Consider the following 1,153,433-nt stretch of genomic DNA (forward strand, 5'->3'; position numbering starts at 1 on the left):
CTTGATATCATCAGATCTTTGATTGCGTGGGCTACTTGCATCACAGCAGCCCCCACAGTAGATTTGCCCACTCCAAATTGATTCCCAACTGACCGGTAGCTGTCTGGCGTTGCAAGCTTCCACAAGGCTATCGCCTCTCGCTTCTCAACTATGAGGGCTGCTCTCATCTTGGTATTCATGCGCCTCAGGGCAGGGGAAAGCAAGTCACAAAGTTCCATGAAAGTGCCCTTATGCATGCGAAAGTTTCGCAGCCACTGGGAATCGTCCCAGACCTGCAACACTATGCGGTCCCACCAGTCTGTGCTTGTTTCCCGAGCCCAGAATCGGCGTTCCACAGCATGAACCTGCCCCATTAGCACCATGATGCATGCATTGGCAGGGCCCATGCTTTCAGAGAAATCTGTGTCCATGTCCTGATCACTCACGTGACCGCGCTGACGTCGCCTCCTCCCCCGGTATCACTTTGCCAGGTTCTGGTGCTGCATATACTGCTGGATAACGCGTGTGGTGTTTAATGTGCTCCTAATTGCCAAAGTGAGCTGAGTGGCCTCCATGCTTGCCTTGGTATGGCGTCCGCACAGAAAAAAGGCGTGGAATGATTGTCTGCCGTTGCTCTGACGGAGGGAGGGGCGACTGACGACACGGCTTACAGGGTTGGCTTCAGGGAGCTAAAATCAACAAAGGGGGTGTCTTTACATCAAGGAGTATTTCAGGCAGGACTTCACGGAGGGTTCCAATAAGAAATGGTGCACCTAAGTTATTGTTCTTATTGGAACAAGGAGGTTAGCCTGGCCTCTGATTGATACATGGCTAGATTTACCTCACTGCACCTTCTCTGTGAGTGACTGCAGTGTGACCTAGAGGAATGAGTCCCCTAGACAGGGGAGGAGGCAAATGAGTACAAAACAAATCTGGTCTATTTCTTGTTTTGATCCACTCCATCTATCTTTTACATCTTTGGCTGGCAGCAGACGGTGCAGAAGGACTGCATGCCATCCACATCTCATGGCTGCTCAGCAAAAGATGGTACAGTACGACTGCTAGCAATCCGTATCGCCTGCCTGGCAGAAGATGGTACAATACGACTGCTATCAATCCTCATCTCTTGCCTGCCCGGCAGAAGATGGTACAGTACGACTGCTAGCAATCCGTATCGCCTGCCTGCGCACCATAAGACGGTTCAATAGGACTGACTGCAGGACTAAAGAGAATGACCTGGTCAAGTCACTCCAAATTTAGTCCCTGCGCCCATGTCTGTCCAGGCGCTCCCAGCCGACGTGGCCAGGAGCACCTCGGACATGACGATGACGGCTACCAGTCGTACTGTACCGTCTGCTGCCACAAGGCAAGGGGTTGCTGCTACTGTGTAACAAAGCCGTACTGCATCTGCCAGCACCCAGGAGACATAGGGTGACGGTTACCTGAGCAGGCTCCATGCTTGCCATGGTATGGCGTCTGCACAGGTAACTCAGGAAAAAAGGCGCAAAACGATTGTCTGCCCTTGCTTTCACGGAAGGAGGGAGGGAACGGGGGCCTGACGATATGTACCCAGAACCACCCGCGACAATGTTTTAGCCCCATCAGGCATTGGGATCTCAACCCAGAATTCCAATGGGCAGCGGAGACTGCGGGAACTGTGGGATAGCTATCCACAGTGCAACGCTCCGGAAGTCGACTCGAGCCTCGGTACTGTGGAAGCACTCCGCCGAGTTAATGCACTTAGAGCATTTTCTGTGGGGAAACACACACTCGAATATATAAAACCGATTTCTAAAAAAACGACTTCTATAAATTCAACCTTATTCCTTAGTGTAGACATACCCTAAGACACTAGGCAGTAAGAGTCCCCACTTGCTAATGTAAAGGATGTTTGTGAAGTTTGATTTACTAGATGTAACAGGAGCCATTGCATTCTGGGAATACTGACCTCTGCCATGTGACAAGGAACCGTTTGTAACTCTAATCCATGTCACGTGAGTGGGGCTACAAGCTAAAGACTAGCCTTACCATGACTCCTGGCTGTCACACCTTTATTACATTTGGGTCAGGAAATATACTGCTTCCCATGCCACAGCACTGGCTCCTGTCGCCTGTGCCCTATCCAATACTTTATTTCTGAGCTTTGGCAGTTGGCGTTTATGTAAGTGATGCCACTTATTTGACTATGAACAGCATAATTTGACAGGGGGGCCATTAAGGTTTGGAAATGGAGTCCAATTTTTTTCTAAATGTTACCTACCTTTTAGATCCACATGAGCAGAACTGATAATGAAGAAGAATTGTGACAATTACAGAATGAATTTGTTATTGGCTAGATACTAACTGAAATCCTTCCCTTGAAAATAAGGGAGACAATTACTCAGGTCTTTCTCCATTTTGCCGATGATTATTTCTTTACTAAGTGTGGAAGGACAGTAATATCTTTGTCATTACAACCTGACACAGAACAAATTTGTTTCCAGATTAAGTGATTTGAAGTTGCTGTCTCAATAGGTGTTTAATTAAAACCCATTCACATGGAAGAAAGTAAAACACACTGATTTAATTACCAGTGTACTTAACACTCCCACTCAGAAAAAGAATAGAAGTTGCAAGATTTCAGTAAAATATTGTCGTTTGTGGAACTCCTCAGGTTTAAACACAGATGGTGTTTTCTTCCTTTTCCATGCAATGTAGTTTTTATTGGAATTATTTTGTTCTCCCATGAGAAAGCAAATCAAGTTTAGTTCTATATTCATTTCTACTTATTTATTGTGATAGCACCCAAAATATGGTGGGTAGAGACACATAGGGAGACTGAGTCCCTGCCCCGAAAGATTATACTCCAGAAGAAATATTTATATTCCTTTAGTGGGAGCTGAACAACTTATGGTATTATAATCAAGCACTCATAGTGTTGAGTTATGCTTGCAACATTGTTGTTATGTCCAGTGTAGCATTTTGTATTCTAGACCTTGCTATTACTCCCATTTGGCCAAGCTGCCTTTGACTTCAATGAGAGCACAATCACACTCTGTTTTAGGCCCAAATCGTTGCCTTTGCAGACCCCTGGCTAGTAGGAAGAGTGAACGCCGGTCTTTCCCACCTCTTGTCTTGGGATTCCCTATTCAACAATCTGTTCACAGACAGTGGGCTCAGGCAGGACTAGGGTGGTGCCAGTCATCACCCCCCCACCACAGAAAAGGTAATGCTAGCAGCCAGCCCAAGGGCCTTCAGCACACTAAGAGGTGGCTGGGGTCTAGGGTCTGTGTGATAGACGGAGGAGTCTCTAGCAACAAGAGGCACAGGATCTGCACTGCCATGGAGCTGGAGGAAGCTGGGAGGTAGTGCAAAGGCACAGGGCCTCTGTGCAGACTGTCCCAGCCCAGACTGAGCAGCATTTAAGCAGTTTTTCCCACTTCAGTTAGTGTGTACTGGGGAAATGAGTGCCTTCTGGCTTAATCTCCAGCAGCCTGTATTGCTTAAGAATGAAAAAGCCACCCAGGCTCTATCTCTCAAATCTTTCCCAATAAAACCCCCCTAGATACAAACTCCACTGAGTTTCACTCATTTCGGGGGAAGATTCCCTCATTTGGTTCATTTTAAGGCAGTTTATAGACTATATCACTGATATGGTAAAGCGCTGGCTCTGTGTTTTAATGTGGCATTATAAACTGCATTGCTAAATTTTTGAAATCTCACTCATTCAAATTGTCACAGTCCTGCCTATCCTATAAAAAACACAAAATTATGAAGCCATCTTCACTGGGAGGAGAATAAAGAAAAGAAGGAAATTAGACAAATATATTTGGACCTTACTTTTTTGTTACTCAGCTGGAACCACTACTGTGGGTGAATTCACAGATCAGTGCTGTGGCCTATACACCACTAAACGCTAAACATTTAGCCCTCATGTGACATATACCTTTTGCTGGCTCTCTGCGGAGGGGTGAAGTTCACCGTGTGTCCTTACATAACCCCTGTTGACACTCTATATTTGTATTTGCAAGTTGTCCATGAACTGTGGCCATGTTTGTACAACAAGGAGCAACAAGGATTTGTGGACTCTGCAAAGGGTCCATCTAACAAAACCAGAGTGTCCCCAGATTCTATTGTTTATTCTTAGCTAGTTCAATAAAAAGAATAACCTGCTATGTTCCTGGTTGCTTTGATGTGCATTCTTTGTCTTCAGTTCCAACAGACGGCGATAGTTCTGCTGGGGGACCGGACGATGGATATGAGCCACGTGGCCCAGCAGAGGGCAGCAGGCTAACAGAAGATGCTGCTGTCTGTAACCAGGTATCTGCTGCCGGCCGCTTTCTTTGGAGGATATTTGGTTTGCGTTTATCACTGTCACACCCTGAGATCCAGCCTCTTTGATGTAAGTAGCCGCAAAAAAGCGAGGCGATTTTGAGAAAATCGGTACATGCTGAGAATAAAGGTGGGAGAGATATAGAAGGGGAAAAACACCAGGACCTGTTTAAAAACTCTGGTTCCCAAATTGCGGCATCCTGTGAGACCAATGCAAGGAGAGGCAGGGTCCCTGTTCTACAAAAGTAGATGAAGGGGGAGTGGAAATCCGTTTGGTTAGATCGCTTGAAGGAGAGGGAGGAAGGAGGGTAAATAAAATAACTGGCAGATGAGAACAAGAGGCTGGGTTGTGCAAGGAAACCCCTTTCCTGTAGTGGGGTGTGATGCAGGTAGGGAAAAGGGAGCAGATCCCCATCTAGAAACAGACCAGGAGGGAGGCCAGTTCTAAAGAAACTTTGGGAGTGTGCCCTGTTGTTGTCCCTCTAATATCCTGCCACCCAACATGGCTACAAGGTGGGTGAGGTAGTATCTTCTTCTTGGTCCAACTCCTGTTGGCCAGAGACAAAAGCTTTCCAGCTTACACAGAAGGAAGAGCTCTGTGTAAGCTCCAAGAGGGGCTCTCTCTCCCCAACAGCAGTTGGACTAGTAAAAGCTACTACCTCACCCCCACCTTGTGTCTTTGATTGGGAGTGGAAGGGTTGCCCATCTTTGCTCAGGGTAGGGCAGCGTGGGAAGAGGGTAGTCCTAGCAAAGAGGCAGGACTACCAGCATCTTCACTGGTATCAATTCCCCTATTTTCTCCTAAGGTGGAAACAAAATGTGCGTCGGCATGCGTCTGTGCTGTGCCCCTCGGGGTGTACTTTTGTGTCTGTGTGTATATAAAAATAGTGTATCTGTGTGTGTATACATATATCTGTCGGTGTATGTCTCTGGGTCTGTGTGTGTACCTCCGTGTATGAGTATATCTGTGTGTCTGTCGGGGTGTATTTTGGGTATGAGTATCTCTGTGTGTGTCTCTGAATATCTGTCGGTGTGTATCTGTGTGTACGTGTGGGTCTGTCTGGCGGGGTGTATCTCTGGGTATGAGTATCTCTCTGTGTCTCTCTCTGACTATCTGTCGGTGTGTATCTGTGTGGACGTGTGGGTCTGTCTGGCGGGGTGTATCTCTGGGTATGAGTATCTCTCTGTGTGTGTCTCTCTGAATATCTGTCGGTGTGTATCTGTGTGGACGTGTGGGTCTGTCTGGCGGGGTGTATCTCTGGGTATGAGTATCTCTCTGTGTCTCTCTCTGACTATCTGTCGGTGTGTATCTGTGTGGACGTGTGGGTCTGTCTGGCGGGGTGTATCTCTGGGTATGAGTATCTCTCTGTGTGTGTCTCTCTGAATATCTGTCGGTGTGTATCTGTGTGGACGTGTGGGTCTGTCTGGCGGGGTGTATCTCTGGGTATGAGTATCTCTCTGTGTGTGTCTCTCTGAATATCTGTCGGTGTGTATCTGTGTGGACGTGTGGGTCTGTCTGGCGGGGTGTATCTCTGGGTATGAGTATCTCTCTGTGTGTGTCTCTCTGAATATCTGTCGGTGTGTATCTGTGTGGACGTGTGGGTCTGTCTGGCGGGGTGTATCTCTGGGTATGAGTATCTCTCTGTGTGTGTCTCTCTGAATATCTGTCGGTGTGTATCTGTGTGGACGTGTGGGTCTGTCTGGCGGGGTGTATCTCTGGGTATGAGTATCTCTCTCAGTGTGTGTACATCCGTGTCTCTCTGTCTGGCGGGGTGTATCTCTGCATGCGATTCTGTCGGGGTGTGTGTATCTCGCGCAGCCTGGCTGGCTGTAGCTCCGTCTCTCCGTGTGTGTCCGTGTGTCCGGCTGGCTCTCCCTGCCCTACCCCGGCGGAGGGCAAGCAGGGAACTGAGCCGCTGCTCGGCGCTCTGCCCGGGGGACCGTGGGCTGGGAGGGAGGGAAGCTGCTGTTGGCACGGGGCTGAGCCTGTCCCGCGGAGCTGGACCAGCAGCTGCCCCGGCCCCGGGCTGTGTGGGCTGCTCCGTGCCCGGGAGCGCGGGGTTCTCTGCACTTGCGGGGCCGCTCCGGGAGGGTCGCCCCTGGCGCGGGGTGTCCGCTGAGCCGGGCCTGCCCCGGAGGGGCTGCCCCGCTGGGGCCGGGCGCGCATCGCCCTGTCCGCCCCCCCCCTTGGCAGAGCGGCTCTAATGAGGTTCCCAAGTGCCCCCCTGCGGCCGAGAGCCTGTGCGCCCCTCGGAAACCCGCTTTGATTTCCGCCGGGCTGCACCTAGCACCCGGCTGCTAATTCCCCTGCCCTTCTTGCAGGGAAATCCTCGGGAATTGCCTCCGCAGCCCCGGCACCAGAGCGCGCTTCACGTGGGGGCCCAGCTGCTGGCTACCCGGCGGATGGGTGAGAGCCAGGGCGGAGCCCCCTCGGGCTCCAGCCTGGGCCGAGAGAAGAGACCTGTTGCGGGCTGGTCTCCTGCACTCTCTGCCAGACTGGGCTGAGGCTGAGCGCTCAGGCTGATGGAAAGAGAGAGCATTTTAATTCTCTCAGCCTAGGTAGGATGGACCTGCCCCCCTGCCTCTGCCCTCATGGCCAATAAGAAGAGACCCGGCTTGACACCTGCCTATATACAGAGGACGAGAGCAAAAGCTTCAGCACTGATCTGTGCAAGGGGGGGTGGGGGGAGGAAAAAAAGAAAAAAAAGGGGGGGGGGAAGCCCAGGTCAGATAAGGGGGAACGTTTGTACTATAAAATCCCCAAAGACTATGACTTCCAGTAAAATTGAGATGCCAGGAGAGGTGAAGGCAGACCCTGCAGCTCTGATGGCATCTCTGCATCTGCTGCCTTCTCCCACTCTCAACCTTGAAATCAAATACACCAAGGTAAGTTGTGTTCATTTATTCTGGCAGGGAGCTCACAGCTTTCCCTCCAGAAGAGGGATTTTGCTTAACATCGGTTCCAATCTGCCCTAACCGACTTCAGTGCAGAGATAAAAAAAACTGCCTTGAAACACTAATAAAGGAAACGGATTGTTGTAGCCCTGTAACCATCTGGAAAGCCAAAGGATAATAGAAAAGCAAATGAGATTTGCTGAGGTTGGCTGAACCATTTCTGTGCTTCTTTAAATGTTGTTTTCCACAAAACTGATCAGTTTTATTTTCAGTGTAGCAGTCAGTGCTTCCCTTATACATTTCAGTTGCTCCTGATGGAAATCAGAGGAGGTTATACATACTTCTACTTCTCAATCAGAAAATAAAAATGTTTTCTTTATTGAAATGGTCCATGTACCCCTGGGACTTTTTTACAATTCCTGGAGGGCTCTTAATCCTACCAGGTTGTTACAGTCTTGAAACAGGTCTCTTGACTAACTTCCTCAGTATCTGAGTATGCCCTTGAAATGACATTGTTTAGAGGGCAAATTATCTTAACATTTAAGACATATAGTGTCATATTATATTTTCATTAAGGCATGGTTAAGAATTATCCAGTTGGGTCACGGGTAGATACATACTCAGGATTTCTATATTACATTATAGAACTGAACAGTTTCCAGAGGCTAAAACAGGCTTTTAGACCAGTTGTTTGTAAATGCAAGTTCAATTTTTAAATTTTGTTTTCATGTTTTTAATCTTTACACCTTTAGTACCTTGAACTGAAGTATGTTTTCATTTGTGCTGGAGAAATATCAAATGCATTGTATAAATAGATTCCAATGTTTAAGATTTTATTCCTAATTACTGAGTAACTTAATAGGAAAAGAAAACATATTAACATTAGAAAAAGGTGATAACATTTTTATCTACTGGAAATACACCTTCAGGTGTCTTAGCACTGATAGGAAACCCATGTTGGCCAATCCATTGTAATATTTTCTTTCCAATTATCACTTTAAAAGCTTTTTGTCTTTCTTTTTTTAAGCCAGTGCCAAAACGAATTTGTTCTCTAATTTGTTAGTTATTCCATGTTTTAGAAGTACGTTTGAGGGGAAACTCAACTACTTTAGGCTTCATAATTTTTTAATGAGAAACGAGATATACAAATTAAGAGTGCGTATATTTGTTAGCTTATAATTTTCCAGAAGGTAATTTAAATGAAAATAAAAAAAGTACATGGGTGTTCGAGGGTGATTGCTGTGTCGTTGTAAGAACAATGATATTGAGCAAATATTTTGCATGAATTTTATTTACCGCTTAAAGTTATTAGTTCTTGTATTATAAAATGTGTGTCAGGTATTATGAGTACTCTTTGAATGATGTGCTTATCCAAGTCAGTTTGTATAGTAATTGTGTATACATTTCTCAACTTTATGCAACTGGGAAGTTGGTTTAAAAATCTTTCTAAAGTATAATGCAAACTTGTGAGTGGCCATGTGCCTCTTTTTTGTTTGAAAACATTACCAAGGAATATAAACTCTAATCATTTAGAATGCAAATGCCATAATCTCAGAAGTGTGAGAGTTCTGACAGATTTTAGCCTAATGGTTGAAGTAAGAGAGTTCATTTTTCAGTATTAAAGCAACAACAAAAATGTTTCACCAGAATCTGAATTATCAGGTAACTCGTGATTGCCCTTGAAGAAAGAAGTTTGATATAGAAAAGGTACCTTTAGTATTTTATTTGGCATGTCGTCTGTCTCTGTTTTTCTGTCTGTCTCTATCTCTTTCTCCTCCCCCTCCCTTTTCTTTCTCTCTGCAGGAAAGACAAGTGATTTATAGATAATTGGAGTCTTCAATTTAGAGTCTTGTCTTGGGCAGGACTTTTATCCAGGATCCACTTTCCCACCTATTACAAAGAAAAACAATCAGAAATGAAATAATGGATTGAAACTTGATTCTTTCATTTGGGGGAGGGGTCACTTCATGTCTTAAGTGACAAACAACTTCCATAAACAATAAATAATGCTAGACTAAAGCACTTTACAAAAAACTTGTAAAATCAGGCATCTGTGAGCATTTCCAGCAGCCTCTCGCCTCCTGCTTGTTAGCTGAGACCTTTAAACACACAAGCAGTGCTCAGAATTCTTGAACTTCTTATTACAGTTCTCTCTGAATGTAAAGTCTTAACCATTTCGGAGTTAATTCTTTACATAAAATAAAGGTACTCATGGTAATGCAGAGAAATTAAAGTTACTTGAAAATGTTTTTTCTAGTTAAGGATTGCATTTCTGCTGTGTTTTAAATTCTAAATTTGAAAAATGCTGAGGAAATTTTGTTAAGTCTAAAAGCTATTAGATTTCTAGGGAGCCTTAAGTCAGAATCAATATAGATTTAAAAAATGTGCATTGAAAGAAAGTATTACTTTTTTACCCAGAAATCTTTAAAATAGTAGGACATATATTATTGTCCTAGGAAAATACCACACTGTTAAGGACCGTTGAGTGACATACATAAAATAAAAAGAACAGGAGTACTTGTGGCACCTTAGAGACTAACAAATTTATTTGAGCATAAGCTTTTGTGAGCTACAGCTCACTTCATTGGATGCAGATGAACACGGCTGCTACTCTGAAACCTGTCATCATACATAAAATAAACACTGCTTGTGTTTGTGTGTTTAAAGTTGGGTGTATTTCCACTAGTTAGCAATCAAATATCATAAAATTGTTTCTTTAAAGTATTAAATGCTAGATGTAGTGAAATGAATGAGCAGAGAATGTTTGCGTTCTATCACATATACTTTTGCTCCATGTTTTGGAACATGCACACTGTACATTTCTTCACTGATCAGGAAAAAAAATATTTGCAATGACTGTCAGTTTCCTGATGCACAAGTGCAGTTTTCTTTTAATGTATGCTGTAGTTTACTCTGCATTCCATCCTCAGAAGGGAATGTAGTCTTTTTAAAAACTAGTTGTAGAAATATATCGCCCTAGATCGGGCACTATAGAAAATGACTAATTTAATATGTAAATAATAGGAAAATGCTGGAAGAGAAACAGCCAGATTCTGTCCAAACTTAAACAAGATTAATGTCCACATTTAGACAGGCTTACAGGTTAAGGGTTAAATATCTCCCCTTCTGATGACACCAACTGAAACTGCTATGTGCAAGTCACTTAAGATTTTCAATATAATTATTATTTTTTAACCCTGTTCTTCATTTCTGAGCCCCATATAAATATGTGGGGAGGAATCATTCCCCCAGGCTCACCAGAGAGGAGGGTCTTCCCCTCTTGCATAGAAGCAAAGTCATTCTGCAGTTCTGTTTTTCTGCCTTCCTCATCCCCCTGCTCCAAACCTGTGGAGACCTCTATCAGTCCAGGGATCCATGAGCAGGGAAGGGACAGGCAGGAGGGAATGCCAGGCTGATACACACCCTCTCCCTGGCAACAAGCAATCAATCCAATTGTGCCATCTCCATGCTGGGAACTCCTCTAAAATGGGGTGTTCCAGGAGCATCAGATGTTGAGGGAAGCCGCAGCAGTGAAGCTGCAGTGAAGCTATGCCGTCTGGGCGTTCTGAGCATGGAACCGTGGAGATCTGTGTGTATCTGTGAGGACTCTGTGGGCTCCAGAGTCTGAACCTCCTTATCATTTGATCTGTTCTCCTATCTAGATATTTATATGGCTTCGCCAACACAATAATATCTGAGCAACTCTCCAGTGTTTAAAAATAGACATGGAATTATTCCAATGGAACTATTTCCCCTTGCAGAGTTTTCCTCCCCTCAGGCCACCTCTGGTGGTTTTTTCTGCAGGAATTCTTGATCTCTTGCTGTTGTGTAATCAACCCTGTTTTATAGAAAGGACTTCTGATGTTAGGTTTTAACCAATAAACACCCCCCAATTTGAAAAAAAAATGTAGGTGTTTATCTAATAAACACTGGAAAAATATCAGAAATGGTTACTCAATTTATGTTGACTTCACCCCTTTCCCATTACAGTTTGTCATTATATGGGCACTATTGCTGGTCCCTGGCTTGTATCTACATGAAGCAGTAACGGGGATGTGATTTCTAAAGTGTACTAATGTGTTGCACATTAATTGGTCTGTGTAGTCCCTGTTGGTGGGCAGTAAAGGTTCCTTACTGCACTTTAACATAAATAGAACCTCAGAATTACGAACACCAGAATTACGAACTGACCCATCAACCATACACCTCATTTAGAACCGAAAGTACGCAATCAGGAAGCAGCAGAGACAAAAAAAAAAAAGGGCAAATATAGTACAGTACCGTATTAAATGTAAACTACTAAAAAGGGGGGAAGGAGTTTAAAAAAGAAAGATTTGACAGGGTAAGGAAACTGTTTCTCTGCTTGTTTTGTTTAAATTAAAATGGTTAAAAGCAGAATTTTTCTTCTGCATAATAAAGTTTCAAAGCTGTATTAAAAATGTTGAATTGTAAATTTTTAAAATAACCAGAATGTTTTGTTCAGTGCTCCGAACATTTCAGAGTTACGAACGACTTCCATTCCGAAAGTGTATGTAACTCTGAGGTTCTTCTGTAGTGCCATTTGAAACAGTGCTATGTTAAAGGTCAGTAGGGAACAAATGCACTGAATGCTAAAACCAATGGTTCAGTAACAAGGATAAAGCTTAAACTAACATGTAAGTCATTTTTATACATATAATAAAAATTAAAGTAGATCCTGTTTAGTCAAGAATTTTGGGAAGTATCTCCATAAAAATTCTTCATTACCGTATTAAAGAGAGAATCCCCAAAACCTGATTTTTGAACATCTACACAGAACTCAAAAATTGCTAAAAATAAACCCTGAAAAATAAAATTAATAAATCCTGTTAAATAGAAGCCCTATGTACAGAGCATTGTCATAGTGATTTTAATAAGTCACATTGACAAGAAAGGACAGGGTGTGGTTAAGTGCTGTGAGCTGGAATAAAGAGCCAGGCCTCCTGGGTTCTTTCCCCAGCTCTGCCACTGGCTTGCATAACTTTGAGTGAAAAGCTTCTCCCTCTCTGTGTTTCACTTTACCTCTGTATAATGGGGATGATAATACTCAAGTTGATGTTGAGTTCTAATTCTTGTTTGCATGGCATTTTTAGCTTGATCTTGAGCTTGAGTAAGAATTGCTAAATTAGGTCTCTTGAGATCCTCTGATAAAAGGACTGTAACAGGATGAAGTTGCTTTATTACGAAAGGAGTGAGTATATAGTTCTATTAATGGCTCTTTGTTCAGAAAGAATTATACATTAGGATTAGGTGAATAGACTGATGGCCATATTAAACCTGTAACAGGGATCGTCTTCCACTCCTAAACTATAAACTAAATATAGACCAGGTACAGTTCAGACAATTTAGCCAAACTGTAAGCCCAGCCCTACAGTAAAGCAGTAAAATTACAGAGTTTGTAATAGGGATGGGTAAGCGACTTCTGGTGAAATAAGAACTGAACAGAAACATTTGAGCTTCCAAAAAAGTAAGTGTTTGGGGTTTTTATTGGTTGCTGCTAAATTCTCTTGCCCATCTCCACTCTGTGACATTGCCTAGACCCTTTTCCTGAAGGTTTTCTTCCCTGCTGGAGATTCTCAGAGTAATTTCTTGACCAAAACTCAGATTAGGGGTGACAGGGAAGATGATTTATTTAGAATGTGTTGAACTGAAGCAGAAGGTTTGAAAAAAATCAGGTGAGTGGAGTTCTCCCTAGCTATTTTTATCCTTTGTGGTAGCAGATCCTCTTTGGGTTGACGTGTCTTGTTTCATATAAAAAATATCATTCTATCCGTGTAACAGGCCATTATTAGCTGGCTAATTTCTTGTAGATTTATTGGTAGAAGTTGCTCCCAGGGAAGCATTTGAATGGGAAGGGGTTAGTGGCCTTGTGGGTCAGCTCAGCTGGAAGATTCCAGGACTAGGGGGTACCTGGATGAAAGACAACCAGAGATGAGATCTGAGAAGTGGACAAATAGAACCCTTTTCTGTGTGCCAGCCTGGGTGGGGGTTTGGCTACATCTCTGCCAGTCTGCCCTCTGTGCCAGCATGGACTGGCAAAGTAGCTATTGGATTTGATGCCATGTGGATCCACAGGCCTAATCTCTCTGCACTAGGAGTATGCTGGAACTGATCAGTGGACCAACTGGTATGTAACAGTCTCCCACTGTGACCAGGTCTAGATGTTTCAGAGAAAGGTGCACTGAACTGTGCAAAACTATATTGTGGTCTAAAGGGGAAATTTCTTCCTGACCCCTGATGCTTTGAAGCTTGAGTATAGATAATATAATTGAAAATGCTATTATTTTGATATAAATATCTTTATCTGTTCTTAGACTCATAGAAGTTGGAGACTGAAAAGGCCTGTTAAGTTAGTCAGCTAATCCATCTGCCTGACAATGCAGAATTGCCCACCACTCCTTAATCAGATCCTATACATGTTGTTATCTACAATAAACTGAATGTAGTATTCCAGGCGAACACATTAATTCCATTGTATATATCTTCCTCTATTCACTTCTTTGTGCTGCACATTAAGAGATGTCTTCAATGAACTGTCCACAGTAATGGCTAATTCTCCAGAGGTTACAACTAATTCAGATTCCATTAATTTGTACTAGTAATTTAAATTCTTCCTTCCAATGTACACTGCTTTGCACTTACCTATGATGAATTTCATCTGTTGTATTGTTGTCCAATTACCCAGTTAGGTTAGATCCTGATGGAATTTCTCACAATCCCTTCCAGTCTCTTGACTACTTTGAATATTTTTCATCTGCAGCCGATGCACCTCACTGTTAATGATCTAGTGAACAAAGATATTGATTGCCACTAATCATAGTAATGATCCTGGGGCACCTTTCTATTAACCTCTTTCCAAAGTGAGAATTGTCCATTTATTTCCACTCTTAGCTTCTTATCTCTTAACCAGTTTTTAATCCATGACAGGACTTTATCTCTGACCATGTGGTTACTAACTTTCCTTAATAGCTTCTTGCGAAGGACTTTATGATCAAAAGCCTTTTTAAAGTCTAAATAAATTATAATCACTGATTCTTCTCTGCCCATCATTTGGATAATTCTTTTAAAAAAACTCTTTAACGGGTTACAGAGACACAGTGGTAGAAGAATCTATATCAGTTTGTTTGTATAGCCAAATGGTTCATAAAATATCACTGGTTTTTTATGATTTTTCTCAACTATTTTTCCTAGTACTGAAACAAAACATTTTGCAATTTAATTTTTCATCACCTCATTTTTTAAAAATGACTGTTTTTCATTGGTTTGTTTTAGTTTTTCCAGTATAAGAGTACCACTTCCTCCCTGAAGCAAACAAAACTAAAAGCACAGATGCAGAGACAAAGATACACAGCTCAAGAAAATGAACGATTGCATAGGCTAATGTGACTAATTCATTATTATAAATCAACATGGATGCATCAAAATTCAACCTGGCTTAAAGAGATGCATTGTGACAGCCAAATCGTATATTTATAGAGAAGTACCACTATCATGGGGCTATGTAAAGACAAAGTATTTTTATTTATTATCAAAGAAAGTCAATTTCTTCAGCAAATTAAAGCTCTTGAGCACTTTCATGCTGTTTGCATATAAATCTCCCTCCACCTTCTCCTTTGGAAAGGCATCCTCAGTCAAGTGATGTGGGTACCTAGAAACAAACACAAATAAGTGGCTAAATTGGCTACTTAAAGACTTTTAAACATTATTTGTATTTTATATAATATATTAAAATGATGTAGCCTAAAAAGTGATTGCTTTTTAAGGACCTAATCCTGCATTATTTGCACACTCATTATTAGTGAAGGGCTGGCTGCTCTGATTGTATATAAGCAGCTTGTTTCACCCAGAACACAAGAACTTCCATGCTTTGGAATCTGTCAAAAATCATAACACCCCTGGCCAGTGTTTTCTATTATTTTTAATAATGATCTACACTATGTGTAGATAAGTGTGACATTTATTTAAATTCATACAATGTGATCAAATTTTTAGTGCACAAACAATTCATTACTTAAATATGCAGTACAAATCGCCACATAAAAGATGAAACAAAGTCAACAACAAAAACAGAATTCCTCCCCCTTCAGTAGCACTCCGAACCCTGCCCAGAGGGTGCCTGGTGAACTAGATTTTGCAACATGACCTGAAAATCAATGCATTCAGGTGTTGCTGGACTGAAGTAGGAGTAATTTTCAGAGGGAAAGGCCCTCCAGTGAAAATTCCCTCACACCCCACCTGATCTCAACTTTCACAATAAAATACAAGGAGAGAGGTGGTCTCTAGAATACACAGGACTTACTCCATAAAGCAATTAGTAGGTCACAGTCAACACTCTAAATTGCACTCAGAACCTAAGTGGAAGCCAGTGTGACCTATTGAGCAAAGGTGTAATGCAGTCCCTATACACAATATCACTAAGTATGCACTGAGCCACATTTTAATCCAGTTGCAGTTTCCATGTGGTCTTCCGGCGTAGTCCATAGTGGAGTAACTCAGTTGCAGTAATCCACGCTGGAGGTGGCAGGGGCATAGAGAATTGTAGTGAAGTCCATCTCTGAATGAAACGGTTGCCACCTTTTTGCCAGCCTCAGATGAAAAAAAAAAAAGCACTCTGGGTCAATACCGCTCTTTGCTGTTCTCTGGACATCCAGTAGCAGGCAATGACTGAACAATCCCAAAATTTCAAATGTGGGTAATAAAAGGTGCCTTTCAACACAAAGGATCTCCAAACACACCTCTCTCTGTAAAATACTTTACCCGTCACTGAAGTGAATCCACTTCTGGGGTGCAACACATTAGCTGCGTAACAATGCAGAGCAACACAAGGCTGAACAGTTTGAGACAGGAAGTGAAGAATACTAGTGTCAGTTGAACTTGGAGAGGATTTTAGGAAGGTAAAATGTAATTACCCAAACTAAAATGTGACCATAATACAAAGGCTAACAACCCTACTACCCCTGGGTGGAAAATGCCACAGGATTTTAAATGACAGTGTTTGGTCAGGACCTCAATTCTTCATTTCATCTGAAATATGACATCCCTAGCAGTACCATGCTGGGGCATTGTTTCAGTACTGGCTCAGTGGGAAGTATGCCACATACTAAATCACCAACTCCACTTTTAGCAGCACCCTGGGATTTCTGAGGAGGTTTCTCATGCAATTACTGGCCGGGCCTCAGCCTGATTAGGTTGTGAGATTTGAGGTAGGTTAGCATTCGGGGCTGCTTGTAAGATCTCAGAATTAATCTCTTTACAACATATATGAAACAGTGGCACCCTTGACTGATAGGTTTCAGAGTAGCAGCCGTGTTAGTCTGTATTCGCAAAAAGAAAAGGAGTACTTGTAGCACCTTAGAGACTAACCAATTTATTTGAGCATGAGCTTTCGTGAGCTACAGCTCACTTCAATGGATGCTGTTTAAATAGAGAAGTAAAGAGCAGTCCCTAGGACAGGTATTTCCCCATTCTCTTCTGTGTGAAGACTTATGACCCCCCTCCTCCACATCCCCGTTCTTTAATTTAGGCCCTGACTGCCTAGAAAGTCTCCTAGCTTTGTGTGCTTCCAGCTATGGGTATTATTATTATTTTATTATAATATGGTCAACTTGAGACACACAAAATCAGGGGCCAGTTCTGAAAATGTCAGTCTTAGCTTAGTCTGCGGCCTCCTTTATTCTGCCCTTCACAGCCAGGTTGTCTTGTGATCCCGCTGACTCTCGCAAAGCTGCTTAAAAAAAAAAAGACTACACTTTATGAATTTTTAATTTGCCTTTACATCTTTGGTATTTTTTCGTCAAATATCTCAAAGCAGTTTTTTAATTTCCATTTTATATCTTGCTGCCTCTACATTTTATGTTCTCTTCTATTAGCATCACTTAGGCAGGATTTCTTTTGCTTTTGCTTTTATAAAGGATATTTTTTGGCCTGCATAAACCCTTGTATCTTTCTTCTTAACCATCCCATTTATTTTCTTGTCTCTTTGCTTCCTTTTTTTGGCCTTGGGAATGCAAATCTTCTGTGACTCGTATACATTCGTAAGCCTCCATGCTGATTCTATGGATTTTAATTTCCTAACTTCAAGCAGGAGGTTTCTAACTTCCTTCCTTTTCTTTAAAAAAAAAAAATATCCCCTTCTTGAAGTTTTAGTATCCCAGAGCGTAGTGCTTCTTCATGTGATCCTCTCCTGCAATGATGTTGAAATTATTTATGTGGTAACTGTTACTCAATGGTCCAGCTACAATTACTTCTTAAACCAACTCCTGTGTGACAGGACTAAGTCAAGTGTGGGTTAGAATATAGAGAATTATTTTTCTTACACTCTCTTTCACAGCATAATATTCAGTTGGGTAATATGTGGTGATTATTCTAATAGCTTTTATTGCCTCCCTGTTCTTTTTCAAATTTAACTTCACGATTATTGTTCTGATCCAGAGGTCAGAACTATGCCCCTGCTATTGTGTTTGTACTTTATGACCACAGGTTTTTATCCACTGCTGAGTCTACCTCAGGGTCCTCTCTACCCAGACATTTTCGTTCAATAGAATTCATGGAATTCTTTATGTATGGGGCTACTCCCCTCATCTTTGCAGCCTAACCTGTCCTCCCTATGAAGTTTATAGCTAAAAATTATGGTATGCCACTGATTATTCTCACCCCACCATGTTTCAAACATGCCAGGGTTTTTTTCTCGCAGTGAGACAGTCCAGATCACCCATTTTTCTCTTAAGCTTTTTGCATTGGTTTATAGGCACTTGTACTTTTATAACTGTAAGATTACTTGGATGAAAGCTGCAGGCTGACCAGTTGAAAAGCCTACAAAGCCTCTTCAACTAGATCACTATGGCATTTCCTGAGACATAGGACCTACTTCTCATTTTCCACCCTGGCAGTGAAAATGGTCTTAAAATGGAAGTAAGTTACATTTACAGCCACTTTAAGCCCCCTTTATGCTGCCACAGTGATGTAATGGGGCTTGGTGTAAATGAGAATCAGGGCTCATGGACCTGAAAAGAGCCATTTTATTTTGCATTCTGAAATCTAACAAGAGTTTGTCATCACTGCTCTTTCTGACCCATTTTAGAAGTGCCTTCCTTGTATCCCAGCACTTGTCACTGTACATCTCCACCAGGCACCAATTTACCTTGTCATATGAAATCTCTATTTCCTCCTAATAGCTTTGAATACTAATCAACATTAAGCCATCTGTATAGGTTAACTTAATGGAGTGGGTAGAAATGAACAGTTTAATGGGCTGTTCGCCTGTTCAGACCAAGGGAAAAGGAGAGCCTTCTTTCCCGGTTACCGCTTCTTTCCGGCTGGAAAGGATGGTTCTAGCAGTTCCTGTACTGGGGCATCCTGAAAGTTCTGACAAGAACTTACAGCTCCTGAAGCTAACAAAGGGGCTGATCCAAAGCCGCTGCAAGTGAGCGAGTCTTCCCACTTGAGTACAGAGGGGTAAGCCCAAATAGGAGCCAATAACTGAACCCAGGATCATCCTGATCAGAGACCTACAATAGTCTTCACTTGTTTAACATTGTTTTTATTTAATTGTAATTTTTGCAAACTTAAAATACCTGATCCAGCCGTTTTTCTTCCTAGATGCCTGAGGTACTGAGGCTACCATTACACTGTGTCTGTGACAGATCTTAATAAGATTTCAGCCCTGACTTCTCCATCACCCATGAGGCTTTCTTGGTCTTTCCTTGTCTTTACCATAATTCCCCAGCCACTTCTACTAAGGGTCTGATCCAAAGCCCATTGAAGTCAATGGAACGCTCTCCATTGACTTCACTGAACTGGAGCAGGCCCTAACTCCGCCCCTGTACTTTTTAGGCAAGCAGCCCAGGTCTCCAGAGCAACATGTCTGTACTATACTAACCTGGTCCTACTGGTCTGAGCCCTTTGATAATCATTTAAAAACCATTTGTTATTTTGGTAAAGACATTTTTACCTAAAGTCATTCTAGTGCAATAAATAATACTCAGCACTTTCCCTCCAAGGATCTCAAAGCTTCTAACAAACATCAATTACTTCAGCCTCCCACCATTCCTGGGAGACTGGTGAGCGTTAGGTCTTTTTTACAGATAGGGAAGCTCAGGCCTGAAGGTGGTCATGGTGACCAGCACAAGGTTATACAAGTCAGTGTTAGAGTCAGGACTCGAATCCAGAGCTCCTGACTTCCCCATCCTTCACTGCATCAATTAGGCCATGTGCTTCCCTTGTCTTTGAACAGAGAAATGGCATATTTTAAATAGTCCAAGCGGTGAGTTCTCTAAATTACTCCCCCTGCAGAGATGCATGAGTATCAAAGACCTCAGGGACAGTCGTAACACTGGAGACAAATTAACAGGCTGAGAGCCCTGGACAATACAATGCACTTTTGGAATTGGGCTGCTTCCTCAAATGCTCAGAAGGCTGAACTTAGTGTATTATATGTTGTGTACACACACACACACACGCAATCTTACATTTGCTTTCTGCTCTTTGCTGCTTCTTGATGTAGCATGAAGATGGACTCCGTGTTTGGGAGTTTTGCTGCTGCTGTTCATTGGAGATATTAGGTTCAGATTTTGATGGGAGATCTGAATAATGAGGTCACATGAGGCTGTACCCTGAAATGCTACCCCCCTTTTTATTTTTCTATGAATATCAGAATTGTTTGGAGTGACAGGGTGTGGAGAAGACGACCTACAGCTAAGGTCATTCCCACTTGTGACATCACTATTCAGGTCTTCCAAAGAGCTTAATAAGGTCCTCCTTTTTTTTTTTAAAGGGGTGCGGGGAGGTGAGGCCCTGATATTTAATATGAAAAGTACCCCAACCCCACAGGCAGAGACATCCAGCAACTGGAACAGCTCAGCGTCCCCCACCCCCATCTACCCAGGTGGGCCAGGTTGCATAGAGCTTTTGGGGCCAGATTCTCAGCTGGTGTAAATCGACATAACTCCATCTAGTCCCTGATATTTTTTTTAGCTCAGTCTATGATAGTCTCTGTATCTCTCACTGCTTTTTTTAATCGACTCATTTTGAAAGAAAGCTGTTTTTATGGCAGCCTGACTTTCCCTCTGGTTACACATGGAGCAAGAACAAATTGCTTTTCTTTTTTGGGTTGTCTCTCTAAATACAAGTGTGGGCGCGCACACACGCAGAGTACTTGGTAAAGGCTTCTGACCAGGAAATCAGTTACCTGTTTTCACAAAGTGGCTCTCTGTGACTGAGAGCCTTTGTAGTCAGCTCTTCCATCTGTTTGCCTAAATGGTCTTTAGGGAGACTAAAAGCAGTGAACCTGGAATAACAACATTTGACTTCAACTAGGCCCCCTGAGAGTTCAGTTATTACTTAATGGATTGAATTGGCGACATATCCTATACCAGATAACAGCCAAGGGTTGTATTAAATTAACCTTCGCAAATGGGTATTTATTGGTGTGCTCTTTAGAGAAGGTTAGTTATTGGTCTACATGTGCTAGCTGTAATTAATATGGCTCTTCATGCTTCTACATGCTGATAGGTATTTGCACTGTCTGGGTGAAAAATTTCTCAGATTAAAGCCTTGATGGTGGTTCTAGCCATTTAGTGATCAAGTGTCACTGTGTTCACTACATTGAGCATAAATCCTGTCTTGTAAACAGCAGGGAGACTAATGAGCTTTGCCCACATTCTGGTATCATTACAAGGGGTTCCAGCAGAGTAAAAGGGGAGTCGTTTGGAAAGAGGAAGAGAAACAGTGATTTGAAAGCAAATGGAAAAATTCTCAGGATTAGATAAATGAACATGTGTGTGTAGGGAAGGCTACACACACAAGACTTATAACCCACTCTGGTCATTTAGGGAAATCTCTGGGTTGTGGGGTTTTGGTTTTGCCTTAGTCCATATTGTAAAAGCTGTTTGTTTGGCAAAAGGTGAGGCTTATGTTTTTAATTTACACACCTAAAATTATTGGTCTGCTTCTATTTAGAGGTAAATAAAAGAGCTCATTTTTCATGCAGGTCATAATGAATAGCTCACAATTATAAAAAGACTAGTGTTAAACACCATTAAATATTGGCATTATTTTGTTATACCCCTAAGTGTTTTATTTGCTCAGCACTGTAATCAACTCCTGCAAGAACTCTTCACATCCAATTTTCGTCTTAGCACCACAGTGTACCTTGGGGTGTAAATCTGTCAGATATCCAAACACAGTGGGATACTTTTGACAACTTAATCCCAGCCTTCCCCAATCAGCCTTATGGATAATAGAAAGTAAGTCGAATGGACTGTTCCAATTTTCTATTTGTGGACTCAATGGCTAATTGACTGAAATAACTGAAGGAGGAATCAAAATTGAACTCTGAGGCAAGGGACTCTAACTAAAGTTTTATTTCCTTCAAGAGAGAAACCATGTTTAAAATAAACAAATCAAAACCCTTGCAAACTCCTTTGTTGGAAAGAAAAGCCCCTGTTCATCTGTGCCTGTGAGCAAAGAGATTCCACTGTCATTTTGGAGAAGAGGAGAGATGATGTGTTCTATATCTTTTTGAAGAGCAGTTGATGAAAGAGTTTCCAAATTAGTCTTTTGGGAATTACTTCACGCCTGCATCTACCAAACACAACAACTTGTTTTAAAGGCTTTCACCAAGGATGTCACAGGTGGTATTCCCTACAGTGTAAGTGGTACATAATGTGACGTAACTTAATGCTGATGATGCCAAGCTATTCTCTTTCTGAAGCCCATTAATAATGTCCCATTTTCAGGAAGGTTAATGTTCCTGCATAGTATCCTAGAGACAAGTGACAATTTAACCTGTATCAGACCCAGAACTGATCCCCAGAAATAAGGGCCTCCAGAACTTTGGGAAAGTTCAGATTTAGATCAAGATTTTGTGGCTTGGGGTCTTCAGTTATAACCAGTCTGGGAAGTCAAATAATCACCTGCATGTATCTTATTAGATGTATTAGTGAATATCATGATTACTAGATATATCAGTGAATGCACTTTGGGTAGAACAGGGTTAGTGTAAACTTTAAAATGTATAGCTGTTCCACAGAAATCCAATCAGGCTGATAAATATTCAGCTTGATTTTATATATCCCTGAAGTGTTGACAATTATAACAGTTAATCCAAGGTTTATTCCTAAATGCTTTTTGGGCTGTCTGGTTTTTCACTTTTAGGTAATTTTTGCACTGCAGGACCTACAATAAAAGGAAGTTTCATCGGTATCATTTAGCAAATACGTTCAAAATGCTCTAACAGAAATATTTGCAAACATTAAGTAGGTTAGTGGGATACCAGTGGGGGCAAATTTTCCAGAAGCCATGACTGTTCACTTGGGTCTAATATAGACTTAGCACTTTGCAGGTCAGTGGCTCTGCTATTTGTCTCTGACCTAACAGATCTGGAGTTCTTCACATCAAAACCAAGTCTTGCTGAGCTGAGATCAAACGTGCTAAGGTAAGGATTCTGCCAGTGATTTATCATGCCAGGGAGAGTGATCGGGCCATATGGGGCCACTGCAAACGAAGTTGACATTCCAGCAATTTCTCATATGTGGTTATAAAGTGATTTTCTCATGTGGGACTTTCAAGTCAAACTGAACTCTTCCATGACATTTTTCTGAGGGCAGAGTTATCTGTAATGTTCAAGATCTTAGCAGGAGAAATACTTATGTAGAGCAGCTAAAATGTGGCCTAGTTTGTAAGCAACACCCTGCACTTTGGTAATGAACATGTGAAATAGCAAATAGTTAACTACAAACAATTTTGAAGACTAATGTTGCCGTCTTCATTTAAATATTAGAATCATTCTCCCATGCAAAAATGAACACGTAATTCTGTTTTGTAGTATTATTTAACTACAAAATCAGTGCTGAGATGCACAACAACAAGCACAGCACACAAGCACCTATGCATGATTCAGGAAAAAACATGATGTTCAATCTTAGATTCATTTCTAAAAAAAATCCTTATCTGAATAGTCCTTATGCCCACTGCCTAAAATGGAAGTCCTTGTGTAAGGATACTGGTGAAAGGAAGGGTTTCCAGGATCCGTTTCTTAATTGCCACAACTTCATTAAAGTGAACTGGCAGCTCAATAATTGATTTTCAAAACAAATACCTCCTCCCTCCCCCCAGTTCCTGACAATGAATTTTTAGAAATCTCTCATTGTTTAATTTTTAGGTCTCAGTAAGTGCAATCAACCAGATGGACTGTGTGACCTAAACATAATTTTTCCCCTCACATGTAACCAAATTTGCAGTTACTTGTTCACGAATGGCGTTTCTTTTCTCTAAATGGCAGATCCAGTGCATAATAAATGTTTCAGGAATTTCCTAGTTTCCAACAAAACCCTTTCTGATGCAGGGCAGATTAAGACAGCGGAGAGTTTCACCAGAAATTAAAGAGAGCCCCACTACTGAAAGCATGACTGAAAGTTTTGTTAGGATTACATGAAATATTAGCTGGACTAGTGCAAGTGTAATTGTCCCTGTATTGTGCTACTATCAGCAGATAAATTCTTCATTAAATGAAAAGGTGCAAATTACTTTGAGAAAAGCAATTACTTCCAGTGCTGCGTGTAAAATTGTGTTTATAGGCTGCAATAATACAACCAAAACTAATAAGATGTTTCTGATCTGTTACAAGGACAGTGTAACAAACAATGCACTTTGATATATTTTTTCCCTCCTAGAGTAATTTTCTGGAAGAACCAAACGCAAAATTAATCCCTTTAGTGTGACTGAATTAAAATAACGGCTGCTTCATCAGCATGTGCCACAGTGAGAAACTCAAATAGAAAAGGATATAATCGGTGTTTGGCAGACTAGGTTTTATGCAGGAAATACTTGTGAAGGAAACAAGTTAAGTAAGCATGCTACTACTGCACGTTGTTAAGACATACTTAATCTCCTCAACTAATTACCCAAACCTCCTAATTCAAAATCATACAAACAAAAACATTTAGATAAGCTGGATGTTTTTTCAAATAGGTGTCCCCTATGGCTTAGAAAATAAACACGACAGGTCTCCCCTTGTCTGATGTGCTGCCATTTGCAAAAGAGCAGACTCAACTCTCAGAAAGACAGAAGACTAATTAAGCCAGGGAGATAGGCAGATCAAACATTTGGTGCGAGGATTTTGTTTCATAGGGAGAAGAAAAATCATGTTACATTCCACTTGCACAACCGATTGACAGGAGGTTGTCAAACCCGATCAGTGTCTCCCACTACTACTCAGGAGTTGAATTTCCCACAGAACTTCTCCTCAAGCCACAGCCACTTCCAGCTGTACCGTTTTAACTCAATGGACATTGCAATGGAGTGACTCCTGATTTACACTGGTATAAGTAAGAGCAGGATCTGGCCCTGAAACTCTGTTCTCAAGATATTGATGTACTTTACTATTTTAAAAACTTAAATCCTGATCCACACCCCAGTGCAGTGAATGGAAAGACCGTCATTGACTTCAATGGATTTTGGATCAAGCCCTTGTTGTTTGAGGATTATATCCAGAAAAGCGATAGGCCCCAATCAGAGCTATCCAGACACACCGCACTTGGGATAAGGCTCAAAGGGGTGGTAAAGGTGACTCTACTCCATTTCAATCCATCCCAATCCATGGAACTGCGGCAGGCCAGAACTTCACCCACTGACTTTATCTGGGACTTACTGGCTGAATAAAGGCTTCAGTATGAGGCTTCTTTTGATGGTCTGGAACACTAGAGAGAGAGAGAAGCTGTTTGTCCCATCAGTTGTGTATAGTTTAATGTCCCACTTGCTTTTAATTAAAATAAAATCTCTGAGACTTGAACCACATTAAAATGGAATCACTCTTACATGGACGGGGGCGGGGGGGGCTGTCTTTGTCAGTAGGAAACTAGATTCTTCTCTTTGAAATAGGACTTAAAGGACAATGTTAAAACAAAAATAGTGGGCCAAATCCTTTCCCAGTCTAACAAAGCTAATGAAGTTACAGTAGGATTAAATTGTCCCAGTATAGTTCATAAAGATCTTATCTGTTGTGGACAACATTTTAGATTATTCAAAAGAGAAATTTAAAAAAATAGTTTACTTTTCACCTGAAGTGTTTTGCATTTCATCCAGTAGTGACAATGAAACTGGGCTTGTCATGTCACTTTCACTGTGTCAGTTTCTAGGCAATTCCCCATTCTGGTTCTTATACTTTAGTCCCTAGTTGCAAATGTTCTAAATTTCCCACTTGATACATTTTGGATTTTAGATATTTTGTATCTTGTGTTTTTTAATAAAACCTAAATTTGAGTTAACGAATGAAAACCCCATTCTATGGCAGTGTTTCCTTAAGGGCCATGACAACTTGTTCCTGGCTCTACATCCAAATTAGAGCTGGGAAAAATCCCACCTGGTAAAAAAAAGAATGCTCTTCTTCCTTTAGAAATCTCTTCTTATTTGGGAGGTCAGGCAGAGCTGAATAAAAGTCAACAGACAGGCAGCCAAAGAAGGAAAATCAACGTGCGTGTGGGATTCGCAGTCTTTCTGGCTGGTTTCAGTCTCCAGTAAAGCAATGGAACCTCCCAATACAAACATCTCCCTACTGGCTGCTTGCGTAGCTACCTTTTCATCACCTAGGGGCCTGCTTCTGCTCCCTTTGAAGTCCGTTAGAGTTTTTCTATTTACTTCAGTGCAAATGGGATTGGTCCCCTCATGATGGAACAGCAGTTCATTGGAAGTCCTGGCTTGCTTGCCAGAGTTTAAATCTTGTTCACAGTTCATTGTCACTCTAATTAAAGTGATTACAAACAGTCCCCATTTGAAAGACACCTTATTATGAAAACAAACGCTGGACAACTTCAATGGGAGCCACACTGTTCCCTCAGCATTGCTTTAGTGAACAACAGAATAGCCACTGGCAGTTTATACCATTAATCTGTATATCCTGCCTCTAGCTGTGATTCTTCTATCCATCTATTGATTCAGGTTCAAAAGTGGTCCCATCACTGGCACGGCCCAAACATTGGACCATGTCGTGCCACTGGCTTTATAAACAGAACTCCACATTGCTTAAAAGTGCATAGCCCATATCGTTTGTTTAGCAGCCACTGCAAAGCACTGTGTACTCTGTTCATTCACTGCACTACACCTTATTTTATTTATAGTTAGTTTGTTGACCAATCACCAAGTTCTCCACCGACATGCCAAGATTGTATTTTGCCATCATGACGCTAGTTTATAAAATATGGATTTTTCCGGATTCTGTAGCCACCTGTCGATTCCCAGGCAATCACAGAAATGCCCTGTGACACACTGTCTAGAATGCTGGAGGCTTGTTGTATCAAGGCAGCCATAAAAGTGAAGGAAAACAAAGCCTGAGAAAATAAACAAGCTGCACCTCTGATTGGCAATCCTGTCTAGTTCATTCCCTTCCCAATGACGAACTGTTAGAACTCCTGAAATGTTTCCAAAGGAGAGGAAATGAAGTTGCTGAGATGGGAAAGGATATGAAATTTCCTGACCAGACTGAGGTACAGGTGCCCAGTATCTGTGATGTTATGAAACATTTACCAAGGGACTGATGCTGAATTTTTTGCATGCCTCTAAAAGTGTGCCTCCCCCCACCCCCACTCCCGAAAAGTGCTATTATGTATTTCTTAATTCCTCCAGCTATGAGAAGATGCTGGGGGCCAAACAGCTGTGATTCCTTCATAAAGTACTTTGGCATCTGATGCCCCCCTCCCCCTCTCTTGTAGCCTTGGCGTTGAAGGCTCTCCAAGGAAAAAAGCCACATATGAAAAAGGGATCACTTTGATAGAACAAAACTATAACCAGCTACTAAATCAATTGAGTTAGGAAATTCCCATTCATTCCTGCATTCATCCAGAACCATGTCTCCTGTGGGAAGCCATTATTATTTGGATGTTAAAATCCTCTTCCTGTACCAAAAAAACATTTTTGGATCAGCAAAAGTACAAAAACACTGTTTATTAAATCCATGGGAAAATAATTCTATCTCAAAGGAACTGAAAGCTAGGCCACTGTCTGTCCACTGGCGGAGGTTCTTACTTGTGCACCTGGGGATCTTATAGAAAAAGTCTGATGACATCATCACTAAGCAATATTGAATTAGGAATGTAAATCATCCATTTCACTAGCACATCATCTGAGAACATTTTAAAAAAAGGAAATGAAAAGTTACATTGTTGCCACCTGTGTTGATTGCTCTGCTGAATTAAAACAACCCCAATGCTATTGTTCCTGCATATTTTTAGAGAAGACAGTAAGCATGAGAGGCAATGAACATGCAGGAATCCCTGGTGGATTTAAAAATCAGTTCCGCTTCCCAAAGCCAGAGTTAGCCCCAGGGTAAACATCAGAAGGAATTTGTAATTCAACAAAAACAAATTTCTTTCGATTCAGAGCAGCACAGAAGATATTAGCTCTGTGGCATATTTGTGTGGGGGGGGGGGGCGGGGGAAGCAGGGGGTGTCACTTAATAGGAGTTTGTAAACATAAATTTGCTTACCGATCATGTTCTAGAAATGAATTACAGCGATGTTTTGAGGTGAACATTGTTACTAATAATGATCAAGCCTCAACTGGGACAGACTACTAGTTAACTGGGCTATTATAATGGTTTCTTCATGAAGCTTAGACTGCTTTGCGTTAGGCTAAAACAGCTGCTACTACTACCCTGATTTTTCAGAAACGATGAACATCCACAAATCCTACTAAGGCCAGTTCTCAGTAGCTTTAAAATTCAGGCCATATATACCATAATGCATGATCCAAAATAAAAAATAGGACTGAGATTATATGTCTGCAGTATCTCCAGGTGACACCGAGAAATCCAGTGCTTGTTTTCTATAATATTCAGGATGATACCGCAGGTTTCATTTTTCTAGGTATCCCGTCGTGTTTGGGACAGCCATGTGTCCTAATCAATGGGCCAATGCTTCCCTTGGTTACAACGCCCAGTGAAGTCAATGGGATGTGTATGTGATTAACCAAGGCCCTACTAATGATGTGATTCCCCAGGCAAAAATTGGGGCAACCATTAGGCATTCAAAGCTCTGGATTAGAAACTGTCTATGTGTGTGTGCATGAGAGTGAGTGAGAATATTAACCACGAAACCCTCGCCTGGCAAGAGAAATATGGGGACACACCCTCTCCCATTTCATTTTACTTAGATGTTACAGACGATTTTGGGATAGGGGGGTGGAGGGACCTGAGCTCAGGGCTCCAGTACAATTCCCCCTCTTTTTCCTCCCCTCTCTTCATCTCTGATGACAGCAGGAATATCCCTACTCTTTTGGAAAAGTGTTTTGAGCCCATCACAAGAGTTGGGCAAGAGGGCCCTCTTGTTGATGCCCCTTGTGAATAGATGGCACTTTGAACAGTGAATAACAACCTCCCCCACCTGTTACATTATGGCGTCAGCACTGATGCATTATGATTGGTCAGTTCATTGTACTGGATAGATTTGTGGGCTATTTGAAAAGGAACACGAATAAAATGGGAGAGTTTCTATTCTCTCTTACTGGTCTGACATGGCTGAAGTACTCACTTAAATGAGGGTAGATGGCAAACTTAATGCTTACTGCATTGCTTCCAAAATCTCTCCACTATTTTCCCCCTCGTTTGGCACAGTTTCATTGACAACACCCAGTGGGCTAGATTACTTAACTACTCACATTGCCACATAGCTAATACATGACATACTGTATACTTATTCTTTTCCCTATTGCAAACCACAAAAGTGAACACTAGGATTCAAACAAAAACAAATTACTTCAGCAACTCCTGGAAAACTCAAGTGGTTAATCAGTTACCTTTTATTTAAATATATATGCTTAATGCTGAATTAAGTTGTAAAAACCAAGGGCTGATTTATGGCCTCACTCAGCCTTAATTAACATTGATTCCAGGGGAATAGTAAATGTGAATAGCTTTCACAATTGAGGTTGAACAATGAGCTCGCTGGGTGTTGTCCAATTTGTAGCATGATTTACATGGAAGCAAGCCCTTCTTTTCCTAGGGTTATCCCTTTTTTCATCTGGTGTTTAGGATGGGTTATATATAATCCATAGATAGGAACATTTGCTGTCAAATATTTTCCCTGATTTAGAGCGAGCCACTACAATGGTCACTATAAATAAGGAAGAAAAAAAAACCCAATTTGAGGCTTTGCAGGGATTCCTTGTCCTTGCAATGTGTCATCACTTGTCCATTCCATGGCATTTTTATGAAGTGGCCATAATGAAAGTCAGATTAAATGTACAGGATATATACATTTAATCAACAGCCATTGGAGTCAGTAGTGCTGGAAGAGTTATAAAAGCTCTAGTGAATGCAAATTTATTGCAAAAGAATCTGGGTCTTGGTGGTATGAATGTCTGCTGAATGGTACTACCTGACACAGAACACCTAAAACTTTCAAAAGTGAGTTATTTAAGTGTAACGTTTTGCTTGTAAAGCCGCCAGCTGCTGGATTTCAAGACTTGAAACTGTTCCAAAACATTGGACGAGGTACTTTATATGTGCACTAGAGTAAATACTCTGATTTTACTGCCAATTTAAATGTGCTCAGTTTACAGTAATGAGCTTGTATAGGCATTACCTTGTTTATAGAAAGTGGAACAGGAAGAAACTAACATTAACCATTAACAGTAGCAATTTCTTTTGCCTTCTACCTCAACATTATGCCAAACAGATCTTTCCCGTGCCCTATCTAAGAACCTTTGCTGGTGCTGCTTTTTAAACACTATGGGGATAAATGGAGTATTGAATAAAAATATTACATCAGATAGGTCAAGTTAGTTTTGTGACTTCTGTGTTGCTATATCCAGTCCCTGCTTTGAAATGCATTTTAACAATATATACATGTCCTACATACTGGTGAACTTGATGATTGTTGTTGGTCCCAGCAGAACATGTTGTGGCATTTGTTAAGCTCTTTACAAAACCAGAGCAATTCCATCCGGGAAGAAAACCAAACTGCTGTTCCTGCCCCCTGTTCTCCTTCCCTCCCATCTCAACTTCTTTTATTCAGTCCAAATGTTTTATTACTTCAAGACAGAAAAATTAAGTAAGACGCTTCATGTCTCTGTGCACTCTGCAACCTTGGACAAACATCCTTGCCACCTCCCTGGCCATCTGCTTCTGGAGAGCCTCCTTCCCCCCCCACCCCCCGCCCCAGTATGAGCCTAATGTAAAGTCGATTAAAGTCAGTGGAAAGGCTGCCAGCAAAATCCTTGTTCTACACAGGTCATAGCCAGCTCTTTGTTTGTAATATCAAATCTGGTTTAAAATATACGCTAAGAAGTGACAATAACATGCCGGATGAGTCCAGCACGTGGTGTTACTACAGATGATGAGTTTTATTATTTCTGTTGGGTAAGCACCATAGTGTCCCAGTTGGGAGCAAAGCCCCATTTTTTAGGTGTTGTACAAACCAGTAGGACAACACAGTCCTTCGTCTAATGAGCTTACAGTCAATACCCCTGCCAGACCAAGGGTGCAACATCCAAACAAAATGATATCTGGCAAATGCCATGTTAGGCCCAAGCTTATTTATACTGTGAAGGTGAAGCTGGTGGAGGGGGGTGAATTTTTTAGAACTAGGGGAGCGGAAGGAAGAAAGGAAAGGCAAGGGGACACTGCAGTGGGATAGAGAGGAGCAGGGCAAAGAGAATGTGAAGGAAAGCAGTGTGAGGAGTTAGCAGCTAGCAACAAATTAGCAGTGAGGAAAGGATGTCCAGAGTCCAGGGGTTCTGAAAGTGCCTTGCCGCTCTGCCCTGCTGCTGACACTGCCTACAGAGCTCCTATGGGGGTGCAGTCTCCTTTGCTCATAGGGCTGGCCTCGTCTGGGAGAAGGAAAAGGAGGCAGGGTGGGTCTTGGTTACGGGAGGTGTCCCCAGATGAGTTCAATGGTGGGTGCAGGGAAGGGACCAGTTGGGGCTCAGTCCCTCTCTGCTATGGGCCACTGTGAATACAGAACACACATCCATCATCTCTACAATATTTTCACATCAAGTCATTCAGAATTAGTTACCTTCCAGTGGCCCAGTCCATAAAAATCCAGAAAGCTGAGATCCACCAAATCCATGTACATGCAGATCCATCTTGCGCTTGTAATTGCCCATTGGTGTGCACAATTAACTTGTGTGTGTGTTTGTCTCTCTCTCTCTCCAGGTCCAAGTCTCACCCTTGACTTTAAAAAAAAAAATCAGATCCACACACTGTCCTTCACATTTCTCTCTCGGTTTATAGGCCTTTATTTATTTCTGTATGACAATGCCTCCTCTGTAGGTTCCTCATTGAGTTTTCTAAAATAGCAATAATTTATAATTCTCCAGTTTATTTTTCGAAGAGTATCCTTTTGTCTTTCCTTTCTCATTAAGAATTTCCTTGTATCTGGTTTCTCCTTATCTTTTTACTATCTTTCTCACTCCCTCACTTCCCAGGAGACAGACTGCAGCCTTATATGATCTTTCTCACTAGTCAATGATTCAATGTTACAAAGACCTCTAAAGCTGGTGCTTTTTTCAAGGTCCAAGTAAGTTATAACATTGGCTAGTTAACCCTTGTTACCCCAGAGAGGCAGGCAAGTGTTACTAGCCCTGCATTACAGACAGGGAAATTAAGACAGAAGGCAAAGTGACTTGCCCAAGGCGACAGTGGAAGACATTGTGAAAGCCATTATTGGAATGGAGGAGTTCCTGGCTCCAAGCCATGTGTACAGACTTTTAGATCCTGGTCTCTCTAGTAGAAGCCAGCTCCGCAACAGTTCTAATCTTATATGTTCTTTGCACAGTGAAAAATAGAATTATGGATCTATTTGTAGTCAGATGAGTTTCACCAAAATTCAAACCCCCATGGAATTATCAAACACACACAGTCAACTGAGGAGTATTGTGCCAGCCAGAGTGATTATAATGGATGGTGTCACACTAGGTATATGGAAGTGCCCAGATCTGGCTCAATCCTGCAAATTCACAAATCTCTGGGGTGTCTTTGCAGGCAGTGTCAGGCAGGGTAAGGTGTGCAAAACTTTGCACATTGTTGAAGAGTTTGAGAGCATAGTGTGCTGCAGTGTTTTCCTGGTATCGTGGCCAAAAAGCATGCAACACCACTTTGGAATATAATGAGCTGTTGAAGGAAGATCAGATCTCTGCAAGATTATGACATTTTGCACAAAGTCAAACCACTTTATCCTCAGAATTTGATGATGACAGTGCATATGGAATACCTCTAGACGCTCTGTGTCTGCCTGTAAGTGGGTCCAGGTTTCTGACCCATACAGCAATACAGGTAGTACACAAGTTTGATAGAGTCTGAACTTTGTCTTAGGGCAAAGACGTTTTTCCATCCATAAGTTAGACATGGACTTCATGCAAAAGACAGTGAGACCTAATTGTTGAAGAAAGTCCAGTTTGGTGTGACTGTTTGACTCTGCTGGCAGTCTAGGTAGATAATCTAGTCAACACTCAACCCCACCTGCACCAAGGGTTCTGTTGGCCCAGATCTGAGGTTCTGAACCTTGGCCTTCTGTCATGAGATGCCTCCACAGTGCAGGTAGTGTCTTGGAGACTGGGGATTGAAATTCTCTGGCTTTTTCACAAGTATCGCACCACCGCTGGCATAGTCTTGGTCAGTGAACACTTCTTGACCAATCTTGATTCCAACATGTGGCGCAGCAAGTGCTAATATCCACTTGATAGTTTGACAGACTAGTGCCAGGGTGAGAATGCATCCCTGCCATGCAGCTGAGGTTGGGTAGAAGCTGTGAAAGCTGAGAACAAATGCGCACTCTTACAGTGGGACTGATGTGACGATCATGTACCAGATTTAGCAAAACATCTGGAACGCCAATTCTTTTCAGTGTGAGCCAAAATCCTGATCTGCCAACTGAATCAAAAACCACGTTGATATTGATAAATGCCACATGAAGCAGAAATGCAGCTCAGCCAGAAGGTAAAGTCATCATCCATTGTGGACCACCCAACAGTGAAATCTGATTGCGTGGATGACAATGTCTGTTAAGGAGCAGCTGCATCCTGCCAAGCCGAATGCAAGTGAAGACCATTCCAGGGACTTATAATAATGAGATTGGCCTGCAGTTGCTACATTTGGTGTGAGATGCTTTGCCCTAGTACAGGGACACTAAGATGTCATCTTTCCCTTCTGCTGATGCTCACACATAGGAACAGCTGATGCAGGCCAACGCTCACTGGTTCCAAAGCATCTTTGAGTAGCTAGGGTGGAATGCCATCAGGTCCAGCAGCATGTCCATTCTGTAACTTTTGGATGACCTTTCATACTTCCTTGGATGATGAAGGATCAGTGTGCATCTCTGGCTCTGCAGCTTTGTGGTGTGCCAGGTCACATAGCTCTGGACAGTCATTAGCATGTATGTGGTTCAGCACATTTTTGTAATGTGTTTTCCATCTGTCCAGGGCCTCGTCCACTGATGAGCAGGGAGAGCTGTCTGGTTTTGTGATGGGGATGTTAGAAGGCTGTTTATGGCTGCCAGCCAGGTGCATGATGGCTCTGTGCCAAGGTGGCACTGTATCACCAGCTAGCAGCAAAAATCCAGTCAACTCCGCCATATGACACACTGCTAGTTCTTGGAGATTTCAGTGCCGTGACTGGCTGTGATCAAACTCGGTATGATACTGTGACAGCTTTGGTTAAGGTTCCCCAAATCATGACACCACCACCCAGCTTTTGACGTGTGCTGCAAAGGGCTTGTCTCGTATGGGTTCCTGGTTTACTTTAACCTTAACAACCATCACAGTAACTAGATTTCAAACAATGGATGTGCCATGAAGGAAACTGACCACATCCTCATCAGAAATTGCTCCATAGTGAGATCTTATGAGGCCTTTGGCAGTGCAGAAGCACCAGCAAACTCAGACCAAGACTAGCTTCCCTCAGGTCTCACTGTATTTCCCAACTCCTCAAAAGCCAGATGTCCACCAACAGTCAATGTCCAGTGTCTCCAATGTCCGAGGATCCTGTTGAAGCCCTGAAATACACACAGGCAGTTGATGATCACATATGTAAACTTCAGATTCTCTAGGACAAATGGGTGATCGCCTAAAGTGGTATACGTAATGCTATGTCACATGCCATGGCTGGAACAATTAGTTTCAGATGGTCATGCAACAAACCTGAACTTTCTGAAGAGGACTTTGATATATTAGTGAAAAAGGCAGAAGCATATAAGCAGGGAAATGTTTGAGAACGTAAATGGCAGAAAGGCATTTTCAAGGCCATGGCAAGATGTGACCATGAGATCTAAATCAACTCCCTGGCCGATGAAGCAGAGGAACTGAAAGTCGCAAAGTATAACAATCTGCCTCCTGCCTACAGGAAAATCCTGCCCATGATAAATAAGGCCATGGGTTTGTCTCACCAGATTTTTCTCTAAATTTTCTTTTATCTGTTTGTGTGGCTCCATCATCCAGGCACATCATTTGTTAGGGAAGTCAGGGCCCTTGGCCATCTCTCTTAAGCATGTTCTGTGGGTGGATGTCCAGAGCACAGCTTCAGAGGCACATTTGTCAGTATGACAGCGATCCCTTCACGTGATTCCCAGGTGTAGAAGTCAGAGCGCAGACTCCTGCAATGGCAGTAACAGCAATCAAAAGGGGTGACAAAGTCATGACTTTTGTCTAGACAAGTCTATGATGTTTAGGTTACTTAAATAGGAAGTACCATTTTTGTCTGAGCAGGCTCAGCAGTGAGGATTAACTGATCTCTGAGGAAGTGAGAAGGGTATGAAATGTGTGTCATGAAGTCATCTCCTGTCATGTAGCTATGAACTCAAAAGTGGGCCAGTTGTTGCCAAATACATGTATTTTTCCAGTGAAAATGAGCTAGGTTTCATGAAGAATTTCATGGAGGGATGTGGATTTTCTTAGTGAAAATGGACTGTTTTCAAGTGAAGAAGGGTTCACACTGAAAACTTATGGAAACTTATGGCTTCCACCCAACGTCATTGCCCAAGTCACCATTGAATTTTTGTATTTTGGGTGGTGAGAACAGCACTAACAGAGACAGCCACATTCCAGTCTACCAGTAGCAAACTATCATGACCCATGTATTTTGAACTCTGCAGATTTCTACATAAAAACAAATGTTCAGATATTCTCTGAGTAACATAGATCTTTCCTGTTGTTATGAATGAAGGGTCCAATCCTGAGTGCCTTACTCATGGTTAGCGTGTACAGGGTGCATATAACCCTGAGTAAACTATGAAATGTGCTCACACCATACCTGGGGTGGTCAGACAAAAATCCTATCTTCAGCAGTGCAACATACTCCCATCTGCCTGGCTTTCCTGCTCCGTGGGCTAGCACACATGGGAGAGCATGGCTCAATGTTCTCCTTATCCCCTTTTGGGGTGGACTGGACCCAGAGCCAGAGAAAGGAAGCAATTCTGATTAGCTCTGTATATGGGATGAGAAGCTCCATGTGCCACTGTGTAATGGCCACCCACATTGTGGTCTCCCAGCATACCAGAAAAATCAGTTGTCATTAAAAAATCTTAATATAAACCATAAACAGTAGAGTAGTGATGTCTACAATTTAGAGACAGCTCTGTACAGCATATGCCTCATCGGCCATGGTGTTAAAGGTCTCCTGGCAAAGTGGATGGATGTTCAACACTTTGCAGGATTGGTCCCTTCACTGTGTGCAGTGAAGGATTGATGCTGAGCCTCCTCACTCCCATTGACTCAAAGGGTCACTCAGCTTCTTGCAAGATCAAAGGGCCCAGAAGGGGCTTTCTGTGCTGTAACCGAAGAAAGGGGTCTACCCTATAATCACAATTTAAACTGCCTTGCAGAAAACGGGCTTTGAATTTTAATCCTGTCGCTCCAGTCTAAGGTGGAACTCCTGCCCCCACTGAAGTCAATGGCAAAACTTCCATTGACTTCACTGAGTCCAGGACTTCCCCCTAGAGTGAATTATTTGTAAGGGGGCATTTCATATTTGCTAATAAAAATTTGTATTGTTTTTTCCAAAGTCATGCAGTAGAAATTTGGACCCCCTACTATGTAGTTACCAACACAGAGCCCCGCAGTAATGAACCTTTGCCAAAATAGCAACTGCTAGGCAGAATTAAAATCTGCATTTGATTTGTCCATGACAATTAAGATGATATCATTACTAACAGGACTTAACAGTAATTTCCATTGTTCTGTGCAGATATTTAATTCTGTGCTGTGACTTTTCCATTTGGTCATAATCAACTGACTATCTCTTGGAGAATTGTGATGTTTGAGATTACTTAATATTGTCTGGGTTATTTCAGTAACGAAACATTTACTTGCTGAGATGGGGATTTGAGTGACTAATCCATCATCTTGCCTTAGTCCTGGTAGTTTCAAGGTTTTGCTCCCATAAGTCAGTGATATGTGATTGTTTTTGTACAGTGGATGTCGCAAATTTCAATTTCAACCAGGCCACGTAAGCCCAGATCCTCCCAGGTATTTAAGGTCCTAACTTCCAATTAAATCACCGGAAGGTAGAAGACTACGTACCTTTTGAGGATCTAGGCCTTAGGCCCCTGACTTCAGTGACAGTAGGATCAGGTCCTTCATCTTAACTTTTGAACATTGTAAAGCAGAAATAAGTTCAGCACTTTGGTGCCAGAGTCTGCAGACCTTTATTGATGGCTTTAATGTGACTTCAGTGAGATTCTCATATGAGTAAAATGCTACTTGCTAAATGACTGGTACTACAGAATGATTCAAAGCTTTAAAGTGCCTTTTCTTCTTCTTCTTCTTCTTCTTCTTCCCCTTTTTAGATTTTCATAAATAATGAGTGGCAAAATTCTGAGAGTGGGAACATATTCCCAGTATATAATCCATCAACAGGAGAGCAAATCTGTGAGATCCAGGAAGCTGACAAGGTAAAGTATCCCTGTGAAATGGTTATAAATGTACACTAGACCAAAACCCACACCTCTGACTAGTCCACTCCAGAATCTTCACTGATGATAGACCAATCTTTTATTAACTCCTGCCCCTCATAGTATGATTATGGTATATTGTCCGTTCAGAAATTTCAGATACCAACTAATACTCTGTTAGTGTTTACCCCAAAGCTTTATTGTTCCTTCCTCCTCAACAGGTTGATACGGACAAAGCAGTGAGGGCAGCTCGCCTTGCTTTCTCTCTAGGCTCAGTGTGGAGGAGAATGGATGCATCGGAAAGAGGCCGTCTCTTGGATAAACTAGCGGACTTGGTTGAAAGAGACAGGGCAATTCTTGCTGTAAGTGGTGTAGGGGGAAATCAGAAGTTGTTTCATGTATGAGCTTTATATTCTGAGAGCAAATAAGTTCATAGATGTGTAAATGTGCATGATGTTGGTGTCAGATTGGCTAGTGTGTCTGAATAGGTTTTCCATTGACTCGAATGGGCTTTGGATCAGGCTGTGTGTGTGTGTATTTGTAACTTGGTTTTATGTTCTAATATAAAAAAATGGATAACTGCATAAAACCAATTGTGCGGTACTACTTAATAAAATGATAGATGAAATGCTGTGCAGTACTGAACCAATAATGCACAGTTTAGAAATTATGCTATTTAGCACATACATTAAGCTTATAAACTGAAGCATTGTTAATGTTGTTTTCTGCATGTCAAGTGCTTTGGAACTAAGCTGGTGAACATCTTAATTCCAGCTTTGTCAACACTTAAATCATGTTACCACCAGTGTAAGCTGTAAAATCGCCATGGGGAGAAGGAAGTGGACAACAAACCAAGCTCATTATGCCTGTCATTTGATTTGTATGTCTAGAGCCAAATTCTTTGCTGAATTGCATCACAGGCAGTGCTACTGACTTCAGTTTGGGATGTAAGTCAGTGCAGAATTAAGCCGCTACTCTTCTGTATACAAATTACATTTATGGTCTGTATCTAGTCATGTGTCATACCTGCTATCTTATCTCCACTGTGCTCATTCATAACAATTTCTATTAGATAATGCTAACTGTTGAAAGTTAGTTCAGCTAGTCAACATCTAAGGACATTTTATTGGATTCTTTTCACTAAACAATCTTAGGGACTCTTAAGAGGATGCCTAATAAGATACTGTTGTCAATAGGAAAACTGAATTAAAAATGAGGCCCTTCGCTTGTTAAATTATGAGCTTCCCTAGAGGAGAGCTTGTGTATTTGATGGTAATAAATAAGCTGGCTGTACACTGTAGATATCTCAGGCCTCAATGGGGGTTTTGGCAGCCGTTTATAGAAAATTTTATATTCCCATCAATTATATAAAGAGGAATACGTCCATTCTTCTATGAATTCAGATAGTTAATGTAAAGTTACAAAGAGTCCCTTCTCAGCTGTTATCATGAACATAGCAGAACCTAGTTTGACAGGCATTTTTATCTTGGCTCCTGATTAAAGAAATGCTGTGTTTATGTATTTGAACTAATCACAGTGACTATTAGGTGTACACACACACACACTTAAAATCATAGGGATTTTAGGGACTTTTAAAATTACTAGGATTTTTCAAGAAAAATTCTGTATGTTTCAGATCAGTTGAAATATTCGACAAAAGTTTCACTATGCAACTCTTGAGAAGTCTTTGTTCCTAGTATTATAGCACCCCTCCCCCCAAAAAAAATACAGTAGCAGTAAAATGGGGTCTTAATCACTACTGTGAAGTTCCTGATGTTGGGGGAAGCCTGGTTTGATCCTCATTTCTATTCATCTGTCACTAATGTCATTACATGAGCAGTTGGAGTATTGCAGTCTGCAGAGCCTGATGTGCTACTTTGTTCATATTCTCTTCACTTTCTCTTGTCCTCCAGACCATGGAATCGCTGAATAGTGGCAAACCCTTTCTGCAGGCTTTCTATGTAGATCTTCAGGGAGTCATCAAAACTCTGAGGTATTATGCAGGTTGGGCAGACAAGATTCATGGAATGACCATTCCTGTGGGTAAGTAGAATTCACAGAAGCAGCAGATTCTACCTACAATATGATGATTCTTTGGAATTTTGTTTATATATCTACACAAACACACTTGGGCCAAATGGAGCACCCAGGAGACCTATTAGATTATGGAATAACCTCTTGTAGAAGGTGGAGGAAGCCCTACAATTGGATTGCTTAAAATCATATTGGAAAAATCACTAGATAGTATGCTGTTGGGTACAATATTCAACTGGCACTGGGATGGACTAGATAACTAGATAACTTACTGTGATTAAAGTCAATGGAAAGCTTCACATGCACGTTCACGGGAATGTTTGGACCCTTATGTATGTGTACCATGAAGTAAACTATAGATAGCTTTTTATAGCTATATTTAAATATAAATATAATTGTCGAGATGAATATTATGCACCCTGATGCATTTGAAAATATAGGCATGATTTGGGCAAATTCTGTGCATAATCCTTCATGTAGCTCTCCTACTGAAGCTACTCCTTACTTTTCACCCCTATTGCCCCTGCTTTTCCCACCTTGTAGCCTTAGTTGTGCTCATTTGTGTGGTTTAAAATGGGGATTAGTAATACCCATCATGGACCAGGATGTGACTGTCCAACTCATTTAACATGTCTTTCAAACTGGATCCAAATTCACAGATACTTTGAGAGAGTTTGTAATTTCATTAGCAAGAAACTTCCATAAATACAAGAGACTTTTTTTATGGTATCTGCTTCCTTCTGATGTACAGTGGGATCAGTAGTTAATAATATGTGTGGGAGAAAAGCTGGGGCATAAGTGGTGGGGAGAAGTTATTCTGCTCTTCTATTTTAGTAAAGAAGTAAGGAAATGAAGCTGAGTTTTCTTATCTTTCATATTTAGCTGACAACCTACTCCCCTTCCATTTTCTACTGAAAGCATACTAATCTATGGTCTGCGATGAGATTGCCTACAGTGGCATATGGCCCATCCATGACTGCGATTAGCAAATATCTCCAGCAAATAGCTCCAGATGGGACATTAGATGGGGAGGGGTCTGAGTTACTAAAGAGAATATTTTCCCAGGTATCTGGCTGGTGGGTCTCACCCACATGTTCAGAGTCTAACTGATCACCATATTTGGAGTTGGGAAGGAGTTTTCTCCAGAATCAGATTAGCAGTGATCCTGGGGGTTTTCACCTTCTTCTGCAGCATGGGGCATGAGTCACTTGCTGGTTTGAACTAGAGTAAATGGTGGAATCTTTTAAATCACAATTTGAGGACATCAGTAACTCAGCCAGAGGCTATAGATCTGTGACAGGAGTAGGTGGGTTAGGTTCTGAGGCTTGCAATGTGTAGGAGGCCAGACTAGATGATCCATGACAGTCCCTTGTGGCCTTACAGTCTATGAGTCAGTGTATTTTCACTAAAGACATGGCACTGTAACATTGCGTAAAAGCTCTTCTGTAAGGACTAAAGAAAATATTAGCACCAAATTCTTTGTGTCCTGCTTTCACTTTAAATTGACACAAGCAATAGTGCAGAGCACACCATAAATTCATATATTCAGCAAATTTCCTGCTCCCTAATCCCTTCTTCCCTTGTCAGTGAATGCCTCCTTCTCACTTATGAGCCCAGCAGGAATACAGAAATTAAGTCGGTGAGTAAGAGGCATTGCCAACTCGGGAGAACAAATACTCTGTTTATTCCAGTCCTTAAAAATGCAAACAACCAACACGCTGCAGGGAAGCAGCTGCAAAACTGAGTTTGTTAGTGAAGTGGTCTGAGTTCCTGGGGCTGCATTTTCAGCAAGCCTCCCTAAGTGCAAACCACAATGGCCTGCAGTTACTGGTATCCATATCCTTGTGCAAACGTGGGATTTTCCAGACACAAATGGGTGAAATCTCAATTTCTGAGGGTGCAATTTGGCCCTTTTTAACTAGCAAGGATTTTCTCCCTGAGTCTGATTCACCACTGTGTTACTCTGGTAAACTCACGGCAGTCAGTAGAGTTACACCAGAGTGAAGTTAGTTATACCAACTTAAAGCTGGTCTTACCCAGGGATGACTGTTTTTTCATAGTTACAGTTAACTTGTTAAAGGAAATCAGCCATGAAAATAAAACCACAAAAACACCACTATTAAATTTCTTCCTCCACCCCGCCTGTTAAATGTGATCATTAATTAGATACCCTACAGTCCTCTGATGTTTATTTTTGACAAGGTTTTTCTTCTCTAAAACAACTACAGTCCAAGGAGAGACAGGGAGGAAGGCACTGGATACAGGGGTGGCTAAGAAGGAAGAGCATTTGTTAGAGTTACATTTGTTCTGGTCTCAGTGTTAGGTCTCCACCCTGCCCTTTGCTCCCTATTGCAAAACCCTGCTGATGTCAAGGACAGCAGAATCAGGCCCTGATTGGAAACGGTTAGATTAATAAAGCTATCACAGTCCAAAATGTAGCTGTAGCTACAGCATATGCCATATCACAAGTTATAGGACCAATTCTGCTCTGGTTACATCCGGGCTATCACACAATGTGTTTCCAATGTTTCCTGAATCTCTCATCTCTATCTCCTACGTGCCCCTGTACAAGCCATGTGGTTACATATTAGACCTGCCACATTACCAGATATGTGAAAACTAAATACCTAGGACATGGTCCGACTCCTGTGAGAGATCTGGTCGAATACCCCTATGGAAGGTGTTCCAATACCAAAGCAGAGATCCCTGAATATAAACAGGATTTTTTAATTGGGAAATAATAATAATAAAAAAAAATCTTTGGGCCAGATCCTCAACTGCTGTGAATTGATGGCTCTATTCACGTCAGTGAGCTAGGCCAATTTACACCAGCTGAGGATATATTTTTTAAAAAATAATATATGCTCTTTTCTTTAACCCTGTTTTAATACAACTTGAAAAAGAGACAAATTAGTTTGTTTTTCCGCATTTACCTTAACGATTTGATAGAAAAAAATAGGAGAGGTGTCAGATTAGCAGCCTGGCTGAAGTCCCCTACCTACCAAATGGCTACAGTATGTACTGCAACAGTGCAAGCTTCACACATTGTCCTGCCATATGCCTCCACCCTGACCTGGAGGTACCAACTCTAAGGGTCCTGCATTCCCTTCTTACTCCATGTGCTATCCTTATTCATGCTGGTGAACACGCATTCCTGCAAGATGTCCCATTTGAAACCAAGGGGATGACTCGTGTAGGTGTTCGCTAGCATAAGTAAATGGGCGCACAGTTGGGCTCTCAGTCACCAGACCCATATGATCTCCAGTTTCTTTGCTTACTGTCTACAAAGTTGATTGATAATGAATGAGGTGGTGAACTTTGTGATACAGACCTAGAGGACCTCAGCTGAGACCTAGAGGGTAACCTACTTCAGCTCTCAAAAGTCATCAAGCAGTGACAACTTCCATTTACTACTAATCGGGACTGGATTGGAATCAGTAGCCTTAGATGTGGAATGGCATATCATGTTGCCATTCCCTCAAGCCATTCATGGTAACTTTCTAAAGTATTTTTCAACACAATAATTTTTTTAGAAGTCATGAAATTGGTTAACAGGGATGATCCTTTTAGATTTCACAGCTGTCCCTGGAGTCTGCTAGGATCTGCTTTCTCACCAAACCTAAATCTGTGTGTTTTCTGCTGAGTAATGGGCTAATAATGCACACAAAGATGTCTAATAACAGCCGCAGTACAACATACCAGAGCCTTGTCTACCAGGGCTAATTCACCAGGGCTAATTTAGCTGATTTAAGGAGATCCCAGTGGGAAGCTTGTCCTTCAGGAGGGATGGCCAGAGCTAGTGGACAGCCGGTCTGCCCTCCCATGGGGATTCAGAGTAAGCTGTCTCAAGTGACAACAGCTCACACTCCTGAAGCAGTTGCAGACAGGTTCAGGTGCTGCAGAGATTAAAGTCAAGACCTTTGTGGTCTGGCATAGATGGATCTTCTTTCAGTCACCTCGGTGTGGGTGTCAGATATACAGACCTCACTCTGGTAGTCTCCTGCCTGCTGACAGCTACTAGGAGAGCGCTGAGGAGAGTGAGTGAGAATTAGTACATTTTCACACCAGCTTAAAGTAGAAGTGTTTTCATTACTGCTAGTTTTATAAGTTTATATTAAAACTGTAAAAGTTTCATTGTTGCCTGTGTAGTTTCTGAGCACATGGGATTCAGGCTTTTTAACTATCATTGTTTAGCTAAAATGATTCACTTCATCAAACTTAGTTATTCTGCTATTGCAAAAACTAGTTTTATGGTGTGCACCAGGCAGCCTACAGATACACCTTTGGCATTTCCAACTTCACCTTCATCCTCTGGGTAATTTGACATCTGCAGTGATGACTGAAGGAAATGTTATTAAACATCCCCAAAAATTTCACCAGAATTGTGAGGTCTGTGGATGACCAACATTTAAAGTAGGTGTCGAAAAAGGGCAGTTATTCTGGAGTCTGGCAGAAGCTGTGCAAGCATCGGAGGTAACACTATGAAGAAAACTCTGAGTGAGGAAAGAACATGCCTTTTATGTCCAATCAAATTAACCATGATTTGGCTGACTTCGCAACCCATGTTTGGGTTCACTGCAGCTTTACCTCAGGGGGCATGAAGTAGTGCAGTAATGATGATACAGGGATGGCCTGTTACTGTGACGTTGTCTGAGGTTTTCTGCCTAGGAGCCATTTATCTTGGTGTTACCGAGCATAGGCTGGTATTTTCACCTCACACTTCTATGATTCTTTTAAAAATATGCTCCAAATAAAGCATTTTGATCATTTGAATTATAAGCCGGTCTCTATAGTTCCTCCTATTCTTTTCCTTCTGTCTAGGCAGAGCAGACCAAATTGATTCATCAACCATCTTTCTTCTTCCTTCCCCTGTGTTACACTCTGTTTCTCTCTCTTATTCTATTAATCTTTCTTTCTCTCTCTCGCTCTCGCTGACCCTTTTCCTCTTTTGTCTCCCTCTGCTGCACATAGCCTGCTGATAACTGTTTTATAGCTAATATTCAGTTTCTGGTCTCTTGAAAACTTTGAAGCCAAATCCCAGCTGATTAATGTACAGTAGTGCTTTATGGGTATGTTTCCCCTACACAAAATGAAATAGACTTACAGAAACAAGTAAACCTAAAAAAAAGTTTGTTTTTAATTAAAGCCAAGCTGAAGCCCATATTTAAAACCAGGAAACTTTCTGGATTAACCCATTTATTGTTACCAGATGTACGGGACCAAAGTTTGCTGCAGGTTCCCAAAAGCACTCCGAGCTCTAATTTTCGCCCTTTCCCCTGAGATTGAGCCTAGGTACATTTCTCACCAGTCTTACTCATATTTAGCTGAGGTGATTCTAGTGCATAAACAGATGCCTACATTTGTAAATACTGTGTGTTCCTATAGACACAGGCCCACTCAGAGACCAGCAGCTCAGAGGCAATGTGAAAGGTTGGCACAGAGGAAAGATCAGACCCCCAAATCAGGGAGCTTTCAGGTTTCTGTTTACTTCTTGAAATGAGTCAGCTCACCCCCTTCACTGTAGTGATTTAGCTCAGGAGTCTGCCCCCCACTAAATGAAACCTTCAGGCTGGGCATAGGTCTCATTCTAAAGCCTGGTACCTACCACATTTTTTTTTTTGCCATCTTGGTTTTCAAGGCTCTAAAAATAATTGTCAGTGATTCAGAGAGACAAGGTAGGTGAGGGAATATCTTTTATTGGACCAACTTCAGTTGGGGGAGAGAGAGTCAAGCTCTCAAGCCACACAGAGCTCTTCCTCAGTGATTCAGAGGATTCCTTTTTTCTTCTCTTCTTCGAGCCTGGAAGCAGAGGAGGTAAGTAAATGGCTTCCTTTGAGGTCACTGCCAAAACCTCTGTGGGTATGTCTACGCTGCAATTAAAAACCCGCGGATGCCAGTGCCAGCTGACTCGCGCTCCAGCTAAGGGGCTGTTTATTTGCAGTGTAGACATTCAGGTTTGGGCTGGAGCCAGGCTATCGGACCCTGCAAGGTGGGAGGGTCCCAGAACTCGTGCTGCAGTGAACAGCCCCTTAGCCCAAGCCCCACAAGCCTGAGTCCGCTGGCACAGGCCAGCCAGAGGTGTCTAACTGCAGTGTCGACATACCCTTTCTGCACAGATTGTCCTCTTTCCCAAGGAACCAAGCCTGTCACCTTTGCATGTGGTGCAAACAATTGGGTTGCTCCAGATTTCCCACGCTGGCTCACAAAAGATATTTCAGTAACTATTTCTTTTACTGCCATCAAAGGCTGATCCTTAAAGCTCTCCCCCCTCCCCTTTTTTTTGTTCTGCCAAGTCAAACTGCTCTTGAGAGTAACCATTCTCATCTGTTTCAGATGGAGATTATTTTACGTTTACAAGACATGAACCCATCGGAGTGTGTGGACAGATCATCCCTGTGAGTATCTCTGCTAGTGCCTTGTATTTATTTTCATTTGAACCAGTTCTCTTTAAAAGACACATAAAACATGGACCTCAGCTATGTGTGTTTTCCATTACGAAAAAAAGCTGAGCTCATATTGTTGACATATCTTTAACAGTCTCCCTGCAAATGCTTATTTGAACACGCTAATAGGGTTTTAGCTCTGGTATTAGGAGTTAAGTTCTCAAGTCATAGAATTCTCATGATTAAAACAAGCAAAGCAAAACACAGTGTTAATATGCTGTCATTGGTTATGGATGTTCACACAACTTATGGAAAATTGATGCTTTGCTGTGGCAGTCATTTTTTATTTAGTTAGTTTTTACTGCAATTTAACAGACGCCTCCAAGTTCCTGGGACAATGTTATGTATTTTAATTCTGTTCTTTCCTGGTATTTCCTTTTACAAAGCTTTTAGAAAAGAAGAAACTCCAGAAGACACGTCATTACAGTTAACTTTGTGCAGATTATTAAAAACATGAAGGGTTTATTGTATTTGTTGCAAGAGAGAAGGACACTTATTATTTCATTAAATTTAATACTCTTTCTTTCCTTCTCCTCCCTCCCCCCACCCCCCTGTATGCATCCTCGGCAAACTCCTGTGATACATTGCATGGGAACTCCATTGAACAAGCATTCTTTTCAAAAGTACTGGTTAATGGTTTCTGGGAGAAATTTCAATGGGAGGCTCATGTACAGCTATTAAAATATGGTGCGGAAGCTTTTCCTTTACAAAGCATTGGGGAACTAATCAAGAATTTTTTGTTGATGTTGGTTTTTGTTTTATTCATGTCTACCGCAAGCCCCTGAGCGGCCAGGGTGTGTTTGTAATACGCAGCAATTTCAATAAAAAGGAGCAACCCAAAAAAGATGATTTTTAACAGTGTCAAGGCCTTTTTTCTCTTACTATTTATTACTATATTTCTTTGTAACGGGTGACTCTTGTGGCTGGCACTCTATATGAACACCATGGGAAGGAGCTCACAGTCTAAGCCCCATCCTGCAAGCACCTACACATGTTCTGAACTTCCAGTCACATGAGCAGCTCTGTGGAATGAGTGACTTCAATGGCAATAAACTTGTGTAAAGTTAAGCATGTGAGTAGGTGATTGCAGGATCAGAACCTTAATGCCCTTAATTTCCTGGGAGCTGCTCAGTGCCCTCAATGGACATGTTCTGCTGAAGTGACTGGGCACTGCGGATACTGAACACTCTGCTGGAGGTGCCCAAGATCTTAAAGAATACAGGATTTATTTACTTGATTTAGATTTGTACAAAAGTATAAAGGGGAACCTTATCCAAGGCTTTAGCCACCCCTGCAATGTACTACAAAAATAAAACTAAACAGCCAGCACTGCACAAAACTCCCCTCCCTGCTCCACATCTAACCCCCATCAAAACCTACCCTCCACTGTAGCCTTGAATCCTGCAGCATACCCTGAAAGTTAACTAACCCAGGCCATTTGGGGCCAGGGGTGCAAAGCTTTTCTCAGACCTGAGATTCCCCTCATGGAGAACGCTCTATTGCTGAGCTCCTCTCTTTTAAATGGAGGGGGATCCAGCTCAGGTGCCTCTGCTGATCACAGCTGTGGCATCCTGACATAAGGAGAGAGGAGATCCAGTAGGTAGATATGTCCTAGGCCAGGATCGAGCTGTAAATTAGGCACTAACAGCACAGTCCAAACACATAATCCGTTACATATGTTTTGTGCAGAGACGTAGGTTGAAGCTGTATTTATTTTGATTTTTAGTGTCTTACGTAGCAAAACCTTCCTGGAGAAGAATGAGGAAAGACCTTGCAAGGTTCCTAACTAGGAATGCCTATTTTCACCCTGCCACATTTTGCACTATACAACTCTTCAGAGCTTTACCGCAAGAGGCGACAGAAGTGCAGGCTGTCAGCATACTGTTGGCCCAATGTCTCCACTCCCAGGCTTATATACTGGTGATAGAATTAAAACATCACTCTGTCTCCAAAGTTTATAAACAACTGAGGGGGGAAAAAATTGGGTGTTTGGTGAAGGAAAGACATTTGTGTATTTTTTCAAGCTTGCCAGGGTCCAGCGAGAGGTCTATGAGAGTGGCAGCTGATGTGCATCAGGCAGTAACACCTTCTAGCTAGTGGCTGACTCTTCATGACTGATATTTCTATTTTCTTCCAAGTGAGATTATTGTAGTTACATCTATGAGTTCAATGCTGCAACCGCAGATGTGAATAACTTTACTCACATGAAATCAATGGGACTGCTCATGTGAGTAAAATAACGTACATGCATAAGTGTTTGCAGGATCAGGCCCAAATGCAGAAGGCCCGATACATTTGATGATTGCTACCAGATGGAATCCTAACCCATTTTGTGCAGCAAATAAATATAATGGGCCAAATTTTCTGCTGCAGTAAATTGGCATCCTTCAGTTGAAGTCAATGGAGTCGCTTACACCAGCAGATAATTTGTCTGGATCAATTTATTGTCTCTCTTTTTCTTGTGTGTTTCATACCAATTGTTCAAGAAGAACTTGTAATGAAAATGACACAGATAGTTGACTATCTTTTTGTCTCTGATATTTCCATGGCAATGATCTGTAAACATGTTAAAACTTCCTTGGTAAATAAATAGATAATACAGAGTGCTAACACTGTAGAGATATTGGGAGGGGTGTGTGTGTGTGGGAGTTATTTCTTATAATCCCATCAGTTAATTATGTATGGGTTTGCCTAGAAATGTTCTGGAGTTCTTAAAAAGCATTCAAGGATTAGAAATCTATCTATATAATCTGGCACTGATGCAAAATAGTTCTTTCTGAACACCACAGAGCCAGCAGCTATTTGTCCTGAATGGGGGGCGGGGGGGAAGAGGTGCCAATTGCAAAATAGTCAATGAAATTAAAAGCTTGGATTAAAAAAATTGACGTCAAACCCAAAATTCTTTTTGAGAAGATGGGGGGCGGAGGTTATAATTCTTTGAGTAGAGGAGAAAGAAGAATTGAAAGGTCACTATTGCCTCTTTCTTAATGGTGGTAATTAAAAAAAACCCTTGCTTTGTGCTGGGAAAGATTTATGTGGAGGATAAGCCTGAGAAATCAGTGAGGTAGCAGCTTGACATCTTGAAAACAAAGCACCACTGCAATATTTTTCCATCTATCAACTTTTATTTTTTCTTACAGTGGAACTTCCCCCTGCTGATGTTTGCATGGAAGATTGCCCCAGCTCTGTGCTGTGGCAATACAGTAGTTATTAAACCAGCAGAGCAAACACCACTCAGCGCGCTTTATATGGGAGCCCTCGTCAAGGAGGTAAGAATAATTGACAGGAATAATGTCTCCTGCTCTCCTGGCAGCTAAGGAACTACCACAGCACGTCTAGTTTAGTTTGCTTGGTCAATTTTCACAAACCATGTTTCCTCTAATTCTGTTTTGCTAGGCTGGCTTTCCGCCGGGAGTAGTCAATATTTTGCCAGGATTTGGTCCAACTGCAGGCGCAGCAATAGCTTCTCATGTTGGCATAGATAAAATTGCTTTTACTGGATCTACTGAGGTAAGTGTATTCTAAAGTATGTTACTGTAAGATATCAATCCAGAAAATATTTAGGGAACAATAGCCAAGCTCTTGACTGAAGTTCCTCCGGGTCATCCAGCAGAAAGGATATACTCACACCAGAACGGTCTGTCCTTCCCAGCTCAATCTGAAAATCTAAAATCTACATATTATCACACTACCAAAGCAGAGGTGTCACTTTCCCCTTAACACCTGCTGTACCAAATACCATGGCACACATGTGGAAAAATATTGGTAGGATTTGCTATGGGCTTGTGAGGACATGAATTAGGACACATGGGTAGATAGATTGTGTAGTATAAGCCATACAGTGCACAAGTCCCTCTTTGGTGTCCATAATCTGTGTGACCTAGAAGCTATTGAAGAGTTTAACTCTGAAGAGAATGGTTTTAATCTACATAAAGGGGGCTGAACCAACCAGAACAGTGACTTTGCCTAACTATCAAATATGTACAAAGACCGCTGTTATCATTCAGGAGTTGGGGATAATAGAGGTGCTACAGGCTGATGCCACCATAGAAGGGTCCTTATCTCTCAGTCTGAGGAGAGGAAAAAAGGAAACCAGAAGGAGAGGAATCTCAATGGGAGTTTCAGGATTGGTAATATTTAGAGAGTACTAATAACAGGCCCTGTTCCATTGAGACTTTGACAAACTATTGTATGGATGGATCCTACAATTCTAGCGGTCTGTTCCCTCCTTGATATGTGCACATGACTCCCACTAGGCTCAGTGGACATTTTGTGTGCATCAAGGGTAGACTACACTCCATAGTGAGATAGATTTACTCTTGGTGTGAGATTATAACCTGATCCTTCCATCCTTATGTGCATGCATGGTAACTCTCACTGAAGTCACTGGGAAACTTGTGTGTGCAATGACTGCGAGATCAAGCTAATCTATTACTTTCAGTACTTTTTGGTACAATAAAATCTATAATGAATCGTAGGTACCACAGTGTATGGGCCTAAATTGTCAGTATAATGTGGATGCAATTGTGTGCCTAGTTTACACACAAAATTACCTTGTAGAAAATTTACCATGTGTAATTATGTGTGGATTTTTATGAAAATTTAGGTTATAATATATAAAAAGTAACAAAGTCAATTGCAACAAACATCAGATTTCAGATTACTTTGAAAAATTGCAACAATTTCATTACAACTCCTGTTCTGTTAGCGATTTACATTAGCATCATAGAATATTGGAAATCTTAATATGAGCTCTGTCTCTCCCTCCCACCCCCCCAATAAATTAAGTTGAAACAATTGTTTTCACAAAGGTATGTGGTGTGTGTTTAAGATAAATATTCTATTATACAGGATGTTGCGCTGTTTGGAGGAGAAATAATACAGATGGGTTAGGTTTCAAAGTTGTCTTTTGTAGCCAAAATAAATTTTTATTGTAGTTCAAGACAGCTTTAGTTCTAATAGGCGCTTAAAACTCAAAAGCTGTGGGTTTTATACTAACTCAGTGCCTACCTTTAAAAGCCTTACTAATAGGAAGTGAAAAGCATTACTGAGATGAAAAAGCAATTCTCTAAGAACCTAAAGCAAGAACAGATGGAACATTTTAATGCAGAGTTAGTGTAAACTGTTCCATATTGTTTCTGATTTCCTGTAACACTGAATTCTTATAACAGCAAGTCAACACTGTAACATTTTAGACATGGTCCTGTAATATCAATGGTTATACAGAGCATCAGACTTCTCAGAAACAGTTTTCACATTTTTTAATGAAATAAAAATGGAAATATTTTGTGTGTCTACTCTTACGTACAGCAGGTCAGTTGTATATTCCAGTGATGTGGTTTCTTACAGCCATCAGATATACCCAGAGCCAGAATATTCCAGTCCCACAGCTCTTCCAGGTGCTAGCACAGGCAGTTACTATTTTAGCTCCAACAAGTTAATGATAAAACCTATCAGAAGAAAAGCAAAGTTATTCCAGTTTAAGTGCCTGTAGCATGGGGTTTTTCTCAAGTCTCCACCACTAGAACCTCTTGCTTATACCGTAAACAATCAATATTTTCCGGTAAAAGCTAATTAAGCTCCCCAGCTGCCTGCAAAAAAAATCTTATGTTTGCAGAATCAGCATTAATTGGGTTTTATTGTCTCTTTTTCAGCAGCGTTCCTTTAAGGAGGGTGGGGGGAAGAGGTCATTCTTGGTACAATTTCATAAATAATAAAAATTCAACAAACAAAAGAAATAAGACTAAGAGAGACCAAGTGCATAACTGTGACTCCATGCTGGAGTCCATTGTGAGGGCTCAAGTCTTGGTCTATACAAAGATGACAAGTTTTTTCTCATATTTTGACTTCAATCTCTAACTCATTTAGGCCCTGCTTCAGGGAAGCACTGAAGAACGTACTTTATATCCATGCCTGTTCAAGACAACACGTCAGAACATGCTTAACTTTAAGCATATGCTTAAGTTCTGTCTTGAATAGAGATGCTTTCCTCAATCAGGGCTATAAACTGCACCTCTCATTTCCCTCTCCTAACCTGAGAGAGACAATATGATCCCAATTGATGGAGTGATAAAAGGCTTCTATTCTCTCAGTAAACAAGTGTAATTCATGATAATGGCAATGGAATGCCCATTGAATCCAGAGGAATACACGCCCCCGTCAAGAACTTGGCAGAATCTGCTGGTTGAGCCAAACTCACTTTTCAGTCCACCTAGTTCCCCACTCACTCCCTTCTGCAGCACAGCATGAAGGGGAGTAAAATAGGGTTGCTAACCCTTCAGGATTGTCCTGGAGTCTCCATGAATTGAAGATTAGTCTTTAAATAAAGATTATGTCATGTGATGAAATCTCCAGAAATACGTCCAACCAAATTGGCAACCCTAGCTCAGTAAAACCAAATTAATCACATGGAAAAGGAGTCGGGGGAATACATACGGGTCAGGTGGCCAGATGCTTTGTCTTCTCCCACTGTAAAGCCACCAGCATGCCATATTACACAAGCTCTTCTCTGTGCAAGTTGGGGTGCATGGTTTGACTTGCTAGCAGGAGACAGAGCGAGTTTATATTTCAAATTGACACATAAATTATTGATGTACTCAGCAGCATTGACTGCATCTCCATAATCTTCAGTCAAGCAAGTAATGCCTAACCACAGTGGAAGAGCCAATGGATAGCTGGCCTCCATAAGCCCCTCATCCCATCCATTTGAAGGTCTGCATGCCCATTGGCTTCACCTCATAGAACCAAGGAACCATGAGGCAGACATTTTTGCAAGTGTGCCTTTCATGGATCTTTAAGTGGAAGGGGGGACATTTGTCTCTTTCAGGGAGTTTAATTCAGATTAGAGAGGAGAAGAATCCATGCAGAACTTGCTATAGCACTTGAATCAATCAAAATATGAACTAGTCACTTCCTGATGGCTCAGGTGTGAGGTTTGTGACTGTTTTGTTGATCAGTTTGTACTCTCCAGCTCTTCTCTATTTCTGTCTCAGACTCTTGGGCACTTTGAGAATTGTTTTAAAATGTCATGTGTGTGCAAAGACCATCTTCCCTTCATGGGCATAGTTTGGGGAGACCAGGGAGTTTTGCCCCTCCCCAAACTGAAAGCCTTGGACAGGTGTGGAATTTGCCTACCCCATGCAAGGCCCCATTGGCCTGACTGGAGCTGTCCCCCTCCACCCCCAAATATAAAGTCAAAATATGCCTATGCTTCCCTTTCATCTTCCCATCCCATGAATCATGTTTTCCCTGATACTATCACTATTCCCTTCCCCCATCCCACTTCCTTCATGGCTCATCTCATACACAAAACAGTGGTCCTTCATCTCTTTCATCTCATTTTACACCACTTTACAAGAGAAACATCCCTCCATGCATCACCTCCTCTCCTAATCCCCCAATGCATGGTTCTCAATAGCTCGTTAGGAAAAGTTCTCCAGACTATTGGTGGTTTATGAACCACACTTTGAGAACCAATGCACTGAAGGGGAAAAAAATCATACTGAGCACAAGATCCAGATTTGGAACATTTTGCCATGGTCCCTTTAGGCTTATCTGCTTGCACTGGTTGATACTCTTCAACAGCTTGCTTGATGGAGGGATTTCTAACAAGATTGGTTGTTTCTATTAGGTGCTTTTTAATGAACCAGGCCCCGATCGTGTCCCTTTTCAGTTATTGTAACCTTCTCCTCTCTGACCTCATTGACACCCTTTTTTTCCATCCACCCCATCGGTCAAACTTTAGCTGCCAAATGGGACCTTCCTCAGCAATTGAGTTGACCATGTCACCACCTATTTGTATTTCCTCATGGGCTTCCACTACTTTGAGTTTACAGGGCTCCTCCTCGCTTTCTCAGCTCTTCATGACTCGGCTCTTGCCACCTACCTCATGGGTTTGGTTTCCTGTCATATTGCCCTCACCCTCTCTGCCCAACCATTGGTGCCAGTCCAGGGTGAAATCCTTGCCCTGTTGAAGCCAATGGAAGCTTTGCCATTGACTTCAGTTGGGCCAGGATTTTACCCCTGTTGCCTTGTTTCCCATAGCCATCTGCATGCATTTTTTCTATGCCAGCCTCCGTTTGATTTCCTCACCATCTCACTACCTTCTGCACATTTACATCCCTTTTAAAAATACAGTTCTTCCAGGAGGCCCACAAGGAGTGATTATGTTAAAGTTACATACAATTAAATGATCTTTTAAGAACCTAAATTATCCCAAGCTCTGGATTTCCTAGTGTGTCCCTATACTTGCCTTTGGACTACTACTTCTTTAGGGCAGGAGATATCTTCATTTTTATCATTTTACAGATCCCTGTAGGTTGTCAACACTAGATAATGCAATATTAATGGTGGACAGAAGTGAGAACTGAAGACTGCTCCTAAAGCACCTTAAACATTTTTTTCACTGTATGGAATGAGGTCATGTATTAATTGAGCCATTATCTTTTCTTTCCCTATAGTAAAATGAACTGCTGCAGCCATTGTTTACAACAACATACATTCTTGTGAGGGGGCAGCAATTTACACATATCTCAAATGCTGAGTGGCAGTTCTTCCTCTTCCTAAGATCTTTTCATTCTTTAAAGACAGGTTCTCTAAATCGTGAGCGGGAAAGGGCTCAGAAAGACAGAAAAGCCATTATTGTAGTTGCCAGCCAAATTCTGCAGCCACCAAAAATGCCTGTGTAAGTGTTTTGCATGCAGTACTTGGACAGCCAGCTAAGTTACCATGGCTGAGGCCAATAAGTGGAACATTTTAAAAATAGCATTATCCTAGTTTTAGAACACCATCTGATTTTAAAATGTTTGTAAAAGCCAATAAATATCTGAAGCACACAGGTTCAAACTTTGCACATGATTTGCAGAGGCAGCAGCTTCTTATTTGCTTACCCTGAATTTTAAAAAAATCGTGATTGGCTTAAACACATTAGATACATTTGGGATTCTTTTTATGTAGCTTTGTGGGTTTGAGCCTTTAGGGGGTCACGTTTTCAAGTTTTTCTCTACAGCCAGGAGGACTAGAAACTTATTTCATTTTAAAAAAGGAAAGCTGTGATTCTCACCTAATCCCATGACTCAAGGTCCTGGGCCTTTAAAAAAAAAACAAAAAAAACAACCCACCAAATCAACAGACTCATGATATAGTCATAAGCATTTGGCAACAGTCCATGAGATCACTGGACACATAGGACTATCTAGTTCTCTCTGGTCTTCTATCTCCCAACAAATACACACAACAATACACTCAATAAAGCTTATATTGCCTATTCTAACCAGCTAGTCCCAGCCTGTACTTCACAGTCATGAGAGGGAGGCATTATTGAATGCACTAAAACATTAACTTTATATTTACACCCATAACACACTGTTTGTTCAAAAATGGAGGGAGTTGAGGCCAGGTTGAGAATCAGGCCTTTTATGTTACATTTACTAAACTAGTAATAGTGTTATCATTATAAGATACTAACATAACTAATCCAATGTCTATGTGTATACAAAGCATGAGTTCTTGTAAGGACATATAGGACTAATAATAATATCTAATGACTCAAGCAAAACATATAGTACTGTAGTTGGTAAGTATATAGTCAATACAAAGGATGAAAATAATACAATATAGATTAGAAATGTATTGACAAGGGGAAGGTTTTAATATAAATTTTCATGTTGCTACATATTACCCAGAAGTTTGCTCAGCAAATGCTTAATGTGTATCAATAACTTCTGTTCAAAAACAAATGTGTTTCCTCCAAATCTGAACTGGTTTGCAACTCCATCCAGTTTTTACATGCTCTCAAGATGATAGGAATCACAGATAGCATGCTAAACATTTGAAGCGCTGGCCAACAAGAAATGTATTTTACGTGGCTGGTTTCCATGTTGTTCAAGCTAAATCCCATTAAAAAGCAGACAGAGTAACTCAGATTAAAGATATGATTCAGTTCTATGTTCATGCAGTTATGTGCATAAGTCAAATAAATATTCAATAAATGGGTTTGGATGCCTATGTAAACACAAGGTCCATAAACAACTTCAATAAAACCCAACAAAGCGGTCTGCATTTTGCTTGGCAGAGTGTTTTCTTTATGCAGTTAGATTAACAAACCATGATCTCATCATTAGTCAACAAGAGACTAGAGAGACCATCAAAGCAAGCTACAGGAGAGTCAAGATTGATTCGTGCCAAACAAATGTTTGTAGCTAACAGCTGTATTACCATTTATTCTAATTTACTCAGCAGGATTCTCCTTTCATTTCCTAAGTGAGATGAATGTCATGTTGCATGATATAGACAGCATGTCTACCTACTGCATGAGTAATGAGTTGTGTCAGCTCTCTTCTATCATAAAATCTTTCCTTGTTTTAGGATCTTCTTGCAGGATTACGTCCTGGTTTTTCTTCCACTAACAATAAAATTCTTAAAGGCTGTGTGTTCCCTTTCCAAAAGTCTGTCAGTTAATCATACTACTGAAATGCCCAATACAGGAGGCTTTGGGAAGGATATATTATAATTCATTCATAATTTTAGCTTAAGCCCTCTTGATAATTTTTGTCACTCATTCTGCTGGGCAACTTTTGCTTCCTGAATAACTAGGATACCCGAAATAAAATCATTCTTTTTTTTTTCCTTATTGCATTTGGTAGAGAGCTAGGAAGTTGTCCTTCCTCCAGGATAAGGCTACATACCAAAAGCTACTCTTGTCCACTTCAGGATTGTGAAGTTCACTAATCTTTGCTGGCCTGGGGACAGTCCCCAAGGTCACTTTAGAAGCAGAATACCTCATGTGGTCAAATAGGGTTATACTGAGTGCTCTGGAGACAATCTGGAATCAAAGTTCACACAAAGCAAGCAACATCTCAGCTTTAAAGGTTTTGTCGAAAAATCCCACTGAATTCTTTTACCTCAGAAGTTTAAAAGGCTAAACTGACCCTGCTGTGTGAATCCAAGGATTATAGGTAGAGCTTACTTGATTCTTAAACCACTAAACAGCCTCCAAACATTGGGAGCTTCAGGTCAGAGAAGCACCTGAACATTCAAATGCACTATTCAGGACTGGAGTGGAAACCTCACAGGACTAGGGCTTTGTTTTGGTTTTTGTGGTGGGGGAAAGAGGTTTTGAGATTTCCAGGGCTTTAGTAAGATTAGAAATTATAGCTTTTCTTGTATGATTTTGGCACTTCCACTTCTGTCTGGAATCAGAAAGCGCAGAGGCACATGAAAATAAAAGTTAATGGGTGCAATAGCTTACCCGAAACCCCACCCTCTAAAAGAATTTGGGTAAAGTTTTGGGTCTCATCCCAAACTGGTTTGCACACTCCTATTTAATATGTGACTAGATGAGTCTCTTCTGATAAGAAAGATTAATCATTCAAAAACAAACTAAACTATTGAGTGCGCCTGTCAATTATTGAATTGATACAAAGAAAACAGCCATCAGTTTAATAATTGAATACTTTTAGGGACTGCGATTCAAGTAGCTGTTTTGAACAGAGGTGTCCTGTACAGCTGGGTGTCCCGTTCCCCTCCCCCTCCAACCAACCAACCACCACCACCCCTCACCCCACATAACAGATTGTTTTCTTTGAGATGAGCCAAATTACATCTACCCACACCCTCCATGCAGTTTACAGGGTTATGGTACTTCACAACTTATCCAGGGATACTCCTGATATCTATCTTGCAGCCTATTCAAAACAAGGATGGGGAGTTGAGGTTTTCTGTGCCAACATTCCTGCTGATTAATCAGCTCAGCTCCATTATCTGTGGGGGAGTCCTCGTTTCCAAAGTTCCCTCGCTACGCTGCATTGCCTGTTGGAAGTTCACAGATAGAGCTAAGAGACACCACAGGGAGCATGAACTAAAAGACTACAGGGACTGGAACGCTATCACTTATCCCTTGGTAACTCTCGCTGTGGATGAAGAGAGAAATGAAAAAGGCTCCTTTTCTCAATAAATAATCACAGCCTCAGTACCCTCCTTAAGGCTCCCCTCATGCCATGAGTGCACAGAGCACTGTACCGACTGAACAAAATGCCAGTGCTTACTCAGGAGCGTGCCCCGTAGTAAGCTGCTTTGTGCCCTACCACCCATAAACGTGCTTTTATTCCCAGTGTTAAGGCTGAAGTAAGACTCTCTGTTAAGCTTATTCTTGCAACGTTGACAACCTCTGTATATTAAAGACAACACATTTCCAAGTTAGGACCATGGTCTCCAGCCCCTTGGGTCCTATAACATTTGGCAACCAAGGCCAGCTTTCCAATTAGGCACAATAGGCATGTGCCTAGGGGCACCAGCATTCTCAGGGTTCCTTAAAGTTAAAAGTGGGTTAAAAGTTTCATTTTTTACAGCACACACTAAGGTCAGCTGTAGGCAGGGGCGGGGGGAGGGAGAGGTGCTGAAGATTCCGTGCCTAGGGGACGTAAGGCCGGCCCTGTTGGCAACCACGTGTTTTGCCAGGTGTTTTAATCTTTTTTTTAACTTGGTCACAATATTATTGTGACATTAAAGTGGAAATGGTGGGGTGGCAGGAAAGATAAATTTTGTCCTCCTTAACATGTTCTGCTTTTTGTTTGTATTGTGATTTTGGGGTGGAACTAGTTAATTATTGGTCTTTCAAAGAGGGAGGCTGAAGCCATAAGGCTGCAGAGTGCCATTGGCTAGAGCACCGACTATAACGGCCAGGCTCTAGATGATTTTCAAACGTACATTTCATACCTGTTTGGGAGATGTTGGAATTTCTAAGTGACGTGTTAAACATATTCAGTGTGGCCCGGCTGTCAGTTAAACATAGTGGTAAAATCAGCTCCAATTAAGGGGATATGTAAGGAATTTCATGATAATGTCAGCACTCTGTTTCATCAATATAGAGGTAAAGAAAAGATGCTGAAGTTAATTTATTTTTAAAAAATCCACAGTCAAACTTGATAGTGGTATCGCCAGATACACAGTTAATCACTGAGTTACATGGAATGGTTGACAATTCCCTAATTATCCTGTGGGCTTTTTTCTTTGTTTTTTCTGGTGGGGGCCCTGGGTTTCTATTTCATTTATGATTACTCCAGTGCTGACTTAACTTTCTCCAGCAGACTGACTTTAATTCTGTAGGTCAGCGTCTCTCCCATTAACCCCTTAATGCTGGCAGTCACAGTCACCTGGCCCTGTGTGTAGAAGTTTAACATTGAGAAATATCAACAGCTAGGTCCTGCAGCACAGTCAAAGTGTAGATGAAAGTTCAGCTGCCGATGGGATTTTTGCACAAGGAAAGACTGATTTCTAATGGCAAGAGAGAAGGATTGGGAATCAAAATGCATGTGTACATGTGTGTCAGCCAGCTACTGACTTGCGGTGTGACCTTGGGCATGTAATTTAGACCCAGATTCTCATAGGCTTTTAGGCATCCAACTCCTTAGTTGCCTAAATACCTTTGAGGATCTGAACTTTAGGCCCTGATTCAACAAAGCACTTCAGAACATGCTTAAGTCCATCCCTTTTCAGCAGAGCGCGGAACCCTGTACTCATGTTTTACTATATCAGGGCCTTACTCTCCCCGTGACTGTTTCCCAAACCTACAAAATGGGCATAATAATGCAGTTCAAACAATGGAAACCAAGCAGAAATCTAGTTAAACTGGTTATTGGGGATTTCCCCAGCACAGGGGAATCTCCAGGGAACATAGAGCAGGTGTTACCAGCTCCGGCTCCATGCTACACGACCCTTCTGACATTGGCATAGGTGGCATGTCATAGGTATGGCTAGCAGAAGGTGGGGGTGGCCAGACTGGTGCTGAACTTTATTGATCCTCACCTGAAGAATCATCTCTTAGGGCTGCTCCAAACTACACCAGGGGCTGCATTTGCCTCCAATGGCCCCTAGGATTGAGAAGGTGCAAAGGAATCTCAAAACCACCTTTGATTCCCACCCTTATTACCTGTTCTAGCTGTGATGCAGCTTACTACCTGGCCTGGTATGTGTGCGCTGTATTTTGCCTGTGAAATCCTTCTGTAACTACTGTATGCTGTTAATCCTATATATAATGCCACTAATTTTAAGATGAGGTGATATTCTCTGGTTTATAATTTCACTCTTCAAATTAGTTTAATTCTTTGGGGACTAAAAATTGAATGTTTGAGAGGGTGTGTGTGTGTGTGTATATATATATATATATATACGTACACACACACACATTCCTCAGAACTTATTTGGCTAACAATCTGGAAAATGTCAGTGTTCGGAGTGGATTGCAATAAATTACAATACAATTAAAGTGATCGTATTACTAACTGCTGTACTGTATAAAAGAAGCATGATGGTGCTTATTACTAAAGAAGAACTTAATGCATTCTGCGCTAGTACAAGTGACCTTTTTTCAGTAGCAACAGAAAGCAACAGAAACCTCTTGTTAATGGTATGGAAAACCCTTTGCACTTACTCCATAGATAATTAAAATAACTGGCTTGTGTAAGAAGTCATTCCAGTTACACAGATTTCAGCTTAATTTCTCCTATTGATCCTGGCAATAGAAAGACTAGAAGAAAATGATCACTGAGCCAGGCTTTTCCCCAGCTCCAAAATGTATGCTGCCATGCCTGATCTCTTGCAAGGAGGTTTATTTTCTTAAGAGAAGCCAGCAGACAAACACAAAAACAGTCTTTTAACTCACTCCTTAGCCTTAGGCTTCAGGGCTGCCCCCCGCCCCTTACCCCGAGGGGTCCCTGGTGCTCCTGGCAGTTTCCCAGTTTCAGTCAGCTCTGCTCCCTTCCTGGAGCAGCAACCCCAAGCCACCTGGCCCCTTGCTCTAGGGACCCAGCACCCAAGCAAGCTCTACTCCATGTAACTTCTTTGCCCCTGCCCATCGCTGCCACCATCCAAACTGCCCACTAGAAGCCCTTTATGGGCCCAGCTGTAGCCCAGGCCTCTTTAATTGGTTGGATTGGACCCACCTGCTCTGCTCCAGCGGCACTAGGCTTAGTCTATCCCCAGGGATTAGCTACCCTGTGACAAGAACCCAAACCCATTTCAGCACAGCTATTGAAGGGGCGTGCCTATTGCCAGGTTTGTCCCATGTCTTGGCCACCCTCCAGTTCTGGGAAAGGCCTGGGAAGTTGTCTCTTTATTACGTGAATCTGTGGATTTGAAGAACCTGCTGGATTATTTAATAGCTGTGTCCCACTGATATCCAGAGCTTGCTAGTGCAGTTAACTGTATGACTGCATTGTGTGTAAAATGTTTCTCCATTTCCTTTCAGGTTGGGAAGCTGATCCAAGAAGCAGCTGGAAGGAGTAATTTGAAGAGAGTAACTCTGGAGCTGGGAGGGAAGAGCCCCAACATCATTTTTGCAGATGCTGATTGTAAGTCAGCACTTACGCAATCTCCTTAAATCTGACAATGATAATACAATCCGTGCAGTATTCCTTTTGCTGTGTGATTTGATTGTACATTTTACACTCCTCCTAAATTTCTTGATTTGCAATGTGCTGCAGAATTGTGCATTGACAAAGCATAAGTGCCTTTGTCAGAGCCTTAGAGGGTAGCTGGAGGTTTGGCAGCTAGGTAAGGTGTGTGCAGCTGGGAGTTAGAACATAAGAATGGCCATACTGGGTCAGACCAAAGTTCCACCTCTCTTCTGACAGTGACCAATGCCAGGTGCCCCAGAGGGAATGAACAGAACAGGCAATCATCAAGTGATCCAGCCCCTCTTGCCCATTCTGGCGCACACATACCAGGCCAGATACTTAGGATTTTTGCAAAAAGAAAAGGAGTACTTGTGGCACCTTAGAGACTAACCAATTTACAGCTGTAGCTCACGAAAGCTTATGCTCAAACAAATGTGTTAGTCTCTAAGGTGCCACAAGTACTCCTTTTCTTTTTGCGAATACAGACTAACACGGCTGCTACTCTGAAATTTAGGATTTTTGGCACCTTAGAAGTTGCGGGCAGCATTTTAGGATTGTGGGATAAGCACATTAGCTGGAAGTTTCTGCTAAAATGATCAGCAATTAAGTAGTTAAAGTGTTGACATTTAAATTGTTCAGCAGGAGGTTTTGAAGTTAACACCTTATTAGGATGAATGGGTTAGTTCACACCTTGTTTTGAGCTATTGTTTCAGGCTGCCGTTCAGACGCACTGCACTCATTGCACCTTTGAAAAGCTTTCTTTGGCTTTGTCTACACTGGCAAAAATACCCCCCCTCCCCAAGACCAAAGTTCTGTGGATGAAAAGTGCCGGTGTGAACAGCACTTTATCTGCAGGAGCGCTCTCCTGATGACAAAGCTACGGCCACTCCTTGGGGGTGGAAGTTTTTTGTTGGCGGGAGAGTTCTCTCCCACTGACAAACAGTGGCTACCCTGCACGTCTTTGAGCAGCACACCTCTAGCGGCACAGCCATGTCGCTAAAAGGTGCGTTGTGTAGACAAAGCCTTTGCAACCATAAGGGCTAGAAGTTTAGGGTTTTTAACTAGACCCCAGGCCGAGTAACAGAAGGATACAACCTGACATCCACTTTCAAAGCCTTCAGATAGGCTCTGCAAGATTAGGATAAAGTCGAAGAACTCTCAACTACAGAGAGCTGGTTGGTATGGGAAAAAGTTAGCAGTTCTACTGATATACAGTAGTGATACAACTACGGTCAGCCTGGTATAAATCCTGTGTGGACACACTTATTCAGGTAGAAGAGTGGCTTTTATCAGGTTAAAAATCTTCCCAAGTGACATAAACTACAGTGGCATAAGGGCATCCACACAAAGGGTTTACCATGTAACTATAACTCTGCCTTAATTCACACCTTAGATTATACCCCCAAAAAAGTTCCCATGCAGACAAGGCCTCAAGTCTTGCTACGCACAGACTTGCATTGATTTAACTCAACCAGTGCAAACCCATTTAAGGACACCCTTATTTTGGCTTGAGAGGTTTATTTTGAATTATTTAAAGCTATTCCTAATGAACTGGTTTAAAGTATTTCTAATAAAATGCTAAATTAAAATAAGTGATTCAAACTGAAATTGTCCACATGATTTTTACAACCAGTTTAACTAATATGGCTGAAATCACATCTTAAATTGAAGCAGGTGCCACTAGGCATGTATACAAAACCTGACAGTATTCTCCTGGATTGGGACAAATTGTTCTGCCTAAAGCTTTGTGATTTTAGGTAACCTGAAACAAGCAGCCAAAATATTAATTAATCCATCTCTACAATTAACAACCTTCAACAGTCGTCCAGTTCTTGCCCAAAGCTCAGTAATCACGGACAATTGACAGGCATCAACTTGTTCTCCCGCCAAGCACTTATTACAGATCCCATATGCCATAAATGTTTCAAGAGCTTCTTTCCCCACCCTATATTCTGCTTGTCCTACAGAAAAGTTTAAATTTAAATTCCAGGTATGTTCACAGTGTATCATACAAAACAGAGGATCAATAGCAAGTTTTGGCCTCCTTGCAAATACACTACTAGCATCCAACCATTCTAAGCCACTAGTTAAACATTGAAGAGTTTTTGCTGGCTGTTACAAAGGAACTGTTTAATCTGTTTACAGAACAACGTGTGTGAAAGTTTGCTGATAGTGTGGCAAAGCCATAGAAACTATACTTTCTTTGAAAAGCCACAAGAGGATGGTTACAGCCCTTCGGAGTGCAAAAGTATGTTAAGAAAAGAGAAAGGAAATCAGTTAACCAGTTCTAAATGCTATTGTTCTCAATCTTTGTGGGGTCTTCTTGAGAGATTTTGAATGAGTTTCAGGAAACAGGCTGAATTACTTTTTCAAGGTGACAAGGAAACATGTTTGACATGTTTCTTAGACAGGGTTTTCTAGAATGTTCTGAAAATAAAGCATTGTTGTTGTTTTTAAAATCCCCAAATTGATCATATTCTACTCCAAACTCCAAAGTGCTGCAACTGACAGTGGGATAATGGCTACCCTGTTGGACATTTCTGCTTAATAAGGTGGTATTTTTAATCTTTATAAAGGCACATGAAATACTGTGAGGGCCAAATTCTGTTCTAGGCATCTGTTGCACCCAAATAACCAAGGGTAGAATTTTTGTCCCTACGTACCTGATTTTCCTCCCATTGGTGTCCAGGAGTAACTCCACTGAAATCACCAGCATTTCAGAGATGTCAAATCTCATGTAAATGAGACAAAAATCATGCCCTAATAGTCTACAGCTTTTGAGCTCTTAAACTTAAAACACACATTGTGTACCATGTTTTCACAGGGATTGTTACATAAAATAAAACGAATCCTCGTGTAAGGACCATACCACAGTAATGTGTTTTTAATTTGTTTTTGTTTTTTTAACCAAATCCTGTAATTCTGCTACGAAGTTATAAAAACTCAACACTAAATAATATGTCTGATGCTGGCACAATAGCAGTGTGTGAATTACTTCTCACAGCAGTGTGTGGCTGTCTTGGTTTTGTAGTGGACTATGCTGTGGAACAAGCTCACCAGGGGGTCTTCTTCAATCAAGGACAATGTTGCACTGCAGGCTCGCGGATTTACGTGGAAGAGTCGATCTACGAGGAGTTTGTTAGAAGAAGTGTCGAACGTGCCAAGAGGAGAGTAGTGGGGAGTCCTTTTGACCCAACTACGGAACAAGGTCCCCAGGTAAAGAATAATGTGTCAGCTCTTCATGACACATGGGCCGGCTGCATAGAGAGTATGATGGTGCCTGTTTAGCACTGTGGTTCTCATTCAAACCACAGCATGTTTTGTGGCTAATGAATGCATGCCTTGTTGTGGTACACAGGGATTGAAATAACAAGCATTTTAAAAATTATAGTTCCAAAGGGGCCAACCTTATCTGCTGCAGTGCAGAAGTAGGTCTCTCCCCCTTCATGAAAAGTCACTCTTGCGTTCTGTTATCTGAGCATACTGGCAAATTCTACAAAGTTTGCTTCATAGAATTAAAGGTAGATTCTGTCCTTAAATCTACACTGTGCACCTCCAGGCTGTGCAATGAGCACATGCAATGGAGAGGCAGACTCCCAGAAGTCTCTGCTCTAGGCTGTCATCCTTCAAAAAGTTCATAATGCCATAATTGTGATTGTTGATCTCCAAAAAGGGGTGAGTTTTGAACAAAAATTAGGCAGATTTGGAAAAATACCTAATTTGTACTAAAAAATACTAAAAATACCTAATTGTAACTAAACCCCCCTGGTTGGGTCATTTGTAAGGCATCTGGACCTAAAGGCATGACCTGTCTACCAGCTGAACAAAAGGCTCAGCTTCATTAGATGGAAGGCAGTAGCAGACTCATTAGCTGCTATTTGTGGACCAGCCACTATAGCAGGACAAAGACCATACAGGGTTAATGTGGGTTACACTATTCTTTGAGATGAGGAAGTCAACAGTAGTGGCAGGTATTTAGTACCTCTCAAGTTTGAGCCAAAGTGAGTGTTTGTGAACATGCTCTCAGACTCATTCTGGTTTGTAGTCAAGAGTACTCTCAAGCAGTAGAACTAACACAGCTTCTTCAACCTTTAAGATTGATAAGAAACAGTATAACAAGATCCTGGAACTTATCCAAAGTGGCATTACAGAAGGCGCAAAACTCGAATGTGGAGGTAAAGGACTAGGAAGAAAGGGTTTCTTCATTGAACCTACAGTGTTTTCCAATGTAACAGATGACATGCGGATTGCCAAGGAAGAGGTATCCACAAATTTCCTCTCGGGGGCATAATCATCATAAATTTGTGTCTAAACAGGATTTAATTTATTTTATTTATTTTAGGAGATAAAAGTTTTAGAGTTGGAATTTATTGCTGCAAATGGAATATGGGTCTTGCTGGACAATGGTGTGCATCTCAATACCCTTTAGGGGTAGAGAAGCTCTCAGCACCTGTTTGGGTAAAGAATCTGTCTTAGTTAGCCAAGTTCCAGAGCTGAGAAAAGAGAAAAGGAAGTGGATGGGATTCATTCAGTGGCTGCTCTTCCTAGGGCTCTGCTTTGGGAAAGCTCACACAGTTTTGCAGGGAGCTGGTGCCGCTAATAAATATTCCTTTAGGAATTGGTAAAGAGTAAAACAGGAAAAGGGAGACAGCTGGAAAAAAATGGGGATTTTTATCCCAAGGCTGTTTTAAAAATTAACCATTAATCTCTGTTGCAGATCTTTGGGCCTGTTCAAGAAATACTGAGATTTAAAACCATGGATGAAGTTATAGAGAGAGCCAACAATTCAGATTTTGGACTGGTAGCTGCTGTCTTTACAAATGACATAAACAAGGCCCTGACAGTCTCATCAGCAATGCAAGCTGGGACAGTCTGGTAAGGCAGCAGTCACCATGCATTCCTGCTGTTGGAGATAAGGGGTTTGACTCACCATTGTTCGACCCTAGTTTTCCACCCTTTCCCAGGCCCAGTCTAGATATCTACTAACTGTAGAGGTAAAAGTATTTTGTCATCATCCTGCCCACTTTACTTGTATATTGTGCCCTTTCCCCCATCTTCTTTAGATTGTAAACTCAGCCGCTGGCATGCTGGTAGGAACTGCTGAAAACAAATAATAGGAAATAATAATCATCCTCCTAATAAAATAATAATAAGGTCCCGTGTTGTTTTCAGAATGGGGAAACTCTGTTAGATTTTTCTGATGAATGCTCCAATAATAATGCAGTTGCTGATGTTAAAGCATCAAGAAAACAACAGGCACCCATTGTCCCTAATCCTTAGGGACTGATAAACTCCATTTCTGAGGGTTAACAAAAGCATGTAATTTGATATGTCAGGACTGGATAAACTAAAGAGCCCAGAGGAAATCAGGTGGAAAAAGACCATTTCAAATCTAATAGCAAAGTGTTATAAGATGGCATTGAGGTTTGTTAACAAATTAACAGTTCATTACTGAAGCTGAATTCAAGCTACTTAACTTTTTCCATCAGCATCCAAGGGGCTGACCCTGCTGCCTTTTGAAGACAGTGGGAATTATAAAAGGAGGACTTGTGGCACCTTAGAGACTAACAAATGTATTTGAGCATAAGCTTTCATCCGATGAAGTGAGCTGTAGCTCACAAAAGCTTATGCTCAAATAAATTTGTTAGTCTCTAAGGTACCACAAGTACTCCTTTTCTTTTTGCGAATACAGACTAACACAGCTGCTACTCTGAAACCTGTTGAAATGGGAATTATGTCATTGTCTGCACTGGGAGTAGGATTATGCTTTTAAAAGATAAACTGCTTATGTTTCTTTTAATATGTTTGAAATTACTTAGTTACTACAAATAGTTGGCTAGTATCCTTATTTCTATGAGTTTAGTCCTCCCAACTGGATTCCCAAATACATAACTGACAATGCACCCAGATTAGCTCCTTTTCTTTTGACAGGATAAATTGTTACAATGCCTTAAATGCCCAGAGTCCTTTTGGAGGGTTCAAAATGTCTGGCAATGGGAGAGAAATGTAAGTATCATATTATTGCCTTCTAAACTTTGCTCAGATATACAAGTAAGGAAATATTAGTGAATTTTTAGAATGAAAACGATAGAGATACTCATGTACCACACTGATGAGCGTGGTATGAGAAGACAGGGATACTCGTGTCTTGATTGTATATACATTTGGCTTGTATGGCACTAGTATTTTTCCCTTGGAGATTTTGGAACAGCAAGGTGATTTAGTGGGACTGTCTTCTCATTACTAAAAAGAATGGAAGTTTCCAAATGTCTCCCTGATCCAGAAGATTTTTCCTTGGATATATTAACTGGCAATTTTCTGAGAAGATTCCCATATTGTTGTTGTTCTGCCATATTGCTTGCCTCGCTAGCTGCAACTCTTTGTATTCTTTTTTTCCGTCTTCACTGTTGTTTGCCACAGTTCCCAATACTGGACCACCTGCATGTAATTAAAGTGCTATTTATCTCTTCCAGATTTAACAAGGTTAAATGAAATCAGGTCTACACTAAGGCAACTCTATTAACACTTCCTAAAAAAATATTCCCCTTCTGTTATGGACTATCTGTCTTCCTTCCTATTCCAGCTGGAAGTAAATGGCAGATCTCTTGGAATGGAATCCCACCCTTAATCCTCTTCCTTCCATACCTAGTTTAACGTCCTACCAATATTAACCTTCATGGAAATAGCAAGATATTGTATCAATTGTGTATGCAGTACATTTGATTATGTATTTGTTAATATATATGTATAACAGGAAAATTCCTGTGCAGAGAGCACATGAACCACTTAAGTCCCATTTCATCCCTGAAAATAGCTTTTGGCTGACTACTCATTCAGCAGTAAAATCAAAATAAGGTCAAACTCTTTCAAACTAAATATGGTGAAGTAGCTCCTGATCCATAAAATGGGTTCCATGCACACAGATATATCTTCCCTTGTTAAGAACCACTTAGCTGAACTCGTTCATGAGTTAGTCATACTGTTCTCAGGATATCTGTGCCTACACTGAAAATGCTGCAGCTGGGCCACAGAAGCGCTGAAGTGTAGACAGGGGTTCTTCCATCACCATAATAAATCTCACCTCTCAACCACCTCTCAACCCCGCTTAGTTTAGCTTAATTACATCACACAGGGTGTGAAAATTTTCAAAGCTCTGAGTAGTTAAGCCAGCTTGATTCCCATTTGTGCCTTTGAAAATCTTTCCCATAGAAAATAATGTTAAGGTCTGATATAATATTTGTCTCCCGCATGAAAAGACACCTGATGATAACTCTGCTGTGAGTTATCATTCTAGGTATTTAAGAATCCCTTTGACCAGAGTCCATTGTGTGTATGTACACACACACACGCACACGCACACACACACACATTTTACTGCAATGTCAAGGTTTCAATGTTAAAATCACAAAGTCAGGGAATGAAAACAGTGAATGTTCTAACAATGCTAATTTGCTATGTTGTGCATCCATACGTTTGATGGGACATATTTTACTACATAAACAGTAGTAAGCTACACATTTAATTAGAAAAATAGGACTAGAAAACCACAGACTAGAAAAACAGGCCATATAATATGTGCATCACAACTGAGTTAACATTATATTAGAGTCAGGTAATAACCGTGCTACCTTAATGTTGCATTAGCAAGGTTTGATTTGGGTTTTGCATTTCATTTCCTAGATTTTTCTGCTATTTTTTCATAGGTGGGAAAGTGTGAAAATCAATATTTAAGGTCTACTACACCAGTTTTACACTCACTTTGCACAGGTGTACCTGATGACACAAAGTAAAAAGCTGTGAGGAACCAGACCTTATATACATATGAGATTCAGGTCTATTGTCTACTAAGGATGCCCCTTTACAATGCTCTGGAAGTGTAAAAAGGCCTTAAAGTGGTCTTAAGTTACAGTTACATTCCCATTAAGGCCCCTTTACACTGCCAGAGTGCTATGAAGGTGACATCTTGTAAATGAGAATCAGGCCCATCATATTTATTGTGGCCATATTAAATTAAAAATGACTCAAAGAAAGACTTTCTGATTTCAGTCCAAACTTTCCCAAAGGAAGTTCATTGTTTATCATTGAGTTAATCCGTAAGGTCTAGAAGATTGAGGTTTTCAGCTTGGTCCTGCGTAGGGGGCAATGCCTAGCTGCACTGCTCAGAAGGAGCTAAGAAGGAATATCCCTTGGGTACAGTTCCTTCCCTGGTCGTCTCTTGTTCTTGGGGGGAGGGAGAGAGGGAGCATACATTATTTCACCCATTTTTGGAGTGCAGCTTACTTCCCCCCTCAAACCTGACCAGCTGATAGAGGGGAATGGAATGATGGCTCTGATGATGACCTGCACATTGACTAGTCCATTTCACCTCTGCAAGCATTGCAACACCAGCTCTCTCCTTGCTCCTAGAACTATGATCTGGTTAGGCCTGCACATGGCCATGCACTGGGGCTTTCTTCCTGCTCCGTACTCTCCTGTATGGCTATATTAGAGGTAGGGACAATCAAGATAAGCTTATAAAGGGGCATCAACTACCCAGTAGCTCGAGGACACTTCACATTTGTCTACCTTCTCAAGTTCAAAACAGGAAAGAAAAAAAAAAGATTGTGAAGGCCCATAGCACCTTGAGTTTGAGACACCCCCCACCACACACACACATTATTTTGTTTGCTAGACCAGAACAAGACAGCAGCTGGCAATTGGTGGTATATAAAGGCACTGGATTCTACATTGGCTGGGTTAACTATTGACTCAAAAATGTGTCTAAGGGGTGTTTGGAGCCAAGTTTCAGCCCTACTGAATCAAGCAGAAATTTTCACACAGAGTGACTTATTAGCATTAGTTCTTCAGCTCCCTGGAGCTCTCTGTGACAGCCTCTACTGAGCCATTGGGGAACGGCTCTGTGGCTCAGCTAAGTTTGATAAATGGTTTGGTCATTGTGCGGAAGACAAATCTGGGGACTCTCTGTTGCAAGTTGTGGGGGTTTGTCCAATTGAATGTGAGACTTAATTATGAAGAATTCTCATTAGTTCATTTCCCTTCTTGTACTTAGTTTCTACTAATTCATACAGTGCTGACTGAAACACCAGTCTGACCAAGTTAAATATCAACTGGCTAAGTCAGGTGTAAACTTTACAGTGCCAACAGGCACGTTGGAAAGGTTTCAAAACTGCAGGTGGGGTGGAATGACCTGATAAATATCAACATCTCTGCACAAATGAATTAACACTCCAAAGGGAGGTCAGAAGGGTCTACCCCCGGGGAAACATTTGTGTGTAAAAATGTACACTTTGGAAGTAAATTCAGAACAGGCTATGCAACATCAGGAGCATACCCAGGGGTTTTATAGTGGACAGCCTCTGAATAATAACCCCCTCCCTGTTTTGAAAGCAACATTTATTAAAAGGGGGGTTCAGGAGAGTCCCCTTGGAATTTTCTTACTTGTGCAATTTAGGATTACATTCTGTACTGTTGCATAAGGAAGAAGGGAAGCTCCAAATGCCAAACAAACTCACATGAAGTGCAGTTACAGGAATTCTTTAGGTTTTATTCTTACAAATAAGGAAATTAACTCAGTGCAGCCTCTTGCAAGGAGACATGGCACTATGCCTGCGGAGTCTATGTGTGAGACTCCTAGTACCAATCGAGGCCGAAAAGATGCTCAACTCATGTACTTAGATTGTAAACTCTCAGGGCCAGAGCCTATTTTTTGTCTCAACAAAAGGGCCCCAATTCCTGATTAGAGCCTAAGGCATGATTGCAATGCCAATACCAAATAATGACTTGTCAGTCACCCCAAATGTATGGAGATAAAAGGAAACGAGCTGTTCCTAAGGGAGAAAAGGATTAGAGTAATGCAGTATCCACTCCAGAGACTTAGCAGAATTGCCCAAGAGAGGAGCTGGGCCAGAACCGGTTACAGAAAAATCTATTCAGTAACCAAGACAACACCAATAGCTTAACCTCCATATTTCCCAAGTAGTGGATGTATCCAGCAGTATCCAATCCCAGGTGGATAAGAATAACTAACCTTGAAGAGCTTATAGGCTCACTTACGTGGCACTGTGCCAGGGCTAAAAGGGTTTCTGGCTGCTGGAAGACTGGGTAGGTTGAACTCTGCAGTGGAGTATGTGCCAATGCCCTAAGTCCCTGCTGCTAGGTATTTCCTCAGTCTCAGCCTCTATAACTGCTGCTACCTACCCTCCCCACTCACTGACGGGAACCCGCAGGGATAGGAGACAGGCTGGTCAGGGCTGAGCACAGCTTTAGTTTAGGGATATGAGGAGTTCTGGTTTTCCTGCCTTTCAGTCCTTGGCTTCTCTTTGTAGAGTGCTAACACAGATGCCAGTTGTGCTGTTCGTTCTTGGCATGTGGCTATTTTTCCTCCAGGACCTGGAAGGGACGGAGACCATCAATTCATTTTGCATGGCTCCATCAATGGACAGTGAGTGCTTCTAGTCACTACCATCCTGGACAGGATTTATAGTGGCTCCACACCTCGTTACCAAACCCTGGAGCCATCCATACTCCTCCTGTCCCAAACCGGGACTTGACAGTCAATGGTTTTAGAAGATAAAATGAACTTTAATCCAGTGTTAAACACACAATATAGTGATGAAACTGTGCTTTGGTGTTCAAGTTATATCATGACTTCATCAGATAACCTTCTGCTACGTCTTATGGCTGGATAAGGAACTAATGAATTGACATGAGTTGATAGGCTGCAATTTGTTTTCTAGGGGCGAATGTGGATTGAGAGAATATTCTGAAGTTAAAACTGTGACAATAAAGATTCCTCAAAAGAATTCCTAAGAAGATGAAGGAGCATGTTGTGCAGAACAACATGTGATGCCACCCTCAATATTCCTTATGGGACCAGCACTCAGGAATAAAAAGTGTTGTTACGCAGTATATATTTAAGATATTAAGTTACAACATATGTACCAGGCACATAATTGCATACAAAATGCAAACCGACTCTGCATTATTTCATAACGCTCCACTGGGAACCCCCCCCCACACACACACCCTTATTTTTAAACCAAATCAGGCAGCAAGAGTTAAAATTGCAATTGGATACTATTTAATAACTGTACCACTATACATCTGTTAGTTACACACACAACAATCCTTTGCACACATATGCAAAAAAGATAGGTTGTTTTAAAATCATCTTCTCAAACAAGGCTAGATTGGGCTGATATTCTTATACGAGGCTTTGCGACAGATCTCATTTGGAGGACACCATTTTAGGCATACACAACTGATCAAGTATCACTGACATTCTTTAATAACCAAAAGTGAACGGTTTTGAATTGGAGCCAGGCAATATGGTACATTGGCAACTTTGCAATCAGCATGATGTTTTGAAGTGGTTAGACTGGGGGGGACTAATTTATTGCATGGATTACTAAATTTGGAAAGATTCTAGTTAGCATTGACATTTGGTTTCCATGAACACACAGAGATGGTCTGATATTCATAGTGCATCTTAACAGTTATTTTATGTCTTATAAGTGAGTTGGTACCTATAATAAGATTTTTAGAAAGTTTTACCATCCTCCCACAAGTGCATGGCTGGATGGGAAGGAGATCCCAAAGGCTTTACAGAACTATTTTAGCTTTCATTATTTGCTGAGCGTCCCCCCCGCACCATGAAATATCTGTATAGACTGACACTGCAGGCTCCTTGGCCAGCAAACTACTCGTGATTATAGCAGATGTTTCAAGTTTGGCACTTTGGGAAATTGTGATGTTTTCATTAGCGTTGGAAAAACCCACCCGACAAGCTTGATTTTACAAAAAGATGGCTTGCTGTCCTCACCCTGCTGGTGAGCCCCAGAAGAGCTTAATTGCTGCGATTGGACTTTTCACTGATTCCACGTTTGTTTTGACACTGCACCAGAATAAGAGCAGGCCTATTCAAAAGTGAGATGTTTACAGTACACTGCCACACCTGATGGTTCCAGAATCCCTCCTGATTCCCAGTTAACAAACTGAACATAAACTCACGAGTCTTTGTCTTTTTCTTCTTTCCAGCTCCAGAATAACACTCAAGCGCCAGTTGGGGGGGGAGGAAAGGTGTTTTATAACAACATTTATTTAAAAGTACAGTAAATATCCTACTGTAGCTACATTATGTGGAGGGTAAGGTCAGAATTATAGCCTCATGTGTTTAACAGTTTGTTTACTAACCATAGGCTCCATAGGCCAAGTTGCTGAGCGCTCTGGGCCCAATCCAGCAAATCATTTAGGCACTTGCTTAATTTTTACGAATTGATTTCAGAGGGATACTCCTGTGCGTGAAGTTAACCCTGTCCCTAAATGCTTTGGTGCATCAGGACCCAAGTGCCCAGCACCTTCTGGCACTGAGCCCCAAAAGCATTTTGTATTTATAACTCATGCCATTTCCTGTGTGTGTTTTTAAGTACTATGTAACATGCTGTTATTCACAAGTGACAGTACATTCACAAACAGAGCTGAAACCCAGTATTCCTGAGTTGTTACATGTGAAGGTCATGTACTCCTACTGTAGTGTATACCAGAGTAAAATAAACATACAGCAAATAACAAATTAGTTATCTTTTTAACTGCAGTATAAAATGTGAAAAGGGAGGTTTTATTTCTTTTCTGCTATTTACTTAAAAACAAAACAAAACAAAAAAAAGAAAAGAAACCTGTGCTAGCAATAAGCATTTATATTGTGTATTCTTCTGTATTATTTGTGTGTTTTGTATGTCTCCATGTTATTTCAATTAAATTCAGGTAAATAATATACAGCTGACATTTCCCCCCCAGCTTTTGTCACTGTTGCTACATTTGATGTACATGAGTTTGTGAAAATCTTTTTTTGAACAATGTACCATATGCATGTAGTCAACAAAACATTTTTTTCCAATCCCTGCAAGTCTTCGTTACAGTTTATCATGTATATAGTTATGTTATTAAAAAAAAGTAAAAGGATATGAAATATTTTCTATGAAGTTTTCCATTAAAAAGGTTTCGAGAAAGATTTTGCAGCCTGCGAGAGTTTTTTGTTGTTGATGGAGCCAGGGGGGAAAAAGCATTACATTAGTGAAGGGGCTGCTCTCACAGTAGCTTTATTTTCATTTGCAAAAGTGAATGAAGTAAATGGCCAATTATGTTTTTTGGAATATTATTGCAGCTGTATGGAAAAAAAACCCTGTGAATTGTGGATCCAGGTCACCGCCAAAGTTCATCCTCGCCCTCTGTGCTCATAAAGTTTAGCTATCGGTGACGGGCTGAAATCATTTGAAGCAGTGGGGCATCCTTGCAAACTGTTGCATCGCAGCTTGAGTTTTGGATAAAGTTTTAAACAAAAAGGATGATGACTTTACTTTCCCCACCAATGAGTCACAGATACAAATAAATTAACACCACGATCACTTATGGACTGATATTACACTGGCCTTTAGTCTCTCAAGCCAAAAGGGGCAGTTTGAATGTCAAGGCACTTCACAAGCAGTAGAATTTGCATTCTATGGTATGTACAACTCCCCCACAAACGATTGGACAATCCCTTAAATTCCACACATATTTTCATGGCCCAGAGCATTGCTCATCTTTTGAAAAATTGCCTATTTGATAGGATAAAATAGATACGGTTACATCACTATTTCATAGCCCTTGGCTTGGTAGAATTCAATTTTTTTAAATAATTTTGATGGACAATATCAATGTTTAAGCTTTTTAATCAATTTAAATTTTCCCAGTTGTGGGAAATTCCAGGGAGGAGGTCAGATAATAATTACTTAATCTCACAATAGATATTGAGATTCAACAACTTTAAAACTTTAACTGGTAAAACACAAATTGTCAACCTCACATATCAACAGCTATCCTTAACTCAAATTCTAATAAGTTTGCAAGCAGCATTTTTCTTTCTCTACCTAGCTGTAAATTTTTATCATGATCAATGGAAATATTTTTTTCAGTTTGTGTGTGTACGGTGAAATTGACGTTTCCTGACACTGAGCAATAAAAATCTAAGCCTTCCACGCCGAACAACTGAGAATACCGAGACTAAACAGAAAATACTGGGGTAATGTGATTTATTTAAACACATTTTTAAGGGCGACCCCTATACATAGGGAACCTCTAACAGGATAGGAAAAGAGGGACCATTTGGTGGGAAAGGGGAAAAAGTGGGGTTTTTTTACCCACAAAAGCTTATGCCCAAATAAATCTGTTAGTCTTTAAGGTGCCACTGGAATCCTTGTGGATACAGACTAACACGGCTACGCCCTGATACTTTATTGGACTAGCAACTAACTTGCAATACAAGAGAAAAGGACGCAGTTATTGACAAATCCTGGGAATCAGGAATGTTTTTAAATGTTTCAGGCCTTCATTTCCACTCGCTTCAGTAGGTAACAGGCAATAATTCCCCATGGCCATACATCTGGACAATCAACACGTTCCAGTGTATCTCAGTACTGATGTGTGTTCTGTTAAGCTAACTACAGCAGCGTTCTGACTGCACTGTGCAGCCACAAATTGCTCACACAAGCAACAGAAAGTCCGTGTAAAGAAAGATAGAGTAGAGCCCAATGCTGTAGCTCTGACACCAATGGAAGTGTTGCCATTCACCATCACTGTGTGAAGAATCCAGTCCATGGATCCCTTAATTAAAACAAGCTAAACTAACAAATGCTAAATGAGCACCGATGCCTGCCAGAACAGTGAGAGTAAACACATTGCCATGCATAATATACCGCAGAAATGCTTAGTTTTAAAAGATGCGCAGTCAGAGTTTGGCAATGATTTTGGAATTTCCGTGCGCAGCTCTTTGGGAGGAGGCTAGAAGATGAGGCACGCATACTCCCCCGCGTGGGGCTTCCACACACACTAACTGGGCGGTGATAATATTTTAATGGAACTGACACTTTTCATAGTGCACTGTTAGTGCTAGATACAGTCTATATACATACGAAGACAGTCCCTGTCCCAAAGAGCTTAAATAGGTAAAGGGGAAATGGTGGCGCAGCAAGATGAAGTGACCGCCCTAAGGGCAATGCAGCAGATCAGTGGCTCAGTTGGGAACAGGTCTCCTGAGCGATGAAGGGGGGGGGGGGCGTTAGAGAGGGGAGAAAACCATATGGAGAAAGTTTTTTTGTAGAAAAGCTAAATATGTTTCGCGTGACAGACATAAAACCATGAACTAATACTTGAAGGACGTAACCACTGTAAAGGCAGAGGGAGAGGAATTACATGGTGCACATGGGGGGCCTAGGTAGGAATGATTTAGTCTGACTACCAGCACTTTGGACTTACAGCTGTATACAGCCATTGAAGTCACTGATGTAAAGTTGGCCTGAGTGAAGAACCGGGACCACTATTTACAGCATCTTTGTATCCGGCATTTACATTTATATTTGTAGGGTTATGTAACATGTTAATCAAAAGTTAAGTGATACAAAAATACCCTGTGCATTATATTATGATCAGCTTCTCCCATGTGAGGCTGTAACTTGGGCGCTGCCAAGCAAAAGAAAAATACTTCAGCGGCTGTTTCCAAACACATTGTTGCTGTTATGCTGGGGCCCTAGTTGTGACACTAGCTGTCATGCCCCAGGGTTCTTGCTGGAGACATTCTGGGTGGGTAAAGCACAAATGAAGTTTGTATTACTAATATAGTTCCCAGAATGTTGTTGTAACTTTCCTGTTTGCTGTTAATTCAAAATACTATTGAGGATTTTGCTCTTTTGAGGGTGGGTTTCATGTGCACAGCCTCCCTAATGGGACCTGCTAAATAAACCTGGGTTTTGCAACAGACAACCTCACCAGGCAGGAGTTGCTGTGTGCGTCGCCTGCTGCAGCGTTCCAAAAGAGTGTTTGTGCTGCTGGCAGGCAGTGTGTTGCCAGGATAGCTCACACATCATGCATTTGCACATCAAATGAAGCTGGCCTGCTCTAAGAGCATGGGAAAGGCCTGTGTGGAACGGCATGTGTCCTACTTCCTAAACATGTATATTTTACACTTTTCACTTGGTTACCGGCCAGATTTAAAGTACTGCAAGTTCCGCTAAGCTTGTCATTTTTGCCTTTGAAGTGGAACTGTTTGGATAATGTTTCCTTTGGCCATTTATCTATGTAACAAAGCTGGAACCAATAACCTAGCTGTAGTGGCCACGTTCAATTTAAATGTGAGATCCTTTTAAAGTATCAAGAAAACACACACACTCAAAATTTGTCCGTTTTTAAAGACCTTGCTTAGCCACCGTCCTTTACCCCTGCCAATAGCCTGGCCTTATTGCCAAACGTGCTTACAGCAACTCATTTCTTTTGTGGCTTTTCCTGCTGTTTGGAAAAGTGCACATCTGTGTTCAGATTTCAGACAGCAGTCGAAACCAGAAAGACAGTTGCGTGCAGCATGACAGATCCGCTGCTCTGCAAAACTAAAACAAAACGGATTCCAGTGACTCCCCCAGCAAATGGAAAAGGTGGCAGTGGGCGTGCCTCCCCGTGTTTTGTTTGATCCATTGAGTCTACAAGATGGGGCTGGAATTCTCATGAGAGCAGGGTTTCTTGGGAGGTTTCTGCTACTTCCCGCTTTGCGTTGGACCAAAATATCACAGACATACCCACTCTCTCACTCTTTTGGCACTTTTGTTCCATTCCCAAATGTAACCCAGCACTACATAGTGTGGCAAACAATAATCAAGAATACATAGAAAGTTAGCCATGGTTATCTGAATCTCACAAAGGTTCAGTGTAAGTTTTAGATGAAGAGAGGATAGCAGGGAATTGTAAAACAAACATTTTACTTTCAGGAAGTTACATTTTGAGGACTATGACCAGAGCATTTGCATTGTATCTGTTGGGCCAGACACTGAACTGGGGAACACAGTTAAAATGCTGCTCTTTTCTGCTTACTGCATGAAAAGGGCTTTTAGGCATAGTTTGATAATAAACTGATGTACAACTAACCCAGGCCATGACAGCTGGCGGAATAATCACGTTGCCAATTATGTCTACTCTCAGACACTAAAGACACACAAAGGTCTAGCAGAGACACCACTTAGCCTTCACCCATATTTCTCTACAATCATCAGTAATTATGTCCAAATACTGTTTATAGCTAGTCTTGCAATCTAATTTGGGAGCAATGTATAGCGCTCTCCACAGAAGGTTAACAGTCTCTCCATTCACAGAGTTATGCTTCTAATATCATCCACATGAATATCATCTACCAGTATTGCATGAAACCTATTACTCCAGGAGTGGCGTCTGCCCCAATGTCGCATCAAAAACTCTCTCCATGACAGGTCGCTGTCTGACTTTGGCTCTACACAGGTCCTGCCCTCACTGCAGTCACCTTCCAAGGAGAAACCTCTTTTGCCAAGCAAGCCTCCATTTTGAGAAAAGCAGCAGGAGTGTCACTGGTACCAGAGGATTTATGGGAATTTGATCTCTTCTCCCCCTGGGCTCTCAGAAGGCCTTTCCAAATCTCCCAAGTGCCCCTTGCTTCAGAATGTTGTACTGGGAACTGTGCAACTGGAACCCAGCCCTCCCTCCCCTAGTCAGAAAGACAGGTCCTGAAGCATATTCTTAAGCATGCCACCTCCTGACCCCATGCCAATCAGCATGGGCTGTGGCTTGAAATCTAACATTGTGGGCCAAATGTTTTAAGATAATTTCCTATTCAGGTGCACTAGATGTCACACCTTAATACAGACAGGCTGGTTTAGGGTTGCCAGGCATCTGGTTTTCATCTGGAATGCCCTGTCGAAAAGGACCGAGCCGCTAAAAGTCCAGTCGGCAGCGCAGCAGGAGTAAAGCAGGTGGTGCCTGCAGGGACGGCACCTACAGTCACAGGCAGCGCACAGAGCCCCTTAGCCCCTCCGGACATGCTTCAGCCGCCTGAGGTAAACGCTGCCTAGCCAGAGACCGCACCTTGAACTCCCTCATGCACCCCCACCCCTTGCCTAGGTCAGAACCCCCTCCCACACCCTAACGCCCTCTCAGAGCCCACACCCCTTGCCCCCAGCCCTGAGCCCCCTTCTGCACCCAAAACCCTCATTGCCATCCCCATCCCAGAGTGCATGCCCCCAGATGGAGCCTGCACTTCCTCCCGCACCCCAACCCCCTGCTCCAGCCCTGAGCTCCTTCCTGCACTCCGAACCCCTTGGCTCCAGCCCGGAGTCCCCTTCTGCACCCGAAACCCCTCATCTCCGGCCTCACCCTGGACCTCACCCCACCCCCTTCCGCACCCCGACCCTCTGCCCCAGCCCAGTGAAAGTGAGTGAGGGTGGGGGAAAGTGACCGACACAGTGATGGGGAACGGAGTGAGCAGGGAGTGGGCCCTCGGAGAAGCAGTGGGGCAGAGGCGGGGCCTCGGGGAAGGGCAGGCAGGGGGCATGACAAGGGTGTTCGGCTTTGTGTGATTAGAAAGTTGGCAACCCAAGGCTGGGTACTAGCTATGATAAAAGGCTGGGCTTGTGGGTGGTTTAAGTTTTAAAACCGAACATCCTGAGCTCTTCCTCAGGGTTTTTGGCACTGAGGGTCTCTCAATTGTGCTCCTCGGTAGAACAGCAACAAATTGCGGCATGCTCTGTTTTTACAATGGCCACACTGGGAAGAGTAATTACCAGTTAGCCTTATAATGTGCAGCTTCAAACATTCAGAACTCCGATTAAGGACTGTAGACTCTAGCCCCAGATGCTTGCTGGGGACATTATGTTTCACGTTACTAGCAGCTTGGGGATTCTACCAGGTTCAAGAGCCTTCACTGTTCTTGTATTTCTTAAAAAATGGGAATAAAACAAATATAGTTACCCTTAATGTTACTTGTTTCCTTTTTGTGCATGTAATGCAGCATAGCAGCAATAAAACAATGTCATCTCAAATGCTGTAATCTCAGCATTTTGTAAACACAGCACAAAACTTTTACTTCATCAGTAGCATCAATTATTTTTAAGCAACTTTTTGACACGGTATTAAGTAACACAAACACTAATGCAGCCAGTCGGCATGCTACGATCTGAATGGTGTGCCTAGACAGCCGGATACTCACAAAGAAAAACAAACTGATGGCTGGTTTCCCAGTACCTTGTTTTCATGGTTTCTGGAAGAAAATGGATTTTTTTCCCCTTTTTTCCTAATGTTCATTTTTAGAACATTATTTTTCTCTGTTCTGTTCAACAATTTCTTCTTCTTGTGCTTGTGCTCAACAGATACTTGCTCAGAGCCATGTTCCGTAACAACTTTAGCTAGTTTACATATTGCAACAGCACATACAAAGTTGTGCTAGCCTGGAGGCCCCAGTTTTGCAAAGCACCTAGGTGCATGCTTAATCTGAAGCATGATTAAATCCATCCCTATTCAGCAAAGAATTTTAGCAGATGCTTAACTCCAGAGTGCAGACTGTCACCGCTAGCATCTTTTTCTGCCTGTTAGCCTCAGGCAAAGTGGTGAGTAGAGCTGGTTGTGAATTTTTTGATGAAAAGTTTTTGAAGAAAAGTGTTGATTTGTCAAGACTGAAGCTGTTGACAAACCAGGGTCAAACCAGGGTGGTTTTGACGAATTTCCCAATTAAAGCAATAATGTTGAGAATTTTTTTTTCAAAGTTATCCAAAGTTTTTTATTCTGACTTTTTTCAAAGGGAAAAAAGTCACTTTTTCTGGTTCTAAATGACTGTATATTTTGAAATTTAAGCTAATGGGCCTTTAAAAAGTTGAAAAAAACCATCAACATTGAAACAAAATGTTTTTAAATTACTGAAACTAAACACTTCATGAATATGTTCACCATAGCCTTTCCATCCAAGTTCAAAATGGGAAAAACTTTCAAACTCTCAAAAGTATTTCTGGGCAAGGAAAACCATTTCCTGCCCAGCTCTAGTGCTGAGCACCCTCCTTGGCCAGTCAACTTTGGGCAAACTGGTCAACTGCTCCTCTTTGCACTCTGGGTTTGGGGAACTTGGAACTCAATGAACAGACAGAATGAGGCTGGAGAACATAACAGAACTTCCGTGAAGAGAGTTTCAGTTCACCAGAGTTCAGTAAACCACGGTTTTGCGCCACTAAAAATTCATACATTAATACACTGGAAATGGCTGTTCCAGCTTGCCATTTTTTTCCAGTTATAGCTATCAAGCGTCAGACGTTGTCATCTATCCTTGCCAGGAAATTAGACAGTGGTGAAGGAGCTACTGTCACAACACATTGTTCCAAAATATTGTTGTAACCTTTAAAAATAACCACCCAAAAGACGAGCTAGATTTCCACATACAATCCGACTTTTCCCGGTTTTTGAAGCTGATTAAAGTTCTGGAAGACATGCTTGTTTACATTATCTTGAGTCACACACCATCTCTCTGCTGATGTTATTAGCTGAGCAATGTGCAGATGCTGCTGATTCAGTGAAGAACCTGATAAATCAAATTCAACCTGAAGACTATTGATGAAAACATGTCCTTTTATATTAAAAACCCAAGCTGCACGACCTAGATCTAGGTCCAAAATTTCCACAGTTTGAGAGTGTTCAGAGCTGGGGATTTGGTTCAGCCAACTATCTGTGTAAAGGCCACTCATGAAGTCCAGATCTGGACTGGAACTTTCCCCAGTATTCAAGGGTGTGCAGATCCTGAGCTGGGCGCTTCTCTAGCTAGTGTGGCCTATGATTCCACAAATATTTTTATCACTGTCCAGAAACAGAAGTAACAGAACTAATGACAAGTTTTCTAGCACAGAAGCAGTCAACGCTATGAAACAAATAGTTGTTTCAAAACAGTTCTAATGAAATGGATTAATTCTGAATTTATCTGAATGGATGACTTTTTTTCTCTCTTTTGCAGTATCTCTGTCTATGTTTTATGCTCTCATGTCCTTCAGAGCATACAAAATGCATGAATTAGCTATGAATTATTTGTATTAGGGTAGTACCTAAAGGCCCACCAAAGACTGGGCCCCATTGTGCTAGGTTCTCTAAAACATAGTAGAAATAGTCCATGCATCGAAGAGCATATAAGCTAAATATGCAAGGAAATATTATTACCCCCATTTTACAGATGGGAAACTAAGGCCCAGCTCCTCAAAGGTATTTAGGCACCTAACTCCCGTTGAAATCCATAGAAGTTAGGGCTGGTCTACACTACACAATTAGGTTGACATAAGGCAGCTTACATCAACCTAATTATGTCAGTGTCTACACTACAGCCTTCCTCCCACCAATCATGGGCAGTGGGTATAATAGGCCAGAGGAGGCTCTGCTATTGCCTCCCCTGGCGCTGCCGCTGCCACTGGATGCCCAGTTGCAGGTTTGGCGGGGGAAGTTTTGCTTCATTATGCCCCATGCAGGTTCCAGGGCAGCGGAGGAGGCATGAGATTCAGCTTCTGGGGTTCATCAGTAATCTCCCTGGACTCCAGAGAGATTACTGATGAACTCAGGAAGCTGAGTAGTGGATACCGCCTCCTCAGCTGCCCCAGAACCTACATAGCTCAGGTTCTTCTTCAGGAAGAGACGCTGTCATGCTGCACCTTTTCCTGGGCGGCTTGGAGTCTGGGGAGGGGAGGTGCTGCTGTGACTGGCTCAGGGCTCCTCCGGGAAAGTGTTGGGGGGCTCGGCCAGGGCTCCTCCGGGCAGGTCGGGGGATGGGGGCTCGGTGCCTGGGGCTCTGGCCAGCCTGGGGCTCCTCCAGCCGAGGGCCCTCGGGCCTCCAGCCAGCCCAGGGCTCCTCCAGCCAAGGGGGCAGGCTCGTAGCAGGCGGTGCTTGTTGCTCCGGCCATGGGCAAGCAGGGGGTCTCGGGGCTCCAGCTGCAGTGGGGTGGGGAGCCGTGGGGCTCCGGCCTGCAGCGGGGGGGGGGGGGCAGAAGGGATGGAGCTGGGGGCTAGCCTCCACAAAGGGGGGCTCCACCCACCACCCATGCCGCCAATGTACTACACCAACATAATAACTCCACCTCCATGGGAGGTATAAGGCTTATGTTCGTGTAGTTAGGGTGACACAATGTCTGCATAGACACTGTGATCCTTATATTGGCTGTTAACTCTCTTGTCAGTTTCACGGCAGGAGCTGGACCCCGCTCCCTACTGGGTGAGAAGCTCTGGGTGGCTTCCCCCTGCTCCTGGTGAGGAATGGGCAGGTGAGCAGCCCCGGTGGCTTCCCCCATTCCTGGTTGGGAACAGGAACCAGAATGGGGGAGCAGCCTGTCAGGAGCCGCCAATGGAGTTGAGAGACTGAGCTCTCAGCTCCCCAAACTTAGGTTGGTGGAAGCGCTCCTGGTGTGGACACACACCACTGACCCAAGGAGGTAGTGTGGACTGTGGAGACTGTGAGTCAGCCTAATATTGGGCGACTTACCTTTCTAGTGTAGACATGCCCTTTGTCACCTAAATATCTTTGAGGATCTGGGCCAGAGAGATTAAATAATTTATCCCAGGTTACAAAGGGAGTCTATGGCAAAGCCAGGAGCTGAACCCAGCTCCCCTGATTCCTCAGTCAGTGCGTTCACCACAAGATCAGTCCTCCTCTCCAACAGTACCAACTGCACAGACTGCTGTGTTAAGTCTATTTTAAGACAAAGTATACCCAATACACACGCATGCTCACATACACTCCCCTGCTCCTGCAGCCATTGCACCTGGAAATACTATAGACATAAGTGGGAATTTCATGTGCCTGAAGGACTGCAAGAGCAGACTGTAAAAAGTTTTCTTTTTTGACAATCCAAATGGGGAAAAAACCCTTGTAACACTTTAAGACTAAAGACTATTTAAGATATTGTGTTTGATACTCAAGTAATGGCCTGAAAACAAATCCCCTACTAGTAGCCACAGCAGCTATTCATTTCTACATATTAATACTCAATACAGGATCTCTTAGCTAATAAATAATACCATGAAGCTTCACCAGAGCCTGGTTTTGGACAAATTATCTTTTCAGCACTTGTATCAATTTACTGCAGTTTAGTTCAGTTGTTTCCTGTTTCTCAGAAGCCAGTTGGCTTGTTCCTTAGTTGGAAGTGACAGCAATTTAAAAATAACATATTTTGCTTTTGTTTCACACATATACACCCATATTGTGGCCACAATTTTAAACCTGAGTGCATAAAATTAGATACCAATCCCTCATTTACACACCTAAATCAGTGGCTTGATTTTCAGAGGCATGGGGCATCGTCAGCCCCACATTGAGTTCAGTGGGAACTGCAGATGTTCAACACCTCTGAGTCAAACCACTTATCTGGATGCCTAAATAGTGGCAAAGGTCTTCAATGCAAGAAAGCACTTAAGCATGTGCTTAACTTTAAGCACATGCTTAAATCCCATTGGTTTTAAATAGGGATGCTTTTCTGAGATGGGTCCTAAGCGCCTGACTTTAGGCACCCTATTGTGTAAATTTTGGCTTTAGGCTAGATTCATTCCGATTACTTACAATGCTTCGCGTCTTTGGTCAGGAGCATTTTATCATAGCAATTTTCAAAGAACAGTTTGCTACAGCTTCCTGGATCATTCTAAAGTACAACTGATCTAGTCTTCTTACTACTCCCAGTGTGAATCTTGAGGCATTTCAGGAAAGCCACAAGATTCCAGTTTTATGATGGCCCCAGGACAGAGGCACAGGCAGAACTAAATGTAGGACCATGCACCCTCTTTATTATGTTTGTAATGGTTAATCTAGCAAACTGCATTCTTTTAAAGGAAAAAGAACCATTGATGCTCTACACAATATATCTGTTATAGACTGAAAAGGTACATATCTCTCTATATATGCAAACTTTTGTTGCTGAAAGATAACACAGCCTATCCAATTTATACAATTAGTCTCCAAAAATGTGCAGAATAACTTTATTTAAAAAAACCTTGTTGAAATACTGATTGGCTGCTTTGGTGAATTAGGCCCAAATTAACAGTGCACTAAGGCCCCCCTGCAAATACTCCATTTGCACACAGTCTTTGGCACTGAGACACTGCAGTGCTGAGCATCGCAATGCTTAACTACTAGGCACCCTGTTGCCCAATGGAACTCGCAGCCCCAAGTTAGGCACCCAGTCTCCCCATGCATTATATGGAGAGAGTTAGGTGCCTGAGTAAAGGATTCACAGAAGACAGCAAGCTGAGCAGAGAGCTGCCTAAGTTAGCCAGCGGTGATATGCAGAGGCCAGGGGTGGGGCTTAGGGCAGAGCTCCTCAAAGGTACACAAGGTACCTAACTCCCTGGGTCTTAGGTATCTGCCTGACAGGTCGGAGGCACATACCTACCTCTGTTCAAGATTCTCAGCTGCAAACCCTCTCCTGGAGTTAGGCACCTAAGACACCTTTCTCATGAAAACCAGAGAGAGTGAGAGAAAGGCTCCTACTCTGGTACAGGTAATAGCACTTTCATTTACATACCTGTATTTCCTGCCTCCTTGTTTTGTACTGACTGAGCAGCCTCCTGGGGCTCCATAACTCTGCACTGCAAACCCCAAAGGTTCTTGTACTTATGAGACTGCTCCAGAACCAACAATGATTTTAAAATCAATAGATGTAAATGATTTTTCTAACTTATGGTACTCATAATATATACAGATAAAGGCAGCAAGGAAGATGGTGCAAGGGCTATTATGGAAACTCTTTTCCTTTGTCCCAGAAGACCTAAGAGGTACTGAATATATCATGGAAGAGCTTAACTTCTCTGGGGACTTTTAGGGAAACTGAGCAAGGCATGATATTTTTCACGCCCCGTTTTATTCTTTATAACCTTTGTACTGACCCTTTCCATATCCCTCCCTCCCCCACCTCACTTCTATCTAACTTGAAGGCAACCCAGTCAACAGGAGCCTCTATAGTGACCATAGGCAATGCTACCTGGCTATTAATGGAAAGCCTTATGTGGCATGCAGCAGCTGTAGCTAATCGGAGCTAGCAATGTCTGGTAGTTTTGCTGTATAACTGTTTACACTTAAAAGTAGAAAAAAGTCACGCTAGTCAGGGAAATGCCTATTTCCAGATAAAATATTATTCATAGGAGACCGTATATAATATTTCTCTGATTAACCTGACAAATGACATCAGAAAGGTTAACTAGTGGCATCCATACTCAAGCATTTAATATAGAATGAATAATGTGTTCATGGAGTACGAAAGTAAAGCTATAGTTTTATAAAGATATATAGAGCAAACATACATCCGGGTTGTCTGTCTGTCTCTTTAAAGCCTGGACATTCACTGTCCCCCGCATCTGACAGCGCTCAGACCAAAGCCCATGTGAATAAACTTCTATGTGAAATTTCTCTGTTATATCTATTCTATTCCTAGTGACAGGTGAGTTTGTGATTTCATCAAAGAATTGTTTATGATTCATTCTTTCTAAGCTCTTGCTGCTTATTCCTTTTGGTTCCCTGATCACCGGGGTACCGGTAGTGAAATTCACCCTACTCATACAAAGGATGCAGGGTGTATGTGCTTGAAATGCAGGTGGTGAAATGAAGAACTCCAACCCAGGATCATAACAAGGGGCTGCCGCTTAGCCTCCTTCCTCACAGCTATGGACAGGAATAGCAGACGCAATTCCTCCTTGCTGGTTTTGTGAGGTATTGGGGCCACAAGATCCACACAGATGCGGGGGTCTGTAGCCTCTCCCCTATGACCTTCCATACCGGCCCCACACAGGTTTGGCATGGAGACAATTTCCATGGCAATGCAAGGATCCCCCAATCCCCATCTGGCCAACCCCTGACCTCGTACAGTAACTCATTCTAATATACGGCTGCCTTTTATGCTTATTGCTCTGCTCCTTCTCTATTTCTAGAGCCAATCCTTTTTCACTCTCAAATATTAAGCAAACTCCATGAAGCCACATTAGATGGTTCTAGTTCCTTGCATTTTCTTTCTTCAGTGCAATTATTACCTGCTGCAGTTGGTACCTTTTAAGATGATCCAGCCTCCTCCACAACTGCAATGACATGCTTCAGCCAGCCATTGTAAGATGCAAACAAGTGATGAAATACAAGCTGTGCGCTTCCCCACAGCAGAGGGCATCCCCTCAGCCATGCTTCCAATCCTTCTCTGCCCAAGGAGAACAATTCATAAGGTCACCCTTGTTTCCCATGAGGCAAAACACAATTAATTCCATAGACCAAATCAATTTCCTATTTTTTCTAGTGTCTATATTAATATCAAAACGGAGTATGCTCACTACTAGCCAAAGAAATAATTCTATATTTTAACACATTAACTAGCTGCAATATCATTTGCAAGAGCTAAAAAGCTCTTATGAATAGCTTTAAAAGGTATATGCTTAATATTAAAATAGCTTGGCTTTATTCAAAGGATTTGCAATTGTTACTATATAGTTCACCAATGCTAAACTCGTGTGCTTTTCCAAATGCATCAATCTCAATTGCTTTCTAATTATTTCCAGAGAATATTTTGGCAGCTCCCAACCAAATCTATACCTCCAAATTTGTTTTAACTATAAGAGAAATGACCACCTGAGGACAAATTTTATCTCAGAGTTTTGACCCTTGAAAACTTTGTTGAAAGTAGAGCATACTCTTTTTTGGAGGGAGGAGGGAGACTGATTTTAGTTATAGCATTCCAAAGGGTTTGTGCAATAATCGTGCTTTAAAGTAACCTGTAACAAATAAAGTTTCCTTACGTGATCATTGCCTGACCATTAATATCTGGATATGGGCTTTTTAAATTATACACATATTATTCTTTTGATTGGGGATCAAAGAGCCAAAATACTAATCTGTGAATTAGCCTCTCGATGTGATTTGGACTCATAGTAGTGCATTATAAAAGGACCAGGGATTATTTTTTCATAAACAGAAGCACAGGTATTACAATGCAATGGATATTTCACAAGCACAAATAGCCATCATTAGTGGGTAATGCACTGACAAGAGTGGAAAGTCTGAAATGAGGCTGAAGGAATCTGAAAACACTCCATGAATGCAGGGATGTGCAGAAAGCCACTAGAACCTGTGAACAGACTATTTTGATTTACTAATTCTGATCTCCGAATACCAGTCTTGGATCAACTAATTGACAAATACCTGTCAGGGATGGTCTAGATAATACTTAGTCCTGCCATGGGTGCAGGGGGCTGGATTAGAAAACCTCTCAGGGTCCCTTCCAGTCCTACAATTCTATGATTCTATGAACTTCTCAGTAGAAATGATGGGATATCAACATTAGGAACGGGGTGTCCAAACCTTAGAAATTATGAACCAACCTGAACTTCTGCTCAAAGCTTGAACTACACTCAAACCTTTTTTAAGGTCTTAATAGAACCAGCCCATTCCTTCAGAATCACTTCCTGGTTTAAAGCAGAGCAGGGAGCAGAATTATTAAAATAGTGGGATAAAGGACATTTGTGATATTTAGTCCAAACAACCAGAAACCTTGCAAGGAAAGCCTGTTCTTTGGGAGATTCCAAGCCCATTCTCCAGACCAAAGAGGATGGATAAGCATCCAAACTTTTCAAAGCTTACCCCAACCTAGCTTACCCCCAACCTAATTTAGCCCAACATCTGAGCTTTTGGGACTTCATTATCATTATCATTAATCAGAAGGCAAGATTTAAAATCACAACCTGTTGTAATCAGATCAGGATACTTGCCTAATGAACTCCCACAGGAACCTAGGAGCATCATAACCCTCACCACCTTCTGTGCTAAGTGCAAGGCACATTTCTTTCACCTTGCTCTCTATACATACATAAAGCAATGTGTGTATAGAAAATAAAACAAAAATTCCAAAATAAAACCACTCCACTGCACACACTTCTCCCTCTGGGGAGAGGATCAGAAAACAAACACAACACAGATGTTCAGTTACCTTGCTTAACACACTAGTGGAAGGTGCTCAGATACTATAGTGATGAGGATGGTGTAAGAAACTGTACAGAACAGTTTGCAAGATGTCTTTTTACAACAACAAAACCAAGGTAACTGCTGCTGCTGTTGTGAGAATGTGTAGCACACTCCAAAGCAGAACCACAAACATGTGCAAAGTTGAAGAGGAGCTTTTTGCAATATTGTGGACTGGGCTGTTTCTGAATTATGCCTCTACTATACACAAAATACAGCATATCTGTTTGTCTGGTAAATGATGTAGCTATTTCACGGTGTGGTTTGACATACAGACATTTTATCACTTTGTTCTTTTTCCACGTCATTCCACAGCTTCTGCTGGAATTAAGAACAATAAGACAGAACCACCAGTAGATAACACTCATATTTCCAGAGATCTATTCCACAACAAATGAGTCTATTGACATTTAGGAAAGCAGACAATATTGGTAAAAACTCTTTCAAAAAAATTCAAAAAACTCTTGCGGGGGCGGGGGAAGACACGGGGGAAAAAAACCCTTCAATTTTTCTGAGCTGGGCAGAACAAATGTTTGACTGAAAAGCTTCAAGTCCAGCTGGGAGAAGGCCAAGACTAATTTAACCTTTGGTCAAATGGTTGGGAGTTAGCTAGTTTCCTTTTTCCTCTGACATCACTCCCAGAGATTTAGACAAAAATAATATGGCCCTGATTACATGACATTACAGGCTCTCAAAATGCACCAGGGAGGATAGTGCTGAAACCCCTTGGAGACAAATTAATCCCAGCAAAGCAACAGCTGTAAGATTGATATAAACAGGGAAAACAACTACAATATCTACAGCAGGTACTTATAGGATTTTAGTACAAATTATAAAAGGTGCTAAGCAAAAAGGGCTTTTTTGTAACAGTTCCAACAGTCTTGAAACATCATTTAAAAAAAATCTGTTATCACAGAGCCAATGTTATGTGTAATTGCAGTTAAGCACTATAATAACTCAGTACAGGCTTTTAAAAAGTTAAAGTACACTCAAGTGTAAATTGATTGATCTCAATTTAAGAAAACCTCGGTAATCAGCGAATACATAATCTGCAGTTTTTTAAATGCCGTGGAACTGATCACCATGTCTGTCATTGTCTGCCTTGTACACCCAGTATGACAGATCAGGTGTCATGCACCTGTTTATGCTGTGTAATATAACTGACTTTGAATATCCTATTGGAGAGAACCAGTGTTACCGTGTTTCAAGAAACTGCAGTCAGGAGCCCTCAAGGGGCCTATTATAGAACTTTTATGCATCATTTACAGTTGAAAACAATCGAAATGTTTCCTATTCAGGGAAAATAGAATTCTCCCTTCCCTTGTTTTTCATTCACTTTATAAATATGAATCTCTGTCCTAATGCTCTCGTTATACTAATATGGGTTCGAACTCATGCAGTTCTCTTTCACTATAACATTATATTTGTTACACCCAAAAGTCTTATTTCAGGAAGATATGAATTGATATGAGTCACTCCACTTACACACTACACTCTATAACTATTCATTTACCCCATAATGCCTCATCTTTGTGTTTCTTGGGTTCTCATTTCAGTGATATGCCATAGTGTGGGCTCTCAGGATCACCTTCCTAAAAGGTGGCCAAAAAACTAATGGCAAAATTGAGCCAGTTACTCTGACTGACGGAGATGGCTGAATCATCCCTGAGCGATAACATACTTGTTGCCTTTTCCACTTCTAATATAGTTAAATGTTTCCCATTTCAAGGCACAGCCACACCACTTCGGTGTCAGCTCACTCTTAGGGTGGGAAGTCACTGACACTGGAAATAAAGAATCATTGCACTGAGGTTGCAGTTATTTCCACTGAAGGGGTGAATCCCACAGCATTCCTCCATGACTTTTTTTTCATGCCCCTCATTTTAGGTCTTCGTCATACACCGTGTACAACATTTGGGCATTGGTAGGTGAGAGGTATGTTGGTAGATGTATATGGTTGCTGTAACCAGGGAGTTAAGACATAGGTGAAAATCCTGTCTCTAATCAAGTCAGTGACAAAACTCACATTGACTTGAGTAGGATTTGGATTTCACCCAAGATCCCTGCCCGAAAAAGCTAACAATCTAAATTGTACACAGCATGAAGGGACCCTGGGAACCCAAAAACAGAGGTACAGAGGAAAGGAAGGAGGACTACCCAGAATGAGCTGACGGGATTATTTAGGTGGCACAGTAATGCAGCATATTAATTCTTTTGAAAATGCAGGTTCTACTTTATTTTGCTTTAGAAAGGGCAGTAGAGAACAGCTGTAGAAAAAGATCGGTTTTTGTGGTAGGATTTGAAGGAAATATACATAAAGATGTAAAACAGATATCCAACAGCTATACAGACCAATACAACAGAAAGACGAAAAGGCCTGGATCAGTCCATGAGCAGCAATGTGATACAGTTCTAGCACATTTTCCCAGTGCAGGCAGGGTTTTTAATCTAAAAACTGTTTTCAGCCGTGTTATAAAACTACCCTAACCTCTACAGACACGCTGTACCACAGTTTGGCCAGCATGGTTCTCAGGGAAAAAAAACCAACTATCCAAATTGATTATGGAAACCAGGCTATTAACACATTAGCAACAACGACAAGTTGTGAGCTTCATTACATTTAATTACTTCTGGATTTAACTCAAGGGCTGCTTTAAAGCAAGGATGGCTCCTACTAAATAAAATTACTTTTCCCCTGAAGCTTGTGTGGAAAAGTACAGTGGCCAGTGAGGATGGCTACTAAACCAGGATGGATGGCATTCATTAAAAGCTCTATGGTAAAGGTGCTGCTGCTAACTAGCGGTGATTACTGAGAGCAGGTTGTAAATTAAGCTATATGGTATCTGGCATTCATATGTTCTGATGGAAAGATCCTCATGAACTGCTCAAGTCCCTTCTCCTTTCTTTCATTTCAATATTTTCTGGTTGGGTGGAATGTTATGAAAGGGCCCTCCCCTTTGCAGAAGTTGCACTCAGACAGACATTTATTTTTTCCTGTGGGTTTTCCCCCATGGCAGGCTGGCGTAGGGAAGTGAACGTGTGGTATTCAGCAAAAAGAGCCTTTTTCAGAACAGAGTGTGCCCTGAGACATAGGCAGGGTTTGCGTGACTATATCTGAACATAAATGATGGAAGAAACCCTCTCCTGCAAAGGTCATAGTATATATATCCTGAATATACCCAGACTACAGACATGATTGCTCTGATTAAGCAGAAAAACCACCACGGAAATTACCCTCCATAAAACACAGCATTGTATCAAAACTAGTAAATCATCTGATTTTGGGCAAACCAACTTCCCAGTAGAAGAGCTGAGGTATCAGAATTGGAGATGGGTGACTTAGAGCAGATAACATAAGAACTGACCAAAAATTTGCCCAAACCTTCCTATAGGTTTTTCTAATCTTTGTTGTGTTTCTGGCTCTCAGTCATATTCAGCATCTGCTCTCTATGTTTGACCACTATCCAAATATTTGTTCTGTGCACTTAATTTCATTTACTTTTATTTCACATTTTTCATTTTTTCATTCTTTGATGCCTCCTCACTAGGTTTTTATCTCTCTATTTTTTTTTTTGTCTCCTGCTTATTTCTCTCTCTCTCCTTATTGTCTCGCCCTATATTTCCCTTCCCCATTTCCCACTTGCCTTCCTGTCATCATTTGTTCGCTATCACCCTGCTTTTCTGCTGGCTGACACTGGAAATATTTCAGGAATTTTTAATTGAGAATACCATGAGAACTGTTATCTTAGCATTTTCACTAGTGAGAGTGCGCTCCTTGGTTTGATGACGATGACAGACCGAGCTTGGAACTTGCAGGGTTAGAACACTTCCCTGAGCCCACTGGCCAACTGTGAATCCAGAGCGGTAAGCTGCAGTGTGGAATGTGAGAAAGGAAGTGGGGCCCATGGGGAACATGGGGCGGGGGGGGGGGATGTGTACTGAGAAACCTAAAATTCCGCTAAATAAAAATGAGTAAAGGAGAAACTGAAATTTGAGAGAAAGCCAGGATGAAGACCCAGCTGGAAGATGAGAGAGGGGGTGAGGAAAAGGAAAATAAACCCATACACCCAGCAAACCATCCCACCGACTCCATGAATGCTCATTTTTCTCTGTAAAAAGCCCTGCGCAGGTGCAGAATAACAAAAAATATCAGCCCCTCTTATTATTCACTTGTTCTGAGTAGTAATAAAAAAAACCCCTCAGTCACCTTATATAGACATTAGAAGCTCATTTGTCCTCTGTGTTGTTGCCCCCAAACTAACCGTTATTTTATTTGTTGGGGTAATGGGTCATCTTTAAATCAACCCCCGCTAACCTATGGTTACCATGTGATGGGGAAAAGACTGAGAAAGGCAGTTACAGAAGGGAACAAAGTGATGTCACTATATACCAAAGGCACAAAAGAGACAGATCAAAATAAATAAATGACCACATGCCTTTTTTCAGGGGCTTGAGATGGCTCTGTCAAAGAGCATCTAAGCCAGGGATCAAACTCAAATCACCACAAGGGCCACGTGAGGACTAGTACATTGGCCCAAGGGCCGTATCACTGAAACCATTTCATACAAAGATACAAAAGTATAGTCAAAAATGAAAAATATGAAGAGTAAAAAAGTATGCTATTAAAAGTCAATGTATTAACTTTTTAAAAACTGTAATGCAAAGAGGGGTTTTAATAAAATATAAACACTCAGTAATGCACCTCACTCAAATGACAAAACATGCATTTACTTTTAGAATTACTTCAGTTAAAGCCCCCCCATACTCCCACCCCCACTCCACCCCTCCATGAGGCCCCACCCCTGCCCCGCCTCTTCCCACCCCTTCCCCATCCCCATTCCAACCCCTTCCCCAAAGTCCCTGCCCCAACTCCGCCCCCTCCCTGCCCCTATTCCAACCCCTTCCCCAAATCCTGCTCCGGCCCCACATCATCTCCGTCTCCTCCCCTGAGCACGCCATGTCCCTGCTGCTCTCCCCTCCCTCCTGGAAAGTCCTAAGCACCGCCAAACAGCTGTTTGGTGGCGGGAAGAGGTGGGAGGTAGGCAGAGGAGCGGGGAAGTGGTGCACTCGGCGGGTGGAGGAGGTGAGCTTGGCTGCCGGTGAAGTCGGCGCCTATGGTGGGCTGCAGGAAATAACTCCGCGGGCCACATGTTTAAGACTCCTAATCTAAGCCAATTGGGGCCGTTACAGGCACTGTACAAACACACAGTAAGAGACAACCCCTGGTGAGAAGAGCTTGCAATCTAACTAGATAAGATGGACAAAGGGTTGGAGGAGAAACAGGTAAAGAGAAGTGGAGTGACTTGCCCTGAGTCACACAGCAGGTCAGTGGCAGAGCTGAGACTAGAAGCCAGAACTCTGATTCTCTACTTTACAGCTGCAGTGATCTGAATGAAAGGGAAGGATCTGGCACAATGGCAGCCCTTACCCCAGTGGTGGGAGCCTTCGCTAGGACAGTGAGGTGTCCCACAGTGATTGGTCTCTTCTGTGCTCCTGCAGATGGCCTTCACCCATATACTGTGCTGTCTCATTACAGTTCATAAATGACATGCTCCATTCTCTACGTGCCTCATGATATATAGATAATGAGCAAGATCAGGCTCTTTTCCTGGGCTCTGCTCAGCTGATCTAGAATACAGAATATTTCTGATTGCCCTAGTTCTTTTTTCCCCTTTTACTTGCAATTTCTCCACTGGCTTTAATTAAGTTTGTGTGGTCTGAAGAGCCAGAATTGTCAGGCTGTTATAGCAGAAGGTGACCTTGATTACCAAGTAAGCTCCCAGAGCTCTCTCAGCCCTGAGCATATCACAACAATTTCTGCGTCACATTCCCCACAAATTACTGCAACCTGTTTGCTAAAATACCCCATTCAAGTACATACAACCTTGTTATCTCATTATTAAGCTACTAGCCATAATTGTTCGGGGGGAAATGATTTATGCCTAGAGATGCAACTTTATTAACCACTTCCCAGTGCAGAAGTATAAACAGTGACTGTGCACCTGGAACTCATATGGAAAGCAGGGTAACTGTGCTTGACGCTGCTATGAGCTTGCATAACACAACAGCACACACAGTGCTGAACAGCAATAGAATAAAATCATTCTAAAAATGAATAATGGTTAAAATCGTATTTAAACCCTATTACCTGCTGACTTAAGATATGACGGTGGTATCTCTGAGTGCGGGATATCATCAGAGCGCAAATACACATCAGGATGAGGCTCAAGGAGGAAGCCTTGAATATAGCCACCACCTACATTGCTAAAGGACGTTAAAAATCAGTATTATGAACTTAAAGTCATTCAGGCAGTTTATAGGTAACCATTCCAAAGAATGCAGAGTGGGTGTAAAATGATCACAGCTCACAACCGCAAAGGCTAGTGGTGATGTTGCAAGGATTTCACAAGATAAGTAAAGGTGCAGTCTGTTCAACTGGGAAACACACACTGATACAATGTCTGACAGATGGTCTTGCATAGAAAGAGCAAGGTCAAAAGCAGTGACAAACTTCTCAGAATGACTCACTACAATCAAACCCCCACATTAAAGAAGACATGAAGGAAGCATTCGAATCTTCATCATGAAAAACTTTACTTGATAGAAAGGCTACTGTTTCCCAGGATTGAGGATGAAGTAGTGCTGAGATGTTCAGCGAGCAACATCAAGCTTTCCTCCAGTAGCATGCAGGTTCTACTGGGTAAGAGTTACACAAGTGTGTATTATCAGAGTACTCATAAGACTTCAGGGTAAAGAAGTGATTTCAGCTGGTGGCCTCATAGATTAATTGAACAACATTGGATCTTTGAGGGGCATTGAAGTTCAGATCCTTTCATGATACATATCATATTCCTTCACCACTGATTGACTCCTGTCTTCAAGGTATGAAGTTCAATAGCATCAAAATCTACAAAGAGGTCCACCATGACGCAGATGGCTAACAGGCTCTTATCTAACACTAAAATGATATCTTTTTAAACACTGTGAAGAATGGTCACAATTTCTGGGAACCATGTCAAACACAACCAAGGGGAGGCACTCCATCACGAGCCTGCATCTCTTTCAGTCACACATTTCAGAGAGTCTATTCATCCTTATGCACAAAGAATGCAACAAAACTCGTGGCAGCAATCTAAGATACAGCTAGAATCCAACAGCCTAAGTTAACTGGACTGTGTCAAGAGTTCAGATGGCTGATTCTTTACAGTGTCTACAACCCCTGGGTTTCAATCAGACCTCTTCAAACATGCCAAAATAAAGTCCTCATATGGAAGATGATCAAATTCAAGGCAGCTTAAATATCCTTCTCCTCTCCATTCCTCCTCTCAATTGCTTTAACTTCCACTGATGACCATTAAATCTTGGTGACCTCAGGGCACAAGAAACAGATGGGAATGGTGAAAGATACTAAAGAATCTCTTTAAACAGCTGATAATACCCACACTGGGAAAGGAGTTAGATGTGACTCAAAATCAATAGTGAGACCACAAAACCATTTCATTATTAGCGTTTGAGTCTTTGAAGTAATGGATGAGCTCTGGTGTAGACATAAAAGTTGAACAGTTCCTGCAGATACCTTAGAAAATACTTGGCAAACACAATTTAGAATAAGGCGAATGTGGACAGGTCAGCCAAATGGAAACAGATTTGCTAAGAATAGTTTCCATTGTAACTGTTCAACCACAGTCATTACTGGCAATAAACCTTTTAGGACACATCTCACACAGAGAAACAAACTTTCTCTATTTCAATGCATTATTTGAAAATATTTTTCAAATTAAATTGGCTAAAGGACAGAGTATGCCCCTGTCCATACTGAGAGCAGAACAGTACTAAAGTTATGTGTCTCCTCTCCCCAACCCCTGCCTCCTCTCCATAGAGAATATGGGTCTGTCACAGGTCTCAGCTCAAGTCTGGCTCTATAGCTCAAGCTGCAGAGACTCATCTTTCTAACTCAGTAGGGTCCCTAGCTCAGTCAGTGTCAGCCAGCATGGTGGCCATCACATAAGTGGGGGCTCAGCCTGATTCATACTGCTGTTGGCCTCAGATGCTTAGAAAGAGCTTCCTCTGTTTAAAGGAAGCATGTAACCAATTGCATAAAGGAGGCAAGTCTGTTACAGCTTCAAGCTGCGGAGCCTGGCCTTTCAGCTCAAGCTGAAGAAACATGCTTTGCACTCTGGAGGTTCCTGGTGTGCTAACCAAGATGGCAGCTGTCTCACTAGCTACAAGTAACCCAGTGGTTCCTGGCAGCACTCTCTAGCACAGTTTCTCAGAAATAGGCTCACCAAACCATCCTAAAACCTCACCAACCCATGGTTCCACAGTGTGGTTCTCAGACAGACAATATCTGCATATACTGAACAGGGAAGCCTTGCTAGAACCCTGCTAAGCAACAATCATATTTAAACATACGTGTTGCCAGCAGTTTTGCTTCCGCCATGGGCACAATCTCTCTTCTACTAATCTGGAGTCAAAAGAGTACAGAGGAAATTTACCAGGGCTTGAGGAATAATTCTGAGTTTGAAAAACAGAAAACCAATTCCATAGCCGCGACCAGACTATACTTAGAAATGTCCTCTACTCATGAATCTTATTCAGAGAGCTCAAGCAGAAGTCCCTGGACAATTGATACAGACTTGAAGCAACAAGGCTAGCTCAGCGCTGTCTCAGGTAAGCCATCTTTTCATTTTGCCTAGTGCCTTTGTCTCTTAGCTCTATCTGTATGTGGGACTGGGAAGGGTTAGGCTCTTCCCTCTAGGATTATGTGCAGAGACAAGTAAAGGAGGTTGACAGGATTTTTCAGCTAAACATTCTCAATCATCTCCTAGTGTTAGGTTCCAAACATTATCTTTCTTGTACAACACGTCGATATGTTTGACATCTGTAACAAAAATATGGTCAGACCTATGTAGATTACATTTCAAAAAGTCATTTTTTAAAACATCTGTTTAGAAGTGTTAAAGCCCTGCTGAAAAACCGCACACAGAAATGGGCAGCATGCCATATTCCAAACAATGGAATCTACAAACATCCTCTCAGGACATCCTTAAGTAAAATTCCCAAAGAGGAATGAATCAACTGCACTTACCTAAACGCATGTTGGTAGCAGCAGGTATGATAAGAAATTCAGTGTTTGGCCACATGTTTGTGGTGAGCAGTGGCAAGTTCATCTTGTGGCAAGAGTCATCTTCCAATAAATTGCAGTTATTGGCAATTCCACCCTTGCCCTCTGATACGTAATTCTATTCACACCATGTTGTAAGATGCTCTATGAAATGCCTCACTACCAGTCCCATCGTGTCAGGTGAAGGGGGGGAAAGAAGAAATCATGGGTGACAGAGCAGTATATTCTTTTCTTCTATTCCCTTTCTCTGCTGAATGCTTTCCAGATTCCCTCACTCTATCCATGTTTTTCTCTAGTTCTCTTTTTTACCCCCGCTTCTTTTCAGCATCTCTGCTCATTATTTATTCCTATTAACTACCTGGAATTGTAAATACCAATAACATGTTCCTCACATCTCTAGCAAACATGTGGTCCTCAGTGGCCATCTTTAATAACTTATGGATGTGAAATGTTGTTTCTCTCTCATGGTGCTGCCTTCCACGTGACCTGAAGGGTTTTTCCCACTTTAATGGCATAATAATTTGCCACTAGTTGGTATTATATAATTGACAGTAACTAAATTCAAATTAAAAAAAGAGAGAGAGAGACCACATTTAAAAGATCACACACAAAACCCCCAACCAAGTGTAATGTGGCTCTGTTCTTATATGCTATCAAATTATAAGCCCCCTACTTAGGATTTCTGGGTTCTTGCTATGGAATGGGTCTATCGTGACCCTCAGTACGCACACTGACATCCCCCTGCTAATTCATAGGGATGAAATTAAAAAGACATGTCTTAGGAAATGACTAGCATACACGTCTTGGATGGGATTTTCAAAAGCACTTATTGTCATAATTCTGCTCCTATTGAAATCAACTGGCGTTATACCCCTGATTTCAATGGGAGCACAGTTAAGCCATCACAGAGCACTTTTTAAAAGGCTCCTCAGGTTAACATGAGCTGTGAAGTTGGTTTTTCTGTCTAGTAAGGAGGACAGCAGGATTTCCTAAGCATATTTTAAGAATTCCCAATAAAATTGTTAGGTAAAGGCTGTTCCAGCTTTCAGACCTGTATTTGAGGTAAATGTGATTCCCATGGGATGGAAGACAGATGTTGCTCTCCCATACATCCCAAAACATACAAGTTTATTTTGTATTGCCTCTTTCCACAGCTCTGTTTTAAAGAATTAAACATTACAGTGAAATAAACATTACCGTGAAAAAGCTGAAATAAGAACTGAAAGCTAAGCAAGAGTGAGAAATTATGAAACAAAGGAGAGACAATGGGGCAAATTCTTAGCTGTTGTAAATGAGTGTAGCTATATTGACATCAATGTTGAGAATCTTAGCCCACCATTTGAAAATAGATGGAAAATCTATGAGGCAGAGAAATACAGGAGGATCTTTGAGATGGCAGGAGTTGTGGAGAACAAGTGTCCAAGATTGGGAGAGTAGAGAGGGGAACCGAGGGAGGCAAGGAGATGAGGAGCAGTCTATGCAGCAGGCCGGAACAAGGGATGCCATTTTGAACTGGTTCATGAGTTGAATGGGGAGCCATTTAAGGACATGGGAGACATGCTGGTACTTGTATGTTTAGGTGAGACTCTGGCCGACACCATTCTGCACATGCTGGAGTCTGGACAACTGCAAACTGGGGAAACCAAGTAGAAAGGACTTGCATTAGCAAAGGTGGGAAGACATGAAAGCAACCACAGATGAGGCTTTTGGCAGAAGTGAGTCAAGACACTGGCATACATAAACAATGTGGTGGGGTAGTGACAGACATAAGAGATGCAGGAGGTGGACTACATTTCAAGTTCAAAGAGGAGGCCAAATTTATAGGGAGTGGCAGCAACTGGGAAATTTGAGCAGAGAAGGGAGATCGAGGAGACAGGGTTATAGTGAGGGTGTTCCTCTGGCCTGAGAAATATTTAGATGGTGTTAACTGAAAGATATTTATTAAAAATTTGGAATGAGATTTACAGTTGAACTGATCAGTGTACAAGTGGCCCTTAAGAATAAGGATGGGGATTAGATGACGAAGAGGAAGAAGGTAGTTAAACAAGGCAGAGATGAATCTGGTGGGATTGCATAAAGGAATGCATCTTAGCACAGAGGATTGCCATCAGATACAGAGACAGAGTCATTTGACAGAGATGTATGAAACCTTAACAAGGGGTAACCAGAGATGAAAGTGGTCCAGGAGGAGGGACTGACCCACGTCAAAGAATTCCATTTGAAAAGCATGGTAAATGCTCCCATTATGTTTCACAGGTCAAGACTCTTCACTAAAAAATGGCCAAACTGGTATAAAAATGTATAAGTACCTGAGATACAAAGGTTTTGGAGGCCCATGATTTGATGTGAGGGGTTATAACCAACTGTCCTGGCAGATCAAGATCTTTGAAACTTTGGACAATTTCATTCTGAAAAGAGTCATTTCTGAAAGTAATGCCCCCGCTTCACAGCAATCACAGGTGGGTTATTGCTGATTGTGATGTCACTCCTGAAAATGATACTTTCTAGGCATGGCACTTCAAGGAGCAATAGAAAATCAAGCTTCTCCCAGCATATAATTTGCTCTTCCTACTAACCCTTCAATCAGCAAGGACACCCATGCATAATCAGGGTACTATATTGAACAAGCTGCCTGTGTCTTAGGGATACTGTTATTACAAAATAAATAAATGCAGGGAAAACAGTTGAGCTACAAGTGGGAAACAAGGAAATCATAATGTCAGGAGGAAACTAGCACACCTGCTTAGCCATGCCTGACTGATAAAATGGTGTGAACACATTTGTAAATGAGCTAAAACGCCTCCAGGATTTCACATTTTGGTTACATATCTGCTTCCTTGTTCACTTTGGCAAAGTAACAGTCTCTCACATTTCAAAAATACCATCATAAAGAGACAGGAAGCACATGCAGTGAGTGAGGCTTCATTCCTCTTTCCATTCAGAATTTAGTAAATCGTTTTTGCCGTTCCCTTTTCTATTTCCAGTCCCCTTCCATATGTTTATATTGTAAATGCTGGAAGGACTCTATGGGTTGTCTTAAGCCGGCTTCTGTTTCTGTATGCCCATTTGTTTGTGCATAACGAAGCGTGAGCAAAAAAGTGGGCATGCACCTGCTTGTATGGGCAAACACTCATTACCATGTGCAAACTAGAAGGTGTGGACTTCTTACTTCCAATTTTCATTTGGAAAGAAAAAATGAAAGACAGAATTATTTTGAAGGATTGCAAACAGGACTCAATTCTCCTTTGTCTGGCGGAAGTCAATCGAGGTTTTACAACAGACGTCAGTGGGAACAGCATTGGGCTATATTACTGTTTTATTCCACACGCAAAAGAACCAGTCACTTTGCTTAATGTGCCAGACAAGCCTCTTGTGTCTCCCTTCTCAGTCAGCAAACAAAATTCCATAGGCTATTTGCTACTTGAAAAAAGACCAAGAAATCCACATCTTTACTTCTCTGTCCCAGATGACAAGAGTTGCACTGACAAGCTTTACTCTTCAGCAAGGTTTATTAATGCTGCCTCAATTATAGTTGATGATGATGATGATGTAATTAACAAAGATCTATTATGTTTTATTGATGTTAAGCATATGTCGATTATAAATGGGACAGGATGTATTTACTTGAGCTTCACTCTTCTAGGAGGGTTGTGAAATCAGAGTCCAATCCTGGAGTGAGGATAAACACTGCACCTTTTATAATTGTAATAGTATCCAGATGTTTCTCTGTAACATGAATGCAGGTGATGAAAGCAGTTAACTGGTACTGAGCGCACATGCTCTTAGCACAGGTGGGACTCACTCCCAGTTCCCAGTGCTACAGCCAATTGTGCATTAGCGGATTTAACAAAAGAAGGGTCCAGATGATGTAAAAGCTAAAAATGTGTAGATTTGGGCGATATTTCCTGATGGTCACGTTTTCAAGTAAGTCAAGCAAACAGAACAAATGCAGAATATTATTTAAAAAATTAAAACAAGTATAGATCCACAGGGTCAGATCCTACCTATGCACATCTGAGCATGTTCAACTCCAGCAGCAGCAGAGGGTGCTTAATACCTTACCAGGAATGCATATCAGTTGTAGAGAGTGATAATTTTGTCCTGTACTACCACATAAATAATCCCTAACATCTTCTTGTTTTGACCACATATCTAATTACTGAAACGAATGCCCAAGATTTATGCTTTCCTTACAATCCCTGTTGTGGTAGATTAGGAAAGAATGATTTGACAGGGTCAGTAAGTTGTGCCAAGCAACCCGATTTCTATTAACTTTTCAAAAGTATCTAAATAAATCCAGTTGATCTGAGTTGTCATATCATACAGCCTGTCTCTGAAATAATGCATGAAGTGTGGATGGTAGATTATGACATTCTGCACTTGCTCCCAATGGCCGCTCAACAGGTAAAATTCAATTTGCATTCCTCTCATAAATCTAGACTTTTCAAGTTTAGTTAATTATTGTTATTTGCATTACAGTTGGTGCCTATAAATACCAGTCAAGGGTTAGGTGGTGGATAGTCATATAATAAAGAAGATGGTCCCTGCCCAGAGAATTCACAGGCTATAGGATAAATATCTTTGCTATTTCGAATCATATCAAGCGGAACTTTGCTATTCACATTTGGAGTCCTGCTGAGAAAAGAGGTTGTTTTTGAGGACTACCCAAAGACTACAGCCCCTCAGCTAGTTATGCAATCAAATTATAAACTACATTAGTGTGGTCAGTAACTAAGCATTCTCTAGCTCATCTAAATAGATCATGACAGTAACATTTACTGTTTCTTTTGTCCACTCTACTCCATTTATATCAGTAGGCAAATATTTGTCCTCTTTTTAATCATATGTGGACTTGAGGTTATTCTAATAATCAAACTGTGAAGGACATGGAGCTTCTATGTAATAATCTAAGAATATTGATATGTAATAATTTTATGAATGCTGAATGTGACCTGGTCAGTGAGGTAAAGTTACTGTATAGTTACACTGGTGATCACCCAGACTTTACCAGAACTCTAGATCTGCAAAACCGGGTTGTAAATTACACTACCATAAGTTATGGTACATCCAGTTCCTGATGGTGCTGCAAAAGTCATAGGAGGCAGCCTTTCTGGCGCTATTTTGACACTTCTAAATCCAGTGCCAGCCAGAACCAGAAAGTGCACATGCATATGTAATTAAGTAATACCAGTGGGTAAAAGCTCTTCACAGTTTACTGAAGACACAAAAGTGTTTCTGCTCAGGTTTGGTTTGCCTTTGAGCAACAGTCTGATTTACCATCCAAAGCATAAAATACTTTTTCAAGAAAATTACTGGGTCAGATCCTCAGCTGGAGTAAACTGGCATGGCTCCACTGAAGTCAAAGAGTTGGGCCACAGTCTGTAATTACAAGAACCTTAGCTGAAAAGCAGTTTTATGATGCAGGCCCATTGGGTTGTTCTGATAAAAGTTGTTTATTTGGGGGGGGGAGTTAAAATGAATATGAATGTAAATATTGCTGTTCTGAGATTAAACCCACGATCCAGTTAAGATACCTAGACATGTTACTGATCATAGCAAACATTATTGCTGGCATCAGGATTATATATTGAGGCTGCCCCTGTTGCAAGACAGATTTTTAAATTTTTAAACATTGTAGACACGTTACAAACAGCTACCAAATCACATTTTTAAAGTGAACCTTTGTGTTTATTAAAAGGAGCCCCGAACCAATACATTTCTATTCCCCCCTCACACACACACACACTGTTTAAAGGCATCAGGATAATAGAAATAAGAACCATTCTCCTCTTATGCCAATAACTTTCAAAGGTCAAGGGTAAATTTGTACATTTGAGATATTACAGATATTGATAGAAACAAACACAAATGCAGTTTCAACCGTCTTGATGCAAAAGGAAAGTTATAGGCATTTCATATCCCTTGTTATGACACCACACTTAACTATTTGTTCTCTGAAATAAGTCCAGCAAGATGAACAGTGTATCATGGGTCTGATCCTTCCATGTGCATCAGGGAAAATTCATCTGAAACAAATGAATGTTGCAGTAATTTTAGCAGCTCTGCTGTTGCCTCATTTCAGAGCTGCATTCCAGAATGAGCTGGGTTATGTTTATACTTCATAGCCAAAGTCTGAGGCAGTGTCTGTTGTCCTCTCTGGAAGATGAAGTTTTTGTGCTGTTGCACCTGTTGAAAGGGACGGGGGGGCTTTTCACACTTAGTTGGCTCCAAGCCAACACTATTCAATGAAGTCTTAGAGAACTGGAAGAAGGATGCTTAGACAAAGACTAGGGTGAAAGCTGAGAATACATAGTGGGATGCTGCTAGGATAGAGGCATTTCCTCCAATTGTTCCAACTCCGGCTCTTTAGTGTTGCCACCTATCCCTCTTCTCGTCATTTCTCTCTCATAAGGGCTTTTTCCAGTTACAGCTGGTGTTCCTTCCTATCAAAGGTGCATCAATAAAGCTGAAATGCCAAACCCCTGCGCTCTCCTGACTGACATTCATTTAGCAGAACTTAAACAGCTGGAGTTTCAAACTTTAGGGCCCGGATTATATGGGGATGGGGCGGAACCAACCATATGACCTCAGTTTACTCTTTAACTGCTTACATAATGGAATCTAGGGAGATGACTAAAATGGTCTTAATCTTGGTCTGTAACACATGATGCACATTGTGCTATATCCAGCGATTACTGAGAAAAGAGCATACTCACAGATTCAAGTAATCATACAACATCAAATCATCGGTATTATCAAAATGGCCTATATAAGGGGCAAACTTCATTCCTGGTGTAAATCAGTGCAACCTTATTTAAACAGTTTACACCAGGGATACATTCAGTCAAAAGTGTATTACCATCTATGGTCATCACTTACAAGGAAACCAAGGGATCTTTAGAACATCTTTTGAAATAAGGATCCTCAGTATTTTATCCCATGCTGAAATGGGATCAAGATATGAGTTTCTATCACTAGAGCACAAATTCCAAAATATTCAAACTGTTAGGCCTTAGATTTTTCTTTACTACAATATGTATTGGCCTTCTTCTTTCTTTCTGATGCTAGTTAAAGGAAGAAGGGAGACTTTCAGACATGGTTTCTGTACTGACAATCTGCTGTCTTGGGGAAATTTTTTATGGATAGGTGTCTCAGGCACCAGAACAGAATGGCACAAATTACAGACTGAAACACACGTGTTTCTGTGTTTATTTGTGTTTCCATTGTCTGCAGTTTCAAACAATATAACTGAGCTTGTGCCGGAGAGGGGCGGGGGTGGAGACATAATAATTCTGCACAGAGAGAAACCCTCTCGCCAGCCCGCAATGTAATAAAATGGGTTCTTTTATTTCAGGTTTTCACAATGTTTTTGTTGTTGTTTTAATATGTAAATATTATATTATTTATTATATAAATAAATATTAATAAATATTATTTATATTATATAATATGTAAATACATATTAATATGTAAATGTTTTAATATGTAAATATACAGTATTCAAAGGGGCTGGGTTTTTGGTGCTCAAAAGGTTTTGTGTGTGTTTCTGTTTAAAGCCCTGATGAGTTTATGACTTTTCTATGGCCGGGGTGAGCTTAGGATGTATAATTGAAAGAATTGTATTTTACTAAATGTTAACATGCTGAGAGGCCAGATCATTCACTCCTGTGACCAAACCCATGGACAGGGTGTACGGTTCCCTCTAAGCTGTGCGTGCACGTGCGCATACACAGATCTTAAACCCCATGCACACGGCGAAACACCACACGCACAAAAATTTGCACAGAAGCACAATTTGCACAGAAGAAATTTTTTGCACACACAACCTGTCAAAAATTAGAGGGAACATTGATAGGGTGTGATGGGAAGAAAAGATCTGGGAGGTTTCCCTTGTGGAGTTTTTTGCAGGCAGATATCTGTTCAGGGGCCTTGTCTTCTTCCCTGTAGGATAAGCAAAGAGGTTCAACCCATGGAATCCTGGGATCTCAAGGATCTGCCAGAGGCCAAGGCCTTCACTCACAAATCTCTCTGCCTCCATGATCGCTCCTGGACCCTTCACTTCCTGTCCAAAAAAAATTAAAGGGCTGTGTATTTATCCATGGATCCCTGGGCAGTCACTCTTTGTTACAGTGTCCTGCATAAGGATGCCACCATGTTGCTGTCCAATCCCAAGTGTGCTGTAATCCCTTTAATTTACAAATCCACAGCAATGCTTTTCAAAGTTCGTTCCAATTCCTTCTCTCAGACTTCTGTGCTTTCCTGTCTCTTAGCTTCAATATTTCATTTAAACCATTCCTTTTCAATAACAAAATTTTTATTCAGGCCCAACCAATTCCTCTGCCCTTGGATTCCTCCCTTAAACCATCTTCTGACATCTCATAGATTCATCAATTCTAAGGCCAGAAGGGACCATTGTGATCATCTAGTCTGACCTCCTGAAGAGCACAGGCCATAGAATTTCCCCAAAATAATTCCTAAAGCATATAAAAAGATGTTTCCTGCTTCTTCACTTTGTCCCTCTTCTTCTCCCCAGGTGATTTGTGACCATCACCTTCCTTTATCTTCTCTAAACCCAGAGCCTCAAACTAGCACTCTCACCCTCCGCACTTGTTTCACAGTCCATTCACCCAGGCTGGGACCTCCAGCTCCACCTCTCTCTGACTCTCAAAGCCAAAAGCAGCTTTGCCCAGTAGATATGTAAGGGGCAGGTCCCTGATTGTTATCTTGCCTTCAGCAAAGCAGGATGGTGGTGGGGCAGCAATCTCCTCTATTTTCTTGAAGCCTCTTGGGTCTTTGTTGGGGCATTGGCTGGTCACTAATCCTATCATCCATGTCAGGGGACGACGGGTGGTTTTATCCAGGAGAGTTGATCCAACAGGTCTTCTGGCAACACCAAGCAGCAGCACACACAGGAGAGGAGGGGGGGGAAGGATAGTAGGAGAGAAAAATCATGCTATTTGTGTATGAATGGCACGCCCTAAATTTCTTTAATTTCTTTTAAAAGCATGACCTTGCAACATCATTAAATATGAAAAATATCTGGGGAGTCAGAACAGGAAGAATTGGATTTTTTTTTACTGACCATAAATTACATTGTTCTTTTTCTTAAATTGTAAACCATCAATATCTATGGAAAGTCAATCAGCTGTTACTGTTGCTTATTATTTCCTTGCTCCAAAAGCATACTTAATGTTTCTTATAATAATCTGTCACTTGCAAATCAGTCAGAAAAAATATTTTCATTAAATATACCTGGGCAGAAATAGTTGTAGAAGTTCAGCAATTATAGAATGTCATAAGGCTATAATGACAGGTTTCAGAGTAACAGCCGTGTTAGTCTGTATTCGCAAAAAGAAAAGGAGTACTTGTGGCACCTTAGCGACTAACCAATTTATTTGAGCATAAGTGAGCTATAGCTCACGAAAGCTTATGCTTAAATAAATTGGTTAGTCTCTAAGGTGCCACAAGTACTCCTTTTCTTTTTGCATAAGGCTATAAGAAAGTGTATTTCCTTTTAGGATCAAAGATTTGAATTAGATAAAAAAAAACCTGTCCTCTTTCTCTGGAAATTTTCAAGACATTGTGTCATGAAAAATATTAGGATTGTATCTCATAGGTGAACTAGGTATTATAGGAAGAAAACAGTAGCAAAGCCCAAGCCAAGAACACCATAACTTTCAAAGTTAGCTGCTGACCAAGCCTATCTCAAACCTAGTGGATTAGAAAAATACATATGCCAGAGCACTCCTTCTGCGCAAGTCTCATGGGTTTTTTTCCCTTCCTAGAATATCTGTGAAACATAGGGGTGAATTTTTTGTTTTTCAGTGGGATGGGATGGTACTGTGGATCTGTTTTTTTCTTTTCCGGCAACCCCTCTGTAAATTGGCTTTTTGCCTCTAACATTTGAATATTTAAACATATCATCCACACATAACATTTCTTATAAGAGCAAATGGATACGGGTATATTTTTTTAAAACAAGTATACACACAGCTTTTTAAAGCAGATAAACATAGTTTATTCACCTTTGGCCTGACACAGAACATTGAAAATTGCAACTCAGGCATAGGCCACAATTCAGGAAAGCACTTAAGCAGATGCTTACGTCCTATTGATTTTTAGTGAGGCTTAAGCACATGCTTAAGAGCTTTTCCTGGTGGGGGGGGGTCACAATTTGTCATGTTCTACCGTTAAAGGGAAATTGAAACTGAACTTCAACTAGAGGGCATGCCACTCACCTCCACTATAATATTGTGTTAATTGTTCAGAGGCCTAATAAATTATTTATTATTATTATTATTATATATAAAATTAATTCGCAACACTTTTTATTAAAAGACTCAAAGCATTTTCATAATTTCTGTAGCCTCAGAAATGCGACTTTTTGGGAAAATGCATCGTAGATGTTTCTGTGAAGGTTTGCAGCAGCATAAGTGATAAAGACATTACCAGCAGCCAAGTTTCCTTCCAACCTTTCATTTCTGAGTAATTTCTGCAATGAAGAGTGAAGTGTAATAGACATGAAGGAATGTGGCAATCCATTTGTTTTATTTCTATTAAATTATTGCTGATTGCAGGTTTGGGGGATGTGTAGGTGAAGTTGGCTGATTTATTTCAGTTTGGTCAGGAATGCTTTTTGAAAACACCTTTAACCTTTTTCTTCCAAACAGTTAATTTGGGTCACTACTTTTGCACTGAAGTTTTGATTGTTAGAGGAAATACTTCTGCATACTTTTGCTCTGTTGTAACAAAGGCAATATGTTGTGGGCCACATGCCAACAGATTTTAACGACAGACTAAGAGAAGAGAGACAGATTAGTCTGTGGTGGTCCTATAATCATAGTTTCTCAGTATTATTTTTCTAATTGCTCAGCGCAAGTATTCACCATTAAAGCGGTTTACAGCATATACAGGGTGAACCCATACTAGTAATGGAAGTAATGGAACACACCAAACCCTTTCTCCTATGTTCTCTGGCAAGTGATCTGTAACAAATGTTATCATAAACTAAAAACCACTGTAAAATGTCCAGCCAAATAATGTAGTTTTAGTTCTTCAGCAAGTTCTGTACTTTACTGTTCAGCTCCTTTCAAATAAATCTGGTCAAGATAGAAATGAATTGAACAGCGAGAGATGGACGTAGTTGGGGATGGGAAAAACAAACTCACTCCAAAGCACATTAAGGACGTAGCTTCTATTGCTTGTCCACCAGCTTTTGGATGAGAGAAAGAAGGTCTTCTTCCTGCTAGAGTAGGATTGTTCCCATCCATTTTCTAGTGGTTTGTGCAGTCTGGTTTTAAAAAGCCTCAGACAAAGGAGCCCCCTCCAATTCCCTAGGGAAACTATTCCATATCCTAATAAATCTCACTGCTAGGAAGGTTTTCCTGATATTCTGGATAATTTTTTCCTTTCTTAATGGCATTCCATGCAACAGAGAAAGGGACACAGACACTGAGCGTATTTGTGCTGTAGGGGTATTTGCCTAGTAGCTGTCCCTTACTCCTCAATAGCTGCCATTACAGGAAAAGGATCAGCCAACACGGGAGCGTCACTCACCCCTCCTGCTCTGCCCGCCTTAGCAGCCCGAGTGGCATGAGAAATTAAAGTCCCTCCCCACTGGGTGCTCTCGTCATTCATTGTTGTTGCCAGTCTCTTGCTCCTGTCAAAGCTCCACCACGAATGACAAACTTTTGATACAGACACTGTTTGTTTAGAGTTTATAAACTACAGATGGGTTCCAGGGCGACTTATTTGAGAAGCCTCCAACCACAATAGACAGAGACATAATTGCTTGATTCCACCTGCTGCTCAAACTAGCACCCTCTCGCCAAATTTGATAAGGTCCTGATTCAGGACAGAATTGAAGCATGTGTATAATCCCAGGTTTAAGTGCTGCCCTGCAACAGGATGCTGATCTGATAGGGCCTGAATATGCTGTATACAACTACTGCCTGAATTTCCTCCACGACATTCACAAGAAACTGGCCAACCAGCCACAGTTAAGTTGAGGAGCAGTGGCTATGTCTTTTTTAATTAAAAGAGACACCAATATGTACAAACAGATGAATACAAATGACTTTGATTTCAAGCCTCTCTTTCTTCTGCTTCCTAATGTTGTTTGTCTAAGTACTTTAGTCCATGGACAGTGACTTCCTATGTGTATAGGCAGCGCCTTGCACAATGTAGAGGCTAAGAAAATACAAACAAATAATAAAATAAACATGCTTGATACAGAAAGCTTCAGCTATGCATTATGGGTGGAACAAGTAGCAATGTCTCCAGTTAAGGTGACCCAACACTTTCCATTATAAGTGCTGATTTCAGTTCCTTTATAACTGGGTTTGGCAGAAATCTGTTTTTATTTTTTATATTTTGATGGATAATATCTATGTTTAGTCTTAATTTTATTTTTTAATTTTTTTAATTTTAATTTTAATCTATTTAAATGTTCATATTTGCAGAAAATTCGGGGGTGGGGGGGGTCGTACAATTATTAAATGAGTGTAGATGTTGAAATTCAAAAAGTTAAAGCTTTATAAACCATTAAAACACAAATTTTCAACATCATGTCAAAATATACAAAGTAAATATCCTTAAATCAGACCTCAGGTTTTTGCTATTCATTCACTATTCCATTTTTAACAAGCCTAATTCATAACTGGTTGGAAAACCATTCCCAGAGAGTGATCAATGATTTAGATAATGGCATAGAGAGTACACTTATAAAGTTTGCGGACAATACCAAGCAGGTAGGGGTTGCAAGTGCTTTAGCATTATAATTCAAAATGATCTGGACAAACTGGAAAAATGGTATGAAATTCAATAAAGATGAATGCAAAGTATTCCACTTAGGAAGGAACAATCAGTTGCACAAAAACAAAATGGGAAATGACTGCCTAGGAAGGAGTACTGCAGAAAGGGATCTGGGGGTCATAGTGGAGTACACGCTAAATATGAGTCAACAGTGTAACACTGTTGCAAAAAAAAGCAAACATAATTCTGGGATGTATTAGCAGAAGTGTTGTAAGTAAGACACGAGAAATAATTCTTCTGCTCTACTCCACACTGATTAGGCCTCAACTGGAGTATGGTGTCCAGTTCTGGGCGCCACATTTCAGGAAATATGTGGACAAATTGGAGAAAGTCCAGAGAAGAGCAACAAAAATGATTAAAGGTCTAGAAAACATGACCTATGAGGGAAGATTGACAAAAATTGGGTTTGTTTAGCCTGGAGAAGAGAAGACTGAGAGGGGACATGATAACAGTTTTCAAGTATATAAAAGGTTGTTACAAGGAGGAAGGAGAAAAATTGTTCTTCTTAACTTCTGAGGATAGGACAAGAAGCAATGGGCTTAAATTGAAGCAAGGGTGGTTTAGGTTGGACATTAGGAAAAAATTCCTAACTGCCAGGGTGGTTAAGCACTGGAATAAATTGCCTAGGGAGGTTGTGGAATCTCCATCATTGGAGACTTTTAAGAGCAGGTTAGACAAACACCTGTCAGGGATGGTCTAGATAATATTTAGTCCTGCCATGAGTGCAGGGGATTGGACCAGATGATCTATCAAGGTCTCTTCCAGTCTTATGATTCTATGAAAAGACTAGATCACTGGATTTTTATTCTAATGAGGTCTCAAGCAGCATTTTTTCTTACTTCATTTATCTGTAAAATTTGATTATTATCATTGGAAATATTTTTGTTGGTTTGTGTGTGCGCAATGGAATAGACATTTACCAACATTTATTGATAGAAAACCTAATCCTTCCAAGCCTATTTATAACTTCGCAAAACTTTAACCATGTGTCTGAAATTGAACATTCCAGGTGTCTGAGGTCAGGGGAAAATACATTGTTTTGCCTTGGTTAAACCATTTATTTGAGAAGCTCTTGCACCCCCATGTTTTGTAGCAGGGCTTGTCTTTGTGTCAGGGATGTGCTTTTTGCTATTCCTGTGAAAAAAATGCTCAACTTTGGCAAATTTAAAAGCCCTTGACAAATCTCAGTTTGCACATGCTCAGTAGACATTTGTTAGAGTTCGACAGCTAAATTCCCTGAAGATTATTGATGAACTGAGTATATTCCAGCCCTGGGATGAAGGAACCAAGCAGGACTTTTTCTGCATTTGTTCTTCCAAGCCACTGTGGCACCCAGCACAGGAACAGAGAGCAGGGAAACTGTCTCTCCTGTGCGCTCAGTTCTCCCCCTGCTGGTGTGCAGGCAGCATGGAAGAGGAAGCTGCCTGATTTACGTACAGAAGGGAGAAGAGCTGGGACTTTATCCAGTTCTCCTACATAAAAAAACTCAGTTTGAATCCAGACTTGTCACTGAGGTGTCTTTCTTAGAGCTACATCTGAGGTGATCAGGCTCAAGTGTAGGGGGAGTGGGTTAGGGTGCACCATAACTACAAAGTACACAATTATAAATCAGACTATATACATATTCTAAGACAAACTAACACATGCACATTACCTTCTACATTGTATCATATACTTTCTGATTGGCTTACTAATTTTGTGAACCAATCCCTGTATAGATCATGAGCTAGCCATGCACTACAAGCGTGCTAGTAAGCAAAGATGCCACTGCACGTTGAAGGGTATGCTTGTGTTCATTTTAAACAAAATGTGATTTAGAAGGTACGTATGCATAAAGAAGCATGCTGTGGCTCACCACCTTAGGAACATTCTAGAAAAGGCCAAGGGGAGGGGAGTGAGCTCAACATGTGGCGTGGAGAAGTATAAGCATGTGATGAACAAATCTATATATGGAAAGGTTAAATATGATTGGCTAGAGGTTTGTGTTATGTAACTGCCATGTGCTATAAAATAGTAATGGAAGGGGCTCCTTGCTGGAGGGACTCTGGCTGATTTTTGTACCAGGGGCTTTCCCTTTGTGCACATTGAATTAAGTCTTATTGAATTGAGCAAAGTTTCGAAGACCCTTGGTTCTGCCCGGCATCTGACTCATTTAGTTATTACTGGGAACCACAAAATCCCAGCAGTTTCTTGGCACAGCGAGCAGGGTGAGAAATATCCTTCAGGATCACAACCTACAATCCAATTAGAGGGTGAGTTTGTTCATTTTTTATTTGGTTGTGGGTCTCTGACCTGACTGGTGACTCTCATACCTTTTGTAGTAAGCAAGTCTTGGCGCTGGGGAATTCAAGGGGTTTATGCAGTTCTGAAACATTTAGGTCACAGTCTTAAGACATTGTACTTAGTGTGGGGGCTGGTTAAGCTGTAAGTTCCTCTGACTAAGTGTTGTTGAAGTGGGAAATCAAAGAGGCCATAAGGGCCAACAGTTAGAGTAGGGGCAGGTATAGCCATAAGTACCTCTGGTTACTATGTTGGCTGGCCCAGACCTCCTAACTGAAAATTGTAATTGTGCAGATCAAATAAATTGGAAAACAGATCAATCTGCTGATTGGGCATTTCAGTCTGGGGTGTTTGATTTGAATAAATTGTTATTAGTCTGTAAACAGAATTGTATTTAAAAATTTGGAGATTGGAGGATATTTAGGTTAAAAAAAGAAAAAAAAGGGGAAAGATGAAGGGTTATAGTGATCCACAATATGAAGAGTGTATAATTAGTGCTTTTATAACTATTGTAGCAGTAAGTTTATTAGTTTTCTTGTTCATAGAATCATAGAATCATAGAATATCAGGGTTGGAAGGGACCTCAGGAGGTCATCTAGTCCAACCCCCTGCTCAAAGCAGGACCAATCCCCAACTAAACCATCCCAGCCAGGGCTTTGGCAAGCCTGACCTTAAAAACTTCTAAGGAAGGAGATTCTACCACCTCCCTAGGTAGCGCATTCCAGTGTTTCACCACCCTCCTAGTGAAAAAGTTTTTCCTAATATCCAACCTAAACCTCCCCCACTGCAACTTGACACCATTACTCCTTGTCCTGTCCTCTTCTACCACTGAGAATAGTCTAGAACCATCCTCTCTGGAACCACCTCTCAGGTAGTTGAAAGCAGCTATCAAATCCCCCCTCATTCTTCTCTTCTGCAGACTAAACAATCCCAGTTCCCTCAGCCTCTCCTCATAAGTCATGTGTTCCAGACCCCTAATCATTTTTGTTGCCCTTCGCTGGACTCTCTCCAATTTATCCACATCCTTCTTGTAGTGTGGAGCCCAAAACTGGACACAGTACTCCAGATGAGGCCTCACCAATGTCGAATAGAGGGGGACGATCACGTCCCTCGATCTGCTCGCTATGCCCCTACTTATACATCCCAAAATGCCATTGGCTCCCTTGGCAACAAGGACACACTGCTGACTCATATCCAGCTTCTCGTCCACTGTCACCCCTAGGTCCTTTTCCACAGAACTGCTGCCTAGCCATTCGGTCCCTAGCCTGTAGCTGTGCATTGGGTTCTTCCGTCCTAAGTGCAGGACTCTGCACTTATCCTTATTGAACCTCATCAGATTTCTTTTGGCCCAGTCCTCCAATTTGTCTAGGTCCCTCTGTATCCTATCCCTGCCCTCAGCGTATCTACCACTCCTCCCACTTTAGTATCATCCGCAAATTTGCTGAGAGCGCAATCCACACCATCCTCCAGATCATTTATGAAGATATTGAACAAAACCGGCCCCAGGACCGACCCCTGGGGCACTCCACTTGACACCGGCTGCCAACTAGACATGGAGCCATTGATCACTACCCGTTGAGCTCGACAATCTAGCCAACTTTCTACCCACCTTATAGTGCATTCATCCAGCCCATACTTCTTTAACTTGCTGACAAGAATACTGTGGGAGACCGTGTCAAAAGTTTTGCTAAAGTCAAGAACCAACGCATCCACTGCTTTCCCTTCATCCACAGAACCAGTAATCTCATCATAGAAGGCGATTAGATTAGTCAGGCATGACCTTCCCTGGGTGAATCCATGCTGACTGTTCCTGATCACTTTCCTCTCATGTAAGTGCTTCAGGATTGATTCTTTGAGGACCTGCTCCATGATTTTTCCGGGGACTGAGGTGAGTCTGACTGGCCTGTAGTTCCCAGGATCCTCCTTCTTCCCTTTTTTAAAGATTGGCACTACATTAGCCTTTTTTCCAGTCATCCGGGACTTCCCCCGTTCGCCACGAGTTTTCAAAGATAATGGCCAATGGCTCTGCAATCACAGCCGCCAATTCCTTTAACACTCTCGGATGCAACTCGTCCAGCCCCATGGACTTGTGCACCTCCAGCTTTTCTAAATAGTCCCTAACCACCTCTTTCTCCACAGAGGGCTGGCCATCTATTCCCCATGTTGTGATGCCCAGCGCAGCAGTCTGGGAGCTGACCTTGTTCGTGAAGACAGAGGCAAAAAAAGCATTGAGTACATTAGCTTTTTCCACATCCTCTGTCACTAGGTTGCCTCTCTCATTCATTAAGGGATCCACACTTTCCTTGGCTTTCTTCTTGTTGCCAACATACTTGAAGAAACCCTTCTTGTTACTCTTGACATCTCTCGCTAGCTGCAGCTCCAGGTGCTATTTGGCCCTCCTGGTTTCATTCCTACATGCCTGAGCAATATTTTAATACTCTTCCCTGGTCATATGTCCAACCTTCCACTTCTTGTAAGCTTCTTTTTATGTTTAAGATCCGCTAGGATTTCACCGTTAAGCCAACCATATTTGGTCGCCTGCCATATTTACTATTCTTTCGACACATCGGGATGGTTTGTCCCTGTAACCTCAACAGGGATTCCTTGAAATACAGCCAGCTCTCCTGGACTCCTTTCCCCTTCATGTTAGTCCCCCAGGGGATCCTACCCATCCGTTCCCTGAGGGAGTCGAAGTTCGCTTTCCTGAAGTCCAGGGTCCTTATCCTGCTGCTTACCTTTCTTCCCTGTGTCAGGATCCTGAACTCAACCAACTCATGGTCACTGCCTCCCAGATTCCCATCCACTTTTGCTTCCCCCACTAATTCTTCCCGGTTTGTGAGCAGCAGGTCAAGAAAAGCTCCCCCCCAGTTGGCTCCTCTAGCACTTGCACCAGGAAATTGTCCCCTACGCTTTCCAAAAACTTCCTGGATTGTCTATGCACCGCTGTATTGCTCTCCCAGCAGATATCAGGAAAATTAAAGTCACCCATGAGAACCAGGGCGTGCGATCTAGTAGCTTCTGCGAGCTGCTGGAAGAAAGCCTCATCCACCTCATCCCCCTGGTCCGGTGGTCTATAGCAGACTCCCACCACTACATCACTCTTGTTGAGATATTTTGGCTGTATGACTGAAATAAAGAAGGATGACCACCTCCCATTACAGGTGGGTAACATTGATTTTGTGCATAAACCACAATATTTATCAGAGGAAGACGATGTCCTCAGTGTAGATGTAAGGTTGCTGGCTGTAAAATCTGCCCTGTCTCAGTATGATAAGGCATTGAAACAAGGATATCCAACACATGATGATTACCTGACTAAACAATTATATTATGTTACCTGTTGGTATATGGGGTTAAAAAACAGCAAAGAGAAGGACAAAATGGCTGGTATGTGTTTAATTGTTGATTATGAACAGCTGGTTAGAAAGTGTGATTGCTAAAAGGAAGGGTGGGAGAGTTAGAAGCAGAGGTAGAAGAACTGCAAGCAGAAGCAAAAAAGTATAAAGAAGCAGACTCGCAGGGAAAGAGATCTTGTCCCTCAGCACCTTTGGACCCTACATGTGGAATATGGGGATATCAGTCTAGTTTCATGGCTCTGGTGAGAGTGCACACTGTCCCTAATCCTAATCAAGGGGAAAGAGACCCTGCTACTGTTAGTTGCCTAGAGCACACTCCTATGAGTCCATCTGACTTGCGGAGCATGTTAAAAGAATTGCCATCTTTGCAGCTTAATAACCCAAACCTACCCTTCTGGGAAAAGGCACAGGAGTGGATGGTAGTAGGAGGCCTTACATGCTTTTGATGTTTTCACCATGGCAAAAGCAAAATGTCCTGCCACAGCCTGGAGTAGGATTGCTGGTGGTTTTAATAACTCTGCATGGGCAACTGCTATTTTTGCCTCCTCAGCTGATATGGAAACCGCAGTGCGGAATTTCCGACAGGCTGTAATGGTGGCTTTGGGGCCGGGTACTAATTTGTACTCATTATATGCTAACCGAAAACAGCATCCAAATGAGCCCTTTGAAAAATATGTGGAAGACAAGTTTGAGTTATATCAACGGTATGGGGGGCAACAGAATGCTACTCGTGAACATGCTGTGTTCATAGAGGGGGTACTTGACAGGGTATGTGGCCTGTAGAAGGCAGCCCTGAAAACTGACTTTCAGCCTCCAGGTTATGGTGAATTATTAACATGGGCTTCAAACATTAGCAAACACAATCAGAAACAGGGTACAGGAGAAAAGGTGCACAGAATGCAAACCCAAGGACAGAAAGGAAAAGGAAAACTGAACATGAGTTTGGAAGATAGCTTTGTTGCTGCAGTTAAAGCAGCAAATGTAGGAGGTGGTAATTGTAGTAACTGTGGAATGTTGGGCCATAACAAAAAGGAATGTTATAAGAAAAGGGGTGGAAGAGCTGATCAGTGTATGAAATGTGACCAGACAGGGCATTGGTCCAAGAATTGCCCTAGTAACAAGGGTAAAGACCCTCTTGAGACTATGTCTTGGGACCAATTAATACAAATCCTCAACTCCATGAACAAATCCTCTGATTAGGGGCTTTCGGCCCCCCATTGCAGTGAGCCAGTATGGCTCATCTGCATGTCCGTACCTAAATGCTAGGGTTGGGGGCATGTCATGTAAAATTCTTATAGCTACGGGAGCTTCAGTATCCATCACTGATATTCCAGGATTACCTTTGACTTCTAAATTTACTACTTTAACAGGGTTGTGGGGAGCAAGCATGAAAGCATATCTGACAAAGCCCCTTTTAATCGAGACAGAAGAACGTTTTTGGGGGTGATTTTATTATGCGCCAAAACAAGCCAAAGGTACAAGTAATGGGAATTGGCATGTTATGAAAATTGGGGTGTCATTTAAATTTGGGTGAGTCACCTTCGTTGCAAATACCATCTCAAAAGTCTAGTGCTAATGTGCCTCTGATCTATTCTTCTCCAGGGGCGTGTGTGTGCGTTGTGCAGTTGCTCCCTGAGCTGCCAGGACCAGTGGGAGTGTGGGCAGCTGATAAACTCGACTGTGGTTTGATGAATGTCCCACCAGTGGTGATTACAGGAAATCCTCCCCCTCCCGCACGTCCCTATCCAATTAAGCCAGAGGCCCTGAGAGAGGCAGAAAGTACAGTCAAAGAGTTGATAAAGAGGGGAGTTGTAAAAGAAATACAGTCAAAATGTAATTCACCTGTCTGGCCTGTTAAGAAGCCAGATGGATCGTGGCGGCTTACCACTGATTATCGAAATAGCACATGCATGCAGACAGGCTCACCCCCCTAGTTGCTGACCCTAGTACAATTCTTTTTACTGTACCTAATGATCACGTAGTGTTTTCAGCCTTGGACATTAGCAATGGCTTTTGGTCTGTTCCTGTGCACCCTGACAGTCAATTCTGGTTTGCATTTACTGATAAAGGGAAGCAATATACCTTTACTCGCCTAAGCCAGGATTTTCATAACTCACCTACTTTGTTTCATAGAGTGTTAGCTGATGTGCTGGCAAAGTTGCCAGACATGGCTTCTTATGTTGTACAGTATGTTGATGATCTTCTTATCTCCTCACCAGATCGCCAAAAGCACATGAAAGACTTAGAAGTGACTCTGCAGTGTTTGGCAGACAGTGGGGAAAAATGTAATGCTAGAAAGGCTCAGATCGCAAAGGAGGAAGTATCATGTCTAATATTCAAAGGGTACAAGCGTTTAACTGTTGACCGCATTGAGGCTATTAATGCATGCCCACGACTAATTACAATTATAATAGCTAAACATACAGAAGTTACACAGAATATGGTGAGCCTTTGGTAGGTTGTTTGTTTCCATTCAACAGCCAAGAATACGTGAGCATTGTGTTAAGAATGCTCATTCTAAGTATATTCCAGAGCTACTTTATTTAAAACAGTACTGATCCTCCTTCCTCAAGCCCTAAAGCAATGACTATACAGAATCAGAGCAAAAACCGTGTCTGAAGCCATTGCAAATGAGAGGCACCTCATAGAATATGCAAGTACAATAGGTCCCCCAGCATAAAACTTTTTGTACCCCTGTAATCACTTTTTGCTCCCTACTTCAGTTCTCTAGAACTGCATACAACCTCAGTTCGTCTCCCTGGAGAACGCCTGTATGTTCCTCTATCCATTCTAGTTTTACAATCCTGTGTGGATCATTTGGTGAGCATGTGCCACCTTATTGGTATATTGGATACATCAGCTCTTTGCCTATGGATTTATTTCCATTTGGACAAGGGATAATGGTGGGAGGTACCAGAATGTAATTTTACTGTCTGAAAGTGCTGCAAGACTCAGACTGAAATCCCACGCCCTCATGCTGGCAAAAGGTTACACCTTTCACTGCTCCACCACTTTGTGTTTTTAGGCACAAAGCCATAAATAGTGGGAAACTTGAAGAAGCCTGCACAGTTTTCCATAATATCACTTTCCCCTCCATATGAGAGCTATTGCATAACTACGCAGGGCTGGTAAACCACACAGAACAAGGGCTGATTATGAAAAATAATTCAGTGGCATAAAAGAAGAGTGGATTCATTTTATCCTGTTCCAAGGCAAAGCAAGTTGAGCCTCTTTTTCAGTACAAATGTTGAGAGCATTGCTAATGGACCTTCACACATGATCTTCCCTGCTGTATTATGGTAGTGTCACTTGGGATTGTCAATGTGAATAGGTTTTTCTTCAGGCTCTTCCTCTTCAATTCCCCTCCCGTAAAGAGCTGTGTACATTTCATTCGTTACCTATCTCCACCACATCCTAGGTGAATTTTTCCCCTGGACAAAGTTTGGAATATTATTGTGGACAAATGGTGTCTTTCTAGTCCTCTGCTGGAGCACAACCTCCCCACAAGCTCGCCTGAGCGCATTCTGCTAACAGTGTTAAGAGCATAATCATTAACTTGTTTTCAGATAAAAGCTGTGAAGCAGAAGATGCTTATCTCTGCTTTGCCTCTTATCAGCAGGCGGCTCAGCAGTTACTCCTCACCTCCAGACTACATGCTGAATGGAGGTGTGGGGCCAAGTTGTCCACAAATGCAAACAGCTGTGCCTGGATGTACCAGGCATACCAAAGACCTTGTCTTCTCCAAGCCCGGCCCTCTGGGTGTGCTATTTGCTCTCCCCAACTGTGTCTTCAAGGGAAACTTTCATAGGGGGAGAAACTAAACCATTTCACACCAGAGAGAAGAAGCTTAGGGGAAAAGCTGTACACAATAGAATAGAAAATGATAACTTCTCTCTAGGTTATTATTTCCCCCCAACCATACTGTAGATTAGAATTTAATATAGAATTATAGCCCTTATACAAAACTCTAGAAGATAGTTTAAAAAAAACCAAGCAGGACTTATAATTCTCTATTAAAAGTACAGGTTTTAGAGTCATTTTTATAGAAGCCTGTAAGTTTCAGCCCATTACAGTCTATGGGACTTTTCTGTAAGGTGTGGGAGGTCTAGTGGCTGGTGTGTGATACAGGGCTAACTAAGGACTCCTCGTTTCACTTCTCTTTCTGCTTCTGACTTGCCTTGTAGCACTGGGCAATTCACATATCAGATTTACCTATCTGTAAAAGGGAGACAACAACACTTACCCACGTCTCGGGGCACTGGGATGTTTAGTATTTGTAAAGCACATGAGGATCCTAATTATGAATAGTCACACTCAACACTTGTGCACTGCTTTACATTTGCAAAGCACTGTTCTAATATCAGAGGCTTGACACACACACATCAGGGAGATCCAGTGCTTTCATCAGCACAAGAGCAAAGCTGGATTGGTCCGGGAGCTATCAGAAGCCTGCGATGTGTGTGCACGCACAGTCAAAGCCACAGTGGTGTGATGGGATGGATTATATACAACTTTTCCTAAAACATGTTTGAATGTAAATCCTGTGAAAATCTCTCTCTGGATGTTTGGGGTTTTTTGTAGTTACACGTATTATCAACACACGGCTAGAGGAAAAAATGGTTGTAGCCATTCACACAATCATAGTTTGGTTTCTATGGAACGCTGCCTGGGATGGTGTGTTTGTGGGTGTGGGTGCAATCTGAGACAGATGGCTGTAGATATTTGGCAAGATGTGTTTGAGGGTTTTTCTAAACCTTGAGGGTGCATGGAGTTTCCTGCCACTCTTTAAAAATAAGCCAGACAAACAGTGGCCTAGGTATGAAAGAAAGAAATGATAATTTCTTCACTGCTCACTGAATGAGAGATTTCTGCCATCAAAGTCACTCCACTGGAGTAAGACTCCTGAGCTGGGGATCTGGGCAAAACCTTAAACAGGTGCTTAACTTTAAGCACATGAGCAGACCTGCTACATTCAAAGCAACTGTCCTCTGTGCATTAGTTTTCCTCCCCAAAGTCACACTCCTAAGCTGTTTTCCTTTCCACTGGAATGGCTAGAAACCAGTGGAGGCTCCACCACTGGGACACCTAGTGCTCTGCCCCACTCAGAAAAATGTGACAATAAACCCACAGTAAGGTAAATTCACCTCCCTGCGTCCCAGTTCCGTATGTCATTCCCACCCAGTGCTTCAAAACGTGGGCCTAGATTTTGTGTACTTTCCCATAGGGGGCGCCAAAGCAGAAACAGGGCTTCACGAAAGAGCCTGTCAGCTACAACACCCCTTCCCCCCACACACATACACCCCGCCTTGCCTTTTGAACAGGCCATTCATTAACTAGCACACGTAGAGCCCAGCCTCCGGCAAGTTACACCAGCCAGTTAAAATCCTGAACACATGATCACACTGAAAAGAAATAGGATGGGGAGCGAGTCCTGGAGCTGGCATAAAACGAGGAAATTCTAGCCTTCATGCACAGTTCTGACTTCTCCTCTGTGGGTTCATAGATAGCAAACTGAGGAGCTACCCCAGTAGTACTAAGTTCAGTCTACGTGCATGTTAATTTGGAAGCGAGATCTTTGTTCTCTGCCATTTGCTTGCTTTATGTTCAGAATAACAATCTAAAAAGGCCTTTAGCAATCTAGAGTGGTAAAGATATACACAAGCACCTTACTGTCAGGGCCTGAAGTAATATATTTATAGAAACATTCACTAAGTCCCAATAAAGAACCGCTGCTCCGTGACTTCTCCTCTTGCATTTTTTCGCTAGGAAAATGCTTTTTCTATGGTCACTGAAAATACTCAAGTTGAAAATATTATTACAATAAGTTTGTGATCTGCAGTGGAGCCCTGAGCAGCACCGTCTGTAGTTAGTTGAGAGACTCACATCAATCAGAGGCATATTAATTGCTGAATAGAAAACTCTCTCTCCTTCTGTGATAAATAAGAATGTATTGCACAAAGAGCTTAATCAAAGTAGGTGTAATGAGCCACATTTGACTGATGCAGAAATAGGGAAACAAAGCAGGTAAATGACTTCCTCATGGTCACACAGCAAGTCAGTGGGAGATTCCTAAGCCAGGTTTCCCAAACCCCACTCCTCTGTGTAAATACTGGGCAAGCTCCTTCTCTAACCCTTCTCTGTAATGTTATGTAAAGCTTTTAAAGCATTATTCCAATGGCACAACACTCCATGCATGGATTTATAGAGGAAACCATCTGCTCCCCTTGGTTTCATTAGCATGGAAAGCATGCCTGCTTTGGGAAGCATAATTGCTGTTCAAGGGAAAGAGTATTTTATAAAATAAATTTGTGATTTTTAATGTTTGTTTTATTGAAGTATTAAATATCCGTGCCCTAATTTGTGGTTTTAAGCTTTGTAAATGGCAAGATCCTCAAGAACTGCCATACATAATGCTTCTTGCCTTTGAGATGTGGAAGTATTTATTGGTGGACATTTTTGCCCCTGATCCTGGCATACTGAAATTAGAATTTGTGCAAAAAATAGGAAAATTATTGACTGTTCCTACAATAGCTTGCAATTTAAAGTGAGAAAAAGAGCTGACAATAAGTAAGCCAATGTGCCCAGTACATCCTCTCTCTCTCTCTCTCTCTCTCTCTCTTTTAGTGGGGAAATTACTGTTGTGAAAGTATCCATGTTCTCGCTCACTTCTTACTCATTTCCAACAGCAATGCACACCACATTTTAAAAGGTGCAATTAACCAAACCAAGTGGCCCTCTCCCCAGCTAACGGAAAAAAGGCAGAATGTTGTCCAAGATTAGATTCACATTGAAGTCAGAGGGTTTGCAGGCATGTACCTGAAAGTGGAATTTGGCCCAAAGTATCTAAACTTTCTTACAAATCAAAGAAATCACTAAAGATTCCTTCGGCACTCCTCCAATATAAACAAATAATGAATGAATTAAGTTGCAGGAGCCTGAACTGATTGTCACTGACACATAAATGTTTTATTAATCAATGTACTTTATTGTTCATATAAATAATCTTCTGATGTAATTCTTATTAGACATTAAGTTAATGACACATCTGCATTTCATGAATTACTTGTGATTAATGCAAATCTTATGGAGCGTAGTTGAATTAAATAATGAGGAGGGGAATGACTGATGTCAGGATCATTTAGAATAACAGTTTGGCATGGGGAGTTAATAGAGTAGCTTTTCCAACAGGAGGAACTGGGCTAAGAGAGGGTCTGATGTATGATCATTCCTCCAAAAATACACACAAGCCCTTTCAAGCTAGTATTTCGTAGCTTCTTGAAAGATTAAGTTTTGAATGATTCATACTAGAGTCCCAAATGTCAATATCTGGATCCGTTCAGACCTGACAGAACAGATACTGAAACTCTAGCTTCTGCTATTGGTTCTAGCAAACGATATCTCAGTGGTGAAGATTATGGCAATGGTCATGAGTGGCGACACAAAAGAGAATGTATTACAGTAGATCCTGCACGTTCTTACTCTGCACATTCTTACTCTTGACTTCTCCTGACCTAGATGCCCTAGCATTGATTCTCCTGCCCATGGCGAAGAGCACAGTTCAGCCTGCTCCAGGCATGAAAACATACAGGATGGAAGCTTTGAGTTGTTGTCATGAGTGTTCTTTTCGGTTTTAGAAGAAAGTAATGAAATGAAGCAGACAGCATCTATTTCGGAATGCTGGTCTTCAGTTCTTTCTTGACATGTTTGCATGTACCCAAATTAAGAACATGTGCTGTAAATAAATCAGGGAACAAAAAGAAAACATGAGTTGATTTCTATCAACATAGTTCAAAAAGTATCAATTCAGGAACAAAACTCTATATTTGTTAACATCAAAATCAGATACCACGGGAACAAGGCCCAACCTGTGAATGATGCATATGCAGATGGTCAAGCACTTTAATTTCTCTCCGTGGAAGAAGTGTGATTTTTTACTTCATTAGAATAGTAAAGAACAGTTGTAATGTCAGATGTGACAATTTCTTTAGCTCAGTGGCACTTGTAAGTTAACTCTCGGAAGAAATTTAGGCATAGTCAGTATTCTTAGAAAGACCATGAGAGAAATATCACCCGAGAGCCAGAAGTGTTCTAACTAAACATGTGCTTCAGAAGCTGACCATTTGTTTGAAGGCATATGTAACATTTGTTTAAATTCCCATGCTATTGAGATGATTAACAAATAGTTGATTTGTCTGGTTTTCTCATTTTCTTCTAGTAGACAAAACCGGATACAATAAATCCTCCAAGTGTATATTGAACTAAAGTTCACGGAGGTCTGTTGGATCCCAAAATTCATCATGAAGGTGATTTTGGTAAGATCAGATAAGCAGGAATTGTATCACACAGTGGGGAGATCCAGGTTTAAGACGATGGCTTATTGTTCACCCATTTTGAAAACTACTCCACATAGTATTCTTAAACTTTCAAAATCCAAATGTCGAGGTTCTGAAAAGTCAGCAGTCTAATCCCTCTTCCAAAATGTAAGAATATATTCCTATGACAGATAAAGAAACATGTAACTTGTCATGCAAACCCTGACACACCGCACAAACATATAAAGAAAAAAAATATAAACATTTTCTCCTTTGCTTAAAGTTCATCTCATGAGAGGTATATTATTTGGAAACACAGCACACGTAAAATCTTTTTCCTTGTGCTGTTTCATTTTCTTACAAAATTAAGTAATTTGATTGAAAAAATTAAAAATACTGAAATCCATGGTGTTTTCCCATTCCTCTGTTGGGTTACTGGCTTAGTAATATAATAAAAGTTGCCTATTATTATTATTTCATTTTAAAAAAAATCCATCTAAATTCCAGCTGGTCTGTGTGATCCATTCTGCTACAGGCAAAACAGCAGTGTTTACTCATTCCTGTATTTGAATTTGCTTGTAAACCTGCACCTGCTTGAATTCTATCCACCAAAATACCAAGTGCTTTCCATGAAATGTTTGTTTTTCTTTTGAATTCTCTGCATGAGCTGTCCATAAAAAAAAAAAATCTAGTGCTATTAATCAGAAGCTGGATTCGGATTTCTGTACTATGAGCTGATTTTCTGGGCATCAATATTTGCAGAAAACATGCCAGCTTTGGATGGGGTGGTGCTCTTTAAGCCACAGAAACCTTTCATCAAAAAACATCACAAGAAAACAGACTTGCAAATGACATAGACAGTTTACTTTTCATTTAATAAGGCTCATAGCTGGAATGTATGTATTATCTTCAGGCATTTAGAATGTACTGAAAATATTCTAAAACAGTTATGTCAGTCTGAAATTCCTCCAGTTTTTTGAGATGTTCTGGTCAGATTTTTACAGTTATAGGCCAAAATTTTCAGGAGTAATTAGTGAAAAGGAGTCCAGTTCTTAGAAAGTGTTGTGCACACATTCTCTGAAAATCAGATCCCTTTAAGGTTTCTCAAGTTGGACAATCAAAAATTGAGGTATTCAAAACCATTAGTCACTTATGAAAAGCTGAGCCACATAGTTTATCATAATTGTTATAGTATGACGAGGGGAAATAAAAAGTACCTAGCCACCCACTCTAGTTACCCGAAATCTGGGTGGGAGTTAAAAAAGCATAAACAAACTTTAGAACAAAATCTACTCAAAATTATAAAGAGTTTTCACAACAAATTTTGAAAATTCCGAAGTAATTTATCCCACAGATGTTGAAAGGGAACAAGTTTTTGTTTATTTGAAGATTTTATCAAATTTTTGGTTTCAGAAATAGTTGGACTTTTAGTTTTAGCCCCTCTCTCTCCTTTTTACTCTTCTTTTTTCCATTTTGCCACTGAAAAAGGGAGAAGAAGAAGAGGGAAAAAAGAATATGAAAAAGAAAATGGTTTAGGGTTTTGCAACTAAATATTTTTTAAAAATACAAAAAAAAACTATACTGTACTATGAAGTTTACTATATTAAAGGGCATTTTAGGATGAAAAAAAATTCATTCAAAAAATTTCAGCCACTTCCATTACCTAAACCTTATAGATTTAGATAAGTATACAGAAGAGTAAGTTTCATAGACACTTGGGAAAGGAGAAAATAGCCCCAACTTCCCAGAATCCTCTGCTCCTTCATTAGTAAAAAACCTTGCACATCACGGATACCTCATGTTATTCTCCTTTCTCCTTAAAGTGAAGGTGGAATATTCTCATTATAAAATTGAATTTAGTATGCTCTTTTGCCTTTCTCACCTGCACTCTGCCCACTAATCCCTCCCCACTAGAATTTTATTCCAAATTTTAATAACATCTAAGCATTATCAATGAACTTCTCTTTGTTTTTAAAACTTTTGAAAAATGTTTTGTTCTTCCCCCCCAAATTATACTGGTGCAATGCTTCGGAACATAAGAATTGTCAGATTAAATCAGACCTGAGATCCATCTAACCCAGTATCCTGTTTCTGACAGCAGCCAGTATTAGATGCTTCAGAGGAAGATGCGCTAGGGAGATGTGGGATAATCTGCCCTCCACATTCGGTCTCATCCTGATCTCTAATACTCAGGGGTTGGTTTAAACCTTGAAGCATGAGATTTACTATCCCTTTTCACATTTTTATCATTAATTATGCTAACTCTGGTTATCCGTATAAATGTCCAACCCCAGTAGAGCAATATTCAATGCCTGAAAGGTGACAGGTATGATGTCTAATAACTGTCTGGGTTAGAAATAGGATAAGCATTGCTACCAGCCCTGGAACTTCATGAGATATGGGACTTTGACATCATGATGACAGGTTTCAGAGTTGTAGCCATGTTAGTCTGTATCAGCAAAAACAATGAGGAGTCCTTGTGGCACCTTAGAGACTAACAAATTTATTTGGGCATGCACGAAAGCTTATGCCCAAATAAATTTGTTAGTCTCTCAAGTGCCACAAGGACTCCTTGTTGTTTTTACATCATGATGTTACTGACAATAGCAGTGATATTTTGGGTAATATTTAGATGTTTCAGAAAGTTTCATGGAGCATCCAAACGAGCATTGCCCCCAAAGGATAGCTGTGTATATCTGCCACAATTTTACACTTTAGGGATAACTGTACCAACCAGCAGGGCTACAAGAAAAGAAGATTTTCTTTTTTTATTAACTCATTTGCTCATTCCTAATCTAGAACCTGATTCAGAAAGCCCTTCCTCATGCATGCAGACAACAGGCCAGATTCTGCCCATAGTTACACTGGTGACTTCAACAGGGCTGCTCCTGTGAGGAAGACTTTTCAAGACTCATAATTCTAATAATAAGCATCTTCACACTGAGAAATTAATTTCAGAGCAGGATTGATGGCATTCACTTCCAAACCGAGTAGAGAGTTTAGCAATATTTTGTAACGAATATTTGAAGTTAGCTCTGTGTTCAGACCAAAAGTTAATTCTTACGAGACATGACGGACAGTGGGCCCCCTTTCCCACTGCTGAAATGGAGCACACCTTGTTAGATTATCAGACGGCAGGTCTGGTTGCTAGGAAGAAGTTGAAGAACTCAGCTCCTGCATTACAGTCAAAGCCATTTGTTTTGTTAACTATCTGTGAATGTTACAAAGTGATAATCTAGCTGAGGATACATAGATTCACAGGCCTCTTGAATAAACACTGTACTTCCCTATCTTGAACTTCTAAAGGCACAGTTCAAAAGAAATAGCCAAGTTCATTTTCATATGCTGAAGCAGTCAGTAATTAACAACCCTTATTAAAACAGACAGGGCTTTGTTTCTTACCTAGCTGCTTACTTGGCAGAATATATTCAGGCACCTAGCTGGTCGTGCTGATATGTTTGAGCACAATACTAAAACTGAAGCTCTACAACACACTGCAGCCTCAAAATCAGGCCATGTGTAACTTGAAAGCAATAAGAAAAGGAGGACTTGTGGCACCTTAGAGACTAACCAATTTATTAGAGCATAAGCTTTCGTGAGCTGTAGCTCACGAAAGCTTATGCTCTAATAAATTGGTTAGTCTCTAAGGTGCCACAAGTCCTCCTTTTCTTTTTGCGAATACAGACTAACACGGCTGCTACTCTGAAACTTGAAAGCAATACATTCACTTTGTGCTGGCCATCTGTTCAGGTGCAAATTTTACCCCAGATGAATATTTTCCAAGGGATCATACAGAGAAAAAAGGATCTCTTGGCCATCCAAGCACCTAGATACTGCTGAATTGCCGCAACACAGTATGCACTCAGTGTTCAGTTTGGAGCTATTGGACCCTTCTAAACATTTGGTCATTTTATACAATACCATCATTCATTACCAAGGCCATGTCTACACTTGCGAGCTTCCAGAGGCACAGCTGTACCGATGCAGCTGCGCCACTGTAAGATCACCCATGTAGCCACTCTATGCCGACAGGAGAGAGTTCTCCCGTCGACAACATAAAACCACCTCAATACGCGGTGTAGTTATGTGGGCGGGCAAAGCACTAGGCACACTACCATTTATACCGGCAAAACTTATGTCAGTGAGAGGGTGGGGAGTGTTTCTCACACCTCTGAGTAACGTAAGTTTTGCCAACGTAAGTGGTAGTGTAGAGATGGCCTAAGTCAGAGCCTTAAGGGATTTTTTCCCTATTATTAATTTTTTAAAAACAAATAGCATTATGCTACCAAACTCTCAGCAAACAATGCTGGCATAGAGCCTTTCACAGGCAAAGTTCAACCTCTTGACTGTCCTTCCCTAATCTTGTAACTGGTGGTCTCCTGGTGTTGGAACGTTTGCCAAATTAAAATCTTTTTTCTACAAGCAAGTTTTCTCTGCTGTGTTTGGCGTGGTGTGCATGCACTATACACTCCCCAAACATTTCTTTAAGAGTCTGTCGCAATGCCCGTTGAAGTCCATGGGAAAACTGATCAGGGCTAAGTCCCTGTCTCTAAAGGTGCACATGTAGGCACATCTCTTCCAGTCAATGCAGATGTCGTGTAATGCAGTCCCAGTACAAATGGGCACGCTTCCTAGTTACAGAAAGGGTGACCTCAGCAAGTTTCATTTGATGTTTCTCCAAACTAATATCTGAATAATCATTACTAAGGCAAAAAGAAAAGGAGGACTTGTGGCACCTTAGAGACTAACCAATTTATTTGAGCATAAGCTTTCATGAGCTACAGCTCACTTCATCGGATGCATGTCTTCTGCAGTTTCCACAGTATGCATCCGATGAAGTGAGCTGTAGCTCACGAAAGCTCATGCTCAAATAAATTGGTTAGTCTCTAAGGTGCCACAAGTACTCCTGTTCTTTTTGCGAATACAGACTCACACGGCTGTTACTCTGAAACCTGTCATTACTAAGGCAGAACTCTGAAGTAAGGAAATTCCCATTTCCCAGCAGAGATTGTACATTATTTATTATTCTTATCTACCAGAAGTGCTGAACTTCTGAAATGTGACTGTATCTGTTTTACACTTGAAGAATCCCTGTTTGTTTCATTAATGGCATTTTTATGGATGCTTTTGACCAAGTGTAGTCTATGAATAAAATTAGAGAGGACCATTTTTTTTCATCTTTTGCGGTTGAGATGGTTAAACTTTGTTCACATTTATGTAGGCACATCTATGCATCCGATGAAGTGAGCTGTAGCTCATGAAAGCTTATGCTCAAATAAATTGGTTAGTCTCTAAGGTGCCACAAGTACTCCTTTTCTTTTTGCACATTTATCCAGACATTAAAGTCCACCTCCCTCCTAACTTTTACCTCCATTCCAGTTTCATGCATTTCCTTAGTGTACACTGGTATCAAATTGATATTTTGGTTTTCTGCATAGTGAGACTTGTTAAACACCCTTCCAAGGAGTTGCGCTCTAGGCACTAAGGTTCATTTCTGCTCTCCAAAAAGAATGCAGTCGCAGGAATGTTTTAAACAACAGAAAGGTTGTACTTTACTAAGGGGACCAGACATCCTGATAATACTGGTATTGACCCGATATTAGGGGCTTTGTTTTATGTACGCAACTATAGCCCTCCCAACACCCCCCCAAAAAGTGTCCTGATTTTTCACACTTGCTATCTGGTCACCCTATACTTTACTCCAATTGCCTCCAAAGGCATTTAGACTTCTCAACACGTTCACTGCTGTGCTGATGACAAGTTAGTCCTGCCTATCTATAGGAATGTGGCCTAAGAAGCCAAAGCATAGCTAAGCATGCACAGCATTAGCAAGAGTATCACACTCAAACAAGCCTCTTTGGACACACCCACTCTCTGCCTCCCTTTTTCCCTGAACACTTGCAAATAAGGAAGTGAGCCTTTGAGGGGCTGGAGACTTACTACAACTCAGTGCTGATGACCATCCCTAATGCTTAATCTTGCGTGTGTCCACATGTAGCCTCCGTTTGCATTTATGATGGAGTGCAGCAATCTGATAAGGACTAACTGCATTAAGGCCTGTATCATGCTTTTCTTAGATATAATGGAAAGTCTACTTTGTAACTTTATCAACTGTGGTGTCATCTCCTGGAACAAGATGTGTCACTGAGGGCTTATCAAGAGCCGCACCAGTTTAAATCAATGTACTCTGAATTCTACTACGATCACAGTTTTAAATAATCAATCACAACTTCATCCATCATCAAAAATGTTCTTCACAGCATCACATCCTGAGGAGCATTTTCTTTCCTGAACAATTATCATGACTAGGAACCCAATCTTGCATTTTTGTGCACTTCAGTTTGAACCTTGGATGCCCTAAAAACGGCAAGATTAAACCTTGCTCTAGACCTCATAGAATTCAGTTTTACACAAAGAGGCATTGAAAGATACTTGTATGTAAGTGCCCCTTCTGCAATTCTTTTCACACATATAGTCTTACTGAATTTACCAGTTTGACTATTTAGTCAATGGGAATATTTATGTAAAGGTAGCAGGACTGGAGTACCTGTTTTTGTGGCAATAATCTTCAGCCTTTATTACACCTCCATATCCTGGGTCAGATGCAGAGCCAATCATCATTTCCTGTGTCCATGGTGACACTGATATTTGCAACTCCACATGAAAAAGTTGCTTTCAAACTGACAGTATTTTATTAATCTGGTGGAAATGGAACTGGGTAGAGATTAAAATAGAAGACTCATCAGGGAAAGCAAAGACCAATCAAGTGAGTGTATGCAATGAATTCATCAGAGGAGGTAGATATGCTGACCCAAACAAGGGGAGGTTATGTCACATAACAGGCTATTGAAGGATATCAGAGGAATTGTAATAGGAATCATCCAGAAAGAATCCTTAAATTGGTGTGGAACTTAAAAGAGATCAAAATTCCTTGACAGAAGAGGTGGGTTCTGATCTGAAGTATTGGCATTTCCTTGAAAAACAGAGGAAAAGTTACCTTAAGGAGAGCATTCACCGGAAAAGAGCTTACAGGTGATTACTGATGGATCAGGTGCTAGTGTCTGAACGACAGAAGGAGCTGGAAGGAGGGAAAGCACTTGTGATAGACTAAGTGAGATGTCTTATGGCCCCTGCTCAAAGAAGTGTAGGAGCATGGAAATGGAAAAGTCTGACCCAGTACTGCTGATAGCAGGCAAAGGAAGCTGAGGAAGAGTCTGGGGAGCAAAGGAGTAGCACTAATAATTCCTCATCAAAGGAATAGTTCATTCTGACATTCTGCAAGCAATGGAAGAGCTATGACATGGACACTGTGCAGGAGACACCAGCCAGCAGGCAAGGAAGATGTCTCTGATACAGTACCTGGAGGCAGGAAAAAGTGGGGCTAACAGGGCTTTTAAAAATATTATTTAAAAAATAAATCAAAACAAGCCTATCTTGTAATAAATGTGAATACACTTTTTAAAATCTCTTCTCAAATCCCTCCAGAAAGAAGTAGAGCGGGGGAATGGCTCATTTTTACTGGTCGGCTAGGGGTGCAGTGCTTGCATGCTTCTCAAATATTTGGTGAAGGTGATATGAGTTGAAGCTCAGATTGTGCCTTGATTAGGTCCTTTTGCACAGCCAACATGGTATGGTGCACAGAAACATTAAACCAGCCCCAGTGGGGCTGAAGAGCATCCCACCATCATGAGGTGAATTCTTGGCTTCCCCACCACCAACACAAGGGGCATGCGAGAGCCAGCTGGTAGGGGAAGGGCCATGGAAGGGATGATGCTGTTTGGCCTGCAGAACAGTCCCTAGGGGATCATTCTAGCCAGCACAAATTTGAGCAGCCCTGTGGCTGCTCTAACTGGTTCTAGAGGATGGTTTGCCCCCATTCTCAGCCCTCAGCTGATCAGGGGAGGCATAAAAGGTAGCTTAGAGCCATCTCAGCTACCCCCCACCACTCATCTGCCTTGAAAAACAACAATTACTTTATTAAGAACTAAATTCAACAACATAATCAAGTTAGAGACAGCATCTGGCTTATTCCACAACTCCACCCACACAAAGTTCAGCAGGCTATGGAGTTACACAATACACTCAGCCAATGAAAAATAACTTAGAATCATCAGAACAGACCCTAAGGGCACATCACTGTTACCTAAGAACTTCAGAGAGGGTGTCAGTAACATCACAGTCTGCTTATTTGTAGTTATGGAGCTCGACAGGCACAGCAGAGGGAAAGGATGGCATGCAAACCCTCCCGCCCCCTGTGCACACCCACACCCACACCCAGGCCAAATTACGGTATTTAATTTGTCATGCACCCAGCCAGGGGCACTTAAAAATCCCTCAGTAAATAAACAAGATAAACAAAAAGTCTCGCAAAATAATTGAGTGTCTTGGGTTTGTTATGAGATTGATTAAAATTGACTCATGTTACATCCTTTGTTTAGGACAAAAGATGGAATTTAAAAGGAATAAGAGGGCAATGAGTATAAATATGACATTTCTATCTAAGGCAGGCTGTATGTTGGGGGCATTCAACTTTGACAATGTCACTTTAAGATTCAAGGAATAAGCTGTGAAAGAAGCTGGACTTTTTTTTCCCTAAATTCGCTTACTTATTCTGCTCTTGTGTCTTTGCATTATAACCACATTCTTTCTGCGTATCTTTAGGCACATCTCATCATTATGCATGTGTTACCAGCTCTGAGGCATTTAAAGTGATCTTTTTCAGTCTGAAACAGGATAGAGCATGCATACTTTCCCATACAACCTGGCCCTTCCATAGGCCTGCTGGCAATTGATTTTCATTGTTCATAAATCCAAGTCTTGTTTACACTTGGAATACAGGAAAAGCTAAAGGAGACTGCAAGTGTGTAAGCCATGGTGGGTTCTTTTTTTTTTTTTTTTTTTTGGCTTTTGCTGTGAAGTGATAAATGATTCTAGGTCCCCTGTGGGTTAGAGGGCACCAAACTTCAAATAACTACAACATCCGATAACAAAGTTTTTCTCCATCATTTGCAATCAAAACACCAAGAACACAGCCCTCTGGACCCCTCATCCTTCATGTTCAATTGTAAATCCTGATTAAATAGCTTGCAGGTGTCAGGATTAGAGTATATTCATTGGGAGCCTAAACACAGCACCAGCTGGGTTCCTCATTTGCCAGTTGTAGTTGCTTCTTTGTTTTGAAACTGTTGACAGTACAACTAAAAATATTCCTTTGGGTAGAGACGGAGTTAAATAACAAGCAGGATGAGTAAGAGAACAGCTGTAGATATTTTTCTGTGTTTAACATACCTGCCTTGTTGATTTATTGTAAGTCCCCTATATAATGTACATTCTGTGTAATCCAAAACATTTAACCTTTGGAGCTGGGGCTGTGATAAAGCTATCAGACACGGGAAAGGGTCTTGACAGGCCTTGTATTACCAACATTTTTCTCAAAGGAAAATTGAAATATAATTTTACCCCACTTTCAGTATACACACTCAACACGCAATATTATGTTATATCTGATGCTACTAGCCTGACAATATGCCAGGCAGCTACATAGCAGCATGGAGAAGTAATTTTGCCAATCCTCAAAATTTTACTCCTGTGAGGAGTCCTATTGACTTTAGGGTGACTGGTGGCATGAATAAGGATTTTGGCAAAGAATACAGTGACTATCTTTGCTTTGTGCTCTTTACGCAAACAAGCACATTATCAAGCTGTCAAAACTAACCCTATTAATCATCAGTTTAACTTTAAAATTCCATCTTACCGATGAGTCATCACTGAAACAATGTCCCACCGTGGTACTGGGGCACTGTTCGGTTGGTACTGCTATCCTGAGATACAATACCAAGGTCCTGACCACTTGCAGTCAAAAATCATGTCACTTTCTTCTATTTGGTTAAAGCCAGGGTATTATCAAGGTTCAATTTGGAATTACAGTATCGCTACCTCAAATTTCCTGTAGTTTTCAGTTTTTTATCTTCCCTTCCCATCCTAAACCCTTATGTAGAATAGTTACTGTGTTGTAACCAAGACATTCCTTAATTTCAGTGGTTGCCAAAGCGACTCATACTGAATGCACATAAGAAGGAAGGCATTATGTATACAAAATACATTACTATTCTTGCTGTAAAAATGGGGGGTGAGGGGGAGAAGTGGAAAAAAGAAAACTGTTGTGGTTTATTTAATTACATTGTACTCAAGCAGAACAGTATTTTGTGGGTTTCAGATAATCAGTTCACAATAAACTTAAACAAGATATTGGACATTTTACACATTTGTATTTATGCATGGAAAGGATCCTGTAAAGTAGACATGGGCTAAATAGTACTAAAGCAATTTTCACAGTAATGAGGCACTCACTTGCTCATGACTAATTGGACTTGCTTTTCCCAACATCAATTCTCCTGCAGAAGTCAAAGCAAACTTCAGGGATTTATTTTTAATTGGAAGTTTTTTAACAGGCTAAACTTGCATTGTGCTCTGATATATTCTTCCAGATAAATAACGCAATAAAATAAAGTCAGAACATAAGAGGGTAGAATGGTAGAGAGAGTTAATGCCAGGGTTTAAAATAACATGGATTTTACCCTGTTCACATGTCTGACTGGCAGAGCAAGGAATCAATTTACAGCGAGGGCCAAAGATCACAGATTTTAGGGGAGCCTGGGGAATGATTCCCCCAATTGGTGCAGTAGAGTGTGCAGATGAAAGAGCAAACGGTTGTTGTTTTTCTTTAATGGTAACACTGTATTCTGAAATTACACACAGCAGCAGAAAGAACCAGCATAGATTTCAGAGATATTGCAGGTTTGTGTGTTGAAACACATTTTGTAAGGCCCTGGATAACATGCTAGCCTTTCACCTCCAGAGGCCTGGGTTGAAATTTAAATAAGGTAACAAGTGAAAGTGCATTTGGTAGTTCCCTCCTAACCCTTACTGGTCATTAGTCCGCATCACAGAATTACATTCCAGTGTGTCAAACTCCAGGCCAAATTCTGCTCTCATTTACACGACTTTAAACCTTGAGTAACTCAGCCAAAGTCAGGGGAGATGCTCTGGATTTATACAGATTTTAACAAGAGCAGATTTTGGCCTTCCATCTCCACTTATAACAACCACTTTTGCTCTTTAAGTTACACTGGTATAGAACTAAAGTACAGCATGTAAGCGCAGAATCAGGTTTCCCCATCTATACTCAATGTCCAGGACTGGAATCGCAGGGGTGACGCAGGCAGGATTGTGAAATACTTACTCAGATCCTGCTTCAAAGATGCCTAGTTCTGTGCTCTCTCATTCACAGACAAACAATTCTAAGACAACCAGACTATAATTCTGCCACGTCAGCTGAGGTTGCACCTTCCCCAGGTTGTACATGAGATTGGCTTTCATTAATAGAAATTATTTGTAACATAATTTTTGACTGAATTAGGTTTCAAAGTGTGCTGGGCACTTTCCAAACATATTGAAAGACAGTCCTGAAAATCTAAGTGTGATTTAATATATAATAATAAAATAATAATATACATAATATATTCAAAGGCACAGTGGGATCCTGGTCCGTGATTGGGTTCGTGGCGCTAGAGTAATACCAATAATAAATAATAATACAATGGAAAAAAGATAATGGTTTTAAAAAGATTTCACTATTTGCCTCTCTGCTGCCCTGATGGATTGGTAACCCAACCTGCCCCACTGAGGAATAGGAATTCTTAGAACCACAGAGGAAAGAACTGAGAGACCTATTAGATCATCAAAATCCATCTCTTAGGGGTCAGTCTAGCATTGTTCCATACAGGGCATTTTCTAGTATTTTGTCTAATCTCATTTTAAAAATCTCAAGCAAAGGAGCTTCCATTACTTTCTGAGGAGCCTATTCCACAGCCCAATACATCTCATTTGCAAGAAAATGTTTATATATCTTCACTCAAAATTTGCCTTTTCTTAATTTCCATTCCATTGCTCTTTGTTATGCTCTTGTGTAGCACAAACAATATTCCAGTATAGCCTTGGTATTATCACCCATTAACAAATCGGAGACAAATCTGATTAACAAATCAGTTACTTTCCCCTAACCCTTTGCCTTTGGTTATCTTTTTGCCAAACGTGACTGCACATATCAGACCGGAGCTTTCAGAAGTGATCTTGGAGTTTGCACTTGCAAGTAGTCACAGGCACAATCTTGCAGGTGCAAACTGCTGTCAGTGCATTTTATGGTATTCAGATATTCCTGAGATGTGTCTTGCGACATGCCATAAGGAGTATAAAGTTAAGGCTAAGCCTTATCTGCAGTAAAATTTGTTCCACAGTCACACAACCACTCACAACACTTATTAGACCGCTCTGTCTCTGTCATCCTCTAATAATACCCTGAGCTCTGTTGGCTGAAGTGTCTCAAACGAACACAGCTTCCAGACTGACTGCGTTCTAGTGCAGAGTTTAAACTCCACAAGGGACAGGTGAGGATTTTATGAACACACAGGTCTTCTTGCATCCAAATACATTCCCTTACATAGGCACCCTGAAGTCTTTATCTTAATCTCCCTGGCAAACAAGTGTCCCCTATTCTCCTCCAGTAGAGGTATCACAATGATGTCTCACAGGCTGACATGGTCAAAGGCTATTTTAATGTATTTCCTCAGGCTAGACATAGTTTCCTGTTGGATGGAACTTTCTGGAAAGGAGGAGTAGGGCTGTAGGTTTTTGTCTTAATGAGCTCATTTTAGGCAGAAATGTTTTTCCTCCCCCACCCCCAAATCTTATTTCCCTTGATTTACAGTCAGTAAGACTGTCTCGATCAGTTTTTCATCTGTGCAATTACAGAAAATGCACTTTATTCTCAGTGCCTTAAAGATCTGGCTAAATTTCCTTCTAAAACAAATTTCTAACAAATTCTATGTCAGTTAAAAATATTTTTACAATAAATTGAGAAATGTTAATTATTGTGCGTTAGAGACAACAAGTTTTGCCAGCTAAGAATGATTCTTTCAAGGCTATAATTTTAGAAATATCTAGCTAGTGTCACTTTAACCCATTTGAGAAGAAGTTCCAATTTTAAGAGATCTAATTGCTTTTTATTGACTCTACTTCATGTTTATAAATATTTCCTGAATACTAAGTTGGAAAAAGCTATGCGTCATCAATCTCCAATAATATAGCCAAGATATTTCTTCCAGCTGGGCAACAGAAGTATTTGTGGGAGGCCACAAAATGGGCTTCATCACTGACAGAGTGACCCCTCAAAAAAGGATCCCCATCTCTCTGCAAACAAATCTCACCTCAGACCTGACAAAAGGTATGCACTGCACACTCCTTTCAGCAGCGAGTGGAATACATACACTACATGCTACCCCCAGCATGAATATAAATAGCAGTGTAGACTATGAGGCATTCCTTAGGCAAGTTGAGCAAAGACACTCCTGAAGCCTGTGGGTATGTATATAGGTATGTACCCTACCGGGCTTGCTACTCACCCAAGAAGTGCCTTGACCGTCTACACTGCTATTTTAGTATGCCACTGCCTCCTTGCTGTTGGATCCTTTCCTTGCTACACACTGCAGAGCGGACTCAGCCCATTTGTCACTGCTGCATGCTGCTATGCATACCATACATGCTGCCACAAGAGATGTGCAGTGTAGACATAGCCAAACTCATTACACATCTTACCTCATGTGTTACTCTTTATGGAGTAATATCTTGTATCTGCAGAGAGCTCGTAATTTATCAAGATTCATAACCATTGCGAGATGTATGCACAGGTAATATCTAAGGGACAATGTATATTGAAAGTTTGCTTATGGATTCGAGTAGAAATTAGTCACCAGGAGATAATACGTCTTGTTGATGGTCCATTTGGGCAAGGGGGAGTTATCACCCTGCTCTGGCTGGCTGGTGCTCCAATGCAAGGCTTAATTGTTTAGCTTTTCGCTATACTAAGACTTCTAATGGGAAACCATCAGTGACAAAGACAAATAATCAAAACTACTTAAAGGTAAAAAGAAACTTTTCAGCATGACAGGGGTTTGTTCTGTCTGTGAATAGAAACAAAATGCAGTTTTCAGGGTAACACAGAGGAAGGAGAAGCACTCTGCAGACATTCACTGAGGAAACCCTTGGTAGAGCAGGGGATATTTTCATGAATATTTGGATTCTGCTTCTTGAGATACCAGCGAGCTCTGCAGTGGAGTGAACTTTGTGACGGAAATCTATTTTATTACATAGGAAAGGTAATTAATGATAAGCATGGACTCAGGTTTGTGGTTTATGATATGTTTTGTGTTGTAATTATTTGTTTCCACTACTCTTTCTCGTTTCTAGTTACATCTTAAGTATTTTTTACATAAACCTACTTTTGTTTTATTACAAGTGCTCACAAGTGTTATATGGTTTACAGGAATGGTGGTTTAAGGTAAAACTGGAAAACTGGGGAAAACTACACCTCTGGGTGCAGGGAATCTGGGATTTCTATGAGTAGCCAGCATCAGGGGCTGAATATCACAGGGGGACAATTCAAAGGGAATCAGCAACTGAGGTGCACCTATTGTTAACCTGCAAGGCGAAGTTAAGGCTGGCATAGCCCAGAGGAGAGTGTTTGAGTGGCTCAAAGGCTGGTGGTGACAGGGAGCTACCCTAAGAAAGATCCCCCCCTTTTTTTTCCAGAGGCAGGACATAACAAGGTGACTCAGTCTTGGATGCTCAAAGAACCATCACAATCACCCTTTTGACTTATTCAGCAGAAATATTCCTGCCCCATTAAATAGTTTTGAGCAAGTCCAATGGGAGTGAACCTCAGAACCCTTAACAGGTTCAGTGTTTCTTACAAGAACCCTGTCTGCATGCCTCGAGCCCACTAGTGAAATACTAATACTAGATCCCTAGAGCCAAACATGTATCTTACATATTGGTCATAGATTTTCTTCCTCTCCTTCCAACGTTCTGAGCCAAAGTAGCAATGGTAAATCCTAGAACCAGGAGTGCAAAGAATCCTAGCACAAGCTATACATTCTTGGCTGAGAATTGTAGCCTGAATAAACATCTGAAGCTCAGTGGTTGCTTGCTAATCTTGCAAGTCTTAAAGGGCATTTTGCCTACACTTAAGATGGTAAACTGGTTTCAGAGATGGATTTAGAATGGGAACCTGAACTCTGCTGGAGACGGCCACCACTTCTGTAATGAAAAGGTCACATTTGTCTCATATGCCTCTTTGCCAGGGTTCACTTCGGGAGAAAATAATGTGTCAAAATATTCCAATTACACAGTAAAAGGGAGCCATAAGGGCCCCCATTACTTGTGACAACTGAAAGGACAGAAAAGGACCACAGCATGCAAACGTTCCATACTACAATTAGGCACTCAGTTTGCGGACGAGCCCCTACTAAATAACGGAAGAAAGGGATGAATGCAATGGAGTGACAAAACATAAAATGCCAGTAATGTGTTTGCACTGAGTGTGCCAGTAACCAAAGCATCTGATGAAGTGAGCTGTAGCTCACGAAAGCTTATGCTCTAATAAATTGGTTAGTCTCTAAGGTGCCACAAGTACTCCTTTTCTTTCTAGTAACCAAGGTGTAGGTTACTATTGTTTTCTTCTTCTGATAGGATTTTGGGGAGGAGGGCATGCTCCCTCATAAAAGAGAGAGAGAGTGGAGATTTACAAACCTTGGCACCTTTGTTGAGGTGTTTTAACATTATCTGAAAGGCACCAGTGAGAGTATGAGCAATGATGATGAGGCCACATCATCAGACAATGGATAAAAGTAGATCAGTAGAGATTCTTATAATCACCATAATTTAAAGTCTGCAGCAAATGATGTAAACAATCATCATTTACAGAAACACTGTGTATTTCTACTTGAGAGGTTTCCTATATGCATGGACAGCATGCAGCTCTCTTAATGCACTTACAACTACCTTGTAAACTACCCCCTTCCATATGATCAATGATGTGGTTCATCAACACAGGCCAGAAGAATATGTATTTCAGAGATTTACTCCATAAATCTGCACAACCCAAGCTTTTGTTCAACACAGTCCTAAAGGTGATAGAGCAAAAATATCATATACAAGTATATAAACTATATTTGCCAGAAAGGACATCTGTGTTCTAGTCTGGCTCCCAGATTATGATTCAAAATGTGAGAAATAAGCATTAATTTTATGTAAAGCTGAAATCAGTGTTTAAACCAGGGGTGGGCAAACTTTTTGGCCCAAGGGCCACATCTGGGTATGAAAATTGTATGGCGGGCCATGAATGCTCACAAAATTGGGAGCTGGGCTGCGGGAGGGGGTGCAGGTTCTGTGGTACGGCCAGAAATGAGGAGTTCAGGGTGTGAGATACCACTCTGGGCTGGGGCAGGAGGTTTGGGGGGGGGGTGAGGGCTCTGACTGGGAGTGCAGGCTCTGGGGTGGGGCTGGAGATGAAGGGTTTGGGGTGCAGCAGGGTGCTCCAGGCTGGGACCTAGGGGTTCGGAGGGTGGGAGGGGGATTAGGGCTGGGGCAAGAGATTGGGGCACAAGTTCCCAGCCAATGGGAGCTGCGGGGCTGGCGCTTGGGGCGGGGGTGGTGTGCGGAGCCCCCCAGCTGCCCCTACGCATAGGAGCTGGAGTGGAGACATGCCGCTGCTTCCAGGAGCCACATGAAGCCACAGCATGTGCGGAGTGGGGCAAAGGGAGACAGAGTAACCTGGTAGGATGAGAACTATTCCCACTTTGTCAAACTGCACAACTACTTCACCTTTCCACCTGTCCTTCTCAGGTGTACATGAGGCTTTGTGCGGTTTGTGTTTCCTGACTCTTTAGGATCACTAAAGAAACCAAATAATATAGTTGTTTCCTTACAGTGCATACCATTAAGAATAAGTCATTCACCATCAGCCATAGTTAAATGTACCATGGTATTTTGCATTTTCAGTATAGGGAATACCAAGGATATGTAGTACAAGTAAATATCACATTGTGGCACAGAGAATACTTGCTATGGTTCATATTGTACCTCGTATCCCCCCCTAAATAGCCACCCTGGGCAAAATCATTTTCTCATCTCTGTACTGTGGATTTCAGTTTCAATGTTCTGTATGTATGGAACTCCCTCAGAATTCCCACTAGGACTTCCATGCATCTAAAAAGAGCAGAATATCAAATTCTAGATCAGTTATAAGGATCTGAGTATAGAATTTTGCCCTTAGTCTGTAACAATATCTGGTGACTACTTTATATATTGTAGTTCCCTCAGTGCTACTCTCATAAATCAGACAATACACTTTACAGGTATACTGTACATGCCATATAAAGGAAACCTTCAATTAACATGATGTTACCCACCCTTAGCAGACTGAATATGCAGGTAGCATGGTAAGAGGTGGAACACTTTTGGAGCATTCTGCTTCCTGAACCCTCTACTTACATTAAATTGCTATCGTAGTTACCTTCTCTCTGACAAGATGATGACCACAAAGACTATTCTGAGGCAACCATCAGTGTTACTCTGTCTCTGAGGTTCCAGATACAGAACCTTAAGTCACGTGTTAAATAAACAGTTGGCAAAACGAGGTATTTGCTGACTAAAGTGTGTCAAGTATTTTAGGTCCCGTCACTACAGAAAGGTCCTCATCTTGAAAGCTCTTTCAGACTGCATAGCTGTGCTGATTGGTGCTGGACCTGGTGCACAGAGTTTTCTGGATTTTAGGATCAAGAATGGTCAAGTCCTGACTTGTCCACACAGGCCAGAAAAATGGTGTTGCCAGATCAGTTCTTGAAATTCTTTCAGTTCACAAGCAATGTTTGTATATTAAAGAAGGTTTGCCTGACCTCAAATGTTTCTAACAAATACACAGATTACCCTGCTGCAAGACCCTAATCTAGCAAAGCACATGTGATTAACTTTCAGCATGTGAGCAGGTCTATTGAGATCGCTGATTGCCCTGTTTTTCCTGTTGTTCTCTCTCCTGTCACTTTGATTAACTATCTGTTTTTGTAATAGTTGACACTAGACACCTTTTATGATAACATTTTTAGCTTCATCACATGCACGTGTTAAATTTGCAAGGAACACCTAGCCCTGTGTATCCCACATTCGATTCCTCATGTTTGGCACCTTAGGTTGTCACTTTCATTCTTACATCTGAATGGCAGTGGAGTTGTTATTAGAATCTGAATATTCCGGCAGTAAGCAAACATCAATCAAAGGACGTTCTGTCAAAATCAAAGGCAATCCATAAATGATGTTGGCTGTAACTCCATTATATGGTCACTGATTTTTTGTGCCAGCTGATGCAAGACAATAGGGAATCAGTGGCTGATGAGCAAATAGCACTCACCAATGATCAAAATGACCATGCAATGAAAAACTAAAGAGTTATAAATGGTATCAGTCAATGTCAATTTGCATATCATAAGAAAATGTTTAGCATGACCCCAATTTGTATAAGTTTAATGCCAGCAGAAAATATTACACATCTGAAGAAAAAGGTGACTTTTAGCACTGACGACATGAATCTCACCAACTTTCACAGACAGAGTAAAATTAATTTAAGACTCAGGTCCAAGTTACCTAGACTGAGTCCAATGGATTTCTCTGCACTTTGTTAACTTGTATTAATTTCAGCAGACTCTGCCTTACACTGGCAAATTGCTGCTGACCAACATAGGTCATTATTTTGTGAGTTAACACAAATTTATTAGAAGTTCATATTCTGTCTTCCTGAATGTATCACAAGATATGGCGAGACTACTGTAAATTACTTATACAGTCACAAACACAAACTATACAATCTCCTAATATTTAAATCAATGAGACTTAAAATATGCTGTTTCACAGCATTTATGGCTGATTTACCTTTGAGTATTTTCATCAAATATGATGGCCAATTTTATTTAATGCAATTGAAAGCTCTTTCATGTAGCATAATTTAAAATGACCACAATTTTCAGCAAATGAAATGAGAGGCAGTCAATGACATTTAAGCAACCTCAGGAGTACTGTTGAGGTTTGGCTAAATAGTGATCACATGAAAAAATTGTTGGTTAACTCTTACCAAAGATGTCCACACAGAGTGAAGTCTGCACTGAGACACTGGGTAATATTTGTCTTTTTTTTCCTTCAAATGAATGTTTTTCATTTGGAGATTATATCATGAACAGATGTACAGATAATGTTAGTAGTCCCTTCTGGAAACTTTAATCACGAAGTTTTACTTATTATTTGTTGTAAGTATTTAAAAGTTAAAGTCTTTCCAGAACTGTCACCATTGAAAAATTCCTTTTGCTAAAAGTTAAGCTGCAAAATTGTGATTATTTTACAGCACTTGTGTCTTTTTTGTGGTTTTCATTTAAGGAGGAAAATGGTATCAGCATAGTAACAACGTGGACCAACAGTAACAATGTGTTTCTACTTTAAAAGAACAGGACTACTTGTGGCAACTTAGAGACTAACAAATGTATTGGTGCATAAGCTTTCGTGAGCTACAGCTCACCGACGAAAGCTTGTGCTCAAATAAATTTGTTAGTCTCTAAGGTGCCACAAGTACTCCTTTTCTTTTTGTGAATACAGACTAACACGGCTGCTACTCTGAAACCTTTCTACTTTAAGAAGAAGTCACAAAACCCAACTCTACCAAACTGTTTTAATGCTTCAATAAATAGCATCCACAGAAGAAAGATTGTCAATATGATACTAACATGATACTTTCCATTCCCAGCTGACTGAGCAAACATTAACCAGATTCAGAGTAAGCGAAGGGCAAGGCCCTATTACCACAGAGACTTCAGTCTCTAGTCCACGTGGATTCCCACATGCAGAAAGAACACTTTGCAGGTGAGCGGCTCTGCTGCTACTTTGAAAAACTTGTGTATGTGTACTGAAATACTTAACAGCTGTGCAAAAATGCCCAAACCTAAGAAAATATCTAAGACAAGTCCATTCCCTCTAGTCTCAGACAATGGCCTATTGGTCATTTTGCTGGCCTGGTCAGGAATTCCAAGTTCTTTTCCCAGTTCTGCCATAGACTTGCTGTACCACCTTGGGCAAATCACACAGGCCCCAATTCAGAAAAGCACTTAACCACATTCTTGGGTCCATCCCTATTCAGGAATGCATGCAAGCATGTGATTAAGTGCCAAGCACCCACAGCTCTAAGTGAAATCAATGCAGGCTGCATATGCTCATCATCTCTGATAATTAGGCCCTATTAGCCTCTCATTGTGTCAGTTTCCAAACAAGTTAAATGGAGATATCTACTTCACCTGAGGCTTAATTAATGTTTTTAAGCCATTTGATAAAACAAAGGTTATTAATTTGTTATAATAGTACCATAATGGTGAGCATCTAGTTAACAAGAGACTTCGCAATAACATGCCTTAGTCATCTGTCTCTTCAAGAATAAATAGATTGAACACCAAATAAAGGAAGACCTGACCATAAGGGGATGTTTCCATTACTTGATTTTCAGGTGATCTATTTCTAGGATCGAGAGAGCTCTCTGAATGTAATGAATACCATATAGCATTTCAGTGAAATGGATATATTCTGTACTCCATGCAACAGAATGAATTAATTTGTTGGATAACTCAGGCTGTTTCTTGCCAAACTGATCCTCTACGTAGATCCAAAGCATAATTTAAACTTGAGTGTGAAAGTGCAAACGTGCACTAAGGCTTATTTTGACACATGGTATCCATCATTTGGATTTACTCCTTTTCCAAAATAAACTTTCGTCAGTTTCCCTGTGTGTGTGAATCTTCGGAACAAAGGCAGGGTGTAGTGTTATCAGATACATTTATATACAGACCTTTGAGTAAGCCAACATTATTAATGAAGCAGAGTTGGTGGGAAGCTCTCCATTTTTATTTTGGCCACTAGAATCACACTCGCGTTTTAAAAGGGAAATTGACTTTATGTGACTTACAGCTTGGCTCTGCTGCTACCTCACAGGAGTAATCCTACTGATATCACTGGGACCACTTGTGTGAGTAAGGACTACTTGCATGAATAAGGATTTGTAGAATTAGGCCCTCATTAAGAGATATTCTGCATAGTAGAACACGAATCACATACATATATTGCATCTGTGCAAATCACAGGACATGCAGTTTGCAAGGATTCATGTGAACTTTTTCTTCAGCCCTAATTCTAGTGAATTTACATACCCTAGGTTTTGAGCAAATATATCTCAATATGCCAAGTTCTGTCTATTTTCAAAACTCTTAATCCCTATTTAAAGCAAAACAACCTGTCATTTCCCATTCACGGGCTATTTATGCGCATTGGTTTTATTGCTAGTATGAATTCCTTCATATCTGATCAATTTTTTTTAAACACAGCTACAGTATGGTGCAAATTGGATAAGAAATACATTTGATTTGAATTTAATTAAAAAACAAAACTCCACACCAGAGTGCACCCATCAGCTCTAGGGCAGTGGTTTTCAAACTTTTTAGGATATGTACCTCTTTCTAAATAATGTAGTCTACTGCATGTGTTGGGAGGGGGCAGCAGGGATCACATGCCCCCTCAGATTTCTGCTTTCCATTTAGCAACAGCTTGTAGAGGTTTTCAAACTGTGGAGTGCATGCTCCCTAGGGGGCGCAGAGGAACATTCGGTGGGGTGAGCAGTGACACCAGATGGAGCTGGCCCAAGCTAAGCTACCTGGTGTCACTAGCACACAGGGCCGTCCCTAGCTATTTTGGGGCCCTATGCAGCCCCCCCTTGGGGGGGGCAGGCCTCCGCAGGGGTGCATGTGGGGCCCCAGGCCTCCGTGGGGTCGGGGGGTGGCTCGGGAAGCAGGGGGAAACCATCTCCCAGCACTCACCAGCAGCGTGGCTGGGGTCGGGTCCCTGCACTTCCTACTGCTGGGGAATGCAAGCCCAGCCCTGCTGGAGTCCTCAGGGGCGGGAAGAGGCAGGGCTGGGGCGGAGCAGGGGCGGGGGCCATGGGGCAGAGGTAGGGCAGGGGCTGAAGCAGCAAGCCGCTACGCAGGGCACCCCAAGTTTCCTGGTGCCCTACGCAGCTGCGTACTCTGTGTATGGGTAAGGACAGCCCTGCTAGCACAAGTCACCTGATGTCATTGCTTCCCCCCACAAAACGTTCCTCCACATCCTCCAAGGGGGGCATGCCCCACAGTTTGAAAAGCTCTGATTCTGAGTCACACAGCAGAGAGGAAACGTACACCAATGCAGCTGCAGTTCTAACTGAAAGGAAATTATATGTTCATTAGATTGCTAAGTCTCCCTAAATAAAATGCATTGTCCACTATTAGAGGATTTTTATCACGTACCCCTCGGGGTATGCGCACCCCGGTTTGAAAACCAATGATCTAGGAGACAGATTCACAAGGAGGATGTAGGCATTGCAATGCCTAACTTTTCGATGTCCTACATAACCCTGAGTTAGGGACCCGAGCTCCCCATACAATGCATAAGGCGAGTTAGGTGCCTAAATAGGGACCTAATACACAGAAGGCAGTACACTGTGTGGAGAGCTGCCTAAACTGGCCAGTGGAAACACCAAGGAGAGAGGTGTGGCCTAAGCCCCACTGCTCAAAGGGAGTTAGGTGCCTGAGTCTGAGTTGGGGAAGGCATCTATCTCCATTTGGGATTCAGAGCTGTGAACCCTTTCCTGGAGCTAAGTACTTAAGCCAGGTGAGTCTTTGCTCAAGAAAAAACAAGGATGTAGCAGTGCCACCCCTATAGCCAATAGCCCAGTGGTTGTCGTATTCGCCTGGAAGCCAGGGGATCAAATATCTCTTCTGCCTGATATGGAGCAGGGATTTGAACCCATGCCTCCCATATGCCAGGAAAGCACCCTAACTACTGGACTATGGCTCTTTATCACACTTTTGTTGGAGCTGCTCCACTTTGTATAAATAGCTAAATATTCCCTGGAGCAGAGATTAGAGCCTGAGCCTCCCACAGTCAAGACAAGTACACTAACCACTAGCTTACTGAGCATAAAGGGGGCACCTGTTTTATCATTTTGTTAAGGGCGCCTAATTCTCCTTGTGACTTTAGCCCCAAAATCAAAACGTAACATTTCAGTATGTCCAGCACTTTTTTTTTTAACTTTCACCCAAAACAATGAGCTGAAATTGACACAAATTCACGAAATGTATCAGTCGACCCAAACCTGCATTTTTCTGGCAAATAAACGTTTCAGCCAAAAAATTTCATCAAGGCTCTACGACAGATCGTTGTTCAATCAAGCCTTCCATTAATCCAGCCCTGTTTCTAGTCACTTCCACAGAGAGTATAACATTTGCCATACATCTGCCAATTCTTTCCACGATATTTCCATAGAACACATCTATCTATCTAAATATACATTGAGCCCCTTTCCATTAATTAGATTAGCAAAGCAACATCCCGACTGGACTTTATGCAGTCCTCTACTCTTCCCCTTTCCCATGGGGATGGGGGCTTTGTTGTGTTAGCTGGGCTGTTCAGTCACGCCAAAATGTTATTTTGGTTGCCCAACTTGAGTCACCTTGTGCCTGATTTTTAAAGGTACCAAGGAGGCACATGAATGGAGGCGCATAGTTCGAGAGCATTTCTGAAAGTGTGGTTGCAAGAAAAATATAGCAATGGTGAGCAGCTTTTCTTCTGTGACTCCCTCATTGGGCTAAATGAAATCCCTCCTCTTTCCCCCGTAACCTCATCTTTATTTGCAATCTGCATCTTCTCTCAGCAGCTACAAAAATCCCATGGACCCAGCCTTGCTCGGACAGTGACCTGCTGAAGATCACAGCTAACATACTGGTAAATTATTGCGGTGTCCAAATCTGATGATCCTTGAGGACTCACAGGAATTAAAAATAAAGTGTATGCCCTTGTTAATACAGATGTATAATGAGCAAAACATCACTGCTCTTTGCAGTGCTGCTAGCTACATTAACCAGTACTGGTTTCAAGGAAAAACACTTATTTAAACTGGGAATAATTAACCCATTTTAATGTATCTACATATAGAAATAAAGAAACTATCATTATGCAGTCTAATCAATCTTTGTGACAAAAGGCAATAAGCTCTGGAAGGACTGCATTTTAACTGCTGTAGAAAACCTTCAGTTTCATTGAATGAGGCAACAAATTGCTATTCAGGAAATTATTCTTCAGTCAAAATATGTGATCAACACAGAGCTTCACACCTGCACAGTCATAGAGTGTGCTTGTTATAATGACATTTGACTTTGTGCCTATTATATTACGTGACCCAGTAATGGGGTTTTAGTATTTTCAGTTTGTAATGTCTGGCAAGATTCCCAAAGTAATTTTCAATTAAAAGGTTAGACCCTGGTACTTGTCGAATGTGACGACATACAGTGCCACAACAATATGAAATAGCTTCCTTACAATTAAACTAATTTCATCAGGTCTTTAAGGTGGGCTTGCAAATATTATGCCTCTGGGCAACATTTCTCGACCAAATACGTACATGAAGTGTAATCTTTTCCTGTCATCACCACAGCTACACAGGAATATGTGTGTGGGGTTCAAGTCCATTTAGCTGAAGGGACTCAAAGGGCTGAACATTCCACCCACATTAGTAACAGTATGTGTTGTGTTGACAGTGCATTAATAGACTGACTTTTCCTGAAAAGGTAAAACAGACAAAGAATCATGCTTATGGATAATCCCATGGAGTCTGAGTGATTTTATTAAACAAGCAATATGTGATATTGAACCCGCTTTAAATGAGCTTTCCTCCAGTGGGATTTTTCTAAGAAGTTGGGAGAGGGTAGAACTGTTGTGGGTCATTTATTTAATTTAATTATTTATTTTTACAGCTTTGTAGGAAGATACTTAGGAAACAGAACATGCTTGACAACAAGGACATGATATGCAAATCCTGGAAATCTAGAGCCTGATCATACATCCACTGAACTCACTAACAAAACCTTTGTAGACTTTAACACATATACATGACTGGGCCCTTAATCCTTATATCAAGAGTTTGAAGTAAGAAGAGGCACTTGTGATGCAAACAAATATTCATAGGGTACTCTGAAGCAGTATAGTCTAGTGGATAGAGCACTATTAAAAAATTAGCCCAGATTGCATTAACTGTATGAGACTCCAGTGAGGACCATGGAGAAGGAGGCACATGCTACATATTCTTTCAATCTCCTGCTCGCTGCACCACAGAAGCACAAAGCTGAAAAGGCTCCTCTCACCTTTGTAAAGCATTCCACTGAACAAACAAGCACTGCAAGTCTTCCAGGGTCTTTCTGCTGACTCCTAGGAGATTCCATTTTGAATCAGGGGAGCAAACTGGGCCATGTTCTTCAGGGATAGCCTCTCACAGCACTTACTAGTGGCAGAATTGCAGGACTGCAATTTTCCATTGAAATTAATAGGAAACTGCAAAAAGCACCATACGTTTGTTCCAGTTTATTTTTTTCTGCTCATTTCTGCTGCGGACTCGTCACTTTTTCTCTTTGGAAGTTGAGGCAGCTGGTATCCCCTTGTTTCCTGCTGGCCAAACCATATTAGGGGGACATAGCAGGTTTGAGTGAGCATTCAATAAACAAAGCTCATGGGGGAGGAGGGAAGCATAGAAAAGCTAAGGGGACTAAATGGCTGAGACCAACAGGAGACAGAGGCCAACGAAGCTGGACTGTGGGGTCTTGTGGGCCTACCTCAAGGGCTTGAGAGAGATCTTGAGCAAACGGCCAGTCTTATTAAAATGCTACTAGGAGACACCCTTGCTGCTACTAGCACAACTGATCACGCTTGCTTATTCCTCCCGCCCGTTTGAATGAGCGGGAGTGTACATCTAAAAACTGCTATTTTTTTAAAAGGTAAAATACCCTTTTATATATCTTATAAAATACCCTTTTTTAATCTCATGACTGGCCTCTGTTCTTCCTCCTCACACTGGACCAGTGCAAGTGCCCAGCCCATGGCTCCCACACAGCTGTCACGCAACAAAGAGGCAGAGCTGATGCTAATACTGTCCCTACTACATTCCAGTCTAGGTGTTACTTGCAGAGCGATGAGACGATATCACTACTAGGAATGTGCAAACATTACAGGCATAGATAGGCCCCTTAGGGTCATCCCTAAGCTCTGCTGCAATCAGTTTGATGATTAGAGTTTTAATACAGTGCTATGGGTATACAAGGACCCTGCAGAGATCAGAAGCATATAAAATACCCCAGCTACTTCCAGACTAGGAATGTACAGAATTACACGGTAATGTATTATATTGTGAAACAATTCCAACCAAAGGGAGCAGCATGACAGAAAGTGGAAGGATAATGAGCTTGAAGATGATGAAGAGAAAGACAGGAAGTTGGTGGAGGGGTCTGAGAAGTAGGCTGACAAGGTGTGAAGAATGGGAGAGGAAGATTATTTTAGCAATAGCATTTGAATAGATTGTTAATGAGACAGACAAGAAGGTAGGCCAGAGAGAAGGAGTCCAGAGAAAATGAGGCCAAAGTTAAGGCCTTTAGACTGGTAGGGTAACTCTTCCGGCCTGCTGCAGACTTAGAGCTCTTGGGTTAAAGCATATTTATCAGAGTTAAAAGCAGAGTCAGTGTTTCAGTTAGGTAGGGCATTTCCATTCAGGAAAATTCATAACCACAGCTTTCTCAATCAACTGAGAGGGAGAAAGTGTGATAACATTCTTTAAAGATTGCACAAATGTACCAATGATCTCAGGAGCTGATTTTTTCCAGGTTGGTTTAAATTGAGGGACGAATGAACACTCTAAAGAGCATTTTCAGGCACCCTTTGGTTTTAAATCAGCAAAAGCAAGAAATAAGAGCTATTTTAAAAGGTCTTTAACATATGGACTTCCCATATCCTGACAGGAATATAACACTAAAAAACACAAGAAAAATGCTAATGAACTACACAGGCTCCTTCTTCATTGGGCAGTTCATACCTACCTAGACCTATCCTTCATTCAGTGGCTACAGCTTTTTCATTGGAGTGAAGGTATTTGGAGTTACATTCTTTTAACTTAAAGAAACAAATTAAAACTTGCGCTGTGTCGAACCCCCAGCCAGTTCTGAGATTGTAGCTCAAATGGATTTCCATGACCCAATTTGCCATTTACAGTTAGCATGATTCTATACCCATTCAGTCTTGATTCCTTCAGAACCCATCTGTCAAAGGTGAAACCCAAAACAGAAACATGAGCACAACTCTGTTGATTAATTTTGTTAACAGTTGTTCACTATTTAGTGGTAATTCTTGAGCTTGGCTAAGCAACAACTAAAGGAGCCCATACCATTCTACCAGTACATCAAAGAGGAACAGGTACTCTTCAGTGATACAAAGAGGATGAAAATCCTGGCCTCATTGAAATCAATGAGAATAATAATCAGGAGAAATGAGATGAACGTAAGAAACAGAATACTTAGGTTGAATATTCAATGAGGAAATATTACCACACATCTGCACGAAAATACTCAAGGTACACACACAAATCTGGTAGATGTGTATGCATTGGTCAGTTTAGGACCCAAGTGGGGAGATGTATGTAGAAATAGCAGATTGCATAAGACTGCATTGTGCATAAGTTAGGTACATATAAATATGAGGACATAGTTGTATGCATATAACTTTGATAATCTGGCCAATAGCATAATGCCCACTTATCTGGGTGTACAACTTCCTTCTACAAGTTCAAAAACGTTTATTTTTCACCATCCTGTACTTCTCAAACCTGCAGCACCCACACACCAGAGAAATCTCACATAAAAAGATGTTCCTGTGCTCAGCCAATATGTAAACTTTGTGATAGTGGGTTCCACAAGTGCTGTAAAAGAGGTAGCCTTATGAAAACCATTGCCATCCTCCCTCTGAGTTAGTAGCATGCTCAGGTCCATGAACAAAAGCCCCTCTTTCCAGTGGAGTCCTCCCAAAACCACAAGGAGCATGGAAATATATCTTAAGTAATGCATCTTAAAATTTTCAGGGTATATTATAAACACAGCTGCGCAAACATTAGCATATGAAAAAAAGAATTTCAGCCAATTAGCACGCACTCCACCATTTAAAAGCCCCCCAGTGTCATTTTTGTTTCAGTAGGAAGAACTTAAATTTCAATTGTAACTACTCCAGAATTTTTCTTTCATGGTAATCTGCTTTTCCCTAATTTGAATTTATTTTATTTTCATTGCAATAGATGTTTCTAAAATGTAACATCTGGCTAAAAACAAAGAGTCTGAGCACTGTTTGGCTTTGTCTTCTGTTTATGAACCCAAGGTGAAGTACATATCAAAAGGAGAAAAGTTGTCATTGGTTTAATTCTACCTGCAAAGTAATTTTTTTCTGAGGTAGAAATATTGCATTAGTTTTCTGTGGGATTCAAAGGCACAACTCATCCTGAACAAATAACATAAAACACTGATTGATGTATATATACATTTTCACGCAGCATATTTATTTTCATACACTGCTGAATTCCGCTATTACAAATTAGGAAATATTTATTGTAAGTTCCTCTTTGAATAATATTTCATTCTGATTTCACTAGAAACATGTTGACATTTTATCAACAAGATTTTCACCATGTGTATGTTACGAAAGTCTTTTTAACAAAAACTATCATAGTTTATGAAAGATGTCTCCCTTGGTTGAGTGTTCAGAGTGGAAAGCAAATGATAAGGGGACTTTAAAAGGGTTTTAATAAATGTGTTTGTGGGAATGTTAATAAGAATGAATTAAACTGCAACGGTCAAATATTCTCTTTATTTAGGCAGTGCCTGGTCCATCTAAATGCTTTATTCAGAATATTTATGTAATTTCTGCTTCACTGTGGAATAAATTGATGCTAAAGGAATTAGAAAAATAAATATAAAAAGATTATGTGAAAATAGCGTTGGCAGTTTGAAATAAATGGAAAAACTAAAGCGACAGCTGGCACTTTGCCCTAGCATCTAGTTCTGTAGTTGATTTATTACAGTCTTGCAGAGATGGTAGCGATAGATGCCCTTTAATGGGATGTCAGTGCTTCCACTTCCAAAAATATGGAAAGCTATAAAACTTTACAGGTATCTAGAAAACACATTTTTTCCCTCGTGCCTCAGGGATTGATCTACTGCAGTAGAAATATCTGAAAGCATCATGGGGTTTTAAATTAAGCCTGTTGAATAAAAAACACCACTTTATGCAGCACTTTGGTGTTCTTTAAAAGACTCCCGTTCCAGTTCTGACCAAGGCCAAGCATGTGATAGGATCACAAAAAATGATAACGCTAACCTCTTCTTGTATGAGGATATCACCAGTGCTTGGCTGCAATGAATGTGTTTCCTCCATACGTGCAGGATGTTTAAGGTTTTGAAGTTAAAACAAGCCTCATGTCTCAGATTAGAGATGCCACAAGAAAACTCAGCACTAGTAGAAAAATCTGATGGAGGCCTAGTAGAAGCAGTGGATGCCTTGGTACTAGCCAGAGGCCCCGATAACTAAATAGAATGGTACTTTATGGCCATAAAGAAATTCTTTACTAATCTGGGGAGCTTTCCTTGGTGATTCTCAATGCCACTTTAGGCTTGGTCAGAGAAAGCTGCACTTCTTGGGCTCTGAAAACTGCTAGATGCTCAAGTCCAGATTCTTTCTAGAAGGGTGAGCTCCTCAGGAGAGACCGGGGAACTTTGTCTGAGATCCTGCACTGTATTCCTACCGATCAGCTATTGACTCTTTCTTTTGCACTGCACCAAAGTCAGATTCTTCATTCTTGCTTTTGAGGCCCTAAATAATCTTGCCACACCCACTTCTCTGCTTTTATTTCTTCCTGCTCCCCCTCTACACTCCTCTCTGTTCCTCTCATTTTACTGCTCCCTTAGTCTCTGTCTCCCGCTTTGTTCCTTCAAGCCTACTGACCACTATATTTGTGAGCACAAAGCACCCATCCTCTGAAAATCAGGACCCTTTACAGTGTCTCAAACTGGACACCCAGAATAACTTGTCATTTTTGAAAATTTAGGCTGTCAGAATCTCCTCTTTTCCTGCAGTACCCATTCTCCCTTTCTTGAACTATTGTCCCATGTCTTGCACAGGTTTGTCTTTGTCCTGTCTACTGTAAACTGTTTAAGGCAGAAAACGTCTTACCCTGTGATTGTTAAGGGCTATTTATATTTACAGTGCTGTACAAGTGGATCTTATTTATAAATAGTTACATAGAATAGCCTATTTGCTCCAGAAGATGCTGCAGCTACGTGAATATGAAAGCACATTGTTACCGTACAATGGATGTGGGTGTGGGGCATGGTGAAGGAGTCATATCCCTTATGAAATGCCATTTGACCTAGGAGGAGAGCTACTAAACAGGCACCAGCAGACACTACAGTTGACCCTGATTTGAAGAGAGAGTAATTTTTCCACTTTTTATCTTGTTCTCTGCTTGTGTACAAGCAGCTGTTCCTATTCATCATTTGAGAGCCCAGTGAGCATTTCAAAGATATTGCTGAACCTTTTTCTAACTTGATGGAGGTCAGCTGGTGAGGATCTTTACCTGTAGAGCATTATTGATCAGGACATCGAATATGGATAATTTATCAGATGACCTCCAATTATAATATTCATTTCTATAAATGGACCTCAGGGCACACCTTCTGTATATAGAGACCACCACTTCAAAGGTAACAGACCATGTTTCCCTACCTTGCTTACCTATTCACATAAAACGCTAGAAAGCTACAGAAGCTTGTCTGGCAGAAAATGAAGACTACTTTATAGTGCCTTTCTCTCAACAGCTCGCTCCAGCCTCCACTGCACTGGGTCCCACATTCACCTCACACAGCTTGAGAAGTACATTTTACTTTTAGATTTGCTCCACATTGGCTTCTTCTTTGCTGAGGTCATTCTGCATCAACACTGATGGTATGAAATAAAGAAATCTTAGGAGGCAGCTGAAGCAGAGTTGTCTGGGCTGTTATGGAAAATAAGATCAGTGAGTCGGGGGTTCTTTTGATTGATCACAGCCCCTGGGTGTCTGAGCCCAATAAAGTCCTCTATTCCTCCTGATTTTTAGGGAATACCTACAAACATAGCTGGCCTCACATCTGTCCAGCATGCACAGCTTTGCACCATTCATAAACCGTGCGCAGTGGCTGCATACAGCACTGACAAAGCGACACCTACCTCCCTCTACCACAGACGCATCTGTTCTGTCCTCTCTCACTCTGTTTATCTTGTGTTGTGTTTCAGGCCCTACAGATGCCTATATCTACAGTACAGTAAATAGGGCCCCTGCAGGTAGATCACTGCAGGAACAAACACATCGTTATTTTTCCTAAAAGGAAAAGTTCTTGGAGTGGTACTTTAAACTCCTGAGCAGCTAGTTAGCTCCACCTTCAAGACCCTGGCTGCTTCACCTACATAAACTGCTCTTGTCACAGCTCTGCAGGGCTTCCGTAGGAGAAAGAGTGAAGGGAACCACTGGAGCAGCCCTGGTTTAAAACATTACAAAATAAGAAAATAACTTCCTGGACTGGGCATGATGGGTCACATTCACCCACATGCATAGTGCCCACATAAGGCCCACATCCAGCAAAGTCTCTCTGAAACCCTTCCAACAGGCTTTGTGCAAGTTCGCTACATGAGGTGAGCTTCCCCTTATTCACATATTGCTGTAAGCCACTAACATGGTGTTATTTCAGCATGGATTTCTCACCCAACGCTAGCTCATTCAAATGAACTAACAGTGAGCTTGGCCATTAACCCTAATAACACATATCAAACAGGCATACATCTCATACGTCCTGGCTCAGTTCTTTGCCACGATGTTTGCCCACCCTGAACAGTAGATTTACTTTCTCAATGTATTTCATCAAATGGTGGACGAACATCAAGCTGCTGGCCCTCTCTGGCTCCTCCAGTGGGACTGGGGATTGAGCTCATGGCCCCATTCTGGCTCCCTGGGTAGCTAAGGCAGTAGGAATCATAACTATACCACGATGAGCATATGACTTGTATGCAGCCACACAACTGAGTTTGCATGTTAGCCTGGATTCTGTCACAACACATGCATTATATAGAAACGCCAGCTGTCCACAAGAAAAGCCCGGGGTGGTTCATGAGGAAGAACTGAACAAGTGAAAGGAGGGAGATAAATCCTCTGGCAACATTAGTGGCAACCTTACAGCTTTCTAGAGATAAAGCTGAGAAATTTTGGCTTAAGAAAATGGCTTTCTAGTGCTCCCCTGAAAGGGAGGGCTAGGCGGAGGCATTCCTGTCAGAACGAGGCCTCAATATTCTCCACACCTTGCATGCTGAATTTCTTTGCTTTCCAGAGTTGCAATTCATGGTGGCCTTTTAACACTTGTCAATTTGCTTAATATACAGCACTTTAGGTGACCTTACTGTATTATTTTTATTATTAATAATAGTCATGCTTATTACTTTAGTGCTTAGGGGCAATCAAGGTCAGGACCCCACTGTGCGATGCACCCTACAAACGCAGAGCAGAAGACAGGCCCTGCACTGAGGAGTTAAGTAGACAGACAAAGGATAGAGGGGAAAGATATAACAGATACACAGAGCGATCAGTGTAATGGTGGCAAGTGTCACGCTAGTTCCACTAATTCGGGCGGGGAGGAGGGTTAGGGAGGTGGGATTTAATTAGGAGAGAATGAGCTAAACAGAAAGACAAGGGATTGCCTTGCCTTCCCTACACTTACTACACAGAATACCTTGAATACGACAAATACTGAGGTTATCTAATTACAATACTTATTTAACCATCAGAGACATTTGTCAAGTTTGTAAGTGTAGCAACAGTATATTGCACAAGATGGGTGAAGTCCTGGTTCCTTTGGCGTCAATGATAGAACTCCCACTGATTTCAATGGAGCCAGGATTTCCCCTGAGAGTTCACAAGAGTGCAAATAGTGCTAAGCAGGATACAAACAGCATATATCACAAACCCTTAAACTTGCACTTCCCCTCATTTGCATGTGGTGGTTTTATAGTGTTGCAGATCAAGACGCCACCACAGCGTTCTGGAGTTCGTTTAGCTCATGCAGCAATGAGGCACACTCACTGTTTGGTTTTCAACCAAGAACACTGCAGGGGTTGAAATTAGATAAAACCTCATAATTCCCCAAGTTTTTCCCCTCAGTCTCTATTGTAATTACCTGTTTGTTGCAGCTCAGTTAGCAATATTTTTCTCAGTTCCAAAAAGGTTTCAAACTCTGTTTCCTCAGCTTCAGTTACACACACAGTACAAGACCTGAAATTCTGTCTCCCTTATCGGTAGAGCTTAAACTGCTTCCCCCCGCAATTTGTAAGCAATCTTTCAAACCTGTTTATGGATAGATTGCACCCCAGATAAATACAGCCACATCTCCCAGTGTTAAACATGGGAGGGTTTCATTAATTTTCTTGGGGCAGCACACCTGATTGACATCAAATTCAGGCCCTCTGAGCCCCAGCTACATAGCAAAGAGAAGGAGAAGAATAATTCTGCCTATGGACTGTGTGGATGGGCAGAGCCTAACCAGGAGCTGTGAGAAACCTCACACATGTTTGGTTTTCAGGGGTTCATGTGAACCTTTCCTTTGATTCTCGATTTTACGTGGTTTTATCCCCCTGAGTTTCACTTTGAGTTTGAGGTTTGAACAAAAACTTTAAAAGCTCAAATTGAAACTCAATTGAAACCACCACGTTTCATTTTCAAAACCATAAATGGGCTCCAGGTTGATTGAAAGGTGCAGATTAAGGAATTTAAGTGGAACCTTCAACAGCTCTGGGTTCATTTTTGAGTTTATAACAAAACTTGAAAGCAGGCAAGTTTCATGTGGTTCTGTCAGGAACATTTCACACAGCAGTTCTCTGGGCTTATTTTTGGCAGTGGGGGGACAAATTTTCTCCCCTCTCTTGCCAAAGATGTTGCAATCCCCTAATTTGCCAAATTATATTCCTTTAAAATTTCTGCTCAGTGGATCTCCTCCTTGCTCTCTCTGGAACAGGAAAAGCATAAGACCTTGAGGCCACAGATCTTTAAAATTCAGCCCTCAGAACTCAGTTTTAGAACATCAGTGACTTGTGGCACATACTAACACGTCATGTTGTCATCGCCAAAGGTCTCATTGCAGAAGATGGCAATCAGTTGGGGGCAGAGTTGGAGACTGCCACTCAGAACAGGGTGCTACAGGATGCCTGGTTTAGCATTCTCTAGGCACAGGAGATTCATACACTCAGAACAGGGAACAGCCTCCACAGCTGCAGAGCACAGGAGGCCCAGAGAACTTCCTAAAGCCAGCAGCTGTGGAAGGAAATTTTGGCTGGATTGATCCATTATTGTTGATGCACACGAGGCATGAAACTCATATTCAGGAAATGGTGCATAAGCTGGAAAGATTTGCTGACTTAAATCATATGTTTAGTTATGCAACTGTATAGTAGTTGGACCTAGCTTTGATGTGGAAACTGTTATATCAGTATTGTTGGTATAAGTAAAAGCTTATGCCAGCCTTTCCACTCAAATCGTCCATTACATATATACATACACACATAAATACACACACACACACACACACACTCTCCTCACAGCGGCCAGAGCAATTTCCCACATCATCTACATTAAGCCATTCGTCCAGTAGTCACTACTTGCAAAAGTTGTTACAAGCATAACCTATGTAAAGTTAAAGATTTCTCCTTTTCATATTATGAATGAAGCAGACATGGTCCAGCATTTACTCTCACATGTAAACTATTTACCATTCCAGACTACCCACCAATCTGGCAGTCTGCCTAGCAACACAGCCAAAGTCTATCTTCCAGAGGTATCTTAGGTGAGCAACATGCAGATATCGAAACAGCACCAAAACTATGCAGCATCTTTGCACTTTGCAGTACTTTTGTTTCAGTCGTGAAGTGCAATGCTGGGGACCGGGAGATCTGTTACTACTCTGCTTCTGGCTTACTGTGATTTCTTGTGACACCTGGGCTAACTCACCTGATCTCTCTGTGCCTCCTTCTGTAAAACAGGAATAATCCTTATCAACTTCATAGGGGTTGTATGGTTTAATTAATTAAAGCCTGCAAACTACTTTAATATCCTCCGATGAAAAGTGCTATGGAAGTTCAAAGCATTAATGGCATCAGCACAGACACTGGGAAGGTTGGGAGGCTATTTGACCCACAGCTTTCAGCAGTGTCTTTTCCCCCCTTCATCTATGATGAAGAAATAAAATAAGGTCAGTTCCAGTCCTATATGAACTGCTGTGTGAAGCAGCAGACTCGACACTCTCCATTCCCTCCCCTGTAGAACCACCCACCAGTTCATGAGCAGAGTTGCTCACCAGCTGAAAGACAGCAGTAGCACCAGACACCCAGCAGACAGCGCTAAGGAGGAAGAGCCAGCTTCCTTCCTGCTGGCTACAAAGGAAGGTGGAAGAAGAGTCCTCTCCTCACAACCCTACAGCACCTTGTCAGAGGCAAAGAACACCCATCAGACCCACTTCCAATGAGGATGAGGAAGGAACTGCTGGGAAGATGACAGATACGCCCTATTGGGAGTCTGTGAACTCCCCCACACACAAAAAAAGAAAGGGGAGTGGGACAAAGAGCACTGGGGAGAGATGGGAACAGAGGACACTAATGGGGGAGACCCAATATTAGGTACCACGGGAGACAGGACGCTGGAGGTGTCAGAACTCCAGGGAATGGGGATGCAGAGCACAGGGGAGGGCAGAGCACTATGGGAACAGCTGAGGGTCACACAGGAAGGGACAGCGAAGAGAGAGATCTTGGGATACAGCCCTGATACAGGGCACTGGATGACACTATAACAGAAAGATATCCACATGTGCACACACACAGGTGCATATGACTTTATGGTGTAAATATATACAAGGTGCTAAGGGGGGGCTTTTGGGAGGACAGGAACTGAGCTCAGCTGTGGAGGCAGTTCTTTGCATATTTGGGGTCAGAATTACTCCATTTGTTCACTGTCCCCCCAAACATTCTTTGTGGTTCCACCCACGGTTAGTGGGATCTGGAGCAATTTGACCCAAGGTCTGCAGTTTGGCTCTATCCCCATCCCTAATGAACAAAGGCTGTTACAATCTGATGGTTTGGGGATGGCCAGTGGGAGGTGAATTTGGTGAGACAAGTGGTCTCAGCCCACTTCCCAGTGAACGTCCACATCACAAGAAACAAGCAAGCAAACACCACCAATGGACTAATTAGCAACCCTGCACAATTGCGAGCAAGGTGTAAACAAGCCATGGAGACTCAGCTATTGTTCATTCATAGAGGTGATTTCTCCAGGGTATGGTTGAGTGGACACATTGGCAGGGCAGCGTAGGGAAGCTTTCACTGCTGCTGCCTTTGCTATACCTGTTCTGTGACAGAATAAGATTTCATTCTCCAGAACTACCAATCCAGTTCTTCATCTCACCTTTCAAAATCTCTAAAGAGGAATGGGAAAGAGAGAAATGTCCGAACCAAAGAACACAGAAACACACAGTGTCAAAAGAGGGTCGGAATCCAGCTGGATCACATGTGAAGGAAGGTACTATATTCAGGCAGTCCAGGAAACAATGGGACCCTTCCAGTCACTCACTCAAGCAAGTAAATATCAAAGCAAGAGCTCTCTCCTTCCCATTTAATATAAAATATACATTTCTGAATATTTTTGCTTATCTCATAAAACTTAAAGTGGAATTAAATGCTTCTGTTAAGCAGGAAAAAAATTCTACCGAAAGGATTTCATTCCATGTCCTTCCTTTGCAATTGTGTAGTCCTGAGGGCCCAATCCTATTCCCAATGGAGTCAACAGGATGTTTGCCACTGACTTCACTGGGAATAGGATTGGGCCCCTTTTTTGTAGCAGAGAGTTAACTAAATGTAGTTGAAGCTATATTGTAGGAGACAGGAGTAAATCAAATTATGTGAAAACATTCCCACGGTTTTGATTTACTTCACAGAAAGAAGCAAAATATTAGACATCTTATATTACTTCACATTTGCCTTGGGGGCAGTATGTGAGGTAAACTTGCTGAAAATTCTAAAAATGTAGCAATAAGCCCTTTCCACCAAGTTCTGTATGATTGTTGCTTTGTGGAGAATACATTTTTTCTTTTACAATGCCAAATGGTAATTTCTAATCCCATCTCTATTATAGACAGAGGCCAATAGATTTGACTGGTTTAGATTGCTACTCCTATGCAAAAGTGAAATTGTAAAAATAATTAAAATTGTAAACAGGACTTGCTTGAAGCAAGAATACTTGGAATGGTTGTAGTGTTGCTGACATCTACTGAGGAAAAGTGAAATAGCACCTCTTGAAGAGTTGATTAGAGGGAGGGAGTTGGACTCTGCTCTTGTTTTTCAAAAAATCTGCATTATATTATTTATCATCATGTATTTATTTAATATTTATACTCTGAGCACTCAAATGTATCAATCAGGATAAGGTACCATATAAACACATACAAAGAAATGGCCATTACCCTGAAGAAATTACAATCTAAGTCCGTGATCCTGCAAATTGTTCTTGTGTGGGTACAGAAGTCTGAGTGCATGGAACAACTTAACTTGCAGGGAAAGGGCTTAAAAAGACTAGTGCAAATGAAGGCAGAATCTGGCCCTGAGTGCAAAAGAGTGAATGCCCATGCTGCACAGCTGATAATACCTGTAGAACATGATGGACATCCAAATATAATTTGCCTCATTGTGAAAAGGGAATTTCAGATAAACTACACCAGAAACTAAAAAGGATAAAAATATCCTCATTGTGAAAATGTTAATTCAAATAATGATACAAAGGGGACCTTTTGGGTAGAAGATAATTGTCTGCTGCTGTAACTGCTGCTCATGATGCATGATCATTAAATGCTTTCAGTCAATTCAGGAATGTAGTAATGTTTTTGCTAGGATTATGCATCTCATAAAGTTCATTTTTCCCAGTCCGAACATGGAACAATTTAGTATTATCCATTATTACAGCGCTTATCTAGTTATGAATTTTATTTACCAAAAAATAAAACAAAAGGTCTATATATCTATCTCAGGATATGATAATGATTATGAACCCTTGTTTTAAAAAAATGACAGCTACATCATGCAAAGGTGTAATAGCTCTAAAAATTCTTTGAGAATCTTGATGACTGTGATCAAACTTGTGTATATCCCTTCTACTGGGCAAAATTCTCATCACTGAAGTTATTATAAATTTACAGGAGCATAGATGAAATTAGAATTTGACCCAGTAAGTGTTTGCAGAACAGAGTGACACAGTCACATTGTTAACAAAACAGCTTAATTAATTTACCTTTTATAACACACACACATGCACACACTAATTTGAATGTGTGATTATTACATTCATTAGGAAAAAACCTAACATTCAATAGGGCCAGGATTTCACTCACTGCCTCCAGTATATATTTCTCTATATGTGTAATTCTCTTTTGTTCCTGCATATTGTTTAATGGGAATATACATTAATGGAGATCCATATCCTGCATATCCTATTTGCATAAATGTATCACTCAGAGATTTTTAGTTATGCAGAACCAAATCTTGCTTGCCTTTTTCACATATGTAGTTCCAGTGATTGATGGAAAGCCTCTTAAAGAAATATTATACATTTATACTCTTAAATCCATCCAATTTTAAAGGACAGCCCTTATATTCCAGAGCACCTAAGTATTTAGTGGAGTGAAATCCTACAGCCTGGCCTTTTAGCTTCTATAACATTCCAATATAATGTCTCAAATAAGAATTACATTGATTAAAAATTGAAGGAGGAGGAGGAGGAAGACACAGCTGAGCAGCCCTTCATTATAAACTGAACAAAAATGACTTCCTTATTGAATTATAAGTCAATTTCAAATTACCTAAAGAGAATGTTGAAACATTTGGCTTGTTAGAAATAACCCAGTTCCAAAGATGAGTCCCTGAAAGAGCTTGTTCTGGATTGGGCTCAGATTAATATCAACATTTTGGAGATTCTAATAACAAAAGACTGCCAGAAATATGTTATCTATCAAATGTACACAGAAGAAACATGTGAGAATATTAAGACCAGATGTCACAGATATCTTAGAAAATACTTATACTCTCTAAGTACTGCGCAAGGCTAGACGTCTGAAAAGTTATACAAGATAAAATTAATGTAGCTTTTTTCAGATTCCTTCCAAATACCTATAAGTTGTTATAGACCAATTTATGCTTGATGACACCATGGTGGAAAAGAAGGTTTGTATGTTTTCTTGCCAGTGGCTCTAACCCTTAAGAGTCCTGAGCGACAACAGTTCAAATAAATAAATAAAGTCACCTTTCCTTGTCTGTTATTCAAAACATCAAGCTCTGTTTTAGAGAAAATGTATCAGACTGTTCAACTATCCATCACCATCCAGCTGTTTAAATTCTAATTCCTCCTCTAATGACCCGGAGACATTTTTTTTCTACATACCTAAGTGAAAGGGGCCCAGTAGAAGAGTGACTGCAAATCTTACTCAAAGTAATTAGTGCATTAAAAAAAAAATAGAGGCTAAAAACAAAAGGCCATTTAGATCAGGGTTTTGTGACCCAAAATTGGATCACCAGAATGCATCAAGGGGTCGCAGTATTGGCTGGGCTCATCTCTCCACCCCAGGCATTGTACTCTGGTGCACGGGGTCACAGCACCACTCAGATTTAGTCAAGCTGCCCCTCCATCAGGGGCTAAATTTGAGTGAGTGGTGCTGCAATCCCATGCACCAGGTCACAATGTCACTTACATAAATGTGGCCTGGCCAGCGTCGCCGTCCCTCAACAGGAAGGCTGGGCCAGACCTGAATAGCAGTGCAACCTCGGAGGTCACAACACCAGGGGCAGAGAGCCACGCCCAGCCAGGCCCACAGGACAGGAACCCCATCTTCCATATTCCGACACTGCAAGACAGTAAAATCATCAGAGTTGGCAGTACTGTATTTCTCATTGGAGGAGTTTTTTAAAGTCAATAACCAATAAATAAACCCAACACAACAACTTGGCATGCATGGATTTGAGCACATTCTTAAAATTAAACACATGAATCAAGGCCTAAAATATTACAAGTGAAAAAATACGCATCCTCTTCACAATTATAAGATGTGAAGGCACACATGGCATGTATTAATGGCTTAGTGTCTTCCTTTTGAATAATCTGATATCCAGTTTCTGTAGCAAGTGGAATAGGGTTTACATTGTTTTTTAATTTCCTTTGTTTACTAATAAGAGCAGTCAATGTGTCTTATTTACCTCATGGAATATAGCAGAGCAAGAAGGGATGCTTCAGTCTCCATCAGTGGAATGTGCTGATGGGAGTAGAAGGAGGTGCTGAGGTTTTATTTACTTATTTTGTTAGTATCTTTAGGCCCCAGGGCCCCATTCCTGCTCACCTTGGCTGAAATTCAGATCAGGGCTGTCAGCTTGGGAGAGCATAATACCTTCAGGTTATGGACCATTTAGAAGTTTTTCTCAGCTCTCACTGAAATTTTTTCCTTGGCTCAGTTAGCCAGTGAAGGACACAGTGGTTCCCCAGGTCCCTCCAGTCATTCCCTATTAATTCAGTTGCCACCTATGGTGTCAACTTCAGAGACTGCACCCTAAGAAGGAAGCTGTGCTTGAATGCCTCATGTGGGGTATGATCCTGCAACCCTTCCTCACAGATATAGTCCTCCACTACGAGCCTTCCTGTGAGTAAAGGTGGCAGGACTTGGGTCCTTCATGTTCCACAGATGTATTTCCCTCTCATGCTGGCATAAATCCATTGACATCAGTGGACTTTCACTCATGTAAAACTGGTGTATAACATTCAGCCTCTTAGTTGGGTGCCTGATCCCAGGCAGCCCCAGGACATACATTATTACTATAAACATTTAATCACCATAGCTTTCTAGGTGACAATGCATGAATTTCATATCAAGTTCCATGATGAAGAGCAAATTGACTCAGTGCTCCTGAACCTCAGCAATAAAGCTACTTACTTAGACCTTGATTCAGCAAGGACCTTCAGCAAATACTTAACTTTAAGTACGTGAGCCGTCCCATTACTTATTCATGCCCCTAACATAGGTTAAGAGAACGCCAGCTAGACGAGATGCCCCAATGATTGCCTTACTCAGGGATAGGCTGGTCTCTGGCAGTACTAAATTGCACAACAACATCAGAACCTTTTGGAGTTGCCCTTTCCTGCACCTTGATTTATCGACAGCTTTAGAATTAAAAAGAAAAGAAAAGATACTTTTCTGCTTGTTACGTTTCATATAATCAGACATATCAGACCATAACCTCCTTCCCTTTGCAGGCGGACTCTGGCATCTGTGGAATGCCGTGGTCATATAAGGTTAGAACCTGAGCTGCTGTTCTCTTCTCCCCCAACTGAAGGACTTCAACTGACCCTCCATGTGCCTAGAACCAGGAATTGCATTTGGAAGCTGGAAGAGCTGCAAGTTCAGGTTACAGTCTATGTCATATCACCATTTGGATTCCCTCACAAATGCCAGAGTCCTCCAGCAAAAGGGGGGTCTGATATTTCTAATGAGAAAGAAGAAGCAGACAGGAAAAACATTTTTGTGGAAGAAAAGAGTGATACTTCATAAAAGAACACTAGTGGGCAAACCTTGTAATGTAAAACTTTGCAGATTCCCTTTATGATAATGGCAATAGACTTTATGGGTCAAATCCTCAGCTGGTGAAATGGGATACAGCTCAACTGAAGATCCAACTGAGGATCTGGCCCACTTTATTTATTTTATATAAGAACTGTGGTATCTTAAGTATAATATCTGTTTACTACTATGATTTTATAAGACAAACATATTTTAAGTTGTATTTAAACACTGCAAAACTTTAGAACTGTCTCTTGTTAATACTGATGTAAATCAGGGATTTAATCAAGGTTAAGATTTTTTCTGCATCTTAACTTATACTATTGTATAATGACAGGTTTCAGAGTAGCAGCCGTGTTAGTCTGTATCCGCAAAAAGAAAAGGAGTTCTTGTGGCACCTTAGAGACTAACAAATTTATTTGAGCATAAGCTTTCATGAGCTACTCATGAAAGCTTATGCTCAGACAAATTTGTTAGTCTCTAAGGTGCCACAAGTACTCCTTTTCTTTTTATACTGTATGTCAGGCAGCTTTTAAAAGGCATATATGGAATAGATTGCTGCGTATTTTTAAAATAGTTAATTAAAATTACACCCCTGCAAAACTTTAAATATCACTTTAGAAATGAAAAATAAAGACACCACATTTAGGAATGATTTAAAAATGTAAATATGCTGGTATTAAGTATCCAATATTCATCAGGCTAAAACCAAAAAGCACCATTAAACGGACCTTCACTATACTACGTGGGAGTTTGCAGGTCAAAAGAGGGGTCAAGGCAACCAATATGAACACTTTTCGCCTATATACAAAGAACGCATTAAAAGAAATGTAGGCATGTAAATTATTTGTGCTAAAAACAGCTTGAAGTGGGTTTTACTACTGTTTTCCATCAGCACTTTTCAATGAGTTATCTTCCTTTTCTTCAGGAATGAGTAAACTATCACTTGGGGAGAATGCTATTAATAAGTAAGAAAATTACCCAGAGAATCCAGTCCCTGTGGTGAGATTGGATGGCAAAGATGGCCAGGGTAACTTTGACAGTCAATTTTCAGAGTAACAGCCGTGTTAGTCTGTATTCGCAAAAAGAAAATGAGTACTAGTGGCACCTTAGAGACTAACCAATTTATTTGAGCATAAGCTTTTGTTAGCTACAGCTCACTTCATCGGATCCGATGAAGTGAGCTGTAGCTAACGAAAGTTTATGCTCAAATAAATTGGTTAGTCTCTAAGGTGCCACTAGTACTCCTTTTCTTTTGACAGTCAATGCATTTCAAATTAAGGGCCTAGATGGCAGTCCTCATTGAAGTACAACTTCCGTTAATTTCAGTGGGAGTTACAAGACAGCATAATCAGGCCTTAAGTTTTTCCCCACATATAGAAGTGAAGAGTATTGGTGCCTCATAAGAGAGGAGTATTTTTCAAATATGTAATGAGACAGTGCAACATATATAGAATTATAGACATCAGTAATAAGAAACATTGGTTAGCTCCTCCAGTCCTACCCTTTACCAATGCAGAATTGTTCCCTATAGTGCATTTATTAGCACTTTGTCCAATTTAGTTTTAAATATCCTGCCTCTGCACAGGGGGCTGGACTGACCTCTTAAGGTCTCTTCCATTCTTACATTTCTATGATTCTGTGAAAAATGGGACTTTCCCTTAGGAGACTATTCAACAGCTAACATACCTTAGAGTTAGGAAGTAATACTTGATATTCAATCTATATTTTCCTTTTCTTAATTTCATCCTCTTGCTCTTATTTATTCCTCCTCACACCCCAAATACACCACTCTCAATACTTCCTTTCCCTCATCAGTGTTTATACAAGAGTGAAATGAATTACATTGCATCAGCTACAATGCTGACAGCTTATGGTGCAGTTTTAACAGTAAGAAATCAAGTATTCTAATAAATATAAGGTTTATAATTAATTTCCCCTACTTATAAGCTATAGATCAATTAGCAAGAAGTGAAATTGCAAGAGTGAAGCTTTTAGATTATCATACTTAAGGTTGATTTGTAGCTTTCTCTATACTCCCCTACCCATCATTTTTATAGTATATAGAAAAGGCCTACAAAGCACAAATTGCATTTTATTTAATTAACATGGAAATTTTAAACAAAGATTCAGATGAGAATAACCAGGATAAGTTACTGGTTATTTTTAGGATATCAAAGCAGAAAATGTATTTTACAGATCTCAGAGTTGTGATAACGTAGAATAAATTCTCTACATCGTACATATCCCTGCAAACCTGCATCTCACTAATTCACTCCGCCCACCCCCCATGATTGGCACACACAAGACAGCAGACTTTTCCCTCTTTTCAGCACACTTTTGATGGCAGAGGGCCACTTTGGGCATCTCTACAATGCAGCTGAGAGGCGTGATTCCCAGCATGGGTAGACAGACTTGTTCTAGCTCTGCTAGCTTGGGCTAGCCATGCGAGCACAGACCATATTCTTAACACTATTACTTTTACAGAACTAAGCAAAATCAGAAAAGACCCTTTTAAAAAGATATTGGGAAACAGCTTTTTTTAAAAAAAAAAACCTGTAATCTTCTTTCACCACTATTTTAGTGGGCTGCATGGCTGGAATGAACTATAGTGCATGGCCAGGGTTTTCAGAAAAGGCCCTTCCACCCAAGGAAAAGTTCAGTTGCATTCTGCTTTAATAACATTTGGCAAGCTTATGCTATTGTTTTTATACAAACAGAAGTAAATTTGATATGAATAAAAACTGCATTTAATGTGAATGAAACAAAAATCAAATTCTGTAACCTTCAAAAGAAATTATATACGTGAATGATTAACTATGATGTATTTATAAAACTAGAATAATTGAAAACAGGATTTTAAGGTGATTCATGTAGGCTGTGCTGAAATATTTATTATTGCAAGTCCAGAAGATCTGTCTGGGTTTTGTCACTGGAAATGTCTAAGCTCAGTGTCCAGATGTTTATTTAAGTTGCTCCCACATAGTTCTAATGTCAATTACCAGAGGTTATCAGAGAGCATCACTGTGTATCTTCCTTGACTAATATTCTCATTTCTTCTGCATCTTTGATGTTTTCTTTCATTAAAATTCCTGGCCTACAGCCACAAAAATCTGCTGTGCTAGCAAAAAAATGGTCTGCCGGCATGACATATGATGATGCCCTATGTCTGTGCAAGGATAATATTTATCATCAGCTATCATTTAAGTAGTATTATAATCAGTACAGTGCCATTTTGGAACAGCTAAAATGAATAATATGAAATTAGGGGCTGAGAACTTATAACTAATATGAGACAACATAAGTCAGTAAAGAAAATATTATTTCACATAATGAGGATTTTGGGAATCCATATATTTATCTTATTCCTTAAGTGGGAGGAAAAACCAACTGAAGACAAAGGCATTTCACACATAATTAGGAATGGATCTCATGGATCTGTAACTCCAGAAAACACAATTGCACCAAGAAGCTCTCCTGAGACATTTAGGAAACTGTGGAACTTTCATAGTAACCAGGAGGCAACAGAGCATTCATAATCTAACAGAGACTTGAACACGTCTGTCATCTTACACACAGACCTGAGGTCTTTCCTAAATTCAAATGAAAATATGAATAATTATTGTCTTGCAGGCTAACTGCTTTCTTTGAAAGCTCATTTATGCTCTTCATCCCCTTGGAGATCAGCAGTCTCCTTTGGCACGTATTAGTTATGAATAGGGCCTTATCAAATTCACATCCGTGAAAAACACCTCATGGACCATGAAATCTGGTCTTTTGTGTACTATTACCCTATACCATACAGATCTCATAGGGGAGACCAGCGTTTCTCAAACTGGGAGTCCCGACCCAAAATCGGGCCATGGAGGTGTTGCAAGGTTATTATAGGGGAGTCATGTATTGCCACCCTTACTTCTGCACTGCCTTCAGAGCTGGGTGGCTAGAAAGTGGTGGCTGCTGGCCAGGCACCCAGCTCTGAAGGCAGCACTGTCAGCAGCAGGGCAGAAGTAAGGGTGGCAATGGGCAGCTGGAGAGTGGCAGCGGCTGGCCGAGCTCTGAAGGCAGCAGCGCAGAAGTAAGGTTGGCAATACCATACCAGGCCATCCTTACTTCTGCGCTGCTGCTGGCGGGGGCTCTGCCTTCAGAGCTGGGCTCCTAATCAGCAGATGCCGCTTTCCAGCCGCCCAGCTTTGAAGGCAACACTGCCACCAGCAGCAGCGCAGAAGTAAGGTAGGCAATACCACAACTCCCCTACAATAACCTTGCAACCCTCCCACTTCCCTTTTTTGGGTCAGGACTCCTACAGTTACAACACGGTGAAATTTTAGATTTAAATATCTGAAATAATGACATTTATGATTTTTAAAATCCTCTGACCATGGAATTGACCAAATGGGCTGTGAATTTGGAAGGGCCCTTGTTGTGAAAAATGTATTACAATTAAGGCTCTCAAGCAATTTAAAAAAATTAAACACAGGATTAATCACGCTGTTAAACAATAATAGAATACCATTTATTCAAATATTTTTGATGTTTTCTACATTTTCACATATATTGATTTAAATTACAACAAAATACAAAGTGTACAGTGTTCACTTTCTATTTATTTTGATTACAAATATTTGCACTGTAAAAATGATAAACAAAAGAAATAGTACTTTTCAATTGATCTACTACAAGTACTGTAGTGCTATCTCTTTACCCTGAAAGTGCAACTTACAAATGTCGAATTATGTACAAAAAAACCTGCATTCCAAAATAAAACAATGTAAAACTTTAGAGCCTACAAATCCAATCAGTCCTACTTCTTGTTCAGCCAATTGCTCAGACAAACAAGTTCGTTTACATTTGCAGAAGATAATGTTGCCTGCTTCTTGTTTACGTCACCTGAAAGTGAGAACAGGCATTTGCATGGAACTGTTGTAACCAGGGGCGTCGCAAGATATTTACATGCCAGATACGCTAAAGATTCATATGTCCCTTGATGCTTCAACCACCATTCCAGAGGATACGCGTCCATGCTGATGACAGGTTCTAATCGATAACCATCCTAAGCAATACGGACCGATGCATGTTCATTTTAATCAGCTGAGTCAGATGCCACCAGCAGAAGATTGATTTTCTTTTTTGGTGGTTTGGGTTCTGTAGTTTCAACATCAGAGAGTTGCTCTTTTAAGACTTCTGAAAGCATGCTTCACACCTCATCCCTCTCAGATTTTGGAAGACATTTCAGATTCTTAAATCTTGGGTCGAGTGCTGTAGCTATCTTCAGAAATTTCATATTGGTATCTTCTTTTCATTTTGTCAAATTTGCAGTGAAAGTGTTCTTAAAACAAACATGTACTGGGTCATCATCCAAGACTGCTTTAACATGAAATATATGGCAGAATACAGGTAAAACAGAGCAGGAGACATACAATTCTCCTGTGTGCAGTCACAAATTTAATTAACCCCTTCTTTTTTTTATTGAGCGTCATCAGCATGGAAGCATGTCCTCTGGAACTATGGCCAAAGCATGAAGAGGCATATGAATCTTTAGCACATCTGGCACATAAATATCTTGTGACACTCGTAAATGTAAACAAACTTGTTTCTCTTAGTGATTGGCTGAACAAGTAGGAGTTGAGTGACTGAGTGAACTTGTAGACTCTAAAGTTTTACATTGTTTTCTTTTTGAGTGCAGTTATGTAACAAAAAAGTCTACGTTTGTAAGTTGCACTTTCATGATAGAGACTGCACTACAGTACTTGTATGAGGTGAATTGAAAAATACTACTACTTTTGTTTACCATTTTTACAGTGCAAATATTTGTAATCAAAAATAATATAAAGTGAGCACTGTACACTTTGTCTAAGTCCCATTCAAATTCAACAGGATTTAGGCTCCTAAATCACTTCAGCACTTTTGAAAATTATATCCACAGTCCCTATGACAAGGAGCTTACAATCCAAACCAAGTGACAACTGCAAGGCCAGGGATAACAATCACATATAATATTTTTTTGCTAAAAAAGTTTGTAATAAAATATCGTCATCTGCCCCTCAATCTGGGCTCACCCACTTCACAATAGAAGCGGTATTGGAGCTCTACATGGTTACCACAGCACATCAGCTCAGCCCCTGGCTGCCACCAGCCTTCTGCAGTCTGGCTCAGACCCTCTCATCACTGCCAGTCCTGGAAGGACAGAGCTTTACGCAGCTGCCACATACTCCCCCAGCAACTGGACGCTGTCTATACAGGGAACCTGAACATCAAGCCTTAGTAAGCATACATTTCTCCTTACTCAGGCCTTTCACGCTGCACTTCCAGGGAGGACTCAGCAATGTATTATGAAAACAATCACCAACTCATAAATCTAAGTAACATTGTCATGGAATTGTGGGTTTCCTGCCACAGAATTTGAATTTGTGTCACAGATTAGATAGGGCCTGGGGTTTAAGATAGCAGTGGGGGAGATGGTAGAACTGCAGTTCAAATATTGGTGCAGCAGAGGAGATTATGTTATAACCAGCACAAGGCTAATCCTATCACTATTGGGCAGTCTTTTAAGTAAAAGACATCACTACCGTGAGGGTTTCTCTTAAAAGACATTTCTATGATCAACATCAAAAGAAAAGTATAAACAGAAATCTTTCAACGAGATGGGCAGTCAGCAAAAGTATACAAAGGGAGTTTTATAAAGTGTTCATCTTTAGACTAAGACTAGATTTTGGATTGCAACAATTTAAGCCTGTTACAAATACACAATTATATTGGACACCTTGATCTAATAACTAACTACATTAATACCATCTGTGTACACAGAGAGGGAAGAAATATAAATATCTAAATTAAACATTATGGACTTCAATGACCTCAGTGATGACTTCAATGGATGTGCACTGATTTACACTAGGTGATGACCCAGTCCATAATGTCAAATTTAAAATGTAAGCTGGAGGGATACTACTTAGTAGAAATTCCTGTAACTTCCCATGGTAAGAAATAACTCTCACCACATACTGGTATCAATTGCCAGTTGTATTTCACTGTTTTAATATGAGTGTTTCCATTTTCCTGGTGAATTTTCATCCTAAAGAGCCATGGTGATTTCGGTAAAATCTTTTATTGCACCAACATCTGTTGGTGAGATACAAGCTTTTGAGCTTACACAGAGCTCTTCTTCAGATCTGGGAAATGTACTCAGTGTCACAGCTAAATACAACGTGGAACAGATTGTTAGACTGTTGTAACAAGCCAGAAATCTAGTGTGTCTATTCAGTCCATAATTCTTAGTATCTAGCAAAGTTATGCATTTAAGCTCCCAGGCTCGTCATTTGAAGGTGTAGTGCAGGTTTCCTCTGAGGATGAGGACTGAGAGGTCAGATGCAGAGTGATTGCTCTGTGAAAAGTGTTCACCCAAAGGTGATCACTCAGACTCAGAATGAATCTGTAGGGGAGGAAGTCAGCCTGGTCATGGGATTTCAGCCAGGGACACACCACAGCACAAGAGCAGGAGCTGAGGATGCAGATGTTGAGGGTAAACCAGGCTAGCAGTTGGCAGAACAGACCTTGTGATGGAAGAGAGAGGAGCAAAAGAGTCAAGGGTGGAGGAGAGTGAAACATGGAGAGAATCAACAACCATATGGACAAAAGACAGGGACAAGAGGACAAGGAGGAAAGGGCTGAAAGCAGATGAGAACTCATTAAAGCTGATGGAGTGGGTATTACAGAAAGGCCAAGACACAGGGCATGCTGGGGGAGCTCATGGGCAATGTTGAGACCAGATGATAGTCATGGGGGAAATCAGCTAGAGAGAGATCAGAGCAAGAGCACTGCTAGTTGAAGAGCTAGGCAAGTCAATGGCCTTTTTAGTGAATGAGAGAATTGAACCAGGGCTGTGTGGTACAACAAAGAGATGAGGGTGAGGAAACTTTCAGAGAAGGGGTCAGGTGGGTCATCAGCGTGGAAGCTGAAGTCACTAGAGAGAGATAACAGGAGTCAAAATCAGAGAAGCAAGCTGATGGGGAGGAGTTGGGTGGATGGTAGATGACGGCAACACAGAGGGGAGAGGGAAGAGTCAGATGCAGGGTTGTTCAAAACACAGAGTGGGAAATAGCGAGAAGTTGGAAGCAGCAGGAACAGAAGAGGAGAAACTCAGCTCCCTCACCGTGTCTGATCCAGGGCAGGAAGTCAGAGAGAAGGACAGGCGTTTATGGCTATGTCTGCACTGCAGCCGTGAGGTGTGATTCCCAGTGCTGGTTGAGACTTGCGCTAGCTCAGCTCAAGCAGGCGCACTAAAAATAGCAGTGTGGATGTTGTGGCATGGGTGGCAGCTTCAGCTAGCTGCATGACCTTGGACCATGGGGGTCAGGTGAGCTTGGATCCAGGTGGATAGCCTGAATTCTGGCCCGTGGTGCAACATCCACACTGCTATTTTTAGCCACTTGCTGGAGAATGAGCTAGTGTGAGTTTGTCTACCTGCGCTGAAAATCCCAGCTGCAGTGTAGACATACTCTAAAAGAGAGGGCAGCTGCAGAGCCAGTGTCAGATGAAGGGATTCTAGTCTCTGTGAGGGACAGGAGCCTGGAGGGAACAAGATATGGAGTGGTCCTAGATGGCTGTGATCTTTTCAGAGATGGAGTGGGTGTTCCAGAAACAAGAGGAGGAGAAAAGGAGTAAGATAGATGCGAGGTTAGGAATGATTGACTAGAGGGGCAGAGGAAGTGGCATAGATGGGTGTGGGAGGTGGAGAGGATGAAGATGGAGGGAGGACCAGGGCTGGAGCAAATCTCACCAGAGATGAAGGGGAGGAGGTAGAGGAGTGTGTGGATGTGAGAGCTGGATTGGTGCTGGGGGAAGAAGGCGAGCCTTTTGGGAGCTGCACAGCTGGGAGAGTCAGAGTGGGACAGTGGGGCTGAGGAGGATACTGGGACAGAAGCCTCTTCATAGTGGAAATACGTAATAGGGTGCAGCAACAGTACTTAAGCTGAGAACCTGAAGTGATGAATATTGTATCCAACTGAAACTGAAGAGGGTCTTTATATATGCAAAATCTAGTCTCCAGAGCATCCTTACTCTTAAGAGAGACCTGAGATCTACATTGATTAATAACTTGACATTTGGTGGCGCTGAGCACCTGCCACTTTCATGGACTTCAACCGAGGTTGCTAAGTTTTAACGTTCTGAAAAATCAGATGTTAAATGGTCAAGACTACGGGATGTCCCTCGTAAAAGATGAAAACTTCAACAGTATTCCTTAATAGCACAGTCAGACATTGATTCATGAATGACTGAATGCCACTTATGAGCTGCCAGCACTTCCTGCACGACCTGGCTTTGTCCTTGGGAGATTCTCTGCTTGCCCCTCCCAGTCAAGAACTGAGCTTAGAAGAGCAAACCAGATAGCAGTTTAAAGTGGTATGGTTGCAAGAATCACCAGTAACTAATGCATAAGAAGGTTTAAGATTAGTGTGGGTGGGACTTACATAATTAAACAGGAGCAAAATCCAAACTCTTCTGGCAAGCTTGCTCCTAAAACCCACAGGATCACAAATTAGACATATTTACAGTTCCATCCCTTTAAACATGGGGCACTGAGGAGCAGAGTGTCTGCTATTCAATCTTTCAATATACAGGAAAGTTAGTTTATTGCAATTGTGTCAGAAAACTTGCAGGATTCCCAAACTTTTAAACAAATATAACCAATTTCCAGTCAGTTTGCATTCTACTATAATTTTTAAAACCTGAAGATTCAACATATGTTTTCCTAACCAGTTCAACTGAGTTATTTTTGTACTAAAGGTTAACTGTCACTAAACAGAATAAAATTTTAAAAGCATGCATAACAGAAGTTAAAATGCTGAAAGTTTTGGATCTAATCGGATGCTTCATTATTCCAGAATGTACAAAACAACTATTCTGACTACATCCTGCAAGCCAAGGCTTTTCTCCTTTTCGATTAGCATCCTCCAGTTTCCTAATACAGCAACACAATTTCAGAATTATCCTTTAGATCAGAGGTGGGCAAACTACAGCCCGACTGTCCTACCCAGCCCTTGAGCTCTTGGCCAGGGAGGCTAGCCCCCGGCCCCTCCCTGTTGTCTCCCCCTCCCCTAGGATGATGCAACCGCACAGCGGCTTGCACCCGCCCACCTCCCAGGCTATCCAATAAGCCTGTCCTGCAGCTCTGAGCAGCATGGTAAGGGGCCAGGAGAGTTGGATAAGGTGCAGGAGGTCCTGGGGGGGCAGTCAGGGGACATGAGGCAGTTGGATGGGGCAGAGGTTCGGGGAGGGGGGCGGTCAGGAGCCAGGGAGCAAGGGGGGGTTGGATGGGGGTGTGGTCCCGGGAGAGCAGGGGACAGGGAGCAGGTGAGGTTGGATAGGGGGTGGGGTCCTGGGGGGGCAGTTAAGGACAGGGGTCCTGGGAGGGGGTGGTCAGGGGACAAGGAATGGTGGGGTGGATAGGTTGTGAGTCCCGGGGGGCCTGTCAGGGGGTGGAGGTGTCGATAGGGGGCAGGGCAGTCAGGGGATGGGGGGGTTTGATGAGGGTGGGGTCCCGGGGGTCGGTTACGGGAGGGGGCGGTCAGGGGACAAGGAGCTGGGGGGGGGTTGGATGGATCAGAGGTTCTGAGGGGGGGAAGTCAGGGGGCAGGAAGAGAGATGGGGAGATAGGGGGTGGGGGGCAGGCTGTTTGGGGGCACAGCCTTCCCTACCCCGCCCTCCATACCATTTCCCAACCCTGATGTGGCCCTTGGGCCAAAAAGTTTGCCCACCCCTGCTTTACGCAATAACCTTGCTAGCTATGATTTAGCTTGTTACTTAGGGGGGAGGGATAGCTCAGTGGTTTGAGAATTGGCCTGCTAAACCCAGGGTTGTGAGTTCAATCCTTGAAGGGGCCATTTGGGATCAGGGCAAAAATTGGGGATTGGTCCTGCCCTGAGCAGGGGGTTGGACTAGATGATCTCCTGAGGTCCCTTCCAACCCTGGTATTCTATGATTATGTTTGGAAGCTAGAAAGGAATCTGATGTTCAGGGTCACATATTTGAAGGACACAATGCTTGAGGCTTCAGAAACATGCATCTGTACAGAAGACAGGTAGCTATGTAGGATTTGCACAAAGCGTGTTTTATGGGTGTGAGCATACTTTTACAAGTATTGCACTTCCATGGAAGGGCCCTTACGTTTCCAGGTGTCAATCATTCAAAGCAGACTACACTATAGTATATTTAACACTAGTGGACAAACGAAAGTCTTTTTACCTGCCATGGCTTGAGTTCTCCTACTACAGCTAATGCTATTCCCAATAACTAAGTCAGCAGCAGGGACCTGCATTTCTTATGCTGCAGAGGAGTTTTAGAACCCAGATCTTGGCAAGGAAAATAAAGAATTTTCTATTATTTTTTTATCTGAGCTGTATTTCTTTGCAATTAAGAAAAGCTTTTCACTGGGGCTCTCCACTTTCAAACGTCAGTTGAAGCAAAGAAAATGATGCTGTGTTTGAGAGATTTTTGTTCTTCAAGGGTTGGCTAGTTTGCATTACTGAAAAAACACCCAAGACTTTATTTCTTCCAATGAAACTAGAGGAAGGATCTCTTCTATTAATTTCAGCAGACAATAGTATTCCAAAAGTTTAATCAATGTACAAAAATAGTATGAAGAAAAAGAACACCAAGACCTTTAATAGAAAATATTAGTCTTCAAATTAATTCTTTAGATTTGCTTAACAAGGGTCACCATAACTGGAGAGAATGTCCCTTAGAGCCTGAAGAGGATTTAAGTTATTTTATAACTCAGAGTTCTTATCTATTCACAATAGGTTTAAGGGTGGAAAAATATATTATTCCTTTTACGTTCATTTTCCCTCCAACTATAACCATCTTCTTCTAGACACTCTGTCACTGCTTGAACAGCTACTTTAGCTGAGCTATATGAAGCCCAATGGGCAATTTTCAGAGGCACTGAGCACACACTCTGCATATGAAAATCAGGCCACAAACACCAATATCATTTGTACTCAAACTATTAATCCCTTCCCAGAGCTGCAGTGCCACATCTCCTCTAGCAAACACAACAATCTACAAGGCCAAGAATCCTGGTTATCGAGTTTTTAAAAGGATAGCGCAAGAGATCAATTACACTGTCCATTGCCAGATATTTTCCTTTTTGAACTCAGTCTTCCAATGAATGGTAGTCTTCCTCATCCCTCACTTCTCTGTATTTCATTGAAGTTTCCTCCTCAGGTTCATACCTGACCATTTTAATATTCAACCTTTCTGCTAGTTTTTGTGCAGCAAGTTTTGCTTGCATTTCCTAAAAACGAACACACACAGGAAGGAAAGAGAGACAAGTTAAACTATTATTTGTTATTCATCCTGGATGTCAAAAATCTACTAGCTAAAAAATAGAAACATTACAGAGTAACTTGCATGATCACATTAAGTGTCAACCCAACTATTCTTAATATCTGCAAGAAACAGTGGACATTTCCTTAAATTTAAACAAAAAGATCTTTAATATTTTGATTTAGAAATGATTTCATTTTATTACTTGAGCAGCAGTTTCTCCATGCTGCAATTCTTACATAAGACCTGCTTCCACTTGAACAAGATCAGGCCTATGTAGAGATGTTGCCTACCAGAGTCATGTGAGAAACAGAACTCCCAGCTCCAACAAAGACTGTGGCCTTTGGCAACTCCTATAATTTCTCCAGTTCCAATTTTTCCACCCCCCTGTAAAAAGTTCTTGTCTATTCACAATAGGTCTTAGGGCGGAAAAATATATTATTCCTTTTACATTCATTTTTCTTCCAACTAACACCACCTTCTTGTAGACACTCTGTTACTGCTTACTACAGTATGTTGAACAGCTACTTTAGCTGAGCTATTTACCTAACTCTCAGGAACGCTCAGATTATTAATGGGCAAGTGCTTGTAAAATATTAAGCAGCACCACACTGAAATTAAATAGCCCAACACCAATAAGTTTTTACTAGCTGTCCAGTTTTAAACGTTACCAATCTGTCATCATATGGAATTCAATGCCAAAATCCAGCGCCACAGGAGATCTCTGTTCAAAATGAAATTTCCTTAACCTCCAGTGACTACAAAGAACTTGGTCGTTGCCAGTCACAGTGCAAAGAAAATCAACGGTAATTACGTGCTCGCATTTTTCAGATCTATAACACTGGATACTTCTTTTGCCTTTATTAGCATGAATGGGGCATCCAGCATACACTAGTGACTGGTATGCTCGTTACCGAGCATACTTTTTGAGTTCAAAGCACAGAGGTGACAAGTGACACTGCAACGAATTGATCATTACTATATGCAAAGAATAAGGCTAAATTTTATTTACTGCTTGATAAACAGCTCTAAAGACTGAATTTGAAAACACCACTGACAGAATCAAATAGAAAAATTAATCTGACCTTCTAAAGAGAGTCTGAGAGTCTCGACTGACTAACATATGAAAGGCATACCCTTTATACCGTGGCTTTCCAGAATGGTCTCAGCAATATAATTACATTTTCCAGTCCAAACAGTAACACTGATTCATACCTCATATATTTCTTTTTGCTGTGTCTGAAGTGCTACTGATTCTTCTACAGATAACAGTTGGGTAGGTGCATGATGAAGTGGTGGCAGCCGGGCTGCTGTGATGTCATCCAGATGTTTCTTATCTCTAAGACGTCTTTCTTCTTCGGAAATTGAAGATCCAAGTCTCCTAGGTGAACGACTAGGTGAGGAATCATGAGATGAGCCACTCCACTCAGCTGGTAATCTAAAAGGGATCAAATGTGAAGTTGCGACCCATATTTGCAATGTGAATTTAAGATGTAGTTTTTAATTCTAGAAATAGTCATTTCTGATACAGAAAGACTAAGAAAGAGACCGTATAAATCAGGTCATATTATAATGTACCACATAAGTGAACAATAAGTTGAACTTTCATAGTGCTTCTTCATGTAAAAAGGTAATTAATTTTCACAGCACTTTTACAAGGAAGGAAACTTTACCAATGAGGAAAAATTCATGGACAGGTTAAGTGACTTCCCCAAAGCCACACCGTAAATCACTGCTTTCGCAAGGATTAGAATGGAAGAGTTCCCAGCTCAGCAATAAGTCCATTAGAATATGCTGCCTCTCTCAATCTACTGAACGCTATCTACTTCAATTAACTTCCCTGAGGTTGAGTACATTCATTTTTTCACAGGAAATGCTCCAGCACATTGAAGGATCATGCCCTACTTAAGTACAATCTCTCTCTATATACATGTTTCTAATACTAACCATAAAATCACATACTACACAGACACCTGGAGTCACTCTTTCCTGCCTTCCTCTGTGAATATCTGAAGTTTTTAATCAATGGAAAAAATGAACTAGTGATTTCATACAGTTTGTAATCTTCTAATGTAGTGATCTGCAGCTACAATAGGTTAATCTTTTCAATTATATGAAGGCACTATGATGATGCTCCATGATGCATATCAATTGTTTCCAGAATAGCACCTAGTAAAGGTGCAAAACGCTATCATGTCACCAACCTGTAGCAAATATTCTTTTCGGGGGGAAAAAATCTCTGCCAGAAGTTGTACGTCTAGTTCTATGTTTCTGTGTATTTTGTGCCCATAAAATAGCAATGGCTGGGAGTCAGGGAAACTTCAGGCAGTCACTGTTGAAGTTTCCAGACAATTTTGCCAATATAGAAATTAAAATTCAGAGTGATCCTGAAAAAGCCACCTGCTATTACCGTTCAATTGTAGTCCTAAAAGGAATATTTGCCAGTTAAGTAATAGCTTCATAGCGTGAAGCAAAAAAACCTTTCAGGATTGATGATGATTATTTATTACTCGTGGAATCAGGAGACTAAGCGACATTTTTTGATGATAACTTTTGAATCAGGATTTTAGCCCCAGTCTCCAGATGTGGGGGACTAGCACATTAAACTAGCATGACACTAAAGCATTTACAGTCGCCAATTTTATATAGATAATAGTTAGCCCTCCTATTTATGAGAAACTTCTATATTCCGCAATACTTACACGTTGGTTTTAAATTTATTTTTAGCTCTTGGGTTCTTAGCTCTTGATTCTAGAACTTCAATATAATGTGGCTTTTTTGATGCCACGGTGGGAAAGCTTCCAAAGGGATTCTTCTTAAATTTAGCAATGTTCTGTTCTTTTTCTGATTTTCTTTCATTGTTATTCCCATCTCCAACTGCAACTCTTTCAAAGGCATCCACCAGCACGTCACCACTGCTGCCTGAAGCATCCACTGGACTTTCTGTTTCACCCAGAGAACTGTATTTAGGTATCTGCTGATCAATTTTCATCAGGCTGATTGTGGATGAATTTAAATTGGATTCACTTTCGTGAGATTTTGCATGGTCTTCTATCATACTCTCTATTTGATTAAGTTTTTTATGGCCCTTTGAAGAAGCTGTACGTGTGTCTCTTTTCTCGGTACATTCAGCTTCCTTGTCTTGCAAAACAGTTGTAGAAGTTTTGTTTACAAGAGTAGCAGAGTTTTCATAAATAGATGAGAAAACTTTATATGTTGATTTGTTCTCACTCAGGGCAACTCTTTGCTTGTTTGTATTAATCGCCTCTTGTTTTGTCTGAAACTTCAGTCTAACAACAGACAACAGTTCAGTTGTCCTCCTTAATTCTTCCTGCTGTGCTATGGCAAGCTTCAGCTTTTCAACAAAATCAGAGATCTTTTTACCTTTATCTGGAAGTCTATAAATAAATGTCCTAAAAATAAGAAAGAAATAGTTATGTGACAAGCCTCAGTCTTATTTCTGATATTCACATATGTAATATCAGATGGATAAAGTTAATAGTTTCATGAAAATATTAAAACATTGCTGGTTCCATGACATTAGAATTCTAATGTTTTCAGAATGCTTTAAGTTTGCATAAATGCATGACATCTGTAGTTTTATAAGTTCATGACTATAGCAGAAAAAAAGTAATCATTTTGCCAAACCAGTGAAGATTATTCTGAGCTGAAATAATGATTTGACAAATATTTTACAACGATTTCATTTAAAAGATCACAGAACTGGGAGGGGAAAATACAAGACTGAAGTGAACTGTGCTATGATTACTGAAGATATTTATCAATTGACTTTAGAACTGTGAATTTATAAAACTTGAGTATACTTCTAAAACTGTTGTCTTGACAGCCTTACCCAGAATAGTCTTCACAACTCTATTATGTTGTCAAAGCTATCTGTAGCAAATTAATCACAGAAGTGTGTGCGTGTGAAATCCAACCTATAAAGTGATGTGATTCTGACACAAATGAGTAGCATTCACAACCAGTAAATTGGGTCCAAGAAAGTTTTACTAACTGATTTTATGGAAAAATCAAGTGAAGTATCAGTAAGTAGATCTCTTAGGTGTAGTCTACACTAGAAAAGGTTTGCTGGTAAAGCTATACCAGCAAACCCTCCTAGTGTATACACAACTTACACTGGCGAAAATCTGTTTTTGCCACTATAGTTTATATCAAAATAAGCTATATTAGCAAAAGCACTTCTATGCCAGTATAACTGCATCTTCACAAGGGATTTTGCTGGTATAGAAATGTTGCAAAAAAAACCAAAATGCCCTTACCAACACCAGAAAAGATTTCAGTGTAGACCAGACCTTAGAGAATAGGGCTAAAATTGCACATTTGTGCAGGATATATGTTTGTTCTAGTTCTTCCTTTTCCCCACTCTTTAGTTTTCCTTCACTGGAAGGAAAAAAAAAAAAAAGATATGTCTTTATACTAAGTTAGCTACCTCACTGTACATTTTTTAGAGGGGACCAGGCACAGAAGTTTCTACCTCAGCATAGCTAGTTGTAATCAAAGCCCCACTGATTGGGGTTTACCTCAACTAACTACACTGAGGTATAAAACTACTTGTGTCTTGTCTCCACTACAATTTTACATCAAACTTGCTATCTCAATGTGAAACAAGACATATCTTTTTTACAATGAAGACATAGCCTAAGTTTTAGACACCACCCCTCTATATTTCCCCCATAAATTGATGAGTGACACCCTCCCCACTTTGGCCTTTACTCATTAACTCTGTCTCTCACACACACTCTTTTTATTCAAAGAAGACTTGAAAGCCTCCTTAAAAACCACGTATTTCTGTAGATGACATGTTATATTTGCAACTCATTAAAGCCCTGACCCCGCAAACATGTAAACACGTGGGGTGGTTTTACTTATGTGAGGAGCCCCACTGACTTTGAATAGAGTCACTCATGCTTAAGTGCTTGCAAGATCAGGCCCTACTAACGGAAAAGCATCACTTATTTATTGTTCTTCACTGGTTCTTGCTCTCAGACTCAAGATCTAAGTGATCACCATGTGTTGGGTGAGGAAGGAATTTTCCCCGAGGTTAAACTGGCAGTGACAAACTTTTTCACCTTCCTTTGCGGTGTGTGGGTGCAGGTTACTTGCTAGGATTAACTGGGTCTACTGAACAATCACTTTCCTGGCTTTGGGTGTTGATGTACCTCACTCCCACCTATTCTCTGCCTGTGGCACCTAACAGCCTAGTCTCCCGTAGACTGTAATACTTTGGTCATTGGGTTTAGCATGTGGGTGCTGGGTGGCGTTGGCGGCCCGTAATATACAGGAATCAGACCAGATGATCCGGTCAGCCCTTCTGGCACTGAATTCTATGATTGTCTGATTCTGTATTGCTTGGACTCCCAAATCCTTCTGTCCTCTATCAGTGCACTCTCTGTGCTTGGCACAGCCCCCGTGAAGTGGCCCCTTCAATAGGGGAAAATTCTTACAGCTGTTGGGCCTGTTCTGCCCACCAAGTCCAATCTGTGACCTGGCTGTTATCCCTCTCACAAGAACTCGGCTCTTGTCACTGTGGTATCCACCATCCAAAATGACAGCAGACAGTGGGGGGACAGGTGCTCCTGCAAAGTCATTGGCAAGATCAGGCTTCACTGTGTCATGTCTGCGTGTCTTGGAAATGGTGGTGGCTGTGGGTGGGTGAACAGGAGGAAGGCAGCTATGAGCGTGCACACGCGTGTACGAGTAGGGGGGATGATAGCGGTGTGTTGGTCTTGCGGTAGTGGTACCTCTATTTGTGTGTGTGATGGAGGTGGTGGAAGCTAGGGGCTAAGGGACAGGACGCAGGGCAGCTCTGTGTGTGTGCGTGGTACGTGTGTGGGGGGATGACAATACCGATGGGGTAGTGGTGTGTCTGTGTGTGCGTGTGCGCGTCTGTCTGTGTTTTAGGTGGTGGTGGTGGTAGTTGGGGAGATAGGAGGCAGGGCAGCTCTGTGTGTGGAGCAGCGATGACAGCAATGTGTTGGGGTAGCAGTGCGTATCTCCGTGTGTGGGGCGGGGGGGGGAATGAATGAGAGCGGGGTGGTGGGGCAGCTCCGTGTGTGGGGCGGGGGGGGGGAATGAATGAGAGCGGGGTGGTGGGGCAGCTCCGTGTGTGGGGCGGGGGGGGGGAATGAATGAGAGCGGGGTGGTGGGGCAGCTCCGTGTGTGGGGCGAGGGGTGGGGGAATGAATGAGAGCGGGGTGGTGGGGCAGCTCCGTGTGTGGGGCGAGGGGTGGGGGAATGAATGAGAGCGGGGTGGTGGGGCAGCTCCGTGTGTGGGGCGAGGGGTGGGGGAATGAATGAGAGCGGGGTGGTGGGGCAGCTCCGTGTGTGGGGCGAGGGGTGGGGGAATGAATGAGAGCGGGGTGGTGGGGCAGCTCCGTGTGTGGGGCGAGGGGTGGGGGAATGAATGAGAGCGGGGTGGTGGGGCAGCTCCGTGTGTGGGGCGAGGGGTGGGGGAATGAATGAGAGCGGGGTGGTGGGGCAGCTCCGTGTGTGGGGCGAGGGGTGGGGGAATGAATGAGAGCGGGGTGGTGGGGCAGCTCCGTGTGTGGGGCGAGGGGGGGGGAATGAATGAGAGCGGGGTGGTGGGGCAGCTCCGTGTGTGGGGCAGCTCCGTGTGTGGGGCGGGGGGGGAATGAATGAGAGCGGGGTGGTGGGGCAGCTCCGTGTGTGGGGCAGCTCCGTGTGTGGGGCGGGGGGGGAATGAATGAGAGCGGGGTGGTGGGGCAGCTCCGTGTGTGGGGCGGGGGGGGGGAATGAATGAGAGCGGGGTGGTGGGGCACCAGTGCATCTCTCGGTGTGTGCGGGGGGGGATTAGGAGGCAGGGCACCGGGGGTGGGGGCGGGGATGGCAGCAGGGGGTTGGGTGGAAGGCGCGCGAGGGCAGCTGTGTGCGTATTGGGGGCGGGCAGCTGGGCCCCGGCGGGAAGCCGTTACGCCGGTTACCCGTCTCCGCCGCGCGGGCCCGTGGCCGGGGAAGGACGGGCTCAGCCCAGCCCCGGGGTGGTGGCCGCCGGGCGCTATCCCGCGGTCTCGCTCCCGCCGGCCCCGCGCTCACCGAGCGGCCAGCAGCCTCTCCTGGCGCCTCAGCATCTCCTGCAGCTCTTGCAGGCTTCGGCCCCGCAGCTCCCCGCCTTCCCCTGGCGGCGATGACATGCTGCCAGCCGGCCGGGAACAGGCACCTGTCGCTGCAGGGGGTTCCCCAGCGCCGGCTCCGCCAGCGGCTTCCGCCGCACACAGTAGGCCGCCATGTTACCGGAAAGGACGGTACAGCAGCAGGGTCAGACTTTGTTGAAAGGCGGAGCTGTGCGCCGCTGATCCCTGGGCCCTTAGCCGGTCGTCCCGCCCCTCTTTAGATCCCGTTCTTCTACCAAGCGCACACCCAACCCAGGCCGGATGGGTCCCGCCCCCCCATCCGTCACGCCTCCATTTCCGTCCACACACTGTCACCCCACCCCGCTCTATCTCGCGCCCCCATCCCAAACATGCCCAATCCCCCTCCTCTGCCCCTAAACCTCCACCCACCTTCCCACTGCCGGACCACTGACCAGACAACCCCGCTCCATCAACCCCTGCATCCCCCACAGACATTATACCCCCATCAGTCTCCCCCCCCCCAAACGAGTCCCAGGCTCCTCCCTCCGCACAACTGATCACCTCCCGCTCTACATGACCCCTGCTGCATCCCATGCACACAAATATACCAACTCATCACCAAACCTCACGCTCCTCCTCCCTCCATGCCCCCTTATCTCTACCCACAATGACTTTGGGGTCTAATATCCCACGGCCCTGCCAACTGCACTCCCACTTTGCACAGAACGCCGCCCTCACCTTCCAGATAACCGTGTAAACGGTCACACATTAGAATGCAAATGTACTGTTGGTCTCTACCATAGATAAAACTCTGTGGGGCACTGTGTCTTAAAAATAGATGGTGTCAAAGATGATGTTGGAGTTGCGGATACAGACGAACACAGCTGCTACTCTGACCCCAGTTGTGAATGCGATCCTCAGTCACCCAAGTGTGTTGTACCTGTTGAGACCAATGATGCAGCCAGCTTAGAGTCTGCAACGTTTTCTCTAGCGCGATCCTGATGTCTCACTGGATATTAATGCAGTGTTGTAATTCATTAGGGACAAACGCTATTCATTCCTCCCTCCATGACTGTAGGAACAAAGATGTAGAAGAATCAGTGTGGTGGTTTTACTACCCCAAGGGCAGGATTAGGGTGGTTACTCAAGTCTGAATTGTGGGGACTTTTACAAAGTCCCTCCACCTCTCAAATTAGCTCCTGGTAATAGCTGAAAAAGCAAAAACGATGGGAAAGGACAGCATCTATACTCTTCGTTCAGCACCCTTAGCAGCCCGCATGTATCAAAGTGGGAAAGTTGTTCCTTTCGCTCCCCCAACCTTGGTGCTTTTGCGGTTAGAAAGCAGACGCCTACAGCCAGATAGAAAATGTCCTCATTCCTGAAGCCAGGCATTTTGTTAAACTTTCTAGTAGTACTTTAAATAAACAAACAAGAATGACAGAAAGTAGCTGTCTACCACCCCAAAAGCAACATTTATATAATGCTGTCATATTCACTCAATTATTGTGCAGTAGGGCAACCCTTGTAAAGTGACTGGTGTAAAGAACAGATACCAGCATGAGACTCAAAATGGCAATTTTCAAATGCATCTGTATTCCCCCAAAATATTAACACAAGACAACCAGCAAAATAGGAGAAATGCACTCAAGACTACAGGGAGTGGGACTTAAACAGCAGAAACCAGGAAGAAAGGGGTGGGTTAAGAGTAGAAGGAAGGGAATTGAATGAGGATGGTAGGGTGGCACCAGTTTCCTATTTCAAGCTGAGTGGTGCAGATGTTTGAAAAGATCTGTGGCTTGTGAACCACAGGTTGCTGACTTCTGCACTAAATAAATCAAGTGACCCAACTGAAGCAAAGGGCCCTCAGCCCATCAGAGTTCAACTCAAGATGGATCCCCATGTCACACAGTCTGCATTCTTGAATGTGGTTGTTACGTTCATTGGAAGAAGCACATTTTGTAGTAAGCTGGATGAAAGAAATAATAGAGAACAGAAGCAGATACTTGTGTCTGGTGTTCAACGGTCAGTTTACTGAAAAAGTAGTGAGGGTCTAGATTTCTTACTAAAACTGATTTGCACTTTTCACTGGTAAAAAAATCTAGCCCCTTCCATTTGTTTAAATGGACATTATCTTTTAGCTGACCATAGGATCTTACTAGGACTCAAGATTTTTAATTGTCAGGGATTGCTTAAGTAAGGGTAAAGGTGGAGATTACAGGGATTTTTGCAAATTGACATTTTCTATTGACTATTTTTAGTTCGGCCACAAATTTACATTTTGAAAATACAGGTTTTTATAAAATGTAGTGACAATGAATACATTTCTACCTTTTTAAAAAAATTCCCAAATGAGAACAGATTATTTGAAGTAAATAAACATTCCTCTTCACAATGCAAGAGCTAAACCTTGCAACACAAAAGAAACCAAAAGTGAAACTGACCTCATTGACTTTCATTGTCCAAACGGAGAAATGCAAAATCTAAACAAAGAACATAGATGAGACTTATGTCAAACTTGTTTTAAAATATCTTTGTGGGTAATACACAAGGTAAATATAGAACTTCAGACTCTGTTGGTTTGCTTATTTTGTTTTTTCTCAACTGGTTGTTATGAGTGCCATGATATTTATTAAACCCACTCCATCTAGTAGTAATAATAATAAAGCCATTAGCTGAATGGTGGTTCCCAGGTGGCAGATTTGGGTCTTTTAAAGTTTATCCCAATAGAGGCCGCTTGGTCCAAGTACTAGTAAAGAGACATTTCTCAGAGATTGTTAAAACAGTTGTTTTATGAACAGGATGAACTGAAGGCCAATCCCAGAGGGATTGAGAGAGGAAGCATGTTAAAATGACTATCCACCCCTTTGTTTGCTCAGCTGGAAGGTGAATGGAAAGGCTGAGGGCTAGGGGAAATGAGATTAATCAAGTCGGCAGCTACCCATTGGAAAAAAAAATACCATGATCAGGGTGAGAAAAACCCAACTAAGTGACTAGTGAGTGGATTGTCTTAGTGCCTATTGCCCCCAGCCCAGATCATCCCGTCCTACAAAAAATCCTACAGGAGAAGGAAGAAATCTCTGTTTGCCCCATTTCTCCCTGATCATTCAGTCAGGGGAGGCAGGTTTTGCCTCTGACAAATAGGCAAGAATACTCCCCCTCCCCAATTTAGGTGATCCCAGGGAAGCTGTAATAGGCCAAATAAAGGCTCTATTCCCCTGCATCTGCTCTGAATTCTAGCCCCTCCTCTGGCCAACTCCCAAGCCCCAGTAACCCTTTAGACCTATAAGTGGAAGTTTTTTAACTTACTCTTCACACAGCCAGAGGCAGGATGATGCGTATCCCTCAGCTCACCCCCTCCTGCCCTATATCTCCACCTCTTCTCCTTGTGCAAACCACAGAGAAAAATGTGGCAATGTCATGGAAAGAGAATGCCCCCTTTTTCTGTAGGGGAACAGGGAGGCGCACATACAGAGGGTTCTTTTCATGCACAGGTCTATGCAGGATGATCTACAGCTCTATCACTATTATACTTTGAGTTGCTGCTGTGTAACTTCCGTTCAATCATTATTACATGTGCAGAAAGGTAATAGCATTTACAATTTATATTTCTAACTCTGAACTGCAGCACCACCGTGCAACAGTAGGAGAAAAGGTGATGGGAATGAAATCTCATGTTGCAAATTACCAACATGAATCATCAGCGATGATGTGCTGGATACAAAACATGTGAGTTCCCCTATGGCATCACTCATAAGGACAATCACTCAGACTGTGACATTCATCTATCTTTAGCTAGCATCATTAGGAAGAATACTGAGTAGATGATGCCTGTATTAGGATAAGATTTAGAATTCCCTTTATGGTTTAAGTGTGATCAGGAATTTACGTGGAGGTCATCAAGTGATCCACCTATAGAAAAGAATGGGGGTGAATATACATTTCTGGTCAAATTTGATCTTGTCACTTATTCAGCAGAAGCCATTATGGATGCCTAGGCAGTGGAAAGTAGATGCTAATGCTCAAAGGTAGAAGTGGATCTGAAACACCCTCACCCTCCCAACCCCTACCCCTACCTCCCTGCTATGAACTGGCATCCGGAGTCGTGCATTCTCATGCCTTGCCAGCTGAGAGTACAGAGAACTGTTTTGCAGGAAGGAAACCCCCCAAACAGCCCTGTTTCGAAGACAAGTAGATCTCATCAGACAGAACGTGGTCAGCCTAATACAATCTAGGGACTTTGGCCACTTCTTTTTCTACTGGGGTTCAGAAGTAACATTTAAATTGCACATCAGTAGGGTTGCCGATTTTGATATGATGAAATCTCCAGGAATACATCCAATGACAATCTTTAATTAAAGATTAATCTTTATTTCCTGGAGACTCCAGGCCAATCCTAGAGGGCTGGCAACCCTACACATCAATAGTATTTTCACAGCTTGTCTTGAAGAACATTCTCTTTGTATTAGAGCATGTTTTGCCTCCACATTAGAGGGGAATATTTCTTCCAGTCACCAACTGTTTTCTTGAACACTTTGTTCAGCACTCATATAAGGTGCTTATTATTTCACAGGATTGGTCCCTTTGTTTCTTATTATAGTAGATTTTACTATGCTCCCCACTTTGGATATTGTCCCAACAGAGGGTGCTATTAATAACAGCTGACTGAAGGCGACAGTCTGTTTTCTGTCATGTCTGAAGTCAAATGCAATTTATTCCTCAATAGTATGAGAACAGTTGCTATGCAATTCAGTGTTATTTGTATGGCAAATATCTTGGAACCTACAAGAAGATCCAATTATAAGAAGAGCAGCAGAGAAGAAAATCCACTCTTCTGATAAATAAAATAGAATAAATGAGGTGACAGATGAGACAAGGATAGGAGAGAGGAATATTGCTCTTTATATAGGGAGATTAGGCTTTCAAGTAATTAGGCAATGTATCCAAAAGTATACTGTTTGACATATTATACAAGTCACTGGGGACATTCTGATAGAGATAGACGTTTGCATGTGTGAATTTTTAATACTTCTGGAAGGTACCAGAATGAAGCTCTCCATCCAAAGGATAGAAATAGGAAAAAGGCCACAGGATTAAAGCCGGTCAATGTTTTTCAACTAAAAAGTTTTATTGGAAAAATGTGGATGCATCAAAATTTTTGATTTACCAACTGGGAAGTTCTAAAAAAAATGAAAATCTTAATTTAAATTGATATTTCAAAGCAAAACTAAAAATGTTAAATTTTGACTGGAAATGCCATTGACTTTTGGGTTTTGGAAACAAAAATTTCAGTTTTCCATTTTTTATTTTTTTCCTGGTATCTCCTACTTAAAAAAAAATAAAATAGATGTTTCCATTCTCTGCCCCTCCACCCACTAGTGGTGTGTGTTCCTGCACTGATGATGGTGATATCTCCAGCACAGCCTATGGGTTTAGTAAAGGGCCAAATCCTACACTCCTAAGTTTCTACACTTTTTAACCTGCTCATCCACTCATAAAAACCCCCAATGTCAAAACCTCTCCAGCACATCAAAGATCTTCAACCTATCCTGAAGGACGATCCCTCACTCTCACAGATCTTGGGAGACAGGCCAGTCCTTGCTTACAGACAGAACCTGAAGCAAATACTCACTAGCAACCACACACCACACAACAAAGCCACTAACCGAGGAACCTATCCTTGCAACAAAGCCCATTGCCAACTCTGTCCACATATCTATTCAGGGGACACCATCATAGGACCTAATCATATTGGGCACACTATCAGAGACTCGTTCACCTGCACATCTACCAATGTGATATATGCCATCATGTGCCAGCAATGCCCTTCTGCCATGTACATTGGCCAAACCGGACAGTCTCTAGGTAAAAGAATAAATGAATCAGACGTCGAGAATTATAACATTCAAAAACCAGTCGGAGAACACTTCAATCTCTCTGGTCACTCAATTACAGACCTAAAAGTTGCAATTCTTCAACAAAAAAGTTTAAAAAAACAGACTCCAAAGAGAAACTGCTGAATTGGAATTAATTTGCAAACTGGACACCATTAAATTAGGCTTGAATAAAGACTGGGAGTGGATGTGTCATTACACAAAGTAAAACTATTTCCCCAAGCTTATTTCTTCCCCCTACTGTTACTCACACCTTCTTATCAACTGTTGGAAATGGGCCATCCTGATTATCACTACAAAAGGTTTTTTTTCTCCTGATGATAATAGCTCACCTTAACTGATCACTCTCGTTATAATGGGTATGGCAACACCCATTTTTTCATGTTCTCTGTGTATATATCTTCCTACTGTATTTTCCACTGCATGCATCTGATGAAGTGGGTTTTAGCCCACGAAAGCTTATGCTCAAATAAATTTGTTAGTCTCTAAGGTGTCACAAGTAGTCCTATTCTTTTTAAGATTTTAGTAGTGCATTGTGGCAATGTACAGGAAAACCAGAGTCCACGTCTGAGAGGCACACCAAAGCTATCAAAATTGCGCATACAAAAGGACATCTAAGACGGTATTAGCTAAGATATAACACTTTACAGAACTCATCTTAAGAAACCAAACTAATAATACTGCTCATCATTGATTAGTCACTGGTTCTAATCTTTGCTATTGCTTGCATATTTATAAGGCTCTTTGGATGCAACATATTATTTGCTTCATTTAAAATATGTTTTTAGAAGACAATATACACTCAATGTGTGTGATGAATAATGGAAATTTAAGTTATAAAAAATGGGCCAATTTATTCTAGTGGTATAACTCCAGTGAGGTCAATGGAGCATCGTCCCTGATGTACTTGGGATCTGTCTTAATCTGTCCTTGGTTTAGACAACAGAATGGATAGTCATTTTTAGAACAGTTTTTTTGTGTTTGTTTGAGGGACAAGGGACCATTATGCCAGTTATTTTGTATACAAAACAAGTTCTCTTTTCTTTAAGAGCCTCATCTATTTGATACTTAGCTCAAAGAGCAGTTTTCAGTCTTAAACAAGGGAGTGATTTCCTGTTCTCAAGAGTGTATCTGCCAAAGGAAACAGTAACAAGAAATTCCAAGAGCCAAACAAATCACTTTCAAATTAATACATGTTTTGCACCTAGAAGGGTTTGTAGGATAAGTTGTTTCTATGATTTTTATGGTAAGCTTATGTTATATTCAAATTAGTGTTGAGACACTAGAGTATAAAAATTCCTATAAAATACACAATATTTATTGCTGTTTATCCTTTTCAAATCCTACATACCATAGATATTAAAATGTACAATGTAACTATTATTTATACAGTGTATATGCAAACTGAATCCCCAAGTGCTTTCTTGATTTACATACAAGACAGCTAACAACATGGTTTAAATTACAAAAGAATATGTGCTACAAACACTGTATTGTGATCTAAATAAAGTGATATAGTTTACTCTTACATACTCGATGCACTTTATAGGACCTAGCTACATGGATCTCATTGACTATTTCCTAATTTCCAGTGTTGTAGGACACATTTATCCAAACCAGCGTTGACAAACAGGATATTGAAATATGAAAACAATTTTTACAGTTTGACTTACATTCATATACTCAAAGGCAGAAGGACCCACTTATCACCTAGTTTGACCTCCTGACAGTGGAACTATGCTGATTTACACCAGCTCATGATCTGACCCTAAATCTTTAGCTGATCTCTGAGTAACAAACTTTTTTCCCCGTCTCCCTCCTTCTCCACCTTCATCATCAAGACCACACAGTACCCATCAATCAAGTTTGAACAAAATTCAATTATAAAATCCTTGTCTGTTTTTAGTCAGTGATTTCTATGCAGCATATCAGATATCAAGATGTCCTTTAACTAGGACTGAAGAAACTGTGTACTTCTCATTTAGTTTAGAAATTAATCCATATTTCAAATTATTCTATAAATTATATTTTTAAGAGGAAACTTCTACAAGGAAGACCCAAGACTCAGTTGCTCTGAAGCAAGCCCAGTGCAGTTTCACAGTCAGAGTGGTTGATTTTTTTGCTTTACTCAGAGTTAATGAGGCCTGTATGACATTTTCAGAAGAGATTCCATTGAACCCTTTGAAAGCATAATGAATTTCCTTTTGATATTTATAATAAAATACTGCCCAACATTTCCCCCATTTTCTCACAATCTCCAAGCAAATGCCATTTGCTGAGAAACTCCCCAAAATGACTCTTGTTTCTCAACCTTTGCCTGTGTAACTTCATTGGGCTCCATTATGACTTAGGGGGGAAAAAGGTTAACATCTTTTGTAACCATGCACCTTTCCCCCATCTTTTAATTCAGTCTTCATCCAGCCACCTGAAGTTTAAAGATTGCTCCCATATAATAAACCAGCCTCATCACATGATCAAACTGCTTGTGGAGCCATCTTGCCATGTAAGAGGTCAAGAGGTGCTTGTGTAATGGACTGTGACTGCGTACCCATGAGGACACCAGAATCACAAGTGCGGTTCAATTAAAAAATCCTCAACATCAAGAGCAGAAGCATCTATCCCTTGAACAAAGCAAAAACATAATGAGGGCCTATCAACGCTTGAAACACTACAGCGACATAGCTGCAGCGCTGTAGTATTTCAGTGTAGGCACTACCTGTGCGGATGGGAGGGGTTCTCCCATAGGCGATCCACTTCCCTGAGAGTAACTAGGTTGATGGAAGAATTCCATCGGCCTAGCACGGTCTACACTGGGGTTAGGTCGAATTAAATACATCTCATATGTCTACACTACGGAATAAGGTCGAATTTATAGAAGTCGTTTTTTTAGAAATCGGTTTTATATATTCGAGTGTTTGTGTCCTCACAGAAAATGCTCTAAGTGCATTAAGTGCATTAACTCGGCGGAGCGCTCCCACAGTACCGAGGCTAGAGTCGACTTCCGGAGCGTTGCACTGTGGGTAGCTATCCCACAGTTCCTGCAGTCTCCGCTGCCCATTGGAATTCTGGGTTGAGATCCCAATGCCTGACGGGGCTAAAACATTGTTGCGGGTGGTTCTGGGTGCATATCATCAGGCCTCCGTTCCCTCCCTCCCTCCGTGAAAGCAAGGGCAGACAATCGTTTCACGCCTTTTTTCCTGAGTTACCTGTGCAGACGCCATACCATGGCAAGCATGGAGCCTGCTCAGGTAACCGTCACCCTATGACTCCTGGGTGCTGGCAGACGCGGTACGGCATTGCTACACAGTAGCAGCAACCCCTTGCCTTGTGGCAGCAGACGGTACAGTACGACTGGTAGCCGTCATCGTCATGTCAGAGGTGCTCCTGGCCACGTCGGCTGGGAGCACCTGGGCAGACATGGGCGCAGGGACTAAATTTGGAGTAACTTGACCAGGTCATTCTCTTTAGTCCTGCAGTCAGTCCTATTGAACCGTCTTATGGTGAGCAGGCAGGCGATACGGATTGCTAGCAGTCGTACTGTACCATCTTCTGCCGAGCAGCCATGAGATGTGGATGGCATGCAGTCCTTCTGCACTGTATGCTGCCAGCCAAAGATGTAAAAGATAGATGGAGTGGATCAAAACAAGAAATAAACCAGATTTGTTCTGTATTCATTTGCTTCCCCCCCTCCCCTGTCTAGGGGACTCATTCCTCTAGGTCACTCTGCAGTCACTCACAGAGAAGGTGCAGCGAGGTAAATCTAGCCATGTATCAGAGGCCAGGCTAACCTCCTTGTTCCAATAAGAACAATAACTTAGGTGTACCATTTCTTATTGGAACCCTCCGTGAAGTCCTGCCTGAAATACTCCTTGATGTAAAGCCACCCCCTTTGTTGATTTTAGCTCCCTGAAGCCAACCCTGTAAGCTGTGTCGTCAGTCGCCCCTCCCTCCGTCAGAGCAACGGCAGACAATCGTTCCGTGCCTTTTTTCTGTGCGGATGCCATACCAACGCAAGCATGGAGGCTGCTCAGCTCACTTTGGCAATTAGGAGCACATTAAACACCACACGCATTATCCAGCAGTATATGCAGCACCGGAGCCTGGCAAAGCGATACCGGGCGAGGAGGCGACGTCAGCGCGGTCACGTGAGTGATCAGGACATGGACACAGATTTCTCTGAAAGCATGGGCCCTGCCAATGCATGCATCATGGTGCTAATGGGGCAGGTTCATGCTGTGGAACGCCGATTCTGGGCTCGGGAAACAAGCACAGAGTGGTGGGACCGCATAGCGTTGCGGGTCTGGGACGATTCCCAGTGGCTGCAAAACTTTCGCATGCGTAAGGGCACTTTCACGGAACTTTGTGACTTGCTTTCCCCTGCCCTGAAGCGCATGAATACCAAGATGAGAGCAGCCCTCATAGTTGAGAAGCGAGTGGCGATAGCCCTGTGGAAGCTTGCAACGTCAGACAGCTACCGGTCAGTTGGGAATCAATTTGGAGTGGGCAAATCTACTGTTGGAGCTGCTGTGATGCAAGTAGCCCACGCAATCAAAGATCTGCTGATATCAAGGGTAGTGACCCTGGGAAATGTGCAGGTCATAGTGGATGGCTTTGCTGCAATGGGATTCCCTAACTGTGGTGGGGCCATAGACGGAACCCATATCCCTATCTTGGCACCGGAGCACCAAGCCGCCGAGTACATAAACTGCAAGGGGTACTTTTCGATAGTGCTGCAAGCTCTGGTGGATCACAAGGGACGTTTCACCAACATCAACGTGGGATGGCCGGGAAAGGTACATGACGCTCGCATCTTCAGGAACTCTGGTCTGTTTCAAAAGCTGCAGGAAGGGACTTTATTCCCAGACCAGAAAATAACTGTTGGGGATGTTGAAATGCCTATATGTATCCTTGGGGACCCAGCCTACCCCTAAATGCTATGGCTCATGAAGCCGTACACAGGCAGCCTGGACAGTAGTCAGGAGCTGTTCAACTACAGGCTGAGCAAGTGCAGAATGGTGATAGAATGTGCATTTGGACGTTTAAAGGCGCGCTGGCGCAGTTTACTGACTCGCTTAGACCTCAGCGAAACCAATATTCCCACTGTTATTACTGCTTGCTGTGTGCTCCACAATATCTGACAGAGTAAGGGGGAGACGTTTATGGTGGGGTGGGAGGTTGAGGCAAATCGCCTGGCTGCTGGTTACACTCAGCCAGACACCAGGGCGGTTAGAAGAGCACAGGAGGGCACGGTACGCATCAGAGAAGCTTTGAAAACCAGTTTCATGACTGGCCAGGCTACGGTGTGAAAGTTCTGTTTGTTTCTCCTTGATGAAACCCCCCGCCCCTTGGTTCACTCTACTTCCCTGTAAGCTAACCACCCGCCTTTCCTCCCGTCAATCACCGCTTGCAGAGGCAATAATGTCATTGTTGCTTCACATTCATGCATTCTTTATTCATTCATCACACAAATAGGGGGATGACTACCAAGGTAGCCCAGGAGGGGTGATGGAGGAGGGAAGGAAAATGCCACACAGCACTTTAAAAGTTTACAACTTTAAAATTTATTGAATGACAGCTTCTTTTTTTTGGGCAATCCTCTGTGGTGGGGTGGCTGGTTGGCCGGAGGCCCCCCCACCGCGTTCTTGGGCATCTGGGTGTGGAGGCTATGGAACTCGGGGAGGAGGGCGGTTGGTTACAGAGGGGCTGCAGTGGGAGTCTGTGCTCCAGCTGCCTTTGCTGCAGCTCAACCATACACTGGAGCATACTGGTTTGGTCCGCCAGCAGCCTCAGCATTGAATCCTGCCTCCTCTCATCACACTGCCGCCACATTTGAGCTTCAGCCCTCTCTTCAGCCCGCCACTTACTCTCTTCAGCCCGCCACCTCTCCTCCCGGTCATTTTGTGCTTTCCTGCACTCTGACATTATTTGCCTCCAAGCATTCATCTGTGCTCTGTCAGTGTGGGAGGACAGCATGAGCTCGGAGAAAACATTTCATCGCGAGTGCGTTTTTTTTTTTTCTTTCTAAGCTTCACTAGCCTCTGGGAAGGAGAAGATCCTGTGATCATTGAAACACATGCAGCTGGTGGAGAAAAAAAAAAAAAAGGGACAGTGGTATTTAAAAAGACACATTTTATAAAACAGTGGCTACACACTCTCAGGGTAATTCTTGCTGTTAACATTACATACATAGCACATGTGCTTTCGTTACAAGGTCGCATTTTGCCTCCCCCCACCGCGTGGCTACCCCCTCAACCCTCCCCCCTCCCTGTGGCTAACAGCAGGGAACATTTCTGTTTAGCCACAGGCAAACAGCCCAGCAGGAATGGGCTCCTCTGAGTGTCCCCTGAAGAAAAGCACTCTATTTCAACCAGGTGACCATGAATTATATCTCACGCTCCTGAGGATAACACAGAGAGATAAAGAACGGATGTTGTTTGAATGCCAGCAAACATACACTGCAATGCTTTGTTCTACAATGATTCCCGAGTACGTGTTACTGGCCTGGAGTGGTAAAGTGTCCTACCATTAAGGACACAATAAGGTTGCCCTCCCCAGAAACCTTTTGCAAAGGCTTTAGGAGTACATCTAGGAGAACCGCGAATGCCAGGGCAAAGTAATCCTTTCACATGCTTGCTTTTAAACCATGTATAGTATTTTAAAAGGTACACTCACCAGAGGTCCTTTCTCCGCCTGCTGGGTCCAGGAGGCAGCCTTGGGTGGGTTCGGGGGGTACTGGCTCCAGGTCCAGGGTGAGAAACAGTTCCTGGCTGTCGGGAAAACCGGTTTCTCCGCTTCCTTGCTGTGAGCTATCTACAACCTCATCATCATCATCTTCGTCCCCAAAACCTGCTTCCATATTGCCTCCATCTCCATTGAAGGAGTCAAACAACACAGCTGGGGTAGTGGTGGCTGAACCCCCTAAAATGGCATGCAGCTCATCATAGAAGCGGCATGTTTGGGGCTCTGACCCGGAGCGGCCGTTCGCCTCTCTGGTTTTCTGGTAGGCTTGCCTCAGCTCCTTCAGTTTCACGCGGCACTGCTTCAGGTCCCTGTTATGGCCTCTGTCCTTCATCCCCTGGGAGATTTTGACAAAGGTTTTGGCATTTCGAAAACTGGAACGGAGTTCTGATAGCACGGATTCCTCTCCCCAAACAGCGATCAGATCCCGTATCTCCCGTTCGGTCCATGCTGGAGCTCTTTTGTGATTCTGGGAGTCCATCATGGTCACCTGTGCTGATGAGCTCTGGATGGTCACCTGCAACTTGCCACGCTGGCCAAACAGGAAATGAGATTTAAAAGTTCGCGGTTCTTTTCCTATCTACCTGGCCAGTGCATCTGAGTTGAGAGTGCTGTCCAGAGCGGTCACAATGGAGCACTCTGGGATAGCTCTTGGAGGCCAATACCATCGAATTGTGTCCACAGTACCCCAAATTCGAGCCGGCAACGTCGATTTAAGCGCTAATCCACTTGTCAGGGGTGGAGTAAGGAAATCGATTTTAAGAGCCCTTTCAGTCGAAATAAAGGGCTTCATTGTGTGGACGGGTGCAGGTTTACATCGATTTAACGCTGCTAAATTCGACCTAAAGTCCTAGTGTAGACCAGGGCTCAGGGGTGTGGATTTTTCATACCCCTGAGTGACTTGGCTGGGTCGACATAACTTTTTAGTGTAAATCAGGCTAAGTTATGAAATAGTCTGAATGATTGCTATCAGCCGCTAGAGGGAGTCATGATCACATGCACTAGGCAAGCATACCATATATGCATTTTTCAGAGTAACAGCCGTGTTAGTCTGTATTCGCAAAAAGAAAAGGAGTACTTGTGGCACCTTAGAGACTAACCAATTTATTTGAGCATGAGCTTTCGTGAGCTACAGCTCACTTCATCGGATGTATGCATGTATACATGCATGTATGCATACATCCGATGAAGTGAGCTGTAGCTCACGAAAGCTCATGCTCAAATAAATTGGTTAGTCTCTAAGGTGCCACAAGTACTCCTTTTCTTTTTGCATATATGCATTGGGTATAGAAAAATCAACCACCATTAGAAGAGTTCTGTGTAGCTCGAAAGCTTGTCTTTCACGAACTGAAGTTGGTCCAGTTTAAGATATTATCTTACCCACCTTTTCTCTCACCATCATCTCTGGCACATATTAATGTTTTTGAAGATCCTGCCAATAGTTTCATTTCTCATTTATAATTCTGATAAATTTCAAACTGGCTGTAAGATGGTAGAAGCCCAGTTCAGCCAGCTTAGTTTTTCAGAAACCACCAGGGCACCAAGTCTCAGGCACCACAGTGTAATTCAAGGAAAGATCCTCCACACAAGATTAAAACAACAGTTACCACTGATCTCAGGGTGTGAGTAGTTTCAGTGTACTTGCTACCTGGTCACATGACAATTCCTCTGGTTTGCAGTATAAATATAGCTCCTCATTTCAGGGGTCTATAGAAAGTAACCCATTTTAATAAAAAGTAGGGGGGCTTGTCCTCAGGCCCTTTGCCAGTGGAGTGATTTCTATGCCTTTTCACTACGAGAAACAGATTTATCCCTTCACTGGCATTAATGTAGAATCAGTATTTTAGGATTTTTTTTTAAAACAAACATTTAAGAGCTACTTCTATGGTAGCACAGATTAAAATAAAACACTTTAGATAAGCAGATATTATACAGATCTCCATCCAACTGTATTTGAAGTAATTTATACATTCCTTGATTTTTTTTTTGTGTGGTGGGGGAGGAAACAAACACTTACTTTGAATTTTGAAGATAGTATAATAATACTGAACTTTGCTTTTTAGAAAATGAACACTTTCAGTGTTCAGAAGCTGAAGTCCAGGTTCACTAGGCCCTACCTCTGCAGATTCACACACACAGTGAGATCTACTGTGTATATGAACTTGCAGAATTGGTGCCTAAGTTGATATTCCATTCCATTGCTTTGGTCTCTTCGAACAATTATTGTTTCTGCAAGTGTTCCAAACTATCCTCACCAATGCAGACACTTGTGATTCCATACTGCAAAATGTGCTATTTTATTTGCCAGTTACAAAGTGCAATTTCAAGACAAACTTCTCTAACAAGCATCCAAAAACATGAAAAACTTGGGAGTAAGCAAGGCATTTATTACATGTAGATTATTGATAATTTTAATTAAAAACACGACCTCTTACTTTGTTTCTACAGCTGGTGCCAAAGTTTAAAATCTTGGGTTAAGGTTGGGGAACACATTCATTTTGTGAAACCCTGAGGCATGCCTATTGTCGTCCAGTAATAATATGAAATGCTGGAGCAACATTAAGTAACAGTACATTTTTAAAAATAAAACGCAGCTGTGACTATAATATAAAGTTACTCTGTTTAAAAACTAATTTTAATAAAACCATAAGAAAACATTAAAAATAAAATTAGCATTGTTTTTTAAATTCTGGGATTATAAACAGAGTGTGAAAAATCATCTCTGTATTAAAATACTCGCAGGTAGAGCAGATGGAGTAATTTCTGCTGGTACATGGAAGCTGGGCATGAGATGTTAAGCCAAATTTTGAAGAAATGGTCTTCTGAATCAGAATCCAAAATCACATAATAGAATAATGCAGCTACTGCCTTTGAAGGCAAAATTCTGCTCTGTAGTTATCATTCCTGTTTCTGGGGCAAAATGGACCAAGAACAAATCCAAATCCAAATGTAGGGCCTTGACTACAAGACTTGGTCCTGATTCTACAAACATTTATCACTGAATATAATTGCTTACAGCTAACTGTAGTAGAAACGGAGGTCTCAATCCAACAAAGCAGTGAAGCTTTAGTGCTTACTCCTGAGAGTAGTAAGCAATACGTTCATTAGCAAGTGTTTGTAGGATCAAGTTCTTTGATAGTTACCCAAGGTACACAACTCCGCTGTAAACATTCTGCAAAAGAATGTTGGATACTGGTGAATCTTTTTTGGGCAAACAGAGCCCTTAGGACTGTAACAGGTGACCCATCCAAGAAGAAAAGAGATGGCTTGCAAATCAACACCCTTTTGCAGGAGAATTATAGATTTTACACCTAATTATATTAGATTGAAAATAAAATAAATTACAGCTTCATCTTACAAAAAGATTTACAACACACAATCAGAAAAACTATACAACTGTACAACAGTCTCTCCTTCAGTGTGTTTGAAATATGTAAAATTGCACTATACAGCTTCCTCTCAAGAAGCAATACAGATTGCATTTTCAATCTGCTCTTCTTCCAAAACCCCATGCAAAACACTAATGTCAGTAGCAACTTCAGATATGGAGCTACTAAAAAGTTGCACACAGAAAATGTTGAGCAAGACTCTCTGCGGCTGGTCTTCTCTGTGGCTGCTTAGCTTAATTCTTATCAGACGTCAAGCTGCACAAGGCACTTGCTTATTTGTAAGGAATGCATTGACTTGCGTGTTTAAGATGTATTATTCTTCACACTAAACTCCAGGACTCTCTTGAATGGGGTGTACGTCCTCACAGGTCTTGAAGTTTCAGGAGACCTTCTGCTGTCGATGTTTGTACTGCTAAGAGATGGAAAGACATTTTAACTGTCAAAGTCTGTGGGGTTCAACTTGTTTTGCTTGACATGTCAATTTGGGCAGCTAGACACAAGTTCTTTGCAGTGAAGTTTATGTACTGAAGGTTCTTTTTGATACTAGCTCTAGAAGCTGTAATGCACATTAGATACACCCCAGATGTCTTTTTAAATGTCAAGAAGAACTCTTGGTAATCTTATGCCAGATAATAGCAAGTTTGGGATGTGAGCATCAACAAATCACATATTAGAATACCAACACAGGTGCTCTAATTTAGCATGCTGAAGTCTCCCTAAAGCCATAAAAACTAGTGACATGGAATTAAAAAATAAAATTGACTGTAAAAACGTAGTTTCATGAAAACTAAACCAGGTAGATGTCACAGATAAATTTAAAGAATGGGAGAAATCTGAAAGCTATGCAAAGGCTGCTTTGAGATCTAAAGGGGCCCCAAGAAGCACCACAAAGAAGGGTTTGTTAGCTTCATAGTGCCATTAAATTACACTCTAGGCTCAAAGTTGCCAAACAAGCTGAAAAACGGACATGGTAGTTTTTATATTATGAGGGCAAATTATATTATACAAGATAGTTTACTGATTTCATGTGCCTACTTGCATTCCTCAAAATTAAATATTTACTTTGCAGGGCTGTTAAAATGGATTATTGTACCGCTGGGCATTTTAAAAATGGCAACGCTATTGGGCTTTATGGTTCATGGACAATTACTACTTTTTATTTTAAGTGAGTTTTGAGCAAGTTCTATCCCCCTCCTGATGCAAGTGCACGGAGCCTTGGTTACAGAAGAACTAACATGGTTCCAGTGGAGCATGTAAGAGAGAGAGAGTGTAGCCCATCCAAATGGGCTGTGAAGACACCCTTCCCCTCAAAGAAAATAAAGCAGTTTAGATGCAGGCTCAGGAGATAAAACAAAACTAAGCAGATCCAGTGGCCAATCCCCATGCAGGGCTGGGGGCATGTACAAGAACTACGGCAGCCTTAAAAGGAGCTCTACTGCCACTACTCAACCTTCAGAAGGAGTTGCCACTTTTTCCTCCCACCCCTGAAGCTTGCATTGGTCAGGCTTGTAACAGGATTCACCTAGCTACATGCATATAGTCCAACAGTTAATATGTTAATAGTTATATTGTAATAGCTTTCAGAGGAGCTCTTACTGCAAACAGTGATCAACAATACGTTATTTCCTATATTAGGTTCCTGTAGTATCTCAAATAATATCTAGCAATTTTAAGCTAACACTGACTTTTTAAAATAGTGATGGACCATGTATGTTACGAATACACAACATTAGCCTAATCTGAATTATGGAGCAGCCAAATTCCAGCACTGCCTAACATACTGGATACTTTACGCAACCCAACTGAAGTGCTAAAGTTCTGCAGCTATGTTCTGCTGCACTCACAGTAGGAAAACTTGTGACCTATAGGAAAAATAGTGTTCAAGAACAGTTATTTGATATCCCCCCAAAAGGTGGAACTCTAGGGGGCCTAGGTTTAACTCCCTGCTCATTTCACCCTTTTGTAGTTAAATACTCCAGGAGCCTCTACCATGCTCCATCATTTAAAGGAAAGAGACATGTTTGTTGTAGGTGTCAGAAATTAAGTCAATGGTAAATACCATTTCTATGCTACACACCACTCTGTATGCCATGAAGAAAAAGATCATTAAATAAAAGTACATTAGCCATTAGGCTGCAGATAAGTTCTTGAGAAATTACTGTTGGTAGATATAAGTGCTGTTGTTCCAAATCCATATTCTGGATAGATTTATTGACAGTGATTTTCTGTGGAGAACCTTTCCAGTAAATTATCTGAAGCTCTGAATACCTGGATGGAAGATCACATCCTACTCCGATCTCTCTTGTTTCTACATTAGTCCTTGACTGGGTTTCCATTAAGTAGTCCAACCTGTCTTGTAATTCTTTATTCTGGAAAAGAAGGATTTTCTTCATGACCTTTCAAGTTGTATTTTCCGAGAAGACAAATATGTTTTAATGATTTTAGCTCATTAACATTGTATTTTCTCTTTTAAATTAATAAAGTCCAGCATAAGGCTTTCTTCATCAACATTCCAAAATTATTATTTAGAATACACAAAAATTTTGGAAAATAAAGTTACTGTGACCGTAAAAACACAAGTCAATCAATGCCCTACATACAGAATGCTAGATTTTTTAAATGTCTCTATAGTGTAAATGCATAACTATGTTACAGAAGTTCAACATGAATGTGAAGATTATTTGTTTATTACATGCATTCATGATGATCCTGATGTTAGAGATATTTCTGTTTCCATATTCAAGACCAGTTACTACATACAGTGAATTTACATACAGAAAACATCAGACAGCATAGCTCCAACTCTAACAGTTCTCGTAAATCACATCAAATCAATTTTAACCCTTAAAAGAGTAAAGCTAATTTAAGTCCTTACCTCACATTCTAGGAAAGAGATTTTTTCTAGAAGCTGCATTATAAACAATTCCTTTTGCTTGATCTTTTTCTTTAGTATTTCGATCTATGAATGAAAAAAAAAATCAGGAATATCTTAAGGCAAAGACGTTAAAAAAAAAAAGAAGAAACAAAAGACTATTCCACAAACCGAAACCAAAACTCACTGGATTTCAGTGTGCAGCCAATATTGTACTTTCTGTTCTAGAATGTGTACATATTCCAAAACAGTTTGGATTCAAAAGGGTCAACTTGGGTGGTTTACACCATAATCACAGACATGCACTAACATGGCTTAATGCAGATGCCATGATCATACATGTGTACTAACATGGCTTCTGACACTTCATGCATTTTTAGTCTTTGGAAAGTAAACAAAAGTTTTCAAGTAACAACTAGCCGATATAAAAATATGTAAAAAAATAAAAAACTAAATTACAGGGTTCAGGGGACTCTGCTCTCAGGTTTTAAGCTCACCCAAAACTTTTATTACATGGTGCTAATCTCTTGCCCTTATTTGGCATAGCATGAAAATTCAAATATTTCTATATGAAAACTTTTATATTTCATAGTTGGGGGAAAAAGTCATCATCAACAATTGCTTGTCAGATTGATGATAAAACAACAAAAAGAGGCCACCTCAACAATAATGTGACATTTTCTGGGCTCTGTAGGGAACAATATTAACATCAATACAGTATTAATAATTTCAGATTCCCCCCTTCATTAGGGCAACCTTTCACCACTCAATTTGTGCAAACTTGTCTTAAAAGCTAATTTACCCAGCTACAAGATGATCTCCCCGAGTAGTGGGATCTTTGCACATTATTGTAGCAATTTTTAATCACACATCCCTCCCAGCCACTACTGCAATGGGTGTGGCCAGAGAAAGATGGGCATGACCAGGATGTCACAGAGCTCCCCAGTTGCAGTACCAGTCCCTTGGGGTCATTGGTAGATGGCTCAAGGCTGTTCTTAAACTGGGGGGCTGGTTTGGAGCAAGTAGCCTCTGAAAGCCTCTGTTGTCTCCACTTCTGTCCCCCTGCCAAGTTATGCTGATGCTGCTTGCCTGCAGCTGAGGTTCTGGCCCAACACGTGCATTTCTGTCTCTTGTGAAGGAGTATTTTAAGAAACCTGTTAACTGATTGCTTAAGTGAGTTCCACTGAAGTCGATCTGTATGTTGTTTAGAACAGAACACTAGTATAACAGCTCAAAACACAAAATGGAGTAGACAAGATTGAAGAGATGAACACTGAAGGCTTTGCAAAAGTACATTCTAAGAACCTAAAGGAGAAAAAGGGACGCTGCTTATTGTGGGTGTGTGAATATGATGTAGTTTCAGGCACAGGAGAGAGATGCAGCACCAAGAGTGACAGAAAACAGTTCAGGTTACACCTACATTACAAAAACTACACTTTTCAAGAACAGCTTCAGGTTAACTAGTTGTGCCACTACAGTGGAACTGGTATAGCCTTAAAACATTGTTTTAAAACTATACACAATACAACTAAGCCATGCTAGCGGTGATGGTTTTTAGTATACAGTTTCCATAGCATAGGCTAGTACAAAGAGAATTTTGGAGGGAGGCTTGAGAGGAGCAGAAATGGACATTTTCCAGTACTTACTACATGTATGTAAGAAGTGATACCTGAACACTTTACATAGAGTGCTGCAATGCAAAACCAATGCTACATTCAAAGTACATGAATTACTCGATTGTTCCAGATTTGTATGTTGTATTAAAGGGCCATTGTCTAGTCAGACTTTAGACCTGAAATTTAGGTTATTAGTAATATACTAATATGTATTAGTAATAAATAACAATACACCAGACTGTACCCCTTTAAGAACAAAATGACACTACTCAGTTATTCATCCTATTAACAAATAAATATTTTAAAATTAGTTTTTAAGTTATTAATGGTATTTTGTAAACTGTTAAGGATTCCTTAATGGTCTGCATGAAGACACACTGACAAGTTTTATGTTACTAGAACCACTCCCCTAGATTATTAAAACGGAATTTTCTTTTAAATCTAGTTTTTTTATTTACTATATATACTTTGTTTACTTAATTTTTTTTCCAGCCTGGACAATAATAATGAAGTCAAATTAACTTTCAGGTAAAGCTGGTAGAAATTTTTCAATGAAAAGATCTTGGGTGAAAAACAAAAACAAAAAAATTAGTGAAATTTTGACGGGCTCGGCTTTCAGCTTCTGAATGCTGTAATGTTTTGCTTCCACTGCCTGGAAATACTTAAGAACAACCTTTTCTGGTGTTTTTTTTTTTAAAGGTCACATTTCTGTTTACATCCCAACTATATTTTGGAATTTGAGTCAATGGTGCCTCTCTAATATAAAATACAATTGTTGGTATAAACATAGCTTTTAATCTAAAAATAATATATTTTAAAGTGTGCAGGTCATGTCCTAGGTGCAGAAGAAGGGCTGAAAGCCAATAATATTTACTGAATTCTGCACTCTGTATGAAGCTAAGTCATGTCAGGACTTAAACAGTTAAGTTCCAGTCCACCTTTACTGAATAATCAACCATTTAAAAAAAAATCAAAAGATCACACTAACAATTGCATTCTGGTTTCACTGAAGTCAGGATGAATTTTGATGTTGGACTTCTGTGGAAGCAGAATTAGACATCAAGTTAGAGTTTTAGCAAACCTAGGCCCCATTCCTGCCTACTTCTGCATGTAGGTATATCCTCCTGCTCATGGAGTACCCATTGACATAAGTGATTTTATTGTTACCCGTAGATGCTGGAATACAACATATGAAAAAAAAGTCACTCATGCAGATTCTTCTTTAGACCTGCTATACTAGTATACAACCTAGCACTGTGCAGATGAAGGAAGGGGAATGCTACAGGAGCTGTCACTCAGCAAAACTGGATATGCCATAGCACAAAAACCTGAACATTTCCCCCCCGCCCAATTAAATTCAATAGTTTGGGCTGTGAGCCAAGAAAAATTTCATAAATGCCTATAACTGTTGCCACAAGAAAATTATAAAAATACTCATGAGCAATAAAAATAGGTATTTTCTACAAAATTCTCATTAAACTGAATGGATTTTATCCTGTCAGATTGCTGAATGGCTGTGACCTTTACATATAAAATTTTAAGGAAAAAAAGTAAAAACTATTTATTCATAGAAGTGCAGTAAAATTTTATTTTAAATTAATTAAATTTAAAAAACAGCCAATCAGAAGGCAACTGAAGTTCCAAATAATTCAATTTTCCACTTATAACTGTCACTGTGGTACACTGGAGAGATAAGGTGTTTGAGGTAATATCACTAATATGCATCAGAGTAAAACAAATTCCAAAAGCCTGTCCAGCTCTCTCTCCCTCTTCATTTCATCTCCCCGCCCTTTAAATTTTTTTTATTAAACTGTTTTTTGCTATTAAAAACCCCTTCTATGTAAAGCTCTCCAGCATATCTGAAAATAATCAATAAAAAAGGTCTCAGAGAAAGAGGAAAAGAATCTGAAATTTAAATATTAAATACAATGGCCATCACTTTCACAAATTATCCATTGCAAACCAATATAAAAAATTAATGAGTGCAAAAAACCCCAAAACAGTTCTAAAGAGAAAGATCTGGAAAAGGTTAGAGTAAAACACAGATGAATTAAAAAAAAGGCAAAGAACTTAAAACATAAGATTTGTGAAGACAATAATAAAAAGAAGTACAGCTAACATGGGTATTTATCTTAATAAAAGTGATGTGTCTAATTTGTATTTTTAATCATTTATTTTCAATAAATGTGTCATACAAAGAAGTGGCAATTCAATTATTGAAAAAAGGCAAGTGTAAATTCCATACTGTAAATTTTTCAACTAAATGATAATGATAAAATACACAGCAGTGAAGAAATGCTATGATCAACTCATCCATTTCTTTGCAAATAAGGGGTTTATTTTCAGTTCAAGCTGGTGCTCCTTCATCTGTCTTTCACTTTAAATAGCAGATTCTTCTCTGGCTAAAATATAGTTCCATTAGCATTGTCATTTAAAACTAGATTTTAAGTGATCTTTTCAGCTTTCATATCTTCATAGAAGAGTAATGTTTATAGCACCTGCAGACACTTGACAGCTATTGATCCTGGTCTTTAATTATTGCTATGTCTAACACTATAATTATAATTATAGTTCAGCCAGCATTTTTGTTATAAGTGGGTTTAGTCTTCCCACAATTTTGAAAGTGGAATATTCTGACAGTATAAATTGTTTTCTTATGGTGGTATTTGGCATTAACATTCTGTTCCCCTGCCATGCACAGAAGGAAATCATTTTGGTATCAGACATCTGTATGCGTAGTGAGAGCAGACTTTCAGCTTGAAACCAAGTACAGCTGTGTAATCAGAGGACAATTTTTCCCTTACTGAGGCAGATCCTGTTACTGGAGATATTACACAGTAGTTGGTGCCAATTCTGATTTTTAAATTAATTTGGAAAACAAATGTTTTTATTTAGAGTAGTAATCTAATTAGACACCAATAAACATTTCTGAAAGCCAACTAGGGCCTTACACCTCTACCTTTTCATAACAGCTTATTTTACTGGTTCACAGAGTGATTATAATTCAAAGCCTTTACACCATGAAAGTTAAAATTGAGCAAAGAAGATGGTTCAGTATCACACTGTCAAATACAAGTACATGTAGTCTGATTAAAATGGAATCTACGTATATATTCATATATATTCCACATCTACTCAGAATTAACACTGTATATACAGATCTGAATGATCTGAAAATGGTCTAGAGAGATTATACCTAGAATAACAATGAAAATGCTAGAATTAAAAGGAACATATTGAAATCCAGAACAGAACACTAAGATGGAAAGCCTGATGGATTCTTCCACCTCTCCCCAACATGGTATTGATTGGTTTTCATTCAACTGGTATTCTATGATTTGGCATCAGATTTACTGCATTTGTGTTCCAAGGCAGGAGCCACTAACGGCTCTGGAGTTCTGAACCATACACACCAACAGCAACATTTCGTGGCTCATTTTAACATGGCTTTATGGCTGCAGTTCAATTCTATTCATCCTTTTCTTCAGTTCTTTTGGAGGACTGTGCTAAAATTGTAATCTAGTAAGTATAAAAGTGTGTAAGAAAAGCAAAGATTCCTATGGCCTAAAAGCTTATTTGTTTGTATCAGTAAAAATAATATGGGGTAAAGACCAATAGAGGATCTGGTTGGACCATGTGGATTACACTTGCAGTGAGCTGTTACACAAAATACCTGACTCCCCAAATCCTATAACACTGTTATTTTATATATTATATATAAGTGACACTTCATTCAATCCAAGATTTTAGGTATGTTGACTAAAATGATCCTAAATCCATTAGGGGTGAAACACACCCAGCAGTGGACAAGCCACAGACGTCTCTCCACTGTGAAGGGAGGAGGACAGAGGTGCGGAAAGACTTTGCACCCCCTGAATGTGGCAGAGTTATTCTCTGTGCCAAATGCACATAGGCCAGCATGGAGGATGAGCAGGAATGTAGCCAGTGAGCTTGCAGTTATTCTGACCCTTTGAAGGGGACAGTCAGGTTCTTGGCAACTGCTGCAATCCAGGACCTGGAGGAGCCACCACAAAGGGGCTATAGAGCTGCTGAAGCCTTGTCCAGGAGCTGACAGTGGATTTAGACCTCCACTAAGAGGCCATTCACTGCATCTTTGGATAAAAGGTGTTAAATTCCCACCCTATGGCCTTTCATGTTGGGAAAAGACATTAAGAAGCAATCAAACCTGATCGTATAAAAACTTTTAGGGTACTATGATACCCCGATGAGGAGATGCTACATTTAAAGGAAACATGGGAAAGGAAGCAACAACTTTGGATGAGTATAAAAGATATATTCAATAAAGCCTTAAATTAAACACAATATATAGGTACAGTACATTGATATAAGTAACACTGCATAAAGTGAAAGTGTGATCTTCACTATGTTAGGAATGTAACAAGGGTATTGGCTCAAATACGCATACTTTCTGGTAAAATGTTTTTAAAATAAACAGAAGGGATACTTCAATCTTCCATAGTGCTTTCCTTTTTGCAAAGAGCTAGACAAACATTAACTCATGGAAACTAATCTAAAACACACACAACATCCCAACACACAGAAAGAGATGGTCTCTGCCATGAGCACTGGCAGTGTAAAGCAGACACACAGTATGTGAGGCAAAAGACCAAAAAGCCATGAAGTCAGTTTTCATGTAGGGATATCTTGCAGAAAGAAGTGGGTTTTAAGCAGCCTGTTCAAGGCATAGGTGAATATGCATGGAGAGAGGAGCATGACAAATTAATGATGATAATCAGGCTGAGAGCCTGACAGGAGGGATGGCAGAATTATCCACAATGAAAGATGTGGGTGAGAAGTGGAGCAGTTTGGGACAAAAAATAATCCTCCAACTCTTCTCAGACTCACTCCTGGATCCACTGCAGTCTGGCTTCTATCCTCTGCATTCCACTGAAAGTGTTATCACCATGGTCTAAAAGGACACCTTTCTGGCTAAGACTTAGAGCCTCTAATCCAGGGGTTGTCAACCTTTCAGAAGTGGTGTGCAGAGTCTTCATTTATTCACTCTAATTTAAGGTTTTTCGTGCCAGTAATACATTTTAATGTTTTTAGAAGGTCTCTTTCTATAAGTCTTTAATATAACACTAAACTATTGTTGTATGTAAAGTAAATAAAGTTTTTAAAATGTTTAAGAAGCTTCATTTAAAATTAAATTAAAATGCAGACCCCCCGGACCGGTGGCTAGGACCCAGGCGTGTGAGTGCCACTGAAAATCAGCTCGTGTGCTGCCTTTGGCACATGTGCCATAGGTTGGCTACCTAATGGCTGGCTACCTACCTGCTCTAATCCATTCTTATCCTTGATCTTTACTTAGCCTTCAGTACTGTTGGTCACTCCCTACTAGAAATCCTGTCCCCCCAGGTAGTTTTCATGGCATTGTCCTCTCACCATTCTCTTCCTCCTTCTCTGATTGCTATTTTGGTATATCCCATAACCCCTCTCTGGGGGAGCCTCACAGGGCTCTAACCTAGCACTCCCTTTACACCTTATCTCAGCTGTTCTTATCTTTTCTCACAGTTCTACCAACATCTCTACATAGAGTCACAATTGTTCCTCTCTTCAGACCCATACTGACTATTTCTCTAACACTGTTATTTGTATTACAGTAGACCCTAGCGATCCTAATCAGAGCTGAAAGCCTCACTGGGTTAGGGGATGCACATCATTCTGGATGGCTAGTCATCAGCTCAACTTTAATATGGCCACTTTAAAGCCCTTTATTTTTCTTCAGTGCTCACCATCTTACCTCATTTTCTGTTGTCATTGAGCGCACCCCTATCCTCCCTGTCCTGCAATGTCACAGTCATCTTTCACTCTCAATCTCTCAGCACACATCCAGATCATCATCAAATCCTGTATTGTCTCTCTCTCCACACTTAGAAAATCCAACCCTTCCATTTCATCCCATCATTTAAGATGCTTGACTATGCTCTTCTCTCTCACCTTGGATACAATGACCTCCTCAAATTCCCTTCCTTGCTAAAACAGACTATCAATCCTCTCTTTGAAAAATTGTTCCCCTGACATCTCCTGGCATAGTCACCCCAGTTTAAACCTTTCACTTTTTGCTTCAAGGCCCTACAAAACTTCACCCTGAACTACATCTTGGAACTCTACTTTGCTCTCTTTCATGTGAGCAAAGATGCTGGTTTTGACACCTACTTAATTTATTTTGCCCTCTCCCGTCCTCTTCTATACTGCCCTCTGTGCATGGAACAAACTCTGAAATTCAGAGCATCAGGCTCACACTCCTCTTCCCAATCTCTTTCGCAGACCCACTCTATCTGAAGCTCCAAACAAGATTGTTTCTTTTAAATTATTCTCAATCTAATACAATTCCTTCCCCTGGTTCTCCCAGAGTGTCTGTACTGAAAAGTTAATATTAGTTTTATACAATTTGCTCTTGAGATGGTGAGACACATCTGAGAGGAAATAGCCAGAAATGAAAGGTTAATGGTAGAAAATTAGATTTGGGAGTCATCAGCATAAAGCTAGGACTCTGAACCCATAAGAGTGAATAAGATCATTAAAAGAAGAGGAGAAAGGACACTACCCTGGGACAAAGATGTGGGGAAGGAGCAGAAGAAAATCTGCCAAAAAAAAATGCTGAAGGAGCGAAGAGTGAGGTTAGAGAAGAATCAGGAGAGTACAAAGCAATTCAAAGCCAAGGAAATGAGAAAAATATTTTCTCTTTTTTGTCATTCTCTAAGAGAATGATAAAATAATTGCCTTTTTTAAAAAGGGGTTGTGTAAATGGCACAACCTTGACATATTGGTTTTTTGCTAAATATGATCCATTTCAGAGCTGGAGGCTTGAAAATGTATATTGATTTATCAGGTTGGAGTAGATCCAGCAGTTATTTAAATTCACCCAAGATTTACCACACAATGATATCATCCAGTTGAAGTTATTTCTCAGTACATCACATTGTACATTTATATGAGTATTGTATATTATAAAAGACATTTATATTTTACTGTTCATCTGCCATTAGTGAATTTGACACCTGTAACATGGTGATACATGACAAACAAAAATGGACAAACCAGTTATAAACATGACTAAACTTATTACAAACACACAATGGACTAAACAATACAGGACAGACAAGACATCACAACATTGACTAGAATGCTCAGCCTTTGTCATCTTTTTAGGGAGACAGTGGCTGTACAGGAAAGACCAGATTTCATTCTAAAAGTCTAATGTTTCATTCAACTTTAATTTTTAAATAAGCCAAGTTTATTGTATTCTAGGCATTAGAGCTGAGATTTTTCCAAGTGGCTCTATCAAAAATCAATAAGAATGAGCATCTTATTCCCTTAGGCCCCATTAAAAACGCCAGACTCAGATAATATCTTCTACTTCTTTTTATCATCACAGTTTTCACACACTCTCTCTCTCATATATATTATATACACATACATATACATACATACACACACACACACACACAATCAGTAAAAACAGATTTAACATAGTTGTAGTAACAGATATTATTACTCAAACTAGGTTTAGCGTAAATTATTGCACTAATTTAAGGGACTTTCTAATCTGTCTAGTTCTAGCAATATTAAACCAGTCTTTGATCTCAATCTACTGCTACAGTAGCTCTGAGGAATCACTGGTGTTCTAGTGTGTAAGAACTGTTTGTACAGTGTCTAGCATAACTGGGTACTGACCCCCTTGATTAGGAACTACCATAATACAATAATAACGTGGGTTTAAGTATGCTAGCTGGTTTGCCGCTCCAATCCAAGTTGCAGGCGTCAATGCTTTGCAAAGTGCATTCTATAGATGAAGCTGGACCAGAAATGACAGATTGCCTCTGCCACAAATACATGAATGAACGTTTCCACCAAAGATCTCTGGTGGTTCTATTTTTGTTGTCTGTAGAGGTCTAATACATTCCATGTAGGATGTTGGACTGTATAGCTTCGTTTTTTAGATTCACTGAGGCATTCCACAAAAAGAAAAGGAGTACTTGTGGCATCTTAGAGGCTAACAAATTTATCTGAGCATAAGCATTATGATTCTCTGCCATTTATGCTTTGAAGTTGCTCTTCTTAAGCCATGTTCCCATATGGCTTTTCTTTCTACATGTGGGCTCCTTTGTTGAAAAATATAGAGATGTTGTATCCCACACAAGTATAGAGTTTTGTTAGTAAAAATACAGCATCCCAGTTTGGATGGTGATTCCACAGTCCATGTTTCAGTGTTGCTTCTTTTACAGTTTTAAAAGTATTTCCATATTAAAACTGGCAATACCATATAATATGCCTGGAGTTTCTGAAACGTCTTGAGTAAGCAGTTTTCAGCTGGTCATATAGCCTTTTTTGTCACGCTTCCTTCTCTTTTCCATTTGTTCAATATAATGTGTATCTTCATTATTTGGGTTAGGATTCACTCCTTAGCAGATCGTATACAAATATTCTCTCTTTCATGCCAATTTCTGCTACAATAAAAAAAGGATATAGCTTCTTTTTCTTATGTCTGGCCGCCACTTATCTTCCAATGAATCTCAGACTAAATGTGGAGAACAGCTCGTGTGCCATGACCTGGAGACAGTTCAATTCAGTAGGTTAGGGGAATGTCATTCTAAATTTCTATTCTGTAGATAATTTCTTGCCAAGGAAAAAAACCCCTTCTTTCCCCTTTAAATCTCTCTCTCTCCCAAAATGCTCAGTTTCAAATTTCAAATTCAATCCTCTCTCAGTGATGAAATGCTTTATTATGTCAAATAAAGTCCCTTGTGTAATGAAAATGTGATCTTGTTTTTACAGCATAATACTCAAAAGCAAAGGAAAGAAACTTCAAATCTTTTAAATGTCACCAGGTTGAAATTTAGCACATAGTCACTCCGCCTAGATGAATACTTTTGTTTGTTTAAAAAAAACCCTAAAAATAATTTGATTTAAATTTTTATGTTTCATTGTAAGTTCATTTAACTTGTTGTTTTTCTTAACAAAGTCTCTGCAAAAGGTTTTTGGGGGACGGAGGCAATTACAGCTATCCTCCACCATGGCAAAAGAAGGAAAAAGATCACTTTAAAGAGCAAGATTTCACCCATGTCCATGCATTTAAGTAGACAAAAAAAGTGAGGCAAAGGTTTGGCAGCAACACCATTACCAGGTCAGAAGCACTGCTATCATCTTGCCTCAGGTCTCATAAGTCTGCATCTGCCTGTCCAGTTCTGTGTCATCTTATTGGTGGCTGATCTCTCCAGTGAAAGTGTTTTGAAGAAAACATTTCTGCCCACTTCAATGTAACAGTTCTGCATAAGAGTTTCACCATCTTTGACTTTCTTTCACTGCATTAGGCATTAGACTGTCTGGTTAATAACCAAGTGTTACTTTAAGATGTATACACAGGGAGAGCAAGAAGCAGACTATTGATAGTCTCTCAATTTCTCCCATATTAATGCTCACTTCGATTTATCCACTGAGATCCAGATGATCCACCTTCTCTGACACTTCCTTTCCTAAAAGAACCTGCACTGTAAACTTCCTAAAGTTGGCACAATTTCTTCTTAAAAATATAAATATGCCATGCCACCAGACATTGAGATTCTCCACCTACCATGGTGCTGGGGTCTTTCACATGCAGCCATTGGCATGGTAAGTAAAAAGGAAGTACAGTATATTGTGTAACAGGGCAGGGCCAGATGACTATAGGAAAGTAATGAGAAACAGGTACATTAGCTCTAGGCTAAACAAATCCCTGTTACCATGGTAACCAAACGGCAGTTGCTCCAGGTTAATCAAGACACCTGGCTAATTAAGATCCTTCTAGAAAGCAGTGGAGACAGCTAGGTTGATTGGGACACATGAAGCCAATCAAGGGCTCACTGGAACTAGTTAAAGGCCTCCCAGTTAGTCAGTTAGAGGTGTATGTCAGGAGTAGTAGTAGGAAGTTGTGCTGCTGGAGAAACTGGGCAGGACCAACCCGATCAGGCACAAGAAAGGGGGCCCTGAGTTAAGGATAAAGTAGATGTTGAGGAAGTGGGGGCTGCTGCGGGGAAGTGGCCCAGGGAATTGTACTTGTCCTGTTTCAAAAAGTCAGCTACAAATAGCTGCTACTATTAGGGTCCCTGGGCTGGAGCCTGGAGTAGAGAGTGGGCCCAAGCTCCCTCCCCCGCCCCCACTCTCCCAGATTAATCACAGAGACAATGAGACAGAGACTGTGTGCGAGAGAGGGTTGCTTCTTCCCACCTCCCTTGCTGGCTTATGATGAAAACGGCTGAGTAGGCTCTGACCCTTGCCTCTAGAGAGAGAAGGGCTATGAGGAAGGTCACAGTTAGCCTCTGAGGCTAGCATAAATCTGCCTGGAAGCGTGGGACCCACTGAGACAAGGTTGGAGCTTTGTCACAATTGGAAACACATTTATTTAACAAGTAAGTTCTGCTTTGAGAAAATCTGTCAGTGTTGTATCATCTGCGGTTCTTCCCTACTTATAACACCAGACTTTACCATGCAACAACAGCAGCTGGCAAGAAAGTTCTCTAACCAACTATTCTCTTTGTGTCTCACACAATAAAGAAACCCTATGAGGCTGCAAAATGGCTTTGTGTGGGGTCTAATGCAAAGAGATGTTGAAGGTCACAGATCCAGTCAATTTCCATTTCATCTCTAATTTAAACATTTATTTTCCTCTGGCAGTTAGTTTCTGTGCTTCTGTTTAATTTAGGTCCTGAAATTACAACTAGTTTGTCTAGCTCAAGCTGACTAAACTTTTACTATAGCATGTAAGATGAGGGTTTCTTTTAAAATAGGGAGAACTTTGGCGAAAACACTCCTGGCATGTCGAACACAGAAGGTTGATCTTGGGCTTGATTTTTGGTCCCATTGAAGGCAATGGCAAAACTACCATTGAATTCAATGCCAGCAAGATTGGGGCCTCTGTGAAGAGCAGGGTTTAATAGCATTTATTTTAAAGTGACTCCTTCTGCATCAACTCTTAGTCACTCTGTTCATCTGTCCTCACTGCCTCCTACATCCATGCTTCACTTCAGACTGCTCCTTTTGGACATGTCTAGACTAGGGTTGACCACAACCTGCTAACACTTTTTTTTTTAAAATGCTGGACACTGTCTACACTTGTGTTTAAAAACATATTAGTGAAAGTGTACTAGCTAGCATATTTCCTAATCTAGACAGGGTCTCCTTCAGCCCCTTCTAGTTTCATGCAACCCTTCTTGCTTGTAGCATCCCCTTAATTATTGTTTGCCAAGTGTCCTCAGTCTCCTCCTACAACAGAACTGAAGATCCACCTATTATGTGGAGCACTCTAGCCATAAAAACTCATTTCCAGTCTGTGCTTGCTCAGTTTTGGATACTTCTGTATAGAACCTGTATTTGCTTTTAAATTATATAGACTCCCTGGGGCAGGGTCTCTTATTTATTTGGCACCTTCTACACATGGAATATATGGGATTTCACACAAACTCTTGGTACAAAGAAAGGTAAGGGCTAGCACAAAGCTGCCTCTATATAGGAATAAGTATTGCACTACAATGGAGCTAGGCTGAAAAACTGTTAAAAGGAAATACGTTAACTTTTTCGTACAGGAAAATCTTATGGCAAAGGGAACAGGAATTGGGAAAATAGGCAAAGAAATTGGGTAGACGGGTCTAAGTTTTGATATTTGCTTCTCAAGGTCCCTCAAATCCTGGTGTGCACAGTGAAAACAAATCCCCACGGGGTTGACAAATCTGGTCCCAGGTGCCCCAAAGTTGGAGTGCAGTCTTGCCACCAGAGCTATATCCTATTAGAACCTAAAGGAATTGGATCAGGCAGTGTCAAGGTTCTTTCCCCACTCTGAACTCTAGGGTACAGATGTGGGGACCTGCATGAAAAACCCCCTAAGCTTATTTTTACCAGCTTAGGTTAAAACTTCCCCAAGGTACAAACTATTTTACCTTTTGCCCTTGGACTTTATTGCTGCCACCACCAAAGTCTAACAAATATATAATAGGGAAAGAGCCCACTTGGAAACTTCTTTCCCCCCCAAAATCCTCCCCAAACCCTACACCCCCTTTCCTGGGGAAGGCTTGATAAAAATCCTCACCAATTTGCATAGGTGAACACAGACCCAAACCCTTGGATCTTAAGAACAATGAAGAAGCAATCAGGTTCTTAAAAGAAGAATTTTAATTGAAGTAAAAGTAAAAAGAATCACCTCTGTAAAATCAGGATGGTAAATACCTTATAGGGTAATCAGATTCAAAACATAAGAGAATCCCTCTAGGCAAAACCTTAAGTTACAAAAAGACACAAAAACAGGAATATACATTCCATTCAGCACAGCTTATTTTATCAGCCATTTAAACAAAACAGAATCTAACGCATATCTAGCTAGATTACTTACTGAGTTCTAAGACTGCATTCCTTTTCTGTTCCTGGCAAAAGCAGACAGAGAGAGCCTTTGTTTCTCCCCCCTCCAACTTTGAAAGTATCTTGTCTCCTCATTGGTCATTTTGGTCAGGTGCCAGCGAGGTTATCCTAGCTTCTTAACCCTTTACACATGAAAGGGTTTTTCCTCTGGCCAGGAGGGATTTTAAAGGCGTTTACCCTTCCCTTTATATTTATGACAGGCAGAGATGATGCACTGCCTGTCTGACTAAACAGTACAGTCTCCTGGGATTTAATGATCATCCAGTTGGGATGGTACCATATTAAGATACTTATATGGCCCCCATTACCCTGGTGTCTGAGCGCCCAACAAACTTTAATCCTCACAGAATCCGGTGATACTGTTGTAATAAAGATGTTCAATTCAGACCTCAACTATCCCTCATTTTAAAGAACGCCATTGATCTTAGCCTCTCGCCACTTATATTCCATACAGATTGTTGCTCCTTCAGTTTGATTGCTGAAAATAATTTATAGCAGAATAAATAATAAAAACTGAGTTTACAGTGTTATTTATACTGAAAGAATGAATCTCATAGCATTTAAGTCTACATTTAGGTGTTAACAGGTTGAGAGGTAACTAACAAAAGCTTATTCTGTAATCAAGCAAGCAGATGCTTACCTGAGCTTCTCACTTAGCTCTGTAGTTTAAAGCTTCTTGTTAAAAAAAAAAAACATTTTGCTTCACCTCGTACAAGCATTGTTGATATTTCTAAATTTAGATACCATATATTTCTGTTCTGGGGTTCCTAGAGTAACCTGTTTTCTCAAAGCCAGGCCACAGTGATGCCAAACTGCATTATAAAATAATTTCCTAATTGTAAAATACTCTTTTTCAAGGATACTATTGAAAAGGATGTCATCATTCTTCATAAGATGAACACATCCCTATGAACAGTAGGATGGGTTTTTGTTTTTGAATAGAGACAAGCCATGAATGTACTGCAATAATGATTAATAAAGGTACCTTAATAAATTCTACCTCCCCAAGTTACGAGCTATTTCCTTTTGCAGTATCTAAATAATTTAAAAGACTAACAGAAGGGGCAGTTCTGGGTATACTCTGTTGAACACCCGAGTATGCCCAAGTCTCGGAACCTTACTTAACTGTGGAACTCTAAAATCTCCCATGTTTAGGAGATACATGAAGCCATCATTTAATTTACTTTCAAATCAGTGGTGCCACCGTCTTCATAGACACCATTTCCAGGAGTACAGGTTCCTTCACTGCACCAAAAGCAGAAATTCTGGTGCTGACATCTCAGGTATCTGTTAGCAGCACTCATTCGCTTATGCAATGAATCCACTCCAAGAAATTCCATTTGAAGCTTTGATTTCAGAATGGACATAAAAGCATGACCATCTATTGTGCTTTATCCATAGGTAAATCAAGTATTAAAGGGCGTGCACAAGCAACTGGAGGGGGGGGAACCATTAACACCCACCTCTTCCCCATCATGGACTGTTCCTTTTTTGAAGGAGCTCTAGTTTCTATCATATATAAGACTGCTTTACTCTAGCCTTTTGAATAAATACAACCATTTGAATACACAGTTAAAAAAAAAAAAGGCAGGCTGACATCAGTTTAGATGTAGCCTGAAAGAGTACTTCAGAATGCTGGGGAAAGCATAAGTTAACCCATATCCTCATGCAGTTAAGGAAACAGGGTTCCCAAACCTATTGCAGTATGATCATCATCTGCTGCAGAATCCATTATGAACTGCAGAAAGTAGAGAATGCAGCGCTAATTGTGCTCTGGGATCTGCACAGAACCCTGATTGTAATGGAACTCTGTATGTGTGGATTGCTGTGCCCACATAGAGTTCACTGTAAGTTCAGGGCCCAAGCTTGTATTTGGCATTATCTGATCTGATGAGGGTTGACCAATCACAAACCCCTACATTGGGAATGCCAAAAACGGTTAGTGGTGAAAAAGGAGAAAGAAGAAAGGGAAGTTAGTTCACCTTAGAAGAAAATGAAAAAGAAGGTGCCACTGAAAAGGTCCATGTGAAGCTCATGATGAAACTGATTAACAAAAGCCAGTAGTTTCTTGTAGTTTTACATTCCTTATGGCTGTGTGACAATATGAATTTTCCCCAATTGCCATAATTAACAAAAACAAAAAAACTATTCAAGGCACCAGCCTTTTATCTTAACTAAGTGGAGACTTGCACAAGGGCCAAGAAATGACTTGATAGGTGTCTCATGACTTTCTATTCTCTAGGATGATGACAGTGATTAAGTTATACATATGAGCAGAAAGCTGGTTTTAAAGCTTTAGCAGTGATACAAAAAGGTATTCCAAGATGAATATACTCTTCTATATTATAAGGATCCAACCAGACAAACTCACCCTTCGGTTATTTTACTGAAGTTTATGAAGTTACACTAGGAATGAATTTGGTCCAATATTTTTGTATGCTTTTGCCAAAACACTCAATATGGAAAAACTGTAGTTGTAGAACCTCTAGTGAGCCAAGTAGGTACAACTATGTTGAGGCAAATTCCTAACAAGTTGCACCCATGCAATTTAGTACATATTTTGCAATAAAGAGCAAAAATTAGCTCATCCTATTTAGCGTTTCTTCACAAATATTTCTGGAATCACTTTGCCTGCCCTGCATGTCATGGCTGAAGAGAGAATTCTCGTAGTTTTGTGAAAGAAGAATCTGCAGGGTGCTAGTTTGCTTATCTAAACTGAAATGAAATTCTAGTAATAATTCTTAAGATGTTCTGCCAGAAATCCATTAAATAAATGAACACTGGAAAGAGAGAAAATGAATCCTGTCTATGCTGTGGTAGAAAGGTTTTAACAACAAGTTTGGAGTGGTTGGTTGACGTGTAGGTGGTGAAGCCATGAGTTAGGCAGGTCATCCAAGCGAAAGTGCCAATAAAACCTTTATACCACAGTGTTATGCACTCAGTATATGCCACAAATGTTACACCCAGAAATAGATATTTTTGTATATCCCCCCCACCCCCCGCAAAAAAAAAAAAAGTGCTTAGTGCTGCTGCTCAAAACAAACAAACAATGTTAAAATGACTTTTCTCATCTTTGGAACTAGGAAAACAAACTAGGATACAGAAATTTTCATAGCAAAGCAGTAATACCACAATGCTGAATTAAGGGAAGAATTCCTATTCAGATCAGCAACAGCATCCATAATAATTTTCCACCATGTTGAATGTTTGTCCAAATCTAATTGAAGGTGAATCTTCAGAGTCCTCCCTGACTACAATATTTGGGCCCAATACACTAGTGCAATTTGGCTCCCCTGCGTCACTCCAATTTAAACCCAATTTCATGTCCAAAACCCTGTGCCATATCAGCCCAGCCTGCCCTGTCTGGACTCTAGCTGGCCTGGCTGCTGGAACAGCACGGGGGCACAGGCTGCTGGTAAATCAGAGCGGAATTCACATGGAAGACTGCTTTACCTTCCACTGGAGACCAATCCAGCCCCATGTGGTTCCAGGATTAGAGAAGCATAAGGGTAGATTAAAGCCACCTCTTCTGCACAGTATCTTTCATAGGTATATTACTAAAAGCAAATAATCCTTCATCTTTTTCATTCCACAGACCACTTGTTTAGAGAAGGAACCAATCTCCTCACCCATCCACCCACCCCACATCCCCAACCCCAACTATTTGTGTGCATCATGTCTTCATTACTCACTGCTTAATTCTGAAAGAGTTTCATTCCATGGACCACCAGGAAGGGATCCAGAGCTACCACTGATACAGACTATAGCCCGAGAACCACTGGTATAAACCATTTTAACTTCCTCTTTCTGCTTTGCAATATACAGATGCATAGCTCATGCACTATTCACGCAGTACGCAACATGGTGTAAGAAGGTAACGGGCTAAACAAAGCAGCAAACAACATGCAGAGCTTTTGGTAGTGGAGCAGGCAGAAGGACTTAGAAGAGAGCTCCCTCCTGGGCGATGTATTCAGCTTTATGGTGTACAGTGTTAAAACCTTCAAAAAGCGGTTTATGGAATGTATTGTTTTACTAGAGCTCACCTCTTCAACCATATGTTTGACTTTCTTCTGTTGGCAATGGACCATGTCATCCAGATGTTTGATTCGTTCTCTAAGACCAGCTGCAACATCTTCCAGATGCTGTGACCTGATATAAGTTATAAGAACTAAGTAAATATGTAGGAAGCCATGCAATGTAAATAAAAGAACAACCAAACAAAACAAAAAAATAAACACAACGCCAAAGTAGATCAAGAAAAGGAACCTCATTAAATAAGCCAAATTCCACTGACAAATGTCATTTCCTATATTTGTCTAAAGTTCATTTTTATGGTTATCTGTTTGGTCATTAGTCATTGTCAGACACCACCCACTTAGCTCACCTTTACCTTACATATCAGCTGCCAAAATTTAGAGAAGTTTCACAAGGGATACTTGTTCAAACAGAATGATGATCTGGGATCTTCTAGACAATCAGCCCTGGAGAGCTGCATGCACATTATGGTTTGTTTTAGCACTTACAAACCATTATTTGATTAATCCCCGCTTCATCACCAAGAGGCAGATGTTACCAAGGAGAAAAAGTAAGAGTTCACAGACTGTGCTCACTGAGCTGTCCTACAGTTCTACATAGGATGTGGTACAGAAATTACTTTTTTTAAAATGTTGTGACTATACATACTAGAGAAAGAGATAATTAAGATATTGATTGCAAGGATCCTAGCGGCCTGATTTTGGGTGCACAGCACTTCTGAAAAGAGTCTGGCCTTTGTCTTTTATATCTATTTTAAAAAAGCATAGCAGATATGCATGAAACTATATGGACCTAAAAACTGATTTCTCAGCAATGCAATGTACTCTACCTAATCCATCATGATTGCACTCAACTTCTCTCATAAATAAAGCTGAGAAGGATGAGTTTTTGCAAAATAAATTCTCTTGCAGTTTTCCTACATAAAATAAGGCAAATATAAATTGGGAAGGAATTATCCGGCTGGAACATATTACAACCAAAGTTAATATAACAGATTCAGGTTTGAAATTTTTTTAACAATGCTAGAAATCTCAGTAAGGAGTAAAATCTCACCTCTGTCTGTCTGAATGGGTTTGAGATTTTGCTCCAGATATCTGGATTTCATGTTGTACCAGTTGTTTTTGTAGCTGGTGGCGTTCCTAAACAAGAAAATGTTATTTCTCCACTTCTTCACATTGTAAATTCAAGTACATTTTATTGTGATTTAAAAAGGCCCATAATATGTTAAACAAAAACAGAAGCTGATTCTGCTACAAGTTATTACTATATTACAGGTAGAGCATGTATTTCCTACAGCCAAGAAGCACAGAATGGAAAAAACAAGGCTTGAATAAAGAGAACCCTGAATTCTCAGCTGAGCACAAGATAAATGGCAATGTTTTCAGTCTTCAGCGCCAGTGTCAAGGGGTAGCTTTGCTTGCAATTTTGTAGGTAAGTGAGACTCTGAAGGATAAAGACGTGTGAGCTGAAATGCAACTCTGAAAGAACATTATCTTTCTGACCCACAAAGGGACTCCATCTCTCTAAAATTCTTACAGGTCAAAGATATGATTGCATTTAAGGTCTTGGATGCAGAGCTTAAATGAACCACATGACCACTGTTGCTAAAATGAATATCAAATTTTCCATATTGTTCCTCCAAAAGGATCTCCTGATCCAATGTATTTTGGCAGAGATAGGAGGCGTCTCCCTAGTTTTCTCCCAAAATGTCCCTACTTATCCTGTTCAAATGTTACCCAGCATGAGTGCTGAGAGGATCTGTGCACTTGTAGGGTCTGATCCTGCTCTACGAGTCAAGGTGAGTTTTGCCTTTCATGTCAATGAGACCAGGATTGGGGCCTTAGATAACAGCCAAATATTTAAACAGCAACACAAGCAGAACAGCAGGAGTTCAGAGCTGACTGCATAAATTAATTAACAAAAAGTAAAGTTCACATGCATTTCCTAACACCAACGATCATAATGTACCACTTTACTCATTGAATACCACCTTTATCACTATGAATAACGCCACTAAACGCAGTGGGACGACCTGTAGAGTAAGGAATTACAATCTGGCCCAAAAGTGATTTATCCAACATTACTGCTAACTGATAGCTTCATTTATTTTAATTTATGTCACAGCTAGATCTTAAACTGAGAAGAGTCCACCTAAATAGTTATAATCCAGTCAATGCACTTTTGTTAGTTGGGTAAAGAGGACATTAACATACTACATATAGTTTAAACAAGGGTTAGTAATCCCATCTAGCCAGCAAGTGTGGATGGCGATATTTGTTTCTCTGTATTAGCAAATAATTAGTAGTTAGATTTAAATTGAAGCTAAAGCACACCAAGACCGCAGTTTAAGAATTGAGTTTTATTATGTTTTAGGATTAAACTAACCAAAACCCTACGTTCCTGTCACCACTCAGGATTTCTAGTGAGTCCTTACTTCTGCATTTCTGTCTTTTAGACAGTAAATTCTTTGGCAGGGATTGTATTTATTTTCATATATTGAACAATGCCAGACATGCTAAAGGCACTAAACAAATAATATTGCAGACTCCATTACTGAATATAATGGAATCACTGATCATTTCAGATTAATAATTACAATGAAATTTCCCTTAGTTGACACTGGGGGAATAAACCTGTTTCAGACATCAGGGAACTTCCAACAGACAAGGTTCAGATAATAATTGTATGTGTAAATAGAGGCACTGCACTACTAGACTTACATTAGAACAATTATCTCAAAACCAGTGTGAGTTTTGCCCAGAAACGAAGTCCATAAAATAGAAGAAGGCAGGGCAGGAGATATAAGGAAATGACAGAAACTGCTACAACTTGTTCTACAGCAGTGCTGCTAACGTCACAAGAGATAAGTATCTGGCAGCATTTCTGCTTTGAGGGAGTTACAAGTCAATTGTAAAAATATGTTCAAGGCTGCAGCATGGTAGACCATATTTGAACCAAGGAGAGAAACATTTGACAATATTGTGTGCAGAGAAGTAAGGAAGAACCATTTTATATATCAGAGGTAGACTAAAAACTGAATATCTGGGGTCACTGCCAGAGTATTTTGAAAAATAATCAAAAATAAGTTATGTGCATGGAAACATAGATGGTTGTTCATGCACAGAAAGTTTGACATCAAAATTCAAAAGGAATCTTAGTCTGAAGTCTTAAGAGTTTCATCCTGATGTACAGGAACCCTGAGGTGCAATTCCAGTTAAAACTAATTACAATAATAGGTTTTTCCCCGATGCATTTAGATAAAAATGCTTTCATATATATGCATTTGTTACCTAGGTCAGTGGTACATTTATAAGATTTTATGTCTAATCACTAAAGGACCATAAAGGATCCAGAAAAACTTGTACAGGCTATTAGGAGATAAAATGTGTTTGTTTTTTTAAACTGTCCTTTCAAAATAAAGATTAGCCCCATGTGTGTCTCAGCTCCAAAGCAGCCGTGAAAGTTTTTGCAAGTAACAGCTCCCACAAACAGCAGAGTGGGCAAAGGGTGCCAACTTGCCATGGTGTGTCCTCAGCAGTCCAAGTGCTAAGAGCATGGACGGATGCAATAAAGGGTTTTTGATTTTATTAACAGGAAGAAGATAAAAGTGGTGAGTGAGATAGAGGCCATTGGAGGAGAGGGATGTTGTTGACTCACAGGGGACTGAAGAAACAGGTGCACTCCTATACAAGTCTTGCATTTCTGCTAAAAAGAGCATAGATATTGGCACCCATACTTTAACATTTGTGAGCAGAGAACGTTACCTCTTCCATGCGCTGAATGAACCGATCCAGCTCTCCAATCCTCTCGTCTTTTTCCTGTATACTTGTCTCTGTAATTTGCATCTTCTTATTTGCCTCCTCAATGGTCTTCAGAAGTCTATTTGTTTCTGCCTTTGAACAAACAAGTTTATGATCATATCCACAAACAATCAATAAAATTGATGAATGAAAAGTAAGGAGCTGATTTCTGTGCTATATACAATGGGGTTGGTTTTTTTTAAAAGTAGACTCAATAAAGCCAATAAAGTTAGGTGCCCAAGAACTGAGACTTTTTGCAAACCAAACATCTAGCTATAGCATCGAATATGAGTTTTGTGGCACATAAAATGTGGGTGATCAAAATAGTGGCGTTACATCCCTGTATTAAAAGGCTTCTCAGCAATTAGCTTTAAAAACAAAAAAGGTTTGCACACCACATGAATATTTGTTCTCCCCTCAGTGGATACACACGTACTCAGTAATGAGAGAAGAAAATGTACTATTCCCAAGAACAGTATGTTTAGTTCCCAAAGCCTGTCACTTTTAACTGCATTTATATCTGTATCACATTAAGGCTGGAGAGCTTGACTTCAGTTTCTGTGGCGATCAGTGAGTGGTGTTAGATAACCTTGTTATTGACTAGAAATATACAAAACATGATCAGAGGAAGCTTTTGGAAGGAAAAAAAAAATGTTCTCAGGATTTCTCTACTGAAATTTATTTTTTTTCCCCTCTTGAGATTTCACTAAAGTCAGAGGATTTGTACTTTCCATTTTCTTAGACCAGGAGTAGAAAAACCATCCACTTTTTTCATTTTGAAATTTAAATTTTTACTGTCCATTATGTTTAGACACCCTATTCTTCAGCTTTAAAACTCTAGTGATTATGAAAGTTTAAAAGTTGCTGTGACAAGACATGAAATGAAAAGAAACTGGGGTACAAATAAATTTAAGACTTCAAATTAAATTATATTGACAAATGTAAGGACTGTACTTCAAACACTGAACTGAAGAACACTGTTACAGACTGGCTGTACATACTATTAGAGTTTCTTTCTCAGCTATATGTTTCTGTTCTTCTTGTTGTAGTTTTTCTTCATACTGGCTGTACAGTCTTCTGGTCATCTCTCTCATTACGTCAGCATTGGCTTCTTGAGAGCATTCTACCTATAGGAGCGAACAAAAGAACTTCTACAGCTGAACCCTCTCTCGGTGCACCATTGCTGGAGACAAGAAAAATGGAGCTCAAACCAACCAAAAGGTAGAGATGTAACTGATGTTGATAGGTAGATCCTTCCCTTAGCATTGTTACAAAATATACTCTACTATTAGGCCTGATTTACACCAAGTCCACATTACAGCACTCTGGCAGTGTAAAAGGGCCTTTCAAATGGGTGTAAGTTACAATTACACCAACTTTAGAGCCCCTTCACACTGCCAGAGTTAACGTGCCATTAATGTAACTGAGAATCAGGCCTGACTCTTTATTAAGTTCTCTCATGACACCCTCTCACACACTTGAAGTTTGCTCCCACGTATGATGATTAATTCAAAATTCTCTAATTTTACAGGAGTATAGCTTAGAAATGAGCCTGAACCTGAACCAAAACCCATATCCAAATGCCCATGCACTTTGCACTGATCAAAATCCAGATCCAATATTTACAGTTTTGAGCCCATCTGCGCTGTAGACTGAAATAAAAGCTAAATAAAACTAAACTAAACTAAATAGCTTTGCTAGGACTTGATTCTCCTCTTACTTGCTCTGCTGCAAATCTGGAGTGACACCATTACAGTCATGGGAGTTACCCTGATCTAAGTGAGAGGAGAATTTAGGCCTACAAAACTATTAACTTAGTGTTATTTACATTGGTGTTAATCATGGTAATAAGAAAAGAATCAGGCACTTAGTGTTTAATGCTGGAACTCTAGTGCTCCTGGTTATAGAAGATCTCTGTTTTGAACATCTGAGTTATCTTGTTTCAAGGACTGCAAGATTTATCAAACCCTTATACTGTCTTACTCAGTGGGAACAAACTGTTCAAATGTTATTGCTCTGCATAAAAATAAAAAGATATTTTGTCTTCTGAAGAGGGACAGATCTCTCGGAAGGATTCCATTTGCATTGTAACTGCCTTCTGTGGCATCTGACCCAGATCTCTACATTAGGACAGAGAGCAAGTTTCTGCCAATGCAATCTAAAGGAACAGGAATTAAATAAACTTTAATTAAAGTATATGCTGAACCCCCAGAGTTACAGTAATGTGGTTAGAAATGACAAAACTAGGAAAGCAGAGTTGCAACAGTTCAACCCTAACCTCCCTAAAAAGTGTCAAAGTCGAGTATAATTTCCCGTGCCACCTCTCCCACCTTCCTTTGTTTACAATTTGGGTGGCCACCGCAATAACTAACAACGTTCTCAAGTGAGAATATAAAAGAAATGATTCTAACAGAGAGGAACATTCCTGACTGGCAGTAACAAGGGTAGTTGGTAATTTTTGCCTTTTCACAGCCAACCCCCACAATACCAAAATTCTCTTATGTGCCCTCCCCACCCCCAAATTAAAAATCAGATCCTGTAGATGTTTCTGCATATGACTTAACAAGCAACTTTCACTATGCCAGCATGTGCTTAACTTTTAGCACTTGCTCACATTCCATTGATGCCAACTTGCTTGACGTTAAGCACATGCTTAAGTGCTTCACTGAATTAGGACCTACAGGCTGAATTCTGCCCTCAGATTCTACACATAGCTTTCCCTCACTTCATGTTTGGGCCAGGATGTGTCCTCAAGATTAGAATAAACTACGAATTTCTGTTTTGAAATCCTGATTTCTTTTCCTCTAATTATCCTTTCCTTCTTTTTATTCCCTACAGACCACAGCAGATGCAAGCACAAAAACCTTGTAAAACTATTGTTGAAAGGAAATTAGAACATAAAAATACATTAGTAAGCTGGTACCCTCCCTCTTTAGTGTGATGGATCTGGGCCATCTATCATTATGCACCAATGTAGGATACAAGAGCCTCCAAGATAATCATCTGTTTCTGACTTTTTAAAATGTCAGTAAATCAGTGGTCACCTAATTTCATGAAAGGGATTTAATGTATTTTTAAAAATATTTCTGATACTGCATGATTGTTCCAAGTTATTTGAAATGCTGTTAACTGCTCTGATATGATTTAATGGAAGCTTCCAAATGCAAGACAGTGGGACTCATAAAAAAGGCCCATATGATAGCTCCAGCTTGCATTTCATTCCCTTGTGCTTACCTGAAAACCTGTCCCACAACTAACTTCTCTTTTCAGGGTAATTTGCTCTTAGGGTGCACCTCTGTTGCCCAATAAATACTGTACATGTGAACAAAACATAACAGATTTCTGATGAAAAATTGTGAAAGGTACAGTACTGGCTGTCAATAACACTCCATGCATGGTCGGTGAAGAACTCTACACAAATGTGGCCAAATCTCTTTTTCCAAGAAATTAAATCTCATTGCCTCAGCAATGTCCTTATTGTACAATATGAATAAGGGGAGTTTACATACCGTACCTTTAGTTTCAGTAGCTGATTTTCAACTTGGGCTGTTTCCAGCTGTTTTTGCTTTTCTTTCAGTTTTTCCATGGACTGCTCATGTGTGTGTTTTAAATTCCTTATTTGATCCCTTATATCTGTGTTCTCCAAACTAACATCCACTAAAGTTTTCTAAAATGAACACAACGAAATGAACACAATTTGCAGTAATAACAATAATTAATAATAATAATAATAATAACAATAAAAATAATAATTCGACCAACCTACCACAAGAGAGTTTTTGCAATATTTAGAATATTTTAGAGTTTATGGTTTTGTTGACATAGTGTTAACATAGTTAATAGCTTTGGCTCTTTAAAATTACGGTTTCCAATTATTTGCTTTACGAAAAAACTCTCTCCATAGGAGCATGTTCATTAAAATGCAGTCCCAGAGAGCTGTGATCAAGAGGAAGAGACACACATGCATTACAGTGCAAACACCACTTCCATTTGATACTGTAATACAACTGAAGTGAAATGTTGGATTTTCCCCTCCATTCTTCCCCTTTCCAAATGCCATATTTTAAGATAATAAACCTGAAAACACTGAAGTTTGACACCGGGAGGCAGGAGAGTCGAGGAGGCTAGCTGGGATGGATGCCAAGCTGAAAACATTTTTATAAACAAGAAAAATGATCTTTGTATGTTTACAAGAGTGGCTACTCAATATTTGTAAAATTAAAAAAAAAATCATTGAAATTTCCATCAATAGAAAACAACAATGGGACAAAATCATGTGATGTGTCATTGATTTGTAAAATATGGAAAGAGTCTCAGTTTCACCTTTAATTTTCCATTAAGCAAAGGCTAATGGCTTTCACCAGCTGCAATGGAGTGAAACAACACTTTACTGTATATTAAAGGATAGCCTTTTAGCCAGGAAAAACTCCTGGATTTTTCTTAACTTCATCTTTTTCTGTCACATTTGATGGTTAAGATCCGAATGTGTATCTAACCATTATCCATCCCTCATGTATACTGTTAAACTGATGACACAAGAGGGAGTCTAGGATGGTAGCTGATGGATCAGGCCATTCTCTTTGATAGAGTTATTAACAGCATACCTGCAACTCAATTGATGCCGATGTCAAGGAGCTGTTCATTTCACTGAAGCTATCCAAGGCTGCAGCCTGCACTTGCATATGACTCTGTAACGATTCTTTTTCAACATTTGTTATCTAAACAGATTAAGAAAAAGATATAAAAAACAATCCTCACATTTTAAAATTCTTTCAAAAGGATGATAGCTGCCACCAATTTAGCACTGGAGAGACAAGAGATTAAAAACAATGGGATTAAGAGTTTGAATCTCTAGGTAAACTTTTCTCTATTGGAAATCCTGTGTTAACCAAAACTTCATTTTAAAAGCTTAAATTTTGGCCTTGGAAGCAAGCTATGCTGAGATATAGAAGCAGTTTTTCAGTGTCTTCTCATGGTGTGTGCCATCATGCACATTAATCACAACAAGGACTCAGGCTCTAACTCTTGTGGTCACAAAAAGAGAACTTTTCTCTAGCTAAACTTGGTAGAAGAAATTCATCTTTGTGCAGAGGGAATTCATCCCTTTTGGTGCTTAATTGGGGTTTACCTGGTGCATAGGCCTTGTGCTGACCCTGTGCACAGAGGCAAGTTTCACCCAATAAGAACTCCTGCAGAGTTTTTCTCACCTTGAAGTTGTACTTTGCATATTTTTAAATTTTGCCAGTTTTCAAAAAGAAAAGATTCTGGTTTATAAAAAATATGTGTGTGTCTAGAAACTGCTGTGAGGATCTCCACGAAAGATCAGAATTGCAAATGCATATAAGAGCATTCCAGTAGGTGAAACAACACTCATACTCATTTATTGTTATTTAGATAGCATGGTAAATTTTCACAATACTTTAGAGTAGCTAAAATATACAGACCCCCAAATTGACAAAGTCCCTGCCCCAAACACAAACACACACAAACACAAACAGATACAGAACAGCTGTTTATTAGCTGTCTGTGTCTTCAGTGCACAACTGAACGATAGGAGGAGGAGGATGTTTGGCAGTTGTTTACTGGGAAAGCTGCTGTAGGCACATGGGGTGGAGTGCAAGAGGACATACAGTCAGGAGCAGGTGAAGGAAAGAAATGGAGAAGCTTAGAGAGAGGCGTGGCTGGAGTGCAGGGAGCATGACAGTGTAGGAGGAGACGAGACCAGGAACTCAGGGAAGCAAGTAAAAAGCTTTGAAGGTAAGAAGCATGAGCTTAAATGTGAGAGTGATCAGTGGGGAGCAGCCAACACAAACATTTACTATGTTTGAACTTTTCAAATATATATGTGTGACGGGCTGGATCACAGAAACCCCCTTGGGGCTGCCACCTGATGTGCCAAGACTACTTCTGCCCCTGCCTTCCGTGTCAGCTTGGGACTCCAGAACCCTGACTGGCTGTGCCAGACATGCTTGCAAGCAACAAACACAGACCCAGGTCTGAATTACGTCCCACAAACTGCAAGCTTAACTGAGAGCAGCTTACAGAAGTGTGCCTGTCTCTAACACTCAGATGCCCAATTCCCAATGGGGTCCAAACCCCAAATAAATCCGTTTTACCCTGTATAAAGCTTATACAGGGTAAACTCATAAATTGTTCGCCCTCTATAACACTGATAGAGAGATATGCACAGCTGTTTGGCCCCGCCCCAGGTATTAATACATACTCTGAATTAATTAATAAGTAAAAAGTGATTTTATTAAATACAGAAAGTAGGATTTAAGTGGTTCTAAGTAGCAGACAGACAGAACAAAGTGAATTACCAAGCAAAATAAAACAAAACACGCAAGTCTAAGCCTAGTACAGTAATAAAACTGAATATAGCTAAAATCTCACCCCCAGAGATGTTTCAGTAAGTTTCTTTCACAGACTGGACACCTTCCTAGTCTGGGCACAATCCTTTCCCCGGTACAGCCCTTGTTCCAGCTCAGGTGGTAGCTAGGGGATTTCTCATGATGGCCGCCCCCTTTGTTCTGTTCCACCCACTTATGTATCTTTTGCATAAGGCGGGAATCCTTTGTCCCTCTGGGTTCCCACCCCTCCTTATCAATGGAAAAGCACCAGGTTAAAGATGGATTCTAGTTCAGGTGACATGATCACATCACTGTAAGACTTCATTACTCACTTGCCAGCACACACGTATACAGGAAGACTTAAAAGTAAAACAGAGCCATCTACAGTCAATTGTCCTAGTTAATGGGAGCCATTAAGATTCCAAACCACCATTAATGGCCCACACTTTGCATAACTACAATAGGGCTTCAGAGTTATATTTCATATTTCTCATTTCAGAAACAAGAGTGATACATTTATACAAATAGGATGACCACTCATTAGATTGTAAGCTTTGTAATGATACCTTAGAAGAGACCTTTTGCATGAAGCATATTCCAGTTACATTATAGTCACACTCATTAGCATATTTTTATAAAAGCATTTAGGGTACAACATCACAATATGAAACCAACCAACCTTAAGGTGTCTAAGAACATAAAGGAAGATACATCAGACCAAACAGTGCCAATGATTATGAACCAAGGTCTAAACTTATCATGCACACAAGCAAACAAGGTCTACCTCTAGATAAAATACACAAGCATCGTGGACCAACCTTCATCACTATTTAACAATTAGCATTCACTAGCCAAGCCATGCACCAACTGAGCGAGAGCATACAGGGGAAGGCAGTGCTCAAGGCTCACTTCATAGAGGTGTGTGCACATGTAAAAAGTGATCAAGGAAGGACTCTTTTGGACAAATTGCAGAAGAGAGGTTAGGTGGGGAGGACCTAGAAGAAAGGTTCAGTGACCAAGGGCAGGATTTCACTTGTGCACAGGCAAGAGTTTTAGCAATAGGGATAAAAGTGAGGGGCAGTTTTTGGAGATGCTACAGACAGAGAGAGAGAATTTATGGCAAGGGCCCAGAGGTGATGGGAGCAGAAATAAAAGGATTCTAAAATGTTGCCAAGTATGAGAGCCTGGGTGTCTGGGAAGACGGTGGGGCTGCCAAAAGCAACAGATAAGATGGAGAAAAGGAGGCTTAGGGATAAGAAGTTTAGTCTGGGGAATGTAAGATGGTGGTTAAACACCCAAAAGGCAATACTGAAGAGACACTGGACTACACACTTAACTATCACTATGTCACTCCCTTGAAATGCCACACACAATTCATTTGACTGAGCCAGGATTGCATGACCTGAAAAGAGCTACATGTTACTGCTCTTCCTAACTACCCAATTTATGGCATTGGGATCTATTGACAAGCAACCATTACCTGAAAAATGATCCTATAATCATTAACTAGAAAGAGGAAGCTCAGCACAGGGTAGATGGAATTCCATAGTGCATCTGGCACACTTTGCAGAGACAAAAATGGTGTGTGCCAAGAGTGCCTTTGGCCTTGAACAGCCCTTTATATTATTGTAGAAGTCCAAATAAACAAATAAATAAATTCATCCAATAATAGATCCCAGAGACATTTACATTTCTCCCATATTTCAGGCCAAATCCTGAACTCTTTGAGGTCAAAGCAAAAACTCCCATTGGCTTCAAGGGGATCTAGTTTAGTCCTTATGGCAGCATTTGGGACACAGTTCTCTGATCTTTAGCTACTTTTTGGACTCCACTTCCCTTCTACAGGACACAGAAACTGATGGAAAAAAGATTAAGTGAAAGAGAAGCAAGTATTCATATTTTCAGACACTCCCAAGTATCAGGAAGTAGTCCAACAATGTACTAAGGAATGATGATTTTTTTTTCCCCTTTCAAATTTTTAAGTTTGCTTCCAAACCTATAGAGGTCATGATGCACACTCTAGTATAATGACTCGCAGAAGCTAAAGGCTCTATCAAGATAGCATTAGAGCACATAAGGATAACATTTAAACATATGCTTAACTTTAAGTTAGTGGGACTTAAACTTATTAACAAGGCTTTTCTGAATCAGGGCCATAGAAAGTAATGTTGGAATTGGCATCTATAGCATAATTGTTGAACCAACCAACCAGTTTTCTGAACTAAAGAACTCAGTTTGTATGGATTCAGGTAAGAGCAATTTTTAAAGTGCGTGTGAGGAAAAAAAAAAAAAGGGGGGAGGGGGACAATTTTCCTGACACCTTCACTATTATTGCTGCAGTGGAACATGGAGAGGCTTCAGCAGAGTACTGAGGCTGCAGCACTTTTAGGGCAATCAAATATATTTAAATACTGTAGTAAGTTACAAAGGCTGGAATTTAGTTTAGTGGAATGACCTGTTGAGTTGCAAACGTGACCTCCAGTAAGCAACAGATGACAGATTCTTGTATAACCCCCAGTGAGTTAATTTGTCAGCCCACAGAACAGTAGCTTTCTACGATAAACACCATCCTCCAGTCAGTATTAGAATATTAATCATACATAATCACACAAGCAATGTAATTAACAGTAGGCTTTATTTACAAAAAGCAGGTAATGGGAGTAATCTGTCAGGCTCCTTTACATGACCAGACCTGAAGAAGAGCTCAGCATAAACTCAAAAGCTTCTCTCTCTCTCACCAACAGAAGTTGGGCCAATAAAAGACATTACCTCACCCACTTGACTCTCTAATGATCGTTTACAGACAGAAAAAGCCTCTGCCCTGTTTTCATTTTGCTTGAAATGAAATTTTCACTGAAGGCATGAAAAATAATGAACTTAAATGGCTCTAAAACATGATTTGTTTCATGCCACATGCTGTCTTTCATAAAAAAATGTTTGTAGGTAACCTTGTTTGGTTCACCTCTTATGACATCATTACAAATAAACGTGAACTTACTGTCAATTCATTTGTAAGTTGCTGTATTTTCCGTTTCATTTCACCATACTCGCCATACATTTTCTTTCTTACTTTTTCCAAAGTTGCTCTCACCTGTAGTCAGACAAATTATAAGCCTTTGTTATTCAGCCTTTATTACAAATATAATTTAGATTAGAAACCAGACAACTATGTTCTCCAAAGACCAAGATCACCTACAGTATCACCATTACTAAGCCAATGCTTGCTCACTGTGACATTGGTATCTAAGACACAACTGTGTAGTAGCTGAGGGTTTAATTACCTTTTAAGGCCCCTCTCTGTATAAACACTGATTTGCATGAATTTAGAAACTAATTTCATCACTAGATTCCAAAAAATAGGCTATTCACCAATTTGATTTTAATACAAAAATTAAACGTAACTTAAAATAACTGCAGGTATAAATTGTTATTTCCTATATGTATTTTTAACACTGGAAACAAAACTGAGTTAGCTACGTTAATCAAACATGAACAGAAGCAACTTTTTAGCTCAAGATTAACTAGTGTTTACAACGGACAACTAAATATATAAATGTTCTCTTACATGCTACCTTCCAGACACATAGTTAGAGGTCGCCCTTTTCACTCAGTTATGATTACCTACCAGACTGATTAGGTACTGTACAACAGTGAGCATAGCTGGGCCTATGCACAGCTGGAGTCAGGTCAGGAGGCACCGAGAGGTGGCTGCATTCGTGTGTACGTATGTAATAAAGGGGTTCTCAGGACAAATTTTTGGTGGCCTCAGAGTGCGGCCACCAACTCTTGCTGATGGCCGGTCTCACACTTTTTCCTAAAATACTTAATTAGCTTTAGGAAAAACAAATAAATATGCACCTACACATGTCCAAATCATTGTAATTTATTTATTGCTAGCTAGTAAGTCTGCTGTGAAAAGTGATATTAAACATACAAGTATCAATTTTCACAGCAGACTTACTTAGCCCTGCCAAGCCTGGGGACAAATTAAGCCCTGGATGTGGGGCCAGGGGAGGCAACAGGGGACTAGAGCCTGAAGCCCTGCTGCCAGAGCTTCCTGCTGCTCAGCCAGAGCCCAGGACTGGAGCCCAAAGCCCGGTGGCCAGAGCCTGCCACTCCAGGGCTGAACCCCAAAGCCTGAGCCCCATCACTCCCGGGAAGGTGGGGAACTCACTGGGCGCCTGCTCCTCCAGCATTGTGCCCCAGGTTTCTCCAGAGGGGGGCGGGGCCCAACCCCTGTTGGTGGCCCCAGCATCAACACCAAGACAGGGCATCCAGGAGCAAAAGGAAGGGAGAGGGGACGCTACTCCCTCCCTCCCTTCTCCCCCAGAGGCTGTGGCCACAAGAAATGTCCCTGGTGGTTGCATTTGGCCACGGTGGCCACATTTGAGAAACACTGCTTTAGGGGGGGTGCACTCTCAGAAAGGGGTTTGTGCTGCATGGCCATGCCCCAAACCATGTAGTCCTGCCCCCTTTGGAACATGCGCAGCTGAAAGCACCAGGAACTCTCTCTCCTTCCTCTGCCACACACCATTCCTTGTGCTCAAGAAATAACTCAGTAGAGTCTCTCCCCACTAGTGCACCTACCCAGAGAGCTATGATTTTTAGTCTACTTTAAGTTTAAATGTTAAACATCACCTTATATGCATGTATGTAGTGAAGACAGACTAACACCTTGTTGGGCTGCAAAGATGCAAGTCATTGGGAGGAGGGGGGAGCGAAGCTTTTGAATTGGTTTAGTTGAACGCAGCTTTACATGGAGAGAGAGAGGGGATCACACCTTCCCCCAACCTCTATACACAGCACTGCCAGAATCAAAGCCTAAAAATTTGTTCTTGTCAGACTTTTATATTAGATAGATAGACCGACCCACCAACCTTTGGCTGTTTTTGAGAATCTGTTCAGACAACACTACTGCCATCCTTTTGATTGGAGGACATACTCTTCATTCTAATACTTGTCTGGACCGAAGGCTTTGATCCAAATAATAAGAGTGCATTTACATAGTATCATACTTCAATTGGCACAAAATGACTGGGGAGGGTGTGGGAAGGGATCTGAAGTTTTAAACAGGATATGTCTGTGAGCTGGTATACCATGTGAGAGGAAAAAAACAAACAAAAAAAAAAACACACAATGATGATGACAGCACTAGGGCAAACCAAACCAACCCAGCAAATCCAAAGACATGCTGTACAATTGTCCAATCAAAGTTCTTTGAGGCAGCATCTGTCTCTGTTCTGTGTATGTACAGTACCTGGCACAATGGAGTCTGGGTCCAAGATTGGAGCTCCTAGGTCAGTGGTCTCCAACCTTTTTATGCCCAAGATCGCTTTTTGAATCTAAGTGCAACCCAGGATCTACCCTGCCCCTTCCTGAGGCCCCAACCCTTCCCACTCACTCCATCGCTCGCTGTCCCCCACACTCACTCACTTTCACCGGGCTGGGGTAGGCATTTAGGAGGAGGAAAGGGATGCACGCTCTAGGAGGACGTTTCAGAGGAGGAGGGGGCTCCAAGCTGGGGCAGAGCGTTGGGGTGCAAGAGGCGGTACAGGGTGCTGGCTCTGGGAGGGGGGGTCAGGGCTGGGGTGCAGGAGGGGGTTTGGGGTGCTGGTTCTGGGAGGGGGCTCAGGGTGGGGCTTGGAGTGCAGGAGGAGGTTCGGAGTACAGGAGGGAGTATGTGGTGCTGGCTTCAGAACAGGGCTCAGGGCTGGGGATTGGGGTGCAGCCTCCTGCCAGGCACCACTTACCTCCGGCGGCTCCCGTGGCAGGTGCAGAGAAGCTAAGGCAGGCTCCCTGCCTACCCTGGGCCCACACCGCTTCCTGCACCCTTGCAGCCACTGGGGGGAGGAGGGGAAGGGGGCACGTGGCTCCACGTGCTGTCCTTCTCTGCAAGCACCACCCCTGCAGTTCTCCCAGCCAATGGGAGCTGTGGGGACGGTGCTTGCAGTCAGGAGCAGCTCGCAGAGGGAGAACCCTACCCCCCGCCCCTGGGGCAGCGCTGGCCGCTTCTGGGGGCAGCGTGGGGCCAGGGTAGGGAATCTGCCTTAGTGGCAGCCACATTGCACCGCCAGACATTGCAATCAACTCGGAGATTCTCTAGGATCGACTAGCTGATCACAAAAATCAATCAATCGGTTGGTGACCACTGCCCTAGGAGCTACTGCAATAACAATCCCACCACCATTTTGGCTCCCATCATTGTAGCATTTAAATATCAAGGCAGTGAACTGATAATGGATCAGCTCTGCTCACTTGCCACTGCCCTGCATCCTGTGGAGTCATTTACACCCGTCAGAATGAGAGCATTTTCACTCACTTTTCACTGGTGTAAAGGACCATACAAGGGACAGGTCAATGGTGAATTGAGCCCAGAATATTACAAAAAGGGCAAGTTTCCTCAACTACAAGAAGCCACTTGGTAAGAGAGAGTCAATGATCCCTGACTATTAGAAAATGGCCTATTAGCATAAGAAAAAACAGCCTGCAAGGGCCTGTAAGCAAAAACAAGCAGATATTAGGAATCAATGTTATTACATCCCCTTAAATTGTTAGCCTGACTCACAGTGATTCTCTCTTTTATATGAAAGTTGATCTCTTGAACTTGAAATCAGTATAGCATCATCTGCACTGGCCAGCTTTACTCCATTCCATGGGTGGAATGGAGTAAAGAGAAGGACAGATTATTTGCTTTGTGCTAATTAGCAGAATTACTAACTAAACCTAGAGGGTCAAAGATCAACAGGTGAAATATTTAGCTCCAGCATGATTTGGCACAGTCTTACCAAAGCCACTGAATTTACACTTCTATTTCAGGAGAGCTGTTATTTATAGTTAGCTATAGACATGTTAGTTTCTCTTATTATCCAATACTTTCTATACAGTAAAATTTGTGCAAGAGGCCACTGTTATTAGGCAACCCCTTACCCTGAAGCTGCCCCAAAGCATCCTTAAATGAATTTGCTACTTAACCATTTTTAGTAACCCACCCAGAACTGGAGAGGATGGGTTTGATCAGTCTTTCAAAGGCAGCTTAAACAATTTTCTATGTATTTGATTTCAGATTATAAGGGCTTTGGAACAGGGACCCTATGAGTTGTTTGGCAGCTTACTTGCTGAACAGAAGCAGGACTCTAGTGCTCCGGTCAGTGTATGTATTAGGTATTCCCCTTGTACCCAACCCACAGAGGATGTGAGTCTGTTACAGTCCCCTGCTACAGAACAGAGGGTTTTTTTACTCAAGTTGTAGAGACTCAATAAACAACAACATTATAGAAAGGATATTTGAGAACATTTTTTAAAATTAAAAAAAATATAACTCACATCTTTAATGTAATTCATCTCTTCTTTCAGCTGATTAGCTGACCACCCATAAACCACCATTTCTTTCTTATGGTTATTGTCAGTCCTGTGTACCACACCATACACCATGCCATCAGAGAACTTCCCTGTAGACATTCCATTCGGAACATGGTAGGGTTGCTATTTAAAAACAAAAAACCAAACACCTTTTACCCTAAATAATACTAAACACAAAAACAAATTAAAAACAGCAAAAGGGAGCATGCTACAGACCTGCAAAGAAAGATACAGAAATTCCTTAGGTCTTATATACTTGCATCCTCAAGGAAGGATAGAAGTTTCATTAGTCTTAACAGAAATTATATGTGTATGTACAACTAGAGGACAACAGACTGGATTTCTGGGTGAGAGAGAGTAATGAGGTTATTAAAAAATTGTTCAAGACATTGACTTACTCAAATTCATTATCAGGAAATTATATATATATATATATATATGTATGGTTGGATTTGGAGGCTAGGGATAAGTAGATGTGTAGGCACAGTCCATAACAGCTGTTTTCCTTTGCCTGGAGCTGCTCTCAACTTTTGTTTATAAAATTTACTTCCAAAATGTTTCTTTATGCACCCTTTAAAATAAAAATATCCTGGAGGAAAATCCAGGAGACATGATATATAAGATGTTTTATTGCTCATTTTAAAACTTTTTCATGAAGAAATACATGATAGATGCAGTTTTTACAACTCTCTTATGCAATGTCAGTGCAAGTCTAAATATTTTGCACTATAATTCTTAAACTTTTATGAATAAATGTGGGTCATTTATACATATGAACCCTGATTTAACGTAGTTCTCAGGAAACATCTGAAACTGAAACTTTCAATAAAAAAATATATAAGCTGCATTTAGGATATGGATTTTAGATTACAGTGGTTTGATATTTAGTGCTCAAAAAAAAAATCAGGACTTACTTGTACTATATTTTGTTTATATTTTAAGCAGTCCAGTTCACGTTTGAAGCTTTTTTTTTTTTTTTTTTTTAAAAGCTGGCATACTCCCATGGTACCCCAATACTTCAGTTCAGATTCTGTTTCTCCTGCAGGATTTAGTAACATCAGTACTGCAAGACTTGAAGTAGGGCAATGAGCTGCATGGTATTTGCACATATTTGTGTAGGTGTTAGGTATGTTATCAATTCTTGTAAGGGGGACACAGAACTCTGAACTCAGGTCCCAGTAGGTAAAAGTACAGAGGAAGTTAAACTAAAAAAATATATATGCATGTGTGTGCCTCAATTTAAGAGGGACACTGAGTCCCCAATTCAGGCTTTCGACACCTCTGAAAAAAATTAGATACAAGGTGTCACAAATTGGGCACCCAAAACTGAAGTGCACAAAATCAGTGAACACTGCTGAAAATATGGCTGAAAAATATTTATGCATCTGCTTAACTCTATGCACATGAACAGTCCCATTAAACTCAGCACATAATGTAAATGTTTGCAAGATTGACAAAACATACATTTTCAGTTTTTTTCCCCCTCTCTATATACTTAGCAGGACCTGGTAGATTTGGGAACATTCCTGAATGTTGCCCTTAGTCCCTCAGATAAAGATTTTGTAACCAAACACATATTCCCATTCAACAATAAGAACTTTTAAAGCTTTTAGGTGTTGAAACTTATTAAGTTTTTAACACCTCCACCACATTTCAACAGTCTAAATATTCTCCTTCCCCATCAACTGAGGGATGAGAAAGCTGCAGCTCAATTTTCAGTCTCTTATGATGTCACATCCCATTAGCTCTCCAGTTCTTCAGATAACACAGAGAAATAAACACCGACCCAGCATGCTCTTTCTAGTATAAAAAAGCTAAGAACAAAGGGGATTATTGGAGTTCACCTTTAAAGTACTAACATTAAAGGAACCAAAAATACATCTCCTGGAACTATTCACAAGACAATGAGCTGGCAACTGTAGTACATAATCAATTTGTACTGTATTCTTAGACACAGTACATGAGTTAATCTCTCTGTTTAGAGATTGTTTTTAAAGGATACCTTGTACTGATTTGGAGCAAGCTAGTTTGTCTATATTAGATAATCACACACTACATTAGCTGTGCACGTATCTGGGAAAACAACATTTACCATACAAATGAAAAAAGGAAATATTGCTGTAGCTTTGACATTTAAAAAAAATACATAATTGTGAAATATTTCCAAGCTTCTGTTACACTGATATTTTCTCCTCAATATCATATACAAATATCACCCAACCCCCTCCCACCACATTAAAAGAACATTAAAGTTACAAGATCGAGCCCTCGGAAGTTAGGAAGTTCCAGAAATAAGGTTGCCTGTGTAACCTTAATTAATTGACTTTGTGCATAAGCATGATGATACATTCTCTAATTCCATGCTCACATGCTTCTTTTTTCAACAGTACCTCTACTTCATTCATTGCACAAGATGGACCTGCTCAGGGGATGAATCAGGATTGTGTAGTAAAGGTGGCTGTTGTCTAGAAGACCACTGCCTCATTTATTGTACTAGTTAATAAGGCATGGCAGGAAGAGAAGGATGGTCTTATGCTAACAGCAGTTGAATGGTGCCCTGGACAACTGGATTCTATTCCTACCTCTGGCACACAGAGTTCTGGTGTGATGCTGGGCAAGACACTTAAAAAAAAACAAAAAACACCACATCAAACATTTCATGGGTAGTCATTACTTATGTGTTCCTCATTTTCTGAGTGCCCAGCTTGAGACCCTGGGGTCTGATGTGCAGAACACTCACACTCTGATTTGCTAAACTTTCACAGCTGCAACTGAAGTCAAGAGGTGCTGTTATTTGAAACTATCAAGTGCTGTATCATGCTAAGCACCTGAAAAAAATCAGGTCTTAGACATCTCAAATTGAGCATTGCATCACTACCAGTCCCAGTCTCTTTGCCCTGACATTCCCAGTTCCTCCCTCCCAACTCTTCCCACCCCTGTATTTTTGCCCCAATCACCTCTCTCCCTGGCTCTTTGTAGCAATCTCTTTGACCAGCCAGCCCCAATTCTCCCATGCACATCCTTGCTCCTTCTCATATCGCAGTTCCCCCACGCACGTCCTGGCTCCTTCTCATATCTCTTCCCTCACCCCATCCCCCACTCATTCACCCCCCACAGCTTTCCAACCCCAGTCTCCTCCTTCAACCACCTCCTGTCTCCCCACTCCTCTAAGCACGGAGTCTGATCTCAGTGTTGTCATTCCTCCCCAAATGGCTCCCAGATCCCCCATTTTATTTCACCAGCTCCCAGTCTCAACCTCCTCTTTCTCCCAACCCCAGCCTCCCTACCATCTCTGGCTCCCAATCCCAGTCCCACCCCACAACTCCCAGTCAGTTTCTCTCTTCCCCCTTTCCTCTTCCTGTCCCAGGAAATCTCCTTGTCCTAACTACTCCTTTCCTTCTTCCCTGGTCCAGGTCTTCTCCCTTCTGTATTCCTCCTCCATGCGGTCTAACCTCATTCTGAGAAATGACTGAAACTTATGAAAAATTCAGAAAGCATTTGACAAGGTCCTCATCAAATGTTCTTAAGCAAATTAAGGAGTCATGGGATAAGAGGAAAGGTCCTCTCATAGATCCCTCACTGGCTAAAAGATAGGAAACAAAGGGTGGGAATAAACAGTCAGTTTTCACAGTGGAAAGAGCTAAATAGCAGGGTCCCCCAAGGACCTGTACTGGGATCAGCATTGTTCAACAATGACCTGGAAAAGGTGGTAAGAGTGAGGTGGTAAAGTCTGCCGACAATACAAAATTACCTTATATGGAAGCTGTTCCATAACCCTAAATCACTTTTGTTGCCCTTCTCCATACTTTTTCCAATTCTAATACACCTTGTTTGAGATATGGTGTCCAGAACTGCATGCAGTATTCAAGGTGTGGGCATACCATGGATTTATACAGTGACATCTTATTATCTATCCATTTCCTAATGGTTCCAAACACTATGAGCTTTTTTGACTGCAGATGGACATTGAGTAGATGTTTTCAGAGAACTACGCACAAGGACGCCAAGATCTCTTTCTTCAGTGGTAACAGCTAATTTAGAACCCATCATTTTGTATGTGTAGTTGAGATTGTGTTTTCCAATGTGCACTGTTTTGCATTTTCAACATTACATTTAATCATTTTGTTGCCCCATCACCCAGTTTTGTCAGATCCCTTTGTAACACTTCACAGTCTGCTTTGGACGTATCTGTAGATCATAAGAACAGCCATACTGGGTCAGATCAATGGTCCATCCAGCCCAGTATCCGGTCTTCTGACAGTGGCCAATGTTCTTATGTTCTATAAAATCATGAATGGTGTGGAAAAAGTTAATAAGGAAATGTGATGTACTCTTTCATATAACACAAGAGCCAGCCATTGAAATTAATAGGCAGTAGATTTAAAAAAACCACCATCAGGAACGATTTCTTCACACAAAGCACAGTCAACCTGTAGAACTCATTACCAGGGAATGTTGTGAAGGCCAAAAGTATAACTGGTTTCAAAAAAAGAATGAGATAAATTCATGGAGTATAGGTCCATCAATGGCTATTAGCCAAGATGATCACGGACACAACCCTATGCTCTGGATGTCTCTAAACCTCCGACTTGCAAGGAGTTGGAATTGGACAACAGGGGATGCATTACTTGATAAATTGTCCTGTTCTGTTCATGCCCTCTGAAGCATCTGGCCCTGGCCACTGTCAGAAGACAGGATAATGGGCTACATGGACAACTGATCTGATCCTGTATGGCCCTACTTATGTAAATTCAGGTTGCAGTAAACACCCAGAGCATGGAAAATTTCAACCCAAATGGTTAAAGTGATCACAAACTTGTAAGCAACTGTAAAAAGAGTCTTATAATGGGAAATGTTGGGCAACCTTAATAAAAAAAAATGGTGCTAACAACCTCATCTATTACACAAACGCACATGCACTTGCAGTGCAACTATCAACATACAATTCCACGCTTTAAAAAAATAAAATACAAAAATCATCACAGGCATATTTTTGTATGCCAATAATCAAAGCTACATAATCACATACTACTCTACCCGTCATTAAAAAACCATTTACTTTGTTGAAAACACAAAGAAAGAAAGCTTGTTTTACAGGAACTGGGTGAGACACGATTTAAGACTAGCTTTACATTTCCTGGGTTATACAATTCGTTTGGTAGTTTCATATCAACGCCACCTTAAATAATTACTTGCATTAGAGCATTAAAGAATAATTTCCGTCTCCCAGATGCCCAAAACAATAATCATTTCAATTGTGGCAAATTACTTCAGAAAGTAATATGCTTCTAAGGACCTGAACATTATCCATGGAACAGCTACTGCCTAGCAAGTATAGCTTTCAAAGTCACACAACTGGTTTATCATCATTTTAATGGAGCTCTAGTAGCTGAACTTCTTGATCTCCAGCAACAAACTTCTACTGGGTCTCCAAAATGTTACAGGACTCATTTAAAAATCTTGCTTATAGGCATTAACATGGAGATTAGGCAGGGAGCTATACAAATGACTGATTTTTTCGAGTTTGCTGGCAGCTCCAAAAAGACAGAATTGTTTAACAAACTGAAAAGTTAACAAAAAAAAAATTGCTCTGAATTTTAAGATTTGTTTTAAAAATTACATAAAATGAGGACCTTTATATGAAATGTCACTTTGAATAGAAAAAGTGAAAATATTTTGTTTTGAAAGCGTGGAAACAAAGTGTTTAGATTTTTTCTTCCTGGTTTTCAACAGAAACAATTCAGCAAATTCAACACAAAACCATGAAATGTTTGGGTTGACCCAAATGTCCATTTTTGCTGAAAAATTTTTCAGTTGGAAAATTTCAACCAGCTCTAGTTATAAACTTTCTGGCCACAACTGGGCTTTTCCTAGGCCATGGAACATATCTGTGCAGAATGCCTTGGGAAGATCTTTCCTGGCAAAGATCTAGTAGATTCAAACTAACCAAGATCTGTATCCATCCAAACCACATGGTCCCCCAAATACACTTATTTCCCATTACACACACAGGTGAGTAGATTTACATTTACAGGACAATGGAATTGTACATGTGACATGTAGGTATATATATTACACAACCACTGCTTACACCTCTAACCATGCCTTTTTGTTATCACCACCTGCTCCAGGAATTGTGCCTCCTTTCAGGCTGTTCTGTAAGTTTAGAACAGTGTCCCAAGCTTCCTCCCTCTTTCTCCTCTCTTACAAAAGAGAGTTTAAGAATTCCTCTAGTTTGAAAAGCATTCCACATCTAATAAGTACATGACATTGTACATTTGTTCTCTGCTTTACACTGTATTGTTTTGGTTTATAAGGATCGGTTTCAGTTTTGGTACAGGTTTCAGAGTAGCAGTGGTGTTAGTCTGTATTCGCAAAAAGAAAAGGAGGACTTGTGGCACCTTAGAGACTAACCAATTTATTTGAGCATAAGCTGTTAGTCTCTAAGGTGCTACAAGTATTCCTTTAGTTTTGGTACAGTTTTCCCATTGTTCAATGCTGTATAAAATTGACGGCACTATCTATGTTACTTTCCCTTTTACTGTCATTTTTCTCATCTTTTCCCTCCTTCCCTCCACTCAAATCTCTTTCCACCCCTGCCTCTCCCAACTCCCCCAAAGAAGTTGGTAGTTCTATCGTTTAAAGTTTATTTTTTCTAAACTATTTGTAGAAGGGTATAAGGGCACTACCTGGCCACAGTGCACCAGGGTGTTAATCACAATTCAGCTGCCTGTTTCACTTGCACAGCTACTCAGGGGAAGGGCTAGTGAAGTGGCCACCTGAAAGGCAGAAGGAGAAGAATTCCTTGGGGAAGTGCAGGCTCACACTCAGGGGTCAGAGCATTACCAATTATCTTGACTTATTTTACATTCTTGCTATAAAACACTTACCATCTTTCAAAAGAGGATCTTGCTGACTGCAACTGTTTTTTCTCATGTTATTCCACCAGCATGCACCTGACATTACCCACCTCTTCCAATTTGCGTTCTCCGAGCACTTACTTACCCCCCCCCCATCTCTGGTCAGTGTTTCCCCATCAATATTTTATCTTTTTTCTCCTTTTCTTTCTTGTTCCCCTGTCATACCCCCTCCCTACCATATTCTCTCTCTCCCTAACCGAGCACCATGGAGCGCTAGAGCCTTCACAGACAGCAAAATCTGTTTAAATACATGTTTACAGCCACACCTTTTCCGCATTCCAATACAGAGGGGAGCCAGGCTGGTAGATCCTCTCCCCCTGCTCAGGTATTCAGTGATAAAGGAGTAGAAATGGTAATCACCACCTCTCTCTGCTGCATGGTCAATGGTGAGGCAAGTGATAGATCTCTCAGTTGGGGATATTAAAAGTCAATGTGTGTCTTCAAAATGTTCAGGACCAGATGAGCACTGGTTAGGATCATTGCATTCAGCTGCTGAGCTTACTAAGTAAAGTTGTCAATGCTGGTGGACTTTAAAGCCAAGATCCAGCCTAACCACCCCCATTTCTGGTCAAAACCATCACATTACTGCTAGAGAAATGTAAAGGAAACAGTTTTAGCTACCACGGCATTGCCACACACTCATCACTGTGATATCAGAGCACTCCCTGAGCAGATACTATAGAAAAAGCACTGCATTTTATTTTAAAACTATTCTAACATGCGAGCTGCTGACCTGAAATTACAGGCTTATTTTGAGTGATTTCTGAGTCTGTGCTGCAATGTAAGTTAGTAGTGAGAATATACCATTTGCATGCACAGCAAATGCTATATGAATCTACAGTAGCTTCCAGGGATATGCTTTGACTTGATGTGCAGTAGCACAGACACAATACATAGGGTGATGTCTAATAACGATCTTCTTTTCTTTGAGATATGCTATTTATTATTCAGTTCCTTGCACTATTTTAAATAGACAGACACCTGAGATGTTGCAAAATGCCTGCTAATTACTAGGTGTCCTGTTTATCTCTCAACCCAAATAGACTGTTTTTATGGTGGCTCTGCTTCATACCAAACTGCCTAAGGTGCAATAAAGTTCTATTCAGAATATAAAGTGCTGCTTTTTGCTTCCTCTTTTATAGGCAGGCATGATGCCTATTAATTTACATGTACAATAAGAAACACATGCCAAGGAGAGCTTTCCCCCAATCAATATCCAATATTCCATTTTAAAATCAAATCAAAAGATATGTTCTAGACTTTCCTATCACTTCAGATTCCTCCTAAACAAGAGGGCAGGGTACACTCTAGGCATCCTTTTAAAAAAACAGGAGTAAACCCATCTAATTTAATGATTAAGACACATCTTGGTGTGTTAGGCTGAGAACCACTGATCCAATTTACCATTGTGGGCCGCATCCAATACTACCTATATGGCCCTGAGGATGTCACATGGGCCACAGTTGTGTGCTGACTGGACCACAGGTTGAGAACTACTGGTTTGGATACACAACAGTGGATTCATGTAGGGGTGTGGGTGCGTTTAATAAGAACTTAAAAGTTTTAGCAAAACCTAATTGTCAATTACCTGTAATATCTCAAATCAATTCCTTTGGCATCTACTAAAAGTAGTTAAAATAGGTTTCTTATTTCTTCCTATTCCCAGAGCTATCAGAGTATCTGCTATATCAGTTCTGTCTCCCTTTCCTTTAGAATACAAGTTACCAATGATATAGACAGTGAATGTTCACACAGTTGATTAACTTAGATTTCCTGTAAAGAAGAATAGCATCTTTATTATATCTATTCCATCAGCCCAAATTGCTCTAATGTGATAGATTATTATTTTTTATATTACTTTGGTGTTCATGAAACTCATATTACATTCAGCCTCCTTTGCAGATGCTACATTATATTTTTAAATGCATTATGGATATGGAAATGTGTCAGTACATATCTATACAAGCATTATTTCTTGAAATACAGCATATATGAAATATAGACTGAAAGAAATACACCAGTTAACTTCTATGATTCTATAACATTGCCAGGAACTTTAGAAAATTCAAAGAGTATCACAATTAGCAAAAACTATCACATATCTATCTACCAGTGCAGTAGCTGATTTTATAACATATACTGTAGCCTAGTAGTACCGAGCTGTTATATACTGCTTGTCATCAGTAGATCTCAAAGTGCTTCACAAAACCTATTTTAGCGGTGCTCAACCCTAGAGAGACTATGTCTCAACCAAAGGAGGTGCAGAGAACCCCAAAATACTCAGAGACACGTTATGAGATGACATTAGTGCAACTGATTTTTCACTTCTTACTAAAAGAGTATCAGCTAGAGAAGACTGTAATCCAGTGCCGTACCATGGTATTTTTATAACTCTTTGGCACTCCCTTTGACACAATACTAACCCTCTAGCTCTTATCCTTCTCAAGCAGCTGGTAGAGATGGGAAGGAATCCTGGGAATTATCCATTTGCTCATCTGTTGCCTTGTCACATGGAAAGCATTCTGCTGATGCAACTGTTGTGTTTGCTCTTAGACTCCACAAGAGTTACATGTGGTTCAACAGTCAGGTGGAGCTTCGTAGATCAGAGTTGGGTAGTGCCACAGGGCATGCTACCTCACCCTTTCTCTTTACAAGCAGTCCTCACACACTCTTACTTAAGTTCACCACAGCATATTATATTTGTCTCATGCAGTTTCATGTCCCATCACCATAAGGCTTTTCCCAATCTTCAAGGTACTCCTTGACAGAGGGATGATGGTCTTACTTTTGAGATCCTGAGCTTCTTTGACCTTCCTTCCAGCCTTTGCCCCTCTCTTCCGTTTTTTTTTTTTAAATGTCCCAGCTGATGAGCTGAATCACCTTGTTAGTTGTTTAGTCATCCAGTCCCTAACCAATTATCTCCTCAATTTGGGGATATTTGCAAGGTGCATTGAAAGATGAGTCAGCCTTAAACTATTCACGGTAACAGGTTCTTAGGCCTTCTCCTCATTGCATTGTTAGCCTGAGCTGCAACTTGAGTTTTGCACCTAACCTGACTCCAGTCCATGCAAAAATCTCTAGCTCAATTTAAATGGTGTTTGAAGCTCATGCTAGTTAGAATGGGAATGCAGTATCTTGAATTACAACAGCTCATCAACTACTAATTCAATCACTCTGGGCATGTCTACACAGCAGTTTAAGCCCAGGCTCAATCTAACCTCCACCTTTGTATCCTCACTGCAAATGTGCTAACCTAGGGCTCTTTCCCAGGGTCCCAAACAATGTTCTCTCTATTTTTTTCCATCCATCTGCAGAATAAATTTTGTTATGTGCACCGAGGTGATGTACGCCACCAGTAGAAGAAACAAAAATCCTAGATACAATATATATTTTTTAAAAGTTACCATAGGGATAATTACTCCAGCCGGGATAGGTTAGGCATTTTAGATCTCACTACTCAAAGAATTAAATTTAAGTGTAAGAGAGAAATAAAAATTATGAAATGCATAGACCACTCAAAAAACTAAAATAACATTTTGAAAGAGTAAAATTACACACACACACACACAGTGTGTGTATGCTGGCTGCTCGGGAAGTTTCTGAGAGACACCGTGCACTGTCTCTTTAAGGCACTCACTGAAAGCTCTTCTGTTCCCCTGAGCCCTGTCTCCCCACCCTGGCTCTGTAGAGATGGGGGACATGGGCAAGAGAGAGGGAGAACACGCGCTCACATGCACACTGGCTGCTGGGGAAGTCTCTGAGACACCGTGTGCTGTCTCTTTAAGGCACTCACTCCACCCAGAAGGCTTGTTCAGACTTCAGCAGCTCTCTCCTGCTCAAAAGTCCTGAGCCCTGTCCCCTCTGTCCTGCTCTGTGGTGATGGGATACAGGGGTGGGGGACAGGGACACCCTGACATCAGCACCCTCCTTCCCCCCACTCTGCACAGCCAGCAGGAGGGTCCCAGGAACAGCTGCAGGAGCAACATGGCTGCAAAAAGCAGCAGAGAGGGGCACCTGAACACATGCTGCCAAATGCGTGCAGCTCTGCTAATCAAGTGCACAGCATTTGAATCTCTCCTGGCAGGCCGTGCGGCCACGCAGCTTAGAGGGTACACAGGCCAAGACCCTTCAGGGCTGGAGGGTCTGAGCCCATATGAAGTTGGGACCTAGGGTCCGAGCCCCATGGCTTCAGCTTGATGTGGGTCCTAGAAGTGCTCCTGGGTATCCCAAAGTTCCTGGCAGCAGAGGAGCAGCAGTGCAGGCAGCCAGAAGTGCCATTACTGTCTGGCCGAGCATGCTACCCCTTTCAGCTCCTCCCACAGCAGCGACTCTGGCTCCTCCTCACTGCTGTGTGGAGCTTGCCCAAAGCAGGGAGCAAAATTGACAGGGAGGAGGTGGCTCCCTGTCACTAGGATGTTGGATTAAAAATGCAATGTAGATGGTTGAGACCAGGATTCCCTGCCACAGGTCAGTTAAGTCCCAGTAACCCTTGGTGTACATTACTGTGTACACATAGCCTCTGTGAGGGTGTTGTTTTGCAGTGTGATCACTCTCAGTAGGCTTGAGTGGAGCAAGTTGAGTGTTCTAACTGAAGCTAACTAATGCAGTAAAGACAAGCCCTTTTGCCTTCTATGACAAGATAACTGGCTCTGCGGATGAGGGGAAAGCGGTGGACGTGCTGTTCCTTGACTTTAGCAAAGCTTTTGACACGGTCTCCCACAGTATTCTTGCCAGCAAGTTAAAGAAGTATGGGCTGGATGAATGGACTATAAGGTGGATAGAAAGTTGGCTAGATTGTCGGGCTCAACGGGTAGTGATCAATAGCTCCATGTCTAGTTGGCAACCGGTATCAAGTGGAGTGCCCCAGGGGTCGGTCGGTCCTCAGGCTGGTTTTGTTCAATATCTTCATAAATGATCTGGAGGATGGTATGGATTGCACCCTCAGCAAGTTTGCAGATGACACTAAACTGGGAGGAGAGGTAGATACACTGGAGGGTAGGGATAGGATACAGAGGGCCCTAGACAAATTAGAGGATTGGGCCAAAAGAAATCTGATGAGGTTCAACAGGGACAAGCGCAGAGTCCTGCACTTAGGACGGAAGAATCCCATGCACCGCTACAGACTAGGGACTGAATGGCTCGGCAGCAGTTCTGCAGAAAAGGACCGAGTGGTTACAGTGGATGAGAAGCTGGATATGAGTCAACAGTGTGCCCTTGTTGCCAAGAAGGCCAATGGCATTTTGGGATGTATATGTAGGGGCATTGCCAGCAGATAGAGGGACGTGATCGTTCCCCTCTATTCGACATTGGTGAGGCCTCATCTGGTGTAGTGTGTCCAATTTTGGGCCCCACACTACAAGAAGGATGTGGAAAAATTGGAAAGAGTCCAGCGGAGGGCAACAAAAATGATTAGGGGACTGGAACACATGAATTATGAAGAGAGGCTGAGGGAACTGGGATTGTTTAGTCTGCGGAAGAGGACAATGAGGGGGGATTTGATAGCTGCTTTCAACTACCTGAAAGAGGGTTCCAAACAGGATGGACTAGACTATTCTCAGTGGTAGCAGAGGACAGGACAAGGAGTAATGGTCTCAAGTTGCAGTGGGGGAGGTTTAGGTTGGACATTAGGCAAAAACTTTTTCACTAGGAGGGTGGTGAAACACTGGAATGCGTTACCTAGGGAAGTGGTGGAATATCCTTCCTTAGATATTTTTAAGGTCAGGCTTGCCAAAGCCCTGGCTAGGATGATTTAGTTGGGGATTGGTCCTGCTTTGAGCAGGGGGTTGGACTAGATGACCTCCTGAGGTCCCTTCCAACCCTGATATTCTATGGTTCTATGATGCTACAGCATGGAACAAAGATGGGTATAAAATTCAGTAAGTGCTCAAAATAAAATTCTTAGATTAAGGCCTTGTCTACACTATAGAGTTTGATTGTCGACAAACTTTTTTTTGTTGACAAAAAAGCGTTACAACCTCATCGCTATTGCACGTTCACACTACGCTCCCTCTGTCTGCAGGGCCCGTCCACAGTTGGTGCTCTAGCATCGACAGTGCACTGTGGGCAGTTATCCCCTTCTGCAGCTAGGGCTTGTGGGAAGGCGGAGTGGATCGCAACACATCATGGGGGCAGGTTCAACATCCCATGATGCATTATTTTCTGTCCCAGCATTCCAGGGTCTTCCGACTATATTTTGTGACATTTTTCCAATGGCCTCTGTTTACTCAGCACCTGCCATCTCTGTGTGAAAGGATGGATCCTGCACTGCTCCTGTTGTTGTCACTGTTATGAACATATAGTGGATGGTCATGCATTATATCATGAGCTCTCAATCTGAACAGGAATCAAAGTTGCCTGACCTGCTGTATGCCATGGAAAGAAACACCAGATGAACTTTTGGCATTCACGGAGCAGCTGCACACAGTGGACCGTTGCTTTTGGGTTAGGAAACAAGCACTGAGTGGTGGAAGTACATTGTTATGCAGGCCTGGGATGACGAGCAGTGACTGCAGAACTTTCGGATGCGCAAATCCACCTTCCTAGAACTGTGTGCGGAGCTCACCCCAGCCCTGCACTGCAAGGACACCAAAACGAGAGCTGCCCTCTTGGTGGTGAAGTGCATGGTGATCACAGCGTGGAAGCTGGTGACTCCAGTCTACCATCATTCGGTCACGAATCAGTTTGGAGTTGGAAAGTTGATCGTGGGTGCCGCGTTAACACGTGTGAACAGGGCCATTAATCACATCCTGCTACGAAGTACTGTGACTCTTGGCAATGTGTATGAACTAGTGGATGGCTCTGCAGCAATGGAATTCCTTAACTGGAGGGGCGATAGATGGAACGCATATTCCAATTTTGGCCCGGGACCATCTAGCAACAGAGTGCATGAATAGAAACTGGTACTTCTCTATAGTATTGCAGGCTCTTGTGGATCACCATGGGCATTTCACTGACATCAACGTGGGCTGGTCCGGGAAGGTGCTTGACCCATGTATCTTCAGGAACACTGGCCTGTACAGAAAGCTGCAAGCAGGGACTTTCTTTCCAGACCAGGAGATTCGGGGGATGGGGGACAGGGATGTTGAAATGCCCACAGTGATCCTGGAAGATCCAGCATACCCCTGACTCCCAAGGATCATGAAGCCTTAGAAGGGAAACCTGGACAGCAGGCAGGAGCACTTCACCAACAGGCTGAGTAGGTGCAGAATGACCATGGAATATACATTTGGCAGATTAAAAGTGCACTGGTGATGCCTTTATGGCAGATTATGGGAATGTTTTCCTCACTTAGATCTAGTCATAGCTGCCTGCTACATAATCTTTGTGAGGAGAAGGGTAAAAAGTTTGACCAGGGATAGAGCACAGAGGCAGATTGCCTGACTGCTGATTTTGAGCAGCCTGATACCAGGGCTATTAGAGGGGCACAACAGAAGGCAATTTGAATCAGGGAGGCTTTGAGGAAACACTCTGATAATGAGAACCAGTAATGTATATTTCTGTTCAGTAATCTGTTCATTATTTTGAATTTTCTTATTGTGCCTAACACTTGCGATGTTTCCCCGCATGGGATTTACCATAAGCAAATGATTAAACAACTACATGCATATGTTTTACTACCAGCAGCTATCACCAAGTGTGGAACACAAATAAAGACTGGTTATCTTTCAGAGAGAGTTTGTTTTGATTAAATATCAATTAACACATACAAAAGGCTTGGTGGGAAGGGAGTTAGCAATGCAAGGCAGTGGATGCTCTCATAGCTGTGCTTAAGTCCAGCTCTCATTTTGGAAGCTGTCCAAAGAAGTGGAGTGAACAGGATACTGAGATGTTTCAAAAAGTTGGAAGGAATGTGTGGGAGGAGTTTGGGAAGGGCGTGGAAAACAGTTCGGTATTGGCCGGGGGGGGAGGGGGACAAGCATGCATCTGTTCTAACTGAAGTGCGATGAGGAACTTCAGCATCTCTGTTTGCTCCTCCATGACTTTTATCATCTGCTCATGGGCCTTTTGAATGCGCTCCACACGGTCCTTTCTATCCCATCTTTCCATTTTTCTCCCTCCATTCTCTTTTTTCTGCCTCAGACAATTGGAGCACCTCACAGAACATGTTCTCCTTGCTCCACCTTAGTCACTTCCTTATCTGATGAAGGTGCTCCGCCAGTGTGTAGGTGGTTCCCCTGAATGCCACATCTGCAGAAGCACAAGAAACAATAATATAGAGAAGCATGATTGTTAGTGCATGCACAGCACTGCATCATGACATTAAAATACACCTCTTTTCACATATTGAATTGTTTCTCACTGTTCCCTGGCAAGCAACAGCTCGGTGGATACACTAAACATGGTGAGTTTGGCCCAGGGGGCGGGCAGTTGGGCATTCAAGATGGGGCAAAGGGTCTACTTTTTTTAAAAAAAAACAAAACAAACAAACGGGATCACTGGAGGCAAGTAGGGACAATATTGTAAATTCTGCCACCATTTTCCACAGGTGGGGATCACTGAAGCAGATATCTCACTCCTGGCGGTAAGAAAGAATGCAAGGGTGCATCTACTTCACGCATTCAGCTTCAGACCTGGATCCTATGCTGCTTGCCTGTGTGCCGCTTTGGTCCCTGCGCCAGTGATTGTCGAAGGAAAGTTTCTTACAACAGAGGAAGGAACAGAGCAGCTCTGCCAAGGAACCTTCGACAGAGGATTGGCGAGGACCTCCAGGAAAGTGTCCTAGCGATCTCTCTGGAGGATTCCTATGAAATCTTGGTGTGAATCAACACACTGTACCATCACACTGCTTAGCTGCACAGGGGAATGTGAAGCATGCTCAAACACAGCTAGTCTTGTACATTTCTATCCCTTCACCCACTTCTACTGGATACAGAACAAAGGACACCAATATGTCAAATAACTGAGCGGCATCAGCTCAAAAAGATCACTTACCAGGGGTCTGCTCTCCAGCATCTGGCTCGCCAGAGATGGACTGCTGAGACTGGCCAGACACCTCTTGTGAGGAGAAGAGTTCCCGATTCGCAGCACCACCGGACAACTCTGCCATGGGCTCCACATCATCCTCCAAGTCCACCTCTAGGGTCCATGACTTTGTCCTCAGGGTTAGGTCCACTGTCCACCGCCTCTAGCCCCATCCAAGTATCCACAGGGCTCTTGGCAGTGCAGATGGGGTCCCCGCGAGGATGGCGTCCAGCTCTTTATAGAAGCAGCAGGTCTTCAGCACAACACTTGAGCAACCGTTTGCCTTCCTCGCCTTATGGTACACTTGTCTCAGCACCTTTATCTTCGCTTGGAACTGCGCAGTGTCCCGATCGTAGCAGCCCTTATCGCACAAACCATATGAAATCTGCCCATAGAAATCTGTCAAAATTCCTTCAGCTGGAGCAGAGCTGGGACTGGACAGCCTCCTCTCCCCATATACTCAGCAGATCCAAATGCTCCACTGTGGTCCAAGTGGGAGACTACTTGCCCAGTGGAGTCGCCATAGTCAGCGGAGAGAATGCGATGTGAGCTCTCCATGCTGAGCAAACAGGAAGTAGAATTTCAAAAATGGCCTTTAAAGATGGAGGGGATGATGCTTGTTTACCTAGGTGCAGGACAGCGGAGTTCGAACTGCTGACCTGAATGGTCAGGATGGGCATTGTGGGACCTCCCGGAGGCCAATTACAGTGACAAAACGAAGCGCTGTGTCTACGCTGACATTTTGTCAATAAAAACTTTGCCGCAAAAAGCTCCATGCCTCTCATTGAGATGGTTTTATTTTGTTGCCAAAACAGGTGAATTTGGTCAGCAAAAGTGGCATTGTAGTATGTACACCTCTCCTATTTTGTCGATAAAAACTGCCTTTTGCCAACAAAAATCTGTAGCGTAAACAAGGTCTTACTTTCATATCCAACACTAGCATTTTTCTGAATGTTTTTTGACAATATCCAGTATTTAAAGACAATACAACATTGTTATCAAACAGCTTTGCTGTCCAGTGACTGTCATGCAGTTCCTTTCGGTTCTTGGTACTGCAGAGCTGTATTTGCATACTTTAATTGTTAAATGCAAGCCTGCAAACTGAACAGTCACCTAACCCTTGTCTCTATTATCCCCATTTATAAGAGCTAAGGTTTCCTGTCTCACAAAGGCGTTCTGAGGATTAGTTAATGTTTGTAAGGCACTTTAAGAGTAAAGGTAATTTTATTAACGTTGAGTCAGTCGAATATGGGTGGATCAGCTCAGATATCTGATCACAATATCTTAAGAGATATAAAAGTATCTTATCATTCTGCAAATAAAATTTAAAAAAAGAATAAATAGAGCTCTTTGTGCATTCCCAGTTAATAAGCAACCAGGTAGGGTTTATACAAGCAATGCATTACAGTGACAATAAAATCCATCAGTAATAAATTACAAAATTTTCTTAAAGGTCTTAGGTGAGAACTGATTCACAGTCAGTAACTTTTTGCAGTTGTTTGTTTATATGGTGATATGCATTTAGCTATCTGATGGCATTGGGGGGTAAAATGCTCCACATGTTTTTGAATATTTAATTGCAATGCCCACTGCCAACTAGATATATACTCTTGTACATACTCCTGAATATCAGCAATTATTATTGACAAGAATTACTTACCTTTGGAAAACTATCAGACTGTTATAACAATGCAATAAGATCATACAGCCGGTAGATAATTCTGAATTTAACTAATATAAATCATGTAACAATATGTAGAAAGAATCCAGTGTCTTGGGAATATGTAAACAAACTTACCACTTTGCATTCTAGACTGTACAGAGGATCAATACAGTTGTTCCCCCTTAATACATTCTCTGGTATAAAACTGCCAGGCTCAACTTATGTTAAATTTGCAATTTGAATTTATAGTTGTAGAGGGAGGAGGTGGGAAATCTCATTTGCTTCCTTTAAATTCAAGGCCTCACAGTGAAAAAGACTGTCAGAAATAAAAACCTGTCTCAGCTCTGATCATTCATGGGCCTCTGACACTTCTTTTCATTATTGTGTCCCCACATAGTACAGTCAACATATATCCTCCTTAAAAACAAACTAAGACTACTCTTAATGTGGGTGGACCCTACATCCATTGCCCTAATTAATTAGCAGGAATTCCTTGGGTATCAGATACAAATGAGGAGAGGATTTAAAGTGGCAAAAAGTATTCCACATGGTACAACTACTCAGTTTAAATATTATGGGTTTGATTCTAATTTACACTAAACTATCTTCAAGTGAGTGTAAGTCACATTTATAGCCACTTTAAAACCCCTTTAACAACACCACAGTGATGTCAAGGGGCCTTAGCGTAAATAAGAATCCAAGCCTGTATCTTTGCACAATAGATACTTGATAAACGCCTTATATTTTGACAATTTTGAACAAAATTAAAAGTAGAGAAAACATTTGTCTCTTGCTAAGTCAGGCTACAGAGCTGTAACTCACGAAAGCTTATGCTCAAATAAATTTGTTAGTCTCTAAGGTGCCACAAGTACTCCTTTTCTTTTTGCAAATACAGACTAACACGGCTGCTACTCTGAAACCAGGCTAAAGTTGTGTTAGTTTAGAGATACTATGAAGTAGTTGTGTTTTGAGGGGATCCGAGTGCCGCATCACAATTCAAACATTGTTCTGCTAATATCCTGTTTTGGTTTATTAAAAAGTGTTCATGTGGTCAAATAGTAAAAGATGCCCAGCTTTCCTTTTTAATCCTGGCGTAAGACAAGATAAACATATTTATGGCACTAAAAATCTGGCACCAGGTGCTTTTTTTAAAAAGGTGTTTACATGCCTAAATAACTGTAAAAATCTGGTCTTTAAAGCTTGGTCTTGCACCCCGAAACTCACAAAGTTTTGCCACTGCTTCTGTAGGAACAGAACTGGACCCTTTGTCTCTCTCACCGCACTGCTCTCGTACCATTTTCTTCCCAGAAGAACCTGGATTTCCTTCTTTTGTATTTTTCCCATCAGTATCGGTCTAACAACTTACACTTCACTCCCCCCCGGCCCCAAAAGTCATATGAAGGCCAGTTCAAACTCACATTTTTAAGACACCAATCTTGCAAAAAAACTTAAGCATATGCAGAACTTTACACAAACAAGTAGTCCCACTGAAACCAATGGGGACCATTCATACGTTTAAGACTTTGCAGGATCAAACCCTAAGATGGTAAACTATTCAGGACAAGGACCTTGCCTTTGCAGGCACTTGTATGGTGCCTAACACAATGGGGCCCTGATCTTGATTTGGGCTTCTGTTACAAATATTAAATAATAAAATCTTGCAAGTACCTCAACTGCCCATCACCTAGAGCCTATGTGTTGCAAAACTGTTCTAACCCTTATACCTCCAGGCACAATTTTGCTGCCACCAACTTCAGAGCTCACCCATACCTCAGTTTTGAACACAGTATAACTTTTATGTGAAATGTCAATTTTCTTTTCTTAAATTTGCAAAGATGTTGAAATTCCCATCAATGTTAATCTTATTTCTGTGGAAGGGATGAAACAAACACATTCTGATTGTTACTGATTGCGTGCTCGTAAATGCCAGCCTACACCCAATGCACTTACTTTTTTTGTTCTTTCCGGTTTATTTGCTCCTTGTTCAGAAAATGAGCCTTCATCAGGTGGCACTGTTAGGCGTAATCTACAGACATTCATCTAGAAAGAAACAAAGGTTTTCTTTCAGTTTTAAGAATGCTAAGAAAGGTCATTTTAACAGACCCCTCTACAAAATAAGATGCACTAGTTTTTGAGTTTTCATCCATGCCACAAACAATGGAAAAAGTTACTTTCTAATGGCTGGGTTCTTTAGCTGGCAAGAACTAATTCAAGGAGAACATTACATACCTGAAACAATAACATGCTGTTGACTGAAATGGGGTTTTGCTATGTTCACCCAAATGACATTGGGGATTGAAATACACTAACACTAAAAATAGTTTTCTTCAGTTTCTCTGCCTTGGATTGAAATTTGGCACATCTTTGATCTTTAAAATGGGAGATTCAGTATCTGAAAACACAAAATGCTTTCTAGAACAGACCCTGTTTTTATGTCGAGGACATACCAATAGCTTGATCCTGGAAACACTCATGAGTTTAGTTCCACTGAATTCAATGAGATTAATCACATCGGTAAATTATGCACATGGCCAAAAGTTCATAAACGCTTTCATAAAAAAGTGTAATCAAGGTCCCTCTTCCTATGTGATCTTGGAAAAGCCACTTCCTCGTTGGTGAAATGGGGTTAATAATACTATTTTCCCATCACATTGTTTCCCTTTGTTGTCTGTTTCGATTGTAAGCTCTTTGAGGCAGGGACTGTCTTTTATTACAAGTTTGTTCAGTGCCTAGCATGACAGGGTCCCAGTCTTGGCTGGAGCCTTTAGGTGCTACAATAAAAAGCAATAAATGATTTCTAAGCAATAGATACCAACTATTGAAATACAAAACACATTCTGTCCAAACAAAAATCCCAGACTCTCTCTGACATCTCCTTGTGGATGTCTAGCTCTTAAATTCGCCTCCCCACAAAAATCCCTCCCTCCCGCTTTCTCAGCCACTATGGACACCATTACCGTCCTACCTGTCACGCAGGCCTATAATGTGGGTATCATCTTGGATTCTGACCTCCATGTCTAATTCTTCACAATTCTTTGTGCGTAATAGGTCTAAGCTATGGCCTTTCCTATCCATCCACACAGCTAAAATGTTCATCCAGGCCCTCATGCCTCAATTACTACATCCTTTTCTCCAGCATTGAAAAATGCAATCCTGTTTCACTCATATTCACTGAAATTGCTACTGCACAGATCATTTTCTCAGCCTGTTGCTTTGACCAGTTCATCCCTCTATTAACTCCCCTTGCTCTGTCACTTTGAACATAAGCTACTGGTCTTCACTTTCAAGGCCCTTTAGATCCATTTATATCAGTGATACTCAGACCTCAGTGGTTCAGGAGCCAAATTAGTGATCAACATTACCCAAAAGACACCATCACATGAATTCTTTGTTTCATTTACTATAGTGCTATATATTCATATTTCAACAGTATGACGGGAAATATTTAGTTTTTACTCAGCAAAATAACTCACCACATATTATTTTATCAACTACAGTTGTTTAACAACATAGTAAAAACATCCAGATTGGTTAATAATTAAATCACAGTGTTTTAATATCATGTGCTGCAAAGAGCTGCAGGAGACACATTAAAGAGCCACTTGTGGCTCACAAGCGAGACTCAGTCTGAGTATCACTGATTTAGATCTTTAGATCCATTTGCAAAACAATTTTAAACACAAAAAGAGCTCAATGCCATTAATCAGCATTCATTATCAAACCTACAACAACAAGCCAAAGTGCATGTGATGAAGGATGTTAAATTCGGTAACGAAACATTTTAATTTCCAGTTTCCAGAGGAACAAACAATGTGATTTATTTTTAAACGATGAATACAACCTTGACTGTGTCCACGTACACTGGCTTTTGACACTGATTAGGTGGTATCTGTAACTGTCATTAAAGAGAATTCCAGATTCTTCCTTTCAGCCATTATAACAGAGAAATTTAAGGCACTTCCTGTTTATAAGTTAATAACCGTACCCTACACTACTAAACTCCTTGACTTTGGAGTTTATTGGCACAAAATATGACTATCAGGAAGCCCATATACACCTCTTATCACCCCTTTTCCCCCACCCATCCCCTTAATTTTTACTTTCCACTGTTCTTTCCTCCCATCAACTTAGCAAGGCTCTTCTCCCTAATACATATTCGTTTACAGGCATGAACCAGAAGGGAGAGGTGGGCAGTCTTCCAATATAAGCAAACAAAGACAAACATTTATGAGTGTTCTTGTGGAGACAAGCACCTTCCTGACCCGTAGGATGGCAAGGGAACACAAGGGAATTTAGGGGGTTGCAAGGGAAGGTGATGAAAGAAAGAAGGCCAAATCTTGCTCCCAGTGATTTCAGACCAGACAGAATTGAATACAGTCTCCCTTTCAGTGATTTGACAACCTCTATTTCTTTGATTTTAGGTATTTTTCTTGTTCACAGACAAGAGAACGATAAACAGAAGCATACACCATCTTTGAAGCAAGCAAAGTGCATGGCATTCAACAAAGGAGCCAGTCAGCAGTTGATTTAAATATTCACAGTAAAATTATTTGTCAGTAATCATACTGAAATTATACAAGTCCCCATACGCTGACTGGTGAACAGTGACTGTCTGCCAGAGTACAGGGAATGAGATTCACATGCTATTTGGTTACTGCACCCAAACAATAATTATGCAGACCCACAATCAGAGTGCAGGAAACTGAATAACTGGGAAGAGTAATAAGTTAGGTTTAGCAATTGCACAGCATCCCCAGCTCTTTGACTGGTTCTTTCATTGGTTCTTTGGTTGGCTGAGACCACGGATATTTATATTTTTCCTTTCTCCTCTTTCTTTTTCTTTAAGTTTAAAAAAAATTCAAGGTAGCACCCTTTTCATACTTCATTCTCTATTATCCCCCCAAAACATTACTGTATTTATATTACCATAACGCCTAGGAGCCCTTCTTTTCTCTGCCCTTTATTTCCCCATCCCCTCAGGCGCATAGCAGTACGCATATGCACACACACTCCAGAAGATCATATTTTCATCAGTATTTCTGCTCTGAGTACTTCAAGCAGCAAAGTGAAACAAAAACTTTACTGTTTCACATTTCAGCTTGCAATGCTCACAGAATACTAAAGGCCAGACTGTTGTAGAGTTCATCAGTTGACAAGACTGGGATCCCCCATCAAATTCTACAGACCCTTTAGGAGACATAGATGAAGAAACTGCACCTCATCACCCTGCAGAAATGGAATTTTACCAAACAGGACTGTACCCACACTTTCACAATCACCATACATCCCCAATTAAATCAGAACCCATGCACCAATCCCAACATCTCTGCAAATGCCACAGAAAACAATCACACATTTTCAAACAGAACCAGTCACTAGCCTTTTGGACGAACACCAGCCTGACGGTTTGTCTCAAGGGGCACATGAAAGAAGTAGCTGCATGACGCCATAAAACAGATTGGGCATATACTCACACAACCTCACTTGGGATTCCAGAATCTCTGATGCCACAAAGCATTGAACCAACTCTCCCATTCAATTTTAATAGAAAATGTAATTGAAAGATTTTTTTTTCCCCCCACACAAGTTACATACACATGTGGCCAGATCCTCAGCTGATGTTGCCTCTTGGGGAAGTAGCGTTTTGCATTGTTTGTTCACAAATTTATTGGTCAAATCAAGGAACAATTGTAATGAGCTCCAGAGGGAATCAACCCCAGCACTCTCTAGCTGTGGGGATGGTTGCAGAAATTCCTCAGAAAAAGACGGGGTACCTCAGATACAGACTAGGGAGAGACTGAACTAAGTGCTGGGTGAAGGGCGGAGAAATAGGACTGAGCTGAAAGTGAAGAAGAAATGGACTGAAACACTGGGGTTATGTGGAAAGACCCTTTCAGTTGCTATAACAAGTACTGTGTTGCTGTAGAGCTTGTAGCATAGACGCACCGGTACTCTGAGTAGGCAGCCAAGTTATGGACTGGAAGCATTCGCCCATCTACCTCCATGTCATCATAGAATATCAGGGTTGGAAGGGACCTCAGGAGGTCATCTAGTCCAAGCCCCTGCTCAAAACAGGACCAATCCCCAATTTTTGCCCCAGATCCCTAAATGGCCCCCTCAAGGATTGAACTCACAACCCTGGGTTTAGCAGGCTAATGTTCAAATCACTGAGCTATCCCTCACAACAGGTTAGAATGAAATTGACCATATCATGCTATTACTGAACTCCTGGTAGATGTAGGGGTATAACTTTGGTTTTATAAAGAATCAGAAACAATCTAAAAAAATCCATCACTTGTAAACTTTATAATTTGCAGTGACCACAGTTTTAGCAAACTACTCAACAAAGAAAGTAATCCCAATTTGGACAATACTATGTGCCCACTGTTTACTCTGCGATAACCACCAACCTATGAGCAATATTCCCAGAGCTACGCTGGATGTCATCTGTGAGACTGATGCACACACAGGGAAGCAAAGACAGGTTCACTACAGCTCTTAACATTAGTTTGCCAAATGGAATGGAAGTTAATAATTGGAGACATGCTTATATCATGCAGGATATCACCAAAGATAGTTTGTTGCAATATAGCACTTAAAAAGAAAATACTGAAGGTAAGTTTAAAATTTTAGACTATATTAAAAAAAAATAGGGCCCCACTTCCACAATCCTTATTCACACTGAGCAGCATGCTCCTTGAATAAGCAGGGGTCTGCTTTACACAAGTAAGAGTAACAGACTCAAACCCTGAATGATTATTTTGACAAATGTTCTGCAGACTTTTTTTTTTAAGCAAAATACTAGTGAAATATGTGGAGCCAGAATGCCAGCAATAGGGTTAGAATGACCAAAATGATATTTTTCTAGCAAAGTAATATTTGTCTATTGATAATCTGTCCTTCCTAAGATCTCCATATTGCTCCCACTGGAGTAAGACGCTCAATATTGACCCAACTACTGAAAATGTCAAAATTCCCACTGACTTTAGAGGGTGTGGGATCAAAAAGCCGGAGATGTTATTGGTTATGCCAATAAAGATACAATTGCTTCTGGCACTCAAGTGGTTTGGGGACTGGAATTTTGTCGAGTAATTCCCTGCTGCTTGCCTCCATAGACTTTTTTTGATCTTTGCTCAATGGGTGAAGCTTAAGAACCACTCACTCTGCATAGGGTCCGAAGTTATTCTAAACTTCTGAAGACAAGACAAGAAACAAGTCTTTAGTTTCAGTCAGTGCAGAAAGATTAATCTGGTGATAAGGTACAATTGACAGACAATCTGTGGAAAAAATGTAATTATAGCCACCTTTAGATTCATCTCTAAAACAACATGATTAATGGACACTTTTCCTGTGATTGCAGGTAGATGGAACTATGACATCTTGTGTTGGGTGTAATTTTACTTCATTTGTTATTCCAAGTGTTTTCATTCCCTTTTTTGAATAGCCATGTTTGGGAGCTAACTTTTCACTACAAAAGAGAGTTTTACTTGCAAATTAATTCCGTTGTTGCCACTAGAAAAAGGGACTGCATTCTTACAAATTACCAGAACTACATATTTTTACTTTGTCCTGGAATGTAGGCTAGAGTAGATTAAGTTAAAAAAAAACTTGTATTCTAAAATATACTCTCAATATTAACCTGTTTAGAAGAAAAATATCAAACATGAAACTTATTATGAATAATGAGGATGGGAATCACTTTATTCTTAAGAATTAGGAAGTAAGGCCACATTATACTATGTAATTCTCCACTAAAATATCTTATTTCCTTATTATTACTATAATAATAATAAATAATAATAATAGCAGTTTCCAAAGCTTTCTAATTTTCCGGTTTAATAACTTCGCTTCTCACCCACCATGAGTCTAAGTTTGTTTACTCCTTATATTTGTGATGAAGAGTGAAGTCAGAGAGTTAACTGGCTCCTAGCATACAAAGGCAGATGACTTTGCTACAGCAACTTCACCAGTCTCACTGGTTACTGTATGCAACAGGTGTCATGATAACATTCCTCACTGGTTTTGTGTTCTCTGATGAACAGGTGGGTGTTGCTGTTAGATGAACAGAGATAACTATTATGTATTCCAAAAGAACAGCTCTGTGTTAGCTTGAAAGCTTGTCTCTCTCATCAACAGAAGTAGGTCCATTAAAAAGATACCAGCTTTGTCTGCACTAGCACTTCTGTCAGCAAAACTTCTGTTGATCACGGGTGTGAAAAACATCCCCCCCCCGACCCGCATAATTTTCACTGTCAAAAGCATCGGGGAGAACAGCGCTATGTCAATGGGAGAGTGTCTACTGCCAATATAGCTACCGCCACTTGTTGGGGTGGTTTAATTATGCCAGCAGGAGAGATTTCTCCCATCAGCACAGAGTGGCTACACAAGAGACTTTACAGCAGCACAGCTGCAGCAGTACAGCTGTGCCGCTGTAAGGTCTGTAGCGTAGACATAGCCATTACCTCACCCACCTTGTCTCTCTAAAAAGATTAGTCACACAACAACACTGGTTTGTAATGACAAGCTTATCACCTGATCCTTGTTGATTTATTGCCACTACAGCAGGTAAAGAATGTGTGTCCTCTCATGATAACAGCATATGTTGTTATAGTACTGAAAAAGCTATTTAAAGTAGGGTGGGTGTAGGAACATTCTTGTCACTATATCTGCCAAAATTTTAACAACATTTAGAAGACTTGCCAAGCAGATTCTTACATCATCATTACCGATCTTATCTTGATTATGAAAGATTCCAAAATATTTAAATATTGTTCTATTTAAAAGGCTCATGGGTTTAAAGCAACACCCACTAGCTACAGCATCTAAGGCATTAATTTAAGCATCCTTAATCTGTTGTCATCTGCATGTGAAAGTCCTTGATTCTTTAAATCCAGCTGGATGTTTGTAAACAACTGCACACCTGGAAAAACTGGAGCCACAATATTATGACTAGTAAAAGAAAACCTCATTGTAGAGCCCACAAAATTTGATCCTGTTTTCAGTAGATAATTCGATTGGAACAGAAACAAAGATGAAGCGCAGATTGGGGGGGAAAAAAGAAGTCTGCCAAAATACATAGAGGGAAAGTTTTTGCTCTAAACTAATTACTGAAGATTTTAAAAAAAAAACAAACCACTATTTTGCAGTATCCTGCAATATTTTCTTTGAACTGTTCTTCTTTGAAATTGTGCATCTTGATGTCAAGTGTGTTCTCTCTCTAGAGTAGAAACATTAATTCTGAAAAAACATAACATAAAAAACGAAAAGCACAGGTCCAGATCCGCAAAGGGAGTTATACCCCTAAATACCTTTGAGGATCTGGGGCACAGTATTTCTCTTGAGACCAATACGCTTTCTTTTACAGCTCTAGTCTTTGCCATGCAATAAAATATATTTTGGCACATTTTTCTTCTATTCAAAAGAAAAATCATTAGTAAACTACATCTTCCTGTACACATGTATAGCTAGAGGGCAAACACTGCTGGACAAATATATGCTCTGCCCTTTAAAAACAATCCTTATTAAAGTATGTACATTAAACCAAGTCAGACTTCTTTCTGTCATCCGATGAAGTGAGCTGTATCTCACGAAAGCTTATGCTCAAATAAATTTGTTAGTCTCTAAGGTGCCACAAGTCCTCCTTTTCTTTCTGCTCTGTTCTAACCTTGCTGGCTACGCGGAGTAGAAATGGGGAACTAGACATTTGCCCTACATTGTAAAAGCTCCTTTAGCGAATGGGGGAGAAGAAAAGACTCCTGGATTCTGCTGCGCTCTCCACAGAGCGGAATGCCCGCAGTCTCTCCGCTCCTCCGAGCCAGCGCTGGCCGAGCCTGGTGTTGATAACCGGACCCCGCACACTAGGGCTCACGGTTACCATTGGCGAGTGCGGATTTGGGCAGCCGCTTGTGGCGGGAGGAGGGTGAAACAGCAGAACGTGCCCTAAGCCAAGGCGAGTTTCGGGCACTAGCGCCCACCCCTGCCCGAAAGCCCAGCTCAGACCAGCGGGGAGCAGCCCCAGGCGGAGCCTGGCCCACACGGTGCCCGCTCAGAGTTAGCCCGCAGGACTCTCTGGGGTCCCGCGCGAGGAGCGGCCCCAGGCCTGGCTTCACCCCTGGCTCGGGGGCAGCAGCACCGCGCGGGAAGCAGCCCGGGGGGACCCAGCGCCCCCCGCGGCCGAGCTGGGCAGGCTGAGAGGCCGCTCCCGGGAGACTCACCCGCTTCTCGCCGGGGCCGCTGCCGCCGGCGGGCGGCCTGGGGACGGTGGTGGTGATGGTGAGCGCGGAGCTGTAGCGCAGCATCCTCCTTCGCCGCCTTCCCCCTCAGTGACTGGCGCCGGGCCCAGCCGCCCCGCTCCGGCCGGGGCCAGCAGGTGCGGCTCCAGCCAACGCCCCGGGGAGGGGCCGCCGCGCCCGCCGGGCGAGCACGGTGCTCCCCGGACTCGTCAGGCAACCCGCGTTTTATCGCTCGCCGGGCGTCTCGTCAGCAACGCAGCGGGGCGGCCCCTGTGTGCCCGGCCTGTTCGCGGGGGGGTGCGCGGGGCATGGGTGTGTGCAGCAGGTGCGTGCACGGGTGCGACGGGGCCTGGGTGGGTGTGTGCATGCACAGCGGGTGTGTGCACTAGGCATGGGTGGGTGAGTGTGCAGGAGGTGTGTGCACTGGGTAGTTGTGGGTGTATGTACAGCTCTACAGCAGGCGTGTGCAGCTGGCATTTGTGTGTGGGGGGGTGTGCACACAGCGGATGTGTGCTTCGGGTATTTGTGTGGGGGGGTGCATGTAGGGCATTTGTGGGTGTGTGCATACACAGCAGGTGTGCACACTGGGTAGCGTGGCTGTGTGCATGCTCGGCAGGTGTGCACACTGGGTATGTGTTGGTGTGTTCACAGCATGGGTGCGCACTGGGTATTGGTCAGTGTGTGCATGCACGGCAGGTGTGCGCACTGGGTATTGGTCAGTGTGTGCATGCACGGCAGGTGTGCGCACTGGGTATGTGTTGGTGTGTTCACAGCATGGGTGCGCACTGGGTATTGGTCAGTGTGTGCATGCACGGCAGGTGTGCGCACTGGGTATTGGTCAGTGTGTGCACGCACGGCAGGTGTGCGCACTGGGTATTTGTGGTGGGTGCTTTGTCTGTTAGTTATTACTTGTATTTCAGCAGAATCTAGAAGCTCCACTCATGGACCTAGCATGGATTTATATCCTGTTTGTGTACAGTGATTGTTCATAGTGCATAAGTATTTGTATGCATATCGTATGGAAGCATAGTGTATGTATGCAGAGTGAGTGCTTGTGTGTATGAATGTGGATATTGTAAATGCACAGTGTATAAATACATATGCATCGTGTGCCTGTTTGAATATATATAGTGTGCCTATACTTGCATGTATTGTATTTATTTGTGACAGATAGCCAAGCATTCCATCTTTTACACTTAGTATTCTGTCTTTTACACTTAGTAAACAGTATAAGACATAGTTATTTACTTGTAGTGTTGTAGGTGTGTTGGTCCCAGGATCCAGGGGGCAAAGGGGGGGAGGGAAGGTAGGCGTGGTAATTTTTTTTTAATTGAACCAACATCTGTTGGTAAAAGAGATGCTTTGGAGCTCCACAGAACTCTTCTCTTGTTTCTTTCACCAATAGAAGTTGACCCATTAAAAAATATTACCTCATCCAGTTTTTGTGTTTCATTAATTATTTATGCCCATAAAATGATATAGCATTTTACAGACAATAAGATATGGCCCATTCCCCAAAGAGTTTAGATTCTAACAAAGGAGGGGAGTGGAGAGAAAGAGACAATAATAAGGTTTATATACCTATAGTGGGTTGTTGTTAATTACAGGTTCTGGGTTAGTTTGGTCTTTAAAGCTTATTTAGCTTAAAGTCTTTGATACTTGTTTTTCCCGTTTCATTTTACTTCCTTCTTTCTTATTCTCCCTCTCTTTGCTTCTGAGAATAGAACTGAAGCAATTATACAGCCTGGACAAACACAGAAGTTAACTGTCAGTAGTATGGTGCACAGCAAATGAGACAAGGGAACTGCAAAACCCCTGTCTCATTCACCATGTAACTTTGTGTATGTATACACACACAGTTACTTTCTTAGGCTCTGTGTGTCTGCCTTATGCAGTGTAATCATGGTAATAGGACGTCACACCTGAAGGGCAAAAGTTGTAGAAAAATATACCATATTTGAGATGTACGTAATAATATAATTAAGGATATCATTATTAGCTTTGGTGTTTTCTGATTTCAGGAATGCTAAAGAAGTGGAACTAATCTGAAATGGAAAAAGGAAAACTTTGCAGTGAACTATCAAGTTTTCACCCCTTCTACCTCGAGTGTCCCCCTGCCCACCGTCACCCTTTCCTAGCACAATATAGAGAGCCATCTGCAGAGTTGGGATCCATGTGGACGGAAAGGAGTTGCACAGGCTTTTGATAAGGAGTAGTTAAGGTCTCAGGTTGGTAGTAGTGGGCTAGGGAGGACCCATCCCATCCTCCCCCCATCCTCACACAAATTCCCTGAAAAAGGTACTATAACTTCTGCAGACTCCCTCCAGAATGGGAAGCTCTCTTCAAGGTGATCAGGGGACCTGTGCTGTCAGGGAGGGGACCTACAAGGCCTCCATACAAATGGCCTTGGGCTTCTGTGGATAAACAGGTTTGAAGGCCTGACCAATGGCTCTTCCCACACAGGAAGGAAGTAAAACTTCCTTCTCTGACTAATGAGGGGACAACTGCAATGAAATCCTTCCAGTTCGCCTCCCATGGGCGTTTCTGCAGGAAAGGGCAATCCAGCCTTCAATTAACAAAGGCAGAGTTTACAATGCTGTGAAGTGTACATGTCTACATGTAGGCATTTTAAAGGGATGGATTCTTCTTCCGCAAAGCAGCACCACCCATATTTCAGGAAAGAAAGGTCAATAGCTGGCAAGGTGTGAAGGAAGTAAGCTGTGGAAGGAGGAGTGATTGTTTGGCAATGCCTTGTCAAATGGAATGATAATGCTGTAGGATTCATGAAGAATCATAAGTTTCCACATCAAGGCATGGACTCACACATGGGTTATGAAGCCAAACAAAATCCCATTTTTTATTGCTACACAAAGGGCTAGTCTACACTAGACTTGCTGCAGCTGTACCGATATAGCTGCTTCGCTGAAGCACGACTAGAGCAGACGCTCTATGCCGATGAGAGACAGTTTTCCCATCAGCGTAATTACTCCACCTCTCCCAGTGGCGGTAGCTATGTCAATGGGGAGCTTCTCCCACTGTCCACACCAGCGCTTAGGTCTGTGTAACTTACGTCACTTTTCCACACCCTGAGTGACTTAAGTTATACTGAAGTAAGTGCCAGTATGTACAAGCCCAAAGAGTGAAGTGTTATACTTAAGCTTCTGAAGAGGCTTCACTTGCCAGTGAGATTAAAGGATATGCAGCCTTCATTGTCCCTTACCCATGAATTCCATTTACAGCAAAGACTATCACATGAACAGAATCATGGAAGGTATTTAGGAACCCAATTCAACAAGATATTTAAGCATGTAAGAAGCCCCACTGACTTCAAATGTAATTGTGGAAAGCATTTCTGTATATGTATTTCAGTTTGCTGGGTTCTCACTACCCCTTCTCTACCTTATTGAAGTTATTTTCAGTTACTGTAGGGTTCAATCTAAAAAGGAACCCCTGGGGTTAATTGCTATTTATATGATAAATTTCATATTTATATGAAAATATTAATGAGAATATGGAATTGTGTAGCAGGATTGCATTGATTTCTCATTATCTACTGTACTTCTAATAATTACACAGCACCTTTAAACTTACACAGCACCTTTCTGCTGAGGTTCTTGGAGTGCTTTATAAGCATTAATAAAGGCTCAGAACATTCCTGATAGATAGGTGAAGAATAATAACACAATGATATTTCGTGAGTGAGTGATTTCTTGTGTAAGAGGTAGGAACCACAAAAGAGAATGTCCCACAGAGGATTAGTCAAAGCCTCAGCTGGAGTGGGTCTGAGCACCTGCAACTCACCTAACCAAACAAAACAATGCCAATAGAAATGGGATTCAACTGCATTTGTGCATACATGTAATTGTACGCACTTTCGCAGTGTGTGTTTGTAGGACTACTCAGAGCAATAAACATTGTATCAGGCAGATAATGATTTCAGGATCAGGTCCTTAATGATCATTCTTGAGCAACACGCAGTCTAACAAGAACTACAGCCAAGGTTTTAAAGCATAACGAGTGTATTTGGTTGCCCAACATGTGATACCTTAAAGAGACCCAATTATCAGAAAGTGCTTAGCATACATCCTGTGAAAAATAATCAAGCAGCTTTAAAGTTCTTAGGCCACTAAAGATTCTAATTTGGGGAAGATTTTGCTATTGGATATTAGCTCTCTCTCTCTCTCTTTCTGTATATATCAATTGTACATGCACACAGAGCACTGGTTAGGTAGATTTAATAAAATTTAAAAGTGTAATTTATAGATAGAGAAGCGTGTGTATATACATACATACACACACACGCAACTTCATACATCACTGAGAGGTGGCCACCTCATGGGTGCAATGTGGTCAAAAAGTATAATGCTATAAGTTCTTAGGGCTTCAAGTTTTATGTTATATCCAGAAGATGAAATCTCCAGTAGCACGTGTGACACCCCGGCACCCCAATATTCACCACTATCACGTAATTAGGATATGTTTTGTACAAAGTATGCCTTGTGAGGTATCATTCTAAAAGTCTTGATCTGCAAGTCATTAATATCTTGTATTGTATGTGCGATCATCTATGTGACATTATGAAGTTTGGCTATGTATGTGTTACTGAAACATGTTGTGAGGTTGAAAACACCCATAAGCAGCCTTTCACATACAACAGTAAAAAGGCCAAGCGATATTAATGGCTTATTGAGGAAATGTACACAAGCACAAGGATTACCCCAGGAACGATGTACAGTAGAAACCTCTCAAAGATAGCACTACACAATGGGAAAAGAGCTTTTCAGCAAGTGGGAAGAAGATATAAAAGGGGGGAAATGACATCATGCTGGGACCTCACTCTTCCTACAACACCACACCTGGAAAAACTTGAGGAACAAAGACTGAATGGGGGGGAAGTGATGGTCCCTAAAGGGATTTCTAGCTGTGTATGAAAACCTGGGAAACCCAAGCTGCAAAGCGAAGGCAGCTTGTGCCTTAAGAATCTGCCAGCCTGTTTATCACTCAGGTAGGATATGAATTAGCAAATTCTCACCCTATCTAGTATGTTAAGCTCAGTTTGCGGTTTTATTTACTCAGTAATCTGCTTTGATCAGTTTGCTATCACTTAAAATCTATCCTTTTGTAGTTAATAAACTTATTTTATGTTGTAATCTAAACCAGTGAGCTTTGACTGGAGTGCTTGGGGAAAATCTCTGCTTGGTTTCCACAAGTGTGCACTGTTCTCTTCGCATTGAGGGGGAAGCGGACTGGGTATTAAACCAATATACTGGCCAGATTTGACCAGGGCAGGACAGTACTGCTTTGGGGGTCCCAGGCTGGGAAGCTGGTGGTTAGAGAGCCTGTGTGTAACTGCAGCTGGGTGTGTCCCTGCCTGTATGAATGCTGGTGAAAGTGCCGGCTGGAGGGCTTTGCAGCTTGTCGCAGCAGTACAGTGTGAGAGGGAGCCCAGGCTGGTGGGTCCAGGGCGCTCAGTGGTACCTTAGTTCCAGGTGGCACCCCGGGAGGAACCCATCACAGCACGGTGCCCCATTCCACCACACTGTGGCATTGTTTCAGTACCGACTCAACTGGAAGAGTAACACCTGCAAACTAACCATCTCTACTTCCTCTTCCTGTAGCATTTAGATTATCCATGTAGATCTCTCCTCTAAGTACAACCAGGCCTGACAACCTGCTTAACTGTAAGAAGTGAAAAGGTCACAGCTGACAGTGATAAGTTGCAGAGTACAATGCAATGATAGAAGATACTGAAGTATAAACACTGGCACAAAATAAATGAGTAATAGATTTATTCCCATAAGCATACATAAAAGAGGTGGAAGGACAGTTTAGAAGTAGGGCTGTCAAGCAATTAAAAAAAATTGTGATTAATTGCACTGTTAAACAGTAATAGAATACCATTTATTTAAATATTTTTGGAGGTTTTCTACATTTTCAAATATAGTGATTTCAATTACAACACAGAATACAGTGCTCACTTTATTTTTGATTACAAATATTCGCACTGTAAAAAACAAAAGAAATTGTATATTTAAATTCACCTAATACAAGTACTGAAGTGCAATCTTTTTATAATGAAAGTTGAACTTACAAATGTAGAATTATGTACAAAAAATTACTGCATTCAAAAAACAAAACAATGTAAAACTTTAGAACCTACAAGTCCATTCAGTTCTACTTCAGCCAATTGCTCAGACAAACAAGTTTGGTTACAATTTGTAGGAAATAATGCTCCCCATGTCTTGTTTACAATGTCACCTAAAAGTGAGAACAGGTGTTCGCATGGCACTGTTGTAGCTGGCATCGCAAGATATTTACGTGCCAGATACGCTAAAGATTCATATGTCCCTTCATGCTTCAACCACCATTCCATAATACATGCGTCCATGTTGATGACGGGTTCTGCTCAATAACGATCCAAAGCAGAGTGGACCGAGCATGTTCATTTTCATCATCTGAGTCAGATGCCACCAGCCGAAAGTTGATTTTCTTTTTTGGTGGTTTGGGTTCTGTAGTTTCTGCATCGGAGTGTTGTTCTTTTAAGACTTCTGAAAGCATTCTCCACATCTCATCCCTCTCAGATTTTGGAAGGCACTTCAGATTCTTAAACCTTAGGTCGAGTGCTGTAGCTGTCTTTAGAAATCTCATGTGGGTACCTTCTTTGTATTTTGTCAAATTTGCTGTGGAAGTGAGACTGCTATAACATGAAATATACGGCAGAATGCGGGTAAAACAGAACTGGAGACATACAATTCTCCCCCAAGGAGTTCAGTCACAAATTTCATTAACGCATGCTTTTTTTAAACGAGCATCATCAGCATGGAAGCATGTCCTCTGGAATGGTGGCTGAAGCACGAAGGGATGTATGAATTTTTAGCATATCTGGCACATAAATACCTTGCAACTCCGGCTACAAAAGTGCCATGCAAATGCCTGTTCTCACTTTCAGGTGACATTGTAAAGAAGAAGTGGGCAGCATTACCTCTTGCAAATGTAAACAAACTTGCTTCTCTTAGCAATTGGCTGAACAAGAAGTAGAACTGAGTGGACTTGTAAGCTCTAAAGTTTGACTTTGTTTTGTTTTTTAGTGCAGTTATGTAACAAAAAAAATCTACATTTGTAAGTTGTACTTTCATGATAAAGAGATTGCACTAAAGTACTTGTATGAGGTGAATTGAAAAATACTATTTCTTTTGTTTATCATTTTACAGTGCAAATATTTGTAATAAAAATAATATGAAGTGAGCACTGTATGCTTTGTATTCAGTGTTGTAATAGAAATCAATATATTTGAAAATGTAGAAAGACATCCAAAAATATTTAATAAATTTCAATTGGTATTATTATTTAACAGTGCGATTAATTGCAATTAATTTTTTTAATCACAGTTAATTTTTTTGAGTTAATCGCATGAGTTAACTGTGATTAATCAACAGCCTTATTTAGAAGAATGCATGTCATTTTAAAAATGAATCACATAAACAGCAACTTTACTGAACAAGGGGCAGGACTCATGACTGCTGTGCAAGTGAGCAAATTAAGACAGGTAGAGGAACAATAGACACACCCATTACTACTACTACAGTTAAGTTGTGGTATACTCCCTAGATGCGGTATCAAAGCTGTTCTTATCCCCCCAGCCCTCCCTCTATTCCCCCTTACACTAGTAATGAATGCATCTGGCATTTGTGCTATATAAGCAAATTGGCCTTAGACAGCAAGAGAATCTGGCCCATTGTTTTATCTTCTTTTTATACACCAAAAAGAACTAAATAGTCCTACGAGAGAAACTCACTACAGTATAATGAGCCATATTCACCTTGGTGTAAGTCCCCTGATATCACAAGAGTCCCATCGGAATAAGCTTGGCCAAGTGATTCTAGAAGAAAACCTAGCTGGAATTCCCATCTTTATCAGAGATTCAAGGAAAATTCCTAAGCAGGCCACAAGACCAAGATTTCCCTGGCTTCCCCAATAAATAAATCACTGCAATAATAGAAAGAGGAACATGGTTAGTCATAGCTTAATTTATTATCACAGAAGAAAATATCTCATTGGACTTAACTGGTGTGCAGTAATAGGAGGGCAGTTCACCAGGGGATTGCTTGGGTTCTGCCTTATTTTGGAATTTCAGGGAGAAACACCTACAAGTAGCTTTGTCTGGAGAAGCATTACCTAGAAATACTTTCCATTGCAAGGGTTTTGCCTAGTGAGGCATTTATTTCCCCCATTCACTATAACACAACCCAGTTTCAAAGTTGTACTTAGCAGAGATATGAGGAGTCTCACATAACAGATACAAATGCGCCCAAGCTTTGGAGAAGTTTGGATCTGTATCGGGGATTTCAGTTCATCTCATTACATAGATGGGGCTTAGCCCCCAAATTCATAACTGGACTTCCACAAAATTAAGGTGAGGTTGGTGCCATGGTTTTGGTCTTCCTCAAAAATATTTTCAACGTTTGTGTTTGATTGCAATATAATCTGAAGCACGGTCAGAAGGGAGACTAAATAATCAACAAATAATTTACCAATAGCGCAATTTGAGTGAGTAAACAAGTTACATGGGGAAATGCACCTTTAATGAGAGATCCACGAAATGAGATCACACACCCAAATAGTTTGAAACTTTGCCATGTGTTTTACCAGTAAACCTGATCAGCCACTCCCAGGATTTCCAATGCATCATCCTTGCTTGTCCATCTGCTCAGCACATGGGTTAGGTTTATTTCTCTTTCACCTACCTCTTTCAGCATTACAGCACATCACCAATTAGCAGGAAGTCAATTGAGGGTAGAACCACCCTGCTTCTGAGTCCAGGTGACATAGTACAAGACCCAGTCATTCACCTTCAAGCCATATACCACACTTTGGGGTCCAGCCAACATCAGCCATTAAACCAGTAGGATAGGATTTCTAACATACATAGGCTTGGAGATGCCACAAGATCCAGATAAACCTGAGGCTTGCATAGGTAAAATATTACTTTCTGAAAATGACACAGTGTTTGTCTACATGGGGAAATTGACCAAAACAGCTGTTGTGGAATAAGCTATTGCACAATAGCTATTTTATTCTGGACTAATTAATGAAAGAGTAATTATTCTGGTCAATTTCCACATGTAAACAAGGCCTCAGGAACAAACAAAGAAGGCCTGATCTAAAGCCTATTGAAATAAGTGGAAAGACTGCCATTGATTTCTACAGGCTTTAGATCATGTCCTCAATTTGTTCCCAGCCCTCCCAACCACCAAGCTTCTTCCTCCATCTGACATTCCAAAACGTTATTATAATGGAAACACAGGGTAAGTGAGTCCATGAGAAAGTGCACTGAATCTAAGTGTAACACGGAAACAACAGCAAACATTCAAAACAGTATCAAGTGCTGACCAGGGTATCTAAAAGATAACGCTATCCAGAGTTGACCCTAGATCAAATGGTACCCCAGGCGAGGAGCGTCTTTGCACCTCCCCCCTCCATTTGTTCAACATTTGGATATCTTGTGAGATTCTACGAAGACGCAGAACATTCTAGGAGGTAAATGAAAAATGAAGCCACATACAGAATACCTGAAACATGTTGCTTCAAACATTCTATTTTCCCTTTTGTCACTAACAACATGAACAGCACCCCGAGCCCAGAACCCCTCAAGCCCAGCACCCAAGGCAGTCGCCTGGGTCACCTGCCCCTAAATCCAGCCCTGACACTATCCAATGACAATTCCTAAAATTCAGACTTCATACCCTCTTCTTCAACAGTCGAGAGAAATCCACTCCTTACTCCTTCTCACACCTTTGCTCCACTCAAGTCTCTGACCTAACAGCTCCTGCTGTATGAATATCCTATTCTCATCTTTGTGGTTATCCATACAGCCTCTTATGATTACAACCATCTTCTCATTTTACAAGATTTATGCTAAAGTTAACATTTTCTGTAGCATTAACTGGGAACTCAATCTAAGCAACAACAACAAAAAAGCATTGAATTCCCTCCCCCACTTTACCATTGTAATTTCCCTTATAGACCTTTTTGCTATCATCATTCCACTACATTTGGGTATTTTGTTATGTTCTTGAGCTATTCAGATTCGAAGCTCTGTTGGGTAGGGACACCAGGGCTTTGTAGGGTGCTCTTACCTATATAAAACCATGTGCACTCAAAGTAGCTACCCATGTGCCCGAGAAACTTTTTAGAGAGCAGTTGGATCAAGTTTAGCAAGGTATCTTGTTGGACCTAATTAGGGTGGAGTAATAGGAGGGTAGATCACCTGTGCCTTGTTTGGGCCAAGACCTCATTTTGGGCTCTTGAAGAAACAGAACTAAGACTGGTTTTGGCTAGAGACAGATTCTCTAAAGCACTGTATCTTGCAGGAGTTTTGCCTGAATGGGGATCCATTGCCCACCGGGCTTTTCCCCCTAGTAGAAGGGGTACAATGGTATAATTGCTTTTTATGATTTGTGATGTGGGCTTTGGTACAAATTAAACATTGACACATAGAAGGGTCAGAGACTTGGGACTGCTGTATTTACCCCAAGCCACAGGTGCTGCCATATATAAATAATAACTGAAAAACTTCCCCATTAGCTTCGTCTGACTCATATGGCTGTAACTCAAATTCCTATTCATGGCAATTTTGTGGACAAGAAAGTAGACCCAAAACCTAATATTGTGTTTCAGTTTGAATAGAGATGTTGTACATTTATTTTACAACCACGTTGTTATAAGAGAGAGCAGTAAAAACAGATCAGAGAGAGGTGTTTAAAATAATGAATGGCTTAGAAAAGACCTGTCTGGAACTCCTATTTTCCCTTCACCATAATACAAGATCAAGGGGATATCAGATAACATTAAAAGGCAGTTGGTCAGCTTCTGGTCTCATTTGCATTGATATAAGTCTGGTAATGGTCAAGAAGTCAAGGGAGTTACTCAGGATTTATCCGAGTGTAGCTGTGATCAGAATCTGGCTCCATAGATTTAAAATTTGAAAAAAGGAATTATTTGAATGCAATATATAATTACATGTGGAACCCTAGGTTATTACTGAGGCAAAGAACTTCAAAGAGAGGTAAGCCACACAAGCATATGAAATTAGGCTATGGTCAGATAAAAGGATTTGTTTGTTAGGATGAAAATGACCAGGGCTAGGGTCAGAGAGAGATTTCCAGTAGTACAGTATTACACAATTGGCATGAGACGTGATGTGGGAGATGGAGAGGAGGGTTTGTCTTCCTATGATGAATCATTGGTAATTGGCCACTGTTGCAAACAGGATCTTGATCAGTGGACTATCACTCTGTTCCATCCAGGCAACTCCCCTATAATTTAGAAAAATACTAATACAGTAACACAGGGCAATCCTGCTCCATTTGATTTCAATAGTAAAAATCCCATTGACCATCATGGGGGCTGGATTGAGCCTCTAGTGGTAGGTATTTTGAGATAAAATCTAAACTAGAGAGATAGGAAACACCTGGTGTTTGTTTTATTTCTAGTTTATTATTTGAGTAAATATTTGGGGAGACAATGAGCAATTTAAAAATCTCCTTTCAATTAACTGTTTTGTGGTATATCACTTGTTTATGTTAAATCATTTGGGGTGCAAAGTTCAGCAGAAAATTCTGACTGCAAATTTGACAACGAGCTCTTGTAAAGAAGGTAGGGCATGTTTCTTTCCTGGTTATTATGATAAGCTGTCTTCAGATTAGTGGAGGGGCATCATGCAGTTTGTTAGTGTTTTGGTTTTCATATGCTGCTGTATAGTTTCAGAATTCAGATGAATTAAAAGAATAGACAGAAATTTACCCTTATGGAATATTCCTGTAGAACTGAACAGAGAAGGAGAAACTCTGGAACACTCTGCAGAATTTAATTGAAGATTATTTCCCTGCTATAGAATTCTACTGTATGAGAAGCCTATAGAAAGGCTCTTTGACATAAAAGAGCATGCACAGCTGCTCCATAGATAAGGCTGAAGCTATCTTCCCAATCAAAGGCTGATTTTTAACAGGTCTTCCTTGTTACAACTTCCACAAAAAAATATCTGACCCCCTGGAATTTCATTTGCCACCTCACATCCTAAGGAAGTTGGTAACACTCAGAAAGGAGATGAGAAGGCTTCAAAAATATCCCTTTTGTTCACATTTTCAACCTTTCCTCCCTTTTGGGCTCATGATGGGTTGGATCCTCCTCTGTGGCGCAGCTAATGCATGTCAGTGTAATGTGGTCTGATTTAACCAGCCAATTTCCAAATGCCTCAGTGTAATGGTGACATGGAGCTGATGTAGCATGGAAAAGAGGGAGTGGTCAAGACATCCTTATATTATACGGATCCTCAGGGTTTTGGCTCCCTGTGCCCACTGCAAACTGGCATAAATTACAGCAGTCTTTAGGCTGGCTTAATGCCGTGCAAGGGGACCATATCTGCATGTTGCAGTGCCAGGGAGCTTATAAGATTTCCCATGATCTAGGAATTTGATTGGTTTACAGGGAGTAAGGAGAAAGAACTGAATTAATACACTGACTTTTCACCTTTGGGGCTGTCTGGCTGAGACAGTAACTGAACATTTGACAATGACATTCAAGCCTGGGATTTTTAAAGGAGCCCTTGGGAGTTAGGGACCTAACTCCTCATGAAGTTCAATGGGAGTTGGGCACTAATGACCTTAGGCTACTTTCTTTTTATGGATCTGTCTACACAGTAGCTTGAGGGTGCTTCCCAGTGTGTGTGGACAGACCTGCACTAACTCTACTGGAAGGAACACACTCTAGACAACAGCGTGGCCATGGCAGCATTGGCCATGGCTTGGGCTAGCTGCCTGCCTGGGGGTACGTATTCAGACAGCTTGTCCAAGTTGCTGAGGCTACACTGCTACGTTTGCCGTGCTTAGCTCAAGCAGAGAAAGCGCATGTTTGGCTCCCCCATTAGGAAGCACCCTCCCAGCTGCTGTGTGGATGTAGCCTATGACACGTAGATGCCCCCATCACTGCAGTATCTCTGCACTTCCCAACTTTAATGGATTTATCCTCACAACATCCCTGTGAAGCAGGGCAGTGCTCCCATGCCCATGTTACAGTTGTGATGGCCTGTCTGAGGCCAGGCCCAGGAAGGCAATGAATGATTCACTGTTCCCAAAGACTGCTGTGAGAGCACTCTAACCCATGCAGGGAGTCAAGTCGGACCGGGGGTGGAGGGGGGTTATCCCCATATAAAATTAAAGTGCCATTAGCAACCTGATGGAAATAATATTCCCCTCATATTTCCATAGTGAGAGTGGAGTTCAGCCTGGTGCAGAGGGCAGCATATGACCCTCTGCTCAGTATGAATAATTTAGTAGTTGTAGCACTGTGGTAGCACCTAGAGGACCCAGTTGAGGTGAGGACCCAATGTGCTAGGTGCTGTAAGAACACCTATCAGTTCTGTCCTTCCCCTGAATGATCTAATAAACAACACAGACGAAGGCGTGGTCCATTTATTCCCTTCCTTTCCAGCTGTAATACTGGAAAGTAAGGGAATAAATGTGTGAGAGATGAATGTCTTTGTTTTGGGGTACTTTACCTGCAATGCAATTTTCCAGACTCTAGCAGCCAACAGACAGGATTAAGGTCAAATAATTATGAAGCAACGCTCTCTGCTACCACCTACTGGATAAATTGCAAGACTGACATTGATTTCAACAGGACCAGGCTTAGGAAGGTCCAGAACTAAAGTCTAATGAAATATAACTAACACAAAAAGGAAGTAAACAGAGGGCATTAATGGCGGAATGAATTAGCCTAAAATATCCAGCTTAATCTGAAACTAACATTTACTTCTTTCCTTTGATGTTTATGGATCTTTTATTTTAAGGCTTTGTTCATTAAGGCTTTGTGATAAGTGCATCTTCAATTTGAAATATCTCACATTAACACTTTCACAGTTTGCATGTTTACTAGAGCTGGGTGAAATTTTTCATTCATATTTTTTTTAAATGAAAAATGACCTTTTTTCAAAACTAAAAACTTTCATGAAGTTTGTGTATTCATCCTCAGCTGCTAGGAAAATACAGGTGCCATAAACAAAAAGTGCAGGAGACCACTTTGCTGAAGAGGCAAGAAAGAGAAAATAAATATATTTTGGAATCGATCCCCCACTTTGCAAGGAAAATGCTGTTCAGAGTAACAATTCTTAGACTTACTTCACAGTATGAGGGGAGGTAACTGGGCAGGAGGGTGAGGCTTAAGATAAAGAGCTATGCACAAACACTCTCTTTCATCATGCAGGGATTTTGTACCAGTCACAGATCTGGGGCTGGCTCTTAGTTTATTTTTCCATATTTAACTGGCTGGCAATCAGGAGGGCAAGAGGTCTCTGTGCAAGGAAGGTGATGACTAAGGAGCCAAAAACCTAGAGTTGTGCCCTAGAGGGACCAGGGCTGGGAAATACAAGTGCATTTGCCCTGAACTGTGACAGAGTGCTCTAAGAAACACCTCCACTCTCAGTGTGAAAGCCTGAGGGGAAAGATGGGCTTTGCAGCATGTTTGGAGGGTTAACAAATCTGAGCTTTGGCTTTGTGTCTCTCTCTCCATTCTTTACTTCTAGGCTCATTAATCACTGAGCTCTGCCCTGAGTGAGGTCCTTCCTTCTGCACAAGAGCAGAATCCCAAACACAGCTAATGTCATGCTAGCATCTATTGGAATCAATGCAAGTTCAATGGCACCAAGATTGAAGCCTTGGTCAGCAAGGCTGTACATGACATGTACATTATGTCTGATGAATCAGCTTACCTATTTGTGCTGGAACATAGTTCTTTACACAGGTTGATTCATTGCATTTCCTGGCAGTGAATGGCTGGTTTTGCCTCAAGCACTGTACTCCCCCAGCCAGTGAGGAAATATCTTCCCTGCAGGTCATTATTGCTTTACTCCTGAGGGCATTCTGCACCAAAAAATTAAAAATTCTGGGCACAATATTTAAAAATTCTGAAAAATTCTACAAGTTTTATTTGTCAATAAATAAATGCAGGGGCTCCAGCATGGCAGTGCACAAAGATAGGAGATCAGCCTGCAGCCTCCCCACACCCCATCCCGGGGACATGGACTCAGTGGTGAGGCTGCACCTGACACAGCACAAGGCCGGGGCCAGCCCCAGAATCACCCTGGGAACCTGCCCCTCTGCACCGGGTGTGGGGCAGGCAGGATCCAAATGTGGAGGGGCTCAGTGTGGGGGGATCCAGGTGTGAGGTGAGAGGATTCTGTGTGTGACAATTTTGGTGCAGGCAGCTCAGTGGGGGGGGTCTAGGTGGGGGGTGGGATTTGGATGCAGAGAGGCTTATGGGGGTGTGTGTCCAGGTGTAGAGGCAATGGGACTCTTCAGGGGCTTCCAGGTGAAAGTGGTTGGGGCTCAGTGGAGGGGTCTGAGTGTTGGCATCTCAGCAGTGGCATCTGGGTGCTGGGGGAGTGGGGCTTGGTGGGGTGGGGGTCCGGGTGAAACTAATTGGGGTCAGGGCATGGGGGTCTGGATGTGGGGGCTCAGGATGGTGCATGGGTGTGGGGATCATCAGAGTTGGGGTTTGAGTGCAGAGAGCTCAGTGGGGGTCCAGAGGCAGGGGGTCTGGGTGCAGGGAGCACCAGTTGCAGGGGTTGAGGTTCAGTAGGGTGGGGTTCAGGTATGGGGGGCTTGGGAGGTTCTGGGTATACAGGGTGAAGCTTGCGGGGGTGTCTGGGTATGGGAGGTCTGGATGCATGGCTGGGTGGATGGGGGAGCAGCAGAGTGACCCCTCTCCTCCCCAGCAGCTGAGGAGCAATGGGGGCAGGAAGCAGGGGAGGATGCTGAGCTTTCTGCAGCTGGGGGAGGTTTTGAGGGGTGGGTCTGACACAGCCTCAGCCACTCCTTGCAGGGGAAGAGGAAGTCCCATCCTCTTCTGCCTCCAGCCCAGCTGCGATTAGCAGCTAATCCCAGCTCAAGGTAGGAGTCAAAGGCTGGGTTGTCACCAGCCTTGCAGTGATTTACCTCTCCACCGGCTGAAACGATGTACCTGCACAGCTAGGGAGTGGTGTGACACTCCTCTTGCAGCTTCCCTGTCAGAAAGTCATTTTTCTCCAAGAAGCAAAGAAATATGCGGGGGACATGAATTCTGCACATGTGCACTGGTGCAGAATTCCCCCAGTAGTATTGCTTTAGCCGATTCATGGTGACCAACCACCATAGTTTAGTTCAATGGATTTCATTAACATCAACCACTTAAGCTGGGTTGCTTCGCTCTCAACTGAGGGTTGACAGTAGGGTGACCAGGTGTCCAATTTTCGACTGGAACATCTAGTCTAAAAGGGATTCTGGGGGCTCTGGTCAGCATCGCTGACTGTCCGGTTGGTGGTGCCACACATCCTCACCAGCAGCCTCCCTGCTTTCCTCCGCACCATGGGGCTTCTGGGAAGCAGCCAGCATGTCCCCTCCCCCCTCCGGCTCCTATGCTAGGGGCAGCCAGGGGACTCCGCACACTTCCCCCCACCCCAAGGGCCGCCCCCGCAGCTCCCATTGGCCTGGAACAACGGCCAATGGGAGCTGCGGGGGCGGCTCCTGCACACAAGACAGCATGTGGAGCCACTTTGCCGTGCCTCCATGTAGGAGCCAGAGCGGGGACATGCCGCTGCTTCTGGGAGCTGCTTGAAGTAAGCACCACCAGAAGCCTGCAGCCCTGACCCCCTCCTGGGCCCTCCAAACCCCTCGTTTTCAGTCCAGAGCACCCTCTTGTACCCCAAACCCCTCATCCCCAGCCCCACCCCACCCGGAGTCCTCACCCTACCCCCATACCATAACTCCCTGCCCCAGCCAAGATCCTCCTCCCGCACTCTGACCTCCAGGAATGGTAGGAGGGAGACCAGCAAAATAAAGACAATGGATTCCAAGAAGGCCAACTTTAGGAAACTCAGGCAGTTGGTAGGTAAGTTCCCATGGGAAGCAACTCTAGTGGGAAAACCAACTGAAGACAGTTGGCAATTTTTAGAAAAGACATTATTAAGGGCACAAGAGGAAACTATCCCAATGCATAGGAAAGATAGGAAGTATGGCAAGAGACCATCTTGGCTTAACCGGGAGATCTTCAATGATCTAAAAATCAAAAAAGAGTCCTACAAAAAGTGGAAACTAGGTCAAATTACAAAGGATGAATATAAACAAATAACACAAATATGTAGGGACAAAATTAGAAAGGTCAAGGCACAAAAGGAGATCAAACTAGCTAGACACATAAAGGGTAACAAGAAAACATTCTACATATACATTAGAAGCAAGAGAAAGACCTAGGACAAGGAAGGCCCGTTACTCAATGCGGGGGGGGGGGGGGGAGACAATAACAGAAAATGTGGAAATGGCAGAGTTGCTTAATGACTTCTTAGTTCGATTTTCACCAAGAAGGTTGGTGGTGATTGGATGTCTAACATAGTGAATACCAGTGAAAATGAGGTAGGATCAGAAAAGGCTAAAATAGGGAAAGAACAAGTTAAACATAATTAGATGTCTTCAAGTCACCAAGGCCTGAATAAATGCATCCTAGAATACTCAAGGAGCTGATTGAGGAGATATCTGAGCCATTAGCGATTATCTTTGAAAAGTCATGGAAGATGGGAGAGCTTCCAGAAGTCTGGAAAAGGGCAAATATAGTGCCCATCTATATAAAGGGAAATAAGGACGACCCAGGGAATTACAGACCAGTCAGCTTAACTTCTGTACCTGGAAAGATAATGAAGCAAATGATTAAGAAATCAATTTGGAAAACATCTAGAAGATAATAAGGTGATAAGTAACAGTCAGCATGGATTTGTCAAGAACAAATTATGTCAAACCAACCAGATAGCTTTCTTTGACAGGATAACAAGCCTTGTGTCTAGTGGTAGATGTGGTATGTCTTGACTTTAAGTAAAGCTCTTGATACTGTCTCACATGACCTTCTCATAAACAATCTAGGGAAATGCAACCTAGATGGAGCTTCTATAAGGTGGGTGCAAAACTGGTTGGAAAACCATTCCCAGAGAGTAGTTATCAGTGGTTCACAGTCATGCTGGAAGGACTTAACGAGTGGGGTCCCACAGGGATCAGTTCTGGGTCCAAGTATGTTCAATATCTTCATCAATGATTTAGATAATGGCATACAGAGTACACTTATAAAGTTTGCAGATGATACCAAGCTGGGAGGGGTTGCAAGTGCTTTGGAAGACAGGATTAAAAATTCAAAATGATCAAACTGGAGAAATGGTCTGAAGTAAATAGGATGAAATTCAATAAGGACAAATGCAAAGTACTTCATTTAGGAAGGAACAATCAGTTGCACACATACAAAATGGGAAATGACTGCCTAGGAAGGAGTACTGTGGAAAGGGATCTGGAGGTCATAGTGGACCACAAGCTAAACGTGAGTCAACAGTGTAACTCGGTTGCAAAAAAAGTGAACATTATTCTGGGATGTATTAGCAGGAGTGTTGTAAGCAAGACACAAGAAGTAATTCTTCCACTCTACTCTGTGCTGATTAGGCCTCAACTGGAGTATGGTTTCCAGTTCCGGGCGCCACATTTCAAGAAGGATGTGGACAAATTGGAGAGAGTCCAGAGAAGAGCAACAAAAATGTTTAAAAGTCTAGAAAACATGACCTATGATGGAAGATTGAAAAAACTGGGTTTGTTTAGTCTGGATAAGAGAAGACTCAGGGGGGACATGAAAACAGTTTTCAAGTATGTAAAAGGTTGTTACAAGGAGGAGGGAGAAAATTTGTTTTTTCTTAACCTCTGATGAGAGAACAAGATGCAATGGGCTTAAATTGCAGAAAAGGAGGTTGGACATTAGTTTATCATTGCCCAGTCAAGCACCTGAATTTCCAGCAAATAGCCTTGAGCAATACTGTCCTTTCAAAATGAACTCCCTGTTATTGAACGTGAATAGGCAGCAATACAAAATAAAAGAGCAGCAGTTGTTTGTTTGGAATCCTCAGTAGCAACTACTCACCAGCAAATACAAACCACACAACAGAACGAGAGTGGTCACTTTAGATAAGCTATTACCAGCAGGAGAGTGGGTTTGTGTGTGGGGGGGGTGAGAAAACCTGGATTTGTGCTGGAAATAGCTCAACTTGATTATCATACACATTGTAAGGAGAGTGATCACTTTAGATAAGCTATTACCAGCAGGAGAGTGGGGTGGAGGAGGTATTTTTTTCATGCTTTGTGTGTATAAAAAGATCTTCTACACTTTCCACAGGATGTATCTGATGAAGTGAGCTGTAGCTCACGAAAGCTTATGCTCAAATAAATTGGTTAGTCGCTAAGGTGCCACAAGTACTCCTTTTCTTTTTGCGAATACAGACTAACACGGCTGTTACTCTGAAACTTGGAATCCTTGTGATTTTGCCTCCTGCAGTTACAAACCTTAAAAACAAACAGAACAATGAATGTCTAATATCAGTGAGAGAGACAAGGTGGATGAGAAGGAAGGCTCTGGGTCGTGTGTAAGCTTGTCTCTTTCACCAACAGAAGTTAGTCCAATAAAAGATATTATCTCACCCCCCCTTGTCGCTCTACTATCATGAGACCAACATGGCTACACCACCACTGCAAACATAATACAAGTGTGCTCATTCTTTCTATGGATTTGTAAGTGGCACCTGGACATTTCCTGTCCTAGCAGTTCAGTCACATCACCACAACAGGAATCAGACATCTCATACCATTCAACCGACTGGTCAGTTAGCATGTAAATGCTGGTGGAATGACTTAGCCAAAAAAAAAAAATAGTTGCAATGAGCATCTAAAAAAAAATGACTAAGAAAACTCCAAGAAAGTGATGCACAAAGTAAAACCACCATAGCTAAAACACAGGGGAAAAGAAAGAGGAAATTACATGGTTTGGGGCTTTTATTCTATAACAAATGCCATCTCCCTTTTCCCCACAGCTTGCCAAACAGCTAATATATTCCTTTCCCTGACCACCTGTGGAAGAGTTTGGAGAGGATAAAATTAGATTAATCCTTGTTTCCCAGAGATCAAGTGCTCCTGCATCCTGTCCTGATGCACAGGGGTTCTCACAACACATTTTTTGGTGGCCTAAGAGTGCGCCCATCGCCTCTTGCCGGTGGCTACTCTGACAAACCCATCTCTCTGTCCTTGGCTCCCACAGCCCGTCAGTGAGAGCCCACCCCGAGGAAGGTGGGTCAGGAACTCACCAGCTGCCTATGGAGTCCCAGGCTCCCTGCGCCTCAGCCAAGTGGGAATGGGGAGCTGCCCAGAGGAGCACCCCAGTGCCCGAACACCTGCAGACACCTCCACCAACAAGAGTAACCTCTGGCAGCGCACCAATTGGCCCCACGTGTCTTCAGAGGTGCTGCCTGGAGCCCCTGAGGAGGCTGCGTGGTGTAGGCCAGCACAGACACCAAGGCGGCGCATCTCACTGCCCTTAGTAACAGCTATTCAGGAGCAACTGCTGGGGTCTGCAGGGGGTGGCTTTGCTCCCCTACCCCCATCTCTGCTCATGCTTTGGAAGCCGTTGTGGCCGCAAAAAAAATCAGATGATGGCTGCGTTTGAGAAACACTGGCTTACATCACCTTGAAGTTTGGTGGCACTGTCACCGAGCAATTGGCTGCCCAAATGCACTGAAATCGAGACATGGTTCTAGGAGCCCATTTTCAGAAAGCTGAGGCCCAAGTCCATGCCCATATGCAATTGTGGGCCTACTTTGTGTGCACTATTATTGCCATTGCATGTACAAACTGGGTTCTGCATGCATGTATGTGTCTGGAGTAGCGCATGTAATTGTAGTGACCACATCCATATATCATGTACGTAACTGCATGTGCTTTGCCCAGGTTTCAGTTTTCAGAAACTTTGGTCCTTCATGTTTGAGAGCTTGTTAATTGCTCAGGCCCTTTGCCACCAAAGACCCTAGACTAATTTCATGAGGCTGTGTAAATATATACAGATATATGTGAATTCCTCATCATTCCAGTTGTCACAGCTTTGTAGCCCTGCGAAACAGGCTAGATTTCCCTATGAGCCAGTGTTTTCAATGAACATGCTGTAGTTCAAACGCCTACTTACTCAAATATGCATATATTTAAATTAAACCTAATTAATCTTGTGCATGTGTGACCAACCCTCTCAGAAGCAGGCAGGATTCAGAAGCCTTTTTTTTTTTTCCCCTTCAAATTTATAGTGAGCATCTTCCTGTCTAAAGGAAGGAGTTGGGGCTCTGATTATAACAGAGCATACCTGCTTCCCAGGTAAGGATTCTAACTTGCACTGTAGTCCATTCTCCCAATGGTGAACCAGGGCTGTTGATTAGTCAATAGTCACATGGTAACAGCCTAGATTTCAGCGCTGGAATCCCTGGAATGGAATATCCCATGCCTGAGGAACGAGAGAGGCAGGCTGTCTTTACTCACTTGACAAAAGAGCCTGTCACAGTTAAACAAAGCTGGTAGCTCTTTGGCTGTCATACAAAAGGGTCGGGTTTGTTGGATGGTCTCCAGGATAGCGCTCATGTGTCCCCACAGAACAATCAAACAGAACTGGTATAAAAGAGCATTTAGTCTCCTCCTCCTCCACTAGCTCCTTGAAAGCCCATCCTTGGGGTCAGAGCAGTGACCTACCAGCTCCACGGCTATTTTGCAAACTACAAAGGTGCGTTGTTTATATACTCTACTGGGACTCTGAAGTTAGGAACAGGAAGGGCACCTTTCCTACACTGGTCATCTCGCACCAGGATCACATTTAGAAAGGGATCACATTTTCTGTACACTAAATCAGCTTGGCCACGAGTGAGGCTGGAGGGGAGGAGGCCAATCCCCATTCAGAGATCATTCTCAGGACCAGAGATGGGCTCATTCTCTCTCCACCTCAGATTGTTGGTTGAAAAAGGCTCCTAATATTGCTTTGGTTTCTGCCAGAGCAGCTTCACTCTTCTGCTGTCAGTTCACACTCATGAGACAGATTGAAAGGAATCACTGTCCCCAACAGGACAAGAAATTCTGGCTGGGCCAGTTAAAGGTGGAGGAAACAGTGACGTAGCAGTGGCAGAACAGGAAACAAATATAGCACTGACTGGAGGGACAAAACTCAGGTCAGCGCAGACAAAGAAGGCTAGTGTCTGGGGGAAATTCTCCTTCCTGTGGCTACGCTGCATTGGTTCCAAGTTCAGAATTTCCTTTGAAGTTAGATATGCAGTGTAGTTGTAGCTGTGTTGGTCCCAGGATATTAGAAAGACAAGGTTGGTGAGCTAATATCTTTTATTGGACCAACTCCTGTTGGTGAGAGAGACAAGCTTTCAAGCTTACATAGAGCTCTTCTTCAGATCTGGGAATGTCACAGCTAAATACAAGGTGGAGCAGGTTGTTAGTTAATGTATTTCAAGGAACCATTCAAAGAGACGCGGCCCATTAGTACATCTCCATTCATAGGCGAGAAAGGGAGGGGGAGAAAAGGCAGCTGGGGGTTATGGTTAGTGGGGTATGGGAATGGTTAGTGGGGTATAGATTGTTGTAATAATCCATAAATCCCAATGTCCCTATTTAGTCTATGGTTTTTAGTGTCTAGCAAAATCATCATTTTAAGCTCCCAGTCTTGTCTTTTGAAGATGTTGTGCAGGTTACCTTTGAAGATGAGAACTGAGAGGTCAGATATGGAGTGATCTCTTTGTGAAAAGTGTTCACCCATGGGTGATACAGAGTTTGTCTTTTATCATTGTTCTGTGTGAGTTCATTTGAGAGAATAGTGATTGTCTGGTTTCACCCATATAGTTGTTATTGGGACATTTAGTGCAGTGGATGAGGTATACTATGTGAAGGACCCATGGATCTTGAAAGGTGCATAGTGAAGGGTTTTGATAATTGATGTAGTGTAGATATTTCTACAGGTTTTGCTGTGAATAAAGTGAACTGTCTTGTCAAGCCTGAACGAAATAGATGTATTGCAAATGTTAGGCCTCAAACTTCCGTATTCTGCAAAATGCAAGCCTTGCAAAAATAAAGCTTACGCTTGTGACTTGTGGTCAGGAAACGAAGCAACCAGATAGCGATTTATGCTGACTTCTATGTACTTATCAATCCAAAATTACCCACATGCCCACATTCAAAATATAATTGATGATAGAAAATAAATAGGCCTAAAAATTAAATATGCATCAATTATACAATTAGGGCAACCACATAAACAATGTGGCCCACCCTGATTGGTTGGTCTGTTCTAAAACATGGCCATCAGACCAGATAAAAAGACAAAGGCCTGGGAGTGTGTGTGTGTTGTCAGTCGTACCTGACCCACACCCCCTGAACCGAAGGGACGTGCACTTCTCGACTGTCTGTACCTGGCCAGTGTGGAAAACGGCCGACTGAAGGGTAACGTATTTTTCGGACGAATGCAGGGTAAGTCCATGGAGTAAAGAAGTCTGGTCGCTCGAGCTGAACGGATCATAGTCGTATCGATACTGTTGTACAAAATCAATAGTAGATGGCTGATGCATAATAGCTTTGCATGTGTTATTGCTTGTCTTTTACATAGTCCTAGTAAATGCATGTAGCGCTGTCGTTCATCAGCTTTATGTTGCCTTTTACACCAGGAATATAGAGCTGGTGAATAATAGCTTTACCTATGCTTGTCTTCGGGGCTTTTATTATAACCTGCCAGGACCAGCATATGTAGAGTCACTGTTCAGGAACTTGCAAATGGTCCACAATATTACTTGTACTTGGGCTTGTCTTCAATATAATCTACCTTTTGTATTAATTCTTATTCAGTGCTGGTCTTTGGTTTTCCTTTTCTTGTTTTGTTTATGCTGTTATTATAGTCAAAAATCATTAAAAGCCTTCCTTGATGAATAATCAGTAGTTCTTAGTTATTTTATATGGACACCACTTCACCTCATTACATCTGTGTTAGGTGGTAGGAAGTAGTGAACACCCGGGGGCGAAATAGGGTCCCGAGGCGTGCCTCTTTCTTCCTTTATCTCCGCAGTTTTGCATCCATTCTTTTCGCAGAGCTGATTGGAGCTTACATCTGATGATGAGCTTGGAGAGGTTGTGGGGTTGTTTGAAGGCCAGATGAGGGAGCTCAGGAAGATTTCTTTTAGGATGTTGTCCCATCGAGTTTAGATTGGAATTGCTTAATTATACCTAGTATGGGTTCCATTGTGGGGTGGCAGTTGACAAATAGGGGTGTGCAGTTGGATGGGGTTTTATATCTGGATTGAAGCAGGTTCTCTTGGGGTATTTTGGTGGCATGTTCCATGATGCAATCTACTTCTCTGGTGGGGTATCCTTGTTTGGTGAAGACAGTTTTAAGTGTGTTAAGGTATATATCCTGGATTTTGTTCTACCATATTCTGTGGTATCTGAGTGCATGACTGTAGATAACAGACTTTTTGATGGGTTTGGGGTGCTTACTTGATCTGTGAAGGTAGCGTGTGGTGATCCATGGGTTTCTTGTATATAGTTGTCTGTAGGAATCCATTGCTGAAGCTGATTGTGGTGTCCAGGAAGTTGGCATCTACTTCCTGAGCAAATTCAAGAAACAAATAATCAGCCCCAGAGGTCTCACCATCTATAACCCTTTGACCACTACATACAACTCCATATATGCTGAGCAGCTCTGCAGAAGGACTGCAGAAAAACTGAGGAACCACTGGGCTTCACATACTCCACAAAGGACCACCTCAAACAAGAAATCATCACATGCTCCCAAACCCTGGAAGAATCAGGAAATGCAAGAAGCCCAAAACTACCACTAAAAAAACTTGATCACAGCCATCCAACACAAAAACAAAAAGCAGAACCAACTACAACAACTCCACAACTTACAGAACACCACTTCTGGGAGAAACCATGGCACCAGGACCCACCACATGGATACTAAATGACACTCCAACATCATCAAGATTATCCCTAACTGGAGCTGAATTATCTATACTCTTCCAGGGATTGAACTTCCGCCCCCACCACAGAACCTGATACCATTCTAACATGTGGAGAACTAAAAGAATTCTTCCACCAACTCCGCCTCAAAAAATTCTTTCACAACAATGATGGAACCACCCACAATTACCAGCTCCCCCATAGCAGAATTATCTGAGTTGACACCCCACTGCAGATGAAATCCACTCATGATTATTACATTGATTGCTTCAGGAAAAAATGGACTGTGAAATCCTTAACAACATCACATCCACCACAATCTCTCTACCACCAAGAGGACGGCTATACAGTCCTTAAAATCCAACCACCAGATAGTGATCAACCACCACCCATCAATACAATTCTGTCTAGAGTACTCCCACACTAACATCAACTTCCTGGACACCACAATCAGCTTCAACAAAGGAACCCTACAGACACAATCCACTGATCACCACATCCATGGGCACCAACTCCATGGATGTTCCAGAGCTGGAGCACACAGGGAAAAAAATTAGCGGGTGCTGAGCACCCATCTGCAGCCAGCTCCTCGCCTCTCATCCACCGGCAACCCCGCCAATCGACTCCCCCCCACCTCCCAGCGCCTCCTTCCCGCTGTGATCAGCAGGAGGCTCTGAGGGAGAGGAGCAAGGATGGGGCACGCTTGGAGGAGGGGGCGTAACTGGGGGGGAAGACATGGGGCAGAGCAGGGGTGGGAAGAGGCAGGGTGGGGTCTTGGGGGAAGGGGTGGGGTGGGGGCAGTTCCAGAGTGGGGGGATTGAGCACCCCCGGTGCCCAGAGGAAGCTGGCGCCTGTGACCACACCTACCAGTCACAGACCCAGTAGCCACCCCATGCACAACAGACAACACCTTCAAAAGAGGAGCCTGGGAGCTTAAGTTGATAACTTTGCTAGACACTAAAATGCATGGGCTGAATATGGTTTATTACAACAATCTATAACCCACTAACCCTCCTCCCTCCCCCCAGCTACCTTATTTTTTCCCCCTCCCTTCCTTTCCCCTCTATGACTGGAGAGGTGTTAACAGGCCACTTCACCTTGAATGATCCCTTGAAATATGTATTAACTACTTATGCTTAACAATCTGTTCCACCTTTAGCATCTGAAAAAGTGGGTTTTTTTTTTCCCCACAAAAGCTTATGCCCAAATAAATCTGTTAGTCTTTAAGGTGCCACCGGACTCCTTGTTGTTTTTGTGAATACAGACTAACACAGACAGTCTGAGTACATTTCCCAGCCCTGAAGAAGAGCTCTGTGTAAGCTCAGGAGCTTTTCCCTCTCAGCAACAGGAGTTGGTCAAATAAAATATATTACCTCACACACTTTGTCTCACTGAATTTCATGAATATGGCTAGTGTGGAATATGAAACAGAGACCCAGTTCCTGTTTCCTGCTACAGCCCCTTTGCAATATTTTAGAAAACTAGCCTCCTGATTATTTCTCCACCTTGGGGAAAATCCTAGGAGCTATAGACTGGCTCAGTTCTACTCCCTCCCCAGTGACATGGATGTGGTTGGGGGAGGGAGTGGGGGAAGATCTATGCTGGAAGATTGCTACACTGACTAATCCCCAGGTGGCAAAATGGCCCCTTGTGGGCTGGTACTGGTTGTCATAACTTAGAAGAACCCTGAAGCTGTTCTAAATTGTACCAGCAACTAAACGGTCCTTAGAGTTGGGGTGCTCAGAACTCACTAAGCTCAGCTCATCTGAACCCAAGGTTCAAGGCCACAGAGTGCACGTAAGACCTCGGAAGTGCAGACTGGAGAGAAGAATTCTGTCACTACCTTTCAGGGACTGCCCGAGAAAGGGTGAGAGGCTCTTCTCAATTTGAAAAACATTTATCCATGCACAGATCTCCCACTGTGATCCCCTCTCCCCCACAACATTTAATAAACTCATAGTTCAGACAGAAATTTTGACCTGGGTTCTGAGTTTAATTTTATCTTAAAAATAGCTGGATACTAGACGAAATATTCTCTAGAACAACAAGGCACAATGAGTTGGGTTTAAAGTCAACACCAGGGCCTTATCCAGGAAGTTCCCTGCTTTGGTTGGCTTGTGTTACAATTTTTGCATTGTTTTATTGTCTTTTTAATTCTCCCTCATTCCTCTTTTTATAGCAGTTATGACTAACACAATAAACCATTTTCTTCTTACTTCAGGAAAACAAAAAACATCAAATTCCCACTAACCCAGGGAAATCTAGACTTAAGTCTGCAGTTTTGTCTTTAAACCATTGTACATAGGATATTACATGGACTGCCCGACAATGATTTGGCCTCTCAGAAGGGTGGTGTGTCAGATCAGCCACCATTTGGAGACCACTGCAACATATCACAGAGGCACTGCAGAGTGAAGTACTGAGTTGTAGCACAAACTCAGTGGGCTGATTTGCAGAAAATCACACACTTTACATTTCCTTTACTTATTTTTTTATGAAGTTGTTTACACAGGAAACCTCAGCCCAAATACAGTATCTGGTTTTCAAGGAGCTCCGGTTTTATGTTCCGTTTTCTAATAATGTTGACAAAAGCAGGAGGAGGTCAGACAGTGAGTGAGTGGCTCAGCTGGGATTAGAAACCAGTATCCTTCTGGCTCCCAGTGCTTTGCTCTAAACGACTGGACCACCCTGTCGTTCCTTTGTAGTCCAGTTTCCTTTGTTTGTTTTTGATGTGTTTAAGAAAAGAATTAAGAGAGCTGTAGTATAGAACTGTGCATATCTGACATGCACGTTCTGTAGAAGCAGCATCTAAAAATTACCATCGCGAGAGTGGGCCTTTTCTATTGCACAATAGAATCACTCAGACCACTCTGCCCGTACAGTGAAAACTAGATAAACTTGCCAGTCAAAGGTGCACGGAGGAGGGATTGGACAGGAGGAGAATGTAATAATACCCAGTAATAATACTCTTATGATACAGATACAAAGATTCAAAGATGAAAAAAAGATAGTCTATACAAATGTTTATATACAAAATGGCAAGCAAGTGTTCTGCTGGCTACTACGACCCTAGCTTTTGCTCTCTTCTCCTCTTTCATGGGGTCTCAGTGTCTTAAGAAAAATAATAATTTTCCTATAAACCTTTCATTAAAAAAATTATTCTGTAACTGTTTTCTTTTCCCTGGTAGCCAAATCCCTTAGAGCAAGTTGTGAAATGTGATTCTGAAATTCTGGCTGCAAAACTGGGCCTGAGTAACACAGCACAGGCAATAGCTTAAATATGTAACATAATCTGCACATTATGGAAATGTGAACAAACTAAATGCTTTATGAACCCGGATGATCACTAAAGGATGTTGCTCAGTCCGCAAAGGAGAGGGACATGCTGCTATGTTACTTGATGAGTACAGTTAGCAAAAATTAAGTAACTGAAATGCACAGCTCCACTAGTGACATAGGAAGTTCAAGCAGGCTAAAAACATCAACATTTAATTACTGAAATATGCTGCTTGATCCTAAAATGCATACAAACTCAACTAGTGAATAACTGAGCACACTCAGCAAAGCATGCAACTGGCACTATACAAATGAGAGTTGCACACATCTTCTAAAATGTGTTACAAAATCAGCTATAAATCAGAACAAATTATTTAACTCAATCAAGAAAGGAGGAAAGTATTTGAGTTGAAAAGCATGAAGATAAATCAATGAAATACACAGGTTAACCAGCAAATGATACAACCCAATAACCAAGATACAGCACCTAGAGGAAAAAAATTTTTTTAATGGAGACTGTACATTAAAAAGGCACATATGCTAAACTAGGAAAATATTTGCCTACTGATTCTCAGCCATTTGTAAAAAGAAAAGGAGTACTTGTGGCACCTTAGAGACTAACCAATTTATTTGAGCATGAGCTTTCGTGAGCTACAGCTCACTTCATCGGATGCATACCGTGGAAACTGCAGAAGACATTATATACACACAGAGACCATGAAACAATACCTCCTCCCATCCCACTGTCCTGCTGGTAATAGCTTATCTAAAGTGATCATCAAGTTGGGCCATTTCCAGCACAAATCCAGGTTTTCTCACACCCCCCCCCCCACAAACTCACTCTCCTGCTGGTAATAGCCCATCCAAAGTGACCACTCTCTTCACAATGTGTATGATAATCAAGGTGGGCCATTTCCTGCACAAATCCAGGTTTTCTCACCCTCCGCCCCCTCCCCCCCACAAACTCACTCTCCTGCTGGTAATAGCCCATCCAAAGTGACCACTCTCTTCACAATGTAATCAAGGTGGGCCATTTCCTGCACAAATCCAGGTTCTCTCACTCCCTCACCCCCCTTCAAAAACCACACACACAAAAAGAAAAGGAGGACTTGTGGCACCTTAGAGACTAACCAATTTATTAGAGCATCTAATAAATCATCGGATGTGAAGTGAGCTGTAGCTCACGAAAGCTTATGCTCAAATAAATTGGTTAGTCTCTAAGGTGCCATAAGTACTCCTTTTCTTTTTGCGAATACAGACTAACACAGCTGTTACTCTGAAACCTATTTTAAATAATAAATCTTTTATTAAAAAGATACAGAAAAAGAAGGAAATATAGTTAAAGCATTTGAAAAGTATGGCTTTCATTTTATCATCCCTTGTTCCCTTTCGCTGGAGAGTTTTTAGAAGGAAAAACCCTTTGTCTGACAGTCTTGTAGATGGTATTACAAATGGTAATAACTGTCCTTTTGGGGGAAAAGATAAGTTAGTTGAAATGGGCTGAAGCTGCTGTTAAAGTAGGGTGTCCAGATGTCCCAATTTTATAGGGACAGTCCCGATATTTGGGGCTTTGTCTGATATAGGCACCTATTTCCCTCCATCCCCTGTCCCAATTTTTCTCACTTGCTGTCTGGTCACCCTATGTTAAAGTCCAATCCCATTTCATAGAAGAAAAGGCAAATGCAGGCAGAAGGGTAAAGAAGAAAACAGCAAAGACAGCAAATGCAGCTTCTATCTCTAGCGTTGACTTTCACTTGCAACCTCACTGCTGGAAAAAAACAGGCACAGCACATGGTCTTATCAGCCACTCTGTTGTACCAGTGTCAGGCTGGTTAGGGCATTGCTTTGTCTGTATTTTTATGGTCATAGGCTTACAGCAGTGTTGCAAAATATACAGACTTGGCCGGGTAAGCCAGACTCTCACTGAACAGAAGACAAAAGAAAAGAGAACAAATAAGGTGGGGAAGAAAAAGGACGCGTGCAAGGAGGGGAAGGGCCAACAAAATCCCACATTCCAGATGGTATTCAGGATTTAGCCACAGCTGGTGGAGGTGGCAACATCATCTGGGTCCCTCTCTTTGGCCTGGTCTTGTCAGGACACGTCTTGGAATTCGGATGATGAAGGCCAACAATGTCACAGCAGACCCTTGGGTCCCAGGAGATGGTGTGGGTGGCAGGCATGATGACAAAGGTTGCTGCAGCGGTTGTTGGCAAAACAGCTTCTTCTGCTGCTTCTAATCTTTTTTCTTTTATTTTTTAGGATTCCAAAAAGGTTAGGGTTAGGGTTGGAATTGCTCATCCCCTCGTTATTTTGTTCACCAATTAGGCCTAATTTATGACACACCATTTTTGGTCCATTGATTTCTGGTCCCACATTTCATTAGTTTACCAGATATGATCTTAACACAGGCCTTGAATTATATTAGTAGGCCTCTTCGTTTGGACTAATTCACTCTGACTCCCTTTCCCACCCATATCTATTGTTAGAGGTTATTGTGACAGTTAATAAACTTTCACTCACTTCCTTTAATTTAGACTATAATTAGGATAAAGTTGTAGGCCCAATTATTACGAGACCTAACTGTATGGATAAGGGCAGTATTAATTTAATCTATATCTTTATTAGAGTTTACAACAAATATGGTTCTTTCCTCTATATTATTTTTATAAGCTTTTTATAAGATTTTCTATCTTCTTGTAAAACAGAATGTTCTGGATTAGATTTACCTTTCCAAGTGGAAGGAAATATAGAAACTTGCTTATAACAATAATATTTCCAGGACAATTTTTCCTTAACATATTTTAAATACATGCATTCTGCATTCTGCAGTTCAAACACCAAATCAAAGAGAATTCAACATAAAAAGTAGAAATGAATGCATTTGGCTGATACAGTTTATTTTAAAGGATTTTTCTTTTACAGTTTAGTGTACCTGGAGGTAGCTGCAATGTTAATTGATCTTTTCTCAGTGGCTTGAAAGAATAGTAATTTATGAACATTAAGATAAGAGTGCTGAAACAGAACTGAAAATTATCAGCTGTTTACAGTTAAATCCATGTTAAAATATAAAATAAAACAAAAAATAAATCACAAGAGGTTATCAGATGATTGTCAATACAGCATAGCGCAGATTTTCCAGATTTTTTTTTAACATTACTGAAGTAGTACAAAGGAGATCACTGAAAAGGGATTAACTTATATAAACCAGAAAACTAATTAACTGGAAAGCGTATACACATTTCAGAGATAACGTAATCTGGATCATAGTAGTAACTTATTTCCTATAAATGTCAGGTGCTATTGAAATCATATATAAGATGATGATGATATGGGCTCTGATCCTGCAATTTACAACAAGGGAATGGATTGTTGTACCCTCACATTGTAAATGACAGGATTGGGGCTTTAATTGTTTTGTTTCTATGTAACCACATTAGAAGAGATGTGATATTTCCTTGTCAGGATGGCTGTTTACATACTTTTTAAAAAAAAACAAAAAAAACCCAGCTGCTTCACTTTCAGAACTGCCAAGCTTAACTTCTTCTGTAGGTAAGTCTGCAGGAGTCAAAGGAAAATTTTAACACCTCCAGGTTCTAATAATTTATAACTACATCAAAATAAATGGTTATTTGGTTGATGCAGCAGAGAAGTGCTTACTTAAATATTGTTTGAAAGAAGTTGCTAATCAGATAGGATTTAGCTATGGCTTATTATCAAAATTATTTGGCAACAGATTTCCAAAGATGCTAAATTTGCAAAAGAGCAAATCAGGGAGGAGGCATAATACAAATTATACAGGTGATAATACGTTTAGTAATCAACTGTAAAAAGTTTCAAATAAAACCCACAAATTTCCAATGCATGTTTTTCAAAGTTTCTTTACAGGACTGATCAAGATAATCTCCAAAGTGCCATAAACTGCATATATTCCTGGAGACTGCAAAATGTTATGAACAGGCACTAAAGATAGAAATATAAAATCAGATTACAGGGTATATGTTAAATATTAACTTTTCCTCAAACCTGGGCTTCATCCTGCTAGGTACAGAGCACTCTGGGACCAGTTAATCAAAGCACTTAAGAACATGCTTAACTTGCAGCGCATGAGTAATCTTACCAAAAGCAATGGGAGTGCTCACGGGCCTCAGGTAAACCAGTTGCTTAAAGTGTTTTGCTGATAAGGCCCAGAGTGCTCTGCACCTGGCAGCAATGAGCTATCTTTGGGAAAAGATGTTGCAAGAAATAACTAAAATTGTTCTCAGTATTCCCTACTAATGGTAGATGGCTTTGTAGACAAAAGATTCCTATAACCCTAAGACCAACTCTTGCTCACCATACACAAGTGATGGTCTCTTTGAAGTCAATAAACAGGATTTGGATTTTAGGGGTTTAATCATGCAAGCCAGCATCTCATCTCTAATTTGTAGATGACATATAGTAAAATTTATACTGAATTTAAAATTCAACTGTGTTTCTTGCCTTGAAAACAATGAATCTGCTCCCTTAATACATGTATTATTAAAATGTATTTGTTTCTTTTTTTAGTTAAAATGCATAATGTTCAAAATAGATTTAAGTACTTTTCATATGAAACTGATCTATAAAATTTTTGAAGCTTTACAAAATGGCACTAGAGTAGTTAACAAAAAGTTCTAGTTTAAAATATTTACATTCTATACATCAGTTTCTCCTACTTACAATTCTTAAATAATCTTCTGCACTATGGTTTCTTAAATTCCAGGAAAAAAACCTTTAGCAACAACCTCAAATAAAGTAGTGTTCAATGACTTTCAGATGGCTCTCATTTCGGTTTACTTAATTTAAAAAGAATTTTAGCAAAATCACATTTCTGATTTGAAACATCATCCCAGTTATAAATGTTTTCTCAAAGGTAACAGGTACATGCCATATTTCTAGATGTTTTATAATGCAATCTCGCTTTCTGTTTTCTTTGTCACACAAAGAAGATCTAAATATGAAAATGGCACAATACAGATGTAAAGATCTTCAGATCTCAATTCTGTTTAGTCTTTTGCCTCTTGGAATCTGCAGGTCCTTGATAACAGATCAGCCTAAATTAGTTTCACAGAATCACAGGTTTGAGTCAGTTTTAGCTTTTTGTATCATTGTCTTTTGAGGATTTATATCCTGAAGGTGCTTCATAAAGGCTCTCTCCATCCGTACTGAAATCATCATCTTCATCTTCATCATCGCCATCATCAAGATCAGTAAACACTTTACTTGGTGACTTCTTCCGTCTGCTACAACAAAAATATATACATGTCTATACAGCGATACCATATGGATGTATGTGTAACATGTACATGTACTCTGCAAAACTAACATAGTAGCACTGATTATATTAATTCTGGTTGGGATTAGTGCCTGTGTTACTTTAAGTAAGTCACAGGGATTTATTCTCCTAAATTATTTAGGGTAGGAATTTCAAAAGCATCTAAATACCCCAAACCGCTATCTATATAATAGCTTACATACATACATACATACATGTGTGGAATGAAACCCATGTAATAAATTCATTTACCACATAGCTCCACAATTTATCATGCATATTTGAACACCTCACCTGTATACTAATTTACCACAGCTGGCACTTATTCAGACATTTCCAAACCTCTCAAAAGCTTCAAATATCCATCACTTTGAAATGTTTCCTCTAGCATATGTAGTTTACACAGAATACAAGGTGGGGAGGGCTGAACAACATTCCCGAAAATTTCACCCACCCCCAACTCATGTTGATAAAAACTTTATAATACACCATAACACATCCTATACACATACATATACCCACATGCTATGTGTGTGTGTGTATATATATATACACACACACACTCTCCCCTACATAGTAACTATCTTTTTATTAACTTTAGCAGAGGAAACATCTAAATTTGATCTTTTCCTAAATCTCCCCCAAGATTAGAATGTTTTTTCAGGGCCTTTTAGTTAACGTACAACAGCCAGAAGAAACTCCAAACTTTGCACCCAGGCCCCTCCAGCAATGGCTCTGATAAAAAAACACTTTTACAATTAAACACAGAAGACCTATTCCCTTCAATTATCATAAGTAAGTTTATCTCTGCAATGAAATACAGTTATTCTGTTCTCTGACAATGGGCCCTTGTTCCCCTGCCTCACCAGCTCTGCTCAGAGAGCCTGGTAAACTGGGCTGACAACTGGAGCACCTACCAGGGCCGGGAGGGAGGGAATTTGCAGAGGAGGTATTGCAGGAGCGTTGCTGCCAGCTCTGCATCTGAGGCAGCAAACATCCTAAACTGTCAGAGGGCAGTCCCAGTCTGATGGGCTGGAGCAGTAACAGATTAGCATTTTCCAGTTGTTTTATAAGTACAGAATTGGTTTTGAGCAACGCATGCATAGACAACCATCTGGAACTACAGAGTCCCTGGTTTTACGCTCCTAGAGTATAATTTAAAATGAAATTTGACAAAGAAAAGCATTGTTCGCAGGCTAAGATTATGTGAGCCAAGTTAAGCATGAAAGAAAGTTGGGGAAATGATGACTTACAAGGGTAATGTACAAAGGCCTTTAATTTTTGCACTAATTCTCAATGCTCCTATAAGACATTCATAAGTATTCTGTGAGAACTGCACTGAAGTGTACATTTGGTGGTGTGTGGGTCGGTTCTAGGTATCTGCTTTTATACGAAATCCCACCTTAATTCCTTCTTTATAGCATTAAGTTGTCCTTGCAACTGATCATTCATGTCCATTTGCTCTTCTAACTCCCTCTGAAGTTTCTTTTTGGCACTTTCCAGTCTGTCTATTTCTTCTTCAGCTTCTTCAACCTGACGTTTCATTGCTTTCAAACGCAAACTCAACTGAAATATTTAAACAGCAGCTGATTAGAGGAATATTTTGATAAAGGAATTCTGTTCTCCCAGAATCTATGAACTGGGAAATGAAGTCTCAGCTTTGCCAATGTCATGATATTGCAGAACCATACCTGGGCAGCAGCTGAAAGTCAGCATTAGTCTTTGAAACCAATCAAGTAATGGTAAACATAGTTTTTGAAATTGAAAAGAACAAAACAGATACCTCCTAGCTACTGTGAGGATGTATAATAGTATAGACCAATGCAGTGGTAGAATCCAGTGTTCAATAAAGAAAAAAACCCTGAGCCTGGAGTTACTGGCGTGTCATAGTTTAAGCTAGATAAGGTGGGCGAGGTAATATCTTTTATTGAACCAACTTCTGTTGGTGAGACACACAAACTTTCAAACTTAGTCCAATAAAAGATATTACCTCACCCACCTTGCCCCTCTAATATCCTAGGAGTGACATGGGTACAACTACACTGCATACATAGTGTAGCTTAAACTAACAGACTTTATATTTTGTTATATATATTTGGATACATAAAAATTACTTTAAAAGTAAAGACTGAATGACTGTTGCCACAGCAAACATTTTGAAAGTGTAATCTGCTTGTTCACTAGGCGGAATAAAGACTATTTGACCCATTTTACTAAAAGAAACAATGCTGTAAGCAGGGAATCAGGAAAAGTCACATGAAACAGTAATGCACATTGCTACTACAAATTGCAGAATATGCTTATTTTAAAAAAATCTAAAAAGCTTCTTTCTTTCGAGAGGATTTTTTTTTTTGTAGGGGACAACATATATTGCTTTCTAATGCATGCATTTGCTTCTGGTTGATGACACTTTCTAGTGTTCAATGAAATTTCAAAAATAAACAAAGACTACAGCACTGCTAGTAATCTGTACATGAAATGCCTTCGTTTTACCGATGTCTTAGGAGAAGCCTAAAACGTCACATTTCCCCACTTATTGCTAGTAGGCTGAGGAACACAATGGCATTGGGAATAAAATAATCTTGTAAAATCAGTTCACAAAAATAATAATCAAACATTTATCTGTATTCTAAACATTAAATATCCTTGTCTATACAATGCACGGTAATTTATATTTACAGAAATAACAGACTGTTTATGTATAAATCTTTCTGTCTACCTGGTCCTTTTGGTCAGTCAGTGAGAGATGTTCATCATCTACTTCCAACATTAGTTCCTTCACTTTCCGTTCAAGTCTGCGATTGCTTAGCTGGAGATTAGCCCGATCCCTAAAAAACACAGACATGTAGAAATGGCAGCTGGAATCATTCCAAAGTCTTCTGAGCCTACGCCCTCGTGATATTGTAAGTGAAAAATAAATACTAATGGCATCTGCTTTGATGTACTGATTCTATGAAACATATTGACATTTTATTCAAAGCATGAATACTTAAGGAAAAATATACTTATTTTCTCAATGCCGTACTGAGAAAATTCAGAAGGTAAGAAGCACTTCTCACCAAAAATAAATGCTGAAATGCATCTGCAAACGGAAATGTTTAATTATAGCTGGCATTTCTGTGACTATAACTGATGGCAGCTATTGATAAAATAAGAGATATGTCTAACGCTACTAGGATGGCAACCCAGTGTTAGGGGTTATATAGCAATTCCCATATTGATTTTGTATTGATGTAGCAATTAAAAAGAACATGTTAAATGCTTGCTTTTAAATAAAATGTCATGCAAATTCAGTGCTTGTGAAATTTTTTTGCAGTCATAGGCCTGGAGACCACACAAGCTTCCAAGTCACACTAAATTAGCACAATGCCACCCGTCTATGTACACACATACTTTCCAGCCTCTGGATTTAGTTTATTTTACCTCTCTTCATTTTCTAGCCGTCCCTCTAGCTCAGTGATCCTTGCTTCCATTTGAGCAACAAGACCTTCTTTACTGGACCTATAAGAACCTTCAAGGTGAAGGATTCGGCTCTTCAAATCTTTGTTCTAGAATTAGAACATAGATTATTACTATTAAAAAAAATAAAATCAGCATCGGCATATTAACGAACATAAGCATTGCTCAATACAAAACAAGTCCATGCAGAGAAACACAGGGGCTAAGGTGCTTTTACATCCAGTGAGTAAGCAAAAAGAGTATTACATTTGTCCAAAAAAAGTCATCCAGTGAAATCTTTGTGGGGAGGCTTGTAACCCCTAGCTAGCCCATCTTTGTGTTTCAAAGTTACTCTTTGGAGAATTTAATCAAGATTAAGAATTAGAAACAGGCCTGAACTGGATTCCTTAGCTTGAAGTCCCCAAAACCTTTGGAAAGTTTGGCAGTTGCTCTGAGTTTTCTAGCTTGTGACCCCCTCCATTCACTGTTCTGTACATAGCTCAATATTTCCTATATCACATTGGAATTATTTTAAGTTACATGATAAATTGTTTTGTCTTAAATTCTGAACACCTCTATGGCCGGCTGCTGCATATATAATAAAAGGTGTCACATACGTGTGAGCACTATTATAGCTGTGTCCAGCGCCACTGTTGTGGGCAAGGATCTGACAATGTTTCCATTCTTAATACTTCAATTCTTACTTTTAAAAAGGTCTGTGATTTGGCCATGTAATTCCTTTGCAGGTGTAAATCACTCAGGCACTGTAGCTTTTTCCTTGTGGGATTGGGTTAAGCAGGTAACCCACATGGAGTTTAAGTTAAGTTATGGGTGCACAAAACAAAGAAGGTTCCTGGCTTGGGTGATTTTTTCCTAAAATCGAAAACTACTTTTTAAATTAAATATTCCAGGCAGAACCTAATGTAAACTAATCAAATTTGATGTTTTGAGCAGAAAAGAAAAACAAGCAAGATAACTTGTCAGAAATCAATAAGATGAAATTCAATAAAAGACAAATGCAAAGTAGTTCACTTGGGAAGGAAAAATCAAATGTACACCTACAAAATGGGGAACAACTGGCCAGGTGGTAGTACTGTTGAAAAGGATCTGCAGGTTATAGTGGATGACAAGTTGAACAGGAGTAAACAATGTGATGCAGTTGGCTAATGTCATTCTTGGGTGCAATGTTGTTGTAGCTGTATTCGTTCCAGGATATTCGAGTGGGTGAGGTAATACCTTTTATTGGATCAACTTGTGCAGGTGAAAGAGACAAGCTTTCACGTTTACACAGAGCTTGAAAGCTTGTCTCCTTCACCAGCAGAAGTTGGTCCAATAAAAGGTATTCCCTCACCCACCTTGTCTCTTAGATGTACTAACAGGAGTGTGGTAACTGTCCCACAATACCTGGCACTGGTGAGGCCTCAGCTGGAGCACTCTGTCCAATTCCGGGAGCCATGCTTTAAGAAAGATGTGGACAAATTGGAGAGAGCTCAGGGGAAAGCAACAAAAACAATAAAAGGTTTAGAAAAGCTGATCTATGAGGAAAGGTTAAAAAACTAGGCCTGTTTTTCCTGAGAAAACAAGACTGAGTGGGGACCTGATAACAGTTTTCAAATATATTAATGGCTGTTATAAAGAGGACATTGATTAATTGTTCTCCATGTCCACTAAAGGTAGGACAAGACATCTGCAGCAAGGGAGATTTATGTTAGATATTTGGAAAAAACTTTCTAACTATAAGGGTTGTTAAACTCTGGAATAGGCTTCCAAGGGAGGTTGTGGAACCCCCATCATTGGAGGTTTTTAATAACCGGATGGACAAACCTGTCAGGGAGCATCTGGGTTTCCTTAATCCTCCTTCAGCACAAGGTGCTAGACTTGATAACTTCTTGAGATCCCTTCCAGCCCTACATTTCTATGATGCTGTGATTTATCATATTTGTGGTACAATCTACAGTCTATTGTTATTTTTTCATCTCAACTATAATATGCATGATGAAAAATACTGCACAGTAAACTAAAAGACAAATCACTGTATTATATTCATATACCAGATCATTATATTCCGAACAATCCATAAGCGGACTCATACATATTAACTAACTTCAAGGAAAACAGAAGGCTTTTTAATCAAAAGAAGTTCATCTAGGTTTTCAATGAGGTTTCCTTTTCCCTCCTAGGACCCACACATTTAAAAAAGTATATAATCAGTCGTGAGAGATAAGTCACTCAAGTTTCATTCTAAGTTATCATGTGGTCACTAGAAACTCTCCATAGATTTATGTATCTTCTCTCACTTTAACAATCCATTACTCGCCATGTGATGCCATAGGGAAATCTCTGATCTCTTAAAAAACAGACTCTCTACCATCAGCAGTATAAAATAAATGTACAATTAGAAGCTATCAGAGAAACACAGTGGGTGAGGTAATATCTTTTAAGCTTTTGAAAGCTTGTCTCTCTCAGCAACAGAAGTTGGTCCAACAAAGGATATTACCTCACCCATCTTGACTCTCTAATATCCTGGGACTGACACAGCTACAGCAACACTGCATATAACAAGTAGAAGCTATGACACTGAGTATGGTTTTATGAGTTTCAAAATATACCAATCAGCAAGAGACTGAAGTTATACTCTAGTACATTGTTTGCATGAAAATGTACAGACAGTGTTCATTTAAGACACATGCGTAACATTTTTAAAGTTTCAACTTAATAAACTTATGTCAGAGTTCTCTTAAAGAGCCCCTCAATCATTACAAAAGAAAGTTAAAAATCAAGTAGCAGTGAGAAGCTTATATGAAGAGTAGGATAATATTGAAAAAAAAGTTTTGAGTTATGTTACCTCAAGCTGTGAACTTCTCAACTCTCTTAAGTTATAATTTACTGGGCTATAGTGGGATAAATCAGCCTGTAACTGGAGGATCTGTGGGGAAAACCCAACTCCTGATTTATCAGTAGGCGGCACTCTTTCCTTTAAACTCATTACTGAGGTGATGTCTAGCATTACGTTGTCATGGCTGACTCAGATGAGTCAGCATTGCAGGATCAGGCTCTAAAATGGGGTGAAACCGTTCCATCGCACTTTTTGTAAGACTATGGGCATGAACTTTGGAATCCTGCCCCGATCTAATTCTGGTAGTTACATTCTACCTATCTAAATACCTCTTTTATTGCAAGTGGATAAAGTATTGTTCATCTCCTTTTATCCTAAACTATCAAGTGGTCCTGTTAAATAATACTTGACATGTTCGACCACAGTGCGGGCTGTGTGTCAGCAGTTCCTAGCATATGTCTGTCTGTAAATTGCTTTGTAATCCACCAGGATGAAAGGCACAATAAAAATGGAAGATTATCTGTCTGCAAGGGAGAGCATGATAACTGTTTCACAGACATTATTAAATAATTTTAAAATACTTCCCATTGTATAAGATAAAAATTTAGGCAACAGAAGGTAACGGTTCTTTTTATTTCACAAGAATGCTATTTTTCTGGAGTATTGTTGTTATTATTTCTGCAGAAGCAAATATCAGAGCAAAACTGTGACTGCTTAAAATTATTATTTTGGTAATGGTATGCAGAACTCTAAAATTGTATTTAGAGTTTGGAAGATTTCTCCCTCAAAATATGATGAACTTTTTAGATCTAGGCTAGTTGACAGTATTTTTGACATTTTACTGCGTTTTCCCTACATTAGTCTTAAAACCAATCAATATAATTGGTAGTTCATTTTTCTGAAACTAATAATTGTACAAAAACAATTGTTATATTTATTATTTATAATGTCTTTCATCCCAAAACATATAGACAGACTGTATATGGTATAGGGATTCCTTCCCCATCACTGAAATACTGCCATCTCCGAGATGAAAATAGGAGCTGATAAAACTACAGAGCACTGTACAGTACAGTGGGTTAGGAAATAAAAGTGACAAATGTATTTAATTGAAATTGCAGGGGAAATCAGTGATGAAGAACATAATTACAGAGTTGAAATTCAGCCAGAATAATGGGAACAATATCTTTACTCTTATGAAACTTGCCTTGGGATCTTTATTGACAAGTGGTCTGTAACTCACTTTCGTCTTATCTCTTCTAGAGATGGTAGGTACATCAAGCTCACTAAGCTGAGATCACATAAACTAGTGAATCACCAGGACTACTGCCCACAGCCCTCAGATGCCACTTGAATGCTTTCAATCAAGGCACGAATGTACCATGACCGTGCTCAGCTTGTGAGATTTGTAGGGATCACACATTGAGGTGGTATGGCTGCAACCATTACCTGTCTTTCCAATGAAATCTTGTCACACTCCAAATCTTGTCTTGTAGCTCTTTCTTGAAGTAGTTCGTTCCTCATTTGTTCAATCTATTATAAAAAGAAAAGCTAGAAACTTCAGTTCAGTGATTCAGCATCTATATTATTTATTTATTCAGAAGTATGAAATTCCCCTTTCCATAAGTGGCATATTGAATAGCTGTTACAACTATAACTCTGGACAAAAAAGACTGACACCTTCCATACTTCAGCTGATAAAACACCCCTATCAATAAAGAATTAATATAGGGCTATACCATTCCTCTGTTTTATCTGAGTACTTGTTTCCACTGGAAAATCCTTGTGAAGATCAAAGAAATATAACAGCTGCTGGGAACCATACAACTTCACCCTTAGAAGAAAACCAATATGGGAGCCGTTACTGAGCTACAACCATATCAGTGCAACAAGGCAGTGATGCCCAAATTCCCTTCTGCCCCTGCTCCTTCTGGGGTTGCCATCAAAATCATTACAAATGCCTTTGCAAGTAGTTCATGTATTTACAGTATTTATGCTATATCCTAGATTGTACCTAGTGTAAAGAATATCATCTAGGGGATACATTGAATACCATGATAGCACCAATTACAGTACTTGTGAAGACTTTTGTGAAGCTTTCAGTAGTGACCACTCTATTTTCCACCAGAGTCGACCCATGCCTACTGATGGGCGGGAGGGAAGGCAGAGTGAGGGCAGATGGCTTCAGTAATGTTACTGAGCATGCTCAGTCCAAGCCAAGCAACAAATTTAGGGGGCACGTGACCCCGCATACTCCTCCCCACGTCGACTCTGTTTTCTAAACTACTATAGTTATGTATTAACTCAGGCTGAGTAAACATACTAACTAACTTTCACTTCAAATAAATCTGTAACAGAGTTATCTTACAAAAACCTTTATGTAACCATCAGGGAATCTTACATACAAATGAAATAAACAATGTTGAGACTGTGACGGTTAAACAAGCAGCGCACATAGAACAGTTTATCCTGGGTCACTTTCACCAAATTATCACCTTAAAAATCATAGCTTTAACTAATCACACGTTGAAAAGTTGTTCCTATAAGTTTTATATAAATACAAACAGCAATGGAATTGCATGCAGTTGTACGTGTTTTATCCAAGTGGCATTTCACAACAGCAGAGACATTCCTGAACACTAAGGTCATATTAGTTACTGGACTAAAAACGTTAGCACATGGCTCCATTCTGGCAACAGCTAAATGGAGTTCTTATGGAACTAATTGTTGCCTATAGGCCTGGAGGTGCAATAATACCTCGGAGGTGGTTTTTCCCCTTCTTTAAAGACAGTAAACAAACATTTGCTCAGTTAAGATTTAATGAAAGATTGTTTTAGTACTTTACCTTTTTATGCTTTATGAAGATATCTTTAAGGAGGCAGTTATAAGCCCCCCCAAAAAAATTCAAGATGACACAGGAGTATCTAGGTTAACTAGGGATTTCAAAAACATCCTCAGCCTAACATTAGGAGTAATTTTAATGCCCCCACAAAAGGATGACTAAACAGAGTGAGCAGGGCTGTCCCTAGGGGGGTGCAGGACCTGGGACGGAAGTGACGAATCCATCACTTCCGAGACTGATTGCCAGCCAATCACACCAGCCAGCAGTGTCCCTCAAAGCGCGGTGCTTGGAGCGGTCACCCTGATTCATCATATCCAAGGGATGGCTCTGAGAGTGAGTTGCAAAGCTTTCTTAAAGTTTGTTTTGATACACAAATGTGCATGATCATTGTGTGTATCACCATTCCTGATCTTTAAATCCGGGGGTGCTGAGAGCCATTGAACCAAACTGTAAATCCGATATATGATGGAAACCACTTCAAGCCAGGATTGCACCCCCAGCACCCATAGTTTCAGCATCTATGTTTACATCATAGATTCATAGATACTAAGGTCAGAAGGGACCATTATGATCATCTAGTCCGACCTCCTGCACAACGCAGTCCACAGAATCTCACCCACCCACTCCTGCGAAAAATCTTGTTAGTAGATCATCTATCCACTTGTTAGTATATCAGAAAAAGCCCTATTGTCAGGGTCATGAAGAAATTATTCATTCTGCTATAATTGCTTCAGTGATGCAAATAGGCACAGGAAAATAAAGCAAGATCTGAAGTAAAATGAGTGACTAATTAAAAACACAACTGTTAACTAGAGAAAGGGTTTTTGTTAGATATTAGAACTTGTTTAATGGGCCATAATGTAGCTCCACACACTAAAGCACTATTGTGCTCTTACTGTGCTCAGAGGCCATGACAACTGTGCACAACCATCACCAGGTCTTAAATTGGGGAAGTATTTAAAGGATGATTATTAAGGGGGGAGGGATAGCTCAGTGGTTTGAGCATTGGCCTGCTAAACCCAGGGTTGTGAGTTCAATCCTTGAGGGGGCCATTTAGGGATCTGGGGCAAAAATTGGGGATTGGTCCTGCTTTGAGCAGGGGGTTGGACTAGATGACCTCCTGAGGTCCCTTCCAACCCTGATATTCTATGATTCTATATCGCCAAGATAATTTCTGCAACTGCTTGAAGTTTCATAGTAAAAGTAGTGTCACAAAAAAGAAAGGGAGAGAAGAATACAGTCTGATTAGAGTGGACCCCAAGCAGGAATTACACACAAATGACCATAAAAAGAGGAACAACAGGGTGCAAATCCTGTTGTAGACCAGCTCCCAGTTGTCTCCCTGTACTTATCATTAACAAATACACAACACTAAATGCAAAGGAAAAACAATACCCCGAAAATTGTGCTCTGAAAGACAACACAGCAGTTAAAATTTACTGTAGGTTTGTAGCATGCAGTGCTTTGTGCTCAGATTCTACCTTTTTAAACATATATAATATATTCTAATTACATTAAAAGAATAAACTAACTGTGCAGCTAACGGCAACAGTTATCACAGCTGAATTTAGAGAAAGCTAAAAAGAAAGCATTGTAAGAAGTAATAGTATCAGATTCTACAAAGCTGTATTAGACATAACAGCAATTAGTGCCAGCTTTAGGATTAGAAGCAGCTGCGGAGTTTGAGTTTAGTGAAAAGTAATTTGATTTCTAATAACCTTTTAGATGCTATCACCATTGTTTACCATCTCCCACTGGGTACAAAGCCTACATTTCTTGAGCAAGGAAAAATGAAAAAAATGTATATTAACCTACTGTACATGTACAGTTCTCAAGCAGCTGACTCAACAACAAACAAAGACAGCTAAGAAAGCTAATAAAAATGGTCATCCATCATTGAAAAGAAACTTCCATTTCTACATTTTCACTTACTAGCTTTGCACACCTGATGCCAACTAAGGAGCAGATGCACAGCAATCCATTGGGACTATTCTACCAAAAGGAAGTGAAGGACGCAGCCAATGCAACTTTATCCTCCCAGATTTACTCTGCCATTGCCATGGAAACTGGGCTCACTCTCACGGTTACTGGAAACAACTCTGATATCAATAGATTCATGTTTGTATTTTTTGTGTGCGCGCACAAAGATTGGTGAAGCCATGTCAAACGTGTTTCCATTATGTTAGCAAAAACAAAGTAGCCCAAATAATTTCCTTTCTTTGCTGACAAAAATGCTGTATACTAAAATCTTTGGGCCCAATCCTCCTCCCCTTGACTTCAAAAGGCAGCAGGACTGCTCCCTCCTCCCTCTTGTGTTTGGTAAAGTCTTTACTTTTAACATAATTAGTAGCACTTTATCACAGATAAAAATGCAAGATGGGCCAGATCCATAACATTTGTATCCTGATCCTATGTTCCCCAATACTCAAAGCTGTTCAGATCAGGTTTTAGTTAGGCCCAGCCATGAAAGTAATGTCTGAATGCAAAGTTCCCCAAGGTTTGGAGCTCTTTGGAAGAGGAGTTTGGATTCAGGCCTATCATTTGCTTTTCAATTAATGAACAAACATTTTAGCTTTTGATCCTTTGAGAAACTGATACTGGTAGTGCGAGTCGATGCAGAGGACTAACCAAGATAAGATTTCTACTTTGCAGTGATCCAATACTTTGAGCTCAAGTATTCCTTTCAGTTATTTCTGGTAACTGCATGTATTTTGCACAGGAAATGGATCTTCTCTGAAGGTACAATTTGTCATATTCAGGATTCATAGTAGAAATTGATGGTGTATGGTTGATCCAGTTCAGGAAAAATAAACCTCTTCAACAATCTGAAGTTACTCCAAATCAAATTTTTATGGAGGGCTGATATTAAGTCCATATCACTAAAGAAACCATTTCCACACACACTTATTAGTTGTATTGTGGTGCTCCCAAAAACTCTCAACTAGAGGCAGCCACCACTGCACCAGGTTCTATAGAAACACATACTAAAAGACAGTCCCTACTTGGAAGAGTTTACAACCTAGAAGATAAAAGGCAGATGAAGGAAGGGGGAACAGGATACAACATACAGACTGTCACAAACGTAACGCTGTAAGCCTATCATCAGGGTAATTGTGGACAGAGGCAGGTGTGGAGACAGACGATATGGGGGGGATGGACAAAGCAGGGCACATGGGGTTGCTGCGGCAGTCACATAGACTGGGGATCAGAAGGGCTTGTGGGTGGGGGGGAGAGAGAGTGGGGCAGGAACTCAGGAGCTAGTGGGGGGGGACAGCACTGAGCCAGGAATTGAATGGGAGTGAGGATGCAGGGCCACAAGGGGACAGAAGGGAGAGGGAGACTGAGTGGGGGGTGCAAGGATACACAGGGACAGGGGCAGAAGTGCCTGCCTAAATAGGAGAGGCTAGGGGTATTCCAGGGTGTGCACGTGGGAGGTTCCTCAATTCCCTAATGACCCGCTCCCCCATAAAAAAACTGTTCCATACTTCTCCCATCCACACCTAACAACCCTCCAGGTTCACTTCCAGGCTCCTTCCCAACAATTACTTCCCTCCCTTCAGGTCCTCCATTACCCTGACTCCCCCAAGCCTTTACGTGGCTTCTGAGAGGTGTGGGAAATAAGTTTCTGTATTGTAGTTTAAATGAATTATTACTGAAAGTTCTGTATTAATATTCCTAGTAAGGAATCTATTTGTCAGAACACATTTCCTGACATTTTTGTTGTTGTCTGTATTGTTACAGACATACTTGCTGACATGTATTTTGCAATAAATTACCAAAATAATTGAAACCAGCCTGATTATATTGTGCTATTTTGACAAATAAAATATGCAGAATTTTAAAATATTGTGCACAGAATTTTTAGGCATAGAATTACCCCAGGAGTATAATGTGCAAGCATTCCCTCACTGATCTGCTGAGATCCCTCATTTCTGAATCAGAGGGGTCACCTTGAGGGGCTGCAGGGTAGTTCAGTGCTCATGCTCATTCAAATCTTTGACCTCTTCCATGAAACCAACAAGAATTGTGCCAAGTTAGTGCCACATATGGAGGAGGTTTTAGCAACCGAGATATTTGCCCATTGGGAAGTGGATAGAGATCACTTAACGCATTGCGCACAAGCACATTCCCATCTTGTGTACATGCAGGCAGATTGTGACTAAAGAACAGAATTCCTGTGTGTTTCAGTGCTCACACAGCAGAGTAGCAAGACAATGTGACATGCTTGCATCACATGCATCTCTGAAGTGGCAGCTAGATATTTTTTATGAGTAGGTGACCAATCTAAGAAACTGAGATTTCACTCTGTTGCAATCTTGAGTTGAGGCAGGGGAGGGGGATAGAGACTAATCAGTGTCTTCTGCAGCCCTATCTCAGATTCAGGGCATTATTGAAATAAAAAAGATGGTGAGATAAATTTTAATTGCAAGTGAATTTTTTGACCTGTTTAACTTGAGATAAAAGTTAACCAGTCATTTTAATGTGTTTTTACTATACACTGGAATATTAGTCTTCATTATCAGCATATTAAGATAACACATTCATAATAAAAAGGACATTTACAGACCACAGATATTACCAGAACAAATCCATTATCATTTCTCACGTCATTATAGATGCTTAGCAGACCCTGAAATACTCTTCAGTATTGACAACTTAGCCCACTATGGCATAAACTCAAAACAAAACAACCTTTGTAACTCATGCGTGAAATGAGAAACTCTGGATCTCAACACAAACACTTTTGCCTGTTATGTGACATTCTAGTTACCCATCTGTATTTTAGGTTTCCATTTAGCTACTAAATTAAATTACTGAAGTGCCCACTAATGCAGATTTGGCTAAAGTTGTTTCAGCACAGACTTGCAGCACATGCATGGACTCCAGCATTCAAAGCTTCCTAATTAAACAATGACATGATTACAAATTATAATGGGTCCTTTACATTCTTAATCACTGCAGATAATGAGAGCATCTCACACATACTGATTCTGAGCCTGTACGATCTCAGTGAAATAATGATAAAAAGACACTACCGAAATCCAATAAGAGTCTGAGAAACCTTAGGCCCAAAAAATTACTAACAGGATGCAGTGGGGTTTCAAGGACACACAAAACCAGTTTGAGGCTTAACTCATTTTAAGGCACTTCAGCTATCTCAGTGGGAGATACTATTTCACTGAAAAGACATGGAAAGCAGGATTTTATTGCCTGTCTCTCCCACTGAAATTGAAGCTACTCCAATCTCAACAAGGCTTTTCCTTAGAAATCAAAAGAAATTAAAACAATATTATATGTATTCCACTGAGCAGTATCTGACTCTGCAAGTAGTCTCCATGATTTCAAGGAAACTCCACACTGAGGTACTTAAATAATCAGAGCCGTCCCGAGGGTACGACAAATCGGGGCGACCGCCCCAGGCCCCACGCTCTGTGGGGTCCCGCACTTCGTGAGGAGGTGGGCGGGCAGGGGTGGGGCTTTGGGGGAAGGGATGGAGTGGGGATGGGGCCCCAACCTTCCCCTCCCCCCCAGCATCTCCTTCCCACCGGCAGGCCCCGCCAATCAGCGCCTACCACCGATCAGCTGTTTCGCCATGTCTGGAGGCGTTGGGGGTAAGGGGAGAGGAGTGAGGGTGCAGCATGCTCAGGGGAGGGGGTGGAACTGGGCAGGCAAGACGGATGGCAGAGGTGGGGTCTTGGGGAAAGGGGTGGAGTGGGGACGGGGCCTGGGCAGAGATAGAAACTCGGCGCCCATGTCCAGGGCCCTGCATCCCCCTAGGGATGGCCCTGGTAAAATATAATAAATAAATAAATAAATAATAATGCCCAGTTCTTATATAGCAATTTTCATCAGTAGATTTCAGGTGCTTTACACGTAAGGGCAGTACCATTATCCCCATTTTACAGACCGAGAAACTGAGGCACAGAGTGTTGAAGTGATTTGCCCAAGGTTAGCCAGCAGGCCAGTGGCAGAGCTGGGAATAAGGCCCAGGTCTCCTGAGTCTCAGTTCAGTGCTTTCTGTGCTAGGCCACACTGCCTTCCTCAAATGTAGCCCTCTGTCAAGATAATGGTAAGTCAATAAAAGCAATTTATTCTTACTTCACTTGCTGCCATTGGCATGACATATGTGAAGGCTAGAATTATGATTTAACTTTTTCTTGCTTTTTAGATTTTACAGCCTTAGTGTTATTTCTAAACTTTGGGGGAAATTTTCAGAATGGCTTCAACCCAGCTTTTCAAAATTATTGTTTTGCAAAATTATACTTTTTTATAGCCAAGCATTTGATTGACTAAAACTCAGACTTGTGTGCAAGCTGTATGATGTCTGTCTACCTAGTTTGTGTGCATACATGCAGTTTGTGCACACAGGTAAATTTCTTGCATGCACAAAAACCCAGGCCAGGAATTATTATGCCTGCAAAAAAAATGACATACAAATTGCATCTGGAATTTTAGAGGATTTCTTTGGAAATCTGTCTCTGTGTGTAATAAATAAGTTGTCTCATTCATAATTCATTGCACAACTAATTCCAATAAAATAAAGCACAGTATTGATAGGTAATCTGTTTAGTGTAAACCATAAATAAAAAGCTCTACCCCACTGTAACTACTTACCATTTTGAAACTAACATCTAAAAAATGGAATGAACATAACACCACATTCAAATTGCTGTGATATGCATGTTGTCTGAAAAGCAGATCAGAATTTCACATATCATCTATATCTTTGTAACTGGCTTAACCAACCAAATCTGAACAATCCAGAAGTTTGTGAAAAGTTTGAAAACTATGTAAGAATTTTGTGGCGTAAGTCAATTTCTGTTTGCTGTGTATGACAGTCTAACACGATATACTATCTGCTCCGCAGGACAGGTGTAACAAAGTGTGTGTACTGCTGAAGGAAAGATGGTTTTGGGGTTAGAAAACATGAACAGAAGTCAGAAGATCAAGGTTCTATCCATGGTTCTGACAGACTTCATAGATGAACTAGGAAACTAAACTCATTGTTTCAGTTTTCCCGTGTAAAATGGGAAATACTACTACTTATCTCAAGGGTGTTGTGAAACTAAATTCATTAATATTCATAAGAGACTAAGAGATTCTTGTATTGAAAGCTCTATTGTTGTTGAACATAATTACTATCTGGCTTGCATGCAACACAATGAGCATCTAACTTGAAGACTGATATTTAATGTATTAATGTTATTTGTGACTCTCTTCTTCCTCATCACAACATTACGGTTGGGCAAAGTAAACTTTGTTCACTGGTCAAGTACCTGTTCTCTGCACCTACTAATCCTTTCAGACAACAAATCTGAATTGTTTCTTTCTTCATCAAGCTCCAGTTCCAACTGGGACATCTTGTCCTAAATGAAAAAACAAAAGTAGTTCAATGGATTAAGCCTTCATCCTCTTTACAACGCTACTGAGCATTTCTCTTTAGGACTGCAAGGGCTTGATTTGTCTGAAGATAATATATATATATATTATATACATACACACACACACACACACACACACACTCATAGGTATGTATGTACGTATGTACTTACATACGTAAGTAACATGGCAGAGAGATGTTTGAAAAGTGCAGCCCCTGTGACAAGTTGCAGAGAACTCAGGAAAAAGTATCTGTATTGTACTAGAAAAGCCGACAAGAGTTTAATAGTCTGTTTGCTATTAACTTCATTATTTAAAACTTCAGAACACAGCTTTCTTCAGTGCTGTTCAATAGCTAGCTTCCAGTTTGAACATGATTTCTCTTTTTACTGCAGTAACAAATTGAATAAACTGAAAAAATTGTCTGAGAAATTCCATTGGGAAGGAACATTGCAAGCGTATTACAAGCTGAATTATGCAAAAATGCTTTTTACAATTTATTCAGTTTCCAATAACCTATTATTAAATATTCATTGGTCAGGGACACTTGCAGTAATTCTATGAGCATAAGAAATTGCAGATATATAATATTAAGCAAACAATTTAACAATAATATTATTTCTAGAAATACTCTAGAGGTGCTACAACAGAGGGTTTTCTTTAGAAATTAGAAATTAATTTTAATTTGTTCACAGCTATATAAGAGGCCATTTACAAAAGCAAGATGAGGGCCTAATTCGGTGCCCATGCCCACTGAAGATAATGCAAAGACTCACACTGATTTCATTGGGAGTGGATCAGGTCTTAAGTGCCTAGGAGTTAAAACTTTCTGATTTTCATGCCTGATGAATTAAGGAGAACGACAGAGGTAACTGGTAAGAACTTCCATTTGTCACATGAGAAAAAGAAAGGAAAGTATTGAAAGAGCTCTCAAAGTAACTACCATTCAGAACATAATACGCCCTATTAGATGTGCTGAATGATTTTTCCATCAGATGAGATCAGATTAGTTTGTTGCTTCCAAAGCACAGCCACAGTAAAAAAATTAAGCGTTTCCAATCATCTCTAGCAAAAAATGTACTATACATAAACACCGAGCATCCAAAGAACCCCTCATCCAAAAGCTCCTTTTACCTCCATTAGTTTCATTTGTCTCGCCCGATCACTTTTCAAGTGATTTTTGGCTTCCAGTTCATATTCCAAGCCTTTCACAGTCTGTTCCAGCAGCTGAGTTTTTGTAATTGCCTCATCCTGGGCTCTCTGGTTGCCCCGTAAATCCTCTTCCATAAGACACATCTGAAACAAGAACGCAGGTGGCACAATTTATAGTACATTTCTTTGTAACAGTAATGTCAGTAAATGGGCTACACTTCTGCTATGACTTTAAAAACAAGTTCTTAAAAACCAGGATGAGAGGAAGTAGGTAGTACAGTACTATGTGCTTAGTACAGTAATTTTTATTTCATCCACAAGATGGCACCAAGTAAATAACTTTGGATCAGAGTTCTTGGATATGAAAATACCCTTCCGCGTACAGGTTTCACTGTAGTAATAATACAAATTGGATTTTTAACTTAATTCTCTTTTTCTTAGCCAATTGTCCTGTAGCTTTGTGGATGATTATGTCTCTGGTAACTCTTTCCATCAGGTTTATTTGCTTTTTTTACCATCACTACAGTTTATTGATGCTTTCATATGCCCCTTGCTCTGGCACTAAGGCACTTTGATGGCAATATTATATTTATGGTATAATTACTATTGTATATATTAAACTATATCCCAGGGGTGGCCAGCCTGTGGCTCCGCACTCACATGCGGCTCTTCAGAAGTTAATATGCGGCCCCCCCTTCTATAGGCACCTACTCTGGGGCTGGAGCTACAGGCGCCAACTTTCCAATGTGCCAGGGGGTGCTCCCTGCTCAACCCCGGGCTCTGCCACAGGCCCTGCCCCCCCTCCACCTCTTCCCACCCCGTCTCCTGAGCCTGCCGTGCCCTCGCTCCCCCACCCAGAGCCTCATGCACACCACAAAACAGATGATTGGGAGGGGAAGGTGCTGATCGGTGGGGCTGCCGTTGTGTGGGAAGCTCGGGGGGTGGGGTGGGAGGGGGAGGCAGGAGGATGCTGATGAGGGCTGCTGATGTATTACTGTGGCTCTTTGGAAATGTACATTGGTAAATTCTGGCTCCTTCTCAGGCTCAGGTTGGCCACCCTTGCTATAGCCCCATACATATATAGTAAGAGGTCCATCTCTTGAGGAGGGTTTTCTTTCCTAACTGTGTTCTGTGTTTCATTACATTCTCTCACTTAAGCTTACACAGTCCCATTAAAAGGTATCGTTAGCACGAAGCTCTTAGCTCAATGATGGAGCATTACCAGGTTATAGATTATTTACAGAGCTATTTTCCTGTTGGAAAGGCCAAATGAGAGAAGGCTGGATAATTACAGGCCATACATTTTACTGTGCTACTAAGATAGTTATCTGCATACCAATTGGAAGCATTCAATATGCAGTGTGCTATATGCCAGTGTGTGACACTAAGCACCCCTGTATTCACACCCAACACACGACTGTAATAATCTTTGTACAAAATATGCCTTGTGAGGTATCCTTTGAAAACTCATGACTCACTGGTCAATGATATCATGGGGAAATGTATGTAGCAACATTATAAGTAAAGTTATGAAATCCCCCGTGTAATATTATTACCACATGTTCAAAACAAGACAGCCCTGCCTAGGTAAAAGTTGTCAAACAGGCCTATTCTAAACAAAGGAATGTGGGTTCACCCCAATTTACATATAAATAGTAAACAGGGCTGGCAAGAGAGCAGGGGGAGGAGATGGCAGGAAACAGAACAATTTGGATTTCAGCACACACACCTAGGGGAAGAAAAAGCATGGAGTCCTCCTTCACCTGTCACCTTCTTTACTGCTTGAATAAACTTTACTTTGAAGGGTAACCTGTGGAAGAATCCACTTCAAACATTCACTGGACTATAAAAGAAAGGGGTGAGAACCCCAAGTTCTCTCTCTTTCACCTGAGATGACAAAGGCACCAGCGTATTTGGGCCTCTGGGAGAGATCCTGACCAAAGAAAGGGTCAGTCGTCATGATCCTGGAAAACTGTGGGTGAGAAAAGCCACCTTGAACAAAGCCTTGAACCAAAACTTGCTAGATTAAGTTTTGGACTTTTAGATGCGCATTTTCACTTTTATTTGCTTGTAACCATTTCTAGCTATTTCTTATGTTTGAATTCACTTAAAATCCTATCTTCTTGTGTTAATAAATGGTGTTTTATTTTTTAAATCAATCCAGCGCTGTGTTTAAACTGAACTTTTTGGTAACTCCATTTAAAGGAACAAACTGTTGAATATTGACTCTGTACAGGAGAAATGAACATTAGTATCTGAACTGTCCAGGACCGGACTGGATATTGCAGAATTTGGGAAAATTCGGGACAGGGAGTGCTGCTGGACCAGGGCTGCAACTATACATGGACCTACACGCTGGAAGATCATTTGTGAGCTGCCCAGGTTGGGAGCTTCAACAGCAAAACATTGTGAGGCATCCAAGGTTATGGAGCAGACAGTGACACAACCTCTCACTGGTCTGGATTGCACCCCGGAATGTGACAGTGTTTCACTGGATTGACATCCCTAGAATCCAATGTTTTATGTCTCCAACTACAGCATGGGCAACAGTAATGAAAGAATTCGCATACTGCCTTACCCACAGACCTCAGAACTGATTTGGAGGACCACTAATACGAGTGAGAGGATAATTTAGTCTCCATGCTCATTCAGTCCTCAGCCTTTCTGATGAGACTCTCAAAAAGGATGCCAAGTGCTACATGAATTCTTGTCTACAAGGAACTTAATGGCCAACATACCTATTTCACTGAATGAAAGGCTTATTTGTACCTCTCACTCAACACAAAAAAAAATGAGAGAGAGAGAGAGAAACACATTTGATTGTTCTGAAGTTTGGTTTTTTTAAATATAAAACCTATTATACGGAGGCTTCTTCTGAGAGGAGCTTCTCCTATAATTTCAGGATTATGCTGTGTCTTGTGTAGCTAGCTATACAATAAAACATCTCATGCCCTAACAATTTACACTCACTTATAGAAATATAACACAGCACTCTACAGTCAGTCTATAGTGACACAGTTTAAAACAAAATTAACACAGTCTTTTTGTAAGAATAATATAAGGTTGGGTTTTTTGTTGGGTGCCTGGAGTTTTTTTTAACATAAGAAGGTGTGGATTGCTTGCAGTTACAGCAGATGACTTTTAAAAAAAGAGTTTCAGTAATAGTTATAACCAACATGCGAGTAACAAAAATACAGCATCTTTCAGTACGGATATTGATTGCTTTGAAGAGTTTATTCCAAGTTACATTGATGATCTCACTATCCTACTCTCTATCTTCCAAATGTCATTGTGACTCTTCAGTTCTTTACATAAACCACGCTTCGCTGAGTGGAAAGAATATGGAAGGAAAGAAGAGAGAAGAATGTACAGCAACAATTCTTCAGACTAACCCTTTTGTGTTATATTTTTTCTATTAACTTACACTCTAGTTCAAAGAGAAAGAAAAAAATTGGAAGTTCTGCCTTGGAAGTTCAAACTCTTAAAATATATTTTATACTGAGGACATCCATGGACTGTTCATTCTCAAAGCTTTTCCAAATACTGAACAAGTGTATTTAGAACTTGAAAGAGGCCGGACTGATTTTATGGTAGAATTTACATAATTAAAAGCCAGAGACTTCAAGGCTGTGGCTGATTCTGGGCTGCACAAATAACTTTGTCATTTAAATCTGAAACATCTCAAACATCCATGACTATTTCTTTAAAAAGCTAAAGCCAGGCTGTCTTCTTGTATTTTTTAAAAAATAATAAATTTCCATCTTTTTCTGATTCAAGGCTATTTCAAAATTCTCAACTCTCTCTTCACCAATCAACATTAAAAGAGCAAAAGAACTTCAGCAGAAACTTTACATAGCATGATAAATTCCTCAAACACCCTTTGCATTTATCTATTGTATCCAGTAAACCCCATTGCCCTTGTAGAAGCACCACCCTGATGATCATCCTGGAGAATCAAACACAAAAGCATGGTGATTAAGTGCACAAGCGCATGATAGCAAAGATTCTTTGTCCTGAAAATTGTCTGAGGAGGATTCTAGGTCAAAGGTTAAACATGTCATTCAGCTTATGAGCCAGTACCTCATCCTGCATTTTCATGGTTGTCAGGCGTGATTTTTCTAACTCAAGATTTTTGTCTTTTAATTGTCTCTGCATTTCTGCAAGTTCCCTGCGATTTTTCTCCTTGTACTCATCAAGCTGGTTCTGAAGCTCCAGAGTGGATGACCGGGACACTTCTACAATTTCAGCCATCTGGCAAAAAACAAACAAACAAACACACACACACACACACACACAATTCCCCACGAGTAAAGCAATGCTAGAAGGGAATCTGTCTTCGTTAGTACTACAGAGGAATATTTTTCTTCTTAACTGCAGTCTCTCCTATGTTACGTTAAGAAATAATTCACTGTGTAGCAAACATTTTCAAAATGGTGTATATGTCCAGCTGAATTTCTATGCACCAGTTTGAAAATATGCAACTCTAAAATAGTGTTTCTAAAATGTGTGGCAATAAATTTCCCAGATCATCCTATTTCTGCCAGCAGCATTTACAGGTGTCTTGTATTTAAACCTGTACAAATTAGAATTTATTCTATGAAGCCATCACTGAATACTTCATCGTACCAAAACTAAGCTGTGTACTCACACATGCAAAACTAATACAACAATGCAGCAGCTAGAGAAATCAGCTTCAAGTCACTGCAGTCCAGCTGATGGTTGTGCTGAGCAAGGACTGACTTAGTCTGTTGTACATAATGGACGAGAGCTCAAATATGGCATCTTATTTTAACAAAACAGGAGTGTTTTACCATGGCATTTTCAGATTGCACCGTTCCAACTACTGTTCCAGTCCAGAAAGCTTTTATTGATAGTCACCAGGTCAAAGACACTAACAGCAAAGTTCACATTTCACTTTCATTTACACTCCTTTTAAGCTCTTTTCTTTGAAATTTGGCAGTTTATTTGAATTTTTCCATTAGATATCTTATCTCCTACAGCCTCTTTTAACTTTAACCTTACCTCCTTGTGTAACTTCTCAATAGTCTTGTCTAGTTGCCATCGTTCATTTTCCATTTCATTCTTTGTCCTCTTTAATTGTTCCTTCTGGTTAGTTTCACCTCTTAACTGTTCGGTTAACTGTTGCTGTTCCTGAATAACCTGACTGAATTTTTTCTGCATTGGATGGAAAAGTTACACTATAAAACATGACAGCCATAACTCTCTGAGAAGTCAAAGGAATTTGATGTAATACACTAAACATATCCCATGAAGCAACAACAATAAAAATCATAATACGCTGTAACACAAAATCAAAAGGAAGAAAGTTGCTGAGTCACGCTTTGACAGTCTATGACAAATAAAACATTATACAGCCATGTAATATTTACTTATAAACATCTACTTCTGAAATGCTGCAGAATTCTGAGGACCTATGACTGTCTGTCTTGTTGGCTCTATTACATGCAACGTCCATAGTCAGCTGAAGTTGCACAGTGCCTGGCAAATTTTACCTTCTGCCACAGAATTCAATATTTTATTTCAGGTTTCATATTTCTTTTGTTGTTCTTGTTTATTCTATCTGAAAGTCTCTCTAAATAATATATTCTTTCACCTTCATTTGTGCTGCCTTTTCTTTCCTCAGCATTCAAGAAATGTGTTTGAATTGATTAATTCTTCCAAAAAAGAGTGAAAGAACTGTTTAGTTATTAATGTTTTAAATTATATTTCCATAGCACCCAAAAGCCCAATCAGGAATAGGCGTCATTGTCTTAAGTCCTGTACAAACAGAAATAGACAGGGGTCCCTCTCCTGCCGAGCTTGCCAGGTTAAATAACCCCTTCATCAAAGCATTTTACGTTACTGTTGAAGCCAGGCTTCTCTTTATGCATTAAGGATCACCCAGTTTTAAATGAGATGCAGAACTGTACTATATAGTTACACACTGGGGTAGGGGCTCCAGAACACCAAATATGCAAAAAGACCAATATAGATGTTCAAAAAATTCACCACTTCAGTCAGAACTACTTGTTCAGTATCTTCAACCATATATTCTATGCCTAATAAAGTCACACTGGGCACAAAATTATCAGTGACACAAAGCTAAGAGCTTGCATCCATTTTTTCACTGGCTGTCTATATAAGATAAAGGGATTGATCTTAAGTTGCTCCTGTTTGATGTTTAAAGACATTAATAGAGGTCAGGGGAGCCCAGCTATATTTTGAGACCATGAGTCTCATGTTGGTGGGTTTCAACTCTTTGAGGTCCCCACCCTTTAGAATTCCACCAGAGAATCATGGCAGCTTTGGCTGTGGTGGCCCCCAAGACAAGGAACCAGCTTTCCTCAGAGAGCCCTCCTCAGTCCTTCCATTCACACTTCAACACATCTGAAAACTTTACTTCTTCAGAGGCATTTTCAGTTTTAACCATTGTGGCTCACTGTTAATAACCTTCTCTCTTTTTTTCTTACTGTCATGTCATTTGGCTTTTCTAAAAGGTAGCTATCAGGTTTAAATAGGGCTTGCTTTTATCAGACTGAAGGCTCACTGAAATGTTTCTATTACATTTAAAAAAACAAATTCAACAATAACGACACAATCCCCTGAAGCATGTGCAACACAAATATTACAAAAAGAAAAGGAGTACTTGTGGCACCTTAGAGACTAACCAATTTATTAGAGCATAAGCTTTCGTGAGCTACAGCTCACTTCATCAGATGCATATCGTGGAAACTGCAGCAGACTTTATATATACAGAGAGAATATGAACCAATACCTCCTCCCACCCCACTGTCCTGCTGGTAATAGCTTATCTAAAGTGATCATCAGGTGGGCCATTTCCAGCACAAATCCAGGTTTTCTCACCCTCCACCCCCCCACACAAATTCACTCTCCTGCTGGTGATAGCCCATCCAAAGTGACAACTCTTTACACAATGTGAACATTCCACACAAAGATGGACTACAAGCCGTCAAGAACACTATCCCCGATAATGTCACGGCTAACCTGGTGGCTGAACTTTGTGACTTTGTCCTTACCCATAACTACTTCACATTTGGGGACAATGTATACCTTCAGATCAGCGGCACTGCTATGGGTACCCGCATGGCCCCACAGTATGTCAACATTTTTATGGCTGATTTAGAACAACGCTTCCTCAGCTCTCGTCCCCTAAAGCCCCTACTCTACTTGCGCTATATTGATGACATCTTCATCATCTGGACCCATGGAAAAGAAGCCCTTGAGGAATTCCACCATGATTTCAACAATTTCCATCCCACCACCAACCTCAGCCTGGTCCAGTCCACACAAGAGATCCACTTCCTGGACACTACAGTGCTAATAAACAATGGTCACATAAACACCACCCTATACCGGAAACCTACTGACCGCTATTCCTACCTGCATGCCTCCAGCTTTCACCCTGACCACACCACACGATCCATCGTCTACAGCCAAGCTCTGCGATACAACCGCATTTGCTCCAACCCCTCAGACAGAGACAAACACCTACAAGATCTCTGTCAAGCTTTCTTACAACTACAATACCCACCTGCAGAAGTAAAGAAACAGATTGATAGAGCCAGAAGAGTTCCCAGAAGTTACCTACTACAGGACAGGCCTAACAAAGAAAATAACAGAACGCCACTAGCCGTCACCTTCAGCCCCCAACTAAAACCCCTCCAACGCATTATTAAGGATCTACAACCTATCCTAAAGGATGACCCAACACTCTCACAAATCTTGGGAGACAGGCCAGTCCTTGCCTACAGACAGCCCCGCAACCTGAAGCAAATACTCACCAACAACCACATACCACACAACAGAACCACTAACCCAGGAACTTATCCTTGCAACAAAGCCCGTTGCCAATTGTGCCCACATATCTATTCAGGGGACACCATCACAGGGCCTAATAACATCAGCCACACTATCAGAGGCTCGTTCACCTGCACATCCACCAATGTGATATATGCCATCATGTGCCAGCAATGCCCCTCTGCCATGTACATTGGTCAAACTGGACAGTCTCTACGTAAAAGAATAAATGGACACAAATCAGATGTCAAGAATTATAACATTCATAAACCAGTCGGAGAACACTTCAATCTCTCTGGTCACGCAATCACAGACATGAAGGTCGCTATCTTAAAACAAAAAAACTTCAAATCCAGACTCCAGCGAGAAACTGCTGAATTGGAATTCATTTGCAAATTGGATACTATTAATTTAGGCTTAAATAGAGACTTGGAGTGGCTAAGTCATTATGCAGGGTAGCCTGTTTCCTCTTGTTTTTTCCTACCCCTCCCCCGCCAGATGTTCTGGTTTAACTTGGATTTAAACTTGAAGAGTGGTCAGTTTGGATGAGCTATTACCAGCAGGAGAGTGAATTTGTGTGGGGGGGTGGAGGGTGAGAAAACCTGGATTTGTGCTGGAAATGGCCCACCTGATGATCACTTTAGATAAGCTATTACCAGCAGGACAGTGGGGTGGGAGGAGGTATTGGTTCATATTCTCTCTGTATATATAAAGTCTGCTGCAGTTTCCACGATATGCATCTGATGAAGTGAGCTGTAGCTCACGAAAGCTTATGCTCTAATAAATTGGTTAGTCTCTAAGGTGCCACAAGTACTCCTTTTCTTTTTGCGAATACAGACTAACACGGCTGTTACTCTGAAACAAATATTACAGCATGTGCTAGTGCAGTGTTTCTCAAACTTTTGTATTGGTGACCCCTTTCGCACAACAAACCTATTAGTGCGACCCCCCTTGTAAATTAAAAACACTTTTTTTTGCATTTAACACTATTATAAATGCTGGAGGCAAAGCATGGTTTGAGGGTGGAGGCTGACAGCTCGCGACCCCCCCCATGTAATAATCTTGTGATCCCCTGAGGGGTCACGACCCCCAGTTTGAGAACCCCTATGCTAGTGCATGCATGAGAAACTGAAATCAACTAAAAACAGATGATACAGAAAAGTGAAACCAACTCATCTCTTTTAATTGCCCAAACTGGGAGAAACATAAATATGAAGCAAACAGCATAAATAGTGAAAAACAATTTAGATTTTAAGAGTCACTTTTTAAAATCTATGCTCAAAAGACCTGGGTTCTATTCCCAGTTCTGCAGTTGGTCTACTGGATAAATTTAGGCACATCACTAGACCTTTCTGTGCCCCAGTTCCCACATCTGGGGCCGGGGGGGGGGGAGGGGGGACATGCGCCTGCTAATGATACTGACGTCCTTTTGTAAAGCTTTGAGCTCTATGGATGAAATGTACTATAAAAGGGCTAAGAATTAAATATCTGCAAAATAAAAGGGGGCTTTTCAAAGTACAAGTTTTTACTTGACAATGTTTTTTTAATATTATATCTGGCATTTATATAGTTTGCTTTATTATGTTTGAAAATATATTTTAAGGCATTTGTGAGCACTTCCATGGGCACTTTATAATTAAAACCCTAATTACAGCTGTAGTTTGCATATGGGACAAGAAAAGAGAGTGTTAAATGCTTTAAAAAAAAGCTCTCCTTTGAGGTTCTTGGCATCCCTTATAATTCCGTATGCTGGTGTTTATCAGATATGTAGCCCAATTAATATTTCACAGTGTAGCTGCTCTCACTCAAGCGAAGCTAACACTAGAAGAGTAACCTGAGTTATCTACACACTGTAGTGTTAACTCGAGACAAGAACTTTACATGTTCTTCCATCCACAGCCAAAGGGCCAAAGTCTGATCCCTTAGAAGTCAGTGGCACAACTTCCGTTGACTTGAGTGGGATCAGCTGTTCGCCTGAAGTACTGTATAAATGACACTATGTTTTGCAATGTTGGCAAAGGACTTAGAACAATTAGTGTCTGTTGGTTTTTTTAATAGCCTATGAGTTGTGTGATGAAGGTGCGTAATGGAAAGAATAAGCAGCTTTCTTTGAGATAGCTCTCAGGAAACTCCTAGAAGTTCCTGTTCTCAGGGACTGCATAAGACCCTGGGGAAATTTTGGCATGTGTTTCGCTTCTAAAATGCTGGAATACAGAAAAGTGGTTAAGAAATGAAAGTCGTACTACAGAGGTTAGCACAAAAAAATCAGTATTTGTCTGAGCTTCCGTAGCTGAAAACTGCAATAAGCTCACATCATTCTAGCTATAGAATCTACTTTGAGAGAAGCTATTTATTCCAAGTACCCACAATAACCACTTTGAAGTGTCTTGCAGCTTTAACCATTTTGAATATGAATCTGGGAAGGAGAAGCATGGCATCTTGCTGTGTTTACTGTAATGGTTACAGCTTTATTCAGTAGATTTCTATTGGTTCTTGATGTGTTACTCCATTATTAGTTATTTGTATTGTGAAAGCACAGAATCAGGAATTAGGACCCCATTGTTCCAGGCACTATACACACACATAGAAAAAGAGATTGTTCCTGCCCCAAAAAACTTACTATAGGATTCATTTCACATTATTAATATTTTCTCTTTAGAAATAGGCTGCAGCTCAAGTGATGTACAAAAAAAAAAAAGAACGTAAATTAAAGACCTGTTCACAATGGAGCACTAAACTATGCTGGCTACCACTGTAATCAAAAACTATGAAGCATGGTTCTGCTGGAGTGGTGCTGCAGTACAGACAGGACATTGTGCCAAGTAGTGAGATGAAACACTGAAGTCTACTTCTCTTCCTTGAAATCAGGATTAACTGACATGTTCTAAAAATGATTCTCAAGCTAGAGCTAAGCAAACCATTCAAAATAAAATGTTAGTTCAACAAATTTAGCCCATCTTTGTGTTTGCTAATTATCTGCAAACAGAGTTTGCCTTGCTAGTTATTTGAAAAAGCTTTGCTGAATGGCATTTTGAACATACTTCCCACCCACGGATTGCTCGCAAACCATTTGCAACAACTACTGCTTCAAGAATTCACTATTCATAATTTTCTGTTTGTGCTGCGTGATTGTCCACCTAAGCAGATGGCACTGTTTCTGCTCCCTGAATGGGTGGCTCCCATTCCAAGCCCTTTCAAAATGGCCACACAAACACTCCTTTGAAGATACTTGTGGAAAACACATATTTGTAGGGTTCTTTATAACACCTTCTCTTTCTGTGAATTGTTTTGCAAAAAACCCACACCCCCCCATACACAAACATCAAACACCAATTGCTCATTTAAATGTTGGTAGCAAGTAAATGGAATTGTAATTAAAATAAAAGCATATTCCATTAGAAGATAATTAATGTTCACAAATATAGTATTCAGGGGTCTAATAACAACATATGTTGTAACTGGGTTAAGTATAGATCCAAGTCATGTTCTTTCTGCTGGGCATTACAAATGTATGAAAATAGTTTACCACTCTATAACAAGTTCTAATGGACCAAGCCTAAGGTAGCTGACAGGCATCAGAAGACCAACACTGACAATGCATTAGCTGAACAACTTGGAACCAATCAAGCAGTGAAAAGAGAACCTGTACCTGAAAGCAGGGAGTTGGTTTATTAATTCGATTTAAAAGATTGTCAGATTAAAAATCACATTTTTAAAAACAAAAAGTTCCTTACCTGTGCTGTTAATAAATTAGATTCTTAAAATGGACACAATTTTAAAAATTTAACTTCATTTTCACATTTTGTTCTTGTTTTATTATGTTTTCCATTGAATTCAGATTTAACTGAACCATGAAACCAGACTTGTCAAGAAAGTTTCCCTTTGTCTTATAGCCCACCTGTAGTCAGGTTCACTTTGTAGTTTGTGCTGCAGTGGAGTAGAGTTTGAGTTGCAGACCATACATGGGAATGTTGAAATTCAAATTAAGACCACTTTTTTGTGTTTAAGAAATATTTCTAACAACACACAAAACCCTTATATTTTAGCTATGATTTACTTGACAGAATCTCTTTAATCTTAGCTTCTAGATTCAAAGGTGAATTTTACAATTTAATATTTTAGAAACACCAGTGCTTTTATAATGCACATAAAGGTGATGTGCAAGGAGGAAAAATTGGGTTTGTGCCCTTTTTAGCTGCTCTAGGATATATCCTGTTAAAGGGTGTGCCTGCCCTGTATCACCGCCTGCTTGCCAAGAATGGCTCTGCTGACCCCTGCCTCAGTTTCCCCTTTATGCAGGACCCATTTAAATCTCCACACAATCCAGATATTCAAAACATTCCCTTTCTGGGGTTCAATTTATTAAGTCCTGCATGAAGTTTTTCAAAATAGAACTCAACCCTACAGTTTTCATCCCAGTTTCAGCTGGGCCACGCCCCTCCTCCTTGAGGGTCTGCCTCTCCTTAAAAAATGTATTTTGCTTCAGTCCCAAGGTGGGCATAGCCCTTCCTCCCTGAGGGTCTGTCTTCCTGCTCTCCCAGCACCTCTTGCCTGGATTTGGCCTTCTCCACAGGCCTTCCCCACTGGTATTTCTCTCCTTCCCCCCATCCTGATGCAGGGCCCTCCAGGAGCCTTCCAACTCTCTACAGTGTCTGTAGGCATCTGCCTACTACTACTACCTGCAGCTGTCTCCCCCTTTGTAAAAGAGAAGCTTACTCACCTTGTGCAGTAACTGAGATTCTTCGAGATGTGTGTCCCTGTGGTGCTCCAATTCAGATGTCGGTGCATCCCAGCGCCATGGATTGCAGATTTTGGGTAGCAGTGCCTGGTTAGGACATGCGTGCATAGTAGCTGTCTCGTGGTGCTGTTGGCGATTCAACTATCGCCTGTGCGTCCCAACCCCTTCAGCTCCTTCTGAACCTACCACTGCTAGGGTTTTGGTAAAGACTCGTGGAACCATCGACAGACCAAATGGCAGTACTCTGTATTGGAAGTGATCTTGTCCCACTGTGAATCGTTAGCCACTGCTACTAAAAATCTCCAATCAGTGGTGCCGGGACGCACCGACACCTGAAGTGGAGCACACACAGGGACAGCACTCGAAGAAGAACCTCGGTGCCTTCCCTTATGCCCAACTGGGCAGCAGGTAATCAGTCCAGGTGAAATGGACCCCATTCCCTCTTCAAAGGGTCAGTCACCCTTTGACATGTCCCTATCCCTCCAGTGGGGCACAGGCCATCTCCCGAAATATCTGCCCACCAGAGAAGCCTCCAGGTTTCTTCACATTTGTTTTCCTGCTGCAAGTAGTGCAAGTTTGAGGTTTCTCCTCCATAGCAATTCCTCTCTCCATTTCTTCTCTGTGTCCCCACCACTCTCCTTCTCAGCTCAGTAACTGAGATCTGGGATGGGAGGGAGAACGGCCACTACCCACCCCATCACTCACTTACAGCTAGATTTTTCTTATTTATATGACTGCCAGATTACAGCTTCTTATCCTCACACATGTAAAGTCTAGCTGAAACACAACCAAAGCTGACAGATAATTTAAAAATTACAAAACAGATTTGTCAAAAACTGGACAAGTTCGCTGGGGATTTATTTCCCTCCAACTTTGTCCAATTAAAAAAAAGATTTTTATTTTTAAAGAAGGCAAACTTTTAGTTAGATGAAGCTATGCTTAGAAGAAAGATCTGAATGGTGCTGTGAAGGCAAAACTTAATAGAATGGGAATTTAAATAGGACCAGAAAAAGTCAAAACTGCAGAAAACAAACAAGGACATTTAATATTCTGACTAAGTTGTTGTACTTGCCTGCATATCCTCCAGCTCACTTTCCAAAGACTTTTTCACCAACAGCAGTTCCTTTCCCTCTTCCCCAGCATGTGCCAGGACATCTTCTAAGTGTTGCTTTTCTTTCTACAAAACAGAAGTTGGATAGATTCAGGAATGCTGATGTTGCTTTCTCTCTAATCTGCCTTCAGAAGATCTGCAAGCATAAACATAAAACTGCAAACACTTAAAAACATCTTCACTGCCTTCCTCTTGCCTTCCACTTCAAGCTCCTCTTCCACACCTCCAAGACTCCACATTGCACTGCACCCTGCCTACAACCTCCCATTTCCTCTTAAACTCACTCAGGCACATCACCAATGTGCCCATCTTCCACTCTTCAGTGTTATTTTTATACTGTCATGTCAGCTGAAGCAGCCTCCCTGTACCTGTAGGTGAAGCTCCAGCCTGCTCTCTCCTTCAAGCCCAATGGTTTTGCATAGGTTTTACCGCACCAACAATGACTTTGCCTGCCTTCATCTTATCTTTCATCTTTTATTTTTGTGCAATGTACCCATCCAATCACAAACAGGAAGAAAACCACACTAGTTATAGGTCTGGTTTTGTAACTTACCTCATATCTCTCTATTTTTTCCTTCATTGTATCTTCTTTTCCTTTCATGTTATCAATATGTTGATGGAGTTCTTTAATTTTGTCATCTAGCTCTTTAATTATTCTCTTCAATTGTTCATTTTGCTCAGCCAGCTCCTTCACTCTATTTTCTGCACCTCTTTGCATCTGTTCTACAGTGTTTCTTTCACTGGCTAGGGCAGCAGCATTCTAGTAAAAAAGATAACAGAAACAGTGACACACAAAACCTCCATTTTTAAAGACAATGTAAAAAATATGCAGATTGTTTCCAAACAGAGATCTCAGTCCATGTAATCCTGGATGACAATTTTAAAGATGGAAATATTTTCTGATTCATATAGATAAATGAACACTGTCAACTGGAGTTTTTGGCATTTTGGAGCAAAATCCACACTAGAGTTAAAAGTAAATTAATTGTACCCTCAAAAAATACACATGCAACCTATGCTCTCAGAAAACTTGCTTTTGAGCAAGTTTTGATTCAGAATAGCACAGTTGCCTGTTTTATGACCATAAACTCCATTTTGAGAACCGCACCATTCTGAGCGAGCCCAAACTCATATCCATCTGTGACCGATAACAAGCCAGTTTGCATCCAGATCCCTAGAGCTGAAAGGGTAATAACTCTTCTCCCACAACTATACATCCATACAAAATTGTGGCTGTGCCAACCTGGAATATTCTATGAAAGGTCAGATTTGTGTGGGCCACAAAGGTGCATTTGTATTACTCGCAGACCCATGAACCACAATACCCAAAGTTACCAGCTAAGCAGGTAAGAGACTTCTCTTTCTGAAGGCATTACTACACTTTCAAATAATATACACTATGTTTCAGCAGCATGTTTCATCACTATGTCACCTCATATTCTTACTTTAAAATGTCCCATTTTAAGCCCTTAGGTAAGTGTAATCTCATGCTTAAGTATTTTTTAAAGTTACCATAAAAAAACCCTAACAGATCTCAAGAGCAATGTGAGCCCTTGAGGAATGAGTTTCTGTGTATTCAGGATGAGTTTTAATCTGTTTAGCTATAAGTGAGTTGCTGTGGGTTATATGTTTTACTGGAAGGTTAGGGCAGTGGTGTTGGGAATTTAACAGCTGGTTTTTGTTTTTTTTTTAAATTAAGATATGTCGGGGTGCTTAAAGTTTTCAAAGGGATGCTTTTTGTATATTTGCTTAGAAACAAAAAAATACAATGCATTAAAGACAAAATTATAATAAAACTACATCAGATATTTTCTCACATGATATGGTATTATACTGTGCATTCATAGTTTTTTTGGCAATGAGCTTGGTTGCAAGCATTTGAATCTTTGCTTTGTATAGATCATATCACTTGTATAATATTTGTCCTACTGTTTATATATGGCTATGCAGTGAATTTGTTACAGTTCAGAATCTATAACCAGAAAGCTTACTTTAATATTATTTTGAAAACATGAATAAACAGAATTTAAAAGTAAATTAAATAAAGCTAACTTTGTGCAACTGATAAAGAATTGGGGTTTGTTAACATTCAAAATTAAACCCAAGTTAACAAAAGGACAGAGAGTCAGAGACATAAGCCTACGGGTAGAGGGAGAAACTAGTGTATTGAGGAGTCATAGAAATGGCAATGAGGAGGAGGAGATGGAGGAATGGTGTCATTGTTATCATTATATGTGGTGTGGCAGAATGTGGAATGGACCAAACATGTGATAGAACAATCACGAAAAGAGTTGACTCAAGTGAGCTTAAATGTGTATGTGTACATTTTTAAACACTTCAACTCATAGGGGTGACCCCCTAGGTGGACCTGATCTTTGGCCCTTCGCTTATTTTTCATTCAAAACTTCCACCAGGAACGTAAGACTGCTCTGTGATAAAAGGTTTGATTCTTGACCCTGGACATTTAGGACCTAATCTTGCAAAGGAATCCATCAGCACAGATCTTTATTTCCCATACAAAATCCCATTGACTTTTACATTAGTAACTTCAAAATATTTAAGCACGACATTGTGTAGGGGTTATATTTACATTCATCTCAGAAATACAAAATGGATTATCCAGTGTAGGTGAAGTGAATTCTTTTGTAGGTGAAGTGAATTCTTTTGTAGATAAAGTGAAAAGAGGGGCGGGTAGCTATTTTACAATATTTTTGCTTTACCGGCAAAAAATAGAGGTAAGCAGTAATTCATTTGTAAATTGAAACAAAGCCAATTGCTTTTTAAATGGAGATTACTCGCCAGGTGTAAAAGGACAAATCAGCAACAAAGCTATACCGTGCCGTATGCTACTGGAAAAATCAACACAGAAGAAGAAGAAAGAAGAAGAAGAAGAAAAAAAAAAGGAGTACTGCAAACTTGATTCAAGTTATAAAAGAGGCTCTTATTCTACAAAGGACCCTTCACTAATTGTTTTCTAGTAAGCAATAACAAAAATATGCAAATTACTCTGATAAAGCTGTAACTCAGAAATTGCTCAGACTGTCCATTCGGGTTAATGAACTCTTTATACAAAAACTGGCAACACAAGCAGGATGACAAGTTCTAGTCTTTTTGTAAGTACACAAAAAGGCAGTCAGTTTTTCTGTACATACATATTGGTTAAAGAGCTTTGAAATGGATTTCTGCTGATGCTGTAACTTCACATATACTTTTTGGTAATATCCTCTGTATTCATTTATTTTTGCTTTTTGTAATGCAGCATAGAGTTTTACTAATTAGCAGGCACTCTACCAATGGCTCCTTTTCATTTCATTTTTTTCCCCCTTTTACTAGCTGAGTGAAAGAAGCTTAGGCATGCTGGGGAGTTTAGTGAATGGAATGTTGATTTGTCTGTTCTTTCTCATCCAACCGCCTACACACTGCTTCAGAGTTAGAGAGAACACAGAACAGAAGGCCCATACTGTACCTGAAGTATCCAGCACCTCATCTTCTGTGTTTGTCATATCAATACGTTTTTTTCTCTTTCTGGAAGCATTATTCATTTAGAGCACAGTACCCTCAACAACAGGAAGCACTGTAAGTGAGGCAAAAGGAACTTTACCCACCAGAGTTAAAAGTTAAAAGTTCTGTCACAAAGGCTTAATACAGTCATATCTCAGGATCTATTCTGACCTGCCTTTTGCTTTATGTATATTATGTAAAAAGAAAAGGAGTACTTGTGGCACCTTAGAGACTAACCAATTTATTTGAGCATCAGCTTTCGTGAGCTACAGCTCACTTCATCAGATGCATTCAGTGGAAAATACAGTGAGGAGATTTATATACACACAGAACATGAAAAAATGGGTGTTATCATACACACTGTAAGGAGAGTGATCACTTAAGATGAGTTATTACAAGCAGGAGAGCGGGGGGGGGGGGAGAAAACCTTTTGCAGTGATAATCAAGGTGGGCCATTTCCAGCAGTTCACAAGAACGTCTGAGGACCGGGGGGGGAGGGGGGAATTAAACATGGGGAAATAGTTACTTTGTGTAATGACCCATCCACTCCCAGTCTCTATTCAAGCCTAAGTTAATTGTATCCAGTTTGCAAATTAATTCCAATTCAGCAGTCTCTCGTTGGAGTCTTTTTGTTGTAACAATTGCGACTTTTAGGTCTGTAATCGAATGACAAGAGAGATTGAAGTGTTTTCCAACTGGTTTATGAATGTTATAATTCTTGACATCTGATTTGTGTTCATTTATTCTTTTACGTAGAGTAGCAGCCGTGTTAGTCTGTATTCGCAAAAAGAAAAGGAGTATTAGTGGCCATTAGTACTCCTTTTCTTTTACGTAGAGACTGTCCAGTTTGACCAATCTACATGGCAGAGTGGCATTGCTGGCACATGATGGCATATATCACATTGGTAGATGTGCAGGTGAACGAGCCTCTGATACTATGGCTGATGTGATTAGGCCCTATGATGGTGTCCCCTGAATAGATATATGGACACAGTTGGCAATGGGCTTTGTTGCAAGGATAGGTTCCTGGGTTAGTGGTTCTGTTGTGTGGTTGCTGGTGAGGCTTACCAAAAGAAACTACACCATTTGCTCAAGAAACTCCCTGAAAAAGCACAAGAACAAATCCGCACAGCCACACCCCTGGAACCTTGACCTGGGGTATTCTATCTGCTACGCAAGATCCATAAACCTGGAAATCCTGGACGCCCCATCATCTCAGGCATTGGCACCCTGACAGCAGGATTGTCTGGCTATGTAGACTCCCTCCTCAGGCCTTATGTTACCAGCACTCCCAGCTATCTTCGAGACACCACTGACTTCCTGAGGAAACTACAATCCATCGGTGATCTTCCTGATAACACCATCCTAGACACTATGGATGTAGAAGCCCTCTACATCAACATTCCACACAAAAATGAACTACAAGCAGTCAGGAACAGTATCCCCGATAATGTCACGGCAAACCTGGGTGGCTGAACTTTGTGACTTTGTCCTCACCCATAACTATTTCACATTTGGGGACAATGTATACCTTCAAATCAGCGGCACTACTATGGGTACCCGCATGGCCCCACAGTATGCCAACATTTTTATGGCTGACTTAGAACAACGCTTCCTCAGCTCTAGTCCCCTAATGTCTCTACTCTACTTGCGCTATATTGATGACATCATCATCATCTGGACCCATGGAAAAGAAGCCCTTGAGGAATTCCACCATGATTTCAACAATTTCCATCCCACCATCAACCTCAGTCCACACAAGAGATCCACTTCCGGGACACTACGGTGCTAATAAGCGATGGTCACATAAACACCACCCTATACCGGAAACCTACTGACCGCTATTCCTACCTACATGCCTCCAGCTTTCACCCAGACCACACCACACGATCCATCGTCTACAGCCAAGCTCTACGATACAACCGCATTTGCTCCAACCCCTCAGACAGAGACAAACACCTACAAGATCTCTATCAAGCGTTCTTACAACTACAATACCCACCTGCTGAAGTGAAGAAACAGATTGACAGAGCCAGAAGAGGACCCAGAAGTTACCTACTACAGGACAGGCCCAACAAAGAAAAAAACAGAACGCCACTAGCCATCACCTTCAGCCCCCAACTAAAACCTCTCCAAAGCATCATCAAGGATCTACAACCTATCCTGAAGGATGACCCATCACTCTCACAAATCTTGGGAGACAGGCCAGTCCTTGCCTACAGACAGCCCCCCAACCTGAAGCAAATACTCACCAGCAACCACACACCACACAACAGAACCACTAATCCAGAAACCTATCCTTGCAACAAAGCCTTCAAAGTTCCTCAGACGTTCTTAACTGCTGGAAATGGCCCACCTTGATTATCACTACAAAAGGTTTTCTCCCCCACCCCTACTCTCCTGCTGGTAATAGCTCATCTTAAGTGATCACTCTCCTTACAGTGTGTATGATAACACCCATTTTTTCATGTCCTGTGTGTATTTTCCACTGAATGCATCTGATGAAGTGAGCTGTAGCTCATGAAAGCTTATGCTCAAATAAATTGGTTAGTCTCTAAGGTGCCACAAGTACTCCTTTTCTTTTTGCGCATACAGACTAACACAGCTGCTACTCTGAAACCTGTATATTATGTATCATTCAAATTAAGCCAAATTGGTATTCTCCCTTCTCTTCCACTGCATATCTTCAGAAACTGGCCAAGGTTGAGGTTAAGCATGTCTAAAAGGGGAAAATTAAAAAGGAAGCAGCTCCGCTGAACAGGTTCCAAGTATTTTCTTCTCTAACATTAGTTAAAATCTTGGGGATGGAGGAGCAGAGGGGAAAACGGGTGTGTAAGTAAAAGCTGGCTCAGGCAGCCTAAACTTGTGTGACAGCACGTAATCAGCAGCTCACCAAAGGTCTCCAATGATCCTGGCAATGTGGCAGGGGTTATACTTTCACAAGAATGAACTGTTCCAGAACAAATTCTCTATAATGTATTAAGTACAAAACACTTTTCTTTCCTAAAGACTCTTGTCTTTTTACCACCATCTCCCTACCTCCCACATATGTTTTTTCCAACATATTTAAGAAAATTCTGCTCTGCAAGTATAATGAAGTTTACAGCACAGCAACTGAACAGCTGTTATTTACCTCACACTTCTTTCTTGTTTAGGAGAGGAATTCTCCTCAAGATTCATGTGCCATACTGCACTATTAACTACCGATTAGTGATCTTTCATAATAGCTAGACTGAATTTTTAAAGGGGACGTGGAGAGAGACAAGAACAGCAATTTCTTCGGAAAGATCTAGTCTACCCTTCCATCATCTCCAAAACATGGAACGACAGCAGCAGCATAAGCTATAGAGGCATTAGCCTTCTGAATATCAGTAGTGGCAACATGAGGACCACCAACAGGGCAGACTATAGATTTACATAGTCATCTTTAACTTTGACATTGAAACTTACCATGAGCCTAACCCTACTGAGACCTCTTCTGAATATTCTATGGGTAGAATGAAGGGTAGGTAACACAGTCCTTGTCCCTAAAGCCAAATGCCTGGCATAATAGAGCAGGTTTTGGTCATTGCCAGATGCAGCCTGTGATCCATGTGCTCTGCGTGCTCTGGCTCTCTTTGACTGCTGGAAACCAGCAACAGGAAGTGGTCCTGAGAACAGGGCTCCAATCATGTCTCCAAATCTTGTGCCACTGCCAAATACCATGAGACCTCAAGCCCACCCCAGATGTCCGGTGGGGGCTGGAAATCTCTTGTCCTTTTTGCCCTCTCCCATCATGAACAGCTCAGGACCCTCTTTTGACTGAATGAAATTAAAAACAAACAAAAAACCCCACAGTAATTGTTTCTGCTGCTCAACTGTGGAAGTTGATTGGCTCCACTAACTTCAGGGGAGCCACATGCAAGGGACAGAGACAGGAAAGGGACAAGAGAAACAGAGACAGGGAAGAGCGTCGGTAGCTTGCACCAGGGCCAGCTCTAGGATTTTTGCTGCCCTCAAGCAAAAACATTTTTGACCGCCCCTGCTTTTTTTTCGTGCCCTCCCGCCCCCGGCTCCGCCCCAACTCTGCCCCTTTCTAACCCCTTCCCCAAATCCCCGGCCCTGCCTCCTCCCCCAGGCATGCCACATTTCCTGCCCCCCAACCCTCTGCCCTAGCTCACCTCCACTCCACCTGCTCACGCCACCGCTCCACTTCTCTCTCCTCCCTCTCAGGTGAGGGAGAGGCAGCGTGTTCAGGAAAGCAGGCGGAACGGAGGTGAGCGAGGGTGGGGGGGGAGCACAGGAAGTAACAGGGGGCGGGGGAGAGGAACCACTCCCCGCCCCAGCTCACCTCCGCTCCACCACCACCACCACCTCCCCCAAGTGCTCGGCTTCTCCTCCCTCCCTCCCAGGCTTGCTGCGCGAAACAGCTGTTTGGTGCATGGCAAGCCTGGGAGGGAGGGAGGGGGGAGAAACGGAGCTGTGGCGGCATGCTCAGGGGAGCGGGCGGAGGCAAGCTGGTGCACATTTTTCAGGGCGGCATGGCCAGCACCAGAATGCCACCCCTAGAAATGTGCCGCCCCAAGCACCTGCTTGTTTTGCTGGTGCCTAGAGCCGGCCCTGGCTTGCACTGCCATCTTCTTCAGAGAAGCTATGTGAGTGGAATGGGCAGTGAAATATAGGTCTGACAACCTGCGCAGCTGACGGTATCCTGAGAGAAGGGAAGGGGAAGCTAGGGGAGCCCACATGTAATGAATCCATGTGCTGCACACAAACAGTTATTGAATCCAATGGAACTAAAACTCTGATCCTTCTTTGAATCCAAAAAACTCAAGACTCTACTACTTGGGCTAAAGAAACGGGACAAAAGAAGCAGGACCTTCCATAGGCCAGCCACTAGGGGGCAACATTACACACAAAGCTAGTATGTTACATGCACGGCTGCCTCTTCAGAGAGGGCATAAAGGCAATGGCCTACCCAGTCCTAAGTGAAATCCCTGTAATGAAAGGCCAGGAGAAGGCTTGAGAACTGCTGGACTAAAATCACCTCTATGGTATCTGGTGACAAACACTGACTTTTTGAATGGTAATTACAGTATTTCACATTCTACAGCTTGAGGATGGCAAATATAATGAAAAGTTTAGGGCTGCCTAACGGATTGCATTTAAAACTACCATAGGTCATTCTGGTCTCCATAGGCCTGCCTATGTGAGCACTAAGGTGCGTTTTTTCAATTGAACCCGAGGCTACAACACGGCCAGCTCAAACGATGTAACAGGTGTTAAGTGCTGTTCACAGAGGCATTTGTGGGGATAGAGGGTCACTCAGCTGGAAAAAAACACACCTTTTTTTCCCCTGTGTAGACAGAACAAATTAGTGGTAAGTGTGCTGGGTATTGACTGTCTACTGATATGTGGCCCTCCTCCCTAGAGGTGGCTGCACTTCAGTGATGCTATATATATATATACACACACACACACAGCCTGTGAAGCACTTTAAAATCCTTCAGGATTAAAGGCACTAAACAACAACAACAATTAAATTAAATTAATTAACAGGATATTTCCCATCCAGAAAGCACCGAAAACTAAAAGCTCTATTCGTCAGTTTATTCACTAGTATAAAAACCAACCAGAGAGACAGGGTCACAGAAAGGATCAGAACCAGAACTGTATGTTGAATTTGGAAAGAGAATAACCATTTATTTACCATTAACCATTTTGGGCTCCTTAGGCTGTGTCTAACCCTTTGAAGAGTAACTATGAAAGTGTGATTATATATGTAAAAACACACATGGCACTTAACAGGGACAGCGAGTTGGGTGAGATTCCTGGAGGCAAAGATTGGAAAGGATGCATCCATATTTAGTATATAGAGAGACCTTTATGGAACATTAAAGTAATGGTTGTTGTGTATTATAATTAGCATATCTTAATTCCCAGACTGAAGTTTCTTTCTTTAAATATTCTAGCCATGTACATTCCACCCTCCTGCCTGGTCCCTCTTTTCTGTACCATCGTGTTCTAAAAGCAAATGGACACATCACAAAACGATGGGAAATAGCAAAAACCCACCATTTTGTTTGCATTGGGCCAGGTCATAAATTGTAGGGCTTTGGCAGTTGCACTTTATACCACTGAAGCAAGGATCTATTTCCACACTTCTTAAATCTCCCAGATTAGCTGGGAGATCCCCATTTTTAGCTGCTTTCTGCACTGCTCCTGACCAAGAACTACCGTCTCCCATTAGTTAGGGACACTTCACGTCATGTGTTTAACTACTGAGTCCCACCTAGGAGGACTCCAACCACAGGGACACAGCAAAGAGCATGGTCACCTGAGCCACTGCAGCGCTGCCACCTCTTGTAACCATTGCTCATCTTGCAATATTCGATGTTTTTCCTAAGCTCCAGCTTCTAATGCAATTACATTAGAACTTTAGCATCTGTTTAAAACAACAAGTTTCTAGCCATTGTGGTTACTGAGAAAAAAATTGAAACTGTGATTTGAGTACACCTGAGTGCTCAATAGTCAGAAGGCAAATAAAACCCTCAAACTTATTTTAAAAACTCTTAATTTTTTAACTCATGATTTTTAGGGGGCCTAAATCAGTATTTTTAAACATTTGGTGCTGGCAACACTGCTCCTGTCACCACAGACTTAGAGCCAGGGCTAATACAATACTGGGCAGTACTCTAGTCATCTCTTCTTGGCCACAAGAACCTGAGAAAAGTAGCCAGTGACTGGGAGCAGAGCCAGGGGCCAGGAAGGGGCTGTCAGAGCCCCCTATCAAGGATGAGGCAAGGAGCAGCCAGAGTATTCCCCAGCTGATGACAGGAAGTAGCTAGAGTCCCCTCCGAGCCCAGGCAAACAGCAAGTTGTTTCATAATTGTTTCTACAGGATGTCTTGTACCTTCTTCTGAAGTATACGGTACTGGCCATTGTCAGAATGGGACACTATATTAGGTGGACTGATCACTGATCAGACAATAAATCTGACAATTTCTGTATTGCTAAAGCTCATTCCATGCTGAAGCCTGGTCGGATTTAAGTTCTGATCATCAGGACACTTGTTATTGATATAAATGAATTAATGCATATTCAAATACGCAAATTAGTGTGTTTCCTCATTTAAATAAAATCGTCAAATTTCTGGAAATATATACCTGTTAATGCTGGAGGTCCAGAAATTTGACGATTTTATCTAAATGAGGAAACGCTCTATTTTGCGTATTGTTAACCAGGACTGTCAAGCGATTAAAAAATGAATTGCGTGATTAATCACACTGTTAAATAATAATAGAATACCATTTATTTAAATATTTTTGGATGTTTTCTCCATTTGCAAATATATTGATTTCAATTACAACACAGAATACAAAGTGTACCGTGTACAGTGCTCACTTTATATTATTATTTATTTTTGATTACGAATATTTGTACTGTAAAAAAACAAGAGAAATAATATTTTTCAATTCACCTAATACAAGTCCTGTAATGCAATCTCTTTATCATGAAAGTTGAATTTACAAATGTAGAATTGTGTACAAAAACCCCCTGCAATCAAAAATAAAACAATATAAAATTTTAGCGCCTGCAGGTCCACACAGTTCTATTTCTTGTTCAGCCAATCGCTCAGATAAACAAGTTTGTTTACATTTGCAGGAGATAATGCTGCTCCCTTCTTGTTTATAATATCACCTGAAAGTGAGAACAGGCATTCTCATGGCACTGTCGTTTAGCCAGTGTCACAAGATATTTATGTGCCAGATGAGATAAATGTTCATATGTCCATGAATGCTTCAACCACCATTCCAGGGGACATGTCTCCATGTTGATGATAGGTTCTGCTCAATAACAATCCAAAGCATGCGGACCGACGCATGTTCATTTTCATCATCTGAGTCAGATGCCACCAGCAAAAGGTTGATTTTCTTTTTTGGTGGTTCAGGTTCTGTAGTCACCGCATCAGGATGTTGCTCTTTTAAGACCTCATCCCTCTCAGATTTTGGAAGGCACTTTAGATTCTTAAGCCTTGGGTCGAATGCTGTAGCTATCTTTAGAAATCTCATATTGGTACCTTCTTTGCGTTTTGTGAAATCTGCAGTGAAAGTGTTCTTAAAATGAACAACATGTGCTGGGTCATCATCCGAGACTGCTATAACATGAAATATATGGTAGAACATGGGTAAAACAGAACAGGAGACATACAATTCTCCCCCAAGGAGTTCAGTCACAAATTTCATTAATGCGTTATTTTTTTTTAAAACAAGCATCGTCAGCATGGAAGCATGTCCTCTGGAATGGTGGCCGAAGCATGAGGGGGCATACGAATGTTTAGCATATATGGCACATAAATATCTTGTAATGCCAGCTACAAAAGTGCCATGCAAATGCCTGTTCTCACTTTCTAGTGACATTGTAAAAAAGAAGAGGCAGCATTATCTCCTGTAAATGTAAACAAACTTGTTTGTCTTAGCAATTGGCTAAACAAGAAGTAGGACTCAGTTTACTTGCAGGCTCTGAAGTTTTACATTGTTTTGTTTTTGAGTGCAGTTACGTAACAACAACAAAAATCTATGTTTGTAAGTAGCACTTTCACGACAAGAGATTGCACTACAGTACTTGTGTGAGGTGAATTGAAAAATGCTATTTCTTTTATCAGAGTGATAGCTGTGTTAGTCTGTATCCACAAAAACAACGAGGAGTCTGGCAACACCTTAAAGACTAACCAATTTACTTGGGCATAAGCTTTCGTGGGTAAAAAAAACACTTCTTCAGATGCATCTGTTAGTCTTTAAGGTGCCACCGGAGTCCTCGTTACTATTTCTTTTATCTTTTTTACAGTGCAAATATTTGTAATAAAAAAATAATATATACTTTTATTTCAATTACAACACAGAATGCAATATATATAAAAAAGTTGAAAAACATCCAAAATATTAAACAAATTTCAGTTAGTATTCTATTGTTTAACAGTGCGATTAAAACTGCGATTAATCGTGATTAATTTTTTTAAATCACGATTAATTTTTGAGTTAATCGCATGAGTTAACTGTGATTAATCGACAGCCCTAAAAAAATTACTACTTATCAAAGTATCAGACAAAAATACCAGCCCTTTAGTTAGTCTCTCCCTACCTCCCTGCACTAAACTTGCTTTTCTAAAATATGTACTTTAACAGACTGATACATGTGTGTAAATGAATGTAGGTGTATAGACCTGTGTCTGTCCCTTTATTCAGTGTAGCAAGTCCATTCCCTGACAGTATTGCTACTTAAAATATGTTTCATACCACAAAGTGCATTACTGCTACACTCCTGTATCTTCTAATACTATATGAACCTAAATGGTACCAACACTGGATGCAGCCCTCTCACGGTGATATCTCCTTTGAGAGAAGACTTAGATAATTTCCCCACAGAGTAGTGCAGACTGATCTGGTCAGAGGGGGAGTGGGTCGAGAGGGTCAGCTACATCTCTCATTTATCATTGACCTTGCTGATAAATTTACAAAACAGACTTAATGCTGGCTGCAGAATAAGCAGGTTATCTTACCGGGAGATAAAAATCTATGTCTGGGACGGCATGCACAGACACACACGCAGGCAGCAACAATTTACGGGGTCAAATTCTGCTCTCTGTTACAGCATGATAAATCCAGAGTACCTTCAAATCAGTTAGCAAGTGCTTTAGTAAAAGCAAAGAGCTATTTACTGCTGGAATTATTTTTATTTAAATTAAAGACGCTAACATTGCGCCCTTTTTAGTTTTCTGTATTGTTATTTCGTTTGTTTGCTTGCATTTCTATTTTGCTGCTTTGTTTTCTTCCCATGGCCATTTGTCTGGCTATGCTGAAAGAATGACAGGAGACATTAGATGTGGGTTTAATCAGGCTGCAACTTTATTATAAGATGTCTGGGACTAACTCGGCAGATAAAATGTGCAGTGCAGGTGAAAACCCCCATAATTCACTGGGGGGGCGCGCGGGAGTGCTTTTTTCAGCCCCGCCCCCCACACCTTTCCGTTCATGTCCCTCCAGTAGATCCACTGCCAGGAACCTTCAATTCCAGCCAATTCCAGGGCAGAGGCGGGAGAGCTTCCACCCACTCCCCACCTTTTCATCCAGGTCCCTCCAGCAATTCCCTTGCCGGGACCTTACCGATCACCCCCACTCGTAGCAGGGGTTAAGATGGACTATAATGACAGGGGGTTGGCTCCCTGCTGTACCAATCAGAGGAGTCCCCAACTGCCCCCAGCTCGCTCAGTTACTAAGCACCTCTCCTTAATTCCTTTTCCAAGCCATTTATCAATTCTTTTGAGCCTTAATTTATGGAGTACCTGCACTGAACATCTGCTATACACTTAAATAAAGAGTTGTGACATATGGCCTACCGTCCATCATGCTATGCATGAACAGAGCCCACCTGAACCTGCTGCGAGGGAAGTAAAAAACCCCCCACTGCATCCAGCCAATATGGTGGTAAGGGAAAAATTCATTCCCAGCCCCTCTTAAGGAGGCAGCAAGCATAACGCCCACAGCAGATATAGCTAATCACCCAGCATATTTGTGACCTAATTAGGGAGGGAGAGTGGATGCTGCTCAGCCTGTTTTGAGTGATGAGGGGAGGGTCCAGGCCCAGGCTGACCTTTTTAAACCCCTCATTCCGAGTGGTGAGTCATCCACCACGCTGACTGCTTTTCCAGCAGTTTTACATCTCCTCTCCTTCCCCAAGCCAGAAAGCATTGCCCTCTTCTCCTGGCCAGCCAGACAACCCCGCCCCTTCTTAAAGTACAGGGCAGTGATTTGCCTGGTCTCACATCTGCTCCCTACATATAATTCTGTTCCTCTCCCTTCCTAGTTTCACCCATACATCTTCCTTTCTGTTTGCCTTCTGTCCCATCCCTAATTGTGCCTCTTAATACCTACTTCCTTTTTACCCTTGCAAACCTTCCCTATTTACTTGCATCTTCTTCTCACTTAATACCTACTAACTAAACATCTTTCCTGCCCTGAAAAACTGTATTAGGAAGTCTCATGTTTCTAAGAGTCTACAGGCCCCATAAGCAAATCAGGCTGTAGGTATTTGTTAAAGAATCATATCCTGCTGGGGGAGAGGGTAGATAAAGGAAAGGAGGGCAGTGGGTGTATCTGGGAAAAAGATGCTAAGGAGAAAAGACTAAAGTAACAAAATGTAAGGGGCTTCTCTAGAGTAGGGAAATTTACATGACTAACTACACTGATGTTGCCGTACCCATGCAAACGCCTTACATAACCAACTAACTACATCAATGTAAGTTACACTGGTTCACATATCCCCTAAGAAAAGGAATACAGGGAAATAAATGGTTAGATTAAGATGGTGCTGATTGCTTTCTCTCTTTTGCCAAATATCATTTAATTGCCAAATATAGATACAGAGGATGGTGGGAGAGGACCAAATGTTTGGAGGCATTAATAAATATGGCAGTAAATACAAGTCCACTATTAAAAAGTCAGAATTAACAAAGATTGTATCAGATGCTGCCTTTACTCTGGGCTTTTTTTTTTTAATTACACTGGGGAATTTGTATCTTTTTGCTGAGTTGGGATTATCCAAATTCCCCAGTGATAGGTAATTAACAAAAAGAAAAAAGGTAGTAATTGGAGCGGCCCATTAATTTAAAAATATTAGGTAACAAGGGATTCTAAACTTACTTGTTTTCTTTACTGAAATCTATGGCTCTCTCAAACTGCCCCGGTGGTTTTACTGTAGCAGCCGTGTTAAGTCTGTATCCGCAAAAAGAAAAGGAGTACCTGTGGCACCTTAGAGACTAACAAATTTATTTGAGCATAAGCTTTCGTGAGCTACAGCTCACTTCATCAGATGCATGCAGTGGAAAATATAGTGGGGAGATTTATATACACAGAGAACATGAAACAATGGGTGTTACCATACACACTATAACAAGAGTGATCAGGTAAGGTCAGCTATTACCAGCAGGAGGGCGGGGGTAGGGGGAACCTTTTGTAGCGATAATCAAGGTGGGCCATTTCCAGCAGTTGACAAGAACGTCTGAGGAACAGTGGGTGGGGGGGGGGGAAGGGGGATAAACATGGGGAAATAGTTTTACTTTGTGTAATAACCCATCCACTCCCAGTCTTTAGTCAAGCCTAAGTTAATTATATCCAGTTTGCAAATTAATTCCAATTCAGCAGTCTCTCATTGGAGTCTGTTTTTGAAGTTTTTTTGTTGAAGAATTGCCACTTTTAGGTCAAAAAGAAAAGGAGTACTTGTGGCACCTTAGAGACTAACCAATTTATTTGAGCATAAACTTTCGTGAGCTACAGCTCACTTCATCGGATGCATACTGTGGAAAGTGTAGAAGATCTTTTTATACACACAAAGCATGAAAAAATATCTCCCCCCACCCCACTCTCCTGCTGGGAATAGCTTATCTAAAGTGATCACTCTCCTTACAAAGTGTATGATAATCAAGTTGGGCCATTTCCAGCACAAATCCAGGTTTTGTCTCCCCAACCCCCCTCGCCCCCAACCCCACTCTCCTGTTGGTAATAGCTTATCTAAAGTGACCACACTCCTTACAATGTGTATGATAATCAAGGTGGGCCATTTCCAGCACAAATCTAGGGTTTAACAAGAACGTCTGAGGTGGAGGGGTGGGGGTAGGAAAAAACAAGGGGAAATAGGTTACCTTGCATAATGACTTAGCCACTCCCAGTCTCTGTTCAAGCCTAAGTTAATTATATCATTTTTATGGCTGACTTAGAACAACGCTTCCTCAGCTCTCGTCCCTTAACGCCCCTACTCTACTTGCGCTATATTGATGACATCTTCATCATCTGGACCCATGGAAAAGAAGCTCTTGAGGAATTCCACCACGATTTCAACTATTTCCATCCCACCATCAACCTCTGCCTGGTCCAGTCCACACAAGAGATCCACTTCTTGGACACTACAGTGCTAATAAACTATGGTCACATAAACACCACCCTATACCGGAAATCTACTGACCGCTATTCCGACCTACATACCTCCAGCTTTCACCCTGACCACACCATACGATCCATTGTCTACAGCCAAGCTCTGAGATACAACCGCATTTGCTCCAACCCCTCAGACAGAGACAAACACCTACAAGATCTCTATCAAGCATTCTTACAAGCATTATTAAGGATCTACAACCTATCCTGAAGGATGACCCATCATTCTCACAAATCTTGGGAGACAGGCCAGTCCTTGCCTACAGACAGCCCCCCAACCTGAAGCAAATACTCACCAGCAACTACATACCACACAACAGAACCACTAACCCAGGAACCTATCCTTGCAACAAAGCCCGTTGCCAACTGTGCCCACATATCTATTCAGGGGACAACATCACAGGGCCTAATAACATCAGCCACGCTATCAGAGGCTCGTTCACCTGCACATCCACCAATGTGATATATGCCATCATGTGCCAGCAATGCCCCTCTGCCATGTACATTGGTGAAACTGGACAGTTTCTGCGTAAAAGAATAAATGGACACAAATCAGATGTCAAGAATTATAACATTCATAAACCAGTTGGAGAACACTTCAATCTCTCTGGTCACGCGATTACAGACATGAAAGTTGCGATATTACAACAAAAAACTTCAAATCCAGATTCCAGCAAGAGACTGCTGAATTGGAATTCATTTGCAAATTGGATACAATTAACTTAGGCTTGAATAGAGACTGGGAGTGGCTAAGTCATTATGCAAGGTAACCTATTTCCCCTTGTTTTTTCCTACCCCCCCAGACGTTCTTGTTAAACCCTGGATTTGTGCTGGAAATGGCCCACCTTGATTATCATACACATTGTAAGGAGAGTGGTCACTTTAGATAAGCTATTACCAACAGGAGAGTGGGTTTGTGTCAAAAACCAGTCAGAGAACACTTCAATCTCTTTGGTCACTTGATTACAGACCTAAAAGTTGCAATTCTTCAACAAAAAAACTTCAAAAACAGACTCCAATGAGAGACTGCTGAATTGGAATTAATTTGCAAACTGGATACAATTAACTTAGGCTTGAATAAAGACTGGGAGTGGATGGGTCATTACACAAAATAAAACTATTTCCCCATGTTTATTCTCCTCCCCCCCCACTGTTCCTCAGACTTTCTTGTTAACTGCTGGAAATGGCCCACCTTGATTATCACTACAAAAGGTCCCCTCCCCCTCCTGCTGGTAATAGCTGACCTAACCTGATCACTCTCGTTACAGTGTGTATGGTAACGCCCATTGTTTCATGTTCTCTGTGTATATAAATCTCCCCACCGTATTTTCCACTGAATGGATCCGATGAAGTGAGCTGTAGCTCACGAAAGCTTATGCTCAAATATATTTGTTAGTCTCTAAGGTGCCACAAGTACTCCTTTTCTTTTAGTGGTTTTATTGACTTGCACTGTTCCCTTTTTAAAGTTAGCAGCTTTACATTTATAAATAAATGTAAATTTATAAATGTTAGCTCATACATTTTCTGTTTTCTGTTTTGTATTTGCTGTTTGTGTAAATACAATTTACTCAGTTTCCTTGAGGCATCTTAACAGGAATTATTCAACAACCACAATATGGTGAGAATGTCCTATTTGCAGCATCAATCTGAGAGATCCCATGTGAGGGAACTGCAGTTCTGTTTGCTCGTCAGACAGACATCAACAAGTGGTGACTGCCACCATTAAACCTAATGGGTCTTCAAAATTTAGTTCAGATCCTTTAAATGCTCACCCCTTTTTAGTGTGATCATCCAAAATAGGAAAAGGAACACAGAGCCTGAGTCACTGAAAATTGACAAAGAGTCACATCTTGCACCTACAATACAACATAAACTTATTAAAAAATAAATAAAAATACACCAGAGTATTAGGGCTGGCTGAAAAATTTCCATCCAAACTTATTTTCCAAGGAAAATTGGGTTTTCATTTATACAAACATTTCCACAAATAGGACCTGCTTCCATTGAAAATTTCAACTCTTCATCGAAAAACTAATCCCAAAACATACAATTTTAGGTTTGAACATACTGTCATGGTGAATAATAGGGGTTGTAGTTTGGGGGCCTTGTTTCTCTAGTCTCTATGAAGTGGATTCCCCAGCTGGACTGCATCTCCCATGATGCACCATAACCAGGGACTAAGATGATGCCTCGTTCTGCAAATGGGGAAATGGTGGTGCATCCTGGGTGGTGTAATCCAACCAGGTAGCCTGGCTCATAGAAGAGAATGTAGACATGAGGCACCCAAATGACAACACCCATGAGACATCAGAGTGACATTTTCAATTTGACATTTTTGGTATTCAGCCAAAATTTTTCACTTTTCATTTTTTCACTTAAAAGTTAAAATTTTCCACTGACATTTTATTCTGTGAAATTCCCTGAACCCAGCCAGATCTACAGAATACATTGAGCATGAGATACTGCATTAGTGTTCCACAGATCTGGGGACAAATACAATTTTTGCAGCTTTTACTACAATTATTCCAAATGTGTTGAATCTGCAAAGCGGTTTTGTAAACCCCACTCATATAAATATTAAAAAATTATGCTTGTGAATTGCATCCCCATTTGAATGTGAAACTAATAAGTGTATCACTGTGTGAAGTGAGAGCCATGTATTATCTGCAACCTTGTCTTCCTAGCCACCTTACTCAACATCACCCATGTGGACACTCTTACAGACCTGCAGCAGGAGGATATTTCCAAGCACAGTAATATTGTCAAAAATGATGCTCAGATTCCACGGGGGAAACAATAGCCTCTGCTTTCATGATGTTGTCATTCTGCCATGTGGAAAGAGGATTAAAGCAAGCAGCTTCTTTCCCCAGCTACACTAGCAGCTCACAAACTCAGTAGCAATGCTGTTACATAAGCTCAGCTGCACATGCACACTCTCTCTCTCTCACACACACACACACACACTATTCTAAATCCTTAAAGCTAAATTCAGATCCAGTGCAACTGTCCACTAACACCAGGACTGAATCTAGCTTTCTAACTCTATAGTACTAATAGCACATAATAAGATGACTGCAGAAGCTCTAATGAGGTACACTCAATCTAATCATTAATAAGCACGTTGTTATTAAAAGAACATGGCAATTGTATTAACATATGCGGCTCAAAAAGGAAAAAAAATATAAACGGATCTATTTTAAATATGAAACACTGTGTATGTTGTTTGGAATGATTTTATATAACCTCCAAAACAAGGCAGTAGTTTAGTGTAAGTGGATTCAAGCCATCATACACAGAACAAATGATCAGACTTGAAAAGGAAAGGCCAAGTGTGAAAAATCAGTTCAGGACAACAAGAAAAGGTCACACCCAAAGAAAATAATCTGTTTGCAGAGACCAAAAACATTGGAATCTTTACAAAGTTCCCATGCATTTTAATTCTGGAGAAATATCAGGTCAAATTGCAAACCTTCCACAGATGGTTTAGAGGATTAGCCAATCAGCTTTGTGGGCAATTACAGATTTTAAATGGCTGGCTCGACACTAGACATAAAGAGGAATGAAAATATCCCTGCCAAAATAAAGTGAAGATCAGATGTGAGCCTAGTTCATTGTTTATAATATGAATTTTGAATGTGATGCTTTAAAGACACAAATATTTATTGCAAATTACTGTCCATGGTAATTAGAATGGAACTGCAATAGTATGTATCTCAACTAAAAACAGCCCAGTTCTAAAATTCCTTTGACTACATCATGTACACAATTGTGACAAAGTTTCCCTACTGAAAAACAACAACTACACCTAAGGCTACATTTAAGCACCTCAGCTCCATAATAAGTAGAACTCACTAATGACAGCATTGCCCTTTAAAAGTCCTATTCTCCTGTGGGAAAATTCCTGCCTACAAGGTTCATTCAAATGAACACAAAATCCGCATTTAAAAAAAATAAATTAAAGACTAACTTCCTGCAGAAAATGAGGGACATTTAAAGGGCAGGAACATACACTGTGGTAAGTTTCTGCTGTGCTCCCTCTGGACACACAGCACATGTTCAGGGACAGATAAATATTCCCTCTCCCACTTCTACCCTGAAAACATATAGTATAAAATACTGTGGCCTTTTCTACACATAAATTTGCAACAGTATATGTAAATTGATTTAATTAAACCAGCACAAAAGGCTGTGTGGGTGCTTATTTCAGTTTAAGGCTTATTTTGGTGGGTTAAATTGAAATAAGAGTGTCCACCCAGCCATTTGCACCTGTTTAATTAAGAGGTAAGTTGGTGCAACTCCGCATGTAGACAAGCCCTGAGTAAAGGTTACAGTTAAGAACATATAGTTTATTTTTCTTTTATCCTGCATAATAAATAGAATTATACTAGTCCCTCGACCTAGGCAAGTAGGCTGCAATGGATGACCCAGGTTACAAATACAGGGCTTGATAGTGCTTCCCTAGAAGGTGTTGGTAGTTTTACCACTGACTTCACTTGGCACAGGACTGAGACTTTTCTGGAAGTAGAGCCCTGTGTGGATACAAAATTTATGTCTGTGGAGCTGCAGGACTCTACTGGAAACCCAGACCAGGCAGCTCCTCCGGAGTGGCTGTACCACTCTCAGACCTGCCCACTGGGGTGGGCACCAGGCTCACTGGCAGCTGTGCTCTGAAAAATCAGGTCCTACATGTCTCAAATTGGGCACCCAAAATTAGTGCATACTCTTGACCTTACTCTCTGTGCCTCAGTTCCCCATCTACCACCCCCTCACCTCCCAGGGGTGTTGTGAAGATAAATTAATTCATATTTGAAAAACATTCAGATATTGTACTGATAAGCACCATAAAAAAGCCCATGAGGAAATGAATAATTCTGTCTTCAGAGCATGGTTTGAACTGCATGCAGTAAAGAAAGCCTGGGACCACATGATGAACAATGAGAAGAAAACAAAAATATGGAACAGCTGTTCACTGAGTACCATCCATGCACTGAATAAGGCAGGGGTCAAGTAGAATAAAAATGTATGTGACAATGTAATTAAAGACTATCCTAATGCATACACACAACATTTTGACCTTCCCAGAACTGATATGTTTCATTTAAGTTTGCTAAAATGACTCAAAACACTTCAAAACACTCATTTCCACATTAAGCTGCATTTTCCCATTGTGGCACACTGCCTTATGGAAGTTGTAGTTCGAGAGTCTGATGCCCTTATTCTCTCCTATGGGCCTGGCTCCCTAGCTGGGCCATATCTCCCATAATGCATCACACAACACAGTCAGATTTAATTAGCACATTACCTAATAGGAGAAGTAGTCCTCCAAGGTGTCGGGCCAATAGAAGAGAACGGAGGCCAGAACTACAACTCCCATAGACAATGTGACAGGAAAATGAAGTTTAACGTTTTGTTGTATTGGGTGGGTTCAAAATATTCCAATCTGGGGTGAGTCCACCTGAAATGAAATTTCAATGCAATTTTCCTGATGGAAAAAAGAAAAATTTCCCATAGGAAATTTTGGATTTTGCTGAAACTGCATTTTCCGACAGAAAATCGTTCTGCAAAGTTAACTCCTCTCAAGTTAGCCTACCTTCAGTGAGAGTTGCCACACGGTGAACAAACACGTGAACTGCAAAGTGATTGGATTAGCAGCAAAGAGTGAAAGTGTTAGCAACTGACAAGTTGTGCTAACACGAGATGTAGCCTATACTCCTTGAAGGACCAGCTAACTTGAGTTAAAAGCACAGCCACACTCAAGTTAAAGGTATGAGTGTGGATGGGACTCAAGTTAGGGGCAACACTCATGTTATAACACTGTATATTTACAGTGAAAACAAGTAGGATTAATTATTGAGGCAATGTCATCTAGTCATTAAAGCTCATGACTGGGAATAATGTGACTATTTTCTATTACCAATTCTCTTGCTTTTTCACTTTGCAGCTTTGTGCAAATCATTTTAACTTGCATGTAACTTTATAAAGTGCTGTTAGATCTTGGGATGAAAAGCGCCAACAAGTGCAAAATTTTATTGGATAAGTGACATATGCGGTAAAGGGGAACAGAAATATTAAGAGTACCAAACTGAAGAGTAGTAGTAATAGCAGGCAGTTATAACCACATGACAAATCTATTACAGTTCTGTCATTGTTTTTATTTACAATGCACCTCTTTTCAAAAAGAAACTTGGCTGTTTTAACATATTACTGTGCTTTTGGAGGTTACTGGTTCTTAGTCACTCATTAACTAGAGCTTTAAAGGTATGTTTATCTCTGACCCCAGAGTGGTATGTGCTGCAACTACCCTGAATACTCACTACATTACAGGAGGTAAGCACATATATATAAATACAAGATCATACAGTATTTTCCCCTCCATTACCAACTATAATCTCTTTATCAATTGTTTTCTAGTAAGTGACTACCTCAAAATAGGACAACTGAAGAACAAATGTTTTAAATAAAATCAAACCACCTGTCAGGCAGTTGAATATTTTTTCTAGCCAGGAACACTTTCACTGTTTTGTGTTATATACCCAATATCATTTTCAAAACTACTTGGATTTTCATCTGGGAAAAGGAACAAAAGATTACAGCCCAACAGGTGCCTGTGTTTGTAACATCTTTGTTACACAGAACATACTAAACAAACAATTTTATTTTGTAATGTAAACAGGACTTAATAGTGAGCATTTAACATTGTTACAATAGCAAGAATTAACCTCTCAAGAAATAAATAGTTATTTCAGTATCATATTATCTTCTTAGCTATGTATCATGACATTCTCAAATTGGCTTATGCCAACAGTTTTGTCAAGGTCATAAGTAGTTGCAAAGAATATAGTAAAATATTAACTAATGTTCTAAGCTTGTACTGTAGCTGGTTGAATAAGTTTCCTCTCCATCCCCATCTTACCAAACTTAACTAGGATGAGCCATAACCATTAGTTGAGAGCCACATTAAAATAAATAAGCACACACTGCTACCCTACTGATAAAGATTTAAGGGCCTCACTGATTGCACTGTCAGACAGACATATGAAGACACAAGCATTGGACTTACTTTCAGATAATATGCCTGCAACAAAACATACAGTAGGCTAAGAGAGCCTCAAAAATAATAAATTACACTCTGTATTTTCACAGGGTGTTTACAGAAAGACTGATCCTATAATCTGTACCTTGTAGAATTTGTCTAATGACTTGCCAAAATCATTAAGTAGATTTCTAGATGTGCAAAAACTTTGTTTCATGGTGATGCACTTTGGAGATTATGAAATTCTATTACAGAGTCATATGTTTTATGCTTTAAAGACTCAGAAAATAAATTAGTGCAGAATTTTTAGAAAAACATTCTCCAAAGGCAAAGTTAACGTGGATGCATCAATTATAATTGATACTAATTTGAAAGGTTTATTTTTAGGTTGTTTAAATTTCATGCTAAACAATTGGAAGACCCAAAGGTGCAGAGCCATTACTTTTATTTTGTCTTAGTTCAATAAAAATGTATTATCTAGAGCTATGTATTATTTCTTTTCCTTTCTTTGGCTACTTAAGTAACATAATTCCAGCCTGAATCAAATGGCATTCGGTACTTTGTAAAATGTGACTTGCAGGGGTTGAAGATTGCACCTCTGGAGTTGCTTTTTAAAGAAAGCATTACATTATTCAACTTAAATAGAGACAGTGATCTCACAAGGTAGGCAGGAACTGGCCTGCTCAGTACTTAGACTAGAGACACTTCTAAGGGACAGTAGTTTTTCAAGGATATATCTACACTACAAAATTAGGTTGATATTATAGAAGTCGACTTTTAGAAACCGATTTTATACAGTCAATTGTGTACGTCCACACGAAGCGCAATAAGTCGGTGGAGTGCATCCTCACTACCGTGGCTAGCATCGACTTACGGAGCGGTGCACTGTGGGTAGCTATCCCACAGTTCCCGCAGTCTCCGCCACCCATTGGAATTCTGGGTTAAGCTCCCAATGCCTGATGGGGCAAAAACATTGTTGCGGCATGACTGGGGCTCTGTTTAAAAAAAGTTTTAAAAGTCTTTCTGTATAAGACTGTAAACTCTTTGGAACAGGGATTATTGTCTTCTTCCATGCTGTCTACTGCACTGAGCACACTGGTGGTTCTTAACAATTAAAAGTAAGAAGGAAGGGGAACCCACTGGAGATGCTGTCTATGAAAAAGCGTCATTAAAACTTACGTGACCTGCCAACGTATGGTCATTAAAGTTTCCATGGGACTTTTCATAAGAGTAGCAATGTTGTCTTGTGCTGACCAAGTTCCAACTCAGATAATTACAAGCTGCCTCCCTAACCTCCAAACTGATATTGTTATCTATTGACAAAATTCTCCACCTTCTTCCCTAAACGGCCAAGTACACTTGTGCACTGCATTCCACAGCAGAGAGGACTGAATTTCAGTGGCTGGCAAAGGGAGTCTTATTCCTTACTTCTATATCCTTGACTGTCATTAGAGAGGTGCCATTAAATCAGTATGTGTAAAATGCTATTTATCCTTGGATGGAGAAGTACTATAGAAGTGCAGAAGTATTATTAAATGGAAAACCAGTGTCTGCTCATTATGTTATTGAGAGTCTGGAAGCATTTCATTAATAAGTGAAACTATGTTCTCTGTGGCAAGTGTAACTGTCAATCAGGGACACCAAAATGAAAACTAAAGCAATGATGGGTCACAAAAGTCAGGGAGGAAGGTTGTTACAAGAAAGAAAATGAAGATCTTAATATAAAAACCATGAAAGGAAACCTTAAATCAGTACTTAAACATCATCACTCCATGGTTTACCAATGATCTGTGCCAAAACCAACCATTAAATCAATAAGCACATGTACAGAGCTGCACATGTGACAGACATCTGCCTCTGAACTCCCATCAGATTACCCTGGCTATGTTTCTAACCTGGAATGAAAGACATACAAGTGGTTTGCTGGTCATGCATACTGTAAGAGCTCAGTACTGTACCTGCCAATCCATTTGATATCTCCAAGAGTGGACACCTTTCTATTGATCTAGGATTGCTGTAAAGATCCCCTCCTGTTTGCAGGGAAAACAGTTCCTTTTAGGGCTGGGACAAATTATAAACAACATTATTTGTTACAGGGAATGTGAGGCCAGGGATGCAACATGAAAACGAACCACCCTGTATGCACACTGACGCATATGTAGCCCAATGTACAAGATACCAGTATTCCTTCCTCCTATGTGTAAACTATTCCTACAGTATTTACACATCTGCTTGATTCATTGCATACAATAGAATGACTCTTTTCAGCAACCTTTAATGTAAACTTCCTGTATCCTGTCCTACAATGTAAATCTTTCCATGCTCTAATAATGCAAACAACACTTAAACAGGTCAACACAACTTCTCTTATATAAACTATGCTTTTCGTAGTATATGGTTGTGTATCCACTACATATTTTTGAGACTAATAAATTGTGTCATATATAAGATACTAGTAGTCAAGATATGGAAATGACCCATTACAGCAGAGTCTATCCCCCTCGAAAGGCAAGTTATAGTCTCCTGATAGATGATCTGTCAAATATACTACAACTGGTCTTAGTCACATGTTCTTTGCGGTGTCTGGTTTTTGCTTGCTAATCATTTGAGGAATAAAAATGCTTGTAACCATTATGATAAACTGTTTTATTTAAAGAACAGAAAATCACTGAAAGTAAAAAGACAGAGCAGGAGGTGCCCTTAGAGCAATGAAAATGAATTAAGTTTCACTTTTGTACATCAGATTAAACTCACTATCAGAGTCTATGCCAGGCAAGTAAAGAATGGCTATTTATAAACTACCTCTTAGCCACAGCAACCCAGTTATAGAGCTGTTTCCCAGACTGCTTTATTGTTGTACCAAACAGACTACTCATTCATTTCCTGTCATTTGCAATTACAGCACCATAACTGAAATACAGTAAATTACTATGGAGTACCTTTGAAAGATGGTTCATTGGGGTTCAGCTGTCACAACAATTATTGTATAATAAAAAAATGATTTTAAGTGTTCCAGTTCTCTCTCTCTCTCTTTTAAAAAAAGACTAATTTACTTGAAGCAGCTCACTGTGAAGCAAATATCTCAGTATAAGCATGCAGATAAAGGAAAATGACAAATTTGGGCAGCTAGACAAACTCAACAAGAGGTACTGCGCACTACAAATAAACCGATGTGTGTAAACATCTAAAAATCTCAGTTTTTAAACCATTCAAATAAATTGTATTTGTATCAGAAATAACAAATATACAGTGTCTTTCACAGCATTTTCTATAAATGTCTCTTCCCCTCACACTAGATATAAAACAGAGCCTTCTTTCAAAAGCCTATTTTCATTTTTCAGTATATTTTGGGCCAGTAATATCAAGATACCCACAAGTCACCTAGTACCAACAGGTATGCGGATCAGGTGTGAAGTTCAGAGCTAACATGAGCAACTTTGATTGGGCCTGCAAAACTATTTTGCAATCCCACCACTCCCTAAACATAACTGATTCCTGTCGACTATGATCAGGCTACTATGCACAGGACTGGGCGTACCATTTTGGGAAAGGTCAATGATATGTTTCATTTTGGAACTCCCATATTTAACAGACACATTTGACATAAAATGAAAGAAGGGGATATCTGAGACACCACCAGCCTCCTGCTGTAAGAACAAAATTCTAATTTTATGAAAACACTTAGAAAAAGCGTACAAAGACTCCCAGTTGCTTTGTCTTCTGAGAAGCTTCTGGAAGGATCCTCTGGAGAACAGCATCAGATTCACACTTCTCAGAAAGGCTACTGGTTAGGGTGACCAGATGTCACATTTTTAAACAGACAGTCCTGTTTTTTGGAACTTTTTCTTATATAGGTGCCTCTTACCCCTCACTCCCTGTCCCATTTTTTCACAGTTGCTATCTGGTCACCCTACTCCTGGTCCTATCGAGAAAGGCCACTGCATTGTCATCTTTGGTGAGCAAGATGCACTTGACAATCTAAAGGCAACCCTCAGTGTTTCAGTCATGCCATTGGGTCTACCACACCTTTCTGTCATACACTCTCTTTCACAGTCTACAGAGAAGAAAAATTAAGCAAGTGGTAAATAATTATTTGACTTTTGGGTCAAAATTTCATCTATTGTAAATCAGCATAGCTCCACAGAAATTAGTGAAGTTACACTGATATACACAAGCTGAGGATCTAGCTCAAAACTTTAACTATTTATTGTGCTGAGGTCACAGCAGGATTTTAAAGCGTATAATCCAAAAAGCCTGGCATAGGTTAATTTTTTCTCACAAAGATGTATTGTCACCATTAAGCTCACCTTTGTTGCTTCTTCTAGAGCCTCTCTTAGGTTCTGAAGTTCTTTGTCATGTTGTTCTTTAAGTTTATCTATCTCCAGGTCATGGTTAGATACTTCTTCTTTTAAAGCTCCTTTTAAAGCAGTCAGTTCCCGCTCCCTTTTTCTCAATATTTCTTCTTGTTGTTCTTTTGTCATGAATATTTCTTGCAGATTCTGCTTCATTTGCATCAGCTCCTAAAAAACGTTTAAAAAATGCTCAAATTAAAACACCTCTTTTTTAGCTGGTTCTAGCAAATAGATATTGGGAAACGCATAATCAGTTTCTATACAACTATGATATTTCAGTTACAGAATATGATATAAAATATCTTCTGCTTGGTTCAGCTGCGTCATCTCAACTGGCTCTGCTGCTTCTCTCGCAGGCCTTGCTACTGTTCACGCAGAGCATAATAAATCTCCTAGATTTTTGTTGATGGCTGGGTACTGCTCTCCACATCTCTTTTCTACTCCTCCTCCATGTTTTTGTTCTTACATATTTTTGTTACTGTCACCGCCGAAATAACATTTTCATTTATTGCTCTACATGCACATTTAAGCAACGATGTGACAATGTGCTTCTTACTTATAGAATCATAGAATATCAGGGTTGGAAGGGACCCCCAGAAGGTCATCTAGTCCAACCCACTGCTCGAAGCAGGACCAATTCCCAGTTATATCATCCCAGCCAGGGCTTTGTCAAGCCTGACCTTAAAAACCTCTAAGGAAGGAGATTCTACCACCTCCCTAGGTAACGCATTCCAGTGTTTCACCACCCTCATAGTGAAAAAGTTTTTCCTAATATCCAATCTAAACCTCCCCCACTGCAACTTGAGACCATTACTCCTCGTTCTGTCATCTGCTACCATTGAGAACAGTCTAAAGCCATCCTCTTTGGAACTCCCTTTCAGGTAGTTGAAAGCAGCTATCAAATCCCCCCTCATTCTTCTCTTCTGCAGACTAAACAATCCCAGCTCCCTCAGCCTCTCCTCATAAGTCATCTGTTCTAGACCCCTAATCATTTTTGTTGCCCTTCGCTGGACTCTCTCCAATTTATCCACATCCTTCTTGTAGTGTGGGGCCCAAAACTGGACACAGTACTCCAGATGAGGCCTCACCAATGTCGAATAGAGGGGAACGATCACGTCCCTCGATCTGCTCGCTATGCCCCTACTTATACATCCCAAAATGCCATTGGCCTTCTTGGCAACAAGGGCACACTGCTGACTCATATCCAGCTTCTCATCCACTGTCACCCCTAGGTCCTTTTCCGCAGAACTACTTGCTTTGCTGTGGTCAGCTTTTCTTTACAGTCTTGTATTAAAAGAAATGTGCTCTCCTAGATGGAGCTTAACTCTATTCCTGGATCAGCCCGAGCCTCGCTGTAACTTTGGATGAGTCACACTCACAACCTTTTCATTCTATTCTCCATTCCATTCTGTATCCCTCACTACTCCATTCTGTAAAACTGGGATAAGGCTTACCTGCATTGTAGGGGTGATATGAGGCTTAATTCATATTTGTTAAATGCTTCAAGATCCTTCAATGAAGGTGCCACACTCATTCACTACAGGGCTGAGGTGGGAGCCCAGACTGTAGGTTTCTCCGTTTTCTTTTCTATCAATGTAAAACTAGCTTATAAACTGCATGCTAAAATCCTCAGAAAATTGATGAAGGACATAATTGGCCTGAAAGACTACTCTGTTATATCTGCAAAAAGAAAAGGAGTACTTGTGGCACCTTAGAGACTAACAAATTTATTTGAGCTTAAGTTTTCGTGAGCTACAGCTCACTTCATCGGATGCATTATATCCGATAAAGTGAGCTGTAGCTCACGAAAGCTTATGTTCAAATAAATTTGTTAGTCTCTAAGGTGCCACAAGTACTCCTTTTCTTTTTGCGAATACAGACTAACATAGCTGCTACTGCGAAATCTGTTATATCTGTCACACCACAGATTGCATGTGTGTTTTTCAAATCAGTTAAACAAAGAATATCTTTAGCTTCCAGGAGTTTTACTCAAGCCATTCTCTGCTCATCAGAGTCTTTTCCATTGAGAACTCTGGCAGATTTGTTGGGAGGATTTTTAAAACTGCAACAAAATACTTTACATGACAGTTACTATGTTTTCTTAGTCTGCTGTGTCTCAATAGCGTACTTTCATGTCCTAGAAAGAGAGAAGTGACCACAAGTTGAAAGATAAACACGAAAGCAGTTCATATCTCATCCCAGAGGCCTCAATATAAAGGGGAAGCCAGTATGTACTAGCTGGCAATCTTTAACATTCGATACTTGTTTCCACAACTCCCATTCAATGGGACATGGATACAACTGTTCAGGATATCCTTATGAATATTATTCTTGAGCTTCTTTTATTACTAACCTCTATCAGAACTTCTTTCTCCCCATCCACAGCATGCTTTGCATTATCCAATTCATCATGCATTTCAGAGAGCTGGTCTTCAAGGTCCCGGATTTCAGTCTGGTGTTGTTCCCGCTCCATCTTCACTTGAAAAAGTCTCATCAAGGGGGAAAAGAAAAGTTTAGGTTTATAGTGGTGTTAAATTGTTTTTCAAGTAGCATAAAACTCTGAGGACCTGCTCCCACTCTCCCAGCCTGGGATGGGATCGAATGAGGCAATAATAGTGGAAGCTGTGCAGGGCATATTGGTCATCCCCCACCCCACAAAGGAGAATGAGACCTTGTCTTCATTTTAATGGTAAAAATGGGATATTCTCTTATGCAGCAAATATGCACATGTGGAATACTGAACTTTATTTTAGACTTAAATGTTTTTCATTGATAACATTGTTGACTGTAGCGCTCATGCATTTCTGTGTTTTAAAAAACCTACCTGTACTGGATGACCATGCAGCATAAGTATAACCTACCTTAAGACAAATATTAAAATTTTTTTAAAAAATCTTAGTTTTGCCTCAGATACTCCCAGATGGTCAGTTTTGAGGTAGTAGTTTAAACACTTCAGGTAATAATAAAAGTAGCAGTACTTGCTATTGTATTGGGTTAGTGCAGAGGTGGGCAAACTATGGCCCCTGGGACCGTCCTGCCTGGCCCCTGAGCTCCTGACCCAGGAGGCTGTCTCCCCTCCCCCGCAGCCACGCCGCCGTGCAGCACAACGTTCTGGCCAGTGGGGCTGCAGAGCCCAGCCTGACCCAGTATTCTGTGCTGCGCAGAGCGGCTGTCTGTCCTGGTGCAGCCGTGCCGCCAGCCACCAGTGCTCCAGGCAGCGTGGTAAGGGGGCGGGGGGTTGGACAGAGGGCAGGGGAGTTTGGGGGGGTGGTCAGGGCCATGAATAGGGGTTGGGGCGGTCAGAGGGCGGGGAACGGGGGTTGAATGGGGGCAGGGGTCCTGGGGGGGCAGTCAGGAAGGAGAAGAGGGGATGGATGGGACGGGGGGGCAGTTAGGGGCGAGGGGTCTGGAGACAGTCTGAGAGAAGGGGTGGTTGGATGGGGCAGCAGGGGGCAGTTATGGGCGGCAGTCAGGAAGGAGGGGGGGTGGATGGGGCAGTTAGGGGCGGGGGGTATGGGGGCGGTCAGGGGACCGAGAGCAGGGTGTGTGTGGATGGGGCAGGAGTCCCGGGGGGGGGGTGGATGGGGCAGTTAGGGGCGGGGGGTATGGGGGCGGTCAGGGGACCGAGAGCAGGGTGTGTGTGGATGGGGCAGGAGTCCTGGGGGGGGGGGGGGGGGAAGAGACTGTCAGGGGGCGAGAAGCAGTGGGATCGGATAGGGGGCAGGGGCCGGGCCATGCCTGGCTGTTTGGGGAGGCACAGCTTCCCCTAACTGGCCCTCCATACAATTTCAGAAACCCGATGCGGCCCTCAGGCCAAAAAGTTTGCCCACCCCTGAGTTAGTGTCTTCTAAGCATCAACTTTGGGGGGAGAGGGGGGAGTGATAGATAAATTTAATCTGCAGTTTTAATAGATGAACAAACTCCACAAAGAGGTTTTCTAGAAGAAACTCACTCCTCTAAGTTTTGCCTGAGTTCCTTCTCACTTTCTCCTAGACGCTTTTTTAAGGCATCTTTTTCTTGTACACTTTTGTCAAGTTGCTGTTGTAGATCTTTCAGAGTTGCTCTTATAGTGTCTCTCTCTTCTTTGGCATTTTGTTGATTCTAAATTGTACACAATGAAAGAATGAAGCTGAGGTAACATGCTAACAACAAAATTAAAGGCCCTGTTTTTAAAAGTATGAAAAGATTCACTCTCAATACTTCATTCTTTTTCAATTACAATATTAAACTACTTAGACTATGAAATCTCATAACAAGACCTGTATTGGAGAAGATAAGCATGGCTTCTGGACTCTTATTAGAAATATGAAAAGGAAAGGCATCTCCGTATTAGCCAATCAGTCTCCACTACACTGATCGCTATCACAGACTTAAAGCATACTATAATCTGTTACAACTAAATTGCCTCCATAGCCTCTTCAGTGCTTTTTAGCACTTAATCATTTCGAGTTCCAGATTGAAAACGAACGCTGTACCTGTTTTATCAGTATAGTTACAAAGATTTTTTTCTGAGCTTTACTTTTGCAGCTATTTGAGAAAGTTTCACTTATGTAATTCTCCGTCATGGCATCCCAAGGGCTATGTAAAGCAAACAATGGGGAGAGATTATTTTTAGAAAAGCACACTCTTTAAAAAAAGAAAAATCTTCCATATAAGCAAAAATGTAACTATATGATTCAAAATGATCACACTTGTCTGATATATTAAGCACTTATGCAAATTCCACCCACTAACATGAGAACATTAGCATGATTTACTGTATATTTACTGATATATACATAATGATTTTTTTTTAAATGTAGGAATTATGAGAAATGCACAGAATCTTCTAGGTCTTGAGCTCATAACCCCAGCAATATTCTCTTCACATAAAAGTTCCAAAATTCAAAGCCCCATATTACATAAGCACACAAAGTTTACAAAGCATTCACAATCATTAGTTTAGGGACAGAATGTTTACTGGGAAGTTTAGCATAAATCTTACATAAAAGAAAATGTTCGCTTTATCAGGTGGATTGTCACTTGTTTAGAACATCACATTTGCAACAGTACTTCTATTCTTTATAATGTAAGTAACAAAATATAATACCCTAATTTCTAGATCCAGCTTTTTCTGTAGCTCTGCAACCTTGTTCTCTAGTTCTGTTTTTTGTTCCAGCAATGCTTTGACTTCAATTGAAGAATTAGAAACCTGCAATTAAAAGAGATGTTTAATCCTAAAAGTCCAAGATATTATGTTCCAATTTCCTTTTAAAAAACTTAAATCAACAGACATAACTAATAAAAAAACATAGTGATAATTTGTTTTTTACAGTTAGGCAGAATTATGAAAGTTACTATGGGACAGTTTTAATATGGTTTGAGATAACCTAATTTTTTCAAATACACTAGGATGTAATTCTTGTTCAACTTCTTGCTGCTTGCTCAAGGCATATTTCCAGTAGCACAGAAAACATCTCAAAAGAATCATGTGTGCGTTGTATAGCTCTACAAAAATAAAACCCAACAAACAGCAATTGAATAAACCACTAACACTTCAGGCCAAATTCCACTCCAAGATTACTTTGTGCACCTTTGACAGACATCAGTGGGAGTTGAGTTTATGGTTCTGATGGCAGAATTTGGACAGATACTTTTTATAATTATTCACTTGTGTTTCATATTTTCAATCTGATCCCCCATAATCTAAAATAAAATAAATTGATAAGGTACTTCAAATTCAGTCTTCTGATCAATAACATGGTACCAAATAGGCTTTTTTCAGGTTTCTTTTAGAATTAAAAAAACACAACTGATATCTTGGCAGGTAATAGTAACATTTATTTTTTGAATATGCAGACTGTCAAATTATGTTACTGCACTATTGCTTTTAAACAACATCCTAGACAAATTCTTTATTTAAAACACACACAGCAGAAACAGCAATTCATCCCATTGTAATGAGAGGATATTCAGCATTCTTTTCAACAGCAATAAACAACCACCTTTCCTTTAGTACAATTGCTTTTCAATGCACATGAGACATCAGCAGGAATTACTTGTAGGAGTTCACACAAGTCTCCTCTCTCTCTTCCACCATATAGCCACAACCACTGGAAAATACCTTCAGTATATCCCCAACACCCACCCACAGTGGTATTGACAACATAACCTTCGGACAGTAGTGAGGTATCCTAATGTTACTAGTATCCTAATGTTTATTAGTATTAGTATTGGTATTAGGTATCCTAATGTTACTAATGCCAACCCTCCCGGTTTCACCAGAATCACACCCTATATCCCAGAAGCTACTGAAGCCAAACCAGGAGATATTAGGCACTGAAAGTTCAGAGGCATCGCAGAGCTAAGGCAGTCTCCCTGCCTGCTCTGGCTCCGCACAGCTCCTGAAAGCGGCTGGCATGTCCCTGCAGCCCCTGGGGAGGGGGCAGGCAGCTCCACGCGCTGCCCCCACCCCCAGTATCGACTCCGCAGCTCCCAGTGACCGGGAACTGCAGCCAGTGGGAGCTGTGGGGGCAGCACTTGCGGGCACCGGCAGCAGGTGGCGAGTGCCACCTGTCTCCCTCACCTCCCCAGGGGCCGCAGAGACATGCCAGCCTCTTCTGGGAGTGGCATGCGGCCAGGGCAGGCAGGGAGCCTGCCTTAACCCTGCTGCACCAATGCCGAGGAGCTCCCCGAGGTAAGCGCCTCCTGGCCGGAGCCTGCACCCCTCATCCCCTCCTGCACCCCAACCCCTTGCCCCAGCCCTGAGTCTCCTCCTACACCCAAACTCCCTCCCAGAGCCTGCATCCCACACCCCTGCCCTAACCCTGAGCATCCCCATAACCAAACTCCCTCCCAGAGCTTGCACCCCTCACCCCCTCCCGCACCCCAATTCCTTGCCCAGGCTCAGCCCGGAGCTCCCTCCAACACTCGGAACCCCTCAGCCCCACGCCCCAGCCTAGATCCCACACCCCCTCCTCCACCCCAACCCCCTGCCCCAGCCTGGTGAAAGTGAGTGAGGGTCGGGAGAGCGAGCGATGGGAGGCGGGGGAGATGGAATGAGTGGGGCGTGCCCTCAGAGAAGGGGCGGGGTAGGGCCTCAGGGAAGCGGCAGCTCAAGGGTGTTTGGGTTTGTGTGATTAGACAGCTGGCAACCCTAGTTACTCCTTAATTTGGGTCTCTGACACACAACTGCAAAATTCACTTAGAGATATCCTACATGGCAGATTCCTCTACTCTTACATTTAAAAATGTATGTAAACTTTCACAGAGACCCCAGTATAGCAAATAACTTAAGCACATGCTTAACCTTAAGCACGAGTAGTCCCACTGAAGTCAATGAAGCTATTCACATGCTTAAATTGCTTTGCTGGATCAGGGCCATAGTATACAAATCCAGCTTGTTACTTTTTTTGCATCTTTTCAAATTCCTACTGTGTGTATTACGCACATCCTAGTCTCCTTTTACAAACCATATAAAAGGTTTTAGACAATGATCTGCAGTTCTGTATTTTACAGCTATGAAACACACAAACAAAAGTGATTTGATTATTTACTTGTGCACTTCCAGCAGCTCTTGACTTTAAAGTCTGGATCTTCTCAAAAACCAAGTTGACCTTCCTCTTTGTGGCATCATCGTTATCAGTGCTTCTGAAACACGGACACAATGTAAGTAAACAATGTAATGATTTAGGACACCAACTATTTAGCTCTGGCTGGAATAAACCTCAAGCATCCAAATTATATAAACAACAACATGAAAATCAATTAGGAGCAAACTACTATTCCACAAAGACTTGAAATAAATTATTTAAAAAATTGTATTGCAAATATTTTCTGGAAAATTACTTGGCTCTTTGATTACAATTCTGAGCTGAAGGCCAGTATAGCAATGATCAGGGTTCTGCACATAAGTTATTGAACAAGCTGCCTGAAACTTTAACACAATAAAAGTTTAGGTCCCTCATAGTCCTGCCTGCTATGTCCCAATTGTCACAACACCCTCATTCTGGGATATCACAGCTACCAGAAACTCTGCTAAATCAATAGCCTAAAAGGCTTGAGGAGTGGGGTGCTTAGAAATTTTAAGTATATTGTGTGGGTTTGAAATTCTCTGCTTTCCCCGTCCCGCCCACCTTTTTTTTAATTGGTTGCTTTCAGAATATACAACAACAAAAAATGTGACAATCTTTCACCTGGAGAAGGCACTTGATGCAAAGGACGAGGGGAACTTACCTCAGACTTTTAGGTGTACAGTCCACTTTTTATACACCAATTTAGGAATCGTTTCTGTACTGCTCAGTTCACATGTTGTGCCTTTAAACATTTTCTGAACTTTGACATCACAGGAGATACACTTGTTTTTTTTAAATTATCCGACCTACAAATTTATTTTTAATTTTTTTAAAAGTATATTTAATCTGATCCTGAACAATATACAGCATACAAATTCTGATTAGATGGGAATTCTGGGATTCTTTTGTAACCTTCAAGGACATTGCTGAGCTTCAGAATAGTGAAGTAATATAATTTTTAATTAATCTATACTTTTTGGTTTACAGTCTAATTTTAATGATAGTGTATTTAATTTATAATTTCTTGTAAGAAAGAAGGATTACATCATCCATCCATACAATCCAAGGTAGCGTTTTACTAAAACAATGGTCCCCGTGGCAACTAACTCTGCATGACAAATCAAAGACGTCTGCATTGGATACATATAGAACTGTATTTACAGAAGTTTTAAAAGTTGTTTTTAAAATAATTTTCTTTTTGTTATATATTCATATTAAGGGTGAAGTCTCCACTGTAATTTTTCAGCTACTATATGCTGTTACTTAATTGTTCCCTACGCATCACAATATTTTATGCTATAGAATATAAAACACATAGGAACAGACTGCTATGGGAATTAGGAATCTGAAAAACATCCAGAAGATTACAAGTACATACTTCAAACGACCAGATAACCTCTCCCAAAAAAATTAAATAAAAATCCTCAAGCAGATACAATCTCCAATTTCTACTGTAAAAGTTAATGAAGTTTACTAACCCTTCCTTAAGGTAATTGTAAAGGATCTGCTTAGCTGTCTCCTCATTTGTTTGTTGTGCGAGGTCTTGCTGGCCCTTTAACAGATCAGGAGTTGCCTAAAACCACAAGGCTGGATATCAAAATACAGACTCTTTCAATGATTTGCTTCCCACTTTTGCTTCCCACTTTTGCTTCTGCTTTGAAATTCTCCAGTCTATATATAGTAGAACCTCAGAGTTACGAACACCTGGGGAATGGAGGTTGTTCATAACTCTGAAACGTTCATAACTCTGAACAAAACACTCTGGTTCTTTCAAAAGTTTACAACTGAATGTTGGATTTAATACAGCTTTGAAACTTTACTATGCAGAATAAAAATGCTGCCTTTAACCATCTTCATTTAAATAAAACAAGCACAGAAAGGTCCTTACCTTCTGAAACCTTTAAAAAAACAAAAAACAAAAACCTTTCCCCTTATATTTTAGTTGTTTACGTGTAACACAGTACTGTACTGTACTGTACAGTATTTGCTTTTTGGGGGGGGCGGGGGGAGGATCACTGTTGCTGATTACATACTTCTGGTTCCAAATTATGTGTGTGGCTGACTGGTCAGTTTGTAACACTGAGGTTCTACTGTAGTAATTTTACCAGAGAAGAAGTTCATTGAGGGCATGAGCCAATGCTCACGGAAGTCAATAGGAGTTTTCCCATTAACTTCAGTGGTTTCAGATCAGTCCTTATAAGTGAAAGATACAGTGTGCTTGTTCTTATTCTGACAACCGTAAAAAAAAGTCACTGATCTTACTATAATCTTAAAATTACCAAGTATCTCTTTGGGACCATTGAAAGAAACAAGCGTACTACAATTCAGCAGACAGGAGAGAAACCTGTTTAAAAATATGCACATTTGGACCTTTTCCTTCATGTTATTATTTGCTGCAATGAGTATGTTTTAGGCATCAATAACACATTATTTTACAACACTCCTAATCCCCACCCTTTTCCCTCCTCCAAACAGGAATGTGACTCTGTTTCTTAAACTTGGCTTTCTACAGCCTCATCCAGAGAACAACCGTTTACATTTATTGTTATTGAAACTCATCCTGTAGCCCTCCCTGAGGTCAAACTTTCACTAAACACCATGGGCGTTTGTTCTAATGATAAACTGCAGGATCTGACCCACAGAAAATGTGCATTTTATACAGTGTTCATCAGACAGCTTTGACTTACACAGTGCAGGTAACTTAAGAGACAACATGTTTCATATTGAAAAGTTACCTGTGTATTTGGTGTAGAAGAAAATGTTTTTACCAAGATCTTCTTTGCTCCTGGGTCGGGCGGGATTGTAATTCGATTTGGCATCAAGAGAGTAGAAATTACTGTTTTAACTTCCTCTTTTTTATTCTGTACTGGAAGTGTGGATGACCTAAACGTCAAACTTGCTCCGTTAACTTTATTTTCTTTCTGATATTGCAATGAATTGTAATGGCTATTCTGAATGTCTTGAGTGGTCGGTTGCAGTTTACTGACAGTTCGAGCAGCAACTTGTGTATCGGGGGAAGGCAACTTTTGTTCAAGAGATAATTGTTTCTGAAGGTAAATTTTTGATGGCCTTAGCAAGTGCTCAGTTGATTTACCCAAGTTTTTACTAAACTCATCTAAGTAATCTGAATTTACCTCCAGGCCTAAAGACAGTACACTGTCAACACTTCTTGATCTTTTATGATCATCTGGGTGAATTCTGTTTCTTTTTCCTGATCTACCTCTCCTCTGTGGACCAATTTTCCTATCAAACTTTTCAATTAGTTGATCAACTGCAGGAATTGAGCCAGTGTCAATATCACGGCCTGTTCCAGGCAAAAATGGGATATATCTTCTGTTTTCATGTCGATTAACGTTGTCTGCATAGATAGCATACTCTTGGTCATCAAGCAAAAACTTATACAAGGAATTTGCAGAAGTTGGAGTGGTTGATGAAGATGATGATCTTCGTGACCCATCCAATACTGGCCCAGCTGAATCTTGTCTGCCAAAAGAAAGAACATCTGGTCTACTTTTCCTTGTTTCTGTTTGGCCAGTTGGGCTAACATGTGGGGATCCTCCACTAGATGAAAGTGACTCGAATACATGCATTTCATTTGGACTGCTAGTAACACTGGGGCACTTGGACACATGCTTATTTTGGTCTTCCACTGCTATGGACTTGTTCAAATGAATTGTTTTCACATTTGATCTGGCTGACTCCACAAGCTGTGGGTTTTTCTGTAGGGTCACTACTTTCGATGAAGAAGTCCAAGGCTTTGTTTCAATCTTGCCTTCAACTTCAAGAGATTTAGACTTATTGCACACAGAAGATTGGTAGCTATCCAAGTTCAAGTTATTTTTTTCAGGATCATAGGGCTGTAAAAGCTCAGGATGCCTTTGAAAGTTCAACAAATTGGAGGGTTTTAATGTTCCATATTTAGAATCTGAGACTCCATTCTCTCCTTCATTGATATTGGTTTGCTTTAGGCTTTTAAACATACTGGGCTGTGTGGATTGTGTTCCAGGAAACTTTATTTCTTCATTATTTTTCTCCCCCAATTTAAGAGCAGTATTGGAGTTTGGAGCTGATCTATTAATTGTCTGAGATGCAACCTGCAGCCCATTTTCAGATAAAGATGGGTTTTCTGATACACACCCCTCTGTGTTGTTTAGCACTATGTAGGGATGCCCATCAATTCCTTGGACCCTAATACTGACACCATAAGATCCAGGCTTGGAGTGTTGTGTATTTCTAGCTTTGTGTGTCTCATCATTTGCAAGCTTGAGATGAACTCCATAGTCCCGTTGCACATGCTTGAAACCAGCAACATATGGCTCCATGATTAACACAGGTTTTCAGCTATGAAAAAAGGACATACAGATAAGATTTAATTTTGATTACGTTTGGTTATTTAATTAGAGAAAACGTACATGCTGACCAAAAATCACAATACTTATTTTTACGAATAAGAACTAAGAACACCAATCATTTATGTAATGTTTCCCTCTGTAGAGCTGGTGGAGGGAACAATTTAAATACAGAGAAAATGAAGCACAGAAAGTAAAATGGTTTACACAGGGTCTCAAAGCAAGTAAATGGCAGATAAGGACTAGAACCCATGTCCCTTTACTCCTAGTCCACTGCTTCATACTCTGGACCATGGGTAGTCAATTACTTTTTGTCAAGGTCCAAATTTCTTAGTCAAGATATACCCAAGGTCCAGATTCCAGAGAAACATTTTTCATACCGCAATAATAATAGTGATAATAAAAAGCAAATAAAAAGATTTAACGGTTCATTCAAAAGCATCTGGCAGTTTGGATTTGGCCCGTTGTCCGCCAAAGTAAAAAGCTTTTAACTTTCAATGAGACACTTAAAAAGTTTGACATTAATTCCACAAATACAAATAAGTTATGGTGATAGACCCACTGGAGAGACCTCACTGAAAATTCTGAAAAACCAATCTCTTCATGTATTTATTTTCTGCATATTTTTCCCCCCTTTTTAATCAATCACATATTTCATGGCACCATTTCACTAGAGATTTCCAGATCTCCAAACCATAACCTAGAAGTGTTGAGAACGCTCCGATGTGCAAGGAGGAAAAAAGAGGATTTCATAGTTCTTGAACTAGTGTCTAACAGGTGTGATGAACCTTACATAATTTTTAGCAAAACATTGCCATTTTGCCAACTAACTGTGTTGACTCAGGGGATGTGATTGTATTGGAATGACTGTTAATGATGTAAATATAGCAATTGATTTAGTTGACACTGGCAAGATTGGCAAATATGGTAGTAAATGTAACCAAGCATCAATGTGTTTGAAGAATTAACATATGTCAGACCTTTCTCCTACAAGACGGAACAAGTTTGCCAGTTACTAAGAACAGATTGCAATAGGTAACACTGCATTTTTACTGATTGCATAAAAGCTAATGTGGTAATTTCATAAAAAATTGGGCAAGAGTTCATGATTACATCTCATACTTGTCCTTAAGAAAATATATGTAGTCCAACCATAACATAAACAAAAGCAACTTCAATCACTAACTTTATTTACATCTGTTTTCCTGACAGTTCCATTTACCAATTATAATATTGCATAACTTGAAAACTGCAGGTAAAATACTGATTATAATAAAAAGTATTCTTGTATTGTCTTAAATGGTTTAGATATTTTTATTCCTATTTATTCAGTTAAGTGTGTCTGTGAAAGTGAATAGTGATGTGCAGCGAAATGAACTTATATGATACACAAAAGTTCAGAGTCAACATGTGATGAAACTGAAATGAACATCTGACAATTGATGTGGGTCGGAGGTGTGATGCTGGTGTAGCGAACACTGGTGCAACCACTAGTTTTTTAGACATCAAAGTTTTTAAGTATAACCCTTATACCATGAGGAAACTGTTGGGATTCAAGTATTTTTTGATTTAACATAGCTATTATTCAGGATTTCTCTAGCTTTTTTATTGGAAGTACATACCCCTCCCACACAAATGTCAGACTGCAGCCAATGATTAGCATCAGCCCTACCAATAAGAGAATGCTAGCATGCCTCAGGAGAGGAAACATATAACCAGCTATTATTGGCTTTTAGATAGCTGAAGCAGTGAAAGAAGCTCCAACATCCTCATGCTTCCAAGCTCTGCTTTTATCTGTTTGGCTTTCAACACTGGTTTTCAGAAAAGGAAATGTGTCACTGTTTCCTATAGCTTTGCTATCCCGTGGCCTGCAAAAACTTTACTATCACTCCATCACATTTTAGTCTTAGGGCTTCTGAAAGCAAATTCCTTTTAGATCTATCACCTTATCTGCAGAACCCATGGTGCCACAAATATTGATTAATTATGCTATCAAAAACTAACTAAACAATCCTGCCATTGCTGTATCATTGCTTTTGGCTTGCTCCAGAAAACTCACCACCACCATACGGCATTGCAAACAGATTCTCTGCTGAGCAGTGGAAATGGAAAATATACTGTGAATATTCCCAAATTTGATATTTCAGTTATATCAGCTGAAGCACCAATGCTACTAACCCCAGATTACATGCACCAAAGCTGTTTTATTTCAAGGCAATATCAAACTAGAACAAACCTGAACCATAAAAATTAAAATGAGTTTTCTTTAAGAACTATTTCTTTTGTTTTTACTTGAATTGTCTCTTTAAATATAAGATGTCCATAAGATCACCTACAGGAGGGATGGGGACAATAATTACAAACTACAGACAGAGTGCCAAATGCTTTAGTCTGCCAGAGGAAGATGAATTGTGGGTAGAAGGATTGTGGGTATGGGTAGGTCAGCACTACTGAAGTAAAAATAAGCAGTAAGACCCTGTCAGAGTTATGGGGCCTTTTAACAGGGCTAGGGCTCAGCTGCATCTGTACCAGACAGAATTTGCCTCCCCATGTGAAGGGAATTAAGGGTAGTTATGTGACAAAGTGTAACCCTAAGAAGCATTCAGTGCCAACTGGCAAAGAGTACACTGTTCCGTAACAGTAACTCCTGACAAACTCAATGCACCCACACATTGCTTTTATAATATTTATCCAGGCAGGATCAAGTGAGATCTCTAATAATAGGTTGTGTGATACTGATACTCATAATTGTTGCAAAATGTATGTACGGATATTAGTTGTCTCAAGTCTGAATCAAAACATGGGTGTCAAACAGGTTTTTTACCAGACAAAGGATGTATATTCACCTGTTGGCCTCAGTTCACATGTAAAACAAGCACTGTATATGAAGGCAACATGGAGCCAGCACACCAGGGAATAAACCATGGTGGGGTGGGAGGTGGGGGTGTCAGCCGGACTCTAAGGACAAAACAATGAACTTAGGGGATATAAGGAGGAGGCAAAAGTCCTTCACTGAGGAAAGCAAAAAGGACTGTGTTTTATGCATTCGTGAAAGAGAAAGCCCAGCCATGTTGGTTGGAGACACTGGGAGATTGTTTTAGGCGAGAAACTACTTTAGACAAGGGTTTAGCCTGTTAAAGTTAACTTTAGACTCTAGAAAGCACATTATACTGTTTTATGTGAAACCATTTGTTTTGTTTGTTATCCTTACTCATTATCTCTTAAATCTTCACTTTTGTTAAGAAACTTATGATTGTTTTCACTATAACTGTATCTCAGTAGTGTGATGTTATAGAGGAGCTGACTCTCAGTTGAATCAAACACATTTGTGTGTACACTATCTTTTGGGGTGGCAAATCTGGTAACTTCTGAGGGTGTTCAGTGATTAACAGCTGGACGCTACAGGGGAAGGCTTCTAAGGGTCTCAGAGATTGATTGCGTGCATTGGTATATTGGTTGCGTGCATTGTTAACCTGCAAGGTAAAGTAAGGGCTCCACCAAGAGGAGATTGTCAGGGTGTCTGGGAGTCCACACCCAGTTAACCACAAGCAAGTAGCTCTCTCGCTGAGCAGGTGGGTAACAAGGTGACCAAGAAAGTGTCCCACAAGGGTCACGTGACTGAATCAAGCCGCTGAGAGATCAGAGCAGCCTGTGGCTCAGATAGCAGGGAGAGCAGATCTGTGAGTTAGCACTCCATTAAGAGCAGGTGGCCCAATTAGGAGATCAGTCTGGGAAAGTATCGGAAGAGCTCCAGGAGAAGGAGAACACATGGCCATTTTGGATTATGGGCATATAGGCCAGGTGTTTAGTTGTTCCAGGGATGGTCATACTGGGTGGGCACGTGTTCTCCTATATACCATTTTGTGTGGGAGTGCAGTGTCCCTTTCCGACAAGGGAAAGAAGAGACTGATCAGAATCCAAGAAAAGGGCTGAATACAAGGTGAAAGAGAACAGATCTTCAGAGGGAAGGTTGTGCCCACTGGAAGAGTCTGGGGAAGAAGACTTGATCTTGACTGTATACTGGACTTTGAGTCAGTGGCGGATTAGCCACTGGACCCACGGGCCTCGGCCAACTGGGGGGCCCCGGAGCCCTAGCCGCTGGGCAGAGGAATCCCCTGATCCCACTCCATGGTAGCAACATTGGGCGGGGGAAGCCCCTGAGCCCCAACCCTACTCCCCAGCAGTAGCGCCAGGGGGGTTAGGGTGGGGGAATCCCCCCAGGCGGCCCCGGCCTGACCCCGGCAGAAGCCGTGGGGTGGCAGGGGAAGGTCCCAGAAGCACTGGGCAGGCAGGGCAGGAGAAGCCCCAGTGCCCCGACCCTGCTCCCCCGCAGAAGCACGGGAGAGTTACGGGGGAAGCTCCTGCACCTGGATCCCTGCTGCAGCCCTGGGACTGGAGGAGCTCTCACTCCCTGCTGTACCCCAGGGCTGTAACAGGGGACATAGCTTCTCCAGTCTTGGGGTCACAGTGAATGCAGGGAGGCAGAAAGGAGCAAAAGGGGTTGTGGGGCTCTAGGGTTGCCCACTCTGACTGAAGCTTATAATGGGAGATTTTTTTCTTCCAACATAACAATGTCATTTTCTTTAAATATCCTATTAAAATCTCCTGGATTGCTTTCAATAGTCATCAGGAGATTGATTCCGATTCCAGGAGACTCCAGGCCAAACCTGGAGAGTTGGCAACCCTAAATGGGGGGACCCTGGGTGGAACAAGAGCGGGCCCTGGGGAAGGGGCAGAAAGGGGTGGGGCTCTGGGCAGGGCCGCAGGCGGATGGGGCAGAACAGGGACAGGGTCACAGGCAGAAGGGGTGGGGAGGGGTCCCCCCCACTTGCTCTGGCCCAGGGCCCTAGGAAACCTTAATCTGCCTCTGCTTTGAGTTAAACTCTGGAAAGGGTGAAGTTTTAGACTTAGCCAGGGGGCTAAGTCATTGCAGCAGCCTGACCGCTCTGTGCGTACTGGGACAAACACTAAGGGGAAACTGAGACAGAGCCCTCACTGGGTTCGGCGAGACCCCGTTACAGACCCTGTGACTGTTAAGTCAAAGACAAAAGCAGAAGAGGAACTGCTTCAAAATTACTATGGCAAAATAATTTTAAACTTGCCATTGTTTAATAGACCAATATCAGACAGGTAAAACCATTACACTTTCCCTGCTACCAATGACATCTTTCCAGTGAAATAATTGATTTAAATATTGAAATTTTTATACTGCAAGACTGGTGCTTCATTTTTTCCTCTTTTAGGTATCTGTCTTTAGGAAGCAATGTATTAGTGGAAGATGCAAACAGACATCCATAAACAAAGGTGGCAAAACACAATGGTGTAATGCCATTGATTTCCATAGTTACATCACAGACCCTAGCCAAACTTATGTGTTGCATATTACACAACTCTCTCGGTCCACTCTTGCTGCTACTTGTGCCAGTGAAGGTGCTGTTCATATCATATCTACTGGCAGTGGTGCTCTCTCCAAAGAATTCTTCTAGAATAGTAAATAATTGCTGTAGATTACAATTAATACAGAACTCTGTACAAAGCTGTCACAACATAAAAATTAGAAGAACAAGCGTTTGTTGACCAAGAGCTTATCTGCAATGAGGATTTCAGCCATTGGTGGCCCGCCACTGATATAGCTGCGCATAGCTAGTGTAGAAATGCAAAGCCATGATTAGCACCAGTGCTGCTTATTACTAGTTTCAAGCAGGCTTACCTCAGTCAGTCCCTGGACACCAACAGCTATACCTTGGGCAAATCCCAAGTGCAGACAAGGCTTAACATACAGACAATTTTCATAAACTCTCATAAGAGCACCACTGAGGGGAGACTATACCACATGGATTATAGCAAATATTCCTGAAAACAGCATTTCATCTAGCTCTAGGGTTGAGTGGACTGATATACTAGCCAAAAGATACTGAACCAAAGTGCCTCAGAATGGAGACTGATTAAATGCCACATGCTACTCAAAACTGACAATCGATGGGAGTGCTCAGAACAACTAGGAATTCCTCAGGATATAGAGCTCAAATCCCATAAGCTGTCAGAACTGCTGTCCTGTGCCAAAGACCCACAAAACGATCCTAATGAACCCACTTTCAATCTTTGTGGATCTCTGAGAATAGCATGCCAAGAAGCCCTGGGTAACTAAATGCTCACCAAGCCCCAGACCAACATTAAAAAGAAGTATGCAGGAACCCCTACCACAGATATCATGGCAATAACAGAAAATAGAAACCAGGGCTACATAAGGAAGTGAATGGAAAGAGGGATTCTTGGGTTTTCCAAGAGAAGCATCACAAGATGTGTCAGGAAGTCAAATGGCCAGAAGGGACGCACAATAAAGACATCAAAACAGAAAACTTTAACAGTTTCATTCACCTCCTGTATCTCAGCAAAAACTGCCCCTTCAGCTGTTATGACTGACAGGAGGGTTTCAGACAACATGCAGAATTTGATCCATTTTTTCAGACTAAAAGGACAGTTCAGCTCACCATTAACCAGCCAACTAGTCTGCTAGTCACCAGCCAGCTAAACTTCTTCTCAATGGACACCCTTCCCACCTTGGCCTAAAACCAGCCACAGCTCCTAGTCAATCTCAGGGTCCCTTCTCCCAAGGCATTGGGAATTTGTCCTATTTAGCAATTTGACAGGTTTCAGAGTAGCAGCCGTGTTAGTCTGTATTCGCAAAAAGAAAAGGAGTACTTGTGGCACCTTAGAGACTAACAATTTGTTAGTCTCTAAGATGCCACAAGTACTCCTTTTCTATTTACAAGTATTTCCTTTTCTCAATAAGCTGGTCTCCCAGCTCTGATGCCAGAGGGCCAATCGACGGTCCAAATGACAAAAGACAGCCTCATTGACCAATTTTTTCCTGGACTGCAAAAACATTGGGTAAACTAGCTACCATTTCTGCCAGATGTTGTTAGTTTCAATACAGGGAAATAAAATAAACAACATGGAATTTGAATTCTCTTTAAGACTTCCAGGAACACGAAGAGTCATTGAACAAAAGAAAGGGCGAAACAGGGAAGGCCCAGGGGAAAGGAAAAAAATGCAAGAGGATGAACAATGGAAGGAAATGACAAATTCTCCTAAGTTTCATTTTTTCAGGTCTCCAATTCCATACGTTTCCGCATAATATTGGAGTTTCCTTTCTCATTGTGTATGATATTATCTTGCAACAACTACACAGCTTCCAGGTATTATGATAACAGAGATACAATGACAAATCTAATACAATAGACATTTGCCTCATCATACTGAGTCTGATCCAAAGCACTTTGAAAACACTGGAGAGACTCCCACTGTTTTCAGTGGGCTTTGGATCAGAACCTTAAAAAGTAACATTAGCACTGAATACTTGCTGGCTAACAAAGCATGGAAGAAAAAAGACTATCTACACAGCTCAGTAAATTCACAAAAAGCAAATAAGTAGATAAGAACCAAACGGCACTAACTACGGTAGCAAGTCTCTGGAAGAACAGGACAAAACCCAGATGTTCAGGCTCTCAATCCTGTGCTTTAAACTCTAATCCATGCTCCCTTTCTCTGAACACATCATGGTCTTGAAATGAACTGAAAAACTGCAATAAGAGTAAAGAGTGTTTTAAATACTTTAGTTAATATTTTCAGAAAATGTAAACAAATCTAGAAAAATATTTAACTCTAAAAAAGGAAATCTAGTTTGCAGAAACCAATACGTTGTAACAATACTAGTCTCCTCAAAATCAGCTATGGCATATTTGCATGTATTTACACAGGAGAAACATGCTCAATATTTAATTAGCAGGATGTACATGTGATTCAGGGACCAAAGTGTTAATATGCATGAAACAGGCTCTTTGTTGACTTTAGCTAGACAGCAAAAGCCACCAATGGCAAAACAGAAGAAATGCAAACAAAACTACTCAATACTTGAAAGCTTTCAATAGCATACTAGCAAATGTGGTTTGATATTACAAAACCATGTGTTTAGTAGTCCTCAAAGAAGAAAAAGAAAGTTATTACTACTGACAAATTAAGATTAACAACTAATCTCCACAAGAAAAAGATATGAAACTTTAAGGCTACGTCTACACTTTAAGGTCTCCCGTGTAGCCACTCTATGTCAATGGAAGAGAGCTCCCCCATTGGCATAATTAAACCACCTCCAATAAGCAGCAGTAGTGGGAGAGCATCTCCTGCCGACATAGCGCTGTTCAAACCAGCACTTCTGTCAGTGAAACTCATGTTCTTTCTCACACCCCTGATCAACAAGTTTTCCTGACAAAAGTACTAGTGTAGACATAGCCTAAGAAATGATCATGCAAATCAAACAACCAGGGCCGGCTCTAGGATTTTTGCAGCCCCAAGCAAAAAATATTTTTGGCCGCCCCTGCTTTTTTTTTTTGTGCCCCCTCCACCCCCGGCTCCGCCCCAACTCCACCCCTTCCCAACCCCTTCCCCAAATCCCCGGCCCCGCCTCCTCCCTGGGGCGTGCCGCGTTTCCCCCCCCCATTGCTTCCTGTGGCTCCCCCCCACACGCCGCACCCTAGCTCACCTCTGCTCCGCCTGCTCCCCTGAAGACGCCGCCAGTCCACTTCTCCCCCCTTCCTCTCAGGCGAGGGAGAGGCAGCACGTTCAGGGGAGCAAGCGGAGCGGAGGTGAGCAGGGCAGGGGAGAGCGCAGGAAGTAACGGAGGGGGAGGTAGAGGAACCACTCCCCACCCCAGCTCGCCTCCGCTCAACCATCGCCGCCTCCCCCAAGCGCACCGCTGCTCGGCTTCCCCCCCTCCCTCCCAGACTTGCCACGCATGAAACAGCTGTTTCGTGCGTGGCAAGTCTGGGAGGGAGGGGGGAGAAGTGGAGCGGCGGTGGCACGCTCAGGGGAGCAGGCGGAGGCGAGCTGGGGCGGCGGGGGCACATTTCGAGGGGCGGCATGGCTGGCTCCGGAACGCCGCCCCTCGAAACGTGCCGCCACAAGCACCTGCTTGTTTTGCTGGTGCCTAGAGCCGGCCCTGCAAACAACAAACAATCAGAGCTTAAAATTCTCAAATCATCACCAACAAATGTTTTCTTTTTGCAGTGAAACTTCTGAGTTTCACCGCAAAAAGTCATTGGCAAGTAGACGCTTCCACAGTTTTTGTGCAAAAAAGGGACTTTTTCCACTTTAAATGGCAAGTGTCCTAACTCAATGGACATGGGGAGTAATCACTAGAGGCAAAGACACTTTGTAAAGGTCTGGGGAACTTTAAAGGTTAACATGGGGAAGACTGCTGCTGTTTCAGTTCTGTACATCCATCTCCAACACTATCAGTTTGGTACCTTTCACACACACCGCTGCTATTCAAATGGAATAGTTCTCTTGTGTAATATAAAGGGACTGAACTTTTTTAGAGTCACATAATAGGATTTGTTTCAAAGGTTTAATAAAAAGTGGAAAATGATACAACTGTTGTTAAACAATGGAAAATTGTCGTTGTTAAAAGTGGAAAATGATACAATAAATGTGCATGCATCTTTAAAGCACTGTTGACCTCAATTTGTCTCATACACTTCTAATTCAGAGACACTATTCATCCTCTTCTGGTTGTATTTACCTTCCTGTATGTGCAGCAACAATAAATATTCAGATCCTGTACTTGGTATATCCTCGGAACAAAAATTTGTGTGAAGAATGTGGATTTGATTAGATTGCTCCATATCAGAAACAAACAAAAATACACCCAATATTATTAGCTTGGCTGTAGAGAATATACAAAAGAATGACCAGTGTTATTTCTGGAATGCAAACGCTGATATCATAACAAGTTTTTCTGCAATAATTTGCAACAAGAAGTTTGTAACTGGCAAAAATTACAACCCATTGAGAACTACAAAAAGTCTTCCTTCATGCATTAGGTATTTTCAATTGCTGTTTGGGATGAATATATTTTCCTTTCAGAATGTCACCATAATATTATGTATACTTTAAACACCTCATAAATATTGAGTCACAAATTTTAAAGAGTACCTCAGAGAACAATAACATAACTTTATACAGATTGGTAATTATGGTTTGTTATAGACATGAAATAACACAAACATAGGTCTTTTTTGTGAAAAATTATTAAATCAACTCCTCCATATAGGTTTGCATCACTTAAAAATATTCAGAAGTTTTCTGATCTTCTTACAATTTACTCTCAGAAAGAGCTACTATAGATAGCATTTTTATTGAGAAAGAAAAATGCCACAACAGCATTGAATTCACCAACCATGGTGCATGGAGGTATAGTCATACTGTATTTTAATAGTACTTTCATTCAAGATAATACAGATCAAAATCAAGGTGCCTAATTAATGTATGTCCAGAAATAAAAACTATCTTTGCCAGTCTGATAACTGAAAGGCTCTGCTTGTAAATTGTATTTTGTAGCTTGGCATCTGTCAACTGACAAAAACCAGACCAAAGCAAACCTAACCATGAAATATACAAGCATGTTGAAATGTCATTAAAAATGTAGGGAAATTGTACATATTGGGTTTTATTTTAAAACCTTTATGAAAATACACTCTTTGATACTTTATGTCACAGTTTTAAACAGATGTTCCTTGCATTTAAACTTTCAGACAGAAAACTAACTTCTAGTGCTGATAATGGATTATTTATATTGACATACAAGTCTGTGCATCAGATGCGATATGACAGGACAGTCTTTATTGCGTTATTTGGTTTACGAAAGGAGGTTAAAAATATTTCTTTTCTTTAGTGGGTCAGTTATTATTTTCTTACAGTTATTTGTTAAAGAAAAAAAGCTATGTTTATCAAGGAAGAAAATTCAAGGTCTGGGATTTCTCTCATACTAGCTACTTTTGGTTTGAGTATCACATTTTTGCTATGTAGTTTCAAAGGAGTAAAACTGAGTGGTGCTCTGTAAGGAAAATACACAAAGTTCTTTTCAAATGCATAAGAGATATGATTTTCAGTAAAGATCGGAGCAGTGTTTTTACATAACTTTTCATGAGACTGATTTTTAAGATCACTATTTTCATTACCTAATAAAAACAAATTCCTCTCTCTTGTTTGTGAAGTAAAAATTATCACAAGGGTGTGTACTGATTCAGCTGCTTATGGGAAGTAATTAATTCTAACAAATTGCTTACTTTTCAAAATATTCTACTTGCTGCAATTAAATAGAAAATGTATAGCCCAGAATAGACAACCTCCAATATTTTTTGAAGATCAAAAATTTAGTTGCAATTTAGAACAATACATTTTTTTGTTTTCTGGCTGGCACCATTGTTCCAGTGCTTCATGTTATGCCAAATTTTATTGAGCAACACTTTCACCTGGAGAATTTGAAAACAGTCCAAGAAAGTAATAGCTTGGCTTTTTGCAGTTGTATTGTATTGGACTAAGCAGCTGGATTTACTCACCAACAAGCTTTCTAAATCCAATCATCTCAGGTTAGTCCAAATTTTACAGGGGCATTAAATTAAAGATCCAGGGGACCTACTCAGACAAGAGTGAAGCCAGTTCAAACTCCACTGATACTACCAAGCAAAGCCATTGCAAAAAGAGGTTATGTCAAAAAAATTGTCACACTACACATTTTAATTGTGTAGTGTGACACAATTGTCACACTACACATTTTAAAGAGTACCTCACAGAACAATAACATAACTTTATACAGATTGGTAATTATGGTTTGTTATAGACATGAAATAACACAAACATAGGTCTTTTTTGCCTTTACTTGTAATTTCAGCCAAAGGATTCTATTTAATCAAAGCACCTCAATTAACATTTTCGGGAGGAATGAAGGAGATGGATTTCAAAGTGAATTTATCCCAGATTCAGCCATCATTGGGCATGATCCTGCAAATAGGACCTTGTATATGGTCCCTTCCTCCCACCTGGAGTCCCTCTGAAATTTGGGTGGGAGGAAGTGTACAAGCACATGGTTCTGTTTGCAGCATCAACCCCATAATTTATGGGACTGTTTATGTGAGCAGGGCTGCAGGATCAGGTACTTAAGTAGTTCATAAAATGCCATTTTGCCAGCTGCTTACTTTGGTTCAGATGAAACCTATATTTTATGTCAATTTGTATTATAATCCCCATTATAATACAGGGGATTATAAACATTTCTGTGGGGCTAAACCTTGGTACTCACAATCTTTTCTTTATTTAAAACAAAAATATTTGAATCTTTTACATAATTGTATCACATTTTTAAATGCTTACCAGATCTGGACAATAGTTACCAAACCCCCCCACAACATTCTCATCACTCAGAAATTGTTTAATTTTTCAAATGAAATTGTTGATTTTTTTTTTTTGGCAATAATAGGAACCAGACCTATTTCTTGTTTATAAAAAGAATTTATCCAGATAAGCTCTAATGTTTGAAAATTCAATACTGCTCTTTATAATGTATGTTCTTCTATAGCAGATGGTTCCTAGGATGTGATACGATAGTTCATAAAGCACTCTGGCAGAGGCACACTGAAGGTTTAACTGGTCAAAAGTCCATTTTAAAAGTGCTAGAAAACATGTTTCTTTGCAGCTGCTACTAACCTTTTTTAAAGGCAAATGACATGGACTTTATGAGACGCTGCTTTACAAGAAATAACTTTTTGAAATCCTGTAATTCAGAGCCCCATGCTCTCCTCCATGGCTACCCACAGAAGAGAGAAGCACTGTCATGCAACATGCTCTCCCCCCCACAACACCATAGAAGCCCATCCTCCATGGAGGGTCTGCAGGTTCCAACCTTCATGGAATTGAAGGGGGCAAGTAATTGTGCCAACTGGTCTCTCGCAGATTTTCCTGCACCAAAATCTGCAACCTCAAGCTATATTAGATTGTGTTGCTGCTCCCTTCACACCGTGTACCACCTCACACTCTTTCTAGGAGGGAGGGGGGATAAATAGGAGGAGTTAGCCACATCGTGGACAGAGACAGGAAACAGCTTCAGCGGGAGCCACCTGTGAAGATGCCCCTTGCCTTCTGCAGATTCTCCAAGGCTCTCATTGATCTCAGAGGATTTGCAGATTGAGTCTTCTTATATGGGAGAGTCGGGGGCAGGACATACCATGCCCCTTCAACAGAAGAGCAGTAGTAAACCAACTCCTGTAGAGGAGAATGGGGCCCTAAATAGGGTTCCAGGTATCTGGTTTTCGACCGGAACATCCAATCGGAAAGGGACCTTGGCAGCTCCACCAGTTGGTGTGGAGCTGGCAGGCTCCCTACCCGTCTCCATGTGGCTCCCAGGAAGTGGCCAACACGTCCCTCTGGCTCCTAGGCATAGGGGCAACCAAGGGGGCTTCGCGCAATGCCCCTGCCCCGAGCACCAGCTCTGCAGCTCCCATTGGCCAGGAACCACAGTGTTCAGTGGAGTGAGCGGGGGCACGGCCTTGGAGAAGGGGCAGGGCAGGGGCAAGGGTGTTCGGTTTTGTGTGATTAGAAAGTTGGCAACCCTACCCCTAAATCTTTACATGAATACTAACAATTCTGAGCCGTTAGGGTCTAGCATGGCAAATGACATTCAGTCACATGGTAGTTATTTTCAATAAATCTTCTAGTTTTTGTGCTATTTTATGGAAGAGAGAGAAAATAAGTCACTGCCCATAGTATTTAACTGCTGCAGTAACACAGTATTTACTATATCAGGTTAGACTTCTGACCATCAAGTCTAGCACCCTACCTCAAACAACTACCTAATGCTTCACTTGATGAAGAATGGGAAATTAGACCAATGGGTTTTAAAATATTTGTTTCCTTTTGTGAGCAGCCAAAAAAGCTTCATATCCCAGCTTCTCTCCCTACCCATATGAAATGAAAAACCCTGTAACAGATTTCATACTTGCACAGTCATGGGTAGCTAGGAGCCCTGACCATACAGCATGTATTATTTCACAGCTCAGAAGGCGGCAGTACCACCACCTCACTGAGAGATTTATGCTTGGTATCACACACTGATGGGGGACTAAATCAAGGCTGAAGGCCACCTTGAAGACTGGGATGGTTTATGACGACAGGCAGAATACAAGCATACTACTATTAATTCTACAAACTGCACACAAAATTGCATTAGTGTTCTATATTCTGCACAAAATGTTATAGAGAGATGAGATCACTTTGAAACGGAACATTGATGCCCCTTCCATCCACCAACTCGAAAAATAAAACTCTCCTCACAATCCTGAAACTTCTAGAAGAGGAACACCTGCCGTTCCCAGCTACCATTGAACTTAAACCAGGGCCAGACCTGGGTTTTACAGGAAACCTATGTAAAGTAACCCCGCCTAGCAATCACTTCATCTATGACCAGGTTTCCCATCTCTACACAATCATGTTGTCCTGGACTCCAGCTGCATTTTTGTAACCCCTCATTGTACCCTTATGAAGGGGTCTGCTCCCTTATCGACCCTCACCCTTGCAAGAACCAGAAAGCCAGGAGATTGAGCCAAAGCCAATTTTCCAGATGGGAAGCATAACTTGGGAATTAATTCTCTGCTACGACATGCAGGTATCAGACAGGAGAGCCTGAGCTGGGCCTTGCTACTAGGTCCTGTGGGTGAGTAATGTGGGATCTCTGGAGAAGTTGATCCCTATTCACTCACAAATCACTATGAGCGACCATGAATGAGGTGGAGTCCAATGTGTGGAATTTTGTGCAGATTATTTAATAAAATTTTGCATATAATCATAACTTTCAGCTGTGTAGACACAGTGCTGGTGAAAGACATGGACTGGGTGCCCTGGTGAATTAAGCCCTCTGTTTATCCAACAGGCCTCAGTAGGGCTATCTTCTCACATACACTGCCCTGGAAGCATGCATGCCCCATCCAGATCGGGAGGTGGAAGAGAATATCTTCTAGAGGAACAGGGGTAGTTCAGTTTCCATGGTCTACGGCATGCAGTTCTTGGCTTCTGCTGACTCTGCCAGTTAGTATAAAATTAAAGCTGGACAGAAAACAATCTTGCCCTCCTGAGAAAAATTTCAAATTTTTGTAAAACTTTAATTACTATTTGGGATGAAAGGTCAAAAAGTGGAATGCCAAGAAGTCAGGAACCATGGGAGCCCAGGGAGGTTCAAGAGCTGTGATGTGGGAGCCGAAACTGAGACCCTCCAAACTAATCACACTATCCCTACTGGCAACTTACAGTGAAAGGCTCAATAGCACCTTAGAAAAGCCCTGAGTAAATCCTAATATCACATCTTCAAAAATGAGGACAGCTATCTGGGAAAAAATAGATTTATTAAATCAAGTTCTGACCTTTAAGATGCTTGCACAAACAGGTTGGTTCACTCTCTGCTCACACAGGCAAAATCTCCTACACCCTGCTTTTAGTCTTCCTCAAACTTTGTAATTAAGTGCACCACCCTGTTCTTGAAGGAACAGCTCTCATTAACCAAAATACAATTACTATACATATAACAATAAAGCAAATATTAACATAATATCCAACTTCACTTCTAAATACAATATTTTCCAGTATGAAATCAACTGTAACTATTCTGAAGTCCTCGCACTTATGACTTTTCCCTACATGGGTTTGAACATAGGATATTTAGATCATAGAACAGACCTCCTGCACTCCAACTATAGGAATAACACTTGTGGGGTAGGCACATTGTTATCTTCTATTAAGTCCAGCATACCGTGGAAGACACAACACATACTCTGCCAATGGGTTACACAACTGAAATGTTGGGTGTCAGGATTTCTGGTTATGTTCCTGGCTCCCGGAGTAGAATATAGTCACACTAGTGATTAGAGACAGCACAGCCAACTATAATGATGACCCTCTTTGAGTTATCTGCAGGGAATGAACCTGGGACCTCTGGATCTAGAAGTATGAGCCTCTACTACTTGAGCTAGAGAACCAGGTCCATTAGCAAAGAGGTAACAGAAATCACACAAACCTGTAGGAGTCCAGCCACTACAATTGGTTGGGTATTTTCCATTGAAAAATGGTGGTTTTGTCAAAATCTTCAATTTTTCAGTCTCGAAAATCAAAATGAAATATTTGATTTCAAGTCAGTTCAACCCAAATTGGAATATTTTAGTTTTTTAACTTACCCAAAACATTTAGTTTAAAATCAGTTCAACAAAACAGTTAGCTGCATATCCATATCAGCTCAATCATGTACAGGAGTTGTCGTTCAGGCCCCATATTCTCCTATGGGCCAGGCTCCATGGGGGACTACCTCTCCCAGAATTGCAATGCAGCTTTCCCTTTGACCGAGCTGTGTGTGTTACCACCATGGGAGTCACATGACTCTAGGTTCCTTATGGGAGATATATAGTCCAGCCATGGAGCCTGGCCCACAGGGGAGAATGGGAGCATCAGGCTTCTGAATTGCATCTCTCCTAAGGCAATGTGCCACTATGGGAAAATGCAGTTCAATATCGAACTGACTCAAAACAGTTTTCTTTAAACAACTATTTCTTTAAATTATCCATTTTCTTTACATTACTAATACTCAATCCATTAGTTAGAATGTCAGTACACCTGTCACCAGGTGACAATACAGGAGACTTATCTATTGGCCTTGCTTACTGCAAAAATTAAAGCTTTATTTTTTAATTGTAACCTCCTGACTTTTTCCTACAACACACTGAATTATGATGTATTACTGTCATGCTATTAATTTTATATTATTAAATAAAAAAGCCATCATTTTAAGCCAGAAAAAAGGACATTTCCAAATACACCAAATGTTAATCAAAAGCAAATCTGTAATTAAATTAAATTCTACCAATTTATAAACCATCATGAATCTAAAATGTAATTGTGAATACAATTTATTCTTCTGTAATTTTTCTGTTTCTATTCATCCTGGTCTACATACAGATTTTGTTATCAATATAATAGCGTTAGCTGGGGCTGGGTTGTTTTTTTTTTTAATGGAAATAATTATACTAGTACAATCTCCAATGTAGATACAGTTATACCAATATCAGTGTGCTTATATTAATATAAACTTATTTCCCTTCTAGTACAAGATAAGCTATAGAAGTATAGAACACTTTTATCCAGTATAATGGCACCCACACTTGCGGGGTTCTACTACTTTAGCTGAACCGGATAGTTAAAGCAGTACAACTTCTCTGTATGTACAAGGCCCTAATGGATCTTCGAATACTAAAAAAAAAACCCCAAACCCAAACTCTAAACACTTATCTCAGTATTAATTGTATATATATGCTCACATTCAATTTCTCCTTTGATTTTCTCCCAAACTTACAAAAGAATTGAAGAGAAATGTGTACCCAGCTATGCTACTAAGTAGAATTTTGTCTTCTACTGCTAATGCTGATTTTGTATAATCCTGTTAAAGTACAACCAAAAAAATGGCAACAACTATAGCTGAATAATATGGGGACACTTACAGGTTCTAAAAGAAGTTTGTACTTTCAAGTACAATAGCTGGTTTGTATCCAAACATCTGATACGACCCACCCTTTCTCCACAAGAGGTTTTTCGTTGTTTTACTACATTTTCCTCCAATTGTGAATCTTGAAAGCTTTTTATTTTGTTCCAAAAGAAATTATCTTAATACAGCTCAATGATATCATTGTTGTGTAAATAAATAGAGTATCCTGTACATATTTTTAGAAGCCTAGAGGCAAAATCTGAAGTTTGTAAAAGAAAGTCTTTCAGAAAATCTTTCTTACAGAAATGTAAACAAAGACTGCTCTCAGTCTGTTTAGGGATGCTTTGCCAGTGCTGCAAGGACACAAAACGTCTTTATATTCCTTAAAGGGTGATAAAAAACAAATTCCTTCAAAGAGAACCTGAGGCCTTGTCTACATACAATAATTGTACTGCTTAAATAATATTGGTTATAGTTAAAGCTGTACAACATCCCTCGTGTGAATCGCAGTTATACCAGTATATAGTTTATTTGGATTCAGAAACAAGAATAAACTACATCAGTAGAAGGCACCTTTGTACCAGTACACCTGTATTCACACTAGGGGATAAACTCGTATAACTATATCAGTAAATAAAGAAATAAATTTTCTACCCATAACTGACATAGTTATGGTCCTGGGGCCAGTTTTGTTCAATATCTTCATTAATGATCTGGAGGATGGCGTGGATTGCACCCTCAGCAAGTTTGCAGGTGACACTAAATGGGGAGGAGAGGTAGATACGCTGGAGGGTAGGGATAGGCTACAGAGAGACCTAGACTAATTAGAGGATTGGGCCAAAAGAAATCTGATGAGGTTCAACAAGGACAAGTGCAAGTCCTGCACTTAGGATGGAAGAATCCCATGCACCACTACAGACTAGGGACCGAATGGCTCGGCAGCAGTTCTGCAGAAAAGGACCTAGGGGTTACAGTGGACGAGAAGCTGGATATGAATCAACAGCGTGCCCTTGTTGCCAAGAAGGCCAACGGCATTTTGGGAGGTATAAGTAGGGGCATTGCCAGCAGATCGTGGGATGTAATCATTTCCCTCTATTCGACATTGGTGAGGCCTCATCTGGAGTAGTGTGTCCAATTTTGGGTCCCACACTACAAGAAGAATGTGAAAAAATTGGAAAGCATCCAGCAGAGGGCAACAAAAATGATTAGGGGGTTCCAAAGAGGATGGATCTAGACTGTTCTCAGTGGTAGCAGATGACAGAACAAGGAGTAATGGTCTCAGTTGCAGTGAGGAGGTTTAGGTTGGATATCAGGAAAAACTTTTTCACTAGGAGGGTGGTGAAGCACTGGAATGCATTACCTAGGGAGGTGGTGGAATCTCCTTCCTTAGAGGTTTTTAAGGTCAGGCTTGACAAAGCCCTGGCTGGGATGATTTAGTTGGGGATTGGTCCTGCTTTGAGCAGGAGGTTGGACTAGATGACCTCCTCAGGTCCCTTCCAACTCTGATATTCTATGATTATACTGGGACAACTGTGTCTAGACCAGGCTTTATAAAAAGAGCTTTATATAACCATTCATCTAAAATAGTATACAAGGCTGATTCCTTGGATAGAGAACAAATGTTTGTAGCCTGGAACAAGCGAATGGGGATTATCCACACTAGACTTTACAGACACGTTTGGCACCTCGAGTTAATGGGTAATCAATTAACTTGAGGTACAAAAGTCTACTGGAGACAAGCCTGGGGACCTATCCCAATAGGTAGTTTTAGTACCCAAACAGCATCAGGCCCACATGCTCCAGCAATGGGCACATAATAGATTTTTTTAAAATCAGTAAATGCAATATATGCTGTTTGTTTCCTCATGTTTCCGCTTATTTACCTTCAGTTCAAAATATTATTCTACATTTTTTCCCCCTTCATTTTACAGATCGAGTCCCTTAGCCCAGTTTTCACTACAAACTCAGGAAATTCAGTTAAGGTTTCAATGAAAAGCAACCCAAATATGTTTAGAAGCCTTAATTATGCATTTCCCTGCTTTAATATGCTTGGATATCTTTTAACTGTAACTAACTTTGCATTCCCTTGGGTTTGTAATTCTTGGTTTGGGTTGGGGATAATTACAATATCATGGTAATGATTTTTACCTTTAAGTTACTGATCTTGACTCTCAACATTAACTCCATTTGAATGTAGTTTTTGTCTAGGAATTGGCTGCTTTTTAAATTTATACACAAACACAAAACAAGAAACCCAAAAATAGTTTTTACCATGTGGTATTCTAGTTGAAATGGGCTTGCAGCTGCTTTGCCCATCATCAAAGTAGTACAAAGCAGCCAAAGTGTTCCAAAGCAGCCGAAGTGTACCAGTAAGTCTGGCACTTAACTGGCATCCGGTGTACTTATTTAGAGAACTGTGTAGTGAAGTCAGCACTATATGAAGGGATGGGAAAGCCTAGTCCCAGAGTCCCAATGTCTCTGTGCTTGTGGGGCTCCCCACCCACACCTCCCTCTGTCTCTTCAGCAGTGCTAGCTCTTTGTACACAGAAGTTGAGGCAGCAGCGCTATGAGGTGCCTTTCAAGCACTGATGGCCAAGCTAGCATGTAACTATGGAACCCTTAAAGAACAGCGACAGTTGGGCCAAGTAATATGCCGTAAGAATTATGAACACATGCACATCTCCCTTATATCACTGACTCATCACAACCAGTAGAAGTTTGGCATGCAAATTAGATGCACAAGAAGGGTGGGATTCATTCAGTTGCCTCTGCTGTCACAATAGACCCCATGTCTTTTGAACGGAGTTATTCGTAGCCTATACAGTTTTAACGAATAGGTACAACAATCATCAATAATTCAGCTTAACTACAAGCAATTTTTTCACATATAGCCTATGCACAAGATTGTAATGCATATTAACCATATGGAAAATTTGAAGGGCCTGTGTTATTCCATTACTAAGATCATTCGGGACAAAAAAAGACTGATAGATGCTTAAAGGCCCATTTTAAAATTAATTTTAACTCAACTCAATTAATGGATTCACTTGTTCTCAGAAAATTCATTCTATACTTGATGAGTACTTCCTATAATTTTGGGGAGACTATGCTGTATTTTTCATAAATAATAAAAGTTGAATCCTTAAATTCAAAATGGAACGCAATCTTCTATGTACACACACATATACTTTAAACACACAAACACACACACATATACATATATGGTGTTGTGTGCCTCTGTAATCATTACAGTTCAGTATTTATGCAAGTTATCTTGTGGATTTCTTTCACCTGTTAGTCATTCAGACACAAATAATAAATCCCAGTTTCCTTGAATGTTCAGAGATATATTACTGTTTGTTTAGACATTCCCCAGGCATCAGGGGAAAGAAACAGATACACCCAGCAAAAAGCTTCAGCAAATTCTTTCCCCTCATTAAAACTGAGAACTTTTCCTCATAGTTTGATTCACCAAAGCAGGGCAACACTGTCTACCACACTGGTGCCATCACAGAAGAAATCAAACTTATTTTTCATTGCCATTACCAAATCTTGATTAAAATTACTGCATTTGTTTTTCAGATCTTTCTCTTCTCTTTACGCCTCTGTGTCCCCTTCATTTCTTCAGCTGGGGATCGTTCTCATTTCTCTGGGGTTAAACTGTCTTAATAATCATTGTATTCTTTAAACTCTTAACTTCATATCGGCTAGTTCCTTTTAACTAAATCAACCATGCAATTTTAAACACGCAAACCTGGCTGGATTAAGGACTAAGCACAATAGGCCTATGCCTAGGGCCCTAAACTCAGAGATCATAAGACAATGAAATGACATCATCACACTCAGCCAACATGTCACAACAGACCTAGAAGGCATAGGACAGCATTTCTAAAACTGGGGGTCCCGACTAAAAAGGGTTCATTGGAAGGGGGCCGTGAGAGTGGCGGCTGCTGCTGGCAATGCCACCGTTACTTCTGCACTGCTGCTTAAGGTTGCCAACTTTCTACTTACACAAAACTGAACATCCTTGCCCCGCCCCCTGCCCCACCTGTTCTCCTCCCTGCCCCCTCCCTGAGGCCCTGCCCCCACTCACTCCATCCACCCCTTTCTCTGTCGCTCACTCTCCCCACCCTCACTCACTGGCTCACTTTCACCAGGCTGGCTCAGGGGGCTGGGGTGCAGGAGGGGGTGAGGGCTCCGTTTGGGGGTGCAGGCTCCGGGGTGGGACCAGAAATTAGGAGTTCAGAGTGTGGGAGGGGGCTCCAGGCAGAGTCGGTGGGTTGGGATGCGAGAGGGGGTGCGGGCTTCGGCTGGGGTGGGGCCAGGGATGAGGGGTTTTGGGTGCAGGAGGGGGCTCCAGGCTACGGAGGTGGAGCCAAGGGGTTCAGAGTATGGGAGGGGGCTCCGGGCTGAGGCAGAAGGGTTCGGAGGCGGATCAGAGCTTGGGGAGTGAAGGCTCTGGGGTGGGTCTGGGGATGAGGGGTTCGGAGTATGGGAGGGTGCTCTGGGCTGGGATCAAGAGGTTCAGAGGGCAGGAGGGGGATCAGGGCTGAGGCCAGGGCCCAGGAGGGGGGGTCGGGATGCGGGCTTCAGGCAGCACTTACCTCTAGCAGCTCCCAGAAGCAGCAACATGTCCCCCCTCCAGCTCCTACAGAGGCGTGGCCAGGCGGCTCTGCGCACTGCCCCGTCCACAGGCACCGCCCCCGTAGCTCCTATTGGCCGCAGTTCCCGACCAATGGGAGTGGTGCTTGGGGCAGTGGCAGCATCTGGAACCCACTGGCTGCCCCTACATGTAGAAGCCAGAGTGGGGGACATGCTGGTTGCTTCCTGGGAGCGGCGCGGCGGCTAGCAGAGAGCCTGCTAGCCCCGCTGTACAACGCTGTCAATCGGATAGTCAACGGCCTGGTCAGTGGTGCTGATCAGAGCCACCAGGATCCCTTTTTGATCGGGTTTCGGGTCGAAAACCAGGCACCTGGTCACCCTATGCTACTGGCGGTGGCACTTCCTTCAGAGCCAGGCAGCCAGACAGTGAATGTGGAGAACCGATTTAAGAGTCTGCCTCAGTTCCCTGGAGTTGCGATTGAAAAAACTTTGTGCTTCAAAATAGCAGCACCCCTCACATTAGGTGTCCAGATACTTGTTTGTATATAGTTGTGTATAAAGCAACAGGCCTTGGACAATGCTATGGTTATTGCCACAATCACTGGAAAAGGCTTCCAGCTCTCCAAACTGTACCCTGTTGCCAATTTTCTTTTTTCAAAAACTGTGTTTCTTAAATACCCACATATTTATTCATAAAAACTGTTGGTTTACACTTTTTTAAAGGCTTCAGCACCTTCCACTGGAGGGATAATGATTACACGCTTCATTTAGTGCTCCTATGAGTATATACAGTGATTTGCTAACACTTTTTTGGGTGGGGGGGAGGAAGTGGGGGGAGAGTTATCATCACAGCCTGAAGTATTTTCAAAGCGGGACCCAGCAAAAATGTTTGAGAACCCCTGGTCTAACCTGTTCTTAACTCCAGTGGTGGGGATTCCACAGCCTCCCTTGGTAACCTATTTAGTGCTAAACTATTCTTGAAGTTGGAAAGTTTTTCCTAATATCTAACCTAAATCTTCCTTGCTGCAGATTAAGCTTATTACTTCTTGTCCTACCTTCAATGAACACAGAGAACAATAGATCACTGTCCTCTTTACAATAACCCTTAACATATTTTAAGATTGTTATCAGGTCCCTCCTCAGTCTTCTTTTCTCAAGACTAAACATACCCAGTTTTTTTAATCTTTCTTCATAGCTCAGGTTTTCTAAACCTTCTAACACTTTTATAGTTCGTCTCTGGATTCTCTCCAATTTGTACACATCTTTGTGAAAGTTTGGCATCCAAAACTGGACACAGCACTCAAGCTGAGACCTTACTGGAGCAAGTAGAGTGGAATGAACCTCTCAGGTCCCAGGTACAACACTCCTGTCAATACACCCAGAATATTAGCCTTTATCACAACTACATCACATAATTGGCTTATATTAAATTTGTGATCCACTATAACCTCCAGATCCCTTTCAGCAGAACTACCACTTAAATGTAGTTATTCATTTGATTTTTCTTTCTTAAGTGCAGTACTTTGCACTTGACTTTACTACATTTCATCTTGCTCATTCCAGACCAATTCTCCAATTTATCAAGGTCCTTTTAAATTCTAATCCTGTCCTCCAAAGTGCTTGCAAACCCTCCCTGCATAGTGTCATCTATAAATTTTATTAGCATACTCTCCACTGTTATCCAAGTCATTAATTAAAATATTGAACGACCTCTTATCTACTCCTTTCTTTTTTTTAAATAGATCATGGTGTATCTTTTCTTGTCTTGTTTTCAGTGCTGGTATTTGTCTCTCCCACCACATCAAATATTCCTCTCTCTTTCTTTCCATATGTAGTGTGATCTAACTTCCTCCTCTATATTTTCTGTCCTCTTCCCCCACTATCAAGCTATAAATTAGGAATAATAATAAATAGCAGCAGCATTCTCCAGGTTGGAGGGAGAAATAAAACAAGGAAACAGACTCTGAGGAGAGGTCTAACACAGTTTTTGGATTGGTATAACCCCTAGGGTGGATGCAGTTCTACTAGTATAAAGGTGACTTTTACCAGTATAACTTATTCGCCTTCATGAACAAGAATAAGCTATAACCATATAACTACCTTTATACCAATGTGCATCCCACAGGATTTGTATTGCTTTAACTATGCTGGTAGAAGTAAAGCAGTCCAAATTTTGGATGTAGACAATTAAAAAATGCAAGAAAAGATAACCCATGATCTATAATAGGAAATAAGAGAGCAAGTGGAGTGATGCCTGAAAGAAAGGAATATTTAGCAAGACAGGTAATCAATTACAAATAATAAACAATAAAAGTTCATTGCATAGATAGCTGTCATTAATGGTAACATTTTCAGTCAGTCTATTGTAAATGGTACACATTGTTTTATTTCTTTAAATTACAGGGACAGTGGCTGCATAGATATTTTTCACCTTGGCTAATGGCTTAGAAACTTTCGCCACCATAAAAACGTCAGTTAGGAGTGGCATTCCCGCCCCCTGCCCTGCCCCCAACATTCCTATACCAGCAAAAGTTCTTGTGTAGACAGTTCTGTTGGCATAAGAGTGCTTTTGCTGGTATAGCTTATTTCACTTACAAAACTGGTGTAAACTATACCAGCAGAAATGCCTTTATGCTCGTATAATCTATGTTTAGAGTAGGAGAGTTTGTCAGTATCTCTATGCCAGTATGGTTATACAGGCAAACCTTTTCTATTGCAGACTAGGCTGTAAGTCCTCAGACCAGTGTCAGGTAAATTAGTCAAGTCTTGCATGGAGCTTGATAGTGCTAAACCAACCCCCTGATTTGTATTCAGAAATAAAGGCTCCTGCTGCTGGAGCAACCTGGAAAGCACAGGTGTAACATTCTTTCCATGTGAGTAACACTAGTAACTAATGCCCCAGTCTTAAAAAGGACTGCATATAGCCACATTTGCTATAACCATGCTGAGCCCTTCAAAGGGGCTTAATGCAGCTAGTATAAGGTTCTCATCACTGAAAGTAGCTCCCCCTGCCCCGCCCAGTAAAGCTCAAACTTTATCACTTTTGCATATGATGCCTTTTTACTTTGAAACTAAGAAAAATCTGTTCATCCATGTTTGTATTAACATAACGGTAATAAGTATGTGTGTTCACATGTGTATACTTTTCTACTTGAAGTCTTAAAAATCTGTTTATTGCCCTAAGATAGCTCAAAAAGTGCTAAAACTTTCCAAATGGTTGCTTCTTGCTGATAACTATTTTCTGGGAAAGGTGCGTGTGTGTGTTTTAATACTGAATTTATGAGCATTGCCATTTTTACCCAACTAGTCACACTTTCATTGTTATAGTATCTGTACTTATAGTTTTTAATTCTATGTTTATGCATCATTAGAATGGTGAATGTGTCTAATGTAAAATTGAGGATTCCTAGATTCCTGCCTTCTGGAGTCTGTTATGCACAGATCTTTGAGTGTCACAGGGCTATCTGAATATTAATAACTTTTAGCATTCCTGCATGGCAGAGCATGGGAGGACCCTGTACAAGTCAGTGAATGTGCTAATGACTCAGACATCTTCTGGTGTGACCAACCACATTGAGTTTTTGTCTTTTAAATGAAAGTACTTTGCAGAAAGTCTCACCATCACTTTCCCCTAGGACAGAATGGAATGCTACATTTGTCTTCTAATACAACAAAATATGTTATAAAATAAGTGGACATGAAAAAGGCACCCTTATTACATCATATCTGAAATTAAGGTTTACATTCTAAATTGAATAGTGTGTCTCAGCAGGACAAATAATGGAACAATGTAATTCAAATACAGCGGATCCAATGTTTAGAGGCACATGTGAAAAAATAAGTATTTAAAGTGTATTTAAAATGTTTGGCTGTGGATTTCATCATCCATTCCATTCTACTTAAAATAGAACTACACTTGGATAAACTCCTTCAATGAGACTGCCAACCCTGTTGGCAGAGATGGTACACGGTCAAAGCAAATTCACTGTGCTCTAATCCCAAACACTGGGGACTCCATGACTACCACTTCACTAAATCTTCTACCCATGCAGTCCTCCTGCTAGTTTCTCAAGTTTAAACATTAAATTGCAATATTCAACCACAGTGAAAAATTTTGCCATTTAGATTTATCTCCACTAACACACAGCTGAGGTCAAAATAGATTCTGAAGTTTGTTAATCTGCTCAGACGAACATGTCTGAAATAATTATTCCATGAGCAAGTAATATTTTCCACTTATGGCAGCATAAATAGTAACCCAACAATTTCTGTTGGGGTTAGAAAAATCCCTTCACCTGAGGCGAATAGGAAACATTTTTTGGTAAATTTTCATCTACAGGATCTAAGCTTTCAAGAAAGAAAGAAACCTAAAACAGCAGTAAAATTAATAAAGTGCTGTCTTCCTGAGTCTGCAACCAGCCAGCCCCAGTTCCTCTGCTGCTACTATTGCTTTACCAGCATGCAAAAGAGGGGAAACCAATCACCGTTGGTTCTCACTGTTGTTACTGAAAAATCTGTTGGCATCAGTGAACCTGACAGGAATTTTGTTAATTTCTCTGCAGTGTGAGGATAAGCAGCAAAGTAGGAAAGAGAACTGTTCATTGAGGAGATTTATCTCAGATCTTGTGTCAGAATCAGAGTACCACAGTCCCCCTTTTCCCACTCAGCCTCCTAGGGTATGTCTACACTGCAGATGGGAGCAAGCCTCCCAGTTTGGGAAGACAGACTCATGCTAGTGGAGCTCAAGCTAGTGCGTCAAAAATAGCAGTATGGATGTTACAGGTTGGAGCTAAGGCTCTCAAGTCCACCCTAGGTTCAGAAAGTGGGGGCCAGGAGAAATCAAAGAAAAAGAATGCTCTTTCTCCAGAAAGAAAAACGCATCCTGGCAGGACAGACTTTAAATTTATCAGACACCCACTTGCCAAAAAGATGCAAGTCATCAAAAATGATACAGGGACAGTACCTTGGGCTCCCACAGAAACATCTATGGAGGGGAACTCCATTGGAGGAAATCACCATCCACATCAGCATAAAGAAAAGGAGTACTTGTGGCACCTTAGAGACTAACAAATTTATTTGAGCATAAGTTTTTGTGAGCTACAGTTCACTTCATCGGTGTGTAGCACTGAGCAAGTCTGGAGGCTGCAGGAGCCCTGGGCTTCTGCCCCCGCAGACTTCCTCCTGGGACGGGACAGCTCTGAGAAGTTACTAAAGCCTTGAGGTATGTTTTTGTTCTTATTGTTTTCAAACTAATTTCCAAGATCTCAGGAGGGACAATTTTCATCCTCTTGGACTGCACATCCCTTCCCCCAGCGGAAACCTCTGCCGAGTTCGGAATAGGGGTGGGAATGGCAGCTGCCTGCATTCCCCCCATCCTTGAGCAGATTTAGAGAGCATGATCAGCACCCTGACAAGAACCCCAGCAACTGGGATTAGTTTCCCACCCGAGTGTTGCATTTGGATAACAATATTCCCCATCTTTAATACCAGTCTGTGGCTAGTACGTTTAGTCCTCCGGCTGTAATTGACTAACCCGATTTCCAAGCCTTATGCCTGGATGGGTGCAAGAGGGTGGAAGAAAGACAGGGAGAAATGATGGGATAAATTAGAAAAGAAAAGCATGATATGAAAAGTATGATTTGGGGGAGAAATGGGAGAGGAAAAGAAAAAATAGGGGAGGAAGTAGAGAATGTAATTAATGTGTTGGGGAGGGGAAGACAAAGGAGTCAGAAGAAAGAGGGAAACAGGTCACTGAAGACAAAAGATAGGAAAAGACATGGTAGGAAAAACAGAAGTGATGTGGAATATAAGACCAAGAGAGATCCTTAGGGTGCAAGCTCCAAAGGGCAGGCACTGTGCCATCTCACCTGTCTGGAAAGCACCTAACACAGGGGTGGGCAAACTACGGCCCAAGGGCTGGATCCGGCCCCTCAGGGCTTTGGATCCGGCCCGCGGGATTGCTCCTGGGGGAATGGGGAACCGTGGCCAATGGGAGCTTCGGGGGAGGTACCCACAGGCAAGGGCAGCGCACGGAGCCCTCTGCCCTCCCTCCCGCAGGGGACCCAGGGACGTGGTGCCAGCTGTTTCCCGGAGCGGTGTGGGGCACGGCCAGGGCAGGCAGGTAGCCTGTCCTGGCCCCGGTGCGCGCCGCTGCCACCCCAGAGCTGCTCCAGGTATGCAGTGCTGGGCTGGAGCCCACACCCCGAACTCTTCCCACACCCTACACCCCAACTCCCTGCCCTGAGCCCCCTGCATGCACCCCAACCCCCTGCCATACCCCATACCCCTCCTGCACCCCAATCCCCTACCTCACATCCCTCCTGCACTCCAAGCCCCGAGCCCCCTCCCTGCACCACTGCCCTGAGCCCCCCTGTGCACCCCCTCCTGCACCCCAACCCCCTTCCCTGAGCCACCTCATACATCCCACACCCCTCCTAACAGACAGTGGGCAATAAATAAGGAAATAAATTAAACTGGGTTCCTCAAATAGTAATCAACAAATTATTTGAGGAATTTTACCAGTATTAATGTTGAATAATAATTCAACATACACTTTATTCACAGTATTCATCGAGCTCTGCAGCTTATCAGACTAGCTGGTGAAAATATTATCGGACAAATTCTGGTGCAGTGCTTTGAATGTACTAAAATATGTTACTACTTATAATAGTATTCACAATTTTTCAAATGTATTACACAGACAAAATGACTGAAAATGTTACAATTATATACAGTACACACCTGTCACTTTAAATTGCAGGATGCACAGCTTTGGGGAAGGAAGGGCATAGTCTTTGGATATTAGAGCACAGGTATTATTCACCCACTCTAGTAGGCTCAGTCCTCAGGCTAGTAGGTGTCAGTTAAGAGTTTCAAGATGCGCTCCATAATCACAAACCCAAAGATCCCATTCAGTGATAACCACCATATGCCACAGACAATACACCATAACCTTAACTATGCCCTAATAGGGATGCCAGCTTTCCACTAATCCTTTAACTAAACTCCCTACCACCACCACCAAACAGATCATTATCCTTTCTGCACAGTTCTGGAAAATCCTGTTCACTCACATTTGGAGTCTGGCATCCCTGCTGGGACAAAGTTACGGTAGTAGTGTGCTATCAAAGATGCACAGTGGTGGTCTAGTAATGAAGTGTGTGTCTGTGAATGGAGGAGTAGAGGGCCATAATTTTTCATTTCTGTGTTTTTGTGCTTCACTATGTTATTTATAGACCAGACATAACTGATAAATAATGTAACATTACTGTGTATTAATTCTCCAGGTTTTTTAGACTGAGAAAATCTCTTCAATACAACAGTGGTTACTTTAGATGAGAATAGGATCTTTGTGAACATGTCCAGCCAGCTCAGGCGCTCTGCTTTCATTAAGATACTTTTCTTCATGAAAAGCCAGTGCTTTGTTTCAGATCTTCATCTACTACATAACGCAAATACTGTTGGCCTAAAAAATTCACTGTCATACACCATGTTATACCCTGAATCACTCAGCACTTTTCAGACTCAGGCTCATAATGTGCCTTGTATTAGGGGCCTATTTTAAAATTTCCATCACAATACTGGCTGGAAGGACTAGACATTACTATTATGTCATTATCACTGTGGTAATGGATTTAGAAGACAGACTGGTAAAATACGATGATGTGTAGAGTGAAGCTAAGCCAATTTCTACTTTTGGCTAACTTCTAAGAAAAAGAACACAACTTTGCCCGAAAGAACACAGGGTACTTCCTTAATATTACACTTTAACTTCATGGCAAAGTTCAAAAATTCAGAGCTGATTTTAAGCCAGGCTTCATCAAAAAACCAAAAAACGTAACAATGCACTGAACGTGTCATTTATCAATATTAGTTATTAGGTAACCACAGTACAAGAGGTACCAATAAATATTACAGTAAAACTAAAAACAGATTCTGATATATGTTTTCAGGTTAGCTCTTTACTCTCTCCTTTTCAGTTTCCCAAATCCTCATGTGATGGACACATAACATACACTATAACTGGGGTAGGCAACCTGCGGCACGCGAGCTGATTTTCAGTGGCACTCACGCTGCCCGGGTCCTGGCCACCAGTCCGGGGGGCTCTGCATTTTAATTTAATTTTAATTGAAGTTTCTTAAACATTTTAAAAACCTTATTTACTTTTATATATAACTAAACTATTTTTGTATGTAAAGACTTATAGAAAGAGACCTTCTAAAAATGTTAAAATGTATTACTGGCCCACGAAACCTTAAATTACAGTGAATAAATGAAGACTCGGTACACCACTTCTGAAAGGTTGCTGACCCCTGTACTATAATAAACTTATTGTATATTTTACAGTTAGCAAACAAGTTACACCTCAATTTTCATTGTAAGCCCCACTCATAACTTTCTGAAAAACTCTTTTGGGCTGAAGCTTTCAATGCTTGATTTCAGTCCAAAGGTTTTGGGAATTTGTGAGCAAAATCTTTTCAATCACTTCCATTTACAGGATGAGGAGAAATTACTTACTCCCTTCTAGTACTATATAAACTTACATGAACAAGTAACTCAACATGCCTGAACTTTTAAAAGTTCAAACTTCATTTATAGTTAGTCCTCAATAAGAAACATGTCATCTGGAAATTTTGAAAAAATATGTTAACATTTTAAGTGCATTCACTTGTGCACAAGTGCAGTAAAATATTTCTATTAGGCTTTTGTTTATCCTGTTTGTTGTGTTATTGCCAGTTCGCAAACATTGCACAACTCCACAGTGCAACTGCAAGGGTTCGCTACCAAAGTCGTCTTCTTCTATATTTAAAAAGAAAAAAAAAACTTGCATTAATATACTGTAGGTAAAGACCCTGATCCTGCAAAGGCTTACATACACAAATAGTCTAACCATAGGACTCATATTTGTGTATGAATTTTAAAAAGCATCCAAAAAGTCAGGAAATGCAGATGTTAAGGTTTCAATAACTACTGTATATACTCATTCATTAGCCTGTTCGTTTATAAGCCGATCCCCCCAAGAGGGATAGGTAAAACTAGTAAAAACTGTATGACCCTTTCATAAGCTGACCCTATATTGCAGGAGTTGGTAAACTTTGGCTCCCGGCCTGTCAGGGTAAGCCGCTGGCGGGTTGGGACATTTTGTTTACCTGGAGCGTCTGCAGGCATGGAGCCCCTCAGTTCCCTGTGGCCGCGGTTTGCCGTTCCCAGCCAATGCCACTTCCCGCAGCTCCCATTGGCTGGGAACGGCAAACCACGGCCACAGGGAACTGAGGGGCTCCATGCCTGCAGACACTCCAGGTAAACAAAACAATGTATTAGATATTCAATTCAATGATTTCATAGAGTTTAAAATCATCAAATTTTGGTGTAGACCCGTTTATAAGCCGACTCCAGCTCTTTGATGCATTACTTTTTTACCAAAAATATTCGGCTTATGAACGAGTATATACGGTATATTACATATGTAGCATTTTTTAATTAGTAGGCTGTTAGTGTATATTTAAGTTATACATTTATATGGACAAATTAACGTTGCAAACACAACCGGATTCTTTCATTTACTACTGAGAGAGTTTGACTTCACAACATTAATGCCATGTAGGTTTTTGCATATCATATGTCTTATGTGAAGCTGGAGTGCAATTCCTACTGAAAGCATTAAATTACAAAATTAGTTTAAAAAATAAGTCTAGAATGTTGACAGAACAGATCATTTTGATGTTATATGAACCTAGGGTTCCTACGTGCTAAAATAATACAAATAATAACAGTAATATTATTTAAAAAGGAACTCATTATTTTTGTAATGAAAAGATTATTCTTGTCATCTACTGTCACAATATTACATAGTAAAGACACTACAATTAAAGTTTTGCTAGTGTTTCAATTATGAAATCCTTGTTTTCAAATTGTTATACACCATTTTAAATTACAGGTTTCTGCAGGTTCCTAGCCTTGACATATTTGATCAGTTTACAATACAAACAGCTAGTTTCCATAATAAGAACAGGAGGGGCACGGAAGCTTAACTTTGTGGCCTAGGCTAACTAATTGTCTTACTACCAGTTTGTAAAAACATTTCTCTCATGTTACTCTATGACCAAAGGGTTAAGTATTCAAGTCAGAGGTCATGCCATTTCACCTTTACATTCCAGATGACATCTTTAACCCTGTTCCGCAAAAGATCCACTTTTAGCTATATAGGATGGGTAGGAATTGGAATAGACATTATACTCTTATTCACCATAAAAATATGTTTCATCCTGCTATTGAGGTAAACTTCTAGGACTGCACAGAAATGAAACTGATTGCATCCATGGCCCAGTTTGAGGAAGCCACCTATTAGGGTAAATCTATATTATGTTTTAAAACCTGCAACAGCGAGTCTCAAAGGGGCTCAGCGGCTGGGGAGAAGGGTGAGCTTCAGAACCCAAGTTCCATCCTGAGTCATAATGTCTATCCTGCTGGTTTTAGCGATGTAGCGCACGCCCATATCTGTAGACCCGGGCTCTGAGACTCGCTGCTGCAGGTTTCAAAACGTAGCGTAGACATACCTTAGACTCAGAGAGTTAAGTTCCATTTCTTCCAAATGTCCACTGTAAAGGGAAACCCACTGTGACACTCTACATGCCAGGGGAGCACTCTGTGACCCCCACATTCATCATGTGTATATAATTATGATATTGCATACAAAGCATTCCTTGTAAGGTATCATGGGAAAGGTTATGATCTGCTGAAATACACCGTTCCATCTAAATATATATATCGTTAAAACATATGAAATTATGAGAATCGTGTTATATGTTTGTCACTAAAATATGATGTTGCTTTGGGAAGCACCCAGACACTAGCTGCACAAAGACAATAACCAGGGGGATAACCAATGCCCAGGCAGGTGTCGAACAACCATCAGCAGCCGTCGTCCAGCAAGAGAGCTACAATGCAATGACTCACTTGTACAAGGTCACACCAGGGAAATTGCTCAACCTTGCCTGGTGACTCAGCAATGCCCACCAGACACGTCTGGACTTGTGTTCTCCAAGCACATGGACTAAGGGTATAAAACAGAACACAGTGGCCCCATGCTTGGCCTTTCCTCCTCTCCCACACCGATGCTGCAAACAACAAGGACACTGAGAGACTGAAGACTCCAACAGAGGAGACTGGCCCAGGTTTCAAGAGTGAAACCTGTGTACTATAAATTGCAATATCCAGTGGGGTGAGAAAACTGCTTAATCTAGATGTTGCCCAGTCTAATAGGGTCGAGAGTTTAGACTGCAAGCTTATACAGTATTTTATTTTAATTTGGTAACCACTCTGACTCTTTGCCTATCACTTAAAATCTATCTTTTGCAGTCAATAAAGTTGTTTTACTGTTTATCTTTACCAGTGAGTTTACCTTAAGTGTTTGGTAAATCTGCTCAAGTTTACAAAGGCTGGTATATATCCACTTTCTATTGATGAAGTGGTGAATCAATTAATAAACTTGCACTGCTCATCTTGAGCAGTGTGCTTTTCTCTGTGTGATTATGAGTAGCTCTAGGAGCATTCATGCAATCTAGCAGCTGGATGTGGGGCTCTACAGGCTGTTGTGCTGAGTGATAACAGCGCCTGGAGGGGTTTGCTGCTTGTCACTAGCAAAGCATTGTGAGAGACAGCCAAGGCTGGAGAGTTAAGGGGACATAGTGGTCCCACAGCCCCAGGCTGCACCCTGGGGATCCTGTCACACCCACATTGTAGTCATAAGTGCAATGTCAGGAACAATGATAGTGCAAGTCTGATAATCTAATAACACACATAACAAATATGATACGTGCTGCTTTGCTAGGAATTAATTTGGATAATATAAATGATTATACCATTTATTAGACTAACAAAAAATAAGTATTGTATTAAATAAAAGGAGCTAGTCTGTCATGGAGAATAAGAACATCTATTGTAAGCAGACAAATGCAATGCACATCCATAGACAGATCACCTCATCGGTAATTACCACAAGTTTGTGCATAATACATTTTTCCTGGCTGTGCTAATGAGGATACCCATTAGTCTTCCATTTCCAGTTTTACTTTTTACGTTATTGTAATCTATTTTAGATTACTGTTTTATAGAGTTAGCATTGCACTGATGCTCAAGTAACATTTCATGTTCCCTGAGATTGATCCCATGAGTATGTATCCCAGAAAGAAACTTTTTAATTAAACAAATGCTTAGCAACCCTTGCAGAACTTTTTTGAATCTTAGAAATATGAAAAAAATTAAGCCATGAAGAAGATACCACCATTTCCTTTATCAGAAACCACTGCAGTGTATGCAGAAATACACAAACACCAAATGTCAGAAGTAATCTGAAAGATAAACGCTCTTCAAAAACCATTTCTAAGCCACTTTAAAGAGATAACATTCTAGATATTTCAAAATATGTTTGCTCACATTATGCATACATAGCAGCACACTAAATATTTTCAAGTTATTTGTAGGTTCTTAGATACTACATTTTAAGATTATTATATTCTATTTTTACACTAAATGTTAAACATCTTATACTTAACTATACAGGTAATTATAACCTTGCTGAATGTTCCTTCTAAGATAGGTTTTAGAGGGGTAGCTGTGTTAGTCTGTTTCAGTGAAAACAATGAGGAGTCCTTATGCCCAAAAAAATTTGTTAGTCTGTAAGGTGCCACAAGGACTCCTTCTAAGATACACATTCATTGATAGCAGACATCTTGACACTTCTCAGAACAAAAACATATCACCTTTCATTACTGAAAAACAATTACAAATGTTTTCTTCCAAAGCAGACTTGTTAACCAAAAGCCAAGATTCCAGGAAAAAAACAAAACAAATACACAAAACTGAAAACACCACGTCTGTGAAAGATTCAAGAAAAACAATCCTAACTTTGGTGGAAATGCACAAACACACACCACTGAATACACTACACTCTACCATGACAACAAAAAAAACCAAAATTATAATTAGAGATGAGGAAAATTATTAAATCACCTAGTCCATTGCACTGGCTAATGCAAGATTCCTCCTTACTCAGTATCTCTTTGTGTTCAGTTAGTCTGACTTTATATCACTCCTGAAAATATACTTTTTCCACAAAACTTTTCAGCAATAATCTACAAGTGGATAACATATATGTGAAAATAAAAAAACTATACTTCCTGAAATTCTGCCCTTCAGCCTAAATTAGCAAGCAAAGGCTAAGTTTAGTGGCAGTATTTGCAGCACAACACATCCTATCCATCCAAAACCCTAAAAGAACGGAAATAAGAACCTAAGAGGAAAGATTGTGCATTCTTTTCTACTTTCACATTGCCTGCAACAATACTGATAACACACTAACTCTCTATGAGGCTTTCATTTCCATCTCCAACAGATACCCAATGTAATCAAATTTGCAGTTTATCACAAAACTTTTTAATAGCAACCTCATATGCCTGTATCAATTATATCAACAAATCAGCACATCTGGCTGTCACACATTCCATGCTTTAGGGAAGCTATTCTGGGTTTTGCATGAGACAATCCAGTGAAAAATTGCTAAAAGGGGTGATTTCTAAATTATTATTCTCTCTTAATTAATTCATTTTTAATCAAACCACCCTGAAAAATTCAAATCATGCTCAAAGTTTATATTCTATGTTTTGGCATTGGCCATTTAAATAAGATTTTTACAAAATAAAGGTTAAACACTCCTATTAAACTGAACTTTGTAATGCAACCTTAACTATTGTGCAGCTATTCCATGTAATTGAACTGATTTGTCAGAGTATGATTTCAACACTAATCCTGGCAACTGATCCACTCAGGTGTACCCTCACATCCATAAGGAGTCCTAAGGGCCCACTAGATCCATTTGCAGGATCCAGGTCTTATGTTGTACAATCATCAGGAGAGAGACCATGTCTTCTACATTTGTAGAAGTCAAGCACACTGGAGATGTTGAGGTGAAAAAAACAAAAACAAAAACCCATGTGTCTCCAAGTATGGACTTCCATTACTTCCCTCTGAATACTATTCCATTATTTGCAGCAATGATCCTTTTAAAAATTATTCTACCTTGCACAAAAATTCAGCTCATACAGCAAGAAAATTACATGTTGCGGGGAAGTACAGGCTAGAGGTAAAAGCTGTGACAAATTGTTCTTCAGCCAGCTGCTGATGCTAATCCATATTCACCAGAGGCAGCATGGATCTCGCTATAAAGCTATCATCGTATACAACCACATACAACATATCATTCGCATGGTTAACTGGAAGAGGAATGAATGGGCAAATTATCTTCCAAGATTTTCCTATGCAAGTGAACACACACAAAGCAAGCACAATCCCCTTCTCAAAAATAAGTTAATTCATAGAATAAAAGGGAGATGAAGAAGTCAGGGGGTGCCCCCACTTCAGGAATCCCTGGAATCTGCAGAAGAATGTGTGTCTACAAGTTGGCACATCCCCATCTCCACCAAAGGGTCATGGTTCAAGGGTGCTAAGATTATGCCCACACTAACCCTAGCCAACAGGCAGCCTAGTATGCAACTCCACACCCACACACTTCTGAGATACATGATAGCCCTACCTGTGTTCCCAGCAGCATGGGATCACATGAACTCATCTGAAATCTAAGGGCAGGGCCAACACCTCCCAGTACATTATTACTATAAGTATCACCAGTGAACTGCACAGCAGGTATGAAAATACAGTTCCTGCCCAGAGAACTTCACCAGAAGAAGGGGAAGTTGGTGAGACACAGGCCTGGTTTTCACTGACTTTATTTCCTTTATTTCATGCATCCGATGAAGTGAGCTGTAGCTCAGGAAAGCTAATGCTCAAATAAATTGGTCAGTCTCTAAGGTGCCACTAGTACTCCTTTTCTTTTTATTTCCTCCAAAATTCTCCCTGCTTTCCTTGCTATTACTGATTCAGCTCCACCAGTGGCAGCAGAAATTAGAGCTTGATTTCTCTTATTTAACATTTCTAGTGCCAGAGCCCCATTGTGCTAAGGGCCATAGGAACACACAGAGCAGGCTCTGCCCCAAAGAGCTTACATTCCTGCACAGCTGCGGCCAGGTAGCTACTAGCCTTTAACCCCTATACCACGTACAACAGTGGTAGAAACACCAGCGTCAGACAACACCGGCAATCCCACCTTTACAGTCCAGGTGGAGCTGACCCAGCGAAGCAATGCTAATGGGACACTTCAAGGCTGTCGTTGCCCTCCTGAAGCAATACTACCAAGGGTGCAATTAACAGCGCTTCCGGGGAGCCTCCCCATTTTTGTCAGATGAGTTTATAAGGAGTCTTGTGCTGAGTAGCTTGTTCCCGAGGGGAAGGACTCCACGTCCTTGGCCTTTGGGAAGAAGCCGGCGTAAAGGAGAGGAAGCCAGTGAGCACAGCAACTCGGAGCCACAGTGCAACTTCCCAGCAACAGCGACGCGTTCAGGCGCCCCACAGCCCATCCCCTTCCTTCTCCCGGGCAGCAGCGCCCAGGCCAGCACGGCCGCGCCCCCCGCCCCGGGCAGCAGACACCACCCCGTGCCCTGACCACCGAGGCCGCTCCCATCCGCCCCGGGCAGCAGTAAGTGCCCAGGCCAGCAGCGCGCCCTCCCTGCCCGGGGGCTGCAGGGCGCGGGAGCCGCTGGTGCCCGGGAAAGGGGGCTGCGGCCGGCCACGGCCCTTTCCGGGGGGAGTCGGTGACAGAGGCGCCCCGCGTGCCCCCCCGCCACCGCCTCGTCCCCGGCGCCGCTCGGGCGCTCTCACCTGCCCGCAGCCGGCTCCCCTCAGCGCCCTGCTCGCCGCCCGAACCAGGCACGACCGCGCTGAGGGCTGAGCACCGACTCCCCGCCTCCGCTGGCGGGGAGGGGGCCAGCCCGGCCAGGAGACCCCACCCCGAGCCAGGGAGGAGTCAGGGACGCCGCGGGGCCAGGCAGGTGAGGCGAGGGCGGGGCTCCCCGCTCGGGCAGGGCCGCGGGCCCTGGGGCTTCACAGGCGCTCCGAGCAGCGGGGGCTGCCCTGCCCCCACCGGAGCGGTGGCTCTTTGACCCGCGGTGCCCAGGCTGTGGTAGCCTGTGAGCGCCTCAGGCCAGAGCCCTTGGCTGCTGTGTGCGCACGCCTCGTGTCGTGCGGCGTGTGAGGAGTAACCCCTCGGTCCTGAGCCCTGCTTTGTTCACTGGCTTCAGCCCCTGTCCCACCAGGCTGCAGGAGCGTGGGGAGAACCACCTCCCCGAGAACCAGCCCCCGGGGCCCCAGCACACTCCGCTTTCGGCTGGTTAAAAGACCAGAGCTCCCTTTTCGCAGCTCTGGCCAGTCTCTGTTTAAAACACGGTTCCGTTCTATTAATTTCAAGGAATGTAAGACCCTGATAAGCGTACCAGGGCTCACGAGAACAGGGGAAGCACCGCAAGAATAGAGAAGGGTAAGTGCAAACCAAACGTTAAGTACAGTAGTAGATGAAGAAAATTATTAACCTAGGGGTGATGCCATGTAACCTAGAGCAAACAAGACAACGAGGTGCTCTCTCCCTTAAGAACATTATAATAAGTACCCTGGGAAAACCTGGAAAGACAGATGCACTTAAGCATTTGAAAGATTTTCAGAACCAGTTGAGCTAGACTAGAAGTCTCACAAGGTCAAGCTTTCATAATATTTCCAGTGTTTTCTGCTTGATTAGAAAGAACTGAAGTAAGACATATCACATGCTATGGCATTTCTGCAGTGGATCCTTACTGAATGCAGGGTGACCATATTTTCCCAAAGGGAAAATGGGACACCTCACAGGGTTGACCTGAGGCCCCCTCCTACATGGGGCTGGCTCGAGGCCCGGCTCTCCCTCCCTCCCAAACCCTCCTGCCGCTTGCCCACAGTGTGGTGGGGCTGGCCAGAGCCTCCTTGCCACCTGCCCTGGGCAGACCCGAGGCCTCCCTCTCCCTCCCTGCGTGTGGGACTGGCCTGAGCTCCCCCTGCTGCCTGCCTCTGCGGGGCTGGCCCAGCCCAAGCTGCTCTCCAGAGCCCTCCCTCCTGCACAGGGCTGGTATTGCTGCTTGCCCCCCTCTCTCCTACATGTTCCTCTGCTCTTTGCTAGAGGTTGCACCCCACTTTTTTGGCAAAACTGTGCATTTGGTGCATGATGATCAGTTGGCAAGAGCAAAAAGGACAAATGCCCAGTTTTGCCAGAAATGTTGCTGCCGCCGGGAGAGGGCTCAAAAAAGGGACTGTCCTGACCAAAATGGGACGTATGGTCACACTATGAATGTGGCATGCACAGGCAGGCTAAATAAGTGCTGATCGCCGTACTCCAAGAGATGAGTATTTCAGGAGAATCAGGACCAAAGTTAACTTTCTGGAACCTCAAAAAAGATGCAAGTTGGTTATGTTATCTGAACCAGTCAGCTAATCAATAGTGGAATCATGGGATAAGAAAGAGGTCAAACTGATGGCAAGATCATGTCAACTCAACCATTTTGTTAGTGAGGGGAATATAGTAGGCCTGGTGTAACTTATTATTTATTTGTATTATCGTAATACCTAAGGAGCCTTAGACAGAGACCAAGACCCTGTTGTGCTAGGTGCTACATACAAAAGACAGTCCCTGCTCCATATAGTTTATAAGCTAAGTATAAAACAAAGAACAACAGATGGGAGAATACAAGGAAACAATGAGACAATATTAGACATTAGGGTTAAGGTGATTTTTTGGGGGGAGGAAGAATTCACCATATTTGTAACTATAAAATAGAAGACTGCCAGTTACAAAACTGAACTACAAAAGAGGTTTTGGGATGATAGACAGTAAGATGAACAGGAGCACATCGTGTGATACGGCTGTACAGAATTTGTCTGTTTTATTAAGATGTATAAATAGGTATTTATACATCTTAATAAAAGGTATAGGCAAGGAAAAATAATTCTTCTCTCACCACTGCATTGATAATTTCATTACTGAAGCACTGCATGTAGTACTGGGTTCTGTACTGGAAATAAAAATCAGTAAAGCTAGAGGGAATCCAAAATAATTAGAAAATTAAAACTGCTGGAGATGATTTTAAGAGAACTGGATTTCTGTAGTGTATAGGAGTGTGCCATATTGGTCTATAAGTAGTTGCAAAGAATCTAGCATAACTAGATGTAAAAGAAAGGCAGCTACTACTAAAACACACAGCAGTCATGACTACCAGTTATTAGCATGAGTTTACAATTAATCTTTTCATATTGCCTTACCTATCATGCACTTTTCTTTCTATTGTAGTCCAGCATACTCAGTAATTTAGCATCTCTCTACCATTTCAAGTGTGTTAAGCAGAATTCAGCACCATCAGATTTGGCCCATCCATCCCTCCATACATGGAGACCGCAGGGCAGACAGGCCAAACTTTGAGTGATGCTGTGACCTTGTGTGTGAGATCACAATGCCACTTAGTTTGGGGGCCCTCTCAAACTGGGGCCCACGGCAAACTGCTCTTCAACTGGAACAGGGGGTTGGGGGTTCAAAATGGGACAGCCCCTGAAACCCAGGACTGTTGGAAGGTAAAGATTTGGGAGTACTTGATTTAACAATGCTAGCAAGACAGAGACCTAATTCAACAAGACCCAGAGTCCAGTTGTAATACCCTAAAAGACTATTGTCCAGTTGGATGAGGCAGTGTCAAAGGCGCGAATAAAAATACAGAGACAATATAGTCTTGGGCTAAAGGTAGATTTTCAGCTCAATATATAGCATATATTTCAGCTTCCCAATGTAAGCTACCATATCCTTCCCCACATTTTTCTTTCCCTTTAAACTGAGGCATTGATCCTTATTTACAAAACTGACTTGACATCAGGATTAATGTTTTACAGACTGCACAGTTCATTAGCTGTAAAATACAATACAAAATGGAGTAAGCAACAAAAGCAAAACAAACAATAATGCCCTAGACCCCTATGCTGTGGATTAATTCTAGCTGTCAGGTGCTCTAACACACCCCAAACTCTGTTTGGCATTCTCCAAATTTAGCTGTCCTTTTGAACTTCCATTTATTGATCAGCACTGAGGTCACACTGGTTTGAAAACTGAACTTTTATAACCAGAATTAGGCTTCATGTGATACTTGGCTCCTAGCAGATATAACTTTACCTCTCACCGTTTGACTAATCAATGCAGACTCTCACTTTAGTAAACTGGAAGTTTAGGCTTGAAATTAGATGAAGGTTTCTAACCATCAGAGGAGTGAAGTTTTGGAATAGCCTTCCAAGGGAAGCCGTGGGGGCAAAAGACCTATCTGGCTTTAAGATTAAACTCGATAAGTTTATGGAGGAGATGGTATGATGGGATAACATGATTTTGGCAATTAATTGATCTTTAACTATTCATGGTAAATAGGCTTAATGGCCTGTGATGGGATGTTAGATGGGGTGGGATCTGAGTTACTACAGAGAATTCTTTCCAGGGTATCTGGCTGGTGAATCTTGCCCATATGCTTAGGGTTCAGCTGATCGCCATATTTGGGGTTGGGAAGGAATTTTCCTCCAGGGCAGATTGGAAGAGGCCCTGGAAGTTTTTCGCCTTCCTCTGTAGCATGGGGCACGGGTCACTTGCTGGAGGATTCTCTGCTCCTTGAAGTCTTTAAACCACGATTTAAGAACTTCAATAGCTCAGGCATAGGGGTGAGGTTTTTCGCAGGAGTGGGTGAGTGAGATTCTGTGGCCTGCCTTGTGCAGGAGGTCAGACTAGATGATCATAATGGTCCCTTCTGACCTTACTGGTTCTGTGGATGAAGGGAAAGCAGTGGATGTATTGTTTCTTGACTTTAGCAAAGCTTTTGACACGGTCTCCCACAGTATTCTTGTCAGCAAGTTAAGGAAGTATGGGCTGGATGAATGCACTACAAGGTGGGTAGAAAGCTGGCTAGATTGTCGGGCTCAATGGGTAGTGATCAATGGCTCCATATCTAGTTGGCAGCCGGTATCAAGTGGAGTACCCCAAGGGTCGGTCCTGGGGCCGGTTTTGTTCAATATCTTCATAAATGATCTGGAGGATGGTGTGGATTGCACTCTCAGCAAATTTGCGGATGATACTAAACTGGGAGGAGTGGTAGATACGCTGGAGGGGAGGGATAGGATACAGAAGGACCTAGACAAATTGGAGGATTGGGCCAAAAGAAATCTGATGAGGTTCAATAAGGATAAGTGCAGGGTCCTGCACTTAGGATGGAAGAACCCAATGCACAGCTACAGACTAGGGACCGAATGGCTAGGCAGCAGTTCTGCGGAAAAGGACCTAGGTGTGACAGTGGACGAGAAGCTGGATATGAGTCAGCAGTGTGCCCTTGTTGCCAAGAAGGCCAATGGCATTTTGGGATGTATAAGTAGGGGCATAGCGAGCAGATCGAGGGACGTGATCGTTCCCCTCTATTCGACATTGGTGAGGCCTCATCTGGAGTACTGTGTCCAGTTTTGGGCCCCACACTACAAGAAGGATGTGGATAAATTGGAGAGAGTCCAGCGAAGGGCAACAAAAATGATTAGGGGACTGGAACACATGAGTTATGAGGAGAGGCTGAGGGAGCTGGGATTGTTTAGCCTGCAGAAGAGAAGAATGAGGGGGGATTTGATAGCTGCTTTCAACTACCTGAAAGGGGGTTCCAAAGAGGATGGCTCTAGACTGTTCTCAATGGTAGCAGATGACAGAACGAGGAGTAATGGTCTCAAGTTGCAGTGGGGGAGGTTTAGATTGGATATTAGGAAAAACTTTTTCACTAAGAGGGTGGTGAAACACTGGAATGCGTTACCTAGGGAGGTGGTAGAATCTCCTTCCTTAGAGGGTTTTAAGGTCAGGCTTGACAAAGCCCTGGCTGGGATGATTTAACTGGGAATTGGTCCTGCTTTGAGCAGGGGGTTGGACTAGATGACCTTCTGGGGTCCCTTCCAACCCTGATAGTCTATGATTCTATTATTAATATCTGTGAATCTGAATTGAGGCTTTACATTTTCCTGGCTTCCTTATTTCAAGTGATATTGAACGAACAACTCTTACACTGGGGAAAAAAACCTACATTTCCCGATACCACACAACTAGATGCTGCTTCTGACTTGTCCCTTCGAAATGTGAGCTATAAAGGTTTGGCTGAAAATTAAAAAGGATAAAAGCCTATTGCTTTGTATAAAAACTAACAACTAACACTATTGAATACAATCTGAAACTGAAATTTGTTCTCTTTGATTTCCAGGAATAAAAAATCTAAACCCCTATTTTTACACACTTGATACTTCTTCAAAACACTTCATTTTAAGCAGAATTTTTTCTGAGAATTTTATCCCTTAGTGAATTACTCTGATGTTTTAACAAACTTGAGTCGTTTTTGAGTTATACAAGTGAAAAAAACCCCCACAAATCCATCCATTTATAAAAGTCAAAACAATTTTGGGCTCACATAACTCCAAGAAAGGGTTAGTTTGTAAACTTCAAACTTTCTATAGGGTTAGTCCTCAAGGCAGATGAGTGCATTTTGTATATTTGAAGAAATGTTGTTTCCTGCTTTTACATAATGTTTCCCCAATGGAGAAACTCAGCTTCTTCAGATAAAAGAAAGAAAGAGGACTTCCCTAAATGGTTATTCCCTTCTTATTTCTTTCCCCCTTAGCACTTCTCCTATCTCATTCTGCCTTGTCCCAGCTGCATGGGAGCACTGCTCATACAACCCATAACACTTGAGCTCCTTCTAGCTATAACATGCACGGACTGTGGAGAGGAACATCATACCAGTCTGAGAAAATTGAATGATCCCAGCACTACAGAGGCTGAGAAGCATTCTCACACTGCAGGACTTTCTGGCAATTTGGCATGACCGTAAGGGTATGTCATGCTACAGACGCTATCGTGGCATAGCTACCTTACCGTAGCTGTGCCAGCATCACTCCATAGTGTAGACACAGCCACTTACGGAAGAGGTTTTTCCATCACTGTAGGAACACTACCTATCTGAACAATGGTAGCGACAACAACGGAAGCGTTCTTCCATCAACATAGCTGTGTCTACACTGGGGGATAGGTTGGCATAGCGACATTGGTCAGGGTGTTGTTTTTTTCACACCCCCAACCAACATAGCTATGTCAGCTTTCAATTTTAGGCATAGAACAACTTTACGCCTTGGCAAGTGAAATGACTGAAAAGAGGGATGAGAATGTAGGACAGCTGAGATACAACATCTTGGGTGCATTTTCACCCAAAAAAAAAAAAAAGTGTGTTCTTACCTCATGTTGGCTAACACAGGGTAACTAGTCTGAGGCAAAAATGTTAGCAGTTTGTAATTTACACACAAGTTAGAAGGTCAAGTTGAATACTATGGGTATGTCTACACTGCAAGGTAAGCCCAGGGTTAGTGGGACTCAAGTCACTGACCTGTGTTAGGGAACCCTTGGTTTGAGTGCCTACATTGTATTTAAACCTTATTTAACACACTTTGAATCTGTGCTTGAACCTAGGGCTCTGAAGTGCACAGACCCAAACCAAAGTAACCATATCCCAGAGTCCCTAGCACCCCCAGAAATGTGAGCATGGTGCACTGTGGGAAAACTTCATTGCCCACCCTGCACATTATGGCTTGCTTTGGAAAGTCTTGATCTGTTTGCTATCCATTGCAAACCCAGGAGGCTCTCTGATAGTGTGCTTGCATATTGGTGATCAGAAACAGAATAGGTTAATGCTGACCTGAGTTGCTGCTGTTTGCTGGGAGGGAGAAAGATGGCGGCTATCATTTTCAACAGAGTGGACTGCAGGTTGTTGGGATAGAGAGGACTAAGGAAGTTATCCCACAATTCCAGGGGACGCTTGCTGATGACTCCCAAGACCTGAGTCAACTGGGGCCGCAGCTATGCTGCAAAGCAATGGGGATGGGTCTGAGCCCTGGGTTAGTGCAATTGCAGTGTAGACGAAAGGCGGGGTTAACCTTGAGCCTGGGCTTACAGTGCAGCGTAGACATACCTTATGAGGTAGCCTAGGGTTTACTTTGACCTCTAACTTGTGTGAGGGCTACAAACTGCCTTCTCTTCCCTAAGATTTTATCTCATGTTAATTAACTTGAGTTGAGAACATACCTTGTTTCCTAGCAGAGACAGCTCCCTTAGTCATTTGACTTGCCACATAAGGCTGTATATGCATGTGGAAGCCAAGAGAAAGGTGTGGGCAAAGCTATCATTAATTCACTTCTGTAACCTTGGGATTCTGGGCTGGCTGGGGTCCAAGAGATCCTGCATAATTTAGGCAGGCCAATAGGCTGCTGTAACCTTGAGCTGCCCAGTCTGGCTATAGAGTTCTGCACTACAAAGACCCTGCCCTTGACAAACCCCAACCCATCCTTAGAATACCTCTTGCACTGAGGCTTGCCAAAGGCAAGAGCAGAGGGAACAATTCTGTTAAGGAGTAACTCCCTAAATGCTAATGGAGTTTTGTCAGTGTAAAACAAACAAGAGATCAGAATCACATGCTTAGTTGTCTCTATGCTTATAACAGTGCTGCAGAACATGGATACTGCATATATACACACAGATGAACTTGTGCTAAATAAATGTAAATTATAACAACAGGTTTAAAAGTATTCCTGCTCCAGCGAAGATGTAAAATAAAATTCCAGCGAGGTAATTTAGCTCTTTTCCTGAGCTGTCATTAAAATTCAATGTATCCTGTGCAGGTGGCCACAATGAGGATGTGGGCGGTCTGACGTAGTGGTCAATGCAGGAGTTGGGCCAGGGTAGATATCTGGAGGTCAGAGTCTGAAACAGGCCAGGGGGCAAAACAGAGTCAGGTGTCAAGTCACTGGGAGATCAGAAGCAGGAGACAAAATTGAGAGCTTAACCATGGATTGATAACCAGAGTCAGGCCAGGTCAAGATACCAGGAAGTTAAGCCAGGGGAGCAGGAAGCACAAGGCACACATTCCAGAGCAAGATGGATTCTACTTTCATAGGCAACTTCTTGTTCCTGTACTGGGTTTAAGTAGGTTGTGGACCAGTCAGAGCTTTCAGTGTTCTGCTGATCAGCTCCCAGGACTGGGGTCCTCTGGCTGAGTTCAGCTCCTATTCTATCAAAACTTTGCAGATTGGAATCTGCTAGCTCCAATGAGCCCTGTGGACTTGGGTTCAAGACCCATGGTCCCAGATAACTAGATGCCCCAAGAAGTAAGTCCATATTACAAAAGCAAAATAATGCAACAGTTTAACCCTGGGGCCCTTAAATGAGTGAAACTGCTGCAATAAAATAGTGATTGAATGTGAAAAAAGTGACTTTTTGTTATTACATCTGGCATGCAAGAGATGCAAAATCTGAAAACTAAAGCATGTACTTCCCATGTCAAAGAAAGTACCTGTGCACAGAGAGGAAGTGGGAGCACATAATTCCATACTGCAATTCATCTGCCATTCCTCCAAAATAAATCATTTAATAGAAAATTAATGAGATAAATCTACTGTGTGCATTTATTTAGATGACTGGGGGCCCCTACTGGTTTGTGTGTGTATATAGTAAACGTTATATTTGCAGCAGCAGCTGTGTCTGATATAATATTGTTCGAGGGCTTCAGGATATAATTACAACCAATCTCTCCCCCCATTCCCCTGCCCCATATTTGTAAAGAAGTTAACATTACACTGAAGTACAGACAAAAAATAACAGTATATAAATTTAACTTTATAAGTTACGACAGTGTCCTACATATCTTACTTGGGCAAATCTATGAAAACAATGGGAGTTCTCCCGAAGAAAAGACTGAAGGATCCCAATCTTGATTAACGGTATTGGTCCATCAGGGCTGCCGAGCATGTTCGTACTAAAGTATTGGCAAGCAGCAGACTCTGCTTGTCCGAAGTAATGTAATTCCCTTCTTTTCATCTTCCCTAAATTCCCTAAGGCTATGTCTGCACTACCAGTTATGTCGGTATAACTTATGTTGCTCAGGAGTCTGAAAAACACACACCCTTGAGCAGGGGTGAAAGTAACACAGAAGACTTACTGGTAATGGGGGCCTTGCACGTTGGGTGGAAAGGGCAGGTCTGGGGGTCAGCCTCCCCCAGTCAGCCCATCCGCGCTGCCTGGCCTGTGCTGCCCGGGGGTATGGCGGCGATTTAAAAGGGCCCAGGGCTCCAGCTCCTAGGGCAGGTGCCTCTTTTACCCCTGCCATCGGCTGCCCTGCTGGTAGGGTCGCCGATGGGTGGGGGGGGGCAAAAGGGGCAGTGACGTTAAAGCAGAGCCATAGCAGCGCTTTAACATGGGCTGTGTACAGGCCGGTACTGGCGGGCACTTCTTACAGGTACACTGTACCAGCCCACTTTCACCCCTGCCCTTGAGAGACATAAGTTGCACCAGCATAAGTGCTGGTGTGGACGACTACCACCACTTGTTGGGGGTGGTTTAATTATGTCGACGGGAGAGCTGTCTCCTGTTGGCATAGAGCGGCTACACTAGAGGTTTTACTGGGGCACAGCTGCGTCGGTACAGTTGTGCCGCTGTAAGCTCTCTAGTGTACACATAGCCTATCTCTGTTGAGTAAATTAGGCAAATGCTCAGTATGTTTGTAAATCTCACTTTAAGCGTCCAAGACAGCACTCAGATTTGTTGTGTTTGTATTCCTTTTAGTCTTGTGGGTTTAATACTAATGTATGGAGTTAATTGCCTATTAACACAAGGTAGTTAACAAATTTTTAAAAGGTAGTCTGGACACTCCCCAGATGTTTGTGATTTACCAGAGGGATAAGCCTATGCTGAATATGTTTTACCCAAAATATATATTGTTACTCAATTTGATGAAATTAACAATGGATATTGACAGTATTGCTTCAGTCATCAGGTAAACACAGAGTAGTTTACCTAAAGAGGGAAAGCACAGTCAATTAAATCTGAGTTACATAATGTTTTGCAATGGGTATAGCTCTTTTTAATAGTTATTATGATGACTGACTATTTGTATTACACTAGCACACTGAGGCCCCAACCAATATGAATTCACAGTTTCCAAGGCCAGAAGGGACCATTGTGGTCATCTAGCCTGAACTTCCGTATAACACAAATCATAAACCTGCCTCAAAATAATTTCTAGGATATATCTTTATGAATTATTTCCATCTCAATTTGTTTAGCTTCAACATCCAATCATTGGCTCATGTTATACCTTTCTCTGCTAGACTGAAGACACCGTTATTAAATATTTGTTCCCCATGTAGCTATTTATAGACTGCAGTCAAGTCACCCTGAACCTTCTCTTTGTTAATCTAGTATCAGACAGTCCCTTCCCGACTTCAACAGGCAAGAAACAAAGGGAGGAAGTAATATGAAATTTGCTTTACTAGAATCTATAATTTTCCCCCAGTAAGTTTGTCAGGCACTCAGGTAACACTATCAGAGGCCTCCTGTGGACAATTTCACAATAAAGACAGTGATCCTGCAAATACATATGCATGGGTTTAAAGTTAAACATATACATATTTGCAGGCTCAGGGCTTAAATCCTCAAGACTGACAAGCAACTGCAGTCCAGTTGATGAAATATCAGCTTTATATTTCAGAGTATTGAATTCAAACCTCTTTTGGTTTCTTAGATTGTATATTAGTGGTCAGGGATCATGATCTGCACACTTTAGGATATATATTCAACTTGACCTAAATCCATTATACCAATAGTAGGACGCACACCGGTGCATAAATAATTATGTTTTTACAGCTTATAAGTGTACCTAATCACTACAATAATACAAATATAGGATAATATCACCTGTTTGGGGAGAAAACCAGAGTGTGCCAAAATTTGGTTCAGTATATTTCTATTCTATTTGGAGCAATATGGACACCTTCCTAGATTAACCAGAGACATTTTGAGGCAGATTTTAAATGTTTTTAGGTATCTAAAGATGCAGATAGGTTAATTGTAAGATTTTTGGGGCCCCAGAGCATGGTCTCCAGCCTGAGCCCAAACATCTACACCACAATTAAACAGTGCCTTAGCCCAAGCCCAGTGAGCCCAAGCCCGCTGAGGTGGGCCAGCTGCTGGTTTTTAATTGCAGTGTAAACACACCCTTCGACATGTAGATGTCGAAGGCCTAGTCTACACTTAAAATTTAGAGTGACATAGCTACATTGTTCAAGGGTGCGCTCACCCGCCTCGGCAGCGTAGCTATGCTCACCTCACTCTCGGGGTAGACATGGCTAGGTCAATGGAAGCATGCTTCCCTCAGCCTACCACCACTCAGGAAGGTGGACAAAACAACCCCTTCTGTTACTGTAGGAAGTATCTAAACTGTGACCCTACAGCGGCATAGCTACAACACTGTTGCTGTGCTGCTGAAGTGCCCGTGTCTTAGACGTAGCCTAAGTCCCATTGATGTTCATAGAGACAGGCGCCGAAGGTCCAAATCCTCAGAAGTATTTAAGGGTATGCCTACTCAGCATTTTGGAGCCCACAGGAGCGAGAGCCCCAGCCCGAGTCCACAGATTCTCATTAGCAGGGCTCATGCTAGCACTCGAAAAATAGCTGTGTAGACAGCACCTTGACGTTGTAGCCCAGGTCTGCTGACCCAGGCTGGAAAGCTTGCTCCCACAGGCTCCAAAATGCTGTGTAGACACGCCCAAAATTCCTAATGCCCATTTCCACTTTGGAAAATTTTGCCCTTAGCTTTAAAATCTGTCCCTGAGGGGTTTAGAAACCTATCTAGATGCCTATCTACTGGGACTTTCAGATACTGAAAATCTACTGGGATTTTCAAAAATGTCTCGCACCTAATTCCCATGCAGTTCCCACGAGACACCTGTCTTAGGGTGACCATACGTCCCATTTCAGCTGGGGCACTCCCTTTTTTAAGCCCTGTCCCAGCCGTCCCAACTTTTTTTTGACAAAAGTGGGCATTTGTCCCATCTGCTCTTGCCAACTTGATCAATTGGCAAGAGTAAGCAGGACAAATGCCCACTTGGGTCAAAAAAGTGAGGTGGGGTGCAGAAGAACATGGGGTGATGCCAGCCCCGCGCTGGGGGGAGGCAGGGCTCGGGTGAGCGGGGACCCCACCCTCATGTGAGGGGGAGGAAGAAGCTCAGGTGAGTGGCTCAGGCCTGCCCCATGCAGAGTGGGGGGAGGGTTCAGGCCAGCTGTGCGCTATATCCTATTTTGCCTTTGGGAAATATGGTCACCCTAAAATTCTGTCAGCATCATTAGGCCTCTAATATGTTTGAAAATCTGTCCCTGAATAATCTTTGAAAGTGTGACTTAGGCTTTGAAGTCACATAGACACTTTTGAAAATTTTACCTTATGGCCAGTTTTTATAATAAAAGTGTACATGTGCCTTGGTATGAACTAGGCAACGTTTGAGGTTTGTTTACATTTTATAGTTTGTATTGAAGTTTTAGTCATTGAATGTGTATTTCATTTTATTAGCAGAAAAATTAGAGCTTTCACTGGACAAAAATATTGTTTTAAAATTCTAATGTGCTAGGCAAAGTTGGTAAACTCTTGGATAAAAGCACCTTCATATTTCAAAGATAGTAAATTCAAATCCTGTTGTTGTATTTTATTATTTTTTTTCTATATGTGGCTTTGGAGATTAATTCTTGCCACTTCTATAATTTTAAAAAGAAAGGATATGAAAATTAAAAAAAAATCTCATCCAAAATATTTCACAATGCTAGCTGTAAACTAACTTTTAAATTTGGTGTATGCTGCACAGTTGCTTTTGCTGATGTTGTGCAATGGCACCACCTGGTGGACAAGTTCATTTTCACTGTACTGGTGCTCAGATTGGAACAAATCTCAGCATCAATGATATAAAAGCATGGAAACACTAAATTTATTTTTTTAATATACTGGAGACTTTTTAACTTTTATCCATGCTATGTTTACTTTGTCTCAGTCAGCTGAGGAAGCATGATAGAAACAGAGTAAGCTCTGTGGAGCCAAATTCCAAAAATTTGTAGAGTCTCATCACATTTAGGCCATGATCCTACAAAAACTAAAACACGTCTAAACACTCTGTGAGTAGCCTTATTGATTTCAAACATATGCCTAAGTCTTTTGAGGACTGAAGCTTTAAAGTTCACACTTTTAAAGGGGTCTCAGTTATCTGTGTTTGTGTTTGAAAAGTTCACCAATGTAAAGTGATATCCCAGATTTGTATTATCTACTGTAGACCTGTTTGAATTACTGGCAGTTTCTGATAAGGAATTCACTATTAATGCTATCATACTCAATCATATCATAATAAAACTGTACTAAAAGGAAGCCACATTACTAGCAACTGAGTGCTTGTTCTGGCTTAGACTGAAGGGACTAAGTCCACTAATTTCTTTGTCAAAGTAAAAAAACTTACTGCACTACTCACACAAGTAAGGTGAGCAGAATTTGTCTCTTAAAAATTAAAGCTACAGTCTTAATTCCCTTGCAGATTCCCATATCAGCATATGTAAGGTCTGAGAGAACACCAGAACTTTCCTGTAACCACTAAGCAAGCTAAAATAGGTTAAGGGTTAAGAAGTCTTAGCCTGCTGGAATTCTCTGCTTTCATGGATTGTTTTGGCAGACACTAAAGCCCTGATTCAGGAAAGCAGCTCTGTTCAGGAATGTACATAAGCACATGCTTAACTGGAAGCACGTGCTTAAATCCCATTGAAATCAATTTTCCAGAATAGGGATGGATTTAAGTACTTACTCACTGCTTTCCTGGATGCGAAGTTAGGATATTATTTTAACATAGTTTTTGTGCTTTACTAATGCAATGGCCCTAATTTATAACTTCACTCTGGCAAGAAGAATTACAGGGAACCCATCTCATCCTGGACTTGCCGATGAAAATTGAGAACATCCACGTCAGGCCTCTTTTTCAATTGCAAACCCCACAATTGTCAATTGTTTCAAGAAAGTGTATCAAAACCTGACACTAAGTCAACCAGAATCTTGCTAGATGTTCCAAATCCTGGAATATTAAGGCCTCAATGCTGTAGTTGGATCAATGTGGGTAGCCCTTGCACCTGCATGGAGCCCCCGTACCTTCAGTGGGACTCTGTGCAATCAGAACGGCAGTATCAGGCTATTCTTCAGGATCTCTCTCAGTGAACCTTCCCAGTATTTTTAGGATGTTTATGCTTAACAAAGAAAACTGTTGCATGACTAGTCTGTTATGTTTTGGAACTGGGTAAAAGTCACCATCCATATATGTAAATATGTCCCTGGAAACTTCTTGAGTTAGTTTATTTTTTGGAAGCATGTTTCTGCCAAACACTGATACTATCTTCTGAGAAAACTTTTGGTACTGTCTAACAAGTTAAAAGTATTACTACATAGAGCATATTTTTAGTTACAAGGCCGTTGCAGAGTTGGATAAGGGCTTATTGTCCTACAGGGGAGTTTATACACTCTCAACAATTTTATTGTTAAGCGAAGATAACACTGACACTGAGCTAGCTGGAACTCTGTTAAGTAATTTCTGATTCTGGTGAGGTCCATAGTCTTGTGAATTGCCCCTTTGCGTACTGAACCGTGTACTCCTTACATAGAGTTAACTCAACATTCCCACCTATATATTCCTATACACTAGGAAACTATGGCATTTAGGGGTGTGAAAAACCCACACCCCTTAACAACGCAGTTAAACCAACCTAATCCCTGGTGTGGACAGTGCTAGGTCAATGGGAGAATTCTCTCGGGGAGGTGAATTATCTATGCCGATGGGAGAACCCCTCCGATCCACAAACGTAGTGTCTTCACTGAAGCGGTGCATTGCAGCATTTTAAGTGTAGACAAGCCCTCATTCGTTCCTAGCTCCGAGGCAAGGGCAACACACCAATTTAACAAAATCATTCTTTCGACTGATTTAGTTAAATCAGTGTAAAAACATAGGGCTTAGCTACACTTAAAACACTGCAGTGGTACAGCTACACCACTGATAGGCGCCTGCTTCCTCCGGGCCTGTGGGGTGCTCAACCACCTGCTCCACCCAAGACCCCGCCCCCACCCGACCCCTTCCCCCAAGCCCCTAAAGTTCTGCCCTGCCTCTTCCCACCCAGTTCCATCCCCCAGCATGCCCCATCCCCACTTCTCTCCCTCCCAGAGCCTCCTGCATGCTGCAAAACAGCTGATTGCGGTGGGCAGTAGGCGATGGGAGGGAGAGGGAGGCGCTGATCAGCGGGGCAGCAGGCAGGCGGGAGGTTCTGGGTGAAGGAGGGAAGCTGGCTGCCAGTGGATGCTAAGCACCCACTAATTTTTTTCCGTGGGTGCTCCAGCTCTAGAACACCCACGGAGTCGGCACCTATGACACCACTTCAGTGTAGATACTACCTACGCCAACACGAGGGCTTCTCCCATCAGTGCAAGTAATTCCCCTCCCTGAGAGACTGTAGCTGGGAGCTCTTCTGCCGACATAGTGCTGTCTACATTGGTGAGGGGGGAGGGGTTACGTTGGTATAACTACATTGCTCAGGGGTGTGGATTTTTCACACCCCTGAGTGATGTAGTTATATTGATATAGGTCTGTAGTGTAGACCAGACCTAAGTTCCTTTTGAAAATGGGACTCAGACTCCTAAGTTACTTAGGTGCTTTGTAAAATGTTACCCTATATCACTGTATGCCATAAACTTAGCTTGCCTCAACTGATTCAGTGTTTAAAATAATTTTCCAATTCTGATAGAAGCTTAAAAGCTCAGAAGGAAAGTCCTGTACTGTACTCATATATTCCATGCACTGGAAATTGCAAATGAAGCATGTGTTGGAATGACAATGAGACAAATGGAGCCTTTCATTGAGGTCATGCAGTCCAGATGACGGATAATTTATTTTGGTGTAGACAAAGCATGAGAGCAATCATTTAAACTAGGGGAGCTCCCCTTTCATCTATGGCCCCTCTGATACCTGATTAAACTAATATCTGAACTACTTATACTTTCCTTCTGTTTGGGATCCAGGAGCAGGCACTCCAGATACTGATCAGGATTGCTTTCAGTCCCCTCCCCCAGGCTGGGGTGAGGATGGACATGGGAATATGTGAAATAAAAGCACTTATTTCTTTCTCTGCTAAATCTGAGAGTACTTTATGAGAGGAGATTGCATTAACTATAAATGGTAATATAAAAAATTGTGCACTAGATCAAACTAGCCCTGGTGGTGGGAGTTAAGTTATATTTCTTTTTTGGAGTTTCAGAGTACAATTGGAATATTTGTCTAGCTTATTGGAGTGGCAGGGGCAGCTGATGATGATTGCATGTATATTTCTCTTGATCAAGAGAGACTATCCTATTCTTTGGGGAAGAGAACAAGATCTAGTTTTGCAAATGTTTTGTTCCTAATCTTACAGTACAGTTGGCTTTGAAAGAGAGCTGACTCTTTCCACCAGCTATCAGTAATAAAAGCCTAGCCTAGCTCTCTTCCATGGAAAAAAGGAATACGGGGCTAGCAGAAAACTGATAAAGTGCCAAGAGTTAGAAGAAAAAATGCTCATGTATTTGTGTTTCTAAACCAGTACATTATAGCATATGTGTTAAATGGGTTTGAACTCAAACATTTTTAATTTAACCCACAGTTTATAAATACAAAGGCTGTGTGAAGTAGGAGTAGACTATAGGACACAGATTCTTGAGTCTAAGGATGTGTCTACACTTAAAACACAGACCTGCGGCACTTCAGTGCAATCCACCTCCCCGAGAGGCAGTAGCTAGGTTGACTGAAGAACTCTTCTGGGGATGGGGGTCAGTATGGTTATGTCTCTCAGGCGTGTGGATTTTTCACATCCCTGAAAGATGTACCTATATTGATGTAAATTCCTTGTGTAGACCAGGCCTAAACCTGCTTTTCACAGGTCCCACAGTGCAAAGAAGGCATAAACCCAGTGGACCTGGCCACCAGAGGATTCCTGTGGCAGGAGAAAATTGTCTGGGGGAGTAGGGCTGTCATAGCAGCTCCTAAGTAGTCATCCTCCAGGCACCCCATGAGGAAGCATGTCTGACACGCCAATACCCTGGCTGCCAGAATAGTCTTTGGTGGCCATGTGCAGCCAACCATATTTACAGCAGGCTTTAGGCTGTTCTGACTTCCAGAGTCAGATTTCCGCCGGGCTCTAGGATCTTAAAGGGGACTTACTGTTGTAACTTAGACATAGACTTCCACTCCTCGCTTGAATTGAGCACAACTTGACTGAACCCAAGAATCTGGGCCTATATTTTCACATCCAGAATTGCATGTTAGTTTTGGGGCAATCAGGTTTTTTTGGTCACCAAGAAGCAATAATGTACATGTGCAAGTAGCATTTAGACATGTAAGTTGGGTAGTTACATCGCTAGCTATGTAATCTGTGCATAAAGATGTTTACATGTGCATATCTGAGTTTTTATGTCCCCAGAATGCAGTCATCCAAAACTCAGAGCATACAATTTTGATCTTGAAAAATTAGAGGTTGGGACAGAGCCTTTAAAGAAATCTTGCCAAATGGCTCTAAACTTAAACTACTTTAACCCTTCTACCAGGAGTTCGTGGCAGCAATAAGTCCGGGTTCAAAATATCTAGTCTACGGTATTTTTGAAAAATACTACGGGTCAAGCACTCACCCAGAGTCTCATTTGTATCTCTGCTCTGGGAAAAAGAAATAAAATAAAATAAGACCCTCCCTGGCCAACCTTTTGGGGCAATTATTCCCCATCACAAGCACTCTTGACTCTTTTGGAACAGAGAGCTTCTACTGACAGCAAAGGGAACACAAACAACAGAATACGGGGCACTCGGAATACAGCATAGATATATTCAAATAAAGATTAAGAAAATCCACAGTAACTTTCAGGGAGTTTATCTAAATCTTCCCCTACCTGGTACTCCACTCACTTTATGCCAGTCCATATCAAGATAGTGCAGGGCATCCTGGCTCACCTCTACCTGCCTGGCTATGGAGTCCACCCTGTTGCTGATCCAGTGACCACCCCATTTCCACAGCTACTTTTGGTCCAGCTGGTCCTCTCTGCCGCCACCACCACCAGTGCAGCCTGACTGGATCTTGCATCTTTGAAGAATCATGTCTGCTTCACAGATGTGGATGGGCCCAGTTCAGCTCTGCCCTGCTGTCCGGGCCAGTCCAGTCATACAGAGTTGCTGTAGTTGTGTTGTTCCCAGGATATGAGAGAGTCAAGGTGGGTGAGGTAATATCTTTTGCTGGACCAACTTCTGTTGATGAAAGGGACAAGCTTTCGAGCTCCACAGAGCTCTTCTTCAGGTTTGATAAAGCCTAAGTATTCAGAGTATCACAGCTAAATACGAAGTGTATCAGATCATTAAGCATAAGGAATTAACACATATTGCAAGAAACTATTCAAAATAAAGTGGGAATTAACACCCTTGCAGTCATAGGATAAAGGAGAGTTAGGCCTTGTCAACACTACACAATTAAGTCGACCTACGTTAGGCATGGACTGACAGCCCGTGCTCTCAGCACTCCCAGCTGAGGAACATTCTGCCTTGACACCAACAGAGGGATGTAAGGGTGTCATAAATATAAAGGGAAGGGTAAACCCCTTTGAAATCCCTCCTGGCCAGGGGAAAGCTCCTCTCACCTGTAAAGGGTTAAGAAGCTAAAGGTAACCTCGCTGGCACCTGACCAAAATGACCAATGAGGAGACAAGATACTTTCAAAAGCTGGGAGGAGGGAGAGAAACAAAGGGTCTGTGTCTGTCTGTAGTCGTCTTGGCCGGGGATAGACCAGGAATGGAGTCTTAGAACTTTTAGTAAGTAATCTAGCTAGGTATGTGTTAGATTATGATTTCTTTAAATGGCTGAGAAAAGAATTGTGCTGAATAGAATAACTATTTCTGTCTGTGTATCTTTTTTGTAACTTAAGGTTTTGCCTAGAGGGGTTCTCTATGTTTTTGAATCTAATTACCCTGTAAGATATCTACCATCCTGATTTTACAGGGGGGATTTCTTTATTTCTATTTACTTCTATTTTTTATTAAAAGTCTTCTTGTAAAAAACTGAATGCTTTTTCATTGTTCTCAGATCCAAGGGTTTGGGTCTGTGGTCACCTATGCAAATTGGTGAGGCTTTTTATCCAACATTTCCCAGGAAAGGGGGGGTGCAAGTGTTGGGAGGATTGTTCATTGTTCTTATGATCCAAGGGTCTGGGTCTGTAGTCACCTAGGCAAATTGGTGAGGCTTTTTACCAAACCTTGTCCAGGAAGTGGGGTGCAAGGTTTTGGGAAGTATTTTGCGGGGAAGGACGCATCCAAACAGCTCTTCCCCAGTAACCAGTATTAGTTTGGTGGTGGTAGCGGCCAGTCCAAGGACAACGGGTGTAATATTTTGTACCTTGGGGAAGTTTTGACCTAAGCTGGTAAAGATAAGCTTAGGAGGTTTTTCATGCAGGTCCCCACATCTGTACCCTAGAGTTCAGAGTGGGGGAGGAACCTTGACAAAGGGGCATTATCCCTTTGAGCTTCTACCTTGGTGCTTTCACTAACACAAGCACAAACATCTAGCATTGAGCTACAACTACCAAGATTGTCAATATCAATTTTAGGGGGGTTCCATCTCAAATTATAGCTTCTTTTTCCTAGAGTGACTTTCTCCTTCATAAGAGGAGACAGTATTATTCCCAAAGCACACTGCTGTATCAGAGTAAACTAATGGTCGATCGGGTTTTGTATGGTGTCTCTGAGTTTGGGTTATATGGGATACTTCAAAAGAAAGGCAAAACCCCTTCATAAGACATCTTGCTTATTGTATAATATATAGTGAAAGAAATGGCTTTAATAATAAAGCTAATAATAAAGTTTTATTCTCAAGCATGAAGAGTTTGTAATTTTAGACATAATAGAAAATGCTACTGTTATTCATATAAACTTCTTAGTACTATTTGTTAACTTCACTAAACAATTTGATTTAATAGTATCCTGCTGCAATGAGTTCCACAGGTTAATTAGATATTTTATAAAACCTTCTTTTCTTTACCATTTAACGTTTGTGTGTGTGCATGCATGCCCTCTTTTATTCAATGGGACAGAGCATAAACATAAATATAACTGTCCAACTGGCTTTTTTGAGACATTTGTCATTTTAGTAACTTTGCCATCTTTATTAGTTTTACTATTATCTTTATTACTTATTTCCATTCTAAACTAGGTAACTTGAGGATCTTTCTGAGTGTGAAAGCTCCTTTCCACCTGCCTCTAATTATTACATTGCCCATTTCTGGATTTTCTATGTCCTTTTTGAGAGGAGCTGATCAAAACTGAATATATGAAATGAATTGATGTCTTTATAGTATCTTCCATATTATTCTCTATGCTCTTCCTTTTACAGCCTATTGCCTTTGTCATTTTTTTTTTCTCCTGCTACTCAGTGGGCATACATCTTTATTTCGGTGTTCACAAATTTTCCACCTGTGTTAGGCCCAATCCATGCATAAAAATAGAGTTCAATTCGATGTGGATTACCTTGTATTTGTCTATGCTGAATTTCATCTGCTTGAACATTGCTCAGTTATTTATCTTCTTCTCTTACATCCTTCTACTGAAGTTCCTCATCCAGTGGTGCTGGAACATTTTTAATAGTGGGGGTGCTGAAAGCCAGCCCCTTTACCTCTGTTCCTCTCCCCTCCGCCGAGCTGAGGGGAGGAGCCTCGGGTGCAGGGCTGGTAGCCAGGAGCCCGCGGGTGCTGCAACACCCCCTGCACTCCTAGAGCACATGCCTATGTCCTCATCTTCCTAATCTTGACTAATATACATAATTTTATGTTGCAATTTGTCACAAACCACTTCTCTGAGAGTAATGCTTCCCGGGCTGCTATCACAATAAAAAGGGTCAGCAGGTAAATTGGTACGGTCTGAAGGCCTGATTCAGCAAAATATTTAAGTATGTGCCTAAACTGAAGCATGTGACTTCGCACATCCTTGAAGCGAATGGAACTACTCATATGCTTGAAGTTAGGCACATGCTTAAAGCACCTTGAGGAACTGGAACTTACATATCACATGGAGATGGACAATTGGTGGATTAAAAATAGTATACAACTTCCTTTCGTTTGCTCTTCTCCACAGTGAAACTAGATCTTTCTCTACTGCATGTGTCTAGTGCTGAACTAATATATATATTATTAGCACATCCTTAATTCTAATCCCTGTTAAAAGCCTTGTCTGAAAATTCTGGTGAGGCTTAGTATGAGGAAACTTTACTGTATCTGAAAAGGAAAATGAATTTTAAATTGTAATATTGTGCTTAAGAATCAGTGCCTATGTTAAGGATAGGAACTCCGTGATTCATGATTATTTCAGCTATTACTGCATCTTGCCATGAATGGAAATAGCTGATTGTGAAGAGTGATAGGCTGGCGCTTTGTATCTGTTAAAAGTGTCATTATAGTCAGTCTGTCAGGCAAGGTAAAGAGACAGAGAGATGCCTTCCAATAAATACATCCTTCTTCAGGCACAAAGAGGCAAGAAGGAAACAATTCCTTCTAATTAGGAAATAAATTTTAAGCAGTGAAAGAAGTAAAAGCTTAAAGACTGTGCTTGTTAGGGAGAGATGTTTTCTGAGAAGAATTAGGGCAATAGAGGATTATTGTTAAGCCTTTGATTGAGATCTCGGACTTTCATCAGTTCTGTAGCAATACAAGCCAGAGACCAAAGACTCAAACACATCTCCAGAAAAAAGATCTTGGAAAATGCAAATAAAAACAGCCTTGGACTTAGCTTTTGGATATTTATAAATCCCAATGGGAGTTGAGGAAGTGGTATGTCCGTGTTCAGCCAGTTGATTTGAGAAGCAGAGGAAAATAACAAGGCTGTTGCTTTTGGTTTTGATTTCTCAGTTAAAATCCCAAATTATTTGAAAATTTCCAGACCCAAGTGTGAATGATCCTTTAGATGAGAGCAATCCTTATTAGAGCTTTAATTCTGAAGCTTCCCTGCATGTAATCAGGCTTAGATCCTTTAATGTAGGCAAACCTCTCAATTTTCTGATCAGATCCTAGCATAATGGTGCTAATGCATGACATCCTGAACAAGTTGTATAACAATATTTCAAAAAGAAAGTGACTAGTCATAAGAGGGGTTCCACTAGAATTAATGCAAACAACTTTAACCATTTGAGGTGTTCGTTAAGTGGCTTTGAGCTAGAAGAAAGTTCATTAAACACTTGTTAAACAGCAAGTCGTTCATACCTTTCAATGAAATGGTTAACAAATGGGTAGGATGGGAAAGTAATAAAGAGGATCAAGGAACCTGGTAATAAATGGCAGGCTTGCATGACAACACTTTAAATTCACAAACTATGACGTGTAAGCTTTATGTTTCTGTATTTGCCCGTAGGACTCTCTCTCGCCAATAAATACTGGAGATTTCCCACAACTCACTTGTACTTGCAGGTTTTTGGCAAGTAATGTGGATACATCCAAACATTTATCAGCCACAACACATTGAGGTCACAAGTCCCCAGCCTCATTAAGAAACAGTGATCCAATTGAAAAACAACTCCCCGCTCCCCCCGGGGCATCTGAACATATGGTGCAGGAGTAATACAGTTAATTTTGAAACACTCGGATCTAAAGAGGAGGCTTAGCAGTTAGGCAACATGAGGGTAACAAAGGATATTTAGGGTTCTGGCACTGGTGTCAAGCAATGTTGTTGTTTTGAGTTCTATTATCTGCAGGCTAAAACTTCACAAGTGTACACATGTTTTTCAAGGCTTTTACATTGGAAGATCAGGGTAACAAGTAACTCTATGAAATGGTTTCATTTAATTATGTGAACAGGAGCGAGACTGTACTTCAAGTTGGAAACTTCTCAAAGCTTCACAAAACCATTCCCGCTGACTAGAAAGTGACAAGTCTCTCAGACACTGTAACACAAGATAGGAACATTACATCATCGGAGATCTTGTTATTGTCTGAAAACATACTACCTAGCAACTGCAGAAAGAAAGCTGCTGATTAACCCTTTTGTGTATCTTCTATACACCACATTTTCAAATGTACAATTTCTGGATTCAGGGAGACTGGCTATGTCGTGTTCTGCCATCCCAAGCTTAAAGACCACCACCAAGGAGGACACTATAGCGCTGAAAAGTGCTGGTTGGTGGTGTGCTGTCATTCTTACATGATTTGCTCATGGGACTGACATCAAAATATGGTAGCAACCTCAATGGTTTAGAATACCTGTCCTGTACAGGAGCCAGCCAGAACCCAGCACCATTAACCCATGGAGGTGTTACTGATGCTAGAACAAAGGCAATGGGGCAGAAGTGGGCAATGGCTCTATTTCTCCTTCTGCACCAGCAGGCAAGTGAGGGCCAGTGCTGGGCTGAGTGGGGAGAGCATACTGTGCCTAGTTATTGGAGGTATCAATGACTGTTCCTGTAGCACAGTGGTTCTCAACCAGGGTTACACAGAGGTCTTCCAAGGGTGTACATCAACTCATCTAGCTATTTGCCTAGTTTTACAACAGGCTACATAAAAAGCACTAGCCAAGTTGGTACAAACTAAAATTTCATACAGACAGTGACTTGTTTATACTGCTCTGTACACTATACACTGAAATGTAAGTACAATATTTATATTCCAATTGATTTTATAATAATATGGTAAAAATGAGAAAGTAAGCAAGTAGTTTTTAAGTGAGGTGAAACTTGGGGTACGCAAGACAAATCAGACTCCTGATAGGGGTATAGTAGTCTGGAAAGGTTGCGAGCCGCTGCTGTAGCACACCTGAGAGCATTCTGCCTGACTTTGCTGTCCATGACTCTCTAGAAAGAGCTGCTCCTGTTATGATCCTCTCTGCACCCATGCACATGTTAATGCACAAAAAACTAACATCTAGCAGCCACAACGCTGGCCTTTTCTTTAAATAAATTTCAGAAATCAGATTTTGCCCTCTGATGCTCTCATGCCATTTCTGCTGACTTCAGAGGTTTGCAATCCTTGAAAGGTTTTACAGATTTGTCTTGGAGCTGTTAAGGAGCATTATAGAAGACTAGAACTTCTAGAATCTTCCCTGGGTCTCTCACGCTATCAGAGGCACTTACTGCTACTTTCTAGCCATATTACCACCAACCTACAACAGGCTAAGAATGATTGTTTACTCTTAAGAATGTGAAGTTTCCATGGCTGTGCAAAGTGGACACATATTTTGTCCTTGACACCATCTTTGAGTGGTGTCCCTTTTGACAGTCTGGTTTCTCTCGTGCCTTGTAATTCTTTCCAGGAGACACCTCCTGACTTTTTTTTTTTTTTTTTTACATCTGGAAACATTTATTTTCTTTTGGCAGCATGGTCCCTCTGTTTTAGCTATTGGGTGAAATCCTGGCCCCATTGAACTCAATGGGAGTTTTGCCACTGGCTTCAATGGGTCCAGGATTTCATCTACTATATTTAAAAGCACCTAAATATAGAAGTATGGAAAACTTGTTTGTTTCAGAATGCTGCTGCCTTTGGTGGCTTATGTTTGTTAAAATGTCAGAGTTGGAAAATTAGCACTAGAATGGAGTGTTCATTTTTATCTCCGATGTGACTGTATAAATAACCTCTGTCTCATTTACTCCCCCTTTCACTAAAAGGATTCTCAGCGTTGAGTACTGGACTTTATATAACTTTTTGAAAATAAAGAAAATGCAAAACAAAACAAAACACCATTCAGCCAAGAGCTAGGAAGCCGATAAAAATGTTTGTTTAAAATCTCACTCAGAATTCCAGTCATAAATGTTCTTTAAGGCTTTGAAGACTTTTTTTCTAAACACATCTGTTCAAATTTAGAATTCAGCAGTTTCACTGGCTCCTTTTCTTTGGTGCTACAATAATTGCAAGACTTTCAAATGTGCTTTCATTCCCTTCACGAATCATTCTGATGTAAAGCAGAGATGGGCCAGAGGTTCAGAGTATGGACCCTGGTGTAGATCTGAACTCTGACTGGGTATCACTGTAGAAACATCAAATCAGAATGGTAGAATTGTACTCGCTTTGCATGAATGTAAATGACAACACAAGGTGCAGGTCAGTGGAGAATCACACCCCATATTTTAATGTGTAAGCCTAGGGGAGAGAATTATGACTAAGCTTTCAAACTTAACTACTTTTCCTGACTTTTGAGTGCTTGATTTCTCAACCTTAGTATTATATTAGTGCAATTTTTGATAGAATTTATAAATAAATACAATATGTTAAATAAGCAACTTAAGGTGTCATAGTTTTGTTTTCACTGAGTTTCAGGCTATCTGCGTTTTAAAGAATTTCTAAAGAGATCCCATATTTTTAGTTCCTACACTAAGTAGTTATGGATACTCCTGGCGTAGCTCTTTTGTATGTTAGTTTTGACACTTATATTTCATTCCTTTTATCAATGCAATTAAACATCTATTGGATCTCAAGGCTTGGTTGATGCTTTTATACTTTTGAATTGTCTTGTTTGGTTGTTAATCTAAAGCCTTTCAAAAATTCCCCATTTATTAGCAGTTCAAATTATGAAAATATATTCAGGCTTTCTTCCTCACTGGGTTAGAATTGCTATCACAAAGTTTCAAGGCACTTGAACCGTTCGTCACAGTCTATCGATAACTAATATTTCCTTTGTTATCTTTTTCCCACTGATGTCATATACACTGGTGTCTTGTGTTCTGGGACAGAGAGTAGGGTGGCAGCAGCTTTTCAACATTCAGCTTATAACAGGCAGTCTACACAGCCTAGGAAATAACTTCTGATTGTTGTGGGTTGAAGAGGCACCAAGTGCCCACTAGGACTTGCTTACCAAATTCTTTGGTTTTATATTTAATAAAAAGCAATATTCTCTTGTTGACAGAGAGAACATTCAAGGCTCTGAAAACCTGGCCCTCGTAGGTGGGGACATGTGAATCGAGCACACATAAAGAGTGATCAGTACCCCCAGAGAAATAGGCCCCTGCTCTGACTATGTCAGTGTTAAGTGGAACATTGGAGTAGACCAAGGTAGTGAGCACTAATTCTGAGTTCATATGGAGCAGCCCCCCACACACTTGGCTGTAGACACTACTACAAATTCACGGTCCTGGTCTCTCTGATGGGAGAGGCCCCGGCCAGGCTCTCTCACACAGTACCAGTCCTTAGAGATGGGAAGGGAGTGGTAATTGAAGCTGTCAGTGATCAGCACAGCCTGATGCGAGGACAGCAGCTCCTTTTGGGGCTCCGGCCCCTCAGAACCTCTGAGGCCTGGCCCACCATCTCCTCATGCTGCCTCCTCCATCTCTTCCACTTCCAGGCCTGATCCAGAAGGAGAGATGATGGCTTGGCGAGGACATACATGTGTTGCACAGCAACACAAAGGGAGAAACTTCACACACCTCTCAGAATGCAATGCATGTTAAAGTGAGATCCGGCCAATGCAGAAATTGCTACTTCTCGGGTAACCTGGACCCTTTCCTTTGGAAAATTCTGGTTACACTCTGAGAGGGTGTAAAAGGTCAACAGCTATTATTTTAAATAACAAATTGAAAGAGTGACTTCATCTCAATTTGTCAATTTGCTCTTGGATTGGAGAGGTGAATTTAATATTGCTTCTCCTCCACACGCACACACACTCGCACACTGGGCTGGACAACTGCATAAAGGCCAGTTATTCGCAATATCTTTCTAGCAGCTCCCCAGCACTTTAGCACTTCAGACTGGTTTGATAACCCAGTCTGAATTGGAGTTGCAGGTGCAGAGCCCCATCTTGTTATAAAGTGGGGCATTTGAATGGTATCAAGCATATCTATCCAAGAAAAACACAGCAGACACATGGACTTCATCTTAACTCCTCTGCACAAATGCATATTGAAAATGAATTAACTCATTAGCTACTGCATTGAAATATTGTTCAAAGAACATATAAGTAGGGCCCTACCAAACTCATGTTCCATTTTGGTCAATTTCATGGACACAGGATTTAAAAAATCATAAATTTCATGATTTCAGCTATTTACATCTGAAATTTCACAGTGTTGTAATTATAGGAGTCTGGACCCAAAAAGGAGTGGGGGTGGGTGTTTGAAAGTTATTGTACAGGGATTGTGGTACTGCTACCTTACTTCTGAGCTGCTGCTGGTGGTAGCGGTGCCTTCAGAGCTGGGCAGCTGGAGAACAGCAGCTGCTGGCCAGGATCCCAGCTGCCAGCAGCAGCGCAGAAGTAAGGATGGCACGGTATGGTATTGCCACCCTTACTTCTCTGCTGCTGCCTGCAGAGCTGGGCCCTCAGTCAGCAGCTGCTGCTCTCCAGCTGCTCAGCTCTGAAGGCAGCACAGAAGTAAGGGTGGCAATACCGCAATCCCCCCTAAAATAAGCTTGCAACACCCCCCCCCGCAACTCCCTTTTGCGTCAGAACCCCCAATTTGAGAAATACTGGTCTCCCCCCATGAAATCTGTAAAGTATAGGGTAAAAGCACACAAAAGACTAGATTTCATGGTCCAAGACACGGTTTTCATGGTCGTGAATTTGGTAGGGTCCTGCATATAAGGAAACCAAGGCATAAGAACTAGGAATGAGCAAATGAGACTTTCAGTAAAAGAAGGAAGAGCCACTACAGACATTGCTCTGGTGTTGTGCTGAGTTTTGACTTCCCTAATAATAATGTCCCAGGCTTTAGACAAGCTGGAGATAACCTGTTAATGGAATGCTACAGCCAGAAAAACTAAAAGAGCAGGATTCCGGCAATAAAATAAATCAATTGGAATATAAATATTCTACTTACATTTCAGTGTATAGTATATAGAACAGTTTAAACAAGTCATTTTCTGTATGAAATGTTAGTTTGTACTGACTTTGCTAGTGCTTTTTATGTAGCCTGTTGTAAAACTAGGCAAATATCTAGATGAGTTGATGTACCCCTTGGAAGATCTCTATGTGCCCCCGGGGTACATATACCCCTGCCTGAGAACCACTGCTCTATACCCATACTACCCAGCTAGAGCAGGGGCTGTAGAGAGGTTGTGTTTGCAGCAGGATTCGTTCAGCGTGCGGGAGGATCAGGACTGGAAGAAAGTCTCCGGTTTCATGCAGAGAAGGAAGAGTCTGGAGAATGATCGGATTTCCATTTGTTCCTCCCTGCTTGCCAGAATCAAATCTAGAATAGCCTCTCCCCTATTCACTTTTTCCACCTTTTGTAATGAAAAGTTGTCTTCAGTGCATTCCAAGAACTGGTTGGATAATCGGTGCCTTACTGTATTATTTTCCCAACAGATGTCTGGGTGGCTGAAGTCCCCCTCACCATCAAGTCCTGTGTTTTGGATGATTTTGTTAGCCTCATCCACCTCTTCTTCCTAGCAGGGTGGTCTATAGTAGACACCGACCATGACATCACCCTTATTTTGTACCCTTTTTTGTCCTGGCATAAGACTTCCAACAGGTCTGCCTCTCACGTCTATCTCTACCTCAGTGCAAGTGTATACATCTTCAGTATACAAAGCTACACCGCTTCCTTTTCCCCGCGCTTGTCCTTCCTGAACAAGCTGGACCCTTCTGTACCAATATTGTAGTCATATGGTTTATCCCACCAGGTCTGATGTCAAGTATGCCATAATTGTGATTATTTAGTAGTATTTCTAATTCCTCCTGTTTTTTCCCCTCACTTCTTACATCAGTATATGGACATCTAAGATGTTCATTAGATTTCCCTTCTGTATTCCTTCTTTTCTCTCCTTTGTCCCTGCTGTGATGGCCCACGTTTTCCCCAGATTCTGAACCTTCACCCAGATCTCTCTGTTTTGGACTTACATGTGAGCTTTTGGCTCCTGACCCCATCAAACCTAGTTTAAAGCAACAATTAGCCAGTCTGTATCAGAAGATACTCTTCTCCTTCCTTGATACGTGGACCCCATCTCTGCTCAGCAGTCATCCTTCTTCTGGGAACAGCGTCCCAGGCTCGAGGAAGTAGAAGCCCTCCTGGCGACACCACACAGCTGTGCATTCACTTCCAGGATGTGTCCTCCTCTGCCTGGGCCCTTCCTGTGGGATGGATGAGACCACCACCTGGGCCCCCAACACTTTCACCCTCATTCCCAGAGCTCTGTTGCCACTTCTGATCTGCTTGGTGTCATACCTCGCAGTATCATTAGTGCCCACATAGAAAAGCACCATTGGATAGTAGTCACAGGGCTGGATGATCCTTGGCAATCCTTCTGTAATGTCTTGGATATGGGCCTCTGGCAGGCAGCACACCCCCCAGGTTGCAAGGTCAGGCCGATAGATGAATGCCTGTTTCCCTCTTGAGAGTGGTGGCCATGATCCTCCCAGCCTTGGGAGTATATGGCTTCTCTTCCTTCACCTTTGAGGGAGATTTCTCATCCCTCATTGCCAGGGCAACATATAATTTTATCATCTTTGTGTATGGTGGGTTGAGAGCAAGAGTGGAGCACTGCCATAAGTGACCAGCGGTCAGCTTCCTCCCTGTGAAGGAGCTGTTTCCTCTTCCACTGGTGGTGCTACTGCAGTCCTCTCCAGCTGGATTGTTTCCTCAACCTTGGGGGCCTCCAGTCCATATGCATATTTTCAATGAATTCCACATATGCATGGACACGTCTCAGCCAAGCCACTTCCTCCGGTAGCTCTCCCACCTGCCTCCTGAGAGATTCTATCAGTAGACACCTCTCACACTGAATGGTCTCCCTAGCCTGGCTTTCTCTGATGGGGAAATGCAGGCCACAGTCTCTACAAATCCACACGATGATCTGGGATCATGGTTCTCTGTCTGGACACGGATGCAGGTGGAGAAGCCTGGAGTAATGTTGGCATTGGTGATGTGGCCTTTCCAAACAATGCTGATTTTATTGCTTCTCCCTCATACAAACTCCCTGTTTGCTGTCCCCTGTTCACTAGTTCCTTGGTCACTTAGGCCTGGTCAACACTACAGAGTTAGGTCGACATAAGGGAAGGGTGAGCTCAAGGAAGATCAAGAATCGAAGGACAGGAGGCTAAAGCCTTGCTAGTGCCCATTCAGCTAGTAGGCCTCTGGCTCCCACTTCAACACAACCCCTAACAGACCACAGTGTAAACTTTAAGCAAGCCTAAAGAAAAATCAAACCGACAAACAAGCTCGTCCACACATCCCAAGAATTAATCTTCACTCCTCCTTCACCCTGCAGCAGCTCCAAAAGTCTTCTGCCGTCCCCAGGGAGTCAGTCCCTAACCTACATTTTCCTGTATCTCATATGAATGCTATGTCTACACTGTACATTACTGGCAGTGGTATATAGGATATGTGTAGCTACACACCACAGTGAAAAGCAAGCTGCATCCACGCTGCAGTGGGTAGCTACATGTGTCAGTGAAAGACTCTGACAGGGGAAGCAGTGGGAAAGGCTCCAGGAAGGGGAGCTGCTAGAACCATTCTCTGCTATCTCCCTCCTGCCAGAGTCTTTCCCTGCTGCTGGAGCCTTTCCCTGCGGTGAAAGACAGTTTTCACAGTGGAAAGGTAAATAACACAGTCCCCCAAAGATCTGTATTGGGACCAGCACTGTTTAACATAGTCATAAATGATCTGGAAAAGGGGGTAGACAATGAGGTGACAATGTCTGCAAACAATAGAAAATTACTGAAGATAGGCAAAAAGAAAAGGAGGACTTGTGGCACCTTAGAGACTAACCAATTTATTAGAGCATAAGCTTTCGTGAGCTACAGCTCACTTCCTCAGATGCATATCGTGGAAACTGCAGCAGGCTTTATATATACACAGAGAATATGAAACAATACCTATTCCCACCCCACTGTCCTGCTGGTAATAGCTTATCTAAAGTGATTTCCAGCACAAATCCAGGTTTTCTCACCCTCCACCCCCACACACAAATTCACTCTCCTGCTGGTGATAGCCCATCCAAAGTGACAACTCTTTACACAATGTGCATGACAATCAAGCTGGGCTATTTCCTGCATAAATTCAGGTTCTCACATCCCCCCCACCCCCATACACACACAAACTCACTCTCCTGCTGGTAATAGCTCATCCAAACTGACCACTCTTCAAGTTAAAATCCAAGTTAAACCAGAACATCTGGGGGGGCGGGGGGTAGGAAAAAACAAGAGGAAACAGGCTACCTTGCATAATGACTTAGCCACTCCAAGTCTCTCTTTAAGCCTAAATTAATAGTATCCAATTTGCAAATGAATTCCAATTCAGCAGTTTCTCGCTGGAGTCTGGATTTGAAGTTTTTTTGTTTTAAGATAGCGACCTTCATGTCTGTGATCGCGTGACCAGAGAGATTGAAGTGTTCTCCGACTGGTTTATGAATGTTATAATTCTTGACATCTGATTTGTGTCCATTTATTCTTTTACGTAGAGACTGTCCAGTTTGACCAATGTACATGGCAGAGGGGCATTGCTGGCACATGATGGCATATATCACATTGGTGGATGTGCAGGTGAACGAGCCTCTGATAGTGTGGCTGATGTTATTAGGCCCTGTGATGGTGTCCCCTGAATAGATATGTGGGCACAGTTGGCAACGGGCTTTGTTGCAAGGATAAGTTCCTGGGTTAGTGGTTCTGTTGTGTGGTATGTGGTTGTTGGTGAGTATTTGCTTCAGGTTGCGGGGCTGTCTGTAGGCAAGGACTGGCCTGTCTCCCAAGATTTGTGAGAGTGTTGGGTCATCCTTTAGGATAGGTTGTAGATCCTTAATAATGCGTTGGAGGGGTTTTAGTTGGGGGCTGAAGGTGACGGCTAGTGGCGTTCTGTTATTTTCTTTGTTAGGCCTGTCCTGTAGTAGGTAACTTCTGGGAACTCTTCTGGCTCTATCAATCTGTTTCTTTACTTCTGCAGGTGGGTATTGTAGTTGTAAGAAAGCTTGACAGAGATCTTGTAGGTGTTTGTCTCTGTCTGAGGGGTTGGAGCAAATGCGGTTGTATCGCAGAGCTTGGCTGTAGACGATGGATCGTGTGGTGTGGTCAGGGTGAAAGCTGGAGGCATGCAGGTAGGAATAGCGGTCAGTAGGTTTCCGGTATAGGGTGGTGTTTATGTGACCATTGTTTATTAGCACTGTAGTGTCCAGGAAGTGGATCTCTTGTGTGGACTGGACCAGGCTGAGGTTGGTGGTGGGATGGAAATTGTTGAAATCATGGTGGAATTCCTCAAGGGCTTCTTTTCCATGGGTCCAGATGATGAAGATGTCATCAATATAGCGCAAGTAGAGTAGGGGCTTTAGGGGATGAGAGCTGAGGAAGCGTTGTTCTAAATCAGCCATAAAAATGTTGGCATACTGTGGGGCCATGCGGGTACCCATAGCAGTGCCGCTGATCTGAAGGTATACATTGTCCCCAAATGTGAAGTAGTTATGGGTAAGGACAAAGTCACAAAGTTCAGCCACCAGGTTAGCCGTGACATTATCGGGGATAGTGTTCTTGACGGCTTGTAGTCCATCTTTGTGTGGAATGTTGGTGTAGAGGGCTTCTACATCCATAGTGGCCAGGATGGTGTTATCAGGAAGATCACCGATGGATTGTAGTTTCCTCAGGAAGTCAGTGGTGTCTCGAAGGTAGCTGGGAGTGCTGGTAGCGTAGGGCCTGAGGAGGGAGTCTACATAGCCAGACAATCCTGCTGTCAGGGTGCCAATGCCTGAGATGATGGGGCGCCCAGGATTTCCAGGTTTATGGATCTTGGGTAGTAGATAGAATATCCCAGGTCGGGGTTCCAGGGGTGTGTCTGTGCGGATTTGATCTTGTGCTTTTTCAGGAAGTTTCTTGAGCAAATGCTGTAGCATTGAGCAAATGCTGAAGATAGGAAGTCCAAAGCTGACTGTGAAGAGTTACAAAGGGATCTCACAAAACTGGGTGACTGGGGAAGAAAATGGCCAATGAAATTCAGTGTTGATAAATGCAAACTAATGCACATTGGAAAACACAATCCCAACTGTACATACAAAAGGATAAGGTCTAAAGTAGCTGTTCCCACTCAAGAAAGAGATCTTAGAGTCATTATGAATAGTTCTCTGAAAACATCTGTTCAGTGTGCAGCGGCAGTCAAAAAAGCTCACAGAATGTTATTAGTCATTAGGAGAGGGATAGATATAAGACAGTAAATATCATAACGTCACTATACAAATCCACAATACACCCACACCTTGAATAGTGCATGCAGTTCTGATCACCCCATCTCAAAAAAGATATATCGGAAAAAGTACCTAGAAGGGCAACAAAAATGATTAGGGGTGTAGAATAGATTCCATATGAGGAGAGCTTGAAAAGACTGGGACTGTTCAGCATAGAAAAGAGACAAAGTGGGAATATGACAAAGGTCTATAAAATCATGAATGATGTGGAGAAAGTGAATAAGTAAATGTTATTTATCCCTTCATATAACACAAAGGGTCACCCAATGAAATTAATAGGCAACAGGTTTAAAAAGACATCAGGAAATACTTCTTCACACAGCAATCCTGTAGAACTCATTGCTAGGGTCGGTAGTAAAGGCCAAAAGTATAACTGGGATCAAAAAAGAATTAACTAAATTCATGGCAGATAGGTCCATCAATGTCTACTAGCCAAGGTGGGCAGGGACACAACTCCATGCTCTGGATGTCCCTAAACCTCTGATGCCAGAAGTAGTCAGACTGGACAACAGGGGATGGATCTCTCAATAAATTGCCCTGTTCGGTTCATTCTCTCTGAAGCATCTGGCACTGGCTACAGTCCAAGGACAGGATACTGGGCTAGAAGGACCATTGGGCTGACCCAATATGGCCATTCTTATGTTCTTGTTACCATAGTGCTTAGGAGACCATGCGACAGACCAGGGCCCCATTGTGATTGGCACTGTACAAACAGGCCACCCAAAATCTATAAAAATCTCTTAATACAATATTTGGAGATGCAAGTGTGGTACATATTTCACATGAAGCAAACCAATGCATTTGAAGTAAGAGTGTTTAAACTGCACAGAATAATTAGAGGAATGAATTTCGGGTTGGTTTGCCAAAACATTCTTTAATTGCTGGATTTTCGGATTATTGGATTAGAAGATGAAGTGGGATGCCTGAAAATCTTAATTCTGAGCATGGAGTAGAGAAAGACTTTTCATAAATCAAAGTGCAATATCTCTATAAACCTCACAGTTTGTATCAGTTACTACAAAATTGTTCAAAAGTTATTTTCATTCTCAGGTACAGAAGATGCTAACTACAGCTTCTCTGGGGGCAGTTCTAAAAGTACGATATTCTTAACTGAAAGGATAATGTATACCTTTCTTCCAAAGAAGCAATCACAGTTTTTCAATTGTCAGTAACTGCTACAGCTACTCTAAGGGTAGGTCCGTGGACCACTTAGCTTCCTTGCTCATACGTTACCAGAGGAATCTGTCCCTTTATCAGATATTAGATGGTGCCCATTTCTGGGGCATAATTACCACTTAATTTAATTACAAGCAATGAGAACAGCCCTGATTTCTGTGGTACTCTTGCATTTACAACCACGCATGCTGCATTGTCAGGTAAACAACATTTTATACTCATACAGTCACTTTCATTCCAAGGAACCCAAAGCACTTTGAACAATTATGGGCTATATTTTGGCTTCTTCTGCATAAACCAGCCAGAAAGCTCCAGAGGCCCCATACATGCCAAAGGGACAGTCCATCTCTGGGTAAGACCAGGGCTCTGGCCCACCCCACTTTCCTGAACCACCTAGCTAGCACCTATTCTGGGAGGGAATGAGCCCTGCATACCTGAAAAGCGCCATGGCAAGGGGAATGGCTCCAGCCACTGCTGGCGCACTCAGCCTTCTGTGGCTCTAGCAGTAGTGCAGGTCAATAATATGCAGTCACTTGTTGGGGGGAACATGACAGACAGTTTGTCAAATGGTGCACAGCCCATGCACAACAGTGAGGGAGGGGAGCGTTGAGCCCACAACAATGGAGCAAATCCCTATTCTTATTAAAGGTACCATGAGACTGAACATGTCCATGGAGAGCAGAAAGGACCTCAGCTTTTAACATCCCTCTTGGAAGGCCCACACGTTTAATTCCATGGAACTCAATTTATTTGCCTCAGAAGGACGGGCTGAGTTGACCCTGCTGGGATTTGCTGGTCCAGAGAGCTGAAGTGTTTCAAATGTGATGCCTTGCAACATAATGAAACTATGCTACTCCCTCCAGGGCTGGTTTCAAAGAATTATAAGGAAGGTGCCTTTTAATCATGTACATGAAAGAATCTTAACTCACTAATTATAGTAAGATTGGCATCAAGTTCCAGAAAGCCTCAGATAATTCTACAAAGCTAAGGAATTCTGTACGCAGGAAATGTTGCAGGAATAGTGCTAGCCACATTCCCAAGCTACTAATCCTTTGAGTAATTGTCAGCGTTTTTTTCCAAAGTACCATTCTCTCATAAGATTTTTTTTTGTACAGAAACACTGTAAAAATGATCAGTTCCAGCATAAAATCCAGGGTATCAAAGTGATCAAATGCAATGGCAATCAAGGCCATATTAGTACCTAGAAAGGAGGATGAAAATGTGAATCTTTGTATCATAAATTAATATTTCTTTTTTCCAGGAAATATACTTTGAGGGTGAAATCCTGGCCTCATTGAAGTCAATGGGAGTTTTGCCAATGACCAACAAGGCCAGGCTTACATGCTGTTCGATTGTAAATCCTGTCTGGATATAATGTATTTTTGAGCTGATGAAATTCTATATGCAACGGATCACTTATTTACAAAGTAAAACTGTAGAAATAAAAACAGTTATTTCAATTGTTTCCCTCTGTGTTTGGCCACAGGGCTTTACTAAAGAGAAGTGCTGTCACTAAATTTCCATTACTAAACAAATTACATAATTGTTTATCACTGAACTGTCCAACTTCCTTTAATCTGAAACTTCACACAACAATAAACTGAATTTAAATGATGTTTAAACTGGGACCCAATTAAAAGGGATTTTATTACCTGACCTAGTGTAAAATAGCTAGTTAGGTGATGTAACTGATTGGTGTTGGGATACAGACATTCACCGCTGCTATAAGTGTCTACTTCTCAACCCAGTACTAATGGACAAAAGTATCCACTTCACAGAAATTTCTGTCACAACTGACAGTCACTGACAGCCTTGGTTTTACTAAGCTTAGTGTATGCTTAAAAAATAAAGGCTTGTAATTTTCTACTAGTGATAGCAACGGTGGAAGCTATAGTGTAGATGGGGCTCAGGGGCTTTTACCACCGTGACATCTACCTCTCTTCTGAGAGAATACAGCCTTTGTTTCTGATTCTGTTCTCACTCCAGTTATACATTGGCATAGAGAATTGACTTAGAGAATATTCTTCATGTATACCGGTTTAAGTATGAGAAAATCCAGTTTTCCCCTTTGCTGCCCTTGCCATAGGCGCACCAGGGGATGTGTCACCTTTTATGTGTGAAACGTTTAATCAGAAGTTGTATAGAGAAATCTAGGTCCCATGGCTTGGGGGGAAGGTACAAAACTGGCTTTACTCCAACTATACTCCCACTCCTGGAGTCAGCCACGGGTCATTTCATCCCCTAGCAAAACTTAAGTTGCACCCGCTGTAACAGGCGTTGTAATAGCTGAGGATCATAAAGACTACACTGCTCAAGGAACATCCCCATGCTCTGGGGGCTATGAATAGGGTGACATAGATCCCCCTATGCTAGCTCTCTGTCACCCAATCATTCCCCATCTCCATCAGGAGTGTTCCTAGGAAGCCAATTAAGTTGACTAGTTGACTTTATGGCCCCTTTGCACCACTAGAATGACACAAAGTGCTGTATGGGACAAAGGATATAATATTTCTCATTCTCAGATATATTCAAAAAGTAAAAAACTCAGTTCAAATTATAGCAATTTGTGGCCTAGATGTTGCCATTTACACTGAAGCAATGGTTTTAGTAATCAAGGTTATCCTCTCAAGAAATAATTTAAGGTTTCTATAGCATTCTGAAATCCTCAGCTAAACAAAGTGAAAATGGATGATCAACAAAACTGAGTTTCTTTGTGCCTGATCATCATACAGCTGCACTCCACTTTTACAGTAACCCACTAGCTATTAATTTGAATGACATCAGCAAGCAATCCCCAGTCTTCCATTAATATCTTATGACAAGCTCATAATCTCTCCAATTTAAGAAAACTGGCCTTAAACTCATTTGTCATCTCTGGTTTCGGTTGCAACTGTAACCCATGAATACTCAGTACCTGTGATCTGTTCAAAGCAACTATAACAATTGTGCATTATAAGTCAATTAAAGTATAATTTATTGTTTTTCTTTATGCTAATATTAAGGTCTTACTGAAAAAGTTATAGTATACTGTTAAGCTTTCTATATAGTGAATTCATGTCTATGAAAGTACTATCTATAAGGATCAGTATAGGATACAATTCTGAAAAGCACCTATGTGATGCAGTAGCCTAAGTTCCATTTTCAGAAGTGATTGAACCCTGGTCTACACTACGAACTTACGTCAATATAACTATGTCGTCAGGGATGTGGAAAACTACTTACTTACGAAATCAGACATAAAAATACAGAAGTCACAGCACACTATTACTGAAAAATTGCTTACTTTCTCATTTTTACCATACAACTATAAATCAACTGGAATATAAATATTGTACTACATTTCAGTGTATAGTATATAGAGCAGTATAAAGAAGTCATTGTATGAAATTTTAGTTTGCACTGACTACGCTAGTGCTTTTTATGTAGCCTGTTGTAAAACTAAGCAAATATCTAGATGAGTTGATGTACCCGATAGAAGACGACTGCATACCCCCAGGGATATGCATACTCCTGGTTGAGACCCACTGGTGTAGTGGATCACAAGCTAAATATGAGTCAATAGTGTAACACTGTTGCAAAAATACCCAAACATCATTCTGAGATGTATTAGCAGGGGTGTCTTGCTTACAACACAAAAAGTAATTCTTCCACTCCACTCCGTGCTGATAAGGCCTCAGTTGGAGTATTGTGTCCAGTTCTGGGTGCCACATTTCAGGCAAGGTGTGGACATATTGGAGAAAGTCCAGAGAAGAGCAACAAAAATTATTAAAGGTCTAGAAAACATGACCTATGAGGGAAGGCATTAAAAAATTGGGTTGTTTAGTCTAGAGATGAGAAGACTGAACAGGGAGATAACAGTTTTAAAGTACAGTACATAAAAAGTTGTTACAAGGAGGAGGGTGAAAAATTGTTCTCAACTTCTGAGGATAGGCCAGGAAGCAATGGGCTTAAATTGCAGCAAGGGAGGTTTAAGGTTGACCATTAGGAAAAAATTCCTAACTGTCAGGGTAGTTAAGCACTAGAACAAATTGCCTAGGGAAGTTGTGGACTCTCCATCATGGGAGGTTTTTAAGAACAGGTTGGTCGAACACCTATCAGGACTGGTTGAGTTGTTACTTAGTCCTGCTTTCAGTGCAGGGCACTGGACTAGATGATCTATTGAGATCACCTCCAGTGCTACACTTATGTGATTTTATCAGTCTATATGAATTATATAACAGAAAACAGGCCTGTATTTCAACATATGGGATAAAATTTTCAAAAATGCCTACATAATTTATGAACCTGTTGAAGACCGAGGCTCCTAAGTACCCAAGTCATTTTTGAAAATTTAACCCTTAGGCTCCTATGACACACAGATGCTTTTCAGAAGTGTACCCATCCACATTATACACACACTGTAACATACACTGAGTATATGGTATACAGTGTACATATAGCAAAATTTAATATGCATATTAAGATAATGTATTGATCTTAACTTCCCCAAAACCTTTTCCAGTGTATCTTCTACAATGCGATAATTTTCTGCCTGTTGGTAAGACTATCTCAAACTGCTTTAGAGACTAACCAATTTATTTGAGCATAAGTTTTCGTGAGCTACAGCTCACTTCATCGGATGCATACTGTGGAAAATACAGAAGATGTTTTTATACACACAAACCGTGAAAAAATGGGTGTTTATCACTACAAAAGGTTTTCTCTCCCCCCACCCTACTCTCCTGCTGGTAATAGCTTGTCTAAAGTGATCACTCTCCTTACAATGTGTATGATAATCAAGGTGGGCCCCTTGATTATCATACACATTGTAAGGAGAGTGATCACTTTAGATAAGCTATTACCAACAGGAGAGTGGGTTTGTGGGCGGGAGAAAACCTGGATTTGTGCTGGAAATGGCCCACCTTGATTATCATATACATTGTAAGGAGAGTGATCACTTTAGATAAGCTATTACCAGCAGGAGAGTAGGGTGCGGGGAGAGAAAACCTTTTGTAGTGATAAACACCCATTTTTTCACGGTTTGTGTGTATAAAAACATCTTCTGTATTTTCCACAGTATGCATCCAATGAAGTGAGCTGTAGCTCACGAAAGCTTATGCTCAAATAAATTGGTTAGTCTCTAAGGTGCCAAAAGTACTCCTTTTCTTTTTGCGAATACAGACTAACACGGCTGTTACTCTGAAACCTGTCAAACTGCTTTGACACTTATTTTCCCCTAACCAGAGTATAAACTAAATGAGCATGAATTAGTTTCATGATGCAACAAGTCTGAACTTGGCATCTCTAAGCCTGCTGTTAATTTAGGAAAACCCCAGTTCCCAGAACCTAAGATCTGATTCTGCCCAGTGATTTTTGCTGCACCTACACCTACTTGTGCAGCAGGGAAAGTAGCTTTTCATTTTACTGCTTATCAGTATTTCATGTCTAATAGACAGTTGTGATAAATACCTGTATAAGTGAAGGATGAATTAATGTGAATGTACTGCAAATAATTGATAAGAGAGACTAGAGCAGGCTGCCCTTTGGAAGGTGATTTCACTAAATGAGGGTAGGACAGTTTTTATCCTGTGATACACTGTGGGTTTTTTAATTTTCAAGTGAGGAGAAGTCATATGCAAGATGGAGAAAAAATGGTTTAGTTGGGGAAGGGGGGCTTAGACAATTGCTTTATAGGATCTTCAGACTCAAATACATTTTAAAAATGTAATGTAAAAAGATGTTATTAATTAGAGTCAAAATAATGAAGATGGCAGAGGACAGAGACTTAATGGTATGATGTGATGTAATTGGGATCCTGGGATACGAGAGCAGTCATGTTCTCATCCCTTGGTTTGTGGGGGAGAAGCTTTGCATCATGCTGTCTCTGCCTTGTGAGAGTGGTAGCCTAATATTCCTCCTCCCCTGGACTAAAAGGGTGTGAAAATGAAAATAGCACTTACAAAATATTCCACTGATTTGAGAAAGGGTTCAAAACTATTGCAGTACCAATAGTATAAGTCTGTGGTCTCAAACCTTTTTACGCACAAGATCACTTTTTGAATTTAAGATCAACCCAGGATCTACCCAACCCCTTTCCTGAAGCCCCACCCCTCTCACTCTATTCCCCCTCCCTCTGCCACTCGCTCTCCCCCCACCCTCACTCACTTTCACCGGGCTGGGGTAGGGGGTTAGGGTATGGGAGGGGGTAAAGGCTCTGGGCTGGGCTGCCCACAAGCACCGCCCCTGCAGCTCCCATTGGCTGGTTCCTGGCCAATGGGAGCTGCGAGGACAGTGCTGGGAGCGGCGGCAGCACATGGAGCTGCCTCACTCCCTCTCCCTTCCCCCAGAGGCCTCAGAGATGTGCCAGCAGCCAGCTTCTTCCGGGAGCGGCGTGGGGCCAAGGCAGGCCCGGAGATCATGATCAACTGGCAGAGGCTCCAGGATCAACCAGTCAGTTGTGATCGACAGATTGGTGACCACTGGTATAAACTGTGCTGATATGCACCGTGACTCTGCAACACTGTATTTTTAGTACTAACAGTTATTTTAAGTTGGCTATTTTTTTTTAAATAAGGTACCCTCTTAATTATACGCTATCTGTAATAGAAAGCTTTTGATAGAGCTACAGAGAATCTATTTAAATAGGTAAAACAGATAAGATTAAAAAAAAGTAAAAGTGATGTAAGCCTACAGGGCATAAGCCAGCAACTAACTGATGAGGGCTTACTTTATGCTCCTGTGATAAAAGTGATTGTTGTCCACAAACCACAGTTTTAGGAAATTGTTCATTACAGCAGAACTCCAAACCTGACATGGTATGATCCTTTTCCTTTGTCCTTCTCTATGCATATTAATCCTAACAAGTTCATATATCAAGAATGCAGCTCTGATTACTTTTTTCTGTCCAAAAATAAACATGGAGCAAAAAGGAAGGATGCAAGGGGTGGGGGGAGGGCCTGTCAATGGGCCCCCTTAGGAAAACCTCAAGATCCACCGCCAGTCTATTCAAGGCATGGAAATGCTTAGGAAGTGATCCCAGCTTGGTGGTCTTATTTTTAATTAAAACAAATGAGGCTCCTTCAGCTGCTGGAGATAAATATTTGATGAAAAGAGACAGGGACAGATGTAAAAAAAAACCCTACAGTAAATACAGAATAAGACCAGCAGAACTAGTGTCGTAACAGCATGTTATATACAAGAAAAAAATCATTTTTCAGATTTGTCAGATATCTTTCCAGCTAGAGCCTAGTTTTGCTAAGATAACCCTACTGCCAGGATATGTAACTTTTTGTTCATAATCACTCTGATGAAGTACAATGGAAATACAAACACATACAGATAAATACAAGTTTAAAATCCATTTTATTGTAGGTTATGCAATTAAAAAATAGCAGGATTAGTTTCGAGGCCATTGATGAGACAACAATTTAAGGTTGTTCTGTATTTCCATGTTGGCAGATTATAATATGCTACAGTGATTAATAGGGTTATTCCCTGAAAGTGTGTATTAAAGATGAAAGGTGTCTCGTGATACCTTATTTTCTGAAACATGAGTTGTCAGAAAGGTAAGTATATCATCAACTTTATTGCCAGGCTCTCTCACCATGTCTGAGCTGTCACGTCCTTTATGGCTGGTTAATTTTAAAAGGTGAATGTGGTACCAACTTGATGTGTTCTTCCAGTCACTTTTGTACTTATTTGTGCAATGCTGAAAGAGGATATTTTATAATATTGGCTCTAGACTTACTTTGTCTTTTAGCATATTAATTAACATTACCCTTACAAAGACCAAAGGAGTACTTGTGGCACCTTAGAGACTAACCAATTTTTCTTTTTGCGAATACAGACTAACACGGCTGTTACTCTGAAACCTTACAAAGACCATTATTCATGAAGTAACTCAATAATAATCCACAGAAGAATTATTAAAGAAAGAACTCAACAGGACCCCTTCTGATACACAAATAATGGATGGCCAGATGGAGGTTCGTATCTGAACTGTATTGGCTGCTAGGTTAGAAGCTGAGTTTGCAACTCTTACTCATATTGAGTAGTGCTATTATTGAGTAGTAAGGTTTCTGGCAAGCAACATGTTTTCCCGTATGTGCTGTATGGGGTCTATCACAGTACACTTGTACTTTAAACTTACACACGCTGTACATGCAGTTGACAAGAGGTTCTGCCTTACATTAAAAATGGACATTCCCAGTGATCCTTTTATACGTTTGTATTTGCTGTAATATGCAGCGTCTTATAAAGGTGTAGCATTAGTGGAAGATAGATCTTTTAAATATCTCGGGAACAAAAGAAGTCCTAGGAATGGTATAAATCCATTATAAGACAGGGATGATAAAATTGTCAATAATGCTGCAGAAAAGGCAGATATTTCTGTTCTGTATTAGAAAAGAAGCTGAACGATGTATTCGTGTCTTGACATTGGCAAGGAAATACTTTCTATTCCAACAGTAACCCGGCAGGATGTTAAAGAGCAGCCTCAGAAGTTCAACAGTTTTACATCTGTAGTCCAGATAACTTCCACCTAAGAGGTTTTTTTTTTAAAATGCTGAGTTCTGAGAGCCAATCATGCTGCTATTTGACATATCTTAGAATACTGGGGAAGTCCCCAAGGACTGGAAAAACCTAATAAGATGCCAATATTTTAAAAGGATAAACTGAATGGCCTGGATCACTATAAGTTGGTTAGCCTGACATTGCTGTCAGTCAGAATCATGGGAAGGCATCTGCAGTCAGTAAAGAATTAAAGGATGGTAGTATAATTAATGCCAATGAACATGGTTTTAAGGAAAATACATCTCATCAAACACTTGATATCTTTTTGAGCAGATTTTATGTTTGGTGGATAAAGTTAGCTTTGATGACACAATATACTTAGACTTCCATAAGACATTTGACTTAGTACTACACAACACTCTGATTTAAAAAATTAGCAGTATACAAAATCAATGTAGCATATATTAAATAGATAAAAAGCTGACTAAATGATGGATCTCAAAAAGTAATTATAAATGGAGAATCATCATTCAGTGGAGTTGTTTCTAATGGGGTTCCACGGGGAGTTATTCTCAGCCCAAGGCTATTCAATATCATTATCAATAACCTGGAAGAAAATATAAAATAATTGTGGGTAAAGCCTACAGATGACACAAACATTGGTGGAGTGTCATCTGCAGAGCTCAGACACTTGAGTAACGTGGAGCTAAGCTTACTTCAGTAACGTGTTTTAATACTGGCAAATGCAAGTTCATGCATGTAGGAACAACACATGTAAGTTACACTTAGAGGAGGGGGCAGTATATTTTGTAAAGCAGTGACTCTGAAAGGGACTTACGGGGTCATGGTAGATAACCAACTGAACATGAGCTCCCAATGCAATGCAGTGATTAACTTTTGATTTATAAACAGAGGAATACTGAGTAGAAGTTGGGAGGTGGTATTGCTACTGTGTGCAGCACTGGTGAGACCATTGCTGGAATTTTGGAGCCAGTTCTGGTGTCCACACTTTGAAAAGGATGTAGGCAAATTGGAAAGGGTTCAGAAAAGATCTTGAAGAATAATTCAAGGTCTGGAAAACCTGCCTTAAAGTGAAAGACTAAGGCCTGCTCTACATTAAAAAGTTAGGTCTACCCAACTACATCATTCAAGGCTGTGAAAAATTATTTAATTTTAGCGTTTCTCAAATGCGGCCAGCAGGGGCTTTTCTTGCGGCCACAGACTCCTGGGCAGTGACTGTGGGTGCGGGTTGGGGTGCAAAGCAAAGAAGTGGCCCTTCCCCCAGGACAACCAGCAGGGTTTTAGCCCTGCCCCCCTCTGAAGCCACAAATTCCAGAGGAGCAGGCAGCCAGTTGAGTTCCCCACCTTCCCAGGGACAGTGACGCTCGTGCTTCAGCCCTAGGGTGGCAGGCTCCAGTTGTGGGGCTTCGGGCTCCGACCCTGAATCCCATCTGTGGGTGCCAAGACCCCCCCCACACACACACATCACCCCTGGCCCCAGCTGCCCCCGCTGTCTCCCTATCCACCTCCCCATCCAGGGCTTAATTTGTCCCCTGACTTGTCTGAGTAAGTCTGCGGTGAAAATTGATATTTGTATGTTTGTTAGTATCACTTTTCATTGCCTCCCAGCTAGCTAGTAAGTCTGTTGTGAAAAGTGATATTAACAAATATACAAATATTACTTTTTGCAGCAGTAGACTTACTAGCTAGCAAGTCTTTTTAAAAAAGCAACCAAAAAGCAAAAGAAACAACAACAACAAAAAGACAAGAATGTGCAAAGCACCTTATTTGTGTTTCTATTCTGTTTAGGTCCAGTAGAGAATAGAGACAACTGTACATTATTTTGAATTATTGCATCTGCTCAATAAGAAGTTATGGGTATGATGCAGAAACCACTTGGTGAAATTCTATAGCCTTTGTTATGCAGGAGGTCAGACTAGATCACTGTACTGGTCCTATTCTGGCCTTAATACCTGTAAAACTGTTATGTGCCAACACAGAATATTGCTTCCCTGGACTCTCAGAGTTTGTTGCAACAGATACAAAACATCTAGTTTTTAATTCACGCAAACAGCGGATAATTTTTGCAGATTCCACTAACTGAAAACAAAAGAGGGTTTTCCCAAGTATAGGAAGGTGTTGGAGAGATCAATTTTACTGTGGAAAAATGTACTTTCGCCATTTCAATTTTTCTATTTATTTTTTCGTTTTCATTGTTTATGCTTTGTGAACTGTACCCAGGAAAGTTTATTATGGTGGCTTACAGAACGTGCCATGCTTTCTGTCACCCTAGCTCATAGCCCTGTTCTCCTGACATTAAAGTCAACGAGAGTTTTGCCACTGATTTCAAGAAAGGTAGGGTCCTTCAACAAGAAAAATGGCAAAATATTTAAACTACATACGATGAAAGGCACGTTTATTGTGAATACAAGTTGTATTATCAGTGAGAGGCTCATTAGAGTCACTTGCCTTTATTCACTGCTGAAGTTTCCAAACTGATGTTATTTATTATAACCCATTGAAGAAAATGTAGCATAATGCTCCACAAACAGTATTATCAACTGGATAAAAACTTAAGATTGTCTAACACATTATAAAGACATCTTATTACAGTAACATTTCATCACCACACATTCAGTCTCCGTTACTGATGTCTAACAAGCCATGTGATTCCATTATCCTTTTTAATGACATAATTAATGGTATTTGTGGGCAAAAGTAATTAATTGGGAAGAGCCTTTGTGTTGCACCATCAGAAGTGGATAGCCTGGTGGAATACTGCTATTGATTTTTATCCAATATTTATTAGCAAACTTTGTTGGTTCTGATTAAGGAAATTGAAAATGTGACCCAGTGCAACAGCAAACTGCTTATGTGATGTACCAGCCGCTCCCTCATCCTTCTTCAGAAGCAAGTGGATGTAGAGTCCTGGTGTTTGTCCAGCAACCTGTTCCCCAATAAATTAAAACCTCTGCCAAAAGTCTCTTTGGCGGATTGTCAAACATTCGAATAGCTGCCATCCAGTCTAAGCTGCATGTGGGATCATTCACAGATCCAATTCTCCCTTTTGGAATTCAGACATCAGATTCAAATCAGGTCATATCTACACTACAAACTTTTGCTGACACACATTACATCATCATAAAGCTGCCACAGTTAGCATATCGCTTGTGCATTTGCATGCTTGGCTTCTTGCATCCGCACTGCATGTACTCACCAGGAATGCTTAGGTAGATGCACAGTGTGGCGCACCATGCCAGATGGTGGTGTGTTGCACATGTATCTTAGTGTGCAACACACCACCATCTGGCACATTGTCTTTTGGGAAGTTTGGCAATGTATGGTGGGGACAGAAACAAGTCATGCAGGGGTGATTGGGAGAAAGGGGTCAACTGACCCTGCATGCAAATGTCTCCATCCTACAATGTTCTCTATTTTCCATAATTTTTGCACTGTTTTTAAAAATTGCACGATCCTGCACAGCCCACCTCACTGTCCACCATCTGTGACAGAAGCATGGACCCTGCAGATCTCTGCACTATTGTCATAAGTGTTGCAAGCACAAGATGCATGATCCGCCAGTATTTGCAAAGCTGTAAGAAGAACGAAATCAGTGGGGAACATGACGATTTCTTGGAGGACAGATTGCTGTGGGACATAGGGAGAACCATTTCAAGGTTATTGGCATTCACAGAGCAGCTGCAGACGGTGGGGCGCTGCCTTTGGACTGGAGAAATGAGCACTGACTGGTGCGATCACATCATAATACAGATTTAGGATGATGGTCAGTGGCTGCAGAACTTTTCAATGTCCAAGGCCACATTCCTGGATCTGTATGCTGAGCTCATCCCAGCCCTGTAGCACAGGGCCACCAAAATGAGAGCTCTGCTGATAGTGGAGAAGCAAGTGTTGATTGCACTGTGGTAACTTGCAATGCCAAATTGCTACCGGTCAGTGGGAAACAATTTTGGAGCTGGAAAATCCACTGTGGGAGCTGTTATCATGAAAGCATGCAAGGCTGTTAATCGTCTGGTGCTACCTAATATTGTCACTGTTGGTAATGTGCAGAGCGTACTGGATTGATTTGCAGCAATGGGGTTCCTGAACTGTGGTGCAGCAAAAGACAACATGCATATCCCTATTTTGGCACCAAGCCACCTTGACACAGAGTACATCAACAGAAAGAGCTATTTTTCTATGGTTATGCAAGCATTGGTGGATCACCGGGGATGCTTCACTGATATCAGTGTTGGCCAGTCAGGGAAGGTGCATAACACTCACATTTTTAAGGACACAGGAATGTTAAGAAAGCTTTAAGCAGGCCCTTTCTTTCCCATTGATGGGAAAGAAATCCACCTTGACACCACCAAGGAAAGATTCAAATACCAGCTCAACAGGTGCAGAATGACAGATGAATGTACTTTTGGTAGATTGAAGGGACACTGGCATTGTTTACTCACAAGACTGGATCCCAGTAAATAAAACACGCCAATGGTTACAGCTGCCTGCTGTGTCCTGCCTATCTGTGAAGCAAAGGGGGGAGAAGTTGCTGCCGGGGTAGAGGGTGGAGTTGGAGCAGCTGTGTGCTGAGTTTGAACAGCCAGACACAAAGGCTATTAGAAGAGCGCAATATGGAGCTATTCAGCTCAGGGAGGCTTTGAAAGAGCACTTTAACAGTGAGCCACAGGAATATGTTGTGGTGGACAGTGCTCTACCTGGCCTGCTGTTTGGGGCCCTCTTAAGAACTGTGTGTTGCTTGGTGCACAACTGTGAATGTTACACTGTCAATGCCCCTATTAATTTTGTGCCACTTGCTGAACATTTATGATTATCACATTGTAGTTGTCCCTGATCCTTTGAGTTGTGTGCAAGCCTAACATCAGTACTGGGCAAATTGATTGAAACCATAGAAAAGAACAGAATTATCAGACATATAGATGAACATGATTTGTTGGAGAGGAGTCAACGTAGTTTTTGTAAAGGGAAATCACGTCTCACCAATCTATTAGAATTCTTTGAGGGGGTCAACAAGCATGTGGATAAGGGTGATCCAGTCGATATACTGTACTTAGATTTTCAGAAAGCCTTTGACAAGGCCCCTCATCAAAGGCTCTTAAGCAAAGTAAGCTGTCATGGGAAAAGAGGGAAGGTCCTTTCATGACTCAGTAACTGGTTAAAAGATAGGAAACAAAGGGTAGGAATAAATGGTCAGTTTTCAGAATGGAGAGAGGTAAATAGAGGTGTCCCCCTGGGGTCTGTACTGGCATCAGTGCTGTTCAACATATTCATAAATGATCTGGAAAAAGGGTAAACAGTGAGGTGGTAAAATTTGCAGATGATACAAAACTGCTCAAGATAGTTAAGTCCAAAGCAGACTGCAAAATGTTACAAAGGGATCTTACTAACCTGAGTGACTGGGCAACAAAATGACAAATGAAATTCAATGTTGATAAATGCAAAGTAAGGCACATTGGAATACATAATCCCATATAATGATGGTGGTCTAAATTAGCTGTTACCACTTAAGAAAGAGATCTTGGAGTCATTGTGGACCGTTCTTTGAAAACATCCGCTCAATGTGCAGCAGCAATCAAAAAAGCTAACAGAATGTTGGGAATCATTAGGAAAAGAATAGATAAGACAGAAAATATTATATTGCCTCTATTTAAATCCATGGTATGCCCACATTTTGAATACTGCGTGCAGAAGTGGTCACCCCATCTCAAAAAAGTTATATTGGAACTGAAATTGGAAAAGATACAGAAAAGGGCAACAAAAATGATTAGGGGAATGGAACAGCTTCTATATGAACAGAGATTTAAAAGAGTGGGACTTTTCAGGTTGGAAAAGAGACGACTGTCCTGCCTGCTCTTTCCTTCCCAGGCTGTCTGCAATACTCAGCCTCCAGGCCCTTTGCTCACAGTCTGATGCAGCACTGGCTTGCAGGATCTCACTGAACATGTCATCCTGAGTCATCTTCTTTCTCGTCCTTATCTGGCTCAGGGGTCTGCGGGTGTGGAGGGGAAGACTACCACAAGGCTGCAATGACAGCAGCTGCAGATAAAACACACAGAGGTACCAATGTCAGTATAGTCACAACGGAAACCGAAAGTTAAGATTCAGAACTCCCTTCCCTAAAGTTTTAAACCAGATGCTTATGGAAACTTCTGCTTGGGATTGCTTGTGCATGGTGCCATTCACAGCACCAGCCATGGTGAATATGGCCCATCGGGGTGAGGGAAATGAGGGGGGAATTGCTCGGTTGCATGAAACTGTGAGTATAGGACAATGACACTGAATACTGGCACCATTTTCCACAGGCAGTAGTGATTTTAACTGATATCTCACTCTGGAGGGTAACAAAGGCAGAGAGAGGACAGCTGCTGGTGTCCCAAAGCTGCTCTCACCCATATGCTTCTCGACTGTGTACTGCCATGGTGCCTGCTGAAGTTATCGCCGACTGGCTGGGGTGGTGTCTTACCACAGAGGAAGAAATAAGGCTGCCATCACTACAAACCTTTGGGAGAGGACTGCAGAATATCTCCATGAAAGTTTCACTGCAATCTCTCAGGAGGATTCAGGTAGGTTGGCCACTCATCCTGTATTAAACCAGACAGTCCTGCTTTTCTAGGGTTTGTCCCCTGTCCAGTATTCCGACAAAACTGGACATGGTTTTGTCGGTATCTGATGGGAGATGTCATTCTGAAGAGTGTGCTGCTTCGCCCCCTTCTGGCATGACCTCGCACATAAAGTCATGCTGGCAGGGGCAGAGTGGCACACTCTTCAAAATGGGGCCCTCCACGTGGCGTGAACTTGGATGCAGGAGACCTCAGCTCTTCGGAAAACATGGCCCTCAATGTCTCTGAAGTGCCACAGGTAACTGTGATTAATAGAAAATGGAGGCAAGGACCCTGTTACTAGGACCCAGAGAAAAAGATAAGGACTTTGATAAGCACATCACAGTGGGCAATGAATGCTGAAGTCAACTCTTGTTTGACTTAGATTAGCCAAATACATACTAAACGTGAGAGCAAAGAAACAATGTTGGGAATCTGTCATTTTCAAACAGCTTCTTGAGGATTAACAAGTTCTCACAAAGAGATAAATGGTCAAAGTGCTGGTGTGAGAATCACTAGTTCTCTTCATTTCATGGACCACTAAATCCAGATTATTTGCTACTCAGTCCCTACAATGGAAGAGGCTGTGTCCCCAGCTGAGTGGAGGGGGTAAAATAGGAGGTCCAAACAAGATTAGCATCCTTTGCAAAAGGCAAACACATAGCTGGCATCTCTCTGCCCTCAAAAGAGAGTTGTCAGATGGGGAAGGGAACAGGAGGGATAAAAAAAAAAATTCTTCACCAAAGTAGGATCAGACATAAAGTACTCAATAGCAACCTTGCTGAGCATAAATTTAATCATGATCTGATGGAACCAATCTTAATTTGACAAGCTAACAGAGATAACAGTTAGTCAATTTCCCATTTCAACAGGCACAGTGATAATTGAAAGCTTCCAGATATATCACATGGAGATCAAACTTGAAGCAAACAGTAAACTTTCTGATAAAGGGCCCAAGCCATCTTCCACTGAAGTCAATAACAAACCCCCATTGACTTCAATGGGTGCTGGGTCAGGCTCAAGGTGAAAAGCCATTTTGAAAACAGTAACATTCCTCTACATCCCCAGTCAGGACAAAAGAAGCGTCAGAGGATGCTTCGTCCAGATTATACCATGTACCCTAATTCCTTGTGTGGTGAGTTGCCAAGAGGTCTGACACTGTGCCCTTCAAAGGACAGTGACTGCTGACATCACAGTGCAGGTTAAAGAGATAAGAATTCAGACAACAAGGGGTAAATAAATAAGGAGATGGTGAAGACCAAACTTTCCAATAAGATTGCCCCTGTTTTCAAAGCAGTTGTAAGGACAAAAAGACTGTGACTCTAATGTCACCTTTCCACTCCCCTGAATTTGGGTACAACCAGGGTCCAATTCAACCCCTGGCATAATGGGCTTCTCTAATTTACACTGGCCTAGGGGGTCATTCCACTGGACCAGGATCACTGCACTCCAGCAGCAAACTCTGCAACTGCAGACAAGTCCCCCAAATACCCATATGCCAGCTCTGTGCCACCTGAGGATTCCCCGATGCCAAGGAAATCACTGCCTGCCCATTAGGGGCAGCTTTACAGGCTACTTTGCTGAGCAGCTTCCCAGCTGCTTTTCTGAGAAGTGAAAAGGAACTGGATGGGGGCCAGGCATCTGGCCTTTTTTATTATTATTTATTCATATTACAGTAGCACTTATTGTTCCCTGATAAGCTCAAGGCCCCATTGGGCTAGAGGCTGCATAATCACATAGTAGAATACAATCCCTGCCCAAAGAGCTTCTATTCTAAATAGAAAAGACAGAGGAAGGGATGATTTTACAGATGATAGAAGCACAGAGAATTTAATTACTGAGGCACAATGAGATTAAGTGATTTGCCCAAGGTCACACAGGAAATCTGTGGCAGAACAAGGAACTGAACCCAGAACTTCTGAGGCCCACTCTGGAGCCTCAGCTACAAGCCCATTGTCCCTCTCAAAATCCTCCTACTTTATGCTGGGCAACAAGTATAATCCCATATAAGAATTTGCTAAAGTGAAGGACTGGTGCAAATACATTAACTAGTGGGAGTGTGTACTATAGGTTCATGCTGCTACACACCTGGCTAGTGAGGGATTTCTAGAGAACAGTAATGGTAGACCCTTTTGTTAAAGATGAAACTGATTTACTGTATAATATGCTTTATCTCCGCCAGCCTGGGAAGTGGGATTACTGAGACATTGTCTATTGTGTGCCAGCAAAGAACACTGCTTCACTGACCTCTCAGACATGCAACGCTAAAATGATTTTTCTGTTTTTCAGCCAGGCCTATAAGGATTTTAAAAGACTAAATGCAATTCCATTCTTTTCAGTAACTGCAGCCAACATCTAAGTTGCTGAAACATGAAATTTCTTCCCTTGAATAGACAACCTTGGAACGTCTAACCCAAAAGAAATCCCATTAGTCATACACAGAGTCTGTCTCTGGGAAAATTGCTAGTGGAAGTGGGACAAATAGGCCAGGTAAGATGAGTAATGTATTTATTCTGGATTCATAAGAGCTGATCCACCTTTGATTTCCAGTGGTTATGGGGGTAGATGGAATCGCTGTGAAATGTGTGGTTAAGCAGGGAGATCAGACTGCTCTCTCTGTGGGAGGAGTGGTAAAGAGGTTATTAGAGGACAATTGTCTTGCTCACCTAGGGTCAAATTCTAACTGGCTTATGCACAGTGTTGATGGGAAAGAAACAAAGAGCCCCTCCCCATTTTGTGCACCCCATGCCAGGACATGTTACAACTGTAGTCCCTGCAGTTGGGAGGTACAGACATTGTTATGTGCCCCTGGTAAGTACACATCACCCAGAGGGCCAAAGGGGGCAGAGAAGCAGGGCAAAGTATCTAGGGCAACTGTGTGCCCCACTCAATTCTCCCTAAAATCCACAGAGCTACACACTGTACACCTGAACTCAGAGGAGGCTTTGGGGTAGGAGCTAGTGTCAGGGGATAGGATCAGTGTGTTTTATCACATACACTTTCTGCCCCAGCCTCTCTCAGATTTCTCTTGCCCCTTGGAAAAATATTGTGTGTGGAGCTATGGCTAAGGCAGGCAAAAGCTGCTTTTACAGCATAAACATACATCCGTCTGTGCCAGGAAACTTAAATAGGGCCTGACCATGTCCCTAGCCTCCAAGATCAGCTCATTTAAGTTTGGGGCACACATTCTAAACTGGCAGTTTTAGGCCAAAAAATATCATGCTAACAAACGTGCTCTGCTCACGATATACTGTACAGACTGGTTAGGAAATGTTTTTTTACCTCAGTTTCAGTCAGGTTTTGAAGACAAACATCCTCCACAAATGACGGTAATGGAATTTAACGGCAAAGACCACCCAAGACACTGGGAATCTCAAGTTGCTTGGCCTCAGGTTCTCTGGTTTGTTCTGCTCGGCCTCATATGCACTCTTGGTTGAGATACAAAGAAAGATTGTTTCCTTCCTTCCTGACTTGGATTTTTCTTTTAGTTCTCAACTGACCAACAGAACATTTAGTAAATGGGCTGGAAAATTCTAGAATTTTTAATTCAAATTTAGATACAACAACAAAGGTTATAAAAGAGCCAAAAGTCAATCGCCATAGCAGTTTATAGAGGAGACTCAGTGGGTTTTGGCTTTTGTAAATAACTTTTCTCTCTTTAGGGTATGTTTGCATTGCAGGTGCTGCAGCAGCACAGCTGCCATGCTGTAGTGTACACACTTACTGCAGTCAGGGAAGAGGTTTTTTCATTGCTGTAGTAAATCCACCCCTTCGAGGGGTAGGAGCGAGGTCGATGGAATAATTCTTCCATTGGCCCAGTGGTGACTATACTGGGATTTAGGTCAGCTTACCTGCATCTCTCTGACGTGTGAATTTTTAACACCTCTGAGCAACATAGGTATGTCGACCTAAGTTTTATGGGTAGACCAAGCTTTAAAGAGCCTCTCCTTGCCTCAGACTCTTTGGGAAGCATCTCAGCTTATATACAAAAAAATTCTTTTTATCCTTTTCCCTGTTCATTTGTTTCCTATTGAACTGGCCAACCCGCACTAACTACAGGACTCTCTTCACACAGTTAGCAACAGACAGGAAAAACAACCAATCAAAATGAAGCATCTCCTCCCATCTCTGTAGCATCTCCTCTGCTTTCTGATCCTACTTTGAGCTGTCAGAGTAAAGGCCAGGTCTGCACTACAATATGTTGTCGGCATAGCTATGTGGGCTGGGGTGTGAAAAACACACATACACCCCTAACCGATACAGCCATGCTGGCAAAACCTCAGTGTAGATGCAGTTGTGTTGACAGAAAAGTGTGTCTATCGGCATAGGTAATGTCATTCAGAGAGATGGTGGTAGTAAAATGCCTTATCTTGGCATATATTGCATCTACACTAGGGGGCTCTGCTGGTATAGACATGGCCAAACATCAGCTCACCTAAGCACCTACTTTATCAGTCTTTATAACATAGCAAACCACAAACCATTGATCTGTCATAGCGAACCGCACAGGAAGAGCTGCCCCAGCTACACATCCATTATGGGGCCATCTCTTCCCCCCCTTCCTGGCAGTGCCCCTCCTTCACTGGATTGTGTTTACAACTTTTTATTAAAGCAAAGTTAAAATGAAATGATAACATACTATGTCTTTCATTACTTATGACTTATGCAAGATCAGGCTAATATTCAAAGAACCTGGCTACTGGATATTTTAACAGCCCCTCAAAGCTGATGTAGATTCAGCTGTGTGGCTTTCTCTGGTGGTGCTTAATTCCTCACTGTCTGGCTTGCACTTTGATGTCTGATGAGCAAGGATCCATCATCTCTTCACATGTGCCTGTTAATTATTCTATTCAGAGACCGCTGTTTACAGACTATCACTCTGTTTACAATTGATTACAGGTAAACATTTGGTATTCACAGCTCCCCTTCTTCCACTCCACCCTATGCAACTTCTTCCTGATTTTTCAAAATAAATGTCTCCACATCAGTCTGGAAGGTCTCAGACTCACTGCCCCTTCCCCAAATTGCTGCCCTTGCTCCACTCAGAGAAAGGAGTTTCCCCAAAACAGCTGCTTGTCTCCCCAAGACACGAGTGTTTTTTACCCTCCAGTTCACTAAGGAATAGGAAACAGTGAGTCAGCATCACCATTCTCTTGCTGGGCATGTCCACACCTAAAAGCATGGAGGAAACAGAAGAAAACCTACAAGCTGTAGGGCTCAGAACCTCAAAGAGATAACGTGTCTGACTTTAAGCTGCTGAGCAGTTCTATCAAACTCAGCTATCCAAGTGCTTAAAGAGAAGCCTGCACATATGTCTTTGCAGGATTGGGAGCCTCAGAGGACAGAAGGTATTCTGACAAAGTAAAGGAAATATGTACAGATGAGGAAAAGAATGAATTATTTGTTTATGGTGCAACAGTTCAGATCTGGGCTAAAAATTATTTCAGCCCTCTTTCTCATCACTCCATATGGATTTTAAAATACTGTACATTTAAAACATGAAAAAAAATGAAATAAACTTAAAACAAATATTCAGTTAAAAATCTTAATCAGCAGCAGCTGAGCTAAGGGATTGGGCCCAGTTGTACTAAGTGCAGAACAAATAGAAAGGAAGACATACTTTCTGCCCCAAACAGTTAGGCCCTAACGTAAGACAGAATGCTCCACAAGTGTGTGACCATTGACCAACAACAGGTGAGAAAGGGAGGAAGGAAGAGGGTAGCAATAGGTTCATGCATTTACGTAATCTAACAAAGGGCACAACTTGACTGTACCAAATAATTGTTTTAAAACATCTCTTTTGTTGGCAAGCCTTCCTCCTTACTATAGATGGAGCTGATAGCACCGGCTAGAATTAAAGTTGCCTGACACTTTCCATTATCAGACTCTGTTTTCAGTTGCTTATAACTTTGCCAAACTTTAAATCGTGCCAATTGAAATCTTCCATGCCTTAGGCTGAAGTTTTTTGGAAAGTTTCAGTAAAAATGGCTCAGTCATTTCCAAGACAGAGATTAAAGTAAAATATGTTGCTTTTCCTGTGTTAAAATTTTTTTTACAACCATTTTGTTGAGAAGCTTTCGCATCCCCATGCTTTAGAGAATGGACTTGACATTTGGCAGGAGTACAGCATTTCTGTCAGAGAAAGGTTTTGTCCTATTCTTGTGAAAATGCCCCAAGTATGGCCAAGTAATAAGCCTCTGAAAAATCTCAGTTCTCATGTACTCAGTAGAAACTTCTTAGAGTTTAGCAGCCAAATTCCCCAAAGATTTCATCCAACGTGCACCAGCCTGGGGATGATCAAGACTTTCCCTACAACTGCTCATCCCAGCAACCAGGGGCTGCTTTTGCAGTGGCACCCATTCAGATATTTCTTGGGGAGGACAAATTCCCACTAGCAGGGACCCCATTCTGCTCCCCACTTGCCTTCCCCTCCTCCCACGGGGACCTCAGGTCTCCCTCGGCTGGGGAGTCTCCCCTCTCTCTTACCCGCACAGTGCTTGAGCCAGTGCTGCCAGCAGTTGAGTTGTCAGTGGACTCCCCAAAGCTCCACTGGCTGGGAACGCTCCCCATGTGCCCAGAGCACAACCAGGGTTCCCTCTAATTTTTTACATCCATGTGCAGAATGAATTTTGTTATGTGCACAATATGGAGGTGATGTATGACACATCACCTTCCTATTGGTGCACATAACAAAATTCATGTGGTGGGGGTGGGGCTGAGGAGTTTGGAGTGTGGGAGGGGGCTCAGGGCTGAGGCAGAGGGTTGGGATGCAGGCAGGGAAGGGCTTTGCTGGGGGTGCAGGCTCTGGGGTGGGGCTGGGGATGAGGGGTTTGGAGTGTGGGAGGGGGCTCAGGGCTGAGGCAGAGGGTTGGGATGCAGGCCGGGAAGGGCTTTGCTGGGGGTGCAGGCTCTGGGGTGGGGCTGGGGATGAGGGGTTTGGAGTGTGGGAGGAGAATCAGGGCTGGGGCAGAGGGCGCAGGGGGGTGTGGGCTCTGGGGTGGGGCCAGGGATGAGGGGCTTGGGGTGTAGACTGCCCAGGGTCTGCGGTGGAGAGAGAGAACTCCCCCCAGACCTCTCTCGACACAGCAGCTCGGGGCTGGGGGAGAAGCGCCTCTCCCCGGCAGCTTCAGTGAGCTGGGCCTGGCTGAGGGAGGGGCTCCTTCCCCCCCGGCCGTGGCAAGCCCAGGCAGGTCCACGCGGGGGCTGGCGGGGAGGGGTGCCTCTGCCTGCCACAGCCCTGAGTCCCTGTGCGGGGCTTAATAGGCAGCTGCGCGGCTGTGCAGCTTAGAGGGAACTTAGTTCACAACACCCCTATATCTGGCCGGGGGGTGGCATGGTATGGTGATCCTGCATGCCAGATCACAATGTCACTCACTGAAATTTGGTATGAGTCAAATTTCAGTGGTGTTATGACCAGGCAGCTGGAGCAAGACACCAGGGCTCGCCCACAGCAGCCCTACTGATTTGGTACAGGACTACCGCTTACAAGCGGTTGGGTCACAGCCCTCCCTCCCACCGCCCAGCTCCGCAGCCTACGGAACTTTGAGCAAGTGCAAAACCATTAGGGGAGCCGGCACCACTCCTGCTGTGGAGCCAGGCACAGGAGCAGAGGTCGGGGGACGGTCTGCCGCTGTTGGCTTCCAGGCAGCGGGGGAACGGGAGTGAGCTGTCTTACTGGAATGTAGAAGGTACAACAGTGAGCCTGGTGGGGAGGGCCTGAGGCGTGGAGAGATCAAATGAGAGGCCCTGGGTGGGAATGGGAGCTTGAAGAGCTCGGGGAGGCTGGACTGGCTGGGCAAGGATATGAGGACTGAAAGCCGGGGCTGGACAGGGTGTGTGTGAAGCCAGTTGAAAGGGTTAGATGGGACAAGCAGGTACAGACAAGGGCAAAAAGGGTCGTGCTGGGGGGAAGCGGGGTATAAGTGTCTGTGACCAGTACAGCACACTTACCTCTGGAACTTGGAAAAGAACCCAAGATTGCTGAGTCTCACCATTCCTCTGCTGTCAGCAAAGATCCATGAAACCCAGTGACAAAGCATGTCTCATTCCCCTCCAGTGGCTGGTTCACATAGAGGTTAACAGACTACTGCCACGACCAGTCATTCTATTCGCTCAAGTGGCAGAAGTCTACACTGTGAATCTAAACATTCCAACCCTACTGATGAGCCATGTGGGCATCAGTATCATGCCACATAATGGAATTTCCATTTTTTTCAGGAAAGCCTAGGAAAGTAGACACCAAAAACTGAACATGTGAGGTTGCGAAGTCAGGCTCTCAAAAGATAGGAAATGCCAGAATTAAGATTGCCTGTGCAACCTAGGTTCTTCAGTCGAGTGCTTGCTCACGTCATTGGAGATGTTTGCCTTAGCGGTACTCGGAGGGTCAGCAGTGGCCCCTCCTTGAGTGCCGCACTCATGCGTCAGTATATCAGGCGCTGCCGACCCTATGCCCTCTCAGTTCCTTCTTACTTTCTATGGTGGTTAGTCGGAGTGCTTTCCCTTGCATTGCAAGGGCTAGCAGTTTTTGTCTATTGTCTTCGAGCCTTAAGGTAAGCCAGCCGCTAAGACCCCTCCGGGGGCAGTGGAGTGCCGCCGATCCCCCGAGACGAAACAGCACTCTCCACCTCCACGCAACAAGTCACCAGAGCCACAGCCCTGGTGCTGTGGGGCTCGTCCTCGGTCACCAGCACCACGTTCCCGGTCACCGCCGTCTCAACGCAGATATCCTAGAGCAAGATGCTGGTCGCCATACTACCAACGCCACTCACCATCCTGCAGATAGTCTTCTAGGCACAGGTCCCAGTCAGCCGCATACTGGGAGCGCTCCCCGTCGCGTCTTCAGTCCCCCCAGCATCGGTCCCCTTGATACCGGCACTGATCACCTCGCTCCAGACGCTGGTCCCCAATGGCAACGGTCAGCAAGCAGACCCAGGCATCGACAGCCCCACTGTGGTCACCGGAAGGGGATTCCTCCGGCATGAAGCCCCGTTCAGCCCTTTGCCTAGTCTGCAACAGTGCGAATGGGCACCCAACAGTGCGAATGGGCTGCATCAACATTGATGTTGCCGACTTGGCAGCACAGCCAGTGGCCGGCACAGTGGCCTTATTGGGGCGCATGGGGAATGCCGGTTGTGGCGATGCCCACTTTTCACTGCTCATCGGCCACCACCTCGGAGCAGCAATTGGCGGCACCAGGCTCGGTGCACGAGGCATGCCTGATGGTTGGAGCAGAGGGAACAGTGCCCACCACTAAGCCTCCCTTCCCCACGGGGGAAGATGCCCTGGAACCTTCCCCAGCACTGCAGTCATCATCCTTGTCCCCGGATAAGGCAGTTGCAGGACCCTCAAGGGCAAGCCCACCAGATGATTTTAAAGAACTTCAGGCCCTGCTGTGTCAGGTGGCTCAGTACTTGGGCCTGGAGGTAGAGGAAATGTCTTCCATCCCTCCCACCTCAAAGAGGGCTGAACAGAAGTACTTTGTCCTGGCAGAGGGTTTTGAGTACCTCTGTGCTCACCCTCCCCCAAGCTTGCTGGTGGTCTCTGCGGCCAATGAAAGAGACAAACAGGGGCATACCAGTTTGACTCCCAAAAATAAAGAGGCCAAACAGTTGGATCTGTTTGGGAGAAAGATTTATTAGATGGCCAGTTTGCAGTTCTGGGCTGCAAACCATCAGGCCCTCTTGCCATTACAACTTTAGCTTATGGGACTCTCCATACGTTCAAGGAGTTCCTTCCACAGGAGTTGGCCCAAGAATTTGGCACCCAGGTGGAGGAGGACACTGTGGCTGCCAAGTGCTCCCTCCAGATGACGTGGTGAACTCAGCAGCCAGGGTGGTTGCGTCGGCAGTGGTGATGAGGCACAGCTCTTGACTTCTGACTGCAGGTCTCTCCCAGGAAATGCTGACCTCCATCCAAGATCTCCCATTGGATGGGAACAGTCTCTTTTCAGACCAGACTGATGCAAGGCTGCATGGACTGAATGCATACCAGGGCAACCCTTCTCTCAGTGGGAATGCATACATCGCAGTCTGTGAGGAAGCAGTTCCAGCTGCCTCCGCCACCTAAGCTTTGGCAGTCTCTCCAGGGGCCTGCAAGAAGAAGGGACAGAGATGCTAGTTTCAGCCATTGTTGCCCTTCTTCCTCCCATTCACCCGCACAGCCCAGTCCAGCAAAACACTCCGGGGACCAGAAGCACTCGTTTTGAGGGTGTGGTTGAGAGCGACGCCTCAGTCACTGTCCAGGATCCACCCTCCTCTTTCCTCAACAGTCTGCGTCCCTTCTGTTCGGCCTGGTCCCAAGTCACCTCCAACAATTGGGTGCTGGATATAGTGTCTCACGGTTACACTCTGCAATTTTTGGCTGTCCCTCCTTCCCACTCCCACTCCTTCCTGTCGCTCTTCAGGGACCCTTCTTATGAGCAACTCCTCGTTCAGAAGGTTGGGAACCTCCTGAGCCTGGGAGCAGTGGAGGAGATACCTCGGACCATGAGGGGAAATGGTTTCTACTCCTGTTACATCCTAATCCCAAAGGCAAAAGGGTGCCTCAGGCCCATTCTGGACCTGTGACGCCTCAACAAGTCTATAGTCTCCCCGGCGTCCATTATCCCCTCCCTGAATCCATGAGACTGGTACACCACGCTTGACTTGAAGGACGCCTGTTTCCACATCTCCATAGTCCACATAGTTTATAGTGGGCGAACGCCATTTCCAGTTCATGCTGCTCCCCTTTGTCCTCTCATTGGCCCGAAGGGTTATTACCAAATGTATGGTGCTGGTGGCTGCTTACCTCAGATGTCGAGGGGTCCAGGTCTTTCCATACCTCGACGACTGGCTCATCAAGGGAAGGTCCCAGAACCAAGTACAGAGAAGCCTCCATCTGGTGCCTTCCACCTGCCATGACCTGGGCATGTTGATAAACGAAAAAAAATCCACCTTAAGGCCAGTCCAACGCAGAGTTCATTGGTGTGGTTCTTGACTCCATGCGAGCCAGAGCCCTCCTCCCAAAGGTGCGTTTTCAGGCCATGTTGAATCTGATCTCCTATGTGAGGAGCTACCTGCTCACCATGGTTCACACCTGCCTGCGGTTGTTGGGCCACATAGCTGCCTGTACTTATGTGGTCAATCATGTCTGGCTCCACCTCCAGCCTCTGCAAGCATGGCTGGCATGGGTTTACACCCCCAGCAGACACGATCTAGACCGAGAGGTCAGGGTGCTGGATCACATCCTGTCATCCCTGGATTGGTGGTTGGATGCCAGGTCGGTATTGCAGGGAGTTCCCTTCGTGACCCCTTTCCCATCGTTGACCCTTGTCTCCGATCCTTTGGACCTCGGCTTGAGAGCCCACCTGGGCGAGCTGAGCACCCAGGGCTGATGGGTGCAGGACGATCAGGCCCTCCACATCAATGTCAGGGAGCTCAGAGCGGTTCTCCTGGCCTGCCAGGCCTTCTTGCCCCACACCTGAGGGGCAAGGTGGTGAAGGTCCTGATGGACAATACCGCCGTGTTGTATTACATCAACAGACAGGGTAGAGCCAGGTCATCAGCCCTCTGCCAAGAAGCTCTCAACCTTTGGCACTTGTGTGTGCCATTTATCTGGTAGCCGCACACCTGCCTGGCACCAAGAATGTGCTAGCAGATCGCCTCAGCAGAACCTTCTCATCTCACCACGAGTGGTCCCTCCATCCGGAGCCAGCCAGTATGATCTTCTGGAAGTGGGGCACTCCCCACATGGAATTGTTCGCGCCCTGCCAGAACAGGAAATGGCATGTGTTCTGTTCGCTCCAGGGGATGGACAGGGTTCCCTGTCAGATGCTTTCCCACTTCCATGGTCAGGGGCCCTGATGTTCACCTTCCCGCCACTGCCATTGATCCACAGAGTGAAAATCAAGCGGGACAGGGCGAGGGTTATTCTGATAGCTCCCGAGTGGCTTCGCCGGCACTGGTTCAGCACACTGCTGGACCTTTCGTAGCCAAGCCGCTGCGACTCCCTCTCTGGCCGGACCTGCTGTCTTAGAATTGCAGCAGTCTCCTGCACCCAAACCTGGAGGTGCTGCACTTCATAGCATCTGCTGCGTGGCTAAATGCGGACAAGCGGGAATGCTCAACCAGAGTGCAACAGGTCCTGCTGGGTAGCAGAAAGCCCTCCACCAGAGTGACCTATTAGGCAAAGTGGAAACAGTTTATGTGCTGGGTCTCAGATCGGTGTGTCTGGGCCAAACAGGCCTCCCTGCAGGTGATCCTGGACGATCTCCTGCACCTCAAGCTCCCAGGCCTGTCACTGTCGTCAATCAGGGTCCACCTGGCTGCTATTTCAACTTTCCACTCTCCTTTCCAAGGCAGGTCGATCTTCACTCACGACATGACGGTCCGATTCCTGAAAGATCTGGAGCATCTTTACCCATGTGTCTGGGATCCAGTCCCTCCCTATGATTGGAACCTCGTGCTGTCAAGGCTCATGGGACTTCCATTTGAGTGTCTGGCTTCCTGCTCTCTTCTCCTTCTCTCCTGGAAGGTGGCGTTCCTGGTTGCAATTACTTTCACCGGCAGAGTGTCTGAACTCAAGGTGCTTATGTCGGAACCGCCCTATACCATGTTCTACAAGGACAAGGTCCAGTTGTGGCCGCACGTGGCTTTCCTGCCCAAGGTAGTTTTGCAGTTTCATACAGGCCAGGACATTTTCTTACTTGGTCTTCTTTCTGAAGCCCCATAGTTCCAAAGAGGAGCGCAGGTTACACATTCCGGATGTCTGGAGGGTGCTGGCTTTTTATATCAACAGGACTGACTTTCCGTAAGTCAACACAACTGTTCATTGCTGTAGCAGACAGGATAAAAAGTCACCCAGCATCTGGTCAGAGAATTTCATCCTGGATCACAGCCTGCATCTGATACTGCTACAAGCTCAAAAAGAAAAGGAGGACTTGTGGCACCTTAGAGACTAACCAATTTATTTGGGCACAACCTCACAAGTGTGCCTCCACCAACGATAGTCAAAGTATACTTGACTAAAGCACAAGTGTCATCAGTGGCCTTCTTGGCTCAGGTGCCAATCCAAGAGATCTGTAGATCTGCTACCTGGTCGTCTGTCCACATGTCTACATCCCATTATGTGCTGACCCAGCAAGCCCGGGATGATGCTGGCTTCAGCCGGGCAGTGCCGCTAGCTACAAAACTGTGATTTCCAAGCCCACCTCCATTGGCACTGCTTGTGAGTCACCTAGAATGGAATTGACATGAGCAAGCTCTTGAAGAAGAAATAACTGTTTCCTACCTTTCGTAACTGTTGTTCTCTGAGACGTGTTGCTCGTGTCCATTCCATTACGTGCCCTCCTGCCCCTCTATCTGAGTCGCCGGCAAGAAGGAACTGAGAGGGCGTAGGGTTAGCGGCGCCTGATATACCAATGCATGAGCGCAGCACTCAAGGGGGCACCACAGCCGACCCTATGGCCACCACTAAGACAAAAATCTCCAGCAACCATGCACTTGGGCACCCACACAGCTCTAATGGAATGGACGTGAACACCACATCTCGAAGAATAGTTAGGAAAGGTAGATAACCGTTTTTTGTTCCCTCCTGTTTATCCTGCATGTGCCAAAAAGCTGAGCAAGAAAACCAGTTAGTGAACTACAACAATACTTACAAATAACATCCCAGTGTCAGTTTTGGTTTCAGCCACGCCCTTTCCCCTGACTCAGCCAGCCCTTGATTAAATATTGTAAATGCAGTACCTGTATTAACATTCTTGGAAACCTTATAATAGAAACTTTATTGACACATTTGTTATAGTCCTATAAAATGAGCTGATATGACCATCTGGCTTCAGAGAGGGACAGACACTAATTTTAGGTTAATACCCTTTCATTCTGTAGCCTGTCACTTTTTATGGATTCTTCATTTGTAGCAGTCTTGCGCTCTGTTGTACTCACACTTTATGATCTCGTCATTTTAAGTCCTTGCATGCTGGGATGGGAATGAGCACTTAAAAGCACTGAGTTTAATTACACTCTCAGTTGTTATTAATTAGTCAGGCAAATTAAGTGGACATTTAATTAACTATGTTATCACTTCAAGATGGAAGCAGAGTCCAGACACGTTAAACTGGTATTGTGTTCATTTATCTCAATTAGTCAGATAGTGTTGAGTAAATCAGGTCATTTAGTTACTTAACGATACAACTAAGTTATTATTTATGTTGCAGTACAGCCCAGAAGCCCCCATCGCGCTAGGTGCTGTACAAATACAGCTCTAAAAACCTCTATAGGATATGGCCTTTCCACTCCATCCACACAGCTACAGCTCTTACCTCATATCGCAACTACCACATTATCATCTTCGGACTTGACAAGTGTAACCCGGCCCTGCTTATATCCATTCAAAATGCTGCTGCAAAAATTGTTGCCCTAGCTCATCACTTTGACCATGTCAACCCTTTCTTTGTACCTCTCCATGGGCTCCACACATCCAACACAAACTACTTGTCTACATGTTCTAGGCCTTTTACAGACCCATCTCCATCGAGCATAATCTCTCTCATATGCTCTTGAGATGTGGACTCCTGCCTTTGCTCAGCCAGCAATGCTAGCCCTTACTGCCCACTTGTTAAATGGTCAAACAGGTACTGTAATGCGTCCCCCTGTGCTGTCCTTGTGGTTTGGAGGAAATCTGCACAAACATCTGCAACACAACTTCATTGTCCCCCTTCAGATCCCTTCTGAAAACTCTCTTTTGCTGTGATGCCTACAAAAATCTTGATGTTTAGGCAGCTGATGAGCTGTGATCCCAGTGTATCATATTGACCAGCATTGTATCATTTCTTTGTGTTCCCTTGTCTGCCTGTATCCACCAGTTGTCTCTTGACTGTGTTATGTGGATGGCTTGTCCTACAAGGGAAAATTTTACCAGTTGAAGAATAATACTGGTATGGTTAAACTACTGTAGTTATACCAGTATAAAATAAGGTGTGAGATTAAACCAAGCTAGACAGACCAGTCTAACTCCTCATGTGACTACATTTATTACAGAAGAAAGTTTTTTTTTTTCCAGTTTAGCTTATATCACTTTGGAAGGGTTACCGCCCCCAACCCCGCCCCCAGCCCTTCCACGCAGCTGCATCTCCTGTCTGGGGTCTGTACAGCCCTACCGGAGGATGGGGCTGGGGGCAGTACCGGTACACCGCGCCGGAGGAGCTGTCGGCGCAGTGCACTGGCTCCTGGGAGCGTCAGCCCCATGTTCTGCTCCTTTCGTCGCTGCAGTTCCCAGGAGACCCCTGCGGTTCAGCAGATACCGATTTCTATCCACAGATATCCACATCTGCGGATAGAAGTTTGTATCTGCACAGGGCTCTACAATTTTCATTCTTGAAAATGTGTCTTTCCAGTATGGCATACCGGCAATAAATGTCTTAATGGTATGGCTTACCTGACCGTACCGGCTTACTTGCACTACTGAATCCAGTGTATAATAATGTTCTATTTACCTGAGTTGCATATGAGAGCTTGTTCTAGCATACTGAGGTTTTAAATTAAATGGGTTTAGCCAGGAAAACAAGAGCCATTTGAGGAGCAGCAGCTTGGCAGTCCAGCCACGTCATCAATCATTTACTGCATCTCGAGGAGTAAGACACCTGGACCCTCAGGAGCATGATGAATTGCCACCTTCTGACAAGTCGTCCTGCCATGCCCTGACTTTCCAGCAACCAGACATAGTAAGGCTTGTGGTGGGTTCTAGTTAGCTCCTTAGTTAAATGGGCACTTTAAACACCCCTGCCTTCAAAGCAGATTGGCCTCTGCTAAGAGGCCAGTGCTGGGAAGGAAGCGGCTGAACCAATGGCCTTATTCTCCTTTGTGGGTATTGTTTGTTTTAATAATAATGTGTGTATAAAACCATTCCTGAAATGGCAGTTTTTGTCCTTTCATCTATAGACACTCTTTGGAGAACTTAATTTGCAGTGATCCAGATTAACAGTTTAAGGCCAGAAGGGATCATTTGATCATCTGGTCTGAGCTCCTGAATATCACAGGACATTACATTTCGGCTACATTTCATTGTGTATTGAGCATGAGAACTTGTGTTTCACGAAAGCATATCTTCCAGAAAGGCATCTGGTCTTGATTTGAAGACCTCAAGAGATGAAGAATCCACCACCTCACTGGGTCACTTGTTCCATTTGCTAATCACCTTCACTGTTAATTTGAATTCCTCTGGCTTGAGTGTTCAACAAGCAAGAGCTGGAGTGGCAAAGACTGGTAACACAATGACCATGTGGAACCTGAGGAATTACCCTGAATGGGAACATGGAGAGCCTAGACACGCATTTGAACAGTGCCCCTGCCCCGATGCAGTGCCCCTTGTCAACCTGCTGTACCTTGGAGGAACTGTTTGAGATACATGACACAACCAGGTCTTGGCTGTGGTTCTGGAGTGACAAGCTACAATGATGAGCCAGCTTTTCTCAGCTAACTTAAAGAGCCCTTTAGACTCATTAGTTTCTCCCTGTGAAGTTACCCAGACACTATAATCGATTCACCTCTTAATCTTTTTGATAAAGATAAACAGATAGAACTCTTTAAAGTCTCTCACTGGAAGGCATTTTCACAAGCGTTTAAATCACTTGCACAGTCTCCTTTAGGTTTCTCAGTCATGTTTGAGTACCAAAGAATAAACTTCCAGGATTCTAAAAAAAAAGAGCAGAATGGGAGGGGGCATGAGAGAAGAGAGCAGCTGGCACAGTTGAGACCTATCAATGTTTGAGAACTTTTAAGAGAGTATAAAGTACCCTAGAGTTATTTTTAAAGTAAATAAATGATTTAGCAAACTACTAGCTCTAATTGCTGAGTAAGACCTAGGGAGTGGGAATATCAGACTAGACAATAGTGAAAGAAATGAAAAAACAAATGAACAAAGAGAAATGAAGGCCGAAGTATTGTTTTGTCATCTTACTGAGCAGCTATCAGAGTTTCTTTAGTGTTGATTTTCTTCCATGAGTTCACGGTCAAATCTTTTTGCTTTCAAGAATATTTTACTTCTGGATTTTCTTTACTAGCTGCATTGCTGAGCTGACGCTTCAAAACAAATACATCTTTTCTAAGTACATTACCCTGAACTTTACTAGGAAAAGGACTGAGGCAGAACTTTCTCAAGCAATATAATCTGTATAGTGTCAAATGCTTTTCTTTTTAGTACAGAAACAACAAAAGCTTATGTCCACCGATGATGAGTGACTTTTTGTTGTTGTTGCATAAAAAAAAAAAGATAGATCTTTTCCTGTCCTTCCACTCCGGTTCTGTGGCCGTTACTGTTCTGCCTGTTGTAACTTGCATTTCATTCCCTTTATGTGGCATTTAGGTAGCAGCATTAAAGGTGCACTGGTTCTTCCTTGAAATCCAGACCCAGCCACTTTGAAATTCTTCTTTTCAGAAGCTCTGATAGTTCTTTGAATTGTCACCTGAAATTCTCAAAATTTGAACATTTTTAGCACTGACCTGATTTTTCTGGCAGTTCTGTTCTTTGTGGTCAGCTGTAGCCCTCAGCTTTTCAAATTGGTTTGATCTTGGTTGCCATTCTGTCTAGCTTTTTCTGTGCCCATTTTGTTGGATCATATTAAAGAAGATCTGTATTAAAATCACAAATGAGTTTGATTCCCCCTAGTTTAAATTCCAGGATATTACTAATTAAGAGGTGTCTTGGTTTTTGGTACTGTTTCTCTTCCTCTATGTGTGAAACTTGCAAGCTGCTAATTGTGTTAGTACATTCTAAGACAGAGTCTGTTCTCAAAGCAATTCTTTGTAACAACAAGTACTCACACAGAGAGAGACTCAAAACAATACTCTGTAACAACCCTTTTGTTGTATTCATCTCGCTTTGTTAACAATTGTGATTAAAATAGAGATGGAGAATGTATGTGGATGGATGCTTGGTGTGGATAATAACTGAATGATCAGGGAGGTGCCAGCCTAAGAATCCAGTGTCCATCGGCTGAAGAAGGCATCAAGTGGAAATAATCAGAGGACCCCCCGGAAGGCAGACTGGAATCCACCCAACAGCCTCAAGAATGGGAGAACCAAATAACAAGATAACATCAGGCAGCACGGAGCCGTCAGGAATGTGCCATCTGCCGATTGATTCAGCAACAGCATGATGAAGCAATTTCCGTAGACTGGCATAGGAAGAAATTCCTATAAAAATGGACTCTAGAAAGTGAGAACTTTGGGGTCTGATTCTGCAAACCAACTTCCAGGAGCATCAGATGAGCATCTGACAAGGCTCTGCTCCCTCCTCGTGTCCAGGCCACCTGGCCAGTGGCTTGGCATGAGCAACTCGAAGGCTGGTAACTATGGTAACAACTTAGCAGAACCTGTGTGTGTGTGTATGAATGAATGTGTGAATAAATATGAGATGAAATGGAATGTTATAGCTATAAACTGCTTACTATGATTCTTTCTGTATTCACAATAAATGTGGTATTTTGCCTTTTCCCCTTTAATAAGATCCTGTTGGTTTTTATTTTATTGGTATAACATTCAGCTTTTCCAATTGGTTTGATCTTGGTTGCCATTCTGTCTATCTTTTTCTGTGCCCATTTCATCTTCATATCGATCATCTCTCAAGTTATCATCAGAAGTTGTTACTTTGAACTCTGTGGAACCAGTGTGGGCTCGTGGATAGGAGACCAAACTGAGAATCAGAAGAAATTATTCTATTCCCAGCTCTGCCAAAAACTCACTGACAACTTGAAAAAGTCACACAATCTCTGCCTAAGGCCTGGTCTAAACAGTTGGTTTATTTATTTTTCTCAAACTGGTATAAGTATTTTGGGTAAACTTGTTCCTCCCCCTGACCCCACTAAACATAACAGTTGTATTAGTACAATCCCTAGCCTGGATGCAGTTATACTGGTATAAAAGAGCCTTGTATCAATATAGCTCGCTCCTTTATGGGAGGGGAATAAGCTTATATCAGAAGGTAGCATCTTTCCATGGACGTAACTGCATCCACACTAGTGGGTGCGGGGACGGTGTACTACTTTAACTGTCCTGGTCAAGTTAAAGCAGTACAACACCCTCCTGCAACCCTGGTAGCACCATGGCTAAGGTTTTCTATAAGGTGTGTGTAGCAATGGCCTTAACTTCCCAATCTGTAAAATGGGGAAAAAATGGTTTCCCTCCTTCATAAAACACTTCAAAAGCTATAGCTGAAATGTGTTATGTAAGTGCTAAGTGATGATGTTACAGATTCAAGAGCCAACTGTATTACCCAGTACCTGGAATTTCTTTTGCAGGCTCAAAAAGAACAGGAGTACTTGTGGCACCTTAGAGACTAACAAATTTATTAGTTATTCTGCTCTGTAATGGCCCTATGGATAGCCAGACTATTTTTCTTCAGTTAAGAATCTGAGAAGAGGAGGGTCCAACTGTTTCTGCTTCATGATGGGAGAAGAGCAAAATCAGGTTTCTATGTTTTTGGCCTTTCCCCATTTTGGAATGACAGAAAGCCTTACTCACAATGTTTCAGATGCTCAAGGATCACTAATAGGGCTTTGTTTAACAGAGACAGCCTACCATCCATCTCTTCCCCCCAGTGGCCAGACCAACATCCAAACTTATTACATTTTTAAAGAGAAAACAAGAAAGACGACAAAGAAAGAGGGACTGTATCAGTGCAAAGAGATGAAAGGAGGATCAGGGCAAGAGAAAGGTGATGGAAACAGGTCAGAGGTATGGTAGAAACAGAAAAGGAGGGTGAAGAAAGGGAGAGAAGTTTAAAGAAATATATTGTTTTCAACTCCTCACACAGCCGTCAGTTTGTCATTTTCTGACATTCAGAGGTGGGACAGGGCAGGTGTTTGTCTGAAGAGAAAGTAGAGCTAAAAGGCTGAATTCAGAATTATTACCAGGGTAAGAAAAAATGTATTGGGATAGAAACGTGGTCTGTGCTGAAGAAAGCATCAGATAGATCAATCCCACAGTCCTCAAGGGCTAGGAAAAAGGTTTACAACTGCAATGTTATGCTATGTGATGGCAAAAGTATTCATTTCTTCCCACATGCATAGGATGGTTTTACCTGCATGATAGATAGAGCCTCCTATACAGTATTTGGCCAGGTCTACACTAGAAATGTTTGCCAGTATAATAATGCCAGTTGGGGAGTGATATGTGATATATATATTATATTTACAAAATACAGTAGATTCCATGTAATTGCAATCCTGATATTGAGCAATGGCATGCTGCTTATTGGCAACTTTTTTTTAGAAGAAAGATGCTACCCACTTGTAGGCAGGTGTGCAGAAGGAAGTCTGGACATGCCAAGCACCCTCTACAGGCAGGTTTGCAAGGCTGCAGCCAGGGAAGGAAGTATTGGCTGCAGCCCGGCACACCTGCCCGTGACTGGTGCTCAGCATGTCCCAGGGCTTCTTTCTGGGGCTGCAGCCCAGCATACCTGCTTCCACATGGGGACCACACAGGGGGTGATGGCTGGAAGGGGAGGCTGTGGGCCAAGCACTAACAGGGAGAGGGGCTGCAGTCCAGATGCTGGATCTGCACAGTACCTCTCCCTATGTTCTCCAGGCCACACCCTGCTGGGGGACTGTGCACAGCGAAGGAAGCACTGGGATGTGCTGAGCCCCGACCCCTGGAGAGTGCAGGCAGAGGTACCATGTAGATCCATGGCCCCAGCACCACCACTCCCTGTGGAAAGCCCCAGCATCTAGACTGCAGCCCCGCTCCTTGCTGCTGCCCTGCCCACAGGTTTGCAGGGCTTCAGCCAGGGAAGACACATCCCAGTGCTTCCTTCCATGGCCCCTGGCTGCTGCCTCACAAACCTGCCTTCTGCTTATTAGCAACTGCCGGATAATAGCAACTTTTTGCTGTCAAGTAAGGGTTTGTTAATAAGCAGAATTGGTGTACTGTGCTTCTATACAGGCAAAACCTACAGGCAGATGCCATTAATACCAGCACAGAAGTGCTTTTGCTGGTGTCGGGTATTTTGCTCTAAGAAGCAGTATAAATTATACTGACAAAAGCAAAAGCTGCATCTACACTAGGAGGGTTTGCTACAATAGCAAACCTATTCTGGTGTAGACGAGGCTTTAGTTAAAACAATTATTTTCAAGATACTCTAACATTATATAGAGAAAGAACTTTTCTTTCTGGGACTATTATTCTTATTTTAGGCCACAAGACAAATAAAATGTAGAAAACATTATTTAAGGTGTTAGGAGACCCAAATTTAATTGTGCTACCACTTAAAGTATTTGGTTTTAAACAAACTGCAGTTTACAAAATGTAAATAGATTTCACCATGGCTGACTATGATAATTTATTTATGCATAGTTGATACCCAATTCCTTTTTCATTTGTAATAATGGGAAAAAAGCTAAGAAAATTTTCAAGCCTCATGTGTGCACATCTCTTTCACAAAACTTGAATAGATGTGCCAGTCAATCTGAAAGTAACTCAGGCACCCATGAATCCTATCAATGGCACAGGGAGGGCTTGGAACTTGATAACTTACTAACCTTTAAAGGGCAGGTGAAATATTTCCTGATGAATCTGTAAACAGGAAGAATGAAGGTGTGGGGTGCAACTATATGAAATGGAGTAGCAACTGCAGCTACCAACTTGCTGTTTGCATATGCACACACACTTTTTGGGGGCTGCCAGTACTGCTTGGCTGTTGGTCCTACTGAAATCAATGGGGGGTTTGCCATTGATCTCAACGGGAGCAGCACATACCCATTTTGTGCCTGCAATTTAAGCTGGTGTGCTTTAGAAATCTGTTTGCTTTTTATTGGAGTAAATACGGAAGCTGTTGTGCCACTGGGTTTCCAAGCAACACAATCACTGATGAAAGAGAAATGTTAAAAACTCACTGATTTACCATGTTAAAAAAGATGGCACATTTATTGCTACATAAATGTTATATACATAGTGTTTTCTGTTACATTGACAGAAAATTTTTTGAACTTCTTGCTGCTGGTTGAAAAAGTTTTATCAGCAATACCTTGAAATTTGACACAGGGTACAAATCTGCAATAAACCAACAATGGAAACTGGAGAACAAGATGAGAAGCAATTCATCTCGGACAATTAGCTCTTACAATACTCCATAGGTACTACACGGTATGCTAGAACCCTACTATGGTCTTACAATGCTATTGTAAATTTCTGATATTAATGAACATGTTATGGTAAATAACCCTACATTTTTACTACCTAATATAGTAAAATAAAGTAAGAAACTTTTTACTGAAAACTTTTTCGATTTCAAAAATCTAGAAAGAGTAATATTTAGAATTCAAGAAATTTTCTTACAAGATTATTGTATAAAAGACTAGCTACAGTGAAAAATAAGCCAAATGTTTTTTTCTTTCTATTTTATGAAGGAAAGCTTCTGGGCATACTGCAAAGTCTAATATAGCCAAAAAGACAACAAGCTTAGAAGGAAAAAGGCCCGGCAGTGGCACGTGATCACTTTCACACATCATAAGCGACAAATTTGTTTAGCTGATAAACACTGAAATGAAGAACAAGGCCACAGATATAGTCAGATATTATCTGATGATATATTCAAATTAATTAAAGTAATAGAATGAAACCACTAATTTCACAAACAACCCGTTTGTTAGGAACCATCCAAAACATGATTTTAAATTTATTAGTCTGTTTTAACAGTCTTTTTTTTGTTGTTCTTTTAAAATAATTTCAGTTAATTTGAATGATTAATTGTTTTGTTCCTTTTTTGTGTGTGAGCTGATTGGGTATTGCCTCTTTCACTGGTGGCAACAATAACTAAGACAACCTTGGCTTGATAGTTTTCCCCCATGGTCATTGCAGTGGAAGACAGTTTCCATGGAAGTTCAGAGGGATTTTAACAATCAACACATTAGTGACAAAGGAATACTTATGGACACTGTTCTGGTGGAGCAACATTTAATGGTTTAATGCTAATATGGCTTGGGAGGGGGGGGGTTTGTTTGCAATTGATTGAATCACACTGAATTCTTCTCCACTGACAAGCCATACAAAAATGACAAGATAATTAATGTATACAATAAGGAAAAAGATTGGTGACCATTGCTCTTATCTCCCATTAAGTAATTAGCCCACACAGCTGTGTTTAGTTCATCACACTACCTGCCATGGTGAATTTAGGATTTTACAGTTCACCATAATTACAGCCCGAAAAGTCTCCTCTGTATTTTAATGCATTTTGTGCTTACATACAGCTAACACTTTACATGTACTATAAGTAGTACTTACTGCTTGGAAAACAAAGCAATTCTAACAAAGTAGATTCTCCCCACCCAATTTACACTTCACGTTACAAGCTTTACTATGAAGCCTAGAAGCCTAAAAAGGTTTGGTTTATAATTAGAAATAAAAATATTTATTTGAGGAAAGTCTGAGGGAAACAATACCACTTTTTAAATCCAAGAAATGGCATGGTCACAGTACTGCTCCTGTCTGCGGTCTTCACTGTGCCTTCTAATGGCTTGAAGTATGGAGCTCAGTATGGAAGCTGACGATGACCATAACTGTTCAGATTACCAGAGACCAAAAATAACATTAAAAAAAAAGCTATGTCAAGGAATATTTTCCTACTGCATGGAAAACACTAGTCATATGGCAAAAGGAGTGGAAATGACAACAAAAGACTTTTCCCTTCCTTTTTTAAGACACTAATAGGTATGCTGGGAATGCTAAGGGTCAACGGTTGTCACGGCTTTGTTCTCTGAATGTGAACAGCTTTAACAAATGCTGGCATCAGCTGAAATTCTATCAGCTTTCAACATGTTAACTTTTCCCTTTATATGTAGACCTTTACAGTTCCATAACAATAAATAAAATTTGTAGTTACAATGCATTTGTCAATTCAGTTTAGGCACAAGGCAACTTCCACGATGAGTGGAGAGATCTCAACAGTCTCTGATTGTGCAGAAGCGACACACTGCTTGCAACAGAATGATATGTTCAGAGTATTTCATGGGCTGAAATTCTATCTGAAGATCTTTGTATCTTCACTTCTGATGCAGGTGTTGACCAGTAGCTTTGATCATAAGATTGCATTTGGGTTTCTTGCTTCAAGTGTTTTCTCCTGTCAGATTTGTGTCTTCATATAATGTTAGTTGTCTGTGTCCTTGTGAAGAAAGGTCACCTTCTATATATCCTACCGATAATTCTGGAATTCTGGCATGGAAATAGGAGACAAATTGTATTAATAAAACAATTAATGAAAAATTAGCAACACTATTATCTAGACTGTAGCTGTATCATATTTGCAGTGTTGTTGCAGCTGTCGGTCCCAGGATATTAGCGAGACAAGCTTGGTGAGGTGAAATCTTCTTTTGAACCAACTTCTGTTGGTGAAAGAGACAAGCTTTCAAGTTTACACAGAGCTCTTCTTTAGGTCTTTTTTCAGTGAATTTAGTGCAAATGAAATGTACCAAATTACTGTAATTCTGTGTCCCTCAAGCACATCCAGCTACACTGCAAACATATCCTACTCCACTGATGTGCCATGAAGATGGCCTGGGAAAAACATCTTTTGGTGAGGTTGACAAAATAGCTCAGTCTCCATGCCCATTCTAGCATGGATTTCTCAGCTGCAACTGCCAGCTAAGATGTTGGTCTGGATGGTAGTTCTTATAATGTGGAAACCTGTCTACCAGGAATTGGACTGAAACCACTAAGTCCATTTTATCTAGGCAACTGAAAAGCCATTAGAATCTTGAGGTGGCAGCAACAAGATACCACTGATTATTATTACATAGAGAAACCAAAACTAACTTATTTTTTCCTCAACTCAAAGGAGAACTTCACCTTTAGAACGAAACCCTACAATGGAATGGAACAATTCTTAACAATCCAGTATGGTTTAGAAGCACATGATCACTCTGTCATATGTTTGTGTTATTTTAAAAATAAATGTCTCAACCTAGCAAAGATGAAAGAACTACAACCAACTAAAGAAACTGTTCTGGGAAAAACTTAATAGCCTACTCTTTTTCAGAATGGCACTGAAAATTTCCTTTTGTCTGGAAAATCATGATTTTATATATTGTTTAGGAAGTGGTAGGAGGCGGGAGTAAGTATTTGCAACACTCAATGTGCAGGTCTAAAAAACCAAACAATTGTTTAATTTGTTTTTGCCAAGACTACATATCTAACATTTTTCATTAAGAATTGGACACTTTCTACAGGTTTCAGAGTAGCAGCCGTGTCAGTCTGTATCCGCAAAAAGAAAAGGAGTACTTGTGGCACCTTAGAGACTAACCAATTTATTTGAGCATTCTACAGAAGCTCTTATTTTTTCCTAAGTTATACAAATGATTATTCATATTCTAATTGGCATCATTAAAGGTGCATGCTGTTGTATGTAACTAGTCAGTACAATCTTTTTCATCAGTGTTCAGATTTTGTTACCCTAATACTGTAATTACTTAAAGGTTTACCGACATCATGCTACTTCTTGCTACAAGTTCTTTGTAAAAGTGTGTGGAGAAATTCAGTTCTTAGCGTTGCATGAAAATCAACTGTGTTGATTTGACAGGACTGTCTTTTGGCAAACTAGAAGGGGCCTATTATAGTGGTGTGAAATGAAACAAAAATTAGAGGAACTCAGTTGGGCTTTTTATGCTTTTAGGTAGAAAAAAGAATATTTCTTCAATCTAGTTTACAGAGGAAGGAGCTGACTGATTGCTATGGAAGTGGGAAAAATATCACCGGAAATATTCTCTAACAAGGTTCAATTTCAGTGCCACCTTGATGTTTTGGAAGGTCTCTTAGAGGGTATGCAGCTACCTTGGGATAAATTCCAGGATGCTGCAGAAGGATTTGCTGCACAACTTTGACCAAAGTTAATAGAATCTATGATACTAAATCCATGGACGATACATCCAAAAATGTAATCTCTTGTCTTTGTAAAATATAAGTGAAAATAAAGGCACTGGAGCCTGACCATGGAATTAATAGCTTTGATGAGCCCAAGTAGCCAGGAAAGTATTTCTTTCAGGAATTCTAACAGGAATTTGCAGGGTCAAAAGCAGCTTTTCATTATTTTTACCAATTCTGTTGAAAAACAGACTGATATCCCCGTATGGGATCATCAACTGGAGCTTTCAAATGAATGATATAGTAACCACCTGGCTACATGAGACAATACAAACAAACACTGGTTTTTTGTGTCTTGATTCACAAAAAGCTAAAATTGTAGCCACATAAAATAGGATTTTATTGAAGAGGTTTCTAATGCAGATTGCAAAGACAGACAGTCAAGTAATGCCTGTCAGACAAGTGGTATGATTTAAATGACTGGCCTCAAGCCAAATACCAATCCTCTTCTATTTGAAATGAAAAGCCCCTTCTGACTTTTTGAGTTGCTGTGTGAATCAGCACTGGGAATTGATGAGTTGATAGTCAAACAAGTGAGATATTTATACCTCTTGACTCTGCACAATTAATCTCTATTATTTTTGGCTTATCTAGCCTAGTCATGAGTAGTTCCTCTGAGGTCACACCATGAAGGCCACCTGACTCAGGAGAATATATCTGCAGGCAACAACACATGCAAATAAAAAGAAGCTACCTAAAATTCCTGGTTCTTTGGTTTATAACTAACCCACATCTGAATATTCTTACTCGCGGCTCAGATGTACAGAAGTGCTTAGTGCACTTTAATGAAGAGGCTCATGTCCACTGGTAGCTTCAGTTACTCAGAATAATCACATAAATTGTGTTTTTGTTAGCTTTCAGACTTCAGTCAGTAAATCAAGTTACAGCCATCCCAGTGTATTGATGGGACCCTGTCCCCACACTGACAAACATGAAGAAGAGACATACCTGGCTGGTGTTCACATATGACCCATAGGGTTGGTAGTTTCACTAAGCCCAGGGTGGCTTCCTGGGTGTGGTGTTGGTGGCTCTGCCGATACGGCAGAAACTTTTTCTTCTTCCCTTCTCTTAAGGCAGGCTGCTTTGGGGTTTAGGTTCCTCTCTGTCACAGGAGAGAAAACAGCCCTTAACATCCTACGCACTGCTACCAAGAGTGGGCATTTAGCATATTCACAATAGTCCATGGTACTGAAGAAAGCTATCCATTTTGCACAGCTTCTGTTTCTGATTTTTGAAGATATTTAGGCTGCTGAAGATTCAGACAAGTGCCAAGTGGGATTTTTAAAAGTGCCTATTCATTTTAATAGGACCTGTCCACCTACATGCTTTTGAAAATTCCAATGGGCACCAATCTGTATTTTGAGGTGCCTGAACACCTTTGAAAATATGACCCTTTGTTACCACAGAAATTTGCTAAACTGAAACCAAAGAAAATGCACTTTGGAGTTTCCTTAAATGCAGACCAATGAGATTCTGCCCCTGTGCTGAAGTCCCCCTGTGCTGAAGGGCAGTGATGACATCATTCAACTTGCTGGACAATAATCATGTTATACTGCTTTTTTGCTGGCCCTTAGTAATGTGTAGGGCAAAGGCAGCTGAATTGGCTGTGGGGGTGCTCCTCATCCTCCTTGCATAGTCCTCAAACTACCCACAGTGGGTCACTCAGTTTTCAGAAGCCAGTTAGTATTGTTAGGTGGCAGCAGTGTATTCGTTGCTCTCCACAAAATTCCCACATAACTTTGGCAAGTCATACTCAGTTCCATACTTACTATCTCTGCAAAATGGGCCTAGGCACACTTCCACTAAGCCAGGAGAATGTTTGGATGGGTCATCTAGCGTGACGAGTAATTTTACTATATTTCCTTTCTCTTTAGGATGTCAGCCTTTGCCGGTTTGTACCTGGCAAAAATATTCATGCTTGTCATGTTTTTTCTCAATAAGTTTCAATGACAGAGAACTGGGTCTAGTTTTCAAATCATGGCAATTTCTTAAACATGTTACTTTGCCTGTTCTTGAAGACTGCCTCTTCCATGAGCCAAAATAAAATTTGAAAAAACCTGGAGGTTTTAAATTTTGTGGTATAATACAATCCCATTGGACAGACAAAGGGACACAAAGAATTATTAGATGCACTCACTTTAAAAAAGGAGTAATTTTAAATGTCAGACCACTACTGAATTTAATCAACATGTTCAGATAACATTTTAGTTGTCAATGAAATTTAACCAAAAATCTGAAATGTAAGGATTTCCCTCTCTCTCTTTGGGGTCTTGAGTAATAATAAGAAAGTCAGGTTTTTTTTTTTTTTGTAGGACCAAGGATACAACTGAAGAAATTACAACCATTTCATAATATGCCAACCTGCAGACCCAGCACTGAAACCCTTATCACCTTACTCCATACTTACCGGCTCTACCACTTGAGCTATTTGAAGAACTCTGTTGACCATCAGCTACAGAAATACCCTCTTGCTATTTATAATTCAAAATCTGACAATTGTGGGCAATGTGCACACATGGTGTCTCTTCTGCTCTGCTAAAATCTTTGGTAAAATCTCCCAATAGCAACAATGAGCAGGATTGGCCTCCAAATTGCTGAGAACAAAAATTGTTAACACCTTTGTTTAAGTACAACCCTTTTTTCCTACACATATAGCTGGTCTGTGAGTTTCAAGAAGGCTCACCTAAGTGGAAGCTTTGAAAGGTGATGGCAACCATTATTTAGCTGGTGGGAAACAAAAATATATTAGGCCAAACTCAGAGTTTCAAAACAGTGTAGTTTTTATTTTAAATTGACCTGTAACTCAAAAAAATTATTTGATGAATTTTTGTCCTCTTTTATAGAAATAATCTGTTGCCTTCAGAGAAAATATAGTAATTTTTCAGGTAAAATCAATTTTCCAAGCCAAAGTTGCAAAGGGGCTGAAACAGGACTTCATACTGAAAGCTGGCTGCAACCTTAACTATAGAGACACCATTGCCTTGCCATAATAACTGTGTTCATCCAGTGTTCTCTGAAGGGAACTTAATTTCATTAAAAGCTGTATCAACAAAACTATGCCTAAAAGTAAGATTTCAAATGTTTCACACAAAGTACTTATGCTCAGTGTCATTATTCACACTGTCACTTCTAACACATATTCTTCCAGTGATTTTTTTGATATACCATGCAAAATACTACTGAAGGTGAAAGTAAAAATGAGGTGTAAGTTGCCAATATAAGCAGCAGACTACAGTAGGTGTCATTTAGAGATACAACACATTAAGCAAACATGAAAGTTGACATCATCCACACCTGCAAGACGTTTACACTCATATTGGAAATGCATCAGATGAGAAATACAATGAAGGACAGTTGTTCAACCAGCCCAAAGGGAGAAAAAATGAGAACGCTCACCCAATTCTCTTAGGCATCAACCCCACAAGGGAGACAGGTGGCTCAGATGTCTGTTTCATCATTTCTTTGCCATAAATGTAAAAGGAGCTTACACATTAAGGTCAACAGTAGCTCCATTAACATTGGAGAATGGAAATGTTATCAAGGACTATGTTTATTTTTCAACATAACCTCTACAAGGGGCATCTAAAAGATGCCACAGATGTGTATTTGTTGATAAGAATTAAGAAAAATGTACATTGCAGAGACAGAAGTAAAAGAAAACCAAGTATAACAGAAGCAGCCGTGTTAGTCTGTATTCGCAAAAAGAAAAGGAGGACTTGTGGCACCTTAGAGACTAACCAATTTATTTGAGCATGAGCTTTCGTGAGCTACAGCTCACTTCATCGGATGCATTCAGTGGAAATGAATGCATCCGATGAAGTGAGCTGTAGCTCACGAAAGCTTATGCTCAAATACATTGGTTAGTCTCTAAGGTGCCACAAGTCCTCCTTTTCTTTTTGTGAAAACCAAGTACATTTCTCTAGTTGTTTTCCTTAAAGTCATATCAATTTACAAATAACTCGCTTTCTCACCAGCTTGTAGTGCATGTTATTTCCATTTAAAAATTCTTTTTTTTAGAAAAACGTGAATTGTGAAAGACAGAGGAAAGGAGAACATATGAAAAATAAATCATGGAATTAATTTTTTATATATTTTCTTGTATAAAGTATACAATAAGTAGCTACGGCATTACTCATAGTAATGTATACTGTAATTTAAACTTAATTAAATCCAATCAAACTTACTTGCCTCTTATAGAAATGTGTAGGACTAACCTTAAATTACAGGACACCCCCCCCCCTTTTTTTTTTGCTAAAATTTCTATACTGTTAAATAAGCATATGTTGCAAATCAAAGCAGGACATTCCTCAATCTTTTCCATAATGAGTCTATTCTGGATGCATAATGAAGAGATGGCTCCTTGCAAAGGAGCAAACACAGGATCAAAGGATCCTAAACCTATTTTATTTTGAACAGTCCCTTGGTTTTCCCAAAGTATGTTAACATTTTTACATGAAGGCAAATATGTTTCTAATAAATTGTACATCTGGTTAGTTGCTGTGTGTGTTAGAAGAAAAATGCAAATGAAAAACATGATGCATGCAGTAAAGGGGACTGCAAACTGTTACATGAGTAAAACAACCCCTAGCTGTGACAGCACAGTGGTAGGTAGCCTACTAACCTCTGACTTGTTGCTCTAGACTGAGGATGACTGCCACAGCCTGGTGAAGAATAAGCAGTTTTGTTTGTGGTTTTTCACTCTTCAGGTGAAGCTGACACATACGGCCAAGTTCTTTAAATGCCTCGTTAATATCTCGTACACGCAAGCGTTCTCTAGCGTTATTTGCCATTCTCCTCTCTTTCTCTCTTTCGATCTTCTGTTCTGGGTTTAAGTCTTCATCTTCATTAGTACTGCTGAAAAAAAACAACAGGGAAGATAAAAGTTTTATAGATATTTTGGAGGTCAGGATCCATTTTAATAACAGGTATAAACATCACAAGTGTGCTTGGCAAATGACATGGCTAAAATATCCATATTAGATCAAAATTCCGATTTGATTCATTTTATGCTGGTATATCCATTTAACAGTGGAAGCATAGAAATGGCCTCATCTGAAAAAGAAAAGTGACCATTTCAAAGTGGCACATATACACAAGCAAACTGATAAAAACATATATATATATTGCTGCTGCCATTCTTGCCACCTTCAGTTTTCCCTGAAAATATGCGTCTCGATGGCTTTTACATTGCTAGCTGACTTTGAATTAAATAAAATGTATATGTACGGTGTCCACAGACAGCACATTCTTTCCAAGAATAATGGAGGAATACGCCTCACCCTTGGCGAAGCAATGGTACTTATCGCAAACTTGCTGCCTACTCATTGGTCGGTGGACTTCCCAAATTCAGAGTTCCCCAACCATTATTTCAGGTCTGCATAAAACATCTGTAATAGATTTTGAAGCTTTCCAACATCTCAACTGCATTAAAAATTATAAAATAATTTTCAACTTAATAAATTCATACGTTTATGAAAAATATGGTTCTTTCCTATTAAACATTTGTGCAGTTTTCAGAAACTTTCCCTTTTTTATCATCCATTGCAGATCCAGTGGAAGTTTTGTGGCTAAGGACTTCTTTATCACTCCACTCCAAACTGTGATAACTATATAGCTGCACACAGTGTAGAGAGGACTATGATTAACTTCAAAACTGTGTAAAAATAAGATTTCAAAATCTTCTGCTCACTCCTCAGTGCATTATTAAAATGCCAATGTGTAAAAATACCATGTTCTGCCTACTGATATATGCACATTAAGTCAACATTTTAAAACACAAGCTTGTTGATATAGGACAAAAAGGAAGCTTTGAGACTGAATCTAAAGTTACCAATGGTTTACAAGCTCTCGCTGCTATTGGTAAGGACACAATATGCAAAACAGCCTGCACTTTAAAAAGAAGCAGAGTAGAGTCCTTTGCTGGCATACCAAGATCATACCTCGTTCTTCCTCTCGATGAAACTTTGATATCCTTTTGGGAGGATTCATCATCTGATTTCATGTCATCAGATGAGGGAGGTTCGTGTATATTTTCATCCTTCTCCTTATGTTCTGACTTGATTTCTGCTGGACCTATGGCCACAGACTGGCTCTGCAAACCACCTGACAATGCTGCAAACACACACAGCTCAGTATAAATAATACTCAGGAGAACAGCCCCCCTTCATGCTGGAAAATATAAGTGAATCGCAAGTGAGTTTCCACCTTGTTGTTTATTAAGATAGAGAAGGGGGGTGGGACAAGCTTTGGAGAGGCCTGAAGGTTAGGGTGCGAGGTTGCATGGTAAGGAAGGTGAGACAGGGATAGGCAGGGAGTGACCGTTGAAGAGGACTGGAGGTGAGTGGAGAAGAAGGAGGTGGGGTAGGAGGTCAGTGGAAGGAACTGAGCAGTGGCAGTGTGGATATGAGAAGGGTTATGGGGACATACTGTACTTGACTTTTGTGTTGTGGAGCAAACAAAAGGAGGTAGCAATCAAAAGGAGTGGTTGTCAGAGGACTGCATATCTGGCAGTAACACTGTAACCTTTTGATCTACCCCACTAACAACGCACATGAGCTCTCTCATGGAAGAGAACCATTAACCTCAGATAAATACACTCTTTGGAATTTATTAGACGAAACTTATTCGATAATATAATTGGTAAAGTTAGACAGAAATATTTCATAAGTTTGTGATTATGTCTCTGAATTTGACCAAATTCACTACTGTTTGTTTTTAACTCTTAAGGTAAGATGTACCAAATTCAACTGCTACTATATCATTTTCTCTGAAGAACCCTTGATTTTGGAATTCACTCCCCATCCTCTTGCTCCAAAGTAACCTAAACTTGTTGACCTTCAGAGCGTGTTGCAAGATCATTTACTTCTCTGGCATTTGGGAGGGACTGAGATGTTTGTGGGTGGCCGATGAATTTTTACTTTCCTATATTCAGAGGAACGGCTGGTAGATTTATGTTCGGGGTTGATCTATTTTGACTATCATGCTTTAATCTTTGAGTTTTGTATATTTAAGCTATAGGCAAGTGCCTAGAGCTTTCACATATCAGCACTCTAATTATAAACGGAAACGATTTACAGTACTGAACAAATCATTTCTGTCCACTGCTATGCATGAAACCTAGGTTTAATGCTCTATACACAGAGTGCGAGGCTCTGGGAAGATTATTCAGTATTTAGTGAAAAACGTTTCCTGGGGAATACAATGACACAAGACATCTGATAGAGAATACTGGATTGCATTTCAGGAGTATTATTTGGCATAGAATGTAGAGGTTTGGTGAAAGCATGCATCAGCATGCAAAAGCTTGTGTTAGGATTAAGGCAGCTTCCTGCAGAGGGAGAAATATACATCAGCTGTTAGTGATAGAGCTGATGGTGCAAAAACAGTGGAAAAGAATGTACGCAGTTATTGATCAAGACTCCTATATCAGAGCTAGTCACAGCACAGCTATTTGCAATCTAGCAAGCAGAGCTGACAGAATAAGGAGAGCAGGACTGGATCTATATGATGTGTTTAAGCTCAATATATACAGTTATATTTAGTGCAGTAAGCAACTCCTGCACATTAAGTATGAAATGCAAACCCCAAACAGCACAGGCATGCTGGTGCATGAATTGCCTTCTTTTGTATGGCCTACTTTCCAAGCTAAGAATTGAGGAAGCCTCCCCACAGCACTTTAGGGTTTTTGTCTTTATTGGTCATGTGTTGAAATACAGGCTTGTTGTGTATTATAAAAATCACATTTGTCAGATTCCTCTGGCTGATTTACAAATGGCAACCAAGCGCTGCAAAGGGGTTCTAGCCAGTTCACTTCAGCTGGAAGAATCGTGGCTGTAATGTGAGGTCTCACATGGAACTTGGATCAGGGAGTGGCATGAAACAGGGTTATCCCTGAATTCCTATAAGAATCCAGAGCTTGGTGAAATGGGTAATCAATAGAAATTAAGTCATAAGTCACAAATTACGTGCATCATCCATTTTATCTATGTATTTATGCATATTTACCTAAATCTATAGCATTCTTGTCACTGGATTATTAAAAAGCCTAATTTACCACTGAATAGTACAGTACAGTTACCTCTGTAATTGTCTTGTGTTTTATTATTTAGTTCTGTGCTCTGAGCAGACACTGTACTGGGCAGGACTGAATGGTTGCTGTTGAGGCTGACACTTTCTTCCCGATGAGTTCCAGCCTAAAGCAAAGAGAAGCAAAACTGTTCCCATCACCAATTTAATCCAAGGAAATAATCCATAGTCTAAATTTGCACTCAACATTGATGTAAAATACGGGGTGTTTCTATAATAGAAAAACAACACCTGTAAGTATGTTGATAGAGTGTTAAAGCTTTTTTAAAAATCAAGAATTGTAGTCTAAAATAGTGTGAAATGAGACATTAATATGGACATACTAGAAAAGGCAGATTTTCTTTCAGGTGAAATATTTGTAAACTGTTGCCTAGTCTTTTACATAGTATACAAAGTGTTCCAAAATTCCACACTTCACATATCCAAGATTAGATCTACTGATGGATCAACTCATGTGAATAAAATTGTGCACATGCTTAAGTATTTGCAGGACTGGGGCCTTGAGTCAGCAAAGGAAAGCTATAGCTGAAAGAGACTATATATTGGACTAAACCACTGGATTACACCATACTGGATTAGATAACTGTTCCAGGCAGTGACCAAAACCCAACTATAATTGTACAACAGCCTAGCAAATTTTCCAGAGTCATACCATGGAACAGGGATTTTTTTTTTCTGAAGCATAAGATTTGATATCCATTGGCTTAGTTTGCGTAGCTGTGAACTTTAACAGTCATAAAATTGTGTTCTTTAAATAAAGTCCTACTGAATTAATGGCCTTGACCTCATGTGCCAGGGATCAAAAATCAGCTAAACCCTTGTTCTTGTTTTATGAAATAAGATTAAAGAAGAACACGATCTATTTTCACAATACCTTTATGTTATGTAAGTACTCAATAAGTACTCTCATTCTCCTTCTTTCCAGGCAAATATGGTAATATCTATCAGTCACATTACAGTATGTAATCACATGAAAGAACAGCAGTCTCTATCTTCATTGTCCCTCTCAGGACCTTTTCAATCTCTACTCTTTCTTAAAATGAGGTGACTAAAACTGAACCTACTTCTAACAGATGTGTGCCTAAAGATGAGGAGTCTTAAAAAAATTAATTCAAGTTTTGCATAAACTTGGACTAATGATACTTAACACCTATGTATATGAGCGAAGGATATACACATTTATTCACTTCCGATGAAGTGAGCTGTAGCTCATGAAAGCTTATGCTCAAATAAATTTGTTAGTCTCTAAGGCGCCACAAGTCCTCCTTTTCTTTTTGCGGATACAGACTAACACGGCTGCTACTCTGAAACCTGACATTTAGATTTTTGTTTTTAGCAGGCAAATTCATTAGAAAACTGCTACCCAGTAATGAAAACTCTTCATTGCTATCCATTTAAACACTTTTACCTTAAAAATTTACATTTTAAAAAAAATTATAAAGAGGAGATAATGAAAAATGCAACCTGAGTTTAAAATCATCTGGAAAACTTGCTTATTAAAGCTTCTAATTTCTTGACACACAAGCCTTGGGAAACATTTAGTTTTAAAACAAAAACCAAAATAATGCAATTAACAGTAAAAAAAACTAAGAGGAAAAGACCAAGGTTACGGTCATTATTTTATACTTACAAAAATTGGCTACAGATGAGGCTTTTTATTGCAACAGTAGCAAACATGTCAACTAGAAGATTAAGCCTTTAATTAAATAGGTTTATTGCCTGGAGTTACACATGAGAACCACTGTTTTTCAATAAATCCTTCAATCCTAGTAAACTGCTGAGCTTTGAATCCCTCTTGAGTAATTAATGCAGCTTTTACCTTTCATGTCTTAGTATGGGTTTTGCCCAGAGAGAGATAAATACCCTTATGCAAGTTTATCCTTTGTTTAATATACACTGTTTTCTATGAGCTAACACACAGGAACAAGAAAGGAATTAAAAAAAAAAAAAAAAAAAAAGCAAGCAAGCAAGCTAATACCAGGTCATTCTGGTCTGTTATTTGTATCTATTGTTTTGTATCCAATAATCCATCACACAAAGCAAGATAGCTCGGCACTATTTACAGTGTATTTGCTGAGAACATGCATTATCTTTTGTATGTACTAGTGTTTATTTATGAGAAAAGTTCTACTGGAGATACAGTCATCTCAATCCTGCTCACTGCAGCCAGTGCAAATTCTGTGATTGATTTCAGTGGGAGCACGGGCAGCCCTGGGCTCTGAAAATTCAGCCTACAATACAAAACAATCCTCTTCACAAAAAGAGAACGTGAAACTCATTCTTTAAAAAAAAGTTTTTAATATAAGACTTAGCTATATTCTGCCCTGAAGGTTTTGTGCTTTTTTCATTCTGGTTATGCTTAATCCTAACACATGAGGGTGCTTTTATTCAAGCTACAGACATCAGATGTCTTCAGGGGCAAGTAAGCTCCAAAACCTATTTACAAAAAAATCTTCAAGCAATGTACAAACATAACATAACAGCTGACAGATTCTTGGCAACTTTAAAATCTAGCGATAATCTAAAAATGACAGAACAATAGATCAATTCTGACAAATTCAGAAAATAGATTGGAAATTAAAAAAGCTGAATCTAACACTAGGTTCCAGTACCTGGAAATGTATGCTCACAAAATTGAAGCAAACAACTGTGGCTAATGAGCTTTGCAGAAAAATTTTACTTCAAGTATTTCATATTATTAAATTGACCAGCACATCAAAAATGTGTTCATTCTGGTCTCAAGTATGTGATTTAAACTGAAGATATTAGACAAATTTTAAATCAAGATTGGATGTTCTCCTAAAGGATCTGCTCTAGGAATTATTTCGGGGAAGTTCTATGGCCTGTGTTATAAAGGAGGTCAGACAAGATGAGCACAATGATCCCTTCTGGCCTTGAATAATCAACTGAATTAAAGTTAACAGTGAGAGATGACAGTTGTACGTAGTTGATTAACACACAAGTTTTCAAGAACAGTACAGGTAGGTGAACTTTAATTAACTTTAATTTAATTTAAAGATAGAGCCCCAAGAAGAAATGCTTTAGATCCAATATAACAGCTTAATTTTATAAATTGTACTCTGCTGCTCTCTCTCTCTCTCTCTCACAGCTTTCATATTAACCAGAGAAATCACCCTCACACACCCAAACACTGGAATTCTAATTAAAGGACTGATTCTGGGAGGGTCTCAGCCAGAATCTCCTAAAAGGTGCCCAATGCCTTCAATTCCCACTGATTTCTATGCACGCAGTTCATCAAAAGGCTTGGGCCCCCTTAAGAAGATGTGAAAAGCTTGCAGCACCTTAACTTTCCTTTGTAACTGAATCCTAACTCAAATGATTTCACCTTTTCATCCCATCAGCACGTTTAATGCTTTCTTTGGGCTGTGTGTGTATGTTTTCCCTCTTTTTAGTAAACGAACATTGGGATATTTTTAGTAATAAACGCTTCAAATACAAAATGTTTGTTAAGACTCTGCAGTTCTCCCTAAGACTGTTTCAGTATGTTTTTTGCATTGCAGCTACAAACACCAGTTACAGAAATACACTTAAAATAATATCTTCATAAGAAAAACAAAAACATTTGCATAGCAGTGGAAGTATTTACACATGTATCACAAAACAAAACAACCCCCCCCACCATCCTGTTATATCACACTACAGCAGAATGGGACTTGTTTGAAGCACGCAATCTGGAATATTTCAGCATAATGAAGTTAGCAGAACTCTCTCTTTGTAACTTGATTCCTCTCACAAATGTTTCTCTTCTATTTCCTGGAAAATTTAACTTTCACAGTCACTGTTGTCCCTTTTAACCCTTGCTCACCATATCCCTTAAGCTTTTACTCTAATCTTTATACCACATTAGAATGGGACTGTCCACATGCACAACAGGTGTACAAATAGTTCTTTGTCTCAGTAGAGCGGCCTGCTCACTAAGGCCAGATAGGATGGCGTTTTAATTGTTTGGCTCATTAGCATACAGCTGACAGCCTGCTATTTGAGTGAGGAGGGTTGATCCTCATGCAATACTTGTCTAAATTTCAATAATTGTGAACCTTCTCTTCAGAATAAAAGTCAGACTCCAAAAAATGACATAATTTTGCCTTGTGGATTCTCCTTCTCCATTGCTGTACTTACACTATGACACTCACGGAGGGATTTGTTTTCATTTAGTTTGATCAATGGGTTTAGTTCTCACAACAGAAAAACGTTAAGTCTAATGAGTTGCTCCACAGCAAGAAGAATAAAACAATGGCAGACAATGAAAAAACCTGCATGTGAGTAAAGGTGAACTAATTCTAGATCTCATTCAGTCTAGCTGTGTAAACAATAGTGCATGGACTATTGATTATGCCAAGTACGTAACTTTAATCCACATCTTGATTATTTGTGCATCCCGAGGCAATTCTCCTAATGTAGTTTATTGAAAGAGGTGCTCTATTATACGTAAGGTGGTGCCAGTGTGTCCATTATAATGGATTTGCAGGATTTAATTTTTTCAAGCAAAAAAGGATTGTTCTGAACTTTAACTTAGACGTTTTCATGTTTACTTCTAAGTAAACCTTAAAGATACTTCAATTTCCCTTTATATTCCATTTTTATATATTGAAATCAGTTGACCAAGACATGCTTTATGACTCTGTAACTGAAAAACAGTTTAAGAAAAATCTGGGAAGCAAATCAACCTAAAATGTAATACAAATATCTTAATATTTTTCAAAGTAGTTTAGGTATTTACCATGTGTGGTAGATACATTACTTTTTTTGTTATCTACAAAAGCACATATTTTCACTAAATTGCAAACCACAAAAGCTCCCAAAGACATGTTGAAATCTATTGGGTAAATGAGGGTTTTAAAAATGCTCTTTAAAAGTATTTACATGATATAGAGCAATTATTATGGGTTACTGAGTGAATAATATTTATTTTAAAATGTTTCTCAATACAGGCATACATGGATAATCCATTCATAACATGATTGTAAACACTGACTACTTAATCTAAAGTTTCTTATAGTTAAATTTTAAAAAAATGCATTTGCAAACTGATTTGGATTAACCGGATATGATTTATGAATTTAAATAGTGGGCTGTAGTAATCCTAAAGGGCCATGGAGAAAAGAGGTTTTCTGCAAAGTATTTTTGATGATATAATTAATGAAAAAGTAGATGAAACATAAAAACTGTGTTAGACTATCCTAAGTGGGGAAGTTTTAGAATGATATGTAGGAAAATAAACCCATCTCCTGTTAAGTATAGTTTTGCTTCACATGCTTCACTCTAAATATTAAATTCAAACCATCAGGAGGCATAACTCACAAAAGCTGGGAAACTGAGAATTAGTCTTCACCTACATAGATAGGCCAGAGAGTTGAGCTGGACAACGTATCAGAGGGGTAGCCATTTTAGTCTGTATCCACAAAAAACAACGAGGAGTTCGGTGGCACCTTAAAGCATTTGGGCAAACGCTTCCGTGGGTAAAAAGCCCACTTCTTCAGATACATGGATTTTTTAGCCAAGAAAGCTTATGCCCGAATAAATCTGTTAGTCTTTAAGGTGCCACTAGACTCCTCGTTGTTTTTGAGCTGGACAACTGTACTTAAGGACAGTTAAACTCTGTTACGGTTAAAGCAGGTTCCAGCTCTGGTAGAAATCTGGACTAAATGGTTTTCGAACTACATGACCTGGTCAATTTGGCCACAACCAAGTTTAAAGTATGCTGAGTGCAGATGTTAAACTCAGCAGACACACCTGATGGAGCTCAGGAGTCAAAATTCTAAACTCAGCCCCAATTCCACAAGTTGTTCTATGTGAATATAGTCTCTATAGAGTTGCACTGACATCAATGGAGACCTGTGCACAGGCAGGGGTTGGACTGGACAGAGCAGCTTGGGGCCTTAAACTGCCCTTTGGTGAAGAGGTATTACAGCAGATATGGTATATCCTGCAAAGATCACCCACTCTTCGGAGATTCCTGTTGCATCTGGGAACTCATACCCAGTGAGGCAAAATTCAGTTATTACTATTATATTTATAGTTATTGACACTCTTGGCAGCCATCTTCTATCTGGACCAAAAGAACCCAAAAACCCCACCACCATTACTGACTTGATAAAAATATTAAAAAGTAACAACAGAGTGAGCTAAGGATTGATTTTCATCCTTAACTCAGTTTCCTGGCTTTTATCAATCCATGCTGTGCCCTTTCCATTATATTACAGACCAGTAAACAGAAAACACACTAACTAGCCATATAATATTTGATGACTTTTAGTTATTAAAACATTTCCTTGAATAAAGACCACAGTAAGTATAATGGACAGCCCTGCAAAATAGAAACTAAGGACATTCAGAGAGCAGGAAATGAAGCCAACTGGAGTTTTAAAATAAACCTGGCTCAAAAATTAAGCAAATGTTAAAATAAAACCATGTCTGGCTACACTAATTACATAAAAAGGAGTTAAATTACTCATTTCCTAGCTTCTTCTGCCAAGATCATCTTCTTCTAGGGAAATTTAATTTATTATTATTATTAAAGAGCTAAAACGTCTTGTATTCAGATTTTGCAGAAGATGAGGTTTCATTTACTGCTAAATCCAGATGAACATAATTCGTTGGGTAGAGAAATACATTCCAAATCATAAAAACCTTATCAATGTTGATTTCTTCCATTAACATATGCATTGTGTTGGCTGATAAAAGCTTATTATTTCCTTAATGTAAGTTTTATGGAAGGTTCCTCCAAAAACATAACAGAGATATGCCACTACGTGCATCCGACGAAGTGGGTATTCACCCACGAAAGCTTATGCTTCAACACGTCTGTTAGTCTATAAGGTGCCAAAGGACTCTTTGCCGCTTTTACAGATCCAGACGACCATGGCTACCCCTCTGATAAAAGAGAGATTTAGTTACTGAATAAGCAAACAAAGGCCCATCTCTTAAAACCCAGTACACACATCATATAAAACTCTCTTTCTCTATCATTAGAATTCTTCCTCCCGTTTGCTTGTGTTGATACCATTTAAAAATAAAAGAATGATAAAATAAATAAAGCTTTCCAAATGAACAGATTGTAGAATACTGCATCTATGGCCTTCCTATGTATATGTATGGACCATATACATTTTGGTCACTACTGTACCAAAAGAACAGCCAGTTGGTATACCGCTAAGCCTAGATGCCAACCTCTGCTATGCACTTTCTTGTTTTCCTGCCCAAAATTACATTTGCTGCTTTATTCTTTGGATTTTTTTTTGTTTGTTTTAGATGGATGGATAGCAACTCTCAATCAAAAATAAAAATCCAGTACAGTATTACAGAGCTAGTCTACAATCACCACACAACCACGTTTAAACAATTTAAGCCGATTTCCTGAGGAGCTGGTTTATAATATAGTTTGGCCAGCAATTTTCCATTGGTACATATTTTGCTAAAACTTTATAAAGCTAATCCTAGCCTAGTCTAGAACACAACTTTTTAAAAAAGCATCTCAATACACTTTGGCATCATCTACACTTGACTGACTATGCCCAGTTTAGTGGGAAATTCAATATGTTTCTAACCTATATATTGGGCCAAAGTTTGCTGTTGGTTACACTAGATTTATACTCATAACCAAAAGCAGCACATGAAATATTTTGCTCAAGCTCTTTTGTTCGAACCCTCTGTCTCTCTTTTAATCCTGCATTTTGTTTTCCAACTGGTTAATTTGTTACCCCTCCACCCTTTTGAAAGATACCTCCACAAGGGAGCAGGGAATTAGTTTCCTGCTCTACAACAGCCATCATATCCGATATATTCTGATGCACTCTAAAATGCTTTATGATGGTGTATGGCATTTCAAAGAATGTGCTGATTGTTTGAGCATCTTTAAGGTGGGCAGATGTCGCCATGGCTCAACACAAATCACGGATCAGCCACAACTCATACACATACCAAAACAGGAGGATATACTAACCACGTAAACAAATTCAGAGTGAAGAGAAAGATCAGAAGGTTTCACACCCCAGACAGAAAAATCTCCTTTGCTAAAACAGTATTGTCACTGCAGTTTCAGAGAAACACATTATTTCAACTAAAAGGGCTACAGTTTTCCACCATAAATACACAACTTCAGTCTCTATGTACTGGAATACCATAAAATTCTCCCTTTTACAGCATTCCTTAAATGCATGGGCAACATAAAGAAGAGAGCATTCTAATTTCAAAGATTTTATACATAACCCGCTTCATTACTTAAAGCCTGTTGTGAAATGATGGGAATGCCTGAAGTTGCATATGCTGCTGAACCGCCCCCTACTCCCCTCCAAAAAAACCCAAAAAACCCAAAAACCAAACGTTTACAGGAAAGTACCTCTTTTGAGGTTTACTGCACTGGCTCTAAAATTAATATAAATGGAAATCTGACCTCTGAAGGAGAACACATGGAACTAATTCTGTTTTATAGAATACAAACCCTTAAGCAATTGGGGTACCTAATTATTTTGATGATAGGTGAAATTTTACCTTGATCACCCAGTACCCAGCTGTGAATCTGTTTTATAATAGAAAATTTCATAGCATGTAACTGGTCTTTAAAATTATGGTGTAAACATGCAAACACATGGCACACCAAAATAAGCATTTTAAAAAATTTTTTTGTTTAAGCTTGGGGTGGGGGGAGGGTGAAGGAAGCAAAACGTTATGAGCAGATTTAATTTGCTATGTAGTGTAATGCTTTCAACAAATATTTTTGATCTACAAAAGAGTTAATGCCATTTTTCTCAGAATGGTTCACATGTTAAAAAGAAACTAAAAAAGATAGACTGAATTATTTCACTCTTCTTAAGGATTAATCTAAAACTGGTTTCCTCTTGATTGTTACTTACACTACAGCTGTGCTCAAAACCCGTTTTCATTTGGAAAAAAAAAGAAGTTAAATTTTGAGTCTGTACACACTATGGTTCCACATTCCAACAGCTTCCTTCCAGTCTTCTGCCAGCATCTGCTATTGAAGACTAGTTCCAATTTACAATAAACAGCTTTTCCAGACCAGAACGCTTGAAATTCTGTCCTTCTTGACTGCTTTTCCCACTCAATCTCCCTATTCACCATTTCAAGGAGAAAACTGTTCTGCCAATTATTACACATCTGGAAAAAATGCATGTATAAGCTCAAATGCTCTCAGCAGAAAGTCTCAGCTTTCTGCATATGGTCACAGCAGGATTTTATGGGCCACTGACCAGGCCAAAGTCTAAGTTTTTCTCCTCTTTCCCTCCATGCCCCACCACCCAAATCCCCTCTAATTGGAAACCAGTAGCAGGTGCAGCAGTCTGCCATTTCTTTTTCTACCATCAATGCACCTCTAGTATTCTTGATAAATTTCACAGAAAGTGTACATTGCACAAATTCCAGTCAAGCTGTAACTTTTTAGGCTCTACCATGATTTAAAGAGATTAGAAGGCAACCGTTACAGACAAAACACTTATTTATTAATGTGTTTTTAAAAAAATATTACCATTGAAGCTTGTCGATTGGTTGTGACAAGGCTAGATGCTCCATAATTTGAGTTTAGGCTTCCAATTGGCCCATTATGGGATGGCCCCAATAAACTATGTATGTCTCCATGGCCACCTGACAGGCTTGTTGAAGGCCCCACAGCATGGTTTCGTAGCACATGGATGGCATCATCAAGTCTGTCCAAGCGATCCTCCATTCGAGACTGCTGTTGAGAGTTAAGAGGAGCACTAAAGGTCATTTATTATATACATCTGCTTAATTCATTATATTGTAATGGTTTCTACTTTGGGAGATATGCAAGACAGCAAATGAAATGCAAAATGAAAAAGGAAGGCTTCAGAAGCACCTACTAGCACTATAAATAAACTGGAAAAAGACTAAGATATCTAGAGATGTGAAATGAAAGCCATCTCAGAAACAAAGAGGAGATTGCTTCTTAAAACAAAGCTTACTATAAGGTCAATAATGCTATTTAGTTTCTACTACACAGCCTGAACAGAAAAAAAACCCCAGAATGAGTACCAAAACTAAAAAGCCTTGTAGCACATGAGAAAAAATATAAAATCAGTATCACCATTTGGGCAAAAATTCCTAATGAGAATTCAGAAAGGTAGTGACCTTTTTGAGGGTATATGGTTACAGAAGCCAGATACAGGTTTAGCCCAAGGCTTTAAGTGATTGTGTTCCAAATCCAACTCTACACAAATTCCAAAATTTTGTTATAAACTTCAGAAATTAAATGTATGAACATATGTTGGAATATTTTCCCTAGTAAATGCACAAATTCTGTACACTGCCACAAAATAGTTCTCTATGTCTATCTTTATTGTTTCTCTAGAGAAATAAGCAAAGATGATTCTGGTCTTGCAGTGCTCTAGAAACTAAAATGGCAAAGTGTTGGAGGCAAAAGACTGGACACACACTGTGCTAATTTAAGATTTTAATAGAAATATGTAAGTAGAAACACAAAAAGGCACCATCTGAAGAGAAATAGTACCTCACAGACATCCTTTAAGAAGGACATTGCATCTTGCAAATGCTCGTGAAGTTGCTGCTCAACTCGATTTTTCTGGCAAAGTCAAGACAGAACAGGAAGCAAAGCACAGGTTAAGATTAATTCAAAAAAGAGGTGAGGAAACAGCTGATGTGCATGTCAGCATAAAATGTTAGTCAAGTTAATGCAACAGAGATCTTATTAAGGTATGAAAAGGCTAAATGCTCAACACTGCAGTTATAATGTTAGCATTCTAAGATGCACATATTGTTTACATATAATTGCAAAATGTGTGAAGAAAAGGAAATTGATTTCTTTTATATTTATTTCTGTTAGTCACAGAAAAAAGGAATTATATATTTTTGGAAACTAGAATTATTAACAACTAACCAAAGCCTTGCTCAATATTCTATCAGTTCTTTTTCCCCTTCCTGACACTGTACCAGCAAAGGAAAGACAGCAACTAAAACCCTTCAGAGATTTTTCAAACCTATTACATGCAAATTCCTCCCATCCCCCCAATACTGTAGTTTCTTTCCTGTGTTTTCTTCTGTATAGAAAGTCTGTCCTTTTCAGTACAATATAGTAATTAATGTTCCCCAATAACAATAAGTTAATAATACTTAAATGTAAAAATGTCCAATTGTAATACGTTAGTCATAGTATAATGAGAAAAAACCCATAGGATTACCACATAAGAAAAAAAAAGTAGATATAAATGCAAAGATATTAAATCTTTACTCTACAAAGTGAGCTTTAGATAAGAATTAGCTATGGGTTTGTGAAAAGGTACTGGAATCTCATAACAGTGTTTTAGCACCAGCTGTCCTTAGGATAGAAGCCTGATGCCCAAGGAACAGATGGTGAAAGACACACCCTACATGTCTTATATTGTTCAATTGAACCAGACCATTTGTTAGCAAAGAATTCATTTGTAATGATATCCTACTGTTTTCATTAATGATATGCAGGATTTATACAAAAATGAACCTTCAACTGTTAGCTAGAAAGTAATATGTAGCTTCAAACAATTCTTACCAAAGAGTGGAGAGAGTTTTCATAGTTTGGAGATGAGGGAGCTTGTCCTCCAGTCCTAGACCACTGACTGGCCCCTGCCAAAATTGTACAGGTTAACACACACATTTATGAACCAAACATACACATTTTAACATCGTGAAATTACAACATAATTTGTATGAAGACAGGGTAATTTAAGGGTTGGCAAAGGAGATCAAGTTTCTTCATTTTTCTTTGTAACTGACCATTTTCAGATAACTGGCACCTGCAATTTTAATGTTTCTTGTTGATGAAAAGATCCCAGGTACTGTTACTTATTATATACAAGTTATATTTTCTGATTTTCAAAAAAGCCAGTGGACTAATGCAGTTAATTATACCTGTGAAGCTCCTGTCTCTTCCAAGTATCATGATAAAAATGTTATTGAATTTTGTTTTATATTAGTGATGTGCAATTATGCCCTTGTGGCAGTTAAGAGTATATACTAGTTTATTTATAACTAAAAATCAGCTGGGTGTGGAACTGAAGATAAAAATTGTTTTGTATGTCATTTCTCCATGACATCTCTCATTAAGTTGCAAGCGTTACTTTGCTTTGTTTTATTCTAAATTAATTTTTTCCATCTACTCCAACTGAAATCTTTCTGTACACATTACGCATGTCACATTTAGGAAGCTAAAGATAAATATGATCTGGCTGTTATCTCAGATGTATTTAAGGTAAATTAGAACAAGTTTCATTTCAGCTGAAGAAAAACAATTCTTTATCTATGAAGCAAAGTAGCAATTTTATTCAAATTACCCATATATTTATTGCAAGTTTAAAATATAAACATTCCAATCTGCCATATAGAATATTCATAACCATGTACAATTTAGGAATAAATAGATATGAACTGCAATGACTGAAAAAGAACTTTCTAAACACAAAGCCTGACGTAGTACATGTATTTTTCTCATCAGCTAACAATGCATCTTTTATAAAGGCTACATGTATTTCTATGTCCATTAAAGACAGCTTCCTTTTAGCCATACAAATGTAATAATAAAGCAATTACATTAATAAATTATGGACATACAATCCAAAACAACTCATTAAAGGAAGAGCCTGGGGCTCGTTCCTTTAACAACAGCCATAGCTCTGTTCCTGGAAAACCGGGAAGAAGTTTAATAATGTTATAGTTCCTTTGTTCAGTGATCCACAAACAGTCACCCTTTAAAACAAGGGTTTCATTTAAGAAAAGGACTGCTTACTGCACAACTGCAAAAACATCTCAGATATCTCCTTTCAAAATTTAAGTTAAAAAGAGGATCTCTGATTTCATACAAGCACCTTTCTGCCATGACTGTTCTAGGATTTTCTCTCAAAATAATTATCAGAGTACCAGAGTGTAACCACAAATTTTCACCTCGTACAGCTATTCTTGGTCTTGCATCTATAATCTCCTCAGCATTACCTGTCACATCCTACTTTTGAGGATAATACTTAGTTAAATCTTACAAAAATGTTGTCTAAATATCTTCCAGAATTTTTAGGCTCAGCTCGAGGATCATACCAACCCAATGCCAAAAAGCCATTTTAGGAGACAGCAACTTCTTATGGAAACCATTAATTGCAGCTTTAACAAGTGCCAGTTACTGATAGGAGGGAATGAGTACACCACTCCCTAAAGTAGTATTCTAAATATTAGTCAGAAAGGAATAAATAAAAGCAGAATGTAAACTGAAAACCTCAGGAAAGAAAGCAGCCTACTTATCTAATCAGAACATGAATCTTCTAAACCTGCACATATTCATCTAGCGTTCGATGTACTACTTCATTTTGGACAACAGAGGTGTTGTTCACTATAATTATGCCCAGAGCAAAACTATTTGGCTGGGACCCCTCACAAAAATATCTGAGTGCAACCTGCAGTTAATGCAACCTGCACACTTCTGGTAATAATGGGGGACTTTTCAATATTACTGGTGTATTTTGTTTCCATGGCCATGTAGGTTGCCAGATGGCACTCATTTCCTGCTTGCCTCTCCCCACTCCCTCTTACAGAAGTTTGTTCATGAAAAAGCATTCTGGCACCACTAGCCCTGCAATTAATAACTACAGCTTTTGGTGCAGCACCCACATAACAGTAGGAAAAAACAAATAAGCCAAAGAAGTGAAGATTTCCAAGGATCATATATAACAACCCCAATGCTGTTGTTTTCACCTTCCCATCCCAGCCTTCCCCAACTCCTTACCTTTCAAACATATGTTGGAGCCAGCAATGGGCTTCCCCCCGCCCTCAGAGTTCACTGAGTGAATGCCTCCAATCCCATAGGAATGGATTCTCAAAATGCCAGGGCTCCAATCATGCAAATGTGTACATGTGTAACTTTACACACATGTTATAGGTCCATTGATGCCATGTTGAAAAGTCATGCATGTGAGCCAGTTTTTGCAGACTGGGATTCAATTCAGGCAAGGGAAGGTGAGACAGAGGAGTTACCACTGCTCATGATTTTACTGTTAGTTCACAATATTTGGTGTTTTTCTTAAAGCTCCAGCTCTTGGAGTCTTCTTGTTATGGCAACTCTTTTTGTAAAGACATGAGCATCTCTAGTCCTGTTGCTGTTGCAAAGAAAAGTTTGGGAATGTGAACCTAAAGACTCAAAAGTCAGAAGGCAAATAAAAAACACTAAAGTTATCATTTTAAAAAGATCTGTCAAGTTTTAAGGCAACCTCATTATTTCTGAAAGCTTGATCCCTGGTCCCTAATTAGCAATGAAAGAATGAATGAGTTATTAGTTACCCAAGCCTAGAATAACTAGACTAATAAATAAACAAGGCCTTTTAATTATATAAAAGGGAAGAGAGGTGAACTCTAAGAATACCATTAAATGTGTCAGCAGCCATTTTAGATTTGGCAAAAAATATCACTATTCACCCTATTTCACTGAAACTATTTTTTGATTGGGGTTTCTTTCCACCAACGATTATAACAAATATCAAGTTTTTTAATACACTATTCAGAAAACGCTATTTTTTATTTTAGGATACTTCATGTGTTTACTTTTTAATACTTTTATCAAGTCAGTAATGGTAGTGGGGTTTTTGGGGTTTTTTGATCCAGATAAAAGATGGCTGCCAAAAGTGTCAATAACGATAAATATAATAATAATAACAACTCTGAATTTTGCCTCACTGGGTATGAGTGGCATAGCTAGGAATAGGACCCAGCATTCCTAACTCACAAGTGAGGGTAATTAACCATTGGAACAACTTATCAAGGGTTGTGATTGATTCTCTATCACAGGCAAATTTAAAATCAAGATTGGAGGTGTTTCTAAAAGAGATGCTGGTCTCTCCCCTGAAGAGGATCCCAGTGCTATTTGGTGGAACCTACTAGTGGGTTACCAATTAGAACCTAGAAATAAGGCTGGAATCAGGTTGGGAATACTGGGGGGCTCGCCAATCACTGCAGAATCTAGGAGACAAGGGCAGTGGTGCTGGGGCAGAGTCAGAAGTGCAGGGACTCAAGTCTCCATTCCCCAAAACTGAAAGTTAGTTCCATTAATGAAAGTCATTCAAGAAAGTCTACAGTGCTCACAAAGATTAAGTGGTGTGGAATCCTTAATCAGGAACCCCAATTTGGATCTTTTTCACAGTAACTACTTTAAAATGTTTTACTTACTCTCCTCTATCCACAAAGCACCCCCCTTTCAAGTTTTGCCTCGTTGTTAAAAGATAAAAAAATATATACTGCATAAACTTATAGGCTCTGACCTGCCATGTCAGCAGAACAAGGATACACAAGACATTTTTCTTCAACTGTAACCACTGAATCAAAGAAATGCATTAATCCCTTCATTACGCAGTTTAACATGCATTTTTCAGTTATTACAGAAAAAACACCTAAAGCAGCTGTTCAGGTATGCCATGTCAGCCAGGAGACGTTCATTCATCAACTGAACGCATGGAAAACTAGCACAGCATCCACTAAATATGGCCAAAAGACTGGATGAGGTGAGTTTCTTTATTTGACACTTTTTTTAAATGCAAAGACATTTACTGATTTACTTCTCTAAATTACAAGACACTTGGAGTCAAGGACAGTCGACAACTTCCACTATCAACAAATTTAAAAAAAGAAAAAGCCCTTGTTGAAAACTGGTCAGCAGGGAAAGGAAAATCAATGAGGAGTTTGTGTGAATACATCCGATAACAGCGAGTGGGAAAATAGGCTGATGTAAAAAATGTCAATAATTTAGCAAAATTGTACTACAGGAATGAACAGGGTTAAAGTTACATCATCCTGCCCCTAATTCCAGTTCTTTGTTAAACAACAAATTTAAGTCAATGGGGCTTTCACAATCCTCTCTATGTACAGAACAGCTGTTCAACTTTTACTAGACAGCTGAGGCCACAGTGTCTGTGAAAGCTGCAATACTCACTAATAGCTCTAAGCAGCTGCTCATCGTTCATCTCCACACTGGAATGCTTCTTACCAAATTCACACAACTAACACAAAGTGTGGGGGTCAGAAATGGCTGCAATACAGAGTATGTATTTTGAAAACAGCAAGTATGTTCCTCACATTATGAAAACGTTCATGAGAAATATGAATGAAAACCTGCCCCACCCAAAAACTGAATGACTTTACAGGCTACTGTATTTTCACCACAGGGAACGCACAGCTTGTTTTTGAAAGCTATCCCCTATTATCTTGTATGCTGTTCTGAAAAAAAGATCACCGAGTGCTGTTTCTCTCAAATGGTAGAGAAAAACATTTAACAGAGTACAGACTTTTTAACATGTCAAGTTTTACTATTCTGTATTTACAAATAAGATTACTATTATGTGAGAACTTCAAATTCCTAGCAAATGAGAATTTTTTTAAATAATTGGCCAAAGACAGCATAAAATAATTATGCAAAAATGATATTGAACTTATTATAACTTTAATAGCAATAAGTATTTGTATTACAAACAAGGAAAGAAATACATCAAGGTATTCCCCTCAAATCTGTTAAATCTAGGCTTGGGAGGATTAGATTTTTAGTAGTCAACATTTGTAAATATCAAGTTCATTATCCTCATGCACCCAGAGATGATATTCAAAATTTGCAAACAGGCAAAGAAAGAAAAATGTTGCTTGAGAACCTATAAGAATTTGATCTAAGGATATTTATTTTGTATATTTTGACATGATGTTGACAATTCATGTTTTAACAGCTATAAAGTTTTAACTTTTTGAATTTCAATGTCTACTATAATTAAATCATTATTGTCTGAATCCCTACTCTAACTTCCCCTGTAATTTCCCATAACCATGAAAATTTAAATGGATAAAATAAAAAAATGCTTCAACCCCAGAATTTCATGTAAGTTTAAAAATTTAAACAGATAAGCATATTTTAAAATGCTAAATAATAAACATGATATATCCATCAAAATTGTAAAAAACTAAAAATCAAATTCTGCCAAGACTAGTTAAATCAGACAAATTAGACAAACAAAAGGGTTTGGAGTGAGGTTTTTTTGGCTAAAATTTAAACAAGCAAATACATTAATGAAAACCATTTTTAATCAAGGTACAATACAAGTACATTCTACAAACGATAGATTGAAAGTTTACTGTAACAGCCATATTGCCATTAGATATGCATGGAAAGTACCACAGATTTCATTGTGAAGTCAAACTAACGAGGAAGTTTTCAAAAGAGCAAATAAAATACTGACAAGTTGTAGATCCTACCTGTGAGAGGTGATGGTGATCCAACTGGTGTTGATGGATTTGATGGAAAACTACTGCTGGTATGGTCAGGAGAATAAATCTAACAACAAAAGGATGCACATATCTATCAATACATGTGACAACTAATAAAAAAAATAAAAATCTGTTGATTTGGACTCATTTTTATACTTTCAGTTGCCACCACTAATGTTAATTTGATGAAAAGATTGGCTCATTAATCGTAGCTCTGTTTTATTACTTAGAAGGTTTTAAAAATGGCCACAGAGTCCATAGATCTTTCATTTTCAAGTACTTGTCAAAACAAGCAGTGCCGAATATGCTTTTTACAAACTACAAGAACTTTAGGATTAAATTCAAGAAGAATTGTGGAAGTCAAGTTAACAAGTCTACAGATAATTAATGAGAATAACGTATAAAAACAACTTCAGGAAAATTTGGAGAAATAACTGTGACTCTCCTTTACATGGACAAAAGACCCTATAAAACTTGACAAATTATGGTTAATTTTTAAAAAAAATAATCCTTAATAAGAGAGAATACTGTGAAAAAGACTGATCTCTAATTACTGGTATCACCTGACCAAAAAAAAAAATAGTCATCTGAAATTGTGCTGTTATTACTAACTATTATTTTGCACATAAAGATTCTCCTTGGTTGATTTCTAGACAAATAGCTTCCAAAATATATACATAATACACATTTTTGAACTTTTAAAGCTATTACTAACTTGGCAACAATATCTTTCTATGCTTTATATAATAATACAGTTGAGTGACTTTGGATAAAACAGCAAATTAAATCTTTAAGTTTCCAATTAAAATCTAAAATTGTAAGCGCCTTGAAAATCTGTTCTGGAGAAGGAACTGGATAGGTATAGGTACTGGTCATGGGATATGGAACATTTTTCTTCTAGGTCATAAGTTCAAATCTCTCTCACTCTAGGGCTAGAAGAGACAAAAACATTTGAACCTTCAGATGGCTGTTTGGCAGTCTGAAACTCCATTCACCCACTAGTTCTGACTTTGCACAAACACAATCTGACATTTCAGTGGTAAAATGATGATAAGCCGGAAGCTGGTGGATTAGTATAATATTTCATGAGTGTCAAAGGCAGGACTTTATGGGCTGCATATACTTTCTTGGTCCTTCATACTTATATAAGTTAATAAACAAAAAATACCAAAACCACACTCCAAAAAACCCCACACACCACATTTTGCACATGAGATAGAAAATATATGTAAAAAACCAGAATTATTCCACAGACCAATGACTTAAATGAAAGAACTTCAAATCAGTATAAAATTACGATTAAGACTTGATTACACTGTGTTGCTAAATTTGCTATGTAAACTTTAAACGTTCCAAAGAAAAGGGTGGTATACACAATAAATTCTATGTCTGAACAAAACATGTCATGCCAAAAGAAAATTTGATCTTATCGCACATTAAGTGGTGGGGGCTGTTGTCTGGTTTGTTGGAAAAGGTGTGCGTTCCTTTAAGGGCTAGAGAGCCAGAGAGGGACTTGCTGCAACAGCGTCAGACCAGGTCAGCATGTGGACGCTGACCATCCCTGACACAAGTGACTAGAAGAGGAGGAACTATTTAGGTCCTTGCTGGTGCTTGAAAAGCCCTTTTTTACCTGGACCAGGTGGAGCAGAATCCATCCTCTCACCCATGGGAGTAGTTAAATACCAGGGTTTGTCATGATCTGCTGTGTGAATTATGTTAGTCACTCCTCTCTTGTGGGGCTGGGAAGGACTTTTTCCTTCAGCATCAGATTGGCCAAGGCAATGTGAGAGCTTTTTGCCTTCCCCAAAGCAGGTTGGAGGCTGAACTGGGGTGAATATGAAACGGAGGTTAGGCTGTGATGTCACAACTCATTATGAAGGTGTGGGGAGGATGCCCAGAGCAAGTACTCCATAGGGAAGGGATATAATGATCAGATTAAATGGATTGGTAAAGGATTTAAAGTAGGTATTAAAAGAGTGGAAACGGGGAGGGAGGGTTGGAGTTTCTACGACTGGTATGGCAGGATCGAACATCTGACTTTATAACTCCCCTTAACCCTAATTCGGGGGGGGGGGGGCGGACACAGGATGACGAAGTCCCAGCAGTGGGTTGGCTAGGGACCAGGATGGGCAAAGAGGGTGGGCTGACAGTAGCCTCATCCCACTGGGTATACATAAACAATTATGGAATTACCTGCACTGCACGCTTATCTGCCGGGTACCCCCAGACATTTAGGGATAAAGTTGCAGCCTAATTAAACCACATCCAGGACTTGTGAAGACCCACTCAATTGACAGCAGAGCGCTCTCCAATCGACCCCAGTACTCCAGCTCCCCGGGAAGATTAAGGTAAGTCGACTGGAGAGCGTCTCCCATCAACATGGAGCAGTGAAGACATCGGAGTAAGTCGACCTAAACTACATAGCATAACTAGTAGCGTAACTTAGGTCGACTTACCCAGTAGTGAAGAAAAGCTCCCAGTGTCTCCTGGCTTCTTCCTGCATAGCCAGATAATCCATTTTTTTCAGCTATCTACATAGCAATCTTTTTTAAAAATCATGTAAAAAACCCCAAACAAACCTGTTAAAAGCCACAGGTTAAATACAAAATCAGAACACATTCTGCATGCAACCCATGGCTGCTGTATTGTTAAATGACCAATGATGAACAACTCTGATGCCTTCTGCCAGGCTTAAACGGTAACATGACTCATTTTACTGCAACAAATGAAACTCCTCCTCCTATCAGTCATGGTCCATTCCAATCAGCAGGGTGCCAATATGCCAGTATCTAATGAAAAGGGCCTTAGACAAAAGCTGCACAATTGAGAGCCCGCAGCGCCAAACCTTGGAGCTCTTAGTCCAATTTTTTAAACACTACTGTGTACATTTCAGTTAAGCTTTGTTATGCTAATGTTATTGAGTCTAAAGCAACAAAGAAACTTAATTCATGAATTACTTTTAAAAGTCAACTTCCCTACATTTTCTTTTCTTTTGTTAGGGGACCACTGGCCATTTAACTACCCAGATCACACAAAGGCCTTTACCCTAGTATTGAGGTAGGAATCAAAACATAAGTTATCACAAAGAGGTCTGATATAATCAACAAAGTTAAACAGCTCTCCTGTTTGATCTCCTCTAAATTAAAGACCAAGTGTTTTGATTTGGCATTAGGCACTGAAATAAACCAGATGTTTCTCCCTCCATATAACCCTCCATGGGCACAATCTTAAAGGGTTATTGTTTGGCAAATGTTCAGGGAAACACATTAGAAATGGCACAAATACCCAGATTTTCTTCTCTTTCTATCTACACTAGTTCATTATCCAAACTAATGCATAATCCACAGGGCTTTCGGAACTTTGTGTAAATACTTTCATGTACAATTCTCTTTCTTGCCTACCCTGAGATTAAGACCACAATTATCCAGGCTTAAACCTAAAATAAAAGAACCTTTGCAAATGTATTATCTGGCCTTACATGTTTAATCACACAGTATTCTGTATGGTCTTTAATACCTAAACTGAGGAACAAATGGTGTAGCCTCTGATGTTTCACACATGAAAGGCCTTTGTAAGATGTACAGCAACAGAATCTTAGAACTAGAAATTCCTCCTAATAATACTAGTAGTGGTGTTTAACATCTAAAAAGACAGATAGTGGCTTTAAAAATTCAAGACAATTTAAGCATTTTAAAAAAATCTTTGCAAAAACAGATACAATTTCACAAAGTTTATTAGCCACTGAAATTTAAATGCACCATTTTCACTCCAAACATTATGATTCCCTTCCTCAAAAAGTAATGTTGCTGTATTACTTTCTGAACAGTTGTGAAAAGTGGGCTGTGTGTGTGTGTATTTGGGGTAAAGGGAGCAGATGGATGAAGCAAGGGATTTGAAGTGTGCAGACTATGGCATGCACTGATAGAGCAGATGGAATGCATCACCATCAGCTATGACAGAAATGATTTATGGAATGACCTGGCTGCTCCTGCCAAGCAACAACATAGGATGACAGAACTAAGTTACTATGACAACCAAAGCCCACCCACCAGTTAGATTAAACATTCCTGCCCTGACTTCCACTCACAGTAAATTTGGAATTTTCTCCAAACATGAGCCTGGTTTTCCAAGCTAGTCACAGTAAGAGAAAAATACCTGTGGATCTGTTCAACAGGAAAAAGATGGAGAGTAACTGAAAATCTCACAAGATCACATGGGTCTGGGCTAGTCCATAAGGCCAAGATTTTAGCAAAAAATTTGGCCAGGCTGCGGACCATATATGCTCTAGGAGAGCTGTAGAATAATGAACAGCACAATGCTTGTAAACACTGCTGTGTCCAAGAAGCTTTTCCTTCAGATTCAGCAGAGCCAAAAATGGCCCAAATTCTTTACTAGATGGGCAGTTCATGCAGCCAAACACAGGACTGCCCTCTGCACTCCTGGAATTGTTAACTAGGTACCTGATCGGAAAAAGCAACAGCGACATTATTTTTCTCTCCAAAGCCAGGCAGATTTAGAGAAATCTGCTACCTGATATGGACATCAGTGAAGTCCATCTGACATATCAGAGCTGGTCATCCTTTAACATATGACCATCAGAGGAAGCAAGACTAACCGCATCTGCATGAGTGTGCATATTTGCGTGCAGTGCACTGAGATGGGAAAAACAGAAAGCAGCCCAGAGATGGTCTTTTGCAGCTGCAAGAGAGTCATTTTTATCTCTTGAATCAGGATTAGGCTTCCAGAGTGCTAAACAACAGAAGTCGGCAGAGCTTTCCCAGCCACCACCCATAGATCTGGAATTTCTGCTATACAGAGTATTAAGTCAGACACTGAATATAAACAATGTTTTCAAAATGTGTTCTGTCCTCGGAACTGTGCTATTAAAAATAATGGCTCCTTTAATACTATTAACACACACTGTTTTACTGCATTTTAATATTATTATTATTATTATTATTATTATTATCATCTACAAAAGTTTAAATAATTTTTAATAGTTTAGGGACTTGCAATGTTTCAATTTATTACTTCATTTTATTTCATTATTTGCAATGGCATCTTCCAGTGACTGAAACTAACTTAATAAATGGCTTGCACTGATTTTGCCTTTCAGACATGCAATACAAATCCCCCTTTTAAAATGCTCCATAAATTGAAGTTGGATAGCTTATAACAGAGCACACATCACTTGACATTTTATTTATTAAGTCTAAAAGGTTGTTTTTCCCACAGTACCTTCAAATCCCAATGTTATATGGCCACTGTGCATGCACTTTAAACCTTGTGCCTAATTTTGCCCTCAGATAAATTTCGTTGACTTGAATCATAGAATATCAGGGTTGGAAGGGACCTCAGGAGGTCATCTAGTCCAACCCCCTGCTCAAAGCAGGACCAATCCCCAATTTTTGCCCCAGATCCCTAATGGCCCCCTCAAGGATTGAACTCACAACCCTGGGTTTAGCAGGCCAATGCGGAGTTTTATGTACATATTACGGAAAAGAATTTGCTTTATGATTAAGCTAAACACCCAGTGTTTGTAAAGTTTGCTTTGTACACACAACTTCCCAATCCATGCTCATTTGTGATATCTTGATCTTCTGCAGGATAGGCAAATGCCTAGCAAAACTCTGATTGGAACCTCCCAAAAATAAAAGCAATAATTTCCATTTGCCTTGACATGGACATAATGTAAACAAATGTATCATGGAGTGTTACATTAACACTTCAGGTTACTGTGTTTTGGACATATTTAACTTCTAACTGTAGGTATTCATAAGTAACAAAAAGATAACTATGAATAAGGGAAACCATGATCAACATTTTAAAAAAGATGTGGTTTAAATTAATCTGAAGACTGTGTCAATAATCATTACTTACAGATGCCAATGCCTTTCCAAGTGCATCACCCGTCTGTGAGCTTCCAGTCCCATTTCCTCTGTTTCCTGTAATGGGAAAATAAACACAATGCTTATTTTAAGGCCAAAGAACTAAGTTTCTTTTATTAATCTAAATTTTAGCAAATGCAGCTGAACACACTGTTCACATTGTTTTAATGGGACACTGTCAGGAAGTCATGATTAACCTCATGTCAATAGAACATGTTTTCATTATATCAAAACAACGTGAGTGAACACAGTCTTGTGTTTAGATTTTGGTAATCTCATTTCCCTGCACCATTTGCAGCCCAAATACAACAGCATTGTTCCAGCACGAGGATGAGAAAGTGAAGCTAGTCAGGGACAAGAGTGAAACAGATTTGCCTAGTTTCATTATCCAGGCTGAATGAAATGCAAAAGGAAAACAGACTGTGAAAAATATTTTTAATTAGTTTTAATAATATAAAGTAACACTAAAGGGTTGCAAATTTAACTGCTTATGTAAGCAGGCCAAGCTCATGGGACTCTCAGCAGCTCTTTGCATTCCTCTATTCCCTCCCACAGGTTCCCTGTGTGTCACCCTCCCAAACCCTCTATTTCAAGGACTCCCTGCCACCCCACCCTGCATGCTATGGACTCTGTCTCCCCATTTCCACCTGTGCCACATGCCAAAGGCTCTGTGTGCCTCCTCATTCCAAAGGCCATCAAGTTGAACATAAGGCTTCAAAAGCTCAACCAATTAGAAACACAGGTGAGGAATTTTTTTGTTTCAAAATATGAATTTTATCCTGAATATGTCCCTTTAAGAATACAGATAAATTCTGTGGACATCAAATTCTGCCAGCAAATATTGCACTTTCATACAAAGCTGTGCAAAATGTTCACCATGAAATCCAAATCATTCATCGATCACCTGATTTTATGTTTTATAATAAACTTCAAATCTCTCACTGGATTACAGAATGCTTTATGAACTGGACTCATTTAAGGATCCAGGTTTATTATATGCCCCCAAATCAGGGCAAATACAACCAACCAGACTAAGGGCATGGCTACACTTGCAGATATAGAGTGTTTTGAGTTAAACCCGCCTTTGTAGAGTGCAGTAGGGAAAGCACTGCAGTCTGTCCACACTGACAGTTGGCAGCGCACTGGCGTGGCCACATTTGCGGCACTTGCAGCAGCATTGGGAGCGGTGCATTATGGGCAGGTATCCCAGCATGCAAGTGGCTGCAACATGCTTTTCAAATGGAGGGGGGAGTGCGACAGGGAGTGTGTTGTATGTATGTGGGTTTTTGAGGGGGCTGAGAGCATGTCAGCATGCTGTCTTGTAAGTTCAGAGCCCTCCCTCGCACCCCCGCCTCTCTCTCTCTCACACACAGCATTCCACACTAATGGTTGCTTTGTCTTGGAGCAGATAAGCAGCCGGCTGTCAGAAATGGAGCTTTCAAAGGGCATTTCCGCATTCCTACAGCTGATTCCAAACAATGACAAGAGTGGGTACTTGACTTAAGGGGATTATGGGGCATTTTCAGAGGCTGATCACAGCGCAGTAAAGCAACACCTCGTTCACACTGGCACCGCGGCACTGCAGGGGGGGTGCAGCAAACGTTATTCCACTCGCCAAGGTGGAGTACCAGCAGTGCTGTAGCCACGGAGTCAGAGCACTCTACATGCGTTGCCAGTGTGGACGGGTAGTGAGCCAGTGCGCCCGGGGCTCCTTTACTGCGCTGTAACTTGCAAGTGTAGCCAAGTCCTAAGTTTCCCTTACACTAAGACTGAAAGTAAAGCTGAGTGTGAATCCATACCAAATTAAAAAGGTAGTCATGCAATCTTGAGAATGGAAACCACTGAATTTCCATGGCTGTATTAATAAGTGATTTTATGAGATACATCATCATTATTCACAATTTCTATGAAAAGAGAAAAAAATGAGTTCACATTTGTACTCTCTGGATACGCGGTGAAGGGATTAAAGAGAGTTAATAACCTGCCACTGACCTTCTTCCTTTGGCACTCGCCAGTGATCTGAGGCCAAATATGAGGGGAGGGGGCACATAATACACCATGAAAGATTTTGTAGCAGATCCACTCTAAAGACAAAATGCCTCGAGCCACCACAATGCTCCATTAATACAGCGATGGCATCTATATCACAAAACAGGAGCTTTCTACATGCTGTTTATGCACTGATTTCACAAAGCCTGGGGGACCACTGGCCATTTATTAAATGGGTGCAATTCCTAAGTATGGGCACAGTTTAAGTGTGTCTGAAATCAGTTCAGTTTAAGTCTATTACAAACCAACTTAAGCTGAACCGATTTAATAGAATCAAACCAGTTTGAGGGTCCACATTGGGGTGGGATGGGGTGGTTGCACTGATTTAACTAAATTGGTTTAAAAAATATCCTCCCTTTAGTTAACCGGGCAAAAATTTGTGTGGAGACCAGGCCTACCTCTTAGTATCTTACAGATCTAAAAAACAACAGAAAAGGAACCTTTATTGGTTAAATAACTTCAAATTGCACCTTAAGAATTCTTATTTAATCCTAAGAGAATCTTACCCAGTATATTATCTGATCCATTGATAGGTGGAGTATGTGAGGCAGCGACATAAGGTGAACTACTGGTACTGCCGCGATGGAAGCTAGACATTGGAGGAAGACTGGCATTTATATCTGTAGGCGAGACTGAATGTGGGGGATAGCTCTAGAAAGAAGCAAAACAAATAAGAGCCAATTAGGCAGGATCTTTAAATACATTTATATATCTTGTTAAGATACCATTATCTAAGAAAGGGACTAGCTGTCCCTCAGCCAAACAACCCATTCCATTACAAAAAATCATTTTAAAATTATACACAAACAAGATACAACAAAATCAATATGCCACGATTATGAATTCTGACAATCTAATTTTGAATTGACACTACTAGAAGATAGACGGGAAATGAAACAGATCAGTCTCCAGAAATATATTTACATATGCAATTGCATTAGCCTATATAACTTACCAAGCGGTCATGTGTGTGTAGACTGCCATAACTGCTGGACTGTGACATGTGAGAAGAGGAACTTCCCAGCATTCCACCATAACCAGGCTGGCTCATCCCATTGGATGAATTCCAAAGATCAGAAGAGTTGTGGGTTCCATCTGTTTTTTTTTTTAAACAAAAGAAAAGAAAGATCTCTCTAATACATGAAGTATACTGAGTTCTCCTTTACTTTACATTATTTTAAAAATACATAATTCAACAACTCAATTAGCCTAATATCAGTCCTGAAATAGGGAATAGCTAATACGGTGTCTCCCATTCTCCTGCCACCACACTGTGTTGCTATATTTAAAAAAATGAGGCTTTACAGCTGAAATACAATCCAACCACAGCTGAGAAAATAACAAGTACTCTACTAATTACAAAGACCTTCAGTAAGGCCAGATTTATATCAAGAGGGATGATAAAAATTCCAGACTTCAAAAAAACTTGATGCTTGGCTAAGTAATGCTCACCATATATATATACAGTGGAAAAGATTTCTCAATCCCTAATAGGCACTTTATATTTGCTAAAACATTCTAACACTATAAAATAAAAAAGGTTCCATAATAGCAGACTTAAATAACTGATAATTACTACATTATATAAACCTCAAACCAAAGTGTATCAGCACTGTTTTCCCTCAGCAATAAAGACTGCAATGACATTGTACACTTCAGTACTCAAAGATGATGATGATGTTTACAGTATATTTCAAAATCTCATCTAACCCCTAGTTATGTGACATGAAGTTGAGGAAACGTAGTCTCAATCTCATGAATTCTGGTCCCTGTTTTTGTGCAATTCAAAGTCATCTGTATTTTTGACATGGTGGAGACATAAGCATTCACTGAGAACCCTGATTGTTAACAGATATTGTACAGCCAAACACCAGAATGACCAAGAAGCCCTCACCTCGTTTTCCGCTATCATTCTGGTGTGTTGTTCTGAAGCCCCTACAAATCAAAGAATGGGGCATTCTGTCCATCTGGCCTGCTGGATAATCCCCTTAAATTACAGTCAGCAATTAATGTCACAAAGAAACCTTTAAATCAAAGGATAGCTCCCTTCAGCTAACAGTTTATAAAAGTATACAAAATTCAATGCTACGACCCAGGACAATACCTTAGCTTCCCTGGAAATGTATTTATTACATTATTCAATGCAACACTGGGTTAAGCCTCACATTTCCACCTAAAGGACAAATTACTAACATTACTGTAGTTAGAGTTACTTTACTCACCTTGCATAAAGAAAGTGCTAGCAAACATACTGCTCGGTGGTTTAGGAGATGGGTAACTTGGAGATTCTCTATTGAAATCATCAGAACTTGGGGATGGTGCATATACCTAAAAATTGGAAAGCAACAAAAAGCAACAATGTAATATTTGGCTGTCACACATAAGGAACAGCATGCTAGTACAGGGACCCAAATTAAAGAGAGGAGTGCAGCAAGTCCCAATATTTAATTCATTTGTTGACATTATTTTGTTTTTAGCAAGTTGCCAAAGTACTGCTGTGATCTTAACACCACACTTTCTGGTGTGCCAATTCAACCAGGTGGCCTGATAAAAGCCTCCGTGTTGATTCTGCTTACAAAGCACATATCTCACACAGAAACAAAATAGTGGTCCCAAAATAAGTTTCGATTTTAAAATAACTTTATTCTTGTTTAAATATTTAACAAGTTGGAATCCCAGCAACTCAGGTAAAACATTCATGAAACTGTTGGGAGTTTAGTGTCACTGCACTGCACAATCCAATCAGAAACCTGTCTGCTTTTTTAGAGTGGTGGGGGGGAATATGGGGAGGGAGGAGAAGTAATGCAAGTCTATATCCTGCTGAGTGATCCTAAAATGTCAACATTAAATAACCTTTTAAGTCTGGCACAGCTTCTAAAAATCTTATTTTGATTTGGCAGTGGAGTACCAATTTCTTCTGGTAAGCCCTTGCTTCAGATAAACTCAGCATGAACATTTTCCACTGTAAATAACCAACTTTCTCATCAATTTGAAAAATATACAGGGGACCAAACAAACATAACAATCAAATGATTCTAATTACAGCAAGTATAAATCAGCAGTGAAATAAATCAGAGTATTCAGGTATGTTATGTATAAACAAAATCAATATAGACAATTCATCAATGACTCATAGTATAATGCAGGTTGTGCCAAGGGAGGCAATATCTTTATAACGATAATTTTGCTAAATATTCCAATATGAACGATTTATATTGTTGTTATTAATAGCAGTGGTATTGTAGTATCTAGGAGGCTCCAGTCATGGACCAGGAACTGAGGCATAGTGCAAAAACAAAATAAAAAATGTCCCCTTAAAATTATTTGTAGTTTATGAAAAACTGTAGTGCAGATACATTAATGTAGTAAATGGCTACTGAGTACACAAAAATGTAATACTTGAGCTAAAACATTTTTGCCATGTAATATGTTAAAATAAAAAAGGTTATTTTTTAAAAAATACTAAATTTTCTTCTCTTTCCCCCAAAATAAATGTATTGATTTATAGGTTTCAAATGTATTAATTTTAGAAGTCTAAACTTAATAAGTGCATAAGAGATATGCCAAAATTGTAAGGTGCATATTTTTGTGTGTGCATGCATACACCTATTCAGACATACATACAGTTAGGTCACTCCCCTACCACTGTAACAGGCTGGGTACCACTCAAGAGAAGAAAGAGGGAGACTAAAAAAGGGTCTATGACTACCACCAAGGTCTAGGAAACCTCTATTCTAATATGCAAAGGTGAATGTTTTGATATGGGAATTTGGGAAGTTAAGTGGGTCACATCTTGTATTTATTTGCATACAAATACCCAGAATGCTTTTCCAGACTGCTGTTGTCAGATCAAATGGTTCGGCATGTGTTTGGATAGAGTTGTGTGCAGTGTGACTGATCACCGCTCCTTTACACAAATTTGACACTGATAACTCCAATGAAATCAGCTGAGCTATACCAGTGTACAAAACACTGCTAAGGATGTACAGAAGCCACCCTAGACATGTTTTCTATCAAGAACTGGGTCTTGAAGCTTGGGAGGGAGGGAGGAATACAGTGGAAACATTTCACAACTTTTAGCATCCCTCTGTTTTTTGCATTTAGATTTTCCAATCAAACTCAAGAGGACATTTTTGTTTGTATGTTTTTGTTATTTTGGAAACAAAGTTACTGTTTCCAAGGAGAGCTTTTGTTCAAATTGATACCTTTATTTATTTATTTATTTATTTTTGGTTACTTCCAAATGTTGAATTCCTGGAAATAAAGAAATTTTTACAATGGAAAGTGCTAACCAAATCTGAGCTACAGCTTGACAACATGTTATAAACTGTGTTAAAAGTATGTATGTATTTATGGTAGATAATAAATGTATATACATATATAGTCACACACTTCATACATAGTCAAACAAAAGTGACAAGACTGTCAAATTTTAAATGCTCACAATCATAAAGCTACAAACATATTAGACAGAAATGGGTGTAATTTACAAGTTGTCTGTTGTGCAAAATAATGCAGCATATGCTATAGCTGATGGATAATCTATCACTGTCACAGGACAGCAGAGGAAACAAAGCTCAATGACATGCAGCACTGACATGGAGATGTGCACTGATTAATGTGAAAAAATCCACCATGACATATTATACATCTTTTCAACTTTGCCAGAGTAATGCTATCAACAAGAGTTGCAATGTGGGCTACAGACTGAAATTTCAATCACTTCTAATAATTTTGACATTTTATAAAACTGTCTAAACAAGCAAGCACCTCAGAAGGGAAATTAAGATGAAAAAGTTCAGCTCCAACAAATGCATCATTTATGGTTACACATGTACAGGACATTAGCACAATAAAAATGTTCTGAAATATTCCAATGTCAAAGAGGCCCTTTCAAATAGCTACATGAAAGTTCTAGCACAGGCACATAAGTTTATATAGTTTCTATTTGTTTTTGGAATCCTAACTATAGCTTGCAAAAACATAGCTGCAATGTTATGAAGCTGCACTTGTGCCAGTCTAGATTTTTCAGATCAAAGGGCTCTGGCGGCAAAACACAACTGATGTGGTCTCAAAGACTTCATTAACTCCAGATGTGGGGAAATAGTCAGCCAATTCCACAAAAAGAGCAAGTCTCTTTTAGTTACAATCAGACCTACCCACAAATTAAAACCAGGCGTCTTATGTCATCTGATCACCTGCAGACAAATGCCAGTGTTTTTTTTTTTTTTCTGGTTAATGACCTAATCATAAGTTTTACTCTGTGTTATTACAAACTGAATTTAAAAGCAAAGGGGGAAAAAAAAATTATTGAGATTAGACTACATCTCCAAGAAGCAAAATGCAAACTTTTAATTAAAAGTTGACAATAAAGGAAACATATTTAAATACCCTTTCAAGTTAGGAAAAGATGCATTCGATCATGTAGCTCAAACCTTTTAAACATATTTAATGCTTAGGGCCCTTATCCAGCATGTGGCTCTTGGCCCATAGCAGCTCTGCAAGCCTCTCATCACACAGTGATGGAATTTGCTCCCTGGTTAGAAGGTGTTCTCTTTTGCAGCAGCTGCGTAATGAGGTTTTAAGTATGACGTGGCTGCCCAATACTGTCTCTTTGGGCTATCATTTGATGGGAATGACATCTGGGAGGAACCAAAATAGTTCTTCCCTGGCTGACATTTTCAGAAAGCCAGGGAATAGTGCTAAAAGAACATCCAGCCCAAAAAATCTCCTTGGCAGACAACTCGGTCAAGCAGGTAGAAGAAAATCCATCCTGCTAAAGGTTTCCCCAAATTCCCCTAAGTGATTGAATCGGAGGCAGGAGCACGAGGGAACTTCAGAGAAAGCACCCATATGAAACTAATAAGGGGTGAGAGAGCTCTTCCAAAACACCCATTCCAGATTCAATTTTTAAATGGTCCATATAGTAGAGGTCTTGTCTCTCTTAAAGCTGTACGCAGACTCTACACTTCAACCCTAGGGTTGTAATAATTCCTGCAGGCTGTGTGGACTCAGCAGGAAGGAAGCAGGACAAGGGAGTTTAGAGCACAGGTCAAGAGCTCCACTTCCCGCTCCTTCCTCCACCCTGAGCTGTTCCACATATCTCCAGTATGAATGGCTGAGTGATTCTGGGTTTTTTTTAAGCTCTCTTCAGGTTGTCGATGTCTTCCCTCAATAGGCTGTACTGCTGCAGAGCCACCCTGCTTGGCCTTTCAGAGCTTGGGCAGCTCAGACCAGCATGGACCGTTCCTACTGAGTCAGGTTTAAGCAGCATCTGCTTTCAAATGTGCAGTTATTCTTAACATATTAAATTGATACTATTATAAAAGATCATTTTAAAAGTGTAATAAATCTATAAAGTATCAGGAGATTATATGCCATGTCCTTCTATTTACTAATTTAAAAATTTCCAAACATAAAGGTATTACTTTATCTTAAAAGGTCTGAATTACTGATTTTGCTTTGTTACTAAAATTAAATCTTCACTCTATAAACATCAATTAAAGCACCAAAAATATCTCATTTGCATACTTTTCAACAAATTTCCTTCCTATTAATGGGTTTGGTATTCTTATATTTTCATGATCCATACTAAATGTAGATGTAAACAGATGAAACATGCCAGTGAAGCAAAATATCAAAACCTATTTTTAAAGATGCCTCCACTAAATCAGGACCAAATCTCCCAACATGCATGCTGTATGTGAAATTATAACTTATATTATTCTTTAAACCCTGCTATTCAGAAAGTTTCAGAGGTCACGAAAACTGACATTTATCAAGGCGTTACATACAAATTTCTATCCTAGGGCAGTAAAAATGGATACCCACATCTACACCTTATGAACTCCACTAACTGGCCTATTCAAATCTGAGGTGGAGAGGGTAAAAGGAAATGAAAAAGTGGGAGCAGAAGTAAATACACAACATATTTGAAGATTCCTTTGGAAATAATTACCTAAACAAGTTTCCTCCACTTCCTAAAAAAAGATCAGACCACATTTTTGACGAATGATATGTACAATTTAGTCTACAAAAATTCCAGTGTTTTTATTCAAGGAATTAAAAGGAAGCCTGAAACTGATCAACTCATTTCCAGTACTTGTTTGTCAAATTTCAGAACACCTTTATGGCTATGATATAAACTCCTACATACTATTAACACAGACCACATTAAAACTAGAGGAGTACCGATACATTTTCTTTTGCTTTTAAGTTCACTGCTCTTATCTCACTGGTAATCTCAGTTTCTACAACTCATAGGCATAGACTAATGTGTTTCTACAGGCTGTCTTCAACACAAGTGTGTTTATCAAAGCAAATACACTGAACAAATGAGTGTATGTCACTGTTTGGTGCCCACAATTTTGAGAAATATAGATCCATCCAATATAGCACCTGATCCCCTCCCTAGCTACTTTCATTTGCCCATAGAAATGGACAAAACCTTCACACTGAAGCATCAGTAAAGCATGTTGTAGACAACACACCCTCCTAGCAGGGGATTGCTCCTCAATAGATTGGCAGTTCTGTCCACTGGACTTGAGCAGAAAAAACTCTCCTGGGCTATCGCATTGAGACCCATAATACTACTTTGGAGGGGAAAAAAAATAAAGTTGACCAATGCTACAAGCTCACTTTATTCAATGCTCAAAGCAGTCTACCCCTAGAGATTTCCTACATGATCCTATGTTTGTCCTGACTTACAAATGTTAGCTTTGACCTTGTCTGAGCTGCTATGGGCAGCATATGGTATAGGGTAGATTTAATTGTACTTTTCTCTCTGTGTACTAACTGGTCCAATACTAATAAAACCTGAATCAAAATCCCTCTGGAAAGCAGAAAACATTAACATTAACAACACTTGGTTGGTGTAAACTCTGCAAACCGAATATGTCTATATTTATGTAAAAACAGACTTTACATGTTATTCCTTTTAGAAGGTACCTTAGGAAAATAAAACTGGATTGATATATTTCATCTGAAGTAATCTGCAAAATTTTAACACTTATAGCGATATGTGCTATCTTGATATTCTAATTCAATGTGCTATGAAATAACACTAACAAGCAAACCCCCCCACCACGCCATGTATTTCTAGATAGTATTTTATACACCTTTTGGAAAAATGGAGAAAATAACTTTACTGAGGAACTAGTTCATCTCACTCAGGAATTAGTTATAGTTTTCCACTGAAAATGTGGAAAACATGAATGATCTTCAGAAACATATATCATAATTTATGTTTGTTCTTTCCTTCTCTGTTTATCAACATTGTAACAACTTGGTATGGCAGAAGCTGAAACTCCTTCATAACAAATCCCTCTCTATGAAATTTTGCCCTACACTGAGGAAAACATAAGAGTAACTACTTACATACTTAGTAACTAAACATAACCTCATGTGACTTAGGTACCAACTTCATTCATACTGTGAACACTACCTGGATTATAACAACATGCAACTAAATTATGTCATCTTCAATAGTGGCATTAAAAGCTGTACAAAATAAACTTGTAAAATTAAGCAAAAATGTTTCTTCAAGTGATTTGATATTGTTTGATATGCAGTAAAATTGACATTATTCTCTATTCTGCCAAGTTTTTAAAACAGTTCTCACTCACTGCTTATTTGACTACCTAAGATAGTGTAAAAAAAAAAAAGTTCATATAAATAACATCATACACGTTTTTAATTTTCAGGTGTCATTCTGGAAAAAGCTAGGAACATTTATTTGTTTTATCTCAATAGAAACACAAACAAAAACTATATTTTTTAGACCTCGATTGGTTCCCTTTTCTACTTTACAGGGCATGAACAAAGAAGCACCAATAAAATAGGTTCCCTTTAAAAAAAGAAAAGAAAACAAAAAAGAGGTAGAAAGTAACTACCTGTAGCCATTAAAAAAGCCTGTCAGTACATGCCATTAATTTTGCCTCAAAGATCTGATTTTTTCCGTCCAAAGGATATGAAGTTAGCACCTAGCAGAAATGAAAGGAGAGGTGGAACTCAATAGACAAAATGGCTTAATATTTAATCACGCTTTTTCTCAATTTGAAAGAACACTCTTTTTGACTTAATTCAACCTTCCTTCCTCCCAGCCCCCAATGTATAGTTGGATGTTCTTCCCCGACACTAAGAAAATCATTTCTGGATATCAACAAGTGCAGAAAAAAGTAAAAAAACATGCAGGTTTCTAGTTTAGTATAAATAGCTAATGCAGTCCTCCAACACAGAGAATAAGTTCATCTGCTTAGTTTTTAATTTAGGGGACACACTATTCAAAATATTTCTTGTTTCATATTATATAATACACATATCAGTAGTGTTTTATTGCTTAGTAGAGGATTTATGGTAAAATTATAATTTTCCCTACATACTTCTCTTCTGTAATATACGTTAAATCACCAAATTAATCCCTTCAGACAGCACGAAAAATCACATTTAATTTGTAAATTTTTACTCTACTTCCATGTAAATGTATCTCAAACCTCTTATGATAACCCACTCTGTATTACCGAACAGTATTTAGAAGCATCTTTTTCAGTTTAATCTTATTTTGCCTATGTATTATTTACTTTGCTAACTCTTTTCCCATTTTAAGGTTAAAAATATCTTTCAAAAATATAATTTACAGATGAAAATGTAATACTGGTTTCTGCATGTCATTTACTACTTGCATTTTTTGCATACAAATCAGCATTTCATACAGTTTAGTTGATAGCAGAAAGTATGCTATCTAAAGTCAAAATCACTATTCAAATAAAATCTCAAAACACGAGCCAGATGCCATTATCTGCTAAGTGATCAAATGATACAAATTAGAGTAGTAGCACTTCAATATGAACTGTGGTCTTGAGGTATATAGTCTTCTCTAAATGTGGAGAAGTTCACACACAATCCTGAATATCAAATTAAAATCTCTTTCATTTGAAGGGTAAAAGCGTTAATGGAAAGCAAAACATGAAAAAACAAACAAAAAAAACAAACCCCAACCCAACACACACTCTGATTACATATATTTGAATGAAATAGTAATTACATTCTTTATTCTAATTTATAGAACTATTTGGGGGGATAAAATATTGAAAGCTGCTAAAAAGTTTAAAAAAAAAAATCACAATCCAAACTTAAGGCAACATGATATGGGATTGTCATATGATTTGTCATCTATTTACTAACTCTGCAAGATCATAAAGGTCACCTCTGACCTATAACAGACACATGCTATCAATTTTCAGGCCATCCTCCCCTACAGCACCAGGACTTCCATCTACTATAAGCCTGGAAATGCTTAATAAGATCAAAGCTTTTTTCCTGCTACAGAACAAAGAGAAATGTTGTAATAAGGTGATCTGTGCTCAAGAAAGAATAAAAATCAGAACTCCATTCAAAATCATACTCCTTTTGCTTCAGGGGTATTGTATAGTTAATTTTACTTAAGTCTAATATATATCTTCACATAAAACTTCAAAAAGACTGTTTTAACTTAGGAGCGGACATGAAAGAAAAATCATTTCACATTTGGAAGACAGCTGGTATTGATATGAAAGGAAAAGAAACAGATCATGCAGTTTCACTTATTTCCCCACTCTCTTCCCAATATCTTTTCTCTCTTCCAAGAAGCTCATACACCTAGTTTTTAAGGAGTTTAAAGATCGTTAGTTTGATCATCGTTAATCAGAAAACCTTGGCAAAACGTTTACTACTAAATAAAGGCAAAACTCACACAAGCTTATGGGACAAGAAATAAAAATGAAACCGATCTATATTACTGATCTACATACATTCCTTTAAAGACCAGGGACAAGACAAAATCATATACAAGTAATATGAACATAAAAATGCTTAAACAAAATGATTGTGCAAACACTGTATAAAAGACTCCATGACACATAAACCAGATTTGTGTTTTGTATTCTGCCATATGATATTTTAACATTTTAAATTAATATCAATTATGAAATAAAATAGATCATTTAATACATAACAAATTAAAATATAGAGGAATTCAAAGATTCAGTTTTAATTTTTTCAAAAGCTGGTGAATGTCCATTTTATTTTGTAATCTGCAATAGTTCCAATAACATTTTTTCATTTTACTTAAAATGATTTTGGAAAAATCAAATCTTAAACAAGAGCTTAATGCTTGCTTACAATTTGAGATGTACTACTTGATTCAAATGCCACCATTCTCGGCAGCATGGCACAAAATCAGTACAATGACCAGAATCCAAAACTATGAAGCCGGTCACTAAAACAGAAGTCTATCAAGTATAAGCAAAAATGTAGTATTTTGTAATCTTCAGGAAGAACATGGATTAAAACCCCTCTACTGCACTATTAGGTACAAAGTCTACTGAAAATGTTTTACTGTAAATAGTGATTCAAGTTTGTGAATCAGACTAACTTTCCTCTATAGGGTCAAAATGCTAGTTTGATTGGAAGCAGATGGTATAACAGTAAAGTTAGTCTCTGAACCTCAAACTCCAAACAGGAAACGCAAGCCTTACTGGCTGACTGCTTCCCTAATCATTTCCAGAGATTCATACTTGTTATTTTTATAAATAACCACAAATTCTTTCATCTTTTCTCCCTGTTGTACAAAGCAGCCAATAAACCTAAATGTTGTTTTTTTAACTATCAGAATCCCCCACCACCACCACACACCATTTGCAAACAAGGAGCTCACAGATGGTCTTTTAAAAAGAAAATACATTAGAAATATTATGCAGTTCAATGTTAGGTTAATGTTTTAAAAATTACAAACGATGAACTTAACTGTATCTTATCACACAATGCCAGTCTTACAAGTCTTCTAAAATATGCAAGTGAATTACATCAGCAATCTAAATGTACTTTGTTAGACTAATCTAAAAACACACGGGTTTCAGTAAGTGCCTATTCAGCTATGTCAGCCACTTTGAAACTATATGAACAAAGGAAAGCACCCTTACCGTTTTCCCATTGTAGTAATACATCAAAGAATTGCTGCCCATTCCAGGTACAGGGTATGCACAATACATATTGATTCTAAAAATGACAGTCTGCAGTTAAAGTGCACTGCTTCTCTCCAAGACATCCATCCACCCGATCAAACAGAGTAATTCTTCAGTACTATGTGTACACACATGGATCTACTCAAAAGGAACTTATGCAAAACAGGACTGAACCATCTCACATGAGGAAGAGGGGGTGTGAAAGAGAGACATACACTGTAATCTCTATAAAATTCTATCAACTCCCCGTTTTTAGTCATAATTCCAACCAGCAAAACCCTTGCAAAAACAAGTCATTTACAACAGTTAAGATGCACAGGTTTGTAGCTACCAATACACTGAGAAATTATTACATACAAATAAAATACTACAAAGGAATAACAAATGGAAAAATTCTAGTTAATCTTCTGTTTTTTGTTTTAATTCAATTAGAGCACTTGTGGCAGTACATAGAGTCATAGCTTGATGCACCTCCAGTGACACTACCAGCTGGCTCTGTCTAAAGTTGCTTCCAACTTTGACAAACACATCACAGAGCAATCATGAACTGGAAACACTGAATCATATGTAACAAGAAGGACTAGACAGTTAAGCCTTCTACTTAATCACTTCCTGGGCCAAAAAGTATTATGTCCCAATTAATTAAGTATCTCTACTAGGCCACGGGTTGTTTCTAACTGGGGAAAAAGTATATCCTCTTAAACAAATACTGTATGTCTGCCAAACAAAAGAAAATACAGTACGTCATGTTCAGTTAAATATATTACATATGCTTCAAACAGACAACTATATAAAGGTAATTACAAAATCCAAAATGTAAATTACATAGCATGAAAAACTATGAGTAAGTTTAGCCACATTTTAAACATTTTAGGCTATAAAATACATTTTTGTGAAAAGAACATTTTTCCCCTCTCTCATACATGTACACATATACACACACACACGGACAAGAGAATTGGCAGAAACATACAATTTTAGTGTTAATCTGACAAAAATGTATTGCACAATATATTGAACACATTACACAGAATCCCTCAATACACACACATTTATAGTCTATTCTTCTCTAAACTTTGTGAAGAATATGAAATTCCCTCAGTTTGCTTGATGAATTAAACATATAATATGAAAGCCAATATGCAAGGAATGAAGTTACCACTGGGGGGAAGGGAAGAGGGAGTAATACGAAAAGCAAATCCCCTTTTGTATGTTACTCAGTACATCAGGAAACTCCTAATCCAAATGTTTGTACATAAATATGTTTATATTCTACAGATGAGTACAATTGGCTGTTAAAGAATGTGCAGGGTCCAGTGAGCCTCTTAAAAAAAAAAAAAGTCGAAGGAAGAAAAAAATTACAGCAGAAAATCTCTTTCCCACTCTCTTTGCCAAAACTGTGAGTCTGCCCTGCCTTCCCTTCTGTCCAGAACAGAGAACATACAGCAGACTAAGAAAAGAAGGGGTAACATTCAATTCAGCCATGTGTAGGGAAAGAAAGCAAACTGCAGAAATTAGGATACCTTTGACAAGCACCTTCGATGATGGGGAAGTCATCTAACCACAGAATTAAATTTAGCAAAGAAAACATCCCAATAAGCTGAAATACTTTGATCATGTGAGACTTCCATTAGGTTTTTGTACAGTGTCCATCATCTTAGTAAATAAGTACTGCAATATATGCAGATTAGATACAAAAGTTTAGTCAGTGACATGCACTAGCAAAACGATAGAAGCATGATAGTTAAACTACTGTGATTATTCCAGTTTTAAATTAGGAGGTTCAGAGATATCCTGAAATGCAAATGAATCAAAGCATGTGCATTTTTACTGTTTAGCTTGATATGTTGGTCAGATTGTTACTTTAATACATACATACACAGAGGGGAAAAAAGGTAGAAAATGCAGCAATTTAAAAGCTAATGAACCAAATTTGAACCAAACTCTTCACCAATGCAAAAGACTAAGCAGCAGCTGCAAAAAAGAACATCACTGTACATGAGACTATTAAAATGCCAAGCCTGCAGAGTGACTCGCAACTTCCTCCTTCCCCCAGGGATCACAAAGCCCCATTTCAGTCCCCAGAGAACTCTGTAAGAAGCTTTGATTTACAATTAACAATGCCGTTCCTTAAACCTCCTCACTATGTTTAGGCTTCTGTAGACGTGATATGCTAAAAGATCTTTAGATCTCTTAGACATACTGCTTCCCTAAGTATATAGTACTCCAGGATTAAAATGAATTATTTAGAACAATGTATCTTTTTATATTCAGGAAACACACCAAAAAAGCTATAGAACAGAAGTCCAATTTTATTTTGGAAGGAAGAGGCAGAATAAAAGCATTTTCTTTTTTAATCAAATAGTTCCAGCACATAAACTTTTATAGTGTTTAAAAATGTTTTAGCAGTGGTTAGATTCAGTTCTCCAAAACAAGGATGGACATTAATGTGTATCTTGTAAAATCAACTACTGGGTGTGTGCATGCAATGATTTGATTATTGTTGAAACACTTCGGGGAATTAAAACTCAGTATTTTACTTAATGGCATACGTGTTTCATCTTTCTTGCAGCTCATCTTCCAAACTTGCACATAAAAATTGTAGACGTTAAAAGCGTGAAGGCAATATTAATTGGTATTGTTTGCTAACTTGAGTAACATCTGTTTAAACAAGTAAATTGCTGAGGCTCATCAACACACAGGTAAGCTAGTGTCAAAAACAGCACAAAAGAGTAGGTCTCATTCAAAATGCTGCCTCTGGGCAAAGATAGAATAAAGACAAATACTCCAACAATACCGCTCTGACTAGAAGGATTTACCTCTGACAAACCAAAGAAGTAACAATTTCATCATACTGTGTGGGGAATTAGCTATTTTACTGGAGCAGCACAGGTACACCTATATGCACTGCACTGAAAATTATCACCATGGTATATGCCTATAGCACCAAAATACTATTTCCCCAATACATTGTCACCCAATGTATCATATTTTGGGATCAAATTATTCTGCTTTCAAGCATATCAGATTATTATGAGTTTTCTTTAATCTCACAGTTTACATTGCCTAGAGATGATGACAAACTGACATATTTTATAATTTGGCAAACTGCACAATTGTATCCTGGTGTTGCAATTATATTTTGCATAATTGCAGCAAACAGCACTGGATATACCTATAGAAAGTTCAAAGAGTAACTACTCCAACGTCCAAAAAAAGTTCTCTTTGTGTATGTCTGTGTTTTATTTTTTATTTCACATTTATTCTGAGCTGCAGCTGCACTGATTTTTTCCCCCCTTAAGAAAAGCATATTACGGTGAAATGGATCATATCTGGAACAGTGATACAGTTATTACAATCAATACAGTTATTTATTCTATTTTTCCATAATGACAAATCAAGGGTTAATCTTATGACTCAGTCTGACAGAACTAGTCAGCTGGAGACAGGGCCAATTTTTTAAACTTGATTTCAGACAGACATGCCGTCAGCAGAGGAGCACTGAATGGACATGCACTTTTGTAGCCTGAACGGTTTCCATTCACGACTCTGCACGGTATCAAAAACAATAACCTGTGTGTTTCTGTGAGTATATAAAGAGATTATGATCTCTGACGCAGAGTGAAATGCTGACCTAATAATAAACTAAACTACCTGTTTAAGAATGTTCTCAAAGATTCATTCATTTTCAGTCTGATATTTAATGATACTTGCTCTTTAAAGTCCAGCTGTTTTGTCAAACGTAGAATTTAGTCTATTTTCTTATCTTTGTCCAATTCAAAGACACAACAAAACACACACCGCAAGAAAGAGTCACCCACCTTTTTAACGGGTTTAAAACTACCACTAAGTTGACATCATAGAGATCATTGGAAATTACCCTTTATAATATACCAAAGATAGGCAGAGGATCTCATCTCTATACCACAGAGCATATCCTCTATTCAAAACTGTTCATAAATATGACTTAAACATCATATCAATGTTTACAATAAAATGTTGTTATATTTATTGCTTATTTTATTATTTCTAATATTATAAGAACTAAAAACATTTACATTGAATTGTGTACTCTTCCCCCCGCCAATAAAAGTTATTTCCCCACCACCAAAACCAAATATCAGATAAAATATAATGAGCTTCCTGATGGAGAGTCTGTTTTTCCCAAAGACTTAAACAGCAGCTTACAAAGGAAACCTCGAGTAGGATACCATTAGCTTATTTTTTCCTTACTCCTTTGGTACTACTTGCTAGTTGAAAAATGCTCTTCAATATTCGTGCACAAAATCTTTGAACCAAGGATTCAGAAACCAATTCTAAGATTCTCAATGAAAAAAACTCCAAATGTGTTTATTTCTAAACAAAACGTTTATGATGATTAACTAGATCAAGCCTGGCGAGATGAATACCTATAAATTATATCATCAGCAGGCAATTAAAACAGATTCAAACTTTAAACTGTCTGAGAATTGCATGTAGCTACTTCTAGAGGAGAAAAAACAGAAAAGTATGCATTGTCTAGAAGACAGACCTCTACTCATATAAACATTTAAATAACTAATAAATTAAAAAATCCTGAAAGCATGCCATCAAGTTATTACGCAAGGGGAAATTATCCATTTATCAGATACTCTATAGTGAAAAGATGCAGCAGCTTGCAACTCCACAATAGTGCTTTTAAAAAAAGAAACAGCCAAGAATAGAATAAAAACAAAATTGATACAAAAATCATAATATTAAGTTAATGGGGTCCAATTAATTTACACTAGTGTACTTTCAAATCTATATCAAAGTTTAGTAGTAAAAGTTTTACTGTTTTCCAGTTCAAATGGTTGTTTTTAACTTTAATATCTATATTTCCACAAATTAAAAAAATTACCTGATATTAAATAAAAATAAGATTACATATTAAACCAGTATACAGCATTCCAGAAAGTAAACCTTATACTATACATTGATATCAGATTTCCAAACCAATTCCATGATGGCTACATGTGAAAACAGGAAACAATAATATTTTAAAAATAAGAAATTATGTAGTCAGAAAATTGAGTTACAACAGATGGGAATGGCTTGCCTTCTCAAGTACTATACATTTGCAGCATGCGAGTTATTTTATATATTTAAATAGAAATAAAGATGCTTCTCATTAGGTGAATTATTGTAAGAGCTAATGAACAACAGCAACTTTATCAATTCCTCACATTCAGGTATTGTACAAATATTCCTTATTAGTGATACTTTCTTATGGATTTATATTAAATATAAAAGCAAGGAAGGTATTCAATATGCACCATTATTCCCAGCTTCGGAAAGCTTCAGAAGTGTGCTGAAGATTTTAGATATTTTGTAATAACAAACAAACAAAAAACCCAAGCAGTTTAATAGATGGCTTTGAAATGTCCTCAGGTATATCTCCCTATGAGAAGCACTTAGTTACACACAATTTCATTTATGACAAAATGTATGTATAAATTTGTTTGTTATCCTTGACAAATGAGTAAGGGGTGTTACCAAACAACAGTACTTCCTATTGGGCCAAACAATCACCACTCCACAACATAAATAAATAAATGCACGCACATTATAAAAATCAGATGTGAATTAAATAAGAGATTTTAAAAACTTTCCAAAGTAAGTGATTCCATGCTTCTGTTACTGAAAGATGTAAAAGATTAAGTAAGTTACACATCTCTCCATCATGAACTTAGTATGACCAAGCAAATGTATTTGAGAAATTAAAGGGAGATAAGGGGTCCCTCTGCTGGTCCAACTCTAGTATCATTTTGCTTTATTTTTTATTTGTTGCTCAAGTGCAATATGTTTAGCATTTCTCACTTATTCCCCAAAGTGATATATAGTAACATAGCTACTGATGCAGTTTTAAAATTTTCCAGTAGGTGGTTCTATAATCAAAACCCTGCTCCATAAGAAAAACAGGATTTTAATCTATTTAATAAATTAGCATCATAGAAGCTTTAGGAAATTTTATGTCGAAGTGCAGGTAGCTAGCTGTATAGAAATGTAAGCTCAGAGGCACGTTTCCCCTCTTTTTTTTTTTTTTTTTTTTTTGGTTCTCTGGTTTACTGCCTGGCAAAATTCTTCAGCAAACGAAGCTGTCTGGATGATCTGTCAAAAGCAAATGACAATCCTTTCGTCATCTATAGCTAGGGATCTAGCTAGTACTCCCTTAAGGAATTTTTGTTTTTAATAGGCTACCCAAGTTATCACAGCTAATGTCATGAAGTCTTGTGATTACATCACCATGATTGTACAACCTGTTTTCTTTATAGCCTTGAAGTGCCAAACCTCAACATCACAAGAAACTCAATGGTACTAAAATGTAAGGCAATTTTAATTCAATTTTAAATTTATACTCAGAGACTAGAACCAACATCTGCATCTTTGTCTTAGGATGACAAGTGAATCTGTAGTCTAGAAAACTTAGGTCTGAAGTTTATTCAGGGGTTTAGACAGTTTTTATTTCAGTGCAATTCTTTTCAACAGTAACCATTTTTTACTGGCTATTTCTGATAATTACATGGTTAGATCACAGCCAAAGCAGCCTGTCTAGCATTTGTATTGATCATGCAACCAATCAATTTAACAACATGAACCAGGTAAAAGTCATAGATATTACCACCTATTACTCTTCTAGCAGACTGCAAAGATTTTCAAACAGCCTTCCCACCAAAATCACAGTGAACATTATCAAGTGACAAACTAAGAAATAATCTTTTACTTATAAAAGCTTTCCTTCCCCGCATTTGTTGTTGTAACAAAGATCATCATCAATAATGGGGATGAACTGGCACATAGTCTGCTGTAAAGCGGTAGTTACAGCAATAACATATAACCTCTGTAAAGTTACACAAGCTGCAGTCTAATCATGTTTGGTTTTATTAACATTTTAAAGATACATATAAATTTAAGACCTTTCTATTCAGATCTCAATTATAATTTAATAGCACTTAAACACATGCATCTGGGATGCTGTGAAAACTTAAACAGATTAGCTAATGTCAACAAAAGGCCCTTACAGCAAGTCCTGAAGACAGCTAAGGAGACCTTCTGGCAGATATAACATGGAAGGGAATTCTACAGACGTGATCCCTGATCGAAGCCAGCTCCACTTTGGCCCAGTGCAGTCAGAGGATCAGGACAGACAGCCTGGATAACTCATCTGATTTCAACTTTGTGGAAGGACATTGTTGAGAGATGATCACTCAAGTACCCTCGGCCTAGATCAGTGAGTGCTTTACAGACTGTCAGCAAGACCTTGCAACAAACCAGTTTGCTACTTACTGACAGCTGGACATCTCTGCTTCCTCCACTTCCATAATCAAGGAGCAGACAGGAACTCACATGTGACTGACTACTACTGCTTCCAGATCAATTTCAAGGGAGGCTCAAGTAGAAATGAATTACAATAATCTAGCCTGGAGATGGTGAAATAATAAAAGGCCTAATGAGGTCCATCACACAGAAAAAAGGGAGGGACTGCTTGGAGATGGAAACAGTTACTATTTAAGAAGAGTAGGGTCTCAAGATTAACATTTCTTTGGTATGTTACAGAATTTTGTGGCCTGGACACTTTAAATATTTACTATTTATTTACTACTTTACAAACAAACAAAAGGCAAGTTCCTATCCTGAGGAGCTTACACTTTGATTCAGACATAACAAACAAGGCATAACAATGAAAAGTGGTGATGGGAGTGTGGAAGGACAGGGGATGGAGGTTACCCAATAAGTAATCATGAGTTCTATGTATTCTACCCACACAATTTATTGGAATTAGTCAACGGGATGCTCTCAGTTTGCCAGTCAGGGAATTTTGCATTAGACCTGGCCACATCACCTATCGATCTCAGAACCACCTCAACATAAGAACGGCCATACTGGGTCAGACCAAAGGTCCATCTAGCCCAGTATCCTGTCTTCTGACAATAGCCAATGCCAGGTGCCCCAGAGGGAATTAACAGAACAGGTAATCATCAAGTGATCCAACAGAGGATAGGGACACCATCCCTGCCCATCCTGGCTAATAGCCATTGATGCACCTATCCTCCATGAACTTACCTAGTTTTTTTTTTAACCCTATTATAGTCTTGGCCTTCACTCCTCTGGCAAGGAGTTCCACAGGTTGACTGTACGTTGTGTGAAAAAAATACTTCCTTTTGTTTGTTTTAAACCTGCTGCCTATTAATTTTATTTGGTGACCACTACTTCTTGTGTTATGAGAAGGAATAAATCACATTTCCTTGTTTACTTTCTTCACACCAGTCATGATTTTATAGAGTTTTATTTTATCCCTCCTCAGTCGAATATTTTACAAGCTGAAAAGTCCCAGTCTTATTAATCTCTCCTCATATGGAAGCCATTCCTTACTTCTCATCATTTTTGTTGCCCATTTCTGAACCTTTTCCAGTTCCAATATATCTTTTTTTGAGATGGGGCGACCACATCTTCATGCAGTATTTAGGATGTGGGTGTACTTCAGAGTTTTCTGGCATCAAGGACAATTCTCTAAAAAGCTAGGACACTCCTATACTCCCCATCTGCTAGAAGGCTGCTACATTCACTCACCACGGCGAATTTTACTTTATTTTTAATATCAATTATCAGAGCCTCAAACTCTGGAGTTCAGATAAGCAGACAGAAGTTTGGAAATTTATCTGAAACTATGGATGAACTCAAAGTCCTATACATTTTCATCTCAAAACAGGTAAAACCAAGTTGCTTTCATGGGGGAAGACACCCAATGAGCTGTTACCTTCCTTCAGGCCAGTTTCCTGTCTATTGCCCTTATGGAGCACCACCCCAGCTTTATACCTACAGAATTGGGGAGGTGAAGCGCCATTCTTTTGAGAGAAAACGTGAGGCATCTTTTCCATTTCTCTTCTGTGCATCCAACCCAACACTCAAAGTCAACGTAAAGACTTGCAATGACTACCATGGGTGCTGGACAGGATGTTTGTGGTATCTCCTTTCTGCTTATTTGTCTCTCTTTCCCACCCCACCCACTTGAAACAAATTAGGTCATTTTCCTTATTCTTGCTATGTCACTGCTCCACTATAGCTGTTCTTAATGGAGGAATTTGTACAATAAATGATAAGTTGGCACATGTAAGTGGCATACATCCTATAGCTGGTGACATGTCAAGACTCCCATAATCAGTCTATGAATTATTTTATCCTGAACATGATTCTAAACTGCACTTGAACCTAGAAACAGGACTTTGCTGGTAGAATATATATTCATTGATAATTTCCTGTTAAGTGGAATTTTAATCTTTATGTAAGAATTTTGAAGTACTGTCTGAAGACTTAGGAATATGTTGACCAAAGTACATAAGTTTAGAAGGAAGACTCGGAGAAAGGGCTGGTGTTTTTGAATCACTATGAGAAAGGTAATAGCTGATAAGCAGAAACTGTATCATAGTGTAAACATATATCTTTCGAGGTGACACAGGCCTTGTGCGAGGCAACACTCTTGAAAAGTAGGCTACTGTAAAGATTTACTGGATAGGTTTAAGGTTTTTTTTCCTTGCCCTCTTTGCACAATATGCATGGATGGACCTAGATTTAAAGCACATAGTCGGATCTAACTGCCTGTACACAAGCACTCTCTGTGTGCTTTGGGAACCCTTGTCTCCCTGCTGTGTCAAGCTAAGTCCCACCCATATAAAATATACTATTTCCAGTGTTGTTCTATGGTCATGAAAGCTTAAAATTCACTTTCTGCAAACATTCTTGCAAATAAAACTCAGATACTTTGTCTTCAGAAAGCGAACACAAAAGGGATGCAAGCAAAGCTAGATTCATTCTGATATAAATTTCATGTGTCACTCACCAAAATGTTGGAGGTGTTCATCCAGATCTAGTAATTTTCTAGCTAGTTTGTTTTTCACTATTATGACACAATCAAGAACAAGTGGAAAAATTCATCTCAAAACAAACAGTTTTGCAAAACATCTCAAACCATAGGAAGATTATTTATGTAAAAATCCTTATCTTTCTAAAAGAGCAACATTAGTTTTCCAATTAAATGAAGATTACCTAGGAAGTTAAAGTACTAAGAAGCATCATCTATGTTTACATTAAATTCATTATAAATATTAAGGGAATCTATCTTTTAGAAACTCAATTAGAAATGTCTTCCTATGGCTTGTAAAATATTTTAAGTAATAATTAAAGCCTCTTTCCCCTCCTTTGTTATTTTCCATCTAATGATGATTTTCATTTACTGAGTAGAACATCTGCAGCACAGAAATTAAATATGCTGATTCACTTTTTACTTTTGCCAAAATACAATCTGACTTGTTAGCATAGCACATTCCAAATAATTATGCTTGTGTTCCTTTTCCTTAATTCTCACCTCAGAATTTCAAGAAGTCACAAATTTCTGTAACAGTCAGTAAAATTTAATTTTGTTCAATCTTCTACCAAAGACAATGCATTTTACATTAAAAAAATCAGAATTTTGTTTGAATTTGGCATCATCTTGCTTAGAGCTTACAATCAGGACCCTAGCCATTAAAATACATAGAAACAATGACTTTACAAAATATATCACCAGCATACTGATGACTCACAGTATCTGCTTTCTCTCTCCATCACTGAGATTTGTTCAGTGTTTAATAAAATCAGCCTTTTGCTATCCTGTGTCTTCATTTAGAAGACAAAAAATTAAATAAGAAACGTTAAAAACATACTGCTTCTTAACATTAGTGTTGGGTAACAGAAATGAGATGAATTTTTCATTCACCAATATGATCTCTTTACCTGGCCAATGCAACTAAATATTAATACATAATTTAACTTTTATGACTCTCCCAGAATTATAGCAATCAATTAAACAAAAATTGCACTGTTACATGTTTTAGCTACTCTGTCATTTTTAATATATTTTTGTTAATCTAGAAGAAATCATCTGTTAACTGGAAAGGCACCCCTGCATAACACACAACTGTTAAAATGTAAATTGCCACACTATTTTTAGCTGCTGCCGAAAAAAATATATTCCTGGCCTCGGGAATAATGATTTGAGGCACTGTGTTCATTTTGTTTATCAAGCAGCTATTCAGCCTCTAGTGGGGTCCAAGTGCTTATGCAAGCAAAAGCTTTTAAGAGTGCCTGCAGCTGCAATCCTGGCTTCCAGGTAGGCTGCAGGTTCAGAGCACAGCTGCCCCAGGCTGTCTAAACTATCTCAGTTCCATCTGGAAGTATGGTTAAAATGGGGTTTCAGATTCAGGTTTTTGTATGTCACAGTGAAGGTGGGAAGTGAAGGAAAGGGGGGGTGACTAGAAGACACCATCTATGCTTCAGAGTTAATACAAAAATAAAATAAAATAAAATAAAAAGATCAGACCCTTTTTGCTCCTACTGTATTACTGTTGCCTGTGCAGTGCATTCTATTCAGCCTATATGGCTTTGAGTTATGACTCATCCAACTGCACCTGCACCCGTGTGTTAAGTACTGCCAAAGAAAAGCCCAACATCCATTTACACAACAAAGAGATGTACCCCGCAAGGCAGTAGAGCTTCTCTCCCCTTCCCTCTTGTTTATTGTGAACAGGGGGGGGAAAATCCTTCCTTCACTTCACTGGGGATTTTTCACTCCACGTGGATTTTTAAATGCAGATTCATTTAAAAACAATTTTCTTCCTTTAAAGAATAAAGTATATTTAATACCACAAAACACCCCTATAGCATTAGATTATCACAGCTATTAATGATTTTTCAACCAAAACCCTTCCAACCTTTTTCATCAAAGCCCTTTATTCTCAAAGGATAAATTTTCTAGCAAAGAGGGATCAACAAACTAGTTGCTTGAAAGCCTTCCTGATGGTAGGCTGAAGTTAGGAAAAGCTTAATGAAGGCTTTAAAATCCACCAGGGCTTCACAATGAACATCTGACTTAGTGATTTATGCATATTAATAACCTCAGTCCTACTGAGGCAAGCTGAGCTGTACATGTCCTCCGAATCTTAATGTCTTCAGCTCCATTGGGATTATTACAAATGTAAATTTCTAAGATTCTCAGCTATTAATCTCTGTCTGTCCTCCTGTTCAGCAACATAATGACTAATTAAACATCAAAAGACCTGTACAGGAGATCTTCTTTGACAGCTCCTGGCCCAGCTCTGTTCCCCAGAGGGGAATTCAAATGACAGGGACAAGTGGGTAAGTGCATATGAGTGAGGTACAAACCATTGCTATGAAATCTAAAAACTACACATCAAATGTGTATATAGACCTTAGAAACTGATCCAAAATAGCTTGGCTGTTTATGGTCACTAAATAAAGCCTTCCTAATGATAACTTAAGAGATTTGTATGTCAAGTAAACAGTGCGCTTTTGAGCCCAATTTGTTTACTAGAAGTTAAAAATTCAGTACTTACAGAAGAAGGCAAACCAGGGGGCACCTTTCTTACTTTCTTTGTCTGTAAAGGATCTGCACACAGAAAACAACACATTTCATCAGCTATGCTGTGTTACAAAGGAGTAACAAGAACGATCAACCACACTAAACAACTGATTATTTATTTTTCCCACAATACAGTCCCCATTTTCTAGCTTTATGCATCTTTTCCTCTGTACCAATGAAAGGCGCCTTACACACATTACAAGAAGGTTACAATGACTAACACGTTTGTGCCCTTTTCTACAATCCTGCCTTGCTCACATTACCTTTGATCTCAGGGGATTCTCCTTGTGGAAAGGCAGTCACCCCTGACAACAATAACACTATAAGGTACATCAATACCATAATGCATTCACTAAACAATGGCCTGTAAAGTGCACAAGGTGGATTGACTGTGGACATAAATGAATCCCCCGCTTGTGTTCTTGGTAAAATTAGAATTACAAACACCTCTTTGGTATATTAAAATCCAAATTAATGTAAACTGTTGCTTTTTAAAACAGAAATTTCATCTAAATGGATTACAACATTCACATGCAGGGTTTATTGAAGCACCTCAGCTACCAGCAACAGTGAAGCTGATTAACCAACTAGTCAACATTCTTCGTAAGTCACCAAGAAAATCCAAATCATCTTTCAGAACATTTGGAAAGTTGGAAATATGGCACCCACTTCTCTACACCAATAATTGACTTCCATGTCAACAGGGAAACCTATGGCTGCATACATTAAGAACTGAAAAAATGCACAAAATAAAAAACTCAGCCACTATAGTCAATGGACAAATTAGATTTCCTGGCATTACAGGTCTGCCCCAATAAATAATTGATCTGGTGACATCATCGTTTGCACTTTGGATTCATCCAGTTTTCAACCATAATCCAAAACAAACTCTTCCATCTTTAGAATTACAATAGTGACTTTAACCTTTGGTTGCAGCAAGCTGAAAAGTATCTTCTTCCTCCATAGTGTAATAAAGGTGAGAAGGTTCAGGAACAGAAAGATAATAAAAGCAACAAGTTTATTTTCTATCCCTCACTTCTCCTCAGGATACCTCTCCTATGGTATGCTCAGAAGTGTTTACACTGTATTTTCTAAAATTATTGCATACATTTTCAAGGGGTGGTCCTTTGCTTGATAGCACCCCTACTTTACAGCCACAAATTTTCAGGTCTTGAGTTCCAGCCACTCAGTTCCAGCAAGGACAACAAGGACTCTACTACAGATCCACAAAGGTATATGCCCCTTGATTTTTGCCTTCTAACAAGCACCATAAGCTGGAGTGAAATTCCTCTGGAAACACCAAATTGGACCTAATCTTAAATCAAAAACCTGTGATGCCACCCAATTTTATATAGTTTCCACATAAAATCATAATTCATCCTAAATTTTAGGTTTGTAACGGCACCTAAAACTAGACTAGCTTGACATGGTTGGAGGTCCAACTATGAAGGTTTCACATATCTCTAGTGTCTCACTTCACATTCAGTGTCGTTCCATACCAGTCCAGAGGAGACACTTATGTGGTTCCCAGGCACCAGTCCCACTCAACACCCAAGCGTATGCTCTATCTACAGCATTCTGTCACAGCTGATTCAATCAGCACAGGAGTAAAGATTAGATTCAGCAACTGAAATTGTGGCTATGTCTACACATTTGTGCCCTTTCTGAAAATCGTGCCATGTTCACATGAACTTTGATTTTCAGGGGAAGACAGTAATCTGAAGAGGATTACATTAATGTGAACTAGCATACTTTTAGTTTGCACCTGCAGCGTCCACATGGGGGAGTTACAGTGCAACACTTTGGTCTGAACTGTGGAGCAGTGTAGACAAGCCCTCAGTCTCCTACATAACTGTCCATCATCCTAGCTCTAGCACCCCGGCCAGCCTCCTTGCAAGGTGTTTTACTGAATGTACAGTACAAGACCACATTCTCTTTAAATGTTCCTGTTCTCAGCCACATCCTGGAGAACTTTTCAGGTTTCTTTATTAACAGATCTCACCTGTATTAAGAAGCATGTGTTACAAAGGACTGCATAAAAAAAGGCACTCTCCAAAACTAAATGGCAATTATCTTGGTGAATGAGTTTGAATATCAGAAATGGACAAACAGGAGTTAGTTATTTTTGTAAAGGATAATTCTAAAAAGTCTGCCTTTTCTAATTTAAGACATTAAAAAAAACATTACTTCAACATATTCAGTACCTGTTTCAATAAGTCACACAAATGGATCATTTCTGTTAACTGCTAAAACTCCAAGAAACAAGTTCTCATTTCATGAAGTTTTGTTGTGGATAAACAATGGTTTAAATTGTAAAGTTAAGTACAGTCAAGTTACATATACTACGCAGCCAAAATAAATCTTCATTTGATGTATGTAGGTAAAAGTAGCACACAGGAAGAGAAACCAGAAATGTGCAGAAATAAAGCAGAAAACGACAGCAATTTCAGTGACCTAAAAATGAAAACTACAGTTTGTGATAATTTTCTAAAATGGAAAATCAGATGGGGGGATTTTTTAAAAAAAAAAGTATTTAAAAAACTGGAGCATGCATACAAAATGAAATATTTTCAACTTGGACTCTACATTATTTTGGATAGTTTCAGACTACAGAGCATTTATATCATAAAGTAATATAAATGACTAAGCACTGGATTGTATAGTTGATACAAATACCTTACAACTTGCAGTAATCAGATGTTCTGTTGGTGACTAACAGTAATATGTACAGTAAGGTCCACTTATCTCAGAGCAACTCCAGAATATGAGGTACATAATATTATTTAATTGTGACCAACCTTAAAAATCTCCCTTGAATCATATTTCTGTTATGCATCTGATGGCATACACTAAATAAGAACAGGTTTCAGAGTAGCAGCCGTGTTAGTCTGTATTCGCAAAAAGAAAAGGAGTACTTGTAGCACCTTAGAGACTAACCAATTTATTTGAGCATAAGCTTTCGTGAGCTACAGCGAAGTGAGCTGTAGCTCACGAAAGCTTATGCTCAAATAAATTGGTTAGTCTCTAAGGTGCCACAAGTACTCCTTTTCTTTTTACTAAATAAGAAGTCTCGTTTTCCTGTTGATTACTATACTGTCTTTAACTGAAACAAAAATTACTGGGATCCTTAAACCAACTACACACAACTCTAGATCATCTGAATAAAGTAACTTCAAGCATAAAAAAAGGATAATTATTCTTCCCTTTACGTTTTCATAGTGTATAATGGTAATGACCTCAAGGTCAGGCATTTCTGCGAGTTAATGATGGCCTGGGTTAAGGGCACTCAGCTACTTCAGCTGGTCATCAACTGCTATCCATCTGTCATTACTGCTTACACAATTAAGAATTTTTTATGCAATACTAAAATCAATGTATTAAACAAAATTACACTTAATTTTGTATTATCCCTTATTTAGCTATCTCATATAGCAGACATTGCCCTTGAAAGAGTAATTTGCAACATATAAAAAAGATATTATCTAAAATAAGGTGGGATGTGAAAAGTGCATCAGCGTTAAAGGTCTAAGAATAGTTCACGTTACTGACCAAGAGCTGATGAGTCATGAAGTGGTCTTCGGCGTGGATTTGCAGAAGAAAATGGGTAATATGGTGTTCCAGGTTTTCCTGAGGATGACAACTGACCAGGACTTCCAAGCCCCATATCTGATCGAAGGAGACTGGACTGTAAAATAAACAATGAAAAGCAAATTATTGTAATTACTAAGCTTCAAATTAGGTTGTAAATGAATTATTAATTATGCTAGCTGCTTGTGACAGTTTTAGCCAGTTATTCAATTTTTAATCAAGGTTTTAAAGTTTAAAGAAATGTTGATATTTTTTATTATTATTCAGAGAATGTACTTTTGCAATAGCAGAGAGACCTATAGCTCAATTTTAAAGACCAAAATAAATTTTGCTGTGAGTCTGGGAAAAGGACTTAATTCCACTTAAAAGGTCTACCTACTAATACATCATACCGTACTGTAAACAAAATTATATTTATTTGCTAAATTTGTAAAATAATTAAAAAATTGATTAAACTGTTAAAAGATATCATATTTACAGTGTGAGATTAGGATATATTATTCAGGTTTAGTATGCACACACTGAAATTATACACACAGAGAAATTATCCTGAAGAGCAATTTAAAACACAAAAGCCAAAGTATACATTGATTACATGTAATGTGTGGAATATTCAATAATGGTGAAAATGTTATAAGCAATTCCGTATTTACACATGCATAGAGGGAGAGTGAGTCATCATTTAAAGCATAATTTTAATGTTACTCCTGCCTGGTTTTGGGTTTCGTCACGAACCCAAATCTTGGGCTGAGTTTTGGTCGCTGCAGAGGGCCTTTGCCATTGAAGGTGGAAACCATGCTTAGCTCTGCAGTTACAGTTTGAAACAAACCCCAAACTCAGAGTGAAACTCAGGGTGTTCTCTATAAAGTAAAAAGACAAGAAGTACTTGTGGCACCTTAGAGACTAACAAATTTATTTGAGCATAAGCTTTCGTGAGCTACAGCTCACTTCATCGGATGCATGCAGTGGAAAATACAGTAGGGGGATTTTATATACACAGAGAACATGAAACAATGGGTGTTACCATACACACTGTAACGAGAGTGATCAGGTAAGGTGAGCTATTACCAGCAGGAGAGGGGGAAAAAACCCCCCCACTTTTGTAGTGCTAATCAAAGTGGGCCATTTCCAGCAGTTGACAAGAACGTGTGAGGAACAGTGGGGGGGGGGGGAAATACACATGGGGAAATAGTTTTACTTTGTGTAATGACACATCCACTTCCAGTCTTTTATCCCCCTACTGTATTTTCCACTGCATGCATCGGATGAAATAAGCTGTAGCTCAGGGAAGCTTATGCTCAAATAAATGTGTTAGTTTCTAAGGTGCCACAAGTACTCCTGTTCTTTTTGCGGATACAGACTAACACGGCTGCTACTCTGACATCTATAAATACTGTATATGGCTACTGAACAGAAGAAGCCCATTTCTCTATAACAGTAACTCTGAATACCTCCCACAGCTTTCCCTCATACATTAAACAGTCCACACTGCATGAGCCATTTCTTACATAACAATTTGGCATCTACAGTAATACACCTTAATGGCAACTCTGAGCCAACTAGCATCTCTTACATAAGTTCTTTGATCTCTTTTTCTTCATGCTGGATCACCACCTGAAGCCTGGTGCAGACCCAACCAATTTACTTTGTGTTTTATAGCCTTACTTTTATTATACTAATCTAAGTTGTGATAAAATCAACCTCAAAGATAATTATGCAGATACAAAGAAGAGATGCTAAAAGCTTGCTGCTGGGTATTAGGACAACTTAATATTGTTTGCCTAGGCTTAAACTGTGCTAACAATACCTGATAATTGAGTTGCAGGACAACAAGTGACAGGAAATGTTGAAAATAATTTATCATTAAACATTTTAAAAAATGCAACTTCAAACAGAGTTTCCCAAGCAGCAGAGTATTTTATAGGGGCTACAAGTTAGCTTTGATTTTTAGCAACCCTCCAAATCAGATGATGTAAACAATTCAGTATATAGACAGCATTAACATTCAAAATTATCCTTAAGTTAAATTTAGTGATGTGAAAACCAAGTGGTTTAGTATTTGTATCTCACCAAAATGTGCACTAGATGCTTCACAGCTGACGTGAATTCCTTTCCTCTAATTCCTTCCTTGACCTTAGCCAATCTGGCTTCCGCTCTAACTGCTGTCAGTCATTTCATGCCAGTACAATGGGTCTATGTCACCTTACTGTGCATCCCATCATAACTAGGAGAAGAGCGGTGTAGCTACAGCACTGTTGTTCTCTTGTGATCCCCAGCAGCCAGAATGGCCCCTTGGCACACAAGTTACAGCCACCTTTGTCCCCACCCTGCAGCCATGACAAGTACAGTACTTACATTTATCAATGCCAGGACTGAATTAACTCCTTTTCTTTCCTCCTAACCACTCTCTAATCTCCCTCTATCTGTAGCTTTTTCTATGCCACACCACAATCCCCTGCATCACTCAGGCACGTAACCTGTGTGCTCTCTCTTCAACTCTGCCCTCTCACCAGTCCACAGATTCAGGGGTCCCACATCCAAATCTTGCTACCTCTTCCTCTTAAAATGTCCAACATCTGTCCTTTTCTTTCTGTTCACGTTGTTGACACTATCATCCACACCTTCATCTTTTCTGTCTGGACTTCTGCAACTTCTGAGAGGTTGCTGGTTACCCGAGGTCACTGATAGGCTCACAACAGGACTAGTTCCTCAGCCCCTCTCCATTTGTTCTGCATTAGCTCTGGTGCTGAAAAGCTGTCAGAATAAAATGTGGCCCAAGGACTGCATAGTGTAAGGAACAACTCTGTGCTGCTTTGTGCTGATACAAGACTCGATATCATACCACCTTTACAACTGCTCACCCTCAGCTGCCGGGTACCATCTTTTTTTGCTTATAATGAATGAATAAAACCTGAAAACTTAATTTTAAAAATAAAAAGGGTTAAAACAAAGCAAGTCTGTGCTTTGTTTTAACCTTATTAACTTCAGGAATAACAAGTCTGATTTTCCCTGTTTTAGTTGGAGGATGCGGAGATGTTAGATGTTTCTTACACATCTTCTCTTCCAGCAGTGTACAGGGCACTTGAGTTAAGTAGGTGTTAGCAAAACACAAAAAGTTTTAAAGCATCCTGAACTAAAATAGCTTACCCACTCAATCAGATTTCACATTCTTGATATCTATGATGCCATAATCTTACTAGTTCTCTAGTCTGTCTAGAGAATACTCCAGGAAAAGCAAAGTAGAGAAGGCCTGAATTTTATTAATTAAAAACACATACAAGATTTTTTCTTAATAATTTTAAGGCTGTCTTTACACATAATAAAAGGCAGCAAAAAGGGAATGAAGCAATTTCATTTCCTTTTCCAGGTCACCTTCAAAAACCTGTCAATTTTGCCTTTAAAAAATACATAAATATACCTCATTGTTCTGCAGTACTACTGAATTATCAAAGCTGCTACTTAAACCATTTGGCAAGTTTTTAGAGGTGACCACCATATAGAAAACTTAGTTTGGGTATGCAAGTTCTTGCTTTCGACCTAACATCATTTAAAGGAACAGATCAAAACCAGTCAGCAGTAAGTAGTGTGCATATTTCAAGGTTGCTCAAAGGGCTGCAGAATTTGCCTGCAGCCCAGGAATATGTGGCTTTGGAAGAAAGTACCCTCCTGCTTTGCAAAAACATCTCAGATTGGCAGATATAGCAGGGGAAAGATTCCAGTCCATATTTAACTGTCTCAGGATGTCACTCATAAGAGCATGCAGTGTTCATAGAATCATAGAATATCAGGGTTGGAAGGGACCTCAGGAGGTCATCTAGTCCAACCCCCTGCTCAAAGCAGGACCAATCCCCAGTTTGTGCCCCAGATCCCTAAATGGCCCCCTCAAGGATTGAACTCACAATCCTGGGTTTAGCAGGCCAATGCTCAAACCACTGAACTATCCCCCACCCCCCAAACTCTAATGACTGGGCTTGTTGTTGTAGCCTTGTTGGTTTCAGGATATTAGTGAGACAAGGTGGGTTAGGTAATATTCTTTTACTGGACCAACTTCTGAGCGAGACATGCTTTCGATCTACACAGAGCTCTTCTTCAAGTCTGGGAAACTCTGTGTAGGGTGAAAGCTTCTCTCTCTCACCAACAGAAGTTGGTCCAACAAAAGATATTATCTCACCTACCTTGTCTGTCATAAAAGCAGTCAGAGAGAGATGGGAGCATTCCAACAACTGACCTTATGCAATGACAGTAGCTTTCATGATGCCTTTTGTGGTTTCCCCCTACCTAAAAAGGGGAACCCCAAAAGGTCATCTCTTTCACACAGGCAACAGGAAAAGCTGCTGGAAATTATCCACATAGACATTCTCTACCTATACAGGGAGAAGTGGGTACTTAGTTTCTGGTATCTTAGGAGAAAACACATGAAGGAAGGAAAGGACAATGAGTGTGGAAATTCTCTCTTCTACCAATTCACCTCTGCCAAGTAATTCCCCAAAGACAGATGCCCACATCCCTCCCAACTCTTACTTCTCAGCTGTCAGCCTCCATTCATGAAAACTACAACCCTCAATCTTTCCAGTTGTCAAACATACCAAGTCTCTACCACCTTTGCTTACACCCTTTGTATTGCCATAACCTGATTTCTGCAAGGACATGAAATAAGTGTTGAGACATTCAAGAACTCTTCATTATTACCGTATTATAATACAACTAAAAGAATCCACTCTTTTGGTTTGTTATTGCATTTATTTTACACTGAAGCAGAAATGTTAGTCAGTGGCTCCAGTACTGACATGCTACAGCAACCAGGAGTCTAGCCACAGAGTTCAGAGCTAGTTGGCCACAGCAATCAATAGAATAATCACAAGACCTGCATACAGCAAGTCTCAGAATATACAGCGCATTGTGTAAAAATCTAATAGCAGCACAGGTTAATTTTGTAAATCTACGCTATAGAGTTATTCTCCAAGTATAATCTTCTGATATTACTGCAACTGAAGGAGGTATATTAAGTACAACTGGTTAAATATAGTTTTTTCTCTGTCTGCCACAGTAAAATAAAATAGATGTCATTAGCTCATCTTATTGACTTTTCTGCCTGTCTGAACCAATTGAGAAGCAATATTGACTAGGACTGATCCTGTCCTAAGGGCACCTGATGGAAAAAGGAATACAAAAATACCTCTAACAAATTGGTTAGTCTCTAAGGTGCCGCAAGTACTCCTTTTCTTTTTGCAGATACAGACTAACACAGCTGCTACTCTGAAACAAATACCTCTGAGGATACAATGACTAGCAAGGAAACTTTGTATTATCAGTACAAGGCTACTCTGGGCTAACTGCTTCTAGTCTCTTCACAGGCATCAGTTTACTGAAATGACACACAGCTTAGTTCTCAGCATTAATACAGAATGTTCAAGTCCTCAGTCACCTAGAACCTCATCTGCTAAACATGTATCCAATTACTAAGGAATAATCAATGACTAGTTATCCTCCAGAAACACTGGATAACACTGGCTGGATTAGTGTCATCACAGAAAAGCTGACATCATTAAGTAACTGCCTCTCTGAATTACATGAAACAAATACCCATGTTGTAAATAAACAAGACAACTAATATAAAGGAATTTTTTTAATGATTTGTAGTAGATACTAACCAGAAAAAAGAAAAGGTTTTTATTTCAGTCAACCAAGTGACAGAACAGCCCTAATTCCAAAAAGGCAAATAACTGGTTATGGAGGCAGGGAGAGTACACTCAGCTGCACTGCTTTTCTGCACCCACCCTTCAATTTAACCCAGGAAACAGCTTTGATGATGGCCTCAATGGAATCAACGTGACCTGCCCCAAGAGGTAAAAGTGCTACAGCGCTCACCAGCTGATGGAAAAGCATTCTAGGGGAAGGGGTGATTCAGCAAAATATGCCACAGAAGGATGAAATAAAGAAGAATCACCTCTTCACACACAGGAAGGAAGGAAGGAAGAGTGTATTCTGTCTACTTTCATAATACAAAAAGTTAGATTTGTAGAACAGTTTTTACATGTACTGCAATATATATATTTAATTAGCTTTAAATTGCATATTAAGTTAATCTCCATGCCTAACTAAAACATTATGATTTTGTGAACAGTAAATACTTTGTTTGCTTTTTGAAGCAAACGTGTATTTTCAAATGATTTTAAAACTGGATTCTTTCACAGGTTTTGGGAAGGAAGAAAGGAAAAAGTTACCCCTACTATTTTTTAAGACATCATTCTTTCTTACTTCTGTGGACCTCCAAAATTCTGTTGACACAATCGGATTATGAAGTAGCATTCTGCTTCCTATTAAGGTGTTTTCAGTAGAGTGCAAATAAATAATTCTAAAACTCTGGTAAGCAGTTCTTTAATTTTCGAAGCGTAATTTATGAAAATGAAAAACTGGTTTAAATGAGTGTTTTAAATGTCTCTGCATTATATTCTCCAAACGATCTCAAAGATTTGGGTTATTTCTAGAGCAGGAAATCAGGTAATGCTTAAAAATGTGTTAGTTAACATTTTTTAACTAACATCTTTAAATGTTCGTATGAAAATGGGTTCGCTGGTTGCCACTGACCCAAGGCTCTTTTCTAAGGGCTCACCATGATCACCACATACATTTTTGAGGGTACCATTCTGTTTGTCTTAGTTTCAAAGACATTTTAGTTAAAGTATGTTAGCTAACCGTGTTTCATTGGATGACCCTTGATTCACTTTATTTCCTGGAAACAGGGCGAGATGCAGAGTGGTGATTGTGTTTGCGGACACCAACCCCCTTCCACACACAGCAGATCAGTCTGAGGTCTGATGTATTTGGTGCTTTCCTGTATGATGCAGAATTAGCTTGGACAGCTATAAACACAGGCATTTGAGAAGCTGTAGATGCCATCCTGGACTAAAACACTACAAGTGATGCAACCTGGCCCTAGCCCTGTTCAGCTGTGCAATGGATTGGCTCCTTGAATACATACATGCTAATATCAGTATAACTGCCAGTTCAACCTCTCTCCTGACCTGGATTATGTGGATGTCATTGACCAATTTGGTCAGGACACAAACAAACAATCTCAAGGATTCACTAGAGAGCTTCCAGCATGAGGGAGCTGCCCTTGGGCTAAGGATTTCTTGGGCAAACACAAAAATCCACAATGTTGGTGCAAAAATTGTGATACAAGACATCTGTGGCTTCTGGATAAATCATGGAAGTAGCGGATGACTTCCTCTATCTAGGCCATAAAATATTGTCAAATGGGCACAGCCAGCCCTAAGGAAAACTGGTTTAGCAGCCTCAGCCTTGAAGGACCTGCAAAGGTCTGGAACCAAAAGAATGTGAAACTATATACAAAAGTACAGATTGATCAAACCTGCATTCTTTCAATTCTCTTATATGGATCTGAAACATGGATGTTGCTTCAACAAGACATCAGCAGGCTGGAGGCATTTCCATATGTGTTGTCACAAGCCACTAGTGAATATAAGATGTTTTGACTCTCCGTATTAGGCACATATCACTGAGAACTGGCTTCGAGAGTCATCGCTGGCTACTGCCGGCTTGCTCACCTCAGAGACAAAGTCTCCACAGATCAATCTCTGAAGATCAGAGTTGAGGTCAGGAGGGCACTTGGCCCAGTGGCACTCGTGGAGTTCCCACAATTAACATGGCTAAACCAGATCAGTAATAATTCTATGACGCTCTTAGACTCCTGGAACAAAGTTATATAGTGTGATCATGGTCACCGGGCGCTATGTACTTCCACTGCCTCAGCGCATTTCTTTTATTGTTGTATGTTAGTTAATATGTTTTTAAGTACTATCTAATTTTCTAGTCTTGGCTACATGATGCAAAATTCTGCCCCCAGGTACAACTGCACAAGCTCATTATATTTATTAGCCAACTACCAAGGGGATGCTTATAGGAAAGGAGGCCAAAGTTTATCCTGTTATAAACATTTCATTATGGCAAAGCCATTGCAACACCATAGCTAAGGTTGTATTCTGGTTTGCACATGAAACAGGAGTTCAACCTTCAAAAAACAAAAAAAAAACAGAATATGACTGAAATTTTCAGCATGCAGTCCACAACAGCTTCAATCTTCTGAGGAGTTTCAATAAAGTTAGCCAAATAGTTTCCGCAATTTAATCAATTAAAATCCCCCTCCCCAAATAGTTCACATTTTGAGTCTCTTTTTTTCAGGTCCTTCTAGCTGAAAAGCTACAAAGTCAAAGTCAAAAAATGTAATATGCATTCAGTGGGTACTTTTGAGGTTATATAATTATTTGGTTAATTAACAAAAATAAAATGAATGTGTTAATGTTGCTTTAACTGAATCCTTACATGCCTTGATTACCTGACGGAGAACAAGATTTACAGAGACCAGGACCCACTATGAAGTAAGAGTTGCTGGTTCAGCATCCACTTTCCTAAGCATGAATGAATGATTTCCAGAAGCATGCGGAACAGATCGTGAAGTGGAGAAGTTTGGTATGTTTGTAATGCTGGGAGAGGGGGAAATCTTCACTAGGGCAGAGTTTAGTTTTTGGTATGTTGTCTGCCCTTGTGCAGGATGTTTGATTCCAGGTGGAGGAAGCGAAGACACACGCTGTTAGATGCCTTAAATTTTCATTTTATTGCTTGGTGGTTTTGTGTTAACCACAAATCTTAACTCTGACTCACCTTAGCATTTTTGTGTATCATTTAATAAAATGCGGTGATAAAGAGGATAGTCAAGCTCCACTAAACAAGGAGACACAAGGAGGGTGAACTAATATACTTTATTAGATCAATTTCTGTTGGTGAGAGAGAGAAGCTTTCAAGCTTGCCCTGTTTAGGTAAGTTGCACATGTCCACTTCTTTCTGACTGAAAAAGCTCATATAAAGTTAAAAATGCAATAAAGTCATTTCCTTGGGAGGTTCTATTACTTTATAGACCTTCTGGATACAAGACAGCAACTTACCTGAGTCATATGCCATACATCACAGTCAAGTCAAAGTAAACATCTAAGACATGTAGCGCTGTATTTTTAACTCTATTCAGTTTTCTGGGTGTTTTTGACAAAAATGTATAAAAACAGACCACAATAAACTTTTAATTTGGAAAACACTGACTTTTGTGAAATTATATTATAATGTTAATTCATTTTAAATTTAAATTCTAGGGATATGTTCGCAATTATCAGCATGTTGTTAAAGAATCCTATCCTGAGAATCTCATTAGACAGTGATGTGAAATACAGTTGTTTCCATTTTGAGAACAAAGGGACTTTGAATGAGTAATCAATAGCAACTGGCAGAAAATGAGACATTAATTATGATCCTCTAGTGTTTTGTCTCAGACAAGGTTTCATTAAACGTATTGTGCTAACCTGTACAGTTTCAAATCATTACCAATACATTTGGCCATATATATTTATTGGAGACAGGCGAGAGCATCTCAAAAGAAAAAAATGTGTTATATGAAGTCTTGAATATTGTTTTTCTTGCTCAATTTGAAATAAAAGCATGGATTGTAAAACATTAGTCATTTTTTTAAAAAATGCCCAAATCTTATAATCTCAGTGTAGTCTCTTGAAAATTTAATTATCTTCTATACCTAAAGTGTCACGCAGGTTTGAAAAGATAATGACAGTCATCCATCAATTGCACCCTGCCAGTGTAATCAGGCTAATCTAGCTCAATGGAGTAAAAAGAAGCTACCTAGGGTACTAAATACTAAAGTGCTACAACATCATAAACAAAATAACAGATATTTAGTTTTACTGTTCTCCTTAATTAACACTGAGAAATACTGAGATTTCAACATATTCCTCCTCCACTCTTTATACTAAAGCTTTTTTCAGTACTGTATCAGCTGCCTACTCAATATGTAAACCCAAGCAGAACATGCTATTGTGGATATTTCTATTCCAAAGAAAGGGTGGGGGGAGGAGGGAAGGGGAAGAAAGATGGAAATATCACAGTAAGTAGCTTTTAGAAGAATCCAAATCAAAAGACTTTTTTCAGGGGGTGGGGGTGGAAATAAATATGGGAAGGGAGGCATAATGTGTTTGTGTTTATTCAGTATTTAAGTTACTTGAAAGCATCCAATCAATAGAGTTATTTTTAAATGAATACCTCCCTCTCTCCACGGTGATGGTTGGTTTTCTGCACTGGTACCCTAAGTGGTAAGACTACAAATGCTGTTACAGGCTTCTAGAAGCAGAACCCTGCTGATGTTGGTGTCCGATCCCCGAGGTTTTGCTGGCTCAGCTTGTCTTTTGCTCATCCCCCAGGGTGAGGTATTTTTGCTTTGCATACTGAATTCTGGGAATTACTAAATACTGTGATTACAGCCCCCCACCCCTTGAATCTTTTTGCTACATTATGAAAGGAATAATTTGAGCTTTTTCCTTTGCATGATTATACAAAGGAGGGAGCATTATACAGAACTGAGATGTGTCAGGAGAGGAGCAGCTGAAGGGGTACTCATCCTACTTTTTAATTTTTGGGTAACCTGCTTTTCTTTATGATTATGAGATGTGGGCATGAGAAGTTGACTTTGTAATTATAATACAGCTTTTCTCCCAGCTGAGTTTTAGTGTTTTAAAACTCAGAGTGTAACTATACCAACATACTATCTCAAGCTCTATCTTTGCATCAACTTACATGCTCTGTATCTTTAGCACAATCATATTTTAAAATGCAGAACCACCGAACTATGTTGTATGTTTTTAGAATTGAGGTGCTGCTTCTTCTCCCCAAAAACAACTAAGAGGAAGATCTCCAACCCCTTCCAAACGTTCACTCATACTGGGTTCAAAGTAGTGATGGCTCAAATCACACCAGGACTGGATTCTGACAACATCATTTGTATAGCACTCATGTTTTGTTTTTTTAAAAGAAATGGGGATGAAGGGAGGAAAAGAAAAAGGTTTGCACTTGGGCTGTTGATTAATCGCAGTTAACTCATGTGATTAACTCAAAAAAATTAATCGTGATTCATCACACTCTTAAACAATAGAATACCAACTGAAATTTATTAAATATTTTTGGATGTTTCTCTACATTTTCAAATATATTGATTTCAATTACCAGACAGAACACAAAGTGTACACAGCACACTTTACATTATTATTTTTTATTACAAATATTTGAACTGTAAAAATGATAAACAAAAGAAATACTATTTTTCAGTTCACCTCATACAAGTACACCTCTACCCCAATATAACACGAATTAGGATATAACATGGTAAAGCAGCGCCCTGGGGGGCGGGGCTGTATGCTTCGGCGGATCAGCGCTTTAGCATGTCTGGCTCCAGCACGCTGCTCTGAGAGCCGTGTAAACGGTGCCGGGCCGGGGCTGAGAGGTTGGATAAGGGGCAGAGGGTCTCGGGGGGCAGTCAGGGGCAGAGCCTCCCGCCGCCCAGGGTCTGGGAGGCAGGAGCTGTGGGGGGCACTTTTGGGGGCCCCCGCAGGCCCAGAGTGTCCCAGGTGATTAGCGGGGGGCTGGGAGCAGCCAACTCCGCTTCCCTCACCCCGGCCCCAGCCATGTCACTCGGGGGAGGGGGCTTGGGGGAAGGGATTCCCCCCGCACTCACCAACAGCGGCGGAAGCAGAGCAGCCCAGCCCCAGTCTGCTCCACTCTGCCAGCTCCCAACCGCGGCGCTCCGCTTCCCGCTGCCAGTGAGTGCGGGGCGTTTCCCCAATCCCCCCACCCCCCAAGCGACACAGCTCGGGCTGGGGCAAGGAAAGCAGAGTGGCTGGGGCTGGCGCTACTTCCCGCCGCAGGTGTGCGTGCGGGGTGTCCTTTCCCCAACTTCCCTGCACTCACTGGCGGCGGGAAGCAGAGTGCCGTGGCTGGGAGCTGTCGGAGTGGAGTGGGCTGGGGCCACGTTGCTCCGCTTCCCGCCGCTGTCGGTGAGTGCCTGTCAGGGGGCAGGGGTGTGGATAGGGGACAGGGCAGCCAGGCGACAGGGAGCAGGGGGGTTGGGGTCCTGGGGGTGATTAGGGACGGGAGGGTCTCTGGAGGGGGCGGTCAGGAGCAGGGGAGCCAAAGCAAGTTCGATATAACATGGTTTCACCTATAATGTGGTAAGATTTTTTGCCTCCCAAGGACCGCATTATATCGGGGTAGAGGTGTATATAAGCAGAAATTTATCTGATTAATGGACCATATAACGGTTAGCCTTTTAATGGCTAATCATGTACGTTTTCACTTTTAAAGCTGTACATATAGCTGAATAACCAACTATCCTAAAGTGTTTTGATGCCAGGTTCATTGTTATCACAGAATCATGGAATATTAGAGTTGGAAGAAACCTCAAGAGGTCATCTAGTCCAATCCCCTGCTCAAAACAGGACCAACACCAACTAAATCATCCCTGCCAAGGCTTTGTCAAGCTGGGCCTTAAAAACCTCTGAGGATGGAGATTCCACCACCTCCATAGGTAACCTATTCCAGTGTTTCACCACCCTCCTAGTGAAATAGTGTTTTCTAATATCCAACCTAGACCTCCCTCACTGCAACTTGAGACCATTGCTTCTTGTTCTGCCATCTGCCACCACTGAGAACAGCCTAGCTCCAACCTCTTTAGAACCCCCCTTCAGGTAACTGAAGGCTGCTATCCTATCCCCCCCCCACTCTTCTCTTCTGCAGACTAAATAACCCCAGTTCCCTCAGCCTCTCCTTGTAAGTCATGTGCCCCAGCCCCCTAATCATTTTCGTTGCCCTCCACTTGACTCTCTCCAATTTGTCCACATCCCTTCTGTAGTGCGGGGACCAAAACTGGATGCAATGCTCCAGGTGTGGCCTCAGCAGTGCCGAATAGAGGGGAATAATCACTTCCCTCAATTTCCTGGCAATGCTCCTACTAATACAGCCCAATATGCCATTGGCCTTCTTGGAAACAAGGGCACACTGACAACTCATATCCAGCCTCTCATCCACTGTGATCCACCGGTCCTTTTTGGCAGAACTGCTGCTTAGCCAGTCAGTCCCCAGCCTGTAGCAGTACATGGGATTCTTCCTTCCTAAGTGTAGAACTGTGCACTTGTCCTTGTTGAACCGCATCAGATTTCTTTTGGCCCAATCCTCCAATTTGCCTAGGTCACTCTGGACCCTATCCCTACCCTCCATCGTATCTACCTCTCCCCCAAGCCTAGTGTCATCTGCGAACTTGCTGAGGGTGCAATTAATCCCATCATCCAGATAATTAATAAAGACGTTGAACAAAACCAGCCCCAGGACCAGCCCCTGGGGCACTCTGCTTGACACCAGCTGCCAACTAGACATCAAGCTGTTGATCACTACCTGTTGAGCCCGACAATCTAGCCAGCTCTCTATCCACCTTATAATCCTTATAGTATTCCAGCAGGCTCTTGGGCTATTCAGGATTAAATACTAGACAAAAGGTGAAAAGCCCAATAATAAAATTATATTTGCATCCCAGTCCTAATATACAGATTATGGTCAGATTCCCAAGTACAAACATTATTTCAGTCTAGAATAGCTTGATCGAATGTCTATCACCCTTCCTCATCCTAGGCTACGACCCATGCTCTTGAACGATCTTTTAGGATGGTTACACAAGCAAGTATGAGTTGGATAGTTTGGTTCCCCTATTGGTATTATCAGAGTACTCAACTAGCCCTTTGCTTCCATTCAGCTTTTTCAGGATACTGGTTTGGAGCTGCACTCTCCCCTAACTCAGTCGAGTTGACATTTTATAAGAAATGGGTTGCCTGCACAAAACTTTATCCTCTAGCAGTAGTCACCAGAATGGACTATTTGCAATTTTCTAAAAATCTCAGAATAGCAAACCAGCCAGCTGCACCTCAAAGAAATAAGGGGTGGAGTGGTGGTACCTCCTCTTAACCAGCCTTATTTTTTGGGTGTGGGGCAAGTAAATGGGGGCTTATGCAGGGTAGAAAAGAAGAAGCATGGTAGCTGAAGCATCCTTCAGTTAATTCCAGGGAAGGGAGCTCCAGGTAATTATGCTGATCTTCCTGGCCCAGTTGCCAGACAAGTGAAAGGGAAACAACTGCGGTCAGCGTAAGCTGCAGGAACCAGAAGTTCTGGGATGCGCTGTGTAAAGCTTGTGAAATAGCACTGATATTCACACTATTTGGCAAGACAAGGTTATGTTCTGCTCTCTCTATTACACTTACCAACAGACAGGGCTCTTACTTCCGTAAACAGCCCGCTGTAACCTATCTATACCTATATCTATACCATCAAGCATACATTTGTTTTATGGAATATTCATAACCAATCTCCAACTAAGAGCCATAAATTCAAAGATGACAATACTGCATTCAGAAAAGCTTTCAAATGCTTCAACCCCATCTAAAGAAAAGGTGAGAAAAGAGTTATTTATTTTTTGTCTGCCTCTTTCCTTAAGACATTCAAAATGATTCCTCACAGAAATGCTCCCCTTTTATAAATAGTAGTCCTCCTTCCCCTATGTCTAATTTATAACACCTGCTACCCACTCCTCTCAGGGATGTCTTCCCTGATTAACTTCAGGTGGTCACCTCTTGCTTCAGAAAACCTTGCCTCTAAGCAAGTACATCTTTACTTTCTTAAATGTTATGCCTATGAGCGGGCTCTTTATCTCAGCTGAAAAACAAGAGCCACTTTTGTGCTATTGGCAGAAGAATTCTCCTCTAATAAGTCACAATTAAGAGATGATTAACAGCGTGCATAATATAAAACAAAATAAAACTTGGTTTCCAGATTCAGAGGGGCCTAAAATACATAAACCTTTATTAAGGAGTATCATCTGGCAGAAGCCAGAATCACTGCTTCACTTAATGTTGTGTCAGACTTTCCATTATAAAACCCATTTTTCAGGGATTTACAGCATACATGTAACACTGTTCTTTGGCCTGACACCAGATATAAAAGGTGTCAGCCAAGAGAAGATTAAAAGGCAAAAATTTACAAAACAAAACTAAATTAATTTCTCAGCTTTTAAAGTTATATTAGTGTTCTTTAAAAAAAACATATGCACAAATGCACAATTTTGGGGGGGTTCTCTGATTTTTTTTTTTGGGTACATTTTTACTCAAAATTGGCTTGAATTTGAATAGATATTGTGGTCTCAATCAAATTCCTAGTGCCACATCACACACAAAACTTTGTAACTAGCACCGATTGTAGTGTTAGCAAAATCACCAATGAAGAAAACATGGAACATTAGTAATCCTCTCACCCTTTAGAAGAGGTCCATCCAAGTTAAGACATATTGCTGAAACAAGGGTGGGTGGGGAAACTGATTATCTAATACCTGCTCTATGGATAAAGAACTTCAGTGTCCAATGCTGTCATAGATTAGTATCTTTCTCTGGCACTGAATTCACTTTGAAAAAATTGAAATTGAAAAAATTGAAATAAAAAAAATCTGGAGATACAGGTAGCCTTTAAAGTACATACTCTTTTTTTTTTTTTTTTAAATTTTCTGTGTATAATATAAAGGGTATGTATACATATACATTTTTGCAGTGTGTATATTATTCTTTATCTCAGATATTTCTCATGTTTGTTTATTGTATATTTAGATATAAATTTTACTTAAGAGAATCCATTGTGTTATTGGTGGTCTTAGTATTCAAGAAATTAGAGATGTGCAGAGCAAATGGGGGCCCTCCCGACCCCTTCCACCTGCAGCCCCCATCTCCAAGCACTCCTGCCAGGGAGTGGGGTCAGGATGCGGGGGGCTATACGTATTTAGCATTTCCCCCCCAGTAACTTTATATACACACACACACATATACAGAAAAAAGAAACTATACATAAAATTCGCATAAGACCTAAGCTTCTCAGAATATATTAACCAGTTGCTACTTAACCTTGAAATATTTAATTACATAAAATATGGATACAAATAACTGATTTATATTTTATTACACAATTTACAAACAAAATTTGTTTATAAAAATCTAGCTCGTTAAAGTAAAATTATTAAAATAAGATAAATAATAGAAACAAAATTCAGAGGAGGGGGATAGAATCAGGAAGGGAAGGAAGTGGCTAGAGAGGCAGGGCAGGTGGGAGAATGCATTTTATAGGATTGTTCAGATACTTCCAGCAAAGCATCCCATCTCTGAGAATTTTTCTTGAGTATTTCTGTTACAGTATACAATTCCTTTTATGGTGGCCAAGCTTACGATGTCTATGAGCCAGTTTTCAATTGTTGGTCGTTTTTTGGTTTTCCATTTTTGTAGTGCTAGTCTTTTAGCAATTATTAGTGCTCTGCCAAAATTTTTCAGATTTATTCAGCTTCCAGTTAATGTCTATTAGGCTTAAAATTATATGTTTGGCTTGTAACACAATTATATTTGATAGGAAAAAATTAAGTCTCCAATTAAATTCTGCCCAAAATATCTGGGTACAGGAGCACTCCCAGAGCACATAGGTTAAGTCAGCACATGCTGAATCACAGTGCCAACATTTGTCTGACTTAACAGCACCTGTTTTGAACAGGCGGAGACAGGTTCAATGCATGCGCCATATGATTTTCTGCATGATTAATCTTAAACGGAAGTCCAAGGAACAGTTTGGCACACTGACTAAAATTTGTTTCCATTGGTTTAATCTTCTTTAAGTCACTCTTCAGCCCCACTATTTGCTCCTGTTGCCCTTCTCTCAACTCATTATAGATTATCTTTCTGATAATACTATAATGCCATATGAGCTGATGGCATGCCTTTCACCTAGAATGATGTTTTAGTCACCTCTCTCAATAAAGACACAGAAGAGACTGGAGGAGGTCAGAGACAGGCAATGCAAAAGATTACAGGACTGGATAGAATTCCTTTGAGGAGAGACTGAGAAGTTTTGGACCGTATAGAGAGAAAATAACTAAGAAGGAATACATGACAGAGGTACATGAAATAATCAATGTGATAGAGAAGGTAGATTGGGTACTTGTGATGGATTCCCCGCAGGGCGCCACTTAACCCTCTGACTCACCAGTCTGGACTCCCTCTCAGTACTGTGTTGCTGTGACATGCTATAGATTGCTTCCAGTCCTACACTTCCACCAGCATACACACGGGCAGGGACACATTCAGCTGCAGTTATATGCAGGCTGACCAGCCATTGCATGAACCAAGAATTGAGAGGCTACAGCCAAAATAACCCCGAGCCCCCCAGCGTAGGACCCCAGAGCTGTACCATCTTGCCCTGATAGAAACCCTGACCAGTATGAGTTTATTACCCAGTTCGCCTCTTCCTCAATGTGGAGAGGAACATGCAAAATATGATTGTGTTAAACCAAGCTCAGATTTTTCCCCAGACACTTCACTGACAGGCACACTGGTTTAGGTTAAAACATAAAACAAAGTTTATCAACTACAAAGAGAAAGATTTTAAGTGATTATAAGTGATAGCAAACAGATCAAAGAAGATTACCTCGTAAATAAACAAAAACGCAAACTAGAATTTGAATTAATAATCTCTCACCCTGACTGATGAGAATCTTTAAGCCAGCTTGTATCAAGGCACAAACTGCACTGGAATTGCACCTTGGGCTCCCCACCCCAGTTTCAAGTCCTTTTCTTTCGGAGTTTCTCTTAGGTGTTCAGTTGTGGGGGAGTTAACAATAACAGATAATGCCACTCCCTGCCTTATATAGCTTTAGCATATGGTGGGAATCCTTTGTTCAAAAAACAGTTCCCAGCGCAGTTGTGGAAAAATACAAGTACCCAAAATGGAGACCAGAGACATCTGGTATGGTCACATGGCCTTGCAGAGTCATACCAGCCATTGCTTACAGGCTGACAAACATCCATAAGAAGGTTTACCAAGTGGGGGATAAGCTTCTCCTAGGGCCTATTGTTTTCCCTGATGGCCCATTTCCCTGAATGGGCCCTTCACAACCAGCTATTGAGACTGGGTGTCACACAGGTACAAGCGGGCCACAGGGACGTGCTGGCCACCACTTCCCGCAGCTCCCATTGGCTGGGAACAGCAAATGTAAACAAACCGTCTGGCAGCCAGCCAGCGGATTACCCTGATGGGCCCACCACTGCTCTACAGTCAGAGACAGAATACTGGATCAGACAAACACTAGTGTGTTCTGGTACAGTAGTTCTTATGTCAATGTTACGAGTTGCCCAAGAATGAACAAAGTATTCCAGGTGCAACTGTGCCAAAGCTCTATCGGATTATAACCCCTCTGCCCTGTTACATGATGTCTGTGCATTTGCAGACCAAGGGTATAGCTACTCTAGAGAGCTTATGGAGGCACAGCTGCACTGATACAGCTGCACTGCTGTAAGCTCTCTAGCGTAGTCACTCTAAGCTGACAGGAGAGAGCTCTCAATTAAACCACCCCCAATGAATGGCATCAGCTATGATGAAAGGATGCTCCCCCGCTGACACAGCACTGTCCACACTGGCGGTTAGGTCGTTGTAACTTACGTCACTCAGAGGCATGGCTTATTCACATCCCTGAGCAGCATAAATTATACCAACGTAAGTAGTAGTATAGACATAGCCTACAACAACTTTTTCAGAAGTTCACATACAAGTTTAGAGAAGACTGAATTATATCAGGGCAATAAAATTGTCCATAAGCACATTTTAAACAGAGGTGTGTTGCGAATTTTCTTCCCTCCTATCATTCAGTTCATTTTAAGCATCACCTTTGCTGATCATCCACACGGCAAAAATTAGATCTAACTTGCTGTCCACAATCACCTGCATCTCTTTCACATTTTTTGCTTCTCATATTTCTTCTACTTATAAAGCATGTATGTTTCAGATGTTGTTTTCTCAAATGTATGAGCTTGTATTTTCCATTTATGTGAGTAAATCTCACTGAATTTTCTGTGTTCTCACCTCCCAATTTTCATATTATCTCCAAATTTCATTAACATACTGCTTACTCTTTCTTCCAGTTCTTTAAAAAATACTAAGACTGTATTCAATAAATCACTGGAGAACGCCACAAAAAACTCCCAGAGTTTGAAACAGCGTTTCTTGTTTCTCATTGTTCTCTTGTTCCTCGATTTTTCAATAGTTTTTAGTTTTATGACAATGTATAAATCCAAGCAAGCCTGAATTAGTTTGAGGATAAGATTTCATGAAACACAGTATGTATCTAATGTTTTACTAAAATCTATAGATCATATGCATTCTGCTCATCTACTAATTTTGTATTTCTATGGAAAAAATAGTTTTTATTGCGAGTTTTCTTTGAGCTTGTGTTATTTCTCATAGTTATCCTCTAAATGATTATTCCTCCAGTACACTGGTCCCCTCTAGTTCAGCCTGACTTTTCAAAAATAAATTGATAGTGTTTCAGAAAACTGTTTAGCTAATTTCCTTAACAAACAAAGAATGATGTCAAGATAAGTAAGCCAAGTAGTGTAATTCCAAATTTTCCAAGTATTTCCTTAGCAATTCTTCATGAATAGTTATTTTTACAAAGTACTATTAGAGCTGAGTGAATAAGTAATTTTTCAGCTTGGTAACTGAATCAAAAAAACCCAAAACATTTCTGTGTCAGGTCAAGCTAAATGTTTTGTTCTACTCAAAACAATTTTTGTTTTATTTTTTATTGCCTTGTTTTTTAAATAAATCTACCTAAACTATTAAACAAAATGTCATTTTGAAATGAAGTAAAAATGTTTTATTTCTAAAATATCAAAAGAAAAAGTTACTCACCTTGTGCAGTAACAACTGTTCTTTGAGATGTGTCCCCCTATGGGTGCTCCACTATTGGTGTGTCTGCATCCCTGCGCTGCTGATCGGAGAACTTCGGTAGCAGTGTCTGTTGGGCCTGCACATGCACGGTCTCTGCTTGTGCTGTGCCACAAGGCTAGCCAGCACTCGTGGGCTAACCATCCTCAGTTCCTTCTCTACTACAGAGTCACAGGGAGAACTCTGAAGTAGAAGGGAGGACAATGGGTAGTGGAGCACCCATACAGGGACACACATCAAAGAATCATAGTTACTGCACAAGAGGAGTAACTTCTTCTTCGAGTAGTGTCCCCATGGGTGCCCCACTGTAGATGACTCCCAAGTAGTACCCCCTCCTTGGAGAGCTGAGACTTCGGAGTTGGGTTAGTCCCAGATGATAGTACTGTGGAGCCAAAGATGGCATCAGAGGCAGAGTCCCCTGTGACTGGATAATGTTCTTCGAAGGTGTGGACTGACACCCACGTTGCCACTCTGCAGATCACTGAGATGGAAATGTCCTTGAGAAAGGCAACAGATGAGGAGATTGATCTCGTGGAATGTGTACGGATCAAGTCCAGAGGGATCAGGTTACAGATTTGGTAGCACTGTCTGGTGCAGGGGTCGGCAACCTTTCAGAAGTGGTGTGCCGAGTCTTCATTTATTCACTTTAATTTAAGGTTTCGCGTGCCAGTAATACATTTTAATGTTTTTTAGAAGGTCTCTCTCTAGAAGTCTGTATATTATATAACTAAACTATTGTCGTATGTAAAGTAAACAAGGTTTTCAAAATGTTTAAGAAGCTTCATTTAAAATTAAATTAAAATGCTGATCTTACACTGCCAGCCCGCTGCCAGCCTGGGGTTCCGTTCACCTAGTCTGGCAGCAGGCTGAGCGGGGCCTGCGGCCAGGACCCTGGCTGGCAAGGGTCTGGCAGCCAGAACCCCAGACCAGCAGCAGGCTGAGCGGGGCTGGCAGCCAGGACCCCAGACCGGCAGTGGGCTGAGCAGCTCAGCCTGCTGCCACTCAGCCCACTGCCAGTCTGGGGTTCCGTCTGCCGGCTCCTGCCAGCCAGGGTCCAGGCTGCCTGCCCTGCTCAGCCCGCTGCCGGTCTGGGATCCCGGCCCTGCCCATATAGAGTGGGTATCTACCTTCTCCCTGATTCTAGCCCATTCTCTTCCTCTCTCTCTGCACTGAGCTGAGGGTGGGAGTGCACTGAGCACAGGGCTTGGGGTGAAGGAGCAGGCTGGGGGTTGGGGTGTAGGGTCTGGCCAGGAGCTAGAATGAGGGAGGGGGCTCAGGGTTGGGGCAGGAGATTTGGGGGTGGAGTGCTTACCTGGGCCGCTCCCATTTGGTGCAAGGGGTGCAGGTGGGAATGTGGGGGGTTGGGGTGCAAGAGTCAGCATATGGGGTGTGAGGGGGCTGGGTATGTGTGGAGGAGTTCAGGAGTCAGGGCAGGGGGCTAGGGGTGTGTGAGGAGGGTGCAGGAGTCAGGGCAGGGGGTCTGAGGAGGGTGCAGGAGTCAGGGCAGGGGGTCTGAGGGGGCTGGGTATGTGTGGGGGGTGCTGGAGTCAGGGCTGGGGTCGTGGGGGGGTGCAGGGGTCAGGGCAGAGGGCTGGGGATGTAGGGGTCAGGGCAGAGGGCTGGGGATGTGGGCTGGGGTCATGGGGGTGCTCCCAGCCTCTTGACCTGAGCGGCTCACGGCAGCGGGCTGGAGGGGTTATGCCCTGATTCCACCCCCCTTCCCCACGGCCCCATCCCCACCTCTTCTCCGCCTCCTCCCCGGAGCAGCAAGTGCACTGCGGCTCCGCTACTCCCCCTCCCCTGCAGGGGCCATCAGCTGATTGGTGGCAGGGAGAGAGAGGAGGAGGGGCAGGAACCCAGAATGCTGGGGGAACAGGCGGGGTGGGGAGGAGTTTGCGTGCTCTGCAGCAGCAGCTGGCAGGACCAAGCTTCTTACCCTGCCCCCGCGGGAGGGTGGAGAAGAGCGAGCTGGGGCAGGCAGGATTTTTAAGGGCACGCTGCTGCCTGCCGGGGTCCTGGCCTAAGTTCAGCAGCGGGCTGAGCGGGGCCGGTGGCTGGGACCCGGCAGGCAGCAGTGTGCCATTAACAATCAGCTCGCTTGCAGTCTTTGGCATGCATGCCATAGGTCGCCGACACTTGGTCTGGTGCAATTTAAGACCCACTTGGATAGTCTTTGGGCTGATATCGCTGAGCCCTTATATCTTTCTGCCATAATGAGAAATAGTCTAGGGGACTTCCTGAAGGCTTTTGTCCTATCTAGGTAGAATGCAAGGGCTCTCCTAATGTCTAGGGTATGCAATATGGGCTCCCTATTGTCTCAGTGAGGCTTGGGGTAGAAGGTGGCTAGACTGATTCATGTGAAACGAGATCACTTCAGGGATGAACCTGGGATGCAGCCAGTGTGTAACCCTGTCGGGGAAGAATACTGCCTATGGATGATGCACCATCAGAGCTGCTATTTCCCCTATTCTAGCCAAGATAATTGCAACCAGAAAGATCGTTTTCATCTATAGATATGCTAGTGACAGGTAGCCATAGGTTCAAAGGGAGGCCTAGTAAGCCCTTTCAACACTAGGTTTAGATCCCACAAGGGGGCAGGAAATCAAAGTTGAGGGAAGAGGTTTGCTATTCCCTTAAGAAACCTTTTAGTGGTTGCATGCAAAAGCACTGGGGATCCCTCTACAGATTGGAGTCCACTGAACAGCTATTACAGCATTTCACCAATCTTTTAGGTGTCAGGGCATATTTCAAAATACACGGAAGAGTTGCTGACACTGGAGAGATTTGTTGGGCCATACACCAAATCTTGAACCTGGACTATTTCTGCAGGTAAGTGCATCACGTGCAGGACTTTCTACTGTTTAATAAAACCTCTTGCACTTCCTTTGAGCATGAGCTTTCTAGGTGCTGGAACCACGTAGGAGCCATGCACTGAGTAGAAGGATCCCCAAGTTGGGATGTATGGTACATCCTTTGTCCTGAGAGAGAAGGTGTGGAGTGGACGGACGGAAGATCGGTGGGCACATCGTGAGCTGCATCTGGTAAGGGTACGAAGTCTGTCTCGGCCACACGGGAGCAATCAAAATTATGTAAGCTCTGTCCCTCTTTATTTTTAGCACCTTCAGCAGAAGAGGAAATGGAGGGAAGACATAAAGAAGGCCCTTGTCCCATGGGAGGAGGAGAGCATCGCCCAGAGAATGCTGTCCGATACCCACCCTGGAACAGTAACGTGGACACTTCTTGTTCTGGTAAGTGGCAAACAGATCTATGGATGGTGTTCCCCACCACGCAAACAAGATGTGAAGTACTGATGGGTGCATCTCCCTCTCGTGGTCATGCAGGAATGTGCAACTGAAGCTTCTCCGCTACCACATTCTGAGTGCCTGGGAGGTGAGTTGAGGATAAGGTGATGTTGTGAGAGATATACCAGTTCCATAGTTTAATTGACTCCGTGCATAGAAAGGGCGATCTGGCTCCTCCCTGGTGGTTGATACAATACATGCTATTTTGTTTGTCAGGACCTTTATATGTGATCGTGTTACCAGCAGGAGGAAATTGGCACAAGTGTTCCTGACTGCTCTCAGCTCGAGGAGATTGATGTGCAGGGAGATTTCTGCAAGTGACCATTTTACTTGGGTTGTGAGACTGTTTAAATGCACACTCCCATCCTATAAGGGATGCATCTGTGGTAAGGAGTGACGAAGGTGGCACCTGTAAGAAGGGGATCCCTTTGCATGCATTGGCCGGTTTCTTCCACGAGTCCAGGGAGTTCTTGATTCTGGTAGGTAGTGACAGGGCTTTGTTCAGACTGTCCCTGTTCTGTAAACTGAGCTGAACCATGGCTGTAAGCATCACATGTGAAGTCTGGCATGTGGAATCATGCCCCAGGAGCTGGATGCAGATTCTGGCTGTCACTTGAGGGCTGCATTGAGCAGCGTCTATAAGCGATACCAGGGACAGAAACATGCCTGGGAGGCATGCCTGGGAGGTTCTTGGGGGATGCTCAGTGCCCTCAAGGAAGGCTGGCAATGCGCACCCAGGGGTCTCAATATGGCCACTGCGCTGGTATAGGGCCTGGTGGAGGTGCATACCAAGGTGGTGGCGGTGCCATATGGTGGTAGGTTCCTAGACACTGTTAATATTGGGTCCCACATGGAGATTGGGAGGAGTAGAGAGAAACCCAGTCAGGCTCATTGTCCGATCCTTCACTCAACATTGGAAGGGCATGATTGTGGGGAAATACCCCTTGATCGGCCATGGCTCGGTGCCATGATCCCGGTACCAAAGGGGAGAGAGTCAGGAGCTTCCAACACAGCCACTGGTCTGATGGAATTCTGCCAATACCGAGCATCCCAGTGTCGGTGGCAGTGCTGGGGGAGATGGGGACCTCGCCTGGACCGATCTGTCCAGTGTCGGATGGGGAGATGTCACCGTCAGTACAGATGACAGCTTGCATACCAGGAGCGCCTTAGGGTGTTTGTCCGTGTCCTTTTGTAATGAAGATTCGGTGCCCCAAACGTTCTGTGGGGCTATCAACAGTACCGGACACCGACGGTCGCCACGAGATGCAGGTGCCAGATGTTCTCAGTGCTGGTGGTGCTGAGGATACCGAGCGAGATGGTGATCGCTTCGGCTATCCCTGGGCTTGCTGAAAGGACTTCCCGCTTTCTTTTTTGATGTGTGAGAGGAGTCTGCAAAGTTGAAGGTTGAGGGGAAGACTCACACTTGCCAAAGGGCTGAGGTCAGAGAGCCTCCTCCATAAAGATGATTTTCTGGTGGAGTGCTCTATCCTTGTAGGATTCTGTCAGTGCTGCTGGGAGAGGGAACACTACTGTTGGATGTGCCACTCACCGAGGCAGTGAATGCACTGGGAGTGTTTGTCTGCAACTGAAATCACCTCGCTGCAAGTGCGACACTTCTTGAAGCATGGAGAATGGGGCATACCCTTGTCCAGGTGGGACCTCCCTACTGGGGGTCGACAAGAAAAAAGTCTTTTCTTTCTTTTTTTCATTGCTGCTTTTAAGGCCTGGCCAAATAAAAGTCAAAAGGCGGCTAAAGGGTTTCTAAAAGCTAAAGATTAACAACTGAAAAGGAGACTTAACCATCTCCTAAAGTACAGTTAAGGGCTCCATCTCTAGCCAGGGTTGGTTGAGAAGGAACTGCGGACCTTTACCCACGCATGCCTGGCTAGTCTCCTGGCACAGCATGAGGAGAGACAGCACATGTGCAGGCCCAATAGACACTGCTACCAAAGTTCTCTGATCAGCAGTACAGGGATGGGACATAGATACACCTACAGTGGAGCACCCATAGCAACACTACTCGAAGAAGAATGAAAAGTTTTGACTTTTTAAAAAGTTTTCCCTTTCTTTTTTTAATCCAAAACTATTAGTCAAATTTACAGATTGTTTTGGTCAACCCCAAACTTCATTTTTCAGTGACTGAACTATAAACTCATCATAGGGGACAGAAAACTGAACTGGGTGAAAGGATGTAGAAACTGTGTCCCTCTGAGAAGGCTGCATTCTCAGATCTTTTCCCACTCCCAGGACTATTATTTCTGAGCTGCTTCTTTCTTTCAGTCTTACTTTCCTTTCCACCTGACAGAAGATTGGTGGTGCTCTCACTTTCTGGAGTATCTGTACATCTTGGATTTTTCTCCTCCATCCTCCTCCTCCCCCATGTATAACGGAGTTCCCAAAACACCTGAGCAAAACTTAGTAAGGAATGCTTCCAAGATCTGCACTCTGCCTGCTCCGCTAAAAAAATCCCACTGAAGTTTTCAAAGAGCCAAATACCGACTATGCAAAGCAATCTGCTTTGTAATCAAATCTGGGTTGCTGCTGCCAACGTAATTAAAATGACAAACTGCCCAAGAAATTGACACAAAAGGCATCCTTAACTTCTATTTTCTTATACTCTCTTTACTCAAAATAATCCTTTTTAAAAGTTGTGGCACAAAATAAAAGTGACTTGTTTGTTTTGTGGGACATTTATAACAAGAAGGTCAATGCAACTGCACTCCTACAGATATCTGGATTTTACTCTCACTGCTCTGATCAAAGTTTTAGGCAAGAAGATGTAATCTTTTAAAATCTCACATTAAATTCTGAATTGAATTATGCTGACCTGGTTATCAGAAAGGCCGTCAATTTCCTATAGAGAACAGAAGAAAAATCTGAGTGGATGAGCTCCAATAGCTAGTGCTTATATTCTATTTTCTATTTAGTTATAATATCCTCCAGCCTGAATGAACCGTGAGCTTACACTCCAACCTCCTTATGACTGGGATCCAGAGGAGGAGGATGTTTGCATATTAAAATGTAGCAAAGTTGGAGGATGATCCATTGGGTCAATCTGAGTTTTACAGAGAATGAAAAGCCAGCTAAATTCTCCTTCAAGGGACAAGCCAAATAAGCGCTATATTTAAAGTGATTTTATGAACTATAAAACATATTCCAAAGCAGCACTCAGACCTGCATTTAGCATTCCCTTGTAGTGTACATTCTATCCCTGTTAAACAAAAAAATTCCCAAACCCTGTATAATAATATTTACACCATAGGAATAAAATGAAAGTGAGAAAAAAATAACAGTGTAAAAATCTACCTTAAATATATTTGCTTGAGATAAATTCCCATAAGTAACACTAACTATGCTATTAATGTGCATAAAATGTTACTGACATATTGTAAAACTCTGGCTAATTTAATAATGCCTGATGTGCCTTACATCATGCTCAAATGATGTAATAATATGCTGCTAAATGAGTCACCTCACATTAGCTTCATGGCAATAGCATAACTGATGGGTCATTAAAGAGAAACTGGTGTAGCATATTACTGGAAATACTGTTATTTTTGCTACTGATTTTTTCTTCTTTTTTTATTGATCCAAAACATAGAGATTCTCGAACAAACATCGTTATTAGCAATAGCCACAATACTTATAAAATACTAACAGCCACAAATGTGTTAAAAATCCATCTATCACTACAGCATAAAATATTTTACAATACAATATTTTACACTAATTGAGTAAAATGTAATTAGTCCATCACAGCATGTAGATACTTCCACATAATTGTATCTTTCAACAACCATGTTTCATAGATTTATACAGCTATCATCAATTTAATTCTCTTAGTGTATTTTATAATAAGAACTAGAATGTCTTGTCTACATCTGCACATACAATTTATAGAATTATTTAGTACATCAAGACAACCGAGCTGTTCATAAACATGTTACATTTTAAACTGAGATATTGCTGATTTTCTCTCTTCATTCTGTTCAGATCTTGTCTACTATTTATTACACTTCAGGTTTGGTTTTTTTTAAAACTACTTTATTACATCATGGTAATAATTCAAAGTCTGGATAGCATTCAATACAGACTAAAAGGGATATACATCTACACTTCAAAAAATCCAGCACTATGTTCCATTATTCCTTCGTGATTGTCTGGATTCACCAAAGTAGAGCATTTAATATATTATTTTCCTATATGTACAAAATGTTACTATATAATTAAGATTTAATCCAACCATAGCTGTGAACCTTAACATACAGTTACATTGTTTATGACCTCCCTATTTACCTAGGGTGCATTTTAAAGATAATGCAGATTTGATTGCTTAGTATAAAAACTAAAATCTGAATCGTTAAATATATGTGCGCTGATCTCCAGATACTTTCATGAACCTGGTTAAAATCCAGCCATGCATTCACAATTCAAAATGTGAAATGTAATCTCTGTTCATTTCACTAACAGAACATCTAGTTTTCAGTCTTATAACATATAAACTTGATGAAAAGAGGCACTTTCCCTTATTTACAAGAACTCATTTCAAAATAAAGCACTCTTTAAGGTTTACAGAGAAACAATTAAAAAAACCCACAAAACTTAAATTGATAGTGTGATTCCACATAGAAAAATATAAACATAAACCCAATTTAAAGGGACACCAAATACGGTGTTTTTATAAAGTGGCCTAGCATAGCACTTTATTCTATTAGTAGATCACAATTTCTGGATTTCTTCTAAAAAACAATGACAATCACTGGTTTGGTTACGGCTCAATTCGACCATCTTACTAGGTGTCTCCTTGAGGGTTTGCATTTTCCAAAGGAGAGAAGCTGTAGGAGACAGAAAGGTGCAGGACATACCAAGGATCCAAAGGTGGGAGGCAAAATGCATTGAAGCCAAAAGGAGGGAAGCAGAATCAGGTCATTAAACATCTGGACAATCCAATTTTCTATGGGTTAAAATACCAGAAGCCGCACACAAAGCTTGTTTGGTTTGCGGGAATAGTTTTTGTGATAAACTGGAAAACTGTAGTAGGCTGCACCATAATTCAGGAAAACTGCCTACTGGGCATTGTTAAGTACTGGCATTCTTCACGCTACATGGGATAAAAATGAAGGGTCTGATATTACAAAACGTTTATGTAAGTAAATAGTTTTACACATGAATGGTGCCGCTGAGATGAAACAACAACTCACATGAACAAAGTTATTTACATGTGTTTTTGCAGGATTGGGCTAAAAAACAAAAAGTAATTGGCCCCAAAAGCTTAATACTCAAAGAGGGAGCAGAAAAGCATCTGAAAAACTTTTTGCTAAAAGTAACTTTGAAAACTCAAGCTCCCTACTGAGTAATTTCAATATATTTATAATTATTTCTTAATAGTTTTCTATGTGTTTAAACATGCAGCATATACATTTTAGTGCATTAAAAGTTTTACAAAGATAAATAAAAAATGCCTTTGAAGATTTACAGTAAAATTTTCAAAAGAGCCTAAGTGACATAGGGACTTAAGAGCTTAAGTTCCACTAACCTTCAATAAGACTTAGGAACTTAAGTGCATAAGTCTCTTTTGAGAATGAAACTGAGGCACTCCTGAAAATGGTACTAAACGTATTATACATTTCACATTACTAATTCTGCTAGAAAATTCTCATTCAGGTCCCAATTCAACTAATAAGAAGTCAAATAAAAACCCCACCCCATTTCCACATCACTTGCACCAGTTATCATTGTAACCACAATGTTGAGTTACAAACAGGTCTCTACAGAGATCCATGTCACACAGCACCACATCTAAATCAGCAAGATGATCAATTATAACATAAGAGATATTGTATTATGTACCTTGAAGAGAAGTTTAAGTTAAAGCACAAGTTGTGGTCTGTCACAGAACTTCACTGAAAATAATTAAATCAACAGATTTTACAGTATCTTAATTCTAAGCCCCCTGTAAACATTAAGAAATCTTATATTTGTAAAGTAAAAACAAAACAAAACTTTAAAAAAGACAACTGAGATCAAAACTAAAACAGGAATCTCATCTACTAAAAACTATTTTTCCCATTTATTTACAACTTCCAGGAAAATCTTTTAACAAAACAAAATAAAAAAAGATTAGAATAAAGAAGCTTTTGGTTTCAAAATAGTTTCATCAACAGAAATTAAAATAAAATAGAGAACTGGCGTCACTAAAAAATGGGCATACAAAACCAATTTCTTTGAAGCAAAACTACAAGCAAAGTTAACCTCTTACCACTGCGGAACCAAACAGTTTTATATAATTTGATTATAAACCTGTTCTGCAATATAAAAAATTAGCACAAATGAAAGTAATCAGTAAATTAGCCTGCTTCCAAAATAATGTCAAATTTAAATTATTATATTTAAATATTGCACATACTGACTTGTTTGAACAACACTAATAATGTTAATACAATCTACCACTGTCTAGACTAGCAATAACGTGAAGTCCATAACTCGCATTTAAAGAGGTACTGGTTCTTTTTGGGAGACCGAATATTAATAAGAGCTTCGCAGTACAGATACAAATGGGTCTTTGTTTGCAACATCTGTGTCGTAGAGAAGAGAAGGAGTAGAGGAATCAAGATGACCCTTACTTAATAGGAGAAACCGTGCTACAATCAGTATTGCCACATGGTGCTGCCTTTTCACGCCTTACAAACTACTATTTAGAGACTTGGACAAGTGTCAAATTCAAGAGCTAAGTTTTTCCAAGGTTAGACATTCCTGAAAACACTAGTTCAAAGTGACTAGAATGTTTACTGGAAATAAGAATATATTTTCCCCACTGAAAATAAATAATCACAAATTAAATTCTCTCCTAGCACTAGACATGTAATACACTAGTTATTTAAAAATGTTGGCAAAACAACATTTGGTTTTCACCATAAATTCAGGAGTACTGTCAAAGTGTAGTTTAAAAAATGTACACATTTAAGAAAAGGGCTAACACATTTTGTTTTATAAATTGTTCTGGCTATGAGCTACATCTGGAAAAAAAAGGTTTATCTAAAATGAACATATTGACACTGAAATGGAAATACGCTTGCAGCTTACAACTTATTTTAAACATTACTAAAACCATTTATTATAAAAAATAACACAGGATTATGTTGGTGAAAAAATGTAGAAATCTGAGGATATTATCTGCCTTAAGGAGCATTAACTTTAAACAGAAGAAATAGGAGAGTTTGCTAATGCACTGTATTATGTACACTACCAACATTTCACATCTAGAAAACTGACTTCAAATTGTAACTTGAGTCACAAATGAAAATTAATCTGGTGGACTCAATGAGTGCACATTCCACCCTGACTGACAATTTGGCCTGACTAGTTGTCTGCTCAAGAAAAAAAGAAGGGTGAGATTTTCAGACAAGTGATTCTGAGCACCTCTGTTTCTGGGTTCACACCTTGAAAGGCCTTAAAATGTCCTAATTTGGGGTAGTGAATGATCAGCATTTTCTGAAATCTGAAGTTAGAGATCCCGCAAACAGCAGCACCCAAAAATCACTAGCCACTTTTGAAAAACTTGGTCCAAGACTGGAAAACCTGAGTAGTTACAGGTCAGGATGAAAGCACATTGGCAGAAGAATACACAAAGGCACAGGGAGGAAAAAAAACCAGAAGACTGAAGGGATGGGGTTTTTATATACAGGGGCTCAGTCCTCCAGATTACTATTCAAATCCAGCTAAGTCAGTAGTTGTTGGAAGTTCATGGTTTGGTGGCCTACATGAAATAAATCACACCAGCTGGCAAGGAGGCCAAAAATTGAAAGGGCTTAGCCCAAGATGATCCAATCTAGTAAAGGGGTAAAGCAAAGGGGAAGCAAGGTGCCAAATATATAGCACTCATAGTATATATATCCATTCTTTTGTTAAATAAAGGACTTGAGTCTCCAGAACTGTGGAACAGTTCCCCTTTCACAAGCACTCAACTCACCTCAAACATACACACAAAAGGTTTGTGAGGCAGTTGGACAGCACCAGATCTCACAAAGTACAATTCATTCAGTGCTATTAGACCTTGACATTCATTTCTGTCTTAGGTAAGAACTATTAGCCTGAAATGTCCAAAAGTCAATTCAACTAACTACTGAATGAAGATAATTCAACTTCTTTTCAATGATCACCACACTTACTTGACAACCTGGTAGTCCTGGGTCTCTGCCATATAGTGGAAACGGACCCCTATCTGATGTTTTTCCTACAAAGCAAAAGAAAAAAAGTTTGAAATAAACCCATTTTTGAACTGACTAGACATTTTACATTAAAAATATTTGCCAGCACAACATTAAAACAAAACCTGAAGCCCTGTGCAGTGTACAGAAAGCAAGTTGCCAGGTTAAATGTGGGCTTATTCATATATTTCTTTTATATGGTTAAATGTCACTCTTTAGTCTATCAACTTTTGTACATTGTTATAGCTATCGATCTGTTATAAGCAAAATGAACATTTCTAATGCTGGCAGTACTATTTGGAAAAGTGGTATCAGAAAGAAGCCGTGATGTAAATTGATGGGATGCAGGAAGCTGACATATAAAACCGGATGTCCAGACTCGTAACCAAAGTATTTGGAACTCAGAACTGAAGTGGTAAAACGTTTGGGCTGTGGTGTTAACATGATGAGTACACCCCTGCTAGTTGAATCACAGAACAAAAAACAGTCCACAATCTTAGAGTAGTTACATCCTACTCTCCCAAATGCAGACACGGTGCTATAACAACAGATGAAAACAATACAAAAATTGGAAAACCAAGAAGAAAGTGCTGGCAGCAGAATCATCATAATTCTGGAGACCATAACCCTCCGGTTCCTAAGCACAAAATGAAAACCACATTCAGATGCCTAGGGAAGGGAGAACAAGTGCATGCAGGGGTGCACAAAAATTCAAATTTGTGAAATACAGAAAGTAAAACCAAGTAATTCACAACAGGTTACTGTAATGTCATGTAACTGTTGCCATTTTTAATAAAGACATCTCACATAATCATTTGGCGGGAAGAATCAATAGAGCTACTAGGGTATATCCACATTTGAAACAAATGCCACAACACAATAAACTAAAAAGGAGTGCAGGCGGTGGTACATATCCCTTTACTGGTATTCCGTAGTGCAGCAAGAGGAGTTACCTGTGCAACAAGCACAAACTAATTTAACAAACCATTTAAGTGACAATTAGCGTGGATTTTTTTTTAAATAGGTTCTTCCATGTATTAATAAAGACATGGGGTGGTGAGGAAAGAAAAATGTAAAGCAGCAGCTTTAGTTTAGGCTTTCAGGAAATCAGCATTTCACTGCAACTCTGATTTAGTTCTCAATGAAGCAAAAGTTCAGAGCTATTTAGGACAGTTCCCATCTCCCCACCCCCAAACTACAAGGCAGGCAATAACTTCTTTTGCTAACAAATTAAAATGTAACAGAAAAAGAGTAATTCTGAAATCTATGATTGATCTAATCAACCTTGGAAACCCACATATGCTCACTCATCCTTTAAAACCTTCATCTCAGGAGAAAACTTTAACCATACAAAAAGCTCAATTAACCTACCCATTCAAGGCAACAGCCAGACTTTCCCACTTAGCCATACTTTTGTAAGGCTGTGTCTCCTGGCTTGCAGGCACCACACACAGGGTTGTGCTCATCATGCAGAGCAGCTGCCCTCACATGTTACTGGCTGGGGTTGGAAGGTGTGAGGGGTTGGAAGGTACTACAGTGCTCCACCCTTATTCTGGTCACAACTGGTAGCAATGATCAACAGTGAGAAAGATGCTCCATGGCTCTCCATATGAACAGCCACTCCCCAGGCAATACCATAAAGGGGTGGGAAAGTGCTTCAGAGCTCCATTTACTACAGTCATTTCCAGTACTGCTGGCTGAGTGGGAGGAGACACAATCCAGGGCCCCACCCCTTACCCTGGTTGTTTCGGTATGCAGGACCTGGGGGAGACTTTCTAGAGCTTCATCTTTCTGACCCCTGCCAATGCTTATAGTGGCAGGGGGTGGTGGAAGATGGTGTTCCACGGCTCCCGGATTCTGTTTGCTTATGCTGTCCAGAACTGACAGGGAAAGAACTTCTCCCTGCTCTATCCTCCCCATTCCCATCTTATTCACACCCACACAGTGGAAGTGAGGAAGGTGCTGTGTGGGATGGAGGGGGAAAGCAAATGGTGAAGAGGAACCAATAATGAAAGTGGGGTATGGAATAAACAAGGAGGGAAAGTGGAAAAGGAATAGAGAATGAGTGACCGATTAGATACGAGTGGGAAAAAAGTGAGGAGGAGGTGGGAATGGAAGGTGGAGATGTTGTGCTCATAGGTTTTAAATTTAAGCTCAGGCAATCATTTGTTTCAAAAAGAAGCCAGAGTTTGCAATATCCTCCACGCAATTATTCACTGATATGTTCTAATCTTTCTGTGGTCATTGTATTCTCAGATTTATCAAGCATGTGATGTGAGTCTTTTCAAAATTTACTACTTGCTCATACCAGCTGTACAAATTGAAGTCCCAATGCTGGAAACACCACAAGGGATAGTGCTTGTCACCAGGAATATGCCACTGAAGTCAAGTATTTACAGCATCCAGCCTTAAAATGTGGTTTTGAGGTTTTCTATTAAATCTCAAATGTTTAACATTAAAATTGAGTAGGAACAGCCTCCTGAGTGTTGCCTCACCATCAAAGATGGTTGAAAAGACAATCACTGACTAAAGAAAACATTAACTAGATACCTGTCCCAAGTGTAACAAACATAGTATTGTACTCAAAAAAATATCCAAACACACTATTCAAACCCTAATCTGAAGACAGTGATTAATAAACCAACGATACCCACAACATTAAAAGCTCACAACACTTGAAGCATTTGAAAATGTCTATGCTTATTTAGCAACCAATGAAAGAAACCTCCCCCACATATGATACATGTATTTTGTAATATCTTTTAGTATAAATCAGAAAACACAATTCCAAATCTGCACTTTGCTTTAACAATGAATATTGCTGAATTGCAGCACTCTTGGTGCACTCAGAAATAGAATACAGCTCAGAAAATCTTGTGCAAAATATTAAACATTAAATAAAAAAAGAGTGCAATGAACTAGATAATATGGAATGAAAACTGTTAGCTTTAGATATTTACCAATTTTAAATGCCAATTCTTTACTGGTTTAAATTTTTGCCTACTAAGCAAAAGTTCATCTTGTTCATTTTATACAATTACAAATTACTACTTAAAATAGAAAAATGTCTAACTCCTCCTAGAAAATCATCTCTGCCTGGTTATTAACATATTGGTTACTACAAATATTCTATTCTAATTTGCTTGTAAATTGGGAGCATTGCTGTAAAAAAAAAAAAAAAAAAAAAGAGAGAGAGAGAGAGAGAAGAGAACATTTTTCTGCGGAAGCAATTTGCCTCCAACAACCATCAGGAACCAAACAAATAAAACACCTAGCATGCAAAATTATTTGAAGTAGCATGAATCATACTGCTCATGTTAACCAGACTCAGCATTTTCTTTCCTGAAAATGAGACTCTTACACCAAATGATAAACAACTTTGACTAAAGTATGCAATATTCCAGGCAGGTTTTAAAACAAATATTTGTGCAACAGTAAATTACAAAGACTGCAAAAATCATCATATATAGATGGTTTATGTAACAAGTAGGAATTGTTAGACACAAGTAAAATGAATATTTTATACATTCAGTATAAAGGCATGGCAGGCCCACAGTACCCCACCCTACTGGGGGCAGAAAATTTCACCACACCATATAGATTTGTTCTGAGAAATGATTCAGAATAGTGAAAACTATAGTTGAAATGCCATCACCTAGAAATTCATGAGAACTGATGTGATTCCTCAGTATGATAAAAAATTGGAGCAAGTCACACCAAATCAGTCCTCTAAAGGCCAAACCTTTTATGAAATACTTAAAACAGACTGGTTTCAGAGTAACAGCCGTGTTAGTCTGTATTCGCAAAAAGAAAAGGAGTACTTGTGGCACCTTAGAGACTAACCAATTTATTTGAGCATAAGCTTTCGTGAGCTACAGCTCACTTCATCGGATACATACTGTGGAAAGTTTAGAAGATCTTATTATATACACACAAAGCATGAAAAAATACCTCCTCCCATCCCACTCTCCTGCTGTTAATAGCTTATCTATAGTGATCACTCTCCTTACAATGTGTATGATAATCAAGTTGGGCCATTTCCAACACAAATCCAGGTTTTCTCACCCCCCTCCCCCACAAACTCACTCTCCTGCTGCTAATAGCTTATCCAGAGTGACCACTCTCCTTACATTGTGTATGATAATCAAGGTGGGCCATTTCCAGCACAAATCCAGGGTTTAACAAGAACGTCGGGGGGGAGGGGGGTAGGAAAAAACAAGGGGAAATAGGCTACCTTGCATAATGACTAAGCCACTCCCAGTCTCTATTCAAGCCTAAATTAATTGTATCCAATTTGCAAATGAATTCCAATTCAGCAGTCAGACTGGCCTGTCTCCCAAGATTTGTGAGAGTGTTGGGTCATCCTTCAGGATAGGTTGTAGATCCTTAATAATGCGTTGGAGGGGTTTTAGTTGGGGCTGACGGCCATCACCTTCAGACGTTCTTGTTAAACCCTGGATTTGTGCTGGAAATGGCCCACCTTGATTATCATACACAATGTAAGGAGAGTGGTCACTTTGGATAAGCTATTACCAGCAGGAGAGTGCGTTTGTGGGGGGGAGGGGTGAGAAAACCTGGATTTGTGTTGGAAATGGCCCACCTTGATTATCATACACATTGTAAGGAGAGTGGTCACTTTAGATAAGCTATTAGCAGCAGGAGAGTGAGTTTGTGTGGGGGGGTGTGAGAAAACCTGGATTTGTGCTGGAAATGGCCAAACTTGATTATCATACACATTGTAAGGAGAGTGATCACTTTAGATAAGCTATTACCAGCAGGAGAGTGGGATTGGAGGAGGTATTTTTTCATGCTTTGTGTGTATATAATAAGATCTTCTAAACTTTCCACAGTATGCATCCGATGAAGTGAGCTGTAGCTCACGAAAGCTTATGCTCAAATAAATTGATTAGCCTCTAAGGTGCCACAAGTACTCCTTTTTTAAAAACAGACTGTACAGCTTTGGGATAAAGTACTGGAGCATGCTTTTGAGGATATAAAGAATATATTGGCCACATCCCCAGGGCTAGCATTTTATGCTCCCAAGTCTGCAGTCTCTTCAGCAGATGCCAGCTGGTCTAGGTGGGGAGCTACTCCAGTTACACACAGAATTTGGAAGCCTATAAAATATTGTTCCAGATGGCTTTATGTCCCCATCTCCAGGTATGGCCCATGACGATGTCTAAAGGGGAAGGTGACCATCGAGACGAATATGGGTCACCACTTTTACAAAATTGTGATAAATCTTGTACAAAGTATACCTTGTGAGGTATCATTGGAAAAGTTCTAATCTGAGTATTATTATCTGGTTATAATGTGTATAGAATTATGAAATTTTGCTGTATGTTTGTAACTCAAACATGTTGTGAGTCTGAGAAATGCCCTCAGCTTAGCTCTTCAGGAATAACAAAGGAACTGTAAACAGGAGCCTCTGCATGTCATTCCCAAAGACACCTCAGTCAGCACGTATGCAAAAGATGCAATCAAAAATTTGCAATTCATATAAAGAACTGATGTCAAAGCACGTCTGCCATGGGACAGTCTAACCCATAACACAGCAAGCATTTTTCCAGCAAAAAGGGTCAAGATCTAAAAAGCGAGAACTTAGGCCCCTGGATACTGTTATGCCCATACGAAGCACACGAGATCTTTTATAGGGGAGAAGGTAGCACGCCGCATTTACTGAGAATACAGCAGTTAGCATATGCTTTTCAGTCTCTCTCTCTCACACACACACACAGTCCTGCCAGTTGATGTTTATAGTTACCAGTCCAGAGTCTGGATCAATTTAGTGGCCAGCCAGATTGGTCGCAGAGAAGAGCCGGGCTCTGTCAGTCATGATCTGATGCTCCTGGAGTTGTGGCAAGACAAACCCGAAGTCCCATGGCCAAGCACCCTGTTCTTATAGTCTTTTTTTCTCTGTTGAAGTCTATGGATTTTGCTGTGTCAGTTTGTGACCCGTTACTCCTTAATTGGTGTTATCTTTTGATGTTAATATTCCAAAACACCTCCGAGAGGGTCATCCTGTCCTGGTTTCAATTTAATTAATTGTCTTGTCTTTAGGGGTGCCAGCCTCCACCTCAGGGTCGTCAATCTGCCCTTCCTTCATTATGGATGCGCGTTGATGGTTCTCCAGTGTCATTAAGTCTCTTTACTCCTCCTTCCTTGACCATCTCGCTATAACAATGGCCGTCACCTTATAGCAAACACTGTAATGAAATCTTATCCTAAAACAAAAGGTGACCATAGTCAGCCATAAGGAATATTCTGGTCTATTCTCGCCTTGAAATCAAAATGGGTGGCTGGCAGGATGAAATCAAATCAGACATTAATACATTTAATGCAAACTACATTATTATAACCCTCAATTATTATAACCTCTAATACAAATATAAAATCCTACTCTTACAATACCTCTTTGTTACCCCATCTCTGGACTGGTGAATTCTGACAGGAGAAATTTTGAACAAAAGGACTAAAGTCCCCAAAAACTATTTTGGCAACGTAACAGATTTAACATCCCTGCTATTTGTTTTGGAATACATACTTGATTTTTAGCTAATAAATCTTTAGTTAGTTTATTAAAGTATTGGCTACAGCATTCTCCTTGATGTAAGTTTCTGAGCATCCACTGACCTGTGTAAGTGACTGGCCCCTTGAGGCTCGAAGAACTTAATGTGTGGTGATTTCTGGTATTAACAACATATCATCAGAGAAGTCCAGTTTGTCTGGGTGGTAGTATAGGCTGGAGTGTCTAAGAGGACTGTCTGTGGCTCCATATTAAACCAATATAGCGATCCAGGAGCACACATTTGTTGCTGGTTTGGTTATATCTAATTATTGTATAGAATATACCACCAGTGTAGAAGTGTCTGCCCAATATTTTCACAGTCTGACTTGAGACTGGCCCTCTCAGCTATGATCAGTACCAGGCATGGTGACATATCCCAAGACAAAGAAAGAGACAATATTTACAGCAAGCCAACTGCCATAGCAGAAGTAAGCAAGCTATTTGAAAAGTCTTGATAATTTCAAGTTTGTGATAGACCATGCCCCACTCATTCCATTAATAAACAAGAAAGATCTAGACATGGTGTCTCATACATGTCAGAGATCACTCATGCATTTAATGACATTTAAAACACATTGCATAATGTTCAAAATTGAAGTCCCTAGCAATAGATGGTACCCTAAAAAAGAGTCCTGTTAGTCACCCAGATTCTCTAAAGGTTTAGGATAATAGAGAAGCACACCAGTAACATTTTGAGGGGCAGACTTGTCAGAGAAATGAAGTGGTTACCTACTGTAACTGTAGTTCTTTGAGAAATTATGTGTATTCCACTGAGGTATGCATGCAGCCACTGCACTGAAGCTGGAGAATTTTACCTCACAGTACCCACAGAGTGGCAGCGCTCGCACCTCATGGCCATAAACACTTCCCTGGCTATATGAGGCAGTGCAGCTCCGACTCCCTCAGTTTCTTAGCACCGAACACTCAGAGACTAGACTCAAATGCAGAAGGTGTACAGAGGGTGGTTGTGGAATACACATCAGCATCACAGCTTGAAGAGCCAGTTACAGTAAATAACTTCTTCTTCTAGTAGATTCAGCCATGTATTCCACTTAAATGATTCACAAGCAATACCTGCAGGAGGTGGAGCTCAGAGTCTCCTTAAACAAGGACTACAGAACTGCCTTCCCAAAGTTTGCATCTGCTCTGGATGCTGCAATAATGGTGTAATGGTTCATAATTGTATGTATCAGTGACCAGGTGACAGTCCTGTAAATGTCCAATATTGAGACGTCACTTAAGAATACTATTGATGTAGCTTACACTCTCACAGAATAAGCTCACACCCATAGAGGGGGCGTAGCTGATGCGGTTTTGTATGCAATCTGGAGGCAAAAAGTTACTCATTCAGAGATCATCAGTGAGGAGACTGCCTGTCCCTTCATCCGGTCTGCTTATGACACAAACAGAAGAGACGAAGCCCAAAAGGGTTTAGCCCTGTTCAGATAAAAGGCCAGATATTGTCTCATGTCCAATGCGTGAAGACCCTGCTCCTCTGGAGATGACTGTGGCTCAAGAAAAAACATAGGCAAATATACAGCCTAGTTTAAATGAAACTCAGACTACTTTAAACAAAAATTTTGGGTGCAGCTGCAATGTTGCTTTATCTCTGGAGAACTGTATGTAAGAGGCTTTGCGATCAAACCCTGCAACTCACACACTCGCCTCTCAGAGGTTATCGCCGCAAGGAATGCATTTTTTGACAGAAGTGAAGAATGGGGCAGGACACCACAGGCTCAAACAAAGGTGCCATAAGAGCTACTAAGACTATGTTAAGGTCGCACAAGGGAACCAGTTCCCACATTGGCGGATGGAGAACAGAGGGTATCTTTCAAGAATCTTGCTACCCATGGCATTGGAAAATACCAATCTACCATGAATGGGTGGATGAAAGACTGAGATCACCACTAGATGCACCCTCAATGGGCTAAGCGTAAGGCCCGATGACTGAAGAATCAGAAAATACTCCATGATATCTTGGATACTAGCCAGCATTAGCTGAACTCCGCAGACCAATTATCACACTGAAAAAGATTTCCATTTTGCCGAAGAGGTCATCCTGGTAGAGGACTGTCTACTAATAAGTAGGACCTGTCGAACAGCCGCCAAACATCGCTCCTCCTCCTCATTCAACCATGGAGCAGCTACACCATGAGATACAGGGACACAATCGTAATTCTATGTGAGCGGATCAGGATGGAGAGTAAGGGATATGGGAGGTTGAATCGACAGAGCGAAAGGTCGGAAAACCAACACCGCCTCAGCCATGCCAGGGCAATGAGGATGAGCTTGGCCTGATCCACTTTCAGCTTGAGGATGACTGGTGGAATGATCAAGTTTGGAGGAAAAGCAACAGGAAAGCCAATTTCCAGGTGAGGTAGAAGACATTAGTTAGGAGCCTGGCCTGAGACCCCCTTGAAAGCAGAATAGACAGCATTTCCTGTTGTCCCTTGTAGCAACCAGGTCAATCATCAAGATGCTTCAGGCTGCAAAGATGATTCACAAAACACTGTGCTTCAGACATCACTCATGGTCCCAGGAAAAATTCCTGCTGAGATGGCCTGTGAGATGATTCTGGACCCCAGGCAAATGATTGCCTATTGGAGCAATACTCTCATCAATGCAGAACTGCAACAACCTGATCACCTCTTGGAAGAGCACACTGGAACATACTCCCTATTGCCTGTTCACAAAATACATGACGGCAGTATTGTCAGTAAGCATGTGAACTACCAAACCCTTGATGTGATCGAGGAAAGCTTGACAGACATTGTAGGTGGTCCGAAGCTGCAGGACACTGATATGCAATGGAGTTGCCTGCTCCAACTACAGGCCCTAAACCTCCAGTAACTCCCCAGCCTACCAAGGAGGCACTGGTGACAAGAATCCTGGCTGGTAAGGGCCAGGCAAAGGGAATGCCTTGGCATACATTCCCCTGAACCTAACTAAATAAATCTAGAAAAATACATTAAAATAGTAAGAGACTCTGAGGTTAAGACCACAGAGAGCTCAGACTCCAGCCACGGAGAGTAAGAAGGAGACTGCCAGATTTTCAAATGACAACTTACTTCTTTTACAATATGTGCAGCTAGCAAGTGTAATTTATCAAATTATGTGCTTTCTTTGGTTTGGTTAGATTAGTGAACAACTTATTTTGCACTATTCACTCTGAGTGCTGTATGAGATTATAGGGGACTCACTTATTTTGCACTATTCACTCTGAATGCTGTATGAGATTATAGGGGATTCAACTCAACATATTAAAAATATAGGAATTCTAAATTGTGACATGAGCAGAGCTAAAACACAATTATATCACTATGTTAAGTGGTATTACTGTAAATGAGTTATGGGTCATATTACTCAAAAACACACGTTTTCTCTCAAGTGTGAGGAGCTGAGAAATTCCTATTACAATATACAAAACCAATCAAACAATCACTATCTGAAAAGGGGTCAGTTGAAAATCTTGAAGCGCTGAATCAAAATGATCACAACTTTAAAAATACGCTTTATAAATGCAATGGATTCACATATCTGGAGAGCTTACTTCATGGAATTCTCACAGATACACAAAAGCCCCACCCCTACCCACCACTATTCACATTCCATGCCATCTCAGCTGAGAGGAGGGAAATTCCTACAGGTGGTTCATAAGATTTTGTATTTTAAGAACGTCTGCTTAAAAAGATAGGTGCTCCTCTGCACACAAAGTGCTACATTTTACAGATTCAGAAGAAAGAGTGGGAGAACATGCAATTTAGATTACACATCTTAAAACTACATACAAAAACAATGTTAAAAGAGCTTTACAGTTGCAAAGTCAAGTACTCAAAAGTTAGGAAATGCCAGAATTAAGGTTGCCTGTGCATAGTGTATTAGATATTGCCCGTGGTAGTCGATGTCAGCGTTTAAATTCTCCTAGTTAGGTTAAAAAATTCATACCCCATGAATATCAAATGGCCTGAGAGGGGGTAATTTAGATATTGCACTGATCTCTCTCTATGGCTGTATAAAATTAAGAGCGATTAGTCAGAGTTATTACGTATCATTCAAATAATCTTCTCCAGAAAACCATCCCAACCCCAAAATGAATTTTCTATTATCCACTCCATAACACCTCAAAGAAAAATCGTGGGGGGTGGGGAGGAAACAGGGGAATCTTGCAGCATATCCTGAAAGTCAACAACTCTGGGATCTGGAGAACCAAAAGGAAGTGAATTCCTAGAACCCAAGATCCCTAGTCTTGAATGCCCTGTCTCATTTGCAGCAGAGATTGTACACTTGATTACATTTGTGGTCATACTGCACTGCCACAGAGGAGGTTTCAGGTAGCCTTGTATAACTTCATAAGTAGATAGGAGTTTGGGAAAATAGAAATTATAACAAACGTTCATTTGGAACCTGAATCATAGCAAGAATTGTTAGACACCCACTAATAAAATTAAACATTTGGGGGCATTTTGAAATATTTTAGCTTTAAACCATACAAAATAAACTGGCATCTCTTGTTTTCTTCCTTCTTTCCCCTTCACACTACTCCCTGGTAATATAGATTTTCTGCAAGTTTTCCCTTTTGTTTTTTCTTTAACAGCCATTCCCTATTTCTTTTCTTTCTTTCCCTACATTGTGTTCCCTTCCTCCTCACCACTTATTTCCTTTAAGCCTCCTTTCTTCCTGTGTGTCACAAAGCCCATTTCCTTCAGCCAGCTTTCCACAGCTGACCACTTCTCCAGTGCTATATTTTTCTTAAGTTTAAAAAAATAGCAATTAAAGCCTTATACACAGAATTCTGTAGCCTTTTATTTTATTATTTCATGAGCTGACCATAACATCACATAAAACAATGATAAACGGATGATAAAATGAACTAATTGGCTACAATTCTAAATCACATTCTTGCTTTATAACCTATCACATCCCTCCCTTCTCTGCCCTTCCTTTTTCTTGAGTAATTTCCTCTGTTTTACACTATGTTCCTGCTCAATCCATATTCCATTTAATTCAATGGCAGAATCCCCATTGACTTCCAATTTTCATTTGCATGGTTTGCATGAACATCAATTATTGTAAACCAGTGGGCAGATATATCATCCAGAAAGATAAAATAAAGTCCAAACTACAGTTCAGGCCAAGGCCCTTTTTTCTTCAGGGCTTGCTTATCACCACAAAATGATCCAAGACAAAAGAAAAGTATCTCAAAGCTTTTCTAGTTTTCAGCAAGCTGGGAGGGGAGAGGAAATACCTACCTTCTGCATAGCCTTCACTGGATATCTCCGAGACCTCAATGGAAGAACTTCTTTCAAGATCTTATCTCAACCTTCATCTTCTCCAGAATAAACCAGGAGCATTCCATTATTAAGGGCTTTTCTACATGGGGTAATTTACCAGCATAACTATACCAATATAATTATATGACATCAGTATAACTCCCTGTGTGACACTCTTATTCAAGACTAAATTTCCCCATGTTCACATGCTCAAAGACTCCAGTAGGCAATCATATGACACCTCTTCACCTCTCTTCATTATGGCTTGTCTTGAGCAAGCCCTGCACTTAAGAGGGCTATGTCTCATAACTGAGGTTAAGATTCTGTCATGGGTATTTTTAGTAAAAGTCAGGAAGAGATCACGGGCAATAAACAAAAATTCATGGAAGCCTGCAACCTGTCCCTGACTTTTACTAAAAATAAAAGCCTGGAGGGGGGTGGACCTAATAGTCAGAGCGTTGCCAGGGCTGAGCTCCGGCAGCTGCTCCAGCCCTGCTACTGCTCCTGCGGCAGGGGCTGACCACCACTGGTCCAGGGATCCAGGGACCACCGGTCTGGCAGCCCCCAGGCCAGCCAGCTGCTCCAGCCCTGGGACTGACCTCCAGACAGCTGCTCCAGCAGCCCTGGCGCTGACCACCAGCCTCTCCTCCAGCTCCGCCGCTGCTCCAGCCCCAGGGGGGCTAACCCAACTCCAGCCACTGCTTCAACCCTTGGGCCGCTATACTGGCAGCCCTGGGGCTAACAGCTGCTCCAACCCTGTCCCACCCCGGAAGAAGTCACGGAGGTCCTAGAAAGTCATGGAATCTGTGACCTCTGTGACAGAATCGTATGCTTACCCATAACAGAGGTATATTGGCCATGCTTGTACTTACACACCAGCACTGTTACACCTCTCTTCAGTTATAATCCCAGTGGGGTTCACATCCCATAGTTTTGCTTCAAGTTCTACGTTTGAATCAAAAGACAAGTCAAAACCATTGAGTTGGTTTTTTAATCAAAACCTTAAGTCTGCCCAGGGTTATTTACAAGGTGCTGAGCTTTCAATTAGCTGGGATGAGTTTTGTGTTTGCAACAAAACTCCAAATGAAGTGAGCTTCATATGGTTTCAAAATGAAAATTTCACAAAGATCTAGCAACCACTAGCATATGTGCTCTTGGACCAGAAAACTCTGATTTGAAGAAACCAAACTACGTATAAAATCCTCACTAGACAGTTTAAACCATTGGCATTTCACAAGTTAGCAAACACTGAGACACGTTGGACTAATTCTGGCATTATTAAGATTTTAGTTAACACCTGAAGTATTTTTAACTGTAATTATTTACTTTGCCCAAATGTGATATATGATTGCAACATAATTTACCTCTCAAATACTGCATAAGAACTTAAATACAAAAAATTCCTCATGCTGACTATGTAGATTTTATCAGAGAAAAGGACTATAAAGACAACAGGACAGAAAATGGAAGTTAGTGCAAAACTGTTTGCCACACTAACTCAGTTGTGAATTACTTCAGAGAACCTGCTATAAGTGTTTGTCTGAAGTCAAATACTCCTCTTCCATTGATTCAGAATAATGCTTAACACATGAGAGGATGACAGAACTTAATTGTACAGCAAATTATTTTAATTTCAGCTGAATTAACCCTTTTGAGCCTACAGATATTTTTACATATCCCCCAAGTATTTATTTGGCTGGCAGTCTGGAAGGCGCCAGCATTTTTAAAGCAAAGCAATGTTCATCATCTAATGTGAATGGTGTAGTGACCACAGCTGGCAGCTGCTCTATTTATTTGTCACAGACAAGTGTGACTACACTACCCATACAGAGAAAATTCTTTCAGCAAATTCTGAGACATGTCTTTACTTTCCTAATCATCCTTTCATTGTTCATTTTCTCTCTCTCTCTCTCTTTATTTATTTTTAATATGTCAACTTATATCCAGCATTAAACTCAGTTTATAATAAAACATCTAGAATACAGTCCAGAGAAAAATCCAAATTTTTTAAAAGGCCTGGCTTTTTTTTTTTTTTTTAACTTAAATCTACATCAATTCATTTCATGAAATCAACGGCATTTGAAAGTTTCACATAGAAGTATATCTGTAGATTTGACAGCTATGATGACAACAGCTACCTACTTGCCAAACCATAAATATACAGAAGAGTCTGATTCATCTATATCTAACCTGAAAAAAAATCTTGATAATGTTTTAAATGCTTAAAGGAATTCATAATTAATGTCTACCTCCTGAAATGCTGAAAGGGGTCTTAAAAAAATCATTGTCTCAAGTCAAGTTGATATGAGTAGTTTATTGTTGGGAATCATCTTAACTACTGTTTTAGTGGTTTTTAAAATGTCTAATAATAGAACTTAATAAGTTATGTGTTTATTCACCCACAGAATTAACAATGTTTAACTAATTTCTCATATCACTGTCTAACCTATTAATGAACAAACTGTAAATTCGATGCTGGTGGGTAACTCTCTCTATATATATATATACTGCACACATAGAACAACTTGCAAAAAAATGCACTGCAGTACATTTTGTTATTGTTCTGTAATATTTAATACTTCTTTCCATATTAAAACACCGACAGAAATAACGTGTATGGCTGTATCATAAACTTTATGGCATACCTACCTTGCTGTTTCCAATAGAGGTCCCCTGTTTCTACTCCTAATTTTTTTTTATGGAGACCCCAAACTCCAATTCTTGCTCATCCTGGCGTAATAGGCTTCATTTTGATTACAAGATGAAGACATCCCTGCCCCTAATATTTGTCCTAGGTGTGCTGCAACCATCTTAGAAACAAAAGACTTCTGAGTGAGACACTCTACTATAATTTCTGTATATGAAAAAATTGCTCACCACCTCACCATGAAGGATCAGCTCTTCACCTCTTACTGATATTTAGTCCTTGTCCCCTAGTAGAGAATTTCAGAACTCCTGATTAATATCTTCATCTATTTCACATCAACAATCTGTTTCTCTCTAATGCTTTTTAGGCCATAGAAAACATCATACATCATCAAAAGTAGAATTTTCTTAAATCTCGTTTCAATATTTCTGCCCAGACATATAGAACAGAAATGAGAAAGATCTAACACAACACAGTTTGAAGAAAGCACTAAATATGAATGCCTTCCTATTCTCTTCACAACAATTTATTTAAGTGTTATTGGCTAACACTTGTGCCAAGCACGCTGCTGGCTACACTGTAGATGTTTAAATATCCAGTGCCAACAAGCGCAGCTGCTGGACTTGCTGCACCCCCCTCCTGTTCATTCCATGCCAAATTACTTGCTCAGCTATGAATGATGAAGCAGCATCATAGGAAAATGCCAAGTGCAAGTGAGATTAGTGATAAACCAGAGGAACCCTATGGAGGTCAGTGATTTGCAGTTCCCTAGTTGTAATCACTTTTTTAACCTAGCCTTTATCTCATCATATACTCCATCTAAACTCAGCACAGTCTTCTTGTGACAGGCATCAGGAACTGCAAGCAGCTTCCCAATCAATAATCCTTGAAGTCTAACTAATGCACCAAGAGTGTCTTACCCTTGATAATAGCAGCAAGATTTGGTAATCTGAATTGTCTACAGATTGCTTTTAACTTGCCATTTTAAATCTTGAGATTAATAAAGGGACAATTTAGACACACTACAGAACCAGTTATCCCTAAATCATCCTAGAAACCAGGTTAATAGATACAAACTAACACAGATTAGCTGGGACTGATTGTGCATTGTAACCTTATAAAACAATACATGAGCAAGAACACTGGTCGACTGTATTCAAGGGGGGAAAGGGAACTAAAATGTACAGATTCTGACTAGCCAAGTTTCGTGTGTTATTCTGGGAGTGTTGTTTTACTGCCCCATCACTTAAACCAATTTCACAGGAAATAAAGCCCAGGAAAGGTGTTTTTATCTCTTCAATCTGGATTTGAAAGACTCGCTCCATCACCCATTTTTCTTGGGTCCAAATTTCAAGTGGACAAAACAAGAGATACTACAGAACCCAAGCAGAACAATTCTAATGCTAAACAAATAGAGGACAGGTATTTGGAAAGGGACTCAAGAAACCTGAGTCCAATACCCAACTCTGCCACATGTTTTCAATGTGACTTGAAGCAAGTCTATGCCTCAGTTCCCTATCTGTAAAATGGGAGATAATACTTCCTTTTTCCAACCCTTTGTCTGTCTTGCCTATTTGGACTAAGATCACTAAGGTCACTGCTGCTCCCCCATTCACCCAACCATACCCAGACTCCCCCACCAAGCCTCACCCCCTGCACCTAGAACTCCCCCAACGAGCCTCCCACACCCCACCCCGCTGAGTCTCACCCCCTGCATCTGGATCCACCCCTCCCCCATCCGTCCATCCAGACCCCCACCCCTGTATCATGAGACCACCCCCGGCTGAGCCTCCATACTCAAACCCCCACATGAACAAGCACTGCCCTCCCTGCACCTGGATCACCCCCAACCAGCCCCCTACACCCAGAACCGCACCCCACTGAGCCCCAATCCCCCAGCACCCAGACACCCCGCTGAGCCCCCCAACCCAGATTACCCCTGCTGAGCCCCATCCCCCTACACACACCCTGCTGAGCCCCGAACATCTTCACTTGAACCACCTGCAGAGTCCCATTCCACCTGCATCTGGTACCCCACACCGAGCCCCTATGTATCCAGATCCCCCCTGCACCCAGACCTCCCACCAAGCCACCTGCACCCAGATTGCCCCACACAGAACCCTCTCACCCCACAGCTCAATCTCCTCACACTAAGCCCCCTCCACACTTGGATTCTGCCAGGCTGAGCCTACTTGCTCCACACCTTGATCGGGGCCAGGGCTGGGCGTGCATGTGAGAGAGATTGTCCCTCTTGCTTGCTATCTTGGTGCACCTGGCTTGGAGGGGGAGGGGCCCGGGGTGTTTCTGCAGCAGGCCCAGCCTTTGTGCTGTGTCAGGGTTGGGTGCAGACAGCCTCAGAGTCACTGGCGACTCCGTGTCCCTCAGGAACAAATGTTTAAGCATTACATTATTGAATGCATTTACTAATAAATTATACACTAAGTTCTGGGGGTTTCTCCTAACTTTTCAGATACAGTATTTTTAAAATAAATGTCAGTGTTTAAAGAAGTTTTAAAGAACCCCACTCCCATTATCCCCACTTCACTAAATTGTCCAAGACCCTTCCATCCCATGGATAGGTATCAATTTACAAAAAAGAGTATTTAGTTTGTGTTTGCAAAGCACTACATATATCTGGTGCTACATAAAACACATCTCTTAATGATCTTATGTAGTTCAGCTACATAGGAGATGGGAGCGGACTGAAGTCCACTAATGGCTGCCCCACTGCCAGTTGGAAAAGTCAGCTCTAGTTCTTGCAACTTGAAAAGAACATTGTTATTGCACACATATCAGTGAGATTTCATAATAACTGTGAGGTGCTTAATGTTAGCAAGGTAGATTATTAGCCTAATAAACTCTGATGCAAAAGGGTACAATTATTAAGGTAAGAGGGAACATGCTCAAATTATACTGAAATATGTTCATGGCTCGGGAAAAATTTTCCCCATGTTAAATTCCTACAACCATTTCACTGAGACATTCTAACACTTCTATGCTTTGAAACAGAGACTTTAAATTTGGCAGAAATATGGGGGTCAATTGTATTAATTTAGATAGAATATGTGGCCCCAAGAGTCAGAGGTGTTAACATGACCCTGAAAGTGTCCAATATTAAACAGTTTTAAACAAGGTTTGATATACAGAGCCCTCAGCCTGCTGAGTACCATGGCAAACACAGCATTAAAAATCTTTTCAACAATTAAAGCATTTGAAATGTAAAGTATTAAACAAGGATTTCATTTTAACTATAAACCTTGCTCCCTTTAGCTGGAGAGTGTTTTTAGAAAGAACTCCCCGTTTTCTGACAGTCTCTTAGAGAGTCCTTTTGGGGAAAAGAGAAATTAGTTGAGACAGGCTGAAACTGTTGTGGCTGTTGATAACGTCCAATCCTGTTTCCTAAAAGACAAAACAAGACAAACACACATAAAAGGGGAAAGAAATGAACAGCAAAGACAGAAAATGCAGCTTCTGTCTCTGGTGTTGACTTGCACTTGCTGGAAAAAAGAGGCACAGCAACAGTCTTATCAGCCACTCTGAGACCTAGCAAACTTGTACCAGCACTGGGCTGTATAGGGTAGTAGTTTACAACGTTTTTTCATTTGCAGACCACTAAACATTTTCGAATGGAGGTGCGGACCCCTTTGGAAATCTTAGACATGGTCTGCACACCACAGATTGAAAACCACTGATACAGGGCATTGCTTTTATCTGTCTCTCTCATCACAGGTTTACAGCACTGCTGCAAAATATACAGTTCTGCCCAGCTATCCTGACTCTCATTAAACAGAAGGCAAAAGGAGAGGGATAGAAAAGAGAAGAAATAAAGTGGGGAAGGGAAAGGACACACGAGGGATAGGGAGGAATGAGACAGTCTCGCATCGCAGATGGTGTTCAGAATTTAACTAGAGCTTGTGGACGTGATGATGTCATCTGGGTCCCTCTCTTTGGCCCATTCTGGTCAGAACTTCTCTCAGGATCAGAACAATTAAGGCAAAGTAGTGCTATACTGGATCCCAGGGTTGCAAGAGATGGTGAAGCTCACTCTTTTCAATTCTTTCAGTCAGCCAGCATTGTAGTAACCAACTCTTCCTCCCTTAATTTCAGCTCTGCAAATCTGCACCCCTTAAAAGTCTCTTTTTTGAGGACCTCAAAAGGGATTCACAGATTGAATAGCCCATCCCCCCATTATATTGTCCACCAATTAGACCTAATTTCCAACAAACCAATTTTGGTTAATTGATTGCTGGTCCACATTCTTCCCATTTACAAGGCATGATCTTAACACAGTGCTTGAATTATATCAGTAGGCCTTCCTGTTTAGACTAATTCAGTCTGTCTCCTTTTTGCATCTTTCCCAACAACAACATTGTTGATTACTGTGACACTATGAACTTTCACTCACTTTTCACATTTGAGCTCACAATTAGGGTAAATTAGTATGCCCAATTATAACAACAGGGTCCTCTTGGAAGAGATATGCCTTTTGCTAGTCCCATGAATATGCACCCACATTTTACCAAGTAAGAAACCTCAGAAAAATCTTGTTTTTCACAAAATCGGACTTGCTAAAGTTCTGCAGATAAATTCTCTGAAAATTCCATCTGTGCTGAACATTCTCCAGCCCACAGCTACATAATCTGAGCCAGGCACAGAGACTGAGACCAGGGAGACTCTCTACTGTGCTCTCAATATTTTCCCTTGCTAGCACCCAGACAATGAAGTGGAGAAGGAGAAACAGCCCAATTAGAATCCAGAATGGCAAGGAGACTGGGACTGAGACAGAATAGATGAACCCAGGCAGAAAGGGTCAAGTTGTGGAGTGGAGAGACTATTTGGGTAGATACAGAAGTGTCTGTAACTACTAGACCACACATTCCTCAAAGTCTAGAACTCAGGATTCCTGAGTCTCACAGTTCCTCTGATGCCAGCAAATAGCTGTGAAACTCACTGGAAAAACATGTGCTTTATCTCCCCCTAGTGGTTAGCCCACACAAAAGATGATGGCCTATTACTGCGATCAGTTACTCTGTTAGTACAAGTGGTAGACGCAGTGGATCTAAAGGTTCTACACTTGCTGATGAAACTGGTGGTAAATCAATATGGTCCCACATGATGGAATTTTGTTCAGTTTGCTTCTTTAAAAAACTCAGAAAATTAGATAAAACTACTAAATTAAAAGATTCTTCTGCTTCCACAGGAGCCATTCAGTGCACAAGACAGATAATGCTCAGAGGATGAACCATAGTTATGCAATAAAAGAGGCTATGGATTGAAAACTGGATTCTCTCCCTCCCTCTACCAGAGTTCCTGTATGATGCTGGACAAGTCACAAACCAAATTTTTCACAGGTAGTCAATAAATGTGTCTTCCTCATTTTCTGGGTTTCCGACTTGAGACACCTGGGGTCTTATTTGCAGAAGTGCCCTGCATTCACAACTGTAACTAAGGTCAATGGGAGCTGTGCTTTGAACAAATGAAATACTATAAAATGCTTAGTACTCTAAAAATCAGGCCCTAGGCATCTCAAATTGGGCATCCAGAATTAGTGGATACTTTTGACATTAAGTCTGTGCCTCAGATCCCTATCTGTCAAATAGGAAAAAAACCCACTGTTGTTGTGAAGAAAAATGAATTGTTTGTGAAACACTCAGATACTACAGTGTTAATTGTCAGAGTCCATTAGGAAATTAATAATTCTTTATTCTGTGCAGCGTTTTGATAGTGTGTAGTAAATAATGCATGGGGCCACACAATAAACAATAAGAAAACAAAATACTGAGTAACTGCTCATTCAGTAAGCACCATCCGTCCTGTGCACTAATCAAGGCAATGGGTCCTGGGGAAAATGAGTATGTGATCATGTAATTAACAACTGTATCAAAATGCATATAAGCAAAGAGGCCGAATTAAGGCCACATGAGCAATCTTAATTCTGGCATTTCCTAATTTGAGTGCTCAACTCTGCAACTTTAACATTCTTTATATGTTATTTTTTGTTTGCAATATATTTATACATGTGTAATAAAACAGACAGTAGAAGTAATGATAGCCGGGGAGTTCTGCACAAAATCTGTGTAGTACCAAAATTTCAAGTATGAAATTTTGTTTGCTATACAGGAGTGCCACTTTGGTGTTATCAGAAATAACTATCATTATCAATTAAACAAGTCACTACATATTTAAACACAGCAGTGAAAACAAAAAATAAGACACAGGAGCATTCATAACTTGAGCTACTGCCACTAAAATCAGGATCTTGTTTTCCCTGTGTAATGTGGACAACGAAAAAAACTTGAGTCAAGATTGGTAAGACAACAGGAAGAGCCATTAAACAGCGAGTTCTATACTGAACACTGTGGTCTACGGAACACTTGCTGCTGGCCTGCAGAGAGCTGGCTGGTCAGAACGTGTTGGTCTTCCCCATTCCAAGCTGCTTCAACAGGTGTCTGGGGTCTTCACTGTAAAAAGAACCTGGAGGCCTGTAAATGAAACTATGAAAAGGAAGAAGAGCCAGCCAGCTGCCAGCCACAAGTATGTAAAGCATGACATGGGAACAGGACAGAAGGAAATGAAGTAGCCAGACAGCATCGCCAAAGGAACAGGAAACAAATGGCATGGAAATACACATGTGGGGAAGATGACAGGCAATGAGGAAACATGCAGACAACGGAAAAGAAGGAGGCACCAACAAGGCTGTAAGGGAATATAAGTGGGGATGGAACAGGGAAGGAAAGGCACAAAAATACTGGATGGGAGAAATGAAGTTAAGAGCAAAAAGTAGACCATGGTTTTTTGTTTTTTTAAACAGACAAAAGCAGTTACTACACTAATTTCAGTTGAATATAAGCATTTTCTAATATTTGTTTTTCATGTAAGCAATTGCTGTAGCTGCGATGGAGAATGTTATGCAATCACAAATGGGAAGGGATATGGTCCGTAAAGCAGACTCCCAATTAGCGTATGACCTGCGTTATGACAAAGTACGAGACCCCATGTCATAGAATTTGTTTACTTCTGGAAATTTATAAGTAGAGACAAGACAAAACAGCAAAAAAAAAAAAAGTGCAAAATATTCCCATTAATTCTTAAATAAGACTGGTCGGTCTGTGCTTGAACCATTTCTGCATGCTTTCCTGAACATTTGGTTTCTACTTACAAAAACAGATTGCAGAAAGCATATTGCAAAATCACGCCTGAGTCTTCACAGAAGTCAACTTTAAATTCACCAGTGGGAGTATTTTCAACAAAAGGGATTGCAAATTTATCTGATCAAGGATTAGAAATGATACCATGTCACTCATCTGACCAATCACAACCAACCAACACAGTATGACCAGCACATACTGAGAGAACTCCACAATCAATCCATGGAGTTTAAAAAAAAACACCCCAAAATTGGGAAATAAATTAGCTACGAATCTGGAGAAACTGCAATCAGCTAACAGATATCCTGCAAGCAAAGACTAATTAAACTTGTGGGGTAAATTATTCATGAAAAATCATTTGCTCAGCTCTGCCTAAAAAGCTCTTTTGGGATACGGGAAGGAAGTGTAATTGTATACCTTTAAAAGTCCAACCTCCACTTCAAGCAACAGTTATTTCTTTCCCATTTCACATATAAGTTGCTTACAGATAAAACTACCAATGTGGAGAGCCCTGCAAATCTGCAGCTACCAGCTTTATATCCACAGATATCTGCATCCACAGATGTGAATGTCTGGACCATTTTTGAAGACTGCAGATGGGTGCAGATGCAAATTTTATATCTAAAGCCCTGCAAACATGTGGATATCCACAGATCATTTTTGCGGATTGGCTGCAGATACAAATTTTGTATCTGTGCAGGGCACTACTGATGAGCCAGCAGACTGAGAATATTGAAAACTGATTTACTTAGAGACAATTTTTATTAAGCAGTGACATCGTACTCATGCTATGAGCTATAATGCTCTGCATACACTTAGCAAACTGCAAATAGTCATAATATACCTTCGCTTACAAACTGTAGCCATCCAGGAACAAGACCACCTGGGACGAGAACAAAATTAAAATGCTAATAGATATGACACAAAGAAAGGATGTTGGCTCAACTTACACTCATGGGATGTGTACCTGTAACAAAAGGTGCAAACCATAAAAAAGGACAACAGAACCCTTTAGAATATTCATACAACTGAGGACAAAGGGTCTTTTAAAAACACTACACTAAATATAAGGAAATTGAAAGACTGTAATATCAGAAGTGCCTTACATATCAAGGCTTACGCCATGTCTCATCATGCCGGTGAAAACTTTGACACCCAGCTGCCAAAGCTTAAGGGACTTTCTATTTAAACTGCCTGTGCACCCAATGAAAGAGATTGGTCTTCAACAGTAAACACAGAACCATAAAATCACAACAGAAAAGAAAAGCTAAGAAGCAGACAGCTTGAAGGATGCTGAAAACCCCACAACACAATGACCATTTTTTAACCTTGAAATTAAGTCTATTAGGTCTCCTATCTTCTGTCTACATAATAAAAAGTTTAACTGTTTCTATTTGTTTGTGCTTCCACTCTCTATTAAACAGTGTACATTATTTAAGTACAACTGTATTTTGGATTTGACTGTCAATTCTGGGGAACAAGTGTCAACTGACCATCCTGGGAGATGAGACATGCATTATCCTTGGGGGGAAAAAAGAGAACACAGGTGGGGTTAAGGGCACACAGGTGACATAAGGTGGCAATTGAGAAGCAGCAGAAGCATTCCTTACCAATACTAGCCTCTGGTTCAGGGAGACCTGAGGTGAACATCAATGATACTTTGGAGTTCTAAGGAATCTGACCTGCAATTACATAATTATTCAGACTTCTCTCCCACTGTTTCATATCTAGGCTCCATCTCAATTGTCAGCTCTAGACTACACGTTACTTCTTGCTATTGAAGTTTTAAAAATCATAGCTTACCTGGATATAAAATTCCACTTTTGTCCCATGAGTTAGTCTGCTAAGTCTCTGTATCTCAAATACCTATTTTTGCTCCCTGGGACATTTCACAGCTGAGGAAATCTCTTTTCACCTGTATTACCCCATCTCTCACTCTTCCATCCCAGTAAAGTCACTTTTTTTAAGATGTTCATCTTCAGCTTCCTATTCAATCCAATATATAAATGAAACTAAAACCTACCTACCTTACTCCTAATCCCACTCCTGTATCCTCCCTCATACAGGAAGGAGGATGGAATCTGCAAGAACTACATACTTGTACCTTTGCTACCCCCTCCTTTTATTCTACTCCATCTTCAACTGTTGATTTCCCTTTCTACCCTTGAGAGAGCGAGTGTCCTATTTAGGATATTTAATCTCTGCAACTAACTTTATTATATTTCTTTGGCTACATAAGAAGTGAATAGTATTGAATAAAAACTTATTTTAGGTCCTGAAATAAATGGTTTGTAGACAAAAGGTAAGGAAAGTTCTAATGGAGCATGGTAACTTGAAATTTTTTAACACCTTCAAGTCTGAGGTTAAAATTGCACAATTACAAACAAACACTGAATGGTCACTTGATTTCAACGTTATGACTACATATTAAAAATCTTAATTATTGCAGTTACGTTTATTAAGGTAATCTGTATGTTCAAACAGAGAAAAATAAAATTATAGAAAGTTTTGAGGTGGTTTAAATTGTTGCACTTTTAGTCTTTCAACTTTTGGGGTTATAGTCACAGTATCTATTTAAAGAACTGCTTTGGAAGTGACTGATGTTTTATGCAGGGAACTGCTGTTTTCCCAGATAAACAAAATATCCATTCTTTGGTTCACAGTTTCCATGACACTAAAAACAAAAACATTCATCAGCTCCAACTTGGAGTTTGATGGTAAATGCAGCTGCAGCTCACAACAGTTCACAATGTATCTCAGCCCTCCTCTACTAAAGTAAGGCACTGTATTTCCCTAAAAGCAACTTTATTGTTTTTACCAGTACATTCTTTTCTGCCAAAGAGCCGAACATATAAAAAACTCTTTCTGGGTCCCATTGCTGAAATCCAGATTACATAAAAAATGAGCGGTTATTCAGTTCTACCAGCAGCCATGCCTATGCTTCAGAATTACTGAAGATTGACTATCTTAAATACACAATAATTAACACAAACAAAAACTTCACTGCTAATAGTAAAAAATACTTTTCACTTATAAAGTGCCTTTTCACCCAAGAATTTCAAAGCATTTTTCAAATATTAATTAAGCCTCAACTTCCTTGTGAAGTAAGTACATATATATTATGACCCCATTTTACAGATGGGTAAATGCGGTAAAGTTTAAATTCCTGACAGATGTTACACAGCAAGTCAGAAGTAGAGAAAATTAGAATTTAAATGTTCCTGACTCCCAATTCTGTCCACTCCCCCAGACCACAAAGAAGAGCACCCATATATTTAGAACAGAATTTGGAATGAAACACTATAGCAAAAAAAAAAATAGAAGTTAGAAATGTAAAGCACCTATTGGCTTATCTAATCTATCCTCCTGGCAGTACAGGACTGTTAACCACCATATATTTTCTTGTGCTTTGTCTAGTCTAGTACACCTATGAGGCTTCCAGCCTGCCATCAAATTATTTACACATCACTGTTCATATAGCCTGAACCAACTACATTTGAGATATCATAAAACAAAACCTGGTTTAAAATGGCATTTTTAAACACTTAAAAACACTTAAAATAATGTAAGAGTCTCAGTTCTGCAAGGTAATTAAGCACATGCATAATCTTAAACATGTAAGTCAAATGAAGCCAATTGAGACTATTTGCATGCTTCAAGTTATGCATTTTGTTGAATTGTGGCCTAATTGATTAAAGATAGGAAACCCAAAGTCAGGGGTGGCTCTACCAAATTTTGCCACCTCAAGCAGCTGCCGCCGCAACAGCAAAAGAACTTCTGCCAAATTGCCGCCGCGCCCAGAAGAGCGGTGGAGCTGCCACCCACAAGCCACCGCGGCGGGAAGAGCGGCGGAGCTGCTGCCGAATTGCTGCCATGGGACATGAACTGCCACCCCATTCTGAATGCCGCCCCAAGCACCTGCTTGGAAAGCTGGTGCCTGGAGCCAGCGCTGCCCAAAGTGAAGGTGGAAGCTCCATCTCTCATTCACTCCACTGCATGCTCTTATTATGTATCCTTCCTTTAAACACAGCTAAAACAACTCGTTATGAAAATTAGATTTCAACGGCCTATAACATTTCAAGAATAATAAATACCATTTTGTGGTTGCAGAGGAGGGGAAGGAGGAATGATCTTTGACCACTAAAACAGTAAAATATTTTTAAAGGGTTACTAATCGATTTGAAGACTTCAATAGCTCGGACATAGGTGAGAGGTTTTTCGCAGGAGTGGGTGGGTGAAATTCTGTGGCCTGCGTTGTGCAGGGGGTCAGACTAGATGATCATAATGGTCCCTTCTGACCTCAGTATCTATGAATCTATGAATGCACTCGGGGTGCGGGAGGGACAAGACAGGACGTTTTCTCACAAAAACCCAGGAACATGTACCTCTTTCAATGAACAGATAAATTAACAATGCTAGGAATAGGGATAAAATGTTGTTGAAGGACAAGAGACAAGTAAGTTGTGAAACACAGAAACTTAACTATATAAAAAGCCTAAAGACAGGCTTTGGAACTCCTGTGAAGAAGGACAGAGCAGGGTAGGGATGTTTGCAGCTCCTCCCCTGCCCCCCCCCCCGCAACTTTTTTTCTTAAGAGAAGCAAGAAATGCCCTCTTTCTTAGCTGTTGCTACTAAAAATATAGTTAGGGCCCTACCAAATTCACAGTCTATTTTGTTCCATTTCTCAGTCATAGGATTTTAAAAATGGTAAATTTCATGATTGCAGCTATTTAAATCTGAAATTTCACGGTGATGTAATTGTAAGGGTTCTGACCCAAAAAGGAGTTGTGGGGGCGGGGGTTGCAAGGTTATTGTAGGAGGGTTGTGGTACTGCTACCCTTACCCCTGCGCTGCTGCTGTCAGCGGCACTGCCTTCAGAGCTGAGCAGCTGGAGAGTCACAGCTGCTGGCCAGGAGCCCAGCTCTGAAGGCAGAGCCACTGCCAGCAGCAGCACAGGGGTAAGGGTAGCAGGCCCGGTATGCCACCCAGCTCTGAAGTAAGCACAGAAGTAAAGGTGGCAATACCGTGACATAAAAACATAAGAATGGCCATACTGGGTCAAACTAAAGGTCCATCCAGCCCAGTATCCTGTCTTCCGACAGTGGCCAATGCCAGGTGCCCCAGAGGGAATGAACAGAACAGGTAATCATCAAGTGATCCATCCCCTGTCGCTCATTCCCAGCTTCTGGCAAACAGAGGCTAGGGACACCATCCCTGCCCATCCTGGCTAATAGCCATTGAATTTATCTAGTTCTTTTCTGAACCCTGTTATGGTGTTGGCCTTCACAACATCCTCTGGCAAGGAGTTCCACAGGTTGATTGTGCGTTGTGTGAAAAAAATACTTCCTTTTGTTTGTTTTAAAACCTACTGGCTATTAATTTCATTTGTTATGAAATTCTTGTGTTATAAGAAGGAGTAAATAACACTTACTTATTTACTTTCTCCACAGCAGTCATGATTTTATAGACCTCTATCATATCCCTCCTTAGTCGTCTCTTTTCCAAACTGAAAAGTCCCAGTCTTATTAATCTCTCTTCATACGGCAGCCGTTCCATACCCCTAATAATTTTTGTTGCCTTTTTCTGAATCTTTTCCAAGTCCAATATACCTTTTTTAAGATGGGGCGACCACATCTGCACACAGTATTCAAGATGTGGGCGTACCATGGATTTAAATAGAGGCAATATGACATTTTCTGTCTTATTATCTATCCCTTTCTTAATGATTCCCAACAGTCTGTTCGCTTTTTTTGACTGTTGCTGCACACTGAGTGGATGTTTTCAGAGAACTATCCACAATGACTCCAAGATCTCTTTCTTGAGTGGTAACAGCTAATTTAGACCCCATCATTATGTAAGTATAGTTGGAATTATGTTTTCCAATGTGCATTACTTTGCATTTATCAGCACTGAATTTTTTCTGCCATTTTGTTGCCCAGTCACCCAGTTTTCAGAGATCCTTTTGTAGCTCTTCGCAGCTGCCTGGGACTTACCTATCTTGAGTAGTTTTGTATCATCTGCAAATTTTGCCTCCTCACTGTTTACCCCTTTTTCCACATCATTTATGAATATGTTAAATAGGACTGGGCCCAGTACAGACCCTTGGGGGACCCCACTATTTACCTCTCTCCATTATGAAAACTCACCATTTATTCCTACCCTTTGTTTCCTATCTTTTAAGCAGTTAGCAATCCATGAGAGAACCTTCCCTCTTATCCCATGACTGTTGACTGTTTACTTACTTAAGAGCCTTTGGTGAGGGACCTTGTCAAAGGCTTTCTGAAAATCTAAGTACACTATATCCACTGGATCCTCCTTGTTCAAATGCTTGTTGACCCCCTCAAAGAATTCTAGTAGATTGATGAGGCATGATTTCCCTTTACAAAAACCATGTTGCCTATTCCCCAACAAATTATGTTCATCTATGTGTCTGACAATTTTGTTCTTTACTATAGTTTCAACCAGTTTGCCTGGTACTGAAGTCAGGCTTACTGGCCTGTAATTGTCAGGATCTCCTCTGGAGCCATTTTTAAAAACTGGCGTCCCATAAGCTATCCTCCAGTCAGTTGGTACAGAAGCTGATTTAAATGATAGGTTACAGACGACAGTTAGTAGTCCTGCAATTTCACATTTGAGTTCCTTCAGAACTCTTGGGTGAATACCATCTGGTCGTGGTGACTTATTACTGTTTAGTTGATCAATTTGTTCCAAAACCTCCTCTAATGACACCTCAATCTGGGACAGTTCCTCAGATTTGTCACCTAAAAAGAATGGGTCAGGTTTAAGAAACTCCCTCACATCCCCAACTGTGAAGACCGATGAAAAGAATTGATTTAGTTTCTCCGCAATGACCTTATCAACCTTGACTGCTCCTTTAGCATCTCGATTCTCCTGTGGCCCCACTGGTTGTTTAGCAAGCTTCCTGCTTCCAATGTCCTTAAAAATCTTTTTGCTATTACTTTTTGAGTCTTTGGCTAGCTGTTCTTCAAATTCTTTTTTGGCCGTCCTAATTATATTTTTACATTTCATTTGCCAGAGTTTATGCTCCTTTCCATTTTCCTCATTAGGATTTAACTTACACTTTTTAAAGGATGCCTTTTTGCCTCTCACTGCTTCTTTTACTTTGTTGTTTAGCCACAGTGGCTCTTTTTTGGTTCTCTTACTATGTTTTTTTTAATTTGGGGTATACATTTAAGTTGAGCCTCTATTATGGTGTCTTTTAAAAGTATCCATGCAGCTTGCAGGGATTTTATTTTTGGTGCCATACCTTTTAATTTCTGTTTAACTAACCTCCTCATTTTTGGGTAGTTCCCCTTTCTGAAATTAAATGCTACAGTGTTGGGCTGCTATGGTGTTTTCCCTGCCAGAGGGATGTTAAATTTAATTATATTATGGTCACTATTACCAAGCAGTCCAGCTACATTCACCTCTTGGACCAGATCCTGTGCTCCACTTAGGACTAAATCAACAATTACCTCTCCTCTTGTGGATTCCAGGACTAGCTGCTCCAAGAAGCACTCATTTAAGGTGTCAAGAAATCTTATCTCTGCATCCCTTCCTGAGGTGACATCTATCCAGTCAATATGGGGATAGTTGAAATCACCCATTATTACTGAGTTTTTTATTTTAGTAGCCTCTCTAATCTCCCTGAGCATTTCACAGTCACTATCACCATCCTGGTCAGGAGGTCTGTAATATATCCCTACTACTACATTCTTATTATTCAAGCATGGAATTACTATCCATAGAGATTCTATGGGACAGTCTGGTTTTTTCTTAATTAATTTAATTCTACGCTTTCTTTCACATATAGTGCCATTCCCCCCACAGCACGACCTGTTCTGTCCTTCCGATATATTTTGTACTCTGGTATTACTGTGTCCCATTGATTATCCTCATTCCACCAAGTTTCTGTGATGCCTAGTATATCAATATCCTCATTTAATACAAGGCACTCTAGTTCACCCATCTTATTATTTAGTCTTCTAGCATTGGTATATAAGCATTTTAAAAACTTGTCACTTTTTAGCTGCCTGCCATTATATGATGTAATTGAATCGGACTTTTTTCATTTGACTGTTTTTCATGAGATCCTACCTGTACAATACAATACAATTTTATCATCTTCCATCCTCTCCTCCTCATTAGGACATAGGGAATCTCCATTTATAGATCCTCCCCTATGGGATGTCCAAACCACGTGCTGCTCTGCACCTGTCGGCTTCCCCCAAGCCCTTAGTTTAAAATGTGACCCCCTAAAATAACCTTGTGACCACCCCCCTGCAACTCCCTTTTGGGTCAGGACCCCCAATTTAAGAAACGCTGGTCTCCCCCCATGAAATCTGTATAGTACAGGATAAAAGTACACAAAAGATCAGATTTCACGGTACATGATGTGTTTTTCATGGCCGTGAATTTGGTAGTGCCCTAAGTATAGTGATAGCTCCCCTTCTTCTCTGCTGGTGTTGTGGTGAGAGCTCCCCTTCCTGTTTCAATCTATTCTAACGACTGCTGAAGGTCAAACAACCCACACACCTAGAAATCAAACCATTTCTGAAGATTCTGCTCTCCCATACCAAGCCAGAACAAAGCCAGGACTGCTTTTCTGAAATGAAAAAAAATTTCTTTCTTGAAAAACAACCCACACCAAACACAGAAGTAGCCAACCAATCACTACAGTGGATTCCTTTCCTACCAACCCAACTGAGACACAAAACCATTCCCTTAATACTACTACAATACCCCAAACAGATGACTTCCTCTTTCAACAAAACTCCTTTCAATTCATATCAAACTTCTAAAAAATATTATTGGAAGCCTGTGACAATGATATACATGATACAGATGAGATACATGTTATTCTTTACACCTAAGCCTCCTGCCTTCTTTAGTTTGAGATCACACACACCCATTAAGGCAAGAAGTTTGTTTTAATGGTCTGCCTTTACAGGCTAATGGAACTTATGTATTTCCATGTGTTATTCTTCAGAGTCAATCTGTACAACAGGCCACTCCACTGATGGCTTAGTAGGATTTTATTCTCTTATCTGGATAATCAATATAGTGGGTACTAAATGCTCTCCCACAGGTCACCATGGTTTACAGATGTAGTGAGAGAGGAGCCGGCGAGAACAGTGCAGCTCTGCAGGAGGAAAGGGGGAAAAAAAAAAAAGTATCATCATGGTCAATAAAGCATTTACAAAACCTGACAGAGCAAAATGGATCATGCTAGTGGATAACCTGGCTAATCGGAGTTGCTTCCATTCACCACTGGAAACCAGTCTCTCTCCAGGAGAAATGTTCATGTTATTTTGTGGATGTATTTGCTCAGAGCAATCTCCATTGGGAAGGGGCAGAAGGGCAGGGGAAGAGGCAGAGAAGCGTGAGCGGCAGGTGTGGGGAACTGCGGGGGAAGGGGCAGAGAAGCACAAGTGGCGGGGGGCTTTGAGGAAAAAGGTAGAGCGATGGCAGGGCCTTGGGAGAAGAGGGAATGCACGAGTCAGGCCACGGGGCGGAGCATGGGTGGGGCCTCAGCCCGAGTGGTCTTTCGGAGGTGGCATTCTGAAGGTGGCAGGTACTGTAACCTGTTTGGGGAGGCCTAGCTTCCCCTGGCCCATTACACCTGCTGCTTATGAGTGTTGTCAGCGTGTAGGGTACGTGTAGCTATATGCTACAGTGAAAATAAACCTGTGTTCATGCTGCAGTGTGTAATTACACACGTCAGTGAAAGACTCCGGCTGGGGGAGGCAGCAGGGAAAGGCTGCTGCAGCTCCCCACTGCTGGAGTCTTTCACTGCAGTGAGGAAAGACTCTGCCCTGCCAGAGTCTTTCCCACTGCTATAATCTTTCCCTGCAGCAGAGTAGGTTCCAGAAGCAGGGAGCTGGCAAAAACTTGCCCTGCTGCCAGGGTCCTTCCCTGTTGTGGGGGAAGGCTCAAGGAGCAGGGAGGCAGCGGGACACTACACTGCAAAAAATAGCATTAAAGACGGATGAGGTACTGTTTGGGCTATAGAGAGCTGTATAGCATATACATTCAAGTACACACCCACAGACTTCAGAAATATCTTTGTTCTGCTCACCTAAGCAGTGCCTCACAGTCTACACTGCTATTTGTACTAGGGTTGCCAACAGTCCCTTATTATAAGGGACATCCCTTATTTTGTCACCTCCGTACAAAAAGACCAGGAGTTGCTGAGTGCTGCAAAAGCAGCAAGAAATAGCCCTGGCAAATGTAGGTAAGTACTGCTTATTAATTATTATTAATTATAATAATAAATAATAAAGAATATCGGGAGGAAGGTTGGGGTGGCGGTAATAAGAGAACAGTCCCTTATTTTTGAAATACAATGTTGGCAACCTAATTTATACCCATGTTAGAGGGAGGTTAGCTGTGTATGTACTGTACAAACTACCGTAAGAAGTTTGCAGCGTAGACATATCTAACGAGAAGTTATCAATGATTCGCTGTCGAAATGGGGAGACGTATCTAGTAGGGTGCTGCAGGGGTCAGTGCTGGGTCTGGTACTAGTCAACATTTTCATTAATGACTTGGATAATTGAGTGGAGAATATGCTTATAAAATTCATGGATGACGCCAAGCTGGAAGGGGTTGCAAGCAATTTGGAGAACAGAAATCCACAAAATGAAATTCAATAAAGAGCAAAGTGCTACACTTAAGAAAAACAAATGCACAACTACAAAATGGGGAATAACTGATTAGGCGACAGTACTGCTAAAAATTTATAGTGGATGATCACAAATCAAATATGAATCAACAATGTGATGCAGTTGCTAAGAAGGCCAATATCATTCTGGGGTGTATTAACCGAAGTGTTCTATGTAAGACACAGAAGATAATTGTCCTGCTCAACTCAGCATTGGTGAGGCCTTGCTGGAGTACTCTGTCCAATCCTGGGTGCCACACTTTAGGAAAGATGTGGACAAATTGTACAGAGCCCAGGGGAGAGCAACAAAAGTGATAGGTTTAGAAAAGCTGACCTATGAGGAAAGGTTAAAAAAACTGGGCATATTTAGTCTTGAGAAAGGAAGAGAGGGGACTTGATAACAGTCTTCAAATATCTCAAGAGAACGGAGATCAACTGTTCTCCATGTCTATTGAAGTAGGCCAAGCAGCAATGGGTTTACTCTGCAGTAAGGGAGATTTAGGTTAGCTATTAGGAAAAACTTTCTAACTATAGGGCAGTTAGGCACAAAAACAGGGTTTCAAGGGAGGCTGTGGAATCCGTCTCACTGGAGATTTTTAAGAACAGGGATGGTCCGGGTATATTGAGTCTTGCCTCAGCACAGTGGGCTGGATTAAGTGACCTCTCAAGGTATCTTTGATCTCTACATTTCTATGAGTCTGTATCAGCTTGTTCCAAATATTTTTAAATGGCTCTTTGATACTGATACTCACCTATCAAAACAATTTTTTTTGCTCTTCACCTGTAAATAGCTTAAAATATTCTACAGACTCAGATTATTTTATTGCTGAAGCCTGCTAAAACATTGTTGCAAGATTCCCTATTCTAATGATTCTCAAACTATGATCCAAGGTCTACCACGGTTAGTAGAGCTGGCGTTCAAGTGGTACTGACTCTCCTTTACTCCAACTGCAAATCACAAAACCTCTGGGGTTTTTTTGGTTTTGTTTGGGGCGGGAGGGGGGTGGGGGCAATGCCCTATGGACTACACCTATGGACTCTGGTCAACACTGCTAGGTCCAATCCTGCAGGGGCACTGACACCGCTCCCACCGGCTCTGTGCCCTGAGCAGCTGCCTCTCTTCTCCCCACTCCCCGTTACAGCTCTGCACAGAGATCCTATTCTATCACCAATGGCATAGGGGCTGATCCTCAAGATACATTCTCTATTAAGATGTGGTCCAAACTAAGCGTGAAAAGGTTTGAGAACCTACTGTACATTTAACACAGGGTATTGATAGGTCAACAGTTAGTTCTTCTTTTTTCCTCTCTTCAGAAATATAGAATCTTTTTAAACTCATTGTCCTTTGAAATGCTGATAAATCAAGATCATGACATTTATGTTTACTGAAGTTCAAATGAAAACCTATGAAGCTTGTGGAAAAGAAGTAGGGCATAAGGGTAGCAGTATATCCAGGTTCTTCATGTCAGACCACTCTGGAAAAATTAAGGCTTTTTGATTGAATTATGAAATTAACATTTCTCGGTTATCTTCTTCTAAGATAAAACTGAAGTCAACTTCGCAAACAATTGACGCAGCTCTTAATATAGGCACTGAATGTAGGGGTTTTCAAGCACCCTTTACAACCCATTAGCTATTTTGGAATTCTGAAGTTCTATTTCCATTTAAGCTTTTATATTTTAAATAAGATGTGCAAAGTGACACACAGGATCCAATCCTGGACTTCCAGGGTCATTAGATTTGCTTGGGTCAGAACCGCACAACCAAGCTCATACATATTTTAATGAGGTTCACCAGTAAGTGGAATCAGAGTAAAGTGTATGTTTTTTCTAATTTCTATCAAAATATTATAACTCACAAATTCTAAAAAGCTGCCCTACCCAAAACTTAGAATAAAATTACACTGAATTATGTGACAGATAATTGTCACTCTAGACTATTGCAGCTGATGTCTACTAAGCATTTTAAAGCAGATACAAACCAGTTCAAAGTTTAACATTTTCATGTTTTGTATATGAACAATTTTATTTAGACAAACTCCCATGCCATACGTGATTTAGGATCCAATTCAGCAGAGCATTTAAACACATGCTTCGCCTTAGTCATGCATTTAAGTCTCATTGACCTCAATGCAATTTAAGCAGGTGCCTCAGTGATTTGCTGAATTAGGGCCCTTGTGACTACATCAGTCTTCCACCAACACAATCTCTCTTCCCAAAGAGGTCTACTCCTTCGCTTACCTTAAAAAGAATTTAAAAAAAAAAAAAGTCCTGCCACTTGTGAAAACTGTTTATAGAAAGAACAGACACAATTACCTTGTTTGAGCAAAGCCAGTTTATTGGTGGTGGTGGGGTTTTTTTTAAGGAAGGACAACATTCAGCAAATGTTGATGCTTTAACTTAAACTCCTAAATTCATATTTGGACTCCTACAAGAGGTCTGACTTTCGTTAAGTGCTGAGCAACCCCAACTTCCACTAGTGTCATTGGGAATGGCAAGGGTTCACCACCACACCAAAAATCAGGCCAACTCTTTAAAATCCTAAATATGGATATAAGGGCCTTATCCTGCAAACACTTACATACATGCTTAATGGGACTGCTCATTCTTGAAGTCACCCACACACATAATGGTCTGCAAAATTGGGGCCTTTTTAATACTTCCCATTAGACTGGAACAACATTTAAAACACAACACTCAAGTATAGGCAGTTATGTATCTTATACCACTCAGACTACTCTAGAATATAACATTTTAAGAAAAAATAATATTTTGGTTCCATACAGTATGAGAAGGAGTTAGTTCACCTTTTAAATGTGCTATAGAAGTACTACTGAAGTGTCAGAAAAGTCACTATTTCTTTTTATAGTGCATAATTTATTACACTTAGAAAAAAAAAGGAGTTTGTTTTAACTAGCATTTTCCACTTTAACTTTGCAAAGCTTGGAGCACAATGATGTAGTTCAACAGTTAGGATATAAATTAGGATATACTTGTGCATAAATCATTTGAGTATTTGTTCTAAAAGATAATGATCAATTTACACCTACGTAAGTTGTGACTTTAGGTAATGTTTCTGTATATCCAGAAATAACCCTTCCACACAGTTTCACTGAGACATTTCTTCTTTGAATAATCCATCCCATTCTTTGTTTACTACTTTTATTTCTTTAAGAATATGTCTTGTTTTCCAATTACAGGGAGGAAATAAAAAGAAATGCAACTCTTTTATGTAAAGTAAATCCATCTGGATGTTTGCTGCATGCTATATTATAAACTTGTGATCCCCAACCACAATGAGTTATAGTGAACCTGCAGGCAAAATTGTCTCCATATACCACAATCCATTATCCCTGTCAAGTTAATGTTCCATGTTGAGCCATATGGCATGGGTACACATTCAACAAAGGAAATTCCTTAAACTTGTTATAATCAGCACTTGCAGTCATCCAAAAAACTATATAAACAGCTTGATTGTGTTTTGTGCATTTCAGTTAATATCCATGACAAAAAAACAGGAAACAGTGCAGGAAAAGGAGAAAGAAAGTAGGGGAATGAAGTTGCAATAAAAAAAAAATCAATACAGTACCTTTTATAATTACACAAATTTTTCCTAAGCAAGTGATTTTCGATTACAATAAAGCTCAAACTTTGACACTGAACCACAGTGACAGATTTAAAAAAAAAAAATCTGCATCAATATCCTGATCTGCATTCAAATAAAAATCTTAAAGCCTCAAAGCACCTAATTCATGTAAAACATTTCAGTTTTAAAAAAACCTGAATCATTTCTAATTTTCATGTTTGTTTTTTCCCTACAGTTGTTGCATAATTAGGTTTAAAAAAAAATAGAACAGTGCTTCATTAACAATAAGGCAATTTAAATAAAGTATCTTTATATGCATTAAGTGTAGGTCATAGATGAATTAAGGACTCCCAGAAGCCTCTGGTACCTGGCACAACCCATCACATCAAGCCAGAGTCAAGGTACAAGTAGAGCAGAACTTCATTCCAGCCCCCGCAGTGACAACAATAAAACGCTGAGAAAACACACTATCAAATACTGAACTCAGCATCAATTTCTGTTAATTACAGCCTTGTCAGCAACGTGATTATTCAAACAGCTCATGCAAATGTTAATGAGTTCTTATTTGCATATTTATTTTTTCCCTTTGTTGAAATGTCATTGATTATTACATTCTACAATGATGAATGCTGCTGATGATGTGCTCTGATATGTAATTAGTCATTAAGTGGAATGAATAGATCAATTATGAAAAAGGACTGAGATTAAGAAATATCAAACAAGACCGCCCAATGTAACTATAGAATCTTTTTAAAAAAGGGAACTAATAAATAATTTCTTGGCATTTAAACTGCAACATCAGTAGTTTTCAATAAATAAACTGCTATATTTTTTAGGTTAAATGAGGTCTTAAAAATTCATCACTACTTTGATAATCCAATTACAATCATTAAGATTTTTTAAATTATTACAGGAGTTTCATGTCAGAATAAAAATGTAAGATTTTTCATTTCAATTGTGTCTTAAAGACTGCAAGGCCTTCTAAAAACCACACACAAAAATACACAGAGTACAAAATAATTGGTCTTATGAAATAAATGCAAAGAAGATAAAATATGTCTTGAAATCCTAGTTTGCTTTAGAGGAAAAGACTTCTCTTGTCTCTTGCAACTGCTTGCTGTAACTACCCAGCCAGCACTTGCTATTCGCAGATGAAAAAAAAAAAAAACCACATTACTGAAGACCAGATGGGAACATTCCACATGACCAAACCAATCAATCACCTCGGTGGGGCGCAGGTGCAACACAGCCGTGTAGCAACACACCATTTCACAGTCTATTGGGCACAAACACATGGTCACCAATCAATGGCACCCTAAGGACCTCAGAGGGGGGAGGCTCTCTCGAGTCTTACTGGTCCATGCCTGATGACTTCATAATCACACATCATTTCATTCACTGGAGGATACAAACTAGCATTCTAATAACCTTCTACTGAAAATGGTCATGTTGTGCATATTAATAGAGTGCTGTTTATAGTGGAGCAACTGACTTTATGTTGCAGTCTAGGCATAGCGTGCAAGAACAGAACAACCTGAAGCTAAAAGCTTGTGTCTGAGGAAGCATATTCCACTCAGGCTAAGATCAATGACAACATTATTCATTTTGCCACATCAAAGTCCACGTACGAAGCTCGTACCTTACACAAAGCAACTGTTAAACAATAGGAAGCAGGCAGAGATAAAGGACAAAGCAGGACGAAAAATTAATCAGGGATTGTGGTTCTGTACTTAGTTGTGAAAAAAACCACACTAGATAAAATGCTGTAACATGACCATTAATGAAAACCAAGCTAAAACTACCAAAAAAAAAAAAGTAGATCTACATTGTCCAAATGTCCTAATGCTCTTAATGGAGGAGTTGGATTTGTTTTATTTTAAGTGACTACCAATCTCATGGATTTACAGTCACCAGATGAAAAATTATGTAATGCAAAGCGTTCACACCAATACACAAAACAAAAACTGCTATGTACTCTATAAAATGATTTGACAAAGGGAACACATTTTGTTTTCAGCTATCCGTTGGAAGAAGACAAGCACCAAATATTGTTATTTATATTAGTGACCAGTTATTAGCATTATAAACATCCTGCTTTTGGAGAAGTGCATTTTTGCACATTCCAGCCACAAACCATGAGATACCACCACAGATACTGTCAGCTAACTCTATGAAAAAGGTAATCTTTGAGAAAAAACATCATAACAAGTGCATTTTTGTATAATTACACTACAACTCAAGACTAAAAGTCAACTGACTAACTGCCAGCAGTAGTGCAATTAAAGTTTAAATGCAGCAAAACTTAAATCTGGTAAAAAGATTTCCCTCCACTTTTCATAATTAACCTGTAGGACTCTATGCCACATGGTACTGAGGTAAAGTGTTTATTTTTTTACAAATAAGATCAAATGCTTATATAAATGCAGGTAAACCTCTTAAGCTAAATATCTATTCAGAGATGTTAACTTTCATGCTCCAAGATGCAAGTCAGCAATAATTGCCTGGAGACAGGAAAACGTTCTTCCATAGACATGATACTGCATAATTGTTATGGGAGCTTGGTCTACACTAGGAACTTATGTCGGTATAACTATGTCGCGCAGGGGTGTGGATTTTCCACACCTTTGAGCAACATAGTTATACTGACCTAACCCAGTCACTGTAGACAGCGCTATGTTGATAGCAGGGGTTCTCCCATTGACATAGCTACCACCTTCTTGGGAGGTGGAGTACCTATGCCGATGGAAGAAGCTCTTCCACTGGTGTAGGCAGTACTTCACTAAGCACTACAGCAGTGCAGCTGTAAGTGTAGACAAGCCTAGGACTTTACAACTTCCCAAAGCATCATACGGTGTTCAGGTATGGCAATTTCTGTGTTCACAACAATCTCAAACAAATAAATATGGGGCCTGAAACATATTACTTTGCAATTAAATTAATTCAAAATAAGGAAAAGATCATCAAGCTCCATGCATCCACAGAACAATAATACCATGGGGACAACTTTCTGAAAGTCAGAAAGCTCACTCTGTAGCCAGAATCGAAGCCATTTAGCATTTATAAATAGTATCTACGCCTTTCCCCTCTCAAATTTTAAAAACTACTGCAGAATAATGCACATAACATTGCCATTTCAGTTCAAGTCAATGCCTTGTTATTTACCTCAAAAAAAGCAAATCCACAGAGAGAAACTGCATTAAACTACTTACCATTAGACTTTCTCAAATAGCCTTTCCATGTGCTCTCACGCTTCTTAGTCACTAAAGTGGAAATAGTGCTAACAACTAAACAGAATAATGCGGAGTCATGCCTAATACGGTTAGTATTTGAAAAGTAAAATAATTAAGTGACATGTCCTTTGTCAGTGGTAAGGTGATCTCCAAAGTTCAGTTATGGAAAGCTAAAACCTGATTGCTAAGAACTGGAGAAAACGTTAGTCTGCACCACAGCAAAAATAATTTAATCAGTAAGGGGACAACAACAATTCTACCTTGACACTTACAGAAAGCCAGTCATTATAGTATCTGGACACCATACAGCGCGCTAAGATCAGAATAACCTTTACATCTAAAGTAGATTCTTACCATCCTTACTTAGCATCTGAGGAAGTGAGCTGTAGCTCACGAAAGCTTATGCTCTAATAAATTGGTTAGTCTCTAAGGTGCCACAAGTCCTCCTTTTCTTTTTGCGAATACAGACTAACACGGCTGCTACTCTGAAACTTACCATCCATAGTTTCAGACATTTATACTTAAAGAGTTCTCCCTCACCACAATGCTTTTTCCTTCTCTTCCTTCACCCTAACTACCCTCCTTGCCACTGCTTCCCCATAAGACATTTTCATGTGTCCTTGTGAGAAGACTTTTACAAAAGGCTGAGTTTTCCACCAAATTCTGTGGATGGTAGACTAGAGCTGAAGTTAATGGAACTTTAGTTTGACTGAGGAGTACAGAATTATGCTCATTTTTCAGTTACAGCAAAGCTATCAGAACAGCAGAGGCTGAATTAGATGTAATTTGTGATCGAAATAAAAGGTGTGTAAAAATGTGTTTGATTTTGCCTCTGTATCAGTCCACCTTATGCTTAATTATACATTTCAGCAATTATTGGACTAGGTAAGACTAGGACAAGAATCAGTGTGTGCCTAGCAAATGTTACATGCATTTCTCAAAAGTGAGTTGTGGCACGTAAAATTAGTAGGAGGAGAAACATATGGTAAGTAAAACCTGTTCATAACATACATAAAAGGGTAATTCTCTTTCAACAAAAAAATACACACAGCCCTACCAACACAGTACTAGCTGTCCTGATCAGATTCTGCCTTTGGGGGAATTACAGGTGTAGAAAGACTCTCCATATTATTTTAGAATATTAAATTGTTAACCTCACACCCACTCCTCCCCCCACTTTTTTTCTTTTTTGAAGGCGAGCACAGCATAGGAAAGGGATGGAACCCTGAGGATCCCACCACCACAATGTTAAATAAGAACATCAAATTTGGAATCATCCTAATAATCCTATCCAAAATCTTTTGATAGCACTGCATCTCGGTGTGACAATGGTGGACAAGAATTAAAAGGACAGTGCAAAACACTTATTTCATCCCCACACAAAAATGCTACGGCCAGCTCTGGTGCTGCTTAATATGGAGGTATTTGTTATCAGAAGACAACTGAATAGTAGGGCTGGTAATGTACCAGTCTGTTTTCTACAAGAAAATTTAAGTTTCTTTTTGTTTTGTTTTGTTTTTTTGCGAAAAACAAAAACAAACAAACAAACAAACCAAAACAACCACAACGGCCAAAAATCTCAAGACATTTTATAGACGATATGGATTTTAGAGTCTCTATCCCCAGGGAGTCTTCAATCTAAAAATAAGAGATGATACAAGAAAGATACAAGAAAAAAAAATGAGGAGGGGTGAAAGGAGAAAGGTTAAAGTGAGACTGTCAACTCCCTGGGGTATCTGTCTCCCCTCCATGCTTACAGAGCAGTTTAGAAATAGTGGCAGCATCAGGTAGATTCTGGGATAGAGTAGAATGGATCATGGAAGTTTGATTCCTGACACCACAATTCCTTGAGCTCTCAGGAGGCATCCCACAATCTTCCCTGAAAATTGCCTGTACACAATATACTCTGATATACTGACCCACAATGCAATGCACTATAATCGATGCAGCTTGTGCCAATGCAAGCAGCAGTGCCTGCATGGCCAATCCATTTAGTTACATCAGTTTATCTACATCAGCGTAAGCTGTACTAGTGCAACTAAAATTCATAAAAGCCTGTGTCTGTACTGCACCCATGCAACGGATTACAGCCCTGAATAAAAAACAAATAAATATGATTGCTTAATGGGTAATAATTCACGCATCATAAGGAAATGTTCAGTTGTGATTTGTTTGTGTGTAGGTGGTTCTAGGATGCTTTTAACTGATGTTTAATTATATTGTTCAGGGTTTGGGGGAAAGCTGGCAATACGAAGCATAGTGGGGGAGGGGAATAGATTGTGTAAGTAAGAAAAAGAGCAGCTCTACTTGCAAGGTGCTTATAGAAATGCCTTACACACTCTCACACACACACACACAAATCAAGCCCTTAGGAAAGGTTTGGATTACAAACACTGGAAAGCTGAACTCCAGTTCTTGTGAAGATGAAAAGCTCAATATAATGAGCTAAGTATTATTATTAGTCACACTTCATATGCAGCATGGGGTACGAAAGAATTGATGGGTAAGCTGTAGACAAGATCTCCCCCTCAATCAGAGCCAGATAACTAAGGAACAGCTGGTGACAGTCACAGCACAAGGGATGGGGAGAAATAGCTGGGCAAGCACTCTCAGCTAAGCCTCCAGGAAAACCTCATTAAATGTTCGATTTACCTATAACCCTTAAGGGAGAGGGAGAATCAAGGACACTTTTGGCAGAGGTGTGGCTGGGCCTTCTCCATTATCACGCAGCACTGCCCCTGCTAACAGGAATTAGCTCCTCTGTAGCCTTCTGGGGAAAACAGGATGTGTCTGTCATGCCTATGCTGTTATAACTCCTATGTCATAGAATCATAGAATATCAGGGTTGGAAGGGACCCCAGAAGGTCATCTAGTCCAACCCCCTGCTCAAAGCAGGACCAATTCCCAGTTAAATCATCCCAGCCAGGGCTTTGTCAAGCCTGACCTTAAAAACCTCTAAGGAAGGAGATTCTACCACCTCCCTAGGTAACGCATTCCAGTGTTTCACCACCCTCTTAGTGAAAAAGTTTTTCCTAATATCCAATCTAAACCTCCCCCACTGCAACTTGAGACCATTACTCCTCGTTCTGTCATCTGCTACCATTGAGAACAGTCTAGAGCCATCCTCTTTGGAACCCCCTTTCAGGTAGTTGAAAGCAGCTATCAAATCCCCCCTCATTCTTCTCTTCTGCAGGCTAAACAATCCCAGCTCCCTCAGCCTCTCCTCATAAGTCATGTGTTCCAGTCCCCTAATCATTTTTGTTGCCCTTCGCTGGACTCTCTCCAATTTATCCACATCCTTCTTGAAGTGTGGGGCCCAAAACTGGACACAGTACTCCAGATGAGGCCTCACCAATGTCGAATAGAGGGGAACGATCACGTCCCTCGATCTGCTCGCTATGCCCCTACTTATACATCCCAAAATGCCATTGGCCTTCTTGGCAACAAGGGCACACTGCTGACTCATATCCAGCTTCTCGTCCACTGTCACCCCTAGGTCCTTTTCCGCAGAACTGCTGCCTAGCCATTCGGTCCCTAGTCTGTAGCTGTGCATTGGGTTCTTCCGTCCTAAGTGCAGGACCCTGCACTTATCCTTATTGAACCTCATCAGATTCCTTTTGGCCCAATCTTCCAATTGGTCTAGGTCCTTCTGTATCCTATCCCTCCCCTCCAGCGTATCTACCACTCCTCCCAGTTTAGTATCATCCGCAAATTTGCTGAGAGTGCAATCCACACCATCCTCCAGATCATTTATGAAGATATTGAATAAAACCGGCCCCAGGACCGACCCTTGGGGCACTCCACTTGATACCGGCTGCCAACGAGACATGGAGCCATTGATCACTACCCGTTGAGCCCGACAATTTAGCCAGCTTTCTACCCACCTTATAGTGCATTCATCCAGCCCATACTTCCTTAACTTGCTGACAAGAATACTATGGGAGACCGTGTCAAAAGCTTTGCTAAAGTCAAGAAACAATACATCCACTGCTTTCCCTTCATCCACAGAACCAGTAATCTCATCATAAAAGGCGATTAGATTAGTCAGGCATGACCTTCCCTTGGTGAATCCATGCTGGCTGTTCCTGATCACTTTCCTCTCATGCAAGTGCTTCAGGATTGATTCTTTGAGGACCTGCTCCATGATTTTTCCAGGGACTGAGGTGAGGCTGACTGGCCTGTAGTTCCCAGGATCTTCCTTCTTCCCTTTTTTAAAGATTGGCACTACATTAGCCTTTTTCCAGTCATCCGGGACTTCCCCGGTTCGCCACGAGTTTTCAAAGATAATGGCCAGTGGCTCTGCAATCACAGCCGCCAATTCCTTCAGCACTCTCGGATGCAACTCGTCCAGCCCCATGGACCAAATGTCCTGAGAACCAAATCTATAATGATCTGCTGCAGTAGATGATTACAATACAGACAACTAAACCCTTTTCTTTTTCATTCTCCTTTTTTGGCTTTTAGAGTCCGTTGAAAAAACTATGTGAAGACATGGCTATCATGACCCTTCTGTGTGTCAGGAAAAATAATGGGAAGGGGGGGTGGGAAATTACTTCTCAGCACACGGCTATAGAAGCTGGAAGAGATAGTCAACTGGAGGTGCTTAGAGTGAGGAAACACCCATCCAACCCAAGTTAGCAAGAGTGGGTGCAGAAACAAGATTTCTCCTCCCAATTGGCTAGCAGTGAGATTTCTCCTATAAAGACAGGATAAAATGCACTAGAGAAGAGTACTAGCACAGGAAATAATGGAACCCCTCTGAAAACAGAATTTGCAAGAAAGCATGGAGCAGTTACTTAATTCCCTAGGAAAGGCAAAATACTAGGAAACTACCAACCAATAGCCAAGCTTTTATTCTGCGTCTATCCAATAGTGTAAGGGAATCAATCTAACAACAAAAGAAACTCATTCTCTTCATTAATCCATTAACAAAATGTTTCTCAACTCTTGTAGTCTAACTCCACTTTTGAAAAAATATTTCCTGGCAAAGGATTTTAATGAAAGCTCACTCATTTTATTAAGACTATTATATCTGGCAAATATATTGAAGTGTATTTACCAGTAAAACATGAAGAATCCTTCAAACTAAATTGTATGTGGAAATACATGAGCAAACCATGTTTTGTCATGCAGTAGTTTCCACTGTTTCTCATGTTTGTTCACTCACTTGTTAATCTACAATGATCTTTCTGTTAGAACCAATTAGTGAAGTTCCATCAATTGGGGGGAGGGTGTCTAATAACCAGTGACCAATACTGGGTTATTAAAATTAATTCATGTCAATTAAATGAAATGGTGAGTGTTTACTGGTTTAATGCACAAGGGATTTCAGTAAGAGGTATGTAATGCAGTACCATGTAATATACTCAGAGAAATCCATAATTACAGTAGATAAATAATACAAATTCCTCAGCTGATTCTATATCAGCCACCTCAGAAGTTTTAGAAATTTCTAGCAAAAAATAGAATATCGAAGAAATATCTTCACCAACCATCCTATGACAAAGTGCAAGATTTCTACAGTCCTAAAGTCAAAAAGTTATGCTATGCAAAAAGCTGAACATATAAAGCTTGTGAATTAAAATGTAGCTCAACTATTACACACACGCACACACCCCTTAATAAATGCCATGCTTCTGAACATAAACCCAAGTTAAAAAAATCTATAGTGCTATTAAAAATAGTTTAATCTACTCAGTATGGATCTCTTATTGATGAAGAAGCAAAAAACAGCTAAATTTGGTACTTCAAAATTTAGATATAAGCTAGTATTTAACTCTTATCTCTTATTTGTCTATACTAGTATCATTACTGAGCTATCTACAGGATCAACGAACGTAGAATAATCATTTTGTGTCCTGTTTTTAATGAGAAACAGATATTCCCAAACTAGGATTCATAAAGATTTTATCTTCGGTTGATGAAACATCATTTTCTTTACTGTAAAATGGGATTAAATTTAAAATATTTTCCCTATCAATAAAGCTTTTGTAAAGTTGCTTACAATAACATTTGTTCTGATTTTTAACACATCTAAAGTGGTTTATTTTTTTCTAATCTTTGTAATGTGAAATTTGCATATCTAATTTTCACACCTTTTACTCATTTGGATCTGATCCTTGGAAACCGGACACAGTTTGTAATTATGCTCTGCTCACAACTACTTATACATATACAGTATGCGGCACTCCCAACAAGTACTTTCAGAGTTGGTGCTCTACCACCATCTCAAAAAAAAAAAAAAGGGAAAAAGTAGTCTGTCTAAACTATAACAGAAGTAGGGCTTTGTTACACAAGACAGCCCTTAAGTCTAAGAAATACAACACAGAACTGGTCTTTAATAATTAAATGCAAATACTTTCTAAAAGTGTGGGGGTTATTTGTTTGAATTTTTCATTATTCTCAAAATGTAGGTCAACGTCCTCTGGCAAAAAGATATTTTTCCTTAGCAAAGAGGCAAGGGCATCTCTGAGAAATTTCAAATTGAAAGGTAATAGGTGAACACCTCCTCCACAATTTCCATACTTGGGGGGAAGGGAAGATTATAACATTGTATGATCCAATCCCTACTCTCAAAGCTCAAATGAAAGAGATGAAACATAGCCATCTAGTAATTTGCAGGCCATACCCCATGCCATTTGAAGTCATCACTCTGCTTGTGAAAAATCTGGCAATGATATTTTACCTCTTCCTCCCTAACCCATAACAGAACTTGGATGGATAATCAAGGGTAAGAGAGTCTTCTGCTGGCTGGCTGGCAGGGGTGGGAAAGCATTTTATCAGAGGAGGGAGGAAGGCAAATTTAGAGAGAAAAAGCAAGAAGAGAGCTCAAAGATTAGTGAATTTTATTTTCTATAGCCTTAAAAAGAGAGTCATTTTGATATCTAGCCAGTTTCAAGCAATAAATTAGATATGAGTAATTCCTGGTAATATCTCTGCCTGCCAATATCTGTGGTTTTCCTATATTTTTAAATTCCATATGCCTGTCTCACCTATACCCACTACTTTAAAGACCCACCCAAAAAGAGGAAAGTAGCTGACTATACAGGGGAAACAGTGAAACTGGCTACACAAAAATTGTTGTTAATTGTACAAAAGAAATAATCTGGAAAAAATATGGAATAAATTCTCTCCCCTTCAGTTATAAGTATCTATGTGCTTCTTGTAACAAATTCAGTAAACAATTTTAGATAAATATGAATTTTAAATTCATGTGGTCTTTTTAAAAGGGAAAACTGTTTCTCTTTGTTCCTCTCCTTTAATTTGGATCTCTATATGTGCACTTATATAACACCTACTCTGCCTGCAAGTGGAGACAAAATGTGATAAAGACTGCACTACAACACAGCTGTAAGCTCGGGTAGATAGTCTTATAGGACCTCATTAAGCACAAGACATAGGGAGAAAGAGCTATCCCCAGAAGCTTTGTGGGAGATAAACCTTTGGGCAAAGACTGATTCATCATGTACTGCAAAATGACTGACATCTAAAGACTCCTGCCTTGAGCAGCACAATATATGCTGCAGGGGAACAGCCTTTCTGAACAGAATTTATTGTACATCTCAGAAGCCTGACTGAAGAGGACAAGCTCTAAAAGTAATACAATGCTGGACCTTGAAATCTCAGGTATTTTATAATCGTAAGAGAAAAACTGAACTATAAAGTTTCCCCTTTTGGGACTTTTGCACATATTGGATTTCTGCACAAGTGCTGTTCATTTAGTACAGAAAGCAAAAAAATACTATTTTTGCATTTAGACCTATTCTTCTATAGGAAATGTGCCCTGAGGAACTTCCAATATTTGGTTTGCATTCCCTTAGCATTAACAAATGGTAACCTAGCTAGACAGCTTTTGTACTGAAGTGGCCCACCAGGAAAATGTGCTTTTAGCCTTTGAACTGTGTTTTCAAGATTGGCAGTTACAATTCCATTGTCCATTCATCACAATCTTTAACTCTTTATTTAAAAAAAAAAAAAAAGACAAACGTCCTATTACTAGGACTCATTTTACGAACTTGTTTCTAATTTTCTTCAGAGACTAAAATAACCACATAGCCTTGATCTTCACAACTTTAATATGTAACAATGCTTCCCCCACAATAACAATGATCCCCATGCTGCCACTGGCATGTGGAACCTTGTCTTCAGAGCATGTGACTGAAAAGCACCTAGCACATTTTGGTTCTGTCTGTCCAAATCCCACTGAGCACTTCATCATCATTTGCATAGGAAGTGGTGGAATCTAGGAAGTGGGAGGAAGAGGAAGGACCAGGCAAGCCTGACTCATACTGTTGACTAATATATGCTAGCTAGCATATAACATAATATATATTAATAATATGTATTCTCTGCACCATAAATAAGTATGCATTAAGCACCAATAAATATCCTGACAGTGATTTAGCCTAAACTGACCTATACCATAATTCTGTTCCCTTATGCTAAGGGTCACATAGCGCCTTGCATTTGCTGAAGTAAGCGTTTGGCATAAGTAGACAGGAAACTTTTCAAAATCAAGATACATTCATCCTGTGTCTTAGTACAAGCTTGGGAAGTACCTTCACAGATGAGTACCTGGAATGCTCGTCCACACAAATATAAGGAAGGAACAGAACAAGTGAGGGAACGGGGACAAGCTGATGGTTGGATTTTAATGATCTGTAAAGAGATGCATAACTTGTAAATCTTCATATAAATAATGCCGAATAAATAAATAAAAGCTGAAATGTTTGGAGCCAACATCTGCATAAAGTGAATGTAACATTGCTGCACAACGTTGCTTTTTGGAGACTGGTATCGTACAGAACCTTTTTCCTGTACTATGTTAACAAACCTGACCAACATTGGCTATTTGGTCTCTCGAGTGTATTTCATAATGAACTAAAGTGTGGTCAAGCAATTGACTATACAATTTATCAATAGTACTTAAAACTTAATTTCTCCTCATATTGGATATCTAAGATAAAGCAACAGGTTCTAAAAGCCTTACATGGGGAAACATCTCCACTGCAATGTGACATGGGACTTATCTACAACAGTAAAAAAAAAAAAAAAAAAAACTGAGGAAAAAAAGGAAACCAAGTAGAGGCATGAAAATCCCAAAGTGCAATTGCCTGCATTCCTGATGGAACTGCTGAATGGTAACAGTCCATTGGTCCAGATAGGTGGATCTGAGGGACAGAAATACACGTTAAACTACCAAGTAAAAATCTATGATAAAATTGTAATCCATAGATTTGAGGGCTGGATGCTTCTGCTGGCAATTTCTGTGTAAATTAAGGTTAACATTATTTTCACCTACTGATGGTTATGGCAATTAGTTAAGAGGATAATCAATTTACTGCTGTCACAGAATTATTATGCAGAAGCACAAAATTGAGAAAAAACTCGTATCAAAAATTGCCCATGAAGGCAATGGACAGAGGAGGGCAACTGAGTGTTCAAGCTTCTATTGCAACAGCTACATTAAAATTGAACATCAAGAGAACTGTCATTGACACTTTAAAAACACAGGTTAACGGAAATGAGAGTTAATTTGATCAGACAAAATTTTTCCTAATAAATCACCGCCCTTTAATTTGCTATTTTATTTAACATTTACAAAGGTTTTTATTGACATTTACTGTATATCTGTACCAGGGGACCAAACTGTGTCTGTGCCTAGAAAGAACACAATGGACACAGGGAGAAGTAATAATCAGCAATGAAGCTTGCCTTCTTCATACTGCCAAAATGTGTCCTGTTCCAAGCAACACATTTTCAATAATAGAGAGTCAATTAAAACTGATTATTGAATTGAATACAAAAATAAGACCTCCATGCTCCAAAATATGCTCTATGTAGATGACACAAAATGAGTCAAACATTTCTCCATACATTTCCAAGTATATATATTAAAAGCAAGTAGTACTGCAGGTATACATACTGTACACTTAAAATGTAAACATGTCTCACATAAAACATAAAATTTAAGAAAGTCAGATGGGCTATTACTCCTTCTGCAAATCATATTCCTTTTAGTATTCTATAACCCTACTAGAGTGCCAATGATATAAATTAATAAAAATACTTATAGTGGTTTTACTCTGACTGGGATTCTGCAACTATTTAACGCTATTATCTTTAAAAAATATATAATGGAAATTAAACTACTGTTCATCTCATGTTATACTCTGGGCCAATATGGAGATTTTTCTAAATTGAGAAATAACGCTGCAGTGATCCCCTTCCTTTTCACCAAAACAATGAAGGTAATGGGCACAAAACACAGCTTTATAGACACTTCATTTTTTCTGGGACTGCAAAACTGTATTCTACCATTTCTTTTTCAAAAGATGTAGCTCTAAAGATATAGTTGTAGTCTAATAGTTGAAGTGTTAAAAATACTTTGAGTATTTTTACTATCCATTATTTACTAATGTACATACAGGAGAATGCCAAATAGCAGTCAAACAAAGGTACAAGATAATAATAGTTTATTTCTGCTGTGCCAAAAATTAATATGTACTATTTATAAATTGTCATCCATGCATAAAACCTCAGGAAATATAGCCAGTAGCCACAAAGGCAAGTCATCATGCTTTATTTAAATATACCCAACTGATCTAAAAATCAGACTAGTATTCTGAACAAAACAATGTAGCAATGCATCCTAAATTAAGCATTTACAGCAATTATATGAACTGTTGATCTCAAAGTGCACTTGGAAAGATCAAAAGTAAGCATGTGGAATTGCAATACAAATGCAGATGTCGGTAAGTAATTGGCACGTGTGCTTTACTGTCTGCTGTTTATAAAGCAATATTCAAAACATAATAGAGACCACATTTATCTTAAGCTTGAAAAGTCAGTCACAGGAGATGAAAATTAAAATATTGTTATATTGTAAGATACGTTACTAGATCTTATCACCACAGAATTCCTGGCTATAGAGGAAAATAATGTCTCACTTGTGATTCTCTCATTTAAGGTTTTATATCTTGCCCTCATTTTACTGAGCTACCATTTTCGCTAACAGTGTTGACTTTCCTAGGCAGAAATGTAAAATGTTGCTGAATTCTCCTTCGTAAATTAAGTGCTTTGGTTCTGACGTCAGTGACCCTATATTTATTTAAAATCTGGTATGTCAATTGCACTTTTTATAAAAGCAAACAAAGAAGTGTGTGTCCATGAATAAAATCTTCTCCAAAGCTTAAAAGCACAGAACTTGCAGGTAAGGACTGATAGAAAGAGACATTCGGTAGCTGTCTTGGTTGATTTCTAAAGTCACAAGCATGCTAGTTGACTGAATACACACATTTGTATTTAAAAAAAAAAACAAAAAAACACTGCCCTCTAAGAAGCATATGAATGTCCACTGATTTTACTGGGTTTTGAAATTACCTTTCTGAATACATAATTTGATCCTATTTAAAACTATAAAAGGCAACACTTGTTTTACAGGACTTTTACAGATATATAAACCTTATAAATAAATGTAAGTGAGAAAATGCAACTATATCTATCTAGCTATCTCTATATATCTATAGATATACACACACATACACACAATAAAATTCTCACTTATGACTGAAATCAGCCATGTACTAAAATACTTACTGATGACCTTAGAGTTCAGTACTGAGGTTTGGAACAGCAATAAACAGTCAAACATTACTCTTGAAGCTTGTGGTAGATCCCCTTTTCAGTGTCCACGAAGATCAGAGAGAGAAGTACTAAGATGTCTTATATTTATTTTGCAGTAGCTCCTACAAGCATCATTCATGTATCAGGGCCCCATTGTACTAGATACTGTAAAAATACATAACAGAGAAAGTCTCTACTCCAAAGAATTTACAATCTAAGTACAGGATAAGAAATTTTGAACAATTATAGGGTAAAGAATTTGTGACAGCCAACTGTAGGCTACCATAGTAAGATCCTAGGGGAAAGCTAGACTCTAAAGTAGTGCTTGCAAAGGCTGCTTAATTACAGACCAGGTTTCAAGCCTGAATCCTATCCCAACTCCAAAATTCAACAGTGGTCCTTCTTGATTCACCCTCTTGCTTCCTTGCCAGATGCTAAGCAAAGATCCCAAAGTCATCTAACCACCACTGCTATACATGCATTAACTTATGTTTGGCTTCTATCTGACTGACAACACAATGAAATATACAATTAAAATTATTCACAACTGAAGGAAGAATGCCACATTCTCTAATCCAGGTGCCTATTCAATTACTGTGAATATTTGATGTTCCTCAAACTCTAACATAGTGTGTATTCTAATGGACACTCAACTTGCATTTGTTTATATTTATTTATTGTCTAACATCCACAGAGATATTTCCATTGAATTCATAATGTGGAGAATATCTAAAAACAAAAGCTCTTCTAAAAGATATTATTCTGCTCAACAGAGTAAGCACTCTTCTGTGAGTTTAACAATCAATTACATTCTAACAGTATAAATCAAAACCGATTTTGGTACATCTCTCAAATGCAACTTTTAGATTTTTATCTCATGCATGCACAAAATTCTTTTAATGGTAAGGTTGCAGAAATTTTAACAAATAGGGCATACATAACTTTGAGACATTTTTAAACACGATCAAGTTCAAGCTTCTTGCCCTAACCTTCAAGGTCCTTCACAATTCTGCCACTCCTTACCAGGCCACCTGTCTCAGTCTGTTCTTTCTACTGCTCCTCTCCACTGATCAAGTCAGCCTCTACTCCCACCAGTCTGATTCTTCCAAGGATTTCTTTGCACTTTCCTTCATGCAACCCTTATGAACTGAAGACTCTCTCTGAACTGGTCTGTTTAGCCAATATCTTCTACTCCTCCAAATCTCCAAGACCCACTTCGGCCACACCAGCAAGAAATCAGTCAATGTACAATGGCTAGAGGCTGCAGGGCCACTAGGAAGAGTCAACATTTATGTAATTACAGTACCAAGAAATAGCATTATTATATATGTATAGACTACATATATTTGTTTCTATCTCCTCAGTCCTTCAACCACTATTTATCTTCTTAGATCGTAAGTTTTTTTGGCACAGGGACTGCATTCACCTTTGTGTTTGTACATTACCTAACCTAACAGGGCCTTGATCCTGCCTAGTGTATCTGGGTACTACAGCAAACAAACAAACAAATAAATGAAAATGTTAAACTCTCTGAAATTAAAAACCGTGCATACAACTGCTGGCTTCCAGGCATTCAGCCACCTTCAAAAGTAACTTTTTTCCATGCTCTTTTCCTGTCCCTTTTGGGGATTATTTTTTTATTACTTTTCCGGAAGAACAAACAATAAAAAATCCAAACTGTAAACAACTTACTGTTTGCGTGTGTTACCAAATATGGAACATTTCACATGATATCCAATACAATTATGCAATTATACAACTATAACTTGTCAAAGCTGCAAGACCACACAATTCAAAATCAGACAATACGACGCAGTTATAACATGTTAGGGCGGGGTAACAAAATATACAAATAGTCAAAAAAGGGAAAAAGCAACAAGATCAGGTGGAACAGAAGCTGGCATTATTTGAGCTCCCTCTGCCTTCTTTACCCAAAACACATCATGTAAAGGGATCCAAATTTCTCTGAATTCATATAATTGCTGTCTATGTCGATGAGATATTCTGTCTTTCGCTGCTAAATCAAACAGTTCCAAATACCACTGCTCTATTCTGGACATAAGCCTGTGTGTGCCCCTTTTTGAATACAATGTAACAATGAAGATAGCTAACATTGAAAGGAACTTCATTGTTCAGAACTGTGGTTCTGAGGAGTAGTCATCTATTCTGTAATCCACAGAGTAAAAGCTATTTATGATAGTATATTTATTAGGTATAATCTGCAAAGGTAAGATTAAAGTTAGGGAGATCCTGAGCTACAAAATTCAAAAACCAATTTTTCAACATCTGAATCCAAAGTTCTGGTTTGTGCCCATCTCCACTCAAACTTCAGTTACCCAGATCAGTGTACAGACTCCCCACCACTAACCGAGGCAGGGGACGCTCTCTGAAAAGAGATGCGTTAAAAAAAAAGAAAAACCCTCCTGTCCAGCACCCTGAGCTAAATACTCTTGAACTTCCTGGTTTACAAACATATCCCAGGAGGCATCATTCTGAAACACCAGATACTATGGGTTGCAATGAGTCCGTTAGTATCAACATTGTCAAGGAAAAATGCACTGAATCTGGGATATTCTTAGCAAGCCACTAGATGCAAGCATGATTTTGAACAGGTTTGTTAACTGTACAGTCCCTCCAAATAAATAAAGAGGGAAGACTTACTTGTGATAAATATAAAGGGGATTCTTTATTGAGGATAATAGACAGAGACCAGTCTCTGTAGTTCTCCCTGGTTCCTAATCTAACCCTAAACACAGCATCTTCCTACGCAGTTAAAGAACGAACTACGGACTGTATTATATTAAATTTCTTTCTATGATGAATGCTCCTCCTCCACCCCACCATCAATTAATTTTTTTTCCCTTAACTCTGCACTTCACCTTTAACCGTCACTACTTCCCTTAAAGACATCAAGGTCAGCAGACCCAAAAATATCAGTTTTCTTGCCCTTTCAACCTTTAACATAGCAAAAAATATCAAAATAAAACTAATTTCAATCAAATTTAATACAAAATGACCAAATTTCTGCCAGTGCGGTTATTTAATAACTTACCTTCACACAGAAAAAATATTTTTTTGGAGATGGGGGAGGAAGAAGAGGGATAAGAACAAAACTATGAAAGCGTGACCTAAAGTATCTCTTCGGAAGAGCTTCTCATAGCTCATCTCTAATATTTAAAAAGGGAACAGGGCTCCTGTTTTTCAAAACAAAGTGGTATGCTGTCTGGATTTTATAATCTTGCTAGGGTATTTTAGGCCTCATACCTGATAAATGAATATCAGAGAGTAACATGACAGAAGAGGAGCTCACACTGTAAAAGTCACCCTTAAAAGGTGATTGTAAAACCTAATATTATCCTTAACTAGCATATGGCGAGATCCTTGTTTACTGTTAGAATCATAGAATATCAGGGTTGGAAGGGACCTCAGGAGGTCATCTAGTCCAACCCCCTGCTCAAAGCAGGACCAATCCCCAATTAAATCATCCCAGACAGAGCTTTGTCAAGCCTGACCTTAAAAACTTCTAAGGAAGGAGATTCTACCACCTCCCTAGGTAACGCATTCCAGTGTTTCACCACCCTCATAGTGAAAAAGTTTTTCCTAATATGCAAACTAAACCTCCCCCACTGCAACTTGAGACCATTACTCCTTGTCCAGTCATCTTCTACCACTGAGAATAGTCTAGAACCATCCTCTTTGGAACCACCTCTCAGGTAGTTGAAAGCAGCTATCAAATCCCCCCTCATTCTTCTCTTCTGCAGACTAAACAATCCCAGTTCCCTCAGCCTCTCCTCATAACTCATGTGTTCCAGACCCCTAATCATTTTTGTTGCCCTTCGCTGGACTCTCTCCAATTTATCCACATCCTTCTTGTAGCGTGGGGCCCAAAACTGGACACAGTACTCCAGATGAGGCCTCACCAATGTCGAATAGAGGGGAATGATCATGTCCCTCGATCTGCTGGCTATGCCCCTACTTATAGATCCCAAAATGCCATTGGCCTTCTTGGCAACAAGGGCACACTGCTGACTCATATCCAGCTTCTCGTCCACTGTCACCCCTAGGTCCTTTTCCGCAGAACTGCTGCCTAGCCATTCGGTCCCTAGTCTGTAGCTGTGCATTGGGTTCTTCCGTCCTAAGTGCAGGACCCTGCACTTATCCTTGTTGAACCTCATCAGATTTCTTTTGGCCCAATCCTCCAATTTGTCTAGGTCCCTCTGTATCCTATCCCTACCTGCCACCGTATCTACCACTCCTCCTAGTTTAGTATCATCCGCAAATTTGCTGAGAGTGCAATCCACACCATCCTCCAGATCATTTATGAAGATATTGAACAAAACCGGCCCCAGGACCGACCCGTGGGGCACTCCACTTGATACCGGCTGCCAACTAGACATGGAGCCATTGATCACTACCCGTTGAGCCTGACAATATAGCCAACTTTCAACCCACCTTATAGTGCATTCATCCAGCCCATACTTCTTTAACTTGCTGACAAGAATACTGTGGGAGACCGTGACCTGTTGTGTGAGTTTAACTGAATAGAGTAACATGAAAGGCTAGAGAAGCTTAATATTTGTGTTATACTTCTATGAGTTAGAGATTATTTAAAATGTGGGGTGTTGAGTATTTTAATACAAATTTTCCCTGCTGTGTGGATCACTGACCTCTGACCCCATTACCTTTCAATATAGTCAATTACAGCATTAAGCAGGCATTAAAAATTATGATGCTTTAGTTTTAAAAATACATGCTTTGCATGCCGCAGTCTCAAAACATTTTAATATTTTTTCTTTTGATAATTAGTAATTTCCCCCTGGTACCCCATGAGCATTAATCCACAACATTAAACAAAGTGGAAGTATTTTTATATATCATGATTGCTGTATATGCCACTGTGGGACAATTAAGAACACAGGGTCCACACTCCGAGAAGCTTATAATTCTGAGGGGCCAATCCTACAGTCTTCATTCATGCAAACAGCCCCACTGCAGGAGCTCTAAAAGGAGAGATGACAGTGGACGACTGGAAGAGATCTTCACAAGGTTTGGATTTGGGGGGTTTTTTAATTGACAGTATTTATTTCAGACTTTCACAATTGGCCAGCATGTGTTTTATTCCCTTACCTCAGGAATTCGTATGCCCAGTTTCAGAAAACGTATGTCCGATTTCAGCCGGCAGCAAACATTCATGGCTCACTTAGTTAAACTGAGTCTACAAATGAAGTGCTGAAAACCCTAATCATATTAAGACAAATTGTTACTATACTATTTCATAAGGCATAAACAGCATTCCTTTGGCAAAACAAAACTAAAAATTTACAAGATTTTAGTTTCAGTTCTTATATCATCATACATTAACCAATGGCAAAAGGTGGCAGTAGTAAAATATCTAATTGCTTTTCTACATTGGAAACTAGTGCACAGCAAGCTTGGGTGTAAATTTACAATGCAATGGCTACTCTGCACTAACTCCCTGTGTGGACATTCTTACGGAGTGCTAAAAGAACCCTCAGGCAGTTTAGCTTAGAATACTTTGAAGTGTAGTAGGATAAAGCACACAAAGGAATTCTTAGTATGCACTGTCCACATAGGGAGTTAGTGCAGAGTAATTAGTGCACTGTAAACTCACACCCTAACTTGCTGCGCACTAAATTTACATGTACCACAAGCCCGTAGGCTAAAACACAAATATTAGACAGCTGGAATTTGACAGGCTGCAATAACATGCATAGAAAATGAAAAAAACTGAATGAAATAAAGACTGAAAAGTAAATGAATTTTATGTATCTGTAATGAAAGCCAAACATCTTTATTGAAAAAAAAGGCAAGATATAAAAAAGAATTATGAAATTATCTTTGAATCACTACTAAGCTTTACATATTTTTCTATTTGGAAGGATAATAGTTATTATTATGTAGATCTCTAGGCACCTGCCTCATGGGGTAGTTACATCACCAGTATCAATCAAAAAAATTATCCTCTCCTTCCTTCTCGCTAGGAAGGAGCATGGCGCCTTCAGACAGACTGAAATTTAAAATATTACAGCTTCACCCAGCTGATCCCATGCACTGGAACACATCTACAAGTGCCCAGAGATGGCAGGAGCCACAGGAGAGAAATACCCTTTCAGCATTTCATGCACTGATGAGCCTCATAACAGATAAAAATACCCTACAGCCAGTTAAACTGACATGTTGTAACAAAGAGGAAATGCAAGATTTAAAATTTCATCCAAGTACTATTTATTCCCCCTTTTAGGGTTGATGGAGTTATGTTACTACTGACACACAATTTACCTGGAGCAGACCAGACTACATTAACCTTAATTACAACCAAAAATGAAACGGATCTTTTTACTCCAAACCAGATTTATCAGAATTATTATCCTCCTCATGTTATGCTTTATATAAAGCTTTACACATTTAAATTCGCAGATTGGCAATTCAAAATATTTAGTATAAGAGGCTCCAACATTATTAACAAAGGTTCCTATACAAATTCTTTTCTCTGATTAATATACAATAAAATTACTTCCCCCAGATTGCCAGGGTTCAGAATTCCACAATGGATTGGAACAACTCTAATCTTGCTAGGAGAGATGTTTTTAAAAGGCTGTTGAAGTACTGAGGCATCATGAATGACTTACGAGGAGATCTCATAAGCTCTTTTTGTCATGGTACACCATTTCACCATACAGTTTGCTTGGGGATTTATTTTGAAGTGGAGACTTACGATTCACTTCCATGCTCCCATTAAAACATTTTAGTTGGCACAAATTCCGTGGCACAAGTGAGAAAGTGGCTGCAGGGTCAGGTTCTTATGCCATTCTATAAAACTGGGCTACAATGCAAGGGAATCATATTTTGTGAAGAGACTGCTCAGCTTTGTTTCACAATCCTCAAATCCACTGCATTTGAACAAAAACACTTCAAGGTGTACTCCCAACATTAATATATAGATTGTAAGTAACAAATAAACCTTAATATAATTGTACTATGCCAAATAGAGTCATTAAGAATAATTATTTTAAAACATTCCAAGCCCCTTCCGCACATCTGCATATTCCATGGGGAACAAACAAACAAACAAACCCTATTCAGCACCTAGAGACAAGATGCGTGAGGTAATACATTTTACTGGACTAACTTCCGATGATGAGAAAGACAAGTTTTTAAGCTTGGATAGAGCTCTTCTTCAGGTCACGAACAGAGGTTGGTCCAATAAAAGATAATACCTCACCCACCTTGCCTCTCGAATATCCTGGGACCAACACAGCTACAACAACTGCATATTCAGTACCTACTCACTCCCACACCTCTTTAAAATGTAAATGTAGTGTCCTTAAACTGCTGAGGGCAGCAAGCTATCTTAGTGTAAGGGCTGCTATGAGCAGCTGTACCACAGACAAAGATCAGTATGACAAACACCTGTGACCTGCAAGTTCTACAAAACAGATTCCACACCTGATCACCACCTGATGACAATCACTGATACAGTACTTCCATTGCCACAGCTGCTAACTAGGAGGAGGCAAAAAAATCGCAAAAGGGGGAGTAGGAGGATGGGCACCTGCTACAAATGACAATACCAGAGGATTGAGTAGAGAATATAAATTCTCTACTATATTTGTAGAGAGCCCCCAGGTACTACTGTATTCAGAAAGAGACCAGAAAATATATTTGATTGAAATATTACTGTAACTAGGGAAAAGGGAAAACTAAGCTTAATACATGCTTTTGTGTACAAAAACCCAAGGGTAAGAATGCCCTGCACTTAGCACTGTCACTAAATGACTGTGTAATTTAATTTCCCTGAAACCCATTAGCTTTCATGAAAGGAAAATGAAAAACAGATGAGAGCAATACTTTGGTGTGAGCAGCATTCATTTAATATAATACCTGGGAAGAAATCTAACTGTATCAACAGATATGGTATATCAGATCAGCTCTCAAATCCTTCAGACAGACTGCTTTGATTTAGCAATAAATAGGATGGTCAAATCTGAGGTCTCCTCAATTATGAATCATTACAATCTTCTTCTTAAAAACATTTTTTTTAAGATCTAGAACCTTGAAAATTTTTTGTTTCTTTAAGATATTCCCAAACATTTAAAAAATTGGAAATTAAAAAAAAATAAGCCACATAATTGTTTTTAAAAAAAGGTCTTTAGATTAGGGTGCAGAAACAAGTAAAATGTAAAATATCTGGAAACAAACACCTTGATTTCCTTTAAGCCTGAAACAGCTTAGAATTCAATTCCTTTTTTCTATTATGAACATCAAGGTACCTCAAAAATGGAATTAGGAATTGGCAATTTTTTGTTCCTCTGTAGAATCGTTAACAAGCAATATAACACAATGGTACATACAAAGTCATTATACCATAGGAAAATAAACATTTTTCAAGAAAAACAAGTTTTAGCTAAAATAATGTTTCATTCTCAAACTTATATAAATTTGAACACAAAGACTAGTACTTTTTAAAAACACTGAATCATGACTAAAAATAGCTCAGTATGGATTAAAATTACAAAAATGTTGGCAATGTTTATTTTAGATTTGGAGAAGGATGAATCAGTACCCAAGTTTCAGTAAGAGATTATAAATTTGACATAACAATTTCTTAGTTTCATAAAAATCTGGGGCACCAGAAAGCCTAAAATGCATACCTAGAACCAAGATGCAGAGGTCATGGAAATAAATAGGTTCCTACTTAAAAACCATTCCATAGTTAGGGCAGTTTACTTTTCACATAGGAACAGCCATTGCAGATCAGACCAGTAAATTCTCTCTGACAGTGATTAATGCCAGCTGCGTAAAAATAAGGTGCAGGAAACCCTGTAGTTAGGGAATAACCTGTCAACAGAGGACGTTTCCTCCTAACCCGATAGACTAGTAGTTGGCTTGTGCCATGAAGCATGAGGGCATACTTTTTTTTTAATTATTATAATCATCTTCTGTAAATGTGGATGTTATTTTGAAGTCTGCCAATCTCTTGGCCTTCGTAATAACAGGAGGAAATAAGTTCCATAAGTTAATTACACATTGAGTTAAATTACCTACTACAGTTTGAAATTTGTTGCCCTTCAATTTTACTAAATATTTCCTTATTCTTGTAAGTTAAGAAGGGGTGGAATAGGATAGGGGGTACAATCAGTTTACATAAATGGCATTATAAATATTTTCAGGGATTTTTTTTCCATCCCAATATTTTCTGTCCCATCCCCCCTTTTATTTCTTTGGTCACTGCACACTGATTAGAAGTTTTCACTGAGTTGCCTGCAAGGATACCCAGGTCTTTTTCCTGAGTTGATATAGCTAACCTGTAGCCCAGTAACATCAGTGTAGACTGCAAATTAATCTTTCTAATGTGCATTACGTTACTGAATATCACATATCATGCTGTCCATTTAACATGGCTTTATTAGGTTAATCAAAACTAGAGATGACAGTGAGGAACTTCAGAAGAATCTAAATCAATTTGGGACATCTCCAAATTTTGTCACCTCATTATTCACCCCCTTTTTGAATCCCTATAGCGCAGATTTAGCATGGAATCTTCGGTCACCACACTGTTAACATTCTGCCATCTTGAGAACTGCCCATTTATTACTTCTCTTGTTCTGTCTCCACCCAATTTCTAATACGTGGTTGAACTCCATTTCTCTCCACAGAACCATTTAATTTCTCTAATGGCCTCTAGTGAGGGACTTTGCTAATGGCTTTTTTAAAGTCCTAAGTTATATTCATCTTTATCCACTGTTCTGTCACCCCTCTCCAGATTGGAGAGGTGCTATTTTACTGAGAAGAAGCCCTGCTGGTTTGTTCCTGTCATTAATGCTCATCTAGATGTCTTATTTTAAAATAGGGATGTAAATATCCATTTAAAAAGTTAACCATTTATACAATTAAAATTATTTATTATTATTAATCATTTAATTGGTTAACCGACTAAAGGGAGATGGTCTGGGGCCACTGGGGATGCTCCAGCCAGCCGGCCCAGGGCCGGGGGTTAACGATTAGGGTCGGTTAACCAGTAAGACTAATGCTTACCGGTTAACCATTTAGTATTTTACATTCCTATTTTAAAAGTACACTTTAACCAATTTTCTTCATACTAAAGCATTTAAGGGTTCAGTCGTACAAATCGTTACTGTGAGAAAGGACTACTCACATGAACAATTTCACTGACTTCCCAAAAATTACTCAGGTACACAACAGTTTGCAGTATCAGGCCCAAATCCTGCAGCTCTTAGGACTTATGCAGGCAAAGTTTCCACTGACTTCAGTGTGCTTTTCATGAAGTAGCACTGTGTAAGAACTCTAGATTTGACCTGCCTATGGTCATTCAACTCTTAATTTCTGCTTTTAATTTAAAAAGTTTTCCCACTACTAACGTAGCTACCATGACTTTTACTAAAAAGAACTTTTACTAAAGTAAGCTTAAAAAAGCTTACATCACCTGCTCAAAAATAATGCTTTTGCTGGAATGCTACCAAAGAAGACAAGGTTAGAGATATTTTAACTACTTGCCATATTTGGTTCCAAATCACCCCAAAGCTCCTTTTTGAAATACACATTTTTCTTCCTAGGCTGCTGAAGTGCTTAAATCTTTGTAAGCCAAAGCACAGATTTACAATAAAAATTAGGTACACTAGTTTCACAGTTTTGAAAGAACACATTGGCAGCAGAAGCATAAAGCAACCAAGAATGGTGCCAACACTACCATGCACATAAGCCTGTAGAATGATGCAATCAGAAGTCCATTAAGATAGCTAAATGACTTTTTAAAAAATTCAGAATAAAACCAAAATCCACTGTCTGCTGATCACCCATTTAAATTTGTGACGTAGTGCCATCTGTAGATACGTTGACTGCACCTTCTAAAACTTCATGGTAATTGGCTTCACTAAGTCTTGGAGATTGCACCATCTATATCTTGCTATTCAGTGTGTTTAATGAACACATTCAGAGTTAGAACCAAAGCAGCTGGACAGTAACTTTCTCTCCCCATGCCAAAAAGGTAGGCAACAGTAAATACCTGAAAACCAAGGGGTATGCCATTCATCCTTTAAACCCTAGTAATTCTGCCATCCCTAATGATACATTCTTGAGCGATACAACCGCAATGATTCAGCAGTGAAGGAAGCTGCACTGCAACAAATCCAAATATACCATTCTCTCCTCCCCTGTAGGTGATGCTGTTTTTAGTTCTCTTGTATGTATTTCAGTCTCTCTTCAAAGATGGTCACTGTTGACATTTAATCACAAAATACATTATATTCTTCAGTAAATTCCACACTGCCTAAATATTCTAGTATCAGATTAATATCAGAAATTTCCTCCACATGGGACTGTCATCTGTTCTGACAGGAGCACAGTTCACTAATTCAATACATCTTTTCCATCTAGATTTATCTATTCAGACAATGCTGACCTTTGTGTTTGTACAGCACCTAACACTTTGTGGGTGCTACTGGAAACAATTAAGTTATTTTGATCTTAAGTCTCAGCATCCTTTTATAACTCCTCAACTTAGCAGGCTTTTCCCTCCCTATCACCTCCACATGTAAGCGGGGGGAGGGAGGGATAATTGTTTCCTTCTCCACACCCATCTCTCAAGATTACTCATATAGAGATATGAATGTACCTAACAAGAACCAAGAGTCTAGTTTGCAAGGAGGAGAGACTGGGTCACTGATTCAGCAGGAGCAGGTGCTCATATGCAAAAGCCTAAGGTACCCTGTCAACAGGTCCCACAAAATGAAACAGGAAGCACATAACCCCAACAGTTCAATCCTGCTCATGCCAGTGAGGGTACAAGATGAGATCAAGAGCACCAGAAACATCTGGGGAAAGAAACTCCTTTATAAGCTTTGCATAGTACCGTTCCCACATGTAGAAATGGTGCATAAGGTCCAATAGGCATTGCTCTCAATTGACTAAATTCCCATGGGCAGCTAGGTATCTGAGAACTCTGTTAGCCCAAAACACATGGAATTCCATACTTCACCCCAACCAACAAATTGTCCAGATGGGATAACTCTGTATTTCTTCTACTTTAACTTTCATCATCACCACCAAAACTTTAGGGAAATGCCCAGAGGGCAAGAATGCAATGTTTGAGTGCACGGTACCCAACCTGAAAGGATAACCCATCCCTCTCTACTGCAAACCACTGATGTCATCTGGGTGATTTGCTGTTCAGCCTCCCACATCTCCATTGAATACATATGGCCAAATTCTGTGATGATGCTTACAATGTGCAACCCCATGTAATTGACTGGAGTTAGGAACAGTGCAAATCAACACAGGATAGAGGACATCAATGGCCTTCATCCTTTTTCCCCGGTAGGAGAGGCAGAAAAAGCAGACATAGAAGAGGGGTGGACCTTCATGCATACTGTTAAAATTCGCATGTCGGTGCAAGCAGAGGTCAGTTTAACAAGGCTCTTTTTCACACAACTGGGAAAAGAACTAACTTTCTTGTGAATATTTTTCTAGAATGTAAAGTAATTAAAACATTAAATGTTGAATAAGCAAAGATTAGCTCTAAATGGTGCTACATTATGGCCCGTATATTTTAGTGTGATTTTGTAGCATACAAATCTATATGATACTAATGGCATACAGAGGTGCCAAGAGGATTCACTGGTTTCACGTGAAATACAAGGAATGGCCTCTTTTTCACACTGACAAATCGGAACAGGATAATTCTGGAATTCATTAGTGAGGAACACTAACTTATCCAACATAATAGCTTTATTTCCTCTCCAAAACACTTCAGAATATCTAAATGAATATGGAAATGCATCTTTCTGTGGCAAATTGTTCATTATTGAATCATTATAAACTCTTGTTAGACAAAATTTCTCTCTTTTGCAATGTACAAGATCATTAAAGTGTTTGAGAGCTCCATCATGAAAGACAGTGGTACTTTATAATCCTCTATCTCTCCAGGCAAATAAGCTTATGGCTGAATGTAATATACAAAACAACAACATCCCCTTGACATACAATTCTTTCTTTTTAATGGTGCTTTTAAGTGTTGACAGCAATGGTGAAATATGATTTTGCTCTTTCTACTAGTTTTAACTTTTCAGTCATATTACTATGTTGTAATAGATACCCATTTTGAAGCATAGATCGCAGAGTACAATCCCCTTTAATCTAGTCAAATCTTTCAAACAAGCATGTCAAGACCACATTCTCAGTGCAGCTCTTCCTTTCCTCCCAAAGTCATGAAAATGTCCAAACTGCAACCTTTTAGAATAACTTTGCCCTATGCTATAAATGTATATCTTTACATGTGCAACTGCTAACTACAGTATCTCACAAAATGGATTGGCTTTTGTGGGTAGAATGGCTCTGCAATTTGGGAGATTCTCCTAACCAAGAACAACCTATTGTTTCCTATTTAGTCAATCTACCATCACAGTCTAAGAACTGTAACTTTAGTTAAAAGCTCTCATTTTTATTCAAGGTAAGAGATAAAGAAGCCCAACAATTCAGATACCAGTATTGAGTAGTGAAATCCTTTTCACGTAACCTTTTCATTTCCTTCTAGTGTTCAACATCTCTTTAGTATTCCTGGGAGAATTCTGCCCCACTGCGTGCAAGCATAATTTTTTGTGCAGAAAAATAACTTCTGCTGAAAATTTGCTGAGTTCCACCTTTTGCCCACGAGAGGGTGCTGTGGCAATGGAACTCCAAGCAGAAAACAACATCTGCAGTTCCAGCTTTTGCCCACCAGAGGGCATTGTGGCGCTTGAACATAGCAGCCGCTCCCAACCAGCTAGGGAAGAGAAAGAGCCTGCCTTCTTCATGCCGCCTTTCTGGCTAGATCAGGATACAGGGGCTATGGGGAGACAGACAGCATGGGACTGCTGGGGGGTCAGAGAGGGGCTCAGAAGGGCTAGTGGAGGAGGACAGACTGGGGCACGTACTGAATGGGAGTGGAGGTGCAGGACCACAGGGGGAAGAGAGGTGCAGGGCCATATGGGAGGGGGAGGGAGTTCAGAGCTACAGGGGGATGGCTGAGTGGGGGCACAGAAACACATGGGGACGGGGAGGGGGTACAGGGACACAGAGGGACTGGGGGGTGGCTGAGTGGGGGCACAGACACACATGGGGATGGGGGAAGGGGGTGCAGGGCCACATGGGGATGGGGGAAGGGGGTGTCTGAGTGGGGGTGTAGGGACACATGTGCCTGACTGAATGGGAGAGGCTAGGGGTCAGCCAGGGTCTGCATAGGGGAAGTTCCCTAACAATCCCAACCCACACCCTCCACCAAAAAAGCTTGTTCCATACTTTCCCACCCAAACCCAACAACCCTACAATAATTGGTCCTTCCCAGCAATTATTTCCCTCTCCCTCAGCTCCTCCGTCATCCTTGACTCCCCCCAGCTTTTACACTGCTTCTGGGATGTATGGGAAATATGGTTCTGTATTGTAGTCTAAATGAATTATTATTCAGAGTTCTGTATTAATATGCCTACTAAGAAATCTATTTGTCAAAAAAAATTCTGAATCTTTTTTGTTGTCTGTATTGTTACAGACATACTTGCTGACAGGTATTTTGAAATAAATGACCAAAAATAATTAAAACTGTTGTGATTATATAGTGTTATTTTGAAAATAAAATGTGCCGAATTTCACAGAAATCGAAAATATTGTGTGCAGAATTTATAATATTGTGGTGCAGAATTCCCCCAGGAATACTTTAGTCTTTGTTAGTTAAAAATCACACTGAAGAGGCATGATGCACAGAGTTGCACCTTTTTATCTTTGCAATGCAAACAAAGTGAATGTAAATTGTTTTCTGTGAATTTTTGCAAAACAGACAATCCTGCTGGCATATTTTTAAACACTATTTTATGGCTCTGGGATATACTTTCATGCAGATGAGCTTTAGAATGTGTTCTATGGACAGACAGAAATTAAAGACAGTAGCTCTAATGGAGGCAAAACCAATGAGAAGCATTAGCTGTAATGCATTACAAAATATTTTAGTCCCCAGCTGTTACAAGCAAGCGATTGATATGCATACCTCTTATGATTCATTTAATTCCCCCTCCAAAGCAATCTCAATGGAGGCTTCTTCTCAAATCTGTACTAATGATATAATTCCATTATGTTTAATAGAATCATCTAGTCATCTTAAGTAAAACTGAAAAGCTAGGATGATACAGGAAGGTCAATAATTTCTGCACTTATTTAAAATTCTACATAGTTTAGGAAATGGGTGATTCAAAACAAAACATGAGGATATGAAGTCTGTCCCTCTTTTGTACTACAAATCAAAATCTAGTTCTGCTGTATATAATAATTTAGCAAAAAGAAAGGACACAAAAGCAGGAAAACATGGGACTTGGAAGCCATATGTACCCTTGATTGGTGTTTTGCTCAAGCCATAAATACATTTAAATATTTGTCTCTTTTCAGCCTGAGGCAAAAGATCTGATTTATATGAAACAATAAGAGAAAAATCTTTGTCCTCTAGCACATTAATAGCAAGCTGCAAACTTTACTGATTTCACTGATCTTCAAATATAACACTACTGATCTAGTGATATGGACTATATATTTTCATATATACACAGTTATTTTAAAACCACACTATTATATTCAGAGATTCATAAGTAAGATTTAAAAGGATAACTGCTTTTAGCAATAGGTGCATGCTGGTATCAGACTTTGTCTGCGGCTACACTTTGCAGACGATTAAAGTAGTAAACAAAGATAGAGCAAAGTAGAAAGATTTCCAAAAGAAATTGCAGACCACCAGGATTTGGATTTAGTTAATCCACTTAGATTACCCTGGCTGTGTCTTAAAAGGACAATACTGACATCACAAAATAGGTCACATACACAAGAAACAAAATACGTAAGTAAAACAATGTCAACTTTACAAATACAAAGCAAAACGTACAGAACCATCTCTAAATTTAAGGCACAAACTAGACAGCATTTGCCCCAAGACATTGCTCTGCCGAAGAGTAAATATTTGAAATTGATGTTTTTAGGCCACAAGTTCAGAGGGGGGAAAAGACAACCATCAGTACATTAAAATGTTCTAGCAATAGTGGTGTCCAGGCAAGAAAAACAACTTGTTTAACAGCTACACTGATAACGTGTCGCTTTCTTTGCAGTTTTGACATCGTTCTCAGTTTCAAAAATGGGGGGGGGGGGGGAGGAACCACAAGCACAGAAACAGTAACAGCTGGAGTTACTGTATGTATGTAAATCACTGCATATCGAAAGGAATCTATACTGTATGTTACAATCTCAATTTTGCTAGGATATCAAATGCAAATATCACCAAAGAAACTGACATTTGAAAAGAGAACGTGCAAACAAAGAGGACAACAATGAAGTGTTAACTGGAGAACAACCTACAATAAATATGCAATTCAGTGTTCTATGTTCTTAGAAACAGACATCTAAATATTGCAACAAGTGCATAAGAGTGACAATACTCAATTTCTTTGCAGCAGAAAAAAACAAAAAACTAAGAAAAAAAATAAAACAAGTCTTTAGAAGTGCTTTTGTCTTCCAGACTGTAAGAAATCATAGTTTATCCATAGATTTCTAAGTCAACTATCTAAAATACTGGCAGTTCAGCCTCTTTCCAAAATCATGGATAATGTCCCAGTGTTAAGAAAGCTACATTTTTGGTGCAACTTGTTCTGTGAAGAAAGACTTAGATAGCAAACCACCGTTGCCACAAGAAATGCAGTAACTTCCAGATGCTTGATGTGCCAGGCCTAGACAAGGAGATGAAAAATGTGTCTTTCTGACCAAAGAGGCTTTGAGGGGCTACTCGCAAAGAATTACCAACTTACCCATCAGATTCGAGTTCATGAAAGGTGTCGGGGACAATCCTTCATGGGACCCTAATCGACTGTCATTCAAGTGATCACCATAATGAGGGCTGTCTGCAAAACCCTAAGGAAAAAAAGACAAGAGCATTAAACAGATTATTTGGCAGCCCTGCTAATTGAGTGTAATGACACTCTCCTAATTAAATGTATAGCATTGCAATGGTCATTCATCATAAAGTTGGCTTTCAGGTCTGAGTATCTTGTGGAAAACACACTCTGCCCATATTTCATACTGTGTGACTTCTCTCCCCCTCCCATCTGAAAAGAAGCTGCATCATTTTTCAGCCTAATAAATTGTGTTTCCATGGATAAAGTTTCCAAAAATTAAATAATATAGAAGTATTCAAATCTTTTTGCAGGTAGAGCACTATAGCTTCTCCAGAAATGTATAGTGTTAGGTTGAAGCGATGATTGACATGAGTTTAAAGATTACTGTTCACATCTTCAAGCACAAGATATAAGGTCTGGCATGAGGAGAAAATGTATTCCTGTGAATGAGAAGAGGAAATACCGCTCCCCCTTTGAAGACTAAATTAAGGTTACAGATTAATAGGCATTTTAGTGTTATCAAGCACTAAATGCCACTGCTCATCTACAACAGGTTTGTTTACAAGAACTGATTAAGCTGAGAAACCCAGCTCTGCCACCTGTCTTGCAAACAAGCATTCAAAATAAAAGATTATTTGCATCCTTTCTAATATTAGTGTAGCTAACCTAATATGCTTGGAAAGATGACTCATGTGTAAACAGGAAATAGTGGCTTATCTGATAATTTGCTCCAGAACCATGAGGAGAACAAGCAATGGATGTAGCAAACCCCTCAATGTTTCAAACTGCACATATTGTTCCATTAAGGCAATTATTCAATTTCCTTCCACATAGGTCAGAATGCTTTCATCTTTTTCTAACAATATTGAGCCCTCACTAGGAAAATGGTGTTAGCCACAGACTGGTCATAGATATATCTGGTTCAAGGATTACACTGAATCAAAAATGTATTAAATGGGACCTTGCCCTCAAAATTGCACCTGCTTCATAATCAAAGTTTTGCACAATATTCAGTAAAATCTTGCTTAACTTAAAGTGTCTGGCTACTCATCTGTTTAAATTTCCTCATACTAAATGCTACACAAACTTAAAGCAGAGGCCCAAGTAAGGGGGGAAAATTGCTCAGGCTCACAGCAACCAGAAACCACCCAGAATCCCCTAGGACTATAAAATCATCAATCACTGAACATTTATCATTTTCCAGACTGCAGGCTCACATTCAAGACGACATTAATGGGGCTGAAACAGGCCTCACTATCTTTGCAGGCGTGCTGTCAGTTCAACCAAAGGGCTAGTAACTGAGGGCTAAATAACTGTCAAATCACTACAACTGCTTATGGATGCATGTCACAACTCCTTCTGCTATTCTGCTTTAAAAGTAATCTTCTGGGAGTCCCAACTCCCAAATGCATCTTTGGCTCATTTTATCTACTTCAGAATCAGTGATACACATGTGATAGACATTCAGAAAGAATCTTAGTGACATTTACAACTTGGTTATGACCATAAGGGTGTCCTGTGGTAACCATGACCTAGCCCCGTCTGTCAGATAGGCAGCATGTAGCAGCAGCTGCCTGGGAAATGGAGCGGCTTGTAGCTAAGGTCACCACATGTGGTTTATTTTTGCATTGAAATGAAACAACATATTAAATGTGCCAAATGAAGAAACAAAAGATTTTACACGATATATGGTCTATGCAGTAATCTCCAAGATGCTTAGTTTACTGTTTAATTCTTCAGCTTGTGATCAGACATTGAAAAAAAATCCCAGTAAAATTGATATAAAATACATAGAAATCAACAACCATTTTACAAGACAGCACTTAAGTTTAAAAGAGAGAGAAGAATCTGATAAGTAAATTATCAATAAAGACATTCCATATACTACAGATAGAGAAAAAGCAGCAATGTAGGCCAGCTTCAGAAACCTAAAACCTTTAAAAAAAAAAAGGGTCTTCTTAGGATTCCATCTTTGGTGCGGGCAGAATACACCTCTAAAACAAGACTCATTTCACCAGTCATCATCATTTGGGTTCTCTTACACAGCATCAGAGCGACAAATCCCTATCCAATACCCAAAGCTAACTGCCCCAAAGAACAAAGTTAGTGTTATAATCTAATACTTTTTAGGGGGGACAGGGAGAGAAAGAGAATTAAACAATTGTACTGGGGGTGGGAATTTACATGAATGGCAAAGTCTTTTACTCTCCTCCTGCCAGTACTTCAGTAAAAGGGATTCTTCAGATTTCATTTCAGATATTTATTTCATTCATTAGACTTAGTTTCCCTTCCATCATGAGCCACCATCTGATTACAAAACCCTCATAATCATATTGTTATAGTACAGTTGTTCCTAATTAGTTCTGAGTTGTTCTAAAAGGGTTCTTCCAAATATTAAATGCCGTGATTAGACAGTCAGAAGTTTGTTTCAAAATGCGTTCATATGCATCCACACACCACTGATGGAGTTGGTCTACCTAAGCTCAATTTAAATTAACATTCACTGAGCCCGATTCTCCAATTGTATTGCATATTGTACAGTTATTTACACCTGTGCAGAATATAACCTGCATCAAATGGCTTTGTCTCTCTCTGCTGGCTAGACCAAGCACAGAAGTTTATATAACTTGCTATCACCTTTGAGATTAGATATTCGGACCAAATTTTAGTGAGTGGTCCTGGGTGCTTCAGCTCAAATACTAGAGGTTTGTGGTTTAAGACCCAGGAATCCTTGGTTCAAACCCCACAGATGACTCAGACAGGGCATCATTACAAACAGAGCACCTCTTTCCATTCCAGAGCTGTGGCTTTTGGGAAGGTGGGGATGCGGGGCATCCTGGGTCCTGTCCCAATGCCCCGTGATGCATCACTTCATATCCCAGCAATCCCTGTGCTTTAGTCTGCATTTGGCACCATCTTTCAATGGTTTTTGTACTGCGCGCTCTGTCTTCCCTTTCGGTCTGTAGAAATAGATCCCGAACTTGTGAGGAATATGCTGATGGGTCTCACCAGCACGTCATGAATTGCAGTTGAGCTACTCCTTAAGCTACAAAGTGACAGTGAGGAGTCCAACGATGATGTCAACATGCACAACGCATACGACACGAGATTGCTTGTGGCATTCACGGACATGCTCACCACAGTGGAACACCGCTTTGGAGCTTGGAAAACAAACACTGAATGGTGGGATCACATCGTCATGCAAGTCTGGGATGACGAGCAGTGGCTGCAGAACTTTTGGATGAGGAAAGCCACTTTCATGGGACTGTGTGCTGAGCTTGCCCCCACCCTGCAGTGCAAGGACACGAGATTGAGAGCTGCCCTGCCGGTGGACAAGCATGTGGCTATTGCAATCTGGACGCTGACAACTCCAGACAGCTACCGATCAGTCGCTAACCAGTTCGGAGTGGGAAAGTCGACTGTTGGAATCATGTTGATACAAGTGTGCAGGGCCATTAATCACATCCTGCTCAGAAGAACCGTGACTCTGGGCAACGTGCATGACATTGTGGCTGGCTTTGCACAAATGGGTTTCCCTAACTGCGGAAGGGCGATAGATGGCACACATATTCCAATTCTGGCACCAGACCACCCAGCCACTGAATACATAAATCGGAAGGGGTATTTCTCGATGGTTCTCCAGGCACTTGTGGACTTTCTTCCCAGACCAGAAGATCACTGTAAAGGAAGTCAAAATGCCCACTGTGATCCTTGGAGACCCCACCTCCCCTTTAATGCCATGGCTCATGAAACCATACACAGGGAGCCTTGACAGCAGCAAGGAGCAGTTCAACAACAGGCTGAGTCGGTGCAGAATGACGGTGGAGTGTGCTTGTGGCTGTTTAAAGGGCCGCTGGCGTTATCTGTATGGGAAGCTGGACCTGGCCGATGACAACATCCCCATAGTTATAGCTGCGTGCTGTATCCTCCATAACGTTTGTGAAGCGAAGGGTGAAAGCTTCACTCAGGCATGGACCACAGAGGTTCAACACCCAGAGGCTGAATTTGAAGAGCCAGAGACCAGGGCTATTAGAAGGGCTCAGCACGGGTCTGTAAGGATAAGGGATGCCTTGAGGGAGCAATTCAATGCTGAAAGCCACTAGTAATGTTTGGTGCCATGCACAGGAGTGAATTGCAGTGGTTCCAATGCTAGCAAGCACCTGTGTTTGCTACATATGATGCACTGACTTGCAGTGCCTGTTGCTTTCCCGGCCTACGCTATCTTTTACTTAATGCAATAAAGAATGTTTGCAAAGCGAAAAAATTCATTTATTGAAAAGAAACAGAACTGCTGGGGAAACACACATGGCATGACACATCTGTGCTATATGGGAGGAGGGAAGGGGGCGGGGTGAGGAACAGGACAATCACAGATTTGCATATGTCCTGTTATCATATTCAGCCTTCCTATCTGGAGTGCCATGCAATGAGTGCTGCACTGCAGGCTGGCTAAAATGCATGGTGATAGGGGTTGAGTGCAGTGGTTAAGAGTCGTAGTTTGCAGGGCTGGGTGGTGAAGCTACAGGTGTTGGAGGCAGCTGGTGGTGATAAGAAACCAGATGTTGGGGAAAGTGGGTTGGCGGTGACATGGGGGCACAAGGGCAAGAGTTTTGGGACAAGGGCTGCAGGGGGGGTGGGCATGGATCTGCTCCGTCGGCAGTGCTATGAGCACCTGCATGGCGTCCGCTTGGCGCCCCATAATGCTTAGGAGCCACTCTGTGGTTTGTTGCCAGCGATCCGCATTCTCCTGGCAGAGCCTCCTTTCAGTCTCCCGCCACTCCTGTACTTTTTGATTTTCAGTAAGGGACTACTGCATGACTTCATGCAGAAGGTCCTCCTTGCTTCTTCGCGGCCGCTTCTTGATTCTTTACAGCCTTTCGGCGGTTGATAACAAGGATGGCTGGGATCTCAAGGTTGCATCTGTAAAGGCAAAATGCAACATTTAACAGAGGCAGCATTGTTCACGCTACACAGAGCGACGATTCGGCCGAAATTAAAGACAAGCACAGTGCATACAATAGCAGAAAGTGTCCGTCCCAAAGCGAGTGCACATAACCCACAAAAGCCCCAAAATGGTGAGTAACCACAGGGGCAAGGGGGACTGATCGTTTCAGGGCCATACCGTCCTCTGGGGTTCTATGCCTTGGGGAGAGCCAACAGCTGCAGAGGGCCCCTATACTGAACACTGTCCTCACATTTTCCACACGATGAGTTTATCCTGGAAGATCTCTCACTGCTGTGGGTGACCTGGGAAGCAAGGGAGGGTCTTTTACTACAATGCGGCTTCCGTCCTGGCCCTTATGTGGCTTGCCTGTGTGCAGCAATGGTCCCCCCACCACTCAGGGCACAGTGGCGTTGACATGTTAGCCTTACTGGGACAAGGAGCACAGTAGTTCTGCCAAGGAACCTGCACAAGCGGATTGCCCAGCTTCTGCATGAGACCTTCGATGAGATCACTTAGGCCGATTACCACAATGTGAGAGAGCACATCAACACCCTATTCTGCATCTAGGCATGCACGCAGCCCAAACTCTTCTTTCTGCAACCCTCTTTGCCTGAAGAGCCCACACCAAACAACTACCTTCCCAAAATAAAAGCTACTTACCGGGCACCTCCTCTGCTGTTTGTTCTTCCCTAAGCACCGTCTGCTGTGACCGGCCACCCTCCTTCTGGCTTGAGAACAGCTCCTAGCTGCATGCATCTGAGGATGCCGGGCCGTCCTCTGGCTCTGGGCCCCCCTCCTCCTCAGCACCCTCACTCCCACTTTCCTCCTCCTGCCTTGTTGCACTCTGGGCTGCCACAGCCTCTGAAGTGTCCATAATGCTCTTCGGAGTGGAGGTGGGGTTGCCCCCAAGTATCGCATCCAACTCTTTGTAGAAATGGCAGGCCGTGGGTGCAGCATCGGAGCGACTGTTTGCCTCCTGTGCTTTGCAGTAGGCATTCTGCAGCTGCTTCACTTTAACCCTGCACTGCACTGCGTCCCAGTCATGGCCCCTTTCTATCATGGCCCTTGATATCTGCCCGAAGGTATTGTAATTCCTATGGCTGGAGAGCAGCTGGGACTGGACAGCTTCAACCCCAAACACTGATGAGGCCCAGCACCTCGCCATTGCTCCATACTGGGGATTGCCTGGCGCGTGAAGCCATGGTCACCTGGAAAGATTCGCTGAGAGCACTACACACCTTGCTGAGCAAACAGGAAGGGGAATTTCAAAATTCCCAGAGAATTTAAAGGGTGGGTCTGACAGTTGGTCACCTGAGGGCAGGCCAGTAGAGTTCAAAGTGATGACCAGAGTGGCTAGAACAGGCATTGTGGGACACTTCATGGAGGCTGATCAGAGCGCACTAACAGACCAGGGCATCCACACTGGCACCACAGCGCTCCAGCCGGGGTGCAGCAGGCTTTATGCTTCTCGTGGAGGTGGATTACCAGGGGCACTCCAGTCATGGAGTCTGGGCGCTCTACGTGCCTTGCCAGTGTGGACACCTCAGGAGTTACGGCGCCCAGGGCTGATTTAATCCGCTCTAACTTGCAAGTGTAGCCAAGGCCTAAGAAGACAGAAGGTGGCAGAGACTCAGCAATTCACGAAGTAAAACTGCTGTTCTAGTAAGAATGTTACTCTCTGTGATTTGATGAATATCTCTCTACTACAATGACAACTCAAACTGCTCAGATGATCTCTGAAGTCCCTATGGCATGGCTGTGGTCCCAAAAATATCACTGTCTGGGGGCACTAACCATTGGTAATCATACCAATTTTACTTAAATTCAGCTTAATATCAGTGCTTCACTTTAACAAAAAGAAAAGGAGTACTTGTGGCACCTTAGAGACTAACCAATTTATTTGAGCATGAGCTTTCGCGAGCTACAGCTCACTTCATCAGATGCATACCGTGGAAACTGCAGCAGACTTTATATACACACAGAGAATATGAAACAATACCTCCTCCCACCCCACTGTCCTGCTGGTAATAGCTTATCTAAAGTGATCATCAAGTTGGGCCATTTCCAGCACAAATCCAGGTTTTCTCACCCTCCACCCCCCACACAAATTCAGATGTTCTGGTTTAACTTGGATTTAAACTTTGAGAGTGGTCAGTTTGGATGAGCTATTACCAGCAGGAGAGTGAGTTTGTATGTGTATGGGGGTGGGGGAGTGAGAAAACCTGGATTTGTGCTGGAAATGGCCCACCTTGATTATCATGCACATTGTAGGGAGAGTGGTCACTTTGGATGAGCTATTACCAGCAGGATAGTGAGTTTGTGTGTGTGGTTTTTGGGAGGAGGGTGAGGGGGTGAGAGAACCTGGATTTGTGCAGGAAATGGCCCAACTTGATTATCATGCAGATTGTGTAGAGAGTTGTCACTTTGGATGGGCTATCACCAGCAGGAGAGTGAATTTGTGAGTGGGGCGTGGAGGGTGAGAAAACCTGGATTTGTGCTGGAAATGGCCCAACTTGATGATCACTTTAGATAAGCTATTACCAGCAGGACAGTGGGGTGGGAGGAGGTATTGTTTCATATTCTCTGTGTGTATATAAAGTCTGCTGTAGTTTCCATGGTATGCATCCGATGAAGTGAGCTGTAGCTCACGAAAGCTCATGCTCAAATAAATTGGTTAGTCTCTAAGGTGCCACAAGTACTCCTTTTCTTTTTGCGAATACAGACTAACACGGCTGTTACTCTGAAACCTGTCACTTTAACAGTAACTTTTACAGGCATCTTGGGCATTTTCCTGTGCCTTGATCCAAGCAGAAACTTTATTCCAGAACTCTTAACTATTTTGAACTGCAAACCAAAAATGAACTCATTTTCAGATGCTATGTGTCTAATTTGCTTATTTCTTCTATGACTTCATTTTCTTTGGAAATTCCACCTTCTCATATCACTTTCCTGACTCCATGGGTCGTCTTAAGCCACATGCAACAAATGTTTATAAACCATGGTAACCTTCCTGAGTCTATCTGGCATGAAATACTGTCAGAAAAAAAATGAAGTAAAGCAGTTTAAGGCATACTCCCAAGGTTGGAAGGTTTCACATTTTATTTGCTTTTAATAAGTTTCATCCTTCTACTGCCAAGTTCTGTCTGATTCTCTGAATGAGGTTCATAAGTAAAGCAAACCAATGGCTGCAACCTGATTTCATCCACCTGTTACGTCTCATCTTAAATTAAGATTGTAAACTGCTTGAATTGTTTCTTAATATACATGCTTGTATGATTCCTAGCAAAATGAGTCCCCAACCTTGTTGGGGCCTCGAGTTACTGCGGTCAATAATAAAAATAAATTAGTAGTAATAAAATCAATGCTAGTACATTATAGATCCTAAAAATACCACAGTGGCTACCATGTGGAAAATAAACCTGTGCAATCATCTACTACAAATTGCACTTCCTTGCTATGTCTGTCTATTATGTTCTTCTATTTTACCATCTGCTTACACAAAATCCGATCTTAAATGACTTAGAGTAAGATTTTCAAAAATGTCCAACCGCTTATACCCATGTAGCTTAGCAGCACAGTTATACAGGTATAACTGCATCTACACTAGAGTTTTTACTGATATATCTTCATTGGTAAATATTGAAGAGTCATGCCCTAACCAACATGTTTATGTTGGTAAAACTGTACACCAGATCTTAAAAGCCTAAGTCCCATTGAGAGTCACTTTTGTGCCTAAGTCACTTTTGAAAATGGGACTTGTGCTTTTGAAAATCTTACCCTTGACATTTTGGGTGAAATCTGGGAATTAAGCTATAAACTTCAACAGGGTCAGGATTTCACCTTTAAAATTTAGACAAACTTAATTCTGTCCACATGCTGGCACTCTGAATTAAGTAATTCTTACCAAGTTACACAAACTTGACTAACAACAGAGCAATCCAAGTCTGTTAAAAAAGTGTGTGCGGGGGGAGGAAGGAAGAGAACAAAACAAAACAGTGGTTCAAGTGTTCCCTCTCCATGCCCCCACCAGCCTTTACTCCCACCTGCTCTCCACTTAAAAAGCAAGCTACTAAAGCCTTGTATTGTCCCAAATTATGCTCTTTCAGAACAGAATATTAGGCAGAAAATTACATTCTTTGTCCTAATCTCACTGAAGGCAGCAAATTTCTTTTTGAAGAGCAAAGTCACAAGTTTCACTTCATTGTCTCTGTCTTCTCCATTCTCTTAAGTAGATAACTACAAAGTAGTCTGCACAAAAGTACATACATACACTGGTCCCTCCCTCATTCACTATCACTGCTCAGCTATAATTTGTTATTGTAGGGTCAAATCAATTATAGTGCAGCTTTTTTTTCCCCTCAAATACCCTAAACTAGAGCAAACAGCTGAGGTCCAGTTTTGTGCCCCCCATCCCCCTTCCTATATAGGGCCTTGGAGACAAACCAAAATCCAACCCAGCTATGCTTCATAACTGAGCTTCAAGGATTCAAGCTGGGTGTTTGCTTTTTGGCTACTTGTTTAATATAGTGTTAGCATTTAAATGATCACAGCTAAGCTCTGATGTTAACATTCCATTAAAATGAATGTCTGAGTTCACACCTCTGCTACTGTTTCAATCAGTGTATCTGTAGACTGAAAAAACAGTGCATTCACACAAATAGCAAAGACTATCTTTTCCAGCTGTGAAGAACATGGGAGATATCTGTACAATTTACATAAATATTGTGTGTATCTCTTTTTGATTACTATGGTATGACTGGCTCTATGAAACACTAAGGCCTGGCCTACAACTAAAACTTAGGTTGACCTTGCTACATCACTCAAAGCTGTGAAAAATTTCAGGCCCTATGCGACATAGTTAGGACAACTTAACCACTAGTATAGACGCAGCTAAGTCAACGAAAGAATCCATTCTTCCATTGGCCTACCAAATTCCTTTCTAGGGGGTGAATTTACTACATCAACAGAAAATCCCCTTCTGTCACTGTAGTAAGAGTCTATGTCAGAGCGCTGTAGCTGTAGCAGTGGTAGTGTAGACATACCCTGAAGAGCTAATTGCAGTCCACCTGGAACTCTCCCCACCTACCCAGGAACCAGGAAATGACTAATTCAATTACTGGTGCACAAATGGACTACACAGTAAATCCACCACTGGAACTCTAGAGACATGCATAAACTGGACTGACCAGGTTCAGATGTCCCAGAATGAAGGGGACCGTGAAATGGATGAAAGACAGCCTATGAACTCATGGGAGGGACATGACATGGTTAGACTGAGAGGCAGGGCCTGCATGAGTGCAATCTGCCTCATCCAGACCCAGTGCTCGGGGCAGTCCTGGGACAAGGGCAGCCTACTTAAACTTGCAAGGAAAGGCCAATATTTAGATAAGATAGTGTATGGACAGGCATTTTCTTGTTTTAACCCCTTTAATTCACCCCCTAGAAAGGAATTTGGTAGGCCAATGGGAAGAATGAATTCTTCTGTTGACTTAGCTGTGTCTACACTGGAAGTTAAGTTGACCTAACTACGTGACGTAGGGCCTGAAATTTTTCACAGGTTTGAGCGATGTAGCAAAGTTTTAGTTGTAGGCCTGGACTTAGTGTTTATGTTCCAAAAGGATAAATAAAATATACTTTGTTCTGAACAAGCTGCTCTCAGTCACTGTACTTGCATGCTGGTCACAGGCTCCCAAAGGGAAGTCTACAGCAAGGACTAAGATCCAGTTAGACATACTGAGGACAGATGGTAAATAAGAGCACTGGTGACCTAGTCTTTGAGCGGAGGTGAATTGCAGGATTTCACACAAAGTAGTATAGTGTGGACCAGTCACTTAGAAGGAGTGCCCACAGAGAGACAGTGGGGATCTAAGGTGCAGCTCACCCTGGAACTGTAACACAGGTATTATAGATACCACCTTAAAAATATGAAACTTCCATTAAAGTTCTATAACATACAGAAAGATACATGTAAAGAACCTTTGTGTCAGGATGGATTTGATTTAAATCAAATTGATTGATTTAAATCACTAGTCAGGAAAACTCAATTTAATCATGGATTTCTACATAAAAGTACATTCTTGTTGGTTGTTATAACCTTAATACATATTCTTCACAACTCAGAGATAGATGAGACCCAAACTGGATCTCTTTTACAGCCTGCTGCCATTATAGGTTTTCCCTTCTAGTGCAAGAATAGTTTGGTAGATCTCAAATCAGAAAGACCTCAAGACTTCTGGAATATGCTGCTCAAACAATTTCACTTTTGTTTCTACTGCCTGTCCCTCCCTTCTCACATTTATCTCTAGACTTCTTCTCCTTGTCCAGATCTATTCCGCCCCCAACAATCTACTATTCATTGAACTTTCTGAAACTTTGCACTTTTAGAGAGAGATAAGGGACTGACTCTGTGTGTACAAATTTGCAGAGGGACAATAGGATTGAGGTCTGTTATTTCTCACCTCTCTATATTATTTATTTTAAAACATTTTTGCTGTTAACAAGCATGTTATCTCTGGAGACACAAATCCACAGTTTGAGAACTGCAAAACTAAGCATCTCTAATAGTATCTTCTAGACTTAGCTCTGAGTCCCATTGGGTAGTGTGACAGGGTCAGGCCAGATGGCTATAGGAGAGTAATAGAAGGCAGATATATTAGCCCCAGGCTAAGTAGGTCCCTTTTCCCTGGGTAAGGTAACAGGGAAAGTTCCAGAACAATCATGAACCTTCTGGAGACAATTAAGACAGACTGATTAGAACACCTGCAGCCAATCAAGAAGCTGCTAGAATCAATTAAGGCAGGCTAAACAGGGCACCTGGGTTTTAAAAAGGCGCTCACTTCAGTTTGTGGTGTGCGTGTCAGGAGCTGGGAGCAAGTGGCACTAGGAGCTGAGAGTGAGAATGCGGACTGTTGGAGGACTGAGGTGTACAAGCATTAGACACCAGGAGGAAGGTCCTATGGTGAGGATAAAGAAGGTGTTGGGAGGAGGCCATGGGGAAGTAGCCCAGGGAGTTGTATCTGTCGCACAGCTGTTCCAGGAGGCACTCTAGACAGCTGCATTCCACAGGGCCCTGGGCTGGAACCCGGAGTAGAGGGCGGGCCCAGGTTCCCCCGAAATCCTCTCAACCTCTGGTCAGACACAGGAGGAGTTGACCTGGACTGAGAATTCAGAAACAGCCAAGCTGAGGGCTGCCATGAAGCTCCAAGGCGAGCAAATCCACCAATAAGTGCAAGACCCACCAAGGTAGAGCAGGAACTTTGTCACAGTAGATAGAAAGATTAACCTAAATAATCTATACAGAAGCCCCGGAACACCATAAAATTGGGCCCATAATCCATGAACCATTGGAACTCATTTACAAGACTTTTCTTAAACATTACATGAATATATTGTCTCATACTATATAATTAGAATTTATAATCCCTATTCCATGATGAGATATCTTTGAGCTATAATGTATCTTAATTAAAACTATCTTTAGATAGGATTTTTCCTCAAAAAGCATTTTATAAAAAAAAATCTGATTTAAATTAAAAAAAATCTGATTTTTTTAATTAAATCATTATTTTTATCAACCCTGCTTTGTGTATATTTTCATTCTAACAATGCTATTGTAATGGATCTAAATTTTCATTCACAATCAACAAACATTAAAGACCAGTTCAAGCTACAAAGCATAATTCCCATCCTCAAGCAGTTTCCTCCATGACTGACACGAATGCTGTTTATTATTAAAAACAAGAGAAAGAGATGCTTCTGCTGAAAGTATGTCACCTTCCCCTTTGCCCTGAAGATCAACCGCACTACATTGATGATATGCCTCAGCTCCAATTGCCCAAGGTGGAAAAAAACCCAGTGATCTCATACTGCACCAAAGCACCAATAGTAACACCTCAGGTTATGAATTTTAAGGGAATGTGAAACATTCTAAGAGTCTCACAGTAATGGTTAGTAAATATTTAATATGGGTAACAGAACACTCACTTTCTCAAGTGAAAAAAAAACCAAACTGGAAATGGATGGACATGGGGATGACATGTTAACTGTTATAATCAGTGTCCTTTTGAAAACAATGCTGACATGTTTCAACAAGATCACAAAAATCAGATTTAAGATAGTCACGACAGTGAAAGAGAGGAGCAAGACATATTGGCCCAGCATAGCTCACACCTTACAAATCCACAGTTGACACAACTACCTCTAGTAAATATTAGAGAATGGTTACCACCATTACAAATGGCTGCAGATTAAGAATCTAGAGAGTCAGGTTTAAAAACAATGATTCAAATTGTGCATGACACTTACAGTCTAAAAGCTACAGACAGTATTTAAAGTAATTCCACCAGAAGACAGCAAGATTAATGGTTTAAAAATTCAGTATAGAATTAGTCACACATGGTTTTCAGCCTGGAGATTGTGAACACTACCATTTTTTATGGCTAGTTAGAAGTGGGGAAGACAGGAAACTTTTTTCCTGATGTCACATAGGATTTTAGTGCACGTAAGGTTGAGAATGACTGTACTACTTCATAAATAAGGAAACATTGTATAAACGTCTCCCTTATAACCAAAGTCAACTGAAAACCCCTACTTTTCACCCGATTTTTGTTCACCTTGCCAACACCCAGCCTTTTCAATCCAGCATCACTACTGTCTGGCTCTATTATTTGGTATTCTCTCTTTTCTTGGTATAATACCACTTGCTCCACAAACCTGCTAGGCAGTCTGAAACCATGATAGGTAACTGAACTATACCCACATAGCACAGGACAAACTTGGCCTGTGGTCCACTTTCTCCACATGATTTACATTTGCCTACTACTGCTACAACTCTAAGCAACAAGGCTCGACTGAGTTCAACTCAGCCATCAAGAGCTGCTTAGAGTGATAGGAGGAAAATATCCTCGTCTCTCCCTATCAGAGGCATGCAACCTCTGCAGCTGCCAGCATACTGAGGACTCAGACACAGGAATTCAAACCCATATCTCTTGTTTTGCTGGACCCTTGAGCTGTCCAATTCTTAGCTTCTTTCAGCTTAATAAATCAGATACACAACAGTAGTTACTTAATGGCTAGGACAAGAGACAAGGAGCTATGTATTGCCAAGCTCTAATCCTCATAGCGATGGGCAAGTCACCACCTTTCCATTGCTCTGTCCCCCAAAATAAGAAACTGAGCATTTACCCTCCTTCACATTGGTATGAGTATTAATTAGCCAACATTGTACAGCATACTGTTTGAAAGTTAAATATTATCACCACCCTAGATTTCAGGGGATGATGGGTGAAGCCAAGAAAGTTTCTATATACACCCTCCAGAAGTAAAAGAACACTAACTTAAAATGTTTGGTTGCTGTTACTAGATACTATGTTGAAACAGATAAGCGGCTTCTCAGGGAGGAAACATGGGACTGGGAACCTATGCAGCCTCCATGTTTAAGAGCTTTGGAGAATGATTTCAGACATTTATTCATTGAAGTAGTACTCAATTTTGGAATGGTCACAGATTCCCCTGGTTTCTAAGTCAAGAATTACACTGAAGTTGTATGGATTTAATTAGTGAACTACGGAATCTAATTATCCCAAATACACAATTGTACCTTAAAATCTCCTAAAATGAGCATCACCCTCCTATATTAAACAAGATAATGTTTGTTTATTTGGCTTTTTACCAAGTATCATGCACAAAGAACTATGTTTTATTGTTGGAAACTAATTTGCAAACAGATTTCAATGCTTCTCTCAACACTCTAGGAAATTGTATCCATATGCAACCCTCAAACTGAACTGAAAAACTGACTACTATAGCCTTTAAACAAAGCTTGGAAAACTAGGAGACAAAATTAGAATATTAATAAATATGTCTGAGATATTTTAAAAAAGGAGTGCCCTGCCATATTTAGATACCTACATATGGTATTTGGAGCCTAAATTTTGGAACCCATTTTTTAGAAAATGTTGGTCATATATCAATTTACTCACATAAACACATGTTATGTTACATTTGGAAAAGCCTCCCGACCCTTGAGTGCAGGAAGTTTTGTTTGTTTTTAAAATAGAATTTCATACCAGATCATCTTCTCAGGTACAGAATAATAAACTAGAGGAAGATATAAACAGCAAGAAACAAAGGACAAAAAGGACACAAACACAATAGACTTGATAACACTTACTGGATTTCTGTGTCCCTCTTGTCTTGCTTTGCTATTTAACAGCTTCCTCTCTCGTTTTGTACCTGAGGTTAAGAGGTATAAAACACTATTTCAAAACTTGCTGTCTTTTCTTGATACTGTTTTTGATTTCTTACCAAATTAAAATGTACTACTGGTATAAAAAGTGAAGTTGGATAGACACAAACTATACCCCATTTGGGCTCTAAAATATATTTTCAGCTATTTTAGACTTACAGATAGTTAGGCCGTACAATCTGTTGATGCTAGAGTATTGTCTAAATCTAATGTTCAGGCCAACTCTGGTTTCAGGTACTTTTACATCACTGCGTATTTAGAAGAGACAGCTACGGTGAATGTATATATGTATATGGAGACAATTTTTCCTAGTTGCAAAGGAAGGCAAAATGAATATACCAAATATTGGGCCCCATCTTGTATTATATCAAAACATGCAGTTCCAATATTTATTTTATTATATACGCCAGAACTGCACACAAGCACTCACAACTTAGATGCCAGGAAGAAAATACTATAGTTAAATTATGGCCTAGGATTTTGGCTGTTAAATCCTAAGGAGGCCTACCATGGGGAGAAATGGCTGATTTTAGCATTTTTAAATATTCTTCCTTTGGAGAGAGACGGCTGAACAGATGGACAACTAAGTCACTCCTTTCATTAAAAAGGCATTGTTAGAACAAAACCAAAATAAAACAAAAAAAAAGCCTCAACGATACAGGTGTTTAATTCACAAAAATAAAAGCCACCATTATCCAAAGTGCAGTAAAGACTATAGTATAAGTAGAATAACCTTTAAGTAAAAGACAATGTTTATCCGAGACAAAGAGATGACACCAATTTGTTTCCATGTTATGAGTTTTCTTCTACAACGGACAATTCACAAAGGAAGTGGAAACACTGGAGGTTGAGAGGCATATTGTTACTGGAAGAAAAATGCCTGAGAGCTATGGGCCAAAATCTCACAGGATACAGTTGACATTTCTCTCAGTTAAGTACTGCAGAATTAGTGTCTAAGGGTCTTTAGCAAGACTTTCAAAGAGCATCTTTACATCTTTCTATAACAGATGTCCATGAGGCTGCTACAGTACTAATGCAAAGGGTCATGAATCCAAGTGGACCAAAAAAACCATCCTTAGCTGTATGTTGCTCTTTAAGGGAGGACCCTATGTATGCTAATCAGCATTCGGGCACCTATCCAAAGTCAAAACATCGCTATGCTTGTCCCTTTACATATGACCTAGGATTCACAGGAAAGCACGTAATCACAACAGGAAGAAAGGTTGACACAACACAGTAAATATGACTTCAGTCTAATCAGCTGAAAGACAGGGCAGATTTCAGGGTTTTGCAAAGTTCCACTGGACCCACTAATTCCCATTTCTGATCCATTCCTGTAAAAGAGAAAGTCTTCATGGCCAAACCAATAATTTTTGATGATTTTTCTGTAAGTATTTACAATGAAAAACCCAGTTTATCATCTTCTTCAGATAGGGAACAATCTAAACTGGTGGCCACAGTTCACTGTGTCAGATTTATGGATGTCAAGGGTCAGGATTTCATATAAACATTCACAGGTCCAACACATTATCATTTTAAGCACTTGTTTGAATAAGAAATTTACATTTATGACAGCACTGGCAATCATGCACACAATGTATTTTGTACACAAAAGTTGCCTATCTTGATTTGTACCTCTTTCTGCATCCAGATCTGAGGTTATCACAGTAATACTGTACAGAAAGCGATACAGAAAAGTGCTCCCTAATTTGCTTTGCTAGGATGGTAGTCAACATTCCCAGAAAGCCTCACAAATGTAAGCTAAATGATGGGATGTGAAATATGTGTAATGAAGTGACTGTCAAACATATTTTCAAGCTTATTTGTTAAGTGTTACAGCTAAACATGTAGGCTGGGATTTTCTAAGGAGCCTAAGGGAGGTAAGTCTCTGACTCCCATTGACCATTTCATTTAATTTTCAATGGGAGTTGGGTTCCTAAATTCTCTAGGCACTTTTGAAAATCCCAGCCATATTCTGTCACTGATTTAGAGTCAAACAGTTAAGTCAATGTAGTCTGTCTTTTAAAGGAGAACTCCCACATTAGGCTACAAGCAGATAAATCACACACTCAAATTAGAAACAAATTAAGCAGTACCTCTTGAGGTTTCAACTTTTCTATAGCTGTGGAGATGTCTGAGCTTTTTCCATGGAGACTGCCATTTTCCTGTAAACAGGCAAGTAGTAAGAACAATTAGGACAAGACTGAACATTCTGTATTGAAATCAACGGGAAGAATACTGGACACTGAAGTCTTATGTTAGGTAAGTTTCAATATATTAAAATAGAGACTTGTGAGTTTAGTTCTGTTTTCTTTTAAATTTGCATTATTTCTTTAGCTTATCACCGGACAAGATCTAGGAACCTCTGAGAAAAGCAAATAACCTGTATCTTTATGCCTGCTCCCTAAAAAACAGTTTTATCTTCATTCCCATGACCTAGATCAGCGCACTCAGACCAGATTTTCCCGCATACCCTCAGTGCGAGTTGTCCTCTGATCTTGTTAGGGTATGGAGAGAAAGTCATGTGCAATTCCTGGACATCAACCATTAGCAAAACAGAGACTCACAAGCTGAAACAAAACCTTAAATACAAACAAAAGCAAAATAACAACAACCACCACAACCACCCACCACCAACCATATACACAATATATAGACACAAATTTATAAATAAATATATATTGTCAGTTTTCTTTAAACTTGCTATATTAAGCCCCTGCTTTCCCATTGATTTCAATGCAGAATGGAGTTTCTCCCTGTCCTATTTTTTGCAGAAACACATGGCCACCATGGAATAAGTTCTACATTTATATTTATTAGCCATTATAGCACTGTTAAATAGACAGTTTCTAAAAGTTATCTATTTTTTGAGAAAACAACACTGAGTTTTCCTTTAATATAAATTAAGACTTTCTATACAAAGTAGATAGATATATTTAGCAGACATGACCAGCCACACCTCATTTAACATTTCACACAAAGATATACAGAAAACTTTTCCCCCTTAAATATTTTCTTATATGCAATGAAATAATGAACATAATGGACCAAACTACATTCACTACATCTTTTGAACTTTCTGAAGAACTAATTTGGCTACCTAATTAGCAGCATAAACCAAGGCAGTCATCTGATGTGCACAACTTTTGCTCTGCTTCTGTGGGGCAAATCTTCCTTAATATTCTGCAACTGCAGAATACCCTGCCTGCCACACAACTAATGAGATTCTGCTGCACATGGTTCTGGATGCTGAAAGTCTGCAAAGGGAGAATTCCTGAGGCTCCTTCTCAGGCCACCGCATGGTGCTGTTGGGAGAATATGAAATTACTGATCCACTGGCCATTAAACTTGAATGGCTGCAGCACTAACATTGCAGAGCAGCCAAGGAGCCATAGCTACCCAGAGTGCCCCCCAAGAACTTTTAGGGACAGCCCTAGAGCCAGCCTGTATGTTAGATAATGGATTAGTTCTATGTTTATTAAATTAAATTCCAAAAATGATGCAAAAAATGTAGTATAGAAAGATCTGTTCAGAAGTGCAATTTGTTATGGGAACATTTAATCACAGTTTCAGGCCATTTTATGCTTTCTTCTCTTAGATCTGGATCCTGCTGTCCTTATTCTGGCAAAGCTCCCAACTAAAGTTAACGGAACTTTGCCTCAAAGGCTGCAGATCCTTAAAAACTGCAAGAAATAAAACAATTTTAAAGGGAAGAAAATACACAAAAGATTATATCCTCTGAGGCTCACTATAATTTCTTATGCTGCTTCATTTCCAGTTGAATATAGTTCTAAAATAAAAAGTTTCTCTTTTCTACACAATGTTTTCTAGTCTTAATTTTTGTATAGGCTTGGCAGAATTTGAGTTTCATTTTTGTACAATTTTGACAGATACCAATTTTTAAAAAACTTTTTTTTTAGATATTTATCTACTTAAATTTTCACAGTAGTGTGAAATTATGGGGCTTAGGAGTCATACAATTACTTAATGACAGTAGATGTCGAGATTCAAAAAGTTAAACTTCATAAACGATTAAATCACAAATGGTCAACATCACATGTCAAACTATACAAAGTAAAAATCTTTAGCTCAACCAATCATACCAGTTTCTACTAGTTCATTTGTAACAAGCCTAATTCAGAAGTTTAAACCACTGGATTTTGACTTTAATAAGTCCTCAAAGCAGAATTTTCTTACTTTGCTGATCTATAAATTTTGATCATTATCAATGGAAACAGTTTTCATTAATTTATAGGTATACAGTGAAATCAACGTTTATCAACATTTGCAGTTAAAAATCCAATCCTTCTAAGCCTAATTAAACCACACAAGCCTGTCCTACGAGACTGAATATGTAAGCATTTATGTTCACAAATTATGCTAAAATAAATTCCTGTGCACGTCAGAGTTCTCTACAACTGAAAGCTTGTTTTGATCGAAGCATTGGAGTGAATATAATTTACACCATATTGACCTTAAAGTATGAGCACACTTAGAAACAACTGGTACATGCAATTCTAGTTTATTCACCCAAAATTTGTATGTGCATGCATGCGCATAAGCACACGCACAACCCAGATTTTTCTTTTTTCAAGATGTTCATGGTGCTACTTAACAAATCCACAATGACATATCATAAATTATTGTCCTATGCCAATATGAAGTATTTACAGTATGAGAGGCACAACAGAATAAGGATTTAAGGCCAAATTCTGCCATCTTTACCCAGGCTCCATATTATCTCTGAATAGGCAAAATGATTTCAGTGAGAACCCTCCCACTTTAAAGCACTATTCTACGTGAGTAAGAGTGCAGAATTTGACATAAGTTATTGGAGGGGGCGGGGGGCATTATCCTACTATTCTAAATCAAAGGTTACTGTTGGTTGGCAATTTGTTTACCAGTATTTAGCCTCTGACCCCCCCCCCATTTTTCTTAATATTTTCCATATGCTCAAGCCAGGCTTACATTCATGCTTCTTTCACAGCCTTACGAGCAATAAAAGAATTAATCTCTTGTCCTCCCTCTCGCTTCAGGCATACCATGACATCATCAACGTCTCTCCTTTCCAATTTTGGTGTGTAACTCATGTGCGCCTGCAGTTTTGCCAGGGTATAATGGTTTTAATTTTTTAATTATCTGCTTCATCTCTAACCTCTAAAAACAAATTTCCAACTTCATATTATTGGAATAACAAGAATCCATATAAATATGACCCTACAAATGCACACACAGGCAATCAATGTAGGATACAGAACCTAAGAAGCATAAGCTCAAATCCCAGTGGGGTAATTCAGCTTTTCACTGATTAATATCCATATACAAGTTTCTCATCCTAATTATCAATGTGGTCAAGATATTTAAAACAAAAATATCAACACAGGACTACGCATGTAATGCCATTTCAAATGTAGAAACAATTGCAAGGTCTACTAAACAAAGGGCTGGACTTCATGCCTTAAGTTACAAACTATTTAAATATTACTATACAAACACTTCCAACATGTTGTACAATTTCCACGTTGCAGAAATGAGGTGGAAATTTTAACATGTTAAGTATTGTGTAAAACTACCTCAGACTTTGCCCTGGTCTACACTACAGAACTAAGCTGCCGCAAGGCAGTTTACATCAACCTAATTCTGTAAGCATCTACACTAAAATGTTGCTCCTGCCGATGTAACTCGTCTTTTACCTTGACTTAACTCCACCTCCACAAGAGGCGTAGCGCATAGATCAGCACAGTTGTAGACACTGCGCTACTTATATTGACTGTTGCTGGCTTTCCGAAGCCATCCCACAATGCCCCACACTGACAGTTCAATCAATGCAAGCGCTCCTACTAAGGATGAGCAGCACAAACATCAGGAGCACAGTGTGGATGTGCAGAAGCAATTTAGTTACTGCGGTGGCTGTACATCGACATAACTTTTGTAGTGTAGATATATCCTTTGTGAAGGCAAGTCAGTTGTTTTTCCTCGCTGTAAAGTCTAAATCTCAGAGCAGCTTTTTCCTGCCTGAAATTTGCAAAAGGAATGCTACAATTCTCTCCATTTTATTTGTAAAGTATTATTTCTTTACTTGAGACATTCCTGGTCTCCTACTCTAAGCACATGATTGGAAGCTAGAACTCAGGAGTTCTAATCCTGCCTCCAGCACCAATTCCATCTGTAACTCTGGCCCATACCTTAAGATCACCCAGAAACTTCAGTTGGTGCAAAATGCAGCTGTTCACTTGCAAAGCAGTTTCTCTCATACAGAGCATGTTACATCTGTGCTCTGGGAACTGCACATAGTTCCATTCCAGGTAAAATCTGGGATGCGGTTTTTAAACTTTACATGCTAAAACGTGTTGGGTCTTGGTTATCTCAGAGCCTCTCCCTCTCCCTTCGTGATCCCACATCAACAGAGATCAGCTAAGGCAGGGGTTCTCAAACTGGGGGTCGGGATACCTCAGGAGGTCACGAAGTTATTACATGGGGGGTCGCAAGCTGTCAACCTCCACCCCAAATCCTGCTTTGCCTCCATCATTTATAATGGTATTAAATATATAAAAAAGTATTTTTAATTTATGGGGGGGAGTCACACTCAGAGGCTTGCTGTGTGAAAGAGGTCACCAGTAAAAAAGTTTGAGAGCCACTGAGCTAAGGCACAGGAGCTAACAGACCTCTGTTTTAAATGTAAAAGGGCTAAGGAAGAGTGTCTGCACAGTTGAGGACTCCACTCTGAAATCTGTTTCCACCAATTAGTTCACCAGGAACTGAATTTGTTGACTTCCCAGAGGGATGGGGGTGGAGGCATAAAGAGGAGAATGAGCAGGTGAGAGGGGTTGTGGGCAAATTGCTTTTGGGAGAAGGGGGGACATTTTAGTTTTTGTACATTGTTTTAATTTATTATTCAGTTTTCTCAATCAAACTTACCGAAGAGTATTAAAGAAAAGAAGTTAAAATAGCTCAATAAAGCTACTTAATTTCTACTCCCATTTCCCCACTGTAAAATGAGACGAATATAGTCCTACCACACAAAAATGTAGTAAGGTTTAGTATTAAAGGGCATGTCTACACTACAAACTTAAGTCGACCTATGTTAGATCAACTTACAGCCACCACAGTAGTTACTGCTGGTTCATATCCACACTGCGCTCCTTCCGTCAGTGATGCATGTCCTCACCTGGAGCACTTCCGCTGACTTAAGAGCGGCAGCGTGGAGGGCTGTGAGCCCAGGCTTTCAGCTCCATGCAGCTCCCCCTCAGAGCCCAGTTGCCCCCTCTCCCGGTCTCTCGGCTCCCCGCCCGGAGCACGATAGCCATGCTCAAGGCGGGGAGCCCCGCACCTGGAGCCTCGGCACAGCCAGGCTTATAGCGGCGAGCCGGGAGCCCAGGCAGCATCGGTACTCCTGGAGGGGAGCTGGGCAGACACAGCCCAACTGGAGGGGGGAGCCCGGCAGTAGCCCGACTGGGAACGGGGATCCCAGGCAGCAACCCAGCTGGGAGCAGAGAGCCAGGATCCCAGGGGAATCCTGGCTCCGAGCAAGGAGCCAGCAGCCCAGGGAGCAGATGGGCTGTAGCTGGAAACCCCCATCCACCCCAGGGTGACAGCCCAATCTGTGAGCAGCTTTCTTGTCAATTTCATGGCGCCATCATGGCGCCATGAAATTGACAAGAATGAAAGTCAACCTCCAACATAAGTAACCTGCAGTGTCTACTCTACATGGACACTACATAGCCCTAACTACACCAACATAAGCCCCATTCCTCTCTTGGAGGTGGAATTATTATTTCAGTGTAATAGAGCACTTACATCGGCAGGAGCAAGGCTGTAGCACGTACACTGACATAGTTAGGTCGACATAAGTCGCCTTACATCATCTTACCTCTTTAGCGTACACCAGGCCTATAAAACACTTTGAAAATGAAAAGCATTATTTATTTCTGTACTGTAGAGAGCACTATATACAAGTACCAACTAATACTATTAGTGTAAAGTCACCAAAACATATCACCACAAGACACTAATATAAATGTTTGAAGGGATATATCCCTCCCAAGTACTTCCACATCAGACATTCTTGCTCAATAATGCCACCTTTTGTTGACTATTCCCAAACCTCCTTAGAGTCAACTGGAAACCTTACCCTTGAAGGCTCATATGAGGGACTTGGCTGACCACCTGTTCCCCAAGATGAAGCTCCTGTTCGTTCATCCATACCTAACAACAAAAAGAAAAATCCATGTGTATCATAAAATGCTAAGATGGAAAGGTAGTGTAATATTCTCTTGTGCAATAGCCTGTATCATTCTTCTACATGTAGCCTAAAATAGTATTTCTAGAAACATAACCTTATTAAACTAGCAAACAACAAACAATTGCCTTGCTGTCAGATTAATAAGGTAGGCTGCAAAAGAAAACCCAGATTCAAACTACTGTAGCTGGTGAAAAGTGAATGTAAAGTACTAGATGGCCATTTGTGGGGCTTAGTACAAGTAATCCACGTTTAACACAGAAAGGCAGCACAGTCTGGTGTACCAAGCATGACAACAGGACAAGAGGCTCTTGGATTCTGACCGTGGCTGCGCCACTTAATTACTATGTGGCTTTCAACAAGTGACAATACATTGGCCTCAGTTTTTCCCAATTTGTAAAATAGGGATAATACCTACCACACAAAAGTGTTGGGAGGTTAGTTAACTAAAGATTTCCTGAGTGATCTGATTTAGCAAAGTGTTAAGTATTATTTACAGCTCTGCTCTCTTGTTACCTAAATAGCAGTAACTGACAATGCTTTATGGAGAGAATGCTTAGCAGAGGTATTCATATCCCTCAGCAGTGACATTTATGTTCAATTAAGGAGCGCCAATGTCCAGCTCCAATGGGTATAATTAAACTGAGCTAAGATCAACTTGTCAAAGGGTCCTTAAAGCTCCAACTAGGATATGGAGGATCTTCGTGAGGGAAAAAATGGCTAAATGGACAGATTCACTTAAACATACAAACAACATTCTTAATTGTTTGATTACACAAAAAGAAAAGGAGTACTTGTGGCACCTTAGAGACTATTTCTTTGAGCATAAGCTTTCGTGAGCTACAGCTCACTTCGTGTATCCGATGAAGTGAGCTGTAGCTCATGAAAGCTTATGCTCAAATAAATTGGTTAGTCTCAAAGGTGCCACAAGTCCTCCTTTTCTTTTTGCAGATACAGACTAACACGGCTGCTACTCTGAAACCTGTTTGATTACTGTATGATTTTTAAGGTCACCTGCTCTTTGTCCTCATACTTTTTGTATTGCAGAGATGGCAAAATTTCTACCTTAACTCAGATTCTTTCACTATAAGCAAAACTATTATTTTAACATAGAAACTTTTTTTAAAAAAAACCTGCTAATTTTAAGTGTTAAATATAGGAAAAAACAAACATGCCACCTCTTCCAGTTCTGTAACAGCTCCTTTGGAGTCAGTTCCCTTTATGCAAATCCAGGTTACCACATTCAATTAACAAAAAATAAGAAAGGGGAGGAGATGGGGAGATTTAATGTACTATAATTTTAGCTGGGAAGTAAAATATTTAACCAATATTACTTTGTGAACAAGTGTATTCATATTAGAATTACTCCTCATGCACACTTAACCATTGAAATGTTTTTTAAAACCCCATTCTTAACAGCTAATAATAAAACAAACTGCAAGATTACAAACACATTCCCAACATATGATTCCCCCTGCCAGAGAAAGACAAATGGATTTTAGGAAAATTTGTTTCTTCCATTTGAAATATGAACTGCTTCAAGCAATCTGATTATGTGAAAATGATACATTTCACTATTGGAGCACTAGTATGTGCCTCTAAAGCCAGCTCATAAACTGCTGCAGGAATTATTATTCCAACAGTTAATTCTGTGCACTTACCTGTACAGACGGAATTTCACAGAAGACCAACAATTTCTATTCTATATTGCATGTCTCTCTCCATCTAAGCTTCAAAAATAGCAGTGCTCTCTCTTTCCTCCTTCCTTCCAATCAGACCTCTCAGGTAAGATTTGATGGACAGCACATAGTTTTGAATTACAGCACTGCAAAACCTCATTACATAAAGCATCATGTGCATGGTTACTTCACACATACTACTACCCAGTGCATTGAGCTCCATCATGATGAACCATTACAAACATTACAACTAGAGAACAAACATCCATATATGTTACAGTCCACATAAAACTGGCCTAACTGCAAAATAAAAGCATGAGACACTAGGGAAGGAGGAAAAGAATACATAAGTTGAACTGTAGAGAACTAGGGGTAATACCGTGCTCTAATCACTGTTTCCTCAAAGAACGTATTGCTGCAACAATATTTTATCTATAGCTCCTTAAAAGACAGCATGAAGAAAACATTTTATACTGAATAGTTAATTATATTACAGTGCCAGCAGCTAAAAAGTGTTGGATCCCCATGGTGTAGCGCAAGAAGGACCTACAGGGTGAGAAAGTGCTCTTAAGAAATGCAAAAACACTTTACAGAGCCAGCAATTTCTTGTGAATTTTCCACATTTTGCAGCTGACAGCACCGTAGTAGTTTTATTGTAATTGATCCAGGAACTGAACAAAAAGTCACGGCTGGCACTGACAAAGGCAAAAGTAATCTTTTGGCACAAATGACTCCTTTCTGCCAGGAACAATAGCTGTAGTAATGCAAGTATTATTATAACAAGTCTCCTAGTGCCTTGGTTTCAAAACAGAGGTAGAGTGTGAAAATATGTATTTATTAAATCTAGGATATAGGAACATAAGAAAAATACATAAATTGTCAAAACATATCAATAGATGACAATGCTGTAAACATAGTCTTAAGATCTACGGACCTCCTCAGCAAACCAAGTGCTTAAGTCCTTTTGACTTCAAAATTCAAATCAATGGAACTTAAGCACACCTTTAAGGACTTTGCTGAATCAGGGCATATATGAACAAGTGCTCTCATATTTTCAATCCACTACTTTTCTACTAAGATGCAACCAAACTGTTTCTTTCACAAACTGAGAAAATGTTGGGGGGCGGGGGGAAGAGAGGGAGAAAGAGGAGGTTCAAAACCTGTAAACAGAAGAACTTCCCAGAAAAACAGCGTACTTACCTGTAACTGGAGGGTCTTTGAGATTAACGGTCCCTATCTGTATTACACACATGGGATATGCATATATACCCCATGTTCCTGAGTCCAGAATTTTTTGCAAGCAGCGTCCACTGGCCTTCATGAGCTCGCCTCATAAAAGGTGGTTCAGGCCAACCCCTCTCCAGTTTCCCATTCTTCCTGCAGTTGAAAGAATCTATAGCAGAGGGGACAGGAAGTGGGTAGTGGAACACAGATAGGGACCACTCATCTCGAAAAACCTACCGTTACTGGTAACAAATATCAGAGGGGTAGCAGTGTTAGTCTGCATCTGAAGAAGTGGGGGGTTTTACCCACGAAAGCTTATGCCCAAATAAATCCATTAGTCTCGAAGGTGCCATCGGACTGGTAAGTAGCCTCCATCTCTTCTTTGAGTGATGGTCCTTACGTGTAGTCCATATGGGAGAGATTAACAAGCAGTGGTCAAACAGGGGATGGGTGCGATGATGCAGAAGTAATAGCGGACTGTAATATCGCTGTCCTCACAGCTGTATTCAGAGCTCATGCCTGGACCAGAGCGTAATGTCTTGTGAAAGCGTTATGAAGATAAGCAAAGAACTCTGTCAATACAGCTGACCCACTGATCACTCTGCTACGGAAACAAATAGTTTAGATGTCTAACATCCTTTGTCTTTACAAATAAAAGGCCAAAGTCCCTCAGACATCCAGAGAATGCAACCATCTCTCTTTATTTTAGGCATGTAATTTTGAAAAAAATACCAATAAGTGGACTACCGGACTCATATGAAACTCAGAAACTACTTTAGGACAAATCTAGGGTAGGGTCATAAGGAGACCTTTTCTATATAGAAGATAGTATATGGTGGGTCCACCATGAAGGCTCATAGCTCACTGACTCTTCTGGCTGAGGTTATGGTTAATAGAAAAGCCACCTTAATGGACAGATGGGCCACAGAGCACTATGGCTAGAGGGTCAAAGAGGGGAGTTAGTGAGAGACAACCAACCAAAGTTGAGGTCCCCCTGAAATGCAAACTTCACCAATGGTGGGAAGGATATGAAAGTCCCCTCCAGAAATCTAGTTGTGTCAGGATGAGTGAAGATTGTATGGTTATCCACTGGAGGATGGAAAGTCCTAATCACTGCTAAATGCTCCTAAATGCACTCACAGAGTATTGAGCATGAAACCTGAAGCCTCAAGGGTAAAAGTAGATACCCTAAGACAGCAGAGATTCCAGTGAATTCTGGAGACAAGTTGCTCTGGGGAGCCCCAAAAATGCTTCCACTTTGCTGAGTAACAGCTTCTCGTAAAGTCTTTCTGCTTTGCTTAAGATTGACTGCATCCTTTTGGAACATGAGTGCTCTATTTCCAATGCCCACCCAAATACCAAGCTCTGAGTTGCAGAAGTCCTGGATTGGGGCACTTGAACCTGCCCTTGTGCTGTGTTAGAAGTTCCAGCAATGCAGGGATGTTCACAAGTTGTCAAAATGAGAGCTTCAGTAGATCCGTAAACCAGAACTGTCTTAGCCAGTTGGGCACAATCAGGATGACTTGAAATCTGTCTTGGCAGATTTTCCATATAAGTTGTAGTATCAACGCAACTGGAGGGAAGGCATACCCAGGCAACCTTTCCATGACACCAGAAAGGCACCTTCCATCGAGACCGTGCCCAGGGCAGCTCTGAAGCAGTACTGAGGAAGTTTCCTGTTCACCCATGAGGCCAAAAAGGTCACAGCTAACATACCCAATTGGACTAAGATGTTGTTGAGATCTGAATTATGAATCTCCCATTCACGGTTTGTGGAAAAACGTCTGCTTAGGCAGTGTTTTATACCCATGGTAAATATGCTGCTGATAGGGCCGTGCAAAGGCTGATGCATCAGAAGGTGACTGCCTCTATGCACAGAAGGAGATCTCTCACTCCCCCCTGCTTATTTATATTAAAAAAATAATCTTCATGTTGTCCAACATTATTTGGACACATCTAGAAGGCACTACAAGCTAGACAGACCACCAAGTGTTCCCAAGAGCGAGGTTTCGGTAATGATGGTTGCCTCGTGAGTCTGTGAAGAAAGGGAACTTGTCCAGTTTGGTCCATCAGATGAGAAAGTCTAAAGTTTTGGGCAGAACTGTCACCTTGCCATTTATGTTGCCCTTTTCTGGTGAGCACAACAGAGAGAAGCCAGGCTTGTAGGCAGTGAAGACACAGCCTGGAGAACAGCATAGTAGGTGGGCATGAAGCCATGCGACTGAGGAGGGAAAGGCAAGTTCTGACTGACATCCTGGGTCTGATAGCGACCTGACACCTCTCAAGATGTAAATATGCTCTTGCTGTGGTCGAATCCAACTTCATCCCTATAAAATTTATGAACCTGGTGGGGGTCAATGTGGATTTTTCGTGACTGACAGACACAGACACTCAGGGAAAGCAGAAAGCTGAGCAGCTCGCTGGACTTTCTTGTAGGAACTGCCAATCAGAAGCCAGTCGTCAAGGTAAGAAAAATCTGCAAATCCCTGTCTTCTGATCCAAGCTGCCACTATTGAAAAAAACCTTTGTGAAGACCCTTGGTGCTGGGGCTAGACCAAAGGGAAAGACTATGAATTGGTAATGATCTTTATCAAAGATGAACCTGAGGAACTTTCTTTGGGCTTCGTGGATGTCTAATGTGAAAATATGGATCTTTCATGTCGAGAACCACAAATCATGTGCCCTCCTCTAGCAAGGGAATTACTGATGCCAAGGATATCATACAGAATATTAATTTTCAAATGAACCTGTTCCAGATCGAGAATTGGCTTCCAACCCCCATTCTTCTTGGGATCAAGAAGGAAAAGGAAAAGAATCCCTTCCCTTGATGCTGAGGTAGAGCCCTTTCTATGGCTTCCTTGAGGAGAAGTTCACTTCTGGCTGTAGAATCTCCTCATGAGAGTGAAAGAAAAAAAAACGGGAAGGGGGTTCATGGGTAGGAGTTACCAGAAACTTGATCATATATCCATCACGAATTATCTCTAATGAATAGGCCTATCAAATTCACGGCCAAGAAAAATGCGTCACAGACCGTGAAATCTGGTCTCTCCCCCTCCACCGTGAAATCTGGACTTTTGTGTGCTTTTACCCTATACTATACAAATTTCATGGGGGAGACCAGAGTTTCTCAAATTGGGGGTCCTGACCCAAAAGGGAGTTGCGGGGGGGGGCAGGTGTCACAAGGTTATTTGAGGCGGATTGCGGTATTACCACCCTTACTTCTGCGCTGCCTTCAAAGCTGGGCAGCTGGAGAGCAGCATGCTGTTGGCCAGGCGCCCAGCTCTGAAAGAAGTACCCTGCCAGTAGCAGAGCAGAAGTAAGGGACAATACCATACCATGCCACCCTTACTTCTGTGCAGCTGCCTTCAGAGCTGGATTGCTGGAAAGTGGTAGCTGCTGACTGAGGGCCCAGCTCTGCAGGTAGCAGCACAGAAGCAAGGGAGACAATACCATACCGTGTCATCCCTACTTCTGTGCTGCTGCTGGTGGCGGCTGTGCCTTCAGAGCTGGGGTCCCAGCTAGCAGTCGCCACTCTGCACCTACCCAGCTCTAACGGTAGCAGCGCAGAAGTAAGGGTAGCAGTTATGCAACCCCCCTACAACAATGACTTTGCAAACCCGCCCCCCCAACTCCTTTTTGGGTCAGGGCGCCTACAATTACAACACCATGAAATTTCAGATTTAAATAGCTGAAATCATGACATTTATGATTTTTTTAAATCCTATGACCGAGAAATTGACCAAATGGACCGTAAATTTGGTAGTGCCCTACTAATGAACCTTTATCTGTATTTGGGGCTCTCCAATTTCTGGCAAATGGGGTAACGCAGTCCCTGAGTATCAGAGTAGGGGACTGAAAAGGCACCAATAATGGGATGAGGGTCTCAACAGTCCTGTCTAAAGAAACTCTTAAGTTGGGGGGTTAGAGTACAACCTAGCAGCGGATGTTGCAGAGGCTGGATTCCTGGGTCTATAAAGACTGTCTCTTGCATGGTGGCTCACGAAGACGTTGGTGGCAAAAAGCTGAGGCGGTGGTCTTGCCCTATACCCCATTCATGGTGTTTTCTCTTAGGGGCAGTCCTATAAATGCCCAGCAAGGACTTGAGGACAACAGTTCACTTGAAGGAGTAGAGAGACTCATCTGTCTTCTTGTGAAATGGGTTGACAGTATTAAAAGGCAGATCTTGGATGGTATTCTGTATCTCTTGAGGGAAACAGAAGATTGCAACTATGAGTCTCACCTCACAACAATGGCCAGAGCCATCCCCCTAGAAGCAGCATCTGCCATGTTCACCGGGGCATGGAGGGAAGTTTTGGCCACCAATCTGCCCTCATCCACTAAGGCCTGGAAATGGGCCCTATCCTCCTCAGGGAGTTTGTCCTTTAATTCCATGAATATAGTATAATTAGTAAAATCGTATTTAGCCAAAAGGGGCTGATTATTTGAGATCCTGAAATGGAGGAAGGTGGAAGAGAAGATCTTTCTCCCTAGATGGCAGAGTCACTTGCACCCCTTATCAGAGGAAGTAACCTTTGGGTGCAGTTGCTTGGACCGCTATGTAACCACCCGCACCACCAAAAAGCTAGGCAATGGGGGAGAACAAAATCTCACCCCCACCTTAGATGGAACAAAGTAGGAGTGGGAATACAAGAAGTAGGAATGTGTCAAACTGTATTTGCTGGGTCCACAATGGCCTTATTGATGGGGAGGGATGCTCCATTAGGAACAGAAGGCTCAAGAACGTCTAGTAAGCTGTCCTAGGGCTCCTGGACTTACTCAAGCTGAATCTGTAGCTCCACAGCCACTCTGTGCATGAGCTCTTGATGTTGCATAAAGGCATATGTTGGAGAATGCAAAGATGATGAGACTGCTCTCAGTACTTTCGGAGCCAGTAGATCCAGATCACCTTACCCTTCCAAACATTTATAACAGGGCCAGCTGTGGATGTTCAGGTGATGGCAAATAAGACTCCTATGCCAATCCTGGGTATCTAAGGCAAGGCTCCCACAGTCCCCAATACTGTGACTAGGATGGATCAACTGGTAGAGGACCCCATGGCATAGAGTATCACCTGTCTCTTGGCCAATCGTATCTGGTCGGAGGCTGGAACCAGAATCTTCTGGGGCTCCTCTCTCATGCCACCTCCACCTGATGCTGCAGAGACTCCTGCAGGGTGTCAGACTCATCCAAAGAGAAAGGTGAATCCCTTACCTCTGGCGGAACCAATAGTTGGCAGGTGGGATGGGAGAATGAGTCTGCATCATTGGAATAGTGGCTTCTTCTGGTGTACCAATGTCCTGGTATACTGATGGTCCAGACAGGAGGGATGAATGCAGATAGGAAGAGCGAAGATGTCCTCCAGGGAGACAACAACCCAGATTGCCCTGGGGTATGAGGAGAGTCCACTGGCAGAGCGATCGGAGAAGGAGCTTCCTTGGTCACTCTTGGTAGTAGTTGGCTCAACTCTAGGGCCATGTCATAATCGGTACAGAATTGGTTCTAGAAGTGGATGGGAGCACTAAGAGTGGTTTATCTCAAGCCTTCATCATAGGAATTGAAGTCAGAACTATCAGATACATACCCTTGTGCATCTCCTTCTCCTGTCAAGAAGATTTATTCGTGCCTACGTCCTTAGCACCCATGTGTGCCAGCTCTCCAGACTTTCATGGTGTCAGGAAGGAACAGTTTTAGATGAAGATGGCTTTGCCCCTATGTCTATGAGTGCCCCGTGCTCTCATGTGAAGCTTTCTCCTTAGGCTTAAGAGTCTTCGTCTCCATTTCCGAGCTCATGCTCAGAGGGGTGATGTCCACTTGGTGAGATTGATGTACAGGAGGTGCTCCGGCCCAGATCTGATTGGTGCTCCATTACCTTCTCCATCAGATGTTCTCTGGGTCTCAGTTCCTGACCCTCGTAAGTTCAGGATGGAGGGTAGGAAGGGTCAGTGGCAGATGCTGCACTTGGCAGAAGTATGAGACAAACCCAGGCAGTACACGCAGCATTGTTTTTCGTTGCTCACCATAAAGAAGCCAGAGCAAGAAACAGTTTTTGAAACCCCTGGAGCCTGGGCATAATCCCAGACTTCTTGGGGGAAGATGTCACCGGGTGAGAAAAAGAATAGGGAAAACACTATCTAACTACACTATAGTATAAAGACTACCAAAAAAAACAAAACTGTATACAATATCTTTCACCAATGACACAATAAAAAAGGAGCTGAGAACACCAAAGATTCCAACTCAGACCATGCAGCAGTAAAAAGGACCGAAAGAGGCATCAGCCCACACCATCTTTTATGCCCTCAGTTTGGAGCACGAGAGAGCTACAGCATATGTGTGGACCAATGAACACTGCTTGCAAAAAATTCCAGGTTGAGGCACATGGTGCAAATACATATCCCACATGTGGCATACACATGGGGCCCATCACTTGAAGAACAACTTGTTTTTCTGCACACTTAAGATTCATCACTATTCTGGCTGATTATATTAATATTGGATGTGAATAACTCAATTTCTAGGAGGTAAAATTTGTTATTTTCTTGCCTCTTCACAAAGAATTTGTTTTTCCTAAAGTAGCAGAGTGTGTGTGTGTGTGCACACATGTATATTTGTATTAACTGTAATAATCCTTCTATAAAAGACAACATGATAGGACTTTAAATACTAAATACTGAAATCCCAACTCTGAAACCTTAAATCCAATCCACATACTTTTAAAGGTTTTGTTTGTCTTTTTAAAAATGGCAAACGAGTACAGTACTTTAGATCTCAAGCTTTTTAAAAGAAAAGCAAACAAAGAAGAAAGGTAGTTGCCTTGCTACTCTGACATATGCATTCATTTAGAAAAACAGGTTCAAATATATTCACCTGAAAAAAAAAAGATATTGGCTTTTATAACAAACTGAAATGAAAATTGTTGTTTTTGCTGGTATCAGACAAAGAGGACCATATTTAAAACTTATTTCAACAGACAAGCTCTAGTGCTCTTGTAAACAAGGCAAGGATAATATATTTTATAGGTTTACCATCTGCTATGGTGATGATCAAATAAATGATCTGACCGAAGAAATCAGATTGTAGCTTGTTAAGGCAGGTATTCGAGGTATGAGTTTCTATCTTTTATAGCTTCTTTATCCAATTTTGTTCTGGAGTAATGATATTCCTTCAGATAAGATTCAACAACTGAAATCAATTACAAAACAATGTACACAAAGAAACAAAATGATATTGATTATATTTTACATCCTAGACACCCAAACAAATAAATCTACCATTATGATTCATATTGCAAATGTCACAAGTATGAGACTGTAGTGAGGCAGGGTGGCCTCCTAACACAGAGGGGGAGGAACCATTCCCCGCCCCCAGGTGAATGGAGCCAGGCTGGGCCCACCCCTTGCACCTGAAGCAGAGGGGCGGAACAGGAAGTACAAGAGGCAGAGCCTCCAGCTCAATTGAGGGAGAGCCAGATGCTGCTGACCCCTGAACCAGGGCCTGAGCTGCATCAACCCCTGCCTCTGGAGGAATATCCCGAGGAGCTGCCGGAACTGCTGGCTGCCAAGTACCCCAAGACCCATGAGCAACAAAACATTATGACCAGGCAGGGATAGGAAGTAGCCCAGGGAAACCAGACATTAGTCCAGTTGTGTTTGCTGAAGCCACGGTCAGCGTGTTTCGGCAGGATCCCCGCTGACCCAATGGTGGGATTCCCCACCACTGTTAGGACCCTGGGCTGAGACACAGTGGGGTAGGGTGGGCTTGGGTCTCTCTACCCCCTGCTGCTAACCCCACCCCTGGGGTGGCAGCCTACTCACGTTAGGCTGGATGGGCTACGTTTGTTTACTGTCTGTGCCAGTCAGAGAGTTGGGCCATAGACTGCTTCTGCTTTGCCCCGCCCAGAGGGCTTAAGCCTGTTTGCCATCTGCCATAGACTGCTTTGCTCTACCCCAGCCAGGGAGCTGGGCCATAGACTGCTTTTTATCTGCCCCACCCAGAGAGCTTGAGCCTGACTGCTTAGTATTGCTCAGCCCTGCCCAGAGGGCTGAGCCTGGCTGTGCTTGCTGCCTGCCCCAGCCAGAGGGCTGACTACAGACTCTTTACTGATTTACAGTGCTAATCCCCTGTTGATTGGCCCTCAGCCGTTAGGTGGCGTAGTGAGGTGGAGTGACCTCCCTCTGACGCAGACAGGGAAGAACCACTCCAAGCCCCTACAGAAATATTATGACACAAGATGTGCCTATGTTTTATTTCTACATACTTTGGGGGAGGGGCGGCGTGTGAACCAGAAAAGGATATTTTTAATCAGCCAAGAAATGTTTCCTCATAATTTTTAAAAACAAAAACTCACAACGAACTTTCTGCAGATTTTGTGAATCACACCAGTATTTTTAAATTTCTGCCTACTGAATATCACACCCATATTCCAGTAAGGAAACATCTTGCATGTAAAATTAAATTAATCTTTTTCACAGAAAAGAATGCAAATATTTTATTTCTGTTAACAAAGAATCTAAAGTTCTCAAGGGTACATATACAAGTGGTTAAGAACAGAGAAAAGATTTCCACATGTTATGTACCAGCATGAAAAAACGTTATTTAAAACTGAAAGGAACCTCACAATAGATTTCATGTAGTCTTCTTAAAATACACAAAGCGAGGTGCATTTCTCAAACTAAAAGGAGAAATGAAAGCTAAGCAGACTATCAGCAATCTAACCACTGAAGTGACGGGGGGATAAACCCAGGCTCACCACTGAAGTCTGATTATGAGATAACATTTTTGCTTCTTGCCAGCTAAATTTTGAAGTTTTTCATGGAATGACAAAGCGGGGTGGTGGACGAGAATTGTTTAATACAATTCATGGAAGAGGACCAGATAATCCCCACTACATGAATTACTCAAAATTAAAAATTCTATTGAAAGTTTTGCCATATTAACCAAGAGAGATGAAAGAGTCTTGTGACAGAGTCCCTTCCCAAAGCACACTACTTGTGGCATGGTGTGGCCCTATAGGCACTCCGCCCTCAGGTCCCTCCCAGTTCTCCAAATTCATAAAAAATCATAAAACTGTATGGCTGGAAGGGACCTTGAGGGGTCATTTAGTCCAACCCTCCATGCTGAGGCTGGACCAAGTGTACCTATATCTACCCTGACAAGTTTGTCTGACCTGTTCTTAAAACACATCAAATGACAGGGGATTCCACAGCCTCCCTTGGTAATCTATTACAGTACTTAACTATCCTTATAGCTAGAAAAGTTTTTCCCTAGTATCTGACCCTAATCTCCCTGGCTACAGATTAAATTGATTATTTCTTTTCCAACCTTCAATGGACACGCAGAACAATTAATGTTCCCCTTCCTGGGGTTCAATTTATTAAGTCTTTCTGAAATACAGTCTCCTTTAGCCCTGCAAACCCAAACCCTTCCCTTTTGGGGTTCCACATTTCATTCTCATTCCAGGGCTTCAGGTTACTGGTCCCTCTTTGTTACCTCTCTACCAGGGACTTCTGTCAGTCCCACTGCAGTTCCTGGCCTCTCTGTAGTCTTTTCTACAGGTCTCTTCTTGTCCTGGTCCCTGGACTCACAAATCCATCCCTCTACAGCCCCTTTCAGGGGGCTGTGCACAGATTCAAGCAGGCTTCCTCAGCCTTCCAGTATCTGGATTCCAGGGCCATTCCACAGAGCCTCCCTTCTTCCTTCTCTTTCCCTGGAGTCAACTAATAACTGGATTTTATCCTGTTCAGGAGGTAGCTCACCAATTAACACCTGACCCCCATTTCCAAAGCTTGTCTGTAGCTCCCCTTAAAGACTTGTTTCCTTAAAAGTGGCCATGTCATGTAACAGGGTTGGCAGGCCCTGAGCCCCACTACTCCTTAAATGGGACTACCATCCTGTTAAAAGCCAAACAACAAATTAAGTCTGATGAAAGAAATAGTACAATACAACCACCATATATTACATTTAGTAAAAGGAGTGACTGTAGACTGTATTACAGTATACCGATGCAAAATACAAGTCTATGTTGTGCCTGGTATAATAAATGTTCCAAGTAATGACAGGTTTCAGAGTAACAGCCGTGTTAGTCTGTATTCGCAAAAAAAAAAAAAAAAAAAAAAAGGAGTACTTGTGGCACCTTAGAGACTAACCAATTTATTTGAGCATAAGCTTTCGTGAGCTACAGCTCACTTCATCGGATGCATCCGATGAAGTGAGCTGTAGCTCACGAAAGCTTATGCTCAAATAAATTGGTTAGTCTCTAAGGTGTCACAAGTACTCCTTTTCTTTTTGTTCCAAGTAAATAAAAGTTGAGTATTTCATTAAAAAGTATTTTTAAAAAAAACTATTCAGTCACCAAAAGGCTAGATTCTATTGTGTTATGCTGGTTTAAGATGGCGGTAACTTACCATCAATTGTGTTAGCTCAGGTTTACAACAATGTGAATTTTGCTGTCTCTAATCTTCAGTATTCAATACCAAACATCTAAATCACACAGAAGCTGTTTTAAACTACAATGAATTGATGAAAGGGTTAAGACAATGACAACATGGGCACTGGATAGCTCAGATATTGTTAATGAGATGTTGCTTTCCATCTCAATATCACTTTTAATAGTAATAATCAACAAATAACTTGTATTTATAAAGCATTATTCATTCTCAAGAATCCAGAAGAACTTCACTTATGGCATATAATTAAATTACTCACACAGTGAAGACATGCAACAGCCATGTGGGTTAGCATGGCAATCATTTTGCACCAGCAATGCTGTACAATGTTTGTATTATTTTTAGTTAGGGAAGTTGTAAATTTCCCCAACTGAAAAACTGCAGGAGAAAGAATGCAATTACTCAAGTGGGAGAACAGGCAGAATATAATTACTCCAGTGAGAATTTTAGCTGGGATTGACAATGCTATTTTTACAGAATGTATTAAAAAATCTCTTAATGACCACTCATGGTCAGGATCGAAGTACAGTGCAAGGCACAGAAGGAACTTGCACTGGTGATGCCTGCACTGTACATGTTCTATGTATAAACAACAGACTTTAGTCTCCAGTGCTGACAATTTAGCACCTGTTAATCATTCTATTTTCACAAGCTAAAAAAGAAAAAAGTAGCGAACCCATCTCTGCATCTAGGAGTACTGCTTAAAAATGTATTTTAGGAAGCAAATGACCTACAAGAACTGCTTTCTTTCCAGTATAGCACATTGTTTTTGGCTGTACACTTCATCAGTTCTTTTTCTAGCACATTAAAATAATTGGGTTGTATAGATTAGATGAAAAAAATGTGACTTAGATTTACACACAAACACTGAAAGCCATCTTGTTCAAAAACTGGAAAACTCTGTGCAAAATGTCTTTTGTTTGTTTTTAGTAGTAACCATTAGCATCATAAGTCAGTACCAATAAAGCAGTTCCTGTAGAACTATCAAGTACATTTTAGGGTTTTTTCACTGATTACTTAACACAATTTGCTATTTAAAAACAGCTGTGTGAGCAATTACTATTCTTAGCTTAATTCCACAACCAATTCTATTCATTTCCTGTAATGAGACTTATGTATTCCCTCTGTAGAAGAGTCTTAGACTATTAATTCTTGTAATGGCAGTCTATGTAGCTCAACTTCTGCCATTACTTTTCTGTTTTCCTTTTCCTTATGTTCTCAATTTGCTAGTCTCTAAATCATCATTCCATTAATCATTCCACACACTGAACAATAACCCCTGAAGTGAACTTAAGTTTTAAATGCAATATAACCTGAACATGGCAAAACTGATACCATTAAGTACATTATTATAACTCATGTAGATATATCCAAACAGCTCAAAGTTTCATTAGTGCCAAAGGAAAACACCAAATACTTCTGATTTAGCATGATTCCTAGAATGAGAAGTGGGAAAAAAAAAATTCCCTGTGTCAAGGTTCCTTCCCTATTCTGAACTCTAGGGTACAGATGTGGGGGCCTGCATGAAAAACCCCCTAAGCTTATTTTTACCAGCTTAGGTTAAAACTTCCCCAAGGTACAAACTATTTTACCTTTTGTCCTTGGACTTTATTGCTGTCACCACCAAGCGTCTAACAAATATATAATAGGGAAAGAGCCCACTTGGAAACATCTTTCCCCCCAAAATCCTCCCCAAATCCTACACCCCCTTTCCTGAGGAAGGCTTGATAAAAATCCTCATCAATTTGCATACGTGAACACAGACCCAAGCCCTTGGATCTTAAGAACAATGAAAAAGCAATCAGGTTCTTAAAAGAAGAATTTTAATTGAAGTAAAAGAATCACCTCTGTAAAATCAGGATGGTAAATACCTTACAGGGTAATCAGATTCAAAACACAGAGAATCCCTCTAGGCAAAACCTTAAGTTACAAAAAGACACAAAAACAGGAATATACATTCCATTCAGCACAACTTATTTTATCAGCCATTTAAACAAAACAGAATCTAACGCATATCCAACTAGATTACTTACTAAGCTCTAAGACTCCATTCCTTTTCTGTTCCTGGCAAAAAACAACACACAGACAGAGAGAACCTTTGGTTCTCCCCCCCTCCAGCTTTGAAAATATCTTGTCTCCTCATTGGTCATTTTGGTCAGGTGCCAGCGAGGCGATCCTAGCTTCTTAACCCTTTCAAATACTTCTGATTTAACATGAATCCTAGAATGATAAGTGGAAAAAAAATTCCCTGCAAATCAGAAAGCATGGGGAATTGGCAGAGAAATGACAGCAAACCAATGCCTAGTTCCAGACAAATGGGATAATATTGTATTACAACAAGCCCAAAAAAGGATTTACCCCAAGTCCCTATGTGTATGTCTACACTGCAGTGTAAGCCCAGGGTTCAAACTCAGGCTCAAGCCCAACCCCCCCACCCCTCCATCTACACACAAACTATGCTGAGAGCTCAAAGACAGGGTCCCAAGATGCCACAAAGAGGGAGGGTTCAAGCCAGTACCCAGGGTTCAAGCCCTATTGCTTTGCAGTGTAGATGCACCCCCACTGGACTTGTGCTCTGGGAATCTGCCAAAAGTATTCCACAATCTCATTCTTTGTCCTCTGGACAGTCAAATTTGGTGGACAGTCAAGTTTTCCCACACTTCACCATGAACAAAGGGTTACAGCAGCCACATTTTGGGAGCATGCTAGGAAGTCCATGATACGAGTGGTTGGACTCAGGCCTGCGTAATGCAGAGTAAGATGCTGGGACCCAGTGGTCTACAATTCCTAACCAGAAGTTACAAGTGAGTGTAAACTCTCAAGGCTTGGGTTAACAAACCCAGGGTCTGCTAACTTGAGTTCTATTAATCCTGGGCTTACATTGCAGTTTAGACATACCCTATGTCTAACTTTCTCATAAATAAAAGCCAAGTGCAAAGAGAAAAGTGAAAGTCTGCTAACCTCTATGGATTACAGTTAATATAAGAAAACTATATAAATACATACACACACAAATATATGTTTCGCATCTTTCCTTTGTTTCAAATGAGACCAAGTATAACGTGTGGTGAATAAGGCAGACAGAGATTGGAACATCAGACATTTGCAAAGGAATACAGCTCTTTAAGAGAGATTTTACTTGCATCTCTAGCACCACACCAAGGAAAGCATGATATACAGTGTTAAAGCCTAACAAGCCAGTTTCAGGCCCTAAATACTAACAAACACTTATGTCAATCCATTTTAATGACACATTTTCCTGTGGTTACTTCAGTTATGACTCAAAAAGCTTTATATAACTATCCACTAAGTATCAACCAAGACCATGTCACAAGACTACATACAGCAGGCCATAAGTGTTCAAACAGTAATTTTGTAGCCAACAGCTACTAGTTACAACTATCAATGATATGACACATTACTGCAAGCTGCTAATTCAAGTACCATGACATCTCAACATATTGTAGTCCATCTGAATAATGGTGCTATAATACAAATATTAACTTACATTTAAAAAACAAAATGCTGTAAACTTGCTTTGTGTCGCTTTTTGTAAGTGAATCAGCATAGCTAATAAAACATTTAAACAAGTGTTGACAAGCTGTTATTCTAAATATAACTTGAGGTGTTCAAGCACCAAAACCCAACATTACCCTGTCTCTGATAGAAATTTCTAAAAAGTTCACCACTATTAACACCAGTTCAGTCTTAGCCAGATACATTTTCATTGTTGACCCATGTTTTTAGTTACATCAGAAAAAGACTGAGAATTTCGTATACACTGTCCCCAGAAATATCAGACAGCCTTCAGCCTTCAAGGACTTGTCTCCATATAACTTTTGTATCAATTTAACTTATTTAACTTCTCAAACAGTGTATCTAAATCAGTATATAAAATTGCACATAGACCAGCCCTAAGTCGCAGAAACAAAATAAGGGTGCCTGGAGCTACACTGGCTCAGAATTCTCAGTTCAAAGGAGATAAACTAAGGAATCAGTCCTTTGAAGTAGATCGTTTACATGGCAGCAGTCCAAAGAACAAATGGATAATATTTAAGGCTACGTTTTAGTCATGGGTATTTTTAGTAAAAGTCATGGACAGGTCACGGGCAGTAAACAAAAATTCACGGCCGTGACCTGTCCATGACTTTTACTATATACCCTGACTAAAACTTGAGGGGGGGGGAAGCAGCTTAGGGGGATAGCTTGCGGGGCACCGCAGGTGTTCAGAGGGGAAGGTTGGCGTGGCTGGTGCAAGCTCCCTACCGTCTCCTGAGCTCCACATGCTGCCCTCATTCCGCCCCAAGCCCTGGTTCCGCAGCTCCCATTGGCCGAGAACCACGACCAATGGGAGTTGTGGGGGCGTTGCCTGCCAGCAGAGGCATCATGTGGAGCTAGGAGCTGAGTGAGGGGAACTCCTATAGCCCTTCCGGGGAGCTACCAGAGGTAAGCACTGCTATGCACCCCAATCCCTAGCCCTGAGCCCTCCCCACACCCAAACTTCTGCTGCTCTGGGGCGAGACTCTCCCAGCAGCAGCCGGTGCGACTGGCCCAGTGGCTGCCCGAGCTGCTCAGGTGGCCCCTGAGCCAGGCACTCCAGCTGCTGCAGAAGTCACAGAGGTCCTGGAAAGTCTCAGAATCCATGATTTCTATGACAAACACAGAGCTTTAGTAATATTTAATGACCGCAGAAGAGAAAAAAGTTTTAGGGGCGAAACCACATGATTCCCTTCAACAGCAGCAGGATTAGACCTAACTTTGCTCCTCACCCCCACAGCTTAAAACTCTTCACATCAGAAGTTTTTCATTTGATCCATTTAGTTGCACTTTTGGGGGCCTCAAGAACTTGAGATGGTGTTGGTGTACACAATCATAACTGTGCAGGATTCTTGAGGAAGCTGAGAATAAATTCACCATTGCTTAAACTCGTGGGCAAAAAGTTACTTTCAATTTAAAAAAAACTAAAAGTTGTATACAGATATGAGATAATATGTTCTGTTGTGCCTTTACATATCATCACTAGATGCTATGTTGAACACACCCTATCAATTGGCAATTTCAGAAATGCCAGAACGGTATTAAAATGTATAACTAAAGCTGTTTCTCCATGTTGTTTCTGGGGATACAGACTAACACGGCTACCCTTCCGAGAAGGGCTGGCTACTGAGAAGCTGGCCAAAGATAAGAGAATGGGAAACAGCAAGTTTGACCGTCACTCTCTCTTGGGACCCCGGATTGTCTTCATCCTTATCCCAAGAGAAGTCCTTGCCCGACTGGGGCAAGGAGAAAGATGCCTAAATGACACCGCCACCTCCTGCAGCTCCAACTAAATCCTGAACACCACTTGGGATATGAGAGTTTGTCCCCCTCCGCAAGACTTTGCCCCTCCCCCATTTACTTCCCCATCTTATTTCTTCTCTCTCCTTTTTCTTTTTGTTTAATAAGTATCTGTCTTAGCTACCCAAATCCACATATTTAGCAACACTGCTGTAAGTCTGTGACCACAAAGAGGTAGCTAGAAGCAGTGCCCCAAACAGCTCAATGATGGTTTGCCATCTGCAATAACATCTAAAAGACCATCAGACAAGGGGGTTTTCTTTTTAAAAACTCTCTCAAGCTAATGGGAAAAGGATGTTGTTAAAATGAAAGCCTTACTTAATACTTTACATTTCAAATGCTTTAACTGTTTTCCCCTCTTTCTCTGCATCATTCATAAAGGTTTAAAGGATTTTAAATGCTGTTTTTGCCATGGCACTAAGCAGGCTGAGGTCTCTCTATGACAAACCCCAAACCTTGTTTAAAACTTTTTAATGTTGGAGCATTATCCAGTCGTGTTAGCAACTTTGACTCTTTTGGCCCATATATTCCATCTAAATTAATACAACAGTTCTACTCCGCACTCTCCTACTGAGTTGACGGGGAGTACTTGACATATCACTAATAGCATGTACACAATACAAACAGCACTGTGCACTAGTACAACTCTGGACTTTAGTTAGGAATACCCATGTTCTAGCACCTTTTTGTTGCTATATCCACGTTGGGTATAGTGGTATAGTGTTACGGCCTGGTTCTTATTCTAGCATTTATGGCTGGGAAGATTACTTTCTGAATGTGAACCAACGTACCACTCTTAGTTGTCAGGAACAAGAACTCTACAAAGGAGTAAACTGCCCCCATTCTTCACAGTGGAGTTTAAACTCTAAAAACTAATTATGACAATTTAAATATGAAGGTATAACTATTTAATTGTATATGTTTAGCAAGAATATCCACCTATTCTGAGTGGATATTGAAGAAATATCACTCCCTCAATCCCAAATCCTGTTCCGGAAAGTAATTTGTCAATCTATAGGATTGGTGGAAGTGGATCTATGATCTTCGTTTGATTTTCCATCGCAAGTTTTCCCCCAGAATATTTTCCTACTATAACCAATTTCCAATCCTTAAAACTTATGCTGGTTGCAAACCTGAAACAATATTTTGCACTACTGAAAAATCTAAATTATTTTTGACATATATTAAGAAGGTTTTTCTATTTCCTCTGCCACTACTCACCATTTATTGCCCAACAAGCTGTTTTGATTGGTTAACAATCTCCATGATCTCAATCCCACATATCACATATGTACTCTTTCTAGCTGTATTAGCTAGACAAGTGTAGAAAGGTCTTATTCCTATAATTAATGATAGATTAGAAAAAAACATTTCTAATAAAGAATAGAATGCACTTAAAACTTCAGATTTCAGAGGCAGAACATCTGGTAGGAAGGTCAGGGTTGGAATTTATACTCGTAACCCAACTGACAATTTTAGATTGTCCCTCCTTCTCTAAAAAGAAGGGACATTGCATTATAATTAGGGTTGGTGGGCAGGCTACAATTAAGGAAGTGTATTTTTTAAATGTAGAGTAAACAAGTGTTATCATGAATACCAGAGAACTGTGCTATCGTTCAACTGCTGAAAAATCAATAAAATCCAGTAAAAATCCTTGCTCAGCTGAAACGTGTCCTTATTATTTTTTTCTCCATGCAATTGTACTACTCCAGTGCAAACACTTCTCTCTATGAAGCCAATCACTACCTTGCATTGTCCATTGTCAGCAAGCAGCAGCCAACACTAAAATTAGGGTTTTGTGGGTTTTTTTAAAACACACACCCCTTTAAAAAAGAAAATAGCGTTCTTCCGATAACATATTCAAATTGCACTTTAACCTCAGGCGATATTGAAGAAAATAGATCTCATCCTTAGAAAGCTTATTCTATCCCATCTCTCCTAAACACAGGTGTGGTCTACACTACAGAGTTAGGCCAATGTAAGTTGCCTTGTATCGACCTCCTTGTGCATGTATCTATGCTCAAATGTGTCTCCAACTAACATAAGCACCTCGTTACAGCAACACTGTAAAACCACCTCCTCCAACAGCATACAGCCATGGTCAACCTACTGATGTCAACATACTGTGAGTGTCGACAAACATGTGCTGTGTCAATCCTAACAGTCTTCCAGCGGCTGTCCCACAATACACCATTCCCCACAACTGTGGTCATAATTGTAAACTCCACTGTCCAAGGGTTCACAGGCACTGGAAGATATCTCCTCTTTCAAACTCCCCACGTTTGTGAAATGCCTGTTCCTGCCTGCCCATCTTGGCGAGCATACCAAATAGCTCTCTCTTGCTTTGAAGGACTCCCCAACTGAACATACCAGCTCCACTCACTAGGTATGCTCCTGCCTTGGGTAGACACGAGGTAATGGATCTTTTGGGACCTCTTCAGCCTGTAGGGAGAAGAGACTATGTGAGCAGAACTACAGACCAGCTGTAGAAAAATGGGACATCTACGAACAGACTGCACGGGGGATAAAGGCAAAGGGCTACTTCTCATGTCTTGCTTACAATACTCCTGCTAATACATCCCAGAATGGTGTTTGCTTTTCTTTGCAACAGTGTTACACCGTTGACTCATATTTAGCTTGTGATCCATTATGGCCCCCCAGACCCTTTTCTGCAGTACCTAGGCAATTGTTTCTCATTTTATAGATGTGCAATTGATTGTTTCTTCTTAAATGGAGTACCTTGCATTTATGCTTATTGAATTCATCCTATTTCTTTCAGGCCATTCCTTCAGTTTGTCCAGATCATTTTGAATTTTAATCCTATCCTCCAAAAGCACTTGCAACCCCTCCCAGCTCGGTACTGCCCACAAGCTTTAAAAGTATACTCTCTATGCGATTATCTAAAAGACTGATGAAGATATTGAACAGAACCATACCCAGAACTCATCCCTGTGGGAGCCCCCTTGATATGCCCTTCCAGCTTGACTATGAACCACTGATAACTGCTCTCTGAGAACAGTTTTCCAACCAGTTAGGCACCCACCTTATAGTAGCTCCATCTAGGTTGTATTTCCCTAGTTTGTGTATGAGAAGGTCATGCAAGACAGTATCAAAAGCCTTACTAAAGTCAAGATATACCACATCTACTGCTTCCCCCCATCACACAGCTTGTTACCCTGTCAAAGAAATCTATCAGGTTGGTTTGACATGATTTGTTCTTGACAAATCCATGCTGACTGTTATTTATCACTTTATTATCTTCTAGGTGTTTGCAAATTGATTGCTTAATTATTTACTCCATTAGCTTTCTGGGTACTGAAACAGCTACTGTCCTATACTCATCCCTATGGAATAGGGACTGAAATTTTATAGCTTCATGCAACAGAAAAAATATTTCCGCTGCTCCTTGTCCTTGACGGACATACTAACCACGGCTGGGGCTGGAGAGCAGTGCTATGTCAAGACACTACAAAGCTGAAGTGTCAATAAGCATCTCTTATGACAAGTTTTCATGGAAAACATATTTCCCTTTCCATTGTCACTGTAAATCCAATGATGCACCATTCCATTTTTATCAGCAGCTTTTGCCATGGTGGCCTTGAGGGATGCCCCTTCTATGCGCATAGAAAGCCTGACCCTGATGAGGGTAAACAAGAGAACTGGGGACAACATGTTCTGCGACATCTGGTAAGCCAGTGCTGCTTTGGACCATGAACAGAGGGGCCAAAGGGCCAATATGACAACGATCCTTGGAGAAATCCATGGTCACAGCATCCTATACCCCTCAACATAGCATCGTACCACAGGCCACATCCTTACCCGTACTACTCCATGGTGGAGGACAGCAAGGAAAACCACAGCTTCACATACACTGACCTGGGAGAACCACAAGTGCTGTATAGGTAGGCACAACTACATTTGTGCACTCAAATGGGCAAAAATGTTTGCTGCCTTTCCAATTTTCAAGTTCCATTTTGTTAATTTATGTTAAAAGTTTTTTCCCCACTGTTTTTCTGCACTGTATTTGCCACTCAGTAAATTTTTATTTTTGGAAAATAAAATTATGTTGATTAGTTCACAACAAATATAGGCAGAATGCATAGTGGTACTCTCAGCACAAGCACTTCTAAAAGGTACATCAAGCACTGAATAATTAATAGCTTCAGGAAAAGAGTAATATTTACAAAATGTACAGCAAGCACTACGCAATTCTTAGCAGCAACCAAAGCTCCAGGCCTAGAAAACATTCCAGCACAGAACACTACTGTGGACTGACCATTAAAGTGCACTTTCAAAGCCTCCTTCACTGCACAGCTCCACAATGAACTCTTGTAATGGTCCTTGTGTCTAGCTGTTCAAAAATCAGCAGACAGTCACTTTACCTCCACCCTTGTGGCAGCTTTCCCCCATTTTCCTCACAGATATTATGCAGAATACAACAGGTGGTTGTAACCATTGGGATATTTTTCTTACTGAGATCCAATCTTATGAGTAAACAGTGCCAGTGTCCCTTCAATCTACAAAAAGCAATTCAACAATCATTCTGCAGCAGTCCTGTTGAGCCACTACTTGAATCTTTTCTTGGTGTTGTCAAAGAAGCTAATGTATGGTTTCAGTACTCAGAGGAGGGTACGCTGGGTCCCTGAGAATCACTAGTGGCATTTCAATATCACCAATGATAATCTGCCAGTCGGGAAAGATAGCCCTGCTTGTAGCTTTCTGAACAGTTACATGTTCTTAAAGATATGAGCGTCAGGCACCTTCCCCTGACCATTCCACACTGGTATTGGTGAAGCATCACTGGTAATCCTCCAATGCTTGCATAACCATTCAAAAGTAGTCCTTTCAGTTGAAGTACTCTGTAGCAAAGTGAGCTTGTGCAAAAATAGAGATATGTGTACCATTTATCATGCCACTGCAGTTCGGGAACCCCACTGCTGCAAATCCATCTACTATGTCTTGCATGCTGCTGAAAGTCACAGTCCTGTGCAGCAGGAGACAATTAATGGCCCTTCACATTTGCATGACAGCAGCCCCCGCTGGGCATTTTTCAGCTCCAAAATGATTTCCCACCAACTGGTAGCAATTGGGCATTGCGAACTTCCAGAGTGCCACTGCCACTCACTTCTCTACTGTCAGTACAGCTCTCATTCTGGTGTCCATGAAGTGGAGCAAGCTCACCACACAGATCCAAGAACGTGGCCTTTTATATCCAAAAGTCCTGCAGCCATTTATCATCCCAAACCTTCATTACAAAATGATCCCACTAGTCAGTGCTCATTTCCTGGGCCCAACAGCAGCGTTCCACTGTCTGCAGCTGCTCCATGAACACCAACAACCTTGAATTGATTTTCACTACCTCCCTCAGCAAACTACCCTCGAAGAAATCCTCAAGTCCCGTATTGATGCAGTATTTCCTGATCACCTGCAAATACAGGAAAATCATGTGTCCTGTATTTGCAACATTCATTAGAATAGTGCAGAGCTCTGTGGGATCCATGCTTCTGTCAGAGATGGGGCCACCAAAAAGTGCCATGCAGGTCTGTGGGATTAAAAATAAAATGCACAAAAATTATGGAATATGGATGGCATTATGAGATGGAGAAAACTGCATGCTGGGAACTTGATCCCTACCTCTCAGAGATTCCTGGGTGAATCATTTCTACCCACAACTCACTGGGAAAATTTTTCAGCAGGCAGTGCACCCAACAGCAGTGCATGGCATACTGCGATACCTATCCGTAGTGCACTACACTTTATGTTGACACATGTACACCTAATGAGTACTCACCACCACTGCAAGTAGTCAAGTACGCAAGCAATATACAAACTTCGGTAGCCGTACACCATAATTTGCGCTGACCAAAATTTCTAGTGTAGACATGGTCTGAGAAAAGCACACACCTAGGGTGAATGAGTAAGGGTGAAGGATCCACTGACTTTTACATGTCACCTAAATTAAGGTAAGAAAGAGCATTTAAAGGGTAGTAAAGCAAGGTCCAAAAGGGTATGAAATATTTCTGATTCTTTAGCATTGGGTAAAACAGTTCATTAAGGTCACCTCCAATGGCAGGTCCAATGTAAAACACCTGTTCAAGGTGGCAAGTTTTGAAATGCAAATGGACTTTTACTATTAAAGCTGAGATACTGATTTTGAAAACTTATGTTAAAGCTGATTTGGTGTCATTAACTATGTAAGTGACAGGTCAGAACAGTGTGATTTGTGAGATTCTGTGGTTTACTGTGGATTGAGTTGGTTTTGCATAGAAAACTCAAAAAGGTACTTTGTTGCAAAACAACATTTCACTGTGTAATCTCTAAATTTGTATGGTTCTATCATGTGTGTGTAAGGAAATAAAAAAGCAAGTTGCCAATATGCTGAACTATAAAAGTCGGGATGTGCAATAGCCATCACTTTCATATGCACTTAAAAAAGAGGATCAGATTTACCTACTGGAAATGTAGAAAGGGGTGACCAAAATTCATAGTTACCTAAAAATATCTCCTATAAACAAAATCTTTGTTACTAATTACTTGCTAGAATTAGACATAAAATTTACTGAAAGTACATTTGCTCTAAAGTAATTTACTCCAGAAAATTGTTAAAATCCAACAATTTAAACTTGAGGTACTGTAATTCAGTAAAACAGTAACTAAGAAAAACTATAAAATACTCATCATAGTTTAGTAAGAGTACATTTGGATAAATACAGCTCCAAAAATAGTTCCTTACCCTTCCATTCTTCAATTATATCATCTGAGAGTTCAATAATAATTAGGAAGCCAATTTTCAAGCAACGGGTCTGCATGAACAAAGCCAGCTTTGAGTGAAATAAGTCTGCTCTCCTCATGCAAGCTAAATGGCTATTATAAATTGTTATGGCCATTTTTTCTTTAAAAAATTGCTTTTCCTTTTGTGAAGGAAGTGATACTTTTTGTATTTTTATACAGTTGCCAAAACAAGTCCATTTACATGTAATGCCTGTCAAATAGTGACTTTACATTTGGATTTTGTTGGCATTTAATCCTGCATTCTATTCTTCTCTGTGTCATTATTGCTTTTTAGGTTTAGCAGCAGCCCTTGATCTCTGTTGAACTTTTCTTTTTCATACTTTAATACTACATGTAAATTGTAAAATTTACATAAAATCCCAGTTTATGCCTACCTGTCCAAAATAACTTAAAATATCATTGTGGTAAAGGATTTTAACTTTTAACAAATGAAAGCCTCAAAAGAAAAAGAACAGAGAATTAACTCCTAGCTTTGTATTCTGTTGTAAAATTTTCAGGAATAAGAAAAACAAGAAAACAGATGAGACCTGTTAGACAGAAGCCCATTGTTTACTATTTGATTAGTATATAATGAATTTCTTTTCTAGGAAAAGGATATTAAATTTTAATACAGTAGCAGTTGAAAGTGTTTTGTAGGCAACATGCAGTATCCCACGGTGAAAGGCATAGGGTGTCAAATGTCTCTCTACAATACCAGTTTATCTGTGAAGCAATAGTGACATCAGTTCCAAAGGAAAATATTCACTTATCCTTCCATTTTAGAGATAAAGTGTTACGAAGATACATGCATAAGAAACAGGGCTAATCAGAACAAATACCATGTATAAACTTTAGTTCTATATGATCATATGGATTGTACATGAAGCACTGACTCCTCTAGAAAGGAAAAAAAGTTACAGATTATGCACGTAGAGAAATTATGAGAGCAGATTAGTTATACACTGCCAAGTCATTTTGGTTCTCACAGCAAAGATGTAAGATTGAAGAAATACAAAGATTAAAGTGCTAAATACAAACCAGTTGAGGGCTACACTAGATTTCATTATTATGAGATGCACAGGCCTTATATACCTGTTCTGTAGATGCATGGAGGATTTCACTCTCAGGTCCAATCACTGTCATTTTCTACAAATACTAAAATTATTTTGGACAGTGATATAAAGCCAAATGAAAACCATGTGTTAATGAGTAAAAAAATGAGTTTGGAAATTCAAAACCAAAAAGTTCCAATAGCAACTTGACTGTGTACAATGCAGCAGAGTTAAGTATTGTGGCTCCATGAGTGAGAACTTTTTATAATGAAACTATAGCTATACAGATATTTTACTCAAGACCTCCTAGAACCTACCATTTCAACTGTCATAAAGGAATCAAAATAGGATAGTAATCTGTATATTTATTCAGCGGATTAGTGAATATCAGTACTAAATATGAATGGAAAACAACACTATTAGCATGATATATATAGGGATATAACTAGGGCTCTACCAAATTCACAGTCCATTCTGGTAAAAATTTCATGGTCACAGAATTTTAAAAATCATGAATTTCACAGTTTCCAATACTTAAATTTGAAATTTCACAGTGTTGTATCCATGCTGATCCTGACCCAAAAGTGGATGGGGGAGGGGGTTGCAAGGCCAGTGTAGGGGGCTGTGGTATTACCACCCTTACTTCTGCGCTGCTGCTGGCATTACTGTCCGCAGAGCTGGGCGGCCAGAGAGCGGTGGTTGTTGGCTGGGAGTCCAGACCAGAAGGCAGCACCACCAGCAGAAGCAGCACACAAGTAAGAGTGACATGGTATGCTTTTGCCTCTCTTCTAGGCTGCTGCTGGTCGTGGTGGCGCTGTCTTCAAAGCTGGGCTCCCAGCCAGTAGCTCCGGAGCTTCTTACAGCAAGGGGAGGTTCCTGGAGATGGGTCTCACCTGGCCCTCAGGAGCTGCCTGTTCAGGGGAAGAAGAAGTTCCATCCCTCCCCAGCCCAACCAGAACAAGCAGCTGTACCCCAGCACATGGTAGCAGCCTCCAGCTCCGGCACCCCCAACCCTGGCTCTTCTCAGCTCCGGGTCCAATGCTTAAGGGTTAAAGGGCCTTGGGCTGACTGTGGGTGGAAGGAGGGAGTGACTATGGTCCTCCCCCAACCCCGGCCACAATGCCGTGGGCGGTCACCCACCTGTAGGCCAGCCCTGCCCCCATAAAAAAAGTGACAGCCCCTCATACCATGCCACCCTCACCTCTTTGCTACTGTTGGTGGCAGCACTGCCTTCAGAGCTGGGTGCCTGGCCAGCAGCCATCACACTCTGGCCACCCAGTTCTCAAGGCAGCACAGAAATAAGGGTGGCAATCCCCCTACAATAGCCAGATTTCATGGAGGAGACCAGACTCCACTGTCCATGACATGTTTTTCACAGCTGGGAATTTAGTAAGCCCGAGATGTAACATATTGTGTGGGAAAATGGCTCTTACCCCCTGCTTTCTTCTGAGAAAGCAGAAGCCCAAAGGAAATGAGAACTTAATATTTGAAAAAACTAGAACCTAAGAGGTTTCAGAGTAACAGCCGTGTTAGTCTGTATTCGCAAAAAGAAAAGGAGTACTTGTGGCACCTTAGAGACTAACCAATTTATTTGAGCATAAGCTTTCGTGAGCTACAGCTCACTTCATCGGATGCATACTGTGGAAAGCGTAGAAGATCTTTTTATGCTTTGTGCGTATAAAAAGATCTTCTACACTTTCCACAGTATGCATCCGATGAAGTGAGCTGTAGCTCATGAAAGCTTATGCTCAAATAAATTGATTAGTCTCTAAGGTGCCACAAGTACTCCTTTTCTTAGAACCTAAAAGAGTCAGGTGCCCAACTCCCACTGTATTTCAACAAAATATGGACTTCTAACTCCTTTAAGCACCTCTGAAAATACAGCCCACGGTTTTACAATGAAAGACTAATAAATCATTGATGCATGCTACCTACTACTTCTCAAACTTACATTATAAAGAAAAGTAAATCTGAGGCCAAATTATGCTCTCAGTACATCAGGGTAAGCCCAGAGTAACTCCATGTGCTTCCATGAGGTGGATTTACACTTTTGTAACAGCAGAATGTGGCCTGAAGTCTGCATATTTATTTATTTGGCGGAGTTGTTTTTTTTTAAATTCCATGTGGCTCATCTTTCCTTCGAAACTACATCCATTCCCCATGTTCTGAAGTGAAGCTTAAAAGAATTCCGCTAAATTCAAGAAAATCCGCAGTTTAAGATGCCACAATCCACACTGATACCACAATCCACATTTACGATGCCACCATCAGAAGGTAACATTCATATCCTACACAAATTAGTACCTCAATTTGATCTGGAAAAGTTTAACACAGTTTTCTTATAAAAAATTCAATTATTTTCAATTAAAAAACAAAAATAGAACCAGGAAGGAGTAACGGATGAAACAGATACAGCTAAAATCCTGTAGCATATGATGTGCTGAAAACATATAACACAGACAATACAGTTTATAAAAGTAAAGTCTGCATATTATGATTCCTTAAAGTTTTATTTTAAAATTAAAATGTCCCAGCTACATTTGACTAAATATGCTTTCTAAATCTGATGATTGCACCTTTCGGCGATAGCCACAGAAGATTAATTTACATTATGGGAATGGACTGTTGGGGGTAGGAAGAGACAGTTTTTGCTGCCTTCCTCCTCTTCCCTTCATGCTGTCAGTTTAATTTGAAATCAGGCCCCCCACAGAATTTATTTAAGTTGTTCTTGCAGTAAAAAGTAAGTCAAAGTCACCAGTGATCCAAAGAGGCAGAGTGAGCTGCTTCTGGAGGTCAACTATCTTTTAAAGCATATCAACAAGAAAATAGCACACCATGTCTAATATGCTATTTGTGCTGGACTCTGGCACTCTGCTGTGCATGCTGAAAAAAATAACAGATGAAAATACACACAGCTTAACTGGGCAGGCAAAAAGCACCTTCTCTTAGAAATAATTTTGCTTGGGCTAAACTATGAGATGGCAAATGAAAACAAACTACAATAAATGAAAATCCGTAAGTGACATTTTGCCAGCATTGCAATGATATCCAAGTAAAAACATTCTTTCCTATCAATAAGTAAAAGAAAAATCCTGAGATGATTAGCCATTCTTAATGCTTAACACCATGCACTCTAATGAGAGCTACTAAGTAAAATGAATATGTAAGTGTAATTATCCACTTTCAAATGTTATACACTCAAATAACATGATCATGTCAGTCAAAAGGTAAAAGGATTATTTAAAGCACATAAAAATCTGCCCAGCTCTCTATTTCTTATGATGAAATATATAAAACACATGAAAAAGCTTTCCCAGAAGGCCACGAAATACATGTCCAAATGCAGTCTAACAATAATCTTCAATAATTAAAAAACGGTTGTTCCTATCACTACCCAAATTACCTGTTTTGGCACATCCTAAATAAAGAGTAAAAAATGAAGACAGCTTAATATATGGCATATAGAAAGCACACAACATGAATTGTCTTTTCACCCTTTCACATGTTATGTCATAGTCAACATCCCCCTAGAAACATACATATGAGGCTATAATCATAACATCAGATTTTAAGCAGAACCTTCCCCTAGCTCTGGTTTATAAACTGATGCCATGTTACAGCTCTCAGTTCTGTCACCTTCTACGTTTGGGGAAATCTCTTACTTGTTTATGTTTGTTTCAAAGCTCTCTTCTACGCCAGCCCAGATACTTGGGTGCAGTTGTTCCCTGCAAGCAGATGGAGACAGCAACAAATAGAATCTTTAAATGACATCATCCCCTTGTACAAGGGGAGCTTGCAGGCTCACAGTTCCAAGATTCTCCCAGAACAAAGTAAAATGAACATAAATCCAATAAGGCACAAACAAGAGTTAGCACATCTACAGTGCTTACCATAGACCCTCAAGACAGTTTACAATATTAGCATATTAGGCCTCACAACCCATGGAGGTAGAGGAGCATTATCATGTCCACTTTACAGCTGGACAGAGAAATAACCCCAGTTTATCACTGGAAACGGATCAGTTTCCGACAGTAGCAGTTATAAGAAATGTAGGACACAGGTATGCCGGTGAGACCATCTTCTTTAATTGCCTTAATATTTACCGCACATTTACTCCCATTTGCTTACCTTTCTACTGTGTCTTTATGACATGCTATAGATTCTTAATTAGATACTCTTCAATTCTTCTCCTGCTTGCCAATACTTCCATTTGGGAAACAGCTTTCACTAGATCTCCAAGTATCTACTATTCTCTGCAGCACCATGTCGAGTAAACTTACTTGAACCTGGCTGTCAGTTAATATCCCCAAATAATTCAGTCTCTAATTGGCTAATTTTATCTGTTCAAAATTCACTTAACTGTATTACAGGTTTGTAACACAAATGGTGAATGGTCTCATGTAGCAAAAAGTGTCTTTCATATATAATGTGCCTTTCCCAAGAGAGAGTCTTGTATTATTGAAATCTTTGAATTACTTTATATAGCAGTTTGCAGTCCCCTTCAGGGTCCCACTAGAACATATTAGGATTTCTTTTTATTTACAATCGCACAAAAAGGCATCCATCTGCTAATCTGGGAGATTCTGATGTTACCAAAACAATGCAACCAAGCAGCAAGCTCTCTGAAAAACACAACCTTTAGAACAAGCCAAAAGGCATGACTTCCCTCATCAAAATGCCATCTCCCTATTGAAACCTCACCATCCTCTGTTACCCAGGTTAAAAAAAAAAAAAAAAAAAGGCCATATGGCATTCCCAGAAGGTCAAAAATCTCGAACTATTTCAGAACCGGGGGAAGGAGACCAAAGCCTTGAGGTAAGTGGGGAAGTGGGATACTGGGAAGCACGAGCAGGAGAGCTTGAGAGGGGAGGGCTCCTGCCTCATACTGAGAAAGCAGGACGATCAGCCAGTTATCTTAAGTGCCTGTACACAAATGCAAGAAGCTTGGGAAACAAGCAGGGAGAACTGGAAGTCCTGGCACAGTCAAGGAATTATGATGTGATTGGAATAACAGAGACTTGGTGGGATAACTCACATGACTGGAGTACTGTCATGGATGGATATAAACTGTTCAGGAAGGACAGGCAGGGCAAAAAAGGTGGGGGAGTTGCATTGTATGTAAGAGAGCAATATGACTGCTCAGAGCTCCGGTATGAAACTGCAGAAAAACCTCAGAATCTCTGGATTAGGTTTAGAAGTGTGATCAACAAGGGTGATGTCGTGGTGGGAGTCTGCTATAGGCGATGAGGTGGACGAGGCTTTCTTCCGGCAACTAACGGAAGTTACTAGATCGCAGGGGCGATGAGGTGGACGAGGCTTTCTTCCGGCAACTAACGGAAGTTACTAGATCGCAGGCCCTGGTTCTCATGGGAGACTTCAATCATCCTGATATCTGCTGGGAGAGCAATACAGCGGTGCACAGACAATCCAAGAAGTTTTTGGAAAGGGTAGGGGACAATTTCCTGGTGCAAGTGCTGGAGGAACCAACTTGGGGAAGAGCTCTTCTTGACCTGCTGCTCACAAACCAGGAAGAATTAGTAGGGGAAGCAAAAGTGGATGGGAACCTGGCAGGCAGTGACCTTGAGATGGTCGAGTTCAGAATCCTGACACAAGGAAGAAAGGAGAGCAGCAGAATACAGACCCTGCACTTCAGAAAAGCAGACTCTGACTCCCTCAGGGAACTGATGAGCAGGATTCCCTGGGAGAATAACATGAGGGGGAAAGGAGTCCAGGAGAGCTGGCTGTATTTTAAAGAATCCTTATTGAGGTTACAGGAACAAACCATTCTGATGTGTAGAAAGAATAGTAAATATGGCAGGCGACCAGCTTGACTTAACAGTGAAATCCTTGCTGATCTTAAACACAAAAAAGAAGCTTACAAGAAGTGGAAGATTGGACAAATGACCAGGGAAGAGTATAAAAATATTGCTCGGGCATGCAGGAGTGAAATCAGGAAGGCCAAATCACACTTGGAGTTGCAGCTAGCAAGAGAAGTTAAGAGTAACAAGAAGGATTTCTTCAAGTATGTTAGCAACAAGAAGAAAGTCAAGGAAAGTATGGGCCCCTTACTTAATGACAGAGTGACAGAGGATGAGGAAAAAGCTAATGTACTCAATGCTTTTTTTTCGCCTTTGTCTTCACGAACAAGGTCAGCTCCCAGACTACTGTACTGGGCAGCACAGCATGGGGAGGAGGTGACCAGCCCTGTGTGGAGAAAGAAGTGGTTCGGGACTATTTAGAAAAGCTGGACGAGCACAAGTCTATGGGGCCGGATGCGCTGCATCCGACAGTGCTAAAGGAGTTGACGGATGTGATTGCAGAGCCATTGGCCACTATCTTTGAAAATTCATGGCGATCAGGGGAGGTCCCGGACGACTGGAAAAAGGCTAATGTAGTGCCCATCTTTAAAAAAAAAAAGGGAAGGAGGAGGATGCGGGTAACTACAGGCCAGTCAGTCCCTGGAAAAATCAAGGAGCAGGTCCTCAAGGAATCAATTCTGAAGCACTTAGAGGAGAGGAAAGTGATCAGGAACAGTCAGCATGGATTCACCAAGGGCAAGTCATGCCTGACTAATCTAATTGCCTTCTATGATGAAATAACTGGCTCTGTGGATGAGGGGAAAGCAGTGGACATGTTGTTCCTTGACTTTAGCAAAGCTTTTGACACGGTCTCCCACAGTATTCTTGCCAGCAAGTTAAAGAAGTATGGGCTGGATGAATGGACTATAAGGTGGATAAAAAGATGGCTAGATCATCAGGTCAACAGGTAGTGATTAATGGCTCCATGTCTAGTTGGCAGCCGGTATCAAGCAGAATGCCCCAAGGGTCAGTCCTGGGGCCGGTTTGGTTCAATATCTTCATTAATGATTTGGAGGATGGCGTGGACTGCACCCTCAGCAAGTTTGCAGATGACACTAAACTGGGAGGAGTGGTAGATACGCTGGAGGGCAGGGATAGGATACAGAGGGACCTAGACATATTGGAGGATTGGGCCAAAAGAAATCTGATGAGGTTCAATAAGGATAAGTGCAGGGTCCTGCACTTAGGATGGAAGAATCCCATGCACTGCTACAGACTAAGAACCAAATGGCTAGGCAGCAGTCCTGCAGAAAATGACCTAGGGGTGACAGTGGACGAGAAGCTGGATATGAGTCAACAGTGTGCCCTTGTTGCCAAGAAGGCCAATGGCATTTTGGGATGTATAAGTAGGGGCATTGCCAGCAGATCGAGGGACGTGATCATTCCCCTCTATTCGACACTGGTGAGGCCTCATCTGGAGTACTGTGTCCAGTTTGGGGCCCCACACTACAAGAAAGATGTGGAAAAATTGGAAAGCGTCCAGCGGAAGGCAACAAAAATTATTTGGGGACTGGAACACATGAGTTATGAGGAGAGGCTGAGGGAACTGGGATTGTTTAGTCTGTGGAAGAGAAGAATGAGGGGGGATTTGATAGCTGCTTTCAACTACCTGAAAGGGGGTTCCAAAGAGGATGGAGCTAGACTGTTCTCAGTGGTAGCAGATGACAGAACAAGGAGTAATGATCTCAAGTTGCAGTGGGGGAGGTTTAGGTTGGATATCAGGAAAAACTTTTTCACTAGGAGGGTGGTGAAGCACTGGAATGTGGTTACCTAGGGAGGTGGTGGAATCTCCTTCCTTAGAGTTTTTTAAGGTCAGCGTTGACAAAAAGCCCAGGCTGGGATGATTTAGTTGGGGATTGGTCCTGCTTTGAGCAGGGGGTTGGACTAGATGACCTCCTGAGGTCCCTTCCAACCCTGATATTCTGTGATTCTATGAACCAGGGCAGAAGCTTGTTCCCCCATTGAGGGCCTCTCATGGAAGATTTTCTGCCAAAGGGATTTCAATTTCAACACCTGCACTGACAGCCACTGTATTACGTTTCACTAATTTGATCACTTGTTTATTTATTGTCCCTGCCACATTTCCTTCCAGGCTGAAGGATTTAGGTGGATTCATATTTGTCAAAGATTTCCTTGCAATCTGTCCTCACAAAGACAAGTCTTTCCACAACTGGACCCAGATCAAATTTATGAAGCATGTAAAGAATTGCAGAGCTAGTTCATGGATTCTGGAGAGGACTTAATTTTTTTTTAAAAGCATATTTGCTCAAATACTTCCCCAAATCAAGCTGCTGTGGTGCTAATGTCTCTTTAAAATGACAAAAGCAGATACACTTAGACAAGCTTATATTTCCCCAAGTGGCAGCTGGGAGTATCCAGTTAGATGTAGCTGGCAGACCAAGTATCTATCTCCCCACATCTGTAAGAGTAGGCACTGCAAATATATTTACTAAGTCTTCAGTGAGAAGGTGCAGGCCTTTTGGCTCCACACAATTCCTTAATGATTTGCGCAGTAGCTTGAAGCAGCAATGTATTTAATTTAATTTTATTTTTATAGAAAGGAGCAATATGCAGCTCAGCTCAGCCCTGCTCTGGCACTTCAGCCAGGGCGCAAGGTCGGTGGCCGCACCACGCCACTCCTGGCAGCCGCAGCATGGCCCTGCTCCAGCTCCTACGTGCTCCAATGGGAGCTGCAGGGGCAGTACCTGCAGCTGGGGCAGCGTGCAGACCCGCCTGGCCGTGCCTCCATGTAGGAGCCAGAAAAGGGACATGCCACTGCTTCCAGGAGCCACTTGAGGTAAGTGCCACTTGGAGCCTGCACCCCATGAGCCTCTCCCACGCACCAATTCCCTGCTCCAGCCCTGATCCCCCTCCCACCCTTCAAACCCCTTCATCCCAGCCCAGAGCACCCTCTTACACCCCCAGCCTCACCCCAGAGCCCGCACCCCCTCCCAAACCCCAACCCCAATTTTGTGAGCATTCATGGCCCGCCATACAATTTCTATTCCCCAATGTGGCCCTTGGGCCAAAAAGTGTGCCCACCCTTGGGCTATGCAATACAAGCTTTTCTTACAGTGCATTAGCAACACAACTGTAAGTATTAAAACCACACAGCTATACAATCACTTTGTAGTTTTCCCTGGAGTATTTAAAAACAGCAGCAATCTCCCTGACTCCAGACAGCAGGACAAGTAGTAGTATTGGGACAGATTTTATTTTATTTTTTTTAATAAGTTTATACTTTTGGGATAGTTAGCAGAGAGGGGGAGAAGCCATTGCAGCCAAAAGAAAATTACCAGGAACCTCACACAATAAATGTGAAATTCATCAGAAAATCCTTCTGGCTCACTACCCTGTGGGACAGGGACAACATGCCTGTACATATTCACCTGACAACAAAAGGCATCACTGCAGCACGGAAAAAATGAGAAAACAGCCAAACTACTAAAGAGTAATTGCTGAACACTTCCAACTGTATTCTGACTGCACCAGGAAGAAAATGAATACAAGAAAAATAAATCCATTCCTGACCTGCTAGGGAGCTGCCTGTTGCCAAAAAACAGAATGAAGAGGAAAAGACAACAGATATTTATAGGATCACAGCAGGTTAGCCTGCCACACGATAAAATGAAATACATGTAGCAGTCAGCATTCCCATCAGCTCCCAACTCACTGCAAAAAAGTAGCTTTCACTGAACAGGAAAAGTTGTGAGTAAGGGACCATATAGACTTGGCAGAACAGTAAGCTGTGGTTAAACTGGAATTGGCCAAACAAAAATGGTTGAACTGGAAGGCTAAGGGGGGGGGAAGAGATCACCCTTGTTTAAGGAGTCACTGCTGTCAAACAAAATATTAGAGAAGTCAATCAGCATTATAGAGGCATATTCACTGCCTGAAAAGCTTTGGTCTAAGAGGAGAAAAATAATCAAGATGCAATGTGAAATCAAAAGGGAGAAGGAACAGAGAGCAAGAATGAAAGGCATAGACCAATGGAGAGCGATGAAAGCAAAACACAGAGAGCCCATAGAGAAAATTTTAAAAAAATAAAATAAAGGTTGGAGAACTATAAGGGTAGCAAAGGAAGTGGAAAGAATTAAGGGGGAAGGGGAAATAAATATTTTTTTCTCTTTGTTAGCTATCTGCGACAGCATGTTTTGGGGCCTTATTCTGCATTCCGCAACCTAAACTCACAGTGACCTTAAGCAGCCCTGTAACAAGGCACTGGACCTGTGGCTCATGCACATAACCCAGCACCCAGTTTCAAGGTTCTGGCTGACCAGCGAAGTCAGGTGACCCAGCGTTACATGATGACTCAGAAGTGGTGCTCCTTATAAGAAGAAGCCTGCTCAGTCAGAGAGGAAACCACGATGTCAGGTGAAGGACCCTCCACATCAGCCAGACACAAGGTCTAAAAGGAGGTATCTGCAGAGAGCAGGGGGAGGTGTCTTAATTAGGTCAGGCTTTAAGAAAGGTCAAGCAGCAGGAGTTTCGGGAAGTAACTATACAGTCTTCAAAAAAAAATTTTTTTTTTAGTTGACATTGTACCATTTTGTTAAACAAACAACAAACAAACATTAGGGAAAAAAAAAAACCCCGCATGAAAGGGACTGAAATTCTACTGTTGCTGGAAACTGTATTCAACATATTGGCCAGTAAGACAGCTCACCATCTTACAGACCCTTAAACTCAGTGTGAGTGGTTTATTATTTATTCGTATTATGATAGTACCTATAGGCCTGAGATCAAGGCCCCATTGTGCTGAACACTGCATAAAAGGCATAGTAAGAGGAATTCCAGCTCTGAAATTACTGTTCGTTCCACTGTGGCAGGAGTGGGAGAACTCCAGCATCTGGTTACAATTTACTTTAGAGTTAAACATTTTCAAACCAGCTTTTAGAAATACCTGTCATTCTTTCAGTCTCCCCATCCAGTGAATGAGGCTGTTGCCTCTTCTGAGGATTATATAAAATAAAAAAAAAACATATCAGTTTTCCTGTAAGAACGCACTGGAAATCAGATGGTTTCCAAGTTGCTGTAAATCTAAAATGTACGACTACTCTGAAAACCATCCAATTTCCAGTGCATTCTTACAAGAAACTTGATACTTCCTTCCTGCTTTATATCAAGTTGTCAAGATAATGGTTACTTATTTTATTGTTCTCTTCAACATTTAAGACATTTTAAAACACTTTGAGAGATTTATATTTCTTTGTAGCCAGATGTACTGAACAAAGACTTGTGTATGACACTTTATTTAACTTTCTGTCCAAGATAAATATAGAAAACATTTACATGGACACACCCTAGGGTTCACCTTGACCAGCTACCTGGAGGTAAAAAACTACAGCTTACATTGTCTATGCTAAGTTTTTACAATGTGCTAACTATCTCTTAAAAAAATACCTTAGAACACCAGTGTAGATGAAGCCTATAAGTTATACTTCAACAGCAGATGAAGTCTGTCAAGTAAGTTTCTTGTCTGCATTTCTTCACTCTGTGTATGTGGATGGGGTGAGCAGAGGGGAATGTTGAAAGAAGGATGGAATCCTAGGTAGCCTACATATTCCAGAAAAGAGGAGACCCTCCAAGCAAGAAATTGTTTCCTGGGGATTTCTCCAGATCAGGAATCTATGGGTTAAGGCCAAAAAATCAGGAAAGATTAATGGGGTACAGGTAAAGTGATTTTAATTTTCTATGGTATGGGGAGTTGTATATTTGTTTTAACTGCACAACTAAAAAAAAAGACTAAAAAGAGTAAAAAAAGGAAGGGCAGAGAAAGGGTTTAGCAAAAGCCTGTGGTCCCTTGTAATGACCTTTCAACCTTAACTTTAGCAAGTCATTTCAGTTTAGGACCATGTCAGAGAGTTCCTGAGAATACTATAGATCCCAACAAGGTACCAAAAAGGAAAAAACACAGAACTTAATGCAAGTTATCTTACCATTTCATATAGAGTGAACCAACCCAACACCTTGTGTAGAGAGAGTAAAATATAAACAAAGAGTAATAAATTTTAAAACACTGTGATGCTGGCAGACCAGATGCCAGCTCATGTCAAAATTCTTAGGCTTCACTGAACACTGACAAATGCATAGCTGGAAACCAGTCTGTCTCACCTGTTTGTTAGCATTGTTAAAATAGATGCTACATTTATAAGAATGTGTTTTGTCTTGAAATGCTTGTAAAATGCTACATGTATTGATCTCACTTATAACATCCGCATCCCATGGCATAAAGTTATATTGAGTGTTTGTATTGTAAACCTTTGTAACTGTGTAACTCACCAAATTAATTAATGTGACGAGTTAGGCCTGCACACAAGAAGGCCCACTGAAACTAAAGGAGCCATTGTGAAACATCAAAGGACAAAGACTTGGTTGATCACTCCTTCCACACACACATACACCCCTCCATGAAGAGGGGATGGGTGCATACACTGGTCCCATCAATTTGAGTTCTGGGGGAAGGGAGTAAAAATCTCTGAGCAGAAGGAACCATATCACTATGCTGTTTGGAATTTGGAAAAGGCAATATTTCTGAGCATAAGCAAGGAATCCCCAAGCTGCTTAGCTTAGGTTAGCTCTAAAGGACATTGAAAGCTTGCGTATGACAGCAGCTTCTATTACCTTTTGGAACTTAAGACTATGACTCATTTGTGTATGTATGTTTACCTGCTTTAACCTGGTAAATGACTCTTATTTCTTCTTCTTAGTTAATAAATCTTTAGTTAGTTTATTGTATGATTGGCTACAAGCATGGTCTTTGGTGCAAGGTCTAAGGTGCATCTTACCTGGGATACGTGACTGGTCCTTTGGGACTGCAAGTAATTTGTATATTGTGATTTATAAGGTACTGTAAGGTACTATCTATCACAAAGGCAAGCTTGCCTGGGTAGCAAGATAGACCAGAGTGCCCAAGGGGACTGTGACTCCATATTAAGGCAGTTATAGTGCTTAAGGAGTTCACACTTGATACAGTATTTGGCTGGTGAAAGTATAGAATTCACAACCACTTTGGGGTTTGTGCCCTGGTTTGTAATCAGTCAGCCCTGATGTTGGCATTCACATTCATGAGACACTCCAGATAGCTTGACAATTATGTTCTTCCAAACTGATGTCCCTCTTCTGCACACTGGACCAACCTGGACAATCCACACTTTTCCTTAGTAGTGTAACACTTTGTTGTTGCTATTTTTGTTTTAGTCTAAACTTGCAAATGCTTATGAAGAAGAATTTGATTTAAGCGCCTCTGCTTCTGCCATCACAGGGGGACTTAAGGGGTGTTAGAGTGGAAGAGAATCAACCTACACAACTGGAGGAGACTCCCTGACTACATGGAAGATTTGGAACCCTCCAGCTTGAACAGCAGCATTTCATATCTGTAATGAAGGAGAATCAATGCCTTAGGAAGACAAATACACCCCATAATTCAAGCAAAAGTGACTCTGTTATGACGGCTTGGGTTCAACCAGCTTTACACAGGCCACAGCTCCTGGATTCTGAAGCAATTTTTTATCTTTGTGTCTTGCTATGTTGTCAGCCAGACTGGTAGGGGAAATAAGAGTTGTACCACTGAAAACAAGATTACATCCCTGCTTCTCCTAAAATCAACTTGTTACAAAGAAACCAACCTAACGGTATTAGAAGACAGACATTTATTCTGAGCCACTGAAAGTGGAAATATCCAAAGCTTAACAGACACTCAAAGGAACATCCTCAATTTCCTGCAGAAAAAGGAAGAGACAGAACATTCACCAACGGTATTACTTCACCTGTTGGAAGAGAAATAACTCAAGGCTCAGAGCCTACAGACTTCTCATTCTAGAGAACAGCAACACTTCAGTTCTTTGGAATTGTTCTCTCCATTTGCTAGCAGATGGAAATTGCAACCAACAACTGTGCTGGCTTTAAATGCCCATCCAGATGTAAATGGTTAGTCATGAGCGCATGAGATGGGTACTGGGAGGGGAGACCGGAGTACAAAATTGAATAATAAATTGTCATTATCTACCATAACATCACATTCCATATTTTATTAAGATAAATATAGCACTACTAATATGACAGGTTTCAGAGTAACAGCCGTGTTAGTCTGTATTCGCAAAAAGAAAAGGAGTACTTGTGGCACCTTAGAGACTAACCAATTTATTTGAGCATCCGATGAAGTGAGCTGTAGCTCACGAAAGCTTATGCTCAAATAAATTGGTTAGTCTCTAAGGTGCCACAAGTACTCATTTTCTTCTTACTACTAATATGGTGCAGGTCATGTTGTTTTCCTAGATATATGGTAGAGAGAAGACAAATAACCATCAGTATATTTGGGGGTGGGGGAGAAGACAGAATAAAGGATGAGAGGAGGCTTGTTTATTCTTTTCTGAAAGTCATTCTAACATCTAACATACTGCATTATGATAGAAGCCTCACAGGCAAAATACCATTTCAAATTTTTAAAAGTTTGATTTTTTTTACATCTGACATGCATACAATACATATACATAATACTTAAATATTCATTCTAGTATTTTTTCAATAGTACAATGACTTCAAGTTAGAAACAGCTAACAATGTCAGTGACTGAGGCTGGATTGCTCACTGAATATGGAGTCACCAGCTCTAGTGCAGATCATGATCAACGGTAACTGAAGATTGTTACCATTTGGAAGTTGGTCAACAGCCTATGTAAAATATGGTCAGTGTCTCAGAGCAGTTTTCAGTAGATTGGTGACAGTGTCAAAGAGGCAAAGGATCAAACAGGCATGAAGACAGTTACCATCTCACCTGAGAAGTGATCATTTGGGGAAGCTTTTACTGACACTATTCATGCTGTACCTGTTCTATGACTAAAGAAAGAACTTCAGTGTCCAATGTTGTCAATCCAGTGTCTCTCATTAACGTTTACTGATGTTACTTAATGTTTTTTGAAAAAGGAAGACAATATTAAATGTCTGTTGACAACTGTGTTGAAATTTGAACATATCCAGTTTGATACATTATTTTTATATCGAACATTTGATACATATCTGAAAGGCACTTTAAATACCTTCTTTAAGTGCCACAAATATAATAATGTTTAGAAAAGCATTTATCACAAGCTGGAAAGGCTTTACAATTCTTTAAATAAATCACATACACAAAGTCAAATGTTTAGCAGCAACTCTACCCTAAAAACATGCTATTAGATCCTATCCTCTCATCTGCTAAATTTAATGTATGAATGGCATGAGCAAAGTGGTTCATGCACCCACTTTCTGTGGACCACCTAACATAAATCAAACTCAATACTACTTGATCTTATTTGAATGTGAAGTTTAACAGTACACTCAATCTATTGATAGAGATTGAAGACCTACACACAGGAGTTACCTGTAAAAAAAACCCAAACACTACTTACAGAAGCAGATCCAATTACATATTCTGAGAAGGGCCCTCAAGATGTTGTTCTCTCTCTCTCTCATAAACCCATGGAAATTGAGAATTGCCTTTAAAAAAGCAATGAACAATCTAACCCACAAACATATTCAAATGTGAAGAAGTAAATGTGGTAAAGGCACTGGACTAGGTGTTGGTAGATCTGGTGCACACACACAAAAAACCTCCTGGGCAAGTGCCTTAATCACCTTGAGCTTACATCCTCCACTTGAGAAAAGAAGATGGATAGTTCACTACCTGGATATTGTGAGGGAAAAGTCTCTGGAGACTGAGACATGCTCAGGCCTATGGTGATAAAAATCCAAGAAAATCCTGTACATTTCCAACTCGATCCTCTAACATAAAGCAAACTGGGTAGGAAGACAATTTCCTACTGGGACTAATGAAGGATATTTTGAGATCTGTCCTGTAAATATACTGTGGCCTGACAGTACTTGAGAGCGCTAGTAATCTGTGGAAAAGGAGGGTCTGGGGTCATAGAAAAGACAGATATTGTATAAGTGCTTTACAAATCTACCTCTGCTATCACCACTGAGAAGCAGTTCAGACTGCTAGGGTGCAATGGAGGCTCCAATCTTCATTAAGTATCTACCAAACCTAAAGCCAGGACCAGCACCTGGCATGCCATCAGATTTTATGTGAGCTGCATTTAAGATATAATTTGCGCATTTAATTAGTTATCTGCCTCAAGGATGAATACTCCTAGTTTTGCTTCATGTTTATCTTCCAAGCCTTTTTCCTCAATCTAGGTTTTTATTTAGCACCAGCACAGTGGTATCTGGGTACCTCCCAACATTCTGAGCATTCTTCTCTTCTCTTCAGTCAGCAGGGACTGAATTTTGTTTATTTGTTTTCTTTTACTGATTTTTTTGTATGTGGTGTTGTGACTAGAAATTGGGTTTGTAATTTGCTCTGAAGTTGCTGATTAACCTGATCTCTTACGTGAGTCCCAGACTAGTGGGCAAGTCCCTGGGTAAGAGTTCTCTTGCCAACAAGAGGCCCTTTTTCAAGGCCCTTCCACAAGCAAGAGAGGAGGAGGAAACACCTACAGAGTCACAAGCTCTTGGTCACTCAGACAGGCTTGCTCCCAGCAGTCAGCAATTTTTCAGCCATAGCTTCCGACATCATCAATGTGCACTGAACTCACAGTCCAGTTTAAAGGGGCAGGCATGGCTCCAGGATTCCACAACACGTTCAAAGCGGAAACAACAGGTCTGTATATGTGCATGAGCACTTGGGGAGCAGCAGAACTCCTCAGTGGCAAAAGTGGCTGGCAACACTCAATGATTCCAAATTGGAAATAAAGCTAGCCTGTAGCCCGGCTAACAGAAGTGGGAAGGAGTTCGGGAGCTACAAATAGACAAAAAGCATAAAGGTAAGGGGATGAGGAGAAGTTTCTCCCCTTGAAAATTCTGAAAAGCCAGATTTAAAAAGTACTGCAGTTTAGTTTGAATTTGAAGTAATCTAGACTCTCCCTGTACCTCACAAATTTATGACCTCTCCCTCCCTACCACATTCTCTCTCTTTCCCCTGTACAAAGTGTGCACGTAATGGTGGTGGGGACTCAAGGGAATATGAGACTGTCAGATTGGTGCTAGGAGGGGGAGACAGAAGGATTGCAGGTATAGGGTAACTGATTTCAGTGTTGCCAGTGCTGAGCTAATGCCAGCTCAAGAAGCTGATAGGGGAGGTGGTAGGAAGGAGCTGGGGAAGAGGTGCTTCCAAACACCTTGCCATAACATGCAAAAATCCCTCTTACCACTTGCTGAAATGTTAACTTTCACCTTCCAGCATAGCTCGTACATCAAGTTACATGTGTATCTAGTATAAACGTTCCTTGACACAGAACAATATTGTCCTGGTTGCCAACACTATCAGTGCTCAACAAATAAATACAGAACCTGACTGACCATGTTGTGGTGGGGGTAAGGAGATTACACTTACATGGGAGCTCAACTCAGAAGATGTTATTGTTAACATTGTACACAACCAACAATTATTATATAATGAAACTGCAACCACTCAAAATTTGTCCGTTTGTTCAACTATTTCAGCTGCCAACATTTTGTCATGTCAATTTCTCTCTCTCTCGAACACACAGACACACACACACACACACTTTCCAAAGAACAAGGTCTGGCTAACATGTAATCCTGTTTTGAAGCAAAAATTGAAACTGTGCAGTTTTTATAAAGCTGGTCCAATTTTGTGAAACAGATACAAAATACAAAAGTTTACAGTTTATACCCATTATATGTATTTCTAGCTATCTTTGTACACTGAATATCTTGTATAATTATCTGCTTCTTATACACCTTATCTGTGATTTCACTCTTCTGTTTTCAGCATGTTTTACTGCACGAGCACATAAATGCAGTAAATAAAAACTAACATTACACTTCACTAAGCTTTGCTGTCTGAAATACCAGCCTCAAGATCCAGCACATCCTCCAGCTCTCAAAAATTACCCTAACGTCACAGTGTCAAATGAGAATGCAAGACCTAGTATAATACAACATACATGTGATCTTAGATTTTCTTCAATATATAATCAGAAAAAGTAGTTTAGAAATCCAACGTGCAGTTGTCTAAGAATTTCCTTGAAACAGAATTCAACTTGAACAACAGGTTTATAGATACACTTAGAAAGACTCTTGATTTATTACATATTATTCCCATGGATGTACTATATAGTGCAGCAAAGGGGTACAGGCACTCTAGGACAGCAACAGCAGATTCCAAGTGCAAGTTCTTGTAAATATACCTTCTTCCCTCTTCCCCCACATAATGTACTATGTGCAGGATGCATTCTGAGAAAAATATATCCTTGTGCTCGTAAAGAATAGGATTACTACTGACTGTCTACAATGACGTCCTCCAAATCGTATCATTTGGCATGTTTTGTGTGTATACAGGGATACTTCTCCTCTGCCACTGGAATAGTAGCTTGATACCCTTCAAAACACACTCAAAATCCCCTTTTCTGATGTTGCTTTTCTCATGAAAACAGTGAGACAATTTAGTAATAACAGAAGTGGCAGTACTAAAACACAAGTTTAGCCACAGTACCCTGCCAATGATCTTCAACTGCAACTTGCAATAGCTTTAGTACAGGGTGATGTATACCAATTAGGTCTATGTGACACAAAACAGAAATTCAGTTGAAACAGAAGAGAAACCCAAGACTCCAAAGGTGAAAAGTGAATACCCAATCACAGTACACCATCTAATCTACACAGATTTTAAAGATATATTTTAGTAGTCCATACCAGACAAATATTTTAAGAATACACTGGAAGAATATGTATTTTCCTACACCCTTCTAAGAGAAACTATTTACATTATACAAAGTTGATGAGAGGCAGCAACTGGATGAGCAGCCCTTCTTCAAATAGGTTCTAGCCTCAATCCTAAAATTAAACACATCTGAACTTCAGGACAAACATTTCTTTTTGGCAGCATTTTCACTGTTCATGCCATTTAATTATAGAACAGGTCCTCAACTCCTCTCTCACACACAACACTACAATGGGAAAAGTTAAGATGATATTGCCTCTTTTCCACCTGAGTAGCTAGTCAAATTTCAGGACTCTGGGGATGTTACAGCTCGAAACAAAAATTGGTGACAGGTATTTCTTTGATGAAGTTTTGTTTATTTACACAAAACGTATGAAGTCCTGTGTCTCTGAATGCAGAGGGAACCAAAAACAAAGGAGTAGTTTCTTAGTTTATGGTCCTAAACCTCTAGCTAACACCAGACTCAAAAGCTCTCTAGCTTTTCCCAGAGTCACACTGTGCTCACAGGCTACTGCCAGGCTTTCTTCCTTCCTCCTCTCTATTTTTGTCAGTTCTCAGCTTCTGCAGTCTCGTCTAGACTACAGAGTTAGGTAGACGTAAGTCACCTTGCATCGACTTATTTGTGCACAGATTTACACTCAGGTTTGTCTCCAGCCAACATAAGTAAAACCACCTCCCTGAATGGCGTCAACCCACAGTTGACCTACTAACTTTGACACAGTGTGAGTGTAGACACTGCATCACCTCTGTTGACCTCCAGCAGCTGTTCCACAATGCCCGATTCCCTGCAACAGTGAACATTCTGGTCATAATTGTCAACTCCACTGCCCACGGGTCACAGAGACCGGAAGCCATTCCTTGCATTAAAATGCCGCACATGAAAGCAAAGAAACTTGGCAAGGCATACCACATGGCCATTGAAACCAAAAATAAATCTGGTGCTGATCCACAAACCTGCCACTTTTCCAGTGAGCTGCATGCCATACTTTGCCAACACCCCACAGACCACCTGGATTCCTCAGAGGAGCCAGAGCCAGAGACCCCTGCTGTGAACAGCGAGGGGGACAGAAAGAGGAAGATGCAGCACGGAGCTCCAGCCATGCTGCGACCCAGGACCTATTCAGTCTCCACCAGAGTCCAGCCAGTCCCACCAGGTGCATATCGATGAGCCTGATGAAGGGCAAAGGAACTCATAAGCGTGTGTCTGCATTTTTCCTTACAATGTTTAAATTTAAAGATGGCACACAGATCATCCTCAAGTTAAAAAGACAGGTATCAACTTTTGGGTTGGGAGATGGGGGGCATGAAGAGCACTTTGTTTATGCAATAGGGATGTCCCTTTTATCCTCGAGATCTCAGTAAAACTTTCACAGAGATACTCTGCAATTCTCTCCCAAAGGTTTCTAGTAATGCCCGACTTATTTCTTCCTCCGCAATATGACACTTTCCTATACTACTCCGCGATGAGTTTGGCTGGCACCATAGAAGCAAACAGGCTAGCACTATAAGAAGCCAGGCAGCTTCGGGATACCGGTAGCAACTATGTTCTCCGTATCTTTGTAACCCTCAGGAGAGGGATATCAGCTAAAACTACCACCAGCTGTGGAAAAAGAATGCCAGCATTCAGTGCCCTTTCCCTATGCTTGAACTCATGGAATAGGGACTGAAATGCCATAGCTTCATGCAATAGAAAATCCAGCCCCCACTCCTTGCCCCTGGTAGGACATATTCACCATGGATGGAGCCTGAGAGAGGTGGTGTGCTGAAGTGATCCAAAGCTAACATATAAACAAACATTTCTTATTGAAAGTGTTTATGGGAATAAGAGAAGGGAGTTTTGAAAACTTAATGTTTCCTTTCCCTTTCCATTGTCACTTTAAATCAAACAGTACATATGTCTGTTTTTATCAGCAGCAGCTGCCACTGCAGCCTTGAGGGGTACCCCTGCCACATCTACAGAACACCTGACCCTAATGAAGAGGAGAAAGAAGAAAATAACAGAGTACATGTTCTGTGACATCCTGCAAGCCAGTGCTGCATCAAACCAAGAGTAAAGGGCTTGGAGAGCCAATATGAATGATAGAATCGAGAAAGACAGAGAGGATAGGAAAAAGGCCCAAGAATCCCAGCAGGATCAGGAGACTGAAATGCACCAGAGCATAACGTGTCTTGTCAGGTAGCAAATACAAATGCTGTGGACCCTGGCTGACTTCCAGGTCCAAGAATCCCATATTCCCCATCCTTTGCAGTCCTTGAATAACTCCATGGTCACCACTCCCTACATACCACATGACATCACAGGTCACATCAGTACCCCTAACACTCCACATCAGGGGACAGCTAGGAAAATGCCAGCTTCACATACTCTGACCTGTGAGAACTATGGTTGGTGTATGGGTAGCCACAATGGACTACATTTGTGCACTCACATGGACAAAAATGTTTATTTCCTTTCTAATTTTTAATTTTAAGCCCAGTTAGAAATTTGTATAACATTGCCTGGAACTTTCTGCACATAATTCTACACTGTTATGCCCACACTCAATAAAGTTATATTTTTCAATAATCTAATTCTCTTATTAGTTCACAAGAAATGTTGCAAAAGGAACAGTAGTACTCAAACCAAACAGTACTTGTAAATGCACACCAAGCACCACATAATTAATATCTTCAGGAAAATAGTCATATTTGCAGATGTACAGAAAGCACTACACAATTCTTAGCAGCACCCAAAGCTCCAGGCCCAGAAAACACTCCAGCATAGAACACTACTGTGGCCGACCATTAAAGTATACTTTCAAATCCTCTCTCAATCACATAGCTCCACGCTGGGCTCTTCCAATAGCCCTCACGTCTGGCTGTTGAAAGTCAGCAGACAGCCAGTCTACCTTCGCTCTCCACCTCAGCGGCACCTTTTCTCCCTTTGCCTCACAGATATTATGCAGGACATAACAGGCAGCTATAATCATGGGGATACGTATCTCACGGAAATCCAGTCTAGTGAGGAAACATGTTCCTTCATTCTACGAAAGGCACACTCAACAGTCATTTTGCACATGCTGAGCCAATAGATGACAGTTGATGCTGTCAAGGTGGCCGGCATACAGCTTCATTAGTCAGGGGAGCAAGGGACAGGCTGGGTGCCCCAGAATCACTATTGGAATTTCAATGTTGCCAGTGGAAATCTGCCAGCTGGGAAATAATATCCCTGCTTACAGCTTTTTGAGCAGTCGTGTGGTCTTAAACATGCGAGTGCCACACACCTTCCCTGACCAGCCTACAATGATAACGGTAAAGCATCCCTGGTGATCCACAAATGCTTACATAATTATAGAAAAGTTACCCCATCCTGTGGATGCACTCTGCAGAAAGGCGTGCTGGTGCCAAAATTGGGCTATGTATGCCATCTATCGCCCACTGCTGCAAATCAGGTACATCACTGCTGTAAATCCATCCATTATGTCCTGCACATTGCCAAAAGCCACATTCCTATATAGCAGGATAGAATTAACAGCCCTTCACATTTTCATGACAGTGGTCCTCACTGTGTATTTTTCAACTCCAAAATGATTTCCCACTGACTGGTTGCACACCAGTGTTGCACCACTTAATTCTCCATTCTCAAAGCAGCTCTCATTCTGGGGTACATGCACTGGAGGGCTAGGGCAAGTTCAGCACACAAATCCGGGAACATAGTCTTTCACGTCCGAAAGTTTTGCAGCACGTTCCCCATTGTTGCAGTACTTCCTGTGGGTCTGCAATTACACAGAATTATGCATCCTACATTTCTAACTTGCATGAGAATACTGTACAGCTCTGCGGGCCCTCTGCTTCTGTAAAAGATGAGGCTGTCAAGAAGTGCTGCCTGGGTTTGTGTGATTTTTGTAAAAAGCGCAAAAATTATGGGCTATGTATGGCCTTGTGGGAGGGAGAAAGTTGCATGCTGAGAATTTGACCCCTACCTCCCAGAGGTCTCTAGGTGAGTCATTTCTGCCCCACAACATGGCAAAAATTTTCCAAAAAGATGCAATGTGGATGGCAGTGCATCATGCACTGAGTTACCTACCTGTGGTGCACTGCACTTTGCACAGACATAAGCACTCCCAGTGAGCATGAGCAGCATTAACACAAGCAGCCAAGCAGGCATGCACATGAGTGATACACAAAACTTCAGCAGGTATACACCAATGTAACTTGCATTGACCAAAGTTTATAGTGTAAACAAGGCCTCCATGTTCTCTCTCACACCCACACATCTGGTTACAACAACAGTCAGACCCTCCACCGCAACATGGTGCTATGCCATGGTGCTGGGCACTCTCTATTAAGCTTTGCCTCAGGTGTGGCTACTTAACTGTCTTACAAATATCTTAACTAGAGGATTCATTCACACATCAGTTTGAGTGACTCCATAAAAAGGTTTCAGCCAGCTCATAACAATACTACAGTAGAACCTCAGCGTTACAGATACCTCGGAAATAGAAGTTGTCCATAACTCTGAAATGTTCATAATTCTGAACAAAGCACAGCTCGGGCTCCAGATCCAGCAGCTGACACTCCAGGCCAGGCTTCAGCAGCAGCAGTTGAACTCCCTACTCAGCCCCAGCATGAGTTTGCAACCTTGTCTCCCACCCAGCAGGGGTGGGAGGTGTATACCTGTGTGTGAGAAAAGCATGTCCCCCTCCTGGGGGAAGGCGGGTAAAAACAGCACATCCTCCGCCAGGACAGGGGAGAAGGGGTAGAAACAGTGCGTCTCCCTCCCGGCTGGAAGGGGCGGGGGGGTGTGAAAGTGGTGCAGACCCCAGCGCTGCTCCTGCTCTGTTCGCTGGCTACAGCTGCCTTGGGCTGGCAGCCCCACCATCTTGCTGTAAGTGGTTATCCTGCACGTGGGGTGGAGGTGCATGGGGTGGGGACAGGCAGCCCAGATGTGCCTACCTTTAAGATGCAATAAAGGCACAGAATAGTATTTGCTTCTTTTTTCCCCGCTTTGGTCTCTGCTGGTGTTTGATTGGTTACTTCCGGTTTCACTTGGTGTCCAGTTGACCGGTCAGTCGGTAACTCTGTTGTTCATATCTTTTAGGTTCTACTGTATTGACAAATGCTTATTATGCTGGGAAAATATCCACACGTGACATTGCAAGATCTGCTTAAACCAACGCAATGTCCTCTCAGGAAACTTCTGCAGCCAAAGACTCTTGAAAACTTTAATTATCCTCACACAGAAATAAATTCCTAACTGATGTCACACAGAACACTCCACACACACAATCTACAACACTTCCTGCAAGTTCTGATACAACATAGGAGCCCCAAAGGGCAAAGATGAGATTCACTAGCTCTCCAAACTCACACCTCAGAGAGGGGAAGAAAAAACTTGCAGACAATAAATTCTCAAATGATTACCCAAATGCAACTTTTAGTGCAGATTAGGAAAAATAATTTAACACTATAGTAACATTTTAAAAAAATAATTATATGTCCATGGAATACTTGAGATGTTTATTAAAAAAAATAATAATAAATTGAGAATAAAGAGCATGCATTATTTCAACTACACTGTGGCCTCCTTTTTCCTCCTGCTGTTTTCATGTATTTATCAAACTCGTTACCAGAACAAAGGGAATAGCATTCCTTGCTTTAGTTTGGCAGTTTGAGCTTTGTTTCCAGCTACATCAACATAATATAAACCAGAATTTGAGAATTATTATTATTATTATTGAGAATATTAGCTATATATCAAAAGATATATAAATATTCAATCAACTATTTTCCTAAGTTCCAAGGAAAAGGAACTCTTTGAAAAACTTTATTTCCCAGGTGCGTTCTCTCATGTTTTGAGATCAGTGACAAGCCTATGTGGGGACATACAAGACAAATACCTTGAAAAAGCACCTGAAAGTAATTTGCTAAAAATAGAGCTTAGAACAGAAAATTATTATTATTATTATTAATAAATAATCACTCTCGGAAATCTAGCTGGTTGTCTGTGACTGCATCACAGCAAAACAATCTTATTCAACCTTTTGGACAGAACTCTCAAAACTCTAATCTAAAAGTACTCACCATTATATATTCCTTAGGTATAGGAACAGAAGGTAAAATCCTGGCCCCAGTAAAATTAATGGCAAAACTCCCATGGACATCAATGGGGCCAGGATTTCACACTCAGTTTTATTTTCTACTCCTCACACATAACTAAACTTTGTTAGTTGACAAGTGTTACATCGTCTGTCAAAAACAGAAAGGTATTTCCTAGTCAATGGGGACTCGGTGGGGACAGATACTTGAGCCCCCTTGTCTGTTTGATGAGAAGAAAGAGCAAACCCCATCCAACAAAACAATTAGCTTGAATTTTCATTTGTGGGAACTCTGACCTTCGTCTCCCCAAAATGTGGTAGAACTACATAGGTGACACTGTGGCTCCAAATTATTAGGATAGAACACTTGCAGCAATTGAGAGAGTAACATACAAAAAAGTTACAACTACTTTCAATCAATACGTTTCTTCTAAGCGTTCATGAAATTAGTACACATTCAAAAGAAAGTTTCTTCACTGCAAGGCTCAATTGCACAGAAAACTGGCGGGGGTGGGTAAGGGGAGCAGCCAGTTACAGCAACATTAAAATAATGTACACAGCTGTTACTGTTGTGTGTTCCCAGGCTATGATGTGACTTTTTCCCCAAATCCATGTTATATTGTACCTTGATTCTAAATGGAATTCACTATAAATGATAGCTGGCTAAGGTGCAAATATCAATGTTCTTGGCTTTTCCATGATCATATTTGGACCTTTCCATTTTAGATATTTTCAAAATCAAAGACACCCTTGTAGCCCAACAAGTCTGAGCTCCTGTTGCTCAAAGAAAAATATTTAGACAGGTTAGCTTCATTAAGATCTCAAGCAGAGAAAAAAGAAACAACCACAAAACTTTAACATTACATAGAAATGAGCACTTATGTATGATTTAATCATAAGCAGTACTGTGACAAAAAATGTCTTTCAGAGTTACAAAATATGTAGTAATCAAAATAAGTATAAACTAATTAAAGAAAAATTAAAATTTCAATCAGAACATTTTTTAATCAAAGTGCAATAAATTTTCTAAATCATTTCTTTGGGGAAAAATAGCTTTGAATAAACCCTTGAAACGACTAATAGAGAAAATTTACTATTCTACATTCATCAGAACATTTATAAATTGTGTTTTATATTAGGTCAAACTTTGCAATGAGACACTAGATACAGTAGATTGACAAAACACATGAGAAAATGTTACATACCTTTATTATAACAGCGAGATAACTCTTTGTATAAACTTCAAATAGCTATGCTAAATATAAAACTTCATTTAAGATTCTAGCTTTAGCCAATCGAAAAAAAAAAAAGAACGAAGTAGACGGAGTTTGAACTCTGGCCTTGACACATTAATAACGCTTCAATACTTTAGACAGTGAGAAATTTTAAATACAATATCTGCACAACTATATATGTTTGGCCAGGTAATTTCAGGACCAAAAATTCCAGGTAAAGTGATTCACTCTGAATTCAGCAGTAGCGTGCATAAAACTGAAAAGGCACTGAGAGCTTCATAATGAAGGGAAAAAATTTAGTCCTGGAGATAAAACCTTGCCCTGAGACTACCTGGTTAAACCTGTACTCTGCAGCACATACTGGATTCAGTCCGGTAATCTTCAGGCAAAATTCTCAATGAAATACACAGTAGGGATGTAAATACCAGTTTAAAAAGTTCTATCACTTAATCAATTAACCGATTAAAGGGAGAGGGGCTGGGGCTGCTCAGGTTGGTGCAGGGCTGACCAGGGTCCGGGGCTGGGGCTTAACGGTTAGGCTGGGTAACTAGTAACTAATGCTTACCGGTTAACTGGTTAATATTTTACATCCCTAATCCACAGGAGTTTGCATGAATAAGAACTGAAAATTGTTTTGACCTCATCTGTTGGGGGTTTTTTTTTTTTCAATGAAGCTTCTTTAACCTTGACCATTATACCATTTTATTTTGATACAATTTTGCATGTGTAAAGTAATTTTTTAAATCTTTCAAGAAATGGACAAAAATCTTATTTGGAAATATTAATGCTGACAAGGCACATTACAGTCCTACTGTTAACTGGAGAGACTAAGAAAAGTTATAATGTGAAAACTTATTAGGCACTTATTTAAAAAGTGGATTTCAGCACAACAAAGCGTAATGATTCTTTTCTAGTTATTTTGGTATACAGTGCCAAGTGCCAACACTCACAGTTAATTTATACATACTGAATAGTATGCACAAAAAGCAAATACATGAAGTAAAATTTTGTATGAAATGTCTTAAGGGTTGTTGTTGATATGTAAGCATTGAAAACATTTCTCAAAGTATCTCCCTTTCACTGAATTTAAAAGCTACCTTTTGTCTACCATTTGGTTTACAGAGATTCCAGTTTTTATTTTTCAGAGCAACTCTTTTGGAACATTCAAATCTGCCTGCTAGAACCTTCACAACACCACCCACATTAAAAACTCAGCAGAGGCAAAGTTAAGTTTTGGATAATCTATGCCTCAGATACCTCTTACTTGCTTATTTCAATCTCTTGATCTCCTCAGCTCTTCATGCTCCAAAATATGCAGATGTATTCTCTCAGCTTTTCAAGAAGCCAAATAAACTCAACCAAGCATCTCAACATGCAAACTACAACACAGAATGATCCAGTATGCAAATACCCTTTCCTTGTCAACAATCTCGGATTCACTGCACCCCACTTCACAGAACCTGAATCTCTTTGCGCTCCCCTCCAGACTCCCACACACTGACTTTATGGTTCTTTCACATACTGTTGCCCGTTGGGACAGATGCCTTCTCTGTAGATCATACCATCTGAAAAGATGCCTATTGCTTTTTGCCTCATCTGTTCTTCATCTGGTTTCAAATCTTTCCTGAGGAAATATTCTTTTCCCTTGCTTCTCTGTAAATTTCCTTTTTCTTTGGTCAAGGTTCCCATTCTGTAATAGTAATGTTACAAACCATTCTCAGATACAACTTGCATGAAAGATGCTGTGCAAAATAAAACTTACTGTAATAAAATTTTAAAAACACATCAGAAATAACAGGGTTCTCCCTAGAATCATAGAATATTAGGGTTGGAGAGACCTCAGGATATATCCCAATCTGAAAAGAAAGCAAAGACATTCAAGAACATGTAAGACCTATTCCTTCTGACTGACATGCTGACATACTGGAAGGAGCTCCATATTTAAAGGGTTGCAGCTTTAAGGAGAAGTTGAAAAAAAGACATATTAGCACAATGGGGCCCCTCACAAAATTGGGATTTACAGGTGCTATCCTAATATAAATAATAGTACGGGCAGTTTTAGATCCTATTGTGCACTGATAGGTAAACGTCAGCTGTTTTAATGTAACTGCTTTTTAAAAATTATCTTTTTACTCTATTGTAAATATTTGGACAGGTGTTTGAAAAATATTTTAAAATATAAATACAATAATAAAACTGGCTCTTTGTTGTGTCAATGGGTAGAACTTCACTTTAGTTAACTATAAATAGGTACCACTTATACCACTCAGTGCAAGTACACTTAATTTAAAAAGGTACAATTAACCTGAAAACTAGTCAATTTAAGAAAAAAATTAATTAAATGTAGTTTATGACAGTACACCTGCTCTTCATATGCCTTACTAGTTTATGGCTTTACAAGCACATTTTCCTACCTCCTACCAGATTTCCCTCTTGTTGCTCCTATGACCCTATTGTAATTTTCCATGTTCCCCCAACATCTAATCCTATGTTAAGGTCATATTTTATACTTACCTATGGCTTTTGTCATCTGTCCCCTTTGAACCTAGTTTAAAGCCCTCCTCGCTAAGTTGGCAAATGGATGCATGAAGATGCTCTTCCCCTTCTGGGTCAGGTGGACCCCATCAATTCCCAGCAGACCTTCTTCCTGGAACAGCATCTCATGGTTGAGGAATCCGAAGCCTTCCTGTCAACACAATCTGTGCAGCCATGCATTCATCTCCAGGATCTGTGTGCCCCTGCCTGCCCTTAGTGTCACAACTGGGAGGATGGACAAGAGCACAACCTGCGCCCCTGAGACCTTCATCCTATCTCCCAGACCCTTGTAATCACTGCTGATCTGCTCAGAGTGAGACCTGGCAGTATCATTAGTGCCCACCTGGATGAGGAGCACGGAGTAGCAATCAGGATAGATGCACCTTGGCAACCTTTCCATAATGTCTCAGCTGTGGGCTCCAGGCAGGTAGCATGCCTCCCAGGACATCACATCAGGTCAGCAGATGAACGCCTTTGTTCCCCTCAGAACAGCATCCCCAACCACTAGCTCTCTGTCTCCTCAGGTGTGGTGGCTGTGAGACTCCCAGACTTGGGGATGAATGGCTTTTCTTCCTCAGCCACTGGGATCTGCTCCTCACCTCCTGTTGCCAGTACAGCATACCAGTCCTTCGCCTCGATGAACAGGAGATTGGGGTGAGAGGGGAAAGAGCACCATCTACTGCCTGAGATGGCCAGTAGCCAGTCTAGTTCTCGCAGAGCGGACAATTCTTCTTCCGCCTTTGGTGCTGCTATAGTCATCTATATTCCACTAGCATCCTCCATCCCAGATGTCTCCATGTGCATTCTGTTGATGAAGTCCTCATGCCCATGGATGCTACACAAACAAGTCACCTCCTCTTGCAGCTCTTTTACCTGCTTCCTGGTGGTCTCCACCAACAGACCGCTCTGGTGATTCCCCTACCTGGCTTTCATTGGCAGGGATATGCAGGCAGCAATCCCAGCACATCAAAACCAGGGCCTGGGTGAAAGCCTTCAGGGTTAGGATGCCTGTCTGGCAGAGGCACCCAAACGTGCAAACAGAGGAAGAGCTAACAGTGGTGTTGGCAACATGCCATTTTCCTCCTATGGCAGGTTCTTCCTTGTAGAGCACCTACAAGCTAAGAAACAAAGAACAACCACCCTACCTCCCTAAGCTAACTAGCTCCCTTAGTCTCCCAGCTACCTTCATCTCACCAACCATGTGTCTCATCAGCCACTGGAAGCCTGCCTGCTTTTTAAAGCCTGGGCCCCACACACAATGGGAATGGGAACTCAACTGCTCTCCCTCAGCCGTCACTAATCACTGGCCTATCCAATCACAAGCTGCACTGCTCTCACTTCAAAAGATCCCTGTTAGAAAGCAGGTACTAACACCTAACCGCAGGACAAGCGGTCAGTCAGCAACCAAGCCTAGATTCCAAAACACAGCGAACACAGCAACCAGCCCACAGTCCTATCAAACTCAATGACAAGTTCCCAGCACAGCACAGAATGGGCTCCTCTTTTGCCCCCCAAAGTTAATCAATAGCAATAAGACACAAGTGCCCCAGAGATACTCACCAGCTGGCTAGCTCCCTTAGCCTCCCAGTTGCCTTTGACTCACTAGCTACATACCTTACTAGCCCCAGAAGCATGTTGCTGGCAGGCTCAGGGAGTCAGACTGGGTTTTGTTTATTGTTTATATTTATAGAAAGATGTTGTTCCAACTAGAATCCATGCTCTGGATGCCCTGAGAAAATTGAAGTTAATCTTAAATAATTGTCCAATAAGGCCCTGATTCAGCTGAGCACTTTCTCAACTCAGCAGGACTTAAGCACATGTTTAAGTGCTTGGCTGAATAAGGGCTATTATCAATGATATTGCTCATTCCATCAAGAGTAAATGCCACCCACCCACCACGCTCTTGAAGAAAGTTTTGAGGTGGTTGTGGTTGACAGCTAACAAGGTCATAAAAAATGTAAATGGATAGCAAGTTACCAATACTGTAATGATATAAAGAGGTAAGCGCAATGGGGCAGTAGGAGACAAGTTAGTGCCGTGCATTTTGTTTTCTGAGAGATCGATTGTAAAGTATCAACTGCACAAATAAAATCTAAGTAAAACACAAATTCTTTCATTTAGAGGAGAAATACCCAACTGTTGTCCAGGAAGTAATAGGCTACCAAAGGAATTAAGCTCTGAATTAGTTTAAAGAGTTCTGATTCCTTTAAAGAAGGCTTATCTGTAGTCAACTTACAGCTTTGCACTGCTGAAGTCCCCTGTAGGAACTGAACACAGTAGTGTTATTCTCAAATGCTAGGATTAATGCAATACAAGAGTAACGGCTGTGCAAAAAAAAAAAAAAATCTTACTTTGGATATTTTTTTAGTCAAGTTGCTGAAAAAGAAAAAAATCTCAGCATTCTAGAACAATGTCTCCAGGGGGAAAACAGCAGCCTATCATGGCACACATTACCTCTGCCCTTAGTTCATCCATCTGCTGCACTCTGAGGAATGCCATGGGGGAAGCAAACGTGGAGCACAGCTAAGAGCAGCAATTCTGTCCATATTATAAACTAATAGTCACCCTTTTCCGATTAGGATCAGTGCTTCCAGGATTATAAGCAATTTGCCCCATTAAATGCAGTCTAGAATTTAACGTTCAAAGCAGTAACTCCATATTTTGTTTTGGGGTAGTTGTTTTTTTAAACCACCGATTAGGGGGCTCACACAAAATAAGAACAGTAAGTCCCTTTCAATCTACACAACCTGCCGTTCTGAAACTGAAGCTCCTTGGTGGGGGTTGGAGAGAGTACTCAGTTTAATCGAAACCCTGTGTGTTTTAACTCTCAGCACAAAATTCTACAATAGCTATGATTAAGTTTCTATAAATCTAGCAAAAAGGAAAAACATAGGATTTGTAATGTATTAACTATCTTCTGGAAATAACAGCATGGAACCTCACTGCTGCTCCCCTTCAGATATATTCCTTTTCATTAGATAGACAGACCATAAATAACAAAATAGAGACTACCCTTGAGATGAAAAGCTATAAACAGTGTTTCACATACTGACCCTGTGACTAGAAATGGGGATTTTTATTTTATCTACCTTCTATTCTCCCAAATAATATCTTATAAAAATTAACAGAATTTACAGTCTTACAATTCATCTTGAACTGCTGAGATCTCTCTTTGCTGAGCAGCTGTCGAACAGATTTATAAGATTATAACTCATTCCTTTAAAAAAGCCAAAATAATTTTAAAAACAGAAGCAAAACTAAGACAAGAGGAGACAAGAAACCCATATAGGGCTCTCTACTCTTCTATATATCCCATAGCTGGTCTGATATCTTTGAGGCACAATCCCATCCAGATAAATGGCAGTGTGGAGCAACATTAGGCTACGAAGGCCAAAGACTCATTAAGCAGCATCAAGTCTAGGTCAAAACTGAGGTTTTCATAGAGGCTTTATTTCCACCTAATTATTCTTTATACCTTCCCCTTATCTCACAATCCCCAGCCCCTGATCACTGGCTATCACAAGAACCAAAGTAAGCTTTCTTCTAAACTCACTTAATCCCACCCCTAGTTACCCAGCAGGTGCCACTTTTGAGTAAGACAAGGTCAACCCTCCCCCTGGGAGTTGAGCAAACTGCCTCCTGGAGCTAGTAGTCTGAGTTTCGAACCCAGGTCTGCTGCTTGGGAGCACATAGGCTGCCTCAATGCCTTGAGGTAGCACTGTCAAGAACTGTTAAAGAAAAAATTTATAAAAAGGTCTCAAGGATGTAAATGAAAACCATTCCAACAAAATCACAGTCAAACTCTTCTGCTTCTGTCTTTGAAGAGCAAACCCTTTGGTCTTACTTTATATTAACTATTTTGAGATGGTAGTGAAATATACTCCAAAACATATTATTCAAAAGTGAGTTTAGGATCAGATACTGACAATTCCAAGTACATACAAAACTCCACATTACTCTTTTTAGTACAGGGACAAATTGAAGATCAATACACATTTTAAATATTTAGAAAAATGTAGGTGCCGATTTTATCTTTCTAAAACAATCAAGCTTATATCGGTGATCAAGTATGCCCTTTTACATAAAGCCATACACACAGCATGAGCATAATGCTTAAACGCCAGCAACCTGGTATAATAAGATTACAGTATATTAAGAGATACTCATCAGCATTTCCTATAAATGAAATTAAATCCTGATAACTGCATGCCACCCTGAAGGCCACCTTAAGCTTATAATCAAGATATTGTAGTGGAATCTCTGGTTGGTGCATAAAATGTTGGTAAAGGGGTACAGTTTTGATGTAACAAATCCCTCATGCTGAATAGCCAACTCATATACACACATTTAACTCAAATTAATTCTCGAACAGATTTATAATATACTACCACATTCCAGGAAAACTAAAGGCTACATACTCTAAACATCTAATTAAAAATTATAACTGTACAGTCTGCATATATTTGGCCCAACACAAATGGTTTCTAGCTGTCAATAGACTAAGAATAACGGACATTAAAAATCACCCAGGGAAAGAAGGCTGGTAACTGGAATAACAACAGCTTAAGATCCACTGTCTTATGACTCACAGGGTAAAACAGGAACACTTTGAGCATGCCAGCTTTGCACAGATATAAAGCATTTGTAACTGTGATGAATCACTGACTGTAAAACGGTCACTGGTCCTTTTGTCTAACAGTGCTTTACTGGCACAGATTCTGGATTAAAAATATTAAATCCTGGATCATAAACTAAACTAGTATAATTTTCTAATCCTGACAATAAGTAAGTTTTTATATGGAGTATCTAAATGGTCAATGAGATCAAGTTAATTTCCCGTTACTGCTTTAAAAAAAAAAAAATGTTGAACATGCCGACGCAAGGAAAAACTCAACCTTTTGTGGTGTACCACATTGGCAACATATAACCCAGAACTGGAAACAGCATCTTCCTGAAACAGATTAGCTGAAAGAAAAATATTTTAAAAATAATTTACCAATATTTTATCCATCATATTTCACTCCATTTTAAATTTAATGTCCTTAAAAACCTGATACTTTTAAGTAGACATAACTGTATGAACACACCTTGAATGCAATATCAAGTGTTTATTAGGAACTCAGCATGATTGATCCACAATCTTCAATAATGCATAAAATTATGGGACCCAACATCTGTCTTCACACCTGGATGACCTGTTCATCTGAAATATCATCCAGATCACGGTGGCATCTCTTTCTCTCAACCACAAATCCACATCACATAGAAGCAGTAATGAGAACAACTTCAGTCAGCTTAGTGGAATTACCAGGAGGACACCATTATAGGGGTATGGAGCAAATACGTACTACCTGTATAAGCCATTTCCCTCCCTTCTCTTCCATTCCCCCCACCCTGCCCAAAAAAGTATCTAGGATCAGGCTCTGTGGGGACTAAATTTTTGCTGAACAGAGTTTATATACTAAATCAAAATCAGCACTGGAGAAATGTTTCCATTTACTATAAAGATATGTATGTATACTTCTGTCCAAAGTTTCTTGCTAATATCTAACTAAAAAAAAATAATAATTTAAGACACATGCAGTGTATTCAGTAGACTATAAACCTAGTGTTGGATGTCTGTTTCTGGTCTCTCATAATAAGTACTAGGGGTTTAAGAGCTGTGGTGGGGTTGTGTGTTTAGGTTTTTTTAATTTAAGATATTTTACACAGTCAGCAACTTACAACAGAACCTAATGTAATGCCAAAATGGAAACTACTTAATCAACACATCACTCCTAGAAACACCAGACCATACATAACAGGCGGTCATCCTAATACAGTCTCGAGCTAAACTTGCATAAACGTAACAGCAGAGGTGTTCATATTTTACGTGAACAAATGTATCAAATTTCTGCAATGACCTTCTTTATTACACTTCAGTTTCACAGGCAACATTAAAAGGGGGAAAAAATCAGATTAGAAGGACTGTAGGGATATACAGTAAGCTCAGTATTACAGCACTTATAATGCTTACCAAAACCACACTCCTATCTCCAGGAGCATCCACTCAGGGTTATGGCTATAATTACTCAGAAAATTTCCCAGACCCTGTCTCTGGTTAATACGCCATAAGAAAGTTTCTGCTAAAGCACTACATTTAAACCTTGCTCAAAACAAACCAATACAAAGTCTTCCCATGAAGAAATTTTCACAGACAATTTTTAAATTTCAAAATAATGCAATACTAATGTAGTAATTATATTACAGATGGAGCACTAGCTTCCACTAGGGTTAAGGCTGCTTAAGTGTTTCTATTTTACCTCATTTTTAGCCATTCAAGCAAAATAGAGTATGGGCGGGGGGGGACGGGGACAGGACACCCTGACATTAGCACCCCTTCCCCCCCGCACAGCAAGCGGGAGGCTCGCAGGAGCAGCTCCAAGGCAGAGGGCAAGAGTAGCACAGGGCAGTGGGGGGAGGGACAGCTGAACTGCGGGCAATAGTGCAAGAGCTGCTGCACAGGGAACTTAGGGGAGCGGGGAGCTGACAGGGGGGCTGCAGGTCCACCCTGGTTCCAAGCCCACACCAGCTCGTTGCAACGGGCTGCTCTTCCTACAAGCAGTGGACAAAGCAAGCGGCTGCCAAATGAAGTTATAAGGGAGCATTGTGCAACTTTAAACGAGCATGTTCCCTAATTGATCAGCAACGTAACAACGAAACAAACGTTAACCGGGACAACTTTAAGCTACCATGAATACAACTGAACAGATCTGGAAAAAAAAATAAGTCTTATTTTTCTCTAAAATATATGTCTGGCCCCATTGATTGAGAGAGCTCAGATTTTCAACCTGTCACTAGTGCAGGGCCTGGCCTGGGCTTCCATCCAGTATAATTTAGGGGCATAGGGAGGATGTGTGCGAAGAAATGGGAGCAATTTTGTGGCAGGCTGATTTTTAAAAAGGCAGCAATTTTGAAGCTGCTCAGAGGTTTGTAAGGTTAGCAGTAGCCCCTGCTGAGATGACTTAATGGGCAAATCGCACGAGGCAGTTAAAGGTGAATGAAAGTGTACTTCAGAACATGGTTATCACCAACTCATACAATTATATATATAGAATATATAATGTAATTGTATGTAATGTTTTGCTGCCTAAAAGGTATAACAAATCATTACAGCTTTTCTTTGACACTACACAAAGGCAAAAACCAGGCATGGGGAAAAGCTATGAAAATAGATTTTAATAAATTGTCTACTGCCATGTCCTGTTACACAAAACACATCAATACTAAGATTAGCTTAAGATAGATAATAGATACACAGAATACAAGGTTCAGGGCTGGCCTCAATTTTGTTTCATTGTAGGAATAACCTGGAGGAAACGTACTGTCCCAGAAGCAGCCAACTATTAATGAAATGCAAGTGGGTGTGCCCAGGACAGTGCAACTGGCCAAATACAAGTCAGAATGAATTTAACAGGTTTACTAATGGAGCAACAGTTGATGCAATTCAATGAAGTCATTTAATCAGACTACAGATCAAAACTGAATTATAGCATCTATGGACTAAAAGGAAAAACAAAAGAGAAAAACCTGAAGTACTTGGAAATAATTTGCAAAGATAATACATTAATCTTTACTATGCCCTCCTCTGGCAACAGCTGAAAAGGCAAATTAAGTCTTGGTGGATATACATTATAACAACAAAAGCCACAGAATTTTGGCACCAGCCAACATTCAGAATTCTGTGCAACTCTGATTCTTACCTTGTATCCCAAGAAAACCACAGCAGAAAAAGCATGAAGCAAAGTGAATCAAAATTAATGAACGTATTGAGAGAGTTAATGGGGAGAGATCAGCCAGCCATGAAGATAACAGGTTGTTTTCTGGGGGGGTGGGAGGGAGGTTTATTGCAAAGATAATTATGTATCAGCTCCTAAGGTCCGAGATTTCCAAAGGCTTCAAAAACAGTAGCACCCACAATTAATTGTAAGTACATATGTTAATCATTGGGTGGCTGTTTGCACCAAGAAGTCCACCCATAATATAGCTAACTGTCGTATGCAAAAAGAAGATTCCAGACCAATGTAAAACCTGATAAGCCAAGAAACTGAGTCGGGTTTTAAAACTATATGCATGCCCTTCTCTCAGACACAGTTATCAGCCATTCACCAACCTGACACCAAGATAAACTTAACTTGCACTATTAGGCATGCCATGCTTTATAAAAAAAAAAAAAAAAAATTACTGTACTTCTTGCTAACCAATGGCAATTTTATAAGCCATTAAAAATCATCATTAATTAAGTGTTCCAACATCAATTATAAATTTAATATCCTAGCTCTTTAAAATGGCTGAAGGCCAACCATGAAGGCTCAAAACAAAACCACACAGGATAAGCAATATAGAATCATTTCACAGCACCACTGTCATCCCACTGAGGTCAGAGTTAAGGTTGCCTGCGTATCGCAACGGTGACAGTAGCAGATTACTGTTCATATGCTTGGGGCAACAGCAGTGTGTTTTGGGGGAATATGGGGTTTTGATAGGTGATAAATGGCTTATATAGCTGTATGGATTGTCCCTATTTCCTGGTATTAAATTGAGCATTACTTTCCCTTAGCAACTGTTTTTAACAGAGTTTGTGTATTTGAATATACAAGTGCTATTGATTTTTATTTCCTAATGTTATGATAATATGACCTGGTTGGCCACATTATTTCACTATGCTGTAACTTTGAGGAAGTCATTCACTGCTTTGTGTTCTGGTTTACCCATTTGTACAATGGGTTTAAATGTCTATCTAAAACAGTAGAACAAGTGAGAGGATCAAACAAAGGTGAGCCTCTCAACATGCAAAACATCAAATATTTATGCCTTAATGAACAGCAATCACCATGAGCATAACTGCACTTGAATGAACCCCTTTGAAGTTTACACACATCAAATTATAATACTAAGACTGCACAGCCAGCTTCACATGCTCAGTTCTCCATGCTCCACAACATCCCTATTCCCTAAGACTCCTCAGCTTGATCCTTGCTTCCCCCTACATCTGCCTCCCGGCAGACCTCCTGAAATTCACAGAAGCTACTGTGGATCTCAAAGAAGTCCCTCTAGGTTGCTTAATCTATGAGTGTATGAGACCAAAGTGACATTAATGGAAAGAGAATCACAAAGTAATTCACAACAAAATTTTAGTGTATTTCCTTAATGATTCCAGAGCAGCTTTCCAGTTTGAGTCAATAAGTAGCCTAACACTGAAAGAAATACTTAAATATTTAATTCTCTTTCCAAAAGGAAGTTTTTTTACAACATTTTTAACTAGGCTGAAACTTAGTTCTTTGAAACATAAGAACGGCCATACTGGGTCAGACCAATGGTCCATCTAGCCCAGTATCCTGTCTTCTGACAATGGTCAGTGCCAGATGCTTCACAGAGAATGAACAGAACAGGTTAATTTATCAAGTGATCCATCCCTTGTCATCCAGCCACAACTTCTGCCAGTCAGAGGTTTAGGGACACCCACAACATGAGGTGCATCCCTGACCATCGTGGGTAATAGCCATCGATGGACCTAACCTCCATGAATTTGACTAGTTCATTTTTGAACCCATTTAGACTTTTGGCCTTCACAACATTCCCTGGCAAAAAGTTCCACAGGTTGATCGTGTGTTTCTTTTGTTTTAAACCTGCTGCCAACTAATTTCACCGCGTGACCTAAAGTTCATGTGTTATGTGAAGGGGTAAATAACACTTCTACACCATTCTTGATTTTATAAACCTCTATTAAATCCCCACTTAGTCATGTCTTTTCTAAGATGAAAGTCCCAGTTCTTTTCAATCTCTTCTCATATGGAAGCTGTTCCATACCCTTAATCATTTTTGTTGCCCTTCTCTGTTCTTTGTCCAATGCTAATATATCTTTTTTGAAATGGGGTGACAAGAACTGCACACAGTATTCAAGGCATGGGCGTATTATGAATTTATAGTAGCATTATGATATTTTCTATCTTACGGATTCTTTTCCTAATAGTTCCCAACATGGTTTGCTTTTGGATTACCGCTGCACATTGAGCAGACATTTTCAGAGAACTATCCAAGATGACTCAAAGACCTCTCTGAAATGGTAATTACTAATTTAGACCCATCATTTTGTATGTATAGTTGGGATTACATTTTCCAATGTGCATTAGTTTGCACTTATCAACACTGAATTTCATCTACCATTTTCTTGCTGTCACCCCATTTTGTAAGATCCCTTTGTAACTCTTGGCAGTCAGCTTTGGACTTAACCATCTTCACTAATTTTGTATGATCTTCAAATTTTGCCACCTCACTGTTTACCCATTTTTCCAGATCATTTATGACAATACTGGATGGCACTGGTCCAAATACAGATCCTGGGGGAACCCTGCTGTTCACCTCTCCATTGTGAAAACTAACCATTTATTCCTAACCTCTGTTTTCCACCTTTTAACCAGTTACTGATCCATGAGGGGTCCTTCATTATCCCATGACTGCCTACTCTGCATAAGAGCATTTGGTGAGGGACCTTGTCAAAGGCTTTCTGAACATCCAAGTACACTAAATCCACTGCCTAACTGTTGTTTACATATTGTTGAGCCCCTCAAAAATTCTAACAGATTGGTGAGACATGATTTCCCTTTATGAAAGCCATGTTGACTCTTCCCCAACATATTGTGTTCATCTATGTGTCTGATAATTCTGTTTACTATAGTTTGAATCAATTTGCCTCATACTGAAATTAGGTTTACTAGCCTGCAATTTCAAACAATGCCTCTGCAACCCTTTTAACCAAAAAAATAAATAAATAAAAAATCAGCATCACCTTAGTTATCCACCAGTCAGCTGGTACAGAGGCCGATTTAAGCAATAGATTACATATCACAGTTAATAGTTTTGCAATTTCATATCTGAGTTCCTTAAGAATTCTTGGGTGAATACTATCTGGTCCTGGTGACTTACTACTGTTCATTAATTTGTTCCAAACCCTCTTCCATTGACATCCTAAACTGGGATAGTTCCTCAGATTTGCCACCTAAAAAGAATGACTCAGGTGTGGCAATCTCTTTCACATCCTCTGCAGAGAAGACTGATACAAAGAATTAATTTAGGTTCTCCGCAATGGCCTTGTTCTCCTTGAGTGTTACTTTAGCAGTTTGATCATGCAGTGGCCTCATCAGTTGGCAGACATCCCACTTCTGATGTACTTAAATATTTGCTATTAGTTTTTGCCTTTTGCTAGTTGTTCTTCAAATAATTTTTTGGACTGCCTAATTATACTTCTACACTTGAAAATAGAAAGAAACAGATTCTGGCTACTCCTCAGTAGGATTTGACTTCCAAGTTTTAAAAGATGTCTATTTGTCTCTAACAGCTTCTTTTACTCTACTGTTTAGCCATGGTGGAATTTTTTCATCCTTTTGCTGTTTTTTTTATTTGGGATACGGCATATAGTTTGATGGTGTTTTCTATTTTCTATGATGGTGTTTTCAAAAGTTTCCACGCAGCTTGCAAGCATTTCACTGTTGTGACTGTTCCTTTTAATTTCCATTTAACTAGCCTCATTTTTGTGTGGTTCCCCTTTTTGAAGTTAAATGCTACTGCAGTGGGTTTCTTTGGTATTTTCACCCCTACAAGAATGTTGTATGTTATAGTTCTGAGACTGTTTGAAAGAACTGCATCTTAGTTCTGAGGTATTATTTGACAGAATATTTTTCTAAAAAAAGAATAAAGGACAAGGGAACACAGCTAAAGAACAGTTTAATGTGGGTTTTATGTCTACGCCTACTTTTTTTAAAAATAAATTTGTAGAATGGAAAAGTATTAGGATAGCAAATCTGTGACACCTTAGTTAAAAAAACCTTAAAAATAAACTAAATATAATTAGCATGCAGTTGAGTTTTACATAGCAAAAAAAAAAAATCTAACGTTAACAAGGTTTGTGAAATACTTTGAAATATTCAGTGGAAGATGCTAAATCATTTTCATAGTATGAATGTACTAATGTACTGTAATGTCTAGTAAAATCTTCAGCAGATATTAACACAGGCCAGTTTCATAAAGAAAGCTAACAGTAATAAAGTTATTGTAATAAACGAATATCTGACCCTTCCATTTTAGTTTTTCGAGCCTCTGCACAGGATTTTAATTAAAAGAAAACTTATAATTAATTTTGTAATGAAAAACAGTTTTATTGAAGGTAACAGTAACTGCAGGATTAAAAATTAGCACTTGAATTGCTATACCTTTTATTTCTAAGACTTAATATAAGTCTACTATAAAGTTTTAAAGCCATTTCCACTCAAGAAAATTCTAATTTCCTCAAATATTTACTAAAAGTGAATTTGTTCGTATTTTATTACATTTTGTTTGTGTTTTCTTAGCAGGGTACAGAGGTTTTACATAGATATATGCACACACACGAGAGAAAAGAAGGGATGATTTATTTGGAAGAGGGTGTTGTACTCTAAAGGATATTTTCATATTAAATAGTTTTAGCTAGACATAAATAAGTGATCCACAAATCAAATGCTCATTGTTACAGTGCAGTAAGATATCCCATTGTCCCAGCCACACCAAAAGACAAACAATAGACAATGGATGTGGTTTAAGTAGGCTGTCACTTTATTCACTTAAAATATCTGGGAGCACCCACCAGTAAGTTTTACAGTGCAGGTCTTCATTATTTCCTTAATGGTTTCTCCTTACTTGGGAGGGGTGCCATCAGCCCGCCTCCTTCCCACCCTCATCCCAGCCAGCCTGCAGCTGGAACCCCATCAACCTCCCCTCATATGAGGTCCAGGGGGCTGGGGATTTGGGTCCCTCCGGTAACCTGACATTAGGAGCCCCCAAACCTCCTTCCCAGCTTCTTTAAAGGATGCTTTCCTCTAAACCCCTTCCTATTTTATCCAATAACCATAACCCTTCTGTAACGAGTACATTACATTGTACACCTGCCACACTTTTTAGTTACCGAGTTGTGACGTTTTAACCTAACTTCCCTTCCTACCCTGAGCTGGGGAAGGCAAAAACTCCACCCTGACTAGGCCTATCTGGCAATGAGGGGAAAAGTCCTTCCCATCCCACAAGGAAAAAGACAACTAGCGTGATCTGCAGAGCAGATCATGAAGACACCCTGTTCTACTCTACTCCAATGAATGAGAGGGGTGAGTGCCGCCAGCCCAGTCACAGTGAGTGGACTTCTCTAGAATTGCTCAAAGTATAAAGAGTCCTCCACCCCCAGTCACCTAGAAGGGCAATGCCCCACCTCTCCCCACTTGATCTAGACACTTGCTGTTCTTCCCTGTTCCATCAAAATGCATTTTTCCCTTCCTCCCCCTCTGCAACCAATTGCAGATGGACTCAGTAAGTATACAGGCAAAAATCCCTTTTCATCCAGCCTGCTGGACAAGGACCCACCACATTACTGTTGCAGCAAGCACAGATCTCAAAACATCTACAGTTGTTTTCAATTCTTCTCCATTTGATATGCATTCAGTCAGCAGTACTTCAGAAGCTTTCCCTCATGTCCAAAATATTATACATAAACTTCTGTATCTTCTATGAAAATTCATATTTAATGGAACAAAGCTGTTTATGACAAATTAAACAAAACAAATACAAATTTTCAGTGTAGGGGAGACAAACTGTGAAGGACTCAAAGTCAAGACCATCAGGTTAAATCAATTGGCTTCATACAATTTAAAAATACCCAGTTATATCATGATTAGCCTTTCCATCTTCCTTAACCTATACGTTCTGTCTAGCTCCATCCCAAGGGGCATTATTAAATATTCAAAATACAGGGCACAGTAGAAATTCAGTCACATTAACACAGCCTTATTTCTTGTTTCAGTCAGAGTATGTTTTGTCAAAAAAAAAAAAAAAAAAAGAAAAAAAATCTACCAAACACTTGATTACTGAATATTTTTAGACAACTTACCACCAAATCCATGATTATTAGATCATGGCCATAGGCTAGACACTGGTACATATATCCAACTGTCAAAGTGAATTTAATCTATTAACTATAAAAGATAGCTACAGACAGGGCTGTTTTCCATTTATACGTCTGAAGACTCGTTTTGGATTTAGGATTTTTTTCCTGTAAGTCAGCAGATTTTATTACTAAAGTATGTTAAACTATACTTTCCCAATAGGTTTTTTATTTAATGAGTTTACGGAAATACCATGCATATACAATTTGAGTACACACACACACACACGTTTGAAAATGTACTGTTAAGTCCCAACTTAAAAATTTGCAATTTCATATTTTCCAGAAGGAAACATTTTGCAACAGGCAGGAACTTAAACTCACGAAGTCAGAGAAATTTGTGTTAAGACATTTAAAGCCACAGAAATCTACAGAAGTGGAGGCAGGGGGAATCTAACACTGGACAGTGCTTATTACAAACACATATGCAATCCCATTTATATGTATACTTAGGAGAAGATGAAGTCGTTTTTATTAATACTTTGCAATTTTATGCGCTCCGTTGGATGGAAGATGTTAAATTACATGACATCTCCTCTATAATGTAATTACCCACATTTCACAGCTCAAGAAACTGAGGCATGTGGACTTTTACTGACTTCGCCAAGGTTATACAGGAAATTTGTGCCAGAGCAAGGAACAGACCTTTCGCCTACAGGCCCTATCCTTTAGAACAGGAGATTCTCCTTCCTCTCTTATATAATAATATAAGCTGGACAGGAATTTTTGATGAAGACATTAATTCTTGCTTCATCTTATTTAAAGTACAAGAACAGCTTTCAGTGTCAAGTTAATAGTATCAGTCCCTACGTGCACAGCACTGGATATGCGCATTTTCACAGATTGAAATAAAGTCCACCAGGCTTTAGAATGCCAATCAATAAACTCAGTTTGTGAGGAAAAAATTGTGGGTTTTTTTTGTTATAAAGCCCAAGTGCAACTATCTGTGACCCAGAAGCCCACAATTTGAATTCTCTGTTGAAACTATAATATGGTGGGAGAAACACTAGAGAGAAAAAAATGTAGTGTATTAAATACACCAGGTACATTGCATCAACTGATAAAATTGATGATCTGGTTATTGAAGTGTTAGAATTCTCTGTTACTTTGTCACAATTATGTCAATGACCATTTCCACCTGTACAAAATAGAGAGTTTAGTTGTAGTGAAGATGTTCATAAACATTCAAAACTTAGCAATTAAACTTCTAACGGTGAACGACAATATAATTAGAGATTGAATACTGCTTGTGGTGAAGCACATAGTAACATGTTTGCCACTGCCACCAAGCATTTATATTTTTACTCAAAAAGAGAGAATGAGCCACATGATTTACAAAACCCATGTTAACCGCCATACTTACCACAATTAAAACTTTTAACTCAGACGTTTATTTTGTCAAAGAACACTTGACTATTGAATCAGTAGCACAGACTTGATCCCATAATGGCAGCCACAACTTCATAGCCAAAAGCTGGACATCAAAACATGTAGTCAATGAGTTTTAGTCAGGGCTTCATCTCACAAAACCAATAGAGCACCCAAAACTTTCACCACAGTCAATGGGAATACAGGGTGCTCACGTCTATGCAAGTTCAGATCCTAAAGTAGTATCTAGCCTAAATTTTATTTATACTCTCACGGCTCTCATAATCATATCTGAAAATATGTATGAAATATGTATGAAAAGTTTTTCAAGTTTGAATTTTAAGGTATAACAAAATAAAGTTATAACTTCCCAAACATTCTGTGTTAAAACTGAGCACCCTGTGGATATTGTCCTATTAATTGCTCATTTCAGAATGCTGTAATTGTGAGCAACAGAAACGGGGATAATTGGTGTACTGCACAGAAATATTTTAACAGGTTTATTCATTTAGCAAGATACCCCTAGATTTTATATATAAATATATTCAATTTATTACACTGCATTGGCAATTAAAAGATGTGCTCTTTCTTAAAATCAAATCATTTAAAGGTTCTCTGTGTTTTTGTCCAATTCTTGATAAACTGATTTGTTATGTAAGGTAGTCAAAAATAAAGGTGTACTTTAGGTTTTGGATCGTGAAGTTTAATGATGTTCCAACACATGAACCTGTAATGGCTAAAGCAAAATGTGAACTTGAAGACGACTAAACTTACCGGTATTTGGTAGAGAGCAAGATGTGTGAGTAGGTGTGTGCAATAACCTTATGACAAATTAAAGCTAAGATAAATGCACTTATCAGGCAACTCTGAATATATCTTTCCTGCACTTAGTCCTACTTGTGAGTAACAGCCATTCCAAGCCCATGCCAATAAAGCCTTTTTATAAAACCATTGTGTATTCCTTATTTCATTAGGTTCTTGTTATTCTGACAGGTCATAGCCTACAAGATCTAATTTTAATCATAAGTGACATCTTCAGTTTATCTAAAGTGAGGGATGGTTTTGCATTAATAATCCAAAATTATACTGCCCCAAAGTCACTCCCCACATTCTTGTCTGCAGTTCTCATTCAGTCAGCTCCTACTGAAGCCAGAGGCAAGTCCTTTGACATTACTCAATTATTATATTGTTTGTAGCACAAAATCTGATAACTCTAAGATAGCTACCACCACATTTTAGGAGTGCAGAACAGTCATTTTAGGATATTGGAACTTAGGAACTTTCACATCTGGGTTGTTATTTCAAATGGGAGTTCTGGGTAGGGCTGACTAAATAAGGTTGCCATCTGTGTAACATTTCGGTATGCTCATTGGTCAATGAATGTGTAATGAGTTGGAGGTCTCAGACCATTTCAGTGGAAAAGTTGCCACAACAAATCCATCAGTATTACCAGATGCACTTCCTGACCATATTAGCAAAGAGACCAAATACTTAATTAATGTAAACAGAACTTTTGTCTGAACCTTGAAAGGCTTTCTTCCAGAAGTAAAGAGACCCACTGGAAAGACTGTGAGGGGAAGCATGCATTGTCAGTGTTGTACCTGTTCTAACGGTAACTAGAGGGCTTCAGTGTACATGACTGTCAATGCAGCACCAAACTCACTTAAAATGTATAAAAAAGGAGAGAGAGAAAGAGGACAACAATACCTTGTGGAGTCATAAATTTCTTTGTTTCACATTCTCACTGCAATCAATGTTGATCTCCTCCCCTTCTACCTATCAAAGTCAAGTCACTGCACCAAGGTCATTCAAGCCAATAACTTGTCTACCCAAGTTAAAACAACAGATGCGGATTCTGGAAGTAGCAGGACATGTCTAAATTGCTTAGTACAGCATTGCAGTAATACTTCCTAAGGCTGAGTCCAGCTAAAGCTATACTTCCTTAGCACTACAGATGTCACTGATGTGATGAATGTGCTGGCCATAGTAAGATGAAAACTCCCCCAAAGTACAAATAAAGTACAATAAAGACAAAGTATCCATTATGGAATTTCACCCTTCAATTCACCTTTATGAACTGAGATACTCCTAAAATTTCTTCTTTAATTCCTATGTACATTTTTCTTCTCAGAAAATGATACACAAAAGCTGAAGCAAACCAAAAAAGGAGTGAAGGATAAAGGTAGGGGTGACCTCTCAATGCGTCACTCCAACATTCCTTTCCCTAAAGGTGCTTTGGTTATTGACAAATTACAGAAATGGAAAGTAATCATTCACATGAACTCAGCATATTGCACAGCATTTATCGGATTTATAACTGACAAATTTCATATCAAAATTTAAATATTTTAGTCTTGATGTCTTGAAACTGAAATTAAAAATCTTGATCAAATATATGAAAGACAACAGCCTTTCCAAGTTTCCATTCAGAAACAAGCAACCAGCAAATTCCTGCAGTCCACCCCATATCACAGCATATGTGAACCGGTTATATTACTCCTAAGTACTGTTAGCTTGTGTATTCCATGCTTCATAGGGGGGTGGGGAGGAGATATACACCACTTGCAAATAAAAAGATACGCTTACATTCTATGAGATTGACCTACACTGATATAGTCCTATTTTTGACCTAATAACCATGACCGTATTCTCTAAAACTAAAAACTTTTTTTATGTATACACACACACACACACACACACACACACACACACACGTATGCTTGCTGAACAATGAATCCTATGTGCTGTATATTCTCTAAGTAGGTATATGACTAAATTCTTCAACATTTAGGTACCATTGAGGGGCAGAACCTTTTTTCCACTTTAGCCATATTTATAACCTATAATAAAATTTAAACAAATCATGTATTTCAGCTGGAGCACAGGACTGGAGATTAATGAAGACTGCAGAAAACTGGATAGCTTGTCCAGAACACTATACAAGAACCCAAATTACGAACAGAATGCTCCAAAAGGGAAAGATAGAACTAGAGATATCTTTTTAAAGAATAAACATTAGGTATCTATTACTGTTCACAGGTGACTGCAGTATCAGAAGCTAGTAAACTAAACATGCAAGAAAAAACTGGTACCTCAACCTGTACATGTATTTAATTTGCTTTTAGTATATAAGTTGTTCACCGCATTAATACAAATAAATTCTGTACAAATGGCCAACATCCTGAACAAGGATTCAAATCACACTTAGCTTAAAAATTAAGTTGTACATCTTAAATTAAAATAGATTTTTCTTCTCATTGCAGAACTACAGTTATGTGCTTATGCTGACAGGATACTTTCATATCAACACACCAAGCACTTCAGGAGACAACAGCTCTGCCAAGAATTCTGCCTTCAAAGGACCTTCATTGCTATGGCAACGGCATGTTCTTCAGTAACCAAGTCAGAGGCGGCCTATGACACATATATGAAAGATGTCCAAACTCTGATTCCTCCTTGCAGCCCAAGACACATTCTGTCATATACGTACCAATTTTCACTAGCAGGAATACAAGGTGTGAAGCAGTATTTGACGACAGTTCAGAGGGCACTTAAGTTATTTAAAAGTAAACAGCTGCATCTAGAAAAAAAAACGCTGTTCAGATTATAAAGCAGGTATTGGCAATTCCAAATCCAGTGGAAAGGAACACTATCATTAGAGAAGAAAGGTTTTATGTAATATCTGCCAAATTCCAGGTCTCCCCAACACCAACTCCCCCCCCCCCCACTACAGAAAAAATATTAAATACTGTGAGTGCAGTAAATTAGTAGATAACTGAAGCAAGCACTGTCCGTTCAACAACAGCAACACCTTGATATTAGAAGCAGTTTTAATGAGAGGGAGGAATTTTTCCCAATATGCAGAACTCAGTACCTACTTTTGTGAGCAAAGTCCTATCAGACATTAGAATACAAGACAGCCACTAGGATTGACATACGGAAGCTCTGTTTTTAGGACATCATCCAAAGCATGACATTTCTTACTACCACGACCTGCCAGTCATCACTGCCCTGAACCCCCACAAGACCAGGCTTGAGATTTGATCCTACAACCTTCTAGTCCAGCACTAAGAGCACTACAAAGCATGTTGGTACAAAATATAGGTTAGAGCAAACATATTACATTGCAGCAATATCGGCACTGGACACAGTTATTCAAATAATTAAAAATGGTAATGAACAGCATAAAGCGAGACTTGAGAGGATAAACGTTTCCAAGTTTTCCTGATGAACTGTGCTTTAGATCTCAAGAATCGAGCATAAATGACCAACCTGTAGTTCCTCACATTAGATGTAATTCCTCATTTAGGCCCATTTTTCCTTGAAGATCAGAAGATTATCAAGCTAATACCAAATGAGATGAATAAAAAGGACTCTGATTCTCAACACTCAAGATAACCATGCACTTAAAGTGACCAGTCTATTGTCGGTGCAAGTCCCCACTGGTTTAGAAAGCTTTAAGACCACTTCCATTATACATTAAAAAGAGAAGACATTTTGAAGAAGAGTATTATATGCACAACTAGAATTTTCTTTTAAATTGTATTTTAAAGATTTGCAACCTTCCTACAATTCTGTATGGCCAAAAAATTATCTTTTAATAAACCTGTTTTGTTCCCACTTGAAAAAAAAGGTTGACTTGCAAAGGTGGTATAGCAGCAGTTTTTTCTGATTCATGACAATCTAAATGATGATTTTTTGTTTGGTTGGTTTTTGAGGGCGGAGGTGGAGGCAAAGGGAAAAGGCTTTTTCCACATAAAGGTTGTCTCTGTATTTACATTAGAAATATCAAGTCTTGTCTAGCTTGATTTTGCTGAAGGACTATTGAGGACTGGACAACTAGTAGGATTGGGACTACATGAGATACTGCAACATGAAGAAGTGTGAGGGCAAGGTGCTTTTATATAGTCCATTTGCTTGAAGCAATTAGATATTTAAAATTAAAGAAAAATCTTTTTTGTTAAAGATTCAAATATTGACTCCAATAGGACTGATAAAGTTCATACTCCAGTTCTCTAGTGGTCAATTTAGTCCTCCAGGAAGAACAAAAGGCAACAAGCAAAAAAACAAAACAAAACACCACCACAAACCATCACATCCCTGCACACCCACACCTCCATACCCACAAAGAAAAAAAAAAACCCCATATAGATTTCAGACCTTCTACACTCAAAGAAATAAAAATGAGTTATAAAATAAATGCACTTAAACTAAGGAAGCTGATCACCTTTGAACCAAAGTGTTCGAGCTACCAATGCTTTAAACACTCATTACAGAACACAGTCATTGTGACACCTGCAGTAATTAACATTACACCTGGATATTAGTTTTTGCAGGAGAAGGTCTTGGATTTGTAAAAAATGTACCAAAGCTTTACATTACTTAAACTCTATCAGCTTCATTAAATCACCATCTCTTCATAAAGCCCTCAATTCATTTAATATACAAAAAGATGAAAGAGTGGCTACACCCTTATGGGTTACTTCTCTACTACAAAAGAATGTTTTGCAAGTCAAACACAAACATTAAAGGAATAAATGATAGTCATTTTTGCTCTTGTTTACTTGTAATTGGCAGCAAAGTGAACTGTGAAGAAACTGATGATTTTAAGCTGTGTTCTTCTGCAAGGACTATGACTCACAAAATTATTGTATGAGGAAACTGAAACAAGTATAGGTGCTGCATTGAAAATCATCAAAACGTTAAAACAACAAAAAATGTTGTTCTACAAGCATAACGATCTGGTTTAATCATTTCACAGAAAAAACAAAGTAGTTGCTGGGATAGAATCAAGACCACAATGTCTTGCTCTCAAATCAGTGTATTCCACTTCCCTAAAGGAGACTAAAAATTCTGCTAAAATTTGCTTGAAGTAATTTTACACACACATTCTATAATCACAAATTTTCCATTCTTCTCACCACCACCACACCAATGCACTGAAGTTGTCATATTTAGAGATCCTGCTGTAAGGCAGATATATGGTCGCACTATATTGGTACTGTGTTTGCACAGCTCTATACATAGATTAAACCTAATGTAAATAGTAAGGTTCAGTGACTTATGCTTTGCACTTTTTAATCATCTACATCTTTTTAGGTTGCAATCATGCTCTTCATTCAAAGTGCAGACATTATAGCTCAGTTACTTAATTTTTACCAAAAGCCTTATCCATTTTTCTTACATATTATGCCCAAATATTCTTGGGTGCGAGTTATACCCATTAAAATAGGATAATTGAACTTCAGCTAATTTTGGTAACTGCTTGTTTCCCTTCCCTTTGTCCTATTATTCACTTGAGCATAAAAATCTTATTTCAGTTTTTTTAATGGACTTTCAAGCTAACGTTTTAACTACTACATGTAAAAGGGCAAGACACTAGAGTCACACACCTTTTCAAAGCAGAAATTACAAGTGGACTCAGAAGATATGAGAACTGTAAATTAATTCTCCCTTAAAGATAGTGACATCATGCATCCAAAATTGGATACATCAACTCTAAAGTCTGGTTACAGTCAACAGAGTGACTAAAAATGGGACACCTTCTCACACAACACATCTGGTCTCGATGTATGCAGAGCCATTTTGGCTTATGCTTTGACTATTCTTTACTCCCGTTAACAGTCAATACAGCTGAGAGTCAGCAAGCCAAATGCTATTCAAACTCTAGCACCAATGGGATAGTATTCAAGTATAGAGTTCCTGCAGAATGTGTTCCTGAAGATGATACTTAATACAACAAGAACCCAGATTGACTTTCATATTCCAGGTTGAATTTGCAGAGCTGGCAGTTAAAAAGGTGATTTTTCTATTTATAAACTGGCAAAAAGTTGCTCTGGAATCCAGTGAGAGAACATGGAACCCCAAAATGCCATCTTTACCCCCAAAACACCACTTTTCAGAATATAATTGCTGCAATGCATCCTACATTGAGCTGTTTAAGTTTAAGCTGTTTAAGTTTAAGAGCTGTACTCTACCATTGGCTCATCTTCATCAATGAGAATAAGAATAGTGACAATTCTAGTGTAGACAAGGTACCAGTATTGGCATTTCTACCACTGGCTTGTTGTCTAGAGTTACTCTCAACAGGTTAGGTAGGGTAACATTTATATGCACAGTTTGACAGAAGATTTAGCCAGTCTTCCTAAAATCTCAGGGTGGGTGGAGTAAGGAAAACTGTTCAGCTTCAATGTGAGGAGTAGCTGAAGGTCTGATCAGTTTTTATTTCATTCAAAACAGGATTGTCCAAATTAAAAAGTTATGTTCCCGCATGCAAATATCATGAAATACTCATTTTTTTCAACTGAATTATTAGCTTGTTAGACTTCGAATTACATGAATATTATGTACAGTATCAAAAATATGCAACAAATTTTTGGTGTTGCAAAATTTTTCTGTGGTATCTTACACTTTAACTGGTTTGGGAGAAATCTAGATATCACTCCCAGAGAATTTTACAACTCGTTTCCCATCCTCTCTCCCCCTTCAAAAAAGTATTTCTAGAGTTTTACGAACATTTCCAACACAGCAAGCCTGCTCATATGAATCAACATTCTCACAAGTAACATGGCAGTGAAATAAGTACTTGTAGGGAATTCCCCCAAATACCTTTGTATAAACACTGACAACTTCAAAGTTACCCCAAAATTAGTTAATGGATGTAGACATCCAAGATGTTCTCTAGACATAGTGTACGTGGAAAAATAAAGCAAACTCCTAAAGATTGGGTATAGTTAGTAGCAGGATTATCCAGTGACAACAGTGATACATTTTAAAACTTAACAAAAGATTCTTTTTGCTGTCTTTCTTGGTATTCAGTTAACATCTTCACCGAAAAAATATGCCCTTTATGTTTTTAATGTTATGTTTACAAACACAGCTTTGTTTTACAAATGCAAAAAACAAAGCATTCATTCAAGTCATCAAATTACCAATTATCTCATCGCAGAATCACATAATAGAAACAAACCTGTCCCCCACAACTTTCAATAAATAATGCATTGTGGCACTTACAGAGCACCAAAGCAACCCACAAATATTCAGGTTGATGTATTCAACAAAATTAGCAATTTAAGAAGTGCCATACCAAATTCAACCAGTGGCCTGTCACGTGCTGCAGTCGAGCTATTTCTTTCAGAGGGAAGAGGGTAACATAGGGAGAGGGGTAACAGTGGATCCCTTCCTACCCCTCCAATTATCATTCAATTCCCTGAAAAATTAGATTTGATTTCTCAGATCTCAGTATCCTTAGTTACAAATACTAATTATAAAGTTATCCAGCCCCTTTAAAATGCAGGGACGGTATTTTATTGTGATCTGGTATGCTAATTAAAATCGAAGTGCTGCACAAAGAAGTGTTTGCTTTTGCTTTTCATTTACATGACCCTTTTTCCCCTCACAGAACAGCATAAAACTGAGGGATTAATTATTTTTTAGTATATGCTTCAAGAAGTGCTAATATAGCAAATTTGAAGTTTTGGCATAAGGCAGCCTCTGTTAGTCTTAAAACACATTTTATTCACTCAACAGATTTCTTGAAACTGAACTTACAGACAGTAAGACCTTAGTCCACAAAAGGCTTAAAAATAAACCATTTTTATTTTGAGAAATATTGGAGATATGAAAACCTTATCAACTACATCACACAGATCACATCTGTCACTTCATGTAGCCTCTTTTAGAGTTTTTTTAAACTTCCTATTAATATTTCTTCAAAACAGGATTTTTCAAAACTTTTTTTTTTTTTTTTTTTTTTAAAAAAGAGTGCCAAAAAAACCTGCATTTAAAAATCAATTACACATTTGTGCAAACCTATCAGGGTAAGTGGGAGGAGCAGAAAGGAGAGAAGATACTCACCTTGAAGTAACAAATTGACTTCTAATTTTTAGAACTGGAAGGTGAGCTATCACTCAATGTGCCAATGCTAATGAACACTATACAGGGTAATGCTGTATACCTCAAAAATGGTATTACAATTTGTAGCATTAGAAGACTATTTAGAGCTCAATTCTCCATGCAGATCTCCAAACTCTAGAATGATGCATAATGCATTAGGGCAGGGGTGGGCAAACTTTTTGGCCTGAGGGCCACATCAGGGTTGCAAAACTGTATGGAGGGCTGGGTAGGGAAGGCTGTGTCCCCCCAAACAGCCTGGCCCCTGCCCCCTATCCTCCCCTTCCCACTTCCCGCCCCCTGACTGCCCCCCTCAGAACTCCTGACTCATCCAACCCCCCGCTCCTTGTCCCTTGACCGCCCCCTCCCAGGACCCCCCGCCCCTAATCGCCCCCCCAGGACCCCATCCCCTATCCAACCCCCCTGCTCCCTGTCCCCTGACTGCCCCAACCCCTATCCACACTCCTGCGCCCTGACCCCCAGAACTCCCTAATCGCCCCCCCAGGACCCCATCCCCTATCCAACCTCCCCTGTTCCCTGACCGCCCCCCCGCAACCTCCACCCCATCCAACTGCCCCCCCGGACCCTCTGCCCCCTATCCAACCCCCCTCTCCCCCTGCTCCCTTACTATGCCACTCAGAGCAGCAGGAGCTCGCAGCCCCGCCAGAGCCAGCCGCGCTGCCCATCAGGAGTGGCGGGCAAGAGCACTGGAGGCACAGCGAGCTGAGGCTGCGGGGCACGGGGGACACCAGGAGTTAGCCTCCCCAGCTGGGAGCTCAGGGGCCAGACAGGATGGTCCTGCGGGGCAGATGTGGCCCGCGGGCCGTAGTTTGCCCATCTCTGCATTAGGGGGATTGTGAGCAACCTCTGCTCTTAGCCGCTATCCTCCAAGTGGTATGAGCCATTTCTCTACTATATTTGTGGTGACAGATCCAAAAAAGCAGAAGGATTTAGCAGAACACATAGCTTGCATGCTACATCTGAGAAAGAGCTCTGAAGACAGATTGTTAGACCACTGCTGGAAAATCCCTTGCATTAGGCGGCTCCTCACACATCCAGTACTAAGGAGCTAGCTAGAAACTCAAGTTAGACTATCTTTCAGCTCAAACAACTAAACAAAAACCCACACGCACACTCCAAATCTAGAGTACTGTACGGGTTTGGAGTAGTGTCTTAAGGTCTTTGGGGTCATCAACTGCATACAATTCAGTTGAACATGCAAACATACACAGTTTAAAACCGAGAAATATTAAAGCTAGCAGTCCATACTATACAGAATAGACATTTAATAAGTAATTAAATAAAATACAATTTACTAATGTAGGAGAGAAAAATATTCACATAATGGATACTCTAGTTTCAAATAAAGATTAGTTGGCATTATATGAAACAGCTGTCATGCTTGTTTAGGTTACATTTGACAGAGAAATGATTAAGAAGTTGTTCAACTGGACAGCTGAAACAAAAAACATAAGACAGAAAAGCTACATAAGCATATAACCCATAACATGGACCCCTTCTATCAGAACCGCAGACCCAGAAATCTTGCCAAAAGTCACACATGCAACCAAAGCTTTACAATAACTAAATGACAGAGTGTAGCATAAACTGCACTGCCCTAACAGCATGCAGAGATGTACCAGACTCTCTTATGTACTTTTCTTGAAAAGAGTAGAACCAAGTCCTTAAGACTGGAGGTGATTTTGAAGTTGAACTGCTTATTTATTCTCTGCTTCACCTCAGTATGATCCTTCTCCCATTTTACCCCAGGCCTCTAGCCTATTTCTTAATGCCCTTTCTGAAGGTACCAACCCTTCCCCACAGATCGCACCAGAGGAACACCTGCAAGAACAGAACTCACAAACTTTTCATAGACATCACATTCCTCCCTATGCACCATTGTCAAAAAACCTTGAAAAACCAAGAACCACCCACCACTCCTGAAATTCTTTATCTACAATTGATGTTACTTGAAGTTACAACATATCAGAATAAAGATTAAATCACAATTCTAGCTAGTATTTCTATTTAATTTCACCCTCGCAAGGGAACTGCAAGGCATAACTCTGATTCCCAGATCTTCATTCTCCAAAACATACAGAACTGACACCGGTAAACAGTGAGGTGGCAAAATCTGCAAATGATACAAAACTACTCAAGATAGTTAAGTCCAAAGCAGACTGTTAAGAGCTACAAAAGGATCTCACAAAACTGGGTGACTGGGCAACAAAATGGCAGATGAAATTCAATGTTGATAAATGCAAAGTAATTCATACTGGAAAACATAATCCCAACTATACATATAGAATGATGGGGGCTAAATTAGCTTCTATCACTCAAGAAAGAGATCTTGGAGCCATTGTGGATAGTTCTCTGAAAACATCTAATGTGCAGCAGCAGTCAAAAAAGTGAACAGAATGTTGGGAATTATTAAGAAATGGATAGATAAGAAGACAGAAAATATCACAATTGCCTCTATATTAATCCATAGTACACCCACATCTTGAATACTGCATGCAGATGTGGTCGCCCCATCTCAAAAAAGATATACTGGAATTGGAAAAGGTACAAAAAAGGGCAACAAAAATTATTAGGAGTATGGAACAGCTTCCATATGAGGAGAGATTTATAAGATTGGGACTTTTCAGCTTGGAAAGGAGACTACTAAGGGGGGATATGATAGAGATCTACAAAAAATCATGACTGGTGGGGAGAAAGTAATAACACTTCCTTATTTTACTCCTTCTCATAACACAAGAACTAGGGGGTCACCAAATGAAATTAATATGCAACAGGTTTAAAACAAACAAAAGGAAGTATTTCATCACACAATGCACAGTCAACCTGTGGAACTCTGCCAGAGGATGTTGTGAAGATCAAGACTATAACATGGTTCAAAAAAGAACTTGGTAAGTTCACGGAGGATAGGTTCATCAATGGCTATATGGCAGGACAAGCAGGGATGGTGTCCCTAGCCTCTGTTTGCCAGAAGCTGGGAATGGGCGACAGGGAATGGATCACTTGATTACCTGTTCTGTTCGTTCCCTCTGAAGCACCAGCATTGGCCATTATCAGAAGATAGGATACTGGGTTAAATGAACCTTTGGTCTGAGCCAGTATGACCATTCTTATGTGACGGTCTTCCGCATATTAAGTCACAAACAGGCATTTTAGAAGGAAGCTTAGAGGTGTCTGGGTTTGTTTGCAAGACTACTATACACCATCCCACCCTCTATTTATTCATGGGAAAAGAGTAAATTTGTACCCGTGCCATCTGGGGATTGGATGCGGGTCATTTGATAGCCAAAACAAGGCACGTTAGTTTCTAACAAAAGAATATTTTACAGGTCAATGCTATGACAGTTATGGCAATTTCCTGGACAAAACTCATTAAATTAAGTTTAACATTTTAGGAGTTCATTGTATTAACAATGCAAATGTTTATGTATTATTGTGAGATTTCATTGAACTTATTTAGGCGGAAGACAGAATTAATGCAATCCCTGGGAAGTACTGTGAGCTTCAAAAGACTATGTTGAACAATGAAGCAGACACAAATGATCTTTGGGTCAATATGTGTGAAATTAAATTGCTAGGAAGTACTTGAGACGAGAGGATTGCCAACTCCCATCTACAGACTCAACCTCTGAAGCTTCGCCCTGAGGGGAGACCTTTCGTCTGCTGATCATCCGTTACATAAGGAAACAGAAACTGTATAAAGGAGTAACTGATTTATTCATGAGAGTGCTTACTCTAAGTTCAAGTTGTAATGAACTTGTGACCACAAGAAAATCTCCCATGTGGGGTTTGAAACTAATCACCAACCAGAGCACTTTCAGAACAAGAGGGTGATCTCTGGTAACATTTGTAGCATGTGTGTAGGTTCTTTTATTTTTTTTAAAACACGTTTTCTCTGTAATGCTTTTACCTTAAGAATAAATATGATTGCTTAGAAAGAGATGTATGGTAGCTTAACTATGGCAATTACACTGTTCACCATTTCTGAGGAGAAAAGTAAAGCATGCTTAGGCAACCTGACTTTGGTGGGGAGTTCACACTGTAGGCAGGGAGCTGCGCAGTTTGAAAATACCCCAGTCACGAAGAAGAGAAATGTGGGTCTCCACCCAAGAGAGGTGACAGTTGAGGAGCCAGAAGCCTAGAGTGGGTGCCCTTGCTAGACAATAGAAGGAAAAACATAGGCACAATTGGCTTGAACTGTGACAAATGCACTGAATAATAGTTTTCTTCAGTTTTTGTGAAGAGTGTATCTAAAGAGGAGACACATTGCTATTATACATTCTGAAGCTACATATCCAGGAGACAGCAAGGAAGTCATTGCCTCTCTGACTGGGATGAGGCTCAGACTTCAACACAGGGTGACTGGAGAGGGGAGAGGAAAAAAAAAAAAAAGCTACATTTTCAAAAGCGTAACCACCCACAAGGAGTGAGTGGTGAAGATCTAGTTATCTGGCCAGTTACCCTAACTATTATGCGTGACTAGTTGGTCTGGTAACTTTCATGACTCCTGAGCACAGTTGCCAACTTTCACACGGTAAATAAGCACCCCAACTTTCACAATAAGCCAAAAATCAAGCTCATCCCATTTCAAAACAAGGCCAAAACAAGCCAATCCTTAAGAACCCCAACACTCTATGTGACTAGATCCCCCCGCGTGCAGTATGGGACTGTAGTGGGCCCGCTGTGCAGCCCTGACTCTCTCCCTGCCCTTACCCTGCTTGCCCCTTGCCTGCCTCTCGTTGCACCGGCTTGCTGGGAGCCAATCAAAAAAAAAAAAAAAAAAGGAGCAACAAGCCAGAACACAAAAACTAGTCAACAAGCAAATCACAAACCAATTAAGCCTAAAACAAGCCCAACTTTTGCGTTTTTTTCACGGGTTTCACATGTCTGCTCCCAAGGGGCAGTTTTAGTTATGCAAGCCAAACACAGAAGTCATTCACACATCTAAATACAGTTTCAGCATGGTTTTCTTTGTTTGTTTTTTTACAGTGACTACTCCACGCATGAAGTTGTAGCAAGCTTTATAACTAGAGCTGTGCTATATACACCAGTTTCAGTTTGCAAGAGTTTCACAAACCAAAACCAGATGGCATTCCTTAAGGTTCACACAAAACTCAGTACTTCGTGCAAACATAAAACAAAATTCCCTGCAAGTGTTTTTCTGTTTTCATATGAAAATAGATGAGCAGTTCCTTCTATTTGTACCCACAATGGGCTTGGAACCCTCTGCCCCCTTTACTAATGAGGGAATTCTACGCCAAAAAAATTAAAAATTCTTCAAAATTCTGCATAATTTGTCAAAACAACACTATATAATTGTGCCAGTTTCAATTATTTTGGTAATTTATTTCAGATATCTGTCAGCAAGTATGTCTGTAACAATACAGACCAAAAAAAGATTCTGGTAATTTTTTTTGACAAATTGCTTACTAGGCATATTAATACAGAACTTTGAGTAATTCATTTAAATTACAATACAGCATTGTATTTTCTGCATCCATCAGAAGCAGTGCAAAGGCTGGGAGTGTCAGGAGTAACGGAGGAGCTGAGGGAGAGGGAAGGAGCCTGGAGTGAACCTGGATGGTTACTGAGTGTGGGTGGAAGAAGTATGGAACAGGCTTTGGGGGAGCAGTGTAGGATTGTTAGGGAGTTGGGGAGCCTCCCCCATGCAGACCCTGGCTAAGCCAAACCCCTCCCATTCAGTCAGAAACATGTGACCTTGTTCCTGCACTCCCCATCCTGATGGGTCCCTGCAGTCTCTTCCCCCACCCTCATGGGTCCATGCAGCTCCCCTCCCATGTGGCCATGCACCCCCTGGCTTAATGCTGTCACCCTACTAGCTCCTGAGCCCACACCCCAGTCTGTCCCCCACCCCAGCCATTCTGAACCCATCTGTGACACCCCCTCAGCAACCCTATGCGCTCCACTCTGTCCTAACCTGACTCCATGGGCCAGGTGCTGTGATGAACTTCTACTCTTGTGGGAATTCTGTGCCACTGCGCATACACAGAATTCCCCACCCCCGAAAATACACTCTGGCCCAGACGTGCTGCAGTTCCGCCTTTTGCCCACCAGAGGCTGCTGTGGCACCAGAACAGCCTATTGCATTCATGCTGTTGGCTGTACTGGCGCCACAGTGTCCTCTGGTGGGCGAAAGGCAGAACTGTAGCACTTCTGGGGCAGAAGGTACTTTCTGCAGGGGGAGGGGGGAATTCTGCAGGACACATGAATTCTGGGCATGCACAGTGGCACAGAATTCCCCCAGGAGTACCCCTTTACCTTAAGCAGCCTTATGTGGCCAGCTAACTAGCCCACTCCATCATTCCTGTCTTCCAGAAGGAGCCAGCAAATAAACCTATGCCCAGCTCCGCATCTTCCAAATTCAAGAAAGATCTGGAGCAAGTAGGCAGTGTGCCCCTAATTCAGCTGCAGTGAGCCTTCTTGCTAGACCCTCAAACACAGTCGGCGCAGTGGACCAGAATTAAATTCTTGAGCACCCTAATTCTAAATCAGATGGTTTTCAAGCCCTAGGTCAGACTTTCACCATCTTCTAGATCTGTTGGGGGTAGAGACAAGGTATTCCAGTTGGAAAGGGCCAAGACAAAACATGCCCAGAATTCTCACCACATTCATAAGAAGGTTTGTGAACATGGGCAGAGTTTTGGGTTCATCAGATAAGTTTTGCCTGCTTCTGGCTTTAAGGATGTTTTACAAAGTCCTATACATAGCCCCTATTATTAAATAAGCAACACGCATGTATAATCTAAGGCTTTTATTCATGTGCAACTCTAGACCTTTGGTGCATAGAACACATGCATTCAACTTACCTGCCTTCAATCAATTCATGAAAAATATACACGAGGACCACAAAGTATTTTGGACAACTAAAAATATGAATAATGACCAAATTCCCAAAGTATAAGATCTTTGATCACCTCTTCATTTTATTTGTAAGTAAGAAAATGATTGTCGTGGGCTGGCATGTTTATCATTCTAGGGCTGAATTCTTCATCTACATGGGATCACCTGTCAACTCCTAGAATTTAGGAAACAGGGTCAGGCAGAGAGGTTACTTCACCAGATGTATATAGACAAGGAGGATGGTGTGGTGACTGGTTCTCCTTGAGAATTCAAGTTCTGTTCATAAAGACTGTAGCTTGAAAGGTTAAGAACCATGAATTTTTGATGCATAGGTGAAGTGTAGTCCCTGTTTATTTTACTCCTCAAACATATTTCTTGAGACTAAAAGATAAAGTTTGGCTTGCAAAAATCAATAACTTTCCTCTGCAAGATATGCTATGGACTAACTACTATCTCTCTATGGGTCATTTCACCCCACCTAGGAGATTATCTCCTGAGCCTTGTATGAAGAATTGCTAATCTAACCCTCAAGGGGGACTCTGGCAATTAACCTGGATGATACAAGTCATTCCTACAGAGTTTTAATAATTGGTGAAACTGACTATTTATTTAACTAGATCTGCTACGGAAGAATGCTTGTACTGCATCCAAGAAATTTCTGTGCAGATTCAATTTGCACACAAAGGGCTTGGTTCGAAGGACATTGAAGTTAATGTGAGGCTTTTCTTCTACTACATTAAGCTTTGGATCAGGCCCCTAGTTGGTTGCTTATGCCGAGCCACTCTCTTTAAAACCCACTCAACTCTAACATGCAAAGGGGTAGAAAGGGAAACTGCTTGAGTACGTTTGCTGTGTGAATATATATAAGCATTTGGACTAGAGCAGGAAAATGATCTTGTGCACATAGGCATGACTTGGGGAGGTGGGAGAGGAGAGAAGGGTTTGTGTGTGCATGCACAGTGTGGACACCAATTTGGGCATATAGTTTTACACTTGCAATTGTGTGCACGTTTCTCAAAGAGCTCAACGTCAAATCAATTACATAGGCAACAGGTGTCTAACATTTTGACTATTTAAGGGAACTACAGAAACACTAATTTATTGCAGAAGACAGGAATTTGCCTGTTACAAATGGCACTTAATGGGAGTCTCTCCACATTTCTGACGAAAGCATCAGGTAAAAGTAGCCATCCAGCTTTGGAACACTTGACTTATCTGGTTTTGATGGATGGCCTCTGGACATTCATTTTACTACATTCTAAATCATGCTTCCTGCTGTCAGGCTATCACAGAAACATTTTTAGTTAAAAAATTTTAAATTCCAGTACAGAAAGTCCTGGGCAATGTAAGCAGTTTCCATCTTGGAGACTGTAGAAATAGAGAGAATGAAAGCAATACAGGGGTGGGGGTGAAAAGAGGTTGTTATGTTTTAGCAGGAGACAGCAATAGCAAAGTATCTTTGCAATTTAACTCTGTCATTCCTATTTTGTATCAGGTTATTTTTTCCAATATATTCATTCCCATCACTAATCTAATTAAATTATTTGACATTATCAGCAATTCACTTGATTTACAGTCGTAAAATACCATGATGTATCAGAGTCACTTATTTCACCCGTAGCTTTCATTCACAAATGATGAGCCTTTAGAAGGCAAACTCTCTCCCCCGAAAAAAACTAAAAGCAAAACAAAAAATAAAAACACTCTGATCCCATAAATTCCACACACCCACCAAGCAGTGTAATTCTCAAATTCCTAAACACCTTATCGTCCAACACTCCAAAGCACAACATTTGTGTGTTAACCTATGGTACCTCCCTGCCAAACAACAAATTTTAGTCACAGTACCCTGACTGGCTGTTTTATTACATTCAGTTACATATGTACTTTTGTAATAACTGATGACCGAAACATGGCTGTATTAAATCATATCATGCTTGCTGCAACACTAAGAGATGGGCAACTTTCACCCTTTCATCCGCATCACCTAGAGAAGCTAAAGTGTGAAAAACAAAGAAGCAATCAGACATTCTTGGACATTTGTTAGTTTGCCCATTAACAATCAAATAAACTAACATAGCTGGCATTTTCCCACCCTTCTAATTTATATTTTCTAGGATTGTACCTTGAAACAAATCTCAACAAGAACTTCATAGACTCATAAATAGCTGTTTGTCTTCCTACGACTGGCACAGAGCAGTTAATTTTTTTGTCCTGAAACACTTATCTTTCATTTTAGTAGATTTAAACTGGACATTTAAGAAGTGTTTCAATAAACAAATACTACTCTAGCCCAGCTGAGACAAGACATTTGGAAAAAGGATAAAAAGCTAATTATTTTAAAAATGGAAAAATAGTAAAGGAAGCACCATCTTCACAAAGTAATCCAGAAAGGCATAATTGCAAGCACAATCATTGAAAGACTCAAACAGACGTAAATAGGTTATATCTCAAATTCTGTGTATTAAATCAAAAATGAGTAAGCCTTTTAAAAATAGACATAGCTACATTCTCCATGGTAAAACAAACAAAACTGTTTTACAAATCCATGCATAATGTATTTCTTGGTATTGAATACCCCTAAGGGGCAAACACCTGAAGAAATATTTTTCCTTCCCGTTTTTTAAATTTGGCCTCTAGTAGTAAAAAAACCAAACATAATGTTCAAACATTTATTCTACAAACTACAGAATATTCTTAAAATTAAATCAAGATCACAATGCAGAATTAAACTTGGGTGTCAGAAATTAAATACCTGTACTACTTCCACTTTGTCAATCATCTCAAAAATGCATCTCTGATATCTAACAATGTCCCAGAACCGAGCTAATACAGAGTTCGTCACCTCTCACTCCTGCAGAGAGTAATCCGTCTAGGTCAAGACTGAGGTCACTGTAACAATACAGGGAACACAGAATCTATGTAACAGATTGCCTTGCAGTGGGGAACTGAGAGTCTATAACCAAACAGTCCCTAAAACCAGAAACATTGTGAACTAAAACGTATCCGGTTAAGTGTTATTAGATGTCGTTATTCTTACATGAGAATGGTATAAGCGATAGTTTGGTATACAATATCCCACTATCCTTCTCATGGGAAAGTGGCTTCTGTTGAAGTTGTAGCTTGAGAGACAGCTGTAATGCATTCCCTCATGCATAGTATCTCTGTGATGATGTCACACATCAGAAGAGATTAGGCTTCCCAATAAAAAAATTCAAGCAACCATTAACACTATTTCCCAAAAAGAAAAGATTGTACTTTTCTGGTTAAGCTCTTTGGTGCTCTCTCTTTTCTGGGGAATCATTGCCTAGAAGCAGGCCTGCAAACAGAATCACCAATTGCTGAATGGTATCTTTTAAGATTTATATTGACCACTAAAGATTTATTGTTTGACATGAATGTAAATGTACTTATCCAGGAAAAGCAAACTAAGGAAAAAGGAAAAACAAAAAAACCAAAACATCTCCTTGTTCTTCCCATAATACAAACCCTGTCACTTTGCACCTCTCTTAAATTTAAAGAAAGACTCATAGAATAATAGGACTAGAAAGGACCGCAAGAGGTCTTCTAGTCCAGTCCCCTGCACTCAAGGCAGGACTAAGTATTATCTAGACCATTCCTGACCATGTAACATTTGATTTTCATAGCAAATTCTTACTAGCTGTATTTGTAAGATGTACCCAATTGATGGAGGACAGTTTGGGGGAAAAGCTACACACTCCACTTATGATGCAGATTTCTGGAAAGAAATTCACCTGAAGGTTTGTATGAAAGATTGGTTAACCAACATATGGCGTGCAGATCCCTGTACTGAAATTACAATAAATTTAAGTATTTTAACATGCAATGAGTAAATCAAAATCCCATATATATATTTTATGAAATTTCTGAAAATATATTCTTCTGAGACTCTAAATTACTGTGTGTTTATTTTTTTTCAAATTTCATTCACTTTCAAGATGTTGTGGATACTAAATAATCCCCTTCTCCGAGTTTAAATAATCCAAGATCATACAAGAAAAAGGTTTCAACAAGAACTCTTATTTTTTAATATTGCCACCATTAATACATTTAGACTGCTCTGGCAACTCTAACAATATACAAAATATACATAGGCAACATTACTATTTATGTTCAAAGAAATACTTGACTGTTAATTTAATAAGTGTCCTACAAAGTTACCTTTTTATTTTTTGAAAATAAAAACACTAAGCCTTCTTTTAATCATACAAGATACACACAGTAATTAGAAAACTAGAAACATCACTACTGCATGAGTAAATAGTATTGTTTCTTTAAAAAAATATTATTTCTGAGGACTATGCAGTATGAAGACTTTTATACAGTTGACTTTATAGTTCATATTACAGGTTTGTCCCCAACATTCTGAAAATTGACAATATATAGAGCAGATACTCTCTCAGTAAAGAAAAAAAAGGCACAAAGTAGTGAAATAAATACAACATATTTTTGTTAATATATTTGCTGGTTTTCATAGCAGTATTGACAAGGCTTAAACGAGAGAGAGAATCATATCTGCCAAAGTTCAGAAGGATACAGAGCACAAGGAAATTGTAATTTCCTGTACCAAAACAGGCTCCAAAGAGAACTTTGTGAAGAGGGAGACAACAAAAGAGGCACCATTTTCCCTTTACTGTTTCAAAACATATAATATTGTGATAAATATATTGACACATACCAAAATTAGTATCCTAATTTATCCTGCTCTTTTCTTTGTAGAAGCCAAACTAGACGACTTTAAAAATTAAGCATTTAAAATATAGGTGTATTTTTAAAAATCCCACATACTTTAAATTTTTGTACTAATTAAGGAAAAAAAAGAGACTTGTTCCACCGGCCAGAGTTCTTCTATATCAACATGATGCAGCTATTAGAAAATTAGACTTCCACACTAGAATATGACCAATACATAAACAAACATGCATAATTTTTCCACTTATTTATGAAATTATTTCACTCTGATTGTATTTATACATATATTATTTAGTGAAGTATTAATCCTATAATTGATCATTTTCATAAGGATGGATATTTAAAATAAATTCACAAGTCTTTCAGGATTTATTTCATTATTTGATATATTACGGTAACACATTAAAATGGTATGTTCAAATTTATCAAAACTGAAACAAAAAGCAAGAAGTGGACATTCTGAACCCAACATGTATCAAACCCAACTTGCATGCCAGAACCATTAGAGATACTGGATGTTCCACTGTGCTGAACTGAACAAACTGCATTTTAAGCCACAATGAAAGACAACTATGGGCCTTTTATACTAAAAATCAGGTAGGTCAAAATAAGGCATCTTCAATTATTTTGATTATGTCAAATGTAGGAAGATGTGTGCAACTGAAAGATTAGTGGGTTTTTTTCTGCATATAAAAAATAAACTAAAATATCTAAATTCAGTGACTTGAACTTTAGGTTTCTCAACAGCATCTTACCTGATCCACTAAACTGACTGCTTCCTAATGTAGTTGGTCTAGTTTTCCCACTATTAACAGGTGGGGAAAACATCTGCAAAACAAACAAAAAACAACAGATGTTTAAGTTAAGTTTATAAATCTTGTCTGCGGCTAAAAAAACTCAACATATGACAGTTCACTGGCCTATATTTCTTCCAGAAAACAGACTTTAACACATTCAAAAGAATCATAAAACAAGTAATCAAGAATGATCTTTGCAGTTTCACCAATGCTACTAAACCCTCTATTGTATATGCAAGCAATGTAAACAGGAAAACCTGAGATTGTTACAGTAATTTAAAGTCTATTATACATCATAAATTCTACTGCTCAAAATACATAGCTTGTTATTTTATGAGCTCTAAAGGCACAGGATAACTTTAATTAGTAGCCAATTTGCAAGAGGCACTATTTTTCTATTTTGTTTTAAATTATGTATTTTGAAAAAATCAGTCTGAAAAAAAGCATCACACAGAAAATACTTTGCTTGTAATTTCCAAACCAAGACTGAAAAACAAAGTATCAACGGACTTCCTTGCAGCTTTTAAGCACCAGCAAGTTACATTTCTTTAAAGGAACAAGAAAAATCCTCACAAACTATCAGTCCCACACACCAGTTTAACAAAGATTAAGTATTAGATTACGCCATCTCCGGGTCAGCCCGATTTTAACCAGTTAAACCAATTGACCCAGCTGGTATTAGAGCATTAAATCTGGAAGTCTAGACATTACATCAAAGTTCAGGTGTGCACATTGGCTGAGTCGGACCCAACCAAGCCCTGCAGGCTGCCGCCCCTACTTCTTGGTTCGCTTTACCGTGGAGAAGCCATAAGAAGACCTCGAAGAATATCCTACCGCACTGAAGTCCAGCAGGTCACTCAGTTCCTTGTCGGTTCCTATAGCGGCCATCCGCTGCTGCTGAGGATTCATCTTCCTCCACTTCAATTACGTCCTAAAACACAGGGAGGGAAAGAGACACGCAGCACTTTACCATTGGGCTGGTGCCGACACCATTCAGTGCACGGACAGATCTGTCCCTAACAAAGAAGGGGGCTCAAGCATTCGCATCCCTTACACTGATGGGGGGGAGGGGAAATCCGAAGGGAAAGCCTCACTTTAACAGAGCACACGGATGAGATCAGCAAGCAGCAGCTTCTCAAACTAGCCAACTCTCTAAGTTTCCTCTGCCTCCTTTCCCCTCATTCAATTTCTACTCCACCTCAGGCAACACACACACACACACAAGTGAGTCTGAAGTGACAGGAAGGGGTAGATCGCCCTGGGCCAGTAAAAGGCATAAACAGGTAAACCCGAGCAAAATCTGGAAAATTAGAGAGAGAGATTAAGTGACTCACTGTTTTCGCAACAATGGAGCTGACAAGTTGGGCTGTGGATGTGCCTCAGCAGAGCCATGTCTGCTTGAGCATTGCTATTGCCTGATTTCCAGAGAGGAATAATTTGCTTTATCCACACACACAATTTGCTGTAACTACCAGCTCCGGAGCCCCAAAGCTGCTGCAAACAATAAACAGTCTCTGAAACCAGCGATCTGCCTTTGCACCGCAAAGACACCCACAAGTGCAGCGGCCGGGCGAGGTGGCGGCGTTGGGGGCCCGCTCCTTTCCCTGCGCCGAGCAGGCTGGCGTGTGACGGGACACACACGGTGCCGCATTCCTAGCCCCTGCGAGTTGAACGAGTGCTCAGGGCTCCAGTCCTCCCAGGAGCGCCAGCTTAGTGCGGGCGCTTCCTTCCCTGACAGACCATACACAGGGACCAGGGGCGCATAAAACACGAGCCGGAGAATTGCTGCCCGCTACAGCCCCGCCAGAGTCCCCGACAAGACTGAGAGAACGGACCCAGAAGAGTCCCTACCCCGCAGCAGAGCGCCCGCCCCCGCCTCCCAGCACCAGTGTCACTCCTCAGAGGAGCCCCTCTACAGCCTCCCTACCCCAGCAGCTCCTTAGCCCCGAATTCACCTCCCAGCACGGCCCCCTGCCCCCCAGGGCACCCCCTCTGCCCCCCCAGGGCGGCCCTCTGCCCTCCCAGGGCACCCCCTCTGCCCCCCCAGGGCGGCCCCCTGCCCCCGCAGCACGGCCCCCAGGGCACCCCCTCTGCCCCCAGGGCACCCCCTCTGCCCCCCCAGCACGGCCCCCTGCCCCCGCAGCACGGCCCCCTGCCCCCAGGGCACCCCCTCTGCCCCCAGGGCACCCCCTCTGCCCCCCCAGCACGGCCCCCTGCCCCCAGGGCACCCCCTCTGCCCCCCCAGCACGGCCCCCTGCCCTCCCAGCACGGCCCCCTGCCCCCAGGCCACCCCCCCTGCCCTCCCAGCACGGCCCCCTGCCCCCCCAGCGCAACCCCCTGCCCCCATTCTATCCCAACTTCTCCCTCCCGGCCCAAATTTACCTCCTTCCCCGCGGTGACGTCCGAACCCAGCAGGGCCCCGCTCGCGAGCGGCCGGGCCGCTGGGTAGGAGGCAGAGCCGACCACCCCCGCCCCCCGCTGGAAGGAACTTGTGGGCTCCCCTAGGCAGACATTTTTTTGCTTGCGGAGCCGCAGCACCGCGTTCAAGGCTCCGGCTTAGTATCCCTCCGCGGATGCTGGAACAGGCACAAGCTTAACACTTAACCCTTCCCTGGCCGCGGTCGCGGTGTTGGCTGGCTCTAAGGAGGGGTCGCCGCCGCCGCTGCCGGGGGGCCGGTTTCGCAGGCACCGGTCGGTGGTGGCGGCGGCCTCGGGGCCTGACCCCAGCTCCCCGTGCCGTGCCGCTGTGACTGTGCGCTCAGGGCTACCCCCAGCCCGGCGCGGGGCGGGGCGGCTCCGGGGAGCCCAGGGACGGCGGCAGCAGCACAAGGGCCCCCAGCTCCGGGGTGAGCCTGGCACCGCAAGGCATCGCCTGAGATGGGAGCGCCTTCCCCATCGGTCCCCGCGGGGGAACCTGCGGCTGCCCAGCCCGGGAGGGAGCCCCCTGCAGCGCCGCACGGAGCTGGTGGAGCCAGCGCACATCGCCCGCAGCTCTGGGCATGGCCCACGACACTAATAATCACCCCAGAGATACAGACAGGGCCCAGGCCAGGGCGCTGGAACAATTTGTATAGTAGAGGTGCTGAGAGCCACTGAACCAAAGTGTAAACCCTGCATATAATGGAAACCACTTCAAGCCAGGCGGTGTAATAGCACATCCCTAGTTCCAGCAGCTATGGGCCCATGCTGTAGGGTGACCAGATGTCCTGATTTTATAGGTTTCAGAGGAGCAGCCGTGTTAGGCTGTATTCACAAAAAGAAAAGGAGTACTAGTGGCACCTTAGAGACTAACCAATTTATTTGAGCATTATAGGGACAGTTCTGATTTTAGGGTCTTTTTCTTATATAGGCTCCTATTACCACCCACACTCTGTCCCGATTTTTCACATTTGCTGTCTGGCCACCCTACCACGCAGCCACCTGACACAGCCCCAGACATGGCCCACGCCACCAATAACCACCCCACAGCAACAGGTATGGTCCATACAGTACACAACCCACACACAACACCTAAACATGGTCCACACCATACACATAGCAATACACACTGCACACAGTGCCCAAACTTGGCCCACACAGTACACAACACACATCACACCTACACATGGCCCACACCATTCACACAGCAATACACAATCTACCCAACCTCCAGACATGACCCACACCGTACAATACAGAACCCACACAACATCCAGACAGAGCCCACAGCAATACCCAACAAACACACACAATACACATAGCAATACACAACCCAGACATGACTCACACAGTACCCCTAGCAATACAAAACACACACCCATAATAGGCAACACCCAGACATGACCCAGACACTACACATAACACACGCAACACCCAAACATGAGCTACACAGTACATGTAACTGTACACAACACACAGTCCTGATACAAAACACACACAATATCCAAACATAATCCACACATGACAAAGTATAATGCATACATAATACACCAACACACACATAATAGCCAGAACACAATATCAACACAAATTCCCAAAACATGATACATTTATAATAGACTCAAAGATGCACAAACATTACCTAGAACAAACGATAGGTACACAAAACACAAACACACAACACAATACACATACAATTTAAAACAAACATGCACATACAATACACCAAAACAAGCACAACACTCAGAATACATACAACAAACAAAACCCAATGCACCAAAACACAATTAAAACACAAAATATACAATGTGCCAAAATACACTAGCACACTCACCCACCACCAGAACACTTGTAATACATTAGTACATATTCACACACCATGTAGAGTAAAAACTACACATATAACTTTATATCAAGTTTGAAATTTTCTGATTGACAAAGTTACCATGTGGCAAAGCTAATACTGATCTACTTTATCAGATTTTGACAAAACTTCCTGTTTGTTAAATATAATAAAAATGAATAACTAAGACACCCGCATACCAAACCATAGGGAACACACATGCCATACAAAAATGCATACATGCATACACAAACCCAGTACCTCTGCATAACAGATAGAGCTAAGCAAGACGAGATAGTCTTACGGTTGAGATACAGGAATGGGAGTGGCTCTGGAAGCTAAATGACTTGGATTCTATTCTGAACTCTGTGATAGCTTTCCTATGTGAGTAAGTCACTTAATATTTCTCTGCCTCTGTTTCCCAATCTGTAAAGCGGAACTACTATTCTTCCTTGCGGGGGCGTTTTGTGATTTAACTCATTCATGTTTGTGAGGTGCTCAGATACAACAGAAATACCTGCAAAAAAAGTAACAGTAAAGTGGGCCTAGTGCAAGCACACAGGGCTTTTCATAATAACAAAAGATCTTGATCCCTTTGCATAGCCTGAAGTTAGGATGTATAGATCTCTCAGGCCTGCAGAGCCCCCAGGTGGCATGTAGGTGCCACCACCTAGACCTCAGCCCACTTTGTACAGCCGATGTGTGGAAGTCTCTCGGGTTTTTTTCTCAAACTCTAGTTTTTAAGGGCTGAATGCTCCTTTTCCACAAAAAGCTCCTGGGTGAGTGAGTAAACTTAAAAAAACCTGCAGAGTTACTACTGCATTTTCATTTGGGGGTGGGGTGGGGGACAGAAAACAGTCTTCAAACCCTGGAGAACCTTAGGATTTGTGTGGAAGAAAAGCTACAGATCCAGACACATTCTGTGGAGGGCCTGGGGAGGTGGTAGAATGCACAGTGGGAAAGGGAATACTGCTTAAAGCAGTGTTAATTCCTGCATGGATCCACCGGATTTGGAGAGTAACATGCTACATACAGCAGCTGCTGCCTGGCTCCACCCCCTCTGCTTCAAAACTTCCCATACCCAATTCTACAGATTCCAAATTGTGCAGTGTTCAGGAGGAAGGGACAGGGTGAAGCAGACAACACTTACCAACCCCTGTACAGACACACTGCTGATTTGCAGGCTTTCCAAACCCTTTTCCTCTTTTGTGCGCCCCTCTGTGCCATGTAGTGGAGAGATCGTTTGGCCTTGTGAGTCTATGAATATTCATATTTCTGTCACTTAAAAATGCAGGAAGTAATTTGTATTAAAATATCAGCACAATGATTTTCATTCCCTATGCCCTGGAGGGACATAAATATGTCCTTTTTTCTCTTTGATGTATAAATAATGTTCCACTTTAGAGGAAAACACCCAATGAGAGATCAGTGTTACATGTTTCACTAAAACTGTACTTTAACAAATATTTTTGTAGCAAGGAGGAGCCTATATCTACTGTAACATGAAAATGCAGTTAAAGGCGTTTTCTCTTTCAAACTTTTATCAGTATGAAAAATATTGACATAGTGATGAATATACTATGGAAAAATAGATTAAAGTAGCTGCAAACATTAACATACAGTATTTATTATAGCAGTTGTTTATACTAATGTACAATTGATTTAAAAACCACAAATTTTAAAAATAATACATTTTGAGCTCTTTTTGTTTTGTTTTGTTTAGGGTTCACATTTGCAAGCTTTTCTCTGCAACCATGAGGACTAGAAACTTACTTTTCATTTTATGAAACCTGAGATGCTCATGTAATCCAGGATCTGGCGCTTACAGGCTCATGATACAATTGTGAGATTTAGCAACACTGCGGGTGCTAATGTAGACAAAGAAAGAATGAGTGGCAAGGCTTGACAAAAAGCTTGGGAAAGAAAGAAGAGGTTGAAGGGATTTCAGCCTATATAAATCAGGAGGCGGGTCTAAGTATAACAAGTTGCAAGGACATGAAAAATGCACAACTCCAGGAGGGAGGAAGTGAGGAACTAGTAAAGACATTTTAGCAGAATGTAGGGAATGGGAAGGATATAGAGAAGGAAATAAGAGGATATAGGTAGGAGGGCTGCTGGAGTGGTCTGAAAGCGAGGGCTTGTCTACATCGGGATGTTACATCAGAGTAACTTAGTTTGTTCGCATTACAGAGCTTTGTATCCACACACAACCTTTTTTTTAAAAAATCAGATTATTTGGCATCTTAGGCCACAGTAAGTTGGAACAGAAGTAACTCTATTTCAGAGTGATTTTGTTTGCCTTTAAGGTTTATGTGGACACATTCCTAACTAGTCTACTGCTGGCAGTCCTCCCACTGCTATCCTTTACTGCATGGCTTCACACCTGCACCCTGCAGTGCTCCTGGGTCATCTGGACCATATGTCACCTCTTAGTTTAAATGCTGGCAGGCAACCAGGTATGCCCCTTTTTGATACTAGGTAGTGGTGAAATCACACACAGTCACATAACCTTTATAGCAGCCATGTCCCCCCTCCTGGGTAGACCTCTGCAGAGCTGCAAGACTTGATTGCCCTCTTTGGAGAGCAGCATTTCTAGTCCATGTGGAGAAGAGTCACCAGAATGCAGACATCTACAAGACATTGTCAGAGCAAATGAAGAAGAGGGGACACTCCCAGAGCTGGTCCTAGTGCCTAGCCAAAGCAAAGGGACAAGAAATAGCCCAATCTGAAAAGAAAGCAAAGATATTCAAGAGCTATTCCTTCTGACTGACTGGCTATCATACTGGAGAGAGCTTCATGTACAGGATATATTTAAAGGGTTGTACCTTTAAGAAGTTGTAAAACCACACAGTAGCGTAGTGAGGCCCCAATCTCAGTTGGGGCCCATGGGTGCTACCCAAATATAAATACTACTGTAGGCTGTTTTAGATTCCATTGTGAACTGATTTATAAATTAATTTCATATATTTTATTTTAATTGCTTTTTAATCAACTTTTTACTGTATTGTAAATCTTTGGACACACTTTGACAAAATATTTAAAAATAAAATTACCAAAAAACTGGTTCTTTATTGTGTCAATGTGTAGTAGTTTCGTTTCATTAACTAAGAATTTATGTACCATTTATACTACTCAGTGCTTACTGGTACAGCATCCCTCCACAGCAGCTCCAGTTTGTCTGTCTGTGTGGGAGTCTTTTGTAAACTCCACGTCAGCTGGGTCATAGAGTTCTTGGCTGCCCAGAAAAATTTCCTCTTGGTTGGACCTCATGGTATATGTGGGGTCAAGGGCACTTTCTTCAGGGTGCTTGCCATGTTGCTTAGGGTGCGTTATGGAAAACTGTCCACCACCTCATTCTTGGATGAAGTGATGGCATCACTTGCAAAAATGTGGTCCACATCCTTATAGCATGGGCAGGTTGTGAGAGCATTACCAGAGGTCCTGTTCTCTTACAGATGTTGTGCAAAAATACAGCAAGCATTTAAGTCTTTGGCCTGGTATGCAGGGCTTGGAGGAGGAGCAAATAATAGCACATACATCCCATCAGTTACCTCTCTACAGTTCAGAAAGTCCGTCAAACACCTGTGCATTGCCAAGCTTTATGACCCAACACAGCAGCACCCTTATCATAGCCTCAAACTTCCATGACAACAGCCCTGACAATTGATCTACCATCACCAAACTGACTATTAGCAATCAGTGGGGACAAGCTTCTAGATGGTGACGGCAACACACACTTCTCCATGCTGCGGGGAACTCTCATGTTGGTGTTCTGCTAATGCTATTCTCTAAAGCAATTACTTCTACTACTCTCTGCCCTCAGGTCCAGCTTTTTGTTCCTCAGGCGCCCCGATATGTGTCAGACATTGGGCTGGATCACAGTAGGAGTGAGTGGCTAAGGCAGGGGAGCTGGCTTGGGGCTGAGGGTGTTTAAAAGGAGACTGGCCTCAGTTGGTCTATCTGTGATGCTGGCAATCCAGATGCCAGCTCTTGCCAAGACTGCAGGCTAAGAACTAACAAACTCATAGTTGGAGACCAGACCAGTTCACCAGTATGTTAATTTTGCTCAAAATAGGTATTAGTCTTAGAATGCATTTAGTGCTTAGACTCTATGAAATGGTTATAAATTGCTGCATACATTAATCTCTATTGTAATGTTGGTATTCCATGCTGTAAGAAAATATGTAAGCTTTGCTTTATAACTTTGAGAATGTTTGCTCTGAACTTGTGAAACCAAGCATGGGAATTGTCCCCTTCCCTCTCCTATCCAGAAGGAGTATCAAAATCAGAGGAGCCATCTAGGAACATCACAATACAAAGGATTGGCTAATGGCCCTATCCCATCTTGGATATGCTAGGTGCAAGAAAGATTCTCCTGTGGACTTGGATGCTGAATGAAGAAAATAAAACAAGGTTGCAGGAAAATTTTCCATCTTTTCACTGTTTGAACTCTGAGAGGTCCAGAGACTTTAAACTGAGACAGAGATCCCCAGGGGTTACCCCTGTGTCCTCCCTGAAATACACTTTGAATTGACAGATCACTACAACCCTGTCACTTTTAGGATCTAGATGGTAACTTATTTGTATGTATATGTTTGCTTGCTTTAACTTGTAAATAACTCATTTCTTTTTCCTAGTTAATAAACCTTTACATAGTTTATTACAGGACTGGCTGCAGCTGTTGCCTTTGGTGTAAGATCGAGGTTACCAGTTGATCCAGGGTAAGTGACTGTTCTCTTGGGACTAGAAACAACCTGAATATTGTGTGACTTTTGGTGTAAGTGGATCATCAGTAAGTCCAGTTTGTCGGTGTGGCAAGATAGATTGGAGAATCTAATGAGACACTGACTTCATGGTGAGACTGTTCCAGTGATCCAGGAGTTCACATTTGTTGCTGGCTTGGTAAAAATGTAATTACAGAACACACCATCAGTTTGGGGTATCTGCCCTGTTTTTGACAGCCTGCCCTGAGATAGGCACTCACAGTCATGAGACACTCTGGACAGCATGAAACTATCCATGGCATGGGCGTAGAGGGATCCTTTCGTCTCCCTCTAATATTAAAATGGCACATGGGGCTGAAGCTGGCTCAACTGCATGCGACCAAGGCTCACTGCCTAGCAAGATCATGTCAACTTTACACGGCTGCTCCACTGGGCTAGGCACTGTGCCAAAGCAGTGGCAGGATCCTGGAGGGAGGTGCAGAACGTAAATGTACCAAAGGGTAGCAGGGCTGCGTGGGAGTAAAGAGATGGCACTCGGGCAGAGCTAGTGGAAAGCATGGGACAAGGCAGTGGCATGGCCCAGCAGAGTGCTCTGTATCATGGAAAGATGGGGACTTGAGTGAGCAGGGTCTCAGTTGACAGCAGAGACACCACATTAGTGCCAATGTTCCTTTTTGCTATTGCTCTTCGAGCCATCTGCACCCTCTGTGCCATTGGGGTGCCCTCTTCCCGTCCCAGGAGGCTTCCCTCAAATATATTTATGAAGTGATTATATAAGACATGATGATGATTATTAGAGATCATTAAAAGGAAAATTGATGGGGGAAAAAAATCCAGGACAAACTCTTCATAGATCTCTAGGAATGTAGCCTTCTGCATTCTGAAGTTTTGCCCCCACTGCTGGTCATCCCAGTTCTGCATCACTATCCTGTCCCACTAGTCAGTACTAGTTGACTGAGCTCAGAACTGGTGCTCTGCCAATGAAGCTGCTCCATATATATGCCCCACGTGAATAACTGCTCAATTTCATCCCTCTGCACCTTCTTCACCTAGAGCTATATCACTGCAGCATCCAAAGCTATCTGAACCCACTCAGCTAAATCCATCCACCTGTGTGACTGCCAACACATATGCATCTTCTTCCTGTTCAAATTAATGACTGTCATGATTGTGGTGCTCAGCAGTGTGTCCTCCAGGCTGCCTAACAACAGTTTGAAAATAGTGCTGGCAAAATACAAATGAATTATGGGATGTTGTTACAGGGTGACTGGCCCCTTTAAGAGGCAGCAGGGTCCACTGCACCTGTGACTGAATATCTGTCTCCCAAGTGGGATTAAGAGAAGGCACCTGAGTCATATAAAGGGTCAGATGGGAAAGGAATAGGTGAGAGCTAGTGGGACGGAGCATGTACAGGAATAAATTGTGCCTACAAGTGGGTTAACAGAGACTCCTTGGCACAGGATCCCCTGTTCCTTGCAAACTCCCACCTCAGACCTGAGAAACTCACTACACCAAACACATGGCTTACAGGATATTTATCCATAAAGTGTAACATATAAGTTATCTACAGAAAGCTCATAACTTGTCAAGACTCAATCATTGTGAGATGTATGTATTGACAATACATAAGGAATAATGTATTTATATTGAAAGTATGCTTCATGGATTTGGAATAGAAATTAGTCCCAGGAGGTAGGTTTCAGAGTAGCAGCCATGTTAGTCTGTATTTATTTTATTATACGTGCTCACAAATGCTGTAAGGTTTACAGGCGTGGTAGTTTAAGGTAAAACTGGTACGCTGTGCCTTTGGGTGTAGAGGAGCTGGAATTTCTGTGAGTAGCCAGTGTCAGGAGCTGGGTATCACAGAGGAATGATTGCAAGGGAGTTGGATATTGGGATGCCTATTGTTAGCCTGCCTGGTGATGGAAGAGTAAGCACAGGAGAGTGCTTAAGGGGCTGAAGGACATTCATTCACATGTGAATTGTAGTTTAAGGCAATAATTAGTTATAACCTATACATTAGTATTTACCACACAATATCTTGTTAATTTAAGGGACAGCATCCCAACCTAAAACACTTTTAAATCACTTTAATTTGGCTGTTACTAATAACTTAGACAAAGTTGAAATTTATTTTCAGAACAGTTTTGTCTTTCTCCTGACTTCACAATCTGTTTCTCTCCCTTCCTCTCGCCTACAAATTTACAAAAACAGATGCAGTTTGTCATACACTTCAGGTGTACCACCTTGGTCACACTATATACCAGAAACTGTAAAACAAAGTACCTTTTATAAGTTTTAAGGTGTGGTACAGTCAAAGTCAAAAAAGAAATGTATCAAAAGTAACTACAAAAATTCAGACACAAAATGTTGTTTTCCTTTTTAAAGTGATGAGAGAATTGCAAGTGGAAATATCACCAGGAAAGGGTAATTTTACCAGCTTGGGAAAGGGGCAGAGGCAAGAAGGCCTTGTGCCTAGATATGATGTAGGCCACAGATGGTATAACACAAGCAATAAAGGTGATATAGAACAATGAGCAGGATTATGCACAAATTACACAAAGAACTAAACCACATAAAATACCAGTAAATCAAAGTTAACATTTTATCATCATCATGATCAGTAGCTGCTTAAAAGGAGATATATAATGTGAGAGATGCAGGTGATAGAAAAAAATCAACCGTGACACTGTAGTCTGGACTGCAGGCAGCAATAGATGAGACAGGTCAATAAGTCATTGCAATAGTCAACATGTGAGATGTCAAAACAACAACCAGTAGGCTGGCCACCAGCAGAGTCAACTATATATTTTTTACAACTTATGAGCAAAACCAGCCCTACCTGGAGCAAAACTGTTGTTCAAGTTCATAGACAACAGACATAGTATGGAAACATTGACTGGGATACAAGATTCAGGCCTTAGAAGCAAGCAACAAAAGTCCATCTAGACATCAAACTTCTGACCCATATAAGTTAAACATCTTTTAAATGGTGGCAAGTATGGTGGTTAATATCATCCAAAAAAGGATAAAAAGATTCAAATGTTGTCAGTGTAAATGAGAATCAAAGCCATGCGAATGAATAAGGAGCTGTAGCGAGGTGGTCTGGTTCCCTGCCACTCCGGAGAGTGACAAGCCTCTCTGGACGCCAAAGTGGGCGGAGCCAGCCAACCCTGCGCCCACCCCTCAGAGGTCAGGCGCAGGACCGGAAGTATAAGAGCCTGACTCCAGAGCTCAGTTGAATCACAGCCATGGGAGAGGCCAAACGTATGTGGTAGAGCTCCCAGCCGGGAGACCACGGCAATTGGCGGCCGACCCGAGGACTGGCCAGACCACCCAATGTCTGATGCTAGCCTGAGCCCAGAGACGCTGCCAAGCTTGCCATTCGCCAGTTACCCTGAGGAGTCACCAAGACAACCGAGCGCCAGTTACCCCAAGGAGCCCATGGTGTGTGACCCCTTGGAGGATGCTGGCCAGACCCAGGTACCTCTAGAGGGGAAGGCAGGAAGTAGCCTGGGGGCAGCTGACCCTAGTCAGGCTGCAACATTGCCAGAGCCAATGTCAGTGTGTTGCGGCCAGGAACCCCACTGACACAGCAGAGGGTCTTCTGCTGCTGCTAGGGCCCCGGGCTGGGACGCAGTGGAGTGGGTGGGCCTACGTCCCCCCTGCCACCCATCTCGCGGGTGGCAGTCTCCCCCTCTCCCAGGCTGCTTGGAGCCAGGAGCCTGGGCTTTGCTATTGAGCTCTCTGCTCAGCCCCTGCCTGAGGGTCCTGAGCTACTGACTGTTTGTTGCCCCACCCTGACCCAGGGCCTGGGCCTTGCTATTGAACTCTTTGCTCAGGCAGGCTAGTTCCCCGACACACCTGACAGAAATAGCGAGGCGGTCTGGTTCCCCGCCGCCCCAGAGAGTGATGGCCCTGGCCGAACGCGCTTACGGGGCCCCAAAAGATATGGCAAGAAATACAGTGAGACGAATAACAAGCAGCCACCAAAGACTGATGTACCCTGCTGCCTGTAAATGGTAAAGAAATGATTATTCTGATCTACATAGGACATGAAAGAAGGAATAGAAATAAAAGACCCAGATCACTTGAGCAGAGCAACCTGAAAACAGAAAGACCTCATCCCGTGTTCATACAGTGTTCTCCTAGGCTGCATGCACTGGCTTCTACGCACTTCTTAAAAGAATAGCATTTATGTATTTAGGGATGTGAGAATTTATTCTGTATTATTATTTAATGTATTATGCCTGTGTGAATACAATGACAAAGTCTGTAAGTCATCTTCTGTTTTATTTATTCTTAAATTCCACTCAGTACAACTCTCCTACTACCACCCAGACAGAGCATTCTTCCCCTACAATGTCTCTGAGCATGTCTTCACAAAACACCTGCCCCGTGACTGAATTTCTAGCAAGCCATTGCCATCAAATCACATATGAGCACCTGGGTTCCACAGTAAACTATTCACCCATGGTAAATTCCCTCATTCCTTCAGCAAATTCCCCAATCCAGAAAAGATACCACTACGAGCAAACCACCCATCTTGGATCAATTTTTGCCCAGCTGGCCTGTTCCTGCCACCACCATGACTGTGTGATCCAGTTCCCACAATTCCAGCAAACTTCCTGGAAAACACAAGGCAATCCTTTTTCCTAGCAAATAATATAGACAGGAACAATCCCACTTCCTGGCTAACTTTTCCACAAGGGGTCTTTGAACCTGATTCAAAGCCCATTGAAGTAAGTGAGAAGATTCCCACTGACTTCAGTAGGTTTTGGATAGGGCCATTAGGGACGGATTCTGGACCCTTCCAAACCTTCTTTACAGCAGAAACAAACTTTAGAAAAGTATCTTGAAAATGTTTAAGCACCTTTACTTGGGTGCCCATTGATTTAATAATGCTTATTACTGTATGTAGACCACTTAACTGAATTTACTATCCTATTATTAACAGTGTTGTTTACATCACACTTATTAAGATTATACAACAATCTCTGTGAACTGCCCCTTCACCCCCCCCCCCCCCGTAGATTATAACTGAGTTGCAAACATTTGCTTCAGGCTGAAAGGTGCCATGATAAACTCTAACCAGACTATGTCTCTTTTTAAAATATATATATATATTTGATTCATTTAAGGGAGCAAAATCAATTTGGCTATTTTTAAGTCAGAAGTCATTCAGTGAATTTTTTTTTTTTTTGAGCTAAAGGTTTTCATGAGCCAAAACCCAAACGTTGTTGTTTGATGAAAACCCCAAAATACTGAAAAAATTGTAATTGAAGACAGAAACTTAAGTGACCTATTGAATGGGAGGAGGGAGGAGGAAATAATTTCCTTCCCACCTCGACTCCTGCTAGTAAGTACTGCTGAGAGGATGCGTTACTTTGAGTTTCTTGGGAAATCATGACTGCCGTTCTTAACAGTCAAACTGGTAGCAGCAGCCCCTGGATTTACCAGTGAGATAAATAATGATTAGAGAGAGATGAGTGAGGTAATATCTTCTATTGGACCAACTTCTCTAGGTGAGAGAGACAAGCTTTCAAGCCACACAGAGCTCTTCAGGTCTGGGAAAGGAACCAACAGAAGTTGGGCCAATAAAAGATATTACCTAACCCACCTTGTCTCTGTAATGTGCTGCCATCCATTTGGCTACAACAACCCGGCCTACACAAACACTGATTATTCATGTTTGCAACACCTAACCTTCCCCCCCACCCCACAAGGGGGGCCGGAAAGGCTCAACTCTGTTGCAGCTGGAGGTGGTAGGGAAAGGAGTATGGGTTGTGGCAGGAAGCTCTATGGGGCTATTGGACATACAGGCCCCTTACCTAGCACAGCCTGCCTGGAGAGCAAGATGGAGCCCTATGGTGGCAGCGGATAAATAGTCCTGGTTGCACTGTTCTCCGCCTCACAACTTTCCCCTGCAGGATGCAGCAACATCACTACCAGCTGCTTTGGGAGAGGCTGGGCCGGCAGTGTGCAGTACTGCACCCCCTCCCCTCTCCAGTGTGAGTGGGGCTGGCCACGGATGGGGTCTCCTGGGAACAAGGAACGCTGAGGACCTGCAGGGTGAACTCAGATGGGGGTGGCCCCAGGCGGCCCAGCTTCCTCCCTCTTCCTCCTGTGGGCAGCTAGGCTGGAGTCGTGGCCCACCCAGCAAGGAGCTGGGACAGGCAAGGGGCTTCCGCAGCTAGGCTGTGTGCCAGGGTTGTCTAGGTCAAGCCAAAGGCTCTCTGGCACAGTGTTGCCAACTTAGCGGTTTTGTTGCTAGATTTAGTAATGTTTTAGTTCCCCTAGGGAGGAAATAAGTGTCAAAGTGACCAGAGACAAATCTAGTGACTTTCACTACCAATTACAGTGACGTTCAGAGAAAGAACTTGCAAATTTGTATAGTCACAAAATTGTAATAAAATCCATTCCGCACTCTTCTTTCTACACGATCCTGCTGGCAGTCCTGAGCCCGGGGCGGGGGTGGCAGGGAAGGTGTGGACGAGAGACAGCAAACTCGCCAAGCTTGGGGAGGCCTGAGCAGCAGCAGCCAGAGATGTCGATCCACAGGGGCAGCCTGGCCCAGGAGTCATCGCACATTCCAGTGGATAAACAACTTGGCGTTCCCCCTGTCAGGCCTGGCGAGATGCAGAGGAAGGAGGCTGGGCTAGGGTAGTTTGGCTGCGTGCAGCGGAGTTGGAGAAGAAAAGATGGTGTTTCAGCTGCTGGGAGAACTAGCGCCGCGCTGGCTATGTGGCCGCGGCCTTCCAGTGAGTGCAGCCTCCCCCCACTTGCTGGGGATACTCGCTCAGAGACCTTGCCCCCACCCTCTTGCTGGAGGGGAGACTCCCTCATACGGACCCTCTCCTGCCTCCTCCCTCCACAGAACCTGCCCCACTTCCCCTCCTACGGGGAGAGACTCTCTCACTCGGATGTAGCCTGGGTGCCCCTCGCTCATTGGGGGGAGAGAGATCCCCCTCATGTGAGATGGACGCTTGTTATTGCATCTGTTTGAAATGTTCCCTTGTGTAGGTTATGCTCCTGGCCACCGGCTGACCGCTGCTCTAAGTGACCATCCAAGAGACCAGTAAAATCTGATCATCTGGGCAAGGTCAAAGGTCAAAGGTTTTTGATGCATTTAGAATGCTTAAATAGTGACATCTAGCGACTTTTCAGGGTTTCTCTGATGAATTCCTGCTATGGGGTGTTCGCAACACTGGGACTATGAGAGGAGTCGGGATGGCGGATGGGACCTGGGGATTAGTTCAGGCCATGAAAGGGAACAGCAGGGGGGAGAGACTGGTGAGCCCCTTACTCTTCCCACACCTTATGCTGCATGGCCCGGGACAAGGGGGTGCACAGCACTGCTCAGACTTGCGAGGGGTGGGGTGGGAGGGCCTACACTGTGCTCTCACTGCTCTGTCCTTAAGGCAGCACATCTGAGTGTGCCTTTTGGAAAAGAAAGAAATATCAGTGTGGTTTGGGAGGGAGGGAAAGAGAGGGGATTTGGGGAGCAGCCCATCCATGTGAGCAAGGCAGGGGAGCAGTTCAGTATGGCCCAACACATGCCATTCCTGCCCTGAGCTGACAAACTTGCCCCTCCTTTCTGAAGTGTTCTGAGCATGAATCTTCTACTTCAATAATCCCCTCATGCAGGCTGTAATAGGAAGACACTGCCTCCCATAAGTCCAGCTCCCCTCCTCCACATGATGAGACAGTGGAAATGGAGTGAGAAGGGATTGCCTTGTAGGGCCCCATCAGACGGAAGTCCTGGCAAAAGCTAGTTCAGTTGGCATGAAGGCTTATTTGATCTGCACCCAATTGAGAAGGGCTGGCCATTTAAATTTGTATGCCTAAGACCTCTATATCTAAACACATCTTATATTCTGAATTAAGCTCTGGCAAGTGTAAGCATGTTCCCTTTCAACTGTAAGCATGGAGAGCAGATGAAACTTTTCAAAGACACTCTGAAACAAAACCTGCACAGAACGAACATTTCTGACTTGACCTTTGAGCAACTGGCGATTAATGGTATTGCATAGTGCCATGGAATAAGGTGGGTGTCTGTGACTTGGAGAAGAATTGCAATGAGAAGCACAGCACCAGGCATGGAAACAACGGGGAGCTCAATCAACACAACTAGACAAATGGCTCTGTGGCCAGAGCAGAAAATGTTGTTCTTTCCAAACTGGTTTATGGACTCATGCGAAGACCATTAGTACAAATTATGATAGTTGATGTCGTCCTTAAAATCAAGGTGACCAGCATTCCTAGGGCACTACAGCTCCCCCAGCATGGCTGAGCACTATTAAATGTTTGGCTGCCTGAAATATCGATAAACTTTACTCTGGTTTAAACTTCTCCCTCCCCCTCTATTATGATGGAGAGTGAGAGGAAGGAGATCACAGAGCAACACACTCGAAGAATTAAGAAGCCTTGAAGTGATGTATGTGTGTAATGTAACCGTTAGTATCAACGTGCCTATTTTCTATTTCATGGCTCACAAAAGACTTTAACAAGAACTACATTATACTAAATTCATATGCAAAGTAGCCTTGTGTCCTCTAGCATAATCATTTTTTCCAAGCCTTGCAGTTTGATTCCCATTGTTGAGTAGTAGGATCGTGGCAAGTGAAATAGCTCATCAATACACTCAAAAGGCAAGACAAGTTTTTCATATACATGGTGATTTATTTGGTCTTTTGTTTACTACATCTTAGTACAAAATTTCCCTCTCAGATCCACCCGACACTTCTCATCTTCCAGCTTGCTCTTGCTACCTCTGCAGAATGCCCAGAAACAAGAATGAGCATAAGATATATATGCAGGGAAACCAGAATATCAAAGCTGAATAGTATGCTGTGGATCTGAGGAGGAGACATTTGCCCCTAGTGGTCAGAATTCAAGGAATGGACTTGGTTTGTCTTTCTGAGACATTTGCACCAGTTTAATTTAAGATTTTATTTTAAACTGGTGCAAAAGGCTATGTGGACGCTCTTATTTTGCTTTAAATCAGACCTTTTCAATGTGATTAAGTCAATTAGGAACAGATTTAAACTAAACCCAAATGAGCCACTCTTAAACCGAAATAAGTGTTCACCCAGGGATTTGCACCAATTTAACAAAATGGGTTTAAAAACCAAACTGATTTCAAAGAGGAGTTAAATTTAAAAATCAATTTTATAATATAGGCTTTAATGTTTAAAATCTTTTAAAAACACATATTCCTGAATGTCATATTCACGGAAATGTGCTGGCCTGATAGCCACGGGGAATGAAGTTTTCTATTTCACTGACTCTCAATCCTTTTTGGTGGACTGCCCACAAAATGGCCAAAAAGTCTTATGGATTTTAAAAGGTGGAAATGCAGGCAAGGTTAACAGTGCGAGTGTGAGGGGGTTTTGGGGAGATATGGGGGGGGATTAGGGGAGCTGGTACTACGGACATGAGGGTCTTGCTTGGTTAAGGAGTTCTGCTGGTGAGAAGATGGGCTGTTGGGGCAAATGGAAGCTGGTGCTGCAACTCCTAGGGTTATATACTACTTAAGTATACCTCATTTTCAGAGGCATACTTCATTTTAGTCCCAAGACTACACACTTTCTCCACAAATTTGGTGTTCCCACTTCTCTCCCTTTTATTGTTGAAAATTATTTACTTCAGGAACAAAAATTAATATAGCTGAGTTTATAGGAGTTATTTCCACTAAAGGAATGAATCCCACAGAATTTTAAGTTTCCTGGGTGAATAATTATTTTGTGACTCTCATTTTGGACTTCCTTCACATGTTGCATCTCCCATTAGGGCATTGGCCTATGACAGATAGGCCTGAGGCCAGGAGTGCTGCAGTCTAGAGTAAAGGAGATATGTCTTTCACTTAAAACTTACCCCTTTCCCTTACTTTTCAATGGCTTTCGTTCCTGTGAAAGATGTTGGCTTGATAGACCTGTTGAGAAACTGGAGACTGAAGTTCAGTCTCCATATGGATACAGCAGGGGTAGTGCAATGCATGCTTCTCCTTGCCAGCGTGCCTCCACCCTGCACTGGATGGGCCAGCTCTCTGGGTGTAAGCATAACTGACTATCTTTATAGTCCATTTAACCAGTGATATTTCTGCTGAGATTGCCAGCAAGGCTGGCAGTTAGTGCCAGGGTTTTTTGATTGAGGATACCTGCCCATGAGGAACATAGCTAAGATCAACAACTCATTTCATGCAAGCCTTTAATGTGTCTTAACTCCTGGATTTCATGGCAAGGGAGGAGTTCTTCCTCCATTTGACCAAAAGCAATAAAATCCACAATTAAAATTTTTTTCCTTTTAAAAACTGCTTTAAAGCATTGTAATTAAAGTGTCTCTACAGCTAGTTGACAGCTGGCTTATTTCCAGTCAGTTTCAGACAGCTCTTCCGATGCATGCTTAGTGGATTCCTACTGAGCCCTGATCCTGTCATTGACTTCCATGGGAGTAGAATCAGGCCCTTGTTTAAATCAATTGGCCATCTGACTATGAATTATAGGGAACCAGGAGTAATAGGGAAATTAGGCAGAAGCCGAGAGAGGGAAAGCACAGCTGTGAAGACAAGAGCAGGAACTCTTTACACCACACACATACACAGAACTATATTTTAAATAGCTGTGAAGTAGAGTTTCATTTCTTAAATTTGTGAAGTAATAGAGCATTGTGGGTAATATTGTTCTTTCCTATTGGTCTGTGGTTTTTTAAGTTTTAGGAAACAAATTTTAATTAAAGCCTCTCACAGTAACTTTTATTTTGAAGAATGCTGCAGTATCGTTCTTACTTTATCACTGTCATATTGAAAAAAGTTTCAGTCTGCAGATGTGTTCCATCCATTTTTCACCCAGCATTAATTTGTCCAGTTACTTGACCCACAGAGCATACAGCACTAGTGTCATAAATATAAAGGGAAGGGTAACCACCTTTCTGTATACAGTGCTATAAAATCCCTCCTGGTCAGAGGCAACATCCTGTTACCTGTAAAGGGTTAAGAAGCTCAGCTAACCTGGCTGGCACCTGACCCAAAGGACCAATAAGGGGACAAGATACTTTCAAATCTTGCCGGGTGGGGGAAGAGAGGGCTTTTGTTTTGTGCTCTTTGTTTATGTGGTTGTTCTCTCTTGGGACTGAGAGAAGCCAGACAGAAACCCATCTTCTCCAACTCATCTTAATCCAAGTCTCCAATATTGTAACCAGTATAGGTAAGACAGGCAAGGTGGATTAGTTTATCTTTTGTTTTATGTGACTTTTCCCTGTGTTAAGAGGGAGGTTTATTCCTGTCTTCTGTAACTTTAAGGTTTTTGCTCAGAGGGGGATCCTCTGTGTTTTGAATCTGAATACTCTGTAAAGTATTTTCCATCCTGATTTTACAGAGATGATTTTTACCTTTTCTTTTTCTTTAAATAAAATCCTTCTTTTAAGAACCTGGCTGATTTTTCCATTGTTCCAAGATCCAGGGGTTTGAGTCTTTGATGATTTTGTAACAAATGGGTTATGATATTATTCTCAAGCCTCCCCAGGAAAGGGGGTGTGTAGGGCTGGGGGGGGGATTTTTGGGGGAAGATGTCTCCAAGTGGTCTCTTTCCCTGTTTTTTGTTTAAAACGCTTGGTGGTGGCAGCATACTGTTCAAGGACAAGGCAAAGTTTGTACCTTGGGGAAGTTTTTAACCTAAACTGGTAAGAATAAGCTTAGGGGGTCTTTCATGCAGGTCCCCACATCTGTACCCTAGCGTTCAGAGTGGGGAAGGAACCCTGGCAACTAGTTTGAGTGTAACTTTAGGAATTTAAAATACTTATCTTGCTACAAATGTTCATAATTTGTTTAATTTTTAAACCCATTTCAAATAATTATGTAAATATAAAGAGCCAGTCTTGAAAGCCCTCTGTGCATGGAACTACTATTGACGCAAGTGAAGTCAGTCAGGCTCAATCTGCAGAGGGCTTGTGGAATCAATCTGATTACAATAAAAAGACTCCACTCCCTACTGTGTTCTTACTTAGGTAAGGACACAAAAACCAATGGAAGTTTTGACTGAGGCCAGGTATATACTATAAACTTAAATTGGTGTAACTCTATTGCTCAGGGACACCCCCACGAGTGTCCCTGACCTAATGCTGACCTAACCCCCTGTGTAGACAGTGCTATGTCAACAGGAGGGCTTCTCCCATTGACATAGTTACCGCCTCTTGCAGAGGTGGATTAACTATGTCAATGGGAGAAGCTTTCCTGTTGGCGTAGTAGCATCTTCACTGCGCTACAGAGGTGCAGCTGCGCCACTGCAGGATTTTAACTTTCGACCTGCCCTGTGTAGGAATTGCAGGAGTTGACCCCACTTGTTCTTATTCATTCATAGAGGTTGTTGATTACATGGGTTCCAGATAAATATGGTTTAATGGATAGTTTTAGCATCTCAAATCTGGTGTTTTTCTGTACCAGGATAATTACAATACAAAGGAAAGTATATGGTGTATTATATATAGTTATACTTTATTAGTGTCTTGACAGTACAGTGCCTTTCTTGTGGCATAAGGATAGATGATTACAATAACACTGAATGTGTGTTTGGTGAAATAGTATCTGACACAATACAGTTTCTTTGATCCATTAGCAGAAGTCTACCAAATCTTATTCATGCTTATTAAAAGCATTGGAACAGATAGGCTTTAATTACAACTAAGCACTTTCCAGGTGCCCTCTAGTTTGGGGCATCCTATTCTAGCTTGTGATTTAAAACAGAATTTTAACTGTTTGCCCTCTAACTATAAACAGACAGAATTATTATTCCTGGTTTTTCCAGGTACTACTTAATGCCATAATTTCTTATTGGTCTAGTAGTTAAGTACATTGAGGAGAATTGGTTTTATACAGCATGGTCTCGTGTTGTTTTGCATATATCCTCCAAATAGTACGTATACATGTGCTTGTGGTTCTCCTTTGCCTGCCCACCAGTAGTTATAGCTTGCAGTGTGAGCCAATGCAAGTCCGACATGACCCCACCTTAGCTACGGGTACTGAAGAGAGAATCAGCATGTCAGATGTAGACTTCTAAATGAAATATGAACTTTAATAAAGCTGAAACAGCTGTCCCAGTAGATCTTCCTGTACAGAAGCATAGAAAGAGACACCAACTATTTTATCTGATTTGTTTCTATTATGCTGTTCTTGGTTTCTGCAAATATATTCCAAGGGAGCAACTTGTTAAAATGTAGCAAGGGAGAGCCAGGTCCCAACTCCTCCTCAGCGGCAAGAAAAACACTTTGCAGCTGACAGTCCTCACCATCTGATTTAGAGGGACAACTGTGGCCATGTGGACTGGACGAGGAAATCTGGATCCTGTTCCTAATGCACTGAGAGACTTTGGGTAAGTTAATTAGGGTATGTCTACAATGCAATTAAAAACACGCGGCTGACCCTTACCAGCTGACTTGGGCCTGTGTGGCTCAACCTAAGGGGCTGTTTAATTGCAGTGTAGACATTTGGGCTTGGGCTGGAGCCCCAATCTCTTAGGATCCTGTGAAAGTGGGAGCGTTCCAGAAGCTGGTCCTAGCCTGAATGTCTACACCTTAAACAGCCCTTGAGCCCCACAAGCCTGAATCAGCTGGCACAGACCAGCCATGGGTGTCTAACTGCAGGGTAGACATACCCTTAGCTTCCCTGAGCCAAAGACTCTTCATCTGTAAAATGGAGGTAGGGTAATCGGATAACAAGTGGTTTTTTGGGAGTGAGGAGGGGTATAGTTGTTGACACAAGATAAAGCCCCTAATATCAGGACATCTGGTCATCCTAAATCAGAGGTTCCCTAACCATGGGGCAAGCCCCCCTAGGGGATGCAGAGGAACATTCAGAGGGGCACGGTGGAGCCCAGGCCAGCCCCAACAAAGCGTAGGGTGGGAGTGCCACCCAGCCCCAGCCTTGGCCCCTGACCATGGCCTAGCCTCACTTCTGGCGTTGGACCCCAGCTGCAGCTCTGCTCCTGGCCCTGGCCCCAGTCTCACCCCCAGCCTCGGCCATGGCCCCGGCTCCCAGGGGTAGGGGGGATGTGGACAGGAGTAAGGAGGGGCATGACCATGAAAAGTTTGGGTACCGCTGCTCTAAATGGAGGCAATAATGCTTACCCACCTTTAAAATGTTATGAGATCTATGGAAGAAACAGTGCTAAGTATGACTGAATACCTGTAATTAGGGCCAGTACTGCCAGGTGCTTCCTGCCTACTGCTCTGACTGAAATTAGCCATTCTTCAGTCCTTCTGGGTTGAAGGAAGAGGCAAGAAATACAAAAAACCTTGAGCCAAATTTTCTACTGGCAAAACTCTAGCCAACGAGGCATTTGGCCCTATTATGGCTGGAGAAGTATCTTGCATTTCTGCCTGCTTTAATCCTAGGTTAAAAGTGACTCTAAAATCAGAGGAGCTTGACATACAGGTGCTCTCTCCACCATCCGACTCCCTACCCTCCCATCCCACACACATTTTTTTAGTACTAGAAGTATGTGGAGTCTTTGTACATCCAAATGCACCATATGGAAAACGTAAAAAACAAAACAAAAAAAGAAAAACCAGAGAACACACCTACGAGACCATCTATTTTAACATTAGTAGCTTGTAATAAATAGAAAACAGCAATAAATACATTGCACCTAGTTTATTTTATGTGCAGAACAATTTAAGATTAAACAAAAGTAGTGCATATTAAACTATCTTTGCAAAAATGTCAGAAAAACCTTAAGTATTTACAAAAAACAACTCTCTTGCCTTGATTTTGCTCTCATTGAAGTCAGTGGGTATGTCACAATTGACTTCAACTAAAGCAGACCCATTCAAAGCGTGAGGTACACAGCATACCATTTGCAATATTTTCAGCATTAACCCCTCATTTCCTCTTTCAGAATCTTTCATATTGCACATAAAGATTCCTCCTTAAGTACTATATGAAAAATTGTTCTGTCAAACTTGTTTTGTGCTGTGTTTTTTTCCAGCTTGCGCGCGCACACAATTTAAATTAGTTCTATAGTCCAAGGCGAATCCAAAGATTAAATTCATTGTTGATAGTGTTCGAAGTGGTTGATGGTTGTTAGAGATCTGAGCAGCTGTTTTGCCATTAAGTCCTGGTTCTGAATAGTAAATTAAGGCAATACTGAGTCAGAAGATGAGTTCAAAACATGCCTTTTTTTTTTCCTCTGGGAGGTCAGTGCTCAGGTATAGTTTGGAAAATGCCTGGTGTGTCATTGCAGGTTCATTTCTCTGTAGTCCTGCCTATTGGCCATTCAGGTACATTGGTGGTCCCCTTTGCCTTGATTTGGCCCTCCCTCCCAGCCTCTCCCTCTACCTAGTGTTCCAGCCCAGAGAACCTTGTAACGGTCTCCCACAGTATTCTTGTCAGCAAATTAAGGAAGTATGGGCTGGATGAATGCACCATAAGGTGGGTAGAAAGTTGGCTAGATTGTTGGGCTCAATGTGTAGTGATCAATGGCTCCATGTCTAGTTGGCAGCCGGTGTCAAGTGGAGTGCCCCAGGGGTCGGTCCTGGGGCCGGTTTTGTTCAATATCTTCATAAATGATCTGGAGGATGGTGTGGATTGCACTCTCAGCAAATTTGAGGATGATACTAAACTGGGAGGAGTGGTAGATACGCTGGAGGGCAGGGATAGGATACAGAGGGACCTAGACAAATTGGAGGATTGGGCCAAAAGAAATCTGATGAGGTTCAATAAGGATAAGTGCAGGGTCCTGCACTTAGGACGGAAGAACCCAATGCACAGCTACAGACTAGGGACCGAATGGCTAGGCAGCAGTTCTGCGGAAAAGGACCTAGGGGTGACAGTGGACGAGAAGCTGGCTATGAGCCAGCAGTGTGCCCTTGTTACCAAGAAGGTCAATGGCATTTTGGGATGTATAAGTAGGGGCATAGCGAGCAGATCGAGGGACGTGATCGTCCCCCTCTATTCGACATTGGTGAGGCCTCATCTGGAGTACTGTGTCCAGTTTTGGGCCCCACACCACAAGAAGGATGTGGATAAATTGGAGAGAGTCCAGCGAAGGGCAACAAAAATGATTAGGGGTCTGGAACACATGAGTTATGAGGAGAGGCTGAGGGAACTGGGATTGTTTAGTCTGCAGAAGAGAAGAATGAGGGGGGATTTGATAGCTGAGAGGTAGTTTGATACCTGAGAGGTAGTTCCAGAGAGGATGGTTCTAGACTATTCTCAGTGGTGGAAGAGGACAGAACAAGGAGTAATGGTCTCAAGTTGCAGTGTGGGAGGTTCAGGTTGGATATTAGGAAAAACTTTTTCACTAGGAGGGTGGTGAAACACTGGAATGCATTGCCTAGGGAGGTGGTGGAATCTTCTTCCTTAGAAGTTTTTAAGGTCAGGCTTGACAAAGCCCTGGCTGGGATGATTTAATTGGGTATGGGTCCTGCTTTTGAGCAGGGGGTTGGACTAGATGACCTCCTGAGGTCCCTTCCAACCCTGATATTCTATGATTCTATGAAGTGTTTAAGGTCTGTCTTGTCAAACCTCTTGCTTCTTCCTTGGGCTACTTTCTGTGTTGGCTCACCTTCCCCTCTGGGGGCTTGTATTCTCAACAGGGTCTGCCCTCAGGTGAAGCTGCTAGTTCCAATTCCTAAGATAACAAAGGAATGGAAGCTAAAACAGAAATAAAGAGCTGCATCAGCTCCTCTGTTCTACCATGATCCACCATTGTAGGGTTGCCACCTCTGATGTACAAAAATCCAGGTTATGGGGGCAGGCAGTCTGGAACACTGAGGGGAGTGTGGGACTCAGTGCCACTCACTCTCTCTGCACACCGCATGTTCTACTGTTTAAAATTGTGATACACTGGGGAGCACAAGGAGAGAGCACTGAGCCATTGCTGGGCCCTGCATCTCCCCTCTCTTTGACCCAGGCCTGAGGAGAATGTCCAGGTTTCCTCAGCTCTGGCCTCCCCTGCAGGCAGGACCACATGTCCCCCCACAGACACTTCCAGCTGTGCTCCCTTCTGCCTCCTGGGCACAGATCCAGCAGAGAACCAAATGAAGGGCAGCCCTTTGTACAAGGGAAAACCCAGAAGAAAACACAAGTTGCGTGCTGGGGAACAGGAGGAGACAAAACAAAAAGGCGGGGGGAATACTTTTGGGCTATGCCTACTCTAAAAGTGTTACAGCCGCACAACTGTGATGGTGCAGTTATGCCACTGTAGTGCTACAGTGTAGACACTTGCTACAGTACTGGAAGGGGTTTTTCCATCGTTTTAGTAAATCCTCATACTTGGTAGGTAGTAACTAGGTTGATGGAAGAATTCTTCTGTCGACCCAGCAGTATCTATACTGGGGCTTGGGTCTGCTTAAGTATGTCTTTGAGGGGTATGAATCTTTCATATCCCTGAGCTACGTAGCTAGGCCAACTTAAGTTTTAGGTGTAGACCAAGCCTTAATGTCCTGGGAAGACTTAGATTACTCAGGACAGCTACCTCAAAAAAGGGACAGTCCTCAAAAAGTCTCAAAATGTGGCAGTCCTATCTCAGCCATCCGGTCTATAGCTCTGTTCACCAGCAACCTAAGGTAGTTTTGATCACTCCTTCTCTAGGATACGAGGATGAGCTGTATGCTGAGCCTTTCTGAACTGGGCTTCTCCCTTCTTAAGTCTCCTTCTCCAGGGCTGGCATGCCTCAAAGGTTCAGCAGGACAGGACTATCTGAGTTCACAATTGCTCTTTAATCGTTCTTGCCTGTTGTGGGGTTTGTACACCCCATCACAGAATATGAGACATAATTAAACCATACTTTAAGATTCTCAGATGAAAGGTATTATACAAGTTCTAGGTAATATTACATTGTGACACATGGCCAGAAAGGGTTAAGGAGCTTGCAGGTTAAAGGACCCAGATTCAACCTTTAGAGGTATGTTAGAAACGTATGTAAATGGTAATTAGGGCCATTCCATGTTAGATAGGCTAGAACTTTGAAATGCAAACCTGTATTCTTAGAGAAGTAGAGGTGATACTAATTGTATGTGCTTACTTATATCTTTTTAGATGTTAGTCATGTAAATAAACAGTTCCCGTCTATTACTATAGCTATTGATTCAGAGATCAAAAGGGAATATTAACTTTCAGATGAATCTTAGGTGAAATAATGTCATTGTCTATATGTCTCTTTAAAGTCTGTGATAAACTGCTTAATGGATAAATTACCTTATGTTAATCCATGTAGTAATTACCAGTGATGTTTAGGAAATAGAAGGAGTCTATTGTTCACCCAGTACTGTATGGTCAAGAGGCTGCTAGAAAACTGTATAAAAGGCTCTTGGGACCTGATTCTTTCATCTCAGATCTGCTTGATGCTTTATTCAGGGGAAGCTTGAGTCGTAAGACAGATCTCCAGTCCCATCTGGATCACCCTGAATATGAACATTAAACTATAACCTATGGACTAATTCTGAAAGAACTTTTTGCAACTACAAAACTCACCATCTCGACTGTGAATCTGATCTCAGAACTGTACTCATGTCTGTATGTATACTGATCTTTTAACCAATACTCTCTCTTTTTTCTTTTTTAATGTTAGTTTAGTTAATAAGAATTGTCTGTAAGAGTGTATTTGGGTAAGATCTGAAATATTCATTAACCTGGGGGGTAATGTGTCTGATCCTTTGGGATTGGTAGAACTTTCTTCTATGATGAATAAGATTTTCAGTAATCCTCATCATATTTGACTTGGGTGTCTGGGTGGAGGCCTAGGGCTGGGTTGCTTTAAGGGAACTGTGTTTTGGCTTCTGGGTAACCAGTAAGGTATTATAGAAGCTATTTTGAGGCTAGCTGGTGGATCTAAGTACTGGAATGACCACCAGCTTTGGGGATTGTCTGCCCCATTCTTTGCTGTTTCTTCTAATTAAGTTACCTCAGCATGGCTCCCCAGGGATCCTGGTCAAATACATGTATAGGACTATAAGTATGCTGTACTATATGTACTTTCATGTATACATATCATTTATGTATTATAGGATAATTACACATATAAGGCAAACATTTCACAGCAATTATGGTACAAGTTGAAGTTTAGGGACATATTATAATTTATTTATTTTTAAAGCTGGTCATGTCCCTCTACAGAGTCACAACTGTAACTTCATAACATAGGGTTTTTAAAAGAGCACACCTTATGATTTCTTTACATACTGCTTCAAACTGCATGAAAAACATAAAATATGTTCTTTTATGTAAATTATTAAACATTTATAATTATGACCTAAATTTTAATAGGTATGCAATTTTCAAAAATACAGCATACATTAATTGTAAAAGCTAGAATTGTCCAATTTAATTAACATCTGCATCCAGTTATCAAAAATTAAACTTATTTTTTATGGCAAACCCCAATCCACAAACTTTTCTGTAACTGATCATATTTAAGAACATCAATTAGTTTTAACTAAGTGGTAGTCCCCAGGGATGCATCCTCTATCTGATATTCTTAGAACATTGTTAAATATTTTGCCTCTAAAGGCTCAGATGAGAAACAGACACACTTGTAGTTTCTCTTTTGTTCAGTGAGACCTGTTTTGACTGCAGCTGTGTATTTGTGAATAGGATTAGGATTTATGATGGTTAAACTGAAACATGAAGTGCGTGTGCCTAAAATTAAATAAAAAGGTTTGTCTTCCTAGCATGTGAAGTTGAGGCTGTCTTGGACAACTCTAAAAACCCCCCAGACATTTCCTCCATAATAGATTTACAGTATATTTGGGCAATTGCAGCATCAAAAATAAAGTGGTGTTGTCAGGGTTCCCTCCCCACTCTGAACTCTAGGGTACAGATATGGGGACCCGCATGAAAGACCCCCTAAGCTAACTTCTACCAGCTTAGGGAAAAACTTCCCCAAGGCACAAACTCTTTGCCCTTGGAGGGTACGCTGCCACCACCAAGTGATTTAACAAAGAATCAGGGAAAGGAGCACTTGGAGTTCCTATTCTCCCAAAATATCCCCCCAAGCCCTTACACCCCTTTTCCTGGGGAGGCTTGAGAATAATATCCTAACCAATTGGTTACAAAGTGATCACAGACCCAAACCCCTGGGTCTTAGGACAATAGAGAAATCAGTCAGGCTCTTAAAAGAAACAGAACTTTATTAGAAAGAAAAAAGGTAAAGAAGCACCTCTGTAAAATTAGAAGGGAAGCTAATCTCACAGGGCAATCAGATTTAAAACACAGAGGATTTCCCTCTAGTCAAAAACTTTTAAGTTACAAAAAGAAAACCAGGAATACACCTTCCTCTCAGCACAGAGAAAATCACAAGCTTTAAAACAAAAGTAAACTAACGCATTTCCTTGCTAGTACTTACTAATTGTAATGGAGTTGGATTGCTTGCTTCCTTGAGCTGACTCTGGCAAGCACACAGAAGACAGACAGACAAAAGCCTTCCCGCCACCCCTAGATTTGAAAGTATCTTGTCCCCTTATTGGTCCTTTTGGTCAGGTGCCAGCCAGGTTACCTGAGCTTCTTAACCCATTATAGGTAAAAGGATATTGTGCCTCTGGCCAGGAGGGATTTTATAGTACTGTATACAGGAAGGTTGTTATTCTTCCCTTTATATTTATGACAGGTGTAAACATTTAATGTAAGCTATTTGTCTGCACTTTGTTAATATTGCTAACATTATCCCAATTGTCAGAACGCATCTCTTACCTCTCAGTCTTTCTAAAATGAGGTCAATTATTATAATAAAGACGACAAGTCAATATTGGAACCATTTAAGCCAAAAACAAAAAGAAATTTGGGGCTGAAAAGATGGCCCCGTTTCTGCAAGGAGTTCTGCATAGATGGATCCCTCCAACTGTGTGGAACAGCTCGAGGGACTGAGGGCTAAACATTGAAGTTTTGACACAAGAGAAACATTTTAGAGTCAAGACAGGGCTTTATAATGGAATCTAAAGTTGCAGCCTGAATTCAGGCCTTCCTGCTTAAGTACTTTCAGTAGAGCACTTAGGCAAGTGATTTTACTGGGACTGAAGCAAGTGCTTAAAGCTGAACACCTACTCGTTTTGCTGAATCAGGGCCTATGTTACTCATAAATGATATTTAATCTCATACATAATCTCAAGCAGCACAGGGAGAGGGTTCCAGCCTTGCAGAGCCTCTTGCACTACTGTGGCCTCAGCCTATCAATTTCAATTTTAATTTAGAAAGGTAATTTGGACTGTCTGAAAAAAATTGCCATAATCTAAATCCAGTTATAAGTGTTTCTAATGTTCTGATGCAGATTATTATTTATTTTTATTGCCATAGCACATAGAGGCACTGTGTGTGTCTATAAAAAGATGTTCCCTTCCCCAAACAGTTTACAAATAATGGCAGTCAATCAGTGCAGGAGCAGGATATTTAAAGCATTAACATTGTACCTTCTGATAAGGGTGTACCTGGGCAAAATGTGAGGGTTTAAAACCTGGGCCAAATTCTATGCTGAATTTTACTTTATGACAGGAGTGGCCATCCCTGAGCCTGAGAAGGAGCCAGAATTTACCAATGTACGTTGCCAAAATGCTACAGTAATATGTCAGCAGTCCCCCATTAGCTCCCCCCGCCCCGCTCCCAGAGCCTCCCACCTACCAGCAGCCCCACCAATCAGAGCCTCCCCCTCCCTCTCCATACCTTCCGATCAGCTGTTTTGTGAGGTGGAGGAGGCTCTGGGGGGGTAGGGCAGAGGAGCAAGGGCACGGCAGGCTGAGGGGAGGGGCCAGGAAGGGGTGGAGTGGGGGGCAGGGCCTTTGGCAGAGCCAGGGGTTGAGCAGTGAGCATCCCCCAGCACACTGGAAAGCTGGTGCCTGTAGCTCCAGCCCCAGAGTCGGTGCCTATAGAAGGAGCCGCAAAGTAACTTCTGAAGAGCCACACGTGGCTCCGGAGCCACAGGTTGGCCACCCCTGTCTTATGAGTTACATGAGGTATAAGACAATGTAGAGTTTGGACTAGGATATATATATTTTAAAAGCCTCTTGGCTGTTTTTAACGTTGATGTTAAAAAGCTATATTCAACGTTGCCTTGTGTAACCCCTTTGCACGAGCAGACTAGTGCAAAGGAGACACAGGACCGGTGTAGAGTCCCCCCTCTATTACATGGGTGGCCTCTGAAGGAATCCCAGGCACAGAGGGCACTTCAAGAGGGTCAAGGGCAGAGCACAGGTAGGGAATGAACTGCCCAGAAGAGGAAGGTGGCAATCTGAGATGTGGCTGGATCTGTGTCCCCAGCCATTCTGCACTCTTGCAGTGGTCCGCAGGCCTATTCCAAGAGAAGCACAACTTAGGAGAGCTTTCAAGGTTGCTCCAACCTGAGCCAGGGGCCACACTGGTCCCAGAAGTTGCTGAATAGATGAAGTACAAGCTACCTACACCTTGGTCCCTGGAGCTGATCTTCTGTCCATTGTTTGTTTTAAACAAATACACTGTATATATTTAAAGAGTCTTTAGGTACGTACTAGTTTAAGGTAGCCAACAGCCTTTTCTATTTGAAAAAGTATTTTGCAGTGTAATTAGCAGTTGTTTCTTGGGGCTACACCCAGTGTCAGAACACTTCTTTAGGCCATCTTCTTTGCTTGCACTTTAACCCTTCTTTTTTTGGTTAGGAATATCACATTTCTTATATAGTGATTTTTGTCTTTAGTTCTCAAAGCACTTTACAGAGAAGGTCAGAAACAGGAGAGAAGTGACTTGCCCGTGGTACCCCAGGAGATTAGTGTCAGAGAGGAAAACTGAACACAGTTCTCTGGAGTTCTACTTGAGGGCCTTATCCACTAGGATATACTGCCACCCTAAGTAAGTAAGTAATGTAAGTGAATGAATCCTATTTACTTAGGAGTTGATTGAGGAATTTCTTGACAATGTTTAAATAATCTTACCACCTTTTGCAATTTTTAGGGAGGAATGTGGCAATCTGTAGGGTCAACATTTAGCATTAATATACAACTATGGTTTATTATGGAATAGGAGCAACACTTACACAGCTTATACAATGTTCTTCATAAGGCATTGCATTCACACAACTATCCAGTAGTAGGCTGATGCTACAGCAATTATGAAATTTTGCTATATTATAGCAACACAAATAAGGAACTTCTCATCTAAATGTCATGAGGAATATGACTAGAAAGGGAGAAGACATAGTTTCATGTACTGGGTAAGGACTCTATGCTTGTAAAATTAAACTGGCTCTTTATTAAGAGAACTATTTACAGAGATACTGCAAAAGCAGCTAACATTCTAGTCATGTGTACAAAGACTGACTTTTTGGTGCCTGCTTCAAACTCTTCACCCTTGCAGTATGTGTTCTCCCTCCAAGTTCCACAGAAGAGGATACATCTCTTAGTTTAACAATTACTGTTGTTGTTGTGTCTTTTGTGCAAGCGTTTGTTGATTTGCAGGGGCCAGCAGTTACTAGAACATAACCCACCCTACAGATATGGCCTTTACCATCATCCCATTGCTCATCTTCAAACTAGTCTCCCATTTCTTGTGCTATTGCTGTTGGTGGGGGACTTGCTTCCACGCTGTTGCTACCTTTACTCTGTTGGATCGCTGTGATGTTCCCTTTTGGTGTTGTCTGGACCAGTGATCTGCTAGGCCACTCCAATCCTTGACTCTGAGAGCCAGCCTTACCTTATTCTGCTGTGAGAACCCCCGCTCCTGGGCTGTTCAAGCACAGCCTCTGGCATGTAAGCTGCTCCCAGCTACTTGCAAGCAAATGACACTAGCCAATATCTCCAGTCCCAGACACAACCCTAGGAACTTCTGTCTTGCAGTATCCAGTTATGCCCACTGGATGCTACAAGCTTATATAAGTTTGTCAATTTAACAAAGAAATTGATATGTACGAGGCTTGTTCTCCCAAGGGGAGTTTCTGACACTTCAAACCAAATGCACTGCTTCAGGTAGAATTTACAAACAGATTTATTTGCTATAAAGATCAATTTTAAGTGATTATAAATTGAAGCATAACAAGTCAGATTTGGTCAAATGAAATAAAAGCAAAACACATCCTAAGATGATCTTAACACTTTCAATGTCCTTAAAAACTTAGATGCTTCTCACCCCAGGCTGGCTTTTCAGTTAGGCTCTCCCATCTGTTATCAGCATTTCAGTTGCTTGGTGGCAGTGGTGTCTGTAGATGTAAGTGGAAGAGAGGGAGCACGGGAAAATGTCTCTCCCTTTTATCATGTCCTTTCTTTCTTCTTTACTTTGTCCCCGCTCCCTTCAGAGTCAGGTGAGCATTACTTCATTGCAGTCCCAAACTGCTGAAGGAAGGGGGCGACTCCCTCGAGGGTCTAACAGATTCTTTTATTGCTGCCTAAGCCAGTGTCCCTTGCTCCTGTGAGGCTGGGCTGGGTTTGTCCCATCCATGCCCTGATGAGGTGTAAACTGCCTTTCTGTTCTTGGAGAGTTTTTGCATGGGCTTGCTTTAAACCATGAGGATAAATTTTCAGCCTCACAACTATATACATGAAATTATAACCTATCATCTTACATAACGTTACTGTAACAATTACTATAACATCAGTGCTCAGTGCATTATGAGCCTGCCGAAGACACACAACATAACAAACTTTGCATTGGATACCACACAATTATTTTATAAAGATGAATATGAGGGTCTAGGGGTTCCCCCGAGGTACGGAGTGTCACAGTGGTATCCTGTTGGTCCTCTGTATTGCTCATGAACATAATTTAGTTCTGACTCTCCTACCTAAGGCCAGTTGATGACTGAGGCTCTTTCTAGGTCCTCCTGGTCCTGGACACATCTGTCCGGGCCGCCTATCTGTCTGCAGCTGTTTTTGGTTTTGTCTCTACTGCTGTCCTGAGTTGATAGCAACCTCATATAACCTGTGTCCCAGTGCAGCTTGGACTCTTACCTTTTGCCTTATGTGTAGTGGCCTCAGCTCCTTGGCTCCATTTGTTGTAGTGGACTACCTGCTTAGCTTGGCATTCCCTTAACTGCTTACATGTACTGTCCATTGTTTTGCTGGGCCGCAGCAGACTGCATGGGCTACCACAAGCATATCAAACCTATCCTCTGTTCTCTATGCTGGCTTCGCCTAGAATATTTAATCAAGTTCAAGGTCTCCATTCTTATCTTCAAGGAGCTCAATGGCTAGGCCCAGTATATCTAAAATATCGCCTAAAGGTCCAGGATGAATAGGGTGACCAGACGTCCCATTTTTACAGGGACAGTCCTGTATTTAAGCCCTCCTGCAGGTGTCCTGACTTTTTCTTAAAAATGGGCAAATTGTCCCATATTTTCTGTTTCCCCTGCATCACTACTGGTGAGTCCCTGGTCGCTAGCTGCCTGCCCACAAGCAATGAGTGTGTGTGTGGGGGGGGGGTGCAGCAGTGGCCAATGATCAGGGTGGGAGTGCAAGGCTGGTGGCAGGGAAAGCTGCAGCGCACTGGGCCAGCTGCTACCCCTGTTGGTCTGTCAGTGCAGCCCCTGATGCATGCCAGCTCTTGGCCACCAGAGGTCCGCCCCCCCCTTCCCGTTTCCGGCTGGCACGGGCTGCGTGCTGCAAGTTGCAGTGGCTGGTGAGTACGGACAGGCACCATGCAGTGGCCAGTTACGTGTTGCCTCTGCTGCCCACCCTCTGTCCTCCCCCTTTCGCTGTCCTTCCCTTTCACGTGCTCCCCCTTTTGCTGTCCTCTCTCTGCTTTGCCCCTTCACACATACCCCAGCCCCGCTGCTCCTTCATATCCCCCCCCCCACCCCGGCGGGGTGCATTCCTCTCTCAGTGCTCTGCGGAGAACCAGCCCCTAGTCGGAGTGCTCAGCTCACCAACAGCCTGGTTGGCAGGCGTCTTCCTTTCCCCCACTGCTTCTAGCTGGGCTGGTGCCCCGGGAAAGCCCAAGACCCTCAGGTTTGGGACACTTGCCAGGAGGTGCCAAACCCTGCCTGTGCCAAAGCCCCACACAGTGCTGGCACGGGGAATCCTCTCTGCCCTCAGCTAAGCTCTGGAATGGCATGGGGGGAAGCAATTTCCAGCTTGTTCACGTTCCAACCCTGCAGGCTCCACAGCAGCCCCCCTGGCAGGGGCTTAGCACCCTCTTCACATACATCCTCCCTTGGTCCTGCCCCCAGGGAGCATGGGACTGCACCATCCCCTGCTGAGCCACCCCTCTGGCCAGGTTCACGGAAGCCCTTGCAGTCAGGTTCCCTAGGCCCTGGTGCACAATGCATTCTTCAGGCTTAACCCCTGCCTGCCTGCGCTGTAGCTGGAGGACAGAAGGTGGCTGGGTTATGTCAGTGGCCAGAAGCCTTTCGACACTGTGCGGGTAGGAAGGGACAGGAACTGCTTCCAGCCACAAGGAAGTGTGGGGGCGGGGGGGCAGAAGAGATGAGCTCTGCAGAGACATGGGCCATGTCATCCCTTCCCCCTCCTCCTGCCCTGTGGCTGGAAGCAGCTCCCATCCCTTCCCTCCTGCACAGTGCTGAAAGGCTGCAGCAGGCCACATTCTGGTGTGAATCCTGGCAGAAATGTGACCCTGTGGTGCCAGGCACCAGGAGAAGTTGGTCAGTCCCAGGGGCCTAGCCAGGCATGGATGGCAGAGAGCACCAGGCAGGGAGTGGGGAGTTCGATCGGTCAGCTGCCCTGTGTGAGAGAGGTGTATGGGAGTGTGTGTGTGTGTGTCACCTCTCCCCATGTGAACCCTAAAGCCTTAAAGATAAGAAGGTAAATAAAAATAATCCAACTACACAGTATTTCTGTTTAACAGGGGCTCAGTCAACTTGATGCTAATTTGAACATTTGTACTGCATAGTTCTGATTGATTGCCATTGAACTCACTTGAATACAAGTAATTTTACCAGTTGTCCCGTATTCTGCACAGGAAAATATAGTCACCCTAAGGATGAAGTGGCCAGTTGCTCCACGAGAACAATGGGACTCTCGAAAAAGGCAGCCGTTGATCCACTGGATCTTGGTGTATGTATAAAAGGTTTAGTTAGGTGCCTGGGACCCTCTAGCATAAGGGTAAAATTCATCTATGCAGGAGAGTGAGCTTTCTTCTGAGCCATTCTGAGATTGTGGAATGAACTCCCTCAGTAACCATAAGCATCACAAACCTCACCACGTCCCACTCGTATTTAAGGTGCACTTCTTTGACCTTCCTTCACTGATATAACCAAATAGCAAAATATTCATCCATATATTTTAAAAAAAAAGATACCAAAACAAAACATCACATGGCATAAATGATTCCCCCACCCAAGGGAGGGGATAAGCGAAGGAATGAATCACTTATGATGGATGTTTGTCACATTGATTAATGCATTTCTGGAAGGCATTCAGATAAAATGGGTATGAGGAGAAGATAAGTACCTCTACAGAATAGAATAGGGCCTCAGTTCAGATGGGCCCATGTCTCCTCCATGTTTCCTAAGTCTCAGTGAAACTAGGGGCCAAATTCTCTACTTATATGTGGGAGGGGAAAAGTCTCTCAAGCAGAAAAAGTGAGAAAAAAATCTACTAGGGGAACCTGGAGCTTTCTCTTACAGGAACAGGTGATGTGATCCCAGATTTACACCCAGACCTTTGGAAAGGGTTAGTGCTGAGATAGTAGAAGGTGCCCCAAATGTAGAAGGAATTTAAATGACTTGATTTAGCATTATCAAAACCAAATCAGAAGCTTTTAGAGGAATAGCTGTAGGGTAAAAAGTGGCCAGGAGCTGCTGCCAGACCACCATGCAGGGTCCTAGAAGAAATCAGGGAAAGCATGTCAATGTGATTTATTTTTATGAATTATTTCTATAGGTAGTTATTAAAAATTATATTCTGTGAAGATTAAAAGAAACTGTTACTTTTCAGGTGCTTTTTGAAGAAGGATCAGTGATCAGTGAAACTAGTTTGATTTGTAGAATTCAACACCATTCAGTAAAATAAAAATCAATATAGTAATTCTTATAAATAAAACTGCATCACTAAATACTTACTAAATATATGGTTGAATAATAAACAATAGAAAATGGAGTTAGATATTAAGGGGGCCAGGAAACAAATAGAAGTATTTACAAATCTGAAAGCAATGCACCTAGAGCTCTATATAACGGGTTTTTCCTCTCATTGTACTAGTATCTGTTAACTGTTTAAATATTTGGGAAGGACAATAATAAAGATACTGTGCCCACTTGTGATGGGGTGTACAAACCCCACACTGGGCAACAAGGGGTTAATGAACTGCTCTGGGCTCAGCCAGCCCCACCCTGCCACACCTGCAGGAAATACACCAGCTGGAGGAGGAGTTAAAAGGCAGGGGAGTATATCATTTTGTGGCAGACTAGAGAATAGTACAGATCTGCAACTCTAGCAGATAAAAGCAGAGAGAAAGGCAGAGCCTCTTCCTAAGGCAACTGTCTAGAGGTTACTCTCTGAGGGAAGGAGGGACTTGCTACAGAGATAGTTTGAGATGGAAGTATTCTCCCTTGTATGGATTGTAAGCTTTGTTAATTCCCTTTATTTTGTTTGGACTACCTCAGCAGGGGAAAGCCCTAGGACTGATCTGGCCTAGGAAGGTGGGCCATATCACAGAAGGTGACAGTTATGTCCCAAGAGAAAAAGAGAGCTACCATGCTATATATAGCCTCCAGAAGGTGCCTTGTGGTAAGCAGACACCCTTCATGCCACCTTAAGCCAGATGGTAATTTTGGGACAATTGCTGGGGTGGGGTGGTTGGTGGGGTGTGAGATAGGAAGTGGCCCAGGGAGGGCAGACTTAAGCATCCCTGGCTGTCAGGTCACAGATAGCCCTCAAAGGGCCCTGGGTCAGAGCCTGCTGGAGTGGGAGGGCCTGGGCTCCCCTACCAACAATCTCCCTACAAGTCCTGGGCCAAAGCCTTGACCACTAGGCCATGCTCCCTACCAACCGATCCCTAAGTAAGGACTGTCACCCCACTCTTTGTGAAAGAGGTTACCAGTCTGGCAGTGTTTCTCTTATCTGCAGTTGCATTTGGAATTCTAGATTTCAGAAGTAGCTGCATTTTCTATCTGTAATTAGCAAAATGACTGTAACTATTTGACTGCAAAGTAGATTGTACCAGAGTCATTTGTACCTTTTGCCATAATCCAAGCTGGAGATTAGAGCTTCTATGTTGATGAGCATGGTATAATAGAACAGACTAGAATACTTTTTATACCATCCGGAAGATTCAGCTAGTACAGAATTTAGTGGTGTAAACATTAGGAAACATTCAACATTTTCCCTCCAGCCCTAGTCTCCTATTTGTTTCTGGATGCAATTCTAGATGGTGTTTTTCATCAAGAGAGTCCCATATAGGCTACCTGGCAAACATCTCCCTCTAGGCACCAAGATTGTCAGGATCTTCTTTTGTTAAGAATTTCTAAATTGGGTATTGGGAGACTGTTCATGTTGCAAAACATGCAACTCTGAAACATGCTTATTCAGTCAGTCATAACCTGAATCTGTTGAAACTTTCCAGGCACAATATTTTATCGTCACTCTTAATTTTTTATTTTTTTTAAAGATGGCATGGCTTGAGGTGATTGTGGGGTATCAAACCAGCCCATGGCTGTGCCTTGGATACAAAGCAGACCTTTTTATTTATAAATCTTCTAGTATTCCTTTTTGCATCATGACTCATCCATATTATAATTTTGTGTAAATATTTCAGGATCTCTTTGATCTAGGATGTACGCACTTACCTTCCAGTAGTACCATGGACTAAATCCTCAGAACCAAAATCTGCCTTTTCTCTTATTTACTGATACATATGACTTTTAATGACAAACCATTATGTATAGGAATGGATCTGACTTGTACAATGGCTATATATATTTTTTTTTCAAGAAATCAAAAGAAAAGAGGTAACTATCACATCCCTGGGAGGTGGGCAGTCATGCTCAGTGGTTGAAGCAGGAGTCAGTAGCTAGGCCCAGAGTCAGAGGCCAGTTGCCAGAGAGTAGGATCACAGTCCTAATCAGAGGTCAGTCAGAGCTGAGGGTCAGAACTGGGTTATCTGAGGCAAGGCAGGGGTAGGAGATATTACATCCATAGATGAACACTTTGAACTGCCGCTGGGTTAAAGTCACTAGCTTTTTTTTTTTTATGCAGAACTAATGCAGGCTACAATATATGCATATTTCATAGCACTGGTGAGTAAAATAAAAAAGGGTACTTTAAATATGAAAACATTTTATGTAGCTGAACAGAAAGTGTCTATGCAGTCTGTGTGCAACATATGGCATAGTATTTTCCTTTATTCTGGCTCTACTACAATAATTGTGCACTATTTTACAGGTTAGGAAATTCAGATGTGAACTTGAACCCCTGATCTACTGCAGGTAACGTGCTCAGCCTTTACGAAGGTTAGTCTCTCTCAAAAATGTGTGTGTGCACACACAAATTTATTGAGTAAATGACTGCAGTACTGGAAAAAATAACATCGGATTAACTAGCAAAGGAAAACGTGAGGATGATCTCAATTGTCATTAATGGTGACATTTACACCTCAGTGCCAAAGGCCCTACAGGGCCATATGTACCACTTAACCACTACACTGTGGCCCAAATTCATGCATGCAGAGACCAGCCTGAATACAAGGGTAACAGGAATCTCCCATGCTATGCAGTAGTTGTAGAGTTATGCCACAATTTACAGTTGTCTCTTTAGCCCTAAAAGACCCTGTGTATGTGTGGGAGAAGATATGGATGGAAGGAAGAATAAGAAAAAATTCTCCTACGGCGTTTTTGAAATTTCACACCGTTTAGATTTGGGCTGAGAAATTTGGACAGTGGTGTTCCAAAGAGAGTTTATTATAGTGGAAAGCTAATTACAGTTCTAACTATGAAGTTGCACCCAGTAGCTTTAAGGTAAGAAGGGACTAGATGGTACAGCGGGCAGGAGCACCAGTCTTACACTTCTAGAGCCTATGTTACAATCTTAACGTAGGTCACTAATTAAAGTGAGTTTAGTGCATGTTTGTGCAAGCCTTAGAACTACACAGTTAGAAACCTCTGAGGAAAAGAGGCCCAGGGCTAAAATAGCAGGGGTTCTGCAAGATGGGATTGAGAAGAATTGGAAGCACTGCATGGGGTAAGCTTGTACAGTCTTTTCCTGAACTCTGTCTAGTTTCAGTAAGTGCTATTAGTCCCTAATTTTCATAAGCATGAAACTCACTTGGAAATTTAAAAGGAAAACATACCACATGAACGACTGGGGAAGAGAAAAGGCATTGTCAGAAAGCCTAAGATGAGAGTGGATGAGATTTGTTTGCATGTTTTCACTTCATGGTGTGATGGATCTTCTAAGCAGGGGATTACAGCTCCTCTCAACCCACTGCACATCCTCTTCTACTTGGCCAGGTACAGAGAAAGGGCCTGAAATACATATTGGCTGGGCTCTGTTTAACTAGCCAGGTGCTGCAGGGAAACTGGAAGCAGAAAAGATTCCCCAGGACCTTTATGCAGAGCCATGTGTGGAACAAACTGTGACTGGCGGATATTACAGCTGGGTGCTGGTCTGTGTGAGACTTATGGGGAACAGCAGCTACTGCATAGAGGCCCCAATAAGAGACACTAACTGAGCCTGGCCTGGAAACCTGCAGGTGTCTATTTGCTTGGAATAGAAACTTAACTGTGAATTCATCCTAGGCAATAGCCCTGAAGAGTTCCTACTCTGTTGGACTGCCCCTAGGGACCCAAGCAGAGAACTGCTATTGCTCACTTTAAGTATTAAGCCTCTATCTTGGGTATTTGCAACCTTTCCTTTTCCGGTCAGTAAAATAACCTTTTCCTTAGCCATGTGTCCAAGTGGTTACTGCGACTTGGTTTGCCCACAGTCCTGCATTATGAGGGACATCCCTTATTTAAACAAAAAATTGCCTATCCGATACCAGAACTATCTTTAACTCAGGACATGTTGTGTAAGCCACTTCTCCAGGTTTTTGAGTTAAGTGTTTACCTTAATTTGGCTGACATCAACCATTTAAATAAAATCCTCAGACATTTGCTGTACGTTTCAAGAAATACTTTGATACAAAAACTATCAGGAATCTCCTTCATATATCTGTACTGGCTCTGTAATCTGGGGGTGCAACTGCCACACCTATCTTGTTGACATGAAGCTGAATTCGGCCACTCCTTTTATTAGTGACTGCTTGAATTATACCCCAACCTCCAGCGCACATAGCTCCACCAGACCTTTGGGATGCCATTAATGTTAAGTCCTCCTTGAGAGAAATTTGACAGATGAAACCAGCCTATTAGATATCTGGTTGACTGATGCCACGTTCTCAGACAGGAAATAATGCCCAGCATCAACTCAAAGGTCTGCTCATATTCAGGGAAGGAATCGCACTCTTGCGGACCAGGATTTGATGAAATTGCTGATCTCTCAGCACCCCTGTGCTACAAAAAGAAAAGGAGGACTTGTGGCACCTTAGAGACTAACCAATTTATTTGAGCATGAGCTTTCGTGAGCTACAGCTCACTTCATCAGATGCATGCAAACAAATCAGATGAGAGGCAAACAAAATTTCTGTAATGACCTGCTGGTCACACACAATCTGATTAGATTTCTTGCAGTAAAATCTACACCGAGCAAAGACTTAAATGTATTTGTATTGAGAGACCACAGCTATGCTGGCTTGGAAGAGTGCATTTGTTGAGAGAGGAATCTGCAAACAAAGTATTCTGTTTAAAATGGAGATGCAGAAAGTTATCTAGACATTGTTACACTTCTGAATGTGAAGTCTTTCATGGCTCTCTTCTATATCCTTTAAGCATATTGTCCCCCTTCCTCTGAGCAAGTAATTCTGCAGGTGCCAACCAAGAACAATTTTTAAACATTTAAAAGGCTACCAGCTCTTAATGTTGACTAGTTACCATGTGGTCTAGGAATCAATTGTGCATAGTAACACTTTCTGGACTGTGTTTTCTTTAGGCTATAACAAATGCATAGGGCTAACCCTAGACAAGTATGTAGTCACATAGGGCATTAGTCTGTCAGTACCTCCTCCTAGTATCCCCTCCCCTTCCAGTTGTGATATGCTACATGAAAGATATCTTGCTGTTCTTATCACATTAGAACAAACACCCTGATATTTGTAAGCAGGTGACATGTTCGCCCCTCATGGGCCTGAGACATGGACATTAGTTAGGGTGACTATATTTTCCCAAAGGGAAAACAGGACACCCCATGGGGCCAGCCTGAGTCCCTACCTCACCCAAATGGGGCTGGCCTGGCCTAAGCTGCTCTCCTGAGCCATTCCTCCTGCACAGGGCTGGTGTTACCGCTCATCCCCCTGCGTGTTCCTCCATGCCCCATTAGGGGTTGTGCCCCACTTTTTGGGCAAAACTGGGCATTTGTCCCATTTGTTCTTGCCAACTGATGCTCAATTGGGAAGAGCAAATGGGACAAATGCCCAGTTTTGCCCAAAAAGTCAGTACAGGGCTTAAAAAAAAGGACTCTCCCGGCCAAAATGGGACAGATGGTCACCCTAACATTATTCAGCTTTCCACTCACTTTTATGGGCTTTGGATCATGACCCATAATCCCCTAACCCCCACCCAAACTCTCTCCATAGAAAGCTGAATAAGTTTGCTTGTGTTGCATAGCACCCTGGAAAAACAAGGTTTGGGTCTGTTTATATATGTATCATTTTCCTTGATATATAGTTTTAAAGTAAGGAAAGGCAGAGGAAAAACCCTCTCCTGAAGAAATCCAGATCTTCAGGAGTTATTGTACAGAAGTACCCCCTTGAACACCAGTGTTAAATCAAGGAGTAATCGGGGCAAAGCTCCCTCTTCCCTGCCTCCCACAATCAGCAGGGGCACAGAACTCCTCTGGGTCTGGGGTGGAGAGAGCAAACTCCTCCGGCCCCAGGGCTGTGGAGGGAGCGAGGGAGAGCCAGCTCCACCTGCCATAGCTGGGAGAGTCAGCTCCTTGGCCCCAGGCTGGCGTGGGAGATGAAAGCTTCTCTGGCCCTGGGACTGTGGGAGGGGGAGCGAGCTCCACAAGCCCCAGGGCTGTGGCAGGGAGAGACAACTCCCCCAGCCATTGGTGGTAGGGAAAGAGGCAGCTCCTCCAGCTGTGGGGGGCACAAAGTGCCCTCCAAAACTGGCCAAATTCTTATTCCTGTGCATGCTGCTGGGAGTAATGGTTTAACATCCAATGGTTAATTACTCTCACTGGTAAAAATGTATACCTTATTTGCAGTCTGAATTTGTCTAGCTTCAACTTTCAGCCTTTGGAGCATGTTATACCTTTCTCTGCTAGACTGAAGAGCCCATTATCAAATATTTGTTCCCCCTGTAGGGGCTTATAGACTATAATCAAGTCACCCCTTAAGCTTTAAAAAAGTTATAGTTAGTAGCAGGGGAAAAGCTTGGTAATGAGGTTGATCTGACAGTGGAACAGGCTTCTTTTGGAAGGATGGTTCATGGGGCTGTAGTTAGTGGGAATTCGGTATAGCCCTTTTTGACTGAAGCAGGGGTAAGGACTATATTAAGAAGCACACAACATCTGGGCATAGAGATCCTTGGTTGGATGGTTTTGTTTTAAAGAAAATGCAGCAAAGGATGGCAGGCATGCAGGGGGATGCTCAGGATTGGCTAGCCATCTGGCCTGCATTCAGTAGCTGCAGCTGTGTACCTGATGAGCACAGTGGAAGGGTAGTGTGACTTTGGTTGAGAGTGAGGGAAGAAATGGACATCAAGCACGGGGGTGGTTAGGTTCAGGAAATCCTTTCAAATCTTAAGTGTTTAGTTGATGTCCTAAACATGAGGTTTGGGTACTCTTGTAACATTGTCTTAGCATGTGTAAATTGGATGCTGATTAGCGTACAGTTATCCAAGTCCAACTGGTCTAAACGTGGTTACACAAACACAAGTAGTTTCTGCCAAGTTTACAGACTGGTCAGCATTCTTGCTGTTAAATAGTTTTAAAATCTAAGAATTAGGGCTTTTTCTTAAACTGTGGAACTGTTAATAATCTATTCACAATTAATTTTGCGCCATTCACAGATCCAGCTAATCAGATTTGAGATGGCAAAAGTGTGGAGATATCTGTGGGTCTGATCAACAAGTTATTTCAATATGGTGGGCCAACTTCTTCCCTGGTATAAGTGCTTTGAGGTCAATATCTTTACACTAGGCTTTAATTTATTCCTTCGTAATGGAAATAATATTTATTAGGGGACGCATCATCCATTCCATTTATATAACTAGATGTATAATAGATGTTACAGACAGACATTCTATAGTCTCTTTCTGGAAAAAAAAATTCTCTGTAAAGCTTACCAGTTTACTTGGTATTTACTAAAATCTTTCTGTTACAGGAGTTTAGATTCTATTTTATATACACAGCTCTGAACAGTTGATCTCTATATTCTATAAAACTAATACATATTTACCCATGGGTACTCTACAAGGAACAGTATTTATACAAACTACAATTCACTCATCTCAAAAATCTATCTCCTGTAAATCCTCTCTGTATTAATATTTAAAATAACTGCCACTAGCAAAGAAATAGGCAGTATACATATAGTGTGTGTGTGTGTGTGTGTGTGTGTATATATATATATATATATATGTATATGTTTAAATAAATGGTGGTATTGTTGTACAGTGCAATTAATAGCAATTAATTTTTTTAAATGAGAGATTTAAAAAATCTTGTTCTTGCTTTCAGGTGACATTGTAAATAAGAAGTAGGCAGCATTATCTCTCATAAATGTAAACAAACTTGTTTGTCTTAGCGATTGGCTGAAGAAGTAGGATTGAGTGGACTTGTAGGTTCTAAAGTTTTTTACATTGTTTTGTTTGAGTGCAGTTATGTAACACAACCTACATTTGTCAGTTGCGCTTTCAGGATAGAAATTGCACTACAGGACTTGTTTGAGATGAATTGAAAAATACTATTTTACAGTGCAAATATTTGTAATAAATATAAAGTGAGCACTTACACTTACACATTGTATTGTAATATAAATCAATATATTTGAAAATGTAAAAACTGAAAAAATAGAATACCAATTGAAATTTAAATAAACAGTGCGATTAATCGTGATTAATTTTTTTTTAGTTAATAGTGTCAGTGAACTGCAATTAATTGACAGTCAATTTAGTTATTATGGCTATCAGCTTTTACTGCAGTTTTTTCTGGAGACCGTTATTTAGTTGTCTCTGAGCTGTTTGCAATGGCTCACTTACCTGCACAGAAAATATGAATCTGTACACTTGTTACTTATGGACAAAAACTAAGAAGCAGCTGCTCCTGCTATAATTGGTAGTTTCAGCACAAAGGCATTCAGAGGAAGGCTTTGAAGGCTGTCATAACTGAAAAATCATGGAAATAAATACCTTTATCACCACCTTGCCCCCAAAAGAGGACAGACTTTTCAGGAATACACCTCTAATGGAATATGCCATCTTTGAAAGGAACTGATTAGGGGCCCTTAAAAAGGAACTACTGATGTCCCATGGGGAAAAGAATAGGGCTACAGGAGTTCTTGGTTCCTTTTCACGAGATCAGGCCACTGTAGTGCGACACCTAGAGTTTTTAATAGAGTCCAAGGTCAGAAGGGACCATTGTGATCATCTAGTCTGACCTCTTGTATAACACCAGCCGTCGAACTTCCTCAAAATATTTCCTGGAGCCGATCTTTTAGAAAAACATCCAGTCTTGATTTTAAAATTGCCAGTGATGGAGAATCGAATGACCTTTGGTAAATTGTTCCAATGGTTAATTACTCTCACTGGTAAAAATGTATACCTTATTTGCAGTCTGAATTTGTCTAGTTTCAACTTTCAGCCTTTGGAGCATGTTATACCTTCCTCTGCTAGACTGAAGAACCCATTATCAAATATTTGTTCCCCCTGTAGGGGCTTATAGACTATAATCAAGTCACCCCTTAAGCTTCTCTGTTTGACTCAAGGAGCTCAGTCGAATTAGTTTCACTATAAAGGCATATCTTCTAATCCCTGAACCATTCTCATGCCTCTTTCCTGAACCCTCTCCAGTTTATCAACATCCTTCTTGAATTTTTGGCACCAGAACTTGACACAGTATTCCATCACTGGTCAGACCAGTGCCAAATATAGAAGTAAAATAATCTCTCTCCCTTCCTACTTGAGATTTCCCCGTTTATGTATCCAAGGCTCCCATTTGTCTTTTTGGGTATGTCTACCTGCAAAGAAAAATGCCAAGTGTCACAGCCTGGGTTTGCGGACTCGGGGTCACAGGGCTCAGGCTCCAGGACTAAAAATAGCAGGGTACACGTTCTCACTTGGGCTAGAGCCCAGACTCTGATACCCTCACCTTGCCAGGTTTCAGAGCCCCAGGCTCCAGTCCAAACAGGAATGTCTACACTGCTATTTTTAGCCCTGCTGCCTGAGCCCCATGAGTCTGAGTCAATTGACCTGGACTCTGAGACTTGGTGCTGTAGGTTTTTCTTTACAGTGGAGACGTACACAACACTGCTCTGGGAGCTCATGTTGAGCTGATTATCTACCAGGATTTCCCAGTCTTTTTCAGAGTCCCTGCTTGAGGATAAAGTCCTCCATCCTGTAAGTATGGCCTGTGTTCTTTGTTTTTGGTGTAGACATTTAGATTTAGTCGTATTAAAGTGCATGTTTGCTTGTGCCCATCTTATCAAGCAATGCAGATTGCTCTATATAAGGAACCTGTGCTCTTCGTTATTTATCACTCCCTACTTTGTGTCATCTGCATGGTGATTTTTTGTTTTCTTCAAGGTCATTAATAAAATATTATAGCATAGGGCCAAGAACCAATCCCAACAGGACCCCACTAGAAACACTCCTGCTTGATTTTTCCCATTTATGTTTACAGTCTGAGACCTATCAGTTAGCAATTTAATCCATTTAATGTATCATGGTGATTTTATATCATTCTAGTTTTTTAATCAAAATGCCATGCCGTACCTTGTCAAATGTCTTACAGAACTCTAAGCATTACATCAACACTACTACCTTTATCAAAGATTAAATTTGATGAGACCTGTTTTCTGTACACCTGTGTTAATTGGCATTAATTATCTTGCCCTCCTTAGATTGTTTGTTAATTGAATCCCATATCAGCCCCTTCATTATCTTTCCTGGGATCAGTGTCAGTTGATAATTAGCCAGGTCATCCCATTTTGACCCAGCTTCCTCCAACCTTCTTTACTTGCATCATCGTTGTTCAGATACTTATTCATTTTTTTCTGTTGTCTTGAAATTTTAGTTTAATCTGGTTGAGTTTAATCTGGGGGTTTCAGTCCTTCTTTGTACAAAGATACAAAATGTTTAATGAATAAAAGTCACTAATTTAGAGCTCACATGTTTCTTCACCCATTACACAGGCAGAAGGCTAAAGAATAATTTTATATTTAATGACACCTTACAGGAACACTGGCATATTGTGTATGAGGGTGATATATAGAGTTTTTGCCAATTAAAAAAACAAAAGGCGGGTGCTTGTTTTTTGTGTTCCACCCTCCATGCAGCAATCCACCTGGCCAATAAATCAGCATTCAATAGCAATTTTTATTATCTGAATTGAATAATGGGATACCCTTTAAAGCAAGGGTACAAAAAAATCTGCTCAGTAGAAGATTTAATTGAGAAGTTGCCAGAAGTTCAACGGCCACAACTAATTTGCATAACATCGAAAAGATGGTAGCTAACTTCATCTTTAATGTCAGCATATCCCAGGGAAATTTAAATGCCAGTATTAAACATTCTGTCCTGATATGAACAGCCCTTTGCTTGCATTAAGAAGGTGCACTAGAAACTACAGTCTCCACAGACACTAGCTCCATCTTTTAGGTAAGAGAAGATACCTAGCTGTGGGCCACTTTTTTGAACACACCTGTTTTAAACATATAGATGAATATCTAGTTAGCTAATCATAACTGATAAATGTACTATGTTTCCACGATATGCATCTGAGGAAGTGAGCTGTAGCTCACGAAAGCTTATGCTCTAATAAATTGGTTAGTCTCTAAGGTGCCACAAGTCCTCCTTTTCTTTTTGCGAATACAGACTAACACGGCTGCTACTCTGAAACCTGTACTATAGATGGTTCCTTGACCATACACTAAGGTGTAACTGGTAGATAAGACTTTCTAGTGAACTGGAGGTTTGCCCTGTTCAGAAGAACTTCTACTTCTATGTATGCAAGCACTAGTAATCCTTCCTGTCACACGTGTTGCCATTCATATCAGATCAACTAATGGTTTTGCTCTGTAGTCAGTGATCTGTATCAACTTTGGACTCTCACAAAGTTGTCTAGCCAGAAGGTCAGCATGCTGTAGAAGTGACTCAGAGTTCTAGGAAGTGGATGCCTATGGTACCCTTCATAAGAACCCTTTAATAGGTAGTTAACAGTGACATTAAAGTCTAAGGAGATTCTGAGCTTTCTTAGCTGAGACAAGGAGATTTAGGCCTCCATTAGCAAACTTTAGACATATGAGTAATCCCAAAGCTGGCTTTAATGTGGAAAATGTAAATTCCCTAAAGCCAGCACCCCCTCAGGAGTGTGTGTGTGTGTATATCCTGTCCTGATCTGATAGGATGTATGATGGTTAAGAAATCCTACAAGCCCTTAATGAATTAATGTAGTTCATGGAATCTCCTTTGCTGCATCTACACCAAATAAATCACTGTTAGAATAAATCAAATGTCCTGTGCTGTACCTTAAGGATTTTAGAATCCTATTGCCAATATATAGATATTGAGTACTTCTAATGAATGCTGGCGTTTCAGGAAGATACAACTCTGAAGGCGGAAAATAGAGATGTAAATATGACAGTAGTGATTTGAACAGTAGGCGAATGAGATCCTTTAGACATCTAATAATAAAGGATATGTCTACATTCCAATTACACACCTATGGCTGGCCTCTGCCAGTTGGCTCAGGCTAAGGGGCTGTTTAATTGCAGTCTAGATGTTTGGGCTTGTGTTGCGGCATGGGTTCTGGGACCCTCTCAGGGTCCTAGAGGCCAGGCTCCAGCCTAAGCCCAAATGTCTACACTGCAATTAAACAGCCCCTTAGCCCATGGGCCAGACAAAGGTTTTTAATTGTTATATTGACATACCCAAATATTCTTTTTGCCTTTCTGGGATTTGTTAGCATTTGCTTTCATTAGTTTTAGATAGAAGTACTTCCTTCTGTATTCTGGGGGAATTCTGCCCTACTGTGCATGCACAGAATTCATGTCTCTCCACCCCGCAGATTTTTTTTTTCTCCACAGAATATAGATTCTGCTGGAGAGATGCTGCAGTTACACCTTTTTCCCACCAAGGACTGCTGTAGCACCAGAAGAGAGGGTAGCTAGCCTGTGCAGAGGCTGCATTCCTCACTGGGTCAGGGGAGAAGGCATGGGATAGACCAAGCAGGGTACACAGGGATGCTGGGGATCACAGATTGGTTCAGAAGGGCTAGCAGCAGGGACAGACTGGGGTACTTAAGTTCTAGTAGGGTGACAGGATTGAGCCAGAGGATGAATGGGAGGGGGGCTGCAGGGCCACATGGGGCCAGGAGGTAGAAGGTGCAGGGGGATGGGGCAGGGAGACAGGGATACATGGGGATATGGTGGGGAGAGGGTGCAGGGACACACAAAAGCAAGGGCAGGATGTACCTGACTAAATGGGAGAGGTTGGGGTCCTCAACTCCCGAACGATCACCCCTGCAAAAAACCTCTCTTCTAGAGTTCTCCTACTCACATCCAACAACCCTCCAGGTTCACTCCCAGGTGCCTTCCCTGTCTCAACTCCTCCATTACTGCTTCTGAGGGGTGCAGGAAATACATTTCTGTATTGTAGTTTAAATGAATTACTCAAAGTTCTGTATTAATATGCCTAGTAAGGAACCTATTTGTCAAAAAAAAAATTCTGAATCTTTCTTTTACCTTTATTGTTACAGACATACTTGCTGAGAAGAATTTTGAAATAAATTACCAAAATAATTGAAACTGGCATGATTATATTGTTGTTTCAGCAAATAAAATATGCAGAATTTTAAAATATTGTAAAAAATTTCTTAAACGTTTTAACATTTTGGTGCAGAATTTCCCCAGGAGTAAGTGTCCTTCACTCAGTGAAGTATAACACTGTTCAGAATACTCTTCCTTCTGAACTCTGTACAGACATTGCTTCTTGGAACTGGAACACCAGTGGATCCAACCAGCTAGTGATTCTATTGGCATCCCCAGGGGTCTTAAAGCTGGCATAGTCATCCCTAGGCCCCCTCTCCTTTATGAGGGTGTAGCCAGGAAGAAGACATGACCAAAGGACCGCAATACTCATGAAATCCATGGTTATAACCACTCTCAAGGTATTTCACTGAGTACAGGTTACAGGCTGCTCAAAGTTGTGCCAGAGCTGGAACTAAGGAGCAGAAACATGGAATAAAGCCACCTATCCTCCCATCTCAGTTTTGAAGAGCACTGCTCTGGCATATTATCAGATCTAGACCTTAATCTTCAAAGCATGTTAATAATCAATTTAATCCTGATATCACCTTTATGTACAGAAGTACATATTCATTTTCATATGACAATTTTACAGATGGGGAACAGAAGCAGAGAGTTAGATGTCTTGCTCAAGGCTAGCAACAGTCAATATAGCTAGGATTAGAACTCAGGAATTCCTGTTGCAATTCTAATGCTATGATAAGGGAACAAATTGGATTGCTTCTTTATTCAACTGCATCACTCTTTTCCATTGAGGATTTTGTTTTCTAGAAAGAGTTTTTGCTTACAGCTTTTAATACTTAACTAGTCATTTTAGTAATCAGCATGGAGTTTTGTAATTTGTTACTTCTATGTCCTGATTAGGAAATATGATAGAATTGTAAATATCTAATGGGAGTGGGATTATTAGCAGGCCCTGTTTTGTGATGGAATGCTGCATTGTTAATCTCTTCTGTTTCATAAAACATATAGCATACCTGCATCAAAGGAATTTAGTAGGGCATACAGATGGAAATTAATTCTTAAATCAGTCCAAGCTCTAGAAAGTGTTATGTTCCAGATGTCCAGGGTTCTAGTATTCCTAGATTAGTATGCATCAGCATTAACTGAGAAAGGTCCTCTTTGTTACAGTCAGTTCAAGTAATTATATTAGAGAATATATCTTTTATTGAACCAACTTCTGATGGTGAAAGAGACATGTTTTCACAGAACTCTTCTTCAGGTCTCTAATATCCTAGCACTAAACAGCTACAACAAGTACTTGTATGGCAGTTTACTGATACTTGAGAATATTTGATGTGCTTAATGATAATTCAAACCTAAATGCCTTATTAATACCCTGTGATAAATGAAGGGAGGTGTAGCTCCCTTTGATAAACACATAGCCATTCAGATAGCTACCAAGCAGGATTTTACAACTGTTTTTTGCTTGCTTTACCTGTAAAGGGTTAACAAGCCCACAGGTTTTAAAAAAAAAAAAAAAAAAAAAAGTGGGAACCTGACCAAAAGAGACAGTGGGAAGGCTAGAACTTTTTAAAATGGAAAAGAAACTTTCCTTTTGTCTGTTTTTTTGGAGGAGCAGGGGCAGAGCAGCAATGCTATAAGCAGGACTGCTGTGTAAATCTTGAACCAGGTATGAAAAATTATCTTCCATACCTGGAAGGAATCATTTGGATGGGGAACGTTTAGATACGTGTGATCAGGTTTATTCTTTCTTTTAGCTTGTGGATCTCTGCTAACCCCAGATACTTTTGTTTGCTTGTAACCTTTAAGCAGAATCGCCAAGAAAGCTATTTTGGGTGTGTAATTTTTGTAATTGTTTCTTTTAAGATCCAGCAAAAAGCCTAAGTTACAGATGTGTATTTTCTTTTTGTTTTTAATAAAACTTGCTTTTTTTTAAGAACAGGATTGGATTTTTTTTAGTGTCCCTAAGAGGTTTGTACATGTTTGATTAGCGTATAGCCACAGCTAATTTCCTTTGTTTTCTTTCTCAGCTCTTCCCCAAAGGGGGTGTGTGAAAGGGCTTGAGGGAGGAATTCCCAAGTGCTCCTTCCTGAGTTCAAAGGTTTTGTTGGTGGTGGTTGGTATTTTTTGCATTTGGGTAGTGGCAGCGTTTACCAAGCCAAGGTCAGAGAGAAGCTGTAATCTTGGAAGTTTAATACAAGCCTGGAGTGGCAAGTATTAATTTTTAAAATCCTTGCAGGCCTCCACTTCCTGCACTCAATGACAGAGTGGAGATTCAGCCTTGACATACCGCATTAAAAGTTATTGTATTTAGTAAAAAGAACAGGAGTACGTGTGGCTGTAGCTCACGAAAGCTTATGCTCTAATAAATTTGTTAGTCTCTAAGGTGCCACAAGTACTCCTGTTCTTTTTGCGGATACAGACGAACACGGCTGCTACTCTGAAACCTGTATTTAATAAATAAGGAAGCTTCATCACATAGCGCCCCCCCCCCCCGCCTTTTTTTTTTTTTTGGACCCTTAGGGGTCATTGTCTCACTGGCCTTGGGTTCGATTAGGTTGGATGCTTCCTTGTTATACTTTTTGAGAATGAGAACTCAATGTAAGTATTGGCAGTCAAAAATGTTGTGGGACAGTTGGTTAGGCCATAACAAAATTACACATGTACTAGAGAAATATAATTGGTGACAATAGGGGTGAGTTGTATCAAATAGTAAATAAAATAAATATTACTATATATTGGCCACTAAGTAAGATCAATTAAAGATACTTAAATGAAATTAAGAAGTCCTGATAGAACAGCAGTGAACAAAGCAAATACATGGATCACCAGCTGTCCATTTAATAGAGGGATAGGGGCTACTCTAACAAACCTCCCTGGCTCTCTTCCCACCGCAGTTCATTTATCCTAGATGCTGGTACCATTTTGTTTGTCTAAGCTATAGTGCAATGATCCCAAAAATATTTAAGTCAGTGGTGAGATCTCAGTTGTTTTTTGGCTGCCCTGTAAGTCAGGGCTCATGTACAGGTCTGTCTGGAACTGCTGTTAAAGCACATACGCAGGCCTGATGCTAGCTTTTGCTGTCTTTTTGCTGACTTTTTGCAGAAGGCCCCATCTCAATAGGCCAGCTATCTGCTGTGCTCTAGCCCTTTCATTTCTGCCATCCCTAACTCGCCCTCCCTTCTGTAGCTGCGCCCCTGGAATTATTGGGACAGATTAAAACAATTTTTCCTTCCTCACTCTTCTCTTCCTTAGCTGAAATGCAGCTTACTCTACTTTGTTCTTGGCTTTACCTAGCAGCCATGTGGTCACAATTGCACTTGGGCCTACAATTTCTAAGAGGAAGACAGACCCAAGAGCTATCCCTCAAGTTGCATAATGGACACTTTTTTTTTTCAATAAAGCATCTACAAGGATCACAAGAATAATTATGAGCCAGGGTGAGAGTTTGCACTGGAGAAAAGGTCTCTTTAGAACTGGGGAGGGAACCAAAGCATTTGTCACTAGGGGATGTAATTAAAGATTTTTTGCTTTTATACAAAAATATAAAAGGAAGGATGGGTGTATTTTTAAAACAGGCTCTTAATAGTTTAGAGTTTAAGCTCTATCACCTTGGAAAATAGAATCCAGTTTAAAGTTACTAGCACGATACACTGGAATGATTATCTTGCACTTGGAAAAAAATGTTTTGAGAAACAGATGATAGCAAGTCTGTATAAAAACAGTTATTTAAAAAAATTCACTGAAAAAAGCACTAAATTCAAAGGAGTCAGTTTCTCAATATGATTACTTGGGCTCTAAAGACAGCATGGCATACATTTGGTTTTGTAAAGGGATGGGCTATCCTATGTGCCTCCTTAAAGCCAGGTGCAGCACTGGAGGAGATCCCTACCTTGCTTTCACCAAATGGATATCAAATCTACTTACACAGACCAAGATAATGAGATGCCAAAACAAACTGATCAAAATAAGTATGTCTCCTTTACTGAAGCCCCATGGAATGAGCACTTGGAATAACACTCTAAAGGCCTTTACCTCAGGACCCACCATTCAGAGCTACTAAAGTCCCTGTACCTACTAAGACTAACCTTCTAAAACTAGAAATGAATCACCATCCATTTAGAAGCAAGGCAACTTCTGACCCATTCTCTTGCTTAAGCTTACTGTTTGTGTTTAAATAGTTCCTACGTGGGAGAAGGGAGTCAGTCTCCTTGACCATAACCAGGCTGTTCTGATTAAGAGCTCTTAGCACAGATAAGAGGTAGGTATACTCCTTCACTGGTTCAAAAGAAGTCTTTTTTTAAATCGGTAAACACAAATCTTAATGCTGGTGTCTTCAGAGCTGTTACTGTCCTCAGTCTGTCTGCCTATTATTAAGTATTTGTATTGCCACTGCCTCCTGTTAATTTTATGAGGTGTTATATTTTAACCAGTTATCCCACACCCCTCTTCAAAAGTTATTTATATTCATACTGATACACTAATTCAGGGAATCCTGAACATAGGTCAGTTCCTCTAATGTAGCCTGTGGAGAGTTAGGTTACTGGTGTTCTAGTTGTGTGATCATATTAATTGTCCACCCACAACCTCATGTGTTGATGTGATGCTCGTTTACCGGCTGATCACACTGATCTATACAGTGTGTTTCAAATGGGAGAAAAAGATCCACATTCTTAAAAACAAGAGAGAAGAACATTCTCATCAGGTTTAACCTCTGGCAAGTCCCGGGTTAACAGCCTATCCTAGGCAGCCGAAACATCGCTAGCTGCTGTTGCCAGTAATCCAGCAATTGGTGGTGGTTCTCTCCCTGCCCCAGAAGCTCTTCCTGATGCTTCAAGTCTGTCAAAAGAAGCTGATTTCTCCGAATGTATGGGAAACATAAATCCACAGAACAGAGCAAGAATTTAGACAAGAAAGTGCATTCCTTGTTTGCTTTAAGGATGGATTTTTGAAGTGCAGGAAGAGTTTATTAGGTCTTTGTACTCTGGCTGGTATAATCCTTTATTTTTTCTTTATAATTATGATAGTATCGACTCTCATTACTTTATTGTGAGTTTCATGATATTTGATATATTCCTACATTAACCATAGAATTTAATAGTGAATATTATAGGTAAGGTAGCAAACTCCCTTCTGTTGTAAGTCTTAATCAAGTTCACTATTTTTTTACACATATACTAAACTGATTCAGCAGCGTTTTCCTCACTTAAAATGTATACCCACATGCTCTTTACTATTTCATAAAATGTTAAACTAACTTCATGTCCCTTGGGAGGGGTAAGGGAGTCACAGAACCTTCTATAAATGTGTAAGTGCATTCTTCACAAATGTATGAGGAGGGAATGTGTGGTTAACAAGGGAACCACACATGTTTCTCTTACTCAAGGAAGTGCGTACTAAATGGCAGTGTCAAAAGAGGATGTGATAAATCCATGTACTATAGACACAACTACTAGGTAAATCACATGTATTTGGGGAGTTACTATTAAAACACTCTTTTAATATTAAGAGATACTCCCACAGTAGTTCATATGCCTTATCCTCTCTGAGCATGTCTTCACTGCAGAGATAACTCAAGGGATTGGCCATGCTACAAAGCATATCCAAGTTACTGCAGCCTCATTGGTATTGTACTTCCCCATCTATCTCACTAGTACTCCTGGGGACATATCCCATGGTTCCTTGTGCTACAGTAAGCTGAGCTGCTGCATGGTCCTTTCCTAGTTTAATTGTGGGAGAAACTGTCTGTCATTCTGGGCACATGGGGCAGAATTGGGGGAAGCCCTTGGAGGACTTCCAGCACTCAAGTGATTTAGCCTGCAAAGTGGGTGGATTACCAACCTGAGTGAAAGCAGGGATAGCTCAGTGGTTTGAGCATTGGCCTGCTAAACCCAGGGTTGTGAGTTCAATCATTGAGGGGGCCATTTACAGATCTGGGGCAAAAATTGGGGATTGGTTCTGCTTTAAGCAGGGGGTTGGACTAGATGACCTCTTGAGATCCCTTCCAACCCTGATATTCTATGAACACCTGAGCTCTAGCCCACATCCCTAGCTGAGCCAGGTAGCCCAGCTTGAAAGCACTCCCAAACTCTAAGAGGGCTTGGGACAACATGAGGAATGTGAGCCTGCCTCAGGGTAGCTAGTTCTTGTGGATAGACTAAGCCTGGTTCCCCTGGACCAGAGCTGGTGAGTCCAATCCAGCCAATTAAAGAGGGCTGGGCTACAGCTGGGACTATAAAAGGCTGCTAGGAGGTAGTTGAGAGAGGAAGGATTGAGGCAGGTTGAGCCCTGGGGAGGGAAAAATCACAGAGGATTAGAGAGAACACTTGTGGCGGGCCCTTAAAGACAAAGGTTCAGGGCAGCAGTCCTGCAGTTGCAGTTGCTGCTGCTTCAGGAAGGGAGTAGAGGTGGCTGAGGCTAGCAAGCTGCCAGGAGTTGGAGTGCTAGACACCTCTAGAAGTGGTGGCCCTGAAGGCTGGGGCCAAGGATTGAGTTAAGACTGTTTTTTGTGCTAACTTCTGTGAAAGAAATAAACTTTCTTGAAAAGATTGGGCATGGCCATGCATGGTTTGGAAGTGGGGAGAAACCTGGCCCAGTGATAGAGCCCATGGTAACTCTGCAGTGAAGACGTACTCTCTCTGGCCTACTGAGCAGAGGCTAACATCACATACCGAAAAAAGCCAGTGCATTATGCTACCAAGGGACAGACAAAATTAGGTTAGTTTCTTAGAAAATAGGACGGTGCTATCAAATATAGAGCATCTGGGCACTCTGTAAAGTAGTAACTCACTGAAAACTAGATGCAGTGGTTTGAGTTGAATTTTCATGTATTTATTCATTCCAAAAATGTACTCCTAGATTATGTGAATGCAAACCCAACATTGATGCAATTCCTATAAAAATAAAAGATATGCAAAAATTATTGGGGGGGATTTCTAACACCGCTTCCAAGGTAATTTATTATTTTTAAAATATATTCTCTGTAGATCATTGCAGCATGGTTCTTCTGAGCAACAAATGAGGTAAGATCAACAGCATTAATTGATCATATTATACTCTAAATGATATAGTATGTATATTTTTTTTGGATCTTGCTTTTCCCCCAGGTGCTATAACCCCAGACTTGCACGCCAAGGATGTATTTACAACAAGATAGTGTCATTTAAATGTGGTTGTGTTTTTTGTTTTTGTTTTTTTTCCCTTTTGGGTTCTTATGACCACATACTCATGCTACCTGTGATGGCTGGTGAATTTTATAAATATAATATAATATATAAAATTGAGGTTTTAAAAAAAAATTACTAGGCTGTTGATTTTGAAAACATAGATTTGCATGAAATAAGTTTCCTTTAATGAGGAAACTAATGGAGTTTCTTCTGTTTTAGCATCTGGCTCTCAAATGTGTAACTACTTGGAATGTATCACAAAGGCTAAGGTATAAAATGAGTTACACCCAGAATGGGACATAAGTCAATGTTCTTTAAATATATTAGGAGCAAGAGAGAGATGAAGGAAAATGTAGGTTTTCTATTTAGTAGGGAAGGAGAGCTAATAACTGACATCAAGAAGGCTGAGATGTTTAATGCCTATTCTTCTTCAGTCATCACTAAAAAGGTTAATGGTGACCAGACACTCAACACAAGTAATATCAACAACAAGTGCGAAGGAATGCAAGCCAAAATAGGGAAAGAACAGGTTAAAGAATATTTAGGTAAGTTAGATATTTTCAAAGTGGCAAGACTTGATGAAATGGACCCTAGGGTACTTAAGGAGCTAGTTGCAACAATCTTGGAACTGTTAGCAATTCTTCGGGAACTGATAGAGGATGGGTGAGGTCTCAGAGGACTGGAGAAGGGCAAACAAAGTACCTATCATAAAAAGGGGATGCGGGGGGGGAGGAAGACCTGGGAATAATAGACCAATCAGCCTAACTTTCATATCGTGAAAGATACCAGAACAAATTACTAAGCAATCAGTTTGTAAGCACCAAGAAGATAATAGGGTTATAAGTAATAGCTAACATGGATTTGTCAAGAACAAATCGCTCTAAGCCAACCTAACTTCCTTCTTTGACAGTATTACTGCCTAGTGGATAGGCAGAAGTGTAGATGTGATATATCTTGATGTTAGTAAGGCTTTCTGACACAGGAGATTCTCATAAGCAAACTAGGGAAATGTGGTCTAGATTAAATTACTGTAAAGTGATTTACAAACTGGTTAAAAGACCATACTCAGAGTAGTTCTCAGTGGTTCACTGTAAGACTGGGTGAATGTAACTAGTGGGGTCCTGCAGGGATTAGTCACCTCCCAATATTTTCATTAATGAGTGTGGAGCAATGTTCCCTCTAATTTTTTCCCTCCATGTGTGGAATGCATTTTATGTGCACCAATATCAAGGTAATGTGCAGATGTACGCCACCAATAGAAACAAAAAACCTAGGTGTAATATATATTTTAAAAGTTACTATAGGAATAATTACTCCAGCCAGGACAGGTTAGGCATTTTAGAACTCACACTTAAGTTTAATTCTTTGAGTCATAAGAGAGAAATAAAAATTATGAAATGCATAGATGAGTCAAACTAAACTAACAGCACTTTGAAAGCATAAAATTACAGAATATATGTGCATTGCAGGAAGTATGTGTTGGGAGGTAGGGGTGCATGTGTGACAGACATGCACTGCCCCTTTTAAGCATGCTGTCCCTTTAAATAGATTGGCACTCGCCAGTCTGAAGCCTGCTTGTTCAGATGCAGCAGCAGCTGCCAGCAAGCTCCGTCCCACTTCCCACTCCCTGGAGCCCTGTTGTATCTCTCCTTCCCTCCCTCCTTCCCCCCTGCTCTGCAGGATGGGGGACACCCTGATATCAGTGCTTCCCGAACCCTCCCTGGTCTGCATAGCAAGCAGGAGGCTCCTAGGAGTGCTGCAGAGAATAGGAGCTGCATGGCAGTGGGGCAAGGGGGCACTTGAAGTGCAAGGCAGTTGATAGACTGCTGGGAGGCCGCGCAGCTTAGAAGGAACGTAGGTGGTGAGTTGGCTTATAAAATTTTCAGAGGATGCCAAGATGGGAGGGGCTGCAAGCACTTTGGAGGGCAGAATTAGAATTCAAAACAACCTTGACAAATTAGAGAACTGGTCTGAATTCAACAAGATGCAATTCAATAAAGACAACTTCAAAATATTTTACTTAAGAATAAAAAATCAAATGTACAACTACAAAATGGGAACTAACTGGCTAGGCTGTGTACTGCTGAAAAGAATCTCGGGGTTACAGTAGATCACAAATTGAATACAAATCAACAGTGTGGTGCAGTTGCAAAAAAGGCTAATATAATTAAGGTATATTAACAGGAGTATCGTTTGTAAGACATGGGAGGCAATTGTCCTGCTTTATTAGGCACTGGTGAGGCCTCAGCTAGACTACTGTGTCCAATTCTGGGTTCCACACTTCAGGAAAGATGGGGATAAACTGGAGAGAGGCCAGAGATGAATAATAAAAATAAAAGGTTTAGAGAGCCTGATCTATAGGGAAAGATTAAGGCATGGTTAGCCTTGAGAAAAGAAGAGTAAGGGGGCGGGGGGTCTGATAACAATCTCTATATATGTTAAGGGCTGTTATAAAGAGAACAGTGATCAAATTGTTCTCCTTGCGCACTGAAGGTGGTAGAACAAGAAGTAATTGGCTTAATCTGCAGCAAGGGAGATTTGGGTTAGATATTAGGGAAAACTTTCTAACTAGAAGGATAGAAGGAGCTAGCAAACAGAGCTGTAAACAGGGGAGTTTGAGTGGGAGTTCTGTTGGAGGAGAAGGTATTTGTGTTTGTTTGGTTTTGTATTGGTAATATCTGTATGTGTAGAGGCTTGTAGGGGCTTTGTGCTGGGAGAGAAGCTGAGCCCTGATTAGGGGGCGGGGCTTCACTGACGAGGGGTCCTATAAAGGTAGCAGCCAGTCAGGCAGCGGCACAGGAGCTAGCAAACAGAGCTGTAAACAGGGGAGTTTGAGTGGGAGTTTGAAAGCGGAGTTTGTCTTGTGGTGCTTGTGTGGGGTTTGGTTTTGCTGTGGGTGGTGGTGTTTTGGTGTGGTTTGTGTTTCCCAGATTAACAGGATTTAGGTGGGAAGGCTATGACAGATTCAGAGGTGGCAGTGGGAGTGACCCATGTAGCAGATGACAAAATGAAGATGACTGGATGTGGAAGCTGTGGTATGTACATGATCCTGGAGGGGGCACCTGGTAAGAGTTTTGTCTGCATGAAATGCCGTCTGATAGAGCTGATGGAGGAAAAGATCAGAGGTTTGGAGATGCAGGTGGAAAGTCTGGTAGAGTTTAGGAAGGGGTTTGAGCAGATTATGGAGCAAAGACATGAGGTATCTGAAGGGAAAAGCTCAGACTTGCAGATGGAAGCAGGACTAGGGAATTTTGAGGGGAGACTGGGTGAGGAAAGTGGTCAGTGGAAGCATGTGACTAAAAGAACTAGGCAGAGGAAAAGACGGGCTAGTGAAGGAGAAATAGAGCTTCAGAATAGGTTTGCAGAGTTGGAAAATGAAGAAGGGGCTCAGCAGGTAGTCACTGAAGGTGACAGGGCAAGGAAGAAGAGAAGAGCGGTTAGTCCTATAGGAAAAGGGGAAGAGTTAATGGAGATTACACCAAATATGAGCCCCAGGAGGATACAGGATGGGTTAAAAAGGATGACAAGGGAGAATGGGAATGGAAAAAACTTGCAGCCAGAGGGAACAGGGGATAGACTGGAGAATAGCACCGTCACTAGGAAAAGGCAGGTCTATGTGATTGGGGACTCTTTACTGAGAAGAATAGATAGCCCTGTAACCAGAGCTGATCCAGAAAATAGGAGGGTGTGCTGTCTTCCAGGTGCTAAGATACGGGATGTAGACCTGAGGTTAAAAAGGATTCTAAAGGGAGCGGGAAAGAATCCCCTAATTATCCTTCATGTGGGAACAAATGATATGGCTAGATTCTCGCTGGAAAGTATTAAGGGAGACTATGCTAGGCTGGGGAGGACGCTTAAGGAAATTGAGGCTCAGGTGATCTTTAGTGGGATTCTGCCTCTTCCTAGAGAAGGGCAACAAAGGTGTGACAAGATTATGACTATCAATAGATGGCTTAGGCAGTGGTGCTATAAGGAGGGCTTTGGGATGTATGGCCATTGGGAGGCATTCATGGATAGAGGACAGTTCTCTCGGGATGGACTTCATCTGAGTAGGGAAGGAAATAGACTTCTAGGATGGAGGCTTGCACAACTGATTAAGAGAGCTTTAAACTAGGAATTTGGGGGAGATGGTTGGGAGATGTCCAGGTAATCTCCACGCCAGAATTTAGCATAGAGTGGAAAGAAAATGAAGTAAGAGTGGATACAGCTGTAGGTAGGAGGAAGGGCAGTGTAGATACAAGTCTAATAGGTTATACTGGTAGTAAAATAACCGTGCCTAATAGGGTACAGAATGTGAGTGAGGCCAAACAGCAAAAATTAAGATGTTTGTACACTAATGCAAGGAGCCTAGGTAACAAAATGGAGGAACTAGAGTTACTGGTGCAGGAAGTGAAACCAGATATTATAGGTATAACAGAGACCTGGTGGAATAGTAGTCATGACTGGGCTACAGGTATTGAAGGGTATGTGCTGTTTAGGAAAGACCGAAATAAAGGTAAAGGTGGTGGAGTAGCACTGTATATCAATGATGAGATAGAATGTAAAGAAATAAGAAGCAATGAAATGGATATGACTGAGTCTGTCTGGGCAATAATTAAATTGGGGAAGAAAACTATTAGAGCCTCCCCTGGGATAGTGCTTGGGGTGTGCTATAGACCGCCGGGATCTAATTTGGATATGGATAGAGCCCCTTTTAATGTTTTTAATAAAGTAAATACTAATGGAAACTGTGTGATCATGGGAGACTTTAACTTCCCAGATATAGACTGGAGGACGAGTGCTAGTAATAATAATAGGGCTCAGATTTTCCTAGATGCGATAGCTGATGGATTCCTTCAACAAGTAGTTGCTGAACCGACTAGAGGGGATGCCATTTTAGATTTGGTCTTGGCGAGTAATGAGGATCTCATAGAGGAAATGGTTGTAGGGGATAATCTTGGCTCAAGTGATCATGAGCTAATTCAGTTCAAATTGAATGGAAGGATTAACAAAAATAAATCTGCAACTAGGGTTTTTGATTTCAAAAGGGCTGACTTTCAAAAATTAAGGAAATTAGTTAGGGAAGTGGATTGGACTGAAGAATTTATGGGTTTAAAGGTAGAGGAGGCCTGGGATTATTTTAAATTAAAGCTGCAGAAGCTATCGGAAGCCTGCATCCCAAGAAAGGGGAAAAAAATCATAGGCAGGAGTTGTAGACCAAGCTGGATGAGCAAGCATCTTAGAGAGGTAATTAAGAAAAAGCAGAAAGCATATAGGGAGTGGAAGAAGGGAGGGATCAGTAAGGAAAGCTACCTTATTGAGGTCAGAATATGTAGGGATAAAGTGAGACAGGCTAAAAGTCAAGTAGAGTTGGACCTTGCAAAGGGAATTAAAACCAATAGTAAAAGGTTCTATAGTCATATAAATAGGAAGAAAACAAAGAAGAAGTGGGACTGCTAAAAACTGAGGATGGAGTGGAGGTCAAGGATAATCTAGGCATGGCCCAATATCTAAACAAATACTTTGCCTCAGTCTTTAATAAGACTAAAGAGGATCTTAGGGATAATGGTAGCATGATAAATGGGAATGAGGATATGGAGGTAGACATCACCATATCTGAGGTAGAAGCGAAACTCAAACAGCTTAATGGGACTAAATCGGGGGGCCCAGATAATCTTCATCCAAGAATATTAAAAGAATTGGCACAAGAAATTGCAAGCCCATTAGCAAGAATTTTTAATGAATCTGTAAACTCAGGGGTTGTACCGTATGATTGGAGAATTGCTAACATAGTTCCTATTTTTAAGAAAGGGAAAAAAAGTGATCCAAGTAATTATAGGCCTGTTAGTTTGACATCTGTAGTATGCAAGGTCTTGGAAAAAATTTTGAAGGAGAAGGTAGTTAAGGACATTGAAGTCAATGGTAAATGGGACAAAATACAACATGGTTTTACAAAAGGTAGATCATGCCAAACCAACCTGATCTCCTTCTTTGAGAGAGTAACAGATTTTTTAGATAAAGGAAACGCAGTGGATCTAATTTACTTAGATTTTAGTAAGGCGTTTGATACTGTGCCACATGGGGAATTATTAGTTAAATTGGATAAGATGGGCATCAATAGGAAAATTGAAAGGTGGATAGGGAATTGGTTAAAGGGGAGACTACAACGGGTCCTACTGAAAGGTGAACTGTCAAGTTGGAGGGAGGTTACCAGTGGAGTTCCTCAAGGATCAGTTTTGGGACCAATCTTATTTAATCTTTTTATTACTGACCTGGGCACAAAAAGTGGGAGTGTGCTAATAAAGTTTGCAGATGATACAAAGCTGGGAGGTATTGCTAATTTAGAGAAGGACAGGGATACCCTACAGGAGGATCTGGATGACCTTGTAAACTGGAGTAATAGGAATAGGATGAAATTTAATAGTGAGAAGTGTAAGGTCATGCATTTAGGGATTAATAACAAGAATTTTAGTTATAAGCTAGGGACGCATCAACTAGAAGTAACGGAGGAGGAAAAGGACCTTGGAGTATTGGTTGATCATAGGATGACTATGAGCTGCCAATGTGATATGGCTGTGAAAAAAGCTAATGTCGTCTTGGGATGCATCAGGAGAGGTATTTCCAGTAGGGATAAGGAGGTTTTAGTACCGTTATATAAGGCACTGGTGAGACCTCACCTGGAATACTGTGTGCAGTTCTGGTCTCCCATGTTTAAGAAGGATGAATTCAAACTGGAACAGGTACAGAGAAGGGCTACTAGGATGATCCGAGGAATGGAAAACTTGTCTTATGAAAGGAGACTCAGGGAGCTTGGCTTGTTTAGCCTAACTAAAAGAAGGTTGAGGGGAGATATGATTGCTCTCTATAAATATATCAGAGGGATAAATACCAGAGAGGGAGAGGAATTATTTAAACTCAGTACCAATGTGGACACAAGAACAAATGGATATAAACTGGCCACTAGGAAATTTAGATTAGAAATTAGACGAAGGTTTCTAACCATCAGAGGAGTGAAGTTTTGGAATAGCCTTCCGAGGGAAGTAGTGGGGGCAAAAGATCTATCTTGCTTTAAGATTAAACTTGATAAGTTTATGGAGGAGATGGTATGATGGGATAACATGGTTTTGGTAATTAAATATTCATGGTAAATAGGCCCAATGGACTGTGATGGGTTTTTAGATGGGGTAAGATCCAAGTTACCCGGGAAAGAATTTTCTGTAGTATCTGGCTGATGAATCTTGCCCATATGCTCAGGGTTTAGCTGATCGCCATATTTGGGGTCGGGAAGGAATTTTCCTCCAGGGCAGATTGGAAGGCCCTGGAGGTTTTTCGCCTTCCTCTGTAGCATGGGGCACGGGTCACTTGCTGGAGGATTCTCTGCTCCTTGAGGTCTTCAAACTACAATTTGAGGACTTCAATAGCACAGATATAGGTGTGAGGTCTTTTTTAGGAGTGGTGGGTGAAATTCTGTGGCCTGCATTGTGCAGGAGGTCAGACTAGATGATCATAATGGTCCCTTCTGACCTAAATATCTATGATTCTATGATAGTTAAGCACTGAAATAGGTTTACAAGGGAGGGTTCTGAATTGCCATCATTGGACGTTTTTAATAACCGGTTTGACAAACACCTGTCAGCGATGGTCTAGGCAAACTTGGCCCTGCTTCAGCAGAGGGGGCTGGATTAGATGACCTTGTGACATTTCTGTAAATTTCAGTTAACCTATGGACATGTGTCATAAATATAAAGGGAAGAGTAAACCCCTTTGAAATCCCTCCTGGCCAGGGGAAAGCTCCCCTCACCTGTAAAGGGTTAAGAAGCTAAAGGTAACCTCGCTGGCACCTGACCAAAATGACCAATGAGGAGACAAGATACTTTCAAAAGCTGGGAGGAGGGAGAGAAACAAAAGGGTCTGTGGGTCTGTCAATTATGCTGGTTTTTCTGCCAGGGATAGACCAGGAATGGAGTCTTAGAACTTTTAGTAAGTAATCTAGCTAGGTATGTGTTAGATTATGATTTCTTTAAATGGCTGAGAAAAGAATTGTGCTGAATAGAATAACTATTTCTGTCTGTGTATCTTTTTTGTAACTTAAGGTTTTGCCTAGAGGGGTTCTCTGTGTTTGGAATCTAATTACCCTGTAAGGTATCTACCATCCTGATTTTACAGAGGGGATTTCTTTACTTCTATTTACTTCTATTTTTATTAAAAGTCGTCTTGTAAAAAACTGAATGCTTTTTCATTGTTCTCAGATCCAAGGGTTTGGGTCTGTGGTCACCTATGCAAATTGGTGAGGCTTTTTACCAAACCTTGTCCAAGAAGTGGGGTGCAAGGTTTTGGGAAGTATTTTGGGGGGAAAGACGTGTCCAAACAGCTCTTCCCCAGTAACCAGTATTAGTTTGGTGGTGGTAGCGGCCAATCCAAGGACGACGGGTGGAATATTTTGTACCTTGGGGAAGTTTAGACCTAAGCTGGTAAAGATAAGCTTAGGAGGTTTTCATGCAGGTCCCCACATCTGTACCCTAGAGTTCAGAGTGGGGGAGGAACCTTGACAACATGTAAGGATATATATGGTTTCAGAGTAACAGCCGTGTTAGTCTGTATTCGCAAAAAGAAAAAGAGTACTTGTGGCACCTTAGAGACTAACCAATTTATTTGAGCATAAGCTTTCGTGACCTACAGCTCACTTCATCGGATGCATACTGTGGAAAGTGTAGAAGATTTTTATATACACACAAAGCATGAAAAAATACCTCCTCCCACCCCACTCTCCTGCTGCTAATAGCTTATCTAAAGTGATCACTCTCCCAAATTTATTATCATACACATTGTAGGGAGAGTGATCACTTTAGATAAGCTATTAGCAGCAGGAGAGTGGGGTGGGAGGAGGTATTTTTTCATGCTTTGTGTGTATATAAAAATCTTCTACACTTTCCACAGTATGCATCCGATGAAGTGAGCTGTAGCTCACGAAAGCTTATGCTCAAATAAATTGGTTAGTCTCTAAGGTTCCACAAGTACTCCTTTTCTTTGTATATACTGTAACTTTCTGAGAATGCTTATTATTCCCTGACTTACGTCATAGCTGTGGGGATACTGCCAAGAAAGCCATTTCATTTCTAGTGATATGGAGGGAATATTTTATGGAAGAATAACCACCAGTCTGGGGTGTGTCTACCCTATTTCTCAGCAGTTCATCCTGAATCTGGTATCCTCAGCTGTGACCCACCGAGGCACAGTGACACCATGATATGTAGATCCTTCCATCTCCATGAACTTCGGCCACTGGTTAAATTTTCTTCACTCCCTTTTCTTAAAGTTAACGAGTTTGGTATTGCAGAGGATCACGAACTGAATATTGCCTATTCCAGGGACACCTTTACAATCAAAATGCATCCAGAAACCACAATGATGGATACCTCATCAATGCCAATAATTATCACTTCTAACTGATATGCAATCTATTTGCTCTGTAAATCTCTGGTGGAAAAGTCCTATATAGCTTAATAGAAAGTCATACCTTTTCTATTGAACTTTATACAGTGCTTCAAAAGTATATGAAGGATATAAATTTCCTATCAAGACAATAGGTTTACATTAATACTATTAACTGGATGAGACCCTATGATGGACTAAGTTAAAAACCTCATTGAGACAGAGGTGTGAACTCATCCTTCAATTAACAACTGTAAAGCTAACCCCCCACCTAAGACAAAAGGAATATATGAGCTCCTTAGAAGCTTTTGTTGAGTATTGTTTTGACTAGTGATGTGGCAGGGGGAAGCAGAACAGACAAAAACAAGGAAAGGCTGAGAGACAGCCTGGAGGAGTAGCTGAAAGCATGGTGGCTGACCCTAGAAGAAACCTAGGAAGTATTTTTTGGGGTCAGGGGTGCAAGCTGAAAAGAATATTTTGGTGCTCTGAGCAAAAGAAGCTATTTTCTGCTATTTGATTCATTCTGCTCTCAGAGACACAGGACTTTGTACATTTTTTGTAAATAAACAAAACTGCATCGAAGAAATACCTGACTGTCACCATGTTCTCTTCCTACTCCTAACTGGAACAACCTATTAGACCTGGAATTGTTGGCTAGCTGCTCAGGTCAAAAAGGAGTAACAATATATATAGGGCCTTATTAAATTCCATAGGAGCTTCTATAAGGAGGGTGTGTGTTTTTTCTAAATGTCCACTTCTAAAGATGAAGCTTCTATTTGGCTTCTTTTAGAAGCCTTTTTTAAACAATGGGTTGGCATACTACAATGAAAATCCCATAATTCTTGAGCTTTCTGGGCTGGGGACCACCTTCTTTGTTACATATCTGTAGTGCTAAGAGTAATGGGGCTTTGATCCTCAAGTGGAGTCCCTCGTTGCTATCATAATACAAGTGATAGAAATACTTTTAACATCCCTTTTATGTTTAATAGCTGCTTGACATAATGTAAAGACAACAAGGGTTCAGCTGCTATGTATATCAAGGTTATTATGCACCATACAAGGATTCTCATTGTAATAAACAATAGTGTTAATCTCAAATTGGAATAACTAGCTTTGTTTTTGCTAGATTATTAAAAAAAACTATACAAAACATAAAATCAAAGACACTTTCCTGCTATTCTGCCTCTCTACTTCTATCTGGCTCTTTGCTTGTTCCATTTCCTTTGTCTCAAAATACATTGCTCCTGTGCATAGGCGGTGGGTATAAAAGGCCAGGTGAGGCTAAGCCTCCCCAAAGAGCCTACTCACAGCCTTTGGAGCACGCTGTCTTCCTGTCCTAGCTCTGCCCACATGGGAGCCTCACAGAAGGGGGTAAAGAGATGTGTGAGAGCTGTGAGCAGCTGACCAGTGGGTGGGCAGAGGACAGGGAGAGGGAGTGGGCAAAGAGGCACGTGTGCATGAGTGGTAGGATGGATGGATGCTTGGCCAGCCAGCCGGTGGGACGAAGAGGTGCAGGAGCCCAACCAGCTGGCTCGGCTGGCAGGTGGGCGGCCAGGGACAGGGGAGAAGAGGCATGCTCACGTGAGTGGCCAGCTAGCCAACTCAATTGGCCATCTGGCTGGCGGGTGGGACTGGGGAAGGGGGAAAACAGGAATGAGCAGCAAGCAAGGGGGGGCCCAAGTGGGGGAGGGCCAAATGGAAGAGTCACATGCCGCCCGTGATTCTCTCTCAGAACAGCCTGCTACTGTGTAACCCCAGTAGCAGTATGTGTAGCTTTCAGTGCTGCTTATTTAGGATTCTTGTTGGCTTTTAGTTTGCTGTTTTGATAAGAGGAACTACATATGGAGGGTCTCCCAGCCCTAAATACTTGAAGTTTGATAGTGAATTTACTATCAAATCTCTTCGTGAAAGAACAGACCTGACAGCCTTGTTGACTGAAGTCATTTATTCCCACATGGAAAATAACCACAGCCTTGGCTGTGCCTGCAGCAGTGCAAGCTTCCCCTTAGCATCCTCTCACAGGATTGGAGTCTGTCCTTACATGCATGGTTCCAAATCTGTTTGAGATCAATTGAAGCAGGGCACATGTTTTAGTACAAATTTTGTTCAAAATGCTTCTTTTGAAAGAGCCACAGCTCTGAGGTGAAAAAGTAGTTAATTTGCCAGATCCTTTAAACACTTAGCCCGTTTAATAAGACTGCTAAACAAAGTACTGACTGAAGTGCAAAATCCCTATGAAAATATCCAAGTGCTGTGCAAGCATTAACTAATCCTTTCAAGGTAGGTGAGTCAGTATTGTCCCCATTTCACAGGTGGGCAAACTAAGCAAGAGTTAAGGGACCTACCCTTGGCCACAGAGAGTTAATGTCAAAACCAGGCTTAGAACTCAAATTCCTCTCTCCTAGTTCTGTCCTCAGACCATACTCCTCTTAGTACTAATCACAGTAGTGGTGATGGTTTTGTCATATACACTAAGACATGTGTAACCCTTCTGCCCATCAGAGTTGGCAGCAACAAGGGCCAGGTTCAGTATCTAGGGGGTCCATTCCAATACACAATGCAAAACCGGCTCAAACCCCCACCCAGTGACCCGGGTCAAATATATACCACCCCCGCTGGGCGTCTCTAAGAGAAAATACTTCCCCTCTCGCAAGCACAGAGAGAAACAATGTGGCATTATGTTGGGGAAACACCACCAACAGGATTAATAACACAACCCATGAGCAAAAAAAACCCACCCAAAGCAATTTGGGGCATGTCCTTTCCCTTTGGTTCTTGAGTACAGCAACCCAAAGTCACCCAAAGTCCCAAAAGTCCAACAACCCAAAAGTCTCTGTCCCTAGTCAGTGCAGCACCAAAGCTCGAAAGTTTATCTGCAGAGTTTTACCTCCAAACCTGGGTGGAGATGTGGGGGTTTAAGGAGCAGCTTACGTGGTCCAAAACCGATTGCCTCACCTCTCCACTAGCCATCCCACAAATCGCTCCTCTCTGCCAGCTGCGCCCCATGAGCTGCTCCAGCCATCCCACAAACTGCTCCACTCTACCAGCTGCTCTGCTCTGCCAGCTGTCCCATAAGCCATTCCAGCCACCCCACAAGCTGCTCTGCCAGCTGTCCCGCAAACTGCTCCGCAATATATCTTCAGGCTCCCCCACTACTTAACACAACACTCAGTGATTTCAGTTCTTGGTAAGTTTAGCTCTTTTGTGATTTCAACCTGTAGTAAGGGAGCCTCAGTGCTGGTGCACCATTGGCTCAAAGTGAATTCAGCTCAGCAGCCTGTATCTAGAGTCCTAATAGAATCAAAATTAGCTTTGATATTCCACACTGGAAAAAGGAGGAAGTGCAATTAGCATGTAAAGCCCTCACTGGGGGCCCTATATCACCAGATATGAATACCTATCCCCAGCTTCTCTCAATTCACTGAGTTTTGGAACCCATGTCCCTTGCCTAGTGAGTGCTACTTAGTTGAGGGCGAGTCCCTCCATCATAACAAAAGGCCATGTACAGTTCCACTGTCCTTGAGTCACATAATCGGGATAATTACAATTTATTCTTCCTGACCCAATAACAGAGAAACTGGGGATCCCACAGCAGCCAAAGTGACCACTTGGGCAGCTATGGGCTCATGCTAGGTGGGGTGGGTGTGCCTATGCAAATGAGATCAGTCTCTGAAGTTCTTTTCCACAACTCACCACCAGATTTCAGGGTGGAGCTCATCCTGACTGTTTACACATGGAAGGAGACCACCAATGCATATAGTAAAGGCCACTGAACATCTGCTTAAGGTACATAGTGCAGGACCCTAAACCTGCAATATTAGATACAATTATTTCTTAATGAGAGTCTGATGCTTGCTGTTTGATTTGCTAAGGAAAACAAATAGTGACTGGACTTGACTATTCATGACACTAGCCCTTTAAATCATTTGCCTGTTGGCATAAACTAAGCCTTAGGTACTCTGCTTGTTGTGATGGTATATGTATATATTAGAACATTGAAGACTTCTTTTTTTGCCATAGTGTTGTTTATTTTTAATTTTAGATGTGAATGAGGTATGCAGGTGCAGGAATGAATAATACCACTGACCTCCTTTGTAAAGCTCTTTGAGATCTGTGGATGAAAAGCACTACGTAAGAGCATTATTAATGACAGCATGGTGGTGGAAAAGAGTGCTACCTGTGCCAAGTTGGATGGTAGATGTATATCAGGACAGCTCCATTAAGCAGTTCTTCTTTCTATCTCAGATGCTGATTATCAACTGGGATTGCACACATGCACATCCATCCCCCTCAAGACTAGTTGGATCAGTATGAGAGGTGAAGGCAAGAGTTGCACCAGCTTGGTCTGCACAAGTAACCTCCTTGTCTGGTTAAAGAACATTAAGACTGTGATAAACACCTGCATGAGCTCCAAAATTTAAGACTAATACTAATGACAGTTTAGATGATTTAGGAAGATCACATAGATGTATGTAATAGTCTAGGCCTAAGATTTCTAGACACTGTATATGTACTAAGCTGTACTTTATCCTACTATTTTCAGTTTGTTGTGGAGGATCTAACTTGGCCATCACCACACTGTTATGACACTAAAAACATCCCCCCTTGTATCAAAATGTGATTGTGTTTCAACAAGATGATTTAGAAGTCCCACAACTGGTTCTGGGACTCAAGCATCCTGCCAGTGGTGCTTGCAAGATGGCCCTATTTGCAGCAGGACAATCCTAAAAAATCTAAGATGAACTACATCCCTCTCCTCCTGTGAGGCACTGTATAGTAAGCTCTACATGCTTGTCCACTGCTGGAGGGAGGATACTTGACTATGAGTAGGGCTGCAGATTTGTCATGGCATTTTTTTTTAAAATAAAAATAAAAAAATCACAGAGCAGTCACTGCTTCCTGATGTTATTTTTAAAAAATGCTCTCCTCCTTACTCTGCTTACTGACCACTCAGAGAAGGTCTCCTCCCATGCACCATAACCATAATCCTGGCCTAGTGTGGAGGAAAGGTTGGGAGTGGAGTGGAGAGCAAGCCTGCCCTGAGCTCACTCCTCTATCATGATAGAGGGCTTGGGGGGAGGGGCGGGGGGGCTCAAGCCTGAGTGGCACTGCAACCCAGTGCACCAGGTCACACTGCCAATAACAGGGAGCCAGGCCCAAACTTGCAGGAGAGGAGCTGCACCAAGAGAGTCAGACTTTTTGCCCCCTGCCACACGACAAACCTGCAGCCCTAACTCTGAGCAAATGGTCTGTAAATCCTGCTTTTTACATGGTATCAGGTTTTTGTTTTTTTTTTAATTTATGTGCCTACTATTTCACTTTTCAAAATTTGAGAATTTTGGCAGGATGGTGAAATATTTGAATAGTTGAAAGTGTAGATCCTTGATATGTTGGGATTTGACGGTGGGATCAAAGAGTGGACCACCTGACTGGACCTTTAAAGAAGTTTGTAAAGTTCCCTATCGGGCAACTCATTTCCTCTCTATTATTTTGTATTATTCTGTATTGGCCCCAGGTGAGAGTTGATGTACCCTTAAGAGTGGAAATACAGATTTGGCTGCCACATTGCTTGAAAATGTATATTCTTTGTTAAATATTTATATAATCATTCCATAAAGCTTGAGGGATAGTACTACATTTTTAAGTTTCAGCACCACAAGAGGTCCCATGTGAGCATAGCATCTGCATATACTGATCCCTTTGACAAATCTAGCGAATAGATTAGCTGTCTATAATCTACAGTTTTCTGTAACAAGCCATTAATTTGCTTGCAGCTGAAATTTCCAGTATGAAGTTGTTTCATTATTTGTTGTAATACAAAGTGTTAACAAAAATGTGCATACATTTAACATGGTATCTTTTTATAACTCGCTTAGCTGTGAGAAAAAATAAAATCCTAAAGAAATTTGTGTTGTGTAGTTAATTTTATTGTTGTAAACATAAATGTCAGACTAGTCAGATTCCTTTAGCATCTCACTTTTAGTATAGGATTTCACTGAGAAACAGTAATACTGAATCAGTCAACTCATCTTGCTTTTATTGAGACAGGTGGAGTGCAGATATTAAACTTCTGCAATATACAGATGCCTATCTAAGTTTGACAGCATTTTAAAATATGATATTTATTCATGTTTTCCAAGCTCATGTAAAAGCTATTCACACACTTTACTACAAGCCAGGATTACTCACCATATCTGCCAGTCCCTAAATTAGTTTTTTAAAAGACTATGTACAAGTCAGTGAAAAACAGCTCATCTCTTTGAAGGTTGAAGACAGGCTAATATTTTACTTTTCAGGAAAAGATAAGGTTGAAATGTCAGGAAACTGGCATATTTGGAGCAGTAATATTTAGGGGCTGCTTTCACTTGAGAATTATTACACTATTGAAGACTTTCACATAGTACAAGGCTCAATAAGTTACCTACAACGAGGTGAAGTTAATTTTTAAATGAAACTTACTGAAAAAAAAAGTTAAAGATGCTGACCTATAGAGTTAGTACTTTCACAAACCATATAGGAAACACCTGTGAAAAATTAGGAATTAATTATAACAGCCCCTAGTGACTTGAGCTACAGGAGATGCCCTTTTACCTCAGCAGCCAAGTACTCATTTGGGAAAAAAGAAAAGGAGTACTTGTGGCACCTTAGAGACTAACCAATTTATTTGAGCATAAGCTTTCGTGAGCTACAGCTCACTTCATCGGATGCAGACTGTGGAAAATACAGAAGATGTTTGTTTTTATACACACAAGCCATGAAAAAATGGGTGTTTATCACTACAAAAGGTTTTCTCTCCCCCCACCCCACTCTCCTGCTGGTAATAGCTTATCTAAAGTGATCACTCTCCTTACAATGTGTATGATAATCAAGGTAAGGAGAGTGATCACTTTAGATAAGCTATTACCAACAGGAGAGTGGGTTTGTTTTGGGGGGTGGGGAGAAAACCTGGATTTGTGCTGGAAATGGCCCACCTTGATTATCATACACATTGTAAGGAGAGTGAGTACTTTACATAAGCTATTACCAGCAGGAGAGTGGGGTGGGGGGAGAGAAAACCTTTTGTAGTGATAAACACCCATTTTTTCATGGCTTGTGTGTATAAAAACAAACATCTTCTGTATTTTCCACAGTATGCATCCGATGAAGTGAGCTGTAGCTCACGAAAGCTTATGCTCAAATAAATTGGTTAGTCTCTAAGGTGCCACAAGTACTCCTTTTCTTTTTGCGGATACAGACTCACACGACTGTTACTCTGAAACCTGTCATTTGGGAAAATGGTGATACTTATGGTTTGTACTTGATCTGTTAATTGAAAACAATTCCACAACAAAAGCCATGTTCACACTGTTAACTAGCTACAGTTATATAATTTGGGGATAGCTACTGTTCCCTTTGGAATCAAAAATAAAAATTTAGTTGAATCAAGCCCATTGTTTGAGGAGAATTAAAAAACTACACTTAATAGGGAAAGAATCTGTTAAGTGTAAACAAGGTGTTTCTGAGCAAGTGATTAGATGTTTAGTTTATTCATATCACCTTTTTCATTAATAGTAGTGATTAGTCTGTAAACATCTGTTAGAATCAGATATTTCGTACAAATTTTGTCTCTAATTTAGGTTTGTTATTCCAATTAAAGTTTATTTAAATAAAGAGGCTTTTTATAGTATATTTTCCCCATGTATGATTCTATGTATTTGTTCTATTGAAAGACTTGTTCATCTACACTTGCTTTTCTGCCGAAGTAGTCTACTTAAAGTGTTCTACTTAAAAATAAATTGGTTAGTCGCTAAGGTGCCACAAGTACTCCTTTTCTTTTTGCGGATACAGACTAACATGGCTGCTACTCTGAAACCTACTTAAAGAACAGTAGTACGGTACCATATGCAATACTCTTGAATAATAAAGCAAGCCAAAAGAAAATGCAACTTCGTGAGGATCATTCTGCAAAAATGATATTCTGTTGCTTTAAACGTCAGGAACGTACTGTCTCTCTAATTAGGCCCTGATTTTGCAGAGGGATCTGTGTAGGGATAAGACTGCTTCCATGTGGATCCAATGGCAGGTCCGGAACCCTTGAGTGCAAGGTCCTTGGGGTAGGGACAGTACCTTAATTTTTTATCCACCTTGTTGTACAGAAAATATATTTAAAAAAATTTTTTTTTAAATCAGATTTTATCTAGCTAAGATTTTTTATTTAAATTAAATTAAATACTTTTTTTAAAATATAACTATTTAAAAATAAACTTGAAATTGAAATAAAATGTTAAGGTTTACATTTAGATTATAATCTATTTAAATCATTCCAATAAAATATAAAAAAAATATTAAGAAATACATGATTGCTGCTAAGTTTTAAAGAACATCAAACCACTGAACTGGTGAAAGTCACTGGCTAAGAACCTGGAACCAGGGTTTACAGAAGTGCTAAACCAGCTTTTGACATCACTAGCCTCTTCTCCAGGTGCAGAGAGAGTATTTTCTTCATTTCAGTTTATTCAGCTAGTTCAGTTCAATGGCTAGTTTATTCAAGTTAAAAAACCAATTGGGAGTTGAGAAAGCAAGAAAGCTTATTTTCTTCTTCTGATTCGTAAATAAAAACTAGGTGTGAGGATGAGATCCTCTAGTTCTAAAATCTTGAAGGACATGAAGGACTGTCTGGAAAAACTTCAATTTATTAAACTACAGATAAAACTTTCTTTATTTAAAAAAAATCAGTTTTAAATGCTAAAGATGCTTCGGTTTTAAAAGTTTATGTATCCCGCATGATTAAAGTAGCAGTATTTGATTAAAATGCTGTTTTTATTAATTTTTAATTGAATTTGAATTTCCATCCAAATAGACCTGGACACAAAATAACCACAAATTAAAAAATAATCTAGTAAATAAGAAATCCATCATTCACCATTTTCTAACATAATAAAAATGCAAAAATTAAGAATCCAAATAAATGCAAGTTAAAGTATGTATAGTGTATCCAGGTAGTTATCAAAAAGCACCACCAAATTTCGTGTAAAGTTGGAAATCAACATGTTTGAATGATTACCAACTAATGAGAATCAACTTTTCTTTAGGATAATAACTAAATTAAAAAAAGAAAACAAAAACATGATTAAAATTGATTTAAATTTTTAAAATCAATCTACCCTGCCTGTATAGTTCCAAGAACAGTGCTTAATAATTACAGTAGTTATGATGACAAAAATTGTATGTGCCTTTTCACACACACTGAACTGCATGTATTTGAAGCTAGATTTTATTACAGTATGTAGCACCTTTATAATCTAAGCCCCATTTTGCAAACACTTAAGTATGTGGGAGATGATACTCCTATTTTCTATGAGACTAATCAGGTGCCTAAAGTTACTCATGTGAGTGTTTGCAGGTCAGGGCCTTAATCTTTTGTTACTTTCCAAAACAAAAGAAATTTAGATATCTCCATTTCCAAAACATGTTGATTTAAACATACAGGTTAAGAATAGACAAGTCAGACAATGTTTTCTAGTTCCTATACCTTCTGTCCCTGAACATTTCTGTTAAGAATGGTTAGGTGAAAGACAGTATATCATAAATTAACATCTACATTCTGTCTTGTGAAAATGGTTAAGAAAGGGTCACTTTCTTCTTACCCAGAACTCTAACAGAGTAAGGAAGACAGTATTCCTAAAGTTACACTCTACCCCACTGTACAGCTCCTATCTAGAACCTTTCCCAGACCCCTTCTCCATGTCTGTATTCTGCTACTAATTTTTTAAAAATACATATATATCCTTAAAAAGAAAAGGAGTACTTGTGGCACCTTAGAGACTAACCAATTTATTTGAGCATAAGCTTTCGTGAGCTACAGCTCACTTCATCGGATGCATACTGTGGAAAATACAGAAGATGTTTTTATACACACAGACCATGAAAAAATGGGTGTTTATCACTACAAAAGGTTTTCTCTCCTTCCCCCCCTCCACTCTCCTGCTGGTAATAGCACAGACACACCCCTGGAACTCCGACCTGGCATATTCTATCTACTACCCAAGATCCATAAACCTGGAAATCCTGGGCGCCCCATCATCTCAGGCATTGGCACCCTGACAGCAGGATTGTCTGGCTATGTAGACTCCCTCCTCAGGCCCTACGCTACCAACACTCCCAGCTACCTTCGAGACACCACTGACTTCCTGAGGAAACTACAATCCATCGGTGATCTTCCTGATAACACCATCCTGGCCACTATGGATGTAGAAGCCCTCTACACCAACATTCCACACAAAGATGGACTACAAGCCGTCAAGAACACTATCCCCGATAATGTCACGGCTAACCTGGTGGCTGAACTTTGTGACTTTGTTCTTACCCATAACTATTTTACATTTGGGGACAAATGTATACCTTCAAATCAGCGGCACTGCTATGGGTACCCGCATGGCCCCACAGTATGCCAACATTTTTATGGCTGACTTAGAACAACACTTCCTCAGCTCTCGTCCCCTCATGCCCCTACTCTATTTGCGCTATATTGATGACATCTTCATCATCTGGACCCATGGAAAAGAAGCCCTTGAGGAATTCCACCATGATTTCAACAATTTCCATCCCACCATCAACCTCAGCCTGGTCCAGTCCACACAAGAGATCCACTTCCTGGAGACTACAGTGTTAATAAACGATGGTCACATAAACATCCCCCCATACCGGAAACCTACTGACCGCTATTCCTACCTACATGCCTCCAGCTTTCACCCTGACCACACCACACGATCCATCGTCTACAGCCAAGCTTTGCGATACAACCACATTTGCTCCAACCCCTCAGACAGAGACAAACATCTACAAGATCTCTGTCAAGTTTTCTTACAACTACAATACCCACCTGCGGAAGTGAAGAAACAGATTGATAGAGCCAGAAGTCACCTACTGCAGGACAGGCCTAACAAAGAAAATAATAGAACGCCACTAGCAGTCACCTTCAGCCCCCAACTAAAACCCCTCCAACACATTATCAAGGATCTACAACCTATCCTGAAGGACGACCCAACTCTCTCACAAATCTTGGGAGACAGGCCAGTCCTTGCCTACAGACAGCCCCCCAACCTGAAGCAAATACTCACCAGCAACCACATACCACACAACAGAACCACTAACCCAGGAACCTATCCTTGCAACAAAGCCCGTTGCCAACTGTGCCCACATATCTATTCAGGGGACACCATCACAGGGCCTAATCACATCAGCCACACTATCAGAGGCTCGTTCACCTGCACATCTACCAATGTGATATATGCCATCATGTGCCAGCAATGCCCCTCTGCCATGTGCATTGGGCAAACTGGACAGTCTCTACATAAAAGAATAAATGGACACAAATTGGATGTCAGGAATTAAAACATTCATAAACCAGTCGGAGAACACTTCAAACTCTCTGGTCACTCGATTTCTGATCTCAAAGTGACTATCCTTCAACAAAAAACTTCGAAAACAGACTCCAACGAGAGACTGCTGAATTGGAATTAATTTGCAAACTGGATACAATTAACTTAGGTTACTTTTTATAATGAATCAACCATTCCCAGTCTCTGTTCAAGCCTATTTCCCCTTGTTTATTCCTCTCCCCCCCCCACCCCTCAGATGTTCTTGTTAAACCCTGGATTTGTGCTGGAAATGGCCCACCTTGATTATCATACACATTGTAAGGAGAGTGATCACTTTAGATAAGCTATTACCAGCAGGAGAGTGGGGTGGTGGGAGAGAAAACCTTTTGTAGTGATAAACACCCATTTTTTCATGGTTTGTGTGTATAAAAATATCTTCTGTATTTTCCACAGTATGCATCTGATGAAGTGAGCTGTAGCTCACGAAAGCTTATGCTCAAATAAATTGGTTAGTCTCTGAGGTGCACAAGTGCTCCTTTTCTTTTTGTGAATACAGACTAACCCGGCTGTTACTCTGAAACCTGACAGTATGTACAGTAGATTTTGGAAAGTTTCTATGTGATACATGGATAGTAGAATTCTATCACCTCAGAAGAAATCCTGAATAACGTTCTAGTAAGGGAAAATTTATGTGTATCATATTCTGAATTTCTTAGCATTTCTTAGAATTTTGTTAGAATTTTCTTTATTAGGAAGTTGTGTGTAATGAGAGGATATTTGTTGCTCAGGAGTTGATTGTTCTTATGGCTTATTTTCACTGTCACGAGTCCTCTCTGCTCCACAGCTGCTCATGGATGTCACAAATGTAGCATTATGACTTAGATAGGGTGGGGAGAAAGACTCATGACTCTACCTAGTAACTGTGGGAGAGAAACATCCTGAACGTAGTCCCTGTGGTACCCCAAGTGCTGGGAGTTTAAATATGGATAGCTCTAAGGTATGATGTGGAAGGGGGAGAATACTCTCTCCTACTTGAAACATAGTCCCTGTGGTACCCCACATTTAGTTTCCCCAATACTAATTTCTTCCTGGTTACTCTCACCTTCTTGTCAATTGTCTGTAATGGGCCACTCTCTTACCTCTTCAAAAGTTATTTCTCCTCCCTTGATATCCTGCTGTTAATTGATTTAATAGAATATCAGGGTTGGAAGGGACCTCAGGAGGGCATCTAGTCCAACTCCCTGCTCAAAGCAAGACCAATCCCCAATTTTTACCCCATATCTGTAAACGGCCACCTCAAGGATTGAACTCACAACCCTGGGTTTAGCAGGCCAATGCTCAAACCACTGAGCTATCCTTCCCCCTTGTTAGACTGACCGAACACTTGGTAAAGCAACCCACATCCTTTCATGTATTTATACCTGCTCCTGTATCTTTTACTTCATACATCTGATGAAATGGGTTCTAGCCCATGAAGTTTTATGCCCAAATAATTTTGTTAGTCTCTAAGGTGCCACAAGGACTCCTCGGTGTGTGTGTTTGTTTTTTTGTTTTTTTTTTGCGCTTCTACAGACTAACATGGCTACCACTGAAACCTCTCCCCTACTTGGCTACATTAGGGCTAAGCACAGTCTAGCCCACTATTTTTCAGCTCCTGTGCAAGTGGTTGCTTGTCTTGTTTGTTTGTTAAAGGAGTTCTCCCTTCACCCTCCACTGGACAGAGAGATGAACTGCTTTGGGGATCCTACATCTGATTCCAGAATAATTAATTTCTAGTGATTTACAAACCCTGGAGAGGGGAACTGTTACAGAAGGAATTTCTACTTCCCATATGTGTGTGGATCTGCAGCTGAATGTCTGATCACATTATGCTGATGTGAAACTACTGTGTCTTGGCAGAGAAACACACACAATACCTTCCTCTTTCCTTGGCAGTGTTGCATTAAGGAGGCATGTGTATGTCTTAAATAAGATGGTCTAATTTTGGAGATTTTATCTATATAATAAAAGTCTAGGATTGTGACTCTGAAGCCTAGAATGTCTGAGTCAGTGTGAAGGGATGAAAACAGCTATAATCATAGTAGAGTTTTCTTTTCTTTGAACATGGTGATAGTCTAATCATCACTGGGATTTGCAGCCTGTTACAATCCACTTTTTATGTTATCAGACACAGTGCAATGTACAATACAGAAAGCCATGACAAGAGTCCTAGACCATTGTGATATCAGATGTAACTCACTCAATCACCTCCCTTCCTCCGCATCTAATTTTGCATGCAAGGGTTACAGTGGTGGGTTAATTGGCCCAACTGCAGACCTGTGGGACAGCATGGGCTTTCAGCTTCTAGGGGACTCATAATGACTAGGACTCCTAATAACTGAGGTTTATAGACAACTTCTGCAATCAATTAAAACTTCTTTTTTCTAGAGTCACAGGGAATATGGCTATAAATACTACTCAATAAGACAAGTTCTATGATGTCCCTTTTAAACAAGATTCTCTGAGGCATATGTTCAGTGGTGTTGCACCACTTTTTGTGCAGTTTAACACTTCAGCCAAGCACTGTAACCATTGTCTGGCATTATCCCAGTGCAACAGTGCTCTTTATTGTTGAATTGTTTAACTGAACACCTGTGGACACAAAAGCCAAACCAAATATTTATTTGCTTGGGTTTTCTTTCCCCTGTTTTGGAATATATGAGGTGGTAAACATTTAGCACTGAATTTGCTGTGATGTAAGTGACGCTAGGTGCAATCTAGTAGTCCTTATGAAAGTAAACTCCTTTTGACGTCTATGTGAGAAATGCTGGAGTAGGACCTTAATTTTTAGAGTTGCAGTAGATAAATTGTGTGGCTTATTTATCCTTTCATTTATAAACAAGGATCTATTTTTAATAGACTAAGCTTATCTTAATATATTTATCAAATTACAACAGAAAAACCCTGGAGATTAAAGAGGTGCTTTATTATTATTATTTTTTAAAAGCAACACTTTTTATTTGCCTTCAAGCAAAAAGAATAATGTAGTAATAAGTGAACCTGTTTTCATCTTGATTATTTTCATCTAATTAGAACATTTCCTATAACTTCAGTCGTTTTGGAATTTGTTCTGTCCCTGATGAATGAGAGTAACTTCCATTAATGTTAATGTGAGTTGTACATGCACGTTGCAGGGAGAATTAAACTCCTGTATGGTCTAATTACCTTTTATTGTCCTGCATGCTGATTTGTTGGAAGTAGTTTAAAGAAGCTTTTAAAATGCCTGGCATACAGGAGGCTCATTTTAGACATTTAGGAGGTTGGAGGTGGAAGATTTACACTGAAGTACTGTATGTTGGTCTTTGCACATTTGCTCAAAAAAGGGGAAAATATAAACAAGTTACATGTATCTATCAGATATTATGGAATCATTTTATAAACAGAATAGATCACTCTGAAGTGTTTATACTTATGCTGAATTCCTCAAGGTATGATGTTATAAGTAACAACCAGCCTCGGGAGACTGAATGCAATCAGTTTTACAAGCATACACCTTGTGGAGTGCTTAAGTAAACCACATGTGTTGAACAATGTTTGTTTTGCAGATGTTCATTTAGTATCTGTGTATTCATACTGTTTCAGGTTCCCCATCTTTACTTATCCATACTAATGAAATTTTGGCAGCAGCTATGACTGCCATATCATGTGGATCTTTGCTTGTTAAATGTAAGTGTCTCGTGTCTGCAAGCATAAAAAAAATTAAACCCATAACTTCAAGAGCAATTAATAGGAGTGCCTCAGTCTAATATGTCTTTCTTGCTATGTACCAAATAGAAATATGCTATTGTGAGCAGATATTGTTCCCAAACTGCTCTGATATAGTCCACATACTGTGCAGAATCCAAATTCATCCTCTTCTTGGGGTTTGACTTAATAGCTATGCAACAATAAGTTCAGCTTTCAAGGGTTTGGCATCTCCCAAGAGACCTTCCTTAGGACAGTTTAGCCTACGTTCTTTTGAGTGATGGCTTTTATTGGTGCTCTACTGTACATTTGGCAGCACCCCCTGCACCTGTGATCAAAGATATTCATCAGCAGTGCCTGTTGGCCTGCACATGTGCACCTCCCCCATCTCGCACTATGAGCAGGATTATACTGAGCAATGTGCGGTCTGAGCGCCCCACAGTTCCTTCTCTACCACCTTTGGCCTGGGAATGCAATCCCCACCAGAACCCGCTTCTCCTTCTTTGACTAGCTAGATAGTTTTTAGTGTAGTTCATAGTTACTTTGTTCTTTTCATCCTCTCCCTTTTAAAAAGAAATATATATATTTGTTTTGCTTTGTCTTCCTGTTAGTTTGTAGCTTAGGTTTCCATTTTCCTGCTTTTCACCCTCCCTGACTGGGAAGCTTTTTCCCTTACCCTTATGCCTGTATCTCCTGCTGGGATGCCTTCCAATAACTGATGGCCATCCGCAGTGCATTTGCTGCCTGGGAGAGGGCCACATCCCACAAAAGTGTGCTTATTGTCACAACCTGACTGCCACAGCCAGAAAAGACTGGGACATTCAACCAAGACTTCTCCTCATGGAGAAATCATTGCATCCAGTATTGGCCCCTGGCCCAGATTCTTCTCCTGAGCAGTTATCACGCTTCACTAAGTTGTCCACCAACCCCCTTTGCTGAGTCCCATTAAAAGAAAATGTTCTGTTTCCCCCATGGATAGGAAGAAATGGGCTCCTTCATCGCCCTCTGAGATACTGCCCACCATGACACCATACCCTGTGAGGTCAGTTGCCTCAACATCCTCAGAGAGGGGATGTAGCTCCAGGGACTGTCCTAGTACCCTGGGTACCAGAGCTAAGCAAGGTCAAAAGACCCTAACCAGGCAGACCTACAGTCATCAGCTCTGTCGTTCAGCACTGGAGACCAAAACCTGAAACAGTCTAAACGGATACTCTCCACCCCAACCAGACCTACTTTGGGCACTATGGCACCGAGAAAACCACCAGCGCCGACAGTTCTATTGCCGCCAACACTCATTTCGGCATTGGGCAAGCCCTCAGCCATTGTCCAAGTCCTTTGCACTGAGCATGTCTTCAACTCCATCTGCTGACTGCTCAAGGGACTACATCTCTTCCTTGACATTGATACATGCGCTGATGATGCTCCTCCTCAAGAGTTCAGATACAAGAATATCTTTAGGGGATCTGATTTCCCTGAGTCATCGTTCCTCACACATAATTTCGTTCCACTTCTGTCCTCTCTGGAATTACACCATTCTTCCCTTTCTCATCTGAGGACAGCACCCCTTTACCCAGTAATGCAGAGGAGGAAGAGTATTCTGTCGCACCTTCATATTGAGGACAAGCACAGAGGGCGTCCTCTACACATCCTCACTACCCACAAACTCCAACTTGACCAGGGCCCTGGTATGGACTGCCATGGCTGCAACCCCATGTGCCACTCCCCCCACATTGGCCATATTGGGATCTTTGGGCCATGTACAGAGCACAATTTGGGAAGCCTCCCACACAGCAAAGCCAGAGGCCCTCACACTCATCTCCGTCGGTCTCTCGACCACCAGAGACTGAGCTCCTCCCCGTAGTGGTTGAGGAGGAAGAACAGGAGGAGGAAGTTCCACCTCCACTTTTCCTCTTCTTCCCCGATGAGACTATCATGCTTCCCACCCTCCATGGCAGCCAACGACTTTAAATACTTCCAGGACTTGTTTTGCAGGATTGCTGATTCTCCTCCGATCCCTTTGGAGGAAGTGAAAGGCCAACAACAAACTGCTCAATATTCTGCACACATCCTCACCCTCCAAAATGGCCCTTCTTGTCAATGAGGCCTTTTTTGACCCTGCCAAGGTGCTCTGGCAGATCCCAGTATCCATCCTGCCAACCTGCAAATAGGCAGGTAAAAAAATACTGTGTTCCCACAAAGGACATGGAATTTTTAATTTCCCACCCCACCCCAAATTCTTTAGTTGTCAATGCTGTGCACAAAAAGGGATGCCAATACCAACCTCCATTCCACCCCCCCCCCCACCCCATGACAGAGACTGGAAACAATTGGACTTATCTGGGCTTGTCTATTCATCCACGATGCTCCAGTTATGAATATCCAATTACAAGGCTCATGGCTGAGTACAGCTACCTTAACTATTCTAAACTACAGAAACTCTGCCAAGATCTTCCTGAGGACAAAAAAAAACAAACCACCAACCAACTTCAGGCACTTGTATCCCAAGGTCCATTGCTGAACTCCAGGGCGGGAAAAGCTCTGCACAAAGTTCCTGGAAGTCCAAGGCCCATGTGGCAGTTTTGCAAATGTCAGCAATTGGGACATTAGTGAGAAAAGCAATTGAGGTGGAGAGCGAGCTGGTGAAATGTGCTCTTTACCCGTACCACCTTACAAGCCTCTTTGGACTCAGCAGATACTGCTGCCCATTCCATCGTGACTGTCGTCATGAGATGTGTCCTGGATGCACCTCTCTGGCCTTCCTCAGGAGGTACAAACCACCATTGAGGACCTACCCTTTGAGGGCCCCAAATTATTCAATGTATGTATGGATGAATCCCTACACTCCCTTAAGGGCTCCTGAACAACTCTTCACACTCTCTCAGCATTTACACATCAGTGCCAAAGAGACATCTAGGGAAAATACCAACTTCCCCCTCGATCCTGACCACGGCAGCACACTTCCCAGTGGCACTACGATATGCAACGTCATCGACAGAAGCCCTCTACCAAACACAGACATACGATTCCTCAAGGAGCTACTTCTCACGCACCTTTGACCAAACAGCAGTTTTGAAGGTGTGGTCAAGGCCCCGAGAAGTCTCCCCCATTCCAGTCACATCTCTCACATTCCACCAGTTTGGCAACTACTTAGCCCCTTTCTTTCCATTATAACGGCTAATGTTCAGAGAAGTGAGTTTTAGAAATCATCAAGGAAGGATACTCCATCCCTTTCCTATTTATCCCACCCTCACTCCCCATCCCTCTTCAGGGACCTTTCTCACAAACCCATTCTACGAGAAGAAATAAATCACCACCTGCAACTGGGAGCCATAGAACCGGTCCCATCTCAGCACGGAGGGAAGGGTTTTCACTCCCATTACTTTCTGGTCCAAAAGAAATCTGGCGGGTGGAGACCGATCCTGGACCTTCAAAAATCAAAACAAGTCTGTCGAACCTTCTCACGTTCTTGGCCCTCTACCTCCAAGACACGTATTTTCATATCACAATACACCCTGCCCACAGATGGTTCTTCTGATTCATCATGGGGACCGATCACTATCAGTACAAAATACTGCCCTTTGGACTTTGTACAACCCCTTGGGTGTCCTCTAAAGTCCTCGCGGCAGTGGCTGCCTATTTATGCAAAGAGAGCACTGTCCTCTTTTCATACTTAGACGACTGTCTCCTCAAGGCCTCATCTGAAAACAACGCACTTCATGCAATCGAAATGATGGACCTTTTCTTGAGTTTCAGCCTTTGCATAAACTTAGAGAAATCTGCACTGACTCCAGTGCAACACCTGGAGATTATTGGGGCACAATTGGATGTGATACAAGCCTGGGCCTTCCTCCTATCTCACAGAATCTCGACTACAGTCGATTTTGTATCCATCATGAGAATCTGTCCCCAGGTCTCAGCCAGGATATGCCTCCAACAACCCGGCCATATGGCAGCTGCCACATTCAAGTGAGCTGTAGCTCACGAAAGCTTATGCTCAAATAAATTGGTTAGTCTCTAAGGTGCCACAAGTACTCCTTTTCTTTTTGCGAATACAGACTAACACGGCTGTTACTCTGAAACCATTCATGGTAAAGTACGGTTGGTTACACATACAATACCTTCAGGTGTGGCTGTGTACAGTCTATGTACTTCATAGGCACAGCCTACAGAAACTTTTATCCATGCCCATGAAGGTTAAGAACTCACTACTGTGGTGGACACAGCCCAAGAATGTCTGTCGGCGTTCCTTTCCTCCAACCAGTGCCATCCATGAGTCTAACAATCAATGCCTCCTTAATCAGTGGGGGAGTGACCTTCAACTCTCATACAGTGTAGGGCAGATGGTCCTTAACCAAATCTAGCTTACATATCAACCACTTCGAGCTATGAGAAGTTTGCAGTCCCTGCCGTCACTTTCTCTATTGATCACACATCGTACCATCATAGTCATGACAGACCATATTGCTTGCATGTTCTACATCAACAGGCAAGGCAGAGCAAGGTCCCACTCTATGCTTGGAGGCACTAAAATTATGGAACTGGGGTATCCATCACAGCATCACCATCAGCTGCATGGCTCCCCAGACACTAGAACACCACTGTGGACTCATTGAGCTGGAGATTCTCCCACAATCACTAGCGGGAATTATACACGCAAGTCCTTCAGCACACCTTCAACCCCTGGGGATTCCCCACCATAGACCTCTTTGCCACACCGGAGAATGCTTGCTGCCCTCAATTTTGTTTGCAAGCAGGACAGAGAAATGGATCCCTGGGAGATGCATTTCTCATTACATCACGCTGCTATTCTATGCCTTTCCTCCTTTCCCTCTTCTGTTCCCAGTACTCCACAAGATACAGGGGGACTAGGCCTGTATCATCCTTATAGCTCCGCCATGGCCACAACAGTTCTGGTACATTTACCTCATTCGCATGACAGTAAGCTCTCTGATCCCTCTCCGTCTGACTCTGAGACTCCTTTCACATCCTCCATTCTAATCTACAACTACTCCACCTGAAAGCATGGCTCCTACATGGTTCCTGGATTCGGAAATCCATTCAGAACTATTTAAACTGGCACTCTTGAGTAGCAGGGGTAATACAACTAGACACGTTTACCTGCACAAATGGACCAGATCCTAATACTGGTGTGCCTCCAATCAGATCAAGGCAATGAGTGCCCCTGCACTACTGCTTATCCTGGAATATATTTTACACCTTAAATGATTGATTATCCACAAGCGCCATTCGTGTGCATCTGGTAACCATCACCACCTTTCACTGCCAGATAGACGGCCATTCCATCTTCACCCATTCACTCATGAAACGATTCCTAAAAGATCTTCAGAATATTTATTCTCCCATATGGGACCCAACCCCAGCTTGGGACCCTGGCCTCATTCTATGCTTTCTTACTGGATCTCTGTTTGAACCCATGGCAATGTGCTTCTACATTCATTTATCCATTAAAACAGTTTCTTGTCGCTATCACCTCTGCTTGATGAGTTGGTGAAATTGGAGCTCTTTTGGCATACCCCCCCCATGTACAATTCTTTATAAAGATAAGGTTACACTATGTCCACATTCTAAATTGCTTCCCAAGGTACCATACTCTTTCCATCTAAATCAACCTATTCACCTTCCCTGCTTCTTTCCAAAACCACACAGCAACCAACAGCAGGCAACATTGCACATCCTGGATATCAGATGAGCATTAGCTTTCTATCTGGACAGAACTAAATCTTTCCAAAAATCTCTATGCTTAATCCTTTTCAATGACCAAAAGATCAAAAAACAGCAGCCATGTCTAAACAATGCTTTCCAAATGGATCTCACAGTGTATGCATCTGTCCTACCAACTACACAATTGACAACCTCCTCAAGGAAAGAGCACATTTCACCAACTCACTTTCCACCTCAATTGCTTTTCTCACTAATGTCCGATTTGCAAAACTGCCACATGGGCATTGACTTCCAGGAACTCTGTGCAGAGCTTTTCCCGCCCTGGAGTTCAGCAACACAAAAATGAGAGCTGCTCTGACAGGGGAGAAGCAAGTGGCGATTGCCATTTGGAAGCTTGCAACGCCAGTTACCGGTCAATGGGGAATCAATTTGGAGTAGGTAAATCAACTGTGGAAGCTACTGTGCTCCAAGTGTGTAGGGCTATTAGTTGACTTCTGCTTCGAAGGGTAGTGAGTCTGGGAAAATGTGCAGGACATAGGGAACTCTACTGCAGCAAAACTATCCACTAATTGCAGTGGGGCAATAGATGGCACGCATATCCCCATCTTGGCACAAGACCACCTTGCCAAAGGGTACATAAACTGAAAGGGATACTTTTCAATGGTGTTGTAAGTGCTGGTGGATCACAGGGTGTTTCGCTGACATCAACATTGGATGGTCGAGAAAGCTTCATGACGCACACATCTTTAGGAACTCAGGTCTGTTCAAAAAGCTGCAATCCGGGACTTCCTTTCCAGATGACAAAATGAACACTGACAACATTGAGATGCCTATAGTTATCCTGGGCTACCCAACCTACCCCTTGGTCCCATGCCTCATGAAGCCATACACTGGCCGTCTGGACAGCAGTAAGGAATGGTTCAACTATAGGCTCAGCAAGTGCAGAATGGTGATTGAATGTGCCTTTGGTGGTTTAAAAGGGTGCTGGAGAAGTTTACTAACAAGGTTGGACCTTAGTGAAGAGACCATCCCCATAATTATAGCTGCCTGCTGTGTGCTCCATAATATCTGTGGGTGGAAAAAAAGGGGGGGAAATTTTCCTCAGGGGTGGGTAGTTGAGACAGATTGCATGGCAGCACTTTTGAGCAGTCAGACATCAGGGCAATAAGAAGAGCACAGCAAGAGGTGCTGCGTATCCGCGAGGCTTTGAAAAGCTGTTACAATAATGAGTCACAGTAATGTGAGCTGCTTGTCTGCACTGTGCTTTCCCAAACCTTCACCTGGCTTGTATCAATGTCCCTGTAAAGCTAACCTCCCGCCCAAGCCCACTGCTTCTACTCAATAAAGAACATTTATTTCTTGAATCCATTTACTTTGTTTAACAAACATAAGTAAAGAGGGAGAAGGGGGGAGGGGAAAAAAAAGCAACCTTGGGGAAAAGGGGTTCTAAAGTTGGAATGGGAGAAACACTTTCAGCTGTGTAACATAACCCCACATTCCAGACCATTAAAGGTCTGTGAATGGGTGCCTTCTGTTCCTTCTACCCTCCCACTGAGTTAAGTGAAAGGGATAATGGACTATTCACTCACGCCTCATAGAACGCTTGTGGGAGGGTGATTCTGCACCAGGCGATGCTGGCTGGCTGTCCACCAGAGTCTGCAGAGGGACTCCACCCTCCTGCTTCTGTTCCTGCAATTCAACCAGACACCTCAACATGTCTGCTTGGTCCCTCATAATCCAAAGTATCTCATCCTGCATCGCATGCTCTTGCTCATTGGAAGCTTTCTTGTTCTCCATGTCCATGTCTAACTTCTTGGACAGTGAAATTCTCTACACTCTCAGCTCTGTGTCCGCTCTCCCATAGGTGTTCTCGGTGAACTTCTCCTCCTCCTAGTCAGTGAAAATCTGCTTTCAGGTGTTGAAGACATGCCGAAGCACATATTTCCAGCTGTCAGTCATGGGAAAAAATAAAGTTGTCATTGTACATGAATAAAATGTTTTGATAGCAAGGCAGTTTTCATTAAAAACACAGAAACAAAACATTACACTAGGTGCAAGCCATAACATAATCAGACTCCGTAACCATTCACTCTGCCATTTTGCTGCTCCAGCCACGGTGAGTAGATCCCCCCAGGTCATGGGTGATCGCACGTTTAAGGACGTTTATGGCAGGCTCATGTCAGGAGGAGAGGTAGCTAGTCAGACAGTGGCCCTTCCCCATAGCACCATGGGAAGCTATTTATGAACGGGGCGGGGGGGAACGTTTTCACTCCCAAATTGCAGAATCTCTCATGTGGGGCCCCAGTCCCTTATCAGCCACTTTAAGCTACTTGCTGACCCATGCCAAGCACAGTAAAGGCACATTAGCGGCCATGTGGTTTGGCGATCCAAAATGTGGGGGGTGGGATGGGTCTACATGCCCCCTTTTTCATCTCTTGTAAGAGTACTTTTAATGAGAATTTCCCCCGTTTCCCCTAGGCGACACTATGTGATATCAGTCTCCTGAGGGTAACAGAGGTGGAAGGGAAGGAGGTGCTGCAAGCGTGTGGGTGTAGACCCGGTCCTTATGCTGCTATGCTGTGTACCGCAATGATGCCAGCAGAATTAATTCAGGAATTGCATGGGAAAGTGTCCTACCATAGTGGAAGAAATAAGTCTGCCTTGCCCAGAAACTTTCTGCAAAGGATTACAGAGTACCTCCATGAAAGTTTTCTAGAGACATCCGTGGAGGATTCCCGGGCTATCCCAGTTCACAGAAACATCTTTTCCGGAGGCCACCCTCTGTGTAGCTGGAGCAGCCTCTTGTAAGCAGAGAATCACAGCTACAGCACCTGGCTGCTTCTTCACAGTAAACATGCAATAATACCAAATGTGTGCACCTGCTAAAGTTTAACTGGACTTTGATTGTAACTGTATACTCACCAGAAGGGCCTTCCCTGGCATCATGGTCGGCCACCATGATGTCCTGTGACCCACAGGGCTCCAGGGTTAAAAATATTTCCTGGCTCTTGGGGAGAATGGATCCACTGCTCGCCTGTCTCCCATTTTCCTCCTCCTCCTTCTCCTCTTCCTCATTCACCATATCGTTGTCCTTGTTGTCCCTGGACTCTCACCTATGAGGTGTCCACAGTGCTTGTGGGGGTGCTGGTAGGGTCACCCCCGAGAATCGCAGCTTGTTATAGAATTGGCATGTGTAGGATTCAGCACCAGAATGACTGTTTGCCTCCCTTGCCTTCTGGTACATTTGGCAAAGTTTTTATTTTCACACAGCACTACTGTGTGTCCCTCGTGTAGCCCTTCTCCATTCCATGAGCGATCTTTGCATAGATGTCAGCGTTTCTTCTGCTAGATCGGAGCTCTGCCTGCACAGACTCTTCTCCCCACACAGTGATGAGATCCACCACCTCCTGTGCAGACCAGGCTGGAGCACGTTTGGGACGTGTAGTCTCCATGATCAGCTGTGCTCAAGCTGGCATGCTCCCAATGCTGATCAAACAGGAAATGGGAAATCAAACATTCCTGGGGCTTTAGCAGGGAAGGGGCTGTTTCCTGTGTACCTGGCTCCAGTGCAGCAGAGTTGAGAATGATTTCCAGAGTAGTCACAGATGAGCATTGTGAGATACCACCTGGAGACTAATTAAGTCAAATTACACAACACTGTGTCTGCATTACCTCACAGTCGACCCATGAAAATCGAATTAAGCACTACACCTCTTGCAGAGGTGGATTACAGAAGTCAACATTAGAGGTGACTTAGGTCAGCGTAAAGGACCCAGCAGTGTAGACACATACATTAATAGGTCGACTTGAGGTAGTTTCCTTCAACCTAACTTTTTAGTTTAGGCCAGGCTTAAGAAACATGAGTGTGAATGTTGCCTTGCTGTCTGAGACTAAATGGGTCATTGGAGAAGGACTGCCTGAGGCTGACCCCATATCAGTGGAGAATCTCTGAAGATGATGGCAAAGACAATCACCAGACAGTGACACCTAGCAACCAATGATCTGCAGGAAGATAGATTTCCCCACCTCTCTGCAGGAAAGCTTAGCAACATTCCCTAGCTTGAGAATATTCCTGCTGGTCATCTGGGAATTGGCTCTTTTCCAGCTTATGGAATGCCCTCTGCAGACCAGTGTCTTGCCTGCTGCTGGCCCCATATCCCTCCCAGACCCCGCTACCCCTTTCCCTTGGGTTTCTTCCCCCAGCAGTACCCCACAATCTGGGTCTTCCCTCCCAGGGGAACCCCCAACCCTCTAAACCCACCTTGCCTCAGTGGCTACTGCCAGTCATCATCTAGGCTCCATTCATTGGGGCAGACTGTAATGGCCACTCATCACTGGCAAGGGGGTATGACCTGCTTTTGTTTATCCCTAGGCTACCTCTCTGCATCCCCAGTACTTTTTGTAGGCCTTCACTAAGACCTGCAGCCTGGGGGTTCACCAGGCTGGAGCTCCCCAGTTCCCTTTGCCCTTCCCTACCACTGTTCTGCTTCAGGTACCTCACTCTTAGGCAACTAGCCCTTCCCACTTCTGGGCTAAAGTGAGACTCTTTCAGCTTCTGGCCCACAGCCCTCTTATCAGGGCCAGCTGGGCCCTAATTAAGCTGGCCACAGCTGTGTGGCTGCTTCCCCAATCAGCCTAGCCTTTCACAGCTGCAGCACTCTCCAGGGCTGCTTTTAACCCTTGTTTTTTTTCCAGGAGTGGGGCAATTGCCCCACTACAGGAAGGTGTGAGGTGGGGGGATAAGAGAGAGCTGTTGGAAGAAGTCTTTGTTTTCACCTGGGACCTGACCAAGAAGGTCAGACGGAGAGGCACATGGAGCTTGAACAATGGTATTCACTATAGCTTGGCTGGGCTTCTGTGCTGACCAGAATGGTCTATGCTTTAACCTTCATTTCTCTACACTAACTTAATGGCTCCTATGCTGTGTTCCAGTTGACTAGTAAACTGTACTGTTTTGACCATGCTGTTTGAGTATCACTGTAAATGCTTGGTGAGGTGCATTAATCCTGGAACTTCTGGAAGAGTGTACAAGTCTCTACCAGGAATCTCTCTCATTTGGACTTACTGAACAGAGTTCATGCTGTGAAGCAGGAGTGTTGGAGTCCCAGAGATTCAGTCTGAGGAGGTGGTGAGGCACAGGATAAGCTACATGACAGGAAGAGTGAGACCCCTTAGGAGTCTTGCATACTGTTCCAAAGCGGATACTGTGGATCCATGACACTAACTTGAGACTTGCATCTTAGCTGTTAAAATCTCCAAAGATTCTGTTCCTCATTCAGCATGCTTGTTGCCTCTCATTGCTCCTAGCACCTGTTGTGGGAGATGAAGCTAAAGTCCCTCCTCATTAGCCAGGGGAGAGGGGCTAGTGAGCTTGGACCACAAATGAATAGTGGGGACTACAAATGAAGAAACAGGGATGGTCTGTCATGGAGTCACCGGGTGATGCTCTGGAACTACTCCATATGAAACCAGCCAGGACTCTGGGGGAGCATGCCTCTTCTGTGAGCATACTGTCTTGAAGGCAAGAAGCTTATACAGCTTCGACCTTCCTGTAACTGACCTTGGAGCATTCAGCATCCCCTTCCACACTGTGCGCTTCCCACAATGAGTCTGCCTGGAGGGGGCTCCTGGGGAAGCCAGAGGGCCCTGCACTCCACCTCTGCAGTCAGATGTGACTATCAGCCAGCCACTAAAACAGAAGGTTTAGTCGATGACAGGAACACAGTGCAAAACAGAGCTTGTGGTTATAGGAAACAGGACCCCTCAGTCAGGTCCATCTTGGGGCCAGGGAGCCCAGACCCCAGGTCTGGGCCTTCTTCTCTTTCCCCAGCCAGCTCCAAACTGAAACTCTCCAGCCCCTCCTCTCGCCTTTGTCTCTTTCCCGGGCAAGGAGGCCACCTGATCTTTGTTCTCCAATACCTTCAGTTGGCATCTTTGCAGGGGAGGGCCCCAGGCTATCAGTTGCCAGGAGACAGGGTGTCAGCCATTCTCTGTGCAGACAGCATCACCCTGGCCCTCTAAGGCTCTGCAACAATCACACACCCTTATCCCACCACCTAGATACTTAAGAAATGCATAGTGGAAACTGAGGCACCCACATAGTATTCAGAGAAAACATTAAGAACATTCCCACTTCGTCACATGGTCATAGGGTAAAAATCAGGGAACCTGAAGGGGACACCAACCAGAGAACACTTCACATCACCCACTGCTTCTCAAAGGTGTCTAAGGAGTCAGTGGACACCACCCAGCATAACTCTACCTGGAGGTGTGATTGGATAAAGGAACGGAAGCAGGCTCCACAGTTGCAGAGCGATTCCCTCCCCCGCCACCTCCCAGTTTCCTCCTCCTGCTGTAATGGATGATTGTCTTGGCCAGTGCCAGGAGAAGCTTGATGAGGACATCTCGTGACTTAGTGGGGCTGCAGATGCGGTGTGCAAAAATCAGGAGATGAGGTGAAACGTGCAGTCAGAACCTCAGTAGGAGTGTCTGGAGGAGCCAGAAGAGGGGCTGCAACCTGACACACTCTACATAGATGAGACTCTCCCTCACACCGCAAAAGGGACAAGTGTCAGGGGAGTTCATGAATGATGCCAGGTATATGCTCATGCTCAGAGCTCCATGAAGGAGCCACCAGGTAACATCCCCAGCCGGCCATCGAACCACAGTAGAATACAGACTGACCTCACAGCTCCTACTACTAACCAGAATGAGCATGCACCATCTCCTCAAAGCAACTGAGTATGCTCAATCATAATCAATCAATTACAGCTCCTTTTGTGTGACTGGGGCAGGAGTATGGTGAGATGGAAACCGGAGTGTGGGGAGAAAAATTGGAACTAGTTGGGTAAGGAGGCTGAGACTTGGAGCTTGGGAAGGGGTGGTGGTGGAAGGAAGATTGTGACTGGGAGCCAAAGCGGGTAGAGAGGGGAGACTGGGACTGATTGGGATGATTTAGTTGGGGATTGGCCCTGCTTTGAGCAGGGGGTTGGACTAGATGACCTCCTGAGGTCCCTTCCAACCCTGATATTCTATGATTGAACAAAGAGATGGACTGGGAGCCAGTTGACTTGGATTAGGGCAGGGGAGAGACTGTGACTGTCTGAACAAAGATTCTGAGATGAGGAATCAGTGAGGGGGAAGTGGGGAGGCCATCCAGACAATGACATGGCATGCAGGGGAAGAACTGGGACTGGCTGGGAAAAAACACTGGGACAAGGATTCAGGGAGTGGGGAGACTGGGGCAAGGAGTTGGTTGGTGGTGGAGGGACTGAGACTGGAGGAGGAGTCTGGGGATGGAGATTAGGAATGGGAGCCAGTTTGGTGTTGTGGGAGGAGAGATGGATCAGATGAGGAGCTGGGAGGGGGTAACTGGGACTGACTTGGCAAGCAGAATGGGACAAGGAGTCAAGAGTGGGACAGGACCAGGCTGGACACGGCAGAAGTGATCAAGCTTTGGGAGTTTGTACAACCTTAATTCAGGCCCCTTGTGCATATGCATTATGATAGAGTCTCTAATTTTATAGTCACATATTATTTTTTCCACAGGACCCCTACATCATTCCATGTATAAGATGTACCTGCTCTGGGGAGGAATCAGGGTTGGGTAGTAAAGGAGGCTGTTATCTGTAAGACCCAGCCTCACTTGTTGCAAGAATTGGAAGGTGCATAGTGAATGATATGGGATTGCAGGAAGGGATAGGATGGGCTCATGGTTAAAGCAGTTGAATGCTGAAGTCAGAGGCTGTACAGCTTATAAAATAAAGTATTATTGAACTGTTTTCTTCTTCTGAAAAACTTCTCGTCTTTCAAAATCATACAGAACAGTATGAGACAAACAGGACACTTCCCAGTTTAAACTTTTTTGTTTAGTCTGATCTCTTCCTCCTCTCTATGTCTTAAGTCAATAATTCTTCTCTTCTGGAAAATGCTCATATGTGAGAAGAAACCTGTGCTGTGAGTGGCATTTGAGTGCAACTATGGAAGTTGTCAAGCGCAGTAGGAGGTTCAGCATGTGTTGGCTGAAAAAAAATATAAGACACTGGGCAATAATCTAGCACATAAGTAATTTTGAAGTAAGCAGCATATAAATGTCTTTCAGTCCTGTATATTTAAAATTCTCGGGGGTGGGGGAGTATTTTTAGACCCTGTAATAGGAATAACAAATTGGAAACCAATCTGTTACTTTCCTCTAAAATTACAGGGTAGAAAATAGTTGTATGCAATGTTGTTCTAGTGTAGAAAATAGGGCTTAGAGTGGAAGTCTAGATTCAAGCTTAATCATAGAACTCTAATCACCTCCATGATATTTGGGGTGGAGCAGCCTTGTCCCCTGGGGGAGGAATAGCAATAGACAACAGAAAAGGCATGTGAAAGGTTGAATGTCTTAAAGTTGGTCCTTTTCATTCTGACTCAGAAAATTTTACATAAAAGTATTAACTGAACTTAGTAAAAATGCTGTTTTTTCCATCATATTAAAATGAGATGGGGGAAATGGTCTAAAATAGAAACTGCCACTAGTCCCTGTGGAGGTTTTTTCCCTCGCTGTGCAAGGCCTGATCCTTCAGGCCACAAGTAGTGCCATTAAAATAAATAAGGTTGTTGTACCTAGTTAAGTAAAGGTTTGCAAGACTGGACCCTCACATCCTGATGTTTCATACATGTGGGCAAACCCTTATGTCCAGGTGGAGTCCTGTCAACTATAGTGGGATTCTACGTGGCTAAAAGGCTCCATTGTGCACATTGGACTGCAGGATCAGGCTCTTAGACTGTAAATTCCCAGATTACTTCTGGGGTTTTGTATAGAGCCGAGCACACTAGAGCTAAACAAATTACATGAACAATAACAAATATATATATGCAAATATTTAGACATGAATATTGTCAGATTTAAATATTTTTCTCATTTTATATCTGTTAATGAAAATGTGCATATAGCTATTATACAATGGACATGTCAAAGTTTCATATTTTGCGTTCCATTAGTTCACTATACTTGGCAGATTGTTGCACTTTGTATTTACTGTAGGTATGACTTTCCCTGAAGTGGAGTAATATTCTGATCATAGGTATATGACGCAGGGAATTATTGACAGGTTTCAGAGTAACAGCCGTGTTAGTCTGTATTCGCAAAAAGAAAAGGAGTACTTGTGGCACCTTAGAGACTAACCAATTTATTAGAGCATAAGCTTTCGTGAGGAAGTGAGCTGTAGCTCACGAAAGCTTATGCTCTAATAAATTGGTTAGTCTCTAAGGTGTCACAAGTACTCCTTTTCTTTTAGGGAATTATTGGTGATCGTGGTTGGTTGTATTGTGTGCTGAAGGCAATGTCCCAGTCTGGGTTTTTCAGGGATCTGTCTGTGCCTGGTGCTACAGATGCCATTGGCTGTGCTGTGAACTTGGCTTACTTTGTGGTATACATCCTGCATCTATAGTCCTGGTACACAGTGCAGTCTATGCTTCCTGGTGCAGGGAATCAGTCTATTTCTGTGGTTTGGGCTTCCTGTGGGTTTGGTTCATGCCTGAGGCCCTTGATAATGGGAGGGCAGCTTACATCATGGCATTCAGCCCTATTCCTACCCATTATGGTGCCCTCCACAGCCCGAGCACCTGCTCCCCACACTGAGGATCTGGGCTGCGCTAAAGGCTTGTGGAGGCAGGAGCTGTGGGGGGCTGCTTTAGGGGGCCCCAAAGGCCCAGAGCAGCCCTAGGGGATTAGCAGGGGGCCTGGCGCTGGCAGAAGGAAGTGGAATGACCCAGACCCAGCCATGTTGCTCAGGGGAGGGAGCCTGGGGGGAGGGCTCTGTGCCCCCCTTCCGCACTCACGAGTGGCAGGAAGCGGAGTGACATGGGGGGAGCCAGTGGGCTGGGGCTGGGTTGCTCTGCTTCCTCCCACCGCTGGTGAGTGCGGGGCTAAGCCTGACTCCTGCTTCTAGTGCCAGGCTGCCCCTGCTAACCTCTGGGCCGCTTCTGTTGCTGAGGGAAAGGGCTTGGGAGAAGGGGTGGAAAATGAGGGTGGGAAGAGGCGGGGCAGGGACGGAGGGAGTTGACCTAGGCGCCGCACCCCCTCGGAACATCCCTGCCCCTTGCAGTGGGCACACCGCATATGGGGGCCAGCTGGGGGATAGGGCTGGCTGCTGGCACTGCGGCATACGAAGCACAGAGCTGCACAGGGCACCCATGACATTATTCTGCATGTGCCTAAGGCTGGTTCTGAGGGCCTGTGGCCCATGGGTGGTGGTGGGGCACCAGTGGCCCAGCCCCCTCACGGGCTACATCCCCAGGGTTGCTGGGATGAGTACAGTATGGAGGGAGGGCTTGCTCCTGCCCGCTGCTGGGGAGAGGGGAGGAGTACTGTGTTGCAGCGGAGCCCCGGGCCGAGGAAGCGCCGAGGGTGCGGCCTACAGGCAAGGCCTGCCCTGTGCCGCCGCAGGGTGTGAGGCCAGGCACATGGCGCTGCGCGCGTTGTGCGGGCCTCCCCCGCGCTGCCCCGCCCCCTCCCCGATGGCTGCCGGAAAGAAGGCGCTTCTGTGGGGCTGACCTGCACTTTACCCATCAGCCAGCGCGCCGGGTTCAGCAAACACCCCCCCCCCCCTTCCTTTTCCAGGAGCGGCGGCTGCAGTAGCAGGAGGCTGAGGTTGGGCGCCGCGGCAAGGCAATGTGAGGATCCTCTGCCGGAGCCGCCCCCTCCCATCCCCCAGTCAGTCAGGGAGGGAGTGTGCGAGCCTGCCGCGGCCTCTTCACACGCGCAGCACGGTAAGCCGGCCCGCTCCTTCTGCCCCCTCCGCGCAGGGACGGCCTGCTCAGGGCCTTCCCGTGCGGAGGGCGTTGCTGCTGCTTAGCGGCGGGTGGGCCACCGGGGGGATTGTCGCCTATGAGACCGGCGCCATCTTGGCTCGGAGCGTGGCCTTGTGGCGCCCCCCCCCCCCCCCTTCCTCGGACCGGCGAGCTCTGGGACTCGCAGGCTTTCTAGCGAGCCTGTTGGTCTCCGCGTACAGCGGGGGACGGGAGCTTGCCGGGCTCAGCCTGCCGCGTCCGCGCTTTGTTGGTGGCTCCCGGATAGTTGCGAATGGGTGTTACTGATCCTCCCTCCCCGTTCTAGCTGTGCAAGCAGGCTTCTGGTCCCCATACAGCCTCTCGTGCCCGACGCCAAACCCAGCCCTCGTCTCAGACACCTGGGGTCGCGGAGTGTCAGAGGGAAATGTCGAGGCCACGTTAAAGAGAACGGTTCCAGAGGGAGCTACGCTGCTTCCCCAGGATCTCTGCGCCCTGCCCTGGCCTCACCTCACACCCATTTGAGCTCGGGGTGAGAACGTCTAATTTGTTTACAAAGGTAACGTTGCCCTTCTTTAGGAGGCACTTACCACCTCATGACAGTGAGGCGGGAAGGTGCTTTTTAAAGGGAAGTTTTACCACTGGGCTCGGTGCTTAATTTCTGTTTTTTAATTTGCATCAAACTTAAATTTTATCATTTAGTTTCTTTTAAGTATGTTCATCACTAACCCAATGTTTGACAGCCTCTAAAACAAACCAAGACCATGCAAACCATGACATTGCCCTAATAGATTGCCCATATAACATTAAATCATGCTAACTGAAGTCGTGTGGACCAGATGTAAGGTGGTGGTGGCCAGGTGGATGATTTAGGTTGAGCTTTGGGCTTGTGATGTAAAATCTAGTTTTGCTTCCTAGGAACTCTTAAAGGGCAACTGTTAAAGTTTAACAGTCAGTTTCATTACATCACACAGATAATTTAACTATTGTGCTGACAAATTGACCAACAAGCAAGGCCAATCTGAAAAGCTTTACTATCATGAAATAGATGCCTCCATTCTCTTCTCTGCAAGGATAGTTACTTCCTGATTTTGTACAACTGAATCGGAGAATAATACTAAGATTTATAGGCCCATGGAAACTATCCATGTTGGAATTTCCGCAGCACACTGAGGGTGGTAACATATCAACTATAAATTGCTGAGGGATTTCAGTAACTTATTACATTTTTGTAGCTTGTCATGTCAAAAACAAAGATGACATTTTATAGCCTTAGTTTACACACACTGTTTTGCAAAAGTTCTTCCCTCTTCTCCCGTTGTATTCTTGCTCACTTCTTATTTCTTAAACAGCAGTTTTCATTTTTTTAGTTTCTTTTAAGTATGTAAACGCTCAAAATTATTATAACACTCCACAATAAGGATGGGGACATGTATATTTAGTAAGCCTATTACATCTGTGCTGAGTGTACATCTATGGTATTAAGATGGAGATATGACAGCTATGCAGAGAAGCAAAAACTCGTATTCCATCATGAACTTAGTTTTCACTTTATTTTGCTCAATAAGATACGAAGTTGATTTTTTGACTTGCATCAGGCTCAAGCAGTTCTGATGATTACAGTTGAGTAATACCCTAAAAGTTGATGCAGTTGTGGCTGCTGTAATGAACATTCATGACTAGTGTTAGTTATTGTTGTTCAGAAATGTAGCAGTATTGGCCAGAATCTTCTTTAAAGGAAAGGAGAAGCTTTTTTTTTTTTTCTAGCTGCTCATACTTATTTTTAATTTTTTTCAGCAATCCTCTTCTTTCGAGAAGTTTTGTCATTCCATGAAGAAAACTTGAAACTTGTTTTAAAAGTTAAAACTTTGAACGCTTTCATGTTTCTAAGAAAATGAAGTTTACTCCACAATTCTGATCTGTCATGTATAGGATTTAATTATAGGTGATGCTTTTAGTTTTCAATATTTGCTTTGTCAGGATCTCACTTCCCATTTGGTAGTGTGGAAAGTATAGCATGCTCATGACTCCCTCGCACATTATCGTAACCCACAGATTGAAAACCTATTATCTACACGGCTTAGCTTAAATATAGTCTCTGTTTCTAGGATCAAGGGTAATAGTTGTGTTAACATTGAGAGAAACCACTAGGCAGGGGTGGGCAAACTTTTTGGCCTGAGGGCCACATCGGGTTCCGAAACTGTATGGAGGGCTGGGTAGGGAAGGCTATGCCTTCCGAAAAAGCCTGCCCCCCAACCCCCTATGTGCCCCCTCCCGCTTCTCACCCCCTGACTGCCCCCCTTAGAATCCCCGAGTCATCCAACCCCCCCTGCTTCTTGTCCCCTGACCATCCCCTCCCAGGACCCCCCCATCCCCCTCCCTGTCCCCTGACTGCCCCGTCCGCTATCCATACCTCAGACCGCTCCCCTGTTCCTCATCCCCTGACTGTTCTCCCGCCCCCCCCGAACCTCCACTCCATCCAACCGTCCCCTGCTCCCCCACTCCAACTGCTGCCCATCCCCTGACTGCCCCCCGGGACTCCCTGCCCCTTATCCAACCTCCCCGCCCCCTTACCATGCTGCTCAGAGCAGCAGGACTGGCAGCCGCACAGCCTGGACAGAGCCAGCTGCACTGCTTGGCAGGAGCTTGCAACCCTGCAGCTCAGAGCACTGGTGCAACGGCAAGCTGAGGCTGGGGAGGAGGGGGCTAGCCTCCCTGGCCGGGAGCTCAAGGGCTGGGCAGCATGGTCCCGCGGGCCGGATGTGGCTCCTCGTCAGTAGTTTGCCCACCTCTGCACTAGGCTCATGCAATGTGTTATCTGCTTTAGCCTATTTAAAAAGCATAAACTTTACAAAACTATTTGTGTTCTGAATGAGCTAGCAGTACTATGATAAAATAAACGTTTGGTACATATGCAACAAGATATCTGATTCATTTGCCATTGAAAGATGACAATACCCTGGACTGCTGTGTTGATGACTTACTTGTTAGTCAAGCTGTAAGAAAATTTCAGATTGCAATTCTGCTGCGGAAACGTAAACTTCTAACACGCGCTACAATTTTGTATTGTTTCTGCAAGTTTCAATAACTTTGTGACCTGGCATCCGGCATCACACTGCTACCAAATTTTTTTAGAATTTTTTTTATGGTAGTTGAACTGACTGCAACTTTTGAACCAAAAAAAATCAACAACTTTCATACAGCCTTACTTATCAGTCCTCTTTTTTAAGGATATTCCTAGAAAAGGTGGAAGAAACTGTTTGAAATAGGTAGATATGGAGTGTTGCACATGAGGTGTTAATTTATAAGTGAGGTCATGTGTTGTTTAACTGGATGATACAGGCCCTCTGCTTATCTTTGATAACTAGGAAATAACTCTCTGTTATCATATGTGTTTCTACTACAGTTATATTGTAGAATGACAGGTTTCAAAGTAGCAGCCGTGTTAGTCTGTATCCGCAAAAAGAAAAGGAGTACTTGTGGCACCTTAGAGACTAACCAATTTATTAGAGCATAAGCTTTCGCGAGCTACCGCTCACTTCATCGGATGCATCTGCAACCCTAACTGAGGTGTAGCTCACGAAAGCTTGTGCTCTAATAAATTTATTCGTCTCCAAGGTGCCACAAGTACTCCTATTGTAGAATGAGTTACTGTGCCTATATTTATTTCTCAATCACATTCCTGGTGCAAATGTGTATAGTTTAAATTCAACAAAGTGCTTTATAAACAAAAGTCAAATAATAGTTATTCTCGAAAATGCGGTCGATATCCACTCAGTGAATATCCATATTAGCCCTCATAGAAGCCTAAGAAAAGAGATGTGGTGCACATTGGCTTAAAAGCTCGTGAATTCTGCCTCTGCACCATTAAAGGAAGTGAATTTCGGAAGAGGTCCTCTTACTGAAGAAGAAGGGAAACTTAACAGAGAAGAAAGCAAACCAATCTTGCAGATGCCTTGCCTTTTAAATTTTTTTAAACCTTTTATTTAAAAATACCAACAAATACCACCAGCAGCTTTCCCCCCCAAAAACCCTACCTTGGGAACTTGCCTTAAAAAAAGCTGTTGGAAGGGCACTCTTCTGGGTGCAAAAACAAGCACTCAGAGTTAGGAAGTGCTACATTTATAGTTGCTCATCGCAAAATCAAAATTGTACTTAGTGCATATGCATTATGGTACAGTCTTGAATTACATGATCGCATACAATTTTTATTCCCACAAGATCCGTGCTTAATTCAGTCATGGTATAGACACATTAAGGGGGCAGAATTAAGGCTGTCTGGGCAATATTAAAACTGTCATTTTCTAAATTTTGAGTGTGACTGCAACTTAAACTTTCTGTTAATGTAACTTTTCATCCAATATATAGAGTCTCATCAAAGTCAACAACTTGGATTGCGACCAGAAGTGATTTATTAAAAAAATAAAAAAATTCTTAAATCTGATGTAATATGCTGTGTGGCTAATATCTTTTCATCAGTTAGCTTTGCTGAACAAATGTTAACTGCACTACCTGAAGCTTCTAGATGGTCTTCAAGAGTAAAGTGCACTGCAGTAAATTGTGGCTGCCAGACTAAAGTCAAGGATAGCTGAGGTGAAGTCGGAGTCTGACATTTGCATATGGCTAGGCATGTGTGTCCATTTGTTTCAAAGTGCTGTTGGCCAACAATACCACCTAAGATTGTATACGTAGCCTGGGATTCACAAGCACATGAAACAGCAAACCTTTCTAATAAAGGGTGGATTTACTCCCTCATTAATAGATATAGAAGCAGTCCCAGATGAATTCTCCAGATACTTCTCCTACCACCCCTTCAAAATTTATAATATCACTACCTTCTTACTCAGATTAAGGTTCAAGCAGCTCTCTCATTCAAGTTTTAATCTTGGCCAAACGCTGGAAAAGCAATGTCTCTGATCGAAATATGGCAGATAATCTGGGTAAAATGGCTATGTCATTTGCATAGCAGTGGCACTCCAGCCCATGTGTGTCTTTTCCGTTCTCTTTCACTTGCTGAAACAAAGGGTTGACAAGAATAGTCTTGCAGTAGCTAAAATGAGTACTCAAAACCATCCTCTGGGATCTGTTATTCAGGAACCGGTCAGAATAACTCATGCTCTTTTCACAGTTTGTGTGCACAAACACGTGATTGACTTTAATAAAGGCTGATTTAAAAAAAAAAAAAAAAAGTGGCTTCAGTGCCTGGTCATTGTTCGTTCCTAGGAGCGTATCAGCTAACGAAACCAGGTCTATTGCTGTACTATGTCCGTAGGGTAAAGGAAATTAATAGACTCTAAATATGTCTAAAACATCCTAAATGGAATTTTTTGACAACAGGGAGATTAGATATAGTATAGCCAACATAAAGAGAGTGTATCTAGACACTTGATCACTTGTGCTTACATACCACAGTTTCTATACTGAAGATTAAGGAATCATCCTGTCCTATCAAGCCATTGATATTGGGGCTCTGGTTTAAAATACTCCTTATAGAGAACTCGGTATTAAAATTAAGTATTAAACATCATGAGGAGACCACCAAAATGCCTTCACATGTGATTGATCTGTGTCATGAACTATAGGAGGCAATGGTGCAACCATGATAGAAGTGTATTTTCAGTCACCAAAATCTGACCAGCTGAATGCGTGGAGATAGTCTCAGAGGTCATGAGATCATAAACTGATCCAGAAGTGCTTCTGGAGCAAATATGGGTACTGAAGTCAACCCAGTACTGCAGCAGGAAAAAACAATAAACTTGTAGACATTTTTCAGTGCAGTAGGGCAGTCTGTACATCAGCTTTATTCTGTTATCACTCCCATTAACGGACATTCACAAGTGAATGTATAAAATGAAACAGTGGAGCTGGTTGAAAATTTTCAAATAAATTATGGGCTGTTTATGAACATTTTTAAATAGGGTTTTTAGAAATTTCTTTTTTCAGAAAAATTATATGACAAAACTTTACAACGTGCTCTATTCAGCTAGTTCAGGGGTGAAGCTTTTGAGCTAGCTGAATAATTTAAGTAAGCAAAGAACCTTCACAGCAACGGTTCCTTTCACACAAAGCAGGGTCTTCGTCAAAGCAGTGGAATACTTTGCTGAAGACGCTGTACTTAAATAAGCTGCTTATACAATTCAAGGAACTCCTGTACTGGCTATATGAGGTGATCTGGTGGTGAAGCTGTTCAGTTAGTTTTCTTAAACTGGCTGACAAATTTGACACAGGTTGTGCTTTCAGATGAAGCAACAACTTACTATTTCAATGATCCTGATTGTGGATGCTTCTGAACCAACTGAACAGTTTCACAGAGGTCCCAGTCTGGCAAAGTCACTGTTATTGTGTTGAAGATCTTTTCTGGAACAATGCAAAGACTATTTGCCTATCCAAATCCATTCCCAATCCACCATATTAGACCCCAGTAGATTGCAGGAATGTTTTTGGCCGAAGAACAGTTTTACATCTTTTTCCTAGACTATTTAGGAAGTCTTACACACATGCTATATTGGAGACTGAAAATAGCCAATGTAAAAAAATTTCTCCATTGGCTTCTATAATGTACAAAAATCAGTTATGATGACTGATAATTTGTTTTGATATATATAAAAAAAATTATAAGCCTAGGAGCTCCAAAATTCTCTCCATTAACTCATGGTTTTACTTTCTGCAGGATGTAATTTTCAGAATAGAAGGGCCCAAAAATTAATGAGGCCCAGAAAGTGAATTCTTTCTTTAACCAGTTTTTAATTAACCAGTATTCTTGAAATTCCTCAGAAGATTCAAGCTTTACTCCGATTATGTGATGAAAGCTTGGAGGAAGTTACATTGTGCTTTTCAAATAAAATGCATACATTTAATCACAGTAGCATTCAGTATACTTCGTATTGGTCAAATTCCCATTTATTAACATCACTTCCCCATCTCAATTTAAGTTACTATAATATACGAAGCTTAATGCTTGGGAAAGATGACTATATGCTGAGTGCATGATCTTTGGCCCTTTTGTGCATTCTGCAGCACAAGTGGGGGAGAACAAAACTGACATAACTGCTATGCTGAGGATTCCTGTTGTGGGGGAATAATTCAGCTCTGAGGCATAAATTACTTCACCATCCAAGTTTCAGAGTAACAGCCGTGTTAGTCTGTATTCGCAAAAAGAAAAGGAGTACTTGTGGCACCCGAGATTGGCTGGGGATGGTACTTCTGTGCTGTGGCAATCCCATGCTGGCATAAAGGCCCCTTTGGGAAACATTACCAGCTGTTGTAGCTTAGTGCAGGCTAAGCCATAGCTAGCATATAATGGGCCTCAAGATCAGAGTGCCATAAGCACCTATATTGTGGCTACCTCTTATTGCTGCATGTAGTGATTTGGGCAGCTACGGATTGCGTTTAACACATCAAATGTGTTTGGGTTTTTTTTTCCCTCCGCTCTGGTTGATGCTGCCAGATAGTTGATGCAGCATGTGAAACATTTGTTTCTAGGATAGTTTTGAATTCTTTACGCAGAACTTATTTAAACTTCAATAAGAATCAGGAGCCTTTAAAATAAGGAAGTTCTTTCTCTGTGTCAGTAAATTTAGACCTGTACTAGCATGGCACTAAAGAGATGGAGCTGTGGTGGAGAAAGAATAAGATACAGGCATAATTCAGATTTAAAGTTGAGTGGTAAAAAAAAGCTTGTTTTAACTTTGTTCAGTTGAGCGGTTATTTGGTCTGTTTCTCAATGATGTTTTCATGCATTAAAGACTGTATTCCTGTCTTAAAATATTTCATAATTCTTTTAAGTATAAAGTGTAGGTCAGGGCTGAACAAATTGTAAGTCTGTTTGCCTCAGGTGGCACATTACAGAAATTAACACAATGGTCCCTTCCCTAAAGAGTTGACAGTCTCTAATTTAGATAGATCATGAGGCTAGAGAAAAGAAGTGGATAAGAAAATGACAAAAAAGGGTTAAAACAAACAAAAATAGTGCAAGACAAAATACACAGAGAAATCATATGAATTCTCATATTCTAGTAGAGGCTGTACTAGGGTGAGAAGTGAGGAATGGACAACATGGCTGGGTCTGCACTGAGCTTTTGCTTAATTTCCAATTGGTGCACTGCCATTGGGAAATCTCCACAAGTAGATATGGCAAGATGCTGTGGTGAAAACAATGGTGCCTTTCTTAGAGCAAGTCTAAAGGAAGGGGATGATAATGCAAAGGGCATCTTTTCAAGCAATAGTGAGAGCTCTAGTGTAGATTTGACCCTGTAACTGGGTGTCAGTAGTAGGAAACAAAACAAAAGTTGGTTTGAAGGAGGAATTTGAAGGAGCTTTTGGACTTCTGGCACAATAGAAAGAGGGATTCGGTTTTGGATGTTGCAAAGTGTGTGGGAATAAAAAGAATAAAATGATTGCAAGAGTGGAGGAGGATGCAGAGGGAATGATAAAGCAAGGAGAATGAGCAGAGGTGGGTTTTAATAGGTCTTCCCTAAAATATTTAAGTACCCGGCGCCCAATACTACAGACTCCACTGATACCAATGGAAGCAAGATCAGACGCCTCATAATTTGCAGAAATGTTAACAATAAGTAAGAATTTGAACTGAGCTTATTTGGGGACTAATTCTGTATGAAGGCTACAACTCGGAAGAGTGTTCTGTGGTCATGTTTGCATCAAACACAATAATTTTATTATTGAAAGGTGTGGGTTATTTAGCCACTTCCCTCCTCCCCGCACCCGCCCACTTTCCATGACACACTTGTGTGATTATTTTTTATTATCTAGTACCAAAATGGCAGAACTGTTTATGGAATGTGAGGAAGAGGAGCTAGAACCATGGCAAAAGAGAGTGAAAGAAGTTGAGGAGGATGATGATGATGATGATGATGAGCCAATCTTCATTGGGGAGATTTCGAGCTCCAAACCGGCCAGTACATGTAAGATAGCATTTTCTACATTATAAAACAAACCTTTTAAATATATATTCTTGGTATGATGAAGAATGGAAGTAGTAATTTAAAAAATTACTTTCTTTTGAAAAGACTAGATCTTGTACTGTCAGTAAAGATAAAGAGCTAGTAAATTACTTCAGTGTTTTAAATTCATTTAATTCCTGATCATCTACCATACACTAAAAGTACAACTGTCTCCTGGGACCCAAGTACAACACAGTTGCCTGCCCTTTGTCCCTCAGGTTAAAGAAAGGACGTTTGAAGGCTTTAGTATACTTCAGGAGCTTGGTTAAGATACCATTTACATGACAGAATGAAGTAATATTGTAACTGAAGTCTCCAACCTGGTTGTCTTTGTAGTGAAGATTGGCGCCTGCCTAGACAGACATAATATACATTAATGTAATCCATCCTTTCAAAAAGAACTAATTGAAAAGAAGTCTTTCTACTAGTGTAAGCCTATCTAAATGGCTGAACACTTTTCTGATAAGAGAAAGGCAGTTTCCCTGTCTCCAAAAACCTAATCAGGGAAGGGGAGAGTGTTAACACAGAAAGAATCACTTCAAGGCACCTGTGTCAAATAAAGATGTTGCTATTAATAATCTGATATTAATTCAGTTGAAGTAAGAGTTCATGTTCATCAAGTTCTGTAGTTTTCTCCTAGTGCAGGGAATGAGTTAGGTGATTATGATGCCATCAGCTGTGTCAGAATTCCATGTTTGTCCTGTACTTGGGCCTTGGCAGGTAAGTAAAAGAGAAAACGATTTTTGTTACATTTTATGTTTTAAAATCTAAGTATTTGTAATCTTCTAAAATCTCTCTGTACTGACTTCTATGTGTCTATATCACTTTCTGTTACTTATTTGGGGTCGTAAGTAGTATTTTAAATGCTACTTTTGGTATTTTAAAAATCCCTACTGTACACTTTTTGAATATTAAAGAAGCATTGGTAGTATATTACAGTTGATGTTAAGATAGTAGTCTAATTTAAAATACATACTTTTAAAGGGTTTATCCTCCTGGAAGTTTGAAATTATATTGGTTGGGAATCTGGGATATCAAGTTATCTGCAGAGATAACTTTGGGGGGTGTCAAAGATGGCTTGAACTGGAAAGGATATTTTTAGAAGATGCTGGCAAAAAATGTAATTTGGGTAATGTTCCACAAACTGTGTCTTCCAAACAATGTTTTAAAAATGAAAAGTTGACTAAATTTATGTTTATAATAATTTTAAGACATGGATTAAAGTACAACTTTCAAAAGACCATTTTAGATAAATAGTTACATGGCATGCTGGATTATGCTGATGTATTTTTTAAAAAAAATACTCTATACGATGCTATGTATTTTTTTTGAAGAGTTGATTAGTCCTTGTACATTGCAGTGTAGACTTCCTGGTTGTTGTGCAAATCTGTCAATGTGGGACAACATTTCAGTAGGAATACTGTGTATTTTACAGGTTTCAGAGTAGCAGCCGTGTTCGTCTGTATTCGCAAAAAGAAAAGGAGTACTTGTGGCACCTTAGAGACTAACCAATTTATTCGAGCATCAGCTTTCGTGAGCTACAGCATCCAATGAAGTGAGCTGTAGCTCACGAAAGCTTATGCTCAAATAAATTGGTTAGTCTCTAAGGTGCCACAAGTACCCCTTTTCTTTTTGTGTATTTTACGTGTAGATGGTGTTAATATAGAATATACACATTTGGCATAAAATGGCAGTAGTATATAGGACTGGAAAAAATAATTCAGCGAGCTAACTTATTTTTAGTGTTTCACATTTTCAGTTTTTATTTTAAAAAAAATCTGGGAATTGTTCAGTGTTTATTTTCCAGACATTGAAATTGGGTTAAAAGTTAGAAATTGGGGAAAAATCAGGGGGGAAAAAAAGAAAAACAAACTTTTTGTAATGTACACATTTTACTACAGTTTAATTGAAACCTTTTTATAATGTGCAAAAGTCTGTTTTGTCTCTCTCAGAGCTAGCAGTTTTTCCCAGAAATCCTGGTTTGCGTATGCTCGCATAATTTTCTTCAAAATATCCTCACTCATGTTGAGCCTCTTGCTGTCTTGGAGGTAGTCTGACTTTGAAAGTATGTGCGCTGAATCAAAAGATCTGGGGGGTACACTCAGAGCTTGCTGTGCCACTTGGCTGGAGTTGGGAAGGGTGTCTTGATGACTGTTTCAAAAAGCCAGCACATCCAGTTTTGCATTGTCTGGGTTAGGCAAGTTCATATAATTATTAAATTCCCCGTTCAGATTTGAAATTTCATCTTTAGTGGCAAATGGTTGAAACACTCTGGCATAACGGTCATAGTCTGCTGCAAAATTCACCTTGAGGAAGGGATGCAACATCTGGATGACTTTCCAAAAACAATCTTTGGCACCAAATACTTTTGGATTCTGATTATGGGACATGGTTGTCTCCTGTTTCTCACTGAGAGTTGTGTAGAAGGTTTTGAACTCTTTTTTTTTTTTTTTTTTTGTTCTCTCGTGTTCTGGGGTGGGAAGGATTTCCAGAAACAACTGTTTTGGGGTTTTTTTTGCCATGTTTCTCCTGCAACTTTTATACTCAGTTCAGCTGATATTTTGGTTATCAGGATCCAGTAAACATCTGTATTGGCAAACGTGTTGGCAGTAGTTGGAGAGAACTCCAGTGTTTTCTGTGTGTCACGCAGTGATTCTAGGTTTTCAACAATGGTGTGTAGAATCTGGCGGTCATTTTAGTTATTTGCCAGTCTCTTCAGAGTTTCTCCTTTTAGAACCAACAAACTGAGGATGATCTAGGAGATGCATTAGCACAGTCCACCTGTTATCTGCACGACAGGCAGCGAAATATAAGTTCATCCACTGATGTGGCACAATGGGTAGGTTATCAGTAGTTAGCTCTGCATGCACTGTGTAAAACAAAGCCTTCAATTTCAAGGAGCTAGGATTCATGATGTGACGGAGAAACTGCCGAGACTCATCAAGCCCTCGGATCGCTACCCCTTCCTGCCTCTCCACGTGGGCACCAATGATACTGCCAAGAATGACCATGAGCGGATCACTGCAGACTACGTGGCTCTGGGAAGAAGGATAAAGGAGTTTGAGGTGCAAGAGGTCTTTCCTCCATCCTCCCCGTGGAAGGAAAAGGCCTGGGTAGAGACAGTTGAATTGTGGAAGTCAACGAATGGCTATGCAGGTGGTGTCAGAGAGAAGGCTTTGGATTCCTTGCCCATGGGATGGTGTTCCAAGAAGGAGGAGTGCTAGGCAGAGATGGGCTCCACCTAATGAAGAGAGGGAAGAGCATCTTCGCAAGCAGGCAGCTAACCTAGTGAGGAGGGCTTTAAACTAGGTTCACCGGGGGAAGGAGACCAAAGCCCTGAGGTAAGTGGGATACCGGGAGGAAGCACGAGCAGGAGCATGCGAGAGGGCAGGGCTTCTGCCTCATACTGAGAAAGAGGGACGATCAGTGAGTTATCTCAAGTGCCTATACACAAATGCAAGAAGCCTGGGAAACAAGCAGGGAGAACTGGAAGTCCTGGCACAGTCAAGGAATTATGATGTGATTGGAATAACAGAGACTTGGTGGGATAACTCACATGACTGGAGTACTGTCATGGATGGATATAAACTGTTCAGGAAGGACAGGCAGGGCAAAAAAGGTGGGGGAGTTGCATTGTATGTAAGAGAGCAGTATGACTGCTCAGAGCTCCGGTATGAAACTGCAGAAAAACCTCAGAATCTCTGGATTAGGTTTAGAAGTGTGAGCAACAAGGGTGATGTCATGGTGGGAGTCTGCTATAGACCACCGGACCAGGTGGATGAGGCTTTCTTCTGGCAGCTCACAAAAGTTACTAGATCGCAGGCCCTGGTTCTCATGGGAAACTTCAATCACCATGATATCTGCCGGGAGATCAATACAGCGGTGCACAGACAATCCAGGAAGTTTTTTGGAAAGAGTAGGGGACAATTTCCTGGTGCAAGTGCTGGAGGAACCAACTTGGGGAAGAGCTCTTCTTGACCTGCTACTCACAAACCAGGAAGAATTAGTAGGGGAAGCAAAAGTGGATGGGAACCTGGCAGGCAGTGACCTTGAGATGGTCGAGTTCAGGATCCTGACACAAGGAAGAAGGGAGAGCAGCAGAATACGGACCCTGGACTTCAGAAAAGCAGACTGACTGACTCCCTCAGGGAACTGATGGCAGGATCCCGTGGGAGAATAACATGAGGGGGAAAGGAGTCCAGGAGAGCTGGCTGTATTTTAAAGAATCCTTATTGAGGTTACAGGAACAAACCATTCTGATGTGTAGAAAGAATAGTAAATATGGCAGGCGACCAGCTTGACTTAACAGTGAAATCCTTGCTGATCTTAAACACAAAAAAGAAGCTTACAAGAAGTGGAAGATTGGACAAATGACCAGGGAAGAGTATAAAAATATTGCTCGGGCATGCAGGAGTGAAATCAGGAAGGCCAAATCACACTTGGAGTTGCAGCTAGCAAGAGAAGTTAAGAGTAACAAGAAGGATTTCTTAAAGTATGTTAGCAACCAGAAGAAAGTCAAGGAATGTGTGGGCCCCTTACTGAAAGAGGGAGGCAACCTAGTGACAGAGGATGTGGAAAAAGCTAATGTACTCAATGCTTTTTTTGCCTCTGTCTTCACGAACAAGGTCAGCTCCCAGACTACTGCACTGGGCAGCTCAGCATGAGGAGGAGGTGACCAGCCCTGTGTGGAGAAAGAAGTGGTTCGGGACTATTTAGAAAAGCTGGACGAGCACAAGTCCATGGGGCCGGATGCGCTGCATCCGAGAGTGCTAAAGGAGTTGATGGATGTGATTGCGGAGCCATTGGCCATTATCTTTGAAAACTCATGGCGATCGGGGGGAGGTCCCGGACGACTGGAAAAAAGCTAATGTAGTGCCCATCTTTAAAAAAGAGAAGAAGGAGGATCCTGGGAACTACAGGCCAGTCAGCCCCACCTCAGTCCCTGGAAAAATCACGGAGCAGGTCCTCAAGGAATCAATTCTGAAGCACTTAGAGGAGAGGAAAGTGATTGGGAACAGTCAGCATGGATACAGCAAGGGCAAGTCATGCCTATCTAATCCAATTGCCTTCTATGATGGGATAACTGGCTCTGTGGATGACGGGAAAGCGGTGGACGTGTTGTTCCTTGATTTTAGCAAAGCTTTTGACACGGTCTCCCACAGTATTCTTGCCAGCAAGTTAAAGAAGTATGGGCTGGATGAATGGACTGTAAGGTGGATAGAAAGCTGGCTAGATTGTCGGGCTCAACGGGTAGTGATCAATGGCTCCATGTCTAGTTGGCAGCCGGTATCAAGCGGAGTGCCCCAAGGGTCAGTCCTGGGGCCGGTTTTGTTCAATATCTTCATTAATGATCTGGAGGATGGTCTGGATTGCACCCTCAGCAAGTTTGCAGATGACACTAAACTGGGAGGAGTGGTAGATATGCTGGAGGGTAGGGATAGGATACAGAGTGCCCAAGACAAATTAGAGGATTGGGCCAAAAGAAATCTGATGAGGTTCAACAAGGACAAGCACAGAGTCCTGCACTTAGGACGGAAGAATCCCATGCACCGCTACAGGCTAGGGACCGAATGGCTCGGCAGCAGTTCTGCAGAAAAGGACGTAGGGGTTACAGTGGACGAGAAGCTGGATATGAGTCAACAGTGTGCCCTTGTTGCCAAGAAGGCCAATGGCATTTTGGGATGTATATGTAGGGGCATTGCCAGCAGATCGAGGGACGTGATCGTTCCCCTCTATTCGACATTGGTGAGGCCTCATCTGGAGTAGTGTGTCCAATTTTGGGCCCCACACTACAAGAAGGATGTGGAAAAATTGGAAAGAGTCCAGCAGAGGGCAACAAAAATGATTAGGGGACTGGAACACATGACTTATGAGGAGAGGTTGAGGGAACTGGGATTGTTTAGTCTGCGGAAGAGAAGAATGAGGAGGGATTTGATAGCTCCTTTCAACTACCTGAAAGGGGGTTCCAAAGAGGATGGATCTAGACTGTTCTCAGTGGTAGCAGAGGACAGAACAAGGAGTAATGGTCTCAAGTTGCAGTGGGGGAGGTTTAGGTTGGACATTAGGCAAAACTTTTTCACTAAGAGGGTGGTGAAACACTGGAATGCGTTACCTAGGGAAGTGGTGGAATATCCTTCCTTAGATATTTTTAAGGTCAGGCTTGCCAAAGCCCTGGCTGGGATGATTTAGTTGGGGATTGGTCCTGCTTTGAGCAGGGGATTGGACTAGATGATCTCCTGAGGTCCCTTCCAGCCCTGATATTCTATGGTTCTATGATTCTATGAACTTGTTTGCATGCTTGAAGGCAGCCCTGAATCCAGTGATGCAAGATTTCATGTCTTTCATTTCTTCTGTAGCAGTAGCTGCTGACAGTGCAGTGTTAATCAGATGAGCAGGACAGATAATACGTAGCAGTTCCAGTTTATGATTGAGTTTAATCTCCTGGGCAAATTTAGCCATCTAGGAAACAGAATCTGTGTTAGTTGTGGTTACATTTTGCCAAGATAGTTGGTATATCTCAGACATGTCATCATCTCAAACATGTTGTCATTTTCTTTCAGATATTTACAAGTGAGTTTATCTGCATTAGGAAAGGTTTTTCTGCTGTAGTAATGTCTCACAAAGTCACTAATAGGCTCCTCTGCTATTAACAGTGGTGGTCTGGTAAAACAAAGAGCATGCACAAATTCATTGACACAATCATGCTGTGTCCTCTCTTTCATTAAAGCACTGGTGAAAGCTCCTGGAATGAGATGCCCTCCCCTAAGAGCCTAGGAAGGAGGAAAAGCCATTTTGGAGGTAGTCTGGAGCCAGCCACAGAAAGGGGGGAATGGCTGTGTGGGGATCCAGAAGAACCCAGGCTGGTCCATCCAAACCCGTAAGGAGATTAGCACTACAGGAGGTAACCGGGTGGATAAGGGGCATTAACTATCTTTATCTGTGGAGGATTGATCGTTTAAATTCAGTGCCACACTAAAGTGACACAAAGAAATAGGCGGGCAGTGTCTCCTTGTGAGCCAGTCACAGCACAATATTAACATTGTTTGATTTTCTGACCTCCATCGTGTGTGTGTGTTCTGTGTTTTACACTGTGGAATTGCTTTAATCTCAGAGCTGCAGAATACAACAGTCACGTGAAGCTTTAGTGGTTAACAAAAATAAGTACCTGAAAAAATACTGAGTGGATTATTAAAGGGGTGTAAATCAGTAAAAACTGAACTTTAATAAAAGAACAAGTAATTTATCAATGAAAATCGGTAAAAACTGAAAACATGGAATACTGCTTATTTTGTAGGTTTCAGAGTAACAGCCGTGTTAGTCTGTATTCACAAAAAGAAAAGGAGTACTTGTGGCACCTTAGAGACTAACCAATTTATTTGAGCATGAGCTTTCGTGAGCTACAGCTCACTTCATCGGATGCATGCCGTGGAAACTGCAGCAGACTTTATTTATACACAGAGAATATGAAAAAATACCTCCTCCCACCCCACTGTCCTGCTGGTAATAGCTTATCTAAAGTGATCATCAGGTGGGCCATTTCCAGCACAAATCCAGGTTTTCTCACCCTCCACCCCCCCACACAAATTCACTCTCCTGCTGGTGATAGCCCATCCAAAGTGACAACTCTTTACACAATGTGCATGATAATAAAGTTGGGCCATTTCCTGCACAAATCCAGGTTCTCTCACCCCCCTCCCAAAAACCACACACACAAACTCACTATCCTGCTGGTAATAGCTCATCCAAAGTGACCATTCTCCCTACAATGTGCATAATTAAGGTGGGCCATTTCCAGCACAAATCCAGGTTTTCTCACATCCCCCCCACCCCCATACACACACAAACTCACTCTCCTGCTGGTAATAGCTCATCCAAACTGACCACTCTCCAAGTTTAAATCCAAGTTAAACCAGAACATCTGGGGGGGGGGGGTAGGAAAAAACAAGAGGAAATAGGCTACCTTGCATAATGACTTAGCCACTCCCAGTCTCTATTTAAGCCTAAATTAATAGTATCCAATTTGCAAATGAATTCCAATTCAGCAGTTTCTCGCTGGAGTCTGGATTTGAAGTTTTTTTGTTTTAAGATAGCGACCTTCATGTCTGTGATTGCGTGACCAGAGAGATTGAAGTGTTCTCCGACTGGTTTATGAATGTTATAATTCTTGACATCTGATTTGTGTCCATTTATTCTTTTACGTAGAGACTGTCCAGTTTGACCAATGTACATGGCAGAGGGGCATTGCTGGCACATGATGGCATATATCACATTGGTGGATGTGCAGGTGAACGAGCCTCTGATAGTGTGGCTGATGTTATTAGGCCCTGTGATGGTGTCCCCTGAATAGATATGTGGGCACAATTGGCAACGGGCTTTGTTGCAAGGATAAGTTCCTGGGTTAGTGGTTCTGTTGTGTGGTATGTGGTTGTTGGTGAGTATTTGCTTCAGGTTGCGGGGCTGTCTGTAGGCAAGGACTGGCCTGTCTCCCAAGATTTGTGAGAGTGTTGGGTCATCCTTTAGGGTAGGTTGTAGATCCTTAATAATGCGTTGGAGGGGTTTTAGTTGGGGGCTGAAGGTGACGGCTAGTGGTGTGCTGGAAATGGCCCACCTGATGATCAGTTTAGATAAGCTATTACCAGCAGGACAGTGGGGTGGGAGGAGGTATTTTTTCATGCTTTGTGTGTAAATAAAGTCTGCTGCAGTTTTCACGGCATGCATCCGATGAAGTGAGCTGTAGCTCACAAAAGCTCATGCTCAAATAAATTGGTTAGTCTCTAAGGTGCCACAAGTACTCCTTTTCTTTTTGCTTATTTTGTAGGCACACTGTTTCCAGATGTAACTGAATGAGGGGCCTGACCCCTCCCCCCCCGGAAGTCAATGGAAACATTCACTTCACTTTCCCATTCTTTTCACCGAACTTTGGATCAAGCCCAAATGACTATATTCCTATCTGATAATGTTGAAAAAGTGATCATACGAGTCTAGGGAAACAAAATGAGTATTAGGACATAACTTATCTATAAGTGTGAGGAAGTGGCATTCCTTAATAAGTGTGTGGGCTTTCTTTAAGTGAAAAGTTCTTATTTATAACTTTGGAAAAAATAATTTTCATTGACAATTTCACTGTTGTCTTTCCATTTCTCTTTTAAAGATAAAAATATTAAGAAATGTACATGTTGTATGTGCGGTATAAACACTAAACAATCCTCTGTCACTTCTGTGAAGTAGGTCAACGTTAATTCCCAGCTCACAGAGAGGGAAAGAGAGAGAGTGAATTCGTTAAGTGACTTACCCAAGGTGATACAGCAAATCACTGGAAGAATCAGGTTATAATGGAGAAGTTTCTGGCTCTGTACTTGGGCCTGGATTAAGTCAATCTGTGACCCGAAGCACACCATGACATGGTGTTCTCTGTGACGGTTGCTGTGGCTCAAATCCTGAGCTCGTACCCCACACTTGGAATGATAGCAGTGGGAAGTCTGTCTCCTCTTCCAGAGAGGCAGTGGCATGGGGCCCTTTTCTGTTTCCTTGGAGCAACAGCAGGGAAACTCTCCCACTGGGAGCAGGAGATTTAGGAGCAGGTTTCCCATCTCCTTGCAAAGAGGCAGTATTGGCAGCAGAGAGGGCCCTCTATATCCATGTATCTGCTTGGGTGGATGGACTGGGATCACTGTACTCTTCTCCTTCTGCCATGCACAGGGTCCTCTGTTGGGTTGATACATTGGTGGAACCTCCAACAACAGTGGATTTTGGAATTACAACTCATTGAGATGCACTGGGTATTTCACACCACAAAACTATTCTTTCAGGCTGTGTGCAGAGTAAGGCAGAATTCTTTGCATTGCTTGTACTTGGGTTGTGTCTTCAAGATTTTCTTTGATCTCATAAAGCCTATACTTTCTTTTAAATGAAATCTGAAATTCTGATGTAACCAGACTCCGCTCCAGGAACTGGGATCCAAGGCATGGACGTATAGTGTCTGCCTTTATCCAATTCTTCCCACACTCTGTCCCCCTTGTTGCTCCATGGACTGGCTGCGTCGGTAATACACAATTACTCTGCCAAATAGAGTGAACATAGCTATGGGAGAGTGAATGAGATTCTTCTCTGGCATATTAGAGAGACAAGATGGGTGAGGTAATATCTCTTCTTGAATCAGCTTCTGTTGATGAGAGGGACAAGCTTTTGAGCTTACACAGAGATCTTCAAGTCTGGTAAACATACTCAGAGTGTCACAGCTAAATACAAGGTGGAACAGATTGCTTAGCATAAGTAGTTAATGCACATTTCAAGGGACCATTCTGTGTTTTGTTCATTATCAGCACAATAAGAAGGTTTCAATGTTCAGAATCTTGATTACTGTTGTGTTAAGCACATCAGAATGAACACAATTGTGTTTATCCCTCTTTACTTGTAAACTGAGCAAATTTGATGTAGAATCATTGAGAGGCAACTAGGGAAACTGCAGGAAGCCATTTCTAATCACTTTTGTATGGACTTGTATTTTTGGAGTACATATCCACACTTTAAACATTGGGTTTGTCCAGAATACAGTGGTTAATGCATCTAATGTACAAAGTGGCAGGGGAAGTCTGAGAGAGTAGAAGAGGAGATGCTACCTGAAATAGCATCTCCCACAGTAAATTCCTCCCTTTTGCTATACAACAGCATTAGTTCAGCTTTGTCTGGAAAGGAAGAGTACCATTTATTGAGTTACCTGTACAGTTTCCTACAGCTCATCCTATTACTGACCAGCCCCTGTGCTGCTTAGTTTGATATGTGACACAATAACAGTCTTATATGATATAATTGTAGGCTGCTGCTGTTAGCTAAAAACAATATTCTACTTACATTTCTTAGATAAAATGTAGTTTATTAAACTTGCTTGCTACAACACTGTAAAAATAAAGTTTTGATAGTGATTAGTTGAAGTAAAATACAAATTAAAAGTCCATGTTGAAATTACAAGCTGTAGATTGATGAGGTGGATTCAGTCATAGGCCTCCATGGAATTTGTTTTCCTTTTTTAAACTATTCATTTTGAATCTATATTCTTTTTAGTGATATGTCTTATGTGCAAGCCATTAAATGTTTCAGACATACAGAATATGAACCAAATGTTTATACCAAAATGCCTGAAGGTGAAAATATGCTTTGTGAACTGCAACTGCCAGAATGGATTCTTCTAGCATTTCACAATTCCTTAGTTTGAATTCCAGAGTGGAATTCATGTTGATGTTTAGATAACAAGATTTGCCAACAGGTCTGCACGAGCATTTATTTGCAAACATAACGCCTGATCCTGCAACTCTTACTCCTAAAAGCAGTCTTTATTCATGTGAGTAGTCCCATTTGATGTAAATAGCTGTAGTTATTAATCAAGAGCATTTTCTGGATGCTTTAGGACAACATAGGGTCTTATTAAAGATCATAGAATTGTAGAAATGTAGATCTGGAAAGGACCTTCAGAGGTCATCAGATTCAGCCCCCTGCAATGAGGCAGGACCAAGTAAACCTAGACCATCCCTGAGAATTGGTTGTCCAGCCTGTTTTTAAAATTCTCCAATATTGGGTATTCCACAACCTCCCTTACAGTTAGAAAGTTTTTCCAAATATCTATCCAAAATGTCCTTTGGTGCAGCTTAAGCCCATTACTTGTCTGACGTTCAGTGGACATGGAAAATAATTAATCACTGTCCTCTTCATAGGAGCCATTAACATATATAAAGACCAGGTTCCCCTCAGTCTTCTTTTCTCAAGCCCAGTTTTTTTAACTTTTCTTCAGAGGTGAGGCTTTCTAAACTTTTGATCATTTTTGTTGTTCTCGTCTGGACTCTGAAGTTTCTCCGCATCTTTCCGAAAGTGTGGCACGTAGTTGGCACTCACTAGTGCCAAGTAGAGTGGGACAGTTACCACCTGTGTCTTACATACGACATTCCTATTAATACACCCCAGAATAGTAGCCTTTTTGCAATTTTAAATTGGGCTCTGAAGAGACCTGAAAGTGACCTGAACTCCTGCCAAGAACTGTAAGATTGCCCAGTAGCGGGGGCTACCATAAGGGACCCAGGGGCAAAAGATTCAGACACTAACGCCAGGGCCAGTTGAGCACAATTGGTGGAGGATACAGCTATGAAGCTCTATGCCTATTAAAAGGCAATGAAGCAGAAACAGGTTCCTCACCAGCCCCTCGAGAGGTGGCCTCAGTCGATATGTACTTCAGACAAGATGAACCCTGAACACTGGTGTAAGTGGATGGTGGGAGTGGCAACAACAGCAGGCCAACCAGCAGCAGCAATTCCAGCAGTAAATGTAGTAGTAGTGGACAATCCAGAAACAGGCCCAAGCAGTGCAGCAGCAGCAGCTGTTGAAAGAGATTATTTCCCAGCAGCAAGAACATCCGAGGGAGGCCTCATAGGGACCAGTTCACCAAAAGGACCTCTGCCACCCATGTCGGTGAAGTTAACTAAGATGGGCCCACATGATGATCTGGAAGCACTCCTCACCATTTTGAGAAGGAGGTGCTGGCCTCTCAGTGACCTTTAATCATGTGAACACCGCTATTTTAGATTACCTTGGCATCAGCAAAGAGATGCATCGGCAGTGCTTTAGAGCTGAGATGTACTCCAAGGGGGAACATCCTTGGGTGGTGTTTAAGCATACTGCTGATAGTGGCTTTGCCAAATCAGAAGATCCTGTTTGATGCAAGTAATCAGAGACTTTGCTCAGATATTCTTCACAAGTTTGTGAAGCACACACATGATACAACATCATCTGGAAAGAGCACAATGGCAACTCGTTAGGAAGAATTCTCTGACCTTTACCAAAAAGGATGTGTGGGACACAATACGTGAAGCGGTGCAGGCAGTGCTGAGGATGGGGGTCATTGAGGAGTCTAAGAGCGTCTGGAGAAGCCCTATAGTCCTGAACCCGAAAGTAGATGGCATGGTCCTTTTTTGTAGGGATGTTCACAAGCTCAAGTCCATCACAAAGTTTGATGCCTCTCCAGTGCCAAGGGTGGATGAACTCTGAGTGGTTGGGCCCAGTGCAGTATCTCACTATGATTGACCTTACAAAGGGCTGCTGACTGATTTCCAATCTCCATCCTCTCAGTAGAAGACCACACCCCTCCTGTTCCCATTTGGCTATTTCCATTTTAAAACTATGTTGTTCGCTCTGCAAGGAGTGACAGCGACTGTCCAGTGCCTTTGAATGGAATCCTCAGATCCCACCAGCAATATGCTGAGGCTTACTTTGGCAACATTGTCATATATAGCTATATGGGGGCAGACCACATATGGCACCTACGGGCAGTACTGACATCCCTACAGGAGGCTTGGTCTCACAGCTAACCCTGCAAAGTGTAAGTTGGCCATGGCAGAAACGACTTATGGGATAGGGGGTAGGAATAAGCTTTGTGAAACCTGTTAGTATCCACAAGCTGAACTCATGCCCCCATGCCTTGGACTAAGAGACACATATGTTGCTTCCTAGGCCTGGTGGGACATTATGCCAGTTCATCCTCAACTTTGCATTGATCACAGCTCCCCTAATGGATGTGCTAAAAGACAGGTACCAACAGTGTCCTTTGAGATTACCAGTGTGATGATGCTTTTATAATAACCTGATGGCATGGCTATGCTTGATGCCTGTACTCACCAACTTCACCCGGCAGTTTATTCTGTATACAGATGCATCTGACATCAGTCTTTCAGTGGTGCTGTCCAGGACTTTGAGGGAGAATAGCACCCAATCCTATATTTTAAGCAGGAAGTTGTTCCCCAGGGAAAGAACATATTCAATTATATATCAAAAGGAAGCTCTGGCTATCAAGTGGGCAGTAGATTTCCTCAGGTATTATCTGCTGAATAGTCCCTTACCCCTGGTCACAGACAACTTGCCCTTGTGGTGGCTAAACTTTCGGAAGGACTCAAATCCCTGGATTATGTGCGGGTATCTCGTGCTCCAGTCCAGTAGCTTCCGAGTACAGCACCAAGCAGGTAAAGAGCATGCAAATGAGGATTTTTTTCCTTTAAACTAAATTATTATGTTTTGTCAATTCTAGAGAAGGCTCAGGAACTTCAGAAAGACCTGACTAAGCTACGTGAATGGGCCTAGTAGGGCTGATTACATTAATTGTTGACAAACCCAAAGTACTGCACATTGGAGGAGATGATTTGAATTACTTTTACTTGGTTAATTCTAAATATGCTTTGAAAAACAAATGACTACTTGGAATCATTGAGGACTGGTAAATGAAAACCTCTGCTAATTGTGCACAAGGGGCCATAAAAGCGAACAAAATGTTAGGAGGCATAAGGAATGGGATAGACTGTAATACTGAAAATATTTTATAAAGCCATTGCATGAATCATTTGTATATGCTCACTTGGAGTACTGTATTGAGTTCTGTTAATTCTATTTAAAAAAATCTAGCAGAAGTAGAAGAGGTCCAGGGAAAAAAGCAACTAAATACACTGAAATGCTTCCTTCTGAAGAAGGACCAGGGGTGGGGAACCTACATCCTGCGGGCCAGATCCAGCCCATTTAATCCAGCCTGTGGCTAGTCTCCGTGCCATGGGTTGGAAGCCCTAAGTCTCGGCGCCCCCTGTGGGGCTGGAGCCCCGAGTGCTGGCTCACCTCAGTGCGGGGGAAAGCGGGGGTTGTTAGGCCGTTAAAAGTCCAGTTGGCTCCGTGCAGCTCTTGGAAGCGACCGGCATGACCCTGTGGCTTCTAGGCGGAGGGGTGATCAGGGAAGCTCTGTGCGCCGGTGCCGGCTCTGCAGCTCCCATTGGCTGTGATTCCCAGACAATGGGACCTGCAGGGGCGGTGCTGCACAGAGCTATCTGGCCCTTCCGCCTAGGGGTCGGACATGGCGACTGCTTCTGGGAGCAGTGCGGAGCCAGGGCAGGCAGCGAGCCTGCCTTAGCCCTGCTGCACCGCTGACAGGGAGCCGCCTGAGATAAGCGCTGCCTGGCCGGAGCCCGCACCCTGAACCCCCTGCCCCAGATCAGAACCCCATCCCACGCTCCAATTCCCTTAGCTCTAGCCCAGAGTCCTCTCCTGCACCCCAAACCCCTCATACCCAGCCCCACTCCGAGGCCTCACCCCCAGCTGGAATCCTCAACCCCTCCCGCACCCCAGCCTGGAGCCCCTTCTCACATCCTGAACCCCTCATTTCTGAGCCATGAGTGCTGGCTCGCCCCACTGGGGGGGAGGGGAGGGGAGCCATGAGCCTCTGCACACACACCCCTCCCCCCACGACTGGCCCACGACTGATTTTTATTAGCGGCCCCTGATAGAAAAAAGCTTCCCCACGCTGGTTTAGAGCATGGTGAGGTAAAAGGGGACAAAAAAGAGGAATAAAAAGTGAACTATATAGAAGGGAAATTGGGCCCGCCTGCTTACTCATAAGTACATGGACGCTTTCAGTGAAATTGAAACATGACAAATGAGAAACTGATGAAAGTAAACTCTGAATTATGTAGTAATGTACAATTAACCTGTGGAACTTGTTAGCCAGGACACCAAAGTGAAGTGCTATGATAGTAGGGTTTATTTTTCTTTCTAAAGTATAATGCACTTATATTGAAAATAAGAATATTACACAGTTACTGTAGTTAAATAAGTGTGTTCTTTTTGTAAGTGCTATAAACTCTTATAATTTAGGGAATAAACCAGGCTTTAATTGGCTAAAGTTAAGAAAAAAACCATCTAGGAGTATGTTGAGTCATACTTATTCACTATGGGGTTTCTTGTACCTTCTTTTGAACCATCTGGTACTGGCCATAATCTGAGACAAGATACTGGAATATATGATCTACTGCTCTGATCAGGTATGGCGTCTCCTCTGGTCCCTCTTACAGCAGAGGCAAATTGAAAGAGTTTGCATGAATAACCTGCTAGGTACTTAGGTAGCTGCTGGTTAGACCTTGGCCTGTGAGACTGTGAACCAAAAAATCTGGTTTCAGTTTCTGGATCTGACATTTTGCTTTGGAACATAGGCCATATCACTTAACTTCTCTGTACTTCAGATATTTTTTTTGTAAGATGGGTTGCGGCTAACACTTGTTCATGTTTGGCAGGTGCTTTCATCAGCATAATAAAATTAACTATTTAAATATAACATATTAGTAATGTTTAGGAAATGTGTAAGAAATGCTAAAGTTAACCTGGAATATGCAATCTTAACTCAGTTTTGTATGCTTGTATATTATAATACATTAATTATCCTACATGATTTCTTATTAGATAGTTTACAGTTTCACCGCCAGGGTAAACTGATTTAAATCAAAGCAATTTAGATCGCTGATTTTTAAAAAAAAAAAAATAGTAATTTAAGTAAACAGGAAAGCTTGATTTAAATCAATTTTAATTGTTTGTATTTGTACTTTTTAGTTATTTTGCTAAAGAAAAAGGTTTATTCTCATTGGTTGGTAACCATTAACACATTTTGACTTGCAACTAGATATAACATTTACAGTAAATTTGATGCTTCTTTTTGATAACCAGGAGGATACGCTATGTCTGTACACATTTATATAGCTCCATATTTATTCATTATTTCTTAATTTTTACATTTATTTTAGAAAATGGTGATGCATGTCTTATTTATGATTTAATTTTTTTACTTGTGATATGTGTCAGGCTCTCTGGATGGAAATTCTGATTCAATTAAAATACACAAACATTTTTTAAATTAAATAAAACTACTTTAAATGTGCTGGAAACATAAGAGAAAAGGTTTATCAAAACTTGTTTTGCCTTTAAAACTAACTGATTTACTAAACAAAGGAAGTACCTGTAGTTAGTGAATTGAACTGATCATTTCTAGTCGCTGTGTCCTTCAACATTTTAGAACTAGTAGGTCTCAGGCTTCCACATCTAGTTTTTATTCATAGATTGAAGAGAAAAACAAGCTTCCCTGTGTGGTGAGCTTTTAATTGGTTTCTTAACTTTGAATGAATTTTGAACATTGATCTGAACTAGTAGAATAAACTGAAATGAAGAAAATATTCCTTTGCACCTGGTAAAGAGGCTAATCGTATCAAAAGCTGGTTTAGCACTTCAACAGATTCTGGTTGCAGATACTTAACCAGTGATTTCTACCAGTTCAGTGATTTCTTTCTTTAAAAGCTGGGAGCAAATACATTCGGAAACATGTTGTATGTCAGTTTCCAACTTACAGTATTTGAACACTTAGAAATATTAACTTTCATATCAGTAACCTAGAGGTATAAATACCTTTTTATGCACATTATTTTTTCTGGCTGGGTTTGTATTGAATGATTTTGTGGCTGAGCCATGTAATTCTTGGCTTTCCTTTACTCCTAAGGCACTGTAGGATAACATGCCCTACCATACTGCTACTTAATCTCAGCATGGTTAACAAATAAGTAAAGAAGAATCTAAACATAGAAACTGTTCTTCTTCAAGCAGTTGTATATGTGTATTCTACTAAGATGTTTGTGCACCTGGTGTGCTGGAGTCAGAGAATTTTCTGTAGCAGTATCTATCGGGGAGGAGCTTGTGCTCTGCACCCTGGCTCCTTCTGAAATTATATAAGATTGACACCACCCTGATCTCTCCAGTGCCTTCTCACCACCTGTGCCTGAGTATGAGTTCCCCATGCAGTTTACCTCACTTTTTTTTTTTTTTGGTCTGGGTAATCCTGTTAAATATTAGGTGTTAGTTCCTGCCAATAGCTAGTTTTCTTTACTGTTTTGATTGTTTTTAGTCAGTGGTTAGTTTTTGATGCAAGTACTGCCTCTCATGTGAGGTGTCTGTTCTGAATAGTGACCCCCACATGTGCTGCTTTTTGGCCTTGGTGCGGGACACATTAAAAAGATGTGCAGAATTTGCCTTTCTTTCAGGTAAAGAATGCAGATTTCTAGAGCGCTGCGCCTCAAGCAACACCTCATGGCACAGGATCTGCCTCAGTCTTCTGGTCGTCGATGGATCACCCTGTCTCTCGGGGTGCTACAGAGGCTGCAGTGGTCGTTGACAAACTGCTATACTCAGACTCTTCTTATCAGAGAGAGAGAGGGATTAGTCTTCCTCTCCGGGGCCACTCTGAAAGAGGATCCATAAAACAGACCAGAGCCACTCCAGATTGAAGGACTACTCTTCTTCTTCTTCTTCGAAGGAGGACTTGGAAAATCACCCCTGCTTCTCAGGAACTCAGGATAGAGCCAAGTTGTCGACCCTTGTCTCCCTGGTACCATGATGGGAACGTATAGGTACTGTACCATTGATTCTGGTACTGTCCTGTGGGACAGCTGTTGAATCTGGTACCAACAGATACTGCTCTGGCCCCATTGGTACCAACGGACCTGCAAGCTTATGAGGTAGTAAAGGATTTGCTTTGACTCTCCATCCCAAACTCTCCTGTGGTGCTAGGAGTCCTTGGCAGTGGATGTGCCTCCTGCTCGTGGTGGTCCGTCTGGGTCCATGGCTTCAGAACAGAGGCTGTTAGTGGTGTCAGTGTTGATACTAAGAGAAACAGCGAAGATGTGATAGGCATTGATGCACACCATGTCAGTACTGGTATGCTTTTCAGCCTCTGCACAAGCATGTATCTTCTCACTTGGGTTTAATACTGGGGTAGCCCTCAGACTGGGCATCAGCCACAACTTGCACTTCAGCAGCAGCAGCAGCAAGGTCTTTCCTCATACGAAGACTCCATGTGATTCTCTTCACATCTTGGGGCTTGTTTGCACTATTGACTACTATGCTGGCATCAGCACTGATATTGACTTCTTTCCAATGGGCCACAGATAAATAAAGGTGCCTAGTAGCCTCTTTAGGATTGGCACCCCCAGTTTCTGCTGACTATTCAGATAGCTCCTTGCAGTTGGGTTTGGAGTCTTCCTCCATGTCACTGTTCCCTCTGAGGTTTGGTCAGTCTATCAAGCCTTCTAGACCACCTACTGAAGGAGAGCATTGTATCAAGAATGGGACTGTTCATACAGCAAAGATAGCTCATCTTGACCTACTTCCTATTGGCTGCTGTAAATAATTGGGCCTGGTTGTAACTGGGCCTACAGATTTGCCTTAATTGTGGGTTCATCTGTAAAAAGTGATTGTAAGTTAATAAAATGTCACAATAAGCTGTAACCACAAGTCTTTGGTAAGAAAAGGGGGGTGTGTGTGTGTGTGTGTGTGAGAGAGAGACTGAATTAGTCCAAACAAAAGGTCTTTTGACATAACTCAAGAATTGTGTTAAGATCATGCTTATTAAACAAAGTGTGGAACCAGAAATAAATGAACCAAAATTGGTATGTCAGGATATTAGGCCTAATCGGTGGACAAAATAAGGAGGGGATGGGCTATTCCACTTTCTACTCCTTCTTGGGGTCCTTAAGAGACTTTGGGAGAAAATTTGGCTTCAGGACCGAGCTTCACGATCATGGCTGCTACCCTCACCATCTCCTGGGACCCAAGGACCTTTTTCATCCTGATTCTGGGAGATGTCCTGACCAGGCCAGAGAAAAGGGATGCAGATAACATCTCCTCTGCTACTAGCTCCGACTGAATCCCAACCACCATCTGGAATGTGACACTTTCTCTCCTCTCTTCGCCTGATGTGTCCTTTTCCTTCCTCACCTTATGTCTTCACTTCTCTTTCTCCTCTTTCCTTCTGTTTAATAAGAGTTTTTGGCTTAGCCAGCCAAGGTTGTATATTTTACAACATTGCTGTAAGTCTGTGACTAGAAAGGCAGTGCCCTAAACTGCCCGATGCTGTCACAAGTTTTCCAGGTCTCAGAGTGGCTAATAAGATCATGTACTCTCACTGTTTTTTTCCAGCAGTGAGGTTGCAAATAAAAGCCAACATCAGAGACAGAAGCTGTTTTTTCTATCTTTGCTATACTTTCTCTCCCCTTTTTGTATTTTGTCTTGTTTTGTCTTCTAGGAAAAGGTGTTTGACTTTAACAACAACAGCGCCAGCCAATCTCGGCTAATTTCTTCACTTTTCCTCAAAAAGGACAGTTATTACCATCTTTAATACCATCCAAGAGATTGTAGAACAAGGTGGCTTTTTTTTTTTTCCCTTCTAAAAGACCCTCCACTTAAGAGAAACAATGACTGTTGTTAAAATGAAAACCGTATTTACTACTGTACATTTCAAATGCTTTAAATATTGTCCTTTTCTGTGCCTTTAATAAAATGTTAAAAGTATTTTTAATGGTGTGTTTGCCATGGTACTAAGCACTGCTTAGGTCTCTATACCAAACCCTGAACCTTATTGAACAGTGTTTAATTTTGCACAGTTCGAGTCATGTTAACCTTTGACTCTTTGGGCCCCTTTTGTTCCATTGAAGTTACTACAACCACACCTGTGACTTACACCCTTCTTCACAACCTAAGGATTCCTAAAGAGCCACTATAACGGTTTTCCAGGTTTCAGTTATCTGCATGCTGGAGAGGAAGCTCACCAGATTGTTTTGCTAAACACCATGGGGAGCCACTTACTTTGGCAGCATGTGCAGATACTGAGGAACCAGTTGTATCGCAAGAGGACCCACTGGTCTTGGTTAACTTGTTGTCCTTTCCAGAGGACTCCAATGACTTCAGATTCCTCCTCCCCTGTTCCAGAGGATTTTCAATCTTATCAGGACCTATCAAAGAGGATGGCTGCAGTGTTGAGCATACAAGCTGAGCTTGTCCAAGAGAAGTTTCAGAGTAGCAGCCATGTTAGTCTGTATCGGCAAAAAGAAAAGGAGTATTTGTGACACCTTAGAGACTAACAAATTTATTTGAGCATAAGCTTTCGTGAGCCACAGCTCACTTCATCGGATACATGCAATGTAAAATACAGTGGGGAGATTTTATATACACAGAGTACATGAAACAATGGGTGTTACCATACACGCTGTAACAAGAGCGATCAGGTAAGGTGAGCTATTACCAGCAGGAGAGCAGGGTGGGGGGGGGGGCGGAACCTTTTGTGGTGATAATCAAGGTGGGCCATTTCTAGCAGTTGACAAGAACGTCTGAGGAACAGTGGGGGGGGAGTGTGAAATAAACATGAGGAAATAGTTTTACTTTGTGTAATGACCCATCCACTCCCAGTCTTTATTCAAGCCTAAGTTAATTGTATCCAGTTTCCAAATTAATTCCAATTCAGCAGTCTCTCGTTGGAGTCTGTTTTTGAAGTTTTTTTGTTGATGAATTGCCACTTTTAGGTCTGTAAGTGGGTGACCAAAGAGATTGAAGTGTTCTCCAACTGGTTTTTGAATGTTATAATTCTTGATGTCTGATTTGTGTCCATTGATTCTTTTACGTAGAGACTGTCCAGTTTGACCAATGTACATGGCAGAGGGGCATTGCTGGAACATGATGACATATATCACATTGGCGGATGCGCAGATGAACGAACCTCTGATAGTGTGGCTGATGTGATTAGGCCCTATGATGGTGTCCCCTGAGTAGATATGTGGACAGAGTTGGCAATGGGCTTTGTTGCAAGGATAGGTTCCTGGGTTAGTGGTTCTGTTGTGTGGTGTGTGGTTGCTGGTGAGTATTTGCTTCAGGTTGGGGGGGCTGTCTGTAAGCAAGGACTGGCCTGTCTCCCAAGATCTGTGAGAGTAATGGGTTGTCCTTCAGGATAGGTTTTGGCCATTTTTCAGGTGGCAGCCCCTGGGAGGGTAGCCCTCCTTCTGAATGGGGCTCTTTTGGAACCGGAAAATACCTTATGGCACATACCAGCCTCCTTGGCACCAATCGCTAAGCATACAGACACATTATATCATGTTCCGATGCAAGGCTTCGGGTACTTTTGTTCCCACTCTGCCTCAAACTCCTTCATGGTCAGTGCTGTCAATGAGAGGTTGCATCAAGGGAGATTCAAATCAATTCCCAAAGAGAAAATCCAAGAGACTTGACTTAGGAGAAAAAATTATTCCTCCTCTCTCCAGAGAATACTTCCAAGATATTGATGCACAACTTAAGCATTGGTGTTAGCACTTTTGTGATTTTAATGAACAGATCCCCACAAAGATGTGAACTTAGCTTAATCCAAAAGAGAACCCATCAGAAAACAGGAAATTGACACTTGCGGAAGTGATGCATATGGTCAAACATTTACCAAATGGTGAACCAACTGGTCTTGACAATATTTCATTAGAACTCCTAAAAAGTGGTGGCCTGGGTTTAGGTTACTAGTTTCATAAAACTGTCTTAAAAGTTTGGGAAACCAGTCATATTCCAGAAGATTAGAAGAGGGGCTGCATCATCCCGCAAAAAGGAGAGGGATCAGTTTGCTCAAACTATAAGGGAATAACACTGCTCTTAGTCCCAGAGAAAATGTTTGATTATACTACTGAACTAACTGAAATACTGTCTCAGCCCAAAAATGAGAGACAGCCAGTGTGGATTCTGTACAGGCTGATCTAAAATCTGTCTTATATATATATATACACTGTGCAGAATGTTAATGAAAACATGATTACAGAAACAAAAGGAAGTTTAATACCACATTTATAGACTTTGCATTTACTTTTGATTCGGTGCACGAATCAGCACTGTGGGTACTGCTATGAGTCTGGAGTGCCTGAGGACTTAGTATGCCTGGTGGAAGAACTGTATTGCAATACATTTACCTCTGTGAGGGTCAATATTTGTATTATAAACTGGTTTTCATTAGACTCTAGAATATGCCCAGTACGCATAATCTTACCTATGTAGTTTATCGCAGCAGTTCTCAAGTCTCTTTCCAGACTACTGTATCCTTTTCAGGGATCTGATTTGTCTTGTGTACCCGAAGTTTCACCTCACTTAAAAACTACTTGCTTACAAAATCAGACATAAAAATACAAAAGTGTTATCGGACACTATTTTGGAAAAATTACTTACTTTTTCATTTTGGCTGTATGAAATATTAGTTCTGATTTCGCTAGTGCTTTTTAATAGCCTGTTATAAAACAAGGCAACTATCTCTAGATGTGTTGATGTATCCCCTGGAAGTCCACTGTGTACCCCACGGGGTACATGTACCATCTATTTATAGTTCTGATAGACTATCTGATGACAAAGCGGATTGAGCCCAAAGTAGGTGAAGTGAAATTTAAAGATCAATCTTTGGAGGATCTTAAGTATGTGGATGATATTGTCTTACTTGCAGAGACCATTCTTCTTAGTGTATGTGGAACTTGCCTCAGGTGGCACGTGACCAGGATTCATCACTGAATTTGGTATGCTTGTTGGATCATTAGTGTCCCTGGCTTGGGCCGGGTACTGACAAGGAGTGTGAGATGAATGCTGATCCATGCCCCCTGAGAGACCATTGACAAACTACAGCTGGTGCTAGAAGAGCTGCAAAAAACTGCAGAATCTATGGGACTTAAGATCAATGATGATAAAACCAAAGCTGTGTGTACCTCTGATAAAACAGACATGAATGGCCTACTGACGCTGCATGTAATGATGCTGAATTGGTAAACCGTTTTATCTATCTTGGTAGTTGGTTGATAGCAGGAGGTCCTATAGCTGAAGGAGTTACACATAGGATCAGTCTTGTGTCTGCGTCATTTCAACATCTTCAAAAACCTCTTTGGCCGGCAGGATGTCTGTGTAACAACCCAAGATACAAGTGTTCAACACACCAGTAATGACAACTCTGTTATGTGGAGCAGAAACATGGCTGTTAAAAATACTGGAGGAGAGGAAATAAGTTTTCAGTGTCAAAAGTTACAATGTATCAAGATCTGTTGGTTTGACTTTTGTCACAAATGAGGAAGTATTTAGATGATCCTAGCAAGTTGTAGTTTTGCACCTTTTTGAGAACAAGATGGCTGCAGTGGGATGAGGTAACGTCCAAAGTACAGAAGCAGGTATGCTTTTACAGAATTTTTATGGAGCTGTGGTTGAAGAAAGTAGAGCACCAAGAATGTGGTTGGAAAATGCAATTTTGAGGGATTTAAGAAGGCTAAACCTTTCCATATGGACACTTGCTGAAGAAAGAAGACATGCAAGGGACCATTCAAGATCGAAGTCTATTTTACATGCCACCATGGCTACATTATAGCCAAATGAATCTGCTGCTTCCTTTCTCCAAATATGCATAGGAAACCAGCAGGAATTGTTAGCAAAACATGATTTTGTAAACTGGGATGCAATGTCTAAGTTCACTGACAAGCTGCCTGGAGATGTAAGGGAGGAGTTACGGGCTTTCTTGGCAGAAGCCGCTTGGTGGCCAAGACCTCAGTGCAGTTGGCACTCGATGTGGCAGATGCTTCTTACGGGGGATTGCTCAGTAAAATGAGGAGAAGCTCATAGTTTCCTGAATGGAATACGCCTATGAACCATGTCTCAAAGAACAGTTACATTGTAAGTAAATTACCATTTTTTCCCCCTCCTTAACCTTTTCCCAAACGGTGCTTATATAGTGAGCTGTGCTAGTTTTGTGGGCAGGGGAAGCCTATATATCCTCTTTTAGCAAGTGGTTTCTGCCTGCCTGCCTGCCTTAGGTAATGTCATCCAGAGGAGTACTGGTATGATAAATTTATGGATTACTATACTGAAACAGACCAGAGGTCCATCTAGTCTAGTAACCTATCTCAAATAGTAAGCAGTACCAGTTGTTTCAGAGGAAGAAACTCTGCAGTAGGCAGCTGAGGAATAATTTTCACCCAGGAAAAGCTTCTTTTAACTACCAATAGTTAGAGGTTGGCTTATGCCCTGAAGTTAATAGTTAATATTTTTTTGTTTTAACTTCTGTATATTCTTGTTAGTTATATAAACATCTAATCTTTTATAAATCCTGCTAAATTCTTTGCCTCAATATCTTGATGGTGAAACTAACTTACACTACTTGTGCATTTTGTGTAAGTGTTCTTTTTTGTTTTGAATTTGCCACCTTTCAGTGTCGCTTTATGTTACAAGTGAGATTGAATAGAAGTTCCTGATCTAGCTTCTCTATACCATTCATTATTTTTATACTCCTATCATTTCCCCCTTTTATTCATCTACTCTCTAAGGTAAAAGATTCCAATCATTCCAATCTCTTCATAATATTTTTTCCATATTCATAATTTTTAGTGCTTGTTTTTGTACCCCCTCTATTTCCGCTCCAAACTTTGAGTTGCAGTGACTATAACTGAACCGTATACAGGGTGAGAGTATGCCGTTTATTTGTATAATGGTATATATTTTGGTAGTACTCTCCATCTTGTTCCTTGTACAGCCTAATATACTACTATGGATTTTTCTCTTCTGTTGGAGATTGAGCTCTCTGCAATGATGATCAGATCTTTCTCGTAAATTGATAGTTAATTTAGAATAAGTAGTTCAAATTATTCCTCCCGATCTGTCTTGAATTGCCAAATGCAAAGTAATTAGTTGTGGAGTGGGGAGTTTCCTTCCTCTTTTTGGAATGTTTTTTCAGAATTCAAGAAACTTTTTCTAAGAAATAATTTATGAATGTATTCACTTTTCTTATTTGTTTCCATTGTCTTCATTAAATTTTTGTGTAATGGTCTACGTAACCAACACAGCTAAACACTTATGGATTCTATGTAGCAGAGTTTTGCTTTCCTATCTACGTTTCTAGAGAACTAAAATTTGACATGATTTGGTGAATTAACTTTCTCAAGAAGAAAAATCAGGAGTCTCAAGATCTTTATTTGTACAAATAGGATGATGATGCAGATTGCTTTATTGGGTGTTTATTTTAGAAATGGCATTCAAGTTTTTAACGGAAAAAAATCTGTTGGCTTTTGCTACCTTCACATATAATGCTGCTTTTAATTTTTGTTTTTATTTTAACTTCACTTCAGTTTTTGTAACTTGTCACTGGAATTAAGACACAAATGTAACTTTTAACAGATATATTGAACAGAGTCAACCTCAGCTCATCACGAACGGGGATACAGAATGGTGCACCTAGTAGAGGTACTACATTGTCCTAATATGGTAATTTTAAAAAAAAAAAACTTAATGAAACATCCAACTGTAATACTATGTAATGATTATTCTGGAATTCTGTGTAACAGGTACAGTTACTACGTTCAAGCCTGCCAGTCAACACTATACAACTCCTGCATCCAATCCGGGTGCTGTCACTGCTTCACCAGTCTTTCAGTCTGTATCCAGACCTGCAACTAGCTCTGTAGCCGTTCAACCGTTGTCTAGATCAGTGACTGTTTCAGGAACTTCACAGACGCTACAGAGACCTGTTGCTGGATGTTTATCAGCTCAGCAGATACCCGGGTCAAATTCTGGAATATCACAGCCTGTTAGCAGACCTGTAACCGTTCCAGTAATGACACAGCCAGTATCAAAAAATATTACAATTCCTGTAATGGGTCAACCCGTACCGAGGCCAGTGGCTACAGTAACAGCACAACCTATAATATTAAATCAGGTAAATTCTTATAGTAACTTATAAAGCTTAAGGTTTAATTGCAGTTAAATTAATGAAGTACAAGAAGTGGATATTGCTTATTGTATAGTCACATCACTTCACTAAATTTTGGTTTCAAAGAACCTTGTGGTTTTTGTAGAAATTTACTAAACATGTTATGACACATAGGTTCCCTTTCAGGAACTTTAGTATTAAATAGACGTTTTACTACACTGTGTTTGATGTTGTTCAATTTGTTTGAAGCTTAAGGCCTCAGTTTTTCAGAGACTCTGGTAGCTGATTAACTTTACACAGGAGTAATTACATTGTCTTCAGGACAAGGTATATTTGTGTACAAAGTTCTGCATGTGCATAAGTGTTTGCAGGATCTGGGCTTTAGTAAAATTTTGATTCTCTATATGATGTAATTGTAAAAATAATTAATTACTCATATATTTTTTAAAAACGTTTGCAATGTTTTCCATTGTTTAATTTATTCCTACAGGAATGCTAATTTGAAATTTTCATTTTAATATTATTCTGCAATTTAATGAAGTGGATGTTTAATACTACTGCTTTCGAACAAACAAGTAGAAAAATGAGAAAATAGCTTGAGTGACCAAATTGGTAGTCCAGTAGCCTGGGTGTATGGAATAGACGTCAGTATGTATGCTAGAGTTTGCAGCGCCATTATTTTATATCCAGTTTAAAAAGTTGCAAACAAGCTGATACCTAGGGTATGTCTACACTACAAATGACCTAAGTTATGTCAATGTACAGCCATGGCGGTAATTAAATTGCTTTTGCGTGTTCATGCTGCGCTCCTTGTTTTGGTGGTGTGTCCCCTCACCAGGAGGACTCGCACCAATTTAACTGTCAGTGTGGGGCATTGTGGGATGGCTTCTGAAAGGCAGCAGCTGTCGATGTAAGCAACGCAGCATCTATACTGACACTGCGTCAACCTAACTACATTGATATTGATTCTATGCCTCTCATGGGGGTGGAGTTATTAAGTCAATGTAGTGGGTGAGTTACATCAGTGGGAGTGACATTTTAGTAGGTTAGGCTAATGTAAGCTGTCTTACGTCGACCTAACTCTGTAGTATAGACCAGGCCCTAGATATGTGGTAGTGTTCGGTAAACTTGTTTTTTTCCTCTCTTGTTGGTATTAATCTTAAAATGTGTTGCTAGATATTATTTCAAGATGCAGGGAGGGAGAATTTAGTATAAATTTACTAAACTCAAAATTTAGTGGAAATTGTAAACTTGGGAAGGTTCCATACACATTTTCAGAGAAACAAAATAACAAAAGTTTTTTTTGTTTTTTTTTGTGAGAAAATTGTTCAAGATCCTAAATCCCTGAATTTGTGGATTTCTGTGTATCCACAGAATGGTTGTCCCTACTGATAGCTTACTTTTTGTTTGTTTTGCTACTGGTAGAGCATCACTTAAGTCTTTCTGCATTCTTTTCTCTAGTTTTTTGTTGCAAATTCTCTTTTGTGTGTTGCTTTGCAAAAGACCATCATAGCAATAGTTGCTTATGCCTTTCACCCCTTCCCACAATATTTTTCTTTCTCTCATAATGAACAAAGAAGGAAAATATAGATGGAACAGTAATGCACTGCAGCTATGTGTTGCAGTGTCAGTATACATATCTTGTAATGTGGCTGCTTCTTTGAAAAGGAGGAAGTGTGCCTGAGTGATACTAAGACCATCTTCCCCATGAGGAGTCAGAGGACCCCAAATTGATAGAACTACAGGGATGAAACTGCTACAGACCCTTCTGAGATTGAGTGGTGGAGGTTAAATTCTCAATGAGTGAGATAAAGAGGTCACATTTTTTCACAGTAGAGGAAAAATCATCAGAGGAGAGAAATCAGTTTGCTAAGAATTTGTAGTTAGTACCCAGGTCTAAGAGCACCATTCCTTCAAATATACTGAATTTAGGACATCTGGGCAGGGTGGTATTTAAAGTAGTACTTTTTAAAAATTTGGACTTTACTGAGGAAATGCAAGGTAGCGAAGCACATTCATCCAACTTCTGAAAATTGTAATGGGCACTGCAACCAAATTCCAGACAAATTCAGATACCTGTGGTTGTCACAGCTTTCTTAGACTAGAAATCCGAGAGAGAGGACTACACTTTCAGTGTAAAAAACAAATGACTGATTCCCCTGTTGAATGGGAAATTTGTTTACGCCATTAAAGTATCTGAGTGCAGGTAGCTAGCATCAACGTTTTAAAATGTGAAAATTTGGTATCCTTCTTAAGATTATTTGCTAAATCTACTGTTCTCCCCTCCCCCCCCCTTTAGCCATCTAGCATAAAGTCTTCTTTTAGACAAGGATACCAATTAAAGTGTTCTGTTTGTGTTGGGTAGTTGAATTCCTTGCAGATTCATTATGGAAGAATCCAGATTCAAAATTTTCAGTTCTCAGCAATTTGTCAATTAGATTGCTTTTGGTGTGAGACCCCCTTTTAGGCACAGCTGATAAAATGGATTGGCTAAAGCTAATTACTTAACAACAGTAGTCCCAACTCTTTGAGAGAGAAGGGATTTATGGCTATACTGGACCAAACTCCTAAGGATTGTTGGGAGGGTAATAATCTCCTTCAAAGACATGCCAACCATAGCACACTAGTTTTGGGAGTCTTCCTGTCTCCATGGTCAAGTTTTGAGATGGAGGTTTGGTTCCAGTAAGACTTTTCAGTTCTTGGGCAAGTCAGAGAACAGGCTCAGTGATGAGGCAGAGGCGTATTCTGACTAACTTGTATCAGTGTGCCCTGTTTCTTCACTGACTAGAGATTCTTACTTTAAGAAGTTGTGGCCAGGGATCCTAGCTGAAATCAGGTTCTCAAGATGACAAACATGGATTATAAGTGTAAACATCAACATGTATTAAACTCTGGTGGTTGTTCTTTGTATTTGCAGATGCAGGAACTCATATCAACCTTGCATCTGACCTTTCGCTGAGGTCATAAAACTGGTGTTTAAAGCATGCTTTGAGGTATCTACCCAACAGAGATTGTGACTTCCTAGGCATTGGAAGATATTGATTCATTCTGCACATGAAATGACTGAACCAGTTTGTGCAAAAAGAACATTTGAAAATGGAGTTTTCATAGGTTGTCATTCTACCATGCAGTTCAGAGGATATCATGGCCTCTAGGAATATCCATCTCACCTCTTTTTTTACATTCTCCCTGGCCAGATATCTTCATTGTGTGCTGGGAAATGTACATGTGCTACCATTCATCCCAACAAAAGCATCTTGAATTCTCTCCAAAATAATGGTGCTAACTTCAGTAACATTTTGGAAATGTGGCTATAGAGCCTTGGTGGCTATAGAACCATAGTAAGATGGTTGATTTGTATTAGGACATAAAAGACTTCAATGGAGCTATTGTATCAGCTCATGATCTGGCCCATCATCTTTCAAGTGTAGACAGTATGCACAGTCCTCCACACCTTCTTGAAGCTTAGGTTGATAATGAACAGGTCAAAGAACTCTGAAAATTAATTCCAAATCATTAGTAATATTTTTAACATAACCAAAAGAATAACTTTCATTTTTTTCAGAGCTGCTGTTAAAGATCAGTCTCAATTTGGTAAGGTTGGATGAGGAGTTGGTTTGAGAAAAGGAAGACTTGAGGGGTTTTTCCTTTGAGTCATTCAGGGTCTGCATTGAAGGAATTTACAAAAAAAGATTCCCACAGATGTGTGCTCTCATTCTGTTGAAATCTGTCTTGGCACTGGAGGGGGCCTCAACTAGACAAGTCATATTTGTTTCTAGCACTGTTAATTAGACTTGCTTTCAGCAGGCTTAATCAATGTAGTGGTATAAATAGGTAGTAAAAATATAACAATTGCTATAGTTGCTACAGGGTTGTCTTGTGAATGGAAAGGTACAACTGTGAGTGGGACGTGTTTCATGAGGTCTTTATATCAAAATCTGGTCTACCCTATGAAATATTTTGATGAATAGTGAAGTCACTTGGAAAACGGAGTTATCATTGTCAAGTTTTCAGTTTCATTATGTAAGTTGGAGGAATGGGTGACGAGGACACATTTTTTCACAGTAGAGGAAAAATCATCAGAGGAGAGAAATCAGTTTCCTAAGAATCCATTTGTGGATACCTTCAATATACTTCAAATCTGCTGGCACAAGTCACTAGAGGAAAGAAAGACATGGGACCAAAGTCATGTGCCTTTTCCAGATTATCTTCTTGTTGTGGCAAGCCTTCTTACGCAGGCTCTCATTTTGCCTTATATTCTCCCACAGTTTTAATCCAGTGCTAAGTAGGACTCTGCTCTTTCAGCCTTTGGCTTCTTTTCTTTTTAAAGGAACTGTTTTTTTAAAAAATACTCTGTGTGCTAGGGGAAAAAATGCATCTAGGTATCTACATGAAATTGGTATGCTGAGAAAGGGAAATAAAATCAGTCAGTTCTTGATAGGGAAGAGTTGAGGACAAGCTTGGATTTGGGTTTTGGCCTTTTTTTTTTTAACATTGCCGTTAAGTTAAAACTAAAAATGAACCCAGCTCTATCATCTGGTTGTTCTTAATTTGTTATGCTGCTTCTGGAAATTGCATATATGCTACATAAAGTTTTTGTGTGGAATGTCCATTTGAATGAATTGGCACTTGTGACATGGCAGGTACCATGTGAACATTTTAAGACCAGTTTACTTTGTGAATGCTTCTGGTATATAACTGAGAAGACATTTAGAATTTCAGTGGTTATTGTTGGCTTCAGAAATAATGCACTGGGAAGAATTAAGGTGTGTAGGTTTTTATGTTGTTGAATATGCAGCCACAAACACAGTTTCTATTTTGAAGGTTATATTTGGTACTAGGAAGGCATATACTTTAAATGAGAACTTCAGCTCTGGAAAAAGGATAAAAACTGCAAGAAGACCCTAAAATTATGTGGGTCATGAGTTGTCTTCACCTGGAAATTTTCATCGTTTTCATTAATCATTGACAATTAGCTCTTTTCTGGAATGCTCTAAACTGACTTCACTACTGCCCAGCTCACTACAAAAATATTGATGATATATTGATCCTTCTTTTATTATCACAAAATAATAGCCTTACCTAAGTACTGATTATGGCTTCCGAATCTTGGCTTGAATTGATGCTTGAGCAGGTGGCACTTAGAAAAAACAGAATAACTGATCTTGCTCTGTTTGTATTAAGAAGTTCCTATTTACTGTGAGTTGACATTGGGTTCTGATTTCTATCCTTTAAAATGCAGTTAGCTAGCTTCGTAAATAATGAGTAAAGTCTCTGAATTTAAATTGAAAGTGGGCAAATGCTTAGAGAAAAAAATTAGAAACACTAGCAGATATAGGATAAATCAGCTAGTAAACTAAACTATGTTTTTATTCCGATAAATAAATCAGTAGTATGCATACTTCCTCTAAAACGTACAGAACTTGCCATTCTGGCGCGCGTGCGCACACACACACACACAATAAATCAATTGCAGATGAACCAAACCAGGTTTTAATTGTTTTAAAAGAATTTATATTATTATTTTGGCAGATGGTAATTATAACTTCAGTATTTACATAATGAGCGTTTAAATTACCTGAATCCAATTGTAGTTACAAAAAACAAGCATATGATACTGTAACTTGCATTTGTATATTGATTTTTTTGTATGCAAATTTCAAAATGCTTTATAAAGATTAAGTCCCAATTTTCCCCTCCTCCCTCCTTTTCAAAATGGCTGATTAGGGTTATATTGCGAGTTCTCCACAAGCTGTACCAAATAATACTTCAGGCATACTGTTCGGCTTGAGACAGAAGTCAGGAGTTCCTCACTACCAGAGTGGAGCAGCAGTGACTATGACAGGTGAGTGTGAGTGTATGTTAGTAAAAGCTTTTTAAAAAAAAAAAAGAGAGAGAAAGAAATACAAGTATAGAGTGTTTTATATTTGGGTTATAATTTTAATAGAGGTTTCAGAACACAGGATAGTTTTAGTGTTTGTAAAATAATAGTATTGGTGTCCATGTGACGAAGCAAGATTTGGAGCATTGCACTTAAAATATACTTTCCAATAAAGTCTTGCTCTTGTGAGCTCACACATGTTACACGATGACCTCAATCAATATGTGCTTGTGATTTTTGTCTGTCTATAAAAAAAAAAAATTACTGCCAGACTCACTGAAATGACTTTTTTGGCAGGCAAAGGCTCATTTGCAGTATATGCAGTTTTCTCTGGATGACATCAATAAAAGTGTCTGTCAATCAGCCAGTGAGAGCCCATGGAACAACTTCCTGAGTCTGCTCAGTGGATTCCCTAGATGTCATTCTTTGTTTCCTGATTGCTATATATAGCAATTGGAGTAGACAGATCAAAGGGATCTGTTTTGAGAAACTGGGGAGGGGAAAGAATGCTTGTCATGAGCCTCTAAAGTATTTTTTATTATTTTTAGTTGCAGAAACTGTTATTTTGGCTGAAGAAAATTGTATTTATTTGAAATACTGATTAGAACATCTAAAATTAAATTACATTTTAGAATAAATAAGTGTGAGCTGTAAATTTAAACTTCAAGTGTCAGTTATAAAGAACTGCATTTTTGTGGTAATTGAATGACAAACTTAATTGTTGGTCAGCCTATAATTCAATCTATAATGAAATATAATTGACAGTTTTTTTGATCCTTCTACAAGATGGAGGACTAAAACAGAAGTGCTATGTGAAGCAGAAGGAGTAAGATGAAAATCTAACCATTTCTTGTCGGGAAGGTGGTGGTTTCATAAAACTTTAAATGGGGCACTCTCTCGCTCATCCTCCATCTGTTCCCAAATGAGTGAAGGGTGTGTTTTTTCCAGTAGTTATCCACACACACTTATTGGTATAGTCTTCTTCACTCCTACCCCTCCCTTTTTCTGTGACTTATTCTAGCTGGGGTGAAGGTGGCTGCAAGTAGCTCTTGGCAAGATCAGGCACTTACCTACTTTATCAAGTGTTCAGCATTGTAGTCTTATCCAGCAAAGCTCTTAAGCAGGTGCTTAACTTTAAGCACTTGAGCAGTTTCATTGATGTCAGTGGGAAACTGAAAAGTTACGCGCATGCCTATGTGCTTTGCTGGATTGGAGCCAGAGTGCTCTGCACCTTCAAGGACTGAGCCCTTAAATGACTGTGAATTGAGGTGTCATGCAGTTCATACTAGGTATGTAAGTAGGTGTGTGGTCTGTGTTGGATTTAAAGATTAAAAGAAGAACTTAACATTGCTTATTTAAATTATTGAGAACAAAACTGCTTTTTGCCCCTTTCAGAAACAGAAGGAGAGTATAATAGAGTGAAATAAAATGTAGCAAGGAAAGCCTGCTGGAGAAAATTAAGGAACACGCAAAGGAAATTGATAGGCTGAGAGGAATACTTATTGAGCTAGTAAGCAAAAGTAGGACTGAGTTGGGTCGACTAAATTGAGAAACGTGTGTGCAGTAGTAAGGACCTGAGAGCCAACACAAATATGTGTTCAGTTTCATATCACATGTGAGCTCCACAACACCAAAACCTTTAATGCAAGTGAGGGAAAGGCAGCAGGAAGTTTTTAGCATTCAAGCCTGCCTGTTTGCTGAGAATTCTGGAAAAATCCTGACTCACGTTTTTAGAAAACATAGTTAAAATCAAGTACACCGAGGACTTATCAGGAAATATCAGGAGTTTTCATGTTAATTCATAAGAATTATTAACATTCACCTTTATCAGAAATAATCTTAGATAATTAAACAAAAATCAGTTACAGGGAGACAATTTACTGATTGTAAATTGTTCAAGACCCAGAACAAGCTTAAAATAATTTTGTGTACAGATTGTTTTAATTTATTATGTGTGTGGGGGAAAGGGAGTAAATACTTTCCACTTGTTGTTAATAAGGGCACTTTGAATTTTTTTTTTTAATTTAGTATTGCTTGTATTATTTACGGAATTGAATACTGGGAAACTCAAGTTAGAATCGTTCATGGTAGCAAGTGCTGAAAATTAATATTTTGGCTAAAATAGAAAATCTTGGTATAGCCAAAAGTAAATACTTATACATACCTGTTTAAAAGCAGGTGGTGTGATTCTTTCTGAAGTGTTACTTTTTAAAGTTAAAAATCTGTAGTCCAAAATAAAAACTGTAGGCCTGAGTCTTTCTTCACACTGGTGTAAATTGCGATTCGTTGTAGTCATTCGAATTTTACCAGTGTAAATTGGTCTGAGAGGAGGATTGGGCTATGGGTGAGAGGTGTTGCACCAATATATGTATTTATTATCAAACAGTGAGTAGCTATCCTGCTCAGGTGACTATTGATTCAGATTTCACAAGCCTCTTAGTAATTACCTCTAACTACTTTGTTCTCCAATTCAGAAAAGCACTTGAGCACATGCTTAACTTTGAGCACAGACTTCAGTGGGACTTGTGTGCTTAAGTGGTCTCCTAAAGCCAGACCTATGTCCCCATCCTGCAATCTCTTATGAATGTGCTTAACTTTACTACTATGAGTAGTCTCATAGAAATAAAAGTTAAGCATGTTCGTCAGTGTTTGCAAGGTTGAGACCATGTAAATTGGTGATTGTCCTATCAAATTTCCTAGTTTTCAGATTGGCAACCAGTTTTACTGATTATTACACAGTGTTTGGAAGTTTTTTGTTTAAAATAGTATTTTTCACAGTATAACTGCAGCTGTTCTTCAATGTGCATTTGAATTCTGTTCTTATCTATTATTGTAAACAAGTTCTCCTACTCTTAGAGTGGCTATTCTAAAAGAGACAATAGAATTAACTTGACTCTTACAGTGTAGCACCACAGAAAACAATCCCATGCTAATTTGAGCATATGTACTCTCCTACTGTTTGTGTGACTCCTAGGAACATAATTGGAGTTGCATGCAACCATGTGAGAATATAGAATTCTTAATGGTGTATATTTTTCTTGGAACAAATCAGAAGGTTTTTTTTAATTCCTTATTGGTAGGAAATATTACAAATTATATTAAAACTTGATTTTCCTCTGACACACGACTTTGAAAAAAATTGGTATTTTATAGGAAGTTCCACTCAGTCAGTTCAACCTGCATAGCCAATTATACAAATACATCTAATGGTCACATCTACAAGAACAACATCCATTGTTGTTCACAGGCCCGTTGCACAAGTAAATTCAGTGGTACAGAAGAAGACAAATTTGGTACCAGCTCTACAACAGCCATTGCTAATCAATGCATGGAAGCCCCAGCAAGCAGCTCACGCACTTAGCAGTGCATGTATAAGTAAACAAAAGCACTAAAAGAAAGATAATACCCAATGAGTAGCCCAGATCTGATTTAGCAATTTTTAATTACCTTGGGCAAAAGTTGCATAAACTGAATGGAAAATGCGTGTTTAACATGTTCACTTCAGTAAGTGACTGGGTTTGAATCATTAGAAAGTATGACTGCAAAACAGCTTTTTAAGCTGGTGAAGTATAAAAGTCCAAGTTGAAAGTTAAGTACATTCTCATTTACATGGGGCATAATGAAGGCAGTTTTCAATAGGCATTAGGCTCTTTGTATTGGAGAGACAAGGTGGTGAGGTAATATCTTTCATTGGTCCAACTTCTGTTGGTGAAGAAAACCATTTTTCAGGCTTACAGAGCTGAAGAAGAGCTGAAGTAAGCTCAATAGTTTCTTTCCCTCACCAACAGAAGCCGGTCCAATAGAAGATATTGGACCCACCGTGTCTCTGTAATATCCTGGGGCTGACATGGCTACAACAATACTACGTACAATTTGTGTACTGGCATCCACACAGTCACAATAGCTTTAACAAAACTAGTTATTACAGCAGCGGGTCTCTTCTTGTATAAGTGGTGATGAATGTGAGTCAAAATTGCAGTTTAGGTGGGTGTCGCCATGTGAAGTCCTAGTTTCATTTTTTGTGAAAAAGTGAGCGCTTTAACAATTCTGCATGAGATCGGCTGTCCTTTCGTTGTTTGTAAGGAAAGATTAGAGGACAGATTCTCAGTTCTACCCAAGAAGTGCTGAATGCAGCTGGAGAGTGGAGAAGGGAGTGCACAGGACCTATTTTCTGTTCTCACCCTGCATGCCCACTTCAGGAGTGTTTCTATTGTTGGTCCTGTCCCCAGTATAGACTGTAGCAGTCTGAAAGCTGGTGTCTAATTTATTGTAGTTCCCAGTGGTCCTCAGGAACTGTCCTGGCAGCCAGAAACACACTACTGGCAGGTAGGGATTCCCCCACCATGCCTTCTATTTCCTAGTTTCACCACTGCGTTGAGTGGGTGATACTGGATGATTCTCCTATGCAGGGGGAATCTTCCAGTGCCAGATATGCTGGCTTTAGGGCAACTTGGCGCTGGAAAAAAGACACACGGCTTTTCTAATGGACTTAATCAGGCCACTGATCTACATGTATTTGAAAGTTGCTTTTGATATTTAGTATTTTTATAGGCAAGGGAGGAAAACATGGGATGAGAGAGAGATTCTGTTGAAGAGAAGAATGAAAAGGCACTTCCAAATGGTATGCATCGCAGTGACTAATGCTATAGCCATCTGTGGTTAGGTATGCAAATTAGTCCTGTGCTAGATGAAGAGGGATCAGAAAGACCAGGCAGGTCCTTTAGTTAGGCTGCAACAAATATATGAGGTGTCTTAAATGAGGGGGCTTCAGTCTATTTTCTTACTCATTCACACCACATTGACTTCAAAGTATTGATGGCTGACTCAACCAAACATAATTTTTCTAACTTATAAACAGCTTATTGGGTAGAGAGATTTTAATAACTATTATTCGTTTAGACTTGTTTGTCCATTAAAAAGTAGTTATCAGTAAGAGATTGGTAATATACTATGAAAAAACTGAGGTTCTTTCATTTAAACCGCTATAGGTCTGAATGAGAGTGGTTTTGTGTCTAAGCGTCCAGCTACTTCTGAAGCCAACAGTGTTACTCCAAAAAAGGCCAAGCCTAATGAGGTTGGTGCTGGAAGCAATTCAACTGTATCACCTTCAGTTAAATCTCCAACAGTAACACCATCACAAAATGTTTCTTCAAAAGGTAGGGTAGATTAAATGGTCTAGCTGTTAAATCCATGTATCTGTTCCATGGAAAAAGCTAGCACTAATGCAATGTTAAAGTTGAACGATCAACACTCAGAAGTTAAGGCAGAGTTAACTCAACAGCTCTGCCTGCCCCTTGTGCATATGCCTTAAAAGATGTTCTCATTTTATATAAGGAGGTATTTTTCTAATACTCTATATAATACACACTGGAGTCTTACAAATGTTACAGTATATTTAGTCTTCAGACTTGGCTTGTTTTGAGTCTCATTGATGTCTATAAAGCAAGCCAAGAATAAAGTTAACTGGTTCAGTAGTTGTGAAGATATGAATATTTAGAGTTCAGTGGCCCAGAGTAAAATCACCTTACCTTAGAATCTACATATAAAGAACTGAGTAGCAAATTAATACCTTTTTCAAAGATTAACCAAGATTGCAAAGATTCTCTGAGTACAGAATTTCCTGTTTGGAGCTGCAGCTGCAGAAATCCCCTCCCCCAAGAAAAAATCCTTTATAGCAATTTTGTTGATTTAGTTTGAAATACCTTCTTTTTTTGCGCTCTGATAGGCCTCTCCCTCCCTCCAAAAGGAGATGAATTCTAGGTGTGTTTAAATTAGCATATTCATTGAAACAATTTGGCAAAACCTACGTGAGTTTATGAAATGTTTGTTGACCCAATTCTTCATTTTTTGCCTCCCCCCGCACCTCCCAAAATGAATAATGTTGCCCAGTTCTTCTTATAAGGCGGTGTGTTGACCGTTGTGACTTTTGGTCATAGTCTGGCAGATTACAGTTAACCTCAAATAGTTCATATGTATTCTTTTAAAAAAAAAAAAAAGCCCTCTCCTGTGTTTATTCCTCCTTTTGTCTAAACTGCTTACCTAGATAGGACTGTATGCCAAAGAGAGAACTTCATCTACAGAGGCAGCTGGCTCTGATTTTGGTAGCTCCAAGAGAGCTTAAGCCCAGATATAAGCAATTGTCACTAAAGATGAGCTATTCCAACATTTAAATACAAACTGATTAGCAGGTGGCAAACAATTTTTATGTTAATAAGAGAAAACACTGTTCTCTCATGAATGGGGGGCTAGGTGCCTGAGATACCCATTTATTCTCCATGAACCTCAAAGACACCTTAGGTCAGCACGAATGATGCAGCTGAATAGGCCTAGGTTCCAATTACCAGGCAGAGCGAACAATACTCTCATCACTATAGCCAAGTGATGAAACTCCTTTCCAGAAGTGGTAAATCCTGTCCTGTTGATGCTGAGATCATGGTGTAAAATAAATACATTCCTCCAAGAATTGATGCTCGCAAAACGAAAACACAAATTCGAAGTGCTGCACTGTGCCCAGATTAATGGAGAGAGAAAATACATATTAACTTCAGGGCTATTGTGCTCTTAAAATCACTGCAGTAGCTCTGCATAAGGACCTTAGATAGGTAGATCATCTATCTCTTGTTATCTCTTTCACTCTTAGAGTATTTTTGGACATACAGTAATACTGTGTGCAAGTTGTCACCAAAAAGAAAGGGTAATTTTAATGGTGGTTGGAATTAATCTTTAATTACAGCCACCATTGCCATGGACTTCTAAGAGGTTCTAAGAGGTTTTGTCATAATTTACTGTTGTGATGGACTGTGGATTTGGAGTCCTAATGTACACTTCACATTTTACAGGTACTAATATTACATCAAACAATGTTAAAAATGGAGCACCTTTTCCACGAGCTTGTCCAAAATGCAATATTCACTTCAATCTTATGGATCCTTTAAAAAATCACATGAAGGTAAAAGTTTTTTGTATTTGTGAAAAGTAATTATAAACATTTTAGGATTAAGCAAAGTTGTAAAACAAGGACCACATTTTTATGACAAGTTACAGATATTCTGCACTCTGGATATTTTCACCATGGGCCCAGTTCTGTGAGGTGCTGCGTGTTTTTCACACCCATGAGCAAAGAAGAATGAAAAAGAAATTAGCAAAATGAGATTAATTTTCACCTGTTTTTTCATTGTTCCCGTACCTTTTGAAAGGTGCACACTTGCTTAGTCATATGTAAATAAAAACCTCATAATGTATAGCCCAGTTCCGTGAGGGTCTTAGCACCTCATGTATAGTGTTGAGATCCTCAACTCCCATGCAATAGGAGTTCAGGCTCTTGAAGAATTTAACCCTAAATGCCTACAAATTACTGTTTGTACAGGCAAAATATAACCTCCTTCGTGGGCCAGAAACAGTGCCAAAAAAAAAAAAAATGCTGTTTACAAAGGAGAGAAAATTACTCTTTTCCGCTTCTCCTCTCAGAAATGTATACATACTCAATTGCACCTTTTTAATTTTGATCCATTCGTGATCATTTTGTTAGAGAAAAGTAAAGTTCATTTGGAGAATTTAGTGCTGAAAGGTACTGTTGAAGAAAGTGGGTTTGTTTGGTTTTATTAACTTACACATTTTTATGAATAAAATACATCTTTAGTTAACCTAGTGGGATAAATATGTCAAGGACTGTCATTTCACCTACAGCAGTAAATGAGCTTATCACAAACTGGGGTCAGAGAAGTTAGTACTATGCAGCAAGGCATGTTGTTTAGCAAAAGTTGGCCTCTGAAGCATTCCAGTTTTGTTTACTGTTGGACAGCAATATAGCGCCTTCTATCTGAGGAACTCAAAAATTCTTTCTAAACATTGTTTTGCAATACTACTGTTAGATGTGTAAACATTATATCTATTTTAGGTAGGGAAGCAGAGGTCATGGATGGTAGATGACTTTCCCAGCTCCATGAATGAATTTAGACTATGGAAAGAATGCTGATGTCTTTATTATCAATTATCTGCTCTAATCAATGCATCACATTAGTGTTTTATATATACAGATATTTTTAAGAGACAATCAAATTTAAAAACAGTAAATACAGCTTTCTTCATAGTTGTCAACAAACTCATGCTTACTAATATTTTGTTTAACAAAGCATCTGTTTTACTCAGCTTAAATTTAATGTTAGTAGGGAGAATAGTTTCCTAGTTAATAAAATGAAGATTGGATAAATTTGAATTGTGCTGTACATTTCAGAATATTTTTTTTAATCAACATATAAAACGAGGTAATAATTCTGCCTTGTGATTTATGGTAGTCATATTAACATAAAGAAAAAACCCTTTGTCAGTATGTTAAAATACTCAGTGTTTAATTGTCTAAATCCTATCCTTATATATTTTTGTATTTGCAATAACACAAGAGCAGATACCATCCAGAATAGACATAGGTAAGAGCAAAGTGAGAACATCTCCCAAAGTAATGGAAATAGAAATGCAGGTATAGCAAGGCTAGCATTTTTAGTGCAATTTGGTAACTTAGACGTGTGTCTCTTTTTCAGTATTGTTGTCCAGATATGGTAAATAACTTCTTTCTGGGAACGTCCAAAACAGAATGTTCAAATACACCAAGAAAGACTGCTGAATCTGAGAAAGGAAAATTGATCATGTTAGTTAATGACTTTTATTATGGAAAGCATGAAGGTGATGTCCAGCGGGTACAACAGGAGCAGAAGACTCATACAACTTTTAAGTGCTTCAGCTGTTTGAAAGTTCTTAAAAATAATATAAGGTATCTAAACATTCACTTCTGTAACTGCTAGATACTACACATTAGTAACAAAAACAAAATTAAAAGTCATGCAGTCACAATTGTATCTGGAATGTAATGATGCATTTTATGTATATGACTTGAAAATGAATGCTATAAAGTTACTTCAATGTAAAGTAAAACTTAATTCATTTTTCACTACATGTGTATGTTTGGAACTTAAATTTTGTACAAATTAGAATGGCTAATTTTAATATCTCCAAGATAAAGAGTATTGTATGCTTTAATGAGTCTGGTTGTGCTAGTATGGAAGTTGAAAGAGCAACATATATTACCGTTTTACAATTTGCCCTCCAGATTGATGACATTAACAGTAGATTTCAGTATAATTCCCTTTAGGGGTCCATGATGAGTAATTGGTAGTGGTGTAACCAGTTTTAAAACTGTTCTTTTGATGGAATAACTTTACTTTCAAATGCAACAAAAAGCTTTCATAAGCTGTTTCAGTAGGTAGGCCAGTTTGTATCACAATTGCTTTGGCAGTTAAGGTCGTAGTTCTTTTTCATAAGACGCCTGTAAGGGAAGCTGATGTAGCAGAATGTAAAACTGAAAAATGGACTGGGCCTTCAAAGGGCACAGTCTACAAGTTTAAAATGAACAGGCTTATGATAACATTAAACCCACATCGTTAAATAAAACAAAAGGTTCTTATAATTGCAGGCATTAAAATTGCTGTTACACACACTTAAAAACTAAGTCACAAATACAACTACAAGTAATTTATCTTTTAAGCCCCTGGAAAATATTGTATGCTGTCAGACCTTCAAAGGGTTTGCTCTCATGATTTGGTAGTTGCTGTTGGCTATGGCATTTCCTTCCTTTCATTTATCTTTAAAAACTGTAAACAGTATTTGATGTGGGTTGAAGAAAGTTGTTTGTCTTTTTCTGTGCATAATAGTTTTGCTATAAAAATAAGAGCCTCTCTTTTAGCTCATCTTGGAAATAGTCTATAAGTAGTAGTATTACATATAAGAATATTTTCATTTTAAAAAGATATTGTTAGTGTACAATAGTTAATACTTTGTTTAGTTGATTTATAGTATTTGACGTACTAATGGGTGACAAAATATTTTAGGAGATTATTTTCTTTTAAGTGAACATATTGGGTCTCTTACAAAGATACACTAGCTTATGGATTCCTCTTCTTGGGGCTTGTGCTTTTAGCATGAAACAGTCTAACATTCTCTTAGCTCTCAATGTTACTTGGTCCTCAGAGGTACTGGTAGCTGTGCCCTCCAATCACCAATATTCAGGCCTCTCTAGACTCTTCCTAGTAGTCATTCCGATCAGTCAAGCAAGTATCCTGTCACTGTCAACTCACCTCTGTTGCTGACTGCTACTCTCCTTATTATCTCTTGATTCATGTTAGTCAGAAGTTGCCAATATTCTCTTGTTGACTCTGTCCTGTAACCCTTCGTTATTCCTTATTAAATTTTCTGTTTTAATAATTGATTTATATGACCCTAGTGCCTGAACCACCATCAAGCCACCTTGTTATTTGTATTACTATTGTACAGATCTAAAGAGTGCTGCCTTGACATTGACTCTCTAGTTGGTCAAAAATGCAGCTAATTTCCTGAAGTTGCATAGCTAAAGCACCAGAAACCTTCACCTTCTGCAGTCTCTGGTGGACATGATGTCCGATAACATTAATGTTGTGCCCCAGCTACTCTCCTGTAGGATATGTTGGATTGGTGCCTGAGAAGTTTTCTCGAACTGTTTTCTTCTTACCATTTTGTGGATGAGCCATTGGTATGAAGGGAATCTCTGTTTCAGAGCATGCTGGTGCCATCATTAAACATGTGAGTCTGCCACATCCATAGGCAAGCTTTTCCAAAGGTTAACAATTCTCACTGTAAAAATTTGCATTTTACTATCTAATCAGAATTTATCTATTTTACGTTTCCAGCCATGGGATCTTGTTACGCCTTTATCTGCTAGATTAAAGAGCACTGTAGTGTCAGAAATCTTCTCCCCTTGTATGTTGTTATAGACTATAATAAAGTCATCTCTTAACCTTTTCTTGGATAAACTACATAGATTGAGCTTCTTTCATCTCTTACTGTAATACAGGTTTTTCACACCTTGAATCGTTCTTGTAGCTCTTTTCTGAGTCCTTTCCATCTTGTCAACGTCCATTTTCAAGTGTGGACCAGAGCTAGATGCAGTATTTCAGTAATGGGCTCATGCAAGTATTATCCAGTAGTAATATCACCTACCTATTTCTACTCAATATTCCCCTGCTTATACATCCAGGGATCTTGTTAGTGGTCTTAACCGCGTCACATTGGGAGTTCATGTTCAATTGGTTATGCATCATGATGATTTTTCAGAAACAGGCTTTCCAAAATACAGTCCCCCATCTGCAAGTGTGACCTATATTTTTTTGTTTATAGATGTGACCTTGCATTTGGCTGTATTAAAAGACAGATTGTTCAAGTGAGACCACTTTACAAAGTGATCTAGATCACTCTGTAGAACTGATCTGACTGTTCCTAACTCTGAACAAACTTTATTGTTCTTTCAAAAATTTACAACTGAACATTGACTTAATTCAGCTTTCAAATTTTACTATGCAAAAGAAAAATACTGCTCCCCTCCTTTTTTTAGTAGTTTACGTTTAACACAGTATTTTATTGTATGTGCTTTTTTTCGGGAGGGGAGGTAGGGGTGTCTCTGCTGTTGCCTGATTGTGTACTTCTGGTTCCAAATGAGGTGTGTGATTGACTGGTCATTCTGTTGTTCATAACTCTGAGATTCTACTGTATGTACAAACAATAACATACGAACCCTCCTCCCTGTACTTTAAAGCTGATCTCTAAATAAAGCTCCTGAAAGTAGAGAGGAATTCAGGGGGATGGGATGGTTCTGTTGAATGACTTTTACTTTTTGGTTTGTGGAATGTGGGCTTTTAGGGGCATGCACATGGCCCCTCCATTATTCCAGAAGGTTTCATGGCAGCATACTCAGGGACATGACTCCTACAATATGCTTGTGGGGAGGGTATCCCTTATATAAGGTATAATCTCCCTGTGCTCCTCTGCAGGGCCTCTGCCCTGTCCATGTTTCAGTCACTCTTTAAAACCCACTTCTGCTATGCTGCTTGGAGTGAATTGAGTTGACTTGTGTAAAGATTGTTTATTTTGTTTTATTTGTTTCCCTTTCATTAGATTATAAGATCTTTGTATCAGGGACTGTCCTTTCTTGAAATTTGGAAAGCATCCTACATATCATTATATGCAGTGTTGTTGTTGTATTGGTACCAAGATATTAGAGAGACAAGGTAGGTGAGGTGATATTTTTTTTATTGCATCAACTTCTGTTGATGAGAGACACATGCTTTCAAGCTGACAAAGAGCTCTTTTTCAGGTCACTGTCAGGTCCCCATACCTGAAGGTGACCTGAAGAAGAGCTCTGTGTAAGCTTGAAAGTATGTTTCTCTCACCAACAGAAGTTGGTCCAATAAAAATATCACCTCACCCACGTTGTCCCTCTGACATAGTCTGGCATGACTATAATCAAATATGACACAATACTGTAGATTCCCTATACTGCAGAGTATATTTGAGATAATAGTGTGTTTTTCATTCAATGTTCAGGATGTCTTTTGGTTAATCTGCTGAAAGGTGGTGGTTGTTTTTTATTTGTATCTTCCATTTATGAAATTTTTGACAATTTAGAAATCATAAGAACCATTTTACAATTCACTACAAAAGTGCTCCTATTCAACAGTGTTTTCCACTTTACATACTTCATGTCAATTTGTCAAGTATGTTTTTTGTTTAAACTTAGCTTGTGCACCTGTTCACTATCTTTAATAGGTTTATGAACCACATGAAACACCACTTAGAGCTCGAGAAGCAGAGCAGTGAAAGTTGGGAAAGCCACACCACCTGCCAGCACTGTTATCGTCAGTTTCCCACACCTTTCCAGCTGCAGTGCCACATTGAAAGTACACACACCCCTTATGAGTCATCTAGTAAGTTTGTTCTCTTTGTGTTTAATCATTGTGTTCTTAAAATTTTAGCTATTTGCTGATTTGTAACTTGCAAATAAAGATGCAGGAAACCATTGTTTTTTTGTTTTTAAAGGGGAGAATAAGTACTGAGGTTAGAGAGTAGTTGATCAGCCAGTTTATCCGCTTTTAGTTACCATGTTTAGTTACCAACTTTTGTTCAGATTAGTTGTTTGAAAGATTAGCGTTTCAGTCTAGGTTTAAAAACAACAAAAATTAATAGGATTGGGCTCTCCATTGCCAGATTTCTTGCATTTCTTGCATCACACCAGGAAATCCAGACTGCAGACTCTTGAAGCAAGTTTCAGAAGCAAAATAAATCTGCAGTTGTCTCGTCTTTATATTTAATACTTCTATATGTATAAATTTCAGTGTGTGTGTGTGTATATATATGTATACATGCATGCATGCATGTGTATGCATGCATGCATGTGTATGCATACACATAGCAGTTTACACACGCACAATACGGTATTTTTTTCCCCCAAACTCCAATTAATACATTTTTGACTATTTTCTATTCTTTTTCAGCTATTTGTAAAATCTGTGAATTATCCTTTGAAACAGAGCAAGTTCTTTTGCAACATATGAAGGACAATCATAAGCCAGGTGAAATGCCATATGTTTGCCAGGTACATCAGAGTATTCAGCATTAAAACACCTATTTTTTTCTTAAGAAAATTTCAGCAAAGAAGTCAACATAAGATCTCATGAGGTTAAATTACACTTTTATTTCTAGGTGTGCAATTACAGATCATCAGCTTTTTCAGATGTAGAAACCCATTTTAGAACTGTACATGAAAACACAAAACATTTGCTTTGTCCATTTTGCCTCAAAGTTATTAAAATTGGAGCACCATACATGCATCATTATATGAGGCATCAGGTAAGTAGCTGTTAATTTTTGTCTCTTTATGATGTAGAAATGTGACCAAAAAGCAAAACTGAACTTAGTAATATGCTAATGTACATCTTCCCCCATAAAAATAGCTTATTGGTTGTGTGACCATTGAGAAGAGTTATGTTTTAAAATACTGAACGTAAATATACTAATAAGGAAAAATATTTATTGTATAAAGCTTTGGACCATTTCTTTTGAATTCTTTTAAGTGAACTATTGGATTCCATTGGTAGATCTCCCCAGTATATTGATGTATTAGGAGTTTTGTGTAACTTGCGTTAGCAATAATATTAAAAAACCTCTGCACATTCTATGAAAGAATACACGTGTCATTTCGTTGCTTAGATATGTCATACTGACATCCTCTTGAAATCAGTGACAAAACACTCGCTCTTGTGAAACCAGATGCAGGATTATAGTTATCTTTTATTTGTAATTTCATTAATTGGTAACCTAGATGCTACTGATACATTGTGCTTATGTATTGCTTTGCATTTTAAAGCACTGTACACGTGTTCATTTTATTGTTTGTTATACAGTATTATTGGTTTTAGGATTATTAAGAGTGACTTGTTAAAATAAGATTTAGGTCATTATTGCTTGAGACATGCTAGAATGGCAGTTTCAGTTCATCAGAAGATTCCTGCTTATTGTAAATTGTCTTCCATTTTTAAAAGAAAAAAGGAATATACCGTTGTACTAAGTGCAGATTGCAATTTTTGACATGCAAAGAAAAAATGGATCACAAGACTCAGCATCACCGGACATTCAGGAAACCTAAGCAATTAGAGGGATTGCCTCCTGGAACTAAAGTAAGCTCTTTCTTCATATAAAAGAGAAAAAAAGAAAGTTACCTGGCCAGAGAAATGGAGAGAGCCTTCTTAGAGAGGAGGACTGGGTTTTAGGTGGGAGATACTGAGGAGTTGGGAAAGGAGGGAATCTTCCCTGCTCAAAGCATTCAATTTTATACCATCCCTCAAAGCAGATTATTTCATTCTGCCTCCCGTCTTCATAATTTATACAAGACTGTACTTCCCCCGTACATGTCTGTGCACCCCAATACACACAGTTGATAATAGCTGCACTCCCACTTTTTAGAAGAAGTCTGTCCTGCTGCTTTCCTGAGTTGAAGGTCCTGTTTTTTCCCTTCTCTTCCCCCCTCAGTTTCTTGGAGAAAAGCGACGGCTTTAGCATATTGGCTATAGAGAGGGTGTGATCAGTGGTTGAGAATATCTGACACTTTCTCAACGTACGGGGCCATGCTGGGGAAGAGCAGCAGCCAGCAAAAGTTGCTGCTCCCTTGTTAGCACTTTCACCTGAGCACTGAGATCGAGAAGGGCTTGGCTACACTTGTGAGTTACAGCGCAATTAAGGAGCCCCAGGCACACGAGCTCACTAACTGTCCACGCTGGCAAGGTACATAGAGCGCTCTGACTCTGCTGCTACAGCGCTGCTGATACTCCACCTCGGCGAGTAGAATAATGTTTGCTGTGACCCCGCTGGAGCACCGCGGCGCCAGTGTGGATGAGGTGTTGCATTACTGTGCTCTGATCAGCCTCTGGAAACGTCCCATAATCTCTTTAAGTCAAGTGGCCACTCTTGTCATTGTTTTTGAATCACTGTAGGAATGCGGATATGCACTTTGAAAGCTCCGTTTCTGACAGCCAACATGCTTATCTGCTCTGAGACAAAGCAACCATTAGTGTGGAATGCTGTGTGTGTGAGAGGGGGCAGGGAGGGGAGGAGAGTCTGCTGCTGACATGCTCTCAGCCCCCCCAAAACCACTCACTCTCCCCCCACATTCCCTGTCACGCACTACCCGTCCCCCCCCATTTGAAAAGCTTGTTGCAGTCATTTGCATGCTGGGTTAGCTGCCCATAATGCACCACGCCGAATGCTGCTGCAGGTGCCGCAAATGAGGCCCTGCCAATGCGCTTGAAGCGGTCAGTGTGGACAGACTGCAGTGCTTTCCGTACTGTGCTCTACAAAGGCTGGTTTAACTCAAAGCACTCTACATCTGCAACTGTAGCCATGCCCTAAGAGTTTTCCAGACCCATGTTTGAAGGGAGATGAGGAGAGCTCTTCTTGCTATCTGTGCTGAGGGAACCTTGCTGTTCATCAGCATGTGGATCATCACGTCACCTGGTTGCCCTTCCTCACGGGGAAAAAAATAGAATGAGTGACAAGTAGCCAATCAGCACAAGATTTCCCTGTAAACTAGGGTTTTTTCCTACAGACTTCTAAGAGGGTTTGAGATCCATAGTCCTATGAGGAAAACCTATGGACTTGGCAGGTCTGTGAAGTAGCTGGTCTGTTGGAAGCTGACCAGCTGGACCACACTGTCATTTCAGTCCCTGTAGGAGAACTCGTAATTGTGGCAACTGCTTTGCAAATTATGAAGTTTTTTTTTTTTCCAGTAAACTCTCAGGTCAGACTTCAGTCTTCTGTGATAACACACTCAATTATCCAAAGATTTCATGGGTTTAAGACTAAGTAGTAGATTACTTTTGCTTACTTTAGAATTTTCTGCTCTGTTACTTATTGGATGCCCCCTTTTTTGCTGAAAATCGGTAAACTATTTGGGGTATAGCTTCTGTTCTGTGTCAGTTGTAAGTCATATTTTTCAACGTGTCTTATTGAATAGGATTCTTTATATTTGTGTTCCATGTGAAGCAAAATTTTCCTGACAGTAAACTGCTCTATTTGTTTTATACTACAGGGATATGACCAAAATATACAAGGCAAATGAAAGACTTGTCTGAGTTATAGAAACAGGAGTTTCAAAAATTTTTAAATATAACTCTAATTAGTATCATTAATTTTTACAGTGTTATAAAGTGCCCATATTATTTCATGTTCCTAGGTTACAATTCGAGCTTCTGTTGGACCTCTTCAATCTGGAACGTCTGCCACATCTTTTAGCACAAGCACCTCCACATTTCAGTTATCTCCCAAAACTAAAAATACCAACACTAAAAATCACAACAAATCTAATACAAATAAATCAAAATTAAAATCATCAACTATACAGAAGAAGCAAAACACATTTACTAGCAGCAGCAGCAGCAAAAAAAAAAAAAAAGTTGCCAATACAGCATTGCATAATCTAAGGTAAAATCTTTCAGTTAATACTGTTCTAAAGTATATTTTGAACATACTTACAAAAAGTAGGCAAAGATCAGTTCATGAAGATAAAGCTTATTGGAACACAGGGGATTTGTGACGTGGTTGAGTTTGACAGGGAGAGCAGGTTCATAAGAAAGACGCTAGTATCTTGATATTTGCATACCAATATCTTGATATTATTTTTATCTTTATTCTTCCCCATGTGATTTGTTGTTTTGTTAACAACAGACTTCCTGGCAATGGAAGAGCAGGACAGATGATGTGGAAAGTACTAATTTCCTACAAAATTCAGACTTTTCACTGGGTCACTGTACAAAATCATATTTTGTTGAAATATTGAGTCTCTAGGCAGAGTCTGCTAAAGATGACCTGCAAAGGGAAATACAGCTGTGCTTGTGTTCCTTTTAGCTTCTTTATGAGGTTAAAAAGAAATCATTTTGTTTGTAGGGTTTTTAAGGTTTTGTTTGTTTGTTTTTCCTGTTTATTTTTAAAATTAGGAATTCAGGTCTTGTCTGTCCTAGAAGGCACTCTGGTGACTGGAGATGTAATGAAATTGTTCCAGAAGAGTCAAGAGATTGAAAGCTAAGCTATTGAGAAGAGAGAGGATCTTTAGTTTCATTGTATAAAACTTTTTTTAATAGCTATTTAACTTCAGTGAATAACATTTTGGGTACAAAATGCCTTTGCTAAAGATTAACAATCCTGCTTCTTCAATTGAGGTACTAAACCTCACAATAAGTGTGCTTCAGGACATCCAACTGGGCCTCCAACAAAATTATGGAGGATCAGACTTAACTTTCTTCATTTAATTTTTCTGTAAGGTTTGTGGGGTATTTTGAGGGTGGATGGGTTGGGAAGGTATCTGAGAGGAGATCCCCAGTCCTTTTCCACACAGCTTAGAGAAGCAAAAAACAGGCAAATAACTTATTTAAAAGTCCTTAGCAGATAACCATTGAGTAAGTTTTAAGATCATAATGACACACTGTAATTAGAGGGGGGAAAATGTTCTTGAGTGTTTTTTTAAGAAGTATGCGCTAATACGAATTTAAACAGTACTTAGTATATAGGCTCTACCATGGCCAGCTAACATTTTTAAAAGGTGTTAAACTGTCTACAGTAGGTACTAAGTGGTGTTTAAAATCATGTTAGTCAATACATTGTTAAAAAGACCCTCTTTTTACTTGTCAAAGCAATGCTGTTGGGGCTTTAAAATAAGACTTTTTAAGTATATTAAGTATGTCCCCTTAATATATTAACACTAACAGTATTTGGTTCATTTGTATTACTATTAGGTATCGTTTGGGAGTTCATAAATGCATTGAATGTTACTCAGAAATAAAAGATTTTGCAAGTCACTTTCCAGCATATGTCCATTGCAGCTTATGCAGATACAATACTAGCTGTAGCAAAGCCTATGTGAATCACATGATGAGGTGAGAACTCTTCACATTTTTATAATTATAGTCATGATTATTTTAAAGTATTTTTCTTAAACCTATATAAAATTATGTTAACTCTTCCTGTGAGCTGTATCTTGTATTTGTTTCATAGGACTGAGGAAAACTATAGGCTTAGATTTTCAAAGCAATGTTAATGGCAGATGTGTGGCTAAATCCACTGCACTGGTACTTGCTATAAAAAAAACAAAAACAAAAACACCTCAGACTATAAGGACCCTGTGTATAGAGTGAGGCATGGTATTGCAGGAAGAGAAAAAATGGTCTCGTGGCTGAGGCAGTGAAATGACACCCTTCAGAACTGGGTTCTATCCCTGCTTCTGCCACAGAATTCTTATGTGAGGTTGGGCAAGTAACTTAAACCAAATTTTTCACAGGTGGTCAGTAATCATTTGTTCCTCATTTTCTAGCCACCCACCTTGAGACCCTAGTGTTTGAATTGTAGAAGTGCAGTTCAGTGACAGCTACAACTGAAGTCTATGGGATCTGTGCTTTAAACGTATGCAGTGCTATATAATGAGACGTTCTCCGAAAAATCAGGCCCTTGGTGTCTAAAATTGGCCACCCAAAATTAGTGGCTACTTTTTTGACCCTATTCTCTCTGTGCCTCAGTTCTGCATCTGTAAAATAATACTGCCTTATCTCACAGGGGTAATGTGAAGATAAATTCATTGATGTTTGTGAAACAGTCAGATACTACAGTGATGATCGTGATAGAAAAGCCCATGAGAAAATTAATAGTTCTGTATTTAGTGCAGTGTTTGAATAGTGATGCAGTAAATAAGGTATGGGGCCTCACACACAATGAGGGTAAATCAAAATGTTGAATAGCTGCTCATTAAATGAGCACTGCTCATTCTGTGCACTGAATGAGGCAGGGGTACTGTGGAAAAAATGTGATCATATAATTAAGGACTATATAATGCATACGCACAATGGGAATGAGTTAAGGTTGACTAGGCAACCTTAAATTCTGGCATTTTCTAACTGAGCGCTTGACTTTGCAATCTTAATGTTTCAGCATTTTGCGTGTATGTATGTAGAGATGCCTGTGCCCATTTACACACACAGACATGTAGTGGTGTCAGTGTCCATTTGAGTTTCTGGATGAAGTGATGTATCATATTACAAACTCGCTGGTTTCTAGTTAGTTAATAGGAGAACCTTCTATGCTAGCAGCCAGCAGCTGTATAGCTATCTTGTGGCTTTAGTCTGTCTTATATATTAAGAGAGATCTCATATGCACATTTATTAAGCTGTTGTTTAAGCCTGTTGAGTATAGTCCATAAATGATGCCTTGTTTCCAAACCATAGCGGAGCCAGAGCAAACTGGAATACTGACACTGGTAACAAATATATAGCTTATTTTAATTACTGTAAAACATGAAGATAATAGTTAAACCTTTAGAAGTTCAGAATATATTCTTAGTCTGTTTTATCTATTTTTACAAATGACTTACTACTTGTTTATGTGCAAACACAAAAATTCAAACTACTTATTCAAAGACAGCGCTATGCTATTGCCATATTATGATAGTGATTGTATCTTGAAAATTAAACTTCATAGTACTTCAGCTAATCATGACTGAAATGTTTTTGTCCAAAAACCACATTCCTCAGAAAGTACTTAAAAGTTTTCTAAACGGATACCTTGTAAAGGATAAAGACATACTTATTTAACTGGTAGTCTAATCCTGAGTGATGTTTTAAAGATTTTGGTGTAGTATTTCAGTATTTTGAACAGGGAGTGAGATGCATGAACCTGTGAACTCTTTATGTACCAAATTTACTACTTTAGAACAGTACATGGACAGACAATAAAAGTCCTTTATTTTCATGTCTTACAACAGGCAACTTGCAGTACCATTTACGGTATAGTTATGTGGAATACTATACTCAAAAAGACCTGCCCTCTATATAGAAAAATAGCTAAAATTATATTTCCTTCTCTGTAGCTTTCATAGTGCTCGTCCAAGTAAAAGATTTTGGATCTATAAGAAGCATTCAGAAGAACTAAGGTAACTCTTATTTTCAGTTGCAAATTATTCTTTGTTTCATTCTCTCTTTAATATACACTCTTATACCTGTCTAGTCGCTTAGTTAATATTAGATATAAGACCTGTATTTGAGGTTCAAACTTTGGAACTCTTGATCTTGTGGGTTGCCACAAATTGGAAGTAACATGGAAGTGAAAATGTTTATGCAGGGGAAGTGAAGCTTCTTGTGGGAGAACTAATAATGTTTAATGTAGCTGCAGATAAATAAAGCAACTGTCTACATGTCTCTTCCACCCTTATTCCCCATCCCTGCCAAATTTTCAAGAGAAGAACTTCCTCTCACGCACCTGCTATCTATAATGCTTGGAATGCTCAAATAAAAGTGCTAATAATGGCACTTTCTTTTTATTATGTTTGTACAGTGCTTAGCACAGTGGGGTCCTGGTATATGACTAGAGGTCCTACATACTACCTTAATGCAAATAATAAATACTTAAGTGCACAGAAAGATAATGTTGATTTACATAAACATTACATACATGTACATTGTATTTTCATGGGATCTGCACAGTCTCAAACTTTATATGCCACAAGTAGAAGCAAATCTTTCATAGCCTTGTACTACCTACTCTTTTTACCCTTTTTTTTTTTTCTCCTTTTTAGGGGTGTTACTGTCGTGTGTCTTAATTGTGATTTCCTAACTGATGTTTCTGGCTTAGATAAGATGGCCACACATTTGAGTGAAAGACATACTCATGCTTGTCAAGTTATTATAGAGAATGGTAAGTACATGTAGTGTATTTTATCTTTATTTATTGAATATTAATAATATAATATTTTAATCTACCACATTATTGGTGGTTCTTGTGCAGTTACATTCCAAAATGAATGCTAATCTTTCATAAATTGGGTGAAATTATATCTTGTATTGGACCAGCTTCTGTTGGTGACAATGACAAGCATTCAAGCTTACACATAACTCTTCTTCAGGTCTTTGAAATGTATTCAGAGTGTCACAGCTAAATACAAGGTGGAACAGATTGTTTAGCGTAAGTAGTTACTCCCTTGAAATATGTATTGTTCAAGGTGAAGTGGTCCATTAACACCTTTCCAGTAATGGAGGGAAATGGGGGCGTGGTTAGTGGGTTATAGATTGTTGTAATAAGCAATAAAGCCAATGCCTTCCTTCAGTCCATGATTTTTAATATTTAGCAAAGTTATGAATTTAAGCTCCAAGGCTCATCTTTTGAAGCCTGTTGTGCAGGTTTCCTTTGTTACTCCTGAGTGCATTCTGTGCCAAAAAAATAAAAATTCTGCACACAATATTTAAAAATTCTGCACATTTTATTTTTCAAATAACTGTGGAGGCTCAAGCATGGCATTGGGGAGCACAGGCCACTGGCACAGAGGTGGGAGATCACAGTGCAGCTCTCCAAGAGACACAGACTCAGCAGTGGGGCTGCGCCCAACCCTGACACAGTGCAAGGACCAGACGTGCCCCAGAAACACCCTGTGACCCTGCCCTCTGTGCTAGGTGCACTAGGTGTGGGCGGGCAGACTCAGCAAAGCAGGATCCAAGTGTGGGGGGGATCCAGGTGTGGATCGAAAGGGTTCTGTGTGGGGCAATCTGGGTGCAGGCGGGTCAGTGGGGGATCTAGGTGCAGGGGGGATCTGGATGCACAGGGGCTTGTTGGGGGTTTCTGGATGCAATGGTAATGGGACTTTGCAGGGTGTCCAGGTGAAGGTGGTTGGGCTCAGTGGAGGGGGCGGGGTCTGGGTGTGAGGGGTCCAGTTGGGGCTAGGTGGGGTGGTCCAGGTGCAGGGGGAGTGGGACTCATCGGGTAGGGCAAGTTGAGGCTTGGCAGGAGGGTCTGAGTATGAGGGGATCTGGATGCACAGGGGTTGGGCAGATGGGGGAGCAGCTCCCTTTTCAGGGATCTCTCCCCCTGCAGCTGAGGAGTGATGGGAGATGGAGAGGAGAGTTTGCAGAGCTTCCTTCAGCTGGGAGAGAAATCTGGGGATGGGTTTGACCCGGCCATGGATGCTGTGCAAGGGAAGAGGAAGTCCTGTCCTCCCCAGCCCAGCCCAGCCGGGACTAGCAGCAGAGCCTGATGCATGGTAGGAGCCACTAGGCAGGTCTTCCCCAGTCCCGCCTTTTGCCCTGTTGTGATTTACCTCTCTCCTGGCTGCCCTGAGCCCCCAAAACATACTGCTGGGGAGAGTCGCATGACTGCTCTTGTAGCTTCCCTTTGCTTCCCTGTCAGAAAGTCATTTTTCTGCAGGGAAGCAAAGAAATCTGCAGGGGACATAAATTCTGAGCATGTGCAGTGGTGCAGAATTCCCCTAGGAGTACTTTGTGGATGAGGGCTGAGGTCAGCTATAGAGAGATTATTTTGTGAAAAGTGTTTACTCACAAGTTAAACGGTGTTTTTGTTTTATCATTTTTCTGTGTGAGTTCACTCGAGAATGTAGTGATTGTCTGCTTTCACCCATGTCGCTATTGTTGGGCATTTTGTGCACTGGATGAGGTACGACATGTGTAGGACCAATTGATCTGGAAAGGTGTGTTGTGGGAGGTGTTGATCATCTTAGCAATGGGGATATGTTTATAAATTTTGTGGTGGTGTTCTGGCAGGGTCTGGTGCTGCTTGGAGTTAGTATGTCCTGGTCTCTGGGGAGCTTGCTTCTGACAATGAGCTTGGAGAGGTTGGGGGCATTGTTTGAAGGTCAGATGAGGGAATTCGGGAACATTTCTTCCAGAATGTCATCCCCATCTAGTATGGGTTGAAATTGTTTGATGATACCCCATAATGAGCTCCAGTGAGGGTGCTAGGTGACAACTAGGGGTGTGCAGTCGAGCAGGGCAGGATGGGTTATTTCTGTATTGAAGCAGGTTCTCTTTGGGTATTTGGATGGCCCATTCTCTGGTGGAGTGTCCTTGTTTGGTGAAGCTGTTTTTAAGTGTGTTAAGGTGTATGTCCCAGTCTTTTTTCTATCCTATTCTGTGGTATTTGAGTGCCTGGCTGTCAATAACCGATATCTTGGTGTGTTTGAGGTGGTTACTGGATCTATGAAAGTAGTGTGGGTGATCCAGGTTTGGTTTTTTTTATAAATTGTCTGTAGGGTTCCAATGTTGAAGCTGATCATGGTGTCCAGGATGTTGATGCTAGTGTGGAAGTGTTTTAGAGTTTAATGGATGGGAAATCAGTGAGGGAGTTTAGGTCATCTGTCCAGAGGATGAAATATCACTGATATATTTCAAATCCTGTATATCACTGGTTTTGTGGTACATTTGTCCAGAAATTCTTCTTCAAGATGGCTCATGAAGAGGTTGTAATATTGGGGAGCTACCCTAGTACCCAGGGCTTGGCAAAGTGGTGTTGTTGAATGTAAAATTGTTATGGGTAAGGATGAAATGGATGATCTTTAATGATGATATTTCAAGGTGTATTTTTTAATACAGAATTAATCCTTTATTTTTAATTCCAGTTTCCCTAGGTTGCCCAGCTGCTGAACACATTTCTGAGTAAGTTTTTATATTTGTTAACATCTAAAATGTAGTTAACTTAATTTGTATTAATTAGATATGGTCAAAAGTTGCACTATGAATATGAGCTCCTTCGAATTTCATCGTATTTGAGGCGCGTGGATAAATATTCTTAGCTTTCTGCTTGTCTTCATAGTTTTAGTTCTGGATTGTATCCTAACTGGAGAGGACCTATTATCCAGGTATGGTTTGGCCTTAGACAAAATCTCTAATGAATACTACTTTCAAGATTTTTGTCCAATTTTGCAAAAATTGTTAGATTATCTGAGAGATTTTGGCACTGATCCATCCTGAACTGAAGCCTAAACTAATCTGAATCTGAACACTGCTTCAACCCATTTTTAATATTAACACTGTTTAATGAATCTTTAATGTTCTTTGTTGGGTTACAGTGAAGATTGTGGTTTTATCTGAACTAAACAAATGAGGATTTAGTTATGACATTTAGAATGAATCCGAGGTAATTTATATGATAAAGGTGTGTGCTTTTGTCACTAGTTTTCTTAGATGATGTGCAAAGCAAAAAATTTACTTTTTTTAGGGCTGTCGATTAATTGCAGTTAACTCACGTGATTAACTCAAAAAACTAATTGCGATTAAAAAAATTAATCATGGTTAATCGCACTGTTAAACAATAGAATACCAATTGAAATGTATTAAATATTTTTGGATGTTTTTCTACATTTTCAAATATATTGATTTCTATTACAACCCAGAATAGAATGTGTACAGTGCTCACTTTATATTATTTTTTATTCCAAATATTTGCACTGTAAACATTATGAACAAAAGAAATAGTATTTTTCAATTCACCTCATACAAGTACTGTAGTGCAATCTCTTTATCATGAAAGTTGAACTTACATGAACTAACATGGTATTCTTTTATTGTTCTATTATTATTCTGTTGTTCTATTATTGTTTAACAGCGCCATCACTAAAGCTCCTATAATACTACTAATATGCACGCCAACCTTCTGGAAGCTGGCCAATAGTTGGACACCCTGAGTAGTGTAGACACTAGTCTGCAGAACCAGTGTGTGTGAGACGTGACACTTCTGTGATCAAAGTGGCTGGCTTTGTTTGAGTGTAATTTGGTATACACGAGGCTGTCTACATTTGTATTTTTTTTTTTTTTTTAAATTCCCATGCTCTGCTAGGGTATGATGCTCATTTCCTGTTTCTAGAAATAATCACAATAAATAGATTTTTTTATAGGTTTTCAAATACAAAATAAAACTAAAATTCAGTTATAGCATATATTTCCTGTGTGTGTGTGTACTTTTTGCAATGAGAGAGGTGTATTTCAATATCTGTAGTATGTTATAGAGATACTACAGTTAAGATTAAGTTAAGTTTTGCACTGAAAGAAGGGATTACTCTTTTTGTTATGTATGAAAATTACAGCACACCCTCCCCCAAATTATACCACTTCTTGAGTAAAGAAAGTTCTGAGGATTTATAAATAAATCTGTTAATTAGTTTGAGTTAAATTAATTTTAAAATGGGACCTTTAAGAAATTTTGCATCGTGTTGGCAAAACTGTTTTTGTAATGCCTGATGATCTTAATAAGAAATAACACAGACTCTTCAAATTTCCCATATAGTTAAAACTCAGTAGAATCTTACGACTAGGCTTCATTTGAAGAATTTTTTCTTTTTAGAATTAGTGGCCATTCTTTGCTGCTGGGTATAACTGAAAGTTTCTTGTTTATTCTTCAACCACTGTTAATCTTAAGAGAAGTCCACAAAGAACAGTTATCTCTCAAACTAGCCATCATCTCCTGTTGTTCTCAGTGTGACTCGGGCTATAGGCCTGTATCTGCACTGAGTTGCTCCTCGCAGTGCTCCTATTTACCTCTTGACAGCACAGGAAACTGCCATATTCCTAGTGGGGGAGCTGGGCTTCTCTTCAGTTGGGAACAGTGAGGTAGTCACCATTTTGAAGAGAACGCTTCTTCATGAGTTTTTCAGGAGAATGGCTTAAAGCTGTCAGAACATACTTGTGAATTTGGCCCTAAAAGATTTAAGATTGATACATTTCTTCAAATGATTGGAAACATCACATAGTAGTATTTTCTTTAGGTTTCTTGTTTAGTGTTCATGGATGAAATCTTTAATATTATAAAATCATCAGACTGGAAGGGACCTCAAGAGTTCATCTCGTCCAGTACCCTCCACTCATGGCAGGACTAAGTATTAGCTAGAGCAGTGGTTCTCAAATCCGGTCTGCCGCTTGTACAGGGAAAGCCCCCGGCGGGCCGGACCGGTTTGTTTACCAGCCGCGTCTGCAGGTTCGGCCGATCGCGGCTCCCAGTGGCCGCGGTTTGCCAGTCCAGGCCAATGAGGGCTGCGGGAAGTGGCGTGGGCCAAGGGGCGTGCTGGCCGCCCTTTCTGCAGCCCCCATTGGCCTGGAGCGGCAAACCGCAGCCAGTGGGAGCCGCGATCGGCCGGACCTGCAGACGCGGCGAGTAAATAAACCAGTCCGGCCCTCCGGGGGCTTTCCCTAAACAAGCGGCGGACCAGCTTTGAGAACCACTAATCTAGACCATCCTTGACAGGTGTTTGTCTAAGCTGCTCTTATAGAATCTCCATCATTGGAGATTTTTAACCTCCCTAAGCAATTTATTCCAGTGTTTAACTATCCTGACAGGAAGTTTTTCCTAATATCCATCCCAAAGCGTTTTTGCTGCAATTTAAGCCCATTGCTTCTTGTCCTATCTTCAGAGATTAACAAGAACAACTGATCTCCCTCGTCCTTGTGGCAGCCTTTTATGTACTTGAAAACTGTTATCATATCCCCTCTATCTTCTCTTCTCCAGATTAAACAAACCCAGCTTTTTCAATCTTCCCTCATAGGTTATGTTTTCTATACCTTTAATCATTTTTGTTGCTCTTCTCTGGACTTTCTCCAGTTTGTCCACATCTTTCCTGAAATGTGGTGTGCAGACTGGACACAATCTTCCAGTTGAGACCTAATCAGTGTGAAGTAGAGCGGAAGAATTACTTCTCGTGTCTTGCTTACAACACTCCTGCTAATACATCCTAGAATGATGTTTCTTTTTTGCAACAGTTTTTTTCTTTACACTGTTGACTGGTATTTAGCTTGTGATCCACTTTAACCTCCAGATCCCTTTCTGCAGTACTCCTTTCTAGGCAGTCACTTCCCATTTTTTGTGTGTGCAACTGATTGTTCCTTCCTAAGTGGATGCCACTTCATTTTTTATTGGTGTTCTTACTCACGATTAAATACTTCAGAGTATTCAAATTCCCTAACTGAAAAGAGTGGTTTTAGTGCGTCATTTATTGTACACAATCTTAACACTTGATTTACTCTGTTTTTCTCATTGTTAATTAGTTTTACATTAATATAATGCTAAGTGCTACAAAAAACAGTATGATCTTTGGTCCCATTGAATATATATATCATTCTATATCATAAATCAGGATGTAATAAATAATCATAAATGGGTCTACATAACACTAGCAAAGTCATTATTAATACTTACCAAGGTGGTGTTATTAATAAACATAAGTTTTATGATATGTCCATAGAGAATGTTTAAAGATTATTGAAATGGTGTTTATTAACATTGTTTTTTCTTGGATTAGTCAATAGTAGAACAGCAATTAGGCTGGATGACATTAGGCTTAGTTCTGGTGTTATCTGTTTTTCATAAAATTTAAATTACTGTTTCTTATGCAAGTTATATTGCACATTGTGGAAGCAGTCATTAAGCCTCACTGAGGTCATGAATAATTTAATTCATGATTAATAACATTACTACTTGGGTCTGATAGAAACAGCACCATATGTCAGCTGATTAAAATTGACTTTAATGCAGCATCAACAAAGAAGATATAGCCACAAGCAATTTCTAAAACAAAAAGCCTTTGAAAGGTTAGATTTTATATTAAAACTGATGACTTAACAAGGTTTTGTCGGACATATGTACTACTTGCTATCTCTGCAGTAGCATTTTCTCATATAAGCACAGAAAATCAATCAGGGTGATGTTGTGATAAGCTGTTTAATTAATGTGGTTTTAGAAGTCAATAAATTTAAATAATTTATAGCTGTCTAATGTATGGATTGTACTTGTGAAGATATTTTTGGGGAAGACTATCCTCTAAGTGATAGTTGAAGGTCAATTTCAACATTTTACAACATTCCAAAAAAACCCTTTATTCTTAGCTATTGGATGCAATAAATTATACAATTTAAGAAAGACATACGCAACAGTTTTGTTGTAGGAATGTTTCTGTTTAATTTCACTGTGTAGCTGTATAAGAGAAACATGTTCTAACTTTGTAAAATATAGCTACTTTTATATATAAATCTTAGGAATTTATTTGGTTAAAACAGTGATTCGGTCATAGTTTGAGAGGTTGACTGATTTGTGGGAAAGATGCATCATCTATCATCAAATAGACTTACAGCAACTATTAGCAGAACAGTATTTCTTGAAGTTTTGTGAGATTATTACTTTCCTTTTTTCCATCAATGAAATAAATGGGAAAGGGTCACACGAAACAAATTTGTGTACAACTTACTACGTGTATACAATAAATGTTTTGAGATGTTAAAATATGAAATAGATTTTAAGCCAGCTCAGATCCATTTGAACAATAAAAATAAATTTCAAGTTGCTATGGTATTTTTCTTACTGTAAGTATAATATTTGTCCTATTTTCATCTTTATTTTTAATATTAATAGTACAGTATGAAAACTCTGAATCTTAATTCATTATTCACTAGGTTAAAGGCAACTTCTCTCTCTCTGGTGGAGATTTCAAAGTCTGAGGTAATATTTTATTATAATGTCTATAATGGTTAACCAACTGGGAAGATGCTACTTAAATACATATGTACGTACTGCTGTATAATAAGACTAGTATGTCCAGGAGATGCATTTGTTTTGAAGAATCAAGCCTTGTCCTGCATTGTCATCTGTTTTCAAATGACATAACTAAAATGTCCCTCTACTCAATGTCCTTTAAATTTGCTATATCTAGAAACTTCCAGTTGGCATTCAAATACTGATTGGACTGAAATGCCAATCTAATGAAGCCATTGTTAGTTGCCCTATGTATACTGCATAGACTTAATGGAAGTGAGAAAGTGACTTTTTAAAAAAAAAATTGCACTCTTTGTCATAGTTAAAACTAAAAATGTTGTTTAAAAACAACAACAACAAATAAACTTCAATCATTCCTTTGCTAGTCTAGACTGCTTTTCTCAGATCTGCTCACATATCTCCCCTGCTCTGTGTGGAAGGGGGTAGTTGGAGTCTATCACATATAGATTCTCATTCCACCCACTCTCACTCCCTTAACACCCTGCAGAACTTTCTCCTGTGGGTTGGGATTTGCAGAGTAATGGGCATACTTGGTGGAATAATGGACATTGTTCTCCTGTCTATCTTGTTGAGACTCTTCAGAAAAGAGAATCTGCAGTTACGGAAACCCCACTCTGCCAGTGGGTGGAGGGAAAGGCCTAGGATCTGGCACAGACCCGGTTTATAATTAACACTTGTTTCCTGCAGAACCGTAGTGGATATACTGGGTTTGGGGACAGAAATGTGCCTCTCTTAAGGTTCTCCAGTTTTTTCTTTGTATGTTTTCATTAAATATTGTTGATACAGAATATTAAGAATGTATTTTACATGTGTATAATGGGGCCTCATGTATTCCAGGATTCAGCAGCGTGGAATTTGCTGTGGAATTCACCCAATTGCCCTGCAGAAATGTGCTCTAGGACCTCTGCTTTCATTAAAAAAAAAAAATTAAATTTCTAGCCCTTATGATTTTTTTCATAGATTCCAATGCCAGAATGGACCTCTGTGATCATCTAGTCTGACCTCCTGGATAGTACAGGCCATAGAACTTCCCCAAATTAATTCATAGAGCATATATTTTTAGAAAAACATCTGTTCTAGATTTTAAAAGTGCCAGTGATGGAGAATCCACCATGACCCTTGGTTAATTGTTCCAGTGGTTACCTTCACTGTTAAAAATTTGCACCTTATTTCCAGTCTGATTGTCTAGCTTCAACTTCCAGGTGAAGATTGCAGAAGATGCATTACACTGAAAAAATGAACAAAGTGCAGACCATTTCTTTGAGGTTTGCAGGGATCCTGAAGCAGCCCTCAGAAATATGACCTGCCCCTTCAGCTTCGTCAGGGCCTCTTGGATTCTGATTCTATAGCTGTGTAATTGGTTATTTTTCCCCAGTGGCATGAAATGTTTTAAATTTTGCTGCAGCCAGGTGCTCGACATTTTGTTCCATATACCTGCTCTGCCTGGATCTGACTGCAGCTGTATTTTGCTCTCTAGTTTTTCCCTGTCAGGAGGAGTTAACTGGGTGATAGTGCATGCTTTCTGCTCTGTTTGATAATATTAGATAACTGGGTCAGAGACCAGAGCTGGAGTCTAATTTACAGCCTGTATCTGGGGGAACCAAAAGCATAGGCTGGCCAGTTAGGTTGCCTTGAGAACATTATAGAGAGATGAGTTGCGGAAGTTATCTATAAGCTCACCCCTTTCTAGGTAGGCATGGGTGGGGAAGGAGGTTCTGTAGCAGGCCAGCTGTACATCATCATGGGATCCGAGGCATGGAGAGTGGAGCCAAGTCACCTACAGGACATAGTGAAAAATCCATAGTTGAAGATAATCTTTGTTGGAAATAATTTTAGGTCAGTGAGTATGAGCCATCATTGTGTGGTTTTGTTTTGTTTTTTTATATGAGTGAAGGGATCAGAATGAAGGCTATTTAGAACAGCCATGGAATTTGAAGATGTTTGCTGTAGAATTTGGTCTCACTGTAGCAGAGTAAACAGATCCCCATATGTACTGTATGTTACACTGCAAAATATAGATATAAGTAGTATACAATACAAAAACAAAAAAGAAAAAATGATTTGACTAAAAAAAATCTCAATACAAATAATAGAAATTTAGGATACTTTTCTGAACATTACACATTAACAATTTTTCATTTTAAATTCAAAATCCATTTATAATTTTGAACAGTGACCATTATGAATTAAATTGCCTAATTTTATCATTTTAGGCCCTGACCCTTCATTGACCTCAATGGGGCTTTGCATGGGCTTATGGGTCTGCATTATGGCAGATACTTTTATTAAACTACTTTGGCCATTTCGAAATACCATCATTGGAGCACTCTTTTTTTACTTTTTTACAATTAGTTATTTTATACATGAAAGAATTAGCTCGTTTTTATTGTGCCTTCCAGTGCTGAAAAATCCCTTATCCTATTAAGATATGATCATGGACAATTTGTTCTCCTATAAAGTTACCACACTAAGCACTTACAACCAGAGCCTTACAGTTTTTTCTGAGACAAATTTGTATGTCAGTCTTCCTTATCTAATACATCTCCAATAGATACTGTCCAGGAAGTCCTGTGTAATACTTTAAATTGCATTAACTTCACTTTTGTTTCCACTGATGTCAACAAATCTGTAGTTCAGTCCTGATATTCTTCCTCCAAATGAACAACTGTGGGGACTCAGTTCTGCAGACCCTACTCAAGTGAGGTGTGAGTGGGTCTACTTATATGAATAAGGGTCACAGAAACGTGTGCTAAAATGTGATCTACTTTTTCTTAACTTGGAAGACTGGTTGCAAGGGTCTGTACCAAGCTATCTACTGGATCCCTACTAACTTGCGGATCTGGGGAAATAGCAGTGTAAAATTCTTTCTGCTGCATTGCAGTATAATCAGTTGGTCATGGCTGTAAAATAAAAAAATATCATTAATTATTACAGAAAAATTCAAGACCTAGTTTGCCTGAAGGAAAAACAGAAACATCAGCTTTTGAAAGGTAAATATAAGGAACAGCTGCATCTCTTGAAATTCAAGTAGGTAAAATAACACATGTGCTGTGTTGTTTCTCAGGTAATTGGGAGAAAATATTTTGACTAGTATTTGTATACTGTTAATTTTTTCATGATAGAAAGTAATTTTTAAATAGCAGGTGTGTATTTCCTCAACAAGACATGGAACTTGGGCTGTTGGGCTCCAAAATTTGTGTATTTGTTACAAGTTTTAAAGTCTTAATATTTGTAAACATACAGTCAACATTCAAAAAATAATTGCACCAAAAGACGTACAAAATACTGAAAAGAAGGATTATTTATTATGTTAATTAATATGGATAGTAAAGGTATTTTCAGGAGAAAAATAGAGGGGTAAAATTGGGGAACATGCACTGTAATTAAGTAAATGTTTTTAAAAACATTGGTATGGCTTCTGAAAAACATATTTTCACACTTGTGAAAAGATACTCTTCAAAATTTGAAGATTTTTTGTAAAGCAATATATGTGAACTTGTTGGGTAATTAATTGTAACATACAGCAATACACACATATTGCTAACATTAATTCAGACTGGTTGCATAGAAATCCGTGAATCAGTAAAATTTGGCATGAGTTGTGAAATAATGTACATTTTGTTTTGGGCAAAAGGTTGTTGGAAAAGTTCAATTTGTATAAAATGTGAATTATTACACCAAAATTATCATCCTGAAGTGGCCTATTACAGTTATTAATTTACAAAACCATGGTCCTGAAGTAGTCCTTAAAAGTTGTATGCCACAAATTTCTACCTTCATTATATTATTCTACATTGATACACATATGTAATGTCTTTTTTTTTAAAGACTGTATGTACTGTAAGCTTAATACAAAAGCCTGACAGTTACATTTCCACCCATAAAATGTTCTCTCTTGCTTTTCCCTCCTCTGGTCATACCAGAGACCACTTCTGAGGTATGTCTGATACTCTGACATTTTACTTTCACTTAAAATGCTTGCTTAATAATGGGAACTGAATGGCTCAGGTTTAGCAATGACTACAAAGTCTCTCCTTTGCTAGATCACTGGTTCAAATCCAGCCCAGGACAGTAGTAAATCATTCTAATCTTGGTACCGTAGACAATTGTGTATCATATTTAGTAGCTTCTCCCTGCCTCCCTATTTGTATTTGTTGCAAATTTCTGCTTTGTAATGACACAGCTGTTCAAGTCTGAAAATAGTTCAGTGGCCTAGAGGAAATGAGTTGATTGTTTCAGTCTAGTTCCTAGTGCACAGATCTCAACATGATGATGAAAACCACCACTATGGTAGTAGATTTTTAAAATATTGAAAACTGGGACAAGGCACCTCTGGTATCAATCATTTTTTAATCCTCCAAATTTTGTTGAACTGTTTGATTTTAGGCCAATATATAACATAGCATTGACTAGTTTTGTTTGTAGACAGTATCCTCCTGGCAATTGGCAGTGGTCCATATTGACTCCATATTGATCCTTTTTAGTTTCATCAGCAGCCCTTGATACCATTGCTCAAGTCACCTTGTTCTCTCAGACTCATCAATGGTCTAGTCTTTTCCCATGTTTCACAATCCAGCCAATCGCTCCTGGCTCCATTGTCGGGCTTTTGAGTGAGAACTCAAGCATGACCATAAAACCCATTCCCTTGTTATATCTCTTCTCTCAAACAAGAGGGTTGTTTACCTTTCCTTGGGACAGACTATAGGAATCTTCCCAGAAAATCAAAAATCCCCAAATGTCCTAAATAAAACAAAGAGAAGATCAAATGAACTCATAAATGTTTCAAAAAGCAAGTATATGTAGAGTTGATTCCCTCGTCTCCCCTAGCTAGAGCCAAATCCTTAAAATTACAAGAGAGATTTAAAAAAATAACAGCAACAACACTTCAAATTTCTAGAGTTCTATAACTCTATTTCTCTAAGCTGTTAGTCTTATATTCTCAGTGTCTCTTTAACTTATGTCAGCCCCTGATTTTGGATTCCTTTACTGTCAAGACTGGCTACTTTAGGGCCACGTGTCAGCTTGCTCATTACCATACTGTGTTCTTGGTATTCTCATCTTGACATGAATGGTTATGCAAGCATACAACTCCAGGAAGTGAATACTTATTTTCATTGTACGGTAGCCAGCTGGCTAACTGTATTTACTCAAAACCTTCCTTCTCTCTGGAAAATTGCAGTTTTTCCTCTTTTTTCCTCACATCTACAGTTAGATGTTTCTTTACATGCCCATTTGTCAAAATAGTTAGTTTACAGGAATATTTCACAGGAGTGTGTTGGTGTTTCATTCCCTGAAATATCAGACAGAAAGCTACTCTTTTTCAGCCACAGCCTTACCAACAAATTGCATATTTATTTCTCAATACCAAATAGTATTTTTGACTCGATGTCTTAATTTGTCACAAATCACTGGGTTTTCTTGACTCATCTACAGTCCTTGATCGGGGTAAATGGTATTGGTTTAGAGGCATTGAATGCCTTTTTATCTGAGAGGTCACCATTTGTTTTGGGTAACTAAATTTCTTTGCTGCAAGACGTCTTTTTGAGTGAATTTGCAAAATTATTTTTAATCTTACACCTTTCAATTCAACATGTATAAATAAAGTAGTGGTAAGATATATAAATTTGTCAGTGTGCTGATGGCACACAGCTGTATCTATTTCTTCATCAGTATTAAGTGATGCATAGTCTGCCTTCCAGTGCCTGGCCAAAATTGAGCTTGGATGAAAGCAAATTCATAGGGGTTCAGTCTGGAAAAGGTGGAGAATTTGATGCTTGAGGGATATGTGAGTTTTTAAGGGCTTGGGATGATGGTTCTTGCCCATTTATTGAGGGTATATTCACATTTTAAGAGGTTCTCACTTTGGACATGTTCTTCTGCTCCTGTGTGCTCTTGGAATCCCAGGTGGATCAGTATGGAGCATCTTTTTTCATCACTTTGTAGCTATAGCTGGTCCAGAATGAGGGTGCTAGCTTGTTAGGCAGTATTAGCTATAGCAAATATATTACACCATTTCCCCAGGAACTGTCATAGCTTTCATTTAACTTGTGAATACAATTATAGGATTGACTTCAATCTGTAAACCTGTACATGACTTAAGTCTTGATTATCTGAGACCATCTTTCTTTCCTTGTTCCAGCAGCGTGGTCAAGGTCAACTGGAGCAATCATGCTAAGAAACCCTAGATTTTAAGCATCAAGATACAGATGATATGGTATTGTGAATGCAGAGTCCTTAACTCTGGAACATGTTGCATCCACTAGCTCATGCAAACCTCTTTTCTCAAATCTTTCCTTGAAGAGTTGGGGTGGGGTAGGAATTTGTTTTGGGAGAAGGTCCTTTCCTTGAAGACTCTTAAACAAGAAGCAAAAATTGTATGTTAATGTTTTATGTAGAGATTTAAACATGTTACGGTGCATTTTAATAAAATGAAATATAAATTTAACCTTAATTGGCAATTTCAGTAGAAGAAGGGTTTTAATGGGTGGCTTCTTAGCCCTTGAATGAATCCCTCCAGAGTATGAGTGAAACACATTGGTATGGCAGTGTCGGGTTGCTTATGTAACAATTGGCTCTGCTGCTTCTAGTGTCTGGATAAATATCTTTTGGTTGCTGAATTCTTATCAGTTTTATATCCTGCACAAGAAAGTTCACTTTGCTTTTGTTTTTTTAATAAATATTCTTGGTTTAGCTTCTTAAGTGAAAGTAAAACTTGGAAGCAGAGCAACTTCTCAGTTTTGAAATAAGTAATACCTGGGCTAGAATAATTCTGCAGCTTTTAACCAGAATCCCCTTCTCACCCCACACCCCCCAAAAATCCCTCTTATTCTCCCTCACACATCTCATGGCCATATATCAGAGTTCAGGAATTGTTTTCAATTTAAGTTTTAGATTTTTAAAAGCTAAATTGGGAGTAATGAATGGTAGCCTTTTAAATACAAATTAAGCTTGAAAATAGTCTAACGGTAGTTCCTTCATCTTCCTTTTTAATCTGTCCATCACATTCAAAGTTTCTGGCAGTCTGGGCTTTTTTCAGATTTTAGTTTTCTTTTGGGGTGCTAGGAATTAAATAAAACTTTTTCAGCAAACTAAACCTCTTAATGGAGACCAGAATTCCCTCCCTGCAAGTATATGATGTATGTTGGTGTTCCTATAACAAATGGGAAGCAATGATCAGAACTGTCCCCTACTTGAATCATCAACTATCAGAACCAAAAATATGACCAGATAAATTTAGGGATTAGACTTTAAAAAAAAAAAAAAAAAAAAATCTCATCTTCTCTGAGTATTTGAGAGGTTTGTATGTATGTGTTGAATTCTAAGTATGCAATTCCGTTTTTATTTGGGGAATATTGATTTCCCTGGCTATTTTAGAGCAGTGCATGTGATTTTTAAAAAAGATACAATAATACAAGGTGCAGCCAATATCTACTTTGTAAATAACACTTTCCTATGTTATGGCTTGGATTTTATTATGGAGTCCTAGAGTTTTAAGGACAGAAGGGACCACTAGATCATCTGTTCTATCCTCCTGTATACCACAGGCCACCAACACCATCTAGCACTCACACATTAAACCCAACAATGGAAATGAGCCCATAAATAAGCCTAAATAATGAGCCTAAATAAGACCCATAAGAGACTAAAATATTATGTGCTCCAAGCAGAGAATAGGGGCAGTCAAGGTGCACCAATGGTTGAGGCCCCTGCAATGGCAGGGAAATGATTAAATGAGATATACCCAGATAATCCTGGCAAGAGGTCTGGCAAGTTACCCACACTCTCACTCTGCAGAGGAAAGTGAAAAAAACCCAAGATCATTGCTGATCTGTCTTGGGCAGGAAATTCCATCCCAACCCTACGTATGGCGATCAGTTAGACCCTGAGCATATGAGCAAGAATCAGCCATCCGAGCACCAGACAAAGATAATGCTTGGTGCCACCTTAAAGCCCAGGCCCACCTCACCCAATGTTCCATTTCCATCAGCAGCCATTCCTGATACTTCAGAGGAAGGAGACGAAAAAAAACGCAAAACCTCCCAGAATACTTTGAGAGGGAATACCTTCATGGCCCCTGCTAGTGGCTGGCTGAAACCCTGAAGCATGAACTTTTAGGATCATAACGCGTAAACCAGAAGTGAACCCTGCAGCTGTTCATCCCTGCTCCCCCCACCCCCCGATCACAAGCAACCCTATTGTACAATAGCATTCATAAATTTGTCCTGTTCTCTTAAAACTAATTTAGTTGCTTGCCCCCACTTTCCTATTGGAAGCTGTTCCAGAATGTCTGATGGTTAAAAACCGTCTTTTAATTCCCATCCTGAATTAGTTTGTGACCAGTTTATATCCATTTGTTCTTGTTCCAGTATTGTCCCTTTAGCATCAATAGCTAAACAGACTTCTATGGAAAGGTTTTCCTTGACTTGGCTTAGATAATTCAGTACCTTATATTTTGAATTAAAAGAAGTTTTACTGTGAAAAGTGATGTAAAAATGCCACCTTTTCTGGTCAGTAGGTCTGCTCCCTGTGTGAATTCAAAGCACCTACTTTAATGACAAAAACAAGTTTTTATTGCTTTGTATTCCTATTAACACTGCAGAGCCAATCAGACTAAAATGGAGTGAACTGGATTCTATTTCTTTTGCATCATCTACAGAATTATTTACTAAATTCCAATCAGTTATACCTGCATCAGTCCAGTTTAGATTATGTGATGATAGGTGTCACTGAGGGTATAATTTGAAAAAACGTTGTGTTGCACAGGTATAGCTAAGGGCCTAATTTGGCCTGAAAGATCTTTATTACTGGCGATGATTTGAAGGAAGGAAAGAACTCAGCTGTTAGATGCGAGCCTGGGTTTGCAGGGCTAGCAGTTGTGGGGGCACTTTCTACTTGATATGAAGGTCAGTAAGAGATGACAAGTATGGAATTCTACAGTGACATTTTTAGTCACTTTGCAGAGTAGACCCATATGTTAAAACATTTTTTTATGATGGCTGAGAAATAAGTGGATATTTTTTTTCCAGCAAACAAGCAAATGACTCTTCAGAGGAAACAAAAAAAGAATGCAATGGAAATCCAACTAACAATGGCTCATCAGTTGAAAAGAGTGAGGAAAGTACATCATCAAATATGGAAAATGACTCCAGTCTAGTACTCCAAGACAACTATTCAAGAAACTCGTCATGTGAAACAGCAGTATGCTGTGTTTCAGATAATAATGATCAAGTCATAGAGGAGAAACAAAAAAAACACATTTGTAATGAAACTGAGTTGAAAATTTGCCAAAGGTCAGAAAATGCTATCTTGAATGACCAGACTAAAGAAGGTAGCTTGGATGAAACTAGGCTTGCAGCTTTGAACACTAAGGACTTAAAACTGACATTGGGTGAAGATGTTAGTTTTGAGCAGTTTTTGAGAAAAAGAGATGAACCTGAATCTGTTAGTTCTGACATTAGCGAGCAAGGCAGTATTCATTTGGAGCCTTTGACTCCATCAGAGGTACTTGAGCATGAAGCTACTGAGATCCTTCAAAAAGGTAATGTTGCACCTTCATCAAAGAAAGCTGAACTAGTTTCTGAACAAACAGATGACATTCCTAAAGGAAGCGGTCCTAGCAGAATGGAGACAACTGTAAACCAGACAGATGAGAATGAAGCAAGCTGAAATTAAACTAACTTTATTCAGTATAAAGTAGTATGCTGTATAAATTATGGTAAGAACACCATGGACCATTCGTGATGGGTATGCTTATTGATGCTGATTCAGAGTATTAAGATAGAAAAATAAAAGGGTAGATGTTGTATATGAAGAAAGCAGTTTAGTAACAAAATATTACAAAGAATAGCACATTGGCATATATCTTCAAGAGATAGGAAGAGGATATGTCTTACTAGTCTGGCACTTGAAAATGGAAAAAAATTCATTTTCACGATTTTGCCTACAATAAAGTGGTTTGTTACTCAAGAGGAAAAGATTGAGATTATTGTGTGTGAAGATAGTCTCCATGTGGAAATCTTAGAATCACAAGGATTAAGTAAATCGACTGCTGAAATAGAGCATGCTCACAACAATGGTGCATTCGCCTACTGACAGTTTGGATAAATAGAAACCTACTTTGGATTTGATGTCACATTCCTGTCTGTCAAAGCATGTAAACAGAACTAAATGAATCTATGCACCTCTGTACAGGTGTAATCTTGCCAGGTTGTAAGCTTACCTTAAACTTTCAGTGAAAGTGGAAATTACAATATATATACATATGTGTGAGATTTCTCAGTGTGCAAGCTGTGCAGATTTACCTGACGTACTAGTTGTATAAAGTAGGGCAATACTGCTCAAAGTACTGTAGCTGTTAGACCATTACAGTTGTTTTAATTTTTTATTAGTGATAGACCCATATGAATGGTCTTCAAATGAAACCAAAGTACGGTTTAATGCAGAAACTGTTTTTAAAAAATGAACTGGAAACAGACAGGCATGTATTCTGCCATTTTGTAGCTGCTGCTTGCTAACTGTTACAAAAAAGACTCAAGGGCATATAAAGCAGAGATGTATAATATGATTTTAGGACTTTTTGTAGTCTAACTTATATACAAGAAGATGGCTGCTGAAATGATTTTGGGGTGGGTTTTTTTGTTTTTGGGGGGGAGGGGTTTGCTATGTAGTTAGCAGCTAGGTATAGGAATGCATAATATGATTAACAGTAGCTTGCTTTGAAATATTAACAAAACTTCATTAAAATGCTCCATTTGAATCCTTTACTATGTGCATTTGACTCTTTCAGTTTTGTTTTTAATGACTGTTAAATGTTTTGAATAGCTATTAAAACACTGCTGTAAATATTACTTTTTTGAGTAAATATTTGCAACAATATTTGTCTTTGTGAATAATTTTACTTTCCAGGTAATTAATTTGTTTGTACAAAGCCTTTCAGTTTCTTTAAACATTTAGTTGCAGATTCCAAAAGCTATCATCTGTTCTTCTTTGATTTCATCTCAAAATTAGTGAGTTGAGAAATATTTTAATTGTTTTGAAATTTAATGACCAAGTGCCTATACATACACATTATTCCTGTTTCAATATACTGGAACAGGATATGCTGCTACTTGGAAGTTTGAACAGGAACTCTGCTGGGTCAACACTACCCAAACTGGTCCCTGTGAGGAAATTCCATTGCCTGACAATGTGGTATTAGCCGGGAATGGCAAGGGTTTAAATAATACATTGGTTTAGCAGCCTGGGCCTTGTTAATCTCTCAGTTAGGAACAATAGTCTTGCTGTGACTGAAGAAGCTCAAGACCAGCCAACTCACAAGTAAGGATGCTAGCTTAGATTATCAAGTTCTCTTGGTGCTACTTAAATATAAACAGTACTGTCAATCTCCAGCATTCCAAAATCGTGCACCAGACTCCAAAAAACATGAGACTTAATCATGATTTTGACGAATAATAAATGTTGAGTTGTTTTTGCTTGCCTTTCTGTTCTTGGAGTGTTTGGGGTCTACATTTTCAAGTTTTTTTTCATCAACCATAAGTACTAGAAACTATTTTTAATGAAAGCTGAGGGCCTCACTTAATTGGATGATTCCAATATCTGGAGCTTCAAGAAAAACACCAAATATTACAAGACTCGCGATACGGAAGTATTTCTTCCCACAGCACACAGTCAATCTGTGGAACTCTTTCCCAGAGAATGTTGTGAAGGTCAAGAACATAACAGGGTTCAAAAAAGAACTAGATATATTCATGGAAGATGAGACCATCAATGGCTATTAGCCAGGATGGTCAGGGATTGTGTCCCTACCTTTGTTTTGCCAGAAGCTGGGAATGGGTCTACAGGGGATGGATCACTTGATGATTATCTGTTCTATTCATTCCCTCTGGGGCATCTGGCATTGGCTACGGTCAGAAGATAGAATGCTGGGCTAGCTGGACCCATTAGGGTCGTTCTTATGTTCTTACAATAAACTTTGTGAGAGTTTGGTAATTCTGTGTGTGTGTGTGTGTGTATATATATATATTTTTAATAATAAAATATCTGGAAAGGCAATTCTCTATACTGTGGACTTGTTATATCTTGTTATAACTGCTGCTGTTAAAGACTATGAAGAAACAGTGGAACTGTGCAAAACAGACCCATGGTGAGTGTTTGATGGTGATAGTAGTTTTTCCACGAACAGCCTAAAGTAAACAGAGCATCCCCAAAAAAGGAGCAGTGGGGAAGTCAATCAACCAAAAGGCTTGATATGTTTGTTACTGAAGGGGAGCCTGAGCTTATTCACAGTATAGAAAACCATGAGCAGACAATCCAATTAGAGAATTTAATTGTTTTTGTTTTTGTCTGCTTCATGCAAATGGTATGACTTTAAGTTGAAACCCTGATAAACTTTGCTGTTGGAAAAGTTTATTAGTTGGTATATTGTGATACCACTATCTTTAATTAGCTAGCTATCATGCTTGTTTTTTATTATTGGACTTACTTAAGATAAATTTGTCTACAAAAGTTTGATTTAAATTACAGGAATTTGGAAAAATAAATTGACGTCTATGAAAAGAAGAGGAAACAAAATTGTCATATTGAAAAGACCTGAGTTATTTGGAGAAAAATATATATGTACTCAAAGATATTAACATGAAAATATTGTATATATGGCTTACACAGTATTTCCATCCCTGTGGAGAATCCATTTGTGTATAGAAGGTAATACTCATCTAAGGAAAAACAAATATTTAACATTGGAACAGTAACCAAGAGGGTTACTTGAGGGGAAACTTGAGGGTTACAAGAGGGGAAAGAAATTTCTATGTCCTTGCAAAACAATCAAAGCACTTTTTGTCAATGGGCAACTGAGGGATACCCTGAGAGCTTCATGTGAATGGCAAGTACTGTACTATAGTACTTCTATCAGGAGAAAAGAGTGACATAGAGTTTAACTTTCTCCAGCAGTAGTAGCATGTGTTGGCTTTTCAATAACTTAAAAATACTGACTTGGGGAGATAAAATTCCATAATGTATTTGGAATTTTTCTGTGGGGCAGTTAATTTGTTATATGATGAAGGGCACTTCATAAAATGAAAAAAATACAGTATTTGATGCTTATTTCCTAGGAAGAAAAATGTAAACTTTACTTTGCTAAATTTATAAAAATCAAAGTTTGGTCACAAATAGTTCTTCTTCAAGTGATGGTCCCTATGTGTATTCCACACATGGATACGCATGCGCACCACACGCCCAAGTCCAGAATTTCTTCAAAGCAGTGTCCATTAACCAGCATGCACACAGCAGCTCTCCTTGTATTCCTGACCAAGTGTATAAGAAGCACTGTGGGTCAATGCCTCTCCAGTGCCCCCTTACCACCACATGGCCTGAGTCAGAATCACATCCTCCTTCACTCTAAAGTTAAAAATGTCTGTAAGTAGTAGGGCTGTCAAAAAAAATTAATCATGATTATTTGCATTATTAATAATAGAATACCATTTATTTAAATATTTTGGATGTTTTCTACATTTTCAAATATATTGATTTCAGTTACAACATAGAATACAAAGTGTACAGTGCTCACTTTATATTTATATTTAGTATGATTACAAGTATTTACACTGTAAAAAAACAAAATGAATAGTATTTTTCAATTCACCTAATACAAGTACTGTAGTGCAGTCTTTATCATGAAAGTTGAACTTACAAATGTAGAATTATGTACAAAAAATAACTGCATTCAAAAATAAAACAATGTAAAACTTTAGAGCCTACAAGTCCATTCAGTCCTATTTCTTGTTCAGCCAATCTCTCAGACAAATAAGTTTGTTTACATTTGCAGGAGATAATGCTGCTTGCTTTTTGTTCACGTCACCTGAAATTGAGAACAGACGTTCGCATGGCACTATTGCAGCCGGCAATATCTTCACTAAAGTAGTTTGTGGTTAGTATAGAGTAGTTTTCTCTCCCTGAGCAGGGGAAATCCTCCCTGGTTCCTGGACTATGCCCAGAGGTCTGGGATTCAAGGATTGTGTCTCCTGCCCTCACTCTTTCTCCATCAGTGATGAGCATCAGTAGTGCCTATGCTGTTTGGGTGAGGTACATATCTCTGCAAAGTGCAGTATTTGTTGATCCTTTACACCCAGAATTTGAGAAAGTTCCTGTTAGAGGAGGCCCTGCAGGATCCGGGACTGGGAGACTCCCTGTACATCAGCCTCAACCGACAAGCAATACCCCTCCAAGCACATGCCTTGAAGCGGAGCCTTTAACCCCGAAACCCAAGGACTCTAGGGTTCCCCATGAGATTACGAGCATTCTCATGGGTGTAAGGACAGATCCCCTCCGAGGAATGTCTATAAGAGGAGTTCTTCGAGTGATTGCTCATGTGTATTCTTCAATAGGTGTGCGTGCTCACCACTTGCACTGATGCAGGAAGTTTTTCCCCTAACAGTACCCGTAGGGGGGGAGTGCTCCCCTTGAACCCTGGCTGGCATGGTATAAGGGGAGCTGCGTGCTCCGCCCACCCTCAGTTCCTTCTTGCCACCAGTGAAGGTGTGTCGGAACTGCTTTGCTCCAGCTTTCCTGTAGCTTGTCCTCTGAACTGTTTGTTCATTCAGCATTAGTACGTGTAGTTAGTTAGCTGTTTAGTTAGTCAGTGAGCCAGGGCTGGGGCATGTCCTGCACCCTGGGGTTTAAGTCGTGAGGCTCTTGTAGGCGTTCTATGCCAAGAAGCAACCCACACGCAGACTGTTTGCGCTGCTTGGGAGAAACCCATATCAGTGAAAGGTGCAAGATTTGCAAGTCGTTTAAGCCTCGGACCAAAAGAGAAAGGGACATTAGGCTCCGGGCCATCCTGATGGAGTTGGTACCGACCCCAGCACTCCACTCTGAACTGGTACCCAGCACCGCGGCGTCAGTATGCAGCGACCCTCCGGTGCCATCGACCAGTCAGCACTGCTCCTGGTCCACAGGGCATGCCAAGAGGGCCAGGAAGACTCCTTCGCAGTGGCATCGAGGGAAGTCTGGGAAAGAGGCTAGGCCTATGTGGGGCAGTCCTCGATCCCCAGCAGGCCCCAGGCCTCCGACTCACGTTGAGTGGAGTAGCCTGGCCCCTTCAGAACAGACCTCTCCAGATGTCCAGATGCCATTCATGCCTGAAGCCCTCCAGGCGGCCTGGGACATTATGTCCATGCCGGTACCTGGAGCGCCGCCGATGTTGGCTCTGTGCTCCAGAAGCAAGCCGCTGCTGGGGTCTCTGCAGTCGCCTCCGTCTCGGTCGAGGGAACGTTCCCAACGCCGATCACTGCCCAGCGATCACTCGGGGAAGAGTCCAGGTGGATCGTCCTTGATGCCAACCAGACTGTCTGGCTGGGTTCTGTCCGGCCGGGACTCGTGGCACCGCTGGTCCTCAAGGAGCGAATATTGGCGGGACCGCAGCGGACGTCGCCATCAGTCCTCATCTCGGAGAGAGTACCGCAGTCGGTCACAGCACAGTCATCAAAGTTGTTCCCGCGCAGATTCCTGCTCCAAGTTTCTGCCAAGACATCGCAGCCCCGAGCATCTATTGCTGGCATCTCGCTGTCTCGGGTCTGCCCATTGAGGCCGTTCGCGGAGCAGCTGTTACCGTCAGTACCGGTCCTCCACTTTGAGATTGCAGTCCTGTGGTCATCGTAGATCCCGGCATCACCACTCCTCCCGGTCCATAGACAGTAGCAGATCTTATGCCAGCCTGGTCTCTATTTATAGCTGTCCTTCAATGGGCCAGGCCAGCCAACCCAAACAGCCAGCCCCGCTGGCGCCACAGCAAGTGCAGTGGCACCGAGTGTTGTGGCTGGAGCATCAGAAGCACCATCCGGCCTGCCTCTCCAGACCCCTGAGAAAGGAGTCGGTGGGACATATGTCCTTGGCACCATGCCCGTAGTCCAATCAGGTGGTGAACCCTCTGGTGCTGGCCGACACCCAGAGCACTGCACCGGCCTCTTAACCCCGCCCGGAGGAGGCAATTGCAGCCCCGCCCCCCTCTGTCCTGCAGGAGGACTTCAGGGCCCACCAAGAACTTTAAAAGGCAGCAAGCCTCCACCTCCAGGCAGAGGAGATGGAGGCGCCCTCAGACTCCCTGTTTAACGTGTTGTCCCCATCAGCACCAGGTAGGTTGGCCTTGCCTCTCCATGAAGGGGTGGCTAAGATTTCAAACTCCCTGTAGCAAACACCGGCCTCGTTAGCCCCCATCTCTAAAAAGGCAGAACGCAAGTAGTTTTGTACCCACTAAAGGACATGAGTACTTGTATACCCACCCGGGCATCCAACTCCCTCATGGTTGAGTCAGTCAACCACAGGGAACGGCAGGGTCAGCCAGCCCCAACTCCAGAAAACAAAGACTCCTGGAGACTGGACTCTTTTGGAAGGAGGATTTATTCATCTTCAAAGCTCCCAGTTACAAGTGGCAAACCATCAGGCTCTCCTGGGCCGGTACGAATTCAGTCTGTGGGGCTCCCTGCCCTAGTTTGAGGACTCCCTCCAGAAGCGCGATAGGAAGGAGTTCAAGGCGCTAGTGGAGGAAGGGGCAGTGGCCGCTAGGGCGTCCCTGTAGGCAGCCTCGGATGCTGTGGACATGACCATATGATCAATGGCCTCCGTGGTGTCTATGAGACGGGTGTCATGGCTCCTGCTCTCTGGGCTGTCCAGTGAGGCGCAGTCTTCCATGCAGGATCTCCCATTTGACAAGAAAGCTCTGTTTGTGGAGGAAACAGATACGAGGCTGCATGGTGTGAAAGACTCCCTCAAGACCCTCCAGATTCTGGGCCTCTATGTCCCGGCTCCAGCAAAACCTAAGTTCAAGACGCAGCAGAGTCCCACCCAGACCGCCCTCCTGAAGTATGAGGCCACTCATAAGCAGCAGCAGGACTATAGGAGACGCCCTCAGAGGCCATCTCGGGCTGCCCCCCAGCCTGGGTCCTCCAAGGGCAAGCAGGCAGGGAAAAGGCATTTTTGATGGGACGCTCGGGGGCACCCCACCAGTCCTCATCAGGGATCCACCCCCAATAAAGCTTCCCTTCTCCAACCGGTTGTGTGCTTTCCTCCCCTAATCTCACGGTTAACCTCGGACTGATGGGGCCTCAACACTATCTCCCAGGGTTGCACCCTCCAGTTTACTTCCTTTTTGCCCAACCGCTCCCTGCCCCCATCCCTCTTGTGGGGTCCTCTCGCTCGAAGCTCTGCTCGAGCAGGAGGTGGGGTGGCTTCTAGGACTAGGAGTGATAGAGGTGGTACCTGAGAAGTTCATGGGCAAGGGGTATTACTCCCATTATTTTCTTATCCTGAAGGCCAAAGGGAGGCTCAGGCCTATCCTGGACCTCCGCGGGCTGAACCAGTACATGGTGAAGCTCAAGTTCCGCATGGTCTCCCTGGCCTCCATCTTCCCCTCCCTGGATCCCGGGGACTGGTACGCTGCCCTCGATCTACAGGATGCGTACTTCCACATCCACGTGTTCAAGGGGAACAGGCGCTTCTTCCATTTCGTGGTGGGACAGGATCATTACCAATTCATGGTCCTCCCGTTTGCTCTGTCCACTGCCCCCAGGGTATTTACAAAATGCATGTAGGTGGTAGCAGCCTACCTCAGACGGCGGGGGCATCCAGATATTTCCCTATGTGGACGATTGGTTGGTCAAGGGCACCTCCCAGTCGCAGGTGAGGGATCACATGGCGCTCCTCCTATCCACTTGCATCGCCTTGGGCCTGTTGGTAAACAACACCAAGTCCACGTTAGTCCCGGTCCAATGCATAGAGTTTATCAGGGCGCGTCTGGATGCAGTGTCGGCCAGGGCCTCTCTCACGCCGGACAGATTCAAGACCCTGAAAGGTCTCATCGACTCAGTCACAAGGTTCCTGTGACAACCACCAGGGTTTGCCTGCAACTTTTGGGTCACATATCAGAGTGCACGTATGTGGTCCGTCATGCCAGACTCAAGATGAGGCCCCTCCAGTTCTGGTTGGGCTTGAAGTTCTCCCAGGCCACAGACAGGATGGACAAGGTCCTCACCGTGCTGGACTCTGATCACTTTCCTACGGTGGTGGCCTGCCCCAAACAACCTGCTCCAAGGGGTCCCGTTGAGCGACAGGGCCCGTCATTGGAGCTGGTGTCTGATGCATCGGACCTGGGTTGGGGGGCCCATGTGGGGAACTTTCAGACCCAGGGCCTGTGGTCGGCTCAAGACCTGACCTTACATATAAATGTCAAGGAGCTCAGGGCGGTGTGGCTGGCGTGTATGGCCTTCTGCTCGCACCTGGAGGGCAAGGTAGTCAGGGTCCTCATGGACAACACAGCCTCTATGTTCTATATCAACAGGCAAGGCGGGGCCCGATCCTCTGCCCTCTGCCATGAAGCCCTCAGGCTATGGGCCGTTTGTATGGCCCATGACATCTACCTGAAGGCCTTCCACCTACTGGGCGCCCAGAACAAGAGGGCAGATCGCTTGAGCAGGGACTTTTGCTCGAAACACGAGTGGTCCCTCCACCTGGAAGTGGCCCTCTGGCTCTTCCGAAGGTGGGGAACTCCCCAGGTGGACCTATTCGCGACTCAGCAGAACCGGCAATGACCCCAGTTCTGCTCCGGGGGGGCCTGGAGAGGGGCGCTATCTCTGATGTCTTTCTCCTGTCCTAGTCAGACTGGCTTCTCTACGCCTTTCCCCTGTTCCCGCTAATCATCAGGGTCCTGGAGAAGATAAAGACAGACAAGGCCTGGGTCCTCCTGATTGCCCCGGAGTGGCCCAGGCAGCATTGGTACGGGACCCTCACAGGTCTGGCAGTAGCTCCGCCATGGCCATTGCTGCTGCGCCTGGCCCTGCTCTCTCGGGACCAAGGCCACCTCCTCCACCCCAACCTGGCGGCTCTTTGCCTCACGGCATGGCTACTCAGTGGTTACGTGGAGAGGAAAGGACATGCTCAGAGCAGGTCCAGCGCATCATCCTCGAAAGTAGACGGCCCGCCACTCACCGCGCTTATTTGGCGAAGTGGTCCTGGTTTTCTAGGTGGGCAGGGGACCAGGGTGTCTCCCCAGTGACCACCCCGGTTCAGATTATCCTGGATTACCTCCTCCACCTGAGGGCCCTGGGCCTGGCACCCTCATCAGTCAAGGTGCACCTGGCGGCCATATCAGCCTTCCATCCACCGGTGCAAGGGCACACATGTTATGATTGGCCGGTTCCTTAAGGGTTTGGACTGTCTTTGTCTGTATTCTAGATCCCCTGGTCCCACAGTGGGACCTAAACCTGGTGTTGGCTTGTCTCACAAGGCCCCCGTTTGAGCCACTGGCCACGTGCTCTTGGTCTCACCCCTCATGGAAGGTGGCCTTCCTGGTTGCAATCACGTCAGCCAGGCAAGTCTTTGGAGCTCAGGGCCTTGACCTCCAAGCTGCCGTACATGGTTTTTCATAAGGACAAGGTCTGGCTCCTTCCACACCCCACGTTTGTCCCGAAGGTGGATCCCGCCTACAACATTGGTCAGGATATTTTTCTGCCGGTCCTCTGCCCCAAGCCTTATGCGTCCAGCAAGGAGCACCGTCTCCACACACTCGATGTGTGGTGGGCTCTGGCTTTCTACCTCGAGTTGACCAAGCTGTTCAGAAGGTCCTTGCAACTGTTCGTCGCCTCGGCTGAGCACGTGAGGGGCCAGCCGATTTCCATTTGGTGGCTTTCCAGTCGGATCACTTTGTGCATCCGTTCCTGTTATGAGCTGAAGGGTGTCCCCCTGCCACCCATTGTGAGGGCACACTCGACTGCCTTCGTGGCCCACGTCCCCATCCAGGACATTTGTAGGGCCGCCACGTGGTCTTTGGTTCACACGTTCACCTTGCACTATGCGATTGTCCCCCAAACCAGGGATGACGCCAGGTTCGGCAGGGCTGTTCTTCATCCTGGGAACTTGTGAACTCCTACTCACCTCCAACAGATATAGCTTGGCATCATCTATTGTGGAATACACATGAGCAATCACTCGAAGAAAAAAAGACTGTTTCCTTTTCCATAACTGGTGTTCTTCAAGATGTGTTGCTCATGTCTATTTCACATCTCGTCCTCCTTCCCCTCTGTCCGAGTTGTCTGGCAAGAAGAAACTGAGGGTGGGGGGAGCACGCAGCTCCCATTATACCGTGCTAGGGGTTGTGGGGGGCACTCCCTCCCATGGGTACTGCTAGGGGAAAAACTTCCGGCACCGGTGCATGTGGCGATCATGCACACCCATTGTGGAATAAACATGAGCAACACATCTCGAAGAACACCAGTTATGGAAAAGGTAACTGTCTTTTCTGTCTTCGGCTGGGTGAGATGCTGTGCATGCAACCTATGGAATCTGATTTGCCAAGATCCCCAGATTGGAATTACCCCCTTGTTCATTTAAAAACTGTTCTGCTACACCAGGTAACTGGGTCCTTCAGGAATATTTGCTGGAACTCCCAGACCCAGGGCCATACAGAAATTTGCATAACACCAGAGGATATATTCTTTCCCTATCCACAGTCTCCGCTCCTTTCTGGCCGTGCCCTCCCGAGGGATGTCCTTACTCTGGAGGAAGAATCTATTCTGATGTCCCAGGATCTGTTCCATCTCCAGCCATCAGGCAGGAGCATGCTGGTACCAATAGTACTGCCACTACTGATGGAAAAGTCCTAGGAATCAGAGGAGATAGCTGCACCAGAATCTCCATGGAGGCACAGGCGCTCCAAATGAGAGGGCTGTGCATCCCTCCAGGTATGCCCCCCCCCACCTCATGTCTGCTGGTACTGATTCCCTTTGAGGTCCCCCACAACCAGTGGATCCCTCTTTCTGACCTTATTGGGGACCATGGGATCCATTTGGCAGGCCCTTTTCAGGAGTTGTACCTCTCCTCTTCTTCTCACCAGTTGGTTCTATTGGTGTATGAGGAGAAAGAGCCAGAATCTGTTCCGCTTCTTCTTCGTCCCCAGACGATGCTGTCGCTTCTTCGTTGCCCTTGCCACTGGGTGACCACCATCAGTACCAGGAGCTATTACAGAGGGTCACAAATGATCTACAGATCCCACTAAAGGAGGTCCAAGATCCTCAACACCAGCTCTGGAACATCTTGCAACTGCAGGAACTGAGTAAATTGGCCCTTCCAATTAACAAGGCTATACTAGAGCCAGCCAAAGCAGTATGGTGCACACCAGCACCATGTTCCTCTACGCCTAAAAGGGCTGAGAGATGTTATTTTATTCCTGCCAAAGAAGCTGACTTTCTTTTTTTTTGTTTTGTTTTCCCGTCCTGGCCCCAAGTTGGTGATGGTACAGGCGGCTATAGAAAGAGCTTGGTCACACTACCAGTAATCCACCCCAGCAGATAAGGTATTAAAGAGGCTGAACCTCTTAGGAAAGAAGGTTGTCTCCTCTGCGGGTGTGCAATTTTCAATAGCTAACTACCAAACTTTGTTAGTGAAATACGATTTTAACAGCCACTCCAGTCTTGTGGACTTAAAGAAATGTTTCCCATGGAAGTCAGAATCCAGTTCCACTCTTTCTTTTTAGATGAAGGGAAGTTAGTGGCAAAGGTGGCTCTCCAGGCTGTGGTAGATGCTCCAGATACAGCATCCAGAACTATGGCCGCAGGACTTGTCCTGCGGAGGAACTTGTGGCTACAGTCTTCAAGGTTTCCTAGAGAGGTTCAAAACCATCCAGGACCTCCCCTTTGAGTCCAACCTTTTTAATTAGAAGACAGATGAGTCCCTGTATTCACTGAAGGACTTGAGATCTACTCTGTGGGCCCTGGAGATGTACGTTCCAGCCCCCAGGAGGAAACACAAGAGACAGCCATGTGGACCAAGGCCGCCACCTCTGCACTCTTCCTATTACCAGAGTCCAGCTGAGCCTCTGCACAAATGCCAGAAGATTCAGAGGTCCCATTTCTCATCTCTTTCCACTGCCACAGCCTCCATGCATGCCCACAACTGGAACAAGATCACCATGAACACTTGGGTTCTGGCGATTATCCATCAGGGATACTCCATAGAGTTTCTCTCCTTCCCTCCTCACAAACCCCCTTCGGGGACCATTCTCACCAACTGATTCTTCAACAGGAGGCAGAATGCTTTTGACACCAAAGAGCGATAGAGCGTGTCCTGCCTCAATATCAAGGAGTAGGGTTTTAGCCCCCATATTTCCTAATTCCCCAAAAAGTTGGAGGGTGGAGACCCATCCTGAATCTTAGTAACTCAACATCTTTATTTGAAAACTGAAATTCAGGACGGTTACATTGGCATCTATAATCCCCTCCCTTCAGCAGGGGGGATATGGTTCTTGGCCGTCGCATGAATTATGCATATTTCTACGTGTATATTCACCTATCACACAGGAAGTCCCTGCATTTCATGGTTGGCCAGGAACATTACCAGGTTTGGGTCCTCCCCTTTGGGCTTGCTACAGCGCTCAGGGTATTCATGAAAGTTTTCTCTGTGATAGCAGTCCAGATAAGATGCCAGGACAACTGGTGTTTGAGTATTTGGACAGCTGGCTCTTGGTAAGCCAATCTTGTCAGGAAGTCTGTGCCAGCAACAGGATCTCTTCTGCAACTTCTTGTTACCTTATGTGTTTTCATATATGAAGAAAAGTCAATGTCATCACCCAGAAGGACAATAAACTTTGTAGGAGCCCAGCTGAACGCAGTCTTTGCAAGAGCATTCTTCCCCACTGACAGATTTTATTCAATGAGCAATCTGATTTCCCATATCACATGCAGACTACAAACTATGGTTCACAGGTATCTCTCTCTATTAGGCCACATGGCTGTATGGATCTACATGATGTCGTTTGCCAAACTCCACTGGCAGTGTCTGCAAGGTTGGCTCCATTTCATTTACCAGCCAAACAGGGACCGTATCAACTCCAAGGTGACTCTTCCCATCAGAGCTCTCACCTCCCTTGCTTGGTGGTCAAACCCAAACAAAGTCATGATGGGGATTTCTGTCAGCCCTCCCACATTCAGGACCATCATTATGACAGGTGCCTCATAGGGTGGGGAGCTCACCTGGACTACTACAATACTTAGGGTACATGGATCCCGGGATAGGCCATGCTCCACATAAACTTACTGGAACTGAGGGGGGTCTGCCTGGTGTGCAAGGCTTTCCTTCCTCTCATACGCTGGCTCTGTGTACAGACAACCTCAGACTATATCGCTGCAGTGGTGTATATAAACAAACAAAGAGGAGCGAGATCTCATTTCTTCTGCCTGGAAACTGTCATACTTTGGAATTGGTATACCAGGAACCACATCATGATACAGGCTGTGTACCTCCCAGGTTTACACAACTTCCTGGCAGACAAACTAACCAGAAGTTTCTCTGCAGATCACAAATGGGAGATTCATTTCACAGTCCTAACCAAGATATTTATGCAATGGGGTACTCCGCTATAGGACCTCTTTGCATCCCAGACGAATAGGAAGCATACCCTGTATTCTTCCTGGGGAGCCATGGGTCATGACTCCAAGGTGATGCTCTCCTGCTTTCCTGGACAGACGGCCTCAGAAACATCTTTCCTCTCATTCACCTATTCTTGCAAGTGATAGGGAATGTACGTCGCAACTGAACCAGCATCATTCTCTTAGCACCCTACCGGCGCAGACAATTCTGGTTCATAGAACTTCTAACACTGTCTGTCCGTCCACTTATCAGGATCTTGCTATTTCTGGATCTCCTAACCCAGGACCAAGGGAAAATCAAGCACCCCAATCTGGGCTCAGAGAAGATTTCCGATTGGTTACATCCCAGATTTCTCCCCAAGATTGTTCCTGAGTTCCACATCAATCAAGCAATACGCTTACCTGTATTTTTTCCCAAAAGCCTACATTTCTTCTGAAAATAAGAGACTTCATTCCCTTGATGTCAGGTGCACCCTGGCATTCTACCTGCAAAGAATGAAACCCATTAGAAAATCTCTAAGACTTTATTGCTGTAGCAGAAAAATTGCAAGGACATGCCATTTCCTTCCAGAGGATTTCTAAGTGGGTTTCAGGATGCCTCTTGGATCGCTACAAAATAGCGAGAATTTCTCCCCTGGGGGATATTACATCTCACTCCATGCGAGCACATGCTGCCTCCGCATCATACCTTACTGATGTCCTGCTACTGAACATTTGCAAGGTAGCAACTTGGAGTTCTGTCCACTTGTTCATGACACACTACTCTCTAGTTCAAGCATCGACTGCAGATGCATCGATAGGAATGGTGGTACTACAAGCATCTCTGCTGGCAGCTTCCTCACACCTTCCTCCAGTTTGAACACTGCTTGCCAGTCATCACATGTGGAATTTACATAGGGTCCATCTCTCAGAAAAGAAGTGGACGTGACTTGCAGTAACTGAAGGTTCTTTGAGATGTGTGGTCCCTATCTGTATTCCACTACCAGCCCTCAGTCCCCTTTGTTTTGAATATTCTTGGATTTGCAGTAAGAGGAGGAACTAGAGAGGTGTCAACATACACTGCCTCTTATACCCTTGCTCAGGAACACAAGTGTGGTCAACGGACACTGCTTTGAAGATATTCTGGACTTGGGTGCACGGTGCACATGCTTACTCATGCTTACAGTGTGGAATACAGCTAGGGACCATGCGTCTGGAAGAACTTTTTACTTCTGTGGTAGGTCTTTTCAGGTGTCCGTGTATGGGTTCTTCTTTCAGCAGTGTCACCGAGGCTGGTATGGATCACAGCTGAGAGGGCCAGTCTCTGGTCAGACTGTCAAAAAAACTGGGCAGACAGTCCCACACTGGTGGTATATTCTCTAATTAGATTTAACCAAACCAGCAACAAATGTGAAAGCCTAGGTTGCTATACTAGCTTAACATGAAGCCACAGACAGTCCCCTGAGACACTTCAGCCTTTATTACCACCCAGACAAACTGGACATCTGTGATGACAGTTTATTAATAGCAAAAATCACCACACATTAGATTCTTCCAGCCCCAGGAGGCCAATCACTTGCCCAGATCAGTGGATACTCAGGATGTTACACTAAGGGTAATGCTGTAGCCAATCCTTTAGAAAAGCTAACTAAATATTTTTATTAACTAAGAAAAATAAAGGAGTTAATAAAAGGTTAAAGCAGATAAAATACATTGCAGTTGGGAGTGAATTTATAGTCCAAATGATAGCAGGGATGTTAAGTCTGCTAGCTTTCTATAAGTCTCTCTGGGTTGCACAAATAATTTGTTGGGACCTCAGTCCTTTTGTTCAAAATTTCCCCTGTCAGAATTCACCAGTCCAGAGATGTGGTAGGAAAGACGTTGTCAGGGTCTTGGTTCTCCCTTTTTTTCTTGACCCATTTCACTGGAAAAATCCTTGCTATGTCTTGGGGTCAAGCAGTCCTTCATATGCATTGCAAATTTTTGCTTGCACCTGCATACGTGCCGTTTGAGGTGTCTTCGGAAATGACGTGCAGAGGCTCTTGTTTACAGTTCCCTGTTGTTCCTGAAGAGCTAACCTGTGGGCATTTCTCAATCTCACAACATGTTCGAGTTACAAACATATAGCAAACCATAGTGTTGATATATACATTATTACCAGATAATAATAATCTGCAGATTACAACACTTTGTAGAAGATTATCACAATCTTGTAAGAGTGGTGACTCTATTAGTGTATATGGTCACCATTCCCATTTAGACAGCGTCATAAGCAGCTCTGTATATACCCATTTATGGGTATTGTGCCACCTGGTGGTGCCTAACTGTAGAACCTTCTCCAGGCAGTTAGCATGCATGTGTGTCCCCGGCTATCCCTCCCCTCACTGTTTACGACTGTTATGAGGATGAGGCTATAAAAGGCATAGCGCCTCCTGCCACCTCAGTTCCTTCCCAACCACTGGGCAGACAGAAGTGAACCACTCTGGTCCATCCTGAATCTGGGGTTTTATCCATTTTAGAGTCAGATAGATTTTAGCTTTATTTGTCCTTTATTGAGTTAAGAACATAGGAACAGCCATGTTGGGGCAGACCAAAGGTCCATCTAGCCCAGTATCCTGTCTTCCGACAGTGGCCAATGCCAGGTACCTCAGAGGGAATGAACAGAACAGGTAATCATCAGGTGATCCATCCCCAATCGTCCATTCCCAGCTTCTGGCAAACAGAGACTGGGGACACCATCTTTGCCCATCCTGGCTAATAGCCATAGATGGACCATGAACTTATCTAGTTCTTTTTTGAACCCTGTTATAGTCTTGGCCTTCACAGCATCCTCTGGCAAAAAGTTTCACAGGTTGACTGCACTGTGTGAAGATACACTTCCTTGTGTTTGTTTTGAACCTGCCACCCATTAATTTCATTTGATGATTCCTAGTTCTTGAGTTATGAGGAGTAATAACACTTCCTTATTTACTTTCTCCACACCAATCATAATTTTATAGGCCTCTATCATGTCTCCCCTTCTTTTCCAAGATGAGAAATCCCAGTTTCTTAATCTCTTCTCATACGGCAGCCATTCCATACCCCTAATAATTTTTGTTGCCCTTTTCTGAACCTTTTCCAATTCCAATATAACTTTTTTGAGATGGGGGACTACATCTGCATGCAATATTCAAGATGTGGGTATACCATGTATTTATAAGAGGCAATATGATATTTTCTGTATCATCTATCCCTTTCCTAATGATTTCCAACATTGTTAGCTTTTATGACTGCTGCTGCACATTGAGTGGATGTTTTCAGAGAACTATCCACAATGACTCCAAGATCTTTCTTGTATAGTAACAGCTAATTTAGACCCCATCATTTTATATGTATAGTTGGTATCATGTTTTTGAGTGTGCATTACTTTGCATTTATGAACATTGATTCATCTGCCATTTTGTTCCCCAGTCACCCAGTTTTGTGAAATTTCTTTTAACTCTTCACAGTCTGCTTTGGATTCAGCTATCATGAGTAGTTTTGTGTCCTCTGAAAATTTTGCCCCCTCACTGTTTACCCCGTTTTACAGATCATTTATGAATATGTTGAACAGTACTGGTCCCAGTACAAACCACTAGGGGACACCACTATTTACCTCTCTCTAGTCTGAAAACTGACCTTTTGTTTCCTATGTTTTGACCAGTTACTGATCTATGAGAGGACCTTCCCTCTTATCCCATGACAACTTACTTTGCTTAAGAGGCTTTGGTGAGGGACGTCGTCAAAGGATTTCTGAAAATCTAAGTACACTAAATTCACTGGATCACCCTTGTCCAGTTGCTTTTTGACCCCCCTCAAAGAGTTCTAGTAGATTGGTGAGGCATGATTTCCCTTTACAAAAACCATATTGACTCTTTCCCAACAAACTGTATGCATCTATGTGTCTGATCATTCTGTTCTTTACTATAGTTTCAACCAATTTGCCAAGTACTGAAGTTAGGCTTACCAGCATGTAATTGCTGGGATCACCTCTGGAGCCTTTTAAAAAAATCAGCGTCACATTAGCTATTCCACAGTCATCTGGTACAAAAGCTGATTTAAATGATAGGTTACATACCACAGTTAGTAGTTCTGCAGTTTCACAATTGAGTTCCTTCAGAACTCTTGGGTGAATACCATCTGGTCCTGGTGACTTACTACTGTTTAATTTCTCAGTTTGTTCCAAAACCTCTTCTAATGACACCTCAGTCTTGAAAAGTTCCTCAGATTTGTCACCTAAAAAGAATGGCTTAGGTTTGGAAATCTCCTTCACATCCTCAGCCATGAAAACCAATGCAAAGAATTGGTTTACTTTCTCCGCAATGGCCTTAAAGTGCTCCTTTAGCATCTTGATTGTCCAGTGGCCCCACTGGTTGTTTAGCAGGCTCCCTGCGTCTGATGTACTTACAAAAATTTTTTGCTGTTACTTTTAGTCTTTGGCTAGCTCCTTCTTCAAATTCTTTTTTGGTCTTCCTTATTGTTTTTTACACTTCACTTGCCAGAGTTTATGCTCCTTTCTGTTTTCTTCAATAGGATTTCACTTTCACTTTTTAAGGGATGCCTTTTTGCCTCTAACTGCTTCTTTTACTTTGTTGTTTAGCCACGATGGCATTTTTTTGGTCCTCTTAAAAAAACTGTGTTTTTTAATTTGGGCCTCTAATTTAATTTAATTTAATTTGAGCCTCTATTGTGTCTAAAACATTTCCATGCAGCTTGCAGGGATTTCACTTTTGGCACCATATCTTTTAATTTCTGTTTAACATCTTTTTTGTGTAGTTCCCCTTTCTGAAATTAAATGCAACCCTGGTGGGCTGCTGTAGTGTGTGTCCCATCCCAGCCCCACCCAGGGATGTTAAATTTTATTATGTTGCGATCACTATTGCCGAGAGGTTCACTATATTCACCTCTTGGACCAGATCCTGTGCTCCATTTAGGACTAAATCAAGAATTGCCTTTCCTCTTGTGAGTTCCACAACTACCTGCTCCAAAAAGCTGTCATTTAAGGTGTCAAGAAACTTCGTCACCTGTCCTGAGGTGACATGTACTCAGTCAATATGGGCATAATTGAAATCCCCCATTATTGAGGTTTTTTTATTTTTATAGCTTTTCTAATCTCCCTGGGTATTTCACAGTCACTATCACCATCACATATCCCTACTGCTATATTCTTGTTATTCAATCATGGAATTACTAGCCATACATAGGTTTCAGAGTAACAGCCGTGTTAGTCTGTATTTGCAAAAAGAAAAGGAGTACTTGTGGCACCTTAGAGACTAACCAATTTATTTGAGCATAAGCTTTCGTGAGCTACAGCTAGCTTATGCTCAAATAAATTGGTTAGCCACACATATTCTTTGGTAAAATTTGGTTCATTTAAGACGTTTACTTCATCTGACATTTTCTTTCACAAATAGTGCCACACCAGTATGACCTATTCTGTCCTTCCAATATATTTTGTTACCTGGTATTATTGTGTCCCATTGCTTATCCTCATTCCACCATGTTTCATTGATTGATGCCTATTATATCAATATCCTCATTTAATACAAGGCACTCTAGTTCACCCATCTTATTATTTAGACTTTTAGCATTGAAGCACTTAAAATTTTTTTAGCTGTCTGCCATCATGTGATGTAATGGAATGGGACTCTTTTTCATTTGACTGTTTCTCATTAGATCCTACCCATATTTTATCATCTTCCATCCTCTCCTCTGTACTAAGATATAGAGAATCTCCATCAATAGATCCTCCCCTAAGGATCCTCCTCTAGTCCAAACCACGTGCTCCTCCGCAGCTGACCGACTTTCCCCCAGCCCTTAGTTTAATTCATTGAATGAGTTTCTCTGCAATGGCCTTATCAATTAATTGAATTGGCCTCATTAGCACTGACCCCCCCACTTGGTAAGGCAACTCCCATATTTTCATATATCTGCTGCTTACTGTATTTTTCACTCCATGCATCTGATGAAGTGGGTTTTAGCCCATGAAAGCTTATGCTCAAATAAATTTCTTAGTCTCTAAGGTGCCACAAGGACTCCTCATTGTTTTTGATTTAGGTGGAGCCCATCCTTCCTGTATAGACTCCACCTTTCCCAAAAGGTTCCCCAGTTCATAGTAAATCTAAACTCCTCCTCCCTACACCATCACCTCATCCATGCATTGAGACCCTGTATTTCTCCCTATCTAACTGGCTCTGCGTCTGGAACTGGAATCATTTCAGAGAATGCTACCATGGAGGTCCTGGATTTCAATCTCTTACCAAGCAGCCTAAATTTTGCCTCCAGGACCTACCTCCTATCCTTTCCTGTGCCATTTGTACCTACATGTTAGGAAGTTAAGAATAGGTTAGTTTTTAGTATAAGTAGTATAGATAGAAACAAATCTCATCAGCTATACTAAACTATGTAATGGTGGAACCAAAGAAAAAGCTGGGATTTAAGAGGTGTGCTTTTTGCTCAGCTGTCTTCCCAGCATCCGATTTTATAGGCCCCAGGAACTCAACCCCTGCAAAATTCACCACCACATCTAACTAACCCTCACTCAAACAGTTTCTTTTCCTGGGACTGTTGAGACTCGCATCCCTTTATTGATGCCACATCATTCCCTTCCTCAGGTTTTTGGAAACCGCCATACCCAATTTGCCTTCAGCTGAAGGGACCTAATCACTGAAAAATGGGTATTGGAAGTTATTCATAGTGGCTAACTGATAGAATTTCTGGCAACTCTTACCCACAAACCCTCTTTCTGGTTCCTTTTGCAGGGACCACTCTCATAAAGAGATTCTCTGCTGGGAAGTGGACTCTTTTCTCCTATGCGGAGCCATAGAAATGTTTCCACCTTAACAACAAGGGAAGGGGTTCTACTCCCTGCAATACTTCAACCCCCAAAAGAAGGGGGATGATGCTTGATTCTCGACCTACATCAACTGCATATATTCATTTCAAAGGTAAAATTCCATGTGATCTCTTTTTGGCATCAATAATTCTCTCCTGAGAGGAGGGACATGGTTTGCAGTTCTCAACATGAAAGATGCATATTTTTCATAGACATTCATCCATCCCATAGGAGGTTCCTCAGATTCCTTTTCAGACAAGACTATTACCAATTCAGTCGTCCCCTTTGGACTAGCCACAGCACCCAGGGTCTTTAGAAATGTTTTTTTCAGTGGTGGCAGATGAGAAGAAAGGGATTCACTGTTTTCCCATACCTTGACAATTGGCATCTGATGACAGATCCTGCGAAGAAGTACAGAGGGCAGTGTGATTCCTGCTCAGCCTACTGCCTTCTCTAGATATTTATTTCAACCACAGGTAATCCATGTTGATCCCCATAAGTTCCATAAATTTCATGGGGCAGTGTTGGACTCATCCACAGCAAGAGCTTATTTACCTCTCAAGAGGTTCCAGAACATGGGTGTTCTCATACACCAGGTCACCAGACTTCAGTCAGAATTTGCCTTTTCCTCCTTGGCCACATGGCCTCAGGCACATGTAATGCAACTTGCCAGGCTCCATCATCCATTGTCTGGAAGATTGGCTTTTGTCTGTTTTACTCACCAGAGAGGGCCGGCAACAATAACAAAGTGATAATTCCATCCAAAGTTTTGGACTCTACTCTGGTGCACAAAGTCAAAAGGTTTGGGTGGGGATCCCTTTCCTCACACTGACTCCTGAGGCAACCATCATTACCGATGCCTCTCTGTTAAATTGTGGAGGTCATATGGGCAATTGTACAGCACAAGGTATATGAACCCCTTGGAAGATCAGAATCTGTATCAATTTATTAGAACTCAGGACGGTCCATCGAGGCTGCAGTGCCTTCTTCCCACTCATCTGATCCTGACCTGTCCAAATAATGTCAAGCAATATGATAGTATCTTCTGTGTAAGCAAGCGGGGGGGGATTTAGATCCAGTCCTCTTTGTGTAGAGTCAGTCAACCTCTGGAATTGGTGCTCCAGCCATCATATAACTTTTTCAGCAGCATACTTAGCAGGTGTGCAGAACTCCCTAGTGGACAATCTCAGCCGACATTTTTCCACAAATCATGAATGGAGGGAGTGAGAGCTCATTCAACTAAAGCACAAGCAACCTCTGCTGCATCTCTGAGAGATGCAACTGTAGTAGAGAGATGTAGGGCAGCTACCCTGGAGCTTCTTGCACACTTTCACAAGACATTATGCTTTGTTCCAATCTTCTGTTGCAGATACAGCTGTGGGCACAGCAGTATTACAGTCAGCTATTACTTCTGCATCCTTACACCCACCTCCTGTTTGACCACTGCTTGTTAATTCCCCATGTGTGGAATAAACATAGGGACCATCCCTCAAAAAAGAAATGGAGGTTACTTACCTAAACTGGAGATTCTTAGAGATGCATGGTCCCTATCTGTATTTCACTACCTGCCTTCCATTTCCTCTGCTGCAGATTATTGGGGTTTGCAGTAAGAATAGGAACTAGAGAGGCATCTCAGTCTGCACTTCCCTTTATGCCTTTGGTTCAGAGCAAAAGAGTTACAGCACATGTGTGGACCAATAGATGCTGCTTGCAAGAAAATTCCAGACTCAGGCACATGGTGTGCATGTGTCCACTACATGTAGAATACAGATAGAGACCGTACATCTCATAGAACCTCCAGTTACAGGTAAGTAATCTCCATTTTCTGATCCTGTCTCTGACCCGTGGTGTAGCTACTGGCTGATCATTAGCTTGGAGATTAGTTCCTGGTTCTGGCTTTTACTCCTGGCATGGCTACTGGTACCACAAGCACTGGCTTCCTCCAGGCCCTGAGGGTGCTCAGCCCCCTCCTGCGCACCAGGCCCCGCCCCCACCCCACCCTTCTCCCAAGCCCACAACCCCGCCCCGCCTCTTTCTGCCCCCGCCCCACCTCTTCCTGCCGAGTTCCACCCCCTGTCCCTGCTTCTCTCTCTCCCTCCCAGCGCCTTCTGCGTGCTGCAGAACAGCTGATCACGGTGAGGGGGAGGAGTTGATTGGCGGGCCCACTGGCAGACAGGAGGTGCCGGGGGAGGGGGACCTGGCTGCCCATGGGTGCTAAGCACCCACTAATTTTTTCCATGGGTGCTGTACCCCTGGAGCACCCACGGAGTCAGTGCCTATGAGTGGTACCCAACTCCAGCCCTGGCCCTTGGTTTGAATCTGCTTTCCAGCTTTTGCTTGACCCACTAGGCCTGATTCTTGCCTTTGCCCACTAGGCCTGACCACCCATGGTCCGGTCTCTAACAGTTCGAGCAACCCATAAAAAACAACCAGGCTTGGGGTCCACTTTTCCAGCATGGGATCTCACCCAGGCCAATTTGTGGCATGGATGGAAGGGGCCATACAGAATTTTCAGGTGCAGGTGTCTACCCTACTGATGTAGGTGGCATTGCTGGCTGCCCTGGTTCCAGTCCCCTGGGAACCAAAGACCCCTTCGCTAAAAAAAAATTTGGTGATCATGGCCACTTCAATGGGATTCCTGAACTGGTGCCAGCTCCTGTTCCTATTATGGCCCCAACTCGTTCCCTACTGACTATGCCTGGGTTGGGCTTGTTATTTATTGACTGGGGAAGACTTGGCTTGCACATCTCCACTCTTGGAACAGTCCAGTGCCCTCCTAGGTCAGTTGGAGAAGTGTATTCAAGCAGTATCCAGGATCTTTGATGGCCTTCACCATGCCTGAACCAAGAGGGCCCATGCTTCAAGCACTATGGCAGGGGTGTCAAACCATGGCCAAATACACAGATGAATTCCACCTCCTATCTGTGGACACTGACTGGAACAAGGCAGTACAGTGTCACCATTTCTGACTAGGATTGAACAAAGACACTAAAGATGAGCTGGTACAGGTTGAACCTCCATCCAGTCTGGGTGACCTAATGGATTTATGCATTTGACTTGACAACAGTGTGGCCAAATAGCACCATAACTGTGGCTCAGCTCAGCCCCCTAAAACCTGCCGAATCTCAGGCTGTGATTCCTCAATGGTGCAGTTTACTCCAGGACCTGGAACCCAGGCCACTGGGCCAGGTCCACCCACGTCTACCTGATGCAGAGAAGCACAGGCAACAAGTGTTGGGGCTTTGCTTATATTGTGGGAGACCCAGATGCTTTGCAGTATTATGTCTGGCAAAGACTGGGCTGGCCATTGTGTTGGAAAGATGCCAGATCTCAACATCAATACAGGAAGCTGTGTTGGACAGGACTCCTTCCTCCTTTTGAAATTATCTGACCCCACATGTCTTTGTTAGAACAATTGCAACTGCGAGCTAGCATCTGATGCCCCTCCCAACTGCCACTGCAGATTTTTCTATGTGCCCCAAAATCCACCTGGAAACTCTAGTTGACTTGGGGACATTGAGCAATTTTATGGACTGGGACTTTGCTAAGACCCGAGGGATTCTTACTCTGTGCAAGAACTCTCCGAATCTAGTGGAGACCATTGATTGTTCTCTTCTGTCCTCTGGCCCGGTAACCCACCAGGACCTTGCCCCATGTAGTCTCTTCTCTCTAAGGTCATCAGGAAATTCTCCGGTTCAGGTTAATTCAGGCCCACTACTCTGGTTGTCTTTGGTGTGCGATGGCTTGCTGCACATGACTGCTGCATCCACTGGCAGAAGGAGACAGTATGTTTCTGCTCCCAGTATTGCTGGCAATCATGTCCAGAAGCCAATAAGAGAACAGGTGCTCTCTGCAGCTCATGCCACGACCTGGGTAGTCTCCATCCAAAGGGAAGAAGACCATAGAAATTAAAGGTGCCTACACAGTCCTATCTGCTGCTGTCAAGATACTATTCAACTATCATGACCTCATGGATGTAGTCAACAAAGGAAATGCAGATACCCTGTTCCCCACCCCCAAAGTATGAAGGTCCTATCAATTTCCAGTCCAGAGCTGAGCTTTCCTTTGGCCATGTATACGTCTTCCCAAACCAAAGCTGCAGGCTCAGTATGTCTACACTGCAAATAAATAAATAAATAAAAACACCTCACAGCAGTGACTCTCAGAGCTCAGGCCTACAGACTCAGACTCACTCTGTGGTGCTAAAAATAATAGTGTAGATGTTCCCACTCAGGGAAGTCACTCTTTGAGATGTTCCCACTTTGATGTTCCCACTTTGAGAGTCACCCTCCTCGCTGGGTTTTCTGAGCCTGAGCTCCAGCCCAAACAGGAATGTCCACACTGCCATTTTTAGCACTGTAGCATGAGCTCAAGTCTGTAGGCCTGGGCTCTGAGACTCACTGTTGTGGGATATTTTTATTTTGTTTTTGTTTTTTGCAGGATAGACAGATCTTCAGATGCCAGTGAAAGGTATGATATAAGAACCTGAATAGCATTCATGCTTATAAAAGAGCTCTAAGATCCTTGGATGGTAAGTGCTACAGGATGAAGTAGTAGTATTTTTGTTTATTTGCTGGCTGGTAAAAATTAACTGTCTCTCAAGTACCATTGTCAGGCCACAGAATTTATTAGTTTTCTCTCAAAGGCAAAGCTTGTGATGTCAGCCTTTAAGATAGCTATTTGCCACAGTGGAGTTCTGTTGCTGAGTATAAAAGATATAGTAAGTTTACTTTGGCAGTCTTAAGCCTGGTTACATTTGTGGTTGGGTTTGTCCTACAGTCTTTAACTGTTGGGTTTTGTGAGCTGATTTTCTCTGCATGTATCCATCCCACACTATTTAACTTCAGGATGTACACTTGATATTCAATAGTCTGCTAGAGAAAATAGGTCAGTACTTTATGATCACTGGGTAACCCGAGAGTGTGTTGTAAGTGTTAGGGCATGTCTACATTACAAAATTAAGTCAATTTTATAGAAGTCGATCTTTAGTAAGCGATTTTATAGTCGATTGTGCGTGTCCCCACTAAGTGCATTAGGTTGGTGGAGTGCGTCCTCAATACCGTGGCTAGCATCGACTCACGGAGTGGTGCACTGTGGGTAGCTATCCCATGGTCCCTGCTGCCCATTGGAATTCTGGGTTAAGCTCCCAATGCCTGATGGGGCAAAAACATTGTCGCAGGGTGGTTTTGGGTACAAGTCGTGTGTCTCCCCACCCTCCCTCCTTGAAAGCAAATGCAAACAATCATTTCGCGCCTTTTTCCTGGGTTATCCATGCAGGCACCATAGCACGGCAAGCATGGAGCCTACTCAGCTGTGCACTGCTTTTGTGAGCATTGTAAACACCTCAAACATTATCCTGCAGTATGTGCAGAGCCTAGCTAGGAGCTGCCAGCACAAGGAAGATTGTGAGGAGGACATGGACACAGACGTTCTTGAAAGCACAGGATGTGGTGATTGGGATATCATGGCGGCATTTGGACAGGTTGATACAGTGGAACGCTGATTCTGGACCCGGCAAGCAAGCACAGACTGGTGGGACCGCATAGTGTTGCAGATATGGAATGATTCCCAGTGGCTGCGAAACTTTCACATGTATAAGACCACTTTCATGAAACTTTGTGAGTTGCTTTAGAATCATAGAATCATAGAATATCAGGGTTGGAAGGGACCCCAGAAGGTCATCTAGTCCAACCCCCTGCTCAAAGCAGGACCAATTCCCAGTTAAATCATCCCAGCCAGGGCTTTGTCAAGCCTGACCTTAAAAACCTCTAAGGAAGGAGATTCTACCACCTCCCTAGGTAACTCATTCCAGTGTTTCACCACCCTCTTAGTGAAAAAGTTTTTCCTAATATCCAATCTAAACCTCCCCCACTGCAACTTGAGACCATTACTCCTCGTTCTGTCATCTGCTACCATTGAGAACAGTCTAGAGCCATCCTCTTTGGAACCCCCTTTCAGGTAGTTGAAAGCAGCTATCAAATCCCCCCTCATTCTTCTCTTCTGCAGGCTAAACAATCTCAGCTCCCTCAGCCTCTCCTCATAAGTCATGTGTTCCAGTCCCCTAATCATTTTCGTTGCCCTTCGCTGGGCTCTATCCAATTTATCCACATCCTTCTTGAAGTGTGGGGCCCAAAACTGGACACAGTACTCCAGATGAGGCCTCACCAATGTCGAATAGAGGGGAACGATCACGTCCCTCGATCTGCTCGCTATGCCCCTACTTATACATCCCAAAATGCCATTGGCCTTCTTGGCAACAAGGGCACACTGCTGACTCATATCCAGCTTCTCGTCCACTGTCACCCCTAGGTCCTTTTCCGCAGAACTGCTGCCTAGCCATTCGGTCCCTAGTCTGTAGCTGTGCATTGGGTTCTTCCGTCCTAAGTGCAGGACCCTGCACTTATCCTTATTGAACCTCATCAGATTCCTTTTGGCCCAATCTTCCAATTGGTCTAGGTCCTTCTGTATCCTATCCCTCCCCTCCAGCGTATCTACTACTCCTCCCAGTTTAGTATCATCCGCAAATTTGCTGAGAGTGCAATCCACACCATCCTCCAGATCATTTATGAAGATATTGAATAAAACCGGCCCCAGGACCGACCCTTGGGGCACTCCACTTGATACCGGCTGCCAACTAGACATGGAGCCATTGATCACTACCCGTTGAGTCCGACAATCTAGCCAGCTTTCTACCCACCTTATAGTGCATTCATCCAGCCCATACTTCCTTAACTTGGTGACAAGAATACTATGGGAGACCGTGTCAAAAGCTTTGCTAAAGTCAAGAAACAATACATCCACTGCTTTCCCTTCATCCACAGAACCAGTAATCTCATCATAAAAGGCGATTAGATTAGTCAGGCATGACCTTCCCTTGGTGAATCCATGCTGGCTGTTCCTGATCACTTTCCTCTCATGCAAGTGCTTCAGGATTGATTCTTTCAGGACCTGCTCCATGATTTTTCCAGGGATTGAGGTGAGACTGACTGGCCTGTAGTTCCCAGGATCTTCCTTCTTCCCTTTTTTAAAGATTGGCACTACATTAGCCTTTTTCCAGTCATCCGTGACTTCCCCGGTTCGCCACGAGTTTTCAAAGATAAACTCGCTTTCCCCCACCCTGAAGCGCAGGAATACCAAGATGAGACCTGCCCTGACAGTTGAGAAGCTATTGGTGATAGCCCTGTGGAAGCTTGCAGTGGTCAGTCGGGAATCAATTTGGAGTGGGCAAATGTACCGTGGGCGCTGCTGTGATCCAAGTAGCCAAGGCAATCAATAATTTTCTGCTAACAAGGGTAGTGACTCTGGGAAATGTTCAGGTCATAGTGGATGGCTTTGCTGCAATGGGGTTCCCAAAGTGTGGGGGGGCGATAGACGGAACACGTATCCCTATCTTGGCACCGGACCACCTTGCCAAACAATACATAAACCACAAGGGGTTGTTCTCAACAGTGTTGCAAGCACTGGTGGATCACCAGGGCCATTTCACTGACATCAACGTGGGATGGTTGGGACAGACGCATGACACTCACATCTTTTGGAACTCTGGGCTGTTCGAAAAGCTGCAAGAAGGGACTTTCTTCCCAGACCAGAAAATTACCATTGGGGATGTTGAAATGCCAATAGTTATCCTTGGGGACCCAGCCTACCCCTTCCTCCCATGGCTCATGAAGCCGTACACAGGCAGCCTGGACAGCAGTAAGGAGCAGTTCAACTATAGGTTGAGAAATGCAGAATGGTGGTAGAATGTGCCTTTGGACATCTAAAAGGGCGCTGGCACTGTTTGCTGAGTAGGTTAGACCTCAGTGAAACCAATATTCCCATTGTTGTTGCTGCTTGCTGTGTGCTCCATAATATCTGTGAGAGTAAGGGGGAGACATTTATGGTGGGATGGGAGACTGAGGCAAATCACCTGGTGGACAATTTTGAACAGCCAGACACCAGGGCAATTGGAAGAGCACAGCGAGGAGTGCTGCGCATCATAGACACTTTGAAAAACAGTTTCATGACTGACCAGGCTATGATGTGACAGTTGTGTGTGTTTGTTGTGGATGCAAAGCTGCCCACTTTGGTGAATGTACTTCCCTGTAAGCCAATCCCTTCCCCCCTTCAACCACAGGTAGCACAGGAAATAAAGTCTGTATAGTTCTGAATCCATTCATTCTTCATTTATTAAAAAAAAAAAATTGAGATCACTGACAATACAGACTAGTAAAAGGTTGCCTGGGTGGGGGGCGGGGAGGAGGGAAGGACAAGGCCACTTTGCTTATTGTAGCCACACTACAAATCAAAACTGTTCGAATGACAGCCTTCTGTTGCTTGGGCCATCCTCTGGAGTTGAGTGGCAGGGTGCCCAGAACTTCTCCTCCTCCACCACCACCAACCCGTGTTCATGGGCATCTTGGTGAGGAGGATATGGAACTTGGCAAGGAGGGCAGGTGGTTACACAGTGGATGCAGCGGGTGTCTGTACTCTAGTTGCCTTTCCTGCAGCTCCACCAGACGCCTCACCATGTCCGTTTGCTCCCCCATTAGCCTCAGCATCTCCTTCTGCGTGTTCTTATCACACTCACTGTATGCTTTCCTGGCCTCTGCCACCGAATGCCTCCATGCATTTAGCTGTGTCCTATCAGTGTGGGAGGACTGCATGAGCTCTGAAAACTTGTCATCACAAGTGTGTTTTTTTCGCCTTCTAATCTGCGATAACCTCAGGGACGGAGTTGATACGGGGAGCACAGAAATATTTGCAGCTGCAGGGGGGGAAGGGAAAGTAGAATTTAAGAAGGTAAATTTGAGAACAAATGGGAGACTCTTTCACCGTGAATCAAGCGATTCACAGCAGACAGCACATGTGCTTTAGGTACAAGGTTGTATTTTGCCTTTTATATTGAGCGCCTGCTGGTATGGTGGCACACCACACACGACTGGGCAACAGAATTTGGTTTCCAGATAGCCATGGGAAGCCAAAAGGTATGTGGGGTTGGCTTCTTCCGCTTTCATAACATGTGGGAATGGTTTCAAACTGCAGTGCCCTCCTTTCCCATAGCAACCAATGCTGGTTGGTTTTGCCATTGAAAAGGAGAGCCTGCAGTTGCCGATTAAAAGGAGGGGCTGTGGGTTTTGGGGTGGATGTGCAGCACACCCTTCCCAGTGGGGCTATTCTCCAGGATGATCCCCAAGCACAAACAGCCCAGCATGACTGGCGTCTAATGTGCTGGGGATGACCAAACAGAGGGTATCATAAATATAAAAGGAAGGGTAACAACCTTTATGTATGCAGTAATATAAAATTCCTCTTGGCCAGAGGTACAGAGTCCCCTTACCTGTAAGGGATTAATCAGTTCAATTAACCTAGCTGGCACCTGACCAGAAGGACTAATGGGGAAAGAAGATACTTTCAAATTGGGGGTGGCTGGGGGAAAGGCTTTGTTTTTGTGCTCTGTGTGTGTTCTCTCCAAGACAAAGAGAGAGACCAAGCAAGTAATCCAACTCCTACTGAATGATGCATCTAAATTACAGGAATAGTAAGTAATAGCAAGGAAATGCGTTAAATTGTTAAATGCTACTTTTGTTTTAGCTTGTGAATTTTCCCTATGCTTAGAGGGAGGGTTTATCCCTGTTTTTTGTAACTTTAAAGTTTTGCATAGAGGGGAATCCTCTGTGTTTTGAATCTGATTACCCTGTAAAATTACCGTCCATCCTGATTTTACAGAGGTGCTTCTTTTTACTCTTTTTTCTTTATAATAAAGTTCTGGGTTTTTTAAGAATCTGATTGGGTTTAGTGTCCTAAAAACCCAGGGATTTGGTCTGTGCTCACCTGTACCAATTGGTGAGGATATTATTCTCAAGCCTCCCCAGAAAAGGGGGTGTAAGGGTTTGGGGGGATATTTTGGGGGAATAGGAACTCCAAGTGATCCTTTCCCTGAATCTTTGTCTCAATCACTTGGTGGTGGCAGCATACCATCTGTCCAAGGACAAGGCATTTGTGCCTTGGGGAAGTTTTAACCTAAGCTGGTAAAAATAAGCTTAGGGGGTCTTTCATGTGGGTCCTCACATCTGTATCCCAGAGTTTAGAGTGGGGAGGGAACCCTGACAGAAGGGATTGCTATTCCCTTACAAAAATTCCCCTATTTCAACCAGGTGACCATGAATGATATCACTTTCTCCTGAGGCTAACACAGAAAGATAAAGACCGAATTTTGCATGAATGTGACCAAAACCCAGGACCATTTGCTGCCATGCTTTGTGTTGCAGTGATTCCAGACTACTTGCTACTGGCTTGGCGTGGTAAAGTGTCCTACTGTGGAGGACGAAATAAGGCAGCCCTCCCAGAAACCTTCTGCAAAGGCTTTCAGAGTACCTCCAGGAGAGCTTCATGGAAATCCAAAAGTTCCTGGGGCTTTTCCTGTGTACCTGACTAGTGCATCGGAGTTCAAAGCACTGTCCAGAGCAGTCACATTGGAGCACTCTGGGTTAGTTCCCAGAAGCTAATACCATTGAATTGCACTGCATCTGCACTACCCCAAATTCAACCCAGGAAGGTCGATTTTAGCACTACTCCCCTCGGGGAGGAATACAGCAGTCGATTTTAAGAGCCCTTTAGGTCGGCGGAACGGGTTGGTTGTGTATGCTCCTTGCTTATAAAACCGACCTAACGCGGCTAAATTTGACCTAACCTTGTAGAGTAGATCAGGCCTTATAGTAGAGGCAGAGTGGATGAAAATTATAAATTTATGGTAAGTTCCAATATGTTGTTCTGATTTGAGTTTCAGATAAAACTGTGACTGAAATTTTTCCCTTTTATTCATCTCTGGAGGAAATTAAGTTGGTGGGTGCATTGCAGGAGGTTGTATGTTGTATTGTTCTTGCCTGTTGGATTCCAACACCAATTCTGAAACTCTAAATTTTAAAAAAATTATTCATAGTTTTTATTGGCTAAAACTAGCCACATTAAATTGATGTTTACTATATATGCCAGATGAAAGCAACGGTGGAAAACCATTAATTGTGAAACATTTCATCCTCTGGAGTTTTATCTAATTGTTTGTGCCTGCAAGCTACCATAAAGCTAAATGCATCTACTTACATAAAATACAGGTTTCAGAGTAACAGCCGTGTTAGTCTGTATTCGCAAAAAGAAAAGGAGTACTTGTGGCACCTTAGAGACTAACCAATTTATTAGAGCATAAGCTTTCGTGAGCTACAGCTCACTTCCTCAGATGCATATCGTGGAAACTGCAGCAGGCTTTATATATACACAGAGAATATGAAACAATACCTCCTCCCACCCCACTGTCCTGCTGGTAATAGCTTATCTAAAGTGATCATCAGGTGGGCCATTTCCAGCACAAATCCAGGTTTTCTCACCTAGATATGTGGGCACAATTGGCAGATTGATAGAGCCAGAAGAGTTCCCAGAAGTTACCTACTACAGGACAGGCCTAACAAAGAAAATAACAGAACGCCACTAGCCGTCACCTTCAGCCCCCAACTAAAACCCCTCCAACGCATTATTAAGGATCTACAACCTATCCTAAAGGATGACCCAACACTCTCACAAATCTTGGGAGACAGGCCAGTCCTTGCCTACAGACAGCCCCGCAACCTGAAGCAAATACTCACCAACAACCACATACCACACAACAGAACCACTAACCCAGGAACTTATCCTTGCAACAAAGCCCGTTGCCAATTGTGCCCACATATCTATTCAGGGGACACCATCACAGGGCCTAATAACATCAGCCACACTATCAGAGGCTCGTTCACCTGCACATCCACCAATGTGATATATGCCATCATGTGCCAGCAATGCCCCTCTGCCATATACATTGGTCAAACTGGACAGTCTCTACGTAAAAGAATAAATGGACACAAATCAGATGTCAAGAATTATAACATTCATAAACCAGTCGGAGAACACTTCAATCTCTCTGGACACGCAATCACAGACATGAAGGTCGCTATCTTAAAACAAAAAAACTTCAAATCCAGACTCCAGCGAGAAACTGCTGAATTGGAATTCATTTGCAAATTGGATACTATTAATTTAGGCTTAAATAGAGACTGGGAGTGGCTAAGTCATTATGCAAGGTAGCCTGTTTCCTCTTGTTTTTTCCTACCCCCCCCCCCAGATGTTCTGGTTTAACTTGGATTTAAACTTGAAGAGTGGTCAGTTTGGATGAGCTATTACCAGCAGGAGAGTGAGTTTGTGTGTGTATGGGGGTGGGGGGGATGTGAGAAAACCTGGATTTGTGCAGGAAATAACCCAACTTGATTGTCATGCACATTGTGTAAAGAGTTGTCACTTTGGATGGGCTATCACCAGCAGGAGAGTGAATTTGTGTGGGGGGGTGGAGGGTGAGAAAACCTGGATTTGTGCTGGAAATGGCCCACCTGATGATCACTTTAGATAAGCTATTACCAGCAGGACAGTGGGGTGGGAGGAGGTATTGTTTCATATTCTCTGTGTATATATAAAGCCTGCTGCAGTTTCCACGATATGCATCTGAGGAAGTGAGCTGTAGCTCACGAAAGCTTATGCTCTAATAAATTGGTTAGTCTCTAAGGTGCCACAAGTACTCCTTTTCTTTTTACATAAAATAGTGCACTGTTTTGATGAGGTGCATTTACTATTCTAATGGTTATTTTAGAGGTCGAAGCTTTAAATGACCGCCACATGGATAACCCCCTGATACTTGCAAAGTAATATGTTTGCTTTTCAATTTAGTCAAGTTTAATTCCATATCCACTTAGAGAACTACTGGGTAGTTTACAAAGGTGCTAGCTATATCACACAATATCAGACCAGTTCTATGAGCAAAACTTGTCAACATGGATTTGTCAAATAAGAACCAACCCTTCATTCTTTTAAGCACTTTTTAATAGTATTGATAGTTACATATGGAAAGTTGTTAATTTCCCGTGAGTGTGAATTTAATTTTTTTTAATTCACTTAATTTGCATAGGGTTGGGCATTTAATTTAAAAGGTATTGCAGAAACACTCTTCTTCAAGGTTGTTTCTATATTATTGATGCAAAATTACATTGGTGTGGTACACGTTATGGGCACATTCTGAGGCTGCAAATCAAAACAGAGTGCACCTAGCAATCAGAAAGTGCTATGTGACATTGAAACGTCACACTGATTGTGTATTATGGTTTAGAAAATGGTTATTTTCAGTTTGGCAAACAAGTTCCACTCAGATAGAGTTATGGAGAATTAATATTCTCTTCTCCTCCTTCAGTTGCAGGAAGGAGGAAAGTGGCAACTTAGATTACTGCCTTGTTTTACTATGGTTACAAAATAAGCAGAAAAAAGAGTTTTAAAAATAGAGAACTTAAATAATAATTTTATTTTTCAGGTTACCCTGGCTTTCCCCTAGCAGAACTGAAGATGTAAGATAGAGTGGCTATAATTTACATAAATGTTTGTCTTAGGTTTTCAGTAGGAACTTCAAGGAAGCATACTGACCTGCAGTTCAGTGGAGAAAACTGAAGGAGAGTTAGAAGGGAGTTTATTTCTTGCTCCCTGACATTTGTTATTGTTGATGAGTTAAATCGAAGATTCTTCAAGGTGGGCCCAAGCACTACCAATGCAGGATGCTCCATTTGGACACTCTACGGCACTATGAGTATTCACAAAATTCATCTAATGCAGGCTGCTATAGATAGTGTAGGTGTACAAAAGGGGTATCTAAGTTTCAGGTCTGAACTGGTTTTGAGGTCATAGATTCCTTTAGTATAAACTTCAGTTTTGTCCCTTGCAGATATTCGTAGTGATTGCTGCTGCTCCTGTGTTGATATGTCTATAGCCTGGTGGCTTCCTGGCAGAGGTGATTTCTCATAGTTCGCAAGAAGACCTAGTTGGGAGAACATGGAGAGGATGTACTCTAGGGCTGTTGCAAGTCTCCTGCTGGGAACTGCCTCTGAACAGCCAATTGTCTAGATATGGGTAGGCATGAATGTCTTTTCTCCTTAAATGTGCTACCACCACTGCCAAGCGTTTTGTGTTTATTTATGGGAAAACAGGAAGCTTTACAAGACAAAGAAAATTCACTTTTTTTTCATTCTCCAGCTCTAAAAAGTCCTAAACTTAAGTCTCCTAGAAGCAAAAGAATGCTGACTTCACTAGTGAATTTACAAAATTCTGAATTCCTTCAAAAAAAATTTCATGCAATCCTTGCTTTAAAATTGGGGAAGAAATACTTGACGTAGAATGAATGGGTATGCAAAGGTGTAATCTGTGGATATTATTTAATCTCTCATGCATACTTCAAAGATTTTAAAATTAAATTAAGTATTTATTAAAAGAAAGCTTTCAAAAACCTGTGGATTAGAAATATTATTTTCTCAAAAAATAATAATTTGGCTGCTGTTCCTGAGATCTGTCTAAATTTTTAGTAACTCGTGTGTTTTAGATATTAAGTAACAATGTAACTTTTTTCATTATGATTAGGTGTACAAATGTCTTCAGGAAATGAAGAGGAATACAATTCAGTGTCTCAAAAAATGGACACAGACTTCTGGGTTATTTTCCATCATTCACTTCTTATCTACAGCAATGTATATTTCTTTCAAAATGTTCAATTTTGAACTACTGGACTCTGAATGGTGCTGATCACTTAAAGCAGATCAGGTGATTCTTGTTCCTATTCCTTTAAACTGTCCATGTGTTAGCCAATACATATTTGTTAGACGTAGTATAGGTGCCCGGTATTAATATAATATACATTTTACTTTGATATATATAAGTGTTGTGTGTTGGGAATTTATGCTCTCCCCACAATTCTGTTCACCCATGTCAAGTATCCTACAACACTGAAAAGCTGACGTCAGCTTTGGAATTAGAAAATAAGAAACTTTTCAAAGCAAAGATGCATGAATATTTTGTACCAAGTATAGTTAGGGAATACTTTCATATCTCATCAACACTTGGAATGTAGTATTCAAAATGAGATATAGAAAAGCAGAAGGCGGTGCCACGAACAACCTGGCACATACAAGCAGGTTAAACTTACACTTCAAGTGATGTTTAAAGAATTTTGCAACTTGTAAAATCATACTATAAATATTACTAACTGAAATGTGTATCTTTGAAGCACACCTTCTTCTCTGTAAGATGAACATGCTGTGAGATAAAAATTGCTTCACGGAAGGAGGGTATGTTTGTCTCCTTTTCATACTGTATTGCTTTGGCTTTAGACAATATATTTGGCTTTGTTCAGTTAATTGGTCTCTTGGACATTTTTAAGAATGGATCACTAGTGTATTTGAACAGTAGTCTACAACTTTTAGTGAATACATGTATATATTCATTGTGGAGGTCAAGTAGAAATGATCTTGGTTCTATTTTATTTTGTATGGAGTTTAACAATAATTGCAATAATTATTTTGGATTTACACCAGTAGAAATTATGACCGAATCCATCCAGGAATGTTCTAATCACATTATTTTTGGAAAATCAGCACATAAAAGTATTGATTGTATCCATTGATCACTATTTAATTGGGACTTTTTCTATTACTTCAGGATATTTTTTTGAATTATTGCTATGATCTAGGTTTCTTTTGTTATCATCTACTTGTTCTGCAATGCTTGTTACTTCAAAAATTAAAGCATCAGAGTTACTTTGGATTTGCATTGGTGTAACTGACAGCAGAACTTATCTGTCGGAGTCTTGTTAATATTTGGATCTAAAACAGCTAACACTAAGGTAATACTTTGTGACTACAAATGTGAGTTGAAATTTATATAAATTAGGCTTCTTGTATAGTATGAAAATAAAGTTTTTCCCAGTTTGTGTATACTCCGTTCTCTTTAAATGTGGTAAAATGGGCTTTAACAGCCCTAGTTCTAGCTGGAGGAGGATTTTCCTCTGGCATAGAAACTGATGAAGACAGCCATAAGGCTGCCATCAGGGAACCCTGGCATAGGAGGTGAGGCTGGGGGCAGGAAGGATGTATTGGGGATAGAGCTGCCGCATACAGCACTGAAGAGATTCTCCACTATGGGCAACTCCGGGAGGCTGCTGTAATTTAGATACTCCATTGAGGCAGGGGTGCATTTCAACCCCCTGGAGCAGCCCAAGATTGGAAGGCTGCAAAGGAAGGCTGTCTAACTTACCTCTCTTCCCTGGGCTGCAAATTATATGCTGCAGCTCTGAGAGGCATAGCACATAATCTCACCCTGGGCCTTTAATATGTTTGTAAATATATTTGTTAGATGTTCTTTCTTCTGCTGGCTTTTCTCCTCTGCATATGCCTATAATCTCAGAATGTATTTAAATGCATACATCATACCTTCGCTGTGGGTGTATAATCAATTTAAGTTGTTGGCTTGGGAGTTAGTGGTAAAGCGAACAGAGAAACAAACAGCAAATCCGTGCTTTCTAACACATTTTGTAACAGAAGCAATGGAATCATGCGAATGGAGAAGGTTTTGGTAACATTTGGTGTACGGTATGCGGTAGAGTGATCCTGTACTTCTAAAAAAAAGGAGGACTTGTGGCACCTTAGAGACTAACCAATTTATTAGAGCATAAGCTTTCGTGAGCTACAGCTCACTTCCTCAGATGCATATCGTGGAAACTGCAGCAGGCTTTATATATACACAGAGAATATGAAACAATACCTATTCCCACCCCACTGTCCTGCTGGTAATAGCTTATCTAAAGTGATTTCCAGCACAAATCCAGGTTTTCTCACCCTCCACCCCCCCACACAAATTCACTCTCCTGCTGGTGATAGCCCATCCAAAGTGACAACTCTTTACACAATGTGCATGACAATCAAGCTGGGCTATTTCCTGCATAAATCCAGGTTCTCACATCCCCCCACCCCCATACACACAGAAACTCACTCTCCTGCTGGTAATAGCTCATCCAAACTGACCACTCTTCAAGTTAAAATCCAAGTTAAACCAGAACATCGGGGGGGGGGGGTAGGAAAAAACAAGAGGAAACAGGCTACCTTGCTTAGTGGTCAGTTTGGATGAGCTATTACCAGCAGGAGAGTGAGTTTCTGTGTGTATGGGGGTGGGGGGATGTGAGAACCTGGATTTATGCAGGAAATAGCCCAGCTTGATTGTCATGCACATTGTGTAAAGAGTTGTCACTTTGGATGGGCTATCACCAGCAGGAGAGTGAATTTGTGTGGGGGGGTGGAGGGTGAGAAAACCTGGATTTGTGCTGGAAATCACTTTAGATAAGCTATTACCAGCAGGACAGTGGGGTGGGAATAGGTATTGTTTCATATTCTCTGTGTATATATAAAGCCTGCTGCAGTTTCCACGATATGCATCTGAGGAAGTGAGCTGTAGCTCACGAAAGCTTATGCTCTAATAAATTGGTTAGTCTCTAAGGTGCCACAAGTCCTCCTTTTCTTTTTGCGAATACAGACTAACACGGCTGCTACTCTGAAACCTGTACTTCTAGTTCATGCACTTAATGTAGCCTCTGGAATAGAGCAATTTTTGCATTTTTATAGATCTGGCTTGGGAATATCAGAAGCTGAAGGGAGGTTGGTGCCTAAAGAGCTCCAACTGCCCTAGGATCCTCTGAAAATCCCTAGGTGCTTATGCTGGAGGGAAAGTATTCCCTTTCCATTCAGGTGACTTTCACTCTATTTCCTTTCTGAGATGAGACATACTGTGCACTCTCTCAAGATGATAAAGGCCAGTCCTTCTGGGCAGGCTTGGGTGGTGGAATCAAAGAGAAGCTCTTTGATATCTGCGTCTTTGCTCTTTTATGATAATAAAGTGAGATGAACTTTAACTGCCAACTACTGGGTTATTTGGCACTGTACCAACCCACCTCAGAGGTAATGAATTACTGTTGTTCATTTTCCTTGAATAACACTGCTACATTTAAATACTATTTAAACTGGTGTTCAAAAGTTCAAACCTTTTCAATGGTCTTTAATCCACTAAGGTCAGTGGGCTAATATTTGGCACAACAGCAGAGTTTAAAGGTGAGCTATTTTTTCTTAGCGTCCAGACCTGGAGAATTCAAAAGTAGTGTCTGTTGGTCCACACATATATCCTGACTTGCCTCATGGTTTTGTCCAAGGTGAAAAAGGGCAGGGTGGAATGACCAGATCTTCAGTTCCTTCGCCCCCTCTGCTACAGATCTGTTGGATTTACAGTGAAGGAAGTTGGGAGATGGAATACAAATAAGGACCACACATCTCAAAGAACCTCCAGTTATAGGTAGGTAACCTCTTCTTCTTTGAGTGATGGGTCCCTTTTGTATTCCACTGAGGGTGATTAACAAGCAGGACCTAAGTTGTGGGAGAGTGTGTGGATGAAAATAGAAGGGTTGAGCGAGGGTGGAAATGGAAGGACAGGCACACCAAAGGAGGCATCCACCACCAAGTCTTGCACCAAGGCGTAATACATAGCAAAGGTGTATACTGAACTCCACATGGCCGCTTTACAGATATCTCAAAGCAGTAAATCCATGGAGGAAGGCCATGGTTGAAGCTTGGGCTCTTGTGGAATGGACCTGTACCCCAGAGGTTGACAAGAGGCCAGATAATTGATAGCAGAGTGTAATGCACCCCAGAATTCACTTGTAGATCCGTTATGTAGAAATGATCTGTCCCTTAACTCTTTCAGCTATTGCAACAAACCGTCTAGGAGATCTCCTGATCAGTCGTGTCCTCTGCAGGTAGAAGGCCAACACCTGATGGACATCAAGAGAGTGGAGTCGCCGTTCCTCTTCAGAGGCGGGTGGCTTTTGGGAAGAAAGCAGGTAAGTGAATGGATTAATGTTAAAATGGGAGATGGCCTTTGGCAAAAATTTGGGATGCAAGCATAGGGAGACTTTATCTTTATGGAAAGTCATGAAAGGAGGGTCAGCCATCATAGCCCCAAGTTCACTATCTCATTGAAGTGATAGCAGCAAGGAAGGCAACCTTCATGGAAAGGAGGGACATAAAACATGATGCCATTGGTTTGAATGGTGGCTTTGTAAGTACAGATAGAACCACATTGAGGTCCCACTGAGGAGCGATGGGTTGTACAGGTGGGAAGGTTCTGATGAGGCCCTTCAGTGGATGGGTAAAGACAAAGTGAAAGGTGCTAATTACTGTAGGTGGACCTTGAGAGAGCTGAGGGCGAGACCTGATGACTTCAAGAACAGGAAGTAATCCAGAAGGAGGGGAATCCCCTGCTGCTTCTGGGGAAGGTCCCTTGCGCTCTTCCCAGGAGGTGAAGCGTTTCTACTTGGCTTGGTAACAATGCATAGTGGATTCCTTCCTGCTGATGGAGAAGATGTTTTGCACATCTGATGAACATGCCCGTTCTAGAGAAGATGCCCATCCAAATACCACACTCTGAGGTGATGCATCTATGGTTTTGGATGGCCATTGTGCTGCGTCAGGAGGTCAGGGAGAGTGGGAATGGGCAGAAATACAAATCAGGTAGGGAAATCAAAACTGTCTGGGCCAGTAGGGGGTGATCAGAATGACTGTCGCTTTGTTTCATCTGATCTTGTGAAGTACTCGTGGTAGTAGCGGTAGAGGAGGAAAGGCATAGTTGAGTTATTCCGACCAGGGAAGGAGGAGAGCATTCCCCTGACACCGGTGCCCTAGACCTCCTCTGAACCAATATGTGATGCGTTTTCTGTTCACTGGAGATACAAAGAGGTCTCTGGTCGGAATTCCCCATTTGTCAAAGATGTCCTGTACTACAGTGCTGTGGAGTTCCCACTCGTGGTCAATCACAAACTGCATTCTGAGTGAGTCTGTAATCATGTTCAATGTCCCTGGGAGACAGGCTGCAGATAAGATGATTTGGTGGGAATGCACCAATTCTAAAGAGTGACTGCTTCTGAGCACAGAGCTGTTGACTTTGTGCCCCCCTGTTTGTTGATGTAGCAAACAGTCGTGGTGTTGTTTGAAACAATGACAATATGATGGGTGTGGATGAGTGGGAGAAAGGCCTGACATGCCTTCCTTACAGCTCAGAGCTCCAGCATGTTTATGTGCATTCTGGACTCTTGAAGAATCCATGTTTCCTGTGCCATGTTTGCCCATATGTGCTGCCCAACCTAGGAGGAAGGTGTTGGTGATAATAGTCTTTTCTGGGGAGCAGACCTTACGTGGGGATGAGAGATGAGATTATCTTGGTGGGGACTGTCAGCATGAGGTCCGTGATGAGTGGGTGAGTAAACCATCTATAACCACATCTGGAGGCAGCGAAGCCATGAAGCCATGTGGCCCAGGAGGGATAGGCAAGTCCTGGCCAGGACCAATGGATTGTTGACTCTGCGAGTTATGAGTTCTTGCAGAGTCTAGAACCTGTCCCGTAGTAGGTAGGCTCATGCTGTGACTGAGTTGATGGTGGCCCTTTAGAGTTGATTTTTTGACATTGATACTGACTCCAAGGGAAGAAAGGAGGACAAGCAACATGGAGGTTGAAACTTGGGCCTTGCATCTGGATCATGCCGCCAGGAAACAGTCATCGAGATATGGGACAATGAGGAGCCGATAATGCATGATGTAGGCTGCCACAATGGCAAAAACCATGGTAAAAACTCAGGGAGCAGTGGTGAGTCCAAAGGAAAGAACTCTATATTCGAAATGGTGTGAGCCAACCATAAACCTCAGAAATTTGTGGGCTGGATGAAAATAGGCATCCTGCAAATGAAGAGACATAAACTACAAGCCTTTTTCTAATGAGGGGATGATCGATGCTAGTGTGACCATATAAAACTTGGCATTGTGTATGAATTGATTTGAGAAGATGGAGGTCCAGGATCGGTCTCCCCCGCCCTTCTCCTTGGTTATCAGGAAATAGGTTAAATAGATCCCTTGATATTCTGAAGGAAAACGCTGTATACCTCCTCTTTGCAGCAAGGAGCTCACCTTTTCAGAGAGGATGCTGTCATGAGAGTGGTCCCTGAAGAGGAATCGCAGGCGAGTCTGCGGCTGAGGTAGTGTACTGAATTCGGTCATACAGCTAAAGTAGATGACATTTAGAACCCATTTGTCCATTGTTATTGCACTCTGAGTGCAAGATGACCCCTAAAAGGAGGTGGTCGTATGGCAGAAGGCAATGTGGTCGACAGCTCCCTAGAGTTCTTCAGAAATATCTTTTCTGTGGGGGTTGCATCTGGAAGGAGGAAAGCTGGGAAAGCAGTCCCGGAGTGTGTGATCTGTGAGTCCTCTGTCTCTTCCACAGCAGTTTGTAGGGCCTCTGATGGAAGAACTGGGTGGTCCTGTAACGTTGTGTACTGGGTGGTGGAATCTACACTTCGGTGCAGGTGTGTAAATTTCCTCCACATACTCAAGGATTCCAGAACTACTCTGCATTCCTTGAGTATTGTCTGTTTTCTGGTTAAAGACATGGGATTCATTGAAAGGGAGGTCTTCGTTGGTATTTTGTACCTCCCTGGGGAAACCAGAGGAGTGGAGCCACGATTCCTTCCACATGACTGTGCCCATAGCCATGGATTGTGAGGAATTATCTGCTGCAGCCACAGCTGATCAAAGCGTTGTCCTCGCCACTAGTTTACCTTTGTCTATGATTGCCTGAAAACAGGTCCTGTTTTACTGTGGTAGTTTCTCAGCAAATTTAGAGTAATTCAGGAAATCGTACTTAGCAAGCAGTGCCTGGTAGGTCAAGATCCTCAACTGAAGTCCCGCAGAAGAGAAGACCTTGTGTCCCAAAAGAGACAATCTTTTGCCTTCCTTATTGAATGGAGTCGAGCATGGATGTTGCTGCCTGGACCACAAGAAAGTTGGAGGGAGTGAGAAAAAAGAAACGCAGACCCCTTAACAGGTACATAATAGCGCTTCTCTGCCCCTCACACACACTGTGTATGTCTGTCTCTCTCTCACATACACTGTCTTTCACACGCACCTCCCTACACATACTTGTGTTGTTGTTGGTTGTTGTTACTTCTTGATACTTCCTGCAATGCACATATATTCTCTGTAATATTATTCTTTCAAAGTGCTATTACTTTAGTTTTTTGTGTGATCTATGCATTTCATAATTTTTATTTCTCTCTTATGCTTAAATTTAATTCTTTGAATAGTGAGTTCTGAAATGCCTAACCTGTCCTGTCTGGAGTAATTAATTATCCCCATGTTAACTTTTTAAAAATATATATTATATCTAGGTTTTGTTTCTACTGGTGGTGCACATTCACCCATTACCTGGATATTGGTGCACATGACAAAATTAATTCCACACATGGATAAAAAAATTAGAGGGAACATTGGTTGCAAGTAACTTAAAGTTCAGTTGCACCCAAATACTTTGCAATGAGTATTTACCTAGCTGGGTAGGGACAATCTACAAGGAGGGGATTGTTACCCCGGAATTAGACATTCCTGTGTAATACCCCAGAACTTGACAGTACTGCAGTCAGCTATTTTGTATGTTCAGCCACTGCCAGCTGAAAACTAAACATCACATAGCTAGGAATAATCTTAGGCCTTTGTCAGACAAGGTCAGACAACTGCATACTTGGTTAGTCTCTAAGGTGCCACAAGTACTCCTTTTCTTTTTGCATACTTGCAGTTTGTTAATCAGAATGGGAGGACAGGGACAGAACATTATGGAAGAAAGTGAGTGAATAGTGACCTTAGTTTTAGGTGCCCCGACGTACTGTTGTTATGGCTAAGAATACTAGTAATGTTTTAAAATGAGTAGTTTGTTGAAATTAGAAAAATATGTGATTCAGTAGAGGTTATTATGCTGCCCCACTAGGAGTGGTTATAGGTTATGTGCTTTGTTAGAGTTAGCTATAAAAAATTAGGTCAAAGTAAATACCTCGGAGCAATCCGAGGGAGCTTTTTTTTGGGCAAGGAGCTGACTTCTAAACTCCACATTAGCTGGAAGGGAAAGGGGGCCCCTGGAAGCCTGGCTGGTGATCACTCTAAACTATCTCAGACTGCGGGTAACTATATCTGGGATGTCCTAAACCTATTGCTCGTGTGTGTGTGTGTGTGTGTTTAATATCTAATAAACAGTAGTTTTAGTAAAGAGGACACTTGCTTGTATCAATCATTTATAGATGGACATGCTGTGTTTCCATTGATTTATTCCAATAACCACCCGGAGTGAAACAGCTAAGTTACCACTGTGTTGGGTTCTGAAAAGCCTGGGTAACAGTTTTCCCGTATGGGAATGAAATATACAGAGGAAAGATTCTGCATCTTTTGCCTTCTCTTTGGGCTGCACAAGGATGGCAGCAGCATCTGGCCAGTTAATGGAAGGAACAACTGAGAACACTGAATAACTTTTTCATAATATCTTCCATGTTAAGGCAAAATTTTAATTTTCTGAGCAACTTGGAAATGTTATATGACATGAGGTTGTGGACTTCTTAATGTGCACATTGATTGCTCTATTTCCAAATCTGCCAGTGATGCAGTACAGGTAGGAGACTTGGCATTGCCATTGATTCGATGCAGAAATGTATTGTAGGCAAAGACAAGAAGATGAAGAAGGAGAGCTTGCATTTAGTGTGTGGAAAAAAGAGGGGATGCCAGTGTGGAGACCGAATAAGGGAGATGTGGTCAGAGCAGCAGGGAAGGAAGATGAGCATAGTAGCTGCATTTCTGAATGGACTGAAGAGGGGAACGATGGAGAAAGCTATTGAAGTTTCAGGTTGAGGTTGCAGAAGTTGAGATAATAAGTGAATGGAAAATAAGTGAATGGACTAATATGTTGGAAGTAAGGATAGAGAAGAAAAAATGAATGTTTGAAATGTTGTAAAGAGAGAAATGGGAAGCAGCAAGCAGGGAATCATAGAGGTAGAGAGGAAAAGGTTATTCTTATAGCTCCAGAAACCTTTCTGTTCAGGTTAAGTTGTTCTTTCCACAATTTCTAGGAAATGGTTCTCTCATTGTTTTGTATTACACTTTAGCAACCCATTGGAAGGTTGCAGCATAAATGGCCATTCCTAGAGTTCTAAAGATATGTCTCAGGCATATGGAGTACAAACACCAATTGTACCCCATTCCTCTCAATCCATCCGAAAGACCAGGGACTTAAGGGCCTCAAAGTTGCTGCAGGCAAGATTTCAAAATCCTGTACCGATTGGTATGGTAGGCATCTGGAAAACTATTTATGAAGAAGGAGTCAAAGGTCCCTCTACAGTCTTCCTAGTTGCATTGTGGGGGTAAGTGTACGAGACTCATCTGAGGAAGATTTGCAAAGGAAGTTTCCATTCCTGTGGAGAGGCAGCTATTGGTAGGATGGTGCGGCTGGGTTGGTTCCCAAATAATTCCTTAAATTACAAAGCTCTTGTGCTATATAGGGGAACTTCTATTTTGCCTATCATTCTGCTTTAATAATACTTAAAACTCTGCTTATGCTTTTCCTCTCTACGTCTACGATTCCCTGCTTGCTGTTTCCCATTAGTGATGAATGAAGCTGTGCAGCAGAATAAGAAATTTCTTACCTGATCATTTTCTTTCTGTTAGCAGGTTCTTTCATCATTTAACCTAGCCTGGTAAATGACTGGAATGCAACTTGTTAACAAATTGAAATGTTCCTTTGAGGGAAGACTTGGATGCACAATTGCTTAAAGGGTACTTATATAGTCTATCAAGTTGTTGTTTTAATGCTAATAATTGGTTGCTGGAGTATTTTTTTAGATTTGGAAGAACTCTTCTAGCACCCTGAGCAGAAAAGCTGGTCTTAGTCCTGGAGCCTCCAGCAACAATCTTGGACTGCCGCTGAAGTCCACAGGTGGGAAGGTATAACCCATTAGTAGTGATAGAAAATTATTAGGTCAGAAATTTCTCATTCTCTCAAACATAAGACGACCTATTTGATGTACATGTTAGTAATCCTTTTTCCCAGGGCCTAGATGTCAGGGGTGAGCATCGGCAGTCCAGCTCAATGGTTAGAATTGGTCTGAGAGCTTTCCAGAAACAGGGGCCAAAGGTCAGAGTCAAAGTCAGGAGCCAGAAACCAGAGCCAAGGTTCGATGCCAGGAGCTGGAGACAGGGGTTAAAACCAGGAGCCAGGAATAAAGAAGGGAACATGGGGCTGGAGCAGGACAGTCACAAGGCAGGGGCAAGAGCAATCACAGCTGCAAGCAGAATTGTTGAGCAGTCGGCATCTGGCTGTTGCTGCTGAGCTCAAAGGCAGGCCTACTGGCTCTCTTCAGCCAATCGGGCAGGTCAGGTAATCAAACAGTCCTATCAGCACAACCCATCTATGTTCATTAATCAGCCTGGAGGCTGGCTTGGCTAGTCCTCAGGCTCAGATGAAGGTGCTCAGTCCTGACACTAGACAGCATAGCATTTGAAGTGTGCACATCATTTGCCCCTGAGGTCATGGTACATCTGGTATGCTGCCAAAGCTGTAGGAAAGTTTCTAATGTACCATTATGCTGAGACCAATGCACAAGTGGAGGAGTTGGTCTGTCACACCCTAAATCCAGATTGAGGGGGATAGTCATACAGTGTAAAGCTGAGAAGAGCACTCAGTATAGTAACATTTTAAATCTGCTTTTCACTAGCCGATCAGAAAATTGAATTTGCTTGGATATTGATATAATCAAGAATCTGTTGGGAGTTTCTCTCTCATTTGCAGTCTATGTATACAGCCTGGGTTCTCCCTTTCTTTGATATTACAGGAAACTATTCAAGGGTGGTTTGTACAGCAAAAGCTAGCTTGTCCAGTGATGCATCAGGATAAGCCAGCTATTAAGATCAACCATTGTATGATTGAATCCTGAACTCCTGATACTAAACCCTTGTCTTACATGTACAATCCTCCTAGTGGGTGCAGTTAAAAGGGTATAAAAGTGTTCACAGTGGCATCGTCTATTTTCCTTCCCATATGGGTATAAACTATACCAGTATGAGCATTTTTATACTGGTATAACTATCCTCATGCTAGGGGTTGTGTGTGTATAACTATTTTGGTAAAAAATCACACCTCTAGCTGACATAGTGATACTGATACAAAATCTTTGTGTAGACAAGGCCTTATTCATTTGACTCCTCTAAACAGTTGTCTGGGGAGTCACTTACCAACCCGCTTCAATTGTACTTCATTGACTGTGACTGAGGTAACATTTGTAAAGACAGCAGTGAATCTCATAGGTTATGTTAGGAGAAACCTGCAAGGAATCCCATAGCACAGAGCAGCAAAATTCTAGCCTCCTGCTGACTTCTGAAGGACTGGCAGACTTGTTTTTATTCTTCTGCACTGTTGTAAAAAAAACAACAACAAAATGCAACCCCCCAAGAACAGGTGCAAGATCAGTTGGTGCTAGCCAGGATATACTTAATCACAAAACAACCCCCACATACGTAGTAACCTTCATGTTGATTTTTACTGTTGTGAAGAGAAAAAAAGAAACAATCCCTTTGGCCTTAAAAGTTTTTCTCTTTCACCATGTTTTCAACTCTGTTGTGTATGTACCCAGATATTATAAAACAGGATGTGGAATTCTATATGCTTTATATTGGTACAACCTGTAATACCTATATTATTTGGTATTCGTCTAATGTGCTTTAATTCCACTAATGTCATAAAATAGCCTGAGAGACAAGATGGGTGAGGTAATATCTTTTATTGGACCAACTTCTGTTGGTGAGAGAGACAAGCTTTCAAGCTTACACAGAGCTCTTCTTCAACTCTGGGCTCTCAAAAGCTTGTGGCTCTCACCAACAGATGTTGGTCCATAAGAAATATTATCTCACCCACTTTGTCTCTCTTATACCTGAGATCAATAAGGCTATAACAACACTGAATAAAATAGCCTGAAATATCACCACTATTGTGGCTTGCATTGAGACTAAAAAAAGACCAGAATAGCACACAGCCTCAATTTCCCAATACAAATAAATTCATCAAAAATAAAAAGATGATTAAAGCTTTGCAACTTCAGTAATTGTTACTCTCAGTCCCTTCCTTCTTGCTCAGGATTAATATATTTAATGTGACACTAGTTCAAACAGATAAAGATGCAGATTCACAGCCCCTCTCTGTGGCTGAATACAGTGGACCAAATGCATGTCTGGTGTAACTCCATTGACTTGAAATGGAGTTCAACCAAGAATGAATTTGATCCATTCTGTCAGCTTTATAGAACAAAGAATATAGAACCATGCTTAAGAATCAACGTGAATTATAAACAGTGTACAAGTAGATAAATTGTACACAGGTCAGTTTTTAGATTCAGGCATGCTGTGCACATGAGCTTATTAATAATACCACTATTTGTATGTCTATAGCACCTTTGATCCAAAGGCATTTGGTAACCATTAATGAGCTCACGCTCACAACGTCCCTGAAGTAGATTAGTAGTTTGCAGAAGGGGGAACTGAGACACACACAGACTGAGGATTTTAGGTCAAGAGTACACAGGAAGTCTGGGTCAAAGCCAGGTATAGAACACTGACATCTGCCACTCCTGTGTGTTAGCCATAGAATACTGACCAAAACTTATGTTCGCCTTATTCCTTGTACTTTGGTTTGGCAGGGGTGAAGGTATTTACCTTTTGACAGGGAAACTTGTTCAGAAGAAACGCGGTCCTGTTATGTTGCTTTTATTTTTTGTCTCCTCCAGTGAGCTTCTCTCTACTTCGTCTCACTTTTTGTCAACTATGGCTATATTTTTAGAAGATGACAAAAGGTGAAACTTTTCTGGATCCTGGCTTCTTTCCCCTGCTGTGGCCAGAACCTTCCGGCAGTTATCAGAGGCAGTCTAGACCCATGACTCAGGCTTCAGGGCTTTATTAATCCTTTCTACTGCTGCTCAGATGAGCACTTCCAAAGCTGTAGAGATACTAAAATTCTACTAGAAACTCTCAGTGAATCTCAAGGTTCCTGATGTTGTCCAGGCTCCTTGCACTAGCCAAAGCACTGAAATCCTAGAAATATCTATCCAGGGTGGGTTTGTTTGGGTGGGAGGTCAGTCCCAGAAAGGAAGTCATCAGCCAGCAAATTTGCCAGCAAATTTTCCATTTCTGCCTGCACCATTAAACTGCACTAGTATGGTTGAATTTGTAACTTCTGTGCCTAAACACAAAATATCCTTTAGTCTGCTTGACTTAGATGGTCTCCACCGACACAGGCTGAAGGGAGAAAAATTAGCCCAGAATTGGGCAGTGCACGTGGAAGGGTCAGCAGCAGTTCTTCTATGCCCCCCCTACCCTTGGAATCTGCTCCTTGGGACTGATGAAAAGTTGGGACTCTGGAGAGTGTGATGAGGTGTTAGGGTGGGCAGGAGACTGAACCGGGTGGAGCCAACATAGGCAGCATGTTCCCAGTGGACAAATTAAAATACCAGTGCAAACTGTCTGTCCATTGTTGACTCCCCCTCAAAGTCACTAACTTCCTGCAGAGAAAATTGGAACATGCAGCTGAGGAGGAGGAGCCAATGACAACTCACCTGACATTGTGCAGGCAAGAGGATGAGGATGGGGATGGCCACAGGACGCATGGAAGGACATCTGTTCCATGTCTCTAGGCAGTGATCCAGGGGGGAGGTGAGTGTGTTTCTCAGGAGTCCCCAGAAGTTTGCAGGTTTTGCATCTTTGAAAGGATATTGGGAAATGAATATTATTGACAATCTCATGGTCTTTAATTAGGTGTCATTTTCCTTCTGCAGCAGGAAAAAATCCAGCCCCTAGAAAGCAGCTTTCATTACACTTCCCCATCTTTTTCCCTGCATCCCCATATAATTATATTTCTCTCATGCAATATTTAGCTGGGTTCATAGGCTCCTCAGCCCAGGGTCGCTGCCTTTTTATATGTTGGGGGGTTTTTTAGAGTGTGGTGCTCATCAAGGATAATATAGAAATAATATTCACTTAGGTATAATGACTTAGTACCTTTACTTGTGCGAGTAGTACCTTACTCTACAAATAGCCTCGCTGAAATCAACATGAGGTTGGTCGATGTGACCCATAGTGATCATCAGTGCCTTTCCAGTAAACTGATGTGTTGCCTTGGTATATACATTTACAGTATAAACAAGTATGAACAATAAAAGTAGTGTAAAATACAATGTAGGTGTAATCTGCATTTGAAATACAGCAAAGTTACTGAAGTAAGTGTTCCTCTTAAACAAGAAAAATGCACTTTCTTAAAAGTAGGAATGTACAGTATTCTTTGTCCAAAAAGCTCTCCCAGTCCAATGTATTTCAGTGGATTTAAATGATGAATCCTTTTTTTTTCCTCTCCAAGTGTTCCACTTCATAGCATTCAAATGTTCGCAAGTAGAGAGTACTGTGAAAATACCAGCCTCAGTGTTGCTCCTTTGTTGCCTGTGATAGTGGTAATTCATACTCAGCCACTAAGTACCACAGCCTTACTTTGCAGGTGAGGATAATTTAATTTTACAAGTGTGTTGAACATTAATTTTCTTGCAAACATTTCCCGTTATCAAGGTTTAGAAACTACAACTCCCAGAATGATCTGTAGGAAGTTCCACCCTTTATGTGGGGAAAGTGGTTGTATAAAGGGAGCGTGCTCAGTGAATTTTCAGTTTCCAAGGGGCAGCAAAGAATGAAATTGTATTGGGTTAATTCCTTGAGAGCCCTTCCACCAACTGTGGTTGAATCTGATATTATAGTATCTCACACACCAACTTTAATCAGCTGCTTCTCTTAAAGTTAAAAGAATAAAACAAAACAAAAAAAACTCCTTTGAACAGAATCTATACATTCTTCAATTTAAAAAGAGACACGTTTAAAATAAATATATATTATACAGTGAAGACCACAGTGCAACTGCACCTGTGATGCAAGCATGCAAGTGCCACTGTTCACAGTAGGGACTGAATGATTTGCTGTTGCAAAGGAGGCATTTCATACATTAATTCTGCAAAATCAAACATTATTGCATAGGATTTGGGCAAATGCAAAAAGATAAAAAGCCTGGTGCCAGGAGGAAGTTTTTCACCAATTCTTTCAGTGCTCGGAATCTTCCAGACAAATAATCTGCCACAGAATGTAAGAATGAATCACCACAAGACCGTGAGCAAGCAAGAAAACTTCAACATACAAAGGAAAAAAATCTTAGAAAATTGAGCTGAGAATCCAAGTGTAAACTTAACCACAATGGCTGCTTTTGGGTGACCACTATTTTGCATTTGTTTATAGTATAGTCATATAGTGTGTGTTAATATAATAAAAATGTAAAACATGATAGATGGTACTTTGCCTCCCCGCTTGGAAAAAAAAAAAGTAGAGAGCAAGGAGGCTGTTGCCCACTTTTGCTCCTGTGGAAAAAGAGGAAGGTTCAGCAGCAATCCTTGTGCTCCCCTGAGAGTAGAGGTTCTATATCTAGATTTTTATAAGGTTGCCAAGAAATCACCATTGTGACACATTTGTTACCAGTCTGCCTGAGGCATCAGGTGATCAGGCTGAGGCCACAGGATCGCTAAGGGAGGAGATGACTGAACACACCAAGTGTCTAAGTTTGAAAGCTCTATTGATAAAATAATAAAATAACAGCGGAGAGTGATGAGTGCTTCCCATGTCACTCAGAGGAAGGAAGAAAGCGTTAGTGCCCCAAGCCCTAACCCACTTTCATACTCACATACTCAGTAGCTGAGGCTGGCCAGGCCTGAGTGTAACGTAAGAAGAAGATGGGGAGGGGTGGATGGGAGTTCTGTCCTGTGCGTACAGGTTGTCCAGGGTCCACTGTGATCTCCGGATTGCTCCAGCTCTCAGGAGGGCTTTGAGTCCTGGGCTCCTCTGGGTGTGTTCCATTCAGAGGACCTCTTTGTACCAGTCAAAATCGGCTCTCTGTGGTCTTCTCGACTTTCCCAAAACACACCAGCTAGACTCTGTTGTCCTCTTTGTTTTCCTCCGTGCTGGCCTTCACTTGCCTCGCTGGTTATAGGCTGGATCTGCAGGTCTGTTCTTCAGTTGAAACTTCCTTTCTCACGGCTGGTCGGTGGATTCCGGGCCCCACTCTTACTTGGCAGGCAGCCCAGAGTCAGATATGTGCTGTGGCCTTGAGCTGGCTGGAATCAGAGTCTTATCTTTGGGCCTAGCAGGAACGTGGCGTTAACCCGTTCTCTGTGCTCTTCTGTCTTCCCCCTCTGGCCTCTCGCAATCTGCAAAGGAATCCTCCATTTCACACTCACTCACACCTTTGACCCTTCCCAAAATACTCTGCAATGCTTGCAACAGTGTTAGCAATATACAATTCTGATCTGCCTTCTCCAGGGGACCCCTTGAGGGAGGGGTGTGACACCATGATATCCAAGCATTTTGCTAATCAAAGGCCACTGCTGGCTAGCAGTGCTATCCTCCCCAAAGAGGGTAGGGAGGAACAAGTAGGTGGCAGGGCCCCATCTCTATAGCTTGCAGGCTCAGAGAGCATGTGCTGCAACCTGTGTTTGTGGCAAAGAATCTGTGCTCCCCGGGAGACACTTTACCTGCCTGAAACACAATGTATCACAAACCTCCAGTTGGGGCAGTACAGTTCCCCCGATGCTGAGCTGGGCCTTCATAGTACAGCTGATCCCATACAGTATATAGACTCAATTCCTTGTATGGGAAAGGTTATTCTTTGCTATAATGAAAACAAAATAGGCTATATGAAAATGGGAGTCTCCTCTTGTTTCTGACTGCAGGTGACCAAAGCTGATGAGTTATTTAGCTGCAGAAAATCACTATTCAATAATGTTACCCTGGAAGCATTCAGTAAGGTATGGCTTTTTTATTGCTATTTGTATTAAAAATGATATATTTCAGAGTAACAGCCGTGTTAGTCTGTATTCGCAAAAAGAAAAGGAGTACTTGTGGCACCTTAGAGACTAACCAATTTATTAGAGCATAAGCTTTCGTGAGCTACAGCTCACTTCCTCAGATGCATATTGTGGAAACTGCAGCAGGCTTTATATATACACAGAGAATATGAAACAATACCTACTCCCACCCCACTGTCCTGCTGGTAATAGCTTATCTAAAGTGATCATCAGGTGGGCCATTTCCAGCACAAATCCAGGTTTTCTCACCCTCCACCCCCCCACACAAATTCACTCTCCTGCTGGTGATAGCCCATCCAAAGTGACAACTCTTTACACAATGTGCATGACAATCAAGTTGGGCTATTTCCTGCACAAATCCAGGTTTTCAATACGAATATAAACATGGTCTTCAGCATAATAGAACTGTATATTTTAGTATATTTTTTACTTTTATTTATTCAGCGTCACATACATGCATTACACTTTACAGACAAATAAAAGGCATGACCCCTGCTCCAAAGAGCTTGCAGTCCAATCACACCTTTATGAGATTTTCTTGATCACACATTTCCTTTCATTTTTTATTTTTGTACATTTGAATGACCCTCCAAAAATTAATTTAAAAAATGGAACAGCTATGACAAACCTCTTCAACAAAATTGTAACTCATGCTTATCACTACTAAAAAAAATAAAGACACCGCATATTCACTAAACGTTTTAATCACACACACTAACAATCCGACACTATTTCTCTAAGATGGTGCTGGGATTGGTTGGACTTCTGCCTCAGGGGAAAGTATAGAGAGACAAAGAAAACTGTAAAAGTGCCATTGGATTGTCAAGCTGCCTCATTGCAATAAAAGATCAATACCCAGCAACAGCAAACGGGTTTTACCGTGAGTGGAATACAGAACCAGTACAGTGAAACTACTGCTGCTTTTTAGTATATTTTTGCTGTCTGGGACTGGAACTCTCCTACTAAAAGCATTAGGTCCTACACAATATCTACGCATCCTGACTGTTTTCAGCAATGAAAGCTGCAGGTGATATTTGACCTGAGAGAGTGTAGCCAAGACCTGCTCAGAGCTAATCTATAGCAGCGGGAAAAGATCACTCTTAAAATCTAGTTCGCAAAGCCTATTCTGCCTAGATGGAGGAGACTCTGCAGTCCCTCATGCGATTACTGCCACCCGCAGGCCAGGGAGGATGAGATGCCTGGGTGTGGAGTGCACTGTATGCCTCTCCCCTATGCTCCACTGGTGTGTCTTCCTTTCAATTAATCTGTTAGCAGAGGGTGTGCCTGCAGCAAGAACTTGCATCCTTACCACAGCATGTGTAGGCTTTTCAGGGCAAAGACGGGACCTTTTTTTGCAGACAGAGAAATGCTGTAGAGCTGAGTTTTAGGCCTCATTTTGCTGTTACAGTTACATCCAGCCAGTTACATCAAGTTCTATTCTGGCTACTTATACCTAAGTAAATACAGAAGTGTTTTCTTAAACCTGCTGACTTTTCTCTTCCAGCTTCACTCACTTTACCATGCAAAATTAGAACCTACTATGGGCACACTGAGGGATGTAATGTAAAAGCCAGTAATGTAAAAGCTTCTGTTCAGAAGATGAGAGAAATCAAGACCTCCTTTCGCTAGGCTGGTGGAGAGAATGTAAGACACACACTTTACAGCACCTACAACACTCTCTAAGTGCTGTACAAACAAAAGAAGGCACAGTTCCCATCCTGAAAAGCCTGCACACTCTGTGGGAAGGATGCAGATCCTCACTTTGTGCACACAAATCAGTTGGAAGGCAGAAAACTAGTGGACAATATGGATGAGGCATATAGTGTACTCCCCATTCAGACATTTCACCCTCCCAGACCTGGGGGTAGCAGTAATAAAAAATAAATTTGGCATGAGGAACAGCAGAGTGTCCTGAATTTGGGCAGAGTAGGATTTGCCAACTATATTTTAAGAATGACCTTTACCCATTGCTGCAGATTAGCTCTGAGCAGCTCTTCATTAATCTTCACCCAGTCAAAACAGTGTTAGTTCTCTAAACAGAGCCCAATTGGGGCTGTAGGGAGAGATCTTCTTCTACCTGCAGCACCAAATGGGCACTGCCAAGGGGAGAGATGATCAAGGCAAGCAGCAGAGTTAGGGTTTAAGGTTAGTGAGTTACCTCTGATGTTACAATGCTGCTGCTCAGACCCCTTTGCCTCCAGCATCATTTTTGTTTATATGAAACTGATAAAACAACTAAGAGAAAAAGAGAAGTGGCTTAGACAACTTACCGATCAAATAAAAGTTTAATGGCAGTATCCTGTAAAATGTCTATAGGTTCAGGGATAGAGGGTGTGTTCCTGACCCTCCTGCCAGCCCAGTCCACCTAAGCAACAAAGTTGTGAGACCCTCTAGTTTATAGGTCATTGAAAGAAGGCAAAGGGTAAAGATAGTCAAAAAAGATTAAAATAAAACATTGTTCTGAACACAATTGTGCTGATAGATTTACCTGGCTAGTAATTAGAAATATATATGTATATTTATTAATATTCTTTAAAGCAGGATTCCAAATCCGCACACTAAACTTGAGCGAAGTATTAAGCTGCCCTGCTAGTGATTGCAATAAACTCCTTTCTCTACAGCATGCTGTGGAGGTGAAACAGACAAACCATTACTATACAGCAAGATGAATACAGAAGACACCTATGAAAGCTTGATTGACTAATCCTGCCACGTTTTATGGTCTGCTTGAGTGTGTGGTGGGGCGAATGTATTGCAGCATGTATTGCTGCAGTTATCAAATGAAGAGATACTTTTAACAAAATGGGATTCAAGACACCAGTAGTGCAATTAGTTACAGTATTGGCAATGATTCCAAATTATTAGTACAGAGGTATATGACCAGCAAGAGAGTTTTTTATGAAAACGGTGTAATTTTCAAAGTGTTAGATGAAATCTGGATCAGGCTTTCTAAGGTCCAACTAATTCAGTAATAAGCTAAGACAGCTTGGTACGCAGTAGCTATACTGATGTCTGAGACTGTAACTATTCCAGCAAAATATTTTGCAACATTGAAAATGGGATAGATGTAACTGGGCCATCTTCAGACTTCATAAAGCTCTCTGCAAAATCAGCAATAAATGAGTTAAACCAGTGACTGTTTAAAATATTCAGGTCTCTCTCTAAAATTAAATTCAAGAGTCTTATTGTCAGTGAAACATGATAGGTTTATTAAATACTCTGTAGAATACTGTACTAGAAGTGTCGGTTTTATCTGATGCAATTTTTCTCCTTAATCTGAGCTGTATGGATGCTACTGCAGCTTCAAAACATCTGGGCACAGCAATTTTTTTCTTTCCTGCACCTGCAAGTGTAAGTACACACATAAACAAAAAAGAAATTAAATCTTTCACAGAGCCAGAGGTGTGGGGGGGAACCCAACCAGCCATGAAGCTCAAGGGAGCAGTATGACAAGCCCTGAGCTGTAAACAAGCTTGAGAGGGATTTAATTCTTATGACAAGCGCATGGACTCAGCATATGCACACATTTCAGTGGAGGAATCACAGAGGACTTAATGCAAATATAAAAAAATTCAGAGCACATCAGGCACTTCTCTTCTAAAAATAGCCCCACAAATCAGGATGAGCTAGTGCTGTAATTATCTTGATTTTCAGAGTTTTGCCACTCGTAATAGAGTTTAAAAAAATTCCACTCTTAACTATAATTACAGATTATAATTTATATATTGTAAACACTTTGGGGCAAGGAATGGGTCATTGTGCATGTTGGTACAATACCAAGCACAATGGGTGTCCTATTCCTGGTTGGGTTCTCTGGGGGATGCTGCAGAATAAGGATTGAATACTGCATCATGTTCTACAGAGGTTTAGTCGGTGTCTTGGTCAGCAGGAGAGCTGTTTTAAGGAAAGAATTTAGATGTTTGCTTGGTTTATCTGCTTTGTACTTTGGTATCTAAATTACTTCCACTGCACACTCGTTTCCTAATTAGAGCCACGTCCTTTCCCTTTTAAGTATGATTAGAAGTATCCTCATTCCAACAGCAGCCTTCTAAAATGTATACTATGAACCAGAGTCTGCAGACGTAGGCAAATCTCCTGCAGCCTTTAGTGTGAGTCTTCCTTTAGTTAAGGCTGCAGGATTTAGCCAGACTTTAGAAAACCAATGTAGACCAGAGTTGTGAGGGGAGGAGTATGGGCACACTTCCAAGCTCTACCCACAAAACAGACTATCTGCTTAAGATACAAAACAAGATTCCATTCACATTAGATCTTCATAATCTGATCAGCCTCCTTCTTTTTGTCTTGGCTAATAAGCTTCTCTTTTCCTCATCCAGGTTGACTGTTAACTTGCAACACTCGCTAGTTTATGAAAGTTGCATTTATTTTAAATATTTATATTTTAATACAATTTTGTGGTTATGAGATTCCAGGATACCAGTTTTCAAACATGATATCTTCATAGGGATACTGAAATACTATATCATCAACATGCCTAGTCTACTAATGATCGTTACACCACACAGGGTGACCACAGGTCACACCAAATGTTGTGCAGTGAAGTGCCCAGATCTGGCTGAATCCTGCAAATCCACAAATCTCTTGGGCAGCCCTGCAAGCAGTGCCAGGTAGGGTCAGGGCATACACCCCTTCATGGGTTGTCGGAGAGTTTGAGAACATGGCATGCTGGGGTGTTTTTGTCCATCCTGGCAACATGGCCAAAGAGCGTGCAACGCTGGTTTTGAATAAAATGAGCAACCGAAGCAAGGCCAAACACTTTATGTTCAGGATTTGGTGCTGACAGTACATATGGAAAGTGTCTAGCCTCTCCAAGTCTATCTGTAAGAGGGTTCAGGTTTCTGACCCATCTAGCTGTACAGATAGTACACAGATTTGATAGATCCTGAACATTTTGTCTTAGTGCAAAAATATTTTTGCATCCATAAGCAAGACTTGGACCTCATGCAGGAGGTGACAAGACCTATTCATAGAAGAATGTTTGAATTCTTCAACTGTTTGAATTCTGCTGGCAGCCTACACAGATGAACTCCTCAGTGCTTGCCACGGTACTCTAACCCACCTGCACTGGGAGTTCTGGTGGCTCATTTCTGAGTTCTAGAATGAGTTGTTCTGCCATGAGATGTTCAACCCCTTAGTGTAGGCAGCATCTTGGAGGCTTATGGAGGGTTCTATGATTTCTCCATCAACAAGGCAGCATTGTTGGTGTGTCTGAGTCCTAGACTTTGGTATTCTGCCATGAGATGGTCAACCTTGTAATGGGGTGCGGCCCTCATTGCCAGGCTGCTGCCTCCTTCTGGTCATCCTGGGGATTAGTTCAAGGCCACGTTCATGGTCTGCACACTGGCACTCTGTCTCTGCTCCCACTTATGGCTCCTCTCTCAGCTCCCAGAACTGCAGAATTATTTTCTCAACTCAGCCCTCCGGCTAGGTCATTATCTGTGTTTTCCCCTTCCAGGGCAGAGCTGGGAAATCTCTGTCCAACAGTCTTGCCACTTCCTTAGGGGGAGGGGTGGGACCCAGGCCCGCCCACTACTCCAGGCCCCAACCCAGGGACCCTGTAAATAGCAACCTCCTGCTGCTTCTCTGTAACCTCAGTCAATGCTGCTCTATTTCCCTGGGCCACTTCCCCATAGCCCCAGCACTTTCTTCACCCTTATCTCAGGGTCTCAGCTGCTCAGTCCCAGGAGCCAGCCACTGTTCTTCCAAGGTGCTTACAGTTCTTTCAGCCCTCCTGGAATGCAGTCTTTACTGCTTGGGCTCCCATCAGCAACTGACCTACACTGCCCTGCAGCTCCCTTTTATGTGGAGCTGCTGTGCCCTGACTGGCTGCTACTTGCAGCCCCTCTCCTATTGGCTGCTCCCCACGCAGCCTCCCTGGCGCTCTATTAACCCCTTCTCTGCCAGTGTGGGGCAGATGCCATATCACAAACCCCATAATGCAGGCAGCATCTTGGAGACTTATAAGAGCAGGGCTGAAATATTACGACTTCTCCACAAACAAGGCAGCACTGTTGGCGTAGTCTTGGTCTGTGGATGATGATGTCTGTAAAGAAGAAGCTGCATACTACCAAGCAGAATGTGAGCAAAGACCTTTTTGGGGACTGGTAACAATGAGATTGGCCTGTAGTTGTCACATTTGGCGTGAGAGCCTTTGCCCTCGAACAGTGACACTATGATGCCATCTTTCCCTTTTGCTGATAGTTTGCCTGATGTTCACATTTTTAAAAACAGTCACTGGTTCTAAGGCACTTTGAGTAGCACAGGTGCAATACCATCAGCACATCCATTCCATAACTTTGGGATGGCTTTTCGTGCTTCCTCGCGTGATGGAGGATCAGTGTTCATCTCTGGATCTGCAGCTGTGTGGTTTGCTAGGTCATGTGGCTCTAGACAATCATCTGCAGGTCTATGGTTCAGTACACTTTCACAATGTGTTTTCCATCTTTCCAAGACTTCATACGTCAATGAGCAGGGAGAACCTTTTGGTTTCATAATGAGGATGTTAGAAGTCTGTTTATAGTTACCAGCCAGACACATGATAGCTCTGTAGGCAGGATGCAGATTACTGTTCTTTTGGCCATCTTCTGCTTTGTCAGCCAGGGAGTTGACATAGAACTTATGGTCACATTTTGCTATGGCATGGAAAATGCCTTTCAGCCATTTATGTTCAGCCAAAATGCTTTTCAGCCATTTCTTGGATATTTCCATGCTTATGTGCTTCTACTTTTTTCACTAATGTATCAAAGGTCTCTTCAGAAAGCTGAGGTTTCTTGCCCAACCATCTGAAGCCAATTGTTCCAGCAGTAGTATGTGTTATAGTATTATGTATACCACTCCAGGTGATCTGTGCTTCATCTAAGAGGGTACCGAGGTTACGTGTATGATTCTCGATGGTTGGTGTGTATTTCATGGCTTCAGTAGGATCCTTGATTAGATGCTGGGCATATGTACTGTTGGTGGAGGTCTGGTTTGTGAGGAGTTGGAAAATGCAATGAGAGCTAAGCAACAACTATTCAGAGTTTGGTGGTGCTTCTTCACTGCCAGAGACCAAGTGAGATTTCACTATGAAGTGATTTCTGATCATGCCCAAACTGGGTGTTCAAGTTAGTATTTAGGTGCCTGTTTTATTAACCTAAGTAGTTTCCAAATATGGGATTTGAACATCCCATTATGGTGTGACTATTTGACAAATGAGCCTTGTATCTTAGGTGAATAATTAGAACTTATTTTAATCGATCTTTCTAAGAGAGAACTTAACAAAGTATTCATTCAAATTTTTTTCATTTCTATCCATTTTCATTTAAGGGCAAATTAATATGAAATACTCTCCTTTAGATTTCAAAGCTAATACTCCAAAGGTCAGTAAAATTGTAAATAAGAGATACTTCTTCCCAGTGAGGACCTATATCCATTCTCTTTTATAGACTAGAACGTCCCTGCATAGATCTCTGTGTGTGGGGAGGGCAAAGTCTGAAAGTAAAGCGCTCTTGTGTGATTGTACAGGACAAGGTTGTCTTTAATGCTGTCTTAACCCCTATAATTAGAGATGAGCCTGAATCAAACTCCCAGATCTGAACATCCGCAACCTTTGTGGGAGATTGAAATTCAAATCCAGATCTGGATTCTAATGTTGCAAGTGGCTCATCTAGCACAGACTGAACAAGACTTCTAATCTAAATACCCCTGAACTTTAGAAGTTTGAACATTCAGATCTCAGTGTAGCAGTTCAGGTCCTGCAATCCTTTTATTCCCCAAAATTGTACAATGCAACACAGTGCACCCTACAGAGAGGCACATAGATGACACTTGTCTGCCCCACTGTTTCTTTTGCAGCTCTTCAATGAAAATGAGCCATAGCTCTGTACTTGAAAAGAATCCTGGTATGAAAGGTGTTAAGTATTTTTCCCTTCAGAGTAATCACTTATGCAGATCAAGAACTAATGTTCTGTGGGCCCAGTTTACTAAATTAAACAGGCTATATTGGTTTTCTTCAGGTCTTACATCCAATAATCAAGGCATTGGTCTCCTTTGAGAGATACATGGTACCTCTGCAGTTAGTTAGCTAAAAAAGATGTTGCTAAAATTGGTAACTAAGCAATATAAAGCCAGGCAACTCTACAAATATCTTGGGACAACATTTTTATTTATTACTTATACAGTAAGTACATTGAACTATATGGACAAACACCACAGTCCCTAGCTCAAGAAGTATAAAATCAAAGGGCCTGGGTCTGTAGATCATTTCTTCAGCAAGTGGCTTTAGTCATATGAGTAGTTTCAATTACATCAATATATGTCAAATGGAGTTTACATTCAAAGCTATTTGAATTATTTTGTATAAATCAGCACCTTGTTCTTTACTTGTTACTACATACAATGTGCCTGATTCTTCTAAGGTAACTTTCTAAAGAAGGGGAGCTAAAAGATGTTGTTTTGTCATTGTGAGGAATGGCTGAACTATTTCAGTGCATGCTTTAAGGGTCCCCTCTTCAAAAATGTCATTAATAATCACCATCAAAAGAAGATGCAGATGATCGTAGGCAGCTCTTACCAACCTTGAAGGGCATCTGGTAGCTTGGATTCCTTGTAGTGCTTTAAGTGGCTTTTGTTGTGTGAATGGGCTGAAGACAGGGAAAAGCCAAGGGATGTTTCCAGCCCTGATTGACTTGAGGGAGACCATGTGGGTCAGCACAGTGCCCAGAGTGTCATCTAACTAGGTCCGTGTGATGCAGGTAAAGGAGGAATGTCTCATCACTTATGAGGTTGTTAATAGTGAATGAATGGCTTCTTGACCTCTGATGTATCAGTGATCAGCATCATTTTGAGGACTGGGTCTGCAGCTGTGTTCCCATCATGGTTTGTGCAGGTGGGTATCGAAGGAGTACACTGGATTAGTAGTAAATATCTGGTTTGCTTGGTTTATTTGTTCGTTACTGTTTCCAGGGCTTGCTCTTTCCACTGCAAACTGATTTGTGGAGGAGGTGTGATGGTGTCCTGCGGTGAGGGTGGAGGTTGTGGGGGATGCAATGAATACAGAGGGAGCAGCAGAACTTCTTGGCCATATGGACTGAGTAGTAGTAGGGAATAGAGGAGCTGATGCAAGTGAGCTTGGAACAATTTAAAGGCAGACTGCTGAGGGTATTGATTTGATTTTTTTTTTTTTACTGCTCATGGGTCTTTACCCAAGCAGTGATGCTAGGCTGTGATCTTTGTAGGGTTTAGGCTTCCTATTGTCAGACTGTTCTGGGGGGGAGTAAAAGAGAGTTCCCTGCTCACCTGGGGCCTTTAAAGACTCCCAGACCCTGGGACAACTTGCATGAGTAAAGACCACTTAAATGAGTAAAAATGTATGCGATCAGGCCCTTTGACAGACCTAGGGAAAGATAATAACATACAGTGGGATAGGCTGAGGAGAGCGGATGCTTACACACATTAAGGTCAGGTGACTTGTTTTTATAGCATCCGCATATTATTAGTATTTATTTTTAGTTGTTCAACTTTACTGACTTGCTGCAGCTATGAGAGTCACCATTGGAGAGGAACTCGAAAGCAGGGGGCTTGGAGGCGAAATCCTGAAGGAGGGTCATTATAATAGTTAACTTTTTATCTTACTCCACGCTTCTAAATTCCTGCTTGCTGTGCAGCATGCATGAGACTCAGTCATGGCTACCACCCATCACTTCCAGAGCAGTCTTTCTACTTTTCTGGCTGCCAGGGTGGCTTGTGGTGGTTTGCGGTGTTTTAAAGCAGAAAAAGGCCACTCTTTGAGCTGACTGTGTTGTAACTGCCATTGTCCAGTGGAAAATCTGCCATCTTCACAACAGCAAAGAGGGTTTCTGTGGATAAGTCAGTGGTCTGATTTACTCTTTTGGGGAGGGTTTTTTCCTTCATTTTTGGGTGGGGGGGCATGTTTGTAAAGTAAATAAACCCCACAGTGTTGAGTACTTTATTAATGAACCTGGCTCCTATTCAGATACTCTATCTAATGACAAGTAAAGAAAATGCCAATTTATATAAATTATTCAAAAAGCTTTGAATGTTAATCCCATTTATGCTACATTGCACAGTGTGAAGCTGTACTTTTATCCTTGCATTCACATATGCTGTTTGGAATATTCTTGAAAAACAGCTCTGAGAGTTTAAAACAGCATGTCTTACCCTGCCTCTAAGAAAAGAGAGAGAGATTTGTACAGGTATTGTTAAAAGTAAGAAACAAAAACTGTCAGATTAGGAAGACAATTGCCAGAAGACAAAATTAGCCTAAACATGTTAGATGAATTTAAGCCTTGTTCCATTAATTTCAACTCTCTGTGGAATCACAGGCCGAACATCAGTAACCTGCAAGATTTGTTAAAGGCTTTAGTCTTCTAATTCCCACTTGGGTATTTTAATGTTGACAGATGTTGAAATTCTCAGACTGCAGCTTTGCATCCATATTCCTTTCCTCACAGACACCTGTAATGTGATTCGTCTGTTTTCTCTGTTATTCCCTGTGCTCACTTAAATGTAATGTACGTTTCTCACCACACCACTAGTTTAACTTTATATCCTCTCCTACACACACACACCCGCCACCAAAAGTGCAGAGCACTAGATTCCACCCTTAAATATGTGGCTAGAAAAATGGCATATGTAGCACTGCAATATGAAACCATTGGTTTTATAGTGATCTAACACAGTTACATTATAATAATACTGTTCCTTTAAAAAACATGACTGCCTATGTTTGTGTGCAGACCCTTAAGGCCTCTCCTTTGTCCTTCAGATTCCCTGCCTCTAGATGAATGAAAAATATGTCTGAATAGTGAGGAAGCTCACCCAACCCCTACCTCTAATCAAAGTGGCAATCTGTTATTCCACAGGAATTTGAGCATGAGTGGAAAATTTAAAACATTGCATCAAAAGATAAATTGGACTCATTCCTTGGCATTGTCTAGTGAATCCTGTGAACAGTTTCCTAAAAAGGTTAAGAAAACGTTATGTTCGTTATAACTGCAAACTTATAACATATTGTCTCTTCTGCCATGTATGATGTTCCTTTATGGAATAGAAGAAGGCCTTAGCCATTTTAAGGTTTCTTTTCCCTTACTTGTTTTTTTACATTCGAAGAATCAAGCCATGACTTCTCTTTTTGGTTACCATTTCTTCAAAGAACTTGGGTAGTGGCATCTCCTGCAATCACTGCTGTCCATGAGCTCCATGAACTTGTCTGCCTGATAACTAACAAATCTGGAGATTTGAAGAAGAGTCCCATTACAGTAAACTGACCTTGGGGACACACCAGGGGCTGGACAAGGGCCCCATTGTCAAACCAAATTGTAGGTTATGAGCAAAAAATAATAATATATCTATATATATAGATAATTCTATCCCTGCCTTTTAGTACTTTGAAGGGAATTAAATAAAAATCAGGCAGACCAATGGATTAACGTAGCCAAAACACACGTGAGAGAATAAAACACACCAGCCACTCTATAACAAGACTACATTGAAGAGCTCCCGATAAACCATCGCCCTCTCCCCCGCAAAATAACATGTAAATCTGGGGACTGGGGGAAACTATTAATATTTTTATGCTTACCTGTAGGTCCTAACCAGGCAAAATGATCCTGCCATCATAGGCCTTGTGCAGACTAGGATTTAACATGTGAGGTTAGCTGACACATGCTAACTAAAAGTCTAATCTAGGGAAGGTACATGTGTAGGGATGCCATCTTTCTAACTGCTGATAACCCGATATCCTGAAGCCCTATCCCGCCTCTTTCCCCAAGGCTCTGGCCCCTCCTCCAGCCCTTCCCCTCAAGGCCTCACCCCCTTCTCGGCCTCTTCGCTTGAGGCTCCGCCCCATCACTTGTTCCACTGCGTCCCTCACCCCCATCACTCACTGGATAGTTTCAGTGATGCAGGTAGAAGGTGGCCCCAGCTAAGCAGAGGACACAATGACACAATGCCTCCCCCCACTCCACAGTAATCGGACTTTTGATTCGAGTGCCGTTCAGGTTTGCCATGTCTCCTTTTTGACCAGCCTTTCGAGTCAAAAACTGGGTACCTGGCAACCCTAAATGGCACCCAGACACAGAAGCCAAAAACTGTATTGTATGGGTAAAACCCAGACAGGTGACAGCCGTATGCATGTGCTTTGAAAATATACTGTGCTGGTCAAGTTAAAGTCTAGTGCGGAGCAAGGTATTGCCTTATTTTTATTTATTTCCTCTCATAGTACTTAAGGGTGGGGGAAAGTGTTAGTTTTAATACTAATCTAGAAAAAGCTATTCAAGCCACCACTCCATAAAAAAAACTACCCTGATGGCATCACTTATCACCTAGTGCTGTATACGTGGCTGAAAGGAAGGACTAGGTGCCTAATGTTCCCATCCAATATCTTTGGTTTATGCAGGCTCACTCCTCACTCCAGTACCTAGAGGCAGGCCAGCAAGCAGAGTCATGGCTTCCTCATCTAGGATGATCTGTGGGTCAGGGCAATCAGTAGCCCTTTACCACTATCGTAGAGCTGTGCTGGCTGCTGCTGTCCCTAGGGGACAGAGGCTAGAGAATACCACAGAAGACTTTGGGAACAGCCAGAATAAGAACCACTCAGGTAAAAAAAAAAAAAAAAAAAAAAAGTGCAAAAGAAGATGCAAAATGCATCGAGTCCACCTGAGCAAATGTGTTCAGGTGGTTTGCGCTGACCCTTCTGGTCATACTGGATACTCTCAGCCAATTAGAGGACCAGAAGAAATAGCATGAGACTTCAACCCTTTGCCTCCCCCCACCATTATTGTTAGTTGTTTGCATTACAGCATCACCTAGAGATCCCAACCCAGATCTGTGCTATGTATCTTATGTACATAGGAGACAGTTCTAAATAAATGAGACAGAAAAACAGTGGAAGGTTAGAAAGGAAGTATTATTACAGATAGGGATCTAATATCTTTTTCTTCTATGTTTATACAGCACCTAGCACAAAAGCGACCTGGTCCATGATATGGGCTCCTAAGCAGTACTGCAATACAAATAATAGAAAAGGCACAAAGGTCTGTAGCAGAACTGGGAACTGAGTCTTTCCCAAGCCCTACTCTAGTGCCTTCCACTCCAACTATCTAACCAATCTCAGTTTAAAATTCAAAAGACACAGAGAAAAGCTGTCTCAGCATTTCCATAGACATCCAGATAGAGCAAAACACGTGATGAACTTCAATACCAATTTCACTGATGTGACAAGATCATACAACTTACTGTGTGCGAAACCCTGCAAAATTGGAGGTAAATTTTGTGTGTTTTAATTTTGCACTGAATATTTTGCACAGATCTGAAATTCTGAAGGCTCACCAAATGTGCATTTTGTTATGAGAAAAATTGCATGTGACCTTTTCAAAGTCTTTTTCTGCTATACCTTAAAAGCAAACGAGTGAATGTACTGTATCTAACAGTCAAAACCTTTGCTGTCTTTCAGCAGATACACACTAGTATAAAGAAGTTACTTGGGATCAAACATAAAGAATATGTTGTCTTGTTCTGAGGCTTCAAAGCTTTTTTTAAATAAAAAAAAGTATGTAAAATGTACAAAGCAGAGTAAAACAGCAGTTAATATCTTCATTACTATCTGTCAAAAAATGACAGTCATATAAGAAAGTCAAAGAGACCAAGTGAATGAGTGGACAGCTTATACAAATTACTTTTACAGTGATTTCCAAAGAGGTAAGATACAGCTTAAGCCTTCAAATTCCAACTTGAACTTCTTGGCAATGGCAACATTAATATTGGCACTGCAAAATCTTTTACCTTTTTCTATTCTGTCATTAACGTTTTTGAGTTTTAATTACCTTGGCAAATGTTTGGGTACATACTGTCCACAATTATACCTACTGAGAACTGTTAGCCAATAGTATTATCCTGGCCTGTAGAATTCAGCTTTGTCTATGCTTTTTCAAATACAGTATATGTTTTCTAGGAACTTCAAAAATTAATGGACTTCTTTTTTCCTGCCCCAGGCATATCACAATTTAAAACCAGAAACAAAATGCTGACCCAATCACTGGTTCCAAGACATGATCCTGGGGCCTCAGCATAACATTTTCCCAGGCTCATCCCCATAATAAATTACCATTTTAATGATAGTTCTAGTAACATATGGTGAATGAAAAACACTTTTTGTAGATTAAGCAATATAGTTTCCATTAACAATTTATAATACTTCAGGTCTTATAGAGATTCAACTGTCTAAATGTTTGTTTGATACAGTTTCGGCTGAATTATTTAAAATATTCTGCTCCTTTCTGTTTTAAGCTATAAATTTGCAATAAAAATACTATTCCTGGTGAGAGTGTCATATCTTAAATGAAATGTACTAAATATAAATTAAAGAAACAGCAACAGCATTATACTTGAGAAGCCATAGGATACCAAATACATTTCTGCTGTTAAAATTAATTAATGAATATGTACATACCAGGTAACTATTCCTGTGCTAGTCAATTGTCTGTGTTTAATCCAAGGAGATGAACAAAGATAAAGCAAAAAGCTCATTAAATCACCTCTTAGGGCTTATTGGGGGGAAATTATTTTTAAAAGTGTTAATAGCTGGCATTGTATTTGTTCAAGAATACAGCTAATGAGTAGTTGATAGGGTCTCAATATAGCCATATTCAATCTGTCTGCAGCCTTGACCCTGCAATGAGTTACATGTGAGAGGACCCTTGCTCTGCACACAGCTCGTTACAGGACTCGAGCCTTAGTGGCAACAATTGGAAGCTTGATGACTCAGGGGTGTAAAATGTAAATCTGTATCTACAGCAGCTATCACAGTAAGTTCTAGATCAAGGATCTGTCATTTTGCTGCGCACACTCTTTGAATTAAAAAGTAATTGTTTTAACATAATTAAGAATTTGGGCCCAAGGCATGAAAAAATGAGGTGATAGGTTATTTAACAGAGAACGTCCTGACCTTTACCTAATGTATTGTGTATTTTGTACAGAATTAAATAGAATAAATCTCAGGACATCTGCTTATATGTGCTTACTCAAGCATTGTCTCTGTTATCGCAAGGTATGCATAGTAAATTGGAAGTATTCACTCTCAGATTGAATTCTGGTGCCATCCACTGTTGAGAATGCAGAATTGCAACACAAGCCCCTGGTTTCCAGATCTTAGCATGAAAAAGATCCCACTCTTTATGATGATTCCTGCCTGCTTAATATATAACTTCCCCTTCCCCTTATTAATTTGTATTACCATAGTTTCTGTGAGCTCCAGTCATACACCAAGGCCACATTGTGCCTAGGCACTGTACAGATACAGAACAAAAAGGCAGCTCCTGCCTCAAAGAACTTTCAATATAAATATAGGACAAGAGACAACATATATAGATAAAGAAAGACCAGTGGAAAAACACAAGGCAACAATGAGACAGTATTGGTCAGCATGACAGACTGGTGGTTTCAGCATACCAGTAGCCTAACTGTTACATTTTTTTGTTGTTTGGGGTTTTTGTTTGTTTGGTAGGTAGGCTTCAAGGCATAGGAGAGTTGTAAGGAGATATTTGAAGGAGAATAATGAGTTAGTTTGTGGATATTTACAGGAGTACCCCCAAGTGCAATGGGCAGTCTGGGAGAAAACACAAGGTGTTTGTTTGAAAATACCATAAGTAGGTAATGAAGGCTGGCATTGTGGCCTAATCATAGGCAGGAGTTGACATCTGGATAGCAAATGAGAGATAACATGGGGATAGGTTGTGAAGAAAAGTAGCTTATGTTTGATATACTAGAGAAGGGGGAGCCAGTGGAGGGATGCAAAGAAAGGAGTGACATGGTCAAAATGACAGGCTAGGAAAATACCTTTGCCGCAGCATTCTGAATGGGTATGGGGGGGCAAGATTGCATTTGTCAAGGCTAGAGAAGAGGCTGTTGTAGCAATCAAGGCATGAGATAATGAGAGCGACATCATGGTCTCCTTTGAGAACAGGACCCCGGCTTTCCGCGAAGTCCGAGCTCGTAAGCTGGAAAAATACGCCCCCCTGGCCGACACCCTGAGAGCAAAGGGCTACGAAGTGCAGATGGATGCCCTGATCGTCGGAGCCCTGGGCGCTTGGGACCCCTGCAACGAGTGTGTGCTGCGGACCTGTGGGATCGGTCGACGCTACGCACGGCTCATGCGGTGCCTCATGGTCTCAGACACCATCTGATGGTCCAGGGACATCTACATTGAACACATCACCGGACACCGACAGTACCAGGAGGTGTGAGCCGGTACGACATCATGCATCAACTATGGGAAAGGGACTGAGAGACTTTTTCCATTGGACTATATGAACTGAAATCATAAACTCACTGAACATTAAATCCCACCAAATGAGGGTAAATCCATCCTCATCATCGTATCCATTCATTATACTCCACACCTGAACATAGCCATTATATGAACAACATACCCCCATATCTCAATGTCTGTACTTTGACCCGTTAAACTTTTACCCCCAATCGGGGAGATTGTAGATTATGTATTCCTTACACCACCCATTCCTAAAGCGAATTTTGTACCCCTTGGTAAATCTGTACCTTATTCCCTGATAACCAGAAACTTCTATGCTTAAACTGTGTACCGTTTTCTTTTTACTTCAACATCATCTTAATAAAATTATTAAATCAAGGCATGAGATAATGAGAGCGTGGATTAGAATTTTAGCTGTGTGAATGGAGAAAGGCCATATCTTAGAGATGTTATTCAGAAGAATCTGCAAAACTTAGGTATAGCCTAGCTGTGAGGACCTAAAGAAAGGTCCGAGTTGAAGATGGCCCTCAGGTTACTGGCCTCAGACATAGGCAAGGTGATGGTGGTGTTCACAATGTTTGGAAAAGGAGAAAGCAAGGGAGGGCTTGTGGAGCAAAGATTAGGAGCTCTGTTCTATCCATAGTGGGCTTGAGCCAATGACTAGATGAGGAGATGTCAAAGAGCCAGGCTGAGTTTTTAATTTGGCAGAAGGAGAGAGGTCCAGAGTAGAGAAGTAGATTTCTGATTCATTGGCATAGATATAATAGTTGACTTTGTATTTCTGGATGATATTACCCAAAGATAAGATCTAGAGAGAGAGAAGAGAAGAATACCAAGGATAGAGCCCTGAGGAACCCTCCCAGAAAGCTGGAAGAAGGATGAGGAGGATCCTCTAAAGGACACTCTGAAGGAATGATTAGAGAGGTAGGAGAAGAACCAGAAGAGGATAGTCACAGAAGCCAAGAGTGGATAAGATTTCAAGAAGAACTCTGTCAAAGGAGGCTGACCGATCAAGGAGGATGAGGATGGAATACTGGTTCAGAGATTTGGCAAAGAAGAGGTCATTAGAGACTTCAGTGTGAGTGGTTTCAATTGCATGTAAGGGGCAGAAGCTAGTGTGGAGAGGTTTTAGGATGGAATTGGAGGAGAGCAATTCCAGACAGCAATTGTAGGCAGTGAATTAACTGAGTTTAGAGCTGGAGGTCAATAGTTGGAGAGGCAAGTGGGGGTCAAGAGTGTTTTTTGCTTTTTTTAAGATGGGAGAGACTAAAGCATGCTTGTTTTGTGAGGGGAAAGTCAGAGAAGAGTGAGAGGTTTAAGGAAAACAGTAAAGGAGGGGATGATAGTGGGCACCAGGGAGATCAGGAGATGGAATGGGATGAAGTCATGAGGCAAGGGGAAGGAATAGAAGAGGAGAACAGATGAAAAACTGCTTGTGTGATTGGGGGGAAAGGGAGGTGAGCAGAGGTGTGAGACAAGGTGTCAAGGTATTTTGTCAATTCTCTCTGGGAAGAAATTCACAAGATCCTGTGCTGAGAGAGGAGGCAGGAGGAGAGGAGGTTTTGAGGAATGAGTCAAAGATGTAGGAAAGACAACTGGAATTGCAGGTGTGAGATTTAAATTAAGTTTGAAGAAATACAAACAAATATAGTTGTTTAGCAGATGGCAGAAGTGGAGAAGGAAAGAACAATTTGTGGTGGAGAAAGTCAGACTGGTCATGGGATTTCTGCCAAAGAGACACTCTAACATGAGAGCAGGGTCAAAGGAAGCAAATATTGGGGATGAGCAAGGGCTAGGAGTTGGCAGGACAGACCTTGTGATGGGGAAGAGGAGCAAAAGAGTCAAGGGTGGAGGAGAATGAAACATGTCGAGCATCAACAACCATGTCAATGGAAGAAAGGGATGATAGGCACCAGAGAGGACAGGACAGAGAAGATGAAAGATCATAAACACGGATGGATTGGAAGACATGGAAAGGTCAAGTGACTGGGCATGAGATGGGGGGCTGATGGGCGATGCTGAGGGAGACCAAATCATAGAGAAGTGGGAACTCTCTTGGAGATGAGAGATCAGTTGTTGAAGATCAAGTCAAGTGAACAACCCTTGCGATGAGTGGGAAAGTGGAACAAGAGCTGCAGGTCAAATGAAGAGGTGAGGGCAAGAAACATGGAGCTAAGGGGTCAGATATGTCATCAATATGGAAGAAGTCATTGCTGTGGGTAACTGTGGGAAATTGTGAGGAGACGAAGAGAGCGAGCCAGGAGTTGAAAGGAGAGAGGAAGGCTGATGGGGAGAAATTTGGTGGATGGTAAATTACATCAGCATTGAGGAGGAGGGGAGAGGAGAGAAGAGTTGGAAGCAGTGCTGTTCAAATAGGAGAGAGAGTGGGAAGGAGGAGACAGGAGGGCTTGGAAGTGGCAGGAATGGGAGGGGAGATGCCTAACTCCCCCACCATGGTCTGATCCACAGCAGGGAGTATAAGAGAAAGAAAGGCCTCTCTAAGAGAGAGCAGCTGTAGAAGAAGGATCCAGATCTCTATGAGGGACAGGAACTGAAGGGAGTAATATGAAGAGGTCATGGATGACTGAGATATTTAGAGATGGAGTGGGTGTTTCAGAGACAGCAGGAGAAGGGGGAAAGGGATGGATGTGAGGTTAGGAATGAAGAAGGGTGAATGTGGCAGTGTGAATGGTTGTGGGGGGTGAGGATGGAGAGAGGGACAGGGTTGTATCAAACGTCAACAAAGCTGAGGAGGAGAGGAGAGGAAGAAACAGGATGGTTTGGTTGTGGGATCTAGATTTGCATTGGTGAGAGATTTTGGGCCTGAGGCGGGGGAGAGGAGCTGTAGATGGGTAAGAATAATAGGGATGGGGAAAAGGAGCAAATGGGAGTCAGTGGAGTGAGGAAGGAGGAGGACAGATGCTAAAATACAGAAGAGGGGTGTGTGTGTGTGGGGTTAGAATCATGGTGGTAGATGGCCAAAGGGGGTGGGTGGATGTATTGGATTGAATTGCCTCACCTTAACCAATCTCTCTCTAAATCTTCACTGCTATAAATAAAAAGGTGGGGTTTTTTTACTATGGGTTAACTTACATTAGCTATTCTGCTACAAAATTCTTGTGGAGACAAGGCACTGTAGTTTTACAATATCAACCACAGGCAAGAGGTATAATGCTGGCCTCGCCTAATGATAGTTGTCTTGTCTCTGCTAGGATTTTACAGCAAGAGAGCTGTAATGTTAGTTATCTTGATGTAAATCTCTCCTTCGCTCGCCTCCCCCCTGTATTTTGGCAGTGAAGACATAGCTTGACACGCATGTATACAGGTTTTCAAAAGCACTGACCTAATTCTGCTGTCATGGAAATCGATGGTAAAACACCAAGTGACTTAAACAGGAGCAGACAGAATCTGATACTGACCACTTTTGGAATCCTATCCTGTATACTCTCTAAGTTTTGCTCAAGTATCTATATCTACAATAGGAAATACTGCATGAGTTTCTTTAATGCCTTGCCAGCAAAGTATATTTTAACAAGCGAAGGAAAGGGGCAAGGAAGAAGAATCTAATATTAATCTTGGTTCTATACTCCCACAGTCCTTGTGTCGTGTGATGGGGTGTACTAGCCTCACACTGGGCTGGAAGGGATTAAAGGACAGTACTGGGCCCAGGGAGCCCAGCCCCTCCAGCCCTGTAGAGCATGTGCCAACTGGAGGAAAGATTGAAAAGGGAGCAACCCTGCTCAGAAATGGGGAGGCTGGGGAGAAGGACAGATCTAACCCAAAGGCTCTGGATAAGGGCACCGGAGAAAACTCCCTGAGGGACTAAGGCTATACGCTGAGCCCAGTTGGGGCTGATGGTTTAATTGCCTTTTCTTTTACTTTTCACCTTATATTTGGCCTGAAAGCTGTGGGAGAATGGGGTAGACACTGTTGACTCTGTTAGGATTGTTGGTCAGGGCCCAGGCTTCCCCTGTCACTGCCTACCTCACTGCATCTCTGATTAAAAGAGAGTCTGGACTGCAAGACCTGCTCACAGGGCAGTGGCACTAGGGAGGGCAGCCACCTAACCCCACTGAGAACTCTATCACAGTCTGGCAAATTGTACCAGATTCTGCCAGGTCACGGGAGGTGGTTTGGTAATAAAACTTCTTTCTGCTAATTTGGCTCATTTCATATGTAGGGCAAACTTCTCTCCAAACACTCTTATCTTACTGAAGGGATTCTTCCTCTAAATCAACTGGTACTGGTTGGTTAGAGATGGGATATTGTACTAGATGGACAACTGATCTGATCCAGTATAATAATTCCTAGGTTTCAGTACTCATCTGGATGATATCTGAAACCTAAATAAATACATAAATAAAGTGACTTGATATGGAGAGAATATTGGCTTCCCCGACCACTCTTTTTGTACATAGAACTCTTATTGATATGGGCAGAAATCTTGCATGTGAAACAGACACAGAACATACTGTAGAGACACTCTGTAGGTAAATGAGCGATGGTGTAAGTTTGAGAGGTAAAGTTTACCAGCAGCAGGGAAGTCCTAGGCCAAGCTTCAGAGCTAAGTGTCATGAATTTTGTATGTCTAGATAGTTACCCTGATGTTTCATTGTTTAAGAGGGAAGCAACTCTGTAGTGAATTTAAAGACTTCTCTTTTCCTGAAAAGTCCACAAAGATCATGTTCTTGAAATGAATTACTTGGATGAAAAATATTTGTGTTCCTGGGATTAAAGTAATGTATAAAGTGATGATCATGTGGCCATTCAAGTGTCCGAATCATGGAGTAAGTTTTCTCTTGTAATGTTTATTTGTATTGTAGGTGATCATTAACAACAAAACAGACATAGCATTTATAATCCCAAAATAGATCTAAACTACATAGTGAGTCACCCGTTTCTTACAGTGAGGTGAACCTAAAACTTGTCACTGATTTTTGCCCCCTCTTAATCTTCCTTTTTATTCTATGCTTCATTAAAGTCAATCTCTGCTGGACAAACTGTCACTCAGGCTTGGGTTGTCCTGCTGTCTGCTCTCTCCAGAGAGCTCCCTTCATCCTGATAAATGGTCTATTAGCAGAGCCACATGACTGAGAGAGACATGCTCCTGAAACTAAATAGATTACAGGCCTGTTTGTTCCAAACTGTCTCAATAGAAGGTAATAAGCATGATCATTAAAGTGGGCTTTAGAACTAGGGGAGGCTTTTTCCTAATGACAGGATTAAAACATACTGTTCATTTATAATGTGCCACGTAAGAGTAATACAGATTAGTTTTAATAACTGCATGAAGAAAATACATTGAGTTAATTACTATAATGGCACTTAATAATGCAATGGATGCTACAAGATAGTTCAGGTCAGAGACCCTCAATTTTTTTCACAGTGTGTACCACACATGAACACAGAAATTGTCTTGTGCACATGTCCCCTCCCATTCAGGACACCTTAATATCCTTGAGCAACTACATCAATTATAGGCATGGAAAAGCGGTAGTTGAAAAATACAGAATTTATTTTTAATGTATTTTTGCCTCTGCAAATAAGGTGGTGGAGCCAGTGGGATGTGAACAACAAACTCACTGCAGACCACCTGCAAACACTCTGTGGCTCACAATTTGGGAACATCCTGATTTAGCTGGCACTCTAGTGGTGTACAGCCTGTGGTCCACAGGTCATTTGTGGCACTAAAGGGCCATTAAGTTAAAAAGAAAATTTGTATTTATTAATTGAAAATGTGCTCCCTGAGCCATGCTCTGTGGGAACTAAACGAAGTGTTTCAGGCAGCCCTGTTGCTCTAGGGAGGAGAGCTGGGGTACTGCCTCATACCATTTTACCCAGAGCAGCTCTGGTGTCAGCGAAGAGTGCTCTAAGCAGCTGCTGTCCCTTCCCTGCTGCAGCTGCTCTGTAGTTACCATGCTGCCTGCCTGCTGCATTACAAAGGAGGGATGAGAGCAGCAGCTCTGGCTGCTCTATTTCCTTCTTCCCTGCCAGGATGTGGGAGCCCCCCAGGAGTGCAGAATAGGCACTGAACTGGCTCTGCCTGACTTTAGGGGAGCATCTAGCAAGGAATAGGTCTCCTCCCAAGCCACACACGCCACCCAAGCTATGCCAAGAGATGAGGAAAAAGAGGAGAATCTGGGAACCAACAACCAGGTACAGCTCCCTGATTCTCTACTCCAGCCCCATAGCTGATTAGAGCCACCTAGGGTGCTGCCTTAGTGGTGCAAGAACAGAGAGAGAGGCCATTCTGGGTTAGACCAATGGTCCATCTAGCCCAGTATCCTGTCTTCCAACAATGGCCAGTGCCAGATGCTTCAGAGGGAAAGAACAGAACAAGGCAGTTAGCAAGAGATCCATCTCCTGTTGTCCAGTCCCAGCTTTTGGCAGTTAGAAGTTTAGGGACACCAGAGCATGGGGTTGCATCCTCAATGATCTTGGCTAATAGCCATTGATGAACCTATCCTCCATGAACTTAGATAATTCTTTTTAAAACCCTCTTATACAACATCTTCTAGCTTTCACAACATCCACTGGGAATGAGTTCCAAAGGTTGACTGTGCGTTATGTGAAGAAGTACTTCCTGATGGTTGTTTTAAACCTGTTGTTGTTAATTTAATTTGGTGACCCCTAGTTCTTGTGTTATGTGAAGAGGTAAATAAGACTTTATTTACTTTTTCCACATCGCTCATGATTTTATAGATCTCTATCATATCTCCTTTTAGCTGTCTCTTTTCTAAGATGAACAGTGCCGGTCTTTATAATTTCTCATCATATGGAAGCTGTTCCATACCCCTAATCATTTTCCTTGCCCTTCTCTGTACCTTTTCCAATTCTATATATCTTTTATTAAATGGGTTGTCCAAAACTGCACACAGTATTCAAAGTATGGGCATACAATGGATTTATATAGTGACATTATGATATGTTTTGTCTTATTATCTATCCCTTTCCTAACATTGTTAGCTTTTTTAACTGTTACTGCACATTGAGCAGGTGTCAGAGAACTATCCACAATGACCCTTTCTTGAGTGATAACAGCTAATTTAGAACCCATCATTTTGTATGTATAGTTGGGATTATTTTTTCCATTGTGCATTAGTTTTACTTCAGGGGGGATTCTGTGCCACTATGCATGCACAGAATTCATGTCCCCCACAGATTTCTTTGCTTCCCCTGCAGAAAAATGACTTCTGACTGGGAAGTAAAGGGAAGCTGTAAGAGCAGTCATGTTCCTTCCCAGCAGCTCGGGCGAGTCCTTTCACATGCCCATAGCAGCTGGCAGATAGGTAAATCACAATGGGGGGAGGCGTTAGGGACACCCCAGCCATTGGCTTTTACTCTGTGCCAGGCTCAGCTGCTAGTCCCAGCTGGTCTGGGGGTATGGAGGACTGCTCTTCCTCTTTTCCTGCAAGGAGCATCCAGGGCCAGGTCAGACCCACCCCCAGAAACCTCCCCCAGCTGCCGGAAGCTCCACCCCCCCCCCGCGCTCCCTGCCCCCGTCACTCCTCAGCTGTGGGGGGAAGGGTCATTGTATAAGGAGCTGCTCCTCTGTCAGCCCAATCCCCATACATCTTGGCCCTTCCAGACCCTTCCCCCAAGAAAAACCCAACCCCACCAAGCTTCACACCCTGCACCTGGATCATCCCTACATCCAGACTTCCCCCACTGAGTCCCACCTCCTGCACCCAGACACACCCCCCTCGCTGAGCCCCAACCCCCTGAACCCAGACCATCCCCCACTCGAACCCCCACGCCAATAAGCTCCATCCCTCTTCACCTGGACCACCCTGATGAGCCCCCAGACTTCCACACCACTGAGCCCCAACCAGCTGCACCCAAACCCCAACCCTACCAAGCCCCACTCCCCCAGCACTCAGAGGCCTACCTGCTGAGCCCCAACCAACTTCACATGGAGCCCACACAGAACCCTCTCACCCCACACCTGGATCCCCCCACACACACTAAGCCCCTCCACATTTGGATCCTGCTGGGCTGAGCCTGCCTGCCTACACTTGATGGCTGACACGGAGAGGCAAGGCCCTAGGATGTTTCTGGGGCAGGCCCATCCCTTGTGCTGTGTCAGGGTCAGGAGCAGCCTCACTGTGACGTCTGTGTCCAGAGGTGAGAGACTGCAGGACGGTCTCTCACCTCCATCCAGCCAGTGGCCTGCACTCCCCGCTGCCATGCTGGAGCCTCCACATTTATTCATTGACAAAATTTGCAGAATTTTGAAGAATTTTAAAATATTATGCACAGAATTTTAATTTTCTTAACACAATTTCTTCAGCAGTATACTTGGGGGCATACATTTACTTTGAGTCTCTGTTATGGTGCTTTTAAAAAGTTTCCAGTCAGCTTGCGAGCATTTCACCCTTGTGACTCTTCTCGCCTTTTATGAAATAAGTTCAGTTCTCATGCTGAAAGGCTGGACACTAGAGATCTAAATTCAGCACTTCTGAAGCTCTATAGTAGGCATTATTTACCAGAACTAGAGCACTTTGGCCCAGTCCTGTGACTAGGCATGTAGTGGGCATAGTGTTTTCTGCTGTGAACAGTCATGTTGAACTCAAGGGGATTGTTCAGGACAGTTAGTACTGTGCCCTGCATTACAGATTCAGAATCAAGTCCTAAATGTCAAGGCGTTAGAGAAATCCTATTATTTAAATAAAAAGAAAAGGAGTACTTGTGGCACCTTAGAGACTAACAAATGTATTTGAGCATAAGCATGCAATGCATGCATCCAATGAAGTGAGCTGTAGCTCATGAAAGCTTATGCTCAAATAAATTTGTTAGTCTCTAAGGTGCCACAAGTACTCCTTTTCTTTTTGTGGATACAGACTAACACGGCTGCTACTCTGAAACCTGTTGTTATTTAAATAGAGATTCATTCACACTCTAGAATCCAGAGTACTGTATACTTTCCAAACTCCATGATCAACGCATTTAAAAATCTTGTAAACAAAAGGCTGGCTGTAGTGTTGGCTGTACATTTCCAGAAAATTAAAAATCTTGGCTCCCTCTAGTGTTGTAAATGTTGTTTTGGTTTTTGTTGAGGAGAACAAATCTTTCCTTTAGCAGTCTTGATTAGCCCTGGGTTTCGGGGAGAGAAGCGTTCTTCAGTGCAGCCAAGACTTGTGCTTTACAGCAAACTGACCTAGCCACTAACTAATTTGCCAAGCTAGGTCCCACCGCAGCTATATGTAAAGTATGGACAGCTCAGAAGTGCTTTTATGCTATTATCTCCTTTCCCCATGAGGGCCTCTTCCCAAAGCTTGTCTTTGAGAAATGTTAAAAGAAAAACATAATGCATGTTTATGTTGATTTATTTTTTCTGTCAGCCTCTTTGGTATTGCTTTTCTCTTTATAACTTGGAAGGGTTGGGCACTAGCTGAGCACCTCCTCAATCCCAGTGGAGCTAGAACTGTGGGTCACATGGCCTGAGCAGCCTTCTCTTCCAGCAGCCCCATGGCCTTCATGGTCTGAGGAACCCTGACATTGGCAGCAGTTCCCGTCTGTGAGCTTTTTTGGGGGGATGAAAATGTAACTTGTGAGCGTGGGAGATTTGGGTTGGATAACGAAGTAGGGAGTTGGGTGAGGGGCAGGCACCTGGTGGCACCTTCTACTTTGTTGGCTGATTAATGTCCTTTCAAACCTAACACCCACAGCGACCTCACCTGATGTCTTGGGCAGCAGAAGAGAGATTGGAAGAAGCCATATGGTCCTGGCTGCTGGCCTCTTAACCCCATGTGGGACAGAAATCCTGGGAGGGAGGTGCCTTATGTAAAGAGGGGTCCATCACCTGAGGGGAACAAGGGGGGTAGTTTACACTGATATACATTTTTAAAGGAATGAATAAAGGTAAGTTGTGGGCTGCTTGGGGAGTCTTTATGGAAGGGAGAAACAAATTAAATAAAATAACTAAAAAGTAATGGGCTGAAAATTCATGGTCACTTTTTCCCGGGAATTGGGCGAATGCTAAGGGAGCCCAGGGAATATGGTGTGATAGGGAATTTTTTTAATTAATAATTAAAGTGAAACATTTTAATGATTCAAAACCTCAAGCTGTGCACATTGCAAACCCATGTAACCATGTGATACTGTCATCCTTGTTATAATAGAAATGTAGGTCCTGTCTGCTTTGGAAGACTGTGATGAGTGGACAACTGGTGAAATGACAGTACAAAAGTAAAGAGAGTGAAAGATGAACTATTGAGAGGGGAAAAGGTTTTTACTCAGATTGTTTAAAACTCTTTGCTAATGTCTGTTTGGCTTCAAGGACAGACAAACATTGTGGAGAAAAGACATTTTTGAGATTTACTGCAACATCCCTGTCCTTTTCATGAAGGTGAGACCTCACGCTATAGAAATCCTGAGCCATCCAGGAAGTCATCCAACAAAACGAGAGAAGATCAGACTTTTAACGTTCTTGATACTTTTAAGGTAAGCTATTCAGAGAGCATTCACTTTTCTTTCTGTGTTGGGCACTTTCAACCAGCAATGGGCTTGCCACATTGAATTATAGTACTTCTATGTGCTTGGAGATCTATGGATGAAAAGTGAAGGGGGAAGGAATGATTATGTTGTTAGAAAGGGGGCTTGATACGAGATGGGAGGATGCCTGATCCCTTGTAGATCTGTATTGTGTACATTAAAATGGTGTAACCAAGTTAGCCAGCATCTATGCAGGATAGCCAATCCCAGTTTAAAATGGAGATTTCAGTCTCCTGATAAAGCTTGGTAATATTAGTATATTAAAACAAACTGAGTGGTAAATGGATTCCCCCACTGTCCTTTAGTTTTCTCATTTTGTGTATTGATTATTAGTTTTCCATAATTTTTGCTCTTAGTTTTGAAGGAGATAAGATTCATCTGTTTCATCCACAAAAATTATATTATAGATTTGTTTGTTTCATTGTTTATTCAGTATATATGACCAATGTCATCATTTACACTCAGGGCATTAGAAAATATCTCACTGGAAAACTCTGTATTGTATAGATTCTTACTGAAAATGTCATTAATTGCATGTTATCCCACTTCTATATGTTTAAGGACCCTAATTACTGCAGTCATTTACATTTAGAAGGTTACCTTCAAAACCAAAAGGCTGGAAACTTTGTTTTTCTTTAAAAGAAAACTTAAATTTGAAGTGCTCAGAAAACCCCTTTGCGACCCTCACTGGGTGTGTGATTAGAGCTGTTCAAAAATGTAAATAATTTGCCATGATTTGTGTTGAAATTTATTAAAATTTCAACCATCTCTAGTTATAACTCCAGGCTGAGAACGCTGGCTCTACAATGTGACAAGAATTAGCTTGTCAGTGGGTGTCACTGTTTTACTGAGGAGTACTTGTGGCACCTTAGAGACTAACAAATTTATTTGAGCATAAGCTTCCATGGACTAAAACCTGCTTCATCGGATGCATGCAGTGGAAAATACAGTAGGAAGATAGATATAGATAGATAGATGAGAGAACATGAAAAAATGGGTGTTGCCATACACATTATAACGAGAGTGATCAACTAAGGTGAGCTATTATCAGCAGGAGAAAAAAACCTTTTGTAGTGATAATCAGGATGGCCCATTTCCAACAGTTGACAAGAAACTGGTATCTCCCTTGCCTGGAAACTCGTGGCCTATTTTATGGCTGCGTTATAAATTCCTAAAAATATTAGTTACGAAAGAAATGTCAACATATTTCTGTTTTATCCAGTTTTACTCTCACTGGCTGAAGTTAAATGTTTCAGTTTTCAGCCAAAACACAATCTGGTATATTCTGTGTATTGCCTTAACAGTCGCTCTGTCCTGACATACTGCTGCTCTGCTATGAAATTCAGAAATACAAATTTTTAGGCCTTCAAGAAGACTGGTGCAGGACAGAGCAGCTCTGTTTTGTCAGGGGTTAGGGAAGAGCCTTTTCTATTAAGTCATTCTTTAGAAATCAGCTGTAATATTAAAAAGAAAAAAAGGGTGAATCTTGCAGTCTAGAGAGCAGTAATTTGTTTTTGTGTAGCTGGCAGTGAACAGTCAGGTGTCAAAAGTAAAATAATATAAGAATTAATATCCAGAGTAGGACTTCATTAGAAGCATCAGGATAAAAGGATTTGGACATTAAGAACAGCCACAATTCACTCTGTAAATGATAAGCAACGAATATTAATTTTTAGCCAATACACATTTGACATACTGGTTTATGTGCATTTTTAAAAAAAAACAAAAGATATCAATGAGTATATCTTTATCAAAATATTATGCAAATAATATATAAACTGTTGCTAAGCTAACATCACATTATCTATGTTGAGTGTGAAAGGTCAATGCCAGGGCAACACAGAATGAAAACCTGCAGCATAGTGAAAGCACATAGAACTGACCAGATGGTGTGACTGGAAGTCCACATAAAGAATGAATAAGAAGAGATTGCATGTCAAGGAAATGAAGCTTCTAGAAGCTGTGCTAGGTCATGAAGGGGACAGAGAGCTGCATATCCAGGCATGTGGCTAGCTGCTGCATTTTCAGTTTCAGCTTGGAAAGAAGAAAGGAGGCTATTTAGTTTTCTTTATCTTCATATACACAATGGAATAAGGACTGTAATTCTATTCTGAGAGAAATGGTGCAAAGGAGGACTAGAGACTGAAGCTGATCCAGGCTGCCTTGACAGAGCTGGAGCCCAAATTCTGATTAAAGTAGGATGACTTATCACCCCAAAGATGAACTCAAGCCAAACACCAATGCCAAAACATAACCAACTGGAGAGAGGTACCCCTTGTGACATAAGGGTAAAAGAGGGTTGGAGTCACAATTAAATAGAGATGAGCTGCTTCTAGAACGGTATTCTACAGGGGACACTGGGGTACTTTCCAGTAACCAAGGGAACTACAATGTTCAGAATGAGTGAAAAATGAAAGTATTCACAAGAGTGAAGAAGACCCCAGAGGGATCTCAGAACAAGAAGGAACCTGATGGGTGTCCTTTATCTGAACCACAAGGATATTTTATTTTATTTATTATATTATTGTAGTACAGTGGTTCTCAAAGTTTTGTACTGGTGACCCTTTTCACATAGCAAGCCTCTGAGTGCGACCCCCATTATAAATTAAAAACACTTTTTAATATATTTAACACCATTATAAATGCTGGAGGCAAAGCCGGGTTTGGGGTGGAGGCTGACAGCTTGTGACCCCCCACGTAATAACCTCGTGACCCCCTGAGGCGTCCTGACCCCCAGTTTGAGAACCTCTGTTGTAGCACTTAGGAACCCCAGTCATGGACCCCAACCCCATTGTGCTAGGTGTTGTGCAGACACAGAGACCAAATCAGTCAGCACACAGCAAGGAACAGGCAGAAGAGTCCTCAGGTGTAAATGAAGTGAAGCAGTGCTGAAGGAATCTTCAGACCAAAAAAAAACTTGGCCAGGAACCAAGGATACCAGATTAGGAACTTGGGAAAACAGGAGGAAACATAAGACTGGTAAACTGGAGAAGAAAAGAGAAAATGGATTTAAATCCTCCTGTTTGTGAAAAGCCAGGTATACTGAGTTATTGTGATCTACAATGGTATCTGCATTCTGCAATGTATAGCTGTGTAGATTTGAGGAGTATAAAATACTGTGGAGAAATTAAAGGAGCAGGCAATATTTTGAGAACAACAGTACCAAAGAGGTATACTAATTAAAGGTAAGTTTAGGGGGTGAAAAGATGGCTCCATTAAAGTCAATGACAACCCACTGGGGCCAGGATTTCACCCAGGATGCACAGGCACTCATTGTTGTGTTTAAATATGATTTATCTGAATGCAAGAAACAGGGAATGAATCTTAAGATATCTATGAAGTTTATTCAGTGTAAAAAATAACAGGTTATATATAAAAGTTATTATTATGCATCCGATGAAGTGAGCTGTAGCTCACAAAAGCTTATGCTCAAATAAATTTGTTAGTCTCTAAGGTGCCACAAATACTCCTTTTCTTTTTGCGAATACAGACTAACACAGCTGCTACTCTGAAACATATAAAAAGTTCTCTCTCTTACACACACCCACACACACAGTACTTTTCACCAGTAGATTCAAAAGCACTGAACAAAGGTGAGTACGCGTTACTATCCCCATTTTACAGATAGGGAAACTGAGACATGGAGCAGTGAAGTGACTTGCTTGAGGTAACATACAGAGAGCCATTGGAAGAGCCAGGAATAGCTCTCCTCACTTAGTCCGGTGCCCTAACCACGCCACCTCCTTATTGTCTGAGTACCTAGAAATTTGCTAGGTGTCTCACAAAAACAAGTGATGGACTGTCTGTGCCCCATAGAAGCTTACATCTAAACTAGACATGATGCCACAAGTGAAGGCCATAAAGAGACAATAAGGGGAGGATAGAAGGGGAATGCTGATGTGCATGTCTTGACAGGTCCATTAAGTGTAGGCAAGATGGCAGACACTTAACATTTAATATATAGCAATTTATATGTTCAAAGTGCTGTACAGACGTTAACTGACTAATCTGTACAATACTCCTCTGAGGTAGGTATGGCAAGTATCACTATCCATACTGAACAAATGAGGAAACTGAGGCAGTAAGCTGAAATGACTTGCCCAAGGCCACACAGTGAGTGTTAGAATGTAGTCAGAATTAGAATGTAGAAGTGCCTAACTCTCACCCCTTTGGTCATCCCTCTAGTTGCACAGTGCCTATGCACCACACACTGTACAAAATGTAATTATGTCTCTAAAAGGGTTCACTGATTAGTTACTTGGCGATTTATTGAAAGTAGAGTCCTGAAGATCTGCAGATATCTGTGGGCCATGTTTGGGGATCGGATATGGATACAAATTTTATATTTGCGCAGGGCTTTAATTGAAAGAATAGAAATTGAAGGGGAGAAGAGAATAGAGACTTATAAATTGTTTTGCTTCTAAGGAAATCCAGGACAAGGAAACTCACCTGTGGTATGCTGAACTGAAACATCTGAATCTGAAAAGAATTCAACAGCAAAGCTTTAAAGTTCCAGTGTGTTAAAGATCACAAGTCATATAATTGTCAGCCCATAGAATTTAAATAACTCCCAATCTTGTAGTCAGTCCATGTACAGAATTCCCAGTGTCTTCAGGATCTGCAAGATCAGACCCATTGTTTGTAAAGGAAAAGTGACTTATCTGAGATGCTTCCAGGGAACGTTCAATTTTGCAGAAAGAATCTAGAAATCAAATTAATTTATAACTTTATCAGAAAACTACAGCTCAGTGCTTAGGCTGTTCATATTGGGGTGCAGGCACAGCCAGCTGTCTTGGTTATAGCCACTTTCCTGGGATTGGCTTGTAAGGCAAACTTTTAAGTATAATGTCATGATGTTTCAGCAGAATTTCATGATGCAACATGATCAATGTTTATCAAAATCTCCTCAAGCCATTTCTGAGTCAAAACACCATCCCACTGTGGATACAACATTACAAAGTGATGCTGTTTCATAAGAGCTGGTTGAAATTTGGAAAACATATTTCCATGGAAAATTATTCATTTTTTCCTCAAAATGTTGAGCTTTTTGAAAAGCATCTGACCAGCTCTAAGAACTGGGACATCCCAGAAGTACCAGGATGGATGAAAATACCATCAAGTTAGTGGTCACTTTAACAAACTATTTAGTGCCTCAAAAGCAAAAACATATGTTGTGGCCTACATTCTGCAGTTGTCCACTGTCACTGGATTTCAGAATTAAGAGAGGAATGCAGCCCTCTGTAGCTGACTGGGGCAGCCATTTGTTATATGATTAGAGAAAAGCACATTTATTCATGCGATAGGATCTCCCTTGGCAACTTGATCTTGGCCCTGATTTAGCCAAGAGCTTAAGCATGGGCATAAGCACTTTGCTGAATTTGGACAGACTGAAGCACATGTTTAAGTCCCATCTCTCTCCAGCTCTACTCTGGTTAGAGATGCATGACCTTAAAGTTTATCTTGTGACTAAACTTAGATGTGTTTCTCCTCAACTGTCTCCCCATAGAAACTGGCCATGTGACCTCTGTACTGCCCTGGGGAGCAAAAGTACCATGCTGATATTGGATTCTTACTACCTACAACATGAAGCCATCAACTGTATGAAAGGGAATTTTCTGAGCAAACCTGGTTAGAATTTTGCATGTCTAAACAGAGTGGTGTCATTCTCCAATATATCAGAAAGGAGTAGAAACTGACCTAGTCCACCTGCATATAAACTGTAAAAATCCCTGAGCCATCAAACTACAAATATTTTACTTAGGTAAAAGCACCAAAAGTTCCTCTAGACACATGGCTTGGAACACCATTGTTGACAGCAATGCACCTGTTCACCCAGTAAAAGAGTGAAGAAAACTATGCTTCAGTTCACTGATTTCTTACCTAGATCACACACGAGCGATTAGGGCATTGTTGATGGCTCTCAGAATCTCAGGAACACAAACAGAAAGAAGGCTTTAAAAAAGGAATTTTGACTTTTTTTTAGCCACAGGGGTTATAAAGAGGGAAATAAAAGGACTGAAGAAAAATTATATACAAAGAAACCATTTCATGCAGATTTGCCATAAGGCAAGATGATAATGCCTGAACATTATGAACTGCAGAAACTCCGTGAACACATTATATTTTAAACACTTAATCTGTTTAACAAACTATGTACATTCTTCTGCTAAATAAGATGAATTGGGATTCAAGAAGCAGCACATCCTGACAAATCTCCTCCTAAAGGCACCCATTAATATAAATCAACAGTAGCAATTTTGTTTGATCATTTATTTGCAAGAATCATTAAGGCTTATTAGCATAATTATTCCCTGTGGGACTTCGTGTCACATTAATGAAAAATGGCATTATCAATATTTAAAAGATAAGTGTGTAATGTTCAGAGTACTTAAACAGTACTCTGCAGGTGGTGTCCAGCTGCAGCAAATTAGATTAGGTTGGTTTAATGTCTAAATCATAGAAATATCATTTCAGTGTAATTATTTATTTTACAAAGTATTAACATTTTACTTCTTGTACAAGCAATAAGCACAAATTTTATAGTTACCAATTATAATAAATACATGTATGTGGCTTTCCTTAGTTCATGTAGGCAACATGTCTTAACACATCAGTCAGTTGGGGAATGAATGATTTCTTATTGGAGAAAGCCCCTTTACTGCTCTACTATCATGCCTTTTTACTTTTTAAAGTTCTGCATGATAACATGAAATCTACAGTGAAACATAAGACAGGATTTCTGTCCATTCCTAGGCAACAGTTCCCTCCCCTGCACACACAAATTAGTCATTGTTTACTATGGTAAGGCCTTGAGTGTAGTCATAGGAACAAATTCAGCTGGATATATGTGCAATTCTGTAACGGAGTTGCACCATCTTATACCAGGTTTGAATTTGGCTCATATTCTGGAAGATGAGTGACATTTGGAGGGAAAAGCAGGACAGATGAAATGATGAAGGCATTTGATTAAGATTATCTTGGTCTTGCACATCTTCGGGCCTCAGTTCTGTTCTTGACATATATGTATTGTTGCTGCCTTGTAAAATCAGCAACTATGTGAGCACAGCAAAAAAAATAAAATAAAATTCCAACATACAGACTGAAAAAATTCCAACTGATTGACTGTGCCACGTAACTAAATAAGAAATAATGCAGAGTAGATAGGTCAAATATAGGAAGAGATGTTGTATGTGGGAATATTTTCACAAATGCACCCCATTCTTAACCATTTGAGAGATGTTGGTCAAACCAGTTATTCATCTGTTTTTAAAATTTCAGGACTAAATGTTATATATACAGGCCCCACTCCCCTTTGGAGGCAGGTTTAGATTCAGTGAGACAAACTTCCACAAATGGTTGCTGTGCCCTAGTAGAGGTATAAGTACTTATTTTAGAAAAGCTGACACACTGCCTCAAAGATCCCTACATGGACTATTTGTAGCCTGGTACCCATTCTTTATACAGAATGTAAAAGGAAACCTGCAGAAGCTAGATTCAGCAGGTTAGGTCATTTTGACTGTAGAATGTGGCCCTGAATACATAGTTTGGTGTATGTCTTTGGGGCAGGGACCGGGTCTTTAAATGTGTTTGCATTCAGTACAACAGAACCCTGATCCTGACTGAGGCCTGTAGGCACTATCGTAGTATGAATATTAAATAATATCAATATTTTATTTCTCCAATCATCTGTGAATGGGGATGCATGAGTATAGTTTTTGGGAAGAATTAATCAGGTAAATAATGTCTCTGATAAGGCTAAGATTCTTCATCAGTCAGGCCTAGCTGTGGGCTTGATCCAGTCAAAATTGGTCAGCAGTTGCAGAGGCAATTCACAATACTTCAGGTTAAAGACTCTTAGAAGCCATGGAATGATGTATCATTAAACATTCTGCATTGTTGCCAGAGGCTCTTGCATAAAACATCAAGGGACAGTTCTAAGCCTGCTTGGGGAATTCTCCGGAGGTCCTAATGCTGAGCGGAGTAACACGTCATTTACCAGACCAGGATTTTGCTGCTGAGCTGTCCCATGGCTGACTGGCAGGTCCATGCTGAGATCTGTAAGGGAAGGACTTAGCTAATAGCTTTACTTCCACGTCACTCTCAGCCTTTGCTGGGAGTGAGGGATTTATATGCTTTTTTAATACGGCCTTTGAATTACCTCTTCCTTCAGTTTAGTGGGAAAACCTACTTTGTAGCTTGGGGATACAATTACAAATTTGTTTATTAAACATCCTGTAGCTACACTCTCAAATTTTATAGGTTTTTCTTCCACTCATTTCTAAGCAATTTTCTTGCTACAACTTGTGCACTTCAATTAAAGTTTCAAGATCTGTACATTCTACACCTGACTCTGGTAAACTAGTATTACCCGTGGTTTTCCATTTTATGGTTATTAAACAGCTGTAATGTCCCTTTTCCACCTAGTCATGAATAAAATAGAAAAAAAAAAGGCAGACAGGAAACATCTGCATGTGACACACTCACATTTAAGACTGAAGTTAATTCTATGAGCACAAATTAAACATACCAGGCAACCAGACACCTGAAAATTAAAGTTTTCAGAATTCTGCAATAGTCCATGGCTCTAAGTGCTGTGTTCATTGTGTTGTGGAGCAGGAACGAATACAGGAATCTGAAATGGGCAGCTTTCCTGACTTCAGGTGATTAGTGCAATACTGTGGGATTTTCAGAAGTGCTCAGCATTGGGTTAACTCGGCTTCTGATGAAGTTTTACCAAGATACAAAGAGAATCCTGAGGTACAAGGTTTGGATATAGATCTGAACTTTGTCAAAATTCTGAGAAGACTAGGTTCGGTGTTCTGGTTTGGGCTCATCTCAAATTTAGGGCAAGATTCTGCCATCCTTGCTCATGCTGAGTAGACCCTTACTTTGTGAGTAGTCATGCAATAAAGTACCACTCACTTTAATGGTGTTATAAACATAAGGCAGTCAAGGACCAAGTTTCACAAGTTTCTAGTGAAAGCCTCTCTCCTAGTTTGGGAAATGGGGGTTCACCAAGCTGATGGGGCAAAGTTTGTAGGTACAAGGATGAGCCCCACTGGGCATTGTTCACCTGACCAAAAATTAGGAAAACTGGGTTTGAAAATTGGACCTCTGGAATTTGATCACAAAGTCTGGATAGCCAAGATAAAAGATGATCTAATAATTGGTTTGGATTTCTTTGACTAATAACTGTGTGATAAATGCCAGAAAGGGAGACTTACAAATTTAGCCTGTAGAAATTCTCTTTAAAAACATGGCCAAGTGTAGCAAATGATTTGTAGACAATTGGTTTGCAGGGAACAAGTTGTCCTGCCTCCATGGGCAGAAAGCACAATAACAGCCACATGCTGTGGTAGCTTTCCAGCAAAGGAAAGTTGGGGAGTGGTTGAAATCTGTTTTGACACCCATAGTCTTAGGAGAACCTTAGCTGCAAAAGCTCTTGTGGATCTGAAGTACGAATGGATTCTTGTTTATTTGCTGAATGTTTCTGACAAGGAGCAAATAGTAACAAAGGGAAATACAGCTGAAAAATGTAAACCAGTGGATTTAGTAAATGCTGTATAGAAGAAAACTAGAAGAGGAAAGAGGTCAAGGTGAACTCCAGAGTTTTAACTGGATTTGTTTCAGTGCAGTACTATTGTACACTTACAGAGGAGCAGCAGAATGGTCTAACAGACTTTCTGGTTAGGAATTAGGACTTGTCCTTCTGATCCAGCAAATATATAGGTTGTACTGCACTAGTCCAGCACAAGATTGATACTGGAGGAAACTGATCTGTTGACCACCCACCTCACTGTTTACTCCTACCAAAGAGGGAAGAGGCCTTACAGGTCATTGAGGAAAAGTATCAGGAAGGCATAATTGATCCTTCAGCTAGTCCTTGAGCCTTGCCCATAGTTCTGGTTAAGAAAAAAGATGTCAGCACCAGATTCTGGATAGACTCTAAAAACTAAATGAAGTAACTTTAAAGGTTTCTTATCCATTACCATGATTAAATTATATCCTGGATATTGTAACAGATGCAATCTGGTTTTCTATGTTGGATCTTAAAAGTAGCTATTGGCAGGTGGAAGTGGATCCAAATGACTGGCTAAAGACTGCTTTTGTAATAGGACATGGCTTGTGGCAATTTAAAATGAAGGCTTCTGGGTTGTGCCATGCACTTGCCACATTTGAGAGGTTTATGGAGATGGTACTGCACAACATGGCTCTCTCGACTTTTATTATACCTAGATAATATCCTGGTGCATGCTAAAACCTTTGACTATGAACCAATACATTTAAAAGTGGTCTGTGATAAGATGAAGGTTGTCAATATGAAACTGAGCCCAAAGTGTGAGTTGTTTCAAAAAGAGGTAATTTACCCTGGGCACCCAATCTGTGAGAGGGGAGTTTTCAATGACAAAAAGGAAATTGAGGCAGTGCAGAACTGGGCAGCTCTTTAGACGTTCACAGAACTGCAGTTTTTTAGGACTCTGCTCCTACTATAGAAGGCTTATTCATGGGTTTGCCAATATTGCAAAACAATTGTGTAGGTTGGGTTGAGAAAGGGATTTAACATTTTCAGAATTGAAAAAGTCTTTTGTGACTGCTGTTGTCTTAATCTCCCTGTGTTTCAAAACCCTGTTCATATTGGACATGGATGCTAGTGCTTACGATCTGGGAGCAGTACTGATACAAGAACACAAAGAATTTGAGAGGGTGGCAGCTTATTACATCAGAAGTCTAAATTTTCTAGAGAAAAAAGGTTGTACTACGTGAAAGGAACTCCTGGCAATGGTTAAATCTGTGGAACATTTTCACCACTATTTGTATGCGATCAGACAGACTATGCATCCCTGCAATGGCCTTTAGATTCAGGAATCCTGTGGAGCAATTGGAGATTTTCAGCAAGAAAGTGCTGCAGAAATATTCCTGCCTTCTTTTGAGAGTGATACATCAGATTACACTGAAGACTTGTTCTAAACAGATTTTTGTGTTTTACTGATTTCAGGGATATCACCAGCCTTTATTGAAAGCCTGCAAATTCTATATAAGATATAGAAGTAAATGCTCTGCTCTTCCCTTATGCCTTCAATTCTTTCAATTTCCACATGACAAGTAAGGCTGCTTTTAAAGATGTGGGGTTAAATTGAGCAGAAATATTTACATAACCAACATATGATAATTTTAACATCTGTAGTTGTTAAAAAGAATATGTAATTTTTCCTACTCCATCTTATTTTGTTCCTTGCTCTGTTTCTGTCCAGTGTGGGGAAAAAGCTGGCTTGCAGACGAATTGAAATGATTACTGCAACATCACAAGGGAGCTGGAAAATTCAGTACTGTCACTAGGTATTTATTAAAACCAAATTTTCTCATCAGAAACAGCTTCATTTTTGTTGAACAAATTTGAAATATTCAGTATTTCTCTTCCTTACAATACGTTTGTCTAGAGTCTGTGACTTCATAAGTAAAAAAAAAAAAAAGAAAACCAAAACATTTCTATATATTGCTATCATGGGATATTATTTTTCCCACTTCCACAGAATAATTAAGGGGTTTTTATTCTGTCTTGGGTCTAAGGATTCTTTTGACAGTGATGTTCCCTTAGCTACTAAATCTGCTGCCCCATCCATCACTGACATCTGGCAAAACAGGCATTAGCTTCTCTGTGACTTATGTAGGTCCTTAGTAGATCAATAACTCTGTTCAGATGTTTCAGATTCTTCCTTGTTAATTCACATTTATCTTTACATTCAAAGAAGGTAAATTATCTCATGGAGAAGCCATGTTATCCCCAATAGTGGTTTACAATGTTACAAACTCAGGGTGACCCACATATCTTAGCTAGAATACATTTGTCACTGTCGTGCATTAAGATCCTCTTTTAAAACAGTCTGGAAACAAGGTAAGCCTGCAACATTGTGTCAACCCTTCCATTTGATAATCATTTCTTTCCTATGCTCAGTTGTCACTGTCTTTAACTGCTTGAGTAGATGCTATTTTCCTTTTTAACACTTGTTTCGTCATATTTTGTCATTGGCAAAAATCTTAATTTCCCCAGCAGTCATCATCATTTGCTAGCTAATGTATTATACTCAAGTGAACTCATCAATAGTGGTGTGGAGAGTGAAAACTGAATAACCTAATATGCTAATTTATCTCTGAGAAAGGACTGCTGAGATTTACCTTATTTATAGTTACAGATGTCTCTGCAATTAGCTGTTTGTTACAAAACATTACCATAGTTACATGTTTGTTGTTTTCAGGCTCTGGGAGTGATTAAAACTACCTTAGGAAAAAGGAATAAAAAGTAGGTCAGTGACCATGACCCTTAACCAGACAGGCTGCTCTGGGATTTGATGCTAAAAGAAGCCAGAGGTCGCATCTGGTAGTTGCTATGTATTTGGGATTCTTCTTTTAAAATCTATAATAAAGTAGATTCTGCTGTTTAGCTGATATTTCCTTACCTAGTTTTCTAAAAAAATTATGTCCATCTTTTGGACATAAAGAATAGAGTTAGGTCCATTTCCAATTTATGGGAGTTTTGCTCAAAAAAGAATCCTGTAACTTTGCACTATACGTTTAAGAAATTGTTTCAATTGGAATTTAAAATATTGTTGGAAACGTGGAAGATAATCTTAGGTAATTAGTGTAAGCTGATTTTTATAAAACCTACATTGGAGCCAAATTTGACCTGATAATGTCTCTTTCAGACTACCTGACCTTTCCATCGTAACTGGAATATCTCATAACTTACAGATTTTATTAACATTTTATATATAGTGTTGTTTCTAGTAGAAAAAGAGACATTGATAACTACTATTTTGAAAGGACCATGGGTACAATTCTGCAAATACAAATTCTGCAGTGGAACTATTAATAGCAGTAAGCATTACACCTAGTGTTAAGTATTTGTAGAATCAGATGCAAATTTTTATATTTGATGTATATACTGGCTGTATATGTGCTGTACACAGTGTCTGGTAGAAACCACGCTAGGACAACAATTTCCAAATAATATATTCAGACATTGTAGGATCAAACAGATCTTGAGCGAAAACTGAGCAAAGACTTAAAGTAGTCTACAGTAGATTATTTTCTACAGCTATTGGGAATCTTGGCAACCCAAAGTGGCCCTCAGTCAAAGAGGTGTAAGCACTGACACCTGAACTATTTATTCTATCCATCTATTATAAGCATGTCAAAGGTAGCCTTTAGGCACAAGGGAACAACCTCAACACACCAACCTAGAATGAAAACAATTGTTAGGAAAATAATATTCCATTTCTGGGGCTGTTCTCGAACAGAGACCGTGTAGGAGAAATTGTTGTTTTTGGGGGGGTTCTACTATTATGCAGTACTTATGACCTATTAACTAAGAGACGAAAAATAAAATGAAGAAACATTAAGTAAATTATTCTAAATGGGTTGCAGACAGAGAATTATGGAGGAAATATTTTAAATTGTTGAAAAGATAAGTAATCAGATCAACAAACCATGCCTTTATATAGTTTCTAGTGAAGTTAGTACCCATGAAAGATGCTAGATGGACAGCCCTGGAGACTGATGTTTGTTTATAAGTAGGGGCATAGCGAGCAGATCGAGGGACGTGATCGTTCCCCTCTATTCGACATTGGTGAGGCCTCATCTGGAGTACTGTGTCCAGTTTTGGGCCCCACACTTCAAGAAGGATGTGGATAAATTGGAGAGAGTCCAGCGAAGGGCAACAAAAATGATTAGGGGTCTAGAACACATGACTTATGAGGAGAGGCTGAGGGAGCTGGGATTGTTTAGTCTGCAGAAGAGAAGAATGAGGGGGGATTTGATAGCTGCTTTCAACTACCTGAAAGGAGGTTCCAAAGAGGATGGCTCTAGACTGTTCTCAATGGTAGCAGATGACAGAACGAGGAGTAATGGTCTCAAGTTGCAGTGGGGGAGGTTTAGATTGGATATTAGGAAAAACTTTTTCACTAAGAGGGTGGTGAAACACTGGAATGCGTTACCTAGGGAGGTGGTAGAATCTCCTTCCTTAGAGGTTTTTAAGGTCAGGCTTGACAAAGCCCTGGCTGGGATGATTTAACTGGGAATTGGTCCTGCTTTGAGCAGGGGGTTGGACTAGATGACCTTCTGGGGTCCCTTCCAACCCTGATATTCTATGATTCTATGATTCTATCCACAAAGAAAGTGTAGCATGGGCTTCCTCATGCTGCCCAGCCAATGTACTTTAATCTTAACCTGAAACAACCACCTTTGGTTTGAAATAGTAGCTCAAACTCCAAGCCTATTATGAGCCAAGTTCTGTTAATTGACTGTTAATGGGAACCACACATACATACACAGACTGGTTCAGAAATGACACTAAACCTTGGGCTTTTTGCTGAGACTATCAAAAGGGGATCGAGGAGAAACTAGTGCCAATTGGGAAGGTGACTTTTGTACTGTGGATGCCTGTCGTCTGTTGAGTCCTACTTCATTTCACATAGAGTGAAACATATTTCAAAGATATATCATGCAGTGGCCAACTTCAGAATCAGCCCATCAACAGGGCCACCATTAGGGGTAGGCAGCACAGGTAATTTCTTTGGGCAGCAGAGGTGGGAAGAATAGCAAAAGCAAGTACTACTCTTCAACTGAATGTGGACCATCTAGTAAAGACAAAGCAAGAGAAGAAAGCAAGTGCCCATTGCCCTCATGGATAGAGTACAGACTGTTGGAGGTGGCCCCAAGGATGGTCTCCCCATGATAGTGTATAGTGACTCTTCTCTGCACTCTGCTCCCTGACTCCCAGAGCTCAGAGTAGGCTGGCCTGCCTGGGCTTTGAAGAAACTTTTCTTCATTTTCCATTAAGTTCCTCTAACATAGAATCCCACATCTTGGAGTATCTTATTTTTGTCCTACAACATGACAGCTCCTGACTCCAATATTGTACTAACAAGGTGATAACTTGTTACTGCTGGTCTGTTGTGACTGTTCTTAGAGACTTGGCCAAATTCACCTCTGGGGTAATGTTGCTCGCTTCAGAGGAGTTATATTAGGGATTAATTTGGAATATTTGAAGAAAGAAGTGATGCTACAGATGGTATTACCTGATTTAGGAAAATTTCTTGTTCCCCTTATTAAATTAAAATATTTAATTCAATGGGTAGAGGGAGACAACGGAAGGGAAGCAGAATTCTCCCTTGATGCATGTTATCCATTCAACTCCTGATTCAAAAGCCTCTTTTTTAAAAAAAAGAAATAATAAATGGGAGAAACTTGACAGATCCATGGGTGAGAATGTGTATGTTTGTTGAATACAGTGCAGAGAGTTTGAAAGACACAGCTCTCATTCATTTCTGAAGTGATCTTTGCTTAACTCTCTCTTTCTCCTTACACAGTATATGGCTAGCACTAATATTATTTCTGGAGATACACTTCACTTTAATCCACACACGAGCTGACTGCATAAGATGAAAGGTTACTTTCCTCTCCTCGTGAATCTGCACGTGTATTATGTTTGCTGAAACGTACCTGTGGTTTAATGTATGTTAATAAAACTAGGAGGGCATTAAAAGTTAAAGTTTCTGAACACACAGCGCCAGAAGGTGTGGGAATAAAAGAAATCCCTAACTGCAAGATATAAAATAAAAATGTATATTTATTTATTTATTGCATTATAAACTGCTGCAAGTTTGAAATGTATGGGAAATGAGAAAATAATGAGACACCAAGGATTGGCAACCTTGAAAATATTTTCCTTTGGAGGGTGCTGTTGGATGTTTCTCTGATGTGCTGCCCCTCTCAGGAGATTGAGACAACTCAGATATACTGTACTTCTGCTCAAATACAGTTCAATTTTTATTATAAAAATATTTTAACTAAATTATCTATATTTTTCTTCATATATGTGTGTTTTTCAAAAATAGAAGTGAAACTATCTGAATTTGTTGCTTTACCTCAAGCATACCTCAAGCTTTACCTGGTCTAGCATATGTTTCATGTTATTGTTTTCTCTGTGTATTTTTAGGGTGTAGCTGTTGCAAACCAAAGGAGACATTTTCATGATTGTGACAATGCCAGGTTTGAAGGATCACTTCCTGGTTTGGAATTTTATTCTTAGGAGTGAAATCTGACTTCACGGGCAGAGGAGGGAAGGGTGTGTGTGTATAAATGATTTTGTTGTTTCTTCCGATGCAGCGGAAACATCCATTGATTTTTAACAGGATTTGTTACTGTTTACTGCCAGGAGGGGGAGAGCAAAAGTGGCTTTGTCATCTTTGAGCTCACCCAAGACCTGGGAAAACTGAGGACCAGTAAAGCCCTCAGTGTAGGTTGCAGCAGCCTTCTTTGCAGGATCCTCTGCCATCATTGATGAGCTGCCAAAATCTTAACAACCGGTTCCCTCCTCACCCCACGAGGGGGTCGTGGCCCACCCCCGCAGGACTCCTGCTCCATCCAACCCCCCACGTTCCTTGATGCCTCCCCCCAGACTCCTGCCCCATCCACCCTTGTCCCCTGACTGCCCCCAGAACTGGGCAGGAGGATCTCGTGGGCCACCGTAGTGGGTTCCCACCCCACCCCTAAGAGCCAGAGGGACCTGCCAGGGAATGAGGTGGAGAGACCCAGCAGTGGTTACCTGGGGCAGCTCCTAGGAAGCATCCGGTAGGTCCCTCTGTCTCCTAGGGGTGGGGGAGCATAGCTAGGGGGGGAGCAGGGAGAGCAGCCGCTCCCCCCACTGATCACATCAAAAGTGGCGCCTTAGGCGCCGACTCCGTGGGTGCTCCGGGGCTGGAGCACCCACGGGGAAAGCTCCGCGCCCAGCCCCAGCTCACCTCCGCTCCACCTCCTCCCCTGAACACACCCCACTCTGCTTCTCCGCCCCACCCCCACTTCCCCCGAATCAGCTGTTCACGCAGGAAGCTGGGGAGGGCTGAGAAGCAAGCGGCAGTTTTGCACTGAGGCCCAGGGAGGCGGAGGTGAGCTGGGGCGGGGAGCGGTTCCCCTGTGCGCCTCCCTGGGTTACCTGCTGCGGCGTGGGTGGCCCGCCTTGCGCCCCCCCCCTCGCTCCCCTCCGCTCCGCCTCTGCCTCCCTGGGCCTGAGCGCAAAGCCACCACTTGCTTCTCAGCCCTCCCAGGCTTCCCGTGTGAACAGCTGATTCGGGGGGGGATGGAGCAGCAGAGTGGGGCGGTGCGTTCAGGGGAGGAAGTGGAGTGGAGGTGAGGTGAGGTGAGCTGGGGCCCGGTGTGGGGCGGGGTGGGGCCGGGCGGGGAGCTGCCGGTGGGTGCTCTGCGCCCATCAAATTTTCCCCATGGGTGCTCTAGTCCCAGAGCACCCACAAGTCGGTGCCTAAGGCACCACTTTTGGCCAGTTGTTAAATTTAGAAGCCCTTTTAGAAACTAGTTCTAAAAGGAAGCCCTTTTAGAAACTAGTTCTAAAAGGGCTTCTAAATTTAACAACCGGTTCTCACGAGCCGGTGTGAACCAGCTCCAGCTCACCACTGCCTGCCACCACTCTCTGAAGACAGAGTATCTGTGGGGAGAGGATTTTGGCTGCCCTCCATTCTCTTGGCCATTGCAGGAGAAATGCTGGAACTCAAAAACAAGAGGCCATCCTGGTACTACTGCAGAAGTAACATACTCAAACCCAGGAGAGAAGGATGAGGAAGAGAGAGTGCTCTCTACTGCTCTGCAGTAATCCTTCTTGCTAATTAAAGAGCATCTTATCTCTTTGCACCTACATCATTACAGTCAGAGATATGCTCTCTGCCAGTCCCCAGTTCTTCCAATCATTTTGCAGGAACAGGTCTTTCTCATTGATTTGCAGGAACAAGGGAAAACTGTAGAAAAAAAAAACCAGCAAAGATTCCACTGATCTTTGGCTGTTTTGGGAATGTACCTCAAATAATGAGTAATTCATTTTGTATTATGGCATTATATAATGTTTAACTTTTAATACACTGTTATAAAATGAACAGAATTTTTCTGGCAAAAATGGTTTTTTCCCTAAACTTCTGCAAGTATTAGTTTTCCATAATGTGTTTTATAAAATAGGCAACTTCTTAATGAGTTTTGTAAGTGCATTTTTAAATGAGATCCTGAGTCTGTGTAGCTTCAGATTGGTGTTGGTACCCTAAATTTTTAATGTATTTGCTTTTTAGGTTTTGTATTCGATATAGAGCAAACTTTACTGACACAATGAGAAATGAATTATAAGTTCTGATGGATTTCAAGGGTAATGTGTGCATTGTGAATATTCCTCAACTCTTTCACCTACCTCACCTGAGCATATCCCTTTCACTTGTGTGGAGTTGAGCTCCAGCAAAATTCATCATGAAGGGGGAGAGAAATTCGCAATTAAATGCCCTCAGCTAGACTTTTAAGTTACAATTAAGTGAGGTAAATAGGAACAGTGACCTTGGTGCAACTGAAAACAGCAATAACTTAGGAAATAATCTAAAATCTTTTTTGGTAACTACAGTTTTCCCAAACTCTGTTCAAGGTTTTGCTTATCAGGAAAGGGGTGCTTTCTCTATCCAAGAGAATCTGTGTGAGAGCAGAGCAGGATGGATTTAAGAACATCTGGTGTAGGAAAAATAGTTCTCTCAACTCCACTGTCTCTTACCTTCAAGACAAATTTAATCAGAAGTGTCACTTTCTGCTCCCCCATATCTGTTTTGTTCCAGCCATTTATGGCACAACTACTATCTGTGTGCCTATCTGCCATTCAGCTGTTATATTAGCCCTGGCCTACACTAGGACTTTAGGTCGAATTTAGCAGTGTTAAATCGATGTAAACCTGCACCCGTCCACACGATGAAGCCCTTTATTTCGACTTAAAGGGCTCTTCAAATCGATTTCCTTAGTCCTCCCCTGATAAGTGGATTAGTGCTTAAATGGGCCTTGCCGGGTCGAATTTGGGGTACTGTGGACACAATTCGATGGTATTGGCCTCCGGGAGCTATCTGCTCTGGATAGCACTCTCAACTCAGATGCACTGACCAGGTAGACAGGAAAAGAACTGCGAACTTTTGAATCTCATTTCCTGTTTGGCCAGCGTGGCAAGCTGCAGGTGACCATGCAGAGCTCATCAGCAGAGGTGACCATGATGGAGTCTCAGAATCACAAAAGAGCTCCAGCATGGACTGAACGGGAGGTACAGAATCTGATCGCTTTATGGGGAGAGGAATCCGTGCTATCAGAACTCCGTTCCAGTTTTCGAAATGCCAAAACCTTCGTCAAAATCTCCCAGGGCATGAAGGACAGAGGCCATAAAGGGACCCGAAGCAGTACCGAGTGAAACTTAAGGAGCTGAGGCAAGCCTACTAGAAAACCAGAGAGGCGAATGGCCGCTCCGGGTCAGAGCCCCAAACATGCTGCTTCTATGATGAGCTGCATGCCATTTTAGGGGGTTCAGCCACCACTACCCCAGCCGTGTTGTTTGACTCCTTCAACGGAGATGGAGGCAACACGGAAGCAGGTTCTGGGGACGAAGAAGATGATGATGATGAGGTTGTAGATAGCTCACAGCAAGCAAGTGGAGAAACCGCTTTTCCCGACAGCCAGGAACTATTTCTCACTCTGGACCTGGAGCCAGTACCCCCCGAACCCACCCAAGGCTGCCTCTTGGACCCGGCAGGTGGAGAAGGGATCTCCGGTGAGTGTACCTTTTAAAATACTATACATGGTTTAAAAGCAAACATGTGAAAGGATTACTTTGCCCTGGCATTCGCGGCTCTCCTGGATGTACTCCCAAAGCCTTTGCAAAAGGTTTCTGGGGAGGGCAGCCTTATTGCGTCCTCCATGGTAGGACACTTTACCACTCCAGGCCAGTAACACGTACTCGGGAATCATTGTACAACAAAGCATTGCAGTGTATGTTTGCAGGCGTTCAAAAAACATCCGTTCTTTATCTCTCTGTGTTATCCTCAGGAGAGTGAGATGATATTCATGCTCACCTGGTTGAAATAGGGTGCTTTTTTTCAGGGGACACTCAGAGGAGCCCGTTCCTGCTGGGCTGTTTGCCTGTGGCTGAACAGAAATGTTCGCCGCTGTTAGCCACAGGAAGGGGGGAGGGTTGAGGGGGTAACCACGCGGTGTGGGGAGGCAAAATGCGACCTTGTAACGAAAGCACATGTGCTATGTATGTAATGTTAACAGCAAGGTTTACCCTGAAAGAGTGTAGCCACTGTTTTATAAAATGTGTCTTTTTAAATACCGCTGTTCCTTTTTTTTTCTCCACCAGCTGCAAGTGTTTCAATGATCACAGGATCTTCTCCTTCCCAGAGGCTAGTGAAGATTAGAAAGAAAAAAAAACGCACTCATGATGAAATGTTCTCTGAGCTCATGCTGTCCTCCCACACTGACAGAGCACAGACGAATGCGTGGAGGTAAATAATGTCAGAGTGCAGGAAAGCACAAAATGACCGGGAGGAGAGGTGGCGGGCTGAAGAGAGTAAGTGGTGGGCTGAAGACAGGGCTGAAGCTCAAATGTGGCGGCAGCGTGATGAGAGGAGGCAGGATTCAATGCTGAGGCTGCTGGAGGACCAAACCAGTATGCTCCAGTGTATGGTTGAGCTGCAGCAAAGGCAGCTGGAGCACAGACTGCCACTACAGCCCCTGTGTAACCAACCGCCCTCCTCCCCAAGTTCCATAGCCTCCACACCCAGACGCCCAAGAACGCGGTGGTGGGGCCTCCGGCCAACCAGCCACTCCACCACAGAGGATTGCCCCCAAAAAAGAAGGCTGGCATTCAATAAATTTTAAAGTTGTAAACTTTTAAAGTGCTGTGTGGCATTTTGCGGATGATACTAAACTGGGAGGAGTGGTAGATACGCTGGAGGGGAGGGATAGGATACAGAAGGACCTAGACCAATTGGAAGATTGGGCCAAAAGGAATCTGATGAGGTTCAATAAGGATAAGTGCAGGGTCCTGCACTTAGGACGGAAGAACCCAATGCACAGCTACAGACTAGGGACCGAATGGCTAGGCAGCAGTTCTGCAGAAAAGGACCTAGGGGTGACAGTGGACGAGAAGCTGGATATGAGTCAGCAGTGTGCCCTTGTTGCCAAGAAGGCCAATGGCATTTTGGGATGTATAAGTAGGGGCATAGCGAGCAGATCGAGGGACGTGATCGTTCCCCTCTATTCGACATTGGTGAGGCCTCATCTGGAGTACTGTGTCCAGTTTTGGGCCCCACACTTCAAGAAGGATGTGGATAAATTGGAGAGAGTCCAGCGAAGGGCAACAAAAATGATTAGGGGACTGGAACACATGAGTTATGAGGAGAGGCTGAGGGAGCTGGGATTGTTTAGCCTGCAGAAGAGAAGAATGAGGGGGGATTTGATAGCTGCTTTCAACTACCTGAAAGGAGGTTCCAAAGAGGATGGCTCTAGACTGTTCTCAATGGTAGCAGATGACAGAACGAGGAGTAATGGTCTCAAGTTGCAGTGGGGGAGGTTTAGATTGGATATTAGGAAAAACTTTTTCACTAAGAGGGTGGTGAAACACTGAAATGCGTTACCTAGGGAGGTGGTAGAATCTCCTTCCTTAGAGGTTTTTAAGGTCAGGCTTGACAAAGCCCTGGCTGGGATGATTTAACTGGGAATTGGTCCTGCTTTGAGCAGGGGGTTGGACTAGATGACCTTCTGGGGTCCCTTCCAACCCTGATATTCTATGATTCTATGATTCTATGATTTTCCTTCCCTCCTCCACCACCCCTCCTGGGCTACCTTGGTAGTCATCCCCCTATTTGTGTGATGAATGAATAAAGAATGCATGAATGTGAAGCAACAATGACTTTATTGCCTCTGCAAGCAATGATCGAAGGGAGGAGGGGAGGGTGGTTAGTTTACAGGGAAGTAGAGTGAACCAAGGGGCGGGGGGTTTCCTCAAGGAGAAACAAACAGAACTTTCACACCGAAGCCTGGCCAGTCATGAAACTGGTTTTCAAAACTTCTCTGATGCGTGCCGCACCCTCCTGTGCTCTTCTAACCACCTTGGTGTCTGGCTGCGTGTAACCAGCAGCCAGGCGATTTGTGTCAACCTCCCACCCCACCATAAATGTCTCCCCCTTACTCTCACAGATATTGTGGAGCACACAGCAAGCAGTAATAACAGTGGGAATATTGGTTTCGCTGAGGTCTAAGCGAGTCAGTAAACTGTGCCAGCGCGCCTTTAAACGTCCAAATGCACATTCTATCACCATTCTGCACTTGCTCAGCCTGTAGTTGAACAGCTCCTGACTACTGTCCAGGCTGCCTGTGTACGGCTTCATGAGCCATGGCATTTAGGGGTAGGCTGGGTCCCCAAGGATACATATAGGCATTTCAACATCCCCAACAGTTATTTTCTGGTCTGGGAATAAAGTCCCTTCCTGCAGCTTTTGAAACAGACCAGAGTTCCAAAGATGCGAGCGTCATGTACCTTTCCCGGCCATCCCACATTGATGTTGGTGAAACGTCCCTTGTGATCCACCAGAGCTTGCAGCACTATTGAAAAGTACCCCTTGTGGTTTATGTACTTGCCGGCTTGGTGCTCCGGTACCAAGATAGGGATATGGGTTCCGTCTATGGCCCCACCACAGTTAGGGAATCCCATTGCAGCAAAGCCATCCACTATGACCTGCACATTTCCCAGGGTCACTACTCTTGATATCAGCAGATCTTTGATTGCGTGGGCTACTTGCATCACAGCAGCCCCCACAGTAGATTTGCCCACTCCAAATTGATTCCCAACTGACCGGTAGCTGTCTGGCATTGCAAGCTTCCACAGGGCTATCGCCACTCGCTTCTCAACTGTGAGGGCTGCTCTCATCTTGGTATTCTTGCTTTCCCCTGCCCTGAAGCGCAAGTCACAAAGTTCCATGAAAGTGCCCTTACGCATGCGAAAGTTTCGCAGCCACTAGGAATCATCCCAGACCTGCAACACTATGCGGTCCCACCAGTCTGTGCTTGTTTCCTGCGCCCAGAATCGGCGTTCCACAGCATGAACCTGCCCCATTAGCACCATGATGCATGCATTGGCAGGGCCCATGCTTTCAGAGAAATCTGTGTCCATGTCCTGATCACTCACATGACCGCGCTGACGTCGCCTCCTTGCCCGGTATCGCTCTGCCAGGTTCTGGTGCTGCATATACTTTTGGATAATGCGTGTGGTGTTTAATGTGCTCCTAATTGCCAAAGTGAGCTGAGTGGCCTCCATGCTTGCCTTCGTATGGCGTCCGCACAGAAAAAAGGCGCAGAACGATTGTCTGCTGTTGCTCTGATGGAGGGAGAGGCGACTGACGACATGGCTTACAGGGTTGGCTTCAGGGAGCTAAAATCAACAAAGGGGGTGGCTTTACATCAAGGAGTATTTCAGGCAGGACTTCACGGAGGGTTCCAATAAGAAATGGTGCACCTAAGTTATTGTTCTTATTGGAACAAGGAGTTTAGTCTGGCCTCTGATTGATACATGGCTAGATTTACCTCGCTGCACCTTCTCTGTGAGTGACTGCAGTGTGACCTAGAGGAAAGAGTCTCCTAGACGGGGGTGGGGGGGAGCAAATGAGTACAAAACAAATCTGGTCTATTTCTTGTTTTGATCCACTCCATCTATCTTTTACATCTTTGGCTGGCAGCAGACAGTGCAGAAGGACTGCATGCCATCCACATCTCATGGCTGCCCGGCAGAAGATGATGCAATAGGATTGCTAGCAATCCATATCGCCTGCCTGCTCACCATAAGATGGTTCAATAGGACTGACTGCAGGACTAAAGAGAATGACCTGGTCAAGTCACTCCAAATTTAGTCCCTGTGCCCATGTCTGTCCAGGCGCTCCCAGCCGACGTGGCCAGGAGCACCTCGGACATGACGATGACGCCTACCAGTTGTATTGCACCGTCTGCTGCCACAAGGCAATGGGTTGCTGCTACTGTGTAGCAATGCCATACCGCCTCTGCCAGCACCCAGGAGACATATGGTGATGGTTACCTGAGCGGGCTCCATGCTTGCCGTGGTATGGCGTCTGCACAGGTAACTCAGGAAAAAAGGCGCAAAATGATTGTCTGCCCTTGCTTTCACGGAGGGAGGGAGGGAACGGGGGCCTGATGATATGCACCCAGAACCACCCGCAACAATGTTTTAGCCCCATCAGGCATTGGGATGTCAACCCAGAATTCCAATGGGCAGCGGAGACTGAGGGAACTGTGGGATAGCCACCCATAGGCAACGCTCCGGAAGTCCACTCTAGCCTCGGTACTGTTGAAGCACTCCGCCCAGTTAATGCACTTAATGCACTTAGAGCATTTTCTGTGGGGAGACACACTTGAATATATAAAACCGATTTCTAAAAAAACGACTTCTATAAATTCGACCTAATTCCGTAGTATAGACATACCCCTAGTGGTCCGAAATAGGTTGAAAGAAATGATCTACCTGTTTGTTCTAGTTCTTCTTTGAAGGTTTGGTTACATCTTGAGTATAAATGGGAATATATTGAAGTTCTCTGCCCTTGGGTTGGGTTATTGTGGAAATGTATTAATAGGAATGACCTCTTCTGGTTTTCATTTGCAAATTATTCTGAATATCATTCTCTTTTATAAAATACTGTAGAGAATCTCCAGTTTGTGAACCTACTAAACATTATTATTTAATTAAACTGTTCTATAGCTTAATGTTGAATATCGGATGGGGATATGGAGAAAGTGAGGGTCTAGGTAGAGTTGGATGGAGTTTTGTTTTGTTAATTAATTGATTTAAGGCTGGATTTGTCAAGGGATGAAACTGAAGTTTGTGTGATCTGTATATCTAGGTCATTGTTTTTCATTTTGAAAGTCAAGCCCCATTTCAGGAAAATGAAACACATTGCCCCTCCATAGGCCTGTACATCTTCCATGCTCATCCACGCCAACCAGTCCTTTCTATCCCTCAGGGGGGACACCCCATACACTTTTAGAAACGTTGTATTAAGTAGTGACAGGCTACACAGAGCTATTGGATGAGCAGGGCCATCCTTAGGCATAGGCAGAGCTGCGTAGGGAACCAGAAAATTGGGGGCACCTTTGGGTCTTAGTGTCCACCTACCCGCCTCTTCCTATCCCTGTTCTGACCCTTTCTGCAGGCTCCCACAGCTGGCTGCTGCAGCCTGGTGACTCTTACTCCCGAGGGGATCTAGTACCTTAAAAGTGAAAAAGCCTGCCTGCCTGCCAGACTTATTAGCCCAACACTGAAACTGTTAAAGAGCCATTCAAGTGGTAATGAAGCCATTTAACAGGTATTTGCCAATCCCCAGGTATATACTGTCAGCTTTTGAATTTACTGACAAATTCAATTCAATTTCAAATTCAAATTCAATTACTGACAAATGTACTGACAAAGCTGTACATTACTGTAATATTTACTCGGAACATATTAGTCTACAGGACCTTAGTTTAAAATTTGCTTTTAAAATATTTAATTCGTGTGTTGCTGAAGATGATAAAATCATATCTCTGAAAAAATCCTTGCATAGATTTTTAGATGCACAATCTGAGTATTCATCTTTAGCCTTAAATGCTTGGATCTTCAGACTTATAGTTTTTTAAATAAATCCTTCAAAGGACCACCCTTATCTAAAATACACGTTTTAATTGTAATTACTATAGTACAAAAAACTTGCTTCCAAAGTCTTCCTTGTCCTTCCTCCCTTCTTCCCCTGTTGAAGAGAACCCTTAAAGGGACAATACCCCTTTCCTGCCAGATAGCTGGACAAATGAGTTTCCCTTTCTTTACTTCTGACTATTTGATGATCTAGTTTTAAGAGAACCCTCTCGCAAAATCAGTACCTTAGTAAGATATAAAATCCTTTGTTATGCCTAAAATCTTTGGAAACATATTTTTTAGAGTTGGTGACATTTCATAAACATGTCTATTGTTATGGAGATCACACAAAGTAAATTAGTGTTCCCTTTTTTCAGAGTAACAGCTGTGTTAGTCTGTATTCGCAAAAAGAAAAGGAGTACTTGTGGCACCTTAGAGACTAACCAATTTAGTTGAGCATAAGCTTTCGTGAGCTAAAGTTCACTTTGAGCTGTAGCTCACGAAAGCTTATGCTCAAATAAATTGATTCGTCTCTAAGGTGCCACAAGTACTCCTTTTCTTTTTGTTCCCTTTTTCTAAAAGCAATGAACATTGTTATGAACACACTAAACCTCTGTGACTGATTAATTTAAAATGGCTTTGTTTCAATGAGTTAATTATGTCGTAATCTGGAATGATTACTTTATGAAGGCTTAAGAGTACATTTAAAATATAAAATCAGCTTAGAAATACTGATTTAAGAAAATGTAAAACAGAGAAGAACTGCATCCTGAATTCCATAATATTTAATGTTGTATTCAGCAGAACAGCTGACTTGCCCTTACTACAAAGTTTTTGCAAATAAATCTCTGACAAACTTCAGGGTACATCAAAAAACCCGTGACTGACATTTTTTATTCCCAAGTTTAGTGCTTTTAATTAGGTACCTTCTGCATGTCCCGTCTTCACTTTCTGGCATGCAGTGGAAAACATGCTCCATTTTCTTTGGAAAGAAATTGCAGAAGTGTTTTTTTCAAATGTCATTTGCTTCATTTGGGTTCAGGGATTTGGCTGGAAAGGAGTGATCAGGGGGGAAGAGAGGAGGGAGAGGGCGGGGCCTGGGCACAGAGTGGGCGGGGCCTGGGGCAGAGCAGAGGTGGAGTATGGGCAGAGCCACAGGTGGGCTGGGGAGCTAGCCTCCACAAGCATCTGCTTCACCCACCACCCATGACAGCAGATAAGAGCAGGTTGGTTCCCGCACACCCAGTGCACACTGCAGTCTCCTTAGGCAGGGGTCGTATTCACAGAGCCTAATGTGTCAGCACCGCGAATTCTGCATGAGGTAGAGGGTACGGGGGTCTCTTTGGGGAATTATGATTATCCGCTGCTGTGAGGCTCAATATCCTTTGCTGCGTCATCCCTCGTCGTCCCTCCCCCAGTCTGTGAGCCTGGGCTGCCATCGGGCATAGGGGCACCAGTTTAATAATACTGCATAGGGCCCCATAAATCCTAGGACAGTCCTGTGGATGAGTGCTCTTTTTTAAAGCATTTCTATAAATCTAAATATACTAATAAGACTGAAAAGACAGGAAACTGGGATGAAATATTTTCGTAAATGAGCCTTCAACTTCCTTTTTTTCACCAGAGCTCATTAAAGATAAAGAGGTACAATCCACTTTTGCTCTCCTCCTTGTCCAAACCACTGTCACATGAGCAGCAGGATATTCTGGGAGTATTGTTTCTATGGAAACCATTTCCTTACTATCATGTACTGTATTTAGCCTACATGTTTCTGCTTTGTTGTTGTTTTGGTTCTCAGACACACTGCACTATAGCAATGGAGTGTAAAAATGCTTAAAATACAAATAATAATTTTCCTTAATACAATATGATTTTCGAAGTCCTTTTGAGTTGGTACTGTTGTGTCCTAACTCTGACATCTATTTTCCATCTTACAAACTGTCTTCTTTCTGTACTACTTCTATTCCTTCAACTACGCTTCAGCAGATGTAACTAAACTGGATCTGGGTTAAAAATGGGTATGTTCATTTTTGTTTACACTTCTGCTTCTATCAGTTTATTTGAATTTTGGAAGACATTTCCTCAGTGTAGTAAAGCCTATGAGCTAAATATCTGTAATCTGGAAAAAATTGCAGGAAGGAAATGTCGTCATGATGTATCTAAAACCTACTCCTATCTGTATCATGAGTCCTGAATGTGATTTTGGGGACTACATGAGAGTTGCATAAATATAGGTTCCATAGATGCTAAATTCTAAAGATGCTAGAAGATAGATATTTGTAGAAAACCACCATATGTCCTCACTGAAAAGTACTGGGGCAGCTACTTTTGTGAGGACAGAGCTAAAACATTTTTCGTTGAAGTTAGGGCCATGCCTTTACTAGACAGAAAGAGCTGACCTCAGTGGGGATCACTCTGGTAATTGTTGAATAGGAGGCAACTGGATATTCATTGTTACACAAATGTTTGTAAAAATGAAGAGGTCCTTAGTAAATCTGATGGTTATTATGAATGCTTATGGCTGCAGTTAGCCACTTTCATGCGCATTAACAGAGCAATGTTCCCTCGCTGTCTAAGACAGTGGTGTGCAAACTTTTCCAGTCGTGTCCCTCCCCCCTGTTTACCATTCACATAATTTGTTGTTGTCCCCCTCGCTTCCATTATTTGTAATCTGAAACTGTTTTGGGTTTTTTTGCATTACCTGTAATCTGAAACTGGAAGGTGGAGTGGAAACACAGAGATAAGATTTCAGAGTAGCAGCGGTGTTAGTCTGTATTCGCAAAAAGAAAAGGAGTACTTGTGGCACCTTAGAGACTAACACATTTATTTGAGCATAAGCATCCGATGAAGTGAGCTGTAGCTCACGAAAGCTTATGCTCAAATAAATTTGTTAGTCTCTAAGGTGCCACAAGTACTCATTAGTCTTGTACTCATTTTCTTTTTGCAGAGATCAGACTAATGAGTACTTGTGGCACCTTAGAGACTAAGACTAATCATTCGGAGCATCTGACACATTCAAGAGGTCTTGGGCTCTCGCTTATTATTATTATATGTTGCCAATTTGTTTTTAATATCAATTGTTAATCATTAAATGAGTTTTTAAATTGGTGAGTTTCCAAATTAATTTTAAAGGCATAATAGGCCTACTGTACTTATGAAAATTGTTTAAAATAAGCCAGCCTGTTCTTTTATTTGTACGTTTGTTTTTTAAAAGGTTGACAGTCTAAAGTTTCTTCACACACCCCCTAGTTTGCGCACCACTGGCCGAGGACCCAGAATGGCATCTCCTTTCCCACAGCAACACTCTGCCCCACCTGTCTGCAGGAGGACCTGCGAGAGGGCCCCGCTCCTACGGCCGCCCTGGCGGGGCCAGCCCCCGTTTTCTATTCGGTATTTGTAGTGCGGCCAGGGCTCGAGGCCTCATCAAGGCCCTACTCTGCTAGGCCCTGCGGTCAGCCCTTCCCGCATTTTCTATAGGGGCCGGTGCAGCGGGGATCAGGCTCCGGCCCGTTGCTGTAGAGATCTGTAGCGCTGGCCCCTCGCTGCGAGGTCCCTTGCACTGAACGATCCTATTGCCTGATTGCCAACGCCGGAAAGGGCGGTTGCTTAGCGATGGCGCATTCTGTCTCTAGAAGGCTGAGCGGCGTTGGGCCGCCCGCTTGTCCAATCGGAGCGCGGATTTCGAGTAGGTGGTGCTGGAGCCGCCGCTTGTTACCAGAGCAACGGGTTCGGTTCCCAAACGGCGCGCGGGCGCTACAGGTTTGGGGCGGGGCGGGGAGGGGAGAGGCCGACCAGGGCTCCAGGCCGTAGGGCGCTAAAGTCCGTTAGCGGTTGCTCCTCGCCGGGCGGTCCCTTTGCCTGTGAGAGGATGGTGAGTTAGCAGTGACCCGTGTGGAGGAGCGGCGAGGCTCTGGGCCGAGCGGGACGGGAGGGTAGGGGCGAGCGGCGAGGCCCTGGGCCGAGCGGGATGGGGCGGAAGGCTGCCGCTTCATGCCTGCTGCATTGTGTGCATTGCCTACCTCATTCACTCCCGGCGATGGCATTTGAGGTAATTATGTGTCGTTATAAATATTGCGATAAATCGGATTGTGCGGTAAGTGAAGGAGAATTTGAACCTAGATTATTCTCAAAAAGAAAAGGAGGACTTGTGGCACCTTAGAGACTAACCAATTTATTTGAGCATGAGCTTTCGTGAGCTACAGCTCACTTCATCGGATGCATGTCTTCTGCAGTTTCCACAGTATGCATCCTATGAAGTGAACTGTAGCTCACGAAAGCTTATGCTCAAATAAATTGGTTAGTCTCTAAGGTGCCACAAGTACTTCTTTTCTTTTTGCGAATACAGACGAACACTGCTACTCTGAAACCTAGATTATTCTGTCATGAGTCTCCAGAGGGCGCTCCGTTACAAAACTCTTCCTTTTTTCCCCACGCAGGAGTCGATGAGGCCTCCCCAGCTGAATGCTGCCCAGCTGAATCAGAAAAAGATGAGGGAGTTGTATTACAAAGATCTCCTCCAATTGGCACATGAAAAAAAGGTGGAGAGAATCAGGCAATTGGAGGTGATGTTGGAAGCTGAGGAACGGGTTGATCAGAAGCGACTCTCAAGATTGCTGAAAGATGAAGAGTATGAAAGGCAGATGGAGGAAGCTATTCAAAAAGTGAGTACTTATTTGTGTTCCTGTGGTGTCTATCACATATGCTAGTTGCTGTTCACACATACGCACATGAAGATACTGTTCTGGCTTGGGAAAATTCACAACCTAAGATGACATGCAACATATAAAGGGTTGGAGTGAAGGATAAAAAATATGCGTAAAATAATCAATGTCTAAAAGTTCCCAAACCTACTATTATTTAGCTAGTGTTACAGGCAACATAGCAGAGTGAGTAATTTGCAGGGCTTCTTATAGTTTTCATTGCGTTTATATGTAAGAGTTTCAAAATGCTAACATGGACAGACTAACAGGCTATATGAATATCATAGTGTAATTTTGTTCACTGAAGACAAAAGATATATATGAACATAGCATTTAGTCTAGAGAAAGGTATTCTTTAAAGCTGTACATTATAAATACATATTGTACACTAGAGCCATCCAAAGCATGTGTATGTATATATTTACAGTTGTACATTAACACAATATATCATGTTTAACTGTAATAGATGTGATCAGAAGCATTATTTAACCTGTTCCAGAGTAATTGCAGTGATAGATCCCCGAAGAAAGTAAACTATTCCATTTTCAAATGGTTCTTTCTTTTCCAAATGTCCAGATTAATTTGCTTTATTCCTTACCTGTCCTATATTTATAAGAAATTTCTATTATGATTGCATTGTCTACCTTCAAAACAGTAATCTACTGAATGTTACTATAGGTTTTATGGCATGTCCCTCATCCTCAATATATATTAATGCACCCATGCCATGCTTTATAACATGCATTATATTTAAATTCGTATGGATCACATTCTAGCACAGTAACAGCACACAAGGAAAGAACATGGCTTGTTAATTGAAAAACAAGTACAGCTCAATGCAAATTGCTGTGGTGGATCAAACCATGATCCATCATCCTGTCCCAGACATTTTCCAGCCCTAATTATTTCAGAGGAAGAAACCCTGCAAGGAGGCAGTTATGGTGTAACTTGTCCCAAGGGAAAGTTTTCTCCCAGTCTCAACACTTAGAGGTTGGTTTATGCTCCAAAGTGTGAACATTTATGTCCTTTCCAAATCTTGTTTTTAATTGACTTTTATAATTGAATATTCTTATTATCAATCTGTTTAAGAGAATGAGTGTATGAAATGTCTGCGGGGGAAACTGTTACAGAAATTATTTGCTCTGGTCAGGCAGAAGAAAACAAAAAACTGAAAGAGCTGCAGCTGGAGCAGGAAGAAAGACTGGCAACTGAGTTGGCAAGATTAAACTATGAAAAACTTAAAGATGAAAAAATGAGGCAGCAAATAAGAGAGAACAGGTATTTTAAAACATAGAATAAATACAGTAATCTCATTTTTAATTCATAAATAAAATTCTAGTACTGTAAAACTGATTCATGCTGAATTTTGAAAATTGTATTTCAAAACCTATTTATTTATATTGAAGTAATGGAATAATTTCCATTTATTATTTTGTTTTACAACTGGGGTTGAGCCCTAATTCAGATGCCACAGGATAGGATGCAGTGAAAGGTGCCCTCAGGCAAGGGAGGGAAGTTTAAATAAACTAAGGGCTTGTCTACACTGGCACCTTACAGTGCTGCAACTTTCTAACTCAGGGATGTGAAAAAACACTTCCCCCTCCCCCCCCCCAGCCCCCGAGCGCTGCAAGTTTCAGTGATGTAATTTGCCAGTGTAAACAGTGCATCTTTGTGGAGGTGGGCTTTTTAGAGCGCTTGGGAGAGCTCTCTCCGAGTGCTGTGCCATGACTACACAAGCCATGTTAAAGCACTGCCCCGGCAGCACTTTAACGTTGCCAGTGAAGACATGCCCTAAGATTATGAGCCTGTTAGTTTTTGAAAGGGACATCATGCCTGGTTTCTTTTTTTTAAGACTAATGTATGTATGTTAGATTGGTAAGGGAAGGTGGTTCATTTTTGGAGAAACTGTGGAGAGGAGGTGGGTTTTGAGGAGGGATTAAAAGAATAGGAAGATTGCAAAGCATACAAAATTGGGGAGGACATTTCAGACACAGGTGGAAGGGAGAGAAAACAGTTGTGTGTGGGGAGGATACAAAGAGGACAAAGAAGGAAGCAGAATCAGAGACCCCAAGCAACACAGTGGCAAGAGATGAGATGGAGGCAAGATAGAATTTGGTGGATTCTAGCAGGCAAGGAGTTTAAATCTAATCTGGAATGAGAAGTCAGTCGGGATAGCAGAGTGACAGACTTTCATTATTTACAATTCTGGTCAATTTCAATGAAGTTTCTATTTCTTTCCCTCTCACTCTCTCTTGTCTCTTTTTTCTGACTCTTTCATGGCTGCTACTCTTTGGCCCATTTTAAAAATCTTTTTAAAGTTAATTGCTCCCCCCGCTCAAAGAAAAAGAGGCAAGTGGAGTGCGGGAAGACGAGTGCGGGAAGACGTTTGACAACTGACAGTTTTCATGATCAGTCCTGAAATCTGTCATGCTCTGGCACAGCTATGGAATCATGGAAAATTACAAGCCCTGACTGTAACATTAACTCCTTATTAACATACTATTGGTGTTAACAGACTAGACAAAATTCTGTGTGTGGTTTCAGCAGTGCCGATTTTTCATAAATTTAAAGCATTTAAAGCACAGATTTTAAGTCATTCACGTCAATTTTTAAAAAGTTAGTAAGAAAGATATTTTTTAAATATTCTGATTTGTTAGAAACTGAAGATTTTTAGGGCCAAATTTTGCTTTCAAACATGAGTATACAAATAAGCATTGACATCAATAAGAGTTGCACTAGGGGAAGAATTTGTCCCTTAAAATTAGTTTAGTTTTTCTACTCCTTTAACAGAGGGATAAGTTTCCTTTTAAAATGGAATAGCCACATCAGTTTTAGAAACACAATATTTAAATGATTTTTTAATTACTCATGTGCTTAAGAATGTTAATATGGTTAAAATAAGAACCAGTTCAAACCTTACTGAACGAATACTTTTCCTCTCATTCAATGATACCTTTCACAAAACCTTGTCCAAGAAAAGTGGTTTTTCGTTTTTGGGGGGGTATGCTTGATAAAATTAAAGACAGAATGACATGGAATACCAGAGCTTGTTGGGTTTTTTTAAGCATTCGTACAGTTTCCCATATAACTTCAAAAGTGGCAGCTGGTCATGTAGTGCAATGCTTGAATTACATATCTCCAATAATAGTCCAAGCATGCACCATCTTCTGTGTTCACCAGCTCATTTCTAGCCTACATCAAAATTATGATGAGGAACAATGGCTAGCTATTTCAATGAGGAGGACAGAGCATTAATGATTTTTACTGCTGCTAGTTACAAAATACAATGTAGCAAGTGGATATCATGTCAGTAGATTATTAAATGACATTGACATTGAGGAGATTAGATAGAATTAAAAAGATACTACCAGTTTATGCAGCAATTTAAAGTCAAGATAAGTAGGAATCCAGGTTAATCCTTGAATACTGTATATTAGTTAGGGAAAGAAGCTTAGTGATTGTTCTGTCAGTGATCACTCTAGCTTCAAGTTGGCCTCTATGAAAAAGGTTTTAGAATAGCCTTTTATAACTTTGCGGTAAACAAAAGACCATTGATACCAGCTCCTCATTATGCTTTCCATTTGTCTTGCTTGACTGTGGTATCGCTTATCTCTATGGCTCTTCAAATCCTACCTCTCCAAACTCCAGTATGTACAAAAAATCATAACTCCATCCTCAAATAATTTGTCTTCATTTCAAGCTTCACTTTAAATTTGCATTCCATGAGTGAAATCCTGGTCCATCTGAAGTCAGTGGAAATTTTGCCATTGACTTAGGGCCAGGATTTCCCCCATTTTTAAAAATCCTCCACACAGATCTTTTGTCTCTCTTCTTTCCACCATCTAGCATAGACTTCTTCCGTCTTTCCTGGAAAAGTCTTAAAGTATTTCTCATCAACTCTCCATCTTCTTTTCTATCTTGCCTATGTTTCTTAGACATTCTCTTTCTGTACTATTCTTTTTACATGTGAAACATACCTATTTTAATTATTTTTTCTAATTTTAACTAAATATCTGTAAACTATCATGCACATCTAAACAGGTGCCCAACTGCATGATTTCTTTTTACATTTCTTAGTTGGTTCTTAATTAATGCTGATGTCCTTTAATACTTGACACTTAGTACAGTTAAATAATGTGGAAACAGCAATAATAAAGTGAAGCAGCAGTTGCTTTAGTAGCTCACCATCTGCAAACTGTTGTAGGTTGTCATAAATATTGGAAAAAAATGTACAGTTCTCAATATAGTTTTATTTTAAAACCATTCTATCCCCTTATTTCAGTTTTAATTTGAGTTCAGCTGCTGGTCCATTTCTGACTTCATGTCCAGTGCTATGTCATCTCAGCTCTCCAACACTTGATCTGGCCTCTGATTTACGTATTATGTAATGGGCCAAATTTTTCGCGCAGTTTACATTCCTGCAACTCAATTAACTTCAATTTTTTTCATTCTCATTGACAAAAAAAATTGTTTTTGCAGTCTTGAACTTCGAGAATTAGAGAAGAAACTGAAATCTGCTTATATGAATAAGGAAAGGGCTGCCCAGATTGCTGAAAAAGAAGCTATAAGATATGAGAAAATGGTAATTTGTTTTTCTGACTTTCACTAAACAAAGGTCCATTTATTGTGTTAAATAACCTCATCCTAGAAGAAAAATAGAATAGTATTAAAGACTTTTGGTCTATTATAATAAAAATGTGAAATGATTTCCTGAAGAAAACTAATTGAATTCCAGTAAAGAGGAATTGTATGTTCAAATGTCTTAGAAAACTCATAGGTCCCAATTCAGGAAAGTCACTTTTTAAAGCACGTGCGTAAGTTCCCCTAAAGTCAATGGGACATAAGTATGTGTTTAAATGCACTTGTGAATAGGGACACTTTCCTGAATTCAAGTCTTACAAAACTGTTTTGCCTCTTTGCAGCCTGAGCAGTCTGCTGTTTGTTTGTGGATGTATTCAGGAGACACAGTGCTCTGCATCAGGACAACCTCCAAATTCTTATATTCTCCTGGGGGTTGTAGAGCAGTTCTGGGTCGGCAGTAGTGTATTGGGATTTAACTCAGTTCCACATTGCCTGCACACTCCTACTCCATGTCTTCAATCAAATTTTCTATTTCTTTCCACCCTGCTGGAGTTATTCCAGTCAGTAACTTAATTGGTAGCCTTGTTGGGTGAGGAGATATTGTGACATTGTGGGGAAGAGGAGAAATTACCTGCCAGGTTTGAGCACTACCTCCCCCACCCTAGTGGCTAGAAATGAGGGGGGGGGGCACTTCTGCCATCTGTTACAGATAGCATTCTGACACAAATGCAGGAAATTCCCTCTTTCTGTCTTCTCCATTAAAATTGTCAGTTAAAATAGCCTGGCTGATTCACCCACCCCATGCTAGAACATAAGGGAACACACTTAACTTGTTAAGTATATTTCCTTATGTTATTCCCAAGAGCCTGATTCCCATATGAAAGTATGTCTCTGTGTGAAGAAGAGCAGCCCGGATGTAATGCCAACTTTGACATTATGTGGCATTTTCTGATGGTTTGGTATGACGATTCTATGCCTTAAAAAGAGTACTGCTTCCATGAGTGTGCAGCCCAGGAGGCTTACAGAGACTCCCTGGGTCAGAAGCCATGATGAATTAGAGATGACTGGAAGAGAGCCCTTTGGTAGGAACTATGCTGTTGACTTTTGATAGCGTAAACACCAATGACTAAAATATTTATTTTTACATAATGACAGGAATTATTTTGATTTCTAGACTAGGTACTGTAACAACTAGAATTTAAACCTTTTTGTATATGATAAAGTCTTCATTCCTATTTTTCATTGCTGCTAATTAGCCAGCAAGTCAAATATGCAGGCTTGTATTTACCACTGTGTACAAATTCAAAATTGAGTTAAGAGGCTGAATAATCATTGTGGTGCATGGAAAGTAAGAGACTGATCCAGCTGTCATTGAAATCAGCCTGTTTTGTCTTTCACTTAAGTTGGAGCAGGTTCATCCTCCTCATTCTCAGCAACAGCTGAAAATAAGCAACTATGCTGAAAGTGTCTCCCTTAAAGTTAGCCTAATTGTGAAGCTGATTTATCTCAAATGTCATTAGAGTTAAGGGTCTAATAATTTGTTGTAGATCTTATTTTGTTATGAAAGGCTAATTAGTTGATAGTATTTGACCATAGCAAAGAAGCTTAGTTTATAGCAACAATCAGAGCAATAGTTAATTAAATTGAATGGTGAAATATAATATCAAATTATTTTAAATGTTTAACACAGTCTCTTCTTTTGCAATATGATCCCTTCCCAGAATTAAGCTATAGCAAACAGCAACAGTGCATTTTTACAGTGGGTGGTTAGTGTGGTGATTTTAGAAATACACTGGTATTTTATTGCTATTTAAAGTATTGGTATTTTATTGCTATTAAATGTATATTTAAAGAATTTCAGAAAACAATTGTGGATGCTGTTAATGTGTGTGATAATGCTGACAAACAGGCAGGTAACTTTGATTATGTCATCATTCTAAATTAGTACCTTTTTCTTTTGATGTATTTTGCTAGAAAGAAAACATTTTCATTAAAGATGGTCTGCAGAGCTAAGCCACCATATTCCAGTGACCTTTCAGAATTCATCAATAGCTAGGCTGTGAGAGGCGTTCTGCATAGTGTTACATACATATCTTCTTTTAGGTGCTGGGGTAATATGTGCTCATCCCTTACCTGATAATTCAACACACGTTGGTAATTATATTTTTAGGTCATCTTTCAGGATAAAAACATTCACTTCATTTTTGTGGTACAATAAGATGCTATAAGATTGCTTGTATATACTTTATAGTTTTTCATTCCAGATTATACTCGTAAGAGGAGGGAAAAATCTTACAATGTTTTTAACAACAGAAACGTGATGCTGAAATATCACAAAAGATGAAGGAAGAGCAGGAAAGGGTGATAATGGAAGAGAGTTCTGCAGAACTGAGGAGAAATAAGGAGAAAATACTTTATCAGCAAGAACTGGAGAAACAGCTTGAGGAACAAGAAAAAAAGAAGCAGGATGCTTATGAGGAGTTTCTAAAAGAAAAACTCATGATTGATGAAATCGTAAGGAAGATCTATGAGGAAGACCAAATGTTAGTTGGTTTTGGTTTTGTATTTTTTAGCAAAAATGTTCATGTGATCACATATAAGATGAACTAATTTGTGTATGTTTATTTCACAAAATGTGGCCCCAATTCAGGAAAGCATCTCTATTCAGGAAAGGTGCTTAAGCACATGCTTTAAGTTAAGCACATCCTTAAGTATTTTCCTGAATAGGAATGGATTGAAGCACGTGTTTTTCCTGATTTGGGCATAAGTACTTTTGTCGTCCAGGTCAGGTTGTGCTGTTGCTGACCAGTTGTGAAGTCTGCAGCTTATTTCAAGGAGTACTTCCTTGATTTTCTTTACCCCAGAAATGGCTACATAACACAGATTTCAACCTTTCATGGTTGCACATGCCTACCTGACACAGACTCACCTATCCAGCCAGACTGTTGTATGTGGCAGCTTGGCTCTTGGGAATGGCTAGGGGAAGGAGGTTTTATTCTGGGTGGCTGATTTAAGTTAATCAGGAAGACAATTGAGTTTCTGCTTTCTGAAACATTTCTGCTCTTAAAGTATGTTTCCTGGAGCTTACAACTCCAAAATAGAGCTCAGCCAGTGATATTAAACTGTGCCACATGATCTGCTCTCTGTTGGCGTATGCCTGGGCACAGTGCCAAGTTCTGTAGAGTAGCTATTTATAGCCTTAAACCACCCGAAGAAAGGTATTTATGGCATAAGAACTTCTTTTAGATGGAGTACAATAATAAGCAATTGGGAGGGTCTTTGGGACACTAGGCACCTTTTTTTTTTTCCCTAAGGGGATATGTTATTTACAAGGAGTGAGAGTATATTAATAAAAATCAAGGTATAATTTTTAGAAGAATTATTTAGGTATTTACATTTTTGTACCTTCATATAGGGAAAGACAACTCAAGTTAGAGAAAATGAGAGCAACTCAGAAATACATAGAAGAATTTAAAAAAGAACAGGCTATTTGGAGGAGAAAGAAGCGTGAAGAAATGGAAGCAGAAAATTGGAAAATAGTGGAGTTTGCCAACATGCAGCAGCAAAGAGAAGAAGATCGGATGGCTAAAGCTCAAGCGAGTGAGGAAAGAAAACAAAAGCTCCAGAACATGGTATTAGAATAGCTACTAAAAACTTTGAAATCTTACAAAATGTCTGATATGTCATTTAAAAACGTTTCTTACTCGTGTTTTAATAGATTGCGCAGAATCTGGAAAGAGAGCAACAGGAGCGTGAAGACCTGGAACAAGTGCGACAAGAGCTATATCTTGAGGAACAAGCTGAGGCAGATAGAAAAAGGGAGATGGTAGGTGTTTGCAAGTGGTTAAAACAATAAGTATAAAGTATAATAATTTTCCCAGGACCAAATTTTCCTGTTAGATATGCACATGGGTCTTCCACTGAAGAGTTCCAGTGGGAGCTGGCACAAGGATCTAATGTGAGAATTTGGCCCTTCATGCAGTGGGCTCCTTTAAGTGGTGTTTTGTGTTACCTTAAGAGTTCAAGCACAGATAAACCAGTGTGGATAGGAGGCAAAAGATAATGATGTTGCCATACTTCTTGCAGAAGATTCAGAGACATAATGAGGCATAGTCCCAAAGAAGTACAGAAAAGAATATTTAGTAGTGTATATACAATAATGAAGTATCTTGCCAAGTATTTACAGCACTAGCTAAACTCAGTTAGCCAACTCTGTAATTTAGGTTGTTTTACTCCTTTTGATGACTGGTGCAGGATCAGTGCTTAGAAAAGTTTGATCCTGAAAGAATTTGAACAGCATCCATCAAAGTGGAAGCTCTAGTATTTGTAAAATATCAAACTATAAAATGATGTTATGATTACCATCTTGCATTTTTCTACACCATCAATTCTGACATGACTTTGGCAGCTGCTATCTCGCAAACAAGACGTATATATAGGTTTATGCTTATTGCATTTGAAAGTTGGGTTCCAAGTTTAAGATGGTAACAAGTACTTAAAGCAGTTTGGCTACTTTTAATATGAATTTCCATACTTTCAAGGGTTTTAAGTTTCTTTCGTGTTTAATTATAATGTTGAATTTCTTGACTTTTTAATGGTTTATTTGTTCAGTGTTCTTGTAAGGATTTTATCCTTAAGCTATTGATATATACTGCCAGTCTTAACATTAACTTAAAGGTTATTTGTATGAACATGTATTAATATTTGATATAGTCCTAATGTGACACTGGGGAGAGCAGAAAGGTGACAGGCAAGCTGACTTTGAAGTCTGCAGAAATGGAGCCTCACTCTTGCTCCCCTCTTGATATGCACAGGAAGAGAATTCCGCTGTTGTGGAAATTGAGGTGTAGGGGATAATGGGGAAAGTAAGATGGGTATGGAAGGCAGTACATCTCAGGGCATTCCCTTTTTCCTTTCCTTCAATGCTTCTGCAGGATCGCTGCTTGTAGACCTTGGGAAATGCCTGGAGTAATGCTCCATCTGGGTGATAGCCCAAGAGCTCTCCAGAGGCATGTCTGCACTCAGCTGGGAGTGAGCCTCCCAGCCTGGGTAGAGACTCATGCTGCTTGGGCTGGAAGGCTTGCTCCCAGCTACAGTGTAGACATACCCTAGGAAACTTGTGAGCAGGTCTGTTAACCTCTCCCTGAGAGTCTTAGAATGCTCTTCTGGGGCCAAGTACCACCCTCCCACCATCCACCTAGTATAATTCTCCCTCAACAATCCCCCTTTAGAATTGTTCATGGGCTGACATCCCTATTTAAGCTTCAGAGTGGTAGCCGTATTAGTCTGTATCAGCAAAAAGCAAGTACTCCTCTTTCTATTTAAGCTTGTTTGGATCTGCTAACTCTAATGAGGCTGTTGGTAGTTTGGGGGTGGTTGTGAGGGAATTCAGTGAGTCCGTTGTGATTTCTGAGGTGCCCCAACAAGCATCCTGTATCTTGAAGAATTGGGGAATTAGGGTGAGATGCACTGGATAAACTTAATTTAAATTGTATCCCCTTCCACTATCAAACTAGGATCTGGCAAAAAAAAAAAAAAAAAAGTTAGTTTCTAACTGTGGTGGCCATTGCCTTCTTTAAAAATGTGTTCTTAACTTACGAACAGCTTGTTCAACTGACTTCAGTTCGGGGGGTGGGAGAGAGAGAATCTTTTTGCCACTGACAAGCCTCTTCGGCAATTGGTTTACATTTTGAGGTTTACTTGTGCATGGAAGAGAGCTGGAGACTATTTTTAAAAAGTTTAGGTCTCAGATATTCTTATGACAGTTTGTTGGAGCTAATGATCCATTCTCTTTGAAAATGTCAATAACTTGAAAATTCAGGTTTAATCAACTAGACTTCGCACTTGTGCCCTAGATCACAAATAGATGAGTCTGGTGCATGCTACTAGCTTGGTTTTTTTTCACTACATGGTGGTGCGAAAAAAAAAAAAAATCAGACTTTGAGTTCTTAACATAAATTTTTTTAGGATGCCATTCAGGAGTAGCTTGTTCAATTCACTTTGTAGAAAAATTTTACATTTGCCCCAGACCTAACCTACCAGTTTTAGATTCTTTTGTGGATTTAGAGAGGGCATATGACAATAGTGGAATTATAATAGAAATACCATTGCAGTCTTGACTATGGAATGTCTACCACTTCTACATAATTCTGAAGTGCACTTATTTATTCTGGAAGACCTCAGTTACAATAAATAATCCAAAAGATTGTTCCAGAGAAGATTATCCCAGATGTTGTTTTTCAAATGTCACATGACAAAATAGCAAAATATATCAACTTCTTTGCTTGATCCTCCATTAAGTCATGTTTACTGTGGCTAAATGAGAAGGCATTAGAAGGGTCAGCATTTTATGGCACTTATCCTGCACTGTATAGTTACGGTATACACTTTTTCCCTAATACCATCCTTGCTGGTTTTAGGAATGACAGCCCCAATAAACAAATGCAAATCCTAATGTAAAAATCTTTTTGAAGAATGGGAGAATCTTGTAGGTCCCCAGGAATATACTATTTATTTCAATTCAGATACTTACCTGAGCCCCTCCTTATGGGTTTAAACATAGACTGGTTGACAGTATTTGACTGGATGCAAGGATACAAAGATGTAAGTATGGGTAGATATGGTGCACAGTGTTTGCAGTGTATTAGCATTTTGTTGGCTTTTCTCTATAGGCAGAAATGGAGAAGAGAATTAGGCAGCGTCTAGAGTTAAGGCAAACATATGAAGCACAATTAGCCTTCAAGAAGATAGTACTACAAGCTTTGCAAGAAGAAGAAGAGACCTTCAGACAGAAGATGTTAGCGAAGTTTGCAGAGGATGATCGCATTGAACAGATGAATGCTCAGAAACGAAGAATGAAACAACTTGAGCACAGAAAGGCAGTGGAAAAACTTATTGAAGAGCGTCACAAACAGTTCCTTGCAGACAAAGTAAGGAGATTCTCTTTTTTTTTCTCCTCTAGATTTCGATATGATCTAAAGCTTACTAAAATTATGAGACAATATTTGCAGCAGTTTGTTAGGATTGCTGCTTTCCTTTCCATATCCTTAATCAAGGAATGGGGAATTCTTTTTGCTTTTTATTTTGCAGGGAGAAAAGTCACCTAATTTTGGCTAAACTTTCAATGAATGTATTAATTTAGGCCCTGATCCAGCAAGTAGATCCACTATCCTGGATCTCTATGTACACAGGGAACTCTGTTGAAGTCAACAGACTCTGCAGGGGTCAATGCTAGCATACATACTTGCCACAACAGGGGTTTAGTGTGGGGTTTTAGGTTACTTATTCAGAATTAATTTAATTTAATTACTTTAAATTAATTATTTAATTACTTATTCAGCATTAATTTAAAAATCGAACATGCTGTTGTCTTTAAATGATGGTTTAGTCCATCTCTGTGTACACAGGGAACTCGGTTGAAGTCAACAGACTCTGCAGGGGTCAATGCTAGCATGCATACTTGCCACAACAAGGGTTTAGTGTGGTGTTTTAGGTTACTTATTCAGTTTTAATTTAATTACTTTAAATTAATTAATTAATTACTTATTCAGCATTAATTTAAAAATCGAACATGCTGTTGTCTTTAAATGATGGTTTAGTCCATCTCTGTGTACACAGGGAACTCGGTTGAAGTCAACAGACTCTGCAGGGGTCAATGCTAGCATGCATACTTGCCACAACAAGGGTTTAGTGTGGTGTTTTAGGTTACTTATTCAGTTTTAATTTAATTACTTTAAATTAATTAATTAATTACTTATTCAGCATTAATTTAAAAATCGAACATGCTGTTGTCTTAAAATGATGGTTTAGTCCAAAGAATTTATTTTAAAAATTTAAATTACAAAATTCCCTTTTGAGATTTAAGCATCTCTTTCCAAAGGAATCATAGCACAGGAAAGGAAGCAGATTCATGTTAATGTTCACTTACTTGGCTCACACTCAAAGAAGGGGAATGTAATCAGTCTAGATGTTTTACATACAAAATTAGGAGTAAAAGTATGTGAACTGATTCACTGAATCTTATTTCTGTAGTAGAGTAAAATATAAGGGGGAAAGTTATTACTCTAATTTATACTCACATACACAGTATGGAAAATTTTCATATCTGTTTAAAGTAGATGACATATCACATGTTAATCCAACTAAATAGCAGTATATTAGCTTTGGAGTCAAAAAGCACCTTTCTTATCTTGGATATTTTAACATTCTCCTTCGACTTAAAACACATATTCAAATACTTGTAGGTAGGTAGAGATACAAAATCATTACTAAATGTAAAACATTTGTTTCATATTTAAACTCTCATTACTATAGGAATTAAAACACTCATTACCAGATTTAATGGCTCTTATCACAAAAAGTGACAAACACAAAATCAATCTATTGAAAATGACATTTAAATATGTTCGCTCCAGAATCTTAGCACTTCATCATAGTTTTGATTTATCAAAGGCCATTACACTATTTTAAATACTGAAGGGTACATGGCTGTGTAGCATACTACAATTTAGACTTTAAACCAATACTGAATGTACATTTCCTTAAAGGAAATTATTAGGAATTAAAGGATTTAATTGACAGATAAATTGCTCAAACATTGTATATATGAAACAAATCCAATTACATATCACCTGCAGTAGCTATCTGAGATTCCCTCATCTGAATTTTTTTTAAAATGATAGTCAAAGGTGCTAAGCAATGTCTAACAAGTTCAATTTTACTTTGAAAGTGATTATGTATAAATGACTTTCTTATGCAGTGGATCTGCTTCTCGTGTGTATTCAGTATCATTTGCTCACTGTATTAACAAAGATGAGTTTCTTGCTTTTTGCACATTAGTACTGTTCTGTTCCTTTTTATACATCAGTAGAATTGTTTACTAAATTTCAAATCAGCTATACCTGTGCAAGCCTGTTAAAGATAATCAGGGTTGTATGGATGTTACTGAGGATTCAGTTTGGCCTGTGGAACCTTTATTACTGATATACTGGAAGGAAAGAAGCCAGGGTTGGCATTTGGGGAGGAAAAAGCTTACCTGTAAACTAAGAAGAATTGACCTTGAAATCATTGAGAATTATGAGCGTTGGTTTCAATGTATAAACTGTACTTTGTGGTAGATTAATGTGTGTAATTTCCTGTCTATCAGTGTGAGAACGTATATTTTCTTTTCCGGTTTCTTTTGCTGGACACACTTTATCTTGTTTGAAAACACTTACAATTCCCTGTGATCTAAATCTTCATGTATTAGTCTTTAAAGAGGGACTTTTGTAAACATGTAAGCAGCAAAGTAACTTAAACTCTTATCTTTCAGAGGCTTATAATTTCTCATCTCAGGTTTTCTAATGATTAAAATTATGCATTTAAACAATAATTTGCTCCTTCACAGCCGCCTCCTCCTCCTGTTTAAATGTTGAATTTGTGTTGTTTCAGCAACAATCATAACAAAAAACTTGTTACTTTCTTGCAAGATGATGCAAAAGCTGAACAATTAAAATGGAAGCCCTTGGTTTGCTCTATTGACAAAGACTTTCTTTACTAGTTTATATATGTGGTTGAAATTAATTTTCATAAAACAGAAACAGAAGGGTAATGAAGACATGATGTTTTCTGTAGGAGCGTGAACTTGAAGAAAGGCAATTGGAAGAGAGAAGACAAGGAAATATTCATGCAATTGTTGAAGAAGAGAGACAGAAACTTCTTAAAGAACATGCAACTAAATTATTGGGGTATCTTCCTAGAGTAAGTGAATTATATTTTCTCCTAATACTTGAAATGTGCATCCCATAAATCTGTTTTCTCTTAACTATTTTATTTCAAGGATAATTTCTGTAACTAATGTAATTTTTAAAAAATATATTGCGGCTACATTCCTGCACTCAGTGCAGGCCTGTGTGAGGGGTGCACAGGCAAAAACTCATTTTGGCTTTCTGTAGTTGTGTGGAGGTTGGAGGGGCTGCCCAGCTCTTAGCATAAGCAAAGGCAGCCTGCAGGCTGTGCTGAGTCTGCTTCTCATGATCTCGCTGAGTCCTGGGAAGCAGAGAATTGCTGAAGTGCAGAACATTCAGCCATGTTTCTCCCTCCTCCAACATATCCCCTATGGCAGGAGAAGCAGGGCTGGAGTTGGAGGCTTATACATCAGCTCTAAATCAGCCAGAAAGTCCCCCTTAACTTAAGGTATTTCCCAGTCACAATTTCCAATAGCTTTCTGCTGCTGGAAGGTATACAGGGAATGGATCCTAACAGTGAATCTGGCCCTGTCTCAGTGATAACTAGCCCTTTACCTGTGGCAGTGAAATAAATTACTCAGGTATTTAGAGGAACCTCAAACCTCATTCTAGCAGTTTGAAAGTTCAAAAGGTAAGGAGGGACTGCTTCACATTAATGAACTGTGAAATGTAGTTGAAGTATAATTATAATGAGTGTCTTAGACTACACAGGTTTCAGAGTAGCAGCCGTGTTGATCTGTATCTGCAAAAAGAACAGGAGTATGCCTGTTCTTTTAGACTACACAGATGATCAGAGAGCTTGCATTCAGAATGAACACAAGACATTTGTAACTACAACAGTGAAGGGGTTAATCAGATACTTGAAGAAATAGGATTTACAGTAATATTTCTAAATATGCAGATACCCTGTTAAATGTGACGCCTAACATTTATTCATTAATTGTATTCTAATTCAGAGCACGCAGGTGTGAATTTGTAAACCTTAGAAGGTTGAATTTCCGAATTCTACCTAACCCTTTGCTAATGTGGTGGTTCTTACAGAGAGGGAATAATTACATCAAGATATGCCAGATAGACCTTTTTTTTCATTTGGTTTTTTAATTAACTGATGGGAATTTGTGTGTTTCTCATGGTGTTGAAGGCACATCTCCTGTGTGCATTCATTCCTTTCCTTCATTCTTTGGGTTTGTTGGTTTAGCTTTACCTATTGTATTGTTTACATATGCTGTATACTCCTGAAGTGACAGGTTTCAGAGTAGCAGCCATGTTAGTCTGTATCCGCAAAAAGAAAGAGTACTTGTGGCACCTTAGAGACTAACCAGTTTATTAGAGCATAAGCTTTCGTGGGCTACAGCATCCGAAGAAATGGGCTATAGCCCACAAAAGCTTATGCTCTAAATTTGTTAATCTCTAAGGTGCCACAAGTACTCCTGTTCTTTTTACTCCTGAAGTGAGTTATTATGAAGGGAAGATGTCTTAAAGTTTAACTTTCAGACATTAAGATAAGTGGAATTTCCCCCGCCCAAATTCCAGAAATAATTGCAGCAGGGATTGACTTTTACTTGCCAGTTGTGCACCTTAGGAGAACACATAAGGAAATAAAAAAAAAAATTTGAACTGCATTAAACTGATAAAATGCAGGTGTAGGTTATAAGTACTAGAATATAACACATAATTCTTTCAGCATGGGACATTAAAAGTTGTTTGTTTGTTTTTATTTTCAGATCGTCTTGCACTAGCATAATGGTTCGCCATTTGGGATTGCAAATCGTTAAAGTGAATTTGTTTTTTCAAATTCTAATTATGGCTTTTGTTTTGTGTAATAACTGACTTTAACAGAACGTAAGTTTGTGGTCAGATGTGACCTGACCAATGTCTCTTTAATGCAGTTTCTGGATTTTTATAAATCCGGCAGGTTGGTTCTGTGCTGTGGCCCTTACAAGAGATACCCAGTATGTTTACACAGAAAAAGCTGTGTATAGGCTAGCCTAAAGCTAAATTGAATCCAGCGCTAGCACAGGTAATCCTAATAAAGACAGCACCGTGTGGCCTTCAGTTCTGATAGTACAAGCCTCGCATGGACCCTGGACATCTCGTTTCACTAGCCCATGCTGTGATGTCTTCACAGCTATTATTACCTCTGTTAGCTGGATTCAAAGTAGGCTAGTGCATGCATAACTTCTGCTATGTACATATCCTCACTTGCATTGGTAATAAGCTCTATCACAAACAAGTAATACTTGTCCTATTATGTGATGGCAGAAGCCATTATCCTCCCTGACTTCACATCCCCACTGAGAACTAAAACGATCAGGCAAGATTTTTATAACTTTTAGCCTCCTTATTAAAGACTCATCTTAACAGCAGTTTAAAATAAAATTCAACCTCTAAATTGTGCTTCTTTACAAAAGGAACAGCCTATTCACTCATTTTTTATTTTCAAATTTCATAATAGTACCACAGGCACTCTACTACAGTGCCTTGCATATACATTCCTAAGATACAGTCAAGAATAATGTATGTATTCTTGGGCCAAATATACAGGAGCTAAATAACATGCACAATGTTTAATCCCCTTTCTCTTTAATTGCAGGGAATACTCAAAGATGAAGAGGATGTTAATATGCTTGGTGAAGAGTTTAGGAAGGCTTATCAGAAGAGAAAAGAGGACGTGTATTCAGAAGATAACTGAAATTCCCCATAATTTGTTTTGTTGCATACCACTAGATGTCATCTTATTTCTACATGCTGTTAATAGTGAGAAATTCCTGTTTAATGTTATGAGAAAGGGTCTCGCTTTAGTACTAAGCTTTTTCTAAATGGTTACAAGATCTACAGTTTTTAAGTCAATGTTGTAGTCAGTTTGGATCAATAAATTTTGCTATTACAGTATTTTTCAAACAATGCATGCATAATAAAATGAACTTGCTAAGGGAATTCACTTTAGAAACTGATTCATGGACAGATTATAGGAATTCAGTTACATTAGGAAATGTCTTAGCTTATGAAGGAGTATTGTCACAACCACACGACAAGTAAAACTTTTATTTCCTCGAGTGCACCAGGGGACAGGTTCACTACTTTCACTCCTCTCTGTGTGGTACTATGCAGTTTTATCCACAGTTGGGCTTTGTCCATACAGGGACACTCAGGAAAAATAATCTGAATTAACTAAAGGTGTGAATTTGAAGTGATTAGTTAAACTACACTAAATCCCTTTGTCGACACTCATTCAGAATAAAAATGGCCTTAATTTGATTTAGCTTAATTCACTTTAGAACCTGTAAAACCCTTCTCTTACAGCAGCTGATTAAAGTGAATCAAAAACAGCTTCTTCAAAACAAAGCATTGTTTAGACACCCAAAGGTAAACAACACACAGAACAAAGGGTTAAAATAAAAGCATATATGGATGGGTCTTAACTATACCATATCTTTCCTTAGAAACTTCAGAACAGTTCTCTCTATTGCTGGGTTGGGAGAGACAGGCTGCTTGCTCCAGTCTGTCTTCTCAGGGAGTCCCCATCGGCAGCTGCTGAGTACCCCCAACCCCTTCTTCCTTAGGCCAGCATTTTAGGTTTTAATATCGTCTTCGATATCTTAGGTGTTGGTTTGGGAAGAGTAAACCATGGCAGCCTTGCTGGAGTCAGGTAGGGGTATTCCCCAATTAATACTTTCCCATTGTTTCCTCAAGAACCTGTAGTCTCTCAGACAGTAACTGGTCTTTGCCATTGTTTCAGTTTCTGTTTTCCCCTGACAGCTTCCTCTGCTTTAACTCCTTATGGGCAGGCAGGTTATTATTAACCAGGCTACTGAATACACATATTTATTTTTTTAAAAAAACACACAGTTCCCTTGTTCTGCACAAGCATACTTCCAGCATAACACTAATTGGTAAAAATTTACTTTCATGTTTTTTGTTAATGAGATTGAGGCTTATTACTAGATTTAAAGATAGATAGTCCCTTGACAGGACACTGTGGCAGATGTATGTTAATGTAAAGTTATTTTAAGCAAATGTTTAAAAGTTGTTAAACAAAAATGTCACATTACTGACTTTGCTGATCTATGGAAATTTACAGATATCAGTGTAGACACAGAGCCATACTTCAGCATGGATTGTATGATTATCTTAAAAATGGCACACAAGTCATTTAAAGATGACTGTCCTGCATTTACATTAGATTAAAAAAGGCCAGTCTAAATTTTGATTTTGCTGTTTCTTTTCTATATAGTTTGACTCACTTGGAATAAGAAAACAGTACTGTTGAGTTTCACTTTCTAGTTCATATTACCAGAAAATGTTTAAAATGAAAAGCAGTCTATATTTTGGGTCACAGAGGTTTGAGGCTGTGCAGAATCTCTTCTAGGCATTTTTTTAAATCGGAAAAATTAAATGCATGAAAACTTGTAGAACACTTTCAAATAAATGTACATTACAGAACAATTAGATGAAATCTATATCCTCACTTCCATTCCCTAAGTAATAAAGTTCTAAGTGTTTGTTTTTCAAGTTTATTGCTACAGTGTCAGAAGGAGAAACCACTTAGATTTAATAATGGTTGATGGAAACAGCACTAACTTGCTGCGTATCTGTCATTACTCTGAACATACATAGAACAGCTGATTCACCTATAGTCAGTCCGGTCCATTTATTCTTGATTATTGTAATAGGATTATAAAATCATCATTTAGTATCTGTACACCACCTAGCACTATGGGGCCTGCATTCCTGATTGTGCCCTTTAGGTTTGACTGTAATATATACAACACTAAATGAATGATGCTAAGAATGATCGTTATTTTCATCCAACATATTCACCTTCAAATATTTCAGTACACACATTTGAACTTATTAAATATTGCTGAAAATTGAGAAATTTTCATTTTACATTGACACTTTATGCCAATATTTATCACTTTGAAAAATAAAGCTATGGCATCAGATCTCTTGCCTCTAGTCATCAGAGGCAATTTTAAACAATATTTCCATGTTAGTGAACTAATTTTTGTATGCTTTATCAGACATCAAGATTTAATTGCTAAGGCAAGTTATCAACTCTTCTGTAAATCAAGACAACCACCATCCACTAACGTATTTAATGTTCCAACCCAGCTAAGATTGTGAAGATCTACTAAGGAGGGATGGACAACAAACATTGTCCCTACATATTTCCCAAACTTTTATTTTTACAATAAAATGTATGTTTTTATGTCCAAGTTGTAAAATGAACCAGAAGCATTTTCCTCCCCATTAATGAGGTTTTTGAACTATCACTTTAGTTTTCTGAGATATATAAACATTACCTTTTATTTGGACAGCAGTATTTTTCATCTTATCTCAACTACAGTTTCAAACAATCAGTATGAAAACAGAAAATTGGTAACCAAAACAGATGTTTATACAATGTGTTCTTCTCTCCCTACTACTTGCCTAACCCATTACAGTCAGTGAGAATATAGAGCATTTAGTCACTTTGCTACATTGTTTGGTGAATAACATTTCAAAGTATATTGCAACACAAAACTATTTACAATCAAACATTAAAATGTTTATCCTATTATAACTTTTAAACTAAAATTAATCCTGGTAAAATTGATTAAAATTATCTATTTGGACATATGTGGTAAGTATTAATACTTTTAAAACAGCATACAATCAGAACTGATTTTCAAACAGAGGCATTGAACACGGCAGGAATTTCCCCACTCAAGAGCTTTCATAAACTCTTCTTCAGTGAAAGAGAGCATTTTAGCAGCTTCAATATGCATCTATAAAAGATTAACGTAATTTAGTTAACCAATAAGGGGAATAAGAGATGATGATTTCACATTTCCTATATCATGTTATTTGTAGCCTAGACAGTTTAATGCAAATAGAAGTGGAATATGAAATAGGTTTTGTTTTATTTTAAGAAAAATTGTGATTTCTCTTTTTGTGTGTGTTGCACTATTGAAGGAAGCTTTGGCTTTTTCTGTCTTTCATTACAAATTAAGCACTGGTCCTTTCCTTATATGTACTTCTCTACACCTGACATGCTTTTACAAGAGAATCATTGTCTTTCCAAAAACATAACATTCAACTCTGCTCTATACTTCTAGGAACCTTTTAAATTCATGGTTAAGATCACAATGTTTCTTCTGAGCAGTCTAAAAATACTTACCAGTTAAGATTGCTACAGGAACTATTCAGAACAGAAGAATCTGCTGCTATTCTATCTGCATATCAGTTTTCTTTTTAAAAAAAAGCAAGTTACTAAAGCAGACTGCCTTAGAGACAGTTGGAGCCCAATACTGGTTACTAAACAACGTCTTCATGACTTTTCAAACTATTGAAGAGGTTCTGTCTGTCTCTGCAGTTTCAGTACTACAATTAACTTAAGATACTGTACTAGACCCTAAGTATGGTATAATAAAGTACATTACATAAACTACCAAAATCTCAATAGTTTATAGAAATGCTGTCTTCTCATGACCAATAAGTATAGTGACTTAAACTCCTAGCAGTGTGGTTGAAAGGGGAAAATGGTGGTAAAAACATAAAAATAAGGACCTTGCTTTTTCACACTCCATATTAACACAACCTACCACTCAAAAGGGCAGCAGATTTTGAAGCCTGTAAAAGCCCCTTAAATGCGTATGATGAGAGCAAGTTTTAGATCATATTATAGAGGTTAATATTTTTATCATCCCCACATTTTAGACTGTTTTTTTTAAAAAAGAAAATTACAATCTTAGAAAAAAAAATCTTTTATTTTTTAAAGTTGCAAAATCAATGTCCCATTGAAATCTTTTTTTTCCTGCTGGCAGAAAAATTTTCTTCAGTATAACTGTGTTCTTAGGGAACTAGTCTGATGTGGTAAACATTAAGCACAAGAAGCAGCTGATGTCCAAAAGGGATCTGAATTTTTAATATATAAACATATCCATTCAAAACAAAAAAACAGTTATAACTCCTGTAATACACCAGACTCCAGCTCTGGAAAGCTGAAGAGATCTTCCACCCATATCCCTTTTTATAAATAAGGCCTTTTCCAAAATGTTCTCCTCTGGGAGCTTGTCCTCTAAATCTAGCGAGATAACCAGATGTGGCCCTAAGGCAACCATTTTGAACACCAAGCAAGCTGACTGCTGCAGATTGCAACTCCCTTCTTTCCAGATAGTATTTAGCTTCATTTATGTCTTCTCTCTCACTCCTAAGGTGGTCGCACCTCCTGACCTGCACACTACTTCCTCCTATTGTACCCATCCAAATTTGGCATACAAATATTGTATGGATGACCCAAACTATCTTTCCCTGTGAGTGCAATACATCAAGTTTATTTTGCATAAGCTTTTTGAAGTTCTTGTCATAGATTAGGAGGCTAAACATAACCAAAGTTATCTGCAGAAGACCACACAATTTCTGAAATAGCTCATGTAGGACAGAACATTGTTGCATTAAGGTAACATGTTATTACTGAAAGGCCATGGTGCTGACATGTCAAAGCTCTCTTTTAAATAATTCCCAATTTAAGAGGAATTCCCTGCATTGTCAGGACAGCATGAGGAAGCTGCTCCTATTTAAGCTGTATTCGCTCAGTGAATGAAGAGGCCACTGATCTCAGAACTGCCCAATACAGCTTTTAGCAGCACTAAACACATTCCAATTCAGGGACAAAAAGCCAAGACATTCAATTCAAGAGATGACCTGTCCAGTTTTCAGGATTTTTTGTTAAAGGAGAAAGCCAGCAGTGCTACTTGTACCCCCATAACAGCAGCAAGCTTAACCACCCAAATTGCCTAAACATACCACTTATTGGAGACTGTGGGGATGCAGATCTGTTAATATGTTACTGCAGGAAAAATACTGATGGTAATCTTCACAATTAGCATTTGCAACCTGTAGTGTGCAACTCTATCAATATATAAAAGTGAATGTTGTTAAGCTTTTAGGTTAACAGACTCACCTTTTGTCTCTTCAGAATGTCAATTAACTTTAACTGTTTCTTGAAACCTGTCATTAGCTCTCCTTTTTGCTTCTCCAGTCTCTTGTTTGCTATTTTTAGTTCTTCCAGTTTTTTGTGCTCTTGGTTGGCTATGTCCTAGAGGAGGACAAAAACAACCTGTTATCTGTAGAATAGGCACAAAAGAAAACATACCAGCAATCTGCGATATTTCAGAAGGAGAAAAAGAGAGACATCAAAACTATTCTTTTACTAAAGCTTTTGACTTATACCCTTAAAAAAACAAAACCCCACACCTAGCTGATAACTGTCTTCTGTGCTACGAAGGCAGCAGAATTTATACTGGTACCACAATGTGCATTGCTTCTGTGTGTTTTAGGCATGCATGATCAGTTGTAATCCATACCTATGTCCACATATTTATCTCTTCTTTCAAGCTGTCAGAGATCTGTTTGGGTGCCCCCTTTCAGCCACCCAACAAACTACTGTGAGGGGAATTCAAGCCTCTGGGTCCCTGGATCTTTGATTTAAGCCTCCAATGCCTGAATGGAGTCTGGCCACTGCCCCAATCTTGGGATCTGTAGGCACACTTGGGGAGCAGAGTAGCTGGCACCCCCTTTTGAGAGAAGGAACCCACTGTACAGCTGCCAAGCGCATGGGTTCTCGGGTGACTCTTGACACTTGCTCATACCTAACAACACACCCTCTCCCAAAACTTCCACCTCCAAGGTGTGAAGCTTCTGGTTTATAATTCAACTCTTTCTCAAGGCTCATCATAATTGTGAAGCATATAAACACACACGATGCTTTGCACAAATCCAATGTATTATTGCTTTTTTACTTTATAAAGCACATAAATACAGTTCTTACAGAAAATAAACCCTACATGCATTTTTCTTCACTAAGTTACTCCTCCCTTAGGAGTTGGAGGTGGGGGGGCACTTCTGTGTCCAGGAAGGCATGGTTTCCCCTGCCTCACGCTGGGTGACTTCTCACTCGTCATGGAATCTCACCTTCCCCAGCTTGAGTGACCTTTCTCTCACCTTCCCAGCACTTCCTCTTCCTGGTGTGACTCCCTATTTTATATGCCTCCTTCCAATACCGGCCTTCCTTTATTTTGTTTCTTGTAACCTTCCACTGCTCCAAAATAACCCTCCCTCAAGGATGCAGTTACTCTCTCATAATTTTTGTGTGGTCAAAGTACTGTCATTATCCTTAAGTACCTTTCCTCACTCTGGAGTGTGCCTGTCCTATCTGTAATGCTGGATAGACACAGAGGCATTCATGATACAGTTGTTTTTCATAGTAACATTTCATAATTCCATAAGATCAACCAGAATTTGTGTTGTAGAGATGTTTCAGAGTAACAGCCGTGTTAGTCTGTATTCGCAAAAAGAAAAGGAGTACTTGTGGCACCTTAGAGACTAACCATAGTTAAACATGTCTTCCTACCACATGCCAATGTCTGGCAGTCCAGTGCAGTAGAGAGAGAGACACTCCCTAGCTATGTTTTTTCTTGATATAAGACAACATAGCTATTCAAGAGAAATAAACTGCTTTGCAGTTACAGGGTCAAATTTTGTCAACATGAATTATTTAACCTATAAGTGAAATATAGTATTTATCCCCTTCCATCTCTAATCATGTACTGGACTCAAGCAGATGTTGTGTGGGAGAGGACAACACAAACTCCAGCACTACACTTTATATAACCAATATGACATTTTTCAACAAGGGTTGCAATATTCTCTATACAGCTAAAACGTTTGTCCAGATACTCAACTGATTTGTTACAGTATTCTAATTGCCTTTTTCCAGCTTTGGAATTGTCTATGAAAGACAAAACGCTCACAAAATTCTTATTGCCATCCATGATTTGAGGGTGCTCACTTATTACATGATCAAGCCCTTTGGTGATTTTTAAAGCATTTTTCAACAGGGGGTTATACTTAAATCAGTTTATTTTTTTAAACCACTACTGTACCTTATTGCTTTGCTTCAATTTATTCAGCTCCATTTTATACCTTTCTGCTTCCTCAAGAGCCCTATTTAAGCGAACTTCTGTGGCACTCTGACTGGTAGAAGCCTGCTTTTGTATGCGCTTTAGATTCTCTAGTTCCTAAATAAATTAAAAAAAGTGTGTTGAATAATGGCAAATCAATTAATCCCCCTATAAGCAACACATTTAGAGCAAGGGACATGGCAGAAAGCCTGATCTTGTTTGGCCCTGCAGTAGAATCAGACTTCACATCTCCTACTTTTATAGTTCTAGAATAGTTCTGCCTCCTCCCTCGCTGTCTTCCCCCCGCCCCCGAAATTCTTCTATCTGAATACTAAGACAAGGATCAATGAGACCAGAGGATTGCACCATGGGCTAGTGACACAATCAATGTTGCAAAACTTAAATCCCCTTGAGACAACTTGGTGTGCTGTCTAGTCTGGAAGACAGATCTAGAAGTCTCTCCCTTCTGATGCTACTATTTGATAGTGCTGTGAGTGGGGAGAAGGTGAGGGGATGAGGAAAAGGTGGTGATATGTAGAGCAGAGTAAAAGATAGAGATCAAAGGATGAAACTAACAGACTAAGGTCTGGTCTACACCAGAGGGGCGGATCAATCTAAGTTACGCAACTTCAGCTACGTGAATAACGTAGCTGAAGTTGACGTACTTAGACCTACTCAAGCGGTGTCTTCACTGCGGTGAGTCGACTGCTGCCACTGCCCCGTCGACTCTGCCTGCACCTCTCACAGCAGTGGAGTACAGGAGTCGACGGGAGAGTGCTTGGGAGTCAATTTATCGCTTCTATACTAGGTGCGATAAATCAACCCCAGCCGGTCGATCGCTGCCCGCTGATCCAGCAGGTAGTATAGACAAACCCTAAAACAAAGCAGAAGGAGACAAGAACATATGGTATCTTAGCAGAAATGGCAACTCTTGTTATTCACATGAAAGATGAGATGTCTCTACAAAAGAGGAGTCAGGTTTTGTAAAGTAATGAGTAGAGAAAGGCTAAATGATTTAGCCTAAAGATAACATTTAAGACATTACTCTCTTTTAAGTCTTCTCCCTGAATTTGTGTCTCTTTTTGGGACATTGCCCCACTTTTTCATACTTCTGATATCAATCCTGCTGAGGCCAAGAGGTTGTGTTGTTTTTTTTAAAATATGTGCCATTTGTGTTAGAAAGCTATCCTTAATGAATCTCTACAGGATGAATGACTTGATTATGTAAATGTCTGAATGACAAATCTGTATAGAAAAGCATTGTGGCAAACTAACACTGGATCATATGGATAGTGGAAGGATCCTGGACTTCTCCAAGCTGGACCCAGAGAACGGGAAGATGTGAAATCTAGAAAAAAAATGTGTGTCTGACTAAACCACCTAGATTCTATTGCTGAATTTCCTTCCCCCAAGATTTTGGACAAATGGAGTGGCTCTGCTACGCTACATTGTATCAGTGACCAGGTCATATACAAGACTGAGGTAGGATTCACTCTTTTTTATCTCTGGAACGTACACACATTTTCAGGTAAGATAGCTTGGAAACATATATTCAGGCAGTAAACAAACAATACAGTATGTTCCTCTTCATAGCATCACCATCTCTTCTCTTGTGTTAAGATGGCAGAGCTCTGAATAAGGTCAATTGCTTGTCTCAGTCTTCAGTGCCATATACTCCACATTACATTAAAGAGAAATTCTAACTTTTGGAATAGAGCATTTCAGAACCTGGCAGCATAAAAGGATACAGGCAGTCCTTGACTTTACGACGTTAGACTTATGACGAACAGCACTTATGATGTTTCTGAACTGACACCCTGATTCAACTTACGATGTTGGTTTCGACTTTATGACGCTCAGTCCTGCAATGGCGTGGATTACAGTTCCAAGTTACGACATTTCAACTTCTGATGCAATTTTCAGAAACCAGTTCTGTCATAAGTCCGAGGACTGCCTGCATATCGCTTGCACAGCATGTAAGCTATCAGCTAACCTAATCATATAACAAAAGGATGGTTAAATGCTCTTTTAATGCTCTGTTTGACGTTGGCTCCAGAGAGTAATAGGATGCAGTGGGATTTTTGCACATCTTTCAGTGGGGTTGTATTGTATTTTCATATCTTGTCAACTAATGCTACAAAAATAAATAGAACTTTATTTTCTAAGTAACCAGGATTTCTGCAAATCCTCCACAAACAATTTTTACTGAATTATGTTTCCCAATTAAGTATCTGGAGAAGGGGTGGAAATTACTGCATCAGGTCTTTTCAGATTTTTTTCTTAAATATTTTTGTTTAGAATAGCCTAATTTAGTTTAATTTCCAAAAATCATTGCTCTCCACTGCCCCTCTACAGTTACTTTAACAAAAGAGTTCAATTTCTCCATTTGCTCTTACAACTAAGGGTGGCCAAAAATAATGTTGAAAGACAATCAGCTAAGCATGCTCAAAAACCACTAAGGTAAAAAGCATAGGGGATACTTGCCAGATAATGGTTTTAAAACTACTCAGCAGCAGAGCAGTCTCAAAAGGGACAACGCAAAGGCCTTAGGTATCAATATTCACAACAGCCAGAACAGAATTTTTTGAGGGGGGAAAACCACAAAAACTTAGATCCAGGAATTTGTCTTATGAGGAGATAATAAAGTTATATTCTCTTCCTACATAACATACATCCCAGAGGTGTTTCTGGCGGAATAAACCTAATTTCTGTATGGCTTAAATGACATTACCAACCATTCAAAGGTTACCTGGATTTTAAAGTAGCTTTTAAAATTAATCTGGACAATCAATGTCAAGTGTCAGCCACTGTACACACATATGAATATGATAAGTTTGGGACACTGAAACAGAGACAAAAACAATAATATATACTTTTTTAGAAGTTAAGCTCTTCCCTTGCTAAGGGTGCAGAGAAGATTACAAATTAAAAGAAAAGTTTTACTTTAGAGAAATGAAGCCAAAAGCACAAAAATAAAACAGAGGTTAAAACTTATGCTATCCCAACCCACATATACAGACTCTCTAGACTCCAAAGATGTCAGTCTTCAATATCTGTGATCAACATATAGTGCAGACTCAGCTTATGATATTCAGCCAAATTTTCTGAAACATATCTACCGTTCATCTCTCTTTAATTAAATATTAATTAGTCTTGAATAATGTACTACAAACTTTGCCAAAGAACAAATAGCTTTCAAAACCAAAAGATCAAGTCAGTAAGAGATTTAACCATTTAAAAACAAGAATGATTTTTTAAATCATGTTTACTGGTAGTTAAAACTAAGTTTATGATTAAAAATATAAATGCTAATTGCCTAGGACAATCATACTTGTAAATTTAAGAGAACTATACTACTAACTAGATAGCTAGTTATACAGTACACACATTTTAGATATCTAAAATGTTCAGGCTTTTTTCTTCTCTGCCTCCTCAATCCTGTAGACAACTATTGCTATTACACATTACTATTTTCCTCCAAAAATGGAATATTCTCATTCGTGACAAAACCAATAGTCAGGATGACTGCACCCTTATTCAATTTACCTGCAAAGCCCATAACTGGTTTTGGTTTGGTTTGGTTTGAAGTACTTACACAAAACAGGTTTTTTTCAAATTCTTCACTTAGTAGTTTAAAAATGCCAATGCGACATCATTTTATTAAACATATAAGAATAGAATGAAAGCATGTTTAATCATTGCTACAGTGTAGTTTGATATCAAGGACATGCGGTTTAGGCTCCAAGTTATGTGTTCAGTTTTCATTTAATCATTTTTAGATAATATTCTCTAGGTTGTTCAGATATGTTTGATTTTAATATCGACCTCTCCAGCTCTGAATAATTAAAGAAAAAAACACATGCTGCTCTTAGCTTAAGTTCCAAACAAACAAAGCTGTGTATGTGGGCCATCTGGTATAACCAGGCACTTCACAACTTTGCATATGTGGCTTGTACTTGGAGCCAGGTTGGTTTGGTTTTGATTCCTTAAAATCAGAGTGTGATTTTAAAGGGGCACAGTCAACTTACCAAAAAATAAAAACAAAGCAAACGCACACATACACACCCTCCACCCACCCACCAATAAAAAAACACCCCTATGTTGAATGGTGTTTTATTTTAAATCTACTATTGTTACAACAAGGTTGCTACAACTAAAATAATTAGAGAAATTAAATATTTCCCCTACTTTTCATTTCCTCCTTTGTGAACTAGACTGCACTTTGTGTATGTATAGTCAGCGTCACCTGCCTCTAGCGATGTTCTACACAAGAATGAGGGGGGAAATTAAATATAGGAAAATGTGATTGCAAAACCTTAAAACTGTTGGGGGGCCCTGGGACAAAATCTAAAACTATTCAATCTTTTTTAAAAAATGGGTTGACTGGACACTATCTTTAAATCAAAATGTACAGCATCAGTATAAGCAGAAGTCAGTATGTTAACTGCAGATTTAACTGTAAAGCAGGGCCGGCCTTACATAGGGGTGAACTGGGTGAAAGCCCAGAGTGCTGTTATAAACGGGGTGCCTCTGGAGCAGTTTTAGGGTTTGCTGTACGGGAGGGAGGGAGGAAGCTGCTGATGTCAGAGTGTCCCCTGCCTCCCCCTGCCTATGTACTCCATCTCCACAGAGTGGGTGGAGTGTGTGTATGTGTGAGAGAGGACAGGGCTCACCAAGAGAGGGAGGGAGCTGCTGGCAGTGGCTGCAGCTGTGTCTGAAAGAGCTTTCCTTCAGGCTGGTGAGTGCAGCTCTCTTAAAGGGGCAGCGCGTGGTCTCTCACACAGTCCCCCAGCTCACACACACTGTCTCTTTCACACTCACCCCTCTCAACACATACTTATATTGTTGTTACTTGTTGGTAGTTCCTGCAATGCATGTATGTTCTCTGTAATTTTGTTCTTTCAAAGTGCTGTTATTTTAGTTTTTTGACTGGTCTGTGCATTTCATAATTTTATTTCTCTCTCATGCTTACATTTAATTCTTTGACTAATGAGTTCTAAAATGCCTAACCTATCCTGGCTGGAGTAATTATCATTACTACTTTTATCATCATATTGTGCTTGGTCATTCATTATTTAAAGTGGTACAATCAAATAATAGTATCCTTCTAGAATGTAACTTTAGTTTGTACTAGCCTTAGCGGTGGCAGTTCAAAAAACATTAGCTAAACACATAACTTTAGATACTGGGCAGATGAAGGTTGCTTATTTTCAAATTGTATTTTTAGTTATATCTGTAAAATAACTTAAAATTTGCATGAAAATAAATGCAGTTCCAGTTATGATACCAATAGCAATGATGGAGTCAAATGTTAGCGAGTCATAGAATATCAGAGTTGGAAGGGACCTCAGGAGATAACCTAGTCCAAACCCCTGCTCAAAGAAGGACCAATCCCCCATTTTTTGCCCCAGATCCCTAAATGGCCCCCTCAAGGACTGAACTCACAACCCTGGGTTAAGCAAGCCAATGCTCAAACCAAAGAGCTATCCCTCCCCATCACATACATGATCGGTAAACATAAATGCCAAAATAATTAGAAAAATAAATTCCCTTTCTTAATAAAAGAGGAAAAAAACATAACATTTGTTAAAATTATGTTTTTAGTGAAAAACAATTGACTAAAATAGAGTAGATAATGGCAGTAACACAGATTTTAAGCAGATTTTATTTATTTTTATGTATCTCTAATAAAGATAGTGTACAAAGTATCAAATGTGTGTTTCTGATATCTGTGTTAAAGCTCTAGAACTGATATCTCAAGGCATGGGTTGGGAATATCTTGCTGTATTATCTCCTGATTGTTCTAAATTTACATATACGCTTTAAACGTGGCTTTAACTGGAGTTTGTATACATATATTTTTTCTTTATATAACAATTAGATACAATGCTCCTGTCAGCTAATTCCTAAGGTATCAGCTGCAAAAACCTTTTTTTTTAGTTTTTAGTTTTAGAGTTTTTAGGTGCCTAAGCAGTCCCTGGAATCATGGTTAAAGTTTCCTCCCTGCCAAATCTGAAATGGAGCCCTGGGTGAGCCAGGAGCGCCATGGGCTCTGGCAAGATGTAGTCCCCCATGTAGCGCGTAGCCTTGAGCCACATGTCAAGCATCAGGCACCACAAGCCACAGCAGCAGCACAGAAAGCAATACACCATATACCATGCCACCCTTACTTCTGCACTGCTGCTGTTGCCTTACCTGCCAGTATTAGGCTGCCCTGCCAGTGGTTAATTTGTGCCAGGGCTGAGCTCTAGCCTCTGGCATCTCTTTCAATACAAATTAAACACTGGGGAAGGGAGTGGGGCTCAGAGGTGATGGGGGTTGGGGGGCCCAGAGGTGATGGGGGTTGGGGGGCCCAGGGAGTCCGTGGGGGCCAGGAGTGATGGGGTGGGGGTGCCAAAATACAAGTTCGCCCAGGATGCCATTTTCCCAAAGGCCGGCCTTACTGTAAAGCAATCCAGGTAAAGGATGTACTTGTGGCAATTATATATTTTTTCCTTCAAGTAAGGCTAAGGAAATTAAATGAATGGCTGCATTACCTTTTCTACTGCAGTGAGCTGTTGCTGTAATCCTTCATTTTTCCTGTTAGCTTCCTCTGACAGCATTTTGTACTTTTCAATTTGAAACTGTTGAGTACTGATTGTTCGCTGGAGTCTAGCACTTTCTTCCTCAGTTTCTTTAACACGAGAGTTTAAATTCCGATTCTCATCATCCTGTCAGTCAATAATTCGTAAATTTAGAAATCAATGAATGTTTTAAGAACGTGTTAGGATGAGAAAGCGTTTTTCTACAATTAATATGGAGTCATTAGTTCATGGTTTTTGCAGATATTGTTGTGATCATTGGTGTCTCTTAATTTTTAAAAAGTTTTTAAAACAACATTTCTCATAAGCAATACCTGATAACTCACAGTGCAGTTCACAATCCAGTTTGGTTACCAAAAAATAAAAATCTTAAATTTTGCTCTTAGTCAACACTTCAGTAAATGTTAATTTTCTACCAAATTTTTTCTAGTCTTATTTGAACAATATGCCAAATTAGATATATGCTTTAAATAAAACTTCAGTAATTTAAGGTTCAAGGCACGGAAGATCACAGCACATACTGTGATAGCCATCATTAGTTACAGAACAGAGGTGGGCAAACTACAGCCTGCCTGGCCCCTGAGCTCCTGGCTGGGGAGGCTAGCCCCCGGCCCCTCCCCTGCTGTCCCCCCTCCCCCGCAGCCACACCACCACACGGCCAGCGCTCTGGGCAGCAGGGCTGTGCACTACTGCAGCACAGAGTGGCAGTGTGTCTAGCTCTGGCCAGGCAGCGCGGCTGCCAGACATGCTGCTCTGAGGAGCATGGTAAGGGGTTGGGGGGGTTGGGTAAGGGCCAGGGGGTCCCAGGGGGCAGTCAGGCTGTAGTTTGGTTGGATGTAGTTTGGTTGGGAGCAGGGGGTGGTAGGATGGGGCAGAGGTTCTGGGGGGGCAGGGGATGGGGAACGGGGGGAGGTTAGACTGGGGGGATCCTGGGGGGCAGTTATGGTGGGGGTCTCGGGAGGGGGCGGTCAGAGGACAAGGAGTGGGGGGGGGGTTGGATGGGTGGGTAGTTCTGAGGGGGGCAGTCATGGGGTGGGAAGTGGGAGGAAGCGGGGGCCAGGCTGTTTGGGGAGGCACAGCCTTCCCTACCCAGCCCTCCATACAGTTTTGCACCCCTATGTGGCCCTTGGGCCAAAAAATTTGCCCACCCTGTTATAGAATAATGTATATAGTAAAGTCATGCAGATGTTCTACAATGTAAATTCAGAACAGTAACATACTTGTGAGAATGTATATAAATAAATGTTTAAAAAAATCTCACTAAGGAGAAAGGGCGGATACTCTGAATTTTCATCACAATTACAATATTGTAATTACAGTAATTACAATACAATAAAGAATAATCAGTACCCAACTTTTAGTGAGATCACTGATTTTTGAGTTACATTCACAGCTCATATTCTTGGATACCTCAAGTACCCAAATTCATGTTTATTTTAAAATCAAGTGGTATACAGCAACAGCTGAATTTTCATGTCCTATTTACCAAATTACATCCCTATTTTAAATAATTTTATGATTTAGAAATCATTTTTCCTTTTAGAGCATGAAATATCTTGAATATTGTCTTATAAATCAGTGTTAAGACAAGTCAAAAGACTTGGGGAAAAAAAATCAAGCCACATCCAAAAGTTTTTGAGGAGAAAGTTTCTTCAACTTTTAAGAGAATAAAACTGCCCCACACCCCGAAAACAAAACAAAAAAAACCCACTAACATGAACCTCTTTGGGAGGAAATCGGCCTTTTGCTATATCCCAAAATTCAACAAACAGTAACAATGATACATGTTAATGATATCCAGTATGCTACTTATACATAGGGTTGCCAGGCATCCAGTTTTCGAACAGAACGCCCGGTTGAAAAGGGACCCTGGCGGCTCCGGTCAGCACTGCTGACTGGGCCATTAAAAGTCTGGTTGGCGGCGCAGTGGCACTAAGGCAGGCTTCCTGCCTGCCTTAGCTCCGCGCAGCTCATGGAAGTGGCCAGCATGTCCCTGCGGACCCTAGGCACAGGGCTGGCCAGGGAAGCTCTTCATGCTGCCCCCACCTGAAGCGCCAGATCCGCAGCTCCCATTGGCTGGGAACCATGGCCAGTGGAAGCTGCAGGGATGGCGCCTGTGGGCACGGGCAGCATGCATCATTCAGAACTGCCTGGCCACACCTCCACATAGGGGCTGGACATGCCAGCTACTTCCGGGAGCAGCGCAGAGCCAGGGCAGGCAGGGAGTCTGCCTTAGCCCTGCTGCACTGCCTACCAGGACCCGCCTGAGGTAAATGCCGCCTGGCTAGAGTCCACACCCTGGACTCTCTGCCCCAGATTGGAACCTTCTCCTGCACGCTAACTCTCTCCCAGACCCTGCACCCCCACCCACATCTTGAAGAACAGTAACAGTATTCTTTTCTTTTAGTGGTTGCAGACATGTATTTCACTTGTCTAGTAGGAAGTGGGGCTCTGAGTCTACTGAAATAGTGACTGCAGAACTGCCTTTCCAAAGTTTGTATCTGACTTGATGCCATAGTAATCGCATAATGTTTCTCAAAAGTATGTACAGAAGACCATGTTGCAGCCCTACAAATATCCAATATTGAAACATTGCTGACAAATGCAATCGATGTAGCCTGAGGCCTTGTCGAATGACCCGATAACATCTGTGGGGGCATGGTCTGAGCTACTTCATAAGCTGTAGTAATGCAGGAAGTTATCCACCTGGCAACTGTCTGCACAGAGACCACCTGTCCTTCCATCCCATCCACATAAGAGACAAAAAGCCAATTTGATGAATAAATGATTTGGTCTTTTCCTGAAAGAACACCAGGCACCACCTCAGATCTAACATATGAAGCCGCTGTTCATCTGCATTTGAGTGCGGCTTAGGAAAATACAGGTAAATAAATAACCTGGTTAAGGTGAAACTACTCTGGACAAAAACTTTGGATGTAGCTCAAGAAAACTTTGTCTTAGAAGAACTGTCTATGGGAGGCTTTGCCATAAGGGCCTGCATTTCACTGACTCTTCTTTTCGAAGTTATAGCAACAAGAACGACTGTCTTTTAGGAAAGGAGAGACAATGGATCATGTTGCTAATGGCTCAAACAGAGGACCAATGAGCATGGCCAGAACAGCACTCCTCCAAGAAGAGGAGAAAGAATCTCTCTGAGCATTGGAATGACTCAGATTAGTTTTAATGGAGTTCTTCTCCTCAGAGCACCAGGGGAAGGGGACCGGAGTCGTCTTCTCCAAGGAGAAGAATCTGGATCTGGCAGCCTATCAAGGGTCCACACCAGCTCAGAAGACTGACAGGCCTGGTGATCTGCAAAGGGCCCCAGGGCCAAAACTAGCTTCATGGCATGTTCCATGTGGTGCTATTTTAAACATAAGTTCTGAGCAACCTGAAACCTTTCCTTAAAGAAGCGACAAATGGAGAACTTTTCCTTTACATGCCCCTCTCCTAGACACAGCAAACATTACATGTGGAGGATCACTTTGGGGGATAGCCACCACAAACAAAGGACAGTCCTTAAATCCTGGTGAGGGCACAGTATCGTGTAACATTATAAATGGAAGTAACTCCTACACTAACTACAAGGATACTACTAATTAACTATTTACAGATAATCTCACTGTTGTCCTGTAAAATCTGCATGGGAAGCTCCAACACAAGCTGTGGGCAGTGAGAAGGAACCGAGGGGGGTCCACGTGCCACTGACCTTATATAGACATAGGAGGGGCTGCTACAAGAGCCAAATAATGTAACCACCACCCTGACAGGTACTGCTAAGCAAAGTTATCCAGCTTCAGTACACTGGGCATGCATGCATCTGAGTGGAATATTTGTCTACAACCAGTTGAAGAAGAGCCTCAGTTATCACAGCTATCACAGAATTGCACTGGAAGAGAGGAGGTCTCTAAGGTAAACTAGCCCCAAAACCATTTAGGGTTTTGCAACTGCCAACACCTTAAATAGCACCAGAAATAGGCAGTCAGTCAGTATCACGCAGTACAAGTACAATATCACGCAGTACAAGTGTAATATATTCTCTGTGTTAAAACATTTTATAAGTGGGAAGCTGCATTAACTTTACATTCTTAATTGCCTTAAGGACCAGCTCAAAGTACAAAGTAGTGCAGTAAGTCTAATCTTGAAAGGAAGACAGGACAGTGTTCAGGTTCAGATTTTTGTTTTGTTTTCAGAACAGCCACATTCTGTTTTGAAAATTGCTCCTCGCCTATATATTGGATCACACAGAATATGATGGTTTAAAACATCATATGCATTTTTTTAAATTATACTTTTAAATCTTTAGACTAAAGATTAAATATGTATAAAACACAGAAAACAATATTGTAAGCTCTGGGTTCATAAAGAGAAAAAAATAGTTGTGTAGAACCCTCACCCTCTAATAACTGAAGCTATAGCATCCCACTAAGTATCCTAATATAGCCTAATTAAGGACAGGGTTAAATGGAAGGGGAACATACTCATTCTTTACTGAATAAGAATACTCATTTCTTACCTTTTTACTACATTCACGTACTATAGTATCCAGCTCCTCCTGCATAACACGCAGCTTTGCCTTAAGAAATCTGATCTGGGCTTCTGTGAATTTAAATAGTCACATTTAATACCCTTAACTTATAAATACTTCTATGAAATATGACTGATTTTTATTTGCTTTGATTCAAACTGGATCACGTTAGGAACAAATTGTTGTTAACTGTAGACTTGTTTACAAAATACACCATACATACTGTTTAACACAATTATGCAAAAAACTAATTTCCAAATAAAATTTTCATGTAAGTTGCTTGTTCTTAGACCAAGTTGTGGATAGCTCTTTTTTTTTTTTTAAACTTACTATATTCTGCACTCTTAAAACGTAAAAAACCGATAACTGTGGAAATGGCATCTCTATGCTGATCCACAGCACAGGTAGAGAGATTGGATAGGAAGTGCTAGCTTCCCCAAAACTGTCGTGACAATGTGCCTTAAGGAACCACAACTGAAAGTGAAAAGGTAGTGCGGTCTTCATGCAGATTCAGCCCAAAGCCCCTCTACTGTGACTGACTGCCATTAAGGATGTCTACTCTGAGGATGGTATCTGTGATAGTGAACTGAACTGGGATCCCAAATCATTTCACATAGGCCAGTGCAATGGTTGTTGGATAGTTACTACTATCAATTTTGGCTGGATTTTAAATAGGCAAATGGCTCTATGTTCCATTACTCTTGAGCCATCTAGCTTTCAAGCAGTAAGTGCTGAGGGCTTTTTGTTCAGTTACAGTGAAATTCACCCATCCCTGCTTAAAGCTTGAGTAACTGGCTTTTGTGGAGGTAATTTTGTGGGGGCTGGGTGGATAAAACTGACACCTCAAACCACAGACAAGCCACTATTCTAGCAGAATGGAACAGACCACTACCTCACTATGTTATTTACATGAGATTTTTGGGCCATTGATAATCCATTTATTGTGAACCCAGTAACCTCTCTCTTGTCTGTCACCAATTATTCCATCTGTACTGGCCTATTTAGAACATTAACTGCTAAATTCTGGTGTCTAGGAGACATTCAGGCATGTATTCCAACTGTATGTGGATGATCTTAGAAGCAGAAATCAGTCCAAGGTCTTTTTCAGCCTCCAGATCTGGTTATAGGAAACAGTCTCCAATGCTCAAACACAGAGTTCAATCAATAACTCTCTCAGGCTATATAACCATGTGGTGTTAGTTCAAGATGTCTTGTTTCCATTGCCAGACACTAAATTAAGCCCTTTCTCCATCCTGAATTTATCTAGCAGATGGTTCTAATATTCTCCACAGCACACTTGTACTTTAGCTGAGAACTCAGAGTCACAAAACAAATAATCTGAGAGTTTCACATAGATTCTCCTTGATAGGTATTCCCAAAATGTCTCATACAAATCACAGAAGGCTGAAGATCAAGCAACTTCTACCTTCAATCCTGTGTCAAGTACTGATTGTTATCACCATGCAGTTAGACTCCAACACCATAGCATATTGACAATGTAATAAGCCTCTAACTTCACGCTTCCTTTCACACTATGGGACTATGTGACGGGGTGTATCAGGCCCTTTGAGGCCCCCTGTTGGAGGCCTCGTGATTCTACCACACCCCACCCCAGGAAAGGAGCAGCAAAGATGGAGCCTTTAGGCCTGCCCAGAAAAACTGCAGAGAAGTAGCCAATCAGAGCGCAGCAGGCTCAGTTAAAAGTAGCTGTAGGACCTAAGCACGTCAGTGCCTGGCTGGGACCAGAGGAGCAAGGAAGGGTGCTCTTTTCTGGAGCTCAAGGGAGAACCAGAAAATGGGTTCTGGTGGCACTGGTATTTAATGAGAAAGAAGAGGAGTTGAGAACTTCAGCCCCAAGGTAAGGGTGAAGAGAAAGGGGCTATGTGGGAAGAGGCTCAGAGAATAGCAGCAGTGAAGAAGAGGTAGTGGTATGTGGCTACTGTTTATAGGCTCCCTGGATTGGGACCCAGAGTAGTAAACAAGTCCGGGTTCCCCCACCGGCCACTAGTGAAGTGGCCAAATCCTCAAGAAGGGCACAAATTTCATTTACAGGCCCAAGCAAAGGGCTGGAATTTAAAGGGCTCAGGGACAGGGCTGAAGACCTTGATAAGGCCAGACAGACTGTCTGGTAAACTCTTGGTTACCACCCACCCCCAAAAGGGGACTGAAATTAAGGAGTGACCTGGCTGGAGAGCTGGAACACCAGACAACTGTTGAGGACACAGAGTCTCCAGGGAGAAAGAACTGGGGGTAGTGCTCCATAACAGGGCAGGGATAGGCTTCAAGCAACCCCAGAAGGGGCTTAGAACTGCTCAGAGACAGGAGTTCAGACACCAAAAAGGGCACAGTGATAGTCCTTGTTGGACTTTTGTCACCCCGAAAGGGATTAGTCCATTTCAGACTGTGTGTGACTTAGCTAGTGGGTCAGCCCTCCAAAGACGTGCCTGCAAAGGTCAACAACTTGCAGGCAGCACCAGGAAAAAGTGCAGGATCACACACAGCTGACAGGAGGTGCCCATGAGAGGTGAGTGCACCCTGTCACAGACTCCACATAAACCATTTCATAACTCTACCAGCTTGTCATACCACAGCCAAAAAGGCAGGTGTGCATCATGCCTTTAGCTTCACTGACAAAATCCCTTCTCATATTCTAGTTATTTCTACGCCTAGTGTAAAAACACCATTTGGAGTGAGAAAGGATCCAAAGGTTCCTTATTTAAGCATTGTAGCTAAAACATTACTTCATAAGCTACTTACCCAAGATCCACAGCATGGATCTGATGAAAGGATTTAGCCCTAAAGACAAAGGCTGTGAAAGGATTTTTATCTTATGGAAATACAGCCTTAAAACCAAATCCTGCCCTTGGGTACATATTTGCAACTCCCAATAAAGTTAAAAAAAAGTTATGCACTGATCTAAAGTCACAATGTTGTCCCAAATAACTCGTATGACCTCCTTCCAGAAGGGGCTGATGCACTGCTAAAGAACAAAGGTAAGCTAGGTTTCCAGTGGAGTGGTGACACCAACCCATTCTTTCCATGTTTATTTGTATGTGACCTAGGAATACACAAAGAAAAAAGTCCCATCTTGTTCCCCTCACCCACTCTCCAGAGCAGAAATTTGAACATAATTTAAGAGTTATAAAACTTTCTCCGGTTTCAGAGTAACAGCCGTGCGTAACTCTGTATTCGCAAAAAGAAAAGGAGTACTTGTGGCACCTTAGAGACTAACCAATTTATTTGAGCATAAGCTTTCGTGAGCTACAGCAAGTGAGCTGTAGCTCACGAAAGCTTATGCTCAAATAAATTGATTAGTCTCTAAGGTGCCACAAGTACTCCTTTTCTTTTTGCGAAAACTTTCTCCTATAATCTATACAGAAATGATAAAATATAGTTTTTCAGAAGATCCTAACAGTAAGGAACCAAGGATAAGAAAATGCATAGCTACAGGAACCTACCTGTTCCAATTTCATTTCCTACACTTGGAATAATATCATCATTTAGACTTTCAAGCAAGTCTCCTTCCTCCAGTTTTCCTTCAATTTTGGTAATTGCCTTTGCAAGAGAAAAATCTGTGAAGTCCTCCAGGACAGCAACATCATCAGCAGCTTGTATATCAATGCTTCTTAGTTTTGCACTAAAATTACAAAATATGAGATTTCTAGACTGAAGTTATGATATTCCAAATAAGCTACAAAAACAGTTAAATGGCAGTAATTTATAATTGTACAAAACCATTTAGCTATCTGCAGTCTGCTATTACCTTCATCTTTTACATTAGTAAAAAAGATACAAATGCCAAATTTGTTCTGTTTACCAAAATATATTTCCTACATTCATATTAGGTTCAAACTGGTAGCAACAAGTATTACCTATTGGCCTTCACGTCCAAGTCCCTGTAGAACAGGGATGGGCAAACCTTTTGACCCGAGGGCCACATCTGGGTAGAAATTGTATGTCGGACCAAGAATGCTCACAAAATTGGTGTTGAGGTGAGGGCTCCAGCTGGGAGTGCAGGCTCTGGGGTGGGGCCAGATATGAGGAGTTCAGGGTGCGGGAGGGGGCTCCTGGCTGGGGCAGGGTGTTGGGGTGCAGGGGTGGGGGTCAGGGCTCCGGCTGGGGGTGCAGGCTCTGGGGTGGGGCTGGGGATGAGGGGTTGGGAGCGCAGGAGGGTGCTCCTGGCTGGGAGCGAGGGGGATAAGGGCTGGGGCAAGGGTGCAGGCTCTGGGCGGCACTTAACTCAAGCAGCTCCCAGAAGCAGCGGCATGACCCCCCTCTGGCTCTTACGTGAAGGCGCGGCCAAACAGCTCTGTGCACTGCCTTGTCTGCAGGCACCACCCCTGCAGCTCTCATTGGCCATGGATCCCTGCCAATGGGAGCTGCGGGGGCGGGTGCAGCATGCAGAATCCCTTGGCTGCTCCTATGTGTAGGAGCCGGAGGTGGGGACATGCCACTGCTTCTGGGAGCCATGCAGAGTGGGGCAAGCCCCTGACCCTGATCCCTGGCTGGAGTGCCGGAGTGGGGCAAGCCCCAGACCCTGCTCTCCAATGAGATCTCAAGGGTCAGATTAAAACATCTGGAGGGCCAGATGCAGCCCCTGGGCCATAGTTTGCACCCCCTGCTGTAGAAGAAGTAAAACCCTTTGATTCAAATTCTCTTTGACAGCCATATTGTGTGCAGAGAAACTCTCATCTTCTTAGTGACAGGAGGCTGCAATAGCGGCGATTATTTAGCCTGGAAAGGGAAGGCTTTATTAAGATATTTAAAATTACAACATAAGTGTTCCTTTTGATAAGGATAATTATCTACATTGGTCTTCTGCCTTAGAGACTGTTGATCATGCTCCCCTCTCTTGGCTTCTGTAACTCTGTCCTCTCCTGCTTCCCCTCCAACCTCTTCTCTGGTATCTCCTATGGCCACTGCATGTACTCCCCTCTCACAATCAGTTGGCAATGGCATCCTTCAGAATTCTGTCGTACTTATTCACTATTTCTTCTTTGGTGACCTTCATCTGTTCTAAATTCAGATTTCCAAATCCATTTTGCTTGTCCTGATTGCAGCTTCCTGTCCTATTTCACATCTACTATATCAAATTCACTCACCCCCAAGATTGAGCTGCTAATCTTTTTTATTAATCCCTCTCTGCTCTCCTATTCCTGACAACTCTGCTATCCTCCATCTCAAGTGCACAACCTTGGTGTCATCTTTGACTTCTCACTCTTTCCCCCTCACAGCCAGTGACTCTTGCTGTTTCATCTAATTCCACTGAAGTCCATCCCTCCCTCTGTTATGTAAGCAGTGTCAGGATGAGCTCCACCCTGACATCTGGTGGTGAGGTGTGGCAAGTTGTGGAAAAGAACTTCAGGGGCCGATCTCATTTGCATAGGCACACCCACCACGCCTAGAATGAGACCATAGCTGCCCAAATGGTCACTTTGGCTGCTGTGGGATCCCCAGTGTCTCTGTTATTGGGGCAGGAAGAATAAATTGCTATTACCCTGATTATGGGAACTGTGCTTGGAACTGTACGTGGCCTTTTGTTATGATGGAGGGATTCACCATCAACTAAGTAGCACTCGCTAGGCAAGGGTCATGGGTTCCAAAACTGTGTGAATGGAGAGAGGCTGGGGACAAGTATTAATACTTGGTGGCATGGGCCCCTTGGTGAGGGCCTTACATGCTGATTGCACTTCCTCCTCTCTCCACTGTGGAATATCAGAGCTAATTTTGATTTCATTAGAAGTCTAGTTATAGGCTGCTGAGCTCACTTTGGGCTGACAGTGCACCAGCACTGGGGCTCCCCTACTATAAGCTGAATTCACTTAAGAGCTGAAATCACTGAGTGTTGTGTTAAGTAGTGGGGGAGCCTGAAGATATATTGTGGAGCAATTTGCGGGACGGCTGGTGAAGCAGTTCGACGCGGAGCAGTGTGTGGATGGCAGGAGCTGCTTGTGGGCCGTGGAGCTGAGTGAAGGAGTTCATGGGGCGGCTGGCGGAGCGGAGCGCAGCTGAGTGAAGGAGTTCGTGGGGCGGCTGGCGGAGCGGAGCGCAGCTGAGCGAAGGAGTTCGTGGGGCGGCTGGCGGAGCGGAGCGCCGCTATGGAGCTATGGGGCGGTCAGCTTCAGATCACGTAAGGTGCCTCTTACCCCTGTCCCATTTCCACCCAGATTGGGAGGTAAAGCTCCGCCGATAAACTTTCGAACTCTGGGGCTGCCCTGACCAGGGACAGAGACTTTTGGGGCATTGGACTTTTGGGACTTTGGGTGATTTGGGGTTGCTGGACTCAAGAACCAAAGGGAAAAGGGCATGCCCCAATTTGCCTGGGGTGGGGTTGTTTTTGCTCATGGGTTGTGTTATGAATCCTGTTGGTGGTGTTTCCCCAACATAATGCCACATTGTTTCTCTCTGTTATTAAAAGACTTTTGCTACACTCAGACTATGTGCTTGCGAGAGGGGAAGTATTGCCTCTTGGAGGCGCCCAGCGGGGGTGGTATATATTGGTCCCAGGTCACTGGGTGGGGGCTCGAGCCGGTTTGCATTGTGTTATTGGAATGGAACCCCTAGATATTGAACCCGGCCCTTGTTGCTGCCAACTCTGACGGGCAGAAGGGTTACAGTTATACATATGCTAAAATTTACCATCTCATCCCTTGATTACTGAGATATCCTTCTTACTCTGCTCCTACCTGCATTGTATCAAAAAAGCTATTTGGCCCTCTCCTTCAACTTGAAATGTCACCTGTCTCCCTCTGATGGGGTTTACAGAGCCTTCACTAAGACTAAAGGAGCAGTACTGGGGTAAGAAGGCCCCGCCCTTCAGCAGCTGCAGAGCATGCTCCAAATGGATGGCCTGCTTAAAAGGAAACTGACAGGCAAGAAGGGGAAAAGTGAAGGAGAGATTGGCTGCAGGCAAGTAGCCAGGCTGTAGCTTCTGGGACGGAGAGATCTATTTACTCTGGGTAAGACACAACTGGGCAGCGAAGGGCCTGAGCCCCTTTTTCTTGCCCCTTCTCCCTGACAAGGAGGAGCAAGTGGACATTAGAACAGGGGTGGGCAAACTTTTTGGCCCAAGGGCCACACTGGTGTTGTGAAACTCTATGAAGGGCCGGGTAGGGAAGGCTGAGCCCCCCTGAAATGGCCTGGACCCAGCCCCTGCCCCCTATCTGCACTTCCTGCCCCCTCAGAACTCCTGACCCTTCCAACCCCCTCACCCTAACTGCCCCTCCTGGGACCCCACCCCCTATCGCCTGTCCCTTGACTGCCCTGACCCCATCCACACCCCTGACCGACACCCTGGGCTCCCACGTCTATCTAACTGGCCCTGTTCCCTGACCACCCCCTGGAACCACCTGCCCCCGATCCAACCCCCCTCCCTACTCCCTCACCATGCCACTCAGAGCGGCAGGAGCTCGCAGCCCCACCGCCTGGCCGGAGCCAGTCACGCCGCCTGTGCTGTCTGGCAGGAGCAACGGGCCAGAGCACTGGCAGCGTGCTGAGGCTGTGGGGGAGATGGAACAGTAGGGGAGGGGCCGGGGCTAGCCTCCCCAGCCGAGAACTCAGGGGCCAGGCAGGATGGGCCAGATGTGGCCCGCAGGCTGTAGTTTGCCCACCTCTGCACTAGAAAATGAGCTGGGAACACCCAACAGACAATTTGAACTATTGAGACTGTGAGAGCAATCCGCTGCTGAGAGGGAAGCAAAGCGCCATGACCATTCTACAAACTGAAGCAAGAACAGGAGGAAAAAGGAGGTGGCCCAGAGGTGATTAGTTTTTTGTACCAGCCAGAGGGAACTGAGACTCTCCTCACTCCTTTGGGCTGGAATCTGGTGGAGAGGCAGGGCCTGGTGTCCCCAACCCTTCCCCCTCCACCTGACCAGGGCAATCCAGGGAGCACCAGGGGATGGGAGAACTGTAACTTTACCACTAGGTCTTCGTATTTCTTGGCAAGACCATCCCAAGACTCAGACTGTTGAGCCATGGGCCTGCCCCCTAGGCCTGCTAGCCCCTAGTGAACCCTACCACACTCCCTTTCTAAGTTTTATCCCATATCATCAGCACTTTATAAAGAGATTAGGGCTAGTAGATTAATTTTCTCCCTACCTCCATCAATCAAAACGTCTCACAGTATTAAAGTACCCTATAAATTTTGCCCCTCCCTTTGCCTCTTGTCTGTCATCTTGGTGAATCTTGAGCTCAGATACCACTGTAATGGGCACACTAAAATATGTGGATAGATGCCTTCGGGACCTATGGGCCTTACTCTTCCCCTTTTTCAGCTTCAGTGACTCTGAACTGCAGTGCTCAAGCGCATTCATTCCAGGTGCCTCTAGTAGAATGCTTTCCAAACCACAACCAATAGGTAGAGATCTGCTTATTCCTCATTCATTGAGACAAAGTTTAAATCACAGCCTTGACAAGTCCTTTGTTTTAAATTTTTGATAAGCCACAGTTTCATTGCTGTGGTGTTAACCAAGGCTACTCATTAAAGATTTCCAGCCGCTTTATGTAGGCGAGCATAGAGCAGATATAGAAATAAGTAAACTGTAAGACATTTCCAACACAAAGTATATTTGTATAGATGTGTATCAAGATAAAAACAATCAACTAAAACTATTCGCATTTCATTACCAGAGTATAGATTTTAAATAAATACAAATACAGTGTACAATTAATGTACCTTGAAGTTGTTCTCTTTCCCTTACTGCCAGAGTGTGGTCTGTTCTGAGCTGTAGACATGGAACCAGATTTCTTATTTGGTTGCTAGGAAAGAAGTTTCAGTAGTCAGGATCATATTTATGATAATAGCCTATGACACTTTTTCTAGCACAACTATTTTTCCATTTTCCTGAGGTCAAACTATGACAGTCAAAAGGAATATTTTAAACAGTCTGATTTTCAGAGCCTGAGATATCCAAGAAACTAATACTTTTTTTGTCTAATTTGCAAATGTTTTTACTGCTACTGCATGTGCAGACTTGTATTTGCATGTACAAGTGACTAGACACCTATTTATTTGCACACTCAAAACTGACTTGCATGTGCAGTCATGAGTATGTACAAATAAGGTACACAACTGTTACTGAGCCATTAATATACAAACACTTCTAATGTACTACAACTAAATAAGCAAGCTTGTTCAACCTAGAAACCAAGTTGAATCCATCATATGCTTGGATCATGAGTACAATCTCAAGTTAACACATTGCTGTTGAAAGCGTTTACCACCCCTTCTAAGTCACCAATGGAATTAGCATATTTTTAGTCTTGCTATATCTTCCTTCTGCAGTGAAGTTATTAAGTAACTTTCAGAGCTTACTCCCAAATTAAGATTATCCAAGAATCAGCTTTCTTGGCTACAGTCTTTCTCAAAGGAAACACTCTGGAAACTTTAGCTGAATCCCTAAAGAATGCAATGTAGCTGAAATTTAAGAGGCTAGTGAGTCTTTGCATTTGTTCCTGGCCTCATTTATCCATTATTTTCTTCTCATAATATAAAGTTATTTTGCATGTTAACTTCTTTAAGAGGACTTTAATTAAAAAATAATGGTATTGCCATTAACATTACACAGACAAGAGAAGAAATACACAGAAATTTTGTCTAAGAAAAAAAGGCAGCATTATAAAATTTTACGTCGCCTTTAATCTAAAGATTTCAAAATGCTATACATACTGAAATAGCAGCTCCATTTTACATAGGTGTAAAATATGGCCCAGAAACTAAGCTTGTCTACACATGAAATGCTACAGCAGCACAGTTGCATCGCTACAGCACTTCAGTGTAGACACTAACTATGCTGACAGGAGGGGTTCTCCTGTCAACATAGGTAATCCCCTGCCCCAAGAGGCAGTAACTATGTTGAGCTAGCACTGTTTGCACTGGAGGTTAGGTCAGTTGAACTATGCTGCTCTGGGGCTGTGGATTTTTCACATCCGAATGGCATAGGTAAGCTGACAATGTTCTAGTGCAGACCAGGCCTAAGTGACTAGTGTAAGGTCACCTAGCAAGTCAGTAGCACAGCAATTTACAAAAATAGAACCCAGGAGTCTTATCTCCCAGATTTCTGCTTTAAACACCCCATAGATTTTCGCCACTCAGTACAGTTTCTAGAATGGCAGACATATCTATCTGGTAATTCCATTAACGAGCAAAATTTGCAGATTTCAGTACCTTAATATGCGAAAGTGTAAGGATTGGCAGTTCAGGAGAAAGCCCATCTCTGAAAAAAATAAAACTGAAGTAAATTGTCTTGTAAACTCACAATAAAACAAATACTTAAAGAAAATATATTCTGAAATTAATTGTGCTTTTTATTCTGCTTTTTTATTCTGACATTTTACATACCTCAGACCAAAACAGTAAAAGTGAAGGTAAGATTGGAGAAAATGTACCAATCACTTTTTTTTTACTAAAATTATTTTTCTTTTAATCCAATAAGTACACTTGGTTTGGGAAGTCAGTGTCTTCAATGATAAAGAATAAAAGAAGTTCAAGACTAAGGGCTGATCCATGAAAGAAAGTTTAAATCCTTTACCATGTGGTAGGTTGAGATGAGTTAAGTTCCCAATGCATCTCTGTGGAAGCAAATAAAAAAAACCCCTGCAAATAACTTATTTATGTGATTTCTTACCCATTTCTTAAGCCTCCTTCACTGCTGATCATAAAGGGATAGAATTGTAGTTCTGACTGAGCCCACACACAGGGACATATATGGGGAAATAAAACCTGTCTCACATACACAGGATGCTCCTGATATGGTACATCTATTTAATGGTAATTGTTTGCACAAACAACAAAAAAAATATGGTTTCAGAGTAGCAGCTGTGTTAGTCTGTATTCGCAAAAAGAAAAGGAGTACTTGTGGCACCTTAGAGAATAACAAATTTATGTGAGCATGAGCTACAGCTCACTTATGCTATTCTCAGCCTCTACTCAAGTGGTCTGTTAGTAAACAACACTACTAACTAAACAGGGCAGGAGGGTGTGCCATGTGGGGACTGGTGATGGTCATGTGACTTTCCAAGACCATATTTTAAAAGTCTGTGACTCAGTGGGCCAGGTAGGGAGTAGAGGTATCACCTACAGTTGGCCTTTCTATGGTAATAAGCTTGATAAGACAATCCAGGAAAGCTGGTTGAACAGAACTGTGAAAAAGCCTAGGAGGCGCCTAGGGCCAGGACAGCAAAAGACCCTGAGGATGGTACACTCAGAAGAAAATAACCTGGACAAAACAGCATGGAGGGAAGTTGACCCTTTCACTTAGCAAACTGGGATTTCGGCAAAGATGGGTAAACGTCCCCATCTCCTTCTACAACCCTTTACCAACAGGGCAAAAGGACTGCTGATCGTAGTAGGGGTGTAGAAAAGGAAGTGCAATCCAGCTTGAGTGAAGACATTGTGTGGCCCTGTGAAGGTGGACCCTGAGCAACCATGGGAAGAACTATCTGTTCTGAGGAACGCCAGAAGATAGTTTTATGTCCGTTAGACTTGTTTTGGCCCCTCCAGAAGTGGTAGAGGACTTGCATGACTTCGCCAAAGGGCTAAATCATATCAGGGATCCAACACTGCTGAGAGTCAGAGGACCACCAAAGGAAGAAAGTGGATGAACCAGAGTAGGGACACTGACGCAGATATCCCCCTTTGCTTCCAACTGGGTAAAATGATCAGATATGAATGGCTATCCACACTGTTTTGCCCTTGCTTCTTCCTTCTGGTAATACCCCTTCCTGGACTCCTCCTCTATTCCACCAGCCTTTGACCGTTTTCCCAGCTCTCTTGCCTTCTGCTGTGAGAAGTCCAACCCTACGCCATTCTTCCATTCCCCATCTTTCCACCGAACCACAGGCTTTTTGTTGTATAGTCTTGGCTGGTTGCCTGACTCCCTCAGTCAGACAGCTCCAAACAATCCCTCCTGCAGACATTTCCAGTGTTCCTGGTCTTAAATGGACAAACCCTAAATTATGCTTGGAGACATAGCACCTGCTCTTAAAGATGCTCCCTGACTGTTACAGGCAGAAACAGAGAACCCTGAACTATTTGACCAGATATTGAGAGCTGAAAATTAGGTTACAAATTAAATAGGTTAAAAAGAAGGAGAGTGTGCTGGCCGTAAAATACTTCTTTAAAAATTATTTTCAGACACAACATCTGCCACCTGTTACTTGGTGTTTAAAAACTAGATAAATGTTCTTCCCTCTGCATCTTTTTGCTCCTTTCATTCCACTCTAAACCAGCTGTAACACCTGTACCTGTTAGGGCTGTCAGAGGTATGCTACCAAACACCACTTTAGACTTAAGCATGTACCAGATTTCTCTCCTGTGACTAAGGTTGCTTGCCTTTTATACTCTCTCCTGAAATTTCTACATACATGTGCCACTGACTCCAGGTGGCTTCTCCTAAACCAAACTTTCCTAACAGTACATACTCTGTTTAAGAGCACCAAGCTGTGGCTGATCAAGGACACTTGTCATGCTCAAAGACCACCCATAGATGTTCAAGAAAAAGGCAATATCCTGTAGGTTACTGCTGAGAATAACAAAAAAAACCCTTGTAAGTTTGGGGCTGCGGGTTGTTTGGTGTGTTGTTTTTTGCTTTAAATAGATGACTGTTGTGGCAGATAAATGGTCCATGTTGAGATGCATCTATTCTCTTCACAAAAACCATTTATCTTCTACCTGAAGCAATATCAAAACAGAGGAGGGTCATGTCTCATGCTGTACTACTTATCAGTAAAAACATAGTGCAATTGAACACATAGTAATCAGAGCTGTAGGAACACAGCAGGATTCTGTAAGCAAAAAATTGGTGTCTAATTTACACATTTTAGAAGGAAATAAGAACTTTATTCCCCCCAAGAAAAGAGAACTTTTCTTATATACAATCTGTTTGCTGTTTAGGAAACCCTCTGTTATACTCAGTTTACTTGACAGGATTTGGTATGCCAGCAAGATCAATGTCAACTACAGTAAACCACAATTTTTAGCGGGATCCTAAACTTTGAGCGCTCTGTCTCAGAGTCCAGTACTTTTATTCTTGTGGCACAGGAATATGTCATTACATAACAACCCTTTTTATAGTGTCTTTCATCAGTAGAGCTGAAAATAAGTCAGATTAATTAAAACCTATACAGTTGGTATACCCATTTTATAGCCAGAGAAACAGACTCAGAAAGGTTAAAGTGTGGCTAGAAAAGGACTATAAAAAGACTTTTTTTCTACAACATATCTGAATTATATCTGCTATCTTACTGACAAATCAAAAATTTTACTATTCTTCTTAAATACAGGAGAAATGCAGCTTTGGAAAAGGAAAATGGATTCTTTTCTGGGTCAGGAGTCATCTGGTATAGTGTAGAGACACAGTAAATGCAAACTTTGAAGAAAGTAAACATAAGCTTAATATGTAGTATATTTGTTGCTAATTATATCTTAAAGCAAAAAAAAAATCCACTTTACTTTTCACTACTTACACATCTTATTTTTTCCATTTATCTCCACATGGCCACTGAAAATCCACTAAATCAGTTTTACTTCCACGTTCTTAGTGCTGCAATATCTGCTTTTCACCCACTGGAGTGGATGGTTTAAAAATGACTTTATCAATGTTTTAAACAAGTGAATAGTTTAACTGCAGCCTTATAAAAATTTGTTTTCATAATACTTCAATTTTAGGACACAGTTAACTGCACTCCCTTAACTTTTTATTTTGAGGTTTAGAAAATACTTTGGTTTGTATAAAGATTCAGTTCTGTTCTTACCACCTCTGTCTTCATTTGGATACCTCAAATCCAGACAGAAACAGGTCTCCATGCTCACCCTACTTTAACAATGGGAACTTCACTCACATTCAAACCTCCCTATTCACAAACACAAAAGTGTTACTCTTACTCCAAGAAACTGGAGAGTCCTTCCAAACATGTTTTGTGACTAAGGTTTTTTTTTGTTTATACAGTTGTGATCTAGCTATCTCAGTGGGCTATTAGTGCTGCTAGTATCAAAATGACTGCAGACTGTGGAGCCTTTTTTGCGTGGCAACAGACATCCAGAACAGGGTCTTCCTACCCAGTTTTCCTCCTATTCCCATCCTATTGGCTAGCTACAATCACTGAGGGAAGGGTAGGATTCATGCCCTCCTCCACGGCTGCTGACAAAATACTCCATTACATATTGCTTACAGAAATCTTAAAATGCAACAATTCTATTCTTAGGAAAACAAGAACATCCCTTTCTTCAGCATATGAATTTGTTCCTAACATCTCTAACGCCGTCTGACCTAAAACTCAATTTGTTTGCTAAAGTGTTCAAATCTATTTAATTTTAAAGGCACTGTTCACAATCCCATATTTGCCTACCACCCTGGGTGGGTGTTTGTTTGTTTGTTTTAAATCCTTAAGAAATGAAGATTGTGCAAAGTCATTTGAGATGTGAAATTAAAGCCTGAAAAGGTTCACAAGTAAGTATCTAGGCTGGTGGTCACATCAAAATAGCAGCTAATGTTTACAATCGCTTTCCGGCACATAAACATGAGGTGCGCGTGCATGAGTGAATCCTTTGTGTTTGCTAATCCTATTCAAAGCCTATAGTATGCCTAGCCATGCGCGCACACCCAGTCCCCACCCCTGTGCGCCTGGCCATGCCCCGAAGAGGAAAAGCATAAACAAAAGCTGGTCCTTTAGAGTAAACACCATAGTTGCTTTGTTTCTCAATGTAAAATATTAATAACTTGGAGGAAGAGAGACTATGCGATAAAATACTTCAGAATGGTCTTAAGGTATATTTAAAGAAATGCACCTAGCCTTACTTTAGTGTCCCTTTAACTTAATAAAACATTTTGCTTTAAAAAAGCAAGGATTTTTTGCTTCGGTATCTTTTTCATTAAACTACTCTGCCCATTATTTAACTGCTTTCCATCCTCAACCTGTTTTTTTTTTTTTTTTCCCTCCTGGATTCTGTATCTGTCAAAAGACTAAGAATGGCCACCATCGGGGGGGGGACGGACAATACAGAAAACAACACAGCCTCTCTTAAATGCCTAACTGGTGCTGTCTGCCTCCTTTTGCCAAAAAAAAAAAAAAGCCATACACGCTGAAATAATTTGGTACATACAAACACACTATGAGTTAAAGACAACCCCTTTTGAAGGGCAATGGATGCTCATCCTAGGATAATCAGTGTGTCCAACTACTTAATTTTCATAACTTTCATCTTCTAATGGCTATCAATGGCTTATAATTTTTTCACTGCAGTCTGGAGTTTTCTCCTTTTCAGCTAAAAGTTCACTGGACATACAAACAGTGGTTCCCTTAAAAGCTTTTCAATTACTTACGTAATTGACAGGTCAACTGTATCTTACAGATTCCTGGCCAGAGTTCCACCTCTTTTCCCCAACCCCTTTTAGGCTATGTCTAGACTACATACCACTGGCAGCAGCATGTAGACTACATGTGGCTATGAAAAGCAAGCTGCATCCATGCTGCATTGTGTAGCTAAATGTCAGTGAAACACTCTGGCAGAGGGGAGGCAGTGAGCAAAGCCTTCAGCAGATCTCCACTGCCAGAGTCTTTCAATGAAGCGGGCAAATGGCTCCAGCAACAGGGAGCTAATGGAGCCTTTTCTCAATGCCCCCCCGTGCCAGAACCTTTCCTTGCTGGGGAAATCTTTTCCTGTAGCCAGGAAAAGCTACAGGAGCAGAGAGGCAATGGGACATTACACTGCTAAAAACAGCAGTGCATGGCTTAGGCAAGTAGAGAACACAGAGGTACGTACTCACACACATACCCACAAACTTCAGGTGTAGCTTTAGTCTACTTACCTAAGCCGTACCCCACATACCCAACCAACATAGCCATGTCAACACAACTCTTAGCATAGACCCAGTTATGCTGGCAAAAAAGAACTTTTACCAGTATAAGCTGCATCTCCACTATGGGGGGTGGGGGGATTGCCACTATATCTCTACCAGTACCTCTATTCCAGCAAACCCCTTGGGTTATAAACAAGGCCTAAGTGCTTCTCTTATTCACTCTCTGATTTAGAGCTATGTGGTCATCCCTAGCAATCAAATCAAAAACTCTGGCAAACTAATTTCCCAATCAGAGCTCAACACTTGAAGCAGTTTGTAGTTTGACACTGCATTTTCACTATCATTTCAAGATCAGCAGCAACATAAACTTTAAATCTTATCAGTTTGGGGGAGTGGGTTGACAGACCATCTCCAATACCTCTTCTATCCTGCCACTATTTCCAGTGACACTCCTATGTAACATACAGGTTCACATCTGACTAAATAAACAGCATAGTTAATTGTAAACTCTGGAGTTAGCTGGTGTACGTATATAGAGCTCAAACATATACTGTAGTCAGGGACGTCCCTAGCTACTCTGGGCCCCTATGCAGCCCTCCCCCCCCCCCCCCACGGGGGGCGGCTGGCCCAGACCTCTGTGGGAGGATAGGGCTGTCTTAGGGCGTAGGGGGGAACTGCCCCCCAGCACTCACCGGCAGTGCAGCTGGGGCCGGGTTGCTGCACTTTCTGCCGCCAGTAAGTGCAGGCCCGGCCCTGCTGCAGTCCTGAGGGACAGGAAGGGGCAGAGCAGGGGCAGGGGCGGGAAGAGGCGGTACAGGGGCTGGAGCAGCATGCAGCTGCGCAGGGCACCAGGAAATCCGGTGCCCCAAATTTCCTGGTGTCCTACACAGCTGTGTACTTTGCACATGGGTAAGGACAGCCCTGACTGTAGTAGTATATAATGCCTGCAGTTATAATGTAATGACACACATTCCATGGGATGCCAGCTGGATCTCTCTCTGTTTAGGTCTCTGGGGTAAGCATTTCCAGTCCTACAGGCTTCTAGACTATGCCTTTGTGGATGTAATTGGCTGAGTTTACAGTTATGAGTTTCTTTGGAATGTGTTAACTTGAGTTATGTTCTAATACACATCAATCACCATGGTGCCCTGCAGTTTAGCTACAATACTTTCAGTGGCACTATGTTGTTTCTTTAGTACCCAAAGAAGAGCATTATATTGCTCAATTATCAGTGTGCTGTCTCTCACTGAAAGTAGCTCCCCTACCCCCATACTTCTAAACTCCAGAGAGTCAGTGGGGGAGTGTGTGAAAGAGCAAAGGAGTGAGAGGGAGCTGCCCTGCAGGAGACTTGAAGCCTAGAGCAGGCTTGCTATATAAGCCAACCAGAGAGACCTGGTGCGGGGAAGGAAACAGGAGATGAAGCAGTTCCAAGGAGAGGGAATGGGACTGACTCTGAGAAGCCACAATGGGGTCAACTTGGGCACATCAACTGTAAACTGACGAGAGACTGAAGAAACACTTTTCCATCGCCCAGGCTCTGACAAAAGAGCCATGCCCGGGACCGATTTTTTGGGACTGAGAATTTCCTTTTTTAAGTTTAAGGACCCCTCTCCCCCAAAGTGAGCCTGAAGAGGCTGTGTGTTAGTGAGACAAGCTTTCATAAAGCTTCTTGGACTCTTCCTTTTAAAAAAAACAAACAAACAAAACCGCCTCCCCAGATCTTTCTGGAAGGGTAAGTGATGAGGTCAGGTCACTCCTCTCTCACCCTCCTACAGAGGGTATCCTAAAATTCTTTCTAAATCTGGCATCCTGCATAATGAAACAGCTATTGCTTTTTCACCTTATCAGGCATGGCTTATGTTTGGTCCCTCTTCATCCTCATGGTGATGAAGCACTGCATCCCTATTTTGCTCTAGATTGAGCCATCTTTTTGTTCAAATAAAGAACAAAGCAGAAGTCCTTTAGAGGTCACCAGTACTGCTACTTAATGAGCCAGAGGAATAGCTGCTGAGCAACCGGACAGAATTACTCTCTGAAACTTAGTGTTCAAAGACTATGGGCAATATAGGAACCTGACTCTGCAAACTCTGATTTACATCAGTGCTCCTTATTTCTACAAGCAGGCCCATGGAAGTCAAGTGAATTACTTGTGCAAGTCAGGGTTTGCAGAATCAGATCCAAAGACTCCATACCCATTACAGACAGCCAATAATATTTTGGAATTTCAAAGCATTTACCTCAGTTGCTTGTCATCATCTTCACACAATTTAACCTGTGTTGAAACTGGTATTGATAGTATCTCTTGTTGATCTCTCTTTAATAAGGAAAGAAAGTTTTTTCCATTACAGGAAAATACTGTTGGTACCATATAACCAATAATTAGCAAGCATCACAAAAATCAAAAGTACTGTAGCTTACCACGCTTGAGAGACAAACTGAGAGGGTAGTAGGTAGGATAACTTATCTCTCTCAAATCCAGGGAGCAAAGGTTAAGCCTAAAATATCACTGACAGCCTCAAGTGTTCTTCCACTCTAAAGCAGGTATTTTGTTTTTGCTCACGTGAAGTCTTTCTACCTATGTTAAAATAACCTGGAAAAACTGTAGGTGTACCCCTGCATCCTATGGACATGTTGTAGAACATACAACAATCCATAGGAGATAAACAAACTTCCTATTTTCCAGATTATGCAAAAGAAATAACCAGTCTTTCTAATTTAAAATATTTACATTCTCTCAATTCTATCCAAATAAATAAAACACTGACACATTTTTTTAAGACATCAGTTTAGCCACAGACATTCAGAACATGTAAATCATTTTTCTTTGAAGTTTCTAGAGTGTTAGCTGGAATACTGAGTGCCTGAAAAACATCCAAAATCTGCTTCTTTCAAACAAACATTGGGTTCTTCCACACCCACACATGCCAATACTGTCACGTGGTATTTTCATCCCTTATTTATTTTTTTCTTGCTTTAAGTGTCCTAACTACTGGGGGAAATGTTATTGGGTTTTTTTAAGCAATATGCATAAGTATGAACTAAACACAGAAAAGTTACTAGTCAAAAGTAGGTTTCAGAGTAGCAGCCATGTTAGTCTGTATTCGCAAAAAGAAAAGGAGTACTTGTGGCACCTTAGAGACTAACAAATTTATCTGAGCATAAGCTTTCGTGAGCTACAGCTCACTTCATCCGATCCAGTGAAGTGAGCTGTAGCTCACGAAAGCTTATGCTCAAATAAATTTGTTAGTCTCTAAGGTGCCACAAGTACTCCTTTTTCTTTTAGTCAAAAGTAGTGTTAGATTACTGAGCCAACACAGCTTCCTTCTACCAAGGAGGTTTCTGTGGACCCTTGCACATCTGATGTTTAGCGCTTGGAAAACGTATGTATCGAAGAGCATGTGGCTAATTTTACAGATTTCTTCGTAGGACATGAGATTTCTGGGACCATGATGCTACTTTGATCTCAGTGGGTGGGCTTCCATTTTTGAAGGGGAAAAGGAATGGACTTGAAAGCTTTGTTGAAGGTGATGGATTGGAAGGTTTTCTTGCCCCCAAACTACTTGATGATACAGGGACTAAATTTTTATTAACTTTTTGGTTCTTCAGAGCCCTCCTGACAGGCAGCTTTTGTAACAACTTCTCCTTTGGGTGAGATGGCTTCACACAAAAAGGAGGCAAGCTGTCACTTGAGCCCTGCAGAACTGTTTGCCTTTGGACCAAAGGCTACATATGTTCTTAGGATCATTTTGTCTTAAAACATGGAAAACCGATCAATTTATAGCACTCCTAACTCTGATTCTTCTGCCGGATGTGATGGCCTCTAAATGCCACCTTTATAAATATGGAAAACTATGTAATGGTTTAAAAGGATGCTTAGTCACACTTCCAGGATTGGTCCCAAGGGGGATCCTGAGCACCAGAGGAGACCTTCTAATTTCTGATGCTCTGACAAGTCTTTTGATATCCAGATTCTTGTTGCTAGGAGCATCTTCCAGATAGCTAAATTTAAGACCCAGGAAAAGACTATCTTGGAGAAATTCTACAACACAAGCTATTGTAGTCTGCTTTGGTCTGGTTGAGCTTTACCCACACAGTATTTGATCTTTTGCCACAGAAGGAAATACATCCAGTTGGCAGATTTGTTTTTCGAAGGAAAAAAACAGATAGCACTCTGAATGCCTCTTTCAGCTGCTTCTTTTCAGAAACCAGATAGCTATGCTCAGTTTGCCAGTGTCCTGGTGAGCTACTGGAATAGGTGACACCTAGTGGGTATGAAGACTGGTGATTGCAATAATTGCTGCAGTGGCTTCAAGAACTATGGACTTCTGCATATGACTTTAGCTTTTTCTCTTTTTGATATGGTTTGCAATACTGTAAGTAATTGAGGGAATATGCCTACTTGCTGTGTAAGTTACTGCTTGAACAAGCCTGATTTGTTTCTTAAGGTTGAGATTTTATGATTCTCTCTTGATGCAAACAAGAATATTGTCTGTTGCCAGTCTTCAGTCTGCCTGGTCCAGATCCTGGTGGCTGCCTTATTAAAGGAATACTTTTTGCTTTAAACAAGTTTTTGTTATTAACAACACTATTGATAATTATGCTGTTTACTTTTTGTATTTCTCTCAACTTGGACAATGCAAATCAATCAACTCAGTTTCACTTATTTATAATTAATTTCACTGCTGCAATGGCTACGTTTCAAACACTGAAACGTAATCTTTATTTAAGATGTGGATTTCCCCCTCCCGAAGAATGGCGTGGATATGCTTCTGTTGGTTTGGGGTAAGGCTGTCAAGCGATTAATCACGTGATTAATCGCACTGTTAAATAATAATAGAATACCATTTATTTAAATATTTTTGGATGTTTTCTACATTTTCAAATATATTGATTTCAGTTGCAACACAAATACAAAGCACACAGTACTAACTTTATATTCATTTTTGATTACAAGTATTTGCACTGTAAAAAAATAGTATTTTTCAATTCACCTAATACAAGTACTGTAATGTAATCTCTTTATCATAAAAGTTGAAGTTACAAATGTAGAATTATGTACAAAAATAACTGCATTCAAAAATAAAACAATGTAAAATTTTAGGGACTACAAGTCTACTCGGTCATGCTTCTTATTCAGCCAATCGCTCAGACAAACAAGCTTGTTTACATTTGCAGGAAATAATGCTGCCTGTTGCTTGTTTACATATATTTGTTTGTCAAATATGCAGTGAAAGTGTTCTTAAAATGATCAACATGTGCTAGGTCATCATCCGAGACTGCTCTAACATGAAATATATGGCAGAATGCAGGTAAAACAAAGCCAGGGACATACAATTCTCCCCCAAGGAGTTCAGTCACAAATTTAATTAATGCTGCGTTTTTTTGTTTTTGTTTTAAATGAGCATCGTCAGCATGGAAGAACGTCCTCTGGAATGGTGGCCAAAGCACGAAGGGCCATAAAAATGTTTAGCTTATCTGGCATGTAAATAGCTTGCAATGCGGTCTACAAAAGTTCCATGCAAATGCCTGCTCTCACTTTCTGGTGATCTTGTAAATAAGAAGAGGGCAGCATTAACTGCTGTAGTAAATGTAAACAAACTTGTTTGTCTTAGCAATTGGCTGAACAAGAAGTAGGACTGAGTGGACTTGTAGGCTCTGAAGTTTTACATTGTTTTGTTTTTGAGTGCAGTTAGTAACAAAAAAAAATCTACATTGGTAAGTTGCACTTTCGGGACAAAGATTGCACTACAGTACTTGTATGAAGTGAATTGAAAAATACCATTTCTTTTGTTTACAAATATTTGCACTGTAAAAATGATAAAAATATACATTTTGATTTCAGTTACAACACAGATAAAATATATGAAAATGTAGAAAAACATCCAAAATATTTAATAAATTTCAATTGGTATTCTATTATTTAAGTGTGATTAAGACTGCAATCAATAGGAATTAATTTTTTTAATCGCAATTAATTTTTTTGAGTTAATCACATGAGTTAACTGCGATTAATCGACAACCCTAGTTTGGGGTTGTTTTTGTTTTTAAAAAAGTGAATTTGGCCCAAATTCAAGTATCCCTTCAATTTTGCTTTGCTGTAGCTTGGAAACATTTTAAGCAACCACAAAAGCACTCCAGCTCCTGCAGACTCAGAAGCTAGCACTGCAACAGTTCATATTCAACAGGATTTTTTTTAAATAAAAAAGCTTAAGTTCTACAGAAGTAGATGACTTTTGTCCAACTTGCCCATGAAAGCTTCCTACCTCCCACAACCAGATAATTTTTTCAAGAATTGACACTTTATGCATGTGAACTACGTTTGCATTATGTAGCATAGCCTAAATTTACTCACTATTACTTCTTCAGCCTGACGCACCAACTCTGCTGTTTTTGCCTCTAATTCTGCATTCAGTCGCCTGAGACAATAAGATAGCTTTGTCATTAAGTTTACCCGAAGAGTTTAAAGGAAATACATTTTAAATGGAATTTCTGCAGTCTGGCAGTATACAAGCCTTGAATAATCATTCATGTCTACAAAGCAGAATGAAATACTTTATAAGTTCCTTTATAGTGGGAAGTAGTAACACCTTACCTATTTCTGTGTTAGCAGACTGATGTCTTATATGCAGTCTGCCTTTTAGATATATATGTATTTTAATTCCCTAAACCCCACCCAGGGTAATACTTTCCTACAATAAAAGTAGGATAGCTGATTATTTTTTAAGTTAAACTTATTTTTCTTTTACACATCTGAAAGAAAAAAGCTTTTGCAGTGCTTTTATTCCAGTCAGTTGTCCTCCCCCCTTAAAAAACCAAACACAAAATGCAAAATTTCTATTCCATTGTGCTACTAGATTTTCCTTTTAGAATAAGACTAATAATTACATTAATTGTTGCAGCAGAGTGAAAAAGCTATTCAAGTTGCAACCCAAGGCCAGAAGATACAACACAAGCATGTATTAGAACAAGTTTGTACAACCAAAATGTGTGGAGAAGACATCTCTGCTTTTTCAGACACCACTTTTTATTATACCTCATGTCACTCAACACTTATAAACATTTTTAATTAAAATCTACATAGGTAGAGCTGATAGCAAGCATGGGAAATGACGCTGGCATTCTGTGGAAATAGTATTATGTGATTATATAATTGAAGACTGTATCATTATGCATATGCACAAGGGGGAGAAAGGGTGAATTAAGGTTTCATGGGCTTAGTTCTAACATTTCCTAACTTTTAAGTGCTTCACTTTTGCAACCTTAACATTATTTTAATGTAGAGAGGGTTTTTGTTTATGTAATATAAAGTTGTCTTATCAGATGTATCATCACATATCCCTAACAGATAATAGGGAGAGACAGCAGACACGTAGGAGGGAAGTTTATTGAAAAAGGGTGGTTTCTACCCTTCAGCTAGAAACCTCTTAGATTAAAAAAATTAACAACAATTTTTAGCTTTTTTAAACAAAGTTTTGGCCACTTTAAAGGAACTTTCATATTCTAAAGTCATCTCATCTTTTTACTGAAGGTGAGTTCAAGATGCAGCTTTAAAAAAAGGGGGGGAGGAATTAAAATTCCTAAACTAACCTACCTACACTGAGGCCTAGTACAGTGAAAATGTTTAACCTGTAGCCTTTTGTGTAAGGTGCCAATAGGAGGGGGGGGAGGGGTGTCAGAGCACTAGTTAGAACTGTCATTTCTGCCATGACCAGATATCCTGATGAAAAGGGTACTCTTAATACTTCTGGCCATAACTGTTTGGTAAAGACGGTTCGGCCTGTGGTTTTAGGTAGCTCCGAACTGAACATGGGTCTGTTAAGAGCCAGAGAGGCCATCAACAAATAAAAACTGTGCTGGGGTCCCTCTAAAAACCCAGCAACCATCCTGAAAGTGCTGGAGCATTTGCCTTGTCCAATTTGATCAATCCCATTCTGAACATAGTATTTTACGGATATCAAAATAGGGTCAAGGGAGCATCTCTCCTCCTTGCCTCACAGTTCTGTCCTTACTTGTACTCCTCCTCCTGAGCCAGGAAGTCTCCATGCATCAAAGTCTTCTTTGGCATTGCAGTATGGGGCAGGATCCTGTGGGATTTCCGCACCTGTGGAGAGCAGGACAGGAGGGTGAGGCACCCCTCCTTAGCACACTGGATCACACCTCACCCCCTGCTTAGAGGGGGCATTCAGCTCAGGGCACTGTGCTAGGTAACAATGCCCCCATACCCACCCCACCCCTGTCTGACCCCGAATCTGCCCAGACCCACCCCCCAAAACCCCAGTCGACTCACCAGACATCTGAACCCCTAAGCACCCAGACACAACCCTGATCGCCCTCCCCTCCCCCAGGTCTGGTCCCCAATTACCCCAGGCACTCTGATCGCCTCCGCCGGCTCTGATCCCCCTAGGCCGCCCAGACACCCCCGCAACGCGGGTCTGAACGCTTAATCCGATCAACTCCCCGCGCCGCCTCTTCATCTGGGCACGGCCGGTTAGACCCCCGCCCAATAACCGCATTCACCCAGCCTCTCCGGGATGGCCCCCCCGCCCCCGGGATCGGGACTAGCCTGAGGGGCCTCCCATAGCAGCCAGCAGCCCAGATTTCCCTCACGCCTCACCCCAGCTGAACCGCACCCCGCGCCTCGCCTGACTCCGCTCCCGCCGCCCGCCGCCATTTTGTCCCTGCTGAGGGGCAGCTGAGTAGCGTCGCTCTCACTAGGCAACCGGACCCAGCCCCGCGCAGGAAAGGGCGTTAAATCGTCGCTTGCCGGGGCCTGGCCGGTCCACATCGCAGGAGGGCGAGTCTGTGGAGCCCATCCCCAGTCCGTGGGGCTGGTTCCTGGCGCCTACCGGGGGAGGAGAAGTTAATTGTCGGGTGCCCCACGTCCCCCGTGGAGGGGATTGGTTCCTGGCTCTGCTCCTTAGGGGGGCAGTGGGGTGCCCTTGTGACCCCACCCGTGAACCCAACTGCCGACATGGGCAGCCTGGGTGGTGTTGTCTTTTCCCTTTCCCAGCTGCTTGGCGTGGAGGCCAGAATACAGTCTGGTGGCAGCTCTCACTGCCCCTCCTAGCAACCCCTCCTCCAGAGCACAGCCCCCTGGGCTAGCTGCTGTGTGGACACAAATAGCCCCTGAGGCAATTCCTGCCCAGAATGCTTCCAGTCGGGTTGTCAGGATGTGACCAGCATCCAAATGCAATGGGGGGGGGGGGGTCGTCAGGTGATAAAATGAACAGAATTTAGGGGGGAAAGTGATGGCTTGTCACTTGCCTCGCTGCTGCCAACTGGTAGTGATTTGTAGGCATCATGGCAAGGACAGGTGTTTAGGAGGCTAGGATGAATTTAGAAATGTTGACAAGGAGTTTTTCCCATGTGTGGGGCAATTAAGGTTGCCATGAGTGGCAGAGCAAGGGCGCAGTGGTCAATGGTTTGAAAAGTTAAGAATTGATGCGGCCAGGCTAAATGGCGAAGAACCTTAAAGACAAAGCTAAGGGGCTTGTGTTTGGTGCTATGAAGGAGAGAGAACTAGCAGAGAGATTCAAAGAGGATGAGAATGAAGTAAAGGCTCCTGGACAAAGCCATGAAGAGGTCACTCAAGACCTTAGTGCAGTTTTGGTGCTGGATATGTGATTAGAATGAACAACATTTTTAATGAAAATCAGGCACATCTGACTTGGGTAGTGCATGGTTTCAGTGGGAGTCATGGAACTGCACGTAGGCCTACACTACAGACTTCTGCCACCATAGCTTCATCAGTCTGGTGTGAAGAAGTGTGATCCATGACTGACATAGCTGTGCCATCAAAAGATGCTAGTATAGATGCAGTTATAATGTCTGTTGTACACATGGGGGTTGGTTTTTCTAAACCAAGGTGCACTTTGCCAGCATAACTGTGTCCAGACTAGGAGCTCTTCGCCAGAAAAGTATACTGTATTCCTATACCTGTAATTGGTTCCTAGTATAGACATAGCCATATACTTTTTTAAAAAACTGGAGGCAAGATAGGAGTGTGGGGTAATGTCTATTGTGTCCCTTCCCCCTTCCTGACATTTGAAGGATGTGAACTACAGTAAATGGTGAAATGGACAAAAACTTTTTGTGTCCTCTGCCCTTTCTACTGTTTTCTCCTATTTCTAGTCCCTCTACTCTATTTTGTACTAGTTTCTGAAAGTTCTGCTCAGTTATTTATCACAGCTTTTCCAGTCCTACCTTGTTTTCTGCTTTACTCCTCTGTCATCTTCCTCTACCTGGGGTTTCTGTTCTCAGTTCTATTCTATACTTTTCTCTTTTTTCCTACATTGTCCTCTGATTTGTTTTTGAATTTCCCCATTTTTTCTACCTCTTTCTCTGTCTTTCTCACCCATGCACTGATTGTGAAGGAGCTGCACAATGAAAAGTCAATCACTCACTTGTTCATTCATTCTTCCTTTCACATATCATTCATTCTCCCACTCACGTTCATTCATTGATTCTTTGCCACGTCCTTACATTCACTCATTCCTCTTTTCACATATCATTCATTCTCCCACTCACACACTCATTCATTGAATCTCTTCCTTATAGTCACTCAATTTTTCACTTTCACACACACTTCCATTGAGCTGTGAGGAGGAGCCAAAAAAGCAAGAGATTGGGGAACACCCAACCTGAGGGTGGGGGTCAGATAGAGGAGAAGCTGCAAGGGATGCAGATTTTGGTGGAAGAGTAGCTTCCAACACAATGAAGAGCTGAGGACTAAGTAGATCAAGAGCTGCCAGTGGGTAGTTTGGAGAGGGGCATGTGGAGAGGAATAGGGTAGAGGTTTGAGGGCCGTGGGGAAAATTAGCTGGTACAGGGTGGTGCTGAGTGGATAAAGTTGTGGGGGAAAGTTTAGGAAGGAGCCTTTGGAGTGAAGGACTATTACTCCTTATGGAATTCTGCACCAAAAAATTAAAAATTCTGCACATAAAATTTTAAAGTTCTGCAAAATTCTGCTTACTTTATTTGTCTAAATAACACAATATAATCACCCCAGTTTCAATTATTTTGGTAATTTATTTCAAAATATCTGGCAGCAAGTATGTCTGGATATACAGACAAAAAAGATTCAGGATATGATTTTTGACAAATCGATTCCTTACGAGGCATATTAATCATTTAAACTACAATAAAGAATCATATTTCCCACACCCCTCAGAAGCAGTGCAAAGGTTTGGGGTAGTCAGGGATAATGGAGGAGCTGAGGGAGAAAGAAGTAATTGCTGGGAAGGATCCTGAGAGTGAAACTGGGGGGTTGTGGGGTGTCGGTGGGAGAAGTATGGAATAGGTTTTTTCTTGGGGGAAGGAATTATTATGGAGTTGGGGAGGCTCCCTCATGCAGACCCTGGCTGACCACTAGACTCTCCTATTCAGTCAGGCACATCTGCCTCTGTCATAGAATCATAGAAGATTAGGTTTGGAAGAGACCTCAGAAGGTCATCTAGTCCAACCCCCTGCTCAAAGCAGGACCAACCCCAATTAAATCATCCCAGCCAAGGCTTTCTCAATCCTTAAAAACCTCTAATGATGGAGATTCCACCACTTCCCTAGGTAACCCATTCCAGTGCTTCACCACCCTCCTAGTGAAATAGTTTTTCCTAATATCCAACCTAGACCTCCCCCACTACAACTTGAGACCATTGTTCCTTGTTCTGTTACCTGCCACCACTAAGAACAGCCTAGCTCCATTCTCTTTGGAACCCCCCCCTTCAGATAGCTGAAGGCTGCTATCAAATCCCCCCTCACTCTTCTCTTCTGCAGAATAAATAAGCCCAGTTCCCTCAGCCTCGCCTCATAAATCAGGTGCCCCAGCCCCCAGTAATTTTTGTTGCCCTCCACTGGACTCTCTCCAATTTGTCCACATCCTTTCAGTCGTGGGGGGCCCAAAACTGGATGCAATACTCCAGATGTGGCCTCACCAGTGCCGAATAGAGGGGAATAATCACTTCCCTCGATCTGCTGGCAATGCTCCTACTAATGCAGCCCAATATGCTGTTAGCCTGCTTGGCAACAAGGGCACACGGTTGACTCATAGCCAGCTTCTTGTCCACTGTAATCCCCAGGTCCTTTTCTGCAGAACTGCTGCTTAGCCAGTTGGTCCCCAGCCTATAGTTATGCTTGGGATTCTTCTGTCCTAAGTGCAGGACTCTGCACTTGTCCTTGTTGAACCTCATCAGATTTCTTTTAGCCCAATCCTCCAATTTGTCTAAGTCACTCTGGACCCTATCCCTATCCTCCTGTGTATCTACCTCTCCCCTCCGCCAGCTTAGTATCATCCGTGAACTTGCTAAGAGTGCAATCCATCCCATCATCCAGATCATTAATGAAGATGTTGAACAAAACCCAAGACAGACCCCTTGGGGCACTCGGCTTGATACTGGCTGCCAACGAGACATCAAGCCATTGATCACTACCTGTTGAGCCTGACAATCTAGCCAGGTTTCTATCCACCTTATAGTTCATTCATCCAATCCATACTATTTTAACTTGATGGCAAGAATACTGTGAGAGACCATATCAGAAGCTTTTCTAAAGTCAAGCTATATCAAGTCCACCACTTTCCCCATATCCACAGAGCCAGTTATCTCATCATAGAAGGCAATCAGGTTGATCAGGCATGACTTGCCCTCGGTGAATCCATGTTGACTGTTCCTGATCACCTTCCTCTCCTCCAAGTGCTTCAAAATGGATTCCTTGAGCACTTGCTCCATGATTTTTCCAGAGACTAAGGTGAGGCTGACCAGTCTGTAGTTCCCCAGATTCTCCTCCTTCGCTTTTTTAAAGATGAGCACTATGTTTGCTTTTTCCAATCGTCCAGGACCTCCCCCAATCACCATGAGTTTTCAAAGATGATGGCCAATGGCCTCCTTCAAAACGCTCAGATGCATTAGATCTGGCCTCATGGACTTGTGCATGTCCAGCTTTTCTAAATAGTCCTTAGCCTGTTTTTCCACCACTGAGGGCTGCTCACCTCCTCCCCATACTGTGCTGCCCAGTGCAGCAGTTTGGGAGCTGACCTTTTTTGTGAAGACCCAGGCAAAAAGAGCATTGAGTACTTCAGCTTTTTCCACATCATCTGTCACTAGGTTGCCTCCGCCATTCAGTAAGGGTCCCACACTTTCCCTGACCTTCTTGTTGCTAACATACCTGTAGAAACCCTTCTTGTTACCCTTCACATCCCTTGCTAGCTGCAACTCCAGTTGTGCTTTGGCCTTCCTGATTATACCCCTGCATGCTCAAGCAATATTTTTATGCTCCTCTGTAGTCATCTGTCCAAGTTTCCACTTCTTGCAAGTTTCCTTTTTGTGTTTAAGCTCACAAAAGATTTCTCTGTTAAGCCAAGCTGATTGCCTGCCATATTTGCAATTCTTTCTGCACATCGGGATGGTTTGTTCCTGCACCCTCAAGGCTTCTTTAAAATACAGCCGGCTCTCCTGGACTCCTTTCTTGCTCATGTTAGCCTCTGAGGGGATCCTGCCTATCAGTTCCCTGAGGGAGTCAAAGTCTGCTTTTCTGAAGTCCAGGGTCCATATTCTGCTGCTCTCCCTTCTTTTGTCAGGATCTGAACTCGACCATCTCATGGTCACTGCTGCCGAGGTTGCCACCCACTTCTACTTCCCCTACCAATTCTTCCTCGTTTGTGAGCAGCAGGTCAAGAAGAGCATGGCCCCTAATTGGTTCTTCCAGCACTTACACTAGAAAGTTGTCCCCAGCACTCTCCAAAAACTTCCTGGATTGTCTGTGCTCTGCTGTATTACTCTCTCAGCAGCTGTCAGGATGATTGAAGTCCCCCATGAGAACCATGACCTGTGATCTGGAAACTTCTGTTAGTTGACCAAAGAAAGCCTTGTCTACCTCATCCTCCTGGTCTGGTGGTCTATAGCAGATGTCCACCATGACATTACCCTTGTTGCTCTTGCCTCTAAACTTAACCCAAAGACTCTCAACAGGCTTTTCTCCCGTTTCATGTTGGAGCTCTGAGCAGTCATACTGCTCTCTTACATACAGTGCAACTTCTCCACCTTTCTTCCCCTGCCTGTCCTTCCTGAACAGTTTATACCCATCCATGACAGTGCTCCAGTCATGTGAGTTACCCCACCAAGTCTCTGTTATTCCAATCACATCATAGTTCCTTGACTGTGCCAGGACTTCCAATTCTTCCTGCTTGTTTCCCAGGCTTCTTGTGTTCGTGTACAGGCACCTAAGATAACTAGCTGATTGCCCTACTTTCTTAATATGAATCAGGAGGCCTCCCCTGTTGCACCCTCCTCCTTGTGTTTCCTCCCAGTATCCCACTTCCCCACTTACCTCCAGGCTTAGGTCACCATGTGGCCCTGCACCTCCACTCCCATTCAGCCCCTGGCTCAATGCTAACACCCCACTAGCTCCTGTGCCACACTTCTAGCCCTTCTGAACCCCAATCTATGTGACCCCTCAGCAGCCCCGTGTGCCCCACTCTGTCCTTCCGCCTCATATCCCTTGCCTCCTCACCTGGTGCTGCAGGCAGGGCACTGTGAGGAACACAGTCTCTGACCCCTTCCACTCCACAGCTGGCTGCTCTGGCTGTGAGCTGGCTCCCCCTTTTTGGTGCCACAGCAGCCCCTAGTGGGTGAAGGATGTAATTGCAGCACCTCTCCAGGCAGAACGTATTATTCTGTGGGGAACATGAATTCTACTACTTACACAATGGTGTAGGAATAGACTATGAAGAAAGTAGAAGGAATGAACCACTAAGAGCAGGGGTTTGGAGGAGGCAGAGAGAGGGAGCCATTGAGAAGAAGAAGTTGGCCTTTATGATTCTCCACCTACAAACTACGCAAGAACAGTATTTTGTCCAAATGTAATATGGTTGTAGCCATCGGCCATGAACTTCTTAAAGAACTCCTAATAAAAAAAGGAAGAGAAGTTGATGGTACTGCCATCTCTGTCCATACAATAACTTTTCAAGGTTTAAGATGTCCACAACTATAGGTTGCACACTTGTTTGAACCCTAAAGACAATAATTTTACAAAATAGGTACAAAGGAAAAAAGGGAGGCTGGTAGCAGTACACAAGTAGAATTAAGGATGTTTGGGTGGCCTTTTCATACTCTTGGATGCTTTTTGTTCATCCCTTTCATTCAACTCATTGTACTGTATATACATATACTGGACCATGCAGGTTATATAAAGACTTTTATTGAAGGCTTTATACAATAGACATTGGAGCCATGACGACTTAATTGAGCCTAAGCACAAGGGCAATGTGGACTTCATAAAGTGCACACCTGGAGACTTTCTCCAAAGGTGCTCGGCTCCACTGGAGAAGAAGGGGGAAAATGTTTGGAGGAGAGGCAAGTTTGAAGATTAGACATGTGACATCATGGGGCAAAAGTGGAAGGGGAAAGGGTCAAATGAGGGTATAGCAGAAGGCACAGAAGTAGATGGATCATGGACATGGAAACTAAAGTTGCCTAGGATTAAAGCTGGGTATTGAGATGAAAGGAAGAAAAAGAACCAGTCATTTAGGTTGACAAAAGGTGCGGGGAGGAGTATGCTCTTCCCAAGTAGTTAGTAGATTGTAGCCATTTGTTGGCAGAGGAACAGAACAGAAGCATACAGTAGGCGTCAAAAGAAGAGAAGGCGAACTTGACACGACCATTTAATTCAAGTTGGTGGAATGAGAGAGGGAGAGGGCGTTGATGGAACCTAAGTAAATGGACAGAGAGAAACAGATGATAAGAATGAAGAGATTAATTCAGTAAGAGATTAAAAGATCATGGTCAAGGTCACCTTTTTAGAGCTGGAATAGAAATTCCTAGAGGAGTAGAAGGGAAGTGGGGGTGACGGGGTCCAAGGGATGGGGAGAAGGTTGGCAGGACTACAGCCTAAGGAAAGACCATGCTCAGATAAAAGAATACTTTTTTGTCTTTTTTACAAGAAAAACTATCATTTCTTTCTACAGTATTTAAATATTTCTTAGGAAATTATTATTTCAAAGGCGTATACAGGTTTAGATATATGGTGATGGGATGTTAGAAATTCCAAAGAAAGATGAAGTTAGCTAGGTCTGGTAACATCTCACTCAAGGTAGTTAGGTGCTGAGGCAACAGTGTCAGTGTGGGTTATGTATATGTACTGTATGAAGAGATTAGAGTCCTTGGTGCTTTATCTATCCTTTAGCTGACTGATAATGAGCAAAAATGGGTAATTACTCTATTCAATCATAAATGATTTTTAAGAAAATATTTTCTCGCGGTTCCTTTTGTTTAGAGCCCTTGGGACAGAATACCTTTCAATAAATGAAATATATATAGTGCTGTAGATTCTACATTCTTCTTATACTCTAAATAAATCATGCTGTGGACCTTATAAGGATTTGTTCAGTAATGTCTCGGGCTGGCTTAGGTTCAGCCACAAATGTTTTGAGATAATGTGATAGGATGAAAGTGTTTAAATAAATATTTATAAGTGAACTGTAATGGTATTTGTCTGAAGATATGTAGAAAACAGAAATAGAAGATTGTGTTAAATTCTTGATCCCCTATACCGTTAAGGCTTTATCACTTTTAGTATGACCTGAAATGACCTTAACAGTTGTGGTTGAGTGAGTCTATAATACATAGTTGGTAACTAGGTAGAAAACAGGCTTACATTAAAGCCAACCGCCAATAGCAAGATACACAGGATGTTAAGGCAATTCATCCCAATATTTATCTTCATGAAAGAAGCATTTAAAATAATAGACCTTGCCAGCTCAAGACTTACTTAACATTTGTTAGCAGACTCCCATTTTCCATTCAAGAATTTAAAAAAACCCAACCAGCTCAAATATCAAACAGTCGAAATATTTGTGTATTTAAAAAGGAATTGTTACTTTAAATCAAAGTGCTATATATTCTAGAGCAGGGGTGGGCAAACTACAGCCCGCGGGCCGGATTCGGCCCCTCAGGGCTTTGGATCCAGCCTGCGGGATTGCCCCCCGTGGTGCCACAGGCCCCGTGCAGCTCTCAGAAGTGGCCGGCACCACATCCCTGGGGGGTGGGGGGGGCAGAGGGCTCCGTGCGTTGCCCTGTGCCCCCCTTCCCCCAGGAGTCGCACAGGGATGTGGTGCTGGCCGTGTCCCGGAAGTGGCGCCGCATGGGGCAAGGGCAGGCAGGCAGGGAGCCTGCCCTGGCCCCGGTGTGCACTGCTGCCACCCCGGAGCCACTTTAGGTAAGTGGCGCTGGGCCGGAGCCCGAACCCCTCCTGCACCCCACACCCCAACTCCCTGCCCTAAGCCCCCTGCCTGCATCTCCCACTCCTCCTGCACCCTAACTCCCTGTCCTGAGCCCCCTGCTGCACCCTGCACCCCAACCCCCTGCCCTGAGCCCCCTCCTGCACCCCGCACCCCAACCCCCTGCCCTGAGCCCTCTGTCGCATCCAAACCCCCTGCGCTCCCTCCCGCAGTCCGCACCCCTCCTGCACCCCAACCCACTTCCTTGAGCACCCTCATGCACCCCACACCCCTCCCATGCCCTAGTCCCATGCCCTGAGCCCGTTCCTGCACACCGCACCCCCTCCCACACCCCGCACTCCCTCCCGCACCCCAACCCCCTGCCCTGGCCCTGCATACAATTTCCCCACCCAGATGTGGCCCTTGGCCCAAAAAGTTTGCCCACCCCTGTTCTAGAGTTTGTTCTAAGCCATAAAAATAGATATGGATTTCAAATAGCTCCAAGTCTGTGAATGTTCTGATCCAGGGTTTTGGTTTGGGTCCATCTCTACAACCTTCCTTCCATTAGTTTATCCCATAGTCATTATCCCAGTTTCCGTATGTTATGATTATTGTTTTGTCTCTCTTGCAGGAGAGAAGAACCTCAAATTAAATGGCTCTGACAAAAAGGAATAAGTTCCAAATTGTATAGTTTCCATCATGTGTTCTGTTCTTGCAGAGAAGGAGAATGTAATTATATTTGTAAAGGACAACAAAAATGACCACAACCAATATAGCCAACAGGGGATATTCTGGTCAGAAAAGTGTGCAAACAGGACATGGTATTATTATAGTTTCCTGTAGAAGACACCTGAGTGTAAGCATACATTTGTCTCTGATTAGTCTGAAAAACATACATTGGTGACATGTTATGATGCTTATTTTCCAGTTCCTTTTGCAAGCATGGTATTTGGATGATTTCTCCACAGAGATATGCAGAGCCCGAGATTCACATATTAAGTCAGTCTTCATACATTTTTAAAAACTAATTTGTTGTTTAATGTATTTTCTACTAGCAGAATGTCCATCAGATGTGAAAGCCATATGCAGTGGACAGAGTTTTGGCTTTTCAGTTTGAAGTGTGGTTCTTCTCTGAAAAGTAATTGTAAAGATAATATAGAACACCAGAATACTTAATGAATTCTAATGACTTCCTAAGTAAATATATGCAGTTAAAAGTGGTAAAACTCAGCCTAGAATCTGAAAATCAAACTGGGTTCCTTTTGACCTGTCTATTACCAATCACTAAAGATGGAACTAACCTAATGCTCTGATTCAGCAGAACATTTAAATATGCACTTAACTATCAGCACTTTATGCACCCTCTACAGTGTATAGCTCTTGTTATGCTGTGTGAATGTTTCCCCCATCCACTTTTTGCACCCATGTCACCTTTTCAGCCAGAGACTATCCTTCACTTAGCCTCTCTTGAGAGGACAGCAACACCTAGCCTTACAAGAAGGAAGGTTGCTCTTTATTCCCTTCATTGACCATAATAATTAAAAATGGTCTTACACCTGGTCCACATTTTCAGACACTGGAAAGACATTCCTGTAGTAGTGGAGGAACTCTAGTATATAAGTGTGGTTTATATTTAATACCCCCAAGAAAATTCATGGTGGTGTTTTTTGTCTGTGTTTTACTATAGCAAGGAACAAAGTGATCATTTATGTCTGTGGTTTTGCAGTTGAAAACATGTATGCAGCACCACAAATTTACCCAACTCTTTACATACTGACACATTCCCTGCCCCTAAGAACTTGTAAACTAAGGCCCCAATTCAGGAAAGCATCTCTATTCAGAACAGCACTTATGCAGATACTTAACTTGTAGTTACTGTTACTTAAGCACATGCTTAAAGTTAAGCACCTTAATTAGAGTCCTAGATCCACTGCTCTGTCATATATGGCTATTATAACCACCCTATCATTATTCAAAAGCCTTCTTCAAGAGAATTCTTCTGTTAAGCCTTTCCACAGTGATCTATCAATGCAGTGATGATCATGTTTAACAAGAGAAGTGTATGTAGTGCTATGCATTTGCCACTACAATTACAGGTCATTCCCATGTAATTTTAAGATGTTTATTTTTGTGGTTTGTTGGCTATTTGTACCATCACACTTGTTCACTAGTGGTCTAGTTCATTAGCCAAAGAAATAATATGTAGTAGCTTATTGTGGAAAAATATACATTTGGCTCATAAGCAACATTAATAATGTATGTACACTTGTTATTTTAAGCTCATAATTTTTAATCCCAGAAGTGTAACAGTAAATTAGATGAATTATCAATATCTGATTCAATACCTATAGATACAGCTATTTCACATGGTGTAGGATAAATTGGACTATGTCTGAAATTCTGGTAATAAATTAACATTCCTGGGACTAATGTAGGGCTTGAGCCCAACAGTTCTTATGCAGGCAAAATTTGTTGTTGACATCTAGACCTTAGTAAGGAACTCAGGATTCAGTAGACAGAGGGTTTTCCATGTTCTCCATTTGAAGTGCGATATTTAGTCGTCCAGTTCTTACAGAACTGGATATACTCAGTGGCCAGTATTTCAGTGGCCAGTATCTGTTTGGATTAGAAATTATAAATTATTCAAACTGTGATGGTGTTTTATGGCAAACACCAATAAGGGGTAAACTAGCACATTCAATGTATATTTACTCAAAATGGATACACTGCAAGAGAATGCTGAGATCAGGATACATTTTCAAAATTGCACGTGCACTTCTGCACATGCTTGTACCCATTGTGTGCAAGCAACAAGAGCATGAACGAACTTTGCAGCAGAAACTAAGGGGACTACTTTAACATAAATGGCCCATGATAAGCAAATAAATTCACACTTTAAGGTAAAACTCATCATATAAGTGAAAAGTACGTCTTCCGACTCTTAGATGAAAGATCGTATTAAGGATTACATACTGCCTTGTATGTGCAGTGGAATTAATTAAGTCAGTGAGAGTTGTATAGGTATGGAGAAGATTTAGCCTGTAACAATACGTGTGCTCCCCTGGCATCTGAAGCAGTACAGGGCATGGAGAGAAACAATAAAGGAAGAGATAGTTGGCTACATGGGAGAGGAGGTGGGCCTCAGAGGTTGTTTCCAACTTGTTCAGTGGGACAGTTACAGTGAAGCCATGACTTAGCGCTGAGCTTCTCACTCACAAGCTCTCCTGTCTGTGCTCCACATCCCTTTCCTTCCCTCCCAGTAGCCCTCTGCTCTATGTTAAGGAAGGAGAGGCTACAGGGACTGTTTCCCCCTGTAGTATCTCCTACGGTGGAGAAGAGAATGGAATGTTGTAATGAATATAAAGGGGATTCTTTATTGAGGCAAATCACCAGAGACGGAATATGCCATTCTCGCTGGTATTCTAACTCTCTAACAGTTTGTGTTGCATAGTGTACTCACATCCGGTCTCCTAAATCTTGGCTTGGTGTAAGCAGTCAAGGAAGAGACTTCTCTATACTACATCCCTCACTTCCCCTAAGGCCCTCGCTAAGAGCAAAAGATTTGCACACTCAAAGAGGGTGTGCATGGTGGTAGTGAAGGGGAACGCAATGCACATGCTACTCTACAGCAGGTTAAAGGGACGCTAGGAAGTAGAGTAGAGTAGAGACAGGCCTGCTAATACAACTTTGCAGATCATAGCAAGGAATTTAGAGCCAGAGTCTCAAAAGGTATTTAGACCCCTAACTCTCATTGATTTCAATGGGCCATAGTGCCATAAAACATTTATTTATATGTCAAATTGCTAAAAAGAGTACCTGTTAGGGTTGCCAACTTTCTATATGCAGAAAACCAAACACCCTTGCCCCACCCCTTTTCCAAGGCCATGCCCCTGTTCAGTCCATCCCCCTCCCTCCATCACTCGCTCTCCCACATCCTCATTCACTCGCTCATTTTCACCAGGCTGGGTAAGGGGGTTGCGGTACGGGGGGAGTGGTGGTGAGGGCTCCAGCTGTGGGAGCCTGGGGTGGGGCTGGAGATGAGGGGTTTGGGGTTCAGGAGAGGGCTCCAGGCTGGGGGTGCGGGCTCTAGGGTGGGGCCAGAAATGAGGGGTTCAGGGTGTGGGAGGGGGATCCAGGATGGGCAGAGGGTTGGGATGCGGAAGGGTGGGGTGAGGGCACCAGCTGCAGGTATGGGCTCTGGGGTGAGGGGTGCGGGCTCCGGGGTGGGGACAAAAATGAGGGGTTCAGGGTGCAGGAGGGGGATCCTGGCTGGGGCAGGGGGTTGAGGTGCAGAGGGGGTGAGGGCTCTGGCTGGGGGTGTGGGCTCTGGGGTGGGCCCAGGGTTTGGGGAGTAGGAGGGGGCTCTGGGCTGGGGCCAGGGTGCGGGAGGGGTTTCAGGGTGCAGGCGCTTACCTCAGGTGGCTCCTGGGAAGCAGCGACTTCTCCCTCCAGCTCCTAGGAAGTAGTGACGTCTCACACAAGCTCCTAAGCAGAAGTGCGACCATGTGGCTCTCCACGCTGCCGGTGCCTGCAGGCACCGCCCCCTCAGCTCCCATTGGCCATGGTTCCTGGTCAATAGGAGCAGCTCGGCTGACGCTGGGAGCGGGGGCAGCATGTTGAGCCCCCGTGGTCATCCCTCTGCCTAGGAGCCACAGGGAGATGCCGTCAGCTTCCAGGGAGTCACATGGAGCTGGTTAGGGAGCCTGCCCATGCCACCGATCGGACTTTTAATGGCCCGGTCAGCAGTGCTGATCAGAGCTGCCAGAGTCCCTTTTTGACCAGGTGTTCTGGTAAAAAAACGGGCACTTTGCAACCCTAGTACCTATCCACATGTTCTAGGTGCTGTTGGCATAACTTGAGGTATTTGTAAGAGCAGCAGTAGAATTTTAGGTAGACCATCAGTAAGCCAGCCCACCCCTGAATAATTTGCCCACCCTTCATATTCCCCTCTTTTTTCCATTTCCAGTTTTCTAGAGGATTAAAGATGAGCTTTGCATCATGCCCAAGACTGTGTAGTTATGTAAGTGAAACTTCATCTTTAACATCTTTCCCAAAAAGTCAAAATAAATATGTTAAAAAATATTTGGGAATAACTACCTCATTTTTATTTAGGAAAAAAAGTTGCTGCATCCAGTAGATTTCATGCTCCCACCATGTTGAGCTTTTAGTGAAAATTAACTTTCATGCTAAACAGCCCAAGACCATTAATGCTGAACTCATGTCTGAAGAATCAAACTAATTATGGTAAAATATTTGAGGTATATGTGCTATGATGGGGGAAAATACTCTAATAATACTAACCCATTGTACAGTATATTTAAACGTTTGTGAAATGATGGGATCTAGACAATGGGTAGTGTGACAGGGTCGGGCCAGATGGCTATAGGAGAGTAATAGAAGGCAGATATATTAGCCCCAGGCTAAGTAGGTCCCTTTTTCCTGGGTAAGGAAACAGGGAAGGTTCCAGAACAATCAGGAACCTTCTGGAGACAATTAAGACAGGCTGATTAGAACACCTGCAGCCAATCAAGAAGCTGCTAGAATCAATTAAGGCAGACTAATCAGGGCACCTGGGTTTTAAAAAGGAGCTCACTTCAGTTTGTGGTGTGCGTTGTGGAGCTGGGAGCAAGAAGCACTAGGATCTGAGAGTGAGAACGCAGACTGTTGGAGGACTGGGGTGTACAAGCATTATCAGACACCAGGAGGAAGGTCCTATGGTGAGGATAAAGAAGGTGTTGGGAGGAGGCCATGGGGAAGTAGCCCAGGGCGTTGTAGCTGTTGCACAGCTGTTCCAGGAGGCACTCTAGACAGCTGCATTCCACAGGGCCCTGGGCTAGAACCCGGAGTAGAGGGCAGGCCCGGGTTCCCCCCAAATCCCCCCAACTCCTGGTCAGTCGCAGGAGGAGTCGACCTGGACTGTGGGTTCAGAAAAACGGTCAAGCTGAGGGCTGCTGTGAAGCTCCAAGGCGAGCAAATCCATCAATAAGCGCAAGATCCACCAAGGTAGAGGAGGAACTTTGTCACAGTATATATTAAATCAATAATCTAAACATTGAAGGAATTCTCCAGACAGCTGTTAGATTTTTTCTCCTAATCAGTAATAATCATCTTGTGGTGTTTGAAAGCATGTAAACTGGTATCATTGAAGATGAATGTATCCTTTGGGTGGACTAGAGTTTACTTCACGGCCCTTCTCCTAGTGCCAAAAAGAACTCCCATAGAAAAGTACATGGAAACGCAAAATTCAGTCACTGAGGATTTTCAGCAAGGATTGCACAGGTCAGCCCCCACTTCCACCCCCACAATCCAATCCAAAAAGAACAAAAGGAATGAACCTAATTCTTAAGGCTAACTTTATAAAGATAACGAAAGTAATAATCACAATAATAACTACAACTTAATTTCTACAGCATACCATGGCTATTTTATAATCCACATAAATTATCTTCACAGTAATACATATACATAAAGAAAACAAATTAAATCTAAACAGGTCAATCTACACAGAAACATAATGAGAAGAAACTCAGAGTTCCCAAAAGCTTATGTTGAGTTCACCTGAGTCTCAGTTACAGTCTTTGACCACCCAATTCTATACAGTCTGCTGAGTCAAAAGCACTGCCACAACATCTTCCCTCCACTGACTTGTAGAAATCTACATCTCAAATCCATGCAGACTCTGCCTCCTTCAGTGCTGAAATCATTCAGTTTAAGTGTATGGGTAGATAAAAAAGCCCTGTTACAAGAAAAATACAAAACTAAGAATAGCAAAATATAACTCTTTCCCCATCATCCTATTCATATAAGATGAGAATTGGTAAATCATACTGGTTAAGACAATTTTACTAAAACAGTTTGTCTAAAATCAAGCAACATTCCAAGTATACAGTTAAAATGAAAGAAATTAGTTTTCCCTCACAATTTCCCATGTCTATAATAAACACTGTCAGGGCTCCCCTGTTGGAGGGTTAACAATATCACTACTCTGCTGCAAAATACTTCAGAGTTAAGGGAAACAGCCTATTTTCTGCTCCTGGGCGCAGCTTCTCCCAGTCTACACAGGGCACCAAGCCTTTTGCAAAACAGCTGCCCTAACTACGTGCCCTCATAAAGTCTGAATCCAGCAACAGGAAACCTGTTGAGCATACCCCAAACTATCGCACCCAATTCCAGAAACTTCTGAGTGTGGATAGTTAATTGTGCATCTGCCTAGCAACAATGAACCAGACCCAAGTCTTCCCCGCCCCCACCTCCAATAGATCTCATAAAGAGATATCTCCCTCTTATGCATATGGGTTACACAAGCATCTATTTTGTGCTGGTATTTTTCATATAACAATGTCTCCTAAAATATTAAGAAAATCAAACAATAATAGGCATTCATTTTTTTGTAAAACAGCTACCTGCTGTTTGCATAATACAATCTGCAAGATCTCTCTAGTCCTTTAGGTACAATGTACTAAAATGGTTCATCATCAGTATATCCCACTGTCTTATATTTGTTGTTGTGTAGAATATGTGATCGATGTTAACTGCTTTTGCGACGAGTTTTGTTTTTGTAAAAATACAATACATATATATGTGCAGTACAGCAGTGGTTCTCAAAGCTGGTCCGCTGCTTGTTCAGGGAAAGCCCCTGGAGGGCCGGACCGGTTTGTTTACCTGCCGGGTCCGCAGGTTCGGCCGATCGTGGCTCTCACTGGCTGCGGTTCGCCACTCCAGGTCAATGGGGGCTGTGGAAAGCTGCGTGGGCCAAGGGCCAAACCTGCGGACGTGGCAGGTAAACAAACCGGTCCGGCCCACCGGGGGCTTTCCCCGAACAAGCGGCGGACCAGCTTTGAGAACCACTGCACAACAGTATATATGGGTAAAAGCGTGATTAAAACTAAACCGGCCAAAGCACTTATATTTTGGAGAACAACATTAGTGGGGGGAAGGGCAAGATCCCCTAATAAGTTTCTTCCATCTCTAATTTCTATAGTTCTGTTATTATATGGATTTTTTTAATTGTTTGAATGAAATATTTGTACAGTTTTACAATAACTATGTAGACATGCAGTATACCTAGTTTCCAGGTTTTCCTATTTTTCATAAATTGTCAATATACATATATAACTGTAATATACTAAAAACTATAACAGTTTGCTTTATTTTTCTCTGTTTTTGTTCACTATCTGATCTTACTTATTTCAGTGTCATCCTTTCTAACCTAATCCAAACAATAACCTTGGCTCAACAATTTAAACATATTGAATCCCGGAACCAGAGTAGTTTTCCCTAGTAATACTCTGATTACAGCAGCTTTTATGTCTGCACAGAAAAGGACCTTAAACATTAAATCTCATCAGCACTAAAAATAAGTGGTGAGCATCAGTCACATTTTCTTGAAATACCACAAGTCTTCCTTGAGGCATAATCCTTTAATCTCAGGATTTTGGGCACTTCTGTTCTGATTACTAAGGATCAGAAGGTTTGGAAAATACTCTTCAGATCACTTCTAAAAGTAGCCATTGTAATATTATCAGGTTATTGTGAAAACTGCATGGTTATCAGCAGTGGTGAGCTGGAGCCGGTTCGCACCAGTTGGCGCAAACCGGTTGTTAAATTTTAAAGCCTGAACTCTCGGCTGGGGAGGTTCCCCTGAGAACCCCTTTTTAATTTTTACTCACCCAGCGGTTCTCCGGGTCTTCGGCGGCACTTTGGCAGTGGGTCCTTCACTCGCTCTCGGTCTTTGGCGGCATTTCGATGGTGGGTCCTTCAGTGCCGCCGAAGACCCAGAGCGACTGAAGGGCCTGCTGCCGAAGTGCCACCGAAGACCCGGAGTGATGGAAAGAACTGGTTCTTCAGCTTTTGGCAGCTCATCAGTGGTTATCAGTTGTTCTGATGTCTGGTAGTCTTAGAAAATTAGAAGGGGAAAGTAACATATCAGAACTACAACCCACTTCAGTGCAAATAAAAACATTGTCATGTATGTTCCTATAATACTGTGTGGTTAGGGATTTCAAAATAGGGCAATGTCAAAGTGAGGGGATCTCCTTCATAAAGATGAAAATCTCCTCCCAAATATATGAAGCGTGAAATGTTTTTATAGCTTAGATTACACTTGAGTTGCTGTTTTGATTTATGCCATTATATTTCCAGTCTATCACCAAAATTATAAAGTGATACTTAACTTTATTAAAAGTAGGAATCTCCCTATACCAACTTGTGTCTGAATAATATTTCAGAAATGGACACTACAGGGGATATATCTTTTTAAAAGCAAAATTAAGCCTGTCATTTTGGTGCATAATCACTAATCAGACTGTTTGACAGCCAGTTTTCTCTTTTGGAATATGTAATCCCCTGTAGTTCCATTTGTTATAAAGTGGTTCAGGTATATGAGTAGATGGCTTCCCCATCCTGCTCCAAGCATAGTCCACACAAGTTGTAACAAGTCAAAACCTGTCCCCTTTCTGGGGTTCCATTTTGTTCATAACAGCACTCACAAATAAAACAATACAAAATCCAGGCCCAGCCTTTTCCCCTAGACTTGGCTATTAGAGTTCTCCTGAGAACTACTTAGCCCACACCCTAGATCTTTTTTATAGAGAGAGAGTCTCTCCCACATCCCTTAAATCAAGGTGGGTTAAAGATCCACCTACAACAGCAAGCCAGCAAAATCCACTTGACAGTATCCACAGGATCCTTTCCTACTAATAGGATGGAATTGTCAAGCAAGCTCTGTCAGCCTCTTACAAGGCTCTACCATTATAACATGAGCCCAGACATAAAAGTTGCAATGTTGATTTATCCACAGTTTTCTTCCTCCTCCCCCACATCCTTAGTTATTGGCTCATATTTATCTTCACAATCAATACAGATAGCAATTAGAAAACTGGTCATGTACTCAGTACCAAAAACACCCCTAAAGTCTAAAAGGAAAGAGCCAAAAAGCTTTCAGGTCCTATTCATCAATATTTTACTTGCACGGGTATATCATCATTTGTATGCAATTCTTCCTTGCTTCTAGAAGAGCGTGTTTTATACATACTATTTATCAAACAGATTATCTGAAAAACACACTTTTATACTGTGTGGGATTTGCCGTAGTGTATATTTGAAGATATATTTCAAACATGAATGTATGTGACAAATAGGATCTTTAAAAATATTTAGCTGTTTATCGCCAACACCAGCATAGATCTGAACATTTACCATCTACTGAATCTACTGGCATATTTTGTTCATTTTTCCCTCATTACAAAGTAGGATATATATTGGTCCTGAATTATTACCCTACAGATTATATAGAATAGCAAAACTGAACAAACTAACATCACATAACAAACACAAACAGGTTCTTAACTTTTTTATTTTATTTGGAAAGATGCTGGTTTGATAGCGCTGGAGACTGAAGTCCTCAATATAGCCATAACACAGATACAACATTGGCTTTTTCACACATTACACATCATGTGCTCCTCAATGAGAGATTCAGCCAATCTCTAGCCATGAGGGGACAATTCAGTCTGCGTCATTTAGTCTTTGGCCTTCTTGCTAAGGGCTGATCTATATTAGGAAACTTGTTTTTATGCTTTTGGCCATCCTGAAATTCCCAAGAAGTTTAAATTGAAAGTGGAGGTTGTACTTAATTTCCCACATCCTCTGCAAAAAAATATCTGATGATAATAAATGTATTCATGGAGAGAGTGAGAGAGAGAGAGAGAGGGAGGTATTCTGTTTATTTAGAGTTAAACAGTTCCGTATGGTGTCTTCAACCAAAATATTACAAGATCTTGTTACTGCATGAGAATCAGACAGTGAAATGCAGAGACAAAAGTGAATGTTCATTATCAAAGTGAAGTTCACTACTTGAGTAGTGTGAAAAGCACATTTGGTTCACTAAAATTTCTTCTCTGTTTAATAATTTAAAGAGTTTGCTAGTCACAACTAAGGAAATATACAAAAAAGTTTGTGTCCCTTTAAATGTGAAAATAAGCATATTGAACAATTGCACTTTAGTTGCTCTGGTTTATAAAAAAAATATTTTGCAATGTTTCACTTGATTCATATTGTATATTTAATTTACAATCTTGATTAATGAAAAATTGAGGTTCAGACTCACAGCAAAGAAGCTCTGGGCTGAGGCTGTCATAAAGCCCTTACTTCCTCCTCATTACAGCGAGAAAATGGAGCTCAGACCTTTATGGTGTGATATGTGTGATCACCCACTCACCTATCTTCCCCAAAAGACCATAAGAACAGCTAAATCAAATGTGATATTTAGCAGTCTTAGTGCAGCCTTAAGTTACAAACATGCACTGAAAAAAAAATAACTGAGAAATCAGAATTGGTACTGTGCAACCAGAAAAGATGCTATATTCACTGTAGAAATTGTTCTTGAATTTTATTTGCTCAGATCTGAGTGTTAGTTGTTTTATTGTATTTAACCACAATTAATGCACCTGAGACTTGCTCTTTAGTGTCCATCTTGCTGGAGAGTTACATAATATGTGTTACATTGACCATGAAGTGCCTCCTGAATTAACTGTAGTTTAATAATCAAAAGAGTAACTTATAGTTTGAAAATGTAATCATATTAAATCAATATTAAATACAGTAAAAGTACTTTAAACATCTCTGTCTTAAAACATAATCCTTGGTAGAGATCTGTAGAATACTCAGATAATATCAAATATAGGCATTTTGCTCACAAACATTTCTGTTTTCCTGTCCCCTGCTGCACTATGATTTTGCTTTACCATTATCAGATATCCAGCATGTGACAACATATTCAGTATAGGAAAGATTCTTGTAAAGTTATGCTTGTGGAGGATTAAAAAGTTAATTGCATTGGAAAACTCAGTGTTCTCTTTATCTTTGAAGTCAATATAGAATGGGCAATTGTAGTCTGGATGGGGGAAACTACCTCCATTCAGTATCAGGTTTACAATGGCTCCATGGCACCGAGCCCACACTCAAAAGGGCTCATACCGGTGCCTGGACGTGGCCCCACCCCTGCTCCGCTTCTTCCCCCAAGGCCCCGTCCCCACTCCACTTGTCCCTGAGGCCCCACCCACCGCTCTCTTTTCTCTGTCTCCCCCACCCACTGCTGACTCCTCTCAACCCCCTCCAAACCCCATAGCTTGTCCTTAAAGCAGGAAAGAAATGATGGGACCATGGCCCCTCAGTCACCTCTGTTCCAGCTCCCCTGTTGCCAGGTATTCGGTTTTTGACCGGAAACCGTAAAAAAGAGGCCCAGGTAGTGTCCAGTCAGTAGGCTGATCGGACACTAAGAGTCCAGTTATAGGAGTAACTGCAATCAGCCTCCCCACCAGGTGGGAAGAGCTGGAGGAGCTGCAGCTCAGCTGGCAAGAGAGATTGGCTCCCAAGGAGTCGGCTATGGCAGTGAGGTACCGGCTCCGCGCTGCCCCGGGAAGATCCTATCCGCACCCCCACAACTTGCTGTGCTTATTTCCAGTCCGTGCCTGGCTCCAGGGACTGGCGCATGCAGCCCCCTGCTAGCCCAATCCTGGGCTCCCACACAGCTCTGCCAGTGCCCATCATTCCTGACTTGCAGCACCCTGCTAGTCCAGTCCTGTGCCTCCCCCAGCTCTGCTGGTGCCCCTCACTCCTGACCCACATCCCCCTGCCAGCCTAGTCCTGGGCTATCCCCCAGAAACTAAGGAATAGTGATAGATGAAGGCAAAAAAACCCACAACACCCTCTTCAGCACAATGAGATGAGCATTAGACATTACTTTTTTATTGTTGTTACTAGAAGTTATACATTTTATCTTGTGCAGATATTGAAATCTCAAGGATTTTAATTCTAATCCTGCTCTGGTATATTTGTTTTATAATTTTGCTATTATGTAGAGTTTGTTACCATGTCCAGACATCTTTGAATTTTGGATGCCAAAGAAATTAAACACGACTCTTTTTTATCAGATTAAGACATTTAGTAATAAATGTAATTAAGGTCTGGCTTTAGAAAGTGCCATGCATTGAGCGGTCAATAATTATATGGGGTTATGAAGGACCAAACTAGGCTCATTTATGGGGAAAAGTTTCATGCATGTTTGTGCCTGCATTTCTTGGTAGTGGATAGTTGGTCCACGTGACCAACTTTGCTTGTTTGTCAGAAAGGAAGTATATAGACATATAAAGGCAAAGGATACAATTACTTCATTCACTTTGCTTAAACCCCGGGGGAGGGGGAAGAGGAGGGAGAGCAGTGAGTGGCAAGGTTGTGGGGCAAAGAGGGGGGGCAGGGTTGTGGGGTCTCGGGGGAAAGAGGCAGGGTGGGGGAGATTCTGCAACTCCTGTGTAGTGTCCCATGGTTAGGGCCCTACCAAATTCACAGCCCGTTTTGGTCAATTTCACGTCATAGGATTTTAAAAATAATAAATTTCATGATTTCAGCTATTTAAATCTGAAATTTTACGGTGCTGTAACTGTAGGGGTCCTGGCCCAAAAAGGAGGTGGGGGGGGTTGCAAGGTTATTGTAGGGAGGGTTGTGGTACTGCTACCCTTACTTCTGCGCTGTTGCTGGTGACAGCACTGTCTTCAGAACTGGGCAGCTGGACAGCAGGGGCAGCTGGACAGCAGTGGCTGCTGGCCGGGATCCCAGCTCTGAAGGCAGAGCCGCCGCCAGCAGCAGCAAAGAAGTAAGGATGGCCTGGTATGGTATTGCCACCCTTACTTCAGCGCTGAGTCCTCAGTCAGCAGCTGCCACTCTCTGGCCGCCAAGCTCTGAAGGCAGAAGTAAGGGTGGCATAGTATGGTATTACCATCCTTACTTCTGCACTGCTGCTGGCGGGGTGCTGCCTTCAGAGCTGGGTGCCTGGATAACAACTGCTGCTCTCCGGCCACCCAGCTCTGAAGGCAGTGCAGAAGTAAGGGTGGCAATACCGTGACCACCCTGCAACTCCCTTTTGGGTCAGGACCCCAAATTTGAGAAACATGGGTCCGGGCCCATGAACTCTGTATAGTATAGGGTAAAAGCACACAAAAGACCAGATTTCACGGAGGGAGAGCAGATTTCACAGTCCGTGACGCATTTTTCATGGCCATGAATTTGATAGGGCCCAACCCTATCAAACAAATATGCAAATATGTTTGGTGCTGGGCCCACAAAAGGTTAATCCAGGCCTGCCTCTAATGAGGAGATGATAGTTCATTTTACATTCAGCCTTTACACCGTTTGACATTAACAAGGCTGCAAATTAATGTTAGTTAGTGCCATTTATGATTGTGTTTTTTGTTATGTGCTTGTCCAAGAGGAACTGAAATGAAATCACCATTTCAGACAACCATAATGAAGAGCCACCTAAGGATAACTACCAAGCTGGCTAGGGTTTGAGCTCTGAACTTTTTATGGAATATTTGAATTCATGCCAATAAAGATGTACAAATCTACCTCTATTACAGCAACAACTGTGGATATTCCTGTAAAAATATCCCAGGCCTACACAAAAACAAATACCAGCTATGTATAAAATGTGAGCCCTTGCTACTCTCTCCACAAGATGCTTTCCATGTGAATTGCTTTATAAAGATTTGAGTAAGGAATCTGATTTTTGTTGAAAGATTCATAGTGCAACCAAGATCCTAATTCAGCAAGATACTTAAGCACATGCTTAACTTAAAGCACATGAGTAATTTAATTGGACTAATGATATGCTTAAAGTTAAGCTTGTGCTTAGGTCCTTTGCTGAATCTGATTTGATTTTATTTAATTTCCTTTTTGGCAAAGTACTACTCCAGCCTCTGAGATTTTGCTCATGCCAGCCATGACATACCTTTGTTTCTAAAAAGGAGTTGCTAGTTGGTTTTTCTTTTTTCCCTTAAGATTGTTTCTTTTGCAGAGGGAATAATTTAAATTATTTAAATTATCTACAGACAAGAGGGATGCAATGGAGTAGATTCCATAAGTAATAAATAGGGAGGGGAAACATTTTTGGCATTCCTATGAGTAATACGAAACATCACATTAGTTTAATCTGTATCTGTGCTGTACTGTTAGAGGTTGACAAGTTCTTCTTTCCCCATGCTAATTCCTTGGAGTTTTCATATGACATTTTTACTCCCCAAAGTATCCATCCTTTACACCAGTAATGAGGTATCAGGCCACACTGCCTCCCCCTGTGCTCTTTTGGATTGATTTACTTTTTTAAATGTTAGTTTTTATACTGCTGCCCTGATATTAAATGGAATAATTTATAAGAAATGCTGAGATTCTTCAGAGAATTCAACACCCCCCTTACTTCTAAAGTTATCCAGAAAAGAAGATGGAAATATCTGGGATGTGTTAGGAATGAAATCAGAGCACCTGTCATAGCAGGTGTGCCATTGGGCAGCTGGAGGGACACACAAAAGGGATACACTGAAAAAATCCCTGCATCAAAAGTACTAAGAGAGGGAAAACTTATGGGATTTAACACAAAAGACATGCAAAGAGGAGAGACAGGGATGAGTGAGCCTTGTTTTGCCCTATGCAATGTCTGACAGCACAGAAAGGACTTAGATTCAGAATTCTCCCCTATTTTGTAACTTCTCCCTTATCTCCCATAAGTGAGTTTGAGTCATGAAATTGGAAAGCATTGCAAAAATGTAATAAGGGACCCCAACACTCCACCCTATTTAGCTAGTGAACAAACACTCATTTATCTCCCTTATGTGATTTTCCAGCTTTTCCATTCTGCATATCAGTTTGTCAGAGCCTTTCTTTAGGCCTGATCCTACAAGGTCGGGTTCTCTCAAAACCTTTGGAGGAGGCATCAACATACAACATGACTGGTCTCATGAACCCACCTCTCCTCCCAAACCTTTACTACTTTTTTCTCTATAGCCTTGATTTCACTAGCTTTTAATCCCTAAAATTTCCTACCATCACTATCCCTGCTGGCAACTGTGTTGCTAGTGTACAAAAGGTTCAGGCAGCTACCAGCATTTTAAGGAGTGTGTCATCTAAGACCTACCATGAGAAGGGTAAGAAAATATGGTGATTAAAATGCCAATAACTGTCTAAGCTGTGTCCACACTAGCACTCCCATCTACTACAGTAGACGTAAACTGGCAGTAGCAACGTGGAAAGGGAAAGGGAAAAAGTCAAAGTTTCTTTCTACAGAACAGCACAAAAGGCTTTCTCTGCAAACCACTAGTGGTCTATAATCGTAGCTTTAGAACCACTTTTTTAGAAAAAATACAAGTAAAAATCTCCCATGACATCTGTTTATACATGGCTCAATTTTTTACATTAAAAAGCAGTGTTTCTGCATCCATTCACCACTTGTTTTCTGCTACAAACTTCTTATAAAGTCAGGCACATCTAAACACTTTGGCTGAGGCTGAGGTGCCCAAAGCTTGTGCACTGGCAATTTGCCAGGAGCCTGAAGGTCATCCTTAATTTGCATGTAGACTTACATATGCTATTTACATTAAAAAATAAGAGCTCATGATCCTGATATCAGCCTGATATCCTACACCTGTCTTCCTGATGAACACAAAGTGCTTTATAGCTGAATTCACCAACAATTTTTTTAAAAAAGGGAATAAATGTAGTGACCAAATAAATTGCCCAGTAATGGAAGTAATTCCTTTATCAACACCACTTACTCAATAATTTTAAAAGAAAAATAAACTAACAACAAATAAATGTATGCTAATAAGTAACAACAATGCACTGGCAGAGAAGGGACACATAAGCAATGACACACTTGCAAATATCACCTCTTTAAAATTCACTCAGTCAGTCTCTACTGTACCCTGCATTTTCTCTTTTTGCCTTTTTAGTCACAGCTCACACATCTGTGAATCATTCCAGGGGAAAGTTTGAAAGATGCTGTGTGTCAGGTTAGTCCAGGTTCATTCACTGTACATCCTTAGAAAGCCAGAAAAAATGGTGTGTAAATAAAGGGGGGAGGGGAAGAAGAACGTTTAATGGGACAGTCAGAGTTAATCTTTTATGGAAATATCACGTGTAATATGTTTTTCTGATTACAAACAAAACTACAGTGATTTTTCTTTAATTCAGTAACAGTAATAAAGCAGCCAATTAATGCTGTTGTCTGTGTGTATTGTAAACAATGACACACAAACAAAGCCCTTGTTGCTTTTCTGGTACGAACAGAGCTATTCAAGCCAAAACATATTCCTCAGCAGAGCAGCAACAAAATAAATGACAACATTAATTCAATCCAGAATGCTTGATAAATTGAGAAGAATTGTTTACCCAGTGTGTAAAGAAATCTGTTTAGGGTGGGTTTTTTTATGATCTGCATAGTAATCCATCTTCCTGTACTATCTTGTTTCATGTTTGTGAGTAAAACATATACAGTAATTTAGCATTCAGATAATCCCACAGCTATAATCCAGACAGATTTAGCTCAAATTTCTCCAGGATTTCTATTATCTAGATTTAGCTGTGTGTTGTTGACTGGATATTTTAAACTGCTGCAAATGCTTTTTTCTGCAATAAACAACATATTTTGATGCTCTGATAATTGAAGCTGTGGATTCTTCTTGGCATTAACCACATGTAAAACTGTATTTTTGCGGGGGCAGTGATTGCACAGCTGGAGCATAGTTTTAATGGATTCCAGTTATTTGACTGTACAACACACAACAGTATAGTGTCTTTCGCTAAGTGAATGTAATATCTAGTTCTACAGTAACACCTGAGGAGAATTTGAAGACTGTTTACCTCCATTACATGTAACATATCTGAAAGAGAAGTTAAACTACTTAACTAGTTCATATTAATTAGAGCTTTTATTATTGTCAGCAAATACCCTTTGCTCCAACAAACCCCTTGAATGCAATTCCCAACCTCCCTCCCCATGTAATTTCTAGAAGAATGGGAATTTTCTGTATGAAATGAAGTTGCAGCAAGTCCTAGGACACTGTGCACCAGGCATGTTGGGAGACCCTTGGTCATATGTTAAAATTAACTGAAAATGTATTTCTGGTGAGAAAGAGGGAGGCAGTGGGGAGCCCAGAAGTGGACCACTTTGCAGGGGAAGATGTGGCATGAAGAGTTCAGGATTACTCAACTGGCTGCTGGTTTTACTGCTTGTAGGTTCTTTCCAATAAAACAGGCCATGGATCTCCATAGTCTTGAATCCACAAGCATTTTCATAAAATCTCTCTTTAGAGTAGCGCCAATTGTCGTAGCTATGGTGTAACAGGGTCCAGATATTGTGGTAGAAACGTTGGTGACTGGTCCATACTAGCAATCCCACACTTGTTACCATTTGTGGAGCTGCAGCAGTGAGAGAAATTATGGGGAAAAGCGTGTTGGAGACCAGGCCAAAAAGCTGTTTCTGTGCTGGGGAATTTCATCATTGCAGCTTGCGCCAGAGTGACTGAGCCAATGCAAACTGTGACAGGGTTGACTCGAATAGTGGAGGGTCCAATGCTGGATAAGGTGAAACACTGCTACAGGCATTTACTGAAAATTAGGAAATTTTGCAAATTAGCAAGTGAATGAACGAACAGATTTTCAGGAATCCTCTCCTTTTTTGAAAATTGTAGATTTTTATGATTTCACAAGTAAACATACTATAGAATATTCTGTAGGAATAATGAGTTCTACCAGTATGGGATCTCACTACAAGGATCTGCTATTCAGATCTTTGCTGAGAAGTGGGACAACATCACTATTTTTGTGTGAATTATAATATGTATAATTTCCCAAGATTCTGATATAAACACAAAGTATTAATTAATTGTTGTCCTTTTTAAAAGGCATCTGAATTTCTTGAAGCCAACAAGAAATACACTTAGAAATGAATAGTCTAAACAATGATCATGTCTGAGGTGTCTGCTACCTTATCACTCTAATGTCAGAAGTGGTTATTCACCTAGAAAACGTGGTTTTCACTACCTTTATAATACTGTCAAAATTCCTATTAGGTGTTTATCCACCTGTTTATCTCTTGTTCAGTCTCAGCCCAAAATTAATCTTTTTGGAGAATTTGAAAAAAGGCAGTTCAGCTGTGTCTGGGTTTGCAAGCATGGCAGAAAAAATCCCATGGTTTCTTTTTCAGTTTATCCTTTTAAAACTCAAAAATAGCTTGGGCTTATACCATTAAATTTGCCTTTTAGTCCTGAACTACAGAAAACCATGGGATTTTTGCCTTTGAACTCAAAGTGGGTATCAAGATTTACACTGGAGTAAATAAAAGCAGAATTTGGTCTGATGCTTTCAATTATTTCACCTGCTGACAAAGGGTTTAGTGACACTAGCTAAGCAGAGATGTGAAAATTAGGTGTTAATGTTTCAGGGCCTGCAACTGCTACAAATCTCTTCTTTAAGAGATTACTATTGTGTTATGTGTTGGGGGTTTTTTTAGATACTTTTCCATGGCTAGCAACTATGAGAATGTTTCTGCTCAGAAACATTCAAGCATGCAGTATGTGGCAGTCACTTTTGGTTTCATACTGTTCTGAACCATCCTGCATGATGGTTTGGTTTCAGATGCTGCAGCAGTTATGTGCTTGCCCTGAAGAAACTAGAACCCGACTTACCTCCTTGTTCTGTCACGCATATTAAAGCCACATGCCCACTTCCATTGCCCGCCCCTCCCCCAATAAGAAGGTAATATTTTAATGCTAATAGAATTAAGTTAGTAATAAGTGTTTGAAGTTTTGAAGCTGAGTTTGACCTTCAGTCATGTTGAGATCTGAAAAAGATTTGGGGGTTGTAGTGAATAATCTGCTAAATACTGGTTTCAGAGTAACAGCCGTGTTAGTCTGTATTCACAAAAAGAAAAGGAGTACTTGTGGCACCTTAGAGACTAACCAATTTATTTGAGCATAAGCTTTCATCCGATGAAGTGAGCTGTAGCTCACGAAAGCTTATGCTCAAATAAATTGGTTAGTCTCTTAGGTGCCACAAGTACTCCTTTTCTTTCTGCTAAATACTAACTCCCCAAAGAGCTAATGCGATCCTGGAATGAAAAAACAGGGGAAACTCGAATAGGAGAAAGATGATTTTACTGTTGTGTTTGGCACTACTGTGACTGCTGCTGGAAAACTGCACCCAGTTCTGGTGCTCACAATTCAGGAAGGATGTTAATAAACCAGAGAGGATTCAGGGAAGATCCACAAGAATGACTGAAGGATCAGAAAACATGACTTGAGTCTTGAACTTGAGTCTATTTAGCTTGCCAAAGAGAAAGTTAAGAGGTGACTTGATTACCTTCTGTAAGTACCTATATAGGGAACAAATATTTAATAATGGGCTCTTTAATCTAGCAGAGAAAGGTATAACATGATCCAATGGCTGGATGTTGAAGCTAGACAAATTTAAACTGGAAATAAGCCATACATTTTTAACACTGAGAATAATTAACCATTGGAACAATTTACTACGGGTCATGGTGGATTCTCCATCACTGAAAATTTTTAAATCAAGATTGGATGTTTTTCTAAAAGATCTGCTCTAGGAATTATTTTGATGGCCTGTGCTATACAGAAGCTCAGGCTAGATGATCACAGTGGTCCCTTTGGGCCTTAGATGTTATGAAAATGGGTTTGCAGTGTAACTCAATATCACATGCTTGAAATATAACCCAATAGCCATCCTTATTTCACTCCTCTTCTTCCACCCACCCCTGTTTCTGTTGCAAGCTGTATGGAACACAACATAGTGCTATTGATCTAAATTGCTGTGATGGCTATTAAGATCGCACCGTTGCTCTGCTCCTTTCCAATGGGATTTTCTTAGAGTCTATTAAAAAGGGTGTTCTCAAAGGAACAAAGATTAGTTTATAATAAAAGAGATTAAAAACTGGATCTGATTTAATTGTGTCATAAGCAGAGATGTACTATTTTTTGAAAATAAATGCATGAAGCAGTTTAAAAGTGTTTCTCTTTTATTTGTGGTTTACTTTTGTCTGCATAACAAAATGAACATAATAAACATCTGTTTCAGTTCATAAACCCTTTGCTTATGTCCACACATGCTTACTCAGTTGGCTCACTACTTGGTCTGCCTGCCATTCTGTTCTGATCTCCCATCCAACAACATCTATCAGAGGTTTCAGCATGATTCCTCTGCCTTTTCCCTGACCCCTGTTTTGACTTTCAAACAAGTAGTAATGTAATAACCTCTTTGACATATAGTATGTAAGATCACCTGCCTAAACACTGAGGGTAAAGTCCTGGCCCTATTGAAGTCAATGGCAAAACTTTCATTGACTTCAATGGGGCCATGATTTCACCCTCAGGGTATTAGCTGCACTAGGAATGGGTTCATGTTAGCAAAGCAAAACCACCAGCTGAAACAGCATAATGCAAATATTGGAAGGACTGTTTTTCATGATGCTATTAGACTGGTAGGTCTTCATGAATTCACCTACACTTTCAGAAATTGAACTAAGTAAACTGGTCCACAATTTGTTTGGAGGTGGGGGATGGGCAGAGAAGCATTTGGCAATACTTCACACCAGTCACTAATGTTACAATACAAAAGTGTATAGCTGTAAGCATGGTCAGAGGATACTGACATAGCAATATTCTCCAGCAAGAGACAACTATGTATTATAAGTGTTGAGTGTACTTTTCCAGAAACATATATACATACAAAGAAAAAAATCCATCAGGAACAAAAAATTAGCAGAATACCATGAAGATCTGAAATAAATGCAGCAACTACAAGTCAGCAGAGCAGGCTCGCTCTGTAAAAAAAATTAATATCATGGCGTTCTCTGTTTGTGTCTATGTCTTAAGCTCACATATGCTCTGTATATATGTAAAAGAAATTTTTTTTCTAACTGCCTGCTCTGCAAATTCACCTTGGCATCTGGGACTCAAGCTGTTTTTTTTCTGGCTTGTAGATCACGAGTTAAGATTCTGCAACCATTCCACTCCAGAGTTTGTCCTCAGCTATCCTTGTACAACCATATCATCTGCCATTGGGTTGCACAGATACAAACGAGGCAGAATTTGGGCCTACAATTGCAATTTAGTGAACAATTCTGCCAGCACCAAGTGAGACCAAATAGGATCCAACTCCCTTTCCCACACCTGTGTTAGATCTATAGTGCTAATAGAAATCAAATTAGTAAGTTGTTCTAACTCTAGATACACACAAGAAGCAGATTTGTTGTATGAGAAGCTGCCATTTGCACAGTTATTTTTCAGAGTTGAACAAGTTGTTTGAATTCCCTCTCTTCTTTTCTTACACTACTGTTGCTTGCTGAACATGTATTCTTATACCTAAGTCTTGCTGCTCTGTCCTGCCCTTAGTTTGGCAAGGTATAATATTCTTGTTTTAACTCAAGGAATTTTCTCTGGATGTTCATATTTCTTTGTGCTTGACTTGTATTATGGGGCCTCTGAGGATAGGTATCAAGTTACTCGTATGGGAGTGACCGTTTCAGTAAGCCAATGAGCATGCCCAGTGTGAACTAAGCCCTGGTCTACACTATGGAATTAGGTCAAATTTAGTCGCGTTAGGTTGATTTTAAAATGAATGCATCTACACAACCAACCCCGTTCCATCGACCTAAAGGGCTCTTAAAATTGACTTCTGTCCTCCTTCCCAGCGAGTGGAGTAGAGCTAAAATTGACCTTGCTGGGTTGAATTTGGGGTAGTGCAGATCCAATTTACGGTATTGTCCTCTGGGAGCTATCCCAGAATGCTTCAATGTGACCGCTCTGGACAGCACTTTGAACTCCGATGCACTAGCCAGGTACACAGGAAAAGCCCTGGAAAATTTTGAATTTCATTTCCTGTTTGGTCAGCATGGTGAGCTCAGCAGCACAGGTGACCGTGCAGTCCCCCCAGAATCACAAACAAGCTCCAGCATGGACAGAAAGGGAGACACTGGATCTGATTACTGTATGGGGAGAAAATTCTGTGCAGACCGAATTCCGATCAAAGAGAAGAAATGCTAATATATATTCCAAAATCGCACAGGGCATGGTGGAGAGAGGCTACAACAGGGACACACAGCAGTGCCGTCTGAAAGTTAAGGAGCTCAGGCAAGCCTACGAAGAGACAAAGGAGGCAAACTGTTGCTCCAGGTCAGAGCCCCATGCATGCCACTTCTCTGATCAGCTGCATGGCATTCTAGGGGAGGGACCCTACCACTACCCCACCACTGTCCGTGGACACCTGCAAGGGGGGAGTCTCAAGCAACAGGGAGGAGGATTTTGTGTATGAGGAACAGGAGGAGGAGGAGGAGAAGGAGAATGCGCAGCAGGCAAGCGGTGAATCTGTTCTCCCCGGCAGCCAGGACCTTTTCATCATCCTGGAGCCAATACCCTCCTAAAGTGGGATCCCTGACCCTGAAGCCAGAGAAGGCAGCTCTGGTGAGTGCACATTTGTAACTACAGTACAGGGTTTAAAAGCAATAGTGTTTAATGTTTGATTTGCCCTGAAGAATTGGGATGCATTCGCAGCCAGTACAGCTACTGGAAAAGTCTGTTAACGTGTCTGGGGATGGAGCGGGAATCCTTCTGGGACATCTCCATGAAGCTCTCCTGGAGGAACTCTGAAAGCCTTTGCAGAAGGTTTCTGGGGAGGGCTGTCTTATTTCGTCCTCCACGGTAGGACACTTTACAACGCCAAGCTGGTAGCAAGTAATCTGGAATCACTGCAGCACAAAGCATAGCAACGAATGGTCCTGGGTTTTGGTCGCATTCAAGCAACATTCATCTTTATCTTTCTGTGTTAGCCTCAGGAGAGTGATATCATTCATAGTCACCTGGTTGAAATAGGGGAATTTTTGTAAGGGAACAGCAAAAGGACCACGTTCGTGCTGGGTTGTTCACGCTTGGCTAAAAGGGATCATCCCGGAGAATAGCCACGCGGCGGGGGGAGGGGTGAAGGGATCATCCCAGAGAATAGCCATGCGGTGAGATGGGGGGAGGTGTGTGCTGCACATCCACCCGAAAATCGCAGCGCCTCCTTTTAAATGTGAAACCCAACCAGCATTGCTTGCTATGGGAAAGGATGACACTGCAGTTTGAAACCATTCCCACGTGTTATGAAAGTGGAAGAAGCCAACCCTGTGTGCCAAAAGGCTTACCATAGCTGCCTGGAAACCAAATTCTGTTGCCCAGCCATGTGTGATGTGTCACCATACCAGCAGACGTTCAATATAAAAGGCAAAATGCGACCTTGTACCTAAAGCACATGTGCTATGTGCTGTGAATTGCTTGATTCATTGTGAAAGAGTCTCCCTTTTGTTCTCAGAAATGTATCATCTTAAATTTTACTCTCCCTTTTTATCTCCCCCCAGGTGCAAATGTTTCTATGCTCCCCCTATCATCTCCGTCCCTGAGGTTATCGCAGATTAAAAGGCAAAAAAACTGCACTCGCGATGATATGTTTTTTGAGCTCATGCAGTCCTCCCGCACTGATAGGGCACAGCTTAATGCATGGAGGCATTCAGTGGCAGAGGTCAGGAAAGCATTAAGTGAGTGCGAAGAGCAGAGGCAGGAGGTGATGCTGAGGCTAATGGGGCAGCAAACAGACATGATGAAGCATCTTTTGGAGCTGCAGGAAAGCCAACAAGAACACAGACCCCCGCTGCAACCAGTGTATAACCACCTGCCCTCCTCCCCAAGTTCCATATCCTCCTCAACCAAACGCCCAAGAATGCGGGGCAGTGAGGCTCCTGGCACCCAGCCACTCCACGCCACTCCAGAGGATGGCCCAAGCAACAGAAGGCTGTCATTCAAACAGTTTTGATCTGTAGTGTGGCTATAATAAGCAATGTGGCCTTGTCCTTCCCTCCTCCAGTACCCCACCCCACCCGGGCTACCTTGTCAGTTATCTCACTTTTTTTTAATTAATAAAGAAAGAATGCATGGTTTCAAAACAATAGTTACTTTATTTCCTTTGCCAGCTGTGATCGAAGGGGGGACAGTGGTTGGCTTACAGGGAATTAAAATCAACAAAGGGGTTGAGTTTGCAGCAAGGAGAAACACACACAGCCATCACACTGTAGCCTGGCCAGTCATGAAACTGGTTTTCAAAGCCTCTCTGATGCGCAGTGCACCTAACTGTGCTATTCTAATTGCCCTGGTATCTGGCTGCTCAAAATTGGCTGCCAGACGATTTGCCTCAACCTCCCACCCCGCCATAAACGTCTCCCCCTTACTCTCAAAAATATTATGGAGCACACAGCAAGCAATAATAACAATGGGAATGTTGGTTGCGCTGAGGTCTAACCTAATCAGCAAACAGCACCAGCGAGCTTTTAAACATCCAAAGGCACATTCTACCACCATTCTGCACTTGCTCAGCCTATAGTTGAACTGCTCCTTACTACTGTCCAGGCTGCCCGTGTACGGCTTCATGAGCCATGGGAGCAAGGGGTAGGCTGGGTCCCCAAGGATAACTATTGGCATTTCAACATCCCCAACGGTAATTTTCTGGTCTGGGAAGTAAGTCTCTTCTTGCAACTGCTCGAACAGCCCTGAGTTCCTAAAGATGTGAGCGTCATGCACCTTTCCCGGCCATCCCATGTTGATGTCAGTGAAACGTCCCTTGTGCTCCACCAATGCTTGCAGCACCATTGAGAAGTACCCCTTGCGGTTTATATACTGGTTGGCAAGGTGGTCCGGTGCCAAGATAGGGATATGTGTTCCGTCTATCACCCCACCGCAGTTAGGGAACCCCATTGCAGGAAAGCCATCCACTATGACCTACACATTTCCCAGAGTCACTACCCTTGATAACAGAATGTCAGTGATTGCATTTGCTACTTGGATCACAGCAGTCCCCACAGTCGACTTGCCCACTACAAATTGATTCCTGACTGATCGGTAGCAGCCAGGCATTGCAAGCTTCCACAGGGCTATTGCCACTTGCTTCTTAACTGTCAGGGCAGCTCTCATCTTGGTATTCCTGCACTTCAGGATGGGGGAAAGCAACTCACAAAGTTCAAGGAAAGTGGCCTTACACATGTGAAAGTTTCGCAGCCACTTTGAATCATCCCATGCCTGCAACACTATGCAGTCCCACCAGTCTGTGCTTGTTTGCCGGGCCCAGAATCGGTGTTCCACTGTATCAACCTGCCCCACTGCTGCCATGATGTCCCAATTGCCACATCCCGTGCTTTCAGGAACGTCTGTGTCCATGTCCTCCTCACAATCTTCCTCACGCTGGCAGCTCCTAGCTAGGCTCTGCACATACTGCAGGATAATGCGTGAGGTGGGCTGAATGGGCTCCATGCTTGCCGTGGTATGGCGTCTGCACAGGTAATCCAGGAAAAAAGGCACGAAAGATTGTCTGCTGTTGCTTTCACAGAGGGAGGGAGAGAGAGAGGAGTGACTGACGACATGTACCCAAAACCACCCTCGACAATGTTTTTGCCCCATCAGGCATTGGGAGCTTAACCCAGAATTCCAATAGGCAGTGGGAACTGTGGGATAGCTACCCACAGTGCACCGCGCCTTAGGTCGATGCTAGCCACGGTATTGAGGACACACTCCACTGACTGAATGCGCTTAGTGGGGACATACACAATCGATTGTATACAATCGATTTCTAAAAATCGACTTATATAAAATCGACCTAATTTCATAGTGTAGACATACCCTAAAAGTGTTTTTAGAAGACTGAATAGGCACAGCTTGGGTAGAGTGCTCATTATGTTACTAAAAGTGCTGTGCCTTATCTCCAGCCAAGCTGCCTCCTGAATGTATGCTGAATTTGGCTGACATTAGAGAAGGGGTAATGTATGCTGAATTTGGCTGACATTAAAGACTTCAAAGTAATGTCTCTCTTGGCAAATTGGCCTTAAAAACCTTGGGTTTTTAAATAGTCCAGGACAGCTATAATAAGATTCCTAAATTGTAGTTCAGCTAGGGTTTTGGATTTTGATCTTTTTTTATTAAAAAAAATATTTAAAAGAAAACAAACAATATGAAATTTTTCATAGAAATATTTTCTGACCAGCTCTGTCCAGGGGTTAAAAGAAGAGCTAAGAGCAGAAGGAGAGCTCCCACTCCTCATTCTCTTCCTGACTTTGGAGGAAACATACTTTGGTTGTTAAAGTAAGAACCCACCAGGTAGGGGATTCTGAAGTGGGAGCAACTGGAAAAGCTGATGCCTGGCTGAGCTTTTTTTGAGGCTCCAGCATTTCCTGCCACTGAGTGAGCAGCATCAGCATTTGACAGGGTAAGAGGAGGTACCCCAGGAGGGAGTTTCCTGCCTTCTCTCTTCTCTGAAGAAAGATCTGTCCTTCCAGTTGGTTCTCTATCACTACCAGGGAGAGAGGGGAAGAAGGAGACCCTGAACGAGGTGCTCAGACACTATAGTGATGGGTGCTGTAAAAACCTGACTTGAATAGGATAGACACCATGAGATCCCTGTCCTGTGAGGAGAACAGTTGATAAATAATACAGAGATTTTTACACAATATATTTTTGGAAATGTCTTTAAATCTTGGAAATGTCATGTGCTTTTTCAGAACTTTCCAGGGAGACCCTCACACAGAACCACATTTTTATTAATATTCTCCCTCTTGTTAGAAGATGGCATGGGGAGAAGCAGGATCGTGCCTCTCTCGAGCTTTGTATTATGCACCCAAATAATGTTCTTTTGTTTCTTTGGCTGTGGGCTGGCCTGGGGACATGAACTCCTTTTGGATTTCTCTTTGTGTCCCCATTCTCTTCCTTTTGCTGCAGCACATCATCACAAGATTCAAAAATTCAAAATGATCTGGACAAACGGGAGAAATGGTCTGAAATAAATAGGATGAAATTCAATAAGGACAAATGCAAAGTACTCCACTGAGGAAGGAACAATCAGTTGCACACATACAAAATGGGAAATGACTGCCTAAGAAGGAGTACTGCAGAAAGGGATCTGGGGGTCATAGTGGACCACAAGCTAAATATGAGTCAACAGTGTAACACTTGCAAAAGAAGCGAACAACATTCTGGGATGTATTTAGCCGGAGTGTTGTAAGCAAGACACGAGAAGAATTCTTCTGCTCTACTCCATGCTGATTAGGTCTCAGCTGGAGTATTGTGTCCAGTTCTAGGCACCACATTTCAGGAAGGATGTGGACAAAGGATCTGGAGAAAGTCCAGAGAAGAGCAACAAAAATTATTAAAGGTCTAGAAAACATGACCTATGAGGGAAGACTGAAAAAAGTGGATATGTTTAGTTTGGAAAAGAGAAGACTGAGAGGGGACAAGATAACAGTTTTCAAGTATGTAAAAGGTTGTTACAAGGAGGAGGGAGAAAAATTGTTCTTCTTAACCTCTGAGAATAGGACAAGAAGCAGTGGACTTAAATTGCAACAAGGGAGGTTTAGGTTGGATATTAGGAAAAACTTCCTAACTGTCAGGGTGGTAAAGCACTGGAATAAATTGCCTAGGGAGGCTGTGGAATCTCCATCATTGGAGATTTTTAAGAGCAGGTTAGACAAACACCTGTCAGGGATGATCTAGATAATACTTAGTCCTGCCATGAGTGCAGGGGTCTGGACTAGATGATCTCTTGAGGTCCCTTCCAGTCCTATGATGCTATGAAGATGATGCAATTCACATCAGGATATAACATTGACCCCGTGATGACAGTCACCAAAACTGGTGAGCTCCCCTCCTATCTTTATCTACTCTAATCACTGGCCCCACACAACTCTAATAATGCCAGGTGTAATCCTCATGTCTGTAGAATGGATTGGAATGATATTTCTCACTGTAATATATTAAAACCCCACAAAAATTGCCTTGAAATGTATAACTATTGAGAACAAACTTAGTATTATCGTTAACTCTTTTGAGATGGCATAATGCATCAAATTCTTCTACCATGTAATTGTTTTTATTATATGAACTGAGCTGCTATAGTAAAGCTCATTTCAAAACATATCTCACAGAGCAAGAGCCAGTATGCATTATACTCCAGCCTGTTCTTTCCTATATTCAGAACACATCTTCATCTTAAACTGGTATCTGTTATTCTCTTATCTGAATTTTATATGTAATATTTAATGAAAAAACAATTCAGTTGAAAATGCACTAGGCACAAAATGATGAAGAACATCAGGTGGTGACTGAGTGTAGAGATTGATGTGGAGACCTAGAACCTTGCCAACCACCTGGAAGGATGGTATTGTGATCTCACTTTACAAGGGCAATGGACTGCGCAGTGAATATAAGAGCTACAGGCTGATCACCTTGTTGTTTTAAAGAACTTTAAAATCCTGAACAACAAAATGGACTACAGATGTACATTATTTTATTTTAAATTTTCATTCACCAGAATGGCTTCATGAAATACATACATTTTCATTGGAGACACTCTTTTTCAGTCAGGCTTTATATCAGTTCAATACAAACAAAATGTTGATAATGTTTCTCAGTATTAGCAAAATTATAACTAAGGTATCAGTTACTAATATCAATTAGGGCTCAGTCCTGCATTTCTTGCACACCCAAAATTCCCATTGAGTTTAATGGCAGTTTGGGGTCAACAAAATGCAGGACTTAATGACCTCTGATTTTAGGTGCCTCCACTTTTGGATGACCAACTTAAAACATCTTGGGCCTGCTTTTCAGAAGTGCTGAGCACCCACGGTTCCAGTTTAAGTCAGTGGGAGCTACAGATGCTCAGGACCTCGGCAAATTCGGCCAGTGTGTCTCAGGCTGAGCACCTCAGAGCAACAGTAGGAATCAAATCATAACAAGAAAAGGATTTTTAACACAACAGTCTACATCAGTGGTTCTCAACCTATTTACCATTGTAGGCCACATATGCAGCACTCTATGTGTTATGTGGGCCGCATCCACACAATATATATACTACTTGTATGGCCCTTAGGATATCACATGGGCCACAGCTGCGTGCTGATTGGGCAGCAAGTGGGCTGGAGGTTGAGACCCACTGGTCTACATGAACCTGTCCGGGGGTGAAAGTAACTTAAAGGATTTACCGGTACGCTGGAGTCCTGAGTGGGGGCGTGGCCTCAACCAGAAGAGGCGTGGCCTCAACAGGAAGAGGCGATTTAAAGGCCCTGGGGCTCTGGCTGGGAGCCCTGGGGCCTTTAAATCACCCTGCTGCAGAGGCGTCCGGGAGCCCTGGGACTCAGGGGTGAATTAAAGGACCCGGGGCTCCCGGCCACCACAGAGCTCCGGGCATTTTAAATCCCTGCTGGAGTCCGGCTACCAGAGCCCCTGGGCTCCGGCAGCCAGGCTCAGGTGGGGATTTAAAGGGCCCGGTGCTCCGGCCACTGCACGGAGGCTCCCCGCAGTGGCCAGATCCCCAGGCCCTTTAAACCCCCGTTTGAGCCTGGCTCCAGCAGCCGGGCTCCAGCGGTGCTTTAAAGGGCCTGGGGGTCCTGCCACTGCAGGGAGCGCTGGTCCCTTTAAAGTGCTGCCCAAGCCGCGCTGCCAGAGCTCCGGAGGTGATTTAAAGGGCCCAGGGCTCCCCGCAGTGGCAGGAGCACTGGGCCCTTTAAATCACAGCCAGGGAAGCTGGTCCGGTCCGGTCCGGCACAGCATACTGGCTCTTGCCCATATGCCGGACCGGACCGGCTTACTTTCACCTCTGAACCTGTCTTACCTAAAACCTAGTTTAACCAAACACCCCCACTCCTGTTTCTGGAGAACAATCTGAAGCAGGTCCATTGAGAGAAATGTGGGGCTCTGGCACATCAAATTTGTTGCAGCCCTTCCTCCCCCTGCCTTTTCACTTTATCTACACAGACGTTACAGACCTTGTCTGCAGCCTCTGCCCCCTCTCTTTTCTGTTAACTAAATGCCCCCACCCCTTGCACACAGGACACCTCCTACTTATAAACAATCTTGGTCATGAGCTTCCACTGTAAAAACCCATGCTCCAGTCAGGCTGGGTTCACATGCACAAGATACTTGTTTCGTAGGGGCATGATGAATATGTAGAAAGCCACAAGTCTATGGGAGCTGTCTGGAACATTCTTCCTATGTTAGCTGCTCAGAAGGTGATATACAACCGCTCCTCCTATCCAGCCTTTTTATTAATGACAAACAGGATATGTGTATACCAAATCAAATGGCTCTCAACACAGGACACAAAGTATGATCAATACAACATAGGGGTTCTGGTCAACAGTCCAGGTTACAATCATAAATGATACAGCACTAAATGAAATTCACAACTTGACACAGACATATTCCCAACACTATCACAGTCAGTCAAAGCCTGATACTGTAGCTGTTCTATGCATGGGGCCCAATCCAACTCTTACTGGAATCAAAGAGATAGTCTTTCCATTGACTTTAATGTGAATTTAAATGGGTCTGCACCATTGGGCCCACAATCTGCAACTGGTGTGTAATCTAACTGTTGGAGCACTAGCATATGACCAGAAAACATGTAGCTAGTGATGGCAGGAAATACAAAGCTCTTCAGTATGTTAATATAAATACCACTTAAACTTAAAGTTTGTGTTACTTATCAACAGCTCTGCTTTGGAGACTGTGGAGATCTGCCGTGTCCATGGGTAGATTTGGGAGGGGTTATGTCTCAAGAGGCACAATCCCTTTGGAACAGCCTGGCAGGGAAGAGAAACTTGCACCCTAGCCCATACCTTAGGAGTCTGCAGTGAGAAATGCTCCCCTATAAGCCCCAAGTAAGAGTGGAGGGGAGTGTCTTGCGTCCCTGAGGATGCTAGGAGGAAGCAGTCCTTGTACTTCTCCAGGCATAAGGCCTATGATTGTGCTTGCATTTTTCCAGGGGCTGCAATGTTGGGGACAGGCTCCTGGCCCTCCGCACCCCATTCTATATCTGCATTAAGGCCAGTCGCAATTGAGCCCTATATGTTGCTATTTTCTAAGATGAGCCTTATGTTATACTGTAAGTTACTCTTTCAGAGCTAGATTATATCCATACATTTATTATGTGCCAGACTGCTATCTACATGTACAAACAGATGGTATTTATTCTATATTAATACTGGATGCTGGGATCACCCCCTCCCCATTTATATATCCTGAACATCTATCCTTAGTATAATGAATGTAGACATAACGATTCAGTTTGCTTTGACAGCTGACAGCTGCATTTTAGCCTAATGCAGGATAGGTGGCATGGATTTGATCATAAAAGTACTGTATTGTTTATGCTGAATCTTATTTTCAGCATCATAGAAATGTAGGACAGGAAGGGACCTCGACAGGTCATCTAGTCTAGTCGCCTGTACTGAGGAAGAACTAAGTATTATCTAGACCATTCCTGACAGGTGTTTGTCTAACCTATTCTTAAAAACCTACAATCCCACAATCTTCCTAGGTAATATCTTCCAGTGCTTAACTACACTTCAGTTAGGAACTTTTTTTTTTTGTATATTTCTTTTTTTAAAACTATTTATGCGTATTTTTTTCATTAATGTAAATATTGAAAACACACAACCTTGGCCTCTTCTAGATCTTTACATATCTAAGTCTGATTTATAAATAAATAAGTCTGATTGACCCTCTTCATCAGCAAAGTTAACAGGTAAAGGTCCACAAAACTTAAGCCTCATTTGCAGAGTTAACTTTACTGACAAAACATCTTATTTTTAAGATGGCAAAGATATAATTGAGAATCACATCTGTTTAAGAACTGGACTATAAGTAATGGGAAAGCTTGGATGTCTCCAGGATTTTATTGTTCATAGGAACTAATTAAAAATTTCCGAAGGGTATCCATGCTCTGTTCCATGGGGTTTTTACTTTCGAACATCTCTCCCTCACAACTAGAGCCATGTAGAGGTGGCTAAGGAAAAAAGCGAAGGCACCATCATGGACAGTCAAACCCCATAGATTAAAGGGATACTTCCAAGGAAACTAGGCCAAAAACTTGACCTATTTTAAAAGACAGAGCAATCTGTTCTTTATAAATATCATTCATACTTCACTGAATCTCTCTTTTATACAATTTAAAAATCATACAATAATAGTAACATTTACAATTGTCCCACCACCACATCAATTTTTCCCTGGATTTTGTAAGTTACAGGTGTCCTAGAGTAAAGGCTATTTCATTTTTCTTCCTCATTGATATCAACAAAGAAAAATAATGTTTAAAATAATTAACTGGATGAAGGGGTCTAATTAGAACTAGGACACTGATATGCTATAGACTGGACTTTCTCCCACACTAGGAGAATAGTAAAGATTCTATACACCCAACTGGAAATCAAAATGAGCTCCACTGGCTTCAGACAAGTCTTGCTATTCCTTAAGGATTTCAGCCACAAGGAAGTCTAATTTCTTTAATGTAAAGACCAGGACTGGAAAGAATCATGTTGCTCAGTTATGTTGTTTGAAATCTGGCTGTGAAAATCTATTTACTTTGTGTTGGACTTTAGCCAAAGGAAGCCTGGTTTTAGCAGATGGTCATGGAGTAGAAGCCAGACATTGCCTGCTGTGGACTGACTAGGCATCTATAGAGCCATTCTTGCAAGCAGCCAGCAAACAGGGCTGTTGTAATCAACAAACCTGCATCTAAGGTGCAGTGGGCTTTTAGGAGGGCTGTTCTGAAGAGTCAGTCATGTGAAGCAGCAAGCAGGCTGTGTGGGCAAGGGGGTCCTCAGAAGCACACTGACCAGAGGAAGTACACTGTGAAGGACTGGTGTGTGTGTGTGAGAGAGAGAGAGAGGGTTATGTGTGTGTGTGTGTGTGTGTGTGTGTGTGTGTGAAAGAGAGAGAGAGAGAGGGTTATAAAGGAGAATAAGAGGAAGGGAGAGGAGCTGAAGAGCTGGCCAAGGAGGGCTAGACCTGTGAAAAGAGATGGTTACAGAATGGTAGTGGTGCTGAATGATTGGTTTGATCTGAGCTGTTCCTGACATGCCATTTCACTGGTGCCCTGGGGATAAAGGGCTTCCATACAGGGACAGTACAAACAATTCTGAGGCCTGGCAACGCACTGTTGTGTTACAAAAGTCATGCTTTTGAGACACAAAACAAGAAAAACACAAACATTCAGGTAGCGTTTTTCTTTCCATCCACTCTGGGGAACAACCTCTTTGAGAACAGGTATCTTGAAAAATGTATTCTATTGCCTGCTCGCAAGAGTAGACATCACGGGCCAAGTGCTGCCATTGATAGCCCATTTATGTATCAGAGGGAACACAAGGAAATTTCTTATGAGACTCCAGGAACTAGAAGGCCTCCAAGATGCCTTCAAGCAGTGTAAGATTAAGGACACATCCCATTCATTTGTGTATCCAACTCCTGGCTTTCAGAGGTCTGTGGGTCCAACAGAATTTAAATCCATAGGTCCAGTTTGGAGGTTCCTACCACTGGGGAATAGTAGGGCTGGGAGGCACAGAATTTGGAGATGCAAGTAAGAGTGGGAATGGCCCTAGCAGCCCTCTGCTGCTGCTTGTTTGATTTTAGTATGTTACCATGTTGTGTACTGAGGCCTGATTTGAGGTGTCTCATCATGCCATGCTAAATTGCAACACAGTTGGAAACAAAGGACACAGCATATTGAGCTCACCAGAAAATCACAATGTGAAGATGTCCACCCCTTTATTTGAAGAGATAAAAGATCATCTGCCTCCCTCTGGGCACTACTGACAATGTGTTAGAACCCCTTCTTCACACCTCTCCTTGCAGGCCCTTGCCAGTCCACTGCTTGGGCTTAGGAAGGGGGAGGGCGAAAGAAGGAAAAGACTGAGCTGCCATGAACAATACCTGTGTTTGTTTCTCCATCTCATGCTCTGATTCTACAAGGAGCTCTGAACAGGCAGGCCTCTGCACCAGCATGAAGCACCACTGAAGGAAACAAGGCTTTGTGCAGGGCTCTGATCACAGGGAGCTCATTGCCGGACTAGTGCTTCATCTTCCACCAACATGGGCATAAATAGGAAATATTAAACAATACTGAAAACAGAGAGACACCTCTCATGTTAAACCCTAATTCACGCCAATATCAGCATCAGCTTGTAGTATCTGCTCCATTTTTCCAGTGACTACCTATCCTAAGACTTGTATAAGGACAGGTTTGGAATATGTCCTCATGATCCACTCTGCACTTTTGGGAAGTATTTTATTATAGTAGTTAATATCCTTTCCCTCTATTACCTTCTTTTGGCTGTGAAGACAGGTAAGTAGAGCTCTAAGAACACTACACCTAGAAGTTTCTCAGATGGAACAGTCAAGCCAAGTTCAAATTATACAGTGCAAGAGATTTATTGTGCAGTAGTGCTGAGAGACAGCCTACAGAATTAAAGGGTTTAAAGCTAATTGCAACACCCTAGAACCTAGTCAGGTCTGGTGAAGCTTATCTAATCTTATCTTCTTTACAGAAATTACATGATCTATGAGTTACTCTGAGAGGATTAAAGCTTCCTATCTACCTACCGCCTAGGTCCCATGGCAGGCTAACAGTAAGCTTGAATGAGCCTGGCTCTTCGCTGCCTTGCCTCTGGTAACAGTTATTTACACCTGTGCAAAGTGAGTGTAAAATTCTGATTTGGTAGCATCTTACACCCACTTCTCACAAGTTTAAATGACTATACAAGTTGGAAAAGACAGCAAACAATCAAGGCCAGAAAGTATGGTGTCTTGAGAACATTTTCCATAACTATATAGAGCAGGGGTGGCCAACCTGTGGCTCCGGAGCCATATGTGGCTCTTCAGAAGTTACTATGCGGCTCCTTGTACAGCCACCGACTCTGGGGCTGGAGCTACAGGCAACAACTTTCCAATGTGCCAGGGGGTGCTCACTGCTCAACCCCTGGCTCTGCCACAGGCCCTGCCCCCACTCCATCCCTTCCCGTCCCCTCCCCTGATGTGCCCTCGCTCCTTCCCCTCTCTCCCAGAGCCTCCTCTATGCCACAAAACAGCTGATCGGGAGGTGCGGCGAGGGAGGGGGAGGCGCTGATCTGCAGGGCTGCTGGTGGGTGGGAGGGGGGTGGGGGAGCTAATGGGGGGCTGCTTACATATTACTGTGGTGCTTTGGCAATGTACATTGGTAAATTCTGGCTCCTTCTCAGGCTCAGGTTGGCCACCCCTGACATAGAGTGATGGAAAACACTTCTCCTTTACTAGAGAGAAGAGATGGGACCGGATCCATCACTGGAAGGTCCACGTTAACCTCATTAGACCTTTTCAGTATGTTCAAGGTTGACTACCAACTGTGAGGTCAGGTAGCAATGCCACCCCCCGGTTCTGGAGAATGGAACCAGAGAAGGGGAGTATTGGTCATACAGGAATGATATGAGCCATTAGAATTCAAGTAGTCCCATGACACTAATTGATCTGAGTGTCCCCTGGTTTTTTCCAATTCTTGTCATGTGAGCCTGAAAGTTTTCCAGGTGAGCCAAACCTTTTAATCATTCCAGGCCTTATTGAAAACATAAGTACTGATATATTAATTAAAATTGGTCAGGTTTAATTATCAACTATTGCATCCCATTTTTCTGAGTGCTTCATGTGAATGATAACAATTAAACAAAGAGATCTGGGTGGGAGATGCCCTGGGGATAGTGCTGGGATGCATGAAGAGAGTCATCCCCAGATGGAAACACTAAAAGGGGACCAATACTGAGTTCACTGAAGCAGTATTTAAAGCTTTTTGAAGGGGCTTTTTCTCGACAGATTTGAAAGCCAAGTTTCTAGACAGCCCTTGTCTCGTTCCTGGTTTGGGGATAAGAGAGCAAAATGTCTTTATTTGTAAGCCTTGTGTCCACACAAGTCCTTCTTTGGCCCTGCACAAGAGGAGAGACCACAGCTCTCTCTGTGGCCACAACGAATGCACAGATACTCTCACATCACTCTGTGTTATCTGTCTACTTGTAACAAAGACAGGGATAATTCTTTCCTCGAAAGCATCAGATGGTATATTCCCCAATTTAACTGTCAGAGGCCATTCAGATTAGAAGAAAAAAACAAGGAAATCACAAAATGGTGTTAAGGCACAGGGGAGAAAATCCTGGAAAATAGGTTAGTAGTCTTTAAACACCATAACGTTTGTGTGGTTTGTGTGGTTTGTGTGGTATTTGAACTACAGAAAAGAGTGGGGGGAGAGAACATAATCTGAGGCTTTTGGAATCAACCAGGCAATGCTGCGGGGTAGCTCTTACCCACCATCTAGAGCGCTCAGTGGAGGCTGCCTTCTCACAGGCAACTGGTCCTCTCTTCCCTCCAAAAGATTTCTGACTTTCTGCTCCCTCCTCACTACCTTTGAAGTTCACCCACTAGTGCGGACAGCTGTCCTGTCCTGCAGGGTTCCAGCAGATGACTAAAGACTATAAGGCTTTGTCTACAATGAGGTTTTTAGCACCGGTCCAGCTACACTCCGGTGTATACTGGTACTGCACAGCTACATTAGGAAAGTGCATTGCTTTAGCTACACCAGTGCAGAGAACCCCAGTGTAGACAAGGCCTAAATCAAGCTGTTGCCTTCTTCAAAGCAGGCATTAGTTTTCATCTTAGAACACTTGGGAGAATGGCTGAACTACAGTGAAAGAAATCAAGTTTGTCAGTTCTTTATTTCATTTGTAACTCATAATATTACAAAATGTAAGATTAAAATAATATGTACAGAGTGGAAAAGTTTAACACCCCACACCTGCAAATATTCCTATGGGA

The 1,153,433-nt window shown here is 41.2% G+C and overlaps 7 protein-coding genes and 3 long non-coding RNA genes across 48 annotated transcripts; 4 read left to right on the forward strand and 6 right to left on the reverse strand.

Annotated features, from left to right (window-relative positions):
• Positions 1–231: 231 nt before the first annotated feature.
• LOC311527584 lies at positions 232–10,802 on the reverse strand. The gene is made up of 3 exons (XR_014713377.1): positions 10,444–10,802; positions 8,897–9,075; positions 232–668 (listed from the first exon to the last, which is right to left on the reverse strand). It is a non-coding gene; the product is annotated as an uncharacterized lncRNA (long non-coding RNA).
• On the forward strand, positions 7,020–73,334 carry ALDH1A2 (aldehyde dehydrogenase 1 family member A2). The gene is made up of 13 exons (XM_084641731.1): positions 7,020–7,176; positions 36,972–37,076; positions 37,298–37,438; positions 38,990–39,119; positions 45,444–45,505; positions 48,694–48,822; positions 48,950–49,063; positions 60,798–60,900; positions 63,977–64,161; positions 65,042–65,206; positions 65,663–65,820; positions 66,877–66,951; positions 71,682–73,334. The coding sequence occupies exons 1-13, from the start codon at positions 7,060–7,062 to the stop codon at positions 71,752–71,754; spliced, it is 1,557 nt and encodes a 518-aa protein (XP_084497857.1). The 5' UTR covers positions 7,020–7,059; the 3' UTR covers positions 71,755–73,334.
• Positions 14,706–36,952, reverse strand: LOC311527583. The gene is made up of 2 exons (XR_014713376.1): positions 31,209–36,952; positions 14,706–14,851 (listed from the first exon to the last, which is right to left on the reverse strand). It is a non-coding gene; the product is annotated as an uncharacterized lncRNA (long non-coding RNA).
• Positions 73,335–177,252: 103,918 nt separating the features above from the next.
• Positions 177,253–268,147, reverse strand: LOC311526906 (myocardial zonula adherens protein-like). Its single transcript, XM_084640373.1, has 17 exons — positions 267,822–268,147; positions 259,558–259,647; positions 240,028–240,186; positions 235,703–235,795; positions 230,959–231,072; positions 229,869–230,021; positions 227,356–227,481; positions 226,319–226,447; positions 223,608–223,693; positions 222,563–222,668; positions 204,496–204,579; positions 203,889–203,989; positions 201,930–202,032; positions 185,565–185,758; positions 181,193–181,903; positions 179,706–179,928; positions 177,253–178,458 (listed from the first exon to the last, which is right to left on the reverse strand). The coding sequence occupies exons 1-17, from the start codon at positions 267,903–267,905 to the stop codon at positions 178,318–178,320; spliced, it is 2,697 nt and encodes an 898-aa protein (XP_084496499.1). The 5' UTR covers positions 267,906–268,147; the 3' UTR covers positions 177,253–178,317.
• A 30,703-nt stretch (positions 268,148–298,850) lies between these two features.
• On the reverse strand, positions 298,851–410,500 carry CGNL1 (cingulin like 1). 3 transcript variants are annotated; one of them, XM_084642350.1, is made up of 19 exons: positions 410,067–410,500; positions 370,730–372,335; positions 369,473–369,567; positions 367,977–368,070; positions 365,531–365,632; positions 364,394–364,542; positions 362,795–362,930; positions 360,397–360,609; positions 333,144–333,350; positions 332,552–332,656; positions 323,946–324,098; positions 323,004–323,174; positions 318,906–319,067; positions 317,669–317,758; positions 308,999–309,082; positions 304,699–304,823; positions 303,995–304,103; positions 302,678–302,841; positions 298,851–301,240 (listed from the first exon to the last, which is right to left on the reverse strand). In XM_084642350.1, the coding sequence occupies exons 2-19, from the start codon at positions 372,314–372,316 to the stop codon at positions 301,093–301,095; spliced, it is 3,894 nt and encodes a 1,297-aa protein (XP_084498476.1). In that variant the 5' UTR covers positions 372,317–372,335; positions 410,067–410,500; the 3' UTR covers positions 298,851–301,092. The 3 variants fall into 3 exon arrangements, with proteins under 3 accessions (XP_084498476.1, XP_084498475.1, XP_084498474.1); XM_084642349.1 differs by having other exon boundaries at positions 298,851–301,243; positions 367,977–368,067; positions 410,067–410,499; XM_084642348.1 differs by having other exon boundaries at positions 298,851–301,243; positions 410,067–410,498.
• Positions 409,822–478,058, forward strand: LOC311527909. 2 transcript variants are annotated; one of them, XR_014713476.1, is made up of 6 exons: positions 409,822–409,884; positions 410,653–410,721; positions 452,312–452,450; positions 459,297–459,557; positions 461,933–462,083; positions 475,511–478,058. It is a non-coding gene; the product is annotated as an uncharacterized lncRNA (long non-coding RNA). The 2 variants fall into 2 exon arrangements; XR_014713477.1 differs by lacking the exon at positions 452,312–452,450.
• Positions 478,059–481,471: 3,413 nt separating this feature from the next.
• Positions 481,472–766,110, reverse strand: TCF12 (transcription factor 12). 19 transcript variants are annotated; one of them, XM_084642018.1, is made up of 23 exons: positions 763,057–763,422; positions 762,009–762,165; positions 761,470–761,605; positions 760,633–760,705; positions 668,983–669,056; positions 662,948–663,016; positions 645,574–645,676; positions 577,952–578,016; positions 546,745–546,880; positions 543,170–543,222; positions 520,986–521,091; positions 519,719–519,858; positions 519,270–519,414; positions 516,707–516,771; positions 510,815–510,893; positions 505,101–505,174; positions 504,066–504,137; positions 503,067–503,273; positions 493,557–493,671; positions 491,419–491,590; positions 490,101–490,333; positions 486,428–486,581; positions 481,473–483,775 (listed from the first exon to the last, which is right to left on the reverse strand). In XM_084642018.1, exons 3-22 carry the CDS (start codon positions 761,581–761,583, stop codon positions 486,439–486,441), a joined length of 2,238 nt encoding a protein of 745 aa, XP_084498144.1. In that variant the 5' UTR covers positions 761,584–761,605; positions 762,009–762,165; positions 763,057–763,422; the 3' UTR covers positions 481,473–483,775; positions 486,428–486,438. The 19 variants fall into 19 exon arrangements, with proteins under 19 accessions (XP_084498146.1, XP_084498144.1, XP_084498148.1 ...); XM_084642022.1 differs by having other exon boundaries at positions 761,509–761,605; positions 763,057–763,420; XM_084642020.1 differs by lacking the exon at positions 762,009–762,165 and having other exon boundaries at positions 481,472–483,775; positions 490,101–490,330; positions 763,057–763,429.
• Positions 766,111–858,536: 92,426 nt separating this feature from the next.
• On the forward strand, positions 858,537–939,362 carry ZNF280D (zinc finger protein 280D). 8 transcript variants are annotated; one of them, XM_084640573.1, is made up of 21 exons: positions 858,537–858,677; positions 867,465–867,616; positions 893,480–893,545; positions 893,647–894,017; positions 899,739–899,856; positions 904,881–905,048; positions 906,732–906,841; positions 908,430–908,659; positions 912,520–912,677; positions 913,245–913,345; positions 913,453–913,599; positions 914,292–914,426; positions 916,478–916,725; positions 918,033–918,173; positions 920,153–920,215; positions 920,858–920,976; positions 923,684–923,720; positions 928,500–928,545; positions 931,534–931,589; positions 934,739–934,813; positions 937,626–937,758. In XM_084640573.1, the coding sequence occupies exons 2-20, from the start codon at positions 867,472–867,474 to the stop codon at positions 934,782–934,784; spliced, it is 2,505 nt and encodes an 834-aa protein (XP_084496699.1). In that variant the 5' UTR covers positions 858,537–858,677; positions 867,465–867,471; the 3' UTR covers positions 934,785–934,813; positions 937,626–937,758. The 8 variants fall into 8 exon arrangements, with proteins under 8 accessions (XP_084496699.1, XP_084496700.1, XP_084496693.1 ...); XM_084640574.1 differs by having other exon boundaries at positions 934,742–934,813; XM_084640568.1 differs by lacking the exon at positions 934,739–934,813 and adding an exon at positions 859,024–859,254 and having other exon boundaries at positions 858,540–858,677; positions 937,626–939,362.
• A 107,223-nt stretch (positions 939,363–1,046,585) lies between these two features.
• MNS1 (meiosis specific nuclear structural 1) lies at positions 1,046,586–1,066,704 on the forward strand. Of its 2 annotated transcripts, none has more exons than XM_084642167.1 (10): positions 1,046,586–1,046,716; positions 1,047,282–1,047,506; positions 1,048,696–1,048,823; positions 1,052,025–1,052,127; positions 1,054,440–1,054,669; positions 1,055,542–1,055,758; positions 1,055,845–1,055,952; positions 1,058,798–1,059,055; positions 1,061,739–1,061,864; positions 1,064,445–1,066,704. In XM_084642167.1, the coding sequence occupies exons 1-10, from the start codon at positions 1,046,714–1,046,716 to the stop codon at positions 1,064,541–1,064,543; spliced, it is 1,497 nt and encodes a 498-aa protein (XP_084498293.1). In that variant the 5' UTR covers positions 1,046,586–1,046,713; the 3' UTR covers positions 1,064,544–1,066,704. The 2 variants fall into 2 exon arrangements, with proteins under 2 accessions (XP_084498293.1, XP_084498292.1); XM_084642166.1 differs by lacking the exon at positions 1,046,586–1,046,716 and adding an exon at positions 1,046,764–1,046,893.
• A 526-nt stretch (positions 1,066,705–1,067,230) lies between these two features.
• TEX9 (testis expressed 9) lies at positions 1,067,231–1,107,694 on the reverse strand. 10 transcript variants are annotated; one of them, XM_084642171.1, is made up of 12 exons: positions 1,107,551–1,107,694; positions 1,106,714–1,106,805; positions 1,105,057–1,105,120; positions 1,100,942–1,101,018; positions 1,093,073–1,093,121; positions 1,091,582–1,091,664; positions 1,086,363–1,086,541; positions 1,082,893–1,082,975; positions 1,078,335–1,078,508; positions 1,071,781–1,071,915; positions 1,069,800–1,069,934; positions 1,067,231–1,067,622 (listed from the first exon to the last, which is right to left on the reverse strand). In XM_084642171.1, the coding sequence occupies exons 2-12, from the start codon at positions 1,106,767–1,106,769 to the stop codon at positions 1,067,494–1,067,496; spliced, it is 1,164 nt and encodes a 387-aa protein (XP_084498297.1). In that variant the 5' UTR covers positions 1,106,770–1,106,805; positions 1,107,551–1,107,694; the 3' UTR covers positions 1,067,231–1,067,493. The 10 variants fall into 10 exon arrangements, with proteins under 10 accessions (XP_084498297.1, XP_084498294.1, XP_084498299.1 ...); XM_084642168.1 differs by lacking the exon at positions 1,107,551–1,107,694 and adding an exon at positions 1,107,319–1,107,531; XM_084642173.1 differs by lacking the exon at positions 1,107,551–1,107,694 and adding an exon at positions 1,107,417–1,107,435.
• Between the last annotated feature and the right edge of the window lie 45,739 nt (positions 1,107,695–1,153,433).

The sequence above is a fragment of the Lepidochelys olivacea genome (assembly GCF_965140295.1).
Source record: "Lepidochelys olivacea isolate rLepOli2 genome assembly, chromosome: 10".
Taxonomy (NCBI): domain Eukaryota; kingdom Metazoa; phylum Chordata; order Testudines; family Cheloniidae; genus Lepidochelys; species Lepidochelys olivacea.

Excerpts from the sequence above, each read along its gene's own strand:
- TEX9 (XM_084642168.1), bottom strand. The coding sequence starts at position 1,107,489 with ATGTGGACCGGCCAGGCCCCGGCAAGCGACGATTTAACGCCCTTTCCT. Across the intron at positions 1,091,665-1,093,072 it reads TTACACTTTCGCATATTAAG|CAACCAAATAAGAAATCTGG; the intron begins GTACTGAAATCT and ends CTTCTTTCCTAG. Across the intron at positions 1,082,976-1,086,362 it reads AGGAAATGAAATTGGAACAG|AAGCCCAGATCAGATTTCTT; the intron begins GTAGGTTCCTGT and ends TTAAATTCACAG.
- LOC311526906 (XM_084640373.1), bottom strand. The coding sequence starts at position 267,905 with ATGCTGCGCTACAGCTCCGCGCTCACCATCACCACCACCGTCCCCAGG. Across the intron at positions 203,990-204,495 it reads TCTCTTTCCTAGAATGTGAG|AATAAAGAATTACAAGACAG; the intron begins GTAAGGACTTAA and ends CTTCTTTTCCAG. Across the intron at positions 185,759-201,929 it reads TTAGTGTGAAGAATAATACA|CATGGCGGCCTACTGTGTGC; the intron begins TCTTAAACACGC and ends CCTTTCCGGTAA.
- ALDH1A2 (XM_084641731.1), top strand. The coding sequence starts at position 7,060 with ATGACTTCCAGTAAAATTGAGATGCCAGGAGAGGTGAAGGCAGACCCT. Across the intron at positions 60,901-63,976 it reads CATTTTTGCAGATGCTGATT|TGGACTATGCTGTGGAACAA; the intron begins GTAAGTCAGCAC and ends TTGGTTTTGTAG. Across the intron at positions 65,821-66,876 it reads ATGCAAGCTGGGACAGTCTG|GATAAATTGTTACAATGCCT; the intron begins GTAAGGCAGCAG and ends TTCTTTTGACAG.
- CGNL1 (XM_084642348.1), bottom strand. The coding sequence starts at position 372,316 with ATGGAGCCATATGTTGCTGGTTTCAAGCATGTGCAACGGGACTATGGA. Across the intron at positions 333,351-360,396 it reads CTCTAGAAGAAGCAACAAAG|AATGCTGCTGCCCTAGCCAG; the intron begins GTGAGCTTAATG and ends CTTTTTTACTAG. Across the intron at positions 317,759-318,905 it reads GACAAATGAAACTAATGGAG|GACAAGATGTCCCAGTTGGA; the intron begins GTAAAAGGAGCT and ends TTTTTCATTTAG.
- MNS1 (XM_084642166.1), top strand. The coding sequence starts at position 1,046,813 with ATGGGGCGGAAGGCTGCCGCTTCATGCCTGCTGCATTGTGTGCATTGC. Across the intron at positions 1,048,824-1,052,024 it reads CAGCAAATAAGAGAGAACAG|TCTTGAACTTCGAGAATTAG; the intron begins GTATTTTAAAAC and ends TTGTTTTTGCAG. Across the intron at positions 1,059,056-1,061,738 it reads AACAGTTCCTTGCAGACAAA|GAGCGTGAACTTGAAGAAAG; the intron begins GTAAGGAGATTC and ends TGTTTTCTGTAG.
- ZNF280D (XM_084640567.1), top strand. The coding sequence starts at position 867,472 with ATGGCAGAACTGTTTATGGAATGTGAGGAAGAGGAGCTAGAACCATGG. Across the intron at positions 908,660-912,519 it reads GTTCTTAAAAATAATATAAG|GTTTATGAACCACATGAAAC; the intron begins GTATCTAAACAT and ends TATCTTTAATAG. Across the intron at positions 913,600-914,291 it reads ATCATTATATGAGGCATCAG|AAAAAAGGAATATACCGTTG; the intron begins GTAAGTAGCTGT and ends CATTTTTAAAAG.
- TCF12 (XM_084642019.1), bottom strand. The coding sequence starts at position 761,583 with ATGAATCCTCAGCAGCAGCGGATGGCCGCTATAGGAACCGACAAGGAA. Across the intron at positions 505,175-510,814 it reads ATCACCATCACCTCTCACAG|GGGCCAGTCAGTGGTCTAGG; the intron begins GTAGGATCTACA and ends CAATTTTGGCAG. Across the intron at positions 486,582-490,100 it reads TCTAGAGCAACAAGTCAGAG|AGAGGAACCTAAACCCCAAA; the intron begins GTTAGTAGGCTA and ends CTCCTGTGACAG.